Consider the following 1,153,433-nt stretch of genomic DNA (forward strand, 5'->3'; position numbering starts at 1 on the left):
GAGAATACTGAGTTTTAGAAACGTTATATAATTTCTCTAAGGTCATCCCATAGTAAATGTTGGTCAAATGTTTGACAGCCAAACTTCACCCAAGAACAGCTTTCTCAGGGTGCCTGACTGGCTCAGTTGGTGAAACATGCTACTCTTGATCTCAGGGCTATGGGTTCAAGCCCCACATTGGGTGTAGAGTTTACCTAAAAACATAAAATCCTTGGGAGGGAGGGGAGGATGGGTGATGGGTATTGAGGAGGGCACCTGTTGGGATGAGCACTGGGTGTTGTATGGAAACCAATTTGACAATAAATTTCATATTAAAAAAAAAAAAGAGGACACTTCTGGGACAAGGATAAAAGATTGGAAGCAAGGAAACTACTAGTTCATTTATTAAACAAATATTTATTTAAAACCTAAAAAGAAAAAAAAACATAAAATCTTGGGACACTTGGGTGGCTCAGTTAAGCATCTGACTTCGGCTCAGGTCATGATCTCACAGTCCGTGAGTTCAAGCCTCACGTCAGGCTCTGTGCTGATAGCTCAGAGCCTGGAGTCTGCTTCAGATTCTGTCTCCCTCTCTCTGATCCTCCCCTGTTCATGCTCTTTCTCTGTCTCAAAAATAAATAAATATTTTTAAAAAATGTTTAAACATAAAATCTGTAAAAAAAAAATTAAAAAAGAACAGCTTTACCTCCCTTGTTGTCCCCCTGAGCTCTGTAGACGCTTGAGTCCTGGTATGCATAACCCAAGAAAGGGGAAGGGAGCCATGAGCACTTGGACTTGCTCATTCTCTCATTTCTCATGAGCAACTAAGAACCAGAACTTGATTTTATCTAGAAATAGAAGTGAATGTGACATTTATGGCCTCTTGAATTTTAGAAGCAATCTGCATACTTGTTACATGTATACCATTATAGATATCTTCGTTATCCAAACTTTTGCTATCAAGCTTAAGAGTCAAAGTCGTATGATTTTTTTTTTTTACATCTGAATTTTATGGTTCAGTTTTTTAAAGTAATATCTACACCAAACATGGGGCTCGAACTCATGACCCTGAGATCAAGAGTTGCATACTCTACTGACTGAGCCACCCGGGCTCCCCAAATAAAGTCAGATAACTCTAAAAAGTTAGATAAACCCTTTGTTATATAAACTCTTGCTATTGACTGTCTTCAACTCAAGAACCAAATTCACTTGGAATATGTGCTATCTCTCCTGACTCAAGCTTCGTATTTGACTTTCATTATCCAAATCAGGAAGCAAGTAGATTTGGATGGTGAGAGACAGTTTCACATGCACAGAAAATACACCAAATTTTGGTTTGGCTCTCGCTGGTTATCTCTATTGCTAATTTACTTTTCAAATAAATTGGTGTAATGTTTTTATTTTTACGAGCGTGTTTACATAACTCATTTTTATAAAATACACCAGTTGGTGAAAAGGCCCTTGTCTCTATCACGGGAACCATAACCCAGATTCCCCAAGGCAGCCTTCCCCAAATATTTGGAAACTGATGCCCTCAGAGAGAGGAGCAATAGCCCTGTCCCCCTGCTTCCACTTACAGATCTAGGCTCCAGTAAGTCTTTCCTTAGCATCACCTCTAGTTAGCTGGGCTAGATGCCTCTGAGTTGAAGAGGCAACCACTCACATACACTTTGAACTCTTTAGATTTTACTCTGAAGCCAACAATTCACTCCTCAGGCCCTTGGTGACCCAGGGTCCATTGCTGGGTGTTTTGGGGGGGGGGCGTGGAGGGCCTCTCCAACATATTGCTTTGGGGCTCAGCGTTACTGGTTCTTTTTCCTTTAACTCTGGAGCTAGTGCTCAGATGGTTAGAACACTGTGCTAATGAGGCACTGGTCCTGCCGTGGGGACTCGTTTGCCAGCCTCTGATCCCTTGCCAAAGACCTTGGCTGGCTGCCTGGCAGCAACTGTTGATCACCAGAGAGACCAAGAGAGCAGCTGGAATGGACCGGGGCCACTTCAGGGCTCTTGGAGAAGGCTGTACACTCCTGCAGGTAGCAGGCCAACATGTCCATGACCCTCCAAAGCACCTCTTCCAAGGCCAGAGACACCATTTTAATAAAAGGAAAAACAATCTGTTGGTTTTTACACTTTGCTGTAAATTTTTGCTCGTAGCAATCTGTTTGTTGTGACAGTTACCACTGGGATTTTTCTCCCCTCTATTACTAGAAAGCTTTATTATCTGGAGCTTTAAAGTCTCCTGCAGTGAAAAACTATTGCATCAACACACAGTTTGGAGAGAAGAGAATGACCTATAATTCTTGTTCTCTAAAGATGGGCGATCGTCACCACAGAACCAGCCCTCAGGCATGGGGACTCAGCTTGGCCTCATTCCCTGGCTGTTCTAATACCACCCCCCACCCCTGCCCCAATTCTCAATTTCCAGTTTTCCCAGGAAGGAGAGAAGGATATCCCATCAGCTATGAGGAGAAGGGGGATTCCCATTGTAGGCCTGCAGATTCTGAAGTTCAAGTCACCAGCTCCAGTAACTGTGTGTTGTGTGATAGTTGTGGGGACAAGGTAGACATGGGATTAAGAGCTTTTCCCATTCTGTACTGCTGGCAAGTTCTCTCATCAGCTTGGACCTTCACGGAATCCTGGAATGTTCGAAGAGGTGGCCAGGACACTTAGAAGAATCATAGCTCCTGCCAAGCAGGCAAGTTTGGAGACAGAAATGCTTGTAGTTGAGTGATTAAAGTGTAACTTGAGGTGCGCATAGGTGGCTCAGTCAGTTAAGCATCCAACTCTTGATTTTGGCTCAGGTCATCAACTAATGATATTTTGAGAGATCAAACCCTGCATCGGGCTCTGCACTGACAGTGTGGAGCCTGCTTGGGATTCTGTCACTCCTTCACTCTCTGCCTCTCTCTCTCTCAAAAATAAATAAATAAATAAATAAATAAATAAATAAACTTTAAAGTATAACTTGAAATACTTCATTGCAAGCCATGTGTGTTGCATGTATGCAAATGTATGTGTGTTTGTGTTGGGAGGATGCTTTTCTAACAGCTTCATTGAGGGATAATTGAAGTACAATAAAGTTTACATATTAAAAGTGCCCAACTTGAGGGAGGGGCCAAGATGGCAGAACAGCATGGAAGTTTTTTTGCATCTCTCATCCACGATATACAGCCATAACAACACTAAACCATCCTGCACACCTAGAAAACTGATTTGAGGATTAACACAACAATCTGCACAACCTGAACCACAGAACTCAGCAGGTATGTGGCACAGAAGTGAACTGGGGGAAAGAGAAGCCACGGAGGGCAGGGAGCTGTTTTTACTTGTGGAGAGAGGAAGGAGATGGGGGGAGAGTATGGGAAAAGCATCCTCCCCCCAAAAGCAGCTGAAGAGAAAGTGGAAAAGTGGAAACAGCCACAGGGACTGAACAAAAAAGGAAGAAAGGAGAAGGGAGAAAGGAGAGGGTTTAAATTTCATTAATACTCTATAAACAGGGGGATACCTGCAGATAGCTGTGCAGATACCTCCACAGCTTGATAACTGGTGGTGCTCTGGTGGGAAGGGTGAATCACTAGGAGCAGAGAGTGAGGTCCGAGGGGTCCAAAGGCCATATGGGGAGATGCAGTTCCCTTGCTGGCAGGACATTTGGTAGAGGCTGTGCGGCCACTCCACAGGCAAAGGTCCCAGCAGACCCTGGAGAACAACCACATTCACTGGTGCTGGAACAAAGTCGTTAAGTGTGAAGCCTCGTGCCAGATGAGTGTTGTGATTCTCCATAATTCCTGAAATGCTGCTACATGATCACGTGAACTTTTTGGGGGTGGGCTTGCACCCAGCTGCAGTCTCTGGGCATCAGCAGCACCATGGTCTCGTGAATGTTCCTGGGGGCCAGTGGGCACCTGGCCATCCTTTGGTGAAACTCTCACTCAGAGGGTCAGAACAGGTCAAAACTGTAGTCCCTCAGAAGTGAGGGGTTGGGAAACATGGCCACATCTGAAATAAAACTCAGGAGGGAGGTGCCACCTGGCAACCTGACTGCTTGGTCACGGACTGTAAAAGTGGGGAGTCGACAGAAGCCAGAGACAAAGGGCGGGGTGCATGAATGCTGGTTGGGGAGAACAGAGTTCTGATAGTAGAGACTGGGTAGCTGGGTGACGCCATTTTCACCCCTCCTGTTCATGTGCATATACGCCTACAAGCGCCACAACAATCCACCCCAGTAAGCTAAGCAGCGCCATCTAGTGGAGAATGGAGCCTTTACACTAAGCCCCGCCCAACTGGGCCAACCTCGCTCTTCAGGAGCACCACAAGTCTTTCCACCTGCTTAGTTTATGGATTATAAAGTCCTTCATAGTTTGACTTCTAGGGGAAACTGATGTAATTTCAAATGCATTTCAGTCGGCTCACTGTCCACCTATTCAATTTTTTTTCTTTTCTTAAATTCTCAAATACGGAAAAAGAAAAAATGTATTTTTATTTTCAATTTTTATTAAAAATAATTTGTAAAATTTTTTCTACTATATTTTTTACTTTTTTGTAAATTTTTCAAATTCTATCCTTACTTTCATCATTTCATTTTATTCTATTTCATTGTATTCATTTTTTTCAAATTTTCAAACGTTTTTCCTTTTTTTCTTTTTTTTTTCTTTGATTATCTTTCCCTTTTTTTCTCTATCAAGCTCCTGTCAACAACCAGACCAAAACACACCTAGGATCTAGCATCATTTACTTGATTTTTTGTGTTGTTTTTCATTTTTTTATTTTAATTTTTTAAATTTTACTGATTCCTTTTCTTCCTTCAAAATGATGAAACTAAGGAATTCACCCCAAAAGAAAGAGTAGGAAGAAATGACATCCAGGGACTTAACACAGATACAAGCAATATATCTGAACCATAATTTAGAATCATCCCAGCTGGGGTCAAGAATAGATTAGAATCCCTCTCTGTGGAGATAGAAGAAGTGAAAACTAGTCAGGATAAAATAAAAAATGCTAAAACTGAGCTGCAATCTCCAATGGATGCCACAGCAGCAAGGATGGATGAGCCAGAGCAACGAATCAGCGATATAGAGGACAAACTTCTGGAGGATAATAAAGCAGAAAAAAAGAGGGAGACTAAGGCAAAAGAGCATGATTTAAGAATTAGAGAAATCACTGACTCATTAAAAAGGAACAACATCAGAATCAGAGGGGTCCCATAAGATGAAGAGAGAGAAAAAGGGGTAGAAGGCTTATGTGAGGAAATCATAGCAGAAAACTTTCCTAACTTGGGGAAAGACACAGACATCAAAATCCAGGAAGCACAGAAGACTCCCAACAGATTCAACAAAAACCAGCCATCAACAAGGCATATCATAGTCAAATTCACAAAATGCTCAGGCAAGGAGAGAATCGTGAAAGCAGCAAGGGGGTGGGGGGAAAGTCCTTAACCTACAAGGGAACACAGATCAGGTTTGCCACAAATCTATCCACAGAAACTTGGCAGGCCAGAAAGGAGTGGCAGGATATATTCAATGTGCTGAATTGGAAAAATATGCAGCCACGATTTTTTTTTATCCAGCAAGTCTGTCATTCAAAATAGAAGGGGAGATTAAAAATTTCCCAGACAAACAGAAATTAAAGGAGTTCATGACCATTAAACCATCCCTGCAAGAAATTTTAAGAGGGACTCTCTGAGGGGAGAAAAGACAAAACAAACAAACAACAAAGAGGACCAAAAGCAACAAAGACTAGAAAGGACTGGAGAACACCACCAGAAACTCCAACTCTACCGGCAACATAATGGAAATAAATTCATATCTTTCAGTACTCACTCTAAACGTCAATGGACTCAATGCTCCAATCAAAAGACATAGGGTAACAGAATAGATAAGAAAACAAGATCCATCTATATGCTGTTTACAAGAGACCCACTTTAGACCTAAAGACACCTTCAGATTGAAAGTAAGGGGATGGAGAACCATCTATCATGCTAATGGTTGACCAAAAGAAAGCCAGAGTAGCCGTCCTTAGATAATCTAGACTTGAAAATAAAGACTGTAACAAGAGATGAAGAAGGGCATTATATCATAATTAAAGGGCCTATACACCAAGAAGACCTAACAATTGTAAGCATTTATGCTCCAAAGGTGGAACACCAAAAAATATAAATGAATTAATCATAAGCATAAAGAAACTCATTGATAATAATACCATATTCATAGGGTACTTCAACACCCCACTTACAACAATGGACAGATCATCTAAACAGAAAATCAACAAGGAAACAATGGCTTTGAATGACACACTGACCAGATGGACTTAACAGATATATTCAGAACATTTCATCCTAAAGCAGTGGAATACACATTCTTCTCCAGTGCACATGGAATGTTCTCCAGAATACATCACATACTGGGACACAAATCAGCCCTCAACAAGTACAAAAAGATCAAGATCATACCATGCATATTTTCAGACCACAACACTATGAAACTTGAAATCAACCACAAGAAAAAATGTGGAAAGATAAAAAAATACTTGGAGACTAAAGTCCATCCTACTAAAGAATGAATGGGCTAACCAAAAAATTAAAGAGGAAATTAAAAATTGCATGGAAGCCAATAAAAATGATAACACCATAAGCTCAAACCTCTGGGACATAGCAAAAGCGGTCATAAGAGGGAAGTATATAGCAATCCAGGCCTTACTAAAGAAGGAAGAAATGTCTCAGATACACAACCTAACCTTACACCCTAAAGATCTGGGAAAAGAACAGCAAATAAAACCCAAAAACAGCAGAATATGGGAAATAATAAAGATTAGAGCAGAAATCAATGCTATCAAAAACAAAAAAACAAAACAAAACAAAACAAAACAAAAAAAAACAAAAAAACATTAGAACAGATCAATGAAACCGGAAGCTGGTTCTTTGAAAGAATTAACAAAATTGATAAATCCTTAGCCAGTTTGATCAAAAAGAAAAAGGAAAGGACCCAAATAAATAAAATCAAGAATGAAAGAGGAGAGATCACAATGAACACAGCAGAAATGCAAACAATAACAAGAGAATATTACAAGCAATTATATGCCAATAACATGGGCAATCTGGAAGAAATGGAAAAATTCCTAGAAACATATAAACTACCAAAACTGAAACAGGAAGAAATAGAAAATTTGAACAGACCCATAACCAGTAAAGAAATTGAATTAATAATCAAAACCCTCCCAAAAAACAAGAGTCCAGGGCCAGAAAACTTTCCAGGGGGATTCTACCAATCATTTAAAGAAGAGTTAACACCTAATGTTTCGAAGCTGTTCCAAAAAATAGAAATGGAAGGAAAACTTCCAAACTCTTCCTATGAAACCAGCATTACCTTGATTCCAAAACCAGACAAAGACCCCACTAAAAAGGAGAACTATAGACCAATTTCCCTGATGAATATGAATGCAAAAATCCTCAACAAGATATTAGTCAACCGGATCCAACCACGACCCAGTGGGATTTATACCTGGGATGCAGGGCTAGTTCAATATACACAAAACAATCACTGTGATTCATCACATCAATAAAAGAAAGGACAAGAACCACATGATCCTCTCAATAGATGCAGAGAAATCATTTGATGAAATATAGCATCCTTTCTTGATAAAAACCCTCAAGAAAGTAGAGATAGAAGGATCATACCTCAAGATCATAAAAGCCATATATGAAAGACCAAATGCTAATATCCTCAGTGGGGAAAAACTGAGAGCTTTCTGCTAAGGTCAGGAACAAGACAGGGATGTCTCACCACTGTTATTCAGAATAGTATTGGAAGTCTTAGCCTCAGCAATCAGACAACACAAAGAAATAAAAGGCATCCAAATTGGCCAGGAGGAGGTCAAATTTTCACTCTTCATAGATGACATGATACTCTATATGGAAAACCCAAAAGATTCCACCAAAAGGCTGCTAGAACTGTTTCATGAATTCAGCTAAGTCGCAGGATATAAAATCAATGCCACAGATATCAGTTGCATTCCTATACACCAAAAATGAAGCAACAGAAAGAGAAATCAAGGAATCAATCCCATTTACAATTGCACAAAAAACCATAAAATACCCAGGGATAAATCTAACCAAAGAGGTGAAAAATCTATACACTGAAAACTATAGAAAGCTTATGAATGAAATTGAAGATGACATAGAAAAATGGAAAAATATTCCATGCTCCTGAATAGGAAGAACAAATATTGTTAAAATGTCAATACTACCCAAAGCAATCTACATATTCAATTCAATCCCTATCAAAGTAACACCAGCATTCTTCACAGAGCTAGAACAAATAATCCTAAAATTTGTATGGAACCAGAAAAGACCCTGAATAGCCAAAGCAATCTTGAAAAAGAAAACCAAAGCTGGAAGCATCACAATCCCGGACTTCAAGCTGTATTACAAAGCTGTAATCATCAAGACAGTATGGTACTGGCACAAAAAACAGACACTCAGATCAATGGAATAGAATAGAGAACCCAGAAATGGGCCCACAAACGTATGGCCAACTACTCTTTGACAAAGCAGAAGAGAATATCCAATGGAATAAAAACAGTCTCTTCAGCAAATTGTGTTGGGAAAACTGGACAGCGACATGCAGAAGAATAAACCTTCTTATACCACTTTCTTACACCATACACAAAAATAAACTCATGGATGAAAGACCTAACCATAAGACAGGAAGCCATCAAAATGCTAGAGGAGAAAGCAGGCAAAAACCTCTTTGACCTCCCAGCAGCTTCTTACTCAACATGTCTCTGGAGGCAAAGGACACAAAAGCCAAAATGAACTATTGGGACCTCACTGAGATAAAGCCTTCTGCACAGCAAAGGAAGCAATCAGAAAAACCAAAAGGCAACTGACAGAATGGGAGAAGATATTTGCAAATGATAAAGCTGATAAATTAGTATCCAAAATCTATAAAGAACCTACCAAACTCAACACCCAAAAACCAAATAATCCAGTGAAGAAATGCGCAGAGGCCATAAATCGACACTTTTCCAAAGAAGACATCCAGATGGCTAACAGATACATGAAAAATGCTCAACATCACTCATCATCAGGAAAATACAAATTAAAACCACAATGAGATACAACTTCACACCCGTCAAAATGGCTAATATTAACAACTCAGGCAACAACCAATGTTGGCAAGGATGGGGAGAAAGAGGAACTCTTTTGCACTGCTGGTGGGAATGTAAACTGGTGCAGCCACTCTGGAAAACAGTATGGAGTTTCCTTAAAAAGTTAAAAATAGAACTACCCTACCCAGCAATTGCACTACTAGGTATTTATCCAAAGGATACAAAAATGCTGATTCAAAGGGCCCACACATCCTAATGTTTATAGCAGCGCTATCAACAATAATAGCCAAAGTATGGAAAGAGCCTGTATGTCCATTGACTGATGAATGGATAAAGAAGATGTGGTGTATATATACAGTGGAGTATTACTCGGCAATCAAAAATAATGAAATCTTGCCATTTGCAACAATGTGGATGGAGTGTATTATTCTAAGTGAAATTAGACAAAGACAAATATCATATGATTTCACTCATATGTGGAATTTGAGATACAAAACAGACGAACATAAGGGAAGGAAGCAAAAATAATATAAAAGACTCTTAAATACTCCATAAAACACTCTTAAATACAGATAACAAACTGAGGGTTGTTGGCAGGTGTTGGGTAGGGGTAAGGGCTAAAGGGGTGGGGGCATTAAGGAGGACACTTGTTGGGATGAGCACTGGGTGTTATATGTAAATGATGAATCACTAACTTCTAGTCCTGAAATTATTATTACACTATATGTTAACTAACTTGGATTTAAATTCAAAAATAAATAATAAAAAAATAATAAAATAAATAATAAAAAATTTTAATAATAAAAAATAACAAAAAGTGAAATTATTATTATGCTATATGTTAACTAACTTGGATTTAAATTCAAAAATAAATAATAAAAAAATTTTTAAGAAAGCAAAAAAAAAAAAAAGAAAAGAAATGGATGGTGGTCATGGCTGTACAACACTGTCAATATACTGATACCATAGGATTGTATGCTTTAAAATGGTAAATTTTGGGGCGCCTGGGTAGCTCAATTGGTTGGGCGTCCGACTTCAGCTCAGGTCATGATCTCGCAGTCCATGAGTTCAAGCCTCGCGTCACGCTCTGTGCTGACAGCTCAGAGCCTGGAGCCTGCTTCAGATTCTGTCTCCCTCTCTCTCTGCCCCTCCCCTGCTCATGCTCTGTCTCTCTCTGTCTCAAAAATAAATAAAAACATAAAAAAATTTTTTAATGGTAAATTTCATGTTATGTATACATCACCATAAATAAAAGGCAGTATAATTGGTTGATTGATTAAAGAAATGAACAGATGCTTCACCAAAAGAAGGAAGGAAGAAGGACATCCAAATGTCCAAAAAGCTTATGGGAACCTGGGTGGCTCAATCAATTGAGCATCCAGCTCTTGATTTTGGTTCAGGTCATGGGATCTAGCCCCACATAGTACTCCGTGCTCAGCATGGAGCCTGCTTGAGACTCTCTCTCTCCCTCTGCCCCCTTCCCAACTCATGTGTGCACATTCCCTCTCTCTATAAATATAATAAAAATAAAAAATAAAAACAATAAAAACAAAGAGCGTATAAAAAATAACCTCATGAGCTCTCTGACAAACAACCCACTGGTTAAGAAACCAGTATACACCTACCAGAGTGGTTAACATGGAAAAGAGTGTTAATACCAAGTGTTGGGTAGAATATGAAGTAACTGAAACATCTACTCATCCCCACTCATTCCACAGTGAGAATATAAAATAGCAGAACCACCTTGGGAAACTCTGGGAGTATCCACTAACACTGAGTATACCCGTTATCCAGAAATTCCACTCCCAGGCATAGACTCCAAAGAAATGTATATATATTGTTGCCAGTGATGTGTGCTAGAATGTTCATAGCAGCAATATTCATAATAGCACCAAATGTGCATCAACAGGAGAATGGGTAAACACACCTTAATATATCTACAAAAGGAATTCTTATAGAAGTGAAAATGGATTAACAGGTAGATTGCTATTCATAGTTGATAAACCCCACCGACATAATGTTGAGCAAAAGAAGCTATATGCAAAATAATGTATACTACGTGATTCCATTCATCGGAAGTTCAAAAGCAGGGAAAACTAACCCATGGCATTAGAAGTCAGTATAGCAATTACCTTAGTGCTTGGAGAAGGGTTCTTTGGCAGGGAAGGTGATTCTGGTAATAATCTGTCTCTCTCTCTCTCTCTCTCTTTTTTTTTTTTTAATGGTTTTTAAAAATCTTTTTTAAATTTTATTTTATTTTAGAGAGAACGAGAGAGAGAGAGCACATGAGCAGGGAAGAGGGGCAGAGGGGGATGAGAGAGAATCCTAAGCAGGCTCCATGCTCAGCACACAGCCCATCATGGGGGCTTGATCCCATGACCCTGGGATCATGACCTGAGCCAAAAATCAAGAGTTGGATGCTCAACCAACTAAGCCACCCAGGTGCCCCAGGTAATATTCTGTCTCTTGATCTAGGGGCTAGTGATACAGTTATGTTCATTTTGTAATAATTCACCAGGCTATATTCTTAGGATTGGTGGCTTTTTATGTATATTATATGTATATCATACATGTATACATACATATATAATATGTATATTGTACTTCCATTTTTTAATTTTATTTAAAAAAATTGTTTTAATGTTTATTCTTTTTTTTTTTTTTTTGAGAGACAGACAGATAGAGAGAGAGAACAAGCAGGGGAGGGGCAGAGAGAGGAGACACAGAATCCAAAGGAGGCTCCAGGCTCTAGCTGTCAGCACAGAGCCCAACGTGGGGTTCGAATTCATGAACTGCGAGATCATGATCTAAGATGAAGTGTGATGCTTAACTGACTGAGCCACCCAGGCGCCACTATACTTCCATTTTTTTAAAAAAAAATTTTTTTTTTTTTAACGTTTATTTATTTTTGGGACAGAGAGAGACAGAGCATGAACGGGGGAGGGGCAGAGAGAGAGGGAGACACAGAATCGGAAACAGGCTCCAGGCTCTGAGCCATCAGCCCAGAGCCTGACGCGGGGCTCGAACTCACGGACCGCGAGATCGTGACCTGGCTGAAGTCGGACGCTTAACCGACTGCGCCACCCAGGCGCCCCTATACTTCCATTTTTTTAAGTTTATTTTAAAAAGCTCCTACTCATAAAGAAGCATTATATTTTCTTTAAACAAATTCTTCTAATTATCATTTGCACTTGGTCTTCATGCCCCATATAAAATAATAAAAAGCTGGAAAGCTTTTATTAGACCGGTTGCCATGTAATAACTATATTTATGCATAAATTCTTTGTGACAATAAAAAAAAGAGCACTATGGATTCTGGAATTAATGGATAAAGGGGAAGGGTTAATCTCTAAATTAACAAACTGAACAATGGGTAAAATTGGGAAATGCCAAACAGAAAAGTGGACTGGCTGTATTTTCTTTGGAATCTTTACTTATACTTATGGAATGAAGGTCTTCATTCAGTTAAAGAGATTAGACGCTTGGTAGAGAAGATAGGAAAGATACTTTTTAGGGTGGGAGGGTTTCTTTCTTAGAGCCAGAACTGATCCCTATGGACCCACATACTGAGCACACCCTAAAGCCAGCCTCGGGTAGGGCAGGGACTGAATTCAAGCCAGGCACCTCGAGGCATCTTGCCTTTACTGGGCCAGATGACATAGTAAGATGTTCTGTTCTTTTTTCCTCAGTTCCATGTAGCAACTACTCCTTATCAGAAGTTATGCTAAGCCTTAGGGATTCAAAAATAGATATGGCTCTTATTCTCAAGAGCAAGAAGCTATATAAGCAGATTGCAATTCAAGGTGATGATATGAATGTTATGAATGATACCATCCATAGATTATGACCCCGAACAAGTTGCTTAACCTCTCCGTTCCTCAGTTTCCTCATCTGTGAACTGGGGGATAAAGATAGTACCCACCTCACAGGGTTGTTGTAAGGATGAAGTGAGATCATGCAGGTTAGAGCAGTTAGCCAGGTGCCCAACACACAGTAATTTGACTTTGCTCCATGACTGTGATGATGACAACTAGGCCATGGTTATATTGATGATGAGGGAACCCAGGATGTGATGGAAGCATCAAGACCCAGACTGGAAATTCAGGGATGCCTTCCTAAAGCACGAAGAGTTTGAGAGGGTATGGTGGGGAAGGGAGAATTGCAGATGGATGGAATGGCCTAGAAAGTCTCAGAGCCATGAGATGGTGTGGTAATTGCGGCAGCCTGTGGTGTTGAGGAGGGGCTGGAGTGAGGCGCATGCAGTGGAAGAGAAGGGTCTGGAATGGGGTCTGGGAGGGCCCAAACTAGTGAGATAGCATTTCATCCTGTGACAGGAAACCACAGGAAGGGACTTGAAAAATACCTTCCAAATAAAATAGCAGGACTTGGTGTGTGATTGGTTAGGTTTGAGGGAAAGAGGAGTTTCTGGCTTGCAAAAGGGGAATGGATGCCCCCAGGAATGGAGAACTTCAGGGGGAAACCAGTAAGGGGTGGGGGGAACGTGCGTTCTAACAGGTGGAGTTTGAGGTGCCCCCGGAGCATCTGTAGCAGGTGCCGGAGCGCCCACCTGGGGCTCAGGGACACTGGACAGGTGTGAGTGCGTGCGGCCAGTGCCAGGACAGCGGGACATCCCGGAGAGGTCCCAGGAATATGATGGGGGACGGTCGCTCAGAGCAGCAGCACCTCAGGGTGAGCAGAGGAAGAGGAACCATCTGGGGGCTTTGGGAGGACACATGGACACTGGGGACCCACAGTAGGTGGAGTCCAGGGGAGGGCAGACAAGGTTAGGACCATAGAGAGCCTGGCATCCATCAGCTCCAGTAGCCATAACAAGTACCACAGCCTTGATACTTAAATAACAGGCATTGACTTCTCACAGTTTTGGAGGCTGGAAGTCTGAGATCAAGGTGATAGCAGCATTGACGTCTCCTGTGGACTCTCTCCTTGGTTTGCAGATGCCGCCTCTCTCTGTGTCCTCACGCGATCTTCCCTCTGTGTGTGTCTGTATCCTGATCTCCTTTCTTTTTTTAATTAAAAAAAAATTTTTTTTAACGTTTATTTATTTTTGAGACAGAGAGAGACAGAGCATGAATGGGGGAGGGTCAGAGAGAGGGAGACACAGAATCTGAAACAGGCTCCAGGCTCTGAGCTGTCAGCACAGAGCCCGACGCGGGGCTCGAACTCACGGACCGTGAGATCATGACCTGAGCCGAAGCTGGCTGCTTAACCGACTGAGCCACCCAGGCGCCCCTTCTTTTTTAAAATTTTTTAACATTTATTTATTTTCAAGAGAGAGAGACAGACAGACAGAACGCAAGCAGGGGAAGGGCAGAGAGAGAGAGGGAGACACAGAATCCGAAGCAGGCTCCAGGCTCTGAACTGTCAGCACAGAGCCAGACACAGGGCTCAAACTCACAAACTGTGACCTCATGACCTGAGCCAAAGTTGGATGCTTAACCGACTGAGCTGCCCAGGCACCCCTTTTGTTGTTGTTTTTCTGTGTAGAAGCTTTTTAGTTGTAAAATTTAAAAAAAAAACTTTTTCATCAGCACACCTGGGTGGCTCAGTCGACTTAGTAGTGTCCAACTCTTGATCCCAGCTCAGATCATGATAACTCTTTGTGAGTTTGAGCCCCACCTTGGAGTCTGCTGACGTTCCAGCACGGAGTCCGCTTGGGATTCTGTCTCTCCTTCTCTCCACCCCGCCCTCACACGTGCATGTGTGTGTTCTCTCTCTCTCCCAAAATAAATTTTAAAAAACTTTAAAAAGTTTTTCATCAGTAAGAGAGTGAAAAAGTCACCAGGCGCCCCTGATCTCCTCTTCTTTTTTTTTTTAAATTTTTTTTTTTTCAACGTTTATTTATTTTTGGGACAGAGAGAGACAGAGCATGAACGGGGGAGGGGCAGAGAGAGAGGGAGACACAGAATCGGAAACAGGCTCCCGGCTCCGAGCCATCAGCCCAGAGCCTGACGCGGGGCTCGAACTCACGGACCGCGAGATCGTGACCTGGCTGAAGTCGGATGCTGAACCGACTGCGCCACCCAGGCGCCCCCTTGATCTCCTCTTCTTATAAGGACACCAGCACCCTGGACCAGGGCCCACCCCTACCACTGCATTTTATCTTGACAACCTCTTCACCTCTGTGTCTCTGAACAGTGCTGATCTGAGGGACTCAGGGTTAGGACTCCAGCAGATGAACTTTGAGGGACACAGCTCAGCCCATAGCAGACTTATTGTGTTGGCGAGAGGGGCATGGTAGATAAGCTCACAAGAGCCCTGGAAGGCAGGGGAAGTCAGGCCGCAGAGACTGGATGCAGTGAAGTGAGAGGCAGGGGATGGGGCAGCCTGGGGCTGGAGGGGCAGGAGTGGGAGGGGCCACCAGGGTGGAGACTCAGGAGATACTTGAGCATGACAAAGGCTAAATAGAAGCATCCACAGTGGGTGGGAGACACTGAAAGGTCAGGATCACAGCATCCCTCAGTGGGTGTGGAGCGGTGGGAGCACTCCAGCTGTGAGTGCTCCAGCCTCAGGCAGGGCTGGCCCACAGTGAGCACCCTGAGTCACAGCCCCCTGAGAGGAGGGCATGGGGCCCACTCAGACCTTCAAACCCTGATTTGTCCTGACTCCGGCCCCCTCAGGAATGGTGACCTGCCCCAGATGACCAAAAGAAAAGCTGGTCACCTGGGGAGAGCCCCAGGAGACTGTCCAGTGATTTAACAGGACAGAAATTTTTTGATTTTGTGAATGAGAAGATTATTTTCTCCTTAGACTCAAGATATTTTCTAAGTTAAAAAAATTTTCTTGTGCACTTATCCTGATGAGCACTGAGTAATGTATAGAATTGTTGAATCACTAGATTGTACACCTGACACCAATATAACACTTTATGTTAACTATGATGGAATTAAAATTAGAAACAAAAATTTTTTTAATATATGAAATTTATTGTCATATTGGTTTCCATACAACACCCAGTGCTCATCCCAAAAGATGCCCTCTTCAATACCCATCACCCACCCTTCCCTCCCTCCCACCCCCCATCAACCCTCAGTTTGTTCTCAGTTTTTAAGAGTCTCTTATGCTTTGGCTCTCTCCCACTCTAACCTCTTTTTCAAAAAAATTTTTTTAATTTTCTTCTTGGGGGCACCTGGGTGTCTGAGTCAGTTAAGCGTCAGACTCTTGGTTTTGGCTCAGGTCATGATCTTGCTGTTTGTGAGTTCAAGCCCCGAGCTGGGTTCTACTCCAACAGCGAGGAGCCTACCTGGGGTTCTCTCACTCCTTTTGTCTCTGCCCCTCCCCCGGTTGCACTCATGCTCGCTCTCTCTCTCTCTCAAAATAATAATAATAACTTAAAAAAAGATTTAAAAAATTTTCTTTCCACTTACATGAGATTGCTGGAGTCATCAGAATCACAGAGACAGAAAGTAGAATGGGGGCTGCCAGGCACTGGGGGAGGGGAGAATGAGGAGTCGGTGTTCAATGGGTACAGGAGTTTCAGCTCAGGAAGATGGCAAAGTTCTAGAAATGGATGGTGGTGGTGTTGGCACAGCAGTGTGAATGCCCTTAATCCTACTCAACTGTATACTCAAAAATGGCTAAGATGGTAAGTTTTTTCTTTTAAGTCCAAGTTGTTAACATATAGTGTAATGATTTCAGGAATAGAATTTAGTGGTTCATCACTTACATGTAACACCCAACGCTTATCCTAACAAGTGCCCTCCTTAATGCCCATCAACCATTTTCTAAACCCCCGCCCCATCCACCCCCATCAACCCTCAGTGTGTTCTCTGCATTTAAGTCTTATGGTTTGCCTCCCTCCCTGTTTTTACAGATGGTATGTGTATTTTACCACAATTTAAATAAATAGGATTTTTAAAACATTTTCTATACAGTTTTTTTTCCTCCTTGATGTTGATATTTAAATATTGGAGGCAAAATGTCTCTAATGCTCTTGACTAGCAAAAGGTTGTTTTTTCTATAGCATCAGGCAGGAGACTTGCTGGGCACTGAGTCTACCAGGAACAAGTACCAGCCTTTCCAATACATGAAAGGAGAGTTACAGAGTTTGTACATCAGCAAACCCTCCTTTTCGCCAAGCAGTTCAAGGCAACCACCACTCATTGGGCACCAATTATGTGTTTGTATGATTTGCATCTTTTTGTGCTTTGCTTTTCCACGAATGGCATCTTGTGTGTAGAACAGACAGCTGGGTGTCAGGGAGTGACACAACTTGGGTGCCACCCTGACCTCTGAGGCACAGGCCCCTTCCCCTGAAGAAGCTGGAAAGGCTCTCCCTGTGGCTCACTGTGTCTGGGGTCTCTTTCCAGTCTGGGAAGCAGATCCGAGTTCCTCCCATGTCCCCGCTGCAGAGGGCCAAGTGTCTTGCAAGTCTGAAGACAAAAAAAAAAAACCAAAAAACAAAAAACCTGCTGTGGCTGGCCACTGGAATTCCAGAAAATTCTGAATGAAAACAGCAGTTGCAAAATGGAATGGGTTTACAAATTGCAGCTGATTATTCACTGGCTGTCTTGGGTTTTGGCAGGAGCGCGGGAAAATCTGCTGCTCAAGGACCCGAAGGCAGCAGAGGAGCAGTGGGGAGGCGCCGGGGCGGGCGGCTGGCTCCCAGCCCATCCCCCACACAACCTCGGGCCCCATTTTGGCTGAGACTGAGGACAGTCAGGCCCCGAAGTCACAGCATGAAGCAGCGGCTGAGGGCAGCCCGGTGTCTGCTGGTTTTGAATCCACGTTATCCTGGGACTCGGGTAAGCTGTCCCATGCTCTGAGCCGGAGGTCCTGGGGAGCTCAGGCTGTTTTACAGGCACACCAGAAACGTCTGCGTTATTTCTCAAACAGGTCAGCAGACGGCTGCGGGTGCCAGATCTTTGATGGAATGAATTTTGGATGCAAATCAAATATTTAAATTGATGTTTTCCCTCTCTGGCAGGACCATTCCAACTGGTCCCTTCGTCTTGTTTTTACATAAAATTCAGGCTTCATAAATATGCATTTTTCTTCTGGAAGATGCCTGAGGCAGGACAGTGGCTGCATTTGAAAGCCCAGAGGCTACTGGTTTCCCTAGAGAAGGGGAGCAGGTCCCCTCAGCTAATCCCCCTGCTTGGCTGAAAACGTTCTTGTCAGAAAACCGATTCTTTCGCCTGTTGGTTCCACGTGGTTATATATTGTTTAATCACAGAGGCCTTGGGTTTGTCAAGCAGCCGCTTGCTGTCTGCTATCTTTCAGGAAAGAAGAAGGAAGACAAATTCATTCACTCTGTCTCTTTTTCAGTTTCCTGGGCTGCACGAAAGCAAACGGTGTTTATGAACATCCCAAAGTGATGTAAAATATCCATCTTGGTGAAAATATCATGCTTCCTTTTGAAAAACATCTTTCTGAAGAAAGAAAAAATGAAAAACAGCATTTTGTGAAAGGAATCTTTACCCATAAATCTACCTCAGATAATTCTAGATATTTCAAGTGGCTCCCCTTCCTGCCTCCACTACATATAGAGAGAGAGAGAGACTCAAGAAATGTGAAGGTGCTTTCTCCAAAACTTGCTCTGGCAGCTAGGATCTGGGTCTGGACCCTGAGTCTCCACATTGGCCAGTTAAAGTGGACAACGAGGGGCGCCTGGGTGGCTCAGTCGGTTAAGCATCCGACTTCGACTCAGGTCACAATCTCGTGGTCCGTGAGTTCGAGCCCCGCGTCGGGCTCTGGGCTGATGGCTCAGAGCCTGGAGCCTGCTTCCGATTCTGTGTCTCCCTCTCTCTCTCTGCCCTTCCCCTGCTTGCGTTCTGTCTGTCTCTCTTGAAAATAAATAAATGTTAAAAAAATTTAAAAAAGAAGGGGCGCCTGGGTGGCTCAGTCGGTTAAGCAGCCAGCTTCGGCTCAGGTCATGATCTCACGGTCCGTGAGTTCGAGCCCCGCGTCGGGCTCTGTGCTGACAGCTCGGAGCCTGGAGCCTGCTTCCGATTCTGTGTCTCCCTCTCTCTCTGCCCCTCCCCCGTTCATGCTCTGTCTCTCTCTGTCTCAAAAATAAATAAAAACTTAAAAAAAAAAACTTTTAAGTGGACAGTGAGGGAGGGCACAGTGGCTGATGGAAGAGAGGCGTGGGTAACCTCGCTCCCGAGGAATCCAAGGAACCCCAGGGCCAGAACCTGTGGCAGCTCTTGGAAAGAGTGGGTGGGTATTTTCCTTCAGCGATGGGATCCAGGAGTGGGCGAGTGCCCCCCCCCCCACCACCCAGGATGCTCCTCTATTTCCCTGCTGGAGGGCTGGAGCCTTTCCCAAGGAGGACACAGTCTGCCAGCCCCTCGAGGGACCCTAATCCAAGGGCTCTGACCCCCAACACCTTCCTTTATCCTTCCATCTTCCCATCCATTTTGCAGTCTGGAAGAGTCGAAATTTCCTACTGCCTGCTTTGTTTTTCTTTGCTTCATTCATCCAATGTAGAAGAATACACAAGCCCGGGGTCCCCTTGATGCACGCTCTGCCATTGGAACATCAGTTGCTAAGTGTGCATGCTTACTATCAGCTAAAGACCAAGCCCTGCTTATGTCCAGAGTGAAGGCTCTGTCTTAGCACAGCCCATCCACATTTCACACACTGAGTCAGGCTCCTCGGAGCACAGTGCACAAAGTGCACCCACCATCCCAGGAAAGAAAAATGAAGGAAACCTATGGCCATGAGAAAAGAAGTTAAGAGAAGCTCAATGCACAGACTTGCTGATAAGGGATATAGAGCCACTGGGAGAATCAAGGGGGTACAATGCCCATAGGTGCTCAGCACTGCCTGTCACAAGGTTTATTGTTATTTTAATCTCCTTGTCCTTTAGGCACTGGTCGGAATTCAGTGCTTAGGCATCACACGTGGATCTGCACAAGGTACTGATGAAAAACTCCAAGAAGATGCATCACCTGGGTGAATTCTCGGGTCACCAGTTTCTCCCTTTGAAATCTGAGAAGGAAGGGAAACTGAAAACTAATTGTTCAGTGGGTCTAGCGTTTCAGTTTTGCAAGAAGAAAAAGTTCTGGAGATCCATTGCACAACAATGGGAACGTAGTTAACTGCATGGTTACAGGCAGACCTCGTTTTATTGCACTTCATGGGATTATGCTTTGCAGATATTGTTTTTTTTTTTTTTTTTAATTAAAGGTTTGTCAAGGAAGTCTACTGGCACCATGTTTTCTCAACAGCATTTGCTCACTTCTTGTCTCTGGGTCACATTTTGGTAATTCTCACAATAATTCAAACTTATCCGTGATTACTATATTTTTTATGGTACTCTGTGACCTGTGATCTTTGATATTACTACTGTGATTATTTGGGGTCGCCACGAATTGAGTCCACATAACAAGCAAACTTAATAAACGTTGGGTGTATTCTGTTCTGCCAACCAGGTGTTCTAGTCTCTCTCCCTCTCCTTGGGCTTCCCTATTCTCTGTGACACAGCAGTATTGAAATCAGGCCAATTAATCACCCTACAACAGCCCCTACATTTTCAAGTGAAAGGAAGAGTCACACGTCTCTCACTTTAAATCAAAAGATTGGGGTGCTTGGGTGGCTCAAGCAGTTGAGCCTCTGACTCTTCTTTTTTTTAATGTTTATTTATTTTTGAGAAGAGCCAGAGAGCAGGGGAGGGGCAGAGAAGGAGGGAGACACAGAATCCGAAGCAGGTTCCAGGCTCCAAGCTGTCAGCACAGAGCCCGATGCAGCACTGGAACTCAGGAACTGAGATCATGACGTGAGCCGAAGTCAGACACTTAACGGACTGAGCCACCCAGGCGCCCCGAGCCTCTGACTCGATTTCAGCTTAGGTCATGATCTCACAGTTCCTGATCAGTACAGACACTGACAGCATGGAGCCTACTTGGGATTCTCTGCCTCAGACTCTCTCTGCCCCTCCCCTGACCTCATGCGCGTGCACATTCTCTCAAAAATAAACTTATATGTATATATATGTGTGTGTGTGAGTGTGTGAGTGAGTGTGTGTGTGTGTGTGTGTGTGCTATAGATGAAGAAAGGTTAAGACCAGGCCCACTAGTTTAACACATCAGCACAATATGAAACAAAGCCTCCAGACTTTTCCTCCTGTGAGCTTCCTCTTCTACTTGATTGCAATTGCTTTTAAAAAATCTTCACCCAGGGCACCTGGCTGGCTCAGTAGGTAGAGCATGTAACTCAATCTCAGGATCATGAGTTTAAGCCCTGCGTTGGACATGGAGCTTACTTTTAAAAAAAAGAAAAAAAGAAAGAAAAAGAAACAGCACCCTTCCTTACAAACGTTTAAGTGTCCTGTGTTGCTTACTCCCACTCCTCAGCTCCCCAGATTTGCATTCAGCACCAGAGGTGGATTGGAGAAGAGGAAGGAGCATGGCTTTGGAGTCCAGCAGTGCCTCAAAACTAGATCTGCTGAGAATCAGGCATGTGACCCAGGCCAAGTTACTTCCACTTCTCATCTGTAAAGTAGAGATCATAAAATAATTGGGGTTTTGTGAATATCAAACAAGGTAATGACTGTGTTAACAAGCTAACGCTCCTTGAAAGCAGACAATATTGGGGCACCTGGGTGGCTCAGTCAGTTAAGCATCCAGCTTTAGCTCAGGTCACAATCTCACGGCTTGTGGGTTCAAGTCCCGCATCAGGCTCTGTGAGCCTGGAGCCTGCTTCAGATTCTGTCTCTCTCTCTCTCTCTCTCTCTCTCTGCCCCTCCCCCGTTTGCACTCCATCTCTCTCTCTCTCAAAAATAAAACATTAAAAAAGATTTTTTTAAAAAAAGAGAATATTAAACTAGTAAATGAACTTGCAATTATCGATTCATTTAACAGCCTGAATACCACCATTACCACCATTCAAAATTTCAAAATTTATATGTGAATGGATATATATGTAATTTGAAACCCTAATGGGTGAACTTTGGTATTATTAGCCTGAGAGGAAGAGAATAATGCTTCTCAAGTAAATAAAATATTATCACCTAATGTCTGTTACCATTATTTTGGTGGCCCTCAGTGAACCACACCTTCTTAAATTCATGATCTTGTATAGTCTCCCACATTGACTCAGGGTTTGGCCATGAGCCTAACTTTGGCCAATGGGCCATTGGCAAGGATACTAAAAGTGGAACCTTGATAAGCACTTTCACAGGGGGTTTGTCTTCTTAGAATGTTCCTTCTTAGAGCACAGTCACCATGCTGTGAGGAAACCCAAGCAGCCACACAGAAGGGCCCTTGTAGGAGACAACTGAGGCCTCTGGCCAACAGCCCCAGTTGATATCTAAGTCAGTAACCACATAACTGCCAGCCATGGGAGTAAGGCCATTTTGGACTGTCTAGCCAACCCACCATCAGGTAAAACAGAAGACCTTCTAGTCAACTGGCAGTGTCATGAGAAATAATAGATTGTTGTTATTTTAAGCCATTAAATTGTAAGGCTGATTTGTTACCTAACAATGGATAGCTGAAACAATTCCTTTTCATCTTCCCAATCTCATTTTTGTAATCACAGAGAAATAAGGAAATTTGTGAGAAGTAGCATGTCTTAATGTTTGAAACCTACAGCTATGCAATCAAGCTTAATTTGTACTCTTGGTTTCGCTGCTTACTTAGCCATGTCGCCTTGGGAAGATTACTTAATTTCTCTAACCTTATCTGCAAAATGTGAGTAACACCTGCTTCAAGTGTCCTTAGTGGGCATTCACTGAAGGAATGTATATAAAATGCTTAGCTTGCCTGAACACACAGTAAGTGGTCAGTAAATGTCAGCTATTATCATGAAATCAAATATACTGGCTTGTACTTTTATTATGAAAACTTTAGAATGAATCCAAAATGAAACAGGGGCAAAGTTTACCAGTTGAGAAACAGACAAGCATTGGAAGTTCAGAAGGCATTATCTGCCCACAACTTTCCCTCAGGAACAAAGATATTGAGACATGTTAGAGGCCTATGAGAAACATCATAAATTCTGTCTGCTTATAGACCCAAGAGACTGCCCTACATTCTCAAGCCCTCCAAATCTTATCTGGGTCTCTCACCCAGAAGAGTATCAGGCAGCCTGGTCTAAAAGCCAAGAGACTTACTAAGATTTACAGAATGCACTGCCTTGAAGCTGCCAATTGTTATCTGAAATAAGAACCAGATGTGAGTTCTTCATAAATGAAAGGGCTCCAACTTACCTCATTAGTTGAGGGAAACAACAGAAGTCTGCAGGAATATACTTTTTTGTGTGTGCCTGTTTTTCCCTCAGAAAGAGCTCACAGATGCTAATAGAATGATAGCCCCGATTTCCAGTCCCTGAATTTCTTTACATTTCCACCTTTCTCACTGAGGATTTCCCTGCTTATGGTGCTCAAGTGATTGTGATGGATTGTGGCAGCAGCTTCCTACACTGACACCCCTAATATGGATGTTAAAAGAGAAAGTAAAAAAATCAATCCTACCCCAAGCCCAATTGTCTTTTCCAGGAGTTTTTCCTGTCCTAAAACAAGGGTAGCCACTCTGTAGAAGCAATGCATAAACAGCTATCCCATGAAAGGGGCACCAGGCTGTATTTAAGAAAATGGTTTTTTCTATAAAGTAATGCATTCTCCTGATGTGGCTCCTACCAACCTCTAGCCAAAGAAAGCTGGTGTCCTTTTGAGCGATATCTTCCCAAACTGGCAAGTTGGGGCCCAGGGGGTAAAGGGGTGGGGCTAAAAGAGAGTAGCTCCAAGACCAGGGTGTTCCCAAGTGGATCTCCTCCCCGGGGGAAGAGTCCTAGCTGACCTGAAACTTCATCCCTTCCAGAATGTTGATTCAGCTCCTTCAGCGGTAATAGTCCACCATGTTAGCTTGAGTCAAGAGCTAATGAGGTCAAGGTAGAGACAACACTCCTCCTGAATAGCTTTTCTTCAAAAGGAGAAGGAAGGCACACCAACAATTTGACTAACACTACAAGAGACTAAAGTAATTCATGAAGGAGTGTGATGGTTAATTTTGTGTCAACTTGACTAGACCATTGCAGTATCTAGATATTTGGCTAAACGTTTTTTCTGGGTGTGTCTGGGAGGAAGGTGTCTAAATGAGAGTAGCATTTGAATCAGTCGACTTTGTAAAGCAGATTGCCCTTCTCAATGTGGGTGGTCCTCATCAAATCCCTTGAGAGCCTGAATTGAACAACAAGGCTGAGAAAGGGAGAATTTGCACTCTCTCTGCCTGACTGCTGGGCGAGGACACCTGTCTTTTTCCCCTGGTCTGGGACTTACACCATTGTCTCTCCTAGTCCTCAGGCATTTGAGCTGGAGTGAACCATGTCTTCAGCTCTCCTAGGTTTCCAGCTTGCAGATAGCAGATATGGTGGGACTACTCAGCCTCCATAATTGTAAGTAAATTCATCATAATAAATATTTGTAATATATAACAATATATTTATTTTATAAATATAAATATATATATTCCATTGGTTTCATGTCTCCAAAGAAGCCAGGGAGCTTTGTGGTCAAAATGGCACATGAGTTTAGAGGCAACATGCCAGAAGAAGGAGGAAAATCCCAACTTTGGGCAATAGGAAAACAAGGCAAATATTTCTTCAATTACAAGTGATGAAAATAATCATCTTCAACCTCTGGTCATTTCCTCAGAAATGGGTGGGTCACACTTGGCTTTCTGCCAAATAATTTAATTTTATTTATTAAGATGAATACAGCAGTAACTTTGCATCCAAAGGGTAACCTTTTCCCCTGATCTGGATTCCTAGGAATATGCTTGCAATAGTCCCTCTGGTCCCCAAGTCCCAGCAAATGACACTAAAAGAATTTGAACATGATCTTAGCTCCTTAAAAGGGATGCTTCTGGCATAGGTTTTTTGGTCGGTTGCTGTGTTACCATGTCCCTTCTCTAAATTCAAGAAAACTGCCTTGGTAATCTGTAGGTCTTTCTTTCCTCCTCCTCCTCTCTCTCTCTCTCTCTCTCTCTCTCTTCCTTTCTTACAGAAACCTCTTGACACTTGTTCCTTGGAGATTTACAAGTCTATTTTCCTATGCATATAAATTCATCAACTCAGTCTTTAGAAAATCCTTTTATATCAGATTCATTTTAATCTTATATGGAAAGTAGATGATAATGGTATCAACTGGCAGGTACAGTTTGAAAACACTAATCAACCCCAGATTATTCCAAAGAATTAACAGCAATAAATCTTATTTCCAACTTCAATTGACACTTCCTAAATTAACTTCCTTATTACAACACTTCCTCTCAGTTGGCATGCACTCTTACAGATAATAAGAGGGACATACTGAAACAAAAACACCTTCTGACTTCCTGCTTGGGCTGAGGTTTTACATCATGTGGGGGCAGAGAATAGAGCAGCTGGAAACTTTTGGTGATAATATTGTCAAGTTCTAAAGCAGCCCTGGAGGCTATTCTAAGTCCACTGCAGTAGTACAGAGATTTTAGAATCTGCTAGTCAATTTATATATATACACACCCAAAATAGCCTGCTGGGATTTGGATTGGGATTGGGATTATACTGAGTTATACTGAATCTGTATTTTGGAAATATGATATTTTAACAATATGGAATCTCCTAATCTACAGACAAGGTATATATTATTATTTATTTACGTCTTATTATAGCAATATATTGTAGTTTTCAATGTACAGGTCTATCACATATTTTGTCACATTTATCCCTAAATACATTTTTAAGCTGTTGTAAATGTGGATTTTTAATTTCAATTTCTAATTGTTTGTTGCTACATACACAAACATGATTAAAAAAATTTTTTTTAACATTTATTTTTGAGAGAAAGAGACAGAGCACGAGGGGGAGAGGGACAGAGAGAGAGGGAGACACAGAATTGGAAGCAGGCTCCAGGCTCTGAGCTGTCAGCACAGAGCCCGATGTGGGGCTCAAACTCACAAACTGTGAGATCACGACCTGAGCTGAAGTCAGATGCTCAACCGACTGAACCACCCAGGCACCCCAAACATGATTTTTGTACATTGCTTTGTATCTTACAACCTTGATGAAGTCACTTATTAGTTCTAATGCATAGTTTGTGGACTCCATTGTGCATTCTCTACATGACTGAAAATCATGTCCTCTTTTATGTTTTCCAATCTGGATGCCCTTTGTTTCTTGCCCAGTTGTACAGTCTAGAAACTCCTGTATAATGTTGGATAGAGACATCCCAAATTTGTTCCTGATGTTAGGGGGGAATTATTCAGTCTTTCACAATTAAATATGATGTTAGCTCTATGGTTTCTGTAGATGCCCTTTATCAAATGGGTTAAGTGCCCTTTATTCCTAGTTTGCCTGAGTTTTTCTCAGAAATAGATGATGGTATTTTGTCAGGTGCTTTTTCTGTACTGATTGAGAGGACTGTGTGAACGCTGTATCAGCCCTGCATTCTTAGGATAAATCCTATGAACGTGATATATTATCTTTTTATTATAGAAGATTCAATTATAGAAGATTCAATTTACTAAACTTTTCCTTAGAACTTTTGAATTTATGCTTATGTGGAATATCGCTTTGTAGCTTTTCTTGTATTTCTTGTAGCTTTGTCTGGCTAGGGTACCAGGATAATTTTGGTACTAGAGTTATGTTCATCTCATAGAATGAGTTGGGAAGCATTCTGTCCTTGATTTTTTGGAAGTTTGTGCAGATTTAGTATTATTTCTTCCCTAAGTGTTTGGTAAAACCCATCACTAAAGCCACCTGGACCTGGATTTTTGTTACAGGAAGGTCTTAAAACTGTAATTTTAATTTCTTCTGTAGGGCTGTTCAGGTTATCTGCTCCTTTTTTGGTGAGGTCTGTGAATTTGTGTCTTTCAAGGGATTTGTTGGTTTCATCTAGGATTTTGAATTTATTGGCATAAAGGTGCTCCTAATATTCCTTTTAATATCTGTAGAATCTGTAGGGATGTTACTTCTCTCTTTCCTTATATTGGTAATTTCTCTTTCTTTTTCCCCTCACCAATCTGGCTGGATTTTTTATTGGTCTTTTTTTCCCAAAGAAGAAGCTTTTAGATTCACTGATTGTTCTCTATTGTTCTTTTTGTTTTTTAATGCTTACTTATTTTTGAGAGAGACAGAGTGTAAGTGGGGAAGGGGCAGAGAGAGAGGGAGACACAGAATCTGAAGCAGGCTCCAGGCTCTGGGCTGTCTGCACATACCCTGACTGGGGGGCCTGAACTCACAAACCACGAGATCATGACCTGAGCCAAGGTTGCTGGATGCCCAACCGATTGAGCCACCCAGGTACCCCATGATTGTTCTATTGTTTTTGTCTTTTATTTCATTGATTTCCACTTTGATCTTTATTATTCCTCTTCTGCTTACTTTGTATTGAATTTGCTCTTATTTTTTTGTTTCTTAAAGTGGAAATTCAGGTCACTGATTTGAGACCTAATACAGGTATATACTACTACAAGTTTCCCTATTAAGTACTGCTTTAGTGGCAACCTACAATTTTTTTCATTCACTTCAAGTTACTAATTTCCCTTTAGATTTCTTTGACTTGTGAGTTATTTAATTTCCAAACATTTGAGGATTTTCAAGGATCTCTTTTTGATTTTTTTCCTTTTATTGATTTCTAACATAACTCCTCTATGACCAAATAACATAATTAGTTATGATGAATACTTTCAAATTTATGATTTTTTAATGGGCTACAATGTGGTCTATCTTCATAAATATTCTATGTGCACTTTTGTATTCTGCAGTGTTAGTGTGGAATGTTCTAAAAATATCAACTAGGTCTAATAGGCTGATATTGTCATCCAAGTCTGCTATATTTTTATTCTGCCAACTTGTTCTATCAGTTTTAGAAAGGGGTAATAAAATCTTTGATAATTGTGTAATTATCCATTTTTCCTTAGTCTGATTAGCTTTTGTTTCATGTCTTGAAGCTTTGTTACTAGGTGCAAAAACATTTAGGATTGCTGTCAGTTACATTCATTAACTGACCCCATTATCATAATGAAATAATCCTTAATCCCTGTTAAAATTCTTTGTTCTACAGTCCATTTTGTTATTAATATACCCATTCTAGCTTTCTTTTGACTAGTGTTAGCATGGTGTATCTTTTTCTACCCTTTTATTTTTAACCTATTTTTTATATTTAAAGTACATTTCTTGAAGACATAATATAGGTTTTATTTTTGTGTTTGAGAGAGACAGAGGCAGTACAAGTGGGGGAAGGGCAGAGAAAGAGGGAGAGAGAGAAAATCCCAAGCAGGCATCACACTACCAGCGCAGAGTCTAATATGGGGCTTGAACTCACGAAAGCTGTGACATCATGACCTGAGCCGAAACCAAGAGTCAGATGCTTAACCAACTGAGCTACCCAGATGACCCTAATGTAGTTTTTAAAAATTCAATCTGACAATCTCTGCCTTTTAATTGGGGAATTTAGACTTTACATTTAATGTGAATATTGGTATGGTTAGGTTGGAGTCTATCACCTTGCTATTTATTCTTTATATATATATATATACATATATATATGTACATATATATATGTATATATATATGTATATATATATATGTATATATATATATATATATATATATTTTTTTTTTTTTTTTTTTGAGACAGAGAGCACAAGCATGGGAGGGGAAGACAGGAGAGAAAGAATCCCAAGTAGGTTCCACAATGAGCATGGGACCCCAACATGGGGCACAAATCCACAAACCATGAAATCATGACCTGAGCCAAAATCAAGTCAGGCACGTAACCAACTAAACCACCTGGGCACCCCCCCTTGCTATTTATTTTCTATTTATTCCATTTGTTCTCTACTCTTTTACCTCTTTTCTTATCATTTTTTTTTTGGATTAATCTATTATTTTTTTTATTGCATTTCATCTGTTGTTAGTTTCACAGCTATAATCTTTTGGCTATTTTGGTGGTAGCTTTAGGGTTTATAGTATACATCTTTAACTTATCACAGCCTACATTCGAATTATAGTTCTCTCATTTTACATCTAATATAAGACCCTTGTAAGTATGCTTATAGTATACTTCCCCCCCTTGTTTAGCCCTTCTTGTCATCATTTTGCTTTTACATATATTATAAAGTCCATGCTACTTTTCTATAATTGTTTATAATTACCTCTTAAAGAAGCTTTAAAAATAATAAATCATACATTCACTCATACTATTCCTCTGCTCTTCATCCCTTTGTGATGATCTATATTTCCATCCGGGATTATTTTCCTTCTGTCTGAAGAACACCCTTTCATCTTTCTTGTAATGAGTATCTGCTGGTGATACAGTCTTTTGCAAGTCCAAAACATCCTTATTTCTTCCTATTATTTTCTCAGTGGTACCTAGTTTGTTGTCATGTTAGTCAATCCACTTAACTTTTAATTATGGTGTTCCTCATTCCTAGATTTCCATTTGGTCCTTTTCCCATCTGCTCTCATGCTCTTTAATCTCTCTTATTTCTTTAAATATAAAACATACTCTTATATTATGTCTGGTTAAGTCTTTTCTTTTGTAAGACAAAGTGCGTGCGCATGCACAAGTGGGGGACAGGCAGAGGGAGAGGGAGAGAATCTCAAGCAGGCTCCACGCTCAGCACAGAGCCCAATGCGGGGCTTGATCTCACAATCTAGAGATCATGACCCAAGCTGAAATCAAGATTTGGATGCTTAACCGACTCAGCCACCCAGGCACCCCATGTCTGATAAGTCTTAATAGCTTAAGTCTGTAGGCCTGCTTCTTTTGTCCATTGTTTCTGCTGGCTCTTGTCTCTCTTACATGTTTGTGATTTTTGGTTGTGAAATTGCATTCCTTGAAACTATTTCTGAGTTCCCCCAAAGACAATGGTTTGCTTCTGTCACCTGGAAGGCACTAAAAACCTGGTATCACTTTAAATTTCCAGCATGACACTTTTTTAGACTACCCAGGCTGTGCAAACAAATCAGTTTGGGGGCTGAATGTGGCTATATATTTACATATACATATATACATATATGTATACATATATTTACACACACACCACACACACACACACATATATATATATATATATATATATATATATATATATATATACATATCCTCAGGGGAGATGGGTTTTCAGGATAAGCAATCTTCCTCGCTATCTGGGGGGTGGGGGGGAGTGAGGGAGGACAAGGGGAGATTGGAGAGGGAGGAAACAGATTTGTTCACCCTTACACTAGTCTGTCTTTTTTGGGGTCTCAGCTTTGTGAGGTCTCCTATCAGTCCCCCTACCATGGGCAGGACCTAAGTTTTGTCAGCTGTGCTACTGCCCCTTCCCCACCCCAGGTGCTGAAAAACAAAGTTCAATTTGATATTTGGCAAATGTCATAAGGGTGAAAAGTGGCACCAGTATCCTAATTACCTCTTTATGTTTCTACCTCCATTTAAAATTTTTTGAGAATTCTTGGGGCGCCTGGGTGGCTGTCGGTTGAGCGTTGACCTTGGCTCAGGTCATGATCTCACGGTTTATGAGTTCAAGCCCTGCATTGAGCCCTCCAGCTCAGAGCCTGGAGCCTGCTTTGGATTCTGTGTTTCCCTCTGTCTCTCTGCCCCTCCCCCACTCACACTCTGTCTCTCTCTCAAAAATAAACATTAAAAAAAAAGAATATTTAAATTTTTTTGAGAATTCTTAAATTCTTCTGCAGCTTGCCAATCCATTTTTTTTTTTTCAACGTTTATTTATTTTTGCGACAGAGAGAGACAGAGCATGAACGGGGGAGGGGCAGAGAGAGAGGGAGACACAGAATCGGAAACAGGCTCCAGGCTCTGAGCCATCCGCCCAGAGCCCGACGCGGGGCTCGAACTCACGGACCGCGAGATCGTGACCTGGCTGAAGTCGGACGCCTAACCGACTGCGCCACCCAGGCGCCCCTCCAATCCATTTTTAAAAATCGTTCTTGATATGTATTCCAGAAGTTTTAGTTGTTTTCAGCTGGTCCTTATAAGCCACAGCTGGAAAAAAAAATTCTTTTGACTTGTGCTTTACAATATACAGTATCGAAGCATCCCTCCTTGATCCAGAGGCAAGAGTGGAACACACACTTAGGAACCAGCTAACCTGAGGTCAAGTCTCAGATCCACAGCCAGCGTGATCTTGCTCACTTGTTTATACTCTGTGCCACTATTTCCTCCTGGGGTTCATGTGAGAAATAAATGAGGTGATACACAATCAGCACTTACAACAGGGACTGGCCCTGAGAAGTATAATCTAAGGGCTTCTTTTTATTATTATGTGAAAAACCTGTAATCATATGCCTGAGTAATGGCACACATCTTACCCAATGGTCCAACAGCGCCTGTTCCCTGGCCATCCTGGTCTGCTCTACCATGTAGTGACCCACACCTCTGTGCTTATACTGACGCTGACCAGGGGTAGTCAACTATGAGCTCTGTACTGGATGTCAGGCCCAGCTGCACTCACAGGATGGGCCCTAAGTCAAGAGTAGAAATGCCATCATCATACAAGCCTGGGTGAACACACAGCCCTTTACCATTAAGAAATCTGAAACCAGGGGCGCCTGGGTGGCGCAGTCAGTTAAGCGTCCGACTTCAGCCAGGTCACGATCTCGTGGTCCGTGGGTTCGAGCCCCGCGTCGGGCTCTGGGCTGATGGCTCAGAGCCTGGAGCCTGTTTCCGATTCTGTGTCTCCCTCTCTCTCTGCCCCTCCCCCGTTCATGCTGTCTCTCTCTGTCCCAAAAATAAATAAACGTTGAAAAAAAAATTAAAAAAAAAAAAAAAGAAATCTGAAACCAAACAGAAACATACACAAACGTGATTTAAAGTTTTGTAGTTTTTATGGTGGACAGTCATCGTTCGCCCCAACAGCCATCTGAAGCCAATAGTCTTGATTATTAAAAATCACGAAGTTGTATAAATGTTCTCCTCCTTTTCGAAAACCATGTTCATTTTCTCTCCACGAAACAGGACTGTCTGCAAAGCCTTGAACTGACAATGTAACCCAAGGAGCTAACTTTGGCTCATCAAAGTAGCGACTGAAAAAGAAAGAGAAATCTTAACAAATGGGAGGGCTAGGAACGTTCACATTTATATTTTTACTTATTCAGAATGAGTGGTATTTCTGATGTTCCAATGAAGCTCAGACCTTAGCTTCTATTGATAAAAAATTAAGAGATACAAATTACATTCAAATTACTATGTGGTGAACTCAATAAACGTTAACCAATACAGAATGCACAAAACCAACTTCAGCAGTTCCTACGCTTACTATGGAACAACATGTAAGATGCAAAGAAAAAAAAAAAAACCACAGAAGTGTATAAAAATAGTTTCCCTCCATTTAACAGTGTTGTTCACTTAACAGTCTGTGTTCACGGCAACACTGCAGAATAATTTACTGGATTTAAATAAAATCCAAGCTTCTTTTTATTATTATTATTTTTAATGTTTATTCATTTTTGAGAATGAGAGAGAGAGAGAGAGACAGAGCATGAGCAAGGGAGGGGGAGAGAGAGGGAGACACAGAATCCAAAGCAGGCTCCAGGCTCTGAGCTGTCAGCACAGAGCCCGACCCTGGCCCAAACTCATGAACCCCGAGATCATGACTTGAGCTGAAGTCAGCCACTCAACCGACTGAGCCACCCAGGTGCCCCTAAAATCCAACCTTCTTATAGAGGAAAATCAAACTACTAAACTAGTAAGTGAAAAGGGGTATTAGACTTAGAAAACCCTCAAGACTTAAATCTTAGACATTTGAAAAGTGAAGACTGCAAAGGCATTATGTTTACTTCATAGCCTTTTTAATATGGGAATGGAGTTTCCTGACATTAGATACAATGTGGCGTTTTTTCTGGAGAGTACCTTTCCGAACCCCAACCACACACCCCATCCTGCCTGTCCAGTCCCTGGCATGTGAACCCTGCCCTGGGCAGATGTTAAGAGCGGGAACAGATGTTAGACACGATTTGGTTTCAAAGATGGTCAACTTGCTTTCTCACCCCATTTCAAAAAAAAAAAAAAAAAAAAACCTTTGCAGAACTCTAACATTTAAAACAGACCATAACGTGTTCCATAGAGTATCACCATTTTCCTAAGTGGTATTATAACTTTTGGGGCACGACGTGAAAAATGAACAGCTTGTTTTCAAGAAGCCTAATTAAACTCTGCTCTTTGTCTTTTTGTTAAGTACAAACAGAATTTTCCTCTCACCAAGGACAGTCACATCATTTAAGATGGTAATGTTACCACACTGTGCACCCAAGTGAGGAAAAAAGAGAAGACGTGTGCAAGAGAGCCCTGAGATCTGGAACAGTAGCCCTGCCCCGGACATGTCACGCTGGCATGAACAAGCAAGACCTAAAAGGCAAAAAAAGTTCTCACCACAGCTGTTCCAACAGGAGACGTATCTTCTCTGGAACTATGAACCCAGTGATTGTACACAAATAAGCTTTTGCCACCACCGTGCTCGGCTGAGGACAACAATAGGTTGATACGAAATTATTCGGCTCATTATTTCTGTAGCACACACACACACACACACACACACACACACAAAAGAGAAAGAAAGAAAACACCTCTGTTATCTCCCACCTGATCATTTTCAAAGTATAAACCCCCATGAAGAACGCGGCGCTGGCCACGCCCCAGCCCGGCCCCCCCCCCCCCCCCCCCCCCCCCCCCCCGCCTCCCCGGACTCACAGTTGGGCGTTACTGAAGACGGCGCCCAGCCAGTCCAGGAGCTCAGGGGCGCTGCAAGCCGCCTCCGGGGCTCCCCCCAGCTCGCCGCTCCGCAGCACCGGGCACTGCAGCTCGCTCGCCGTGCTCAGGGCGACTCGCGGCTGCCGCTCCTGAATTCCGTAACTGGCAAAGTACGACATCATCCTTGATTCTTCTGCACCTTAGAACACACCATAAAAGGCCATGTGAGTACTGGAAACAAGTTCGGCGAATCCCTGGAACCACCCCATTCCCTCCCGACAGTTCCGGGGAGCAGGCGGGATGAAGTAAAGCAGAAGGAGGGTGTGCAAAGCTGTATTCAAATTAAAATCATTTAAGTTGCTTTGGGCTCCTTGGTGCCAAAGTTCTGTAAACATTCGCTTTCTTTCACTTTTCCTGGAAACGCGTAACCCTTTCACGTCCAACCCATAGTAGTATCATAGGTGCCCTAATCTGAGAATTTTGACTAAAGAAAAAAGCACCACTCGTGTATAAATAAAATTAGTGAACTCTACAGAGAGGAGCTTATTTGCATAATCTCTCTAAAGGAAGCATAAGACGAACTGAACGATGACAGCATCTCATCTGAGCTTGTCTTTAAAAACCCAGTAAAATCAATGTATCTTCACGGATTTTCCAACAGCCTTGGGAGACAGCAGTAGTGGCCCCCTTAGTGGGGGGAGCAACAGGCAGGCTTTCTTACTGTCCAGGGCAATAGAAATAATCTGCTCTCCATCTCAACCCCACCTACCCCCATCCCCCACCACCAGGAGCAAAGGTCAGCAGGCTTACTGGCCAGTATAAGACTGGAGTTCCGGATTCCTCTTCTGTAATGCAGCCCACTCCATGCGCGGGTGTCACCTGGCCCACTGTGTATCACCCTGTAGGTACTGGGACTTGGTGCACTACTGTATATGCTCATAGTCCAGACACTGACACTATGAATAATTAAACCCTTTGCCTCTGACCTGAGTCTCGTACCTTCTGCCAGCATCCATGAGACTGTGCAGGCTAACTTCTTAGCTTACAAGTGGGGAAAATCTCAGACCTTCCCCAGTTCCTGATAAGCCCTTAGAATAATATGGAGTCTTAGGAACACAGAACTCTCCAGAACCCAATATACAGAAGGTACTCAATGAACACTTCGAGCAACTGAAATGTCAGTCAGTGTCTCTGCCCTCTTGTATCTCTACCGTAAGTAGGAGAAGCACTGAAGCATTCCAGACCCATGCAAGCAACCTACAGCACCCAGTGACCAGAAACTTCCGAGGAAGAGCAGATGGATAGGCGTGATCTCCAAAATGGACCTATGTGTCTCCCTATTCTCCAAAACAGAGTACCACACCATCATAACTGATGATCTGACCCATGACAATCTTGTGATGGACCAAAGATACACTCTAAAAGGACCAAGGCACATGGCAGTTGTAAGCAAATCAACATTGTCTGGGGACCCCTGAACTAAATTTAACGTTCAATCAATTTCAAGTTATGACAAATTTAACCTGACCATGAATGGTCTGCCTGATTATTATCTTGCCATAATCAACAGTTTGTATTTAGAATGTGTGTTATTTAAAAATGTGCAGCCTTGGGGCGCCTGGGTGGCGCAGTCGGTTAAGCGGCCGACTTCAGCCAGGTCACGATCTCACGGTCCGTGAGTTCGAGCCCCGCGTCGGGCTCTGGGCTGATGGCTCAGAGCCTGGAGCCTGTTTCTGATTCTGTGTCTCCCTCTCTCTCTGCCCCTCCCCCGTTCATGCTCTGTCTCTCTCTGTCCCAAAAATAAATAAATGTTGAAAAAAAAATTTAAAAAAATAAAAATAAAAAAATAAAAAAAATAAAAATGTGCAGCCAAGGCTATCTGAGGTAAGCTGCAGGAAGGAAGAGGAGAAACAGATAAGAGTTAGCTGCTCTGAAGCCATGATCTCTGGATCCAAACATACCCCACGGTGATGGAGGCAGATGCCTGTGGGCCTAGATCATCTTGAAGTATAGCTCTTGGGGAGGGCAGAGGGCTGCAAGCAGCTTCCTGAATAATGTTTATGCATATATGTATACAATATCCTAGACCATAAGGATGAATCACCTGTTTGAATTCTCTATTACCCCCCTTTAATCAATAATTGGATTTCCAAGTCATTGTATTGTTACCTATTTTTCATACCTGTGTGATGCCAAGCCAAGAGAAAATCAAATTTCAAGGGCTTCTTTTCTTTGAAGGACCAAGAAACTCTTTCATACTTCTTAGAATCCAGGTTAAGGGATAAATCCATCAAATCAATGGAAACAACTTAAAAAAATGGAAAGAGGAATACATCGTTCATTCACATATACTACAGCCTACACTGTGGCAAAAGTGTTGTATTAAAAAGCATCAGAATTTTTGGAATTTTGTGAATAGTAAAAATTATTTTGTTCTTCTTGCACTCCTTTGGTTTACCAAATCAAAACTCTGCCTTGTTTTAAATTCATACTTTTTCCTAGGTCAAAGACCAAGAGCAGAGGTCCTTGGGAAGTCAATCCTAAATCTACCTATGGATGTGGCAGCCTCACCTGTTCACGTTCAAACTGGACACTATCAGTAGAACCATCTCTTTTCACTCACAGGTGAATCTCTACTAGTAATCCCCAAAATTTGGTGAAAGTAAAGGAAATTCTTCATTAAGAACAAGTTGTAGACTCTTATGTTGGGTTCATTACTTTGAATTTTTGGCCCAAAACATGTATTTAATGGACCATTCCAACTCTGTGATCTGTATAAGATTCAGCCTACAGCTGCAGAGAAATAGATACAACAGCAATCTTATTCTCTCCAAAGCTCAACCTAGAGCCCCTTGAGTCAGAAGTTTTAAAGACAAGAAAAAGCCATAGTTCTTCTGAACAAAAAGAACAGCAGCAATTCAAACATTTAAACTTCAATAGCTACAGGACGATTACTGACTTGTTGGAAACTGATGGAGCATAATACTTACTGAACTTCATGATTTTTCTGCCAGAATACTGAGATGGACGACCTTGAAGTCCAGTTTCTTCATAAGTATCTTTATCCAGTGATAAAATTAATTTCCCTAAAAATCAAATAATTCCCCCAAAAAAGATGCTAAAATATGACATGTTCTCTGACTGAACAGCGAACACAGCAAATTCAACAGTTAGATATGAGGGTAATAAACTACATACAAGGATCTTCCTTGTGATACAAAGATATTATTTATACATACATCTTACTTATGTAGAAGGATATTTTAATGTATTATACATACACTGATATTACTTATGATAGTGAAAACAGAAATATGTACATTTTTACTAAAGAAATAATAGTTAAATCATGGTATATCTATTCACTGGAATACCTTCAAAATATGAAAAATAGTAAGTCAGAACTATATGCCCTGATATGGAAAGATGTCTATGACATATTGGGGAAAAAAGCAAACTGAGAAACAATGTAATACAATGCAATTTATGTTAAAAAAAAAAAAAAGAACAAGCTTTATGTCTGTTTATAAATTTATAGAAAATGTCAAGAGAAGGGAGCCTGGGTGGCTCAGTCAGTTGGGAGTCCAACTTCAGCTCAGGTCATGATTTCATGGTTCATGAGCTTAAGCCCCATATCAGGTTCTCTGCTGTCAGTACAGAGCCCGCTTCAGATCCTCTCTCTTTGCCCCTCCACTGTTCGCTCGTTTGCTCTCTCTCTGTCTCTCAAAAATAAAATAAAACATTAAAAAAAATAAAATGTCAGGAAGAATAAACACCAATAATTCCTAATTGTTAACAATAATTCCTTCTAAGAAGGGGAATGAATCTGGAGTTTTGACTTTTTTTTTTTTTAACAGTATTTCTTCTAAAATCAAAGATAAGATTGAGTGTTGTTACCATTTGGCAGCAGGGCAACTGTATTATCTTCATCAATATTTGTATGGTATGTTAGTGCATAGCACGAACCTATAAGAGAAAGAGCCCAGACCAGAAATTAAGGGAAAAAAAAAATCACACCTACAAAAATTTAGCAGATTATCTTTACACTGTAACAAATCTTCCAGGTGATTAAAGGTCAGTATCCACCACTGCTCCAGCTCACTCAATCAACCTCAAACCTGCCAAGGGTGAGCTGGAGGACACAGAGGCCACACTCTAGCTAGTTCATGCCCCCCTCTCCCCCCAGGGCCTATTTGTGCCAGGTGACTGCCATCAAGCAGAAAATGGACTCAGGGTGGAGTGCGTACCCCCGGGGATGCTGGCAGAGGCACAAAGTAGAACACTAGGGAAATGTATACACTTGAGAGGAAGGATTCCAGGTAAAGTTTCAAAATGTGCCAGGAACTTGTGTGAGGTTAGGAAAGCCACGCAGCCTCTCTGAACCTCAGTTTCCTCACCTGTAAAATGGGGATCATAGCCCTAATTTGTAGAGCTGTTGCAAGAGTTCAGATAGGTAAAAGTGCCTGTTGCAGCCAGTGTCCACATTATTAACAAATTAGTACTGAATTTCAGAGCAGATGAAAGGAATAAAGTTGATGGGGCCAGGGACAACATGTCCAGTCTCTCGAGCAGTGCCAGCAGCACCTGAAGGAGAGGAACTGCAAGGAACTGGATTCTTCATAGCTCCATGCAGAGGACAGACACAGGGCCGGCAACAAGATAAGGGGCTTACTCACAGTGATTCATGTAGTGAGGGTGCATTCCCTAAAGACACTGAAATACAGTTTCAAACAAGTGGCCCCTACAAAACAACTACAACAGAGAAATCAACCCAGCAGACACGAATGGAAATGGGGTGAGCAGAAGAGGGTCAGAGCCACAAAATCTAAGCAGAAGGCACTGAACCATAAACGGGCACACCGCCTGGTGAACAGCCGCTGTGGCTGCATCAGGAGATGAACCCTTTGAGACTGCTGAGTGGGGACTGAGTGGGAACATAGTGGTCTCTGCAGCCACACACCCAATAGCAGTGTATCTGAACACACAGATCCCAAGACCTTCCTCTCCCTGAATCCTTGTTTTAAGATGAGAGATACCTTCATGTTACATCCCCATGCCACACTTGTGAACAAGTGTAATCAGAAACCACCACCTAAAGAGAGCGCCAGAAAGTGTAGGGTGAGAACACTGAGGGCGGGGGGCGATGCATGCACTTGACCCCACAGACCATCTCCAGAGGCCCTGTTTAAGACAAGGGAAGACCCCTAGTATTGTGATGTGATCTAACTATCCTTCCTCAGCTTGCCACGTTCATAGATATGATCAGGTTTTCCTCACCTTTCTTCACAAAGGTGTTGATGAATTCATGTGTAATTAACTCATGAAGAGGTAAGTTCTTCACAAAGTAATAGGGTCCGGTTTCCATGACCAGGTTTTTCAGTTCTTTTGATAGTATCCCACATTCAGGAATCAGAAATGAAACCTATTGGAATGTGTAATATAAATAAGCCTTATTTTCATGTAGATTAACCCCCAGCTTTTTAGGGATGCTATAACATATGAAGGCTGCTAACTATTCCCCCACAGGTTTCTACAAAACTCTTAAATTAATTTACCAGTCTCAGGAAAAAAGAAATTTGACAATTCATGTTATTTGTGTATTCAAACATTATAGGAAAGCTGAATGAGAAAAAAAAAATTAATAGAAAGCTCTTGCTTGCGTTTCATCTTTTGCAAATAAGCAATACCTTTTATATCCTGTCCACTACTCTAATTTTTAGGGCAATCTAGTACAATGGAATATCCCTAGATTTGTTTATCCTGGTACCAGCTGGAATCAAAGGGACTGTCCTTTAGGGCTTACAGAAATTAGGGACATCAATCATTAACAGGCTCCACGAAAGCATAAGTGCTCCTGGTTATTTCCATTTTCTAGACAGAAGAATTCTACAGATCAGCCCAGGCGGGAGAAGGCACACACCCTGACTGCTGCTGGTGAGGAGCTGGAAAGCTTAGATGGAAACCTAAGGCAGAGATGTTAAGCCTAACCAGTTTCAAATGTGGCCCAAATGCTCCACACCTTGAAAAGTGCTCTCCCAAAGCTCAAACACCAGTCTATTCCTGAGGGACCAAGGTCACCATTTGTGTCTCTGAGAAACTGCCAGTCAGACCTGGGTGGAGATTAGGCTGATCAATTTCAAGTAAAAGCAAAAGGCTTAAACCGGTTTAAGTCGAGTTTTTGGAGGCCTCACCACTTAAATGGGTTGGTGAGAACGGACCATTAGACCCGTGACTGACATTTGGATTATTCTCCTCTTCTCTTGCCAGATGCCGGATAAACCAGTAATTAACCTCACTGATGCCTCAACTTCCACATCTGCGGAAAGGCGCCCCATGCGGCTGACATTTTTACGAAGCAAAAGCCAAAGTTACCCCCCCCCCCCCGTAAAGCTCTTAAATTGTGCTTGCAAACAGGGACACCACGACTCATTTCACCCTAAACATGACAACCTAGCGCGCTCCAGCTGGAGACCACAGAAGGTAACAGGCAAAGTGGAAACTTTTCTCAGAGATAAAACTAGTTCCTCTAAACAGTTTAGAAAAGCATGTGCTTCCTGGGTCTGGACTCGGCAAGATGCTCCCATGAGGTGGGAGAAAGAATCAAGAGGTGGGGAGGGGCGCGAGGCCCCAATTTGGAGCCAGTCCGCGGCTCCACGTGGCATACGTCACAGCCTCTCTACTCCAGAGGCCCGTGCCTGACTTTTTCCTCCGAAAAAAGTGTTCCACCGGGGGCGGGGCCAAAGTAGCCAGCGACGCTTTGGAATCGGCCCGGAGCAAATCGCCCAGCCCCTCCTTGCGAGGACAGAACACTGCCCCCTACTCCCGGCGCATCCTGGGAGTTGTAGTCCTGCAGCTCTGCAAGCTACCAGCTCGGAGTAGTATAGAGACTACAGCTCCCAAAGTGCCTAGCGCGGGGCCCCGCCCCTCTTCGCGCTGAGGGCGGGCTCCTCACTGAACGCGACTTTCCCCACATCTCTCCAGCTCCCGGAGACGGGGTGCTTCCTGAGTGGCCCACGACGGCCAGACTCACCCTGTAATTATGGTAGTGCGTCTCCACAAGATGCCGGTGGCGCGACTTGTCATGGCCGAAGTTGGATTTCTCGCAGACCAGCAAGTGTCGGGGAACCTCTCGCAGCCTGCGCAGTGTGGCCATGCTTTCTCCGGCACAAGCCCTGAGCGAGGTCGGGGAGCCCAGTCCCTCCGCTTCGCTCCGCCCCTCCGCCTGGCCCCGCGGGCATGCGCATTGCAGCTGCGCAGTGCCGGTTGAAGCTGCTCGGGCTTGGTGACCGGTTAGGGGTGAGGGCGGGCCTGGGTTTCTTCGGAACCTTAGGTTCCTGAACCTTGGAGACCTGAAACCGCAAATTCATTGCCTACAGGGGAAATACCTGGTACCTGGAAGCCTGGAACTTGCTTTTTCAAACCCACCTTTCTCGCCAAGACCTCCGTCCCTCCCTGCTGCTGTCTTGCCGTATATCCTCCGTCTGTTCCTTCACAAATGGTTTAGGAGTTTTGTGCAGGAAGATAATACACAATTTCTGTTTTCGGTCCTACAGTACGACTCCGTCGGAACCACTTTAAGATCCCTTTTTAAAAATCCCACCTGAACGGCTTTAAAAATTTTGTTACTATTGTTACAATGTGAGAATTCGTTTTTCCATAATTTTTCTGATCAAGTACTATACGTTTCTCAAGCTGGAGTATGCACAGCCCCAATTCTGTGCTGAGAGGATGCAAAACAGCAGACTATCTGTGGTACAACTGTCTGGAGCATCAATTTTACTGTAAGATTTGGAACAACCGAAGTTACGTAATTTACAAGGTAAGTATTTAAAAATTTTAAACAGACCGGGCCAGTAACGTGTGCCCAAAATGTCAGACTATCTCTGAGAAAACTAAGAAAAACATATTAACCATTATTTTAAACAGGAAAAATTATAAGGAATAGCAGGTTAATTGAAAAATTCTACCAATTTTCTGAATCACAACATGGCACCTAGCGGTGTTACAAATGTCATATTAGGATATAAAATGCTTAAAACATTACCTCTTAGTCACGTCACAATTAAGTAGCAGTGGCCTCTCTTAGAGCACCATCAGACGTGTTCACACACCTTTGCTGATAATACAAAATTTGCAAAGTGCTGTAATTTTATGGTCTACCAATTGTATTTGGAGCCAATGTGAAGGTTTTCTTGCAAGCCATTTAGTTTAAAATATGTTATTAAGTTTTGAAAATTCAATATAAATTATATCAGCTGAAGGTTGATAAACAGCCACTATGCCATTCTGGTATTCATAACTCAGTGTTCTTCCAGGGAAATCATACTTGCAGATATGTTTTATGGGGGTGTGCCTGTATTATGAAATAGAAGGCAAAAATCTCATTTATTTTAAATGTTTATGTATTTTTGAGAGAGAGAGAGCACAAGCGGGAGAGGGGCAGAGAGACGGAGACACAGAATCTGAAGCAGGCCCCAGGCTCTGAGCTGTCCGCACAGAGCCGGACGCGGGGCTCGAACCTGCAAACCGTGAGATCATGATCTGAGCCAAAGTCAAATGCTCAGACGACTGAGTCATCCAGGTGCTTCTAAAACTCTCATTTATTTTAAATTTTTTTTTCCAACGTTTATTTATTTTTTTAAGACAGAGAGAGACAGAGCATGAACGGGGGAGGGGCAGAGAGAGGGGGAGACACAGAATCGGAAGCAGGCCCCAGGCTCTGAGCCATCAGCCCAGAGCCCGACGCGGGGCTCGAACTCACGGACCGCGAGATCGTGACCTGGCTGAAGTCGGACGCCTAACCGACTGCGCCACCCAGGCGCCCCTCTCATTTATTTTAAAGACTAAAGCTGTGGGGGTGCCTGGGTGGCTCAGTCGGTTAAGTGTCCAACTTCAGCTTATGTCATGATCTCTCGGCCTGTGAGTTCAAGCCCTGCGTCTGGCTCTGTGCTGACAGCTTGGAGCCTGGAGCCTGCTTCAGATTCTGTGTCTCCCTCTCTCTCTGCCCCTCCCCCACTCATGCACTGTCTGTCTCTCTCTGTCAAAAATAAATAAACACTAAAAAAAAAAAAAAAAGACTAAAGCTATAACTTCAAGTAAGTTTGGGACTGCAGAATCCTTTCAGCCTCCCTCCACAGTGTTCTGGAGTTCTGTCTATAATGACTCATTCATTTCTCCCTGCCTGCTGGGTCATTTCTATCAGTATACAAATGTGCTTAATGTTGTGCATTAAGTGAAGGCACTTCCTTTGACCCTGAATTCCTCTGCATTCTCACCATTCTGTTTCTCTGCTCCGTAAAAGCCACTTCTCTGCACATTCTCTCCTGAACCCAATATATTTTAACTTTCCTCCATACTGCTTCACTGACCTGGCTTTCATCAAGGTCTTTCCATTTGCCAAATTCAAAGCCAAGTTTCTGTTCTTATCTCAGTCTTTTAGCTGCACTCAACACAGATGATACAATTGAACACTTCTTCCTTGTATTAACTATATTTTCTTATCTTCTTTTTAAAAATTTCTCTGATGCTCTGGATCTGGGGCCTCACTGACTAGGGTGGGATTGCCCCTTCCAGGTTTAGATAACTCCTAAAGATAGCAAATAATTTGTGCTGGGAGCATGTCTTTCATTTGCAAACCAACTAATCCAGAGCTTACACCCTGTCACCTCTTCTGGAAACTGTTAGGCTCGCTCCAGGCTAATGTTCCCCTGCCCTAATAACCCCAGGGCCAGGTCCTAGATAACTGGGGACAGTCCTGATACTCCAGAGCCCACTGAAACTGTTCAGACTAGCCACTCCTAAGCCTACATAGTCTGTCTACCCTGCCTCAGTCATTCCTTCCCATAATAAAAGCTCTGACTGATGCTCTCCCCTCACTTCCCCTGCCTCCTGACCAACCTAGAAGCTTCCTGTTGTGGCTCCGGATTTTAGGGAGCTGTGAGTAAAAACTTCCTTTATGACAGTCATTTCTGTGCATGCTTGCCATCCCTGCCAGAACAAATCTCTGGGTACATTTGAAAACCCTCCTTCTTGGTACACTCCCCTGTGGATTTTTGAGAACCTTTCTTCCCCGCTTACCTTACTCTACTTCCTCCTGCCCGTCCTCCTCCACTAGATCTCTAGTGATCCATACCTTCCACGCTTCTCTTTCCTGCCCTCTCTTCTCAGAGTGATCCCTCGTGATCTCAGCTTTCAGAACCATCTATCTGTACCACCAGGCCTGGGTCCTCATCCCTGGGGTGGGGGTGAGGGACACCCAGGCATCATTCTTGACTCTTCTACACTTCTCACCCCATATCTGTGGCTTGTTGGCTCTGCCTGCAGCATGCATCCTGGTGGCGGCCTCTTCTCATTCACTGCCTCTGTTTCTACAACGAGTTTCAGCCACTTTCCCCTCTCTCAGTTGACTGCCAGACACAGGCTTCTAACCACCTCCCTGCTTCCTGTCTTCTCCTGCGGTCTCTTGTCCCCTCAGTATCCAAACCGATCTCAAAAAAGTGAAAAATGTCATACAGACATACCTCATTTTATTGCATTTTACTTTACTATGCTCTGCAGATACTGTTTTTTTAAAAAAAAATTTAATGTCTATTCATTTTTTGAGAGAGAGAGACAGCATGAGTGGGAGAGACTGTTTTTTTAAAAAAAATTTTAGTGTCTATTCATTTTTTGAGAGAGAGAGACAGCATGAGTGGGAGAGGGGCAGAGAGAGAGGAAGACACAGAACCTGAAGCAGGCTCCAGGCTCCGACCTGTCAGCACAGAGCCTGATGTGGGGATTGAACCCACGAACCGTGAGATCATGACCTGAGCCAAAGGGGGACGCTTAACCAACTGAGCCAACCAGGGGCTTTGTATATACTGTGTTTTTAACAAACTGAAGGTTTGTAGCAACCCTGTGTTGAGCAAGTCTATTGGTGCCATTTTTACAAAGTCATCTGCTTGCTTTGTGTAACTGTCATGTTTTGGTAATTCTTACACTACGAACTGTTTCATTATTATTTGTTACTGTGATCTGTGATCAGTAATTACAACTCTGAAAGCTCAGGTGATGGTTAGCATTTTTTTGGCAATAAACAATTTTTTAATCAAGGTATGTATATTTTTTTCAATGTTTATTTTTTTTTGAGAGAGAGCGCACAAGCAGGGGAGGGGCAGAGAGAGAAGGAGATACAGAATCAGAAGCAGGCTCCAGGCTCTAAGCTGTCAGCACAGAGCCTGACTCAGGGCTCAAACTCACAAGCTGTGAGATCATGACATAAGCTGAAGTTGGACACTTAACCAACTGAGCCACCTAGGTGCCCCAGTATATACATTTTTTAAGACAAAATGCTATTGCACACTTAATAGATTACAGTATAGTGTAAGCATAACTTTTATATCCACTGGGGAACCAGGAAATTTATTTGACTCACTTCACTGCATATTCACTTTATTGTGGTTGGCTGGAACCAAACTGCAGTATATCTGAGGCAGGCCTGTATATGCTACCCACCCCCCACTTAAACCCTGCCTGGCTTTAACCTGGCTTTTCATTGCAGTAGTATAAAAGCTTAGATAACCTGGCCCCTGCCTACCTCTGCAGCCTCATCTGCTACCCTTGCTTGTTCATACTATTATTTGTCTGAATTTCTGGTATCTAGAGCTGAAAGCAATCTTATTATTTTATTTTTTAATGTTTATTCATTTTTGAGAGAGAGCAAGTGAGCATGAGCTGAGGAGGGTCAGAGAGGGAGACAGAATCTGAAGCAGGCTCTAGGCTCTGAGCTGTCAGCACAGTGCCCAATGCGGGGCTCAAACCCATGGACCGTGAGATCATGACCTGAGACAAAGTCAGACACTTAACTGACTGAGCCAGCCAGGTGCCCCGAACTGAAAGCAATCTTAATTGACAAATGGATATTAGATCACAGATTTGGGAGCATAGCAAAAGTCTGAGGATGAAGGGCCAGGAATGGCTTAAAAAAAAAAAAAAAAGAAAGAAGAAGAAAGAAATAAGAAGCAAAACATAACTGATTTGTATGTATATATCCAAAAGAATATAGTAGCAAATATGAATTTTTAAATGACCACACCAACAGACTTGCAAAAAAAAATTACCTTTGATTGTATTCTAAAAACACAAAAATATACTTAGTAAATATAAAAGGATAACAGTTTTACACATCACATTTTGGGACTACGATACAATAAAATTAGAAGTACAAAAATAATTTAAATATGCTCAACTCAGGGCGCTGGGGTGCCTCTGTCAGTTAAGTGTCCAATTTGATTTCAGCTCAGATCATGATCTCTCAGTTCATGAGACTGAGCTCGGGCTCTGCGCTGACAGCACAGAGCCGGCTTGGGATTCTCTTTCTCTGTTTCTCTGCGTCTCACCCATGCACGCTAATGCGCACGTTCTCTCTCTCTCTCTCAAAATGAATAAACATTTAAAAAATAGATAAATATGCTCAACTCCGTGAAAACATTAAAATATTATTCTACATAAATTAATGCCTGCATCAGTGTGCGAATTCAAGGCACAAATACATTGCCTATAAATATACAGCTGACCCTTGAACAACACTGAAGTTAGGATGCACACACTCCTTTATCCCCTGCAGTCAAAAATCAGCATATAGCTTTTGACTCCCCCCAAACTTAATTACTGTTGACTGGAAGCCTTACTGTTAATAAATTACCACCTATTTTATATATGTATTATATACTATATTCTTAAAGGAAATGAGAAAAATTGTTAAAATGAAGGAAAATACATTTATAGTACTGTAGTGTAAAAAATCCACATATAAGTAGACCTGCAAACTTCAAACCCGTGTTATTCAATTGTACATGCAAGTGTATTGTATTTATACTGGTGAAAGGAGAGAGCTTTCCATCTCTGAAGCTCCTGGGTATGTTCATCAGTAGGCAGCCAACCTAAAATCTGTTAACATCATCCCATTACAGGTGGGAGCAACAGGGAAGGTGGTGCTGGGAACTGTAACTATTGAAGACACCAGTAATAAATCAGAGGACTCCATCCTGCCAAGCCTAAACTTGACCTCACAGTCTTTATCAGCACAGGGCTCCAGGCAGCTGCCACAAATGGACGGGTGTTGGGGTACAAGATCAAAACTACCCTATGATGGCAGGCAGCCTGGGAACTGGATCCAGCAGGTACAGTGGAAAAAATCAGCGGCCCCCAAGAATATATGATGCACTCCAAGTGAGGACTTGAATCCCTGGAGTTTTGGGAAGGGCTCAGAGCCAGACTGCTTCATGTCCTCTCCCTCTGACTGGTTGGGAATCGATGGAACATGCAAACATATTAACACTGGCAGCTGTGTGGACTGTGTCAACACATGGAAGTGCACAAATGGAGTATTTTAAAACAGAACACAATGTTATATGTCAATTGTATCTCAATAAATCTGGGGGAGAAAAGCAGAACCCAAAACAGTCACACCGTCTGACTAAAACTCTGTCACATATGTTCATTACAATTTTGGAAGAGGATTTTGAAATGGTTGACATTTTTTATAAAGCTCATTCTTTTGTTTAAAGTGAAAAACATATGTTTAGAAGTAAATTGGTACATAAAAAATTTAAATCTTAGCTATCCAGGGACTTCAGATATCTAGGATGAGGCATTCTGTTTATCTTGGATTTTACTATAATGTGAAAACTATTAATCCACAATGCAGTTAATGAAATAGTATACATTAACAGAGAAAGGGGCAATCACCATAATTTTATATATAATTATCAATAACTGTATAATAATATATAATATTGCATATTCAGTATTGAACACCTGTAATGAATCAGGCACTAACTACCGCAAGCACTTTATATTAATTATCTCATAAGAATCCTTTCTGAGGTAGGTTTTAGTAGGTTTTAGTACCTTCAACTTAGAGGCTAATTAATAACGCATAGAATAGAATAAGAAACTTTAAAATGTGAAAGGCTCTCAGGGTGCCTGGGTGGCTCAATCAGTTTAAGCGGCTGACTTTGGCTCAGGTCATGGTCTCGCAGCTTGTGAGTTTGAGTCCTGCACTGGGAGTAATATTCAGTAATAATCATATCTTTTTTTTTTTTTTAATGTTTATTTTTGAGAGGAGCAGAGGAGGGGCAGAGAGAGGACGACACAGAATCGGGCACAGGCTCCAGGCTCTGAACTGTCAGCACAGAGCCTGATGCGGGGCTCAAACCCACAGACTGTGAGATCATGACCACAGCCGAAGTTAGCCACTTAATCAACTGAGCCACCAAGCACCCCTGTACCACATCTTAATGCATTCATCAGCTGATGGACATTTGGGCTCTTTCCATAGTGTGGCTATTGTTGATAGTGTTGCTATAAACATTGGGGTGCATGTGCTCCTTCAAATCAGCATTTTTGTGTACTTTGGATAAATACCTAGTAGTGCAATTGCTGGGTCATATGGTAGTTCTATTTTTAATTTTTTGAGGAACCTCCAGACTGTTTTCCAGAGTGGCTCCACCAGTTTGCTTTCCCACCAACAAGGCTTTCTCTTTCTCCATATCCTCACCAACATCTGTTGTTTCTTGAGCTATAAATTTTAGCCATTCTGACAGGTGTGAGGTAGTAACTCATTGTGGTTTTGATTTATATTTCCCTGATGATGAGTGATGTTGAGCATCTTTTCATGTGTCTGTTTGTCTTCTGGATGTCTTCTTTGGAAAACTGTCTATTCATGTCCTCTGCCCCATTTCTTCACTGGATTGTTTTGTGGGTGTTGAGTTTGGTAAGTTCTTTTTTTTTTTTTTTTTTAATTTTTTTTTCAATGTTTATTTATTTTCGGGACAGAGAGAGACAGAGCATGAACAGGGGAGGGGCAGAGAGAGAGGGAGACACAGAATCGGAAACAGGCTCCAGGCTCTGAGCCATCAGCCCAGAGCCCGACGCGGGGCTCGAACTCACGGACCGCGAGATCGTGACCTGGCTGAAGTCGGACACTTAACCAACTGCGCCACCCAGGCGCCCCAAGTTTGGTAAGTTCTTTGTAGATGTTGGATCCTAACCCTTCATCCAGTATCATTTGCAAATATCTTCTCCCATTCTGTTGGTTGCCTTTTAGTTTTGTTGATTGTTTCCTTCGCTGTGCAGAAGCTTTTTATCTTGAGGTCCCAGTAGTTCATTTTTGCTTTTGTTTCCCTTGCCTCTGGAGACATGTCTAATAAGTTACTGTGGCTGAGGTCACAGAGGTTGCTACCTGTTTTGTAGGATTTTTATGGTTTCTGTCTTACATTTAGATCTTTCATCATTTTAAATTTATTTTTGTGTATGGTGTAAGAAAGTGGTCCAGGTTCATTCTTCTGCTTGTTGCTGTTCAGTTTTCCAACACCATTTGCTGAAGAGACTTTTTTCCATTGGATATGCTTTCCTGCTTTGTCAAAGATTAGTTGGCCATATATATGTAGGTCCATTTCTGGGTTCTGCATTCCATTGATCTATGTGTTTGTTTTTGTGCTGGTACCATACTGTATTGATGATTACAGCTTTGTAATACAGCTTGAAGTCTGGAATTGTGATACCACAAGGTTTGGTTTTCTTTTTCAACATTATTTAGGTTACTGAGGGTCTTTCCTGGTTCCATACAAATTATGGAATTCTTTGTTCTAGCTCTGTGAATAATGCTGCTGTTACTTTGAGAGGGATTGCATTGAATGTGTAGATTGCTTTGGTTGTATTAACATTTTAACAATATTTTTTCTTCCAATCCATGAGTAAGAAATTGTCTTCTTCAATTTCTTTCATAAGTGTTCTATAGTTTTCAGCAAACAGATCTTTTATCTCTTCAGTTAAGTTTATTCCTAGGTATCTTATGGTTTTCGGTGCAGTTGTAAACAGGATCAATTCTCTTTCTCCTGCTTCATTATTAGTATATAGAAATGCAACAGATTTCTGTACCTTGATTTTATATCCTGTGACTTTGCCGAATTCATGTATCAGTTCTAGCAAATTTTGGTGAATCAGGTTTTCCACGTAGAATATCATGTCATCTGCGAAGAGTGAAAGTTTGACTTCTTTTTTGCCAATTTGTTTTTTTGGTTTTTTTTAAATGTTTTTATTTTTGAGAGAGAGAGAGAGAGAGAGAGACAGAGCATGAGTGGAGGAGGGGCAGAGAGAGAGGGAGACACAGAATCTGAAGCAGGCTCCAGGCTCTGAGCTGTCTGCACAGAGCCCAACACGGGGCTCGAACTCACGAGCTGTGAGATCATGACCTGAGCCGAAGTCAGACACTTAACTGACTGAGCCACCCAGGCACCCCTTTTCTTGCCAATTTGTATAACTTTTATTTCTTTTTGTTGTCTGATTGCTGAGGCTAGGACTTCCAGTCCTATGTTGAACAACAGTGGTGAGAGTGGATATCCCGTCATGTTCCTGACCTTAGGGGGAGGCTCTCGGCTTTTCTCCACTGAGGATGATATTAGCTGTGCATTTTTTGTATGTGGCCTTTATGATGTTGAGGTACGTTCCTTCTACCCCTATTTTTTTGAGGGTTTTTATCAAGAAAGTTTGCTATATTTGGTCAAATGCTTTTTTCTGCACCTATTGGGAGGATCATATGGTTCATATCCTTTCTTTTATTAATGTGGTGTATCATGTTGATTGATTTACAAATATTGAACCCATCCTGATGCCCAGGAATAAATTCATGGTGAATAATTCTTTTAATACACTGTTGGATTTAATTTGCTAGGATCTTGTTGAGAATTTTTGCATCCAGGTTCATCAGGGATAGTGGTTTGTAGTTCTCTTTTTTAGTGGGGTACTTTGACTTTGGAATCAAGGTAATGCTGGCTTCATAAAATGAGTTTGGAAGCTTTCCTTCCAGTTATATTTTTTGGGAACAGTTTGAGAAGAATAGGTATTAACTCTTCTTTAAATGTCTGGTAGAATTCCCCTGGAAAGCCATCTGGCCCAGTACTCTTATTTTTTGGGAGATTTTTGATTACTGACTCAATTTCTTTGCTGGTTATGGGTCTATTCAAGTTTTCTATTTCTTTGAGTTTCAGTTTTGGTAGTTTGTATGTTTCTAGGAATTTGTCTGTTTCTTCCAGATTGCCCTGTTTGTTGGCATATAATTTTTCATGGTATTTTCTTACAGTTGTTTGTATTTCTGTGGTGTTGGTTGTGATCTTTTCCCTTTCGTTTGTGTTTTATCTATTTGGGTCCTTTCTCTTTTCTTTTTGATAAATCTGGCTAAGTTTTTATCAATTTTGTTAATTCTTTCAAAGAGCTGGCTCTCTCATTGATCTGTTCTGGGTTTTTTTGTTTGTTTCTATATCATTTATTTCTGCTCTAGTTTTTATTATTTCCCTTCTATTGCTGGCTTTACGCCATATTTGCTGTTCCTTTCCTAGCTTCTTTAGGTGTAAGGTTAGATGGTGTATTGGGGATCTTTCTTGCTTCTTGAGATAGGCCTGTATTACAATATGCTTCACTCTTAGGACTGACTTTGCTGCATCAGAAAGGGTTTGGACTGGCATGTTTTCATTTTCATTGGCTTCCATGTATTTTTTTATTTCTTCTTTAATTTCCTGGTTAACTCATTCATTCTTTAGTAGGATGTTCTGTAATCTCCGTGTATTTGAGGGCTTTCCAAATGCTTTCTTGTGGTTGACTTCAAGTTTCATAGCATTGTGATCTGAAAATATGCATGGTATAATCTTTTTGTACCTGTTGAGGGCTGATTTGTGGCCAGCTGTGTGATCTGTTCTGGGGAATGTTCCACGTGCATTCCAGAAGATATGTATCCTGCTGTTTTAGGGTGAAATGTTCTGAATGTATCTGTTAAGTCCATCTGGCCCAGTGTCTCATTCAAAGCCATTGTTTCCTGTTGATTTTCTGCTTAGATAATTTGTCCATTGTTGTAAGTGGAGTATTAAAGTCCCCTACTATTATTATTATCAATGGGTTTCTTCATGTTTGTAATTAATTGATTTATGTCTTTGGGTGCTCTCAGGTTGGTGGCATAAATATTTACAATTGTTAGATTTTCTTGACAGATAGACCCCTTAATTATGATGTAATGCCCTTCTTCATCTCTTGTTACAGTCTTTGTTTTAGAATCTAGTTTGTCTGGGATGCCTGGGTGATTCACTTGGTTAAGCACCTGACTTCAGCTCAGGTCATGATCTCACAGTTTTTGAGTTTGTGCCCTGCATCAGGCTCTCTGCACAGAGCCTGCTTCAGATCCTCTGTCCCCTCTCTTTGCCCCTCCCCCACTAACACACTCTCTCTTTTCCACTCAAAAATAAATGTATTTTTTTAAAAATAAATTCCAGTTTGAGGGCGCCTGGGTGACTCAGTCAGTTGAGCGTTCCACTTCAGCTCAGGTCATGATCTCACAGTTCATGAGTTCAAGCACTGCGCCAGGCTCTGTGTGGACAGCTCGGAGCCTGGAGCCTGCTTTGGATTCTGTGTCTCCCTCTCTCTCTCTGCCCCTCCCCAGCTTGCATTCTGTCTCTCCCTCTCTCAAAAATAAATAAACATTAAAAAAAATTTTTTTAAATACTAGTTTGTCTGAAATAAGCATGGCTATCCTGTCTTTCTTTTGACATCCATTAGCATGATAGATGGTTCTCCATCCCCTTACTTTCAATCTGCAAGTGTCTTTAGGTCTAATGAATCTCATGTAGGCAGCATATAGATGGATCTTTTTTTATCCATTCTGATACCCTGTGTCTTTTGGTGCATTTAGTCCATTTACATTCAGAGTGATTCTTGAAAGATAGGAATTTAGTGCCATTGTGTTACCTGTAGAGTTGGTGTTTCTGGTGATGTTCTTTGGTCCTTTGTAGGTTTTGTTGTTTTGGTCTCCTCTCCTCCTTCTTCTTCTCCTTCTTCTCCTCCTTCTTCTCTTTCTCCTCATCCTCCTTCTCTTTCTCCTCATCCTCCTCCTCTCCACCCAGAGTCCCCCTTAAAATTTCTTGCAGGACTTGTTTAGTGGTTACTAACTCTTTTAGTTTTTGTCTGGGAAACTCTTTATCTCTCCTATTCTGAATGATAACCTTACTGGATAAAGTATTCTTGGCTGCATATTTTTCCCACTTAGCACGTTGAATATTTCCTGCCACTCCCTTCTGGCGTGCCAAGTTTCAGTGGCAGGTCTGCTGCTAACCTAATGTGTCTACCCTTGTAGGTTAAGAGCCTTTTGTCCCTCACTGCTTTCAGAATTCTCTCTTTATCTTTGTATTTTGCAAGTTTCACTATGATATGTTGTGGTGTTGACCTGTTTTTCTTGATTTTGAGGGGACTTCTCTGTTCCTCTTGGACTTGAATGTCTGTTTCCTTCCCCAGATGGGAAAGCTCTCAGCTATAATTTGTTCAAATAATCCTTTTCCTGTTCTTCTTCTGGGACACCAATGAAATGGATATTGTTTCATTTTATGGAATCACTAAGTAGCCTGTCTCCCTTTGTGCTCTAATAGTTCCCTTTCCCTCTTCTTTTCAGCTTCATTATTTTCTATAATTTTATCTTCTCACCTATTCTCCCTTCTGCTTCTTCAATCCTCATTGTGACTGTATCCAGTCAGTTTTACACCTCAGTTGTAGCATTTTTTATTTCAGTCTGACTAGTTTTTAGGTCTTTGATCTGCAGCAAGGGTTTCTGTGGTGTCTTCTATGCTTTTTTTCGAGCCTAGCTAGTAGTTTTATGACTGTTCTAAGTTCTTGTTCAAATATATTGCTTAGATCTGTTTTGAGCAAGTCCCTGGCTGTGATTTCTTCTTGACCTTTCTTTTGGGGAGAATTCCTCCATTCTGTCATTTTGGCTAAAGTTTCTGTCTTGTGTGTGTTCTAGAAACCTGTTAATGTTTCCTGCACCTGAGAGTAATGCTATATTAGAAAGGGGTCATACACTGTTGAGGGCCTGGCACTCCAGGAAGTATTTCTGGTGTATGTTGTGTGTACTCTGCTGTTGTGTTTTGGCTGCTCTTTCCCCCAGGTCAGTCCTCTGCAGAACTCCTCCTGCTTGCGGTGGGGAGTGTTTCGACCTTTCACTAAGTGTGCTTTGATTTGTTTGTTAGAATAAGCCAGGGGCGCCTGGGTAGCTCAGTTAATTGACTGTTGATCTTGGCTCAGGTCATGATCTCATGGTTTCCTGAGTTAGAGCTCCACATCAGGCTTTGTGCTGACGGTGCACAGAAACTGCTTGGGATTCTCTCTCTCCCTTTCTCTCTGTCCTCCCCTGCGCTCTCTCTCTCTCTCTCTCTCTGTCTCTGTCTCTATCTCTCTCTCTCTCTCTCTCTCTCTCTCTCAAATAAACTTAAAAAAAAAAAAAAAGAATAAGCCTCATACCTGCTACACTCTCTCTCTTCAACCTTGGAGATCCTTCTGCTACTCTGCAGGTTGATTTTCTGGGTGTTCCAAGTGACCTGGCCTCAATACACATGCGTTTGAGGGACAAGGAAAGCCCTGTTTCTCCACCATCCTAACTCCTCCCCAACAATATACTATTTAGAGATACAGATGTGGCAAAGCTATAATGAAAGTCAAAGGAATAATAATTTTTTTAAACTTCAGATGAATGATTCTCTAGGAGGGGAGGCAAAGCATTGTATTTGGGAAGAACCATGCAGATGGCTTCAAAGGTGGTGGTAAAATTTTATTAAGCAGGTGACACGTACAGAATGTTTATTTCTCTTTATGCTATATATTTTTTGTACATGTAAAATGATTCATAATTTATAAAAATTTTAAATCATTGAGATGCAATTCATGTACTGTACAATTCACTCATTTAAAGTGTATAATTTAGGGGCTCCTGGGTGACTCAGTCGGTTAAGTGTCAACTTCAGCTCAGGGCATGATCTCACGGTTCATGAGTTCAAGCCCCACATTGGGCTCCATGCGGACAGCTCAGAGCCTGGAGCCTGCTTCAGATTCTGTGTCTCCCTGCCCTGTGTCTCTCTCTGCCCTCCATGCTTCACATTCTGTCTCTCTCTCAAAAATAAACATTAAAAAAAATTTTTTTTAAAGCTAAGTGTATAATTTAATGGTTTTTAGTCCATGCAGAGATAGGTACAACTAACACGAGTCAATTTTAGATCATTCTCATCACCTCAAAAGGAAACTCCCTTTAGTTGTCAGCCTCCTACATTCCCACCCACCTTCCCTGACCCTATGCATCCATTAATCTACTTTCTATCCCATATATTTGTCTTTTCTGGACAGTTCATATAAATGGAATCATGTAATATTTAGACTTCTGTGACTGGCTTCTTTCACTCAGCATAATGTTCTCAAGGTTCGTCCAAGTTGTAGCATGGGTCAGTACTTCATCCCTTTTTATGGCTGGCACAATAGGTAAAAATTGGTTTGTCTAAGGCCCGCCTGAGTGGCTCAGTTGGTTAAGCATCCAACTTCGGCTCAGGTCGTGATCTCACAGTTTGTGAGTTCGAGCCCCACGTCGGGCTCTGCTGACAGCTCGGAGACTGGAGCCTGCTTCGGATTCTGTCTCTCCCTCTCTCTCTCTCTGCCCCTCCCTCACTCACACTTTGTCTCGCTCTCTCTCTCTCAAGAATAAACAAGCATTAAAAATTTTGTTTTTAAAAACTGGCTTGTCTTTAATGCTGGTGCTTGGAGTAAAATAGCTTAATTAGAGGGAAATGAGAAAGATGAAGATTTCTCTGCAGATTCTAAAGGATCTTAAACTACTTCTAGGATCTCTAGAGGTGGATGGCACTGGTTCTCATTCCAGAACATGACTTCCTTTTTTCCAAATTTGTGGAATACAAAGCTGTGGGGCAAATGTTTGATTCCCAAGCAAATGTGAATGGGGAGAGTGCAGAAGAGTTATTTCAGGAGGAAAAGCAGACAAGATCTGATGGAAGAGACGGGAGGGGTGAGGAGGGAGGCGGAGAGCTATCTGCAGTAGAAGGAACAGAGCTACAAGAATAAGAGGTGGAAGGACAACTTGGACAGACTAAAGGGAAGGGAGATGGTGATGAGGTGAGGACATTGGATAAGAGAAATCCCTGAATTCTCCCATAGCTGGTGGCATCACCCTGGGGCTGGGGAGTAGGGCATGGCTGAGTCTTAGAAGGGGTGGGTATACAGGTGGCATCAGTGTGCTTCTGGACTTCCAAAGCACCACATGTGGAACGTATCTGTATTTGGCCTCTATGTGCATTGGAAGTATTCACTTATTCAATCAACAAGCTCTTAATTAAGCTCCTGCCAGGTGCCAAACACCATGCTAAGCCCCAGAGAGACTATCTGTCTGCCCCAGCCTGTGGGGGACTTGCCATCTCACGGGAACAATATTTGCTATTTCTTTTCCACCTTCGCACAGTTCCTAGAAGTGTATCTTCATAGAATGGGCAAATTGCAACTATTATTAGTAATTGAAGAAAGGAAGCTTTTTACATTCAGAGTTTTTACAAAAATGCAATATGTAAGATGTTCAACTATATATCTTTGGCTTTGAAGCATACAAACAAAATTTAAAAAGTGAAAAACTAATTGTATAGTATTAAAGGTTCACATTGATTTCAGTGGGAATTTTTCTTCTCATAAAGAGTATACTTAGGAACTTGAAAAGTTTACAAAAGGAGGAGCAGGAAAAAACACATAATAAGTGACACATGCTTTTATCATTTTCCTGCATTTCACATTGCTGTGATGATTAATATATACATGGATTTATGGATCTGAAAGTTTTTCAATGACTCATCTGTTTACAATTAAAATGTGGATTTCATCTCCTTTATCCCTCTTTAATTCAGTCATATCCCCAAGCACCCATCAATGCACTGCTGTGTGGAAACTAGGCTTCTCTCCTTGAAGATACTGTTTATTGGAAAAGTAAAAGAAAAAAAGTTGCCTTGCATCAGCTAACGCTGGCCATTATGCTTGCTTTCACTAAAGAGTGTTATTATTTAGTGTTTTTGTGAAGATTTGCTCTCTTCAAGCATCCCAGCCCTGTCTGGATTCAGCGCACAATCCCATTTCAATACCAGCAATGGCAGTGGGAACTGTCGCAGTCGAATGCTCCGTGTGGACTGAGTCCTGGGAACTTACTGGAATTGTTGAAAGTTAGGTCTCTTTTTCACATGTCTGTGAAACTTAGCTGCAGCTCCATTCATTATGTTCTTTTCCCCAGCTGTGGCCTGCAATTAGTATTTCTTTCTTCCTTTTTTTAAAATAAAGACTCTGACTCCGTTTTTGTAACGTTTATTTATTTTTGAGAGAGAGAGTGCCAGCGGGGGAGGGACAGAGACACACACACACACACACACAGAATCTAAAGCAGGGTCCAGGCTCTGAGCTGTCAGCACAGAGCCCGACTCATGAACAGCAAGATCATGACCTGAGCCGAGGTCAGACGCTTAACTAACTGAGCCATCCAGGCACCTCACAATTAGTATTTCTGATAGTAGAAACTAAAAATGCTGGTAAGCCACAGAAACAAAAATCCTTTGGTTTGTGAGAGCTTCAAATTTCATTTCAGTCTCATTCCTTAATCACCCTAGAGGAAGAATATCTATGAAAAATGGAAATATCAGGCCCTAAGCCAATCCATGAAAAGCTGTCTAAGTAGTAAAGGTCTGGAGCCAAGGACAGCCTCTTCACAGTGCTTCTGCAACCCCCATGCAGAACAACCCCAAGCACAATGTTGAAATGAATGCATTTTATTTTGAATATTAAATCTTAAATTTAAAACCTTATTAAATCCTTCATTCACAAATGGAAATAGTAAAATGCCAAATTCTTTTAAAATTTTAGATTTCCTAACCTTCCTGGCCTCTGGTCCTTTGAGGAGGCAGCCTGGGCTTTGAAAAGGAGGCAGTCCTCTAAGGCAGCAATGTCTAGTAGAAATAGGACATGAGCCACGTATACAGTTTTAAGTTTTCTAATCACAGAGAAAATTAGAAAAAAAAAAAACAACAGGTGAAATTGATGGTAATACTATTAATTTATTTAACCTAAATACATCTCAAATAGTATTTTAATGTGTAATCAATATAAAATTATTAATGAAATTTTTACCTTTTTTGGTACTAAATCTTTGAAGTTCACTCTATTTTACACTTTCAGTACGTGCTGAGTACTCACATGTGTTGAGAGGCAGGCACACTGAGTGCAACAGTGAGGGCTCTGACTCCCCTTGACCTACAGGAAGTGAAGTGTCACACCCCTCCTCCTCCACCACCAAAGGGGAGAAAAGCACCCTGAGAGGAAGCAGAGGGGCACAAGCAGGAAGTTTCCCCAAATGGAGTACTGCTTCCCAGCTGCTTCTCGGCGGGGGCCCATTCCTCCTCAGATATCAGACAGCAATGAAAGGAAGATGGGGCCCCAGGAGGAGGGAACTCCATGTCTTCAGACCTGTCCACAGCCTTGACATCCAGAGTTTAGATTTGGAGGGACTAGATTAAAGGCAAATTTGTTATTTTGCAATTTGGGCTTGAGTCCTACGGTCAGACTCTGGTCACCTATTTCCTCTTGCAGTGTGGGGCACTATGTGAGCTTAAGCACCAATCACATACATACATGTCCACATGTATTTCTGTTTCACTCCGGAGATCCAACATTAAATAAGGGAAGAAGTTGGGACACCTGGGTAGCTCAGTCGGCTAAGCAATCGACTTTGGCTCAGGTCATGATCTCACAGCTCGTGGGTTCAAGGCCCCATCAGGCTCTGCCTCTGTGCCGACAGCTCAGAGCCTGGAGTCTGCTTCGGATTCTAGGTCTCCCTTTCTCTCTGCCCCTCCCTCACTCATGCTCTCTCGCTCTCTCTCAAAAATAAATAAAACTAAAAAATTTTTTTTAAATGAGGGAAGAAGGAAATCAGCATCTATAGTATGCCTACTATTTGCTAAGTAACTTATAATTAATATATCATTGAATCTTGACATCCTGTCTGCAATTGGTGTATTATTAGCCATTGTATAAGAAACCATCCCAATACTTTAGCTCATGATTGAGTTGGTCAGCAGTTTAGCCTGGGCTCATCAGGACCAGTCTGGTCTCTGCTGGGCTCCTTCATGCACGTGTGGTCAGCAGCTGGTTGACCAGGGGACTCTACTTCTGGGGATGAGCTGGCTGTCAACTGGGCACCTTGGTTCTCTTCCTCATGGTACTTCATCCTCCAGCCAGCTAACATGGGCTTGGAGACAGCTGTATTCTGAAAGAAAAAGCAGAAGCATCTAAGACCTTTTGAGCCCATGCCCCAAACTGGCACACTGCTGTCATACCCACTGCTTTCTATTGACGAGAGCAAGTAAGACCATGTCTGATGCAAGGTTTGGAGGAAGAGTCTGCCTGTCAGTAGGGGCAGCTATAAAATCACGTTGCAAAGGTTGTGGACCACAAGGAGGAATGAAAAGTCACTGCTGTTTTACAATCAGTATCCTTATGCTTTTTCTTGCAAATGAGGTTTATGTAACTGTTCCAAGTCAAGAAATTTGTCCAAAGCCCCACAGCTACTAAGTGGCTGGGCTGGGACCCCATATCATCTCCTGACTGCAGAGCCCTCCTGCCTCCACTAGATCACACTGCATGCAGCTTCCCTATCACCCGAGGTTCTGGAAAGTGAGGCTTCTGCAATAGAAAGAGAATTCCTTTGAGATCTGCATCCATCTTGTACTCTTCATGTTGGGAATAGTCCAGAGAATACTGAGTGAATTGGAAAGATTTGGAATAATTTAGGGAAATGGCTGAGGGCTGAGTTTAGGAAATCAAGTCTTCAGCAGTAGAGTTTTAGTTTCTAATCATAGGAGAAATTTGAAAACATGTATAATGCACTCCACGTGTTTGCAAATTCTTTTCATCCCTTTTTGGTATCTGTAGGCTATTAATGATTTTCAACACAGACTAAATCAAACTGCTGTGCCCGAAGCAACCTCTTATTCTGAAAGCAAGTGACATAAAGATAGATCTGCTAAGAAGACATTTCCTCCTGTTACAGTTTAGACAAAGAGCTGAGTAATCTGAAGTAGTCCTTTGATTTTAACAGGGCAGAGCTGTTTTCTAAGACCCCAGAGCACACATGGAAATCACAGCATATGCATCCCTGGCCCTGAATCTGTGGCCCTCACCCCGGCTGCACATTAAATCAACTGGGGGCTTTCGAAATTCACGGAACCCAAATCACAACAGATCAGTTAAATCTGAATCCCTGGAGTGGGACCTGGGCATCAGCGTTTTTTTTTAATAGCTTTTCAGGTGATCATAGTGGGTGGCAAGGCTGAAACCAACATTGGTTGGGTGAACTAGCTGCAAATAGTTTACCAAGTGTAAAAACATTCACTGCCAAGTGTAGCCTTTCAGTCTTACCTGCCATCACCTGCTCACTATCCTGTGCATGAACAGACCTCTGCTACTAGCTTTGTTCCTGTCAACACAGTTCCACGAGTATGTGTATACAAAATGCAAGGTGCTGTGCTAGGTGTCCTGGTGTCAGTACACATCTTTGGAAGGGAGGACTTTCCTGGAAAAAAATTGCATCACAAAAAATCAAAGCCATATGACCTACCAAATTTAAGCAAAAATAGAAAGACCCGGTGCACCTGGGTGGCTCAGTCGGTTGAATGTCCGACTTCGGCTCAGGTCATGATCTCACAGCTCGTGAGTTCCAGCCCTGCATCAGGCTCTGTGCTGACAGCTCAGAGCCTGGAGCCTGCTTCAGATTCTGTGTCTGCCTCTCTCTGCCCCTCCTCTGCTCATGCTCTATCTCCTTATCTCTAAAAAAAAAAAAAAAAAATAGAAAGACCCTAGGCAGTCACCCAAGGTTTAGGACATTCATGCTTTGTAATATTAAAATCCATCTGATATGCCACAAGCAAACATGTTTACTTTAAAACAAAACCCAACCAAATGCTGCTGTTTATTCTGAGATATTGAGGATTTTTATGCAAATATGTATTTAAATTTTAATTGACATAAACATGCATACAGGAATATATGCAGAAACCATTCACGTAAAGCTCAGTGAATTATTACAGGTTGAATACACTTGTGTAACTAAGCGCTAGAACCAGCTTCTCTCAGGCCCCCTGACAATCCTTCTCTTCCTCCCTCCTTCACAAAGGTAACTGATGTCTTAAATGGCTAACACTGTAGATCACTCCAAAAAGTCTCTCATGCTGCCCTGTGGCAGTCAGCTCCTCCCCTCCCCTTATCCCTTGGCAACCACTGATCATTTTTCATCCCTATAATTTTTTCTTTTCTAGAATGTCATGTAAGAGGAATCATGTAATATATAGCTTTTTGAGTCTGACTTCCTTCACTTAGAGAAAAACACTTAAGATACATCCTTGTCCTTGTGTGAATCAGCTGTCTGTTCCTTTTGTTGCCAAGCAGTATCCTATTGTATGGATGTATCTGGGTTATTCATTCACTCACCTGGTGAAGGACACCTGGTTTATTTCCAGGTTTTGGAAATTACGGCTAAAGTGGCTATACATAATCACGCACAAGTTTTTAACATTAGTTTTCAATTCACTTCACTAAATACCTAGGAGTGGAATATCTGGATCATCTAATGTTTAACTTTACAAAAAACTGTTAAATTATTTTCCATAGTCACCACCATTTTGCATTTCCAGTTCTAGTCATTCCAGATGCTCAAAAGCACTTGCTATTTGCAATTTTTTTTTAGACATTTAAAATTTTTTTCTTAATGTTTATTTTTGAGAGAGAGAGAGAGAGAGAGAGAGAGAATGGGAGAGGAGCAGAGAGAGACACACACACAGAATCTGAACCAGGCTCCAGAGCCTGACATGGGGCTTGAACCCACTGTGAGATCATGACCTGAGCTGAAGTTGGACCCTTAACCGATGGAGCCACCCAGCCACCCCTAAACATTCTAATAGGTATGTTGCATCTCATTGTGGCTTCTGCTTCATTTTGAAGGAGAGTTTTGCTGAGTGAATGTGGAATACTTTGTTGACATTGACTTTTCCCCCTGCACTTTAAAGATATCATTTCATTGTCGATTTGTCTCTTATTCTTGATGATGTATCATTTGTCATTCATATTATTATCCCTTGTATGTAATGTGGTGTCCTTCCCTGCCTGCTTTCAAGATTTTCTTATCATCTTTGGATTTTTGCAGTTTGACTATGATGTGTTAGGTTTAGTTTGATTTGTATTTTTTTTTAAGCTTCTTGGATCTAAAAATTTAGGTTTTCTACCAAATTTCAGGCTTTTAATTTTTGACAAGCTCAAAAGTAAATTCCTTTTCCTTTTATCATCTTTCTAACTTTTTATAATTTCCATTTTTCTGCTGAGTTTCCACATCATTTCATTAATTATGAGAACATTTTTCTTTACCCCCAGAAACATATTTATAGTAGCTGATTTTAATTGTTTTAATTTTTTTTTTTTTGAGAGAGAGAGTGAGCAGGGGAGAGGCAGAGAGAGAGGGAGACACAGAATCCAAAGCAGGGCCCAGGCTGTCAGCACAGAACCCAACGCAGGGTTCAACTTATAAAACCGCAAGATCATGACCTGAGCCAAAGTCAGATGCTTAACTGACTGAGCCCCATAGTACTGATTTTAAATCCTTGTCTGCTAACTGCAACATCTTGGATATCTGAGGGATAGTTTCCACTGCCTGCTGTTTGTTTTGTATATAGAATACATTTTCCTGTTTCTTCACACATCTCATGATTTTTAAAAATTGCATACTAGACATTATCAGTGATAGTTATAGAAGACTCTGGATTCTGTTTTATTCCTTTGAAGAGTGTCAATTTCCTAGTACAGAGTTAACTTGGCTAGGCTCAAAACTCACTACAGTAGGCACAGCTGAAATCCTCTTTCAGGCTGGGCCCCTTAAAAGATGTTCTGCATATATGTAGTTTAAAGATCTATCCCTTATTTAGGGGAAACCTACATATATATTTTGGAATTTACCCCTTTGTGGCTCCCTCCCTTCCACAATTTCTCCCCTAACTTTCCAGCAACTCTGCTAGCCCTAAAAATGTCCTTTCTGACACCACAAGTAAGACTGTGGTTTTCTGCCTACATGGGTCATGCACAGATTGTGAAGTACATTGAGGCAAAAAGACTCAAGCTTGCAAATATCTCCTGTCACAATTCCCATCATTCAAGGGTAGATTCCCTTTCTCTTCTGCTTACTTTCTGGAAATATACACACACATATAGCTTATGTGTATTATATATAGGTACATATTTCTCTTTAACTATATGTGATATTTTATCCAGATTTTATTACTGTTATCTGTGAGAGTATTAGTTCACAGGCTACATAACCATTACTGGAAGCCAGAACCTCAGTTTTCCAATTGTTTTTTTTAATATTTATTTATTTTTGAGAGACAGAGAGACAGAGTATGAGCAGAGGATGGGCAGAGAGAGAGGGAGACACAGAATCCAAAGCAGGCTCCAGGATCTGAGCTGTCCGCACAGAGCCCAATGCAGGGCTTGAATCCACAAACTGCAAGATCATGGCCTAAGCAGAAGTTACATGCTTAACCAACTGAGCCACCCAGGTGCCCGTGTTTTTTTTTGTTTGTTTGTTTTTAATATATATAAATGGAATTATACAGTTTATATATTTTTGTGTCTGGTTTCTTTGCTGTAACATTATGATGGTGATATTTATCCATGCACTGTATGCAGCCACAATTCGTCCATTTTTAAATACATCATTTATTTTTAAATATTGTGAAATATACACAACATAAAATTTACCACTTTAAGCATTTAAGTGTACAGTTCAGTAGCATTACGTACATTCACGTTTTTATGCAACCATCACCTCCATGCACAGATTTTTTTTTTATCTTATAAAGCTAAAACTCGTACCCATTGAACAATCACTTCCCATTCCCACCTCCCTTCAGCCCTGGCAACCACAATTCTACTTTCTGTCTCTGTGAACTTGACTACTCTAGGAACCTCATATGAGTAGAATCATATGGTATTTGGTTTTTTTCTATTTATTGTAGCATGTGTCCAAATTTCCTCTCTTTTTAAGGCTGGATAATATTCCATTGTATGTATTACCACATTTTATCAATTCATCCATTGATGGACACTTGGGTTTATTCCACCTTTTGGATATTGGCAATAATGCTGCTATAACCATATGTGTACATATATATCAGTGTCCCTGATTTCAGTTCTATTGGGTTAATACCCAGAAGTGGAATTATTGGATCATATGATAATCCTATTTTTAATATTTTGAGGAATCACCGTACATTTTCTATCTATAGCCAGGTTTGGTTTCACTGATTTTCTATTCTCTATTTTATTTATCTCTACTCCAGTCTTTATTTCCTTCCCTCTACTAGATTTAACATGTTCTTCTTTTTCTAATCTTTTAAATTGTAATGTTAGGGTATTGACTTGAGATCTCCCTTTGTAATATAAAAATTTATAGTTATTAATTTCTCCCATAGCACTGGTTTTGCTGGGCCCATAAGTTTTGGTATATGGTGTTTTTTGTTTTCATGCATCTCTAAGTATTTTCTAATTTCCCTTATGATTTCTTCTTTGACCCATTGATTAAGAGTGTGTTGTTTAATTTCCACAAATTTGTGAATTTTCTAGTTTTTCTTCTGTATTAATTTCTAACTTTATTTTATTGTGGTCAGAGAAGATACTATATATGACAGTTATCTTTTAAAATATATTGAGATTTATCAGTGGCTTAACATTTGTGGCTCATCCTGGAGAATGTCCCACATGTACTTGAGAAGAATGTATATTCTGTTATTGTTGGGTAGAATGTTCCATATATGTCTGTTACACCTAGTTGGCTTATCACTTGTTCAGATCCCGTATTTTCTTACTTATCTTCTGTCTGGTTAGTCTATCCATTATTGAGAGTGAGGTATTAAAGTCTTGAATTATCATTGTAGAACTCTATTTCTCCTTTCAATTCTATCAATTTTTGCTTCAAATATTTCATTGGTTTGTTGTTATGTACATAAATGTTTGTAATTGTTATGCTGTCTTGCTGTATTGAATCTTTTATTAGTATTTTCCCTACTGATACTCTTTTTCAATTGCATTGATTTCTCCTCTAATTTTATTATTTCTTTTTTCCCGTTTACCTTGGATTTAGCTTGCTCTTCTTTTTCTAGTTTCCTAAAATGGAAGTTTACATTATTGATTTTAGATCTTCTTTTCTAATATTTACACATTCAATGATATGAATTTCCCTTAATACTTACACTTTTGATAAGTTGTATTTTCATTTTCATTTAGTTCAATTATTTTTAAATTTCCCTTGATGCTTCTTTGACCCATGTGTTATTTAGAAACATGCTATTTAATCTCCAAGTATTTCGGGATTTTTCCAGCTATCTTTCTGTTGTTTATTTCCACTTTAATTCCACTGTGGCCTGAGAGCATACTTTGTGTGATTTCTATTCTTTAAAATTTGTTAAGGTGTGTTTAATGGCACAGAATGTGGCATATGTTGAATATTTTACGTGAGCTTGAGAAGGATGTATAGTATAAGATCTGCTTTACCTTAAGTAGTCAATTAGAGCTAGTTGATTGATTATGCTGTTCCATAAGTCCTTACTGATTTGTCAATTACTGATTGTTGTTGACGTCTCTAACTACAATCGTGAATTCACCTATTTTTCCTTGCAGTTCTATCAGTTCCTACCTTGAATATTTTGATGCTTTATTATTAGGATTAAGGATTGTTATGTCTTCTTGCAGAACTCATCACTGTGCTATCACCTATGACCCGGCTTGAGAAACATGGCCTCTTACTTGGACACAAAACACTGAGCTAAATGGTGCTGCCAGTGTATAAGCAGCATAACATCTCCTGACCTTATGGAAATGAATATTCTGGGATATGAAACTGGAAAAAATCTATAGGGCAAGGTGGTGCCTAATCAAGTAGGTCCTAGAGATGTTCAAAGAAGGGAAAAACACAGAAGGAGGAAACAGATCTTAATGGATGGATAAGATTTAGTAGAGAAAATAATGGCACCTTAACCAAGGCAGGGCAATGAACATAGTCAATTCAGAGATATTGAATTTATTTAGTTTTACTTTACAAATTCATAATTTTGTACCACAACTCTGATGTTAGGAGAAATGGAACTCAGGTAAGTCATATGATTTATTTTAAAAACTGGTATGCTACAGCAACTTAAAAATATTTCACAAGGCTTTCCACCCATATTACAATAGAATTACCTTCTATCAACTTGTTTGAGTTGGTTAGCCATACTTTTTTTTAATAGAAACAATGTACAGCAGAGTGTTTAGAAATCAGTCAGGCCACATAAGCAGATAAGGCCACAGTAACTAAAATACAGCACTCTAATATCCCTGACTTTATGCACCACATAGAAGAGGACCATTCAGAAATGTATGTTCTGACATCACAGCCCTGATGGCAGCACTAGAGACTTTCCCTCTTGCTAACTTAGCCAGGGCACTTCCTCTGTTCGAAGCCAATGGTAGTGGATTTCACCACGGCTGCCCTCCCCAGCAAAAATTGGCTGCTAAAGGTTTATAAGGTAATATCTGTAGGGAAAGAAGAGCTCTTTAAGCATAAAACAGGCCATCTGCAGTAAGTAAACTTCCCCCTTGTTGTTAGATCCACAGAGCAATGTTCTAGGCTTCAAAGCTGCAGTGGAAAAGATGTTCACCAGGAGAATAGTTTAGAAGTCATTCTTACTATAAAAGGATTCCTAATTCAATATATGCCATATCTTAAAAGGAAATGTGCGGTGGGTGGGGGGGGGGGTAGCACCAGGACACCATAAATATGCTGGCATCAGTCATACTTCAAAACTCTAAATCTGAACAGAGGTATGAAGGACCAGAAGGATCAGCTTAGGAAATTGAGGCAATGGTTGCCCATTGTCACATGGGAGCTCTTAGGACAGAGCACAGCCAGACCTGGATCTCCTGAGTCTCAAGCTGTTAATCTTTCCTGATGTGACATTACCAAAGAGCCTGAGTCAAGGCCCTTCATGTTAGAGAAGAAAGAAAAATGGGGGCCTCCTTCCTTCATATTACTGATGTTCAAAACAGCAATAGGACCGCTCTGCCAAATCACACCCTTATTCTCTAACCATGTTCTCAAATAACTATGCTCACAATGGATTGGGGAGAAGGGTTGAGAGGGAGAGAGAATGAGCAATCTTCTGCTAAAATTAAAATATTTTCCTATATCCTTCAACAAAAAGAAAGAAAGAAAATAAAGCTAAAAGGTAAACTCTTCCCAATTTATTCCCCTATTATTTGGGGGGAGAAGGGTACTTATTAATGCTGGCCTATCCTGAACTCTAGTGTAAATGGATGTCTGACTTAATAAAAATAAATATAAAAGGTATAAATTTAGTTATTTAAGGATCTGTTAAGATCATGCAATATAATTTATGAAACACATATGTTTGGTCATATTTTTCAGATATATTTGTTTTTTTCCACAGTTCCTGAAAATGTTTCAAAGCCACAAATGGGTGTCTTGTTATTAAAGAAGGTGACTTTTTAACCCCACCCAAAGGCAGGGGCCTGGCTGCCAGGAGGACCAACCTTGTGATTAAAGGGTTGGAATTTTTAGTCCCACCTCAGGGGAGGAGAGAAGAGCTACAGATTGAATCAGCCAATGCCTAATGACTTAAGCATGTCTATGCAATGACATGTCTATGCAATGAACAGCTTTTTGGGCCTTTTTGTCTTTTAAAGAACTTCCCCACTTGGGAAACCAGAATGCTTCCATATGTCACCATTCTGGGCCCCAAACTCCACGAGGACAGAAGCTTCTTTGTTCAGGACCTTGCCCTATGGGTCTCTGCATCTGGCTATTGGCTTATATCCTTTATCATATCCCTTAATAAAATGGTAAATGTCAGTTTAGTGTTTCCCTGAGTTTTGTGAGCCGCTGTAGCAAATTAATCGAACCAGAGGAGGGGTCACAGGACCCTCCAATCTGTAGCGGCTGGTGAGAAGCACTGGGAACAGTCTGCGGCTCACGACTGGCATTTGAAGTTAGGGGTGGGAGGCAGTCTTGTACAACTGAATGAACCCTTAACCTATGGAATCTGATGCTATCTTCTGGTAGATAGTGTCAGAATTGCATTGAATTCTCAACGAATTGCTGGAGAATTGTTTGGTGGTATGCATGGGGGACGCACCCACATATTGGAATTGGATCTGGGAACCCTAAAAGAAATCAGGATTTTAAGAGGACCTGCAAAGAGTAGCATGAATTTCAAGGATCTTTCATCTTCTTTCCTGCCTAATTTCCCAAAATGGCATAAAACTGGGTGTGTAAAATTTCCCTAAATGCTATTAAAAATCGTCTATACAAACCAGGAGCCAGTATGTTATTTCAGTAAAGCCCAGAATAATGTCAAAGCCCATTGGAACCCACAAAGTGGGAATCAACACAGGCAAGGGGCAGTGCAGCTGTCCCCTGCCCATCCCCCCAATTTTCTATTCTCAAGTGAGCAGACTGCAGGCTGACGCCAGAATGAAAAGTAAGAAAGGAGAAAAGAAGGAAAAGGTCAACTCAGAGCTGAATGGCATGCAGGGATGCAGGCTGCACACTGCAAACCCCACGGGCAATCTTCACCATCCACAACGTGACCTTTTCTGTGTTCGTCTCTTCACCAACCAGCTTCACAAACTATGGAGATTTCATAACAAATAACAGAAAAACTGTGAAATAATAACTGGCACCATCAGCACAGTGCTGATTAAACAAAGATAGTAAAAAACTGTTAAGTTTTTTTCCTTCCTTGTTTTTCCAGGGTGGGGGTTAACTCAGCTGAGCACTAGAAAGCCATGATCTCCCTTGAGAGTGTTACAAATTTTTAAATGTTTATTATTTACTTTTGAGAGAGACAGAGTGAGAGCGGGGGAGGGGCAGAGAGAGACAGAGACCCAGAATCTGAAGCAGGCTCCAGGCTCTGAGCTGTCAGCACAGAACCTGATGTGGGGCTCGAACTCAAGAACCGTGAGATCATAACCTGAGCCAGACACTTGACCAACTGAGCCATCCAGGTGCCCCTCCCTCAGGAGTGTTAAATGTGCTATCACCCCAGCCTAAGGAACCAGGCCAAGGAGCAGGTGCATCTGTGAGGGCCCTGGGCTGATTTACCATTCTCACGATTCTGTTTTCACAATCTTGTATTTGAAAGCAGTGGTCAGCTGCACTAACTAGTTGAATCCATAAAAGATGGATAGGGTTGATGACATGTAAATTAACACAAAAGGTCTATCAATAGGTCACTGAAACCAAAATGCTGCCTCTTGGGAAAGAACGGTCCACACCCCAACTGCATGCTCCCCAATTCTGAGCATCCGATGGCACTTGCAGGTGGAGATGCAGTGATGCTCAGAGCAAACACTGTGCCGTGTGGCTCACTTGGGGTCTCCCATGTGGCTGATATGCTCTGGGCCCAATTTTCTAGAGAGAAAAGAGTGACAAGGCCATTGACTCCAGAACACAAAGCCTTAACAAAGGTGGCAGAAAAGGAGTGAGAAAAGGGAGGAACCTGGCAATTTGCTTAGCAGCCCCAGGCCTGGCCAATCTCTAGTCCCTGTTGGTGCCAGTTAGGAGTGGGGAGAAACCTGATCTGTCCTTGATAAGGACCTCCAGGAGGATCTCAAAGCAGCCATTGGAGCCCTGGGGTCAGCAGCCATGCGGGCAAGGCTTCCTCTGAAGACTCACCAGGATGGTCCTGTGCCAAATGCTAACAATTGAGGGAAATGAAAAGTGTTCCTCCTGACAACATCAGGGCCCCTGCTCTAGAATCTGTGATCATTCTTCCCAGAGCAAAAGAGATGCCCTTTCAGTGACCAGCACAGCAACGTGGGCTTCCACTGGGACCAAGCATGAGTCCTGAGTCCAGTGACTTATACATCAGGCAGAACAGGGGGGCAGAGTAAGCTCTCCACTGATGGTCACATGAAATAAAAATTGCTGGGCTGAACAATCCTGGATGAAGGTAGCCTCCATGTCAAAACCCGTGTGCGCATCTTCTAAATTGCATAATGTATTGGCAGACACCCTTATAAAAACATAGTACCTGTGAACATGCTCACTGATAGCAGGTGAGAAGGCACATTTCCTGCTCTTCTACTCTCTGTCGATGAGTATTTTGGTTTTTTTTTTTTTTCATCTCTACCATTCTGATGCTTAAAAACTTACGCTTTTAAAAAAAATTATTTATTATGAGAAAGAGAGAGTGAGGGAGAGGCAAAGAGAGAGGGAGAAAGAGAAAATCCCAAGCAGGTTCCATGCTGTCAGCACGGAGCCCCACATGACCTGAGCCGAAATGAAGAGTCGGCCGCTCAACCAACTGAGCCACCCAGGTGCCCCCAAAATTTATGCTTTTATATTCATTTCTTATTAATGATGTTTAAAATCTTTTCATATTTCTGGGGCGCCTGGGTGGCTCAGTCAGTTGAGTGAATGATTCTTGATTTTGGCTCTGGTCATCATCTCATGGTCAGGATATCGTGGTTATGAAATCAAGTCCCAGGTCGGGCCCCATGCTGAGTGTGGGCCTGACATACTGCATGTGCTCCCCCACTTGCTCTCTCTCTCTCTCTCTCTCTCAAAAATAAGTAAATAAATAAAATATTTTCATATTTTTATTAGATTTTTTTTCCTTTTTAAAAACTGCCTATTCTCAACACTTTACTACTAGGGCATGGATTGTTTTTTTACTACTTTGTCGGTCACATATACTGCATACATTGGAAGTATCTGGTCATTTGCTTTCATTTTTGTTTAAAATTAAGTAATCATTTACAAAATTTTATCCCTAAGCATAAATCACGGCATCTTTCTAAACGAATAATTTTTTTTATGGCTAGACTGAAAATACACACAAAATATTTCTGACACTTGTTTTTAGGAACCTGTTGCTTAAACTGTAGAAAGATACACCCTACAATAAACCACCAGAAATGCTTGTGGCCCCTGCTTTTCAGCGAGTGATCCTTTGTACTCGATGTTTGGAGGAGGCTGGACACAGATGAAATCGGCCCCTGCACAGGGAGGCAGGCAAAGCAGGTGGGATCATGCCAGTCCCTGATGCTGCTGGATGGCACAGGTGGCAGCACTCAGCTACCCATTGAGTGCACCTAGCATCAAGGAGGCAAAAATAACGCACCACTCTGGCAAGTTCCTTAGCTGCGATATTCAAGTTAGAAATAGATTGGGTTATGGAGCTGCTGGGTGGCTCAGTCGGTTGAGCCTCTGACTTCAGCTCAGGTCATGATCTCATGGTTTGTGAGTTTGAGCCCTGCATTGGGCTCTCTGCTGTCAGTACAGAACCTGCTTCAGATCCTCTGTCCTCCTTTCTCTCTGCCCCTCCCCTCCTGGTTCTCTCTCTCAAAATAAATCAATGCACTTAAAAAATGAAATAGGTTTGCTTCAAGTGCCCTGGCACACAGTATGCCAGCAATTCCTCCCCCTTTTTATTGAGAGAAATAAACCATATTTTAAAACATCTATTAGGTGGGGCACCTGGGTGGCTCAGTCGGTTAAGCGGCCAACTTCGGCTCAGGTCATGATCTTGCAGTCTGTGAGTTCGAGCCCCGCGTCGGGTTCTGTGCTGACAGCTCGGAGCCTGTTTCCGATTCTGTGTCTCCTTCTCTCTGATCCTCCCCCATTCATGCTCTGTCTCAAAAATAAATAAACATTGGGGCGCCTGGGTGGCGCAGTCGGTTAAGCGTCCGACTTCAGCCAGGTCACGATCTCACGGTCCGTGAGTTCGAGCCCCGCGTCGGGCTCTGGGCTGATGGCTCAGAGCCTGGAGCCTGTTTCCGATTCTGTGTCTCCCTCTCTCTGCCCCTCCCCCGTTCATGCTCTGTCTCTCTCTGTCCCAAAAATAAATAAAAAAAAAAATTAAAAAAAAAATAAAAATAAATAAATAAATAAATAAACATTAAAAAAAGAATTTTTTTTAAAAAATAAAAGATAGGGGCGCCTGGGTGGCTCAGTCGGTTAAGCAGCCGACTTCGGCTCAGGTCATGATCTCACGGTCCGTGAGTTCGAGCCCCGCGTCAGGCTCTGTGCTGACAGCTCAGAGCCTGGAGCCTGTTTCAGATTCTGTGTCTCCCTCTCTCTGACCCTCCCCCATTCATGCTCTGTCTCTCTCTGTCTCAAAAATAAATAAATGTTAAAAAAAAATTTTAAATAAAAAAAATAAAATATCTATTAGAGCTGCCAGCTTACAAGGGGAAGAGATATGCAAAGGAACTGATATGTCATGTATCTAGGGAACAGACAAGCAACATAGAAACATTCCTTTTTAACCTAAAATGACTAACCAAACTGAAATGGAATATTATGGAAGGTGAAAGCCATATATAAACAATGCTCAGATTTCTCGGGATCTGCACCTGTGAGGTGCATGGGAGGTATAAGGAACCAGATGTTTGCAGGGGCTTGCTAACAAATACCTTCCTGCAGCAGAATGGCATGTCTCTCCACATGACAGTCTGAGGAGGCAGGGAAGTGACACAGGAAATCTGTGGTCCATTCTCGGTGGAATGTCAGTCTGACTCCCTGTCAATGGCACGCGGCAACCTTAGCACCCGTCCTCCCAGAAGCAGGACTGACTGCACCTCAGGGGCCGTGAGCCAAGCCCAGAGAGACAGAGGAAAGGTAGACGCCATCATTCGTCACGCTGAATTGTTAGAGAAACAGCTAGGTTTCCTCTAGCACTGTTTGCACGCAGTGTATCATATACCTATGTTTGGGGTCCCTGAGTGTGCCCTCCTCATACACTGGTCAATGGAAATTCGCTCCACCAAAATGGCTCAACTGCTCCTTCACCAGTATGTTCACAAAACGTGCGAGTAGCAGCCCAAGAACTAAGAACAGGAAGGGATGATGTCTGTCTGAGAGGTGAGAGGGCCCGTGTGTTCACACAACAGTGGAAGGAGCTGTAACACACACCTTGGTAGAAAATCCTAGTTTCTTCCCTGTGGTTACCACTAAAAAGAACAGTGATTGGCAAGTAAGGGAAGAGAAAGTAGAACAGATTATAAATTATTGGCATAGAGAGCAAATCCCAGAAGGAAGTTGCCTATTAGTTTCAAGCAGGTAAAATGTATATGCATCGTCCCCACTCTTTTCTGAATAATTTCACAGCCCGGTACAATAGGAGCTGCTGTCACTGCAGAACCAGAGTCAGCCGTGCAAAGTTCTCGGTGAGGAGCTTCTTGCCTGCTCCTAAGGCCCAGCAGTAACGAGACCTTCCCCAGCCTGGTCATTCTGCTCTGTCCTATGGATGACTGGCAGGAAATCCCAGCAAGACTGTGGATGACTGCTGCTCTCCATCCTAGATGTTTATATCCCAATAGAGACTCATGATGAAAAGTCTGTAAGACTTAAGAGCCAAACTCAATTCTTGTGTAACTTGGGGTATACAGAAAGCAGTAGGAGGGAGGTCTTTTGAGCATCTCTTAAATCGTAACAGAAAAATAGTCCCATCCTTATGAGGCCGAACCTTGGCACCTCTATTGTACAAAACAGTGTAAGTCCAAGATGGCATGGAAGGTTGTAGAAACATTATCCTGTTCATCAGAACTCCATCACTTTAAGGGCGTCTGGCTGGCTCAGTCAGCAGAGTGTATAACTCTTGATGTCCAGGTTGTGAGTTCAAGCCCCATGTTGGGCATAGAGATTACTTAATTAAAAAAAAAAAAGATCTATGGCACTTTAAATGACACGGTGTTTAAAATAAATAATAGAACATAAAGAAAAAAAACTTTCCTTAAAGGGAAAATGCTACAAATCAGAGGAAAAATTCTAGAATTTTCACACCACATAATAAATTAAATGCCCTATTCTATCCTTATAGGTATACCACGAGTACTTTCATAATACTTTTCATTTTCAGCTCAAAAACACACAGATGTTTTTAAAAACCAAAAACCAAGACTTCAGAAACACAGAACTATTGGTTTTTTTAAGCTGATAAAAGTAATAACACACCGTTGACTTCCAAGGGGAAAGTTCTCAAACAAAACAATCGTGTTTGGTGGGGATGGTAGAAGATGGGAGCTATCCCTGTGAATGATGGAACTAATCCAGGACAACTCAAATACTGATTAATAACAAAGAAATTTAATCAAATGCCCAGGAATACTTACTTGGAAATCAAACTCCTACCATCATCCCTGGAAGCATTTCTGGAGCTTTCCCTCTGGACGCAAGTTTTTATCTTGCAAAACCCAAAGGAAAGCAAGACCCACAGCAGACCGTGGAAGGTGAGCCCTGCAGGGGCAGCACTGAGAAGGACTAGGCGCCCGGACCTCACACCTCCAGGGGCCACACTGGATGACAGCTTCCACAAGAACCATTCTTGCCCCACTCAGCAGGAGTCTTCAGTGACATTTAGCTAACTTCCCCCCTCACCATCAAAACCAAACCAAGCAACCTAGAAAGAATATCAGTTAAGGCTTTAGTTTCTCACTTAAAGCATGTAAAGCATCTAATTGTAAATTCAAACAATGGAAAAACAAATCTACTCACTTCCTGGCAACAACAAAAATGGTACTCGTTAATGAGAACACGTTCCAACGCTTCACAAACTCACCAGCAGGGATAACCTCTGTTCACTGTGCCGTGTGTCCATCAGTGGTGAATGGATAGAGAAGATGTGGAATATATACACAATGGAGTATTTTTCAGCCATAAAAAAGAATGAAAGCTTGCCATTTGCAATGACATGGATGGATCTAGAGTGTGATGCTATATGTCTTTCCCTGACTGGCCTCCTGGTGGCAGCACTGCACAGCGGACACCATCTGGTGGACTTGGCTACAAGCTACTTTCTCTTTCATGAGGCTCTGAAGCAGTGGGCAACCATCTCTCCTTCAGTAGCATATTCCATGGCCAGGTACTGTTTCCTGGGTCTCAATAACATCAAGTACCTTCAGGATATTGGATGGCTCCAGGCCTTCGTGCTTTGACCTTTGAGGAATAGTCTCTGGAGGCTGGAGGAGCTGATCTTGTTAAATGACCTTCATGACTACCTGTCCCAGCCAGGATGTGCCAGACCAACATCACCTCAGCAAAGCTGATCTGGCTGATGGTCTAAGGGAGCTGGTGATTGTCAATATGGGTTTCCTTGTCAGCAGAAAACAGCCCTGCAGCATGGTGACCTGCTAGCTGTATGAAGGATACCAACAACCTTAACTGACAACACTAACAATAGTAAGAAACAATACTAACAATGCTAACAAACTAAATTTAAAAAAAAATGGGAAAAATGTTAAAAATGAGAAAAAGGAAAAAAATTTTTAAAATTTTGTTTTAATGTTTATTCATTTTTAAGAGATAGACCACGAGCAGGGGAAGGAGCAGAGAGAGAAAGGGAGACACAGAATCTGAAGCAGGCTCCAGGGTCTGAGCTGTCAGCACAGAGCTCGATGCGGGACTCGAACTCACTGACCAAAAGATCATGACCTGAGCTGAAGTCAGATGCTTAACCGACTGAGCCACCCAGGCGCCCCAAAAGGAAAAATTTTTAAATGAGACAAAGAATAATAAAAAAGTTGGAAAATTAAGGAATCAAAGAATAAAAATGCAAACTAAGAAAATGAGATAGTAAAAATGAAAGAATAAAGAAACTAAGACTAGAACAAAGAAAAATGAGGGAATTAAAAAGAAAGAAAAAACAAAAACTTAAAAAAAGAGAGTAAGAAAAAAGAGAGAAAAAGAGAGCAGGAAAAAATAAAAACAAAGAGGAAAAAAGCTGTGGTCAACATCCTTCAGGTCACTAAAAATCAGCTTCCTGGATAAAAGGACCAAGACCCCTAGGCTCAACCATGGACTTGTGCAGGCATGTGCAGTTGCTTAACAATGGTTCCCTATGACGTCATAGCAAGAAATGTACCATTCACGACCAGGGATAATTCCTAGTGCTTTTCTCACTTGCTGGCCTCAAGAATACTTTACTCTTAAAAGACAAAGGTGGGGGGGCACCCCAAAGGGCTTCTTGTTTATGTGGTGGATAGCAATCAATATTTACCTTATTAAAAATTAAAACCTATAGGATGCTTCAGTGGCTTTTTCATTTCTACTTGGAAAAGCTGTAATAATCTTTGGCTTTTAAAAAAGCTCATGTTTACATTTAGTATATTCAATTCTTTTTTCTTTAGGTTCTGAGTGATTGTATCAAAATGATGCCACGACACTTAACTGGCAGGGTGATATTAGAACAGTATGTTCTGTTGCAAAAGACACTATAAGGTGCGTTATCAACATCTATAAAGCAGAGGAGAAGATGGTTTTCATCATATTTTCAGTTCTTATTTTGTTTTTCCCAGAGTCTTTGGAGGAGACTCCTCTCTTCCATGAGCTAGAGACCTCGCTATGTGCATTTTAGTAATCTGTAAGTGTAGAGGCTGTAGCAATGGGTTGAGAAAGTTGCTCTCTTTCTTTAAGCCAAAAAGCCACAAAACTCCATGTCCATATTATTTAGCACAGGTGTGGGCATGGGTGCTGGGTGCCCAGGTATGGCACTGATGCCTCAGGGGAGGGAAGCGAGAAATCCTTGACTTATTCCTTCTCTAGCACTCCTTTCTTTTATGTAGATCCAAGTTTCTGACCTGTATCATTTCCCTTTCCTCTAAAGAGCTTCCTTTTACATTTTTGTACCAGGCAGATCTACTGGCAACAAATTCCCTCAATTTTTGTTTGCCTGAGAAAGTCTGTTTCTCCTTTACTTTTGAAGGATAATTTTCCTGGATTCAGAATTCTAGGTTGGTGGGGTTTTCTTGCTAGCATGATTTGCAAGAAGTTTGTTGGATCCTTGTCCCTCTATAGGTAAGGCATCTATTTTCTCTGGTTCTTTTCAAGATTTTCTCTTTGTCTTTGATTTTTCTGCACTTTGGTTGTTTTTTTTATTTTTATTTTTGTTTTGTTTTGTTTAGAGAGAGAGAGAGGGTGCAAATGAGCAAGGGGCAGAGAGAGAGAGAGAATCCCAGGAGGGGCAGAGGGAGAGAAACAGAGAGAGAAGTGGGGCTCACCCAAAGCAGAGCACGAATTCACCCTATGTGGGACTTGAACTCACTAGCCATGAGATCATGACCTGAGCAAAGTCAGATGCTGAATGACTCAGCCACCCAGACGCCTTGATTTTTCTGCACTTTGAATATGATACATTTCAGTGTAGTTTTTTGGTATCTTCCCACATGGTGTTCTCTGAGCTTCCTGGATCTGTGGTTTGGTGTTTATCATAAATTTTGAAAAATTCACAGCTCTTCTTACTTCAAATATTTTTTCTATGCCTTTCTCTGTCTCTTTCTTCTCTTTTTTGAGAAGAAAGGTGCATTACGCCGTTTTAAATTGTCCTGCAATTGTTGGATGTTCTATTCTGTTCTTTTTTCTTTTTTCTTTTTCTTTCTTTCTTTTTTTTTTTTTTTAATTCTTGGTTGTCTTTGCTTTCTAGTCTGGGAAGTTTCTATTGATGTATATCCTCAAGTTCATTGGCTTTTTTCTTGGCATGTCCAGGCCACTGATGAGCCCATCAAAGGCATTCTTCATTTCCAGTAGAGTGTTTTTGATTCCAGCATTTCCTTTTGATTCTTTCTTAGTTTCCATCTCTCTGCTTACATTACCCATCTGTTCTTGCATGTTGTCCACTTTTTCTACTACAGCCCTTAGCATATGAACCATAGTTATTTTAAATTCTTGGTCTGATAATTCCAAAAATTCTGCCATATCTGAGTCTGGTTCTGATGCTTGCTCTTCAAGCTGTGTTTTTTCCTTTTAGCATGCTTTGTAATTTACTTGAAAGCTAGACACGATGTACTTGATAAGAAGATCTGAGGTAAATATGCCTTTTGTGTGAGGTTTTATGTTTATCTGGCCAGGGGTTAAGCTGTGTTTACTCTTTGCTGTAGCTGTAGGTGTGTTAGAGGCTAAAATTTCCCTGTGTATCTGGTCTTTCTCCTCTGTTGTCTCTGGGTTTTCCTAAGGACTTGTTCAATAGATCTGAGGCTTGTAGTTCTTTCAATGTAATCTGTTACAGGAACCTTGTACAGGAACCTTGCCGCTAAGGTGAGGAGGTGTGGAGGGAGGGGGAATGTTCTTAGACCTAGTCTATTAGATCTCTGTTCTTAATGAGCCTGTGCCCTAGGCTATGACCTTCACAAAGAGTTTCTCAGGCAACCACCACACTCCCCTGCCCTACGTTAAGACAGGAGAGCTTTGGGGAGCTGGAGTTGGGTATTTGCCATGTCTTAGGTCTGTTAGATTCTGGTAAGTCCCAAGATGGTTAGGCTCTAGCAAAATCGTGTCCCTTGAGGGCAGGCTTTTGTTAAGAACAGAATGCTCTGGGCATATTTTAAAATGGCTACTTCTCTCCTCCCCTGTGGAAGACAGAAGGGAGTTTTTCCTCTGATTTTCACTCTGAAAACCTGGTAGTGTTCCCACCTCCTTGACATAGGTTCACAAAAGACAGGACTCCTCTTAATTTCTAATTCCCAAGTTGGTCCACCTCCAGCAATTTTTCAATTAAAGTTTTAAGTTTTTCTCTCTCAGTACTGCCTCCACTGGTAGGTTTTGTTCCTACTAAGCAAAGAGTTTCAATAGTTACCTGTCTCTCCAATTTGGAGATAGCAGTTTGCCCTGGACTTTACTTCTCTGATGAATCTAAGAAAAATTGCTGATTTTTCAATTTGTTCAGTTTTTATCCTGTTGTAAGGGCCAGAGTGACAATTCTAGCTGCAAACCAGAAGTCTCTTTTAGTTTCTTTTTCATTTGTTTTTCCTATTGCAAAGAATGATGCTATACACATTCTTATACGTGTTATTTGATGCACATGTGCGTGCATTTCTGTTACCCCAGGAGTGAAATACCTGGGACTCAAGATGTGCTAATTTTTAGGTCTATTATACAATGTACTCCCTCTGGCTATAAATGAGACTTACTGGTCCATATCCTTACCAACACTTGGTTTGTTAGTCTTTCTAATTTTAGCTATTCTGGAGGATGTGTGTAAAATATCATTGTGATTTTACTTGAATTTATATAATTATTAAGGAAGTTGAAGACAATTTGGATATTTTCTTTTGTAAATTATGTATTTAGGTCTTCAACCCAGTTTTATATTAAACTTTGTCTTTTACTGATTGATTTATAAGAGTTCATTTTCTATGTGCACATGAGCCCATTGTTAGTTACACATATCTACTCCCACTCTGTGAATCCCTCCTTCATTATCTTAATGATATCTTTTAATAAACAGAAATTCTGAATTTGAATTATTTGAATAATAAACAGAAATCTGGTCATTTGATCTAGATTAGTGGGTCGATGTGGTATTTCATCGGAATCTCAAAATCCTAGGAGAGACAAATGGAGCTCTTGATTGTTTCTACAGAAATAGGGTTCTCAAACTCCCATGGGTCTATGGACATATTATTCATGAGCTAAGATTTCTCAAAAATATTTTTAAATGTCTTATTTTAGATGGTAATCTTAGGAAGTTGACATAAGAATATTCTGGATATTCTAGATGGCCTTTATTTTTATAATCAAGTTGTGTAATTTCTATGGCCAAAACGATAATAAAGAAAGCCAGAGAGTGATATGTAAATTTCTTTGTTTCCCTATCAAGTGTCACAGATTCACCAAAACCTATAAGCCTCACTTCACATGGTTAACATGAAATAACTACTGGATGAGGGAGGGCTTTAAGTTGCCCAGTGTTTTATACATCAGTCTGGTGTAGAGTAACTCAGCAGACTTTAATAATAATTGATATTATTAGTTTTTTTTTATATGAGGATAGATTACAACAATAATAGTGAACATGCCTTCAGGGGAATCTATTCCAGTGTTACAAATTTACTAGTGTGATAAATATTTTCATCTCATTCATGACAAATGTGCTGTCCTGAGACTGACTCTAACAACCCGCCTACCCAAGCAGGCACGAAGCTGCCCAGACACTTCAATGTGCTTGTGAGTCAGTCAGTGTGTCCAAGGTTGAACTCTCCAGCAGACAACTGGATGTAAGAGTGGATTCCAGGTGAATCTGACTGCTGGTTCATTTCCAGAGGCAAGGGGTCAGACACATCTTTCTCCCAGTGAAACTGCCCTGTGGTTCAATATCCTGGGGTGCTTACTTTGCTGTTTATGTACTACAGAAATGGTCCAGGGGTCAAGGGCAGGGAGAGCCTTTGGTTGAAGAAGCAGAGTATACAAACTGTCAAATACAGAAGCACAGTTGGGTGCTTCTTTAGCTCAAACGTGTAAATCTGTGTCTCATTTTATATTATTTTTTAAACTTTTTTAGTGTTGATTTTTGAGAGAGAGAGAGAGAGCATGAGCAGGGGAGGGGCAGAGAGAGAGGGAGACACAGAATCTGAAGCAGGCTCCAGGCTCTGAGTGGTCAGTACAGAGCCCGATGCGGGGCTGGAACTCACGAACTGTGAGATCATGACCTGAGCCAAAGTCGGATGCTTAACCTACTAAGCCACACAGGCACCCCTCCATGTCCCATTAGAAATAAAGTGATATGAAAAGCATGTGGAAAATGTTCAGGCACACACCAAGGTTTTACTTTTGGGCTCAGTATCCTTTGTCTTGGGGAATGATGAGGCCATCATCTGTTGGCCCTGACCCGGGGCTCGATGCTCTGGGTAACAGGGTGCCCCTGCAGGAATGTAGTAGGGCTTTATCAGTTCTAAGGGTGAGCAGTAGATGTCAAGTGATATTTGACATGCTTCCGAGAAGTCTGCTGCCGAGCCTCCACAGCCAGTAGTGTGCCCTCCTCGGTGCTGAGAAAAACAACAGGGAAGTGCCCCATTCACAAGCCTGAGCTTTGGGGGTTCTAATGGAACTGTTTTAAGGGAACTGCTTTGTGAGCAATGATGAATCTGCTTCAGAAAAAAGTAAATCAGCACTGGAAGTAGGACAGGGTCTTCCACACTGGCCTGGGGCTGATTAACTCACACCAGAGGAGCCAGTAATGAGTCTTTTGTGATGGAAACTGGTGACTGCTCAGGGCCTTAGGGCCTGAGTCTCATCATACATCACTGGGTTTATGGAAGTTTATAACCAATCCAATAATTAACATGTCTACTGTTAATTATTTATTAAGGGTTGTTTTTATTAAGAGGAAAAGAGGGGGGAAGGAGGAAAAGGAAGAAAGCCCAGTGGGCAACAAGCCCTCTGATGATTAACAATATCATTGTGGCATTATTCTGACTCACAGCTTGCTTCAGGTTGGAGTTTAATTGCCGTTTTCAAAGTTAAAATTGCTAATTTGGTTGCTTAAGTTCTTTCATAAATGCTTTAATTAGACAACTGTGGTGCAGGACTTCTGGACTTACTTTTGACCTTCCCTCCACCCTTTGCCCTACTCTTCATCGTTCTAAAAAAATGGAAAACCAGTTTGGTTGAATATATACTATTTAAGTTCCATGAGAGCAGGGAATACGTCTGTCGTGTTCAATGCTGTATTCCCAGGGTTTAGTATGATGTCTGGCCCACAGCTGGTTCTCAATAAATATCAATTAACTAAATACTAGTCTCCATACTGCCTGGCTTCATACTTCTATAACAATACTAATAGGGGCACCTGAGTGGCTCAGTCAGTTGAGCGTCCCCCTTCAACTCAGGTCGTGATCTCACAGTCCATGAGTTCGAGCCCCTTGTCGGGCTCTGCACTAACAACTCAGAGCCTGGAGCCTGCTTCAGATTCTGTGTCTCCCTCTCTCTGCCCCTCCCCCGCTCACATTCTGTTTATCTCTCTCTCAAAAATAAACATTAAAAAAATTTGAAAATAAAATAAAACAATACTAATAGCTTCCAAGTAACAGCAACTTCTGTGGAGAACAAAGGCAAAAGAAATGTAGAAAAAAATTAAACTTCCTCACAACTTACAGTTCATTGATAAGTACTTGAAATGGGCAGAGTGACCTTCTTCCAGGAACTCAACTACCTCAAGGTTAATACTTTGCTAAGGGCAAAAGACAACCTAAGCTTGACATTAGCCTGACCTCCAGGATCCTGTAAGTCTTCCTTAACATATGAAAATCCCTTTGGAAACTTCCTTTATCTCTACCCCCCAGGATATATGTTAGCAATCATCCTCCAAGCATATAGCCCACTGCTATGAATCCCAAGAGTCTCATGGCTGAGGGTTTACTAGACAGTAGTAAATGGACTTATCCTAACAACAGCTAGCCCCTCAAGGTCCTGGAAACCTTGTTTCCAAAATTCTTTACGAATTTACACTATCCCTAATCCCGCTATCCCTAATCTGCTCCCAACATGAAAGTATATAATTGGCCACTCCTCACAACCCCAGTGCAGCTCTTTCTGCCCACTGATCCTGTCCCCGTGCTTTGATAAAACCATCTTTTTTTGCACAGAAGACATCTCAAGAATTCTTTATTAACTGTTCACACCCAGACCCCAACATTTCACATCAGTAAGTTTCATACCAGTTTCCCTTGCAGTGTTATTAATTTATTTTCTTTTAATGTTTATTTATTTTTCAGAGAGAGAGAGAGAGAGAGAGTATGAACAGGGAATAGGCAGAGAGAGAAAGAGAGGGAGAGAGAGAAAATCCCAAGAAGACTCCACGCAGTCAGCGCACAGCTCAATGGGGAGCTCGATCTGAGCCCAAATCAAGAGTCAGATGCTTAACTGACTGAGCCACCTGGGAGCCCCTACATTTATTTTTAAGGCAATAACTCCTTTATTTAGACTAAGGAAACAAATGAAAAGAATCAATATGCTGTAGGCCCACTTACTCATGTTCAGTCATATCAGACATCCCTCATTTTCAGCCAGAAGTAATTCTGATAAAAGACCCACTGGCAGTATGTTTAGACAATCCATAAATGAGATGTATGTCAACCAGCCTTGCAGGCTTAACCCAAACATTTAGAGTAAGTCAAAAGAAATGAGCCATACAGGCAAGTCTTCTCAAAATCTGGGGGATGACATCCTTCAGAGACCTAGACCACAGTGGACTTCGAAAGGCCCCTCTTTAGAATGACCCACCTAACTTTCCAGGCTTCAGTGTCTGCCTCTGTTGATTCAGAGAGGAGTTCCTGAAAGAGAACTTCAGCCACCTGCATTCTGACATCAGTCTGTACTTTCTGATGAGGGAGCATAAGGCAGGTTGTAGGCAAAACACAAGCTAGCACACTGCCCCCGCCTCCCCCCCCCCACTCCCCGCCGTGGGACATGTACAATATTCCTTGGATACTCCCAGTGACCCAAGAGCAGGAAAGTACAAACAAATGGTTAAACAGGTAAGAGTCTCCACCAGTTTACAAGAAAAAGGCAACCCCATCAATAGTCTAAGGTCCAGGAACTCGCTACTGTCTTAATGTTAATGCTTTGCTAGAAGGAAAAACAACATTAGCTCGACCACAGCTAGGCCTCCAGTAGTCTGTGAGCATATGAAAATCCCTTTAGGAACTCCCTCTTTATCTCCATCAACTCCATAAAATGGTCCCCCCCCCCCCACACTTATAGTGCAGCTCTTTCTGCCCACAGGTCCTGTCCCCGTGCTTTAATAAAATCACCTTTTTGCACCAAAGATGTCTTAAGAAGTCTTTCTTGGCCATCAGCTCTGAACCCCACCATCACCCCAAAACCTCATCACTTTCTAATTAAGTTCTTTCCAGCTTCTTTCCGAACTCAGATGGGAGACCCTGAGTCCCCTGTGGAAGCCAAAACTACCCCCTCAAGCATCAAGGGCTGCAGGAGCCAGCAAGATCCCTGTGACTAACCCCATGGCCACAATGACTTGACCTTCACGGCCCACCTACACATACCCACCCACCTCTGTCCCACATCCTCCTGACTTAAACCTGGAAGGGTAGTCAGCACTTTGGAGACAGTCTTTGAGACACTAGTCCACGTCCTCCCGGTGTTGGCCTCATGAAAACAAAATCCTTTCTTGTTTTGCGACCCCTCGTCTCTCTGCCTGTGGATTTTGTCAGCAGTGAGTGGCCGAACCTGGTCTGTTTGGGACCCCCAGAGCCAGGAGCAGTCCTGGTTGTGTAAGTGGAGTGCAGTCCATACCCACAGGCCTTCTGAGAAAGCTGTGCTTCTCACCATCCTGGTTCAAGGAGGAAGTGCTGGCCCCAAGGGCAGATAATTTATGGGTGGCCTCTGATGAGGGAGTATAATGTAAGCTGAGGGCAAAGTACAAGCTAGCACCATCCCACACACAAGGTGGGATGTGTGTAATATTCCTCAGGCACTCCTGGCTGCCCAAGAACAAAGGAAAGGACAGAAAACAGATGGTTAAACTGTTAAGAGTCTCCATCAGTTTACAAATATCTTAGTACAATTACAAAAACAGGGCAATCTTATCAATAGCCTAAAGTCCAGAATTCCCTACTGTCTTAAGGTTAATGTTTTGCTAGAGGGAAAAACAACCTTAGCTTGACAATTGCTAGGCCTCCAGTATCCTGTGAGTCTTTAGCATATGAAAGTCTCTTTGGAAACTTCCCTTTTGACTTTACCTCCCCCAAGTCCATGGTATATAACCAGTCTTTATTCATGACCCCAGTGCAGCTCTTTCCACCCATGGGTCCTGTCCCAATGCTTTCCACCCATGGGTCCTGTCCCAATCACCTTTTTGCACCAAAGACGTCTTCAAGAACTCTTTCTTGGCTGTCGGCTCCGAACCCCACCATCACCCCAAAACCTCATCAGCCTCCATCTTAGGAGGTAGACTGCAATGAGATCTCTGCCCAGCAGGAAGGAGAATAACTATCTTAAGCATTCAGATCCTTTTTAGGTGAGGATTTGAATTGAGACTCTTGAGAAACTGGCAGCACTTGCTAGTCAGGGTAGAAGCATAAGACAAGCAAGGAGAATAGCAGCAGAAGTAACGAGTCAGGACAAGCCATGACCAAGCATTGTCTGGAGTAGCCCAGGCTTCAGAACAGCAGCCCCTGCTCCAGAAGGAGCAAATGTCCAATCTCCAAAAGACAGCTGCTGTGGACTCACACAGCTGCTGTCAGATGGCTGGAGCAGAGCTGCCCACAAATGACCTTCTTTCCAAGCCCCACAGCCCCATATGAAGGGCTGTCTATGGTCTTTCCCCTCCTGTCTCCTTAGTTAACCTGGAAGAGCCTTTTTTTTTTTGAGAGAGACAGAGAGAGGGTGCAAGTGAGTGAGGGGCAGAAAGAGAGAGAGAGAGAGAGGGAGAAGCGGGGCTCACCCAGGGCTCATGTTTTACCCAAAGCAGAGCATGAGCTCACCAACTGTGAGATCGTGACCTGAGCCGATATCGGATGCTTAATGACTGAGCCACCCAGGAGCACTGCAGGAGCCTAATTAACCCATGTGTAAATGAGATCTCTCTGGTTCTAAAATTCTAGAATTCTATTGAGCATAGTAAAAACTCATTAATGCAGACCACTTCTTCCAAGTTTCTAATTACTCCACTTGGGCTAATCGTATTTGTTCAGCAAAATTTTTTAATTGTTTTTTTTTAAGTTTATTTATTTTTGAGAGAAAGAGAGCATAAGCATGAGCAGGGGAGGGGCAGAGAGAGAGAGGGAGAGAAAGAATCCCAACAGGCTCTGAACTATCAGCATGGAGCCCAATGTGGGGCTTGAACCCACAAACTGTGAGATCGTGACCCGAGCTGAAATCCAGAGTCCAAACACTTAACCAACTGAGCCACCCAGGCCCCCTGGTCAGCAAAATTTTCTTATATATAGCTCAAGTTAAAGAGAGGGTGGAGGAATTATTTAAAATATTTCAAAGAACAGGCTATTAGTTTAATATGTTAATTTAAAACTATTTTATTTATTTCAACTATATGGCCCAAGGAACTTCAATTAGGTAAAATGAATAAATATTGTTAACCTTTATGCTTTTTTTTTCAACAACTATTTACTGATCCTCTCTTTGGGCCAGGCTCTGTGCTAAGCATCAGAACACAGAAACATAGAATTAAATATGGTATAGTGCTGTATGTTAACTTTTAAAATAAAATAAGGGGTGCCTGGGTGGCTCACACTGGGTGTGGAGCCTGCTTAAGATTCTCTCTCTGCGTCTGTCCTTCCCCTGTTGAGTGGCATGGGTGCATGCTCTCTCCCTCTAAACAACAACAACAAAACCATTGCAAAATAAAAGTGCAATGTAAGAAATATATCAGAGTGTTTGTTTTTGCTACCCACAAAATATGTATCTATATGTATACACATATCAATAACATACACACACATATGTTGTGTGTGTATAGATGAAGGAAGGAAAGAAGGAAGGAAGGAAGGAAGGAAGGAAGGAAGGAAGGGAGGGAGAACCTTGCCCTCAAGCAGCTTAGAAACTGTTGGGGAGATACATGTACGAAAGACTGCATTGCTGAGATAGAGGTATATGCACAGTATGTTAACAAGCTTAGAAGAGGAGTATCTCAGTCACCCTGGGCTGGGGTCCAGAAACACTTCCTGGGGAAAACGGAAAGAAGCTTAAGGATGAATCTCAATGACCAGCTGGAGAGAAAAAAGAGGGCATCCAGACAACTACAAATAGTGGAGCCCACACGACAGGAATAGTGGGAAGTGGTCAGTTCTCATTACTCACGGTAATCAGGTTCTGTGAACTTAGTGCAGATACCAAACTAGGGAATACAGAACACTGCTCCTAGGGAAACACAGAGTTAGGTTGCTGGAAGCCTCCAGTCACAGTTCTGTCAATCACAACCCCATTTGTCTTATACAGATTCATTTGCCAACGTCCCTGCAAAAGAAGCCTGCTTCATCAGCACTGAAAACCTGCCCTTCCACATAACACCTCTCCTGTGTAATGCTTGCATGTGCTTTTGAAATTCTTTCAGAGCCTCCTGATCTGTCTCACCCGCAAGTTTAACACTTTTCACACCATGTCACCTTTGAAACATGCAAGTGCCTAGATTAGGGGCGCCTGGGTGGCTCAGTTGCTTAAACGTCCAACTTCAGCTCAGGTCATGTCTCACAGTTCATGAGTTCAAGTCCCGCATCGGGCTCTGTGCTGACAACTCAGAGCCTGGAGCCTGCTTCGGATTCTGTGTCTCCCTCTCTCTCTGTCCCTCCCCTGCTTGCACTCTGTCTCTGTCTCTCAAAAATGAATAAACATTAAAAAAAAAAACATGCAAGAACCTAGAACCAGCCCTTTCTGAGAAAAGTTTAACCTTTCCCTGACCATAAATTTCTTTGGCTTTCCTCATAACACTGCTCATTATGCTTTTTTTTTTTTTAACCACCTCATGAATCCACAAGTTTCGCTACTTTTCCATCTTTTTCATAACTTCATCACCCACTATCAATGGCACTTTCTGGAATGGCCTCATGTACACATTGGTGATTTCCTTTTTCTTTTTATGGAGGTACCCTACCATTGATTCAGTAACTATGAACTCATGGCTGATGGCCCTGTAGCTCATGCTGAATGGAGCTCATCTAACACTTTCCCCTGAAGGCACGTCACAGCCTTCTTGCACTTTGGAACCCCTGACATCACTTCAGCCTATGCTTGGGGGCCATTTTATTTTATTTTATTTTTTCAACGTTTATTTATTTTTGGGACAGAGAGAGACAGAGCATGAACGGGGGAGGGGCAGAGAGAGAGGGAGACACAGAATCGGAAACAGGCTCCAGGCTCTGAGCCATCAGCCCAGAGCCCGACGCGGGGCTCGAACCCACGGACCGCAAGATCGTGACCTGGCTGAAGTCGGACGCTTAACCGACTGCGCCACCCAGGAGCCCCGCTTGGGGGCCATTTTAAAGAGAAATCACTAACAAAAGGCACAAAAGTATGAAAAATGTGGCGCTAGACAGGCCATGGAAAGGACACTTGTTTACAGTCTGAGCTGAAATGAAAAGCAGAGAGTGTCAGGTCAACCTCAGCTAGGAATGTGCACCCTGAATGAGTTGGGCTTTCCCCCTCCCTGCACATCTGCAAATAACTGCCAACGTGCCAGGAATATCGACTTTGGAATTACAGATACATCATAGAGAGCAAGCAAACTGGCAAATATGGAATCTGTAAATAATGAAGATGGACCGCAATGCGAGCAGAGAGGCCTGCTGTAAGCGAAAAATCTTGCTCTTGTGCGAATGCTGTGTGTTTCAAGCAAGAGAGTGACAAGATATCTGCTGTGAAAAAAACCCACTTTTTCTAAGTGTAATATGTGGTTTGAAGGTTAGACTGGAGACAGTGGGGGATGGCCATATCCAGGTGAGGGAGAGGGTGAATGAACTCAGCCATGGTAGAGGTTTGAGGAGCTGATCTGAGAGCCATCTGAGTCCAGGTGCCAGCACTGGGCTGGGCATGAGTGGTGAAGGAGGAACTGGGGACAACCCCCAGGCTCCTGGCTTGGGCTGATGAACGGTGTAGGGCCATGGGTGAGAGCTCCAGTCTCCGACTCAGAGATGCTTGAGTTTCCACCAACTCACTAGCTGTGTAGCCATCTTCACCTCTCCAGGCTTCAGTGTTTTCTTCTCCAGTGTACAGAGTCTATATAATGGGAAAATAACACCTCAGAGTGATTTTGAGATTTAAATAAGTGCTGGTGCTCTTACTTAAATAAAGAAAATAGGGAAAGCAGCAGCTTGTGGGGCTAGGGCAGGAGAGGAGTCCGTTGGACACGTAAGTTGGACGTGCCTGTGAATATCTAAGTTCAGGACCTAGTGGCTGACTAATTTGTTCCCAGGAGGCCAGAGCAGGGGAGCTGGGGGAGAGACATAACAACTTGGAAGTTATGAGCAGGCAGGTGGTTGCAACAGCCACAAAAAGTGAGTTCCCCAAAGACGAAATGTGAGGAATTCCATAACAGAAGAAGAGGCTGGAAAGGAGATCAAGAAAGAGCAGAAGGAGGAGGAGGAAATGGGATGAGTGCGTGGAGAGCTCTCTCATCCCAGGGGAGTGTGGGATGATGGAGGGCAGGGAAGGAGAATTCCCAGCAGGAAGTGAGCACAGTTACTGTTCTGAAAGCACAAACTGAAAGTCATAGAACTTTTGGCCCAGAAGGACCCAAGAGATCTTTTAATATAATCCTGTTATCTCTTCTGATAATGAAATTGAGATTCAAAGATGTGAAGTGAGTTGCTTGAGGTCACACTATGATTTCATAGCAGGATCCCGGATGCCTAAGGAGTAATAATACACTTTTTCTACAAATATTCTAAAATTCAAAACTGTTTCTATTCAGTCACACTGGCCTTTTTTCCAATGTGATAAATTAGTGACATTTTGTTGATGTATCAGAACAACTGTTAACTTTCCCATGTACCAGGATGCTGTATAGTCAACCAAACTGTGCTGCTTATAGTGTTCACTGAATAAATGACGCTCTAATGAATTTAAAAAACTTAAGAATATACAGTCAATTCAGCAATATGCAAAAGAATGAAACTGGACCACTTTCTTACACTATACCCCAAAATAAACTCAAAATGCATAAAGACCTAAATTTGAGACCTGAAATCATAAAAATACTAGAAGAGAACACAGGAAGAGAACACAAAAGAAAATAACTTCTTTGACATCAGCCATAGTAACTTCTTTTCAGATATATCTCCTGAGACAAGGGAAACAAAAGCAAAAATAAACTTTGGCACCATATCAAAATAAAAAGCTTCTGTATAGCAAAGGAAACAATCAACAAAACTAAAAGGCAACCTACTTCATGAGAGACGATGATTGCAAATGACATATCTGATAAAGGGTTAGTATCCAAAATATATAAAGAACTGATATAAGTCAACAACCCAAAAAGAATAATCCAATTAAAAAATGGGCAGAAGACATACATAGACATTTTTCCAAAGATGACATACAGATGGCCATCAGACACATGAAACAATGCTCAATGTCACTTGTCAGGGAAATACAAATCCAAAGTACAATGAGATATCACCTCATACCTGTCAGAATGGCTAAAATCAATAACACAAGAAACAACAGGTGTTGGTGAGGATGTTGTTGGTGAGGATATAGAGAAAGGAGAACCCCCTTGCACTACTGGAGGGAATGCAAACTGGTGCAGCCACTGTGGAAAACAGTATGGAAGTTCCTCAAAAAATTAAAAATAGGACTATGCTACAATCCAGTAATTGTGCTACTAAGTATTTACCCAAAGAATACAAAAACACTACTTCAAAGGGATAAATGTACCCAATGTTTATAGCAGCATTATTTACAATAGCCAAATTATGGAAACAACCCAAGTGTCTATAGATTGATGAATGGATAAAGAAGATATGGTATCTATATATTATTGTACATATGTGTATATATATACAATGGGATATTACTCAGTTATAAAAAAGAATGAAATCTTGCCATTTGCAATGACATGGATGGAGCTAGAGAGTATTATGCTAAGTGAAATACGTCAATCAGATGATTTTCACTCATATATGGAATTTAAGTAACAAAACAAATGAGCAAAGGGGAAAAAGAGAGAGAGGAAAACCAAGAAACAGACTCTCAATTATAGAGAACAAATTAATGGTTACCAGAGGGAGGGAGGGGGATGGGTGAAATAGGTGATGGGGATTAAGGAGGGCACTTGTCATGATGAGCACCGGCTGATGTACCAAAGTACTGAATCACTATATTGCACACCTGAAACTAACATTAAACTGTGTGTTAACTAGCTGCAATTTAAATAAAAACTTAAAAAAAAAAGAATATACAGTCAACTAATATTCAACAAGGCGGTCAGGAATGCTCAATGGAGAAAAGACAATGTCTTTAATAAATGGTGCTAGGCTGTTGGGATGAGCACTGGGTGTTGTATGGAGACCAATTTGACAATAAATTTCATATTAAAAAATAAAATAATAAATAAATAAATAAATAAATGGTGCTAAGATAACTGGATGTTCAATTGTAAAAGAATAAAACTGGACCAATATCTTAAACCACTGACAAAAATTAACTGGAAATGGGTTAAAGACTTAAATGTAAGACCTGAAACCATGAAACTCCTAGAAGAAAATATAGGACCAAACTCCTTGACATGGGTCTCGGTAATAATTTTTTGGATGTGGCACTTAAAGCATAAGCAACAAAATAAAAAATAAAGAAGTGAGAGACATTAAACAGAAAGGCTTCTGCACAGCAAAAGAATTCAACAAAGTGAAAAGACAACCTACAGAATGGGAAAAAATATTTGCAAACCATATATCTGATAAGGGGTTAATACCCAAAACATAAACAACTCATACAATTCAACAGCAAAAAATTAAACAAATAAATATTAAAGGACCTGAATAGATATTTCTCCAAAGATATACAAAAGGCCAATAGACCCTTGAAAAGATGCTCAACATCACGAATCATTAGAGAGATGCAAATTAAAACCACAATGAGGGGAGCTTGGCTGGCTCAGTCAGTGGCACATGAGACTGTTGATCTCAGGGTTGTGAGTTTGAGCCCCATGTTGAGTGTAGAGATTACTTAAAAATAAAATCTTAAAAAAGACACCCACAATGAGATACCACTTCATGCCTGTTAAAATGGCCATCAAAAGATAAGAGATATCAAATGCCAGTGAGGATGTGGATAAAAGGGAACCCTATGCACTACTGGTGAGAGCGTAAATTGGTACAACCACTATGGAAAATATGGGTGTTCCTCCACAAATTAAAAATAGAACTACCATATGATCCAGCAATTCTACTTCTGGGAATATGTCCAAAAGTAGTGAAAACACTAATGTGAAAAGATACTTGCATCCCCATTTTCACAGCAGCATTAATTACAATAGCTTAGACATGGAAATAATCTAAGTGTCCACTGATGGATGAATGGATAAAGCAATGGCTATGGTATATGTACATATATGCAATTAGACATAAAAAAAAAAAACAAATCCTAAAGAAATCCTCACTGTCAGCACTGTCAGCATAGAGCCCGACGCGGGACTCAAACTCATGAACCGTGAAATCATGACCTGAGCCAAAGTCAGATGCTTAACCGACTGAGCCACCTAGGCACCCCTGAGTAAGTTTTTAAGCACTCATCAAACAGTACATTTTAGTTTTAATATATATAAATTATACCTAAATAAAATTTGGTTTGAAAACAGAGAAAATAAAAAAGAAGTTTAAAGTAAAAAGTAATTATTTTCTAAGTTATTTTGTATACAAGGACCTATGGGATAAAAGTATTTAAATATTTGGATATTTGGATCAAATACATGATCCTTTTTATGGCTTTGAGGAAACAACTTGTTCCTTATTCTTTGTTTCCCTCATTATAAAACAGGAATGATATCATCTTGCAAGATGGCTCATAGTTTATTAATACATGTGAAATTTTTGAAAAAATATTAAATACTTGATAGATATTGCCTGGTAAATATTATTTAACATATATAAATCAGCATTTACAGCCAAGTTAGAATTATAAGTTATAGCCCATTTGAAAATATATACAAATATATGCCTATATATACCAGTAGGAAAAGAAAGGTACAATTATTAATGAACAAAGAGAGAAAATATCTCTCATGTAAGATTATTTTGATCAATATAATAAAAATATCTTGTGACTGATCTTTTTTTCACTTAATTGTTTAATGTAATTTGGGCTCTGCCTAACTCATATGAAATCGAATACAGCTGGAAACTATAACAATTTCTGGTCTTTTTTCCTAGTTAATGACGAGAAGCCAAATGATGACATTACCCTGAAGATAAGCCATTTTATTTATTCAACATTTGCCTCTGCTTTAGGAATCCAGGACTATACAATAATAAAGCTTTGCATTTCTAGACGGAATGTTGCTACAAATCAGAGTTTCTCAATATTAGCACTATTGAGACTTGGGGCAGCTGGATAATTCTTCATTGTGTGTATGTGTGTGTGGGGGGGAGCTCTTCTGTGTATTATAGGATGTTTAGTAGTATCCCTGGCCTCTACCCACTAGATGCCAATAGCATTCCCACCCAAGTGTGTCACAACCAAAACTGTCTCTAGACATTGCCAAATGTCCGTGGGGGGCAAAACTGCCCCACCACAAACCACTCCTACCATAGTCTTTCTGTACACAAGGGGGCCCCCTTTTACACACTGAAGACACAGGTCCACAGGTGGCAGTAGGTCTGTTGTGTGTTCTAAACTGGCATTTCCCTCTAGTTGGGCAGATATGGCAGCCTCCAGATGCATTGACACCCCCAGTTCCCACCCCCAGGCAGGAGAGGCATAATAGGGCTGTCTGTATAGCACATTGGAGGAGTTGGGGTTACAGGCAAGTCTTGTCTGCTCATGGCACTGCCCAAGTCCTCCCAGGACTCATAACTCATCCTTACACTGCAGCTAGGGTATCCTTTTGTCTTTTTTTCTCAGTTCTCCAAAATACTTACCTAAAAAGTTTCCTTTATCACTGATTATATTACAAACGTGTTGACATTTTGTTCAAACAAAAATATCTTTGAGTTTTCTATTGTCATACATTAGAACTTGAAAACAAGGCTAGAGGAAAGAATGTGTAGAAACACATAAAAGAAGTGTTATATTAGGGGCGCCTGGTGGCTCAGTCAGTTGGGCAACCAACTGTTGATTTTGGCTCAGGTCATGATCCCAGGGTCATGGGTTTAAACCCTGTGTCAGGCTCTGCGCTGAGCACATAGTCTGCTTAAGATTGTTTTTCTCTCTCCCTTTCTCCCACTTGTACACACTCTCTCTCTAAAATAAATTTTTTTTAAAAAGATTTGTAAAAAAAAATAAAGTGATATCTTAAAGCTGTGAGGAGTCTTAGAGCTGAGCTCCCAACAGTCAAACTGACCACATTTCAAGGTCTCAGCTGCCAGGTGGCTAATGGCTGCCATGTGGCTAATGGCTGCCATATTGGACGGCACAGCCACAGCACATTTCTGTCACCACCCAAGTTCTATCTGACAGCACTCTCTCAGATAATACCTAGGCCTTATTTTATAGATGAGTAAGTCCTAAAAGTTGTATAAAATAATCCAGCTAAGAAGGGTGCCTGGCTGGCTCAGTCAGAAGTGCTTGCAACCTTAATCTCCAGGTAATGAGTTAGAGCCCCAGGTTGGGTATAGATTACCAAAAATAAAAAATCAAATCAAATCAAATAAAGAATAAAGAATAATCCAGCTAAGAGAAATAAGAGCTTGCAGCAAAACCAAAACTGAGAACCCGACCAGTAATTCCACACCTGTGCTTTCTCCCACACACCACCTCCTGGTAGGTCCAAGCTTGGAATGTCACAGGGAGTTCTGGCCATTTTAGCTTTAAAACCTATGTCAGAGGTGGAAAAACAAACTCCAAATAATTAAGATGATGGACCAACTCTACATAAAATTTTAATCCAGTCCAATAACCATGCGTTGTATGCCTGCCACCGCCAGGAACTTGTCTCCACACAGAAGTCTTGTCCTCGTCTGGATACAGACTGAAAACCTTCAATACCATGTAGTCAGAGCAAAGATAAAGGGGAGTCCAGAGTAAAGAAGGTGGGAACAGTGCTCAGCATTCCTAAAACACACAGGAGGAAACAGGATGGAGGCCTGGGCAATTTCCGGGACAATCTGGGCTCAGTTCTGCTCACCTGTTAGCAGCAGGGAAATCCCCATCTGAGAGCCGACTGTGTGTGGCCTCCGTCCTCTCCACCCCCGCAAGGAAGTCCAGCCTCAAGGCAGCACATCCGGGCTTTTCCAGCTCACACATCTCTTCCAGGCGACGGCTCCCACTCTATCACTGCCCATCCTCTGTACCTGCCCTGCTCTGTGGCAGGCCTGTCCGCAGGCAGAACGCTTCTGGGTGCCTGAGAGCCAGCCTCCTCTTTCTCTTTCTCTTTCTCTTTCTCTTTCTCTTTTTCACACCCTCTCTCTCCCTTTCACTTTCTTTCTCTTTCTCTCTCCCTTCCTCTTCCTTTCTTTCTCTCTTCCTTTCCCTTTCTCATTCCCTTTCAATCTCTCTTTCTCTCTCTCACTTTCCCTTTCCCTTTCTTTCCCTTTCTATCTCTCTTTCTCTTTCTCTCTCTCCCTTTCCTTTCTCTCTCTCTCCCTTTTCCTTTCTCTTTCCCTTGCCCTTTCTCTTTCTCTCTCCCTCCCTCTTTCTCTTTCTCTCTCATACCCCATGCCCAACCTCTCACCAAATTCTATTCCTTTTCTTGAAAAGTTCTAGAACCTGGGTCACCTAGGTGGCTCAGTCGGTTGAGCATCTGACCCTTGATTTCTGCTCAGGTCAGGATCCCAGGGTCATGGGATGGAGCCCTGTGTCGGTGTCTGCACTGAGCATGGATCCTGCTTAAGAATCTCTCTCTCTCCCTCTGCTTTTCTTCCCTGCTTGTGCTTTCTCTCTATATAAAATACAATACAATACAATACAATACAACAAAACAAAATAAAACAAAATAAAATAAAACAAAATAAAATTCTAGAAACTACTCCGTCCCCATTACCACTTTTGTTCCAGTTCCCACCATTTTTTTTTAAATTTATTTTAACTTAATGTAATTTAAATTTAAATTTAATTATTTTTAAGTGTACAATTCACTAGTTTTTAGTTTATTCACAAAGTCGTGCAACCATCACCATTGTCTAATTCTGGAACATGTCACCTCTCCAGAAAGAAGTCCTGCACCCTCAGCAGTGACTCCCCATCCCCCTGCTGGCCTCTCTGGACACCCGCGACTCTACTTCCTGTCTCTATAGATTTGTCTGTAGCAGACACTTCATATAAATGGAATCACACATCACGTGTTCTTGTATGACTGGCTTCTTTAACTCAACGTAATGTTTTCAAGTTCCATCCTTCCTGTAGCACCTGTCAGCATCAGTACCTGATTTCTTTTTGTGGCCAAATAATATCCCACTGTATAGATATCTCATGTTTTGTTTTCCCGTTCATTGGTTGGTGGACTTCAGGGTTGTTTGCATTTTAAGGTGATTATGAATAGTACTGCAGTGACCGTTGCCATACATGTTTCTGTGTGGACACAAGGTTTCAATCCTCTTAGGTAATCCCATCATCTGTCAATAACACTAGTGAAAAAACCTTGTGGTTTTCCCTGCCTCCAGGCTTATCTTCTCACCCCCCCTCTCCAAACCAACATTAGACTCTTTCAAACATAGATCTTCTAAGTGTGTAAAATTAGATCATGCTGAGCCTGTATTTAAAATTTTTCAATAACTTTCCATTGTACTAAAGGGAAAAAAAAGCAAAAACCCCAATGTGGCCTACCTCTTCAACCTCGTCTCCAGGGCGATGATGGGCCAGGGCAGTTGGCCACTCTGTTTCCCCCCAACTCACTTGTAGGTCAATTGGAGCTACAGGAAGGGACACCACAGCATAAGCTATTGTCATTGGTGGTAGTACTGTTTGCTTCTTTCTTGTCCTTTAGTCCTCTGCCCCATGGGGGGAAAAGGCTGTCACACTGCAGAGTCCCTTTCCTCCCCTCAGACCATTCCTGAAAATCTCAGTCTCAGAATCCCAGACTGCTAGCGCTTAAGCTTCCAGTCTGCTGATTTGTGGACTGTGCTCTGGGAGTCCCAGGGGCTGCATGGACAGGTGTGACAGCGGGGGGAATGGAGGGCATGAGACCAAGTGGGCAGGCCTCCATAGGATGTAGTTTTGTTTGAATAAAATTTCAATCAGCTGAAAGTAAAAGGAGATTTGAGAACAAATTTATTTTTTTAATCTATTGTGATTGGTTGATATATCTCTTATATCTCACTTATAGGTTAACCCTTCATCTCTTTTTTTCCCCCCATGTATATTTTGGGTCATTTGCCTTGTGGAGATTCCCTTAGCCTCAATTTTGTATCTTACTTTATTTTAATTTTTTTAAGTTTTATTTATTTATTTTGAGAGAGAGAGGGAGAGAGAGAGACCATGAGCAGGGAAGGGGCAGACAGAGGGAGAGAGAGAATCTCAACCTGTCAGCATGGAGCCTGATGTGGGGCTCAAACTCATGAATGTGAGATCATGACCCGAGCCAAAATCAAGAGTCTGACGCTTAACTGACTTAGCCACCCAGGTGCCCCAGTTGTTTTGTTTGTTTGTTTTAACATGTTTCTCCTTCCTGCTTGATTCCTGTAAATCCTTCATTAGATCTAGAGGTTTGACAAGATTCAGGTTTGGTTTTGTTTTTGTGGTGGGGCTGGGGGAGGGACAGAGCAACTTCACAGATGGTGGTGTTTCCTTCTACCAGGAAGATCTGAAGTCTGCTGGTCTTGTGATATTAGCAGCCATTAATGTTCACTGCTACCTCTGTGACACATTAGGATTTGCAAATTGAGGATGTTCTAGGTCTATTACTCCTTTTCCATGTATTAGCTGAAATACTTCTGTAACCCTCTTCATTTACAGGCAAGGAAACCGAGGCTGTAGCAAGCACAGCTCTTATTTCTGCAAGCCAGAGTTTCTCCCACCCTTGTGAGTGTCCTGCTTCCCCAAGATGCCTGGAGAGGCAGGCGGGTGGTCAGAGTACTTGTGGCACACTGAAGCAGGAAAGGGTTCAGTTAAAGAACAGAAGGATAAGGGGCGCCTGGCTGGCTCAGTCGGTTGTCTGATTCCTGACTTCAGCTCAGGTCATGATCTCACTGTTCGTGAGTTTGAGCCCCACATCAGGCTCTGCACTGACAGTGTGGAGCCTGCTTGGGATTCTGCCTCCTTCTCTCTCCCCCTCCCCTACTTGCTCTCTCTGTCTCTCAAGAAATAAAAATAAACTTAAAAAAAAACCAAAAGAATAAATGCTGGAGGAAAAACCAGAGATGGGCTTTAACTCAAAGGTAATAACAGAAGCAGGCTGCCGGTTGGGGCCTGAGGCAGAGGTACAGGAAGAGGAATCCTCTCATTAATGACTTACCAGCCAGCAAGCACAGACAGGAAGTGCCTCCAGAAGTGTCATCACAGATGAGAAGAGGTCTTGTCATAAGACAGTTTGGGGGAGAGGTCCCAGAAACACACTTCAGGGAAGGAAGAGAAGGGTGACGGCAGGAAAGTAAGTGGAGGGGCTTTGCAAGGTAGGAGGCCATGCTGTCATCCTCCGTCTGTCCCTCTGGGCTCCTGACCCAGCCTGAGAGCAGTGGCTGTTGAGATCCAGCTGCAATTTTTCAAACCAATTAAGGACAAGCACTGAGGCCCCAGGAGGGCCTGCTGTCTGCCTCTCCTGAGTCAGCAGGCTCAAACCAGGACCTTAGGGGATGACATCTGAAGGCTCTAATTGATCCTCTCAGAGTTAAAAATAAAAAGTAGCAAGCAGCTAGTCTTTTGACGTTAAACTGCTGTGGGGTGGGGGTGGGGGTCTCTTTTTCAACAGAGGTTTTCCATCAGAGATGCCAGAGAGTGGCTTCCCCACTGGCTTAACTATTGGTACATAGGCTCCGCGCATTTTCTTTTTCATTTGCACTGTCTCCTTCAGGAGGCCTGCTGTCCTGAATTTATCAATTAGCCATCCCATTTGCCAGAAGTAAGTTCCATTTGGCATAACAATATTGCCATTCAAAACAAGCACGACTCTTTCAGCTGAGAAAAGTCACAAAGACTTTGTGCTCCGTCTTAAACCTGAAACAGTCACTCTTAAGACAACTGAGTGAAAAGAGAGCAGTGGAATATAACAGAGACAGTGGGCCAAACCATCCTTTTTGGTCATTTTACAATCCGTGGACCAAACGGGCTGTTAAGGTTTTACTTTTCCTTCAATTTGTCTGGCATTGTGTAGATGTTTCCTCAGAAAAAAAGGTCCTGTTCACCTCCAAGCTTGAGATCAGAATAGAAAGGTCTAGGCTTGCATAGTTGGGAGGGGAAATGAAATCAGAGCACTCGCCATCCTTAGGGGTGATACCCAGACTTCTCTTTTTCCCAAAACACAAAAGCCAAAAATGCTTTTTCTGCTTTTCTATAAAATTTGACAGCAGCAAAATCATCTCCGACTACAGTTTATGAAAACACAGCTCAGTACAATATAATCCATATAAACATGGGATCCCAATATGGCCCAGTCCTGGCACAGTGTTCCCTTCCAAGAAATAACAGCCTGACATAAAAGTAGGGTTGAGAGGAGTCCAAATCTGTATTTCGTCTCTAGAGGGAACTTGAAAGAGGAAACAATTTTTAGACACAGCACAACATCTACAAAAGGTTCTATTTCTTCATCTTTCTATCCCCTTGTGCCCACACCTTCTGTCAGAGCTTCCCATGGACCCCGCCTCTGACGCCTAGCCCACCTGGCCCCTCCTCCTCCCCTTATCCTCCCTCTCTGCCCATCTCTTCATTGTATCCATCCACTGAGCCTTTCTGTGTTCTATCATTTTCTTATTTTCTTAGCACCTGGATTCTGTACAAAATAGACCCGAAGAACCAGGAACTGATCTAATAAGAGTGTGGGAGGTAGCAGGAGGAGAGAAGGAGGAAAGGTTGTATATATGCAATTTTGTGCTTTTCCTTTGTTGGGTCTTTGTGAGTCTCTGGCAGGAAGACAGTGTATCTCCCAGAAGGGCTTTGCCTCAGCACTAATCCCATTGCTGTCTTTTCTCCTTCCAGTTGATCAGGATTCCTGCCCAGAACTTCTAAAGTTTATTTTTTTTGAGAGAGACAGAACATGAGCAGAAGAGGGGCAGAGTGAGAGGGAGACACAGAACCCAAAGCAGGCTCCAGGCTCAGAGCTGTCAGTGCAGAACCCAATACGGGGCTAGAACCCACGAACTGTGAGATCATGACCTGGACCAAAGTCGGATGCATAACCAACTAAGCCACCCAGGCACCCAGTGCCCAGGACTTCTGAAGACACTCTCTGGGCATTTCCAACATTTCTCTTTGCAGACCAGGGAGCAAAGATACTGGTTTAAGGGCTTAATCCCTCCCACCTCCAGGATCCCTGTGTCTAGCAAGATTAGGGAAAGTTGTGCTCATTTCCAGTGGCCTTTGGCCACTAAATGACCCATGCTGCCACACCTAGAGCACACAGGGGGACAGTTCCAACCCCTGAAAGTCTGACAAGGCTGGAGGTGTCCCTGGATTGGTACCACCATCCTGGGGCCTGGCTCACACATTCCTTCCCATGGAAACCACAACAAAGACTCTTACCCACAGCTCCTGCTCTCCATCTGCCTCCAGATCAACACTGGTGCTTCCCTTCATGGTGTGTCATGCCCCCTCCTCCTCAGAAGTGTGAGTAGTAAACCATCTTTTCAAAGGCCATTGTCTTCTAATCTGGTGGCTTTAATATACCTCAAAATTTCTATTAATACATTATTGTTTTAAACACCTAGGAAACTTCTTATCCCCACTACCATGTCAGGGATCCAACTTCAAGAGGGTGAGGCTTACCTGCTTCATTTCAGGATTTCCACATGCACCCTGGTGCCTGGGTCTGACCTCTGTATGTTGGACTTGTTCCTGGATGATGGTCATGGCTCCTTTCCTTTCCTTTCCTTTCCTTTCCTTTCCTTTCCTTTCCTTTCCTTTCCTTTCCTTCATCTTCCTCAGCCCTGATTAACTTTGACAAACGTGGGAACTTAGCCCATTTGGTTTGTGATGAAATCCAGGACTGATTCACAATTCTCAGTTCTCAATTCTCCTGGACTGACCTGACCCAGTCACTTCTGATTTTCTAAGCCCAGCTCTCATATCATCTGGTGGAGCCTGATTTAGCATCTGTCCAATCTGAATACAAACATGAAGCAGTCTTTCCTGTTTATTTTATCCAACTTCCTTTGCCATTCTAGAACATTTTCTTTATTTCTTGTAAAATTATATGTCCTGTGAGATTATATTAAAAGTCAACTATTAGCTGTTAATATCATAAAGGCATCTTTTAGATTGGTGGCCAACTCATATTTGTGAGTATGCTCTGTATTTATTATTATTATTATTTTGTATGCTCTGTATTTCTATCATCAGTGCATTTTCCTGGATCTCTTCTGGTTTTAGCACTGAAAAGTCCTCACACATCCTCAATTTCATGAACTTATATAATGCTAAGAGCTGACTTTCCCAAACCCAAAGCTTGGGTTTGCCTTAAAATTTTGATTCCCACTCTGGTGAAGTCTCCGCATATTCCCTATGTTTTTCTGGTGGTTGTTCCAATCCGTAATGGTTTGTATCTGATCCACTTGTGTCTGGAGCACTATAAATCCAATAATATGGCAGTGAAGATGCATTCTTGGATTGGACTTGCAGTGATTATTTTAATCCAAGATATAGCTGAGCACTGTATCTTAGATCCAAAATCTCATCTGGTAAGCCTTAAAAAATGTAACCCATATAAACCTAAAAGTTCACATGACCCATTCTTGGTAAAGGTGTCAAATTCAAAAGGCAATTCAAGTTTTACGTGTGTTCTGAACACTAACATATTGTTCGTTTTTTCCTTGTTATAATAGCATCAAGCATCACAAAGTGGAAAGAGTTATGGATAGCCTGGAGTCCTGCTGAGTGTTTCTGTGCCCTGGTGAGGGTAGTGAAGTTCTCTCCGACCTGAGGTCTCTGTTAGAGTCTGAAGATTCCTGAAAAATCAGTCAGCACTGCTCTCCTTCAATAGTTTTCTACAATGTATATGCTTAATAAATTCTGATTAATGAATGCCCTTGTTAAACTCAGTCTCACTTAGTTTCAACGTCAACTAACACATTTCATTTCCCATTAGAGTTATGAGCATCTGTGTCTTAGGATTTGTATAGAATATTGATGATAGACTGAAATTTTAGTGACAAATCTTGATGATTCTGTAGGAACTTTTCCATATGATGGCTCTCTTTTTCATGACAATCTAGGCTCAGCAGAATGGCAACATTACATTTAAAGACAGGCTCTATTTGACAATGTGTTTCCATGAGGGCATTCTGGGCTTTCCATCATGGACCCCTACTTCATCTTGTGATTTTTGTACTGCAGAGCCCCACATGGACAGTGATTCGAGGAGGAGGAAAGCAGCCCAAGGCGGAGGTTGGGTGAGTGTAGCTGAGTAGTGTGTGTCTCAAGGGATGAGAGCAGTAGTTAAAGGAAGGTAAGTAATGGCCTGAAAGGGATAATAAGAAGAGACAGAAAGCTGATAGTCCCTCTGAGCTCATGAAATTGGGGAACAAGTATGGAAGAATTAGCAGAACTTGCTCCAGAGGGCCACAAGGGAAGAAGTTCCCTCAGGGAGAGCAAGGAGATAGTGCTCCCTTTGGGGAGGCGGTTGTGCAGAGAGCTGAGGACAGTGGGAGTTTCAATTGCAGAGTGAGGGAAATGTGAGACGGCTCACTGAAAAGGAAGGTTGAAAGAAGAGCCAGCATTGAAAGGAAGAGCAGTGAGGCAATGAAGATCTCATGGGCATCACCACTGTGAGACAGGCCTGATGTTTGTCAGGATAACCAGACTTTCACCGCCATCTCTGGCCCCAGAGGACTCTTGTGTTCCTGAAGGGGGAGCCTGCATTCTCTCCTCTCCACAGACAACAAGGAGCCCCTGCTGAGCATCTGAGGATAGGCTTTTCTTTCAGGTCCAAAGGCATTGGCAAGTAGGGAGACTGACCTCAGAAAGCACAATCGATAGGGGCCCAAGCTTCCCACCTAAGTTAGCTAATAATGTACACTATTTGCTGTGACTGAGATTGTCTTGTATCCTGCTACACCCACAGAACTATCCCCTGTCCAAAGAACACAGCAGCTGAGATCATCAGTTTTAGACTGTGTGGTGCCTCCCACCGAACAGCTGTAGAACCTTCAACAGGAAAGGTATTGGCCATTCTAACTCTCAGTTTCCTCATCTGTAACATGGGAATAATGACTCATTATAATAATACATGGCCTCTCGGATTGAGAACCTAATTTTGATCTCTTTTTCAAAAGAAAATTTTTGTTAGAAAAGTTTGGAATCTCTTTAAAAAAAAAATTGGATGTCAGGAAGATGGTGAAGTAGGAAGCATCCTGAGACCCTCTCCCATGTACAGAACAATTGCAGTGGCAGAGCTATTTTAGAACCAGATAGTCTACTGAAGGCTTGCAACATCTAGAGGAAGGCTTAAAGGTAAGTTGTAGTTAATTTTGGTCAACTTCAACTCCTAGCACAGTAGCATCCCCCACCCACCAGGCCCCTGTCAGGCAGCCTGAAACAGCTTGCACAGCACTTGCAAGAGCTACAGTGGGTGATAAGGACCCTGCCCTCTGAATAACAGAGATCTGTCTCTGATCACTGATTGATGCTTGTGATTGCAGATGTGCAGACACAGAGATGGTGACATTGTTGTAGTCTTCATTGCCATTTTTACAAACCTCACCTCCTCCAGCCAAAGCAGTTTCAGGGGGATTTAAACAGCTGGCACCTGTTTAGGGAGACTTTTTCCCCTTCATGTTTTCCTTTTTTTTTTTTTTTTTCATTTTGGGAGCTAGACATTTAAGGACTAGGACATTCAAAAGCAACCATATACACATTTAACATTTTTTTGATGTTTATTTATTTTTTTTTTTAATTTTTTTTTTCAACGTTTATTTATTTTTGGGACAGAGAGAGACAGAGCATGAACGGGGGAGGGGCAGAGAGAGAGGGAGACACAGAATCGGAAACAGGCTCCAGGCTCTGAGCCATCAGCCCAGAGCCTGACGCGGGGCTCGAACTCACGGACCGCGAGATCGTGACCTGGCTGAAGTCGGACGCTTAACCGACTGTGCCACCCAGGCGCCCCATGTTTATTTATTTTTAAGAGAGAGAGAGAGAATGCAAGCAGAGGAGGGGCAGAGACAGGAGATACAGAATCCCAAGTTGGCTCCAGGCTCTGAGCCATCTGCACAGAGCCTGACTCAGGGCTTGAACTCACAAACCATGAGATCATGACTTGAGTCAAAGTTGGGTGCTCAACCACTTAACCAACTAAGCCACCCAGGTGCCCCAACCACATACACATTTAAAAATATGAATACATATACACTTACACATATGAATTTAAAAGTTACAGCACAGGGGCGCCTGGGTGGCTCAATCAGTTAAGCGTCCGACTTTGGCTCAGGTCACGATCTTGTGGTTCGTGGGTTCGAGTCCTGTGTCAGGCTCTGTGCTGATAGCTCAGAGTCTGGAGCCTGCTTCAGATTCTGTGTTTCTCCCTCTCTCTCTACCCCTTTCCCACTTGTACTCTGTCTCTTTCTCTCTCTCTCTCTCTCTCTCAAAAATAAATAAATATTTAAAAACAATAAAAAGAAAGTTACAGCACATACCCAGGGAAAGACGCAGGCTCAGAAAAGGCCTGAGAAGACCTTAGGTTTACATCTCAGGCTGATCTCTATAAAAACAAACCCAAAAACCAGCAAGGGGAGAATCTGAACTCCACAGTTAACACATGATAAGATTCAAATGTTCAGTTTTCAACAAAAAGAATCACAAGGCATATATATATATATAAAGAAACAGGAAAGTATGACACATTCAAAGGAAAAAAAATGAATAGACACCATCCCTGGGAAAGACCAGATGGCAAGTTTACTAGACAAAGACCTTAAAACAATTGTCTTGAAGCTGGTCAAAGAGCTAAAAGAAGATTTAGGCACAATCAGGAAAAATGATGTATGAACAAGGTATAAATATCAACAAAGAGATAGAAAATATAAAAATCAATCCACAAGCTGAAAACTACAATAACTGAAATGAAAAATGTGTGAAAGAGAATCAGAACAGCTTTGAGCAGGTGGAAGAAGCAATGAACTTGAAGACAAGATCATTGACATTCTCAAGCCTGAGGAATAAAAAGAAAAAGACTAAAGAAAAATGAACTGAGACTACAGGACATGTGGGATGCAGTCAAATGGACCATCATTCATGTTGTGGGAGTCCCAGAAGGAGGAGAGAGAGACAAGGGCAAAGTGATTATTTGAAGAAATAATGGTTGAAAACGTCCTTGATTTGATTAAAGACATGAAAATAAACATCCAAGAAACTCAATGAAACCCAAGTAGGATAAACTCAAAAAGACCCACACCAAGAGACGTTATAATCAAACTATCAAAAGACAAAGAGAGAATCCTGAGAGCTCGCTTCAGCAGCACATATACTGAAACAGGAACAATGTGGACGGTATTACCATGGCCCCTGTGTAAGGATGAGAGAATCTTGAAAGCAGCAGGGAGAAAGGAATCACCACCTACAAGGAATCAATAGTTGCAGAAAAAAATGGTGATGGAGAACCCAGTTTCCCCATCATCCCACGAGATCGGTGATTGGACAGCTATGCACAAACCAAAACAGTTCTGGGAGACCTCTAAGGTCCATTTAGGAAGTTCAGCGACACAGTGTAACAAAAATAACTGAGAATAATTGGGAATTTTATTTGCTTGTATCATCGCATTCCCCAAGCTGGCACTGTGCATCAAGAAGGAACTTGTCAGCTAGAAGGACTTCCTCTCATCCGGGAAGAGAGCAGGGTGAGTGGCAAATTTTTCCAGCCTCTTGGGGCGTTGTGTAAGTGACTTGCTTCAGTGCCACCCCAACCAGATGGGCAAACCCGAAAGTATAGAGCTGGCTAGGAACAAGGAGGAAGAGCAGTGGCTTGATTAGCAGACACACAGTGAGATCAAATGCAGTTTAGAGACCCAATCTGCAGACAAATTCCACAAACTTTGCCATTGCAAAGCCAATGGTCAGCACAGCTGCCTCAGACCCCCTGTAGATTTTGCCAGCTTTTACCCCACAAGTAATCACATTTGTTCCCTGACACTAGCTGCTTAATTCCCTCCTCATTCCCTCCCCACTCTGCCCCTGCCAGAGACAGGAACCACAATGACAGCCATCCGAGGTCTCCATGGCTACAGCTGTGCAAGTGTAAGATACCACTCACCCGAATCCCTCCTCATCTCTGCCAGAACCCTGGGGCCATGCCTGCAACCAGCTTGGGCCTCTGCATGAGTACAAGACACTAGCCTAGAATCCTCTCTCTGCTGACAATTTCCTCCGCTAACTGTGCCCATGCTGAGGGCTAGCCCCGCCAGATATGCATCTATATGATACCAGGCTGATGCCTATCACCTTCCCTTATGACAGTGTGCATGCCCTGGGGATGGGGATGGAGATGGGGGAAGAATGTGAAGCCACAGGTGAGCATATAAATAGAGACCGCCCAGTTGCTTGCAGGCCTTCCATCACTGGCCAACAACACTGTGCCTGCTCTTCAGCTGTGTACCTGGATGTCCCCTGCTTGATTCCTGCCACTGGCCTCCACTGCAGTGTGCCTGCTTGGGCGGGAGGGTGGGGGGGTGGGGAGGGGGACATATGCAGTCGAAGGACAGCATGCTGATAATCAGGGTCCCCACAGTTTCTGGTGGGCTCATAGCTGGCCCCAGCCCTTAGTATCTGCTCTGGCCCCCATCATTACGTGTGTGGTCTGTGATGCCCCTACCACTACATAGGCACCTGCAGCTGACCCCCACCGCTGAGTGTGTGCACACTTATGGTTCTGGCCACCACCACTGCCCACTGAGGTCCCTGGTAGCTAGAAGTGCTGCTGAAGACACGAACAGCTCTTGCAGCCACTGTAGACTCCCTGAAGTTCTCACCCAAGACCATAGAGTTGTTAATGTTGGGAATCCCAGTGGCCTCAACCAAAGAGACATCGTGCCCCCTCAGACCCAGTGCTGCCATGTGCCCCCAAACTTGGCACCATACACCATTAGACCCAGGGTCATAGCACAATCCAGCATGCCCCCATCCACAGGTGAAAGCTTCCCTTACTGCAATCAGTCTATAAAGTCTAGAAGAAATGACTGCTTCAGACACCTACACAAAGCTACAGGGATCGTGAAAAATCAAGGAACATGTCTCCACCAAAGGAATATAGTAAACTTGCAGTATCTGTCACCAAAGAAGCAGAGATGTAGGAATTGCTGAACAAAAAATTCAAAATAATTGTTCTACAGAGGTTCAGACAACTACAAGAAAGCAGATAAATGATTTAACAATATCAGGAAAACAAAACAAGAACAAAATAAGAAGTTCAACAAAGAAACATTAAAAAGAACCAAATTTTGGTTGTCTGCCCAAACCACTTCCCCAACAACCTGTCCAAGCCCATTGTCTCCATGGGAACAGGATGCTCTAAGGGCACGGTTTTTAACTTACACCCTATACTCAACCATCGTTCTCCAAACCACAGCACCAGTGCTAGAGAGAGTGGACCTGGAGGAGCTTTCCTGTCACACACTGGTCCTAGCCTCAAGCCTGGACTCCCTCTGTCCTTAATGCCTTTTTCTGCTTCTGGACTTTGCCTGGATGCTGTGCAGTTGGCTCAGCTTCAGGTATCCTTGGAGGGGACCTGTTTCCAGCCTATAGACAGCACAGAGGACTCAGCTTTGCCTCCAGCAGTTATCTTTTCCCTTCCTTTCTTAGTTCCCTGTTATTTTTCCTGTTTTATCAATGTCATATTTGGTCTTACAGCTCTGTATCACCACACTCTTTGAGTATATCAAGTTGCTTCAATGTCTGTTGTTTGCTTTCCATTTTTATCTTTCTACTTTAATTTCCTTTATTTTTAAGGTAAAAATTTCCCACTTCCAACTTGTTTTCCTTGATTTTTTATTAACTGTCTTTAGTTGGAAAAGTAATAAAAGCACATGATGAAAATGGATAAAAGAGTATATAATGAAAATCAAGCAAGACTTCTGGTCTGCTAATCCCTGTCTCCAGAGAAAACAGTGTTACCAGCATCTCATGTTTCCTTCCAGGAATGGTCTATGCATATAATAAACATACCCTCCCCCTCTATTGACCCAATAGAAGCTTGCTTTTCACACAGCTCTGGACCTTTTGTTTTCTTTTTAACCTCGTATCTTGGAGATTGTTTTATATCAGCATGCAAAGAATTACCCCAATATTTGTAAGGGCTGCACCAATAACACAGATTATAGATGTACATAATATATTAGTAATATAAAAATATATTAATATGTTTGAATCTGTCCCCTTTTTATAGAACACGTGGGTTGTTTCTGATCTCTTCTTGTTGCAAATAGTTCTTTGGTAAAATATGTACATACACATGAGAGTATAGGAAAAGTTCTAAAAGTACAGTTCTTAGGTCAAAACTATTTGCTTCGACAATGTTGATAGAATTTAAGAGTCTCTTATGGTTTGCCTGCTTCCCTCTCTGTAAATTTTTTTTTTACCCCATCCCCTCCCCCATGGTCTTCTGCTAAGTTTCTCAGGATCCACATATGAGTGAAAACATATGGTATCTGTCTTTCTCTGCCTGACTTATTTCACGTAGCATAATACTCTCCAGTCCCATCCATGCTGCTACAAATGGCCAGATTTCATTCTTTCCCATTGCCAAGTAGTATTCCATTGTATATATAAACCACATCTTCTTTATCCATTTGTCAGTTGATGGACATTTAGAGACTCTTAAATACTGAGAACAGGGGCGCCTGGGTGGCACAGTCGGTTAAGCATCCGACTTCGGTTCAGGTCATGATATCGCGGTTTGCGGGTTCGAGCCCCGCATCGGGCTCTGCACTAACAGCTCAGAGCCTGGAGCCTGTTTCGGATTCTGTGTCTCCTCCTCTCTCTGCCCCTCCCCTGCTCATGCTCTGTCTCTCTCTGTCTCTCAATAATAAATAAACGTTTAAAAAAATTAAAAAAAAATACTAAGAACAAAGTGAGAGTTGATCGGGGTGGGGGGAGGGGAAAGTGGGTGATGGGCATTCAGGAGGGCACCTGTTGGGATGAGCCCTGGGTGTTGTATGGAAACCAATTTGACAATAAATTATGTCTAATATAAAAAAAAATAAAGTGACGTCCTAAAAGCCAAAAAAAAAGAAAATGTTGATAGATACTGTCACATTGCCCTCCAAGGCATAGGTCAGAGGTGACATAGGTGTTGGAAGTATTGTTCCCTGTATGTTTTCTTTTGATTTTGTTTATTATATATATATATATATATATATATTTTTTTTTTTTTTTGCCTTGAAAGAACTGGTAAATTTTTTGCAAGTAAATTTTTTCTTTATGCTTTGCAGGTAAACTCATGCATGGTTTTTGATCTCTGTTTCTTCCTTAATCCAGGTGTTTCCCAGTCTGATTTTCCCCCCCCATACTGTGCTTTTTTCTAGTCTCTTTTGCTTTCAATTTTGACATTAAAATTTTAAATTTCTCTGGAACTTAATTTGAGAATTAGAATCAGGGAAGAGCTTTATTTCTTCCCAAATAGCCAACTGGTTTTTACCAGTAGTAGTTTTTAAATTTTTTTTAATGTTTATTTTTGAGAGAGAGAGAGAGAGAAGAGGGGCAGAGAGAGAAGGAGACACAGAATCCGAAGCAGGCCCTAGGCTCTGAGCCGGCAGCACACAGCCCGACACAGGGCTCAAACTCACAAATTGTGAGATCATGACCTGAGCCCAAGTTGGACGTCTACCCGACTAAGCCACCCAGGCACCCCCAGTAGTAGTTAATAATTCATCTTTTCTCCACTGATGGTAAATATCACCTACACTGCACAGTTCCTATAGCTATTTGCATTTGTTTCTAGGTTCTCTAATCCATTTTAGTGATCTGTCTTCTTATTCACATGGGAGGATCAACCTGTTAAGTAAATAGCTTTAAAATATGCTGTAATATGTGTTAGGACCAACCCCTACTCATTCTTCTCTTTCTTCTTAGAATTTTCCTGGATATTTTCATATGAATTTTAGCATATAGTTCTCCAAAATATTTTTATTCTATCAGGGTCACAGTAGATCTGTGGATTCTCTTCGGAAGAATGAACACCTGTCTTCTATTGTTTCTTCCTATTCAAGGATAGGGCTCTTTTCATTTATGGATGTATTCTTTTGTGTCTCTCAGTAGAAATACACTTTCCTTCACTGTACAGATTTGAGTCTATATATTTCTTAAGTTTATCTGTAGGTATTTTAGACTTTTTGTAGCTTTTTTATTTATTTATTTATTTATTTATTTATTTATTTTTTCTCCGTTTTTATTTTTGGGACAGAGAGAGACAGAGCATGAACGGGGGAGGGGCAGAGAGAGAGGGAGACACAGAATCGGAAACAGGCTCCAGGCTCCGAGCCATCAGCCCAGAGCCCGACGCGGGGCTCGAACTCACGGACCGCGAGATCGTGACCTGGCTGAAGTCGGACGCTTAACCGACTGTGCCACCCAGGCGCCCCTGTAGCTTTTTTAAATGGATTATGTCTTCCACTAAATATTCCATCTTCTTGCCCTAAATTTTTAGTTTCGTTATTTAAAACAAAATTAAGTGTCTTTATTTTGTTGGTATTATTTTACTTTTTAACTCTAATATTTGATTCACTCTTAACCCTTCAATCCTTCTATTTTCATGACTTAAACTTATTCCTTGGGCTTTAGCTTTTTGTCTCCTTTATCCCAAACATGATCTATAAGCAGTTTTCTGTTTCATGTACCAACTATTACCCAATGTGTACTTTCTATATTGTCTACCACCATCCACAGACCACCTTTCATGCATGGCAACAAGCTAGCATCTCTGTCTTGTGGGCCTGACTTTCTGTCAACAATTCAATTCTGGCTGAACTTCCACCTCTGCCTGTAGAGCAGTGATTTCTCAACTATGTGAATATTTTATTTCATTTTTGCCCTTTTTCATATAAAAGAATGAACAACTCTAAAATAAAGAAGGTTGATTTTATTATAACATCAATGAGACAAAGAGAAGTATTACTTATGCCTTGAACTTTTAGCTTACTAGGCTTACATAGGTTTCTTTTTAAATTTTTTTGTTAATGTTTATTTTGAGAGAGAGAGAGAGAGAGAGCGTGCATAAATGGGGGAGGGGCAGAGAGAGAGGAGACACGGAATCTGAAGTGGGCTCCAGGCTCTGAGCTGTCAGCACAGAGCCGGACGAAGTGCTCAAACCTGTGAACCGTGAGATCATGACCTGGGCTGAAGTCAGATGCTTAATTAACTGAGCCACCCAGGCACCCTAGGCTTACATAGATTTAATGTGTGTTCATCAGCAATAGCTAAAGGGTAAGGTGTGTGTGTGTGTGTGTGTGTGTGTGAGAGAGAGAGAGAGAGAGGGAGAGGTGATGAGAATATTCTAAAACTTGCTGTCGTTACGGTTGCATGTATCTGTGAATATACTAAAAAAACACACTGAGTTTTACACTTTAAATAGGTGAATTGTATGGTATATGAAGTATAATTCAATAAAGATTTTCAAAATAGTAAAAGCAAATGAAAGAAACTGTTAAAAATGTGGGGGGAAAAGAACATCAAAGATTTTATCCATAAACCTGGTGTAGGAAAATAAGAAATGGAGAGAACGTGAACATTTTGGGATGACAACTGTCATAAAAATTTTTTTTGATCCAAATGCAAAGAGAGTTTTTAAGAGAGTTTAATAGGCTCCAAAAGCTACTGATAGGGATACAAATAGTTTTAAAGAGAAGATGTTGTTTTCAAGGTAGTTAATAGGATACCATCAGAATCCCCCACTCAGTCTATGCAGACTTACCCAAACCAAATCTACCTCTTCTCTTTGCCTGTGTGACACCAGATTTAAGGTAAGAATCACTTTTTAAAAAAAATTTTTTTTCAACGTTTTTATTTATTTTTGGGACAGAGAGAGACAGAACATGAACGGGGGAGGGGCAGAGAGAGAGGGAGACACAGAATCGGAAACAGGCTCCAGGCTCCGAGCCATCAGCCCAGAGCCTGACGCGGGGCTCGAACTCCTGGACCGCAAGATCGTGACCTGGCTGAAGTCAGACGCTTAACCGACTGCGCCACCCAGGCGCCCCTAGAATCACTTAAAAAAAAAAAAACCTTTCATTTACATATAATTTACATGCCATGCAACTCACCCATTTCTAGTATATGACTCAAAGGTTTTTAGAACATTCATAGATATATGCAGCCATCACTACAGTCAGTGTTAGAATGTTCCATCATCTCAAAAAGAAACCTTATGCCCTTCAGCTCTCATTCCCTGCCTCTCCAATCCCCCAATCCCAAGCAACCACAAATCTTTCTGTCGCTATAGATTTCCCTACTTTAGATATTTCATATATATGGAATCTTACAATTTGTGGTCCTCTGTGTTTGACTTCTTTCGTTTAGCTTATTTTCAAGGTTCATCCGAGTTGTAGCATGTGTCAGAACTTTCTATGGCCTCATAATATTCCGCCGTGCGTATATACCACACTTTATTTGTCCATTTATTTATTACTGTATTATCACTTATTCACTTTATTAACCTGTTCATGGACACTTGGGTTTCACCAATGTGGCAGATGAGAATGAGGCCTAGGGTTCCTCTCCTGCTACAAATCCCTGGGTTAATCCTGGATAAAATACACTCATTTCCCTGTCAAATTATGCTTCATACTCATTAAGTTGATTGCTTTAAGTTGGAGGAAAAAAAAATAATTCTTTCTTTTTATTACATAACCAAGTTTGAGTGAATGGAATGTAAACTCTTGGTATCAGAAAAACAGAGATGGGGCATCTGGGTGGCTCAGTCAGTTAAGTACCTGACTCTTGTTTTGGCTCGGGTCATGATCTCATGGTTTGTGGGTTTGAGCCCTATATTGGGCTCTGTGCCGGCCGTGTGCAACCGGCTTGGGATTTTGTCTCCCTCGCTCTCTGCCCCTTCCCTGTTCACTCTCCCTGTTCACTCTCTCTCAAGATAAACATTTAAAAAAATTTTTAAAACGTATAGAGAGAAAAGAACTCAAGCGGTAAGAAGTAGTTGATACAAGAGTTTGGGCTGGATCCCAGCATGAGGCACTGAGGGCTACAGCTAACACCCACGATCTGTGAGATGTGGTGCTCGGAGCATCAGCCGGAAGTGCTGAGAAAGTGTCCTCTCTCCCAAGCTTCACTGGCAGGGAAAGAAGAACGACAGGTCTGGGCCATATGTGGGGGTGAGGTGGACAGGGTCTGCACCCAATACCTGCATGGCACAAGAATTGAATCCTGAGAAATTAATACAAAATCAGGCCCGTGACCAGTGAAAGCCCAGAGGTGCTGGTGGAAGGAAACCTCATACTCTTCTGTATCACCACCGAGGGCTCACAGAACTCCCCCAGAAACCCAAGAAAATGAGTTCGCACACAAAGTACCGCAAACCTTTGGGAGACTTGAGTGTGAAGCAGAGCTGCGGCACCCAGAATCTCCATAACTGAGGACGTTGGAATACCGGTAATTCTCTGGAAATGAAGGCCTTTTATGCGTGCATATGGCTCAACTTTTGTATAACTAACTCTAGCACTTTCATATAAAAGTAAGATTTCAGTACTGATATTTTGAGCACAAATTTTGTCTCCCTTCGCCTGGATTAAAATACAATTATTCTAATTTCTTGATAATACTTGGTTTTTCTCAATCTCATGACCTGTTTTTCTTCTCCCTTCACAATTTTATTTAATTTGTGATCTCTTTTTTAGAAAGGCCTGAGGTAAGTAGGGCCAGAGGTATGGAGCTAACACAAAAGGAAGTTATTCTGTTTATTCTGAGCTGCCCCTGAGCTGCCTGTAGCTTATTCTCTTCCATTGAAAGTTCATCCACTTTAAGGATGGTTCTTTAAAAAAAAATTTTTTTTTCAACCTTTATTTTTGGGACAGAGAGAGACAGAGCATGAACGGGGGAGGGGCAGAGAGAGAGAGAGACACAGAATCGGAAACAGGCTCCGGGCTCTGAGCCATCAGCCCAGAGCCCGACGCGGGGCTCGAACTCACAGACCGCGAGATCGCGAGATCATGACCTGGCTGAAGTCGGACGCTTAACCGACTGCGCCACCCAGGCGCCCCAAGGATGGTTCTTTAAAAACAAAGCGAAACAGGGGTGCTGTTTTGGGTGGCTCAGTTGGATAAGCGTCTGACTTTGGCTCAGGTCATGATATCTTGGTCTCTGGGTTCAAGTCCCGCGTCAGGCTCTGTGCTGACAGCTCTGAGCCTGGAGCCTGCTTCAGATTCTGTGTCTCCCTCTCTTTCTGCCCCTTCCCTGCTCATGCTCTGTCTCTCTCTGTCTCAAAAATAAATAAAAACATTAAAAAAATAAACATGTTAAAAAAAATTTTTAAACAAAGGAAAACAAAACAAACAAATAAAACCTTCACTCACCACCTCCTTAGTCCCGGGTGACTCTCAGGACAAAACTTACATCTCTGTGCAAATGAACATGAGTTCCCAGCTCTGTCAGTGGATTTCTGATGTTGTGTCCTTATGGAGACACTGCATAATTTAGAATCTGTGGTTCCTCATGAGTGTGTGACTGCTGGATTGGGGGCACACCAAAGCCCTCCACAGACAGGAGGGGAAGGGAAAGTGGAAGTCACATGGGAAGGGACCTGGTAGGACCCATGTGGCACCGATGTCCCTGTGGTCAAGGGCACCATGGAGGAGGGTGGTGTGGCCAGCCCACCACCAGGCCTCTGAAACTGTTTGCTTACAAACCAGCCCTCCAACAAATGCCTTTCCATCTCTCTGCACCCCTTCTCGAGAGGCACAGGAAGAATCTCTGTGGGCATTTCCTCTTCTTTTTTTTTAAATTTTTTTTTCAATGTTTATTTATTTTTGGGACAGAGAGAGACAGAGCATGAACGGGGGAGGGGCAGAGAGAGAGAGGGAGACACAGAATCAGAAACAGGCTCCAGGCTCTGAGCCATCAGCCCAGAGCCTGACGCGGGGCTCGAACTCACGGACCGCGAGATCGTGACCTGGCTGAAGTCGGACGCTTAACCGACTGCGCCACCCAGGCGCCCCGGCATTTCCTCTTCTATACGAAGTTGTCCTGAGTAGCATTCTTGAAATGGTGTAAGGTGGGCAGCACGCTTAGACTTTTTTTTAGGATGGCACAATCTACAGAGACAGGGAGGTCCATTTCATCTATCAAAGCCTTGGTCCCGTGATGCAACAGTGCAGGGGGAGATGGCCAAGGCTGGGCTTTACCGGTCTGCTGTACTCCCAGGGAGAGCCAGGTGTTATTCTGGGGAGATTGGAGTCCCTTCTCTGCAACCACATTAACCAACTTTCCATTTCCAGGTCCCATGTCTTCCCTGATCCCCTTGTATCCATCATGGCACCTTCCACTCATTCTATCCTCCCTCCCCTCCCCCTTACTTTGTTTTCCTCATAGTGAGTATCATCATTCACCATGTAAACATGATCTGAGCCCCCCTAGAATAAATTCTCCAACAGCCCCGGGAATTTGGGCTTGCTCACCTCTGTATCCCAGCACCAGCACCATGCTATTTGTGCAGTAAATGAGCAAGAATACTCCTGAAAATGTGCCATTACCTCCCACCAGATCTCATGTCAGGAACCACTGTGGACCGTGATGGGGGAGCCATCTCCAGAGACTAGATCAATCCTTTTAATGATTGCCCAGCCTCTCTTGGCAACACATTCCCTGGTATACTTCCAACAATAGGAAAGCTGTGCCCTCCAGCTGCCCCATTTTCCCCAGACCCTGAGCAATTCTCTTCATCTCTGTTCACACCAGCACGTTAGTAACCTGACCCAGGTACTGTCATCTGCTTCCCAGGAATTGGCTGGCCACACATTGCCTCCAAGAAAAGGACTGTGACCTGCCTAGATGGAGCAGTGGTCCAATGGGAGCTGTCTAGTAGCTTGAAGCTCTGCAGAGAGACCTATAAGCCACATTCCTTCAGATCTGGTGGACTCTCCCTGGCCCAGAATCTCCTGGAACATTACAGGAGTCCATTCTCAATCTACTTTTTAGCTTTGGGGTGCAAGTTTTAACAATACATGCCTATAAGGGATCCAGGTTTTGGACTATTCTCCATAAAGTTTTTGAACTTTTATCTGCTGGCTGGAAAAAACAAAACAAACAAACAAACAAAAACAAAAAAACCAAACCATTGATAGAAACAAGAGTGACAGGTGAGTCAATCTTCCCACCTTGCTCACAGAAGTTGCTATTCCAGCTGGCCCTGATTGGTGTCTGGCAAATTGGATGTGAGATCTGTGTTGGTATACTTGTTTTTACTCATCTTTTAAAATTTATAGTGTTTTTAAAATAATTAATAGACCTTATATTTTAGAGCAGTTTTAGGTTTATGGAAACATTGAGTGGAAAGTGGAATTAGTTCCCATATATCTGCAGCCCCTCACCCCACTGTTTCCCATATTATTACCATCTGGCACTAATGTAGCACGTTTGTTACAATTGACAAGCCAACATTAATACATTATTATTAACTAAGGGCCATAGTTGACATTAAGGTTCACTCTTGGTATTGACATTGTATGGGTTGGACAAATGCATAATGACCTGTAGCTGCTGGTATAGTATCATACAGAATAGTTTCACTGCCCTAAAAATCTGCTGTACACTGCCTTATTCATCCCTCCCCCAAACCCTCAAAACCACTGATCACTGTCTCTGTAGTTTTGCCACTTCCATAATGTCATATAGTTGGAATCATACAGTATGTAGCCTTTTCAGATTGGCTTATTTCACTCAGCATTTAAGTTTTCTTCATGCCCTTTTGTGGCTTTCAAATTACTGGATAATATTGCATTGTACAGATACACCACAGTTTTACATTCAGCTACTGAAGGACATCTTGATTGCTTTAAAGTTTTGGCTTTAAATTTATTTTTCTACTTATATAACTGAAACATACATATATTCATCTGAAGAAAAAATTAAAGCAACGCAGATAAACATTAATTTCCTTGTTACCACTCCACCTCCTCCAAGTTTAACATGTTGCCATGTGCATCTTTCTAGATGTTTCTTCTGCATTTATAGACACTTATGCGCACAGACTACATTCTCTATGCTGTGTAACAAAATTACTTCCAATTTAGTATCATAAAACAACAATAAACATTTATTGTTTTACAGATTTCATGCTAGGAGCTTGGGAATGGCTTAGTTGGGTTGTTCTCAGTTTCTCATGAGGCTGCACTGAAGGTATGAGCCAAGGCTACAGTCATCTGAAGGCTTAGATCCACTTCCAAGGAGGCTTGCCCAGAAGACCAGCAAATTGATGTTGATTGTTCCACGGGGCTGCCTGAATGTTCTCACCACTTGGTGGCTGGCTTCCCTAAAGCAAGTGATTCAGGAGAGTAAGGGGAATCCTCAGTGTGTTTTATAACCCAGCAGGGAAGTCATGCATAGTCACTTCCACAATCTGCTGGGTACCACAGTTCAGGATGGGGAGGTGGGGTGGGATTAAATACCACGAGGCAAGAATCACTCAGGACTATTTTGGAGGTTGACGATCATATCGTGCAATTCATGGATTTGTTTTGTAACTCTTGTGGAAAACTTTATATTTGGCGAAAGGAAAAATTACAAATTGTAATCAATTAGGCTTTACCCATATAAAGTAAGCAGTATTAGAACAAATCCAATGCCAGTGTGGGGCAATTTGTGTTGAGGAATTTTAACCATCATAATAATGGAATAATAAAAGTATGAATGCCTAGTATGAAGATATAAAATTTGTGTGCACATTAGTTAATGCTTGGCTATGGGAATAGGGTAGTAATAAATTGACTTCCATATATTTAAAATCCTCTTACAAGAACACCCTACATTGATCTCAGTGTTGGATATGCTTTAAGTTTAATTTTTTCCCTTAAAAATAAAATCTGTTCCTCCCACTCTGATTTATTGTAGGCTTGGGCTCATACATTTAATCTTTGCTTATTTACAAAGATGTTTGTCTCCCAATGGTGTTGTCTATTTGCCCACTCATTTTGTGAGGTCCCAGTTGAGGCTCTAGTCTTGAATGGTAACAGCAAATGGCTTGGGGAAGGAGCGGAGAAAAGGCCAGCACCCTGAAAGTTTCCTGTAGCAGCAGGCAGGGCGAGAAATTTCCTGGACAGGAGCCACAACTTGGTGACACAAGGGTCAAACAGCCCCTAGCCAGCACCTCCCACACCCTCACCCCACACGGGGGCCAGAGCTGCTGTTTACTGTCCTGACTTTCACATAGCAGTAACTATCGATCACAGCCGAGTGCAAATTAAGAGTAGTACAACAGTGTGCTCATCTGGAAGAAAACCCACGTCAAAACACCTATTGGTGTCTCCCGATGGCAGAGGTACAAATGTTGTATGACCTCTGGCTTGGTTTTTCCACGCTGCAGCCCTGACCAGTCATCTACCTGGGATCCATTGCCGGTCTACACTGCAGGTCTAGAGAGTTTAAACCCCATGTGCGTTATTTAATCCCATGGGAAAGCAGAACTTGGGACAGAAAGTGAGGGAGAATAGGCTAGGGAATAGCAAGTGACTCAATAAATACATAATATGAGTACCTATGTGTAAAGCTTTATATTTTCCAAAGCACCTATCATGATCAGATATGCTGTAAATTTTGTATATTGTCTCCACTCCCAGCCAGATGGTAGAATTTATGACTGTTTTGTTGACTGTTTTGTCCCCAGCACCTAGAAGAGTGTCTGGCACATAATCACATGCAATAAATGTGTGCTGAATTAATGAATGCACTGTTAGGTCATGTTAGAAAATAATTGCTGAAAGCAATTCATATGGATTTTCTTCTTCTTTCCTTCTTTTTTTTTTTAGATACTTGTTTATTTTTGAGAGAGAGACAGACAGAACATGAGCAGGGGAGGAGCAGAAAGAGAGGGAGACACGAATCTGAAGGAGGATCCAGGCTCTGAGCTGTCAGCACAGAGCCACACCACCCAATGGGGGGCTCAAACTCCAGAACCACGGGATCATGACCTGAGTCGAAGTCAGAAGATTAACTGTCCAAGCCACCCAGATTCCCTGGACTTCTTCTTTCTTTTTAAGTAGGCTTCATGCCCAGTGTGGAGCCCAACACTGGGCTTGAACTCAACACCCTTGAGATCAAGACCTGAGCTGAGATCAAGAGTCCGATGCTTAACTGACTGAGCCACCCAGGCACCCTTGGATTCTCTTAAGTTAGGCACTAACATTATTCCATTTTACAGCTGAGGAAACAGCTCATGGAGATTACATAATTTGCTGACATGGTCTCTCAGGTCCTTATTCAGACCAAACCTCCTATTCCACACTCCAGGAAAATCACAAAGACCAATGAGACACAATCCCTGTTCTCCAAGTAGAGATGCACTCATTGAAGAAAAGATTTGGAAACAAGTCAGACCCAACTGGGATGTAAATGTTAAGAAGCACGCCAGAGAAGCAGGCAATAAACTCTGGGTCTGAGGGAGGGGAAAGGGTCAGATTGAAAAAGATAAACACTAAGATACTAACAGGGTTATTGCTGGATGACATTATGAATATTTATACTTTCTGTTTCCTACTTTACCTATACTTTCTAAGTTTTCCCTAGTGAGTAAGTATTGCTTTTGTATTAAGGGAAAAAATATTTATCTTAGGAAATGTTCCTTTAAAAATTAAAAAACACATTTTCTAAGGCAAGTTTCCCCCTGTCACTTGCCTTCTCCTGTAGCATGCTCTATTAATGGTTTTTGGGATAACTTCTCAATGATACTCTGTGTATGCAAATATGTGACAATATATATATGGTTAAGGTTTAATTTAATATGGTTTTGAAGAAAATTTTAACATACACGTATTTATACATTATATACAAATATAAAAACATGCTATGTAAGAATATATATTAAACATTTTTTTGCAAAACCATATTAAATGAAACCTTAACCCAAGGAGTCAGGAAGTACCACTAAGGAAGGAAATGTGTCTTGGGTTACTTTTCAACCACCTCCAATAAGCAGAGTCAGGACCCTGGTGAAGTAAGACAGGCACTGGTTTGGGGCACAAAATTTAAGGGGAGACCAAAAAAAACCCCTCAGCAATCAAGATAAATAATATTTTAATTCAATATTTTAAGAATCAAAATTATGCAAGAAATTCCTGAAAAACAAAACATCAACATTTTAAATTAAAGAAAAAAATAGTATAAAAAAAGGGTTGGAGGACAGATCCCAGTGATATGGGGCTGCAACTTACATAATTTCGGGGTGGTGGAGAGGGAAAACTTTGGAAACCCCCCATCAAGTGTCTTTGACACAGCAGCTGTAAAAAATGTGTTATAGGTTTGCGGCTACCAATGCAGGAAGCTAATAAATTCTATTCCACGTAATTACTATAAAAGAAAAACCCTCCTTTCCACATGAGCTTCTTCCTTCAAGACATCTCTCAACGTGGCATCTGGCTTTTTCAGAACATCAGTAAGAGAGAGAGCCAGAGAGTGTCAGCAGAAGACCTAACATGAAAGTGACATCCTATCCCTATTCAGGAGGAAGAAGGCCCTAGGCTCTACCCACACTCAAGGAAAGGAGATTACACCAGACACTGGAGAGCATCAGAATATGACACCCCAAATATGCCACTTTGGCATGAGGATTATTTTGAACTGAAAAAAATTAAGAAACAGCAGACAAAGAAAAAAAGCTCTCTGCCCTCCCCCTATCTGGCCAGAAGCACAACATAAATTTCCATTTGCAAAGGTGTTTCCCTCTTCTTACCAGGAGATGACTCTAGATTCTTAACCGCTCAGACAGCACTGGAAGAATCTGTATAATAAACCTTATTAAAACAGCACTAATCTGCTATGTTTTCCCTATATATTTGCCTTCCCAGGTTTGCCACTTCTAAAAGGATTTATCCCTTTTCCCTTGTCGCTTCTCTACAAGTTTATTGTTCTTTGTTACGATGATGTTTAAGCCCAAGTTCAAACCACTGCCCCTCACCCTGAGTTCCTCATCACACGCACCCTTGTGAATGCGTGCTGCGCGTGTAAGTAAACTGTTTTCTTTTGTCCTGTTAATCTATCTTTTATCAGCTTAATTTGCAGGAACTCAGGGGCGAACCTAGTAGTTTAGAAGAAAAGCTCTCTTCTCCTTATAGCCTGAACATCAGGAGGCAGGATCCCTGGGAGCTGTGTGGGTGCTGCTTGCCACAGCACCTGAAGGTGGTGCTGTGGATGCTGGCCCTGTACCTTCCCATCACACCACTGGCTGAGTGGACAGAGTGGGCCACAGTAACATCCTGGAAGCCATTCTGACACCAGACATCTAATAGTACCTTAAAGAGACATTGTGAACCGTCTAAACATACTCCATTAAACTGAAAGATGTGTCCCCAACTCATATGTCCCTCATCTGGATCCCAAAATGCTACTGGATGCTCCAACACCACCTCACACAAGTGGTCTTAACTAATTGTGGTTAAAATGCATTACTCCTGAAATTATACGAGAGCATGACTGTGAATGCATCAGAGGGGTCAAATAACACTTAAGCTTCAGTAGTTTCTCTGCAAATCTGCCTTGGGGCAAAAGTCACCATTATTCACTGGGTTGATCCAAAACAAGGTCATAAAGGAAGTAAAATTTGGAAATTTCCTTAAAGACCAAGTCATTTCAAAAAGTGGAGATGGGGTAGGATGTTCCAGGCAATGAGAAGAGCACAAGCACTTTTAAGGGAAGAAATTTTGGAAGAATTTTCTCTAGAGCAAATTTCTCTAGAGCAAATTATGGTTTTAAAATATGATGGGAATGATAGTGATGATGATGATGCTGGTGATGGTAATGATGATGGTCATGGTGATGGTGATGATAATGATGTTGAAGATGTGATGGTAATAATGAGATGATGATAATGATGATAAGGGTGGTGGTGATGGTCATGGTGAAGGTGATGACAGTGATGATGATGGTGATGACGGTGATGATGACAGTGATGATGGTGAAGACGGTAATGGTAATAATGATGGTGATAATGATGATGATGATGATAATGATGATAAGGGTGGTGGTGATGGTCATGGTGATGGTGATGACAGTGATGATGATGGTGATGATGGTGATGACAGTGATGATGATAGTGATGATGGTGAAGATGGTAATGGTAATAATGATGGTGATAATGATGATGATGATGATAATGATGATAAGGGTGGTGGTGATGGTCATGGTGATGGTGATGACAGTGATGATGATGGTGATGATGGTGATGACAGTGATGATGATAGTGATGATGGTGAAGATGGTAATGGTAATAATGATGGTGATAATGATGATGATGATGATGATAATGATAAGGGTGGTGGGATGGTCATGGTGATGGTGATGACAGTGATGATGATGGTAATGATGGTGAAGCTAGTGATAGTAATAATGATGGTGATAATGATGATGACGGTCATGATGATAGTGATGATGGTGAAGACGGTAATGGTAATAATGATGGTGATAATGATGATGATGATGATGATAATGATGATAAGGGTGGTGGGATGGTCATGGTGATGGTGATGACAGTGATGATGATGGTGATGACGGTGATGATGACAGTGATGATGGTGAAGACGGTAATGGTAATAATGATGGTGATAATGATGATGATGATGATAATGATGATAAGGGTGGTGGGATGGTCATGGTGATGGTGATGACAGTGATGATGATGGTGATGACGGTGATGATGACAGTGATGATGGTGAAGACGGTAATGGTAATAATGATGGTGATAATGATGATGATGATGATAATGATGATAAGGGTGGTGGTGATGGTCATGGTGATGGTGATGACAGTGATGATGATGGTAATGATGGTGAAGCTAGTGATAGTAATAATGATGGTGATAATGATGATGACGGTCATGATGATAGTGATGATGGTGAAGATGGTAATGGTAATGATGGTGATAATGATGTTGATGGTGATGATGGTGATATTGTTTTGCTGTGGAGTTCTTTGTTGAAACATCATGTTGGGGAATCCCAATATGTAAAATAGGTAAAAGAACAGTTTCTTAGCTAGATGTGGAGCAGAGGGCCTAGGGCTCTGCTGCCTCATCTTATATCAGCCCAGGGGGCTCCTAGAAGATTTTTGCAGAAAATGACTTCTTAAGATGAATAGAGAGGAGAGGATGGAAAAGTGGTTGGAGGGGCATCTGGGTGGCTTAGTCACTTAAGTGTCCAACTTTGCCTCAGGTCATCACCACCTGGTTCATGAGTTCTAGCCCTGCATTGGACTCTGGGCTGACAGCTCAGAGCCTGGAGACTGCTTCAGATTCTGTGTTTCCCTGTCTCTCTGCCCCTTCCCCACTTGTACTCTGTCTCTCTCTCTCAAAAATAATAAACATTAAAAAAAAAGTGGTTGGAGTCAGATTATTTCTGGGTAAGGAGTTTGGACCATAGTTGGGAGATGTATATAGATGGTGTCAAAGCAGGGGTCAGGTAAGATTCCTTCACCAGGGCTGCACCAAAGGACTGGAGGAGGTCATGCTAGATGAATAACAATAGTGATACGGAAAAAGAAAGGATGGCTCCACTATAACAAAAGGAAGAATGGGCAGAGGAATAAGACCAAGCAGCCAAATGTAGCCAGTGAGAGGGAAGAGTCAGGTGAATCCAATTCTTAAATGCTGAATGCTATGAATGCTTTTTTTAAATATTTTTAAGATTATGGCAAACATACGTTAACACAAAATTTATTGACAAGTGCTTTAAAGTTTTTAATGTTTAATACAATGAAAAGATACTTTCAAAAGACAAAGAATTCAAACAGTCCAAAAGGATCTACAATGAGAGTAAGTTTTCCTCGCACCTCATAGCCCCAGTCCTTGAGCGCCAGTCCCCAGAGGCAAAGCCTGTGACAGGGTCTTCCCAGAAATATGCCACACATAAATAAACAGATATATGTTTTGTATTTATTGATTTTTTTCCACATAAAACTTCCGTCCTTTGTTTCTTTGTTGTGTGAATTTTTCCACTGAACAAACTAACCAGGTTTGTTCTTTTGGAGGAAATTGACGGGAAGGAGAAATTCAGAATAGTGAAGTTCAGAGTAACTTCTATGTGACTGGAGAGGAAGCAGATAGGGAGGAAGTAGCTAAGCTTTGAAGTCAGATCTGGAGCCACGTGCTGGTTCTGCCACAGCTGGTGGATATCCTTGGGCACATTCCTTGACCTCTTTGAGGCTCAATTTATTCATTCTTCCAAAATTATTATAATAATGCCTTCCTGGGGTGCCTGTCTGGCTCAGTCAGAAGAACATGCGACTCTTGATCTTGGGGTCATGAGTTCAAGCCCCATGATGAATGTGGAGATTACTTAAATAAATAAAAAAAATTTTTAAATGCCTTCCTGTTAGGAGACCCTGGGCTGCAACCAGGAGAAAGCTCAATTAAACTGGCTTAACTCAAAAGGCTGTCTTAAAAAAAAAAAAGTTTATTTATTTATTTTGAGAGAGAGAGAGAGAGTGTGTGCATGCGAGCAGGGGAGGAGCAGGGGGAGGAGCAGGGGGAGGAGGAGAGAGAGAATCCTAAGCAGGCTCCTTGCTGTTAGTGCAGAGCCCCACATAGGGCTCGAACTCATGAACTGTGAGATCATGATCTGAGCCGAAACCAAGAATTGGGCACCCAACCAACTGAGCCACCCGGGTGCCCCAAAAGGTTGTACTTTTTTTTTTTTTTTTTTTTATTTCACATGGTAAGAGGTCCAAAGACAGAGTGTCATGGTTCTCATTTGGAAACAAAAGGATGGATGTTTTTGGTTGTCTCATTCCTGGGGCTGCTAGAGGCATTTTGAGGGCAGGGCTCATGGATGTTAAAGATCTTAAACTGTTTGCTATAAATGGTCACAGCAAAGACTTGCCAGTTCAAAAAGCGAAAGAGTCTTCCCATCGAGAAACATCAACTTAGCAGCTCAGTCACAAAATCACAAAATGGCTGTTCCATTTCCCGTGCTCAGTGAGCACCTCACCTCAAGGTAGTTGCAACTGCTGTGAGTCCAAGGGATCAAACGAGAATGCATCATCTCTGGCTCTCTCTTGGGAAAAAGGAAATGCCCCTCAGATGCTTCCTCTCAGACTTCCCCCTCACATCTTACTGGCTGGGTCACTTGCTCATTCCTGAACCAGTCATGGGCAGGATGGGTGTTCCTCTGAGATCAGACAGATGCTATTCTGGAGGGGAGTACGGGAGAAGTGTGTGTAGGATACCTGCTAGAACAGAGGCAGAGGGGTGTGTGTGGGGCTGGCCAGCCACATGCCCACTACACTCGCTCATAGGCTGTCACAGACCCTATTAGGAGACCAAGTCTCTGTCATTTTATGAGACAGCAAGACATAGGGGTCCTTCCCTGCTCCCTTCAAAGAAAGATGTCAAATCCAGTAGTTTCCCTAACTTTTCAGTTCTGTCTCACACAGAGGAAAAGAAGCAGGGAGGCTCTGGACAAGAAGGTTGAGAGGACTAATGAAGGGCCTCCTCCCAGAAGCTGACAGAGACTCTGGGGAGCCAGGCAGAAGTAATAGATTGATATTAGTCCTGCACTCCCAGAGTTTCGCATGCTCATTAGAATTGTGTCACATATACCAAGAACTGAAGTTTTCACACATTTGTTTATGCTTCTTATGATTGGTATTTACAGTCATCCAAAGTCAAATGAGAAAAGTCACTAAATGTAAGTGAAATGACTTAAACATTGCAGAAAATTGATATGAGGATAAAAAGTTAACATACTAAAACTTGAAGTGTTGATAGGAGGTTAACTTGATACTAGTGGGCTCTTTAACATGTAATGTGTAAATGACTCTGTTAATTTCAGGAAAAAAAATTGGTTGGGTATTAGGCCAATCAAGCTCTGGGAAACTTACAAATTACACTTAGAATATATTATGCAAATCATGTTAAAACCTGGATGATCAGAAACATGAGTAAAACTCATTGAAATAGGGAAGCCAAAGAAATTTAGAATAAAAATAGAGAACTCCATCCTTAAGGCTTTCTTATTAACTCCTCATCCCTTTGTTGTGGGAAGCAAGGCCCCTTCTGACTTGGTGACTTTTTTTTTTTTTTTTTTTTAAGCTAAAAGCAACATGACTTACCTCCAGCAGGCTCCCAGAGAGGGCTGCAGCGGGGTTCAGACAGTAGGCTGTGTGAGTCCAAATCCTGGCCCAGCAAATTCTATCCTGGGTAACCAGAGCAATTCAGTGAATTGTTGTAGGCCTCCAGGTTGCCATACTTGTGGTAACATAACCATCCCATCAGGCTGTGTGAGGTTGTGCAATGCTGTGAGCAGTGTTTTAGCACACGATGATTCGCAAGCCCTGGCTATACTAGATATCAATCTGGCGCTCCCTTCTCTGGGTGGCTGAGTGGCTTTGGTTAAGCAGATCATTTGAATCTCACTTGGCTTTATTTTTTCCACTTTTGAAGCAAGTCAGTTGTACTCAGACCTCTTAGATTCTGCTAGAAGGTACACATAAGAAAGAAAAATGAACCAGGCAAGCAGGGTAATGCTTTTTTCAAGTTTATTGCAAGTTCATCCCATTGCCATATTTCAGTTGTGCTGAAAAATGCAGTCTAAGGCACTACAGAATTTGATCCTTTTAGATTAGAAGGCATTTTTCTAGGAAGTTTCCATGGCTGCATTTAAGCCCCTGAAAACTCACTGTGACTTTATCTTAATCAACTCAATCCTCTTCAAAAAGCTGAAGAAGAGTTAGGGGACACGTTTCTAAAATGTTTCTGCTCTTTTAAAATACTTTAAAAATTAAGATTTTTGTAATACTTTAACATATTATATATGGTGTCTCTATCCTCTTAAATTCTGTGTTTGGGCCTAAGAATTAAACTGACAAAAGACAGATTTACAAGAGAGAAACATAAGAAGTTTATTTCTTGTTGGTAGTTTTATGTGTACATGGAGGGCTTTCATATTCAGTGTAAGAAACGAAGACCCAAAGAAACGGATAGGCCTGGGAGCTTATGTACCATTTTAACAATGATGGATAAGTCAGGGGATGTGGCAAGACGAAGGAAAAAAGGGTCTGGGCTAAAAGGGTAAAATGTGGGAAAGTGACCTAGAAGTACATGGGGAAACTAGTGGAAGCTAAGGTCTATTTTAGTAGGTTTGTTTGTCCAGATTCAAATTGGTGTCAACTCTGTCTTGATGATAAGAATGTTCTCCTTTTCCTGGTACAAGAAATCTATGCCGTGATTTTGGGTAGAAAGGAGAGCCCTTCCTGTATCTGCTGTTTCTCAATTGTCTTCACCTCAAAACAATCAATGTGTCTGCTGTAGTGTACATGTTTGTGTCCCCTCAAAGTTCCTATGTTGAAATCTAACCCCCAATGTGAAGGTTTTAGGAGATCGGGCTTTGGAGGGTAATTGGGTCATGAGGGTGGGGCCCTCATGGATGGGATTAGTGCTCTTATGAAAGAGACTCAAGAAAGACCCCTTGCCTCCTCCGCCATGTGAACCCCTTCCACCTACATTCCCCACATTCCCACCCACATGGGGCCCATACAACTATGGCTGAAATGTTACCTGCAGGCCTATCTGTTCACTCCTACTCACCTTCCTCCCGGAGGCCTCCCTGGCTAGGTTGCATCCTTCTTAGCATCTGCTAGTGTGGCCAAGCCTGTATTTGCTTTTTGGTTAATGTTGGTCTCCTCCAATATACTGAGCTCCCTGAGGGTGAGGTGTTCTAACACTTTCACTAAAAAGCAAAGAGAGTTGCTGGGCCTAGGGCCCTGCAATAACCCTGAGACTGACGCCTCCTTGAGTCCTACTCCTTAGGCACCTCACCTCCTGAAGTCCCTTGTCCTGCAGTGGGCACATGGCCTTGATGAGGGCAGTAACCCAAAGGGTCACCACAACCTCAAAATCTCTTTGAAATCCTATTTTAATCTTCCAAATAATTTTCAAATTTTGTGTTTAACTCCATAATATGTAAATATTTACCTAAATGTAAAAATAATGTCTTCTTCCCCAAATCTTGGAGTTGTTCAGGGAGACACACAGAGTATCACGTGCCTCTTGTAAGCTTCCAAGTTGACATGCAATCATGGAATTCTATATTGGGCACCCAAGGACCTACCACCCTAACAGGAGGATGGCAGAGCCCCTTCCTCAGGAGCATCACACCCCCAGCCCTGGCTTCCTAGTGATGGGAGAACTCTTCCCTCTTAATTGCCCAGGGTTCAAATCCCACCACACCTAGCTGTGAGGCCTGGGCAATGAAAAATCCTTCTACACCTCTATGTCCCACTTGTAGAATAGGGATGATGCTCTGAGAATAAGATCAGGCAAGGAGGATCAGTTCAAACCAACATTTGCTGATGGCTGGGTGCTCAGTCAATATTAGTGATTAATATGACCCTTACTCCCTACTCTCCATCTTATGCCTGCCGCCTCACCAAAATGCCTAAGGTGCTGGCCCCTTTAAATTCTGCCAGACCATAAGGTATTTTAGTTACCATGCCTCAGTTAAATGACCCAGGTAGGTTGGCTTTTCTTTTTTTTTTTCTTTTCTTTTCTTTTTTTCCCCTAAAATACTGTATCTATGTTTCTAGAATCCCTAGCTTTTTACACAAGTAACTCCACACGTCCACACAGGTTTATACGCAGGTCCCCAAAATGCTGGCCCTGGAGCCCAGCATCGGCATGACCTTGTTGGAAATACTTTCAGCAACACTGAATCAGAAACTGCAGGGTGGCGCAGGAATGTTTTCACAACCCCTCCAGGTGACGCCGACGCGCGCTGATGTTTGCGAGACACTGACTTTGATCAAGGTAAAGTTAGCCTTAAAAACAGACAAAACCAACAACAAAAACTCACAACCGAAGGTCTCCCCAGTGCCCAGGTTCCACGTTCCACCGGTAGAGCCGCAGGTCGGCCGCCTAGCAGCCCTAGCGCACGCCGAGGCCCCTCGGGGCCTCGGGGAGAGGCAGTGCGCGCAGCGACGGTCCCGCGGGGCCCCGGTCCTCGGGGCCCCGGGGCGCGGCGGGCGGGACAGGGGGAGGAGCGGGGACGTGCTCCCGGGCCCCGAGCTAATGGCCTCCGGCAGCTCTCGGCGCAGAGCCGCGTCCCCGCCCCGGACTCGGCCCCAGCCCCCGGGCGCCGCCACTGCGGGAGCGCCGAGGCCAGCGCGCCGGCGGGAGAGCGGGACTGAAGCCCGGGAGCCCCGAAGTTTGGGAAGGAAGGAAAAGAAAGCGAGGGAGGCGATCGGCGCTCTCGGTCCGCTTGCCCGCAGGCGAGCTTCCCTAATTGCGCGCCTGCCCCCGGGGACTTCCCCGGCCGCCGCGACACCCGGGAGGAGACGGCTTTGCGACCCGCCAGAGGGCGGACCCGTCCAGACCTGGGGCAACTTGACGCGCCGGAGGAAGGCAGTTCGCGCCCGAGTCCACGAAAGCTGAGCGCCAGTTCACCCGAGGAGCTCCGGAGGCAGGACCGACGCGGACCCCGCCGGGGTGGGCGCGAGGGAAAAGGGAGCCCCCAACTTCCAGAGAGCCGTCTACACCTTCTGCCTCAGCCTTCGGGAAGCTCGCCCGCTTGCTCCGGCCCGTGCCGCCCAGCTCCCCGGTGTTCCCACGGCCTGCGCCTCCCCGCCCCGGGCCCTCCCCCGCTGCTGGCAGGTTCAATTCCCAGAGCCGGCCCCACGCCGGCATCCTCCTCCCACTTCGCGCCGGGTCGCCGCCGCTAAAACCCGGGGCTACGCAGTGGGACTGTCTTCTCCTCTCCAGCCCGGGGCGGGCTCTGCGCGCCCTTGCAACGACCCAAGGTGTTAAGTCTCCAGGGAGAAGTGATACGGACAGTCTCGGGGCCAGACAGCGTCATGGAGCCCCAGGGGGCGCTAAGTTTGGAGAAACAGGGACCTGCGCTCTTTGGAGAGCCCCCTCCAGCCGAGGGGCTGCCCACTCCGGGGGACGACGGCGGCGGCGCGTCGGAGGCCCCGAGCCCCGACGCTGACCCCTTGTCTGCGGAGGAAGAGGCCGCCTCCCAGGAGCCCGAGGAGCTGCTGGAGTGCCGCCGCCGCCTCCCGCGTTCCTTTTCCCTGCCCGCGGACCCGATCTTGCAGGCGGCCAAGCTGCTGCGCCAGCGCCAGCAGCTTGGCCTGGGGCTCGGCCCGGAGGACGGCGAGGGGGCCGAGGGCTTGCCGCACGGTCCCGGCAGCTGCTGCGCCAAGTGCAAGAAGCGAGTGCAGTTCGCGGACGCGCTGGGGCTAAGCCTGGCCAGCGTGAAGCACTTCAGCGAGGCGGAGGAGCCGCAGGTGCCTCCCGCCGTGCTCTCCCGCCTGCGCAGCTTCCCCATGCGCGCCCAAGAACTGGAGCAGCTCCCCGGCCTGCTGGCGGCGGCGGCCGCGACCGCGGCCCTCTCTGCGCCGCCTCCCCGGCTTCGGCCTCTTTTCGAGCTTCCCGGGCCCAGCGCCGCCGCCGAGAGACTGCGGCGGCAGCGCGTGTGCTTGGAGCGCGTGCAGTGCTCGGCGCCCTCGGGAGCGGAGGTGACGGGCTCCGGCCGGGTGCTGGGCTGCCCCGGGCCGAGAACCGTGGCGGTGCGCTACACCTTCACCGAGTGGCGCTCCTTCCTAGACGTGCCGGCCGAGCTGCAGCCCGAGCCGCCGGCGGAGCCACAGCCACCGGAGGCGCCGTCGGGGGGGCCCGGGGACGCCGAGGAGGAGCCAGGCGCCGAGCGCTTCCACTTCTCGCTGTGCCTGCCCCCCGGCCTGCAGCCCCAGGAGGGGGAAGACGCGGACGAACCGGGCGCCGCGGTCCACTTCGCCGTGTGCTACCGCTGTGCCCAGGGCGAGTACTGGGACAATAACTCGGGGGCCAACTACACGCTGCGCTATGTGCGCCCTTCCGACGCGCTCTGAGCCCAAGGCCGGGCTCCAGGCCGCGCGCCGCCCCAGAGCAACCGGGTGACCTGCGGGGACGATTTGCTGAGCCCCGTACCTCGGGGAAGAAAAGGAGGGAGCCGTTCAACTGCAAACTTTCACCAGGACGGATCCGGCGAGTGAGCCTTGTGAGCACCGAAACTCCTCGCCCGTTGTCTCCTCGCTTAGGCCTTCCTCCGCTGCTTCTGGGATTCTCGCTCTGCGTCAGAATGGGAAGAAATTCTCAAGACTCTGAGCCATAGCTTCCTCCAAGAAAAAGTCTCCTGACCCTTGCGCTTAATTGTAAGACCTTGGGATTTGTTTAAAACTATAGACAAAGTGTTTTCGCCGTTGCTGCTTGCTGGAGATGCCTGAGTCTCAGGGAAAGGACAGGCATCCTGCCACATCATGCCAGGAGAATGCACTGGACCGTGGTGGTGAAGGGGAGCCTTCGCACAGGGGACTGTTTCTCTGAGAAAACCGGGTGGGGCCTGGGCTGGGCCGTCCTTTTCTCTTAACTGGGATCTGGGAGATGTTTGCACAGACTGGACATTACTTACTTGGGCCTATGTGTACACATGTCCTTTAAAAAAGTAAAGGCAACTTGCACACTCTTTTACGCTGTACTTTATATTTCAGCTCCTGGGGAGTTTGGGAGGTCTTGACAGGTGATCTTCCTCAAATAGTTAACAGTATTTTCAAGTTTCTTTCCTCCAATCCTTGCTCTCTGATGTGGAAAAGCCCAGATTTCCTATTCTGGGCAAAAATGTTCTTTGAAATGTTTTGTAGGAGGGTTCTGTCCCCTGCCAAAATGAGGTGGTTGGTCAATTGATACATTAGAGTAATCCTGTAGACCTGTGTAAGCTGCAGTCACCAGCCCTCAACCCCCTTGTATAGGCGGAGCACATAATAGCTGCTAGACTTCTCTGGGCCTTTAGCAGCCAGAGAAGCTGGACTTTCCAGTGGTTGGGTGATAGGAGGGTGTGTGTGTGTGTGTGTGTGTGTGTGTGTGTGTGTGTGTGTGTGGAATGGACAGGTGTCTTTCTGTCTTTAGTCAGAGCCACAATGGGTAGTGATGACCTGATAGGGGATGAAGCATGCCCAACAGGTACATGTTGTCAGAACCAGATGGGTGCTGTGCACACTGGCCTTCGTCACTCAGCTGCTGATGCTGTGGATGCCAAGATAAAGTGGCTATGTATGAGCAGGGCAGGTAAGTATCCTGGCTGAGGACCTGATTTTTAACCACACCTTGGTTACCCCTTGGTAATTTGTCTTTCTTTCGTTTTCATTATTTTCCAGCACATGATGAGTACAGATAATTCATTTTGTAATGGTAATCTTTAAGAAGGATGGTTTCTACCATTGCTGTATAGGAACCAGGGTAGGCATACCACAGCCCATGGGCCTAATTCAGCCTGAAGCCTGTTCTCGTAGGGCCTGAGAGCTGAGAATGCTTTTACATTTGTAAACAATTGGAAAAACTCAAAAGAAGAATACTGTTTTGTGACACATGAGCATTATATGAAATTTACATTCAGTTTCCATAAATGAAGTTTTATTGGAACACAGCCATGCACATTCATTTACATATAATCTGTGACTGCTTTCCTGCTAAGTAAAGTTGAGTAGATACAACAAAGGCTATATGGCAAAAGGTAAAATATTTACTAACTGGTCTTTTATCTGGCTCTAGAAAAGTAGTATTTTTTAACAGTAGATGCTGAGAGTTACACTTAATAAAGTAGCTAAACTTTCAGTAAGGTTTGCCACTTGAAATGAACCTCTTGTGGGTAGAGGTAAAACTGTTTACATTATTTTCAGTAATCTTGGTTACAATAAACACTAAGACACCAAATGTACAATTATTACTGTGCAAGGGGGGAGAATCTACTTGTCCTCTTTCATCTAAGAAATAATAATAAATCAGGGGCGCCTGGGTGGCACAGTTGGTTAAGCGTCCGACTTCAGCCAGGTCACGATCTCGCGGTCTGTGAGTTCGAGCCCCGCGTCGGGCTCTGGGCTGATGGCTCAGAGCCTGGAGCCTGTTTCCGATTCTGTCTCCCTCTCTCTCTGCCCCTCCCCCGTTCATGCTCTGTCTCTCTCTGTCCCAAAAACAAATAAACGTTGAAAAAAAAAATTTTTTAAAAAAGAAATAATAATAAATCAGTACGGCTGAAATATAGCATCTATCTGAACTGACATCAAGTTACAGAAACTGCCAGATACTTCCATGCCTCAAAATGGAAAAATGGAAAAAGCCATGGAAATATTTAATTTAACCTCTGCTTTGGAGACATTCCTTTTGACTATAGCAGTGGTTGCCAAAGGTAATTGATCATGGGGAAAAGTTTCAAATAATTATTAGCGGAAAGCCATCCGAAGTTCATTATAATTTATGCTTGGAGTAAAGCAGACTAAAAAATAGTCATGTCTATGAAACAATGAATACTTAATTCACATACACTTATAAAAAGTTTTATAACCATAGAAATAAGCAATTTTAACAATTGCATTTTTACAATTTTTTACAATTTTAACAATTGCATCATTTTTCTGTTACTAAATACAAAAATTATCAAGCTTTTTCATGCAACGCCCCATACTGAGTTCTGTATGCCACCTCTTTTTAAAAAATGCATTATTGCATAAGAACACTTAGATAAATATATTTTATATTTTTCTTATGTGTTTATGAATACATTTTAGTTGAAACATATTGCTAGTGTATATGGCTTATAGCACAGTTTGAAATGCCAATTCATATGATAATTATGCATTATTTTTGGGTTGTTTGGGATTATTTAAAATTAAACAAGGATGAAATTAGGAGCCCAATAACATGATCAAAATAGAGATCCTCTTGTCTGGTATTCTTCAAAAGGGTAACCCTTCAAATATGGAATAAAGTAAGAAATGGATTTTAAAGAGGTATGAAGAGCAAATTTTTTATTTAAAAAAATTATTGGCTTTCAAAAGTATATTTTGGAATTCAAGCAATGACTCTTAAAAGTACTTATTTCATAATATAATGAAAGTCAAACCTGGCTTTCAGGTGAGGAAATCTAGCTTTGCTGTCTCACAAATCCTGGAGAATAGTTTTTCTAAGGTTCAGAATTTTGTAAAAGATTTGGAACAGCCCAGTCTTTCTGCACATGGTTATGGCCCTTCATACATTAAGTATTAAGCAATCTTCTAAATGTCAATTTTATAAAGTGCCAACTTTTCATTATAGACTGATAACAAACATTTTGTAAAGAAACATAAGGAAGTTAAATAGGTTTTGTTTTTGAAGAGGTAGTTTCAAAAGAAGGGGTGATACTGGCCAGACCAAGGAAGTGTTTGAGAGTATATTTCCAGAGTGGAATGAAAACTCACATGCTCATCCCCCAAAGCAAAATTCCAACAATTCACTTGTGGGTTTTTTTTCAGGAATATTTACCTTGAGTAAGGGAGTGAGGGGGGAGGCTGTCATTCTAGTTGAAATGCTGAAATGTAATAGCTGAAGTATCTATTAGCTCTAATGATCAAAACTCACTTCTGCTCAGCTCACTTAATGATGCTGAATTTTACCAGAGAGATTCCAGCATCTTCTTTATGGGCAAGTGGGTCCATGGATCACTGGGTCAGGAAATGTTGGATGAAGTGTGTGTCCTTATCTGAGGTCTCAGAAGCAGTGGCTGGAAAACGTAGCAGTCTGTATGGAACAGAGTTTCCCCTTACAGTCCTCAGGTTTATGAAGCAGGGTGATCAGGACGTTCCAAGACTTCCCTCAGGGAGACAAGGATCCTGCTTCAGTGAAGTACTGGATTAGGATCCCGGAAACCCAGCAAGCTCTGGGGGACGCTGACATGCCTCTCTTCATAGGCAGCAGGGCCACAGCTCCAGCAGCCTTCCTATAGCACGTGGGGGTGGAGCAGTTGTCATCCACCAACCTTAGCTGCAGGGCCAGGGGAACTTTGTCCGGTTGGGTGCTTAGTGGGCTTTCCACCTGACCATGCCCTCACCTGCTGTGCCTTTCCTCCCTGACCCGGGCTGAGGGCTTCCCTGGTGATGCTGTGGTTCGTGAGTCTGCTCACTCGCAGCAAAGCTGAGCCTTCTGCTCATTTCATTTCTGGAGTTGTAGTGTTGGACTATACATTGTTTCGCGAGTTCCCCATCTTGCTGCTATCTAGCACAGCAGGTGCGCATATTTGAGTATGCCAAGTTTTTTCATTTCCTGACTCAGTCGTGTTTCTTAAGAGCGTGTGGCTTGGAGCCACTTGGAGTATTGTGATTTGTGTCGCATGTGCTTTGTCAGGACTGCAAAGAACAGCCTTCGAGAGGAAATGGGATGCTTTCCTTTTTTGTGGCATCATGGAACTGAATCAAATGTGTATTTTTGATTTAGGCAGTGGAGCACAGGTTTGTGGGTTAAAGACAGCACTGTGACGTGTGGCAACTTAATAAGCAAATCCTGACAGGGAGCTGTTTGCAGTCCAGCCTTTGCGCAGCCAATTCCCACAATGCCGGGGCAAGGATGGTCTTCCAGAGATCGGGGATGTGCTCGTGGTAGCCACACAAGGGCAAAGGGCTTGGACCAGGGTGGATCCTAACAGCCTGGGCTCAGCCTGGTGACCCCTGCTTTCCTTCTCCAGAACAGTCCTGGCCCATCTTGCAGATCAGCAGGTGAGTGCCCGAGGCCCGCTGGGAGGGGCTGACCCAGCTCTCTCTTCCCGACTCCGTAATAGACACATTCCACTAGGTGACCTGCTGTGTTTTCATGTTCCTTTCTGGACTCCCTGTAGCGGATCGGGGAGACTACCGGAAAGCAGCCCTAAATGGTTCTTTAATCCTCCAAGGGCTGGTTGTTGGAGTGTTAAATATTTTAACTTTAGACTCATTAGGATTTAAACTGTTTTGAATCTTTTGGGTAGGCTTTGTATTTGCGTTTTGTGGAGTCTAGTTCTTTGACCTTGGCCGCCTCTGAGGGGACAAATATTGGCAAGGAGAGAACAGAGTCACATTTCAGCTGAATATTGATTGTTGAGTTGGCGAAGATCAAGGGTTTACGTTTAAGATGCGCTGGTGAGATTTGCCAATGAGTCTAATGGAAGAGTAAAAGTCTATTTAAGTCATGAGTTCAGAACCAGTTCAACCGGGAAATGTACGTATCTACAAACATCTCTGGCAAAGCAAAGATATTTTAGACTAACTTACATTTAGACCAGTCTAATTTCTCCATGATTGTATTTACTCATCATCCCGTTCTTATAGTTGGCAGCGTTCAGGTCCTTTGAAACTTGTTACCTGAGGTCATTTCCCAAGGAGAGTCAACAGCATCCTAATGCATACTGAAATGGGAAATTCTGTCTGAAAATGTGAATTGAATGAAGATGGAAAACAGGTAGATTTTTGTGAACTAAGCCTGAAATATTTAATCTCCAAGTTGAAAAATTCATGAGCACATCGCGCAGATGGCTTTTCTGCAAATAGCTATGCACGTGTTATGTTGAGGAAGCATCCACTCCAGCAGATGAGAAATTGATGGTCACGGGAAACGAATAGCCTTTAGTGGGGACACCTCGCAGTGCTCTCTAGAGGACGTATTGCTACAGCTCCTCCCTCGAAGTCTTTGGGTAAAACACCCTTGCTTTTAGGAGGCTGTTCTGGGGTAGTGAAAGAGGTTACAATTTCTTGGAGAGGATAAGGTTTTTTGTTTTTTTTTTCTAATTTTACATTATTTAAAAAGAAAGGTGAGTTTGTGTTCAGAACTCCTTTAAATAGTCTATTTGCATACTCCTGTCTGGTTAAGGGGCCTCTGGTTAAGGAGCAATTGTGTTTTTATGTCCAAATTTCAGGCATGTTGCTTGTGATGTTATGTTTTGCAGTCAGAAAACCCCAAAGCCATTGTGTAACCCATTTCACAAATAAGTGCAGACACCAAGATTAGTGAGGTCTATTGTTTTAGGATCATAAATCTATACATTGAATTGAGTTTTGAAGGTCCCTGCGATATCTATAAAATGGATAATTGTGGAAATAAATGGCAAACAAGTGTTTAACAATGAAATACATAACATGTTCTTTTGCAAATAAAAGAAAGTAACTTAGTAACCCCTTCATTCCCCATTTCCCCAAATCTGAACTAGAGGTTGCTTCTGTCTTTAGATCCTGCATTATTTTGGACTTTGCTATTCACCATAAAGTCATTAAAAATGAATGCTCTGAAAGGTTAGTTGTTCCGGCGGAGGAAACAACACCTTCAAAATGGGTTGTAAAGGGAGCGCCGGTGGCTCATCCGGTTGAGCATCCAGCTTCAGCTCAGGTCACGATCTGGAGGTTAGTGAGTTCAAGCCCTGCATCAGGCTTGCAGCTGTCAGCATGGAGTCTTCTGTCCCCCTCTCACTACCCCTCCCCCACTTGCAAGCGCACAGTATCTCGAAAATAAATAAACATTAAAAAAATGGGTTGTAAAGGCATTGAGTTCTGAGGCTAAGGGGTAAGGGCTGCCCCTGTGCTACCTATCACTGTGTAAAGCCGTGAGAAGGTGGAAGGGGGATGAAACTCCTGTTTTGGGCCTCAGGCCTGGGCCGTGGCTTGTCTGGTCCCATCCCCCGCAGGCTCTAGCCTGAGCAGAAGTGTGCTGATGGCTGCTGAAGGTGGAAGGCGTAGCTTTTTGAGCCTTTGCTGTTGATTCTGCTACCTGCTACATCCAGTTGGTTCACTATCCAGATAAACATGTTATATAGCCAAGGGTTTCCAGAATGATTCAGCAACACTCTCTGTAGGCATAATCATAAGAAGCAATGGCAGGTTCTGACGCCCAAGTCATTTTTCCAGAGTCTAAAATGCAACATAGCTTCAGTAGGTGTGTGTCTGGAATCCCTGAGCTTTCTAGGGATACTACCTGTGGAGGGCTCTGACTTGCCCAAGGAAGTTGGTGAGGTTCCCAACCCTGTCTGAGAGTAGGGGGTGGTTCTCAGAGCTGGAGCAGAAATGACCATCAACTTTCATCGGCACAGTGTCTGCCCTCCTCAGCTGAAACAAGATGGGGCCAAATGCTCCTTTATCAGCCAGACAGCAGCAGCAAGAATGGGTCACTATTTCAGACAGTAGATTTTTATGTGATCACATTAGAATGTTTTAACAGTTCTCTCTAATAATGTGAGAGAAAATAACCTTATCAATCTGTGTTTTAAGATTTGCTTGAGAAATGTGCCCAGGAATGTTTGGGATGAGTAACAGATTTCTGTGAATGTGATTTTTGTTAGTGTTTATTTAAACAGAGAACCACTGTAATCAAAATGCAGCCTTCCTATTTCTCCTTGATTTTTTAAAGGATAATTATATTTTTGTGGTTTGAAAATGTCTTTTAAATCCCAAGGATTAAAAACAAAAACAAAAACTTTGTTGTGGTTATTTTTCTACATGTGTTATGTCTGAGAGATGCTGAACCCGAAGTTGTATTTTGAATAAAGAATATACAGCAATTTGGAACTTTATCTTTTTATTTTTTAGAGAAAGAGAGAGACTCTCAAGCAGGCACTATGCTCAGTGTCAGGCCCAACGTGGGGCTCAATCTCATTACCTGAGCCAAAATCAAGAGCCTGACACTAAACCGGCTGAACCACCCAGGCATCCCAGCAATTTGGTACTTTATTTTTTTTTTTTTTAATTTTTTTTTCAACATTTATTTATTTTTGGGACAGAGAGAGACAGAGCATGAACGGGGGAGGGGCAGAGAGAGAGGGAGACACAGAATCGGAAACAGGCTCCAGGCTCTGAGCCATCAGCCCAGAGCCTGACGCGGGGCTCGAACTCACGGACCGCGAGATCGTGACCTGGCTGAAGTCGGACGCTTAACCGACTGCGCCACCCAGGCGCCCCGGTACTTTAAAAGCTATTTCTGCATCCGGAAATATTTTTGGTGGTCACAACTGGGGAGGGAGGTGCAAATGGCCACGGGTGCTGCAAACATCCTACAAAGCACAGGACAGCGTTCGGCCACAAGTAATTGTCTGGCCTAAGTCCTCAGTGAGGATTCATTGAAAAACCCTGATAATAAATAGTCTTGTACCAACATCGACTTCCTGGTTGTGACCAGGTACTATAGTTATGGATGATATTATCGTCAGGGAAAGGTGTGTGAAAGACACACAAGAATTCTCTCTGCTATTCCTGCAATTTCTTGCGAGTTTTAAACCATTTCCAAATAAAAATTCATGGGGCGCCTGGGTGGCGCGGTCGGTTAAGCGTCCGACTTCAGCCAGGTCACGATCTCGCGGTCCGTGAGTTCGAGCCCCGCGTCAGGCTCTGGGCTGATGGCTCAGAGCCTGGAGCCTGTTTCTGATTCTGTGTCTCCCTCTCTCTCTGCCCCTCCCCCGTTCATGCTCTGTCTCTCTCTGTCCCAAAAATAAATAAACGTTGAAAAAAAATTAAAAAAAATATATAAAAAAAAATTCATAATAATAATAATAACAAAATTAAATTAAGAAAAAATCCCTTCCATTGAGAAATGTATAAAGCGTTGTCGGGTGCTGTGCTGGTGAAATACACTTAGCTGCCAGGATTAGAGGCGTGACGTGGGGAAGACACTTGGGCTCCAGGTGAGCAAGGCCTGCTGTTGACCCCAGCTCAGCCCTGGCTATCTGTGTGCTTTCAAACAGGACCCTTAACCTGAGTGTGAGTTTTCACACTTGCACAATGGGGGCAGTCATTCCCGCCTAATTAGATTGTTATGAGCACAAAGGGAAATTACTTATAAAGTACCAAGCAGACAGTTGGTTCTAAACATCTTTCTGTTTTCCTTCTGGTCTCTGCAAGGTGGTTTCTACTGATTTCGTTCTGAGAATAAATGTTGTCTATCTTCCTCTGAGTGTAGGAAGAATAAATGAAACTTCCAACTTGGGGGACAAATTATGGTGGCCACCAATGTGCTAACCAAACTGTTCTTGTTACGTGGGCAGAAAACATGCCATTTGTTTCCTCTTGTTCACATAATGGGTGGTATATTGTGTATACATGTTGTTATAACATAATATATACATGTACACACATTCATCTGACTTCTGTCTTCTGAATTCCTTGCAATAGCTTCTTCAAAGATTGTCCGCCCTATCTTAAGAAGCTACTTTTGAGGGTCTTCCTGTTTGCTGACTACTGTGTGATATTGTTGAAAACCCATTCTTTGGGACATGTTTTGATTTTGTGACTGCCTTGTTCTGATTCATCCCCTTTCCCTCCCGGCTGCACCTTGTCAGTTCCTACTGGGAGGGATTCTCCTTTTGTCTGCCACACAGTCCTCCAGGTATCCACTTTTAACTCTTTGTTCTCTTTTAAAGGTGTTGCAGATTCCACAAGTGGAAGACTGTGTCTAATTCTTTTTTTCTTTTTTACAGTGGATTCCACGCCCAATGTGGGGCTGGAACTCACAACCCTGAGATTGCATGCTGTAGGGCGCCTGGGTGGCTTAGTTGGTTAAGCGTCTGACTTCAGCTCAGGTCACGATCTCATGGTTTGTGAATTTAAGCCCCGCATCAGGCTCTGTGCTGACAGTTTGGAGCCTGCTTGGGATTCTCGCTGTCTCCCCTGTTCTCTCTCTCAAAATAACTAACTAACTAACTAACTAAATAAATAAAATAAAATAAAATAAAATAAATAACTTTAAAAAAATCTGTAAAAAAGAGTCACATGCTCTGCCCACTGAGCCAGCCAGGTGCCCCATGTCTTTTTTATACCCTCTGTGGTGGACCCTTCCCTCAGTCAGCTCATCAGAAATCTATTCATTCTTTCAGCACGGGTCAATGGAGCTCTTCCCAGGTGGAGGCACAGTCATGGCATTGGGATACGTGGGGATGAAGACATACAGGGGACGTGACTTTCAGGGAGCTTGGATTTAGGACACTTGGGCCATTATGTGGACTGGCACATCTGTGCACTCACACTCCCATCGACCTTTCTTTTACAAACCCCAGCCAGCTCCACACACATGAGAAAATGTTTTTCTCAAAAAATCTGGCCCTCAGAATCCCCTGTGTTGGTAGTGTGAGAATCTCTGGTAGTGGGGTGGCTGGTAGACCTTGTGTCTCTGCCTCTGTTCCCCTTAGGCCAGCCTTCCTCATGGCAGAGCGTGGGGGGCTTTGGACGAAGGCTGTTGCCTCCCACAGCAGAGAGCTGCTTCTCAGCCCCTTTCCATTCCCCCTGTTCTCACACTCATATATGTCTAGACATCCCAGAAATGGGAGTGTCACATTGTAAACCTGTTTGGCAGCATCTGCTAGAGCTGAACACATACATACGTCCCCGGCTAGAAATTCCACAGAGGTACTAAAGTGTATACACATGGGCACCAAGAGCGTGTACAAGATTTTATAGCCGCATTGCTCGTAGCAGTAACACCTAGAAACTATACATATTGAAGTCCTGGCCGGCACACAGAGATCTTCACGTCCTGTCTGAAGCAGGGTGAGCAGAACACATGAGAGAGTCACAGATGTACACAACCCATCCCACATCTCCCCGACACATGCATCCATCGAAAGCAGCTGTGGGCGGAAGTTGTCAGTGGTGTCCTAACTTGTCAGTTATGTCTCTTCTTGCTGAAGATAATAGCTGATTTTGATTGGGTTAGATACCCATGGGATGGGATGCCACTTGCCAGGATTATTTCACTCAATCCTGACAACTATCAGTGGGGGGACTGAGGTGGGGAAACACCATTTCTCCACTCCTGGCCACTGAGAGGGTTTTCTCCCTCACCGGTGGGCTCTCTCCCTGCTCCTCCCTGCTGCCCACAGGGACTTGCTGGGTAGGCTGCAGCCATTGGTTCACATTTTGAGCTCCTGTCCCTGCTTGAGGGTGAGTCTCCTCTCACACCAGGGGAGGCCACAACCTGGGTGGTGCCACAACTCAGTAGACTCACGCTTCCCTGGCGTGAAGGGTCTCCTTGGGAATATGGACTGATTTTGACTCACACACTTAGCAGTGTTGTTCACTGTAGCCTGCACCAACGATAAAGAAGTCATTCTGTTTCCACCAACCTTCATTTTTCGTATTTCGTAAGTGTACAAAACTTGGGCTGGGAAGACGGGTGCCCACCAGGCCCCCTTAGTGACTCCAACATGACTCTGTGAGAGACATATTGCCCCCAATTTATAGCTAAAGAAACTGAGTCTCAGAGAGGTTGAGCAATGTGCCAGTGAGTAAGAGCCTGAGCTTGGATTTGAATCCAGGACAGTGTGGCCCAGATCCATTGCTCTTACCCATATATGGTTTCAATAAATACAGAGAAGAAAACATATCTGGAGTTCATCCATAGGAAAGAAAGGAGTTTTTTCTTGGGTTCCTTCTTTACTATGGTTGCAGTGTAAGACATCTAGATCTCTTAATATTGGGACAAGAGGTCAACATCCCTCTTCTTCCTACTTCCTACTTCTTGTGGGGGAGTGTAATGGGGACTAGGTCTCCTTTTCATTGGGGACGTTATCTGTTGAAAAATGTAAACTTCGTGTAGCCCTCAACATGGCCCCATATGTCAGTAGAACACAGTGTTAGTCAAGGTTCCAAACTGCAGGTTACAGAAACTAACTCAAGCCAGCCTGAGCAAACAGGGGAGTTGGTTTGATGGATACGGGGCTACCATGTGGAATCCAAAGTCAGCCAGGCCTCTGCGGGGTCTGGAGCTACCAGACTCAGGAGGGACTCTCTCTGCTTCAGCTCTGCTCCTTCCTGTTCCATTCATCTTTCCTGCAGACTAGATATCCCATCTTCTGTCTGCATGACAGATGGAAGGTGTACCTCCCAAGCCTGTTCCTCGTGAGCTCCAGCAAATAGCCCAGAAAGAAATAGAACTCTCACTCCTGGTGGGGTAAGATTATGATGCAAAATGGTTGTCAAGAGCTCCTGACTCCTGTTGGGGTCTCAGGAGATGGGAAGATAGCCTGAAGTGTCTCTACTGCGAATAAAACACCCAGCAATGTGAACTGTGGACATACAGCAGTGCAGTGAGGTATATGTATATGGACGTGTGTTTGCCTTCAGGGAGATGTATCGTTGCCCTGTATTTTATTTCAGTGAGAGGCAACCCTGCCTTACCAGTTTTTCAGGAGCAAGCATTCAAGTTATCTCTGCATCACTCCCGTTCTTTATTTTACACATCCAGTCTCTCACCAAATCTGTCATTTGCAAATACCTTCTGGATTCGTTCTTGCCTCTACATCCAATCCACATCACTGCCAACCCCAGCCCGGCTTTAGAAATGCTTGCATCTAAGTTACTGCAACAATTTCCTGGCTGTCTCCCCTCAGGGGCATCCTCTGTGTCACTGTCACTATGAGGTTAATCTGCTGTTTACCACCATTCTCCTGCTTAAGGGCCTCCTTTCCCAACAAATAAAACTCAGACTCCTTAGCCTAGAATTTACAGTTCAGGCAGAAATAATATCTCCCTCTTTTTGTATCTTACCTCCCTCCTCGCTTGTAGCCCTACTTTACCTGGACCCTCTCAGGTAACTTATCATCTTAGACTTTGTAAAGCTATTTACCTGTCTTAAGTACCGTGCTAAATTTGCTGTCGTTAAGGATAGTAAAGGGAGGAATCCACATCTGGTTCATTTCTGCATCTCCTAATGTGTCTGATACAGTTTCTAAATGAATGATAAAGCACCTTACAGTTATTGCTTGCTTATTCTAGATCAAATACGGTAGAAGAATTTTATGTGCAGGATACATTTACAATCCTTACAGTAACCCTACCCTGTAAGGTAGGTAGGCAGTTAGACCCATTTCATAGACAGGGAATCAAGTTTAGAGAAGCTACTTACCTGGGATCTCACTGCCAGGAAGAGGCAGAGCTGGAAGAGGGAAGAATGAGGAGCTTTCTGGTTGGTCTACAGGTTGGGGCGACCTTGTGGGCCTGCCTTTATCATTCCTAAGCCCGTAAGGAACCAGGATTTGCTCCCTTATCCAGTGTGGACTCAGTGTGCCTGCCTTGTGCAGTGCTCCCGTGAGAATGCCCCACCTCTTCCCTGTCCTGACACTGCACTCCCACTCTGAGGCTTATTCAAGCCCTGGGACCCTGGAGTTCCCTCTGGTCCATGCTGTTCTCTTGCTCTCATAGCCAGTCTCAGCATTCCGTCATTTTCTAGTTGTTCTACATGTGTTTAGCGGGGGTCCTCAAACAATTTTCAGGGTCAGGAACCCCTGGCTCATGTTGGCCCACAACCTGCCTCTACCCCAAAGCGCTCATTCTTGCTTGAGTACATTCAGAGCTTTGGTTTTTAACCACATGCCTGTTGGGAAAACATGCAAAGCAAAAGTTATTGCTGGGTAAGCAAGAGAAGGATGGCCTCTTTCTTTTTCAGCTGTGTCCAATTTTCCTTTAGCAATCTCAAAAGCCAGAAGCCAAGGAGAAAAGGTATGTATGTATGTATTAAAGTAGGCTCTGAGCCAGCCGGGCATCCTCAAGAAAGTTTTCATTTCAGAAAAAAACTGGAAACCCACTTGTTTGGTCAGACACTGGACTGGAGGCCAGGTTGGATTCTGAGGGGCCAGGACTGCCTCCAGGACTTCTCCGTGCCTTTGCAGAGAGCCCAACTGGCTTCACTGCCCAGTTTAACCCCAAATTCACATTCTCATGGGCCACAGGCTGGGCTAAAAACTATGGCCCACCCAAATAGCACCAAACCTCCATCCACCTTGGAGGACTAGTCCTGAAGATATCCTGCTAATTATTTCAAAAGTGAACATTCAGAGGGTCTCTAGGATGGTTTATTTCCTTCCTTTAAATTTGACTGGAATTGCAAGCTTTTACAGCTAAAAATGTTGTTAGGGGTCCTGGGATTTGACTATCCCACATTGCCCAGAAGGAGCCAAGGCCCAAGTTGAGGGGACTTAGGCAACATTGCAAAGCCAGTTAGCGGTCCAGTTGGAGGCACAGCCCTTTGTATGGGTGGCATCCTTGGCGCTCAGACTGTCTGGCCCCCGTGGCTGGTTTGTTTCCACCATCCTCATTCCTCCTATTGCTCAGTATTCCTGTCTTCCAATGCTTTTTTTTTTTTTTTTATGTTTATTTTTGTGAAAGAGAGAAAGTGCATACTGGGAAGAGGCAGAGAGAGAGAGAGGGGGACAGAGAATCCGAAGCAGGCTCTGTGCTGACAACAGAGAGCCTGATGAGGGGCTCGAACTGACGAACCATGAGATCATGACCTGAGCTGAAGTCAGATGCTTAACTGACTGAGCCATCCAGGTGCCCCTGTCTTCCAATTTTTTTTTTTAAAGAATTGTTTTATTTTTTTACAGTCTGAGTTACTGATATATCATTTCCCCCCTTGAACAAGCTTCTATTTACAGAGTTCCACAAAGATGTGCTTTTATTAAAAAAATTTTTTTTAATTGAAAAACATTTTTAAAAGGGTCATCTGGGTGGCTCAGTTGGTTCAGCATCCAACTTCAGTTCAGGTAATGATCTTGCAGTTGGTGAGTTCAAGCCCCGAGCCAGGCTCTGTGTTGACACCTCAGAGCTTGGACCCTACTTTGGACTGTGTGTGTGTGTGTGTATGTGAGAGTGTGTGTGTGTCTGCCCCTCTCCTGCTCATGCTCTCTCTCTCTCTCAAAAATAAACATTAACAACTTTTTTTTTAATTTTAAAGTATTTTTAGATTAGAGAGACAGAATGCAAGCAAAGGAGAGCAGTGAGAGAGAGAGAATCTTAAGCAGGCTCCATGCTCAGTGCAGAACCCAATGCAGGACTCAATCCCATGATTCTGGGATTATGACCTGAGCTGAAATCAAGAGTTGGATGCTCAACCCATCAAACCACCCAGGCACCCCAAGATGTGGTTTTAAAGTGAAAGTACATGCTAAAATTTGGCAAATTAGTAGTCCTAAATATGTTACATGTTTGAAGCATGAGTGGGAGAGTAAACATGGCAAATCTTGACAAGACACGTGGCATTAACATTGTATTCCTTGATCCTATATCCTATGTGTGCTGTGTATTTCACATAGATGTACCTAGGTTAAATATTCCTTTAAAAACCAAACCAATTATATTGTTATTAAACTGTCTCTGTGTTCAAGACAGATGAAGTCACATGAAGTCACTTGGTAACTGATGGGAAGTTCTATCAGAATGTTTTAGTGATATTTAATTGACAGCTATTTCAGTGATACTCTCAGACAAAGTAAATAAAGTAACTTTGGGGATGATGAAAAAAAAGGGTTTAGTACCATTGAACATTCTAAGAACAGTTATCACTGGAGTAGGAAGCTGTCTTCCTGCTGGGCCTCCTGATCCCCAGAAACTTAACTTCTCTGGGAGAAGCAACCAGAATGTTTAATGACCGACATGGCCACAATGGTCAGCACAGGTGTGTTGAGTCTGAGACCAATCGGTTCAGAAAGACATCAACAAGTGCAATTCCAGCTTTATTGGTGTCAATGATTGTGTGGTCAAATGTCAAGACGGCAAGATTGCTGTCACCATTGTGGTGTCTGTGGTCCCCCGAGGTAAAGAGCACAGTCAGATTCATATCTGCGAGTTCTCCTTCTGGATCTTTGGACTTAAAACTTTGCCCTTGAGCAAGAGCCAGAGTATCTATCTCACTCCTCAAATGGGATCTCAACATGAGAAGCAATTTTCACGAATGGGTCTCTGAAGTACAAAGAAGGGCTGCAGAAAGATTGAAAAGCAACAATCTTATTTGTTCTCAGAGGCGAGGTGAGCCACTGTCCATCCAGGCGATGGGCAAACTGTCACAGGAAAAGCCTGCTGCAGCATACACAAATCATTGCTTTCTCTACCAAGTTCCAGCTTTTTTCTAGATCCTTTTGTGACAATTAGCAAATACTAGATTATTGATGAGGCGTCTGCTGACCTGGGATGTGCAGAGCACATGTTCCTGTGGGCTGTTTCTTTGGTTCATAACAAACATCTGCACAGGCTTCCCCACCCTCATCTGCATGACCTCCCCAGATGTGTCTGTTCCAACGATCTAGAAACTGTGGCCGCTTCTCGTGGCATGTGAATCACACACTGGGCCACTGAAGCCAACGGCACAGTTTAACAGGTTGAATTGTGAAAATGTTCTTCAGTCCATATGGTTGTCTTTAGTCGAGAATTGGTCATCTGGGTTCTGTATGTTTACCAAAGAACTTCTTGTTTGGTACTGTGGGTAGGTCCGGAAGAAGGGTGGCCAACTCAGAGAACATCATTCTTGGTGTAGGAAATGCTTTCTCCTGTGTTTTGAGTGCTTATCATTTCTTCAGCTGCTGCTATATTTATAGCCTGGCCTCAGTAACTGTGATATCCTTTAATCCAGAAAGCTACTAACATGTTGTATGAAGTACTTAACAAACAAAAGCAGCTCATTCTGTTATGAAATGTATTTGTGTTCTTTCTGTATACTTGCTGATATTTTACTGTGCACTTTAGTTGCATACTTTTTATTTAAAAAGTTTTTTTTACATTTATTTATTTTTGATAGAGAGAGACAGAGCACAAGTGGGGGAGGGGCAGAGACAGAAGGAGACATAGAATCCAAAGCAGGCTCCAGGCTCTGAGCTGTCAGCACAGCGCCTGATGCAGGGCTCAAACTCACAGACCGTGAGATCATGCCCTGAGCCGAAGTCGGACGCTTAACCAACTGAGCCACCCAGTTGCCCCTAGTTGCCTTTTTAAGTACCATATTCTTAGAATATGTAGACCAACCTTCCTTAGCCTTTTTTTCTTTTGATCTTATATCACCCTTTGCAAAATGTAGAAACATTTCTCCCTACTCCTCCTGTCTCCAGTGGTAATATTTATCTGTAGGCTTTCCTTGTGGAAGGAGTATATTTATTCTACAGAGAGCTATGGATAAAATCTCTTCATTAGGGTCTTTTAAATTGTTTTCTTCCAGTGGATTTTGTTTTGTTTGAAAAAAAAAAAAACCCGAAATAATATTTTCAACCTTTGGAAGTAAAAGATACATTTGTAGTTGCTAGCTTTTTGTTTGAACTTGAAGTTGTTTGAACCTGGCAGGAGGAGAAAGCTTTAGATAGTGCCCACTCCTGTCTTGTCTTAGCAGGTGTCCAACATCTGTTCAGTCACTCAGGCCCCAAACCTGGGAGCCCTCCTGGACTCCCCGGACACCCTGTCTCCACTTCACATTCAATTACCAAGTCCTGTTGACTCTATTTTCTTTTTTTGGTCTTGTTCTGTTCTTAATGTACACACTGATGGGGTCCAGTAGTTGGGAGACGTGACACCTATACTCTGTAGGTACTTGTGGAAATGACTCTACCTGGGAGATGCACAGTTTTTACCAAGTTTGTCTACCTACCTTCTGACTTGCTATGTGGCCCTGTTAAAGTGATAAACTATTATACTAGCTAGCTCTCTGTAGTAGTTTGTCATTGCTCCATAACTACCCAAGACGCAGTGCCTTAAACAATAATTTATGTATCACATACCTGAGGGTTGGCTGCAGCTGACTGATCTAAGCGAGACCTGGCTGGGAGGCTCAGCCGGGCGTCTCTGCTCCACGTGTCTCCCACCTCCTTGGGAGAGCAGCCGAGCCGAAGCAAGTTCTTCTCAGGGTGATGTTGACTCTACTTTACAACTGTCACCGTCCTAGGTCAAGTCACTACCATCTCTTTCCTGGATTAGTGTTCAATCTAACCCTTCCCCCATCCCCCAAAAAAGTTGGTCTCACTGCATCTCTCCCAGTCTAGTCCCCTTATAACAATGTTACCTTTTAGAAACACAAACATCATCTGCAGCCAATTAAGGCAACTGTGCTCTTTCCCCACAGGGGCCCAGTATGCAATGGCCGCACGCAGTAGCCTCCTTGGTAGTGTATGAAGCCTGTTGATTGTATGGGTTGCCCTAAGGGGCCTTGGGGACAGCCCTTTCCAGTGGACATTGATGTCTGACCTCATGCTATCTCCAATCCAGGCTCCAGACAGGTATGCAGGGTACCTTTGGAAAGGCCCAGGGCACAAAGGCCAGGGCCATCGTTGGCCGAGTCATCATGTCCATGCATAGCAGGTTGCAGAACAAGACGCACATGATTGAGGCCCTATGTAAGGCCAGGTTCAAGTTCCCTGGCTGCCAGAAGATCCACATTTCCAAGAAGTGGGGCTTTACTAAGTTTAATGTGGATGAATTTGAAGAAATGGTGGCTGAAAAGTGGCTCACCCCAGATAGGGATCATCAAACACATCCCTAATTATGGCCCCTTGGACAAATGGTGGGCTCTGCACTCATGAGAACCTTGGCACCACCCATCCCTTTCCATACCCACCCATAAATCCTACTTCCTGTCCAAAAACACCAATACAAATATCATCCTGCTGAAAAACTTCAGTAGCTTCTTAGAGCCTCAGGCCAAGGCTCCCACAGCCTTCAGCAGAGAGGTTCCTGCCTTTTGACTCATCTTTGCCTGTCAGCCATCCTGGGCTTCCTTTGGTTCCTTGCATAGCACTTTCCTGCCTTGATTCAGGGCTTTGCATATGCTGTTCCTCCCGCCTAGAGAGCTCCTCTCCACATCCTTTGTCCAGCCAACTCCTCATTTAATCTTAAATTTAAATCCCCCTGACCTCAGGGAGGGTTTTCCAGATACACCCTATCAGCTCCTAGAGTACCTCTATGTCACCCTTTGTAACATTCCTCAGACTGGTCCTTTCTCATTCAATTTGCCCCCTGGACTGCAAGCTCTGTGAGGTCAGGGGCCGTGTCTAGTTCACTGGTCTCCCCCTGGCACCTGCACCGCCGGCTTGCAGGCAGTGCTGAATGAACGAAAAGATCAGCAAAAGGGGTGGGTGGGAAAGGTCTGCCAATGAGCCGGAATGATCAAGATCTTGTTTTTCACACCTGCAGATTTGGGGGTCGGACCAGGTAGGCTCTACCGCCAGCCAACTGTGACATTTTATCTTCTCTGTAGACTCACCCCAGCCTGTTTCCTTTGCTCCTGAATGCCGGATTGCACTACTGGTTGTATTTGGGGCTGGACATGGTGGGTGAGGCTATGAATGGAGTTAAAAAGGTAACTGCTGTTGGTGGCAGGGCAGAGTAGAAGGTGAAGTCAGCTACGTCAAATCCATGATCTCCTTTTAGTTTCACAGTCCAGAGAATAACAGCCATCAGAACAACATAGCCATGTACTTGGTCATACGAGGTTTCCTGGATATTAAAGCATGAGAGCCAGACCAGCCAAGTGTTCTCTCTGAAGGTCTAGAAAATAGCTGTGTTTGGCCAATGGTTTCACCTCAGGAGAAGTTAACTCATAGTGGCATTTCCCATTTGCTAAATGCAGACACTGGAAAGTGATCTCCAGACCCCAGCCTGAATTCCTCTTTTGGAACAGCTGAGCACACTAGAGGTCCGTGAGGCTGAGTGTGATGTGGGACCCAGTCAAGCACGTAGAACGCTGAACTCTTTCAGAGATCACAACCATGGGCATGTCCCTTTAGTCAAAGCTCTAGAGTCAACCCTGGGTCCTCTGATTTGGGGACTGACTAGTGTAAGGCTCTGCCTGCCTTACCTGTACCTGAAGTACAGGTTCAAGACCCGTCTGTGGATTGTGTGTGACACAATTCTTTCAAGTCTTTCCATATATTCCTAATGCATAGTTAGTATTATTTGAGTTACAAAAATTAGCCCTATTTTTAAGGCTTGGCATGTTCAAAGGCATTCATGAGCTTTAATTAACACAAAAGGGACCTGCTGTTAAGGCCTGTAGAACAAAGTTAAGTTTGCTTGGTCCACTGTGTCTGTGACTAAAATCTGGGGGGAAGTCTCCTATGGAGCTGATACCCTACTGGTAACTTGACACTTCTAGAGGAGAGGTTCAACTCTAGACTTAGGATTCCAAGTAGCAGCTGCTTTAATTAATTAAGTATAAATCAGAGGTGACATCCATTAGCTACCCGCATTGTTGGGTGCAACGGTTGCTGAATGACTATATTTTCTACTGATGCAGAGTGGAAAAACTGATCCAGAGCTGCACATCCCAGGGCTGGGGGACTCTGCTCGAGGACAGTCAGCTGAAGGGGGAAAGGACATTACCCACATCACCTACATTCACCCTCTGCTCCATGCTGCAGCCCTAACACTGCTGGGCCGGTGACAGATCCCAGACCCACCAAGGTGCAGGTGTACAAGACTATCCATGGGCAAAAGCTTTCTGAAGTCACAAGATGTACTGCTCATCAGAACGAGCACACTGTTAATCTATTTTGAATCCACTGTTACCACAAAATCTGCAATCTGTGGGTGAGAAGGGCAGACATGATCTTTTCCCATGCAAGAGGTTGTGGATCTAGACTGTTCCTGTTTGACTCACATGACTGTAAGAATTAAAGTGACGGGGCAGTGGGTCAGTGGCAGGGTCAGTGACACCGTCACAGCGATTCTGTGATCCGTAAATATTTATATGAGTCTGTTCCAAACCGAAACACCTAAGTAATGAATTCACTTTGTGTTGTTTACAAAGGTGAAAAATCACTTGGATAGTATCTGGGTCCCCCATAAAATCCCCGGAAATCAAGGAAGTTACTTAATACCTTCCTTTTATGTTTTGAACTGATGTGTTTCCAGGGATAAATGCACACAAATATCTCCATTACCTGCAACATACTCAAAAGGCAGAGTTTCCCCAAACTGGCTAAGAAATGTTAAAAATACTAAGGGATCTTTAAAAATGCAGATATAAATGATCGTGCCTCACCTCTCACTAAGAATCCGAGGGGGAGGGAGATGCCGAGAAATTTTCTAGATGCTTCTGGAAGCCAGCTTTCAGGAGCAGTGCTGCGAGTGGCCCTTCCTCGGGCTCCCTGTGCGCTGGAGGAATCCAGATGTGCTAGATTGAAGATTCCGATTCAGAAGATTTGGGATGGGGCTGGAGATTCTGCATTTGAAACAAGTTCGCAGGTGGGGCTGATGGTGTCTTGTTTGCACGTGTGTGGCCACCTGTGGGCCACCTTTGCTATTGCATCAGGCCCAGGTATAAACCACAGGATGTGCCCTCCACCCCTTTGACCCTGTCCTACTCTCTGCTGCCCCCCCAAATCTTGGGTGCTGAGACTTCGACCTTCACTAAGGGAGGGCTCAGCTCAGGTTGGGACCCTCCCTCTGGGTCCCCACTGCCCTCTGCAGGACCTGCCTTGGCAGGAAGAAATGCATTCATCATGAGGAGTGTATCTGGTGTCAGGTGACTTAGGCAGACAATTCTGTTTATTGTCAACCAAGAAACATAGTGTGGAGGTGCTCTATACAAGCGGGGATGAGATACAAAAAGGGGTGGGCAGAGGAGACACAATAATACACAGCAGTATTGGGAGCGAACTCCAGCTCTTCATTTGAACACTTGAACCAAGGAGACAGCCATCCTTTTTCACTAAAGGCTAAAGAAGAATGGAAACCAGACTCAGTTTATCAGCTCCTTACAGGGCGGGCAGAGCAAGAGGCTATTTTAAGCTGATGTAAGAAAGAGGCCACTTGTGGTCTGTTGGGAGCCCGCATCCCAAGCACAGAATGGATGCTGAAGGTGGGGTCCACAGCTGCCAGTGGTGGCTGGTCCTGGCTCCCTAGGTCCTGGGTTTCTCTTGATTTTCAATAATAAGCTTGTCGGTCGAATACAGTTGGCCAATGTGGACCTGAAGGCAAAGAAAGACTCCGTTAGCTGTGAAAAGTCAGAAAGAGCATTTCTAACCCTTTAAATGCCAACGTCTGCCACCAAAGGGCTGTTGCTTGTGGGAAACTGCATCGACGGGCAAACTGTAGTCACTAGGTTGGCCTTCGCTAATTCCCTGTGCCCTCTGATTCCCACGTCCCTCACTGTGAGAACAAGTTAGAGATCCAGTCATTTGTTCTCACTTTAGAAATGGCACCAGCAGCCGTGGTCTCTGTTTCTCAGGCTGTCCTGAGCTGGCTGAGACCATCCACCAGGTTCCCTGGCTGGTGGCCAGAGGGAGAGCCACCCAGATGTGTGCACAGCAGCTCCTCACTGAACAGGACCCCCTTCCTTTAGAACCGGTTCTTCCATAAGGAAAGGCTTTCAGCATAACACAGAAATGTGTCTTGTCTTTGTTGGGCTAGAATAGGCGTTGCGTTAAGAGCACTGCCAGCAATATGACCGCCTGTCCCAGATGGGGCTGAGGACCATGGTCTGTGTTCTTTCACCTCTTATCTCTTGTCTTTCCTGCCCTTTCTAAGTGTCCTCTTTTTTTTTTTTTTTAATTTAAAAAAAAATTTTTTTTTAACGTTTTATTCATTTTTGAGACAGACAGAGACAGAGCATGAACGGGGGAGGGGCAGAGAGAGAGGGAGACACAGAATTGGAAGCAGGCTCCAGGCTCTGAGCCATCAGCCCAGAGCCCGACGCGGGGCTCGAACTCACGGACCGTGAGATCGTGACCTGAGCCCAACCGACTGAGCCACCCAGGCGCCCCTAAGTGTCCTCTTAAAGTGAGTGTTTCTGTTAATGCCCAGGTGTTCCCACTGTCCCAGGTAGATGCTGCAGCCATAACTGGGGGCCACAGCAGATAACTAGTCCTTCCTTTGGAACAAAGGGTTTTCACGAGTTTTCTCCAAAAGCATTTCCTAAGTGATACTTTCTTAGAAAACGGAGAATTGGTGCAGAAGGGATTTTAGAGTGATTGGCCACTATCTATGGGTAATTTGGGGTCTTTGCTCTCTGAGAAAATGAGGGAAACTCTCAATGGCTATAGCAGACACCTATAGCAGCCAGGGGTCAGAAGCTAGACCCTCATGTGGTTTTTTTTCATCTTGCTTTAATATTCTATTTTATTTTATTTTTTTGAGTACAGTTGACATAAAATCTTACAGTTTCAAGTGTGCAACCTAGTGATTCAACTTCTCTATATCTTATGCTGTGCCCACCACAAGTGTAGCTACCATCTGTTACCATCCAACACTATTACAACAACACTGATTATATTTCCTACGCTGTGCCTCTTATGCCCATGACTTATTCACTCTGTAATGGGAAGCCCGTATCTCACACTTCTTCCCATACCCTCCCCGACCAGCAACCATCTGTTTGTTCTCTGTATTTATAGGTCTGATTATGCTTTTTCTTGGTTTATTCATTTGTTTTGTTGTTGAGGCTCCACATAGGAGTGACATCAGTTGGTATTTGTCCTCCTCAGTCTGACTTATCCAACTCAGCATTATACCTTCTAGGTCCACCCATATTGTTGCGAATGGCAAGATGTCCTCCTTATTTATGGTTAAATACTCTATTGTCATTACTAAGGTACAGTGGTGGTTTCTCATCAATGACACCCCAACAGACCATCTGAATTTTCACATGCCATTGGTTATGTCTTGCGGAGAGATATCCTGATGGCCTTGGGAGCACCAGTAGCTCACAAGCATTGTGGTGCCAGAGGGAAGTGAAGGAAGATGTCAGAGCAGCCAAATTATTTAAAGAGAAAGCCAAAATATAAGAGTGGAGATTTCGGGGGATGAGGATGATTGTGTAGATATTTTAACTGCAAATGAATTCCTTCAACTGAAAAAAGGGAAAGAGGGGGTGGTGGTGGTGGGGAATGAGTGCTCTGCACAGTTCCTAACAAAAGTCAGTGATGAGCTTTGCTCCTGTGTCTTCAGTCTCCCTTCCTCTTGTCCATATAAAGAACACATATAGCTTCTGATGCAAGAGGAAAGGGTGGGCCTGGGATTCTGTGGACCACACTCTGAATGACGCAGTCAATAAACCATCTTGAGGGGTGAGATTAGCTGGATGGGATTTCATGACGAATGGAGCACAGAGGCTGGTCTGGCCTCTCTTCTTGATGACCTGAGATAGCTGTGGGGTGAGTGGAAGCCATATTTACCCTACTCCAGATGGGAGGTAGAGAGGCATTCTCCACTCTGGCTGCTATATGGTTTTATTTTCATTTGCTAACCTCAACAGACAAATGGGCCACTATCAATGCTTTTTATTTTTATTTTTAAAGTTTATTTTTATTTATTTTGAGAGAGAGAGAACAAGCAGGGAAGGGGCTGAGAGAGAGAGGGAGATAGAATCCTAAGCAGGCTCCTTGCTCTCAGCACAGAGCCTGATGGAGGGCCTCAACTCACAAACCATGAGATCATGACCTGAGCAAGCAAGGACCTTGACCGAAGTCAAGATTTAGATGGTTAACCAAATGAGCCAGCCAGGTGCCCCTCAATGCTTTTCAGAAGAAAGGCTAAAATACCAATTACTCAAAAAGGAAAAACAAAACAAAACAAAACGTTTTTGGGGAATGTCTAATAAAGATTATTTTATATAACTGCTCAAATGATTCAGTTACCTGGGAACTTGTTTTATATTTAATTGATCTTGGGAGGGTTTACCAGGAACCCCTCTTAGAGAAGTGTCTACAATACCATGTTCCATGAGTGCGTGGCTGAGTTTATCAGTGTTTTTTTCAGGGCTCTAGTGGTAGGCAGAAGTTATGATATGGCATAAGGAAGAACTCTTTCACAGAGATGTCAGAAAATGGAATTGGCTGCCTTGGGAAGCGGTCAATTCTGTACAAGAAGGAGGTGGTGAGGATGGAGAAGGATTTATATTCTGGACAGAGGTGGAACCACATGGGTTTCTTCCACCTCTCAGCCTCTGTGACTGCCATGCTTGTCTGGATCTCCAGGACCCATCTCAGAGCAGCTGGATGGCTCCTGAGGGGCCCAGTGTTCAGCCATGTGTTCTGGTAACCTGGAAGAAAAGGTGGTCTTCTTGGTGGAGACTGAAGATCCAGGAGGACACTTATCATGCCACAGAATAAACACGTCTTCTCCCACACAACTCACTTTGTGGACACTGTGCTAACAGCCACCTTCTTGATGGATAGGCTATAACATCTGTTGTGTGGCCTTTCTCCTGTGTTCCTAACTAAGCCTCCAGGGACACAGTTAACATAGTATTGGTTCTCCTCGCCCCCCAATCTAAAGGATGGCACCTTTGGGGGACAGGTGCTCTCTTTAAAGAAATGCAGCTGTGGTATCGGGTGGCCTAGTTGTAATCAACTCCGCATAAAAGTCTCCAAAGAAAACTGCAGAATGAAGAGTGAGGGGCGATCCAAAGAGCTCAGGTTTTAGGGAACTTGAATCAAAGCAAACCTTCAAATATGTCCCATTTTGAAAGAAGTATGAATTAGATTTTAAAAACTCCATCCATGGGAATGCAAGCTGGTGCAGCCACTCTGGAAAGCAATATGGAAATTCCTCAAAAAACTAAAAATAGAACTACACTACGACCCAGCAATTGCACTACCAGGCATTTATCCACAGGATATAGGTGTGCTGTTTCGAAGGGGCACATGCACCCCCATGTTTACAGCAGCACTATCAACAATAGCCAAAGTATGGCAAGAGCCCAAATGTCCATCGATGGATGAATGGATAAAGAAGATGCAGTATACATACACAATGGAGTATTACTCAGCAATCAAAAAGAATGAAATCTTGCCATTTGCAACTACGTGGATGGAGCTGGAGGGTATTATGCTAAGCGGAATTAGTCAGAGAAAGACAAAAATCATATGACTTCACTCCTATGACGCCTTTAAGAGACAAAACAGATGAACATAAGGGAAGGGAAACAAAAATAATATAAAAACAGGGAGGGGGGACAAAACAGAAGACTCATGGAGAACAAACTGAAGGTTACTGGAGGGGTTGTGGGAAGGGGGGTGGGCTAAATGGGTAAGGAGCGCTAAGGAGTGCTCCTGAAATCACTGTTGCACTATATGCTAACTAATTTGGAAGTAAATTAAAAAACAAAAAACAAACAAACAAAAAAAAACTCCATCCAGATACAACACTTTCATGGCTTTTGCGGGGGGTGGAAGAAAGAAAGCAGATCTTATCGTCAATGACATTAAGAAACCATAACAATTAGTATCTTTTCATCTGTCCAGGCTCACTTGGTCTGAGAGTCATAGTCGTCTGGTATCTGCCCACCTTCCTACATACCACTGAGCCTCTCATGGACTGCCATGACACTTTGGGTTTTCCAAATCACTTTGGGTCTTTGCTCAGACTCCTCCACCAACAAAGGTTTGTTCCATGTCCACCATATAAAAGCCTACCCCCCACCCCCCCGCCCCTGCCACACACACACACACACACACACACACACACACACACACTTTGTGCAAATGGTTGAAGCTTTCCTGGGTCCCCTCTGCAGAAGGGGCTCACTCTCTCTCCTGGGAACATTCACTACATGTATCTGTATACCTGTATCAGTTCCTCTGCATGAACATCAATGACTGATGGGGAGAAAGGAGGGGTTCACGTTCTACTTGTTCTGACTTAGCTGCCTTCACAGCATAGTTTAGGACAGTGCGAAGCACGTAGGAAGTGCTTGGTAAGTACTCAGCAACTAAACATACCAATGTCTAGTATCCCTGGTTATAACCAAAGCTCTGCGTCCACCAGTTCTGAAACCCAGATCTGTAAGTAATTATTGCAGTGCTTTGGTGGCAAGCTACCCATGGAATTATGGAACTGATAAAGGCAAGTCAATAAAAATCGCAATAGGATCATTTTATTGTAACAAGAATGCTCTACTCACTGTTAAGCAAAATCAAATGATTTAAATTTGGCCCAGTAGAAACTTTAAAGCTATAATCCAGGGCTATAAGGGATTAACCCAGAGCAATTACAGAAGATGTAAGAGAAATATTCAGTTCACACAGGGAGGAAATATTAAAAAGTTATCTCAATGAGAGCTATAGAGGGGAGGCAATAAATGTCTGTGTAACAGTTCTGTTGTATTTATTTGGGCTACAAAATGTGTTAGCATACATGTGGGGCCAGCCCCCCATGGGATGGATGCTGTGGTGCTAATGACAGAGCATGTCGCTTCTGAGCTGCAGGTGAGAGGAACCGGTCAATGAAGTGAGGAAGTGCAGTTACCAGCTTCAATTTACAGCCCTTCCAGAAGCCCCGATGGGCTCAGCCAGCCACATATGACTATTACCATGCATAAATTGGTCATTAAAGCTGATCACACTTCTATTCTATAAACTTCAGGAGTTGGCATTAGAGTCCATTAGAAAAATACACAGATTACTCAACTGCAAGTAGATGGGATGGCTGGATGGCCTAGAAACACTTATGAGCTCTGAGACTCATTAGGCAAATAACCTGCTGGGGAGGAAGAAGGAGGATCCAAGAAAAGAAAATTGAGTACAGCGTTTCAGGTCTTCATTGCTTACTCATCTGAAGCAATGCACTGTCTCCCGTGCAACACATCTCAATCTGATTTAGACTCAGAGGAGCTGGGCTCAATCGCCAGGGGTGGGGGCGGTGGGGAGGCTGAAATGGGGCCTCTGCTACTTCCTGCCTGTTTCACACAGTTGTTATGAGAATCAAATGGGATACAAGACTTGAAGGAAATGTACCAGTTGTCCCAGATACTTCCTAGGGCCTCAATTATATTAACTGTCTTCATGTTGTTGAGAGGATTAAATAAGAACAGTACCAGGCATGTAGTAAGGGCTTGTAAATGTCACTTATGTGCATGGCCTGTCTGCTGTCGAGAGGAATACCACAGGGTGTCAGATCCTGACCTCAAAGATGTTTTCTCAGAGCCTCCTCACCCTCTGGGTGCAAAAGTCTATGACTCTGTAGTTGTTAAACCCACCCACACTGTGGAGAGGGTGTCAGTGATGTCTGACACCACCTCCTGCTTTTGAACTTGAGCTTCTTGGGCTGGACTTGAGGACTCATTGCTCTGGGGCACAGCTTCCTGACCAGTAGGACCATGATGCTTCCAGCTGGTCAGGGCAGTCTGGCGTGAGAAGGAGGTGCCCTGGGCACTGAAAAGTTTTGGGAGAGATGGTGACACCTGGCTCTGATGGAGAAGCCAAGGGGTGGGCTGTCCCTGCTCTCTTCCCTTTCTGAGGATGGTAAAACCACCCAGGCAGGGATGGTTCCCTGTACAATGGGGGGTGGGGAACAGGGACAAATCTTACCTCTGGCATTGTAGTGACTACACTATTACTACTATTATTATCATCATTTTAAAAATTATTAGTTTTTTAAATGTTTATTTATTTTTGAGACAGAGAGAGTTCTACTGAGTGTTGAGTGGGGAAGGGTCAGAGAGAGAGGGAGACACAGAATCTGAAACAGGCTCTAGGCTGCAAGCTGTCAGCACAGAGCCCGACATGGGGCTTGAACTCATGAACCATGAGATCATGACCTGAGCTGAAGTTGGATGCCCAACCAACTGAGCCACCCAGGCGCCCCTACTACACTATTAGTATTAATGATGATAATGCTATTACTACTAAAAAATAAAAATGATAATGATGATGAGATGTAACAGTCACAATTTAATGAGCATTTACTGTGTGCCATGCACTGTTCTAAGCATTCAATTAATTAAATCAATTAGGAATTCTTCCTGTCTCACAACAACTTTATGAGGAAGATGCCATTATTATCATCAATTTACAGGCTTTTTATAGGGAAACGCCATCTTTGGTATTTAATTTCCACATTTGGAAGGAGTATAATTGCTTAGATGGGCACGCCCTTCCATTTCCCATATAAAAAGCCAGAATATGATGAGAAAAGACAGCAACAACAGTCACAACAACAAAAATAACACATCTAAACATAACCTTAAAAATACATGTGTAAGGCTTTAAGAAAGAAAACTATAAAACTTACAAATAGAAAATGAGTTTGAATAAAATAAGATATATACCATGTTCATGGAAAGACTGAATCATATAAAAATGTCAATCTTTTGCCAAATTAATTAATGTGTAACATGATAATGAAAATCCCAATGGGGTTTTTTGAGATACCTGAGGAAATGACTTTAGTGTTTACTTGAATGAATACATATCAAGAATAAGAAAGAACATGAGGAAGATATTAAAGCATTTCTGAGAAACAACTGAAACTGTTGGTACTAGCCCAAGGAGAGAGAAATGAACAGAATAAGAGTTAGAAGTAGGTCCTATCAAATGGAAGTAGTTACTAAATAAAATCATACTCATCGGGTTTTGGGGCTTAGCTTGAAGAGGATGTGGCAACTAAATATTTCTTTTAAGTCCCTTACTGATCTTCATGTAAATGGTGTGTTCTCCTCCATAATGTATTTATGCTCATTTTATAAAAATGTTTTCCCAAGTTGTCAAGTAATGCTGGCCCTTTGAGAAAATGCACTTAACTAACCTTGTGCCTTTGAGTGCCTCCTGACACACCCAGTTGAGAGGCATATTTTTAAGGTATTGCAATTTCCTAAGATAGTTGGAAGGTCCCCCCAAACCTCTGAGCCACCAATATATATGAATCTTTGGTAGGAGAATTTCAGCTTCTGGTCTGTCAGACCATACGTTCTGCTGACTGTTGCCTGCTTGCCCTGTGGAAGGCGGACAGGACATGTGCACCCCTCCTCTGACCTTTGATGATGTCAGACAGCTTTCCATGCTGCCTAAAACTTGTTTAGCAAATCTCTCTAGTGAGCATGGAGAGTAGCTGCCACAGCTTTGCCACAGTCAAGGCAACTGTGATCACAACCATTTTTCAAATAGACCATTTTTACCATACTAGTTTCCTAATAACTTCTTAACGAAGCAAAGTGAAATAGGGATACATGAAATTATAATTTTTTCAGTTTTTTCTGTTTAGCAGTAAGAGGGATTATGAAATCCAAACTTACGAATATAGGTCACATGGTCTTCCTCTAAAAACAGCTCTTTATGCATATGCTTTTTCTTTCTAGAATTCAACAGCCTAAGATGTTTTTCAAAATGGTTACGTGTAGTATCCTAATATTATTGCTTTTGAATTTGCTATCATTTTATGAAATGGAAGAATGCCTGAAGAATTCAAACTAGATCTCTGTAAATTCGTCCACAACTGAATGTACAACAGAGAAAGAAGATTAGTCCAAAAAATCCACAAATGGATCTTCTTGTGTTCCCTCTCTCTCCACCCATGCTCCATCTCCATTCAACTCTGTGAGCCTTGAATTTTAGATACTGGTTATTCCTAATGTGGAGGGTGGTGGTGAGGAACTGACCTTTTATCTTCTCTAATATTCCTGGCAGAGTGGTGAACAAATTCATATCTCTTCTCTAAATTCCATGTCACAGTTAATGCGTTTCATCCTCGCTTCTGGGGACAAGAGACACCCCAGATGCAGGAGTGTGTCTGCTCATCAGCATGACCAGATGCCCGGCTTATGCGATTGTCCCAGCGTGATTATTAATAGAGCCTTCTTTCACTCTCAAGGGTCTCCATTTGTGATGATGAATTATATGGTCGTCCTATGTCTTATCTATTGTCAGAATTCTAGGCCATCCCATTGTTTTTCTGCATGTCTGATGTTCAGTTAAAAATTTTTTAAAAAGCCCACCAAGGGACAGCCTCTTTCTTTTGTATCCCAGGCCATCAGAATAAAAGAAATCAAACTATTGTAATGGGGCTCAGAAAACTCTGGTCTCAAAGAGCCTGAAGTCATGGGCAGCCAGCAGGGGTTCCCAACTCGACAAGCATGCTGTCCCCTCTGCAGGAGTGAGTCCTTTTTTTGAACAAATATACATGTAAGGCAGTGGTTGCTAACAAGACTGGGCCTCAGATCTACAGGGCTAGCTTTCAAGGATATACATGGCTGGGTCCCACTCAAGGAGGTTCTCATTAGGGAGGTGGGGGAGGGCTTTGTGTATGGCACTGTTCTCTTGCTTCTGATTGGCACCCCTAAGTGAAGAAGAAGCACACATATAAGAGGGTTTATTATTAATATTTTTAAATTATCAGTTTTTTTTTCCCACTAGTGGGTGAATACTTTTCCAAAAAACAAACAAAAAACCCCGGTTGATACTTACCCACCAGGTGCTCTTTGGGCATAGCCTTTCTAGAAGATACAGCCATGGACTACAAGACCAGGTTGGGGCAGGGAGGGGTCTTTGTACTTCAGAATCATTCTAGAATGCCACACTTTTTTTAAAAAAATAATTTTTTAATGTTTATTTTTCAGAGAGAGAGAGAGACAGAGCGCAAGTGGGGGAGGGGCAGAGAGATAGGGAGACACAGAATCAGAAGCAGGCTCCAGGCTCTGAGCTGTCAGCACAGAGCCCAATGTGGGGCTCGAACCCACCAACCGCAAGATTGTGACCTGAGCTGAAGTGGGACGCTTAACCTACTGAGCCATCCAGGTGCCCCTGTTTTTTTTTTTTTTTAATTTTTTTAAAAAAATGTTTATTTATTTTTGACAGAGAGAGAGAGAAAAAGCGCATGCGAGCGGGTAAGGGGCAGAGAGAGGGAGACACAGAATCTGAAGCAGGCTCCAGGCTCTGGGCTGTGAACAGCAAATCTGATGCAGGGACCGAACTCATGAACAGTGAGATCATGACCTGAGCTGAAGTTGAACACTTAACCGACTGAGCCACCCAGGCACCCCTAGGATACCACACTGTTAATGAAGGCCAGGGAATCCTTCTACATCTGTTCTTTAGAGGTACTGGGTGTTTGAGGATGATTCCTACCTGCTAGTCTGGACCATTGCATGGGGTGAGCAGATGGTTACAAAACAGGACACAGGCCTATCATATCCAGATATTCACCCGCACCTGCCCCTGCAGCAGAGCTGACCACGTGGGGATACTGGATACAAACGCTCTGCTAGCCGCTGAGGAGTGTTCCGGAGGCGGCGGTGAAGCATTGCACATCTGTGAGATGAAAGCACCCACATGGCAAGCACACCATGTTGCACGTCAGCACCCTGGCAGCCAGTCACCGAGCCCTTCTTGGAACTGGGCAGAACTCAGGACCCAAACATCACGTCAGAGTGAAACCTGGCACTTCCCTGGGATGGTGACAGAGCCCAGGCAAACTGCCAGAGGTGCTGGTCTTCCTGCGTTGAGCTCAGCTGCACCTCAGCCCCCTGAACTCAGTGCTTCAGGTCACCAAAACCATGCAGCAAGGCCAGTATCCCGGCACCACTTTAATTAGTGGCAAGGTGATGCAAGTGACTAGGCTCACAATTCCTGGGACGGTGCTGGGACCAGCAAGTTCTTGACGGTGTGCTTATCACTTGTTTGAGGACTATCCTTGATGCTTTGTGGGGGTGATCAGGTGCTGTTTTATCCCTTCGGGGACACCCTTTGTCAGGAGCAGCTTGATTCAATTCTGATTTTACATTTTCTTTAAGCAAATATAACTGAAAAGTTAAGGGTGGCCAAAAAAACAAAAAACAAAAAAAAAGAGAAAAAGACAAATACAGAGTTAGATGATTACCCACCACTTCGGACAATTATTTCTAGAGACTTGTGGATTGACTGTATTTCACTTGGTTTGGCTCTGTCTCGCTCATCGGATGGCTGACGGCATCATACTTGACAGAGCAGGGTCACTCACACAACTTGGTTTGATTTTACAAGTTCTTCACTTGGTGAGCTTCCAGGTTTGGGGGACAGCATTATTTGAGGCACCTGTCACTGTAAACAGATTCACAATTTCCAGGGCAATGAACACAGCAGATCCAAAGTCGAGGTCATAAAGAAAAGGCACTCAATGCTGAAGTTTCCAGAGTATGAGCCAGAAGGTGCACTTGTTCTTTTTTTAAAATTCAGGCTTGTGAAATGTGTTGATTTACCGGCTTCTTTTAAACACAGGGTAAGTCTGGGGCACCTGGGTGGCTCAGCTGGTTGAGTGTCCAACTTCAGCTCAGGTCGTGATCTCACGGTTGGTAAGTTCTAGCGCCACGTCGGACTTGCTGCTGTCAATGCAGAGCTGGCTTCAGATCTTCTGCCCTCTCTCTCTGCCCCTCCCCGACTTGTGCGTATGTGTGCTCTCTCTCTCAAAATAAATAAAACTTAAAAACAAAACAAAAATAAGCAGGATAACTTTGATGCCTTTTGGTGTTAAGAAGTCAGGAATGATCAAGTGTCCCCACTGAGACAATGTGCATTCCCTCCCCTGCTGTGCTCATACCTCTCACGGACCCAGGTTTGCCAGAACAGTTTCTCTGCAACAATGCCACCAGCAGCCTCTGATGGAATGCCATGGCAGTTACCTTACTCCACCTCATCAACTCAAGCCCGGCTCACACAAGAAATGGTGGGAGACAATAGATACAAACATGAAGTCAAAGTCCACACTTTTTTCTACAACTTGCCTTTTTTCAAGCTTGGCATCATTCCATGTCAGGACACAGATCTACTTCTTTCTTTCAAACAGCTGCTTTGCATTCCTTTGCGCCCACCCCTGTGGGGACGTGCCACGTCAGATCCAGGGATATTAGAACACATGGTCAATAGCATCTTACTTTCCCAGGGCTTAGGGACCTTCTGGGAATGATATTAAACCTTAAGCAACACTGGGGTCAGACATATACATTTGCTTAGCTGGCTCTCTTCTGTCTTTTCTCCATCCAGAAGTCAGGTTGAAAAGTGCACCATAACGGACATGAGAGGAAAAACACCAGCGTGAACTAAACACCTCAGAGGCAGTGTTGGGTCTAGATGCTCTAAGAAGCTGTGCTTGCCTGGCCTCTAACCCAGCACTCACTCGCTTCCCCATCCATCCCAGCTTCTCCTGAAGCCCAATAGCTGTGCTCCTGGAAGGCCCCTGAAAGCTGGTTGAGGAAAGCTGGGGGTGGGAGGACCTGGGACAAAGGGCATCAGCAGTGATGGGTAGTAAGGGATGGGCAGTCAGTGGATGGCACCTCTCTGCTTAATATGGCTCACGTCTACAGATCCTAATCCTGAATCCACAGTTACCAGCTTCCACAGGACCCCCAAATTGGTAGGGTTCAGGGACACTTCCGTATACGTCAGGACTCTTGGGCGTTCTCAATAGTGTCTGGGGGAGGGGGACTGCTAGGAAACAGAGTCTCTGTTGGCCAGGGGACAGGGCAAAGCTGATAGTCAGCCAGTATATACCAGACTGGTTAAAATGTTGAATGACTTCTGCACTGTTGGTAAGTGACTGCTGCTCAGGGACTCTCCCTCCTCCATGATGTCTGGACCTCACACTTAGAGTCTTCCTTCCCTCCCTCCTCCTACCTCCAGGATGGAATGCTTGGACCTCACACTCAGGGTCCTTGTCTGGCTCAGTGCATTGCTGCCCTGCTCTGGCTTGGGCCAGCTTTCATTATGACAGGTCAAGGCCTATGCCATACTGGCGGTTAAACACTGAATATCACCTATAGGGTAGGGACTTTGGAGAGTAATTTGGGCCATTACTGAAAAGGTATGCATAGTAAGCACAGGCCACTTCTGATCATAAGAATCACATTTTCTTGTTTCTTCTTAGCATTCTGCAAGGGAGGAGTGTATTTTCCTCCAGGAAGTTATTCTGGGTGAGGGAGAAAGGGAAGGCCAGAAGCTAGAGCCTGAAATGACATCATGAGACAGGAGGCTAGAGCTTCTCTTTTGGTGTCAGGCCAGTGTGGTGGCTCCTTGGTATTCCTCAGCACTCACAGGGTCAAGGAGAGGACAGGAGGGCTGTGTGTCTTACCAAGCCCACCTCCCTGATCTTTGGGGCTCTAGAAGGACACAGGGGATTTGTCCTCTGCTTACACAGCCTCTGTGCTGTTCCTGAAGCCCAGTTACTGACTGTACCTTCCAATGAAAAACCCAGGAAGCCAAGAATTGACACCAGAAGGGCTCTACCGAGCCTCAAACAGAAGCACCACTGCCAACATGAGCACATCTTTTCTTTGATCCTGTGGCTGTGCCCACTACTGCTCTCTACCATGTGGCTGACAGTCTAGATTTCTGAGGCTTGCCACAGATGGATGTGCCCTGGTGGAGGAAACAACCAGTCCCTAGATAACCTGTTGAGGGAATCAGCATCAAGAAATCCACTGCAGTTTGTCTCCCCGACAGGGGGAAAGAATCAGGCCTCTGAATCACAAGCTGCAGACACCCTGCCAGCATTCAGTGGTGGCCAGGACACGTGGCTGTCCTGCTCCAGAGCAGGGCAGCTGCAGTGGCCAGATTTCCTGGGTTTCGGGGAGCCGCAGCAAGACCACCCTCTGCCTGCCCCATCTCTGTGCCCTCCTGGCTTCCCTGAGAAAGAGACAACCCAGAGGAGCTCCCTGTAGCCTCCTTCTGCCTACCCTGAGCAAATGGCTGCAGTGGGAGGTTCTGCATGCAAATAGTGGTTTTTCCCTTTCACGATATGGACTTCCTTTAAATGTGCTCATTGTCCGGACTTCAAGCTGTATTACAAACCTGTAATCATCAAGACAGTATGGTACTGGCACAAGAACAGACACTCAGATCAATGGAACAGAATAGAGAACCCAGAAATGAACCCATAAACATATGGCCAACTAATCTTTGACAAAGCAGGAAAGAATATCTGAAGGAATAAAGACAGTCTCTTCAGCAAGTGGTGCCGGGAAAACTGGACAGCGACATGTGGAAAAATGAACCTGGACCACTTTCTTATACCATACACAAAAATAAACTCAAAATGGATGAAAGACCTAAAGGTAAGACAGGAAGTCATCAAAATCCTCTAAGAGAAAGCAGGCAAAAATCTCTTTGATCTTGCCCGCAGCAACTTCTTACTCAACATGCCTCTGGAGGAAAGGGAAACAAAAGCAAAAATGAACTACTGGGACCTCATCAAAATAAAAAGCTTCTGCACAGTGAAGGAAACAATCAGCAAAACTAAAAGGCAACTGACAGAATGGGAGAAGATATTTGCAAATGACATATCAGATAAAGGGTGAGTATCCAAAGTGTATAGAGAACTTATCAAACTCAACACCCAAAAAACAAATAATCCAGTGAAGAAATGGGCAAAAGACATGAATAGACACTTCTCCAAAGAAGACATCTGGATGGCCAACCGACACATGAAAAAATGCTCAACATCACTCATCATGAGGGAAATACAAATCAAAACCACAATGAGATACCACCTCACATCTGTCAGAATGGCTAACATTAACAACTCAGGCAACAACAGATGTTGTCGAGGACGCGGAGAAAGAGGATCACTTTTGCACTGCTGGTGGGAATGCAAACTGGTGCAGCCACTCTGGAAAACAGTATGGAGGTTCCTCAAAAAATTAAAAATAGAACTACCCTACGATCCAGCAATTGCACTACTAGGTATTTATCCAAGGGTTATAGGTGTACTGCTTCGAAGGGGCATATGTACCCCCATGTTTATAGCAGCACTATCAACAACAGCCAAAGTATGGAAAGAGCCCAAATGTTCATCAATGGATGAATGGATAAAGAAGATGTGGTATATATATATACAATGGAGTATTACTTGGCAGTCAAATAACAAAATCTTTCCATTCACAACTACATGGATGGAACTAGAGGGGGGTATTATGCTTAGTGAAATTAGTCAGAGAAAGACAAATATCATATGACTTCACTCATATGAGGCCTTTAAGAGACAAAACAGATGAACATAAGGGAAGGGAAACAAAAATAATATAAAAACAGGGAGGGGGACAAAAACATAAGAGACTCAAATATGGAGAACAAACAGAGGGTTACTGGAGGGGTTGTGGGAGGACGATGGGCTAAATGGGTAAGAGGCATTAAGGAATCTACTCCTGAAATCACTATTGCATTATATGCTAACTTAGATGTAAATTAAAAAAAAAAAATTAAATAAAAACTTAAAAAAAATGTGCTCATTGTCAACTGCTAGGGGGAAAGTGCAGGGAAATTGATCTTCCTGCCCCAACTTTCTGCCACAGCTAATTTGAAAAAGGACCCGTGACCATTTTCTTTTGTGAGGGCAACTGTGACCCAGCCTTTTCTTCATTTTCACTTTGCTTCAGTGAAATCGTACTACACCGTTTCATGAAGACTGGGACAGCCTCAGGGGCTCCTGGGTGGCTCAGGCCAGTTGAGCTGACTCAGGTCATGATCTCATGGTTTCATGAGCTCGAGCCCCTCATTGGACTCCGTCCTGATGGTGTGGAGCCTGCTTGGAATTCTCAATCACTCTCTGTCCCTCCCCCACTCGCCCTGTCTCTCTCAAAATAAACTAAAAAAAAAAAATATTGAAAAAAAAATGAGACAGCCTCAGACGCTGCATGTAATAATTATGGTGACAGCTAATATCTGTCTAGTACTTTACAGTTTGCAAGGTATCTGTACACTTCATTGGCTCGTCTGATCCTCATATATAGAGCAGATGTCATTATCTCTGTTTTAAAGAGATCCAGGGTTGAAAGGGTAACCCTAATTTACTCAACATCACAGGGTTAATTCTTATTACTCTGAGTTTTACCAAAGCTCTACACTCTAATCCTTTAAATCGCAGTGTATTCCGTGAGTACAGTGTTTTTTTTAACAGTATTAAATAAAAAAAAAAAAAACCATAATCCCACCACCCCAAAATCATCTTTATTTTTATTTCTGCATACCCCTTTTGTCATGTTTATATGTGAAAAACTAAAAGTCACTGTTTCCACACTGTTACGGGAGTATACTCTTTGGAGTTACTACTCCAGAATCCGGACAGCAGACACTTGCCCCTGTGTTTCTACATTGTCTTCACAACTGTGCTTTGTAAACAGTGCATTTCAGCACATCTTGTGTCAGCCTCACTTTCAGTAGCTCAGCTGAAAACATGATCGATCCTAGGATAAAGGTCTTTAACTTCCCCCTACCTCCTTTTTAAAATTTTTGGAGAAACGACTTTTTTCCTAGAAAATATATTATTGCTTTCATGAGTCTTGGGTCTTTTGCCTCTTTTTTGTTCCTACTCTTTCCTCCCCCGAACTGCATCTGATTGGGCTAAAAATAAGACTTTAGAAACGTTCAGAAACGTGTGTCCTTCATGGATGGGATCCCTGAGAAAATTCTCTCAGTTCAGGGAAATGGGGATGCACTTTAAATCACTACCATGACTGCCTGAAGACAGTTATTTAGTGAAGAATACACTTTGCCTGGAGGTTGGGATCCCTGTGCCTCCGTGCTCCTCCCTGTCTGCCCCCTCCCCCCGTCCCTGTCCTAGCCCAGCTCCCCCCAACAGAAGGACATGGCCTCCTGTGCTGGCAATGCTTCTCAAACTTGAGTGTGTGTGAGTTTACCAGAGGGCTCTTTGCCAGCCCCCAGAGATTATGAGTGAGCAGATCTGGGATGAGGCTCGGACCATGTTTGGAAAAGTGTTCTGTGGACTCAGGGCCTTCTGTTCTGTCGCAGCACCAGTTACGCTGCACTGCCTTTGTATTTTGTATAGTTTATGTGTTGTTTGTCTCTGACGCAGGGCTGTGTCTGTTTCATGTCCCCTGCACCCGGCACTGCTGTGTTACCTTCCTTCCCACCCCCCCTAAGGGAGCTATATTCTCATAAGAGCCTGGAAGCTAGACCTGATCACATGAGGCCTGTGGGATACCTTCCGTGTCCCTGCTGATATGGTTGGCAGAGACACGGAAGAAGTAAGGCTGGGACCCTTATCCCACCTCCATCCACCCCATACAGCTGCTAAAATCATCTCTCTCTGATATGAAGGCTTGGCATGGAAACCTCTGTGGTTTCTTTACTCACTCCTGTTGAATCCTCACCCCCTGGCTCAGCTCTAGGTCCTCTCCCTTCAGAGCAACTGAGAGTACCCAATCACTTGCTTTTGTTGCCTGAACATGGAACCTTGGGTCTCTGCAGGTGGGGTCTGAGCCCACGAACCAGTCTGGGTGTCGGCATTCTCATTAGCCATACCCAGTGCTTAGCAATCTCTATTGAATGAATGAATCCCAGAAGGAGGCGCCTGTCCAAGGTCTCAGGCAAGCCCTGCAGAAGAGAAGAAACTAGTACTAAGTGTGGTCACCAGCAAAAGCCAAGTCTGGCAGAGGAAGCCTTCTTCCTTAGGCAGCCCCTCTTGGGAGCATGTGGTTTATGAATAAGATGTTTTAGTTATATTCATCTCGACTAGAAAAACTTCACCATCTGAGGTAGTCAGTTGTTATTTTAGAAAGAGTATAACTTGAAGGCTTTGGTGATGGTCCAGTGATAAATGCTGTGCTCTGGATTTTCATTTTACCCTTGAGTCCCAAACGTGACCTGCTAGAAGTATCTTTTCCTTTGGATTGATTTCTGATTTGCGTTTTGGTTCAAGTACGGTGGATGATGCATTTCTGTCATCAAGATAAAAGGGATCCTGGGGTGCCTGGGTGGCTCAGTCAGTTAAGTGTCTGACTCCTGATTCCAGCTCAGGTCATGGTCTCAAGGTTCATGAGATCGAGCCCCACATCAGTCTCTGAGCTGACAGAGCAGAGCCTGCTTGGGATTCTCTCTCCCTATCTGCCCCTCCCCTGCTTGCATGCTTGTTCTTTCAAAATAAATAAACATGAAATAAAATAAAAGAGCTAACGTTAAGAAAAAAAAGATGGAGGGACCCTGACACTGGATTCAACCCTGATGACATGGCCCAGCCAGTGGGACAAGCCTCTCTTTTTGAGTAGTTTGCATGAAGACCTCACCTTTCTTCTTTCCTTTCCACCCAGTGTCTTAGAGTGATGTGTCCCTGTCATTTAGCTTAGGGAATCTATTATAGAAAACTGGAAACTTTATCACAAATTTGACCTTTTCAGATTTCCTTTATTTTTTGATAGAAATACCCCACACTCCTGTAACGAACAATGAAAGAAAACTGAGGGCTGTGAGAACACAAGGAAGAAAGTGATAAAAGCTGACTATGTCCTTAGCCATTTGGTAGTGAACTTGACATAGCCGGGCCACTAGCACTAACTCATTATAATGTTCAGGGGAAATGGAGACAAATCCTCTGAGACCACGGGGAGATTAGCAGTGTAGCTTCTATAAATGCTCAGCTATTTGAAGAATGTAAACAGGCAGATATGGCCAAGGGAAATGTATAAAAAATTAAAGCACAGTGCAGAATGATTTTGTGCAGCAATTCCACTCCTGGGCATATGTGTAAGAAAAATGAGAACATATGTCTACACGAAAAGGTGTACAAGAATGTGTATAGCAGCAGTATTCACAATTGCAAAAGATGGAGACAACCTATCAATCGATGAACAGATAAACAAAATGTCGTATATCCAAACAATGGACCTGCGTAATGGGATATTATCTGCCCATAAAAAGGACTAAAGCATTGATATAAGCTGCAACATGGAGGACTTGTGAAAAGATGACACTAAACGAAAGTAGTCAGATACATAAAGCCACATATTCTATGATTCCATATATATGAAACGTCTAGAAGAGGGAAATCCATAGAGACAGAAAGTAGATTAGTGGTTGTCAAGGGCTGGGGGAGAGTGGGTGAACAGGAGACAATGTAGAGTGATTCCCTGTGGGTATGGGGTTTCTTTTTGGGGTGCTGAAATGTTCTAAATGGGATCATGGTGACGGATGTTTATGTAACTCTCAATATACAAAAACCACTGAATTGTATAGATGAATTCAAATAGGTGAATCACGTGGTATATGAATCTCAATAAATATGTTAAGAGATGTTGAAAAAGACATTAAAGATTTTGTGTTTATAACCTCAATACTGTCTATACTTGGCCGTGTGGCTATTTAGCACTTGAACTATGGCTACTCCAAATTGAGATGTTCTGTAAGTATGAAACACACACTGTGTTTCAAAGACTTAATAAGGAAAAAAGAACACAAAATATCTTATTAATATTTTTTTATTACATGGTGAAAGGACAATATTCTAGACACACCAAGTTAAAGAAAAATATATTATTAGAATTAATTTTGCCAGGTTATTTTTAGTTTTGTTAATGTGGTTACTAGAAAATTTAAAATTATACATGTGGCTTAAATTTATAGCTTGTATTACATTTCTATAGAGTAGTCGTGGTCTATATCATCCTTTAAAAAAAGTTCTATTTGTTTGTTTTTTAGTGGGCTTAAAAATCATGGTAAAATATATACTATACTGTGTTAAAATGTATCACTTTAATCTTTTTTATTTTGAATTTTTTAAAATGATTTTTTTATGCTTATTTACTTATTATATACAAGCTGGGGAGAGGTAGAGAGAGAGAGAGAGAGAGGGAGGGAGACACAGAATCCAAAGCAGGCTCCAGGCTCTGAGCTGTCAACACAGAGCCCGACATGGGGCTCAAACCCACAGACTGTGAGATCATGACCTGGACCAAAGTCAGACACTTAACTGACTGAGCCACCCAGGTGCCCCAAACCCTTTTCATTTTGAAATAAATATACATTCACAGGAAGTTGCAAAAGGAGGGGTACCTGGGTGACTCAGCTGGTTAAATGTCGGACTGTCAATAGCAGCTCAGGTCATGATCTCACAGTTTGTGAGATGGAGCCCCACGTGGAGCCCCACGTCTGACAGTGCAGAGCCTGTCTGGGATTGTCTCTCTCCGCCCCCCTCCCCAAGATAAATACATAAACATTAAAAAGTGAATGTAGTACAGAGAGGTGCTGTGTACTCTTCATTCTATTTCTCCTAAAGGTAGCATTTTGCTGAACTTCAGCGTAAAACTAAAACCAGGAAACTGACTGTGACACCTTCCATTTAAATTTTTTTGGTGTAAGACTAACCCTTGGTGAGGTACACATGCAACAGGAAATGGTATCTTAAAGTTGCTGAGCATCTATAAAATACGCATTACTCCTATTGGAATAAAAAAAAACAAGTGGAAATTTAAATTTAGGTTTCTTGCTGTCTGCACAGAAATATTTTATAGAACCTGTCGGTGTGAAGAGAGTCACAGTGATTACATTCATATTCTGGGAACGGGGTACCGATTGCCATGCTTCCCCTGGTCCTGGTTGACAGTGGGGGTGGCCAACTGCACAGTCACTGAACTTGTTGCAAAATAAGGGCACCTTGTGGCCTTGTCGGTACAAGTTGCTTCTCAACCTCACCAATCACAAGGGGCTAAATTAAGCTGTTGGGCTTGATTGTGGCTGAGCACAGTTCCTTGGGGAAAGTCAAAGTTACCAAGCTGCCTGGCTGACTGACAGCAGATAAAAAGGAGTCACCCTTACCTTCTTCCCTTTTCAGGAAAAAAAATCATACCTGAAGATTTCAGAGGCCGCTTTTCACAAACTGATGGTCACAATAAATATATTTGGAGATTATGCCCCCTCCAATTTCTCCCAATTGTTCTGTGACTTCGTCTTATGGGCCCTCTGTTTTTTTGTTTTCCTCTCTCTATCCACACTTGATGTTCTTACATAGCTTTGGATGTAAAATACTATGTGGGGGGATGACCAAGTTCATCCATCTTGCTTTTTTTTACTTACATGTCTGAGGGAGGCCTCATCTCTCCTGTGTGACAAGGTTTATTTTATTTTTTAATTTTTTTAAAGATTTTAAAATTTTTAATTTTTTTTAACGTTTGATTTTAATTTTTTTTAACGTTTATTTATTTTGGGGGGAGACAGAGAGAGAGAGAGGGAGAGAGACACTGAGTGTGAGCGGGGGAGGGGCAGAGAGAGAAGGAGACACAGAATCTGAAGCAGGCTTCAGGCTCTGAGCTGTCAGCACAGAGCCTGATGTGGGGCTCGAACCCACAGACCGTGAGATAATGACCTGAACTGAAATCAAGAGTTGGACACTTAACCCACTGAGCCACCCAGGTGCCCCTCAAAGAATATATTTTAACAAAACTTGACCACAAAATATTTACAAATATTACTGTTTTATAAACATTTATCAAGGACTTGGCCAAAGAAAAAATCTTTAAAAAAGCTTTCCATTTCTCAGGTGAAATTACTTTTCCTTAGATTTTCAAATTAGCTGCCATAGAGTTGGTCACAGCTTTCTCTTATGGCATATCCTTAATATGTAATCATTAAAAGTGACAATATACAAGAATATACAAGACCTGGAAAATACACGTGAAAGGGAAAAAAAAAGATATAAATCATAATTGAAAGGCAATCATTGTATGTCTTGGCCTCATAACTTTATCCCTAACTTACACCTTTATTTCAAGTAATTATGGATCCCCAACTGATAGATCAGGATTTACCTAAATTGTAACCTGGTTTAACCCTAAGCAAGCTTCCATGATTGTATCCAACTCTTGTGACTTTCGGGACAATCCCACAGTAAAAACAGAAGGCATTTCTGCATCTTGTCCCCTAACCTTCCTGCCTCTCAGGGATTAAAGTTTGACCATCACTTGCTTTACCTACTTAGAAATACATATTTAGGAAAGTAACAATTACTGGGCAGATGCCAGGCTTAGACGCTTTACTTAGTTTCTCACTTAATTTTTACAAATACCCTATACGATACATAATGCCCACATAAATCTTATAGATGAGTACACATTATCAGAGAAATTCATTAACGAGTCTACATTTTCACAACTGGTAAATAAATTTTAGACAGCTGCCATATTCCATTCCAGGTCTTCTAACTCAACATCTAGGACCTTCTTTTTTTTGTGTGAAATATTCACAACTAAGCTTTATTACTTTATTAGAGCTGAACGAGCAAATGAAAGGTCAAGGCATGGAAGGGAAGAAGTAGGGTTGGCTTCTGGGCTGACAAACCTAGAAAGGTTGCTGGTGAGGGGAATTTGGTCCCAAGCCAAATCTATGACCTTTTACAATACATGTCCTCAGAATGAGTGTCTTCTATTCTTTCCAATTAACATCTCAAATGGAAACCCCATGTTGTTCAAACAGAAGAGTCCTTTGGTCACTGAGGCCGGGCTACAAAAGGTTGAGAAAGATGGAGATTTCATTTCCCAGTTTAATTTGTAGTTTTCCTTCAGGGGCACATCTCAGCCACATCGTTTTCAGAAATGAGAGTTTAGGATGTTAACAGAGTAACGCTGAGCAAAGGAAATCACAAGCCATCCATCTCTTGGATCTCTTAAAGAACTTAGCTTTGTGAAGCTCCATGGGGAGCAACAAGCCATTTGCCTAGGGTTGTTGAGTTTATTCAGATTTTGCCAGAAAAGGAAGCTGGCTGAAGCAGAGGACAACTAGAACTCCCGGTCTACATTTAGCCTATTTGCAACTCTGCCAAAGCCGCAGAACAGGCAGCAGCTGTGGCCTGATACGAGCTCACGGGAAGCTGAGGAAATGGCATTTTCCTTTCCGAGGTAGGGAAGCAGGCACTGCTGAGATTCGATAGGACTGAGGGCAGCACGAGCCATCCCTGGATTAGAAGGGTGACAAGAGAAAGTTCACTTCCCTTCCTGAGGCATCAGCGGGGGTTATTTGGCCTCTTGCCCCTCGGTTTTCTCAAGAAGTGGCCAGGACAGCACCCGTTTTGGCAGGGTGTGTGCTGGGAGACTGAAGGGCCACCTTATGGGCCATGCTGAGGTTTCACGGCAGTTACAAATGCAGGGCCTTTTTCCCTCTTATTAAAAAAACAAGGTCGTGGGGTGCCTGGGTGGCTCAGTCAGTTAAGCATCTGACTCTTGATTTCAGCTCAGGTCATCATCTCATGGTTTGTGAGTTCGAGCCCCGTGTTGGACTCTCCACTGACAGTGTGGCGCCTGCTTGGGATTCTCTCTCTGCTCACCCCCTCCTCCAATCTGTCCCTCCTCTGCTCACGCTTTCTCTCAAAATAAATAAATAAACATTAAAAAACAAAAACAAGATTGAATCACTCTTTCGTATACCTGAAACTAATATAACATTGTATGTCAACTATGCTTCAATAATAAAAGTTAAAACGAAAACCAAAACCCAACCAGGTCAATGCAAGATGATCTTTTTCTTCCCTGGTTTTCCAAAATTTATTTTCTAAAAAAAGAGACAACATTTTGCGTGACTCTAGGCAGCAATTTCTGACAGCATCTGCTGACTATAGGAGCTGAAAAGACATAGCTATTCCCAAGAACAAGTGAGCAGACTGGCACAAACTTAAATATATCACACCTCCACTACCACCTACAAAGAAAGCTTGAAATCCAGCTCCTATCAATGATTCCAAACCTTGGCTGTGCACTGGCATCCCTTGGAGAGCGTCAGAATATTCTTTTTTTTTTTTTTTTAAGTCGGTTTTCTGTCCAGTGTGCAGCCCAGTGCAAAGCCTGAACTCACGACCCTGAGATGAAGACCTGAGCTGAGATCAAGAGTCAGATGCTTTTGTTGGTGGGAATGCAAGCTGGTGCAGCCACTCTGGAAAACAGTATGGAGGTTCCTCAAAAAATTAAAAATAGAATTACCCTACGACCCAGCAATTGCACTACTAGGCATTTATCCACGGGATATAAGTGTGCTCTTTCAAAGGGACACATGCACCCCCATGTTTATAGCAGCACTATCAACAATAGCCAAAGTATGGAAAGAGCCCAAATGTCCATCGATGGATGAATGGATAAAGAAAACGTGGTATATATACACAATGGAGTATTACTCAGCAATCAAAAAGAATGAAATCTTGCCATTTGCAACTACGTGGATGGAACTGGAGGGTATTATGCTAAGCGGAATTAGTCAGAGAAAGACAAAAATCATATGACTTCACTCCTATGAGGCCTTTAAGAGACAAAACAGATGAACATAAGAGAACGGAAACAAAAATAATATAAAAACAGGGAGGGGGACAAAACAGAAGAGACTCATAAATATGGAGAACAAACTGAGGGTTACTGGAGGGGTTGTGGGAGGGGGGATGGGCTAAATGGGTACGGGGCACTAAGGAATCTACTCCTGAAATTATTGTTGCACTATATGCTAACTAATTTGGATGTAAATTTTAAAAAATTAAAAAAAAAAAAAGAGTCCGATGCTTAACTGACTGAGCCATCCAGGCACCCCAAGCTTTAGAATATTCTGATGTTTGGGTCACACTTAAAGTGATTATAATTTACTCGGCCTGGGGTATGGCTTACATATCAGAATATAAAAAAATTGTGGCCAAATACATAACATAAAACTCACAATTTAAACCACTCTGAAGTATACATTAATGACATATACAGTGTTGTACAACCATGACCACTATCTTGCCCCAGAACTTTTTCATTGCCCCATACCCATTAAGTAGCCACTCACCATTTCCCCTCCCTTCAGTCCCTGGCAACCGCTAACCTATTTGATGTCTCTATGGACTTCCCTATTCTGGATATTTCATATACATGGAACCATAAGATATATGGCCCTTGTGTCAGACTTCTTTCATTTAACATGTTTTCAACGCTTATCCAGGTTGAAGCATGTATCATTATTTCATTAATTTTCCATTAATGGAATGGATTCTATTGTATGGATATACCATATTTTGTCTATCCATTCTTCAGTTGAAGACAGCTGGGCTGTTTCCACCTTTTGGCTGTTGTGAATAATGGTGCTTTGAACATTTGTGTAAAAGTTTTTGTTTGAACACCTGTTTCAATAATTTTGCTGGATCATATGGGAATTTTATGTTTAACTTATTTAGGAACTGCCAAACTATTTCCACACATGTCAGGATTTTTAAAAGCTCCCCAGGTGAGTCTAATATCTAGCCAAGGTTAAGAACCTAGTTGGTTAAGATCCAACTACCAATTTTTATATACGTGACAAATCTAGACTTAAGAACCTGCTTCTTTAGCAAATGAATTACAAGGAAAACAAAGGTGAGGAAAACAAGGATATGGACAGAACCTGTACATTAAAGGAAATTTAAGAGATATACCATCCGGGGGTGCCTGGGTGGCTCAGTTGGTTAAGTGTCTGCCTTCAGCTTGGGTCGTGTTCTTGCAGTTCGTGGGTTTGAGACCCGGATGGGGCTCTTTGCCAACAACATACAGCCTGCTTCAGATCCTCTGTCCCCTCTCTCTCTGCCCCTCTTGTGCTCTCTCTCTGTTTCTCAAAAATAAATAAACTTAAAAAAAAAGATATATCATTCAGAGGTGGATATGGATCCTAATTCAAACACACAAGGGTTAAAAGATTATATATATGAGACTGTTCATCATTTAGATACTGTATATTTGATGATATTTAGGAATTGTTAATTTGTTAGGTATGATAATAGTATTATGATTATGTTAAAAAAACTTTTTTGGGGGCGCCTGGGTGGCTCAGTCGGTTAAGCGTCCGACTTCGGCTCAGGTCATGACCTCACAGTTCGTGAGTTCGAGGCCCGCGTCGGGCTCTGTGCTGACAGCTCAGAGCCTGGAGCCTGCTTCCTCTTCTGTGCCTCCCTCTCTCTCTGCCCCTCCCCTGCCCATGCTCTGTCTCTCTCTGTCTCAAAAATAAACATTAAAAAAATTAAAAAAAAAAAAAACTTTTTTGGATTTTTACTAAAATAGTTTCATATGAAATATAAATTTTCTCAAAATAATATGGGAGGGCCTGGGTGGGCATACAGATAAAATACCATTGGCCATGAGTATAAGATTATTAAAGGTGGGTGAACCGTACATGGAGCTCATTACACTATGTTGTATATTTTTTTATATGTTTATATTTTTCCATAATAAAAATTTGAAAACAAATTTGTATAACCATTATAACCAAAATATTAAAAATAGAAGTACCATATCATCCAGCAATCCCAACTGGGTCTATATCCAAAGGAAATAAAATCATTATCCCAAAGAGAGATCTGTATGCCTATGTTCAATGCAGCATTATTTGACTAGGCAAGACATGGAAACAACCCAAGTGTCCATGAACAGGTAAAGGGATAAAGAACACACACACACACACACACACACACACAATGGAGTATAATTCAGCCATTAAAGGAAGAAAATTCTGCCATTTGCATTTGCAAAAACATGGATGAATCTGGATGACTTTATGCTAAGTGAAACAAACCAGACAAAGAAAGACAAACACTGCATGATCCCACTAAAAGAAGTCAAATTCATAGTAACAGAGAGAATGGTAGTAACCAAAGGCTGGAGGGGTGGAGAAAATGGGGGGTTGGGGGGGGAAGATATTGCTCAAAGGGTACAAAATTTGAGTTATAAGATGTACACATTCTGGACACCTAATGTACAGTGTGGTGACAAATAGTTAATAATAAAATGTGCTAAAGAGAGTGATCTCAAGCATTCTCACGACACACACACACACACAAGGGTAACTATGTACGATGATGGATATTTTAATTCGTTGGACTGTGGTAATCATGTCCCAATTTATATGTATATCAAAAAATCATGGTATATACTTAATTGCATGAAATTTTAATTTGTCCATAAAAGCATAATAAAGCTGGGGGAGAGGGGCTAGTTAAGAAACAAACAGAAAGTCCCAACCATTGCAAACTAATATACAGGAAAGAATTAACCAAATGTCTATTTGTTTAAAAAAACCTCATCTTTACTTATTCTCCTCTCTAGGTAACTACAATGCTTGGGACTGTGAATGGACTGCTCATTCACCACAGGTATGGCTTTTAGGGTAATGGGATTAGCTCCCTAGGTGGGGTTTACTCTGGATGCCTTAGACCTGGTCTCCTTATAAGACAAGGATTGTCTTTTAAATTTTCCAGTTGAGGTGGCCTAGTCTGTTAACCATCTGACTTCAGCTCAGGTCATGATCTCTGTGCTGACAGCATGGACTGCGCTTGGGATTCTCTCTCATTCTCTCTCCTTCCCTCCCTCAAAAACAAAAACAAAAACACCATTAAAATTTCCAGTTGAATAAAGAAATTGTGGTTTATATACACAATGGAATACTACGTGGCAATGAGAAAAAATGAAATATGGCCTTTTGTAGCAACGTGGATGGAACTGGAGAGTGTGATGCTAAGTGAAATAAGCCATACTGAGAAAGACAGATACCATATGGTTTCACTCTTATGTGGATCCTGAGAAACTTAACAGAAACCCATGGGGGAGGGGAAGGAAAAAAAAAAAAAAGAGGTTAGAGTGGGAGAGAGCCAAAGCATAAGAGACTGTTAAAAAAACTGAGAACAAACTGAGGGTTGATGGGGGGTGGGAGGGAGGGGAGGGTGGGTGATGGGTATTGAGGAGGGCACCTTTTGGGATGAGCACTGGGTGTTGTATGGAAACCAATTTGACAATAAATTTCATATATTAAAAAAAAAATTTCCAGTTGAATCTACTCAAAAAAGCTCTCCTGTTCTAGAATTTGAAGCAAACCTGATACTGTACCGTTTTTCAATTGTGGCAAAATATACACAACATAAAATTTGCCGTTTTGACCAGCGTATACGTTAGTGGCATTAAGTACATTCACAATGTTGTACGAACACGGCCATCATCTATCTTAACTTTTTCATCTCCCCAAACTGAAATTCTGTACCCATTAAACACGAACTCTCCATTCCCCCTTACCCTGGCAACCACCGTTCTACTTTCTGTAAGGATTTCGCATAAATGGAATCATATGATACTTGTCCTTTTTTGCCTGGGTTACTTCACGGAGCATAATGTTCAAGGTTCATCCATGTTGTAGCCTCCGTCAGAATTTCTTTCCTTAATTTAATTTTTATTTAAATTCAAGTTAGTTAACATATGGTGTAATAATGGTTTCAGCAGAACCCAGTGATTCATCACGTCCATATAACACCCAGTGCTCATCCCAACAAATGCCCTCTTTAATGCCCATCACACATTTGGCCCATCCCCCCACCCACCTCCCCGCCAACAGCCCTCAGTTTGTTCTCTGTATTTAAGACTCTCATATGGTTTGCCTCCCTCTCTGGAATTTTCTTCCTTCCTAAGGTGGAAAAACATTCCACTGTATGCAAAGACCATTTCGTTTATCCGTTCATTTTTTAAAAATATATAATTTATTGTCAAGTTAGCTAACGTATACAGTGTATAAAATGTACTCTTGGCTTTGGGAATAGATTCCCATGATTTATGACTTACATATAACACCCAGTGCTCATCACCTCAATGCTCAACCCCATCAACTTTTAGTTTGTTCTCTGTATTTAAGAGTCTCTTATGGTTTGCCTCCCTCCTTCTCTGTTTGAAACTATTTTTTTTCCCTATCCCTCCCCCCACGGTCTTGTGTTAAGTTTCTCAAGTTCCACATATGAGTGAAAACATATATCTGTCTTTCTCTGACTTATTTCACTTAGCGTAATACCCGCCAGTTCCATCCATGTTGTTGTAAATGGCAAGATTTCATTCTTTCTCATTGCCAAGTAGTATTCCCCTGTATATAGAAACCAGATATTCTTTATCCATTCATCACTTAATGGACATTTGAGCTCTTTCCATAATTTGGTTATTGTTAACAGTGCTGCTATAAACCTCGGGGTGCATGTGCCCCTATGAATCAGCACTCCTGTATCCTTCAGATAAATTCCTAGTAGTGCTATTGCTGGGTTGTAGGGTAATTCTATTTTTAATTTTTAGAGGAACCTCAACAATGTTTTCCAGAGTGGCTGCACCAGTTTGCATTCCCATCAACAGGGTTAAGAGGGTTCCCATTTCTCCACATCCTTCACAACATCTGTTGTCTCCTGAGTTGTTAATTTTAACCACTCTGACCGGTATGAGGTGGTATCTCAATGTGGGGTTTTGATTTGTATTTCCCTGATGATGAGTGATATTGAGCATTTTTTCATGTGTCTATTGGCCATCGTATCCACTCATTTGTTGATGGACATTTGGGTGAGTCCACTTTTTGGTGATTATGAATAATGCTGTGAACACTGCTGGACAAATAATCTGTTTGAATCCATGCTCTCAATTTTTTGGGCATATACCCAGAAGCGGAGTTGCAAGATCATTTGGTAATTCTATTCAATACTTTTAAAACCAAGTCATTGTTCTTCTAAATAATAACTTGTCCACAATTTCCTGCTGTCTATTAGAATGAACTGGGATGGGGCTGGAGAGGTGGGAAGGTAGGATAATCACTGTTGAAGATCCTGGACTTTGTCCTAAAACAAACTTAAGTTTCCATCTTTGCTCTGCCAATCACTGGCTCTGAAACCTTGGTTATATTACTTAATCTTGGAGCATCAGTTTCCTCACCTACAGAATAAGATAATGCCAACCTTACGTCATTAGTAGTTATACTGTTTTAGCACAATGCTCGGCACATAGCATTCAATGATCCCAGGTGTTGGCTATGCAAATGGCACCTACAACAAGGTGAGTCCCACAGGCTCTAGTCACAGCCCCTTCTGATGGCTTGCTAAAGTGTTCTGATGTAATGACACCTGTAGGAAGACTGGTCCCACTTTTTTTTCCTTCTTGTTGTATAGGTCTATGTACAGAAAGAACTGGTCTCTTCCTGGAACCTTTTCTTCTTAACAGTTTTATGGAGACATAATTCACATACTGTAGAAGATTTCAAAGTGTACCATTCAGTGGTTTTTAGTATATTGACAGTTGTACACCTATCAGCACGATCAATTTTCATTACCCACAGGAGAAACTATACCTGAGTTGTTACTCCTCAAACCTCCCATCTTCCCCAGCTTCTGGCAACTGCTTATCTCCTGTGTCTATCGATTTGCCTGTTCTGGCTATTTCACAAAAATGAAATCATGTAATATATGCCCTTTCATATATTGGTGTATATCAGTATTTCATTACTTTTTATGGCTGAATATATTCCATTGTATGGATATACCATGTTTTGTTTATCCATTCATCAGCTGACGAGCACTGGGCTGTTTCCATTTTTTGGCTATTGTGAAGAGTGCTGCTGTGAACATTCTGGGTATAACCTTTTTTGAGTGGACATATGTTCTCATTTCTCTGGGGTACCTGCCTGCGGGCGGATTGCTGGATCATAGTGTTTCTTTATACGTACAATGTAGAACTGTTGCTTCCCGGATCTGTCAGGAGGGCACCAGACCAGCAGAAACCAAACTCCTGGGGATAGCTCCGCTCAGTGACAGTTTTGAAAAGCTATTCCACTTTGTACTTTGTAATCTTGATGTGCTGATATATTTTCTTTGCGTAATATTCCATTGTATAGATACACCACATCTTCTCTGTCTATCGATGAATAGTTAGATTGCTCCCGTATCTTGGCTATTTTAAATAATGCTGCAATAAATATAAGGGTGCATATATTTTTTCTAACTAGTGTTTTTCCCCCCTTTGGGTAAATACCCACTAGTGCAATTACCTGATCACATGGTAGTTCTATTTTTAATTCTTTTGAGGAACCTGTCTATTGTTTTCTATAGTGGCTGTACTAATTTGCATTCCCACCAACACTGCACGAGGGTTTTTTTCTCCACATCCTTCCCAATACCTGATATTTCTTGTCTCTTTGATACTAGCCATTCCCTCAAAACATAATTTTGAAGGAAGATACAGAACATTCCTCCTGCAGTTTTGCTAATTCTAACTTCTATTCTGCATCATCTTATATGAGAGGTTCTAATTCATATTAGCTGCATATTAGTCAGTCTTCTGTCCAATATCTGCCCTCTCTCAACCGTGTTACTCACACATTTGAGGTGGTGTTGCCTATGTCAAAATCTATTGGGTATGGTAGTGGCTCCACAGGTTACAGAGAGGAAAAACAAGTTTGCTGTCTTCCAGGAGTTGAAAAAGGATTCTAAAAAAGATTAATAGTAGATAAGGGGCTCTGGGAAGGTATCACAAGAGTACATTTCATGAAGACAAAAGAAAAATGTCTGCTGAAGTTTTATTTATAGAAAAAACGATGTTAAATACTTTCCCTCAGTTAGAGAATTTTGAATCAGTAGCCAGTAAGAATGAATGTTCTTTTTAAAAAAAGTTTATTTATTTTTGATGTTTATTTATTTTTAAATGTTTAATTTTTTGTGTGCGTGCACACACAAGTGAGGGAGGGGCAGAGAGACGGGGACAGAGGATCCCAAGCATACTCTGTGCTGACGGCAGAGAGCCTGACGTGGGGCTCGAGCTCATGAACCGTGAGATCATAACCTGAGATGAAGTTGGGTGCTTAACCGATTGAGCCACCCAAGTGCCCTAAGAATAAGTGTTCTTATGAGTGTTTTCCAGACTATGTCACAAAAAAGCTTATATATATAGACGTTTGTATAGTACACACATCCTAAACTCAAAACCCAGGAAAACAAGCAAGATGCAACAGAAAACAAACCTGGTGACAGATGTGACTTTGGACTGGGGTAAAATAAAAGGAAGTAAGAGAAAGGTAAGAACTAGAGTTAAGAGAAAGGAACAGTTTTTTGGGATTTTAAATAGAAGCAAGTGTTAGAGGTATTTAAGAAAAGTTGAGTGCTAAAAAGGAGATTAATCCTTCAGACACAGAAATGTTGCTCTCCATAATCATGCTAATAATCTAAATAAAGTCTGAAAGAAAGTCTTTTGGCAGTCAAAGAAGGACTCCAAAGTGGTTGCTATGGATAAAGCCTGAGAGAGTTTAATCCCAAAAGAAGAATATTAATGTTCTTTGAGTACCTACTAAGTTCCAGGCACTTATGCAGGGTGTTTTATGGAACTGAATGTCATCCTTGTTATTAAATTCCTAGGAAACAGGCATTAACATCTTTGTTGTAGGGACAGAAGACAGAGGCCTGGAAAGGGTGAGTAGCCTGTTCTATGAGACAAGAGTTGGGAAGTAAAGAGCGACAGTAAGCCAGGTGGCTACCTGATGACCATGGAGAAACAGGGTCAAATTTCAAACCATCGCATCCCTGTGGCTCTATAAACATGGCAAAGCCATTATAATGAGAACTTTGATCCACAATATACTCCGAAGTTAGGCAACAGATTATCAAGTTCAATTCATGACATAGGTCCCACTCTGTTTACAAAAAATATAAACAGGAGTAGGAGATTCAAGAGTGTTACGTAAAAGTAAATGTTTGGTTTTAAAACAGGAGTGGTTTGCTGGTTTTTGACACTTTTGATATAACTGTGTTTGATATTATGTAAGATATTTTTTTTATTTAAAAAAAATTTTTTTTCAACGTTTATTTATTTTTGGGACAGAGAGAGACAGAGCATGAACGGGGGGAGGGGCAGAGAGAGAGGGAGACACAGAATTGGAAACAGGCTCCAGGCTCTGAGCCATCAGCCCAGAGCCTGACGCGGGGCTCGAACTCACAGACCGCGAGATCGTGACCTGGCTGAAGTCGGACGCTTAACCGACTGCAACACCCAGGCGCCCCTATGTAAGATATTTTTAAAACATAAAATGTAACTAAAACTTGCCAAAATTCTAAAAATGTTTGGAGGAAGGAGGATTTATTAAGGATATGATGAGAACACGCAAACGACATAGGGCTTTTGCATTCAAAAGGCTCAACAGGTAGGTTTAGACAACTATCATGGGCTGTAAGCATTTTACAATACAAAAGTTCACCTGTAAAATTTACAGGTATTTGCAATTTGTGGCTGGGGACCTTCTCTATGAAGTGTGGAGCTGGGTCTGGAAAAGTTACTTTGGGCTTCAACTTGATTTGTACTTGTGAACAGGTAAGGCCTAACAATTCCTCGCTTATCATTTCTTGGGTTCTTTATCACTCAGTGAGAGCCTGTTAAAAATGTAACACATGTATTTAAAAATGGTTAAGGTGATACACTTTATTATGTGTAGTAAGATACTACAATTAAAAAAACCCCAAACACCTGGGTTTGGCTCAGTCAAACCTGGGTGACTCAGTCAGTTGAGGGTCCAACTTTGGCTCAGGTCATGACCCCCACGATTCGTGAGTTTGAGCCCCACATCGGGCTCTCTGCTGTCAGCACAGAGCCCACTTTGGATCTTCTGTCTCCCCCTCTCTCTGCCCCTTCCCCACTTGTGCTCTCTCTCTCTCAAAAATAAATAAATCATAAAAAAACAAAAACAAAAACCCAAATTTAAACCAGAATATGGCCCCCTTCCTTTTTCCTACACTGTGAGGTACCAGTATGGTTTTCCTTATGCCACCTACCACCTCCTAAATAATTAATTTAGTAGATTAAAAAGCCTGTCAGCTTGTATTTAAAATACCTAGTTCTACATGTATCCAAACACTGTTGGTCCCCACAGACATCATACCAAGAACCTCCATGCGTGCTCATGACTGCCTCTGGTTAAAATGATTTTGGATTTTTCAGTTTTTTGATGTGGAGTTTTCATGTCTAAAAAATCTGTACCTTTATAAAAAGTAATTGAACATTTGTCACATTTGAGGAACTAAAAAAAAAAGATGGCACTGTCACCCAGGGTCCACACAACACTTACATATTTTCAATTAACAGGATGATGTCACACAAACAGAAAGGTACAGTATACTGCCTGGGGTAGTAGGATGTTACCCTACTACCTCTTGGAATTGCCTCTAACCCTGCCCTTTGTGATAGTTAATTTTAGCGTTAATTTGAATGGGCCAAGGGATGTCCAGATTAAACACTATTTCTGGGTGTGTGTGATGTTTTTTCCAGATGAGATTAACACTTGAGTTGGTGGACTCAGCAATTAGATCGCCCTCCCAGGAATCAGGTTTGTCCTCCCGAGGAAGAATTCACACCTTTTCCCTGACTGAGCTGGGGATGGGATCTTATTTTGCTTCTGCTGTTTTTAGGCCTTCAGACTCAAGACTGAATCACACCGCCAGCTTTCAGGGTCTCCTGCTTGCAGATTGAGGGACTTAGCTTCCTCTTCATAAATCTCCTTTTATATCCAGTTGGTTTGCTCCTCTGTAGAGCCCTAATATACACTCTGACCTTGGGCACATCACTTGGCCTCTGTGTGCCTCAGTTTTCTCCATTGTAAAATGGAGAGTTTGACAATTTCCAAATCCAAATCACAAAGCCAGTCTGTGATTCTTTTATTCCACACAAAGGAAAACATTGCAAATGGCTTAGGTAGGAACTTATAAACACTGGACTCTTACAGACTCAAGTGTCCATATAGTAAAGCAGAATTAGTGTGGATAAAGGAATCTTAGTTCAAAATAAACACTAAAATCACGCATCTGAAAGCTGACAAAGTCTGAATGATAATTTAACCATCCATTTGTTTTACACAGCAGGAAACTAAGACCCAAAGAAGCCAGGCAATGGGTCCAAGGCTTCAATGCTCATGATCAGAGATGGGAGAAATTTTAGAGATCATTTAACTCAGGATTCTCAAGGTGGGGAGGGGAATAAGGGCTTTTAAGGGAGGGGAGGGGGCTTTTCCAAACTTTTATCATCACCCTTTCACTCCGAATTACTTATGTAGCAAACTTCACTACCATTGAAGCATGTCTATCAGCCTGCTAAAAAAGGGAAATAATTACTGATTCAGAGGTCAGTGTTTTTGTTCTCTAGAAGAGGATACTGAGATGCAGAGACACTAAGACCAGGTCAAACTGCAAGTTGGAGAAAGAACCAGAACTAAAGCCAACCCAATGACCCACCCATTTATCCACTGCATAGGTATGTCTCATGTTACCTGAGGGCCCACAACATGCCACACGCTGTTGCTGTGCCCGTGTAAAGAATGGAGTTACAAGGAATGAGACAGATGTGGCTGAGGTATTTCCCAAATACATGACCTGACACTCACTGAGAGGAGTTCAAGTTCTCTCCCCTCTGATCTGGGCAGGTTGTCTGACTATCTTGACCAATACACCTTTGACAGTGAAAGTCACAGGGCATGGCTTCTGAGGCTAGGTCATAAAGGCACCATATCCCCTGCCTGGCTCTCTCTTTTGGGACTCTTGCCTTGGAACCCAGCCACGATGTTGTGAGGAAGCTCAGTCTACGTGGTGAGGCCGTGTGAGCACGTTCTGGTGACAACTCTTGCCAGGGCCCTGGCTGGCAGGGAGTGTCAACCACCAGACACGTAAGTGAGTAAGATGATTCCAGGCCCCTCCTTCTGAGTCTTCTGGCTAGGCCTGGTCACCGTGGAACATTCTCATGAAGACAGACTCAGTCTGAATCCCTGATGCACCTAAGCTGGGAGTGATAATAAATGAAGACTGTTGTCCTAAGGCACTCAATTTTGGAGGTGGTTTATTATGCAGAAACAGATAAGCAATATGTCAAGTTCTTGAGTTTATTGCCTTTGTTAGATTTCTACTACTCTTCCATCCCACATTCCCTTCCATGGTTTATAGCGAAAGTGAAAAGCCATCTGCTTTTGAATTCTCCCCCTAAACTTAAAACACGATTTTCCACCCGTTAACTTAGCCTTTGTATTAAGAGATAATGTTACCTGACAACATCTTTTTTGGGCTATACCCGTGCCCAGATTTGAAGAGCTCAGTATCCTTTAGCAACTCTGCCTCTTAAGCGCAGTTTCTAGAACACCTTTGCCTAAAAAGAGCACTGTCATTTCCAGGCATGGCCCCTCAGCCTGCCTGTCTGCCACAGATGTCTCACAGAACGTCTGCATCACAGATGCATCGCAGGCATGGCATCCCATGGTTCAGTCAGCACTCTTGTACTCTTGCCCTTCCCTGAATCACCATGTGGCTGCACTTGGGATATTCTCCCTCCAGCCTTTCATGGTGCTTCCAGAGCTGAGATGCCAGTGTACTGTTTCTGAGCTGGTAAGACCTCAATGATGCCACTTCTAGTTCAGAAGGGCTCGTGGCTGTAACTCAGCCATATAATGCTGATAACTCACTTTGCGAATGCTCAGGTGACATCTGTGAGTGCTCCAGGACCCACGGCTACATTGGAGATCTTGTTTGGATTAGAGTCGATGCTAGGTTGACACGCCACTGTCATTTAGGATACGATGGCCATTTTGAACTGATGTCAAAAGTCACACAATCATTATTCAACTATGTCTTGCACAGGTGACCAAATTTACCTTCTGCCTCTGGTGTCTCATGGCAACTTCTGGGGTAAGGTTTCTTTTTTTGGGGGGGGGGCGTTAAGGTTTCTGTACTGGGAATCTTGTGAACTCATGCTGATTTGTAGGAATGTTACATTGCTAACATGAATAATTCCTATTCCTTTGGTGTAATATACTGGTGACTGTGATAGAAAGACACTGAGAGGTAGACAGCTATGATAATAGGGCCCGATCTAAAGATAAATTGAGTACTGAGTTCTTGCCCTTGAGATGTAGGCTGGCAGGGGGCCTGAATTCAGGGGGCCTTCCCACAGATGCTAAGGTTTCTGTCCATCCTATTCTCTCTGCTGCCAGAGTTTGAAAGAATACTATGGTTCTCCTTGGCAATCCTCAAAAGCATAAGGCATTTCAGTTTTGGATGGGGGAAAATTTTACCCTGGAAAAACCTGAGTGCCAAGGACTATTATAAAGAGGCTGAAGGGAACTGAAAATACCCAGAGGAAGATTTAACAGTGTAATAAAACATTCAGCCAGCAGGTGGCAATAGAGGACTTTGTAAGCGATTCTGGCAGCTGAGTTCGGACGTGCTGGAAGGTAGCTTTTAACAGCTATTGTACAAGTGATTTATGTATTTGGATTCTGCTCAATGTTATATATGCATTACTGAATAAAACATTCACAGTGTATTTCCATAAAGCAGCTGAGCTCCAGGTCCAAGCTTCTGAGTCCTAATTCCCAAGGCTCAAAGGAGCCCCTGACATCAAATTGCTTTCCTTCCAGAATAGCTGCTCCATAACCCAGAAAAAGAAATGCTTAGGGAGAGCCGAGAGAGAGAGAGAGATGTGATGTGACCACATCATCAGAATGGCTTACCAAGCAGGTGTTAGGAAAAGCAAATGTCTGTCAGATGGTTTCCTCAAGGCAAAGCTGTCCAGGGCTTCCCCGCACTCCCACTGCTGTTCCCTGGATTGCCTCCACCTTGCTCTGCCTTGCTCAGCACCACTGAGCCGACAGGGTAGAAGGGGAGTAGCCTTAGCATGGACAAAGTAAAGGAATGGCCTATTTGTCAGAAATATGTCAAATATATATAAAAAAGTGAAATTCTCATAGAGGGTTATTAAGTCACGGGGTTTTTCTTCCTGTCTTTTCCAGAGAGCCCCAGCTACCCACAGCTATGGGAGTTGGGAAATGTCTTCAGTATCCCAAACAACACTGAGCTAGAACCATCTGGAAACGGAACATCCTCAGGTGTGGGCAGCTTGTTCCGAAGGCTGCTGGGCCATTCCTGGCCAAACCTCTGCAATCCCTTCCCACGTGGTTTTCCGGCCAGGGCTGTGCCGCAGGACTTCTAATGCCTTTGAGGTCTGATGTGCTGTGACATTTTGATGCACCATCATAAGTGGGAATGAGCCACGGAACTGCCAGCATAAAGCCAACGTGTCATTTGCCTTGATGGCACAGGCCCCTGGGAAGGAAGTACTTCTCACTGGGAATGTGCCTGAGAGGCAGAAAGGCAGCCTCTATCACTGCACCTAGAGCTGGGACACGGTTCCACAGAAAGCACAGTGCGATAGGCCAGTCCCCGTGGTACATGCCAACCTACCATTTTTCTTTTTTTTCCCCTTAAAGTTTATTTTGAGAGCGAGAGACAGAATAAGCAGGGGAGGGGCAGAGGAGCGGGGAATAGAGAATCCAAAGCAGGCTCTGTGCCGACAGCAGAGCCTGATGCAGGGCTCGAACTCATGAACTGTGCAATCGTGACCTGAGCGGAAGTTGGACGCTTAACCGACTGAGCCACCCAGGCGCCGCCCCCCCTCCCCCGCCCCAAGTACACACCAACACGTGGGCATTCTGGCTTTCAGTCACTAATACATCATATTAAAGTCTGAAGCAAGCTCTTTCTGCTCCTTCTCATATTTGCCTCTTGTCTCTGTATTTGAACAAAGGAAAGGAAATGCGGTTATGATAAGCGGAGATAATATTATTCTCGTTTTGCAGGAGAGGAAAATGAGGTTTATAAAGATTAAGAAAATGTGCTCCATTTCACACAACTAATGTGGTGGGCAGCCAGGACTGAAACGAAGCCAGAACTGAAACCCAGAGCTCATCTGACAATAAAGTCAACGCACCTCATTGCTGTGATGGTGAGGGCTGTGGGTGCGATGTTTCTTTGCCAGAGCTAAGGCCCTCCTGCCCACCGAGTTGAAAAAAAAAAAAAAATCCATCTAAAGGGAAAGCAATATGATTCTAGTCATCAGGAGGGGAAAAAATATCACAGGAGAGATGCTGCCAAGGAGGAGAAAAGAACATTTCATTTCTTCATTGCTCATGCATATTGATAGGAAACGGTATAAAACATCAGCAAGGCCACCAATATGTCTTTAATAAATACGACGGTGCCCTCATTTATACCCATGGCTCCATTATCAATGTTCTGAGAGTGCTGACTGTTAAATCTATATTGCTAGACCAGACTATCTCCTGAGCCCCCAACCCAGTATATTCAATCTTGAAATTACCTCTCGAGTTCATCTATCCTTTTCCATTCCAACCTGCCACTCCCCTCCCTCAGCTCTAAATGATCTCTTGCTTAGAGATTAGTTCTACCTGGACACTCTGCCTCCATTATCCACACTCTACAATTAATTTTCTTCATTACTGCAATGCCTCCAGCACATTAATTTGATACTATCACTTCACCGCTTAAAGCACTCTAATACGCTCTCACTGTATATGGTGCTCACGCGCTGTACTCACCCCTCCTGCTCTCATCACGCTGTACTCACCCCTGCCTGCCTCCTTACACTGGGAGGTGCTGGAACACTCATTCACTCATGTGCTGTTCCCGTCAGCCCGAATGAACCAATGTCTGTGAGGTAAATGAACTGTGCAAAGCACCAATGGGTCCCTTATTAACACCTTGTCCTTAAAGAGCTTAGACCTAATCAATTGGGAATGAAGGGCGGGACTGTGCATTCACCTTACTTTTCCTGTCATCTTCTTTTTTTTTTTTTTCCTGTCATCTTCTGAGGGAGACATCATTGTTATTAGTGGGAAAACTGCAATGCAGACGTGAGACATGGTGATTTATCTAAGGTAATGGAGCTGGTAAAGGGAGAGCAGGGGTCAAACTGAAGTGCTTGTCCAGTTGCTACTACTGGGCAATACCTGGAGTACTTGTTAAATGCAGGTTCCTGGGCCCCATGTGTTAAACCTACTGTGGCTGAGACCATTGGCTACCCATCCACAGCTGCCCCTTCTTTGCCTCCTTCCTTCCCAACAAGGCCCCAAACTGTCCAGCCCCCTGTGAGCCTTAGAGAAGGCTGGTCTCTCTCTAGCCCCATGGTGTCCACCTTGATTGATCTAAGGCACTCACTGTGGTCTCAATCTATCTGACCAGTGAATGGTTGGAGCACAACCATTTAACACACTTCTGGTCAATGTGACTAGAAGGGAGGATGGTTGAGGCCTTGTGGGAAAGGTGTCCCTGCTCTTAAGACAAGGAGACAGGGACTTTCTATTTTTTACTGTTGGACATTGTCAAGCTGGAGCCAGGTCTATGGGCCATTAAATTAACTGATCCAGGACTTGTTATAATACGAAACAGTCCTATCATATTCTCGGGTCAGAGATTTGGAGAGAGAGAGAGAGAGAGAGAGAGAGAGAGAGAGAGAGAGAGACTACTAGAGGGTCATTTTTGACTTTCACTGGAAAATGGAACAGCGTGTGAGAAGATTGCACAGAGACGGTGCAATAATCTTGCCAACATTTCTCCTTGCAGAGCAGGAGATGAACCCTTATAGCCTATAAGAAGCCATGACCAGGTACTGTGTAGGCTGGAGATTTCTACTTTTAATGATGTTCCTAGTTGGGTGACAGGTAAGCTTTGCTGTGATGCTTGTGTTTGAGCCAAACATTTTTTGTTTTAGCAATTTATGTTTAATTTATGTTCTATGTGAATTCCTTTTATTACCTTAACAGAACAAGGATATGTGGGATTTTCTTTTCTTTAACCAGGAAGCAAACATTTGTAGTCATAATCTACCTGATGTCCTCACATTTTAAGCTGGATCTGGGGATGGGTAGTTAAAGTGCCTGGTTAGGCTACCAATGAACAATTCCTTCAGGTTTCACCAAAAATGTCAGTGACCATGGGGCGCCTGGGTGGCTTGGTTGATTGGGAGTCCTTGATTTTGGCTCAGGTCACGATCTCGTCCTTAGTGGGTTTTAGCCCAGTGTCAGGCTCCATGCTGACAGCACGGAGCCTGCATGGAATTCTCTCTCTGCCCCTCCCCCATTCATACATGAGCTCTCTCTCAAAATAAATAAATACACATTAAAAAATGAGTGACCAGAAGTAGGTAAGTGTCCCTTTCCCTGAGAATTAAGGTTCACTATGAGATTATAATTTAAATTGTGGGTTATCAGTGTCTAGAAAATATACTGTCCCCGATTAAGTAAAAAAAGCCCTTGGGGGCACCTGGGTGGCTCAATTGGTTGGGTGTTTGACTTTGGCTCAGGTCATGATCTCATGGCTTGTGGGTTCAAGCCCCGCGTCGGGCTCTGTGCTGACAGCTCAGAGCCTGGAGCTTGCTTTGGATTCTCTGTCCCTCTCTCTCTATGCCCCTCCCCCGCTTATGCGCGCTCTCTCTCTCTCTCTCTCTCTCTCTCTAAGAATAAATAAAAACATTAAAAAAAAAAGTCCTTGGATTTGCTTAACCAAATTTTATATATGCTCATATGACCAAATATATTTGTTATATTAATATGCATAACAGTAAATAAATATATTTGGCTATCTGTTTTATAAATGGGTCCCTTTTAATCTTTGTTTGAAAAAAAATTTTTAAAAAGGGGTGCCTGGGTGGCTCAGTTGGTTAAGTGTCCGACTTCAGCTCAGGTCATGATCTCAATGTTTGTGAGTTTGGGCCCCTCATCAGATTTGCTGCTGATAGCTCAGAGCCTGGAGCCTGCTTTGGATTCTGTGTCTCCCTCTCTCTCTGCCTCTCCCCTGCTCATGCTCTCTCTCTTTCTCAAAAATAAACATTAGAAAAAATTAAAAAAGGTTACTCTTTGTTCAAAGGAAGACAGTAAACACAGATACAAAATTTCACAATCCTAAAAAAAATTCTATGCAGAGAAATATGGATTATTGACCTTCCATCCCCACTGCTTGGATTGCTTGTGTTAGCAAGCCAAGTTAGGTAGGAGTGAACCGGGGGACAAATTATGTCCTGTTTTGCCTCTTGCTTCTCTTGGGGTGCTGCTGATGTGAGTTCTCCTGCAAGCTCTGAAGCTCCAGGTCTCATAAATGAGTGGCGCTGATAGGAGATGGCGGCTGAGGTGGTGGAGACACTCTCTTGTGGACAGAGCGGCTTGGAGTGGGGAAGCCAGGGCAAGGGGCTCTTCCTCTACTTCCTGGAATATGCCATGCTCTGCAGCACTGAGGGTCTCTGCATGGTCTGTCCCCACCTGCAGGATGCCTGCCCTTCTCCACCCTCCCTTCACGCACCTCTGCTTATCGCCAGGGCCCAGACCAAGTGTCACTTGGTCTCAAGACATCCTTGACTGGTGTCCCTGGTCATCCTGTCATGTGCCCTCCTTGTCAGCACTTAGTTTGGCTTGTGATAGAGTCACCCGTGTGCTTGTCTGTTTAATGTCTGTTCTCCCAGACTGCCAGCTCCTGAGAGCAGGGGCCGTGTCTGCTCCTCCATGCCTTGCACTGCACTGAGGAGGTGTTTATTGAAAACAGGAGAAGTGAAGGCCTTGACAAGCCCGAGGCTCTTGGATACTTGCAGTATAAGCAGGGGAGGACTGCACAATGTGGGCTGGGACAGTCAGGCTCTGAATCAGTGTGTCCACTGATCAGTCTTGATCAGTGTGTCCATTTGAACTGTGCCTTCTAAATGTTCTCAAGTGCAAAACACAGATGAAAAAGTGTGAAAACCGATTAGTCTTGGAAAATGTTTTTTCAGTGAAAGAAAAATTTTCAGGTTAGTTAGTGGGTAATAACATTTACTTGGTGAAGAGATGAACACACACACACACATACACTTTACAGCAATCAAGACGTCAACTCTTCTAAAAGTTTTTTTTAAATTTATTTTTGAGAGAGAGAGAGAGCGTGAGTGACAGGGGAAGGGCAGAGAAAGGGAGAGAGAGAGAATCCCAAACTGAATCCCAAGCTGTAAGGTCACGACCTGAGCTGAAATCGACAGTTGGACGGTTAACCGACCAAGCTAGGTCGGTCATGATCTCAGACCTTAGAAGTAAACTCCTCTAAAACCATGCCAGAAACAATTACTGAAAATGACAGCCTCTGCTCTGGAATCATTTTCCATTTATATGAAAGATATATAAATGAAATAACTGCTCACTAAACCTATAAATATACATAGGAAGATTACTTTGTCATTTCTGACGCACTTCTAAATGTACAATTCAATAGAAGTTTTGGATTTCTTTCAGAACTCTAGCTTCATTTCTTATCTACAGCAGCTCCTTTAACAAAATTTCATTTATCAGACGTGCTACTTGTTTGATATTACAAAACTGTACTTTAAGCTTAAAAGTTCGTATTACTTACTATTACTATTTTTTAGGATTGTAGGATGATACTTATGTTTCAGATAAATGATTGGGAAAATAAAATTTAGCCAATTTAGCATTGGACATATAGTCCTGAGTGATCATTAGTAATTCACTGAAACTTCATTACGGTGTGTGATATTTTCAGGTTTTTCAAAACTGTAAGTGGAACAGGTTCTACTGCAGTGATATAGAATACTCTCACAGGTACGGATAAAATGAGGATAATGAGAGGATGAGGGCCTGAAGGAAGCATGCTATGTGGGAACAGCCTGCCGGTGGAGAAGCAGTGCAACAGGAGGCTGTTCCTCTGAGAGGTCCTTCAATCCAAGTCTCTTTTAGGTTTTTTTTGGCATTAGCTCATTAATTCACCCACATCTCAAGGACACAGGCATCAAGGATGGTGTCTGGCTCATTATCTCAGACTCTAGAGTGGGGGCTGGGATGGCAGTGGATGGTTTAATCAAGATTATATAGCATGTCACAGAGCCGGGATCCAAGCCTTCCTAGAAAGTCACAGCTCAAACCGCTGGTTGGTCCTTACTGCTTCTCTGGACAGTCTCCAAGTGTTCTTTGTGGATGGGCAGGGTGGAAAGAGCCAGAAACTGCAAAGTAACCCTCAGCAGTCAGATTTGCCTAATTCATCTGGCTATTAAATATCTCAGGATAACACGATATATCCTAAGGTTGGTGGGAAAAGCAGACTAAAAATCTTGGTACGTCTTATGGAAGAAAAAAAAAATGTATCCCTGAAGTCTTTCATTGCTGTGGAGATCAGAACATCAGAGGGTTTGTTATATCTTAAATTTAGGTGAGTGGTCAGAGCTTCAAATAAGCCTTCCCTGCTGAGCCATGATTGAAATAGTAATACTATGAGAAAAATGGAAAATTTTGAGCCAGCGTCCCCCTAAAATTAAATATATTTGCAAATGTAACCATCAGATCTACAATTCCATTTACAATCATATGTGTGCGTGCATGCATGCACACGCATACACACGCACACACACACATGGTGTAGAAGCCATTCGAGGATAAGCCATCTTACTGGCTCATCACAGTATTAAGATAGTTACTATTGCAAGTAAAACATTCATCGCTTAAAAATACTGTAGGGTGAATGTAAAGAAGGGCAAAGGTTACATGTCAGACCTTCATGCACAGAAGCAGATGAGCACAGCAGTGTGTCTCTGGCCTCCCTGCATCCTTGCTGACTTTCAGACATTCACCCTTCTTTCAGGCTACAGTAATATGGGGCAGTGAGAGGCACATAATGTGCCACAGTCCATCTGTTCTATTGCGAGTAGGGAAAATTCTAGTACATCAGTTAAGAGCTCAATATGCAAGCTTTCTGGGAGGCAGGTGAATGTTAATGGTGGTGAACCAGCACCTGTCATGCAAAGTCACTCCAGCCCCGACCTTTACTTCCAAGGATCTAGTGGCCAACTGATAAACAGGAATCAGCTGTCTCTGGTTTTCTTTTTTTGGAGTCTGACTTTCCCCCATCACAGCATCTCTCTTTCTTCTCTCTGTTTAACCAAGTCGGTGGACTTAATGGCCATCAGACCTGTGCCCTAACCCCGGCTTTGTTGGTTTATTTACTTCCCCTTGTCTTAGCTCCTTGCTATGAAAAATGACCCCCGCCTCACAGGGACATGCGCAGGGACTGAGGTATGCACAATGCTGAGCACAGTGCCTGGTACAAGCAGGCAGTTAATAATTGTTAGCCATTAGCACCGCTATTCTTTCTCTGTGGTCTCTCTTCAGCCACTGCAAATAGCACAGGAGGTACCAACTGTGCTTAGTCAACAGTAGAGTGCCAGCTTACTACTTCACCTTGACTCCCTTCCCCCTACAAAAGCGTGACGCCCGCGTACTCTGGCTCTGACCACTCTCTGGAGTCCTAGAACTGCTGCTGAAGAAATCGTGTGCATCTCCAGTCTGCCCCTGCTCTTGGGTGTGGTTCCCTGATGACAGCACCTTCATGAGAAGGCCACAGAATGCTCCGCTGTCTTCATTCCCCATGTCTGACCTTTGATCTCGGTCTGGCAGCTCAGTCCTGCATCTTTGCACCCCAGCCGGTCCAGTGGACTCAGATCTCATCTCTCCACACACAAGTACTCATAAGACACAGCCAGATATGACCTCTCACCCAAATCTGGAGTAGCACTGAGATGCCTTTGCAGTAACTGTAGGATCTGCCCCTGCAACCTGCTTCAGCCCTTCCCTGCTCCGTGGCCACGCTTTCACAAGTGTTGCTCACGTGGCAGAGAGTACATGCAGGCAGGGGTTCCTACCAGCCCACTGCTTTTTCCGTCCAGTGTCCTTGCTGGAAATATATATACTCTCCAGCTAACATATGCCACTTCTACCATATTTAAGCCCTTGAGCGAATGGCTCCTCTACCAGAAAGCACTTATCATGCCCCGCCAAAACTATCTGAGTATCAATTCTCCTGGAATTTTAACCGGAGGTGACATGATCTAATAGAAAAAGTCTGAGTTTGGAATCAGAAAGGCTTGTTTCTGAGTCGTGGCTCAATATACTAGCTGTACAACTAGGGGCAGATTACTTATTCTCTGAATGTTTGCTCCCTCATCTATAACATGGGATAATAATACCTACCTCACAGGATTATCATGATAATTACATTAAATGTACATAAAATATCCAGTAAAGTCCCTAGGGCACACAGAGAGGCTCAAAAACTATAAGTTTATTTTTCCACATCTTTCTCAACTGATTATTTTTCATTTCACTTTCTGGGAGAACTTTCTGGACATACTTCGATCTCCCAGGCTGGATGGGAGGCTCCAGAAGGGCAGGTCTTTGTGGGACTCATTGCTGCATTCCCCACAGCATCTAGCATAACCCCCTAGACAGAAAAGGTGACACACACATATTTATTTATTAAAAATTAAAAATTTAGTAAAAAAACTAAACATTAATTTTAAACATTTATTTTGGAAGAGAGAGAGAGGGAGGGAGAAAGAGAGAGAGAGATAGACGCAAAAGGAGAGAGAGAGGGAGACACAGAATCCCAAGCAGGTTCTGCACTGTCAACACAGAGCCTGATGTGGGGATTGATCCCACAAACTGCGAGATCATGGCCTGAGCCGAGATCAAGAGTCGGCCGCTTAACCAACTGAGCCACCCAGGCGCCCTGATACACACATATGCAATGAATGAATTACAGTATGATTATAATATTCTTGCCAACATGAGTCAATGGAATGATGGAGTATGGGAATTGGAAATAAATCACTAACTCAATTTCATTTTATTGCCTCTGGGTAGCAGCATGCAAACACTGGCTGCCTCTCAGCTCTGTGCTTCTGCTCCACCATGCTGCTTCCCTGATCAGTGAGATGTTGCTGGCAGGTATGTGATACCAAGAGCATTTCTTAGGAAAATGTTAGCACCCATATAACTTATGCCACTTGGGGAAACATCCATCGGAGATAAACAACTTGTAATCTGACAACACATCTGTAGTAAGTAGTTCAGTGCCTGGCATGACATAGTAGATTAGACAAGGAAGCAGAGCTGGCTGTTAGTAACCTTTCATCCTTCTGATCTAAAAAAAAAAGTCTACTTCACTGTATCTTTTTTGGTAAAAACGTGCAATCAGAAGGCATGGATGGTGGAGGTAAATGGGCAGGTGGAGGCAAGTCCAGCTACCTCCCTCTGGCTTATACCGTGATTCTGCCTGTCCTTCTGGCTGTCCACCTCCTGCAGGCATCTTTCCTCCTACAGTCCCACCCATCAAAAGGCCATTTCCTCACTGCCTGAGTTGACTACTAGCTAATCTCAACACCCAGCTAAAATGAACATGCTAATGGGAACTGTTCTCAGATAATGAGATATTAACTGTGTCCTTCTGAAGAAAGCCCACCTCTTTGGGTCTGCTCTGTTAATGACTGGGTAGGGTTTTCAGGCTGGGCCAGAAGGCTAATGTAATTGTGCAGCTGGGCTGACGTTTTACCCCCTTGCCCTCTAATGGTGAACCTGCTGGTGGGTGGAGAATGCTATAAAGGGCTGACTATACAGTAAGAGTACTTACTATTTTATTTACCTACAGATCATATATGTAACAGCCAGTGGTACATCCTTGACACGATACTTAAGGCCGCTGGGCTTTCAGGTCCTTAAACAAGAAGAGTATTCACCTAACTCTTCTTCTCTGTGGTTCCATGATTGTCACAATATACTGTGTTTTTCAGGTTTGTTTCTGCTGAAGCTTTGAGAATCTGAAACATGGCTAAGACTTCAGGTTATAACACAGTGGGTCGGTGCAGAAGTTGGACATTGGGGAAAAAAAGCAGATGAAGTGTTACTTTCGGCAGCTCACTTAACCCGAGCCTCAACTGCCTTCTCTGTGAAAGGGGTGGGGGATCATCACTAAGGCTTCTTGTATCTTTCTCATGATGAGTGAAAGTGACTGAAAACCATGTGAATTATAATCTGACACTTTTGGTAAACCTGTGGTTTTTAATAGGGATGCTCACCAAAATCATCTGTGTGATCTTAAAAAAAAATATGTTGAATGGTTAGCCAGAATTGGGAACCACTGTTATACGGCATTCAACAAACGTAAAGAACTATGGATCTGTCTAGAATCATTCATGGACACTTGAATGAAATGACCACATATTCTGTGAATACTGAAAGATAACAAAAGAAAGATTCCAATAATTCTGAAAGAGAGAACTGCTTGTTCCTTAGAACATCCCACATAAAAATGCGAAATTGCAGGAATAAAGCCTGAGAACACCCTATATAGGGATGCACAGAATGCTCTGATTCTAAATTACTGGTTCTTCCCTAAATCCAGTAAAGAAAATGACCTGCTACATGTCATCGTAAATGCCGGGGCTACATTTTAGATATTCTAAATCTTCAAGCCAATAATTTTAATCAATATTAGTCTGCGAGTTTTAAATGACTTTCTACTCAACCTTCCCACCCCCGTCAAGTAATTATCAGAGATATTGATTTCATTCCATACATTCAATCTTACAAGTTCAAAAAATATTAGCCTATTAACATGAAAAATGTAATTCAGTGGAATTAAGCAGCAGAGGGAATTTCATATAATACCTGGAAACTGGGCCTAAGGAAGATTTTTAATACATCAGTGACACTACCCTTCCCAGTCTCCAGGCTCTGGAGTGGGTGGGTAAGGAGGTTACAAAGGGGATACTATAGTAGACAATGGTGTGTCAGACCTAAGACCATGCTGCACCTGGATGAAACATCAGAAAACAAAATCCCAACACCTCATTTTACAGATTAAAAACAAAAATCAGATTTATAGGGCGCCTGGGTAGCTCAGTCAGTTAAGCATCCCACTCTTGATTTCAGCTCAGGTCACGATCTTATGGTTCCTGAGTTCAAGCCCTGCGTTGAGGCTCTGTGCTGAATGCTCTCTTTCTCTCTCTCTCTCTCTCCCCCTGCCCCCCACCCACCCAGAGCTTGCACTCTTTCGCTCTCTCTCAAAATAAATAAATAAACTTAAAAAAAATCAGATTCACAAATGTAGAGTGACTTAACCCAAATTACATACTAAGCATGTATCAGAATTCAGGTCCCTTTATCCCAGGTCTGGGACTTTTTCCAAACGATGTCACTCTAACAGGATGGCTGGCTGAATGGATGGATGTTAGGAAGACGAGTGATTTGGAAACACTGATTCTTTTCTGTACAGAATCACTGACTTTCCCACACTGCCTACCGTTAGACTGACTGCTAACAATACTGCAGAAACATAGGACAGGTTTTCAGACTCCATCTTTACTAGGCTAATCATTAATTTCTCAGCCGCCAATACCATATACAGAATGGAAAAATTATCGATGCTGGTAAATTCTATCAGTTTTCAATAAATGAGTCTCAACAGGTGTGTGTATGTGTGCGTGGCAGGGTGGGGGGGGGGAAGCCATGCATGCACACATCATTCAGTGATTGTACACTTTTGTGTCAAGACGTTGTGGAACGTATCAGAAAACTGGGATTGTAATAATGGTTCTGTCTGTAGTGTTAGGTCTGTTTTCTCAGCAGCAAAAGGTGGAGATTAGCCTCTCCTAGTTACTTGGAAGATTAAAGTGATAAAGGATGGGAGAGCATTTAGGAAAGTTTAAAGCATTAAACAAAGCAAAGCAAAGATCTCTGGTGGGGTACAGCCTGTATTCACACTATATATACACTCTTGTATGTTACACTTTGTGTGTGTTCCAAAGTATCATACATGTTCCCTGCAAAATAAGTAACAGTTGATGTATATGGCTAAGAAAAAAAGAGCAGAGAGAAAAGTCTTGAGATACCTGTGGAGGCAGGTGGGACAAACCAGACATTCTCATTTCACCTAGAGTTTTCCAGAGGTAACCACACAGATTTATAATCTTGGTCATCCAATAGTGAATTCTTCAATAGGACTCTATCATCTGTCTTCTAGAGTGTTTGCCAAAACAGGAGGCAAAGGTATGAAATGAATACTCCTGTATCGAATCCAAGACAACGAGGCCACATTGCTAGCTCTGAAGAGGAAGACCGGGTCCCAGAGACACAGCCTAAATGCAAGATGAACCAAGCTGAGGCTCATGGCGCCTTCTCTGTCAAGTGGCAGAGGTGCACGGACCACAGGTACCTGGCCAGACCACAGGAACTCTGCCCATGGAGGGTGGGTGTGCTCCAAACGGAGGGAATTGAAGCAATTGTTTGAAACAGAGTCAGCCAGCCCACCAGTAGCAGAAAGAATAAGCAGCAGGGGTGGGGGTGGGGAAGCAAAGATGCAGCAGCAAAGCAACAGGAAAGGAAAAGGTGAACTTTGGGAGCTGCCGTTCCATCTCGAAGGACCTGTCTATGGTGAGGAAAGACAGGTAAATGGCTGGCAATCTTTGCTGAGCTGCCCCATTTCTCCAGGTGTCATTAGAATAAAGCCCCATCTCAGATCTGTTCCAAGCCAACCCACACTTCTGAACCTCCTATTATCTGTTTTGTGCAAACAGAAATAGCCTAACGCAAGGGGATATTCTGGGTCCCCTCAGGGAGAGGAATCTTGACTGCTGTAAGGCTCCCCAGAAGCAGCCTGGTAGCTGCCTGCAAATCTTCAAGGGTTTCAAATTACAATAAACATCATGGTGAGGTCACAAGACCCTGACCTTCCACTCCAGCTGAGTTCCGAAGATGAAACACCCTCTCAGCATTTTGAACTTTGCCTTGTGAAGCAATGCCCCTAATTTGGCTATTGTTGATAGCGCTGCTACAAACACTGGGGTGCATGTGCCCCTTTGAATCAGCATTTTTGTGTCCTTTGGATAAACAGAGCGCCACTGCTGGGTTGTAGGGTAGTTCTACTTTTAGTTTCCTGAGGACCCTTCATGCTGTTTTTTCCAGTGTGGCCGCACCAGTTTACATTCCCACCAGCAGTACAAAAGGGTTCCCCTTTCTCCACACCCTCACCAACATCTATTGTTTCCTGAGTTGTTAATTTTAGCCATTCTGACAGGTGTGAAGTAGAGCCCAAACGTCCATCAACTGATGAATGGATAACAAAGATACATACACAAGGGAATATTACTTGGTGATCAAAATAATGAAGTCTTGCCATTTGCAACAATGTGGATCGAACTAGAGTGCTAAGCAAAATTAGTCAGCCAGAGAAAGACTGCTATGTTTTCACTCATGGAATTTGAGAAATTTAACAGAAGACCATGGGGGAAGGGAAGGGGAAAAAATAGTTTCAAACAGACAGGGAGGCAACCATAAGAGAGTCTTAAATACAGAGAACAAACTGAGGGTTGTTGGCGGGGAGGTGGGTGGGGGGATGGGCATTAAAGAGGGCATTTGTTGGGATGAGCACTGGGTGTTATATGGACATGATGAATCACTGGGTTCTACTCCTGAAACCATTATTACACCATATGTTAACTAACTTGAATTTAAATAATAATAATAATAATAAAGCAATGCTCAGTCAGTCTTTCTTCCAGAAATTTCCCCTTAAACTCAGATAAACAGTACAGGATGACAAGTTCAGAGTGTGTAACTAAGAAAACAGAGAAAAGTATTCTTCCATTCTCTTAAAATCATATTTGCTCATTTATTTTTTTAATGTTTATTTATTTTGAGAGAGAAAGAGAGCACGAGCAGGAGAGGGGCAGAGAGAGGCAAACACAGAATCTGAAGCAGGCTCCATGCTCTGAGCTGTCAGCATAGTGCCTGATGCGGGGTTCGAACTCACGAACCGTGAGACTGTGACTGGAGCTGAAGTTGGACGCTTAACCAACTGAGCCACCTAGGCGCCCCCCCATGTTTGCTCATTTATAAACAGATACTGAAAGCACACGACATGGAAAAGTGTTTTACCCTAAATCACCAAGAATAATTTAGCATGACAAAAGTCACCATTTCATGCCTTTGCTTTATTTTATGACTGATAATTTCACTTAAAAACAAACATTTAAGTGAATAAAGGCTTAGGTGTCTGCTAAGGACTATGATGCAGTACTCTGATAATTAGTACCTTATTACCAGGCTCAGGCTGCAATTTCTCCAACACGTGAAGGTAGATACACAGCAACTGTTTCTCATGTGATTAGATATTCACAGCCGCTTAACATTATAAAATGTTCCTGGTATGAGCTCTGCAAACAGGAAGCAACTAAATGGTGTCTAAAGTTAAAAAAAGAAAGGAATACTGAAATTTTATATTTACAACATTATGCTTTAACTAAAGAAGAAATCCTGCAGTTTGGTTTAAAATAGAAACAACACTGCAGAATTCCCAGGGGTGGCATTTAGCAGTAAGATTTGGTTTTCATTTCACCTGGCTTCATAATGAAAACATGAAGGATGGCTCCCGATTTCTCCCAGATCAACATATTAATCCATTTAAAGAAATGCCACAGGAGGCTGGGCCTACTTTTCCTTAGAAGGCAGATTTAGTTTGTTCTTGCTTAAAATTGAATATATCTCTCAGTTCTAACAATGCCTGAGCCTGAGCGCTATAACGTGAGCTGGATTTCAATCAAGACCGTGGGCAGAGACCGTGGTGAGAGCACCCGGGACTTCTGTGCAGTCCACAGCCCCTACTGCCAGCCAGGGTGGCTGAGGAAAAGAGAATACAGGACTTTGAAAAAGAGTGTCAGCACTAAACTCCAAGGCAACACCATCACAAAGTATACCCCACTCTGTTGACTTTGGGACAGACTCAGAGAGAAGGGGAAAAAAGAAAAAAGAAAAATGGTCCCCATTCCCCAACAGTTTTATATACATATGTGTATTGGGGCACGTGTGTGAATGTAAATGTGCCTATGTATATATATATGTATGCACATATATGCATGTTTTGTATGTATATATGTGCGTGCATGCAAAGATGTATTTATATAGAATACATATACATTCGCATTTATATAGAATAGGAGTAATTTATCAGTATTTCTAGCATAAGCAAATACGAGCAGATAAACCTTTGGCAGGTACTCTTGGCAATGAAGATAAACCCTGAACATAACGTCACAAGCCAGCTTTAATAATATTCTTTTCCAAAGCACCTGCCTCAGAGAGAGATAAATTTGTGCTATGGAGGGTTCTTTCCTCTGGTCTACAGCTCTTGAGGTTATGCCTGTGGAGCAGAAATCTAAATAATCACTGCCATTGCCTTTGCTGGGTTGGAAGAGGGTCAGCTCTGGAGGAAACAAAGATTTCTAGAGGCATCATGCCCATCTGTTTGAGTGGGAATTTTTTAAAGGTCCATAATTATAGGGGAATGTGGGTGGGGAGAAGGCCTTGGTATACTCATTGTGTAGGTGGGTTCAGAATATTGACACTCAGCTGGGCCACACTGGGAAATGGGCAAATGCCACCTCATGGAGAGTCACAGGAGAGTTTTCAACAGGGAGGGTCAGGACCAGATCTATGTCTGGGCAAGAACTGGGTTGGACAGGGCAAGGTTGACAGCAGGTGCTGTACTCACCCCGGGTGAAACGTCAAGGAGGAAGGCAGATCAGGGTGTAGTCTGGAGAGAAGTGTGGGCTGGAAACATATATTTAGGTGTCACTGCCAGTCAGGTCATTTCTGAAGAGGATGAAGATGAGTAGGGCAGACTCTGGTAATGCGGGGAGACAAGGAGATGGGTGAACAAAGGAGCCCACAAAGGGGACTAAATAATGGTAAAAGAGAAGCCAGGACAGTGGGGGTATTTCAAAAACCAGGAGAGAAATAGGTCAACACATGCTTAAAAGTTAAGAGATTATGTAAGATAAAAGGATGAAAATTATTTTTTGTTTTTATTATATTTTATCCATTGTATTTACAATAAAGAGGTTGGTGAGGGCAGCATTTGAACTAAAACACTTTCAATGGTTCTGCACTGCCTCCTAACCCACCGCAAAGTCTCTCTTAAAGCAAAGCTGTCCTCTCATCTCTACCTGGCAATCATACCTTAGGTCTTAGTGTTCCCGTCTTGACATTTTGTTCAAGAATTTTCCTTAAAATTCATACCTATCTTTATATCCACCTCAAATCACGCTCTGCTGTGAAGCTTTATGGGATCAGCTCAGTTCAAAAATTCTTGATGCTTCCTTTAACCTAGCAGCACTTATCTTAGTATTTGGAATTGGGCATATATTAAACTAGCCATGCTCATTCAGCATATACGCAAGGTCTTCAAATCTGCTTTTCCTGTTGCTCATCTATTCCCTACATCCTCATTTCCCCCATCTCTTTGGCTTTCTCCTTCTAAGCTATCATCTTTCCCTGGAATGTTTTCCTTCCTTCCTTCCTCCCATCCGTCCGTCCATCCATCCATCCATCCATCCATCTTGTTTATTTTGCCTACTGAAATCTATCTATCTATCTATCTATCTATCTATCTATCTATCTATCTAATCTTGGCCTGCCCAAATCTCCTTTCTTAGACTTTAGCCATGGCGAATCTTCTCAGTGAAAAAGGAGTTCTGCTGACCATCCATTCAGAAGTGATCTTTTGTTTCTCTGGAACCCTTTAACTTGGTGACTACTCTTTCTGCAACTTCCAGAACAGTAAATGGTACTTTAATTTCAGGTGTGTCCATGTGTGTGTGTAATTTCCCCTCCCTCCTAACTGGATGCTGAATTCCTGGAGAAGTAGCAAATAAGGAATTTCAGCACCTGACAGACCTGGGTCTCACTCTTTTGGGACTGGTTGGTTAGTAGACTCCCTGAGTCTCCATTTCCTCAACTGAAAATTGGAGGCCAAAGTGCTGGCTTCTCAGGGGTGTGATTCTCAACCAAGTCGAGGTCTGAGTGGCATCCTGCTCAGTGTTTGAATTCAGTGGCTATCACTGACTAGTAGATATATTCCTTCCCTTCCACTGCCTCCGAACTGACTGGGCCCTAAATTAACAGAGATGAAAATGCTCCCCAAACAAACGGAGCAAAGGATTTAGATCAGAAAAATGGAATTCTAGTAATAGTTGCATCCTGTGTTTATAATAGAGAAAGTCACAGTCTAACTTCTCTGGACTTCATTAGACAAATGAAGAATATAATACTACCTACTGGTCCTGTCCAACCTACTGAAAAAGTTGAGCCTCTGCATGGGGTAATATATATGATGTATGCAAAACTAGAAGAAATTGTTAAATTACTGAGTAACCAAAATGTTCCAAATTAAGGTTAATGGTGTACAAATTTAGGTCCTTTATTAAATAACAATATTTTGATCTAGTGAATGAAAAACGTGTTAAGAATAAGAATCAGATTAAGGGTTGGAGATTAAAATTTATCTCCTGTTTGCTCTTTGGTTGGCAGAGGACATGGGTAAAGAATGGAAAAAACTTAAGATATGAAAAAATCTATTAGCTACATAGTAGACTAGTAGGTTTTATCTTTAAAAGTTTTCCTTTATTTACCTTATTTAGACTTTTCTATTGCATGGTCTTCAAACTGTTGTATATAATCTATGTTCCCCCAACATATTACAACATTAAATCGATTATTAGATGAGTATAAAATAACCTTTGCGGTCAGCATTTGGAATAACTTATGAAATCAATTAAAGCAGTACAAATAGAAAATATTAAAATGTAGTACATCAATTATTTTTGGTTACTGAAGGGGAAAGTAAATAAGATATTAATCATGGAAGATACCAGTTACAAAAGGCTGTATGAATTATGTAAAAATTTTAGTGATTTATTTTCATTACAGTATATCTATATTCACAATGGCATTTAAAAAATAAAAATTTTAACAGCCACTACCACCATGTTTCTCTTTGGAAGGAACTGCCAGGGCTCTGTGCTTTCACGGTATTGAAATACTTGAGTTACAATCATGAATTCTTAATCAGTGTGGTGGGGCTGAGAAGGAAGGAGGGAGGACGGCCGGATGTACTAGAAATCTAGATCCTTCTTGTTTGCAGTAGCCTTCTCTGCTGAACTAGCACTGTGTGCACACTATCTGCAGTGAGGTGCTCCTGGGATAACTAGGAAGGTAGGGGACCCTGTGTAGAACATCTGAGCATATTCCTGAAAAGACAGTTTTACGACTTTCTGTTAGTCATTCCCAGGACTCAGGTCCCTGGAGAAGTACTCTAAAAGGAACAAATATCCCTCCTCCCCAGTCAAACCAAAACACAAATGAGGTAGTCTAACAGGGTGGCTCTTTGGAGCAATCAACGTAGGATTTCAGTTTTAACTGCACCCTGACTTAAGCACCCGCAGGGGTCACAACCTTACCAGCACATCAGAATCACCCACAGAGCTTTTAAAACTCCCAGGGTCCAGGGGAGCATGGGTGGCTCAGTTGGTTAAGCATCTGACTCTTGGTTTCAGCTCAGGTCATGGTCTTGAGGTTCATGAGTTCAAGCCTTCCATCGAGCTCTGCACTGATGTGTGTGTGGAGCCTACTTGGGATTCTCTTTCTTTCCCTCTCTATTTACCTCTCCCCTGCTCGTGTTCTCTCTCTCTCAAAATAAATAAACTTAAAAAATTAAAAAACAAAACAAAACAAAACCTCCCAGGTTCCAGATTGCACCCAGGATCCCAGGTATCAGCATGTTTTCAGAACCCTCCAGATGATTCTAATTAATAAGTATGTATTAGAGCAGAATGTTTTAACTTGGTCAAGTTTACACCTATTTCATTTCCCTAAAAAAACATTAAATCTTCAGCTTTAAAAAATTTCCAAGCAGAGAACACCACAGGCTTCTGCACTTCATCTATTCCTGCCACTTATGTGTCCTTTCGTTATTTCCATAAAGATGACACTAGTGACCAGCAATAGTGAGCCCGATGTGGCTCTGGGTCAGGGATGAGATGTCCATAGCTCAAAGACTGAACTCTGTGTGTGTGTGTGTGTGTGTGTGTGTGTGTGTGTGTGAGAGAGAGAGAGAGAGAGAGAGAGAGAGAGAGGTGGAGGGGAGGAGAGAGAGAAGGGAGGGGGAGAGGGAAAAGGAGAGAGGCAGGAGGCAGAGGAGATCTGTTTGCTCACATTTCACGGTAATGGAAAAGCTAATTTTTTTTTAGGGTTATAAGTATGTGCGAAACCATCTGGTGTTTCCTGCTGTTGCATGCTTTAGATTCTGCATGTTTATATGTCCATGGCATCAAAACAACATGAACCTAAAACAGTAATATTGAAAGGACATCATGTTTTCATGTAATTATACATATTATTGATGTTTTCTAGGCATACTCTTTTAGAATGGCAGTAGTAAAGAGTAGCTGAATATGTACACGACATACATATTCTCTTATTAAAAGTAAGGAGAAAATGAAAAAACATGGCCATCTGGATATCACCTTTTGTGAATGTTCAAAATTTTCACCCATTTTTATTTAAAAAATTTTTTTTAATGTTTATTTTTGAGAGAGAGAGAGAGACAAAGACAAAGTGTGAGTGGGGGAGGGGCAGAGAGAGCGGGGGAGACACAGAATCTGAAGCAGGTTCCAGGCTCTGAGCTGTCAGCACAGAGCCTAACGCGGGGCTTGAACTCACAAACTGTGAGATCATGACCTGAGCCGCAGCTGGCTGCTCAACCAACTGAGCCACCAAGGCGCCCCTAAATTAATTTTTTTAAGTTGGCTCCATGCCCAACATGGGGCTTGAACCCAGGACCCTGAGGTCAAGAATCACATGCTCTAACCACCGAACTGACCAGGGGTCCCCTGACATCACAATTTTAACATGGCCCAATATATTAATTTTTTATGGTTCATACTTTTTGTGTCCTATTTAAGAAATCTTTGTCTACTCCCAGGTAGTAAGGTTGTTTTCTTTGGTCTTCCTCTAAAAGTACACATATATATTTATTTATTTTTCCCATTTAAATCTACAATCCACTTTTTGCATGAAATGAGGAAGAGGTCAAGATTCTTTTATCTCCAAATAGTTATCCAAATAGCTGAACACCATTTATTGAAAAGGCTATCCCTTTCCCACTGCAATGCAGTGTCATCTCTGCCATAGATCAGATGACAGTATAGAAGTGGGCCAATTTCTGGACTCTAGTCTGTTCCATTGATCTGTTAGCCTTGCCCTGCACCAGTAACACTGTCTTAGTTACCAAAGCATTAGAAACCTTTCTATGCAATAGTACAAGTATTCTTGCTTTCTCCATTTTCTGTAAGAATTCTTTGGCTATCCTTGGTCCTTTGAATACCCATGTGAATTTTTAAATGAGCTTCTCAGTTTCTGCAAAAATAAAATTGCTAGTAATTTGACTGGGATTGTATTATGTCTATACATCAACTTGAACAACACTGACAACTTTCTAATGGGTATTCCAATCTCTAAACATGAAATATCCCTCCATGTACAAATACACGAAAAGGGGCTCATCTTTGTGAGTTATTAGAAAAATTAAAATTAAAACCACCATATCCCCTAGAGTGGTTAAAATGAAAAAGGACGGAAAATACCAAGTATTCGAAAGGATGTGGAACAACTAGAATATAAATTGCATGCATCCATGGGGATGCGATTTGGTGCATCTATTTTGGAAAACCGCTTGGCTGAATCTTCTAGAGCTGAATACATGCAAAGTCTATGACCAAGCAGTTCCAGTCCTAGAATGACCATCCACTAAAAGATAAGTACATATATATATATATATATATATATATATATATATATATATATATTGGCACTATTCAGCCCTAAACTCGAAACTACCCAAATACCCATCAGTAGTAAAAAAGGATAGATAAGTTTTGTGGTGTATTAACACAATGAAAAAATATACAGCCCTGAGGACAAACCATCCACACCAGCACAGAATACTATGGACGAATCTCAAATAATATCGAGCAAGAGTAGCCAGATTCCATTTGTGGAAAGTATAAAAACAGGAAAACCAATCTATGTGATAAATCAGGACAGTGGTTATCCTTGGTGGGGTCCTGGGACAAGGAACTACAAGGGGCTTGTGGAGTGCTGATAACGTTCACTTGATTGATTTGGGTCGTGAGTACATGATGTCTTCATTGTACAAAAATACGTTGAGCTGTGCTGTTACAATATTGCACTGTTTACATATTTTAACAAAATGTGTTTTTAAAGAAATTCATTTTTGAGTTTTTTATTTAAAAGCCAATTCACTTTCTATTTTTATTTTCCAGAGAGAGATTGTGAGTGGGGGAGATGGGGGGAGGGAGAGAGAGAGAATCTCAAGCAGGCTCCATGCTGAGTGCAAAGCCTGACACGGGGCTTGATCCCATGATCCTGGGATCACGACCTGTGCCAAAATCAAGTCAGACTGAGCCACCTAGGTGCCCCCCCCCCAAAAACCCAATTCACTTTTAAACAATTTTCTTTCCCCATTTGCTCCACCCCCTTCCCAGGGCATTTTTATATGACTAGTAATCTAAAGGGAATTCTCCCACCCCACCCCCCCTTTTTTTTGGTGTGTGTGTGGGTAATTCTTAAAAACAAAACAAACAAGAAACTAGAACAAAAAAGGGGAAACTATGCTCTGCAGAAGCTTCCCCAGCTGGAACTTAGTTTAAGAGTTTGAATGTAGTGCTTTTGAGTATCCTATCATCCAGTCAAGCATGCTGAACTCGTTGTAAGCATCTAATTAGAAGTATTTTCTTTACTTTCTTTTAGATGAGAAAATGGAGAAATAAAAGGATAGAAGACACTGCTAGTTTCAGTGAATTTGTCTTACTTCCTCATTCAAATCATCACTTATTATTCCTGCCCGTGAGTGATTTAGTAGTAGTTTTAGTGTGGACACAAGTGTATGTCTGTGTTTATTTTTCAGTGAGCAGACTCTTTAATGATCCCTTTAGCCATCTTTTTGTAGCTCTGCTATGCTAACATCCAATTGTCCTGATTTGTTTTTCTCCAGTTTTGTGTTGATACTACATGAATCAGTGACTATAATTACAGAATCCTAGGAAATTCATTTTTAGATATGACACAACATAATTTTCCCAAAATTTGCAACAAATGCTAGCTTATTTCCTTTTAGTCTATTTCTAGAAAACAGGTTACAGAGATTGAGACTTACTTGTCCATAATCTGCTAAAAGGAAGTGTCGAATGAAACTGAGAATCATGGACAAAGCTGAGACTTACAAAATCAGTAAAGTGAAAGGCTAGGAGGGCAATCTTAGTTTTTTAAAAACATCATAAAATAAGTACAATTCAAGTTTTACTAAAAGCAACAAAAATGCATATAGTGGGGAAAAACAACTCATTCACTAGAATAACAAGTGCTATGAAAGAGCCATTTGAGAATATTTTGTTCTGTGTTGGTATTTACTCCAGAGTTGGTAGTACGTAGAAAAAAAAAAATAGAATTTTTAAGGGATACACTACAATAACCACCACTGTACAGACAGGGATTTCTGGTAGTGTTGAAAGCTGCCTGTGGAAAACCTTTTTTTAACCACGTTAAATATTAAAAGGTTTCGCTTAAAAAGCTCAGAAGCTACCCAACATCATCATGTAAACAGTGGTGACCTGAGGAAGTGAGAGTTGTTTTAAAAAGCCACACCATGTGATCTTCTGGCCCAGTTTTTATGCTGAATATACTGTGTAGAGGTGCTTCATTTTTTTTTCAAGGTGTTCTTGCTGCCTTCGTTGATTTTGGGGGGTGAGATAAGTGGAGTAGAGAGTGATGTTTTACCTAAGCCATGTCCCACTTGTCCCTGTTAGTTTCAGCCTGTCAGAGAGTAGAGGGGAGTAAAACAAGTCCTTTGACCTCATAAGTAATCCATATCGGGATGAACAACCCATCACCACCACTGGATGAGACTTCAGCACAGGTGAAACAAAACACTGATCTGAGCTTCATATGCTTATTTTTGGACTTAGGAGAAAAGAAATAAGTGGCTTAGAATGAAGAGGAATAAAATACTAGTTTTTAAAAGCCTCCTTGGCTGAATGAATTATTGAAAGCTGGGACCATCTGTACTTGAGTAAATACAAATTGAATTTATTTTGACAGTTTGAGAATTTTCCTTGGATTTAATTTGTTATATTCAATGGAGGCAAAAAACAAACAAACAAACAAAAACAACAACAACAAAAACACCATCTCTAACCACCACCCTCCCCCCGCCCAAACATCCAAACCAAAGCAAACTGAGCACAAAAACCCTATAGTTGTCAACAGTTGGCTTTACAGGGAGAAAGGGAAGGGCCATCCATTTACAGAGTGTGTCATACATGCAGGTTCCTCTCCATTCTTCCCTGCGCATGACTCATCACAGTGAAGTGTGAGGTATAAGTGGAATCCACAGTTGAAAGCAGCCCAGTATGTAAGTACAAAACTGATTAAACCACAAAAATCATTTTACTGTGGCATCCTGTCTCCAAAAGCTGTATCATTAGAATTTGACTAGATACATGATCACTGGCATTTAAACCTTTGTGGTAATTAAAAACAAAAACAAAAACAAAAAAAAGGTTGTGGCAAAGCCACAGAAGCCAGTTTTTGAGGAGTGCAATTTCAGAAATCGTAGATCAAAACAAATTGTCCAAAGAATCCATAAATACATCCAGGTATGCCTTGATTTATTCAAAAGACATATCCCAATGACTCCACTTTCAAAAATATAAATCAAAGTGTGTTTTAAATAAACTAGATGCAATTAAACTTGATTTTAACTACCACATAGTGACTCTCTTCTGAATAAAGGCAAATAAGCCTTTGGTGTATGTGCAAATTACTTTTTTGCTACATTAGTTCTCCCAAGGCATGCCTACTTTTGTCACAACCTTTCAGTAGTCCCCCATTGTCTGAAAGATCAATTATAACTTTGCTCCCACTACCCAGCCCAACCCATGGCTGGACTTCAAGTTTTTTATTCAGTTGGTATAGACTCCTCTTCCTATTAGGTCACTCATCTTTAATAAGCAAGATCTTAAATCTGTCTCTGTTACTGTAAAAGTAATATATGCACACAAGGACATATAACAAAAAGGCTGCTGCCTTATGTCTTGTTGCTCTGGTCCCCCTCCCCAAAGATAATCACTGCTAACAGCTTCATATGTCAGAAAAAGTCTCGTTTCATGCCTACGCAAACCAGATACACAACCATTGACTCAAAGTTCACTTTTGCTCTGAGCTCCTTCACAAGTTCTCCCACATTCTGCTCCATGCTATCTCTTCCCCTATTAATTCCTATAACTTTAATAAGTACGCTGTCACATACTGACCCGTTTCTATTTTTCAACTAGCTTTATCTCCTTTTGCCTTTTTAACAATATATCCTTATAGATCTATAATGGCCTTTAGCATGGTGCTGGGCACACAATGTAAATTATAAAAACACCTGTCCGATGAATGATTTAAACATTCTGAATTGTCAGTACAACTCACTTTCCTTTTTCTGCTGTCATGGAAGAGGCTTTTCACACACAAACAATGCCGAGTCAGGTATTTCTTAATGGCCTACTACTCTTTGCTGAAAGGAAGTGACTGTTTATGTGTGTTATTAGTAGCTGGGCTCTGATCCAGAAATCTGTTTCTGGAGAAATACAGTATATTTTATTTTTAGCTATGAATGGGGTATACATTTTGTTTGCTTCTTTAAAATAGTAGGCCGCTCTGATAAAATATAGTTATGGGTAGAAAACAATATACAATTGTTTCTTTTAACATATTATTGGGAAGAAACAAAGAAAAAAACCCACTTTGTGTCAGAAAACAAGGAGGTGCTCAAAGACGAACTGGGCCATATTAAAGGGGCACAGGAACTGGTTAGAAAAAGCTCCCACTGGCAAATGTGGGACAATGCAAGCATCAAAGAAACAATGATGGTAATGGATTACACTCTGAACCAACAATAAATCTCTAGTGATAAAAAAAATTGGGTGAGAAGGCTAAGAGAGGAAAAGAGCTCTTTTGGATAGAATGTCAGCTATTTGGAAAATCACCTTTTGCAACCACTCATGTAATAATTAATTCAGGCAAGGGTCACTGCCAATGAATGCTAAAACATGGATGAAAAGTTGCTGAAGAACAGGATTTTCACTAGGCCTCAAATATCACTTACTAATTTTAGGGAGAAAAGGAGGTATCGAGCAAATAATCAAACTAAGTATCCCCAATACTGGGGTACCTCCTGATGTGACAAGATGAGAAGGTACATTACTCATGTAGTATTCTTGCCAGAAATGTTTTACCTGAATCTAAGGGTAATGGGCTAAGTCCAAATGGCAGGACATTACCCATGACAAGGCCTGGACTCTTCAAAACTGAAATCTCACAAAAGACACAAAAAAGGGCGAGGAGAGGGGTGGTCCAGATTTAAGGAGACAGAAGAAACATGGCGGCCAGTGACTGGACCCTTTATTGGATCCTGGTGGGAGGCGGGAGACGGAGGAGTATGATGGGGGAGTGTGGAGAAATGTGTGTTGGATTGTATTTTATGCTAACGGATAATACTATTGCATCATTGACAACTGTCCTGGATGTGATGTTGGTATCGTGGCCATGTAGGAGAATGCGCTTGTTCTTAGAGGAGACACCTGCTGAAACATTTAGGAGTAAAGTGTCATGTGTGCAACTTACTTTCAAATGGTTCCGGAAAACATACAGAGGATGACCATGATGGTGACAGAGAAAGAGGGAAGAGAGCAAGAAGATGGGCAAATAAGTAAGAGCAAGCAAACGTGGCAAAGGCTAACAACCGGTCAATAAGGGCAAAGGGTATATGGGTTATTACTGTATTATTGAAAAAAATTTTTTTCTTGTATTTTTGAAAAATTTCAAAATAAATTGCTAGGAAAAAAACCCAGACTGATATATTTTTGGCTCTTTCTTGCTTGAACAACAAATCTCATCACTTAGATGGCAGCAGTTAGATCTGACCAATTAGGGAATCAAAACAGAAATAAAACTGGTCAGTTTTTATTTTATTTTTAAAAAATATTTATTTATTTTGAGAGAGAGAGAGAGAACACGCAAGCGGGGGAGGGAAGTGAGAGGGAGAGAGAGAGAGAATACCAACCAGGCTCTGCACTGTTAGTAATGAGCCTGATATGGGGCTTGATCTCATGTATGGTGAGATCATGACCTGAGCTGAAATCAAGAGTTGGATGCTTCACTGACTGAGCCACCCAGGTGCCCCTAAACAGGACAGTTTTCATTGAGAACACAAGGAGTCAAATGACACCACAAAAGGCATGAGCAAAACTTGTCAGGGCACACAAGAGCATCTTTAAGCAGGCATCTGGGTGGCTTAGTCGGCTAAGTGTCTAGCTTATGAGATCAAGCCTTGCATCAGGCTCGTTGACAGGGAGGAGCCTGCTTGGGATTCTGTCTCCCTCTGTCTGCCCCTTCCCCATTCACACTTTTTCTCACTCTCTCAAAAATAAATAAACTTAAAAAAAACAGAGAATTATAGTGGCACTGTTAATGGCATGGCCAACAGTAAGATAACCACTGGTGAAGGTGCCATGGGTATCAAGTGTGTGAATGCACAAATATGGACTCTGCAAATAATGAGAATCAACTGTATATGAAACATATTCCTATTTTCATTCCTGTATACCACACACATTCTTCCTGTAAGTTAAACCTTTTTTCAACCTTGAAACTGTTTCCTGTCTAGGGTTGTGATGTTGATTTATTTTGCCTTTTCCCAACTGTTTCTCTCAGTATTCTGTAAGCCCCATAGGAAAAAACCCACTTCTACTTTATCCTGTCAGCTTGCACTCTTCATTTGTTATGTGTCTTCTACTAGGTTTGCAGGAAGAAGAGATGACCTGTGTGATGCTTCTGGATGGTATTATCATTTAAATAGGTAGACTGAGTGCTGGAGGAGGTAATCAAGAGGACGTGACTGCCAGTTTACCTGTGAGCTGGACCCTGGCAAGTAGAGGTTCCTCAATGCTGTCCCTGTCCTTGGAATGTGTGTTCTGCCCACCATTCCCACAGCAGGCGTTGATTTCAAGGACACAACCTTGAAAGAACAAAGTGTTGTTAAGACCATCTAGATGGTATGTGACTGAACCCAGTTCAGGTCTCTATACAGACTTAAGATTTTGGTGGGCAGGTGCAAAGATCTACTTCTCTTGTGGCCACTCCAGATAAGCCTTGTAAGTAAGTTCCCTTGCTTGTTAAACCTGCCAACTACCAATCTGGGATGATCTGCCTCTTTTTTTGGTCTCTCCCTGCCCTCCATGTTATGGTGGCCAGTTTACTTCCAACACTGAGTACAGTAGACCACCTTCCATAATGTGGGTGGGCCTTACCCAATCAGTTGAAGGACTGAGAAGAATAAAAAAGCTGACCCTCTCCTAAGAAAAAGAATTCTTCCTGCCTGATGGTCTTAAAAGGAGTATCAGCTTTTATCCTGCCTTTGGACTCAAACTGACATAAAGGATCTTCCTATGTCTTAAGCCTACTGATCTTTGGACCAGAACTAAATGGTCAGCTCTTCTGGGTCTCCAGCAGACTCACCCTGGAGATCTTGAGACTTGCCAGCCTCCATAATTGTGAGCCAATTCCTCATAACAAATCTCTCTCCCTTTCTCCCTCTCCCTCTCTACACACATATCTACCCTCTTGGTTCTGTTTCTGTGGGGATCCCTGATTAATACATTGGGCAAGGAAAGCTCAAGTTGAGTCTAAAATTCCACCCATGAGTAACTGGAAGAAGAGCAGTGTGATTAACAGGCATTTGGATACAATAAGGCAGACATGTTGGGAAAGAAATGATGAGTCTGGCTTTGGTCATGCCAAATGGGACCGTGAGACAATCAACTGGGTAAATCCTACAAGCAGGAAAAATGCATGAACAGATGGGGTAAAGTGAAGCATGTGAACATCACATTCTGTATGTTTAGAATGGTCTCACCCAAATGGCTCAAACACATCTTTGGTAACCCTTTGCAATATGTAAGTCTAGAGTAGTAGGGGCAGTCTGTCTTTCTGCAGAAATGATTTCATTCTTGGTTTCAATACTATTTTATAACAGTCCACTATAAAATGGACTATACATGGAAGAGCATAAAATACTTATTAGACTAGAGCAGAAACAATAAATTAACTTCATTCTTAACTGGTGTGAAAGTGACAGTAATCACAAATAAAAAAACTAAGAAGAACCTAGAAGTCAAAGACTGAACTGGAGTCCATGGATTAGGTTCAGGAGCAGATGAACCCTTGGCATTGTATATATACATACATCCATTTTTCTAGGGGAGCATTCACAACGGTTTCTAGTCAGATTCACAACGGTTCTGTGACCCAAGAAGCAATTAGATGTGAAACAGCTTTTCTTACTTTATTCCTTTAAATATGGCTATACAAATGACAAGATTTTATTTAATCTCACAGCATAGGAAGGGCACAGTAGAATAGTAAAAACAAACACACACCCTCTCTCCCAAATCGGGCATGTAGAAAATCTCCTTAAACTGGGTGTACTTTTTTTTTTTTAATGTTTATTTATCTTTGAGAGGGAGAGAGAGAGAGGGAGGGAGTGGGAGTGAGTGGGGGAGATGCAGAAAGAGGGAGACACAGAACCTGAAGCAGACTCCAGGCTGAGCTGTCAGCACAGAGCCCGATGCAGGGCTCGAACCCACAAACTGCGAGATTATGACCTGAGCCAAGTCTATTTCCAGTAATCTACCTGAAATGAAGAGCTAGATAAGTGAACAAAGATATCTTACTCACAAGGATGTTCATCATGGCATTGTTTAAAGTCGCACACACCTTCAGCTCTAACAATAAAGGATTAGCAAAACAAATGAAGCAGTGCATTCAGTGGTTAGGGGCCCTATGTGTCCATTTAAAAATGACGATGCTTGCGTGCTTTTACTGACTTGAAAGCTGTTAATTATAATTAGGAAGTCACAAAGTTATGAAGGATTAGAATTCCATTTATTGAAAAATACACATTCTTATGTATCTGCAGAAGTAACATTCTGGAAGGATATACATGAAAATAATAGTGTTTCATGAGTAGAACTATGAATAATTTTTCTCCCCTCAAATATTATTACAGTAACTATAGATTATTCATGTAATAAAAGATGCAATACTTCCCTTGAACCAACCTTCCCAGTGGCAACAAAACCACTGATCATTCATCAACGTCCTATCTGTCTCCAGCTCCTCCCCTCTCTCCTTGTTGGGGAAAACAGGAGAACGCTGCTTTTGAGAGCCCTCTACCCCTTCAAGTCCTACATTTACAAGAACAAATCACTGGTGCACAGCTGCATCTAGCACCTGGAGGGCTTACTCCAGTTCACGGCTGACACCTCTCACCTGAGGAAGATACACCAGTGTCACACAGAAATGAACAACGTGTGGGGTGGTGGGGGCCAACGAATGCACAAAGAGAGCCAAGACTTACTTTATAATCAGGAATAAATCTGCAAGTTTAGGCTTTCCACAGCCATAATACAGGGATCAATAGCGGTTGTTATCATTTTGCTGATGTTTGTTAACCAACCGTATAAACTGTTCAGGAAGGAGGGCAGGGAGAGGGGCGGGAGAGGGGAAAAAAAAAAACAAACCCCAAAACACCCAACATTTTAAGAGTCCAAAGTGATGACAAAGCACCTCTTTCTGTGGTGGAAACTCTGCCAGAGCCAAATGCAGGGATTTTACACCACTGTCACTGGAGGTGATGAGATTTCTCCCCCTCGCTTTTTATCAAACCTGGCAGATTTATATAGGATGTTTAAATGGTTTATTGTTATTATTTTTAGGTTGACAGGATAAGGAAACGGCTATGAACTGGGGGAAACCTACTCAGAGGCAATCGGTTTGCAGAAGAGAACGCTGTAAATCAGTGCTCCATTGGGATAAAATCCACAAACCTGACTGTGATGCCCACACGATGTGACGCCCACACAGTCGTGTGGGGACAGCAACAGAACCGCTGTCTCTGTTTGTAGCTCCAGGTCGTGTGCTTCAGGAAAAGCATCATGAGCGTAGCCAGCTGCCTTAAGAACTCTAGCCCATGTCCAAAAGGGGCTCCGGAGACACACAAACTATGTAATTACAGGCCTGCCTGGAAGCCAAAGGTTGGCAGCTGATCTAAAAGGTAGCAAGTGAAAACGTGCTACAAGCCCATGCATTCTACCACGCTGGGAAAGCATGCAGAAACACGAGCTGCCTCTGCGTGCAAGAGTTGCTCTCAGGAGCAGCAGTTTCAGAAAGCCCAGAAAGAGAAAGAGCTGGGGAAAGAGTATTTCTGAACAATCTGAGTGAGAGAAAGCCCAAGAACAATGACCACAGGTTCCTGAACACCTCCATCCCTCTGGCTTCCTGGCTAGATTCACACAATTGCCTTAATCCTGTTTTGCACCTTGAGATGTCCTAAGGAAAGCCGCTGTCCCTAAGCACTGACAACCTCCTGATTCTGGCATTCTGGACCTGCAGGGCGGAAAGTTCCACTCCACATGGAGGGGACCATGACAAGCCACTGCACCTGGCCTAAAGCACCTCCATCAGTTTACAGATGCCACACAGACATAAAACGTCCATTGAAATTAGGGCACATGGTAGGCTCAGTCAGAAGAGCATGTAACTCTTTAAAAACAATTTTTTAAAATGTTTATTTATTTTTGAAAGAGAGAGAGACAGAGTGCAAGTGGGGGAGGGGCAGAGAGAGAGGGAGACACAGAATCTGAAGCAGGCTCCAGGCTCTGAGCCGTCAGCACAGAGGCTGATGCAGGGCTCGAACTCACGAACCATGAGATCATGACCTGAGCCAAAGTTGTATGCTTAATCTACTGAGCCATCCAGGTTCCCTACGAGCATGTAACTCTTGACCTCAGGGTTGTGAGTTCGAGCCCCACACCAGGTACAGAGAGGAGTTAAAAAAAAGAAAAATAATAATAATTAAAAAAATAAATAAACAAATTTAAAAACATCCACGGAAATCATTCTCATGCTCACAAAGTCCAAACACTGATTTTCGTATTAATTCTAAAAGAATATGTTAAAGAACCTGGGGGATTAAAATCACTCATTCATAATTTACAAACTGGTTATTTGTGGCTTTTTAAAAATGGGCTTTTGGTGATTTTCAGAAGTAATAACTTTACCCCTTCCCCATCTCCCGAGATTATACCAATGAAACAATATGGTATTATTTCAGGGACCTACGAGGCTAGCATGTGGTTGGCGTTTTACTCCTCAATGTAAGAAGATAAGAACAACTTCCTAAGTGATGTGGAACAGCTTCTTTACGTCGATAAATCTATTCTTTAATTACATACAAAGACATGTTTGTCTTTGACCCTGATTACATTAAAAATACCAGAAGTATCATTGCTTTAATGTACATTACAGAAACACGACTCCCTAAGTGAATCTGATCCATTAATAACATCTCTTTAACTACTAATGATTTTTGCAGACATGGAATAGAACATTTTATGGCCGTTTTCAACCATCTGTCCTTCTTTCTCACTATGAATTTGCCAGAGATGTAGTGAAATTTCCTGTGCTTTGTGCCATTACCCATTTGTTAATACCAACGTACCAATTAGACATAATAACCCTGCCACATGCTGTATGTAAGCTATGCCCTGGCACTGCTCTAGGGACTGGAATCTTCTGTTTGCAAGACTCCTTTAGGCTACTCCTTGAGCCAGGTGGGGGTCTAACCTACTGTGTAGCAGCACATATGGACCCAAGATGTGTACAGCTAATGAATCATGAGCTAATCTGTCATAGAATAAGAACATCCAGCTGCATTAAAGATGCCACACTTTAAAGAGTTAAATATGAGAGTTAAAATTGCAATCCTTTTCTCATTAATAAATGATAACCTATATTAACATATTTGAAATTCCACTAAATTATAATATTGAAGAGAGCACTTAATGAGTATGAGTGATTAGTAACTCATCATGTCATATTTTAAGGTTTTTTTTGTTTACAGACCTACTATTTACTGAGTGCTTATTTTGGGCTAGACACCTCTGGTGGTGGTCCATTCTTCTGAGCATAGGTAGGGCTCACGTATGCAAAAGAGAAGTTCATTTTACAAAGAAGTAAGGTCTTAGGGAAATGAACTGGCTTACAAATTACAGTATCCTGTTGGGAGAGTTGCGTTCACTAGCAAGTTGTCCTAGAGATAAGGTCCGATTCCTGCAGTACCTGGTGTTGGGGACCCAGGAGTCTGTGCATCGATTCTGGAAGGTACAGACTGAAGAGCCTACCCCAAGGCCTTGGGGTAAAGGTCCTGGGGACCATTACTGTCACTTCTGGTCCTGAGCTCCAGAGTTCTGCGAGAAGAGAACTGTGGCCCAGTATGCAGACTGGAGAAAACCACCTTCTGTATAGTCAGACCTGATGCTTCCCGTAGTACATGCTCTGGAAATATTCCCAGCTGCTGCTGCTGCTGCTTTTTTTTTTTTTTTTGTCCTTCATGTTAGGGTAAAGGAGGAATAAAGAGTTTCCTACAAGCAGCTGCCTGTGTTTGGATCTAACAATGCATTTTACAAAGAGCAGTGAATGTTCTAGAGAATATGGAAAAATCATTAAAATTTTCACCTTCATAACGCGGCACCTGGGTGGTTCATTCGGTTAAGTATCGGACTTCAGCTCAGGTCATGATCGGGGCTCAGGAGTTCGAGCCCCGTGTCGGGCTCTGTGCTGACAGCTCAGAGCCTGGAATCTGCTTTAGATTCTGTGTCTCCTTCTCTCTCTGCCTCTCCCCCACTTACGCTCTGTGTGTCTCACTCTCTCTCAAAAATAAACATTAAAATTTCATCTTCACCAAGAAAACAACAACTAATTTCACCCTTTCAGCGCATCAGCCATGTTCCTAAGGACAGCATCACTTCTCAAATCAATTATTATGGTTAAAACGAGGAATTTATCCATCTTTCCCAACTCGTGGCTTCATCCAGAGGTGATAATGAATAGAACCTGAGGCATGTATATTGCACAGGGACATTTTCACAAAGACTCAGTTATAAAAAGGAAAATACAGATCATTTGGTGTGCTTGTCCTGTTTGGTGTTGCTATATTTCTTCTCAGAGGAGGGGGTTATTTGTAAACTCAGTTAATGATTAGCACAAGGAGGGCAGGAAGAAAAATAAAGCTTTAGCTTTAGATTTCTTAAATCTCTTCTTGGCCTATTTTACTATACTTCTTTTTGTCTTTACATTTATAATTGGTAATTCTTAAGTCCAGAATATTAAACTGAGGTACATGTATAAATATATATTTTCCCTTTTATTTTAAACAGATTATCAACCTTGGAAAGTTTAAATTCTAACAAATATTGAGACGAGTTGAGGATATAAAATATAAGCCAGTCCTTCTTTGATTTTATACAGCTAGTCATTAAAGGTCTGTTCCTTAGCTAATTGGGCTTAAAGACATCACACATAAAATTAATGCACTAAAATGTTGCCATTCCTATACTAATTACAGATGGGGGAAGAATGCCTTCCATTTAGTGAGACCCTAGATTCTTTTTTTTTTTTTTAATTTTTATTCATTTTTGAAAGGGAGAGAGAGAGAGAGAGGCAGAGAGAGAAGGAGACACAGAATCTGAATCAGGCTGCAGGCTCTGAGCTGTCAGCACAGAGCCCGATGTGGGACTAGAACTCATGAACTGCAAGATCATTGCCTGAGCTGAAGGTGGACGCTTAACTGACTGAGCCACCCAGGCACCGCAGACCCTAGATTCTTGAACAGAGGCTCTACAAATAGTATTTAAAGTAAGCAGTATCGAGGGGCACCTGGGTGGCTCAGTTGGTTAAGTGTCCGACTTCAGATCAGGTCATGATCTCACAGTCTGTGAATTCCAGCCCTGCGTCAGGCTCTGCGCTGACAGCTCAGAGCCTGGAGCCTGCTTCAGATTCTGTGTCTCCCTCTCTCTCTGACCTTCCCCCACTCACACTCTGTCTCTGTCTGTCTCTCTCTCTCAAGAATAAATAAACATTGAAAAAAAGTTTTAAGTAAGCAGTATTGAAATGAGGGGCATTCTAGACCCCAGTGCATAGATTTTTGTGAATAGATGTAAATGTGCAATCTTTAGTATTGCTTTGTATTAAGAGTTTTGGACCTTTCTAAGAGGGGTTCAGAACCTGTGCATAGAAACTAGACAAAACTTTATGTTGCTTCCATATCATGGCTATTGTAAATAATGCTGCAATAAACATAGGGGTGCATATATCTTTCCAAATTAGTGTTTTATTTTCCCTTTGGGTAAATAGCCAGCAGTGGAAGTACTGGATCTAGATTTGTCTCTGAAAATGAAGCTTTCATCTTTGAAATCAAGGATAATGTCAGCTGACTGATTACCTATTTCACAGTCTTTCAAGTTTTAGTGAATATGAACCTCAGATTTCTAAAAGTGAGAGAATATCATTTTATCTCCATCGGCATGGAGACAGAGATATTACTTCCAAAACTTCTTGTATGTTTTCCCAAGTTTCTCATCACACAATTACATATAAACATTGTTGTGTTTAGGAATATGCTTGTTTAATGCTCTAAATGACATATTTCATTTTGTTTAGGGCTGTTGGTTCTTTGTAATACCTCCAAAATCCTGTTTCAATGTCATAAATGTGTGTAAAACTTGAGAATGGCAGTATGAAGGAAAAATATGCAAGTGTATGAATGCAGGGACATCACCGATAACTGAGGGAGGGCTACTGAAGTCTCCCACTTCTCTGTATTTAGGGGAGCTGTGCTCTTGACAGCTGTGACCATTGCTGAAATGTGAGTTTTGGCACAAAAACTTACAGAGGATTTTAGAAATTTCTCAACCTTATATTTTATTGCTAGTTAGTACAGCTTCTGAAGGACTTCCTTAAATGTCATAGCTGATGTATTCTTAAGGATCTCAGAAGCAAGTTTTCCTGGTAATGCAATGACAGTCAGGAATAATCACATCCTTGCTTGAAATGAAATCTCCTGACCAGAAAACCCTACCCCTGTTCACCAGGATGACTGCTTTTGAAGCACCAACTGTCTCTTTAAGAGCACAATTCAGTGATACACAAGCTCTCTGGTGCCAACACAATTATCATCCAAGTGAAGGATGCTTGTTTAATTTATCTCTAGAGCCAGACTCCCATGTTGTCTTGTTTTGACATGCTGTTTCTGTCCTACTGCTCTGGCTTGAGGGATATTTTACTGAAGCGTTTTCTTCAATCATTTTAGCTATCCTTATCAAATATATCCTTATAGTGCCAGGTTCTTTCAATGACTTACAAAAATATAACATCCAACGAGAGTCATAAGATGCTCCAACTTATCTTCTTTGAATAGTTTTAGGGGCTAAAGGGCAACACTATAGTGTTCTGCTTTCTATTATTCTAACAAATCAGTTCAAATGCATTGATTATTTATTATTATTTACTACAATTAATAGAAAATGAAGATAGTCTTCAAGAAACATACTAGATCCTGCACCTTCCTTGAGACTGTCATTTTGAGAGATGATAATGTATTCCAAGGATGGTGTCTTTATTCAAAACATTTCTGAAAGCCACTCCTCGCCTTGGGCTCCTGCTATACCCCCATATGCCACCAGTTTTCACTATGGATTTAATTGTTTGAGAATGTCTGTCTTCCCCTAAGACTGCCAGCAGCTGAGGAGTAAGGACTGAAATTGTCTATTCATCTTACATGCCTGTCCTCCCACAGAACACTTGGCAACATAGTAGGTATTCAATATTTATTGAATGAATAACTCAGACATTCTTTTGCATATTGTCTGTGTTGTCAAAGTTTCATCCTGTGAGGGTAGATTTACTTTTCTGAAAGAGTCAAAAGTGATTCAGAGTCAAGTATGAAGAAAGAGGCCATGCTACAACTCAATTTTCTTATGTGCACTGGAAACTAAAACGGATGGCAATTTTGAAAAGGAAGTTTATTGAAGTAAACAGGCAGGCCCTCAAGGCAAATAATTTAAAGAGTAACACTTGGATGGAGAAATTCCCATGTGATTCTTAAAAAATCTTTGTTCAGGTTTTTTTTTTTTTAAGTCTATTTATTTTGAGATAGAGTGTGTGAGGGGGAGGGACAGAGAGACAGAGGGAGAGAGACAATCTGAGACTCTCAAGCAGGCTCTGCGATGTCAGCACAGAGCCCGATGTGGAGCTCAAACTCACGAACTGTGAGATCATGACTTGAGCCGAAATCAAGAGCTGGACACTTAACTGACTGAGATACCCAGGTGCCCCAGAATCATTGTTCAGGATTCTTAAGTATTAAAAAACAAAACAAACAAAGAAAAAAACCCCAAAGCTTCCGAAAGGGAACTCCTTATTTTCTGTAGAAGTGTGTATGTGTAAATGAAACATACAAAATCATCTGTATCCGCTTTTCTTCAATGGACATGTAAGCATGGATAGACCTCATATTCTAGCAATCTGTGAGGGTGTAAAAGGGGCCCAAAATACATTTAGCCTTTCCATCTTGGCTTCCTGTTCCCATTTCCTTCCCATTTCTCTACATCTCAGCCTGAAGCAAGGCTCTGGTATAGGCAGAGCTGGAAAGAGATAACCTTGCGCTTTCTCTGGCTCCCATCTTTCTTGGCAGTGATTGTGTACTGGTGTAAATGATCTTTCCCCTAATGCCTTGGGTGGGCAGAACTTTGGAGAGATGCAAAAATGGGGACGGAGTTAAAAGACAACCCACTTCAACTCAGAAATAAGCAATGTCAACATAAGGTTGGGAGTGAGCTATGTTGAGGGTGGGAGCATCGCTGTGAGTTGGCTAGAAACGGGCAGCCTTGGCCTGATAACATACCGTTAACTTTGATTCAGGGCTGAGGCTTAGCCTCCTTCTACAACCATAGTTCTTTATTCAATTGCTACAAATGCCAACTTTTTTTTCAATATATGAAATTTATTGTCAAATTGGTTTCCATACAACGCCCAGTGCTCATCCCAAAAGGTGCCCTCCTCAATAGCTGTCACCCACCCTCCTCTCCCTCCCACCCCCCATCAACCCTCAGTTTGTTCTGTTTTTAAGAGTCTCTTATGCTTTGGCTCTCTCCCACTCTAACCTCCTTTTTTTTTTTTTTCCTTCCCCTCCCCCATGGGTTTCTGTTAAGTTTCTCAGGATTCACATAAGAGTGAAAACATATAGTATCTGTCTTTCTCTGTATGGCTTATTTCACTTAGCATAACACTCTCCAGTTCCATCCATGTTGCTACAAAGGGCCATATTTAATTCTTTCTCATTGCCACATAGTACTCCATTGTGCATATAAACCACAATTTCTTTATCCATTCATCAGTTGATGGACATTTAGGCTCTTTCCATAATTTGGCTATTGTTGAGAGTGCTGCTATAAACATTGGGGTACAAGTGCCCCTATTACAAATGCCAACTTTTAATCCAAATGGATGTATTGCAAAGCTGATCTACCTAGAATTTCTTCTTAAAAAAAACAAAAACAAAAAACAACAATCCGACATATAATTTCTATATAGTAAAGCAGTTACATCATTATTGAATCAAACTGTCTTTGTTATGACTGCAAGTAATTCCTTTTTCTGGCAACTTCTAAAAGGGAAAAGTGAATGTATTCACTTTTAGCATTAATATTAATCACTTCAAGAATGAGAAAAAAAAACTAAACAAATTTAAACCCCAACATCATTTTAAAGACTGTCCAAAGAAGGTGAGAATCAGAAAAAAAAAAAAAAAATTGTGTTTTTTTTTAAACAAAGGATTATGTAGAAAAGAGATTTTATGTATTTCCTGTGAAATGACAGGCCAGAGGAATCAACACTGAACACTGCAAAGCTGGCTGCATTCTATGTTTAGCAAACATGGTCCTGAAAGTGTGCTTCACAGCCCGCTTGGTCACCTAGTCCGCCTCTGCCTCTTAACTGTCATGGTCACTGTTTTGGTCCACTCGGGCTGCTTTAACACAACACCATCCACTGGGTGGCTTCAGAAACAACAGGCATGTACTTCTCATGGTCCTGGAGGCTGGGAGTCTGAGATCAGGTGTGAGTACGGTCGGGTTCTAGTGAGGGCCCTTTACTGGGTTGCAGGCTGCTGATTTCTCCTTGTGTCTCATACTGCAGAGCAGAGAGAGGAAGCAAAGTCCATCAGGACTCTTATCAGGGCACTAATCCCATCCACAAGGGCTCCCTCCTTAAGACGTCATCAAATCCTAATAAACTCCCAAAGACCCTAGTTTCTAATGTCATCACATTGGGGGTATAGGGCTTCTACATATGATTTTGGGGGGTCACAATCATTTAGTCCCTGACAGACATAGAGAACCATTTTGCAACTATCATGAAGACGGTCAGTGATCCAGGCCCGTGTCTCACAGCACCAAAGTGGCTACAGATCTTTGTATGCATGCTCAGCTAATTCTACTTAAACTGTCTGCTGGAGCCACCTTTTCACCATTTTACCTTTTAGGGCTCTGCCAGTCTAATGCTTCCTGAACAATTGTATTTCTCTGTCCTGCTTCACAGGCTCCTGCTGCTGATGCTTACGTAAACACCCCCAAAACACAGAGCCACCAGAACAGCCTCAGATGGGACATGTGTATATACACATGAAGCTTTGTCCTTTTGTCTACACTGGCTCTGTGCTCCTGAAAGCAGAACTGGCAGGTCATTCTTCCCTTCCTTATAACACACACGCACTTCCCAACACTTCCTCCAAACATTCCCCCAACAAGAGCTCAATTAAGAATTTATGCGATCAGGGCGCCTGGGTGGCTCAGTTGGTTAAGTGTCTGACTTTGGCTCAGGTAGTGATTTCACGGTTCGTGAGTTCAAGCCCCGCATCAGGCTGTCTGCTCCACAGAGCCCACTTCAGATCCTCTCTCCCCGTCTCTCTGTCCCTCCTGTGGTCACGTGCTGTCTCTCTCAAAAATAAGTAAACATTAAGAAAATATTTTTTTAAAAAATACGTGAAACTGGAAAAGGAGACAAGATTGTCAGAGTGATTAAGAGGTGCAATTTCCAGTGAAGACTTCCTTTTCAAAGGTTTCCTCCAAATAGAGTGAGGCAGCTGCCTCCCCCCTAATCCTGCTTTGCCTGTCTGGAGGGGCGTCATACCTTGATCCTAGTGGGCAGGCTGGAAGGCGTGCTACCACCGTTTTCATGTCTTACATTTACAGAATGTCATGGTTTTGAAAGACGACTTTCTTATACCTGTATTACCTTTTCTGACCCAGAGAGAAATAGGAGCAGAAATGAATAAAATGGGTGGATTGTAAGAGTTTTCTCTGGTTATACTTCCCTGCTACAGAAGATTAAAATAAAGCGAGTTCTTTTTAAGGAAGAGGGTTTCCTGACAGTTCAAATTTGCTGTTTCTAAGCTGAGTATAGCATGGATTTGCAGGTGCACACACACACTTGTGTGTACGTGGCCACCTACACTTGTAAGATTAGAAAATGATTTATTTTCATCATTGAGAGCATGCTCTTACTGATTTCTTCTCACTGAGAAGTAAATGCACAATTGGAAAAAAAGGGGGAGTAAACACCCCTCAATAATTCCAAATCTGGAATTGGTATTTTTTTTTTAGTTGTGGTACAACACATAAAACATTAAGATTTATCATTTAAACCATTTATTTATAAAAATGTATTCATATATTTTTATAAAATTGTGGTTGATTATACATAAAACTTATCATTTAAACCATTTTTTTTTAATTTTTTTTTTCAACGTTTATTTATTTTTTTGGGACAGAGAGAGACAGAGCATGAACGGGGGAGGGGCAGAGAGAGAGGGAGACACAGAATCGGAAACAGGCTCCAGGCTCTGAGCCGTCAGCCCAGAGCCCAACGCGGGGCTCGAACTCACAGACCGCGAGATCGTGACCTGGCTGAAGTCGGACGCTTAACCGACTGCGCCACCCAGGCGCCCCATAAACCATTTTTAAGTATACAGTTCTATGGCATGAAACACATTCACACTGTCATGCACCATTACCACCATCTGTCTCTAGAATGTTTTCGACTTCCCAGACTGAAACTCTGAACCCAATAAACAGTAACTCTCCATTCCCCTGGCAACCATCATTCTCCTTTTTCGTGTGTATGAATTTGGATATACTAAATACCTCATATAAGTGGAATCATATGAAATGTGTCCTTTCGTGACTGCCTCATTTCACTTCGCATAACATTTTCAAGGTTCATCCACGCTGTGGCCATGTGCCTGTGCTTCATTCCTTTTTCAGGCTGAATAATATTCCATCATACATATAAACCACATTTTGTTTATCCATTTATCCATCAATGGACATTTGGGTTGTTTCTACCTTGTGGCTACTGCAAATCATGCTGCCATGAACACAGGTGTGCAAATGTCTCTTTGAGACTCTGCTTTCAATTTTTTTGGGATATACCCAGAAGTGGAATTGCTAGATCATATGGCAACTCTATGATTTTTTTTTTTTTTTTTGAGAAACAGACATAGAGTTTTGTAATATCTTGCCCCATCATGCTTATAATACACTTTTGGCTGTGACTCTGCTTACCATTAATTCCTTACTGTGCTTGGCACAAAAACAGACACACAGACCAATGGAATAGAATAGAAACCCCAGAACTAGACCCACAAACGTATGGCCAACTCATCTTTGACAAAGCAGGAAAGAACATCCAATGGAAAAAAGACAGTCTCTTTAACAAATGGTGCTGGGAGAACTGGACAGCAACATGCAGAAGGTTGAAACTAGACCACTTTCTCACACCATTTACAAAAATAAACTCAAAATGGATAAAGGACCTAAATGTGAGACAGGAAACCATCAAAACCTTAGAGGAGAAAGCAGGAAAAGACCTCTCTGACCTCAGCCGTAGCAATCTCTTACTCGACACATCCCCAAAGGCAAGGGAATTAAAAGCAAAAGTGAATTACTGGGACCTTATGAAGACAAAAAGCTTCTGCACAGCAAAGGAAACAACCAACAAAACTAAAAGGCAACCAACGGAATGGGAAAAGATATTTGCAAATGACGTATCGGATAAAGGGCTAGTATCTAAAATCTATAAAGAGCTCACCAAACTCCACACCCGAAAAACAAATAACCCAGTGAAGAAATGGGCAGAAAACATGAATAGACACTTCTCTAAAGAAGACATCCGGATGGCCAACAGGCACATGAAAAGATGTTCAGCGTCGCTCCTTATCAGGGAAATACAAATCAAAACCACACTCAGGTATCACCTCACGCCAGTCAGAGTGGCCAAAATGAACAAATCAGGAGACTATAGATGCTGGCGAGGATGTGGAGAAACGGGAACCCTCTTGCACTGTTGGTGGGAATGCAAAATGGTGCAGCCGCTCTGGAAAGCAGTGTGGAGGTTCCTCAGAAAATTAAAAATAGACCTACCCTATGACCCAGCAATAGCACTGCTAGGAATTTATCCAAGGGATACAGGAGTACTGATGCATAGGGGCACTTGTACCCCAATGTTCATAGCAGCACTCTCAACAATAGCCAAATTATGGAAAGAGCCTAAATGTCCATCAACTGATGAATGGATAAAGAAATTGTGGTATATATACACAATGGAATACTATGTGGCAATGAGAAAAAATGAAATATGGCCTTTTGTAGCAACGTGGATGGAACTGGAGAGTGTAATGCTAAGTGAAATAAGCCATACAGAGAAAGACAGATACCATATGGTTTCACTCTTATGTGGATCCTGAGAAACTTAACAGGAACCCATGGGGGAGGGGAAGGAAAAAAAAAAAAAGAGGTTAGAGTGGGAGAGAGCCAAAGCATAAGAGACTCTTAAAAACTGAGAACAAACTGAGAGTTGATGGGGGGTGGGAGGGAGGGGAGGGTGGGTGATGGGTATTGAGGAGGGCACCTTTTGGGATGAGCACTGGGTGTTGTATGGAAACCCATTTGTCAATAAATTTCATATATATAAAAAAAAATAAAATTTACTTTTTAGGTGTTAAAAAAAAAAAATTCCTTACTGTGCTTAATCACAGGAGATGTGACTATGTCAGATAGAATCTTATTATGCCAGCCACACAATTTCCTTCACTTTTAGCCACACATCACAGTTTCTTAGAAACCAACAAGCTAAGTCTCATTACAAAACCGCAAATGGTGATTCCGCTATGTAAGTAGATTTGTTTACTGGGCGTAAGTAGTTGTTTTCTGAGAATGAAAGCATCTTGCAGGAGATGGTTACTGATGAAATCCGAAGAGCCTATAATCTTAGAGGCCCCTGTAGAGCCTCTGGATTATTCTGAAATTTATATCACCTGCTTACTCCACTTTCTCTGAGGCTACCGTGTAAGGTGGTGTGGGTGTACCTGCACTTGTTGCCGTCCTGACCCTCTTCCCAAACTTGTAGCTATTATCTGCTCATGTCCTTTCTCTGGTAACTTCAGTACATAGCTCAGTTTTCCTATCCACTCAGTCCTCTGCCAGCATTTTTAGGTCTCTCAGCATCTACGCTAATGACCTTCCAAACACCCTGCCTTATACCTACAATCCTCAAGTCCAATGATGTTCAGTGCCTTCCTAATGTCACCTACCCTTAGGTATGGACCTCACTGACATAAGCCAAGCCCCAGACCTTGATTCAGTCTCCCATCCTTCTCCTTCTGCTCTTCTCACGTGGTCACCCTGAGCTTGTTCTTCCTCAGTATGGCCTCTAGTTGATTGGTCTCTTCCATTCTCATAGCTCACCTGCCCCTTCCAGCCCCACAGCTGTGCTCTTGGGCATGGTGACTGGTCACTGCAGTGATGCTAGCGTGGGTGCCCTTGCTTTGTCTGACTTCTACTGCTGCATTCTCCTTGCCAATCTCAGCCTGGCAGATGGCACTAACCTCTCTCCCTATCTGCTCCCAAATGTTGCAAACAGGGCTGATTGATCTTGCTGCTAAAGTGCGCGTTTGACTTTATCTCTGTCATCTCGTTGCACAATTATCCTTGTAAGCATTGTTAATGCCCCACCCCCCCAGCTTTCTTTACATCTATTCTAACAACCCTTTTCACATTTCTTTGCAAGCAATGCATCTCAACCCCATAACCTAAATTTTATGCAGTTTTGCTCTCTAAATTTTTTCAAAGACTTGAGGACATGTAAGATGAGTGAATTTTAGTGCCAAGAGAAACAAAAGTATAAAAGAAACTGTTGATGCATATATATATATATACATATACATATATATGCATATATATACGTATATATATATGCATATATCACACACATACATGATATATATGTATATATATGTATATATATCATCTATGTGTATATATAATGTTTATTTTTGAGAGAGAGAGAGAGCGCGCGCGAGAGCGAGAGAGAGAGAGCGCGCGAGATCAAGCATGCAAGGGAGGGGTAGAGAAAGAGGGAGACAGAAGATCTGAAGCAAGCTCTGCATTGAGAGTGCAGAGCCCAATACGGGGCTGGAACTCACGAAATGTGAGATCATGACCTAACCCAAAATTAGACGCTTAACTGACTGAGCCAGACAGGTGCCCTGAAACTGTTGATATATTTAATTACGTATTTGAAGTCTTTTTAATAGTCCCAAACACAAACCAGCTTGAAAGATAAATGACAAAGTAGGAAAAAGAAAATGTAAGCTTCTTCATTTGACTCAGAATTGTCTTACATGTCTTTTTTATCAATTCTATTCTTCTCTTGTCTAATGGTATTTGAGACTTCTTTAGGAAAACCACTTTCCCCTGGTTGCTCTGGGACCTTTCTCCATTAATTTTTTCCTACTCTTTATTGTGCCTTCAATGATTTCTTTTGCATTAGCTCCTTTCTCTTAGTCAAACAATAAAATCTTTGCACCCTTAAAAAAGAATCACCTCCCCCCCACACAAATCCCAGATGGACCCATCTACCTATTCCCCTAATTCTCAAACAGTTCTCTGTTCTCTCCTGCTCTTCTCTACCAAGCTGCTCTCCCAAAGCTGGTGCCTCTGCCTCTGGGCCACCAGCTTTGCCCTGCTGATTCTGTTCTCTTCCATTAAGCTGCTCTCAGAAATACAAATGGCTTTCGAACTGCCTCTTCCAGACAGCCTCCTGATGAGCTCTCTATAAGTAATGGACACAGGCAAATATTATGCTTGGAAACTCTGTTCTGAAAGCTCTTCTCGGCCTCTTCTTTCTCTGTCTGCTCCCTCTAGGCAACACAGCTCAGTCTCAGGGGTTCGCATCCTATCAGATGACTTCCAAACTTAGGTCTTCTGCTTTAAGTGGCTTCCGAGTGCTAGGTCTGCATTTTTGCGGTTTGCTGGACATACCTAGAAGTTATAATGCCGGCATCTTTGACTCAGTATGACTTAAGGAGAACATTTCCTTCCTTCCCATGGGTCCACTGTTCTTGACTGCTAATAGTAGTCCCATTGAACAAAGAAACAAAGCACGTACAGACACACACAGTTGCACTGATTTAACAAATGGACTTTAGCAATAAAAAGGTAGCTCAGATTGGTGATCAGTGCCCTGACAGGAATCAGGTGGTATCTACTTCAGGTACTGAAACCTCAGGTATTCTTTTCCTTTTGTTATTAACATGGAGACAGGTATTAATTAATGTGACATTTCTGAAACCCTGGGATGTTGTGTAGAAATAACAAAAATTTGAATTAAACCAGTAGTGTTAATATTCTGGAAGAGGTTTAGGAGTAAAGTATAGTAACTGGTTTTGTAATGACTACTTTTGTGTTGTTATAGCTCATCTTTAAGATATTTGGAGAGTTTGAAAGCAGCAGCTAGATTAGATTAGTAACTGCTTTTTAAATTGGTTAAGAAAATAAAATTTAGCTTTTAATCAATGGATAAATGTTTAGCAAAGATCCACTTTAATGTTTCAATTATTGGATATATAACATTAATAAATTGATCATCGAGAATAAACGTATCCATGGCCATAAGTTCCCTGGATATTAAATGGTAATCGATACTTTAGAGGTATATCATATGTGTCTCTTTCTGTCTTAAAATGTTTTAGAGCCAGGGTGCCTGGGTTGCTCAGTCAGTTTAAGTGTCCAACTTGGTTTGGGCTCAGGTCATGATCTCACAGTTTTGTGAGTTTGAGCCCCAAGTCAGGCTCTGTGCTGTCAGCGCAGAGTCTGCTTGGGATTTTCTCTCTCCCTGCCTCTCTCTCTGCCCCTCCCCTGCTCATGCTGTCTCTTTCTCAAAATAAATACATAAAAACTTTAAAAAAATGATTTAGAGCCATGGCTTTATCTAGGACAGTCGAGGTGCTCAGAACTGCAAGCTTGGGCATGTGTATTTAAAAAAATTCTTTTTCTTTTTCTTTTTCTTTTCTTTTCTCTCTTTTCTCCCTCTTTCTTTCTCTCTCTCTCTCTCTCTCTCTTTCTTTCCTTTCTTTCTTTCTTTCAGAGAGAAAAAGCACAAGCAGGGGACTGGCAGAGGGAGAGCAAGAGAGAGAATCCCAAGCAAGCTCCATGCCCAATATGGAGGCTGATATGGGGCTTGATCTCACAACTGTGAGATCATGACTGGAGCTTAAATCAAGAGTTGGGCACTTAACCAACTGAGCCACCCAGGCACACCAGGAATGTCTATTTTAAAGAGGTGGTTCCGAGATGCAATCACTATTTAGTTCTTCCTTTACTTAGCATAGTAGGTAGAGTACAGTCACCAGTTAAATTACTAGTCACTTAAATTACGAGTCAAATCACATTTTATTTGACATAGATGGACCTCCTATACTCGTTAGCTGAGATGCATTAATTTTCAAAGAGGCCACAGCCTAAGAGTGGGGAACATATGTTATAGAGACTTTTTTTTTTTATTACAGAAAGATTTAGTTTGCCTGTGTATTTTATTTTTATAATCTAGTGTTTGCCACATGAAGTTGTAGAAATTACAATAAAAGCATAAATCTTTGATTTCTGGCACACACATACTATTTCGTTACTAAAGGCTGTTCTTCCTCTCTGCCTTCCCTCCTCTTATACAGTTTCCATGTGGAGAAACCTTACCCCACAGCCAATGTGCATTTATTTAGAAAGGCATTTGGGAACGGGGTTGCTCGCTGGCTAATCCGCAGCTTATGGGCCAATGGCTACAGGAAAGAGAGAATATAAAATATGCTGCTTTGTCATTTCTGCCCTTTCTTGTGATGTATAAATGAAAGGCCCCTTATGCTTTCTATCCCTGCACAGCATTCACCATCTGCTTTGGGGCAGTAGTTTTAAATACTGAAAGGTGGGATTTTGCAGCTTTGAGTGGCATGCATTGTTCCTTTTTAGCTTCAGTGAAAATATGTTAGTGTCTGGCATATAAGAAACAAAATGAATAGTGGCCACTATTGTATTATTATGATGATTATTATAATCATTATTATATTTGGAACTATTGTTTAGTGAAGTAAAGGTTTTCCATCCAAAAGGGATGAACATTCACCAGTACAGTAGTTCTGTGAGATCCTGGTTGTTAGAAAATGTCTGGAGAACGAGCCTACCACGGTGTCAAACTCTGCTAAGCGTATACAATCTCCTACGTACGTTTCACATCGGATCTCATTTCTCTTTATCCCACACCCTACTTTCCCTTCTTCAGATCCACTAAATCAAGTGTATGGTACAAAAGGGGTCATTTCTCATCATTTGACTACATGACTAGAAATAAAAAAAATATGCAGGAAAAAGAATTTAACAATGAAATATGAATGCCTGGATCTTATTTAAAGCTCTGCTTGAATTGCTAAGAATAATAAAAATCAAGCCTTATATTCTCTCCTCGTGTATCAAAACCTTTTATGGAAGGGACTAAGGAGGAAATCTAGTCCATTTTCTTCAGACTCGTCTTCACTGACGACAAATGATTTTTCATACACACATTATAGGGTCTGTCTATTAGAATAAACAAATTCCAAAACTCTAAAGCAAGATACAAATGGCAAGTGGTGTGTAATTTCACAATAAAGGGGTTCAAAATTATAACTGGGAGTCTCCCTTCCTTCCTCAAAAGAGCTGTCTCTTTAAATGAAAAAAAAAAAAAAAAAAGAAAACAAAAAGCTGTACTTTTTTTCCCCCTTTAGAAGGCAATAGATATTAAACAACCTAGTGTTCACACTTCTATTAAGGCTTGATTTTACTCTGAGGAGATGTTAAAACCCTACAAAAACAAAAAGGACTTGCTTATATTTTATAAAGATCAGCCATATTAACATTTTAATAAACTAATTTAAGCCATCTGGTGTTTAGAAAATAGGTCTGGTTCTCCAAAGAAAATAAACAAGATATAAATAACTCCTGAGTTCATGCTTTTTTTTAAAAAAAAAAAAAAAAAAAAGGAAAAGGAGACTCTTGATCATCTACCCTGCCAACATTCCCTTATTCCCCCACCAACCCTGTGGAGCACCTACTGTGGTTCAGGCACTATTCTAGGCTGTCATGTTAAAGAAACAGTCTGCTTTTAAGGCACTTCCAAAGGGCAATCCATAAACAGATGATCCGTGCAGATACCAGCAGAACAACAGGGAGCCGTGTGGAAGCACGAAAGAGCAATGTGATCGTGCTGCACCTCCAAGTAAAACTTGCAGGGCCCTCCCTCCAGATAAAGCCCAGGCATGGGGGGCAAGGTCTGACGGGTCTCCAGCTCTTGTTTATCTCCGCAGCTTTCATAACCCTTGCCTTCCCCTGGCTTACTCCTACTTGCTGCTGGGAAGCCTCACCTCAAACTGCCCCCTTGCTCCCCACCTCCCACCCTGTGTGTTCTGTGGCCTCATTACAACAGTATCCTACTCTAGTGCCTCCAGGGCTGAGTCTGTGTCATCACCACTGAACTCATAAAGCCCAGGTGAGTCTTGGCATGAAGGACTGATATTTGTTCAATCAATGAGTGGGGGAACAAATGAATGAGACAAGTTGTGTCTGTTGGTGACTAAAGGGTGACTGAATGCCGGTTCCATGCTCGGGGCCATGGGGACAGACGGCTGGCTGAGCCAGGGGGATAGCATGGTGGAGGGAAAGAGCACAGACACTGGAAATGGCTGTAACAGGGACTTTCTTACGAGAACATAGCTTCTCTTTCTGAAAGAGTCTAAGCTTCTGGAGAAAGACTAATGATAATAGGATAGCTAATGGGAAGAGATGGGTTTTGGTTGAGATACAATATTGAAATACAATATTTGAAGTGAATACAAACACACACCTACTTTGTCAAAGATGAGTTGTATAAAGCCCCCAGTTCAGTATCTGACACAGAGCAGGCCCTCAGTACAGCAAAATCAAATCTTGTATAAGATACAATACAAAACAATACCACCGAGTCTCTGTCCATATGAAACCTAGCGTCCAGTAGGAGAGACAGACCCACTTGGAGGTGGAGAGACAGACCCACTTGGAGGTTGAGAGACAGAAAGTGGCTCCCAAACATCACACGGCTGGTAAGTGGCGGGGCAGACACCTCCAGAAGGCTTGTCTGGTTGCAATGTCTGTGCTTGGGGGAGAGGGGATGACTGGAGAGGGACTTGAGAGTTGTCCTCAAGGGGGACAGATGTGTCATAGTGGTGGGCGTGATCACAGGGAAAGGGAGGGCCAGCAAAGGAGACTGGGACAGGCTTGGTGGTGTGGGAGGCAGGAGTGAGGACACCAGCCATTCAGAGGGGTTAGAACGGTCAGGCATGAATAGGATGTCTACTTGGATGAGGGTACACGCACTGCTTGTGGTCATTAGGAACCGGGTTACATGTATAGGAGCCGGCATATGGTTGGGATGACAGGGGTTGAGGTGTGAAAGCAAGGCCAGGAAGTGGTACTTGCTGAGCCCAAGTGGCCCTTTAGAAGCAAAAGGAAACAAGCTGGGCAGGGTCACTTGAAATGGGAGCAAAGAAGCCAAAGTGTATCTGTGCACCTGGGAAATGGAGATGTGCTTTAGGGAGGGAGCCGTGGAGCCAGTAGGGAGAGAGGAAAGGTTTTAGGAGAGTGGGCAGCTGAAGAGGATGAGCAGGCTTTCAGAGGTGGAGGTGGTGGGAACTGAGAGGGAAGTAGGACCGCTGAGGTGGGTAAAATTAGGGTACTCTTCATGAGGTAAACTGGAGGGAACAGAGGATTTTGTGGCCTGGTAAGTTTGATTAGAACAAAAATGTCTACTTAGTTGATAAATGGTAACTAGGACAAGGGGATATGATTTTGGATGAAGTTAACTGTACCCCTACCTCCGTTCTTATACTAAAATAAATTCTATACTCATCAAAAATTGGACATAAAAAAGTACCCCTAAAAGCACCAGAAGGAAATGCAAGAGAATTTTGGAATCTTGGAATGGGAATCTGGCGTGATGCTACATTTAAAGGCAATAAAGTAAAAAGTTAACTGCATAAAAATTAAAATCTCCTGTATACAAACATGTAGTAAGCAAGGCCAAACAATAAATGACAAATGGGGGAAATATATTTGTGATATGTATGACATGAAATAAAACAGTGAATAAATTAACACAGAAAAGAGACAGAGATAGTAGTATACACAAACTATCCTTAACTTGACCCGTAACTAAAGAGATACCACCTTTTAGAAATTGGATTGGTATAGACGAAGATGTTTGATATTCTGCAGAGTGTGAAGACAGGGTTTTGCTGGATGGTAGCAAGCTGGGCAATGTGGGAATGCTGGTCTCTGTTTTCAATGCCCACATCCTCGACTTAGCTCTTCCTCCTCTAGGCCTTTATTCAACATGAAGACAGGTACCAGAATGTCCACTGCCGTACTGCTCATGATGGCACAGAGCTGAGATTGGTGCAATGTCCATCAGTAACGGGCCAGTTAGTTAAATTACAACAGATCATACTGAGGAATACTATTCAACCACCAAAAAGGTTGTATGTTCTGATATGGGAGAATATATTATATTTAGTGGGGGGAAAAAGAGACCGTGAAACAGTATTTTTAGTGTACTGTCCTCTGGTTTAAACAGAAAAGAGTGCACACATATGCACACACACACTACCTTTAAATGCACAGGAAATTTCTGGAAGGCTACATAAGACCCCTTACTATGGGAAAGTGAGATTTACATTTAGGAGAAAGATTGAGAGCAAATTTCTTCTTTTGAGGTTTTTTATATTGAAAATATAATATTTTGACTAAAAAATGATAAGTAAAGAGATGTAAATGTCTGAAAGATCAAGTTGCCCAACTTGCAAGTCACAGGGCATTATTGGTTGTGTTCTGTTCCCATTCATTCTGATATTTGGTAGTGATCACCACATTAAGTGGAGCTTGATCCACTTGATCCACATCCTTAGGAGCTAGGGCTCACAGTCTAAGTGTGAATCCTGGGTCTCTTACTTATTAGTGAGCGACAGTGGGTACCTAAATAACTGCTTTAAACTTCAGTTTCCTCATCTCATAGTACTGGTTGAAGGACTAAATGAAGACAGTACATGTAAATCACTTAGCATACGAAGTGTCCAATAAATGTGATCTAGTATCATTATTAATAAAGCTCCTTCATCTTACAGTTTGCTATTACCTTATTACATAGAATTCTTACTTGACTTGTGCTTTGCAGATTCTAAAACATTATTATTCTATCTTAGTTTTCACAGCAGCCAAAGTTTTACTGAGTTTCAGAGAAATTAAGTGGTTAGCCTAAGATCACAATCTAGGATTTAAAAGCATCTCTTTTGACTTCAAGGGTTTTTTTCTCGCCTGATCTTAGCTGTCTGAAGACCAAAAAGCCCACAAGACCCTATATTTTGACATGCATTAATGTTGATTGTGAAATCCTAGGCATTAGTAACCATGGAGCTCTACATTACTTCATATGATACTTTGGACAGAGGAAACCAAAGTGCTGTTTAGAATGCCATTCTGTTGATGCTTATAACTTTCCTTAACAAGATTTAAGTACATCTCTACATGGTTAGTGGTGATAGCACAAGAAGTTAAAAAAGCACAGAAAAGAAAAAAAACAAACAAACAACAAAGATGGCTAAATCACCTGTCCAAAAAAATCAATACATGCTTCATTTGCTCTATGAATCGGATCTCTGTTGTCTGAAATCTAGGCATTTTCGTTTGAGTACTACTGTGTTCAATAATTCTTTATATAACAGAAGTTGATCTGACCCAAAGAATTTTTTTCCTGAACTAGAAAAGTAGGCTGATATTGGCATCTTCATTTAGTAGATAAGACAAAGAGAATTTATGCAATTTTCTCAAGGTCCTTCAGTGAGTTAAGGGCAGAAACATTTGAGTTCAGCTGCTTGCTTTCAAATTTGCCTCAAATACCACACACCAAGATCACACTCTTCCTTGCTTTAATTTTTTTCATAGGACTTTCCCAGAATCAGTTCTGAATTTATTTTGGAAGAATAAAATATTACACTGAGCACACGAAGTAGACAGTACTTGAGTCTCAGTAAATTCTTTAATAGACTCAAAATAATTGATTTCCTTGAGTTTTTTTTTTTTTTTAAACAGTTTGGCTCAAACTGAGAATGTACATTTTTTAAGTAGCTGTGACTTCTAAGTGCTCTCCTTATGTATAAATGTATTTTAGCACAATGTTTAGGCACAATGCTTAGGAAAAATCCACTTAGAAGAAAGTTCATTTGGTATTCTATAGTAGCACCATCTCTATTCTGAACTATACTAATAAGGAATCAATTAAATATGATGGCTCTAATAAGCTGTACATTGAAAATTAATTTAATGTTATTTATTTATTCGAAATCACCACCCCCCAAACACACACACATGTATGCACAGTATATAATTGACCACTTCTGATGTGACTGAAAACTCAAATCCAGAAAACATCATTTAAATCAGTCATCTTCCTCTGACATCTTTGGAAACATTTTGGGTCAGACTCTGGGAACATAATGCAATTAGAAATCTCTGTGCCATATCTCAGCTGCCCAAAAATGAGTACTTAGAGGGAAAGAAGCAGACAGTGTAAGTTAAAATTCCTGTGTTTTTAATGGTGATGTGGAAGGACAGCTATTGATGTAAGTGACCTCAAAATCCCAATCTTTTCCCCAGTAAAGGCTGCTGAGAATTCACTGGCATGTCCCATCCTAACTGAAAGAAAGATGAAAACATACCCAGACTGCAATTCCCACTGTGGGATGTTCCTGGTTTAGAGTCCCAAAGGTCAAAATCGAGGGTCTTTTATCATGGTATATTCTAAGATTTTAAGTGGAAAAGATATATCAGAGCTGTGGACTGGTCAGTCTAGGTTCTCGAATTAGTCTTCCATAGTGTTAATACATTAAGTTACAACAACTGAATTGATTAACTGATCAGGGAAATTCCAACCCAAGTGCCATTCCCCAAACTGGCATAACTAGAGTTACTAGTCTTTTAGCTACGGAGAACAAATGTGAGTTATAGATTATGAGAGGTTAAGTGTTCACCGTGTAAGGGGGATTACAAGAGAAGCTGCAGGAACTAATTATGAATATAAAATACCCCAACTTTACTCTTGAGAAGTGAGAATCTGAGATGTGATCATACATATTTTTTATCAGCAAATAATGGAAAAGCTCCTAACAGTCTCACAACTACTTACCAGAATTAAAGCCAGTGTCTAGAATCACGAAATGGTGTAATCAGAATAGGCCTGAGAGAGCTTCTTGGAGAATGTGGTCTTGGATAATTTCATACCTTAATTTTGCAAACTGGTTTCTGAACCTGAGCCCATAGCTTCAAGAAAACCAGATAGCTTATGCAATACTTTGTCTGTGTATGTATATGTGTACATATTTCTGGGGAAAGGGTAAAGAGCTTTTATCACATATAAGGCATTGTGTTTAAAACCAGCCTCGATACTAGACCGTTGGGAAGATGGTGGAGTAGGAGGGCCCTAAGCTCACCTCCTCCCAGGGATACAACTAGATAACACATCAGCGTAAATAACCCAGAAGATGACCTGAAGACTGGCAGAGAAAACTCCACAACTAAATGTAGAGAAGAGGTTGAAGAGGGTAGGTAGAGCAGAGATGCGGTGGGGAGCTAAATGCACCTGTTGGGCTCTCTGTGGGAGAAAGGGACTCCAGGGCGCAAAGAGGGGAGAGAAACAGACCCCCACACTGGGAAGGTGAATCCCTATAACATTTGGCTTTGAAAACCAGAGGGGCTGAATATCACAAGTTCTTACAACCAGTGGAAACTTAAAAACATTCAATTTTAAAAATCAGCTGGCTCAGCTCTGGGACAGCTGGGAAGGGAAATGAATCCCTGCCCTTAAAGAGACAGCACAACAAAAAGCCCACAGAGATACTGAATAGAAGCAGCAGTTTGAAAACTGACTGAGGCTTATAGAAGGGAGAGCTGTCCTGGAGGGAAAGAGATCCTTGGGAGACTCCTCTGGGAACAAAGGAACTAGCAGGTGCCATTTCCCTCCCCTGCTCCACAGCAAAAAAACACAGGCACCTACCTGCAGGAACCAGGTACCTAACCTGCTAACACTGCTTCTCCCCCCACCACTGTACTTTAGTGGATCTACTCCCTCCAGCCAGGCTTGTCTCAGTCCCTGCGCTGCAGGTCTGCTCCTCCAGTGGACCTGTGTGCAAACCTTGTACACACTGCTCACCCAGCCTATGCATGTTGCAGGTCCACTCCCTCCAATAGCTCTTGGCCAGAGCCCATCCAATGTGGTGCCACATACCTGGCAGTATGCATGCAGCCCCAACAGGGGTCAGCACCAGTCCAAAGACACTCCTGCCCCTGAGAGAGGGAAAGAGAACTACACACACCTGTCAGACTGTGGCCCCAGGGGTGGGGTGCGGGCAGTCACTATTCTGACTGCAGGCCCACCCATGAATGAAAGTTTCTCAGGGGACAACACAGGGAAAGCCCCCTGCAGTTCAGTGCTACAACATTTTGCACATGCCTGGTCTGACTCAACTCAAGCCCAAGACAGCCCCAGACTGGCCCACTAATACCAATGGAACCAAACAAGCCCACAACAGGTAAAGATAACCACTGAAGATGACTGGACTGAAGGAAAAAGCACAGCCAAAACAGCAGGGTGCACAAAACACACACATGAGGCACCCATAAAATGCCAAGTTCCGGTGAAGAGGGGACACTTCAGTGCAGGGCACCACAGGATCTCTTCTCCATCAGGTTATTACTATCAAGAGCAAGAGATGTAGCTGAATTTCCTAACACAGAAACAGAGACAGACAAAATAAGGGGACAGAAGAATATGTGCCAAATGAAAGAACAGAACAGAATCATGGTGAGACACCTAAGCAAAACAGATAAGTCATATGCCTGGTAGGGAATTTAAAATGATGATCATAAAGACTCACTGGACTTGAGAAAAGAGTGGAGAACATTAGTGAGACCCTTAACAAAGAGATAAAAAAGAACCAATCAGAGATGAACACAATAAATGAAATTAAAAATATACTAGATGGAATAAATAGTAGACTAGAGGAAGGAGAACGACTCAGTGACCTGGAGGACAAAGTAATGAAAAGTAATCAAGATGAGCAGGTGAGAGAAAAAAATTGTAAAAGATGAGAGTAGATTTAGGGAATGCAGCGACATCATCAAGTATAATAATATACACATTACAGGGATCCCAGAAGGAGAAGAGAGAGACAAGGGGGCAGAAAATTTATTTGAATAAATAATAGCTGAAAACTTTTTGAATCTGGAGAAGGAATAGAAATCCATATCCAAGAGGCACAGGTATCTCCCAAGAAAATCAAGCCAAGCAGATTCACACCAAGACACATAGTAATTAAAATGGCAAAAAGTAGTAATAGAAAATTTTAAAAGTAGCAAGAGAAAATATAATAGTTATATATAAGGAAAACTCTATAATGCTATCAGCTGATTTTTCAGCAGAAACTTTGCAGGCCAGAAGGGAGTGGCATGATATATTGAAAGTGCTGAAAGGAAAACTTCTGCAGCCAAGAAAACTCTATCCTGCAAGTCTATCATTCAGAATAGAAGAAAAGTAAGAGTTTCCTGGACAAACAAAAGTTAAAGGAATTCATGACCACTAAGTCAGCCCTACAAGAAATGTTAAAGGAGATTCTTTGAGTGGAAAGAAAAGATCGTTAAGTAAGAGTAAGAAAGTAGGAATCACAAAAGCAGTGAAAATAAATATAGCTATAAAAATTGGTCAATGGACTCACAAAATAAAAGGATGTAGAGTATGACACTATAAATCTAAAATGTGGAGGGGAGAGGAGTAAAGAATGAGTTCAAACTTAAGTGACCAACAACTAAACAGAGAGTGCTAGCTATATGCGAAAGATGTTATATGCAAACCTAATGGTAACCACAAATGGTCATAGATATGCAAAACATAAAGAGAAAGGAATCCAGGTAGATCACTTAAAAAAAGCGAACTTATGGGGAGAGCAAGGGAAGAAAGGAACAGAGAAGATCCACAAAAACAAACACAAACCAATTAAAAAAATCCCAAGAAAACAAGACCCATCTGTATGCTGCCCACAAGAGACTCATTTCACACCTAAAGACATATGCAGACTAAAAAGGGGATGGAGAAACATCTATCATGCAAATGGATATGAAAGAAAGTCGAGGTAGCAATACTTATATCAGACAAATGGACTCTAACAAAGACTGTAACAAGAGACAAAGAAGAACACTATATGATAATAATGGGGACAATACAACAAGAAAATATAACAATTGCAAATATTTATGCAGCAACATGGGAATACCCAAATGTATAAAGCAGTTAATAACAACCATAAAGGAAGCAATCAATAGTAATGCAAGAATAGTAGGGTACTTAACACCCACTTACATCAAAAGGGACACATTATCTAAACAGAAAATCAACAAAAAAATAGTGGCTTTGAATGACAGCCTGGACCAGATGAATTTAACAGATATATTCAGAACATTCCATCCTAGAACAGCAGAATACACATTCTTTTCAAGTGCATTTGGAACATTCTCCAGAATAGATCACATATTAGGCCACAAAACTAGTCTCAACAAATTCAAAAAGACTGAAGTATCCTTTCTGACCACAATGCTATAAAAACTAGAAATCAATCACAAGAAAAAACCTGCAAAGACCGCAAATAAATGGAGATTAATGACACGTTACTAAAAAATGAATGGGCCAAAAAAGAAATCAAAGAGGAAATCAGAAAATACATGGAGACACACGGGTGCCTGGGTGGCTCAATGGGTTAGGTGTCTGACTCTTGATCTTAGCTCAAGTCTTGATCTCAGGGTCATGAGTTCAAGCCTGGTGCTGGACTCCATGCTGGGCATGAAATGTACTTAGAAAAACAAAACAGAACATGGAGACAAATATCAATGAAAACACAATGGTCCAAAATCTTTGGGATGAAGCAAAAAATGTTCTAAGAGGGAAGATTATAGCAATACAGTTCTACCTCAAGAAGCAAGAAAAATCTCAAATAAAACAACCTAATCTTACACCTACATGAGCTACCAAAAGAATAAACAAAACCCCAAACCAGTAGAACGAAGGAAATAATAAAGATTAGAGATAAATGAAATAGAAAACTGAAAAAACAATGGAACAGATCAATAAAACCAGGAGCTGGCTTTGAAGAGATCAACAAAATTGATAAATGTTTAGCCAGACTCACCAAAAAACAAAAATAAAAAGAAAACACACAAAAAAGAGAGGGGACTCAAAATCAGAAATGAAAGAGTAGAAATAACAACTGGCATCACAGAAATACAAAGGATTGTAAGAATATTATGAAAAATTATATGCCAATAATTTAGACAACCTAGAAGAAATGGATAATTTCCCAGAAGTATATTACCTACCAAAACTGAAGCAGGAAGAAATAGAAAATTTGAACAGACTGATTATCAGCAGGAAAACTGAATCAGTAATAAAAAAAACTCCCAACAAACAAAAACCCAGGACCAGATGACTTCACAGGTGAATTCTACCAAACATTTTTATTTTTTACTTTTTTTATTTAAAAAAATTTTTTTAATGTTTTCATTTATTTTTAAGATAGAGAGAGACAGAGCATGAACAGGGGAGGGGCAGAGAGAGAGGGAGACACAGAATCCCAAGCAGGCTCCAGGCTCTGAGCTGTCAGCACAGAGCCTGATGCAGGGCTCAAACTCACAGACTGTGAGATCATGATCTGAGCTGAAGTCGGGATGCTTAACCGACTGAGCCATCCAGGTGCCCCGAATTCTACCAAACATTTAAAGAATAGTCCATACTTATTCTTCTCAAATTATTTCAAGAAATAGAAGAGGAAGGAAAACTTCCAAATTTATTCTGAGGCCAATATTACCCCCATACCAAAGCCAGATAAAGACACTACAAAAAAAAAAGAGAACTACAGGCCAACATCTCTGATAAACATAGATATAAATATTCTCAACAAAATATTAGCAAACGGAATCAACAATACATTAAAAAAACCATTTACCACAATCAACTGGGGCTTACTCCTGGGATGCAAGGATGGCTCAGTATTTGCAAATCAATCAATGTGATATGTCCCATCAACAAGGAATAAAAACTGTATGATCATTTCAAGAGATGCAGAAAAAGCATTTGACAAAGTACAACATTCGTTCTTGATAAAAATGTTCAACAAAGTAGGTTTTAGAGGGAATATACTTCAACATATTAAAGGCCATATACGAAAAACTCATAGCTAATATCATATTCAATGTTGAAAACTGACAGCTTTTCCCTAGGGTTAAGAGCAAGACAAGAATGTCAACTCTTATCAATTTTATTCAATATAGTACTGGAAGTCCTAGCCACAGCAATCAGACAAGAAAAGGAATAAAAGGCATCCGAACTGGTAAGTAAGAAGTAAAACTTTCACTATTTACCGAGACATGATACTATATATAGGAAACCCCCAATGACTCCAACAAAAAACTACTAGAACTGATAAAGGTTGCAGGACACAAAATGAATATACAGAAATCCATTGCATTTATGTACACTAATAATGAAGCAGCAGAAAGATAAATTAATCCCATTTATAATCACACCAAAGAAAATAAAATACATAGGAATAAACTTCACCAAGGAGGTGAAAGACCTATACTCTGAAAACTACAAACCACAGATGAAAGAAATTAAAGATGAAACAAATGGGAAGATATTCCATGCTCAAGGACTGGAAGAACAATATTGTTAAAATGTTCATACTACCCAAAGCAATCTACAGATTTAATGCAATCCCTATCAAAATAGTAACAGCATTTTTCACAGAACTAGAACAGTTCTAAAATTTGTAATGAACCACAAAAGTCCCCGAATAGCCAAAGTAATCTGGAAAAAGAAAGGCAAAGCTGGAAGTATCACAATTCCAGATTTCAAATTATATTACAAAGCTGTTGTAATCAAAACAGTATTGTACTGGCACAAAAAGAGACATACAGATCAATGAAATGGAACAGAAAGCCCAGAAATAAACCCATGATTATATGATCAATTAATCTTGCAGGAATATGTAATGGGAAAAAGAGAGTCTCTTCAAAAAAAAGGTGCTGGGAAAACTGGCCAACTACAAGAAAAGTATGAAACTGGACCACTTTCTTATCCACACACAAAAATAAACTGAAAATGCATTAAGGATCTAAATGTGAGACCTGAAACCATAAAAATCCTAGAAAAGAACACAGGCAGCAATTTCTCTGACATTGGCCATAGCAACATCTTTCTAGATATGTCTCCTGAGTGAAGGGAAACAAAAACAAAAATAAATTATTGGAGCTATTTCAAAACAAAAAGCTTCTGCACAGCAGAGGAAACAATCAATGAAACCAGAAGACAACTTACTGAATGGGAGAAGACATTTGCAAATGACCTATCTGGTAAAGGTTTAGTATCCAAAATATATAAATTCTTTATATGACTCAGCAACCAAGTAACAAATAATCCAATTAAAAATGGGCAGAAGACATGAACAGACATTTCTCCAAAGAAGACATACAGATGGCCAACAGATACATGAAAAGATGCTCAACATCACTCATTAGGGCAATGCAAATCAAAACTACAATGAGGTATTCACCTCACACCTGTCAGAATGGCTAAAATCAACAATGCAAAAAACAACAAATGAATGGTGAGGATGTTGAGAAAAGGAACCCTCATGCACTGCTGTTAGGAATATAAACTGGTGCAGCCCCTGTAGAAAACAGTATGGGGGGGTTCTTCAAAAAATTAAAAATAGAACTACCCTATGATCTAGTGAGTGCACTAGTGGGTATTTACCCAAAGAATACAAAAACACTACTTTGAAAGGATATATGCAGCATTATTTACAATGGTCAAATTATGCAAGCAGCTCAAGTGTCCATCGATAGATGAATGGATAAAGAAGATGTGGCATATTTATGCAATGGAATATTATTCAGCCATAAAAGAATGAAATCTTGCCATTTCCAACAACATGGATGGATCTAGAGTATAATGCCAAGTGAAATAAATTAGAAAAAGACAAGTACCATATGATTTCACTCATGTGGAATTTAAGGAACAAAACAAACAAAGGAAAAAAAAAGAAGACAAAAAACCCCACAAACTCCTAACTATAGAGAACAAACTGAAAGTTACCAGAGGGGATGTGGGTGGGGGGAGGGTGAAATAGGTAATGGGATTAAGAGCACACTTTTCATGATGAGCACCGAATACTGAATGGTACAACCAGCATTAGGGGCCTCCTGACATGATGCAAAGGGAGAATATCATGGTACTAAAGGAGTGTTCCTGCCAAAGTGATTATTCTGAGTGTAATAATGGAGAAAGAATCTCACACATTCATATTAGGGAACATTCTAGACTATGTCAATATCATGAAATTTGCCAAAAAAAGAAAGAGGAACTCTTCTCTGTTAAAGGAGCTTTAAGAAACATGAATACAAAATGCAACGCCTGATCCTCAAATGGATTCCAGATTAGGATAAAAAAGTTAAAAAAAGGTATTATAGAACAATTGGAAAAATTTGAAAATGGGCTATATATTTGAAGTATGGATTGATGCTCAATTTTGAGGTGTGAAAACAGCTGTGATAATGCAGAAGAATGTCCTTGTTCTAAGAAGATATATATTGAAGTATATAGAGGTAGTATTATGCCTGCAACCTATTTTCAAACAGTTCAATGAAGAAAGAAAAAAAGAAAGGCAAATAGGAGATAAAGCAAATGTGGCAAAAAAAAAAAAATGCCAACATTGGTGGAATTCAGTAAAGGGGAAAATATTCATTCTTTTACATAAACTGTTTAAGTCCAAGTAAAATAGTAATTTTTTTTTAAAGAAGAAAACTAATATAGAGAACAATATGCTACTTTTCATTCCAAAGAAACATGCCTGAGATGCTAGTTTTAGTAGTCAGCCCATAACTATCCTGGGTTCCTACCATAGGCACTGGGGCAATGCGTATGGAGTAGAGCACACATTGGGAAGGGTCAATCATAAGCCTCTTCCAAGTTAAATCTGCAAACCTATATACATGTTATCAGTAAATATCACAGGCATTATAAAATGAAGATGTGGGACACCTGGGTGGCTCAGTTGGTTAAGCATCAGACTTCAACTCAGGTCATGATCTCATGGTTTGTGAGTATGAGCCCCGTATCAGGCTCTGTGCTGACAGCTCAGAGCCTGGACCCTGCTTCATAAAGATTCTGTGTCTCCCTCTCTCTCTGCCCCTCCCCAGCTTGCACTTGGTCTCTTTCTCCTTCAAAAATAAATGAACATTAAAAAAAAAAATAAAATGAAGATGAGAATTTTAACTTAAAACAAAATACTGATGCTCACCCCCCATTAATAAGCTAAGAAATAACTTCCAGTCAAAATGCAGAGCTAAAGTGAAATAAGCCATACAGAGAAACACAGATACCATATGGTTTCACTCTTATGTGGATCCTGAGAAACTTAACAGGAACCCATGGGGGAGGGGAAGGAAAAAAAAAAAAAAAGAGGTTAGAGTGGGAGAGAGCCAAAGCATAGGAGACTGTTAAAAACTGAGAACAAACTGAGGGTTGATGGGGGGTGGGAGGGAGGGGAGGGTGGGTGATGGGTATTGAGGAGGGCACCTTTTGGGATGAGCACTGGGTGTTGTATGGAAACCAATTTGACAATAAATTTCATATATTGAAAAAAAAATAAAATGTAGAAAAATGAAAAAAAAAAAAAAAAACAAAATGCAGAGCTAATGAAAGCCTGAGATTTATAAAAGGCAATGAATGAGTCTATAACCCACTTCTTCAGAGACACAGTCCATTTCCTTGCTGAGTAGTATACTCCCCATAGGACCTTGTGAATGACCTTTAGTGTGTGTCACTTCTGAATGAAGATGATGAGGGGTGGGGGGTGTGGTGGTGGGGGTTGGGTGGAGAGAACTGCTGTGACCAAGGAAGGAGGGATCCAAGAGCAGTGTCTGGCCCTGTCATACAATGACATCCCCACCAGGTGAGCAGGATTAGAAAAGTACAGACTAAGCACACTTTGTCCTCACCTCCCTGAATGTATCCTAGATGTTCTGAGAAAATACTCCTCCTCACACTCTCCCAAATATGACATGTAGGGAGGATCTATTAGAAAAAAAGTTAAGGCAAATGTTAAAAAAAAAGTTCTGAGGTCCTAATAATTATTATACTGTTGGGACGATTAGACCTCTGCGCTTCACAGTTTCCTCTTGTTAGAGAAAAGCACACTGCTTGTGAGGGGCTTGTCCTGGCTTGAGTGGGAATGTGCTTCTGTGGAAAGGGCACTGCTCCTCTGTTCTGTGATCACATCAACTCTTCTCAATTGGTGTGGAGTTAAAAGACATCAAACCCACAACAAGCTATACTTACAATAAGGTATACTCATAATGTATCCAAAGTGTGTTTGGGCATAAAAGCTTAATCCCCATTTGTAGTTTGGTAGATATAATAAAAAGCATAGAGTCCTATAGGCAAAAATCTAACATGCAAGATCCTTGATTAAGAAAATGAAAGGGCTGATATTATAGAAGAACCTGGAGTGACAGTACACCTTCTCCTGTTGAGCAATAAGCTCTATTTCAGCATCTCCATATACTACGTGTGATTATTTCCCCATAAAAATACATTTAAAGAATGTCTTGATAGCTTTATTAAAAGCAGTATTTGTGAAGACTATGAAGTTGTAGGTCATTAGCTGCTCCAACTGAAGAAACATGTGATGGAAGGGCAGGGCTCTTGGACACTTTCTAAAGCAGGTAATTTTTACAGAGAGAGTAGAGAAAAATGGCCAGAAAGAGATATGATAATGTTAGTGGACAGATTCTGTATGTAGCATCTCCGTTCTTCCCATTTTGGTCTTTGAAAAAGAGGCAGCAGGGAATCTTAGAGAAGAGAAACTGTGGAGTGGGAAATAGAGTTTCCCAGCTAGTCAGATGTGCTAAAAATGGCAAATTGAAGTTGTTCTCTAATTATCTAACAATCTAACTAACAAGAGACCTCTGTGTATGGCTGACACAGACAGAAGCAGACAAGGAAAGAAGACCTGAGACCTGACAACCTCCCCAGGCTGAAACTGGGAGTCAATTGGTAAAGGTCCTTAGAAAGTCAAATAGGATTATAGGTCCCTTAAAAGGAGCCTACTAATCAAAGTCTGCATATATGGTTTGGTTGACAAAAGTAAGGAAACTAGGAAAATGGACACACAGCATTGAGGTACCTGCAAATTATATCTAAACAAAAACAATAATTGAAATTAATGGCTTAGGTTTGATTTCAGGGGCTTTAACAGAAAAATGATCTAATAGTTTAAAAGTATGTTAGGCAGGGCATGAAAACCAACAGAATGTGTCTATGTCTATGTGTATGTCTATGTGTATATAGTACATGTATATCCATAGCAGGGAGGGAGGGAGGTGGGGGAGGAGGGAGAGAGAAAAAGAGAGAGAGAGACAGAGACAGAGACAGAGAGAGATAGATGGATTTAGAGAGATAGATGGATTTATTTATTTATTTATTTATTTATTTTTTAATTTTTTTTTTCAACGTTTATTTATTTTTGGGACAGAGAGAGACAGAGCATGAACGGGGGAGGGGCAGAGAGAGAGGGAGACACAGAATCGGAAACAGGCTCCAGGCTCCGAGCCATCAGCCCAGAGCCTGACGCGGGGCTCGAACTCACGGACCGCGAGATCGTGACCTGGCTGAAGTCGGACGCTTAACCGACTGCGCCACCCAGGCGCCCCTAGATGGATTTATTTTAAGGAACTGGCTCACCTGATTGTGGAGGCTTAGTAAGTAGGGGGCAGTCCACCAGACTGGAGACTCACAGAGAAGAGTTGCAATTGGAGTCCAAAGGCCATCTGCTAGCAGAACTCCTTCTTGCTCAGTTAGGGTACGGTGTGGGGAGGTATCAGCTTTTTGTTCTACTCAGACCTTTGAGTGACTGGATGAGGGCCACTCAAATCATATACAGTAATCTGCTTTACTCAAAGTCCACCCACTTAAATGTTAATCTTGTCCAAAAAATATCTTTACAGAAATGCCTAGAATAATGTTTGACCAAATATCTGGGCACCTTGGCCCAGCCAAATTAACCATCACAAAACCCTATCTTCAGGGCCTGAAAAGTAGTAGTTCTGTCACTTAGAGGTAATAAATCAGATCCAAAGGAATGCTTCTAAGGAAGGAAACAACAAACAAACTAGTTACAAGGGCTAAGATAATAAATCTAAAGTTATGAAATAAGATAAAAACTGTCAGTAAAGTAGCAATAGAGGGGAACTTCCTCAACTTGATAAAGAATATCTACAAGAAATCCAGCGCTAACATCATACTTAACAGTGAAAAACTAGAAGCTTTCCCAGTGAGATCAGGAACAAGGCAAGGATGGCCCCCTCACCACTCTTTTCACCATCATACTGGAAGTCATAGTTAATGGTATAAGACAAGAAAAAGAAATAAAATATAAACAGATCAAGAAGAAGTTGTGAAGTAAGCACTAGATGTGGTTTTCACTCATACCCTTGATCTTTACCAAAAACCAATGAACACAAAAAAAACCTATGAGATATCTGTAATTTAGTAGGATCACTGATTCTATGTAATAATGGAATAACTAACATTCATAAAGTAATCTTATATTCACAAAGTGTTTTCACATTTATCATCTCATTTGATGATAAACTTTGTATAGTAGATAGGGCTGGTAAGTTCATGATTAGTGGTGCCAGAGTTCAAATTCAAATCCCTTAACTCCAAATCTTGTGCTTTTTACACTATTCTATGTGAATTTCTAGAGTATGTTCTTCTCTCCCAACAAATAATTAGGTATTAAAATACGAACATGGGGCACCTAGGTGGTTTAGTTGGTTAAGTGTCAGACTCCTAATCTTGGCTCAGGTCATGATTTCATGGTTCGTGGGATTGAGCCCCGCATAGGGCTCTGTGCTGACAACAGGAAGTCTGTTTGGGATTTTTTCTCTCTCTCTCTCTCTGCCCCTCCCCTGTGTGCATGTGTTTTCTCTCAAAATAAGTAAAAAAAAAAAAAAAAAAGTTAAAAAAAATATGAGTGCAATTCTTTACTAATGTGAAGTTCTGACTTTTATCTTTTCTACCTTCCAAGCCTATACCTCATAAATAAACCTACAGAATCCAGAAAATCATAGAATGCTCTAGAACTGTGCTGTCCAATATGGTAGCCACTTGCTACAAGCAGCAATTTAAATTTAAATTTAAATGAATTAAAAGTGAAACTTCAGTTACTTAGTCACAATAGCCACATTTCAAGTGCTGAATCAATAGTCACGTGTGGGTAGTGGCTACTGTGTTAGGCAGAACAGACATACAGCATTTTTATCAGCAGAGAAAGTTCACAAGAAGACTCAGGCTAAATCATCCAGTCATCCATTTCAGAGTAGAAAGTACCAAGATCTAGAAGTTATATAACTATTCAAGATCACACAGCTCAGTAGTGGAAAATATAGGTCTCTGAACTCCAATTCACTGTTTTTCATGCTATACAATTTTACTAGATGAAAGCCAACAGATCTACATAGATCTTTATCAACCCATAGTTGGCAGAAAACTAGTTTCTACATATTTAGAACATACTTCCCAACTTTCCTTTTCAAGCTTCTAAACTCTCTCTGTTCCCTTTCCCCTAAGAACCTTATCCATGAATGGAAGGAACACAGACAGAAATTCACTGTTCATTAATTCAACACATATTTAACTATTTACTTTGTGCTGGAATTAGCCAGAGTTGTTTTCTGTTGACTACAACTACGGATCCCGATTGCTGATACACGGGGATGAAGAAGGAGAAAACACAGAGACTATCTCCCAAACTGACATTTGCCTTTAAATAACAGTCAACTTCAAGCTACCAATTTGGGGATTAGGAAATAAATGTTACCTCCTCTTGTACACTGAAAGCTCCTTGAAGACCTTTTCATTGCACATTCCTAATAAATCTTGTGGAAGGATACATATTTGATAGGGTTTTGCCTTTTGGGTAAGAGCAGAAGATGGCAGCAGTAAAAAATAGCCACAGTCCTTCTTCTAGTAACACGGGAGACTGGACAGTATTCATCTTGACCCATGCCAACAGGTACTCCCCTGGTATACTGCTAATAATGAGCATCAGCTTTATAGTCCTTAATTTTAAAATTTCTCTTCCCTGGCAAAATGATGAGGTGCCAAGAGTTCTGGGAATAACCTCTAAAATGCTCTGTTTCCTCATCTGCAAAGTGGGTGTAAGACCTATCTCATGGATAGGTCCTATCCTAATCCTCAAAGGAGGATTAAAAGCAATGAAACCATTAACTCCTATAAAAGCATCAAGTATTATCATGATTGTTTTTTTTTTAAACTCTTCAGTAGAGGTGAAAGTATGTCTTAATTTTCCATTCATGTAGAAAGCTACTATCTTTATAGTTGAAAATTATCCGTAAATGACCACATCAGAAATAAGGAAAATATATGTTTACCCATGCAACTTTATTTTATTATTTTATTTTTTTAATTTTTTTTTCAACGTTTATTTATTTTTGGAACAGAGAGAGACAGAGCATGAACGGGGGAGGGGCAGAGAGAGAGGGAGACACAGAATCGGAAACAGGCTCCAGGCTCTGAGCCATCAGCCCAGAGCCTGACGCGGGGCTCGAACTCCTGGACTGCGAGATCGTGACCTGGCTGAAGTTGGACGCTTAACCGACTGCGCCACCCAGGCGCCCCTACCCATGCAACTTTAATGTGTGTTTACACTGTATTTATATTTACTTGGAAGTTATCTACATGTGCTCCTGTGCTATGAAATTATGCACATTATAAAATATATACAAGAATATACATTTAAAAAATGATAAAAATTATGAGAAGTCCTATATTTTCTTCTTGTACCTCACAGGATTGTCCTGCATAATCCCCCCACCTCACCTTGACGATCCAGAGGATGACAGTTTTAAAGTAAAGCAATGTCTGAATTGATGTTTTAATCACTGGTTGCATTAAATTAACCTTACTTTGCAGAGAGATGTTAATAAAATCCAACAGTGGCAAGCGCCTCTCAAAATGACCTCAGGCAGCCTGTGCCTGGATATCTTCAGGGATAACAGTGAAAGAGCTGGTGTCACAATGCCAGAAATGGTTCATTCCAGTGCTGAATGGCTGCTTTATTGATTCACATAGTAATTCCCTTTCTCCCTAATACAGATTGTAAGCAGTAGGAGGACAGGGGCAGGGACTAAATCTGTCTTATCTATTGCTGTGTCCCAGTGTCTAGAACAGTGTCTAGTACATAAAGATTTGCAGAATTAATGTATAAATGGTGAGGGTTTTTTTAGAGAACTCTTCCTCCCATCTAGTTCTGGCTTTATAATGTAAAAACACTAACAGTGGCACATACCACACTTACTATGAGCCAAGCACCATCAAAAGCACTTTCCACATATTAACTTACCGAGTCCTCATGACAACCTTAAAAAGTAAGTACTGTCAAAAGTCCTATTTTAGCTGAGGAAAGTGGGACACAAAGTGGTCAACTGACTTGTCCAAGGACAGGGGTTGGGTGAGTGGCTGAGCTGGGATTTGCTGGGGCCCATGTGACTCCTGGGTCCACATCTGTAACTGCCCCACAACATCGCCTCTCACCAGGTCAGAGGGCTGGCCCCACTTCTGCTGTCTGCGTGCATGGAAGACAGTGTCTCATCTCCTTGGGAAGGATCTTCAGGCACAGCAGGACAGACCATCTGAGCTTTTCACTCATTTTTTTCTGAGCCAAACATTCTAGTGTCTTCAATTGCCTAAGAGATGATGTGGATTCAGTTCTTTGACAACCTGTGGGTCTCCCTCTCCTTTGGGTTTGGTCAAGTTTGTCCCTGAAAGGTAAAAAGTCCACCTGTGGACCCTGAGAGCCCTGGGTTTGAGTCCTGGCCTTGCAAAGTCACTATTTGACTCTCAGCAAATAACCTTAGCTCACGAAGCCTCAGTTTCTGCTACTGAAAAATGAGTTGATAAAGAGTTTCTTCTTTGCATGAGTGCTAACTGTCCTTATGTTCAAATTCCTCTCCCAGGAAGAGGATTGGCACAGCACATCACTTGCAGGGGAGACGCATTAACATTCATTTGGACAATAATGCTGAACTTTATGGGAATGTATTGTACTGGCTTGGGAAACAGCTTTCTTCTCTTTTCACTGGAATGATTTGGCCCTTTAACTTAATTTTATATGGTGACACTGACTCAATTCTGTCTCCTGCTACACAGTTCTTCCTTTCTCATAGGAAAAAAATCCTCATAAAGACAATTTATAATACATCAAAATATTGACAGAAACTTTAAATCTTAATGTCTGAAGATATCTGTGGGCATGATTTATTGCAGAAGTTCTACTGTTATAATTTGGCAATTAGGAAATATTGATAAATGCAAACACATTATTGATGCCAATTAAAAAAAGCACAAGATTGATGAGCTTCCCAAAGTGCTTTGACACAGCAGTTAGAGAGTAATGCCCATCAATACATATCCAACCACTATAAATGCCAAGGGAAATTAGGCTGCAAGGAAATAAGGGGTGCTTTCACATTAAAGGTGGGATTTTTCAAACAGATGAGCATCTAGTCAACAGGAATACCTAACAGAACCTCAAGTAAAGTCCTACAGAAAAAAAACCACAATGTTTATTTGTGATTCATGATAAGCTAGGTAAGGAAAGTATTCAAAGAATGTGACACGTTGATTTAACTAAAGGGTGGGCCAAGTGCCTGAGTTGGTTAGACCAGATTATATAAATGGTTAGCATACACCAAGCCAGAAGCTAAAGAAAAAGGTAGCTTTTAGGGTAGTATCTCAGAACATACTCTAATATTCCAGGTACCCTATTTTAGAGGACCTGAAGAGAGTCTCAGATTTATTTTAAATGAATGACATGAGCACTCATGGGCTCCATTCTCTGTGTATAGAGAAGAGGAAGGATTTGAGCCTGGGTTACCAAGACAATGGAAGTACTGGGAATTTGCAAAGGAAAATTAGTTTAAGGGGAAGGTAAGATAAGTCATTAAGTTTTGGTCATGACAGTTTCAAGTCCTGATAAAACACTCAAGTGCAAATATCTACTATACTGAAGCCACCAATTTGCATGAAAGAGAAGTTTCAAGGAATAAACTATTAGATACATAAAGAATAAGGATATAAAAAAGATTGACTGACTTAGCAGTACGGAGGTCTATGCTTTTGAGACAGCAACTGAATTTCTGTGAGGAAGACGGTAGAGTTAAAAAAACATCAACCAACACCTACTGTGTGGAAGAACTCTGAGGGACTATGAAAGACAAAGCACATTACCCTGGTCCATCTGGGAAGTTCATTCTCTTCAAACCAAACTCAGGGAGGGCCACATGGGATGGTGAAAGACAGGATTCTCATCCAGAGCTTTAGATCATCTGAATCAACCCCTGGCTACCCAATGCACACTGCCAACCCATACCCAACTCTTATACAAACTGTAAAACCAATGGGGGCTTAAATTGGTTCTCACAGAGAAGCAGGGTTTAGATATACAGAAAGACTGGCCCAAGGTTCATGTGGACAAAATAAATATATTAAAATTAAACACAATCTTAACCTTCCCTTGAATGTTCCACGAGCAACTGTGTTAATATTAGTTTTTCAACCTCAATCTGAATGTTTTATGTACAAAAGGTATACACTTCTTACCCACTGGGATGGCTATAAGCAAAGGACAGATAATCACAAGTGTTTGCAAGAATGTGGCAAAATTAACCCTTATACACTGCTGATGGTAATGTGCAATGGAGCACTTACTTTGGAAAACAGGCTGGAATTCCTCAGAAAACTAAACACAGAGTTACCACATGACCCAGCAATTCCACTTCTAGGTATATACCCAAGAGAAATGAAAATGTATGTCTACACCAAACTTTGCACACAAGTGCTCATACAGCATCACTGATAATAGCAAAAAAGTGGAAATGGCCCAAATGTTCATCAATTGATGAATGGATAGATAAAATGTGGTACAATCATACAATGCTATTAAAAAGAATACATACTATGAATGGATGAAATGTGAAAACATGATGTTAAATGAAAGAAGCCAGTCACAAAAACAAATTCCATTTATGTAAATGTCTAGAATAGGTAAATCCATAGAGATATAAAGCAGATTAGTGGTTTCCAAGTGCTGGGGGAGAGTGGGTTGGGGAGAAATGGGGTCACTGATGATGTGTATGGCATTTCTTTAAGGGGTGATGATAACGTTCTGAAAATGATTATGGTGATCGTCACACAACTCAATACACCAAAAACCACTGGATCGTATAGTTTAAATGGTTGAATTTTATGGTATGTGAATTATGTGTCAATAAAGGCATAGCTGAATATTCTAGCGAGCTAAGGAACATGCGATCTAATGAAATCAACATAGTACTGGGCTTCAGTAGAGAAGGACAGATTGAACTGCCAGATTTCATCAGAGAGTTCCATCAATGGGCTGAATCTTGATTGGTTCTGGAGTTGAGAAAAATCAGGACAGGAAATTTCCAGACAACTTCCTAAGAAAAATTCAGTGTGCTGGAGGGCCAACCCACCCCAATATAAGCCCTGATATCCAGTTCCTTTGAGTGCTAGAACATTTGGCCCAGTGCATTAGCATTTGTCACCGGGCTCTTTCCCAAAAGCTACTGCCCTGTTATGCTTCCACTGGTCTCCTTGCTGTCCCCATGGTGATCTATCTGAGAGTAGATGCTGAGGACAAGTAGCACAGCTGAGGGCTTGCAGACAGCTTCAAAACAGACCAAAGCAGGAAGCACACTCCTATCAATGATCTTGAAAGGCTGAACAAATTTTACAAGTATCTTTCTTGGCACATAGCTCTATTAATCTTCTTTTCTTCCCATATATTCCTCCTTGAAAGGAGAGAAGATGCATGATTTCCTGAATAATTTCACCTGCACTTGGAACCTGACTTGGGAATGCACCTGCTGTGAAGGTCCAAGACTCTGCAGATATTCTTATTGCCAAGGTTTATGGGACAAGCAGAAACGCAGGATGGATGAGCTACAATTTACAAGAGTAGTAAACCCACCGTTGCACTAAAAATACCCCCCCAAAGAACAATAAATAACTTCTCCCTGAGATGAGGGCTGTGTTCCTGAGAAGATGTCTCTGCCATTCTTTTGACATCAAGCCTTGGTATTCTACTTGGTTGTTAAGAATATTGTCTTGTGTGGTGCCTGGTGGCTCAGTCGGTTAAGTGTCAGACTTCGGCTTAGCTCACGATCTCAGTTTGTGAATCTGAGCCCTGCATTGGACTGTCTGCTTTCAGCATGGAGCCCACTTCAGATCCTCTGTCTCCCCACTACTCTCTCTGCCCTCCCCTTTTTCTCTTTCTCTCTCAAAAATAAGCATTCAAAGAAAAAAAAAAAGAATATTGTCTGGCAATAGCAGCCCAAAGAGCTTCATCAGGATATGCACTCTTTCTTAATGGGAACACATGAGATTTTTAGTTGTAATAAGAGAGAGTTTCATTGTTTAATATATAAGAGAGCTTGAAGTCTGAATCTCCATGAAAGTACAAGAGAATAAAAATTATCCCTGGGCCAAAGGTTAATTTAGAGATATCCAGAGATCAGTAATACAAATATCAAAGACTCTGCCTTCTGGAGAACATGCACTCTGTGCAGGGTGACAGGTTGGAGGCAGCCGTTCAGGGTTATATAAACTGGTTCTCAACCTTTGTTGCATACTGAAATCACCTGGGGAGTTTTAACCTGCTGATGCCTGAGTCCCACCCCCAGAGTCTCTAATTCCGATGGCTTGGAGGGGCCTGGTCACAGAGATTTGTAAAGGCACTCAGGTGGTTCCACAGTACAATCAAGGCTGCCCCATTAGCAGAAGGTGCAAAGTCCTGCCTTTGAAGATCCTACTAGAGGCCAGGCAGGCTTTGGTTCCCCTAGTAATACAGTTTAAAATATAAAGCGGAGTTGAACTAAATTCCATGTATACTACAACATATAAGCACAAAACGTGTTAAAATTAATATTAAAACTTTTCTTTTTCTTGGAGAAACGTATCATGGTTGTTTTGAGGTTATAGTTTTTCTCTCCAAACATTAAAAAGTGCTTAGATAGTAAAAAGCTTCACTTGTGTATGGTTTAAAGTATTTGAGGTGTGCAAGTAACATGTATATTTGATATAGAATGTGCTAGTCTTCATTTACTTTCCTTTTACTACCAGCAAACCTTGGTACTGTAAGCCTAAAAGGTTCCTCCTATGTGCACAAGTGCATGCACAGGCACATACCCTCCTCCCCTCCTTGACTGGCCAAAAAGTTTGATCCTTGGCCTTGATACCAAAGCCTCAAATGGCCATCAACCAGAGGCCGGGGTTGTGGAGCAGGAAGTTTGATTTGCTCATGCCACAAACTATCCCTTTTCTTTGAGTAAGTCATTTCACTGGCCAGACTTAATTCCCTTTTCAGCCTTCCGCTCAGCTCTGGGTCAGGCCTCTGGCTTACCCCTGAGATCATGTTTGCTACCTCCAGAGGGAACAATCTGTCTTTCAGATCCCACCATCAGTAAATCTTGAAGAGCTCTGAGGGCTTGGGATCGCTGCACCTTATTCTCTCTCGAGAATCAGGACCTGAGGACAAGGGATTCAGGAGTCACAGTCCTGTGGGCACCTTTCCTGGAGACCCACTCCCTGATGTTGAGCACCCACTGGCTTTTAGTTGAAAGGGGTTTCCAAGGCTACAGAGTATATCTAAATCAAATTTTTATAGAATTCATTTATTAAAATACAATGAAAGATCCTACTGTCAGGCACATGGGATGGCGATAAGAGACCTCAGCTCAAACCCTGCCTTCAACCACTACCGGCTAATGAATCCCCCTCTCCGTAACCCCTCTCCCTGTGCCTTGGTTTCCTCACCTGTAAAATAAGGACAGGCTGCAGAGTAGTTGTAAACGAAATGATCCGTGCCTGAAGCATGTAGCATGCAGTAGGAGATAATGAAATGTTAACCCCTGTAGTCTCCACAGTCAGCGAGTAACTATAACCAGAATTAGTTTTTATAAGTGTTCCATCAACCTCTAATTACACTTTCTTGGTACTCTGAATTTTCATAATGGATTTGTCTAAACAAAGAATCCTGGCAAGAACATGACTGCTTTTGACCTTCCTACATTTTTGGGCATGTCTGAATTCACATAAAAAGAGTTCTCCCAAAGGCTAAAGGTGCATAAGTCATAATGTATTTGTCTATAATATCTGTGTTCCAGAAAGCTCTGGAGAACTGACCAGAGAGGCAAGGGGAGCCCAGCTCATGATGTAGTACTTGGTTCTTATATTTGATTCCCCACCTAGCACAGACAGGCTGATTTCCTCACATATAAAACAGAAGGGATTACGAACCTTATGTCAGCCCAAGAGGCTACCAAAGGAAGATGTAGGAGTGTGCAGACCAACTCAGCACAGTCTTTTTCACTCAGATGTTTGGACAAGAATGAATTGCTGTGAAAGGCCTCTCCAAAGAAGCTTTGGTTCCCACCCCCACTCTCTTTATTTCTCCCCAATTCTCCCAAGAAAATATGAATAGACTGTCATAAGGCTGTATGTATGTCAGGACCACTATCTGCCTCAAAGAGAGCGCTATTATAATTGGTAATGGTTCTAATTACTGCTCCATGTTATGGATTAAAATTTTGTTAGCTCAGGTAAGGCTTTTTGCTTTGCTGATAAAGGTTATTCCATAAATAGAGTGAATGACACTGAGCCACTACTAAGATATTCAAGCATATATAATTCAGTCCTTTAGAATTAAAGCATATAACTCATTCAGCGATATTTTCTAAGCACTATCAGTGTGTAAGGCACTGTGGTTAAATGTGGGGATAGATAGTCTCTGCTCTTAAGGAGACAAGGATAAAAACCCCTATTAAACCAATAAGACTCTCATGACTTGTCTACCTCTACGAAGGCATGTGTTCGAACATGTACTCATGAAGTCTGTCAATCAACTGTCATCAGAAGACAAGTTCCTCAAATACTGATCTCTGCCCCTACTTTGGTAACTCATTCCAGCAGACACTTAATACTGCTTATGGATAAATACAGATGGTCTGAGATGAATATTGCAGCAACGTAAGGAAAACTTCACCCACCTGTTAAGACACACCTTGTCGATCAGGCACTGTTTTATGTGTATGAGCGTGGATGAGAAGACCATTGTGAAGCCAAATCTTTCTATCTGTATTGTCTGCTCTGCTTGCCAGGCCCGTTAAGGGCTCCTGGTTCTGTCTTCCCGTATTCTGAATTTGAGGATACCTTTATTTATTCAAATGAAGGCACCCCCATTTTTCACTTCTAAAAACCAACTGGCCCTTCCCTGCCACTTTTATTTTCCTATAGCCTTTCTTTCATTTCATTGCCCAGCAGTCTGCAATGTGATGGAAACATTTAAAATAAGAAAGTAAGATTATGTGGACTGAATTTCCCTTTTGCCCTCCCAGTTCCATTTGGTGGATATGCTTTTATCAGCATGTGATAAATATTTCATATAGAAACTGTCACTTGGAATTTAATCTTCGCAGTTTCACTGAAACCACTGAAAAGCATTTGGGAAAATCAGACCTACATTACAACAAGTACCATATGCCAAGAGCCTGCAGATTAGCAAAGCCTCAGGAGTCAGCATGGAGGAGACCAGAGAACAGAACTGCCTGGAAGAGGGGCCAGTGGCTGCTCCCTCGCTGCACATGTAGAGATCTGAAACCAAACTGTACCACGTCTCCATCATTTCAGCACTTGAGATTTTAAGAGATGTGTGGAAAAAAAAAAAACAAGCCAGAGCGTGGATGCAGCTACATTCATTGAACATTGACCATGGGCCGGGCACCATGCTGCATGCTTCACACACACATTTCTTTGTCTTCTTGCATCCCAACAAGGAGGTAACCAGAGAAATGAGTGCCACAGGAAGTCATTTCCCTAAGTTCATAAAGCTAGGGAGCAACAACCAGGATCTGAAACCACTCCTGACTCCCTGGTCCCGTGCCCTCATGTCTCTTTGTGGAGTAAGGAAATGTGAACACATAGTTTAACAGCCTTGTTTCGTACAGTTGGAATTCACCTTATCGGACCAGCTTTTGTTTTCAGCTTAGTCTTGCAGAGCTAATAAATGCGCTAATTTCCAGAAGGAGTTCCTGGCTTCCTTTCTGGTAAAGGAGGTGGCCATGTCCTCAGCCAGAGCAGGATCTTTGAGGGCCCGAGTGCTGGTTACTGAAAGGGAACTCGAACGGCCTTGCTGATTTTCAGAGGGTGTTGGCACGTGTCATCTCCCTTTGTATTCAGAAACGTGCTAACAATTATCAGAAGACTTCCAGTCAGAGGGGCCAAGGCTGCTTGGGCCAGGAGTAAGAGGCACAGCCTGGGCTAGCACTGGTCCTCCTGAGTTTCAGGCTAAAATCATCCTCTGTGTCTTCCTATCAAGCTATCTTGACACTATGAAGCATTAATGGAGTGCTTACTGTATCTATAAGGCCCTGGGAGTATCACAGTGAACAAGAAAACAACCTCGTCTCTTGGGGCGCCTAGGTGGCTCAGTCGGTTGAGCGACCGATTTCGGCTCAGGTAATGATCTGTCGGTTCATGAGTTCAAGCCCCGTGTCAGGCCCTGTGCTGATAGCTCGGAGCCTGGAGCGTGCTTCGGATTCTGTGCCCCCCTCTCTCTCCACCCACCCCTACTTGTGCTCTGTCTCTGTCTTTCAAAAATGAATAAACATAAAAAAAAAAATAAAAAAAGAAAACAACCCCGTCTCCCTGGAAGGTCAGAGGCTAAGGGCAGACAAGACTCACTAACATGCCATTGCAATGCCATGTCAATGCTGTGGAGTCACACTTCAGTGCTCTGGTGGCTCAGAGGACAAGATTTGGGCAGGCAAGAAAGAAGGAGGAAGGGTATTCAAGGCCTTCCCGTGGGGAGCTGGTGAACGCAGAAAGGTGTTCACTGGGCGTGTGCTGTGTGCCTGTGCAGTGCTGGTCCAACAGCACCCCACCCCCGCAAGGATCCTGCAATTTGGCTTCAGAGAGACTGAGCTGCACAGGCAGGATATAAAGTAGGACTGTCCATGGGACAGGCTCTGGAGGCACAGAAACAGGCAGGAGCAAGCAGTTTTCCTAACAGATCCAGAAACTGCCCAGAATAGAGGAGAGTGGTCAGTGTCTGGTAGGGAAACATGGACTCAGTTTTAAAACACATTTCCAGTAAGAATTCTTCAGTGTTATAAAAAACATGGATAGCTATGCAGACAACTGCACACCTTACCCAGCAGCTGAGAGCGGAAAAACAAAGCAAAACACTGAGCTTGGCAATGCTCAGAACCTAGTTCAAAGCAAGGGGAACATTCCCTTTTGCCTTTTCTCCGGGTGTCCCCTTTCCCATCCCACTCTGGCTTGGAGGACCGTTGGGTCCCAGTGAAGAAAACCTCATTAGTAAGTGAGGTACGTACAGTCTGTGAATGTACAGAACAGCGGGCTCTGTGCACAGTTCACAGGCCTCCTGACGTCACCATGACCCAGGTAACGTTCCTGCCATCACTGGGTATTAAAAGCTTTCACAAAGTACAGCCAAAGGGTTTTCTCGAATCGGCTCCACTGCTGAGGCTGACAACGAAGCACGAACATTACATAACCCAGCATTACGTAACCTAGCTACGCCCCCACACTCAACAAAACATGCTGTCTGTGAGCTCAGGGGAGTTCGGGTTTCTTTTTAAAGTCAATTCAGTAAACAGAGGAGGTCAGTGACATAACTCACCTTTGGTCAAAATCCAACATTCCCAGGGATGTTTCTGGGACCTACCAATCATTACCAATTAGTTTCAGGATCAGGGAATGTCCGGTGTGAGAGAGGCCTCAGAGGGTCATGGAGCACCTCCCTCCTCACTCACAGGGGGAGCTGCCTGCCTACTAACGGTGGGTGGGAGCAGACCCCAGGTCTGCTGGCTCCTGGGCCACCCAGCATTTAGTGACTGAGTTTTCACTGAGCTCCAGAGGCATGTCCAATTGCTCCGTGTAGGCAATTCTGGAATGTACTCACTTATTAGTGAGATGCAATAATCTGCTGAAAGAAACCCCAAGTCCAATCTCGACAAGGCAGTTAAACTTAGGATTCATAAACAAATTCTTATGCTGCTAGAGATCTTGGAAACCAATGTACCCAAATCCTTACTTTTTTACAGATGAGGCCTAAAGGGTCATGGACTTCCTGGTGATGCTACTGCTAATTTCTGAGACTGAGGAGAATCTTTGTGGCCTCTGGTTGGTGCTATTTTCACTGCATTAAGAAGTTGAGATGGGTGGGGAGAAGTATCTCTTAGGCTGTATGAAGGGGAAATGTTCGAGGAAAAGAAAAAGACTTAAAATACTGATTTAATGTGCACTATCATTACTGAATAAAACTAAGATTATTACAGTGCCACATCTTAGAGAATAGAGTCTTTTGATTATTTACCACGGACCAATTCATGATACGACAGCCTTCATTACCAGACTGGGGAAGAGAGAAAATTTCTGATGTGTTTGGCTTTGGTATTTTAAAAGCAAAGCAAGTACAAAACTAACATTAACTTCAGAATGGTATTCCTTTGCCTTTAGTAGAAAAATTGAATGATGGTAATATTTTAAGAGAAATTAAATAACATGACCAAGGCCAGAGGGCTAGTGAGTAAGTGTTAGGATTTTAGTTTAGGTGTATGTTACTCAAAACCTCTTCTCTTGGCTACCATTCCTATTACATCTCTGCATAAAAACAACAATAGTTTTTTAACACTGAGAGATGTATAAGGAGGAGGTATCTTTCCAACAGCACCAATGAATCTAGCCTTCATGTATATATACCAGTGAAACACATCAAATTTATAAAAATCCAACTGCAGATACCAAGTGCTCAGAAAGGAGTGCATTTTCTTATCCATACGCTGGGCGTGGGAGCACACTGGCTTCCCGCCACCAGAGAGGATGTGGTATAGAAACACAAACATAAATGGGGTGAATCCCTCGGACCCCCCCCCCCCTCCGCCCCCTTCCTAGAAGGTGTGAAACTGTTCCTTAGTCATCTTGGGACAAGATCTTCTGCATAAGCATGGCTGAAATTAACTGATTACTTGAAAGGACAACCCCAGCAGCGAGGCATCAAAAGGTTTCCAGTGAAGGGCACTCGAGTGTTACTGCTTGTCAGGAAAAGCACATTTGGAGCTGCAACCTTCAGATCTACGGGGAAATTCTGAGCAAACACTTCTTAAATAAGGTGGCTGAACTTTAACATTTTCAGACTGTGGTTTCTGTATTTTTTTTTCTTTTGAAGGCAGAGAGAGAGAGAGAGGGAGATAGTTTTTTGAGAAATGATAAAGGAGATCAGCTCAGAGGGATAAACTATTCATGAGTCTACAGAAGAGAGACTGTTACCTTCTAATACAAATTCTAAATGAGCAATTAGAAAAGGAAACCTACATCTCGCCTTGTTTTCCTATCTCCCATGTCTTATTTGCTTCTGTAAAGATCAGACCACCCACAGTTTGATCTCTCTTCTAAGAACTGGCCAAAAAAGTGAGAAGACATGTGGGCCCACCATTCTCCTAATTGTGTGTTCTCAGGGAGTTATTCAAACACACTCAGTCTGAATTTCCTCATCTAACACATGAGGAAAACAGTATCTTTCTCACAAGGCCGCTGTGAGAAACTGAAACATGTTCTAAGGGCTTAGTACGTAGTCTCAGTGCCTAAAGAGGACACAATGAACCACACTGACAACAAGCACACCTCATCACCACCACCACCACCACCACCACCACCACCACCACCACCCGCATCACCTTCATCAATATTCATATATAAAATCATCTTTTTACATATATGGTAAATTAGGCACATAAACAGCTACCCCAAGGTCCCATAGTAAGCTCCTCTCAGAGCTTAGATCGACAACTTCCACTTCTTGCCTAGAACATCAATGTACTTTCTGCTTCAGAGTTGATGGTATCTACTTCCACTTTAGATACTTTAGCAACAAAAATAGTTCTTTAGGGAATTCAAGAGTGAACAGCTCTCGTAGGCTCAACGGGAGAAGGATAATAATGAAACCCGTGCAAAGCTTTCTATAAATAGCGTTACTGCTGCCTTCTTCAGGAGCTCTTCTGCACACGCAAATATGAAAAAGAACAATTGCTGTATATGAAAAAATGCAGAGGTGGGATAGGCTTCTTCTAGAAAGAACCCGGAATCTTGTTTTATGCATGTCAGCCTTGGAAGACTCAAGCAAATTTGCTGGGCAATCTCCATCAGAGAGGCATTTCTTCCACAGGAATGCTAACTGTGGGAATACTATCGTCCCAGACTCAAGGATGTACTGGAATTTCCAGAAAATGCAGAGAAATTGGTTTCAATCCTTGTATGAAGAAGTCTTTTTTTTTATAGCTGTAGAGGAACTATATATTGAACAGGCTGAAAAAAAATGTCACATGTAGGCCAAGCTATAAAAGTAATCATCCCTTCTCATCTGACAGGGGGTTGGGGAATCTTTCATTCACATTGAAAGAATTCAGATATCCAAAAGATACAGGGTTCACTCAGGGGGCAACTGAGTCATTGTATATAAATTCATGTTGATTTCCTGAGGATTTTTATTGAAGTCCAAGATAGAGTACTTAAATCTCCTTTGCTTCTGACTGTTTTATTAGTTTTTAAATATGTAGATAGATCTTTTGATCTAATCTTAGTTGACCTATATAGACACAAGGAAAGTATTGCTGGGGTACCCTATCAGAGTCCATATATTTCTGTTCTATTAGATGAACAAATAGGTATGATCTGGATTGAAGAGAAAAGGTTTGTCTCCCAAGAATCAAACTGAGAAAGAACTTCTACAAGGTTCTGATGGACTTCAAAATTCCATTCCCAACTCTGCTTCCAAAAAGCTCATAAAGTCAATTCATAATTACATGGCATAGAGTGGGTGCTTGATAAATATCTAGGGAAAGAAACTGTGGGCACGGAATTACAAAATATACAGTGTCATTTGATTTATCTCACAGATTGCGTTTCATGCAGCTGAGAAGCCATCCAGGGAGCAGGGAAAAGTCCAATCAAGAAGAAACTAGTATCAACATTAAGGTGGGGCTTGAGGAAAGCATTTTAATCCTTTTCTTGCCTATCAAGTTATCATATTATTGCTCTTGAATTGCTACTTAATTTTCTTTGAAAGAAAATGTTTTGTTCAGAGATATGCTCTAGTACTGGTGATGTATATTCTATCAGAAAGGAATGCTAAGAGCAGAGGTGCTAGCGACATTAATAAAATAATTCAATTTTCTGACTTTCCTTGTGGCAGAGAGGTTAGACCAAGAGAAGTTTTTGAAATTTATGATGGTATAAATACATAGCTGGCTTACAACTTTGCTTATCTATAGCCTAAACTCTAGTGAGTTAAGATCTTAGCAAAGATTGGTCAAGGAATGCAAAGCATAGAGTAGTTTACTAAAAAAAATATATCAGTAAGTTTCTGCGAATAAAGAAGGGGACAGATATTTATGTGAAATGTTAGACCATGGAATTTTAGAAATGGAAGTAGGCTTAGAAATTGGACTATAATCTTCTGATTTTACAGATAAGAAACTGAAGGCTCACAGATATAAATTCACTTGTTCAAGCTTCAGACGACTTAAGCCTCCTATGTTTAAATACCAATGTCTGAAGCATTTAATTTTATTTTTCCCAGTTAAGAAAAAAAAATGGATGACTAGCTATAATTCTTTTGTTGGGGGTCGGGGGGGTGGGGAGATATTTTTTATTATTTATGGTGAAAAAAAGCACCATAAAATTAACAATCCTGAACTTTATTTATTTACTTATTTATTTAGTAGGCTTCGTGCCTAGCACAGAGCCCAATGCAGGGCTTGAGCTCATGACCCTGAGATCAAGACTGAGCTGAGATCAAGAGTTAGACGCTCAATAGACTGAGCCACTCAGATGCCCCGAGATATCACTTCTAAGTTAAGTTTTAACTACTACATGGGGCACTAAAATGGATGTTGCAGTGACTGGTGGTGAAAGAAGACAGACATCATTCATGAACTTCTCATTTCATGACATGCACACTAAAAATATTATTGGTGGACATTTCTCTAGAACGGTCATGTGAAGACTAAACCATAAAATAGTAAACAAAAGTAAAAAAAAATTTGGTTTCAGAGACTCTCATCTATCACCACCCAAACGCCAATAAACTGGGCAAATTGCTTTTAGTGACTGACAAAGTAATTAGGTGCAAGCTAAGAAACGGTGAAAATGCTTCCTCTCACATAGAAATGCTGGCTACCAGTAAGATCAACCTCTTTCCTACTATTTCTAATGGCTGTATGGAGTCTGTTCTTAACTGCTTACCACTGAGATTTACTCTTTATGTTTTGAGGAGGGGGGCATGTGAGCGGGAGGAAGGGGCAGAGGGAGAGGGACAGAGAGAGGGAAAATCTTAAGCAGGCTCCATGCCCAGTGCAGAGCCCCATTCTGGGATCATGACCTGATCTGAAATCAAGAGTTGGATGCTCAACCAACTAAGCCACCCAGGCGCCCCTATAACTGCAGTTTCATACATTCATTACTTGAACCATTTTATTATAAAAAGCCCTAGTTTGGTGGGGCGTTGCTCCCCTGCTGGTCAGCTGCATCCCTGTTGCCAGCAGGGTCCAGCTTAGGACGGTGCTGGAGCTATCGTGGGTGCTGGTGGGAGGAGTGCTCTGGTGGCAGCACCCACAGTTGGCAGATTTCGAGTTCAGGAGAGGTGTACCATTTCACTTTCCTACCAGCAACATATGCAGTGATCTAGTTTCTCTGCATCCTCACCTGCCTCTGGTGTTCTCACTGTTTTTCATTTTAGCCAATCTGAATACGGTTCTAGTTTTAGGGGATCTGAACTACACTTGTTATTAGGCTTTCCTGGACAGCACAAAGTGGACACAAGCATGGTCTCCTGATACTCGTTTCATTTACAGAAGAGTGGCTGTAGTCTTGTGGCTCAGACTAAAATCCAAAAATTATAGAGATGTGGATACCCACTGTCTCTTGAAGCACTTTCTGGTTGATCTGTAATCAAGCCATTGGTTTCAATATGGATGACAGCTCATCCTGTAGAACCTGACTTGGCCATAGCTGGAATCCACTGGTTGCCTTCCACCTCTATGATACCACACCCACGATACCTCTCCTGTTGGTTCTGTGCTGCTTCAAAATACTAAGCTCATGTTTGAGATGCAGCCATCTCCCCCAATTCCTCCTGTCCATCCTGATGTGCATTTAAAAAAAAAAACTGCCCTTTTATGATGTTCCTGATGTTCTCATCAAGCCCATGAGTTTAGCTCAAAGCAGTATTCAACGATTTCAAGAGAAGTTTTTATTTTTGTTCTGACACAAGTTAGAGAGAAATGCATATTCAGGGATTTTTTTTTTTTTTTTTTTTTTTGCCAGATAATAGGAGAGATTACAAAGTACAAGTTTAGCTGGGATTCTGCCTGGTAGAGAGAAGTTGCTTTCAAGAACAAAATCACCTCAATGGTCTATGTACAAAAGTGAATGGGAAGCCATTTCCTTTGCCTGGCTATGCATGACCACCTAAAAATAGGATTGAACACAAATACATCTTTAGTTGGGTTGTCTTCAGCTGTGCCAAATCAGATTTTCATTCTTGGGCATCAGAAATTGGAAGGAATTGGGGCACCTGGCTGGCTCAGTTAAGCAAGTGTCTGACTTCAGCTCAGGTCATGATCTCATGGTTTGTGAGTTCTGAGCCCCATGTCAGGCTCTGTGCCGACAGCTTGGGGCCTGGAACCTGCTTTGGATTCTGTGTCTCCCTCTCTCTCTGACCCTCCCTCAAGATAAATAAGTATTAAAAAAAAAGATATTGGAAAGAACTACTCCATGTCTGTATATCTTGTATTACAGCTCACATCGACCATGTCATTACAGAGACTAAAGATGAAAGATACTAGAAACCCTGATCATTTCAGAAAACTAATTAAAGAAAAACTTAACTGCAGCTCCTGATAGTGAAATTCCTTCAGGTATCCTTGAGGTGCCCTTTAAGGAAAATGAGGCCGACAATCCCATGCCATGCAGTGACTGGTACACATCTATAGTGTTTTGATGGTGCCCTTTATCTGCAAATGAATGAGAAGCCCGCTTGGATTTGTCCTGTGTGTGACAAAAAAGCTGCCCATGAAAGTCTAATTTTAGATGGGCTTTTTATGGGAATTCTCAATGACTGTTCTGATGTGGATGAGATCGGATTCCAAGAAGATGGTTCTTGGTGTCCAATGAGACAGAAGAAAAGAAGTGACGAAAGTATCCAGCAAGCATGTATAAAAATAAAAATTCCAAGTGTCTTCATAAGCCTTGTTCAGTGACTGTAGTCAGTGAGGTAAGCAGGAAGAAGGGGGATGTTACTGACCTAACACTAGAAAGCCTTCCCCAGGAAGAGGAAGCCCCTCTTGCCAACACAAAAGGCATCCTGATGTCAGAAGCACAAAGCAGCCCCAGCAAAGGGGTTCTCATGTCCCAGCCATCTTTTGTACGGGTGCCTAGTGTGACATTGGTTGACGCTGCTGTTATTTCGCCTTCACTAACAGACTGCTCAGTGCTATTCCACCATGTGCCAATATAAAGCATGTCATCAGATCTGCCAGGTCTGGATTTTTCTCCTCATATTCCACTTGATCCCTAGTATTGTCCTCTTATCTTTTTGGAGAGTCTCACCTCACCTTTAACAGCAAGAGCACATCTGTCACCACCACCAGCCCTCATGAAAGCAATATTCATGTTAGTTCAACCAGCAGCTGACTGACACAGGGGTCATCACCAGCAGTGGAAGGAACATTCCTGACACCATCTCCTCACTGGACTAAAGGAAGACTCAGCCGATTCCAGGAGCCATTCATTGAAACTGCTCTTTCTTGGGTGGAAGGTTCTGTGGGAATGTGGGAAGCTTTTTTTTTTTTTTTGAAAACAATTAACTTTGATATTTACCGAAACGTCAAATGGATTCTTTTGCTTTTGGAGAGATGAACACAGATGAATGAAGGATTTTTTCTTATTCATGCTGTACTCTAAGCATCAAATACATTCAGCCATAACTGCATCTTCTTGAGAAATGGATTTCAATTTCATAAGTTACTGGATGGATTCTATGAATCAGTTTAAAACTTTTTTGTTGTAAAAACAGCAATGAAGTTATATAAATATTCAGGTAAAGACTTTTTTCTTATGAGAAAAAAAGACATAATCAATGTTTCCAAACTGAAAGCAACTTTGTTTAACTGGATGTGAAGGAAAAATATATGTAAAAAAGTTGTTTGTCAAAAACCAAACCAAAGCAAACCAAGCCCCTCCTGCAAAGCCATCACTGGCTTAAGAATGACTAATGTGGTATAAAATTGTTATCACTGGGGCATTTGGGTGGCTCAGTTGGATGAACATAGAACTCGATTTTAGCTCAGGTCATGATCTTGGGGTCATGGGATTGAGCCCTGCACCGGGAGAGGGAGAGCTGCACACTCAGCATGGATTCTTTCTATCTCTCTCTTTCTCTCCCTCCGCCCCTCTCTCCTGCTCAAGCTCTCCCTAAAATGAAAAAAAAAAAAAAAAAAAAAAATCCTTCCTTCAGGAAAGTATTAGAAAAAAAAATTGTTGTCACTGAAAAGCTGCTGGCAAGGCTGGTATGACTCCAGAACCTTGTTGTCACCCAGCATGTAAAATTACCTACCACAGCAACAAATACTTCATTGAAATGCTGAAGTTACACTTGAACCTCCTTTTGTGGGATGCATTCCTTATCAGCGCATGTACAACCATCCCTGGTAGGGGAAGCAAACATTTGGATGTAAATTTAGTGCTAAATCTGCTAGCCTAGTTAAGGTGGTGGTTGGGAACCTCTCAATAGGGAATAGTTGTTCCTTTCCTAGAGATTGTGGTTTTACTTGGTTAACTGGGTTAAGAAAAGAGTCAATCACAAACGCATGCGTACAAACACACACACACACATATACACACCCCTTCTGTTATGTAGGTGTGTTGCTACCCGAGAACCTAGAGCCTGGTCTTCATGGTATGCATCATGGGATGCACTCTGATAAACAGTGAGAATGTCGCGTAGCTGGAAACAAACCCAAACTGTGCACAGATATATTAGTCTTCACCAGGTTTCAAGAAAAAGTTGCTATACATTTAGGCTGTAGCTAAGAATTCCTAAAGTCACAACCTTAATTTGCATATCCAAGGAAATTTTGTCAACGTATACAAACATTGGTCTGGCCTCCTTGCTGTAGTTATAGTTTCCCACCCTCGGCTGTTTCTTCCATGTCTCCTCTCACAGACATGTGGCTATTTAGCTGGGTATATAACAAAGGCGATAACTCTATTTCAGAATGTTTGGAAAATACTTTCACTATGACGACCACCAATCTCTATGAACTACACAGGGGAAGAGGGCCCCTTGGTGGTAGCAATGTTGCGGGTCTGGAGAGGGGTGACCTCAAGTAGCAAAGGTGTAGAGCATGGAAGCAGTGATAGAAAATAAGGCTCTGGTTGTTCAAAATCCAAAGGGGCATGACAAACTATAATGAGTGGGAATGATTAACTGAGGGCTAATTCTAATCAGTGCCTTATCAAAAGGAATACCGTCAGAACAGCAAAATGGAAAAAAAGAACCAAGATGACCTTCTTGTTCTTATTTCTGATATGCAACATCTAAGGGGCCTTTTGTAACCTCTGAGGTAGAAAGTCCTTGAGTACTTCTTTGCTGTCCAGATTGTGTGAGACCTTTTTGCCCAACCCTACACATATATAGTCCATCTTTTGGGCATCCTTTTTGGCACCATCTGGCACATACACAGAAGGCCTCTCCAACTTTTTGATCCTGCTTGGGAAGCAGACAGGGAAGGTAGGGTTAGTGGGGGCTAGTCCAGAACCTGCTTTCAGCAGAGAGGAAATACTCATACAAGCTGCCAGGATCAATCTGTCTTTACAGGACCATTTTATATGGAAATAATGGGAATTTAAGAAAGGTAAAAGGATGCCTCTACTAGTTATGGGATATGAGATGATACTTGTCTCTGGAAAGACTGGGGACTGATAGACTAGATTATAATTTTCAGGGGACAGTTGGTCCAAGAATGTCAAAGAAAGAACAAGTGTACGTCAGGTTTCTATTCAGTGGGCCATAATTATGGAGAGGGAGCAAAAGGAGTCTGACTTGGTCATAATGGAGGAAAAACAATCTGCCATCCCACTTCTTGAAATGAGAGTAATCCTCAGGAGTGGTGTGCAGGACTAATGAGAAATACTGATGCCAACTAGCACCCTCCAGGGTTGCCACAATGAGACGGGATCTCTGAGCGTTAAGGATACGAAAGAAGAAAGACCTCTGAGGAGATGCTAAGCTGGGCTGATGTCCTTAAATACCTGGGGAACAAAACCGGGGAATGACTTAATCTTTATCCTTCAGTTTCTACTGACTTAGGAGTTCATGTCCTTCAACTTCTGAGTCTGCTCTAAGCTCTAAGGCATCCAGCCTGCACCTTGGTTCTCTATCCAAAAAAGCCAGAAGAAAATCTTTGCTCAGAGACTTCTTTAAAACTTCACAATCGTATCATGTGTACAGCTGTATTGTTAGCATCACAGCTGACTGGAGGGAATGAAGAAGCATTGGCAGAAAGCAAGATCCACTGTAAAGACTGACTGGAAAGCAGGAAGAGGTAAACAGTGTCGAGAGAGGAGAGAAGTTGGATGGAGGGTTCCGCTTTGAGCACTGCCTTTAAGGATGTGTGTATGTAGCAGCTGGGAAGGTGGCCAGGGGCTTTCTTATCCATGGAAAAATGATGCTTAGATGGATATGCATCCTGGTGGATGGTCTTTGGGTCCAAGGATGCAAATGGAAGAGGGACCTGATAGAAGCATATTACCGCTCGTATCAGTTATGTCTCATTAGATTAGAGGTTAAGGGCCTTATTAGGTTTCCACCTTCCCTTTATGGTTCATTCTCTTTGAAGAAAGGTTCTGGGTAGCCAGCAAGACACCATGATTTTGGTGGCATAGACCCCTTGCCTGAGATGTGTGATCCCAGGGGCCAAACTCTTCACATATTCCTTTAGTCCACATAGGATTATTTTTTTATTTTATTTTTTTAAAGTTTATTTATTTTGAGAGAGTATACGAACAGGGGAAGGAGAGAGAGAGAGAGAGAGAGAGAGACAGACAGACAGACAGACAGAGAGAGGATCCCAAGCAGGCTCTGCACTGACAGTGCCGGGCTTGAGCCCATGAACCGTGAAACCATGACCTGAGTTGAAATCAAGAGTTGGATGCTTAACTGACTGAGCCACCCAGGCACCCTCCACAGAGGATTATTAAGAGTTTTTCTAGATACTCCCGATAACAATAGTACAATATCAAGTATATACTATGTGCCAGTATGTTCCCAAGGGCTTCACATATATTATTTGATGCTCACCATACCCATGAAGTTGAGCCTGTTCTCATCTGAATTTTACATTAGGCACCAAGAGGTTAAATATGTGGTTCAAGATCACATAGTTAGTAGCCTGAGTCAGGACTTGAACACAGGCAGGCTGGACCCAGAGCCTGTGTTCTTGCAATTAGGCATTGGTGACCATGACAGGGGAGATCCCTACCCTCACAGAAGAGGAGAAAACAGACAAGGCAATAAGGAATGTTATTTTCAGGACTGATAGATGCCATAAGGAAAATGAAAGCAGGATAAGGGACAGAATGACAGAAGGAAGGTTATTTTAGACAGTGTGGTCAGGACAGGCTTCTGTGAGAAGGTGAAATTGGAGTAAAAATCTGAGTGAAAAGGGGAATCGAGCAGTGGGAAGGTCTGGGGAGAGAGTATTCCAGGCAGAAGGTACAAAGCCTCTGCAACGGGAACAAGCCGGGGGTGTTTTGGGGACATCAAGATGGTATCTGAAATAGTGTGAGGGAGACGTAGGCAATGGAGGGCCTTTGAGGACTTCTTAAGCACTTCAGATTTTATTGCCATGGTGCTATGAAGCCTCTGGAGGGTTTTGAGCAGGGGTATAACCTGCTCTAATTTTCCTTTTAAAAAAAGATCACTCTGGCAGTGTGTGGAGAATAGATCATTCAGGAGGGAAATCAGGGAGGCAAGCTAGATGGCTATTATAGCAGCTGGTGTGAAGAAAATACGGACACTGCTTTATTTTGGGCCTTTAGGCCAAGGTCAACTCATATTAGCTTTCAGCAAGGTAGCTAGAGGAGTCAGTAACATTAACATCTCATAAGCTAACCATGGTAAATTCCTGGATTCAGGAATACTCTTGACAAGACAGGGAAGTGAACAGAAACGTTATTGACTTATAAATGGCTAATGAGTTCTCTAATGGAATAGGAATGCTTTCATTTGTCAGAACCATTCTGAGCATGAGCAGAGTCTTTAGGGATAACATAATTTTAGGCAGCACAAGTCCCCCAAGGTCAAGGAAGGTGCACTTGCCAGGCTGTCCTAGGGAGGGCGCCCTGGCCCCAGCACATGTCCCATGACTGCAGAGTTGGAGTCTGTTTTGAGCATGGATTTACTGGGGATGTGTGATGAGGGCTAGTCTAGTCTTTCTGTTCTTGAAAGGTGGTTTTAGCATTTCAAAACAGGAGAAGACACAGACAATTACATAACAGAAGAAATAGTGGCACAGAGTACTTACAGGCACCTTTTCTAAGCAGTTTCTACTCTGTGCAACTTTACACAGAAAGATGAAGCCAGCCTGTTTGGGAGACGCTTGCCAACTTCCACATAAGAAAGTGCCAAAGAATTGAATCTCTCTGAGTTTATGTGAAATAAGGACTCAGGCTGCTTGCTTTTCCAAGTTCCAGTGCTAAAGGATCCCGTAAAATTCAGCCACTGATGTCTAGGAAATGCCATTGTCCTAGAGTTTTCAAAATGACAACTCTTTTACCTGCCACTATCAGAGTGCATGCAAATGTGCAGATCAGTTTCTTTTTCTGACTCCTATTATCTTTTCATGCCCTTCCTTAAAGATCATTTCCCAGGCTTGTCCAGATGTGCCCAAGTTATTCTGTTGCTAGATAACTGTAGAACTCAAGAAGGGTTATCAGAATCTGAAAGGTTATTCTAGAAGGGACTGTTTCATCAGATTGCAAGACTTTCAAATGTGACATAAAAAGAAAACTACAGTGCATACTATAGCTTCTTCTTTTTTTTCTTTTTTGAATTGTGTTTAGAGTCAAGCATGAAGAAGGGTTAGGGATGTGTATATGTATGTCATATATTGTGATATGACATGCTGTCAGCCAAGCTGGTATCTCCTGATGATGCTAAACAAGTCCTTTCCAACAGAATAGAGGTTCCTCAAAAAATTAAAAACAGGACTACCCTATAACCCAGCAATTGCACTACTAGGTATTTATCCAAAGGATACAAAAATACTGATTTGAAGGGGCACATGCACCCCAGTGTTTATAGCAACACTATTGACAACAGCCACCATTATGGAAAGAGCCCAAATCTCCATCGACTAATGAATGGATAAAGAAAATGTGGTACACGTACACACACACACACACACACACACACACACACACACACACACACTGGAATATTACTCGGCAATGAAACAGAATGAAATCTTGCCATTTCCAACAATGTGGATGGAACCGGAGGGTATTATGCTACGCAAAATTAGTCAGAGAAAGACAAATATCATTTCACTCATATGTGGAATTTAAGAAACAAAACAGATGAACATGGGGGAGGGGAAGGAAAAGTAAGATAAAAAGAGAGGGGGAGACAAACCACCAGAGATTCTTAAATACAGAAAACAGAGGGTTGCTGGTGGGGTGCTGAGTGGGGGATGGGCTAAATGGGCAATGGGCATGAAGGAGGGCACTTGTTGGGATGAGCACTGGGTGTTACATGTTAGTGATGAATCACTAAATTCTACTTCTGAAATCATTATTACACTACATGTTAACTAACTTGGATTTAAATAAACAAAACAAAATAAAACAAGCCCTTTCCATAACACTACGCAGAACCTAGGGAAATGATACGGGGTTTCCCTTCCATACTTTATAAACAAATTTACTGCAAGTAAGACAGATGAACAGAAGCAGAAATGGAGCTTATGGTGTGATTATTGTTAAATCAAAGAAAAATAGTGAAAAGGATGATTTTTTTAGAGAGTGAGAAAACCAACTGATAGCAGGCTGCTTGGCCTTTGGCTCTTTAATTAATTTTGCAGAAAGAGGGACAAATGACACTACCCAGGAGACCATGCTGCTACAGATGCCCAACTCCACCTCATGAGAAGGAGAAAAGCAAGCACAAATCAGTGTGATCCCTGGCACCTCTACACGATGAAGACAAAAACACCTTCCAGGGTCTGTTATGGGCTCACTAGCTAAGCAGCTGTGCTTTACACCATTTGCACCTGCAGATACACCTTCCATGTGGCAACGACTCACCAGGATGGTGTCTTCAAGAAAAGGGCAACATCACCTTGAATTACGATTTTAAAATACAAGGAAAAGCAGAATATATTTATGTTCTTTGACATATGTCAACGCATAAATGTGTAAATATATCTTACAAAGAGACAAAATTTTTAAAACGTTTCCCATGTTTAAAGATCAACCTTGAGTGAACTATGAGAACGCAGCTTCCCAGAAGGATGCGTCCCCTGGAAATTCTGGAAAGCTGATATTTTCCTTTAGGTTCTTCTTGAGTTCAGTAATGTGATAGGTCATCTTTCTGTGTCTATATGAGTAAAAAGAACAGAGTTTCATGGCCCTGTGGTATAAATCATAAACACCGAAAGCAGTGATGTCCAATTAAGAAGGAGATGTCAAAGCTTAACAGCGCTTAATGAAAGACAGGACATCATTGAACCATCTTACCTGTCGACGAATTATCTCAAGGTCTCTTTTGGCTTTATTCACTAAGGTTTGAATTTCTACAGGATCCTTTACATTCTTATTTTCTCTGAAGGCATCTCTTATCCTCCTGACAGCATAAGTTCTAAATGAATTCAGGGGAAAAAAAAAAAAGAAAAGGTGTCAGCGGTCTGAAGCTATGCTTTCAAATAAAATCAAAAGCTCTTCCTGATGAATTAACTGTCTGTATTCCCCTGTGGATAATCCACTTATATCTTTGCTCTTGGGACAGACCCATCTATTACTATTCTGGGATGACTAAGCAAACAGATTAGGGAAATAAATCTAGCGCAAACAAATCACATATAAATGGCAAACTGCTACGGAACTGCTCCTTAGATTACTGGGTCTTTAGTTATTCATGTCTGCATTCTCTCCGTTAACGTGGATAATTGAAACTTTAATGCACAGAGACAAAGCAAGAATTAAAAGAGGTGAAATGATGCACTACACATTCATGCACCGAGACAGTTATGACCTATGCTTAACTTGGTTGGGTCAGCTTTCTAATCTTGTCCCCTGTTTTAGCTGTTTGTTCCTTTCATGGAACATAACATATAAGGACCCACATTGGGACCCTACCACAGTTGAGGGTGGAGAGGACACCAAAATGCTTTCCTCCATCTTTAAAGTGCATAGATATGCATATACATGCACACACAAACACCCTCTCCCCTTCAATATAAATTACATGCAGCACAGGACGGCAGTTCAAAAGCACGGCTTTCAAATCACACAAGCTTAACATAAGCCTGTGTTTCCTCATCTGTCAAATGGGCATAGTACCACCTATTTCTCAGGGCTGCTGGGAGGATTCAGCTTAAATAATTTATGTCTGGAATTTGGCACAGAGATGGGTACATAGGAAGACCCAAAAACTGAAAGCTCTTCTTTTTTTTTAAAAGTTTATTTATTTATTTATTTATTTAGCGCAGGGGGAGGGACAGAGAGAGAGGGAGAGAGAGAGAGAAAATCCCAAGTGGGCTCCCCAGTGTCATGATGGAGACTGATGTGGGGGATCGATCCTACGACCTTGGGATCATGACCTGAGCTGAAATGAAGAGTTGGATGGTTAACTGACTGAGCCACCCAGGCACCCCGAAAATTCTTCTTAATACCCTTAATGCATTAGTCTTCTGCTCTCCTCACGTCACAAGCTCACTTTCATCCTGCATCCTCAGAGTCATACCAAGGTGTGTGTACAGAAGGCAGAATGGTCTGGATAATCAAGAGTCCTTAATCTGATGTACCCCACACGCAGATAGTAACGGCCTTAACCCATGTCTGTCTCATCTACAACAGCCTGAAGACAAGAGACTAAGGAGAAAGAGTCCAAGTCAGGCACATCAGATACCATTTTCTCTAGCCTTTTAATGGTATCAGATGGCTTTGCTTTTAACTTTAAACACCAGCTGAAGAATCCATGTGAAACTATTAGTAACATCTGCACATAGAGGCAAAGAAATGAGAGAAGGGAAATATTTCTTAGTGCTTTGGGAGATGGATGTAATTTACTGGGAAAACTTGTTTTAGAGAAGACTAATTTGGTTTTAGATCAACTTTTCTAAAATAAAAAGACATTTTAAATTAAGAATGCAAATATCGGGTTTTAAAAACAAAAGTAAAATGAAATCTTGTAACGTTAAGAATCGTAAAGGCAAGGGGCACCTGGATGGCTCAGTTGATTGAGCATCTGACTCTTGATTTTGGCTCAGGTCATGATCCTAGGATTGTGATATCAAGCCCTGCGTTGGGCTTTGAGCTGATAGTGCAGAGCCTGCTAGGTATTCTCTCTCTCCCTCTGTCTCTGCCCTTCCTCCCCTCAAAATAAATAAACTTAAAAAAAAAAAAAAGAATTGTAAAGGCAAAAAGCAGACAGTTTAGGAACTTACATTTTTAGGAGGTAAGCCACTGGGGAGACTTTCATCTGAGCCCTTTGCAGACCAGCTGGAATATTTGCAGAGACCCTCCTGGGTGCTCAGGATCCATCTTGGGGCAACAATGGAAATGGAATCCCTGAACTAGCAGACACTACGTAATGAAGGGCTCCTTCACTTGCAAAGGCACAGGAAAGTATTTTTACTAATAGACTATGTTAGATATTCTCCTCCTGTGTAGCTGCTAATCTAACAAAATTTTAGATAGTACGGAGGTAAGCTAAAAGCAATTTCTCGCGCACTGTCTTGCACAGCATGATGGTTATTAACACAACACAACATCACTGATCATCCTCGCACCCATACACTCTTCAAAACAGTTTCCTTGTTGTGGTGATGGGACCCGAGTGGACACCACAATTTAATTCTAATATTCTGTTCTATATGCAGAACTGGTTTTAGAACAGGAATTTACCCCAGGGAGTCATCCATTGTTTTAATTCTTCACTCAGGATGCTTCATGGGCTTTTTGGAAAAAATGCAATGGGCAAGAGTAGTCATTACTAAATTCATTTTTCTAAAAGCTAGTGACTAGCCCAGAATAGCTAGCAAAAAAGGAGTATGGCCTGGAATGGAAAGTCTGAAGTTCTTCTTAAGTTTAAAGAAATCAGAAAATAACTTATGGCACTCTACAATTGTATCAATTGGGCTCATGATCTGGTCTTCTACATATTCTGCTGTGCATTCTTGTTGTCTCCCCAAATCCCCAGAGTCCACACTTAATGGAATAAAGTTCTAGAGTTTGAATTAAATGTGTCTAAAGCAATCAAAAGTTGTTCAAAATCTGAATGCACCTTTACCATATACATGGTTCCTTCTTCTTTCCTGTTCTTCCTCTTCCTCCACTGTCTTCTCTGCCCTAACAGAAGACATTGCACAGGCTTGGAACCATGCAAGTAACATGACTATTACTTCATGAGCAATTTTTCAGTTTTATGAATTATTTCCAATGATCACAACTTTTTGAAGGTAATCACAAATCTGCCTGAATCTTCAAATTTCATAGGAGAGGGCTAACCAACCATCAATTATTTCATTTCTGTCCCTGCCTGGTTTTTATCCTTTGCATTTTTTTCTACCACTATTAAGGTAAACCATTTATCCTTGAACACATTCTGGCTATTGGCCTCTCAATCACATCACTGAGCAAGAACATTTCAAAGAAAGATGTGCAGACGCTGCTGTGAAAATGGCAGCCAGCTGCTACACAATGCCTTGCCTTAGGATCATCCTAATGGGAGTCAGATGCTGTTTGAAATAAGGCATGAAAAATTAACACATAAAAGGCAACAGAACAGCAAGAGCTATCAACCACGAGAAGGCAGACCACATCCGTGGAAACAGTAAGGCTTTGCTGCTCATATAGTCACCACTCTACCTCTACCCTCCTGAAGCTTGGCAGAGTTCCTTAGGGCTTCTTTGTGAAGGAGATTTCCATTTGGCTTTCCTTTTCTACCCCAGCCTTTGCTCTTTGGTTTCCCAGCAGCCCTTCAAGCTCTCCATCGCAAGGATCAAACTCCTTTGTGAGGGTCTTCCATGCATTGTAATTTCCCAGTCACAAAATAAACAGCCGGCAGTAATGAAAGTTCTGTATGTAGTTCCCAAGGTTTTGGTTTACTTTCTCCCCTTCCAGAACTAGTGTCAGCTAAATGCAGGCCATAATAATCATGGCACCTGGAGGCTCACACTGGTTGTAGCATCCAAAATGTGTGATTGGGAAATAAGCTGATAGAATATCCCTCATTTGCACCATCCTTCATAACCCACCCCCGCCAAGCCCCCCATGCTGGTTTCTCTGCTTATCCATCCTGTAAAAACATCAGCTGCTTTTTCCTTCTTTCCCCAACCCCAAGTCAAGTATCCCAGTAACAAAACAACTTGACCCTTCTTGTAGCCTCTCTGGGGCAAACTCCTTCAACTGCTTGGAGGGACATGTCCTCCATCAACTGGCCTTAACTCAAATGTGCCTTGCCCCTGAAGATCTTCCTTTACAGCCATTAGGAGAAAGCTGCTTAAATTTTGCCATGCCTCCAGATTCCATGGGACTGAGAGGAAAGTGCCAGTGTGTTCTTGGATCCTACTGCTGCTTACGGGTCATTGGTTCACCCCTGACACAGTTTTGAGGCCAAGTTACCTAATGTTAACATTAGGTACCTACGTTAAGGTACCTAGTGTTAAGCTACCTAACAGAGGCATGTTGTATGCCTCCATGACACTGTTATCTGCTGCCTTCTTGATATCAAGTCTCAAGATTCATCGAGACTTAATATCTAAATGGCACTCAGTGTACACATAGGCCTCCAGTTTTAGGTGACTTACAAAATGATCATAATTTTTAACAAAAATAAAATCATTTAAAGTCGATGATTTTTATAATGAGATAGATGACAGTGTTTGCAATCTTTTACTGAGTTATCTACATTTGCTTTACTGATGGAAAGTTCCACAGCTGGTTGGTTTCTTGTCTTGCTCTCTAGATCTACTAGTTATTTCTTCTGAGGCTCCTTTGTGAGCTCATCTTATTCGGCTGCCTCTTCTATGTTACATTCTCTAGGGCACGTATTGGACTTTTCTTTTTCTTTTTTAAAATGCTATTTATTTATTTTTAAATGTTTATTTGAGAGAGACAGGGGCAGTGAGGGTGGGGGGAGAGGGGCAGAGGGAGAGGAGGGAGAAAAGGGAGAGAGACAGAATCCCAAGCAGGCTCCATGCCCAGCGCGGAGCCCAATGTGGGTCTCAATCTCATGACCCTGAGATAATGACCTGAGCCAAAATCAAGATATGCTTAATCAAATGAGCCACACAGGTGGCCCTGGACCTCTTTTATTATGATAAAATCTCCTCCAATAATTGAATGTGTTGCCTAAGGTCTCATGATCACATTCATACCATTGGCTACCAGGTCTTTTGCTCACCCATGCCTCCTTTCTGAGTCCCAAATCCATATAAACCAATTGCCTTTGGATTTGCCATCAAAAGATACCCACTATACCCACTACAGCTTTTTCCACTGAGCACTTTCAATACTGAAGTCACCTCCCTCTTTCTTTCCTGACCCCAGTGGCCAGTATTTCCTTTGTAGGTAGGTGCATCTTTATATAGCTAACTACCTCAGCCAGATATTTGGAGATTCATCCTAAATTCCTTCCTTTTCCTTAATTCCTTATATTCAAGCAAACACACCTTTTACATCTCTTCTGAATCACCTTCCACTTCTCCAAACCCTCAGACCTCATCATAGTTCAGGCTCTTATCTCTCACACTAATGCAGTAGACTTGGGATAACTATAGCACATGTGTTGATCAATAAAATGGATACTACCACCAACAAAGAGAAAGCTCAAGGGTCATTTGAAGGTCATAAGTACTCAGGGTGGATAACAGGGTGAGGGACAGATCAAAAAGCTTCCTTCTTAGGAGTCCAAGTTCCTACTAGAATATAAGACCCACATAATAGGGTGTTTGTCTTTTTTTGTTTACCACTGGATCTAAAGTGCTTGGCTCAGAAATTGTACTCAATAAATATTTAGAGAATAAATAAACTTCTCAAAACATCATAGGCAACATTACAAAGATCTTGTGGGGTGCTAGGTGGCTCAGTTGGTAAAGCATCTGGCTTTTGATTTTGGCTCAGGTCATGATCACACAGTTCATGAGTTCGAGCCTCATCTCAGGTTCTTTGCTGACAGGGCATAGCCTGCTTGGGATTCTCTCTCTCTCTCTCTCTCTCTCTCTCTCTCTGTGTGTCTCTCTCTCTCTCTCTGCCCTTCTAAAGGTCTTTGGGAAAAAGACCAATAATCAATAAGGAAAACATAACAAAGAATAGGAAACTGAAAAGGAAACAGAATGAGAGGGTTTGCAGCATAAAGATGAGAGGCAGTGGTTACAAAATCTGCACTGAGAGTTCACTGAAGAAATTATGTACTGAACGCCTATTATGTAAGTGCTCTATGAGGTGCTGGGGCTACAGGGGAGATCAACATGGTTTTGGAGTCAGAGACTATATAGGAAATCTATTAGAATGAGATGAAAGACGAACTGGAATTCTTGGAAAGTGAACACAGAGGGCTAAGGAGAGTTTTGGGGGGCAATGGAATAGTTCTTATCTTGATTGGGGTGCTGTTTTCATAAGACCATCCATTTGTCAAAACATTGAAATTGTACACTTAAAATAGATGCATTTTATTGTAGGTAAATTATTTCTCACTAGGTTGACTTTAAAGAAAATTGAAAAGATAAATAGTATAGGAGTTATATCACATGTGCCCAATTTTAAGAGAAACAAAAGCAAAAAGATACCACCAACAAAAGACTGCAATATTAGAGGATGATTATATACATGGGTGAAGTAGAAATTAACGCTGTATTATAGAAACCAGGGTGGAGGACAAACTGGAAAATCAAATCTAAAGTAGAAAAATTATGAAAAATGAGAAATACGTATGAAAAAATTAAGCTTTGGAACAGGGCAAAGGTATTAACCTATGAATAATAAGCGTGAACAAACTGAACTGGGTAGATAATTAAAGTTATAATAGAAGAAAATGTGCAAGGAGTGATTATGAAAAATTGAGGAGACTCATTGAGATTTAACAACTAGAGTACAATGCTAAGATGTTTACTTATAAAACCGTGAACTCCAAGGTCAGAGAAAAAATAGTTTAAGAAAGGATAAAGAGGGGCGTGGCAGGGCTCAGTTGGTTGAATGTCAGACTCTTGATTTCAGCTCAGGTCATGATCTCATGGTCATGGGATTGAGCCCTGTGTTGGGGTCTGCAGTGGGTGTGGAGCCTACTTGGGCTCTCTCTCGCTCTCTCTCTCTCTCTCTCTCCCTCTCTCTCTCTGCCCCTCTGCTAGCTTGCTGGTGCATGCACATGGTCTCTCTCTCTCAAAAACAAAAGAAGGATAAAGAAAAAACTTTATAGTTTTTATAGTAGTTTTATAGTAGGAGAATGGAACATAGGTAAGTATATCCTCAGATTTCTGTTTTCAAAACCACAAAGAAAAAGGCTGTTTCCACAGTCATTTGTTGTTTTGAGGGCCCAAAGGGAGAACAAAATATTATCTGTGATTGATGGCACCAAGTACCATGCACAGGCACTATGCTAAGTACTAGATACACATGATCTCATGTAATCTTCACAAAGCATGGCTCAGAGAGATTCAGAACATTTAGGCCACGATGACATGTCCAGTAAGTGGCAGACTTGGGTTCTGAACCCAGTTGACTACAGCCTGTGATTTTCAACTCCAGGCCATGCCTCTTCCAGAGGTTGATAAACTCCACCCAAATTGTGATAAGCACTTGGTATAAGCCAAGGTGTTATTCATTGGAAAAGGCATTAAAAAAATTGTCTCTGGCATCACAAAGCTTAAAAAGATCATCTGATCTCTCAATGCTGCTTCAGGTGGTCCTACAAATAGTTCAAGTGCCAAGCATGTCTTATGAAAAGACAAGGAGCTGAGAACATTATGAGGAAAGAGCTATTGATACAAGCAGAAAGAATATGTGAAATAATTGAGATTAGTTGTTCTCAAAAGGAGGACAGTGATCAATAAGAAGGGTTGTGGAGAGAGGAGGTGAAGTTACTATTAGAAAACCTACTTTGGAGACCAAATCTTCTTAGTTTTTGGGCAGCTGTAAACAAAACCTACTATATACTTCCCTGTTAAAAATCCCCTAATGGCATTTCATGATCTTCAGGATAAGGGTCAAACGCAGGGACAGTATAGCCCTGCTCATCTCTCACATTCCATCAAGCACCATTTCCAGCATGGACCACCAACCCTAGCCTGGCATTTCTCTGTACAAGGAGTGTCCTCCTCCAGCCTGATTTCTTGGCTAACTCCTACTCGTCCTTAAAGAGCTAACCCAGTTAGAAACAAATATGACAAAAGATTAATATCCTTAGCACATAAATAGCACATATAAATCGAGTGGAAAGACATTAGGACCACAGTAAATAAATAAGAGGCCAGAAACAATAATTCACAAGAGAGCACAAAGAGTGACTAAATTTAGAGAGATAAATGGACAGAGATACATGAATGTTCCACCTCAGTCATAATCAGAGAAATGCAAATTTAAACAAGGTGGGATTTTCTGCTATCACATCAGCAGTTTTATTTTTTATAAATAAAAAACAAAGGGCCTTTGCATCCTGCTGGTAGGTGTAGGAACTGCACTTCCTCTGGGGGAAAATAGCATGATAATGTGTAAGAATGTTCATAATTGTTTATCCAGGAATTTTTTTGGCAATTCTGCAGAAATAACCTGAAACATGCACAAAGATGCATACTGAACGATGTTCATTATAGAACTATTTGTAAGCATTAAAAATAAAAACAACCCTAAACATTCAATAATGGAGAAAGGAGTACATACACTATGAAATTATGCAGCTTTTAAAACTTTTTAAAAATTTTTATTTGAGAGCAGGAGAGAGAGAGAGAGAGAGAGAGAGAGAGAGAGAGAGAGAGAATCTTAAGCAGGTTCCATGCTCAGCATGGAGCCTGACATGGGACTCGATCCCACAACCCTGGGATCATGACCTGAGCGGAAATCAAGAGCTGGATGCTCAACCAAATGGGCCACCCAGACACCTCAAAATTATGCAGCTTATAAAACAGCTCAGGTCATAACTCAGGTCACAACTCATGGTTCATGTATTCAAACCCCATGTTGGGCTCCTCGCTGACAGTAGCAGTGCCTGCTTGGGATTCTCTGTCTCTGTCTCTTTCTCTCTCAGCCCCTCCCCTGCTCACTCTCTATCTCTCTCAAAATAAACATTAAAAAAAAAAAAACAACAACCTTGAAGTCAAAGGTGCAAAAGTCATAGCTTTTAAAAAACATCAGAAAAAAGATCAGTTTCCCTCCCAGTTCTCTCTGGATGCAATTCACAGCTGTTTCTTACTAGCCTCCGAGAGATAGTAGATTCATGTTAAAACCTCTGTACTCAACATACTGTGTAACTTAAAAACTTTAGTTAAAATGTATCAGGGAGCATTTCATATCAATATAAATGGAGTTGACTCAAGTCATAAACAGTTGTGTCCTATTCCACTGTATGGGTGAATTAGGATTCACTTAGCCAGGTTGTTTGAAATCTTGCTATTACAAACAATGCTGTAATTAATCAATATCCTTGTTTACAGTAGCATCATGTATGTGTGTGTCTGTGGGATCAATTCCAAGAAATGGAATTTGTAGGGTGAAGCATGTGAATTTACAGCTTTGATAAAATATTGTCCAAATTCTGCATACAGGTTCCAGCAGCAATGTAGAAGTATGACTATTTCCCAACACCTTTGCCAAAACAATGTGTCATTGAAGTTTCTGATCTTTGCTAATCTAACTGGTGAAAACAGTATCTCACTTTATTACATTTTTTTTTGTTGAGATATAATTAACACATAACATTGTATTGGTTTCAGGTGAAAAACATAATTTGATATCTGTATACACAGTGAAACGATCACCACAGTAAGTCTAGTGAACATCTGTCACCATACAAAGTGAACTTAAGGACCTACTCTCTTGGCAACTTTCAAGTGTGCTCTAGAATATTATGGACTGTAGTCAGCATGCTGCACATGTTACATCCCCATGACTTCTTTATGACTGGAAGTTTGTGTCTCTTCACCCTCTTCATCCGTTTTGCCTACTTCCTATTTGGCAATCACCATTCTGTTCTCTGTATCTATGATTTTGGTTTTGTTTGTTCATATGTCATTTTAGATTCCACATGTAAGTGAAATCACACGGTATTTGTATAATATTTCCTTTAGCACAATTTCCTCAAGATTGGTCCATGTTATTGCAAATGGTAAATTTTTTAAAATTAAATTTTTTTTAATGTTTATTTATTTTTGAGAGAGACAGAGCATGAGCAGGGGAGGGGCAGAGAGAGAGGGAGACACAGAATCTGAAGCAGGCTCCAGGCTCTGAGCTGTTAACACAGAGCCTGATGTGGGGATCGAACTCACAAACTGTGAGATCATGACCTGAGCCGAAGTGAGATGCTCAGCCGAATGAGGCACCCAGGTGCCCTGAAAATGGTAAGATTTTATTCTTTTTTTACAGCTAATATTCCAGTGTGTGTGTGTGTGTGTATGTGTGTACATACACACATCTTCTTTATCCATTCATCCACTGATGGACACTTAGGTTGTTTCCATACCCTGGTCATTATAATTCTACAGTGAACATAGGTGGGTACATATCTTTTTGAATTAGCGTCTTCATTTTTTCAGATACATTCTCAGAAGTAAATTTTCTGGATCATATAGCAGTTTTATTTTTAATTTTTTGAGGAACCTCCATACTGTTTTCCACAGTGGTTGCACCAATTCACATTTCCACCAGCAGTGCACGATGGTCCCTCTTTCTCCACATCCTCACCAACACTTGTTTTCTTTTTGATACTAGCCATTCTAACAGGTGTGAGGAGGTCTTTTATTGTGGTTTTGATTTGCTATTTCCCTGATAATTAGTAACGTTGAGCATCTTTTCATGTGTCTGTTGGGCATCTATATGTCTTCTTTGGAAAATGTCTATTAAGATTCTCTACCTATTTTTGAGGAATGAAACTTTCACAAGTTTAAGGCCATTTATATTTCTGTTTATATCCTTTACCTTTTAATTTTTGAGGAATGAAACCTTTTCACAAGTTTAAGTCCATTTATATTTGTTTATATCCTTTACCTTTTCTTAACTGAATGGTTTTTCTTTTTGATTCATTGGTGACATCTATTGTAAGGAGTTGCAATGTTCTTCTTGGTTTGTCATTTGGCTTTAAGATGTTTGTGTGTTTTTGTCATGGAGATGTTTAATTCTTATGTAGTCAAGTGTATCAATTTTTATGGTATGGCTTCAGGGTTAATTATCATATATTCAAAAAGCCTTCTCTATTGCAAAATCACAAGAAAACACTGATCCATGTATTCTTTTTTTTTCTATTTTTTTTTTTAACGTTTACTCATTTTTGAGAGAGAGAGCATGAGTGGGGAAGGGACAGAGAGAGGGAGACACAGAATCTGAAACAGGCTCCAGGCTCTGAGGTGTCAGCACAGAGCCCGACGCAGGGCTTGAACCCACAGACTATGAGATCATGACCTGAGATGAAGTCGGATGCTCAACCGACTGAGCCACCCAGGCGCCCCTGATCCATGTATTCTTGAGAACTTTTATGGATTAATTTTTTGTTTCACTCTTTCTGGAATTTATTTTGGTGGAAGGTGTTGAATATGAATCTTAACTTTACACCATTCACTAAGAGTACGTTTTAAAATTTTTTTTCTAAGTTTATCTTGCGAAAGACAGAGACAGCATGAGTAGGGGAGGAGCACAGAGAGAGGGAGAGAGGGAGAGAGAGAGAATCTCAAGCAGGCTCTGCGCTGTCAGCGCACAGCACAATGAGGGGCTCAAACCCATGACACCGTGAGATCATGACCTAAGCCAAAACCGAGGGTCAGATGCTTAAGTGATGGAGCAACTCAGGTGCCACGAGTACGTTTTTTAAAAGAAGGATGTAACTGTATACTCAGAATGACCTAAATTCTGGAATATGTAGCCATAGAAAATTAGAAGAAAATATAATGGCATATTAACAATAATTGCTTTTGGGTATTGGAGTTTATGCTTTCTAAATTATTACAATCAGAATTATTTCCTCATAGGTTCCTAGTGACAACATAAAATCAGCAATACACTACAATAAAGAAGAATCTGCATTAGAGAAGGCTCAATTTGTGGGAGAAGAGATTGGGTTTTGGATCTCTGGTGAGAAGGTCCAGGCTGGCAATGAACTTGAAAATCCCTGATAAAGAAGAGTGAGGCACAACCATTGGGGGTAGATGTGATTGCTGAGAGGAAAGCAGTAGGATAGGAAGAGAAGCTGGCCCTGGATAGAGCCCTGGAGACACAGTAAATATTTAAGGGCAGGCACAGGGTATCAGAGTAGAGGCAGGAAAGACAGACAGCAAGAAGACATACTTAACAAGTGGAGAGTAAAGAAGACTGTCACAGGTCCTACAAAGGGTAAGACAAAGGCTGAAAAGAGCCCCGATGAATTTAGAAGTCAGGATGTTATTAGTAACTTTAGCAAGAACAACATCAGCATATACTTACTGGACAAAAATTAGTAAATGTATAGAGGAAAAAACCCTAAATTCTTGAAGACACACTCATAAATAATAATTGAGCCTAGAAAAAAATTCATGACATAATAAGAATATTTTTAAAATAATGACAAAGATTATGCATAGAATTTTTGGAATGTAGTTAAAACCGTTCTTAGATGAAAATTAATGGCTTACATAGCCCTATTAGTAATAAAGTAAAAGCAGAGTTTAATAAATTAACAATGTTTGTTAACATTTTACAAAGGAAAAACAGTATCACATAAGAAAATAGAGGAGGAAACAAGGTATTTTTAAAACATGTCAAATGAATTAAAAATGAAAAAAAAAACCAGTGGGATTAGTTAAGACAACTGATTTTATTCTTTTATGTGATAGCTTCTGGGGTATACATCGGAAAACAAAATTATGAGAAAAAAAAGAGTGAGGAGGATTGGAAGTTTGAGGAGAGGGGTTTAAAAGAATCCTTTCAGAAATTGAGAGCATTCACAGACTCCAGAAGTTGCCAGACAATGTGAAGGGGCCAGCTGAGGTTGGAAATATCCAGAATGCTGGTACCAATTTGCCAAACATCTAGTCCAGGTCTAGTTATGGAAAAGACAGACGTTTGAGGAAATCCATACTTGCAGGTTTGACAGATGAGACTAACAACAGAAGGGCGAGACAGAGAGCACCCAAGAGAAAAACTTTCCACGGATTAAAGGAGGTGGTGCCAGGAATTTCTTCCCCCATGGGATGAACTTCTGAAAACCCCCAGTTCTTAGAACTTAGGCTATCACCCCACTCAGCCCCCTTTGTGGGATTCATCCTAATCTAAATGTCCAATAATAAACCAAGAAATTATGGTAAATTAATGGACAGTATCTATTAAAATAATAAACATGAAAATTATGTACAAATGAGTAAAAATGTACGTAAAAAATCACTTAAAAACGTATTCATGTAACTGTAGATTTTAGGTAACTCTCCATAGAGAATTTTTTTTTGAAGTTTTACTTATTTACGTAATCTCCACTCCCCACGTGGGACTTACACTCACAACCCAAGATCAAGAGCCCCATGCTCCTTTGTCTTTTTAAATGTTTATTTATTTTTGAGAGAGAGAGAGAGAGAGAGAGAGAGCGCGTGTGCGCACGTGCGGGGAAGGGGCAGAAAGAGAGGGAGACAGAGCATCCACCTGGCTCTGTGCTGACAGCAGAGAGCCCCATGTGTGGCTTGAACTCATGAACCATGAGATCATGACCTGAGCTGAAAAGTCTGATGCTTAACCCGCTGAGCCACCCAGGTGCCCCACGAGCGCATGCTCTACTGACTGAGCTAGCCAGGTGCCTCTATGGAGAAATTTTTAAATAGTCTCTTTAAAAAAACACCTAATAAAATAACAGAAGGAAAGAAAGGCAGCACCATCCTGTAGCAGATGTTCTCCTCAGGCCCTAGAGAAAAACTTTAGAATCGCTCTGTCTAGGTTTCCTTTTTGGTGCTTAAAAACATTTAGTATCTTTAACCTATAATTCATCAAAATTGAACTTGTAATTATCACTTGGATCCTTCCTCACAGCCACTGACATTTTGTTGCAAACAAGATTTTTCAAAACGTAAACCAATTTATCAAAATAAAGGCCACCTATACAACTGTGGTCCAGCTTTCTGCAGTAAGGCATGCAGATCAAGTAATGGGGAGGTCCTGGCTTCTCTTTTATTTCATTTTAGACATGGCTGTTTAGAAAGTGCAGTCCCCTGTAAGCTAAATCCAAGAGCTGGCAGCTGAGGCTCAGATCCATGGTCCATTCCTCACATACTCGTGGACTGAAAGATGAACAGGTCCTGCAACTACTCTTATTAGGAGAAAAACAAGATAATACTCAAGTATTCATTGTCCTCGTATCCACAAATCCTCTTCTTATGGAACTGGCCATATTTCTTTTAAAAGTATCACTGTGACATAAAGGCTCCGTGTGCATGGATAGGATTTTCTGGCTCTGTTTCTCCCTGCAACTACCAGAAATGAGCTTGACCTAATACCAAAAAAGCAAGTTCAAGTTTTCATTATGTAATAAGGGATAATAAAAGTCAGGCTCAGAATACAATTAAAAAAATTGTTTTAAGTTATAGTGTGAACCAGCCAGTGTAAGACATGATTTTTTTTTTTTGGCAGAGAATGTTTTTTATTTTTTATTTTATTATTATTTTTAATATATGAAATTTATTGTCAAATTGGTTTCCATACAACACCCAGTGCTCATCCCAAAAGATGCCCTCTTCAATACCCATCACCCACCCTCCCCTCCCTCCCACCCCCCATCAACCCTCAGTTTGTTCTCAGTTTTTAAGAAGGACATGACCTTTAGATGACTTAAAATTTATGGAGAATAATTATCTACAATAGAATATTCAATTAATTAATTCTGGATTTTCCATTTTTGGTGGGGAGGAGGGTAAGCAGGAAAAATGGACAAGTCTTGGTCATTAAACTCAAATGTCTTCATTAAAATTTCCTATCAGTGCTGCTAAAAAAAAAGCACCAAATAAAATGTCTTTTGTTTTATTCTTTCCTCCTGCCATCAGTCACCAGCAACAATAAATGAGCAAAGAAGGAAAGACAAGAGGGAACACAGATAAGTCACATAGCTTGTGCTCAGTGTATTATTAAGGATAATTCACAGGCAAAAAACAGAATGATTCTCCCTCCCCCTTCCTACAATGTAGGAAATAGCAGAATATTTGCTGAGTTATTCAGAAGAAAAATCGACATAAACATATATCAGGTATATAGTACCCATACCCATCCACAAGAAAACTAGAAACCAGGAGATAAACTAAAAAGGTGTCAGGGCCTGGAATCATGGCTGCAAAGTACAGTCAAAATCCTCGTGAGCTTCCCCTGAGTATCTTGGCTTTGGAAAGGATAGGAAGGGACAAGCTGGCTCAGTTCCCGCAATCCCTGAATACCGGATTGAATCCAGGGCAAGGGAGCCCATTAGCTTAACTTTACTTTGCTTACTTAGAGTTAAAGAGTTCTGAATGTTATATGTAAATTTATGCAAATGAAAACATTAATCATAGCCCTAGAATTACTGACAAAATCTAGTAGCCCTTTCTCCCTTTGGAGAGCTTTAATTTTGCTTTTCATAGAGAAGAGGCATCTCTAAAGTCTTGTCTAGTCTAAAATTCTATGAATTTAAAAATGCAATTAACCTCTATGTCTCCTGGGATGTCATAAGCAGCAGGAGGCATGGAATACAAGCACTGTAATAAAGCGATGGCTATTTTGGTCTAGGTACTGTATCGCTTTGAAATAAAGTTTGTTTGCTTGGCCATCTATAATACAAATAACTTGTTATTGTAGCTTTCTTCCAAGTAGGTCAAAATATTTCCATGCATTACATAATTTATTTCCATAACATCTCTGTGAATCATCTAGTAGGTGTTTATGTTAGGATTTAATTTTATTTTAAAGAACTTGAAGACTGAAGAAAATTGAGTAAACATTTGCATTTCCAAATTTGGTAGCTGTTTTTATTATACTACTTGTTCATATTAATACTAAGTAATATTAGAAGGACACAGCATTTTTCGGCCAAAACAACAATGAAAACTAAAATACATGGTAGGTCAAACCACAAATGTAGTCTCAGAATAAATTCTGATGATTTATATAAACCTAATTCTCCTCATTCTGCCGTAGGACTGGTGACAGGCATCTTTAGTTGTGGGCAGACTTCATCTCTTCCTTCAGGGCATGCTGTGGCTAAAGGAACCTGGCCGCAGGCTGTCCCCGGAACCTTCCATGTCTTGGTCACTACCTATAGCTCCTGTCCAAGGTCAAGTCTTGGCAATTCTCTTGGGATATAGAGGATTCGCAAAGGTAGTGACACTTTCTGGACAGTTAGTCCATGGTTAAGTACGTGGTTAAGAAGGCATGATATTCTAAGGACAGGCAACTAAATGCCAACACATGGACAGGAGCCAGGACACTTTACAGAAGCGTAAAGAAGTGCAGGAGAGGAATGTACTACCTTGCTAATAAAGCCCTTCACTATATGTCACCGGGCATTTTCTTTTGAAATTTGATCTTCTTCTATCTGCTTAGGTCCAAGGTCCTAGCAACTGCTGCTGTGGAAGGATGACCACAACTGTGTAGATACCAGGCCTAACTGGTAAAACATGAAGGGCTTTTCTCCCCACCACTTATATATTTTAGCACTGAGAACTCAGGGACCAGAAATCTGCAACACACTTTGATTTTGAGTTGCATGAAACTTTTATTACTTGGCCTAAATCGAAGGCCGACTTTTCAATATACATAAACGCTCAGAGCATGAAGGCATTTGGCCTCAGTATTGTTTGCAATTCCACAATCTAATAAGCCTAGCTGAGAATCAACAAACGGCACGTTCACAGTGGGTATCGAGCAATCACTTAATGTAGGGCACACAAACTTAAATGAGTTCCGTGTTCTTTAACTATCTACTAAAATTTTTAAACTGTCCACCTTGCATTAAAAGCCACACAAGTGTGATAAACTATATTTACAGAGAACCAGCATCAGTGGATGAATAGAACAAGAGAGGTCTCATCCTCTGAGCCTCTGTTTAATACACTGAGGTTCAGTCAGCAAGCTTGCCTCACTGCAACTTTTTTTTTTTTTTTTTTTTGCAAAACATGTTCCCTAGAAATAAGGAGCTCTCATGTACATGATCAACCATAGCAGGCCCAGAAAATGGGTGATCTGACAGATTTGAGGAGGACCTTCCAATTGCCTAGGTGTGCTTTCAAGAGCCTACAGCAGGTGAAAATCAGATCTGACAGCATTTCCCAGCATGAGTTATGTGAAAAATACCAGTACCCCCTTGAAAAGAGTTACAATGAATATCTGCACATTAAAGCAGTACAGAAACCTGGAAACATAGGAAGACAGAGTTAGGCACCTGGATTCATTCACAATACCTCTTCCCACTCCCAATAATATCCAGGACATTTTGGGAAATGCTGATCTGGACAAAACTTCTACTGAGGCTGCTCCTTTAAGGTTCAAGAGCTGGAGACTGAATGGGCTGGTCGCAGACCCTGTGACAACAGTTACTCTGTGCAAGTCCTGCTCAGTCATTAAAGGCTACTTACAGAGCATCATGACCAACCTCAAACCCTTCTCTCACAACAGCTAACTGGGCCAGCACACTGACTACACTCCAGGCACAGCCCTGTTACTTGTATCTCCTTTAACCACCTAGCCACACAGCCTAAGAAGGGCATCAGCTGACTTTGGGTATGTCAAGTCCATTAGTCGCAGCAGGGATCTTCAACAGAGACCCCCAACCCCTTCTCCCTAGAAGTCCCCTGCCACACACACCTCATGCCAGTCCACAGTTAGATCACAGTAATAAAAGGGGTCAGAACATTCTGCCCCCAAATATGCCACTTTGGCATTTGGTTATTTTGAGTGGCAGGCAATTGAGAAAGAACAGCAGATGCAGGAAGGGTTCTGTCCTTCTTTCTGCCTAAAAAGCAGGGCATACATTTCCCATGAGAAAGATGTCCTCCCAGTACCAGGAGAAAGAGAACATTCTTAACACTGGAGACAAGAGTCTACACCACGATGAGTCTGCACAAACCATACTAACACCACCTTTATATTCCATCAGTTTCCCCCATGTATTTCCTAGTCACTTTCCTCCAATATACTACCCTTAAAAAACCCCAATCCTTTTCTTTGCCTGGTCACTTCTCCACAGCTTTATCACCCTTTGTAAAAAAGGCAGAGGAGCCCCAGGTCTAATTGCTTTTTTGGGGGGGGGCCTTCATTTTTCTATGTAGCCCTCCACATGCCCTATAAAAATATCAATAGGAAATAAAATTTGTGTGCTTTGCCTCCTGTTAATCTTCTCACAGTTTAACTTGCATGTTCCAAGCAGAGGATGTAAGAGTACTTGTGTTCTTCCTCTGCTACAGCGGTCTGGGGGATGGCTCAGGACCGTGAGCAGTTCTGGCTGGAGATGATGCTGATTCATCTGTGGATGTGGAGCCTGGTCTTGCCTGAGCATCTCTGATCAGGTTGCGATTCTACAGCTCTTTCCCCAGCTTGTCCCTTTACTTCTCCGCTATAACTAACAATGCTGCTTTGCTTAAAAAGAGGTGGTAAAAACTCTCACCGCTGTTGTTTAACATAGTGTTGGAAGTGCTAGCTAGCATCAGCAATCAGACAACAAAAGGAAATCAAAGGCATCAAAATTGGCAATGATGATGTTAAGCTTTCACTTTTTGTAGGTGACATGATATTATACATGGAAAACCTGATAGACTCCAACAAAAGTCTGCTAGAACTGATACATGAATTCAGCAAAGTCGCAGGATACAAAATCAACATACAGAAATCAGCTGCATTCTTATACACTAATAATGAAGCAACAGAGAGACAAATAAAGAAACTGATCCCATTCACAATTGCACCAAGAAGCATTAAATACCTAACCAAAGATGTAAAAGATCTGTATGCTGAAAACTATAGAAAGCTTATGAAGGAAATTGAAGAAGACATAAAGAAATGGAAAAACATTCTGTGCTCATGGATTGGAAGAATAAATATTGTCAAAATGTCAATACTACCCAAAGCTATCTACACATTCAATGCAATCCCAATCAAAATTGCACCAGCATTCTTCTCGAAGCTAGAACAAGCAATCCTAAAATTTGTATGGAACCACAAAAGATCCCGAATAGCCAAAGTAATTTTGAAGAAGACCAAAGCAGGAGGCATCACAATCCCAGATTTTAGCCTCTACTACAAAGTTGTAATCATCAAGACAGCATGGTATTGGCACAAAAACAGACACATAGACCAATGGAAAAGAATAGAAACCCCAGAATTAGACCCACAAAAGTATGGCCAACTAATCTTTGACAAAGCAGGAAAGAACATCCAACGGAAAAAAGACAGTCTCTTTAACCAATGGTGCTGGGAGAACTGGACAGCAACATGCAGAAGAATGAAACCAGACCACTTTCTTACACCATTCACAAAAATAAACTCAAAATGGATAAAGGACCTGAATGTGAGACAGGAAACCATCAAAATCTTAGAGGAGAAAGCAGGAAAAAACCTCTCTGACCTCAGCCATAGCAATTACTTATGTGACACATCCCCAAAGGCAAGGGAATTAAAAGCAAAAATGAACTATTGGGACCTCATCAAGATAAAAAGCTTCTGCACTGCCAAGGAAACAATCAACAAAACTAAAAGGCAGCCAATGGAATGGGAAAAGGTATTTGCAAATGACATATCGGATAAAGGGCTAGTATCCAAAATCTATAAAAAGCTCACCAAACTCCACACCCGAAAAACAAATAATCCAGTGAAGAAATGGGCAGAAAACATGAAGAGACACTTCTCTAAAGAAGACATCCAGATGGCCAACAGGCACATGAAAAGATGCTCAACGTCGCTCCTCATCAGGGAAATACAAATCAAAACCACACTCAGATACCACCTCACGCCAGTCAGAGTGGCTAAAATGAACAAATCAGGAGACTATAGATGCTGGCGAGGATGTGGAGAAACAGGAACCCTCTTGCACTGTTGGTGGGAATGTAAACTGGTACAGCCGCTCTGGAAAACAGTGTGGAGGTTACTCAAAAAATTAAAAATAGACCTACCGTATGACCCAGCAATAGCACTGCTAGGAATTTACCCAAGGGATATAGGAGTGCTAATGCATAGGGGCACTTGTACCCCAATGTTTATAGCAGCACTTTCAACAATAGCCAAATTATGGAAAGAGCCTAAATGTCCACCAACTGACAAATGGATAAAGTTGTGGTTTACATACACAATGGAATACTACGTGGCAATGAGAATGAAATCTGGCCTTTTGTAGCAACGTGGATGGAAGTAGACAGTGTTATGCTAAGTGAAATAAGACAGAGAGAGAAAGACAGATACCATATGTTTTCACTCTTATGTGGATCCTGAGAAACTTAACAGAAGACCATGGGGGAAGGGAAGGAAAAAAAAAAAGGTTAGAGAGGGAGGGAGCCAAAACATAAGAGACTCTTAAAAACTGAGAACTGAGGGTTGATGGGGGGTGAGAAGGAGGGGAGGGTGGGTGATGGGTATTGAGGAGGGCACCTGTGGGAATGAGCACTGGGTGTTGTATGGAAACCAATTTGACAATAAATTTAATATTTAAAAAAAAATAATAAATAAAAAAAATAAAAACAAAAAAAAGAGGTGGTAAAAAAAATCAGGACTCCAATTTCAAGCCTTACTTCTTAAAACTGCCTATACTATATTATCTATCATGATGTTAAAAAAAAAAAAGAACAAAGTAAAAGCTCTCATGGTTATTTAAGATGACTAAATTTAGCACTGCCTTTATATGTGAAGTATCAGTTTTTAGGGAATCTTCACCATTATTTAAAAATAATTATTTTGTTTGTAACCAATATCCCTGAGATATAGAGAACAGTACCTTGTGAGATGTATTTACTAGTCAAAAGGAATTTGTTTTGTTCACTCATACACTCATCCATTTAGGCAGCTGGTAGGGTCAGGTACTAAAGGTTCAAATGGAAATAGGCCAAGGCTTTACAAGGCTCATGGTATCAGGGACACACTGCAAATTACTATAATAAGAATATATGTATGCTCTGAGAAGAGAGAGGAAGGAGGGAGTAACTTGGTCTAGGGGTTTGGGAAGTCTGTCTGAAGAGGCTGAAGGATGAACAGAATTTCACCAAAGTGGACGAGCCATACCACAAAGGGAGGCCAATGATAAATTTAGAATTCAAAATTCTGTACTTCTATATGACTGGGAAAAAAGTATGGAAAAGGAAAGAGGAAAATGTGGAAGAAGGAATAGAGAAGTTTTGGAGGGAGAAGAGAGGGAAAAAGACTACTTTTTTAAAGCACGAGTCTCTGAACAGGAGATGGAATTCTCTGGTAAGATTTAGCTGCTAGATTAAGGGAGAAGGAAAGTACTTTAGCAGTGAAGTTGTAGTTTTAGTATTACATAGCTCGCAAATGAAATTTAGTTTCCACTAGTGAGTACATCCAACCCCCGTGCCCCACTGCTTCATGGCCGTTCCACTCCCAGGTTCCCTCTCGGCCTCTAACACTTTGTTCCTAGTCCATCTGGGTCCCCCCATTACACTGCCTTGTTCCCTCAGCTTTACGGAGAGTATGTCCACCCCACCAGGTTCTTCATCTTTTCAACACAGGGGCCCTGACCCTATTCATCTTTACTTCCCCACAGGCCACACTATGCTTTGCTTATGGTAGCCACTCTATAACTATTGTTGAATTGGACATTTTTATTTAATTAGAAAACAAAAAACAAAACTTGCCCAAAAACCTGTGACCCAATGGTAAATGTAAGATTTCTAAACCAATAGGAATAAAAATTCAATTGTATTTAGCCATAATTATATACAGAATAGACTAAACTAATATTATTTTATTTACTTTTGAGAGAGAGAGTGCAAGCGGGGGAGGTGCAGAGAGGGAGACATGACATAGAACCTGAAGCAGGCTCCAGGCTCTGAGGTGTCAGCACAGAGCCTGACGCGGGGCTTGAACCCACAAACTGTGAGATCATGACCTAAGCCAAAGTGACGCTTAACCAACTAAGCCACCCAGGCACCCCATATTTTTTTAACCTAACAAACAATTTTAGATATTATTTTTTATTTCACCTATTAACTACGTTTATATCTTTTCCTCACTATTATTTAATAATTATTATTGCACATTATCAGTGCTAGATAGTTCTGGAAATAACTCGCATATATCTCCAATTACTGCACACTACACTTTTAACATTTCCTAAATAAAGTGTAATTTGAACACATCATCACAATTCTCTTCCTGCAACAACATCAAATATGTGTAGTTAAGTTACTTTAGAATACTTTAGACAGAGAAATAATCTGGTTGTGTTAATCTTCAGTGCATGGTTTAAGGCCTGTTCTTTTATTTGTGTGTCCAAGCTTTACTTGGTTACAAAGTAGTTTCATCAGAAAAAAAAAAAATGTGTTTACTGATTGACTGCCACTGAAAAAATTTGAAAATTTAAAATGTTCTCACTTGTTTAGAGATTAAGAATAGGCAGATTAGTATATTTGGCTTACAGTAAGAAAAAAATATTATTACCATGGTCAATGCTAAACTCTACTCTTCTGAGGGAAACTCTAGGTCAACAAAACCACAACCACTCGAAAAGAATAACGTATGGTGTTCTTTTATCTGCCCCTTATCTGTGGTTTTGCTTTCTGCGTTTTCAGTCACATTTGGTCAACCACAGTCCTGAAGGTGATCCTCCTGATGTATCTTCAGAAGGTCAATAGTAGCTTAACACTACCTCATAAGCCTACGCCATTCACTTCACTTTATCTCCTCATGTAACAATTTATCATCTCACATCATCACAAGAGAAAGGGGGAGTACAGTATTTTGAGAGAGATACCACATTCACATACCTTTTGTTATGGCATATGGTCATAATTGTTCTATTTTATTATTAGTTGTTGTTGTTAATCTCTTGCTGTGCCTAATGTATAGGTAAAGCTTTATCAAAGGTATGTATGTATAGGAAAAAAATATATATTGACTATAGGGTTCTGCACTGTCTGTGGCTTCAGGTATCCACTGGGGGGTACTGACATATGTCGCCCCACCACAGATAAGGGGGGGGACTAAAATATCTCTCTCCCTGAGCATGAAGTCATACCTGAATGCAAATAGAGAGGTTTTTTTTTTTTTTTTTTTTTACATTTATTTATTTGGAGAGAGAGAGAGAGACAGAGAGAGCGAGTGAGCAAGTGGGGAAGAAGCAGAGAGAGATGGGGAGAGAGAGAATCCCGAGCAGGTTCTGTGCTGTCAGTGCAGGGCTGGATGCGAGGCTCGATCCCACCAACTGTGAAATCATGACCTGAGCTGAGAGGAAATCAAGAGTCAAAATGCTTAACCGACTGAACCATCCAGGCGTCCCTAGATAGAAAGGTTTTAACACACATGGAGAGTGGTCTTAAGAGACAATGGCTTTGAGCTCAAATATTATTTAAAAAAAACAGACTTAGATAAAATTTTCTGAAAACAATGCCTTAATTTTTGGTACATGTTAAGTGGCTTATAGAGCTCAAAATAACCGTACAGAATAAACCAATTTAGTTATACATGGGTTCACTGTATCATGAATTTATTTGCATGTCTCATCTGAAAGTTATTTTGTTTAAAAAAGATGGTCCATCATAAGGTACAGAACTGGAATGGATCCAAAGTTCTTAGAAAAAGTCTTTGGTTTTGTCCATGGCTATTCCCTCAAGATAAAGGTAAAGCTTTCACTTTCTACTCAGTTTAGATTTTGGGTGGGAGTATAATTTTACTCACTGCTGTTCAAAACACATCAAGGCTCCGACTGAAGTAAGTACTATTTATGTAGGATTGACTAAAAGGCAAGCCCTCTATTCCTCTGGATACTATCTGTGGGTTGTGCCAGGGACCTGCAATCTTGGGTCTCTTGCAGATCTGCTGGTCTGGTGCTGTTAGTCCACATTATGAGATGCCAGAAGAGACTGCCCTTTGAAACTGGTTGTATTTCTGCTAAGGATGTTGCCTTCAGGAGAGCAATCTCTTGAGATTTCGTGTCAGGAGAGTGTATTTCTAAGCAGCTGGCTGCTTATATATCTCAGAACACTGATTGATTCAAGTAACCATTCATGGTCTTCTCTTTGCATAGGCTGCTGGGAAGCTCAGAGCCAGACCTGAGGCTGTGCTCCTGGCTGCCAAATGTCCTGTCTTGTCAGCATGCATTTTGCTTGTTAATAACCTCATTGCAGGTCTCATTTTGGTTTTCCTGTTATTTTCCCCAATTTTCTCACTTAAGACACACATACAATCCTGATTCACTGGTAAAAAAAAACATATTGGAATGAATTAAGACTAAAATTAAGTGCAGCCTGTTTTCAGTTTATTTGAGAAAAGATGAGGTTGCAAAATTTTTTATTTATCGAGAATTTGGAATAACAATGCTAAAAGATGGTAAAGTTGCCAGGCCAGCCCAAGGAAATTTCATTTAATCACAATACAGCAATATGTAGTAGTATCAAGAGAAGCTACTGTCATTTAAGACGAGTGCTGCAGGGTAACTATATACCCATGTGAAAAAAGAAATTTTTGTTATTAGAAAATTTGAGTGTAAAGACACATCATTCATTGATTAACCAAACTCATATTGGCACAAGGTACATAAGTTAAGTCAGCTAAGAAATTCATAAGCATTTAAATAAGAGAAAGTCCAAGAGCTTGTAAATAATCCATATTTTATTCAGTCAGGTTGACTTGTTCTTTTTTCCTTATATAAACAAATAACTAAAGGTAATTTAATTCAAGTGAGAGTAGTGAAGTGAATACAGATCTTTGAAGAACAATAAAATGTTAATTTTATGATCCTATTTATTTTGCTAAAGCTTCTTCATGATAGGACACAAATGCAAATTTTGACTGAGGGTCAGTTCTTAATTTTCCAGCAGCAGAAAACGAATCTATTTGAATACCTTAATTTTACAAGCAAATTAGACATATTTTATATAGATAAACATAATAATGTCTTGGACATAGTTATTCATAGTCCTAGACTATGGCTTATATTTACTGGGCTCTCATTCAGAATTTATTCATTGGAAGTCTACCTAGTCAAATTTTCTTGACAAATCTTGGCTCCTAAGGGAAGAATTCTGCTTCTACTAACTCGGTACTACTTTTAAATGCATGACTTCAGAGAGTGGCACAATCAGATTTGGATTTATAAAACTATTCTGGTGAGGGGCACCTCAGTGGCTCAGTCAGTTGAGTGTCTGACTTTTGATTTTGGCAAGTCATGATCTCATGGTTTGTGGGATTGAGCCCCATGTTGGGTTCTGTGATGACAGCACAGAATCTGTTTGGGATTCTCTTTCTCCCTCTCTCTCTGCCCCTCCTATGCTCGTGCTCTGTCTCTCTCTCTCTCAAAATAAATAAATAAACATTAGAAAAAACCACACACACACACACACACACACACACACACACACACACACACATTCTGGTGACAGTATGAAGGATGCCTGGTAGCACTAAGACCTGGAGGTGCAGAGATCAGTAGAAGGCTTTCATAAAATTCACACAAAAAATGTTGAGGACTAACAAAGGAAATCACTGTGGAGGCACAAAATTTCTGCTAGTAAGAGAAATGTGCAATCCACTTGGCAAGAAGACTGACTATGGGTAAAATAAGGAGAAAAGGTGAGTGATTTCTAGCTTGAAAGCTGAACATCTAGACAATGAGAGGGAACGCAGGAGGGACACATTTGCTGGAAGGGCATGCAGAATTTTGTGTAGACACACTCAATTTGGTAGCATACCCAGAAGATGAAGGAAGGCCTTGGAAAGGATTTGCAGGCTAGGGGAAAGGATAAACCAAACGTGAATCATCAGGATTGAAGCCACAACTGATGAGCACATCTAGGGAGGGTGTGAGAAGGTCAAGATGTGATATAAGGGACCTCTCATACTGAAGGAAGAGAGGTAGAGGAGGACAAGTGTGACAACTGGGGAGGAGACCAGGAGACAGTGGTGATGGTGTCCTGTATGCTGGGGAGGGAGGAAAGTCAATGATCATGGTGAATGGGCCAAAGACAAAAAAGTAACAGGAAGAATTTGCCAAGCCAGACTGCAATGGAATGAGGAATAAGTTGAAGGGAACAGTGGAAAGCATGTGTAGACCATTTCTACCATGAGCAGGCTACCAGAGGATTATCTGTACCCCGAACAGCACAAACCACACTGGTCTTTGTTCTACAGGGTTGGCTACTGGCTCTTTTAAAGTAATAACGTTTTCCTGTAGAAGCTGGCTGTCTGTTCTAGAAGGTCCTTTGACATAGGCCCACAGCCACCATTTTGGTTGTCCCCAAAAAGCAACGGATGCAGACGCGGCATAAGACAAGAGCACGAGCAGGCAGAAACATGGAAGGGAAGGCGATGATGGCAGGGGGATGCTCACACTCTACAGCTTGAGTTCTGCACCAATCAGGAGGGAAGCGGGGCCTGTGGTCCAGAACTGTTTCCTTCTGTTATGGTAAGTGGGGCCATGTGGCCTTGTGCCAAATGAGACTCACAGCACCATAGATCTTTCTTTCTTTTAAAAAAATTTTTTTTTTTAAAAGAAAAATTTTTTTTTTTTTTAAAAATTTATTTTGAGAGAGAGAGCAGGGGAGGGGCAGAAAGAGAGAGAGAGAGAAAATCTTATGTAGGCTCCGCACTGCCAACACAGAGCCTGAATGGGGCTCAAACCACAAACAGCGAGATCATGACCTGAGCCAAAACCAAGAGTTGGATGCTTAACCGACTGAGCCACCCAGGCAGCCCCACCACAGATCTTTCTTGGAAAGATCCCTTTAGGTAGTACATCCAGCTCTGCCAAAGCTAGCCTGTCTTGTATTCTACTGCTTAGGGCACAGTGACCTTGCCCACTCTTTCTGCTCATCTTGAGTATTGTTTCTTTCCAATAAAATCCTGCCTCCTATCTTCCTTCTCTTTTTTTTCTCTCCCAACTACTTGGCAGAAATATTATTTCTCATTACTACTGTTCCTGCCCCTCCACTGATATTTTTAGAATATGGCACGGAACCAAGTGAATTTATTTTCAGTTTATAACACTGTACCTTTTGTGGTAATATTGCCTTAGGGTATACATACACATTATAAATTATTCACTTAAGAACCTAAAACAAATATCAGTTGGGGAGCAACATCTATTAAAACATCAACTGTGAAATGACAATTTTAAGCATCTGTTTTATCTTCTGTCTTAAAAGGAGCACACAAAGGCCACCAACCTGGGGCTGGAGGGAAGTTCCAAAGTCAAGATATTCTTGGGGGATTCTCACAGACAGGACTGTAAACCCTCAGGAGTAGTATTCAGTGTGGGTTTTAGCTTGTGAGCAAGGCCAACAGAAAAAAAGGATTGCTAAGAAAATGAAAATAATTATATAGGGAATTAAAATTACTGATCTGTGCTTTTAAGTCAAGGGGCAGAAAGATATCTGATATACAGATATACAGAAAGATATCTTCTGTGATGTTGGCAATGGTCCCCAGGAGGGGTTTTCATGAACACCTTACATGCATCTATTTGGCAGGACACCAGAATCCACTGTTGGCTGGCTTAGTTGGTTAAGTGTCTGACTTAGGCTCAGGTCATGATCTCATGGCTAGTGGGTTTGAGCCCCACGTTGGGCTCTGTGCTGACAGCTCAGAGCCTAGAGCCTGCTCTGGATTCTGTGTTTCCCTCTCTCTCTGACCCTACCCTGCTCACGCTTTGTCTCTCTCTCTCATTCAAAAATAAATATAACATTAAAAAAAAAAAAAGAAGCCCACTCAAAGATAAAGGTCTGCATCTTCCTGTGGAGACAGGTGGAGGTAGAGAAGGCTTCCTAACCTGAGTCCACATGGAACACGGGGAAAAGTGTTGGTGTTAAAGGACTCAGGTGTTACCTTCACTCCCTATCAGCTGTAACATTTTAGGTATACTACTTTCTGCTTTAAGCTGCAGCTTCCTCACCTGCAAACTGGGGGAAATTAAAAATCCGCTTCATGGAGTTTCCATGATGGTTAAATGAGATAATCCAAGGAAGAGACTAACATGCATCTGGCCCACAAGAAATGTTTAAGTAAAAAAAAGCTATTTTTATGATTGTAGTTGTAAAATAGAATAACAATGCCTATTTCACAGTGATTCTATGTTGAACAAGAAAATGCATATTAAAATATGTAATCTCAGGCATGTGATCAATCAATGTTAATTCACTTTGGAGCCCCCCTTTTTTTCTCTTTCCCCCTAAACACTGGGGGATCTGTGTGAATATGGAACAGATATCCCTGAGGCAGTAAACAGCCTCAGTGGCAAGGACTGATTTTATTAATATTATTTTAATCAGAATTTGAATAAAATCAATTCTCCCAATGCTACTGACTCCTGGAATGCAACTAAGCCTCAGCAGAGTGCAGACTTTGGTACAACAGACATGTGTGAGACTCTTCTCTCCCTTGGATGTAGTTATCAAAGGGCTGGAAGGCTTCTGTTAAAACACCATCTAACCAGAATGAAAACTCTATGAATGCAGGATTCTGAGTTTTATTCTCTGCTGTATCTCCGGCTCCCAGCAGAACTCTTGGTGTATACTGGAAATTCAATAAATACTTGCTCACTGAATGAACATGGCTCGTGAGGATATGTCATATGCCAATGTCTTTGCCAAAAAGTTACTGTCCACAAGGATCAAGGAGGCATGGGAGGCCTGGAGGCAGCTACGGTCTTGGTGGTGGACACGTGACATACTCTAAAATAATGACACATAGCACTGGCCTGACTCAGGAATACTGAGCATCCTAACAGAGCCCTTCATCCATAGCAAGGTCATAAAAGAAGATTATTCAATGTAAGTAAGACAAACTCAAACACTCTTAACCATATTACCACCACCTTAATTTGAAAGTGCTTCACAGATTAGGAAGCCTCCACATGTAAATTCTCATTTAATAATTTGCTGGCCTGCTTGTGTTTTTTATAAGAATCTTCATTATAGGCAAAGCTGTGGAAGGGGAGGTTAAAAAACAAACAAACATGAATATAGCAAGATTTCCATTCTTCAAGGACTCAAAATATAGTAGGAACCAGCAAATCCTTCAAGGGCAAATTCTGTTAACTTCATCTGTCTGCTCCACCCACACTTGAATCAGGTTTTCTGCCTCCACCCCAAGCTTTCTTTTATTCACACTGCTCCATCACGAGTCAGAGACTTAGGACTCCAGAGATATTATGACCCTGGGTGCACAGAATGCTGGTGTTTAACCCTGCTGTCCCTAGCTCCCATTCTCTTGCACAGTGAAAGACTTAGAGAATAGAAATGAACGAGATTCTCTTTTCTCAGGTTCCAGTATTCTGAACACATTTGTCTTCAGGTTGGCAAATAAAAATATAAAGGAATTGTAAAATGAAAACAGGCTGTGTTGAAAGGTAATAACTTTTTGCTCCATCCTTAAAGAAGAAAAAAATGGAAGATACACTAAAAATAAACACTGGATTTCCTCTTACTCCCTAGGGTTAGAATGATGCCAGGGAAATAATCTTCTGTGATAATAATTATACGCCTGAAATATATGAAGTTTTCCACCTGACTGTGGATTAAAATTAATTATGGTGGAAATAATATTATCTCCAGTAGAAGACTATCTAGGTTAGAAGTAGAGGTTATGAAACTAGAAGTAGTTTTTTGCATTTTGGTTATTTTTAATTAATTAAAACAAAGAGGCTTATTTTTCTCTTATCTTATACTGGTTCTTCTGACCTTTAAAAATTCTTCCCAGTGAAACAGATGAAGGCATCTTAAGAAAACACGTCCACAATCACTACCAGTGACAGATTATTTCTGACATGGTCTTTTCTTCCTCTCATACCAATTTTTGTTCATCACCTGGGATGTCTCAATATTTTGGATACTTTTTCCTTGTGTTTTTATGTTTTTAGAAAGAAAAGGAAGTGGCTTTTAAGAAAATATACGTCCAACACATCTTGCTTCCTGAATTGAGTCTACTTCTTAACTTTGCTACTGACATGAAATCACTATAATAGAGCCCCTTCCCCCCTCTCTGTTCGCCCTTTAGGGGACAGACCAAGTCTGAAGGTCCCAGGGCACGGAGAGATGCAAGAGCAGGAGTGTTGGGAAAGGAGAAGAAAGAATCCTGTCTGACTTAGCTCACGAGTTCAGCCAGAAGGTAGAAAGAAATGGTACCAAACCCAAGATCCTCACCCTGTGGTGAGAAGCACTTCTGCCCTAGCTTGGGATAGAAGTTGGGACCTGCTCTCTGTATGTTCACCCAGCTTGAGGTTTTGAGAGGCCTCAGCAGTGGTGGCCACGTGGATGTGGATGGGCAGGCCAGCAGTGGTAGCACACACACGCGAGCATTCAAAACCCAAACATAGACAGCAAGGCTGTGCTGCCAGCGGGCTGGGGTGGGGAGGCTGACAAGGCCGTCCTCTGGGCTGGGCTCCTGCTGCAGTTGTCACACCGCCTGGTGGTCTTCCCCAGGCTTGGTGAGGCGGCTTGGAAAACAACTGTCCTAGTACTGTGTGATTACTTATTAATAGCTGGCTTGCCTACACATACCTTACGGTGATCCCAAAGAAAAAGAAATCAAGCTTCCTTCATTTGCAGGAAGACCTTTTTAAATATAATAGGTGAATTTCTGGGAAAAGAAAAAGGATATAGACATAAATCTGGTTGGGGAAAACCAAGTCTTCTCTTAAAATTCTCTGAGATTTCTTTGTATTTAGATATGTCACGAAGTTAGGAAGGAAAAGAAAATTATGTGGCTGTCTGGGCCCTAAACATGGCCACCGTGTTAGTTAATCAAAATCTTTTCACTTACACTTGTTAGTAAGCAGTTACCCATAGACACAGCACTCACTCTCACATTTCTCTTGCTTTTATAGTATGTTACCACTGAGGAAGCAAAGTTGATTCAGAGTCCCTGTGTCCTGGGATGACAGTTCAGTAAAAAAAGGGACAAGAGGGATAAGGGAATTAACATGGAAGGATTTTGCACAAGCTGTCTGGAAGACAAGGGAGGAGCCATCATAAATATGACCCACACATTTGCCACATACTGATGCACTGGTCCATGCACTGGTGCCTGGCTTGGATGCTGCAGTAATAGTGGTGAGATGCACACAGTCCTTGATGTCCTACAGCCTGCGGTCAGACTAGTAGAGGAGACATTACTAAGGCAATCACAAAGTCCATGTAAAATTACACCTGGGGTAAGTGTCATGATGGAGAAATCACAGGGTTGTGAGAGCTTACAGGACTGGGGAGTGCCTTTGTTGGGGTCCAGGTGGGTGAGCAGGGAGGGGTGACCTAAAGGAACAGAGAAAGAAGACCTTTGTGACAGAGGAGGGGTATGGGTTTGAGGCAGCAGAGGATATAAGGAAGTCAATAAAAGGACAGTAGAAGGAGAGTACCCCCCAAATGGGGAGGTGATAATATATAAGGCTAAAGAGGCAGGGAAACCGATCCCGTGGCAAACGTAGGCCATGGTAAGGATTTTGGATTTTATCAAGAGCAATGCGAAGCAACTAAAATTTTCTTAAAAAAAAAATTGTATAGTAAGGAAACAGAATGGGGTTGGGTGGTGCCCGAGAGCTTACCAAGAATCAGCCAAATAGCTGAATTTTGAAGGATGATTAGGTATTTGCTGTACAAAGGGAGGAGGTGTGTTTCAAACCTAGGAATCAGTGTGTGACCTGCAAAGGCCCCAAGCCACTTGGCACCATTAGGAAAATGGGAGAAGTTTGATGTGGCTGAAATGAAGAGAGACACAAAGAGAGGACGCAGAACACAAAGACGGGCATGTGAAGCTAGGAAGAAAGGCTTGTCAAACCTCTGGTGCGTTTTAAGCAGGGGGAGGTGGTTGGCTGGGTGGGAGCACACATATCATGGAGCCAAAGTTTTGGGTTCAAATATTGACTCTGTCTCTTACAGGGTCCTTCAGCTGGATAAACCACGGTACTCCTTCCTGGCAGAAATCATCTGCCTACCATGCTTAGCCTGGTGCCCAGCACCTGCTCAGTTCGCTACCTGCATTTAGAAAGCTCGCAGTGAAGAGAGCAGGGTGCAGAGGGGACTGACGGTAGAATATGGGCACAGCCATCCAGGTGAGGAGTAAGGATGGGCTGGGCTAAACAAGTGGGGATGAAAGGGAGGAGATAGGCCTGAGTGGCGTGCAGGCAGAATGTGGAAGAACAGGGAGCATTCTTGGACGAACATCCAGTTTCCAGCTGAGCCTAAGCAGGTTTGGAGGTGGTGTGAGCTGCCTATGGCATCCAGTGCTTGGGGAAGGGGCTTGGGCGGGAAATAGACAGACCTGGGTGGCTAATGAAACCATGGATTATGATAAAATTATTGGAAAGGTACGAAGAGGGAAAAGAGGAAGGACCAAGCACAGGAACCTGGGAATGAACAGACCTTTAGGTATATCAGGGTCTCAAGGGAATTAAGTCCTTCAGCCGTGGGGAAGGAGAGGTGCCTAAACTGGGTGCGGAGAATGAAGGCCATAGTCAGGACTGGGGCCTACAGGGGGGCAGAGCCTGTAAGCAACACCCCTCTCAGGAGGCTGCCCAGCAGGGTCTGCCCGAATTTACCGAACACCTTCCGGGATTTCCTTCCTTTAGAGTTTCAAATTCGGGGATAAAGCATTAAGTTGCCACTAAATGCTGTGCTTATTATTTCATGTCTCCACAAGTTTAGAGGGCCACCATAACTAAAATCTGTTCATTCTGGGTTCGAGAAGGAAAGAAACAGAGCACTGAACTTGAATACATTGTGAGTGCTCAATACACATGTGTTAAATGAGTAAGAGACAACAGGATCAGGTTAGAGGATCAAAGGTTTGTTCTCGCTCCAGTCTGGCTACAAGGAACTACTTTCTCAATTAATTTAGCATTTTGCTTAGTAAAGGGCAATGGTGATTCTAGATAAGAGATGCCTCTGCCTACAGAAATGATTTGTGGTTAAAACAACATCACTGTTAGGGATCAGATGCTGGGGAGCGATAATCATATAGGGAAGATAATTTGTATTTATTCTCAAACTGTGGATATGCAAAAAGAAATGGTATGAGGGCATTAAATGAATAATTATGGTTTAAAACAATATACATTTTTAAAGATTTATTTATTTATTTATTTTGAGAGAGAGAGAGAGACAGACAGACAGACAGATGTAGGAGGAACAGAGAGAGGGAGAGAGAATCCCAAGCAGGCTCTAAGCCATCAGTGCAGAGCCTGATGCAGGGCTAGAACTCACAAACCATGAGATCATGACCTGAGCTAAAATCAAGAGTTGGTTGCTTAACTGACTGAGCCACCCAGGAGCCTTGGTATAGAATATTTATAATTGTAATGAATTGATTACATAAATCACTTCAAACTAGGTGAAAGGGGGATGTCTAAATCCACCCAAAAATTACCCTAGAAACAAAAGAATATAGGGGTAATAGATGCATTAATGACATCTAATGAGGCATCTATTAAAAAGAATAAATAATTACTCTGAGAACAGATACAATGAACTAATGGAACATCGATGAACAATAACTGGCAAATTAAGTAAATTAATATATGAAAGACACATTAATCGGAGAAAGAAAAGTGAGATAAGTGTATATACAGTGTTGCACATTAAGTTAGCATGTAGGGCCCAAGAGGTGCTTTCAAAGCATGCCTGAAATGTCCAGAAACTCTCCTGAAGCTATGCCACTGCACACAAAGGCACCTATAGAAAATGTCCTTGTACCAAGGAGGCAGTGCCCCTGAAATGTGAGGCTTCATCTGGAATGGTCTTTCTCCTTACCATTACATTCTGCTAACTGAAACTCAAGTCATTCTCTCTAATCCAACATATTCAACCAATCACGAGGAACAGCTAATTCTATTTCTCAATACATCTCAAAACCAGTTTCTTCTTTCCATTAAGCACCATTGCTCAGTTTGGCCTTCAACATCAACTGACTAAACTAAACTAATGCCATCACCTCCTCACTGGCATCTGTGTATTGTCTCCTTCATGTTTAGGGTGATCCAGCTAAAGGTGTACCTGGAGTCTGGTTGAAATACCTAAGGGCTTTCTGCTGTCTAGTAACATACCCCAGCAGGCTGGCATGCAGGGTTCTGTCATCTGTGGTCCCACCTCTATGATCTGTCTATTCTTACCCTCGCCTGCTGTCATCAGTGGCACCAGACTGCTGGCAGTTTCTCACACCTGGCACCATTTATATTCTTTTTGTTTTTTGTCTTTCCCACACATGTCCCCTCTGCTTCTGCTTCCCCTTCACCAGCAAATCCCTACTGAATCCTCACAGCTCAGACCAACTACCATTGCTTTCTAAACCTCACTCCCCTTTCTGGACAGGCTACGTTGCACCGTCTGTCTGCTCCCACGATGTGCTGCTCAGTTCTCTATCAGCACACTGCCACCACAGTGTTGTAAAATCCTCAGTGAGTGCATTACTGTATGCACTGAACCGTGAAGCTCCTCTCAGGCAAAGATCATGTTCTGTTTATCTCTGTACCGCCAGCAGGAGCAAAAGATCTGGCACACGGCAGGTATCCAAAGAATGATAGCTGAATGAAGGCTCAAACCATCATACTAAAACTATGTATTACCGAATGGGACTCCACAGTTTAACTGAAATGGTTACATGACTGTTGGCTACTACAAATCCCAAAGATTTGGCAGTTGGATAGTCAGTATAAAAGATCACTATGCAGTAGCTAATTAACTTGTATCTGCTGAAACACAGAAGTGATTTTTGGAGTACCTGCTGTATGCCAAACATTCTGCCAGAAAGTTTTGCAATGTCAGCATTCTCAATTTACAGACACTGTACTGGGGAGTAAATAACAATCACAGAGCTAGTAGCCAGTTGACTTCAAATGTGAATACAAGTTTGCTTTTTTTTTTTTTTTTTAAGTAATCTCCATATGCAACATGGGGCTCAAACTCATTCATGACCCCAAGAGCAAGTGTGGTATGCTCTACCAACTAAGCCAGCCAAAGTATCCCTGAAATAAGTTTCTTGATTCAAAGGCCAGGAATCTTTCTTTCTTATATATATATTTTTTAAGTTTTATTTCTTTATTTTGAGAGACAGCAGACAGAGTGAGTGGGGGAGGGGCAGAAAGAGAGGGAGAGAGAGAATCCTAAGCAGGCTCTACGCTGCCTGCGCAGAGTCCAATATGGGGCTTGAACTCATGAAACTTTGAGATCATGACTTGAGCTGAAGCCAAGAGTCAGACGCTTAACCGATTGAGCCACCCAGGCGCCCTGCCCAGGAATCTTTCTAAGTCAAGACTGCCTTGCTCATGATTCTCATTCATAATAGTGAAAACAACATTTAAAGCAAATTAGTTCAGGAATGGTAACATTAGGGAAAGAAATAAGGGGTAAAAGAAAATAGAGAAGACCTAGCATCAAGTCACTGCAACTTTTGTTTCTCTTTTGTCATGAAAGACATTTCTATGAGCTATTTTTTTTTGTTTAAATCTCAAAGTATCTGAGTGAAAAAAAACTACTATACTTTCAAAGACAATTCCAGTAATAAGTGGTGATGAAGCCACATAGATAATCAAGATATCACAGTGATATACATTAATTGTAACTTTGGAAATTCTAAATCTGATTCTCAAAATTGGAGGGGAGAGATCAACTGAAAGAACCCTATTGAAGGCATGCCTATTGCTAATATAAACAAAAGCCAGGAGGACTCATCTTAATTTAGCTGATTCTTGCTAAATCCAGAAATTCAGTTTGATCCATGTAACTGATCTAGTTGTATTACTTAATTTGGTTTCTGAAGGATTTTCCTAAATTGGCTAGGAACCAGTTAATTGAAAACATAAATGCTAAGACATATATAAAAATCTATGATCTGATGAAATGGGATTCAGTGTCAGCAAAGGGGTCATAGAAGACAAGAAACAGGAGATGAAGTACCTTTCACCCAAGGCAAAGTAGTCATAAGGTTACTGATGCAAGTCATTAAGAGGCAGGCAATTTTCTATGGTGCTCATTACAGCAGTTTTCAAACAAAATGTTTTTAAGTACACTTGCATTAAAAAAAAAGCATACCCTAGTACAACACAATAATTTAAAGATACTTTATGGAAGTCCTATTGACTTATAATTGTATTTTGTGTTCTAACTTTACTTTCTTTTATATTCTCTACCTTTATTTTCTCTTTGCCCTGCTTTTCTCATTTATTATTTTTTAATTATAACAATTATTTCATTTTATTGTGTTTTATTATATGTATTCTTCCAAGTTTTAAAAATGCTTTAGGGGCTAAGAGGAAGTATAAATAGAGTAAGTGCAATTTGGAAATTCTTATAAACTGCACTAAGTCAACAATGACACATAGATCTAATAAGTTTTTAACACTTCTCTCTACTGTTAAGGGTAAAAAATAATACATTATCTCCCTCCCCCATTCAGGCAGGTGAATATCTTAAATATTTTCTTCTCTGAGTTATCTATACAATTTTTACTTATTTTTCAAAATCATGATGACTCAACATGGCAGAACTTAGCAACCATGAAAGAAAAAAAAATTAAAAAAAATGTTTTTTAACGTTTATTTACTTTTGAGACAGAGAGAGACAGAGCATGAATCGGGGAGGGGCAGAGAGAGAGGGAGACACAGAATCCAAAGCAGGCTCCAGGCTCTGAGCTGGCAGCACAGAGCCCGACGCGGGGCTCGAACTTGTGGACCGCGAGATCATGACCTGAGCTGAAGTCGGACGCTTAACTGACTGAGCCACCCAGGCTCCCCGAAAAAAAAATTTTTGTGGGGGATTTCAAGCGTATTCAACAATAATGAATAATCCTTCTCTGAAGAGTCTAAGAAGCTGTTATTCTTTAGCACAAATGAACTGTCTCTAGTTGTTGAGTTGTTGTGGAGCTTTATAGAGAGAAGGGGTCAGGTAAGAACACTTCTAATAAAGTGCTACGAGCTGACTTAGGAGCTCAAATTTAAGACTAAATTTGGGAAGCACTTAGAAAATTTAATAGTTGTCTTTTTCTTTTTTATTGCTCTCCTCCTCTGTAACTTTCATAGCCTGTAATATAATTCACAGAGAGGTATGATTTGTTCAACATTTCTGAGCAAAACTCTCATCTGGCTGTTTATTACAGAATTCTGTGGTTATACATGCATTTCAAGACACAAGAGGCAAACTTTTTACGGAGGGATGGGGGGAATCCTAACAATCTTGCTAAAAATAGCAAAAAGCAAAATGCAACACTTAATGCTCGCCAACCTGAGGGCTGTCCCAGGTGGCATGAATGCATGGCTCTAAACTGAGTGAGGGAAGAAGAGGTGCAAAAGAACAAGAGTTCCTGGGTAATTGCCCACACATCAGAAACTTCTGGTTAAAGGCAGGTTTTACTTTTTTTTTTCAATATATGAAATTTATTGTCAAATTGGTTTCCATACAACACCCAGTGCTCATCCCAAAAGGTGCCCTCCTCGATACCCATCACCCACCCTCCCCTCCCTCCCACCCCCCATCAACCCTCAGTTTGTTCTCAGTTTTTAACAGTCTCTTATGCTTTGGCTCTCTCCCACTCTAACCTCTTTTTTTTTTTTTTTTTCCTTCCCCTCCCCCATGGGTTTCTGTTAAGTTTCTCAGGATCCACATAAGAGTGAAACCATATGGTATCTGTCTTTCTCTGTATGGCTTATTTCACTTAGCATCACACTCTCCAGAAAGGCAGGTTTTACTTTGAGAACAAAGTAAAGAATGTTTCAGTGGGGAGGCTAAAGTTATCTTTATAAAAATGAAAAACATATTTAAGGATTTAAAGTTTCTACATGAGAACAGATGTACGAAGCTACAGCTGAAGTCAACGGTAGGGCCAGAGAACTGACACAATCACTATAGCATTATTTTCACAATATCTGTATGATATAGGAGTCTGGCAAAACATCCATCTGTGTGACAAGTGTCTCATTCAAAGCCACTACGTTTAGCAAATCTCCAGTGTTTGGTCACTGTTTCAATTTGCATTTGTTTCTTCTGTTGAGTTTCTTGAGCTGTCCTATGTGTACATTTCTTAGGCCCAACCATACTACCATCTTATAACTGCAGGGCCATCTTATATAAGTTATATAGTTATAACTTATAACTAGCCCGAGGCTCTAGTGCAATAACATATATTCTATGAAAGGCCAGGAACTGTTAGAAACAAACTGATTTGCCCAAAGAATATTTGGCAGTAAGGTCTTTAGTAGAGCTTTCCTATCTTAGAAAGGCGTGTTAGAAAGAAAGGTGTTTTAGAAAGGTGCTTAGTGTTAACACTATTCACGTCAGTTAGTATTATTCACCTTACATTCTTGATCAATCAGTAGCACATGGGGCAGAAAAGGTTGTTAATGTGAAAAGATCTGCAACAATGAGTATAGAAACCTGTGAAGTAAACCCTCTACTTGGTTCCTGCTGTGTCCAGAAGCTCCAGGTTCCATGTCCTCAGCTTCTAGTTCAAAGAGAACAGATTACTAAATAGGAATCATTATTTAGTCCATTTGTTAAGACTGCAATCAGGGACTTCAATAATGTTGCCTTCAATTGTGTAGCAGGTAGTACTGGAGACCTGACATTTATCAACAGTTAGCAGTTTATCAGTCACGAAACTAAAGAGTCTATTTAGCTACTTCAGCTGTAAAAGAAACCATGAAAATAAGTATCTTTGGATTGATGTTTCTAAAACTTCTGAAGGTCAAGTCAAGGATGCATGGGGTTGTAGGAATTTTCCATGGAAAAGCATGGAGTCATAGAAATAGCAGTGCACTGGGGGCTGGGAAGCTTTTTAGCTCCTATTCTGTCAGTTACCAGCTGTGAGACCTTAGTCAAGCCGTTTATCCTTTCTGTCTTTACTTTCCTTTTAGACCGATTTTATCACTTGCTGGCTATTTCGCTGAGCACTTAAAGTCATCTATGATGGAACTCCAGTCCAATGCTTCAGCCAGTTACCTACCTCTGGTTCTGATGTGCCCTTGTGTTTTACTTCCCCAGTACCTCATCGTCTGTGCCTGGTGTGCTCCTCCACCCATGTCTACATGCCCCCAGCTATGGAAGACACCAAGTGTTGGCTGGCCCAGCAGTCATTCCCAACTCTTTTCTCTTGCTGCCTTCCACTGCAGAGCCTGGAATAGCTATATCCTCATTTTCCAGCCTTGTGCTCAGCAAGTGATAAAACTGTAACAGAGTCCTGGTCAGTGCTGTAACCAGAAGTTCACTAGAAAGGCTGCAGGCAAGTTTACCCTTTCCTTGTGAAAAGAAAACTTACTCTTTCCTGTTTGGGATATCCTTCTTTCTTCTTCTTGCCTTGCATAAAGATATGATATTTGGAACCTTGACAGCCGTTTACAACCATCAGGCATATGCATGAGAGGAAAATGAACACTCAGACATGTTATCATCTAGCAGCTAAATCAGTTTAGCTACATACCTCCAGATCTTCTCTATGTGAGAATAAACCCTTTACTTGAGTACTGTGTAAAGGTTTTCTATTACTTATAGTCAAAAGCATTCTTAATGATATCCATTTTTAAGGTGGTGTTTATGAGGTCAGCCTTTCCTCTTTTGTACTTTACTGATAAACTCCTGATGATACTATGAAAATTAGTGAAGGGAAATCTTATTTAAAATGCAGGTGAGAAGTCCCGTAGGGGGACTGCTCACCCATGAACTTTTGGTCTAGTTCACTTTGCTACTCCAGCGGAAGGAAGGAAGGTTTTCTCCTTGCCCAGCAACAGCCCTGCCAAGGAGAAACTGCCACGACTCAGCCAATAAGAAGCCATCGCCACCCTCCAACAGTCTTTTGTTCCAAGCAGCCCCTACCAACCTCTTCCTTTTTCTCTGTAATGTTCCTCTCCTGAGTTCTCCAGAGCTGGCCTATAGTTTGTCACAGCTTGCAAGTCCTGAATCACAATTCCTCCACTATTCCCAAAGGAACTCATTATGCTGATAAAATAAAGGGCTCTTTTGTTTTTTAAGGTCAACAGTACTTACCATTTTCGTACCATTAATGGGAGGCTAATTATATTTGCAGCTCCTACCACAGTGCTTAGTGCTACAGGAACTATATAATACTCAAAAATTTACCAAAAAAGTTCTGACACTCAGTTTGGTAAGCACATGGGCATTATTTTTGCTTTGTCTCACATTTTAAAATATTTTTTTAACATTTAAAAAATTTTTGAGAGAGAGAGAGAGAAAAAAAAGCATGAGTGGGGGAGGGGCAAAGAGAGGGAGATAGAAGATCCAAAGCAGGCTCCACTTTGTGAGCACAGAGCCTGGATGTGGGGCTTGAACTCACAAACCGTGAGATCATGACCTGAGCTGAAATCTAGGGTCAGACGTGTGACCAACTGAGCCACCCAGGTGCCCCACATTTTACAATATTTTTAATGTGTAATAGCAAAATGGCTGATAAAAATTACCTCTGAATACAATTTACTCTTGCTTTTCAACAAATATTCATAAGTATATACTAGGCAGTTATTGTGTTAAGCACTAGAAATACAGACATAAGATAGGAATGGAATACAGGCATTCAAGGAACAAATGGTTGAGACAAGTACACCTACAACTACAATAGTATTTGATATGTATAACAATAAATCTGACAACACAGTGCTTCCTCAACATCCACTTACTTTCCAGTTTATCCAGACACTGGCAATCAGGCATGGCACGAATCATGTGAACTTCCCAACCTTCCCACATGGTCACTTCTGTCACCGTAACTGATGAGAAAGTGTTCCCCCTCAAGTCCCAGGACCAACCATGCTGTCAGATACTCTGCCTCTCACCTTTTGTGCGGCCCCGCTCTCGAAGTTATCCAAACTCCCATATCACGTTAACCAGACTTCCTGCAGTGGCGGGTTGGTCTACACTCACTGTGGCTGTTTACTTCCTTCTGATTCACTTCTCAAGCCCCACAATCTGGATTCTGCCTTTGCCACTGGCACTGCTCTGGTAAAGGTCCCTAGAGATCTCCATACTGCCCAAAACAGGGACCACATTTCCATCTTTATTTATTAGACCTTGCTAAAGCAAGTGACCCTGACCACAACCACTTTCCCCAAACATGTGACTATCTTGACTTCTGTGACACTACCCTCTCTGCTTGTTCTCTTCTCCCTTTTAGACATTAGAGTACTTATCCAAGTGTGGCTCAGGGGCCACTGGGGATCTCTGAGACCTTTCAGCAGCTTCATCAGGAAAAGTATTTTCACAATATCAAGAAGATATTTGCTTGTTTCTTCCTCACTCTCTTATGAGTGTATGGTGAAATTTCCCAGAGGCTAAATGACATGCGATACAGCAAGAGGCTGAAGGCAGAAACAAATAGAAGAATGTACTCTTCTTTTATTAAGACGAACGTTAAAGAGATTTGCAAAACTGTTGAATAATGTCACTCTTGCCACTAATTTTTAATTTGGAAGAAAAAGTTATTTTTCATAAAAATGTTATTTATGTTTGTGTGTAATGGGTTTATTATTTCGTTTAAAGATAGGTGTTTTAAAATGTTTTAGTTTTAATTTTTAATACGATTTTGATAACTATGCTGCACACAAAAAAGCTCTTGGGGGTCCTCAGTTATATATAAGAATGTAAAAGGATCCAGAGACCATTAAATTTGAGGATCATATCCTTAGACTATGTCTTCTTGGTCTCCTTAAGTGGCTCTTCTTTGTCCTTAAGTGGCTCTTCATTGTCTAATTCCTTAAATTTTGATGTTCTCTAGAACAGCATCCTTAGCCCACTAATTTTCTCACCATATACCAAGATTTCTCAGTCTTAGCATGTTTGATATGTTGGAACAGATAATTTGTTTTTAAAGTTTATTTATTTATTTTTGAGAGAGAGAGAATCCCAAGCAGGCTCCATGCTATCAGCCCAGAGCCTGATGTGGGGCTTGATCTCACAAACCCTGAGATCGTGACCTAGCTAAGATCAACTGGACACTCAACTGACTGAGTCACCCAGGTGGCCCCAGGTAATTCTTTATTATGGGGGGCTTTCTTGTGTTTAGCAGCATCCCTGGCCTCTAGCTATTAGATGCTAGCAGCATCCTCCCACCCAAGCTGTGACAACAAAAATATATCCAGACATTGTCAAATAAAATTGCCCCTGGTTGAGAGCAACTGCCCTAAATACTCTTCCTGGAAATTTCACCTAATACCAAGATTTTAATTCCTCTTAAGATAATTCCACTTACTGGGTACTTACTCTGTGCCAGGCATAATTGTAAGCACTTGACATGTATTAACTCATTTAAACCTCTATCACTATATGAGAGATAAATCATTATCTCTGTGTTATAGATTAAAAAACTGCAAAACAGAGACGTGAAATGACTTCCCCAGGGTCACACAGCAAATAAGTGATGATAGTAACTCTGGCCCTGTTTGCTCCCCTGAGCTGTAGATGCTTGTGCATAACTGCCTTTGCTGCACATCAGATGACATTTACTCAAGATGTCCTAAGATGTATTTAGGAGTCTTCTTGTCATAAGACCAGCTATTTCTGTAAGTCAGTTAATGGCAGAACTTTACACTTAATCTTTCTGTGCCTCCTCTTAACTAGTATCCTGGTTGTGATTCTAGACTCTGCTTGGATTCTCTTCCTTCTTCCTGAATCCAATCATTCATAGCGTTCTAACAATTTTATCCTATATTAAAATGCCTTTTTTTTCTCTATCATCCACTATTCCTGCCTTCATTAAGACCCTAATCTCTCCTCAGCACTGCTGTAATGAACTTCCATTTGGTGTCCTTGTATCTAGCTCTCAAAATTATCTTCTACACTACTGCCAGTGATCTCCCTAAAACGTAAATCTGGCCATGTCTCTCTCTGGTTTAAAATGCTTTATTGGTTGCCTGTTAGCTAAGAATAAAGTCCATGTCCAAGGCATGGTGCCTAGGTCCTTGAATATGTACGTGGCCCTTTCTACCCTTAGTCTCATCCTCTGTCACCTCATGAATCACACTTAACTCTTCAGAAATTAAACAGTCTTCTGCTGTTTGTTGTTATCTGAACATACTATGCTGCTTTATGCCTTTGATCCAATATATTCTTGATTCTATGCCCTGTGCATGCCCATCACAGCACTTAACACAGTTTGCAAAAATGGTTTCTATAACTGTGTCCCACAAAGGTCTGTTAAAAAAGCCACTGATGGGCCTTGCTGAGCCCAAAGCTCTCATCTTTCTATATCTAGGTTTTGGTATGGCAGAGGCAAAGTTTTTGGAAGCACTGAAGTAAAATGACACTTAGGAAAAGGACCTGTTTAGATGGAGGTGGGGTTGTGGATGAGGGAAATTAGGAAAACCTCTGTCCTGAGAAGGTCATGATTGAGCTGAATCTCAAAAGAGGATTAACTCAAGAGAAGACTGTTTAAAGAATGTTTAAAGACAATAGAAAGAACTTTACAAGGGGGAAGGGGATGTCTTTGAAATTCACAAGACATAGCCTTAATATACAAGAAGAACACTATTTTGTAAAACGTACATTTATTATCTTAGACATACTGGTAGGAATCTTAGGTTTTAGGTCTATGATTTCAAGAAAGTGTAAAATGATTACCAGATCCCTACAGTTAATACATTTACATGTATTTAATAAATTTGGTTCGAAAGCATTAATCAAAGTATAATTTGAGCAACTACTTTCTAAATGTCTATTACTTTACAGTGGCTCCTACAGAAACTCATTTCCAATTTTCTGCCTATGAGCTTTGAATGATTTTCCTGCAGTTTACTCCTGTTGACTTGGCATTTATTCACTGGATAAAACTTTGCCTCAAGTGTACATTTCACCACCTGGCTCATAAATCATTTCCGAATGGATTTTTAGAAATGTAAGAGTCCTTAGAGATTACCTAGTCCAACAGCCTAATTTTACAAACAAGAAAATTGAAATACTAAGGTTGAGCGAGTTGTTGAAGGTTATATATTCTCTGAGGGCTCGTACTTGACTTTTCCACAATGTGCTTTCTCATCTACCCTATCCCTGCTGCTGTCTCTTCAGTGTGTGACCTGTGTGCCTATCCTAATTCTTGCATATGCTCAGTAAACTTAAATGACAAAATATCTTCTTCCAGAATGTAATGTAAATAATTGGTTACCATTTATTCACTTGCATATTTTGTGGGTTTCTTCAATAGACTTGGTGAAGTCTTGGTGCTAAGTACTAGGTTAATTTTTTGTTAAAAATTCTACCAGTATTCCTGATATTTATAAACCTTACCTTCCAAAGGCAAAGTCATTAAGTAAAACCACGGTCTCTCATGAAATGTTTCTTTCAGCCATTTGACTGGGTAAATTTGGTCTCACTGGTATGGTCCAGATGTTCTCAAATTTATAGGATGAATACCTTTACCATGCAGGTATCTAAAAATTAGCCACTGCTTGAGAGGTTTAGTGTTCCCATAACCTACATTGTACTGGGTCTACTTATAGGGCCTCACAGCTCATATACTCACTGGGAGGGTGGCGCCTATCTAACCAGCTCTTTCCAAGGATAGGCTCTCTCCTAGGACGCTTGGCCTGGCCAATCACCCAAAGTCAGATCTCGCCTAAATATGTCTCATACTCAGACAGGATCAGGTAGTTGGTAGGAAACACCTAATCTGAAAGGACGCAGAGACAGAATCCATACAGTAACGATGGTCAGAAGTTATAAGGAAGCAAAAAAGGAAGCAGAGGCTGGGAGGTAGACCAAAAAAATATATGAAGAGTATAAGGAACTCAAGAGCATATATGAGGAAGGGGCAGGCACGGAGAAAGTCGTGCAACACATTGAGGGATGTAAGTTTAGACTCTCATCCTTCTGCTACTAAGATTTTTAAGGCTGTATCCCCATTTTATGAGGCCAAGGGAAACGTTTCAGCTCCTGGAAGATTGTGAGACTTTCGTTCCTTTACCGCTACTTGAATTTCCTTTACAAACCCTGCCCTCGCCCGACCCCCTCCGCAAAGCCAGTGCCCTAAGTAGAAGTGATTTGATTCTGATTCTTGCAACCAAGAAAGCTAGTTAAGACACGTAGGCTATTATTAAAGAAGTGGCTAGAGTGAGTCTTCAGCTTGCGGACATGCGCTACTGACTGCTTACTTCCACTATCAACTCTTCCAATCCTGAAGCTCTACACGAGACAAACGGGTCCTAGCTTGAACCCTTGCAGTTTCCACGTCCACAGAAACACACTAGTAACCACACTCCCAGAGAACCACGGTATTCGATTTTGGGGAAAACTTCACAATATTTGAACCTATTCTTTAATACAATAAAGGGCAAGCCCCCTGCTCTTCCCTGAAGGTTTCAGAGAGCTACGCTGGTCGACAGGGGCACGTTTTTCGGCGGCGGAGCCTTTGCATCCCCATTCCAAAGCCTCCGGCGCGGGACAGGAGCTCCCCGCACCCCGGACCTCCCGGCCCTCGCCGCCCACTGGGTCACCTGTAATTGTAGGCGCTGAAATGCTTGCTTTCTCTCAGCATCGCCCGGTACAGATCTAACACTTGTGCGCGGCTGGAGGCTGCCATTTTGAAAGAAAAAAAAAAAGGGTCCTTTTTGAGGAGGTCCCGAGTTTAACCTAACCCACAAAATTTCAGTCTGTGCAAAACCTTGAGTGAAATGAAATAAAAGAAAATACAGTGGGGCTCGGTCTCGCTAGCGGGCCGCACCTCGACCTAGGAGAACACCGGCCCGCACCTCGGGGCGCTGGGCGTCGCGCGCCGCTGGGGAGGCGGGCGCAGGCGGGCTTCGGGCAGCTTAAGGGGGAGGTGCCGACAGGGAGGCGTTGCCGTTCTCTGCCCGCGCCTGGGAGGAGGCGTGCAGCAGCTGAGGGGGAAGAAGGGGGACGGTCACAGGGGAAGGTCTGAGCCTGGGGAGGGACGCAGGGCGGAGTTTCTAGCATTGAGTGCGCGTTGCCCGTTAAGGAGCGCCTTCGAGAACTGCCTAGGTCGTGGCGGGTACATTTAGCCTCATATTGCAGCTCCCAGTGCTATCTCTGCAAGGCCCAAGGCCTCGTTGCCACGGTTACCAGGAGCGCGGTGGGTCGACGCCCCGCCTTCGCCCGCAGATGACCCGCCCTTTGCGCTGGGGCCGCCCTCCGCGCTGCCTGAGAGGCCGAGCGGGCTTTCCAGGTTGCCTTTACTTTACGGCTCTCTGTCTGTGGACCCCCTGTACAGGGAACTTTCTGAGCATAGGGATGGGTTGTAGGGGGCGCTGAGTCGACAGGTGAGGGACTCCCTGGTTCTTAGGCTCTGCTCAGGACGACCGGCTAAGGGCCTTGATAGCAAGGCCCCCTTTCTTGTCAAAATGGCAGCGCCCAGCATGCTGGGGAGGTATCTCTAAGGTGGGGAGGGGGTGCGGCGGGTAAGAGACCTCCCAGGAGAGTAAGCAGCGTACCGCACTTCAGATTTTGAAACACCCAGGCTTGTGTCTCCTGGGCGAGCGGTGGGTGAGTGTTTGCCTCGCTGCAGCGTGATGTGCGACATGGGCGGTCGGTGGTGGCGGGGAGAGTTATTGGCCGTGGAATTTCCCCCCTTTCCGGGTGTTCTTTGAGCTTTCGAGGTTTTGCTTTTGAGAGTCCCGCGGACTTTTGTCATCTAATGTGTACGAAAGGTGGGGTGGCGTGAGTGGTTAATTGGGAAAACTTAAAGGATTTAAGAACTCTCTTGAGATAATTTCAGACCCAAAACTAGAAGCTGAGCAAGTTTTCTCACGAAGTTATTCATGGCTAAGTTTTCTCTCTTGGTCTTTCCCTGAAGACATCAGCACTTCAGAATCACTTTGTTACCGTGGTGGATAAATTTAGTTGTTCTGGTTCTTGAACGTAGGACCGGGCGTAGAGAAGCCTGAGCTAGTTCTAGTTAAAACTAGGTGTGTTTGTAAAGCACCTGTCTTATTTTGGGAGTGTTTCTGTCTATATAGACAACGTTAGAAGAGTCACAGTTTTCTTGCTCACATCACAGGTAGGAGTAACTTTAGACGTAAAAAACAAGTTTCCCTCAACATCCATCTTAATTCAACCACTGAGTTGTGGTTGTATTTCGTCTCTTTAAGTTTATCTGGTTTTAAAATGACACTTGCTTTATATCAAAACCTCGTATTTTCAGAAACTGTAAGAGATGGAAACACTTCTGATCTCGATGCACTTTAGTGTACTTGCAGCCTGGTGTCCTTGCACCCAGATATTCTTGTTAATATTACTTGTTATAATGCAATGGCATTTTAAAAAAAGGCATGGAAGAGAACATACTTCTATTAAAATCTTTTTAAGCTTCCTGTTTGATTTTTTTTTTAAAGGTGTCCCACATCTGTGAGTATCAAAATAAGGTTTTTTTTTACAGAGTAGTCAAGCTTCTGTCACTCTTGCAGGTTGATCAGGTCATTGGGCAAGTCTTGCCTCAGAATTACTGAAAGGGATTTTAATATTTTGAGTTTATCCTTGGCATTACTGAAAGGATTCAAGACCAAGGTAATTGATTATTACAGAGTAAGATCTAGAGCCATTTTCTCATAATATGGTACATGAGTGCTAATGACATAAAATGGGGCACCTGGGAAAACTACAACGTTCCTGCAAGTTAAAAATAGAGAAAGCTATCAAGGTAAAAGAAAAAAAAAACAGAAAAGTTATTTTGGCTTGTTAAAAAATATTGGGAATTGTCGTGTTGCCTGGCTGGTTCAATCAGTGGATCATGTGGCTCTTGATCTCGGGGTTGTGAGTTGGAGGAAAGCCAGTGTAAAGTGTAGAGATTACTTAAATGAATAAACTTTAAAAAATAGTTGGGATTGCATTATATTTTGCTTCCATCTATAAAATAAGGTTGGAATAATTATTACTGTATACAGTTGTTTATGTCTAATTATCAGGTGATTTAATCATTTATACAGTTAATGTAGATCAAGGACTTTAACTTTGTCGTAATCAAAGAAAGCTTTCCAAATATTTAAAGTTTAGTTTGGGTAGCTAGTCATCTGTTAGTACAAAGAATAGTTGAGGTTAGGTCGGTGATAACTTCCCAGTAGATTCCAAGCCAAGTCCTCACAAAAATATTTTTATTGTATTTGAAATAATTTACCAGCATCTTGGATATTGTTGTCTTGAACAACTAATAAAAAAAATTGCATTCCAAAGCTAAATCTCTATTTTTGTACATCTTTATTGCAGAGATGGCTATTTTGAATAGTAGCTCTGTTTGAGGTTGAAAGGAATTAGGCCAGTACGTGAGGATTACTTACTCATATGTTCTTTAATATGCATTCTATTCTGGGCTGAGTATTCTCTTAGGTAATGACTATTAGCTAGTGGTACCCATCTACTACCACTTAAGCCTCAAAATGTAAAAATTTACAGTTCTTTAACTACCGATTTAAAATGATGTATGGGACATCTGGGTGGCTCAGTCTGTTAAGCGTTGGACTTCAGCTCAGGTCACAGTCTCAGGGTTTGTGAGTTTGAGCCCTGCTTCGGACTCTGTGCGGACACCTCCGAGCCTGGAGCCTGGTTTGGATTCTGTTTCTCTCTTTCTGCCCTCTCCTGCTTATGATATGTCTCTCTTTCTCTCTCAAAAATAAATAAACATGAAAAAAAAAGTTTTAATGATGTATTACTTCATATTAAAATTCGGGTTGCTGGATTGCTAATGAACGCTTAATCCTTTTTGAAGAGAAATTTCTCTAAACATAGTAACGTAACAGCAATTTATTGTCTTAAGCTTAAATACTAAGTTATTAATTAATTTATTTATGAGGGGGTGAGGGGGAGAGAGAGGGGGACAAAGGATCTAAAGTGGGCTCTGCACTGACAACAGAGAGCGCGATGCAGGGCTTGAACTCACAAACTGAGATCATGACCTGAGCCGAAGGCAGGTGCTTAACAGACTGAGCCACCCAGGTTCCCCAGGCTTAAAATGATGTACAAAGAAAATCTTATATAAATGAGTGACTTGTGATATTATGATTTAGAAATTATTCCACTCCAAACATGGATCTAAGTCTTTATTATATGTAATATTCACTTTTTTTTTTAATTGAACCATTATTGTAATAGAATGTGAAGCTGGAAGAGACCTTGGATATCAACTCCTTTTTACAGATGAACAAACTGAAGGCCTTTTTTATTTCATTTATTCAACATTGATTGAATGCTTCCTAAGTGCCATACATTATCTAAGATGATGGAGTTACCATGAACAGAGCCTTTTGGTCCTCCCAGAACTGGACAGGGAACTAGAGAAGCAAAGTATTAATTTGTTTTGTCAGGTGCTATGTTACCAAGTGTCTGGAGAGTACAGAAGAGGGCCATTCAACTCGGATTTTGACCTAAGGGGAGGCTTTCCATCATAGAAGGTGTTTCCCCAATTAGTTAGTAACCCAGATGAAGAATGTGGTAAGACGTTGTAGTGTATATTCAGAGAATTGAAGCATGAGGGAGCATGACCCATTCAGGGAACTCTGGAAGATGGATGGGAAGGACCATCTGTGAAACCAGACGTGATTAGTCCTGTGCCTGCTTTGTTTTAATGATGCTTCTTCTGTTTTGGGGATAAGTTATTTCTTATACATTGGCTAGTTCACATAAGTAGACTTTAACATCTGTTGAAATATAGGTTAGTTTTTTAGGTGTTGTTAGGTTTTTGTTTTAAACCATACTTTTCAATCCTATATTTTAGGAGTACTGAAATTCTGTTTACCTCTGTGTTTAACATGTAGTTGACCAGCCTGTTAGTTCAAGCCACAGTTCCTGTGGATATTTGAGGGCTATCAATCAAATACTGATCTAGGTTTCCAAGAGTTTATAGTTTAAGTACAGTTTGTATGTAATTAAAACAAAGTATAAAGTGCTTGAGGAGAAGCATGGAATCTCAGCATGAGAGGTCACTTCCATGGGTAGTGCCTGGGCCACACCTCAGACTGACAAAGTCAGCATGGCCCAGGCTCCAGGAGGATTTTGTTTTTAATTTTTTTTGTTTTTTATTCCCCAGGTGATTGGATGCAGCCTGGTAGAGAAGTGTTAATCTGTGGGAATTAGGGGGCTTTTGTAGGAGGTAGTGTTCATTTGGGCTTGAGAGAATTTATGTTTGAGCTGGGTCTTGAAAGGAATCCCAGGGTTTGGTGTGTGGGTGCGATGGTTACTGCAGGATAAAGCTTAACTCTTGGAAAGGGTAGAAGAGAGAGAGTGAGTGAGGTCTGGGGAAAGATGATCAAGGCCTACAGACTTGTGAGGGGGGAGTTGGAGGGTACTTGAGGGGGAGTGCAGGAGATGCAGCTGGGAAGCCTGGCACAGCAGCTTTCCTGGATGGTGGACACCTGCTCCGTACTTGTATGATCTCAGTTGATTGGAGACCTGATGGGAAAGAAAGCTGTTAACTTCATTTAAGGACAGGGAAGCTGAGAGGTTGGGTTATTGAGCCGGAACGTTCCACAGCTAGGAAGCAGTGAGGGTAGGCATTGGCCGAGGACCTGATCTGTCTAGCCATGATGCTACACTGCTTCACAGACAGTCTTCAGTGGAAGCTTCAGGAGTTTGAAGTGTATTAATTTTTCTTGGATAACATGGGTAAATTTCAACCATATCTGAACTTTAGTTGGATTCCACTTATTTATAAAGGTAACTGGTTAGCTCCTAACAAATATTCAGAAAATCTCACATATTGATTTTTTTATACTAGCTTTTTATTTAACCTTGTAAGAGAAAAAAAATTTTTTTTCCTATTAATGTGTCTTAGAAAAGACCTCAATCGAATGCCCTTTTTAGGTTGTCTGTTCATGTGTGCAACAGACATTACTTCTTGGGGGATTTCTGAGACTCTGCTTTCTGGAGAGTCTTACCTAAGAAAATCTGTTCTTTAAGAAAGTTAGAAAGCAGCTAGATAGTCTAGTTTCATTGATTGGAGGCTAAAGGTTCCCTTACTTTTGGACAACAACAATAAAACTGACAATTGATTTTGTATAAAGTAGATCAAATGTTACTTCTAGAGCATTTTTTTTTGGAAACAAATTCTTTGCCTTCTGAAGGAAAGAAACCATCTTTTCCTACTACAAACTCTTACCAACATGGGAATTCTTTTACAATGTGGTTTATGGTAATGTTTGTTTGTTTGTTTGTTTAAGAGAGAGAGCACATGGAGTTGAGGAGAGGGACAGAGGTGGAGGAGGGAGGGAGAGAGAGGGAGAGGGAGAGAGAGGAGAGGGAGGGAGGGAGAGGGAGAGGGAGAGAGAGAGAGAGAGAGAGAGAGAGAGACAGACAATCCCAAGCAGGATCCATGCTCAGCACCAAGCCCAAAGTGGAGCTCAATCCCATGACCTGGGATTATGACCTGAGCTGAAATCAAGACTTGCACGTTGAATCGACTGAGCTACCCAGGCTCCCTTGCTTTTTTTTTTTTTTTTTTTAAATAGTAATACTCTGCTATAGATCACCTGCATTCTTTTTCATACTAGTTATGAGGGGTGAATTAGAGCAATTATATTTTCTTATTGTTTGTATATTTCAGAATGAATTATTCATCAGCTAGCTCTATGTGATGATAATGCTTAAAGTTTATATTCTTTTCCAAAAGCTTTGCCAGGCAGTTTGCAAACATCTCATTTCAGTAATTCTTATAAAGACAGGAGCACCTGGGTGGCCCAGCAAGTTAAGTGTCTGACTTTGGCTTAGGTCATGATCTTGCAGTCTGTGGGTTTGAGCCCTGTGCCAAGGCTCTGTGCTGACAGCTCGGAGCCTGGAACCTACTTTGGATTCTGTGTCCTCTCTCTCTCTGGCCCTCCCTGACTTGTGCTTTGTTCCTCTCTCTCAAAAATAATCATAAAAAATTTTTAAAAAATTCTTATAAAGACAGATTTGAAGCCCTGATTGACTTCTTTGAGTGGGGAGTAATAACCACCATCTGTTTGTTCAGATCAGTGGTTATGTACAGAAAACACTTAGGATTTGCAGCACTTAGGATTGACTCTGTTTAGGAAAAAAAAAAACACAGCAGCCTGCGTTTGCCTAGTCACTGACGAAATACTAGGTCAATGTCTCATACAGAAACGGAGTTCTGTGATATTAACTGATATCTTGGAAGGACGGTATATCTTTGTAAAGAAAAATCCTGCAGTTCTTCCCTACTGTGTGTTTCTTTCCTGTGCATCTCCTTAGCTGTTCAAACAGAACACTTCATTTCTGGTCACCTGATGTGTGGGGATTTTTACCGACACCAGCTGGTATCCTACAGTTCAACTCAATCCTGACACTGCCTGAAGATAGCATCAGATTCCACAGGGTAAAGCTCATTCCCCTAAGACTGCCCTCCCTACCCTCCTATTTCAGATGCCAATTGCAAGTAGTGGATCCCCAGGTTGCCCATGCCATCTGTCGGATTTGGCTGCAAATTGGAGGTTCCCGTGACTCTCTGCTCAGGTTTGAGTAATTTACTAGAGAGGCTCACAAACCTCAAGGGAACATTTACACTCACCAGTTTATTAAAGGCTGTAATGAAGAGCACAGATGAACAGCCAGAGGAAGAGATACATTGGGTGAGGTCTGGGAGGGCCCTGAGTGCAGGAGCTTCTGTCCCTGTGGAGTTGGGGTGAACTGCCCCACCTGTGTGGATGTGTTCACCCACCTGGAATCTTTGCAAACCCCATACTATTGGGATTTTATGGAAGCTTCCTCATGTAGCCATGATCAGTTAGCAGCATTTTCAACCCCTCTGTTCACTAGAGAAGTGGGATGGGGGGGGGATGGGGCTGAAAATCCCAAGCATCTAATCCTGGCTTGGTCTTTCTGGTGACCAGTCCCTTCAGGAGCCTTACAGGAGCCCACCCAAGGTCACTTCTTTAGAAATAACAATGCTCTTAGTGCTCTTATCACTTCGGAATTTTCAAGGGTTTTGTGATCCCTGTGTTGATGGGGTCAAAGACCAAATATTAGAACAAGAGATGCTTCTAGGATTCGTATTGGTTAGAAAATTATAAGGGTTCTAGGAGCCAGGAACTGGGGGCAGAGACCAATATACAGATTTTCTATTTCACAATCTTTCTTTTTTTAAATGTAATTTATTGTCAAATTGGCTAACATACAGTGTATATAGTGTGTTCTTGGTTTTGAGAATAGATTCCTGTGACTCATGGCTTACATATAACACCCAGTTACCCTCCTCAGTGCTCATACCCACTTTCCCCTCTCCCCCACCTCCCATCAACCCTCAGTTCTCTGTATTTAAGAGTCTCTTTAAAAAAATTTTTTTTAATGTTTTATTTTATTTTTGAGAGACAGAGACAGCATGAGTGGGAGAGGAACAGAGAGAGAGGGAGACACAGAATCTGAAGCAGGCTCCAGGCTCTCAGCTGTCAGCACAGAGCCCAACACGGGGCTTGAAGCCACAAACTGTGAGATCATGACCTGAGCCGAAGTCGGACGCCTAACGGACTGAGCCACCCAGGCGCCCCTGTATTTAAGAGTCTCTTACGGTTTGCCTCCCTCCCTCTCTGTTTGTAACTATTTTTTCCCCTTCCCTCCCCCCATGGTCTTTTGTTAAGTTTCTCAAGATCCACAGATGAGTGAAAACATACGATATCTGTCTATCTCTGACTGACTTATTTCACTTAGCATAATACCTTCCAGTTCCATCCACATTGCTGCAAATAGCGTGATTTCATTCTTTCTCATTGCCAAGTAGTATTCCATTGTATATATAAACCACATCTTCTTTATCCATTCATCACTTGATGGACATTTAGCTCTTTGCATAATTTGGCTATTGTTGAAAGTGCTGCTATAAACATTGGGATATATGTGCCTCTATGAATCAGAACTCCTGTATCCTTTGGATAAATTTCTAGTAGTGCTATTGCTGGGTCGTAGGGTAGTTCTATTTTTAATTTTTTTGAGGAACCTCCACACTGTTTTCCGGAGTGGCTGCACCAGTTTGCATTCCCACCAACAATGCAAGAGGGTTCCTATTTCTCCACATCGGTGTTTCCTGAGTTGTTCATTTTAGCCATTCTGACTGGTGTGAGATTGTGTCTCAGTGTGGTTTTGATTTGTATTTCCCTGATGATGAGTGACATTGAGCATCTTTTCATGTGTCTGTTGGCCATCTGGATGACTTCTTTGGAAAAGTGTGTATTCATGTCTTGTGCCCATTTCTTCACTGGATTATTTGTTTTTTGGGTATTGGGTTTGGTAAGTTCTTTGTAGATTTTGGATACTAACCCTTTATCTGATATGTCATTTGCAAATATCTTTTCCCATTCCTTCAGTTGCCTTTTAGTTTTGTTGATTGTTTCCTTTGCAGTGCAGAATTTATCTTGATGAGGTCCTAGTAGTTCATTTTTGTTTTTGTTTCCCTTGCCTTTGGAGATGTGTTGAGCAAGAAATTGCTGCGGCTGAGGTCAAAGAGGTTGTTGCCTGTTTTCTCCTCTAGGGTTTTGATGGTTTAAGTCTCACATTTAGGTCTTTTATCCATTTTGAGTTTATTTTTGTGTATGGTGTAAGAAAGTGGTCTCGTTTCATTCTTCTGCATGTTGCTGTCCAGTTCTCCCAGCACCATTTGCTAAAGAGACTGTCTTTTTTCCATTGGATATTCTTTCCTGCTTTGTCAAAGATTAGTTGCCTATACATTTGTGGGTTCAATTCTGGGTTTTCTATTCCATTGGTCTGTGTGTCTTTTTTGTGCCAATACTATACTGTCTTGATGATTACAGCTTTGTAGTAGAGGCTAAAGTCTGGGATTGTGATGCCTCCTGCTTTGGTTTTCTTTTTCAATATAACTTTGGCTATTCAGGGTCTTTTGTGATTCCATACAAATTTTAGGATTGTTTGTTTTAGCTTTGAGAAGAATGCCGGTGCACTTTTGATTGGGATTGCATTGAATGTGTAGATTGCTTTGGGTAGTATTAACATTTTAACAATATTTGTTATTCTCATCCATAAGCATGGAATGTTTTTCCATTTCTTTGTGTCTTCCTCAATTTCCTTCATAAGTTTCCTATAGTTTTCAGCATACAGACATTTTACATCTTTGGTTAGGTTTATTCTTAGGTATTTTATGGTTCTTGGTGCAGTTGAAAATGGGATCGATTTCTTGATTTCACTTTCTGTTGCTTCATTATTGGTGTATAGAAATGCAACTGATTTCTGTACATTGATTATGTATCCTGTGACTTTGCTAAATTCTTGTATCAGTTCTAGCAGTCTTTTGGTGGAGTCTGTCAGGTTTTCTATGTAGAGTATCATATTGTCTGTGAAAAGTGTAAGTTTGACTTCTTCTTAGACAATTTTGATGCCTTTTATTTCATTTTGTTGTCTGCTGATGCTGGGACTTCCAACACTATGTTGAGCAACAGTGGTGAGAGTGGACATCCCTGTTGTATTCTTGGTCTCAGGGGGAAAGTTCTCAGTTTTTCCCCATTGAAGATGATAATAGTTGTGGGCTTTTCACATATGGCTTTTATGATGTTTAGGTATGTTCCTTCTATCCCGACGTTCTTGAGGGTTTTTATTAAGAAAGGATTCTGTATTTTGTCAAATGCTTTTTCTGCATTTATTGACAGGATCAAATGGTTCTTATCCTTTCTTTTATTAATGTGACGTATCACATTGCTTGATTTGCGAATATCGAACCAGCCCTGCAGCCCAGGAATGAATCCCACTTGATCTTGGTGAATAATTCTTTTTATATGCTGTTGAATTTGATTTGCTAGTATCTTGTTGAGAATTTTTTGCATTCGTGTTCATCAGGGATATTGGCCTGTAATTCTCCTTTTCTGTGGGGTCTCTATCTGGTTTGGGAATTAAGGTTATGCTGGCTTCATAGAATGAGTCCAGAAACTTTCCTTCCATTTCTATATTTTGGAACAGCTTGAGAAGGATAGGTATTAACTCTGCTCTAAATGTTTGGTAGAATTCCCCTGGGAATCAGTCTGGCCCAGGACTCTTATTTGTTGAGAGATTTTTGATAACTGACTCAGTTTCTTCACTAATTATGGGTCTGTTCAAATTTTCTATTTCTTTCTCTTTGTATTTTGGTAGTGTGTGGGTGTCTAGGAATTTGTCTGTTTCTTCCACGTTGTCCAGTTTGTTGTAATATAATTTTTCATAGTATTCTCCAATAATTTATTTCTGAGGGGTTGGTTGTGATAAGTCCAATTTAATTCATGATTTTATCAATTTGGGTCCTCTTTTTTCTTTTTGAGAAGTCTTGGGTAGGGATTTATCAGTTTTGTTTATTTTTTCAAAAACCAACTCTTAGTTTCATTGATCTGTTCTGGTTTTTTTTGGATTCTATATGTTTGTTTCTGCTCTAATCTTTATTATTTTTCTTTTTGTGCTGGCCTTGAAGTTTCTTTGCTCTTCTGCTTCTAGTTCCTTTAGATGTTCTGTTAGGTTTTGTATTTTGGATTTTTCTTGTTTCTTGAGATAGGCCTGGATTGCAATGTATTTTCTTCTTAGGACTGCCCTTTCTGCATCCGAAAGTGTTTGGACTGTCGTGTTTTCATTTTTTGTTGTTGTTGTTTCTTTAAATGTTTTTAAATTTCTTCTTTAATTGCCTGGTTTACCCATTCATTATTTAGTTGGATGTTCTTTAACTCCATGCATTTTGAGGTTTTTCCAAACTTTTCCTGTGGTTGATTTCAAGTTTCATAGCATTGTGATCTGAAAATGTGCATGGTATGATCTTAATTCTTTTACATTTATTGAGGGCTGTTTTGTGACCCAGTGTGTGATCTATCTTGGAGAATGTTCCGTGTGCACTCGAGAAGAATGTGTACTCTGTTACTTTTGGATGGAAAGATCTGAATTTATTTGTCAAGGCCATCTGGTCCAGTGTATCATTCAGGGCCATTGTTTATTGATTTTCTGCCTAGATGATCTGTCCATTGTTATAGGTGGAATAATCAAGTCTCCTGCAATTAGCATATTTTTATCAATAAGATTGCTTATGTTTGTGATTCATTGTTTTATATATTTGGGGCTCCCATATTCGGCACATAAACATTTATAATTATTAGCTCTTCTTGATGGATAGACCCTGTAATTATGACATAATTCCTTTCTCTTGTTACAGGCTTTAGTTTAAAATGTAGTTTGTCTGATATAAGTATGGCTACTCCAGCTTTCTTTTGACTTACAGTAGCATGATAGATGGTTCTTCATCCCCTCACTTTCAATCTGAAGGTGTCCTCTGGTCTAAAATGGGTCTCTTGGGGCGCCTGGGTGGCGCAGTCGGTTAAGCGTCCGACATCAGCCAGGTCACGATCTCGCGGTCCGTGAGTTCGAGCCCCGCGTCAGGCTCTGGGCTGATGGCTCAGAGCCTGGAGCCTGCTTCCGGTTCTGTGTCTCCCTCTCTCTCTGCCCCTCCCCCGTTCATGCTCTGTCTCTCTCTGTCCCAAAAATAAATAAACGTTGAAAAAAAAAAAAAAAAAAATTTAAAATGGGTCTCTTGTAGACAGAAAATAGATGGATCATCCATTCTGATACCCTGTGTCTTTTGACTGGATCATTTAGTCCATTTACATTCAGTGTTATTATTGAAAGATATGGATTTAGTGTCATTGTGTTATCTGTAGTTTTCATGCTTGTAGTGATGTCTCTGGTCCTTTGTGGTCTTTGCAACATCCCAGTCACAGAGTCCCCGGTAGGATTTCTTGTAGGGCTGGTTTAGTGGTGATGAACTCCTTCAGTTTTTGTCTGGGAAAACATTTATCTTTCCTTCTATTCTGAATGACAAGCTTGCTAAGTAAAGAATTTTTGGCTGCATATTTTTCCTATTCAGCACATTGAAATTTTCCTGCCACTCCTTTCTGGCCTGCCAAGTTTCAGTAAATAGGTCTCTTACTACCCTTATGTATCTACCCTTGTAGGTTAAGGCCTGTTTATCCCTAGCTGCTTTCCGAATTCTCTCTTTATCTTTGTATTTTGCTAGTTTCAGTATGATTTGTTGTGCAGAAGTTCGATTCCTGTTACGTCTGAAGGGAGTTCTCTGTGCCTCCTGGATTTCAATGTCTGCTTCCTTCCCCACATTAGGGAAGTTCTCAGCTATGATTTGTTCAAGTACACTTTCAGCCCCTTTCTCTCTCTTTTCTTCTTCTGGAACTCCTATGATACAGATATTATGTTTCATTGAATCACTTAGTTCTCTGATTCTCCCCTCGTGGTCTAGAATTTATCTCTCTTTTTCTCAGCTTCATCTTTTTCCACAATTTTATCTTCTATTTCACTTATTCTCCCTTCTGCCTCTTTAGTCTTCTCTGTCACAGCCTCTAGTTTATTTTACACCTCATTTACAACATTTTTTAATTCTTTAGGACTATTTTTTAGTTTCTTGATCTCTTCAGCAATAGATTCTTCTGTCTTGTATGCTTTTTTTCAAACCCAGCTGTTAATCTTATGACTATTATTCTAAATTCTTGTTCAGTTATATTGTTTATATCTATTTTGATCAATTCTTTAGCTGTCATTTCTTCCTAGAATTTCTTTTGAGAAGAATTCTTCAATTTCATCATTTTGGCTAGTTTTCTGTCCCATATGGGTTTTAAAAGCTTGTCATGTGCCCTGCACTTGCGAGCACTACTATATTAAAGAGGGGTCATACACTGTCCAGGGCCTGACCCTTCAGGAGGTGTTTTTTGGAGTGTTACTTGCTCTCTGTTATTGTGACTTTGGTTGCTTTATCTCCCTACTTGTAGTGATGTTTTGGACCCTTCACCAGGTGTGCTTTGAGTTGTTCACTGAAGTAGCCCTGAAAAAAAAAACAACCCCTGCACCCCCAAAAAAACCCCCAAAGAACCCAAAAAACAAAACACACACACACACACACACACACACACACACACACACACACAAAACAACAAATAACAAAAAACAGCAACAACAAAACCCAATGGGGCGGGGAGGTGTTGGTGGAAGAGGCCTTATGCCATACAGAGAAATGACAGGGGCGGGGAAAAAGAAAAGAAAAGAAAATTGACCAGGCAGGGAAACTATACTGCTTAATCCAGATAGGGAGAGAGGGGGAAATAAAGAAGGAGATATAGAACAGATATAAAGAGAATAGATTAAATATGTCTGCTTAAACAAACCAAGAACCAGAATAACCAGACTAGAGAAGGGAATAAATAAGGAAAAAAGGAAGAAAAAAAAAATATGTAATAAGAATTGTCCCAGAATTACGTCTGTAAATACAAAACTATGGGTGCCTTCGAACTGGTGGCAGCACTGGTCTGGAGGAAGGGCTGTCTGGTTCCTCAGTGTCAATTCTGCTCCAGTAGATACGCAGTTACCAGGTGCCAGAAGGGCATGGTTTGGTGTAGGCGGTTCACCTCCACTGTCTGGGCCCCTGTCTGTTCCCTGAAGCTACACCTTGATGGTGATGGGGAGAAAAATGTCAACACCCCAGTCTCTCCTCCCTGTATCGGGTGTCCCAAACCACTCTGTTCAGGCTGACCTCATAGTGCCGCAGTCGCGAATGAGGCGGTTTGTCCCACTCTGCTGACTTCCACACCTCCCTGGCACTTGGCTGGGATTTAAACCCCGATGTCTTAATGGGCCTGCTCCATGTGCCCTGGTTCTGGGGAAGTGCCTCTCCACCACATCGATAAATGGCCTCTGGCTGGTGGGTGCAGGAAGGGACCTTTGTCCTTTGAATGGCTATATACCATCTTCCCACCGCACTCCAGGGAAGGGATTGCTTTCTCCCACTGTGGACTGTGCCTCTGAAGTAGTTACTGAGCTCGGGGCTGGCTCCCCTCCTCCCCAGGTGTGCAAACTGGGCAGCTGGCCACAGTCTAGAGAAATATCTTAGAATCTTGGATACTTGTCTTAGTCTGTTTGGGCTACTATAACAAAATACCATAAACTGGGGAGCTTATAAACAACAGAAATTTATTCCTAACAGGTCTGGAGGCAAGGAAGTTTAAGATCAAGGCACTGGCAGAATAAATGTCTGGTGAGAGCTTCCTGGTTCATAGATGGCTTCTGTTTTGCTGTGTTCTCGCATGGATGGGGCAAGGGATGTCTCTGGGGCCTCTGTTACAAGGGCATTGATCCCATTCCTTAGGAATCTTCATGACCTAATCACCCGCAAAGACCCTATCTCCTTATACCATCACCTGGGTTTTTAACTTAAGATTTTAAAAAAAATTTTTTTTTTTTAACGTTTATTTATTTTTGGGACAGAGAGAGACAGAGCATGAACGGGGGAGGGGCAGAGAGAGAGGGAGACACAGAATCGGAAACAGGCTCCAGGCTCTGAGCCATCAGCCCAGAGCCCGACGCGGGGCTCGAACTCACGGACGCGAGATCGTGACCTGGCTGAAGTCGGACGCTTAACCGACTGCGCCACCCAGGCGCCCCTTAACTTAAGATTTTAATATGAATTTTGGGACGTATACATAAATCGACTGCAATACTATCCTGGAGAATGTTATTATCAGTGGAAGCTAAATAGAGAATTCATGACTTTTTGCTATTGTAGTGAATACTTTTATATGATTTAATATTTCATAGCTTTTTAATTTAAAAATTTATTTGCTGAATACAACCAAAGCAATTCACCTTGGCAAACCTGTGTCCTGTATATTGTGTAATGGTGAGCTTGAGTTAACTAATAATATTTAAGAGTAATAAAAGCCTGGCTGTGTGAAATGGATTGCAGTAATATTGGCAGACAGTGATACAGAGTTAGCTTTAGTTAATAAGAATTCATTTATTGGTAGAATTATCTTTATAATATATATATTCTGGAATGCAGGGGAAAGTGAAAATGGCTAAGTCATTAAATACAGGAAAGCTTATCAGGCATACTTTTCTCTCTCCTTCTTGACATTTTAAGGTATGGACAGTGTTATCTAGTTCAAGTCTTTGAGCACTTTGAAGTAAGTGCATGTGCCTGAGCATTTATGTTAAGCTCTGTTAGAAATCTCATTCATGCCTTGGCTTCCAGGTGCAGTGAGAGCACCTCCTGCCTTCTGAGACCTGGCTGTGATGATAGTTACGGTGCTGCTTTTATTTGTAGACACCTGGTCTTCCAAGAATTGCCTATACCCCCTACTTTTTAAAGCCTCTGGGTAAACCATCCTGGATTAATACATTTCATCACAATAAGGTCAGTTTCACCACAGTGTCCAAGCTGAGTTGGAATGTCCCTCTGTTAAAGATTTTGTAGAGGAGATTCCATGGGTGCCAAGTTACACTGTTTTCTGAAAATCCTTTTCTGTGGTCTTGAAAGCTACTTTAACATAAAATGTTCAGTATAGATTAATATGACAGTGATTTATGCTGATCTTCCTTCCCCTCCCTCCCCAAACTCCCTGCATCATTTTAAGAATAAAGTCTAAAAAAGTGTGTAAACTCTCTAACACAGCCAATATGACCCTGAAGGTCTTTGCAAATGCTGATCCAACAGCCTGGAATGGTTTTTCTGCCTTTCCTAATTTGTCCAGTATTAGTGTAAGGGATACTTAACTCAAAGATACCTTCTCAGAGTTTAAGCAGAGCTTCCTCTTTTAAGCCCTCTTAATGTTGTGAGTGTATTTTTTGCTGAGAGTGACTGCAGTTGCAAGTAACAAAACGCAGGTCAAATAAATTTGAACCAACATAATGGCCTTACTGTGTCATGTATCTTGAAAGTTCAGAAGTCAGATAAGCTTTAGGAGTGGTTTATTTGAGTGATGTTGTTAAAGACCTGGCTTTGTCCTGTTTTCACTCTGTCCTGTACAATGGCAGCTTTATCCTCAGGCTGGCATCCTCTCTTAGTTGTGGAAGGCCAGCAACAATTCTGGGGTACTTGTTTCCAGAACATCAGAAGAGTGAGTTTGCGGACCAGGAGCGCCCAATAATCCTATCTGTTCAACTCTTGAGTGAGTTGTGTGCTCATCTGTCTTTGAACCAATCACTGTAGTTAGGGCATAGGATTACAATTAGTTTAGGTTTGAGTCACCTGCCTATATCCTAGAGGCAAGAATGGGTCCAGTTGTCCCCAAGATATATAGGCTCTGAAAGCTGGGAATGGGTAGGTAAGCATGTCGGGTACATACAATGACATTGAAGTAGTTACCAAGAGAACAGGGACTGATTTTTTTTTGTAAAAGGCAACAAAAGTCATTACAGCAGTCTTGCTTGAGTTCTACATCTCTTTGTGTGATTATTTGATCAATCTTTTTCTCTGTTATCAGGCTGTGTATTCCATGAGGACAGAGACTATGTCTATTTTTTATTACAGTTGTTTGCTTAACACTTTGCATATACTAGATGATTAATAAAATGCTTAAATATGATTAGAGTGAATGATCATTACTTTGCATACCGTATGTATTCAGTGAATATTGGCTACTTGTTCTTTCGTTTTGTGTTTTGCTAGACTCTCTCTGAACCTGTTCTTTTCAACTGCATTTTTTCTCCCTCTTTATTCTACAGGTTCTGCAAGTTTAGGATTAGGGATATGAATTTTAAAAGATTCATGGTCCTGTCAGTTAAATCACTTAGAACAGTGATTTCCAGTCCATGTGCTAGTCAACTGTGGAACCACAGAAAGAAAAGGCTTAGGAATCCCTATGCTTCTTTTTATTTTTTTAATTAAAAAAAATTTTTTTTTTTAAAATTTTAGAGAGAGAGAGAGGGAGAGAGCACATGAGTGGAGGAGAGGGGCAGAGGGAGAGAGAATCCCTAGCAGGTTCCACGCTCAGTGCAGTTCATGACTGGGATCATGACCCGAGCCGAAATTAAGAGTTGGACATTCATCTGACTGAGTCACCTAGGTGCCCCATGAATCCCTTTATTTCTAATATGCTTGTCCACTCATTTTTCAAACATATGCACATAGTATAGTGACTGGAAAAATATGCAGTGATAAAAAGCTACTGTGATTATCAATGGTTTTAAATAATTTTGAATTATACAATGGGCATTAAAATGTTGCTAAGAGAGTAGATCTTGAAAGTTCTCATCAAAAGAAAAAAAATTTGTGATTATGGTGGTGGATCTTAACTAACTATACTTACTGTGGTCATCGGTTTGCAATATCGAATCATTATGTTGTATACCTGAAATTAATATAACGATATATGTCACTTATATCTCAATGAAAAAATAAAAGTACTTCTGTCCCAGGCTGTTGTTATAATGAAAGAAATTAATACATACAAAGCACTTAAAATAGTGCTGGATTTGTAGAAAGTACTGTAGGAAGCTTAGCTATTATTATTACTGATTTTTGGGTTGAGAGCCTGGTTTGATTATGTACTCTGAAGTATAGATTTTCCTTAGGAACTATAACCATCCTTTATCATTGGATAGCCATTCATTCATTAAACATCAATCTTAAAATATATATATATATATATATTTCAGCCAATATATAAAATCATATTTATAAAATCATCCAATATATAAAGCCAATATATAAAATCATATTTACAAAATCATCCAATCTCCACCAGATGAAACGTATATATATACACATACATACATATATACACACATATGTATATATGTGTATATATGTATGTATATATATGTATGTGTATATATATATATATACATACATATATATATATGTTTGATCTTGTGGAGATTGGATGATTTTTCCAAGTTAAAATTTATTTTAAGGCTGAAATAGGTTGGGAGCCCCCGGTTACGCTGTAATAATGCCAGGATGTTTCTACTGTGCTAACCATTATGTTTCCATCTCTTCCATGGCTGCAGAGCACATTCTGAAGCCCTGCACATGACAGAAACATGTCCTCTTATCGCTCAGTGGACATTCGCTGTCCTAACTCAGGTCATCCTTGGCTTCCACCCCTCTTTGTAAATACAAGCAATCACTCAGTTCTACCTATTTTACCTCTAATTGGCTTCTAAGTTAGATTGTACTTCGCTTAGGATTCAATAAATATTTGCCAATTGAGGTCAGTAATTCAGTGGAGTTTTCTACTAGTGCTGTAGTTTCATGGTGTACTAATTAATGTCCTTGGTTTTCTTCTTTCCCCTCAAAGTTTTTTTTTTTTTCCTTGCTGTAGGATTCTTGTATTTGAAGTTAAATAATATGAATTTTAAACTGTGGATGGCTCTATTCTGATAGCTCGAGTTTCCACCCTCACACTGCTGGTTCCTGGTTCACAGCTCATCAGCTCCCATGGGCATGGAAGGGACTAATTACTTTTTGAGTGCTTATTGTTGGGCTGGCTGTTTTATGGGTTACCTTATCTAATACTCATCACAATCGCGTAGAACGAGGAAACATAAATAGTAAGTGGCCAGCTGGGATTCGTAGTTAAACACATTTTATTGACTGAACTGCCTCCATATTCTCCATTTTAAGCGTTTCTCTAACTCTGCTGTTCCCACCTTTCAGCTACCCTTTGCTACCATGGAAGCACAGTTCTTTCTCCCTAATTGGACTTCGAATCTACTCGGCTTTGCACTTTTTTACTGTTCCAGATCTATCTCACATACCTACTTTTCTCCTTACCTAGTCTAGATTTTTGTTGACTGCTTTTTAATATCATCTAATTGGTCTGCTTCAGACTAGTATGAATTTCCCTACTCTGCTTTGTTGATGTGCTTTCGTTAGTGGATTTGACTTACTGCCTGTGGTTTAGGGATACTTCATATGTAACAATATGTTGTACTGGCATGACCTATGGGATGTAGGTCAAACACATTTTTTCCAACTAATACTTCTTTAACATTGTGTTCAGTGAGCTAATCTTCCCCTGCCTCTGGATGAAAACTTACTTCTTCCCTTATCCATTCCTTCTGCAAAGGACACTGTGATGGGAAAAGACGGTGCTGTGTATATATGGCTTTTTATTTTTATTTTCTAAAAGTTTATTTATTTAAATTCAAGTTAGTTAACCTACAGTGTGATAACTGTTTCAGGGGTAGAACTCAATGCTTCATCACTTACATATAACACCCAGTGCTCATCCCAACAAGCCACCTCCTTAATGCCCATCACCCATTTAGCCTATCCCCCCTCCCTCACTTCCCCTCAAGCAACCCTCAATTTGTTCTCTGTATTTAAGAGTCTTTTATGGTTTGTGTCCCTCTCTGTTTTTATCTTATTTTTCCTTCCCTTCCCCTATGTTCATCTATTTTGTTTCTTAAATTCCACGTATGAAAATAAGTAAAAACATTAAATAAAATTTGCCATCAAGATCACTGGTGTGCAGGTCGATGTTTAATAAACAGTATTTATGGAGGCACCTGGGTGACTCAGTCGGTTAAGTATCTGACTCTTGATTTCGACTCAGGTCGCGATCTCATAGTTTGTGAGAATGAACCCTGCGTCGGCTCTGCATAGGCAGTGCAGAGCCTGCTGGAGATTCTCTCTTTCCCTCTCTCTGCCCTTCCCCTGCTCGTGCATGCACACACATGCTCTCTCTCTCTCAAAATACATAAATAAACTAAAAACAAAATGTTTGTGGGAGCAGTGCCTGATTGTGTTTGGCTGTAGTCAGTGTATTTACACCCAATTTCAGGCCATTGTCAAAAGGCCGCCAAATGCAGAATTGAGAAGAGATGTGCAGTCTCTGATGGTGTTAGCCGTCAACCCCTGGAAATTAACCCTTTGTGAAATCTTTTCTGCTCTTCTTCCATGTGGAGTTAGTCACTTCTTCCATTGCCCTCCATAATCACATAGTCTGGAATTTTAGTTGGGAACCTATATATCTCTCACTCTGGTTTTCTGGCAGTCTGTGAGTTCCTTGAGGGGTGTGACCAATTTCTTAGTTATAATGCTAAATATACAGCAAGACTTGTAGTCAAATCAGTGTATCAGTGATCTTGGTTGTTATGTTTCAGATGGGAGCCTTAGAAGGATCTTTGTAGATCTGTTGTCTCTAATGAAAAAAAGTCATTGATGATTGTATGTCATTTTCTTACATACCTCTATTTCATATACTTTTTATTTTGGTCATGATAATAATTGCACAAATCGGTCTATTAGTTGCTAGATTTAACATGTATATAAATCAAATGGAAAACTGAGACTATTTTGCTGTTAATTGTAATTATTTTTAAATTTATTAAAAAACATTTTTTTTGTTTTTTGTTATTGTAAAGAGTGAGAGCGAAAGTGGTAGAGAGGGGCAGAGGAAGAGAAAGAGAGAATCTTAATCAGGCTCCATGCTCAGCACAGAGCCTGATGTGGGGCTTGATCCCATGACCCTGGGATCATGACCTGAGCTGAAATGAAGAGCTGAAAGCTCAACCAACTGAGCCACCTAGGCGCCCCTCTAAATTGATGTTTATATGTTATTTTCTTACACACTTCCTTTTCTCATACTTCTTGTTTTAGTCATGATAATAATTATACAAAACTGTCTAGAAGTTCCTGGATTTAATAGGTATATAAATCAAGTGGAAAGTTGGCTGAGTTTTTTTTTTTTTTTCCTGTCAGTCAGTTACAATTATTTGTAAATTGATTATACATCTCAGCTTTCCTATCATTTAGGTGTAAAATGTTTGATACAGATTTCCTGTATTAATATTCTAATTTAACACAATTTGTTTGTGCTTAGTAATCAATCATTGAGTCCCCTTTGAGACCTGGTCAGATGATGATGACCCCAAGATTTTAAAGAATAAGAAATAAGCCTATGCTGTTATCATGCTTACTCTTTTTCCTCAATATATTTCCATTAGTTTTGAGGTTTAGACATTGGGAATGTTGCATAGGATATGAAGTGAGTATTCAGAAATATTCTGTGTCTCTTCGTCTCTGTCTAGTTTCCCCATTCCCCAAAGGGAACCCACTGTCCAAAAGATACCTTTCTAGTGATTTTTGAATGGTTTGTGAATTTTTGCACTTTAGGTTTGAGAGTTGTTTGATTCATGAGGAGGCAATATTTCAGAGGCATAATTTATCAGAAATTTCATGACCAGAGATCAAAATATAGATAGGGCAAGGGAAATAAAACCTGATTTACTGAACATCCACTTTGTGCTCTGCCCTTTACCTCATTTGCACTTTAGTTTTTATGAGAATTCTGGCTCTGATGGCACTCTTCCCATCTAATTGATGAATAAATTAAAGCTAACAGAGTGTGTGATTTACTGCAATGTTGAAGCTGAAATTTGAACTCAAGGCCATAGGACTCTGGAGCCATAGGGGTATGTTTGTTCTAGGGTTTGGGTTCCTTCTTTGCCCCTCAGCTATGTATCCCGTTCTTCCCTGGGAGCCGTGCTGAGGTAGTTGAACTGCTCTTTCCTGTTTTAGATCCATCAGTTATGTCTTTGTTATGATTCAGCATCACTGGCAGTTTTGTTTAACAAGTAAGCTATGATCTCCACAAGTTCGCCATGAGAGATCTTTGTTACTGGCTTCAAGAAAATATGGAGTACAAAATATTGTACTACGGCTGTGAAACTTTGAGAAATGAGGTATTGAATGTGTCTTATGTGTGAAGAGATGAGCTACGGGATGCCTCTCTTTATTGCCAAAGGCTCATTTGGATTGCTCAGAGGTTGACACAGCTCTCATTTTTGAATACCTGCTGTACCACTTATTTTACATCAAATTCATGTTAGTCTAGGTAGAACCCTGATGAGATGCAATGGGTGCCAGTTTACATCTGGGAAAACAGGCTGAAAGAATCTTCTCAGTGGACAGGGGCTATACAACTAGTGAATGGTGGAATGGGAATTTGAACCCTTGCCTGCCTATCTGTAAGCTCAAGCTCTTTCCTCTCACACGAGCCACCTCCCCCTCCTCCTTCTGTCTAGGAGAGAGGCCGGGATTGAGTAGTCTAAACAAGCTCAGAGGTCAGATCTGTCTTTATCTGAACTTGTTCCCCTTAGTTGTTCCAGATCACATTAGCTGACAGATGGATAACCTTTTGGTTTCATTAACCCACTGGTTCCCTGGCCTTCTGTTTCACATCTGAGAACCTTTAAAAACTACCAGTATTCTATCTAGTTCCACTCACATCAAGTCAATTATAAATGCTGGGCATGGGGCCCAGTAATAATGTATTTAAAAAGTGTCAGGGGCTTCTAATGTGCCACCAGGGTGGAGGACCATGGTCATCAGGCCCAAGTCAGACAGCTGTCTGAAAGAGCAGATGGTACCCATCCGTGTTCATTGCATCCACGCAGGTGTGCTATTGCCATTCCTTACTGGCATTGCTGTGGGGAAGCCCTGAGTTTAGTAGGATGATGCATATATACCCGCCTATCCCCATGCTCCAGGACCAGGTCACATGACTGTGGGCTAGGTGTATTCAAAGTTTCCTTATGTAAGCCCCTTTTGCAAGAGGAAGAACCTAGTTTTAAGAGGAAATAAATTCTGTCCTTGATTTTTTCCTCCCTTAAGCAGTTTTTAGAATTGATCCTGTCCATAATCTTGAAATACGTGACAGTTAACATTACACCAAGACTTCTTGCTACCCCCATTTAACCAGTCTTCTTGTGACATATGTACCTCATTCTTTCAAAACCTAACAGCAAATCAATAAAGCAAAATCTAATTTTGCATATACAAAGGCCTGAAGTTATATCATACCAGCCTGTTGTTGAACTGGTCTTAACAAAACTTCCTGTAGAAGATGTGAAAGATGTGAAGATAATTTCAGAAGTCTTCTGAAAATGGCCAGCATTGCTTCTTACTTTTTGTCTTTTTTTTTTAAATTTTTTTTTTCAACGTTTATTTATTTTTGGGACAGAGAGAGACAGAGCATGAACGGGGGAGGGGCAGAGAGAGAGAGACACACAGAATCGGAAACAGGCTCCAGGCTCTGAACCATCAGCCCAGAGCCTGACGCGGGGCTCGAACTCACGGACCGCGAGATCGTGACCTGGCTGAAGTCGGACGCTTAACCGACTGCGCCACCCAGGCGCCCCGCTTCTTACTTTTTGGAAAAATAGCATTTTTATTAAATATCATTTTGACTGTTCTCAGTAATTACTTAAAAATGAAATTTTCAGGGGTGCCTGGGTGGCTTAGTCAGTTAAGCCTCCAACTCTTGATTTCAGTTCAGGTCATGATTTAACAGTTCATGAGATCGAGCCCCACCTCTGGCTCCACACTGTCAACTTGGGATTCTTTCTCCCTCTCTCTCTGCCCCTCCCCTGCTTGGCTTGCACACATTCTCTCTCTCTCTCTCAAAATAAATAAACATTAAAAATTTTTATGTGAAGAAATCTTTGTAACAAAAATGATTTCATGGGGAAATCTAGATAATTTTAAAATGGTTATCTAAAGGCACATATAGGCTTCTCAGGACTACTTGCCAGCTGAAGGTCAGATGACACAAATCATCTTTTATAACCTAAAACAAACAAAAAAAGGAACTCTATGGGTAGAATGCTAGGTATTTTGTGAAACCCAAGGCTGAGTTAAACAACCCTTGACAATTTGAGAACCAGTCTTATATCTGTTCGATTTAGCAGCTGTAGGGTTTGTGAACTGTCTATGTGGAGCAGTGGCTCTTGGTCCTGGCTGTACATTATAGTCACAGGAGCTTATGAAACGACTAATGTCATGGCTTCTCCCATAGCAGTCAAATACAAATCTCATGAGGGTGCCTTGACACATCTTTCTTAGTAGCTTTCCAGGTAATTCTAATGTTCAGTCAAGATTGAAAACCACTGGCCCCTAGTGCTGCCACTAATATGTGTGACTGATGAAGGCACAGTCATTGCGCATCAATGATTTTGGAATTTTGCAAGACTGGCCTTCTGAAATGTTTGAGGGTAGACACTTTCTTATTCTGTTTCCTAGCACTTCTTCCAAGGGCACAGTAAATATTTGCAAATTAGTTTTATTTCTTTTAAAGTATTCCATATTTCAAGCTATTCTCTAGGTCAAACTGATTTTTGTTTCCTCTAGAGAAACACAGCCCTATATGCACAAATATTAAAAATGAAGACACCCACTCCCCCTCCAAAAAAAAAAAAAACCAAAAAACAAACAAAACCAAGAAACTATGCACACACACACAGAAACAACAAAATCCAAAAACAAAACCAGGAGATTTTAGGAGATTTAAAGCAGGGAGGTCATGAAAGCCTAATGTAGTGGGATTGACTGGCTGGTGGAACAGGAATTACTCCTTCCTTGTCAGGAGATGACTGTGTCCATCTGTCCAGAAACTCTTCATGGCATTGGGAAGAACCTTGAAGGATCTCTTGGATCTGTCTATTCCTGTCTCTGTAACAGGCAGCACAGGAACAAATACATGTTGTTGTAGTAGTATTTTCAAATAAAATCTGTACTTCTCAAATGCAGGCTCAGTATACTCCTGAGTCACCTTTAGAATACTGTGGAGGAATGAGAAATCATTTATCCTCTTGTGACATGTAAGCCTAATACATACAGAAGCTACTCCGTAATTAACTTTCCCTTTTTGTTATGCATTGATCAGATGGTGGCTGCAAAGCAGGATAAATGCACAGGTGGTGGATTTGGTTTAATGTTACTCAGAGCTGTTTGCATGTGTACAGGAGCTGGTTCACAGTGTTTTCTTTAGATTAATTGGTATCTGTCACATGCAGGTGTTTGATTTTTTTTTAAAGACTTAAAACATTAAATAAAGTTGCACTTAGAATTGCACAGTGGTTTGCTTTTAAAACAAGTGGAATTGACCCATGAGGTTTTAGAATGACTGTACTTTTCAAGTACATTTTTTTCTTTCTTTTTTTTAATGTTTATTTATTTTGCGAGAGAGAGAAAACACATGCACAAGTGGGGGAGGGGAAGAGAGAGAATCGCAAGCAGGCTCCATGCTATCACGCAGAGCCTGATGTGCCGCGCGATTCTATGAACCATGAGATCACGACCTGAGCTGAAACAGAGCCACCCAGGTGCCCCTCAGGTACATCTTTCTGGTGTTTTAAAATTTTTTTACTTATTTATTTTTGAAGTATAATTGGCATACAGTGTTATGCTAGTTTCAGATATACAACATAATAATATAACAATTTAATACATTACTCAGTTGCTCATCAGTTACATTTTTGAGGAGAAGGAAATATATACCCATTCCAAATGGGTGGTTATGGATATAGTAAAATCTTGGTTTGTGAGCATAATTCTTTTCAGAAGCATGCCTGTAATCCAAAACACTCATTTATCAAAGTGAATTTCCCCATAAGAGATAATGGAAATTCAGATGATTTATTCCACAACTCAAAAATCTTCATATAAAAATGATTACAACACTGTAATATAATACAAAATAAAGAAAATACAAAATATAAAGAAATAAACAAATTAACTTGCGCTTACCTTTGAAAACCTTCGTGGCTGGTGTGAGGGAGACAAGAGAGAGGAGGGTTTTTGTGTAGGACAACTTTCACTGTCACTAATGGAATCACTGCTATCGGCTCAATGGAATCTCTTTCTATGTGGGGGCCATTGTATACGCTCACACAGATGTTGACTATAGTACAGTATTAATACATTCTTGTCATATACTGTATTTAGTGTAACCAGCAATAATGCAGCAGAGGAAAGGGTCTATATCTGCAGGCAGCCTGACCTAGAATGAAGCAAAGCATTCCTAAGCTTCTACAAACTTGTATGGAAAAGCAAAGGTCTGTCCATAGGTGCTTTGAAGTGACAAAATTCACTAACACATTAGTGCCAGTTGTGGGCATCTTCCAATGTTCTGAAAAATCACTCATTTCTGCCAAACACCGTGGTCTGAGACTGAGCATCTGAGCACGGGAGATGATCACCCACAATACCGCAACAAGAGAGAGAGAGAGAGAGAGAGCGCGAGCCCCTGGCTCAGTTGTGATCATGTGATATTTGGCGTCACGTACTACTTGTATCACAAGAGCTCATTTATCGAGTTAAAATTTATTAGAAATGTTTGCTTGTCTTGTGGAACACTCACAGAACAAGTTACTCACAATCCAAGGTTTTAAAGTACTTTTTTTTTTTAAATAACAAAATTCCTTTATTTACCAGAAAGCTGCAAACTGGAAAGTAAAGAAAATGTAGTATAACTTTAACTGTTAAAGTTAAGGAATACTGATTTCCAAATGTCTTATACATTTGTACTTAAAGTTAGATTACTTCCCAAGTAATCTCTGTAGAGTATAAAAGTTGCTGGCCCTATATTGAAGCTAAAATTTGTTTTTAGGTGGTAGTATATTAGAAATACCATGATTAGAAGAGAATGTATTTAAAATATGAAAGATATGGATGGACTTTTTTAATAGAGTCTATGTATCGTAATCTATTCATAATATGGAAGAACACTGGTGTTTTTTCCTTGCTCAGCATTATTTCAGTATTTCTTTCAATGAAATCCCAGCCTCACATTTTAGTTTTTACCCCTAGACCCTCATTTTAAGGAATATCCTTGTGTTCACCCTATTTTGATTATGTCCATATAATAAATGAGGGAAGTTTTGAAGAGAGTAGGTCCTTGTGCGTTGGTATCTTATATCCTCTTGTTTGGACTAGAACCCTAATCTTTTAAAGTATTTTCTTCTTAAAGTTACACTTCATTTGTAATTAATCTAAATTATAGTTTTAAATAAAGCAGACATCAATTGCTGACAGTTTTCAGCTCTTACAGTATGATCGTGACGGGGATGAGGTACTGAACAGAGCACTGACAGATCAGAGTTCAGCCATGCTTTGCCCCAGCTTGTGTGATCTGTGTTCAGGTTACCTTTTTCTGTTTATCTCTCTTCAGTCCAAAATGGAACTGAAATAATCTGTTCTTTCCCTACCCCTAGGGGCATTGTGAAGATTAAGAACGTATTCTCATTACTGTGTGCCATAAACTGAAAGTTTGCGTCCCCTCTCCCCAATTCACATGTTGAAATCACATGAGCCTTTGGGAAGTGATTGGGTCATGAGGGTAGAGCCCTCTTGATTGGCATTAGTGTCTCATAAAAGGTTTCCCAGAGAGTTCTGGCCCTTCTATCATGTGTGGACAACACAGCGAAAAGGTGGCTGTTTGAACCAGGAAGTGGGTTCTCATGTGGTACCAAACCTGCCAGCACCTTGACCTTGGACTTCCTAGCCTCCAAAACTATTTGTTGTTTGTAAGCCACAGGTCTGTAGTATTTTGTTATAGCAGCTCGAACTAAGACATTCTGCTTTGGTTTTCTGTAAAAAAAAAAAAAAAGGGTGTGGGGGGAGGGCCTTCGTCTTACTGCCATGAGTGAACTAGATCTGGCAGTAGCACAGGCTTTAGTTTTTTTTTTTTCTTGTTCTTTTTTTTGGATATACTCACATGGTATTGTAACATCTGAAGCTTATGCTGTCTTCAAAATATAGTAAAATGAAGTGTTTTTACAAGGTCTTTTACTAAAAATGATAATGGCATACTTTATTTGAAAGAACTTTAATTTTAATTACTGAAATGTGTTTTGGCAGAAATGTCGCTGTGCAATGAATATTATAACGTGTGGATTTAAAAGATGTTCCTTAGCCTGATCTTCTAGAATTATGCAATTTCCCTAGGTTTTTCAGTTTAGTTAGCATTGGGTTTTTCTTCATTAAGGCTAAGAAATCAAAAGCTGATGTCAGAAGCAGAATTTCCATATTTGACTCTTAATTAATTTGGTATGAAAATGCAGGCATCTTCTTCCCCCACCCCCAATACCAAGCACTTCAGTTCTTACCAGCAACATAGGTTGTATTTTTCCCCTCTGTGAAAGAAATGGGATAGGAAAAAAAAATTTGCCTCGATGGTTTGGCTCCCATTAAGTAGAGAGGAAGATAGATGGTGTCTTTCAGCCACCCTTAGGAGGTCTTGTGTGCACAGTGGACAACACACACAGGACAGTGGCTTCAGCGCTCGTTCACGACCTTCCTGCCTCCATTCTGCTCAGAGGTCTTGGGGGTGCTCCCTACAGCTGCTTTGTGTAGCTCCTTGAAGGGGACCTTGGGCATTATCAATCGCAGCCCAAGACCTGGTAGTAAAGAGCCATTTGGGGTGGAAAGGTGATGAAAAAGTTTGAAAAGACAGTAGGATGACAAGGTGTGTATAAATGGGTGAATGAGTTGCTAGGCAGAGGTGTTCCAAGTACCCACACTTACAGAGGCCCTGGGGGTTTGCTGTTTGGAGTGCCCCTCAGTCCTGGCTTTGGAAAGCTGCCCCACATGGGAGCTGTCAGTGGACAGTGACAGTGCTGTGGGGCTCACTGCATGGCAGCCAACTGCGTCTCCCGGGAAGAGGACCATGCCCCCAGTTAGCTGTCAGACCAGCGGCCAGATGCTGCTGCTCCAAGTCTGTGTGGGTTGTTTGCCCTTGGCAGAGATCACGACAGCTACCCTCAAGTGGAAGCTGCTGCACTTGTGATGGCAGTGTCTTGTTTACCGCGTAAGCAGTGGCTTGGGAGAACACAGCTAGTTAAAATTCACCATAATTCAGAAACCCCACTTAAGCCCATTTTTCCTCTGCTAAGAAGTAACAAAATTAATTGCTCTTTCTGTTCCTGCCCCCTCAGAAGTTGGTACTTCAAGAAATGAAATGACAAAAAAGCAGGTGATTTAGAGGGAGAAGGAGAGCTGCCTCGGATAATATATGGACTGTTGTCTAACTTCCCCATTGGAATAGATTTGGTGTCAGTGAAATGCTTTGCTTGGTGTTTGAGTTTAATGAGGCAGCTGCAAAATGCACTGAAATCAGTTTCTAGAGCATGCTAAGCCCTTCCTTCCTGAACACTTTGGTTCTTCAGTTCCCTCTGGAAACTGTTTCTTTTTGAATGGCTAATCTTTCTAATCTCGGCCTGAATATTACTTCCTCAGGCAGAACTTCCTTGACTGCTCTTTGTCTAAACGTATGGTCTCTACTCATATTTTTTAGGTTTCTATGTATGGCCTACCTAAATTATTAGATTTACTCATGGCCATGCGTGATAATCAGCACAGTGCCAGTCCTGTAGCAGGAGCTCAGCAGCAAACACATGTTGAGTGAACGAATGAAAGAAAATGCTGTGGTTGCTTCAGAAAAAGGCACTTAGTATCCAGAGGAGATCTGTTCAGTAGACTTTCTGTGGTGATGGAAGTGTTTTCCATCTGTGCTGTGGAGTATGGCAGTCACCACCTGTATGTGGCACTTGAGCACTTGAGATGTGGCTAGTGCAACCGAGCAACTACATTTTTTTAAAGTTTATTTATTTATATGTATAGAGAGAGAGGGAGGGTCAGAGAGAGAGAGAAGGGGAGAGAGAGAACACCAAGCAGGCTTCACGCTGTCACCACAGAGCCTGACGTGGAGCTTGATTTCCTGAATGTTGAGATCATGACCTGAGCCGAAATCTAGAGTCAGATTCTTAACCAACTGAGCCACCAGGCACCCCCTGAAGAACTACATTTTTTACTTTATTTACTTAATTTAAATTTAGGTAGCCACATGTGATTATTGGAGGGTGTATTAGCACAGTTCTAGACTTGCTTTTATCTGCCTTTGACATTAAGAAAATATATATATTAAAAATTTTTTTTCCATGTTTATTTATTTTTGAGAGAGAGAGAGAGAGAAACAGAGCACGAGCAGGGGAGGGGCAGAGAGAGAGGGAGACACAGAATCTGAATTAGGCTCCAGGCTCTGAGTTGTCAGCACAGAGCCTGATGCAGGGCTTGAACTCACAAACCATGAGAGCATGACCTGAGCCGAAGTAACATGCTCAACCTACTGAGCACCCAAGTGCTCCTACATTTAAAAATATTAATATTGAATACTATCCCTGTAACCATAGGTAATTGCTGAAGCTGAAAAGGCCTCCTAAAAGCAGTACCATGTGCATAGTTCATTTTACAAAACTTAGTGTGTTTTATGGTTTACTTGAGATGTAGAAGATCTTATGTCCTCAGTGACATTCTGTGATTCGGTATTAATATTACATTTTCTTCTGTTCTTTTTTTCTTATTTTTTATTATTTTAATTGCACTGTATCAATTGACTGGAGCCTCCTGGGCTTTAGTTTGGGAGAGGACTCATCAAGGAATAAGGGTTGGGTTTCTTTGCATTCAAGCCTTCTGCAGCCTCCTTTGCCTGGCTGTCCACTGTCAGCAGCTATATGTAACAGTTGTCTTATGACTACATAGCATGGATCTGTCTTGGAAGGTAAAGTGAAGAGTAGGATTAAAAAGAGGAAGAATAAGAATTAGCAGAGTAAACTTAAGTAATACATTAGTACTTTCCAAATGAAGGTAGGATTTAAAAAATTATCAGGATAAACTTTATGATTAATATATTTGAAGCATCAAATTTAATCTGATTAAGCAGTAAGCTGCTTATGTTTTGTTTATATTGTCTTTTTTATTGAAGTACAATTGACATACAATATTATATTAGTTTCAGGTGTGTAGCATGGTGACTCAGCAGTATGTGCATTATGAATTGATCACCACAACAAATCTATCTACCGTCTGTCACCGTACAAAGATTTTACCCATTATTAACAATATTCCCCATGCTGTACATTATATCCTCATGCCTTATTTATTTCATAACTAGAAGTTTGTACCTTTTAATCCCCTTACCTTACTTTGCCCATTCCCCCATCCACCTCCCCTGTGGCAACCACCACATTGTTCTCTTTTCTGAGTCTGTTTCTGTTTAGTTTTGTTCTTTTGTTTTCTAGATTCCATGTATAAGTGGAATTGTGTGGTATTTATCTTTCTTTGTCCTACTTATTTCACTTAGCATAATACCCTCTAGGTTCATCAGTGTTGTTGCAAATGGCAAGATTTCATTCTTTTTTATGGCTAATATTCCATTATATATTCTAAATCTTCTTTATCCATTCATTTATCAATGGACCTTATCCATTCATCTATTGATGTACCCTTGTTTCCGTAACTTGGCTATTGTAAATAGTGCTGCAGTGAACATAGGGGTGTGTATATCTTTTTGAATTAGTGTATTGTTTTTCTTTTTCTTTTATCTTTTTTTGGTAAATACCCAGAAGTGGAATTCCTGGATTGTATTGTAGTTCTACTTTTAATTTTTTGGAGAACATCCATACTGTTTTCCATAGTGACTGTATCATTTTGCTTTCCTACCAGCAGTGCATGAGAGGTATTTTTCTCTATACCCTCATCAACACTTGGTATTTCGTATCTTTTTGATAATTGCCATTCTGACAGGCATAAGGTGATATCTCGTAGTTTTGATGGCATTTCCCTGATGATTAGTGATATTGAACATCTTTTTATGTGTGTTGGCCATCTTGTATGTCTTCTTTGGAGAAATGTCTGTTCAGGCCCTCTGTCCATTTTTTAATTGGATTTGTTGTTGTTGTTGTTGTTGTTACTGTGTTGTGTGTGTTGTTTAAACATTTTGGATATTAATCCCTCATCAGAATATCATTTGTAGTTACCTTCTATTCAGTAGGTTGCTTTTCATTTTGTTGATGGTTTCTTTCACTATGTGAAGCTTTTTAGTGTGATGTAGTTCAGTAATTATTGTTTGTGTTGCCCTTGACTGAGGGGTCAGATCTAAAAAATATTGCTCATACAATATTTTTTGTTCAGTAAGTTCAGGAGCTTACTGCCTATCTTTTCTTCTAGGCATTTTATGGTTTATGGTCTTACATTTAAGTCTTTAATTTTGAGTTTATTTTTGAGTATGGTATAAGAAAGTGGTCCAATATCATTTTTTTTGCATGCAGTTGTCCTGTTTTTCAATCACTATTTATTGATGAGATCCTCTCTTCCCTATTGTATGTTTTCACCTCCTTTGTCATAGATTAATTAGACCATAAAAGCATGGGTTTATTTCTGGATTCTGTTTTGTTCTATTGGTCCTTATATTTCCTTTTTTGGTGCCATACCATACTGTTTTGATTATTAGAGTTTTGTGGTATAGTTTCAAATCAAGGAGTGTGAAACCTTTAGCTTTGCTCTTTCTCAGGATTGCTTTGGTTTTGGCGGTCTTTTGTGGTTTCATGGAAATTTTAGGATTCTTTGTCCTAGTTCTGTGAAAGATGCTGTTGGTATTTTGATAGGGATTGTATTGAATCTGTAGATTGCTTTGGGTAGTATAGATATTTTAACAAAATTAATTCTTCTAATTCATGAGCATGACATATGTTTAAAGGTCATGTTTCATGAAAGATTTCTAAAAATTGTAGTTATGTGTATGTATATACATACATACAATAAAATTTATCATTTTAATGATTTTATGTATACAGTTCAGGGGCATTAGTACATTTATATTGTTGTGTAACCATCACGACTGTGCATTCTTTAGAACTTTTTCATCTCCCAAACACTATCCCCATTTAACAATAACTCCCCATTCTCCCTCTCTCTAGCCTCTGGTAACTATTATTCTACTTTCTGTCTATATAAATTTGATGATGAATTTTTAAATTCTTGCTCAAAGTCATTGTCCAAACCAATATATAATACTGATACTTATGTGTCTATAGGGACACATTTTATTTTATTTTTTTAAGTATTTATTTATTTAGAGAGAGCGCAGGAGGGGAAGAAGAGAGAGAGGGGATCCCAAGGAGGCTCTATACTGTCAGCATGGAGCCTGATGTGGGGCTCAAAATCACAAACCGTGAGATCATGACCTGAGGTGAAACCAAGAGTCAGATGCTTAACAGACTGAGCCGCCCAGGCACTCTGGGATCACCCCTTTTAAAACGACCTTGACCGGGGTGCTTGGGTGGTATAGACAGTTAAGTGTCTAACTTCAGCTCAGGTCATGATCTCGGATTTGTGGGTTCGAGTGCTGCATCAGGCTCTGTGCTGACAGCTCGGAGCCTGGAGCTTGCTTCAGATTTGTGTCCCCCTCTCTCTCTGCTCCTCCCCCACCCACATTCTCTCTCTCTCTCTCTCTCTCTCAAAAATAAACATTAAATAGTTAAAAAAATAAAATCATCATGACCTAACTAAATTCATTAACTGCCATATATTAGGATGTGGTAGGCACTTCTTGCTAAGGATCTGAATCCATCCAATTTAGCTACTGCTCCTAGCCATCACTAACCTTACTTGCTTGTCCTGGAAAGATAATTTTTTCTCATTTAAAAAACAATAACTCTAGAAAATTACTTTTAAGTGACAAGCGGTAAAATTAACTTCTTTGCATATGTGTTGTCATGTGCTTGGTACTCCAGACTTTTTATCAGTCTCCTTTGAGAAAAGCAAAAAGAAGCAGGGGACAGTTATTTAATGTTTGTAATAGCTACTAACTGAGTATGATACCATTGCGATCACTGGGCAACTGTGTAGAATAAGCACATCCAAACATAGGGATTCAAGATGGCTTTTTAGTCTTTTAATGAGCAATAGGAGTTTGGAGAATTTGAAGGGAAGTGTTGCCTTCACCAAGTGACTTGCTCTTTATTGCTGTGGGCACATCACCATATTCAGAAGACTAAGGAACAAAGCAGAAGATGCAGCTCCAAGGGAGAGGTTTACCACTGGCACAGGTGCTTAGAAAAAATCAGCAGAATGGACATAAAGAACCAGCCTAAAAGAAACACACAGTTCTGTTGTCACATCCTGAATGTACTTTAGGAAACATTTCCTGAGACTGGTGGCCTTTGCAGTGGGTGCTGAAGGCCACAAACCATCTTAGCTTGCGCATGTAAGGAGGAGAGATGTGCATGAAATGGGGTGTTCCTGGTGGAGGAGATCACTAGAATTTAAGGAGGGATGGGAAAAAGCAGCAGTAGTTCTGGTCCTTGAGAGCAGTTTTGTTCAACTGGAGTGTAGGGTACAGTCCCTGGGAGGGAAAGGGCTTGGGCCTGCGGAGAGTACTGTGATAGGCCAACTGGAATCCAGGTCTTTTGAAGCTTAATAAAGTTGTGCTTTAGAAGGGTAAGTCCAGGCACAGTGCATAAAGTATATCAGAGAAGGTGATGATTTCAGGAGGGAGGTGGTTAAAGGCTGTTTAATTATTTTGGAGGAAGATAACAAGGAAGATAACAACTAAATTATGTTAGTTCTGGAGGCGGTGGATAGGAGGGCCAAACTGGCAGAAATGTGAAGATAGAATTCACAGTCCTTACCAATGGACTGACTGGGTGGACTTAAGCTGAGTAGGAAGGTTGAGAGTGATCATAGAGTCCCTGGATTGTAATGTATTTCATATAAAATTCAAAAGTGTCAATGCATATATTATGAAAAGTAAGCCTCTCTCCTGTGTTTGTCCCTAAGCTCTTACTCCTATATACTTTCTTATATATGTGTGTGTATTTACATAAGCTATGTTTATATTCCTGTTAAAAATGTTAGCTACCCTGCACAGTAATCAATGTCTTGCTTTTGTCATTCAACAACATATCTTAGAGATATCTTATGGCAATACAGGTAGAGCTGCCTTATTCCTAATTTACTTTGTCCCCAGTTAATAGAATGTATTTCCTGTCTTTGGCTCTTACAAATTGTTTAGGGAATATCTTTGTTCATGCATTATTTTGCACACATGCCAACAAATATATCTGTAGATTTAAATTACCACAAGTGGGATTGCTGAATGAAAGGATATGTGTGTTTTCAATGTTGATTATATTGCCAATTGTCTTCCACAGAGTTTTTATCAGCATGCTTGTTTCTTAGACCTTCATAATAGTATGCTATCAAACAATATAAAATTTCCCAGTCTGTAGATTAAAAAATATCTGATTGTCATTTTAATTTACATTTCTTTCTGAGTGAGATTGAGCATCTTTTCATAACTTTCAGATGCATTTGTAATTCCTTTTTGGGGAACTTTCTGTCACTTCCTGATTCCCATTTCTCTATTCAGAAGTTGGGCTTTCATGGAATGCTTATAATGGTTTCTCAAAAATCATAATTCTGGAGTTTTGGTGTATTTATTGGCATGATATTAAGGCAATAGTTATCCCCTTTTTTAAGAGTTTGTTTTAATGAAGATTGTCACATGCCATTTGAGTATCTGTGGGGCTGATTACATGATTTTTCTCCTGTGATCATAGGGTAAATTAGAGGACTAGATTTTCTATTTTGATTTATCCTTGAGTCCTGTGCATAACAGGCACCCACCACCCCTTTTGGAATAGTATTTTAGTGGTTTCTGGGTTCTGTTTGTTCATGTTTCATTTGGGATTTTTGCATATATTCCGTACGTATCTTATTCATCAAGAAACAGCTTTGCTGAGATCACTGATAACCTCTTAGTGGTTAAATTACCCCTCACCTCATGTACAGTCTTGAATCATCTTCACTTTAGTGGTGGCATTTCATACCCTTACCAGTGTTTTCACCTTACCTTCTTAAAATGCTTTCCTTTCCTAGCTTCTGTGATAGTAGGAACTAAGGTCTCCACTCCCTAATGGATTCTCCTCATAGGAGAATCTGCCTGCCCAGAGCCTTCCTCTTTGGCCTTCTTTCAAGTGTGACATCAGCACTAATGTGGACTGACCTCTCATATATCACTTAACATGCCCATCTGCACATTTTGCCATCACTACACACACAGTGTGTCTAACAGAAACTCATTCTTCACCCTCACCCCAAATCAGCTTCTCCACTTGATACACTTTCTTCTGTTTATTGTAACATCTAACATTTTCATTTTTTAAAGTTTATTTATTTTGAGAGAGAGAGAGAGAGCGAGCGCACAAGCAGAGGAGGGGCAGAAAGAAAGGGAGAGGAGAGAAGAATCCCAGGCAGGCTCTGCACTGTCAGCACGGAGCCTGACACGGGCTCAAACTCATGAACCACGAGATCATGACCTGAGCTGAAACCAAGAGTTGGACACTTAAACGACTGAGCCACACAGGCTTCCCACAACTAACATTTTCATAACGATCCTGGCTCTGGCATATATTGAGCACTGCTGTATGCCAGACCCTGAGACAGGGAAAGTGGGAACAGGGAGGGCAGGCTCTCATGTAGATTTCTTTTTCTAGAAACTTGATATAATGGAGAAAAATACATTGTTTGTAAAGGTGAAGGGGTAAAGAAGTTGAGGGAAACCTGGTTTGTTTGAAGTGAGGAAGCAGTCAAGGTGGGAAGCATCAGATGCAAGTATCAAAGAGGTTAATGGGAGCATTGCTTGGGAGATAGCCAATGGAATCAGTAGGCAGAAGGAGAAGAGAAGGAAAGGAAGAGCCATAGAGACTCTGAGAGGAGATACGTTGGGTACAAGAACATGAGGTCTGGGTTAATGGAAAAGATGGCATTTTGTTCTTGAAGAGAATATTTTTAAGTTCTCTGAAAATTTTTCTTAGTGTGTCTATCTGTATTAGCAAAATCCTGCTTTCAGCTACTTTTGATAGACTCTTGAACTCTGTTCAAGGCATGAAGGACCATCCAGGGCTAATCTTAGCATGTCGTAGATGCTCACAGTTATTCCTTGAATTTAAGGCTCCATCTGCAAGTACATTTTTGTTGTTGTTCAGGGAAGTCTGCTTTTTTGGTTCTTTTAGCAGTTTGGTTATCTGGAGCTCTGGGGCAGGTAGGGAAGGAATTAATGTCTCTCCCAATGCCACTCATAGCATTTAGGCCATGTTTGAATATCTTTCTTAGCAATGGTATCTGTGTGTGGGGGGCAGTAAGCCACCATGCACTCCCATGAGCAGTCCCCCAGCCTCCTGATGGAGGCTGTCCTCCCCCAGAATTCCTGATGGGCTCAGAGTGCTGCCCCTTTTCCCTCCAGTTGTTTGCCCTGATTAAGAAAGTTCACATATGGGGAATATGGTTCTCACATTTTTCTCTCTTTTCTGTTCCTGCTCTCATTCACCTGCTTAGACCACATCCATTCCTCCTCTTGCATGATAGCATTTCAAGTACTATGAAATTATGTATAAAGCATGTATGCTCTGTGTGTGTGTGTGCGTGAGAGAGAGAGAGAGAGAGAGTGCACGAGAGAGGGAATAGTTTCTACATGTTAAATAATTGCCAATTTAATTCTGGTACTGCTTGAGAATCTTCCAGAGAGTAATAGACCCCTTCTGGGTATTGTTACACCTGTGAGCCCTGAGTAGGGAAAGCTGTGCTTGTGGGTCTGAGTCTGACTCTCTGGGTCCACCTGGTAAGCTCTGGCAAGGAGGTGTCTTTATGTAAAGAAACTAACAAATTCCGTCCCTGAAATTAGCCTGGCCTGGGCCTGGTGTAAGCTAACGGATGGGGACATTCAGTTTTCTGTTTCTCTGTGCATTTTCATCTCCTATATATACTTCTTCCAAAAGAATTTTCTAGAGTTGACCTATATTCTGGCAATGCCATTTTCTTCTTTGGTGGACCTTTATAGTATGCCACAAATTCTATTATCAGAAATAGCTCTGTTTATATGAACCTTCAGATCAAAACCTCTTCCAGAAGAAACACTGTTAGTACAGATGGCTAATTCTTCAAGACAAGGAGCTTACCCCAGCCTCATGTGGTTCCAGTCCCCTTTCTCGGTAGGTGTTTTATGATCACACTTTTGGAAATTGTGCAGGTGTTCACTCTTCTGAGGGCAGGGGACAGGGATGAGTAGCAATGTGTTCGCAGAGCCCTCCATTTATTAGAATATGTGACCCAATTGTGGGTATCTGTTTGGTTTTCCTATAATATTTTCTTTCTATTCTTTTCTTGTTTTCTTTCTTCCTCCTGCACAGCCTTATTCTCAGAGCTCTCCTTGTATTTATCAGGGAGTGTCACCACATCCAACATGTTCTTTCTCCTTGCTTGTTGGCAATGTCATAGTTTTGACTGGGTGACAAAGATTTTCTCCTCTGAGTTTTCCTTTTCCATCTGTGCTGAGCCAGTGATTGTCATATCTCGTCCAACCATCTGTCCTGAGTTTTTGCTATCTTCTTTTGATGTTTCTAGTCAACAGTTTGGAGGAACTTATTATGGTGCCTTATTATTGGCCTGTTGAGGGCCAGCCTGACTTTGTCTATTGTGCTCTGAACTCTTCTCACCAATTACATTTGCTGATACTATAGAATTTGATGACAGCCATCCTAAGACACAGCCATGACCTGTGGTTTTGAATATAAGTAGCCTGATTCTCCCATTTGTGCTGTTGGGGGGCACTGTTGACGGTGCTGGCCATATGTGGGCATGGGGGTGAGGTGGACAAAAGTCCCTGCTCTCCTACAACTTACATTCTCCTCTATGAAGTTTTTAGAACATACTCTTAAAAGACAGAGAAAGAAAAATGGCAGTCTGTTGGATTTTAATACACAGATGAGAGAAAATAGCTACTGGTCAGTCTGTGCTACTGATTTTAAGCAACACAGTTATTGAGTCTGTTTACTCTTTCATCAAAATGGTGCTGATTTTAGGCAAGTTGTGAGACCAATATATACTTAGCAATTCTTTGAGCTACTTGTAGAAAGCGTTCAAATGAATTAAAGGTTACTGTTATTGTAGCTGTAAATAAACCTCCATATGATATGTATATTTGTTCTATTCCACAGTAGATAAAACTATTGAGTAAAGTTGTACAATTTTACTTATCTCTCTCTATATAGCATCTATGTGGAATAATAGTTCTTGTTTCCCTCTCCATTATAAGAACTTTTACTAATGGATCTAGGCATTGCACTTACATTTATATATACAAGAGAGATTTTGACAGTGTATGTAATATATAGCCTAAAATAAATAACTGACAGTCACAGGAATATCATCATGTTTAAGTCCCATGGAGGTAACAAAAGCATCCAAGCCATTTATTCTAAGTTGAAAGTTCTAAGATGTTTAACTCTCGATATTGTGGAGTATATTTACCCCATTTGTGATGTGTCCTTCACAATTGACATGCGCTTAGATGTGAAGAATATTGATGGTTCATTTTAACAGCAATAACTGAGTTATTAAAAACGTAATAAAATTTGAATAAAATATTTTGATGACACATTTAACATATTACACAAACCAAATTCCAGATTTAAGTCAAAGGAGAAGGCATTATGTTTGATTTTAATCCTTAAAAGTTTAAGTATTCCCTAGTTTTTACCATTGCCGTACAGACTGGGAATGATAGACTGCTTATGTAGTTACCAAATTAGGCACTAGTTTGAATTCTTACATTGGGGAAAATCCAGAGGAGCCAGAATGCTATTCTTTTGTGCTTGGGTCCTTTTTAGAAGCTAGTCAGAAAGTGTAAAGTTTTCAAGATCATTATTAAATACAGTTGACCCTTGAATAACATGGATTTGAACTCTGCAAGTCCACTTCTTCATGGATTTCGTACAGTAGTGTATTTTCTCTTTCTTACGATTGTCTTAACATTTGTGTCTCTAACTTGCTTTATTGTAAGAATACAGTATATGATAACATATAACACAAAATGTGTTAATCTACTATGTTATTGGTAAGGTTTCTGGTCAACGACAGACTATTAGTAAAGTTTTGGGGATATCAAAACTCTTACATGGATTTTCTACTTTGTGGAGGTGGGGGGGGGTGGTTGGTGCCACTACATCTCGTGTTGTCCAAGGGGTTAACTAATGGTGTTTTTAATTAATTAATTAATGTACTTACGTATGTATGCATTTATTTATAGGTAACATTTTTTTTTTTAAATTTACATCCAAGTTAGTTTGCATATAGTGGAATAATGATTTCAGGAATAGATTCTAGTGATTCATCCCCTATGTATAAAACCCAGTGCTCATCCTAACAGGTGTCTTCTTTAATGCCCATTGCCCATTCAGCCCATCCCCACACACACAACCCCTCCAGCAACCCTCAGTTTATTCTCTGTATTTGTTCACTATATTATGTTTTGTCCCCCTCTCTGTTTTTGTATTATTTTTGTTTCTCTTCCCTTATGTTCATCTATTTTGTATCTTAAATTCCAGATATGAGTGAAGTCATATGGTATTTGTCTTTCCCTGACTAATTTCTCTTAGCATAATACCCTCTATTTCCCTCCATGTTGTTGCAAATGGCAAGATTTCATTCTTTTTGAATGCCAAGTAATACTGCCTTGTATATATATACCACATCTTCTTTATTCGTTCATCCATCAGTGGACCTTTGGGCTCTTTCCATACTTTGGCTACTGTCAGTAGTGCTGCTATAAACATTGGGGTGCATATGCCCCTTTGAAACAGCACACCTGTATCCTTGGATAAATACCTAATAGTGCAATTGGTGTGTCGTAGGGTAGTTCTATTTTTAACTTTTTGAGGAACATCCATACTGTTTTCCAGAGTGGCTACACCAGTTTGCATTCACACCAGCAGTGCAAAAAAGATCCATCCTCTTTCTCTTCATCTGCTGTTGCCTGAGTTGTTAATTTTAGCCATTCTGACAGGTGTGAGGTGGTATCTCATTGTGGTTTTGATTTGTATTTCCCTGATGATGAGTTCCGTTGAGCATTTTTTCATGTGTCTGTTAGCCATCTGGATGTGTTCTTTGGAGAAGTGTCTATTCATGTCTTTTGCCCATTTCTTCACTGGATTATTTATTTTTTGGGTGTTGAGTTTGATAACTTCTTTATAGATTTTGGATACTAACCCTTTATGTGATATGTCGTTTGCAGATACCTTCTCCCATTCCGTCGGTTGCCTTTCTGTTTTGCTGATTGTTTGCTTTGCTGTGCAGAAGCTTTTTATCTTGATGAGGTCCCATTAATTCATTTTTGCTTTTGTTTCTCTTGTCTCTGGAGCCGTGTTGAGTAAGAAGTTGCTGTGGCTGAGGTCAAAAGAGGTTTTGAGGTCCTCCTCTAGGATTTTGATGGCTTCCTGTCTTATATTCAGGTCTTTCATCCATTTTGAGTTTATTTTTGTGTATGGTGTAAGAAAGTGGTCCAGGTTCATTTTTCTGCAAATCACTGTCCAGTTTGACCAACACCGTTTGCTGAAGAGACTGTCTTTTTCCATTGGATATTCTTTTCTGCTTTGTCAAAGATTAGTTGGCCATACATTTGTGGGCCCATTTCTCGGTTCTCTATTCTGTTCCATTGATCTGAGTATCTGGTTTTGTGCCAATACCATACTGTCTTGATCATGACAGCTTTGTAATACAGCTTGATGTCTGGGATTGTGATGCCTCCAGCTTTTTTTTTTCCCCCAGGATTGCTTTGAGTATTCAGGGTCTTATCTGGTTCCAAATATGTATGGAAATTTGTATGGTTTCAAATTTGTATGGTTCCAAATTTTAGGATTGTTCTAGTTGTGTGAAGAATGCTGGTGTTAATAGGGATTACATTGAATATGTAGATGATTTTGGGTAGTATCGACATTTTAACAATATTCTTTGAATCCAGGAGCATGGAATATTTTTCCATGATTTTGTGTCTTCTTCAATTTCTTTCATAAGTTTTCTATAGTTTTCAGCATATAGATTTTTCACCTGTTTGGTTAGGTTTATTCCTAGATATTTTATGGGTTTTGGTGCAATTGTAAATGGGATCAATTCCTTGACTTCTCTTTCTGTTGCTTCATTATTGGTGTATAGAAATGAATTGATTTTATATTCTGCTACTTTGCTGAATTCATGGGTCAGTTCTAGCAGTTTTTGGTGGAATCTTTTGGGTTTTCCATAGAGTATCATGTCATCTGCGAAGAGTGAAAGTTGACTTTGTCCTTGCCGATTTGGATGTCTTTTATTCCTTTGTGTTGTTTGATTGCTGAGGCTAGCACTTCCAGGACTATTCTGAATAACAGTGGTGAGAGTGGATATCCCTGTTGTGTTCCTGATCTTAGGGGGAAAGCTTTCAGTTTTTCTCCATTGAGGATGATATTAGCAGAGGGTCTTTCATGTATGGCTTTTATGATCTCAAGGTATCATCCTTCTATTCTTACTTTCTTGAGGGTTTTAATCAGGAAAGGATGCTGTATTTTGTCAAATGCTTTCTGTGCCCCTGTTGAGAGGATCATGTGGTTCTTGTCCTTTCTTTTCTTGATGTGATGTATCACATTGATTATTTTGTGGATATTGAACCAGGTATAGATCCCACTTGGTTGTGGTGAATAATTCTTTTAATGTTTTGTTGGATCTGATTGGCTAGTATCTTAAGAATTTTTGCATCCATGTTCATCAGGGAAACTGGTCTGTAGTTCTCCTTTTTAGTGGGGTCTTTGTCTGGTTTTGGAATCAAGGTAACGCTGACTTCATAGAATGAGTTTAGAAGTTTGCCTCCCATTTATGTTTTTTGAAACAGCTTCAAGAGAATAGGTGTTAATTCTTCTTTATATGTTTGGTAGAATTTCTCTGGAAAACCATCTGGTCCTGGACTCTTGTTTTTTGGGAGATTTTTCATTACTGATTTTATTTCTTTACTGTTTATGGGTCTGTTCAAATTTTCTATTTCTTCCTGTTTCAGTTTTGGTAGTGTATATGTTTCTAGGAATTTGTCCATTTTTTCCAGATTGCCCAAGTTATTGGCAAATAATTACTCATAATATTTTCTTATCATTGTTTGTATTGCTGCAGTGTTAGTTGTGAGCTTTCCTCTTTCATTCTTGATTTATTTGGGTCCTTTCGTTTTTCATTTTTATCAAACTGGTAGGGGTTTATCAGTTTTGTTAATTCTTTCAAAGAAGCAGCTCCTGGTTTCATTGATCTGTTCTACTCATGGTTTGTTGTTGTTGTTTTTGTTTTGATAGCTTTGATTTCTGCTCTGATCTTTATTATTTCCCATCTTCTGCTCACGTGGGGTTTTATTTGCTATTATTTTTCCAGCTCTTTTAAGGTGAAAGGTTAGGTTCTGTATCTGAGACCTTTCTTCCTTCCTTATGGGTGGAAGGTGGATTGCTATATACTTCCCTCTTATGACCGCTTTTGCTGTGTCCTAGAGGTTTTGGGTTGTGGTGTTAATGACTTTCATTGGTTTCCATGTGTTTTTAAATTTTTTCTTTAACTTCTTAATTAACCCATTCATTCTTTAGTAGGATGTTCTTTAGTCTCCAAGTATGTGTTGTCTTTCCAAATTATTTCTTGTGGTTTATTTTGAGTTACATTGTGTTGAGGTCTGAAAATATGCATGATATGATCTTGATCTTTTTGTACTTGTTGAGGGCTGATTTGTGTCCCAGTGTATGATCTTTTCTGGAGAATGTTCCATGTGCGCTCAAGAAGAATGTGTATTCTGCTGCTTTAGGATGAAATGTTCTGAATATATGTGTTAAGTCCATCCGGTCCAGTGAGTCATTCAAAGCCATTGTTTCCTTGTTGATTTTCTGCTTAGATGATCTGTCCATTGTTGTAAGTGGGGTGTGAGGCCCCCTACTATTATGGTATTATTGTCAATGAGTTTCTTCATGTTTTTGATTAATTGATTTATATAGGTGTGTGCTCTCACATTGGGGGCATAAATGTTTACAATTGCTAGATCTTCTTGGTGTATAGTCCCCTTCATTATGATATAATGCCTTTCGTTATCTCTTGTTACTGTCTTTATTTTAAAATCTAGATTGTTTGATATAAGTATGGCTACCCCAGCTTTTTGTGGCTGTTAACATGATAGATGCTTCTCCATCTCCTTACTTTCAATCTGAAGGTGTCTTTAGGTCTAAACTTGGTCTCTTGTAAACAGCATATAGATGGATCTTGTTTTTTAATCCCTTCTATCGTGTCTTTTGATTGCAGTGTTTATTCTGTTGACATTTAGAGTGAGATCTGAAAGATATGAATTTATTGTCATTGTGTTGCCTGTACAGTTGGAGTTTCTGGTGGTGTTCTCTGGTCCTTTCTAGTCTTTGTTGCCTTTGGTCTTTTCTTTCTTTTTGTCTCCCCTCAGAGAATCCCCCGTAAAATTTCTTGCAGGGCTGGTTTAGTGGTCACAAACTCCTTTAATTTTTGTTTGGGAGACTCTTTATCTCTCCTTCTATTGTGACTGGTAGCCTAGCTGGATAAAGAATTCTTGGCTGCATATTTTACTGATTCAGCACATTGAATATATCCTGCCACTCCTTTCTGGCTTGCCAAGTTTCTATGGATAAGTCTGCTGTGAATCTGATCTGTCTTCCCTTGTAGGTTAGGGACTTTTTTTCCCTTGCTGCTTTCATGATTCTTTCCTTGCCTGTGTATTTTGTGAATTTGACTATGATACGCCTTGTTGATGGTCGGTTTTTGTTGAATCTAATGGGAGTTCTCTGTGCTTCCTGGATTTTGAGGTCTGTGTCTTTCCTCAGGTTAGGAAAATTTTCCACTATGATTTGCTCACATAAACCTTCTATGCCTTTATCTCTCTCCATCTTCTGGGACCCCTATTTTTTGGATGTTATTCCTTTTTAATGAGTCACTGAGTTCTCTAATTCTTATATTGTGCTCTTTTGTCTTAGTTTCCCTCTTTTTTTCTGCTTCATTATTCTCCATAAGTTTGTCCTCTATATCGCTGATTTGCTGCTCTGCTTCATCCATTCTTGCCACTGTGGCATCTATTGAGATTGCATCTCAGTTATAGCATTTTTAATTTTGTCCTGACTAGATTTTACTTCGTTTATCTCTGCAGATAGGGATTCTATGCTTTTTTTCAACCATAGCTTGTATTCTTATTATCGTGATTCTAAATTCTGGTTCACACATCTTGCTTGTATCTGTGTTGATTAAGTCCCTGGCTGTCATTTCTTCCTGTTCTTAATTTTGGGGTGTGAATTCCTTCACTTTTGTCATTATGAAGGAAGAAAAGGAATTAATAATAAAAAAATTAAAAATTAAAAACAACACAAAAAATAAAGGATGTGATATCTTAGGTGTGTTTTGGTTTGGTTGTTGCAAGAAAGTTCGTAGAAGAGAGAAAAAGGGAAAGAAAACTTAAAAGTAAAAAAAGTAGGAAAACATTTGAAAATTTACAAAAATGAATACTATAAAATATAATAAAATTTAAATGATTAAAGTAAGAAAAAATTATTAAAAAATAAAAACATAGTAGAAAAAAATTTAAAGAAAAATGTTTTTTATAAAACGGAGAATAAAAATAGATTTTTCTCTTTCTGTATTCAAAATAAGAAATGAGAAGAAAAGGAAAAAAATTGAATAGAAGGACCAGTAAACAGAATGAAATATGATTGAAATTACATCCAGTTTCCCCTAGAAGTCAAACTATGAACCACTTTATAGTGTGCAAACTAAACAGGCCTAGAGACTTGTGGTGTTTCTCTATATCATGGTTAGTGCATTTGGACGTGGCTTGGTGTAATGGCACCTTTCTCCCCTAGATGGCATTGTTTAGTTTACTGGTGTGGATTGTTGTGGTTTCTTTATGCGTGTATGCACATGCGTGGGAGAGGTGAAAATGGCACCACCCATCTACCTAGTCTCTAGCATCAGAACTATATGTTCTCCCCGATTGGCAATCAAGCATCACTCTTTGTCTCTGACTTGTGGCCACTCCCTGCTTCTGCATTGTCTGCAACTAAGTTGTCAGCCTTCCAAGTGGCACCTCCCTCCTGAGTTTTATCTCACATGGGGCTGTGTTTCCAAACCCCTCACTTTTGAAGGCCCTGTGGCTTTGACCCATGCAAACCCACTTGACCCTCTTGCCGATCAGTGGTTGGGTGCTGGCTCATCCCTAGGAACATTCATATGACTGCAGTGTTTCAGATGCCCAGTGACTGCGGCTGGTTGCCTGCCCCAGAAAAAGTTTGTGCTGTAGTGTAGCGGTAGCGTTTCAGGGATTATGGTAAAGCACAATACATACCTGGCACGCAGCTTCACCGCCCCCCTCCCATTGTCCTTGTTACAGCGACAGCAAACGTGGCTGTTCTCTGGGGTCCACTGGGACCTCTCCCTGTGGGGAGGCCGCACAGCTTCTACCAATTGTGCTCTCAGCAGGGGAATCGCCTCTTTCCCTGGGCCCAAGGACCCCTTGGACCTTGCTCTCTGCTCTTGGGGTTTTACCCTTTCCAGCAGATCCATCAGATATCGAGCTGTGGAGTTTCAGACTCTGTGCCCCCCCCCCCCCCCCCGTTTATAGTGCCCTGATGGTATTTAAACCCTCTCTTTTCTCCTTTTCTTTTTTGGTCCTTTATGGGTATTTCCACTCTTTCTCTCCAGCTGCTTTTGGGGGGAGTGTTTTTCCTGTACTCTTCGTCCTGTCTCTGTCCTCTCTCTGGAAGCAAAAACAGCTCCCTACTCTCTATGGCTTCTCTCTTCCCCATTTCTCCTCTCCACACCACGTACCTGCTGAGTTCTGTGGCTCAAGTTATGCAGATTGTTGTGTTAATCTTCAGATCGATTTTCTAGGTGTGCAAGTTGGTTTGTTGTTGATCTAGCTGTATTTCAGGTAGGAGAGAAGCAGAAAACTACCATGCTGCTCCACCATGTTGGACCCTCCCCTATAATGGTGTTTATAATGTATGATACTGTTTTGAAAAAAAATTAGAAATAGCTTGCTAAATGTTACATTTCTTAAAGATACAGGAAAATTGAATTTGGATATATCTATGTCATACTTAGAAATCTGGAACTGTTTGAATCTTTTAACACTGTTTTATCTACTTTTCACCAAATTATGGCAAATGACTTTGTGCAGGACAGACAGGGGCAGTAATAGTCCATAAGTTATGCTTTCTTGTATATAGGTTTCTGTAGTCAAGTGGACTTTCTACACAAAGTTGTCACGTTCTGTGGACATAAGATGTGGTATGTCACTGATTGCTATTAAGTTATCACTGGGATTGCAAGTTCCATTGGAGAAAAGAGCATCAAAGTCATTTGGATGTCTTTTATTGACAACTGAAAACGCACATGCAGTGTATTTATTTGCAAACATTTAAAGTTTGAAATCAAGGTTGCCTAGATGAAATAAAATAGTTTTTCTTTTTTTTCTTTTCCCTTAAGTTTATTTTATTTTGAGGGAGACAGAGAGAAGACGTAAGTGGGGGAGGGGCAGAGGGAGAGGGAGAGAGAGAATCCCAAGCAGGCTCCATGCTCTTAGTGCAGAGTCCAATGTGGAGCTCAAAGTCACGAACCAGAAGTTCATGATCTGACCCGAAATCTAGAGTCAGATACTTAATTGAGTGAGCCACCTAGGTGCTCTGAAATAGGAGTTTTTCAAGCAGAATGTTGCTCATGTTGAATGTAGTTCAGTCTTTTCTACTTGGATGACAAAAACTTTAGGCTGACATGTTTTGGTGACCTGTGATTGGTTAATGAGATCCAACTTAGTTGGTGATATCCCCTTTCATCCCCTGGGGGTTGATTAAAGAAATTCTGGAATGGAAGCACTGTGCTAGTCTTACATGGAACATTTCTTTCCACATGGCTCCTCAAGAGCATATGCAATATGGAAGAATCTGTATCCTTCTTGCTTTTTTACATTCCAGAAACAGGTGTAGAAATCTTTGTCGTGTGGTGTGTGTTCACCATTGGGAAAAGAGCTTGATAAGTATTTCCCTGCCAGGTGCCTAGTTATTTTCATAAGTTCATTCCTGTTGATGTGATCTGATATAAGGAACTTAGTTTTATCTAGTATAAGAAACTGCTGCTTAACCTTGATTCTTTCTTTTATCTTTGGAATTTTAGTAGCATGTTGCTTTTGAACAAATTGACCATCTTCTAATCTTTGTTTCAAAAGCCAGTGCTGCATAAAGTGCTTCTCTGAAGGCAGTGTGCCACAGGGCTGGGCGGGAGGTCAGTGATAGTGGTTAGTGGTGCTTCCAGCTTCCCAAACCATTCCATTTGGGGGGAAGAAACCCTTGGACTTTTATAGTTTGTAAGAAAATGAAGTACAAGGTCTCTCATAAAAAATGTCATTTCTTCTGTTGTTCTTAGTGTGCAATTTGCCTTTTATCATTAGAATCAAATTTTGAAAAATTTATTTGGTGAAAAATAAGACTTATGAATGAATATTCATTCATTAATTTTGCAAATATGTAGTAGCTGAACATACAAATTTATAAGATGCATTTCCTTCTTTCAAAGAGTGCTTAGTTTATTGGGAGAGATAAAGTCAACATCTCCAACAAAAACCAGTGATCTATAGGCACATGGTGCTGTGGCTGCAGAATGGAGGGTTACTTTACCTGGAAAAGTCGAGTCAGAAAATCTTTTCACAAGGAAGTTCTCAGAATGCGCAAGAGTTAATCAGGCAGAGAGTGGAAGGGCTTCCCTTGGGTGAGGGAGCTGTGTTTGCATGGATGTGTACTTCTGTCTGGCTGATGCTCTGGGAGAGGTAGTTGATGGCAACACATGGGGTAGGTCAAATATTCAGGAAATAAATTATGAAGATAAAAGACGTCAGATTGTTTGGAAAAGTTTTAGAAGAGTGACCTTATGAGACTTGTATTTTAGGTAATTTTGACAGTAGGCTGGAGAGCTGGTCAGAGCCACATGTGTTGATTGGAGACAGAGAACTGCACTTGTGTATTTTGGTAATGAGAGATGATTTATGTGAGAAATGATGGGAAGACCTGGACTAGCAGTAGTGGAGGAGATTGAAGGGGAGACACAAATCCTAGAGATTGGAGTTTAGAAGCCCATTGACTGCTTGCATATCAGGAATAAAGGACAAGGACTAAAGGATGCCTTCCATTTTTCTGGATTGAATAATCAGGTGGTGGTTGGTAGCATTCACATGTAGGAAGAGCATGAGCTTATATTAGATTTTGGATGTGTTGAGTTTAAGGTGCCTTGGCAACACCCAGGCAGAGAAGTCCTGCGTGTGTAAACTGGAGCTCATGAGGGAGACCAGAGATGGAAATACGGAGATCTGACAGAACTTGACACATAATTGGTAACTGAAGTCAGTGGTATTCAAAAGGGACCAAGAATGGTATGTAGTAGATATAGAAGAGAACAGGGCTGAAGATGGGGTCACTGACTAATAGGGATGATTGGAGGATATGAGTCCTTGAAGGAGATTGAGTAGGAGTGTTCAAAAAGGTAGGAGGAAGGTCAGGAGAAAGGCCAAAAAAACTGAGGGAAGGCATGCTTTGGAAGAGGATGTGACCAGTAATGTCAAATGCTACAGAGACCTCAAGTGAGATAAGCACTGAAAAGTAACTGGATTGAATAACTGGAAGGCCTTTGGAGACACTACTGAAAATATTTCTATTGCAGTGGGACATAGAACCTATAGTTCATTGGGTTGAGGAAATGAAGATAGTATGGACTTAATGTTTAAGCCTCAGTGCCTTCTTAAGAAATAGGGAGATAGACAATGCCAGAGGGGACTTGTAGCTGGATGGGTTTGTGGGTGCTTGTTGTTGTCATGGAAGAAACTTGAGCATTTTTGTATGTTGAAATTAATTAGCCATAATGCTTTGGCCTGCGCAAGCAGAAAGATCCTTTTTCCATTGCAATAGGATACAAGCAAGAAAGATGGATGCCAATGAGGTGAAGATTGAGTGTGTGCTAGGAGAAGAGAAGGTGAGAACTGGAAAGATTATTACTTGGTCATTCTGTACCTCCCCATAAAGAAAGATAAGTTATTTAAAACCAAAAGAAAGCCATGTGGTTTTTATGATGAAGAAACTAGTTTCACTGCATAGAAACTTGGGTGATTTATAAGTCTTTAAACCCCAGTGGAGGAAAAGTTATTACTTAATAATATCATAGACATTCACTTTTATTTAAAGAATCCTGGTAGAAGACAAACTGGAAACTCCATGTGCTGTTTTTTTCTTCTACCAGAGGGTTTACTCAAATTATATTCCTGTCATTGGCATTTTGGAGCTTGAGGACAATAGCACTGTTACAACATGAATTTTTAGAGCCAATTTTGACCACAGTGAAGTGACTTTAAAGGCTGAAGGTCAAGAGTATGATTGATTGGGTGATTACAGTTCCTTTTAAAACAAATTAGAGGTGGCAGGCTTGCCATGGGTGAAAAGTACTGCAAGGAAATGAATCTCATCAGCATTTAAAACTTCTTAGATCATCAAAAAAGAGTTTAACGTTTAAAATATAGATACACACACACACACACACACACACACACACACACACACACGGGAATGACTTGCATTAGTAAGTCTAGCCTGATTTTTCTGTTAAATAATATATAGGCACAAATTGGGTATGTTTTTTATTTTTAATTTAGGGACTGGTACCCTAAATGTTGAATGCATTTATCAGTTCAATTTATTTACCTTCTTTGTCTTTATATTTGGGGTCTTCTCAGTGATTGGATTTGTGGTTAGTCATTTGTGTTTGGGATTCCTGGTTTAGAAGGAGGCAGGGGTACAAGAAGGAATAAGGACTAGCGTTAGGAAACACTTCCTTCCCCAAAGAAGGGACAAAGCATGGAGAAGGATATGTGGGGACGTCTCTCATCATGGAGCAAGATGAGATGGTGGTTTTGGAGAACGAATATTTCTCAGGAAACCAATATGTGTTAGACACCAAGCTATGCACTTTCACGTATGCTACATTCTTACAATTATCTTGGCAAGGTAGATACTGAAATTATTTGTAGTTTCAAAGGAAAAAATAAAAGGAGGTGAGAAGATGCCAGAAAAGAACTTTTAAAAGTAACAAAAAGTAGTGATGATGATGATGATGATGATGATGATGATGACAGTGATTGTTACAGATGAATATTGCTTCAGTGTAGCCAATTGTGGTGCTTTTATTCTGATATTTTAGAGAATGTAGAGTCTTTGGCAGAGTGAAAAAGGTTAATATTGGTTATTAAGCTGGTTATATGAGGGCTAGTTGAACTCTCTACTTTTGTATACTTGGAAGTTTTCATACTGATAGTTTTTTTAAATGATCGAGCAAAGAAGTAAAATAGTCTTGGTTTTGACAGAAAGTGGGAGAACATTTATGAATAGCAGGGAGACTTTCCTTCTTTTTTCTATCAGACATAAGTGACAGCATTAGCCTTTGAACCCATTTTTTGAGGCAGAATTACTGACAATCCATTTAGGAAATGAAGACACTAAAATCAGGTTTTTTTTTTTGTTTTGTTTTGTTTTGTTTTATTTAAATGTGGTCATCTCAGCTTTAGTGTGAAGACTGTGAGGTTAGGTGGTTTCTTCATCTTTATCTGATTGTGTGAAAGTTTTGTCCCAGGGAAGCAGCATTTCTATTACAAGGAAGGCCTGGACTGGAACTGTCTCATTGCAGAAGGTATACAGCTCCAAGGGGGGAGGGGATCAGAATGTAATCAGTGAGCATCTATTTCTGTAGTACACAGTAGTGGGGACTGGAAGGAGCAACAAAAGCAGGAAAGTAAGATAGTAGCTAATATTTATGGAGGGTTTACTCTGTGCTGGGCACTCTCTATACACTTTACTTATATTTAATCTTTACAATGTCTCTAGAAAGTAGGGACTATTCTTTCTTATTTACGTTTATTTTTTTATTGTGGCAAAATGTACAAGACATAAAAATGACTGTCTTAACTATTCTTCAGTGTACAGCTAAGTGGCATTAAGTACATTCACATTGTTGTGTAAACCATCACCCCATCCCTCTCAGAACTTTTTTGTCTTCCTCAGACTGAAACTCTGTACCCATTAAATACTAACTCCTAATTCCTACCTCTGGACCCTCCCCGCCCTGCCTCCCCTTCCCTCCTCTGCCAAGCCCCTGGCTACCACCATTCTGCTTTCTGTCTCTATCAATTTGACTATTCTAGGGACCTCACATAAGTGGAATCATACAATATGTGTCAATTTGTGACTGGCATATTTCAGCATAACATCCTCAGCGTTCATCCATGTTATAGCCTGTGTCAGTTTCCTTCTTTGTTAAGGCTGAGCTGTATTCCATTGTACGCATGTGCCACATTTTGTGCAATTATATGTCCATGTCCTCTTGGGTTGCTTCTACCTTTTGGCCCATGTGAATATGCTGCTATGAACATGGGTGTAGAAATATGTTTGAAATCTTGCTTTCAGTTCTTTTGGGCATATAGCCAGAGGTAGAATTGCTGGCTCATATGGTAATTCTATGTTTAATATTTTTAGGGACCGCCATACTACTTTCTACAGTGGCCTCACCAGTTTGCATTTCCATCAGTGGTGTGCCAGGCTTCCTATTTCTCCAGATCGCAGGTAGGTATTATACTTATTTTAGTATTACAGAGGAGGAAGAGAAGTGCAAAGGTTGAATGGGCTCACACAGCTAACATGTGCAGATCTGAGTTGAACCCTGTAGTCCAACTCAGAACCTTTGTTATCCAGGTAAGATGGGGCCCAGAGAGGCTCAGAGACATGATTAAGGGCACTATGCCTAATAGAGTATCCAAACCTGGATTCAGACCCAGGCAGTTAAGCACTGTTAGATTTAGTGGTTGGTTTTTCTTTTCTTTTTCCTTGTTTTGTTAAAAATGGTCTTTAAAAAAATTTCACATTTTGTAGAACGATACTAATTTTTGAATATCTCTAAATAGTTTTTTTCTGCCATTCTAAATTTATACTTTAAACTGTTATTTAAAATAACCATCTTAAGAGATGTATGTGGTATGTTCTGTTTTCTTTTTATTCGGATTTCTTGGGCAATATTTTGCCTTTAAATGTTTTGAATAAATATGAAATGATTTTGGTGGAATTTTTTATACATCTTCACTCTGCCTCCTCCTGCCAGAAAGTTTGCCTTCAAATAAAACCAAGCAAAATTATCTCAAGCCAGATTTAAATTGGGGGAAACGACGAGGGTATGACAGTGAAATTTCCAGCTTTCTCACCAGAGGAGCTAGGAAGTGTACTTATTTTTTTAATCCCCCTGTGTGTTTTGCTAAGAGGTGTGCATTCTCCCTCAGAGAGTAGTCATCTAAGGGGGTGTTGTGGCATTCTGAAAATAGTGCCCTTCCTTGGTAATGCTGGCTCAGGGTGGCCTATCTCCAGAACCTCTCCTGCCACTGCCAGGGAGGCCTCCTGTGAAAACAACAGATCTAGGGGCCTCTTTGACCCTGTTCATCTAGGCAGGCCATCTGGGTGGGTGACTTCTGTGCTTCATTTTAAGACTGGGTGGCTGGGTGTGCATGGCCTTAAGTGCCCTCCCAGGTTTGGGGGTAATGGATTGTATAGTATAGCATTATACCGGGTGTTGGCTTTAGATAGAGACTCCTGGTCCCCTTGTATCAAGGGTCCACCATCGGCGAAGATGAACAGTCTGATCTGGAAGGTATCTTTAGAATAGTCACTAATTCAGTGGTTCCTGACCTTGGTTGTACACTGCACTCCACCTGGGGAGCTTGAAAAAATGATGATGCCTTAAAAAAAAAAAAAAAAAAAAGGAAAAAAAAGAAGAAAAAATGAGGCCTGAGGCCCACTTCAGAGATTCTGATCTAACTCGTCTGGTGGGTGCCCTGGCCATTGGGATTTGTGAAAACTCTCTACGGATAATTCTAATGTATGGTTAAAGTATAGGATTGTTGTTCTGATTTCTCTTGAGTACCTGTTTCTTTGGGCTCTAATTAAGATTTCTACCACCACAGAAGATACAGAAGGTCTTTTCTCTAGTTGTCCTTATTAGCAAGGTTTGCTGGAATATATTTCTTATAGACAAAGGGACTCTCTTCTGTTTTGTTTATCTGTGGTTGAAATTTATTTTCATATCCTTATGGAGTATGTATGTCTTCATATTCACACAATGTTGTGCTGTTTGCTGTGGAGGACAGATCTTATTCTGCAGAGGCTTGAGTTTAGGAATAGAGAGGAAAGACAACAATTTGTTTTCCAAGATTTCAACGCAAGCTCCAGGTCGCTGAGTTCTAATGGCAGTTTCATTTTGTAAACTGAAGACTGTTTGTGACATCGGAGCTGATGTTTCTGCAGTTCTGGAAGTCTTCTCATTTAGACCCTTAGTACCTGTAGTGCCTGCCGGCCTGTGCATTTAGACACTCAGCCGTATCATTACTTTGGGAAATCTGGCTGTATCTGAGTAAACTGCACAGTCAGTCTGGTTTAGAGGAATGTTTTGTCTGAGCCTCTCCTGGGCCGTTTTGAGTTTATTTAAAAAGGCAGTGAAGGATCTGGCACCCTCCTCCCTGTGTTGTACTGTGGCTTTAAGATTATTTGGTTGAAACTTCATCAAAGTCCAGAGATGAGATTTGGGGTTTGGGGAACCAAGTATTCTCCTTGCTTTGATTTTGTTTTAAAAATGAGTATTTAGATGTAAAATTTTCTAACTTCGTCATTGTTTGTATTCTGTGTGTTTATGAGAGCTCTGTCAGCGGTTGAAGCAGAAAGGATATATGACCTGTGGTGCTTTTCCTGCTGTGTATCAGAGACCTCACTTAAGGGTAGAAAATGTTTGTGTTACTCCAGTAGTGGAGGACAAGGACTTCCTGACCCACTCCGAAACCTTGCAGATACGGGCAGAGCAGAGAAATCTGTACAGGTATATATGTATGCACTTAGGTATATATGTAGTATAAACATACATGATGTTATGTTTATTTGTATTCATACATAGCTGCTAATTCAGAGTGATGCAGGAAATTCTCGTAGGGACATCTGTCATTCATCCTCCTTGGTTTTTTCAAAGAGAGGCACATTTGGGTTTGATCTAGCATTCACATTTAGGTAATTTCATAATGGTTGTGGGGGCTGGAGTGGGGAGGTGGCTGTCTTCTCCCATTTGTGTGGATTTCTCCTCTTAAGTTCATTACCTTGGTGACAGGTTTGTGTGGAGGGGTGGAGTGAAGGCCTGATGGGTGAGGGGGACTCATTGCTCAGATCAAAGGCAAGGGCGTCTGTTCATTTCTGATGTCTTAGAAAATGAAGGCTGTGCTTCCCTGCAAGGACCTGAAGGGGATCTTGGATCAGTTGGAATGATTTTTTTCTGCTCTGTACTCTCATTTGATTCTCCATCACCTTCCCTCTAATTACTCCCTGGTTGTTGACCTCCAGGGGCTAATTAGTTACACATGTCACTAAGAAAAGGTCAAGGGTTGTAACAATGGGGCACTTAATTTTCTGTCACCTTAACTTAGTTTTAACATGCCAGATGTTTGAAATGAAAAGGCAGCAAATTCTCTTTAACAACATGTGGAGAAGGATGTTCTTCTGGCCCCTTCTTCTAGTCCCAGTGCTCCCTCAGGGGCTTTCAAAGCCAGGACCATTTCTAAGGGGAACAGTTCAGAAATGGTTCCCTTCCCTCAATGATAGTTTATGGCATCTTCATATAGGAAGTGTAGAATCAAATTTTATATTACGGTAGGATGGGAGGGGCCACAAATATAACAGTAAAACCATGGTGTTTTTTTGTAAAACTAACAAACGTTCCAATCTTATTGAAAATGGGGATTATTAAACAAAAGTAAAGCTAGTGTCGGATGCTTACAGTGAGCCATTCACTTCCTCTATGTCAGTCAGTCTCTGTTAAAAAACCAAGATGAGTAAGACATGGTCCCTCCCCTCTAAGAACTTAGTGAGAAGCTCCTTGTGCCATTTATCTTCTTAGCTGTACACTCTTCCATCGTTACCAATCATGCCCATCTCCCTCCTTGTCCACTTATAAATGCCAAGATGACAGTTTTGTCACATCTTGGTGCCCTTTCTTTTTGGAATGCAGGGTGCTCTTTTCATTGTGGCACCTGCTACTCCTATGTGTGGTCCTAACATAGTGGTTTCAGGTACCTCTCCCCACCTAGATCTGTGTTATCACAAGAACCCGAGGTGACTTGGGCATACAAAATGGTTCTGCTTCAGTTGGGCTAAATGGGTCCCGAGAATCTGCGTTTCTAAGGAACGCCCACGTGATGCCAATGCTTGTCTGTGCACCACACTGGGGATAGCAAGCCTTTACTCTAGAAAGCCTACTTAATCTATGCCAGTGCCAGAGAGAAGCAAAGATGTTTGACTTGTCTGCTAATGTGGGATAGCATACATAGCTAACCAAATACCTCTACCTAAATACTCTCATGGGGAGTCAAAGTTAAAAAATGTACCTGTTTCCTAGGTGCTAGATAGAGCTCTCAGAATTTTGTTAATATACTTGATACAACAGTTTTATATCTGTTTTATAGATGGGAAAATTGAGGCGCAGAGGGATTAAGTAGCTTGACCAAAGTCACATTAACTAACAGGTGAAAGAACAGGGCTTTGAATGCAGGCAGTATGACCTCACCATCCCAGCTTTGAAAGGATTGCTGTGTGCTTCCTCTTTGTCTAAGGTGTTATCATGGCTCAGAAATGAGTGTCTCGGTTTGGATAGTAGGGTTCCAGAGGGCAAGCTGTTTCCAGGTGTGTGGTTGGTATAAGGTATAACCAATAGAGAGTGGGCCATGCTATTCATGTTTAATGGGCAGGAGTAGTGGAGGAAGGGAGACAGGCCAGATGCTAGTAGTTGAGGAACAAGAGGGCATGTGTAGCAAACTTTTATTTTAGCATTATGATGCATCTGATACTATGGTTTACATTCGTTATTTCTTTTGAAACTGATAATGATCTTATGGTACAGGTACAGATTTTAAAGATAAAGGAACTGAGGTTTGGACAGATTAAGTAATTTTCCCAAGGTCTACAGAGAGGAAGGTAATATAATTTTAAATTTGAAGTCAGTTGCTCTGTGGCCTTCCAGGGCAGGGCCTTAGAGTAGAAATTAAAATATAGAGGGGAGGTTAGAACTTGGTTGTTGACACTGCATTGTAAATGAGGTGCTTGGCCAACAGATAAGTGCAAGAACACAAGAGCTGCAAAGCAGAGAATCTACAAGACTCACTCAGTGTTGGCCCTTTAAAACTGGCCTGGAGTCCCCCAAGATCTCCCAGTGTAGGGCTGGTCCCCAGGCTGGACACAGGGCTGAAACTGCATGTAGGGTTGAATGGCTCCAAGTTTAAATCCGTTTCCATCTGGTTAGGATTAAATATTCTTCCTGACTTCCTGCTTCCTTCATCCCTGAGTCAGCCCAGGAGAGGCCAGTCCTGCTCTTACTTTGACTCCTGTCCCTGGGACACACACCCTCTGCTGCCACACTCTGCTTCCCTACAAGTGACAGATGTTTCTGCTTTCTTCCTCCCATCTTTCTGATTATTACATTTCTTGCCACAGACATTCCTCATTGCTCCAAATGTGAAAATCCGAGCTTATTTCCTTTAAATGAATTATTGTACAGCCTCATATGACCCCATATAAATCTCTTTAACAGAGAACTAAGCTGACAGCATGTGTGGTGTGCTTGGGGAATTCTCTGCCTCAGGATGCTCATAATGGAGGGAGTTGAATGGGGTTAGCTGGTGGGCACTGCTCATTTTTTTGGTAATCGTTGACAATATGGGACACCTCCAGAAGGTTCTCCATGAAGCTGCTCTGTGCATACGAATTCCAGACCCTCATGCAGTGTGAAATGCCTCTGGTCCCCTTCCTCTCTGGGTAAGAGAGCAGGCTTTACTCTCTGATGTGGCCCCTTTCCTCTTTATTCTTAAGATTAAAAGCCTGCCTTCCATTTTTTTCAAAAGGATTCTCTCTCTCTCTATTTTGTAAATGTTTATTTTGAGAGATGACAGGGATAGAGAAAATCCCAAGCAGACTCCATGCTATCAGTGTAGAGCCCAATGTGAGGCTCGATCTCACGAATCATGAGATGATGACTGAGCTGAAATCGAGTCAGTCACTTAAGGGCACCTGAGGGGCGTGTAGTGACTCAGTTGGTTAAGTGTCCGACTCTTGATTTTGGCTCAGGTCAAAATGATCTCTCTCTCCCTCTCTGTCCCTCCTCCGCCTGCCTGTCTGTCTCTCAAAATAAATAACATTGAAAAAAGAGTCTGTTGCTTCACTGACTGAGCCACCCAAGCACCCCTAAAAGAATACTATATGACAAAAAGATAAGAAATAAAAAGGGAAAAAACACCTCCATTTACCATCCTAAAACAGTGATTATCAGTTTTTAAACTTTTCTGCAATGATTTTTACATATTTGTGCCTGTTGTTTTCTGTCTGCATTCCCCTTTATTGCTACATAATCTACATCATTACCATTTTAATGGTTGCATAATATTCTGTTGTGGTACTGTACCATTAATTATTTAGCTCTGTTGTTGACAAGTACATTGCTCCCACCTTTTCACAATTATTAATAACACCATAAGGTATATCTTTGTGCGTGTAAGTATTTCCATATTTTGAATTAGATTCTTATGAGAGAGTCCCAGGTGTGGCATTACTAGGTCAAAGAGTATGAAGAATTTTATGGCTTCTAAAACATATTGCCAGATTGCTTTCCAGAGGAGTGGAACCAATTTACAATGCCATCACAAAGTCATTTGTTTCCCAGATGGCTAGCCAGGGTTAGGGATGTGGCCTCTCAGAGTAGGAAAGGAGAAGGGTGTGTGTGTGTGTGTGGGTGTGTGTGCGCGTATGCACGTGTGCACGCAAAACTCATGGATTCCTGTGTGTGTTGATTTCAGCCTCAATGACATTATGCATTATTCTTGTTAATAGGAATATATTAGGTGTCTAATGCCAGTGTAGTAATTGTCCAGTTCAGTGTTTAGTATTGCAGTGTGTTAGACAAGGAATAAAGCAACTTATGTGTATTTCCTGTTTCTCTGGAATTTTGAAAATTTTTAAAATTGGCAAAGGTTAGTTAACAACCTTTAGCCACTGTGATGAGGTTCTTAGTGGCCCTCTCCTTTCTGAGAATACCTAATGATTTGGAAGTGAAGGTGGAATTTGAAGGAGTCCTAGGACAGGTAGGGGAGGTATCTGGGCATATGCTCAGGAGCAGGCCTACCTGGGCAGCAAAACTTCCCTCACCTGATAACTACAGTCTATCAGTTCCCTCACCTGATAACTACAGTCTTTCATAATGGAATGCTTGTGTTGAGGATTTTGAGGTCTTATCTAGGCCTCAGCTGGAAAGGTACTTTGCTTCATTAGTAATTTGTTCTAGATCTGTGCCATTACGGTTTCCTCTAATTCTTTGTTTCCCATTGGACTGTAAACATTAAATGCCTTAAAGAGGGACTGTACTTTTTAAAATCGTTACTTTTTATACCTGTCCCCTGGATTGTCTAGCATATTATTTTGTATGTTATGTATGTAGTGGTGGCTTTGTGTCATCTGACTGACTGACTGAATGAATGAATGAATGGGGGAAATGAAGGCTGCATCCTCGTGGTCCCAGGAGTTCTACCAAAGCCTTGCAGTGACCTGACAGGACTGCACTGGTCCTGGGTTCTCATGTAAAACCTGCAGCAGATCTCCCAGGGGTAAAGGAGGAGGACGCTTTGGTGGAGAAATTACCTGACAAACGTAATGCTGGAAAAGACCTCTCACTTGTGTGTTTTACTTCCCACATCATCTCACAGGATCTCCTTGTTCAACAGATGAAGAAACCCAGCCTGGTAAGGCCAAGTGTCTTCCTCAAGATCATACAGATAGTGGATGATGACTGGGAACTCAGACCTGGTCCTTTGGTTCCTGCTCTGGTGTCCCTTCCACTACATGGTGTTGACAGAACTTAGGTCACTTGTTTTGCTACTCCTATCCCCCCATACGCTCACCAGATCTATGTTTGGAGTTTACTTTGCCATATGCCCACAGTTCCCCTCTCTTGTAGCTGCACAGATGTGTTAAAGAGATTGTGACCTTGATGCAATAGTCAGATAGGGTCCAGAGCCATAGAGGTCAAGGGATAGCGCGGGATCCAAATTCAGTTTCATACAAAATTACAGCTTTGCGTTATCTCTGGATTTGAATATAAACTTTTTATTTCAGAGGAAGAATGCTCAGTGTTAGTTGTGGTACATGATTTGAGTGTGTATTTGCTGCAATTGTGACCCTAATAAAACTCTGATTATGATTCATACGTGCGGAGTAGAGATTTAAGGTTGTCAAGGGAGCATTAACTTTGAGTTTCTTGATTTCTCTTGTGTGACTGAAATCTAAACCTCAGTGTTGCATCATCTGTGTGGTGTTTTTTCTTCCTTCCTCTTTGTAACCTCTCATCCTGAATGTGACAAGCACATTTGTTTGCACAGTTGAAGTTCTAAAGCTAAAGGCTTTAATAGTGAGGGAAGTGCCCGTGGTGAATGCCAAATGGCACCACTGAGGAGACAAAGCAGGAGGGAGAATGAACAGTCTCCGGGTCCTTCTAACAGCCATGTGATGTCTGCCCTGGGATTTGAATGATTTGTGGATGACTACAGCCTGCTCAGTCTGCAATGGCTTGAGGCCTCTCGAAATTGATGTTAACCACATAAGCTGTCAGTAGTTATAGCTACTGGGTAATCGGGTTTGAAATTTATGAGTATTTACATTTCAGAGGGCTTTTACTGTGTTTCTATAACTTTGGGGTAGAAATGTTTGTCCTTGGTATGACTGAATAGCTTACTTTGTGCATGGTGCCACTGTTTAAAACTGTCTCAGAGTGTAAACCACTTTTTTCCTGGGAGAGCACAAAGATAATCTTGTTAATCCTATTTGTCGACTAGTGGACAGGATGGTTTCTAGCTCCATACTGCTATCTGTGCAATAACCAGTAATATGGTTATACAGTAAAAGAAGCTAGAAGATTCTTAACACTGTGGATAAACATTTTGTTACAACTTGCTGAGGTAGGCACTTTTTTACTTTGGTCTCAAAGGGACTAATTTTTTTTTTTGTTTGTTTGTGATAGGAACTATAAGCTTGTTCTCAAAAATTTAGAAAATGAGGAAAAACTGAAAGAAGAGAGAAAATTAACCCAAGTTCCTTCTAGTTGAATGCAAGCCACTTATAATGTTTCAAAATTGTCTGCCATTCCTTTCCTATATGTAATTTTTATGTGCTTGTAATCAGTCTATTTATGCAAGTGTTTTTTCTTTCTACTTAATGCATGTTTTTCCTTGTTATATAATTTCCTTTACAGATACCTGAATTTTTCATCAGGAGGCAGTTACTAAAATATTTGCTTATTCTGGCAGTGTCTGGACCACAGGCTCAGCCCTTTTTCATCAGTGGGGTTTTGCACTGCCCCTCAGTCATGGAGACAGACCTGGGTGCAATGTCTGTTCAGTCAGTAGTGATGGGCTCCCTCTTTCTTCTGAGAGAAATTGATTGGCACAGCTCCAGTATTTTCCCAATTACAAATTATCCTCTAGTGAGCTTTTTATGCATGAAGCTTGGTATGTATTTAGGATTAGTTCTTTAGGGTGTTTTCTCAGAGTTGAATTGCTGGTCAAAAAAGATAAAACATTTTGATGTTACAGGCACACACACACACACAAAACATATACACAGGGTTTTATGTTGTATAATATTGTATATATTGTTTTCCATAAGTTGATACTACGAATGCCAAACATTGGAAACTAACCACACACTGCACATTAATGTTGGTTATTATTGCTGTTTAAGCTTTGTTAACTTGATAAACAAAATAATAGCATTGAGTTTTTAATTTTTTGTTTGGTTGCCAGTGAGTTTGAACATTCTGGCATATATTTGTTAATTATTTGATTTCCTGTTTTATGAATTACCTCAGCTCAGCTTACAGTTGTGGGTGGTGGTTAGGAAAGGGTGGTGCCTGTGGGAATCTTAAAGGGCGGGTGGTTAGAACACAGAGCTGCCCTGCACACTTGGTTTTGGGAGGACAGGATCCCACATTGTGCTTTATCTTCTGCCTTACCTACACCCTACTCACATTGCTTCAAGATATGAGAATCTTTTAAGACTGAAGTAAAGGAAGGGGTGCCTGGCTGGCTCATTCAGTAGAGTGTGCGACTCTTGGTCTTAGGGTTGTGGGTTCAAGCCCCACACGGGGTATAGAGATTACTTAAAAATAAATCTTTAAAAAAAAAAAGTCTAAAAGGGAGTGTGAGGTTTTTATTTTTATCAAAAAAATGGGGCATGGATGTGAGAATTTTTTTACTTTTTAAATGTAGCCTGCTATAAAATTATTCTTCTTCCATTAATTCTTTTCTCAGTTTATTGAGTATCTACTGGGCCAGGTATTCCTAGCTGAGGGAGCGTGCCATATAATGGCCTCAAGGCAGAAAGACAGTGGTATGTCCTGGGAAGGCAGACAGAGCCCGGCACCCAGATGGTAACAAAACAGATAATGGGTGAGGTCACAGAAGCAGGAAGGAGCCCAGTGATGTGGAGATTTGTAGGTCCTGGTGAATGCTGAGGGTGAGCACTGAAGGATTTGAGCTGCACGGCTGTGGTTCTGTGTTACTCTCTAGAAGGATCACTGTAGAAATGGATTGGAGGTAGGCAAGAGAGGAAGCAGTGAGTCTCATTGGATGCCTACCAGTGTAGTGTAGGCATGAGATACTGGTGGCTTACATGCCCCTGCTTCTTAAACCATCTGTGGCAAAAGATCATAATTTTTTATTTCTATTCTGTTGTTGATTTTTGTAAATTTTGAGAAACGTGAATTATTGGAAGAATGTGGCAGCCTAATTGTTCCAAAAGGATTTTTGTACCTACTTTTTTGTCCTTTCCTACCGTAGGTTGGCACTAGGCACCTGCAGATCCCCCTTTGTGTAGCCCCCATTGTGACTGCTGTTCTAACATGCAGTACTACATCAGGCACTTTGTATGCATGGGGCAGTGGTGCACTGTTAACATTCTGTGCCAGTGTGCTGTGTACAGGATAAACAGACATGAAGTCAGCGGGGTCTCTGCCTTCTCTGATTCTGTAGTCTAGCTGAATTAGGGAAGACGTAGATGAACCTGGGGTAGATGCATTAGGACTTACTGGTGGATTAGACATGGAAGATTTAAGGAGAAGTAGGAATCCAGGCTGACTGGCAGGAGCGAGGGTTATCGTTAAGACCTGGAGTGCGTGAGATTCATTTTAGCCTCGAGCTTTTCTGTTTAAAGAGAGGACATACTAATTTCTTAACAGCAAAATGATTTACATCTGATGCAGATTTGAAATGATTTCCAGGGAAGAAATCTAGATAGCTGGGGGATAGGGGTGGGAGGGAGCTTTACCTTTTAATTTATATCTCTTTGTATCTTTTTAATTTTGTAGTGTTTCTGTATATTACCTATCCAACAAAATATGTTTAAAACTAGGTTTTTTACAACAGCTGTGGATAAACTTGGAATAAGAAATGTGGAAGAGTTATATGATGAAAACTTTAAAATCAAAGGGCTGTGATAGGAGGGTTGAAGAAATGGAAAAAGGAAGAGTTTAGAAAGGAAGGCTCAATATTGAAAGGGGTCAGTTCTCTAGAAATTTGTAGAATCGGTGCTTTCCCAATTCAAAAGAGTTTTGTTGTTTACGGAGGGAGTTGGCAAATGATACAGAATTCATCTGCAAAAATAAAAATGTGAGAAAAACCTGGGAAATTCTGGAAAATGAAGAAGGAGCAGCACCTGGACTTACTGTATGTTAAGATACATTATGAAGCTATCATTACTTAAACGCTGGAACTGGGTAACTTCAACTTCTTGCTACAAAAGAAGAAACAGGCAGACAGATCAACAGAACAAAATAGTATCCAGAAGTAAACCTGAAATGGACCTGAAATTGGATTATGATAATGATGGTTTTCAAACCACTGTAAAAAATAGATTTTCCAATAATTTAAATGTTCAGGGAAACAAGATTAAACAAAATGCATTTTTTTCTCTTTCATTCTTTACACCGAGGTGAATTCGATATAGATCAAAGATTAAAGAATGAAAATACAAAGAAGTAAAACTGTAAGAAAACATGGATGGACTTATTTATAATTTTGGAATGGTGAAGACCTTTCTCTAAGCCATATATTTGTAACACACGTGGCTAAGAAAGAGTTGCCAGTAACTATCTTAATTTTAAAACAATTCTTAATCTTAAAAGAATTCATAATGAAAAATGAAATAATGAAAAACTATTAATCCAATAGTGTGTGTGTGTGTGTGTGTGTGTGTGTGTGTGAAAGAGAGAGAGAGAATTGGTAGTTTAAGAAAAAATATACAATATACAAAATATACAGGTATGTCAATGAGGTATTATTTTTGACCAGTTAGGAAAAAAAAATAATAATAATAATAAAATTCTAAGCGCTCATGAGAATTTCGGCAAACAGAAACTCTCACCACAAAAACATAAGATATACAGACAGTATCAAAGTAGATTGCGTATGCTTTTTTCCCTAGGAATCCCACCTTTAAAAAATCACCTTCCTTCTGTACTTACACAATGATGTGCTAAGTTATGTGGGCAAGGATGCTTATTCCAGCATCATTTGCTATAGCAAAAACCTGGGAGACCAGAGCATCTCAGTGTGGCACTGGTTAAATAAATCCTGGCACCCCCAAATGGTAGTATGATCTGTAGCTGTCCAAAGAGTGAGGAGTACGTATAATGTGCTGACAGAGGAAAAAATGCCAGTGCATGTTGTTCTTAAATGAAAAGCAAGATGTGGCCTATGACCTTGCTTATAGAAGTACTCGAAGAGAATGTTTTATAGATAGATTGAATAAATCTCCCACTCTTTCCAAAATAGGAAACATTAACTGTTGTAAGAAAGGTGACAAAGTAACTGAGGTAGAGATTGAGGGGGGGTACTGTTGGAATTGTGTGCGTGTGTGTGTGTGTGTGTGTGTGTGTGCGCGCGCTTATAGTCTGTTCAATTATTTTTAACTCAACAGGGGTTATCTGAGTATGAGTTTATAGAGTTTTCTTTCTCTGTATTAGAACATTTATATATCTACACTCCTTAACAAATGTTACGTAGAAAAAATTCTGTAAAACTTTCTTGTACATTGTGGTATGAGACTCAGATCAACTTAATTTGTTCATCCTGTCCTCTTTAGATATATGAAGCCCTGTTAAGATTGAGACCTTTTCAATTTTTGATCTTGGTGGTTTATCTAACTAAGAAGAGGGCCATCAGCCTCTTTTTAAGCTTAAACATGGTGGGGGGGGGTTGGTGAGAATCTGAGGGTTTTTATTTTTTAATTAAAAAATTTTTTTTTAATGTTTTATTTTTGAGACAGAGAGAGACAGAGCATGAGCAGGGGAGGGGCAGAGAGAGAGAGAGAGGGAGACACAGAATCTGAAGCAGGCTCCAGGCTCTGAGCTGTCAGCACAGAGCCCGATGTGGGGCTTGTACCACAAACTGTGAGATCATGACCTAAGCCGAAGTTGGATGCTTAACTGACTGAGCCACCCAGGTGCCCCGAGAACCTGAAAGTTTGTAAGTGGTGGAACTAGAGGCTCATGATTGGATCTCGCTGTCAGAATGAGAGACAAAAAGCCACTCACAGACCGCCTGCTTGCATAACTGTAATGCATTTCTGATCCATAGTGGTATAACATCTCCATTGTGGCCCCGTGTGAATTTACCCACTGTAGATTTCTTTGGGGGTAAAAGTTAGTTTAAATAATTTTCCATGCATCATAGGGTCTTCTGAATGTTAATGGGTTTTATGCAATAAACATATTCATCCACAAACCAAATTTAGGTACATAAAGCTCTTTGACTTCTAATCAGCTTTTTAGATGTGTGCAATGTCTGAAACTGGTAGATAATTTAGAAAAAAGCACATGATTTGGGACCATCTTCTGGAAGCAATTCAGATTATGAATGAAGCTACAATCCTTGTGAATGTGCCTTTAATTCAAAAGTGATGCAGTTTCATTCATGGCATTCATTTATCCCCAGAAATTAAAGTATAAAAATTTCAATAAGAATTTCTTTTGGGTTTTGCTTGCTATTAATCTATAAGTCTCATAACTTACATTTGTATAGTATTTTCTTGTGTTCCAGAAGACTTTTTATTTTATTTTTTTACATTCTCACTTATTCTTCCTAACAGCCCTGGGAATAGTCTTTATTATTTGAGGACTTATTGTTTGACATTGGAGGGCAATATCACCAACCTGGAAAAGACGTTAACAATGGTACAGAATATTACAGTAAGACAGGAGAAAGAACTGGGAATATCAAAACTTAAAGATTGGGTTCATTTCTGTAGCTGCTGGGAATGTCCTCTTTGAAGAGGGTTTTGAAAAGTAGGATAATTTCCAGGATGTGCTAGAAATTATGAGGCACTTTATTCCTGCCTCCTATTCCGGCTGTTCTTTCTTAAAGAGCCATCTCTCAAAATTTCAAGACCCCAGTGGCAAGTATTGATTTATCGTTTTTAAGGGATCCAACCTGGACTTGAATAAACAATGGAGTGCCTAGTATGTGCCAGTGCTGGATGTGCTGGAGACAGCTGTTCAACGGCGAGGGCGCAGTCCCTTTCCTTAGGAGCTTCCATCTGATGCTTCCTTTTGGGGATGTGTGGTCACCAAGGAGGATTTGCCCCTGGCTTCCAGAGAACTTGGTGTTTAGTGGGGTTGCTGTCTGATCAATAGGAAGACCCAATACCGTGTATTCAGTGGTATAATAGGGGAAGCACAAGTTGCCAGGGAACCTATAGGCATGGCCTTTAACTGAGATTTGGAAGAGAGGGAGAGAGACAGAGAGATACAGAGAGAGATTTTGCATGTGTGTATGTGTGTGTGTGTGTGTGTGTGTGTGTGTGTGTGTGTGTACGTGTGTATATTTGGAAGGTGTATATTTGGAAGGTGGTAGGAGTGCAGAGCAAGCTTACCAGCAAAATACAAACAACCAATACCCTAAAAACAAATCTCAATGTTATTTAAACAGATAATGGTTAACTAGAGAATCATCTGAATCCCACGTTTGGGGATTCTTGTCTGTGAGGGATATGCCAGACAAATCCCAGGCTAGAATATGCCACAAAATCCTTACCTAGGTCCCAGGTTGTGCACACCCAGAGAGACTGTTGTCAGCTAGTTCTGGTTATGCAGTCACTTATACTTTACTGCTAGTTTTATACTTTCCTTTTTCTTTCTTCCTTTCTTTCTTTCTTTCTTTCTTAGCAAAGTATAAAAATTTATTGGATAAAAGCCAAGTGGTTTAGGGCCATACTTTATCGTCTTAGCTGATTCCCAACTGCATTTACCACTTACACATCACAACTTTCACAGCACAGATCTGTATGTATAGCTGTTTAATATGTGCTTTCCTTGTCAGTGACTTGATTGGGTATTTCCAGAAGATAATTCATTCTTTCCTTTTGTAAATTTTAATTCCAATATAGTTAAGATGCCAAATGTTATATTAGTTTTAGGTGTATATAGTGATTCAACAATTCTATACATTACTCAGTGCTCATCATGACAGTGTACTCTTAATCCCCTTCACCAATTCCCTCTCTCCTGTACCCCCACACCTGGTAACCATCAGTTTGTTCTCTGCAGGTAAGAGTCTGTTTCTTTTTGTTTTCTTTTTTCCCTTGTTCATTTATTTTGTTTCTTTATGTTACATATGAGTGAAATCATATAGTATTTGTTTTTTTTCTGACTGACTTATTTCACTTGGCAGTGTACTGTAGCTCCATCCATTGGATTCAGTGGTTGTTGGAGATGGTAAGATTTCATTCTTTTTTATGGCTGAATAATATTCCTATGTGTGTGTGTACCATATACCACATCTTTATCCATTCATCTGTTGATGGATACTTGGGATGCACCTATAATTTGGCTATTGTAAATAATGATGTAGTAAACATAGGGGTGCATGTATCCCTTTGAATTGTGTTTTTGTATGTTTCGGGTAAATATCCAGTAGTGCGATTCCCAGATCATATGGTATTTCTATTTTTAATTATTTGAGGAACCTCCGTACTATTTACCACAATGGCTGCACCAGTTTGCATTTTCACCAACAGTGCATGAGGGTTCCTTTTTCTCCACATCCTTGCCAATACTTGCTGTTTCTTGTGTTTTTTATTTATTTTAGCCATTCTGATGGATGTGAGGTGATATCTCATGGTAGTTTTGCTTGCATTTTCCTGATGATGAGTGATATTGAACGTCTTTTCATGGGTCTGTTGGCCATCTGTATGTCATCTTTGGAGAAATGTCTGTTCGTGTTTTCTATCCTTTTTTAATGGATTAATTTTTGGGTATTGAGTTTTATTAGTTCTTTGTATTTTTCAGATACTGACCCTTTATTGGATATGTCATTTCCAAATATCTTCTCCTATTCAGTAGGTTGCCTTTTAGTTTTGTTGATTGTTTCCCCAGAAAATAATTTCTGATAGGGAATTCTTTAAGGACTCTGCTAAAATGTACTGGGAGCTCTTTTAGGACATTGATTTGTACAAGTCTTAACTGAGGGAAGAGTGTTCACAGGGAATAGCCTCAGCAAAGCCTTGGATTATTGAAAAACAGAAAATGGGTCAGGTAGGCTAGTTTGTGGCTTGGAGCCAGAGAGTTGTAGGAGGTGAATCTCTAGAGGGAAGCATTGTTTCCCAAAGCTTTGTTGACTTTGGAGTCACTTGGAAATGAAAAAATACTGATACTTGGCTTCTGCCTGCAGGCATTGTGACTTAGTTGGGATGGGGTATGCCAAGACATTGGAAGTTGCAAAGCTTCCCAGATTTCCATGTGTAGCAAAATTTGGGAACATCCAAGCCAATTTAGGGAGGTCTGTATAATTATGCTGAGGCATAAGGATTTTATCCACAGAGACATTTTTTGGTATGGGACAGCCACTAAATGATTTTTCTAGTAGAATGACTTTAAAAAAAATTTTTTTTAATGTTTATTTATTTTTGAGAGAGAGAGGGAGACACAGAAGCTGAAGCAGGCTCCAGGCTCTGAGCTGTCAGCACAGAGCCCTACGTGGGGGTCGAACTCATGAGCCATGAGATCATGACCTGAGCTGAAGTTGGTCGCTTAACCAACTGAGCTATCCAGGTGCATCACCAGTAGAGTGACTTGATCAGACCTGTAGTTTGGAAGATATTGCTGGTTGTTTGGGGGAAAATAGATTGAGAAAGCTGAGACTGGACTAAGGGAATGTACTCAAGGGTCCCTTAGATAAATAAAGGTGGCCTGATGGAGGCAATGACAGTAGGGATGGAAAGAGGAAGATGGATCCCTGAGATATTGAAGAGATGGATTCAGTAGAACTTGTGGTGGGCGGGATGGGGTGTGTGGGGCAGAGCGGAGTTATCACTTGATTGAGGCCAGTGGGAGCAGGGAGAGCAGGGATGATGTGGGGGAAGGGGTAGGTTGTTTCTGTGTTTCGGCAGGGATCACCAGCACTGCTGGATTCTCCTTCCAAGGAATAGCTGAGGAAGTCTCTTGGGTCTCTACTAAGCACTGACCTTATGTGGTGAACTTCCTCTAGTCTGATTTCTCCTCAGTTAGAGCTTATATCTTGTCTGCTGTTTGAATGGATGTTTTTTTCTCTAATGATTAATGATCTTGAATATCTTATATGCATTAAGCCATCGAGTAAGGGGATTCTCCCCATATTTGTGATCCATGGAAGGCCTGTTGGCCCTGTGGGTCAGTGGCATCTAAAAAGCTTATATTTCAGTTTGGGAAATATAAGTTTCATTACTCTTTCATATAATTGAATTGAGAATTTATATTACTTTTATCTGAGAAGATTCTTGAGAATTTTTGAGGCAACTTTTATATAGCAATCTGGATTTCTTTGAGAAAGAAATACAATCTGTGTAACAAAAGTTCAGTTGTGCTCTATTTCAGGAAAATCTAATATACAAAAATCTGAAATGATAAAGCTGGCAAATTGTGGGTGGAGATAATTGATGGTTGATCTTGCTGATGGATTCTTGGTTTTGAAGAGGTTTAGGAATCTTTCATAACATAAGGTTTAAATTATTTGGACTTTAGGAATAATCTTTTGGGATAAGGAACAGTCTGCCTGAATATTAGATAAACAATATTGCTATGAGAATCTTGGACAAACGTTAATAAGGGTTAAGACCTCCACATAATGATGGACAATGTCAGACAAGGTGAGTATTCCTTTATATATATGTGTTATCTGACCTTTCCCCATTATCATAGCTTTGTGGATAGCTGTCTCATCTCTTTACATGTTTGCGACACCTGCAGAACCCCATAGTAAAATCAAACACTGTGTGACATTTTGGTCTGTTGATGTGAATGTGATTCTAAAGTCATAAATTACATGTAATGAATTTCACTGTAGATTTACTGAGGTAGATAAGTTTTGAAGCCAGAAATTACAGTTAGAAGGGAAATTCATTTAATGGTAAGACGAAGGAGCTAAGATAAGTTATGAAAATATAATCTGGAAAAAAAAACATTCCACAGTTTGAGAAATAGTAAGAGTAAGTTCTTAAGTATTTGCGGTGAAGTAATAGCTCTCCCCATCTTCCAAAGAAAGAATGATATACTACCAACAAAACATGTATTTCCCAAAGCATCAAGATACACCATTGGCAGCATATTATTTTGAAAAGAATGTTTTGTTTCTAAAGAGTAAGATGATTTTTGGAGAAAGGGGGAATAGAGGGCACCCAAACACCTAACACACTTATGATGGGCTGGTTATATATGCATGTTCAGAGGTAAATGACCATGATAAACAACCATATAGGAACCTGCTTCATATGAAATGAAATCATTTGCCTCCTGCCGCCTTGCATGGCATCAACAAATGAGTTGTGCATTAGAAATAAAGCAGCATATTCTGCTGGTGCTCACTCTGTCATCTGCAAGAGCTTCATTATGGAGAGGCATGCTGGTGGCTATCCAGATGCTTAACTGGCAGCCTTCACTGACTAATGGAGCCATATTTGTGTTGGCTGACATCTGGTTTTAGAAGTTATTTATAAAGAAAAGATCGTTGTAATCCAAACAGAGAGATTTTTAAATGTCAGATGTACTGTGCAAGATACATCTAGGTTGAGTGGCACTGTAGGAAGGATTAGCTGCTTTTCTAAACACTCATATGTGCTGAGTGTTTTTTCTGTATGCAAGTAGTATTTCCATATAGCATGTTATAAACAAAATACTTGAAATAAACAGATTTTTGTAGTTTTGAGCATTGTAAATAGGACTATAATATCACCAAAATGACACATTACTAAACCAAACAGTTTCATGGGACAACATGTGAAGACCTTACAAGTCCACTGTCCTGTCCTCATAGTGAGAAAATAAGATCAACAAACTGAAAATCAACAATTCTTCTCAGATCCATGAGAGAATCGAGGTCACAGAGTAAATTCCTGGCCCAAGAAATGGAAAGAGGAGTGCATAGCAAGAATCACGGTTTACCAGAAGTAGAAGTCCAAGAGTAGAGCCCTCCCATGCCCAGCCCTTGCTCCCCTCCCCCCTGCCCTTCCCCCACCAGGACTGTTAGGAACAGTTAAACTGTAACAGGTGAATTTCTAGAGGCTTGTGGGTGAGAGTTAAAAACTACCAGGGCCTTGTATTGGGGAGAAGGGCTCTGTGCTTTCATGAATTTTACTTCCAGAAGCCCCACCAGAGTCTCAGAAAAGTCCTCTCCTGTTTCTGGCAGTAAGAGGGGAAAAGAAACCATTTTGAAATATATCCAGAGCATTCTGTTCTCCTTAACAAAAGCCTACCGTAAAAGATGCTATTTTACTAAAGCTTAACAGACCTGGGTTTTACCTAACAGAACCTAACTGACTTGGGGAATGGGAAATACCCAATTCCAGCCCATTCTAGACTTTTGGTTTCACCTTAGGGGGAAGAAGAAAGCTGAGTAACACCTGTGAAAGTCACAGTCCAGGGGCACAGGCTCCCTAAAAGGCTGAGACCCAATTATAGCACTATGTACCTTACTACCATATCAGTCATGGTCCTGGATAATAACATGGGATTATCAACAGCAAGGCTCAAACTCTTGTAAGAGAAAACCTAAGGCATCAGGAAAGACAAAAACAGCGACACTAGAGGAATTTTTAGCCTCTTGCCACCTAAAACCAATAGTAAACGCAGCTTACCTCCTAGCCAGATACACATACAACCTCACACTAAAGGCCTTAGTTCCTTTTACACAATGCATCATGTCTGGCTTTCAACAAAAGATTACAAGGCACACTAAAAGGCAAAACACAGTTTGAAGAGACAAATGAAGCATCAGAAGAACCATAGTCAGATACAGAAGAGATTATTGAATGATCAGACTGAGCATTTAAAATATGCATAATATGCGGGGCACCTGGGTGGCACAGTCGGTTAAGCGTCTGACTTCAGCCAGGTCAGGATCTCGCGGTCCGTGAGTTCGAGCCCCGCGTCAGGCTCTGGGCTGATGGCTCAGAGCCTGGAGCCTGTTTCCGATTCTGTGTCTCCCTCTCTCTCTGCCCCTCCCCCGTTCATGCTCTGTCTCTCTCTGTCCCAAAAATAAATAAACGTTAAAAAAAAATAAAATAAAATATGTATAATATGCTAAGGGTTCTAATGGAAAAAGTGGGCAAAATTCAAGAACAGATAGATATAAGCAGAGAGGTGGAAACTCTGGAAAGAATCAGAATTAATGCTAGAAATGAAACACTGTAAGAGAAATGAAGAATGCCTTTTGGGTCCCCAGTAGACTGGACTGGGGCCAAGGAAGCAGTCAATGAGTTTGCAGATTCGTCAAGAGAAACTTGCCCAACTGAAAAAGCAAAGGGAAAAAAAGAAAAAAAAAATTACCAGAACAGAATGTTTAAGAACTATAGGACAATTAAAAGCTATAAAATATGTGTATTGGGAATACCAAAAGAATAAAGAGGAAAAGAAGAAATATTTGAAGTAATAATGGCTGAGACATTTCCCCAAATTGATGACAGTCATCAAACCACAAATCTGGGAAGCACAGAGAACGCTATGCAGGCAAATTTCAAAAAATCTGTGCTTAGACATATCATATTAAAACTGCAGAAAAAGACAAAACAAAATCTTGAGTAAATCCAGAAGAGATAAATACCTTACCTGTATAAGGCTCAAGGGTAAGAATTACACTAGATTTCTATTCAGAATCCACATAAGCAAATCAGAAAAAACAGTTAACCTTGAAGTCTGTACAGGCGTATCTTGTTTTACTGTCCTTTGCTTTACTGAATTTTGCACATTCTGTGTTTTTTGCAAATTGAAGGTTTGTGGCAATCCTGCATCAAACAAGTATGTTGGTGCCATTTTTCCAACAACAATTTCTCACTTCATGTTTCTGTGTCATATTTTGATAACCCTCACAATATTTCAAACTTTTCCATGATTATTATATTTGGTATGGTGCTCTGTGACTAGTGATCTTTAATGTTCCTCTTGTAATTGTTTTGAGGTGCCACAAGTGTGCCAGGATAAGATGGTGAACTGAATAAATATTGTCTGTATTCTGACTGCTCCACTGACCAGCTGTTCCCCCATTTCTTGGGCCTCCCTATTTCCTAAGACATAGGAATATTGAAATTAAGCCAGTTACCCTATCATGGCTTCTAACTGTTCAAGTGAAAGGAAGAGTTGTACGTCTCTCACTTTAAATTGAAAGCTAGAAATGATGAAGCTTAGTGAGGAAGTCATGTCAAATGCCGAGACAGGCCAGAAGGTAGGCCACTTGCACCAAAAAGCTAGCCAAGTTGTGAATGCAAAGGAAAAGTTCTTGAAGAAAATTAAAAGTGCTGCTCCAGGGATCACACGAATGAGGAGAAAGCAAAGTAGCTTGTTTACTGATATGTAGAAAGTTTTAGCGGCTTGGATAGAAGATCAAACCAGCTATAACATTCCCTTAGACCAAATGCTAATTCAGACCAAGGCCCTAACTCTCTTCAATTCTGTGAAGGGGAGAGAGACGTGGAAGCTGCTAAAGAAAAGTTTGAAGCTAGAAGGGGTTCACGAAGTTTAAGGGAAGAATCCATATTTGTAATATCAAAGTGCAAGGTAAAGCAGCAGGGCTAATGTAGAAACTAGCTGGTTATCTAGAAGATATAGCTAGCTAAGATAATTCATGAAGGTGGCTGCATTAAACAGCAGGTGTTCAACGTAGACCAAACAGCCTTCTATTGGAAGATGTCATCTAGGACTTTCATAGTAGGAGAGGAGAGGTCAGTGCCTGACCTCAAAGCTTTAAAGGACAGACTGACCCTCCTGTCAGGGTATAAAGCAGCTGGTGACTTCAAGTTGAAGTCAGTGCTCATTCGCCATTCCAAAATCCTAGGGCCCTTAAGAATTATGTTAAACTATTCTGCCTGTGCCCTGTAAATGGAACAACAAAGCCTGGATGGTAGCACATCTGTTTACAACATGATTTAACTGAATATTTTAAGCCCACTGTTGAGACCTACTGCTCAGAAAAAAGAAAAACAAACAAACAAAAGATTCCCCTTAAAATATTCCTGCTTGTTGACAGTGCACCTGGTCAGCCAAGACATCAGTTGGAGATGTACAACATGATGTTGTTTTCATGCCTGCTGACACAGCATCATGCCTGCTGACACAGCATCCATTCTCCAGCCCATGGATCAAGGAGTAACTTTAACTTTCAAGTTTTATTATTTAACAAATACATATTGTAAGGCTAGAACTGCCATAAAGAGTGATTCCTCTGATGGTTCTAAGCAAAGTCAATTGAAAACCTTCAGGAACAGATTCACCATTTTCCATGCCATTAAGAAAATTGGTGACTGATGGGAAGAGGTCAAGATACCAACACGAAGAGGAGTTTGGAAGAAGTTGATTCTCATTCTCGTGGATGACTTTGAGGGGTTCAGGACTTTATTGGGGCAAGTGACTACAGTTGGGGTGGAAACAGCCAGAGAACTAGAATTAGAAGTGGAGCCTGAGGATGTGACTGCACTGCTGCCATCTTGTGATCAAAGTTGAACGGATGAGGAGCTGCTTGTTACTTATGAGCAAAGAAAGTGGGTTCCTGGTGACGATGCCGTGAAGGCTGTTGGAATGCAACAGAAGATTTAGAATATTACATAACTTAGTTGATAAATGCAGTGCCAGGGTTTGAAAGGATGGTCTCCAATTTGAAAGAAATTCTATTGTGGGTAAAATGCTACCAAACAGCGTTACAAGCCACAGAGAAATTTTTCCTGAGGGGAGGACTCAGTAGGTGTGGCTGACTTCATTGTTGTATTATTTAAGATATTGCCGTAGGGGCGCTTCGGTGGCTCAGTAGGTTAAGTGTCAGACTTCGTCCTAGGTCATGGTCTCATGGTTCATGGGTTCAAGCCCCACATCGGGAACTGTGCTGACAGTTCAGAGCCTGGAGCCTGCTTCAGATTCTGTGTCTCCCTCTCTCTCTCGCTCTCTCTGCCCCTCCCCTGCTCATGCTCTCGCTCTGTCTCTCTCTCAAAAATAAAAATTAAAAATAAAAAGAATTTTCGTAGCCACCCCATCCTTCAGCAACCACCACCCTGATCAGTCAGCAGCCAGCAACATGGAGACAAGATCCTCCACCAGTAAAGAGATTACAACTTGATGAAAGGTTAGATGATGGTCAACGCTTTTTAGTAATAAACGTGTTTTTTAAATAGTTATGCACATTGTTTTTCAGGCATGATGCTATTGCATACCTAATAGATGCCAGTAAATATAGCTTTTATATGCACTAGGAAAAATTAATTTGACTCATTTTATTATGATATTCACTTCATTGTGATGGTCTGGAACTGAACTCACAATATCTTTGAAACAATGCTATAATCTAGTAAAATTATCCTGCAGAAGTGACGGAGAAAAAGAGTTTCTCAAAAATTGAAGGAACTTTTCACTAGTAAATCTGTCTGGCAGGAAGTGTTAAAAAAAGTTCTTCAGAGAGAAGGGAAATGATACAGGTCAGAAACTTGGATCTACATAAAGAAAGGAGGAGTGTCAGAGAAGGAATAAGTCCAGGGGCTCCTTGCTTCCCTCTCCTGAGGCACTGGTGCCATGCCTGGCACCCAGTATCCATGCCCACACCCATGCTGAATAATACAGACATGGAATTTTATGACTTGTTAGTTTTAAAAAGGGTGAATTTCTCAACTTGCAGCTTCAGTCTCTATGCTTAAAAATTACTGAAATGGACATAGCAGGATCTCTGGCTCATGGAAGAGTAGAACCTCCAAAGACTCTGGGCTAAAGTGCAAAGAACAAATAAATACCAAAACAAAATAAATACCAAAAGTCTTGTTCCCTTCAGCTCTGTGTATGTTAATCATGCACCTTATTGTCTCTTATGTAACAGAAATTTTTGTTATATAGTATCACTCTGCCAGTGGTATCATTTTGAGGTGAATCTCTCAGACCTTAAAGGAAAAGGAATTGAATACTACTAAGTGTAGACATACGAGCTCTTTAAAAGACAAATGTTATTGTAGCTTTCCAAACTAGAAATGAAAAGGCCACTGAAGCATCTTATATGTTTTAAATTTTCGTAAGTTACTATTGATGGCTATCAACCACATAAAAAAAATCTCTTGGGGTAATCCCCCTCTCTTTCTTAAAAAAAATTTGTCTTGAGACAAATGTGAGAAAGCACTGTGGATTATTCCCGGTAGTGAATGGTGCATTTCTTGCTATGACCTCATAAGGAACCATTGTTAGGGAACTTCATGCACCTGTAGGAGTCCACGGTTGGCCCTAAGGTTTTTGGTTCTTTTACCCAGGAAGCTGAGTTTTGGTGACCTGAGGGATGTTGACCACAGTTAGCTTTTTTCCTGTTTGGCTTTTTGTCTTTTTTTGTTTGTTCTTTTTATTTTTTTTCTTTAAAATTATTTCCTTTTTTTAAAAAAATTATTTTACTTTCATTTGTCCTCATTCTTTTTTCTTTATTTTTCTTTTATTTTTCAAGTCTCTTATTTTTTTCTTTTTTATGTTTTTCTTTTTTATTGATTTAAAATTTTTTAGTATTCGAATTATCCTAATAATGTGAAACTGTTTGACATGATCTTGATCCAGGACCATTCTACCTGGTCAGGGTGTCTACTAGTGGAGGAGAGATATTTGATTACTTGGTGGACCATGGCTACATGAGAAAGAGGCTTGTAGCACATTTTCTGGACAGTGTCCATGTACAGTGCTACCACCAGAAGAGTGTTGTCCACAGGGACTTAGAGCCAGAGAACTTGCTTTTTGTTGTTGACCTTAATGTCGAGGTTGTGGACTTTGGCTTTGGTAATGTGTTCACCATCGTGAATGCGTAAGCTGAATACCTCTTGTGGCAGACCTCCTTATTCTCTGGAATTTTTTTGGAGTCATAATTATGATGCCCCCTAGGTGGATATTTGGAGCATTGGAATCATCCTTTTTTTATTATGGTCACCAGTTTCCTACATTTTGAGGGATTGGAATTCAAAGACCTGTGGGCTTAGGTATTGGATGGAGTATATGACTTTTCTTTCATCATGTCCATAGAGAGTGAAAGCCTGCTTAAGAAATTCCTGATCTACAACCACAGTGACAGAGACATTTTAGAGGAAATTATGAGGGATTCATGGATAGACATGGGCCCTGAAGAGGAACTGAGGCCTTCCATTGAGCCACTCCCTGACTACAAGGATCCCTGGCAGTCTGAGTCGATGCTGTCCATGGGCTACAAGTGGGAAGAGATCCACGACTCAATGATAGGCCTGAGGCATGAAGAATTAAAGACCATCTGCTGGCTTTGGACTACTAAGACACCCCAGCTGGAGGGCACTCTGTCACTGTGAAGTCCCTGCCTATGGCTGATCCCAAGAACAGTGTTGTCTTTCCCCGTCCCATGTGGTGGAGACAAGTGTCTCTGTCAACCTAAGCAGCAGAGTGCTGTCATTCCCACCTTTACTTTGTTCTCTAAGACAGAAAATCAGTGGCATGAGGACCAGGAGCCTGTGTGGAAGGCCAGCAGAACAGCCAAGGTGACTGTAAGTCCCAACCTGGTCAGGAGATGAAGACTACCATTTGAACAAAACTCTCCCACATTGTCCCTGTCGTCTTCTCATTCCCCCTACAATGCCAGCAATGGTGGTGGAGCCCTAGGTGGCTCCAACTTTCTCCAGCTGTATGCATGTGGCCTGGCCACCTCAGGGGACTTTGTCCAGTGGAGGATCGAAGTGTGCCAAGTGCTGTGGGGTCTGTCTGTTGGGTTCGAGCTATCTGGCATTTTTAAGGCATTCAAAACCATTGTGGCAAAAATAACTGTGATGCTGCAATTTATGGGATTTCCAGGGGCCCCCTGTGGAGTGGAGAGGCCAGTCTCTCTACTCACACCTGGTGAAACTTCAGAGACTAGACTGTACCTGGAACCTTCCTCCTTTCTCCTTCTCCTCTCCCTCCATTCTTCTGTGTTTGTGGGGAGGGGAGATGGTTTTGTAAAATAAACACTATTAAATATTAACGGGTAAGCATTTAATATCTTCCTGATTGGCTTTTGATGATGGACTATGGGAGGTGATTACTGATTTGAATGGATCTCGTGTGTGTTTGTCTTAGTGTAGCATTGTCACTGCCTTGAGCAGATTGTATAATGGTATTAACACTAACAAGTGACAGTAGCATTTACTGTTTTCAAAGACTTTCTCTGCCTTTCTAATTCATTTTAGCTACAGATCCCCATTTAGCTAATTGGCAAGTGAATGCTGAGGGAGGGTAAGCAGCTTGATGATAACGTGGAGCAGGTGAGGGCAGAGATCATGTCCTGAGCTAGTGTTCTCTACTAGGTGCTCTTTGGCTCCCATGGGCCAGATGTGGGGTCAGGAGACTCCCAGGTTTTGACATCCTTTTGAGTTTTGATATACTTATCTCTTAAATGAATAATTCAGTCATATGAGGGATGAGACAACCAGCCATTTTGTGTAGCACTTTTCAGAGCTTCTTGTGAATTAATTTGTCTGCAGTCCTTTAAGCAGGACATGGTCCTGAGTACAAATTCTTCCTTGAAAATGTGAAAGAAAAATGAAACTGTCCAGAGTGCTAGAAACACTAAGGGGTGTATAGAACCCTATTTATAGGAGGGATGGTGCCTTGTAGGCCCTTTGGCATGAAGCTGGCCACCTTGGTGTGACAGCTTTTGGAGGGGCCTCATCCAGATCTTCTTCTCTTCTCCTGCCTCACATTAAATCCTTACGAGCTAGAGAGCAAACGTGGACTGATGACTTCAGGCTGAATATCTGTTGTATATTTTAAGTTCACTTGTTGAGTTGGAAGAGCCTCTCTCCCTAGCCCAATCCTTTTCTATTAATGTACTAAGTAATGTATGCAAGTACTTAATGTTTTGACTCCTGAGGGGATGTTAGAAGCCATAATAATATTATCAATAATATTTGTCAAACAAATGTATATATTGGGCAGCTACCATGTGCCCCAATAGTACAGGAGGTAGAGAGGTGAGCTCACATCTCCATGCCCAGGGTTCAGCCACAGTGGCAGACCGTCTGAGCTGCAGTGTGCTTCTGTCCTCTCAGACCATCCCCAGGCATTTAGGGTGGGACCTGAGCTGCTTCTGGTCAGACTGCTTAGTGAGGCCACTGAAGAATTAAGGAAAGTCCCTGGATTGAAAATTTAGTGGTAGGTTTTTGGCGTGTCCTTTTCCTAAGGTGCAATCTTTTTTGGCATGGACCTTCTTGAATATGACTGGCATGGTGCCTGGCACATAACAGCATTCACCAAATAACGTTTTTCTCTTTTCTCTGCAATGTAGATACAAAAAAAAAAGAAGTCCATGGTATTTCAGAAGAGAGCTAGAGCACTGTGTATAGCTGAGATGTATCAGGAATGTTTTCTGGATGAGGCTGATATGAGTCAAGAATTAAAGCATAGGGTCATTCATTTATTCACCTGATGCTATAGTCTACCTAGCATATTTCAAATGTTGCTGTGAAATGAGAATATAACAGTCACAAATTACAAACACAGGTGTTTGCAATCTGGTGAGTCAGACAAATGTTCATTAAGTAATCATGTAAATAAACATAAATTTACATGGGAAGCAACCTAAATATCCCATGGGAAAATGATGAAATAAATTGTAATTTGTTTTTTTGACTTAATATAATGTAGCCATTGATATTGTTTCCACAACTTGTAAAATGATTGCAGTAACTTACGTTGGGTATTTAAAAAGGGAGATATAAGATAGTCCCTACTTTTTTTTTTAAATGTTTATTTTTGACAGAGAGAGAGAGAGAGAGAGAGAGAGAGGGAGACAGAGCACGAGCGGGGGAAGGGCAGAGAGAGAGGGAGACACAGAATCTGAAGCAGGCTCTAGGCTCTGAGCTGTCAGCACAGAGCCTGATGCAGGACTCGAACTCACAGACCGCGAGATCATGACCTGAGCCTAAGTCAGAGGCTCCACCGACTGAGCCACCCAGTCGCCCCAGTATAGTCCCTACTTTGTAAAAACAATACATGTTTGCCTATGCATAGGAAAGCTGATTATACAACACATTGAACAGTGGGTATTCCTAGTGATATCATTGTGGAGCATAGAGCATGTTCTCATTAAAAAGGACTGTTGTTGCCAGAAAGTGAGCAGATTGGTTTTTCCATTGTTTGAATTCACAATTAGATGATTTGCATGCTTTAAATGAGGAACTAAAGCTTTAACTGGTATTCTTTCTTGGTTGTTTTGGTTTGGTTTCGATGGTGAGGGGGGAAGTAAGCTAAAATGTCACTGAGGACTCCTGCTGAGTGGGTTCTGGTGGAAACTGTCTTCTAGTGCTTTCCCTGGAGATGTGAGGTCCAGGAACGGAGTCTCTCTCAGTGCTACCCCTGCAGGACTCACCTTCCTTGGTCTGCTGTGGGTCTTGCTTTGCTTTGGGTTTTGTCTCTATTGGAAGATAAAAAAAATTTGTATCCAGAGGGCAAGTCCCAGAAATGCTTCCAGAGATGATGGTGGGAGTTTGATTTCCTTTGTTATTAGTCAGTATTTGGGTTGTTTTGGGTTAGTTCCATTATTTTATAAGCAAAAGCTTCCATCTTCTCTAATCCCTATCAGAAATTATTATTTTGTTGGAAAGTTGGGGTGTTACTACTTTTATTAGCTTAAGACAACAATAATTCTGTGTTTCTAAATGGGTCTTTTGTTTTGCTTTGTTTTGTTTTTTAAAGCATCTGTGTGTTTTTTAGTTGAAAATTAAAAGTATGATAGAGGTACTGATGATATACTCACAGGATTAGATTATGGCATATAATTTAATTATCATAAGTGTGAAAATTCTAGAACGTTTTCCTCTGATTTGTAATGTTTTCCTTGTAAAGAAAATTTTTCTTTATGTTCTGTTACTTATTTCAAACACCTCCTGAGTCATTAAAGTGATGTAGTTCTGATGGATAGAATAGCATTTCTGCAACCTTCCGTGCCATCTTGGATTTGCCCTGCTCTGCACAATAGAGGTACCAAGACTTGGCCTTATGAGGGTAGAGTTCTTTTTCTATAACGGTTTAAGAGATGGTCAGAGACCTCCTGCTGCTTTCCTTATATGCAAAATTACATAAGTAGCAAGTTATACTTTTAAGTCTTACAGACTTTTCATCATGAGTCTCTGTTGAAATATGAACATCTAGGATGGAGAGCAGTGGTCATCCAGAGTCTTGCCGGGATTTCCTGTCAGTCACCTGGAGGACAGAGCGGAATGACCAGGCTGGGGAAGGTCTCGTTACTGCTGGGCCTTAGGGAGGAGCAGGCCAGAAGCTCCTCACCGAGGACTTTGCACGGCTGACTCTGGTTCTGCAGTGACGGCAGCTCCTATTGTACCGGGCTGTGAAATTATTCAGAAAAGAGTAGGGATAATGCATATACATTTTACTTGCTTGAAACTAATAGGCGACTTCCTTCTGGGATTTGCTCTCTATGCCAATTAATTTATAATCTGTTCTACTTTCTCTTTCCTTACCTGCCAATCACTGCTCTTTTTAGTGGTAACCGCAGGGAAGAGACTAGGATTTTCTACCAAGGTGTGTGTTACAGCTCCTTCCACTGTTGTGTGAACACGCGGGCCCTCTCACCTCTCAGACATCATCCCTTCCCGTTCTTAGTTCTTGGGCTGCTACTCGCACGTTTTGTGAACATACTGGTGAAGGAGCAGTTGAGCCATTTTGGTGGAGCGAATTTCCATTGACCGGCGTATGAGGAGGGCACGCTCAGGGACCCCAAACATAGGTATATGATACACTGCGTGCAAACAGTGCTAGAGGAAACCTAGCTGTTTCTCTAACAATTCAGCGTGACGAATGATGGAATCTACCTTTCCTCTGTCTCTCTGGGCTTGGCTCGCGGCCCCCGAGGTGCAGCCCTGCTTCTGGGAGGACGGGCGCTAAGGTTGCCGCGTGCAGTTGACGGAATCAGACTGACTTTCCACCGAGAATGGACCACAGATTTCCTGTGTCACTTCCCTGCCTCCTCAGACTGTCATGTGGAGAGACATGCCATTCTGCTGCAGGAAGGCGTTTGTTAGCAAGCCCCTGCAAACATCTGGTTCCTTGTACCTCCCATGCATCCCGCAGGTGCAGATTGCGAGAAATCTGAGCATTGTTCAAAAATGGCTTTTACTTTTAAAATGTTTCTTTTAACTTTGTCAAGTCTTTTTATATTAAAAAGAGTGTTTCTCTGTTGCTTTTCTGTTCCCTAGATATATGGCATATCAGTTCCTCTGGCTATTTCATCCCCCTGTAAGCTGGCAGCTCTGGTGGGTATTTTAAAGTCTGTAGGGTTTTTTTTTTTTTCCCTTTTGACAAAGGGGAGAGGAATTGCTGGCATACTGCGTGCCAGAGTGCTGAAGCAAATCTATTTCCAGCTTGAATATAGCAGCTAAAGAAATTTCCAGAGTGGTGCATTATTTATTTTTCTTCCCTGATGCTAAGTCTCATAATGGGGATGCTGAGTGCGGTCCTCTTTGTCGTTCAGCAGCAGTCAGGGATTGGCGTGATTGCACCTGCTTTTTTCTGCCTCCCTGCGTGGGCACCTGTTTCAGCGGTGTCCAGCCTCCAAACTTCAGGAGCAAGGGATCTCTAAGTTGCTGAAGAATAGGAGCCACAAGCATTTCTGGTGGTTTATCAGATGTAGCATAATTTTCCAGCTCAAACAACAGGTTCTTAAAACCAAGTATCAGAAATATTTTGCATGTACTTGCAGTCTAGCCATGAAAAAATTTCCCACTTGTTTAGGAAGGCCGTATGATTTTTACTCAGTGATCAAATTTTTCAAATGTTTTTTTTAATCACCATAAAAAAGAATGATTTGTAAATGACTATGTCCAATGCATGCAATGTATGTGATGGACAAATTAGTTACAAAACAATCATTACCGTAGTATTAAAAATGGCAAGCATTGTCAGTTTAAAAACACAGTAGTTTAATAAAAATATGGGAACCTTTTAAATGCCACTAAAAATAAATGAGTGTAAAAGGATACATTTTGAAGCATTAATTGGGAAATTTGAAAATAACATTCCTAATACCTAATGTTAGGGAGGAAGTGTTGAGGTGCATTCACAGGTACAGTGTTTTTATTAGGCTGTGTGTCTATATGGTTTTACAACGTAGAATATGCATACACATTATTTGCTTTGAAAATTACCTATCTTACCCTTATATGACTGGAGCAACTCCAAAGGTGGTTGGTCAGGCTCCTTTAGTTTGGCATTATTTCAAGTGACCATCAGTGGAGCGTTTACTTTGCCGTGTAACTCCCTGTAATCAGGACTTAAGCTGAGCCTCAGGGCAAGCCCAAGTCACTGTAGGGATATTTATTCTAGACAGAGTGATCACAGATTCTAGGGCAGGGCCCTGACATGTTCTCAGGAGGAACACTTTTCATTTCCCTCAATTGTTAGCATTTGGCACAGGACCATCCTGGTGAGTCTTCAGAGGAAGCCTTGCCCGCATGGCTGCTGACCCCAGGGCTCCAATGGCTGCTTTGAGATCCTCCTGGAGGTCCTTATGAAGGACAGGCCAGGTTTCCCCCTCTCCTAACTGGCACCAACAGGGACTAGAGATTGGCCAGGCCTGGGGCTGCTGAAAAAATTTCCAGGTTCCTCCCTTTTCACTCCTTTTTTACCACCTTTGTTAAGGCTTTGTGTTCTGGGGTCAATGGCCTTGTCACTCTTCTCTCTCTAGAAACTTGGGTAGAGAACATAGCCACATGGGAGACCCCAAGTGAGCCACACGGCACAGTGTTTGCTCTGAGCATCACTGCATCTCCACCTGCAAGTGCCATCGGATGCTCACAGTTGGGGAGCATGCAGTTGGGGTGTGGACTGTTCTTTCTCAAGAGGCAGTATTTTGTTATCAGTGACTTATTGATAGACCTTTTATGTTAATTTACATGTCAGCCTCATAACTATCTGTAGATACTCTTCTATGAATTTAACTAGTTAGTGCAGCTGGCCACTATGGTAGCCAGACCTGGTATTAAGGGCATTACACACAGGAAATACTGACAAGACTGAAAACAGAGTCATGAAAATGGTAAATCAGCCCAGGCCTCTCACAGATGCACCTGCTCCTTAGCCTGGTTCCTTATGCTGGGGTGATAGCGCATTTAACACTCCCGAGGGAGGGGCACCTGGACGGCTCAGTTGGTCAAGTGTCTGACTTTGGCTCAGGTCATGATCTCACGGTTCTGGAGTTTGAGCCCCGCATCAGGCTCTGTGCTGACAGCTCAGAGCCTGGAGCCTACTTCAGATTCTGGGTCTCTGTCTCTCTCTGCCCCTCCCCTGCTCTCACTCTGTCTCTCTCAAAAGTAAATAATAAACGTTTAAAAATTTGTAACACTGTCAAGGGAGATTGTGGCTTTCTAGTGTTCAGCTGAGTTAACCCCCACCCTGGAAAAACAAGGAAGGAAAAAAAAAATTTTTTTACTTTCTTTTAATCAGCTAATGGTGCCAGTTATTATTTCACAGTTTTTCCATTATTCGATATGAAATCTCCATATTTTGTGAAGCTGGTTGGTGAAGAGAAGAACACAGAAAAGGTCACGTTGTGGATGGTGAAGATCACCCGTGCAGCCTGCGTCCCTGCATGCCGTTTAGCTCTGAGTTGACCTTTTCCTCCTTTTCTCCTTTCTTACTTTTCATTCTGGCGTCAGCCTGCAGTCTGCCTCACTTGAGAATAGAAAACTGGGAGGACAGGCAGGGGACAGCTACACCTGCACCGCCCCTTGCCTTGTGTTGATTCTCACTTTATGGGCGTTGATACTATTCTGGGCTTTACTGAAACATACTGACTCCTGGTTTGTACATCTGATTTTTAGTAGCAGACTGGGAAATTTTATCCCCTTCAGAGATCAGGCAGGGTATAGAACGGATTTGTTCTTAAATGGTAAAAAGAGTCTTTCAGATTCATGCTGGTCTTTGCAAATCACCTAAAAATAGTGATCTTAGTATTGTTAGATCTTAAAATAACTAAACGTGTTAACTTTTATTTTTGTTGCTGGTAAATGAGACTTCCATTTTTACTACATTTCAGGATAGGCCAGAATTAAATATCCCCTTCTCCTCAAGTTATACCTATCATTATGTAGGAAATTACTTTAATTATAGCAGGAGGCTGCTTAGTCTTTCTCACTGACATCCTTACCATCCGTCCACTGTGAGCTTAGATATTTGAGAAATTGGTCTAGAGAATAATAGTGTGGTTTTGCAGAGTGGTCCTTTTGCTCTGTTAGTTTTGAGCATGAATGATGTGAAGGTAGGATGCCCCCCTCTTTATCATTAGGATCCCATGTTAGCCTCTTCATTGGCAATATCATGTTATGAAACATTAACATCTTAGGATTCAGGAGACCCAGGTTCTGACTGAGCTGTGTTCTGAAGAACTCCCATAGGACTGTGGGGGAATGTCTGCCTCGATTTCCTAAGCCAGGCACTCTGGTCTGTCACACCTCTGTCTACAGGCGTTGATTACTCTTACTTTGTCATTTTGAAGTGTAAATGATGGTAGAATATTTTAGGTGTCTTGGTGCCTTCTATTTTATTCCTTTTGGCTTTTAAGATACGACATGCATTTTGTTAGGAATTATCCTGTAATAAGAACAACTCAGTAAGTTCTTAGTTGTTGTAAGAACAGCTTCTGAGCCATTTCAGTTGTGAACACCTTACACTGCAGCTCCGAGGCCTAGAATGATGAGCCCAGTTCTGTGTTTTAAACAGCTCTTCTTTCCCCACTACTGTTTCTTTTATAAACCTTCCCAAGCCATCTGTTGTGGTGGAGGGCAGCCATGGTCAAATTCACCATTCCTGGCCTTGAACTGAGGGAGTGTCTTGTCAGAGAAGTTAGAGGGAGGGAACACCTCTGGTGCTACTTCCTTCAGGGCTGCAAGATCAGAGCACACCTTTGCAAAATGGTCCTGCTTTATGTGTGCGAAGATTTTGGGGTGATAGAGTGCCATGTTTCAGCTACACCATAGCCTCATGGATTTTCACCCACTCTCGTAAACCTTGTTGCTTTAAAACATGTGGGGCTGCCATCCAACTTGTAATGAAGTTGATAGAATGTATTTCTTTTGTAAATTGAAGTCCACCACCTGGTGCAGTATTTTTAAAATTTGATAGCCTATTGATTTCCACAATCATTCATGTATGTTAAGTTATTCAGTTTCTCCACACATTAGAATGATGGTTCAAAATCAAGAATGTGAGTGAACAACAACAAAAAGCAAAAAGAATGTGAGTGAAATCTAGAATGAACTCACCGTTGTCTCTTGACTGTAATTTTTGTCCTTCCATGTTTGATGTGCCTGTGAGCTGACTTCACTCATAAAATTTTGATACCAAATGTGTCCTTTGCTTGTTCCTCCCCCACCCCCCATATTAAACACTTTTCCAGCTCTTCAGATACTGACTGTGTATCCTACAATTAAATTTGGTTCTGTACTAGCTACCCAGATTTAGCTCAGTCCCCACAGGGAGAGGACTCAATCCCACCAGACCCCCACCTCCCCCCAACCCCTGTAGATGCTGGTCACCTTTCCAGGTTGCTACCCATGCTTCTCACCAACCAGCTTGAATCTTAGGTTCCCATTAACCCCCTCCTCAGATTCAATAATTTGCTAGATTGGCTCACAGAACCCAGGAAATCACCTTACTTACTATTACTGCCTTATTATAAAGGATACAACTGAGGAACAGCTAAATGGAAGAGAAGCATAGTAGAGTGGATGGCGACAGTAGAGTGTTGGGCAGCACATTTCAGAGCGTGCCATCTTCCAACACCTAAGTGTATTCACTAACTTTGAATGTTTTCTGAACCCCAGTGTTGGGGATTAAAAAATATTTTTTAATGTTTGTTTATTTTTCATATATATATGTGTGTGTGTGTATGTGTAGAGAGAGAGAGACAGAGACAGAGACAGAGAGACAGCACAAGTGGGGGAAGGGCATGGAGACAGGGAGACACAGAATCTGAAGCAGGCTCCAGGCTCTGAGCTGTCAGCACAGACCCTGATGCAGGGCTTGAACCCATGATCTACGAAATCATGACCTGAGCCGAAGTCAGAAGCTTAACCAGTTGAGCCATCTAGGCACCCCATTTTTAATTTTAATTGTTTATTTATTTTTGAGAGTGTGAGAGAGGGATTTTCTTAATGGGTGTTTTATTATGTAAGTATAATTACAACAAATATAGGGATATTATGTATTAGGAAAAAAATCAGAAATGTGGCATCAAAGAAATTTCATGTTCATTAACAGACGCTTTTGGATTATGCCTCCAGTCTCCCCTAGAGATATAGTCATTCCTTCTATTCTCTCGGGTAGATTTGGATGTTTGCTACCAGTATTTATGCAAGTATTTATTTGAACATACCTTGTAACTTCTAGAAGACCTTGCAAATGTTTGCATTATTGTAGTAGATGTTTGGTCAATATTTGTTGATTTATAATCTTATCCCAAATATTTTTTAGACTTACATCTTATGAACTCTGAAGTGTCCAGGCTTTATACTTAGATAGTCTTCAGATAGAAGATTTCATTATCTCTCTTATTTTGCTTGGCTGAATTCACCATGGTCTTTCTCACTTATGTTTATAGACTAATGAATTTTAGTTTTAAAATGCTTTGTATTTAGATATTTATAATGAGAGATTCACCAGATCCCTGTTTCACATCTTCTAGGAGCATTGAAATGTCACTGCTTCCCCCATGTCCAGCCTGCTGTGTTATACTTGTTATACCTCTTGGGATTCTATGGCCACACGGAAGGGCTCAAAAAATAGTGTTCTGGTGGCTGGGATTTCCTCTTATCTGACCCCAAAGCTTATTCATCTCTATTTCTCTTTGGAATGTTAGGACCAGTAATGGAATATTAAGGGTTAGATACAAGGAAGGAGATAGATATAAAGAGGATTAGGGATTAGCTGGCCTAGGATGCACAGTATGGTTGTTAATGGGTCATAGTAGGGTTGAGTTTAAAGGAACTGTGAGATCAAAATTTACAGAATTGGACCATGAAACCAGATATGGGAAATATTCTAAAATGATCAAGGCAAATTTCAGAGAATGCTGCTTCTTAGGGTCTAGTACCCTTCTGTCTATAATCATTGGTCTTAAGGGAGGTATTACTCTGAATCCATAGTCTGACATTACCTATGTAATTTATGACCTCAGAGAGGATTTGTGTGAGGAGTATGTATGATTTAGTGAAACTAATCTACAATTTTTCCAGCCCTTATGTACCAGCTACTCCAAAATGACTTTAAATACATTACTTCATTTAGTTTTCACAGAAACTCTATGAAATGGATTTCTTCATTCCCATTTTTTATAAAAGACACTAGAACCCTGGGAGGTCACATGATTTGCTCACATTCCAGGTTAGATTTGGAGAGTCCTGGAGCCAGGATTGAAACCCAGGACTGTGTCACTCTGGCGATTTGTGATGGATACTGATCACCTGGTATGTAGCAGGCACTGGGCCAGGTACTGGAAATACAAAGACAAATTCAACTGTGCTCACTTCAAGGAAGACAACATATCATCTTCATCAGAATGCTAAGGAGATTCCAAAATGACTTAATTAAAAGCACTGCATAAATGCATGTCATTCTATTAGCTTGGCAATGGTTTCCTGCCAATATATGAGTGCTGAGAATCAATAGGAAGAAGTATATGGTTATAAAAAAATGAGCAGAGCTATAGAAAGGCTAATTGAAAGCATGGAATGTTAAGAAACTCACAGATTTATTTATGTGAAGTTTGGAAGATGCTATTCTAGCAGTTTCTGGCTAGTTTTGATGATTGATGATATCCCTAAAGTAGCTGAGCTACTCAGATTAACTTAAGTGGCTTTATTTAAAACCCTGCTTTCTCAGAGATCCTTACTTTTAATGCACCCAGAGGTATATACCTGTGTTATGTAGGGTATAAGCTATTTTCGAATCAGAGGAAATGGAGAAAATGAGGTCAATATCACATGGTTTCAACACTGTTCGTCAGTATATTACCCATGATATTGTGCCAGTGCAGTTATGAGACTATGGGAAGGGCAAGTGGGGTGAATGCTCATGTGGGAAGATGATTAGACTTAGACAATGGATGAATTACATTAAAAACATATTGGTTCAGTATTAAGGACTATAAAAGAACAGATACTAGGAGTTTGCTTTTATTTAGCAAAATGAATAATTCTTAGGTTTATAGATCAAATCAAGAATGTTATGCTAATACTTTTTTATATGACCTTGGATTTATTCAGAATGCTTTCTTTTTTTTTTTTATATGAAGTTTATTGACAAATTGGTTTCCATACAACACCCAGTGCTCATCCCAAAAGGTGCCCTCCTCAATACCCATCACCCACCAGCCCCTCCCTCCCACCCCCCATCAACCCTCAGTTTGTTCTCAGTTTTTTTTTTTTAATTTTTTTTTTTTTCAACATTTATTTATTTTTGGGACAGAGAGAGACAGAGCATGAACGGGGGAGGGGCAGAGAGAGAGGGAGACACAGAACCGGAAACAGCTTTCTTTTTGTATTGGTAATTTCTAAAATGTACCATTCTTCTTTTTGAATTGTCTGGATATTCTTTATCACCATTACTTTTTTTTTACTGCTTTCATGGAATTATGTCAGTGAAATTAGGGGAAACTAAAAGATGTGCTTAGGAGCAGTCAGTATTTAAGTGGTTCTATATATTTTGGTTTTACTTGAAATAGGCAAGAAGAAAAAGAAACGCGTGTAAAGCTCACTCATTGTGTGTGAGACACCCAGCTAGATTCTATGTGTAGATTCTGTGTGTGTGTGTTTGTGTGTGTGTATGTTTAAATATCATCTATACCCATACAGATATATAGATCTCATTTCATGGCATTTATTACCATTTTTCAGATGAGGTTTTGTGATATTAAATGACTTGCTAGTTAAGGTGGGTGTAGATTTGAACCCAGGACTTTTACTTTCAAAACCCCTGTTTTTGCTGGAGTTTGCTGCTGATTTGAAATGACTGAATTGCAGTTATCAGCAAGATTATAAAACACAGAGTGATGAAATTATAGCATCAGGTTTGATTTACTTTTTTTTTGATCAACATGATCATATTAAGATATTTTCAAGAGAGTCCTATAGTGAAATCTATAAAATGTGTAAGGAAAGTCCTGCCTCACTAGGTTTTGAACCTTGTTTAAAGGATATAATCACCTGGAACCTTTCTTAATTGCTGGTCTCCATTTATTGTTGAATTTTAGAAGTTGTTTTCGGCCAATGTTACTTGTAAAACTGCTGTTTGGCTTTTGCTTGGCTTCCCGTGTCTGACTGGCCTGTTGGTATTTCGAGCAATCCCTAGCCAGATATTAGACCAGTAGCATACAACATTAAGTATTTGTTGTAACTTTGAACTCTGATTTGACTTTTCTTGTATGTATACCATCTGCTGCCTTTTCTCTATACTTTTTTGGCTGTCTGAACTTGACTTATTATGGAATAACCAGTCGGAGTCTTACCTCTTCCATGAATGCATTACCAGGCATTGTCTGCATTTGCTGTTCCTCCTCGTGTACATCTGCAGGACCTAATGGCTCTTCTCCTGTTAATCATGTGTTCTTTTATAAGCGTATTTCTGTGTTTCACTGTGAATACTGTGATGTTCCACCTTCATATATTTTAAACTCTTTGATTTCATGGATGATGATTTTTTATTTTATTATTTCTTTATATTTATTTATTTTTTATATAATTTATTATCAAATTGGTTTCCATACAACACTCAGTGCTCATCCATCCATACAGGTGCCCTCTTCAATGCTCATCACCCACTTTCCCCTCTCCACCCCCATCAACCCTCAGTTTGTTCTCTGTATTTAAGAGTCTCTTATGGTTTGCCTCCTTTCTTCTCTGTAACTTTTTTCTTTTACCCCTTCCATGGTCTTCTGTTAAGCCATGCTTATCCTGTGGTAATGTGGAACCCTTGTCCTTTGCCATCTATCTGTATATTAAGATTAGGGTCTGATATTGCTCTTTTATGATTTTTATGATGATGTAATGATTTCTCTGAAGTCGATGGACCTAAATTTGGTTTCTAAGTCATGTGACCATTTGTTGCCATTTGACCTGTGAGAACAGTGGTTCCCTGGCATATGTGACTGTACTCTAGCAAGATGTATTTGTCCAAAATTGCTACTTCCAAATCAGTGTCCTCACTTCATGGGTTTTTGCTGCTTTAAGTGACTCATACGTTTATAAGTTCCATTTCCATTTCAATTCTGCCCCCATCTTATCCTTTGTTATAACCTAGGCCAGAAAGGGAAACAAGTACTCTCCTAGAAACTGTATAGAGGGCAAGTAGGAATGGCAAATCAACAGATGCCAGAGAAAGATCCATAGTTAACCAGCAGGATAATCGTGTGCAGGTGTTTTGTGTTGACATTTCTTCTTAAGAGTGTTGAAGCTTTCTGGTTTGCTAGACTCTATCTATTTATAAATGTGTTTTTTTTTTCTTTGTGTCTTGACTTACATACTGATGTTATTTTTTGACCAGTATTGAAATTTAGAATTGATTTAATTAAATGAACAGATATCATTCAGATAAAAGATTTCAAACTGTTTCTTCTGAGCAAATATTCTTAGGTAAAACTAAACATGTTATGAACAATTAGTGATTATAATGTAAATCCTTTTTAAAAATACTTTAGCAATGGAGAAAAAAATTACTTTACCAATGCTATTAGGTGAAATAAAATTACATCATGTGATTCATTGTGTAGAAATATCATGAATGAGTTTTTCACTATTACTTCTACAGGTTAAGTTTGGGAGAAATTGTATGTAATTAGAGAACGTAATATTTATCAAAGTAGAAAGTAAAACAAATTAACATTTGATATGCAAACAATAACCTTGTTTTTATTTAGTTGTACTGTCAAATAGTAAGCATTAGTGTTTATGTGTACAACAAGCCTAGTAGATAGTGGATATTTGTGCATTCAAGTCCATTCTTTTTATAGCCTTGGGGCAGGCATTTTACATTTTACAGAGACAAGAGGGACGAGATTTTATTGTTCACACTGTGCTGTACCTCAGAGGTGCTACCCCCCACTAGTGCAAACTTGGAGAAACACTGCACCTATTTCTTCTGCACAGAGCTCTGGTATGACTTAATATGAGAAATTACAGAGGCTTGAATGTATTTGAACCATTAATTTTCAACTGTTTTTTCCGATTGTGTTTTATTTTTATTTTTCAGATACTGTCTCCTTTGGGATTAAAACAGACTAAAAGGTAAGGTTGCTTTTTGTAAGAAAGCTCAGAGTGGAGGAAAAAAATCTTAGTTCTAAATATATCATTCTAGAGTTTTAAAATAAAACAGGTTTTTCTCTGGAAGAACAAAGACATGGAAGGCTGATGGTTTTTTAAAAGTCTCAGAGACTTTACTTCATACCAGTGTAACTGAAAGCTGAGTCTTTTCAAGCTCTTCCTAGGATCAAAGATATTTCTTCACATATGTGGGAACTCATAACTCTATGGGCAAATAAACTATTTTCAAAAGCCCAGATTTGTTTTTGAAATAAAATGTATGCTTTTGTTTTCCAGATCTATATTTAAAATGATGTAAACAACTATTTATATGGCATAGAATGTTGAAAAGACCATCAGCATTTCAAAGAGCTGACATTCTGTCCCAGAGCCCTAGTAAATAGTGGCTGGCTGTGTCATTCACTGCAGAGATTTTCCCCATTTTCTTTTTTAAACTTTCAAATTTTCTGATGGTTACAAACATCAGCAGTCTTAAATTTTCATATGGTCAAACTTATGTGTCTTCCATTCATTTATTTCATTTACTTCTTTTGTATAACAGTCATTCTTAACCCCAGATCAGTTAAAAAATTACCAATATTTCTTCTGTTTTTGTTTGTTTTCTTTTGTTTTTAAACATAGAACTCTACAGAACTCTCTACAGTCTGTTTTGGCATATGATGTGAAGATGAGTTCATTTTTCTCCCAAATAGTCCGTTTCTTAACACTATGTCTTATGGAATTTGTTTCTACATTGATTTCTGAGGATCTATATTAAATTTTAAACTTCCTCGGAATCTGTTTGCTATGTCAGGTCTTTTGCCATTTTTAAAAAAAAATGTTTATTTATTTTGAGAGAGAGCATGAGCAGGGGAGGGGCAGAGAGAGAGAATTCCAAGCAGGCTCTGTGCTGCCAGCACAGAGCCCAGTGTGGGGCTCAATCCCATGAACCACAAGATCATGACCTGAGCCGAAATCAAGAGTCAGATGCTCAGCTGACTGAGCCACTCAGGTGCCCCTCTTGCGAGTTTTCATTGTTCCTTTTTTCTTATTTATTTTTCAAAAAATTGCTAGCTTCTGTCACTTGTTTAATTTTTCAAATGAACTTAGGTGGTATTTCAAGACCTCTTTTTAAATTTTTTTTTTTTAATGTTAATTCATTTTTGAGAGACAGAGAGAGACTGAGCATGAGCTGGGAAGGGGCAGAGAGAGGGAGACACAGAATCCGAAGCAGGCTTCAGGCTCTGAGCTGTCAGCACAGAGCCGGATGCGGGGCTCAAACCCACGAACTGTGTGAGATCATGACCTGAGCTGAAGTCGGACACCCAACTGACTAAGCTACCCAGGTGCCCCTCAAGTCCTCTTAACTTTCCCCTCACATCCCGGAGAAATTGCCGTTAGAAATTACATCAAAATAATTTGGATAGAGCTGACATTTTTGTATTATTCAATCTTCCCATTCAACATATATCTCTTTCTATTTATTCTGATTTTCTTTCATGGCTTTTGGTAAATTTTTGTAATTTGCTTCATATAGGCCTTTTTATATGCAGTAGTTCCTCCCCTAGTTCTGGGGAATTTGGTCTAAGACCCCTAGCAGGCACCTGAAACCACAGAATGTATTGAACTCTATGTATCCTGTGTTTTTCCTATATGTACATACCTATGATAAAGTTTATAAATTAGACACAGGGAGAGATTAACAATGATAATAAAATAGAACAATTATAACAGTATGCTGTAATAAAAGTTATGTGAATGTGGTATCTCTCTCTCGGAATTTCTTACTGTCCTATAGTTACTCTTCTTGTGATGATGTGAGGTGATAAAATGCTTGTGTGAAGAAATGAAGCAAGGTGAATGATGTATGCTTGTGATGTTGTATTCGGCTACTACTGACCTTCTGAAAATATGTCATAAGGAGGATCATCTCCTGGGCCATGGTTGACTGAGGGTAACCAGAACCGTGGAAAATGAAACTGTTTATAAGGCGGGGGGGCTACTTAGTTATTATAAAAGATTTTGTTTTCATTATAACTTTATTTCTTGTTGGTTATTGCTGGGATTGAAAAATACTATTGCTTTTTAGGAATTTTACATTTATTCCCTTGAGCATCCTGTTATTTGTTCTAATAGTTTGTCAATTCTTTTGAGATTTCTAGAGAGACAGTTATGTGTGGCCAATAATACTTTGGTTTCTTCCTTCCAGAAGTTATGTTCCATTACCTTCTGGTTTATGTTCTCACATTGGCTAAAGTCCTAAAATGAAAAAAAAAAATGATTGGTTGTAAAGTATTTACCCTGTTATAAATGATTTTATAACTTACCTAGAGACTGTAGGTTGCTTTCCACCAAGAAGAAAGGTTTTTGGAAAGTTGTCACATTTCCTTGGTAATTAATCAATGAAATCTGTTCATATTTTCAGAGGAACAATTATAATTTTATTTTATTTTTTATTTTTTTAAAGTTTATTTATTTATTTTGAGGGAGAGAAAGAGAGAGGTCTGGGGAGGGGTGGAGAGAGGCAGAGAGAGAGAGAGAGAGAGAGAGAATCCCAAGCATGCTCTGCCTTGTCAGTGTGAAGTCCTATGCTGGGCTCAAACTTACAAACCATGAGATCATGACCTGAGCTGAAACTAAGAGCCAGACGCATAACCAACTGGGCCATCCAAGCACTCCAAGAATTATAATTTTAGACAAAATTTATTTAAAAATTGCTTTGAAAATTTATTTAAAGCAGATATTTAAATAAATTATTGTATATTTTTATTCTTTTTATGTGTCTAGGTGGGAACTTGATGATATTGGGAAGGAAAAATTCACAGTCTGAAAGTAATATGACCTCATTGGTCCCAAAGGAAAATCCAACTTTTATGGATAATTGTTTTCATAACTTTTATGGATAGTTGTTTTCTATATTGATTGTATAGAAAAAATAAAAGTTTCAATGTTTTCATTAGAGACTCAGCAGAATTATCTTTCCTTTTTTTTTTTTTTTAAGTATGCAAACAACTTTTTTACTAATTAACTTATTTTCATGTTGTGCTGTTTTCTATCTCATGAATTGTCTCCATTCCCAGGAAGCTAAAGCTACTTGCTAGATTTGCTTTGGTGTGTTTACAGTCTACCTGGTGTACCTTTAAAATGTGTCTTTCTTTTCTCGTCAGCTGTCTTTTGCATAGCTTGTCACTTGTCCCAAGGTTCTTCATAGAATCCACACAGAACTGGTGGGTGCTGTTCCCTGGATGTTTCTGCAGCAGTGACTTGTCTTTCCCAGTGTTCAAGATGTTGCATTCCATTACACAGGTCCTAATCCTGTCCAGATGGCAGGAATTCTCAGAAGTTTACATCTTTGAGTGGGTTTTTTCTGATCATCTCTGCCAATAGTTCCTGGAGTCCCAGGGCACTGTATGGTAATGTTTATGGTATTTAGCACTCTAGCCCGCTTTCTCTGCATTTGTCTATAGTTTGCCACAGTGTTTCATGGCTAGGTCACATTTCCCAGAAATCCCCAGTGCTTGGCACTGCCCCTGTTTGTTGAAGAATGAGTGGGAGCTGTCCATATTTTCATGCTCAGTGCTCTGGAACATGCTTCTCATAAATTTCCTACATACTTCCCAGATTTGCTAGCCTTTTCTGTATATTCTGTTTTTCTCAAAAATACTATATTAATAATGATCATGATACCTGCTTGTTTACTGTTCTTTCCTGAATATATATATTTTCTCAAACATACTATTTTAACAATGTTCATGGCATATAAGTTATAATACATAAATTCTTTCTTGGGCTTCATATGTTGCTATTATAAAAATGAATGGAAACTAAAGATTTTTTTTAAGATTATTTATTTTGCAAGAGAGAGCATGAGCAGGGGAGAGTCAGAGAGAGAGAGAGAGAGAGAGAGAGAGAGAGAATCCCAAGCAGGCCCCGCAATGTCAGTGAAGAGCCTGATGTGGAGCTCAAACTCAGAAACTGTGACCCGAAATCAAGAGTCAGATGCTCAACCAACTGAGCCACCCAGGCACCTTTTTTTTTTTTTTTCCACATTTAATCATTACAGTAACCAAACGCCTATGTTGAATTAGTTTTGTTATTTATTGATGAGACCTCACTCTGTGATAAACTATCTTGCCCTTGTAAAACTAGTCAGTCACCTATGAGATGTCTTTTCATATGACCTCGCTTCTATCAGATGCCCAGGAAAAAGGTTTTGTTTGATGTGGAACAGTGGCATATGTCCCAGGAGAATGACTGCATATCCTAGAAATATTCCAAACTCATTGATTATATTTTATTAGATCAAAGAGCAAATACTAAGGTCTGCTTTGGGTAAAAAGTTAATCCTACCAGCAATGTGGGTGTTTTTTTTTTTTTTTTTTTTTGTGTATTATTTTATTTTATTTTATTCGTAAGTCTTCAGAATGCTTCACAGGAATTCTCCCTTTTCTCCTCTGATCCCCATAATTTTATTTTTAAGTAATCTCTATACCCAAAATGGGGCTTGAATTTACAATCCCCAAGTCAAGAGTCACATGCTTCACCGACTGAGCCAACCAGACACCCCTAATCCTCATGATTCTTATGTTAATAAACGAATCCATTTAATTTTAAGCTATTTTCCTTGAAAGTCAAAGTCAGGAATTTGGTGTTTCACAAAATCATGTTTCACGTACATTTCCTAATATTAGAAATTACTAGGGAAGCAATAGTACCATATCCTTAACAGAAAGATGATAGTGGGTCTTGGGAATGGCTACGTGAAACCTCCCTTGTCGGGGGTATTGGGGTCTTTCCCTGGAAGCTGCGTGTCATTTCAGGTCAAGGCTGTGCCATCTTCTGTCTTTCCTGTCTGGAGGCTGTCAATGGTGTGGATTAATTGTATGTCGGTAGAGGAGGAATTACCTGCATGGTGGCTGAGGAGAAAAAGAGGAGACAAAATGGAGACAGAAATCCTTTTTTGGAGTAAATTTCCTGTGGGCATGTCATTCCAATTTTGTTTGCCTGCTCTGTGGCTGTACATACAGATTTCATGTCCTGTGATTGTATGTCCTGGGAGAGAAGTTTTGAGGGAAGCTGTGAGAATTTTCCAGGGAGCTGGTGGGTGGAGTTTGGCTGTCTTCCAGCGTGGTGTTCCCACAACCCATGGGATTGCGATGGTATCCCTTTTTATTTTCCGATTCCTGCCCTTGAGTGTCTTCTATACTGACATCCAGAAATTCATTTTTATTTTTTGGTGGACTTTATTTCTGTCTTCAAACATTTAACCTGTGTCCAGAATTGTATTTTAGGTACCCCAAAGTAAAAGAATTATTTGAACAAAGGCAAACTAAATATTTAGAAAATTCTAAAAATACATTAGGGAAGTTTTCCCCTGTTATTTAGCCATCACATCACATCTGGCAAAATTATCTGTGCTGATACTTTTTTTTTAGTCAATTCTCATAGCATTTGTGATGCAGTTGTTTATTTAGAACACTAAGAATACAATAGGAAAGTAAAATGAAAGAGCCCTAATTCTTTTTTTTTAATTTTCTTTTGGAATTTGATTTTTACCATCATATACTATTTGATTGAAATGATTGTGCCCCTTTTTTGCCGCCTTATTTTTTTAGGATATCAAATCCTGTGAATTGGTGATAAAGTAGCCTTTAGTCAGATTATTAGGAATTTCACTTGTATTAGGAAGCTTGATATGTGTGGCTTTTATTAATTCAAAGCATGTAAACGAATGAGAAATGATTTGTTCAACAGTGTTTATTGAATATATACCTTCTTGGTACATAGTATTTAACACAAACTTAGTGGCTTAAATCAGCACCCATTTATTATCTCAGTTTCTGTAGGTAAGAAAGTGTAGCCACAGCTCAGGTGGGTTTTTTCTTCATGGTCTTTCCAGGCTGAAATCAATGTGTTAGTTGAGTTACATTCTCATCTGGAACTTGGGGTCTTCATCCACACTGATATGGTTTCTGGCAGAATTCACATTATGGTGACCCTTAGCTTCTAAAGGTCTCCCACAGTAAGTACCCTGCCACCTAGCTCCCTCCATAGATAATTCACATTATAGCTCTTTTTTATTAAAAAATTTTTTTTTAATGTTTTTATTTATTTTTGAGACAGAGACAGAGCATGAGCAGGGGAGGGGCAGAGAGAGAGGGAGACACAGAATCCGAAGCAGGCTCCAGGCTCCGAGCTGTCAGCACAGAGCCTGATGCAGGGCTCGAACTCAAGGACTGTGAGAGCCTAAGTTGGACGCTTAACCGACTGAGCCACCCAGGCGCCCCTGTAGCTCTTTATTTTTTAAGGCCAGTAGGAAAATCTTTAATGCTTCCAGTCTCTGTGCCTCTGTAATACCTAAGCCCTTTTGGAAAGGGCTCCCTTGATTGGGCTGGACCCACTTAGAATAGTCACCCCTGTGATAAACTCAAAGTCAACTCATTAGGAGTCATAACTGTGTCTGCAAAACCCTTTCACATTTGACATGTAAACACAACAGTGTCATGGAACTGATAGCCTTCATATATGCAAGTTCTTCTCATAGTCAAAGGGAGAGGATTATATAAGGATATGGGTGATTCGGGTCATCTTATGTTGGGCAGAGATTTTGGAGCTGAGGATACGGAAAAATTTTAAAGGATTACTCTTTCAACTGTGTGAAAAGTAGGCTGTAGAGGAGTAAGGATGGAAACAGGAAACAAGTGTAAAATTTCAAGTGAGAGTTCTTGGTGGCTTAGTTTGGGGTGGTAACAGTGGAGATAAGTAAGAAGTTGGAATCAACATATGTTTTAAAGGTAGAGCTAACAAAATTTGTTTATGGATTCAATATGAAGCATGACAAACAGAAATCACGGGTGACTCCAGAGTTTCTGACTTGATCCGCTAGGAGGATGACGTGAAGAAGAGCAAATTAGAGGGGGGAGTGCAAAATCAGAAGCTTAGCGTTGGTTGTAATAGGTTGGAAATGGCTATTGGACCTCCACGTAGAGATGCTGAGTAGGCAGTAGGTTAGTAGATTTGGAGTTTAGGGGAGGAGGATTTAGCTAGAGAAGTTTCAGTTTACAGGTGACATTTAAAATTGTGAGATGGACCACGTCACCTAAGAAGTGAGTGTAGTGCAAGAGGCGTGACTTGAGGACTGAGCCCTGGGGCTCATCAGTGTTCCCAGTTGGGTGAGGAGCAGGAATAAGCACATGGCCAGTAAGGAAGAGCTAGTGAGAGAAGAGAAGGCCAGATGGTGAGCTGAACCCTAAGATGAGAATGTTTTAAGAAAAAGAAGGGAGCAAGTTTGTCAAATGCTGCTGATTGTTCAAGAAGGATGCACACCAAGCACCAGCTGTTGGGGTTACTAATGCGGGGGTCACTGATGGCCTGGACAGCAGCAATTATGGTGGTGGAATAAATGCCTCCTTGGGCTGAGTCTAGAGCATGGAGCAGAGGAATTAGAGGACATTGGTATATAACACTTTGGAGGTATTTTGTGGTAAAAGAGTGGAGGTTAATGAGATAGTAGCTGGAGAGGAAGATAGGGTCAAGAGAGGGACTTTTTTTTTTTTTTTTTTTTAATTTCAGAGAGAGAGCCAGAGTGCATGTGCATGAGTGGGAGAGGGACAGAGGGAGGGAGAGAGAGAAAATTAAGCAGGTTCCACATTCAGCATGGAGCCCAGTGGAGTGTGGAGCCTGATGGGGGACTTGATCCCATGACCCTGGGATCATGACCTGAGCTGAAACAGAGTCAGACATTCAACTGACTGAGCCCCCCAGGTGCCCCGAGAGGGACTTTTTAAATGATAGAAAATATAGAAATTTGAAGAACTATGTGAATAAAGGACTAAATAGCTCATTAGAAGAAAATAGTAGAAAAGTCTCCCTCCTAGGCACTGAAACTTTTTACTTTTACTTTCTACTGTTAGCCTTGTTATCACTCTCTATGATATTACTGTTTTTATTTTATTTATTTAACCAAATCATTACACATGAGTGGAAATTTAGATAGTCATTCTCTGGCTATCTTGCGATCCTGGTAATCCTGAGTGCCTTTTCCTGGAGGAACAATTGCATCTTCCTACTTCTTTGCCTTCTGTCTTGTAGCTAGGAGCTTGCTTGCTTGCTTGCTTGCTTGCTTATTTATTTATTTATTTATTTATTTATTTATTTATTTACTTTTTTTTTTTTAAGGTTTATTTATTTTGACAGAGAGAGAGTGCAAGTGGGAGAGGGGCAGAGAGAGAAAGACAGAGAGAGAGAGAGAGAATGAATGAATCCATCCCAGGCAGGCTCCACACTGTCAGTGCAGAGAGCCCAATGAGAGGCTCGAACTCACAAACCATGAGATCATGACCTGAGCCAAAGTTAGACACCTAACCAACTGAGCCACCCAGGTGCCCCACAGCTAGGAGCTTGTATGCAAGGCAGAGAGTTGGAGTGGTTTTTGTGGTTTTATTTATTTCCTTCTCTAACCCCTGAATTTTTGCTTATGATCTAGTTCTAATTTCCTTGGATGTACTTTATTTAAAAAAAGAACTGAAAGTCAATGTGAATTGCCTTTGACCACATTTTTTCATGGGTTAAGAATAGAGTGGAAGAACATCCACTTGGTAGGTTCTTTGTTTATCTCTATCCTGCAGACCTTGGAATTCTCTGCCAATAACCATGAACAATAAACAAGAGTTTGTGCATAGCCAGAGAAGATGTCACAAAGCCAGTGCAATCTAGTCATGGGAGAGAAGCCTAGCAAAAGAAGTGTAAAAGACATACTCTTCAAGAGACTGGGTTCTAGTGTTTTCTCTGCCACTACAGGCTGCCATCCACTTTACTTCACAATGTACTCCTCAAAAAGTTTTTAAAACTTTCATGTGTAGAAGTTGAACATGTAGTTTTATGTTCTCAGAGAAGTAAAAGATAAATGTGTGTTTTTATGCCAACTCTTATTAGAGAAGTAAAAGATAAATGTGTGTTTTTATGCCAACTCTTATTACAATGTACATGTATTTCTAGAGCATTAAACGTATAGTAAGCTGAAATATTGACAGTTTTACAAACTGTAATTTTGTAGCTCAGATTTTGCTTCTGTCAGTAATAGTACTGTCCATATCAGTGAAATACACTGTTAGTACTAATAGAGGTAAGGACTACATCACTGGTGGTTTTGTAAGGGGTAGAACAGAAACCCGTGATGTTGACTTTAATGCTATCTTGTCCTTTTATCTTTTTAAAAAAATTTTTTTTTAATGTTTGTTTATTTTTGAGAGGGAGAGACAGTGCACGCGGGGGAGGGGAAGAGAGAATGGGAGAATCGGAATCAGAACAGACACAGACACAGAAAGACTAGGATTTCCCAACCTCTGCAGCATGACATTTTGGAACAGATAGTTCTTTGTTGTGGAAGCTGTCCTGTGCTCTGTGGGATGTTTAGTGGCATCCTTTGCTCTTACTTACTAGATGCCAGTAGCCCTTCCTCCTGTGCTGTGATAACCAAAAATTTGAGGGACAAGAGGGTCAAAATCCTCCCCCTGCCAGCCGCTCAGTTAAGAATCACTGACTTAGATATAATATATGCAGAAATTTTCTTTTATGTATCCCAGAGTTATAGACCTGTTCCTATACATAGTTTGGCCTCAGGATTGGCTTCTCTTTAAATTTATCTCTAATGAGGTATATTGTAAGCCAATTTTTTATTACTATTTCTTTCTCATAGAAAGAGACAAAATTATTATACCTAAATACTTCTGGTACACAGTTGTTGTGGCTTATTAATAAACTTTCTCTTCATTTTTTTTTTTTTAATGTCTGTTTTTGAGAGAGAAAGAGAGACAGAGCATGAGTGGGGCAGGCGCAGGGAGAGAGGGAGACAGAATCTGATACAGGCTCCAGGTTCTGAGCTGTCAGCACAGGGCCCGATGCGGGCCTTGAACTCATGAACTGTGAGATCATGATCTGAGCTGAAGTCAGACGCTGAACTGACTGAGCCACCCAGGCACCCCAGTGTCCTTTTTTCTTTTTAATAAGGAACTGGTTACCCTGATTGTGTAGTAAGGTGTATACCTGGCGAACAGACATTTGAACTCCCTGCTCTGTATTTGAGTTACTGGAATGTTCTTTTGATGCTAGTTTTCATTTAAGATTTTTGTCATCTTTTAAAAATTTTCTATCACTTGCTCTCATTGCTAGGACTCTATTTAGACATTGTGGTCTTGGTATTGGGGATGTCTATACTTTGCTCCCTGTTACCTTTGCATGCTGAATGGAACAACTTATGTCCTTTAACTGGTCAGTGGATGGCGAGCCGTCAATTTCATACCCTTAATTATGTCCATCTTTGTTTCACTTGTATTGTTAGTATCAGCACTTATATTTTTCCATTTCCACTCATTTTCAGAAAATAAGTAAATGTTACACGATCTTTAAATAATTGCACAAGTAAACGCTGTAGTGGCATATGTGTGTCTGTCAGCTAATACATGGCTCGAGAGACATGGTTTGAATATGTCCTCTTTCAGCATTTGAAAGCGTCGGTTGCATGCACATCATGCTGTAAAGTTGTGGCATGCCTACAAATAACATTGCAACCTTCGTTAAGTTGAGTGTCTCCTGGGGCATTTTCTCTTCTGCAAGATGACCAAGTTAGTCTTTATGATCTTTAAGATTGTTTCCAATGTGGTTAATGTGATTCTCCTTAAACTAATTCAGATCCTTACACAGAAACCGAGCATTCTTATTTAGATATAATTTGAACAACTTTATCTTCTTTTTTTCAGCCCTGTATGGAGAAGAAAGTAAGAATTACTGTGATTTATTTCTCACCTTTCTCTTAAATAATTGAAGGCCGCTTACAAGCAGGATATAAACTTATCATATGGTATAAAAATAAAGAGGACCATGTAAGGAAATGGAGACAAAAGTGGAAAAGAAGAACCACAGAGAAGCTGGGTGTTAGGACCTGCAATGCACAGGGCTGTTGGCAGGCTCCTGACAGGGAAGGGGTGAAATGGGCTACCCGGTATTATCGACCCTGCTGGGGGATATCTGAGGGCTGGGAAAGGACCTTTGTCTCTTCAGTCATCCAACCTACAGACTCTCCTTCCTGTCCTCTTAAGACTGTGGTATCAGTTTTACCCTTTCAGAGTTTCCAAATTTAAAGTGACCTCTCCTGTCCCTTTAAAGGAGAGAAATTGTTTATTAGCTCTCAAACTAAAATGTCACAGTGGTCCGTGTGTATGATGATGGCTAAGAACGAGCGTTGCCCTGTTCTGAAGCACCCTCAGCCTTCTTTGCTGCCAGCAAGGGCCAGCTCTGCCCTTCGTGCCTCCTTTTAGAGCTCTCGCTGGTTGTTTCTGGGTACGTGGTCACCAAAATGGATCTCAGCCTAGATTTCGGCTCATCAAACTTCACAAAAGCCACTGCATTGTTGTTTTCATGTGCGAACTTGGAGGTGGGTGGCCTCCAGGTCCAGTTTATCTGTGTCTGGAATCATTATTCAGAAAGGCCACTGTGGCTGCTTCCTTTGGAGAGACTGGCTGTGGCTGTGGCCTTGTTCACTGTGGGGAGCATTTGCTTCCAGTCCCATCCCTGCACAGGAGAGGGGACGTGGAGATGATGCAGTAAGCCTCACAGGAGACTCCCAGAGATTTGTAACAGATCCAGCTACCTTGAAGGGGGGCCCTGGGGTACATAGCAAATCTCCTTATTACATGCAGGGCAGCCGTGGCCCTTCTCTTTATGTCTTGTGCAACCTGTGGTGTCCTCCTGATATACTCTGCGTCCCTCTTCCGCTCCACCGGAAGGCCACATATTGACAGTTGAGCTGGTGGTTTAGGGAGGAGGCAGCACATTAGAGGAGCGAGTGGTCACGGAGGCAGTGCATCTTCTGGAAACCCCTATCTGGGTTAGAGGATGTGTTGCACCAGATGCTAAATTCTGCTCAATGCCCTGGGTGCAGTGTGATGGGAGTGAGGGGTCTTGATGAGGATAACTAAAGTTTTTCCATCATCCAACTTGATAGAAAAACTGGGCTTTGCGGTTATACCTGGGTTTCTGATTCTTCACAGTACCCTTTCTGTGTGTGTAACTGGAGCCTCATTTTCCTTTTCTACAAAATAATATAAATCTTGGATTGTGACGGTGACTATGTGAGATAATACATGTGAAGTGCCCAGTTAGTGACTCAAGAGAGAATCATAATGCCATTGTTATTATCCTTCTGCTCTCTTACCAGAACTTTGACAAGAGGGCTAGTAAAAAGATAAGTAGTTTTGAGAGATAGCCTTCTTTGATTCTGCTACAAAGGTGAAAAATCTTAAAGGCAAGCTGTTATTTTGATGTTTGAAAAATATCAGGAAGACCCAGGGCTGCATGGATTATAAAATTAGTAGCTTACCAGGGTATGTTTGACATGTGTTATCAGCTCACCCTCAGTTAAATTAAATTGAGGGGCCTCTTGACTATACTGAAAGATGAACTCCAGGCCTCCGTTAAATAGCAGTTTACCCACAAGCTTCTCAGACACATGTATAAAAGAGGTCCACACGCTCTTTGTGCAGAACAGGTAATAGAGATTTAGAGAGGAGAGTAATTTTAGCTTAATGTTTGAATTTTGTGTTTGAGAATAGCAGACAATTAAATGCTGTAAAGTGGCACAGAAAAGTGGCTTGAACTTTAAGAACGTTCTTTTTCCTCCATTCTCCCACTTCACTTGGAGATATTCACATTTATATTAATTATCTCCATAGCTTATATTAGGTTATACAATAGAATCTGAATTTCAAATAAATGTCAAAATCAGAAAATAAGCCTATAATCTTTCACAGGCTGCTCTGAAGAAAATGGACTTTCTGCTTTTGAAGCATTTTGTCTTATGAAGCACAGACCTTATTTTTCAAATACCTTGTCTCCAAAATAACTAGAAAATCTCATTAAAGACTCCTCAGGGGTGCTGGGGATCATGGCAGGATGTGGTGTTACAGAAGAGTGAGCAGGAAGGGGACTGGTGACACCTTATGAGCCTGGACCTGGTTCACCCCACACTATGGGGTGACCTGTCACCTGGAAGTTTCTTTCCTTATTGGACCCAGGTTTCTGATCTGGAAAGTCAAGATAGTAAACCAGTGATCTTCAGTGTTTTTTAAGTATTCCATTTCTATGAGGATATGTATGAGGCACCACTTTGCATATTTTACACAGCCATTCCTGGAAAAGACAGGTGTTTTGTCACTCATGGAGGCCCATGATACTTGTGTGGTGAAAGTTGTCATCAACTTCAGCAGTGATTTCCTGTGTGTGTGTGTGTGTGTGTGTGTGTGTGTGTGTGTGTGTGTTTCTTTGCATCACTGGAACCTTTCAAACTATTTGCATGAAATGCTGCTTTATAAAGTGTAATACAAGTAGAGCTGCTGTAGTGTCATTAGGGCCAGAGTCCTTCCTGTCTAATTTTCACCCCCTGAGCCATTTCCATAGAGCCCTAGGGTTTGAAAAGTAGACATTACAGGGGGAGATCCATACTCTTGAGTGTACCATTGTGTGCTTGATCTAATCCCGAATTTACTTTTTCCCATTTTTTCGTTTTATTATTGAAGTTTCAAGCATACAGTACATTTTCAAAGAAGTTTTACACTGAACCTCTGTAAAGCCATCCCTGGATTCTTTTAGTTCATACATTAGTATGCTCATTTTACCACACATCCATCTGTCTATCCTTCTGTCCATCCACCAGTACAATCCATCTTTTTTTTAAAAATAAATTTCAAAGTAATTTGAAGACTTTCTCCAAATACATATGAAACTATAATTTTGTTTTTGAAGGCAAAATTTACATACAGTGAAATGTACAGATTGACTTCTGACAAATGTATATAAGTGTGTAATTCAAACCCCCATCAAGATACAAAACATTACTTAAGTTATATATCCCAACAAGTCTCCTCATGCCCCTTTTGAACATTAATCTCCTCCCCCACCCTCCAAAGGAAGGCATTGTTTTAATTCTCTTTCCACTATAATTTAGTTTGATTTGTTATATTACCTAACATAAAGGGAATCATATAGTATGTACTCTTTTGTGACTGGTTTCTTTTTTATTCATCATAATGTTTTTGAGGTTCATCTGTGTTATTGTGCCTTTAGTAATCTGTGTGTATGTATGTAATGGCATTCCATTGTATGATACCGTTATTTGTTTATCCCTTCTTCTATTGAGGAACATCTGTGCTTTTTCTGTTTTGGGGCTGTTATGAATAAAGTTACCATGAATGTAACTTGTGCAGGTCTTTTTGTAGACATTTTCTCTTGGTTAAATATCTAGGATTAGAATTGTTGGATTATAGGAAAGGTGTATGTTTACTTTTATAAACCGTTGCTCTGAAGAAGTTATATCATTTTACACTGTCCCTAACTAGTATATGTGAGTTTTGATTGCTCCACATCTCCAACATTTCGTGTTGTCAGTCTTATAATTTTAGTTATTCTACTGCTATAACAATAATTGATAATAGTGGCAATAAATAATAGTAGTATATCACTGGTTTTATTTACATTTTCTTGCTGACTATTGATGTCAGACACTTTTATATGTGCTTATCAGACCTTTGTATATCTTTTTGAAATGTGTTGAAACATTTTGTTCATTTGTTTTTAACTGGGTTGTTTGTGTCTTTTTACTATTGAATTATAGGGATTCTTTATACATCATAGCTGCCATATTCATGCTTTGCAAACATTTTCTCCCAGTCCTTGGCTTCCCTATTCAGTTTCTTGAAGATGTCATTTGAAGAAGAGAATTTTAATTTTCAATTCTATCAATACTTTATCAATACTTTCTTTTATGATTATTGCTTTCTACTTTCTAAGAAGCTTTTGTCTACTCCAGGTTATGCAAATATTTTCATATATTGACTTCTAAAAGCTTCACATTTAGGTCATTATGTTGTATGTTTAGGTTTTTGATGTATCTTGAGTTAATTTATGTATATGCTCTGCCTTTCAGCCACTCCTCAACATAATCTCTGGCTTCTGTACTCTGTCTGGTCATTTTTCTAATGTATATACACTTGTGGCTGTGTACTTGAGCATTTTATTCTTTCTTCTCTCTCTTCCACAAGTGTTTATTGAGTGTTTATAGCATGCTAGGTACTAGGTTTAGGATTGGGTATGCACTGTTGAATAAAACGTAAATAATCCACTATTGAGCTGGTAGTCTAGTAATGATAAATACACATTAAGCAAATAAACACAAATGCATTTATATTTATGTCTGGTAAAGTCTTCTTTATCCTTTAAAATTCATCTTAATCGAGTATTTGAAAACTAGTCATTATAATCTACCATATCAGCAGACTAAAGAAAATCATGTGATCGTATCAGTTAATATAGAAAAAACATTTGAGAAAACCCAATACTCATTCAAGATAAAAACTCTCAGCAGACTAGGAATAGAGGGGAACTTCCTCAATTTGATAAAAATCTATAAAAATCCTCCAGTTAATATCATATTTAATGCTAATACACTCAATGCTTTTCCTCTAAGTTTGGGGACAAAGCAAGGATGTCTTCTCTTAACCTCTATTTAACATTGTATTGGAAGTGTTAGCCACTGCAGTAAAGTAAGAACAAGAAGTCAAAGGCATTCAGATTGGAAAAGAAGAAATACAACTATTCCTATTTACAGATGATCTGATTATCTGTACAGAATATCCCAAAGAATCTACCAAAACCAAACCAAACCAAACCCAACCCAAAGGAAACAGAATGCCCTCCTAACTAAAACTAATAAGTGAATTTTGCAAGGTCACAGGATGTAATATGAACAAATAGAATTCATTTTATTCTATACAATGAACATTTAGGAACCAAAATTACAGACACATAATTAATTATAGTCACTCTTCAGAAAATGAAATACTTAGGAATATATTTAATGAATTCCATCTTGGATCTATATGCTGAAGTTTATAAAATACTGATGAAAGAAGTCAAAGACCTAGATAAATGCAGAGAGATAACTGTGTTCACAGATCAGGACACTCAACCTAGTGAGGATGTCAGTTCTCCCTAAATTGTTCAATGCAATTATTATGAAAACCCCAACAATGCTTTTTTGTTGTTGTTTTGTTTTGTTTTGTTTTCATTTAAAGATGGCCTTGATGAAGTAATTATTATTAATGATACTAAATTTTGATCTTTGAACACTTGTCTTTTTAGAAACATATATAAAAGTTTTTATTTTAGAACAGTTTTAGATTTACAGAAAAATTGGTAAGATAAAGCAAAAAGTTTTCATGTATCCAATACCCAGTTTCCCCAGTTGTTAACATCTTGCATTGGTCTGGTACATTAGTTCCAATTAATGAACCAATATTGATGCATTATTATTAACTAAAGTCCATACTTTATTCAGATTTTCTTATTTTTTTTACATAATGTTCCATTTGTTTTCCAGAATCTCATCCAGGTTGCCACATTATATGTAGTCATCTTTGTCTTGAGCTGGACAGTTTGTTAGACTTTCCTTGATTTTGATGATCTTGACAGTTTCAAGGAGTATCTGTGGGATATTTTTAGATTGTCTTTCAGTTGGGATTTATGTGCTGTTTCTCTCATGATGAGACTAGGGTTATGTGTTTTGGGGGAAAACAACCACAATGGTAATGGCCATTTTCATCACATCATATCATGGGTTCATATGATCAGTGTAACTAATCACTGTCAACGTTGACCTTGATCACCTGGCTGAGGTGGTGTTTGTCAGGCTTCTCCTCTGTAAGGTGAAACACTCATCCCCTCTCTACTGTACTCTTCAGAACCAGCAAGATTTTTACACACTAGCTTCTTTTAAAATTTATGGGCAAAAGCACAAGTCCTAGAATACTTAAAAAATCTTCCTGAAAAAGAATGAAGTCAGTGGAATCACACTACTTATTATTAAAACATAATATAGCTAAGGTAAAGTAAAGCTTATGGTGTTGATAGAGGAATAGACCCAGAATAGAAAGTCTAGAAAAAAGCAATTTAATGGAAGAAGGATAACGTTAAAAAAAAAAAAATGGTGCTGGAACAATTGGACATTCATTGGTAAAACAATACACCATGGCTTAACCCTCACACCTTATTAACTCAGAATGGGTCATGAATTTAATTTAAAATGCAAGACAATAAATAAATATTTTAGAAAAAAACCAGGAGAATCTTGGGGTCTAGGGCTTAAAAGCCCTAGACTTGACAAGCCAAACCATGATTCATAAGAAAAGGATTGATGAACTGGATCTCATCAAAAATGGGCTCTCACTCTGCTAAAGGTCCTGTTAAGAGGATGAAAAAACAAGTTACAAGACTAGAAGAAAATATTTGGAAACTACATATTTGATAAAGGACCAGCATACAACATATATAAAACTTATAAAATTTAACAGTAAAAGAAGCAAAATATGCAATTAGAAAATGGACAAAAACCATGAATAGACATTTTACCAAAGAAGATCTACAGATGACAAATAAGCACACCAAAAGATGTTCCCCGTCATTACCCATTAGGGAAATATAAATTTAAACCACAATGAGCTATCACTACATACCTAGCAGAATGGCTAAAATAAAAAGTAGTGACAACCCCAAATGGTTGGCGAGGATGTGAAGAGACTGTATCACTCATACATTGTTGGGCAGGAAGTAAAAGATATAGCAACTCTGGAAAACGGGTTGACAGTTTCTTATAAAACTGAACACACAACTCCCATGTGACCCAGCAGTTGCACTCTTGGGCATTTATCCCAGAGATATGAAAACGTACGTTCATATCAAAATCTGTACATGAATGTTCATAGTAGCTTTTTTTTTTTTTTTTTTGGGTAATAGCCAAAACAGAAACAATCCAGATATCCTTCAAAGGGTGACTCATTAGACTGTAGTAAAGCAAACTGGTGTAAAGCAAAAAGTCTCTGTTTTTTTTTTTTTTTTTTTTTTTGTTTTTGTTTCCTTTCCTGCATGTTTCCTCATCCTCTTTGCCTGTCTTGTTTGCCTTTACAGAGAATGCTCCTCTTCTGACACTTCTGGTCACTGAACGTTCAGAGATTTTTCTCCACATCAGTAAGCAGTTCTCAGACATAAGCTAGGTGTCCCACTATTTAATTCAGTTCTAACAGTGTCTACCCAGAGATAATGTCAGGTGCCATAGCTTAAGGGCTCAGTCCCAAAACACACACCTACACACCTCAGATGCCCATCGCGAGTATCACCCGAGCTTCCGAGCAACTGCTCAGAAATTAGAGGTTCACTCAGCCCCCTCCTCAGATTCCCCATTAATTTGCTGGAGTGGCTCACAGAATTCAGGAAAACACTTAATTTATGTTTACCAGTCTCTTACAGGATATGGTAAAGGGTACAGATGAACAGCTAGATAGATTACATAGGGTGAGCTCTGATGGGGGCTCCTGAGTGCAAGAGCTTCCATCTCTGTGGAGTTGGAGTGCACCACCCCTCCTAATGTGGATGTGTTCAACCTGGAAGTTCTCCAGACCTTGTGCTATTAGGATTTTTGGAGGCTGCCTCATATAAGCATGATTATTAATTCCATTTCTAGCCCCTCTCCCCTCCTTGGGGGATGGGAGGTAAGACTGGATATTCCAAGCTTCTACTCAGGGCTTGGTCTTTCTGGTGACCAGCCTCCATCCACTCCATCCAGGAGCCCACCTAGAGTTGCCTCATTAGAATAAAAGTTGCCTCCAGTGCTCTTACCGTGTAGGAATTTACAAGGGTTTGAAAAGCCTTGTGTCAGGGATGGAGTCAAAGACCAAATACTAGAACAAGAGATGCTCCTACTGTTCTTATTGCTTAGGAACTTGTAACAGCTTTATCAGCTCTTTGCCAGAAGGCAGGGACAGAGACCCAATATATTTATTTCTATATATTTTCTGTGATCTCACACATGGGTACTAGTCAATAAAATGGAAGAAAGTCTTGATACAACAGCCTGGATGGCTCCAAGGAATTAAGCCAAATGAAAATACGCAACCCTAAGCGGGCCTGTATTATATGTGCCATTTATATAACATTCTTGAAATTCTAAAAGCATGGAAGTGGAGCACAGACTTACTGGTTACTGTGGGTGATGGACATGGTAGGGGAGAGAGGTGAGCCTGGCTCTGAAAGGGCAGCTCAGGGGCTCCTTTTGGTGTTGGAAATGTTCTGTGTTGAATGTTATCGGTGTCAGCATCCTGGTTTTGATTTTGGTACCATGGTTTTGCATATGTTATCATTGGGGGAAACTGGACCTTGGTTTCTCTCTTTCTCTCTGTGTTATTTATTCTAACTGTAGGTATGCAAATCAAGAATTATCTCAAGATTAAAAGTTTAATTTAAAAAATCATCATAAAAATAAATTCCTTTGGAGGGCTGGGTTGTCTTCCAGCCTTTTGTATCTTTGACAGTCCTTTATTCATTTGGTAAGTTCCTTCTTTTTGCCAATTCACTGGTTAGGTTCTGAAAATACAGAGTGAAGACAAGTGTGGTTGTAAATATTTGTAATCTAGAAGCATCTAAGTGAGGGGATACTATCCCCTCAGGGATAGGGAGGGGGATTGTAGCTTCAGGGAGCATCAGGACCATATTTATTTCACTCTGTTATACTGGATTTCAGACTGTGAGGTTGAGGAGAAGGCTATCATTTATTCATCTTTATATTCCAAGTACTTGCCTTTGTAGCTGGGATATTTTAGACACTAATGCAAATATGCTGGAAGCTTTATTTGACTACATGAATGCAATGGGGTTCAAGATATGCTCACCCCAAAATAAGGCACCTTGGCGTATTGAAGATCTTAAACTGACGAATTTGAAAAAAATGACAGAAGAAGGTCACTGCTTCTCCCCACTGTCTTCTTTGTAGACGGAAATAAATCTCCCATATGAAAGGCACCCTCTCTGTACAAGGAGGAAAGAATGCATTGTTATCACCAGAGATGGGAATTTGGGGCCAAGAAATCTGTCCAAACAAACCTTGTTAGGCTAATCCCTACTTTCTTAGTTACTTTATTATTTACTGCCCTCACCCTTCACAAATTGATTGTTTCTTTGTCTGTAAGCTATAAACGCTTCCTGTCTTTGGGCCCTCATTCTCTTGTGAAGGCTCCACGTACATGTAAACATTTAATAAAATTTGCGTGTTTTTCTCCTGTTAGAGTAATAGGATTAGCTGTCTTTGTCAGTTTACTTTTCAACTCTGTCATAAACTCTAAGAGGGTTGAGGAAAACTTTTCCTTTCCTTACAAGTGCTGTAGTTTTTATGAAGGAAAGGAAATAAGCTTTATGACCAAACAAAAGAACTGGATAGGGAGATGCGAAATTAATTTTTTTTAGATTGTGGGAACATACCTTTTCACAGTACGATGAACAGCAACTGGTTGGTGGACTTGAAGTTTAGCAAACCCATAAAAATCTCTATCTCCAGAAAACACATTCCTGATATATTCCTCATAATAGCTCATGGAGGATTTTCAGGAGTACTTTGACAGAATATTGACAGAGATGAACTGATCCTCCACAAGAAACTACATTACAAAAGCTCAGTGCATAAAAGCAGGGTGGGGGAAATCAGAGGCAGTTAATTTCTTTCTATGTTCATATGGTAGTTTTTCTAGGTTAAGACCTACACACATATGTAAAAAATACATTATCATGTTATATGTATAATTTTTTAGCTGCTTTATCAGTTTTGTGATCCTTGACCAATGTCAAAAAATATTCTCAATTAATGTTTTCTCCCACATCATTTGAACTGTTAAAAGATAATCTGATTCATATTAAACATTTTAAGAGTTTGAGCAAATATTGATTTGAATTGGGCAGTGCCAAACCAAAAATGGATAGGAGCACTCCATGGACAGGAGTGTGGGGAGAGGCTTTTATAGAGAAACAGTGGAAGTGAAGTAAGGAAATTATTGATTGGCAATAGCTTAAAGTCTAGTTGGCTGTTTGTGATCAGTTGTCCTTAAGTTTTGATTTTGTAACCTTGAGACTTTTGCGGGTGTAGATTTTGAATTGCTTAGGTAGGCTGCCATAGCCTTAGAGCAACCTCTGTCTAATGACCTCTTTTTAAAATTAGTTTAACAGTGCCAGTACTTTATTTCACCAGCCCCTTAGAGTTGGACACTTAAGCTTTTTCCAAATGTGAATACTCCGTTTCTGGTTTTGTCCTATTCAGTCACTTAGAGGCGGTACACTTTTGCAATCACCATAAAAAGACAAGGACACTGTCTAACAGACTAAATCTCTGGCAGTAAAAATTTGAAAACCACTTTCGTTTTTTCCCATTTATAAGGTAGGTCATCTATTGGCATGATGTTTTTTTGACAGAAACTTTGATTTCTGGGAGGAAGCCTTAAAAAAAAATGCCCCTCTTTCAAGAAGATTAGCATTGATGTTTCTTTAATTTTTAGTTTTAATTCCAATATAGTTAACATACACTGTTATAATAGTTTTAAGTGTACGATATAGTGATTCAACAATTGTATACATTACTCAGTGCTCAGAAGTGTCTTCTTAATCCCCTTGACCTATTTCACCCATCTCCCCTGCCCACTTCCCTTCTGGTAACTATCAGTTTGTTCTGTATAGTTAACAGTCTGTTTCTTGGTTTGCCTCTCTGTCTCTCTCCTCTCTTTTTCCTTTGTTCCTTTGTATTGTTTCTTAAATTCCACATGTGAGTGAAATCATATGGTCTTTCTCTGACTGACTTATTTCACTTACCATTATACTGTAGTTCCATCCATATTCTTGCAGATGGCAAGTTTTCATTCTTTTTTTATGGCTGATTAATATTCCATTATACACACACACACACACACACACTCCACATCTTCTTTATCCATTCATCTATCGATGGACACTTGAGCTGCTTCCACAGATTGTCTATTATAAATAATGCTGCAATAAACATAGGGGTGCATGTATCCTTTTGAATTAGTGTTCTTGTATTCTTTGGGTAAATACCCTGTAATGCGATTACTAGACTGTAGGGTACTTTTATTTTTAACTTTTTGAGAAACTTCCATACTGTTTTCTACAGTGGTACACCACTGTGTTTTGCATTCCTACCAAAAGTGCATGACGGTTCTTTTTTCTCTACATCCTTGGCAACACTTGTTTCTTGTGTTTTTGATTTTAGCCATTCCGACAAATGTAAGGTGATGCCTCATTGTAGTTTTGATTTGCATTTCCCTGATGATGAGTGATGTTGAGCATCTTTTAACGTGTCTGTTGGCCATCTGTATGTCATTTTTGGAGAAATGTCTGTTCATGTCTTCTGCCCATTTTTGAATTGGATTGTATGTTTTTTGGATGTTGAGTTGTATCAGTTCTTTGTATATTTTGGGTACTAACCCTTTATCATTTTTCATTTCCAATTATCTTCTCCCATTCAGTAGACTGTCTTTTACTTTTGTTGATTGTTTCCTTTATTGTGCAGAAGCTTTTTATTTTGCTGTAGTCCCAATAGTTTATTTTTGCTTCTATTTTCCTTGCCTCAGGAGATATCTAGAAAGATATTGCTATGGCTCCTGTCAGAGAAATTACTGCGTGTGCTGTCTTCTAGGTTTTTTATATTTTCAGGTCTCACATTTAGGTCTTTCATCCATTTTGAGATTATTTTTGTGTCTAATATAAGGAAGTGGTCCATTTTCATTCTTCTGCACGTAGCTCTCCAGTTTTCCCAGCACCATTTGTTGAAGAGACTGTCTTTTTCTCATTGCATATTCTTGCCAGCTTTGTTGAAGATGAATTGACCACACAATCATGGATTTGTTTCTGGGTTTTCTATCCTGTTCTGTTGATTTTTGTGTATATTTTTGTGCCAGTGCCATACTGTTTTGATTACTACAGCTTTGTAGTATAAGTTGAAATCTGGAATTGTGATACTTCCATCTCTGTTTTCCTTCTTCAAGATTGTTTTGGCTATTCTAAAATCTAAAATAATTTAAGTATGTAATGCCCACGCTGCTCAAGTGTTTGCTTACCACTCTGTGGGTGCTTGTGCTTTATTTGTGTGGGGGAAAATACTGGTGGGACCATGGAAAGAATACTAGGTGACAAGTAAAGGGGAATAGAAGGCCTGGTCTCTGCAGGGAAGGTGTCTTTGGGCCTCAGTTTTCACATCTGTTAAATGCCATACTGGGTCTATCTCATCTTTAAGTTCCCCCTGACTTTGAAATTTTAAGTTTCTCTTCAGTATAAATACTTGCTTAACTAGCCACATGAGAGAACCATCTTTTCTAATGTTGGAAAGGCTGTGGAAGAATGAAGCCCAAGGTAGAACTGGAAACCAGGCTTCTAGAACTCTTTGCAACTGTGTACTTTTTGAAGTGAATTCTTGTAACAGTAGTCACAGACATATATTTTAGTCTAAGTGAATAATATTTCCAAATCTTAATATGGTAACATCTCCATCATCTCTAGAGATTAATATTCTACCCATGTCATTCTTTTGGTGCACAGCCACGTCTGGGAATTAAAAGCCTTATAGGAATAAAAAACTTGCCACTTCAATCTTCTTGCACTAACACCAGGCACTTTATGCTTTAGGACTGCACCCAGTCTTATGGATACATAGCATTTAATTCTAATTAGCTTAATTGTTTTGCTTCCCTGATAGTTTACAACAGAGTGAAAGCCTCAAACTCTGAGAGCATTGCAGAGCTATTAGTACTATTATAATTGTGGTAGAGGTTCTGCTGGCCAACTGAAATTGAAAGAGGCAAAAAAGAATTAAACACTAAAAAAACTGCAGAAATAGCAATAGCTTTTCCTAAAGGGTGACCGTTGTCATTGAGAAAAGTTTAAATTTTGTTTATAGCCTTTGTTAAATAGTATCGTAATATTTCAAAGTGTTTCTCTACCAGTGGTTCTCCAAGTTTTGCTGACATAGAGTCATCCAGAAGCCTTGTTAAGTTACAGACTGCTGGCCCTGCTCCAGAGTCTCTATTTCTTGGGTCTGGGGTAGGGCCTGAGAATCTACTACTCACAGTTTCTTTTTTCTTTTTTCTTTTTCTTTTTTTAATGTTTATTTTTGAGAGAGAGGGAGGGAGGGAGAGAGCGTGTGGGAGAGGGGGATGGGTAGAGAGAGAGGGAGACACAGAATCTGAAGACAGGGTACAGGCTCTGAGCTGTCAGCACAGAGCCTGACGTGGGGCTTGAGCTCACGGACTGCAAGATCATGACCTGAGCCAAAGTCGGCCGCTTAACCCACTGAGCCACCTGGGTGCCCCTCACAGTTTCTTTTTTGATGTTGATGTTGCTGTTCTTGGGACCATACTTTGAGAACCACTGTCTTATGCAAAAGCATTTTAAATATTGTTTAAAATAATAATACTTGGAAAAATTAAATTATGTGTAAAGCTCATACTTTACTATATAATTATTTCTAAAAATATCTTCATTTTGTATCATACCTCCTGTAGCCCCCTCCTTGTGTGGGAATTGAGAGCTTAAAAAATCATGGGATTTTTTTTTCTTCCTTCTGTGCTGTTCTCTTAATGAGAGTGTGTTGTCATTTCCAAGCAGAGAAACTCCAAATATTTGTGATTTTCTGTTTTTGAATTTATTTGTTTCTACTTTCATTCTTCCTTATTCCTAATTTTATTTGGTTGTCTTTTTACTATTAGAACCCCAAACTTACTTTTATATTTTTTATATCATTAGTATGTTTCATGCTATTTTCTCTGAGCACAGGTCATAAAATTCTCTTTCTCTGTTTCTGTCTCTGTCTCTCTTTGTCTCTGTCTCTGTCTGTCTCTCACACACACACACGCGCACGCACACACACACACACACACACACACACACAGAAAAATGCAAGATGTTCTAACACTTTGGTACAAAAGTAAGCCTCCCTGCCCCCCATCTCCCAGCCAGCTAGGTTCACTTCCGTGGAGGCATCTGTTATTGTCAATATCTTGACATTCATGCAGTCCTTATTATTCCTGGATTATTCATGGATTCTGTATTTGTGAATTTGCTTAGTTGCTAACATTTGTTTGTAACCTCAAAATCAATACTTGTAGAGTTTTCATGGTCATTTGAGGATACGTAAAGAGCATCAAAACTTTGATTCACCCATGTTTCCACCTGAGGTCCAATAACACAATGCTCTACCTTCTTGTTTCAGCTCTTTCTATAAATGTGTGTACTTTTTGCCAGCTATTTAGTGCCATGTTTTTCACATTTTTGTGTTGTTGATGATTTTGCTGTTTATAATGGCCCCCAAGAGTAGTTCTCAAGTGCTGTCTTGTGCTCCCAAGCTCAAGAAGGCTGTGATATGCCTTATTGAGAAAATACCTGTGTTAGATAGCTTCATTCAGGCCCTGAGTTATAGTGCCGTTGGTTGTGAATTCGACTTTAGTGAATCTACAGTATATATTAAGTAGAGTATCTTTTAACAGAAACACACATAAAACAAGGTTATGTATTGATTAGTTGACAAACATGTGAACAGAGGCTCACAGGAAACTAACTCTCTATTTCCCCTAGGAGCAGTGGTTCAGTATTCACTAATCTAGTGTTCCTAGAGATGTTATAGATCATAACTACCATGAATAATGAGAATGGACTGTGTGTATATTATTTTCATCATTTTTGTTTCATATATACTTTGCAATTTCAATGAACTGATTTCATGCACTAGTTAATCCTTTAGAAGTTACATAGTGTACAGAGAAATGCAGAACTTTTTTACAGGGGATTTTATTTATTTATTTATTTATTTTTTTATTTTATTTTATTTTTGAGAGAGAGAGAGAGAGAGAGAGAGAGACAGAGTGCAAGTGGGGGAGGGGCAGAGAGACAGGCAGAATCTGAAGCACATTCCAGGCTCTGAGCTGTCAGCACAGAGCCCAATGCGAGGCTCGAACCCATGAACCTTGAGATCATGACCTGAGCCAAAGTTGGCTGCTTAACTGACTGAGCCACCTAGGCACTGCTAGTTTTTATTTATTTTGAGAGAGAGAGTGCACACATGTGCATGCACAAGCAGGGGAGGGGCAGAGAGAGAGAATCCCAAGCAGGCTCTGTGCTGTCAGTGCAGAGCCTGGCAAGGCTCGATCTCCTGAACTGTGAGATCATGACCTGAGCCAAAATAAGAGTCTGATGCTTAACTGACTGAGCCACCCAGTGCCCCTTTACAGGGGAATTTTAACAGAGAGCATAATATGATCTGGACTGATTGAGGCTGATGGAACCTTCATAAGTGGGCCTAAATTTCACTGTTCTGCCCTCCTGTCACTATATTCAGAATATGGTTTAGTGTGCACATAACAGCCTTCTCTGAAGCAAGAATTAAAGAATGTTGTTTGATTTCCACGTTTTCAAATGGCTTTCTAAATGACCTTCACTGCTGTACTTTGCTTGTCATCACTTTATAATTACATGTGCTGTGGGGAGAGGGTGGTCCCGTGGAAATGTCACCGTGAGTTCATGAATAGTGTCTTTTCTCAGCAGAACAGTAATACAGAAAGATATAACATGGATATTCTTAGTGGAGTTCACTCCTTTTGGCTTGGGAAAACATTCCTTTTACGGACAAAAACATTGTCCCTGTCCTCCAGTAGCTTAAGCTCTAACAGATGGATTTGCAGCTGCCGGGTGAGCTCAGTGAGTGTCTTATGTGCTTGTGGGGAAGAGAGAAGAGAGGGCACAGCTGTGTTTGAGGAAAGTAGGAAGGATAAGACATAGTTTAACAGAGATAAAACATCTCTGCAATTACAAAACATTTCAAAGGGAAGGTGTGTTTTCATTTGAAAAGAAAACTGACAAGGAGCTTATCAGGACTGTCCATTGGAAAAAGTGAGGACAGCAGATATTTATCAGAAGAGGGCTGATAATGGCAGTGGCAGGACAGACCAGGATCTGGCAAGAGTGAGAAGGCTTGGGCTTGATTCCTGATGCTCCATTCAGGGCTTTCAGTTCTCAGTTGACTTTGGACAAATCCGTTTATGTTTTTTGTTGTGTTGTTGTGAGAACTGAATGAAAAAAATAATATAAAGAAGAAAGGAAACACTTTTGAGAGGAGGTGATTTTATTTTACCATTTGTTGGTAGACACATATTTCAGGCTGATAGCATCTACTTAATAATTGTGGAACTGAGGACTGGCCAAGCCTTTGTGTGCTGTGTTTTATTCCTTCCACCACTACAGCCCAGACTCCAGGATTTTATATGCAGCAACTTTATTTGGAGAATCTTAGCTAAAATCAATTTATTTAGAATATTTAGGAGAAAATAATTTTTAACCTAGAGGCTATTTTTCTATGTAAAAGTAATATTTCTAATTGCCTAAAATAGTTTTTAATAGGCAGTTTATTGAATTGATTTAAAACAAGTTTTAATTTTATTTGCCATAGCCATTCTGCTTGCTAAATTATTTCTGGGTGAAAACTTTATTCTTTTTCATTAGCTGAGTACTTTTTTAAAATTTTAAGCCTGTTATGTACATGTACTTTAGTAAGATTATTATACAGTTATCTTACATGTGGAATTTAGTGGATAATTATTCTGTCATTCTGCAAATGTGGATGGAGAACCACAGTATAGGCCTTTCATTAGAAACAAAATAAGTGATAACTAGTAGTTGATTCACGTTAAGGGTAACTAGCAGTTTTGGTATTTCATTCATACTAATGGATACTGGTGACATGATCTTAATTTTAACTGATGATACTTTTCTTAACTGAAAAATAGTGCAAGAGTGATTGGGAATCTCTCTGCAGTTCCAAATATGGCGATATCCTTAAGATACTTATTAACCAATCTTCAAATTCATTTTGCAGCGTCTTTGGTCTGCAGTCATTCCCTTGTGCATTTGTTTAATTACAGATTTTAACCTTTTGACTTAGGGCAACAGAACTGATTTCTCTTGGAACCAAGTGCAGTATTTTTCCATTTGTTTTTATGTCCATCACTAGATAACTTTTCTCTGGAGTACCCTTCTATTCTTGAACAATTAAGAAACTTCCCGTGTGACAGAACATTTTCAAAACTTTCATTCTTGAAAATATGGCATTTATTAACAAAGAATGATATTGGTAGTCATTTCTCAACTGAATTTATAGTGATGAAAAGACACTTCTTCTGAATGGGAGCATTGTATATTCAGATAATGAGTATTTTAAAATTGCTGTTCCAGCTCCTTTCTTCCCCCTTAAGGCTTCATTTTAATAAAAGGCATTGTCTACACAAAAGGTAACTCTTACCAAAGAAGACTGAACTGCCAGGGGATTTCTCAGGCTCTCTGATCCGTGTGCTCTGGCACCATTTCTCATCAGGCTTGCCCTCTATGAGCAGCTGCCAAGTTTTCTTGCATAATTGTCTTGACAAATGGTATACTTGTTAATATTGCAACTGGACCTTTGCCAATCTGTGGAAGCCATGTGCCCCAGGCGTCAAGTCTGTTGCCAATTTCTTGCTGGTGGCTTTAAGCCATGCCTTAAATATGTTGTTGAAACCAATGATGGATAAATAGTCACTTAAGGTAAGAAGTACTTTCATTTATCCATGCAAGAAGAGAGCATTTTTGAAAGGGAAGGGACTGCTGGTGTTTCCGAGCTGTAGACCCTCTTGTGTGCTGGCACTACAGCTTCCTGCCTTGCAGGCTTCCCTTTTGTCACTTACATGCTCCAGAATCAATCAGAAAAACATATCTCGGTGAATCCTTAGAGAAAAGAGTTTATTCACTTTATTCTCTTCAGTGCTGTTAAAGTGCCCCAGGTAGAAAAGCCAGGTTGTTGCTATTGGTGCCTACAGTAATTTCCAGGAATTAAGCCCAGCGATGCTCTGCAAAAGGATAATTGTGTCTAAATGGACAAAAGTCAAGGAAAGAATATGGGATGCTCTCGGTACAACTGTGTGTTAAAAGGTTTCTCCTAGGCATTTCATGTTATTGCAAATCAATGATTTCAAAAACACAGTGTCTGTTTGAGCCTGTATTGGTTGTTTTCTAGTGGGAGAGATATACATGTCCACAGATAGTTACTACTAGATGCATTTGGCATTCAAAGTGTGAATATTTATATTTTAAACATCCAGGTTATTTATATTGACTTCAACTCAACCAGCAGGAGATAAATTTTTGTGGTGCCCTGTTATTTCCAGAATTTGCAAAAACCGTATCTTCTGATCTTCTGCACAGCCAAGCTGGACTCTTGGTGATTTTATTCTTTGTGTATTGAACAGAACCACTCCCAGAATAACTTTCCTACTTATTCTCCAAGGTACAGCTATCTAGATAATGTGTGGTCTTGTCTCTGATGACTGACTTCATTTGCATATGGTCCTTTTCATGATAGTCTCAGTCTCAGGAGGAAAAACGCTGGCTATGGTGACCAGGACCTGGGTGTATGTAGTTTAATTTGTAAGACCTTTGTCCTATTTGACCAAGTTTCAACTGTGTGTTCTTGGCTTCTCTAACAATTTTGAAGGGAGGGGGGCATTCACATAACGTTTATTAGAGCATACTATTATAATTGTTCTATTTTATTGTTATTAATCTTCTACTGGGTCTCACAAGTTAAATTTTATCACAGGTATGCATAGCAAAAAAGGATTTATAGGGTTCATTACTGTCTTTAGTTTTAGGCATCCACTGGGGGGGGGTCTTGGGAGCATATTCCCCATGAATAAGGGGGGATGAGTATACATGCATTTTAGTTAGAAATTATTATTTACATAAGACAGCAGAGCTAACCAGAGAAGTATTTTCTGAACAGTTTATTACTCCTTTGAATCAGCAGTACAAACTGACTAATGATAAGCTGGACTGGAAGAAAAAAGGAATTTTGTTGTTCCTAGATAACTGGTTTACACAGCCTTACTTTTCAATTTATTGTGAAAAGTAATGTTTTTGACGTCTACCTAACCCAACAATGTGACATCTTTAACGGACACATTTAATAGTGACCAAAGAATTTTATGCCCCTGATAACTCTAAAAGTAAAAACTGCCAGTTATTTTAGCAGCAAAAGATGGGTTTATTTGAGGATAAAAGAGAATTGCAATCCCAGGACAAATGAACTGAGGCAAAACCTCAGGCAAGTCTGGGGAACAAATGAGAGGCAAGCTTTTTCAAGGAGAAAATGAGTAAGTTGGGAAGGCAGTTATGAACTAAAAGTTCCTTGGAGTAAACTCAGAGTTCCAAGTATGGTGGCTTCTCATCGGCTGAGCTGTTACCTGGGGATGAGGAAAGCATCTCTTCCTTCAGCTTCCTTCCATGTGTAAGGTCAAGTCCCAGTAAGGTCAAGTCAGGCTTTTCTTGTTGGGTCTGCAATTGATATTGAAAAAGAGTGGAAGGGCATAGAGCTTCCCATCCTGAGACTTCCCGATTTTGTTTTAAGTGAGGTTTCCTGTTAGTAAACATGTTAAAAAAAATAAAGGTAATCTGCATGCTTGCTGTAGTTAATAGATTCCTTGGGTTTTACAACTTTCGGTACAAGAACTCAACCTTAAAAATGCTATTGATGCAGTTGCTAGTGCTTGAAATGAGGTTGATCAATCAACACAACAAATGCTTGGTCCTGACTTGGGACTACAATGAAGTTTGAAATTAAACCTGCAAAGGAGACATTGAAGGAAACCATGGCACTAATGAAAAGATTATGTCACACTCTCTTCTTATGCCAGAAGTTGATCATCCAGACTATTAAATAAATTGAATAGATGCTAAATTTGATAATGTTGTGCCTCTTGTACATTCCTTGAATGATGAGGAAATTGCTGGAATTCAGGCCAGCATGAGGAGAGTAGTGCTGATGACGGTGACATTATGAATGCAGATGTGCTAATGATATTTAAATTAAGAAATACGTACTTGGTTTAGTCCATGTTCCTAGCATATAGCTCCTAAAACCCTTGTAATTTCTTTCTTTTTAAAAAAAAATTTATTTTTGAGAGTGTGCAAGTGCACGCAAGTTGGGGAGAGGCAGAGAGAAAGGGGTACAGAAGATCTGAAGCCTGAAGCAGGCTCTGTGCTGATAGCAGAGAGCCCAATATGGGGCTTGAACCCACGAAATCCAAGATCATGACCTGAGCTGAAGTTGGAAACTCAACCAACTGAGCCTACCCAGGTGCCCCAGCCCTTGTAATTTCTAATTGTAATTGTAACCCATAGTTGCATCTTTTGTTATAATATTTAGTTTTGTTCCCACTACCAGAAAAAGCTCCAGGGACAGAAAGGTAAAATGGGTGTCTTTTGTTACTCATATAACAAACCCTTCCTAGCACAGCTGAGTTTATATTAATGAAGTGGCTTTTGGCAATCCCCTAGGTTACCTGAGGATGGGGGCTGATTGCCAAGAGAACCAACAAGACCTTTGAGGAGGGGCAGAGGGGCTGGAAATTGAGCCCAGCCACCATGACAACTGATTTAATCAGTCAGATCTATGTAATGAATCCTCCATAAAACCCCAGAAGGATGCGGTGAGAGAGCTTCAGGGTTGCTGGTCATGTGGATGGTGGTGTGCCCAGAGAGTATGGAAGCTCCATCCTCCTTCCCACAAACTTTGCCCTATGTGTCTCTTCTATCTGGATGTTCCTGAGTTATATCTTTTCATAATAAGCCAGTAATATAGTATGTAAACTATTCTCCTGAGTTCCACTCTAGTAAATTGATAAAACCTGAGGAGGGGGAACCTCTGACTTATAGCTGGTCATCATCTGGACTAGTGATTGGCATCTAAAGTGGGGCAAGGGGGCAGTCTTGTGGGACTGAGTTCTTAACCTGTGCTGTCTAATGCTATCTCCAGGTAGATAATGTCAGAATTCAGTAAATTGTAGGGCACCCAACTGGTATCTGCAGAGGACTGGAGACGTGCTTGGTGGTGTTGAAAAACACACATCACAGCAGATGTAAAACCCCATAACTGCTGTAGTGAAAAATGTGTCATGAGTTAATTCTTGGCCCTTGAACAGTGAGTGTGCAGTAATAACAGTAAACAAGGGGGGACTGAATTGAGGAGAGCCTGCTAGGCCAGAAACCCATGATAAAGAGATAGACTGGAACAAGCCTTCTTAACTTCCATGTATCAGGGCTGGCCCATCATTAGATGGCCAGATTGAGGCTAATGATTACCATGATGGTAGTAATACTGCCATACTTTTCTGAGATCCTCTGGCAGTCCCATACAATGAGTTGCATATAAAGCATAGGTAGTAGCTTAGTTTGAACTAAGTTTTAGTGAGAATTTTCCTTTAGAAATAAATATTTGTTTAACCAAAATGCAATGTAACATTTTAGCTTTAACATGCATTAAAGACTTCATTAATGGGTGTAATTGAAAATCATTTATTTGGTATAGGATCTGGCATTAATTTCCTAGAAAATCTGAATATCTTAGGGAAATAACGTTGAGTGATTGGCATGGTGATTGTGACAGTTGATTTATAGCTAGGGAGAGGAAATTGGAAAGGCACAGAAGTTTATACATGCCAAGCATTCTACCTGCATTGTTCTAAAAAAATAATTGCTTAGCGGGTCATTGAACACAATTAATTAAACTATCTATGGCCATGTTACATTTATACTGGTGGCATTTATTCTTGATGTAGTTATAAGTGGGTTTAGTATAGGCAATTAAGATGGCTAGAGCTCAACTCAACAGATATTTTAAAACTTCTTATAATCATAATTCAATATTTCATAATAAAGAAGTTTAATTAAAAATTTAGTATCTGTTTAGAAAGTTTAGAAATATAAAAGTACAAAACAGAAAATAAGGACTGGGGATTATAAGTATTAAATCTTGCTTAGTTCCTAAATATATGTGTATATTTATAGGTATAGATATGTTTACATAGTTAAGATCATATCATACATACAATTTTATATCCTATTTATCACTTTATAAGTATATGGTTGTATCATTAAAACTCTTTGAAACCATTATACTTTATGAATGCATAATATTTTATTGTATGGTTCTATAATTTACTTAATCACTCTCTTGTTGGGGGATGTTTATGTTTCTAATATTTTTGTATTATAAATCATGCTATAATGAAACTTCTTTGTGTTTAACTTCTGTCTTCATTTACATTATTTCCTTGTGATAAATTCCTAGAAAGGTAATTACCCTGTCAAAGGGTATGAACAGTTTTAAATCTCTTGGTAGTACTGAATTCCCTTCTAGAAAGGTTGCACCAATAACACTCTCACTAATAATATAGCTGCCTTTTTAGAGACTTTTTTTTTTTTTGGTATTCATACTACTCAGCAGGAGCATAAACATACTCTTGCTTTGCCCTTTTATGAGTAAAAGTTAACGGAAGTTGGCCATTTCCCCACCATTATTTTAGTGGGGTAAAATGTATAAACTGTGTTGACTGAGCCACGCTTCATATTTCTTGGTAGAAACTGGAGGTTAATGGAATGTGCCTGATCTCTTTTTTTTTCTTTTTTTTTTGGTATGGTTATGACCATATGTGGGTCATGTTTGCTAAGTGTGCTTTGAAGAAATTACCAGTCAGGCAGACTTAATGCGCTGCCTGGTTTCATTTACATACAAGACCTAGAGAGAAATTGAAAGGACCGACTGTTTAAATCGTTACAAAATTCATTCATTCTAACAACAAACATTTGCTTGATGTTTTGCTAGTTCCAGTCACTTGTGCTAGATATATAGTGGTAAAGACAGTTTACAGTGTTCTCATGTGGCCTACTGAACAACCAAAAGCATCCAAGTATAATTTGTGACCATGTAACAAGATGCCTCAGATACCTTTTTATTTTTATATATTTATTAAATTCACTTAATTTACTTTTTTAAATAAAAATTGTGTATATATAAGGTATATAATATAATTTTTTGATACACATATATGAAATGGTTTCTACAATCCAACTAATTCACAATCATTTCCTCACATAGTTACCATTTTTCTGTGTTCAATGAGAGTATCTTAAATCTGCTCTCTGTGAATTTCCAGTATTGAATACAGTATTATAAACTATAGTTGATGTCATGCTGCATCTTTGTACCTTTTGACCGACATCTTTTCATTTCCCCCTCCACTCCACCCCTACCTTTCTACTCTTTATGCTTCTGTGTACTTGCTTTTTTAGATTCTACATTATAGGTGAGATCTTAACTAGACTTAAGTTGAAGTAGAAGGAACATTTACCTGGGAATTAGGCCACTACGTTCTCACCTCTGACTGACTCATTGGCTGCACATCCTTGGGGATATAGCTAATCTTTGACTTGATATCTACAAAATATGACTGTTGGACTTCATGATCTCTGTGATCCTTTCTAGTTTTCTAATTTTTTAAATTCTTCTGAAGATTGAATAGCTCTCCCTATTTATAAGCTGAAATCCATATACTATTTCGGAAGCTAGTTTATATACTAAAAACACAATCTTGGAAGTCAGTTTTGATCGTTTTGGTTATAGAATCCTCATTTTTCTTATATGGGGGTCTAGATCTGCCCTAATATACCTACTAGTCACATGTGGCCAATTTCAATTAAAATTAAGTAAAATAAAATTAAAAATGAAATCCCTCAGTTGCACTGGCCACATCTCAAATACTCAATAACCAGATGTGGCTGGTGTCTACCATATTTGACAGTGTGGATTTAGGACAGTCCTGTCATTGCAGAAAGTTCTGTTGGATGGCATGGACCATTGGTTTTTGGTCAGAATAAGCTCTGTCTTGTAAATAACAACACCATTTGTCAAAAAGGGCTGGAAAAAAGTGATCCAGTGTCTGTTTAAGGTGTACTGCTTATGGTATGCTAGGACTTCTTTTTTCCCCTCATATGGTTCCAGTGTCAATTTTTTAAGAAGCATTTTCTGTCCAAGTTGGAACATGGAACTAACTACATTGCTTTTGACACTTGCAGAAGATGAACTTTAGCCTCACTTCCCTTAAGGATTTTACAGTGTTAAAAGTCTTAAATGTCACTATATAATTTTTCTTTAAAAATAATTGTTTGGGGGCACCTGGGTGGCTCAGTTGGTTGAGCACCTGAGTCTTGATTTCAGATTGGGTCATGATCTCACAGTTTGTGAGTTCCAGCCCTGCACTGCACTAATAGCACAGAGCCTACTTGGGATTCTCTGTCTCCCCCTCTCTCTGCCCCTCCCCTTCTCTCTCTCTCTCTCTCTCTCTCTCTCTCTCTCTCTCTCAAAGTAAATAAATAAACATTTAAAAAAATTGTTTTTACCGGAGTTTCAGTTTGGGATGATAAAAACAGTCCAGGAATAGATAGTGGTGATGTTGCACAACATTGTCAATGTACTAAATGCCACGGAACTGTACACTTAAATTTTATGTGTATTTTAAGTGCAGAGAAAACAATTTGCTCTGATTACAAGGAAAATGAGTGTCAGGGTAGCATCAAAATAAAGCTCAATATATTGTCTTTCTGCTTTAGGAGAAAGAGTAGAGGGTTTAATTCTGTTGAATGTGTCCCAGACTGGGTTTCCCAGGAAGCAAACTCTGAGGTGAAGTTTAGCATGCAGGACACTTATTAATTATGTGGTATTGCTCTTGGCAGCAACACCTATGGGGGACTGAGAAGAAGCTGGATTGGGCGGAGGGAGAAGTTGAGCTTCCGCACAGTCCCAACGAAAATCTCAGCCACCTGCATGGGGGCCTGTCAGCCAGCCTTTCCTGAAACAAACCACCCACCATAATGGATGCAGACTGCTCCTGGAAGGTTGTATGACCCTGGGCAAGGCAGTTTTCTTGAGGTGAGGCTATCTTTAAAAAAGGCTGAAACCTGAGGGGCATCTGGGTGGATGAGTCCTTCTCTCTTGAGGGCGGATTTGGGTAGTGCAGCACAGTTACTCATGGTAGTAATGACATCAAGTCAGAAGTTTGTTTTCTAATAATCCACAGTTTTGGACTATGTAAATAGAGGACCAGAAAGTAAGAGAAGAAGGACTCTTGTGGTGTTAGGTAATTTCTACAACTATCAATACCCAAGAATAAAGAAAAGGCAGGTTCCAGTCAGATTTTTCATTTATTTTCTGGTTTGAATTTATTATTTGTAATTATTTATTTTTTTCTTATAAACACAAAGTTATGTAGTAGCTATAAGTAAATGTCATTTAGAGTACCATAATATTTTTTTTTTATGTCTTGTGATCTGTAATTAGTCAAAGTAGCTTAAAATACTGTATGTTTGCAGAACTTGGAATGACCAAAGAAGGAAGGAAAATATGATGGAATGAATTAGTCCATCCTGTACACTGGAAGAGATGACCCCTTATCTTCATTGTTCCCATCATCAACAAACAACAGCAGTGAGCACTTTTTATAGGGCTCTGAGGCACTCACTCTAAAGCCAGCAGAGTGATTTTGCCTTCTGATGTTTATGGGAAAATGTATCAAAAGAAAGTCAGTATGAACTTACCTGAATAGCCTTTTAAAAAGAGTTTTGGCCCATTGCAGACATCTCAAAATGTCCTTGTAAGTAATAAGGTAATAAATGTCCTTGTAAGTAAAATATCATTGCATTTTTTAGTAGTAGTGACTACCTATAGCATATTTTTTTCAAGTCATGGTAGAGTGAGAAGTACACAGAGTTCCTTATGTAGTCAATGTATGACATTTTTATATTTATTTTATTGCACTAAAACTTTTACCACTGACTAAAGAAACTATTATTTATACCTTTGTTTTTGTTCCTCTTTTGTCTCCATCTTATTTTTCTTCTTCAGTGGCTTAGAGTATATTGGAAAGGTCATGGGATTTTAAAGTTAGAAGACAAGGATTCGAGGCCCCTATTTTCTACTTTTACCCGTGGGAATTGAGTTATGTCACTTATGGACTGGTATTTCTTTTTCTGTGAATTGTGATGAATAATTATGTGTACTACAGGAGGTCTTATTGGAATCAATAATAATAAAATGCATGTGAAACTATTTTATAAAATGTAAACATTCTTGTTATTGCGTATTTTTTCAAAAGCAATACTGCATTCTTGATAAGGAGCTGTGCTGTATTCCTATAGGATATTCCTGTAGGATATTCTGACTTACAATGATTGGTTGATCGAAAAGTAGGCCTAACATTCAGTTAAGAAAGCTCTGGGGACCCAAGAGATTGGAGTGAAATGGGTTAAAATTAAGGGTGTGCCAGGAAGATAGGTTATCTGGTACTAAGTAATATTCAGATCAATATCCACCAGCCTCCAGAATCCTTGATTGGTGACTTTCTTGGATTTGTACAGAATGTATATTAAATATTTATTTACTTATGAAAAATCAGTAATCTTTGGGTCTGTCTAGAAAAATATTCTAGTGATTGCTCTCTGCTGTTAGGTTGTTCCTGGATGACAGGTCACGAATTAACAGGTATTTCTTTTTGGCTGACTCCTGACTTCCTAGTAACCACATCAATCATCCTTGTTTCTCTAGTATTTTCCTACACATTCTGGGCTTATACTTTCTCTAAATCAGTTTCCTTTTACTTTTTCAAATTTTTCATGTTTCTCCTAATTTTTATTTTCTACAAATAACTCTTAAATGGATTCCCCTTAATTTCATGCACAGTGCCCTCCTCTGACCCTGTTTCCTTTTTTTTTTTTTTTTTAATTTTTTTTTTTCAACGTTTATTTATTTTTGGGACAGAGAGAGACAGAGCATGAACAGGGGAGGGGCAGAGAGAGAGGGAGACACAGAATCGGAAACAGGCTCCAGGCTCTGAGCCATCAGCCCAGAGCCTGACGCGGGGCTCGAACTCACGGACCGCGAGATCGTGACCTGGCTGAAGTCGGACGCTCAACCTACTGCGCCACCCAGGCGCCCCATGACCCTGTTTTCTAATATTTATAACTTTTCACTCTAAATTACAGCATTTGTCTTTGAAAAAAAATCACATTTATTTTGTGAATTTGAGATCATACACAGTATTTTTATTTATAAATCTACAGCTTTCCTTGAGAGATTAGGACCATCTATTAAAAGTTCCATCAGCTTCCCTTCCTTGAGTCTCAGAAGTTTTAAATATTTTCATTTATTCTCTCATTGGTATCCTCCTTCATTTTTACATCTTCTGTTCATTTCTTAACCCATTATTGTCATAGACTGTTGGTCTAAATTTCTGTCTTGTCTAGCAAGACAGTGGGACATAGGATGAAAAGTGAGATATGGCTAATGTCCGGGAAAAGACAAGAGCCCTGAATAAGGGTCCTTGCCCTGTTTTTATTAGGATCAGAAGGCTTACAAATATGGAGATGGATGTGCACAAAGAGACAATGAATCTGTGAATATTACCTTGTGGATGTGAGGGAAAGGGGGTCTTGAAGATATCTGGGGTTAGGGGTTTGGGTTAATACAAAGCAAAATCCTAATGCTGGGCAGTTGGGTGGAAGGTTGTTTACAACAGACATGAGGCAACACTTCTGTTTATCTTAGCCTAGGGGATGAGTCAGATAGGGGAAATAATCTCAGAGTTAACAAAGCACCTTTCTTTTTGTTCATCATCTCCACTCTGGGCTGTTACACCTGCAGTGCAGTGGTCTGTAGCCCAATTTACCTATTTACCTAACTTGGTCCTTTCCTCCTGTGAAAGCAGCTTTTTGCTATAGTACTAAATTGGGGGTGCTTCCACCCTGAATATCTAATCTTGTTTATTTCATATACCTATTTATTGGGCACCTTTGTACCCTTATTTCTGGGCCTTTGCCCCTCCCTTTCTATTCTGGGGACTCTGTACCTCCTCTCTATTCTGGGATGCCTTTGCACCTCCCTATTCTTGGTTGCCTTGTCTTGTTTGCCCAAACGTGGGTGTGAGCATCCTATGGCTTTGTATTTCTTTATGCCTTGCTAACCCATTGGTGTAAGCCTGGGGGATTCTTAAGTTTATCCCCCACCCATTATAATCTGATTTCTGTCCGCACTCAGCCATTGAAATATTGAAATTGCCCTGTTGATGATCATCTTGTCAAATAATTCTTTACTTTGCTCCTTGCCTAACCTCTTTGTTATGCTTTATCCTTTGACCAATTTTCTTTCCATCCTTTTCTGTTTTTCTTCTTTTACTTCTTCCCTCCTCTTTTATCCAGTATCAGGGGTAGTGCTAGAGTCTGGGTATACAAAGATTTACATGAGAGAGAGTTAGTTAGTTCTACTCTCAAGAACCACATAGTCTAACAAGAAGACAAATAGTAATAATATAGCATGCTAAGGATTGCACATTCAGTAGCATTAAGGTTCGGAAAACACCTTGGTTTCTATCTAAAACTTCATTGTGCTTAGCTTCTGTGATACTGTACTCTTTGGTTCTCTTCTGGCTTATTCTTTATATACCCTTCCCTTGGAAATATGATAATTTCTAAGAGTTCAGTCTTTTGCCGATTTTTGTTTTTGTTCTCACTTGCCCATGGATTCTCATATACCCTTATGATGTTACCTCTTACCTCTATGCACATAACTTTCAAGGTCTACATTTCTAGCACTAATCTCTCACTTTTTCAAACCCATACTACAGACTGATTCCTAGAAATTACTAACATGACTGTCTTAACCCATTCTTAACTTCAACCTATCCAAAGCTATTTCCTTCTCCAACCACAAATACACATATGAAAATCACTTGAACAGACAAACAAAATTCATCCTGTGTTTCTTCAGTGAATAACTTTATTGTTTTCTCTGTTATCTGGTCTCTAGAAGTCTCTGGGTCATTTCCAACTCTTGATTCAACTCATCTCTTACATATTGGGCATTGGGTTAAGTATATTATGAACAAGATCTAGTTTAATTCTTTTACTATGAGGTTGGTATTGTTTCCTAAATTTTTATACATGAGAAACTTGAGAGTCTGAAAGATCAGGCGGTGTGTCTGAGGATAATACACAGTGCCTGACTGGCCAACTTAGGGTCACACCACGTGGGTGTCTCTGCAAAGTGTGGTCTTTTGCCCATTGTATTGTATTGACTTCTCATGGTTGGTCTCACGGTCTCTTCTCTACCAATGTTAGCACATTTAACATACACATTTGTACTTTTGTTACTTTTTGTGGCTCTATAATCTGCATATATTTGTGACTAGGAAGAGATTCTTAATAGTGTGGAAGAACTTTTCAGTGAATTAAGCTAAAACAGGGCTCAGCAGACTTTTCTGTAAAGAACAAGATAGTAAGTATTTTAGGTCTTTGCCTCTAAAGACCTAGTCTCTGGCAGCTATTCAGCTCTGCCTTCAGAGTAGAGAAGCCACCACAGACAAACTATAAATGAATGGGCATTGCTAAAGTCCAAGAAAACTATTTACAAAAACAGAACATGGGCAGGTTTGGTCCTATGGTTCTAGGTTAAATAGTATTTCACTTCCACTATCTAAACTAATGGGTTTTATTTGATGTATTAATTTATTCATTCCTGTATTCATTTGTGCACTTAAAATGCAATTATGTGTAATCATGTTCACATAAGAAAGAAGTTAAGAGAGGTAATTAAAGATGTGTAATTTGAATTTAACAGTCTGGGTCTATTGATTGAGAAGTACTTGAGTTGCTCAGAGTTCTGAACTTTGTTCTTGGGAAGATGTAAGAGTTTCTGCAAGTTGCATGATCTGTTTAAGCCTTAGTTTCTTTGTAAAGTGGTAGGAATAGTACTTATCTCACAGTGTTGTTGAAAGCATGAGATAAAAGACCCGCCATCAATAGAAGTCTGACTGCCATTGGTGGTATTTTCCCATGGCTCCTGTGTTTTCCACATGAACTTTTTTTTTTTAATGTTTATTTGTTTTGACACACACATACACACCCACAGCCACAGCCACACACGAGTGAGGGAGGATAGAGAGAGAGGAAGGGCGAGAATCCCAAGCAGGCTCCGTGTTCTTAGCACAGAGCTCCAGGCTAGGCTCTATCTCAAGAACCATGAGATCATGACCTGAGGCAAAATCAGGAGTCCAGTGCTTAACCAACTGAGTCACCAGGTGCCCCTTGAACCCCTACAGGAAATTTGACAGAGACAAAAGGAAAGGAATCTTGCTGGATGGAACTGGGAATGTTATCATAATCATTATTCTCTCCCTGTAAGAGATGATAATAGAAGAAAAAAACCCAAGTAATTGTTTTGGGTGGGGAGAATACACAGTGGGGAACATAATGCCAGGGCTGAGCAGATTAGATAAAAAGCCTGGAAAAGAAGACAAGATAATTAAACTTTGCTAAGTAAGGTAGAGGTGGGGTGAGGAGAAGAAAGAAGGGGCATGAGGATAGGGCACAGATGTGGGAACAGAACCTAGAAGTGCATGTGTGAAGGGCTGGGAATTGAGAAGGAAAAGACAGTCAGCAACCCTTGATTAACTGCACCAATAGCACCTTCCCCAGAAGAATTCTGAACTTTGTGTAACAGCATATGCCTTTGGAGGGAAGAAATGCTTTCTCATGTCTTGCCAAGGGTGCTGAGCTAGGTAGCTAATAACCTAACAGCCTGAGTTTGTGCCAAGATGTATAAGGTGGCACATGCATATTTAAAATTCCTGTCTCTTGCATTGACAAGCCCCTGAACACTGTAGATAGGAAGACAGATTCCCCCTGAAACTCACCCAAAAACACTTTTAGAAACAACTGACAAAATAGTGCCGTATTTGAATAAATCCAGGGAGTTCCCGGGTATCTTGTGTCATGACAGTAGTCTCTGGCAAAGGTATAATGCACAGGCTTCTAATAAGCAATCACACACACCCACAATAACTTAACTTGTAGCTAGATATTTTCAGTTGCACTTTTGAACCAGTTACGCTCTGCTGCCTGGGTACATGCTCAGTATGCTTTTGATGGTCACGTGGAACAATAGAATTCCCTTCTAATGCAGCTTACTATGACGAAGGTATGTACTTTCTTAGTATGATTATAGGGCCATTAAAGTAAAATAATCACTTGGTTGTATGCTTTAAAGTAGCTCAATAGATAACAACAATTCTAAAAGTTTGATGGCGATTTCGGTGATTTAATTCATAGTAAATTTTTTTATGAACATAGGGAAATGACATCTAAAGATTTTCATTACTGAGATCCCTGAGTCAGTTTAAAATTTGCTTCTATGACCATACATTAGTGGCCCAGACTCTTCCTCTGTTGTCTCAACTCTTCAGTGCCCTAAAGTTCAGTCAGCTATACCTGGGTCTTTGTCACCTTTTTGTTTGTTTGTTTGTTTGTTTGTTTGTTTATTTTGAGAGAGAGAGAGAGCACGTGTGCACATGCACGTGTGCAAGTGGGGGAGGGGCAGAGAGAGAGAGGGAGAGAGAGAATCTCAGGCTCCATGCTCTCAGTGCACAACTCATGAACTGTGAAATCATGACTTGAGCCGACATCAAGAGTCAGCCACTTAGCCATCTTAGCCACCTCATCTTTGACGTTGAATGGCCTGTGCCAGGTGACTTCTGAAGTGACTTTCCACTGTGAAATTTGATGATGCTTGTCTTAAATTAATTAATTTGGTCTCTTCTTAGATTAAATTCTAGGCATTTTTTGTTTTTTAAAGATTTCGTCAGTACTTTGTTTTCTGACTGCTCTGTATCCCTAGCCATGTAAGTGTAGCCCTTCTCCTGGTTTATTGTGGGTGTATAGTAGAAACTTGCTCTTTCGCAAAACAAAAATACAATGGTAGGATGCTGCAGTGGTATGACACACATTTAAATGACACGACCAAATGTGAGTACAGAAAAGATTTGCATTTATAAAAATAACTTCAGCTGTCCATTGGTATAGTCTATCACTTTGTATAATATTTCCTGAAGTTGTTTGTTTTTGTTTTTATAAAAGTGAAAACTAAAATAACCACCACCTGAAGTGGTGTATTTTATTTGAAACATCAAAAAAATTTTAATGTGATAACAATTTTGTAACATTATGTAACAACATTTTGTAATATATGGGATAATCCAGAAGTCATGTCTGTCACAGGTAAGCAGAACTTGGTAGTTAGGAGGATAAACAGAAATGTGCAGGATGGCTGTTTCAAATATCATCTGTTTGTTCCGCTGTATGTAATCATGTGTTTCCTTTAATTAATGAGACTTTGCTAGGGTCAGCCAAGCCCTCCCTGTCTTTTAGATGATCCCTCTAAACTTTTTGGTTCTCAAATAGTCCAAATACAAGGAAATTGTCACATTTAAAGTTTTATTCAACATAAGGGATTCAGGACATGACATGATGTGATAAAGGAAGATTTCTTCAAACTCAAGGACAAGGGAAGGACAACTTGAGAGTAGGTGTCTAAAAGTGACGTCCAAGGTTCTTTTGACTTAGAGCGGTGACTATTAAGCCTCTGGCAGCAGATTTCCTTAATTTGATCTGTGTGGAGGAGGTCGTGGGGAGACAGATGTCAGGACAGTGAGGGGTTGGGAGGAGACACAAAGGACATGTTTACTTTTTACAGTGTGAAGCCTGACCTGTGCTTTGCACGTGTGCTCTTTCCAGACTCTGTGAAATAAGTTTCTACAATGATTTGTTCAACACTCAGGAGAGTTGGCCACATGCATATCTACCTGGTGAGGAAGGCCAGCAGTGTCTCCAAAGGCCATCATCAACAGACTGTGGGCTCAAGACCTGCTGCTTCAGAGTTTGCTGCCCGAGGAGCTTCGGGCAACGTGCTGGAGCTGCTGGGCAAATCCTACCCTCAGGACAACTACAGCAACCTCTCCCGGAAAGTTCTCTCCAGGGTTGGCAGGAATCTGCACAATCAGCAGCATCACCCTCTTTGGCTGATCAAGGAGAGGGTGAAGGAACACTTCTACCAGCAGTATGTGGGCCGCTTTGGGACTCCGCTGTTCTCAGTTTATGATGACCTTTCTCCAGTGGTCACCATCTGGCAGAACTTTGACAGCCTGCTCATCCCAGCCGACCACCCCAGCCGGAAGAAGGGAGACAACTATTACGTGAATGGGACTCACATGCTGCGAGCTCACACGTCTGCACACCAGTGGGACCTGCTGCATGCTGGGCTGGATGCCTTCCTGGTGGTGGGTGATGTCTACCGGCGCGACCAGATAGACTCCCAGCACTACCCAGTGTTCCACCAGCTGGAGGGCGTCCGACTCTTCTCGAAGCATGAGGTGAGTCTTGAGACATTTCTTATCCTTGACAGAAGGCCTGGATGTTCTTGTTGAAGTCCCTAAAGTTTATCTCAATGAAACCACTTGTCCTTGATTTCATTTTGCATTTGTGTATTATACATCCTTGATGATTTCCTTTGTACAGGCCAAACCTCAATATTTTTGATTGATTTGTTGTGTTGGTACCTACAGAAATTAGTGGGCTTTTGTTTTTGCCTGTCTGACCTTATTCTTTCAATATTGACCTGCTTTTTTCAGAATTTCTTCATATGAATGAATAGTCAGTGGTTCAAATCTATCCTCAATCCAAAAGGAGGAACATACAGTGCTGAAATCTGTGGTCAGATTATTCCAGTTCTCAGTTCGTAAGAGTTAATTATGTGTTCATGCTATTAGAGATTAATGAATTTCTTATACAGTATAGGGGACTGGCAATTTATTGGCTGAGGTTGGAAACTGTTCTTACCCCAAGCTCTTCCCTTACCCTTCCCTGCTTTACATTTGTAGGTGCTTTACATTTTTTTCTTTGTGAGGTGTCTTAGTTGTTGCTGTTCCTGAAGTGTATGTGTGGATACTTAGTGCTTTTTGATTGGGAAATCTGATATTCTAGTTATTCTTAAAAGCACCCAGCACCTTGCATTTGTTAGTTGATATCATAATATATTGATTTCCTAATTTTTTTTTGGCAAATTATGAAAATCGCTAAAAGCTTGAGTCTGTTTCCTAAAAACCTGCATTAGCACTAGTCTTTCATTCATTTATTTTTAAGTCTCTATTTTTTTTAAGTTTATTTATTTTGAGAGAGAGAGAGAGAGAGTATGAGCAGGGGAGGGGCAGAGAGAGAATCCCAAGCAGGCTCTGTGCTGTCAGTGCGGAGCCCAATGCAGGCCTTGAATTCACGAGCCAGGAGTTCCTGACCTGATCTGAAACCAAGAGTCGGACGCTTAACCAGTTGAGCCACCCAGGTGCCCCTGTCTGTTTTTTATGTAAGCAACAAATGGAATTAAATGAAGCACAGCAAGTATTTTACTTTTACTCCTTTAGCACTTCTTCCAAATGTGTTCATTGAAATAGGAGGGATGATTATCATCACAAAACTTCCTCCTGTGAACATAAGCTAAATGGGTTGTTGGACATGGAAAGGAATAGTATATGATCCCTAGGCTAATAAGTGACCATTGTTTTCTTGTATTAAATGAGTCATGTCATACAAGACAACTGTTTGCCTCAGGATGTGCTGTTTTCCTGTGAGTCTGTGATAATACAGCAGTAGGTTAGCTTTACACAAAAAGGCCACCCAAACTTGATTGCAGAGCTGCTTAAATGAGCACTCTTACTGGTCAGAATAGCTGTCTATTTTCTAAGTCAGACTTAGTACTATTAATAAGGATATGGGTTTATTGGGCAATGAAAAGGAAGTGAACAAAGACAGGTGAAAGTCGAGGAAATAAGACCAAGTGGTAGAATGTCACCTACAGTTAATGTCCTGGAGGAGACGTATGCTAGTAATATGATGTCCAGGTCACAGCAGCGGGCAGGTGCTCAGCCCAGCTTACCTCATTAAAACACCGAGAAAGGAAAGTGCTCACTAATTTGTAAGCCTGAATGCCTTGAAAGTGGCAGGGAAAGCTTCGAGACTTACGCTAGCATTTTAATGGAGGAAAAATCCTTGGAAGGTGGAAAATAGGAAGAGGGGTAGGAAACTGATCTTCATCTTGTTTTCTTATTTGGGGTCCAGTCCAATTTAGTGGGTAGCAAACATGACTAATCTGGACTGATAATGTTACTGTATTTTCTGCTGTATAGTTTAAAAAATTATACACAATACCTACACATATAAAACTAATGATATAGTTTGATAAGAGTTCCTGTTTACTGTTTCGTTCACTCCTCTTGAAAACTTCATGAGATCGATTGTTTACATTTGAACCATGAGGAATCTGAAGTCCCCAAACGTTGCCCCAGGTTACCCACCCAGTTGGTGGTAGGGCTAAAACTTGAACTCAGGTATTTGTAGTTCATTGCCCATTCTTCTGTATTCTGTTGCTTTTCAGGGGGCTGCTTTGTAAGTGGAACCTGTTTATGACCCAAGTAAAATGTTAGTTTCAAGAATGGTGTTGGGGAGAGAGAGGGTTTTTTTTTTGTTTTTGTTTTTGTTTTTTAATTCTTGGCCTCAACTAAAGTGTTGGTACTAAGTCTGACCTAATCTTAACCCTCAAAAAAAAGTTTTTTCCTTCTTTTAGTTTATTCCCCTAGGAATAGGACTTTTAAGTAACTTTAATCATGTTACTTATGTAATATGTAATTAACAATTATATTATTATCTTTTAATAATACAGAAGTCCGGTTTTTAACAATCTTTGTAATTATTATTTTAATCACTATAAGGTATATGTCAACAAGAAGAAAAGTAAATACAGAGGTATGGGTAAAAGAAATAATGATAAGCCTAGAAATGGCTGAATTATGACTCTCTCTCTCTCTCTCTGTCTATATATATATATATATATACACACACACACATCTGTCTATATATATATATATATATATACACACACACACACATACATATATATATTTTAACTATCAATTGTTAAGAAAACCCTTTTTGTTTAGAAAAAAGGTTAAACATATCAGTACTCACAAATCTAAGTGGGTTAAATTTACCAATTGAAGACATACATTATCAGGGGTGCCTGGGTGGCTCAGTTAGTTAAGTGTCCGACTTTGGCTCAGGTCATGATCTTGCAGTTCAGGAGTTCGAGCCCCACACCGAGCTCTTTGCTTACAGCTTGGAGCCTTGGAGCCTGCTTTGGATTCTCTGTCTCTCTCTCTCTTTACCCCTTCCCCACTTGCTCTCTGTCTGTCTGTCTGTCTGTCTGTCTCTCTCAAAAATAAACAGAAAAAAAAAGACATACATTATCATAATGGATGTTTTTCAATTAGAGAGGTCCAAAACAAAACGATACTAGAGGCTGAAAATAAAGGGCAGGAAAAAGATATATCAAAAAATACTTACCAAAAGAAAGCTGGTGCAGCAATATTAATATTAGACAAAATAGAATTTATGGGAACAATGATAAGTATGAATAAAGAATACATCAACCATGATGCTTTATGAATCAGAAATTTTAATGTGTCCAACATCATAGCCGTAATACATAAACCAAAACTGAAGAAATAAAAGTTAAATTTGATAAATTTATAACCATAGTAGAATTTAAATGACTTGAATCAAAAATCAATGGATTAAGAAGACAAAATGAGTAAATATGCAGACAACCTGAAAACATGATTAACAGGCTTGATTTATGTTTATGTTTAAAATTTTGTAACTAAACTAAAATCCTGTAACTATACACACACACCGATTCTATCCCCAGAGTTAAAGGCATACAGTGTGGGCTACTTACAATAACTTGTCCATAGACTAGCAGACAGCTGAAGTCTAAACAATTGTCAAAGAATCAATAACATAGAACTATGCTTGACTGCAATGTAGTTTAGGTAGAAAGCAGGAAGAAAAGAAAAGAAAAGAAAAGAAAAGAAAAGAAAAGAAAAGAAAAACTTTTCACATCCTCAGACATTTAAAAATTCACAGCTATAGTATTCATGGGTTAAAGAGACATATTACAGTAAATTACAAATCACTTATCACTAACCAGCAATGAAAACACTCTCTTTAGACTGCTCAGATGTGGGGGAAAATAGTCACTTTATTTTGTAGAAACATAAAACAAAATGGGTTGGATATAGCTAAAAAGGTACTTGTAGTACATTTAATTTAAAATATACTTAGGAAAAAGTTACTTTTTAAGTTTCTTTGAAAAAAAATTGTTTTTTAATGTGGGGCGTCTGGGTGGCTCAGGCAGTTGGGTGTCCACCTTTGGCTCGGGTCATGATCTGAGTCTGTGAGTTCGAGCCCTGCGTCAGGCTCTGTGCTGACAGCTCAGAGCCTGGAGCCTGCTTCGGATTCTGTGTCTCCCTCTCTCTGACCCTCCCCTGCTCATGCTCTTTCTCTGTCTCAAAAATAAATAAACATTAAAAAAAAATTAAAAAACATTTTTTTAATGTTTATTTATTCTTGAGGGAGAGAGAGACAGAGCATGATCAGGGGAGGGGCAGAATCTGAAGCAGGCTCCAGGCTCTGAGCTGTCAGCACAGAGCCTGATGCGGGGTTGAACTCACAAACCGTGTGATTGTGACCCAAGGCGAAGTTGGACGCTTAACCCACTGAGCCACCCAGGTGCCCCAGGAAAAATTTTAAACCCTGAAAAATATCTATCAACTAAGTTCAGTTTAAGATGCTAAAGCAAACAGCATTGTTTTTAAAAAATGGAAGATAGGCGGGTTGAATCGTTTTTAATAGTCCCAAATCTTACAAAACAGCAACTGGAATAGCAAAGCCTATCTCCAACACAGCTGGGTGACAAGTTCTCCCTCAGATCTTCACAAATGCTGGGAACTCACAACTGACAGCTGGATGATCTGCATTGTGTCAGCAACTGAGGCCATGGAGGGAACCAGTGGTGGCTCAGGAGATCTGAGTCTCTCAGAGAACAAACTTTGGAGAACCAAATTTACTAGCAGGCCTTTGACATTTAGTACTAGTTAATAACATTGTTCACCAATGACCACCAACATCCCAAAAAGAAGGGTCAGAGCCAGCCTTTTGGGTCTCCTGATGAAAGAATACAATGCCAACTCTAAAGTCTTGCCAAAAAATTTGGACCTGAATCTGATCAAATCACTAGATCCAGCTCCAAATTTATAGAAAGTACAGAGTACAGAGAAACATGTTAAACAACACCATGGAGAATTAATAAGCAAAATCCAGCCTGTGGGAAATGTGACAGCAATGCTACTCAAGATGTTACCTGCATAATGAATAAATAGAAGAATCAATAGGAAGACCTTAGAAATGTTTAAGGAGCAGTGTTTAGAAATGTTTTAGCCATCATATTCAATTTGTTGAATAGCATATAATAAATTGCTTCTGGTGTTCTTAGATGATCTTGGCGAGTTGCACGTGTTCAGAGTGTTTAGTAGCTGTGCACAGTGGGACCGGGTCTTAGTATAAGACCGACTGGAAATCTAAAACCATCCTTTCAACACAGATAGTTTGAGAAGCCTGCTCTACAGGATAAATGATTCAGTTTTGTCAAATAAATGGCAAGAACATTAAAAATGAGAAGAAAGATCAAGTAATCACAATGTGTAGATCCTATCAAGAGAAAACATCTTTAAGGGAAGAAATCATTTGAGACCACTGGGAATTTGAGTACTAACTGAATATTTAAATTTAATGAGTTCTTTTATTTTTATTTTTAAAGGTATGATCATTGTATTATATTTTTATAAAGTCATTTTCTTTTATATATATATATATATATATATATATATATATTGAAATACTGTGGGTGAAATGATCAGATGTCTGTGATTTTCTTCAGAATAATATGGGGATAGGCATTTGAGGATGAATGGAAGAGGATTGGTCATGAATTGTTAATTATCTAAGCTGGGTGTTGGATATGTGAGGATTCATTATCCTTTCTACTTTTGCACATATTTGAAATTTTTCTGATAAAAGTTTAAAGAAAAAGACTGAAGGAAAAACACAGGGGTCAGTCAGTCATTTAATTAGAAAAACATTTGGTGAACACAAACTGGGGTCCAGATCTTTAAGAAGGTTTCAGACAATCATGAGATGCTCCGTGATTTCATGTGGGAAACAATTATTATTATTTCTTTAATGCTTATTTATTTTTGAGAGGATGGGGGGCAGGAGAGACAGACAGACGGATAGACACACACAGGATCTGAAGCAGGCTCAGTGCTGACAGCAGAGTGACAGTGAGATCATGACCTGAGCCAAAGTTTTACACTTAACTGACTGAGCCACCCAGGTGCCCTGGGAGACAAAAAAAACAAAGAGGAAGCAGGAGATATTATTATAAGAGAATACATTGCTTTCCATAGAAGACTGAAGCCAATTAAATCTAGGATCATTAGCCTCTCTTCCATCATCCTGAGATGACTGTACATGTTTTTACCAAGTCTGAAAGGCTTGTACATTATTTCAGAGAATAGAAAGAGAGACCTATCAAGCTCATTTCATGTGGTTAGACATGTTCATATACAAACTAGATGAAAAAGAAAATTTTAGAATTTTCATCTTTATGAACATAGATGATTCTCTAATTTTTTATTTTTTTATATGCTGAATTTTATTTATTTATTTAAAATATGAAATTTATTGTCAAGTTGGTTTCCATACAACACCCAGTGCTCATCCCAACAGGTGCCCTCCTCAATACCCATTACCCACCCCCTGTCAACCCTCAGTTTCTTCTCAGTTTTTAAGAGTCTCTTAGGTTTTGGCTCCCTCCCTCTCTAACGACGATTCTCTATTTAAAAAAATTTTTTAATATTTTTAATTTTTTTGAGAGGGAGAGAGAGCAGGTGAGCATGAGTGGGGGAGGGGCGGAGAGAGGGAGACACAGAATCCGAAGAAGGCTCCAGGCTCTGAGCTGGCAGCACAGAGCCTGATGTGGGGCTCAAACTCATGAACCGTGAGATTATGACCTAAGCTGAAGTCGGATGCTCAACCAACTGAGCCACCCGGGTGCCCCAGATGATTCTCTATTTTAGTGAATAGATACAGAATTTTTAAGTGAAATATTTGCAGATTTAATTCACTGATGTATTGTGTTCTACCACATTATTATTATAAATTTATTCCATTATATTAACTTCTGTAAGGAGAAAAAGCATGTGATCGCCTCAAAAGAGGTAGAAAAATAATTTGATGGCATTTAATGTTTTATGACATTAAAGAAGCATTGGATGACATTAATGACTTATACAAACTTTTAGTTAGGAATATAAGGGAACTTTCTTAACTGACATGATATTTGTCAAGCAGTCACAGCAAACATCATAATTAGTGGTGACTCATTATAAACATTTCTATCAAAATTAGCAATAATTTGGGATTATTGCCATTACTGGTGCTATTCATCATTGTGTAGAAGTTCTACTTTATGTAGTAAGCCAGAAAGAGAAATGGAAGGTATAAGCATTGGAAAACATGAGATAAAGCTGCTTCATTTGTAAATGATATGATTGTTTGCTTCAAAAATTGAATAGAATATTCAGGTCAATTATTAGAACTAATGAGAGAGTTCAGTAGAGTTGATGAGTATAAAGACTATAATATAGAGAAAATACATTTCTTATTCATAAGTAATAGCCAATTAGAAAATATAAAGGAATAAAGATTTCATTCATTGTTATCAACTAACACTTTGAAGTGCTCAGTTATAGTTATTTCAGAAGATGGTCAAGATATTTATGGATAAAATTACCAGATATTATTAAAAGATGTAAAAGAAGAAGAGAAAGAAGAGAGATATGTCATGATCACAGATTCGTAGTTAGGAAACAATATCATGACAATAGCAGTTCTTCCAAAATCAATCTATAAATTTGGCACAAATCTAATCAAAATATCCACTGGGTATTTTAGAGAAGTTGAAGGACTGATCTTCAGATTCATAGGAAGAGCAAGTTTATGAATAGCCAGAATAATTTTTACAACACAGGTATAATGTGCATGCCTTACCAGCTGTCAAGACTTCTAATGCTCTAGTTATTAAGATGGTTTATTATTGGCACAAGTTTAGTCAAATAGAGAATTTTGAAATAGCTCTACTCATATTTGTGATTTTATTATCTTACTATAAAATGGAGATGATGTTAAATAAGTGGAGAGATGATGGATTCTACATGAATTGCTCGGAGACAATTATCTGTGTAGGGAAAAAGAATTGATCTTTATCTCACACCTAATTCAAAATGCAATTCTGGATGGATTGACAATTCATTTGTGAAGAGGTCTTTAAAACTTAAGACAATATGAGAGATTATTATTATTATCACTTTGAAGGTAGATTATAATATTGTAAACTGAGACTATCTAAACAAGAAAAATCCTAAATAGAAGACATTGTTAAAGAGTCACTACATTAAGGTAAAATTTCTGTCTAATAAAAGCCTTCATAAATGAAGTTGAAAGACAAGTAACAGGCAGGGTGGAGGTATTTGCTGTGTGTATAGCTAAGAGATTAATGTTATCAAATAAAAAGGTCTTAGTTTGAAAAAAATAATCCAGTAGGGAAGGTCTGACAATACCAAGTATTGGCCAATACGTGGAGCCATGGCAATGCTCTGGGGGAGTATGAAATCAGAACACCTGAAATTTCATGCCCACGTATATACTTAGATATGTTCTAAGATTGAGTGCTTATATTAGCAGATAGATGAGAATGTTCATAGTGCTATTAGTATTAACCCAAACTTGGAACAACCCATGTTTCTACCAAGAGTAGAACAGATAAGTAAATTATGGTATATTTATACAGTGGTATGTGAGTGAAAATAAGTGAAATCTGGGAAATATCTGTGAAAATGAGTCTCAAGGATATACATCAATATGACTGAATATAGAAAGTAGTATTAGGCAAGGAAAGAAAGTTACAGAAACTTACATTGTATAATTGTATTTATGTAGAGTTTAAAAAATGGGAAAAATTAATATGTTATATAGGGGTTCGTGCATATGTGGAAAAATTAAAGAAAGCAAGGGAATAATGAAAAAATTTAGTTGTTACCTCTGTTAGGAGCGGCGAGGGGATTGTGGTCAGGTAGGGGCTTGAAAGGGGCTGCAAAGTTTTTGGTATTGTTTTCTGAAAATGGATATAGGTGGCGAGCACACGTGTATGTGCTTTTATTCTTTAAACATGATACACTATACACTATATGAATGATTTATTGTGTAAATTTTTAAAAATTATTCATCTCATCAGCATTAATAGTCTATCAGCTAGTAAACAAGTACTGGTTTTATCCGCAAATAACAAAATGCAAAGTACTAGAACCAAATATTGTTCCAAATCCATTAGATTGGCAAAAATTAATAACCCTGGCCAGTAGCAAGAATCTAGAGGAACCACAAATCTTGTACCTTTCTTTTGGGAGTGTATATAGTTGTCTCCACTTTGTAGAGTTATTTGCTAGTTTTTTTTTTCTTTTTTAATTATATGCTCTAATGTGGCATTTTTTTCTTTAAGTATAAAGAAAGTATTGGCTATTTGTACACTGAATGCTTTATTTTAGTTAACATAGAGTACGTATGTCAACAAGGATGAGGTTTTAATACAGGGTTGAGAGAAACAAATAAGTTATGAGTGATACCAAACTGTGATGTCTTTTTTAATAGATATTTTAGAATATGCCCAATAACAAATGTTCTCATTGTATACTTGCTTATGCTTTCTTTGTTTTCACTTGTTGTAGCTCTCTTTCCTTCTCTCTCCCCCCATCACACATACCGTGTTTTTTTGGTTAGATAAATACGTAGGTAGGTGTGAGAAAAATATATGGGAGTGATAAACATCAAAATCAAGACACTGATTACCTGGCAGGCGAAGGAAGTGTGAGTGGTGGCAAGCATCATTATTCTTTGCTAATAATGCCACAAATTATGATTTTTTTTTGAGCATAGAAGGATTTTTGAGATTAAAAAGTTTGAGCATCACTGTTCAATTCCTTCAAAACTGAATTTTTACTAAACATGTGAGGCATTTATTTTGCAAAGAGTAGAAAATCTCATGTGTTTGACAGACCCACCAGAGGGAGCCCATACAAATCCTGTATCTATTTAATCTGATGTAAAAAAAAAATTAATAAGTACATACCTGGACCTGTTCAAAGAAGCTATATTTTCCTTTTGTCCCTGGAGATGTCTTGTCCTGTTCCACCAGCTGTGTCCTGTGTAAGATTCCTGTGAATGCACTCAGTACAGGAACGCATCGAGGGGCTGTGGAGGAGGTAGGATGCTCTGCAATTTATTCTTCACTGCAGAGTCTTTGTTTCCTCAGAGTGTCTTCATTGTCTTCATTCCCCTTAAATGACTTCCTCTGGGTCAGTTTTATCCAGAGTCTTTCTCTTACATACACACCTATGCAAGCTGTACTTCTGTCTGACTTTAAGATTGTTCATGATGAGCCTTCCTTTCTTCCTATTTCTGTCTTTATTATTATTAAAAAAAATCTAAATGCTGCTTCTTTTTAATTTTAAGAATGTGTGTATCTATCTTGTTTTTGTCTTCTTGGCTAGTAATTCTCAAACTTGAGTGTAGTAACAAGTCCTCATTCATTCACCTAGTTTTTGTTGATCTTCCAGGAAAATTATAAATATAAGAGCAATGTAGCAGGTTTTATAAATATATATTTGTTCACTTTAAAGGACTCTTCCTTGTCCTGAGATTATTTCCTTGCTACTTTCATAACTATCCATATATTCCTTTATGAAGTGATGGTGATAGAATTTTAAAAATATGCCTGTACTTGGCAAAATAAAGCATTGCCAACCTTATCTTCCTTCCTAGAATTTTTTGAAATTTTTACCGGCCTACAGAATACAAAGTAAAGTCTTATATTTCTAAGTAAACACAAGTATGGTGTGATAAATGGAGACATAGTTATATTATGGAGAAGTTGTAAATATTTTATAATTAATATCTAATTTATGAATATCTACATGGAAACAAAGGGAATGTTTTTATAGAAGAGATGAGTACTAAAGGTATGTAGGGAAGTAAATTTTGACTTAATTTGGACCACGACACATTACTTCATCAAGAGGTCGAAGTTCATATCCCATCCCATCTCAACTGCTTACTCTTTAAAAATAATCACTGTCATTCCCCATTTCTTCTTGTCAGAGTGTGGTTAAGGGGTTCCTTCCATGGCTTGTTCTCCTTCCTGTAATACTCAATCCTACTGGAGTGGATATCCTTCATTTAGAACAACCCTTTTGACATCCTTTGTGGCTCATCCATGTTAGAAAACCACTCTCATTTATCATCAGCAAATTTCATTTTTGCTCCCTTTGATAATCTCTCCCACCTTCCAGATGGTTCATTAGAACCCTCCTGTTCTTGGGCTTCTTTTTCTGAGCTTCCCCACTGTTACTCTTGTGGTGAGCCAAAGGTAGTCTCTTTATTCCTGCTTTCTACCCTGAATCACTTTTCTATCATTTAGTGAATGACAGGGTTTTATTCTCTACCATGTGGTTATTGGGTTTCCTTAATAGCCTCATGTGGAGGGGCTTTATTGAAGGCATTTTTGTTTGGCTTTGATAGATTATAGTCACCATGTTTCCCTAATCTCTTCTTTAAAATCTTTTAGGAAGGACTCCCTCTGCCAAAGACACAGTTAAATTGAAATGGCTTTTCTGATTTTAAATTCTATTTTTCGAGCCGAGTGTTTACTTAGGTATATCGCTTGACAGTGAAGCAAAAGACAACTGGTCACAGCCAGGAGTCCACAATATATTGGATTTGAGTAATAACCCATTATTGGAGGACAAAGTGGGGGTTGGAGAAGCATTTAAAGAGAGACCAGTCTCTGTTTTCTGTGGCACAGGCTTTTGCAGATAATTTGTTCTTGCTATGACAAAATAGAAACTACTAGTGTCTTAGCCTCCTGAGAACCTGTCACTGACCCTTAGTGTTATTGCCCATGACCCTCACTGAGCTTTCAGTACTTTCTGCCTTGAACTTTTGGTTTGTGTATGTCTGGTATCTCCAACTGGTTGGTCACTTCCTTAACAGTGTCTCTAACTCAGGCTCCTGCACAGAGTAGCAGTTGGTAAATGTGGCACTTGCATGTCTCCCTTATTCTTGTCTGCCAGCTTCTACTCTGCAAAGGATGGCAACTAATGTAATTCAGTGCATGGCAGCTCACCAGTCCACCCTTCTGGCCAGGCATTCTCAGAGCTGACTCTCATGCTCCAGCCTTCCAGAGGAGCAGGTCTGTCACTCAGGCCTGGATTGCAGGACAGAAACCACATAGTAATGGGCCAAGGAAAGGTTAATATAAAGAATTATTCACTATAACATAGAAAACTGGGGTAATGAGGGACTGGCTAGTAAGATGTAAAGAGAACTAGCAGATAAATGAACAGGTGATACCCCTAGGATTGACACCGAGTTCTTAAGGAAGAGCCCCCTCCCCCATACCCCCAGCTGTGGTTCACTAATGGCACAGAGGTGGTAGTGGTTTCATGCTGGTGAAATTGCTGGATGTCCACATTCTGGAATTTGCTGGAAATCTGCTTTTTGAGGTGCCAGGGAAAGCTATGTTGGAGGTGGTGTCTTGTAGGAAGCACTCTGCTATAAAATTGCCTAAAAAGGGTAGTGGAGGAAGCAGCTGACCACTGTGGTGAGCTGAGTGCTGGGTTTACACTGCAGGGTACGGGGGATCCAGCAGGAATCCCTTTGCAATGAATGTCTTTTCAGAGACCTCTACTGACAGAGTTTAACATTGTGCCAGCTGGCAAAAGAAAAACATTTGAAGGGCCCAACTCAGTTTTCACAGAGCAGTCAATGGAGGATTGATTTGTGGGTGAGAGGCAATACATTGGTAACTGGCACAGCCAGCTTGCTCATTTTCCTGAGTATCTAGAAGTCTTTAGGGAGATAGGCTGTTATTCACCCAATAAATGGGTTGCTAGAAAAAGTCATATTTAAAGTCGAATATCCTCTACATCTCATCCCTTGAAGATCTCAGGAAAATCATTATCATTTACATTCTGCCTTTGTTATTGGAGGCCAAGAGGGCCTCATTAGGTTTTTACTTAATCCACATAATTACAATAGGAGTATTTTCTGTACTAGCTGAAGTGATGTGTGAAAGTAGCAAAAATATTTTCACAGTGATATATGCTCTTTTGCAGTAGACTTTACACCTTGCTGGAGACCACATTTCTTTGTGTGGTGCACATTACGGAAACCTACTTGTATGGAAGGGATGGTGTAATTTCACATTTCGACTTGGTAGGTACAGGTGGGAAAGGTAAGGAGAGAGAGTTTTCTTTACCAGCCAGTCTCAGATCCAGCAACTAACCTGTGATAAACATATCTTGTTGAATTGTTGGGTCAGATACCCGAGTCTTCTTAGATTTAAAAGATGATGCTTCTGCTGTTTGACTTGTGTCTGCTTTCTGAAGCTTTGTCCTTGAATCTTCTGTCTAATGTCATCCCCCAGACTCATCTGAGGGTAGGTCTCTGATATTGTAAACTGGTTAATATGAATGAATTTGAAAGATTAAAACAGTTTTCTTAAACCAGATGCATCATTTAAAGACAGTGTTATTTTTCACCAGTATGGAGACTTTAATGTTATATATATGATTGATAGCATTTCATCATAGCAATGATTTCTACTCTTTTTCTTTTACCATTTGGGAATCTGCTGAGAGATTTGGATACTAAACATACACACACACACACACACACACACACACACACACACACACACGATTTTGTATATAGCTTAAGCAGTATGATATGTTCCTGGATTAGGTTGTGAAGTTAGAAGTCACTGTCGAAGAGATAGTTCAGTCTCCAGGTCAGTAATTCCCAGCCCAAGTCTATAGTAAATTGGAAAAGCTGTTGTTCTTTATTCCCTTAGTAATTCTCTCTTCCCACTTCTGCTGTTTCTTTATAATACCTCTCTTGGATCACATTGAGATCCAAACTGGGACTATGTTTGGTGGTGGATTACATGAATAACAGCAGAAGTTAGGGTTAAGTTAGCTATAGGAAGACATAGAACCACTGCCTAATTTGGGAATGACCAGATGTCAGCTGTTGGGGTGATTGGAGGATCAAGACTGAAGTCTCGTTAAGAGTCAAAGGCTAAGAATAGGAGGGTGACTTAAATGTTTTGGGGGAAGCCAAGGGGACAATTTTTGCCTAAGTTCTTATGTCGTGGCCATTCTAGATCCAAGAAATGGAAATAGTTGTTCTAGGTTTAGAAGCTTGTAAGGTAGAGAGCTACCTTGAGATCAGACTCAGGTACAGAGTTGGGTGGCATGGGTCTTGTGGGGAGCAGATCTTAGTACAAATCCACTAAAGGTGACTCTTGGAGGCCTGGTATGTATTGGGGTTTAGATAATTCATTGTAGGTACCATTTAGGTTTATGACCTAGGCTCAAATCAAAACAGAGTAGGGTTTACATTAGACAAGTGGAAAGAATAACTTTCTTACTGTACAGAATTATCAGTGAAAGGCTGTTTTTAAGGGATTTTTGGGTCACCTTATCATTCCAGGTAATGTTTCTCCATATTTTAAGGAGATGGAGAGGGTTAAAGACCCTCAGTTCATTTGTCCCAACTCTTTCACCTTTTCAGTGCAGAAACTTGTGATAGCAATGATGTGTCATTTCTTGGGGAATTTGGTGGTGGGACCATGTAGAATATATATGTTTCTACTTTGGCAATCGTGGTGTAAATGATTCTTCTTTGAACGAAATTGTCAAGTTTAATTTGAAAATCTTTTTAGATGTTGATTCCATCATGCATCGATATATATGATACCATTTATCAAGTAACCCACAACAAACATGTCCATAGTGGTAGGACTAACCATGGTTTATTGTTAAAAAGCTCCTCCAGCATTCGAAATCTACATCTGAAGCCAACCTTGGATACTATTGAAGATTAACTGATAGTCTCCTTTTAATGAATTGTGGAGATTCCAACTTTTCCAATGTGGTCCAGGGCTATAGGAGTTTTTTTGGTGTTGTCTTTTTGTGTTAGAATTCTCTGGAAACAGAACACTAGTTGTGTGTGTGTGTGTGTGTGTGTGTGTGTGTGTGATTTATATAAAGCGATTTATTATAAGGAAGTGGCTTACATGATTATGGAGGCTGAGAAGTCAGACCACGGATAGCCAGTAGTATAGTTCCAGTCCGAGTCCAAAGGCTTGAGAAGCAGGAAAGCCAATGGTATAAGTTCCAGTCCAAATCCATAAGTCCAATGGCAAGAGAAGACTGACATTCTACCTCAAAGACAGCCACGCACAGAGAAAATATTTATTGTTACTCAGCCTTTTATTTTATTCAGGCCTTCAACAGATTAGATAAGGCCCAATCACATCGGAGACTGTAATCTGCTTTACTCAGCCTACATATTCTGATATTAAACTCATCTATAAACACTCTCCTAGACATATCCAGAAATAATGTTTAACCAAATATCTGGCCATTCTGTGACCCAGTCAAGTGGACACATAAAATGAACCATCACACTCTTCTTGAGCAGCCAGAGTTTGTAGTGGAATGCCGAAAGTCCCTGGTCAATTGTAGTAAGTCCTTAATTTTGTTCTGTGGATGGCACATTTTAGTAACTCCTAGTAAACAACATAGTTAATTACTAGTAAGTAGCTTTTATTTGTGCATAAAAGTGTGAAAGTTTGAAATTTTGTATTTTTCACCCTTTAGGATTGAATAAGGAACTTTTGGGTTGCTTGAGCCCATCTGTGGGTCTTGGCATCATAGATGGAAAATGTTTCTGGTAGCGGTGCTTGTTATTCTGCAAATAACACCTGCTTTTGAGCTGGTGTGAGGGGAGTCAAATCCTGGCTCTGCATCTTACTCTCTGGTGACCTTAGATAAATTACTTAACCACTTCAAGCCTCAGGTTCCTTAATTAAAAGAAGTACAACTCTTGAGTTGTGGTTAAAGAATTTAGCATGATTCCTGACAAGTGGGAGCTGCCCAGCAAATGTTTGCTCCCTCCCCATCCCCTTATATTATCTTAAAAATAGATGTCTTAACAGGAACCCATGGGGGAGGGGAAGGAAAAAAAAAAAAAAGAGGTTAGAGTGGGAGAGAGCCAAAGCATAAGAGACTGTTAAAAACTGAGAACAAACTGAGGGTTGATGGGGGGTGGGAGGGAGGAGAGGGTGGGTGATGGGTATTGAGGAGGGCACCTTTTGGGATGAGCACTGGGTGTTGTATGGAAACCAATTTGTCAATAAATTTCATATATATATAAAAAAAATAGATGTCTGCCCTTCTTGTGTTAGTTAAGTGTAGATACAGCTGTGTATTATCAGTATATTATCCACATGAATTGGATACCTTTTGTGTCCTGCTTTTTAGATCTGATCTTTTTGTTTTCTTTATCTTCCTTCCTTCCTTTATTCCTACCTTTGTTCCTTCCTTCCTTCCTTCCTTCCTTCCTTCCTTCCTTCCTTCCTTCCTTCCAAGCCACTGCTGTCTTTTCTGTTGACTGATTAGTAATATGTCTCCTGTCATTTTTCTTTAGAGTAGGTGATAGAATTTAGATGGGGCCTTGGTCCTGTTATATTTCACCCACTGACATTGTGAATGAGCTGGTCAACCACCTGAAGAAGAAAATGGAATCTCTTTCTGTTTTATCTGTCATTATAACCTAGGAATAGGGTGATGAGAGATCACCATTTTAAAGGTGACAGCAGAATGGATGAAGTTTTCTTCTCCTTTAAATGGGGGTTGTCATGAGAATCAGTTCTCACCAGGGTGGGGTGTTTTTTTTTTTATTATTATTGCCATCGTTACTTTTTGCCTCCACATATCCAGATATTTAATCTCTCATGTAGTTTGTGTATAGATTCACGTAACTTCCTTACTTTGATGGATTGAAGTTCCTGATGTTGTGTTTTTGTTTTTTTTTTTTATTCTGTAGGCTAGAGCTTGGCAGAATATTAATCTACTTCCTTTACCCATTGGTACCCTTAGGAGAACCCCTGAGAGAGGAAAAGTGCTAAGAAATAAACTTGTCATGATATGCTAGAGTTAATAAAAGCAGGCAAACAAAACAAAAACTGACCAGATTTCCAGAATAGCCAGAAGCCTTTGACAATATCTCCAGGGAGAAGAAGGAGGCAGGAATCACTGTTGATGCCCCACTGACATTGATGCAGAGCACAGCCTCTGTGTAAGCCAGGAAAACAACTGTGTGGCATCATGTGGGCGCCAACTTGCTCTTTTGAGGATTCCCTGTTCCTGGCTTCTTGAGAAGATGCATTTTGTCACTAAGCAAGGACACTTAACTTGAGTTTCTATGATGCACTTAACTTGAGTTTCCTCTCATGGAGGCTTCACCTTGTGGAGATTTGGGAAGATTGTGTTGTCCAATGGGGGCCTATTAGAGTTTGCAAATGAAGGTCCAGTGTTGCGGGAGGGGGGGGGGTCCCTGAGAAAGCACAGGAACCTGTCCATTTGAAAGTTGGAGCTTCTTGTTTCATAGAGCACCCTTGACAGCCAGTATTTTGTTCAGCTGCCTGGCAGAAGTTTCTTTTCAACTACTAGTGATTTTTGTAGCATCTTTCGCCACAAACACTGACTGCTTCAAATCTCTTCCCATTACTCCACTGGCACAAAGTTCTATATAGCAAGAAGAGGAAATGAGACAAGCAGGAGGGAGAGAAAATAAAGTCTACTTTTGCAGTGCAGACCTTTAATGCATTCCCTCCCCTGTGCTAATCTCTGTAACTTGATTAATTGGCATGTGGTGCATTACAAAAAATCCAGGGAATGACAAAACTGATTCAATATCAATTAGCTAAAACAGGAATGGACTTCCCACAGAGACCCCAGGACGGAGTTGTGTTTAACTGGGCCCTTTCAACCACAAGTCTTCCCAAATGATGAGCAGTAGAAGATCTCACTTAGGGCCCAGTTGTTTAAAGAAATTAAAAACTGTGGAAATTAGCGGCTGAAATCCTCTTGGATGAGTCTGCTATCCCTTTAATATGTCTGTCTATTCATCTCACTAAGACATCCCAATCCTTCCTCCAAAGTGATTTGAATACTTAATATTTGCTGAAATGCTTTAGTTGGATTTGAATAACGTAATTGAATTTGCTTGCTGCATTCTGGGGGAATGAAGGCTTGGGAGTTCCTGTGGTAAGATATGTGGACGTGCTTCTTTTTAGAAGTGATTCTTACTTCTTTCTCTGTCTGTGCACCAAGAATTAATAAGCAGTGGGCCTGCCAAATGTATGAGGCTGTATTCATCGGAATTATAGGCTTTATCTGTCAGTCTCTAGGTGACTGACTTGTCCCTGGGGATCAGAGGCGAGCTGCCTGGTGACAGGTTTTGGTTGAGCTGAGTTAGATATAGATTGCCTTTGTGTTTGGATGCTGTGTGTTCTTAGCAACCACCTCAAAACAGGATTGTTGTAAAATAAGATCCTGACTAAGTGCAATTCCTTTTGTTTATAGCCAAGGAAGGAGATAGATAAATAAACTGGAAGCTCAACCCAACACAGTTAGCTCAGTGAAATAGACATGATGAAGGCACAGAAGAAGGAAATGTTTATACCTGGGGTAATAATAGAAGGCTTAGTGGAGAATCTTAAAGAGACATTTGAAGTTATCCTGGCAGGGAAGGGGTGTTCTGTTCAGGTTGTGGTAGTAGTATATTTGAAGGCAAGAGAAAACAAGAGAGTGATGAATCTCTAGAAAATGTATTGTGGGGTGGCTGGAGCATGGGGAAGTCATAGGAGACGAAGTTAGTGAGAGAGGTATAAACTGCTTCGTGAAGGGCCTTCTATGTAACTTTTTGGAATTTGACCTTTAAAAATACTAAGAAAAAAAGTATCAGGAAGTCTTTAATAATTCTTAAGTAGAAGAGTGAGGCAATCAGATTGGCATTTTACAGAAAGAATTCTGCAAGAGTAGCCCATGGGATGGAGCAGTGTAGGCAAGGTTGGACATGAGGAGACTGTTAGAAGATTATTTATAATCTGAAAACCAGTTAAGGCCAAGCCAAAGAAACAATAAGGATTACAGATATGGAAGAATGGACTTGAAAGATGTTAAGGAGGTAGAATTTACTGGATTTGGTGGCTATACATGGGGGAGTGAGGGAAAGGGGAAAGTATTTGAAAATAACTGTTGGTCAGCTTTCTTGGTCCCATTCCCAGAGTTGGAGATGACAGGAGGAGAAGTAGGTTTTGGGGTTGCGATCAGGGGAGCTAGTTGAGTTTGGGATGTGTCTGGGTAGAGGATTTGCAGATGGCAGTGTTCATGTTCATGCAGGTGCAGGTATGTGTCTGGGCCCTGGAACAGTTGTCGAGGACAGAGGTGGATATTTATGATCTCTGAGCACAGTTGCGGCTAGGAGTTTAGCTGCAGTCATCTACGGGAGCAGAAGTGGAGTCACGAGTGTACAAAGCTGAAAACGAGGGCTAAATACAAATATTTAGTGTCAGGAAATGAAGGAAAAGGCAACTTAAGAAGACCAAGAAAGAGTGACCAACTTACTTGGGAAGAGGAGAGTGGGTTGTAGTAGCATGAATGAGAGGGAGCTTTGTGTCTTTTGTAGGCTATTGGTTAAAGGAAAGAGTTGAATATTTTTACTCAGGACAAAGAGCCAGAAAAGGGAATAAAGGAGGAGGAGACATGGGATGATTTCTAAGTAAGAACTTTGGGGAGACAGAAAGTGGTGGGTTTAAAGTATATTCAAGTCACTGGGAGAAGTGTTGGTAGGGTCTAGAGCCCCATCAGAGGGAGTCTCCCTCCCTCCCTCCCTTCCTTTTTTAAACAAAGGTGGGCGCAAAGGACTGAAGGATGACTGCAAAGGCATACACATTTATAAGTGGAAGCGGGAAGCTAGAATTTGGGGAGTTTCCTGATGACTTTTATTTTTCACTATGAAGGAAAAGCCAATTTTTTAGTTTCCTGGCAAAATAGTGTAGCTGAGACAGACATCTTTAAGGAGTAACATACCTGGTTAGTCTCTGAAGTTGACTAGAGAGATCAGCTAATACTTTCTCCAGATTTGGTTGTTGACTCAGCACATGCCTTATAGAGGCAATTCTAAATTAATCAGGTAGTTAAGAAGGCATGCATGAGCATCTGTTCTGTTCAAGGCATTGTGATGGTACCTTTATTCATTCATTCATTCATTCATTCATTCATCCATCCTTGAGGCCAGGTCTGTCACATGGACCACAGTTCCTGAAGCTTCCACAGAAGCACAGTTCCTGTTGCTTCTCAGCTGGTTACAAATCGTGGTCGCCTGTCTTCTCTCACATTAAGAGTTTGGTATGTTGCTCTTTGGGCTTTAGTTTCTCTTTATCATGCTGACCTCACTCAGAGGAGCATGTAGTCCCTATATTCAATTTTGTAGTCAGCTTTATTTTAGAATGTTCTAGATTTTACAGAAAAATTGCAGAGGCAGTACACAGTTCTGTGTACCCCACACCTAGTTTCCTCTTACATCTTATATTGGTATGGTGTATTTGTCACCATAATTGAACTAATTTTTATATATTATGACCTAAATTTATTTTTATTTATTTCCAAACCTTCTTGCTGTGGCCTTTTTAATTACCTTTGGCAGTGGGAGGAATACTTGTCTAGTGATAATTCAGAATCTTTGAGTTGAATAAGTAGTTTTGTGTCTTTGGGACTGCCTTATCTTAAACCCTACTTCTTATCTCTTTAAAAAGTCATACAATTGAGGGGAAAATGTTTATAAAGAAAAATAAATAGCAACTGGTGTCAATTATGTGTCTCTTATTTATTTTTTAAGTTTATTTATTTTGAGAGAGAGAGAGAGGGAATGGATATGAGCACGAGCAGAGGGAGGGGCAGAGAGAGAGCGGAGACAAAATCCCGCAGGCTCCGCACTGTCAGTGTGAGCCCATTGTGGGTCTTGATCTCACGAATTGTGAGATCATGACCTGAGCTGACATCAAGAGTTGGACACATAACTAATTGAGCCACCCAGGTGCCCACAAGTGTCTCTAATTTAAAAAGTATTATTATCTAGTAAATGCAATTTGCTAGACAAAAATCTTTTAAAAAATGGGTTCATGGGGGATAACGAAAAGAGTGGGTTTTTTATTGAAGAGATTGTGCACCATCGCCATTGATAACAGTTCCATATGTTCTTTGCCTCTAGATGGCACTGGTTTTATACTGGCCTTTGTTTTTAAGCTATACAATTTGAAATAAAAAAGTCTCTCTGGTTAATGTTATGTCTGTGTTCATTCTGTTTTCACCTCCTGCTCAGCAGAACACAGAACTAGGAACCTCTCTTAGTTCTGATAAAAGGCCAGTGGTAACAAAGTCATTATGAGCGATGAGGGATTTGCTGATAATTTCGTGAGTAAAAAGAATTTGTGTCATGTAATCTGCAGTGCAGTCATTCTGAAAAATTTCTGAATGAGCCTAACTCTTCTCCCCAAGTTCCTTTTTCTGTTGTCAGTGGGGAGTTGTTCTGAATTGTTCCTCTTTGTAGAACTTAGTTCTCTGGCACCCATTTCCCAGCTCTGGGACATTTCAAAATCTATCAAAAAGAAATCCTCTTGATCATGCAGAGCTACTTAACAACTATATTGTATTCCGTGAGCACCTTTGAGTTTTTACTTCCCACCTTTCTTATTGTCCCCACAACCTACCCCTGTCCCCCGCCAGTGCTCCCAACTGCCAAAGAATTCTCTTGTTACTCAAAGACTATTGTTTTTAATTTTTTTCCCATCTAATAAAGCTGGTAATCTTTTGAATCACATCATTTCTAATAGAGTTATACAGCTAAATGAAACATTAAAAAAAAAGTGTCAGCTTGCAGAAATCTTTTTTGACTGTAGGCAAAGCATCATTCTAAAACAGAGCACATCAGTAGACTAAAATGTCACTTGGACACTATTGTTGAGATTTGAAAGCTCCTCCCCCTCTTCTCTTCCTTGTCTTTCATCTCTTTCTCCTCTTTTTCTTTCCCCTTCTCCTTTCACTTCCTCCCTTTTCCTTTATTAAAATGCTAGTTTGCTTAACCTGAATTCATAGTTATCATCTCATTTCTTTCTTGTACTCAACATTTCTGCTTAAACTATTTTATTTGGCTGTATCACTCGGCAATATTTTCCCATTAATACGATCTCGGATTATAGCTTTACCACTCATGTTTCTTGTGCCTGCATTTGATATTGTTCAGAGCAAGCATGCTGTCCCACAAGGTGTTAGACTTCTGCTCTGTTACCTCAGACCAAGATTGGCTTTAGGAACCCAGACTTAACGGAGTTGGTGACATAGTCGTGGCCTGATTGGTGTGCCAGCTGGTTAAAATTTCATATGCTGTTGAAGTGACCTTACCATACTTGTTTTAATTTTATAATGCAGACATGCTTTGCAACTTGCAAACATTCTATCTGTTTCAAATGTATTTTTCTAAATGCCATCTGGACACTGCTAATACTGTTTCTTGTTCCAGTACTTCCTTAGCTTGTTTACGTTTTTCAGAAAGCAAGCCTAATTTTGTCTTTCACCATGAGATCAGGCTAGGCTTCATACTTCAGGCAGGAAAGGTGGAATTAGCAGCATTAACATGAAGTTAAAATACGGTGAACACGTGCTGTTCATCGCACATGCATAACGTATCCTTGCTGGATGCCTCTGAGGGACCTTGCCTTTGCGAGACCCTGTCACCTCAGGGTCTGTTTGAACTAAGGTTTTATTTTGATTATTTCCTATGCTATTTCAACCTCCAGGGATTTATACACTGAGCAGCAGTATCATAAATCTGTGTCTTTTCTGGAGGGTTTCCTCTGAACCACTTTTGGATTTGAGCACATTTCTTCTGCTTTCTCACCTTTATGAAGATTATTTATTTGCTCAACTCTGCATGAGGATCATTTATTTACTTCAGTTCCACATTTCTACCGCTCTTTTCCTTTGGTTCTGCTCCTTCCTTTAGTGCAGAAGGAAAGGGTTGAGGTAACCTGCATCAAGCACTGGTGTCGTAATAGGTGCCACAGGAATGTCAGCCTCTGGGAGCTCAATATTGCCTCTTGAAGTACACGTGGCCTCTGCCACATGCTGCCCTCCTGTCGATGAGACAGAACATTATGCAGCTCCCATTTTATTTCAGAGCAGTCTTCCTCCAATAACTGTCCACATTGATGCACTTACACATTATTAATACATTTGAAAGGCAAACCTTAATTATATTTTGAGAGATTTAGTGGACCTCGTACAATAACAGTGATTTAATTAAGGTAAACTGCCACTATTTCATATAAGGTGCCTAAAGCAGTATCGTTGTGTGAAAAATTGTGGCAGCTCACCTCTGTTCATGTTTTGTATTCAGTTCCTAGTCCTGTCCATCCGGCTCTGTAAATCCTTGCTACACCGAAGACAAAGAGATGATAATATACACGTTGTCGTGGAAATGGCCGTAGGAAACTGGAGGATGAGTCCGTGAGTCATATTTTGGTTTGAATTCAGACTCCACCACTTACTGTGTAAGTGGCAAGTTGTTTAACTTTTCTAAGCCTCAGGTTTCTTATCTGAGATATAGGAAAATACTAAGGATTGTGAGGATTAAGTGGAGGCATAGAGTAAGTGAGATAAGCACTCAATAAGGAGCAAATACAGTAAATGATCCAGAACTGTTAGCCAGTGGTAGTGCAAGCAACAGCAGTGGCAAACTTTGTTACAGGGTCACGTGTCTTTCACAGGAATCCAGAGGCATGGTGTGTCTTTAGCATGACTATTAAAGGCAGACTGTATAGATTAAACCAGTGACCAATGGGTATCTTTAAATGGCTGAAGAGAAAAACTGCTTTAGCAACCACAGACCAGTCCTAAATAACTCTGTCCTGCTATCATCTAAGCCACTTTTACACTTGGCCACTCATGATTTTGCATAGATATGTATTATTCTTCTGATCATTTGCTTTTCTATTTGCTTTTTAAATGTGTGTTTAAAAATCTGGGGCATTTTGAAAAATCCCTTTGACTTTCTAAATTTTAAATTTAATTGGCTTTTGCAATCCACTTTTAGTTTTACACCCGATTAGAATTAATTTCTCACATTCATTCTTTTCTCATTTGTGAACCACTTGCCCTGGCTTTTGTAAGCAATTTCAGTAGGGGTGGAATTTGTGTTATTGGTCATTGGGGTTTGTGCAAGGACACTTAAGAAAATGTCAGAGAAATAGAAGAAATCTTGGTTAGAAAAACAAATGACATAGCCTATTGTGTGCAGTTAATGGAAATCAAGTTTAATTTCATCAATGGTGGATGTCTCTCAGACATAAAGCTCAGAGGCAGCCACTTTAAAGGTCCCTGGAATCAGGGGTGAGCTGAGTATTTTAGTCCCAGTGTGATGGCTAATTGGCTCAGTAGTCTTAGCCTTTGTGGATCTTCCCCTCTCTGGATTTCATTTCCTTATTTGGAGTTGATATTGTTGATCTGTAAAGTCCCTTCCAGTTCCAGTATTATATTTGTTCTCGGAATAATAGCTGATTTGTTCACATGGTCTTATTCTTTGTGTTGTAGTGTGCACATGGCCTTACAAATTACTGCTTTTCTTCCTATGAGAGTTTTTCAATCTTGAGTCTTTAGTGTATATTACAAGTAATTTTTGGTTATTCCTCTATATTGCATATACTATTAGATGCTTATAATTTTTGAAAAATAGTCTTAAACTGACTGAATTCTCTTACTTAGCTCTGTCCTAAGCTCTACAATCTCTGAAATTATGGGTTTCATACGGGTGTGACATATTTATGTAGTATACAATTAAATTAATACATAACTATTAAAATAATGTACTTACTTGTATACCTTCCTAAATCTTAATAGAATGTGTGCTGCTTTTGGGGAAACATTGGTGGTTTTGGGTTTATTACATCATCCATCCCCATCATACTCCTCCAGAAGTTTTGTTATGTTTTCTGCATCTGCACAGACGTGGCAGTGCTTCTGATTGATCTATTAAAACTAGATTGGCCACAATGAATAATTGAAGCATGTAGTGCACAAATGGACTCCCTGAGTTATGCTGAGAAAGGTTGGGCAAGACACACACTCTGAGAGACTTATATTCCACCCGTGTAAAGTACTCATAGTAGGAGTGGGAGGGTTTGAGGGTATTGGTGGGGAGGTTCTATGACAACGGAAAGAAATAATGTATCAAGAAAGTACTCTTTGAAAAATAATAATACACCTTACAAATATGGGATATGATTAGTATTTTCAGCAAGAACATAACAGTTGGAGAAGGGCATTCTCTTCCTTTGTGAGCACACATGCTAGGGCTATCATCTTGTGTAAGACTAGAGAACCATCATGGTGCTTGTCTTTCACCTGTTGTGTGTTTAGTGTGGGTTATGGAAGGAGCATGATTGATGAGACATCCTTAACCTTTGTGCTCTGGTATTTGTTTAGTTTTCATTTCTCTCAGTTTTGACCCATGAAAATCGGGAGAATCACCACATTGGACCAAATGTCTGATTTTAGGCTCTGAATTCCTAAATGTTCAAGTATCTCTCATTTGTTTGAGTGGAAATTTGAGAGAGGATTCCATTTTTTTCCTGGTAACAATGACATTGGTGTCAAAAAGACTATTTAAGCCCCAGAATGAGTGGAACATAAAGCCAATTTAATCCATGTACACCTATTTACATAATGTTACAATAAAATCATATGGATACTATTGTTCACACACGATTTTAGAACCTTAGTATCCAATTAGGAAATATCTAATTGGATGGCATTTGATGAGAAATATGCTGTTTTTCTGTACCTTTTGTAAGTGATATGGAGCAAGGGCCATTTGTTTTTACCTCCAAGTGTTACTTTGAAATACCCATATTGATCATACAAAAATCAGTTTAAAAAAAAAATTATGCACTCAGGGTCCTTAAGTAACAGCAGTATAAACGTATTCTTTCTTTTAGTGTTCAGTAACTTTTTACATGACACTCAGTTGGGCATTTGGAGTGGTACAGGAACAAGATCACATCTTTTGAAAAGGGTCATCTTCATCTGGTGCCCTGGTTTTTATGGCTGCCACCCAGAGAACACATCATTTGATACCTGGCTCTTGTGGCCAGGAGGACTTGTGTTCATGAAAGAAATAATTCTTAATTGGCTGTCTTCCTGTCTCCCAGTTTTCCCTTGAAAGTATATTTGCATACTTTGAAAGCTGCTGCCTTACATTCTGGCTTCTAATCAGCATATATCTAGGTGCTGACTGGGATCCTTTCCTTTGAGACAGTGACAGGTCTTGCAACACCCTCAACTACTGGGAGTCACTAAGAACAAAGGACAATCACAGAGATTTTAGAAACAAGCAAGAGCTGGGTCAGGGTTGAATGGTAAGATTCACTTCCTTCACAAACTATTCCATGAGCAGTGGGAAAGGGGCATATTTTATCAAATGCACAGAAGCCAACATGGAGAGTTAAGGAAAATGAAAAAACAGAGGAATATGTTCTAAATGAAAAAACAAGATGAAACCTTAGAAAAAGACCTTAATGAAACAGAGATAAATGATTTACTTGATAAAGAGTTTAAAATAATGACCATAAAGATGCTCACAAAGTTAGGAGAACAATGCATAAATAAAGTGAAAATTTTAACAAAGAGATAGAAATATAAGAAAGTACCAAAAAGAAATAGCAGAGTTGAAGAATATAACTGCACACAAAAATTCAGTAAAGGGTTCAACAGCAGACTAGATGAAGCAGAAGAAAGGATTAGGGAACATGAACACAGGGCAATGGAATTCATCCAATAGGAGGAGCAAGAAGGAAAAAAGAGTGAGAGTAAAGATAACTTGAGATACTTATGAGACACCATCAAGACGAATATTTGTATGATAGGGGTCCCAGAAGAAGACAGAGAGAAAAGGGCTTATTTGAAGAAATAATGACTGAAGACTTCCCTAATCTGGGAAAAGAAATAGCCATCTAGATCTCAGAGGCGCAAGGAGTTCAAAATAAGATGAATACTAAGACACTTTATAATTAAATTGCCAAAAGTTAAAAGTAAGGAGAGAATCTTTATTTTTTTTTAATTTTTTTATTTTTTCAATATATGAAGTTTATTGTCAAATTGGTTTCCATACAACACCCGGTGCTCATCCCAAAAGGTGCCCTCCTGAATACCCATCACCCACCCTCCCCTCCCTCTCACCCCCCCATCAACCCTCAGTTTGTTCTCAGTTTTTAAGAGTCTCTTATGCTTTGGCTCTTTTCCACTCTAACCTCTTTTTTTTTTTTCCTTCCCCTCCCCCATGGGTTTCTGTTAAGTTTCTCAGGATCTACATAAGAGTGAAACCATATGGTATCTGTCTTTCTCTGTATGGCTTATTTCACTTAGCATAACACTCTCCAGTTCCATCCATGTTTCTACAAAGGGCCATATTTCATTCTTTCTCATTGCCATGTAGTACTCCATTGTGTATATAAACCACAATTTATTTATCCATTTATCAGTTGATGGACATTTAGGTTCTTTCCATAATTTGGCTATTGTTGAGAGTGCTGCTATAAACATTGGGGTACAAGTGCCCCTGTGCATCAGTACTCCTGTATCCTTTGGGTAAATTCCTAGCAGTGCTATTGCTGGGTCATAGGGTAGGTCTATTTTTAATTTTCTGAGGAACCTCCACACTGTTTTCCAGAGTGGCTGCACCAATTTGCATTCTCACCAACAGTGCAAGAGGGTTCCTGTTTCTCCACATCCAAGGAGAGAATCTTTATAAAAAAATTTTTTTTCACTAGAGACTGTTTATTTTAAATCATTAACAATCTATAGCAAACCTTGTACAAACTACAGTTTGAGGACCACCACACTAGAGCAAATACAGGAAAAAAAAATCAAAGTCTGTATGCAAACGTGGGCATTATCAAATAATCCATCTTTCAGATAACTCAATTTCCAGAGGTAGAAGAGGAATGAACAAAAATGCTGACGTTCCTGCTTATTGCCATTTGCTGTATTCTATTTTAATATTAATATTCAGTTATCAGAATGCATATTATAGATCTGTTTGTTACAAGGAGTAATTTAAGTATTGGGTTTGTTTCCAATAATGGGGATCTGGTGTACATGCTGTTCTAAGACTGTTTAAAAATGAAATGTCTTTAACTGAGAGACCAGGCTCCGAGGGGAAGGGGCTTCCAAAAGATCATATAGTGGTCATGGAGAGCCCTTATCCTCCAACCTCCAGGCCGGCTGTCCTGCTAAAGCAGGTCTATTCCATAACTGTGAATCACTAAGCTGACAGGTTTCAAACTTTAATGGAATTGTTTGCTGTACAATTGACTGGGAGCATCACTGGTCATAGTTATTACACATTTGTAAAAAAAAATTTTTTAATTTTAACTTAAGTATAATTATATTGTGTTATATTAGTTTTAAGTATACAATATAATGATTTAACAATTCTATACATTACTCAGTGCTCATAAATGATAAGTATACTTCTATTCACCTATTTCACCTGTCCCCCCTACCCACCTGCCTTCTGGCATGCATCAGTTGTTCTCTGTATTTAGGAGTCTATATTTTTGTTTGTCTTTGTTTTGTTTCATTTTTTTTAATGTTTATTTTTATTTTTGAAGGAGAGAGACAGAGTGCGAGTGGGGGTGGGGCAGAGAGAGAGAGGGAGACAGATCTGAAGCAGGCTCCAGGCTCTGAGCTGTCAGCACAGAACCCGACGTGGAGCTCGAACTCATGAACTGTGAGGTTATGACTTAAGCTGAAGGCTGACACTTAACCTGACTGAGCCACTGAGGCACCCCTGTTTGTTTTGTTTCTTAAGTTCCAGACATGAGTGTATCTTAAAAGCAACAACAGCAACGAAAAAAACCTTGTTATGTGCAAGAGAACTCCCACACACCCTCCCACCCCTTAATTAAGACTATTAGCAAAATTTGCAAGAGTGGCATGATATATCCATAGTGCCAAAAGAAAAAGCTGCTCAACCAAGAATACTGTACTTAGCAAAGCTGTCCTTCAGAATTAAAGAAAAGGTAGAGTTTAACAGGCAAGAAACATCTGAATGAGTTCATCTAGAGTGGTCTTAATTGTTAAAGGGATTTCCTTAAGCCGAAATAAAAGGGTGCTAATTAGTAACAGGAAAACATAAAGTATAAATCTCAAGGATAGAGTTAGTTATGTAGTTAAAGTCAGAATAACCTAATGTTTTAGTGCTGGTGGGTTAATCACTTATAACTTTATTATGCAGGTTAAAAGACAAAAGTATTAGAAAATAACTATAACTATAATAATTTGTTAATGGATGCATGAGATAAAAAGATGTAAATCGTGACATTAGAAATGTAAATGGGGGGTATAAAATGTAGAACTTTAGAGTGTGTTCAAACTTAAGATGTTATCAACTTAAAATAAATTCTTACAACCCTACTGTATTTTATATAAACCTCATGGTAACCACACAACAAAAACACAACACAAAAGAGAAAGAGAAAGGAACCTAAGTATACCACTTCAGAAAATCATCAAATCACAAAGGAAGAGAGCAAGACAAAAAAGGAATGAAGAAATTACAATACCACTAGAAAACAGCTAACAAAATGTTAATTAGTACATGCCTATCAATAATTATTTTAAATGTAAATGGAAGTCTTCCAGTCAAAAGACATAAAGTGGCTAAATGGATTTAAAAAACAACACTCAACTATATGTTACTTATAAGAGACTCATAAATAAACTCATTGCAGAGTTAAGGACACAAATAGACCAAAAGTGAAGGAAGGGAAAAAGATATTGCATGCACATAGAAATCCAGTAAAAGCTGGGATATCATACTTATATAAGACAAAATAGACTTTAAGAAAAGACTAATAAGAGACAAAGAAGATCATTATGTAATGGTAAAGGGGGTCGATCCAATAAGAGGATATTTAAAGTTTATAAATGTTTATACACCCTACATAAAAGCACCTAAATATATCGGGCAAAGATTAACCCACCTAAAGGGAGAAATAGACAACTATACAATAATAGTAGGGGACTTCAGTATCCTACTCTCATTAATAGATAGATCATGCAGACAGAAAAAAAATAAGGAAACATAGGACTTAAAACTCTATATTAGATCAGATGTACTTACCAGACATTTATAGAACATTCCATCCAAATAGAAGCACAATACCCATTCTTCTTGAACACTGATGAACTTTCCCCAGGATAGGCCATGTCTATGTTAGGCCCCAAAAGAAATCTTAACAAAGTAATATCAAACATCTTTTCTGGTCACAATGGTATAAAACTAGAAATAAATAAAAGATGAAAGCTAGAAAATTCATAAATATTGGAGATTAAACAACATGCTACTTAACAGCCAGTAAGTCAAAGAAGAAATCAAAAGAGAAATAAAAAAATGTCACGAGACAAATTAAAATGGAAATACAATGTAGTAAAACTTATGGGATGCAGCAAAAGCAGTTCTAACAGGGAAGTTCATAGTGATAAACATATAAAATTAAGGATGAAAAAATATTTCCTATCAACAGCCTAAGTTTACAACTCAAGAACCAGAAAAAGAAAAATAAATGAAGCCCAAAGTTAGTAGAAGAAAGGAAGTAACAAAGATAGAGTGGAAATAACCAAGATAGAGGCTGAAAAGACAAGTAGAAAAAAAAAACAATGAAATTAAGAGTTGTATTTTTGGAAAGGTTAACAAAATAGATAAAACCTTAGCTAGAGTTAGCAAGAAAAAAAAGCAAGAAGCCTCAATATAAATAAAATCAGAAATAAAAGATGAGACATTACAACTGATACTACAGAAATATAAATGATAAGACTACTATAAACAATTGCATGTGAACAAATTGGACAGCTTGGAAGTGGATAAATTCCTGGAAACATAATCTACCAACATTGAATTATGAAGAAATAGAAAATCTGAACCGACCAATAATGAATAAGGAGATAGAAACAGTAATCAAGAACTTCCTTATAAACAAAAGCACAGGACCAGATTGCTTCACTACTGAATTCCTCCAAACGTTTAAAGAAGAATTGATACCAATCCTTCTCAAACTTTTCCAAAAAACAGAAGAGGAGGGAGCATTTTTACTTATTTTACCCTGTTGCCCTGTTTGCAGACAAAGACAATATAATGAAGGAAATTACAGGCATTCTTTGGAGATATTTCAAGTTCAGTTCCAGGCCACCACAATAAAGTGAATATCTTGGTAAAATGAGTCTAATGAATATTTTGGATTCCCAGTGCATATAAAATTTATGTTTACAGTATACTGTAGTCTATTAAGTATGCAATAACATTATGTCTAAAAAACAATGTACATACCCTAATTAAAAATTCTTTATTGCTAAAAAATGCTAACCATTTTCTGAGCTTTCAATGAGTTGTAATCTTTTTGCTGATGGAGGGTCTTGTCTTAACGTTGATGGCTGCTGATTGATCAGGCTGGTGGTTGCTGAAGGTTGGAGTGGCTGTGGCATTTTCTTAAGACAACGATGAAGTTTGCAGCATCAGTTGACTCTTCCTTTCACAGTTGATTTCTCTGTGACATGCTATGCTGTTTGATAGCATTTTATCCACAGTAGAACAACTTTCAGAATTGGAGTACATCTTCTCAAACCTGCTGCTTTACCAACTAAATTTATGTAATATAAATCCTGTTATCACTTCAATAGTCATCACAGAATCGTCACCAGAGTAGATGCCATCTCCAGAAACTGCTTTCTTTGCTCATCCATAAGAAGCAACTCCACATCTGTTAAAGTTTTATCATAAGATGGCAGCAGTTCAGTCACATCCTCAGGTTCCACTTCTTTTTTTATTAATGTTTATTTTTGAGAGAGAGAGAGTGTGCGTGCATGCACGTGCAAGTGGGGGAGGGGCAGAGAGAGAGGAGAGGGGGACCGAGGATCCAAAGTGGGCTCTGTGCTGACAGCAGTGAGCCTGATGTTGGGCTAGAACCTACAATTGGAAGATCGTGACCTGAGCCAAAGTTGGATGTTCACCTGACTGAACCACCCAGGTGCCCCACCAATTCTAATTCTAGTTCTCTTGCTATTTTCACCACACGTTACTTCCTCCAATGAAGTTTTGAATCTTTAATTTGTAAACAATGCAATTTCTGTGATGTGCAAGAAAGTGAACACAATAACATGAGGTATGACTATAGTAGAGGCCAATACCCCAATGATCATAGACGCAAAAATTCCCAACTAGTATTAACACAGGTATTAGCAAACTGAATTCAACAGTACATTCAAAAGTTCATACCATGTCCAAGTGAAATTTATTGCAGGAATTCAGGGATGCTTCAGTGTCTGCAAATCAATGTGAGATACCATATCACTGTAATGAAGGATAAAAATCATATCCCAATGGATGCAGAAAAAGCATTTGACAGAGATCAATATCCATTTATGGTAAAAACTCAACAAAATGTGTACAGAGGGAATCCACCTCAACATAATAAAGGCCATATATGACAAGCCCACACCTAACATCATACTCAGTGAGAAAAACTGAAAGGTTTTTTTTCCCCCCAAGATCAGGAACTAGACAAGTATGCCACTTCTTGTCACTTTTATTCAACATAGTACTGGAAGTCCTATCCAAAGCAATAAGGCCCAAAAAAAGAGTCCACATTGGGAAGCAAGCAGTAAAACTATCTTTATTTGCAGATGACATAATATTATATGTAGTAAACCATAAAGAACCAACCAAAAAACTGCTAGAACTAATTCAGTGAAGTTGCCAGTTGAAAGATCAATATACAAAAGTCTGTTTTGTTTCTAAACACTAATAACGCACTTTCAGAAAGAGAAATATTAATTTGGGTTTTGTAACCAAAATATATAAAGAACCAATAAGAGTCAATAAACAATTTCAATTAAAAATGGGAAGAGGAACTGAATAGAAAATTTCCCAAAGAAGATATACAAATGGCCAACAGACACATTAATCAACATGATTAATCATGATATGTTAATCAACATCACTTCTCATCAGGGAATTACAAACCAAAGCCACAATGAGATATCCCCTCATACCTGTTAGAATGGTTTTTATCAAAAAGACAAGAAGTAACAAGTGTTGGCGAGGATGTGGAAAAAAGTGATTCCTTGTGCACTCTTGGTGGGAATACAAATTTGTGCAGCCAGTATGGAAAACAGCATGGAGGTTCCTCAAAAAAATTAGAAATAGAACTTCCACGTGATCCAGCAATCCCACTTCCGGGTATTGTACCAAAGGAAAGGAAATCACTATCTTGAAATGTATCTGCACCCCCATGTTCATTGCAGCATTATTTATAATAGCCAAGATATGGAATCAACCTAAGTGTCTATTGATGATGAATGCATAAAGAAAATGTGGTACACACACATACACACACACACAAATATTTTTCAGCCACAAAAATGAAGGAAATTGTGCTATTTCTTACAACATGTATGGACCTTGAGGGTTTTCGATGCTTAGTGGAATGTCAGAAAAAGGCAAATATGTATGATCTCACTTATATGTGAAATCTAAAATCCCCTGAACTCATAGAGAAAAAGTTCTTGGTTGCCAGAGGCAGCGGGTTAGGAGGTAGGCAAAATGGGTGAAGGTGGTCAAAAGTTACAACTTCCAGTTATGAGAGAAGTAAGTCCTGGTGATGTAATATACAGCCTGGTGGCAGTAGACTATAATACTGTATTGTATATTTGAAACTTGCTAAGAGAGTAGATCTTAAAATTTCTCATCATTAAAACAAGAATTTGTAACTGTGTGTGATGATAAATGTTAACAAAAGTTATTTTGGTTATCATTTCACAGTGTATACATACCTGAGGTCATAATGTTGTCTACAAATCATATAATGTTCTGTGTCATTTTTATCTCATTAAGTAAATAAAAATAAAAAGGCTAATCTTCATCTTTTGGAGTGGACACAGAGCAGGGCTGTCACCCTTTGGGCCCTTTTTTCATGTATTTTGTTAGTTACTCCAGAGTTACTCTGCAAGACCCAGCTCCAGTTTCCTTCTCCAGTTGAATAACTTGGCATTGTTAGTCCAGTGTATTTTTTTAATGTATGATTGTGAGTAAATATTTCTTTTTTATTATCCAGCTAGATCCTGTAATAGGATTTTTACTTTTAATGGATTATAAAAGGTATCTTTTGGAACCTGGGGCTTTTTCAGTTCTGGTCAGTTATTTATTTGGGGGGGATAATAACACCTTATACCTGGATATGCATTTTGACTAAGAGCACCTCATTCTTTTTTTCTCTGTACCAGTACTAATGAAATATTTTCTTCCATTTCATCTTACTAGTTCAGCTCTCCTCCTTTTTTCTGATTAATGTATCCTTGGAGTAGTTCTTATTCCTAGGGAAAAATGCTTTATTTTTATCCGTAGGAATACTTGACACTCCTTGCTGATTTTTTGTGTAATTATTTTGGGGACAGTAACTGTATTTACATAATATTATATATATGTACTATTATATACATATTATGTAATATTATATACATTATATATAAGTTATTTGTGCTCTTATAACACTATATGTGTAATATTATATATATTATATATAAGTTATTTGTGCCCTTATTTGTGTATTAAATTAAAAGGCACATGGTGTCATTATGTATAATTTTTAATTTTGATCACTTGGTAAATATGGCATCTATTAGATTTCTGCACAATAAAGTAATTATCCTTCCCTTTGCAATTAATAAGTTTCTTGTGGGAGAATACTTTGAAGCTATATATAAATATCCTCTTTTTCAATATATTTATCCCCACTAACTTTAGAATTCATTGAGAATTATTGCCTGAAATGATTACTACTTTAGTGTTTGCCAAATGGTCATTTTTTTTTAATCCATCATTTCTTCTAAAGTTATTGTTTAGAATTTTATTATTAGAAAGGCCAGCCTTTACCTTCTTTCATATGTATTTATTCACCTATTTATATCAGTATGATTTTGTGGATATTTATTTATTTTGTGGGTTATAGTTCCTTACTAGAATGATTTATTTGGCTTTTCAGTTGACCCCAATTTGACCACTGGGAGCCCCTTCAGTCTCCTATTTCTTTTCACACGTTTTCATCCTTCCTTGGCTCCACATTGTATCTCAGGTTCATGGTGTGTTCTCTCTGCCTCAGCCCTGGAATCATTCATTTCTTTAGGAGCCCTGCCTTTTCATTAAAAAATGGTGTTTAGAAACCCAGGCTTGAGTGCCATTATTGCTAGTGGAAGGTCATTGTTTCTAGGTCCCCTCAATGGACAATACATACATGTAAGTGTATGTACATGTACTTTTTGTTTTGTTTTTTCCCTGAGAGAGACCTTGAGCAGGGGACGGGTAGAGGGAAAGGGAGAGAGAGGGAGAATCCCCAGCAGGCTCCGTGCCTAGTGAGGTGCTTGATGAGGGGCACAGGGCTTGATTTCATGGCTGTGGGATTATGACCTGAACTGAAATCAAGAGTTGGACACTTAACTGAGCCACCCAGGTGCCCCTACATGCACTTTTATTTAATTTTCTTTTTTTTTTTAATTTCTTTAACGTTTATTTATTTTTGAGACAGAGAGAGACAGAGCATGAAAGGGGGAGGGTCAGAGAGAGGGAGACACAGAATCCGAAACAGGCTCCAGGCTCCGAGCTGTCAGCTCAGAGCCCGACGCGGGGCTTGAACCCACGGACCGCGAGATCTTGACCTGAGCCGAAGTCGGCCACTCAACCAACTGAGCCACCCAGGCGCCCCTAATTTTCTTTTTTTATCTGTATATGCGTAAAAAATATGAATTCATATTGATACCTCCAATTCCAGTCATTATCACATGAGTCTTTCTAGTCTTCCTCCTCATTTTTTTTTTTTGACAGTTAGTTAATTGCCTGGTTCTCCTTACCCACAACGTATTTGCTTACTTGATCAGTTCTAGAATGAACATCAGATAGTTTCAGAAACGTTGGCACATACAGTATTTGCTTTAATAATTTTGTGTCTAACGAAATAGTTAAAATATAATTTTTCACATTTACTTTGGTTGGTTCTTTTCTACCCTCTTCAGTGTGGCAGTGTCCTTTAGTAAGAATAGAATTAGTGCTGTTATTATTTCAGTTTGAGTTCTCACCACATCTGGGTGGGTTTTAATTATTATTTTTTTTTTTTTTTTTTTTTTTTTTTAATTTTTTTTTCAACGTTTATTTATTTTTTGGGGGACAGAGAGAGACAGAGCATGAACGGGGGAGGGGCAGAGAGAGAGGGAGACACAGAATCGGAAACAGGCTCCAGGCTCTGAGCCATCAGCCCAGAGCCCGACGCGGGGCTCGAACTCCCGGACCGCGAGATCGTGACCTGGCTGAAGTCGGACGCTTAACCGACTGCGCCACCCAGGCGCCCCTATTATTTTAAATTTTTTTGAGTAGACAAAATATTACCGTGATTCTAAATGTCAGAACTATACAAAAAAGTTTACTTAAGAAAGTCTTACTTCTGTCTCATCCCCCGACTCCTACTACCTCCTTCTCTTGACTCCATTTCCACTCACTGATTCTTCCCAGTCTGCAGTGTGTTACCACCTCCTTTCCTTTATGAAATTCATCTCTTTAGTTTTCAATTCATCTTTTCGATGCTGTTTGCTCAGTTTTATTTTATACAAATGAACAGATTTGTGTATATTTTTTTATTATTTTCCTTTTTTTTTTTTACATGAAAAGCCACAAAATCGATTTTTTTTAAAGTAGCATATGATAAATGCTTTTTTGGTCCTTTGCTTTTTCACTTAACAGTGTATCTTGGTAATCATTGTGTATTAGTTCAGAGATTTTCATTCTTTGTTGTATCTGCAAAGTACTCCATTGTATGGATAGACCATAGTTTATTTAACTTTTTTCTTATGTATGGACATTTCTTTGTTTCTAGTGCTCTGTTGTTACAAATAATGTTACAACAAAAACAATGAACATAAGTATTGGTTCCGGAGGTTTATCTTCAGGGTAAATAGAAGTAGAATGATTGGGTCAGGAGGTGAACACGAATGTAATTTTTGTTAGATATTGCCAAATTTGCCTTCAAATGGGTTCTTCCAGTTTCTGTTTCTATCAACAGTCTGTGTGAATACAAATTTTCCCAAGCCTCACGAGAAGAATATGTTTTGCTTTTTCATTTCCACCGGTGTCATAGATTAGAAATAATATGTCGTGTTTTAATTGGCATTTCTCTTGTGAATAGGTTTCATATGTTAAGGGTCATTTTCATTTCTTTTTTTTTTTTTTTTTTTTAGTGAATTGTATATTCCTGTATTTTTTCCCATTTTCTAGTGATGTTTTAGCCCTTTGTCAACTTCTAAAAAGTTTCTTATGTATTCGGATATTGTCCCTTTGTCCCATTGTTGCCTGAAAGATTTTTTTCCTTTTCTTTTCTTTCAGTTTCCATGTAGAAGGGCCTGTGTGTTCTCTTCATTTTTTGGTAATGACTTTTAGCTTATAGTATTGTAGTCAGAATGGAGCTTATTATTTCTTATAATGGGACATACTTCTTATTTCTTCTTTATGGAGAGTACTTATGTGTTGCCGAGTCTTTAAGAAGAAAATGTATTTTATATTGTCAGGGGAGATATATGTATATGGCTATCAACTTTCCTTTATTAGTTATGTTGTTTAGCTCTTCTATCTTCTTAAGTTGATTTTGTTTACTTGATTTTATCGTAAGAATGGTATATTAAATTCTTATATTATTAGTGTTTCTAAGTGTCCTTTTCATCTCCTATGGATTTTAGTTTTTTTCCCTTTCTTCCTCTCCTCCCCACCCCCCTCCTCCCCGCCGGCTGCTTAGAGTTTATTTTCCATGTGGTGCAGCGCACATGATTATAGTGTGTCAGGAAGGCTTGTGTGTGTCTTGGATAGTAAAGAGTGGGGTTCTCTCAACTTCCTTTTAAATGTTTTGCTGTTTTGATATGAAAGAACCCAATTGCTTCTGCTTGCTGCATCCTGCCTGGTCTACAGGGAGGGTAATGGTGGGACTCTGATGAGCCTAGCACCTCCTGAAGACTGGTGGTGACCACTCAGGATCGGGGTCTGGTGTGCCTTTGCCAGGCTGACCACTAGGCTGCTTGCTCATAATAGCTTCCAGAGCCATGTCAAAGATGATCATGCTGCTGGAGGCCCGGGGAGATTCCAAGGATTCTAGGGACTCCCAACACGGTAGCCATGAACTGGAAAATGGACTTCTTCTATGGATTTTTTTCTGAATAAGCGTGATTTCTGTCTTATTTGATTTGTAAACATTGGTTAGTACTGTGTATTCATAATGACTTGCAAACTTGATAATTAATATGTCTTTTCCATGTCTAGTGGGTTTTTTTTTTTTTGGTTGAATTTTACCTTTTCTAATTTCGTAATTACTGTGCTTAATTTTTTGTTTCTGCCTGTTATACTCTACTTTGTTCCTTTATTTTTAACATTATTTAAGGTGTGTTTCTTGTAAACAGCATGTAGTTAGTTGGGTCCTACTTTGTGATCATATTTAATGTTTTTGTTCTTTTTTAAGAGGTGAATCAAATCCATTCACGTGTATTGATAATGCCTGATATGTTTGGTCTCAACTCCACAATTGTATTTTGTAGTTATGGTTATTTTATATTCAGCTTATTTCTTTTTTTTTTTTTTTTTAATTTTTTTTTTTCAACGTTTATTTATTTTTGGGACAGAGAGATACAGAGCATGAACGGGGGAGGAGCAGAGAGAGAGGGAGACACAGCATCGGAAACAGGCTCCAGGCTCTGAGCCATCAGCCCAGAGCCCGACGCGGGGCTCGAACTCACGGACCGCGAGATCGTGACCTGGCTGAAGTCGGACGCTTAACCGACTGCACCACCCAGGTGCCCCATATATTCAGCTTATTTCTTTGTCCACCAGATATATTTTGTTTTATTGTGTTTTTCCTTTTGAATTAATTTTTTGCCTTTTAGAAAGATTCATATTTTTGTTTTAATAGTAACCTTTATTTTTACATCTTTTTAAATGTTATTTCACTGTTTTCTTATTTAACTTACTAGTTTGTTTTAAAGTGTTCTTTAACTATTACTTATCATGTATACAGTAACCAATGTGTATATGTTCCACTTGCCACTTCTCCCTCTCCTTCCATTTCTTGTTCTGTTATTTCTACTTTTGTTTAGTGTCAAATCTACAATTTTATACATTAATGTGTTATTCATCATTAATGTGGTAGTTTTTCTTTTTTAGTTGAATATTTCCCAATTATGCTGTGCTTGAATAAAGTTTATTCTTTGCTGAATTCTTCAAAATACTCATTAATGTGAAATCCCCTGTGTTCTTGTATGTTTACAACTTTTTCTGTAGACCTGATGCTCAAAGGCCAGTGTTGCTGGATATAAAATTCTTGGTCCATACTTAAAAAAATTTTTTTTTTATTATTGAGTTGTCTGAAAACGTGGCTGCATTGTTGCCCTGCTTTGTATGTTGTTTTCAAGAGTCTGATTTGAGTCTAATTGCTTTGCCCTTCTAACTTATTTGGTCATTTTGCCTGGAGGCCTAAGAGATTTTTCCTCTTTATCTTTGAAGTCTGGTAGAGTTTTTCCCAGGATATGTCTTGTGTTTTGTCCTCCTAGGTGCATTTTCTCAGATGCTTATTTTATCTGGTGCCCATTAGTCCTGTTCCAGTGTTTTGTTTCTCCTCCTTTAGGGACTTCCAATTATATATATGTTATTCCTTCTTTGCATGGCTTCTATTTCCACCACTTTCTCTCAGACTTTTCTTTCTTCACCTCATTGTTCTTATCTTGGTTGTCTTCCTGCTTTTATTTAATGCCCCTTATTAAATCCTCATTGAGGCTGTTACCTCCTGCATACTTTGCAATTTAGACTTCCATTCTGAGATAGTTTTCTTCTATTTCCTTCCTGAGTTCAGTCAACTCTCTTTTCATTTCTTCCTGCTTTTCATACAGTTTTGTTCTTAATTTTTGGGTTTCTGACTCAAGCAATTATTTGTACTCCAAATGCTTGGTTTAGTGTATTAAATTTGCTTTTCAAGTAGTATGTTACCTTCTTCTTTTTCTTCTGCTTCTGCTTCTTGACTTTTTTGGGGGGAGGGGGGAAAGGATTAGATTTTCATCTATTGATCTGTTTTGAATGGTTTTCTGATTTTCTGGGGTAGGGGGTAGTAATAATTCTCTGTAGCTTTATTTCATTTTCTTCTGTTACTTTTTGTGGGTTTTGGTTGTTTAGAGGAAATTATAGTTGTCTGGTGCTCTCTTCTGTTAGTGTGGCAAAGTGTAGTCTTTAGTGGAATTTTTTGTTTTGGGTTTTTTGTTTGTTTTTTGGTAAGGTGGGTTGGGAATAGTTTTATAAATCCTCTTAAGTTTTTAGATTTGCTTTATTTTATGGAGTCCTAAGTTTTCTCTTTTGCCTCTTTTACTCTTCCCCCCTCAGTTGTCAAAGGATGTCTTTCATTGTTTTCACCTTCTTCTCTTCCATTGTAACCATGCCTTTGGAAGAGTGTAACTTTGACCTGGGCTTGCTTTTCAGTCCTTTTCTTGTGGTCCCTAGTCACATCCCCTAGAATAGTCATAGCAGTTTCACACTTAAGGTCACTTCCTCTTTCTGGTGGCTATTTTAGATCAAACTTAGTACCTCACTACTTCCCCTGTTCTCTCTTTCCCTCAATTTTTCTTCCCCTTACCTTTTTAACTTACAATCATTTTGAAAGTTGGGCATTGTCTGTTTTGTGATGAAAGCATGGTGTTTAATAGTTTTATTTGTTCTTTTTGTTGTTCTAAGTTACTGTTAAAGTAAGTGTTGAAAGACATAGACTTTGGCAGCTGCACTGTCTTCAGCTCTCATAGGACTAATTTGAGTTATAGGATAGTAGAATCTTTTTCTGAGATTTTCATTTGATTTTGTTGGCACTTAGAGGAGTTACCAGTCTGTAATTGCCTTAGTCCATTTTCACAGCCTGAGGTTCTCTGTCTTGCCCAGGTCAATGTGAGCCTTGACTATAAGTTTGACAAGAACTGATTTACTATTGTATTCATCCTTATCATGAGGGAAGTGCTTTAGGGCTGTTTATTTGATAACCCAACTTGGTCAGATACTGTGGGCTTTTCACTTTAACCTTACTTGTCATGGTAAGCTGTCATGACCAATGTTCACCTTTTCAGTTGATACTTGGAGATGCAGATATTCTCAGTGTTTCTCTCTGGCTTATGCTGGGTTTTGTTTTCTGGTTTTGTGCTTTCTTGTAGAATTTTAAGTAATTCCTCCCTATTGTGTTACTTCTATACTTTTAAGAATTTTTGTATGTTTTAGTAGAAATATGAGGAGGTTTGGTTCTAATTATTCACCCCAATGTTACTAGAAACAGCAGTTGACTCAGTTTTTTAAATTAAAACATTAAAAAAATTATTTCATGGGACATTAGGTGGAAAGAATAATAGATTCATTTGCTCAGTTCTCCATCTTTAGTCCTCTCCTAGCTGAAGATCTATTTTGTTAAAGATGGGGACACTTTATTTTGTGGTAAAGCAGCTTATGACTAATAATAGCTGTGATTAATAATGATGATTGTCTCGTATGGTTTGCCTCCCTTCTTGTCTGTAACTTTATTTTTTTCCTTGGGTCCTGAGAACAAACTGAGGGTTGATAGGGAGTTGGGGGAGAGGGGAAAGTGGGTGATGGGCATTGAGGAGGGCTTTTGTTGGGATGAGCACTGGGTGTTGTATGGAAACCAATTTGTCAATAAATTATAATAAAAAATAATGATGATTGTGATGATAATCACATTTTTTTTTAGGCATAGCAATGTGCCAGGTACTCTATGCTTTTCATGTATTATTTTAATTATCACAAAGTATCTTAATTTAGTATTATTATTTCTACTTCACAAATCATTACCCAAGATTTCTTTACCATAACACTTGCCTGTGTTTACCTGGATAGTAAATGGCAAAATTATGTCCTGGGTTTTGGTGATAACAAGGTTAAGCAAAGCCCGGCATACTTCCTGACTTCATGAACATTACAGAATTTAATTTTTGGATTATACTTTCTTACCTAGTCTCAGGTCACACTGTAAGGACACTGTAGGATGTAGGGATATAATTTTAGAGTCTGAAAACCTGATTCAGTGGTATTTGTATTAGCACTGAGGATAATGTCTGTTTTGAGGAAATGACTATAAATTAAGCCAAACTGAAATGAAGAGATGAGAAAAGATCATAACAGTGTTTTTTAATTCCCTAAAGACTCTCCATAACATGTGGCATAGTGCTTTGTTCAGAGTTGGTACCAAATGAATGTTAATTCCAGTATGTTGATTGGCTAGAAGACTTAATGGATTTTATTCTCATATTATGTTTTTTTCATGTAGACTGACCAGGATACTTTTTTTTATTTATTTATTTATTTTACTTTATTTATCTTATTCCTCTTGATTTGCAGTTATTTACTGGCATAAAGGATGGAGAAAGCCTGCAGCTCTTTGAACAGAGTTCTCGTTCTGCCTATAAACAGGAGACACATACCATGGAGGCCACAAAGCTCGTTGAATTTGACCTTAAGCAAACGCTTACCAGGCTTGTGACACATCTTTTTGGAGATGGTAGGTACTCATCTGCCTTTGTCTTCTGGGAGCTTAAATATTTAACAATTACCATCTTTCTGAAATCATTAAGGCTAGTTGTGTTGGGGTGCCTGGTCAGCTTCATCTGTAGAGCATGTGAGTCTTAATTTCAGGGTCATAAGTTTAAGACCCACGTTGGACATGGAGTCTGCTTTAAAAAAAAAAAAAAAGGCTAGTTGTGTTTAGATTTTTTGGTCTAAGTTGTGGCTTAGTGGTTCTGGTCCTCAGTGAAGTAGAACTTTACAGATTTGCTGGTTCATTTCACTTGTGGAGCCAGAGGACATGAAAATGGAATTAGCTTGAGAAGGAAAAATGATTACAACCTTTGATAAGAATGAGAATGGATTAAGATCAGTGCAGAGAAAGTGTATAGGTTGATTAGTGTTATTCTTTTAGCATACTATCATTAGGTCAGACTTGGATTGATGGGGCAAGATTCTCAACCATGTGAGTGGGCCCAGTGGAAAATTTTGTATGTTGACATACAGATTACTACTATCAATAGCAAACAGGTTCACAGTGAATTTCCTGGAGGAAGAACAGTCTTTTTAAGACCTGGATTCTCACTTCAGTCCTTGTTCTCCGTTATATCTCCAGGATAACCTTTTGTCTGTGATGCCTCCAATCCCTCTCACCATTTCTAAGTTACTTGAGATATTATTTTGCTTATTTTTAGAAAGATGTAAAAAGAAGGTTAGGGGAATTTAAAAATTTTTGACCTGTATTTGAAAAGATGTTTAGAAGACAGAAGCCTAGCATGGTTAGGATTCTGTTTTATTCTCCTACTATTCTTTTTTTAAATTTATTTTTATTTTTTATTTTTTAAAATTTACATCCAAATTAGTTAGCATATAGTGAAACAATGATTTCAGGAGTACATTCCTTAATGCCCCTTACCCATTTAACCCATCCCCCCTCCCATAACCCTTTCAGCAACCCTCAGTTTGTTCTCCATATTTATGAGTCTCTTCTGTTTTGTTCCCCTCCCTGTTTTTATATTATTTTTGTTTCCCTTCCCTTATGTTCATCTGTTTTGTCTCTTAAAGGCCTCATAGGGGTGAAGTCATATGATTTTTGTCTTTCTCTGGCTGACTAATTTCACTTAGCATAATACCCTCCAGGTTTATCCATGTAGTTGCAAATGGCAAGATTTCATTCTTTTTGATTGCCAAGTAATACTCCATTGTATATATACCACATTTTCTTTATCCATCCATTCATCCATTGATGGACATTTGGACTCTTTCCATACTTTGGCTATTGTTGATAGTGCTGCTATAACCATGGGGGTGCGTGTGTCCCTTCGAAACAGCACACCTGTATCCTGTGAATAAATGCCTAGTAGTGCAATTGCTGGGTTGTAGGGTTGTTCTATTTTTAGTTTTTTGAGGAACCTCCATACTTTTTTCCAGAGTGGCTGCACCAGCTTGTATTGCCACCAACAATGCAAAAGTGATCCTCTTTCTCCACATCCTCGCTAACATCTGTTGTTGCCTGAGTTGTTAATATTAGCCATTCTGACGGGTGTGAGGTGGTATCTCATTGTGGTTTTGATTTGTATTTCCCTCATGATGAGTGACGTTGAGTATTTTTTCATGTGTTGGTTGGCCATCTGGATGTCTTCCTTGGAGAAGTGTCTATTCATGTCTTTTGCCCATTTCTTCACTGGATTATTTGATTTTTGGGTGTTTAGTTTGATAAGTTCTTTATAGATTTTGGCTACTCACTGTTTATCTGATATGTCATTTGCAAATATCTTCTCCCATTCTGTTGGTTGCCTTTTAGTTTTGCTGATTGTTTCCTTCACTGTGCAGAAGCTTTTTATTTTGATGAGCTTTTTATTTTGCCTGCTTTCTCTTCGAGGATTTTGATGGCTTCCTGTCTTACATTGAGGTCTTTCATCCATTTTGAGTTTATTTTTGTGTATGGTGTAAGAAAGTGGTCCAGGTTCATTCTTCTGCATGTCGCTGTCCAGTTTTCCCAGCACCACTTGCTGAAGAGACTGTCTTTATTCCATTGGATATTCTTTCCTGCTTTGTCAAAGATTAGTTGGCCATATGTTTGTGGGTCCATTTCTGGGTTCTCTATTCTGTTCCATTGATCTGAGTGTCTGTTCTTGTGCCAGTACCATACTGTCTTGATGATTATAGCTTTGTAGTATAGCTTGAAGTCTGGGATTGTGATGCCTTCTGCTTTGGTTTTCTTTTTCAAGATTGCTTTGGCTATTTGGGGTCTTTTCTGATTCCATACAAATTTTAGGATTATTTGTTCTAGCTCTGTGAAGAATGCTGGTATTACTTTGATAGGGATTGCACTGAATAGGTAGATTGCTTTGGGTAGTATTGACATTTTAACAATATTTGTTCTTTCTATCCAGGAGCATGGAATCTTTTTCCATTTTTTTGTGTCTTCTTCAATTTCTTTCATAAGCTTTCTATAGTTTTCAGTGTATAGATTTTTCACCTCTTTGGTTAGGTTTATTCCTAGGTGTTTTATGGTTTTTTGTGCAACTGTAAATGGGATCGATTCCTTGATTTCTCTTTCTGTTGCTTCATTCTTGGTGAATAAGAATGCAATGGATTTCTATGCATTGATTTTATATCCTGCAACTTTGCTGAATTCATGAATCAGTTCTAGGAGTTTTTTGGTGGAATCTTTTGGGTTTTCCATATAGAGTATTATGTCATCTGTGAAGAGTGAAAGTTTGACCTCCTCCTGGCCAGTTTGGATGCCTTTTATTTCTTTGTGTTGTTTGATTCCAGAGGCTAAGACTTCCAATACTATGTTGAATAACAGTGGCGAGAGTGGACATCCCTGTCTTGTTCCTGACCTTAGGGGGCTCAGTTTTTTCCCACTGAGGATGATATTAGCATTATTCTCCCAGTATTCCTACAAAATTTTAAGGAACAGCTTTATTGAGTTATAATTGATATAAAATAAACTATACATGTTTAAAGTATATAGGCTAAGTTGACATACAGTAAAGTAAACATATTTACACACTCTCATCAATTTTGACGTATGTATATACTCATGAAACCACCATCACAGTCGAGGTAATGAACATGTTCATCACTCCCAAATTTTCCTTCTGTACCTTGGTAATCTCTCCTTCTTGCCCTTCCTTACATTTCCTCACCCTAGGTAATCATTTTTCTACTTTCTGTCACTATTGATTAATTTATACCTTCTAGATTTTTATAAATGGAATGCTATGATGTGTACCCTGGTTTTTTTCCCCTCTTTTTGGCCTGGCTTGTTTCAGTTACCATAATTATTTTAAGATCATCCATGGTGGAGTGTATATTAATAGTTCATTTTTTTTTTTTTTATGTAGCAGTATTCCATTCAGTAGTTTATTTATTCATCTACCCATTGATTGAGATTTGGATCATTTCCAGTGTTTTGCCATTATAGGTAAAGCTCTATGCAAAAGCTTTGTATATTCATGTACAAGTCTTTGTAAGGATGTATGCTTTTATTTTGCTTTGGTAAAAGCAGTGGAATGGCTACACCATGTGGTAGTTGTCTTCTAACTTTCTAGGAAGCCACTAAACTATTCTCTGATGTGGCTGTACCATTTTATATTCCTTCCAATAGTGTATGAATCTTCCAGTTGCTCTGTGTCTTCAGTGATAGTTGATGTGATCAATCGTTTTAATTTTAGACATTATAATAAGAGTACAGTGGCATGTCAAGTAAGCATTCAGCATATATAAGGAGGTCCTCCAAATAAATAAGCAAAAGTCAACCTAAGGGAGAAATGGGTGAACATTTCGTGAAGGTGACAAATGGTGTAGCTAGAATGACAAATGAACACATGAAAAGACGTTCACCCTTATTAGTACCAAAGAAAAGCAAATGAAAGCCACCAGTTATTTATTGTCATTTTTCATGTGTAAAACCTAAAAGTCTAACATTTGTGTTTGCAATGACATAGAAAAACAGATTGTAGTACAAAGTGCACGTCTTATGTGGGAGTCTTAGTTAGCATTCCCCCAGCTGGAACTTGAGTGCTCCCTTACGACTTTTAATTGACCTCTATGTTTTTGCACCTCCAGATTTCCCTACCTATGTGCGAGTTCAAATTATATTTATAGAGATTCTTGTTACAATTCATTAAGCCTCTGCTGCCCTATTTTAGCAAGGTTTGTTAGAATATCTCAACTGCTGGATGCCTAGTTCATGTAATATTTAAGAAACCACTAAATAATCCTATATATTCTTCATATATATATGTATTTTTAAAAAGAGAACATCAGCTTCATGCTAATGTCTTTTTCTAGGAGGTGAAAAATCATATAGGGAGGAGGTACAAACCAGGCTTCCAAGTGTGTTCATAATGTTTCATTAAAATTAAAAAGATATGAAGTTAAATATGACAAAATGTTTTGATTTCATAAAACTGAATGGTCGGTACATGGATATTTGCTATTTTCTATTTCTGTTGCTTGCTATGCAATATTTTGTATTTAAATAAAATAATGTAGTAGTGAAACAAGTTTCAGAGTGAGATTGTTGATAGGAAAATCCTGTTATAGCCAGCTTCTCTTTACTTCCATGATAAAATAAAGGACTTGTGACATTTTTAGCAGTAATATTATCTATTTAACACTGGAATGCAGGAGAGATGGACTGTGTTGTTTAGGCCATTTTCAAGGCAAGTTAGGGTAGAAGGGATTGTAGTATTTGAGGGAGATCATAATCCTCTAGTCGCTTTACAAAAAGGTTCATGATCATCTGACTTTTCCCATTGTCAAACGATGGAAAGAATCGTTTTTAGAACCCTCTTTATTTGTGCCTTGTGACACATTTATCTCATCAAAGGATTTGCTGTTGGTGAGGTTCAGAAACTGCCTCCTGGTTAGATAACTGAGTGGTTCTAAACAGGCAGGTAGCCTCCTTTCTTAAATGCCAGTATTTGTGTTTCTCCTACTTTGTTATTTTTTATTCTTGTCTTCCCCCCTCACCTTGTTTAGGCCTCCCAGCCCCTTCACCCTTCAACTGGATAATTCTTATTTATCCTCTAGTGTCTACTCATGTGGCCTCCGACCAGGAAACTTTCTGGTGCACAGGCTGAGTCCCGAAGCAGACGCTCTTCTGTGTGCTCATCTAAACTCTCTTTGGGGCTGGGTTTTTATTTTTCTGAGCAGGGTGGACTCTTGGATTTCCAGCACATTTCAGGCATCACAGTTCTAAATAAGTTAGATATAATCTCTGCTTTCATGGAGCCATGAATCTTGACCCCCTCACAGGGAAATGCAAAGTGTCATGACAGCACATAGGAGAGGGACCTCCCCTGAGATTGAGCATGTGCTCCAGGAGAGCTTCCTGGTTGGAGGACATCAGGGCTGACTCTAGTCATTGAGAGTAAGCAGATAGTGGTTATGGCACTAAGGCATGAAAAATGCACAAGAAAGGAAGAAAAATGGTTAACTGAGAAATCTCATGTCCACTGAGAAATGGTAGTGTGCAGAAAAATTAAACTTAAGTTCTCTTTCATCCACTTTAAAATCTTAAACAGGTCATTTAGTGCTTTAGGCCCCAGTCTTCTAATTCTTAAAAGCCAACATAATAATACTTGTTTCCCATGAGAATAAAATAAAGTAACATATGTGAAAGGTGCCTTGTAAGAAGAAAATGTTAAATAAATGTGTAAATATGAAAAATAATGAAGGACTAAGGAAAGGGAGAAAAATTAAAACAAGGCAGTAAAAACAGGGATTTTTATGAGGAAATATTTTACAATCAAAGAACAGTAGTTATGGTTGATTTGTCTTTATTTTGTCTAATGAAATGAGATGTGATTTTATACCAGACTGACATAACAGTCGTATTGGGGTTGATGGAAGCCTTAATGTCCTCTCTGAACACCAGCAAATATTTTAAAAAGAAAAAAAATGTTCTAGACCCTCTGTAGATTATAAAACCTTCCCAGGGACCTTGGAACTTTGCATCCAGTGCCGGATTTCCTTTATGTTTTTATTTTTAATATTTGTATTTGAATGCCACTCAAAATTGTGCTTTGAGACAAAAGTTTCCAGGTAGCAATTTTCCTCATAAAAAACCACTTCTGAAGTGTATGACTTTTCTGAATATTAAAATAAGAATATTAACTTTTGAAACAGCAGTGAAGTTGTTACTTCTCTATTTCAGGCAAACATTTTCTTTATTTTTAAAAATCTATTGGCCTTGACTTTTAGGTTTTAGATTTCATTACAGATCAGAGGTACTGTTTTATAAATCTTCAAATTTACTTTTTGTTTATAAGACTGAGCTCGCAGAATTGTGGAATGGCATTGAAGTAAAAAATCTACCTGCTTGGAGAATATATGTTGTTCAGTGCACTAAAGTCTATCTGATAAAAGCCTTTTATTTTTTCTTTCCTTCCAGCTATGAGATCATTTTTAACCCCATTCACCCAGTAGCCAAATACCCTGAAAATCCTTAAAGATGCATCTTACCTAGCCCCGGTGTATCTTTGCCATGCGTATTGCCAAGGGAGCCGTCTCTGGGAGTGAGCTTGTCCCCAGGTGTGTTTGTATGAGTATAACATCTGCTAAGATTCTTCTCAGGGTAGATGTTAAGCAGGGTGGGAAGGTGAGCCAAATCCAGACCCATTTTATGAACTACAAGGGCGAGGGGGTATGTATAAGAGAAAACAGGTGCTGTGTGCTCTCCTGGTGTTCACACTGAATCTTAACTACTCCCTCAAGACTCTTGGCTGTTTCTTTTGCACTCTGAACAGAAGTGCCATGTTATTACACTGGGCATTTCAGAGGGTCATTTAATTTTTTGGGGGGAGGTCTGCTAGTTTCTGAAAAATACCTTGGTAAACCATACAGGTACAAACAACCTGGGTGTCATTTAGATTACTAATAGTTTTAATTATGATAAGTGACAGTGATAGAGATAATAATTAACAGTGTCAAATGCTGCACAAGGATCTTTTTGTTTTGACCCACATCTATGATTATAATCTCTGTTCTTTTTAGACAAGGGAACCTAGACACAGAGAAATGCAGTACCATGAAGTTCACATAGTTGGAAATGTTTTGAGCCTGGGTTTTAGCCTAATCAGCCTGACTTCCAAGCCCATGTTAGAGGTAGGCTCTTTTGAAAAGATAATATTTCTGAGACTGTGAATATTTCTGAGCCTTACTCTGGCTCTTATTACTAGCTCAGGGTAGAGCCCTATTTGCCACATCAGACTCAGTTCCATTATAGACACGAAAGATCATTTAAAAACTTCAAATTCCATCTTTCTTTAATTAGTTAATGAGTAGTTACTACCTTGGCGCCCCTCAGAATTATTTAGTGACTTTTTATGTTTGTGCTTATGGTCTAAGTTTGCGTTCCCCCTTTTTTGATGTTGTTATTAATATCATATTCCTTTGTTCTTGAAAAGCAAAATTAAAAATTAGAACATACTATTTCCTTGTGGCAATTTGTTGTTATTACAGCTGCTTTAGTTCAGGTTTTTTTCCCCCTGCCTCTCCAAAGCAGTTTATTATTTTCTGTTAACATTTCAATTGTGCCAGCATCCTAAGGCTAAGAGGTTTCCAGTTTAGAATTAGAAAGGAATAAAATAACCCTTTAGATTATTTTCATGCTTGTGGCATTTGCTGTCATTTTAAACATTTCTAAATTGTTTCTCCAATATTTCGTATCCTATTTGGCCAATCATTTCTTTCAGAGCAGCTAAGGTGGGGGTTTAGGATAACTAACGTTTTAGTTTCACCCTCTGTTCCATAGGATTTACAGGCCTTCTTTGGTACAGTCTTGCTAAACATTGGATTTTCCCTTTAGAAACCATTGGACTGTAGCACAAGTTAGATTAACTAGTCTGAAGAAGAAACAGATTGTGTCCTTTGCTGTTGACTAGATATGTTGCCGTGGGCAAGTAATTTCTCTTACCTTTTGTTTAAGATAAAAAAGACCTGTGATGGTCATTGAGATACATGTCTTAGGATCCCCTCCAAGGATCCTCCTGATGAGAGTGCAGATGGCCTCCAGCTGTCAGCTCCTTTGGGGACTGCCTCAGCTTATAGGCAGACTCGTTGCGCCAGGAGATGCCTTTCCCAGGGCTGCCCACATCCAAAGACTGGTTGTGGCAGAAATAAAAAGGCCCAGCATTTTGACCCACTACCCCACTATCCCACTATAGGGCAGTCTTGATGGGCTAAGCACCAGAGCTATGTAAGGCTTTGTTGGGCCTGACTGCAGCTCATTGACTTCTTCTGTTCCAACCTGTTGCCACCTTCTTCTTCCATAGGTATTGATACCCCCAAAATAACCTGCTTGTCAACCCAACGTACATGTTGTCCCATCCAACCAAAATATCCTAGGGCTCTGTATCCTGTATGTTGACTTAGTCAAGAGTGAAGTCACTTGTAATGGTAATGAGGATCCCATATCTTTCATATCTTTTCACATTTTTCTCTATCCATGAATCCCTGTTAATATAACTGAAGTGAAAGCGATTGAGAATAGTAATTAGGTTTATAGTGGTTAGTTCTACTTTGTTCCTAAAATTGAATCAAATTAAAAAATTAAAAAAAAAATTAATGTTTATTTATTCTTGAGAGAGACAGAGAGACAGAGAGACAGAGAGACAGAGCACGAGTGGGGGAGGGGCAGAGAGAGAGGGAGACACAGAATCCAAAGCAGGCTCTAGGCTCTGAGCTGTCAGCACAGAGCCCAATGTGGGGCGCGAAATCACAGGCTGTGAGATCATGACCTTTCTCACTGAGCATAATTATCTTGAGATACTTCCATGTTTCAGCATGTATTAATGCTTCATTCTTTTTTACTGCTGAATTGTGTTATATTGTACAGACAGCTCACAATATGTTTATCTATCTAGGTGGATGGACATTTGGGGTGTTTCTAGGTTTTGACTGTTACAAATAAAGCTGCTATAAATATTTGTGTTTAGCTCTTTGTTCTTCTTCTTTTTTAAAATGTTTATTTATTTATTTTGAGTGGGAGAGGGGCAGAGAAAGAGAGGGAGAGAGAGAATCCCAAGCAGACCCCGCGCTGTTAACAAAGAGCCCAGTGCAGGGCTCGATCTCATGATGTGAGATCATGACCCACGCTGAAATTAATAGTTGGCTGTTTAACTGACTGAGCCACCCAGGTTTAGGTCTTTGTATGGGCATATATTTTTATTTCTCCTGTGTAAATATGTAGGAATGGAATGGCTGAATAGGAGGTGTACATTTAACTCTAGAAGAGACTGCCAAACTGTTTTTTCAAAGTGGTTGAACCATTTTTTTATTTCTGTTAGTAGTATATGATAGAAGTTGCTCCCCATCTTTGGCAATACTAGGTATGGTCAGTCATTTTAATTTTAGCCATTCTAATAGGTATATAGTCATACCTGATTGTGATTTTAATTTGCATTTTCTTAATGACTACTGGTGCTGAGCATCATGTGTTTATTTGCTATCCATTTATGTATTCTTGGGTGAAGTTTCCAAACCTTTTTCCCATTAAAAATTTTAAATTGATTTTCAAAGCTTCTTTATGTATTCTGCAGACAAGTCTTTTATCAGATATGTGATTTGAAGATACTCGCCCCCCCCATTCTGTGCTTGTCTTTTCATTCTCTTAACAGTGACCCTCAAAGAACAGAGGTTCTTAATTTTAATGAAATTTAATTATTTTTTTTTCTTTTATGGAATATGTTTTTCATGTAGTTTCTGAGCAATCTTAACTAACCCAGGTCATAAAGATTTTTCTACTTTGTTTTCTTCTAGAAGTTTTATACTTTTTGGTTTTATTTTTAGGCTTGTCATTATTTTGAAAAATTTTACATATGGTATGAGCTATGGATTATATATTTTTTGCATATGGATATCCAGCACCATTTGTTGAAGTAACCATGCCTTCCTACCTTTGTCTAAAATCAATTGACTGTATATGTTTGGATCTATTTCTGGATTCTATATTCTGTTCCATTCATCTATTATTGTCTATCTTGATTCAATGTTACACTTTTTTCATTATAGTAGCTTCATCACAAGACTTGAATTTAACCTTCCAACTTTGTTCTTCTTGTTCGAAGTTGTTTTTTCTTTAATTTTTAATGTTATTTATTTATTTTTGAGAGACAGAGTGCAAGCAGAGGAGGGGCAGAGAGAGAGGGAGATGCAGAATCTGAAGCAGTCCCCAGGCTTTGAGCTGTCAGCACAGAGCCTGTTGCGGGGTTCGAACTCATGAACTGCAAGATCATGCCCTGAGCTGAAGTTGGACACTTAACTGAATGAATCACTCAGGCACCCCTCAAAGTTGTTTTAATGAGATTATTTGCATCAATGTGATTATCTGTGTGGTTGAGTTTAAATGATCATTTTGCTATTTGTTTTCTATTTGTCACATTTATTCTTGGTTCTTTATTTTTTTCAGCTTTGCTTTCTTTGGATTAATTGTAGAGTTTTTACTATTTCATTTTATCTGTTTTGTTTGACTTAGTAGCTATAACTTTTTGTGTTATTCTAGCAATTACTTTATGGTTGATAATATATACCTTTAAGTTTGCATAGTCTATCTTCAAGTGATATTATACTACTCATGTATAGTATAAATCCCTTGCAACAGTAGACTTTCATTTCTCCCTTTCTGGACTTTGTGCTGTTGTTGTTAATGTATTTTACTTATATCAGTGTTATCAACTGCTAAATACATTGTGGTTATTTTTGTTTAAACAGTTGATTAGCTTTTAAGGATATTTAAAGAAAAAAAGAAAAAAAAAGTCTTATATTAACCCAACTAGTTACAGTGTGCATTGCTCCTTCTCTAGTTTCTACCTGGTATCATTTTCCTTCAGCTTGAAGGACTGTCATTAATATATTTCATAGTCTCGATCTGCTAGCAGTGAATTCCTTCAGCTTTTGTCTGTCTGAAAAAGTGTCTACCTTGTCTTTGTTTTTGAGACATTGTCATTGAGTAAAGGATTCTAGATTGACAGTTTTTTTGTTTTAGTTCTTTAAAAATATTGTTTCTCTCTCTTATGTGTGTTTCTTGTAAGAGATCTGCTGTGATTTTTGCTTTTGCCTTTGTTCTTCTATATATAATGTGTCTTCTCTTTGTTTTTGAAATTTTTTCTTTGTCATTAGATTTAAGCAATGTGGTTATGATTTGCATAGCTGTAGTTTTCTTTAAATTTTTTTATGCCTGAGTTGGTTGAGCTGGGATTGATGGGTTTATATTTTTCGTCCACTTTGAGAAATATTGGTAAATTTTATTCTTCATATTTTCTCTATCACTTTCTTCCTTTGTGGACTCCAATAACATCTATATTTGGCCACTTTAAACTTTTTCAGAATTCATTGGTGTTCTTTTCACTTTTCTTTCTATTTTGTTCCTTTTTTTCTCCTTCTGTGTTTCCTTTTGGATACTTTCCGTTGCTTTATCTTCAAGTTCACCAATAATTTTTTTCTGCAATATCTAATCTGCTGTGAATTCCAGCCAGTGTTCCTTTCTTATTCACCCCATTCATTTGTTTCAGTGAGTGCCTTCTTTTGTATTTTCTTTGTCTCTACTTAACATTTTCAGGCTTTCCTGGAACTTATTGAATATATTGAATACTACTATCATACATTAATATTTTTTTTTCTGCTACTTCTATAGTCTGTGTCATTTGTTGATGAATTGCTATTTATTTTTTCCTACTGTTTTCTTCTTTTTTGCATAATAATTTTCTAGAAAATGCCAGGCATTGTTAATTTTACCTTGTAATGCTTTCAGTATTTTTGTATTCCTCATAGTATTCCTGAAGTTTGTTCTGAGATTACTTACAAATACCTTAATCCTTTTTGTTCTTCCTGTTAAATCTTGTTACACAGGGTCCAGGTTATTTTTTTTTCCCACAACCAACATAAGACCCTTCTTAGTACTGTAACTGATAACCCATTGATTATTGTTTTCCGCTTGGCTGTTGGGAATTGGCAGTATTCTTGGTACTTGTGAGTTCCCAGCATTATTCCCGCTAATGTTTTTTTGTTATTTGTTCCCTGGCCTTGTGTAGATTTAAGTACTGATAGCATTCAATTTAATACTAAAATTGTGGGTTTTTTTTCAGATCTTTAGAGTTCTGTATGCAGCCCTCTTCTCTCCACTCTGTTCAATGAATTCTACTTAACGCTGACTTGTACAGATCCCCACTCTGTCTCCTTAGCTTGGGAAGTCTTCTGGGCTCTTTCTGTGTTCTTCTCTCCAAGGACAGTATTAGGGCTCCCCTCTCACTGATCAGTGTCCTTGGTTACCTGATGTCCAATGCTTTACGTGGCATTGTTTTTTATTTGTTTTTAGTTTTTCATGTGGAAAGGTAAAACTGATTTATCATTATTCCACCTTGTCCAGACATGGAGATCATTCTTTTTCATTTGACACTTTGACTTCTCCTTTTAGATATATATATTCTTTGACTTATGATGGGTTTACATCCTGATAAGCTCATTGTTAGTTGAAAATATCCTAAGTAGAATATGCATTTAATTCACCTACCCTGACAAACATCATAGCGTAGCCTCACCTACTTTAAATGTGTTCAGAACACTTACATTAGCCTACAGTTGGGCAAAATCAGCTAGCACAAAGCCTATCTGATAAAAAAAAAGTCTTGAGTATCTCATGTAATTTGTTGAATACTGTACTGAAGGCGAAACACTGAACGGTGTACATGTACAGAATGGTTGGAAGTGTATGGGCTGTTACCCTTGTGATCACATGGCTGACTGGGAGCTGCGGCTTGTTGCTGCCACTGCCCAGTAGCACCAGAGCCTGGGAAAAGATGGAACTTCAAAATTCAAAGAACAGTGTCTAGTGAACGCATGTCGTTTTCAGTCTGTCGTAAAGTCAAAAAATCATAAGTCAAGGACTGTCTGTACTTTCTTCTCCATTTTTTCTTTTACACCTCGCTGTCTTCATCTTTCTTTTTTTAATTTTTTTTTTATTCCTCACTCATCACTTAATCTGTTTTTCTTTGGCTTCTTTTCTGTTGCTGCTTACTGTTTGTGACAGAAATTCTTTGAAATCAGGACTGGTGTTTTGCTTCTCAAAGCAAAATTTGATAGGGAGATAGATAAAATCTTACAGTTGCATTGTTTAGATCTGGTTTACAAAAAGATTGCCTTATGATTTTTTTTAGAACAAATCTGTAAATTGTGCTTTATTGTATTCCTTGGGATATCTGAAACATACTTGTTTTAATTTTTTTTAATGTTTATTTATTTTTGAGAGAGAGACAGAGAGACAGAGCTTGAGCAGGAGAGGGGCAGAGAGAGGAGACACAGAACCTGAAGCAGTCTCCAGGTTCTGAGCTGTCAGCACAGAGGCCAACACAGGGCTTGAACTAAAAATAGAACTACCCTACGACCCAGCAATTGCACTACTAGGCATTTATCCACGGGATACAGGTGTGCTGTTTCGAAGGGACACCTGCACCCCCATGGTTATAGCAGCACTATCAACAATAGCCAAAGTATGGAAAGAGCCCAAATGTCCATCAATGGATGAATGGATAAAGAAAATGTGGTATATATATATACCATGGAGTATTACTCAGCAATCAAAAAGAATGAAATCTTGCCATTTGCAACTATGTGGATAGACCTGGAGGGTATTATGCTAAGTGAAATTAGTCAGTCGGAGAAAGACAAAAATCATATGACTTCACTCCTATGAGGCCTTTATGAGACAAAACAGATGAACATAAGGGAAGGGAAACAAAAATAATATAAAAACAGGGAGGGGGACAAAACAGAAGAGACTCATAAATATGGAGAACAAACAGAGGGTTACTGGAGGCGTTGTGGGAGGGGGGATGGGCTAATGGGTAAGGGGCATTAAGGAATGTACTCCTGAAAATCATTATTTCACTATATGCTAACTAATTTGGATGTAAATTTTAAAAATTAAAAAATAAAATAAACATAAAAATAAGATTTTAGGTTGCTTTAGAAAATTAATTTCATCTGGAGTGAATTCTTGTTTGATGGTTGGTTTTGTTAGCCAGCTTACTTAGCATTAGATTTATTCATGTACTTTGGAATTTTGGTTTACAGGTTCATATTCAGTGGAGCATTTTTGTTTTCATTTTTTTCCTTTTCTCTCTTTTCCTCCCTCCTGTTCTTTCCTGCTTTGCTTGGTTCTCCCCGATGTGTCTTTGCAGTTGGTTCCACCTAGCTGTCTAGGCTTAAAATCCAGAACAGACTCATAGGGATCTGTTCGATTTACTGTCCAGCTCTGATTTAAGGGATATGGAAGCTCCAAGGCCTATGGCTAGGATCTCTCAGGCTACAGCTCTTTAGAGCTCTTGCCCCAGGCTGGATTTGGTGAGTTTTTGTCACCCTTCTTTTATGAGCTTGGAGCGTATTCCATTCTTGCAACTGACTTTAAGCTTTTAGCTTCCCTCAGATCCTGAACCAGTAGTACATCATCCTGCTGACGGCAAGTCTTGGCACCTCTTCCTGAGTATGGACCCTGAGTCCAGAAGCACTGTGCTTTCTCCTCTCTCACTGTGTTCCATTTCTGTTCTGTTTCTAGCCTATGGAGGTATTTCTCTTATCTTTGAATGTAGACTATACCTTTTTGGTTTTCTCTTTGTTATCATACCTGTCATAATGTGTTAGAAAAACAAGGAGTCTCTGATGTCATCTTGATCTTATAAAGCCACTTTGCGTGGAAAGCCAAGTTAGTGTAGTTTTTCATTATCTGTTCCAGTGGAGGGCAGCATAGGGCTTTGTTGTCTGGCACCTGGTTTTGAATTCTGATCTTGACATTTACTGTGTAAACTGAGATAAGATATGTAAGCTGTTGTAACCACAGTTCCTTCATCTATAAGATGTGTACGGTAGGAGTCATTGAGCAGTGTTTATATCAGTGCAAAGATTAAAGAGGGCATGCAAAGTGTTCAGCACAGCGCCACATTAAATGAATAGCAAATGTTGATTACCTTAAGAATGCAACTTGGAAAATTTTTTTTTCATGTTTTTATAAAAAGATGAAAGATATTTTATATTATGGTCTGAATTTCAATGACATTCAATTCAAAAATCACTCATTTGGTATTTAGGTTCTTTACATACTTTTTCTTACTGAATTGTTACCAGAACTCTGTGAGGTAAGTATTCTTATTTTAAACAAAATTGAGGCAGTGAGAGGGTAAGGAACTTGCTAAATGGTGGAGCTGGGATTTGATCCTAGATCTATGATTGCTCTTTCCATACATTATGACTGGCCTACCTACGTCTTCTTTGATCAGATTTGTTGGGGTGGAGTGTTAGGCTATAAGGTTCTGTCTATAAGGTTTGTGTGCCATCCTGTGGGAATGGTTGGCAAGGAAGATTGAGGACCAGCCTGTTGCTGTGGCTCACCCCAGGCCAGGTTGTTGTTACACTGTCTCCTTTGCTCCCTACATAGCCCAAGAGCAGTCAGTTATCCTAGTGACTCTGACCTCATGGCCAGGTTTGGAATGAGGTGCCATTAATTTGTGCTGTACTCCATTTCTCACCCCATTGTGAGGTAGAGAGATGATAGTATCATTTTAAGATCCAAGCCCTAATCAAAAGGATTCCTGTGTATAGCAGTTTATGGCAAGAGCCTGAAACAACACTTACCACCCCAGTCTTTCCACCAGGCAGAAGACTGTGATAAACAGAAGACTGTGATAATAGATATGTGATCAGTTACACTATCACTGTTGGTGGTAGAAAATGCTAGCCTTTTCTCTCTCCCCTATTACTTTGTATACGTCTTAGTAGAGGGCATCATTGTGGCTGAAATAGTGCTGATAGCTTCTGCTATGTGCTATGGAGGTTCCACACGAGAGTATTTTATTATCCTCTTTCCCTCTCCAAGAGGGAAAAGGTAGTCTTTAATGTTAACTTTGTAGTTGGAATGATTTTATTCCTCTTAGCTGTCTGCAGTCCTGGATTCAAGAGTATGCGGCTGTGTGGATATAATAGGATATATATGGCATGCTAAAGAGTCACATTGATGGCATTGCCAGGTTTGTAAGGTCCTAGGTGGGGAATTAATGGTAAGTTGTGAATGACTTTGTTCTGCTTGTGGGATGGGTTTTGGAAATGGAATCAATTTCATATTCCCACATGGATGCTTCAAGCCTTACCTGTGCTTCCTCTTCCTCATTACTGCTAGCCATGTGGTTATTTGGTCCAGAGCATACTCTTTTCCTTTGCTAGGGTGAGACAGGATATGCAAACAGACAACAAGGGCAAGGAACTCAGTAGGAACCTGGAATCTTGTCCATGGTGTCCAGCTTCTGCACTGGCTACATGAGAGCTGCTCAGGGGGGTCAACCTGGGTGGTCTTGTCTCAGTACACCCAGCAGATACCCTGAATGTTCAGCGTGGACAGGAGTTCCAGTTTGACTCTTGTACTAATTAGTTGTGTGGCCTTGGTGCCCCTGAAAAGTATTGAGCTGATGGGAGTGCAAAATTGTTACAACTCTTGTGGAGGGCAATATTAAAACTATAAAACCATTTACTCTTTGTCCAACAGAGTAGGTTGGTGTAGCACTATTGTTCATAGCAGAATAATGGATATAATTCAAGTATAGGGGTCTTCTTACATAAATGTAGCATAGCTACTTGCTGGAACACTGTGAAGGAGCAGGGAAAGGAATGAGGAGGTTGGTGCCTCCAGAACATATCATTAAGTGATAAAAGCATGGTGTAGAATAATGTGCAAGAATGCTGTCTTTTATATAAAAAAGGAAGGAAAATAGAGGTACATGTCCATATTTGCTTACATCTGGTGATGAAAAGGAAACCCTAGTAGTTCACCCATAAGGATTCAGGAGGAGGGGATAGGACAGGGACAAGGATGCAGTGAGACTTTAACTGATGACATATTTTTCCCCAGGTTTATTGACATATAATTGATATACAGTGTTGTATTAGTAAAAGGTATACAACATAATGACTTGATGTGTGTATATATTGTGAAGTGATTACCACAATAGCTAACATCAGTCACCTCAGATAATTACAAAACTTTTGTTCCTTGTGATGTCACTGATGCTTTGTTACATAGTAAAATATATCCTCTTACAGTATATTGATTTTGAACCCTGTGAACATATTACCTATTAAAATGACTTTTTAAAGAAAGCTATTAGAATAGAGCAATATTGAGAAAACTGGAAAAATGCCTGTATGCCACTTGCTGTATATTCAGTTTAAAGGGCTGTGGGTCTTTAATTCAATTAAATGGATACAGAAAAAGATGGAATTGTCAGGTACCTTTGACATGGCATCCGGATAATTTCCCTAGTTAGATGGTAATCATCTAAGATGATCATAGTTTTTCTAAGAATTTATTTTTAGCCTTTCACCCTTTTTCTGCCTACCTCACTTTCCTTCCTGATGCCTGCTATATCCTGTGCAGAAAGTGTGAATAGCCACCCTGGTATCAGAGCACTGCATTCTGTTTCCCTGCTACCAGCCGAGGGAAAACCTGTTGAAAAATTAATGCCCAGTAGCAGTTATTAATTGCATATTTGTATAGTCAATTTAAACAATTATCTGCTTCAGTGGAGGGTAGCCATGGTAGGATATATAAAATCACTGGTACATGCTCTAGTTTGTGCCATCAACCTTTTAAAATCTAGATTCTCACACCTCTGGGAGGTGGTTCTGATAGCAAAGTCTCATCATTAAATATACAGGGTATGGATGAGAAACAGGAAGAATCCCTCAGTGAGCCAATAAGTCAGGGCAATTAAACATGTTGTAGGAGATCTGTGGTGAAGGTGGGTTGGGGGGTGAGGTGGAATGACACCTATTTAATATTTACAACATGTCACCGTGGTTAGGCACTGCAACACTGCATAGGAGACAGGGCTTGGTGGGAGGAGACCCTCACACTGGCCCCCTTCATTGTATCCCTGATCGGTTTTCCAAGGGTCCAGCAGTCGCGAAGCTGGTACACAGAGCAGATGACATGCAGTGCTGCCTTTCCATGTCCCTGGTTCCTCGTGGCAGGTAGGGGCAGGTCATATCTCACCAGAGTTGGGAGAATTAGATTTCTAGCTAAATGCATTTGGGCTCACGTCACTATGCCGAAGGAATTTTCACTAATCATTTCTGCGGTCCCATTTGAGGGGATGCTTTTAGACTTTGGGCTGTCTTCATTCTTGAACAAAGCCGGCATCCTCACTTAGGAGAAAAGGCAGAGTGAGTGCCCAGATCTCCAAAAGGGATCTCTCTGTCTTTGAGAAAACCTGGGCTCCTACATATAAGTTCTTTACTCATGACCACTCTTGAAATAGATGTCGTTACACACAGTGGGGAGAAGAGACATCTGGGGCTCAGAGAGATTAATTAACCTGCCCACTGTTTCACAGAAATAGGTAGAAATCTGAGACTCAAATCATATTTTGTTTATTCTAAGGTATTCTTTCTTTTATTTGACTCTCAGCTCAAAAGTATGGTATGTAATTTTTGACAGTTGCTCCAGTCTCACAGAGTTCTAAGGCAATTTTTAAAAAGCTCTGAGCTTCATTTATAAATATGGTTTTAGTGAATTGTGGTCCAAACTAAGCAACCAACCAACTAAGCAAACAAAAAAACAAAAACAAAAAAAACAAAAAAAAACAAAGGTAAGAAAAATATTTGCAATTATTTTCCATTAGATATATAATACATGTGTGCATAATTTCTTCTGTCATCCCAAGAAGAGATTGGTCTAATGCATAATTAATCCATATGATTTGGACATGTTTACAAAACGTTTTTCTCCATTAATATGTAACACAAAATATATAGGTTTTCGTGGATTTTTTTTCTGACTCCTGATACTTGGGCATGTGAAATAAGCCATACTCTGTAAGTTTTTAGCCAGTTATTCAGTACCACATCTTTTAATATAAGCTGTATTTCCAGATGCTTTTTCAACCCAATATTATAATCCTGACTATAATTTTTTCTTTTTTTTTAAATGTTTATTTATTTTGAGAAGGATAGTGTGTGGGACAGGCAGAGAGAAAGAGAGGGAAAGGGAGAGAATCCCTAGTGCAGAGTCTGATGTGGGGCTCAAACTCATGAATTGCGAGATCATGACCTGAGCCAAAACCACAAGTTGGATGCTTGACCGGCTGAGCCATGTAGGCACCCCAACCTTACTATAATTTTGAGGTTATGGGGAGAAAACAAGAAGAAGGTGTATTTTTAAATGATTCCACTATGAGTGGTTGAAAAACAAAAAAGTACTGTTAATGTGTCAATATAATTGGAATTTAAATTGTTAGAATATATAAAAGGGAGCACCTGGGTGACTCAGTCAGTTAAGCTTCCGACTTTGGCTCGGGTTATGATCTCACAGTTTGTGAAATTTGAGCCCCACATTGGGCTTTGTGCTGCCAGCGCAGAGCCTACTTTGGATCTTCTGTCTCCCTCTCTCTCTGCTCCCCCTTTAGAAATAAACGTTTAATATATATATATATATATATACACACACACACACACACACACACATATATATATATATATATATACACACACACACATATATAAAAGAATATGGTGTTTTGGCAAAAATTACACATTAAATAATAGAATTTACTTTCAAATAAGGACCATTTTTGTTTGAAGCAGAGATGCAGGTTTCTCAAAACTGGGGTTTCATAGATTTTGGCTTTTGCCTGTTGATGTGAAAGAAGTAGAATTTAAACTGAGGTCTTTAAAGTAATGGAACAAAGGGGGTAAATGGTTTATGGGTTTGGCATTCTTTGCATGATCATATAGATTCAGAAAGGAAACTTTTAACAGGATCTGAGGAGTTGAAAAGGATTAAAAATGCTCTAGGTCCATTGGACATAACTTTTGCCAATCTATGTTTTCTGTCTTAGTTTCTGTGATACTGTTATCAATGGATTCTGCTCCACAAATGATTAATATTAATCATCTTCATGTATTCTGAAGAACTTTGGCCAGCTTCCCTGCCTTTTCTGCTTTGCCGGGTGTGGTTTTCAGAGTGGAGCGATTACTGTGGTTGCTCCTGACGGACACCTGTAGGATGACTGAGCAAGAAGAAACCCAGAGCCAGGGTGACTGAAGTCATCAACAAAAAAAGAGCAAGGGTTGATACAACCAACATGTGGACATTTTATCTTAAGAATTTATTCAACACTAAAAAAATTTCAATCCATGGTTGTAATTTTTTTTACTTCTAGAAGTGGCCAAAGCCCTTCAGTAACAGCGGGTTCCTAGACAAGGGGTGAGATCCTTACATCACTTTTCAGTTCAGTCTTTGTGCTCTGTTGACACCACTCATACCAACAGCTCAGAGGGTGTGTGTAGAGTCCTGTCTATGCAGGCTGAGCTTCCCATAGACATTATGCAGTAGGGATTTAGTCTGGGCTTCATAAAAATTGATAGTAGAATTACTTGAATCAACATTTGTGATTGTTTTCAGGGCTCAGTAATGTCTTATATATTCTTTCTCTCTGACTGGGGGGTGGGGAATGTAAGGTTTTATAGGTGTGAGCTATAAAGCTATATAAACTAAATTCTATGCATTTAGCTTGTCCAAAGGAATAAAGTAAGGACACACAAGAAAAATTCATTTGTGTAGACCTCACCTAACTTTGCTCCAGGTGATGTTTAACTGTGTAATGGTTGAATCATGTTAACCCTGAGTTCTCATCTTGCTTTTGGTAAAATTCGATTCAAGCCATGTAAACAAAATTTGTTTTTCTAAGTTGTTTTCACTAGGTGATTTGTGCTTATCTGTCAGGAGTTACAAAAAAAGAATGATAAAAATTGTTTCTCTGCTCGTCTGTCTGCACTCGGTTATATATCGCAGTGCTTCACACGTCTCTGTTTGCCAGTGGGACTGCGTCTGCAGCTTTTCAGTAAAAGTGTGGTAGGGGATTGTGGGTCCCAAAGCTGGACAAACACACAGGTATACCAATACCTTCTTCTGAGAACATAGTGGCGAATAAACACCTGCTCTGCATGTAGGAGCTTCCATCCAGAGAAGTCTGAACTACTCAGGGGACCTGAGGACACTTCTCCAGTGGCCTGCAACAGGATCAGCTTTTTTTCCTGGTTAGAAAAACTGTTGGTGAAATCTACTCAGTGATAAGAAGGAAGGAACTGTTGATAGGTGCAACATGGGTGAATCTTAAAATCATTCTTCTGAGTGCAAGAAGCCATATGAAAAAAAAAAGTACATGATATATGATTCCGTTGTTATAAAATTCTAGGAAAGGCAAACTATTTTGTAGGGACAGAAAGGAGATCTTCAGTTGCCTGGGGACATGTGGGGTGAAGACAAGAGGTAAGGGGCAACAGGCAGAGGGGTAGGATTACAAAAGGGCACTAGGAAACTTTTGGGGGTGATGCACATGTTCATTATATTGATCGTGGTGACAGTTTCATAGATGTAGACATTGTCAACATATGTCAAATTGTGCACTATATATATGTGCAGTGTAACATTTGTCTATTATACTATGTGTATAGCAAGAGCGAGGAATATTGTGTTACTGGTGTAACAGAAATCATTTGTCACTTGCCGTAGACATCAGGTAGATAGGAAAATAAAGGCAACTAAAACAAAACATAAAAGAAAAGCCTACTTTGCCCTTTGTTGTCTGGGGCATAGGGAAGGTCCCCATGTTTCATAATTCTGTTCCCATCTGCTTTTTGATTATTGAAATATCTTTTATTGATGGGCAGGGAATTATATTTTAATTGTCAAGAGCGGGAGTTTTGTTGGAGTTGGGAAGGCCTAGATTTGGCCTAGTGATCTGTTAGCTGTGTGCCTTTGGGCAGACACTTGACCTTTCCGATAGTTTGTTTTCCCTACACGTGAAGTGGGATGACAGAGGCATAGTAAGTCCTCAATAAATGGAAGCAGTTTTTGTTATTACTTTTATTCATTTCACATTCTGATTTCCACAAGGTTTAAAATACAGATAGTCTTGAGTGAGAAAAGACAGTGTTTTCAGTTCATAGGAGGTCATGTTACTGTGGAGAAATGGAATCAGAAACGTTGCTTAGAGAAGAGAAAGATCATTACAGGAAGGGAAGGGAGCCTAGGCAGGAGACCATAGATGATTTGCACGATGCCCACTTTTCTGTTTTCCTCATGGTGGCCATTTAGCTACCAGATGACCTTCTCATCTGGTTTTTCTGGTATAGTGACTTCTGCTCTTTGCAGGGTTTGTTTTTAATTCTTTAGTCTTTTCTTTTGTTAATTAATAATGTCATTGTTTATGAGTGCCATGTTCATGATTGCTTATTGAAAAGTTTATTCTGGCATTTAGCCTGTACTTGTTTGTTTAGATGTATGAATATTTGTACTCCTCTGTAGGAGTAAATGTTTTGACTTTCTAGATGTTTTGCTTAAATTTAGCTGACAGATCTTATTTAACTTTTTATTAGTTCTTATAAACTTAATTAAAAAAATTAATATATATACTTATGGAAATAAAAGTTGATTAGTTTATCCAAAATTGGTCATACTGTTGGTAAGTAAGTTTTCAGGATATATAGTAAAACGTTTTTTTCTTTACCTCTGAAAAGATATCATTTTCACTTATAGAACTAGACGAATTACCTGCTTTCCCCTGATCTTGACCTAATTTTTTTCCCTCTGCCAGGTGTTTGCAGGGATTTGACAAGTGATTGATTTGGTTTTAGAGGGTCCTGGAACTGCACAAAGTGTTTTTCATATTGGAAAAGACATGCCCAGTTTTTCACAAGTTTTAAGATTTATTGCCTCCCCCTCACATGCTGCAAATGAGTTTGTTTCCTATTTATTTTACTCAGAATGTAGTAATTGTCATTAGCTGAAGGGCAGGCTTGATCATAAGGAAGGATAGACTGCCTTTTAACACTATCTGTTTTTATTTCGCATCTTTGCAGGACTGGACATTAGGTGGGTAGAATGCTACTTCCCTTTTACTCATCCTTCCTTCGAGATGGAGATCAACTTCCACGGAGAATGGCTAGAAGTTCTTGGCTGTGGGGTGATGGAACAGCAACTAGTAAATTCAGGTAGAAAAGAATCCAACATTTTTTTGTAGGCTCTCTTGAAAAAGACTCTCTCTCCTTTCACTTCATTTGCATACTTATTTTCATATGCATTTATATGCCCCTGTAGGGGTAACCTCACAATCTCTGTCTCCTCCTGTTGCCCCCGTACTTGTCCCTTAACTCTCCATACTTAACTCTGGAAGAACTTCATTTCTCACATTTTGCACAGACTTTTTGTTTCTGGAGATCTTCCTTGTTAGCACTTAAGTATTGGATTTGTACTTCATAATTTCGTATTTGTTGATATGTTGCTTTGCAGTTGCCTCTAAGCATTTGATGCATACCACATGAGTCCAGTTTGCCTTCCAAACTGTTTAAGAACAAGGCCAATATATAATACTTTTTTGTTCTTATTTCATTTATAAGTAAGTTATATCTGTGGATACAGCTCTTCTCTGCAGGACCATTGCTTAATAAAAATGATTATTTCTAAACTTAATTTCAGAGCTGTTTTTTTTTTAAATCACTATATGAACGTAATTAAAAAATATGTTTTCAGAGTATAAATCCTCCATGAGAAGTCGGTGGGATTGGGCATTTGAGCAGGAACTCTGTGTAAGCAGTTAAGTGGAGGGGCACTGATGAAGATTGCACTCTGCCCCTCTCCCCTTCCCGAAGTAGGGCATTTACTCTGTGGCCTTGGAGGGCAGTGGCTCTGGTTCAGGTTTGGTCACAGGGCCTCGGGCAGCAGAATGGAGAAGAGCAGGCCCTCTTGGTGGCTAAGAAATGTAGAGAGACCACGGGTAAGGTCATGGGGTTAGAGAATAAGGATGGTGTGAGACAGAAGAGATGAGGTGGCAGTCAAGTGCAAGATTTGTGGTAATCCGGCTTGGGAGACTGGAGGCCTAGCCTTCCCTTCTTACTCCCAGGTAACCTTTGTCTGCAGGGGCCTGGACTCAGCTCACAGATTCCTCTCCTTTCTGCCAAGGAAGGCTTGGGGGAAAGCCCAGAACAGTGCCAAATGCTTCTTGGATAGTTTTCAATAATTTGAAGAGCTGACCTAGAGAAGGACAGAGAGGTCGCATGTTAAGGGCTGTGTATAAAAGTTGTGAGGCTTGGGCCTGGGTGTCTGTCTGTCTTAGGTTTTCTGTCAGTTGACAGCTGTGTGTCTTCAGGCAAGTTGCTTAAACCCCTGTGAGTCTTAGTTTTCTCATAATTAAAATGGGCACAATGATACCTTGCTCAAAGTTTCATTATGAGCATTCATCAAGGTGATGTATGTAACGTGCTTATTAGCACTGGGTCTGGCATGCTGACTAAAATTAATTGCTGATTTTGTTTTTAAATTGTTTTTCAAATGGTTAGAGCCATTTATCAACAGAGCCCCCTTAAAAAGGAAATATTTGAACAGAGGCTGTCCTGTACATCACAGAAATGATTTCTCATTAATTGGAATTAGATCACCTCTTTGATCTTAGTCACTTCAGTATCCATGATTCTAGTCTGAGTGATTTTAGAGGGAAAAAGACAATTAACCAATAGTAAGAGACACCGGAAAATCAGCCTGATATGTATATATCCATCTTGGTAGAAAACACAAAAAATTGGAAGCAAATATGTAAGATTTAATCTCTTCTTGAGTAGGAGCTAACTTCAAATACTTCTGGGATGTTTTTGTTTTTTTTCTTAGAAGATTTGAAGGAATCCCAGGCTTCATCCCAGAAACATGTGTTATCAAGGGCCAGGACTGAGAAAGCCAGTCAGGGGATGGTCAGCTTAACATGTCAGTTGTTGCTGGGAATAGTGCTTCCTTGTATCTTTTCCAGTGTCCTTGATGGGTTTTTATGAGGTTTATTCACACAGTAATTGGCCAAATACAGTTATCTGAAACAGGTTTCCAAGTCATTATTGCACATTAATGGGACTGCTATTCCACAATTAGATCAGCCATGTCAAGTGTTCTTGAGGGAAGTGGCAAAGTGAAAGAAAAGAAAAGAAAACAAAACAAAACAGAACATATGAGATGCAAATATATTTGAGAGGTTCACAGTTGTGGTAAGATGTGGTTTTAGTTGGTGGAAAATTGTGCAGATAAATTTTAAATGAAATATCTTGCGAGGGAGACTACTGAAAAGAAAGAAGAGATGATTTTGAAAAAGAAATTCTGTGTAGGCTGTGCTATTTGAACTTTAAGTTATTGTGACAAAGTTCTGCTCTGTGTTCTCAGACTGGGATGTGTTTTGACATCCGTAGTTAAAATCTTTAAACTGTGTGCCTGGCAATCATCAACCGCAGGCTTTATTTGTAAGAACAGCTAATTTTCTGTCTGCTGAGCTCCGTGGTCTAGAGAAAGGCTGACTGTGCATGCTCCAGCCCTTTAGTTCCATTTTGCCGTTCCTTCCATCTTCTCTCCTACATTTCCTTCCCTCCCTTCCACTCCCCTGCCTTTTAAAATAGAACTTCCAAGAAACACTAACATGTGGCTATAGATCTCCTTCTTTAAGGGTCTCATAGCGGCACAGGTAAGTGCTAAAGTAACTGGACACCAAAGAAGCCGGAACTAGATGGTGAAATTAGCAGCCACACTTAAGCCCTTCCTGTTGGTCAGGATCTCACCTCATCTCACCAATGCTTCTGAGCCTTTCTTTCATTTAGCCTTGATAACAAGGCTCTCATGTAGATGCTGATATGATCCCATTGACAGAGCCTGAGGAAGGTACCATGCTGCACTATCCAGATACTAAATTGCATGATTATGAAGTGGCTAGAAATCCATTGCAAATAAATTATTCTGTCTCACCTAGAATGAAGAACAGAAACCAAATGAAACAAACAACAGCAAACAGAGCTCTCTTTGGCTGGTAGTTATTTGTTACCCCTAAAGAAGAGCTAGGCCATCATGTATGTTGTCTCCTATGATAGAGTGCATTTAATTAAAAGCAGGGAATTAGATTGTTAATATGAACAGTTTGTGAAAACGCTATTACACATTTAAGTTGACTATGGCATATATGTGGATTTTTTTCCCCTGGAGTAAGATAAGGCTCTTCCACATAGCTTATAGAATTTTACTTTATTTCTTCTTTAATTTATAATGTTTTTGCCATTGCTTTCAGATTTCTTAGATTTACTAATCATGATGTGGGTGATGACAGTTGTTATGATGATTTTATTGGTTTTTCCTTGAGGAGATGTTTTGAGGACAGTACTGAGTCATGTCCCCAAATACCACACCCTCACTTCCCATTGGGCTGACTCAGGTTGCTAATGTCTTTTCAAGTAATATATGGAGCACAAACATCTAAAATCATCACCAGGGTGACTGTAGGCTGTGATTGTACCAGAAAGGAATTTACCATTTATTTGAGCCCCTTGAAATTTAGAAGATTGTAATGGAAAAAGCTCTATGGTGGAATATAACATTTAAAAGATGAAATCTCTTTCTTTACCTCTTTGTTAAAATTTAAAAGTGTGATCTTTTGGGAGAACCTTGTAAATATATACATGAACAATTTCCAGTTTTTTTTTTTTTTAAGTTTATTTTTGACAGTGAGAGAGGGTGCACATGAACGGGAGAGGGTGAGAGAGAGAGGGAGAGAGAGAATCCCAAGCAGGCTCTGCACTGTCAGCTCAGAGCCCAATGTAGGGCTGGAACTCATGAACAGTGAGATCATCTGAACTGATAACAAGAGTTGGATGCTTAACCGACTGAGCCACCCAGGCACCCAGTTTCCGTTGTTAACAATCATTCTTTATTCTTGTTCATTTGTCAATTTCTCTTGAATTCCGTTTAAGGCTGTAGAAAAGTGAAGCATTGTTCTTGCCTTTGGGAATAGCATAGCATACACAGACATACAAATGATTACAATACTATGTGATAAGTATTTGTAACAGAGGTATCGTGGGCAGAATGGGGAGGAAGAAGAGATTGAAGAAGATTGTGCCAAGACCTTGTCCTGATTACATTCAGGATGGAATGCTAGAAGTATGGGTATTTGAAATGTATGTCCCAGAATAAGTTAGGTTTCTGTTTGCAAGGAGTTGTGTACTTTATGAACTTTGCTTGGATGGCCAGGTAGGATACCCAGTGCTTCTTTTCCTATGTGAATAAATATCTATTTCCAGTCTGTTACTGTCTTTAGTAGCCAGTCTCTGCAGCCTCTACACACACTTGTGACATTCAGTGTTATTAATCTCAGCTGGGGAACTTCTAGAGGCAACAACCAAGATATGTGCCTGTACTGGGCATAGTATTATATACAGGCAGACCTACCATTAATCTACTTAGCATCTTTTGTGTGTAAGGCACTGTGCTAGACAAAGAGGAGGACACGGACACCATAAGATGTGGCCTCTCCCTGTAAAATTTACCATGTAATAGGGAAGATGAGATTATATAATGAGAGCATGGTAACATAAGTGCCACTCATGACATGGAGCTTTGGGAGGTGTGAAGAGGGGACTATGTTCATCAGTTAGATTAGTGGAAGCATCAGAGAGGAGGTGGTATTTGAATTGGTCCTGGGTTTAACCAGTGGTTAAGTGTGTGCCTGGTAACTGCCTGGAGAGCCTGGTAATCACCTGGAGAGCCTATGTAAAATGTTCATATCAGGGTACGTAGGTCTGGGATGAGGACTGAGATGTGCATTTAAAATTTTTTTTTAATGTTTATTTTTGAGAGAGAGAGAGAGAGAGAGAGAGAGAGAGAGAGATGGACAGCACAAGCAAGGGAGGGCAGGGAGAGAAGGAGACACAGAATCTGAAGCAGGATCCAGGCTCTGAGCTATCAGCACAGAGCCTGACGCGGGGCTCAAACTCATGAACCGTGAGATGATGACCTGAGCTGAAGTCGGACTCTGAACCGACTGAGCCACCCAGTCACCCCTGAGATGTGCATTTTAAATAAATAGCCTAGATAATTCTTATGAATGACCCACATTCAGACCATGCTTTGAAAATCCTACTTTTAGGTTGAATATTTTCCCCAGTTTTATTGGTGTATAATTGAAAGATGATGAACTATGAATATTGAAACTGTACAGTTTGATCTATTTTTGACATATGTGTATACCCATGAAACTATCACCACTGTCAAGATAATAAACATTTTCATCACCAGCCAAAGTTGCCTTGTGCCCTTTTGGTAATCTATCCCTCCTGCCACCCTGTCACTAGGCAACCACCGATCTACCTCTGTCATTATGGATGAGTTTGGATTTTCTAGAGGTTTATATAAGTGGAATCATACAGTATATTCTTTATGTTTTGCTTCTCTCCCTCAGCATAATGATTTTGAAATTAATCCGTGTTGTGTATATTGATCAGTGTTGTATATGTCATTCATTCCTTATTGTTTTAAGTATTGTTTCATTGTATAGACATACCCAATTAGATTATCCATGCACTTTTTGATGGACATTTAGTTTGTTCCCAGTTTTGGCTATTAGAAATAAAGCTGCTGTAGATATTTGTATAAAATCTTTTGTGTGCCTGTATGTTTCCATTTCCCTTGAGAAAAAACCTAGGCGCGGAATGTTCTGTAAATGTTAAATAGATCAATGTAATTGAATAGTGTTCAGCTCTTTTATGTTTACTGATTTTTTTTTTTTTGGTCTTAGTATCCTATCAGTTTCCCAGAAAAGATTATTAAAATTTTCTACTATGATTATGGGCTTCTCTATCTGCTCTTTTATCCTATTAATTTTTCTTCATGTTTTTTTAAAGCTATATTATTGGATATATATGCTTTTATAACTCTTATGTCTTCTTCATGAGTTGCCCCTTTTATCATTATGAAATATCATCTTTATCTCTGGTACTTCTCTTTTTCTTGAAGTCTGTTTTATTTATATTAAAATAAGCATTCTAGCCTTACCCCTGTTCTCAGTTACTTTTATGTTGTTATAGTTACATGTGTTGTGTCTACATACATTGAAAACCTCACCACTCAGTGTTAAACTTTTTTGCTTTAAAAAGTCATATGCATTTTAAAGAACTTAAGAGACCATAGTTTTCTATTTACCTAGCTCTTACAATTCTCTTGCTCTTCTTTTATTCCCGAAGATGCTTGTTTCCCTCTGGTATTTTTTCCCTTTGGTATGGAAAACTTCCCTTACCATGTCTGTTGGTGATGAATTTCTTAGTGCTCCTTTATCTGAGAATGTCTTTATTTACCCCTTATCATCAAGAATATTTTTACTGAGAATAGAATTCTGAATTCATCTTTTTTCTTAACAATTTAAAGATGTTGTTCCATTGTCTTCTGCCTCTATAGATTCTGTAGAGAACCACAGAATCATTTCAGTCATTATTCACCCAAAAGTAATATGTTGTCTTTCTTTAGCTACTTTCAAGATTGTTTTCTTTACCTTTGGTTTTCATCAGTGTGATTTTGATGCATCGAGGTGTGGTTTTCTTGGACTCTGTTTTCAGATTCACTGAGCTTGAGTCCATGAATTTATGTTTTTCACATATTTTGAGAATTTTCTGGTCATTATTTCTTCAGATAATTTTTTCTATCTCAGTCTCTTCCTCCTCCCCTTCTAGAGCTCAAATTGTACCCATGTTAGATCTTTCGATTTTATCTCAGAAGATCCCAATACTCTGCTCACTTTTGTCTATCTTTTGCTGTTTTTCATACTAATTTCTGTTCCATGTTCATGTTCCTGTATCACCTTCACAGAACTGCCTTGATCATCAAATATATTTTTTATTTCAGATTTTTTTTTGGTTTTAAATTTTGTATGTGTTTTTTGAATTTATTTATTCGTTCCTATTTCTCTTCTGAGAATTCCTATATTTTCATTCCTATGAATTGTGTTTTTCTTTACCTCATGGAACATAGTTACAGTAATTGCTTTAAAATATCTGTCTGATAGTTCCAACATCTGGGTCGCATCAAGAATGAATTCTGTTTAGAATTCATCATATTTTCTTGGTTCTTTGTCAAATAACTTTGTGTGTTGCAAGTTGTGAACGGTAAGTTGTGTGCACTCTGTCCTATTTTAAATTTGTGTTAACTGTTGATATTTTAGTAGATGGTCACTTGGTGAAGTTTAGACCTTGGTTCTGACTTCTTTCCCATGGGCAGTCATTCAGATCTCAGTATAAGTCTTAATGATGCTGATCTCTGTCCTTCCCGCACATATGTACTTGAGGGGTTAGTCAGAAACTCGTGTGAATGGTTCACATCTCGGTTCAGTTTTCTCAGCTTTTGCTATGCTAGCTTGAGTCTGTGGTGTGCATGTGTAGTCATGGGTTAGGCTGATGCTTATGCAGGTAGAATTAGGGCATCTCCTCTGGGCTCTTCTCCACTCCAACTCACAGAGCCATTTCCCTGAATATAGAAGGAGAGATTTCTCTTGGAGTCTTAGCTGCCATTGATGCTGTGCAGCTCTGCAGCTGGGGCCCACCTTCAGGGCAAAAACATGGGAGAAGCAAACAAACATGAAATTCCTCCTATGGAGGCCGTTTCTCCAGGTTTTGACTTTCAATCAAAATTTGTCTATTTACTTTTCATAGTGCTCTTTTAGTGATTTTGTGTATGTATCCTTGTCCAGGGATTTAAATTGGAATCAGAGTGAGTAATAGAGGGCTCATACCCCCATAGTGAGACCAAACTGTAGGTTGGATTGTGAAGGCACCCCAGGTAAAAGGATAATTGCATGGACATATCTACGTGGTGCCAGAAAACTGTGGATATATTGGGTCTACCTGTGTATTTAATCTATCGACTTTATTATTTTTAAAAAAAATTTTTAATGTTTATTTTTGAGAGAGAGAGAGTATGAACAGGGGAGGGGCAGAGAGAGAGGGAGACACAAAATCCGAAGCAGGTTCCAGGCTCCGAGCTGTCAGCACAGAGCCGGATGTGGGGCTCGAACCCAAGAACCATGAGATCATGATCTGAGCTGAAGTCGGATGCTCAACTGACTGAGCTACCCAGGCACCCCTAATCTATTGACTTTATTAATTAAAATTAAACATAGTGCATTTTTAGGTAAAACACTGAGTTGAGACTAAGATCTGCAGACTCTGATTTCTTTCTTTCCTTCCCATGTCACTCCCCAATCTTTCTCTTCTTCCTTCCTTTCCTTTAGCCGTCTAACTTTCCTCCCTTCCCTTAAGTCAGTCTTGGCCCTGTTAGTGCCCTTTCAGAAAAGCAAACAAATATGTGTCAGCCCCATGTGTATGTGTGGCCTTGTAGTTCCTCCTAGTGACACATTTTCAAGCTGTCAGAGGAGAGATGTCTTTTCAAATATTTACTTAGCCTTTGTCCTTTTTCTCTTTTCAAAATGGGTAAGATGGTGAGATTTTTTTTTCTGACATAAAAAAATCTGTAATCATTGGAAAAATTTTAAAAATAAAGTATAAAAAAGAAAATAAAAGCAATTCCGTTGTTACCTAGGTAAAACTTTTAAAACATGCATATATATATAATTAGCCATATCCGTATGAAAAACTTGTATATATTTTAGAAAAATATAATCATCCTTTGCTTATTTTTTTGTATTATGCTTTTTCACAACAAATTTGACATGAGTGTCTTTTCATGTTACCAAATATTTACCTACATCGTCATTGTTAATGGTTGTATAGACATCGTGGGGGAGTCTTTTTGGCCATTTATGTATTGTTGACAGTAAACAGTCTTTATACAGACATTTGGGCTATTTCCATATTTTGGCTATTGTGTATAATGCTGCTGTGAGCATGCATGTACATGTATTTGAGTCATTGTTTTCAGTTTATTTGGGTGCATAACTTAGGAGTGGAATTGCTGCATCATATAGTAACTCTGTGTTTACTTTTGAGGAAGTACCAAATTATCTCCCACAAGGGCTAAACCATTTTACCTTCCCACCAGCAATATATGAGACTTCTATTTCTCCACTTCCTTGCCATTGCTTATTATTTTCTGTTTGCCTGGTATTGTTTTGTTTTGTTTTGTTTTGTTTTACAGCCATCATAGTAGGTATGAAGTAGTCCCTCTCTGTGGTTTTGATTTTTATTTCCCTAATGGCTTATAATGTTAAACATATTTTCATATACTGTTTGTATATCTTCTTTAAAAACATGTCTATTCAATTTCTTTGCTCATTTTAAAGAGTTTTTTTTTAATGCTTATTTATTTTTGAGAAACAGAGAGAGACAGAATGAGCAGGGGAGGGGCAGACAGAGAGGGAGACACAGAATCCCAAACAGGCTCCAGGCTCTGAGCTGTCAGCACAGAAGCCCTATGTGGAGCTCGAACTCAAGAACCGTGAGATCATGACCTGAGCTGAAGTTGGACGCTTAACTGACTGAGCCACCCACGTGTTCCTTTGCTCATTTTAAAAATTGGATTGTTTTTTTGTTGCTGAGTTGTAGGAGGTCTTTATATATTCTGGATATTAGACCTTTATCAGCTGTATGATTTGTAAATGTCTTCTCCAAATCTGTAGGTTTTCTTTTTATATCTTGATAATGTATGTCCTTTGAAGCACAAAATTTTTAGATTTTAATGAAGTCTAATTTGTCTGTTCTTCTTCTCTTGCACCTGCTTTTGCTGTCATATCTAAGAATCTATGATCAAACTTAAGGTCAACTAGATTTACCCCTGTGTTTTTATCTAAGAGTTTTGTGGTTTGGGCTCTTCTATTTAGGTCATTGATCCATTTTGTGTTAATTTTTGTACATGATATGAGGTAGAGGTCCAAACTTATTCTTTTGCATGCAGGCATCCAGTTGTTCCAGTACCATTTATTGAAGAAACTATTCCTTTACCATTGAAAGCTCTTGGCACCTCTGTCAAAAATCAGTTGACCATAGATGTATGGGTTTATTTCTGAACTCTTAGTTCTATTCCAGTGTTCTATGTTTCTGTCCTCACACAAGTACCACATGTTTTGAGTAGTGTAGCTTTGCAGTAAGTTTTAGAATTGGTAAGTGTGAGTCTTCCAACTTAGTTCTTCTTCCATTCATTCTTTACTTTTTACTGTAAACCTACTGAAGTCTCTCTAACTTTTTAAGGGTTATTTTTTCTTAAAATTGTTTTCCTTGAGATACTTTATTCTTATACTTTGCTCATCTGTCTGTATCTCTCTGTATTCCAATGCTTTATTTTATCTATCAGTCCACTATCCACCACCTAGCTTAAGAGACAAAGGACATTATACAGCCGAACCTCCCTGCCCCCACTGTATATATCCTTTTTGTTGGTATCGTCCCACTTTGCCTCCATCCTATGAGAATCACTGTTTTGAGTTTTGTGTTGTTATCTTGATTTTCATTGTAGAGTTACTATGTGTATTATAAAACAGTTAACATTCATGGGCTTTTATATTTTTGCAAGTGGAATTATGCCATCCTTTTATGACTTTACTTTTCCATGTAGCATTGTGAAGTTCATCTGTGCTGTCATATGTAGAGTTTTAGTTCAGTCATTTTTCACTACTTAAATTCTATTGGAAGAATATGCCATAGTTTATTCATCTATTGGACATTTGACTATTTCTAGTTTTTTCTTTTTTCTTTTCCTATTACAAATGCTATTGCTGAACATTCTTGTACATCCTATGTGTATAGGTGTAAGCGTTTCTCTAAGGTATATTTTATTTAGCAGTGGATTTCCCAAAGTTAGTTTTTATGGACTTCTTTAGCTTTATTGGCCATCACAAGTTTGTTTCCCAGAGTGGTTGGTCCAATTTACACTGCCTTGTGCATTTGTATGAAAGTTCTTGTTGCTCTGTATCCTCTTCTACACTTGACCTTGTTCAAATTATTTTGCTGATCTGGTGGGTTTAAAAAAATAGTATCTTACTATCATTTCATTTCTACTCACTTGATTATATTAAGGTCAAACACATTTTTTATATGTTTATTTGAAATCTATAGTTTTTCTTTTGTTCCTTTCCAGATGGGGCTCATTTATCTGTCTTTGTTTGTTTGTTTGTTTGTTTGTTTTTAGTGATTGGTAGGAATTCTTTATTTTGAATGCTAATTATTTGTCATTTTTATGTATTATAATAGTATTGTCTAGGTGGCTTTTTTCCCCCAGTTGCTCTTTCATAAATGGGATATATGTATTTCTTACTTGAGTAACTTTAGATTTCTTTATATAATGCTATTCTCCAAAAAAAGTCACTTTATCAGGGATTGTGAGTGGGTGTAAGTTGACAGGTTCCATAAAGATAACCCTTCTGCTTGTCATGCTTGATTCTGGTGGTTTAAGTCTCTGATGTTATTGCCATATCATTCATATTTTCAGCATGGGGATTCTAAATATTTAATGATTTTCAAACATCTACCTTCTCTTTCCTAATGTTCTGTCAGATTTGGTCCCACCCCCTATGACAGTTTCTCTAGCTGGGAAGGTATGCTGTAGGATGCACTTGTTTGACTAGGAAATGTAGCTTGGAGCTTGCTTGGGGATTCCAGTTACAGTAGTTGTACAGAATTTGATTTGTTTCCTGGTATATTTTTTAGTTCTGTCTAGCTCTACTTAGGCTCCATGTCACTCCTTCATATTTCCATTATTCCAATGAAAATAACATTTTTGTAGGTTGATTTCAAGTTGTGGTATGAGTATCTTTCTGATTTTTTTTTAATGTTTATTTATTCACTTTGAGATGGATAGAGTAAGTAGGGGAGGGGTAGAGAGAGAGGGAGAAAGAGAATTCCAAGCAGGCTCCGCATTGTTAGCACAGCACCTGAAGCAGGTCTTGATCTCACAAACCATGACATCATGACCTGAACCAAGATCAAGAATCAGATACTTAACCAACTGAGGCACCCAAGTGCCCTATTTTCTGATGTTTTTGCAGCTGTGGTAGTATGTATTTCATACTGTCTGTGGCATACTTTCTATATGTAGGAAACTTCTGGATAGCAGAGAATCTGCCCAGTATTGTATTTTTAGTGTGTTAGGACTTATATATTTGGCAAATATAAAGCAATTGCCATTTAATTCCCTAGTCCTTCTTCCATTGATATGGACTTAATTTTCCCTTTTCAACTATTTGTATTTTTTCCTGTTGTCTCCCCCATTCCTGAAACAGTAACCTCAGTAACACAATCCAACCATTATCTTTTAAAGTTGATAGAGTAGCTTATGAGTTTCCAGATAAGGGGTTTGGATTAGAAAGAAATGAAATTTGGCAAGTTTGGATTGTTGCAAAATGCTGTTTCTTTCATTAGACCCCATTGTTGTTCCCAGTTTGTATGCCCTCCCCGTATCCATGCACTTTGTCCCATGACCTTGAAGCACTTGCCACAGTGTGAGGAGTGGATTTTTCTGCCCTGCTGATTTTTTGGCTTGGCCATGTGACTGTTTTGGCTAACAGGATATTAGCAGATGTGATATGAGGAGAAGCTTGAAATGTACTTGACAGTTAGTTTTGTCCTTTTTTGCTTCTTCCTTCTTTTTAATGAGATGGACAGGTATAGCCTGCACATTCTAGAACAGTAGGAAGCATGTGGAATGGATCCAAAACCAACCTGGAGCTGAAGCCCAGCCCAGTCTGGACTCCCTGAGCCCCAGTCAAGCCCCAGCCCCATAGATATGTGCTTGTGGTTTTACACCACTGAGATCGTGTACTGCTTTGTCCATCTGCAGTAGCTGGTTATAAAATGTACATTGTGGTTGCTCTGTGTATTTTTTCTCAGTTTATGCAGGGCTCATAGGTACTTAAGATTCTCTCTTCCAATATCATTTCATAGGATTGACTTACTTCTTTCAAGTTTTCCTTATCACTTCCTTTACTATCTTAGTAAGAAGGATGGTTGAAAAGCTTGACTTTTTCTACCCACCCCACTGCCCCTGAGAAGCCATTGAAATTGCTTCCTAGTATTTTAGTGTGTGTTGTGGTTGTTCCCTAAACCAGGCAGTGATTCAGGATGGGATTTATCTGGAAAGCTCTCCCCATGGGAGTTTTATGAAATGCTACTGACATGGAGGATCGTGTGTGTGTGTGTGTGTGTGTGTGCGCGCACGTGTGCACCCATGTACATGTACGCATTCTCAGTATAACCTTTTTTAATGTGTATTTATTTTTGAGAGAGAGCATGGGTGGGGGAGGGCTAGAGAGAGAGGGGGCAGAGAGAGAATCCCCTAACATGGGGCTCGATCTCACAAATCATGAGATCATGACCTGAGCTGAAATCAAGAGTCAGACATTTAACCGACTGAGCCACCCAGGTGCCCCTCAGTATAACCTTTTCAATATTTTAGTTCTAGGTTTCTGACTTCAGTCAGTCTCAGGAAGAAGTGAAGTTCATTTGTAATTTCATTTTTGGGCAAAAGGGAAATGCTAATAAAGTTAATACAAGTTAAAAAAAAAAGAATGTAAGCTTTGTGATAGTAGGGAATATTTTGGTTTTGACCACCATTGTATTCCCAGTTCCTAGACCAATGGCTTGCACATAGTAGGCATTCAGTATACATATTATAACATTAACAATGGGTATTGAGTGGGTGGACCCCTTCTTCCTCATCCTGATGTTAACTGTTCTTTCTCCATCCAGGCTTATTGGAACAATAAAGTGTGGAGGGAAACCACCTAGTTTCCCAGCCTGGCCCCTGGTCTATTTATTCTCAGCTGCTAACACAGAAAGATGCGGTGGGAAGTGCAGGGCCTCAGAGGGAAGATCTGCCTATAGTCAGTCCTGGCCACTCCTTGCTGCAGACATTTTGGGTAGGTCATGAGTGTCTCATTTTCTTTATCTGTAAAATACAGGGCATAGATGATATAAACTCCAGATTTCTTTTTAGCTCTCAGATCTTATGATTTGGCCTCTTAAACAAGCTAGAGATTTTTAATATTAATAAAACCCACAGGGGATTGTGTTTTGTTTTATAGCACCACATGGAAAATTGCATAACAGCAGGACTTTGGTGTATATGGTTGGTTAATCAGGTTTCTTCCCCACACCCCCTTAAAGAAACTCTCAGAATTAAAAAAAAAAAAAAAAAAAAGAGTGCTCATATAATTGAATTTTATTTAAACTATTTATGAAACTCTTGCTTCATGGGATTACTGCAGCTTTGCAGGCAGGTAGCAATGTGCTCCTCAATGGCTCAATTTTATTTTCTCCCTCGCAAAAAGGCAATTTAGAAGTTTAGGAATTATTTATGGTACTGTGGGGATAAACACAATCTGGTAAGTTATTTTTCTTTTATCTTTTTTTTTTTTTTAAGGTTTGTTTCTGTATTTTAGGTTGGAAACAGTGTCTTCATGAAAAGGTCCTCTTATGTCCATAGATAAAATGAAGTAATGTCACTAGGTAAAATTTATACCAGATTCTCAAAATTTTTTTTCATTGACATAATTCAGGATTTGGTCAAATATAACATTTCTCGAAGTGTATGGCTTGGAGCACCTGGGTACTATTGGATGTTTCACACAAGAGAAGATTTGATATTCAACTAAGTGTGGAAATTAATGAGTTGACAAAGTCCTAAAACTCTCTTTAGCAGAGAGCATCTCTGAGTTAGGAAGACCTATCACTGTGCAAGGGATCGAGAGGGCAGTATTTTCAAACATAAGAAAAGATCTCTTTTGTGGAGCCTATTCCAGGAAGGACACATAGGAAAATGCTTTTCCCTTGTTTGCCTGGGCTTGACCGCGAACTAGGAGACTAGTAAAAACGTGTTTTAGGGAAGTAATGACAAAGTATAGTAAGATAGTCTTTTAAAATTTTATCTTAAAGAATGCCTTGAATATGAAGGAAAGCAGCTGATATTAACATACATGATTTCGAACATTCATTTGGCATTTTAGACTCTCTGTGGAGCCTTGGAAATTGAGGGGTTTGGGGCTTTGAAGGCATTAGGAAGGAAAAGCTCTTGAAATCCATTATTTCATGCTTCCATTTATTAGAATCAGCCTTCCTTCCCTCTGTCCATTCCTTTAACAAGCATTTATTAAGTATCTGTGTGGCAGCCACCATGATAGGTGCTGCATATACAGATGTCATTTCTGCCTTTGAGGGACTTAAAATCCAGTGGTAGGGACGGAGGCATCTACCGTTTCCATGACGCTGTGGTAACAGTTGAAGGAAGACACCCTTCCTCGAGAGACTAGGCAAGGCTTCACCAAGGTTGTGTGGCTTGAAGTGAGCAATAAAGTTGACCAGGTTACATGATAGTAGTAGAATGAAAAGATCTTTCTAGGCAAAGAGAGTAGCTTTTGCAGAGATGTGTAGAGTAGGAGGCAGCACCATGTGTTCTGAAAAGACTGGTTAGTATGGGGTACTGGTCAGACCAAAGGCATAGGAATCAAGTAGAGGAGGCAGAAGACCTCCTTGGTCGTAGTCAGTTTGGAAGGGCTAGGAGGGGATATAAAAGAGCTTACATCTCATCCTTCTGGTAGTAGCAAGAGACTGGGAGATTTTGAAGTAGGAGAAAGATTTGATCAGGTTTGTGTTTTAGAAAGTGGCATTACTGAGGAGAGTGAGTTGAAGAAATGCAGGTCCAAAGGAAAGAGAACAGTCTAGACTCTAAATGATGAGAGCACTAGCTGAAGCGGTGGCAGGAGAGAGAGAAGCACACCAGACTGGAGTGAATCTTAAGAGTCTTTGCCAGGCTTTGTGTGCCTGGGGGCCGCATTCTGGGCATGCTGAAGGGATCAGGTAGTCCTGGTTGCAGCGCTTCTAGGCATAAGTGATACTCAGAACGTTGGGCATGCTTTGCCACTATATGCCCTCCAGAGAATTATAAGTGAATTCCACGGCCCCTACCCTCTACCCTCTATACTATCAGTTTCCTGAGCCATAAGTAACTAGCATTACTTCTTTCTTATCACTGAGGCGGTTTTTAAGAGAGAGGAGGCAATCAGGGCCAGATCTCCTCTGAAATGAAAGAAGTAAGTTATAGAGAGCTCTTCTGAATTGGATAGGCTTTGAGCCCTACCAAACGTGGATTCACTCCTGGATGAAATGCATGTGGTGAGTTGGCTTTTATTATCTCATCTAGAAGATTATTATGACTCTCCTTGACAGGCTCTCTCTGTATCTAGTCTAAGTCCAAGTGTATTTGCCTCCTGGAGAGTAGCTGTATCAACCAGTAGTCTACACTGGTTGATTGGCACAGAGAATATGTCTCTACCCAAGGAGGCCTGAAAGAGTCTTTGAATAGCTCCCTTTCTTTGGGTATGGGACTTTGAAATTGACTTGCTTAATAAATCAGTTTTCTTTCCCTTGTCCACGGCTGGTTATTTCTCTGTTAGCCATTGATGGGGCTGCCTGTTGGGGCATTCTTTGTCAGTATCTTGGTGGTGCATGGAATAGTAGACATGGGGAGAAGATGTGGACAAGAAAGGACAGTATCTTGTAGGACTTGCTTATTCTAGTACTTACTAGTTACTGCTGACTGGTTTCCTCAACCATCATAGGATAGGTATACTTGTGTCTGTAGAAAATATTGGGGGATTTAGGCCAGAAAGGTATACTTTCATTCACAAACACATTTATTACTTAACATCTCTGAATTCAAGTACCTCATCTATAAAATGAGACTGATAATAGGTACTTTTTTTGGTTTGGCTTGAAAAATAAATGAAATAATGCATATAATGTGCTTTGTGGAGTATTTGGTGCATCAAAAAGTGTTAGATCCTTTCTCTTCTTACTTTAACCCTTCCATCCTTTGGGGAGTAAAAGTTGGAACCTTCAGCTTTCATTAACTCTGAATCCCCTGAAAGTACAGGCCAACTTTTGCATCTGTTTGTGAAGGGATGTTTTAGGGCAAGGTGTATGGTGGGGAGAGTAATTGTAGTTTTCATTAGATTCTCAAAGGGTTCTGTGGCTTTAAAGAGTTAACAAACACTGATTACCCTTCTTTTACATATGAGGAGTTAGAATTGTTTAATGGGAAGATTTTAGGTATGTATGGTAGAGAATCAAATGCAGGTATGATTTGAGGGTCACTGAACAGTTTGTGACTAATAATGTTTTCTGCCTTAAGGACCTTATTCAGACAAGTACAATTTGTTACTTGAAGGTGTTTGTTACCCAGAAGGGCAAACCATTCATCAGATGAGGAAAGGGTAAGGAAGGCAGGTAGCATTTGACGGAAAGGTAGATGCCTGGTGAGAGATGAATAAGGCAGAGTTCCTGACCTCAAAGAGCTAATGGTCTAATAAAGGAAACAGTCCCACACAGAGCCTCAGAAACAAAGTTGTCATGCCAGGTAGCAAGTGGGTTCAGAGAGGGTTCAGGGAAGTTCTCCCAGAAGAGTTACTGTTGAAGAGGTGTTCTTTCACTTTGGTCTTAAAGAATGGATAGGACCTTGCCCCAAGAACAAGAGAAAATGTAGGGCCTTCTAGGTAGAGGGGGCAGCATGTTCAAAGATACAGACTACTAAAAGATTTGGGATGTTTGAGGGCAGAGAATTTGTATATGATTGGAGCAGTATGTGTTGGGAGATGAATCTAGGAGGCCTGTAGTGTGATGGGTTTTTGGCAAAATTACGTAGTTTGGGCTTAATACTATAGTATTACAGCCAGTAGGGATTTATTTGGAGGAAGGGGAAAGGGATAGCAGAGTAGAAGAAGGAGACCTGTCCATTTACTATGTAGGTTTTATTTTCTAGGAAATACATTCATTTGGGGTTTATGTGGTGTGTGTGTTGGGGGGGAGGTGTGTGTGTGTGTGTGTGTGTGTGTGTGTGTGTGTGTGTGTGTGTACACGCTTCCTTCCACTGCTTTTGCTTCTGATTTTTCTTCATTTTGTAGTCATGTAGCTTTTAAATGCAACTCACATATATATTCTTTTTTTTCCTTCGTGAAAACAAATAGTGTACTGTATTATTTTACATCTTTTTTCACTTACAGTGTGCTTTAGAGATCTTTGTATGTTAGAAAGCATACTCATTTATATTCACAGCTGCCTGGTTTTCCATTGCGTGTATGAGCCATAATGTATTTAACTAGTGCTGAGTTGGTAGGCGTTTTGTATGGTTTCCAATCTTTTTCTATTAAAAACAGTCTTTCAGTGAATTACTCTGTACACATGTCACATTTCATAGCAAGTATCTCTATGAGATTCGTTCCCTGAAATGGAATTGCTAGGTCAAACAGTATATTCAGTATAAAAAAATTTATAATTTTGTGTATATATGTATATTTAATTTTAATTCCAGTATAATTAACATACAGTGTTCTGTTAGTTTCAGGTGTACAATATAGTGATTTCAACAATTCCATATGTAGTTGGTGCTCATTGTGACAAGTGTACTCTTAATCCCCTTCGCCTATTTTACCACCTGTCCCTCTCCCCCGCCCAGCATTTTTAATTTTTATAGCCCTCATGCCTGTCAAGTACACTTGATAGATAACCACATCAAGCTGCCTGTTTTTATTCCCACCTGTGATGTGTGAGAGTTCTTACTTCCTCACACCCCTAACAACATGTGTGTGATCGAGCATTGGGATTTTGCTAATGTGACAAATGAAAACTGTGGATCAAGGTCATTTTAATTTGTATTTCAGTGAGGGCTAAGCATCTTTTCATATATAAAAAGAGACATTTTTATTTTATTTTCTGTGAACAGCCCTTAAATCTCTTGCTCATTTTTTTCCCATTAGAGATTTTTTGAAGTGGTGAAATAATGTGACCAGGTTTAGGTTGGGGTTTTTTGTTTTTTTGTTTTTTTTTTTGTTGTTTTTTTTTTTTTGTGGAAGAATTTCAGAACAGTGAAAATTGGTGATAGGAAGAGTAGATAGAACCTGCTAATCCATGTGAGAAAATGGGATGGCTTGCATTTCAGCAGTGACAATTGAGAGAAGAAGAGAAGGTGGATTTCAAGGTATTTTTGGGGTAAAGCAGCCATATCTGGTATATGGATTGGAAGGGGGTGAGCAAGAGGGAGATGTTGAAGGTGATGCCAAGTTAAGCCTTAGTGACTCATAATGCCACTTCACAAGCTGAAGACAAAGAAGGATATGGAGATTGCACCCAAGCTTTGGACCTTCTAAGTCTAAAGTGTCTGTAAGACATCTAGGTAGAAATATCTCAGAGATACTTGGACATAAAAGATATGAAAGTGTAAGTGAGCTTCATAAGAGATTTTGGAGTCATCAGTGTTGTTAGTCATGAAATTAAGATAATGTAAGAAAATTATCATAGAGAAAGGCGAAAAAAGCCAAGGGAGATAACACTGCAAAAAAATAAACATTATCTGGGGTTTCTTTATCTTTTGAATTCAGTAGAATTCATTTGTCTACAGGCAAGTTCTCATTTGGTTCAGGTCTCCATTAATTTGTTCATCATGCATTCATTCATTCATTCATTCATTCAATATTTACTGCATATCAACTAGGGATAGATATACAGCTAGAGATGGTCCTTGCTCTTATGGAACTTGCAGTCAGGTGGGGGACATGGACAGGTAAACATACAGTTGCAGTGGGGCATGATGCCTGTGCATTGTGCTACGAGAACAAAAGGAGGCAGCGTCCAGTGTGACTTAGGGGACGGCTTCGAAAAGGCCTTCCAGTGTGGGCCGTGAAGAACCAGGGAGTTAGGGGTGAAAGGCGGTAGAGAAGGGGAAGCATGAGAGGTCAGAAGTCAGCAAACTTGTTTTGTGATGCACCAGATGCCAAACATTTTAGGCTTGGCTGGCTGTCCCGTCTCTTTTGCAGTGATTCAACTGTGCCATTATAGCATGAGAACAGCCACAGACATTGGTAAACAAACAAGTGTGGCTGTGTTCCAGTAGAATTTTACTTATGGGCACTGAAAATCTCATGTAGTTTCCATATGTCATGAAACAGAATTCTTCCTTTGATATTTCTTAACCATTTAAAAACATAAAAGTCATTCTTATCTTGCAGGCCACACAAAAACAGAGGGAGTGGGGACAAGCTTTGGCCTGCAGGTTGTAGTATGCTGACTTCTGTTCTAGGCTAGAGCAGCTGCATATTCAGAGGTTGAGAGGCAAGAGAAAGCACACTGGGTTTTATTAAAAAAAAAAAAAAAAAAAGGGTGGGGGGTGGCAGGCATCCGGCTGGCTCAGTTGGTAGAGCATCCAATAACTCTTGATATCAGGGTCCTGAGTTCAAGGCCTATGTTCAGTGTGGAGCCTAGAAAGGAAGCAAGCAAGCAAGCAAGCAAGCATGAACACTAGGGCTTTTGTAGTAGCCTTTTTTTCTGCTGGCCTCTTGGGTCTTTTTCCTCTAATCTGTGCCACATGCTATTGCTAGATATATCCTAGACACCTCTTTCATAATTTCTCTGCTTTTCTGAAAAACTTGCAGTGATTTCCCACGAAGGTAATTAAGGTCCTCCCCCTCATTGTCTGCTTTGTTTGCATGAATGTCCCTTCAGGAAGAATTTGGGGAAGGTTTTGCTCCACTGACTGTATAATGTAGTATTTTAGGTATGATTGGAAGTGCTATAAACACCCCAGGGCTTTCTAGGTCACTGCTCATTCCTGTAGATGCATATAGAGCTTACTTTCATTCTGAGCTTTTTGCATATTTTCTGGAAAAGTTACTTTTGGATTAATTTACATATTAAAGTCCTATATTTTCATCTCATTTTTATCCTGCCACTTCAGGTATAGGGAAATAAATGAAAAAGTCTTCAAATGTTGACTTCTAAGACTTTATTACTACAGACAGCTTCATTATGTTGGTGGAAATCTAGTGTGCTTTGAGGGAATTAATCTAGCCTTACTTGCAATCTGTATATGTTTACATAGAATGAACAAACATTGCATTACGTTTCATGAAAATCCAATTATTCCTGTCTCCAGGAAACATGTTCTGCTTAGTATTTAATTCTCAAGTAAGTCCGTATTTTGGCTCTTGAACTGTCATAAGATTTGGGATTTTGTGCTCACTGCTCACTTTGATAATTCATGGGGAAATGGCTAGTGGAGACTTTATTCCTGTAGCCCTGACCCTATATCTGGGGCTATGGGCAGCATCTGTCCCAGTGGTATGGGGCTAATATGAGCTACTATTCCTGCTAGATTTTTCTTAGAATTAAGAGAAGTAAAGCTAACAATAATGCTGTGCATGGCTAATGTTTTATCTTGGAGTCTCTTTTGGATAGAATCTCTTTGTAATCTCTCTCTATGGTAGTTACTCAGCTTACCATCTTCTTCCACAAGACTGTAACCTCCCTGAAGGTAAGAATCATACTTAATTCATACTTGTTAGTGGTTGTCAGATTATAAAATATTGAGGAGATGGTAAATAAGGTTCTCAGCAGGCAGAGATGAGTGAAGTGGGCTGGAACATTCTGTGGCCCCAGAACAACGACTGGAAGCAGGCCAAGGGCCTCATTGCTCTGAGTCTTGGAGAAGTGAGGTGTAATTGGGTCTGGCACAGGACTAGGAGTTGAGAATGGATCACAAAGGGAGATTGGGGACTTACTTGGAGCTGGGAATGGGGGACCACTGGAAGTTTCTAAATAGAAATTGTGTATTGAGATCAGCATAGCAAGTCAGTCCTTTTTGACCTGGCCTTGGCCTGCCCCTGCAGCTTTCTCTTCCTCTTTCACCTGTAGATACTCCATGCTCTGCACAGCTCTTGGATGTGCCGTGTGTACTCGTCATGGTTATTTCCCGACAGGACACTAGGCAGGCTGTACACTTATCATACTGTAGTGTCGTTTGTTTATGGCTCTGCCTCTGCTCTTTTCATGAGCTATTGAAGAGAGATCAGGTTTCTTTATTTCTTTGCCACCAATGCCTCACACACGCCTAACCTTTAGTAGGTACTCAGTAGATATTTATCAAATGCGTGAATGGGTGAATGGATTTTGGCACAAACCCTCCACTTCTGGACTGAAAGATAGATTGGATGGAGCAGAGACGGGAGGCCGTGAGAGTGGCTTGGAGCATCATACAGCCTGGGAAAGAAATGTTGAGAGCTTGAATTATATCTGTGGCAGTCGAAATTCAAGCGAGGAAATAGATTCTGGAGACCCGAGGAAGTAGACCTGACAGGCCCCAGTGATCAACAGAGACAATAGGAACTGTGAAGAGCCAGGGAACAGAAAAGTAAAGCTAGGCACCTGAAATAATACACCTGATCATGTCACTCCCTGGATATTTTGTTGGGGGACAAGGGAGTCATTCTGGGTAGGTCTGATTGGGAAATCAGCTTAACAGAGGATTAATTGCCTTGTTTAAAAATTATTTTCCTAAAGGATGCACAATAGAGTGAATCGTGGAGCACTAAAGCATCCTTTGCTTAGTAATTTATTCAGATTTATTCAAAACACTTCTACAAAGGCTATGAGATAGTGACATCTATAGATAACAGATACAGCTGGAGAAGACAAAAATCGAGGGGCAAAAGGTAAAGGTAAAATAAGCATAGGAAAATACAAAGCTGAGTTAAGGTGGTAACAGCAAAGTGCACATTTATATTGGTTGCCATAAGGAGATGTAGATTTGGCTGTAGCTGCCAAATGGTAAAAAGGAAAGAGGGAAGCATAATTAATATTATCCACAGTGTCTACAAGATAAAAACATGCCCATTTTTGCAGGGAAAGCACAATGTTCTTGACACAGAGAGCTGAGAGGAAACCCCCCCCTCATCTGGGAGGCACTGTGTCTTTAAAACAATTGAATTTTATAATGTTCTTTTTTTTTTTTATGTTCCTTAGTCTTTTCTTACTAGTGTGATAGGATTTGATTTGCTTTGTTTAATGTATAATGAAGTTAATTGTGGAAGATCTCTATAACCCAAATCCGCAGATTATTTCCAAATCCCATTTTCTGTCTTTTGCTAATTGCTCACTTGATGAGTCAGTGCTTGCCGCTCCCATGTGCCTGGCATGTTGCCAGGTGCCCTGGTTGGTACAAAAGTGTGTGGGAATTTCTTAAGGAGTTCACAGTCCCTATGGGTACTCTGGCCATCAACACAGGCAAAGTGTGTTAAATGTAAGAGTTGGCTAGTAAGGTAACCATCCAAGACAGCCAGCAAAGCAGTGCCTGACCCACTGCTATCTGTGTGCTAAGACGTTAGATGATGTCTGTGAATGTAGATGTAGGCTGGAGGGACCGAGGGAGCTTTGAGAAGGAGGAATGATCTTTTTTTTTCTTTTGTAATGAAAGCCTCAGTATTTTTATTATTTAGTTTATACACTAAATTGAAAATGGAGTCATTAGTTTATTCTTTTAACAAATTTTGAATTTTAGCATAGTCTTTAGAAACATCATGTTCCCTAATTTTTGTTTTCTTTTTTATTTTCCACAGAAATGTGCCTATTATTTTTTATCAGTGCCACTGGGGGTTGCTAACCATGCCCTGCATTTCGTGGATCCACGAACATGTTTTTCTGCTGTCGCTCTTAAATGCGGAACTCGCAGTCCTTATGTACTAATTTACATTATTTTGTTAACGTGGTTTGTACTGTGCTGAAAACATAAACACTTGTTTTTCAAAGGATGTTCTTTTAACCATCAAGTCTCTGTCATTATAATCTCCTTATATAATCTTTGGATTCTCAAAGGGTGAAGTTCAAAACCCTTAGTTGCGGTGCTCTTGGGCCCAGTGCCTGCTGTGGGCCTGGTCCTGACTGCCTCTCTAGCCGCGCCAAGTCCCCTCCACCTGGCACCAGGCACTCCAGCCACCCAGGCCTTTTCAGATCTTCCTTCCTGCTTAGGCTGTGCACAGGCCCTTCCTTATGCTGGGACTGCCCTGGCCCTGCAGAGGACCCCATGGGACACTCTCTAGCACCTGCATACCCCTTGTGGTAAGTATTGCCATTGCAATGAACTGCTTGTGATTGTGTCTTTGTTAAATGTCTCTGATTCTAGCCGCCAACGCCCCCCCACCCTCTTCTCACCACTCCCACCTTGTCCCACTTTGAGGACAAGGACCCTGTTGAACGTTCACAGCTGACTCCCAGCATCTTGCAGTGCCCGGCGCAGAGCTAGTGATCACAAATCCTGATTTTTGAACAATGATGTCATTGTGAGGTTCCCTTCTCTGGTCTTCATTCAAAACTGGCTTGGTTATCCCTCACCTATATTTGTTTCTGACCCTGCGGTTGGTTACCAAGCAGCTTTTTTATTTTAAATCTTTGCAGAAGGTTCCAAAAAGCTACTCCAAAGATGACACAAGCTGCTATTTGTTTTCTTTCAAAATAGATACACTTTTAGTGCCAGGGGATGATGTTTGAAGCTTGGGTATGTGTTGGTCTCTGGGGAGCCAGCGGGGAAGGGCCGATTGTGAGAGTGTTAGTCGAGTAATGTCTGATGTAGTTTACCAAGCAGTTTCAAAGCAGAGTAATGGAGGTAGCCTCAGAAATGCTAAGCAGCAGAGTTGTAAAAGCACGGAGAGAGTGTTGCTTTTATTTCACTGACCTGAAATCAGAATGTTTCTCCCATCCTGCTCACAATTGGTTTTTACTACCTTAATACTCTGTGTCATGGAGGTTCTGAACAGTTTTAGAATAAAACTCTTCGGAGATGTAGAAACTGCTGCTTTCTAATTTCATCACTCTTAATTATAGGGCATTGAAAATGCAAAAACCAGGGGGTAATGTGGGACATTGGAAGGAGCCTTAGACTCAGCATCAGGAGACTTGGATGATAGTTGTTGTTTTGCACCTAAATGATTAACTCCCTGGCTGACTGTGAATGGAGGGGATCCTTTGACACCATCAAGCCTCTGTTTCCTCATCTGTAAGAAGAAAAGATTAAAGATGACATTGAAGATTGTTTATGGTCTCTGTTTATACTTACCTGCATGCCTTGAACTTTGTTCATTTAACAAATACTCATTGCACGCCTACACTGCCCACTACTCTTCTAGGTGCTTTAGACACAGCAGAGCACAAACCTTCTTGCCCTGCTGGAGCTCGTGTTCTAGGAGCATTTGCAGGGTCTAACACTGTTTAGCTACTAGCAGTTTATTATGGTTCTGTCTGGCAGAAGGGTGTGTTTGGAGGATCTGGTCAGGGAAGAGATGGCAAAGGCGGAACTTGCAAGGTCCCTTCCTAGTCCCTGTCCCTGCTTATCCCCATTTCCTGGCAAGAGTACTACTCCACAGCAGCCAGGAAAGGGAGGCTGATGGTAGCCCACTGGCCTTGGGCAGAGGCTTACGTGCTATTTTGACTTAAATTCCAGTTGTGACACTGCAAAGCTCAGTGATCCTCTACTGTCTGCAAGACAAACCATAAATACCTGCTTTTCCAAGGATGCTTCCAGCCACCCTCCTCACCTTCCCCTACTACACGTGCTCTTGGCAGCACAGAGGTGGGTGCCCTCCAGTCTCGAGGCTGCCATGCTGTTCTCTCGGGCTCACAGCACCATCTCTCTGTCTCTGCTGGCCAGCGTCACCTCTGCCGTCAGAAAGCATGCCATTGGTAGCTGCACTGTCAGAGCTTGCTTGACTCCTGTCACTGGATGCTGGATCACTAGGACCAGAGACTACTTCTCCCTCCCAGACCCTCTGCTGCACCCCGAAGGGAAGGGCCGGCTGACTTGTATTGATCTTCTTTCCTTCTATGCCTGATGCAAGGCCAGCACATACCAGAGCCACAGAAGTTGTTTGTTGAGCCATCTGTTGGCAGCTTCTCCTACGATATTTACCATAGTTTACCTTTTGGTATGGTTATTTAAGGATTTTTTTAAACCTGGTAGATCTGAGCTTCTTGACAGCAGGGCATCTGATTCTTTTATTTATTTGTTTTTAATCCCCTGAAGTACCTGGTTCCTGGACTCACTGAATATTTAATGGCCTGAAATAAGCAGAAATGAATATCTTAGTTGAATTTGAGAGTTAGAAATAAGCATATGGTTCTATTTCCTGTTTCTCTGGGGGGAAACTGAGTCAAGGAAAAATAAATAACTCATGAGTTGATGTCTCAGCCAAGGCTAAAAATTGGGAGGGTATAGCTGAGAGATCAGAAATGAAGCAGTAAAAGAGCATTATAATTTTAAAAGCTTCCAAATCTCTCTCTTTAGAAGTGTTTCCTATTTTTCACACTCAGATGTGTTATACAAAATATGCTTTGTTTGCTGGAAAAGCCTCCAGATACCAAGTGGATTGGCTCTGGCATCAGCGAAGTCCCCGATCGAAGGTGGAGATGAGACATGGATTCCTCTGGCGTGACTTCCTTGTGACTGTCATGGGTCCTCTGCCCATCGCTCTGCCGTGTGGGTTGTGATCAGCTCCAGGGTGCAGCTTGTGTGTCTGCTCCTGCTGCCAATGCCCCTGGCTGCCTTCCCCTTGGCTCTGATTGGCCCCACTCTGCCTTCTGCTCCTTAGGTCTGTCTACATTTAGTCCCTTGCTGTCATTTAGAGTGAGAGCTGCCCATGGCTGGAAATGCAGTACTAGCTTGGCAAGAAAGGGGTTTGAGCAGGAACTAGCTGAATGGCGTTTAAAGTACCCGAGGCTCTGTTGTGGCTAGGGATGTAAGAAGTCTGGACTGGCAAAGTTGGCCTTCTTGCCCAGAGCCATGAAACACTATTCTCTGTAAAGAGGAGCACTCTTCTCTGTAAAGAGGAGTACCTCTAGCTCTTTGGCCAGCCAGACCAAGGCCCTCCGTAGTCTAAAATGTCACGTGAATCTACCATTGGAAAGGCCTGGAGGTGACCTGGGTGTCCCTTCATCCTCCTACCCTCCCCACCTGCAAATAATGGCTAATAACAGTGAATTAATAGCATAAAATCATGATCTTGCTTTCCATGTACAGATTAGACACATTACCCCTGGACAGTTGCATAATCTGCCCAGTATTCGTGGATAATGCTGAGGCTGGCAATTCAAACCAGAAGCCTGCTAAGTGAGGACATTTTTATTGTTTCTTCTACCTAGTCAAAATGTCTGTTGTTTCTTATTCCTAAGAATGGCAGGGAGTAAAGGATTATTTATTTCCCTTGATATTTTTCATTTCAAGAATCAACATGGGCAGATTTATAGTGTTCACAAGCATGCTGGTAGCAATTTGATTGCAGGAAGAATGAAATTTCACTTAGGCAAGTGCAAATTTATCTGTTGTGGGGAGAAGGGCCATGCCTATATAAATGGTACAATTCTACTCTGAAGATAAATTTTAACAGAGATGGTGGTAGTGGTTTTTATGCTTTTGTTCTCTCAGACGCATTAGATTAAAAATTAAAGAATGAAATGTATTAATTTGGCCACATGCAGTCTTTCAGCTGCATGTGTTTTGTAAAACTTTTGCATTGACTCACCACCCACCCATACGGTTTAGCAGAACTGGTGAAACCTGGTCCGGGTGGACAGCACTGAAGGAAACAGGAGTCCTTTGAGAATAGTAGTCAGTGGATCTGTTTTCATAGACCCACACTACTTCCAAGAAAAAAAAATGAATTAGTTTTATATATTCCTGGAAATCATGACTCTTGGATACTTCAGAAGAAAATTTGAATTTAGGCACTCTAATTAACCTTTAACTCAAAATGTTGGTATTTCAATAACTCTTTAAGATAGAGACAGTTGCTAGTGGTTGGCTCAAACTCATTTCAGAGACTTTATCTCTGAAAAGCAATCTGTGATCTTTTATTTTATCCCCAGTATCCCGAGACATTGCTTTTGCATCTGATCTTCTATCGCTTTAGCTACAGTTTCACTTGAGCTTCTTTCCTCTTTTGTGCTCTTGGCTCACCATGACCCAGCACCTTTCCAGATGAGAGTGGGAAGCACACAAGTTGAGTGCCACCTATGCTGGCATGCTCAGAGCCACTGCTCACAGGGCCCAGAGCTGGAGGGACATCCCATCTGTCCCCAGAGGGCTTCGGCCTTGGGATGATGGGGGGGGGGGGCCCTTGACACTTCCTTTACTCTTTACTTTTTACACTTCCTTAAAGTGTATTGAGCCCATAGTTTAAAGAGTCAAATAGTTGTACACATTTTAGTACACAGCCCCCCACCCCCACGTGCATTTCCTCTACCTACCCCTGCATGCCAATTGCCTCTGCCCTAGAGGCAGTGTTTCAGCTCTCAGAGCCTCTTCCTGTTGATGTTTCTGTCTGTACGTAACATGCTCACACTGCTGCTGCTTGATTTCTTTTCAGTTTAAACCTTCTCTTTTAACTACTCAATATGAAATATGGGGATGTAGTCATTTCTTACCCACCCTAACACTAAAATAGGTGCTCTTTGCATCTCCTAAACTCGTCTGTGGTTAGAATATAATTTGGAATAGGTCAGTACTTTGTGTTAGATTATTTTGATTACCTAAATTCTGTCCACAGGTGAAATAGTGAACTGTGATTATCTTAAAAAAAAACCTTTGCCACCCATTTCTTCCCCCCACCCCTCACCCCAATCCCTTGCCTCAGGCAACTACCAATTGTCCTCTGTTCTCTGTATCTATGAGCTTATTTTTTGGAGTTTTGTGTTTTTGATTTCACATATAATAAGAGATTTTATGGTGTTTGCCTTTTTTCTATCTGATTTATTTAGCATAATGCCCTCAAGGTCCATTCATTTTGTCACAAATGACAAGATTTCATTCTTTTTTACAGATGAATGATATTCCTGTGTGTGTGTGTGTGTGTGTGTGTATGTGTGTATACACACATACTATAATTTCCTTATCCATCGATGGGCACTTAGGTTGTTTCCAATATCTGGACAGGTTGATTTCTTTTTCTTTTTTTTTTTTTAATTATTTTAATGTTTATTTATTTTTGAGAGGAGAGACAGAGTGCAAGCAGGGGACGGGCAGAGAAAGAGGGAAAGAATCCGAAGCAGGCTCCAGGCAGGCTCTGAGCTGTCAGCATAGAGCCCGATGTGGGGCTGGAACCCACAAACTGTGTGATCATGACCTGAGCTGGGAGTCGGCTGCTTAACCAACTAGCCACCCAGGTGCCCCTGGATGGGTTGATTTCTAACATTGGTATTCTGCAGTCACCTTGCTGTCTCTCTTTGCCATATTCTTGGAAATGCCCTTTACCTCTCTTTTGTATGGGATATACTGCCTCCTGTGTCTACCTGAGTATTATATTACTCAGGGGTTCAGCTGGAAGAGACAGAACCACACTAGCTAATTAAACAAAAAAAGAAAATAAATGCCTTCCAAATCATTGGAAGTATTAGAGGAGTGGGCTTGAGGCCGGGCTTCCAGGAATGCCCCAGAACCACACAGGTGCCCTCACTACCAAAGGTACTGCATCTTCTGCCATTTTAGGATGAAGGGGGGAGTCAGGAGGCTACCCCTGGGACTGTGCACTTCAGGAATCTTCTGCTGTAGCTGCAGTCTAAAGATCAGAACCTGTCACAGCTACTGTCTCTTGATATCTGTGAAGCTGAAGATAGCTACATATTGGAACACGTGTAGAAAAATCCATCAGTCCCACTGCCATGCTGGCCAGTACAGAGAGCCAAAGCTGCAGAAGGATCACCTCCATTTCCACAGCCCATCTAATTGACCGCATCTAATTGGAGGAACCTAATGACTCAACCCAACAGCAAGGAAGGCCAAGAAGTGTAGTGTTTAGCTTTCAGCCTCTGCCATACAAAAAAAAGTACATGGAAGTAGATAGACTGCTGAATGCCATTCTATACTAAACACCACACCGGGGCCGTGTGTGTGTGTGTGTGTGTGTGTGTACACATATGTGCACACACGCATGTGTATGTTTGCTGTCTTGTTTTAATGGACCTTATCTTCCAGTGCCTTTCTGAGAAAGGATACATGGGAAGCAATTTCCCTGAGTTCTTGCATATCTGAAAGTCATTTACTCTGTTTTTGCTCATTTGTAGTCATTTGTCAGGGTATAACATTTTTGTGTGAAAATCTTTTAGAATGATAAAGAATGTCTTACAGATTCCCTTGTTCTGTTTACAGTTCTGAAGACATTTTAATTCCTGATCATTTATTTGTGACCATTTTTTTTCTCCCTGGAGTTAAATTTTTTTTAAGTTTTATTTATTTATTTGTTAATTTATTTTAGCATTGATTTTTGAGAGAGAACACGAGTGGCGGAAGGACAGGGAGAGAGGGGGATACAGAATCCGAAGCGGGCTCCAGGCTCTGAGTTGTCAGCACAGAGCCCAACGCAGGGCTTGAACTCACAAACCGTGAGATTATGACCTGAGCCGAAGTTGGACACTTAACTGAGCCACCCAGGTGTCCTTTTTTTAAGTTTTATTGAGGAATAATTTACATGATGTAAGATTTCCCACTGCAAGTATACAATTCAAGGATTTGTTTAGTAAATTTATAGAGTTTTGCATCCCTCACTACAATTTGCTTTTAGCACATTTCCATCATCCCAAAAAGTTTCCTCACGCCTCCTACCCCCCTAGCCCCAGGCAACCACTGTTCTACTTTCTGTTTCTATAGATTTGTTTTTTCTAGACATCTCATATAAATGGAATCGTGTAGCCCTTTGCATGTGGCTTCTTTCGCTCAGCATGTTTTACAGTTCATCTTGTTGGGGCGTTTCAGTGGTTTGTTCCTTAGTGTTTTTGCTTAGTATTGTGTGCGTTTGGTTTCTCTGCTCACCAGTTGGTGGACATTTAGATTATTTTTGATTTGGGGTTGTTATGAATAAAGCTTCTGTGACTTTTCATGTACCAGTCTTTATGGGGATATATTATTTCATTTCTTTTCAGTAGATACTCTGGAGTAGAATTGCTGGGTTGTATGTGAGCTTACAATTTACTTTTGAAGAAACTGCCGAACTGGCTTCCAGAGCGACAGTGCCATTTTATGTGTTTACCAGGAGTGTGTGAGAATTGTGGTTTTCCTGCATCCTCACCAACATTTTGTATTGTCTGTCTTCTTGATAATAGCTGTTTCAATGAGTATGTAAAGGGACCTCATTATAGTTTTAATTTATATTTTTCTCATGAATAATGATATTTAGCATCCTTTAACCGTGTGTATGAGCCATTTATATATCTTCTGTGGTGAAATGTTTATTGCAATATTTTGCCCATTTTTAATTGGGTTGTTTGCCTTATTATTTAGTTGTTAAAGTTCTTTATATAGTCTGGATATAAGATCTTTATCATGGGGCGCCTGGGTGGCTCAGTCAGTTGAGCGTCTGACTTCGGCTCGGGTCATGATCTCGCAGTTGACGAGTTCGAGCCCTGCATTGGGCTCTGTGCTGACAGCTCAGAGCCTGGAGTCTGCTTCAGATTCTGTGTCTCCCTCTCTCTCTGCTCCTTCCCTGCTCATGCTCTCTCTCTATCTCAAAAATAAATAAACATTAAAAAATTTAAAAAATATTACAACTCCCATTAAAAAAGGGATCTTTATCATATATATGATTTGCATATATTTTTTCCTAGTCTGTGACTTTTTTTATTTTCTTAGTATCTTTTGAAGCAGGATAGTTTTTAATTTTAGTAAAATCCAGTCTATCATTTGTTTTCTCTTGTGGATCGTGCTTTTGTTGTGTAACCTAAAAGTTCTTTGACTACTCCAACTATAAAGATTTTCTCTTGTATTTTCTTCTAGAAGTTTATTGTTTATTTTTCATCTAGGTGTATGATCTAATTTTATATAAAGTTTATATATGATGTAAGGAAAGATTCTAAATTCATCTATTTGAATCCATTATCTATTTGATTGTGATTATCCATTTGTTCCAGAACTGTTTGTGGAGAAGACTATTCCTGCTTTACTGAATTGCCTTCATAATCGTGTTGAAAATCTGTATACAGAAACGTGCAGTCTTGACTATTGTGGCTATATAGCATGTTTGAAATTGGGTAGTATAAGTTCTCAAACTTCGTTCCTTTTTTTTTTTTTTTTTAACATTATTTTTGCCATTCTAACTCCTAAACTTTAGAATCAGCTTGTCAATTGTACACAAAAAAAGCCTGGTGGGATTTTGATAGGAATTGCACTGAACCTGTAGATCATTTTGAAGAAAATTGCCATGTTAACAGTATTGTGTTAGCATGGAATATCTCTCCATTTATTTAGGTCAGAGATTGCCAAACTTTTTCTTAAAGGAGCAGATAGGAAGTAGATTCTTCCTGTGGGCCATTCAGACTCTGTCACATCTATTCAACTTTGCCATTATAATGTGGGAAATTAGCATGGACAGTGAGCTGTAGCTATGTTCCAATAACACTTTATTTACAAAAACAGGAGACTGGACTGTGGCCAATAGGTTGTGGACCTACGACTTGATCATGTTCAATTTCTCTCAGCAGTGTTTTATAGTTTTCAGTGGACAATCTTGTACTTATTTTATGAAATTTATTTCTAAATATTTTTTTCCTAAAGGTATTATGAATGGTCTTGCTTTCTTAATTTCTTTCTCAGATTATTTATTGCTAGTAAATAGAAATATGATTGATTTTTGCATATTTATCTTGTATTCTTTAACATTGCTAAACTTGTTTATTTGTTCTAAAAGTTTTTGTGGATTCCTGGGATTTTTAGGAACCTCTTTTTGTCCCCATGTTCTGAAATTTCATATTATATATGTTGGGCTGGGTCCACTTATAGCCATTGTGTTGAACTGCCTTTCCTGTCATCTGTAAAAAAAAAGTAACAGGAATTCCTTGCTTGAGTTTAGAGTGTTTATTTTGTTTCTTGTCTTTTTAAGGAAAAATAAAAGCACAGTTACATTATTATGTCTCTGCTGAAAATATCATAGGAAAATTTACAACAATAATAGACGTGATAAAACTTCAATAATACAGATTATCTGTAGATTCATTTCTTGTGCCTGTGGCATAAATACACAAATAGCATTTGCAAAGTATGGTTGCTTAGGTATGTGCTATTTATGAGCAGATTTGTTTTCTAAAAAAAAAAAAAAATCTGGATTAAAGCATATCACACATGCCATTTTTCTGTTGCTTCTGTACATGAAAACTGCTTTCCGGATTCCGTGTGGTAGAGTCCCCTGACAGCGTGCCTCAACCTTAGATTGCTTTCATTTTTCTTTTGGTTTACATTACCAATTTCCTTCTTCTACTCCCTGTAATAATATCAAATTGAAAAAGGCCTTTTTGAAGGAAAGGGATAGAGAAGGCTTTAATAAGGTTTAAATTCACACAGCCACATTACTATATTAAGGTAAAGGAGAAGGAGGTTTTATAAGGTGTTCTGCTGTGGAGAATTCATGCTGGGCACTGTGGAGGGGCCGAAGATGAGTTCTCTGACCTGAAGTATACGCACCTGGTTGCTGTCCCCCATCTAATGTGAAAGAGTGTGATAGTAAATGCAGCTGTGTGTGTCTCTTGGGGGTTGATGTGAGCTATTGTTCATTTGTTCATTCATTAATTTATTAACCAGTTTACTAACTTATTTAGCAACACTTGTTGAGCATCTGCTACGTGCTATTTCCTAATGCAAGGAAAAGCTAGCTGTGTCACGAGGACAGGGTTCCATTTGGGACAAGGTAGAAATAGTTTCTTACACTGCTACCCTACCAGGCTTGAGAAATGGGCTGTGACTCAGCAGAGCGGCAGGGTCAGCAGCAGCTGGTTCCACAATATGTGCCAGCCCCTTACTCCTGCAGATGCGTAGTCATGACCTTGACCGTGGCTCAGGTGGAGGTGTTCAAGTCCCATCAGGGCAGTCTGGGTGGAGTCATTGGGAATCCTGGACTGTCTTCCAGCTTATCCCTAAATCTCACTCATTAGGGATATATTGTGGTGGAAAGAGCCTCCTTTGTCCAGCATTGCTGAATGTAACTGTTTTGATTTGTCACTTTGTCCCTTGTCCATTTCAAACCTCCCTGCTCTACTTTATTTAATTGTCATTGATGAGAACATTCCTTCATAGCGCTCAGCTTTTTCTGAACCTATTAAGTATCTGTTTTTCTCCTTTGATTCGCAAGCTCTAGTAATACTGGGATCATATGTGGTATTTTCAAGTAACTATGAAATGGCATCTCCTAGCTTTTCACAATGCTTGAAATTTTTCAAAATGCACAGCAACCCGAAGCCACAGAAAAGTACCTCTCCTGTAGATTCAAAACAAATAAAAAGGAAACAAACAACAACAACAAAAAAATATAACTTTGTTTCAGAGAGATTAGTGACCTAATCATGTGTTTACATAATTTAGCCTGAAAAACTAAAAATAGTAAAATGGCCATTTTTCTTTAAGGAAGGTGACAGATCTTTTCTAGAGTCCTTGAAGGTACAGCTAGTGGAATCCCCACAGACTTGAGTGTGAAGGCTTTAGGTTACACACAGAGGTCCCCCTTATCACAGTTTTGCTTTCTGCGGTTTCAGCTACCTGTGGTCACCCGGGGTCTGGAGGCAGATGGTCCTCCTTCTGACACATTGTCACTAGTAGCCTAACACTACATCCTTGTGCCTGTGTCACTCACCTCACTTCATCTTGTACACATAAGCATTTTATCATCTCATATCATTACAAAAAGAAGGGTGAGTACAGTATAAGAAGATATTTTGAGAGAGACCATAAATTCACATAACTTTTATCATAGAAAATTGTTATAACTGTTCTATTTTATTATTAGTTATTGTTGTCACTCTCTTACTATACCTCATTTATAAATTAAAGTTTGTCATAGACCTGTATGTATAGGACATACAAAGAAGTAGTATATATAGGGTAGGATGCTATCCACATTTTCAGTGATCCACTGGGTCATGGAGTATATCTCTTGCAAATAAGGGGAGACTATTGTCTAAGCAGAGCTCTAGCCCATGGAGATTGGTAAAGACTGAACTCAGTTACTAGGGGGATATATAGCTTTTTAACTTGAGTAGATCTCCTCTTCCCAGGGACATTTTAAATATAGCCCTCCTGAAAGGAATAGATTTTTATAACATCCTCTGAAGAGACAATTCTAACCCCAAATCTATTTATGTAAAAGCAAAAAGAGGTGGGGGGGGGGAATCAGGATTTAACTGCTTAGTTTTTTTTTGTAGTTGTGTTAGGATGGAAATTGAACATACGTTCTACATCTTCAGTGACTATCTCAGGCCTCTGTCTTTTGAAAAAGTAGAAGCAATGAGAAGCATTTCTGAGAGAATGGAATTAGAAAGGTGGTTGGTATGTGGGATGTGTGTGTGTGTGTGTGTGTGTGTGTGTGTGATTTGTTTATTTCGTCATTTTATGTTTTATGTCACTCATTTAAAGTTAACTTAGTTTGGGCAACCTTCCAGTCTTATCTGTGGGCTATAGTTTATTTTACAATTTTGCTCCTTGACTTCAAACCCAAACCAGACCGGCTCAGCACCTTGACTCTGTAGCAGAGCTATTGTACTGGCTTCAGACTACATCCTCAATTGATTTTCTGTTCTTACTTGTGACTTTTTAAAGACCCCTGCTAAGTCTTTCCATTTATGTATTTCATCCCCATTAACTCTGCCCAGATGGACACACCTTGGATTCTGAATCTGCTGGTCCCTTTTGTAGACATTTCAATGTAAGTACTCCTAGGAAAACCAGTCCTTCAATCTTTCATATTTGTTAGAAAGTACTTGACAAGCCCTAGGAAACATTCCCCCCTTTTTTCCTCTTATATTGGAAGTTTTATAGTGTAAGCATCATTGATATTTTTAGTTTTTCAGTTTTAACTTAAATAAAGTTTTTCAGTTATAACTTCACAGCCATATTCTTTTTTTAAAAAATAGTATTTTTTAAAGGTTATTTATTTATTTGTGAGAGAGAACAAGAGAGAGCAAGCAGGGGCGGGGCAGAGAGAGAGGGAGAGAGAGAATCCCAAGCAGGCTCTATGACAGCATGGAACCTGACATGGGGCTTGAACTCAGAACTTTGAGATCATGTCCTGAGCCAAAATCAAGAGTCAGGTGCTTAACTTACTGAGCCACCCAGGTGCACCAGAGAAGGCTCATTTCTTATGCACAACTCCTGTGTAGTTCATTCCTTTCAAAGATAATGGGTAATATGTTGCTCCCTAAATACTTCTTCTCTGTTTTCCTCTATAACTTCACACATGCCATTCCTTCTGCCATTAGTCCCCTTTCCCTTTCCCATTTTCTCCCTTTAATTTTGGCTCATCCTTAAAGATCTAATGTCAGTCCCTCATTTAACTCATTTGCAAAATCTTCACAGAGTCTGTGTCTGTCCCTTCATTTCCATTTCTGTCTCCACCCTGGCCAAGATGGGGCCTTTCTTTGTATTTCTCAAATGCCTTGTATATATCTCTCCAATGCCATTGCCATACTTCGTGCTTTCTGAGTTTCTTTCTGTATCCCCCTAGATTTTGAGCTCCTTAAAGGCAAAAACTGTCTTATTAGTCAACTTTGTGCCTGCAGGCTTAACTCTGAAAACATAATCAAGTTTCAGATCAACCCAGACGATGTTGGCCTTCATAATGGCCCGATAACACGTACCCATCCAGTGAGAGCTCTTTCCCAGGCTGCTGGCAAAACAGCTCAGCTGTTAGTGCAACACTTCTCAAATTTGGGAGTCGGATACAAATGCAGGTCCCCTGAGCTTTTGACGCAGGCCGTGTGTAGGGTGTCCAGGGTTGCATTCGAAGTACTGTCCCTGGTAATTCTGGTGCTGGGAATTATTAGCCACCTTCTGAGAAGCACTGGGGTCAGAAATGGCTCCTCCCAGCTCTTGTCTGGATTCCCCGCTGCCCATGAGGACATGACACTTCAGCCATGTGCTGCAATGGCTTCTCTCCTCATGGACGTGGCCTGAAACCTTCTTGGCAGGAATGGTCAGAGGCACATGTTTCTCAGTTCCTGCAAAAGATATGTCTCTGAAAAGTTGAATACAAATTAACATTTTATAAAAGGAAAACAGGATACTAGTACTGAATTCTTTTATAAGTTAGTCACTCCCTAATTCATCAGTTGTTAAGACATATGTTTCTAATAATTAGTTTGTTTAAATTAAATGGGATGTTTCTGTATGTGGCTCAAGTTTTTTGACTGTATAAATTTAATAATGATTCTTTTCCCAAGTGGTTACCTATTATTAACCGGTCCTTAAATGGATACTTTGAGATTTACGTAAATTTTATTGCTGTTGAAGAATTACTTTTGAAGCTTCAGAAGCCCTAATTTAGGGGCCATTCCATTTCTGAGAAGTTCTTTGTGATCACTGCTGAAGTAGTTTCTCATTATAATACCTGAGAGTCCTTGAAATCACCCCTACCTGCTTGTGAGCTAATAACACTTATCCATGAGGGCTTTTTAGATGCTGAAGATACAATAGGTATGAGATGGTAATAAAATGTTCCTCAGTGATCTATTTTCTCAATCTTCTTTGCTAGATCCACTTCCTTCACCAGTTCATCAAAACATAAGTTTCTAGTATTGATAGTCTTATTTTTTCGCCCCACATGCCACGTGCTGTAGTTGAACAACCTAATTTTTTTCTGGTAGTTTCTCCTCTCCCCCCTGCAGATTCCTAGCAAATCACTTAACTACCTCATAACCACCTCATGGCCAAGTTTTCTCATTTTTTTTAGGATGAAGAGAGTAGGTTTGCCATCTACTTTTAGTTTGCGGGCTGTGAATCTTCACATGGTGTTCGGGACTCTTCCAACGTGATAGAATACCAGAAGGAAAAAAAGTAACTTCATTGTATCTAAGATAGTAGCTATCATTAAGTAAATGTTTAGTTTAATCTTTCTGCCTTCCTGCCTGCCAGTAGGCGCATGTCACCAGACTGCCATTAGTGAATCGTTTGATAAGCACGGTAGCTTTTGAGGCCCAAATGGTCATGGGCAGTTCTGTTTTCAAGATTGTGTCTGGTTTTTAGAGTCTACTTCTCAATGCAGAGTTAGCATCTGTAGTTGTAGCATCTTTCTCCGGACTCCCGTCCTTGGGTGGGTTTCATCTCAGCTCCTCATTCAGAAGGCCATGTCTTAATTCTCTAGGTACCTCTAGCACCTGGCACAGGGAAGGTCCTAAAAATATGGGCATGGTAATCCTGAAGTATACACTTTGTTTTACCTTGGTTAATACTATGAATGTACTTGTAGGTACAGTTTATTTGAGAAGCTGTGGTTTTTCATGGTTTCATGGGTAAAGAGTAAGGCTGTAGAGGCAAACTGCTCTGTCCTCCTCTTGCTTTGTCCTGGCCATCTGGATAAACCTAGACCCCTGAGATAGCCTTTTTGTGCCCTAATTTCCTTATTTGGAAAGCTCGGCATGGTAATACTAATGTGTATCTTTTAGGATTCAAGATTAAAAGCAGATTATATGTAGAAAACACTTAGAGTAGTTTGGGCACATAATTCCCTTTTGGTACATGTTAGTTTGAAAATGATAATAGTAATGGTAGTAGTATTGTTATTATTAGTATACTTCTCCAGACTTCTCAGTTTCCTGATCAGTGAAATAAATGGGGTTGCACTACAAGATTATTTCTAAGATTCCTTATGCCTTTATCTTTTATAGTTCTGTGATTTTAGATCTGCATTTTGATGGTTGTAAGTGTTCGTTACCTTAAGAAAGTTATCAGAAGGGAATAATAAGCCATGTTTCAAAACATTTGTTTTCTTAACATTATGATTTACTTCAGGCTTCCATTAAATAGAATATATACTGGTACAATGTTTTTTGCCCATTTTCTTTATTGAGAGACTGAGACCAGTGGTAAAAACCTACAATCACCAAATATCAAGGCTGAAAGGGCCCTGAGAGAGCGTCACATCCATCCTCTGCAGGAAGTCTGTGATGTCCTCATCCCAACATTTCTGGTCACGTGTTATATGCATCAAATTAAAGTCTTTTAAGAGCTGTAACCCTCAGAAGTACTGATGCATAGGGGCACTTGTACCCCAATGTTTATAGCAGCACTCTCAACAATAGCCAAATTATGGAAAGAGCCTAAATGTCCATCAACTGATGAATGGATAAAGAAATTGTGGTTTATATACACAATGGAGTACTACGTGGCAATGAGAAAGAATGACATATGGCCCTTTGTAGCAACATGGATGGAATTGGAGAGTGTTATGCTAAGTGAAATAAGCCATACAGAGAAAGACAGATACCATATGGTTTCACTCTTATGTGGATCCTGAGAAACTTAACAGAAACCCATGGGGGAGGGGAAGAAAAAAAAAAGAGGTTAGAGTGGAAGACAGCCAAAGCATAAGAGACTGTTAAAAACTGAGAACAAACTGAGGTTGATGGGGGGGTGGGAGGGAGGGGAGGGTGGGTGATGGGTATTGAGGAGGGCACCTTTTGGGATGAGCACTGGGTGTTGTATGGAAACCAATTTGACAATAAACTTCATATATTGAAAAAAAAAACTAAAGAAAAAAATAAAGATCCACTATAATAGGCAAAAAAAAAAAAAAAAAAAAAAAAAAAAAAAGAGCTGTAACCCTTAGTGTCAGTAACATCAAAGCCAGTGATTTCCTAAGTGGTATTTCTCATCTTGCAATGCATTGAATAATAGTATTCTTAAGCACTGAAAGATTGTACATCTGTTTTCAAAATTAGATATTTCAAATATCTAATATTTCAAAGCATGCCAATTAGATATCTCCCCCTCCCCCTGGCTGGTAATAGAAAAAAGAATTTTTTAGCTATATAATGAAAGAATTTGTGTGATGGTGAAGGAATCTTATATCTTGTTGTAATAAGTGACTTCCTTTTGTATTCTGACCAAGCTTGCTTATTTATTTATTTGTTATTTTTTAATTTTATTTATTTTTGAGAGAGAGAGAGAGAGCGAGCATGCACATGTGCAGGGGGGAGGGGTGGGCAGAGAGTGGGGAGGGGACAGATGACCTGAGGCAGGCTCAGTGCTGACAGCAGAGAGCCTGATGTGGGGCTCAAACTCACAAACCATGACCTGAGCCAAAGCGGGACGCTCAACCAACTGGCTGAGCCACCCAGGCACCCCATCAAGCATTTTGTATTTAAAGAAAGAACTATTTAAGGATAATACATAATGTTATAGAAAGAAACTAATTTTCTAAAATCTAGTTTGACCAGAAAGCTTTATTTGTGTCAAAGGGGGCCATTTCGTTCATGAAGTGGAATGACGTTACTTTGAGGGCTAGAGTGTGATCTTTGCTCTTTTTCCCATGTCTGCAGAATAGATCATAATCTGTAAATCATTTCACTTCCTAACAATTAGCAAATTATTTGCACTTCAGAGAAGCACTGTATGCCTGGGACGCTGCAGGCCGTTCCTGTTCTTACACAAATGGCTTGGAAACTAATAGTGAGATAATAAAGAAAAGATAACGCTGTATTTGTCTTTCTAGGGTACCCTGTGCGAGCTTGCGGGGTCCATCCCTGGTTCAGAATGATGAAAGTTCAGGATTTCTGTATCTAGAATTTGTCTCTGTAGATACAAATATAGATGTGCCTTTGGCTTGGCATCCCTCTTCCCTCTTCCAGCTACTGTAGGACAGGAAAATTTTGAAATTATGTCTTCCTGACAGTCTCACTTTGCTGGACTCTGGTCATTTCAAGTCTGATGGGATTCATGTCCTTGAAAAGAGCCAGAGAGCCGTGTGAGCCCCTTACACAAATGACTTGACAGAACCCTGTCTTTAGCTCTTGCTCCTTCCACTCTATTCCTGGGGGGTGGGGGGGCACTCAGTGGTGGCCCTGGGGTCAGCTGCCCACCCAGCAGCTGTTTTGCTTTCCCACCTGGGTCATCACCACATACTGTCCCATTGAGGCTCCTTCCTGTGCAGATCTGTGCTCTGTCAGAGTCCACTCAGTTGGTACCGACTTCCCCGCCCCACCACTCCTCCCTATCTCTCTGAGCCTCATGCACACTTCAGACTCTTCCTCTGCTCCGTGTCCCTCCTGGCATCAGCTGAAGAGACTCGGGTGGGGGTGATGAGTAGCTAATCCTGCCACTGGATACTTTCTTGTCTTTCTCCCTAGACAGCTGCTCAGGGCTGAGAAAACCCCTTGTCCTCGCTCAGCAACTCACTGTTAATTGCCGCTGTGGCAGCTCCCAGACCATCTGCTGGCTCTGAAATTTGGGCATGTAGCGTGTTCTGGACACTGGCCCTGATGTGCCTTACCAGAGCTGGGTTTCTGTCAGTGGCACCGATTCAGTTACAGAGTAAACTGATGATGTACCATTAAAAAATTAAAGGTGATAGAAAAACATGTGGTCTTTGCTTCTACAAAGATGAGGATTGGGTTTGGAGGTGGAAATATTTAAGATAAAAAGAGCTTTCATAATTTTAATTTTTCTTTAAGGACCTAGATTCCATAATCAACAGCTTTTTTGAGTTCAGTCTTCTCAGAATTTGATTCTACCCAGTGTCTTCACTATGGCCTAAGGGTTAATTTGGGGGGTGGTTAGGATTCCTATGGCTTGGATTTGAATTCTGGTGTTGTGACTTGTTTGTGTGACCTTACACAAGGTACTTATTCACTGTATCTCATTCTCCTCAACTCAAAAATGGGAATAATATTGGTGCGGACTTTGAGAAGTTCTAAAAATTAAAGAATGTTGCAGGGAGAGCACTTAGAACTGTTTCTGATGCAGAAAAACAATTCAGTGAGTATTAGACTTTAACATATTATTAATTTTTATTACCAACACCTTTCCAGAAGGAGTTAACTTTGAATAAAGAAGCAGAATTTCTTCCGAATGTTGTCCAATTTCAGCTGTCAGCTGAACTTATATTTATCGTTGTTTAAATGTTGTTTAAGGGTTATTTACATAATGGAGAAAAGGATAAAATTGTTTTCCTTTCTCATCTGTATAAATTTTAGGCTATTATGATAACTAATAAGTAAATCTAGGCTCAAGAATGGACTTGTTCTGTGCAGTGTTATGGAGTATGGGTCTGAGTTTGTTCAAATTAGCCTCAGAAATGAAGTTGGGAACTAGTGCCATGAATGTTAAAAATTCCAAGAAAAATGAGGCTTTCTTTTTTACCTGACTTATCTAAAAACAGAACAATTAATTAAGATCCTATTGATAGCCTGCTCTCCGCCTCCTCCCCCCCACCCACCTTCTTGTCCTGGAAGAATGTGAGCAGAAAATAAGGTATCCCTTTGTTTATCCTTTTAATGTTTGCTAATGGAACAAAGTTGGGCATGGTGAATTTTCTCAGACCTTTGTCACTCTGCTGTAAATAAGCTTAGATCCCTTTGAGTCATCTTGGTGTAACTCAGTTCCATTTATAGCAGCCAGCCTATTGTTTTCTCTATCTGTTTTCTCTTCTTCCTCCCTTGCACTTTTCTTCCTGCTCTTTCTTATCAGTAAATGCCTTCTAAGTCAAAGTGTAAGAATACTTGTTAACAATAAATGAACCCCAAAGACAGGACTTCAGATGCTAAGAGATTGACCTCGAAGCAGCAGTAGAGGGCGCTAGGCCCCTCATTTCATAATAATGGAGCTTGCACCAAACATCTTTCATCTGAGGAACTAAAAATGAATTGCACATATTAATTAAGTCTTGCCGAGACCTTGTTCAGTGATCCAGTGCTAAGTGCCTAAAATAAGTAGATCTTATTTTAATCTTGGGAAAACTGGGTATAAGAGGGAATTTCCTAAGATTCCGTAGGAAGAGTCAGAATTTCAGTAATAATGCAGGAATCTTTCTCTTGCTTTTCCCTACTGTGACAGTATCCCAAATGTTCCTTCATTTAGGAAGAGCCAAAGGGAAAATCCAGGAGTTTGAATTTTCTCTTGAGTATTTCCTTTAATGCAAGATATATGAGATGCATGCATTAAATCAATCAGTTACCCACAACACTGTACCACCAGGGATTTCAATATTAATCCTTTTTGTAAGATAGTTATTCTAGTGGCTCTTTGCTTTTACCCAACAAAGACCCTCAAAAAATGGAAAATGAAAAATAAATAGCATTCCTGGAATCTGTGCAGGCAGATCATATTCCGTGTGATCTTGTTCGCTCATATTGTGTGGTGATTAGAGCAGGACTTCAATCAGCTGGAGGATTCCCCAAGGCAAGGTCTCGTCCCACCAGCGCGCATGGCGTGCCCCGTCTGACACCAGGGCGACTTGAGAATTGAGCCCAGGGAAGCTGCAGTGTGGTGCAGCAGATGAGCACCAGTGGTTGCCATGGAGATCACTAATACTGCTGAAACTCAAAGAAAGGGCACTTGCCGCAGCTCAGGAGCCTGCCTGAAAATGAATGAGAAGCAAGCAGAATTTAGAACAGGCCCTCAGCTACTTGTCCCACATGGAGTTTTAATTTCCTTTTCTCTCCTCTACCTTTTCCTTTTTCAAAGAATAGATTGAAAGCAAGGCCATGTTATAAAGCATGCTCAGGCCCCTCTGACCTCATCACAGCCTGGCATAGCCTTGGAAAAGATGTATATTAATGATGGTGCATGACTAATAGGATTGGGGATGGGGGCTGGGGCCAGGCGTGTGCCGGCCCTTCTGGAGCCTGTGTGCCGCTTGTCACTGGGGTTTAGTGGACACCTTGGGATTTGTCTGCAGCATATGCGCTGCTGTTAATGATTGAAAAATTACCACAACAATTAGTCACGGATCGCTAAAGGCAGGGCCCCCAAATGTGATGGACAATGTGATTAAATCCATGTATGTGACAATTAACTCTCCTGCAGGTTTATCCACCGAGGAGGGTGCCCCAGGGGTGAGAGCAAAGGGGAATGAGAAGGAGGAAAAAAGAGGTAACAAAAAGGAGCACGAGAGAATAACGCTGCAGAATGGATCTGATACAGCTGGCACTATTGGTTTTAATCTGATCCTGAATTAATCACAGTTTGATTAATCCTGGTTTTATTGCACCTTTCTATTGCCCATTTATTTATATCTCCCTTAATTTATGGAGGTATGACTGATTAAATTCTGACCATTCAATGTTTTTTAAATTTTAAAATCAGGTCTCTCCATTTAATGTGATGTTCTAGGTGATCCAAGGTGCAATTATCTCGTAAAAGCTAAGCAGGCACCAGACATAGCATGTCATGAATCCCCTTATGTATCACAGCTGAGTAACCCAGAATAAATATTTGTTTGCTCAATATTCCGCCTAAGCAAAAAAGAAGCCTTGTGATGTCAATCTGCTTGTTTATTTGGGTGGAAGAAATAAGAAGACGCACACACACACACACAACTTTGTTAAATAAGAGGAACACAAATGCAGTATATGTCACATAAAATTCTGTGTGCAAGAAAAAACAATGTTAGTATTTGGATGAACTGTCTGCAAATATATATTCATAGCATAAAAGGGTATTTGTGGTCCATGGATATGTTCGTCTGTGAGGCTATTTTAAACCAGTATGTAATAAAGTAATAATACAATATTCTTATTTTGAATACATGTTGCATGTTATTTTTGAAGTTATTCATATTTTTATACCAAACCTTGCATTTAAATAATGCCAAGGAGGTGTGACACAAACCAGCTTTAGCAGAGCCTCACGCTCTATAACTCATGAACCTTTTATGCATGTGTGAGTTAAGAATATGCCACTCCTAATTCATGAAAGGGCATGTAAAGCTTTAGAAAACACTGAGTTAGATATAAATACATGTTTTTCTTTTTTCAGTTTTCCTTAGGTTTATTCCATTGTTCTTGTTTATTCTTTGTTTCTGTATTTCTTGTTTAAAGTGAATTTGGTAAAAGGCTCAGTTTTTTAAATATGTACATTAAAGTGAATTATCTTTGTTACCTGCATTTTCACCTGATCTACATAGGCATATAAAGATAGAAGATCTTTAATGGGGCAGCAGTGTCTTTCAACATAGTAGTAAAAGCAGATAAGCAGTAAAGCAAACATCTTACTGCATTGGTGACACAGTACAGATCCTGCCCTGCTAGATAGCCCTAGAAACTCACATCCCTAATCACTAATACCACCACATTATTAGAGCACCAACCAGGAAATCCAGTCCAATTGTGGATATTTTGGGAATTTCAGGCAACCCCCTGTTGCCAGATTTGTGCTCTGTAGGTCAGCCTCCCAGAACCCGGTCCTTGAGTTCTGCCAGGAATTGACATGAAGGTAGGAAAACACATCATTCATGAAATAGCCTTCATACCTTCCAAACTAAGGTCACTGCATACTTCTTGAGCCAGCAGCTCATTTCTGTATTCTCTAATGGCACATGCCACTTTCTACCTGTGTTTATCTCCTCTGGAGCTTCAGTGATCAGGACCAGCCAGCACTGTTTGTTCATTTGTTTATTTAGCAATTCGTATATTCGTTATTTACCAAACCAGTGACATTCCAGTCAACTCCAGGCATTCCAGTACTTGAAGTGGAGATGAAGGTAGAAGAGGGGGGCATTCACAAACACATTTATGCTGATAGTGTTATAAAGATAAGATATATTCTGAAAGAACCACATGCAAGGTAATTGGCAATTACCTTCCCACAAGAGGAAGGCTAGAGGAAGAGACATGATTGTTTTAAGATGGGAAAGATGACTTTTCCCAGAGTGTTGGAAGGTTTTGCAGCATTTGACTTGGTCTTTGAAGAGGTTACCAATGCACTCATAGCCAGTGGTCAAAGACTAGATTTTTTGGGTAGTTTCTTAAAAGTGTGGAGGCGGATGTGTAGGCTTGAAGAGAAGTATAATCTAGGTATGTGCAAGAATGTGTGTGTAGCACTACTTAGGATATAATAAGGGAACAGAGTATTTGAGTGTATGATGTAGAAGCTGTTGCAGCCAGATCATAGAGGACTGTAAATGCTCAGCCAAGGAGTTTGTGCTTCATATTTTCTAGTCTGTGAATTGAGTCATAGTCAAAAAGGGTGACAGGACATTTCAGGAAGCCTGTGCGTTTCAGATCAGGTCATTCTCCCAACTACCTTCTAAAAGCTTCCTGCAGGTAGAATGGCCCCTCCCATCTAAGGCCTTGAGACCTTGCGTGTCTAGCCCCTGCCCATCACTCTGGCTTCACCAGCCACTGTCTCATTCCCATACTCTACTGTGGTCACACTGTTTTCTGTTTTCTGAACAGGCTGACCTTCCTTTTGTCTGAGTCTCTGCTCTTACTGAATTGTCATCAGAAACGCTCTTTCCCGCGGGCTTTTTATGACTACTTCTTTCTCATCATTCAGATTGCAGCCTGGAGAGTCCCTCTTTCACTGTTTGCCTATTTCCCAACCTGCAGTTCCCATCTGTACAGCCTAACACCAAATGGCTTGCCACAGTGGACACTGAAAAATTGCTTCCTTTTTATTTTCTCCTCTGATTTTGCTCACATAGCCATTTTGACCCTTGGGGGAAGGTGCTCCTATCCCTTCTCCAAGGGTAGATCCTGACTGGTCTAATCTTCTTCATTGTAATCCTCTTCTTATCAGTGATTGGTTTAGTCTTGGGCACATGACTCAGGGCTGGATGAATGAGCTACAAGGGGCTTCTGGGAAAACTGTTCTCTCTGCCAAGAAAGCTCACAGGAAGAAATGGTTTCCTCTTCATCCCCTTGAAGTTGAATAAACAATGGTGATATAGAGGTCTGCTGCCTCAGAATAAAACCAATAGCCAGAGGAAGACAGTGCCAGAACTATAAAGAGCCAGAATCCTGATGGAACATGCCCAGAACCCTCTCCACTCTAGACTTGTTTCCTGAGGTGTTATTCCTTTTTTAATAAGGTCCTCTGAGTTGGGTTTTCTGTTACCTGAGTCAGAGACATTCTAATTGATATGCTTTCTTTTATATCATCCAGCTGTATTTTCTTCATGGCATTTATCACTCAGAATTTTTATTTATTTACATGTTTGTTATCTGCCTTCTTTTTTTTTAATGTTTATTTATTTTTGAAGGAGAGAGAGACAGAGTGTGAGTGGGGATGGGGCAGAGAGAGAGGGAGACACAGAATCTGAAGCAGGCTCCAGGCTCTGAGCTGTCAGCACAGAGACTGATGTGGGGCTCGAACTCACAAACCCTGAGATTATGACCTGAGCCGAAGTTGGATGCTCAACTGACTGAGCCACCCAAGCGCCCCTGTTATCTGTCGTCTTTACCAGAATTTAAACTCCATTTGGGCATGTACTTATCTGTCTTGTGACTATTGACTCCATAACTCCTAGAACAGAGTGAGGTGTGTTGATGGGTGATCAGTAAATATTTATTGGCTGAATGAATGGAATGAGGGAGGGAATGAATTAATGTGGCCTTGTATGAAATATCATGGAGAAGTGTTATACCTGACTGGTGGAAACCTTTCGCTGTTGCTTTTGTAGAGAAGTTCTATACAAGAGGCAATGAAAGCCTACCCTTGATTGTGGTGGTGTAGTGGAGGCCGGGCCAGAGCAGAAGGATATGACAGACCTAAGAGGACTGGACAACTGACTGAGGGCTGGGATTTTATCCCAAGACTGATACTCAGGGTTATTGGGAAGAATAGGGGATGTAGGAGACAGAGCAGTTGCAATGCAGGAGAACAGGTGAAATTTAGAAATATAGAATACTTAGTGCCAGTTAGGCATCAGCATGAGGCTCTCTCTAGCTGGTAGTTCAAAATCAGGAATGGAGATAGACTTTTTTACAATCAGAAGAAAATATCCTCATCTTTCTTTCTAAAGATAATTAGGTTTGGCAATTGATTCTCTTTCCTAGTTAAAATGTATGACTGGAAAGCAGGGTCCATATCCAACTCAACTTTGTATGTCCAAACTCCTTTGTGTGTGTACCTATCACAATACTCTGCACATAATCCTTTAATTGAGACAAAAACAAAAATAAAAACAAATGGAAGCCTTGATTGTGCTTGGTTCCAACAGGGCCAAGCAGAACTAGTCTTAAGATTAGCTTGGTGGTCTGAGATGTATAGGAACTGTTTTCTGAGCAGAGTATCAGCCCATAAGCAGATCTCCTTCAGATACCGTCTATCCCATTGCTCTTATTTTCTTCTTAATACTCCCCCTTTCGTGAAAACCCTTTTATTTGTTTGTTTGACTCAGGAGAACAAGTCTCATTGCAGGACATATAGCAACAGTTATTAGGAATATGGGTTCTGGATTCAGATTGCTCGAGGTTGAATCCTGTCTTCACTAGCTGGGTGACCGTGGGCAAATTCGTTAACCTCTCTAAGCCTTAATAACTATACTATAAATTAATTTATGTGTGTGTATTATATATTCCATGTATATTGTATATATTTTGTATAAATTACACATATAATTTACATATTTATGCAATTTACATATATATTTATACCTACATGCAAAATTTAATACCTTGGAGTTTAAATGAATTAATTCATATGATTAGACAGTGCTTGGCCTACATAAAGTGCTATGTGAGTATTAGCCTGGCACATGAAGGCACTCATGTGCTGTCTTAGAGGCCACAGCTAACATAATCAATGGGGAAAAACTGAAAGTTTTTCTTCTAAGATAACAGTATAAGGCAAGGATGCCCACTCTTGCCACTTTTATTCAACCTAGGACTGATTGTTAGAGCAGTCCGACAAGGAAAATAAATAAAAGGCATCCAATTTGTAAGGGAAGATATAAAATTATCTCTGTTTTGCAGGTGATGTGATCATATATTTAGAAAATCCTAAAAGGTGCCTTTACCTGCCAGGTTAACACTGACATAGCACTTAGGAATAATCTTAACCAAAGATGTGGAAGACTTATATACTGACAGTTATAAGGAAGAAAAAAAGATGAATAAAAGTAAGGAAGACACAGATAAATGGAAACACATCTGTTGTTTATGGATTGAAATAATTAATATTGTTAAAGTGCCCATACTGTCCAAAGTGAACCACAGATTCAATGCAATCCCTGTCAAAATCCAATGGCATTCTTTACAGAAATAGGAAAAAAAAAGTCCTGAAATTCAAATGAACCACAAAGACCCTAAATGGTTACAGCAGTTTTGAGTGAGAAGAAAAAAGCTGGAGGCATTACACTTTCTGATTTCAAACTTTATTATAAAGCTACAGTAATTAAAATAATATGATATTGGCATAAAAACAAACAAAGAAAGCTATAGTAATTAAAACAATATGGTATTGGCCTAAAAACAAACAAGCAAGACCAATGGAACAGAATAGAGAGTCCAGATAACACCATGTATCTGCAGTTGACTAATCTTTATCAAGGGTGTCAAGGACACACAGTGTGGAAGGGATAGTCTCTTTAATAAATGGTGTTGGGAAAAGTGGATATCTATATGCAGAAGAATGAAATTGGACCTTTATCTCACACCATATGCAATCAACCCAAAATGGATTAAAGAGTTAAACATAAGACCTGAAACTGTAAAACTATTAGAAGAAAACATAGGGGAAAAGCTCTTTGACATTGTTCTGGGGAATGATTTTTTTGAATATGAAAACAAAAGCACATGCAACGAAAGCAAAAATAGACAATTGGAGCTACATCAAAGTAAAAAGTTTCTGCACAGCAAAGGAAATGAAAGAATGAAAAGGCCACCTATGGAAAGGGAGGAAATACTTGCAAACTACATTTCTGATAAAGGATTAGTATCCAAAGTATGTAAGGAACACATACAACACAATAGCAAAAAACAAAACAAAACAAAACAAAACAAAAGAAAAAAACAAAAAAAAAATGGATTAAAAAGTGACCAAAGGACTTGAACAGACATTTCTCAAAAGAAGACACAATGGTTAACAAATGTGCAGAAGGGTACTCAACATTAGTAATCATCAGGGGAATGCAAATGAAAACCACAATGAGATCTTACCTCATTCTTATTAGAATGGGTATTATTAAAGAAAAAAAGAGAAGGTAAGTATTGGTGACAATGTAAGAAAAGGGAACCCTTGTGCATTGTTGGTGGGAATGTAAATCGGTGTAGTCACTATGGAAAACAGTCTAGAGGTTCCCTAAAAAAATTAAAAACCAAACTACCATGGGATCCAGCATTTCCAATTCAGGGTGTATATCTGAAGGAAATTAAATCAGTATTCCCATGTTCATTGCAGCATTATTCTCAGTAGCCAAAATTTGGAAACAACCTAGGTGTCCATGAATTGGTCAATGAATTGGTAAAATGTGATATGTGTAAGTACAATGGAATAGTATACAGGCTTTAAAAAGAAAGAAATCCTGACATTTGGGGCAACATGCTAAGTGCAATAAGCCAGACACAGAAAGACAAATACTGCCTCTTTTCACTTATATTTAGAATTTAAAATAGATTCATAGAAGCAGAGAATAGAACAATGGTTGCCAGAGAATGAAGGGAGAGGAAAATGGGGAGATGTTGGTCAAGGAGTACAAAGTTTTAATTATACAAGAATAATTTCAGGGGATCTAATATTTAGCATGGTTATATAGTTAACAGTACATATTGTATACTTGAAATTTTCTGGGAGAATAAATCTTATTAAGTGTTCTCACTACACACACACACACACACACACACACACACAAAGAAAATGGTAACTGTAAGATGATGGGTATGTTAATTAGCTGCATTGTGGTGATCATTTCACAATGTGTGCATGTATCAAAATCCTATTATACACCTTGAATATATATAATTTTTGTTTGTCAATTTTACCACATTAAACATGGGAGAGAAAAATAAAAAAGAAAACATGAAAAAATGTGTGGAAATCTAATTGCAAGAACACAGATTATTGTGGTAGCAACAGAGGCTTCAGATAATTTCATTATCCTATTCTGTGACCAGATACTATTTAACCTGTCTGTCCATTGGTAGCTTTTTCCTATTGTATTTAAAATTCTAGAATGTGAGAGATAGAAGTAATTTTCTAGCTGATGACAACATCTTTCTCTTGTATGCTGCGTTTACAGATTATTTTCTTACTTTCTGATCTCAGTCTTTATTGGGAAGAAGCGGGGGATATCATTCCCATTTTCTGAGGGAAGAAGCCTAGGGATAGCGTGGTAAATGTCCTAGTAATGAGTAGCCGAAGCATGAGTACAGCTTGAGCCTTCTGTTTCCTAGCCCCTGGCTGGGTCTGCTCATCTGTTAATCCGTCTGTGCTACCAATGCCAAGTAGAAAGAATAACCAGAGGCTGAGGCTGGATAAAAGTGTTCAGGCCTCCATATTTCTCTCAAGTTGACTGAGAGTCCCCCACCTGCAGATGGAAAACAACCACGTCACCACAAAAATGGTTGGTTTTTGGTGGCCGGTATATTCGTTCATTTGGGTAGCTTTCCCACCTTCCCCCAAAGTTGGTGCTGCTTTGGGCTGTCTCATGACCTGCTCTCAGCAACTGTGAATGGCCAGCTGATTGCAATTTGGCCATTTACTCTTGGTGGCCATGTGGCGTTTCTTCCCAGAATTGTCCCCATTCTCAGTGGAGGAGAGGGTGCTCAGTCCCATGGCTGGGTAAGATAAAGTCCCAATGCTTGTTCCAAGTATAAATATTTTTCAAAGCCTCCCGTCTTTTCTTGACAATAAAATATATACATTGTTGGCACCATCATATATTCTTATTTTAATATATAAAATCACTTAACATTATGTGTCATATAGTGAAATGGTGGCTTTTAAAAATTCCAGTGTGCTTAACCTGTGATCCTACATTTCCTGGACGCACTTGGAGATGCCTCTTACCCATGTTAACTCTGGGCTTATGTTGGCTCCTGTATGCAGATATTTTCACTTGTGATTCCTTTGTTCAGAGGTCCCTATTGTAGTCCAACATGGGGTCAGTAGTTAGCATGTTGCGTACAAAATGTGTTAGGTTTGTCTGTTCTTTCTTGTTGGTATACCTGTATTCTACTCATTCTGTTGAAAATAGATCATCTTCTGTTCAAGTGGGTACCACCATCAGAGAGGCAACATGATGTGGAATATGTCATAGGAGTCTGAACCAGGGATTGAGTTATTCTTTCCTCTGGTGCCACTGGGCAGTCTTTTCTCAAAAACCCAGGAACGGGAAGGTCTCCACATATTCGTCTAGATTTGTCTCCTAGCAGCATAAAACCACTTCTAATATGCAGTTGTTTATCTTTTAAATTTTATTCATTTTCTGATTCCTAATCTCTACTTTTGCATAATATATCTATAAAAGTTATAGCATCTTGGAACAAATGCTGTTACAGCTCAGACCTCTGCATAATAAAACAATTTCCAAAGCTCTGTGCAATGACCCAGTTTAGGTGGTATTGTATATATAATAAAATTCCAGAATAGTTTTAAAAACACATTCTGATTTGAACTAATAGTATTGACCACCTTACAACTTAATTTCAAAGGTTAACTAGCAATTAATTTCAAAGGTTAACTGGCAACTTGAAAGCAGTTAAGCCAAAACCTACACAGCCACACCTGAGCACCTGAGTTTACCAGTCTCAGACAGACATCAGCTAGGCATCTTGATGCACAACGTCCTAGTGCAGCTTTCCACTCCCAAGGAACAGGAGGAAGGAAGGACGATTGGCAAAATTGGGAACTAGCAGTCTGTCCTCTCAAATCTGTGTCTGTGGCTCCTATACCTCCCCACTGTAGTAAGCATCAGACACACAAGGTACATATGTGCATGCGTGCACTTGTACACATCCCATGTACACATGCCACACACACAAACACACACACACACACACACACACACACACGTGCACACACACATACGATGTTGCCTTTTCTTATCCCTGGCAGGTTAGACCCAGTTCCCCAAAGTGAAAAAGGGACCAGGGTGCACAAGGGCAAGTGAAGGTTTGTGCAGGGTTGAAGAGGGCCGGTAGCTGGGAGACTTCTAGCACAGCTCCTTCTCTTTACAGATAAAGTGGTTGAAATACTGGAGGACAAATGATATAACCAGAGGACAGAGCGTCTTCTGGCGGCTCTAGGGCTAAGTCTTCTGAGACCCAGTTCAGTGCCCCTTCCAGTATAGCGGCTCAGGCACATGGGAAAAAAAGACATTACTAGGGGCTTGTATTTATTTGATGCTTTCACTGTTTGAGGGAGGTGTTTTTTTGTTGTTGTTTTTTGTTTTTTTTTTAGTTAATTTCAGGTTTTGCCTTTAATTTGTCTTTGTCCTGATGATGAAATCTCAGGTTTTTAACCCACCAGTATGCAAACCTCTGGTAAATGGAACACGTAAGCCATCAGATTAACATTCCCTGATGTGGAAGATGAAGTTCTGAGTAAAAAGAAAGTTATGCTGATTAACTACCTCCTTGGGGCTGGGGAGGTGCCTTGGCAGTTGTGACTAGGTTGACAGAGTGTCGACAATACTTGTGTGAAACTCCTCTGTCCCCTCCCTCCCGTCTCCCTTTCCACTAGGCTCAGTACCTAAATTTATCTGAGAGCAGATAGAAACCATGTAGTATATTGTGGATCTGGATATTCATGAGGCATTTGAGAAAATATCCCCAGAGGCCCTGTGAGTAACATGGAGAAATGTGGGCTGGGCAGAAGAATAGTGCCTTTGTATTTATTTAGACAGACCTTTCCAGAGTGTGGATTATCAGTTTAATATTAAGCTGCAGGAATATTTATAGTGGAGCCATGCAGAGCTCTGCCCTCCGACTTGTCTTGCTCATAATTTTTATCAATGATGGTGATGAAGACACGTTTATCAAATTGGCAGTTGGCACAAGGCTGGGAGGGACAGCTAATATGATTAGTGACTTGATCTTGAGTCAAGCAAATCTTGATAATCTAAAATGATGCGCCAGAAATAAGAGGGTAAAAAAATAGTAAAGATAAATATAAAATCTTTAAATTAGGTTTAAAAAATTAATTACACAACTCCAGGGTGGGGAGAAGTGGAGGAGGTAATTTGTCACAAATTCAATATGAGTTTATGTATGCTAAGGCAGCTGAAAAACATCGATGATATTATAGAAGCAGAGTGCAGTCCAAGGGAAGTATTACCGTTGAGCAGACCACATCTGGTTATTGTACTGAATAATACCCCCTACCTGAGATACACTAGGATTCAAATATTACCAACTGATATGTCCATTTTCATATGTTAAGCGAAAATACTTAATTGCCAAGTGAGATATATAACTTTTGGTAAACTATTTGAAACAGAGAAATGAATGTTTGAAAACCCATCTTGGGAAATGTTAAAAATCTAGAGAAGGCCTTGCCCTTTGCTATCTCCTTCCTGGCTCTCTGCCATCCCACTCCCACCATAAAATTGAAACCTCCACCACCACTGTTACTTAAAGCAGAGGTACCATCTAGGCATCTTCTTTATTCACTGAAATGTATATGTCCCCAACCCTACCCTGCCTGTGTTTAACTGTATGGTGGATTTGAAGTGTTTTAGTGGTTCTCTCTGTAAAATCAGCTTCTGCAGGCTGTGTAGAGGACTTGAAAAATGAAAAACAACATCGCGTGCATGCACATGCTAGTCTGTTGGTTGAATCCATTTTGCAAAATTAAAAATGAAAGCACCCTTTAAAAAATGCCCCTTTGCAGTTGGCCTGCAGCACAGTGTTTACTGGCAGCAGGAAAAGGCAGTCAGTCCTTTCTACATGTCTTACACCTCCCTTTCAATTCACTGCTCTTCACCCTGGAAAGAGAAATATTCTGGCACAAGCATCTTTTTGTCATCTCTGTTTAGAACGGGTACCACCTGCCTCCAGAGCCCAGGGGAGCCCTCCGTGTGTTCCTGCCCAGGCGCACCACATGGTAACGTGGACACTGTGCCAGGCCTACTTGCTAATAGGCTAGGGAGAGGGGGAGAGCCCGCATGGGGGAGGGGAAGTGCTGGTGCATCACAAAGCATTGAGCCTCAGTCACCTGTTCATTAGCTGGTTCAGGCCCTTCGGAAGGGAGGAGAAAAGGCATGGGGCATATTGCGAGCTGTCAGTTGGACATGGAGTGCGAGCTGTAATTACTTCCACAGCTTCTTTTCCTTCTTCCTCTTCTTGGGTCCCCCCACGTTCATTATTCTTAAGTTTGGGGAATGAGGAAGGTGACTAGCCATTTGGCATCAGTAGCCCAGTATCTGTACCCATTCACTTGACTCTTCAAAAGAAAACAAAACTGTGACGTCGTTTCCTACCACCAGTTCCGCTGCCTGTCAAAATCAGTGGTGTCAAAAATCAGTGTCAAAAATCAAATTCTTGGCCGCTTGCTTTAACCATGCATAAGAACTTCCTTTTACATTCCTCACTTACTTCAGCATATGTAATCTTTTTCCCCTGGGAGTGTGGAACTTCTGCATTGATGCATATTCTGACAGGGATGCTTAGGTTTTCATGTAGGGGTCCAGCCCTCAGTTACTGTTTCTTGCTCCTCTGTTTCAAGTGTAAGGAGTCCAGGTATACACAGATATCTCTGGAAGGCTGTCCTTGTAAGTTCCTTGTCAGCATGAATGAGTTCATCTAAGGGTGTCTTGAGCAGAGTGAGGGGTGGGCATCATGAAATGGACTGGGACGAAAACCAAGGAAACGCCAGCGGTCTTCCTTAGAATCTTCGATATTTATTTTTTATTGGTAAAATGCAAATAATGATATCTGTCTCTTAGGCTTGCCAAGTTAGACCTTTTTTGGAATCGGATGGGAAATAAATAAATATCACATTTGAAAAATTCCAGGAAGGAAAAGCTTCTTTCTCCCACGTTTTTGTATTTCTGAAGTCAGTACTTGTCTTACCAATCAGTTCATCTTTCATTTATTTGGCAGTATTTTTTCTTTCCTGATAGCACATCAGATAATGCAGCATCTTCTAATCAGTGATGTCTCAGGTCTGATGAAATACAGTTTAACTGACCAGGGCTGTTGCTGGAGTAAACGAAGTAACATGAAGTACAAAGTTCTACAAATTCCTATTTGATTTTGTTGGGCCCGGGCCCTTTATCATTGATGGTGAGCATGAAGATGGATAGAGATTTGGAATCCTCTCTTCCTATTTGATGTCTGGGGATGCCCATTTCCTCCTTTCCTGCCTTCCACTCACTGAGTGCACAGGTACTGAGTTCTGGTGTGCCTGGCAGTATGTGAGGAGCACCATTCCTAAAGGTGATGGACAGACCGTTTTTTGCCATGGGGGAGTTAAGAGTCTAGTGGAGAGAGAGTGAGCAAGTGCACACTTTTGCAAGTGATGGTGGTGAGTGCAGCAGGGTGCTGGGGGAGCCCTGAGAAAAAGCATCCAGCTCAGTTGGGGGTTGGCAGAGCTGCAAGAGCTTCAAGGAGGAAACTACTCTGGCTGAGTCCCAAAGGATGAAGAAGAGTTTTGCAAGGGAAGTTACTGGTTGATATTACAGTAAGGGAAATAATGCTTGTTCTCATTTTCAGAGAAGCCTGCCCTGGGCGGCTGCCTCACCACCTCTCAGCCCAGCCCTGGGTTCAGCCACAACTGCAGGGGAAAAAATCATGCAAGCTGGGACCCACCTATACTTCCAGGGCCCACCTTCTTTTTTTACTTTGTGCATCCAGTGCTGCAGGCACTCACTAGACCCCTGCCTGAGAGCTTCCTCAAAGTACAGTTCTCAGCTAAGGGTTTGGGAGCTGGTGGATAGGTAAATACCCTATGCTGATGATTTCTACAAGTCTTCCACATGGTGGCTTTGAGATCCTACGCGTACCCTAGCACCTACATAGCACACGTGTGTTTAGCTTTTCTCCATTCATCAGTCACTCTAGCCTCACTCCAGCCTCCCGGGATCAACCCTCCGCCACCACACCCACCTGCAAGAAGTCCTTGCCTCAGGCTCTGCTTTTGGAGCAACCCAAATTGATTCCCCACTGAAATTATTTCCATAGTAATTACTTAAAGCTTGCATTGAGGAGTCAAGGAAGGCTAGTAGACAAAGGTAACAGAAAACTAATCAGATGGGAGGTAAGTACACACACACATTTCTAAGCCTTTACTGATTTACACAGTAATATACAGTGTCAGTAGTTCCACGCGCCCCATCAAGGCTAAAATACCCCAGATGAGAAAGGAGATTTGGAAGTTTAAATTGCCAAGCAAAACGTTCAGGCAAACACATTAATAAATAATGTAATTGTCCCATGGGCAAAGGGGAGTGTGTGGAGGGAAGCATACAAAAATAGTGAGTGATTTGAATTAGTGGTGCTGTGAAGGACTTCTGTTAGTAATTACTGGAAGTATTTTGGTAGTGGTTGTGGGGCATTGGTGTATTACAAATCAGAAGTTAGAACAAAAACGTGATCACTCATCATGTATGTGCATCTAATGATACTTGTGTGAATATTGGGGTTTGGATTGCAGCACAGTCTAGTATAGCTTTTTGTGATGATGGAAATGTTCTGTATCATCTCCAGTATGGTAGCCTCTAACCACACGTAGCTGTTGAGCTCGAGTTGTACATAAATGCAACCAAGGAACTAGATTTTTAATGTTTAGTTTTAATTCACTTAAGTTGAAATAGCCCCATGGAGCTATTGGGTCTTACTGGACAGCGCTGTGTCAAGTCTAAGAAAAGAATCACAATAACCAAAGGCTCATATGTACCTACAGGAAAATCTGGGGACTGTCAGTGGGCCCAGGACAGAAAAAGCATAGTTTGCCACACACTGTAAATCCTAGAGGTACCTCAGGTCCCAGAAATCACAGGAGTGCCATGCGGGATGTCAGAGAGACCTGCCAGCTCTGTAGAAGGGTACAGTGAATTTCCAAAGTGTCTCAGTTATTGCCAAAAGAGTGGTGTCCTTCTTAATGCATGTGCTCACCTGACAGCCAGGTCAAAGAGGGCAAAGCTGCTCAGACTTTTGAGAGGGCCTGACTCTTAAGAGTTGTGCTCCTGTTGATTTTTAGCCTCCCCACTCCCTGCAAAACAGCCACTCTGTCCGTCAGAGTCTGTTTCCGTTCTAGGAATGAGACACAGCCCTGGAGGAGCCCTGTCCCCACCTCTCCCTCTGCATTCACTTACCTGGTGGGAGAACAGAGGCTCTTTCTCCCACAGAGGGAGGAAACCTGTGGCCTTAGCTGTTCTGAATCAGTTGAAGATGTGGGATGCTCGTTATTGTACTGTTTTCTTCAGCGTCTACAGAAATCTTATTTCATAGGTAAGCCAGCGGGCTTGGAGAGACCACTTCTTCCATGCAGCATTGAGCCCTAGTGTGTCTCAGTTTTCTCCTTTGTGAAATGGACATCCCCGCTCATGAGGTCGTTTTAAATAAAACATGAGATAATGAATGCAAAAGCAGTTTGTAAATGTGAAGTGTTATTTTAGTGGCTGACTGTACAGAAGAACTTAATTAGGGCATATCTTAGTCAGCATTTCTTTTCTTTTTCTTTTTTTTTTTTTTTTGGCCTTTGCTCAGGCTTGAGTCTCTTCAATACTATAATGGAAAACACAAAAACGCTCACATGGCATGATGTTTAATATCATCCTCATACTGTTAAGATTTAAACTGGGAGATTGGGTTTCAAATCTCTTTTCCCACGGGCAGTGATTTTGGTGGTGAAGAGGACAGCTGTAGGGCAAGGGGCCATGGACTTTTTTTCTATGAAATACAAGATAGTAAATATGTTAGGCTTTGTGGGCCATATGCTATCTCCGCTGCTGCTGCTGCTTCTGTAATGCCTTTTAAAGACATAAAACACATTCTTAGCTCATGGTCATGCTTGAACAGGCTGCTGGCCAGGTTTGGTCTACAGCCTACAGGTTGATGATCACAGCTCTAGAGCCTTTCTGTCTAGTCCAGTGTTTTAGCCACTAGCCACTCTTGTTCCCTAGTCACAGTAGCCATATTTCAAGTGCCTAGGAGCCACATGTAGCCAGTGGCTCTGAATTGGACAGCATACATCCAGAGCATGTCTCACACATAGTTCTACTGGGCAGCCCTACCCTAGAGTTAGGTAGAATCCTAACTCTGCCACTAACTAGCCTCATGTATTTAAACTAGTTATTTATTCTTTCTAAGATTCTGTTTGCACAACTGTAAAGTGGAAACTATAGCATTCCCTCTCTCAAGGATATGGTAGAGATTTAATGAATATAAAGTACTTAGCACGGGGCCTGGCCACACTCAGTAAATGTAAACTATTAATATTATAGAAGCAGATGCGTTTCTGTTAAACTGGTAATTTTAATAGAGCTTAACTTTTTAAAATGTTATATTTGGAAAAAGGAATTATCATCCTTTTTTATAGGACATTTGTAAAGTACAAGATTACATTGGTTTTGGTTTTAGTAGTTGCCCAGTGCAAAAGAATGCTTACCTAAGTCCTGAACCACGTTTCCACACAGGACATGTGCTGTCCATCTACCTATTTGTCTTTTTATTTTATTTTATTTTATTTTATTTTATTTTATTTTATTTTATTTATTTTATTTATTTTTAACTCAAGTATAGTTGACATGTAATATTAAGTTAGTTTCAAGTGTACAACATAATGATTTAACAATTATATATGAAACGCTCACTGTTGTAAGTGTATTACAGTATTATTGACCATATTTCCTAACAGGTGTCTTCTTGTCTGTTATTTCTGTGATTTGTTTTCAATTTAACCTTCGATTCAGGTTAGTACTCACCCTATAGTAATTTCGTGAAAAAAATCCATGATAAATATTTGTTCAGCTTAGTGGTGTGGTAGACACAAAGGTTAGCTCACAGGGGAGAATGCTCTGCAATCAGAATTTCAGAGTAAATTATTGTTTTACTTTTGCTTATGAAGGAGTTCTAGCCAACACTGTATTGATTCGTTTCTCAATGCCAGCATATTACTTGTTGCTGAGCAACAAGACTTCTTTTATATGTTGTAATGAGCCAAGTGTGATGTCAGGAGGGCAGCTTGTGGGGTCATGGGCTTCTTAAAGTTGGCATTGCTTTCTTTCATTCCCCCGTGGGCAGCTGTCAGCCATATTTACATCAAGTGAATGTATGAACAAGCCACTAAGAGCTGACCTGTTTGCCTTTCCATGCAAAATGATCTACCTCTATCCTTGCTGAAGAGAGATCGGGATCTTTACATGCTAATATTATCAGCTGACAGTGGTAATATTATTAGTAATTCAAAATGAAGCTTTGATCAATTGAATTATATGATTTATATACTCAGTCATTTGTTTTCGTGTTCTGTATACTTCATACCATTAGAATCCCAGAGGGACCCATCACTGACAGAAATGAAGGTGATTGGATATTGGTTGCTCATGTTCAGGGGTATTGCTGATTATTATGAAGAAGTTACAAAGTGAGGTATATATAAAAAGATGATACTCAGCTGAAATGGCCATGCTTATACAGGGAAGGAATTTTTGGTTATTTGTTTTTCAATTTGCACATCAAGGCATTTGTGGTTCCCCCCTGAGATGTGCAGTCCTATTTGTGTGCCTGGGCCTCTGGGTCCGCTGCCTGGATGGATTCCTCTTCATCATGAGCAAGCTGCTGGCATGACTGAGAGCCCCAGTCCCCGCCTTGGGCCAATCCTCGCCTCAAGGGACAGGTTTTGCATCCTGCCTTGTGAGCATAGCGTGGAGGGGTGCTGATGGTTGACAGGTGAGAGCCTCTGGTGCAAGCCGCTTGAGAAGTCAGGGACTGGCACTTAGGTAGGCTGCTGAAATTTTGGAAACAAGCTATCTAGACCAACAGCTCATGAAGCGAGTTAAACACAGTCACTGAGTGAGTCTAAATCCCAGAACAGAGTTCGACAACCGATCTCAAATACTCAGCGGATAAAACAGAATCAGAGTAGTGACAATACCAGCCAGCATAACTGCGAACATAGACTGGACATTCAGCAGCTCTGCGCAGGTACCCAGGTAATAACATGCCCCAGTTATCTCCTTTAATATTCACAACAGCACTGTACGCTTGACACTGTTGTTGCCATTCCCTTTCACTGCTGACCAAGTGGGGATTTACAGAAGGTAACTTGGCCAAAGTCACATGTGTTAATTGGTGGAGAGCTGCATTCAACCCTGGCTAGTCCTGCAGCAGATCCTGTGCTCTGTCTCCTTGCTCTGCCCTGTACTGACAGAGGCCAGTGCATGCACGCGGCTCTACCTCTCGGGGCCTCGTTTCCTCCCCTGGAGCGTGAGCGGTTTGACAAAACTGTTCTAAAGTCCCTGTGGGCATTGACAGTCCTGGGTGATTTTAGGAGGCTAGTGTTTTCTCCATTAGGCTCCTGGGGCATGTGATTGTTTTAAGTCTTGGAATGACCAGTCTTCCCTCAGCACCTTTACTCATTTACGTGAGTTGAGCTCCGTGACATTACGTGCCTCGTCTGTCTGGCGCATGGTAAGGCTCTGTAAAAACTCTTATTATTCCACGTTGGTGGGGACAAGGGAGCTGGCCACCAGGGGCAGTGCTGGATTCTGTAGAATATGCTTTCCTTGAGGCAGTATCCATCATGCCTGGGAATAATTTCTTCAGCACTTTCTTCTTCATTAGGAACTAGGTGTTAGAGTCAGCTGCGTCCTGGGACAAATGTGTTTTTTCCTATCCCTGGAGTCAATTGTTAGCTTTTGTGTTAGGCCCTGACTATTTCTTTAACTGTCTCTGAATCCTGTCTCCATCTTCACTCAACCTTGCCCAAAACAATGGTGGTTGAATCACTCAAGCTTCAAGAACAAAAGTGCAGCCATACATTTGTGATGATATTCACTTTACTCAGGCTGTCATTCTGTTTCTTCTGAAAAATGTTTTCAGTGGTTCTGGAGTTATTAAGTACTCAGACTTCTATTGGTCTATCAGGGCTTAAAGAGTTAGTATGGTTGATGTCTACTGTTGCACTGCCTAAATATTTCTACTGACCTTATGTGCTTATGTTTGGTTCTGTGGACAGAATTGTTTATTCTGTTAATGATATCTGATGATACACAAAGTCACCATTACAAAGTGTGCATTATGTCCACACTTAGACAAACACTTTTACAGCACAGTGAAGTACAATGCAGAAGATAATATTTCAGATATTTGTTTGTGTGCCTTAGAATCCTTTGTTGAAAGATAGCAAGTTTAGTGGAGCATAAGGGTTTAGTTGTGGACTCGAATTTGAGGTGCCTGTTAGAGATCTCATATTTTTGCAGAGCTTCAGTCGTTATCTTTGGGAAAATCACCAACTGTGACTTCTCCCACAGCAGCTCTGGTCCTTCTTTAGCTGTTAAATACCTCACATTCTGCATATCTGAATCCAAATCTATCAATTCTTCCTTATCTCCTCAAACACAATACATGCACACCCATTAATTTTCCTGATTTTTAAAATCTCTTTTAATCTTTTCATTCAATTCATTCAATAAATATTTCTTGAGCTCTTATGTAGCAAGTACCTTTCTAGGCATTGGGTATACGGTGGTGAATAGAACAGGACAAAACTATACCTTTCTGGAGCGTAGAGTCTGGTTGGAGTAGATCAACAACAAGGTGAGTGAGTGAAATACATTATCCTAGTGTCATAAGATCATGAATGATGTTAGTGAAAAATGAAGCTGGGAAGGAGGATAGGAGGTTCAGATTAGAGGGGTGGGTGAGGTTATTTCATTTTAAAATAGGACAATCAGCAGATGCCTCACCGGGAAGGTGGCATTTGGCATTTTAATGGTATCATGATCCTCCCAGTTGCCCAATATTTGAATGTCTCCTTTGATTCTCCTTTACCTCCAATCACTTGACAGATTCAATCAGTTCAGCCTATGCAATGTGGCTTCCATCTCTTTCCTTTCCTCTATTCATAACACCATTACTTTTAGTTCTGGGCTTTTCCTTCCTCTCTTGCACAGTTGTATTACTTTCCAGATAAGCCTACCAGTCACTGGTGTCCTTTAAGTTTGATTTTCTGATTAGCCGTGTTGGCATATTAAGTGTTTTTACATTTTATGTATAGTAACGTATCTTCGGAGTGAGAAGCATACAGTAATATCATGCACGTAATATTCTTATTAAGGTATTTATGTAAAATAAAACCTCCATTTCAAGCGTGCAGTTTGATGAATTTTGGTAAATATATACAATTGTGTAGCCACCTCAGTCAAAATATAGAAAAGGCTCACCTTAAAAGGCTTCCTTGTGGTCCTTTGCAGTTGTTCTCTCTCCCCCACACCAGCTGTAAGCCATCACTGATATATTGTTTTCTGTCATTATAGTCTGCCTTGTCTAGAATTTCATATGGAAATGACTCAAAGTGCATAGACTTTTGTGTTTGCTTTTGTCACTTACAAAGTGTTTGAGATTCATCCATGTTGAATATATTAATATTTTATTCTTTATAATTGTTGAGTAGTATTTCATAGAGTGGATATATCAAAATTTGTTTATCCATTCATCAGCTGATGAACATTGGAATTGCTTTCAGTTTGCGAGTATCATATGTAATGATATTATGTGAACACCCAAGTACACATCTTTGTGTGGATACATGTGTTCATTTCTCTTGAGTGAATGAGATTGGAAATGAAAGAAGGGCCATTTGGTAACTATTTGTAAGATACTGTTATATTATTTTCCAAGGTGATTTACCATTTTGTATTCCTACCAACAATGTATAACTGTGGTAGCCACCTTGTAAGATGATCCACAGTGATCCCTGCTTTCTGAGATTCCTACCTGTACAGTGTCTCCTCCCACACTGTATCAGGATTAGTTTGGGTGATCAGTAGAATATAGCAGAAATGATGGTGTATTACTTCTGAGCTTAGGTTCTAAAATGCACTGCAACTGTCATCTTGACTGATTGCTTGCTGTCTTTTGAATCACTCACTTTGTGAGAAGCCTGTTGGTATGTTGCAAGCAGCCCTATGCAGAGACCCACATGACGAGGCCAACAGCCTGTTAGAAACTGATACCTCCTGGGGGCACCTGGGTGGCTCAGTCAGTTAAGCATCTAACTCTTGATTTTTGGGCTCAGGCCATGATCTCTCTGTTTGTAAGATCAAGGCCCACATTGGGCTCTGTGCTAACACCATGGAGCCTGCTTGGGATCCTCTCTCTCCCTCTCTCTCTGCCCCTCCCCCGCTCACACATGCTCTCTCTCAAAGTAAACATTTTCAAAACATTAAAAAGAAAAGAGACTGATACCTCCTACTAATAGCTAGCTATATGAGTGAGCTTGGAAGCAGATATTCCAGCCAGTTCTATCTCTAGATGCCGTCAGCCTTGAGGACATCATGATCCCAACCTCATGGGAAACTCAGAGTCAGAACCACTCAGCTAAGCTGCTCTTGGATTCCTGACCATCAGAAATTGTGATAGAACTACTGTTTGTTGTTTTAGACTTGTAAGTTTTTAATAATTTGTTACACAGCAATGGGTAACAAATACAATGAGAGTTCTAGTTTCTCTAATTCCTCAACAACCTTTGACATTGACAGTCTTTTTAACATTAATGATTCTAGTATATTTGTAGTGGTATCATTATGTTTTTAATTTGCATTTCTCTGGTGACTAGTGATGTTAAATATCTATTCATGTTTTAAATTGCCATTCATATATCTTTTGTGCAGTGTCTGTTCTTATTCTTGCCCATTTTTTAAATTGGCTTGCTTTTTTTTTTTTTTTTTTTAAGCTGCACTGAAAATCTGTTGTACCATCTCCATGGGAGATAAGAATCCTTTCTAGTCATGGCCTCTGGAATTGTTGCTGAGCAGAATCAAGTGGGCCTTGCAATAGCATTTCTCAGCAGCATTTTGACCATACTTAGCCTAAAGCTCTCAATCTCCTTGCCTTTTCCTGGAGTCACATCAGGTTAATAATCATGCACCATTGAAGCAAATTCTCTAGCTACCACTCAGAAGCTTTTCCATATCCTTGATCACTTCTTGTCTCTTGCCAATTATTGAGAGTTGCATAAATACAGAGCATTTCCCAGGTTGCCTGATGCCTTCTCTGCCCTTAGAATTTTCTCTCCTAGCATCTGCTTCATTCCATACATATGCGCAGCATTCATCATTTTCACACCTGATTCGCATGTTACAGTCATCCCTAATTTTTATTTCTACCATGAGCTCACCTTTTTCACTACTCCCCTAAACACTCGCTGCTGTTTGTACTTTTCAGATGTCATGAGACTAATCTTATTCTTCTGATACCTTAAAATTAAGTACAAGTAACAGGGAATGCTAGCAGAATGGTCTTCAGTCAGATTAGCAGCTTTTTATTAACATCTACCCCATGAAGCTACTGGAAAGATAATAAGATAGTGTATATCTTGACTTTCCTAACTTAAGAGATGAGTTAAAGCATAGACTCCCAAGAACGTAAAATGCATTCTGTAAGCATTAATATACTACTACTATTTACGGCTGGCCTTGTTTAAATGGACATTTCCTCATAGCTTTATGTCAAGCAGAGATTTTAAATTCTACCAGCAATAGAATCATACCAGCAAATATTTTTCAAATATCTGCAGTGTGTTAAGCATTGTACTACATCTGTAAATGCCAAATAGCACTTGGCATATTGTCTATGAATTTTAATTTATTTGCTATTCAACCAGTAATTATTAAGCCCATGTTCTGGGCACAGTGTTAAAACAGTGCTAGGTAGTAGACATATGAAAATGAATAAGTCAACAATCTTATAGTCCAGGAGCCCTCAGATAAGCAGACATGGAGGCTGGCAGTCCCCATGAGGCAATGTTGAATGCAGCAGGAAATGCCTTTACAGAGCTCAGAGGCAGCTGTCTAGGAGTACGAGGTCAGTTGTGCCTAAGTTTGCCAGAAAGGCTTCCTGAGGAGTAACCTTGGGGCTTAATTTTGAAGGCCAGCAGGAGTTCACCAAATGGCAAGAGTCAGGAAAAGTTGTTCTAGACTATGCAGGATAAGACAATACACAGAAGTGTCTTTGAGAACAATATCACAGAACATTTCCGTATGTTCTTATGTCCTTATTGTGGAAGACAGCGTGCTGTCTGCATCAAAAATTGACAAGGTTTTAGGGACAGGATTGTATCTGCTATCATTTTATTTTATTTTTGTGACTCATTTTTCTTTATCTCAGCATTGACCTAAGTTATTTATATTAACTTTTTTAGTGCATTTGCATCTTCCTCTCCTTTTTTGGTGATTATTAAATGCATTTGAGTCTAGGTAATTTGATTATTTCAGTGTGTTTATTGTATAATTGGAGCCCAAATTAATGTCGCTCAAAAGATACTTTCTTCTAACGTGATAAATCCTGTAATGCTAAGCCAATTTGTTGTTTCCCCTTGCAACCTTTTGCTTATGTAATTTGCTTAGTGACTATCACCAGGAAGCACTGCACTAGACTCAGCAAACCACACTCCTGTCCTGTCCCCACCAGTTTAAGTGTTTCAGCTTTATAAGTGTGCCTTTGTGGACTAAGTCTACTGTCTGCCTCTCTTCTCTCTCAGTGTGGTTTCCATGGTTTACAAAGCTACCTACCAATTCCTTTTTTTTTTTTTTTTTTTGGCCTTTTTCTCTTGTGGACTTGTATTCTATATATTCCTCATTTAGAAATGAACCACATATTGCACTATCTTGCTGTCTGATTATTAAATTATTGGATGGTTGCTTTTAATTCTCATTTGCTTCATTTGTTTCTCATTTCTCTAGTAAGATTTTCATATTCTTGAAAGGAGGGAATCATCGTATCTTTTAGCATAGTGCCTAGGACAGAATAGCATCTAAGAACTTTTTGAAATGAAACAAGGGGCTGACAAGATAGTGATAGAATACATGTCTTTTGTCATGTGACTCCATCACGACTGAATTACATTGACCTTTGAGGTGATGAGTAGGCAAGATCATGTTCTCCAGGGATCGTGTTGTGTCTCCAGCAGATTGCTACGCCAGGACTTGGGGGTCTGACTTCCGGCTGCACTGCTGGCAGGTTCTGCAGCATTGGACACTTCCCCTCATGTCTCTCAGTTTAGCTTTCTCAGCCATTAAATGCAGACAAGGGTATTACTTATTCCTAGTGGTGTTCTGAGGATTAAAAGAAATAATGTACAGAAATTGGCATGAGTGTCTCTCCCATAACACTTAGAACATTATTTACAACATTTTTGTTGTAAAGCACTAGAGATGTAACTCTTGTGTAATTAAATTACTTTATAAGGCACAAAGTTATGCCAGTATTTTACTTGCTTTCATTTTGTCTGTGGCATCAGTGACATATCCTCTATATTATGGAAGTACTATTTCCGTTTGAAGATACAGTGAGCAGTGCCATCTGTGACCAGGACAGTGTCTGGAAGGCCTTTAGGCATGGAGGGCAGTTGTTGGAACTCCTGTCAAAAGCTGATCTTGGTCCACGGTTGGGAGCACCTCAGTCCTCCCTTGTATTGCTTGTTTTCTATAGGTCTTGTTTTCAGTCCCACTCCCACACTCCCCTGTACCCCCTTTTTTCTGTGGTATAAGTAGCTTTGTGGGGATAGTTTAAAGTTTGGGGTATATACTCAAAGTCTCAGTAGTTAGTGATTAGTATTTGAGTCAAAATTGGTTTTAAAAAGTAAAATTCTCAGGGCGCCTGGATGGGTCAGTCGGTTAAGCGTCCAACTTCGGCTCAGGTAATGATCTCTCAGTCTATGAGTTTGAGCCCCGCGTCGGGCCCTGTGCTGACAGCTCGGAGCCTGGAGCCTGCTTCAGATTCTGTGTCTCCCTCTCGAGCTTACTGATCATACAGTCCAGCCATTCTGAATCCCACAGATGAGGCTCAGAAATTTCTAGAAGCATGCCTGAGCTTGCACAGTTATAGGACTGAAATCCTGTCTGTGTTTTCTGGCACTCTACACTCACCTTCTTTGCTTCTAAGCAAGCATCACACATTGCTACCCCTGCTCTATTTCGATGTCTTTGGCATGCTCTCATTCCCTTTGTGTCTTCCCATTAATAGTGTGACCAAACTAGTGTAACTTGCACTGTAGAGATTTACTTCATATGTTTGGGGAAGGTGGTCCTCTAGCAGATGGGCGCACCATTGAGTGGGTTCATGCCTGCTACTCCTCTCCTCTCTCTTCCCTCTACCTGTCCTTTTGATTTGGGGTGTTTCCTCTGTTGTATCTTTTGCATTTTACATCTCTTTACTTTTCAAGTTGCCTCCTTTGCCATATTGCCTGCCTGACTTCACATGTTTGATGACTGAAATTTCAAACATACTGTATACAAAGAGGTTATATTCTTTTCCTTTTTCTCTCTCCCTCCCTCCTTTTCCCCTAGAGCTGGCAAGTTCAAGGTATCCAAATTGTCTACAATGTCAAAAGAAAACGCAAAGAAAGAGCAATGGAAAATAACTCTATTAGATGCTGCCTTATAGTTCAGATTAATCTTTTTCTTCTTTTTGACCCTTTTAAACAAACGAACATGTTGGCCCATTTAAGAAGTAATTGCTCTTCTCTTGGAAACATACTTCCTAAAATGACTGGCTTTGTGAGGTTATGCTTCCTGGGTGACAAAGGTTGGCAGGAGTGAACTTTGTAGTTTTCCCTCCCATGGCTTTGTTCTACCCTCTCAAATAATAAAAACTTTTTTTCCAACTATAGAAACTGTAGAGGTCAAATATGTGACTCAGGTTAAACCCAGTGAAAATTGTACCCACCTTAAATTAGAACGTACATTTTTAGCTTTTGATCCAAGGTAGTGTGCCAGCTGGAAGATGTAGATTTGTCATCATTTTCTGCCTGTGTTTTATCTTCTCTTTTCTTTTCTGCATTGTCATAATTCTCTAACTTCGTTATTTGTCTCAGTTGTTCTCTCCCCTTGGTAAACCTTGGTGCTCCCTGTGGAACCAGAAGAAATTGTACATGGGGTTTTGATATTTTGCCAACTGTTTTCTATAATTAAAAGTGAATTGGAAATGTGAACACTGCCTCTGTTCTGCCATTGCTTCTGGGGTCTAGTCTAATAGAAACACAAGAAGGTGCAAAAAAAAAAAAAAAAGAATCTGGGGGTAGAAAGAGAAAATGGAAGCATGCTATTCAGGTTAAAGGGTTCCTAATGGAACATGAATCCTTAAGCTTTTGGGTTAGCTATTCTAAATTTGCTCTGTTATTTGGGTCAGAAGATCATCAGTTAAGTTTTATCCAAAATTAAACCAGTAATAGTGAGGTGGTGGTTTGTGCTGCTCAGGATTGGCTTGATCCACACGAATTACCTTCCCAGGTGAAGTCATCAAGAGCAGAAACTTACACAGAGCTGTTTGGAACTAGGGAAGATTTGTATTCAAATGTTCATGCTCTAAGCAAGAATAGTAAGTAGAACCTATTTCTTGTCTCAGCCCTAATGGACTGGTTTCCCAGAGTGCAGGCCTGAGGAGGGCTGTGAGGGCTAGACTGGAGAGTCCATGGCAAGATTGCAGAGTTGCTAGGTCCTGTCTGAGCAACTCACCAGCCCTTCACTTTGATATCACTTTTCCCTAAACTCTGACACGACTGCATTGCACACAAAGGAGACTTTAAGCATTGCAAGGCCAAGGGGCAGGACTGTCTTTTCACCATTACATCTTTATCACTTAGATCTGTGCCTGACCCATTGTAAAGACTCAATAGGTGTTTGATGAATGAATGAATGAAATGAGAACCTGTGAAACATTCCAGTTTTATTCTTTTGACTTTATTCAGCAAGTTCTAGAGTTAGATACTTGGCATACCTCTATATGGAAATGGGCTGGACATAAAATTGATTTAATACTAAAACCATGAGACACTTAGCCTACAGGAGGAGGAGCCAGGGATAGCACCAAGAGATGGCATAAATAGGTCTGTAAGCATCAGCCCCTTGCTCATTCTCCAGTAGCTTTGTTCAAATCAGATTAATGGTTAGTGGATTTTTTAGATAAACAGTTCTCAAGTCTCTTCTAACTTTCACATTTATCTATAATTTCACCTTTTTAAAATTCAATTTAATTATTTTATTTTTTAAATATTTTTAAAGTTTTTATTTATTTTGAGAGAGAAGAGAAAGAGAGTGAGCCAGAGAGAGGATCCCAAGCAGGCTTTGCCTGTGCTGTCAACTCAGAGCCTAATGCAGGTCTCAGACTCATGAACTGTGAGATCATGACCTGAGCTGAAACCAAGAGTTGGATGCCCAACTGACTGAGCCACGCAGGTGTCCCTAGTTTTGCCTTGTTCATCTCCTGCCTACTCTTTTTTGTTTTAAAAGTATACTTATTTATTTCAAGAGAGTTAGTGCATGGGAGAGGCAGAGAGAGTGAGAGAGAGAAAGAATCCAAGCAGGCTCTGCACTATCAGCATGGAGCCTGATGTGGGGTTGGAACCTATGAACCCTGAGATCATGACCTGAGCCCAGATCAGGAGTTGGATGCTTAACTGACTGAGCCACCCAGGAGCCCCATCTCCTGCCTCCTCTCTTTGTTTAAAACATATTTATTTATTTTGAGAGAGAGAGAGAACAAGAACGAGCAGGGAAGGGGTAGAGAGAGGGAGACACAGAATTGGAAGCAGACTCCAGGCTCTGAGCTGTCAGCACAGAGCCCGATGTGGGGCTCGAACCCACAGACTGCGAGATCATGACCGGAGCTGAAGTCGGAGGCTTAACTGACTGTGCCACTCAGTTGCCCTTCTCCTGCCTCCTTTTAAGTGGATGCTATAGAACAGCAAAATAGCCTCAAAATTACAGCAAAGGAGAAAAGAACGCTTTTTGTTTAGTGAAATGTCAACTGGAATCAGGTGAAAATACATGTAAAGAAGGAGTTTGTCCACTGGACTTTCTGGGACATGTTGAGAAGCTTCCAGAATAGTTAGCTCTTTCACTGACAGCATGTCCTTTGTTTGTTTCACTTAGCACAGTGATACAGAGCATGGAGTCTTCTGTGTTTCTCTCAATCACGTCTTTGCTTTAAGAACAAAGATGTTTTGAAATGGTGGCATTTTTTTGGCCTGATTTTCAGTTCTTTTCATTCGTGTCTGCACATGGGAGAAAACTCATTTCTTAAAATCAGCAGTACCCCTCACTTCCCAAATTACCATCCCCATGCTGACCGCCCTCCCCTACCAACTAATTCCTCTGCTGACTTTCTTCCCAATTACTCTGGCCACACCACATAAAACTATATATTTCTTTTCTTTCTTATCTTTTTTTTTTTTTCTTTTTGGAGCAGGAGTTGTTCATTTCACTCTATTTACTATTCAGGTTTTGAATCTGTTGCATGATTTCCTGACTGCTCTGTAGCAGAGTATGTCGTTCAAGTGACAAGTGGGTCATTCATCACTTAGGTGTTTTTAGATGTTGACTTTGGTGTTGGTATTATAGGAGTCAAAGATTATTAAAAGTAAAACCTTATGAGATGTTTGGTATTCAGACTGTTTTGTCAGCAGAGGAAGAGTTTTGTGAATTAGTGTATTAGCCTCTATGTTGGCTTACAGATGCCCCCTTCTCTCTGTATCTTCCTGTGGCCTTCTGTCTGTGCCTACCTGTGTCCTGACATCTTCTTATAAGGACACCAGCCCTGTTGGATTGGGGCTCACCTCAATAACCTCATTTTACCTAATTATCTCTTTAAAGATCCTTTCTCCAAATACACTCACATTCTGAGGTATCAGGGGTTAGGACTTCCACATACGAATGGGGAGGTTGTACAGTTTGGCCCTAAGCAGCGGTAGGTAAGCTCTAATCCCTTGCCTGAATGGTATGAATGGAAATCGAAGACTAACGATAACTCCCTTACAGGATGACACTGAGAGTAAATGAAATCTTGTGACAAAGATTTGGAAAACTCCAAATCCTTACTAGTACGGGTGGCAGTGTCATTATCATTGTATATAATGTATGACAGTAAATATAATGTGATTATTATAATATAAAATGATTGTTATTTGAAACGTTATTTGAACCCATGTGAGAAATTAAAGAATTTGGATTGATGTTACACTTCCCAGAGTTCCAGAGAAACTAATGCAAGTAGAAGAGGAAATACGAATTTGGGGATAGGAGCAGTCAGTCTGCATCATTGCCACTCTGCTGAGTTTTGAGCAGTTATAGCGTGGATCTCTTTGCCAGGCTTCTTGAGAATGAAATTCATAATGTCAGATGAAGGACAAACTAAACAGTACCTGAAATGATTGACTGTCATGGATTAAATGTCAGGAAAAAAAATGAGTAAAAAGGAACATTGTGTTCCTTTCTTAATAATGGAAATCAAAATGTTCCACCAAACGTTATTTCACACCTTCCGTTAAAAGCCTGTGTTAACTATTACTGTAGTAAGTAAGGTATTAACATTGACAGTGAACACCAGTAGTGTCCTTCAAACTTCTTACAGTTTTCTAACTATATTTTTAAAAATATTTCCTCAGTGTTGTTCTGATCAAGAGCTATAGATGTGGCTGATTTTATTACTCTTAGCTTCATTTTAAGTGGGATTTTAAAAACTGTCTGCTTTAAAAATGTAATCCCTTAATTTATTCTCCTTTACCCCCAGAGGTTAATCTCCCTTAATCTTTCATCATAATAGGATCTGGGGACATTGGAAGCCAATGAAGTGTTTCACATTATTGTTCATTGTGAATAAACAAATAATTTTCAGTCCTCTTCCCTCAAATTGCCATAATTTAGGGATCAGATAGCTAATTCTATAACTCTGGGGCCAATTTTGAGAGGGATAAAAACCTCTCCCAATCACATCTGCTTTAGCCGTCTCTACTGGGGACTTCTAGGGGTAGGGAGCTGCCCTAGGAGTGTGTAGGACACAAATATTTGTTGCTTAGGCATCTTGATGCTACTGGTCATTTCACTGAACGATCTAGGACAAATCCTAAAGGTTAAGAAATGATTAAAAAAATTTTTTTTCCATACTTCATAGTTCTAAATTGGAAATCTGACTTCCTCTGATAATAAGTCAGTTCTAGGTCATATGTTTAGAAGATATGTTTTCTGGAGTCGTAGAGATTGAAGGGTCTATTTTCTTCTTGTCCTTGTCACCAGGCTTTTGACTATTTCATTTTTCAAAGTCAGTGCTCAAGAGCACCAACAGGAGAAAAGAAATGCCAGGATGGAAGTCAGATCAGCCAAATTTAACTATTTGACACCAAGAAGTCTGGTTTTCGCATAAAGCCAAAGGTGTTGTGATCTTTGGACTTGTGCGTTTCTTCTCTAGAATTTAGTGTTCCTTGAAGGAAGATCCTATTCTTCCTGTGTCTCTAACAACAGAGTGACATACCCACACCAGGCACTCAGTAGATGTTGTCTGAGTTGATTGTTGAATTAGATGTTCTATCTGCATACTCTTTGTTTTTTTCACTTCCTGCAAAGAACAAAGTTGGATTTGTCTTGCCTACAAGTTGTCTAGCCGTCCACAAAGCAGCACTTGCTGTAGCTATCCCCAGCCCATCAGCCGTTTTTCAGGGTGAGTGCCTGTCAGTTAAAGTTCACATGGGGATAGTAGCATGAAGATGAGGTTAAGATTGCTGAGTTAAGAGTGCCTGGGTGGCTTAGTTGGTTAAGCATCTGCCTTCAGCTCAGGTCATGATCTCACCATTTGGGCCCCAACGTTGGGTGAACTCAAGCTGCTTCAGGCCAATATGAGCCCCACTTTGGGTGAACACAAGCCCTGCTTCTCTCTCTCTCTCTCTGCCCTTTGTGGGATCCTCTCTCTCTCTGTCTCTCTCTCTCCCTCATGGGATTCTCTCTCTCTCTCAGCCCCTTGCTCACTTGAGTGCTCTCGCTCGCTCTCTCAAAAAAAAAAAAAAAAAGATTGCTGAGTTAAGCAGAGGAACATCTCAGTTACACTGGGAGAACCTGGAACACAGAAGAACCAGGATGCTGGAAACCCACAAGTAGCAGTTGCATTTCCATGGAGGCAAGTGGTGCCTTTCTCTTGTTGGAGGAGGCTTGCGTGAGGCATGTGTTGATCATGGCTGCACCCCGCTTGGCACTGGCAGTTCTGTAACCTGGTTCTGGCCCAAGTGAAAGCCAAGGAATCTGAGAGGTTGGAGTAAATATGGTTTTTCAGAGTGAAGTGTTTTGGGAGTAAGTGGAGGTGCAACAGGCAGTGTGGGGAAGTTCCCTGGTGGTTTTCTTAGGGAGCGCTGGCAGGGTCTTCCCTTCAGGAGATGAAAACTGCACTGGAGTCCTTCAGACTTAACTCGTGTGAACTGGAGCAATGTGGTGAAGAGGAATGACTGGTGAAGAATGGATTTAGAAGGCTTGATTTCTAATCTCAGATCTATTACTAATTGGGTCTGTGACCTTAGACCAAGTCATTTACTGTCTCTGGACCTCAACATGCTCATCCACAATTAAATGCATTGATGGCTAATGACTGCTGTTCTCTGAAGCTCCTCCAGTGTGCTCAGTGTTTGCTGGAGCTTAAACTTTGGGGGCACTTTCTCCCACTTTGGTTCCCTTTGGCTTGATGACGTCATTGTGTGCAGAAATAGAAAACTGGTACAAAGCCATTTATCCAGTACTGTGCGCCAGAATATCTTTGATGAGATCATATGTTGCTCTTTTACTTTGAAAAACCAATTCTGACTCAAATAGCAGTCACTAACTACTTAAACACTGGGTGCAGTAATGGCCTATATTTCCTGTTCATTTTGTGTTGGTTTTCTGCTTCCTTCACAATGTCTTCTCTCTTTCCTCCACAGAAATGATTGTAAGGGGCATCTGGGATTTGGGCAGAAGCAAATGCCAGTTGGTCCAAGCTGAGGCAGCAATTCTAGGGGCAGCGTCCTTTGCAAATGTGTTGTTTTATGAAGATAGACCTTTCACACGATTCTTCGTGTCAGCCGTTTTGCCACTTAATGTCGTTGAAAAGCCTATTGAGTATCTGATCCAGTTCTCTGTTATTCACCTCTGCTGCCCTTTTCCTCCCTCCTCTCCTCCAGCTTGGAAAAATGTGTGTGGTACAGTGAGAAATTCTGGCCACTGGGGTACTGCATTTTCCTCAGTGTCTTGCGAAAGAGGCTGATGTGGAGGCTGGAAAGTATTCATAGAAACGCTGTTTTTCACAAGACTGCTAACAGCTGCCTGTGATTTTGTTGAAGCAGAATGCAGACTAAATAAGATTTGAGGAGGAAGATAGCACATTAAAAAGTATCTTTCCCGGACAACCCCTGGGAAATGAAGTTCCAGCCAGGAGTAGAGCAGACACAGGTGCTGCAGGTAGAGGCTTTCCAAGGAGAGGTCTGTGCTGTTTCCTTCCAGTGTGTTCCCCCTGTAGCACAGCCAAGTGTGGGTTCATCTGGCACGAGGTGGTGGCTAAGGAAGATCCCAGGCTACTGTGGCGAAGAGCACAGCACGGACTCCAGAGTCAGACAGACCTGGATTTCGTTTTTGAGGGGTCGACGTGCTTTTGGTTGTAAACTATAGAAACCAGTTCTGGCTAACTTTAATTTAAAAGGGAGGGGAAAGGCCACGGAGTCATTCACAGAACTGGTGAGGTTTCACACAGGGAACCCTCAAAAAGGGGAGGAACAAGGTAGCTGTAGTATCTAGGACAGCCTCTCCAAGGCAGTGCCAGTGGAATGACTTGAAATAAAACATTTTCTGTCATTCAGGAACCAGATCCTTAAGAGACAGATGATTGGTCCTGCCTTGCTTTTTTGGGAGGGTGGGTGGGTGGGTGGTTAGGGAGACATAGTGATTAACATAAACAAAGTTGGTTCAGCCAAAGAAGATTGGGCCACCCTTTTCAAAAGAAGCAGCCAGGGTTGTTATGCAGACTAAACCAACACGTGGGTGTGATGTAAGTGACTCCTGCCACTCAGTGTTTCACTGTCTGAATCTTGGGTAAAATCTCAGACTTGGGTAATACCTCCACTACTTCAGCTCTGTACTAAGAAAACTGAAGGAAATAAGTCTGCTGAAGAAATGATACCTACTTTATAGATATGCTTATTGGAACATTAAAAAAGGTAATACCTATGAAGCATTTAGCATATACCTTGTGGTTAGTAAGTAGGTAGTTTTAGCTATGTTAATCGTGTTTTCTTTGCAGAGTTGTTAATTGATGGGGTGATCCAAGCACATCTCAGTTTGCTCAGGGCAGGCCCAATTTGTGCCTTCATACCCCCCAAATTAGCATTGTCTCAGATTTCTAATGTTTAAAATAAACTGTCATGGGGCACTGTGAGTTTTATTTTAAGTCAGTTGAGCGGCTGACTTCGGCTCAGGTTGTGATCTCGCAGTTCCTGAGTTCGAGCCCCACATTGGGCTTGTGGCTGTCAGCACAGAGCCTGGTTCAGATCCTCTGCCCCACCCCCCTCAAAAATAAATATTTAAAAAATAAAATAAACTGTCATTATTACTGGTTGCATTAAAATAAACCAGTATGGGCTTGATAGATCTTTGCTTTGTACTTCCAGCTCTGCCCTGCTGTCCCTCAGTAGTATGTGAGAAGCATGTGTAGTGAACAGGGTTCTCAGTGAAATCTGAATCTGACCAGCCATAACCTCTCTTTTCCCAAGCCTTTCAGATGCAGCTTAAACAACACCGCCCTTTAAGGATATTGTGCACTATGCTCTCAAGCAAACAGTGCACTGAGACATGAGGGTCTGGGTTGGGGCAGTTAATGCCTCCTACTCCAGCGTGGTGGTGGGAGAAGTGCTGGGTACTGCTACCCCTGCCAGCCATGTGGTATATCAGCCAGGTGTACCAGGGTCCATTCCACAGTTTCTAGGAGCCACTGGTGCTCAGTCAGCTTTCTCGGTGAGAATTGTAACAAATTACAGGTCGAAATATATGGGGGAAGGGCTTGTGAGCAGTTGGGCAGCAGAGCCTAGAGATAAGGACAGTCTGCATGCTCTTGCTGCAGGGGTTTGTCACATTGTGTAGGGTATAAATCCGCAACTATTCCTTTGTTTCACTTTTTGGTAATGTTTTTCATCTTTCTGTAAACGCTTTTAGTAGCAATTATTCCTCATAAATACAAAGAACAAACTGGTAGTTGCCAGAGGAGAGAGGGGTGGGGGGAAGAGCAAAATAGATGAAGGGAATTAAAAGGTATAAACTTCCAGCTATAAAATGAATAAGTTATGAGGACAAAAAGTACAGCACCCCTGTATAAGTGCCAACACACCAAATAAGTGCCCTTTTAAAAGGGAAAATGAATTGCCAGATTTCCATTTTTCAAGAAAGTTGATACTGAATATGTAACCTGTCAATATTTACCATTCACATGAAGGCCATAAAAATATCAGTGATCATAAGAAAACACAAGGAAATCAATCTGTTGAAAAAGCATTAGCAACTAACCTAAAAATTCCAAAGGTGAGAATTTAACAGATGCAGCGCTTTTACATTATTATTTCATTTAGATCAAATAACTATTTCTCTAAGTTAACTTCACTCATTTTTGAGTTCAAGTTTCCTTGCACACATGTTACAAGTATAGTTGTAGGGGCACCTGGCTGGCTCAGTTGGTTGAGCATCCGACTGCGGCTCAGGTCATGATCTCACAGTTCCTGTGTTCAAGCCCCACATCTGGTTTGCTGCTGTGAGCACGGAGCCCACTTTGTATCCTCTGTCCTCCTCTCTCTGCCCCTCCCCTGCTTGCACTCTCAAAAAATAAACATTTTTTTAGGAAGTATAGTTGTAGCTGTTAATATCTTGGCTCCCCTAGCAAAAGAACTTTGTAAACAATTAAGAGATCATGCCATAGTTTTTTTGTTATATTAGTTTCAGGTGAACCACATAGTGATTCAACAATTCTGTACATTATGCATAGCTTACCGCGGTAGATGTGGTTACCATCTGTCACCATACAACGTTATTATAATATTATTGACTGTATTCCCTATGCTGTACTTTTCATCCTCATGACTTATTCATTTTATAGCTGGAAGTTTATACCTCTTAATTCCCTTCATCTATTTTGCCCTTCCCCCCACCCCTCTCTCCTCTGGCAACTACCAGTTTGTTCCTTATATTTATGATTTTCTTCGTTTGTTTTCTTATTTAGATTTCAGTTAGCACAATACCCTCTAGGTGCATCCATGTTGCAAATGGTGACATTTCATCCATTTTCTTTTTTTAATAACTGAGAGTAACATTCCATTGTGTGTGTGTATGTGTGACATTTTCATTATCCATAAATCTGTTAACGGATGCTTAGGTTGCTTCCATAATTTGGGTGTTGTAAATAATGCCGCAGTGAAAGTAGAGGTGCATATATCTTTTCAACTTAGTGTTTTCATTTCCTTTGGATAAGTACTCAGTAGTAGAACTACTGGATTGCGTGGTAATTCTATTTTTAATTTTTTGAGGAACTTTTATACTGTTTCCCACAACAGCTACACCAATTTACATTCCTACCAACAGTGCATGAGAGTTCTTTTACTCCACATGCTCGCCAATGCTTATTTCTTATCTTTTTGATAACAGCCATTCTGCCAGGTGTGAGGTGATATCTGATTGTGGTTTTGATTTGCATTTTCCTGATGACTAGTGATGTTGATCATGCCAATTTTATATCAGTATCATCTCATCAGATACTTTAAGTAGAAAATTAAATTGATTCCAATAAATTTTCCATTTTTTTAAATCCAATTCATGAGATCAAAGGAAAGTTTTTGGTAGTTCATACTGTTCAAAGAAACACATCTGACATTATTGTACTTGTGATTGCAAATCCAGTCCCAAAGTTCAACATTTATGAACAGATTATTTAGTTTTGCAATGATAACATATTAAAATTTTGTAGAGTATGGTGTTTTAATAAAAACAATTTTCTAAATTTAGAAAAGTGGATCCAAAATATACTTGGAATCGATTGTGAGATATATATCACTGTAAATTTTTTTCAACAAAGTTGAAGTTAAATATGAAAAACACCTCAGTTTTCCAAGAACTGTCCTACTTGCTGTCTCTGCTACCTGTTGTCAGTTGAATTTTAGCAGTGGCTCAGCCTTTGAAAAACTAGTTTGTATCTCCCCTCACTATTGTACAGTGTTATTGAATGTATGAGTCCTTTACATTTTGGCTATATTTCTTTCCCCAAAATCCATTGGAAATCTTAAAGCAGTCAGTTAATGAAACACCAAAAACATCAGCATTTGAAGCTTTTAGAGAATTGCAGTTATTAAAAACAAGGCCTGAAATCTAGAAGATACTGGACTATATCCTCACAAAAGGAAAGCAGGTACTGAAAAATTACATGATGAGGACCCAGTGGTACATAAACTCTAATTTGAAATTCAGTAATTCTGATTTAGCATAACTGTACTATGGAAAGTATTTTTTAAATGTAACTTCTGTATTTAATTGGATAAATTTTTATGCTGTAGCACAATGGAATGAAATTGAGATGACATAATATTGCATCATTTAAATTTGGCAAAACATTCAACAGAATCATAAATAGAGACGATTTATATGAAGAGCTTGCTCTTGTTAATGTAGAAGCAGAAAGGCATTTCCTTTGAAAGTATTGTGGCTGAAATATTTATGCACTCCAATAAAAAAATAGAATCGAGAAATATTCTCCATTTGGTAGGACTTGTTCTGAGCATATCACACACCCTCAGGATGTTTTCAAAAATCAAACTTGGGTAGTCTTCACAGAAGAGTCCATTGAAGGTGTCAACAATCTCAACTTGCCCAGGATGCAACTTCAAAGAAGATTTCAGGCAATTTCATGACACAAAATTAAAATACCAAGGTCATGTTGAAAACATGTGCTTTTAGAAAAATATCAGAGATAGAATTTAAAAGTGATTGTTGTGAAACTGATCAAGGTTTATAAATATATGCCAAGACCAATTATCATTTATACTGCTTTTAGAAATTCATAAAATTAATATAAAGAAGTTTTTTATTTTGCTTTAATATTCATGAACATATTTTTTTCTAGAAAAAATTTGTTTTTGGAAATAGTTTCTGAATAAAGTGATTCTGTAGATCCATTAATATAAGAAAACTAGCTTGTCAGTAACTAAATCCTTCAAAAAATAATATAATTTTAATTATTTGCTACATCCATTTTTACTCCCAAAAATGTCTTATAATAAATTATGTGGGTCTTTCATTCACCAATGGCTTGGTGAATCTTTAGGATTGAAACATGGCAGAATTAAGAATATTCAGGGGCGCCTGGGTGGCGCAGTCGGTTAAGCGTCCGACTTCAGCCAGGTCACGATCTCGCGGTCCGGGAGTTCGAGCCCCGCGTCAGGCTCTGGGCTGATGGCTCAGAGCCTGGAGCCTGTTTCCGATTCTGTGTCTCCCTCTCTCTCTGCCCCTCCCCCGTTCATGCTCTGTCTCTCTCTGTCCCAAAAGTAAATAAATGTTGAAAAAAAAATTAAAAAAAAAAAAAAAAAAAGAATATTCAGACCAGGTTGTAAAAGGTTTGCTATCCCAGAAACTCATTCCCTTGGGGTTTCCTTCACCCATCCAGTTTGGTATTCACAGTCTAGTTGTACTTTAGCTGTTCTGCCTTACCACACCCTCTTCCTTAATTGATTAGCTCCACTCCATTTAGATGGTTGGTGGGAGTGGGCCCCTGGCCCAGGCTGGAACATTCACAATTTTGGCCCAGGAACTGTGGATTGAAGACAACAAATAATACAGTCTCTTTTAAGTGCCTAAAGTTATAAGATGTGAAGCTGGGGAGCATTGGGCGGCCATATATCCCATACTTTGGACTTGAGAGTCAGCAGAAATTAAAAGAAGAAAGGAAATATAGAATGAGAGGCAGGATAATATTTAATTTCCCAGGTGGAGTTTTTCCTGATATTCCCATTTAGGTTTCACCAGTCACCTGAACATTTTTATAATAAATTAACTTTTTGCTATTGTAAATTCAAGTTTAATTGCTGTCAATTGCAACCATAAGAGTCATTTCTTCCTCTCCTGAGTTTAAAGCAAATTAAGAGTAAGACATCTAAGCAGATGGAGGAAACGGAATGTCAACTCGATTTTTTCTAAGCTGATTGGATAACCTGGCTTTCCATGGCTTTCCAAGGGGCCCACTTCCTTCCCAGCACTCCCACCCCTCCTCTCCAGCTCACCTGACAGGATGGTGAACCTGACATTAACTGGCACCAAGTCTCTCACCTGGCTGGGGTGGAAGCATAGGAAAAAAGCAAATTTCTACTGTTTGAGGTCTTTTAATAGATCAACTGCACCCCATTCAGAAAGATGGACCAATCAGGGAACTTACTTCTTCAACAGGGACTCAGTACAGGCAGAGTGAGAGATCAGAACAGTTGCTCTACTAGAAATTTCTCCACAGATGGAAACTCAAGGCCGACAGAAAGGAGGACAACCCACCACAAGTCTGAACTAACACCTGAATTTAAACTCTCAAGATGAAAGAACACCAGTGTTCAGGAGGTCAGCTAGAGAGTGTGGGCCTGGAGCATGGCTGGGGGCCAGACTATCCAGCCAGCCCTTAGTGTGCCTGCTGTCTTCACAGCCTGTTATTTTCTATTTACTACTCTGCGAGCACCCTCCCTGTGTTTTCTGTTGGTATCAGTGAATAAGCTTTTCTAGCTTGTCTCTAGCACCTCCCACCATTGCCTGAAGATTCCCAATGTGTATCAGTCTGCTGAAGACCAGCATTTACAAATGACAGGCTAGAATCATTAATACTTGTTGATAATATGACTGATGATGCTTTGGACCGGGGAAGGATCTGCTTTGGGGGAACAGAGCAGATTTAGCTAATAGATGTGACTATGGGTGAGAAAAGCCATCTGCTGCAGTGGTTGATCATTTAGGCATTTGTGAAAACAGCTAGATGTAAAATCACTGTGAAAGTTCATGAACAATAAGATAGGGGAAATCTGACGGTTTCTCTGGCAATCCAGAGTTTTCCACAGAGAGAGGCTAAAAGGCTAACTATATATTTAAAGACTGCCCCCCCCCCTTTCCTGGATGTGTGTCTACTGCAAATGGCTTTGATTTTTCAACCCAGGATTGCTTTCTTTCAGTTTTGCACATTCGAGTGCATGCACACTGCTGTTTCAGGTTTCAGATCTTTCTAAAAACCGATTCACACAGACACCTAACCTCTCCAACCCCTTTCTACCACCTACCTTCTCTGTGAATACAGGGCTCACAGCCTTTCAAAGAGAAAGGTTTCAGAATTTGGCAGCAAAAATTGATGGCACCTAGCAAATTAGCGGTGTGGTTGACAATAGTGGTTACTTACCCCTGCCCTGCCTGACCGGCTTTCCCATTGTTTAGTGTGGTCACGCTGGCTAACATTGACTTAGAAACTGGCACACAACTTAAATGTTTGTGTTTAAAACCCATTTGGGATTTGAGGTATCATCTCCTACATTTGTTGTACCAATTCATAAAAAGGAAGCTCTTTTTTTTTTTTTAAGGCTGACATTTAGCACCTTTTGACCTATAATGACTAAAAGTGAATTTGAAGCATATTCTTTTTCATCTCTTCTTTCAGCTGTTAATTTTTAGTACTTTCATTGCTGTTTGATAAGGCAGTTAGAAGTGCAAGTTCCCAGGCAACAGTGAGTGAGTGGTGTGCTGGGGTAGAAGACTGGGGGTCTGCAATAATTTTAAGAGAATAATGAAAATAGCTTTCAAGAGAGGCAGGAATTGTCATTTGAGATTATGTTGTACATTAAGATCAGTTTCTAGTGGCCCAGTTTGGCAGTCAGTGACCTCTGGGCTAGTGGGTCAGATAATGAGGGTGATGCTGGAGCCTCATGGGGCAATGGAGAGAAGACTAAAGAGAGAGCAGAGGAACAAAGAAGAAGCAGGAAGCAAGGGAGGAAAACTCCAGTCTCTCTTTCTTAAGGATTTTATAGCAAGGTTATATTATTTTGTTGAAAGTACAAGAGTTCCCAGAACAGTATATTTAGAAATATTCAGCCTGTTAAAGACCTGACCATTCAAATGAGTATCTGAGACCAGAGCATATGCCCTGTTGGAGGGGTTTCCTTTTCTTCCCAAATTCATGATATCTGGTAAGCATGTGATAAAGAGTTCTGGCTTTTCATATGCAGGTATGGAGAGCAAACAAATCTTGAGGTTTTAAAGCCAGCTATAGTGCTGTCTCACAGTTTTTAAGTTCCTCTACGTATTACCAAGCCCTGCAAGCTATATCCCATATCTCAACTGGTATTTATGCACTCTGAGAGGAGATAAAAGGCAAAAATGTGAAATAACCTTAAAAAGAGTTAAGTATGTGACATAAACTATAAGTGTAATGTGCCAAAGAGTAGGTGGTCTGCACATTGAGATCTGGTCCAGTTTTGGAAACCACATCCAAGAGAGGACCATCCACCAGATGAATTCCTCTCAGCAGAACCTCTATTGTAGTCTTTGTCTTGATAAATTAATGTTTTTTTCCACCATCAGAATCTGCAAGGTGAGCAGATAATTCAGCAGGAAGTGAACTGGGAGTGAGTGAATACTTGGCAGCATGAGTTAAACAAAAGAGCAGAATGTGGAGTGGCCAGCAGGGCATCCGTGGACCATCGGGAGGAGACCCACAGAAGGAAATAGGAGCAGTGCTGGGTCTGGGAGGCTGGGCAGAGGAAGCAACAGAAGCTTGTAGGGGAGGAACAGTAGGGGAGGAAACAGGAGTACAACAGTAGGGAAGGAAGGCTTGCAGTGTGCAAGCAGCAGGGAGGGCACCAGCCAAACAGGGCAGAGGTAAGACTTGGGGCCCTTAGGAAATTGGCTTTGGTGGCAGTTAAGAGCATGTAAGTCTTTGGGTGTGGGCTAAGAGGATTCATAGTGAAGATCAGCCTGGCAGCAATGTTGAGGATGGGTATAGGAGAGGGGAAATACCTCAAACCATAAAGTGGAGAGAGCATGAACCATAGTGTGATCATTGGAAATGGGGGTATTATGAAATTGAGAAGCTTTTTGGAGGGAAGAAATGTCAGTGATATTAGGAGGTGATTATGTATAGTGAAAAATCTAAAGTGGCAGACTTTTTCTGTAGAGGGCAAGAGAGTAAATATTTTCAGCTGTGTGGGCCAGTCTCCAGAAAATACAGACATGAATGGACATGGCTGAATTTGGCCCAAGGGCCACATATAGTTTGCCAACCCTTTCATATAAAGGATGGGGGGAAAATAGCCTTAGGCAACAGAAATGAACACTAGGTATATACACTGGTAATCTTGTGACCAAGATTTTGTTTTTCTGAACCAAAACTGTTATGAACACTTTCTTCCCAGATACTAAACATCCAACATTACCCACATCTATGCACTTCAGCCTTCCGTAGCCTGGAACTCCAAGATGACCCACTGCTTCAGCTACACTTTGTCTGGTAAATGGTTCCTCGCATACATTACGTAGCTGATGAAATGTCATAAAGAAATTCCAGTGAGCATATTGCCTAAGTGAGCTGATCGTAGTAGAATAGAACTGGCCCAGGTTTTTACACTTGAGCTCAGAGAATGAGGGTCAGTCTCTCAGGGCGCAGGTCCCAGAAAGGTGGGTTCTTAAGGATAAGGCAAGGCGTCCTTGTAATGTCTAAGTGACTGGCTTTTCCAGGCAGTAGATGATGAGTGAGAAAAAGATGTCAAGAGTGTAATAAGTCAAGCTTGATGTGGAGCTGGAATGCAGCGGGGCAGAAGGTGGGTGGGCAGAGCATTAGGACTGTTCTTGGAATGTGGGTGGTTTCTTTATGTGGACACCTGCTGTAGTGCACTGTTTTTTAAAAAACAGGTTAGTGGGAAGAGCATTATCCACAATACAACATCTATATATACTAACACATAACATATGTATACTCCTTTATGTGTTTATATATACACATCATTTCGACTTTATTTTCTTTTTACTCAAAATACATTATGTCTCCCAATTTTGTTTTCTAATTTAATGTGGTGCTCTGTTTGGTGGTGTTAACTATAATTTTAGCTTTACATTTTGTGAGGCCTGCCAGTGTGGGGTTGGGGATTACAGAGATTGTTTTATAGATAGATGGCAGGGAAGAGCAGCAACCACAAGTTTTACTGGGGAGGAGAGGATAGGTTGTTTGGGGTTTTTTTTTCTCCCTTTATTTAACAAAGATTTTGCCTCATTTCTTTTTTCTTTTTATTTTTCTTTTTCTTTTTTTCCAATTCAGCAAATCTGTGATTATCTAAAAAGTGAAACATTACTGTTCTGTTCTCAGGGATGGCAGAGGTGCACGTGATCACTTAAGGGAGATTCCAGTTGGTCCCTGTGGGTTACCATCCCATCTTGCTTCCTTCCATTAAGCCCTTTGTAAACCCTCTCTGCTAAAGCAGTTTCTCCTTGTTCAGGCTTCAGAGAGCACTTTCTCTAAAGCTTTCTTTGACCACAGCAGAGCCCATCTTTCTTCCTAGTCTTTAAGCTTCCCAAGGCCCCCAGAGCAATGTGTACAGGGCCTTGCACTTTGTAGGTATGCAGCATTTGTTGGAAGAATGAGAGGACCTGGAGGGGTTGGAGCACAGAACCTGTGTCTTACTAACCTTTGCAATCCCTATGCTTAGTAGGGAGCCTCCTGCATTAATCACTGTTTGCTGAATGAGTAGATAAATACATGGATGATGAAATAAAGTTATGAGCTTGACCACATAGGTAGTAGAACGGGTTCTGAGCCTTGTTCCCATGTCCTGCCACCATCCTCGTGTCCTCTTGGGGATTCACCGGCAGAGGAGCTGAGCTCACAAAAATAATGTCCAGATGAAAAACGAGCTACTGTTTATTAATGTCTAGGCAAATTTCCAGGAACCACCCCCCAAACCTACCCAGCATATGTGGAGGGCTTTTTTAATACTCATGTTTGTGGTTCGAATCTGATATGAGTTCCATGCCCGCCCCTCATCAGGTCCAGTGTAGTTCTCTGCACCCTCCCCTGAGCTCAGAGAGGACAGAAGGTCCCTTCACTCCAAAGACACAATGAGCACGAGGCCTGGGATGAAAGTGTTTTCTACATGGCCACCCCAAACTAGCTGGACTTGCTGGCCAAAACTAGTATTTAATTTTTTAAAGTTTATTTATCTATTTTGAGAGGGGCAGATTGAAGAAGAAGAAGAAGAAGAAGAAGAAGAAGAAGAAGAGAGAATCTCAAGCAGGCTCTGTGCTGATGGAACTTACAGACTGTGAGATCGTGACCTGAGCCACCCAGGAGCCCCCCAAAACCAATAAACAAGAGGAAAGCTAGAGGGATGGAAGTTGTAACAAGAAAGAATAATGGAAGGTGGAATGAATAGTTTTTATAGAAGGGATTTAAGAAATCTTGAGACTTTCTTGCAGATGAAAATGAGGGGGCTAAAAGCTATTGTGCTGGTGAGAAGTAACCTATAAATTATGCTTAAATAACTTTTCAAATCAATATAAATCACGAGGTAACATAAAATCATTTTGATTTCATTATGTTAATGTTAATACATTTTAATTTTCAGGTGCATATGCCTGAAGGCCTCAAGGCTCTTAAATACAAAATAATCAAAAAGCTAATTAATCATAAATGGGCAACTTTCCCAAATAACTCTAAGAACAGTTACAATTAAGAAAAAAAATCATACCCTATCTATGAAGGAGAATAAAAATGCACAGACAAGAAACGTAATTACAAGCCATAAAAAACAAAAAGAAAAGCAGAGAATCTCATTTCCTAGGCTAGGTAAATTCTCCAAATGTATTTGGGGAAAAACTGAAGATAAGGGTTATTTCGGAGACGTATGGCCCTACATGGGCCTTTTCTCTGTTTTCCTTATTAAACCCATTCTCTTGGGCCTCTTTAGGCTATTGAATCTTGACTCATATATCTACTGTATTAACTGTTTCTCTCTGCCTCGAGAGACCTAGAAGTCTGATAAGCATGTCTTTCATTCCTCCAGGTGCCTGCTGAGCACCCTAAGTAGGATACTGGTGGGTTTAGGGAGCCTGTAAAATGATACCAGCAAACTCTCTCCATGTGCGTTGGTTAATCAGAACATTTTGCATATATTGGTTCAACAGGTTTCAGATCATCTAAGTATACAGTTGAGCTCTCTTTTCTCTTTCGCAAGGATATTTTAAGAGACTTTAATCAAGTGCTTTGCTATAATCCAAACGTGCCTCATCTGTGACATTTTTTGGCTTATCCACACAGTGATGTAACCACAATAGACAATGAGGATGGGCTATTAGCACTGTTAGTTTTAAGAGTCAGGAGTCCAACTGCAGCAGAAAAAGGGATTTCAGTTGCTTACATAAATAGGAGGTCCACAGGGTGGGCTGGCTTCTGATACAGCTGGATCCAGGTCACGCAGCTAATTAGAGGTAGAGCCAGTGTTAGAATTTACCTCAGGTCCTCTGACTCCCAGGGCAATTCTGTTTCCATTACATGGTGCTACCTTCATAGTACCTCAATCAATATCAGCTGAATTAAAAGAAAAATGAAACAAGAAGGGAATATGTCCTCCCTGGAGTCACTCTAATAGGTTATTCTGATTTTACCTCTCAAGACCTGCATAGTTCATGTTCCTGAAGGAAACTAGCAAAGGCTCTTGGGCTTCTTTATGAAGGAGAAAATCATTGCTCTCTACTTGCTTGTATTACACTCTGTGTCCTAGGCGAAGGTAGATCACTTGTCCAGCAATCATTTGTCCTTACATTTATTCTGCAAGCATTATTTAGCATTTCCTAGGTTACAGGTGTTGTGCTAGGCATTTGGGATGCAGATGTGATGAAGGCATTGGCAACTGGAGACCAAGGACAATTCATGCAGATTCTTTTAATCAACATGTAAGTATTAAACATGTAGTAGGTGTCAGGGAACCATGTTAGATGTCACTGGTGGGCACAAAATAGTAGAACATAGGTGGGAAAGTACAAATAGATGGCAGCAGCACAGGGTACCTGAGAGAAGATATGGGAACCAAGGGAAATACCAGTGTCAAATCTCTTGGTTTCTAGAGAAACCCTAGACAGGTTTGCTCCAGTTGTAGGAGCTGGAATTCTGGGAGCCCCAGTTATATGTGTGTACCTTGGGTTGGAGAGGATGGGTGTTGGGGGCTGTGAGAATAGATCCCAGGGGAGAGGACAGATAGTTGTGCTTGGCAGCTGTGGTTGGGATAGGAATAAGCTAGATTCAAGAGAGAATCCAGAGGTCAAACCCAGTAAGCCTTAGTGATTCATTTAAATGTGAGGAGGAGGCAGTGAACAGGGTCAATACAGATTTTGGGCATCTGGGTGAATGGTGAGATCATTAAGAGATTGAAACTCTGGGAAAAGGAGCAGAATTTTGTTCACGTTGTGTTCGTATTACCTGGAACAAGTGCCTGGCACATAGTAAGTAAGGGTTCAGTAAATATTTCTTGAATGAATACCTGAATATAACAAAAGTATAATACAAAGTTTTGTGGAAGCATTGGAACGGGAATTTGTCCTAATCCAGAAGGTCATTTAGAAGGCCCCCTGGAAGAAGTGATATTTAGCCTAAGGTTGAAGGATGGATGGCAGTTAGCCAGGGAAGAGGGAGGAGAACTTTGTAATACATGGTGTACGTGACCCTGAAATTCCATCTGGGGTTCAGCTGTCTTTCTGTTCTGGGTGCTTCTTTAGTCCCCTCTCCATTCCTGGCTTTACCTGTTAGCCTCTTCTGTCTGTCTAGGCTGCTGGGAGGTTGGCCAGGGTGAGAAGAATAGTAATGATTGCGACAGTAACTACTGTGGAGCAGTTTTGTTGTCCCAGTCCAGAACAGCCTAGAATCTGAACACAGTGTTTAGGGCTTATCACTGTCTAACTTATCACTTAGGCCCTGGTCAGGGTCCCTTCAGATGCCTAGGGTAGGGAAGGCTTTATAAACCATTACAAATTCGAGAGTCAAGAACTCTTTTTATATTCTGAAACAAATACATTGATAGGTCAGATGTGATATTTTATCTCTTTATTTGGTTATCTATGTTCCTCCATGTTACACAGAGGTATGAGGATGCTTACAGGAAAACACACAATGTAGTTATCAAATAGGAAAAAATAAAAGTGAGGAATAGGGAAAAATATAAGATAAAGTGAATCTAGGAATGTCCCAGATGTGTTTTGATTTTAAGAAAAGTCTGTGTATTGCAAATTCACGAGTATTCAGCCAAATTCTTAAATGAAGCACAAGTAATCTGCCAACCATCTAGTTAAAACAAGTTGTGTGAATTATAATGAAATCCTTTCCAACCAAGTACACATTTTTAATGTAAGGAAATGTACTTCAGACTAACATTAAAAAGACAAAAATCTTTTTCTAACTGCTTTGAAGTATATAGTGGCACTTTTTATTGAAGTATAATTGAAATACAATATTATATTAGTTTTACATGTACAATACAGAAATTTGACATTTGTATACATTGCAAACTAACCACCATGGTAAGTCTGGTCACTGTCTGTCACTGTACAAAATTAATGCAGTATTATGGACTATATTCCCCATGCTGTACTTTTCATCCCTATGACTTTTTTATAACTGGAAGTTTGTACTTCTGATTCCCTTCATACATTTCCACCCCCATCCTCCAACCTCTTCCACCTCTAGCAACCACCACTCTGTTCTCTGTATCTCAGCATTTGAGTTTTGTTTTGTTTTGTTTTTTACATTTGTTATAAGTGAAATCATGCACTATTGTTTTACTGTCTGACTTATTTCACTTAACATTATCACCATCTAGGTCTGTCTTCATTATTGGCAATGGCAGGATTTCATTCTTTTTTTTTTTTTTAAGGATTTGTTATTTATGGCTGAATAGTATTGCATTGTATGTATGTGTAGATATGTATCTATGTCTATGTCTATATCTATATCTATATCTACACACATACATACACACACACCACATCTTCTTTATCCATTCATCCATTGATGGACACTTATGTTGTTTCTGTATCTTGGCTGTTGTAAATAATGCTGTAATGAACATAGGAGCACATATATGTCTTTTATTTTTAATTTTTAAAAAATGTTTATTTTTGAGAGGTAGAGAGCACGTGAGAGCAGGGGAGAGGCAGAGAGAGAGGGGGACACAGAATCTGAAGCGGACCCTGCACTGACAGCAGAGAGAGCAATGTGGAACTCAAACTCACGAACACAAGTTCATGACCTGAGCTGAAGTCATATGCTTAACTGAATGAGCCAGCCACCCAGGCACCCCCACATATATCTTTTTGAATTAGTGTTTTCATTTTCTTGGGGTAGATACCTAGAAGTGGAATTGCTGGGTCATGCAGTAGTTCTAGTTTTAATTCTTTTGAGAAAGCTCCATACTGTTTTCCATGGTGGTTGCACAAATTTGCATTCCCACCAGCAGTGTCCTAGAGTTCCCTTTTCGCCACATTCCAAGCAACACTTGATAGATCTTATCTTTTTGATAATAGCCATTATGACAAATAATCCTATTTGTATGGAACCACAAAAAGCCCTGATTAGTCTAAGTAATCTTGAGAAAGAACAAAGCCAGAGGTGTCAGGCTCCCTGATTTCATACTACCCCACAAAGCTGTAGTAATCAAACAGTTGATATTGGCCCATAAACAGCCACATAGATCAATGGGACAGAATAGAGAGCTCAGAAATAAACATGTACAAAAAGATCAATTAATTAATTGTTAATTTATTAATTTGACAACGGAGGAGAGCACATACAATGGGGAAAGGATAGTCTCTTCAATAAATGGTGCAGGGAAAGCTGGTCAGCCACATGCAAAAGAGTGAAACTAGACCACCATTCACAAAAACTAACTCAAAATGGATTAAAGACTTTGAATGTGAGACCTGAAACCATAAAACTCCTAGAAGAAAACATAGGCAGTAAGCTCCTTGGCATCAGTCTCAGTGATATTTATTTGGAAAGAGACAAAAATATTGATCATCTCAGAGATATGGGTAGCCTCGCCTTGCATAGTAATTCTATAATAGTAATTGGGAATTACCTAGTTTAATTCATTATTTAGAAAGGCTTGGCAGCATTTAAAAGTGTAAGCATCTATGAAATCTGTTCTAAATGTCTAAAAGTTTTTCAGTATGAATTTAAAATTCAGACATTCAGAGAATTCACCCCACAATTGGCTGAAACACAAGGTAATCATGCTTTCAGTTTGCAAAATAACTATTGCTGTGAGCCACTCTGCCTGGCGAAGAGGATCTACGCTAAAATTGATGCCAGCGCCAACTCGAACTCTTTCCAAATGTTTCAATACAATCTTATAGTGACAGCCCTATATGTACAGTCAGGAGATGCATATTGTACATCATTAATCCTCCCTCAAATGGCATCTGTGGCTTTTAATTACAGATATATTGAATATATGTGTAGGGAGGGAAGTAATTGCAACTAGTAAAATTTAAAGAGGTATAGCTGACTGTAATAATAAAAAGTGTTTTTTTGTACTTGCAGAAGTAAGGTGATGTTAGTAATGCTACTCAAGGATGATGAATGGAGCCTACTTGAAGTTCTATGATAATTTTGTCAGTAGGAATTCCTCACGGAATGATATCTTACGTGAAAAGAAAACTATAGGTCCTAGACTCACAATGACCTTCACTGATACAGCCACTTTGTGAGGATACTGCCAGTTTTGGAAAACTTACCAGTGCTAAAATTTTGTTCAGGATTTGATTTTTGTCTGTGTTTTCAATATTGATGATTTTATAAGTCTTTAACCAGACTTTACACCTGATACATCTGAAGTTTAATGTATAGTTTATTATGCCATTTTAAAAATGGGAAAAGTAGCAGAAAATATCTTAAAGTGGATTTGTATTTAGTAATTTAGGGTAGTTTTTTGTTTAATCTTTATTTGTTTTTGAAAGAGAGACAGACCTTGAGCAGGGGAGGGAGACAGAGAGGGAGACACAGAATCCAAAGCAGGCTCCAGGCTCTGAGCTATCAGCACAGAGCCCTATGCGGGGCTTGAACTCGTGAACCACGAGATCATGACCTGAGCCAAAGTCGGGCGGTTAACTGACTGAGCCACCCAGGCACCCTGGGTAATTTAGTGTAATATTAATTACGTTGCTACAGTACTCAATTTCAAGATACACGTCCTTAGAAATGTAATTTAGTTTTCTGTCGGTTATTACTCAGGGTAATTAAACATGAGCTGCTGCCACCAAAATATAACCTCAAACTCTCACTAACCTAGCATGACTCAAGTTTGTTTCTTGCTCCTGTGGGAGCTGACCCCTGCACTTGGTAATTCGGCACAGCAGGCCTCTTAGAGCCGGCAGGTGCCATTGCAGCACCGGACCTAGGGACAGGGAAGAGGAATGTGGAGGAGACACACCAGCTCTTCAATGCCTCATCCCAGAGATGACATGTGCCACTTACACTTGTTTTGATGGCTAGAATGTGTCTGTGGCCCCAAGGAACTGTAGAAGGACCAGAAGGAGGAGCATAAGGAATATTAGTTGAGCAGTGCATTATCTGCCATGCTGTCTAGAAAAGAATCGACACCAGTCATAACCAGAAGACTTTCAATTATACAATTTTCTCCAATTTTAAGTGGATTTTAAGTACAACATGTATCTGCTTAATGTGCGTCATTGACACAGCCTCATGTGCAGTTTGGTGTAATGGAAAATTCTAGGGACCTGGGCACATGGTTATGGCACTAGTTCCACATTGGCTACTTTCATAGTTTGTATTTGTCATTTAAACTCTTGCACCTATTTTCTCTTTCTTCCTGAAGTACCCGGATCATATCCAAGATGTTTTATAACTTCATATTTTAAATTTCTGTATTATACCCAAGTTACACCATAGTTACAATTTTTTATAAGTAGGCTCTGCATGGGAAGAGAACCTATACAAGGATTGTGTGTATTTGCAATATATCTTTACAATTTTTTATTAATTAAGGATATGTAGTTGACCCTTGGACAAGACGAATATGTATGGCACAGGTACACTTCCATGAGGATTTTCTTCAATAAGTACAGTACAATACTGTAACAGTAGTTTCTCTTCCTTATGGTTTTGTTAATAATATTTTCTTTTCTCTAGCTTACTTTACTGTAAGAGTACAATATGCAATACACATAGTGTACAAAATATGTGTAAATAAGGCTGGTCAACTGTAGGCTATTAGTAGTTAAATTTTGGGAGAGTCAAAGTTGTCCACGTGGCCCTCTGCATTGTTCAAAGATTAACTGTAAAATGTTCACTCAGGAACCAGAACATAAACTTATAACTCTGATTTTAGTGGTATACACACTACTCTGAATCTTTTTAATTCAACAAAGATTTAATTGCTACTGTGTACAATCATTTTGTAAGGTACTTGGGATATAAATGAGTAGATCTGGTAGGATTTTGTCTCCCAGACAAAATCTAGCATTGGAGACACACATGTAGATAGATGAATTCAGTGTGCTTTTGGAAGTGCTGTGATGGTGGTGTGCACAAGAACTCATGAAATATGAGTCTGTACTTAGTTCAGTGTGGGAGGTAGGAAGGGCTGGCTGAGCTAAATCTCAAAAAATGAAATGAGAAAGTTTGGAAAAAGAACAACAGAGGCATGAAAAATCATGGTAAATAGGGAAATGAATCACGCATCTTGTCAGTGCTAGAACCGTACTGTCCAATATGGTAGCCACTGACCACATGTGGCTATTGCGCATGCAAGATGTGGCTAGCTCAAATTCAGATTTGCTTTAACAGTAAAATATATACCAGGTTTCAAATACTTAGTTCATAAAAGGAATATAAACTATCTCATTAATACTTTTTAAAATATGACTACATGGTGAAATGAACACTTTAGATGTACTAGATTAAATAAAATATATTAATATAATTAATTTTACCTGTTTATTTTTCCTTTTTTTTTTCATGTGATAACTGGAAAATTTAATACTGCATATGTAGCTTGCTTTATATTTCTGTTGGTGGGGCTGTTCTGGGGCATAACTTGTAAAGGATGATGTGGCAGGAGTTGGTGATATAGAGGGTGGCAGGAACCAGGGAGGGAAGAGTCTTGGATGCTGTTCTCTAAGCAGCTTAGTTTTTAACTATTTAAACTAGAAATTTTTAAATAGTAGAATCACAACGTCATGTTTGCATTTTAGTTAGCTCTGGGCAATACTGATGATGGTGTGCCCGACTCTAGAATGGAGACTGGGATACTGGCCAGAAGGTTGTTGCACTATCCAGGGGGACAAATATGAGGGTTGCATAAGAGCAGTAGCAATGACTATAGAAATTGGGAATTGGAGTTTCGGAACAAGGAGTTGAGGGTGACTCTTGGGATTCCGGTGTGGGTGACTGATGGGCAGTTGCGTCACAAACTAACATTTTGAATTTGGGAGAAGTAGGCTATGCATCAGTGAGTTCAGTTTTGAAAATGTTGATGTGACTTGATTATGGCTCATTCACAAGGTGCTTGGGTAGATGAATCTAAACTCTGGAAGAAGGGCTGGGCTAGAGAAATAGATTTGAGAGTGATCAGGTGGTGGATAAAACAATGGTTTTCTATACAACTACCTAGAGAAAATGTAGACTGAGAAGTACAGGAGGCAGAAATGTTTGCCTGAGGAACACCGACATGTAAGCATGGGCCAGAGGAAAATATGGGAACAGATAAGACTCTAATTGATTCTGTAATACGTGAAGATATATGCTCATAATTGATTTCGTAAAGGATCACCAATTTTTATTATAATAAATGTTAAAGTGTGGCATTTCTATTAATAGTAGAATCAAGGTTGGCATCAGGCAAGAAATATATATTTTGATGACTATTTGATAATTTTTACAGTCATATAATATCTAAAACTAATAACCCCTAATCAAATCAGTTGTAATTTTATTAATATTAGTAACAAAGCAAGTTCTTAATAAAATATAAGAATTCTGAAACAAGTAAGAGCTTTGTAGTGGTTCCAGTATGAGCACTTGCAGTTTTTCTGCATGGTTAGAAGATGTTCAGATTCATGTGAACTGATGTAATACTTGCAGTATATTAGAAACCTTTTTGCACAAAATAAGAGTGATTACTTTAAGGTTAAATTTTGCCGGCAAAATGTTGATATAATAACACTTGGCATAGCGCATAACATACAGAATTCTGTAGCAGATGAAAAGCATCATGGGGAAATTTGTCCAGAAGCTACGAATAGGTGGTGACCAGGCCATAGCCATGAAGAAGCAAGATGTTTGCTGGCACATTCACGTTGGGTGTATGAGCTGACTTGTCTGTGCAGAACCTCAGAAAGCATCCATTGCAAGGGGCGGATGTGCAGCATTTCAAAAAGAAGGATGTCATGTGACAGATTTGCTATGAGATTGGTGTTATGGACTGAATGTATTTCCCAAAATTCTTATGCTGAAATCCTAATACCCCGTGTGATGGTATTAGGAGGTGTAGCCCTTGAGAAGTGATTAGGCTTTACCCTAATCAATGGCATTAGGCCCTAAAAAAAGAGACCCCAGAGTACTTCCCTTTGCCCCTTCTATGCGAGGGGCATTGAAGGAAAAGATAGTCCATGAAGCAGGAAGCAGGCCCTCACGAGATACTGAATTTGCCGATACTTGATCTTGGACTTCTCAGCTTCCAGAACTGTGAGAGATTAACTTTTGTTGTTTATGAACCACGTAGAGAATGGTATTTTTGCTATAAAAGCCTGAACTAAGGCAGTTGGCTCTAGGAAGTGGCTTTGAATTTGGCAGATAGAGGATCTTGTCAATGTTTGTGAAAGTAACCTTAATGGAATGGTGCAGTAGAAACCAGAACTCAGTTAATCTTGATTGCCCCAAAAAGTAAGTGGGAGTTGAGGATGTGGAAGCAGTGGGTATAGACTATCCTTTCAAGAAGCTTGTCCAGAAGGGAAGGAGTCAAATAAAAGAAGAAGTAAAACAAGGTAGAAGCAGGTCAAGGAGGGTTTTGATGGGAGAATTTTAACCATGTTGATTGGTTGGAGAAAGGGGTCATGATTTTGAACACTATTTGCTGGGTGAGGCTTGGGTGTAGAACAAAAACAATGCTGTTAATTTCTCCATCAATCTTGCACCTCCATAAGGCCAAGGAAGGAGATACATCTAATAGAAGAGCCACTATATTCCGAGTGTCCATTTCTTCCCCAGTATACTCTTAACAACAATATGACTCTGTGAGCCCAGTCCCCTATGTAATTTTTTTGCAAGAATAAAATAAGGGCCCCATTGTGTTATCAAACTTAGTTGTCTGGTGGGGCACCTGGGTGGCTCAGTCAGTTAAGCGCCTGACTTCAGCTCAGGTCGTGATCTCACAGTCCATGAGTTTGAGCCCTGCGTGGGGCTCGGTGCTGACAGCTCAGAGCCTGGAGCCTGCTTTGGATTCTGTGTCTCCCTCTCTCTCTGCCCCTTCCCTGCTCATGCTCTGTCTCTCTCTGTCTCAAAAAGAAATAAAAACATTTAAAAAAAATTTTTTTTTTTAATTTAGTTGTCTGGTTGTCGATACCATCACAGTGTTTTTTCCTCACACTCACAGATGTGGTCTTAATGTTGTTGAGCTGTGTTGAGAAAGGGGATGATTTATCTATTCATAGTTGTATTGTGTTGCTTTGAATAGGCAGATGAGACTAGAAGTGATAATTCAAGCAGAGAAGCTTAGCTATAAGGTTAGGTGACTTCCTTAAAATTCAGTTTGCTTCTTGCCAAAGAGAGTAACTAAGATTGGGTTCTCCCTGCCACACAGTCCTGACCAATTAATTCCCCACAATGCCAAGCTATTAGCAGATTTCAGGGGAGGTGGACAGCGGTACTTCTTCTTGACCAAAAATAGGAACGTGCCAGAGGATCCTGTCGTACCTGAGGCTGAGGAAAACTGAAGATCACACGTTTTGTTCAAAGATGAAGCATCATGTGGGATTGGTTGTTACTGTTTTAAAGAATGGTCGTATTCCTGGATTTGTGAGGCCTGAATGCAGGTCTTTAAGCACAAGTTGTGATTGCAGCTGGTGTCCATACTTCCTGTCTGGGTTCTGGCTCTTGCTGGGAGTAGCCACATCCAGTTCCAAGCTGCCCAGTTAGAAAAGTGCTTGTGTCTCTTGCTTTCTTAGACTAAACTTGCATAGTTATTTCTTTGTTCTCGACAGTGTGTGAAAGAAGTGACCTCTTCTTCCCTGCCCTTGGAGGACACATTCTAAAAATTATTACTAAGGAAAAATTCAAGCATTCCACAAAGTACGGAGAGTAATATAATAGACACTCTGTTCAAATTAACAGCTCATGAAATGAGACATTATAGATACAGCTGAAGCCCCTGTATCCTGCCTTGCCTCTGGCAGCAATGTAGGAGCGTCCTGTTTGTGCACTCTTTTGCCAGCACCATTCATTGTCAGACTGAAATGTTTGCCAATTTGATGAGTGAAAAATGACGAAGCCGTATTTTTCAAATTATCCTTGGGGTTTCTATAAATTTAATAAATTTATTAAAATTGAAAATGAGAGGGGCGCCTGGGTGGCGCAGTCGGTTAAGCGTCCGACTTCAGCCAGGTCACGATCTCGCGGTCCGTGAGTTCGAGCCCCGCGTCAGGCTCTGGGCTGATGGCTCAGAGCCTGGAGCCTGTTTCTGATTCTGTGTCTCCCTCTCTCTCTGCCCCTCCCCCGTTCATGCTCTGTCTCTCTCTGTCCCAAAAATAAATAAACGTTGAAAAAAAATTTAAAAAAAAAATTGAAAATGAGAAAATATCGACAAAAATATATCAACATAGATATGTTGATATGTATATGTCGACATATATTTGCCTTTCTCTCCTCTCTTTCTCTTTTTTTACTTTGAACATAAAAACTTCTAAAATGACCAGATCCTGGAGGTTTGAAGAAGATCCTAATGATTTCTGTTCAGCTTTTATCTAAGGTTTGGGTTTGGGTGATAATGGGCAGTGGGAAATTTTTTGTGCATTGACATTTAGTAACATTCCGTATTCAGAGTAACAGTTAACATTTGACACTGAAGTTGAGAAGCAGTGTTCAACATATGGTGTTGATCTTGTCCTACCAAAAATGTGTGGGCTAGTTTATAAAGCTGTTGGATTACGAACTTATGAAGGGAGAGGCAGGGTCTCTTCCACTCCCCATTCCATCACTTGTACTGTGTGGCATGGGCAAGCACCCAGGCAGTACTCACTAAATAGTTGTTAGATGAATGCATACCAGAGTTTGCTTTGTTTTCTTTCTGTAATAGAAAGCCCCCTCCTGAACAAAATTTATAAAGCCAGAAAAGCCCTTCTGGATATTCTAACCAAGACCTGAGCCTCTAGCAAGGCAAGAAACTGAATGAAAGTCTGACACAGGCCACTGGGCGATGGTCAGTCTTAATTATAAAGACTTTCAGAACTCATGATTGCACAACCACTCTAAGTAACCTGTTTTAGTGCTTCATTGTATAGACATTCAAAAACTCTTTTTCTTATATTTTAGCCAAACTCTTGCTTACTGAACCTTTGCACGGTAGAGGAACGTTATTTTCTTTATAACAGTATGTAAGTGGTTAACTTTCCAAATCTCCTTATATGAAATGTTTATACTGAGTTAGCAAAATTATTTTTATAGGACAAGGAAAAGTGGTGTTGATTCTACGATTGGTACCAATTAGGTTATGCAACTCTTCAGTAAGTCCAGATTCCTCCAACATATGAGAATGTTAGGGGTAATTTATAGTCAGAATAGGCTAGGTCAGGCTGTACTAACAGAGAAATCCTCTGAAATCTCAGTATCTTAATCCATTGAAAATCTACAGTCCACTGACAATGAATCTGAGATTGACCAACGTGGAGTCATCCATCCACAGGGAGCATGGGAACATGTGACTGCCAAGGTCCCCGCAGCAGGGGAAGAGAGAGCTGGAGGGAGGGTCTCCCAGGGCCAGACTGAGAAGAAGCTCATGTCCTGTCTGCCTAGATTCTGTTAGGAAGAGCACAAGTCTGCATAACCCTCTGTTTGTCAGCAAGGAGGATAGGGACACATACTTGCCTTCATTTCCAGAAAGATGAGAATAAAGCAGGGTTTTGGTTTTCACGTAGCATTTTCTCCCACACAGATTATTCTTACTGGCCTAGATGTGAATTGACAGAGTTTGCTGATGAAAGGGACAATCTGTACCATTGTTCCAAGATAAACTCTGCCAATTTGGTCTGTCTGATTAACACATCATGTTACACAAATTTCATGCGCTTAGACCCGTGGAATTGTGTTTTTAGCTTTGCCAACCAATATCTTATTTTTATCCAGCTCTGTTCTCATGTCCTTTTAAGTTACCCTCCATCTGTTTTATCTCTTATATTCCATAGTCATGGCTAAAAAATGCATTGGGCTTGCTTGGAAAGAGTGAGCAATTTTGACTAAGTGGATGATTTGGCGGCAAGATTTAGGACTAAGAATGAAAAAAAATTGGTTACATTTAATCCATATTCTTATATTTTCTTTTTCAATTCCTCATCATTTTTATTCAGTTTAACATTTTATGCTATTCTAATTTGGGTCAAGAGTAAAATATTTAGATATTTCAACTATGTATTTGTTAACCTCGAGGCATAAGAAGGCAAGAGCAGGTATGAGACAGTGAGAAGCACAAAAAAGAGAGAATTTTTTTGAGGCACTTAGGATGAGGGGAGTGGAGAGGGAACGTTAAAGTAAAATCTTTTTATAACATTGCATTCAGTGAGCTGGACTCACTACAGATAAACTTCTAAAATAGTTTTATGTTTCATACCATGACCTTCATTCAACAAATTCTAACCGTTCTTCCTCACCCAGAGTGAAATTTCAAGCAGATCCCATAGATCCCATAGCTTTTTTTTTTTTTTTTTTTTTTGTCATTTTCAAGTACAGTCCAGGCTAATAGCAAAGTTTCCATCTTCCATCTACTTAAAGCTTTTTCTCCTCCCTCAGGTCAGAACAGGGGCACAGGTGTAGAAGCACCAAGAGTGGTAATGGAGGAGCAGGGAGCAAGGGGAGAAGAGGATTGGGCAGGGAAGACAGAAGTGAGGCTTTTTTTACAGTTAGATTTGGAATCTGGCATCAGTGACTTCTGGGTGTGACCACTATGAGGATGCTAATAACTTCTTCTCATGGGGGTGCATTTGTGGATTCCTTAGCGATTCCCACTAGTGATTTTTGACTGAAGAACCCCATATGGGTCATGTCATATCTGACTGATGGCTGGATCCCACCCCAGGGTCTCTGTGTATTTATAGACTTCTTCTGCTGAGGTCAACTCATCCACTGTAGGCTACCCGTGGATGGGGTGCTTTTCAAGGTTGCTTATAGCCAGTTCCTTTCTGCTTGAGTGCCTCTCCAGGCTACAGAAAACTCAGAGTTCTCCCCCTGTTGTCTAGCACAGACTTGTTTTTCTGCTTCATGACTACAATCTTTTCCATTCAGTCTTCTGCCTTCAGAGCTTTTCAAGTGTGGGTGAGGGGCAGTCTCTGGGTCCCCCAAATCCAGGGAGATATTTGCCAGGTTCTCTACATGGTTCATTAAATCCCCCTACTTCCTTGACAGGGAATCACTCCCTGACTTCCCTGACGAAGAGAAAGGCAGCTATCCAATGGTAACTCTCTCCAAAAGAGGGCATTTCTCCAGTAACACAGTGAATTCTTAGCTTTTACTAATGTATCGCGGAGGTGGATGATGAGCAAGCTTATCTCACTGTCTCAGAGTGTATGGAGTATCTATCTTTCTTAGCCTTTGGAACCCCCACTGACAACAGGAAATATTCCATTTAACCTTCTATTTCATATGCATATCTAGTGAGACAGCCGTGATTCTCATGTTCGCATGAGAGGATGTATTCCTATCTGATATGAACTGCTTGTTCACAGGGTTGGTGCGAGTCGCAAGTTCAAAGTGGAGCAAGTGCAATGCTCCCCTCTGTGTTGATGTTTCCACAGAACTATGTGATGATCATTACAGACTCTCAGAGAGCCCTTTCTTTGTTCAGGTGCTTATCTGAGCCCTTCACCTCAATAACCTGTTGAAGCCTCAAAGTGGCTCCATAATGTAGATACTCTTAATTGTCCTCATTTTACAGATGGGAAAGTTGACTCAGAGAGAGGTTAAAGAGCCTGCCTGAGGTTACTGCCTGCCTAGTAAGTGATGCAGCCAGGACTAGTCTGGATCCACAGTCAGTGCTCTTAGCCTGTCTGTTTGGATAGCAGTATGTGATTACGCTAACTGCAGGAGAAGATTGCGACTTACTTAGGGCCCAGTTTTCCTCTGAGGAAGAAAACAAGCCCATGTTAGTTGGCAGCAACTTTCTTCCCCTGGCCTGACATCTCCATGTACTACCAAAGAGCGGGGCCTGCTTCTGAGTGGGTTGGGGAGAGCCTCTGAGCAGGGAATGGCCAGTCAACCTTTGTGGCATACCGAAGGGCCAGCAGTCCTTCCTGTGGGCACACACTCTCACTGGGAATTTGTAGAAAGGGAACACCTGGCCTTCCTTACTGAGAGATTTATCTCTGCTCAGCTTCCATGTAATTCCCCGCAAGTAGAACCCCCCACAAGGCAACCTCTTGCCTATTTGTACACAGATGCTGCCCTGACCCAGGAAATAGGTCTGTTCCATGTCTGTCCCTTCTTCTCTGTCAAGTTCTCAGGTTCTAGAAATGTCCAGAAAAAGAAAGGGGATGGGGCAAGAGCAGATTCCCCAAGGGAACTCAGATTTACATTGAGAAAAAGGGCATAGAAAATATCTTTATCCAGGGATCCAATCAGTACTATTTATCACATTTAGAAGTAGTCGTTTGTTAATAATGCATCTTGGTATTGAAGGAATATTTGCATGTGACTGAGTAGGTTATTGGAGAAGGGAAGACAGGATAAAGAATGAGAGCAGAAAGAAGTTGCAGAATGGTGCTCTGACATCCCTCTGCCAGGTGTGTTTCCAGGGTGCTGGGGAGGATTTCCCAAGCATGTTGACTTGTAGGAACTGTAGACGACCTTGTTCGGAAGGCTTTTACAAGACTACCATGGAAGGGGAGGTCAGGATTTGGCTTTTCACAAACGTGTAGAGCTGCACTTGCCTTTCTTTTTAATGATTTTTGGGGAATAATTGTAGATTCGTATGCAGTTGTAAAAACATTTTATTCCATTTCCATCAGTGGTAGCATTTTGCCAAAATATAGCACAGTATTACACCAGGTTATTGACACTGACACTCCATTGATCTTATACAGATTTTTCCAGTTTTCCCTTAAGTTATTTGTTTGTATGCATATTCATTTCTATACGGTTTTATCGTGTATAGATTTGTGTATTCACCACAAAAATGAAGGTACAAAGTAGTTCCATCACCACAGGGATCCTTCATGTTGTCCTTTTACAACCGTACCCACCCCCACCTCTATCTGCTGTCCCTAGCGTTCACTAATCTGTTCTCCATTTCTAAAATTGTGTATTTAAAATGCTGTAGAAATGGAATCATACAACATATAACCTTTTGGAATTGACACTCCCAGAGTATAATTCCCTGTAGATTCATCCAGATTGTCACCTCTATCAGTAGTCCATTCCTTTGTATCACACGAATTAGCATTACATGGCATGTGGATGTCTCACCATTCATTTAACCATCCACCTGCTGAAGGACATCTGGCACACTCACTTTTTGACCTGTTGGGTCATAGATGGATTGGCCTTCCAGTGGTTGTTTTTACTTTATCTCATATTTCTTACCATGCACAGACCGAATACATCTGGATTGATGTGAAAAAAAAAATTCATCTAGTGTATTTTTCATACTGTTACAGACTTATTATTGTGACAGTTGAATTACCATTGTCCCTGACAAACCAGTAACACCATCAGCTGTGTATGCATTTCCTTATGGTGTGAATGAACAGTGCCTCTTTAGGACTGTATTAAGACCTGATCTATGTTTTTTCCGAGTTTGTAATAATTGGTTTCACACAACTGGGAGGGTCAGGCCGTAAAGAATTCCAGTGTGGACATTAGTTCCATGTCTCCAATCAATCCCTGATAACTTTGGCTTCAGAAGGGGTGTGCCCACCCTCTAGTCGCAAATACTCTGTTAGTTGGGAGAGTTACGTCATATAAAGAAAACTGTGGGAGGTGCAAGAGGGGAACAGAAAATGGAGAATTAAGGTTTAAAAATACAAAGGAAAAAATGGTTCAAAGAGCTTGCCAAGAAAGTTTTTGTTCATTTGTCCTTAAGATATTTGGGGAGAGATTGAATCAAGCTGCTTGACTTTTGCTCAGAAATGCTCTTGTGTATGATAATTAACTTGGCTTCAGCCAAGAGGTTATATATAACCTTGTGTATTTGGGCTAACATGAAAGGATGTCTTTTCTGTGAGTGTAGATAGTTGGTAGAGTACATGGTCTAAAACCGTAAAGACCACAGATAATGTAACTTAATAAATTTTAGACTATTGGAGCAAACCGAGAAAGAAAACAGAAGTCTTTATAAGATTACTTATATTGATTTGTTTTCTTTTTGGAAAGGTCAAAGAATATTTCCACAGCAGTGAAACAACCCAATTAATATCTATCCAATAACAGTCAATGATAAAATCATCCTGTTTTTCATGTATTGATGGGAGATTGACACTCCAGGCTGACAGATGCAGTGCAAAAGGTAGAAGTTAGAAGTAAGGGTTTCTCTGGGAATACATGTCAACTCTCAGTGGAGGTAAAGAGGTGCTTCTCAGTTGCCTTTCCTTTGGGAGTGGGATGTAGTTTGATTTTTTTTGTTTGTTTGTTTTAAATGTCATCTTTTAATTATATTTTGGATAATGATGAAGAGAGATGTAATTTGGTTATGAGAGTAAATCTTAAAAGGCTCAGTGGCTCCTTTATCTACTGCTTAAAACAACTCCCACTAGTAAAGAGTGTTTCATTAATCGTCGTTACTTGGGAATTACGGAATTAGAACAGCTGACATTTCTTTTATCATTCATATATTTAAGTGACAGTGGCATTACTTACTCTAAATTAAATTCCTTTCATGGTTAAAAAATTATAACAGTGTGACAAGAAATAGAGCACTACTAACTTTTATTTTGGAAAGCAATTTTTCTAATATAGATATGAAAGCACACTTTTTCAGACTACAAGGCAGACAAGTATTACTCCTTGGTTCTATAACAGAAAGAATAGGTAAGCACATATAACTTAAGACTTCAGGAATTTTAGCAATGGGTTAAAATGCTTAAAAGGTGCATCAGCAGGTTTTCATGTTCTCCACACTAAGAAGAAGGCATTCTCTGGTGCTTATGTAAATATTGTAGCTAAGCTGTGTTCCCTTTGGGTATCAAGGAGCTGGGCCAAGTTACTCGCAAGTTGGAGCTGACCCTTATAAGTCTGTGTTTCATGGAAATTGGAATCAGAGTGAGAAAGGGCCAATGGTGTCTGTTGGAAGGACTTTGTTGACCCTGCCATCCAAAGGTCTGTTCCCTAGGACCACAGTGTGGGGGATTTACAGACTCACTTTCCATTTCTGCTCCTTTCTTCCTCGAAGACTTCACAATTCTAGTTGGCTTTTTCACTTGTGGCCCAGTTTTGATAACTCTTGTTAATAAGGAAACTTAATGGTACATTTGAAGTAAGTAACAGCATATCCCACCTAACAACTCTGTATAGTGTTCAATGGTGTTCCCTCAAACACCTATTATGGACGTGACTAACCTTATAAAAATTGATGTATAATGAATCCACATTTAGTTGAAAGTGATTTTTTAATTAATGACCATCTTGATGCACCTAAAATGTGATTCTGTTTTTAAAAAGTCTCATCTGCTGATTCTGAGAATACATTGTTACCTACAGCTCTGTATGTAATTTAAGCAATTATAAATAAAACACAACAAAAAAATTGAACAAAAGCAACTTCTATATCAAAAATAGAAAATGTTGAAGACTAGTAAACTGTTAGGAAGGCTAATGTTTGCTGAATGAAACTTTTGTTTGTGATTTACTGTGGAGCACTACTTAATTCTCTTGAGTTCTAGAATCTTAGATTGAAACAGGAGGGAAGGGGGCAAAAGGTATGAATACTATATTTTAGCAGCTAGTCAAAGGGAGGTAGAAGAGGTGGGATGTGAATCCTTGGTTCATTATATTTGAGTCAATATATTTCACTTTTAACTCTTAATAAATGCTAAGTAAGGAATGACTATTCCCTTTACATTTTCAGATGGTTCTGAATTACCCTGTAGTGTTGTCAATTTGGCCAACTCAACTTCATTTCATGTTTCTGCCTCCATATGTTTGATTTTAGCTTTCCCCCTAATTGGAAGATCTTTATCTTCTTAAACTCTACTTGTCATTTAAGACCATACTCATCTAACCCTTCCAAAACATTCTTGTTCAGCTGACCTTAAAGTAGACCCCCTCTCCTTCCTCTGTGATTCCATAGAGGAGGAGAACCTAGCTTCTCCTACTCATTGGACCTATCATATATGTGTTCATAGGTTTTTCTTTCTCTGATTTGAGAGTACTCATCCCTCAAGAGCATAAACTGTAGAATGATACATGCCTGTGTTCACATTCTTGATCTCGCACTTACTTGTTGTTGGTTGGCTGACCCAATGCCATTCCCAGCCCCATGCTTCCTTGGACACACCCCAGTTTAGAGTTTAAGAAACCAAACACTCATTTTCCTTGTACCCCTTACATGTAGTGGTGGCTAAGTGACACAGTTGTAGGCAGTGCAATGTAAGGAGAAGTTTAAGGGCTTTTGGGGTTAGCTTTTGCTTCCTTATAAAGCAGCAAACCTGAGAGCAGTGACCATTAGAACTGCCCCTGCCTTTTTCTTCTTCTTCTTCTTTTTTTTTTTTTTAAGATTTTATTTTTAAGTATCTCTACACCTAACGTGGGGCTCAAACTCACAACTCCAAGGTCAAGGGTAGCATGCTCCACCAACGGAGCCAGCCATGTGCCCCCTGTTTTCTTCTTATATGAAATATGATGACTACAAATGGGCAAGCCATTTTGCAGTCATGATAGCAGTATAATAAGTATGAAAACCAAACCAAAGGTTGGTGGAGCAAAAAGACAGAGCAAGCCTCCTTCAGGACATCTTTGAGCTCTGTACTGAACCTGGAAATGCCTACCTCGAGAATCCTAGTTAGAGAAATGAAAAGTTTAATTATTTAAGTCACTAAAAATAAATGGCCCAAATAATTCTGTGACTTGCAGCCAGAAGCTTTTCTGGATAGCTATGTAATCTGGCACAAATTAGTTAACTCTCTACACTTTGGTTTTCTCATCTATAAAATAGAGCTAATAATAGCAACATAACAGAGTTGATGTGAGGATTAAAAGAGATAATATTTTCTGAAACATGATAAGCAGATAATTTTCTTTTGGCTCCTTCCTTCATACAATACTGTTCATCAGAAAACATGTTTTTGTACAAATATAAGCCACAATAAATATCTGATGAGTGAATTAAATGACTATTAAAGCAGCTGAGCAGACTTTGCAAGACAGGCTACTATAGTGGCTTCCCACAGACTTGTTAATAGCTGAGTAGACAGTGGAGAAGGAATTCACCTAATAATTGGGGTATAGGTAGGAGAGGGAAGGTTTTGGAAAACAGTTCTGAACAACGCAACCAATCTCTCACTACAGTAGGGTAAAAAATGGCCACAAATTCTAACCTTCCTATTAGTTCTTTCTCTACTCCTGTGTAACTTGGCCATGTGATTTGCTTTGGCCTATAGTGATAGTAGCAAACATGATTCAAACAGAAGGTTGGAAAGTGTTTGCACATTGAGACTTGCCTTCCTACTGCAAGTAGGTCCCTGCAAGCCACCATGTATATGAGCCTGAGCTAGCTTGTTGCATGGTAAGAGAGAACCAAGGAGTCCTAGCTGACAGGCAGCCAACACCGGACATGTGAGTGCTAAACCCTGGAAAACAGAAAGGTTTCTTCCTGAGCTCAAAGTGCCAACCGATATTAAGCTAAATGAATAGTTTTCTTAAACCACTAAGTTTTTGTAGCAAAAAATAAGTGACATGTGGATGGTCTTAGGAACCCCTGATACGGGGTAGCTGGATGCCATATGTCCGAAGATGAATGCCTAGGAAAAGAGAGAAGGACACCATATCACTGTCGTAGTACTCCATCTGGGTTCCAGGGCCTTAATCTAATCATGAAGAAACATCAGAAAACATCAACTTGTGGGACATTCTATAAAATAATTGGTCAGGATTGTCTACAATGTCAGTGTCTTTCAGGACCAAGGAAGTTCAAGTAGCTGCTCCAGATTAAAGGAGACTAAAGAGACATGGTACCTAATGCATTATGTAATCCTAGACTGGATCTTGTACTAAGGGAGAAAAGGCTACAAGGACATTCCTGGGGAAACTGACCAAATTTAAATATGAACTACAGATTAGATAAGAGTGTTACATTGATGTGAAATTTCCTAAATTTGTTAACTCTGCTATGGATATATAAGATAATATCTTTGATCTTAGGAAATATACATGGAAGTAGTAGGGATGAAGGAACACGATATAAGGAACCTACTCTCAAATTGCTAAATAAGTTATATATAATACATATGTTTATATAATTATCAATATGTAAATAAATCTAAAAATAATAACTGATATAGCTACTGCCATACTTTTTTGACTGAGGAAAGTTTCAGCAAGTGTCTTTAAGTTTTTAGGGAGTGTGCTCACTTTTCCATAGATTGTACCTTTTGCTATGCTCGGATCAAGTGAGTATAACGTGAGCGCCATGCAGCTTGTAAGAGCAAACCGAAATCACGGTCGCTAAGGGGTGATATCAAGGTGGTGTGTGTGCTCTTTTCTCCTTTAGCGTAGTTACCAATGGGAGTTCAGAGTTCCTGTACTCTGACTTTTGACTGAAGATCTGCAGTGACCAGTATGTACCTCTTACTTGTTAACACCATTAGTTTCTTGTGCCCTCTCACTGGAGCATTTGGACTGAGACATACTGGTCAGTTCCCTTCCATAAGAAGTTTATTACTAGGCACTGCTGTGTTAACATCCTTTGTGACTCAGGTATAATACTAACTCTGCATAAAGAGATGTGTATGTTATTGCATATAGGCTTGACTACTGCACTTCCTACCTGTTGGACCTATTGAAGAAATAGCTGAAGAGAGTTATCTGGCTGTCTTCTCAGCGCCATTTTCCCTGCTTTGATAAAAGTTGAAGTCCTACTTCTCTATCAGTAGTTGTATGACAATATATCTTAGTCTTTCTACATTTGGGGGATGGATCTCTTAGGGCATCCTTTTGTTTCATTTGTCTGGAATTTTCATATGGTTCTTGTTCCACCATCAATGGTCATTTAGTATGTTCATAACCTTACTAAGATCCCAGTTTCCATGTTCATGCCATTGTGACTGGTACCCTGGTCTGCATGTCTCCCACTAATGCATGATGGCTAGGCTTTAGAGAAGGCAACCTGAGACCCAGATAAAAACTGAAATTTGTTGTCTTGAGTCCTGAGACAAGGCTTCAAAAAGACCAGATTTCATGCATTAAAATTACCATTGTCTTCCCAACAGGACCTGTCTTACAAATAGCTCTGTATGGTCCTCTCCCTGTTCTTTGGTATGTCAGGTTTTAAGTATCTGTCAGCAAGAAGCAGAAACCATAGATAACAGTAGTTTAAGTAATACAGACTTTTATAATTCATTTCAAAGATTAGTAAGTCCTAATGTATAGGTTGCAGGGCTGGTTTTGAAAGGTCCAGGCTCTTTACACTCACCCTCATTTCCCTCCTCAGCACACTGGCTTTCATCTGCCAGCTTGTTGCCCTCTGGTCACATGTTGGCTGCTGCAGCTTCAGGCATCATATTCTCATGTGGCAGTATTCAGTGCAGGAAGGGAGACAGGAAGAGTTTGAAGGACCTTTATCTTGCCCTTGAGCATCCTAGCAGATTTCCCGATCTATCTCATTAGCCATGTCTTCCCCTAGATGAGTCATTGGAAAACAGGGATCCTTCTCTCCCCTGGGAGTAGGTACATTGCCCCCCATATTCCAAAGAAGACAGGATGGCTGCTGGGGGGGGGGGCAACTAATACGATCCACCACACCCAGATTAAAGGCACAAGGAGCAGAAGGATGCCGATTCCTGGGACACAAGCCCTCAAAGGAAGCTGGAAACATCCGTGAGGAAGATTCTCAGGGGACAAGACCATTGGGAATTGCTTCATGTACTATTGATTGGTACCTGAACCAGAAGCTGTTTTCTCCTTCATTAAACTACAGAAAACTGAAATCTAGAACACAAGAAGGAAAGGCCATGGTCCAATCCTTCAACACCATGGGTGTTGAAGGATTTGTTGTTTTAAGTTTATTCACATGCAGTCTAGCTCAGATTGTATTAAGGACCACTGTCTTTACAGCTCATAGCATCTGATCCCCAGTCTGCTCCACACCATCAAAAGGTTCTTTTAAAAGAGGTCTGCCTTTGGATTGTGTGAAGGACTTATTGACAGAATTGTGTGGGGCCAAGGATATATACAACTAGAGAAATTTTTCAGGCAGGAGATCGATCTTTGGGCACAGCTTGAAAAGTCAATCATCTAGTAGTAAGTCTCTGAAGAATTCAAGAGTTGTAGCTAGAAAGCAGGGGATCAAGGACTAACCCAGTGGTGAAAAGAGAAGAAATCAGAATTTATGTACCTGTACTGGCTTTTCTAGACCTGCTTTTGGGTGTGCAGTATACGGGGCTTTCATTCTTGTGTGACTGCCAGGGTACCTAATGATCAAGGGAGGGGGAAGCTTTTGTCCAATACCACTGCTAAATACTAGCCCTGTCATCTCACTCAGGGTTTCTGTATATGTTAGTCAAATTCAGGATTAAAAGCATTATTTGGTGTGGTGGAAAAAACCCACATTTTGCTTATTCAGAAAAATCTGATATATTTGAGCACTTACTTATACAAGTCATTTTACTAGCTTTCATGGAGTAACGATGAAGTCAATCAGGAAGCTGGCAGTTAGTTAGAAGGTAGAAGGCATACAGTAGAAGTAGAATTTTTAATGGCTTGAAATACTTTGAACATAGCTCCTCTACAATAATGTTTGAAAGTGAATCTAGGGAAGCATTCGTTGGATATATACTTGAAGTGAAAAAACAGATTTGAGTCCCATTGTCTGTGATTTTGCTTAAATGGTGTTTATTTTTTAAATATAGATGATAATACCAGTCCTGGCATTCCCCTTAGGATAATTGTGAGAGTCAAAATCAAGATAATATTGATGAAATGTTTTGTAATTGGTTAACTTCTATAAAATATGAATGTTAATTGCTGGGTTGTTTCAGTATTACTTGTGGCAATTATTGTGGGAAAGCGTCAATTCATTAAGTCAAAGGACGCCTAGAAATTAGCCCCTATTGACAAGGAAGGAAAAATATACTTAATATAATTTAAAAAATGTTTTCCAGCAAAATAGTTTAAAGTTTTAATTTGATCCTTGGCTTTGCAACAAAACATTTTGAGAGGGAACCTCAGGGTACAGGGGCTCTTTACATTTTAGCAGTTCAGTCACCGAGGAACAAAATAAAATAGACAAAATACTGGCACAGAAGCAGTGCTGAAGTCCCAGACTTCAAGGAGCTAGTGCCCAGTGCCAGCTACCTTCTATAGAGTAAGCTCAGTGAATGGCCGTGAAGGGTGGGATGAGTGATTAGAATATTCATTTTTTTCCTCTTATGTTTTTGTGTTCCAACTCTCTGCTTTCTGAGCTTTTTCAGAAATGGCATTTCTGATATCACCCCTGTTAAAATATCACCTCACAATATGATGGATAAAATCTCTCACAGATACATTAGAGAAAGTCACTGCTCATACTGAAGACTTCATTTTAAGTCTGAAATTCTTCATAATACTACCCATTTATATGAAACAAGTAACTTAAAAAGTAGAAAATTCTCAGCACTTCTCCTTCCATGCCATTCACTCACATTGCAAATACCCAAGCACTTGCTACATGCCCCACACTGTTCTAGCCACTTGAGATGTATTAGTGATGAAAGCCAGCAAAGATCCTGCCCTCGCAGATTACAGGCTAGCAGCAGTCTGACAGTAAACAATAAATAGAAAAAATAGGAAAGGTTGTAGTATCCTAGAAGATGATATTCTCTGATGAAAACAGGGCAGAATAAGGGGTTTGGAAGTGTGGATTGGTGGAGAAGTATATAGTTTTAAAGTGGATGGTCAGGAAGGCCACCTTGAGAAGGTGACATTTGAACAGAGACCTGGATCAGGTGGAGGAAAAGACCATTCCCAGTGGACACAGTTGTCCAAGCAAAGGGTGCAAAGTCAAGTGTACCTGCATGTCTGAGGGGTCGAAGGTGACCAGATGGCCAGAGGAGAGAGCAGTTGGCAGTTACCTTTGTTATGCTGTTAAATATTAAACAAATTATTTTTACAGTACTTTGTATTTATTTCGATGAAAGCTTCTTTACGGGCATTTAAGCGTCTGATTCTTGATTTAGGCTCAGGTCATGACCTCATGGTTCATGAAATTGAGCCCCATGTTGCTATGAGTGCAGAGTCTTCTTGGGATTCTCTCTCTCTCTCCCTCTCTCTTGCTGCCCCTTCCTCTCCCTCTCCTTCTCTCTCCTCAAAATAAATGAACAACAACAACAAAAAGAAAGCTTCTTTAGAGCTTAGTTAACTACCTCTAAACTGAGCCGCATCCTAGACTTTTAAGAGCTGAAAGGAACTTGAGATGCTGTATTACTGCTGTTCTTTCATTTCATGGGAGAAGCAGCCCAGATCTACTGAAATAATTGGCTGCATAATGGCTCAGTTGGTAAATCTCAGTGTTTTTGGAGATGGATGTGGTAATGAGAAAAAAAAAAAAAAGTGAAGAACACACAGAAATTTTTTTCAAAGTTTGTAAATGTTTAGCCCCTTTGAAATCTTACATTTATGTGGTAAAATTTACAATATAAAATTTGCCTTTTTAACTATTTTTAGCCATTTTTAGGTATACAATTCACTGACATTAATTAGATTCACAGTGTTGTTCAACCATTGGCACTATCGATTTCCAAAACATTTTCATCACCTCAAGCAGAAGCTTTGTATTCATTAAACAGTAACTCCCCATTCCCCCCTCTTTCTAGCCCCTTAGTAACCTCTAATCTTGCTGTCTCCATGAATTTACTTATTCTAGATATTTCGCATAGGTGAAATCAGATAGTATGTGTCCTTTTGTCTGGCTTGTTTCACTTAGTGTATCTTTTCAATGTTCACTCATCCTATAGCATGTATAAGAACTTCATTTCCTTTTAGGGCTGAATAATATCCCATTTTATATATGTACCACATTTTGTTTATTCATTCTCAGATACTGAGTTTTGTTGTTGTTGTTTTGTTTTGTTTTTTCCTTTTGTCATTTGTGAATAATGCTGGTGTGAACATTAGTGTACAGTTATCTTGAGTCCCTTTTTTCAATTTTTGGATATACATATATTCATCTATATATCCATATATGTCTATAACTATATTGTGTGTATGCATGTGCATGCATACCTGCATATAGCTAGCGATAGGTAGGTAGGTAGGTAGGTAGGTAGGCAGGTAGACTGAAAGAGAAAGGGAGGGAGAGAGAGAGAAGAATGGCTAGGTCATACAGTAATTCTATGTTCAACATTTTGAAGAATGACCAAACTGTTGTCCACAGCAGCTGCGTCATTCCAGCAGCAATGGACAAGGGATCCAGTTCATTTACATCCCTGTTGATGCTTGTTTTATGAGTTTTTTGTTTGTTTGTGTTGTAGCCAGCCTAGTAGATATGAAGTGGTATCTCACTATGGTTTTGGTTTATATTTCCCGAATGACTAATGATGTGGAACATCTTTTCATGTGCCTGTGGGCTATTTGTATAACTTCTCTGGAGAAATATCTCTGTAAATCTTTTGCCCATTTTTTTCTTTTTTTCTTTTTAACGTTTATTTATTTTTGAGAGAGAGAGTGCACAAGCAGGGGAGGGGCAGAAAGAGAGGGAGAGAGTCCTAAGTAGGCTCTGTGCTGTTAGTTCAGAGCACAACGTGGGATTCTTTCCCACAAACTGTGGGACTTAATGAGCTGAAATCACGAGTCAGACACTTAACCGACTGAGCCATCCAGGTGCCCCTCTTTTGCGCATTTTTCAACTGGGTTTTGTATCTGTTGTTGAGTTGTAGGAGTTCCTTAGATATCCTGGATAATAGACCCTTAACAGATATATAATTTGCAAGTCCTTTCTCTAATTCAATGAGTTGTCTTTCCACTCTCCCCTCTTTTTAATTTTAAATTTTTTTAAAAAATTAATTTTTTGAGCTGTTTTAGGTTCACAGCAAACTTGAGAGTAAGGTACAGAGATTTACCATATACCCTCTGCCCCCTCACATGCACAGCCTCCCCAATTATCAACATGTGCCACCAGAGTGCTACATTTTTTACAGCTGATGAACCTACAATTACACATTATTATCACCCCAAATTCATTGTTTACTTTAGGGTTCACTCTTGGGGTTGTACATTTGTGGGTTTGGAAAAATGTATAATGACGTGTATCCATCATTATAGTGTCATATAAAGTATTTTCATTGCCCTAAAAGTTCTCTCTACTTCTTGCCCACCCCCCCCCCACCAAATTCTCCCAAATCCCTTATCTTCTGGCATTGTCTGACAAAAGTCTAATTATATTATGTAACCTTCTTTATGTGGCTCCATACTAGCGATGAAGGTACATGGGCTTCACTTGTCTTGGTGCAGCTTAAATACTGTGTGTTTGTGTACAGATCTGTGTCACAGTCAACAACTGCCCATTCTCAGACTTTTCTCAGGTTGGTGATACAACCTTTTCTGTGTGGCACAGTGATTTTTCTAAGGACTTTGGGGATGGAGGTTTGAGCGGTATCTCCACCCACCCCACCCCCAATGCCTTCCACAGATAGCACAGATGTCCTACGCCTTCAGAGGCATGGTGTTGAGCAATAGCAGCCAGTTTTAATCTTCCCTTAGTGCTCTTTGTTTCCCAACCTGATGCATGGCTAGCGTAGCCGCTGTCTTCTCTGACATGCTTCATGCTCGCAGGGGCTTTGCTTTGGAGGGGCCAGACCAGAGGCTGTGTGTGGAGGCTTGTGCACTGCTCTGGTTCCTCTCTTACTAGTGCTTCTCTTTCTGCGGCTGTTGAGGCAGAGCCTGGAGGGCCATCTGCTGTAGAAGGGACAGTGTATGGGATTATGTGCTTTTAGGCTCTAAGGTCCACTTGGTTTCTCCATGTTCACGCTGATGACTTCTTACTGCCCTCTTCTCAGTTGCCGTTCTACTCCTCCTCTTCTTTTCCTTTCCCTCCTTTTAACTTCCCCATCTCTGGGCTCCTGTCTCATGTTATTTTGCTTCTATATATAGGCTGACCTTCTTAGAATGATTTTCAGCACCGACAACAAAAACAAAATCTTTTCCTGTGTGGGTTGCTCCATTCAGCACAAAGTCGTGTTAATCAGAACACCTAATTCCTTCCCATCCTGAATATTCTGTTTAAGTGAGGATGTTTCCCTACAGTCAGCTTTCTGCTTTGGGGACTCTAGTTTACTGGAACTCTCTAGTGTTAGAATAGGGGAAAAAATATACTGCCTTAAAACCCTGTCAGCCCTTGAGCACCTGGCAACAAATTATAGCTGGGGAGTGCCAAAGACCTGAAAATTAGACCTGCCTTGGCTGACAGTATCTTTAAGTATCTAGTTATTTATGGCTCACTTCCTTCCATAAAGAATTTGAAGTACCATATAAAAGTATGTACAAGAGGAGAAAATAAATAGTTGAGATAATCAGGACAAAGAGGAAATAAGACTAAGAAGATAAAACTGGGCCAAGAGTCACACAGAGAAATGTACCCTGAACACTTGCACAGTTGTGGAGGTGACCTGCAAGGTTGGCTCTAAGCATCTGTGGGGCCAAAGTAAGGAGAGAATTACGGTCAATTATGTAACTCATGGTATCCTTAAAATGAAAAACAACCCAGTTGTTCAGGGGAAAGAAGTGTTTGCCATTTCCATCTTCTTAGATCTGAGGTCAGTTCATTTAATGATGTCTCCTAGGGCAGACTATGTGGTACAGAGATCAGCATCCTGGACAGGTATGCCTGGTGCCTTACTAATGGCATGGCCAGCTAGCCCAATTCAGGGGACAATTCAAAAGAAGCTGTTCTAGGTGGGACCAAAACTAAGTGTTTCAAAGGTACAATTTGGTACAGCTCTGCAAAGAGATGCCACATCCTTTCTTGCAGCCCTCCACAGTGATGTTCACAAGTAATCTTTTCAATAAGAATGATTACGAGACTCAAAGTGCAGCAGAAGGAAGCTGGAGGCCAGCTGCTCCCTGTTACTAATGACACTCTAGCCCTCGACCAAGGTGCTTGGGATTGCGGGTGCTTGATGTCATGGCTCCCTCACTGGCCTGTGCGTTGGGTCTTCTCAGTAGAGCCAGTCTCCTGTGTTCAGGAGAGGTTCTGCACTTGTCCCCACTGACAGCCAGGTGGAACAGATGCCCCTAAGACCATCACACTGCAGATTTTTGTATATCATCATCTTCCTGAATTCACGTAGCAGTAACCTTTGAAATATTTTCCTTAGGTGTTTTTATGTAGACAATCATGCCATCTCCAAATAAAGACAATCTGTTCATCTGTTTTTGCTCCCCCTACCCTTCCCCCACCCCCTGCCATTTCCCCACTAGCTTAGAACTCAGGTTAGTAGAAACAAATAGAGAGAGTGGACATACCTGTCTATCTTCAAGCTGACCCTGAGGGCAAAGCGACTGGTCTTTCATCACTGTGAATTATATTAGCTGTGGTTTTTGTATTGTGTCGTTCATCAGATTAAAGAAATGCCCTGTGTTCTTCATTACCTGAGAATTTTTATAATGAACGGATGTTGAATTTTTTTCAGCTGCTTTTTCTGCATCTACTTTTGCATCTACGATTGCTTTTTCTAATTGTGTGTTGGGTTTTATTTTTTAATCTACTTATATGATGAATTACATTGATTGATGTTCATATGTTGAGCTAACCTTACATTCCTGGGATAAATCCAGTCCTGACATAGTGTCCCTTGTATGCATTGCTGGATTTAATTTGTTAATATTTTGTAAAAGGTGGTTTGTTTGTTTTCTCATGATGCATATTTGTTTAAAGTTGTCTTTTTTTTGTAATGTCTTTGTCTGGTTTGGTATAAGGGCAATCCTGGTCTCATAAAATTTCCTTATTCTCTATTTCCTGGTAGTGTTTTATAGATTTAGATTATTTCTTTCTTAACATTGTGATAGAATTCACTTAGTGAAGCCATCTGGCCCCAGAGTTTTCTTTGCAAGAAGGTTTTTCTTTTCTTTTCTTTTTTTAATGTTTTATTTATTTTTGAGAGAGAGAGAGCACGAGCTGAGGAGGGACACAGAGAGAGGGGGGCAGCGATCCAAAGTGGTCTCTGCACTGACAGCAGCAAGCCCGATGCGGGGCTTGAACTCGCGAACTGCAAGATCATGGCTTGAGCCAAAGTCAGACACTTAACCAACTGAGCCACCCAGGTGCCCGTGGGAAGGTTCTCAATTATATATTCAGTATTTTAATTGATATAGGTTATCTGTTCTTCTTAATGGGCTTTGGTAGTTTGGGGGTTTTTTGGGGAATAATTTGTCCATTTTGTATGGATTGTTGAATAGTTGTTGAATTCACCTGCATAAAGTTATTTTATAATATTCTTTCATTATCCTTTTATTACCACTAGGATCTGCCTTTAGTGAGGTCCTATCTTTAGTTCCTGACATTGGTAATTTGTACTTTCTCTTTTTCATGTTTTTTCCTAATTTGTCGGGCTAGCAATTTATCCATTTTATTGATATTTCAAAAAAAAAAAAACGCTCAGCTTTTGGTACACATACATATACAAAGGAACATTATTCAGTCATAAAAAAGAATAAGACCTTGCCATTTGTGACAACATGGATGGGCCCAGAAGGTATTATGCTAAGTGAAATCAGTCAAACAGAGAAAGCTTTTTCTTTTATACAATGACTTTTTACTTTATACAATACAATGTTCCATTGTGTATGTATACCACCTGTTCTTTGTCCATTCATCTATTGATGGATACTTCGGTTGTTTCCTTACCTTGGCTACTGTAAATAATGCTGCAATAAACATACAGATGCTATATATCTTTAATTTTTTGAGGACCCTCCTTATTATACTGTTTCCCACAGTGGCTTCACCAGTTTACATTCCCACCAACAGTGCACAAAGCTTCCTTTTTTTCACATCCTCATCAAAACTTACTGTTTCTTTTTTGATTCTAGAGAATACCATATGATTTCACTTACATATGAAAACTAAAAAATCAAACAAACAAACAAAAGGTTGAAACATACCCATAAATACAGAGAACAAGCTAACGGTTGCCAGAGAGGAGGGTGGTGGAAGGATGGGCAAAACAGGCAAGAGGAAGTGGGAGATACAGCCGTCCAGTTCTGGAATAAGTCACAGGGTTAAATGTACAGCATAGGGAATATAGTCAGTGGTATTATAATAGCATTGTATGGTGACATATGGTAGCTACCACAACATACAGAGTGGTGAGCATACCACAAAGTATGGAGTTGTCGAATCGCTATGTTGTACATCTGAAACTAACCTAACATTGTGTGTCAACTGTCCTTCAATTTAAAAAAATTTATTTTAAACCAGTTTTTGGTGTTCATCAATTTTCTCTATTGTTTTTCTTTCCTTTTTTTTTTTAATGTTATCACTTGCACTGCTATATTTAGTTTTTCCTTTGTTTGGCTTAGTTTGTTCTTAATTTTATTTTCTTTTTCTACATTTGTAAGGTAGTAGTTCATTGATTTGACACCTTTCCCCTCTCACATAAGCATTTAATGCTATAGGCTTCTTTTGAATTACAGCTTTAGATTCATTCCATACATTATTTTGTGTTGCATCTTAATTTGTATTCATTTGAATGCATTTTCTAATTTTTCTTGTGATTTTTTTTTCTTTGACTTGGGTTATTTAAAAGTATGTTGTATAATTTCCCAGTATTTGGGAATGTCTTTAGATATTTGTATACTCTTGACTTCTGATTTATTTTCTCTTTGGACATAGGACATTTCTTAAATTTAACGCCTTTTAAGTATTTGAAATTTGTTTTTTGTCTCAGAAAATCATTTATGTTGATGAATGACCCATCTTCCTTGAAAAGAATGTGAATTCTGTTGTATGGTGTGCATAATTTTATATTTGACAAAATTAACAACTGTGATATGTTGGAAATTTTTTAGAAAGTTCTTCACTAAAGATCAGGGCTTTGTTTGTTTGTTTGTTTGTTTTGAGAGAGAGAGGGGATGCAAGTGAGCAAGGGGCAGAGAGAGAGGAAGAGGAGAGAATCCCAGGAGGGGCAGAAAGGGGGAGAGAGAGAAGTGGGGCTCGAGCTCACCCAAAGCAGGGCTCAATCTCACAAACCATGAGATCATAGCCTGAGCTGAAGTCTGATGCTTAACTGACTGAGCCACCCAGCACCCCTAGACCAGTGCTTCTTAATCTGTATGTATCTTATAGCTAAATATTTGTTTTCCCATTTGTCATTATGATTGCCTTGATACCAAGTGATAAACAGAGATGTTAGTATTTAACTTATTATGAAGCATTTTTCCAGCTGGACCTTGCATATCTAATCTTGAAATTCCATGAATATTCAAGTTCAGCTAGAGTGAATGGGAATCTGTGGGACAATTTTAAGAGTTTTTTTTTATGGTTTAGAAAGACACTGAAAAATAAAAATAAGAACACATATGGCTGTCTTGGAGATGAGTCATTCATTGTCCTATCCTTACACATATCCACTGTGACAATGTCCAGATTTATGTTTTAGAAAGAGACTTGGCAGCACTATCACAGATGGACCAAATAGGGAGACAGACGGTGACTACTTGGGAGTTTCTTGGAATAGTCCAGGTGGGAGATGTTTGTTGAAGGGACAAATCTATAGCTACAATTGGACTAGAATGAAGGGATGGTTTTGAGAGAAATTTTGAGATATAATTTAAAGGTCTATATCTGAAATGAGGTAGTGTTTTAAGTTAGTTTACTCCCAGGTTTCTGCCTTGAGTAACTAGACGGATGATGACCCCATTCATCATGAGGTGGAAAAATAAGATGAAAAGCAGTAGTTGGTTTGGAGAGGGGTTTTGGATAGCTTTGGCTTAGGACTGTTTTGTTTATACGTTGGATGGGCAATGCGATGAATGATGTGGGGTGGCATGGGCTTTGGATAAGATGTGATATTAGGACATAATTAATATTCTGGTGTATATGATGTGCTATAGTATAGTGGATTCATCTTATTTAAGCTTAATTCCTGATCTATGTGAAACCCTATCTAGTTGCTATTCACATCATTCTTATATCTCAGACATATGAACTTACATCAGCAGTTCAGTTAACCTTAGATTACCCATATGGGAAATGTTTGCAATAGAAAGCACAACCCAGATGATTTAACAAGGGCAATGTCTGGTTATCTCTTGTTGAATAATAAACCACTCCAAACTTAATAGCCTAAGAAAGCCGCCATTTTATTATTCTGTGGTCACAAATTTGGACAGCACACAGTGGAGATAGTTTGTCTCTCATCTGCAATGGCTGGAGCCTTGGGAAGATTAAACAGCTGAGGTGATTTAGAGAGCTAGGGCTGGCACCCTCTTGAGTCTTCTTTAGTGACATACCTGCTGTCAACACCAGGATGGTTTGAAAGCTAGATTCACCTGAGACTGTCCACTAGAGCACCTACACATGATCTTTCTGTGTTACTTCCTTCTCAGAGCATGGCAGCTAGGTTCCAAGAGAGAATGTTCTAGAGAAAGAATTGTGAGAGAGGGTGTGTGGAGAGTGAGCATTCCAAGAAAACCAAGTGTTAGTTGTGTGGCTATTTTGATGTGACCTTGGAAGTCACATAGTATCACTTCCCCCATACTCAATTGGTTGAAGCCATTACAACCCACTGAGATTGAAGAGGAAGGGTAGAAGAAATTTGTTGTTGTTTTTGAAATCCCTACAGATGATAACACTTATTTTCCAGCCTTGCCTCTTACAGAATGAAAGAGACCAATTCTGGCTCTAAAAAGAGGACATAGAGATCCATTTTTACTACTCATGATTTTCCTGAAAGTTTGGTCCCAGTGCAACCAAAGAGGAATACTTTGTGCTTCTTATAACCTCTTAAAAATAAACAGAAAACAAATTCCTGTATTTTATCTAGTAACAAAAATCTCTATCAGTCTTTATATAAAAAGGCATGTACTATAAAGACTTCCTACCTCTGTCCTCCATTTGCACAGTTCTTTCCTACCTACCCCCGAATTAAAAATAAATAAATAAAAACACTTAGCATAACATTCTCCAGTTCCATCCACGTTGCTACAAATGGCAGATTTCATTCTTTCTCATTGCCAAGTAGTATTCCATTGTATATATAAACCACATCTTCCTTATCCATTCGTCAGTTGATGGACATTTAGGCTTTTTCGATAATTTGGCTATTGTTGAAAGTGCTGCTATAAACATTGGGGTACAAGTGCCCCTATGCAACAGCACTCCTGTATCCCTCAGGTAAATTCCTACCAGTGGTATTGCTGGGTCATAGGGTAGATCTATTTTTAATTTTTTTGAGGAACCTCCACACTGTTTTCCAGAATGGCTGCACCAGTTTGCATTCCCACCAACAGTGCAAGAGGGTTCCCGTTTCTCCACATCCTCGCCAGCATCTATAGTCTCCTGATTTGTTCGTTTTAGCCACTCTGACTGACGTGAGGTGGTATCTGAGTGTGGTTTTGATTTGTATTTCCCTGATGAGGAGTGACATTGAGCATCTTTTTGTGTGCCTGTTGACCATCTGGATGTCTTCTTTAGAGGAGTGTCTCTTCATGTTTTCTGCCCATTTCTTCACTGGATTATTTGTTTTTCGGGTGTGGAGTTTGGTGAGCTCTTTATAGATTTTGGATACTAGCCCTTTGTCTGATATGTCATTTGCAAATATCTTTTCCCATTCCGTTGGTTGCCTTTTAGTTTTGTTGATTGTTACCTTTGCAGTGCAGAAGCTTTTTATCTTGATGAGGTCCCAATAGTTCATTTTTGCTTTTAATTCCCTTGCCTTTGGAGATGTGTCAAGTAAGAAATTGCTGCGGCTGAGGTCAGACAGAGAAAGACAGATGCCATATGTTTTCACCCTTACGTGGATCCTGAGAAACTTAACAGAAGACCATGGGGGAGGGGAAGGAAAAAAAAGTTAGAGAGGGGGAGAGACAAACCATATGAGACTCTTAAAAACAGAATAAACTGAGGGTTGAGGGGGGGTGGGAGGGAGAGGGGGGTGGGAGGGAGAGGAGGGTGGGTGATGGGCATTGAGGAGGGCACCTGTTGGGATGAGCGCTGGGTGTTGTTTGGAAACCAATTTGACAATAAGTTTAATATTAAAAATAATAATAATAATAAAATAATAAAAAGATAAAAACAGCTGCTGCTTTGAGTTTTTGAAATTGGTTGGAGCCTTTTTATAATAATATTTCATTGTACAGACATAGCATAGTTTATTTAACCATTTCTCTAGTGATGAATATTTGGGTTGTTTACAGTCTTTTGCTTTTATAAACAATACTCCAGCAAGTGGTCTTATACAGTCCTAATTTCCTGTAAGGAGGATACTTTCTAGTAGTTAAAGTAACAAGGTGGTACATGCATCTGTAATTCTGATAGCTACTGGTATACTATGCTTCTTAGGTCAATAGCTTAAAGACTCAATTGTGAACCTACCAGCAATATAGAGAGTGCTTGTTTTCCCTTGGCTTTGCTCTCAAGTATGGAATCAGATGTATTTATTTTTGCTAATCTGGTATATAAAATATGATAACTTTGTGCATTTTCCTCTTTTATTTTTCTTAAGTAAGCTTTCATTTGCTTAAGGGTAATTTTTCTTTCCTTTCTGTGAATGTCTTCATATTCTTGGTCCATTTAAAAAATTAGAGGGGGCGCCTGGGTGGCTCAGTCACTTGAACATCTGACTTTGGCTCAGGTCATGATCTTGCGGTTCATGAGTTCAAGCCCTGCGTCAGGCTCTGTGCTGACAGGTTGGAGCCTGCTTTGGATTCTGTGTCTCCCTTCTCTCTCTCTGCCCTTCCCCTGCTCATACTCTGTCTCTCTCTCAAATATAAATTAATTTTTTTCAACTTTAAAAATTAGATTGTTGCTCATTTTCTTACCTACTTTTAGGGGCTCTATTCGTGTTTTTGCTTTAGAAAAAGTTTCAGGGGATGGGGAACTAACTGAGGGTAACATGAAAGGAGCATAACATACTAAAAAAAATTACTAGATATTAAATAAAGTCAAATACCCTAAATAAGCAGTAGTTACTGTATAGTAGGAAATATCTGTTACTGCTTATTCAGTTACAGATATTAGGCTCTAAGTGGTTGGTTATATCTAAAAGAATGATAATAAAATTGAAAAGATTAAAGAAAAAGCCTCAGTCACAAAGCAGCATTAACCTTGCTACCTATCTTTATTTTTTTTTTTACTTGAAACAACTAACAATTATAGGAAAATGTTTTGAAGTTTTAAAACTATTACCCATTAGGGGCGCCTGGGTGGCGCAGTCGGTTAAGCGTCCGACTTCAGCCAGGTCACGATCTCGCGGTCCGGGAGCCCCGCGTCGGGCTCTGGGCTGACCGCTCAGAGCCTGGAGCCTGTTTCCGATTCTGTGTCTCCCTCTCTCTCTTCCCCTCCCCCATTCATGCTCTGTCTCTCTCTGTCCCAAAAATAAATAAACGTTGAAAAAAAAAATTAAAAAAAAAAAAAACTATTACCCATTATAATTCTTGAACATCATGTTTTGTTTTTTGTTTTTTCACATTACAACCCTCACTTGGACCTATATTAAATAGTGGTATCACAGTACATATTCATGTTATCATAAATATTTTTCATAATTTCTTATAGTCTGTCACTTAATAAATCTGTATTTTATAATTGCAATTTTTAATGATTTCATGAAAATGTAGTATATTTTGTAAGCCATTCCCTAATTTGGGCCACTTAGGTTGTTTCCATGTTTTTGCTCTTATAAAGTAATACTGCTGAATATCTTCTTTCATTTATATTTTTCTTTTGTTGAATTATTTCTTTAGGATCAATTCCTGAGTAGAATCATAATAATAATGAGTATGAACATTCTTAAGGATCTTTACATGTATATATTGTATTCAAATTGTAAGAATACGTAGTGTAACCCCCCAGTGAATGAGGACAGTGGAACCACACGATGCAGAATGTGCTGGAACCACATCAGCAGGACTGCCATTTTTTCTTTCCATTTAAAAAAATAAAAATTCTTGGGGTGCCTGAGTGGCTCAGTTGGTCAAACGTCTGACTCCTGATTTAGGCTCAGGTCATGATCTCACAGTTCATGAGTTCAAGCCCTGCATCAGAGCCTGCACTGACAGTGTGATGCCTCCTTGGGACTCTCTCTCTCTCCCTCCTCTGCTCATGTTCACTCTCTCTCTCTCTCTCTCTCTCTCTCTCTCTCTCTCTCTGTCTCTCAAAATAAATAAATAAAAACTTAAGGAAATAAAAATTCTTCTTTAAGTAGATTTTAAAATCTATCATGGTTATATTAAATTTCATGTCTTTTATTAGTCACCAACCTATTTTTCAAGTCTCATGAATCAGTATGAATTATTCTAAACTATTTTGCCTCACTCTTCAGTTGCTCTCTTAGGCATGTGACCACTGGGTCAGGGGTTGTGCATAATGTTCATGATCCCACTGTCTGTGAGGTTGAATACCCCACTTCCCTCTACCTCACCTGAGTGTTCATTTTTGTTCAGGAACAGGTGTACTCAGCGAACCACTGGCTTTTCTTTCTCATTCATCTTCCCTTTCGCTACTGATCCATTTTCTCTCTTAGTATCTTTTTCTTTTGTGATCTCATTTTGATTATTTTAATTCATTCAGCTTTTAAACAAACCATTTGAAGAGGCTCATACTTCTGCCTGGCTTCTTTTACACATTTATCCTTGTTGTTTTATTTATAAATGATGGTGGTGGGAGCACCTAGCCAGAAATGGATCCTTTCTGCAATGTCCTATCTGCCTCAAACCTTCTGTGTTTCCATAATGCACTCCTAACGCTTCTATGCTACACTGCTACCCCTCTGCTATTTGAAGACGTTCCTTCAGTCTGGAATTTTCTTTTACCTTTCTCCACATTTTGGATGTGTATTAGTTTTGTGGGGTTTTTTGTTGTTATTGTTTGTTTGTTTGTTTTTATTTTTTGCCTGGTAACAAATTAATGTCATACTTAGTAGATTAAACCGCACAAATTTATTATGTCAGTTTCCTTGCATCAGAAGTCCAGGCACAGGTTGGCTGGGGCCTCTGCCCAGGGTCTTCACAGGTAGAAATCAAGGGGTCAGCACGGCTATGTGCTCTTCAGGAGTTCTGGTCCTCCTCTCAGCCCATTCACCCTGTTGGGAGAATTCATTTCCTTATGATTGTAGGAATTAGGGTCCCACTTATTGCTGACCGCCAGGGCTTCCCCCAACTTTTAGAGGCCTCCCTCAGGTCCTAGCCACGTGGCCCTCTCGCTGCGTGTCAGCTCACTTTTCCTGGGCCAGCAGGAGAGTCTCTCTGGTTTGCTCAGATGAACTTCAATATAAAGTAACTAATCACAGGGCTGAAGTCCCATTCTGTTCCCAGGGCCACCGCACTCAAAGGGAGAGATTTACACAGGGCATGTATGACGGGAGTAAAATCTTGAGGCCATTGCAGCCTGCCCAGGATCCAGACACCCTAAGTGTCCAGTTGAAATTATGTTCATGAGCCCTTTCCGTAAGCTTTTCAAGTAGTATGACTTGCTCTCTTGCCTTCTTCACACAGCAGGTCTATGTCTTTGGTCTTAGTCTGCTTCAGGTAAGTGAAATAAACCCTTTGAGTTCATAGCATTGCTGTACTGTGAACAACACACTTTACCTTTGGAGTGAGTGGTACTAAATAAACGTTCCACCTTGGCTTGCTTGATCTCCATCCATTATTGAGGTAGCTCTTACTAAGGGTAAAAGTTGTTTTAACAAAATGAGGGATTTTTCTGAATATTAACAGTCCATTATGGCACACTTCCAACATACCCACCCATTTAGTAAGCCACACAGGGACAGAGACCATCTTTTTTCTCTCTCTCTACACATAGTAGGCTAAATTTGAATCAGGGCAAATAAAGATTACAGGAAAATTGTTTTTCAGAGGCAGGAAGCAGGGCTTAAAGTGCTTGGAATATAATAAAAAATGAAAGGAAACATTAGAGGCAGTGTGACTCCAGAGTGCCTCAGGGAGGGAAGTGAGGAATGTGGGGAGCACAAGAAATGTAAAACTTATGGATGGGCTTATGGATGTCTCTCCCCAGTGCCTTGCCTGCTAGTAGGCTCACAACCAGTGTTACTGGTTATTTACCCACAAGTAGGAAAGTAGGATCCACCTGTGAAGTCTTTATATATTTAAAAAAAATGTTTTGTTTGTTTGTTTGTTTGTTTTAGAGATAGAGAGTTCGTGAGCAGGGGAACGGGTCAGAGGGAGAGATCTTACGTAGGCTCCATGCTCAGCATGAAGCTTGATGCAGGACTTGACCCCACAACCACAGGACAATGACCTGAGCTGAAACCAAGAGTTGGACACTCAACCGACTGAACCACCCAGGCACCCTGTAGTCTTCATATTTTTTAAATCAGTTGTGTTTTGCTTTCCTAATTGTAGCTGGTGCTCAAGATCAGATCGGTTGGGCTTTTGGCCTGGGATTGGAAAGACTGGCCATGATCCTCTATGACATCCCTGATATCCGCCTCTTCTGGAGTGAGGATGAGCGTTTCCTGAAGCAGTTCCGCGTGTCAGATATCAACCAGAAGGTGAAATTTCAGGTAACATGACTTGTAAGAATCAAATATTAATTATAATAATGATTTTCAAGAATTGAAGGGGTCATGCACTTGAAAAGAAACTTGTTGAATTTAAAAATAATGTGAATTTGTGGGACGCCTGGGTGGCCCAGTCGGTTGCGCGTCCGACTTTGGCTCAGGTCATGATCTCACAGTTCGTGAGTTCAAGCCCCGCATCGGGCTCTGTGCTGACAGCTCAGAGCCTGGAGCCTGCTTCGGATTTTGTGTCTGCCTCTCTGCCCCTTCCCTGCTCATGCTCTGTCTCTCTCTGTCTCTCAAAAATGAATAAACGTTAAAAAAAATAAAAAAAAAATAATGTGCATTTGAAAAGAAGTTTTAAATAGAGGTCCATAAACACAGGAATTCATAAACCATCGGAAGCTGTATACGGAAGAAAAAAAAGATTTACGAAGCTTTTAGTCTGAGCAAAGAACCAACTTTGGGCTTTGTTAATGACCATTTTATCATTATGAAATAGCCATCTTAAAGTTTAGTTTTTCTGATACTAGTATAGACACACTGGCTTTCTTGTGATTAGTGTTTGTCATGTGTGTCTTTTTCATCCTTTTATTTTCACTCTATGTTCTTAAAAGTGTCTCTTGAACGTTGTGTAGAACTGGGCCTTTTTATTTCATTGGAGTGTTGAATACATCTTACATTTACTATAATTACATGGGATATTCTTGGGCTTAATTCTGTCATTTTTTATTTCTTCCCTCATTTCCCCCTTCTTTTCTTCATTTCTTTATTTGGAAACTGAGAGTTTCTGTTTTTTGGTTTGTTTGTTTTTACATTCCATTTTATTACTCCTGTTACTATTTAGTTTCACCATTTTGTATTATTTTTAAGTGGCTGTTCTAGATTACGATATACATAATTAATGCATCACCCTTTACCATCAGTAGCTATTACACAACTTCATGAGACATTAAATATCCTTCAACAGTGTCATTTTTTTACTCCCCTGATTTTTATATTATTATTGTTATTTTATTTCTCCATGTATTATAATCCCACAGTAGTCGCTCTATTTGCTTCAAATAGCCAATTGTCTTTTTAAAGAAATTTAAAACTATGTTGTTTTATATCTCCCTTGATACTTACCCCACTGATCATTCCTTTCTGCCGATCTTGGTTTTTCTCTGTGATCATTTCCCTTCGGTCTGGAGAACTTCCTTAAATATTTTCCTTTAATGCAGCATGAATGTGCTCAGTTTGGTTGTTTGGAAATGCCTTTATTTCATTTTTACTTTTTAGGAATATTTTCTTTGATTATAGGTGTCTAGGTTGCCAGTTTGTATGCACATGTGCATGCGCGCGCGTGTGTGTGTTTGCATGTGTTTTCCTTTCAGCTCTTGAAACAGGTCATTTCATTGTCTTAGCTTTTTACTCTGGTTTTCAGTGGTTTGCCCTGTATATGATTTTCTGTTTTACAGCTTAGAGTTTCACTGTGTTGGATTTAATGTCTTTTCAACCATCTTTGAAACCCTCATCTAATATCTTTTCCAACAATTATACTCTATTCTTTCTTTTCTGTTCAGGCTGCAACTACATGTGTGTCAGACCGTTTGAAGTTATGCCTTAGTACTCTGATTCTCAGGGTGTGTTTTTTATTATTGGTTTTTTTTTTTCACTCTGTGCTTTATTTTGGATAGTTTTTATTCCCTTATCTTTGGATTTACCAGCCTTTTCTATCTTGTCCACTTAACCATTAAGCCCCTCGAATGAATTCATATTGTACTTACCAGTTCTACAATTTCTATTTGCTTCTTTTTTAGAGTTTTTATTACTCTGGAGGATTCTTCGTCTTCTCACCCATTTTGTACATTTTACCTTAAATTCTTTAGCATCGTCATGTAGTAGTTATTTTTGTCTTGTTAATTCCAACCATTTTGTTACCTGTTGTTCTCCTTTTATTCTTTTTTTCTTCTTAGTTATGGGTCACACTTTTCCTGCTTTTTCATGTGTCTCACTTTTATATTGTATATAAAAGAACAAAGAAACCAAAATAGGTAGTATATGTCCTCAGCAAGCCTTGTCCTTTCCCCTGTCAGGCAGCTAAGGTGTGTAGGCCAGATCTCTTCGTTCTAATCAGGAGTTGAACCGCATTTCACATCTGCCATCCCCTTGGTGGTGAGATCTGGCCCTGCAGCAGACCTTGGGATCTATGCACATGAGATGTGATCTCTCTACTTTCCACCAGTTGCCAGCTTCTACCCACCAGTAGCTGCCAAGCAAAAGTATTATGAAGGAGGATTGGCTGGCAGTGAGGGCTAGCTAGCCATTCCCCCACTTTCCAGCCTGCCACACCCACCAATGCTTGGCTGAGAAGAGTTTGGCTCATTATTCCTTATTCCAGCAAGGTTTCTTTACCAAAAGCAGGCTAGTTCTGCCCACTCATGCACCAGTAGGGGAAGTATCCATCAATGTCTGTCCCCCAGACAGTAGGACAGTAGAAGGCAGTCTGTTCGATTAGACTTGTGTCCAGATCTCCTCAATATCTTGTATGACAAATAAGATCTCTAAAGTTATTGTTTTCTCATCACTATAGTGGGGCCGATGGTTTTCTGTGACCTTTTGCCTCCTAACCAGAACTGGAAAATCTCCTATAATTTATTTACATTTTGACTCCATCTTTAATGGCCTTTTTAAAAAATCCTATTTTTTTTTTTAAGGAAGCTGTTTTTTTTTTTTTTTTATTCTAGCACCAAGTCCTTCTAGGTTAATTTGGAATAAAGCTCCATCTGAATGATCAAAAGTAAAACCTGGCTAAGGGTGTAAGTTTTTCTCATTCATATTTTCATTTTTTCAGTCATTTATTTAATTGGCAAATATTGATGGAACACCAGCCAACACTGTACAGAGCAGTGTGCCCAACACTGGAGGGACGCACACAGGTGACTAACACAGATGCTACCATAGTGAGTGGTTTAGGTCCAATCTTAAGTGCACTTTAACTGTCATCTGTTAGGAGATACCAAGATATCCAGGAATAGACTATGAGTTTCTTGTATTACATGTCATTTTTTGTAATTTCTTTTGCTTTCAGATTTTAAAGTCAATGTATGCATACTTGCACTATTATATAACCTAAATGGCTGTCTTTGTGTAATAAACTTAAGAATTTCTGATGAGCAGCTAGGATTTGATCACTGAAAAATATAAAATACTTTGTAAATTATAGATCACAGAGAGCTGTTTCCTAATTATTCACTTATAATTAGTATTTATTGATTATATTCTGTGTTAGCTCCCTATTGCTGTCACAACGAATTACCACAAATCTAGCAGCTTAAAACAGTGTCCTTTCTTAGTTCCAGAGGTCAGAAATGCAGAACCAGTCTGAGATTGGGCTGAAACAAAGGTGTCAGTGGGGCTGGTTCCTTCTGGTGGCTCAAGGTGGGAGGGAATCTGTTTCCTTGCCTGTGAAAGTTTATAGGGCTGTGCTTATTCTTGGATCATTGCCTTTTCCCCTCTCCTTCCCTCTCTGGTCACATCGCCTCTGAAATTTTGTCTTCCTCTTACAAGAAAAGAAAAGGACCCTTGTGATTACATGGAGTCTACCAAGATCATTTAAGATAATCTTCCACACCCCAAGATCCTTTCTTAATCACATCTGTAAAGTTCTTTTTTTTTTCATGTTTGTTTATTTATTTTGAGAGAGAGAGAGAGAGACAGAGACAGAGACAGAGACAGAGACAGAGCATGCACAGGGGAAGGACAGACAGGGGGAGAAAGAGAATCCCAAACACGTTCTGCCCTGTCAGCACAGAGCCTGATGTGGGGCTTGAACCCCCAAACTGTGAGATCATGACCTGAACCGACATCAAGAGTCAGATGTTTTCTCTCTCTGTCCCAAAAAATAAATAAAAAACGTTGAAAAAAAAAAAAAAAAAAAAAAAAAGAGTCAGATGTTTGTTTATTTATTTTTTCAATATATGAAATTTATTGTCAAATTGGTTTCCATACAACACCCAGTGCTCATCCCAAAAGGTGCCCTCCTCAATACTCATCACCCACCCTCCCCTCCCTCCCACCCCCCATCAACCCTCAGTTTGTTCTCAGTTTTTAAGAGTCTCTTATGCTTGAGAGTCAGATGTTTAATTGACTGAGTCACCCAGGAGCCCCTGTAAAGTTCTTTTTGAATGTAAGGTAACATGTTCCCGGGTTCCAGGGATTGGGACGTGGGCATCTTTGAGGAGCCATTATTCAACTTACCATGTATACCTGTATGTATCCCATTTTCATCATGGAAGGTATAGTAGAGCAGATTTTGTGCTTAGATAAGTGTGATGCAGACAGTACCTGAGTGTTAGCAGTTTTTACCTATTGGTGTGGAACAGTCATGTTCATATATATGCAAGGAATGAGACTCATTTTGTCACTTAATATTTTTGGCCTGTCTTCAGAAGAATATTTAACATGATCATAATACTGTTCAAGACTCTTCTCCGAGGGGAGGGGAGGAATGTGGCGGGGAGAAGGTTTGCTGGCAGCTATTGAGTACGTGGCTTCTCTGGCTGGGAAACCTGGGAGCCATTTGGGAATTGTATTGTGGAGGGCTGGAAGGCGACAGAAATTCCTTTTCTTTCATCTCCCTTGAGGCCATCCAAGATTATGTTTTAGGCTCTCAGCTTCTCTGGCATCTTCCTCTGCATAGTCTTATAAATCCATCTATCCGTCTCACCATGATGGCTCTCTTCCAGGGACTAACAATGGTCTGATTTGTATCACCCCAAGACCCCCTCTATGCCACTCTTTCCTGAATACCTTCACAACATTGTGTGTGTCTAGTAAGTAAGAAACGCAGGTTATAATGTGATTTTGATTTTTGGTTTCTATTTTACGTGGTTTGAATTACCTGCTTTGTCTGTTATGGCTCTCTTTCCCCAACCTGGATCGGTGCTTGAAATAACGTGGATGAACAAGCTGGTGGTTTTATCATACAAGTGTCGTCTCATTCTGCACAAGAGATCTCTGTCCCACACTCCAGCTCCCCTTGCTGGGCTGACTCTGGCATCTGGGCACTGGTTGTGTGTACACCTGCCAATGCCTCTAGGTGAAATTTGCCACTTCAGTGCACTGAGTGGAAAAGTCAGCAAGCCAAGTTTCAGCAATGTTGGTTGTTATGTTTTCACCCCAATAAGGAGTTTTATCGGCTCTCTTTTGTGGGCACAGGCTATACTTATTCGTAATCCTGAATAGTACTTCATACATGTGTCATTGCAGCCAGAACAGGTGAGAATCATGGGCTGCGGTGTGCAAGCCTATTGCACTACACCCTATGTACCCTATGTAAGAGCTAACAACAGTCACACTCCAAGCTTAACAGTCATTGAGGCCTTACTCTGTGTCCGTTATTCTAAAGACTTAACATGCCTTCGTTTAGTCCTCTTAATAACCTTCTGAGTTTAGGTACTGTTGTTCTTTCCACTTGACAGATGAGGAAACAGTAGCCAAGTGGTCACTGTGTGTTATGTGTTAGCACATGTTTATTCAGGGCTTCGAAGAGCCGTTTCCCAAAGTTCTATCCTGAGTGCAAAATCCATAGGTTGATTCTTCACAGCTAAAGGATTTAAATTTTTCTAACAGATCCAAAGATTGGTGTATAGTTTATAGAAAAATAAAGCATTGAGTAAATCATCCAGGTTATTAACTTACTAGTAACAAGCTGCTTGTGTTAATGCTTCTCAAACTTCAATGTTCAGATGAATCACCCAAGGAACTTATTAAAGCGCAGATTCTGATTTAGTATGGCTAACATGGAGCCTGAGAGTCTGCATTTCTAACATTACCAGACGATGCCGATGCTGTTGATCCATGGACCACATTCTGCAGCTGCGTAATGATGAGCAAAGTCATCTTACTTGTCAGAGCCTCAGCTGCCTCATCAGTAAAATGAGATAATAAAGTGAGATAGTCTGACCAGGTGATTAAACTCACTTCCTCCTCTGATGCATTCTAAATTTCTGTTTAGTATAACTATTACAACAAATTATGATTCCTTTGCACAAAACTTGAAACTCTTCTTCTTGCCTTTGATTTTGTTACCATAAATTTCAGGTGCAGTACTGTAACACTTTTGTTTTTATGACCTGCCAGAGGTCTTCCTGCCTTCTTCTTTGCCCTCTTTTTTCTTCTCTTCCTTCTTCCTACCTTCCCTTCCCTCCCCTTCTCTTCCTTTCTTTTTTCTCTTCCCTTCTGTCTTTCCTCCCTCCTTTCTTCCTTTCTATCTCCTCTCTCTCATTCATTCATTCATTGTATTTGTCAATGAGAGGAGACTGTGTAAATAATCTCACACGGTTTAAATGTGTATTTAAACCGTGCTCTAGTCAGAGATGTGTTTGTGTACTTTAAGTAATTTATGAAGAGAAGCTGTCAGTACTTAAATTAGAAAACATACAATCCAAGATGTGAAGGATGAGGCTGGATGTACACAAAATGTGGTGCAGGCATCAGCAGGACCTTGACTGTGAAGGTCATCTGTGAGGTCAATCATGGATAGACACCTGAGGGAAAGTGTCACAGTTTGTCCTTGCTCTCCCTGTAGTACCAAGCATCAGCAGGGGATGCTGGGTTATATGAAGACTGGTAGTTTCTAAAGGCTAGGGTTGACCATTTTCCCTTATTGATGTCTTCCAGCAATCATAGTTCAGTGGCCCACATGTTGTACATTAATTCGTTAAATAGCTTATAATACTTGCCATTTGTTGAGTGCTGTGTACAGGCCACTGGACTAAATATTTTGCTGATATTATAACTTTCATTAACACAATCTAATGGGGTGGATACCGTAAACTGGTTTTATAGGTGATGAAACTGAGGCTTGGAACCACCAAGTAGCTCAACCATAAGGACTCTAGTAGTAAGTGACTGAGCTAGGATTTTGTCTGCAGTGGACTCCAGCGAGCTCCTGATACTGAACTAGTGAACTCTGTTGTCCCTAGACCAAAACACTATTCTGGAATCAGTAAGATGAAATTGACAGTTTCTGACATCAAGTTGTTTATAGTCTGGAAGAAGAGACAGAATTATCAAAGATAATAAAATAATATAGAAGTACTATAATGGAACATGTAGAATTTTGCTGACACTGACCAATGCATGTGGAGGCTAAAATTTTCTTCTTCCTTTTTTTTTTTTTAATCCTTTTTTCCTAGTTTAATTCTTGAAATCCCTCCGTGTCTCTCCAGAATTGTATTAGGACTTGAGCCTGTGATTACGTGCTAATCTCCATGGCTTGGACTAGCTCCTAGATCTAGCTCTGCTGTCATTATCATAAATGTTGTCTATAGAGACTTAATGCAGGAGGATGCACACTTTCTTCATTCTGTCCCCAAATAAATCCAGCTGTGAGAATCCCTTCAGCTTTGTTGTGCTGCGGTGATATTAATGGATCTCACAGTTTTTCACTATTTCCATGTGCATTTTTTTCCCATCTCACATGTATACAGAAAACACATAACTATTGTTCTTTTTCTAAAAAAGGGATATTTATCCCAGAAGAAACTGCAGGCATATCTCACTTCTTGTGCTGCATTTTATTGCAAATCACAGGTATGGCGTATTTTACAAAATAAAGGTTTGTGGGAACCCTGTGTCGAACAAGTCTATTGACTCCATTTTTCCAGTAACATTTGCTCACTTTGTGTCTCTGTGTCACATATGGGTAATTCTTGCAGTATTTCAAACTTTTTCATTATCATTATATTCCTTAGGTGATCTGTGATCAGTGATCTTTGATGTTACTGATGTAAATGTTTTGGGGCACCACCAACCACACCCGTATAAGACAGTGAACTTAATAAAAAAAAGTGTGTGTTCTGACTGCTCCACCAACCAGCTGGTTCCCATCTCCCTTTCCTTGGGCCTCCCTATTTCCTGAGATACAACAATATTGAAATCAGACCAATTAATCACCCTATAGTGGTCTCTGTGTGTTCAAGTAAAAAGAAGAGTTACATGTCTCTCACTTTTAAATCTCACTTTAAATCCCAGATGAAGCTTAGTGAGGAAGGCATGTCGAATGCTGAGACAGTCCAAAAGCTAGGCCTCTAGCCCCAAACAGTTAGCCAAGTTGTGAATGCAAAGAAAAGTTCTTGAAAGAAATTAAAAGTGCTACTCCAGTGAACACATGAATAAGAAACAAAAGCCACCCGATTGCTGATATGGAGAAAGTTTTAGTAATCCAGATGAAAGGTAACCAGCCACAATAGTCCCTGAAGCCAAAGCTGAATCCAGGGTATCCAGACTCTCTTCAATTCTGTGAAGGCTGAGCCAGGTGAGGAAGCTGCAGAAGAAAGATTTGAAGCTAGCAGAGGTTTCAACATTTATTTATTTTTGGGACAGAGAGAGACAGAGCATGAGCAGGGGAGGGGCAGAGAGAGAGGGAGACACAGAATCGGAAGCAGGCTCCAGGCTCTGAGCCATCAGCCCAGAGCCCGACGCGGGGCTCGAACTCACGGACCACGAGATCGTGACCTGGCTGAAGTCGGACGCTTAACCTACTGCGCCACCCAGGCGCCCCGCTAGCAGAGGTTTAAGGAAAGAAGCCATCTCCATAACATCAAAGTGCAAACTGTAAAGCAGCAAGTGCTAACATAGAGGCTGTAGCAAGCTATCCAGAGAATCTAGCTAAGATCATTAATGAAGGTGGATGCACTACACAACAGATTTTCAGTGTAGACCAAACAGCCTTCTGTTGGAGAAAGATGCCATCTAGGACTTGAATAGCTAGAGAGGAGAAGTCAGTGCCTGCCTTCAAAGCTTCAAAATACAAGCTGACTTTCTTGTTACAGGCTAATGCAGCTGGTGACTTGAAGTTGAAGCCGATGCTCATTTACTGTTCCAAAAACCCAGAGCCTGGATGATAGCACATCTGTTTACGACATGGTTTACTGAATATTTTAAGACCTCTCTTGAGACCTACTGTTCAGAAAGATCTTTTTCAAAGTATTCCTGTTCATTGACAATGTACCTGGTCACCCAACAGCTGTGATGGAGATATATGATGAGATTAATGTTGTCTTCATGCCTCCTAACACAGCATCCATTCTGCAACTCATGGGTCAAGGGTTAATTTTGACTTTCAAGTCTTGTTATTTAAGAAATACATTTTGTGGGGCACTTGGGTGCCTCAGTTGGTTAAGCGTCCAACTTCAGCTCAGGTCATGATCTCACAGTTCGTGAGTTCAAGCCCTGCCATCAGGCTCTTGGCTGTCAGCACAGAACCTGCTTCAGATCCTCTGTCCCCCTCTCTCTCTGCTCCTCTCCAACTTGCTCTCTCTCTCTCAAAAATAAATTAAAAAAAAAATACATTTAGTAAGGCTGTAGCTGCAACAGTGATTCCTCTGATGGATCTGAGCAAACTGTATTGAAAGTGTTCTGGAAAGGATTCACCATCCCAGATGCCATTAAGAGCATGCATGATTCATGGGAAAAGATCAAAGCATCAACATGAACAGAACATTGGGAGAAGCTGATTCCCACCCCCATAGATGACTTTGGAGGGGTTTAGTACTTCAGTGGAAGACATAACTGTAGATGGGGTGGAAAGAGCCAGACAACTGGAATTAGAAGTGGAGCCTGAAGATGTGCCTGAATGGTTGCAATCTTGTTTTCAAACTTGAACAGGTGAGGAGTTCCTTCTTATGGATGAACAAAGAAAATAGTTTCTTGAGATGGCATCTACTCCTGGTCAAGCTGCTGTGGGGACTGTTGAAATGACAAAGGATTCAGAATATTACATAAACTTAGTTGATAAAACAGTTGATAAAACAGGGTTTAATAAGATGGACTCCACAGAAAGAAGTTCTGTGGGTAAAATGCTATTAAATACCATCACAAGCTACAGAGAAACTGTTTGTGAAAGGAAGAGTCAATCAATGTGGCCAACTTCATTGATGTGTTATTTTAAGAAATTGCCACAGCCACCCCACCTTCAGCAACCACCACTCTGTTCAGTCAGCAGCCATCAACATGAAGGCAAGACCCTCCACCAGCAAAAAGATTACAATTCATGGAAAGCTCAGATGATGGTTAGCAATAAAATATTTTTTAATTAGGCATATACATTGTTTTTTAAGACCTAATGCTATTGCACATTTAATAGGCTACAGTATAGCATAAACATAACTTTTGTATGTACTGGGGAACCAAAAAGTTCATTTGACTTGCTTTATTGTGATACTTGCTTTATTATGGGCACCCTGAACTGAACCTGTAATATCTGGGAGCTATGCCTATAATAGAGGTAGATGAAGAAGTGGGGGACCTGACCATCTATAGAACCTTTTATATGTGCTCTGTAATCATCGTTGACTGCAAAATGAGGAGAGATGCAGTGAGCAAGAGAATGGACAAGTTTGTTTTGGGAATATAGTGCTTATATGTAAAGCATTTATATCAGACCCTATCACATAGTAAGTGTTTCATCCAGGTTAACTATTATTCATATTTTTACCACCAGCAGTATTATCACCACCACTACTGTAACTACTACGAAACACACTATTCTCAGTGCAGCGGCTGTAGTCCTCGTGATTCCTGACCCTTCCTGCCCATAGTTCCCATCTTTAGCTTGCTTTGGCAACATTAGTGTTATATAACCCTACTCGTGGGATGTGAGGATGTTTCATTGACCTGTAGTCTATGGAATCCTCTGGACTGTGGCCCCATGTTTGTATTGGAGCCTCTATCATCAGAGGCCTGTGGATTTTTGACTGGTTTTTTGCTATCGTTAAGGCAGGGGTCTTGTGATGCACTTACATATTTCAAAAATTGCTACCACAGTTTTGTTTGTTTGTTTGAGGCACTTAAAAAAAAAAAAAAAAAGAATGAGCCCATCAGTGTCTTCTTCCACAGCTTTCTCATAGCATAGATTAGAAGGATGTGTGTTATGTGACCTTTATATGTACACACATTCAATATCCATATTACATTTTCTTGGCTATTAACCTTGGAAATATACAAGAACTTCCTATTTATAGACAGCACATTAGACTTTAAATCTTGCCAACATCCATAAAATCTGACAAATTATGTGCAATATATTTTGGGAATTAACTGACTAGAGGAGGTTTTGGTATTTCTGTCTCTGGAAACTGAAGGGTACATGAGTACTAAAGAGAATCATCTAAACTGAATACTAATCGTTGATGGGTCATAAAGTTAAAAGTTACAGTTTTACTAAATATTTCATTATATATATAAACATAAAAATATAAATTAAAAATTTCATTATATATATATATAAATGATATATATATTTCAAACCATCACATTGTGTACCTTAATTATATATAATTTTGGTTTGTCAATTATACCTTCATAAAGCTGGGGAGAAAAATGTATAGTTTTAAGAGGAAATCATCAGAATAGAGACCAGAAACAAACATAGTTTTGAAGGAATTGTCATAGAAAGAAAGAACATGTCAATTAAACAAGGATGAGTCGGTCAATGGGTTTTTTTTCTCAGGTCTTAATATAGGGAGTGATTGTTACAAGATTGAATTAGGGATGCTTCTGGCTTCAACCAAGAAAAGCCAACTCAGGGTAGTTAAAATAAGAACAACAGCAGGCATCCCTCAGTGATGCCAGGGCTCTAGAACCTTGAATGCTTTTTCCCCCTTAGACTTGAAGGATGGTGGCAGGAGCACGGAGCCTCCCCTCATACAACAAGGTCCAGAAGCAGAAAACAGAACACTTTTGTTTCCTTTTAAGTGTGAGGAAAAGTCTTCCAGAAGTCCTTAGCAGAGTCTTGTCACCTCATTTTCAAGGCAGTTGGAGTGGTCTGTGATGGCAACGTGTTGTTTTCTGATATTTATACTGAGCTCATGTCAATAAGGCTTATTTTTCTGCATTACTTCACTAACTGTGATACCAGATGTGTACAATTAGGCCCCGTAGGCAATGCGGTCTCTTATCACCACAGGCATTTCTATGAATAAACAGTCACTTATGAAATGGGATGATAAGGCAGCTAGAAAAGCTATTCCAGCCTATAGCCTACCTTAAGCTGGCTAATGCTTGAAATCATCCCTTAGAGTTTGATCCCAAGTCAAATGTGAAATGTTCCTTTTGCCTAGAACGTGCTGTGCCTACTTTTCATAGAACAACTGGATGGGGCTCATGGGCATGTGTGGCTGTATTTCAGATTGAGCATAGAAAATCAGGGTCACCATGGCATATCCAACTATGTTAACTATCTTGGCCTAAGGGGAAAAGGGCTGAAATACTAACCTCAAAGCCACTTAACCTAGGAATGAGATCCTGAGAGTTATCAGAAACATAACAAGTGTTGATTAGAGCCAATTCAAATGGAAAACCCAAGATATATATTAATGTTCTGGGAACCAAATTAAATCCAAGTAGTTTACCTTATTGAATTCTTAGTCAAGGAAGGTAAGTGAGGTTGTTCTGTGTCTTTAATTTATTTCATCCTGTGCAATAGGAAAAACAGGTCACTTCACTGATGCAATTAGAGGTGGGCTCTGCTCCTTTACTCAAAGGGTTAGAGGAACATTTGGGTTCATCTGAAATGTTAGGACTTACAGTCAGCCTGTGTTTAAATAGAGAATTGAGAATTACTTTGTGATCACATTACTGCACAGCTTTTCAAACTTTGTGCCTTTATGTTGGCATTTTGTTATGTGTAATCTTGTGATCTTGGAAATGAAGAATGGTTAAAGTAAGCAGTAATTTATATAGTAGATAGCTTAATTATTCTTTCTCTCACTTGGCTGAGGAATGAATCAAATGTTTTCTTTCAGTATGAGGGAAGAATTTATTTTCTAAAGGGCCTCCCTGTGAGAGTTATAAATTACAATTATAGGCCGTGATTCACTATGAAAGATACTGAATGATAAATACATGACCCCTGTAGAGCCCATTTGGCAGATTTTGAACTCCAGGTTAACTGCTTTTTGAGAACGAAGTAAGTGTATTATATTTATTTTTATTTATTTTTAAAAAGACAAAATATTCTAAACATACATCTATTTCTTGATTTGATTTGCTAACAACATGACTGTGTGCCCTCTTTCCAGCTAAGCTGCAGCCTTCCTCCCTCAAAAGCGCTAAGATTTTACCACAGATTCTTTTAGAGAATGAAAGCATCAGAAATGCAGTTGATAACACCTAGCCCTCCCCGATGACATTCTCCTTCCTGCTCTCCTCCACAGAGGTGACACCTGACTTCAGTTTGATATTTACCATTCTCACGTTACATGTGTATATTCAAAAACAGTTTGTAGGGTTGTTTCAAAATGCATACTAAGTGACCAAAATAGTTAAAAAGTAGAAATTCAGAGAGATTTTATGAGAAATTTGATGAGTGGATTCTAAAAGGTATATAGAAACACAGAGGACCAGGAATAGCCAGATAACCAAAGTGGAAGCCTTTGCTTAATCTGATGTCAAGTTCTTTTATTTTTTTATTTTTATTTGTTTTAATATGAAATTTATTGTCAAATTGGTTTCCATACAACAACACCCAGTGCTCATCCCAACAGGTGCCCTCCTCAGTACCCATCACCCACCCTCCCTTCCCTCCCACCCCCATCAACCCTCACTTTGTTGTAAGTTTTTAACAGTCTGTTATGTTTTGGCTCCCTTCCTCTCTAACCTTTTTTGTTTTTTCCTTCCCCTCCCCCTTGGTCTTCTGTTAAGTTTCTCAGGATCCACATAAGAGTGAAAACATATGGTATCTGTCTTTCTCTGTATGGCTTATTTCACTTAGCTCTCCAGTTCCATCCACGTTGCTACAGAAGGCCATATTTCATTCTTTCTCATTGCCACTTAGTATTCCATTGTGTATATAAACCACAATTTCTTTATCCAAGTTGATGGACATTGATGTCAAGTTCTTTTAAAAGCTGCAGTAATTGAGAGGGTGGCACTCAGGCAGGGTGGACACAGAGGCCCCCAGAATGCAGTGATGAGCCCAGAAACACACGTGCCCTGTGGGACAGACAGACCAGAGAAGCCTTTTGTGCAAAGTGGAACAGGGAAAATTGAGTGTTCATATGGAAAAAATGGAACTTGACCCCAGGTTCCTAATTATCAAAAAGTGAATTCCAGGGGATTTGTAAATCTAAATGCAAAAAGCAGTTTGCTAGCTGACGGACTTTGAAACAGTCATTTTAGCAGGAGTGATTCTTTGTTTCTCACTGGAGTAGACTGAACTGGGGAGATTGAGCTAAATGAACTATGGTAATGTAAAACTAAAACCAAATCTAATGTATGATCTCAAAATTTTGAAATGTATATTTATTTAAAGTGGTCTGCTTAGTTTTTTTGTAAACCCTTTTATCAAATAAAAGAGGTTTCCTCCCATTTCGAGTTTGCTAAGAGCTTTTATCATAAATGACTACAAATTTATCAATAAATGGGATATATATATATATTTCAAATGTTTAGAATTATGTAAATTTATATTTTACCCATATATTGAAAAGCAATCTCATAATATTTTGGCTTTATTCTGTTAATATAGTGACATATAGTGATTGTGTTTTTGCATGTTAAAGCCTTCTAGTTCTGAAATGAATATGGTTGGAATATGTGGTCTTTTTAATAGATTTCTGGATTTGATTTTCAGATATTTGTTAAGGATTCTAAATTTGTGGATGAGGGATGAAATAGATTTCAGTTTTCGTTCCTACCAGGTTTTGATGTTAAGATTATGCTATCCTCATAAAACTAATTTGGAAGTGTTTTGTTTTGTGTTTGTTTGTTTGTTTGTTTTCTATTCTCTGAGAGAATATTTTGAAGATTGACATTATTTCTTTCTTACGTGTCTGATCCAGTTTATCAGTGAAGTTATCCGGGCCTGGAGTTTTCTTTGTGGGAAGTTTTTAACCGCAGATTAAATTTCTTAACAGTTCTTAACGCTATTCAGATTTTGTTTTATTTTGTGTCAGTTTTGATAAATTGTATTTTTTTCTAGAAATTTGTTTCATCTAACTTCAAATGTATTGGCATAAAGTCCTTTGTAATATTTTCTGCGGGATCTCTCCTGATCGGATGGGGGCCACCAAATGTAGGGTGCCCCGATCCAGCGGAAGCCAGCAGTGTGGATGGTGAAAGAATTCACCCTAAGCACAACAAAACAGATGGAAGTTTATTGAATACACCACAAGGAAGTGGTGGGCAGGACAAAAAGCAGAGACTGTCTGCCACTGGGTAGTGGCTGGGAGCTGTAGTTAAAGGGGGAAAGTGAGCAGGTGTGGGAAATGGAATTTTCCTTTTTTGGTACCTGTGGCCAGTGTAAGTAACCCACTAGTCACCTAGGGATTATGGATATTTTGAGGTGGGTCACCTAATGGGACTGTTTATATTCAGCCAGGGGGCTGAAGTCAGTCACTGTGGCCTTTCTACCTTACTCACGTTTCCATTGTTCAAGTTGGTTCCCAAAAGTGGCCTCTACATTTTCTTATTATCTTGACTTAAAAAAAAAAAAAAGACTATTTTTAATAATACTCAGGTCACAATGGGTGTGCACATCATTGCCAAGTGAGATGAATTTGGTAAGCAAGCACCGGGGTTGGCACTGGGGAATTGGCTCAGGACAGAATGCGAAGGCCAGCAAATCCACAGGTGAAGAAGCTTCTTCCTTCAGGCCAGAGAACTACATTAACAGAGGCAGGGTAGGGACAGAGGAGGGCCTGCTGGGGCATATGGACAGTTCTCCTGCTTCAGGCTCATGAACCTTTGCTTAGGGCAGTGACAGAAATGCTCATATCATGGAAGGTCAGCATAAAATTATTACATACACACAAAGAAAAAAATTACGGTGGTTTTCAGCTTTTGGAGACTTCTGTAATATTTCTGTATGGTAAGCAGAAAATATTTTTTTCTTGACCGAAGATTGAAAAGGAAAAGGAAATTAGAATCAAATATTCTAATAAATTCCATCTACATTTGAATTACTTGGGAAATCTCTGTAATGTGTTTATTTTGTTGGAAATGTGAGGAAGTGAGAAGAGAGGAGATCTAAAGTTGGCTTGCATTGTTCGTTTAAAGCTTCAGCAATCTGGAATATTATGGTATGCCCTCTGAATTTCGGTGGAATGATTAAAACCCTAGCATCTCCCTTTTTCCTTTTGTGGACTTTAGTTTGCTTCTTTAGTGATGTGTTACCATAACTTTTGCATCTTTTAAAGGTAATTCAGTTGCCCTCTTCCCAGATACTGAGGATTTCTAGTTTTAGGGTTTTTTTGTCCTTCTCACCCAATTTCTCAATTATTACCTTGTTAGCTGCACACGTGGCACACAGAAAATTGTCCTGTGCCACTTAACCTTTTAAAGGAGAAAAGATAGAATGGAGAATACACTTTGTTAATTTTGGCTAATTTGGCGTCAGAGAAAGTGGTCTCGGTATGGAGCCTCAATGTGGTTGCTGAAGGGGAGAACCTGCTTGTTTAATAGATTCTAGAACTAGGATAAGAAAGGCTGTTGACAGGCTCCTGGAATCGGGGAGCACATCTGCACCGTCCCTAGCAGCTGGGCCTTTCCAGTTCCAATCCACAGAGATCAAGCCTCATGGATAAACTGTTCTTTGCACCAGTTTCTGCACATTTCTTTTTTTTTTTTAATTTTTTTTAACGTTTATTTATTTTTGAGACAGAGAGAGACAGAGCATGAACAGGGGAGGGGCAGAGAGAGAGGGAGACACAGAATCTGAAACAGGCTCCAGGCTCTGAGCGGTCAGCACAGAGCCCGACATGGGGCTCGAACTCACAGACCGTGAGATCATGACCTGAGCCGAAGTCCGACACTTAACCGACCAAGCCACCCAGGTGCCGCTCTGCACATTTCTTTATGGAAGAGGCACCTTCATTGCTATGCCACTCTGAAATAATTCTCATTTATCATCTCATCCAGTGATTAGCTTTAGTTCATAATATAGAAGAAATAAATAGATTCACTGTCTGTTTGATTTTTCAGATTTCTCATGAAGATGTGCTAACTTTACACTTAAACGGTTATTCATTTATTATACTTACTTTCACATACTGTATCTATTAAAGGCAAGTATGCAGCCATTAGTATGTAAATTGAACTTGGACACTGAACAAATGAGGTAGAGCCTCCAACATTATTTATTGACTAATTAGTTTTATTGTAATCAGAGGAGAGCCTATAAGAGTGCGTAAAACTACCTGTGGTAGGCCTGCATTAATATAAACATGTCGATTTCATTTTGGTCTGATATAATTCATGCCTGCTTTGTGACGTGGGTACAATACCTTTATTTCAAAATGGTTTAGGTGCTTACATAACTATTAAATAATAATAAATAGTATATGGGAAAGACTGTTGAATCATATAGGAAAGCATGTAGGGAATCCTGCTCTCAAAGCCTCAGAAGTTAACAAGAGGGCACCTTGAGACCCTGATTTGAATTCCCTGCTCAGCACTTTCAGAGGTGGCTGAATCTGGAGCCCTCGGGTAATAACACCCTTCCCACTCCCCTTGCCATCATCTGACCGCCCTCCTGATCAACTGGTGGTTCCAACCCCCACCCGAGTTTTTCTCTCTGCCATCCTAGGAGCAATGCTTGCATACCACAGTCACTTGGCCTTCTATGAATCACATAAAAAGCACTTCCGCCTCAGATTTACTTCACAGCCACACCCGGGTCATCCAGCTGCTGGGCTTTTCTGTGCACCTCCTCTCTTGCCTTGATCCTCTGTCCTTCTGCCCTTCTGCCCCCTGAATTTCTACCAGCAACCCCCCTCTTTGGCCTTCTCTCTACCCTGCAGCTCTTGCCCAGTCTGCCATTCTGCCTGCATCCCCCAGGCCTCACTTCTTGGCCCTCCATGCCCAGATGGAGCCTGAGGTCAGTCAGCTGCCTCCACTGTTCTCTCACTGATACCCCCACATTTCTGTCAACACATATAGGCAGACCCTTATTCTATGTTAAGCCCCAGATTCACCTGTTTCCTGCTTGAACATTGTTCCCATGTGGAATGTGCCTTACAAAACATTAGCAGAGCAGAACTGATTAACCCCTCTGCAAATGTCCAGTCTCTTACTGGGAGTCCTGGATCTGTGTCACAGCCTCTTTCACCCCTTGCCTTTAACAAATAACCTCATTTTATCACTGGAAAAAGTAAGGCCATCTTACACGGAATTCCACATCTTCCTTCTTCTCTACTTCTGTTTTGTTTTTGTTTTTGATTTTTAATAGTCCTCTATCGCTCCTAGATCTACCTAGTCAGAATCTTTCAGAACAGAATCTAGAAATCTGCTTTTTAACATGCTCCCAGTGATTCTCATGTGCCTAACCCTATGAGAACCTCTAGCCAACATTCCTGGGTTGTTTCCTATGGCTCTGGGTTCTTCCCCTTCCCAACCATCATCCATGTATCATGATGTTACTGTCTTGTTTTAACACTTTCACTGGTTCCCCATTGCTTAGAGATTGGATCTGAACTCTTTACATGATGTCCAATCTGTTCATGAATTGCCCCTTCCTATCCTATCTCCTGCCCCTGCCTCCCTCCTACCCTCTTTCTGATGTCACATAGGACTTCTGTTTTCTGAAGTCAGTCATTCTTTAGTTCATTGATTCCACAACTCTTTGTTGAGTCTGTTTTGACCACGCTCTGCATTTAGCCACTGGGTTTATGACCAAGACAGTCCCTGCCCTCACTGAGATTACAGTCATACTTTATTCTATTGCTTCTCTTTGAAAGGCCCCTGCCCTCCCCCATTTCTCTTGCTGGAAACAATAGGTAGCTTTTATTGAGTGCTGACCTTGGGCTGTCTTTCAGTTTGTGTAATTTTATTAAATCCCAGCCATCTGACATAAATGCTGTTATCTTGATATCCCCATATTGCAGTGAAGGTGTTTGAAGTTTAGAGAGTCTTAGAGCTGAGAAAACTAGACTCTACATTTGGCACCCTGGCCTTCTGACTCTAGAGCTTGAACTTTCCCTTTATGCTCTACTGCTCCCCCTTTAGGCCATGATCGACATTACACCCACTCTGTTCTCCCCTACACCTTCCCTCCTCTCCTTTATTTTAGTTTTCCAGTAAGCACTTTGTTTATTCAGTAACCATTCAACAAAATGTAAGTGTCTTCCCCATACTGGGCTTAATTATAGCATTTTCCACTTTTGCAATAGTTGTCCTGCCTTCTCCTTGCCTCTGGGCTTAGAAGACCCCTAAGTGCAGTGGGTCAAGTCATACTCCTTTTATCTTCAGCACCCAGTGCAGGTTTTCTCTTGGACACTAGCACAATTTGCAGGCCAACAGCAGCATCCAGTAATGTTCCATGAGTAATACAAGGGAAGCGGAACATTTCCAGTTAAAGTGTGCTTTCTGTAATCTGTGACTAAAAGTAGCTGCCAGCTAAAATAAATGTTACATAGTAAAGGTGGACAAGCTTTTCCCTGCGGCGCCTCAACGGCAGCATATGTATGTCAGTAGTGCATCTACTGATTGCACGTGCTTATCAGCTACCTTATTAAAATCATAAGGACAATATCTTCCAAAAAATAGGCGTAATGTGTGGAGCAATGATATTTGTAATAGAAGGCTGAGAACAACCTACACCTCCATCTAGAAGAGACTGGTTACATGACTTAAGGACTGTTTGTGAAAGAAATACTATGCTGCAACGAAAAAGAATAAGGTAGCTCTATATAAAAATGAGAAACACTGGCACCTCCGTGACTCAGTCGGTTGAGGGTCGGACTTCAGCTCAGGTCATGATATCACAGTCCATGAGTTCAAGCCCCGCGTCAGGCTCTGTGCTGACAGCTCAGAGCCTGGAGCCTGCTTCCGATTCTGTGTCTCCCTCTCTCTCTGCCCCTCCCCAATTCGCACTCTGTCTCTCTCTTTCTCTCTCTCTCTCTCTCAAAATAATTAATAAACATTAAATTTTAAAAAAAAAAAGGAAAAGCAGTAGCTATAGCATGTTCCCATGTGGATTTTGAAAATAAAAATATATGCCATGTGAATATTCCCAAAAAAGCCCTAGAGGAATACAGAAACCTTTTTTTCAGTTTTTGTTTATTCATTTTGTCCTGTCTGTCTGTTTTTTTTTTTTTTTTTTTTTTTTAGAGAGGGAGCACAAGAGTGGGAGAGGGGCAGAGAATGGCTCTATCCCAGGACTGTGGGATCATGACCTGAGCCGAAGTCAAGAATTGACCTGAGCTGAAACCAACTGTGCCACCCAGGCAGCCTGAATACATAAACTCTTAACAGTGATTGAATTTGGGGAGAGGAAGGGACTCGAGGTCTAGGTTGGGAGGGAGACTTCATTTTTATTAAATGCCCTTTTATAACATTTGACTTACTTGCTATGTGCATGTATTACATTTTTGGCAGTTTTATACCTGATGTGATTTTTTGGTGACTTTTAATTTTCATACGAATTCAAATTTAAAGAAGAGTTACAAGAAGAGTATAAAAAACACTCTAAGACCCTGTACAGAGACCAACTGTATGTGTATGTACAGTTGATTCTCATTATTTGTGGTAGGCATGTTCTGTAAACTCACCTTGAACACCAAATAGCAAACTGCAGTTCTTGGGAGAATAGAGGATTAGATTCCTACCAGCCTCTGGTCACAACACTGTCATCAATTTATCAGTGGGTGACCTTGCTTTATCTGCATTTCTGCTTTAGATACCTTATTTAATATATAGTTGTTTTATAAACATTGAACTCACGAGCCAGCGCTGTCCTCATGCCTCAACGAAGCTTAGCTAGCGCATGTATTTTTGCCATGAGACACATCACAGCCTTCTTGCACTTAGGTACTTAGTGCATTTTAGCCTTGCACTCGGGGGCTATTTTAAACAGCAAAAACACCCACAAAAAACACAAAAATAGCAAAAATGTGGCACTAAATAAACTTTCAAAGGGACACTTGTTTATAGTATGAGAGCTGGACCAGGACAGCAGTGTAGTTTTTGTTCAGCCTCAGCTGGGAACGGGCACATGGGCACCACTCTGCTCATATCTGCAAATGGCCATGAAAATGCTGCAGGTATTGCAAATACATGGTAGAGAGTAGGCACATTGGCAGAAGCAGAACCTGAATAATGAGCAAATATATATATGTATCTTTTATGAGATACATAATGAGGATTGAATAGATAGTGTTTAATGTGTATACAAGTGTGTATATGTACACACACATATATACTCCCTCTGGTTTGAGATCCAGTAGCCCATACATGCCCTTTCCTCCTAAACGTATTAACCTGTATTTTCTAAGAACAAGAACTTTTTCATACATGATCACAGTATAGTTAATATAAGTCAGGAAATTTCACATTGATTCAACCTCTAACCCACAACCCATATTCAGATTTTGTCAACCTTCCCAATAATGTTTTTTATGGCTGTTTTCTTCCTGGTCCAGGATCCAATACAATTAATAGTTGCATTTAGTTGTCAAATCTCTTTGGTCACCTTAAATCAGGAATAATTTCTCAGCCTTTGTTTATGTTTCTTGACCTTGACATTCTTTGAAAAGTAAAATAAGTTGCGTAGAACAGGCTTCAGTTTGAATTGTCCAAAGTTTCCTCACGTTTGGATTCAGGTTGTGTGTTTTTCACAGGAAGACCACAACCAACATGTTTGGTCCTTCTCAGTGTGTGGTATCAGGAGAAGCACGATGTCCATTTGACCTCATGTTAGTGGTGATCTCTGATTGCTAGGTTAAGGTAATACCTGCCATGTTTCTCTAACCAGAAAGGTACTGGTTTTCCCTTTGTAAGTAGTAAGAAAGTTATTTATGGGGTGATACTCTGAATCTCTTGTGTCTCATCAGAATTTCACTCCTTCCTTCCTTCCTTCAGTTATGCATATAAAAAGGACTTGTTTATTTTATCCAGTGAGTTGCAATCCTTTGCTTAATTTTTTTTTGAACCTCTCATTTCTCAGATTTGGCACTTCAGTCTGCTTTCTATGTCCTTTTGGTGTGTCCCTGTGATTCTTAGACAACTTTTGTATTACCTGGAGTGATTAGAAGTGTCCTATATCTTGATAGCTGGCTCTAAGGATGTACATTTACAACTTATACATTTCACTGTATGTATATTTTACCAAAGAAAAAGGCTTGGAAAAATGTTCAACTCTACTCAGTGGGGTCTTTTTTTTAATCTATAACACTATGGGTGAGTAATTCTGAAACTGTCTTCTTTTCTAGCTTGAGCAAAGAGGTCAGTAATACTCAGGATAATGAGAGTCAGGTTTCTCATTGTTGAAGAAAGGAAGAATAGATATGAGGAAAGGAAAGACAACAGTGAACCCTGGTTGCTAAATTCAAATTAGAGGTACTGGTATCAACTCATGGTTTTTTAGCTAGTTAATATAAGTTGTGTGTGTGTGTGTGTGTGTGTGTGTGTGCATGTGTGTGTGTGTGTACATGCACACATTTCCCATCTCTAGCTCTGCCTACTGTGAGGGCCTAGAAGCAGTGATATAGCAGTAGCAGTGAGCAGGCCTGGTACTCAGATTTTACTTTCTAAATACCATTCTACCCTAAAAGGAAGCAGCGTTCTTTGTAGAAAAAAACTGAATCCATGGTCAGAGCAGGGAGAATATGAGATGACCCTGGAATATGTCTTTGAACTTGATGAGTTTTTATTATATATTTTTTTCTTCACAGTCATTTGTGAAAGACTGAATTACATTCACTTTTTCCATTAAACTGCTTCCTCAGGGGCGCCTGGGTGGCACAGTCGGTTAAGCGTCCGACTTCAGCCAGGTCACGATCTCGCGGTCTGGGAGTTCGAGCCCCGCATCAGGCTCTGGGCTGATGGCTCAGAGCCTGGAGCCTGTTTCCGATTCTGTGTCTCCCTCTCTCTCTGCTCCTCCCCCGTTCATGCTCTGTCTCTCTCTGTCCCAAAAATAAATAAACGTTGAAAGAAAAAAAAAAATTAAAAAAAAAAAAAACTGCTTCCTCAGTCTATAGGAAAGCAAAACTATGGAGCCCTTGTTAAGCGTAAATCCAGAAAGCAGAATCCACTAATTAACATCTTGCAGTAGCTTTGCAGGAAAAGATAATGTGCACTGTATCTTTCATGGAATCCTCTTACAACAATTAATCTTAGTTGCTGTTTCCTGAAATCTGATAACATCCATTGCATTTGTAGGCATCAATAGTGGTTAACTCCTCTGGTGACTGCCCGGCATCTTCTTCCTCAGCACGTTTGGTGCTGGTGTCCAAGAGCAAGTATTCAGCCAGGACCCCAGTATGCCTCCTCTCCAGTGTATCAACAGCACCCCGGGCAGTGGCCGGTTCTCACTGGGCAGGGTGCCCACCACCCTGGGGAGGCTACTCTGGACGGTGGTGAGACTGCACTCAAACAAAAACCTGCCTTTCACTCCATGTGCACATGGCTGTAAAGAAACCTGCGTGCACAGTGTGGGGAGAAGTGACTTCGTTACCTTTTCGATGTAAAAAAGGTATTTAGAAGTGAGATACAAAGATAAAACGTAGCAAGACATGACCTCTGGAGCCAGACTCCCGGATAAGTCCCAATTCTCCTACATACTAGTAGGTGTGTATACATACGTACGTATATACATACATGTATACACAAAGATGTACATACAAAGATTTTTCTGGGCTTGTTTCTCACCTATAAAATGGGAATAATATCAATTTCCACCTATAGGGTAATGTTGTTGTTGAGGATCAATCAGTTTAAATATATGTAAAATCCTTAGCACAATGCCTGACGTAGTATTATGTAAATCTTAACTATTAGAACTGTAAAGGTCCATGTTAGCATATTAAATAATGTATCTTTTTAAATGTTTATTTTTTTTTTTTTAATTTTTTTTTTCAACGTTTTTTTTTTTTTATTTATTTTTTGGGGGACAGAGAGAGACAGAGCATGAACGGGGGAGGGGCAGAGAGAGAGGGAGACGCAGAATCGGAAACAGGCTCCAGGCTCTGAGCCATCAGCCCAGAGCCCGACGCGGGGCTCGAACTCCCGGACCGCGAGATCGTGACCTGGCTGAAGTCGGACGCTTAACCGACTGCGCCACCCAGGCGCCCCTATTTTTGAGACAGAGAGAGAGAGGAAACAGGGGAGGGGCAGAGAGAGAGGATCTGAAGCGAGCTCTGTGCTAGCAGCAGCAAGCCCAGTGCAGGGCTCAGAACTCATGAACCATGAGATCATGACCTGAGCTGAAGTCGGCCGCTCAACAGACTGAGCCACCCAGACGCCCATTACATCATGTGTTTAAATGAATTTATAAAGTGCTTGTGTACAAAAACCTCTTGTTTGGGCCCTGTTAAGAGTTAGTTGAATCTACTTTAAGGTAAGAGCAAATGTATGAAAATAAAAGTTTTTTTAATGTTTATTTATTTTTGAGAGAGAGACAGAGACAGAGACAGAGTGCAAGCAGGGGACGGGCAGAGAGAGAGGGAGACACAGAATCTGAAGCAGTTTTCAGGCTCCATGCTGTCAGCACAGAGCCTGACCCGGGGCTCAAACCCACGAACTGTGAGATCATGACCTGAGCCAAAGTCAGATGCTTAACCAACTGAGCCACCCAGGTGCCCTGAAAAAAACATTTTTTTTGAGAGCTCTTACTTTTTACCAGAATGACTTTACCCCCCAAAAAAAGGAAAAATAATGAGATTTTAATGCCTTTTCTCTGGATTCAGCAGAAGGCCCAAGTTGTTTTTCCCCCCGAAGCCATTGCTTTTATTTTGCCCATTCGGACATTCTTTACATCCTGTGTGGAGGGGGTGTGTGCACCCGGTAGGCTGAGAACAGCACCGTGTGTCTTGTTGAGTCACTGATGACTTCTCTGTGGTTATTTCTTTTCTGCAAACAGACAAGTAATCACCATGACAGCATTGTCACTCACTGATGATGAAAGTAAGACTTACATATACCTGCAAATCTACTTAGAAATAAAATAGCGTTTTTTAAAAATATTGCTCTCCCATTTGAGATCAAGTACTCATCCTTTCTCTATATATCTTTGGTTTTTGTTTTTGTTTTTTGTTTTTTTTTCCTTGAGTCCTTGGTTTCATCTTCTTTTTCTTTGCCAGAACATAGGGCCCTTGGGAAGAAAGGGTGGAATTTCAGTTTAAGACACTTTCATTTTCTGGATTGTGTTACCCCCATTTTTCTTCTGACAAAACTGAGGCTGCAAGGTGTTTCTATTCTGTTGTGGTCCAGGAAGACTACCACACAGAAACTAAGTAGCCCTGTCCTAGTAGCTTCACCTATCAAAAGCTTAGATACCCAAATGTCCGGCAGCATTGTCCACAGTGGAGCCCTGCACCACATACATAAGCTTTCTAAACCTCAGTTGCTTCTTTGAAATGGGCATAATATCAGCACTCCCCCCCCACACACACACACACACCTTACATGAAAGGAGTAGTTGAGACCTTGCATGTGAAATCCCTTTGTGTGCTGGAGTGGTATTGGATAGTGCTATAAAGATGTAAATTATCTGTATGCTTCTGTAGACTGTAGACCATTTTGCATGATGTGCAAATTGAGAAAACTATTTTCCGGGAGAGGACTTCACCCTTGGGGTTCTAGGTAGTCCTCTTCACTTCCAGAAAGAGGACTGGTTTCTATCTCTGTTAAGATTCATAGGTATATTCAGTATCTGCCAATATGTGCACTTAATGGAGAACACAGGTTGCCAAAAACCACATTTGTTTAGTATAAAGGATAAACAGAACCATTGGGAAAGTTGTCTGTTCACTGGTTCTGGAAAGTTCTCTCTCACTGTGCATAAAATTATTAAGTCAAGTCTTTGGAATCACAGCAGCATGGCAGAGTTTATAGGAAGTCACAAACGAACACGGGTTTTGTATTGAAGCTTCGCAGCCTAAAAGTGTGAAGGATGACAGAGGGGAGGATCCATTTTCACACTGGATTTGCAACATCAATTATTCACCAGCGATTTATTGAGAGGCTGGTATATGCCCAGCAATGGAGATGGCTTCTGCCTTAGAAAGCACGCAGTGTAGCTGGGGAGAGAAAACCAATGCACAGGAAGCGATTTCATGCACATGCGAATGCTCTCGTGACTAAGAATGCAAAAGGAAGTTAAAACAAATAAAAAACAAGGAGTAATGAGGGTGGACTGTAGTCAGCAGAAAAGTGGATCTCGGAAAGCTTTTATATGGGTTCTGTTTTGCTTTTTATTAGAAAAACAGAAGTCAGTCATCTGCCTGGTCTGCTAGCGCTGCTGCCGAAGCGGCAGCGTTTTGTTGCTGAACGGTGTCCCACAGGGTGCCATCTCTCAGCATGGCGCACAGGCAGTTGCCCAGTCAGGTGTGTGTGCGAGAGGTTGGGCGTGCTTATTTGCTCTGAGCTCTGGCACCTTCCCGCAGCTGACAGCTGCTTTGTGAAAATTGCCGCTGCCGTTAATGCGTAATAGGGACAGAGAAGAAAGAAGGACGCGGTTAGAAGTCCCGCTTGTGCTCGTGGGGGCATGGGGTGGTTTCTGCTGAAGTTGCTGGGTGCTTACTTCCTGAGGCACTTTACATGATTCCAGTAGGTACTTCCAGTTCAGATTGACCCCAGGAAGGCCACATCAGAACCAGAACCAGAGGCTGATATTATTACTACGAATAATGAATAACCTTTAGTAAGCATTAATGTGCCCACCATGACAATGCTAAGTACTTTTTGTATATTTTATATAATCTTTATGAAAGCACCTCAAAGTACTAAGAGTATCCCCACTTTATAGATGAGGAAACTGACATTTACAGAATGTTGAAACCTGTCCTAAGTAACACAACTATCAGATTGAACCCTATGAAATTGCTTTTAGGAGAGTCAAGACCCTCAATCATTAGCAATTTCACACGGCTCAGTATGATCATTTGTGTCAGAGCCTCTGCTGCCAGGTAGCTCTAAGTATGTGTGTGTATAATGATGGAGAACTCCAGAGCTGGGCTAACTTTTAATCAGATTTCGGTCACTTGGGAAAAAATGTCCTTTACCAAAGTCACAATAAAAAACATTTTTGCATTGTCTTTCAGCAAAGTTGGATGGTCCTTTGTGTGAAAAGTGTGAGTTATAGAATAATGAAGTTTATGATGTCATTGCTGACATAATAGCGTTCATTCAGCCTTGCAGATTCTGTGATATAGTATATCAGTTTCTTTTGAGTGGCTTGAATTTTTTCAAAGCAGAGTATCCAGTGAAGCTCACATACAGATTAAAAGACAGCCTAGCCAAGGCCTGATGGGGTTTAGGAAATAAATTGCTGCAGTGTCTGGTGTTTCACAGCCCTCACTCATTCATCATTAGCCCAGTGACACTCTTTACACAAACATCTTACCAATGAATGAATGTTCCTCATACCCAGTACAAAATTTCCTGTGCTTAAAAAAAAGTCACTGTAAAAATGAAATGGTTCAGTATGCCAAATTTATCACTGTTCTTCCTCAACAATTAAAATCTGTAAAAGGCATGAAATTAAAGAATATTTCTAGCTCTGTTGCATTTCCAGTTAGGTCTCAGACCTCAGGAAATTCAGTTCAGGCCACCAGTGTGTGTTAAACACCTGCCATGGATATAGCCACACGAGAAGGACTTGGCAGGATGTGCAGAAGAATCATATATGTTTAAGTATGTCCCCTTGGTGCCTCAGTTTCCCCGCTTGTAAAATGAATGAAGATAGTTCTATTTCCAAGGGATTTCATTTGAATTACAACTTAAACGCTTCCAGTGAAATGTGGATGTCATTTAAATTGTTAATAAATCGTTCAGTAACAGAAACCAGCTGGCTCACTATCTCCTATATTTACAATTAGAGTTAGTTATTTGTTTAACAGATCCTTATATCATACTTCCAGGTGCCAGTCTAGGCCCCTCATGTTTACATATTTTAAACAGATACTGTTAATATCCCCATTTTACAGATGAGGAAACTGAGACCCCAAAAGGTCATAAAATAGGGCAATAGCCACATACTCTGACAGTAAGTAGTGGAGCCAGGTTTGAATGCGGGCAGTCTGGTTCATGCACTTAATGAGTACATGTTATAATCCTGCAGTTCGGTCTGATCTAGCACAGGCAAGTAGCCATTTCACCAGGGAAGCCTGTGTTGGATGGATTCTCTATTATGTCCCTAAATGTGGGGCATTTTGAGGAAATTACTGCTGCCTCAAGGTTAAATGCTTTTTTCTTCCAATTTGTGGTGAAATTCAAAAGCAGAAAAGTTGGATTTTTGCAGGAAACATCTCCATTTGTGTTTTGGAACAGCTGTCAGGTATAGACCTCCCCTCCTTCATGGCCTCCCTTCCCCCCACCTGGCTTGAGTGCTCAGGTGAGGGTGCTGGGACCCACCTGAAATTCTGCCTGCCTAGGTGGGAAGTTAGAGGCGGAGTCAGGACCTCCTCTCTGGCTGTTTATGCCACACCCTTATCAGAGTTCTACTTCCCCCCTTCCTCACACTTTCCTCCACCCATTCATCCAAGCTGTGGGACAGAAATAGCAGAATTCAACAGACTCTCAAAGAAAATGGGGCAGTTTTTGCAACACCATTGTCTCCTCCCCTCTCTTCCACTAGCCAAACACACCAGCCAACAAGCAGCCACCCATTTTCCAGCCATATCTTTAAGTGCTTATTACTCTCTGCATAGCAATTTTGGATATTTTAAAAGAGTCTTTAAAGGCCTTTTCATAGTAAACTTCTTCCTCCCTGGGGTGTGTGTGTGTGTGTGTAGTATTTTAAGTGTGTCCTTTGGAGAGAGACTGTCTTAGGTTCTGTCAGCGACACATTTCCTTGATGGTTATTTTATCAGCATGTTTTTTTCAAACCTTCCATAGATATGTATCTGCCCCCAAATAGCATTTAATGAAGAGGTCTTTGAAGTAAATCTCTAAAAACAAAAGCTACTTTATTCATCGTCTGCAAGGAGAGCAGCCAGCGAAGCTCATCTGTAAAATGCATAATTAGAAACCAGAGGAGTGTGTTTGTGCATGTGCCTGAGCGTGGGTAGATATCGATGGTGTTAATAAAATCCTGGTTTCCAGTTCCTTCTCCTCTGATCAGAATAAGAATTAGGTTACATGGAAACTAAATGACAAGAGGCAGCAGAGAGAAGAAAAATGCATTATTTTTTATTATTGTAATACCCTTCTTCCCATATTCTTTCTCATGGCAAAACATTGGTGCTAGGGATCTTTAGATTTGTGGGGAAAATAAATATTTACTTTTTTGTAAAATAAAAATAACCGTCCACATTGCTTTCTTACAGGCTATTGGTCTTTAGTTTTGACTTCTTTGTATATTAAAGTCCTAGTAGTCATAATATGCCTCAACCACATTATTTAGAAGCCTCATTATAATATATTCTCTGTAAACCACCATGGTTGAGGAATGGAGTTAATCAAAATGTGTGGCTAACTGGGAACTGTATGACTTAACTAGATGAGTAATGTCAAAATGACTGTTAAATAAGAAAACAAAATACATTTGGCATAAAAACCTAATTAATGTTTGAGTACACTGACATCGGGCAGTACTTTGTGATGTCCATCACAAAGTGGAAGAATAGGTTAACAAGCACTTACTTGATAGCTTTTTGACTATTGTCAATTCATTTAACCTCTTTGGGCTTCATTTTCTTCATCTTTAAAATGGGAATGCAATGAAGTGTCAAAATATCCTGTATGTGTAAGATTATTTTTTATTACCTTCCTGTTACAGATGTGTTAGAATGGGTTTTAATAGACATGCAGATTAATAGAACCAAAACAACAAGATATATTTCAATGGAGGAGATCTCAGGTTAGCAAGGAAAAGGTGAGTTTATAAGCTAAAGACTTCTATAAATGAAATATTGTTTTCAAAAATATAAGCTGTGCAAAACATTTGACTGGTTCAGAAAATCTGTACTGTTCAACCCAGTTTTATCAGGTTTCGTTCATGTGACTCCAGAACATATCCTGTCCACGACAGCATACTCCGTATTGTGTTTCTCACAAAAGAAGGTTTCACAAGTAAACTTGGGGACATGGCTTCCCTTACTTGGAGGTTCACAAAGCTTGTTAGTGTTTTAAAGGTTCTGAGAAGTCTTACAGGAAGAAACCCGAAGCTACCATTTCCCAAATTTATTTGACCATGGAACCCTTTTAAGAAACACATCTATTAGCATTCTTCTAATGCCCAGACTCCTTTACGTTCCTGAGCTTTGGAGTCAGACTGCCCATGTTCAAACCTCAGTTATGTGACCTTGAGCTAATTACTTAACTCTCAAAGCCTCAATATTCTCATTTTTTAAAAAGGAGCAATATTATTTATCTCATAGGTTGTTAAATGAGAACATGTTTTTAATACACACTATTAAATGAGGAATTGCATGTGAATCATGAACTAACACATCTATAGACATGAAAAACTCTGCTTTTGGAGATGGTGGGGTGGGGGGCCGGCTGAAATGACTTTCTGGCCAGTTGTCATCCTCTCTGGTCTTTTATTCTCCCATTAAGACAACTGCCAGGTCTCTGCATGATTAAGTCTCCCCTTCCCGTGAAGTGTGGCCCTGAATTCTTCCCAGAGCAGTCTTCTCACCTCCTGTTCTTGATATCCAAACTGCAGGTCAGCAAGTCGCATGTCCACAGGGGCTCTGTGGGGACATAGGCAAGGTAAGGGACCCAGTGTAAAGAAGTGGTTGCAGACAATAGGGCAATGAAACCTCTTCTAAAGGGGGTCGCTGCTGTGGTCATATGGAGGTTCAAGCCTGGCATTGCCACATCTTCTCATTTTTAAGAGATAAGTGAGAAATCCAGATGATGTGAGATTTCCTGATTTTGTAATGTAGACAAAGTATTCAGATTAAAAATACAAACAGGGGTGCCTGGGTGGCTCAGTCAGTTAAGCGTCCAACTTCGGCCCAGATCATGATGTCACGGTTTGTGGGTTCGAGCCCCATGTCAGGCTCTGTGCTGACAGCTCAGAGCCTGGAGCCTGCTTCGGATTCTGTCTCCCTCTTTCTCTGCCCTTCCCCACTTGTACCCCGTCTCTCAAAAATAAATAGACGTTAAAAAAAAAATACAAAACAACATATATTTGGTCCTTGAGTTCCCAGTTTTGCAACCTCTGCATCAAAAGCAAACTTGCTGGTGCTGCCTCCTTTCTCCCCTGACATCTTTCCCACCTTAAGCTTTGCCCTGACATCTGTTCTTCTCCTTACTAAGAAAAAAGAACCTTTTTTTTTTTTTTTTTTTTTTTTTTTTTCAGTTAAACTAATGGGTCTCCTTGGTTCTGCCTACTGATTCTCTCCTCATCATAGGACCTGCTTTCCTCTGAATTCTCCCTGTCCGGTAATCACCATTCATTCATGATTACCCAGTGGATGCCAGGCTCGGGAGACCCAGCTGCCTACACGGTGAGCCCTTCAGCAGCTTGGAAAGGCCCTCAGGTCAGAGCCATGTCCTAAGGTCATTCCCTCTTCTTGCTCTCTGCCTTTCTCCATATTCACACCTTTGGCATGGCTTATCAGCTCCTGACCATTCTCTAGGAGTTCTTACTCTCATCAGACTGAAACTTACTTGATAATTTCTCTTGACAGTTTGAGGTTAGTCTTCAAAGTGTTACTCCTTTACACTTACCTGGGAAACTGGCTCTCACCATCCTATCTCCCACTGGTGTGCTTCTCTACCTGCAGAGGTGCTGTATCATAACTTCTGTGCCTGTCACGGTGCCTGATACATAGGAAGCGGGTGGTAACGAACCAAAGAATGGGAGCTAGCATGCCTGGTTCCCAGCTCTTCTGCTCGCTAACTATAGTTCGCGAGTTCTGTAGAGAGCAGAGTTAGATACTAGTTATGTAACTATAATCTTGGGCAGACTTCTTAGCCTCTCTGTGCCTCAGTCCTCTCATCTATAATGAGGAGTTGGTGTGAGGATTCATGGAAAGCACTAGGGCAGTATCTGGCACACAGTCAGAGCTCCATAAATACTGACTCGTATTAATAGTGGGATTACTGTTCATCAGGAAGGAGTGCGATACGTGCTGATAAGAGGAATGAACTCAGAAGACTAGTTTGGCTTTAGCAGGAGTCTTCTCTAGAACAGTGTAAGGATCATCTTTTATTTTGAAAACAGTGAAAATCCTGTAGCTTTGCTCAGCAGCGTCAACATTTTTCCAAGCCTGCTCAGTCACCTCTGCAGATGGGCTGGACTGCAGCAGCGCACTGCAGTGACTCCTGAGGTGTCAGATGAAGCACACTGGAACATGCCATCTCTGGGAACACGAGTAGTATCCTGTTAAGATTCCAGACACCAAGGCTAGATGCACATCATCAGCAAAATGTTCTGTGAAAATAGATGCTGAATATATATCCTTTCAGTAAATCACTTCCAAGTAGATATTTTATTTTTCTCTATTTTATGGAGAAATATGTATCAAATAGTCTTTTGTATGTAGATGCAGAACACATTTTAAAAACTGAATGTCTCATACATATAAATGAGCTGGTATATCTTAGTGATTAGAAGCGCAAACTTTGATGCCAAGCAGATAAGATTCAAGTCTGACTCCACTCTGAATAGCTATGTGACTTTGAGCAGGTCACTTAACTTCTGTTAAGTTATAGTTTCTCCATCTGTAAACTGGGAAGCCAGTAGTGCTTACCTCCTAAGGTTGTTTTTGAAGATTAAATGTCAAAATGTATGCAAGGTCCTCAGCTCAGTACCTAGCAAGTGCTGGCACATAGTAAGTGCTCAGCAAATGTTGGATAATACATATATTTACGGTTGACAGAGCTATTGATTTGGGTCTCAGTGTGGGCAGATGGAATAGTGAAGAGTGGCTCATGTATGACCAGTGTCCTTTTACAGAGTGAGAGAAGCAGTGAACGAGACTATGGCAGTGGTTCCCAGTACTCTGTCTGCATTGGAGCCCTCTGGGGAGCTCTTGGAAGAGACCCATGCCAGGCCAGCCCCCCAGAAGTGTGGATTCTGTTAGTTAGAGGCTCAGGCACCTGGGCCAGAGCATGTACTCCACGGGTAAAGAGATCATGGCCAGTGTCCATTTGGGCATTCCTTGCCACGAATTGTACCTCGGTGTCACCTGGCACAGGGATGTGCATTGGTTGATAAGAAACAGGCTGGAGTGCCAGTATTCATTCATCTCCATCCCCACCTCTGAGATGATATTCCCAGCATATAATATGCTGGTAGGAATTTAGGTTGGAGAGAGAACTAACACACCACTCACATTCCTCTTTTCCTGCTAAACCCCACATATGTAGCACCTGTTCCATCAGATTATAGTAGTCTATGGAAGTATAGCTTTGTAAATTGTACCAACCTGGTCAGCACTTCCGTTTTTTGAGGTGGGGGTGGGTAGATTTTGCTTCACTTTTTCACATAGCCTAGAATGTCTGTTATGAACATATCTGGGCTTTCTCTTGCACTGAATTTTAAGCTCCTTTGAAGAGTATCTATGTCTTACATTTTAAATTTCTTAACAACTGCCTTGCATGTTGTAGGCATAGAATGAAATTCCTGGGGAGTTGGATTAGCCATGAGAAATTAGTAACCAGTCATCAAGATCAGCTTCGAAAATGTATTCTGGGCTCATTAAATTATCCAAATCAGCCACATGTTAAAAAAATAAAGAGATCTAAGAGAACAAGTACAAATAGAACATTATAATTTCACAGTAAGGCCAGACTTCTGCTTATGGAAACTTTGGGAATGGATGAGGCATAACTGGTGTTAATGCCATTGAAACTTGGATAAAGAAAACTTCACTGTCTTATCTTTTCAAACCAAACTGTACATTAATTTCCTGGGATTTCGGGGAAATACCATACTTAAATGAAATTTAGATATCTAAAAGTCACAGAGAGACCTAAGGTCAAACAGCAATAGTGTTGCAGGACTTTTTTTTTTTTTTTTTTTTTTACCTCAATACTCAGGATTTGTTGTCTCACCACTTCAAAGAATGAAGAAGTGGGCACAAAATGAGCAGCAGGGAGAGTTTATTAGTATATAAGATCAGAAAGTAAGAATATAGGAGAGCTGTCTTTACAGAGAGGGGACATTTGAAAGTGAATGCCCAAGGACTATAGGCAAAGGCCCTTGTTTTATAAGGTTCTGGTTGTCCACCCCCCCTTCCTGCTTGCTCCTTCTCAGGTTCTACCCTTATTGGCTTGATAGCTCTGTGTGCTGGGTTGTCCATTCCTGATTGGCTCGTTTCCATTGTATGAGGGGTAGTCTGTGGCCATACCGTTCCTGTGGGTTATAGGTTTTATGGTCTAATTATATTTAGTCAGGTCTTTTGTCAAATTCCTGGGCCAGAGGAGGTTTGCTATAGTCAGGCACTATCAGCATTGTTCCAAAATGTGTGTTTTTCCCCACCCAGGGACCTCAGGTCCTAATCTTTCCCTCTCTGCCTACTGAATCCTGTCTTTTCCTATCATAATAGGAAGGAGTTAAGCCCAGGGACTGAGTGACCCTAGACTAAGCAGTCAATTTCTTGGCATTAGAGAGTGGTTGAATATGACAAGAAATCGTACGTTATGTCTACAAGTCACATCAACTTCTCTGAGCAACTACTCTGTTAGAAACTAGGGGGGAGGATCACAAAAACATGAGACTTGCCTTCTGCTCTCGTGAAGCTTCCACTCTTCCTCTTGACAGGCAGGCCACTTGCCCACTAGCCTTGTCCACATGGGTGTCCTGATTGAGTTTCAGGTTCAACATACCAAATGTAGTTCATCTATTTTTCAGCCTTTGGAACTCAAAAGAACCTCAGATATTATCTCCTGGATGTTGCTGGTAAAATATCTTTGCTGAAGACATTTTTCTTGTACCCTGAAGATCCCTTGCTCTCTCCCACACATACCACTTTCCAGTCCTCAGGCTCAGATAGCCCCTCCCTTCAAGAACATCCCAGCTGACAGTGATGGCTCATTGGATTCCTATGTGTTGGTACCTCATTCCTGAAACTCACTTCCCTGAGATTTAAGTTAAATATTTATAGTAATCCATACTGACCACACCTATCAGCTTGCAAATTTCCTGGGAAAAAGAATATGTTCCCCATCTTAATGTCTGTTGTGTGCCTTTCATGTTTCTTACACATAATATTCATGAAATATTTGTTGAATGAATGAATGAAGAAAAAAAAGAAAGACTGACAAAAGGTGGGTTGATCAGTGCCCAAGTGTTTGCAGACAGTGTATTCTGTAGACATTTGTGTTCTTGTGTCCCTTTTCTAGCCTTTCTGAAATGTGCCATTTTGTTTTGATTGTCTTAAATCTTTAAGAGATCCAACCTCTACTCTTACTTGTAATATTTTTAAAATGGTTGAAAACAGTGGCGAGATCTAGCAGTGGAAAATTCACCAACCTGCCAGCCCTAAAATAGACTCGGCCTCCACACAGACTCTCTTTATTGGATTTATCTAGTGTCTCTGCTTTAGGACCGAGAGGGCGTTTGTCAGTCACCTGAAGGGATCCCATATTTCAACCACCCACAATCAATAGCCAAAAAGAATGTCCCTGATGTTGACATATCCTGCTTTGTGTCTTGCCTCACTTCTGTCCACTCCCAGTCAGCACTCCCTGCTTTGCAGTGGGAGGAGCCCAGAAAGGAGACAAGGCAGGTACTGGACAGACAGCTTGAGGGACCCTGTGTGACACTGGCCCAGTGCCGCACCCCAGCTCACAGCACTGCTCGTGTCCCAGCCTCTTCAGTGATCACAGGCTCTTCCCTGTTCTGCCTCAGCCCCCAGATCCTCTGTCCAGCCTTTGCCCTCCTCCCATCTCTGCTTTCTGCCTTATCTCCTTGTCACAATCAGAGAAAGGGTGAGCCAATCAAAGCCTTCCCGAGCACTGACAGGGTTCTGGTTCATTAGCAGCACACAGAACAAGTAAGGAGGGGGCAGACAGCATGGACAGAATCCCCCCTGACAGAGAGCAAGTAACAAGTGTATCAGCTCAAGGGAAGTTCAAGGTTTTACAGCTCATTCTTCTGCCGTTTCTCTTGGAAGGCTCACCACTTATAGCACCTCTAGGCAGGAGCCACGCCTCCTGCCCTCCCCAGCCTCTGCTAACATCCTCCCAAACACAGGGCCTTGTGCCCAGCTACATAGTTATCACCATCTTTCAGGGGCAACACGACCCTCCAACTGAAATGAGGAGCCAGTATTCTTCCCTTACCCTCACCTTTTTCAGCTTTTCTCTCAAAAAAATAAGCAGATAAAGAAATTCAGAACCTTGAAAAACTCTGCCACGAGGAAATTACCTCCTATCTGGTGTGTCAAATTCAGGTTCTTCACACTTTCCATAGGAACAGAGACTGTCTCCCTATTACCTGTCAAGTGAGGGTAACACTAAAGCATGGTAAAGGCTTTGAATGAAACACCATTACTGATGGCTCCTCAGGGTACTAGGTGGCTGGACAAGCTGTGGCTAAACTCCTGGCTGATGACCCTGGAAAGGAGTCACTGCTACAAGCCAGACACACAGTGGCATGTCCCTCCAGCCTTGTTCCATCTGCCCGGAGTCATTAACCCCTCCGGATGTTTGTTCCATGTCCTCTCCCCAGCCCCCCACCCCACCCCCACCTTGCCAGGTTCACTTCTCACACCACTGAGTTGTATTTGACAAAGGAAGGAGAAGAAACGTGAAGGATCATAGGTCTGGTGTCTTTTATCTTTGCAGGGATGGAGTGCTTCAATCTGGGGTGTGGTACCTGGAGAGGGTGTCTTTGTTGATTCTTAGAAAAGAAGGAGATACGGTTGGTACCTTTGACGTGTCCCTAAATGAACAGAGGATTGGTGCTCAAGGAAGCAGCTTTGTTGTTCTGTGAGCAACTTTCAGTACCTTCTTTGGTTTTCATTTCTTTGTTTAGACTTACATTGCAAATTGGTTATTCCGGCTCTTATTTCTAAGTTTATTTGAATCTGACGTGATATTGGGGACCACAGGTTTCTTGGTAAATCTCTTTCTCCCTTTCTTCCTTGGTATTATCAGTCAGGGTTTGAGCAGTTGACAAAAACCACACCAGTTCATTTACTTTTTTTTATTATTATAAAGAATTTAATCTACAGAAATGGACCTGTGAGGGAGGTAACTAAAAAGTCAGAAGGACAACACTGAGGTTTCACAGATGTAGCAATTGCAGGAAGCAGCTCCCCCCTCTCAGGCTGAGAGAACAAAAGAAGTTGGAAATAATAAGATGTACAAGCTTGATCCTTCAAAGCTGAAACCAGGGCCTCCGAAGAGGAGGAAGAGCAACTGTCTCTGAGTCCAGAGGAGGGACTGGGACCCACAGCTGGGGAGGGTCCCATGAAGCTGGCTCTGCAGGCATTAGAAAAGCCGCTGCTGCCAGGGTCACAGTGGCGCCACGGTGGTGCCCAAGCGGTGCTGCTGGGGCCCTGACAGCACGAAGCCAGCAGGGGGAACCACGCCCTCCTCCTGCCTCCCTCCTCCCTCCTGCAGCCTCCCTCCAGAGATGCGGTTTGTAGAGCCCAGCCCATCCTCTTGGGGCAGAGCAGGGAGGTGGGTCCAGAGCTGGAAGGCAGGAGCTGGGTACCCAGGAACGTATGCTGCTCCGTTAGCCTAAGAGGGTCTTCCTCCCTCATCACTCCGAGCCTTAATAAAATGCAAAAGTCTTGAGCATCCCATTCTTTTCTCCTCTCCACTCCACTCCACGTTTGACCCTTTAGCTCTCCAGAACAAAAGTCTGAAAAGGCCCTCCGTGTTTCTGTTTTCAGTTTATTAACCCTCTCTTCCCTCCACTAAAAGGGATCTGTCCCTTGATCTTTGATGCACTTCCCTGAGGGGAAATGATGCCTCAGCTCCACCTCCCGAGCATTTGTCCTTTTCCTCTGTCAGTGTTTCTTGCACCGCCCTTCTCCCCCTTTTCCTGTTTCCCTACCCCAGGAACCACCTACCCTGGGACCACAGCCAGATCAAGGCTGGCAAACCAGTAATCATGGCAGCGAGCCTTGTGGCTTTTTAATTCAGTCCCACATGCGTTAGTTATTAACATTGTGTGCCAGGCACCACGTTAACATAAAGAGGGAGAAAACATGGTCCCTGCCCTTTGAGACACTTTTAGTCACATAACCCATAGAGATATGTCAACTCTTCCCAGATTACAGACGTTAGTAAGTGCCACAGCACAAAGAGGCAGAAACAGCAGGATCTGAAACATGGTTGGGCCACGTACAAATGAAGGAGAGATGAGGCACTAAACACTTAGGTAGTTACAATTGCGCTTTACGTATACCGATGCCTTTAATCCTCACAGCACCCTGAGGGGCCCCTGGCCGGGTCCTCGTCTTGCACATGGGGAATTGAGAGATAAAGGAACTGCCCAACCTTACAAAAACTAGTAAGTGGCGTAGCTGGGTTGTACCAGCAGTGGTATAAAGTCCGACAGAGACTTAATTTGCAGGGGAAGCGAGGTAACGGTGCCTGGTATATGGTACTAAATGGCAGCCATTATTGTGTCATTAGTCTGATGATTTTTTTTTTAAGAAAGCTTACAAAACCCAAAGAAGGGATAATTAATCATACCTTACCTTATATGGTGTTTTGTTATTTATAAGGGTTTTTAATATATATTAGCCCATTTAATCTTCATAATAATTCGGCAAGGTAAGAATATCATTCCTATTTTACCAAGGAGTCTGCTGAGGCTGAGGGGTGTGCCCTAGCTTGAAAAGGACAAGGTGAGTCCTAAGAGATGAAGGCAAGGGGCAGCATGACCTCTGTCCTCTATATGCCCGGTGGCCTTCAGGAGGAGGGCCCTTCCCTGGCTGTGCTGTGATTTCCTGGATGAATAGGAGACTTGGGAGCTACGTGCAGCTATGTTGAGACATCCCCCCTCGACTCTCTCAGGAACCCCCTCCACACACTCAGGACCCCATTTCCACTGCCTCAAGAACCCCCCCTCCACTCCCTCAGGACCCCCCTCCACTCCCTCAGGACCCAGTCTCCACTCCCTCAGAACCCCCCCCCTCCACTCCCTCAGGACCCTCTCTCCCCTCCCTCAGGATCCCCCCTCCACTCCCTCAGGACTCCCCCCTCTCCACTCCCTCAGGACCCCCCCTCCACTCCCTCAGGACCCCCCACCTCCACTCCCTCAGGACTTCCCCCTCTCCACTCCCTCAGGACCCTCTCTCCACTTCCTCAGGACCCAGTCTCCACTCTCTCGTTACCCGTGTGCACCCTTGAGTGCTACAGCCTCTGCTCTTCCATTTCCCCATCTGCACAACCTGGACCGCACTCTGTGCCTTAACCCGCTGTGAGGGTGGGTACAGGAGAATGAAAAACCTCATGTCCCATACAGGTAATCAGCAGATATGATTTTTTTGGAGAAAAAGGAGTGACAGTTTTGCTTGCTTGTAGCCTCAGCAACATGGCATAAGGTTTATTTGATAGAAGTCTGAAAAGCTTATTTTTCCAGCTCTAAAAGTTTGTTTAAAGTGGCAAGAAACCCAGGGTCACTTCGAGGAGTTGTGATTTGAGTGGAGATGACACAGAGCCATCCTAGAAGTCAGGACACAGATGTTTTTGGCAAATGCCGCTGCCACTTTTCTGGCCAGGGGTGTGGCTCTCATGATCAGTGGCATCGAAAATTTGGGTTGCACATGGTCCATTTAGTTTACAATTTAGGAAGACCTAGCCCTCTGACGAGGAGGAAGGGCAGATTTCCCTGCAGAACATGGTGAAACCCAGCATTTCTCGGATGCACTTGACAATGGCCCAGGTTCTTCAGGGTGCCTCCTGTGGCATCACATGGGACAGTTTTAATAGACAACAGTGTATGAGGTGCTAAGTTCTTTCTTTTTCAGATGAGGAAATCTGGGCCCAGAGAGCTTGGCAGCTTATTCAGAGTCAGAGAAGAGCACAGTCTGAAACTACCACCTCTCTGCAGAGGGTGTCCTATTATGGCTGCACCTGCTCCAGAAAGTAGTCATTCGTCACCTTTGTCTCCCTGTCAAGTTTGGATTTTGATGTGACAAATGGCTCCAAACTTCTTCATATACACTCCATGTTTTAGTATTTTATTTTATTTTATTAAAAAAAATTTTAATGTTTATTTGTCTTTGAGAGAGAGAGAGAGGGGGGCAGAGTGTGAGTGGGGGAAGGGCAGAGAGAGGGAGACACAGATTTTGAAGCAGGCTCCAGGCTCTGAGCTGTCAGCACAGAGCCTGACGTGGGGCTCGAACTCATGGACCGCGAGATCATGACCTGAGCCAAAGTCACACGCTCAACCAACTGAGCCACCCAGGAGCCCCTTTTTTTATTTTTTTATTTTCTATTTTTAATTACAATGCATGTTTATTTGTGAGACAGAGAGAAACAGAGTACCAGGAAGGGAGGCACAGAGAGAGAGACAGAATTTGAAGCAGGCTCCAAGCTCTGAGCTGCCAGCACAGAGCCCAATGTGGGGCTCAAACTCATGAACTGTAAGATCATGACCTGAGCTGAAGTCAGAGGCTTAAAGGACTGAGCCACCCAGGTGCCCCCATGGTTTAGTTACTTTAATGAACTTAACTTTTCTTTAATGAATGGAAGATGCATTTTTCTCTGAGGAGTGGGGGAGGTAATGTAAGGGTCCCCATTCAGGCTTTCTGCCGGATTTACAAAGATGCCTGAGTCTCCTTCTGCACCACAAGGGAGTCTTCCCTCTGCTGCAGTGCACAAACCACATTTTGTGCACACCGCTTCTTATGGTTTTCTTCTCCTCTAGTCTGTGAGCTCCTCGGTGGCAGGGACAGTGTCTGAGCAGTCACATAGTAGGTGCCTGGTGAATTTCTCTCGTTCTCTGTCTCCAGTGATGCGTAAATTCTTCTGCTATCACCTGAGTGGAGGTCTCTCGATTGGAACCCCTCATTCACATTCCCTTTACTTTCAACTAAGGTGTCACATCTGCCCTCTGTGAACTTTTTGTTGTAGGTTTTGTTAGACTGGTTTGGATTTGGTGCAGAAGAAAATAATGCCTCACGTCTGTCCCTAATGTGCAGAAGCCGAACTCATTGTTTTCTTTGTTGAAATAGAATCCAATAGTAACAGCTGGAATTTTATTTTTAAATATGGGAAAAAACGATTTCTTTTTAACATGGGAATGCATAATCTGTGGCCAGTGTTCCCCTCCATTATGCAATCTCTCCAGGTATGACTAAGCATTTATACCCTTTTAACCTTTTAATTTCTTTAATATTTGATACTTGAAAAATGATATGTTTAAGTTGTGAAGTATACTAATACAGTGGATACCTGTGAAGCCACCACCCCACCGTGGTGAATATCACCAGGACCTTGTACCTCATGTTTTCCTCGCGTTTCATCTCCTGTGTCCCCTCTCCTTGCCTGAAGCAGCTATGATGTTTTCTTCTAAAAATTTAGATGGCCACAACTTTTTATTCCCCTAACCATTGCTATGCTATGGCTGAGAGTTGGTATTAGATTATATTCTAGGAAAAACAAATCAGTAACTGTTTCTTAGAAGTAATTAGCCTAACCCGCCTCCCCCAGACCTTTCTTTTACCAAAAGGGATGAAGAACAAAATGTTAGACACAGGATGAGTATCTGCTTACTGGTGTTAATTCTTTGGCTTTATGGGAGTCAGGAAGAAGTATTAAAATATGTAGTATCAAGGGAGCTTGATGGCCTAAGACACCTAAAAGGATCTGTCCTAAAAGGACCAGCAGACAGTAGTGTGGGGGGAAGAATGTGGAGTGAGAAAGAAAGGCAGAAGGTCAAATCCAAGAGAGTCTGCTCTATAAAATACCTTTTTTGTCTGTGAGAGTCTGAAGTTTGATCTTTACTCCAGTTTTGAACAAGCCATTGAAATTCAATGTCTTAAGTTCTTGAGGTTAAATTTTGTTTTGCCTGTTTTCCTCTGAACCCTGGAATAGTCAGAAGGCCAGCCCTGTATGAACTCAGGCAAGTTCAAGTTATGTTTTCTAGCTGGCCCTGGGTTTTACCTCCTGGCATGTGTAGTCCCTAACAGAATGGGAGCAGCATTGCATAGACTGAGGCAAAAAATGAAAAAGAAACTGATCCCCTCACAGAGTTCCTGCTCTTAGCATGTACCATTTTGAGGTTAAATTTGGGATTGGAGATTAAGAAACCTAGTTTCCTATTTTGTATTTTTTCAGGAGAGGCAAGAGAATGAGATGGGATGAATTGGGGCCTCCATTCACTTCCTTGAGGCATAAGGGAAATAAATACTTGTCTCCCAGTGAACATGATTAACTGGGAAAAATTATGATCATGAAGGCAAATGTGACCTCACTTCAACTATTGTGATTGTACAAGGCTGTAAAGATCCAGACCAGACAGTTAATGGGAGATGTAAACAATTGGGCAAAACTTTTACAAACATTTTACCTCGGAGAGGAAAACACAGAATGCAGAAGTAATGCCGGCTTCAGAAAGGTTTAATGATCTCACCTGAAACGATGAGTATAAGAGATGAAGTCTTTGCTAAGTTCGGAAGATGAAGTAAAGAGACTAAATACAAAATTGCAGCTCTCCATTTCCAGAACCCTTATTTTTTTGACCAAGAGGTTTATTCATGTATTGCTTTTAAAACTGAGATTTGAGCCACATAAGTGCACAGTTCACCCACTGAAATTGCGTGATCCTGTGGTCTTTAGTATATTCACAGAGATGTGCGACCCTCTGCACAATCGATTTGAGAACGTTTTCATCACCCCCCAAAAGAGACTCTTGTATTTTTCACGTTAGTATTCTGTGCGTGGCACTCTGCCAGTGCTCTGAGGGGTGGTCTGGACCGCAGGCCCCCACTCTCTCTGCGATTCCTTCTTTAACTAGAAGCACACATGATACTTTATTTGAACAGAGATTTCTGAGGATTACTTTTTTCTTTTGTTTCTTAAGTTAGAAACTATTGCAGGAAGGGCCCTGACACCCTGCTGTGGATCCCTAGGGTCCCACAGAGAATGTAGGGCCACCACTCTCCACTTCCGCCCTCTTCATTAACTGGAGTAGCAAACACATCTTTGTTTCTCACATGCATATGATTTGTTGTAAATAACTAAGAGGTCTAGAGCTTTGAAGTAAATTTGAGAGGATTCAAAAAGATTTGAAATTTTGTTTCTGCTCTTAAGGAGTTCAGTAAATAGTTGAGGAGGGACCATGCCATAGAAACTTGGAAAGTTCATTCATTAAGCAGGCTGCCAAAATGATTGTCCCACACTATTTCGTTATGGAAATTCTTGATTTCCTGTGAATCTTCAACCAGAACTGGAATTCTGTCAAGAAATTAAGCACAAATATGAGAAACTGGAAGTTTGAAAGAATGCTTCAAATATGCTGGTTCTCCTGTGGTTTCTGGGCGAAGTAACAGAACAGAAGCTGCCTGAGCAGGAGCCGTGCTTACCCCTGACCAACACGCCATGCTCCCGGCACTGAGCGAAATTAAGTAAGGATAAAAACAGAACATTGGAACAAAGTGAGAGAATCTGTAAACACCAAGGCAGCATGGAATCATGAGTTAGAACAACCTGAATTTGTGAAGTACCGAACCTGCCAGCCCAATTTGATAAACAGCTTTTTTATTACAAAATGAAGAGATGGAATTAAAAGTAAGGGAGCTCTGAAACATTGGGATATAAAGCGAGGTAATCGATAGTGCACACTGTTTTCATAGGTAAGACTGATTTTTAAGTTAATTTAGATAAGAACACAATCACACAGACTGTAAACAGTCTAGAGATACTTACAAATCAAGATAATTAATCTAAAAGTTCAATGAATCATTCGAAAAGGAAATGTCATGGAAGGCACCATAGGGATAAATGTTAGATTTGTTCTTATTTACATAATTATTAATTAGGCTGGAGAGACTACTTCTGGAAACAGTACTAGAAACTGAGCCATTTTCTGCGAGCCCTTGGTTTCAAATGGGAGGCCTTAAAGCATGAGTATTAAGAGCACCACCTGGCCCTGCATTTGATCTTGGCTCTGCCACTTCCCGGCTGTTTGACCTTGGGCAAATGAGCTAAGGTCTGCAAGCCACAGTTTCTTCATGGGCACGGTGGAAAGAGGAATCATGTTCATCTCATGGGATTGTGCTGCACAGTAATGAGCTGATGCATAGAAAGTGCTGGCACAGGGGCACCTGGGTGGGTCAGTTGGTTGAGTGTCGACTCTTGATTTCAGCTTAGGTCATGATCTCACAGTTCATGAGTTTGAGCCCCGCACCGGGTCTGTGCTGACACTGCTGAGCCTGCTTGAGATCCTCTTTCTCCTTTTCTCTCTCTGCCTCTCCCCACTTGTGGTCTCTTTCTCTCAAAATAAATAAATAAATAAATACACATTAAAAAAAAAAAAAAAAGAATGTGCGAGCACATTCTTTGGCACACAGCATCCCACGAATGGTAATCATTAATAATATAGTTTTAGTAATAAACCAAGGGCCATGTGTTTTGAACTAGAAAGAGAAGCAGTGCCTAAGAGAGCTGCAAAGTAGTCCTTTGCCAAAACTTGGCCTTGGTTAAAAGCTGACTAAAAGTCACCTTGACAGTTTTAGAACTCTGTGGAGAACTCATCGAAGAAGTACCCTGTTAAAGGGACTATCAAAATAATTAGTAGACCAGAAAAGGAAAACAAAAACAAAAAGATAACAGCTTTGCCTAAAGGAAAGAAGACAGAGGTGGAGGTAATAATTGAGCAACGAATACAGAAAATATGCATAGTGGAGAACGATGATCTGTTCTCCTGCCTTAGTATCCTTACACAAGAAAAGAACATTTAAGAGGAAGATTTTGATGTCAAAACACAGAGAACTGGAATAAAAGTACTCGCTTGTGTTACCAACCGGAGGTTAAGATTATCTTCCTTGAGAATATTTATGAACAGGTACAGAGGGCCTAAAGTGCTTTGATTTTATCATGGAGTGATAAGAAGGGAGCCTTTGAGGGAAGGTGCATGGGGACATTTGTAGTTTAAATATGGAGGTGAGTCTGGAACAAGGGGCCAGTTAGGATGGACTAGTATTGATAAACCCAGATCTCACTGTTCAGACCCCTGTTCACACCTCAGTCACTTTGGCAAGCTTATAACCGGGTGTCATGGACAACTGTCAAAATTGTGTATTTGTTGAACTGTCCAAGTCAATGTTTTGGCTTGAAAATGACTAAGCATATGCTTTACGAACATCCCTTCGTGTCCTCTTCACTACAGATGGCTAAATAGGTGCTGTCTCCATGTTATAGGCAGAGAAACTGTGATGTAAGTTTTCTCAGGCCTGTGAACACACCAGGAAAGGCCAAGGCCTGCTGATTTGGCTGGTGAAGCTACAGGGAGCCACCTGGGGATTGGGACAGTTTGTTTCTGCCGCAGACTGCCAGCTCCCTGTGGTCCTCCTCCCACACACCATTAAAAGGGTGACACTGAAACATAAGGGGCTCTATTGGTTTCGCAGTGCTGCCGTAACAGGGTGCTGCAAACCAGGCAGCTTCTCCTTCGTCACAGTCCTAGAGCCTAGACGTCTGAGATTCAGGTGCCTGCAGGGTTGGTTCCTCCTGAGGGCCGTGAAGAAGAATCTGTTCCAGCCTCCCCCTAGCTTCTGTGGTTTGCTGGCAGTCCTTGGCATTCCTTATCTTGTGGAAGCATCCTCCCTATCTCTGGATTCATCCTCACATGGCAACTTTCCTGCGTCTGTCTCTGTGCCCAAAATTCCCCTTTAGATTAGGACACCAGTCTTATTGTATTTAGGACCCACCCTAATGACCTCATTTTAAACTTGATTATCTCTGTAAAGGCTCTTTCTCCCAAGAAGGTTACGTTCTGACGTATTGGGCTTTAGGACTCAAACATAATTCAGTCTGTTAACAGAGTGGATGATTATAACACAAGTTATACCCTGACTGTGAAGTACACAGTTCTAGATGGCAGCCAAGAGGTTTTATATCCTGGGATTCTTTTGAGAGGACGGCAAGGCAGGAAGCCTCATACCTCTTCAGAACCCAGGAGGTGATGAGAAGCTGCCTCATGACAACCTTGTAGGGGAAAGCGGGGTGACCAGGAGATAGCCTCCTAGCGGTCTTGTCCATGAGGATCACAAGGCAGCCTGCCAAATGCAGGTGGGGCTGTGGTTCAGGTCTTCCCCTGTGGGGCCTATGTAATATATGCCAGTCTGCCAGGGCACCACGGTGGAGCCATTTCCGTCTAGCATATAGCTGGCAGTAGGGCCCACACTCCAATCCAGATGTGCCTCACTCTAAGTGTATGTTCCTTGATGCTTAGCGTCCCCCTAAATGCACTAAATTTTTTGTCAGCTGGTTTTGCTGATGTCTCAGAGTCACAAGTCAGGTTCCCCCAGAAAGCAGACTGTAAGACGAAGGTTAGCAAGCTGGAAGCTTATTATCAGGTTCTGTCAGGATCAACCCCTGTGGACGGGAAGGGACGGAAGCTGGACTGGACAGAGAGAGAAGGTGGGCTATGATGCATTTGCCACAAAGACCTCTGCCTACCCATAGGCAGCTCTGGAATGAGGGGGGCCCTTCAGAGTTGTCCTGAGTTGCAATAAGGAGTTTCTTAGTCCAGTCCATAAAAAGCAGACTTTTTTGTTTATATAAATGTGACTGCATTTCTAGATGCTACCATAAGACAATGATGACTTCATGTATGGTTTTATTATCATAAAATATACATTCCTTAAATGTATATGAATGCAAACTGCATACTTATGTGTATATGTCATATGGTAGTAAGAACAATTTTGGTATTTTTTAATTCCCTTCATACAGTAGTTTCAGTTGTCTGTATTTGAACTCATGACACAGTTTTGAGTATGGGTCCTTATCTGACCCTTTGAATGACTTTTACTGGGTTTGTGAATCCAGAAGTCCCATGTAGAAATCTGTGTTTGTGAAAATATGTTCTAGAACAAGGATTTGAACCTTCACATTGTCAGGGAGGTCTCTGTCCTCTCCCAGACAAAGTTAAGAACCGTTGTGTAAGGAGATACAGAGTCAAGTCAGTGTTGCTCTGTAGGCCTCTCTCTACCTGCTTCACACACACAGCAGTGAGAGATAACAGTCTAAAAAGAGAACATGAAAAAGACAGAAATGCCTTCGCCTTTCCCCCTACAAAAGATCTATATCTGTGGACAAGACCAACACAAAGTTGAGAGCGGGAATGAAGACACTGCATTCTGGGTTCATAAGCAGGGAAGGGAAACCAGAGGTTTGGCTCTGGCAGAATGTTGGAACTAAAAGAGCTCTGAATCATGCAGTGGGCCAAAGTGTTCACTCAAGTACAAGTACAGGAACCACAAAACTCTTAGAAATAGGGCCAGGTGGTGGTTGTGCTCTGTAAACTCTAGAAAGGAGGCAATAATCACTGCTACAAATTGCTGCCACCATGACCTCCGGCTTAAGTGAAGCTTTGATCCTAGGGACAGAGCAGGACAGAGACATGGCCTCTTTTTAAAAATTTTATTTTAATTCCGGTACAGTTAAATACAATGTTACATTAGTTTTAGGGGTGCCTGGGTGGCTCAGTCAGTTAAGCATCCAACTTTGGCTCAGGTCATGATCTCACCATTCATGGATTCGAGCCCCGCATCAGGCTCTGTGCTGACAGCTCAGAGCCTGGAGCCTGCTTGGGATTCTGTGTCTCCCTCTCTCTCTGCCCCTTTCTTTGCCCCTTTCTGGCTCCTGCTCTCGCTCTGTCTCTCAAAAATAAATAAACGTTAATTTTTTTTTAATGTTACATTAGTTTCAGATGTACAACATAGGGATTCAACAATTGTATACATTACTCAGTGCTCATAAGTGTCCTCTTTTTTTTTTTTTTTTTAGTTTATTTATTTTTAGAGAGAGAGAGAGTGAGCAGGGGAGGGGCAGAGAGAGAGGGAGAGAAAGAATCCCAAGCAGGCTCCATCTTAGGAACCATGAGATCATGACCTGAGCCAAAATCAAGAGTCTGATGCTCAACGGACTGAGCCACCTAGGTACCCCATCTGAATCCATCAAGGTGTCCTCTTAATCCCCATCACCTTTTTCATCCATCCTCCAACCCACCTCCCCTCTGGTAACCGTGAGTTTGTTCTCTATAGTTAATAGTCTGGTTTTTTCTTATTGTCTCTTAAATTACACATATGAGTGAAATCATATGGTATTTACCTTTCTTTGACTTATTTCACTTAGCATTATATGCTCTAGATCCATTCATGCATTTACAAATGGCAAGATCTCATCATTTTACATGGCTGAATAATACTCCATTGTGTATATATACTGCATCATCTTTGTCCATTCATCAATCGATGGACCCTGTTTTGGCTATTGTGAATAATGCTGCAATAAACACAGGGGTGCACATATATTTTTGAATTAGTGTTTTCATAATCTTTGGGTAAATAACTGGTAGTGGAATTATTGAATCATATGGTAATTCTATTTTTAATTTTTTGAGAAACCTCCATACTGTTTTCCACAGTGGCTGCACCAGTTTGCATTCCCACCAACAGTGCACGAGGGTTCCTTTTTCTCCACATCTTGACCACCACTTGTTTCTTGTATTTTTTTATTTTAGCCATTCTCACAGGTATGAGGTGATATCTCATTGTGGTTTTGATTTTCATTTTCTCTGATGATGAGTGATGTTGTATCTTCATGTGTCTGTTAGCAATTTGTATGTCTTTGGAGAAATGTCTGTTCATGTCTTCTGCCCATTTTTTAATTGGATTATTTGGTTTTGCAATATTGAGTTATATAAGTTCTTTATATATATTTAGATCTTTTGTCATCCTCCTGCCAGGGTACTTACTGCTTAGACTCTGGCTGGACTGCCTTCTCTGCATACTCCTCCCTGTTGATATAGCCTGCCCCAAGCTCTCAGTGGACTCACCTGCAGCATGAATTTTCTGAATTGCAATTCCTCTGCTATTCCTGAATAAACTCAGTTTCTGGTCATTCAAGCTTGCCTCAGTCTACCTCTTTATTTAGGTTAACAGGTTTTTTCCAATTCTAAAATTATCTGGTTCTGTGATTGTGGATTATCAAGTCTTTACCAAATCACTTTGCCTGTCCACCTCTTCTGTGTCATCCCACATGATCACTATCTCTTCATGGCAGCATAGCCAGGGATAGAGGCAAGTCTCTATGCCTTACTGACCTTACGCACCCATTAGCTGGTCTGGCTACAGAAGAAAGAACATCTAATTGATTCACTGTAATGTAGCCATTGCTCACACTAGGTAGTGTTGTAATCTGCTGTTAATGAATACCTACAATGTCACGGGGACTATGCAAGGTAATAGAGATTTGGAGGTATAAAAAGATACACACCCCACCCTCAAAAATTGTAATATCCTGGGAAGACAGACATTAAGTAATTACACAATCACAATATGAAAGGTAGTATGAAAGAGAAGTATAGGCTGCCATGACAAAGGACTAATGGAGTCTGCGAGGGTTAGAATTGAATGTGGTAACACAGGATCAGAAATAGGATAGGGAGGGCAGGAAACAGTATATGGAGGAAGTAACTTAGTGTGTTCAAGAAACTGAATAACCAGGCTGGTGTGAGAGCCTGGAGAACAACAGAAAGAACTAGAACTTTTCAAGAACTGGGGACTTTATTCTAAGAGCAGTGGGAAGCCCCTGGTTAGTTTTTAACACCACCTCTGACTCAGGATCAGAAAGCCTACGTTCCAGTGACCATAGATCCATAATCTTATTTTCAAAACAAAATTTTATTTTCCCCCTCAAAAAAGCATAAGTCATCAGTAGGTATCCCACATCTGACATACACCAATTAATATAGTGAATGCTTCCTTTAGATAAACCATTACTTTAAACTTGTCATATATAATTTGTTAGCTTAAACTAGTTTGCAGTATAACAGTCTGGGCTTTTCGCCCTAATTTTTAAAAGTGTAATTTACTGTAAGATGTATTTTTTAATGTTTTGGGGTCCTATATCCTGGCTGACAGCATTATTATGTTACTATCATGTTTCTTGTTGTCACTGGGTTGCTAACACTAATGCTCAGTTGGACACCTCCCATTTCTGTCATCAGGGCTCAGTGGTATCTCAGCTCAGATCAGCTGAAGAGGACATTTTGTGCTAATTCCTGTCAATCCCAGCCTTTCATCTAATCTCCCTAAACTTTCGTGTTCCTAAAGTGGCAGGAGGATGTTGTCCAAAGGAAGAGCAACTTGTGTAACCACCAAACTCCTGTTGTGTTGTTACATTAACCCAGGGATGATTTATCACAGGATCCTGACTTTATTATAGGAGAGAAAACCAAGGATGTTTTTCAGGAGCCTTGCTATTTTGTCAAAAGCACCTTGATGGTAGCTGTATAACGTTCATTTGAAATGTGTGTTCTGAACTGATGCATTTGTCTGACAACTTTATTGATATTTCAAGTTGTATAATCATTTTTCGTTTGAGTATTTGATTCTTCAGAGGTCTTGCCATTTAAAAAGTTATACTTTTCCTGATCAGTGATTCACTAAAGGGTTTATAGTGATATCAGGCTTGCTGTAAACCAGTGTATAAACTTGCTCTTCTAACAGATTTATACTTTAGCACATATTCCCTTAGGACTTCATATTTATATAACAAAACATTTTTTATCGTGGCAGTAACTTATAGACCCACATATATATAAGTGGGACCCACACTTATTATATATATATAATTATATATATATATATATATATATATATATGCCACATAAACAAATGCAGTGACTCATAAAAGCATCTAATTTTAAACACCTGTCCAGTATAATAATGAGCTCAAATAAACTGGAAAAAAATGGGATAAAATGGGGGAAGTGACTACATTTGTGTTTATTCTTGGAATCATAATTTGAAAAATAACTCCCCAAATGACTACTTATCATCCCAGTCTTTTATTTTAATAACTAGAAATACTAACAAATAATGACATTACTAATTGAAATATCAATTTTGACAAGCCTTTACTTATTTCTCTATTAAAATGATTTCCTGAAATATCACAGGAAATTAATGAATCACTTGTTAATTAAATGTGAACTTTTCTACTCTAGTATTCAAATGGGAAAAAAAAAACCCTGAAATATGATATATTCAAATTGCTTTATACTAAATTGAACATTAATGGTTATATAAATATAATATATGATAATGTTACAAATGAATGTGATAAGAATCCATAACATTCATAATGGAATTTGCTAATTTTGAACATTGGCTTTATCTTTCTCTTCACTTTGTCCCTGAAAATCCAAGTGCTGAAATAATGCTTTACCAGCATTTTCTAATTAGCCAAGTGTAACTTTCCATGAAAAATTTAAACATTCTCACCCAACTAACAAATCAATCTCTTTTCTTCTCTTGTTTTGTTAGCCTCTTAGCAAATATCCTGCTGTGATAAATGACATCTCATTCTGGTTACCCTCTGAGAATTATACAGAAAACGATTTCTATGACTTAGTACGAACAATTGGAGGAGACCTGGTGGAAAAAGTTGAACTGATAGACAAGTTTGAACATCCAAAGTAAGTAAAAAAAAACAAAAAAAACAAAAAAACTTTCTGATTTTATCCTTTGTTGTTTCTCTGTGAAAAATGGCTATGGAAACACATAATGAAATTTTGCTGGAACTTAATGCATATGATACAAAACGTCTCTAGAATTTATAGTGAATGTATCGTTTATCAGAAAAGATTTTTATACCAGTCCTTTCTGAAAATGTTTCTAAACTGTGTATTTAATCTTTTCTGCCTTCGTAAAGAAAAATATGTGAAACAGAATGTTTTAAGGATCTTGGAGTTTTTCAGTATTGCTTTTAGAAATTATTTCTTACCATATCACATCCCAGGAACAGAGGAGTTTGTGGGAAAAAAAGCTGTTTGGTTAGTCTCTCAGTGAATGTTTATGAAGTGTTTGCCACATGCCAAAAGCTGTGTTGGCTCCTAGGATAAAGTTTACTAACTGTCTGAGGCCTGTTCACCCTGGGGTGTGTGTGTGTGTGTGTGTGTGTGTGTGTGTGTGTGTGTGTGTGTGTGAGAGAGAGAGAGAGAGAGAGAGAGAGAGAGAGAGAGAGAGAGAGTCTTACGCTAATCAGATTTGACTCTGCTTTGGCTTTAGAAAAGTTTTCTTGAGTTATATTGTTAAGGATTTGCTCAGATCCATCATTCTATTCTGTTTCATTCTGTAGGGATTCCAGTTATACATGAGTAGACTCTTCTTTGTCTGACTTCTCTACTTGTCAGCTTTCTGTCTAATGTTTTAAAACTCTTTATTTCCACTTCATTTTGAATGCTTTTCTCATTGCTACCTTCTCTGTCCCTTACTGTTTTCTGCAATCTCTTCTTCCCTGCTCACATTCCATTTCCGTCTTTGATTACTTTGTTTTCCCCACCTTTTCTGAGTTCTGTGAGCTCACATTTCTGTTCGTTCTGTTTTCTTGCCGTCTACTTTCTATTTCTGCTTTGTAATTTTGCTTCACAGAGAAATTGCTTCATTTGGTTTTTAAAATTTATTGCAGGATATTTCGCCAGCAAGTTCTTATGATCCAGTGGCAACATTTTTTTTCTGTGACTTCTTTGTTAGTGAGTTTTTCTGCCATCTTCATTATTTTTTCCCCGATTTTTAAATTGATGTATCTGTGGTGTGCACATGATTGCTTTTTTGTTACTTGTATTTGAACAGCACTGGATTTTCTGAGCCAGCTATTTGCATAAAGTTGAGGTGTGAGGTTGGGGGCTGACTTGGCAGAGAGGGGCTAGGGTGATCATCCGGGCTAGTTGTTTTCACAACACATAGTTTTCTTCCTTTCCAGTACCAAGAAATCAACTCTTTCTTTAAATATGGCTCATTCATCTCATTGATTCTTTACGTAGTTCTGCCTCCCGTCCCAAATCCTCTCTTATTACAAACAAAAGATTCACCTTTTGTTTACCTCAGTGATAAAGATTTTGAACTTCACGTCATAGCCCTCAGCTCTGAGAAATGTATCTTTGCTTGTGTTTTCTGAGAAATGCCACTGTGTGTGTGTTTCTTTTCTTCACATCCTCTCATTGGCTTCTACTTGATTTCAGCTGCTTTTGGCTGCCTTGAAATCTACTTTGGAGTTTGTAGATGATATCTGCCCCTTAGCTTTACAGAAAATAGAATGTATGGAGCAGCCTGGGCTTTTGACACAATGGAATACGCATTCAGCCTGGGACTTTTATGTGAGAGAGAAATTTCCAGGAATTTACATGTTAATACTGAAATTCTGATTACTCACTTTTGAGAAGGAGGAAAAGTATGGGAATAAGACTGATTGCTAAGTAATAACTGATATGCCAGAAGCACATGACTTGTTAATTTTTTCCCCATTGTTGTTTGATATGTAGAAGTCCTTTGGAATCAGGGATTCAGAATATGTTCTTAAATTTGTACTTCTTAAGCTTTTGCTTCTTACTAATGCCTTAGCTCTGTAGCTCTGCCTCTCATATCACCAGTGCCAAAGTTAGATGAGTTGCCCTTTGTGGTTAATATCATCAGATCTTAAAGGTTATAGAGCAATGTTATTGTCTGGATGTGGGAGTAAGTGTGGTTTGGGGTAGGGAGCAAATATTGGGTTTTCCTGACTTGTAGATGATTTGTAGTAGTTAGGGTAAATGTAGAATGGGCATGTTAATTGGAGACATTACAGTGAGATTGAGGTAGCATCAGGGTCCTGTGGACCACAGACAGACCAGGCAGACAGATACTCCATTAAAAACAAAACAAAACAACACAACAACAACAGAAAAACACATCACTGGGGTGCCTGGGTGACTCAGTTGGTTAAGTGTTCGACTTCAGCTCAGGTCATGATCTCATGGTTTGTGAGTTTGAGCCCCGCATCGGGCTCTGTGCTGATAGCTCAGAGCCTGAAGTCTGTTTCAGATTCTGTGTCTCCCTCTCTCTCTGTCCCTCCCCCACTCACATTGTCGTGCTCTCTCAAAAATAAGTTAAAAAACATTTTTATAAATAAAATTAAATTTTAAAAAATCACTGGACTGTCTAGGAGTACTCTGTTGATGCCAGTCTATACACACAACCACATACTACCTGGAAGAAGAATTTGTCCAGTTTTTTCTGAAGGAGACAGTACTTTTGACTGGAAATTTGGAAGAAACCATCTAACCAAAAAATATGTCTTATTGGCATTGATCTTACCATCTTTTAAATAAATGTTAAACAAATATTTAAGGCCTATTATTCCGGAGCTCTGCCAAATGACTAGCCTGCCCAGAGTGTGCACCGATCTTAAAAAGGGACTTGGTGTGGCAGAGATTGCTAATTATCTCTCAATATCCAACCTCCCATTTAAAAAATAATGTCACCTTGGGCACCTGGGTGACTCAGTCCATTAAGCATCCGACTTTGGCTCGGGTGATGATCTCATCCTTTGTGAGTTCAAGCCCCACGTTGGGCTCTGTGCTGACAGCTCAGAGCCTGGAGTCTGCTTCAGATTCTGTGTCTCCCTTTCTCTCTCTGTCCCTCTCCTGTTTTTGCATGTGCTTTCTCCCTCTCTCAGAAATAATAAATGAATAAACTTTAAATATATATATAAAAAAATAATGTAACCTTGATTTTTATCTAAGCAGCTTGCCAGCCAACTAAAAGTCTACACGTCTGAGCCTCCACTATAAGTTAAGTGTATCTATGTGGCCGAGTTTAGCCAATAATTTATAAGTAGAAGTGTTTAATGGTATTTCTACAAGTTTTCCTGAAAAGTTGGGTTGAGGCTGTCCTTTTTTCTTCCTGCTACTTCGATGTGAATGTAATGGCTGGTACTTTGGCGGCCATTATGGCCCATGTTATGACCTTTGAAATGGAAGTTGTGTTGCATACAGCCTGGGTCTCCGACGCTAGAGTCTATTCAGCCCTGGACTTTTATGTGAGACAAGTATCTTGTTGAAGCCACTAGTTTTTGGATCTTTGTTACTGTCCACCAAAGGTAAACTTTGCTATTATAGCCCTGAGGAAAAGGACATACTTACAGAAAAGGACATGTTATTTAGTAATAGCGGCTCACTGAGTAAATTCTCAGCAAGTATCTAAGGCAGGAGGGTAGCAACCTTTTTCCATTAAGGGCCAGATAGTAAATATTTTTGACTTTTGAGGTGACATCTGCTCACCTCTGCTGTTACAAAAGCAGCTATAGACAAAATGAAATCAAACAAACATGGCTGTGTTCCAACAAAGCTTTAACTAGAAAAACAGGTGGTGGGGTAGATTTGACCCATAGTTTCCGGATCCCTGATATAGGGGAGGGAGCCACTCACATATTCTAAAATCCTCCTTTCATAGGTCTTTTTACCTGAGGGACCCTACACCCCTCCCGTTGTCCTCCCATTAAAAGTTCCTGACTTGGGTGGTGGCATGTGGAGGGTCACCTGACCTTGCACTCATCAATGCATATCTTGAACTCAAGACTTAACTTTATCTTCTAAACACATAAATTAAATATTGCTAGACAGTCCAAAGAGCTGTGACCCTTTCTTCTCCTAACATCAAAAACTGAGAAATGCTAGTAATGAGTGAATGACTCTTTGAAATAAACAAGTAGTTGAACAAATCATGTGTTATTTTTTCAACAAATTAGGTTTCATTTTGTGAACAAAAGCATATCCTAAGATATTTCAGGGAGACATAAACTGCTGAATATGAACCTAATTTCATAATGTTAGACAAATGGGCAGATATTTTCTGGATTACAAATAACAGTTTGCGCCCTGAAGGACGTAGCTGTTCATATTAGAAGAAGATGACATTTTGTTCTAGTCTGCCATTCGGAACCTTCTCCCAGAGCATCTTTGCCACTTAATCTGTAGGCCCCTTAATGTGCAGTAGAGTTCTTATAGTTCCAAATTTCATATAACAAAAAGTAGAGTAGTGATTACTTTGGAGAGGAGAACTACGGTCACCACATGCACTCTGATGCCTTTGCAATATTGTGCTCTATGCATGCGCTGAATAATGAGAAAACTTAGGAAAATATGTACGTCAACATACAAACTTGGATATCTGTTGCCCGACACATTTCTGAGTACACTGGTCATGGCCCATGCAACTGAAGGAATTATGGTGAACAGTGTTTATTTCCTCCTGTAACACAGTTGCTTAAAATATTTCTTAGCCCGGGGTAGGAGAGAGAGCAAAGAAAGGCAGAAGGAAACTTATCCAGTGTCTTCAGCTACTAACACCTCATTTGGGAATGCCACCAATTATTTGTGAACTGTAGAAATGGACTGTAAAGTGGGCTCAAATAGGACAGATTTGGCTTAAGCTCAAGGCAGAGGTTTTTGGGAGTTAGAACTTGAGAATTTAAAAAGAGTTACTTGATTTTACTGCAAGGAGTGAGGCGTGGTGGGGAAAGTGCCCAGGTGTCTGCAGCAGGCACTGCCCAGCAATGTCCCCAAACCAGAGCCTCCCAAAGACTTCCACCCTGTTCCTGAGGCTGCTGCTTACCCTGCACAGCCTGCTCACACAGTCATGGTCATGCTTTCCTGAATGCGTGAACCCATAGTCAGGGTCTAGTTGGGGCTGAGATGCTAAAAGGGAGCATACCTCGAGCTTTGGGCACCAAAGATGAGTCCCAGCTCTCTTCAGCCCGACTTGATACAATAATGGTTCTGTCCTTTATGGCTGACCACTTGCAGTTTGAACTAATTTGGCATAGGTAGGGATACTGGAGCATTTGTCAGCACTTTTAACAGAATGCTCAAGAGGTAATTCACCAGGAGAGGCACCTTGTCAACGTGGCTAGCCCCACCTCTCAGTGGGTATGAGTCATGGGCATCACCTGCCCATAACTGGCCATGATGTGGCAGTGGGAGCACCTAAAGATGAGGCAGTTGGAGTGGCTTCTCCTTCCTCCAATATTTCCCTCCCTTCTTTCTTTTCCTGGTATGTTTGTTTTTGCTTTGTCAAACTGTATCCAATAAAAACATGAAAGTTTAAAAATAAAAAGGTAGAGATTCACTCACCATCTCAACACCCTAACACCAATTCTTAATATTGTTACATTTTCCCTGTCTTGACTTTCTCTATACATGTGCATCAGGTGATGTTTGATCTTTGAATGATTTCTGTATTATCAGCCCCTTGGTCTAAAGTGGGGTTCTTCAGCCTCTGCACCACTGATATTTGGGGCCAGATAATTCTTTGTTTTGGGGGCTATTCAGTGCATTGTAATTTGTCAGCAATACCTGTGGCCTCTGCTACCATCCCCATTTATGATAAAAAATGCCTCCAGACATTGCCAAATGCACCCTGTTGGGCAAAATCACCCCCAGTTGAGAGCCACTGGGATATCATTTAGTAAAGAATTTCTTATGTCTTCTGAAAAATATTTCTTAAAATCATGCTTTAGTTTTATGTTCTGGCCAGCAGGGAGAAGGAAGAGAAGGACCTCACAAGAGGGAGGTGTATCAGGTGGGGGGTTTCTTGTGTTTCCAAGAAACATACTTGGTGGAACATAGGAAAAGCTGGGCACACCAACTAGGCTTCAGAAAGAGCAGGAGCTCTTTCTGGGGTGTGTGTACCAGTTTCTACTTCTCTATTGCATTTTATTTCCACACACTCACTCTGGCTCTCCACCCCCTGCCCTTCTACTTTCTGCCATGTAGCTCAGGCTCTGTCTGTATCTTGCAGAGTTCTGAATACCCTGCCCAGCCCCTGAGTCTAAATGACTGTCAGGTGTCAGCTCTCAGCACCAGTTGCTAGCACCTTGCCCAATTCTGACACTTTCGACAAAGGAATCTCCCTGGCCCCACTCAACTTTTCTGGCCAAGTCAGAGGTCACTGAGCAGCTGGCGGACAGGCTTCACTTGAGTCACATGCCTCTCCTTGCTCTAATTAGCCACATGAGTCAAATGGCCTCTGACGTTGTTTTACAAGTTAGTAGGTTCACTGTTTATACATATCTTTCTTTGTTTTCTTTTTAACCTGAACTCAGTAGCTTCTGACTCCAGCACTACCATTTTTAGACTTCCTTGAACTTCAGGCAGAGAGGCATGTTGTGAAAACATTAATTAATTGATTCTTGAGTTTCTGTGTCATAGGAGACATTAGGACCACAAGGATATTAAGGCAAGATCCTATTTTTATGGAGCCAAATAACACAGGAAAAGTGAACAGCAATAAAAAGTAGAAGGTGATAGATATAAGGTGGGTTAAGCCTAGTAAATTGCATGCACGGTTACTTGCATGTAACTGATGCTCAGTAACCTCTCATGGACTTAAAACAAGGGGCACATGTCTAGGGTTATAGATTCAAAGGAAAGAAGCCATTGGGATAGGAAGATTTCCCAGGAGACAGGATAGCAAGTTCTGCACATCTGTCTCCCTTCTGATACCTTGTGAATGAGATATACACAATTCTGACTCTAATTACTGTCAGTAAGTGCTTTTCAGTAGAAACCTTCAGTTCCTATAAAAAGAATTCTGGGTTGTTATGTTATTTTGTTGCTGGGACAAATTCATTCATGGTAGCCACTTTAAGACATAGGGGATGCATTTAAGGGTACACCTGATTCAGAACAGGAAACCTGTTTGGAACCAAGATGGGTCTAGAGGCCAGAGACCTTCTTCAGCTGGGTGCCTCTGGCTCTATCCCTCTGCTCGCTCCTCTTAGCCAGTGTCTGTGTCTTCCCCCAGCCCCCCGCCCCGCTACTTACACAAACACGGACATCTCCACCTGTTTCTGCATTGGTCAAAGTATTTTCTGGCCAGTCCACTCCATTATCAAAGTGCAAACTGGAAGGAATTAATCCAACTGACTGGTCAAACTGCCAGTACCCCTTTTAGGGAGAGCTCTTTGTACCAGGCTGCCTTCTGAGGTTCCAGGCAATCTGTGGATGGACCACTCTTGGATCAAGACCTTATTGCTGATCTGGCCAGGGACCACTAATAAGACAACTCAGCCCTGCTTTCCAGAACAAAGGGCCAACTGTCTGAACATTTTCAACCAAAAGGGTTCACAGGATGTTTTTCAGAACGGAACAAGCACCCGAGTACTGCCCTCTTTTCCCCGTCGCCCACTAGTCTACCCCACATATAGGGCTCTAGGTAACCGCTCCTAATCACTGGCTCATTCCTATCTTGTGTTCCTTATTTGCATTTAAACTTTTCTAGGCTGTTGCACTTGATGGACACTCTGTAAGGCACGATGGCATAGTTGCTCACTTGTATCTTCCCACAATGTTTATATTAGTGGAAGGAGGCTGCCTTACTATGTGACACTTGATGGATAGCTCATTGATCCTTCTTCACTCCTTAGAGGAGCTTTTGTTAAATGACTGGAAGTATTTTATGACATAAAAAGTAGAGGCAAGAAAGAGCTCAGAATCCAGAGTCAGAAGCCATCAGCTGAGTCTTGGCCCTGCACCTCCTATATGTCTGAAATTGGGACTGTCTGAGCCCAGTTCCCTCATCTGCCAACCAAGGGCGCTAACATCATCTTTAATGGGTATGACTGCAAAAATTAGATGAGCCCGTATATGTAAAATTCTTTCAAAATGGCACAGAGGTTTGTTTGGGTTTTTTTTTTAATGGCTAGCTATTACAGTAAATACTAGTAACTTTCACAATCAACCCGTCTTGTTTATTAAAATAAAGAATAACCTTAGCACAGCTAGGAGTCTTGGACTTGGCAGCCAAATACATATAAATAGGAAGTTCTGGTACTAAAGGGAAGTAGAACAGACTTCATATAAAAGTATCATTCTGAAATGATACATGTTCTTCCTGCAACTTAAGGAGCAAATTTTTAATCACAAAGATGCTGACCGGCCAAGCTGTGTAGTCAGTATGGCGGCTCTCTGGGTTGTGTGTTGAGAAAAGGCTATGGACAGTGACAGGTGGGATGACATCCCTGGTTTACAAATCACTCCCTGGTCTGGTTTCTTGTGACAGAGCCAAGTAAGTGCAGTTATCTGGACTTAAAGCTTGGCCAGCAATGAAAAGCCAGCTACAGCTAATCTTGAGAGAGCTTGTCAGAAGTTGTGTCCCCTTGAAGCTGACAGCATGCAGTCCCAGGGAGGTGGCTCGAGGTGGCCAGGCCTGCTTTAGAACCCTCCTGGCTTCTTTCCCTTTCTTCACATTTATTGCAATGCTGGTGGCGTGAGTGTAAGAACTTTTATTGTTGTGGTTCAGACAGCCCAGAAAGCAATTCTAAGAATACTATTTTTAGCTTGGATATTTGTTTTTTTTCCCTGCCTCCCATCCTTTCCCTCCTTCTCCCAAAGGCTTCTTTTTAAAGCAGCCCACGAGGGGTGCCTTTCCTCACCGTCACACAGCAGCCCTGTTTGCCACCAGCGCTAGACAAATTAAAACACAATTAGTTCAGTCCCCAAACACCTTGTTCTGCCTTGTGCCCCAGCACTTCACCATTTGCTGAAGGATTCTTTGGGATTACCTTCAGCACTGACCTGGCAGGGCCCCAGGAACAGCATCTCCGCACAGGGCAGAGAAGGAGCAGAGAGATTGCTTGATGACAGCCAGGCAAGGAGAGAGGCCAGGCACTTAATGAGCTGTATCTTCAGTGATGTGCTGTGTTATAGCACACCTTTGTGAGAATTAGCCATGGAGCCTCTCTTCCCTCTTTAACTTTCAATTAGCGGTTTTCAAGGAATTCTTTGGATGTTATCCTCACTTGGCAACTTGTGCACCTTTTTGTAGCGTGGAGATTGAATGCTCTCTTTCCATGATGTGAGGCTCAAGTAACATCACTTGATGTTTCCCTGTCTCACCCCCAACAATATTGATCAGATTAAAGCAAGTTAAAATGCACACCAAGGACAACCTGTCACAGAATTGCTGGCAGAAATGTGACAGGGAAGGGCAGCCCCACCCCATCATTTGGGGCAATTATGAGCAATGCTCTAAATCATTTTGGATCTTTAAATCTGTTATCCCAGGTCACAAGGTCACTTCAACTAAGCTACCACCCAAATTTGATACCCAGAGCCAGCCCTGGGAGGCTGCCCCTCCCTCCCAGCCCTCCCCCCCTCACTCCCCTCCCCCACGGCACTGTCTGCACTGTGTCAGTTAGTTACCTTGTCCTTCACACCCCACAGAGGCTTGACCTTGAATGTGCTACAGCCCTCACAGTTAACGATGATGTCTTAGTAACCAAGACATTTATGAATCCACGTACAGCCTCAGAATCATATATAAGATAACCAAACAGTTATCCTGAGTACAGATTTCAGAGTTGAGTCTCGAAAGATGGGCCTATGATTTGTAAGAAAGTCTCTGAGACCTCTTTGAATCATTCTAGAAAATTCGTATTTCTCAATAGCAGAGATGGACTTAGCAGACTTGTCAATCCCTCTGGCTCCAGCATCACACAGGCTGGGGCTACAAGGCACACAGTGTGTGGGCTGGGGTGGTGCCATTTGGTCACCTGAATGTCTCTTGGGCTAGTTATCTTCCTTAACTTGGCCATAACTGAGACGCAAGCAGTTGATGTACAAAAGGTGGCAGCAGGCAGGCACCTCTCGGGATGAGAGGTCAGCTCCAGCGGAAGGGACCGGTTGTGCCCACAGATGGTCCAAATGGTACCCAAGAGCTAGGGCATCTTTCTTATTGGGGACCTTTGGTAGGGGGCCATGCAGTCAGCAAGCACAGTGGAAGCAGGTGACAGAGCAGACAAGCAGTCACAGGGCAGCCGGGCTTAGGGGCAGCCATCTGCCTGGACGCTCCACTGGTTGGCTGAAGACCCAAGGCTCCTGATTGTCCCCTACTTAGACTTGGGATTGGCTTTGGAGTCCAGATGTGGGGGGGGGGGGGGGGTGGGGTGTGGTTAAGTTAGAAAATCCAGGAGACCAACAGGAGCTTCAGTTTTGGTTTTTGTTGTTGTTGTTTTGTTTTGGTTTTTTGTTTGTTTTGTTTTTTGTTGTTTGTTTTGTTTTGAATACCTATACCTTCACTGGTGGGGAAAGGAGGGTCTGTTTATTCATGTGGAGTTTGGAGCCAGAGAAAGTATTACTATGATGGGAATTTAATCATGTGTCTAGTGAGGACAGAGTAAGATAGAATGTTCCATGAGATTTACATGAAGAAGAGGACACCTTAAGGCAATGTGGTGTAAGTTAGGGAGTCCCGTCTCCATAGGGCCGCTTGGCAGTCAGAGCACTAGTCAGACACTTAAGAAATGAATTCAGGACCTTATATTCAGATATCCCCAGCATGTCACCACCATGTGCCCACAGGGACCTCAGCCTCCTGCAGAGTTACCCTCAAGTATGTCTGGAGATCCCAAAAGGTGTCTCCCATTTGCTTACAAGCTTCCTGTGAACATGCTGGTGACTCTCCTGGGGCCCTCGGGTTTCCTCCTGCATATCACCAGCCCTGCTGCTGCTTCCCCTGGCTGGCACACCTGTAGGACTCTGAGGTCTTTATGGTGTCCTGTGCTATTTCAGGTTTGGGTGTCCTGTGCTTTCCCCCTCTGGTGTCACACCTGTCCCCTGGGACTTCAGCAACTCTGCTTTGAGCCCATCTTCTTTCCTACCTTGCAGAGCTCTCCCCCCACCCCCCACCAGGCTTCCCGCATGCGCCCCGCCCCCCCCATGCAAATGAAGGCTTGGGGATTCCAGTGCAGACCTGACTCCATCTCAGCTTAGACTAAAATCTTTTCCATGGAAGCACAGCTCAGAAATGAGGACAAATTCAACAAAATGCCAGTCACCTCATCTTTTGTCAACATAATTTTTTTTATAATGTCTTACTTAATATTTCTTAGAGGAGAAAGAATACCCCATGAAAGTTTTTAGATTCTCTATTTGGCGTATCTGGCTAACTTCTCCCGAAAGAAAGTACAATAGTAAGATGAGAAGAGAGGAAACCAGCAGTGAAAATTAAGCAGGTGAAGTATTTGTTCGAGAGGGGACTGCTGTGGTCTCAACATTTATACAGAATTTTACTGGAATAATCACTTATCTTATCCCAGCATTTATTAAATATGGTAATCTCTCCTAGATGATCGTCTGTCCAGCAACACACACGGTGTGCACTTTTTGGAATTCTGTAGTGATGGTGGAATAAGCATTTCTAACACATTCTTTTTGGCAGTTGCCACATTGCATTGTATTTATACAGTTCCCACTACGGCACTGCCAGTTACTGCCAGACACTGGGTCTGTAACTTTCTACTCTACTTGAGATATAAAACATAGAACTACTCAATAAACATTTTTTTTATGAATGAATGATAAAAAGGAAGAAAAGCCAGCAACAACATACTTCTGTCATGTTTTCTGCAGATAAAACTGGCATCCCTTTCTATGTAGAAGAGACCCCATTTGGTAACATTTTGCACCTGGGTGACCAGAAGCCTTTACAACCCATATCCATTATGACGGTTTCTTACTGAGGAAAAACAGAGTGGAGAGGAGAATTGCTCCTTAGGAACAGAAATTAGGTCATAGCAAGTTAGATTCTGAGTAAACTGCTGGTTTAAAAATAATGTTTTTGAGACCAGTGTTCAAATAGAGAAAAGGAAAAAAAGTAAAAGGAAAAAAAAATGCCTTTTAAGAAGATTGGTTGTATCCTCTGTAAAATATATTTTAAAGCTCTGAGCATCCAGGATCAGAAAAGTGTGGGGTGTTGGAAGTATGCAAATTTTCATGATTACCTAGGAAACCCTTTTCTGATTGGAAGAGGGGCAATTGCAAGGTGGAATAGAAATTCAGAGAGTCAAATCATGACATGCTTTTGTGTATGTTTGTTTGCCACAAGATGAGGAACAAGGGAAATTTTTGAAGGAACATAACATGAAAGGAAGAAAAAAGCTGTCTGTACAGGGAAGGCAGAAAAACCTTAGCTGTCTGTACAGGGAAGGCAGAAAAACCTTAGCTGTCTTGAATGTGGACTTTCCAAGCCACCTGTGTACCTAAGGCATGCCATTTGGCATAATAGGAATAGTGGACCCCTGACATGGCTGCCAACATCCTTTTCTAGAAGCATCTTCTTCCCCAATATGCATGGTTAATAGGAGAGCATCTACTCTGGTCCAGTGGGACTCTGCCCCTCGGCCTAAGTGATTGATCCAGGGGTGAGCACCTGATAAAGCTGGGCCAGTAAGGCCTATTCTCCATAATGTTTGGATAGAAGACCAAAGAGAGCTTAAGCTGTGAGTGACATACCTAGGAACCATCTCTGGCCATGTGTCCCATGCGGGGAGAATGTGGTAAGCAGAGAGGGAGAAGGAAGCAGCAGAACAGAGATGCAAGATGGAGAGAAGATGCTGGTATGGTTGAGTCCCAGGTTCCATTGTGTTCTGGGGCCCAGCGGCACCCTGCCCTTTCCACAGCTTGGTTGTCCAATCCTTGGTCAGATTCCCTAAGCAAGTGTGACTCCCTTGTTGTTTCATTTGAGTTTTCATTATTTGAGATCAAGTGATTTCTAAGACTCATAATCGCAGACTTTTGGCACTGGAAGAGGGCAGGAAATAAGAGGGTGACAGGCAGAAGTCATCAGCTTCCTTTCCGGAGAACTCTGGAGAACTGCAGAGATGAGGCTGCAGAGGGCCCTTGAGCTCCAAATGTTTCTATTCAGTATAATTTTGAATGGTCCTTTCCTCTTAGCTAGAATAGCTAAAAATTCATGTGTCTCAAGTTGTGACTCATTCATTCTAGTGAATATGTATTTGAACATTACCATGGGTGAGGCACCATGATATCTATGATATTTATGGTCAGGAGATATACAAATGACTTTTTAGGGGCACCTGGGTGGCTCAGTCAGTTAAGTGTCAGACTTCAGCTCAGGTGATGATCTCATGGTTTGTGGGTTCAAGCCCTACATTGGGCTCTGGGCTGACAGCTCAGAACCCGGAGCCTGCTTTCGATTCTGTGTCTCCCTCTCTCTCTCTGCCCCTCCCCCACTGTTTCTCTCAAAGCTAAACACTTAAAAAAAATTTTAAATGATTTTTTAAATGAGTCCTTGTCCTCAAGGAGCTCACAATCTGATAGGAGGTCAGTGCACATAGATATTTGCAATTTAATATGAGAAGTGTCAGGTGAGAGACGGTGCCACCACGGTTTCAAGGAAGAGCATCATGTCACTTTGCCTTAAATGCCCAAGAAATGTTTACAGATTATGTTTCAGCTGACAAATAAGAATTAGGTATGAAATGGGCCAAGAAATTCCAGGCACAGAGACAGGAACACAGAGATATGAACATAATTGAGTGTACCTAGCATACAGGAAGCTTGGCAGAGCCGGGAGGGCAGGGAGGAAGGGAAGGGAATGAAGCTGGAGAGTTTGGGAGGGGCCAGACCTTAAAGGCCTGGTATTTCCTTATAAACATGTGGTCCTCTCTGGTAGAATATGCGGGTACTCATTGAGCTAATTCAGCTGTTTTCAAGTTTGTAACTGATTATCTGTCTTGAGACTGTGTTGGCCATGGGGTAAGGTTGGAGGTAGGGTAAGGTATGGAAGCACATCTGAATGAGAGGAGATAATTGTCTGAGCTGAGACCATGGCTGAAGCCTTGTGGGAAAAGCTGACTGATGGAAAGGAAATTCAGTAAAAATCCACAGGAAATGTGGACCCATTTGGGAGAGACAACCTAGATGAAGGGACCAAATACCACTCCCCAGTCCTGAGTGTTATGACTACGAGGATGGGGGCTGACCTTGAGGCAGGGGTTAAGTAGAGGGAGCAGTGGTTTGAAGGAGGTGATTTTAATTACTTCTGATCTTCTTCTGTTTTTTTTTTTCAAGTCTATTTGAGAGAGAGAGAGAGAGACATTGCGTGCACACAAGGTGGGGAGGGGCAAAAAGAGATGGGAGAGAATCCTAAACAGGCTCTGCACTGTCAGCATGGAGCCTGATGCAAGACTCAGACTCAAGAACTGTGAGATCATGATCTGAGCTGAAATCAAGAGTAGGACACTTAACTGACTGAGCCACCCAAGCGCCCCACTTCTTGAGTTTTAGGTAGGCCACGTGGGAATGCTGACCTAAGAGCACATGAGCGAGAAGACAAGATTAGGATATACAGTTGGCAGCTCTAGATAGGAGGTGCCCAGGACATGTCTGGAACAGGAAAAGGGTAAGATGAGGAAAGAACAAACCCCAAGGAAGTCTTAAGGGATGGAAGAGAGAAAGACTGAGTGAAGGAATTAGGAAGTGCAATCCAGGAGGTCCACGTAGAGGAGCAGAGTCTGGGGGACAGAAGCCATGGAAGGTTCTGTCTTGCAGGAGCGAGATTATAGAATGCCGTCAGATAGATCTGCCAAGACCACGTGGATTTGGCCAATAGGAGGCCTTCAGTAGGAAATTCAATGATAGAAAATACTTTGGTTAATCATATTCTCATTTCCCCCCTGTTGTGCCTTCATGAATATTTATTCCACAAATGCTAGTAATTAGAGAATACTTGATTTAATGGGTAGATACAGAGGGTTGATGTGTTACGGAGCAAACAAAATGTCCTTACTCTAGCACTTAAACCTGCCTCTTCAGGGTTATGTGCTTGGTAATTTTCATTTACAATAATGTTGTAGGGAAGTTTCACTTTTCAGACACTTACCTGTTTTATTTTCCCTTCCCGCATAGCTCATTTAAGGGGTAGATAGAGCAGGTGAAGGATATCCATTAGCCCTTTCCAAGAAGCAGGGATTATACTGGAGTGATAGAGATTATTCCCCAGCACCAATTAAATTAATTAAATTCACTTGGGCCTGTATATAGCCACTGTATTTAACTTAAGAAAGGATATGGCATGCAAATGGAGACCTGAAAATATGAATGGAATTTGGAATTTGAACAATACTTTGATCAGCATTTCCTAAAATGGCACATGGGGAAGAAAAAACTCCTTAAGGTTGCATATGCTTCCCTTTACTTCTGTAAGACAGGGGAACCTAGGCACCTGCTGTGCAGCTCTGCCTCCTCCAGAAGATAAAACCACCCCTTGGGAACAGAAGTGCAGTATAATACAAAGTACACACAGCTCCTGAAATTAGACTTGACCTCCACTCGCCTCTGGAGCCAAAAACAGCCTCCCCAAAATGAGAGAAAGAAAGCTAGGAAAAGAAGGTGTGAGGAGCATATCACAAGGAGAACCAAGAAGAGCTGGTTTTGATTATATTTAGAATGTTATATTTTTTTTAACCTGGATTGAATCAATGAATACCTGCACATTGAACTTCTTTTCAGGATTCCTACTGCCAGGAAATCTATTTCAATATGAATCCCGAATAATGTTATATCACGTCTGATACAGGAATATACCTGGCAATATTAAACAGATCAAATTCTTGAGAAGACTAGTCTGAATAGAAGCTATTCTTAGCATAGTTAAAGTAAAGGAGATCAGTATAGGTATTCAAGATGAAAAATCCTAATAGTTAATAGAAAACCAAAATTCAAGGTCCCGCCAACCTTCAGAGCAGAGTGGTTTCAAGTGCGTCTCAGAAAACATGTGTTTTAGAGATTTTAGCCGGGGTGGGGAGCAACACATTTTCATGTCTGTTTCTGGGGTGCCCTTCCTCCCTGCCTTTAAATCATCTGATGTCTCCAGTAGTGCCTGCCCTGCCCCTTAGACAGCTTTGTTCGGCCAATGGCTGGACCAGGTGGAGATCGAAATTGGATCCCATAACATATGACCAGATTTATACATCGTAATGACACCATTTAATTATTTTAAATAATGCTTTTACTTAGGTTTCCTACTTATGGTACTACAAGGAGGATTTTTATTCTTCTAGCTCAGGCCGTAATATAAAAATGGCACGACAGTTATTGTATTCCTAATTACAAATTTGTTTAATTAAAATTACATTCAGTCATTCTGACATGCATACTTTCAAGCAACTGTGAAATAGAGCTATTATCACCTTTTGGTATGCTGCCTTGAGTGGCTAATAATTTTAGTTAGGTGGTAGTTTTAGGTCCTTATCATCAGTAAATATGAAAAATAAAGCTAGAATAAAACAGTAGCAGTAATTTCAAAATTCATATTTGTTTATCAATTGGGCCTTTGCATTATGTTTTAAAACCAGTTTCTTGGGGTGCCTGGGTGGTTCAGTGGGTTAAGCGTCCGACTTTGGCTCAAGTCATGATCTCACAGTTCATGGGTTCGAGCCCCACATTGGGCTCTGTGCTGACAGCTCAGAGACTGGAGCCTGCTTCCGATTCTGTATCTCCCTCTCTCTCTGCCCCTCTCCTGCTCATATTCTGTCTCTCTCTCAACAATAAATGAACATTAAAAAAATAAAAAATAAACAGTTTCCCACCTGAGGCCTCCAATAAAAATCAAGAAATCATGTGTGTTAAAATATCTGCTGGATGTATTCTGTGGAAAAATAGATCCAAACAATCCATAGCAGATGTGAGGAGGAGGAGATCTCTACTGCATTTTATCCCTGAATCTAAGTCTCCAATTCATGGATGTCTGACAAATCTGTTTTAAATTGGTGGCCATGTAGATGGTGTCCCCATGGAAAGGCTACTCTCAACTTATTTTTCTATTGTTGTTTTTAGTGAGGTGAAATTTACATGAGTGAGCAATTCAGTGACATTTAATACATTCACAGTATTGTGTAACCACCACATCTCTCTGCTTATCTAGATCCAAGAGGTTTTCATCACCCCAAAGAAACCCCACACCCTGCTTCCCTTTCCCCACTCCTTCCATCCCTCAGCCCCTAACTGCCACCAGTCTGCATTCTGTCTTGGTGGGTCTCCCTATTCTGAATATGTCATATACACTGTATGTTAGCCAACTTGACATTACATTACATTTTAAAAAATGGAGTTATATAGTATGTGACCTTTTGTGTCTGGCTTCTTTCACTTAGCATGTTTTTGAGGTCCATCTACCTTATACCGTGTAGCAATACTTCATTTTTATGGCTGAGTAATTTTCCATTGTACGTAGAAACATATATTTTATTTATCCATTCCTTTCCTGGTGGGTATTTAGGTTGTTTCCACATTTTGGCAACTGTAAATAATGCAGGTATGAACATGTATGCAAAAGCATTTGAGTCCCCGTTCTCAATTCTTTTGGGGATATACGTAGGAATAGAGTTGCTGAGTCATTTGGTAATTCTGTTTAACTTTTTGTGGAACTGTCGAACTGTTTTCTATGGTAGCTAAATCATTTTACATTCCCACCAGCAATGTACATGGGTTTCAGTTTCTCTGCATACTCTCTGACACTTGTTCCTTCCTCCATCTCCCCCTCCCTTCCATCCATCCATCCATCATTTGGTTTCGATTTATATTTCCTTAGCAACTAACTGATCTTTTCATAAAGTCCTTTGTTGAGCTGTAAGAGTTCTTTATATGTTCTGGGCACTTATTACACCAAACTTTTTATTGCCTCTTAACCTCTTGAAAGTTACAAATTATTTCCTTCTTTCCCCTTCCTTCTTTCCTTTCTTCCTCTCTCCCTCCTTTTTTTATACCACATTTTTATTATTATTTAAATTTTAGTTAACATACAGTGCAATATTGGTTTCAGAAGTAGAATTCAGTGATTCATCACTTACATGCAGCTCATCACAAGTACCCTCTTTACTACCCATCTATCTCATCTCCTACCCACCTCCTTCCATCAACCATTTGTTTTCTATCGTTAAGAGTCTCTTGTTTCCCTCTCTTCTCTTTCCCCCTCTTCCCATATGTTCATCTGTTTTATTTCTTAAATTCCACATTTGAGTGAAATCATATGGTATTTGTCTTTCTCCAACTGACTTATTTCACTTAGCATGATACATTCTAGCTCCATCCATTCTTTTCTTTCTTATATATTAAAAATATTAGATTTGGGTATTAGATATAATGGATCTTTATTTTAAGAAAAGAAAGATAATTTAAATTCCCTATAATTCAACCACTCACAGATGAGCACTGTTTTCATTTTTATGTCCTTCTTCTAGTCTTTTTTTTTTAATATATAGAATGAACATGCATACATATATATTCAGAGAATTCTGCTTTCATCGTGTACTATTTAAATTTTTTAATGCTTTTTTGATGTGGAAAAGTTATACTTATTTACATATAATTATCAGAGCACTTCGTTGTTTCAGTGAATGGTGGAATAAAATCTTTCCGTGTGCTTGTTAATCATTTGAATACTTCTCATAAGAGTTGGGGTTTTATAAACAATAAAACCTGTCAGATCAACTTGTATAAGCTATTTATATACCCAGAATCCTAGTCCACTTTCTCTCATGGTTGTTATGATTTTTTTTCAGATTGTTATCTGCCTTTTATTCTGTGTGGTGTTTGGGACATAGCAATATTTTATCTTCTTTCGTATTGTCATATCTAATGTTTTTTTCACTGATTCCTTCAATTGTCTTAAAAAGTCCTTATCTAACACGTAAAGGATTATATAAATATTTACTTACATTTTCTCTTTTTCTTTTCTTTTCTTTTTTTTTATTTTTGAGAGAGCACAAGCAGGGGAGGGGCAGACAGAGAGGGGGACAGAGAATCTGAAGTGGACTCTGTGCTGACAACAGCGAGCCTGATTTGGGGCTTGAACTCACGAACCCTTAGATCATGACCTGAGCTGAAGTGGGATGCACAACTGACTGAGCCACCCGGGCACCCCTACTCACATTTTCTCTTAAGTTGTTTATTTAAATTGTATTTCTGGATCCATCTGGAACTTACGATGGTATTGCGAGATGAGAGGGTCACACTTTTATTTTCCTAAATAGCTAACTGTCTTTCCTGATACCATATACAAGATCAATAATTTGCAATAATAGAATCTGTTACCAAAGACATGAAACCAATTATTTTACTCAGTTTTGTTTTTGTTTTTTTTTAAAAGACACTTAAACACTGGCATATATATGAACTGGGTCATTTATGCCTTGGTTTACATGTATTCCTATTCTCACTAAATGAGTAGCCACACTGTCATGTCAGACCAGAGTAGCCATGTGGCCACCCCAAGTCTCTCTTCTGGAGGCTGCATTGTCATCTGAGGACACTGGGAAGCAAAGCCTTTGCATGTCCTTTGTCCCAGGCATATGCTTATGTGTCAGATTGATCAGGTTCCTGAGATTGGGCTGGATTGTGGTTTCTGGGGTTCAGTTAACCTTCAGTAGCTACACAATGTAGTTGTTGCCATATTCTGTCTTATTTCATGTTATGTCCTGGAAGGAATAGAGCATGTCATTGCCCAGAGCGGGGAAGCCTTTGTGGGGTAGTGGCTGCAGCATGGGCTCTGGAGTTGCCTTCAGTTCAGCTCCTATCTTTGTCACTTGTTGCCCTGTGGGACTTTAAGCAGCTGGCTTTATCTTTCTAAGCCTCAGTTTCTTTATCTTTAAAATGGACTTAACATTAGGGCCTACTTTATAAGGCTATTTTGCAGTGCCTGGCACATAAGTATACAATAAATGTTAATACTGTTGTTGATGGTGATGTTAATATCCTAGCGGTGAATTTCTTCTGGGAGAAACTAACTTTAATTAAATGCAAGCATTAAACACACACCGAGAACAGCAAAGCATCTAGGTTGGAAAGCTTTATATGTTGTATTTACTATAGTTAAGCTCATACTCAAATTAAGCATCCAGTTGCTCAACGATCGTTTGTTGCAAGCAATAAAGTTGCTTTCTCAAGGTCTTAATTATATTGGATTAAAAGACAGAAAAAAAAGGTTGAGTATATGACAAGAGAAGAAAAGTATGGTGGGGTTAAGATATGAGAAAGGGATTTTTTTAGCATCTTAAGAAAACATTAATTATAATTAATTATACTGGGGGGGGTGGGGCGGGGTAAGTGCTGTATATGCTGCTGGTAGAAAAGTGGGACAAAGGAGAGGAGAAGGACGCCCCATGCCAGGAAATGATGCCAGCACATCTGTTCACAGGGTGGTATCTGATGAGACTTCCACTCTGGACAGGCCCTATGTCTTTGTATCTCAGGGTTTTGATTCAGGCCTGATGTCTACACCACAGAGTCTGAATACCAGAGGGATCCTGCACAAGGCAGACGGCACTTTGTATTCTGATTTGGAATTCAGCAAGAAGTTCATTCAGTGATGTAAGTGAATACCAACTAGTTACTGTCAGTGTTCATGAAACAAGGGATAGCAATCATTTTTAGGAGCTATCACTATTTTGCCATCATCTAGTGGTATTTTTTTAATGTTTATTTTTGAGAGGGAAAGACAGAGTGAGTGGGGGAGGGGCAGAAAGAGGAGGACACAGAACTCGAAGCAGGCTCCAGCCCTCTGTCAGCATAGAGCCCAACATGGGGATTGAACTCACCAACCACGAGATCATGACCTGAGCCAAAGTTGGACTCTTAACCGACTAGGCCTCCCAGACACCCCTCTATTGTTATTTTTATGTCTATTTCATGGTAAAATAATTTTCAAAGCACATCAACTATTAGACATCTAGTTTTAAATAGCATAGTTATATTGACTTACAAAAAGCAATTGCATTTCTTTTTGAGTTTTAAAGACATGTGATAGGTTTGTTTGGGTGTTTTGTGTTAATCAGCATTTCTGTTTGGAGATGTGTAATGAGCATTCCAAACTTCAAAATCATATATGCATTTATAACACTGGATGTACCTAAGAAAGTGGCCACACTTAAGTGGAAGACTAAAAGTATAAATCTCTATGAGGAAGTGTAGTTCTTGTATATGGATGTGGGTTTGAGCTTGACTATAGAACCCTGAGCTTTTGCAGCTAAGGCTTGAGAGCATAGTGGTTAACTTTTGGGGTATCCCCTCCTCTGTGAACACCTCCTCTCTCCCTCTCCAGAGCAGTGGGCCCTGGAAGCCATGTTGTGCAGTGAGGCTTCCTCTCTACACCACCCTACCCCTAGTCCCAGTCTCAGATGATTGGACCCAGACAGATGCTTGACCCATGAGAATTTACAGCTGGGGATGACAGGGATTAAGTCATTCTTCGACAGAGGTACTTTCCATGTTGTCTTTTTGCCTTAAGGAGCAGAGAGGCAAAGAATGGCAGTTTACAGAGAAGAAAACCAAGCAGATATACAGACAGAAGTAGAGACAGAAGGCCAAGATGAAATCCAGAGGGCAGTCAGGTCCCTTATTCCTATGCTTTCCTGGGGCTGGAAGGCCTTCCTCTCCCAGGCTGTTTGGCTCCTGAAACAAATTCCCCTTTATTGTGGAGCCAGCAGGACGAAAAGTAGATTTCCTTAACTTGCCCCAGGCATCCAGCTAAGGTACCCTGGAAGTACAGTGGTATCCTGTTTCTGTCCCCTGAGAGGCTCTTTGTTAGCCTAAGTGCCTAAGTACGTTCGCTGGCAATTAGGAGCTTTGCTGCCTAAGTGTCTGCTTCAATCTGTCAGTTACACTTTCTGACCCACTGCATTGGCACAGCAGCTCCCATGTCAGGGAGTGGGCAGAGAGTGCCTCCCAAATCGAGAAAAGCCACTCCAGGCACCAGATGGCAAGGAGAATTTCATAGAACATATTGATAAGAAGTGAAGCCTCTTTGCTAATACTTTCCCTAAACACTGTGAGTTGAAGGGAGCTTCAGGCAGGCGTACAGGGAGACAAATAAATGCACACAGCCATCCATCCCGGCATGAGGTCCACAAGACATTCCCAGGAGTGTGGCAAACTCATGAGAAGAGGAAGGAGAATAATCCAGAGCAGAACAAGGAACAACTGATTGCCAGGTCAGACTGAGCTGTTCCTGGTGAGGAGGACTAGGGCCTCAGAGTCCGCATCCTGGACACACCCCATACAATCAGCTGTGTCTGAATTAACTGTGAGAATAAAAGCAAACCTTTGTTGAGGGCTGTGTCCACTGGCTGCGGCTCAGCACTGAGTCTTTATTCGCCGGACCTCATTACACCTTTACCACCTCCCTTGAGACATGCAGGGTTGTGCGCTTCCTTTTAGATACCAGGCACCTTAGGTGAAACATCTCACCCAAAGAGACATGGCCTCTAGTGGCGGAGCCAGGATTCAACCCCAGTGGTGTGAGCCCCAGACACGTTCCTACCAAATCACTCTACTGCTTCCAGCATGTGGCTTGAAATTGCTCGCCGGCCCCTTTGGTGTTGTGCTAGAGACCCAACATTAAGGCTTCCACATTCCTTTGCTGGGGCCACCATGATAAACACCACAGACTGGGTTGCTGAAACAAAGGAATTTTATTGTTTCCCTGGCCTGGAGGCTAGAAGTTCGAGATCAAGGTGTCAGCAGGATTGACTCCTTCTGAGGCATCTCTCCTTGACTCAGATGCCGCATTCTCCCCACGTCCTCTCACGGTCTTTCTTCTGTATATGTGTGTGTCCTGATATCTTCCTGTAGGATTGGGGCCCACTACATGACCTCATTTTACGTTAATTACCTCTGTAAAGACCCTGTCTCCAAGTTAGGTCATATTCTGAGGTACTGAGAGTAAAGACTTCAACATATGAATTTGGGGGGACAAATTCAGCCCACAACAGCTCCTAAAGGAATTTTATGGATAGTTCTGGGTTTCTGTCCCCAGTCTGATATCTAAGGTGGGCAGTGAAAACAAGGAGCACCCTTTTAGAGCAGTCGCTCCTGGCTGAGGATGCTGTACCATATACAGGGAGATGCTACTGTCTGATCACTCTCCGATCCCATATTCTAGCAAAGGACTGTAAAGATAACATGCTTTCCTTTTGCTTTTGCCTTGTATCATTGCTTTTTACAATGAAATGAGCTACTTTAGGCACAGAAGCTTGCTCTGGGGATGTGCAACCGGTAGGGAAGACACAAAATCCACCCAGTCTCAGAGCAGGCCTCCCTGAGAACTGACCTCTCTCAGGATTGGGTGCCTTGCTAGCTAGCACCCAGGAAGCTTGTCTCATGCCCCTGTTATGTGCTTCCCACAACAGGGCTTGACCATGATGGTGCCTGGGCACCCAATGGTGCCTATTTCACAGCTCCTAATGACTCTTTTTCTCTTGTGACACGTCCAGCTTCCCCACAAGGGAAGATCTGATTGGCCTCCAGAGGGGGGCCTCTGCTGGATAGAGCTCAAGACACTCATCGCTGCCTGCCCAACCCCCATCCCCAGTCCAGTCATCAGAGGCCTGCAGATGGGGTCATGTAACCTGAGCATGGATTGATGTAGGAGAAAGAGCTCTGCATTCTACCAGCCTCTGTCCTGTTTTGGGACAGGTCACTTAGCTTCTCTGAGCCAATGGTTCATCATTCTGAAAAAACTGATATAATAACCCTACCTTAAAATCAGTATTATAAGTCTAAAATGAGATGAAGTTCTTAAAAATACATCCAAATGTTTTAAAGCAAAGTGATTGAATTTTTAATTTTAACATGTGTTTCTTCAGCCTTCTGTTTGACTGCTGATGTATTCCCAGTGCCTGTTACTGAACCTTTGTATCTCATGTCCTGTCAGGGGAGTTTTTTAACCAGAAGCCATATTGGTCTCAGTGATTATGTGAAATTTGCATATGAAATGTTCTAATGTTTGTACCGTGCACTTAAAGAACTTCTGAAGACTTGTGTTCATCAGGGAATCTTGTCGGACATATTCAGAATATTTGGGGGAATTTTCAGAAATGAGAAGTAGCTTCTTCTTGCTTAAGTATGGTTCACAGTTGAGCAGGCCATTTGCATAAATAGCCCATGGGGAGCCATGGTGTCTTGGAAGGGCCACATTTTGTGAACTGGGGAATCAGACCTATCTTCCTCTCTTCTTTAATCAGAGTTTGGCTCTTGCTCTGCAAACAGGTCAGTGAGATGAGAGCAGGTGCCAGTGATGGCTCTGGAGGTCTAGGGCCTTGTAAGGATCCATGATGTCCTTGTAGTATTCCACTGGCAAGTGAGGTCCCCTGCAGAACCAATCTGTCACTCACCAAGAGAGATGTGGCCAGTACCCATCACGGGGGTAGGTCCTGGGCATCTGACTAGAACATGCAGTTCTTGGAAGGGTCACCTACTTTCCTTGCTTCAGGGCTTCAGTGCCCGAGGGTCACATACTTTCCCTATGGTGAGTTGTCTCTTTAATCAACTCTCTACTCATCTGGTGGGTTTCTGAATAACTTGTTTTAATCACACTCCATTTTACTAATAATATGCTTCACTATTGGACAGAGGTTTTAAAGGTTGTGTCCTTAAATAACATTTAACTTTTTTGTCAGGGTGTGTCTTTGAGGTCTCTTTTTCCTGGAATCCCATGTGGGTACTTTTCTTAGGGTGTATGTATCTGTGTGTATGTGTATGCTATTGTGCACCAGGTCTGTATAAGGTACGGTATTATGTAGTGATACAGTGGGAAGACTGAGGCTCAGAAGTCTAATTCACCCTCCTGATGTTACACAGCTATTCAGTAATCATGCAGGTCTTAAAAGCGACACAGTGGCTCTTTTTGCTTTTTACGCAGAACAACCAAATTAAATCTGGGAGCTGGCCATCCCTCCAACTTGGAGCACCAGGATTTTACTTTTCCAGGTCAGTGTCCCAGACTCAAGTCCTGACTTGAGCAGTTTCATGCAGAGGTCTCTGGCAGACCAGGCTTTAGGACAGAGCCCCCACTGCTCTGTTCCCAGTGCAGGCTGGAAACAGGCCAACCCCTCTTCCTGTTGGGGCAGTGCCGTGAGGGCAGTGGACAGCTATTTTGGAAGATGGTCCTTATTTTCAAAACGCTATTCATTTCCCTTGGACTTTTCCTACTCAAAGTGGTGTGTCATTGCAGGATCGCAGAGCCGAGAGGCATCCCGGCCCATTCTGTTCCACGGGTGTCTCGTACACTGACTGTCCATTATATTTTGTGTGTCAATGGTCCTAGGGACAGCATGCTCCCAGACTGCATTCCCTTGGTGCCAAGTGCAGGTAATGAAACTCAGGGTTAATTTTAGCCCAGGAAACTGTACAGAAGATGCTTGCTTATCCAGAATGCTTATCTGTGAGTTACTGCACATACCAAGTGTGGGTTACTGGATATCAAAGTTCAAATACTGAGGCCACCGGGCAACCTTAATAGTACAACTCAAGGACTCCTTTCCTTGGGAAACCTCTCATGATACCCCTGTCCTCCAGGGAAAGTTGTTCCTGTTGGTTTTCACTATGCCCATATGTACATCCATCAGAAAGCCACTAACATTTCATTGTACTTCATATTTTCATGTGTCTCCCACTAGACTGTGAGCTCAAGGGTAGGAATTTTATCTTATTGATCTATTTTTCTCAGGGCTTGCCATAATGATGGGCAATTAGTAAATATTTACTAAATGAATAAAATCTTCTTAGCCATAGACTTACAGCCGTCCCCCCTTATCCACAGGAGGTACGTTCCAGGGCCCCCAGAGGATGCCTGAAACTGCAGAGAGTGCCAAACCCTGTATATGCTATGTTTTTCCTCTACATAACATATCACACCTGTGATAAAGCTTAATTTATAAATGAGGTACAGAAAGAGATTAACAACAATAATATAATAGAACTATATAACAATGTACTGTAATAAAAGTTATGTGAATGTGGTCTCTCTCTCTCACTCTCTCTCTCTCAAAACACCTTTACTGTACTATATCATCCTTCTTATGATGTGAGATGACAAAATGCATACATGATGAGATGAAGTGAGGTGAGTGACATAGACATTAGGCTAACTACCGACCTGCTGATAATAGGTCAGAAGGAGGACTGGTTTGCTTCCAACTGCAGTAGACCATGGGTAGCTGGAACCCTGGAAAGGAAAGCTGTAGACAAGCGGGGGAAGTCTGCCATATGCTCATACTATACACATATGTACATATGTGTATGTGTAATGTGTATATGTATATGGACTGTAACACACTTATACATATATATGTGTACACATATATATTATATAAGACCTATTTCAGCTACCAGTAGCTTCTCATTTTCAGGGGACAAGTTCATTGCTATGGAGAACTATAAATGTAGAACATTAAAGGCTTAACCATGAGCTGTGCTGATCCAGGACAATCCATGTATAGTCTCTTCTAAATATTCTGAATCCAAGATGTGTCTCTTTTCTTTTAAGTCACTTGACCATTGTTTAAGCTTTCTGATTATTTGGATTAAGGGCTAATGATGGTTTACTCCAAGCTAAAACAGTTACTTTGAAAATATAAACTCTTAATTTTAAAACCTTTTGGAATATCTCAACTTCTTCTTTCCCCTTTTAACACTGTAATTGAGAGTTGACATTCTAGCGTATCCTGTCTTTGCCCTGCTTGTAGAATCTAACCCAGCACCTCAGGAAGAAGAATGGAAGAGGATTTTTTTAAATGTCAAAAAATAAAAATAGAACTTCCTCCTGTGCATCTCACTCTAGCTTCTGTGGCAGACCTCGGATGCCTGCTTTCTAGGATTAGATAAGAAAGTCATTTGCACAGCTGTAAACAATTTAAAAGAAGGGCAAATTTGAAATGCACTGTGTTCATGATTTGAGTCCAATGTGCCAGTAGGGCAGGCACAGAAGGATGGGGCCTCCAAGTGAACTCACTAGGCGCATCAGACCCTCCACAGCCCAGTCTTTGCCTTCAGAGCTCCCTCTGCGTCCTCATGACATTCCAGGGCCACATCCTCCATGAGCATGTTTCCTCTGGCCCTGGCTGGGCCTGACCCTGCAGTGCCCACCATCTTGACATAAACATGGCCCCATCCCAGAGAGATGGGACTGAAGTAGTGACACTAAGAGCTTGAAACATGAGTTTCAGGAAGAAGCTTGATTAGCCGCTTTCTAAAGAAATAGTTGTTTTAGATTAAGGAAATAAATAGTTCCACTCTAAGAAAAACTCTATCTACACACACACACACACAAATTTTCTTCCTGGAGGAGGAAGCAAATGTATGTGGGTGAAACAAGGAACTGAAATAATAATCCAGCTTTGATCAAAACTCCTTGTTATAGTGTTCCCTCTGAAAATGATTTCTAATCAATGAGCGCTACCACAGAGCACCAAGGAGTAATTACCTTACATGTGTTTCACTCTGAGCTGTGATTAGAAACAAGATGTGAGATCAGAGGGGCATAAAACGAATGTAAGAAGGAAAAAAATCTCAGATAGGAGCTGAAATGCGCAGGCTGTGGGATATTTAATAAGTTGGAGGCTTGTTCCAGGTAGTGATGTCGACATTCATTCATTTACTTCGTTAACATTTCCCTGCTGCACTGACGATAGCAGCAGGGTGTTCAGGTGACTTCTCACATTCTGCCCTTATATGCAACGACAGGGCAAGCAGCTGGCTCCCATTGAAGTGTGAGCATTAGTTCACAGGTGTTCAGGTAGCAGAGAGGGATTTGGGCTCCTAACCCTGCACCTGCACATTTCCCAGTGGTTAGGAGCCAGTTTTCAGCATGGACTGCTTGGTTCATGCTCCAGCCTGAGCAGTAGTGGAACCTGGGCCTTATGAGCCCAAGATGAGAGGCAGGGGCCTGGGAAAGGGACTCATACACTTGGAACAGTTCTACCAGTGAAAGAAAAACTTGAGAGGCTAGGGGCAAGTGTGTGGTGGGATTATTGAGAAGGTGAAGACCCCTTGGTCTGTTGAGGAGAGAGGAGGTCTTTGGCCCAAAGTGTTTGCTGGGCATTTACTGAACCCATGAGAAAGACTTTCTTTTTATTTTTTTCTTTTTGAATTAGTGTTTTTCTTTTTTTTTTTTCTTTTATTCAAAACCAAGTTAGTTACCATATAGTGTAATGATGATTTCAGGAGTAGAATTTAGCGATTCATCACTTACATTTAACATCCAGTGCTCGTCCCAACAAGTGCCCTCCTTAATGCCCATCGCCTATTTAGCCCATCCTCCCCCAATACCCTGCCAGCAACCGTCAGTTTGTTCTCTGTATTAAGGAGTCTCTTATGGTTTGTCTACCTTTCTCTTTTTATATTATTTTGCTGCCCTTCCCATATGTTCATCTGGTTTGTTTCTTAAATTCCACATAAGAGTGAAATCATATATTTGTCTTTCTCTAACTTATTTGGCTTAGCATAATGAACTCTAGTTCGATCCACATTGTTACAAATGGTAAGATTTCATTGTTTTTGATGGCTGAGTAATATTCCAGTGTGTATGTGTGTATACATACCACATCTTCTTTATCCATTTGTCAGTTGATGGACATTGGGCTCTTTCCATACTTTGGCTATTGTTGATAGTGCTGCTATACACATTGGGGTGCATGTGCCCCTTCAAATCAGCACTCCTGTATCCTTTGGATAAATACCTAGCAGTGCTATTGCTGAGTCATAGGGTAGTTCTGTTTTTAATTATTGTCCAGAGTGGCTGCACCAGTTTGCATTCCCACCAGCAATGCAAAAGGGTTCTTCTTTCTCTGTATCCTTGCCAACATCTGTTGTTGCCTGAGTTGTTAATTTTAGGCATTTTGACAGGTGTGAGGCATCTCATTGTGGTTTTGATTTATATTTCCCTGATGATTAGTGATGTTGAGCATCTTTTCATGGATGAAATGATGAAATCCAGCCATCTGGATGTCTTCTTTGGAAAAGTGTCTATTCATGTATTTTGCCCATTCTTCACTGGATTTTTTTTTTTTTTTGAGTGTTGAGTTTGATAAGTTCCTTATAGATTTTGGATGACTCTGTATCTGATATGTCATTTGCAAATATCTCCTCCCATTATGCTGTTTGCTTTTTAGTTTTGCTGATTGTTTCCTTCACTGTGCAGAAGCTTTTTATCCTGATGAGGTTCCAATAGTTTATTTTTACTTTTGTTTCCCTTGCCTCCAGAGACATGTCAAGTAAGAAGTTGCTATAGCCAAAGTCAAAGAGGTTATTGCCTGTTTTTTTCTTGAGGATTTTGATGGTTCCCTGAGGGAGAGTTTCTGAACTCCTAAGACTATATGGTGAACATATAATGAAAACACCTGCACACCAAGAAGCAGAAATGTTCACTCTGATGACCATCCTGCAGTAGGGCAATGCTCAGGCACAGAATGTTACTTTCATTTGTAAGACAGAGGATCCCTCCACAACATGATCACTATTCAGCCACAGCACAGACCTGCTCCTTCCTTTCCTTGAGAGGTGCCAGTTGTGTGCACTGATTCCTTTTAACCCTTGTCTCCAAAGAACTGAAAGAATATCAGCATTTCTACACACATGATCTTGAATAGCCTCTCAGCATGTTTAGTGTATGATTTCCTTAAAAGCATTCTTACTAGGTGATACTCTTCCCAGAGAAAAGCTTGGAGGTCCAAGGTTTGATCTACCAGTTTTAAACTCATTATCAGTGGCTCACTTATCTTATGATGTTCCTAAGGTTTCAACCTGCATCCCTACTCCCAGTAGGTGATAATATAGTTTTTAAAATTCTTATCCTTTGCCAAAGGATGGAAAGAAGCTAGAATGAGTGACAGGTTTACTGTAGTGTCATTCCCTGAATATGTTTACAAATGGGAATAGCTACAAATGCAGGATCATCGAGGGCTCACCTTAATGGAACTTAGAAAATGGACCAAATAGACTACCACCCCATAGTTGACCCAGGTCTCGTGATTCTGAAGAAGTGACATTTAGCACAGTATAGGACCTTACCGAATTTCTTTGCTTTAAAAACGTACCAGTTGACTTGGGTAAGACATTCTTTACACCTTCAGGGATACTTAAACACTTCCTATGTTATTCTGGAAACCTTTCACCCAGCAGTAAATATTATCAACCTCTGAAACAGTGAATGACAGTCAGCCTGCCACTGGTGTAAAATCAGGGACCGGAACAGAGCACCTTTCCCTGATGCAGTCAGAATTAAGACAGCCAGAATGTGCCTTAAGTATCTAAGAAAAACTTGACCAAAGCGCAGGGCCACTGCGTCTGTTGTTATTTTAGATTTATTCAATTAGAGTCCCAAGCAAAGTAAATTGAGCTGTGTGGCTGATTTGAATATTACCTTGGAAGAGAGTATAAAGAGATTAACAAACCCTAAGGGACTAGGAAGGAGAGTGCCAGGCTCCTCCTTCTGTCCCCACACTTGGGCCACCTTTTGCAGATTTGTTTACAAAGGACCAGAATCAAAGCAGGAGAGCAGACGTGCCTTTTGTTCAGTGCCTCACAGTCCTTTCTCTGCTTCACCATCGTCAGAAATTTCCTCCGTGTGTGTGTGTGTGTGTGTGTGTGTGTGTGTGTGTGTGTCTGAGAGACAGAGAGTGTGTGTGTGAACTACAGCAAAATCAAAGCTGGCATGTGTGGAAGCTTTCAAGTTGAGGAAGGAGGCCCATCCTGAGAACGGGGGACATTTGGTCCTGTTGAATTGTGCCTTTGTCTTGGCATTTGTGTTGTCTGGCACAGTCAGCTGCATTAAATTGACCTGGTGCCACAAAAAAATTGGCACATGAGAAATATTAAAATTAACTGCACAGGACTCACATTTCCTTAGGCTGTAGGGTAAGTCAACTATGCGTTTCAACAGAGAGCTTCCTCCGTTCTACCGTCTCCAGTGCCATGTGGCGATTGGTTGTCTCCCACTTCATTCAAAGACTGAGGCATTTTTCCACGCGTTTTACTCATGATTTAACAGAGGTACAGGAATAGGATGATGCCAGGGAGGCCATCCTGTTTTCAGGATGCAAGTGGTATTTTTAAATCAGGTCTTTCATGCTTCAGCAGATTGAGATGGCAGTGAGTTTTCGAGTAGAGTAGGAAGCCGGACTGAGGACAGAGAGGGAGCAGTAGGGGGAAACACCGAGGACAATGGAGAGGCCTTCTTGGGGATTACTTTTCATTCTTAATCATGACTTTTCAATGTCTTTCTTATTCCCTTGGGTCCTCACTGTTTTCAGGGTATGTCCAATGCTGCTTAACAAATAAAGTCTACACTATTAGATTAGGAAAGAATATATCTAGGCTGCAGGGGCTCTGCCACTAACCAGCTGTGTGACCTTGGACTTATCTCTGAGAACCCACTTCCCACCTGTGAGATGAAGGAGGGGCTGGGACCATGCCATTCTCTCTGTCTATTCCAGAGCTCCCCATCCGTGGTCTGCATCTCATGGCCTTGGATTCCCATCTGTGGCTCCTCTTCTCCAAAGCATAAGAAGAATTGCCTAATGGGGTTTGGATGAGCAATCCATTTATTAAAACTGTTATGGTTCTCCTAGCTCCTTGTAAGTTTTTTTGGCAGAGAATACCTGGGGAGGGGAGATGAAACCCATCACTCCTTTACTTGTTATTAGCACTGATGAGTTTGAAATTTAGGAGGAGAATGAAAACAGTGGCCCAGATGTATCTTTGGTTTAGTTTTGTTTGCTGTGTTCCTCCCCCACAATTAGTAAGGGCATGACTGTTCTTTTACCACTTTATTCCATCCCGAGCAGGGAGTTTGGCTTTGGGCTGGCCTCCCTTTTCCTGCCTCCTCTTTCCCTTCCTTCCTGGTAGGCACCAATGTCTTATTTATCTTTGTACCCTAAGCATAGTACTTGGCACATAACAGATGATCCAAATGTATTTGTCAACTGCCTTGGTTCAAAAAGTAGACCAAGAATATGAGAAGGAATACTTGGAATTAACACTGGAAATTAATGTGATCAACCATGTCCTAAAAATAAAATGAAATTAACATTATAAGCTAGGAAAGACAGAGCATGCACACATTTGCCAGCCTGGACTTGAATAAATGTTGGCAAGAGTTATCGAAAAAAGTTTTGGGATGGATCGATCACTTCTTATTTCTGTAGCATCCTGGAAAATTTGTAGCTTGCTCTATCAAACACTCTGCAATCACTGCTTTCTTCATTCAGAAAGTTAGAGAAGCTCATCCCTTACACCTTGAGAACAACAGAGCAAAAACCAGGTTCAAAATAAAGCATGACCTCTTAGGTTAGGCTTATTCCTAAGATATCTTATGGCTTTTGTTGCAATTGTAAATGGGATTGATTCCTTGATCTCTCTTTCCGCTGCTTCATTTTTGGTGTATAGAAATGCAACCAATTTCTGTACTTTGATTTTATATCCTGCGACTTTGCTAAATTCACATATCGGTTCTAGCGGTTTTTTGGTAGTCTTTCGGGTTTTCCACATAGAGTATCGTGCTTCGTGTGGAATGTAAGAAATAAAACAGATGCACATAAGGGAAGGGAACCAAAAATAAGATAAAAACAGAGAGGGAGACAAACCATAAGATACTCTTAAATACAGGGAACAAACTAAGGGTTGCTGGGGGGAGGCACTAAATGGGTGATGGGCATTAAGGAGGGCACTTGTTGGGATGAGCACTGAGTGTTATATGTAAGTGATGAATCAGTAAATTCTGCTCCTGAAACTGCTACACTGTATGTTAAGTAACTTGAATTTAAATAAATAAATTAGAAAATAATAAAGCATGGCATCTACTGTAGAAGAGTCACATGGTGAAATGACCAGAATTAAAAGGTAAAATACCAACATGTGCTTTAACATCCACAGAATAATCAATGAGTGATACCACCACACCTCCAGTTTCTAGATTCTCCCCCATTTTGCAACCCCTGCCATTAGCTTGTAACCTTAGGATTAACAGCAGGAAATCTGGGGCCAGACTGCCTGGGTTCTAATGATAGCTCTGCACTCACTTGCTGTTATTTTAATCTCTCTACCTCAGTTTCCTGATCTGTAAAATGGGGGTAATAATAATTCCAACTACATCCGGAGCGTTGTGAGAAATGAATGAATCAATGCATGTAAAGTGCCAGGCACGCTGCCTCCTGGTCTCAGTGACAACTGTTTCTCACTGAAAACAATTACTGTATACCATTGTTTGGTTTATAAGTAGTCTGAGAGACATGGGATAATTTCAGAGAAATTCTCTTTGAAAATCTCATGTATGCTGAACCAGGGTGGATTCATTAAATTAAATGCCAAACCTGACATTTCTTAGCACCCAGCCAGCCTCTTTTGCCAACTCACTAAATGTGTGTGCCTCATTCAGACTTCAGAAAAGGGACCGGCTTCCTGAATGGCGCCCCCAGTCCCTGCTGTCTTTTGCTGGCAAGAATACGAGACATCCCCAAATCTCCGGGCCGTCTGTACCCCAGCCTAAGTTTCTAGTCCAATGTCCCATCCAGCTATCCTGGGCCTGTCCCTCTCCCTGCCTGGGTGCTACACAACAGGGCTCTGTGTGCCCGCAGTGGGAGCCATTGCTTGCCTCCCTCTCCCTGTGCCTGGGGACCCACTCACACTAAGTTGGAGGGGGGCAGGGAGGGAAGAAACAAGGGTTTTTTGGAACCACGATCTCTGGTGAATGTCCTTCCTCGGATCCTATATAATGAGCTCCGGAACTCCTTTGCTTCCTTTGTGATTTCTTTTGTCATCTTTGCCTTCTCCTTCTTCTTTTTTTTTTTTTTTTTTTAACTGTTTGTCTGCCTTTACCCTTCAAAGAATTCAAATCCTAAAACTAGTTGTTGTTTTTTTTAAACCAACTCTCTTTATTTCAGGAATATCATTCGAGTCCACTAGCCTTCTTTATTTTCTTTATAGCTTTTTTTAATGCTGTAAAAATATTATTTATTAATATGTTTAATGTCTGCCAACAAACACACCCCCCCGTAGGGACAAGAACCTTTTCTGTATTGCTTATGCTATATCCTCAGGTTCCAGACAATCCCTGGCACTTAATAGGTGCTCAGTTAGTTATTGAGTGCATTAATGTTACATAAAACAACATGGTCATCTATGTGTATATTGTCTGTGGGCTAATAGCCAAGGATTGGACTTAGGAGCTCCTCATTACTGTTTTGACAGTCTTATTACAAAATGTCTTTAAAAATCACTGAAGCACACCATGCCCCAGTTTGTCAGAGGGTTAATTTCTATAATTACAGTGGTCGGTAAATCTTCCTTAATGAGTCTTGTAGAATTATGGCTGATGTGAAAAGGTATATAGTTAGCATGTGTTTGTGCTGCGCATATATCTCTCATCCATGCTGTATGTATATTTTAAGGAACATTTCTTTGATGCTGCGTTTTTTTCTATTTATGTCTTCACCATAAAAATATAAATAGATCGTTTATCTCCGGTATCCTTCACGTAGCTTGCATCATTTCACTTTTTTAAACTTTTACATAACCGAAGTTCTATCCCCAGAATACATTGTTTGGAAGATCTGAGTGGCTGGGAGCAACCCTGGAGACACTGGGGCCAGCTTCTAGTGACCCCCAAGGCTTATTGCAGGGCCAGGAGCTGTGGGCACTGGCTGCTGGGTAATCCGTTCCCAGTAACATCACGCGGGACGCCTGCTGTGTTCGCCCTGCCTGGCACCAGACCACAAGCCATTTAAAGGTAGAGCTGATTTTTGTTCATTTTTGTATCCTCCACAAAGTATAATCCAACTCTTTGAACATAGTAGATATTTTAGTCTCCAGTGAATTTGTAACATAAACATTTTGTCTTTTCAATTGAGATGTAACTGACATGTAACATTGTGTCAGTTTCAAGTGTACAACATAATGATTTGACATTTGTATATGTTGTGAAATGATCACCACAATTAAGTCGAGCTAGCATTTGTCAGTATACAGTTACAAAGTTTTTTTGTGTGTATATACATAAACATTTCTTTTTTTACATTCGTTTATTTGTTTATTTATTTTGAGAGAGACAGAGAGCAAGCTAGGGAGGGGCAGAGAAAGAGAGGGAGAAATACTCAACAGGCTCTACACTGTCAGTGCAGAGCCTGACATGGGGCTTTAACCCACAAACTGGGAGATCATGACCTGAGCCAAAACCAGGATTTGGACGCTTAACCAACTGAGCCACCCACATGCCCCTGCATAAACATTTCTTGAATGTGGTGATAACAAGAAAAATAAAATATCACTTAGAATTTATTTACCATGGACCACTAGATATTATGCTTAATATACAATATCTCACTTAAACTGATCGCAGCTCGATGAAGTGACTGCTATGACCCTTGTCATTTTATAGCAGAGAAGATCAAGGCTTAGAGAACTTATGTAGCTTTCTCATAGTCCACATGAGTAGTACGTGACAAAGCTGGGATCCGAACCCAAGCCTGTGTGATTCTAGAGCTGTACTCGGATACTCTAGCTGTGCAGAAAAGACTAATGCTGATGGGGACCCACAGGACAAGTTTGTCATATGGAGTCCAGGGTTCATCATGAGGAGATAACCATGACCATTGATGAGTGAGACCTAGAAGTACCCCTCTCTTTGACTTTTTGATACAAAGACCTCAGACGTTTTCTGAGAAGGCTTTGTTTTGTTTTGTTTTTTAATTTCCTGGGAGTCTTTTGATCACTGAAAAAGGTAACAGTTGGCATTCACAATACTGGTCAAGGACCTTTCTGTTGGAGGCATTCCCTTCCCTTCTAGAAACCCTTTCAAACTGAGGTCAGAGGGCTAAGCCAGGGCTTTGGGTAGAATTCATGGAGCAAAAGTGTAACATTTGCAACAAGGTGTGGAATGTGGCCTTCTGGTGACATTAGGCTGAGAGACATCACCTGAATCTTCAAGGTCTAATGGTTTTTATCTTGGTACTGATTTTAAAGTGGAACACACTCTAGTAGGTGACTCCTGTTGGAAGAGGAGTGTGCTCTCATGGAAGGGGTGAGGTTTTAGGATCAGGCAGACCTGAGTTCAGGTTCTGATTTCATTTCTTACTGATTTTTATGAGCTTCAACAAATTGCACACCTTCTCCTGGTACCTCCAAGTGCCTTACCTAAGAAGTGTGGTTAACAGACTTCTGAATAAAGATGGCAGATTGAACACAAGCATCAACCTCAGTTACCTCTCAAGATACCATTACTGTAACAGTAAAGTTTTGCTTATTTATTGTGGCATAAATTAATTAAAGATTAAGTGAATAGGAGACATCAGCTACATAATTTTGGAAGCTGAGAAGCAGTTGGAGAAGTGGTAGCTATTTAAGTAGACCCTGAAAGCTGAAATCCAAGTTAGCAGTGGGGAAATCCAAGAAGCAACCCAACCTAAACGCCAGTATTCATTAGTAGTACTGGTCCCTCTGGAGTGAGGGGTCAGGGGTGGGCGGTAAAGACAGGGCTAAAACAGGAAGCAGAACTCCAGATTTTCTCCCCAGTTCTGTGTAATATGTACTGCTACAACCCAGTAACTGACAAGCTTTTATCTTGATAGAAGGCTAAAGATTTATCTCTGGAGAGGATAAAGCAGAGGATCTCTGGTTTGGTGGATGAAGTAAAAGTTTACTAGCTGGATACTGAGACCTCCAACTTCTTCACCCACTCGTCTCCCTGAATCTTAGCCACTTGTGTTACCATCCCCACCCTTACCCCACTAGGGGATTGGAATAGCCACTCTGGGAATCTTACCAGCCTGTGAGAAAAGAGCCTAATATACTGACAGGGGTTCTCCAAGAAACAGAGCTTACAAATTATTCTTCAGTGAAGTCCCTCTCCTGATACCTCAGTTACCTTACCGAAGAAGTACGGTTAATAGGCTTCTGATTAAAGATGGCAGATTGAAACAAGCATTAACTTCAGTTACCTGTCAAGATGCTATTACACTAACAGCACAGTTTTACAGTGACAGTAAAGCCCTAGTCTTGCACGAGACACATGCAAAAACACACAGGGCTCCCAGCAGCTCACCCTGAAATATGAACACATATCCAAGAAGTACCAGGCATTTGCAAAGTAGGACCAAAGCAAAAATGAAAACAAGTGCAGCTTGAAGGATCCTAAGACTGTGGAGGAAGAAGAGAACATTAAAAAAAAGAACTTGTTTTTAACATCCTCAGAGAAGTAAAAGATGCTAATGATTTTGGACCAACAACAAAGACTTGTTTAAAAGTGGAATATTCAGAGAACAAAAGGAGCTCTTAAACGTTAGAAAATTGATAGCACAAATACAGAAGTCAGTAGGAGAGTTGAAAACTGAAGTTGAGTTCTCCTAAGAAGAGAAAGAAAATTTTAGAGGAAACATAAGAAAACGTGCATTTCCACATTGAAAGGACAGACTAAGTACCCAGGGCAATGAACAAAATGGGAGTCACATCAAGACTCTCAGGGCCTGACAGAGTGATGGAGACAAAAGAGAAGATGCTCAAACCTGAGAGAGAGACAGAATATGAATCAGGAGTTAGAATGACATCATATGTCTTGGCAGTAGCTCTAGAAACCAGAAGAACAATGCCTTCAAAAGCTTGACAAAAATAATTTTCAACCCAGCATCTGATGCTTGGCCATACCATCCATCAAACCTCAAGGTAGAAGGGTACTTTCAGACTACCAGAGGACATTCCACCAAAGTGAGAAGCCAAGACAAGACTCATGAGGAAGAAGACCCAACATCGGAGAAAGGCAAAGGGCATCCCCAGGATGCTGGAGAACGACCATCCCAAAGCCCTAGCTATGGTGCAGTCTTCCAGAGGGTGATCCATCCAATTGGAGCAGATCAGAAGGCTCCAGGGGAGGCTTTAGCAGGATATAATGATTGAATACTTAACAACAGCCATCATCACTTATACTTACTGCAGAGTCACTGTATATCGGATACAATTTAGTTGAATCTGAAGAGTAGCAGTTATTAGACAGATGATCATTATTATCTTCCTTGTACAAATGCTTGTACTCAGTGCTTTAATAATTAGTCTAAAGTTACACAGCGGGGCGCCTGGGTGGCGCAGTCGGTTAAGCGTCCGACTTCAGCCAGGTCACGATCTCGCGGTCTGTGAGTTCGAGCCCCGCGTCGGGCTCTGGGCTGATGGCTCGGAGCCTGGAGCCTGTTTCCGATTCTGTGTCTCCCTCTCTCTCTGCCCCTCCCCCGTTCATGCTCTGTCTCTCTCTGTCCCAAAAATAAATAAAAAAATAAATAAATAAAGTTACACAGCTAGTTAGTGGCAAAGTGAGATTTGAACCCAAGGCAGTGCACACTCATAACCACTGCACCATGCCTTCCACCCCCTGCACAACAGGAAAAGAGCATGGAAATGCACACATTTGTAGAAACAACACAGATGAAAATCAACATGGTTATTAAAGCCAGGGAGAACAAAAAGTTGCACAGAGAAAGAAAAGTAATCATAGTCTCTGCATTCACTGAATGGTGAGCTAACTAAAGTCTCAACGTGCTTTTATTGGGATGACGGTGGGGCATACGCACGTGCAGAATGGTGGTGTGGGAGGAATGGGATGTGGAGGAGCTCAGTGCCTTTCTTCTGGTATGCAGAGCTAATATATAATGCTGAAAACGAAAAACAAACAAAACTCCAACAAGACATAGCAATAACAGTCTGTTATTTAAAGATCCAGAGAGAAATACCAAGCGCATCCCCTGGAAGAGGTGAACGCAGGTTGCCACTGGGAAGCTGGCTATGGCAGGATTGGGCTGGGGGCTGCAGTCTTTGGGAATAAGCCCTTAGAATGATTCGGCTCTCCAAATATGTGCAAATATAACTTTTCTAAAATTTAGTTTTCATTTTTATCAAGGAATAATTGGCAGGACTGTTCAAGAATAAATTTGCTTTATCTTCTTACAAAGCCGATAAATATTAATTGTCCTCCCTCTTTCTTTCAAAGCACCAATTTCCCATCACATGTAGAAATCAAAAGACTGGCATGTGTTTGTGCTGCCTGACCACTTTCCATGGCGCAGCTACCCTTCGGCCCTTTCATTTTTCAGTCACTAATGTTCAGCGAAGAAGAGAAAAGTAGGGAATTCTATTGACAGAGTCTTTTGATCAGCACTTGTTAGCATCTGCAGCCCCTGTTGGGTACCTGGCTCCAGGCACAGCAAATGGTGAGACCTAAGGTGTAGCTAATGTGGTTAGAGAACCCTCCAGCTTTGATGGGAAGGGGCTTCAAAAGTATCTCACGGTGTTCTGAGGAACAAGCATCCAGTGCATTTCCTGACCGGTGGTAACAGACAAACCTTCCCCCAGACGGCCTGTAAGGAAATGATAGCATCAGAGATCCCAAAGCTTTCTGTTGAGGTACCTCAAAGTAGGGCAAGGGGCCAGTATCTTGAAAGACAGAGTTTGGGGTTTGTGTGTGTGAGGGAGACAGAGACAAAAACGTATATATTTATAAAGCATGCCATATGCTATTTGTTCAATGCAATCTGCATTTTATTTTTATCTCCTCTTACTTCAAAGATAGGGAAAGCCTATTAGTAAATCTAGTCCTATGTATATGCATATATATCTATATTAATATCAAGGTTTTTGTATTGAGAAATTGACTTAAAAATGCTTATCACTTCTGGCAAAACCTCAGATATTGATAAATCTGGATCCTCTTAACAGTAAAACTGATAATTTCAGGAGGATCACTTCTTATTTTACATTAGTTCTTTCTTTTATATGGTAATTATGAGCTTGGGGGAAAAAAAAGAGTGTATTGATTTACTACAATCTACTGTGATCCAAGTGACCCTATCTCTCCAGGAAAAGTGAAGAAAAGATGCTGTACTGATTCACATCTCTTGGCATTTACTGGGCACCTACTTCATGGAAGGCATTGGACTGGCTGCAGCAGATACAATGATGGATAAGGCAGGCTCAACCCTTAGCCGTTTTCAGTTTCTTTTGGAGAGGAAACTCGGAAGAACTTAGTGACAACAGCACAAGTCTGAGGAGAAGAACATATGAGAGCCCTCTTATGGGGGCTCAAAGGGGCACAGATCTCATTTCAGGGACCAGGAAGAGCTCCAGTGAGTTAAGTCTGAAGGATTCGCCATATTGTAATTCTAAAAAAACACATCCCAGCCTCTTTTCATTCATTCATTTGCTCATTCCACAAACATGAGTGCCTGCCCTGTGTCAGGTGGCTCTCTGGGCACTGAGGATGTATCAGTGAACAAAACAAAGCCCCCTTCATTGAGCACATAGCCCAGCTGGAACGCCTTCCATCACAGCAGCTACTTGGGCAAAAATTTGCAAAGGATAGCTCGCATCTCCTCTGCTCTGACTCAAACTTGTGTTCGGTGACCATTCAGAAGTTTCCTGTTACATGTGACATTAGCCTTCAGCAGGGCTGGGCAGTTCTTGGTGGTCTCAGGTGTGCCTGACCTGGGTGCTGTATGTAAGTACAGTGTCAATGGTGCCCTAGGCTCTTTGGTAGCATTGATGACATCACTAACAGAATGAGCGATGCCCATCGATGGCCCTTTGGCCATGGAATCAGAGTCCATTTAGGGTCCTCAGGCTTTCTGGGAGAGGCAGGAGCAGGCTCACTGAAAAAGCAGAGCTGCCCCAGCCCAGCTGAGACACGGGAGGGGAAGGATCTCTGATGGGTCATCACAACCTTTCCTGAACCTCTGCCACATCCAAGTGTTTCCTCTTGGTAGATCATAGGTCAGCCAGCCCTTTCTCAATCCTTCTCTGCAGTGTTAGCTGATAATTTCAGGAAGATTAAATCAGAATTTTAAAATGTTTTCCTGGAGTTGCTATTTAAAATATTTATCCTTCAAAGAAAGATGTTGTCAGACCAATACATCTTTGTGAATAATGGCTTGGACTGCATTAGTTGCCCCTGGGGTTGGGATAGTGCCTTTCCCCTTAGGACTAACTGAAGGTTTGGTGAGGAAAATCATAAGACCAAAAGTCTTTTAAGACCTAAAGATCTGAAGCTCCTGAGGGTGGAACCCAGCTATTATAAAGATTGTGGAGAACAGATTTATATGTTCCCTACACTACTCAGTATGTTGGAAGCCTCCTTCTCCACGGTGCTTGAGTGCAGGCAGTGGGTCTACTCAGGCACCTGTCCTTCAAATTCCATGCTTTTCTCTCACTATGTCCTTCTGCCAAATTTTTCTTCCTTAAGCCTAGTAAAGTTTGAGTTTCTGCTGTGTGATCTGAGAAAGCCCTGTTTCCTTACCGTTTCTGTAATATTCCTTTCAAATGATTCTTCTCATTTATTTTTGTGCCCAGAATCCCTCCTTTCACTCTGTATTAGCTGTATTACTTTCTTATTACTGCACTAACCAATTACCACAAACTCAGTGGCTTAAGACAATACAGATTTATTACTACCTTACAGCTATGCAGGTCAAGCAAGGTCTGAAATCAGAACTGGGCTGAAGTCAAGGCATCGCCAGGGGCTATTTCCTTCTGCTGGAGGTTCTAATATAGAAAAGTCCCCTACCTTTCCTGGCTTTTAAAGGTAGCCTGCTTTCCTTGGTCTGTGGCCCCTTCCTCACGTAACCCTGACTTCTACCTCTTGCATCTCATCTCCTCAAACTCTGACCTCCTCCCTCCCTCCGTTAGGATTCTTGTGATCACCTTGAGCCCACCCAAATAATTGGCATCCCCCATCTCACAATCCTTAACTGAATCCCAGTTGCAAAGTCCCCTCTCCCACGTTCTAGGGATGAGGATGCAGACATCTGTGGGGGACCATTCTTTTGCCCATCACTGAATAGGAGGAGATAAGCTGAGTGAATGAGATGCTTGAGCAGTCTCCTCTGTCATTCTAATCCTTGCCCACCTGCCAGAGCAGTGAGTGACACTGAAACAAAGCCTAGGCCAATAGCATGTTTGTCCTTAAATTTGTTCTCTGGTACAGCCGTTTTAAGCATCCATGTGGTGTTTCCTAGGGAGAATGGACAACCTGTGAATGGTTACCCATATTCCGTGTATCTTGTTCAACCAGCAAGTGTCACCTGACTGGCTTTGACAGATACTGTAATATTCTATCAATACACTACAGGCACCAAAATGTTACACATTTCACATCTTACTATGTAATACGTATAACATATAATGCATGCACATTATACATTGTGGGTATATGTATATTACATGAATTATATGTATAGGTGTGTATACGTTTATTATGTATATAATAATGTAGAAAAATGTATAATAATACGTAAAAGCCTTGAAATTTCCTTTCAGCTTTTATCCCCTAGCCCTCTTTTTATGGGTGTATATTTCCCCCCATAAGAGGAAGTGCCCTTTATTATTGTTCAGCTACCAGCTCTGCCTCAGCTTAGAAGCCTAACTCCTATACCTTTTTAGGGAGAAGACTTTATCTGAATGGGGGCCTCAGAGCTTAAATCTTTCTGGCCAAGCTCAGATTCAGGATCACTTGGTGCAGTGAAGGCGTCTCTTCCACTTTGCTGCACTGATCAGATTGTCCAATCAAGCTTAGCAGAGGAAATGACATGGAACACCAGATGTGGGAAATCACTTAAATATGTGCCCTCCTGTCAGATCACTGAAGTCCGCTTAATTTGGGACACTCAGGTTTTTACCGTTAAGATGCGGGAAGGTGGCAACAGTAAAACTGGTTCTGGAGTCCTTTGCCCTTGTGCATGAGGTTCTGGCTTCAAAGGGGTTTTGGTTATTAGTGCTGCACTGGGATTTCTATGCATTTAGCTGCATGAAGCCTGAATTGCATTAATGGTTTTTAAAAGCAGAGAATACGGAAAGGGAACACAGAGTCATTTTCAAAAATTGATGTTCAAAATTGTAACTCTGTTTTCACTAGAAGTTTACATTATATTATGGCCAGTAGTTTATAAAGGCCTGGTATTGCATTGTCGTTAAGAGTGTGGGCTTTGAGGCAGGCTGCTTACTTGGGTTCAAATACTGGCTTCACCACTTACTCACCATGTTGCCTTAGGCAAGTTATTTAACTTCTCTGTGCCTCAATGTCCACATCCGTGAGATGGGGAATTCTAAGAAATAGTGCCTTCCTCACAGTTGCTTTGAGGATTATATAAATGAACATATAAAGGCACTGAGGACTGTCTGGCACAAAGTAAGTACTCAATAAACATTGGTGGTTACCACTAAGTTATTATGGTTATTACTCTGCAGAGTTTGGAAACAACACATTTTTGAAAGATTTTCATCCCCAATTGTTAAGACCAAGAAAAAACTGTAGATGCTTCAAGGAAGTGAATGTTGAGCTGTGCAGATGTATCCTTCTGGGGTCTCAGGCTGTTGTTTAACCACATTTAACTATAAGTAATTATCTACTTGTACACTTGCTTCCTTAAGAAATACACATTGCACAGCACGTTACTGAGACCAAGAAAAAACACGTAGATGCTTCAAGGAAGTGAATGTTGAGCTATGCAGATGTATCCTTCTGGGGTCTGAGACTGTTGTTTAACCACATTTAACTATAAGTAATTATCTACTTGTACACTTGCTTCCTTGAGAAATCCATGTTGCACAGCACATTATTGTCGTAGCCATGGTGGCATTTACATTGTATAAACTGGAGGGAAGTTGCCAAGAATTTTCTATTAATGAACTAATTTTTCCAGAAGGAGGTAGATACATTGTTAGCAAAATATATGACTGGCATGTTTGTCAGAAATCTTCAGGGAGATGAATTTTAGGAGAAACTAAGCATTTTCTCCTCCAAGGTAAAACCAAGTTATTAGATAATTTCAAATTCATGTCAAATTACTTAATCATCCTTTCCATAGATGCTGCTGGTAAAAATAGTTTATATAAGCTCATATCATATTTCAGACTGGGTCATTTTTTTATTTGAATTACTGTCTTCCTGAACTACCAGGTTCCCTGGCACCGACGTTCACCCCTGTTTTATAATTGTTCCCCATAACATTTTGCAATATATTAAGAGACTTTTATGCAAATTGCCAATATTATACTAGTTGCTCCTTTATCGTGATCCTTGTTAGCAATACCTGTTAGGATGAACATTATGCAAGATTTCTTAAAGTCCCATTTGACTTATTGTAATTAACACAATTACTTCCTCCTTGGCTGTCCCCAGCTTTTCTCTCCTTGTTCAGATGTTTAATTATATATTCATCAAATGTTAGACCTGAGAGAAAGATCTTGGAGAGCATATTGTCCTACTGTATCACTTTACCATCAGGATTCTTACCCAGAAAGACAAGACTTCTAGACAACACTAACCTGCTAGTCAGTTCAAGAGCTACAACTAGATTTTGATTCATTTGGTAACTATATTAAAGGAATTGAGAAGAGAATCACATTTACCCCACGCAAAGACAAAAAAAAAAAAAAAAAAGCCTGCCATCTCTTAAGGAAGTCACAGTTTAAAGAGGTGACAATCAGGTGAATAGATAATTACAGAATTGTCTCTGATTTCCAGCCCGTTGCTCATTCCCCTACACTAGAGTGCCCTTTATCAGGGTGATATAATTATTTGGTATATACCGTTTTAGTCCATCTACACAATGGTAAACTAGGCAGCTTTGTTTTTTATGCCTACCTTTACATTTATCCAATTCCTTGTTTTTCTATCTGACCTTCGTCAAAAAACACTCATGAGTGCCCAAGCTATGCCCAACACCAGTGTCGCTTCACTGCTACATAGCAGGGAAAGAAAATCACAGTCCTTGGCTTCAAGTAATTTATAGTCCAGTTGAAGGAGATAGGCATATAGAGAACATAGTACAAAGATGTGTTAAAAAGAACTGTAATATAAATGACAAGGTGCATTGAAGACAGTTTCAGTGTTGCTAAATCCTCCTAAGGCTTTCACAGATATTTCATGTGTTAGTTAATGGAATGAACTTTAAAATGTACCTTCTCATGGGCATTTACATTTTAAAGGAGGTTGGAAATCTTGCTTTACTATCTTCCCTCCTCTCCCTCTTTCCCTTTCCTTTCTCTTAAGGGAGGCATGGTAAACATGGCCAGAATGTGTCATTTCTGAAAGAGGCCTTGCAGGTAGACCTCACTGTCGCTCCAGACTGGAGCAGCCACCTTCCTTTACCCCACTCTACAAAGAGAAGCCATTTACCAATCCTGCACTCTCTCTATCACAGTCTGGTTACCACCTTCATTCATTAGTGCATTCATTCATTTGTTTGTTCAACTGAATGTCCGCTGTGTGTAGTTACAGTGGAAAGCAAAGACAGACACAGCTCTATTTGAAAAGAGCTTATAGTCTAGGCTAGATGGAAAAACTAAATTTAATCAATATAAATGTGAAATGACAACTGGGGTAAGTTATTAATGTGGTGTTTTAAGAATAGCTGAACACTGGAATCAAGGTTGAGTGCAAGGTGGGAGAGAGATGAACATTCAAAGCTGAGGAAGCACAAGCAAGGATCTGGCAGGAAAAACTTGATGCATGGTGGACCCAGTAAGAAGGCCAATGTAGGTGAACAAAAGGGAGAATGTGGCGACCAGGCTGAAGAGGTGGGCAAGGCCTGACCATGCTGGGCCTTATAGGCCCGGTAAGGACATCTTATTTTATCAATAGCAATAGGAAGCCCCCAAAATGCTTAAGCAAAGCATGTTGCATGACTAGACTTGGTTTCCAAAAAGACGTATTTTGGCTGTTTTGTGGAGAATAGATTGGAAGGGGAAAGTGGGGCTACAGGGCCAAGAGATGGCTATTGCAATAGCTACACTGGAGATAATGGTAGCCAGGGCTGAGGTTATGGCCAAGGTGATGAGGCAAGTGAACAGATACTAACATTAATAAATACTGAAATTTCCAGAACTTGCTACTTATTTGACTATGAGGTGATGATGGATGACCCCAAGTGTCTGACTTGTGGAACTGGATGGACGGTGTTGCCATTTATTGATAAAAAGGACATAGGTAGTTGAGATTTAGGTTTGAACACATTGACCTTGAGGCTTACCTGAGATGCTGAGGTAAACATGTTGCACAGGCAATTCAAAATAGTCTGGGGCTTACAGGAGATACGGGGACTAGAATATACATTTGTGGGTAATCTTCATTTAGGATATATTTGAAACCGAGGGTATGGAGAAGATCAACTAGAAGAATGGAATGAGAACCAAGGGATTTGGGGTGAGTATTGAGGAACTCAGGCATTTAGTGACCAGGGGAAGGATAATAAACCAGCATGGAATAGGCAGAGCTGGGCAAGTGAGAGAGAGCCAGGGTGTGGGAGTTATAGAAGCCAAGGAATATGCATACTTCAAGACACTGAGTGTAGCCAACATATCACACAGCACATCACAAAAGTAATGACTTTGTTAATGACTAACAAAGAGCCATTGTTATTTAGGCTACATAAGAGTCATTGGCCACCTTATTGAGAAATGAGCATTTTGGGGAGGCAGAGGTGAGGTTTAAAGTGGATTGAGAAAAAAGTGGGAGGAAATAGAGACAGTGAGGAGAGACAACTCAAGGGAAGGAGAGAGACCAAGTGGTAGTTGGAGGGGATGTGCGAGTCAAGGAAAGTTTTATAAAAAAAGTAGTAGACTTCTGTGTATTTCCAAGTCAACAAAAAACACCAAGGATGAACCCCAATGTAAAGTATGGATGTAGGTGATGATTATGTGTCTGTGTACATTCACCAAGTTGTAACAAATCCCCTTTGGCAGGAGATGTTGATAATGAGGCAGGCTATGCATGTGCGTAGGAGGGGGGTATATGGGAAATGTCTGTGCCTACTTCCCATTTTTGCTGTGAACCCAAAATTCCTCTAAGAAATAAAGTCTATTAAAAAGTCAATAAAAGGATCCAGTAGAGAAGGAGAGATTGACTACATGAGTGAGGGAGAGAGGGCATACCCAGTGGTGCATTGTTCTTGAAAGAAGACGGGACATCATGGTGCCCAAAGCTGAAGGAGGTGAATAGCATTGACCTCAGAATGGAGAGACAGGTACTGTAGGTTTCTCAATTCAGCGACTGGAAATTGATGGAGTCCCCACCTGAGTGGCTTCTCTCTGCTCTGTGAAGTACATGGGAGGGCTTTCTTGAGGATGAATGAGGGAGAGGTCAGGTCAGGGTGGTTTGAGGATAATGGAGAACATTTGAAATAGTGTGATGGAGTGGGGAAGCAGGCTGAGCAGAGAAGCCAGGCCTTTGTGTGGTGGGTGCTGTGAATGAGGATGAGGCTGTCCCCCTGTGGTTTGACTTAGGCACAGATCCTTTCTGGGGGTCTCGTACTGCCAAAGCACACCAGCCTCCTTCCTTCATTGGGAAACCTTTTATTGAACTAATCTGTCCAGAAGTTACTGTGTTCAACTGGACAAAAAGATATTTTACATTGAATGAAAAAAAAAAAAAAGGAAAAAATGTTTTTATTGTTTTGCTTAGATTTTCTACTTGGGCTTATCTTTGACATGGATCCAGGCCACTGTAATTTTTTATTAACTTCTTACCATGAGTTATTCTGTCTCAACATGTTTTTAAATTCACAACATGTTTTTTTCACAGTATTCGTTTCTTCTCTCAGCTCTTTTATTACAGACTGTATTTTTCATTTGTTATATGTCCCCATCCTTACAATGCATTGCTTACAATATTATTACTGCTGTTCTGTATGCATATTATTGCTTTAGTTTTGCAGGGACTTCCCTGTGAATAGCAGAATGCAATTTATGAAATATGACAATCATTGTCGTAACACCTCTGTGCTATATGTTACACTTGCTCCAACAGCAATGTGGAAGTCGTTACCCATACTGCCAGCTTCCAAAGCTTCATGTAACCCCTTGTGTGCAGAAGGAGCCTCCCAGGATTCCTCTCAGGATGTAGTCAGAGAGAGAAGTATTGTCTACTGAGGCCATTCCCATTTCTGGCATTTGCCATTTCAACTAATTCAGGAACAAGTGTTACCTAGATTAGTTGAAATGTGTGTAAGGACCGCATAATACTACTTTCAGTAATTAACCAAAATTATAAGTATCTAAGAAAATGATGCTAACTAGCTATTTTTCAGGTTCTTTCATGAGAAGCCAGCAATGTATAATAGCACTGGTCAAAAGGGAAGGTGCCCGGGGAAGGCTGCCTGGGTTTGAATGCCGGGCCTGCCATTTGCCGGCCATGTGTGACCTTGGACAGGTTAGAACTTCTTTGTGCCCCTTTTTACTTCTGTATAAACTAGACCTAATACTACTTAATCTCATATGATTATTATAACCATTGAAAGAGTTAACTCACAGGGCACCTGGGTGGCCCAGTCAGTTAAGCATCCAACTTTGGCTCAGGTTGTGATCTCGCAGTTCATGAGTTTGAGGCCTGTGTCAGGCTCTGTGCTGACAGCTCAGAGCCTGGAGCCTGCTTTGGATTCTGTGTCTCCCTCTCTCTCTGCCCCTCCCCCACTCATGTTCTGTCTCTCTCTCTTTCTCAAAAATAAATAAACATTTTTTAAAAAAGAAAAAAAGAGTTAATATAAAACTCTTAGAACAATAGCTGGCACATACTAAGCACTTAACAGAGTCTAGCTATTTTAGATACTAGAATGGGCTTCAGAAGTCTGTCCTCCTGCCTCCTTTTGTTGGAGGTTTCATTTAGGAGACACCTCGTCTTCATCACATGCAACTTTAAAAGTAGGTTATTGTATGTCCAGTTTTTCACAGTGTCTAAATTCATATGATCTATAGTAATAAGATTTTATATTATATGAATGTTGATTTATCATTTTCCATATATGCAATAAGCAGTATTTATTCCCTTTGTATTAAAAACACTACCCCCACCCCACCCACCCAGGAGGAACAGCATGACTCTCAGAGACACAGACTACCTTCCTCCAGCTTGGTACACATAAATAACATTATTTTTTAGCTCTTTTAGACTATTTAGCCATGGAATCAGATGATTGAACTTTCCAGAAAACATTCTTCCTAAATCTGTTTGGATGGAATCACTTGCTGTAAAGATCCAGTGTTATTCAGAGCCACTCTGTGCTCCCTTAATTGAAAAGCTCTGACAGTGACATTGAAGAGAGATTGCCTTTGGGGCCACCAGCAGACAGCTTTCCATAGCATCTTATATTGTTAATGATTCAGAGAATGTTTTCCGATGAGATCAGAAGCAATCCACTAATGAAAAAGTGGAAAGAACTTAAGAGCTTAAAAGAGGGGAGAGGAGGGACGTGAGAAAACCTAAAAAAAGACAAAAGTTGGTGAGGAAGAAGAGGTGGGGCCAGTTCCATGGCAAATTTGTCATTTGTCCCAGCCTAGCTACTCAGAATCTTTTTTTCCAGTAGGAAAAGGAAGGAGAGTGAAGAAGCCTTTGAAATGATGTGAGGGAAGTCAGAGACAGACAGGAGTGAATTTGGACCAGGTCCTGCCCTATATATCTTGAGACAAGATTTGGTCAGCACTATTGTTCGCTCCTGGGCCATTATCAGTGTGTCTACTAGAGGCTCCAAGGATGAACTGTCCATAAGCTGCCCAGTGCCATGCCCTGCAGGTGCTTAGGTGTCCCCATGGATAGATGACTCTGTTCACAGCCCACAGCTGCTATCTTCCTCCACCTTCTTCAGCCTTCCTCAGCACTGCTCCACTGTTGACAGAGCAACAGTGGAAGTGCAGGCTAACACAAATTAAGTGGCAGTCTTGGGATTTTAAAGAAAAAAGGTAACTTTTTCATTTTAGAAATGAAAAACGTAATGTCTGCTGTGTCAATTCACTGTATATCCCCTGAAATGGCTTCATCTCTATGCTAATTTTATGCTGAAGATAGAAACTCTCCTGCACTAGAAGAGGAGAGAAAGGGCCAGAAATCAAAGATATCTGAGTGGCTAAGAGCCAAGTAGACCCCTTCAACTCAATCCCACTTAGAAAATGTCCTCTGAGCTGGCCTGGCCCTCAAGACAGCTGGCATTGCCATTAGGGCCATGTTAGGGAAGGGCATCACCTCCCACCCAGGAAATCAGCCCCCAAGTCCTGGGCATGGATTCATGACCAAGAGAGTCTACATATCTCTCCTTGGTCTTGCATCAGTGATTTCCCTGGTATATCCATATCCCAAAATTGACTTCCTTTGATTTCCTCTACTTCTATTTTAGATGAATAATTAATTCATAAAAAGTGTCATCTGAAAAGCACAAAGTAACCCATAACTCCATGACTGTGAATGTTTTGAATAATGGACATTGTATTGTGTTTAGATCTGGATTTGTCTATTTCTCTTGGTAGAACATGAGATATTGAGGACAGGAACCTCATCTCTGCACCTAGCACTAACATGAGACCTTCCTCAGAGTAGGCACTTATTATGTACTTGTCAAATTTTATAACTGTTGCTCTCCAGCGATTTCTCTGGGTCTGTCCCCTCATAGTTCAAAGGCAGTTGGACAAAGAAGAGATTGGAAGGGTCCTGTTTTCACTGCTTCTTCATCACACAGAAGCTTCTCTTTACCAGTTTGATCCAGTACTCTTCACCTAGTTTTCTCTATTCCTCCATACCCAATGATGCTGGCTTTTTGTTTACTTTATGTTGTTTTAAAGAGACAATTTCATGATGAAAATGGAATATACTCTTTCAGGCGCAGGACTAAGACCAGTAGGAGAAAATTATAAGAGGTTGATCTCAGCTCATACAAAGAGCTTTCTAACAATGGGGTGTTTGTTAAGCAGAATCTGGGTGGTCACATAAGACTATTGTCCTGACAGAGCCTAAACTGAGGCTCAGCTGGCCAAGGTGCTGACTGGTGGCTTTCCTTGGGGACCCTCTAATATCCCTAAAGCCTGGAACCTCAGCTGGCTGATGGCAATGGAGGAGATGCAGCAGGTGGGTAGGAGGCCATGTTTCTTAGGCCCACTCTAGGGACAATGCTAGGGCTGGCCGTCTACTGTGTTTCTTGAGCCCATGGGGCACAGCTTTGAGAATGCGCAGAGAATGCTGACTAGACAGGCATGCTGGGGCCATAATGCAGCTTGTCTTCAAAACAGAAAGAATTTCTTGGAGATTTAGTACTCACACACTCCTGAGGGATTTGAGATGAGAATGTCAAGGAGACACAGAGGCATGGGTGTGTGTATATGAGGTGGTTTCTATCTGCTTGATAATAAGGCTGTATGCTTTATGTTTCTATTGTATTCATTTTCCCCTCATATGAGGATGTCTGAGCCAGAAATACATAGCCCAGGGCAGGCGTTTCAGTGACCTAGAATAGAGAAAAGTACATTATAAACAGTTTTTGGAAACATAAGGGGCTGAAATGCGTTTAGCCATTTGGAAAGAGAATGGAAATTGTGCTTCTTTCCTTTAACTATTTCCTTTGAAGTTTAACTACATAGTATTGCTTTTTTAATTCTTTCACAAAACAGACCCTGGCAGAATTCAAGTGGGTAAACCAAAAGCTAGCCACAAACCAGCTACAGGGTGACATCGCAGCAGAAGGTGAGAGCCTCCTGCTTTCTCTTTACGGCAATTGCACTCTTCTGAATAGAACGAGTTGGTGATCTGGCAAGAGTATCATGAGGGAAAAGAGGTGGCTATAATTGTAGAGGCATTGACATTGAAGAGACCTAAAAAGGGGAGGTGCATCTAGCCCCACGGTAAGATCCAGAAGTAGGAAAGGAGGGTTCCTAGCCATAGAAGATCTAGGGTACTGTGCTTGAAAAGACTGTGGTGTTTATTAAATCACTGAACTCTGTTAACCCCAAAATATTGAGTTCCTCCTATGTGTAATGCCCTGAAATAGGAGTGGTGAACTATACAAAGAAAAATCCAACTCCCTCAACTAACTTAGAATATTTATTTCTTACCTAAAAGAAACAGAAGTAAGGGGCACCATTTTTTTTTTTTTTTTTTTTTAGAGAGAGAGAGGGAGCAAAGCACATTAAAGCAAGCTCAGTAAACACTTGCTGATTAACAGCCACTGCAGGTCCCAGAATGTGCTTTGAATTGGAAGAGGTGCCAATATAGATGCTCCATGAGTGACTCTTGATGACAAGAGGGCAGCCAGCCTCATTGTGCAAGAACCGTATTGAGTCTTCTCCTGTTCAGTACCGGGAGCTCCAGGAGGCTTGCCAGTTGAAAGGAGAGACAAAAATTTAATCAATATTTAGTGCATGATGAAGATTTGCCATGTACTGTGCATATGCAGTGCTAGACACTAGAGATACAAAAATAGACAAAATGATCAAAATGTGATTAAGATCACGACCAACAAAACCAAAATCTGGGGAGAAAAAAGAAGTATCATTTGATATTAAAGATAGCCCCTTAAAAAAAAAAATCAATACCAGTCATAGAGCCAGTGGCTGAATTCATAGAATTATAGAATGTCAGACCCAGATGAGCCCTTAGCTCTGTTCACAGCTCTTAGTTTACAAATGGAGAAATGGAGACAGAGCAAAGAGAGGTGAAGACATCAACCACATTTAGTTAGTTTACATTTCTTTTTCTCTGAGTTTCCAGTAGGTAAACACACCTTGAGTGGGTTGATGAAGACAGATGCTCTCTCTTCTTAAACTGTGTTGGCTGCTGGTGACCACCTCTTAGAGCAGGAGAAGCACTTTCTGACACTGATGAGAAATTATGCCTGTGGTGTGTGTGCTTCCTGAGCTGCTGAGTTTTGTCTCCAACCCCCTGCTTTATTGTTTCCTGGCACACACTGCTTTCATGCCCGTCATCAGAGAGTTTCTCTCAGCTGTTCCTCAGCTCGACTCCTTCAGAAGTCTCTGTACGCTGACAATAAATAGTTGGTCTGAAAACAGATGAGAGGTTTTTAAATATGGCTTTTTCCCCCAAGGGATGATGTAGGGTTCAGTAGCTTCAGTTATGTTGAATTTTACTTATAAATGGGGGTGACTTGTATATAATGTGAGTTTTATTTGTCTTTTATACGCAGCCACATTAGCAAATATTTATGTTTGCTCTTGTACTGCTGGACAGCGACAGCTAATATAAATGATATTGCACCAGTTTAAGTGTGGGACTGACTTACCCAAATGTCTGTATGACAGTGAAATAGCCAGCCAATTGATCATTTTGGTCAGATCATCAGAGAAATCAGTTGGAAAAGAACCCCTAAAACCTAACTAAATGAATTGATTTTTAGGTGGTTTTTACAGCTTGATTCAGGCAAAACATTTCAAAAAGAATATTATAAATATATATATTTATATAAATATATTATAAAGAATACTATAATAAAGAATATTATTTAGAAACAGCTGAAGCAAAAAGGTGTGGCTTTGAAGACATATCCAAGCTGGAATCCTGGTTTTACCTTTTGGTTGCTGTATGCCTTGATCAAGTTACTTAACTTCTCTGGGTCTCCGTATGCTCACTTGTAAAAATGAGGATAGTAATACTTACTGGGTAGTGTTTTCAAGAGAGTTGTGTTTAAATAATAAATCTGGAGTACCTAGCGCATACCTGAAACAAACAAACAAATGCTAATTCCCATCCTGCTGTGGGAATCATTTTATAACACCGTGTCCACCTCGTTATTCGGGCCTTCACGGAGAGAAGCTTGAGCAGCTTGTACTAGGCGTTCATCATCAGGTCCTGTAAGAAACAGCCATATGCAATGTGTTACCAAATGTCCAACAGGAAAATTGCTGAGGATCTTATCCATTATTATCCTTCAGCACCCCCTCTATAAAAGCTTCTGTGAGAAATGTCTTAAGAGTTAACTGCCAAGAAAAACCTGGCTTGCCTTAAGGTGCCGGTAAATTTAATCTTAAGAATTATGTTACTCACCACTTTCCCTTTCACTCTGGTGGGGAAGAGGCTCAGGGCTGGGGGTGAAGGTCATCCGGCTCCACGCAGAAGCCTTCAGAGCTTGCTGTTTGCATTGCCCTCTTTCCTGATTTCTGCAGGCCTACTCTTCCTGAAATTTCCCCTCCCCACACTGTTCTGTCAGGAGAGAGGTGCCACTAGATGGATTGCAGCCACAAGTCTGGACTTGCTGAATCCTGCCCTATGAGCCTCTCCTGCCCCCTGTGGGCTCTTGAGAGAATCAGCTGAGAGGGCAGCCTAACAGAGGGGATGCTGGGCTAGCACCTTGTCAGCTTCAACAACACCCAGCACCCCAGTCCAGAGCTGGTGAAGGACAAGAGGGTCTGAGTTGGCCAAAGCACCCTTGTACCTCATTCTCAACCCACACCTGCAGGTCTCTCTTTGTATTTGCTCATATGGCTCATGGCCTCTGGAGGGGAACAGGGAGGGAGTGGGCTGAAATGAGTCTGGCTTGAAAAGGCGTCAAGAACATACCACCCCTCATATTTATTCTTCATTTTCATTCATATCTAAACGTTTTTTATTATATATTTTCTCTTGTAAGCCTCTTTAAGGCAAGAAGTGAAAACATGAAGCTTCACAGATCACATATACCAATTAAATGTAGCGTGTTAATGACATATGCACTTAAATATGGGTGATTCTGCCCTAAAAGCACATGTATACAAAGGGTGTGCAGTGGCCAGGGCCAGCCCCAGGCAGTTTGGCTATTCGTCAAGTCATAGTTAGGTTCTCCTTCTTGAATCCCATAAATCAATACCAAACAAATTAACTTTCATTGAACAGGCAGTATACCTCACTAATCATTGCAGATATCACACTGCAGGAAGTCATCTGTTTACAGGGCTGTGTCTCCTACTCAGCTCTTAGCTTCTAGAAAGCAGAGACCATGTCTTATTGTTCTTTACATTTATAGTACTCAGCCCACAACTGATGCATAATAAATGCACAAGGGATGAGTGAATAAGTGAGAATTTTTCAAATGCGGAGATTATTCAGAACAAATGAAGTACAGAATATCAGAATATTTTATGAGGAATGGCAGTTTAAGTTGTTATTACTTGTAGGTACTTTGAGAAACACAGACTGTTCCCCTAACCAAATGCTACTGAGTAAGATCCTGCTTTAATGGATAGATAAACATGATTTCTCATTAGCATGCATAGCACTGAAGCCCAATTTTATGTTGTTGTTGTTGTTTTTAAATAAATACACTTTATAAGTGTTTCCATGTACCTTTTCTCTCAAAAAGCTTATCATCTGACCTACAGTGTTCAATTTCTTAGCTGGCCCTGTTCTACTGACAATATAAAAGTTTCAACTGGGACTCTCCAAAATTATTACTAATTGTTAATGAAGATGAAGTTAGGTGGTTCTACCGGATTTATATTTGCCTGAAACATTTTTATTTTTGGTGTCCCTGTTGCGTCCATCTGAGACTACACATTCAGCAGCCTACAGTCTATGCCTGACTATACAAAGGACTCGAATGTTCACACACTATAATAAATAGTGAGTGTCAGTGAACTTGTTATGGTAAATGCTTAGGTAATTACTTTCTGCCTTAGTTAGGGGACGTATGGTGGCATAAGCTAAAATTATTCCATCTCGAGACAAACCCTGAGGTGGCTGCTAGAGTTAAATATAATTCATTTGCAGCATGTTTATTATAGTTAAATTTAACTAATTTAGGGCCTGCTGCTGGCCAACAGCTGAGGAGGAGGAAGTTTCAGCGTCCATGAGTTCCTCAGAAAGAAAAAATGAGGCTCCACGACTGAGCTTTCAGAACATGACGTAGGAGCTACTCCCACTCTGTCTCCGCTCTTCCTGTCCCCAGAGTTGGACGGCTTTGTTGCTCAAAGTGGTTGGTTAATGAGCTGTTCAGGCATTGAATTGTGTGGTGTGGCAACAGGAAATCTCAGCATTAAACTGGGGTTCTGTGCAGTTCTCTGTTTCTATTCGGAACTTCCTGAAGTTCCAGAAAGAATCCTTATATCCAGCATCATTGTGATAACAGATTTCTCTGTAGATTATTAGCCCCCTCCTTTCATTAACCGCTTCCTCTCAGAGTCATAGGGCCAGTTTGGGTATTATTTCTCCCTAGGCCTTCCAACCTGAAAGAGTGTTTACTCTGGAAAAAAATAGAAAAGAAGGACTTCCTCAAAGAACCAAAAACATGTTTACAGAGGGTCATTTACCTTTTAAAAATGTTTCCATCTAAGGAACACTTTTTAGAGTAGAATTTGTGTCACGAGAGATCTCCGAAGCTAGATGGCTTACTCTACCGACAGCGGTGAGGGGACATGCACAGGAGAAACCACACGAGTGTGGAGAGGTGAACACCTATGAGCCTTCCACTTTTGTCCAAGAATTAAAGTTAAGACTCACTGTAGGTGGGCTGTTCCCCTGAAGATAGGGATGGTGCCAGGAGAGGAAACAAAATTCCAATCATCGTGAGGAATGAGGATCTGAGGAAAACACTGTCCTAGTTTTCAACAAAAATATCATGTATCTACTTTGGAAACATGTGTGCTGTTCTGATCACTCAAGAGAAGGTGGCATTTGGAGAAACTCCAGACAAGGATGAGTGGATGAACACAGGAGTCAGTAGGTGGCTATGTGAGAGTTAGGAAACAGCAGAGCCCCTTCGGTGGGAAGATAAGAGCACAAAGACAACATTGAAGTATGTGGAGTCTCAGGCAGGTTCACTGGGGTCAGGACAGTCTCCTTCACCAGATCCAAAGTACAAAGCCAGCAGGGCAGACCACACTCACCCACACCCGCAGTCCCCAAGACTCCCCCCAGCACACCTGGCCCAGCCTCACTAACCGGTCACTCCAAATGTCACTACTAAGCGTACCAGGGCCAGGCTTTCTGACTCTCAGGCTGGCGTTCTTTCCACTGTGCACCACAGTTGCTTTCCTTGGACCCAGACTCTTCTGAAAACTTCCCTCTTCCATTTTGATCAGATCAATTTTGGTCATGAGAATGATTTGTGACTTCAATGGGCAAACTATGATATAAAAAGTAAACTGTATAAGTTACATAATTTTGGGGGCAGTTAACTTTTCCTAAAGATTTAGTTTAGGCTATTAAAATTCAGGAAAACATAATATAGCTTCTCTGTACCTCCCCTACCCCCCCCCCCTTAAAAATAGCATCTGAAGTCTCAATGTAGCTGAGTCACTACTTGGTGTGATCCAGGGCTAGGTTGCAACTGGACCTGTCAGAATGAGGCCACAGTGATTCATGACAGAAACGAAGTTTGGTTGCCACTGACGACATGTGTTCCTTTCTGTTTTTGGAATTTGGCAACACCGTGTTTTGCCTTTGGAGTAGAAACACCTTTGCATGGTGATAGTAATGGGATGACACAAGCCACTGCCATGAATGCACCCTCTGTGCCCTCCCGCTGTGACATACAGAATCCCTAGCCAGTTAGGGCAAAACATGGGTAATTAGCATAACTAAAGACCTATGGAGACTATAACTGGGCAGGAAGTTTATCACATCTACCACTGCAGCTCAATACTAAGTCTACCAGCCAAGTGTTCCAGCAACTTCTTTGTGCCCCAAACTGTGCTTCCCATTGAGAAGAGACAAAATAGACTGAATAGATGTGTCCCTACCCTAAAGGAACTTGAGGAAACATAAACCAGTGACAGCAGCAGCTTGTACTTCCCATGTTGATTGTAACAATATATGTGTCTGTTTCAAACCAGCTTTGTACATTGAGGGCGAAAGCCTCATCTTGTGCTCGTGCATGGTGCCTGGCATGAGGTCAGTCATGCTTGAGGAACTGAAGTGCACGGGTACTCCCTATAGTACCTGCTTGCCTCCCTCTGTGCTCAGGACTCAGCACACCATTTCTCCATGCCCATCTCAGGACACAGATTTGGGCCCGTCCACCCTGGTGCAATGTCCAGAAGAGGGAGAGGAGAGACATGTCAGTAAGGACACAGTTACAATGGCTTTATTTAAAAAAATTTTTTTAACATTTATTCATTTTTTGAGAGTGAGAGAGACAGAGCATCAGCAGGGGAGGGGCAGAGAGAGAGGAAGACACAGAATCAGAAGCAGGCTCCAGGCTCCAAGCTGTCAGCACAGAACCCAACGTGGGGCTCGAACTCATGGAGCGCGAGATCATGACCTGAGCTGAAGTCGGACGCTTAACTGACTGAGCCACCCAGGTGCCTCAACAATGGCTTTATTCTAAAAGTGAGACTTGGACAGTAAAGAATTCTGTGCTCCCCAACACTGGTGTAGAATTTAGCCAAATTTATGCTAACTGGACTTGTGCCAGCTCTTTTGAAGTGAGGGGCAGATATAAGAACCGTGGGTGCTTTCCAAGAAATCAAGCTACTGCTTCGCTGCAGTGCTGATGATGCTGGTTTCAGACAGTCAAATTTATGGAGAGTGTAGACAAAGCTTCCCAAATGGGGTGCCTTAGGACACAGATGTACACACACACAGGTGTGCCAACATCGTCATCTCCAGAGCTCTTTGGACACCTAGATATGCCTGCAGGATGGCATGGATTTATAGATGAATATAAATACAGACATAATATGTATAATGTGTGTATACATTGCAGAAGACTAGAAGACTATACAAGATGTCAACTGCTTGTGTCTGGATGGTAGGATTATAGTATACTTTAATTTTGCTTACATATTTATTTATCTTCATTTTTATATAATTTATATGAATTAACCATATAACTTTTTAAGTCAACCAAACGCTAACCAAAATGTTGAAGACTTGCCAAGTTTTTTGGCCCAGCCAAAGATTCATGTATATATTATATTCCAGCACTGACTTAGAAACTGTCCTCTTTTTTTTTTTTTGTCATTTTAAAAATGACTATTTTCAGTTGGTGCATACTCTTCAAAAAAAAATAAAAGAAAGAAATGGGAAAGCCGGTGTCACAAATCAGAGAAATTGTTGCATGTTGACAGATTCACACCACTTATTTTCTTTGTATCTATTGGCCCTAACTGGTAACAGCCCAAACTTTCTCCATTTGTAAATATTCTCCTAAAGGCCACTTCCTTTTGTGTTTGATAGCTGGATTAAGAGAAGACCCTGATGGTCAGATGTTAGTTCCAATTGGCCCAACTACAGGGGACACTGATGCTTGGCCCCTGGAGGATGTTCAAATACCCTGAAGCAATAGAGAGGCTGGGAAATCTTGTTTCTATCCTCATCCTCCACTTACCGAGCAACTATAGACAAGGGGTACTGATTTGACTGTTATATTTTATGGCACGTGAAATTTATGAAATGTTTACAGTCATTCATACTTGTTTTGTTCAACAGTTCTGTGAATGCCCAATTTCTTTTTGCCTGGGCTCAGATTCTTAAGCAGGGGTTAGAAGCACAATATTTGCCTTTTTCTCACATTGGAATGCTTGTAACCTAAATAAGATCAATGTCGTTGTTCTTCTGGGAGAAGCACTATTTTAGCCTGTTTTCAACGTTATGAAGTATAAAATACTTCCATATTTGGAACTCTGACATTTTGTACTCAGGGAGATTTTTTAAAGATTGTCTGGTCCTGTTCCTTCATTATACAAATGAAAAAGTTAAGACCAACACAGTCCGAGGGAAATGCCCAAAGTCCCAAGAAGTGGGTAGTGGCAGGGCTAAGGCCAGAGCTTAGTTTTCTTTTTACTACTTCTATTCTGTACTTTTTACCTAATATTTCCCAATTATTATGGGTAACTAAAATATTTTCTAATCTGCATTTTTTTTAGGGAGAAACGAAATAAAAAGCACAGTATCTGGCACAACATGGTCAATAAATATTTGGTGAAGAAGGTATGGATAAGCTTGCATGTATTCACCTATTGAGTCAGTAAAAACTATAGCACGTTTGCAGACACAAACACATAGATTGGTAGGTAGGTAGGTAGGTAGGTAGATGGGTGGATGACTAGATAGATGACATGTAGTGGATAATAAGTAACTGGTAATGGCACGTGTGTTCTCAGCACAAGGATTTAGTCACCATGTGTCCCCAGTCTACATGGCTCTCTTCAAAGGAAGAGGTTCTGGAGAGGAATGACATGAGATTCTAGGAAACAGAGAAAATATACTCCTTTTCATTGAAAACCTAGCAGAATTGCTGAAGTCATAAAGCCATATGCAACCTGTGTGCATGTGTCTTGTTATCTGTATAATATTGTCTACAGTAACTGTTTAGTCACACAATATGTCACCTGCCATTCCACTTGTACCACCTATAATGTTGAAGAGACCTATTAAATTAGGGTAAGTCATAGGGGAAGTGTAGTAAGAACATCACCCGGTAATTAAACAGTATATCTTGATTTTGGAGTTGTGCTTCCAAGTTTCGTTTATTTTACAAGAGTAACTTAGAAACATTAGAAAGAGTAACTTAGAAAATTAGAAAACATTACAAGAAGGGCTAATCTTCACCAAAACAGAGTGAACAGTTTAGAGGTAAAGAACACAGTCACTTCTCGGCCTTTTGACTAAGATCAGGTGTAGTATCTGTTCTTATCAGTTTACAGATAAAGAACACAAATCAGGACAAATACATAAATACCCTACAGAAGAACATTGTTTTCCTCATGTTTTCCATTGGTTAACATATCCGGCAGGAAGTTAAATTTCATTTTCTTTTCTGTGTCACAGAACGTGTTTTCTTAATCACCTTCTCCACATATTGAACAACATCTTGATGATAATTGTGGCATATGCTACATTGAAACTATGGCAAAAATCATCCTTTTTCTCCCACCTAAGGGAAATTTCACTTTTTTTATTGAATGAAGAAGGCATTTAAAGTATAAATTAAAATAAAGTCTATTCAATTTGGTTAGGCTCATATAAAGCTAATAAAAGCAGTCCAAACAACCTGACTGAAGTTTGCTACAGAAAAGTTTAATTAACACACTCCATTTAAGTATGTAGGAAGATTTTCTAAATGATACGTAAAGATGCTAGCCTCACTCATCAAGGAAAGTCACTTGAATGGAACATTAGTTGAATGAAGGGTGTCTATACTCGTCTATTATTGATGAGTTCTTTATTTGATTCGTCTTTTTCTCTCCTTCATTCTCCTATTAGGCCCTCATTAATTCAACTGGACTTTGCATTTTTTAAATACAAATGTAATATCATACATATTAGGCCAGCTATATATCCAGAAATACGCATTTATATAATCTTCCATTTTTAAATCATGGGACTAACAGTATATTTTATTGCACATGAATCTGGTGTCCTAGTTTAGGATCTGCTTAAATTCTCAATAACATCCTCATAAAAGGATTCAGGGAGCACAGCTAGCCATAAGGACATTTATGGTGTCACATTAAGGTAGGATGTATGCCATGTGCCTTGTGATAATACATTAAATGATTCAAATAGGATTTTATACAAAGATCAAAGCAGTTTAGAAAATTGTAGATGGAGCCATATTTCTGCATGCAAAAGTCTCATTTTGTTTATATCTATTAAACTCTCCCAAACTTAATAGGACTTAGTCTGTGCTTTGATACTATATTAGTGAGAGAAAATCCTTATGGTCAACTTTCTGTGAATGTATGCTTCATCTTGCCTTGGTGGTAATGACTGCAAGATTCCCTCTCTCACCCTTGTATTGTCCCATGATATTTGCTGCTTCCTGAAGTCAATATAGACAGACTCGAGCCAACTTAAATGTTGTCTCAATATTTGCCTAGTACAAAGAAAATTCCATTTGAGAAATCCACAGAGCATAGTCATTCCTGGAACAACCAAGAGGTGGTTATTACTGTTGGAAAGAATTACTTTGCCCTGCTTTACTTTAACAGTGACCAAAATAGATCTTTAAAAATCTATCTCAAATTCAGAGGCATATGTATATTTAAAGTGCCCACACGTCGAGATTGTTGCTCATTAGTTTCATGAGCGGATATTCTTTTAGTTAAGAAAACATTTGAAATGCATAACCGAAGATGATTAATTTCATATAATTTATATTTGTGAATCAAAAGATACTCTTATCAAACCATGTATCTTTTTTTTTATGAACATGGTGCAAACGCTGATAATCAAAGTCACCATAACTAAAAAGAACTGGTCCGTAAGACAGTCGTAAAGTAGCTAACATTTGTGTTCAGCTTTCTTACATTTCCTTCTTCTAACTCCCTTTCAACAAGTTCTTTCTTCCCACCTTTGCCCCTTTACACCATAGTATCTGTTAAGAACTTGGCAATGGGCCAACATAATAAAATTCCATTAGCCAGACTTCTCTAACAACAGAGTAGTTAGGTGATATATTCCAAAGACTTTCTAACAATTAGAGCCACAGCAAAAAGACACAGGCAGGTGCCTTTGATAATCAGTCCATGTGTGTGTGAGGAAGTCCTGCAGGTGCTAGATGAATCCCTGTTAGGAATATTGGCCTCGCAACACTGCTTTGGGAAATTAACCTGGCTTCAGTGAGTAGGACAGAGAAGAGTAGGCACCCACCCCTGGAAGAGGGACAAGCAAGGGACTGTCGCCAAAGCCCAGGGTCATTGTTCCTTCTCCCATGTGCTTGTGTATGATTGTGTATTCTTTTTTTTTAATGTTTATTTATTTATTTGTCTTGAGAGAGAGATAGAGAGCAAGTTGGGGAGGGACAGAGAGCAGGAGACAGAGAATCCCAAGCAGGCTCTGCACTGTCAGCACAGAGCCCAGTGTCGGGCTTGAACTCACAAACTGCGAGATCATGACCAGAGCCAAAAGCAAGAGTTGGACGCTTAACCGACTGAGCCATCAGGTGCCCTGAGTGTGTATATACATTTCTAACACTTCTGGTTTTGCTTTGCACTTGTTTCAAATGTCCACATATGTGTCTGTTTCATCCACTTGGTGGTGAAATTCCTGAAGGCAGGAATTCTATCTTGTGCCCAACACAAAAGAGGCACTTAGAAAATGGGTGTAGAATGAATGAGTGAATGAATCAGTCTATCAAGCAAACAGTTCATTCAAGGGAGACCAATGAGAATATGGGTTCAACTGATAATAATGAAAATTGCAAACAATGGATGGATGTGAAATACACAGAGGTAGAAGTAAGAAAAATAAGTGGCCGATGCCTCTAGGGCTTGGGCTGAACAAAAGGGAGAACAAGAGTGGCAATGGGTTAAATGGGGAACTCTACAAGAGAAATTTCATGAGGGAAGTTGACAATATCCTTTCAGACAAGTTGAATAAAAATTGACAAACTGGGTGTCAAAAATCTTTTCCTCAAAGAAACAGTCCCTAAGTGTGCCTCTGACACCTGTCTTACATACCCAACCCAATTTCTTGGAGATCTAAGATAGATTACTTACCAACAGAAAGAAACTATTTTGTAGATATGGTAGATGTATATGGTTTAAAGAATACTTCCATCAATTCTTTAAAAAAAAATTTAATGTTTATTTTTGAGAGAGAGAGATACAGAGCATGAGCTGGGAAGGTGCAGAAAGAGAAAGGGAGACACAGAATCCAAAGTAGGCCGCAGGCTCTGAGCTGTCAGCACAGAGCCCAAGGCAGGGCTCAAGCCCACATGCCACAAGATCATGACCTGAGCCAAAGTCAGACAATCAACTGAGCCACCCAGGTGCCCCAAGAACACTTCCATCAATTCTTGAAGGTGACCATCCTTTGTAGACTTGGGGGCAGGTAAGGGATCTAGAAAAGCTGAGACTAATGCCTTGAGAAGGTTCTCACAACCCAATAGAAGCCCATCGTATAGTAAGGTAACTGCTGGCAGGGGTCAGCCACCTAGGACTTATGTCCCTTAAAGGTACTAAATCCACATCAGAGAAGACACTTATACTTACAATCTATGCTATAGATTGTGTGCCCTGAGCCACCACTGGAGATAGCCTCTTAATATCTAGATAAATAATGTTCGAGGGAGGAGATTCACCTCATTTCATACCCAGCCATCCTTTAGTAGCTCGAGGGCTTCTTGGGCACTGTTTCTGCTGTCTGGTAGCCTCTGGAGCCCCAAACACGTCTCATTCCTACATCCTCTAGAAATGCCAAAGAAGGGTCTACCTTAGCTAGGTGATATGTAAGCTAGGAGGAATGTATCCTGATATGTGCACATTAAAGTCTGTGAATTACAAAGAGGATATTTTAAATAATTCATTTTCAGTTTTCAGCCCCTCATTCCTCAAAGTTTTAGAGTGAGCCCTCTAAATTTCCCAAGGACTCCCCTGAAAGTTCTAGCAGAGGACAGGATGCAAAGGTATCTGCTGTGTGTTTTCTTGAATTTTGTCCATTGTCTCTCTGATATCCTAATGAATTAGCCTGCAATCTTGTCTTGACCCAAAAGTGGTGCCCCTTGGATCAGAAGGAATGTCTAAAACACATTGATCTGTGGTTGGAATAGTAAACTAAGCTCCAGGAACATCCTGCCAGAGGCCTGTCCTTAGGAAATTGTCTCAGATTTTCTTGCTGGTGAAGGATGATATGCTGCACCTGACCTTCTGTTGAAAGCCAGAAAACAAAGAGGAGAAAGCAAGCCTTTTACTTTCTAACATTTCCTTCAGGCTATACTTTCTTAGGGTTGATATCCTCTATATCTTTAGAGACCATATCTGCAAGACATTAAAACTAGGTCCTCAAAATGAGTGATCACCAGCCTGTGGTTATAACCAAATATGCCCTCGGGTCGCAAGCCTTCTCTTACCCTTTCCTTTAAAATCCAAACAAAAATATTCAGCTGTATGCAACCATCATGCCCTGTGGAGTTTCTGCAGATCTCATGGGGATAATCATGCCCTCCTCTAGCTCTTGTTTCTGGCCCTTTTCTCCAGCACCCCTACGGTCTTGGCAACACTCCGCAGGTTGTTGGCTTCATGACATTGATCACTGCACCTCCTTTTAAGTCCTCAGGATACCCTAAGTGGTGCAGTGACTTATAAGAGATTGGAAATAATGGAGAGGAAACTAAAACTGAATTTCTGCATCACAGTTGTGACAGTCAATCAGTGATTTGTCACCACAGTGAATCACTTACTGGCCATCTCTTGTCTTGTTTCTGGAGTAACACCAGGAAGCAGCTGTCTCTTTAGAGGAAATTTATTATTTCCTGGCTTCTCCCTAGTGCCTGCTCTTCCCTAAACTCCCATCTCTTTGGCCTGACCCAAGGAAGCTCCCACAAATCGGTTTCTTTCATTACAACCCCCTATGTGGATATCCTTTTACTTAACTACTAGAGTGGTTTAGCTTCCTCTGTTTCACCTTCCCTGTTCTTGATGATGATGATAATAATAATAATAATAATATGAATAATAATAAGTTGATTAAAGTGTTTTCCCAAACTGCAGGGTTCTTCTCCCTCTGTAGCAGAATTTTATCTTTAAACCCAATGTGGAAATAGCTGCATCCGGGTGTAAGTTAACAGCAATTGTATCTTTCTGCTACTTAATGAAAGTTTGATTTCAACCAAGTCCAGTGGCTACCATTACAATGTAGCTCAGATGCTGAGACTGAGTGAGGTCATGAGAAACAGCTTCATGGTCAGCACACTTGCATGCTCTTGGACATGGTGTAAATGTAGGCAAAGTTGTATTTCAGTCCACAACCTTGAGAAAAGGTGCCCTTCCAACAGGAAGACTCATAACCAGGCAAACAAGACTGTAATTCTAATGGTAAAAGTAGCCATGGGTTATGTAGTCATCCAAACCACTAGCAGGTCCAGTTATCCCCCACCATTGTTTATCCACAGTGTCACAGAGAGAAGGATTTAGGGTAGATGTTTCTATCAACGATAGAGGTAAGACCTAATGAAAGTGGTAAATGAGAATTATGGTAAACCAGAGTTAAAAACCAAAGCAGTACTCCCTGTATTTCTCACATAGCTACTCTCTGGTTCACTTCCCTGTCCCGTCTTTCTGCCATCATCACCACAGACAGCTGGTGTGGAAGATGATTGATTGTTGTCTTTTTATTATACTTCTTCTAGAAAATTCAGCAGGTACTCATAGATCCACCTGAAACTAATGTAACATTGTATTAACTATACTTCAGTTTAAAAAGAACCAAAACCAAACAAAATTAAAAAAAAAACTGCCCTAAGGAATTCATTTAAGAAGAATTCAAAGAGTTCTGCATTATTATTTATAAGAAAATTTGGGAACAACCTGTATGTTACCCACGGAGAAACAAATCAATTCTGCTTTCCTCATCTGAACACAAAGAACTATTTTGCACATATTCGACACTGTGTTACTTTAAATAATTGTTAGAGACATCGAACAAAAGGTTCACAATATTGTAGGTTTAAAGGTAAAGAGTAGGCTAGGTGTTGTTATTCTACTTTTATGTAGATTGATGTATCCGTAAGGGAGAGCACAACAAGCACACGTGTCACAGTGGCCAGTCCAGCTCACAGGACTACAGGGGATTTTTACTTTCTTCTTCATACTTTCCCATGTTCCCCAAATTCTTGCCAATGACTATTTCGCCTATACACCAAGAGGGGGAAATGTTTAAAGAGGAAAAAGAAGAAAACCGCATAACTTTACAACCACTTATCGAGCATTTTAACAATAATCCTCAAGATATACAAGCCCTTTCTTCCCCCTCTGACTCTGACTGATTCATCCCCTAACAAACTGCTGACTGTTTTCTCAAGAGAGCAGAGGAATAAAATAGGCTCTGGCTGGCGCCTGTATTAAAGTCTTTCCAGCTCCCTTACAGCTGCTGCCTCTTCCGTCCTCTTCCTCCTCTGGTGCCTTTTCCTGAGTCTGGCTACACTTGGCCAATGGTTGAAGTCATTCTTTCATAAATAATTTGTGCAGTGATTTGGAGCTTTCTGACGACAATCTACAGTTTGTTCCAATAAACTGATGCAATAGAGAGAATTTAGGCTGCTCTGTGACAGACATCATGCAGTTGGGTTGATTCTCTGCTCTGGTCAGAATGTGGGTTTGGTTCTGCTGAACTTCTGATCCTACCTCAATTTATGTGGTGTTTTTACTTTCAGTGAACTCAGTGGCCAAATGCCCCAAAGAGGCGAGGTGAGTTATATAGCAAGGCACCTTGATGGAATATTACATAGTTGTTAAAAATTACAAAGACTGGGTTGCAACATCAAAAAAGTGTTAAAAAATGTAAAATAGGAAACAAATCAATACCTATATGTGGTTACGACAGTGTAAAAGTATATACTTGTATTTTGAAAGGGATAGAGGAAACATGAGGAAATGAAAACAATTAATTTGATGGCAGATGATAGAAATTTTTAAAATTCAGCAATGTGTGTTTACTGGGCACCCGCTATATGCCTGACACCATGCTAGCCGTGTCTATTTTTATTTTAATATTTACTTATTTTGAGACAGAGCAGGGGAGGGGCAGAGAGAGAGAGAGAATCCCAAGCAGACTAAGCACTGTCAGCACAGAGCCCGATGCGAGGTTCGAACCCATGAACCGTGAGATCTTGACCTGAGCTGAAATCACGAGTCAGACACTCAACTGACTGAGCCACCCAGGTGCCCTGTCCTGTCTATTGTTAAAATTTAGTTCTATAATATTTAATAATATAATATGGTATAATATAATATAATATAATATAATATAATATAATATAATATAAGTATAGTATAATAATATATAATATAATATAATATATTAATGTAATGCAGTTTCTAAAGAAATGTAAGGTAGTGTGGTGGAATTCATCTTTGTAGATGTTACTGTGGGCACTATTGATTGCATAAAGGGTACCCTTAATATACCATTCTTTTCCACACTGGATCCAGGAAAAGCTTATGCTGCTGGACTATAATATATCTGTTGAGTCCTCGGGGAGCCAAGGACTTTTGGCTTTTCTCCCATCTGCTGCATGTTATTCTTTCACACACATACTCAGCGGATGGGTGCCAGGTTCTGTTCAGGTGTGGGCAATACACAGGGACCAAGACAACAGGGCTCTGTCCTCAAGGGGCTTCTGGGCTATTGGGAAGGACAGGAAATAAGTTCATTGGCGGTGTGATTTCAAGTAGTGATATGTACAGTGAATGACAGTAGAGTACAGAGACAGTGAAGCAGAAAGCAGTAGCTTATTTTCAGGAGAGTCAGGGAAGATCCCCCTGAGAAAACAGGGAAGTGAAAGAGCAGCCAGGCAAAGTCTGGAGGAGGTGGAGGGAAAAGGTTAGGGAAAGGCCCTGAGACAGGAACTAGGTTGGTATGTTTGTGAGATGCAGTGAGTCAGAGAAGCTGGTGAGCCTGGGAACTCTGTGAGCCACAACACGGAAACTTTTCTAAGTGTGATGGCAAGTTTTAAGGAGTGTTAGCGTGGTTTCTACTTGGGTAGAGAATGGACTGTCAGGTGGAGGAGAAACAGAGGACGAGCTGCTGGTGGGTTATCAGTCCAGATGAAAGGTGAAGGAAGTTTGGCATGGGAGGCTGGCATAGGCATGGAGGGAAGGCCTGTTATGAAGGCAGAGCACATGGGACACGAGGAAGAGTCAGGACACAAGGATGTCTCCTAGGTTTAGGATTGAGTCACCAGGTGAATGGTGATGATGTGCTAGGAGGGAGGAACAGTAGGGTCTGTTATTTTTTTTTATGTTTATATATTTTTGACAGAGAGAGAGAGAGAGAGAGAGAGAGAGAGAGAGAGAGAGCAAGCGCACAAGCAGGGGAGGGGCAGAGAGAGAGGAAGACAGAATCCAAAGCAGGCTCCAGGCTCTGAGCTGTCAGCAGAGAGCCTGACGTGGGGCTCGAACCCACAAACCATGAGATCATGACCTGAGCTGAAGTCGGACGCTTAACCAACTGAGCCACCCAGGCACCCCAGTTTCTGTTATTTCCTAGTGAAAAAATTACTTAGATCTGATCTAGGTCAGTCTGGAAGCTGCTGCTAATTCCCAGAGTTCTATGGCTGTATCTTCAAGGGTAGGAAAAGGGTTTCATGGGCCAATGGAGAGACTTCCAGCTTAGGAGCCCAGAAACCTGAGTTTGGTCTGCCTCTGCTATAAAACAGAAGTTTCATCTAGGACACATCATTTCACTTCTCAGAATTACAGTTTTCTGTATATCTGCCTTTCAGAGTTTTGTAAACTAAAGTCCGATACAGATACATAATGGTGTCATTCTTGTTACCTACACACTTGTATATATTAGCATTCCTGTTTAGAATCATGACCCAGAGCATGCATGAAAGCACAGGTCAACAGAGGATTGCCCCTGATTTGCTGACTCTTAAAAAAGCCCACTGATTCACCCCTGGCCTGTCGCCCAGCACCTGCTGCACCCCCATCACATGCAAACACTGTGCACTCGTCCTCAAAACAAATGACTTAGCAAGATCCGCTTCAAGAGTGAAACAAAAGCATATTCTGATGTATCCCTGAGTAAAAAATTAAATTTGCATTCTGTTCTCTGAGGACTCTTGCTAACTGAGGTAGTTGGTTGCTTTTCATTCTCACGACCCACCTGTGTTTGTTTCCAAGGGCCATTTCCAGGAGCCTTACCCTAGATTAAGCCAGCCATATAAATGAGAAGCCACAACAAGAAGCTGACTTCTCCCCTCCAAGCACTGCTTAATGGTCCTAATCAGCAAACTACTTTCTCCCTCTTAAGTAGCATCTTGAGAAGTCCCAGTACCTGTCACTTCAAGATGGCATCTTCTACAGTGAATGGAGAGGTGGAATAGGTTTTGAAAGGACAATTGAGGGAGCTAATCTAAACCATTAGATGTTTTTCTTGCTAACAGGAGCCTGATTCTATTACATCTGTTAAAGGCTCTAATAATAAGACAGGTTTCTTGGGGTACCTGGGTGGCTCAGTCAGTTAAGCGTCTGACTCTTGATTTTGGTTCAGGTCATGGTCTCATCATTCATGGGATTGAGCCCTTCACTGGACTCCACACTGTGCAGAGCCTGCTTGGGATTCTCTCTCTCCCATCTCTCTCTCTCTCTGCCCCTCCCCCTCCCCTCTCAAGTAAATAAAAACTTTAAAACAAAAAAGACAGGTTTCTTTGACTCCTAGTATTCTGTTTAAACTTAGCTCTAAAGTCACTCGAATTGCACGCTCACCAGCTAGGGGGGAAATGTTAAGCAAATAAAAAAAAAAGTAAGCAGAGCCAGAGAACAATTTCCTTTTATAATTTCTCTTCTTGAAGTGTTGAAACTCAGAATCCTTCACCTGAAACACTGTGGGGTTCACGGAGACTGATGACGGTGAGGAGCTCAATTCAAATGACATTAAGTGTGCACAGAAGCATGGGGGACAGTCCTTGGAGGTCAGGAGCTGGCTAGCTCAGGAGGCACCTCACAGCCAGCTGAGGACCAAGGCAGAGCCATCCAGAATGTGGGCTGAAAGCAAAGGGGAAATGATCCTATTGTTTGGGGACAAAACCAATCAATAGTTTTTTTTCACTTCTGCCATTTCAAGGAAAGTTTTTTTTTCCTCGTATATGTAATTGCTTTTGCATAAAAGATTCATTATTTGTGAGCCAGGTACAGAAGCTGAGTTCCCCCTCGGTTTCCTGTGAGCCTCTCCGGTTCTGTGCCCCAGACCGTAGTATTGAACTGATATGGATTTATACACCCAAAAGCTGGCTTCAGAACTTTCTGTCCAACCTTTCCAAGCAGCCCAGATTGTAAAACTAGAGGTAAACAGGCAGGCCTGTTTGAGACATCCTGAAAGCCACTATTGTAACGGGGTAGCTTTAATCCGGAGGTAGCTGACCTTGATGTGTGAGTACTGCGTGAAGAATGACATTTCCAGTAGCCTGACTCTCCCGTACAGAAAGCAGGGAGAATTTAGTTTGGGGGAGCGATTTAAGCTGGAGAGACTCTCTGGACTGGAAAGGGCATTTTAGATTCTGCCTGTCGTGAATAAAGCATCAGAGATTTCGGTTATGGCACACATGAGGATGAGAGGAGCTCACGGACTGGTCTCTCTAGGTCATGCTTGGGATCACCATGAGGTCATGTTCAAAGGCTTCCCAGGTGAGGCTTATAGTGGGTCTCTTACATCCTGTAGAAGTCTCATTGCCTTGACAGTATTTTCCCATATTTTCAGGTGTGAAAACCTTCTTCAGTTTTCTTAAGCATAGAGACTATATTTTTAAATGCTATTAATTAGATTTAAGAACTTTAGAATACACTTCCTATGGCACCACTCAGTACATAGTAAGATCACTTTCTACGAGCTCAGGACTCCCCTGGAAGATGGTGAAAATGACACCTGAGCTGAATTTATAGCACCTGGCAGCCTGCCTAAGGAAGACTGGGAGGAACAGGGAGGTTATTCTGTTTGTCTTATGTCACCGAGCATAGCTCCTGGGCTGTCGTGGATGCTCAGAAGATGTCCACAGAAATTAGGCAAGTTTCATATTGTTGATGATAACAGGCTTTGTTTCCATGAACCTTTTATGCTGTTGAAAATTGATCTCAGCTTCATCTTTTAAAATAATAACCAGCCATTGGTATGCCCTTTGGCAAGCCATGTAAACTCTTTTGGCCTCAAGTTTTTTTCTTCTTTCCATTGAAAGCTTAGCTAAACACTCTTCACCACACCCTGAGCTGGGCACTGAAGTCTTGTTCAGAATCTACCTTGATAATTAGATTTTTTTAAACCTTAGATGGAAGTAAAATAGACATGCAGAAGCTAGCAGGTTTAAAAAAAATATAATGCTTAATGGTTAGAAAGTTTAATCTGTTTACTGCTAACCAACAGTAGGCAGGGGAATGCTAAATTATATATAACATAATCCCCAAAATCTACTGTAATGGATGCTAATGTGAAAATGTATGTATACCAATATGTTGAGTTTATGCCGTATGAACATGTGGGCTGGGATGTGTCTGTGGCTATTTTGCATTCTTGCCTTGTATGTTGGTCCAGTTGTTTAAACATGTCATAAACACCAAGTCAGTGGTACTGTCGCCAGGTCTACCACATTGCTACCAACCATGCCAGGTTTCATGGGGATGAAGCTCTTTATTCTACCTTCCCTGCTTTTTTTGCCACCCGCAGTGAGGATCCTTATAAATTCAGGTTAATCAATACTGTATTTCCTGTTTCCCATCCAGAGTTTATTTTATACCCTGGATCAGAGGATTCATATTTCATCTACTTTGCAAAATAAATATTAATAATAATAATGTTATTAATGTGCTCTTTGGACACGATTCCATCCTATGAGTTTACTTTTACATATATCAGATCCAGTCTGGCATTCGTCTTTATGTTCTCAGGATAAATGGTTTTCGGCTTAAACAGCCACAGAAGCGGCTGTCAACTGTTGTCAGCTGGAACCGATGAAAGAGAAAAATGCAGCATCTGAAGAGCAACTTGCAAGATGGTCTAAATATTTTATTTTCATTTTGGAAGACCCTCTCCAGATTTACCCCTTCACCACTAATCTTAGAGCAGCCTGATGACTTATGGGGAATCCATCGTTTGGCTTTTACGTGGAGAGTAACAGATGAATGACTGCTTCCCGACACAGGGCTGTTTAGCAGGATATTAATGGGCAGGGTGGCTAATCTGTTCACATTGTTCCTGCAGAAGTTTTGCAGTGCTTTGGGGAATCATTTATCCTCAGCAGTTGCAAGATAGCCTGTTTTCAAGTAAACCTAGGATAAAGATCTAGTTATTTATTGCTGTGTAACAAACTGCCCCAAAACTTTGTGGCACTGACTGTATTAAGTGCACAAATCCTTGTCTCTGTGCTGCAATCCTTTGAAGGTTCAAAGACTGGGAGTGGCTTGATGGCAGGGTGGAATCCTCGAGACTGGCAGCAGGCCTTGGCTAGGACTTGATGGGATTTGGGCTGGAGAACACCTGGCTCTCTCCACATGGCCTGAGCTTCCTCACCATTGTCATCTCTGGACCTTTAAACTCCTTATATATGGTAGCTGTTTTTGTGACCTAACCGCAGAAGTCACATAGGCTCACTTCTGCTGGCCTCTGTTAGTGGAAACAGTCATAGAATCCATTTGTTTTCAAGAGGAGAGAACACAGCTTGCACCTCTCAAAGAAAGAACTATCAAGGTCACATTGGAGGAAGCACATGTAGCATGGACGATATCATTGCTGCCACCTTTGAGAAAATGATGGTGCTATATTCCATGCACAGATTTCTGTAAAAAATGAATAATGGAGTTCTCTGGCTAAAATGTGTTTATAGAATGTGACTAATCCTGGAGTTTTTATTGCAGATGCTAAGATCAGTGTTGCTGGGCCTGGTACTAGAACAGTAGCTCTGAGTGCTCGGTTAACAATAGATACCCAACACGTGTATTTTCTAGATACTTAAAACTTAAAATTGAGCCAAAAGAGCAACTGCCACTCTGAACAATTAGGTTCTAGGAACAATTAGGTTCTAGGAACAATTAGGAACTAGGTTTGCTTCTTGCTTGAATAACCCTGATGTTACAGTGCTTAGAGTGTGTAGGAAAAATAAATTCCTTCTAATTAAAATTGCTGGGGATTTGATATTCATTTAAGTAAGAAGTTTATTAAATAATTGAGTTCTCTGAAGAAATATTTGGTCTTCTTGATCTATGTAGCCCTAATAAATAAAATCAGATAAGAGGCCGAGTGTGAATGTGCAGAATAGACTGTCAATTAGATGTACATACATGTCTCTCTTCCTATTGTAAAGAGGACTGTCAACCTGTGTGGTGCTTATGAATTCTCCTTTAATGAAAGAAGAGAATGGGAAATGCCATGTAAGTTTTTATACTTTTTAATTTCTTGTTTCAATTCTGTTCTTTGCTCTGGAGCAATTTCCTCCCTTCATTCTCATGAAAAGTAAGGTAAAGACGTCACTCTTACTCAAAAGCTGGGTAACTGTGTAGTCATCACTGGGGTTTGTGTGCCCCCACAGTTGTCACTGGCATTTGTGTGCCCTGAGCCATTTTGGTGAGCATAGATCCCAAAAATAATCAAAAGCTTTTAGATCCCAGGGTGCTCTAACAACCGTGCTAAGAATGTATCGTGCATTACCACAGCAAGCCAGGAGCTGAGCTCCTGGTCGGTGTGCTGGGATTCCCAGGGAAATGTGAATTCACCACTGAACTAGCTAGCACTCACGCCCTGGAGCTAAGTGATGGCAATGTCTGAAATCTGGGGGAAGCAAGGCTACTATACTCCCTGTGTGCAGTGCACTGAGTCACAACTTACATTGTTTTATTTGGTCTTCACAATCATCCATGAAGGTAGTGGCTTTTCTAATTTTACAGATGAGGAAATTGAAATTCTTAGAGAATGAGTAATTTGCAGAAGGTTGCACTGTATGTTAGTAATAGAGCCAGCCTCTTCAGCTACTTTCAGTGGTTTATACAGGTTAAATTAGAATCATTCCTTCCTTTCTTAGAAAAATAAACCTACTAGAAAACTCAGAAGCCATAAAGGAAAAGAGCGATGAATTTATCCACATAAAAATGTAAAACTTCTCAACAAGTGGATCAAGAACATATAACAAGAGGATGGGTGGGGAGGGAGAATTGACACACCATGATAAAAGACCACTTTTCTTAATGTAAGAAAGAGCCCTTGTCAGTCAGTGAGAGTAAGAAATACAGACTGCTAGTAAACATAGGAAAGTGTGCTCAGCCTCACTCATGGTTGGAGAAATATACAAATTAATAATTATGACTAACACTTTTTCAGTAGTTAGATTGGTAAAGATCCTAAAAGTTGATAATACTCAGTGCTGTCAAATGTATTGAATAACAGGTTCTATCCATCTACATTATTTGTGGAAGTACAGATAGGTATAATTCTTCTGGAAGGCAGTTTTCATGATAAGTACCAGTATTGAAAATACACTCACTCTTTAACCCAGAATTTACTCATCCCATAAATATCTTAATAGTGATATTTAAAGATGTGTGGGCCAGTATGTTCATTGCACTGCTTGATATAATGCCCAAAACTGTTCCTCAATTGAAGACTGAGTAAATAAATTTTAGAATGTTCATACTACAGAACACTAGTTGTTATTATAAACAATTATATCCAACAATAAGAAAAGATGAATAAGACATGTTGAAAGAGCATTGTATAGGAGATTTCATTTTCTGTTTTTTGTGCATAGATAATATCTAAAAAGACACAAAGGAGATTGTTAACAATCGTTACCTTCACAGCAGGGGACTAGAATTGGGGATATCTTTATCTCTTCAGTTCACACCACCTTCTGTATAATTCAGAATTTTTACTATTAGCATATATTATTTTTATGATAAAACAATAATTTTTAAAAATCCAGTATGGAAGACATTCATTTATTAGGCCCTATTTGCAAGATGCAGCCCATATAAGTGGATCATCCTGGATTGACAGATAGAACTTACCCAACCATAGAGAACAGATATCAATGATTTAATAAACAAAAGGTAATAAAAATTTCAGCAAAACCAACTAGACTCTCTTGGGAACAAGTCTCTCCAGCTAGATGAGTTTTTCAGTTTAGCAGAAATAGGAAAAAATAATTTTGGAGAAAGCACAGCTTCTGAGATGTCATCCAATTTCATGTATTTTAATGCCTTTTCTCCTGTTTACCAAAGTAACACGTTCATTGTCAGAATTTGGAAAATACCAAGAAACTCAAAGAAAACAAATTAAAACCTCACTAGGGCTTTATTTTTAATGGGCTGTAAAGGTAGACACAGATGACTATGTGATTATGTCTAAGCAGAAAGAGATGTTTGGGTGAAATGACCAATTACAATGAGTTTTGAAATTTCTTTTGAACTGCATTGTATGAGAGGTAAAGGAAAGACTGAGGGGTAGAGAATAGGAGGCTGTCTGAGAGTCTCAGAGAACTAAAAGCCTTCTTTGATTTCCAGCCAAGATAAGTTCACATCTGCCACTGAAGGGAATCCTAACCCAGCATGGCAGAAAACTATAGAGATGAAAAGACATCTAACTCCGTTGCACAAATGAGAAATTTGGGTCCAGTTTATTCAGTAAATTTAAAAATATTTATCAAGTACACAATGCAGTGCTCTTTCCACTTCGTGATAAGTGAGGCAAGAATATTTTCTGAGGACTCTGCTCATTATCCATTTGAGAAATAAGTATGACTTTGAATAAACAAAGACAAAATGATGAGATACCACTAAAGTTGATGACTCGCCTTCGAAGTGGTTTCAGGTCATCCTTTTAATACTGTGCTCACACCCAACCTGTTTTACATTCATTTGCAGACTTCAAATATCTAATTTCAGGGTGAGGTTTAGCTGAGTGACATTAGAGCCCCCTGAACCTTCTCCGGTTTGGTGTGAAAAGTGAGAAGTCTGAAACGAATATCAAGCTACATCTTCAACTTAAAAGCAGCAGTTATTTTTTTTTAATTAAAAAAAATCACCCAATATAATTTGAATCGTAACAATAGGTTTGTGTCATGCTTTTTAGTTAAAACTCTGGATGTAGAAAACTGGCTTTGAGAGAGTTGGATTAAAATAGAGAGCAGAGGTTAAAGCCAAATAATGATGCCTGGTTCCTGCTACCCATGATATGGAGGAACAAGGGAAAAAAGAAATAAACACTGTGGCCAAGAATACTTATTTTAGAACTATCTTACTTACAAGAAGGAAAGCTTCAGGAGCTTAGGAAACCCTTCTGACATGAGGCTTTGTGAAGTTTCCCCACTGGGCCTGTGGGTTACATGAGTCATTAGTACTAGGATCTTTCAGAAACACCCCCCCATCCTTGGTCATTAAGGAGGGCACTTGTTGGGATGAGCACTGGGTGTTATAAGTAAGTGATGAATCACCGAGTTCTACTCCTGAACCAATACTACATGATATGTTAACTAACTTGAATTTAAAGAAATTAAAAAAATATACATCTATAACCTCTTCCAACAAAATGAATAATGGGAAAAAAATAAAAACAATGAATAAAAATCATATTTACTTTAAATCATTTTAAAAAGTTCATAAGGAAGAGAAAATACATTTATAGTACTGTATTGTACTTGTTAAAATATTTGTATGTAAATGGACTCATGTAGTTCAAACCTATGTTGTTCAAGAGTTAGCTGTAATTCAAAAATTAAATGGCTTAAAAATTATTTTTAGTGAGCTCAACTTTTAATTTTTGCTTGATATGAGAAAATAACTTTTAAATAACTGCTAGATATTCATTTGGATATTGTCAACATTTTTTTTTCTTTTCAGCACTTGATGTAATAGATTGAATAACTTTTATAGAATTCAATATCACAAACTGTTAAACAAACAAGCAAACAAAAGGAATATCCCCCATTCTAAATAGAATTTGGACAGTTCATCAGCAGGCTCACCAGGCCACCAGGAGCCTCAGATCACCCCTGCCTGGTTGCTGGGACTGACCCACACAGAGTGAAGCCACTTGATCAGAGTATCCATCAGTAGAGATTGGCCAGTCTAATGTTTTGGTAACAAATAACCTGAAGGTCTCTGCCACATAACCCGACAAAAGCATATTTCTTACACTGAGAGCTGGGATTTCCCCTCTGGTCCGCTACTGGGACAGCCAGGGAGGGAAGAGTGGGCGTGATTGCCGGCTTGGCTCACCCCACCTGCTCAGATTGTTACAGGGCCCTCTCAACTGCAAGGAGCAGATAGGAGGAAGTCCCCCATGTGCCTCCAAAGAAAGGAGAAGTGATTGATAGGTGAACAAGGAGTCTTTTCCACAAGGAGAATTCAAAGGCACTGGCATTCACACCCCTGTTGTGCTTTTCAATTACTCAGACTGCCCGGAAGGACCATGTACCAAAGTAGACTGCAGTTTTATACGGTCTTTGAGATGCTACTAGGGCCTTGTACAAGTGCACCCCTTAGCAACAGCATTAATGGGTGGCACTGAAGAAGGTAGGGTTACTTCCCCTGAGTCTGCTACCAGGATTCCTTGAGACTCCCCTGTGCCCCTCTCTTGGTCTCTGTCAGTAGCTTCCTCACTGGTCTCCTATCCCATTCCCTCGCCTTGAAATCTACTGAACTAAAGCATGCTTGATTCATCTTTAGAAAGCTCAGCTTTGATTATATCACCCCCTCACAGAGGTATTTGGTGGTTTACCATTGTCTATGGTTTTGCTACTGAAACTAGTCCATGGGCCAGCGGCATTCCCTGGGGTCTTGTTAAAACACAGAGTCCCAGGCCCCACTCTAGACCTACTGAATCAGAATCCGCGTCTTAACAAGATCCAGGGATTCGTGTGCACATTCAACTTTGAAAAGCACTTATCCGGGGCACCTGGGTCAGTTAAGCATCTGACACTTGATTTCAGCTCAGGTTATCATCTCACAGTTCATGGGTTTGAGCCCTGCATTGGGGTCCATGCTGACAGTGCAGACCCTGCTTGGGATTCTCTCTCTTCATTTCTTGCTGCCCCTCTCCCACTCGTGTGTGTGTGCGTGCACATGCTCTCTAAGTAAATGAATAAACATTTTAAAAAATAAATAAAAAATAAAAAGCACTTATCTATAACACTGGTTCTCAGACATTAGCACATTCGAACTACTTGGAGGCTTTTAAAAATTGCTAACACCCAGTTTGCAGGTCTGGAGTGAGGCCTTGCACCAAGATTTTAAAAAGCTCCCAGGTGATTCTATCATGTAGCAGAATTTGAGAACGACTGCTATACAGGGACCCAAGTGACATTCACAACCACCATTAGTGTGTTCCACAGAACCTTCCCAGTGGCATTTCACTGTATTTTGGACTGGACTCCGATCCTCCAATGCATTCTACACTTTTATAGAATGTGCAATTCCAGTCTGTTATCAGAATTCACCAGGCATTATCTGTGTCTTCCCTAATGACTGCAGAGGGCTTAGGACCACCACATCTAAATTTAAAATGCCATAACTACAAGTCATGGAAATCCAAATACGTTAATTTACTAAATTGTCCATTTTAAGTATTTTCCTGATGGATAGAATTTAAAACTCAATTTCCCCTGATGACAGCAAGAGGTTACCTTATTATGTTATCATGTAACATAACGGGTTTTATTCTCTGTTGAACATCAAAAATACAGTAGATAATGAGATGGATGTGTTTACTTTTAAGTAACTTTGAGGGTTATATACAGAGGGATCTTTTTTCAAAACATGTAGCAATAGCTGTGATAATCTGCTTTTAATTATTCTCACTGCTTCAACTTACTGAACTTGTGATTGGTGACACATGTGTGAGAGACACCTGGCTTTGGGGACAGAATCAAATAAAGACCCTCTTTGTTACCTTCCCTATTGAACTGAGGATGTCAGACATACAGACATCTACAAGGGGGTTTTTCCTGCCAGGCCCGCAGTTCACATAACAGAGCCCCACTTTTGTGGGGAACACACTCCTGTCACCCCAGTGCTAACGTAGAACCCTGCTCATAGGTAGATCGTGTTCCTTCCCGAATGGCCTCCAAAGAGAGAAATACCTTTCTTTCTGCTTTTATATGAGCAAGGTGTTAATTTTCACCAAGACTTTTATGGGCACAGCAAGCAGTAGTTGCCTTTCCGTGTGAACATTAAATAAGATTCAGGGTCTGAAAAGCCTACCTCAGAGGCTCAGAGGATCTATGGGATTTGCTGGGCCGTGGCAGACAAATGGACTGCCCATCTGTGACAAGCTTGCAATCGCGGTGGGCCCTGGTGTCGGGAGGGACGGGATCCTCTAATTCATCGGGATTACCTGGGCTCTGCTCCTGGCAGCCTTTGGAGAGTTAGAGCCTCGCGTGTGCCTGTCTCTGGAAAGGCCGTTGGTGACACATGGGGAATCCTGATATTAGCAGCGTCTGCCTCTGGCTGCCGGGCACATTGCCCTCTGCATGGGGCCCTGCACAGCCTGGAGGCGGGCGCTTGTCCATTACAGAAGCCTGCAGGTGAAACTGACGTTATTGGTGAATACGAATGGCTGCACTTGGGCCTTCATATTGGCTTTTACCAGACGAGGGACACACACAACAACTTTGGACAGGGGCAGAATAGAGGACTCCAGTGACATTTCAGAAACTTCAGAATCCAGAGCAACATTGCTGATGTCAGGAACTGACAGTCACAGTGCTGGCAATACCTTTGCTTTGCTTTTTTCTCTGGCTTCATCCCTAAAAGAATAATAGAAATGGAGAAGAATTAGTCATTAAATGGAGTAAATTAAAAGCAGGGAGCCGTTAACTTTATGTCAACTTTAAGATAACATCGGTAAATAAAAGGGCTAGTTGGAATTCTTGGTATATTCTAATAAGAACTTTTTATTAAGTTATTTTGTGCTTTAGCGGTTACTTGTGGCATGTGGTTGAGCGCAGCGCTCTTCGTTACTCATTTTTATTAACACACAGTAAATATTAAAACATCTTGGGAGCAATAATGAGGTGAGAAAGATGTGACTTGTCAAATATAAAATAAAGCAGTTCGTAATATGTGTGCTCTTATCCCATTTTCAGATTCATACTGGCTACTTCTTAACCTAGTGTAGCCTTTCTCTGACTTCTGTTTTATTATATTGTTGTTCTTGACATCTTGCCAAATTAGAATTTTGTGCTAACTTATAAAATGCACCCCGAAATCTGGGACTTTCGAAAGCTCATGGAACATATCTCTCTTAAGTGTTTTCATTAAGAGTAAGCAGTGGTGCCTGGGGGTGCTCTGTCGGTTAAGCATTCGACTTCAGCTCAGGTCATGATCTCACGGTTTGTGAGTTCAAGCCCTACGTCGGGCTCTGTGCTGACAGCTCAGAGCCTGGAGCTGCTTCAGATTCTGTGTCTCCCCTCTCTCTCTTCTCTCTCTGCCCCTCCCCCGCTTGTGCTCTGTCTCTCTCTGTCTCTCAAAAATAAATAAATAATATAAAAGAGTAAGCAAATCAACAACAAAAAACTTTTAACATTTTTCTCCCTATTGGAAATTATGTTTAAAAAGCATAAAGCTTTTTAATTGTGATCTCAGAAATATTTTAAAGTGTTCTTTTAGCAAAATACATGCTCAACCAGATTTCCAGTAATATTTTCTTTAATATTGAAAAAAGTGGCAAACTTTTTGAGGAGACAGTACCTGCAGAGATAATGACATCTATTTTGATCAACCTTAATTAATTGGAATGTTCTGTGAAGTGTATGTTCTGACTAGTTCAATATTTTTTGTAATGAGAATTAATACAGAAAACCCTTTTAGTTTCTGTTCGTATTTATCTTTCTATGGTGACATGTGTACCTTCTGCCTTAGTAAGTAGATAAAATTTAGCTTTAACCTTTCTTTGATAATTGAAATGTTTTTCTGATGGGCTACGATCACAGATATTTCTAGAACTTGTGGAAAGGCAATTCACTAATTTCATGAATTAATTTAAGTCAGCTTTTATTGTAAAATTTTAGAAGGCTAGGAATTTGGGGCTAAGGTTGGACTGTCCCTAAGCCATATTTAAGGACTTTTTATTTGTTTAAAAACAAATGCTCAGTCTACCATCTTCTAAAAGTGAAATAAGACAGCAAAATAAAGCTTGTCTGAGGATTCTGGTTCCTTGGATTTTACTTAATTAAGACTTTTGATGACAAATGTTTTGGTTTTCCCTTTCCTTCAGTATACTGCCATGTCCCCAGAGACTGGGGACTGAGATAATGAGAGGTGGGAGGCCTAAGCTGGATGGCTCCCATGGTGAGTCCTGCAAGGGACTGGTGGTTCAGGAAGGCCCGGCTGGGCTCCTTTCTTTGTGTACCTTCTGGTTGTCACTGTCCCCACAGTTGCCCCTTGGGAACACCAGAAAATTTTACAGAGCTGGACTTTGGCAGAACTTTCATACCTGTTGGTCTGGTTTAATGGATATTGGTTTTTCAAGATTTTGACATCCTTCTGCTTCAAAACGAAATGAGGTCTTCTCAGGCTTGAAAACTTCCACAGGCAAAATTTAAAGGAAGAAAGGGAGAAGGGAAGGAAATTACATAGGGACACATTATTTTCCTTTAAATTCCCATTTAATAAGATTCAGACAATTGTTAAAAACAAATGTAGCTGTCAGGTCTTGTGGCTTGTATGTCATGGTTCCAAAGAATGATGAACCTCCGGTAGGCCCCTGCAGTGGCAGGTTTTCATCCTGGGTTATGATTCTAAAGGCATAGATTTAACTCTAATCAAACAACATCAGTTCAGCTCAACACATTTTTGTTGTGTGCTTCCTGTCTGCTAGGTGCTAAAAGGTCCCCACTCTCTGGTGCTCAAGATCGAGTACACTGCTTTGTAAGATAAGTTTCGTGGATCCCTGGGGGTCTCTGGCAGGCATACTAGTGGGTCTGTTGGCAGTTGACAATTTTAGAGGAAATGTAAAATATAAGATAATTGAGATTTTTGCAGGTTCCCATTGTATTCTTACTAATGGGTCTATAGCAGGTATATGTTTTATCCCACAGCTCTGGATATGAGACATGACACCTTCCTTTATTTGTCAAAATATGATTTTATCAGTCTCCTACTCCTACCTCTAACCCACCCCACCACCACGCCTGCCTCTTCCACACACATACACCATATCACCTGAAGGCCTTGCAAATCTGGGAAGGAGCACTCTGTAGCCACAGCACACGGGTCATAGCTGTGATGTGTTCTGTGTCCAAGCCTGGATCTCTTGAAGGCAGACAGGTCCTTCTCTGCTTCTGTGCAGAGCTGGGCATGAGGATCTTTCCCAGGACTCCAGAAACTTCAGCTTTTGCTGTTGAGTCCACACTGCATCCCTGAGCTCTCCCCGGGGTCCTGCCACCCCCTGGGAGGTGCTGTGCTGACACGGACCACTGGCTTCCCTTTCTCTCAGGACCCTCCAAACCTGCTGCACTTTCATTGTCTGTGCCCCCTATTCTGCCTCAGACCCAGCCACCTCCCTCCCCTCCACCCGCAGCCTTCCCTGGGAAATCCTGTGTCACCTCCCTTCAGTGAGAAACACGGTGCTGGGCTCTCCCTTCTATGACTGATAGGGATGATTAGAGGGTTTAGTTTTTCTTAATTTTAACACCGGTCAGATTTTTTTTTTTCTTAATACATCATAGTGATAAGGGTATTAAATATTTAACATACACTCCAAGGACTGTCTTATTTACTTCTCAACTATCTACAAATGTATTTTTGTCTCATTTACAAGTTAATATTTACATATACTAAATTTGCCCTTTTCTTTAGTGGTTGGATCTTGGGTTCAGAATGACTCATTGAAGTCCAAAGGAAAGGGGGGGGGGGATAATATGAATCCTAGAAATCAAATCAACACGCAAATGGTAATAGTCCACAGGTTTATAATGTGAGCATGGATGGTCAGTCTGCAAGTCGGATGATTTCCCAAAAGCTGCCAAAAAAAGAAACATACAAATAGGAAGTATGGTAATGAATATCTAAAATTTTGAACTTATTTGCACTGGGAGCCATTCAGCCCTAGCTTTGGTAATTATCATGGAATCCTGGTAAATAGTTTCCTTCTCTGTAAATGCAGATGATAATGGAACTTACCTCAGAGTTGTTGTAACGAATAAATGAGTTAATATATATGGAATGCTTATGTACACACTTATGTGCTGTCTGTTATTGTTATTGCCATTTTTATCAATGTTATTAACATAAGGCAGGCATAGTGATCTCTATAAACTTCTTGCATTTTTCCGAACAAATGAAAATATTGATGCTATTGGCACACAAATGGTAAATGTTGTCATTAGAGATGAAGACGTGGGGGCACCTAGGGGGCTCAGTCAGTTGAGCTCTGACTTCGGCTGAGGTCATGATCTCGCAGTCTGTGAGTTCAAGCCCCGTGTCGAGCTCTGTGCTGACAGCTCAACTCAGAGCCTGGAGCCTCCTTCGGATTCTGTGTCTCCCTCTCTCTCTCTGCCCCTCCCCTGCTTATTCTCTGTCTCTCTCTGTCTCTCTCTCTCTCTCTCTCTCTCTCTCTCCCCCTCCCTCCCTCCCTCCCTCTCTCTCTTTCCCTCTCAAAAATAAATAAACATTCAAACAATTTTTTTAAAAAATGATGAAGAAATGACCAGAATTGTAGCAGTGTCACTCAAGAGTTGTAAAAGTTTGTGCAAGTTACAATCTGGTCAAATAAACCATATAGTAAACATAGCAGATGTGTCAAAACTCTGAAATTTTCAAAACGTGAAATTATCACTTTTTTTAAGTCTGCAACGTTAAGTATTCGAAGATCCATATATTCCAACTTAACGTGCTCAGAGGAAAAGCAGAGCGAGCTGCTGACACAAAGTCCTCTGCTGAGTGACAGTGCGGGCACCACACGCTCTTGGTTGTGTATACTGTGAAGGGCAGTTCTGCTCCATGAGTGTGTCAGCTTCCTGCTGGGGCCACTGATGTTCCTCCCCACACAGGGGCGGGGTCCGGGGTGAGGAGGAGGATGGTGGGGATGGGGCAGGTGGATGAAATACTGGGTAGCTTTCTCTTGTATCTGTCCCCTCAAACTCAAGCCATGAAGTGACGTCCATTATTTAATGATTATTCCAGGCATGCTGTAGATTGGAAAGAGTACTTACTTTCATTACTGATCCACCACGACCTGACCAGAAGGAAGGGGCTTCTATCCAAGAAAGAAACTGCACCCAAATGCCAGGGCGACACGCTGGCAAGCCCTGGCAGAGCATTGACCACATGCTTCTTGTGTCCTGTGTGCACACAAGCCCCCCCCCCCGCCCCAAGAAAGAATGACAGTGGGAGAGAGACCGTGGGTACTGTACTTCCCTGCTCTGTCCTGAGGCCAGTTTTTAAAGAAAAGGGTGCTTGCAAAGAATTTTTGTTCACTTATGTCAAAATTTTTATTGAGATATAATTTATATCCTACAAAATGAACTAATCTTAATTGTTCACATCTTTGAGTTTTGGCAGTTGTATATACCATGTATCCACCATCGAAAATAAAACATAGGACATTTCCATCACCCTAGAAAGTTCCCTCCTGTCCCTTCCCACTACTCACCCCTCCCCTCCGAGACAGCCACTCTAACTTCAGTCACTGTAGGGGAGTTTTTTCTGCTTTTGCACTTCGTAGAAATGGAATTTGATTCATTAGCTTCATGAGTTTTGAAGTAAGAGTTCAGGTAGAAGGATTTCCTGGTGACAGGGAGCATGCTGGCAGAAAGCCTTTCTGTGATTTCAAACACTTAACAAAATCATGGAGACATATTCAGCATTTTGAATAGCCTGAACCTGTCACTGAAATATTACACTTTTTAACTCTGAAGGTAGGATAATAGAATTCATTAAAAACAAAAACAAAATCAGAAAGGAACTGCAGTGCAAATGGCTTCTTATCTAAAAGTTTACATCTTTCCCTGTGTTTCTTTCTCTGTAGTCATGGGAAAAGGAAATCTGGAAGCACTGAAGGCCAGAGTTGCTAACTACATCCAAATGCTACTATAGGAAGTACTTTGTAGAAAGAAAGGCAATCAAAGGATAGATTAGGAATCGGCCCACTGTCTTCTTCCTCCTGAATCAGACAGATTTAACCTTCTAGTTCCTGACTGTTTTCTGCTCATGGATTTAAGATCTGACTGATCCGGAGATAGTTTCCAATGAGGAAATTCACAGTGACCTGTGGATTGATCCCCATGCCTGCCGCTAACAAAGCTTCCAAACACTTGCCCTTGGGCCAAGCCACAGTAATTGGTCTACAGGATTTTTATTCTGGTAGAAATAAAGAGTACTATCAACAATCAGGGTAATGGTTATGGTTAACATTTCTGAGACTCTGTGGCAGATAATTTCTCAGAGCATCACTTCCTATAATGCTCCCCATGTGTCAGCTTGCTGTCCCCAGCATACATCGAGGGAACGGAGGGGCTTAGTGAGCAGCAATGGCAGAGCCATGGCATGCACTGTGGCAGGGACCCCAGGGTTTGTGGCTGTGAATTCCCGCTCGTGAACACAGACACCAGAGAGGGGGCTGTGGCACGGGCTCACCATCCCTGCACTAAGCAGGTACCTTGCTGAGAGGGTTCGTGCTGACAGCAGCCAAAAATAATATTTACTTTAAAAATAGTTTCAGTTTTGTTAGCCAGCGTTTCTTCAACTTTTGAAAAAAATAACGAAATAATCCTGCCCATCTATGTGATAAATGCCCTTAAAGTGGCCCTTGGATGCCAGGAAACCTTGGTCCACCAGAGAAGTTAAGGGTTGATGTAGCTGGGCCTGGCAGGTAGGAAGAGCAGGAGTTGTTTCAGTCCTGTGAAAATGGAAGTGCCAAGGGTCTTAGTCTTTAAAAACTGGGGAATCTCCCTCCCTCTGCTACTCTCCTTGTGGCTTCCCTTGGTTTTTATGTAATCTCTCCCCATCTAGGCCAAAGGCATCACTTGGGATAAGAACAGGGAAGTATGTTTAGGGAACCCCTCTTTTTTTTTTTAGTTAGTTAGTTAGTTAGTTAGTTAGTTAGTTTTGAGAGAGACTGCGCAAGTGAGGGAGGGACAGAGAGACAGGGAGAGAGAATCCCAAGCAGGTTCTGCACTGTTGGCACAGAGCCTGACACAGGGCTCGAACTCATGAAACCGCAAGATCATGACCTGAGCCTAAACCAAGAGTCAGACGCTTAACCAACTGAGCCCCCCGGGCGCCCCGGGAACCCCTCTTTCATAAGTTCCTCTGCTGCCTTCTGGGTGTGCTGGCCATGGCCAGACTCACACAGCACCCCTGCTGCTTTGGCTGGCTCTCCAGTTTCTGATTCCTCTTCTGCCATCCCCTGATGTGAGGCTTCTCTCCCTCCTGCTTACCCACTCCTCCAGCATCAGTAGCGACCCTCTTCCGACAGCTCGTCACTCTGCTTCCACAGCAGGCTTGTCTGCAGAGCCTCAGCCCCACATCTCCAGCTGTCTGCACCGTGGGTTGAACATACATAAATGGGGCTCATTTTGGCCTTCTGACCTCTTACCCTTCTAAATGGCTTCAGCCTTCTCTGCGTCACCTGGGCCTGGGACCTCATCCTCACCTACCCCCCCCCCCCCGTCCCCGCCTCCTCCCATCTGCCTTCCTTTCTCTGCTCACTTTCATCCCTGCCTTTTCCTCCTTCCACCTGGATTGTCAGCTCAGGGCACTCACGTTCTTGTTACCTTCTGTTACAGCTACTACTTCGGCAGCCTCCAACTTGCTTCCCTTTGCCTGTATCCTGACCTTCCTAATTCATCCTAAACATCGCTGTCCAACTAATCTTCCTAGAAGACAGACCTGGAAACCTCCCTGCTAAGAAATGCATGGTGGTTCTCCAGTGTCTCTACCAAAACCAAGTGGCTTATTCTAATGCCTAGGGCCCTTTCGAGCCCACCTAGCTTAGTCAGCTTGTGTTGCTATAAGAAGAATACCATAGACTCAAGGCTGAAACAACAGACTTTTATTTCTCACGGTTCTGGAAACTCAAAGTCCAAATCAGAATGCCAGTATGGTTGTGTTCTGGTGAGGGCTCTGTTCCTGGCTTCCTCACATGGCAGAGAGAGAGAGTCTCATCCCCTTATTTCCTTATAGGGGCACTAATCTCATCATGGCAGCTCCACCCTCATGACCTCATGTAACCCTAATCTAACCTCCCAAAGGCCCCATCTCCAGATACCGTCACATTGGGGTTGATATTACAACATATGATACAGACATTCAAAGCAAAGCACCGTCATATTCTCAGTGTTATTTCCTTTTGTTTTCCCACTTATGTAGCCTCTGCTCCATCCCTGGGATTGTTCCTGCTTAAACACGGGCGAGCACCTCACCTGTTGCTCATGACTGTCATTCTGCATCAACCCCTCTCTGCCTGTTGAGCTCTTTCTTGCCTTTCACTAACCATCTTGAATGCTTATTTCCCAGTATCTTGTGCTCTCTCCCTCCTCTGAACCTCAGTCACACTTTGCAATTGATTCCTTGTTGATGATCATTATCTTAGCCTTCCCTATGCAACAGTGACAGGATTATCTTCCTCCCTCCATTAGATGGCAAGCTTTCCAAGGGCAGGGGCTGTGTCTGGGTCACTGTCACATCCCTTGCACATCCCTTAATTCAAGGGCAATAGCTCTTGAATTAAATGTGGCCAGTGCTGCCCCATTAGTTCAGATACCCTCCCCCCCATTCCACTTCCAAGAGCCTTGCAGGTCACTGGGCATGGCTGACAGCCTGTGCTGCTTACCTGCCATGAATGAGCCCTGAGAGTAGCCAGTGAGGCAGCTCTTTTAAACCCAGAGCTCTGTCAACTGTTGGGTTTCCAACAAGGAAGACCATATTTAACTTGCCTTTGAATGAGAGCTTTGGCTACTATGCTTTTGTAGTAAGGAAGCTATTTGCTAATACTGGCCACCTTTTACCTTCCCTGTGTGGTTCCTTATTGTTTACGACTGAGAACTGCATTCAGCATACTCCCGCCATCACTCTTCCACTATTCATTCTCTTACTACTTCTTCAGCCTTGAGATTTGCCAGATGTTGCTGGACGAGATGATCGGAAAAGTAGTTAGAGCTTTTGTGAGACTTTGAGGCAGTGGGGGAAATGGCAGTCTTTCCATCCATTTATGAAGCTCCCATTGTTTCCATCACTGCAGTCAGGAAGCCTGTAATAAGGACTCAGCAGATACAGCCTTGCTTTCTCCAAAGTGCCTTGACGAACCAAAATGTTCTGCTTTAACAAAGGCACAATTAGCCCAGGACCTTGTAAGTGCTTGTTCTTATTCACTTTTATTCCTTTGTGTGTCCTTTCCCGCTTTCTTTTATTAGGGACATGCTTGATATCATTGCCCTGTCGCCATATTTGCTGAAAGAAACTAATGTATCCGCGTGGTCTCCCATGGACCCGTCTGTGGCTAGCAGCGTGGGCCGACCCCACGCAGTGCTGGCAACATGGGTTTCACTCCTAAAAGCAGCTTCTCATTAACAGTTGGGGAACAGCCATTATTCCAATAGTACATGGATTTGAAAAACAAATTCAGCATCTGAGAGTGAAGCGAAGTCAGAAGTTCGCTCTAAAACAGCGCCAGGACCTCTGACAACACGTTAAGAATCAGAAAACCTTGATGCCAGTACTGGTTTCACCTCCTCCACATGTATGACCTTACAGGAGGCTTAGCTGCTTATGGTCAGATTACAGACCATTGAGATCATCTCCTCCAACCCAGGCGCACAGACGTGCTCAAAGTCACACAGAACATTCTGAGGGATAGTCAAGACTAGAACCTCGGTCTTTTTAGGTCTAATCCAGGCATTTCCTGCTCATGAAACCTTTTGAAACACAAATGTCTTCCTTTTGGAGTAGATGGTGAGGAGCACCTCCCCTACTTCCCGAGGTAGAAAAGGGCAAATGAGAGCGCATGTGTAAATCCACCATGAAGATCCTGAAGTACTGTACTTTTCTTGTACAGGAGCTCATTTCCCTGCTTTCGTGCATGCAGCCTCCCAGTGCACATCTCACACAGGCCCCACCATGTCCCAGGCACTTTTTTAGGCTCAGGGGGCCCCAGAGATGAACAAGGCTCAGACCCTGCCCTCAAGTGCCCCACATTCCAAAGCAGAAGGCAAACATTTTTTGGGTAATCGCGGTGCAGAGGATACCTGCTCTAATTAAGGGATGCATTAAGCACTGTGCAGCACAGAGAAGGAATGCATTGGTTATTAATTCCTTATTGTCAGGATATTGTCAGGATATATGCCTAACAAGGAAGGTGACATTTGAGTTAAACCTTAAAGAATGTGCAAGAATTCACCACGTGGAGCACATGGGGACGGTGTTGTGGGTAGAATGAAAACTCACAAGCCTGGAAGTTTACGGTGTGTTTGCAGAGCAGTGAACAGTCTGGTGTGGTGGCAAAATGCCCGGGCAGAAAGGTTTTGTACATGGTCTTCTAACTAACAAGCAGTCATTGTGGAAAATACCACCCGTGTTTTGTTAGAAACTTCCATTCCTTAGATTGGCCCAGGAATATGGAATTTCCTTATGGTTCAAGCCTAAATCTATATATCTATATTCAGATTGATTCTGTCCTTCTTTGGCTTTTTTTTTTTTTTTTGGCCTAATTTCACTCTATCTGTATTTGAGATCAGAGGAGCTCTGCTAGCCAGCCTCGGTCATTTCTCAGTAGATTCCTACATGGTCAGTTAGCTTCAGCTTGTCCCTTGGTCTGCCAGGACACAGGAATTCACAGGCAGGACCCCAGGCAGTTATCCTGAAGGGAATAGGGTGAAACAAGGGGACACCATTTGAAATACTTCAGTGTAACTTAGCAGAGATCATGGTGCGCCCACTGAATGCAAAAGTTCTGCAACAAACAGTTGCCGAAACTGAACTCTGGGTGCTGCTCCTTGGCAGCTTTTCTACTCTAGGTGCTACTTCCCCGCCCCTGGTTGAAGGAGGACAGAAAACGTGGTCGCATTAACTGGCATAGAGAGGAGTCGGTGGTTCTGGGTTGCAAGTTACAGGTAGATCTACCATTTGGGGGAGGCCAATGTGCACCATGAAAAGAAAATTCCCTTTGCAGTATTTCTGATTGACAGTGAATGACACACTTACATCTGAAACATATTCTTTCCTTTGGTGGAAGTCTCCTGAATTTTAAAAATTTGTTTGCAAGTCGTTAACACCTGTGTCACAGTTTTGGGAATAAGGCTGCTAAGGCCTGAAGGCAATGGAATTGAGACCCAGAAGAAAATGATGGTTTCCTATTTATGTTCCATAAGGATGTATACTGCGTGTGTGTGTGTGTGTGTGTGTGTGTGTGTGTGTGTGTGTACACACATGCAATGTGTCACTCCCTCTGATATAGTTGAGATGTAGGGAAGACTCCGAGTAGAGCCCCAGGGGGGCATTTTCAGCCATGATTTTCCACCGTCTTCCCTTGTTAGCTGAGTGAGTTTCTCAGCTATTGGTGAGTGCTCATATTAACCAGCACTTCTCAGCTTGCCTAGGATGAAGGGAAAATCGTATGAAATCAGCTGTTCTCCTGTGGGCTATTAAAGCTGCTTTGACATGTGCACATCACTCAGGTGGGCTGTTTTCATTTAAAATCCTTGGTCATCGCTGGCTGACACAGGCCCTTGGCTCCTGAGGTGTGCCTGGTGAGGCAGCCCTCTCCCCAGCAGCTGTCTGACCATCCTGTAGCTGTGCAGGAAGGCATTTTGGCTTTCTCAGCCTCCCAGCTTCGTACTAGTTAGGTTTGACACCTCCAGCACCCTCATATGTGATGTAGACAGGTTCGCCCTGCTCATATGATGCCATGTGGCCCAAGCTGTGTTCCTCACTTGTCAAGGAGGTGACTCACTGCACATCACTGTGATAACACTATTGAGTATCCCAGGAAAGTCAATCACAAATGGTTCTAAATGGGACCCTTTATATATATAGTGAACTTCAGAACTTCGGCTCAGGCCAAGATAGGGTAACAGAGAGTGACTTTACCTTCCCAACTCAGAAGACTAAAAATCTAGACATAATATACAAAACAGTGGTTTGCAGACATTGGACCCAAGGTAGTACGGGGTCCCTGAGGGGAAACACCAGGGTAGGCCCTACAGTCTTCCCAGCTTGCTGCTGGAGGGGGGGTCTGAGGCCACAACACAGGTAAGAGGACCCAGACAGAGCCCAGGAGTCTCTACTCTCAAGAGACAGAGTTAGGGAATCAGAGGCCAAGGCAGCTGGAATTCTCTAGGTAGAGTCCAAGAGGGAGCTGAGCTTCCCAGAGAGTGAGCTTTGGGGGTCTGCAGAGGCTTTCCCTTTGGTCCTCAGCAGGTACTGCTCAGCACTTGGTGTGAGGAAGCTACCAGCAGCTGAGGAAAGAATCACAGGAAAGGAACAGACAGAACAATCTCTGAGGTCCTACAGGGCAGGGAATGGTTTGTGTTCCCACCAGCCAGAGTAGGAAAACCATGGCGATGGTAGTCAGAAGGGTAATCCCTCAGTGTTGGGGGAAAAGGATCCCTAGACTAAAGGCTGCCCTGGTCCTGACCAACAAAGCTTGAAAGCAAGCTTACATGCTCCTTGGTGAGATGACAGATTCTAGGACTGCGGCAGGAAATACATAAGATGAGCCTGAAGTATCCTGTAGTGCCAGAAAAAGAAGGAAGTGCTCAAAAAAAGCCATGGAATTCACTGTGCCAGTCACACCTCTAGAAAGTAGCAGAGCCATGGTTCAAACTAAGGGATACCTGCCTATGAAGGCCATAGTCTTCCCACTGCAGTGCCTGCCTCTCCCTCCAGCCCCCTGCCACCTGTCCCCTCCCTGCTCTGTACTCCTGAGCCAGTTGGCGAGGCTGGGGAGAGCTCCTGCACCAGTGCTGCCAAATGGCTGCTCCACACGCACGTGTCCGGCGTGCACTAAGGAAGCTGTGACTAGTCATGCTTGGTCCCAAAGCATGGGAGCTCCCGCTGCAGACAACACATGCCTGTACCATTCCAATACCTCTCCCTAAAATGGAGCATGCAGGAGGCATAGCTCTAGAACTGTCACTGTCCCCAATATGAAGTGTCCATTCCGATAAGCTTTCTGAAAGGAAGAGAAAGTCAAGGGACAATGTATGACCTGCTTCCTAGCTTAGGCTGACCTGCAGTGCGTGACCACAGGACCTTTGGGGTCATGGCAGTGTGACACTATGGTGGCACTGCTGGGTTGGGACTTACTTGTTTGTTTGTTTCCACTTATTCTCTTTACCTTTCCCTGGGAATGGACAACATTGACAAGGAGGTGGCGAGTTGTGTACCTGTAGGCGAGGATGCACTGTGTTCCCAGAGGTAGCGGTGTTTTGGTCATAACACATCAACACATTTCTGTTTCAGTTACCCAGCCAGAAGAAGCCAAAGAGGTTATGCGAGTAAACTGGAAGAACACTACTCATTTTAGCAAACGTTAAAAATTTGTGAATTCTGGATATTATAACAATAACATCGAGTTTATTTTAGGTTCATTCTTTGGTAGGACATACTTGCTCACCTTACAAATGGAATGGAGGTCTGGAAAGATGAACACTTTGGAAGATAAATTGAATTACCACATTGATTTTCTAAAGTACGTGACGATCTTACACATCCATAGCATATCAAATGCCCGTACCATTCAACATTTCTGATTGTCTTGCTGGACGTTGGTGGGCCCAGGGGGACGAGCAGTTTTCAAGTGGAGAGAGTGCTGAGTATCACAGCTCTACGTCAGCTTTCACAGGAGCCTTTGCATGTTTGGACCAGCCACTGCAGATGTGGGAGAGGCACTTTGACCCCATGGCCCCAGGGGGAATCTGGCACGAGCATGGAGCACCTGCCCAGCCACATGGCAGTCCATAGCGCAGAGCAGAAGGGCATACATAACACGGTCTTGCTCTACCATGTTTTTCAAAGCCATGAAATGTAGTCCATATGTTTAAATCTCTCCTTGGCTGATTGCCTTGTGCAGTTGATATGTACAGTACAACAAAATAAAAATAAAAAATCTGTTTTGGAGCAAACTTGAATGAGAGGGAATGCCGGAGTTCTGTGTGGAGAGCGTGTGTGAGCATATAAATCCCCTTGTGTGTGTGCGTGTGTGTGTGTGTGTGTGCGTGTGTGTACGCACGCACACACACTCAAGCTGTGCTTTCGGAGTGCCATTTATAAAATATTTATCATGGTTTTACTGATTTAGGTTCATGTAGAGCCTTTGTTATTGAAAAGGAGCCACAGCACTTTGCTAATTTAAGATGCTAAGTGGGGGTATAAGAGTGAGAACCACAGATGACTGCGTTTGAATCCAGAGGGAAAGCTGGCAGTCCCATTAACATTAGCAACAAAATGCGGCCATCTCTGGGTTGAGCCAGTCTTATTCAAAGGCATCACCGAAGGAAGGGGGTCTAGAAGGATCATCTGTGGGCTTTATCCTTTTTTGTCCCAGCACTTGTGGCCTTTGGGGGCTCAGCCAGACTTTCTTCTGGCATGAAGCTGATTACTGCGGCTATAGTTGGTCTCCTTATATCTCACTGCTCCTCCCAAATCCCCATCTGTAGCCTGAAACCAAAAAGAAAACTCACTCACTCACTCACAGAATACAGAAACTTTGAAGGATAATACCTCATATTAAGGAGAATCCTAACAATTGAGAAACACAAAGCCAACAAAACATCAGGAAGTGTCAGGAAGCTTTTATTGAGCATCTACTACTTGTTCATAATTACTGTGATTTCTGAGGGAGATACTGAAGAAATGGATGCTCCTGAAGGAGCTGATATAAGAAAACAAAAACAGTTGAGAATAATAATACGTAACTGTTTACTGAGCATTTCATACATGCCAAACACTATTCCACATGCTTTAAATGTATCAACCTCAGGGTGCCTGGTGGCCTAGTCAGTTAAGCGGTCAGGCTCTGGATTTCGGCTCAGGTCATTATCTCGCAGTTCCTGGGATTGAGCCTCGTGTCCGGCTCTGCGCTGATGGCATGGCACCTGCTTGGGATTCCCTCCCAGTCTCTCTGCCCCCACCCCGCCCTTGCTTGCCCTCTCAAAAATATATTTAAAAAAACTTAAAAAATAAATAAAAAAAAACAAATGTATCAACATCATTTAGCCCATATATACCTAGGTTCATGTAGAGTCTTTGTTCTCCCCTATATTGTCCCCATTTTCCACCAGGAAGCTGAGATTCAAAGATATTAAATGCCTTGCCCAAGGTCACACAGCCAGTAACTGACAGAGCCAGGATTTGACCCAAAGGATTTATGTTGGAGCCTACACATGTAAAAAATTTACAACACATGATCTGTTATCACCTGTATCCTTACCTACTCCCTCCCCAACATGAATTCTTTTTTTTTTAAGTGTACAATTACATGGCTTTTAGTGTATTCTACAGAGTTGTGCATCTGTCAATTTTAGAATATTTTTATAACCCCAAAAAGAAAGCCATCAGCCCCCATCCCCCAGTATTGTAACCCTCCCCACCCCAGCCCTAAGCAACCACTGATCTGCTTCTTATTTCTGTAGATTTGCCTATTCTGGGCATTTCATGTACATGGAATCATGTAACGTGTGGTCCCTAGTGACTGTTTTCTTTCACTTAGCATAAAGCTTTCAAGATTGATCCATGTTGTAGCATGTGTCAGTACTTTGTTTCTTCTTATTGCTGAATGATGATAATAATAGGACGAATAAATGTGGAGCATCTTTTCACATACTTATTTCTCCACTTATTCTTTTGGAGCTAATCCCGTTTCATCCATAAACACCCATGTATGTACCTATAACAAAACAAGCAAAAAAGCGTTCTTCAAAAACCGTAACCACAATATTTTTATCACTCCCTTAAAAAATATTTAATTATCAAATATATAGTCAGTGTTCAAATTTTCTGTTTTCCCTGTTTGTTTCATACTTTCTTCTTTCAGTGCTTTGTTGAATTCATATCTAAATGAGGCCCATGCTTGCATTTGGTTGATACATCTCTTAGGCCCCTTTTTGTCTATGGTTCCTTTCTTCCTCTTTTCTTGGTAATTTTTGTTGCTGAAGAAGTTAGGTGGTTTGCCCTATACAGTTTCCTACATTCTAAAACTTTGCCAGTTGCATCCCTGTGGTGTCATTTAACAGGTTCTTCTAGCCTCTGTATTTCCTGTAGTAGTTGAATCTAGAGACTTCATCAGATTTAAATTTGACTGTTTTGTGGGGAGGCAAGACTACTTCATGGGTGGTGATCTGTACTTCTGTATGTCTCTCTCTTTGTACTGAGCACTGGACTGTACTGAGCTCACTGTACTGAGCACTGTCAGCTTAGCGTATCTATGATAAAGTTCCCCCATTGGCTTTTTTAACTAATGTTTTTGGCAACCATTGGTGAGCATGGCTTAGATCCATTATTCATCAGGGAGCTTACGTACCTAATCACACATGTCAAGCGCCTCCCAGGAAGGCAACAGTACGCTTTCTACTATACCCTATTTTCTTTATATTGCAGAAGTGTTGAAAGCAGGGAGGTATCAGTAATTAAGATGGTGTTTTACTTTCAATATTAGCTGTGTAAAAATTTATTCAGCTCTTCTGTGCTAGACTTCCTGAGGGCAAGAGCTAGTGCTGGGTTCTTAATGTCCACCTCCCCTAAGCCAGGCGCATGGTAAGAGCTTACTAAGTAGATGTTGAGTGAGTGAGTGAATATCCCATGCTCCTTGCTATATACCCTCTTCAGAAGATTTCCTGTGATGGCCAAGGTTGGTCACATTTTTGCTGATAAGTGTTTAGTGGCTTCCTGGTTTTCAGATAATGCCACTGTTGAACAGTGAATCAGATGAAACAGGCTGTAACTCTGAGTGTATAATGGGGGACATTTAGAATATCAAATTCAAGGATGACCATTCACAATTCAAGCTGAATTTTTTCTTTTAACCAAACCTCTTTTATTTAACTGAAGCAAAAAATATGTGGTCTTTTCCACCCTCATTTTGTGGCCCCAGATGTCTCATAGCTGAATAGTTAATGAAAGCTTGAGCCTGTTCCTCCTGAGCCTGTGAAATCTGTCAGCCCAAAGCAGTGTGGCTCCTTTTTTGGATTGGAAAGTAAAATGTTTGTGTTAAATTCTGGTTTATTAATTTCATGTTAGGTGTGCTGTAAAAACAGGGACGTTTTATTTAAAATTTTTTAATGTTTATTTATTTTTGAGAGAAAGACAGAGCACGAGCTGGGGAGGGGCAGAGAGAGAGAGAGGGAGACACAGAATCTGAAGCAAGCTCCAGGCTCTGAGCTGTCAGCACAGAGCCCGATGGGGCTCAAACTCATGAACCATGGGATCATGACCTGAGCCAAAGTTGGATGTTTAACCAACTGAGCCATCCAGGCGCCCTGGGAAATTTTATTTAGAATCTTCTTGTTCATATTGAAACTTTGGTTCTCCTAAACCAGTGTATGTCCCCGGTCTTCCTATGGAAGCTTTCAGGAGTGTTTCCAACCCCACTTGGAACCTTACCACTTGCAACTTGTGCAGAGCACATTGTTTACACAACATAGTCAGGATCTGAGATTTGTCTCCTGCCTCCCTGCACCCGTTTTACCTGCTGATTCAGTTATACTTGTCTGAAGAAGAACACTTAGATGCTAACATGAGATTTTGAAAGCAGAAGACCACTATTTGGAAAATCTGGGCATGGCAGTTGTGAGGGTACAATCAGTGCCCTCGTGTGTGGACATTCTCTTAGGACTCAACACAAAGAACTTTATGTGGATTCTGGTAGAAGTTCTTGGTTTTGTGGCCAGCCAAATGCTGTGGCTGTCACTAGTTTGTCATTGATGTGACACTAAGAGGAGAGAGCATACACCTTTATAATATAATTCCAAGGGCAGGTTCTGCAGCATCATTTGGCTTATCTATAAAGCTGTAGCACAGTGTATTTACTTTTACATGAGACAGCTTCCAAATGTGACTTCTTTTAGTGTGATGCAAGCCGTCTGTGAACTTACTCTGTCTTGCCACAGAAATTGCCACAGCCACAATGTCATCTGTCTCCCAGAAGATTGAGAGTCACTTTCAAAATAAGTCATGTGCTTTCCTATTAAAAAGTGATGTTTAGGGGCACCTGGGTGGCCCCAGTTGGTTGAGCATCTGACTCTTGATTCTGGCTCTGGTCGTGATTCTAGGGCCGTGGGATTGAGCCTCGCATCAGGCTCTGTGCTGAGCATGGAGCCTGCTTGGGATTCTGTCTCTCTCCTTCTGCCCCTCTCTCCCACTCTCTGTCTCTCTTTCTGCCCCTCTCTCCCACTCTCTCTCTCTCTCCTTCTCTCTAAAATTGAAAAAAAAAGTGATTTTTAAATGGCAGTTAGGCTCCTCTTGAGCATGCAGTGTGGTGAGATCACCTGCATGTTCAATGCGCAACAGCAAAAAAAAAAAAAAAAAAGAAAGAAAAAAACCAATATTACAGCAATACCAGTAGTTAAAATTAAAGCAATCATAGTAAACACACTTAGAACCAGTTTTAAATTTTGTATCTGACGTAAGCACTTAAGAAAAGGGAAAGGATAAAAAAAATAGTTGGAGACACATATGGTGATTCTGAGGGAAACTTCTGAGTTCTGCAGGGACTTATATGCTCCTGTCACTGGGTCCTCATATCGCTGGTCTTACTCTAATACTTTGAGCCACTGAGAAAGCTTTGTGGAACATTTTGAAAGAGCAGGGAGGACAGATACAAAGTAAAGAGAATATGTCTTTAGTATGTTCATTTAACAACATTTATCAAGTACCCAGCATATGCTAGCCACTAGAGTGGAGATTCACAAACTTTTGAGTCTGAAGATCCCCTTTACACTCTTAAAAATATTGAAGCGGGGGTGGGGGGTATATATCTATTGATGTTGACCATATTGAAATTTTAAAATGTGATATTTAAAAATATTTTATTAACTCACATAGAGGTAATAAGGAAGCTATTGCATGTTAACATAAATATATTTTTATGAAAAAAAACAATTGTAATGAAAGAGTGGCATTGATTTATATTTTTCAGATCTCATTAATGTCTGGCTTAATAGAAAACAGCTGGTGTCTTATATCTGCTTCTACATTCAATTTGGTATTCTAAGTTGTTTTAATTGAAGTATCTGAAGAAAATCCGACCTTGCCATATGTTGCTGAAAAAGCGAGAGCGTCTTAATAGCCTTTTGAGAAAATTGTAGATATTCTTTTTTGGTATTACACCAAAACTCAGCAAGTAGTAGTTTCTTAAAAGTTAGCTGCACTTGAACTTGTTGTTAGTTAAGTTAAAATCTATTAGCCTATCATACAATTTGAATGGATTTTTTACAAAGGCATGTTTTTGTGACATTTCGCATTAGTCAGTTGGAAGATATTGGTTGACTGAGTTATGCAGCTCTTTCAAATGTTGACACATTTCATTATCTAAGGTTAAAAAATCACATTTATTAATATCACCGCCATTCTTATCAGAAACGTATTAAGTATCAGGAAACATTGGCCGATACAAGTTTTCCAAAATGCAGATTTTCACTTGAAAGCTTGATTTTTATCCTTGCCAAAAATTACTATCAGGCCACGTCATTCACTTTTGAGAAAATTTCTGCCATAATCTGTCAGTAGTTGATGGTGTTCCATGAAGAAAGTTGCTAGTTCGTCTCACAACTCAAATGATCACAGAAGTGCTTTTCACCCCCATACCGCAGTATGTAACAGACAGGCATCCCATGTAGTCACACAGATTATCAAAAAGATATGTACTCCAAGGTCAAGATGTAACAAAGGCAATCATTTTTACTGCTCTTTCAAGTCATTCTTAAGTGAAATGGATTGTTGTTTTTCCCTGTAAGTATGAAATGGTAAAACATTCAATGGCCACTAGTCACATGTCGGTGCCACTGCCACCATGATCGGCATTAGGGGCTCATGGATTTTATCCACCTTTGCTTTTTCACCAACATTACAAATATCAACACGGTGAAAAGTGCAAACAAGGCTTTATTCTTATGAAATTGTTTTGACCTTATAAACCCCTAAAAGGGTCTTGGGGGCCCCCAAAGGGTCTACGGTAGATATTCAGGATGACCTATACAAGACTTTCTTCTTATAGAGGGGCAAGAGAGAGAATTTTGTTCAAAATGCATAGGATCCTATAACCAAACTAAAGCAGGGCTGTGCATCAGAGGGGCTATTTTAGGTTGGGTGGTCATGAAAGGCTCCTCAGAGAAGGTAACATTTCAGGTGAAATTTAAGAGCAGGTAGAACAGGACAGCTAGTCAGGCTCTGAAGCAAGAATGGCTGAAGAACAGAAAGAGGACCATGTCACTAAGCGTAGTGACTGAGGAGGACATGGTGTGAGGGAAGGTCAGCGAGAAAGTCCAGGTCCACACTGGATTGGGCCTTAGAAACCAAGGTAAGGAGCTGGCTTTTATTCTAAGTTTGATGAAGAGTGAAAGGTGACAGCCACCTCGTACTGCCCCCAGGAAGTGTGTTTTCACCCATCTTCATACCTCCTTCTGCAGATGACTATAGCTGGCCTTGAAATTCCAACTGCTGGCTATAAAGGTGTGAATGTGGGGCACCTGGGTGGCTCAGTCGGTTAAGCAACCAACCCTTGATTTCAGCTCAGGTCGTGATCTCACAATTTGTGAGATCAAGCCCCACTTCAGGCTCAGCCCTGTCCCCACTTGCACGTGTCCTCTCTCTCCCTCTCTCTCTCTCTCTCTCTCAAAATAAACTTAAAAAAATAAAGTTGTGACTGTAAGTGGAAAAATCCAAGCGATTACATATAGCATGATACTTTTTATACAATAAAAATAAATTCTAAAAATATTATAGTTGTGATAAGGCTATATAAAAAGGAAACCAAGAGGACAGTAAACAGAAATTCAAAGTTGCGATGACCTCAGATAGGGGAGTCAGGGGGACCAGTTCAGGGAAGACCACATAGAGAGATATAGCTCCTTGTCAAAGTTCCAGTTCTGATGTTGAGTGGTGGTTTTGTGGGTGTTGATTATCTTACCTTATTAAGAACAGATGAGTGAGTGAAAGCAGGCAGGCCATGAATGGGCCAGTCATGAGAGTCCATCAGGAGGCACAGATAATGACTAACCCCAAGTGTGCACATACGGGTTTAATATAAAAAGAGAGAGTTGAGAAGAAACAAATCTAACACCTTTTTCATTTCTTCACAAACCAAAAGGCAACTTCCTAGCCCATTCTGACCATAGCTGTGTAAATATCAACTGTAGCATCTGGTTAAGAGCTTGGACCTTGGGGCAAAAGTGCTTGGATTCAAATCTTTGCCTTATGCCCTATGAACTGTGCAACCTGGACACAGTACTGATCCTTCCAGCCTCAGTGTTTTCATCTGTAAGGTGGGATAATAGCAGAATCCCTGACCTCAGGTTGTTGGGAAGATGTACTAGGATCATGTCCATAAAGTGCTTGTTACGAAGTTTCTTGGTCATGTGTGAGGGGCAGGTGAAAATTCTTGTTCCCATAAATACTCTCTGCTTCTTTCCATTTTTTCTTTCTGTAACCGGGGGAAACCAAGAATGAGGCAGGTTTGTTTGTTGTTGAATCTACTCTTAAGAATGTTTGAATTAAATTCTCTTGCCTGAGGATGATATTTTTATTTTATATGATTGTTCTTTGAACAAGCAGTAAAAAACAAAATGAAACTGGAAGGTTCAATGCTTTCTTCCTGAAAAGAGGCTTCAGGGCGTTAGGCCAAAATGTGGCTCGCAGTGAATTTTAGAAGCAGCCACAGCAGGAGGTCTCAGTTGTGAGGGGCCCTGCTGGTGACAGGCATACTCTCCCAGGACAGTGGAAACCCCCAGCAGAGCCCTCACTGGGCTGCCCACTGGGTTACTCACCTGCGGCAGGAAGAGAGTGCGCTAGGTCGGAAGGGAAGGGCTCCCCCTGGGTTCCACGGGACCCCAAGCCAGGCAAGTGTTGTAAATTTCATCACACTTTTCCCTGAACTGCCTGATTTAAGTTCTGTTTTACAGCGTTTTGGAATCTGCCAGACCTGAGACCCTTTAGCCGACCCTACCTCCCACTCTCAGCCAATAGCACCCACTGATCTATTTTCTAACCCTATGCATTTGCCTTTTCCAGAATGTCATAGCAATGGAATCATGCAGTATGTAACTTCTTGAATCTGGTTCCTTTCATTTAGCATAATGCCCTTGAGGTCTTTTCATGTTGTTGTATGTGAGTAGTTTTTTTTCCTTTTTATTGCTGAGTAGTATTCCATTGTATTAATGAACCACAATTTGTTTCTTCATTTTCCAGGTGAGAGACATTTAGATTGTCTCCAGTTTGGGGAAAATGTAAATAAAACTGCTGTAAATATTCACATGCAGGTGTTTGTGTGAACATAAGTTATCATTTCACTTTGGTAAATACCCAAGAGTGGGTGGGATTTCTGGGTCATATGGTAAATGTATGTCTAACTTTGTAAGAAACTGCGCTGTTTCCTAAAGTGGCTGTACCATTTCTCATTCCCACCAGCAACGTATGACACTTCTAGTTCCTTAGAATCCTCACCAGCACTCGGTATTGTCAGATCGTTTGTTTTTAAACCTAATAGATGTAGTGGTAAATTGTTGTTTTTAATTTGCATTTTGTTAATATCAAATGATGTTGAGTGTCATGTGCTCATTTGCCATTTGTATATCTTTGATGAATTGTCTCTTCATATCTTTTGTTCATTTTGTTACTTAAGTTGTTTTCTTCTTATTAAGATTCAGTTTATCAGTATTTTCTTTTACAAATCATATGTTTGGCATTGTATCTAAGAAATCTTTACCTAATCCAGGACAACAAAGATTATCTTCTAGATGCTTTGTGGTTTTCGATTTACACTTAAGTTAATTTGAGTTAATTTTTGCAGAATATGCAAGATGTGAATTGAGGTTCCTTTTTTACTTTTTTTTGCTTATGGATATCCAATAGTTTCAGCACCATGTTCATATCCAATAGTTTCAGCACTCTCCTTTCTCCTTGTTTTTCTCCTGTTTTGAGAAATCAGTTGACCACATATATAGGTCTATTTGGGTTTTCTATTCTGGTTATTTTTGTTTGTCCTTTATTTAATACAACCCTGGCTTGATTACTATTGCTTTATAGGACATCTCAAAATCAAGTAGTGCAGTCCTCTAATTTTGTTTTTTTACAAAACTGTTTGGGGTATTCCTTTGCTTTCCATATAAAATTTAAAATCAGCTTGTTGATTTCTACAAACACTTGTGCTCAGAATCGAATTAGAATTGTGTTGAATATATATAGTAGTCTGGGAAAAATTAACATCAAAATATTTTGTGTTTCAATCCATGATCATGGTATATGTATCTCATCATTTATTTAGATCTTTGATTTATTTTGCCAGTGTTTATATTTTTAATCACACATATCTAGTACTTATTTTCTCATATTTGTGCTTACATATTTCATGTGTTTTCATGCTACTGCAAATGGCATCATTTTTATTATTTTGGTTTTCAGTTGTTGATTGCTAGTTTATAGAAATATAGATTTTTTTTTAAGATTGATTTTGTGTTTTGTGACCTTACTAAGTTCTAGTAGTTTTTTTAATAGATTATTTTGGGTTATCATTATAGCCAAATCATGACATCTGTAAGTAAGAGAATTTTATCTCTTCCTTTTCAATCCATGCCTTTTATTTCGTTTTTTTGCCTTATTTCACTCACTAGGATCTCTAATAAATTTATTATTGTTTATTACTAATTCTTCATGAGTTTATCATATTGGTCCTCTTAGAAAAAGCTATTCATTCATTCATCAAACATTTGTTGAATATCAAGTGGCAGGTTTTCGACAAGGTACTATGTGGGATATAAAAATAGCTTACCTCTAAAAAGCTTAGGTCCATGTAGGCAATGTAAGATATTTTCCCAAATAAGAATAACACTAGGTAAGAAGTGTGGGTCATGCCATACTCCCGTGGGGTCAGGTTCTAAGTGGGTGGAGCCCTGGTGGGGTTGAGAGAGAAGCCAGCAGTTTTCCTATCCCTGCTCAGAGGTGTGCTCAGCTCCCTTCTTAGAGCAGAGATCGCCCCTGATTGTTCCCAGTGTTACAGGTTAGCTTACATGCTAGCCCAGCAGATGGGGTAGGTTTAATAATAAATAAGGCCTGACCAGCCCTAAGGGAGGTAGAAATATGCACCTGTGTGTTATGATTCTGGCTGGAAGGACAATTTCTAACGAACTGTACCTAAGAGAAAAAGTACTCAGTCAACATACTTTTTCTTCCTTCAAAAACTCAGAAACCCTAGAAGGAAGCAGCAGGAAGAATGCCCTCCAAAACCCACTTCTTCCAGACTTTGAAGGTCAGTCAGAAATATGGGATGGACTTGAACTCAAAGGGAAGGGAAAATGTGAGGTGGGGGCAGTGGGGTGGGGTGCAGGGACTAATGAGGAGAGAGAGTATCATGTATAGCTGTGTGTTATGCCTCATAAGCCCTCTTCTCCTTCCCTGCGTGGACTTCAGTGTCCAGGTTGAAAGGAGGTATCACAGTACATGGTTCCTAGAGCTCAGAGAAGGAAGAGCTGAGCAGTATGGGAAGAGAAAGCTCCTGGAGCAGAAAAACGGGTAAGATTGGGATATGTGGAAACAGGGGACATTCTAGGCCAACACAGGGAAGAGAGACTAAGGATTACTAGCTGGGAACAGTCATACTTTGGACCCCATGCTCATGCTTTGTACCTCACGTGTGGAATGGAGAAGTGTGAAGGGGAATTATGGGAAGAAAGCTAGAAAGGGACTTTGGAGGCAGGCTGTGTGGGGCCTTGAATGCCAGCCGAATGGGTTGGAACTGAATTTGATGTTCAGTGGGAGATGAGAAAAGAATTTTAAGCAGGGAAGGAATTGAAATCTGAGTTTTGAGGCAGCTATTATGAAATGATTCCAAGCATGGACTCTCCAGCCTGGCTGCCTGGGTTCAAATCCTTGCCACCAGCTGTGGGAAGACCTACCTATTCCTCTTGGTGCCTCAGTTTCCACACCTGTAAAACAGGAAAAAATAGTAGATACTTATAAAGATTGAATGAGCTGATACATGTGAAGCTCTTGGAACAGCACGTGGCATGTGACAAAGTGCTGTGAAAGTGTCATCTTGTATTATGCTTATCAGCATTGTCATTGTTGCTATTTTAGGAACTTTAATTGGAAGGAAGGTGGGTGAATCTGAGCGGTTAAGTGACTGCACAGTGGAGCACACCAGCCTTGGGAGGCTTGACTTTAAAAGTCTGGCTGTGCTACCCTTCCCCCCACCCCCACCAAGGCACCAGCTCCAGATTCTCTCCTCTTCTTCCATCCCTGCGGCTGAAACACAAATAGAAACCTTGCCCTTTTTTTCTCTTTCAAATCTTTTTTTTTTTTTCATCCTCACTTGGGTCAATCTGGAGCCCCTTCGCCAGAGTGTTTAATGGACGTGTGCACATTCAGGGCTGTACTTCCCACATGTAGATTTGGGGAGTGAATTTCAAGTGCCTCACTCTGGAGCCAGCAGGCCCCTGTGCGGGGGATGCAAATTTGATGTCTGGAACCCACCATCAAGATGATAATTATGAAGACTGCAGCAAATAGGAAAATATTTAGACAATAACGTTACATAAAACAAAACCTAAAATTGTGTGTGCATCCCGTAACTGTGTGAAAATAGGGATACATATTGGCAAGGACTGTAAAGAAATGCAGACATGTGACAACATTTGTGTTAAGATGAGAAGGGACATGAGCACATTAATTGCTTTTCTTTTAGCGTTTCTGTGATTGTTTTAAGAATATGCGAAAAGCAGTAAAAAGAAAGGAGGGAGCATGAGCCCCCCCCCCCAGTGCCTAAGAGACCCCCACTGCCCAGCAGGCATTGTTCTGGAAGAGCATGGAGGCTGTGGAAGGGTAGAGGGCATCAGTAGTTAACGAGACTACAGTCCCCAGAGCCGGGGCTCCCTCTGCCCGCTCTCGCCCCAGAATTCACCCGTCTTCTCTACTTTTGGAAATTCCTAGCCAGTGGCTCCCGCACTGGCTCTCAGCAGCAGTGGTCCCCTGTTCTGCACCCACATCACTCCCCAGGAACCAAGGCCCTTCCAGAGTGACATGGAATGAACATGTAACATCCTCGGGCCATCACAGTGATGATCTCAGCTAAACAAACATGATTCAGATTCCAGCTTTATCATTATTGTGTGCAAATGGTGTGACCTTAGCCTCTTTGAGCCTTGCTTTTACCATCTGTAGAATGGGGTTTTCCTGTGGGCTGTTGCTAATAGGAAGAGCATGAATACAGTGCTTGGCACCCAGAGAATTACTCAGTAAATAGTAGTGGCTGCTCTGTGGGGTGGGGGGTTGGGGTTGTTATTAATCATTATTAGTTGATTGGAGAGAACCATCATTCAATGGCTAGCTCAAATGCCACTGCCTTCATGAGGTCAGACCCTGTTCCTCTGCCAAGAGCTTTCTGTCTCTCTACTGGTCTCCTGGAACATTCTGTTTATACCTGTTTCATAGCATCTGCTACTTTCTCTATGGTAGCGGTGTCATTTGTATTCATTATCACTTTTCAGAGGTCACGGCATGGTGCTGAGTGGCCAGAATGGAGGAAAGGCCAGGTCAGGGACTTCCTGTTTAAGATCAGAAATGCTACCCTGGTGGGCTTCAGGTAACTGTGAAGCAAGTGCATTCAGGGCACCGTCTGGTGTCCGTCTTTGTGATTCAGGATGCACTTGAGTCTAGGACACGCAGCGAAGGGGAGTCGTTTGAAATGGGGAGGACCTTTCCATGTCCCTCAATCCTTCATGGTCCCCAACTCCACTTACATGGAGGTGACCCCACATCTGGGTGATCAGAACTTGGCTCTGAACCCACAACACTGCTCAGCCCTCCACAGCAGCTGTGACATTGCTATGCTTTTACCTGTCTCATCTTATGTATCCTCCACCCTCTGAGACAGTGCTTCTTGGAACATTATTGTAGGCATGTGGTAAATATTTAAAGATGTCTGAGTTAATTAAGTCAGACAAAGTGGGTCTGAAGGATTCACAGATTGAGGTACCACAAGGATCTCATTTTCAGGTATGTTTTCCTCCAGTGCACTGGGACAGCCTGGAAAAGTTCCTCGAGCTTCTGTCATATCTGCACACTGCCCTGTGTCCTCAGCACTTGGAGATGTAATGCAAGGGGTGCCCATAGAGAATGATTTCTAAATGAGCTTCCTGCCTTAAGGCAAAGGTCGATTCGCTGTGCAGTTAGAAGGGCCACCAGGTGAATGAAGCTGTTAGTGGGGAGGTAATGTGGATGAAAGGTCATCGGAGCTTGGCCTACTGTGGGCGCTTAATGGATGCTAAATAATTGAAAGAATAAAGAGAGATGGGTGAGTGTTGCATTGATGAACCCATGATGAACGAAGGGGGTCTTAGAACATTTGCAAATTGGTCATTAATGTTTCATCGACAGTGTCTGCATCCTTTGTTAATTTTGAATGGTAGCCGGAGTTTGCAATCACAGGGTTGCAGTTCCATGAGAAACTTAAATAGAGGAATTATGCCTGGCTTGCAATCATTTGGGTTTATTTCAAAGTAGTCTAATAGCTGGCAATGGCCTACTGTCCCTTACTAATGTGCTTAGAAGGGACTCGGGTGCTTTCACATTGTGACATTTGGAGGCGAATTATGGATTTTAGAGCATTACAGCTTTATTGGGTGTTTTTTCTTTCTTTTTTTTTTTTTTTTTGTGTGTGTGTGTGTCTGTGCTTTGCCTATTTTTAAAGCGAGGTTTGCTAAAGCTGAAATGACTGTTTATTCATGATGGGGAGGGGACAAGGAAGTATAGGGAATAATAGTTCTATTCATCTAGAAAGAATGCCTTCTTCAAAATGATTTTTGCTGTTGGCAAAACTGAGAACATACTCACATGATTCTCTCCCTGCAGTAAGTGACAGGAAAAACACATCGTGCACTGTGGAGAGCTATAACTGGCAGTGAATTGGTCTAAATCATAAAGAAAGCCTCCGTTTGCACAGCTCACTGTACTTCAGGAGAACCTGGTTGGAGGAAGCAAATGGAGGCTTGTTTTAGAATACGAGAGCTATCAGGCCCAGTTGTGAGCCTCCTGTACTTGGGCTTTTCCAGGAAACAACCAGGTAGTTACCCAGTGTGAACTATATTTTTTGGTAAAATTCTCTGCTCTCTGCTGCCCTGCCTTCTGTCAAGGGACCCTGCTGTGTTGAAGCTGTCCACCCTGAAGCCACCTGAAACCTTGCCTGAGCTCTCCAGTCCTTCTCTCGTGGACTTTTGAAGGTCCCCCTTGTCTCCAGCACTGGGCAGCATGCTTTTGACCATGGCCCAGGCTGCAGTCTGTACCCAGGAAGCGGATGGTAGGTTCTGAGGACTCTCAGCAGTGCAGTGCTCACTCATCCTGCAGATGGCTATTATTTCCATTTCTCACAACTTAACTGAAAGGGGCACTTAAGCAAAGCAAGCATTCAGTCCCAGGGAGAATCAATCTTGCTGCTTCAGGAAGGAGCCAAGGCCCATGCAGCCAGTACATGGAGTTGATTTTGAGTGTATGTTGACTCAACTTCCTCTCAAAGTAACTAAAATGAGTAGCTTGTGCTAATGAGTGAGGTGGACGCAGAGTCCCGTCAACCCCTGGCAGGGCTCATGAGGGCCTGTTGAGTGTCCTTGGCTGTCCCAAAGGTAGAGCCAAGGGCCAGGCACCCCGGCTGGCCAACACCAGCTTTGGGTTGAGCCAAAGCTCCAGCCCAGCCACGGGAGTCTCAGAGCCTGCCCCTCGGCCTGACATGGGCTGCACAGGGAGCACAACACTGGGGAAACTGGGGCAGGAATATCAAAGAGATGGGGACAAGAAAGCAGGGGTAGGCACACAGTCTTAGAACAGAGAGGGTTGTTCAACACACATCCACCTCCATGTGTTTTTGAAAGGTGAGGTATGTGCTCATTTTATTTTTCTCTTGGAAACATTTAGGATATATGGCAATGCTCTGCACTCCTCTGTACTGAGTTCTGTTTCCATCCTCGGCTCCTCTCTCTCTTTCCCCTCAAGGGGTGGGCCCTTGTTCTTTTAAGCACAAGCCATCCGCGCTTTGGCTTTGTTTTCTGTTTGCTTATTTTTGAAGCACAGATTTCCAAGTATAAAATTACTCATCATATTCCTTCACTTACCCTCAGAAAACTTGCCTATTTCCCAAGGGATTGGCCTAAATCACTTTTTTTTAATTAGATATAATTTATTGTCAAGTTGGTTTCCATACAACACCCAGTGCTCATCCCAATAGGTACCCTCCTCAATGCCCATCACCCACTTTACCCTCTCCCCACCTCCCCATCAACCCTTAGTTTGTTCTCAGTATTTAAGAGTCTCTTATGATTTGCCTCCCTCCCTCTCTGTAGCTGTTTTTTCCCCCTTCCTTTCCCCCATGGTCTTCTGTTTAAGTTTCTCAAGATCCACATATGAGTGAAAACACATGGCATCTGTCTTTCTCTGACTGACTTATTTCACTTAGCATGATACCCGCCAATCCCATCCACGTTGCTGCAAATGGAATACTACTTGGCACTGAATCACTCTTAAGCAGGGTTTGTCAAGCTTGGCACTGTTGACATTTCAGATCGGATAAGTCTTTGCTGTGGGCGCTGTCCTGAGCTTTGCAGGATGTTTACAGCCTCCCTGGCCTCTACCTACCATATGCCATGAGCAACATGCCCCCCACACACGCCAGTTGTGACAACTGAAAATGTCCCCAAATCTTGCCAAATGTCCCCTGAGGAGCAAAACTTACCCTGTTAAGAACCACTGCTCTACAGGAATTATGCCAAGGCTGCCCTCCCATTTTAAACATATGCCAGGCCACTTGGTGGGATGGGTTGTTCTTAGTTACCAAACTCTGCTTATTATTTCTTCATTTATTCACCTCTTTACCCATTGACCCTTCCATCTGTCTATCCAGCTCACCAGCCAACAATCCATCCATGGAACAATAGTGCCTTTGGAGCTAGACATTCTTGAATTTAAATTTTGGCTCTCCTACTGACTGACCTTAGACTGAACTTCCGTGAACCTCACTCTCTCCATCTGTATGTAGGAAAGGAGAGAGCAGTGCCCAACTCGTGAGACACAGAGCAGGACCGGGATTAGACTGGGCTTTGTGGAGATGATGATGGGTTGGAGTTGGGGAAAAACAGATGGTGGAGATTCTGAGTGGAAGGCAAAGGCCGAAAGCTGTTGAGGAGGGACTGAATTGGGATGTGTTTAATGAGCACTGAGAAGAGGAGGTGTGCATCTGAGATTGCAGGATTGATAAGATTTAGAAGTAGAGGCCAGAGAAAGTGAAGAGTCTAAGGTGATCCCAAGTCTTTGAGAGTATCTGGGTGCCTGGGAGAATGATGGGCCATGATCAGAGTGATGGCACCCAGGGAGATGCACAGGCATGGAAGGAGGGGGTGACTCAGTTTGGACTAGCTTGAGACTGAGCCCCATAGACATGCAGTTAGCTGGAGGTGCTGAGCAGGTGTTGGGGAATGTAGGCTTGCAGGAGAAGTCAGCACCCAGGTTCTCTACATGGAGGTGGTCACTTGAACCATGTGCTTGGACAAAGTAAAGAGCAGAGAAGAGAAAACTGCCAAGGATAGGTCCTTTGGGAGCACCCACATCAAGGTAAGGCAGGCCGTATATGGGAGCAGGTGAGGAGGTTGTAAGAGAGTGCAAATCCAGAGCCCAAGAAGGAATAGTCAGAAGCTTATACTAAGGTTTCCAGGAACACAGGGTCATGGGAGGCTGAGAGAAGTTTCAGAGGGGAAGATAGGGTTGACTTTGACATGCTCAAAAAGGTCTAGATGAGTGAAGATGGAGTTACAGGACTCTCTGGTGGACACTGAAGGTCACCAGAGACTTAAATACATAGTTATAGGAGAATGGTGTTAATGGAGCCCCCATACTTAGGAACTGAGGGTAGAGGCAAGAAGTATATTACATTTCAAGAACTTTTTCAGTGAAAACAAGCACTGTAAAAGAGTTTCCTTTAAAAAAAATTTTTTTGAGAGAAATATGAGCCTTTTTCAGGGAGAAAGAGAGATTGAAGATAGATAAGACGATTAATGAGGAAACAGCAGGAGATCGAAGGCACTAAATGTTTGGGAGAAGATGCTTGGAAGGAGGATATAGATGCTTCTGTTTTTGAGAACCAGGGGGAAGGGAGACTGGAAAAGAGAGACACATATGGGTCAGTCCTTAGGAAGATGATTTCAACCAACCCCAGGCCTAGATCAGTCTATAAAGAATGAGGATTTACAGGGCCAAAGGGATCTTTGTCCAACTAGAACTGTTTTCCTTGGATTTATTTACCCAAGATATGTCATAGGGCAGTAATTCATTATCATTGGTTAGTATGTCCGAGCACAAGGCCGGGAGAGAGAAATTAAGACTCCTTCTAAGAACTCCTGTACAACTGACAAAACTGTTCTTCACAAAGGATGGATTATACAATGAGCTGGTGATCTTTCAGAGGTCATGAGCTAAGTCTTCACTTAGTCACTCTTATTAAATGGTTCTTCTGTTAATAGTAAATTTGCCTCCCCAAATCATTGCTATCAGTAACTTTATTATGTGCTTCTTATAGTCTAAGAGCTTCACATGGGTTAACTCAATTAGTCACTCAGCCCTAGAAGGTACATTAAAGATGAGGAAACTGAAGCACAGCAAGGTTAAGTAACTTGCTTCATGTCTCACAGCAACTAAGAGGTAGAGCTGGTATACCGACCCAAGCAGTCTCTGCAAGCACGGACTCTGAGGCTACATGCTCATTGTGTGGGGAAAACGCTGAGACCTGGATGCAAGTGTGACTACCCTACCCCCCTGCCCCCCGCCCCAGGCAGACCAGTAACTCTTGGAAATTCAGCTGACCTGAGAAGGTGACAGACTTTGGGCATTTAAAAGAATTGGGGCATTGGGGTTTTTAAAAAGGTATGAAGAAGCTGGGAAATGAGACAGACCCCAGGGACCACCACTCAGAGGAAAACACCTCTCCTCCCACTTTCCTTTCCTCCTTCTCCTGCCCTCCTCCTTTCCCTTCTTTCTCTTTTTCTTTGTGGGTCCTCCCTCTCTCCATACAGCCCACAAAACTTTCCCCTTTTTCTGCTGGGAGTAGGACCCCAGATCCTCAATACCCCATGCCCCAGATCCTGCCCAGTGCTCTCCCCAGCACACTCACGCCATCAGCCCCTGCCCCCTGGAGTAGGAGCCATCTATGTGATGGAGCATTTTTCATAGGCAGGGGTGTGGTTTCTAGTGAGAAGTTTTACTTAGTCCTGCCCTTTGATGTTCTGCACATTCTTCTGTGGGTAGTGTCCTGTCCAAGGGGCAGAAGCTGGGCTGTGTTGTCTACTGGAGCTCAAAGTCCCTCTGCACCGAAATTCCATTCGAAGCCTATGCGGCCATCACGTTGGGGCACACTGTTTGATCTCCGTCTTCTCAGACATCCTTTCCCATTAAAAATTGAAGATCATAAAAATAGGGCCCCTTGGTCCCTCTCAGGTCCTCAACATTTGTTAGCCACAGCTGGGAACCTTTATCTGCTCAATGGCCCACAGTGATTTATCACATCATGTGTCGTCTGGACCGCACCGAGACCCTGCCTCGTGTCACCCACGTGAGGAGAACCTGCCCTCCCACAATCGCTGCCTCCTCTGCTGCTGTCCTCTTCAGGGGTCCTGCTGACCCCATGGCTGTGACAGGCTTGCCTAGCTGCCCCTCAACCCGCAAGGTTCCAAGTTTGTGTCACTGGCCCAGGCCCCTGCCTGCACTCTGCCCCTCTGGAACTGTGTGTACAATTTTGCATTGCTTCCTAATGTGGTTCTTTCCCCATTGGATTTAAGAAGCCACTTAAATAACACAGCAAACATTATATAGCACCTGTCATGTACCAGCCACTGTGCTAGGTTTTGGGGACACAAAAGTGAATGAGCAGTCTTTAGAAGTGACAGACATGTCAACAAATGGTTCTGGTGACACCAGACACAAGTATAACGAGGGGTGCATGTGGGATGCTGTAGTGGATGAAGCATGCAAGCCCCCCTTGGGGAGCAGGGATCACCTGGCGTTTAGCCCCCTGGGGTGCTGTGAGGCTGAGAGGTTAATGCTTGAAACCGCGTGCAGGTGTCCCTGGTGCCTAGTGGGTACTCCACACATGTTAGCAACCATTATTCTTATCCTTTCCCTTCCAGCCAAAGTTCAATATCAGGCCACACATAGGGTACTCAGAAGTGGTTTTTAATTACAATGAAACAAATGAAGAAGTGAGAGTTGGGCCCATCACTGGAGAGAAGATGGATGTTATTGGTGGTGCAATTGGGAGGGAAGAGTCTGGGAAGAAGACACCGGATCCCATGGGCACATCAGACTTTCCTCCCAGATCAGCCTCACTCCTCAGTCCTGGTCACTAGTCCCCTGAGGGCCCCTAGTGAATCTCATTGCTTCTCTCCTTTTTTTCCTCCAGAAATAGGATCTTTTCATACACAGAACTTTAAAAACAAAAGTCAGGAATGCTTCAGAGCTCAGTCCTCCATTCACTCTTCTTTCAACTCAGATCACTTTTGCAATCATTTATCGACTTCTTCCCATGAGCCAGATACCATGTGAGCCCTCAAACAGAGAGGAAGGCAAACCATAAGAGACTCTTAAATACAGAGAACAACCTGAGGGTTGATGGGGGTGGGGGGGAATGGGTTATAGGGCAGCAAGGAGGCCACTTGTTGGGTGAGCACTGGGTGTCATATGTAAGCGATGAATCAAACTGAGAGCACACTGTATACACTGTATGTTAGCTAACTTGACAATAAATTATATTTAGAGAAATAAAATAAATTACAGCCATGGAAGAGATGGTCCTGCCCCTCCCTCACAGATCAAGGTCCAGAGGGACAGACAAGGAATGCCACAGGGTCTGGCTGCCCTGCCCCAGCTCAATCCCATACCACCTCTAACAATAAGACAGGTAAAGTGAAGGGTCAGGCTCGCATTCCCTTTTCCCAGGATGAGGTATTGTGTGATTTTAACTTATTTGCAGACAATTAACCTTAGGGTCAAAAAATCACACCCTCCTGCCTCTGTGGAGATTGAAAGCAGATTTTTGAAGAGAAGCAATTGCTGTATAGAATTAAAAGCTTCTTGATGAATAATGCTGTCGTTACGCAGGGAGGAAATTACAGTAGCGCTTTCTGCTATGTAATTAAAAAACCAAAAAAGCAAAGATGAATGAAATGCCCACAAGTGAAAATGGGATTTGGTTTTCAACAGAGGAAATTGAAGCTATGTGGGTCACATGCTTATCATTTCCCGATCTAAGTGAAGTGTGTCCTGAATCATTGCAAATTAGAGCAGGAAATCTCATGGCACATTTTCTTTAAACTTTTGTAATACCATGGTCTAAAAAAAAGGAGATTTTTACTCTAAAAAGATGGTTGTTGTTGTTTTTTCCATCCTAACCATTGACTCTCTTTCTAAAATATCAAAAACATTTCGTAGAGCCAGTAGGGTTTATAATCTCTTTTATTTCTCCTCCTTGCCACTGCCACACCCTGATTTTCATAGTCACACTGATTGTCCCATTTTTTAATCTAACCACCTTTGCCCAAGAATATATAAGAATAGTAACCCAGAGTGCCTGGGTGGCTCAGTTAAACATCTGACCTTGGCTCAAGTCATGATCTCATGGTTTGTGAGCTGGAGTCCTACATCCAGTGAGTTTGAGCCCTGCTTCTCTCTCTCTCCCTCCCTTTCTCTGCCCCTCTGTCACTTGTACCCTCTCTCTCAGAAAGAAAGAAAGAAAGAAAGAAAGAAAGAAAGAAAGAAAGAAAAGAATAGTATCCCAGATGGGGATCTTGGGTGGCTCAGTCAGTTAAGCAGTCCGACTCTTGGTTTCGACTCAGCTCATGATCTCATGGTTCGTGAGTTCCAGCCCCACCACGGGCTCTGTACTGGTGGTGAGGAACCTGTTTAGGATTCTCTCTCCTCTCTCTCTGCCCGTCCCCAGCTCACTCACTTACTCTATGAATGAATGAATGAATGAATGAATGAAAAGATTAGTAGCCCAAAGCAGAACTTTTGTCAAAACCTTGGAGTCTATACTTTACTCTTTGATGTGATTTTTTTCTCGGTGTTGTGTAATCAAGCCTGAGAGCCTGTAGCTGCTATACATTGATAGGCCCCCACAGCAGTGGGGACCACTGGTTCTGAAGTCAGAGAGACCCGGGTTCTGTTCCCAGCCTAGTTACTTGATATGTAACCTTGAAATCAGTAACCTTCTTGAGCTCTGTTTCCTACATGTATGAAATAGGGATTGTAGTAGCCTCTTCATCAGAGTTGTAAGAATTAAATGAACTGATAGATATATGAATGTCTAGCACATAGTAAATCCACAAGAAATACCAGCTATTATAATCATTGTTGCTGTTGTATAACCATGGGATTCAAAAGTGCTACATTGGTGTTATAGCTAAGGGGTTTGGAATTACCAACACTGAATGTAGACGGTAGCTGCAAGTTCCATCAGCAGATTTGAACATGATGAGCAATGGAGAATGTAGTCTGACAGATTTTTCTGGGAATTCTGGAAAGCTGGGCTGGAGCAGGAGGCCTATCCTAGAGGCCTAAGAGACCTGTTTCACCCCCCAAACTAGATTTCAGATTTGTTGTACTACTGGAGGACAAGAGAGTGGGGTACTGAATGCATGTTCTCCTGAGAAAAGAAGATGTGGCCAGCTCTCCTCCCAAGCAGGAAAAAAGAGTCAGTCTTCTTTAGGACTTTAAGTACATGGAATTAGGGAGTAGGCCTTGGGCCTTTGATCTTCTTTGCACTGTGAGATAGCACGAGGAGGGCATCAGGGAGAGCCATGTCCCTGAGGTGCCATTTTCACTCTGCAGTCTCGTCACTCAGGCTGTGTCCTGGAATCTGACCCATCAGATTGGAGTCTCTCTCCTTAGACGATGGTGCTGATGATGATCATGACAATAGGGAGCACTTCCACAGCACTTAATATGGCCAGACAATACTTCAAATGCTTTATATAAATTATTTCAATCTTCATAATAATCCTTTGATATATATATTGGTGTTATACTCACCTTATACATAGGGAGATTCACCAAAAAAATGATGATAAGTAATCAGAGCCTAGAGAGTTCCTCCACAAAAGGATGGATGGATGGATGGATGGATGGATGGATGGATGGACGGACAGACAGATGGACAGTTGAATGGATAGGATACTGTGTCTTTCTATAGATAGATAATTCCTCTCTTCCTCTACTTGATGACTGTTGGCCTCTAAAATGACCATCACAATAAAGTATGCAGCCTTTCAGAAGATTAAGTCCAGACACATCTCCTGGCTATTTTGCAGGTTATATTAAAATGCAAAAAGGATTATTAGTTATTAGTTTTGAACCAAAAGCTAGAAACATATATTCAGTTTAGCCTTAAGGGTTTTGTTTTTGTTTTTGTTTTTGTTTTACTATCTGTACCCCTGGCTATTCATTATAGAATTGTTCATTCTTCATGAAAGACCCAGAAAGGTTAAGTGACTTACTCGAGGTCACTGAGCTAATAAGTGGCAGAACTGTAATCTTCCTACTTCTATGATTCTGTCTACTGCCATTCCCATGTCTTCCTTCCATTACCCTGTACTTTCTGTGGGTGGCTCACAAGATCACATTGGTGGGCTGAACCAGGGAAAATGTGGGGAGTTTAGCGATTAAAGGAATAGGGCTTCATAGTAAGAAAGCTCCTGGCCCAAATTGTGGTTCCATCACTTCGTGCCCTCAAATTACTTGTCCTCACTGGACCTCCATTTCTCTTTGGATTGTTGGGAGCATTAGGTGAAATAATGGTGTAAAGTATCAGTGCATAAGTGATAATTGTGGTTCTAATTGATAGGACATCATATACCCTTGGCTCTTTTCTCTCAGGAATTCTTTGCCTACTCATAGAGCCGTGCAAAGTCTAAAAGGCCATTGTAAGCCTCTGAATATTGTTACTTTAAGGATTGTAGTAAATAGGATATTACCTATGTCCTAAACCTCTAGATTCACTCTTTGGCAAGTTGTGTTCACCCCCTGCCTGTTGAACACACCCTGCAGGTCTGGCCCTGTCTGTGACACCGTGCTCTGTAGTGTGTCATGTTAACTTCCCAAAATAGTGAGGAAGGTTGGGTGTCACAATGACCATTGATGTTCCCCCTTTTAGGAAGCTATTCTCAAGATGATTGCAAAGCTGGTTTGAACCATTCAGAAGAGGGAAGGTTAGTAGATTAGTTATCTATTGCTGCATAATGAATTACTCCCAAAACAGTGTGGCTGAACACAACAAATGTTTTATTCTCTTACAGTTTCTATGGCCAGGAATTAGAGAGTGAGTGTCTTGACTGGGTGATATTGGCTCCGGTTCTGTCATGAGATTGTAGTGAAGATGTTGAGGTGGGGGTGGGGGTTCGTACTGTATCACCTAAAGGCTTGACAGGGGCTAGAGGATCCCCTTCCAAGCTCACTCTCTTGGCTGTGCCAGGAGACCTTGGTTCCTCCCAAGCCGTTGGTCAGAAGTCATTTTCTCCTTGGCATGTGGCCTTCTCCACAGGGCACCATGGCAGCTGGCGTCCATGAGTGAGTGACTAGAGGGAACAGGAGCCATGATGTGTTTCATAGCCTACCCTTGGACGTAACACATCATCACTTCTGCCGTTGTGTGTGCCACACAGACCACCCCTGGTCCAGGTGGCAGGGAGACCACACAGAGTGTGAATGGCAGGAGGTGGGGATCAATGGGGGCCCCTCAGAGACTGGCTACCACAGGTAGTACATTCACATCTCTGAAGAACTGACATAATCGCGCTCTTTACAACTCTTAAGCTCTAAAAAGACCAACACAATGGGGTAAGAAGCCTTTTAGAGGAAATTTTTAGTCCACATTTATTCCAGGACACGCCTGCTGATTATTTTGTGGATTATATTAAAATGCGAAAAGCCCAGTGATCATGATAGTTTTGAAACAAAAGCGAGAAACATATTTTCAGGTTAACCTCAAGGAACTTTTTTAACTATATGTACCCCTGGCTATTTATTATAGAAGTGGCCACAGAACTTTTCAATGCAGACCGGCATGAATTCAACTCTTATAAATTTGAAACCATCATAATTGCTAGAACACTTCTTTTTCAACCCAGAGGGGAGAGTTACCTAAGAGTGGTGGTTAAATACATAGCAAACCAATTTACTGTTTCCACATCTGTAGTGTAGAATAACTTGCATGCCCTCTGTCTCAGCTCTTTTCTATCCCTACAATACCCATTCGTGCCTGAGACTGGACCCTCCCTCCCTCCACTCTAAGCCAGATGATTTGGGGGTAAAGACATTTATTTAAACTTACTCTACTTTCACTTTGCCCTGTGAACTAACATAAGGACATGAAATCATAGTTCATAGGTTCCATACATGAGCCACACAGTCAGGCTCACAAGAAGGAATATCGCACAGTTAGTTCTTATAAAGGTAAAGCTGAGCAACCAAGACCTCACATATGTACACTCAAAACCACTCACAGGGATCTTAAAAGGCAGTGGGGGAACCGAAGTCCCTTCAGAAATAAGATCCTATAAGAAAACAGGCTCATCCCTCCTTCTTCTCTGCAGTAGTGTGAGCAGAAGATGGTATTCGTTGGCTGACCTAACCTCATCCATGACTCTCTTATCCCAGGCTTAGAGGTGGCTGTGCAACCCAATTCTGGCCAAAGAATAAGGAGAAGTTTCTGGATGAGGTTTCCTAAAAGGCTTTTTGCCTAGGAGATCCCTTTGGCCTTTTACCAGGCAACTCTTCTCCTGTCTATCCGCAGAGCTGATGGGAGGCCTGGAGATGGGGCAGCCATCTCGTAGCCATTAGGGAATGCACGTAAAGACAGCAGCCTGCTTGCTAAGGATGGTGGGACAGAAAGAAGAAAGAGGCCAGATTCCCCCTGCCATCACTCACAGCTGCTTTGGTCTGCACGCCTCCAAGAAGTTTTTTAATGTGTTTAAGCCAGGTCAGCTCTCTTGGCTCCCTTCAGCTAAACTCATCAGAACCGACACACAGTATGGCTCAGAGCTCTAAAGATAGAGAATATGTTGTTCTGTTGCAAACAAAGGAAACAGGATCCTAGAGGATACATGAATAGAACAGGAGCCTTAAATGTATGTCCCTGCAGTCTAATAAGAGGTCAGTGAATGAGAGATTCAGGAAATGTCTAAGAATGAATGACACAAATGGATTGCATCATTTTCACTTAGAGATAAAGTGGCAAGGTCAGCAGAGTTTTTCCTGTTTACCACATGCAAAGTTATCTACCTCATTATAAGGAGTGTTTTTATTGCCAGGAACATCTAACTTTTATAAAAGCTTAAAGTAATTTTTTATCATTATTTCTGCAAAATGTTTTTATTAAAGGAAACACCATATGGTAACAGCAAGAAGAGTTAGTTACAAGTCACGAAGCTAGTCACAGATTTCTTTCCAGCAGTTAAATTCGAAATACTTATCACAAACCCTACATTTAGAAAAAAAAAAATTGCAAGTTGCAAGACTCCTAAAAGTATAAAACTTTCATCGAAGGGTTGTGCATTTATTTCATTGTATTGTTGTTCTTGTTGTTTTTATTCTGTGGGATACAAGACCTAGGAGTCATGAGTTGCATTCAAAATATTTAACCACCAGTGCACACAGCCTGAGCATCGGCAGAACAGACATTCACCATGGCGAGAGGTTCAAAGTCACGGAGTGTCAGCCCTTGGGAAACCTCAGGGCGGGGGACATCAGGTGTGTGCGTGTGTGAGTGCGTGCGTGTGCGTGTGTGTGTGTGTGTGTGTGTGAGAGAGAGAGAGAGAGATACTGAAACATATTACAGATCCTCTTTGGTGATCGTTTACCATCTAGTCACCACTGAATTGGCAGAATGCTAACACACCAGGCAGCAGTTGTAACATGTGGTTTCCTTCTCTGCAGTGGTTTGGTTTGGTTTTTAAAACACTGTGATGCCTCGATTTTAGATACAGTGAAAGATGGCCTCCCCCCATTGCACCCCCCAAAAATTACAATGACAAAACAAGAATCCTGACCTCTAGCTTAGTAATTTCCAAATTTGAAAAAGTTAGGACACTGGCCTGTTGCTTGAATGCTAACTGTGTCATAACTCCTGCAAAGCAAAGCAGTGGGTTGCTCACGTGTGCACGCGCACAGGTGCACAGCTCTGTCTTGTTATACCGTATGTGTGGATTTGTGTGACTGCCACTGGCATCTGATACAAAATGATCCTATTGTGAAAAGATCTCCCTCATGCTCCCTTTGAGTGTCTCCCCTCGAGTGTCTTCCCCCCCAACCCTTAGCCTCTAATCTGTTTTCCATCTTTATAATTTTGTCATTTTAAGAATATTATATAAATGGGGATGCAGGGCTGCTTCAATATCTGCAAAACAATGTGATTCATCATATCAATAAAAGAAAGGACAAGAAACATATGATCCTCTCAATAGATGCAGAGAAAGCATTTGACAAAATACATCACCATTTCTTGATAAAAACCCTCAAGAAAGTAGGGAGAGAAGGATCATACCTCGAGATCATAAAAGCCATACATGAAAGACCTACCGCTAATATCCTCAACAGGGAAAAACTGAGAGCTTTCCCTTTAAGGTCAGGAACAAGACAGGGATGTCCATTCTCACCACTGTTATTCAACATAGTATTGGAAGTCTTAGCCTCTGCAATCAGACAACACAAAGAAATAAAAGGCATCCAAATCGGCCAGGAGGAGGTCAAACTTTCACTCTTCGCAGATGACATGATACTCTATATAGAAAACCCAAAAGATTCCACCAAAAAACTGCTAAAACTGATTCATGAATTCAGCAAAGTTGCAGGATATAAAATCAATGAACACAAATCAGTTGCATTCCTATTCACCAACAATGAAGCAACAGAAAGAGAAATCAAGGAATCAATCCCATTTACAATTGCACCAAAAACCATAAAATACGTAGGAATAGATCTAACCAAAGAGGTGAAAAATCTATACACTGGAAACTATAGAAAGATTATGAAAGAAATTGAAGAAGACACAAAAAAATAGAAAAAAATTCCATGCTCCTGGATAGGAAGAGCAAATATTGTTAAAATGTCAATACTACCCAAAGCAATATACATACTCAACGCAATCCCTATCAAAGTAACACCAGCATTCTTCACAGAGCTAGAACAAATAAACCTAAAATTTGTATGGAACCAGAAAAGACCCCAAATACCCAAAGCAATCTTGAAAAAGAAAACCAAAGCAGGAGGCATCACAATCCCGGACTTTAAGCTATACTACAAAGCTGTAATCATCAAGACAGTATGGTACTGGCACAAGAACAGACACTCAGATCAATGGAACAGAATAGAGAACCCAGAAATGGACCCATAAATGTGTACCCAACTAATATTTGACAAAGCAGGAAAGAATATCCATTGGAATAAAGACAGTCTCTCAGCAAGTGGTGCTGGGAAAACTGGACAGTGACATGCAGAAGAATGAACGTGGACCACTTTCTTACACCATAGACAAAAATAAACTCAAAATGGATGAAAGACCTAAACGTAAGACAGGAAACCATCAAAATCCTTGAGGAGAAATCAGGCAAAAACCTCTTTGATATTAGCCGCAGCAACTTCTTACTCAATACGTTGCCAGAGGCAAGGGAAACAAAAGCAAAAATGAACTGCTGGGACCTCATCAACATAAAAACCTTCTGCACAGAGAAGGAAACAATAAGCAAAACTAAAAGGCAACAGATGGAATGGGAGAAGATATTTGCAAATGACATATCAAAGGGCTAGTATCCAAAATCTATAAAGAACTTATCAAACTCAACATCCAAAAAACAAATAATCCAGTGAAGAAATGGGCAAAAGACATGAATAGACACTTCTCCAAAGAAGACATCCAGATGGCCAACAGTCACATGAAAAAATGCTCAACATCACTCATCATCAGGGAGATACAAATCAAAACCACGGTGAGATACCACCTGACATCTGTCAGAATGGCTAACGTTAGCAACTCAGGCAACAACAGATGTTGGCGAGGATGCAGAGAAAAAGGATCTCTTTTTGCACTGTTGGTGGGAATGCAAGCTGGTGGTGCAGGCACTCTGGAAAACAGTATGGAGGTTCCTCAAAAAATTAAAAATACAACTATCCTACGACCCAGCAATTGCACTACTAGGTATTTACCCAAGGGATACAAGTGTGCTGTTTCGAAGGGACATATACACCCCAATGTTTATAGCAGCACAATCAACAATAGCCAAAGTATGGAAAGAGCCCCAATGTCCATCAATGGATGAATGGATAAAGAAAATGTGGTGTGTGTGTGTGTGTGTGTGTGTGTGTGTGTGTGTGTGTTGGAGTATTACTTGGCAATCAAAAAGAATGAAATCTTGCCATTTGCAACTACGTGGATGGAACTGGAGGATATTATGCTAAGTGAAATTAGTCAGAGAAAGACAAATATCATATGTCTTTACTCATATGAGGCCTTTAAGAGATAAAACAGATGAACATAAGGGAAGGGAAACAAAAATAATATAAAAACAGGGAGGGAGACAAAACATATGAGAATCTTAAGTATGGAGAACAAACAGAGGGTTACTGGAGGGATTGTGGGAGGGGGAATAGGCTAAAGGGGTAAGAGGCATTAAGGAATCTACTTCTGAAGTCATTGTTGCACTATATGCTAACTAATTTAGATGTAAATATAAAAAAATAAAATTAAAAAAAGAATATTATATAAATGGAATCATAGAGTATGTGACTTTGAGATTTTTTTTTCAGTCTAATGCCCTTCAGATCCATACAAGTTGTTGCATGTGTCAAGAAAACAAGAATCCTAACTAACTCCTAACTCAGCCATTTCCAACTTTGGCCAAGTTGGTACCATGGCCTGTTGTTTGACCCAAAGCAGTTGGATGGGGCGCCTGGGTGGCTCAGTCGGTTGGGCGTCCGACTTCGGCTCAGGTCACGATCTCACGGTCCGTGAGTTTGAGCCCCGCGTCGGGCTCTGGGCTGATGGCTCAGAGCCTGGAGCCTGCTTCTGATTCTGTGTCTCCTTCTCTCTCTGCCCCTCCCCCGTTCATGCTCTGTCTCTCTCTGTCTCAAAAATAAAATAAAACGTTAAAAAAAATAAAAAAAAAAAAACCAAAGCAGTTGGTTATTTTTTACACTTAGAGCAAAATAAAAATTGCTTAGGAGGAGGAACTGTGACCTTAGGCCCTCAGGGTCCCTGGGAGCCTGTGCGGAGGAGGTGGGCTGACTCCCTGAGAAACATCTACAACATGGACACGTGTTTCCCAGGCTAATATTGACCACTTCACTTCTCATGGCAAAATTCTGGAGTATTGGTGAAAAACAACTACCTTTCTAGGCCTCCATCTGTAATCCTTGTCCAGGAGGGCTCCCCGTGCTGCCACATGTATACGTGGCATTTTGGAGCAAAGGAAAGGAGGGGAGCTTGATCTCAATCCAGATCTCCCAGTCCTTGGGGCCTCTAGAGCGAGTCCTAGCCACTCCACTGGAAGCACCACTTGCAGTATTTTCGTCAGTCCTTTCAACAGCTCTACAGGATAGATACTGTTACTGACCCCATTTCACAGGTAAAGCAGTTGAGGCTTAGGAAGTTTAACACCCTTCCGCCCAAGACCATAGAGCAAAACGCGGGACTGGGATCAGGGTTTAGAGGACCCCAGACTCCTTGCTTTTAACCACCAAGTTGTTTTAGTCCAGAGCAGAAAGCAGGCCGAAGGGCCTATGTACACTGGCATGTTCCACCTTGTCCTGGGAGAGACCATATACCTCGTGGCGCCAGAAGCCTTGATGTCTGCCCTTCAAACCCTCTCCATCTGAGGTGTGACAAAATACGCACGTGCAAGTGTAAATGGCTCTTTAAATAGAAACTGAGAACTAAGGGGGGGCTTATGGTGTGGCAGCCTCTGGGATTTTCAAACACCAGGGACCTTTGGGGCCATTTTAGTTTGTCCCAATGAACTAAGTCAGGGATAGAGATTTCTTAAGTCTGTAGAAGCAGAAGCCTGCACCATTCTAATCAAAAGTAAGTACCAGATGAGTTTGTTGGTAACTTTAGAAATCAGTGACTTTGGTACAAAGCAAAGCATTAAGAAAAAAATTTTTTTAAATCTCAGTTTCTTCTTTTTTCTCTGTCACTTGCTTTTTTGAGAAAGGCAAATCCTTGGGCGTGGTTTAAGCACCCGTATTAAGGATATTCACAGACCCCCACAGAGCCTCAAAGGACCCGCACTTCTGGATGCTGTTCCCCCGTATCTCAGCGCCCACCTGCTGTAAGAAAGGGCACATCACCATGCCTCACCTAGGCAGAGGCTTGCCTGTTATCCCTACTGAGCAAATAGACCCTCCATCTGGGAAATGAAAGGAGGGGAATGTCACGCTGGTCTCTGACCTTGGGGAGTAGCTCTCCAGAAGACCTGCATTAAGGTGTGTTGTGTGTCACTCACCAGCTCCATCTTTTGTAGGCAGCACCTCTGAGAAAATAAATGTCTCTGCCCTCTGCTCCCTGTTCTCCTCAGGAGCCTTGCTGAGGCAGAATATGCACAACAACCTGCTGAACTAATTGACTAGAGGTGCCTGGCTGGCTTAGTCCATTAGGCGTCCGACTTTGGCTCAGGTCATGATCTCGCAGTTTGTGAGTTCGAGCTCTGCGTCAGGCTCTGTGCTGACAGCTCGGAGGCTAGAGCCTGCTTTGGATTCTGTGTCTTCCTCTCTCTGCCTCTCCCCCGCTCATGCTCTGTCTCTCTCTGTCTCTCTCAAAAATAAACATGAAAAAAAATTTTTTAAGTAAAGAAACAGACTATCTTCCGGCCACCACATCCTTTGATCGGTCAGTCCTACAGCAGCACCCTGCCGGCTACTCAAGAAATGGCTGCCCTCCCCTGACACTGGCCTCTCAGTGTCTCCCAAGAGCATCTGCGTGTTCATTCCTCATTCTCAGGACACAAGTTCGCCTTAGAGGCGAAGGAGGACACAAGTTCGCCTTAGAGGTTAGAGGAGGAAGAATTTCACCAAACCCTGATAGGACCACATTCCCATTTTCGACTTTCCCCTTCCCAGCTGTCTCTGTACACAAAGCCCCCCACTGCAGGTGCCATGAGCTGACCGCACGTGTGGACACCGTGGAGTGCAGCGGATTCGTGGCATGGCAGCCTTGGCTCTGACACTGTTTCCCCACCCTGATACAGGTCTGCTGCTATTCCCCGGTTTCCTGTTGATTCTTCCAAAACTGTGCGTAGCATTAGCTTGCCAAGCAGGTGTGGGACATTTCTCCAGGGCTACAGGGGCATGCCAGCACTCCTGAACCATGGCTTAGTTGACACCCTCCAGCTGATGTCACCAGTGCCCACACTCACTCCGGCAGCTACACTTCACCTCCTGACCATTGGTTTCCAACCACCCCAGCTGCACGCTGCCAGCCAGCGAGCCCCACCCAACGGCTTCTGGCCTGGCCCCACTGAGTGACTTCCCCTTAGTGACAGGTGCCTCCATGTTCCACAGGCTCCTGGGATATTTCCCAAGCATCTGGTTCTGAACTCAGTCTCAGCCTCCACGTTTTTATTCTGCCTGTGAGGAAAGTTTCAGTGTGGGTTTGGCCTGGAGAAAGACAGGCTTGACTCTTCAGTTCTAAGATTAACAAGTATCTCGAAGCCAGCTTTGTTTCTGGAGTTGACTCGCAATTCCAGGTTTGCTTGCTCTCAAATCTTCACTTGTTATTTGTTGGCAAGATGCTCACAGTGCAGGGGGGCACATGGGGCATTTCCTGGTGCCTCATTCTTCCCGGATCCAATTTGGGGACAATTTTTCACCCTCCCACAACATTTCCTGTCATCATCATCCCATCTCTTAGTTTGACCCTTCTTTCTGCATCACTGCTCTTCCCAGATTTCTTATCCCTTTGATTCCAAACATAGTTTCCTCAAAAGAAACAAGTCAGTCAGTCCAATGGGTAAGGGTGGCGAGAAGGGTGATAATTCTCAAGAATTCTAGCAGGTTGTTTTTTTATTAAGCATATTTTATTTTTTCCTGTTATTTGTATAATCTTCTAAGTATTAACTTCAAGGAGAACTTTGCTGTGGAAAGCCTTTAGAAGAGTTGGAGACTTTTCCTTTGGTCTGTGCAAAATTTCCTCTTATTTTTTATCTTATTTTTTGGTCTGTGCAAAATTTCCTCTTATTTTTATTTTTCTTTCGTTGTTTTGTTTTGTGGCTTGTTTGGTTGGATGGTTGATTTTTCTTACCCTCACATGACCCTCGCCCCCACCTCCCCTTCTTTACTTGCCTTGTGCTTCTTGAGTGTCTGCAAAGAAAAGAATACATTCGTGGGTATTAAAAATAAGGCAGAGGAATCTGGTAATAGTATTCTAAACAGGTAAACTTTTTATCCCATAAGGGTTTCTTTAAGAAGAACAAAAGAAGTCATCCATAATCTTTGAAAGAATTAGATATACATGGACAAAAACAGAAGTGCACAGCCCTGCTGAGAGAAATGATGCTTTTGCCTGATGGCCAGTGAGTTGCTCACAGGTGCTTAAGTGTTTGTGTGGGGATGGGACTGAGGGTATATGTAAGGATGATGGAGCAGGAGTAGGATATATATCCAGCAGGTCAATAACATTATCAGTATCCTGCCTTGTAAGTTCTGTCTAGTTATTTGAGCCTTAAGAATTCCCCTGGCTATAACCCAGCCCTCTTGAGAACTTTGAGAAAAGTCCTTTGGGATTCCAATATCTTACTAAGTGGCACCTTGCATCCCCTTTAGAAACTTTCACTTCTCCCATCTCTAAAATTCCCTTGATGGGGGTAACTTTCACCCTTCAAACTGATCTGTAACATTGGAAACCACAAAGCCTTCCTTTTGTCCACCCGGCAAGACTGAAATCCACAGCAACAGTCCCTGTTGTGGGGACTTTGACCACAAGCATCTGGGCAACAGATGAGGCCAAGATCATACATTACCTTTCTTATAGTGTCTGAGAGGCTACAGTGTTCGTATTGATTTACAGAAGCACTTAATCAATGCTCCTAGTTTTGTAGTCTCTTTGCAACTGTACAAAACAGCTTGAATATTAGAAGGTGAAAGCCATGATCCCTAATAACCTAATGAAACTTTCATGGTAAGCATTTGATCAGTAACAAGCCTGGCTTAGAACAAAACCATGTTTCTAATGCTGTTGTTGAAGGCTCTCACATGCACTGAAATTGTTTTCATGTGAGAGAGGCTTTGTAAGGGAGATCTTTGTGGGTATATACCATGCTCTAGAGGAGTTGGAAGAGAGGAGATAAGGGCTAGGAAAGCATATTCACAGAAGCATGCTGAGTTTAGATTTTTTGGGGGGTGGGGGCATAGAGAGAGAGACTGTGGGAGGTGGGGAAAGGGGCAGAGAGACCGAGAGAATCCTAAGCAGGCTCCATGCTTAGTGCAGAGCTTGACATGGGGCTTGATCCCACAACCCTGGGATCATGACCTGAGCCAAAATCACCGAACACTCTACCAACTGAGCGACCCAGGCACCCCAGAAGCAATGCTGAGTTTAAAGTTAGCTGTTGCACTCTCCTTTGAGAAAGTAAAAAACAAATGTATTATATATCAACAGGCATTTAATAAATGTCCTACCTACGCAACTACCACAATAATAGTTTCCATTCACTGAGGGCTAATTACATGCTAGGAGCATCTTATGTATGTATAACACTCAATGTGCATTTCTCCTCAACATTTCTACCCTTGACCACTGCCCACCCCCAGCTCCAGGGCAGACCCCTAACTAATCTCTGGTAATGGTGCTCATTTCATTTCTTCCACCCAGTTCTAAGCCAATCAGTACATGGTATTTCCTCCGTGACGATGATTGGCCTAGGAATGGGCCCTAACCCAATGGGGACCATTGATTTGTGAGGGGAAGATCTGAGACATCCAAGGGCTTCAAGGAGCCTCACACCTGAGAGAGAACCTCAGGGAGGATGTTTTCCTGTGTGGGTAACAAGCCTGGACCTTTTGGCAAAAGTCTGGGGATGGAGCTAGTTGGGGAAATGGCAGAGAAACCAAACCAAAGCCACTGCCATAGGACAGCCCTCTCACCTGCCCTACTCTTAACAAGACAAATTCGGTCCAACACACTTCTGCATTCCTTGCACCTGTTTGAATTGGGAACTCTGCTACCCCCAGCCATCAGCATCCTGACTGAAACAGTATGTTAACAAATTACCCATTACCCATTACAAATTACCCATTACAACAATTCTCTGAGATAGATACTATGATGGTCTCTGTTCACGGAGTAGGAAGCAGAGGCTGTGGGGGGCAGCTTCCCCAGGTCACACAGCTAGTAAGTAACAGAACTGCAGTGCAAACCTACTTCCATCTGATTCCTCAGCCTGCGCTCACCTGCCCACCAGTTTCCACCCATTCCCGTATCCTGACCAGCTTTTCATAAGGAAGGGGGGGGGGGCTGGGCAGAAGGAAGCTTTAGAACCCAAGTGAATAAATGAAGTCCAGAGCACAGGGCAAATGCCTAGTGACCCCTGCAATGCACCTCAGAGCTCAGAGGCAGTCCCGTACTTTAAGCACGGAAAATACCATAAGCCTCCTCTTGGCAGGCAACACATTAAACTGCTTTACCTTTTTATTGCCAAATACAACACATAAGCAGAAAAGTGCGTTAAAACGTAAATATACGATGTAATGAACAATCATAAAGAAAATACCCCCGTCAAGGTCTGTTTGGATTTGGCAATTAGGTTTTGGTGACAAAGGAAATAGTTACGATCATCTCAGTCATTCTCCCCAACCTAGTCACATCATTAACTTTATCTGTAGCATTTGACGCTCTTTAGGAAAAGAAATGGTGTTTATGCCATAGCCTCTAACGTTTATGCCAAAATTAACATCTACAAATATACCCACAAAATGGTTTAATGGCTCCTAGAAAAGAGCCATTAAAAAAAAATGAAAGTGAGTTTCTGAATAAGGATGAGAGCAGCAATGAAGTTATTATTAGCCCTGTTCTACTTTCTGGCTCTTTGTAGCGCCAAATTCTCAGGGAAAAGTGGCCTCTCAAGAGATTTCCTGGAAATCTGGAGTATGGAGTGGTTCCCAGGGCTCTTGAGAAGAGGGGACAACTGCCCCCCACGGCCTCAGCCTTGGCTCTTTTTGTCCTGTGGGCGAGGAACGAGCCTCTCATTTGAGAGCAGGGCACACTCACACATTTCATGGCAGACAATCTTCAGTAGACACACTTCATCGTGTGTGCCTGTGGTTTAATGATCCTTTTATTTCTCAGCAGATATCCCGCATAGATAAATACCAATTTCTGTTTGTGTGTATCCCTTGTAATTGATTCTTTATTAGCTCTTTTCAAAGACAGTAGAATAAAAAGGTCTGTTTGAGGAAAGTACAAAATGTCCATGGCTGCAAACGAAAGAATAAATAAATAAATGGGCTGCAAGAGCCACTTTTTATCCCAACGTAAGCCCTCTGTGACCCTGCATGGTTCAGAGTCAGAGGAGGGCACCAAGAAAAGCTGACCAGTGAAATGAACCCCAAAGGCCTGTGATGTGGAGACAAGCCCTCAACTGACATGCCCTGTAATTATCAGATGGATTAATCAGGACTTCCTCTCCCATTCATATTTTCACCCTTATTTAGAGTCTTCAATTAAAAAGACAAAAAAAAAAAATATCTTCCAGCCCTGATAACTCCTTTCATTATTTTAATTACTAAAGTAATCTATTTGATACCATATATTCCCAGGCAGCCAGTAGATAATTATCTTTTTATACCGTGGAGACGAGCCCAAAGCTGGGCAAGCTTTCCTCTAGAAGCCAGAGCCTACCCTAGTGAACAAAGACAGTGGTCCTTAGATGGTGCATGGAAGAGGATGCACACTCACATACACACTCACACACAGTTAGTCTTCCATACCATTAGTCTGTTTTTGTGTTGACAGTGGCAGATTCTTGTCTGCTTGCCATATATTCATTTATTTGCACTCTGAGCGTAATCCAGATGGTGGCATTCTGGGCCCCTTGTCAGTGAGCTTCTGCCACTCAGAACCCCGCAGCCAAGTAAGATGGCAGAAGGCTCTTAGTTCTTTCAGACCCTAGTTCTTTGCAGGCAGCACCTACTCAGGCCTGGGGCTTCCATGATTAGTGGCCCAGCCTCTGGGCAGCAGCCAGATCTGGCTGGTGAGACGGGGGCTTGGTCAGGAGGAAGCTGGAGTGTGGAGGGAGAAGGGATATGCTTTCTTAGGACAGGGTCAGATCTTACTCATCCTTGTCCCCTCAGTGCCTGAGCCCATGCATATCTCTTGATAGTAACCAGCGTCGATATCAGTTGATATGTATTAAGCCCCTGCTGTTTGCCAGGCTCAGAGACTGCAGCAATGAACAAAATTGAAGAGAAAGCAGTGTCCACCCACAGCTTATGTTCTGTGGAGACAGATAATAAAATAAATGAGTAACATACATAGTGTTTTATGGATTATGACAAGTGCTGTGGATAAAAAGCAGGGAAGTGAGATAGGTTCTGAGGCAGGTACAAACCTCAAGTTTGAAGAATAGAACAGCAAGCGTGATGGGCGTCGTAGGAGAAAATTGGGAGTAACACTGGGGGTCTGGTCACACGGGATCTTGTAGGCCATTGACAGGACATGGGCTTTAACTCTGAATGCAGTGAGAAGGTTCTAGAAGGTTTTGGGGGCACCTAGGTGGCTCAGTCAGTTAAGCGTCTGACTTCAGCTCAGGTCATGATTTTATAATTTGTGAGTTCGAGCCCCACATTGGGCTCTGCTTCATATCCTCTGTCTCCGTCTCTCTCTGCCCTTCCCCCCCCCAAAGATAAACATTAACCCCCCCACCAAAAAGATAAGAATTTTTAAAAATTTGAAAAAAAAAATGTTTTGAGCAGAGGTGACATGATGTGACTTAATGTTTTAACAGCATTATTTTGGCTGCTCTAAGGAGGCAAGGGGAGAGACAGGGAGACCAGTTAGACTATTAGAGTAATTCAGACAGAGAGGGTGCTGATTTGGATGGTAGTTGGGAAGGTGGTGAGAAGCACTCAGTTCTTGGCGTGCTTTGAAGCCACAGCCTGCAGGGTTTGCTTATGGGTTGTCATGGGCTATAAAAGTAACATACTGTAGTGTCTGCCACATTCTCTTGGTCGCACAGGTATGTGTGGAATATGGTATGATGTGAGAGGGAATTACATGGAAGCATGAATACACGTGGCAGGGATCATTGGAGACCATCCTACAGACTAGATACCACAATGTGGGAAGGGGAGCGGATGCTACTGTCGGCTGCAGTGAGGCTCAGAGGAGTTAAGTCACTTGCCAAAACCACACACATGATCTTGAGAGTCAGATGACAGAAGTGACTGGCAGTCACCTGTCAGCCTTCACCTTGTTGTTAAGCAACCTTTTTCTTATCACTGAAGTATATTGAGTTACCAGCCCATTTGCCTCTCTTTTTCAATTATTGAATTTAGAGATTGTTCTTAAAATCTTTAGTGAAACTTTCCATCTTCTCCAGTTCCAAGCTCATTCCCTTTACTATTCTGTGCTTTATCCTGGACTGTTTCTTAAGATCAAGAGTTTATCTGAAATGACTTTAACATTGTCATTCAAAATCTGCCCCCCAACCCAGTTCCGTTCCCACCTCAAGAAAATTCTCCCAATGTAGCCCCTCTCTCCCTTACCCCACCTCCCTTCTACCCACCCCTGCCTGTGTCTTCCCAGCATGGGTGCCAGAATCAATGCCTCCTGGAACTTTGCTTTCTCCCCTCAAACCTTTCCCATTGGCATTCTGGAGCCTCTTTTCTCATAGCTGACCAAGGGAGAAAATGACACCTCCCATTTTGAGCAAAAGGGAAAAATAAGTATGTCTCAGGGACTCGTTTCTAGTGAAAAGAACAGTATGTTTGGTACAAAGGGCACTGCCAGATAAATGCAGGAAACAAAGAGAAAATAATCTTGAGAGCTTCGGGAATCACAGCCCTCGTGGCTAATGTGCTGTAAGAACTTGACCCTTTTCCTTACCAAGAATGGTGAGGGGCAGGAGAAGGCCAGCACCAGGCATCATAGCCGCAGGCAAGAATCGGGGTTAAGAGTAAAACTGAAAATAAAAAGAACCAGACTTCATTATTAATGTATGCCAGCTAAGTGTACTACATACAATATATCATTTTGTCTTAATAATATGACTGAGGCTCAGAGAGGTTGAACAACTTGTTACAGGACACACGACTCATCGTTGACAAAGTCTGGAACAGTAATGAAAAATAAGTTGGTTCAACTACTGCCCGCCATTACTGAATACTTTTCATTCACCCATTCAGCAAATACAAATTCGGTGCTGCCTATAGGTGAACACTGGATCCTTGCTACTTTGCTTTTTGACTTGCATGCTATTAGCGTGAAACAGTAACAGGTTGGGTTTGTTGACATTTTGAGGAGGACCAATAAATGGCATCCCTCTTCTTCATTGAATTGAGATGTAACTAAGAAGTAGATACAGGAATCAGGTGAAGATCAAAATACAGTTTTAATATTGGTATATGGTTGGGCTCCCGAAATTACCATCCCTGAAATCCACTCCCTACTTCCGTGAATGGGCAGATATGCGGAGGTTGGGCTGGTGCAAAAGGGGGAGCCCTGCATGGACTGAGACCTTCAGGCCCCGCTCTCTTCCTTTCCTCCCCTTCAGGCTAATCCCTCTCCTGAGGGAAGGGCCCCAGGCCAGGGGGTTGCACATGAGGTACTCCTAGAAGAACCAGTGAGAAGATTGTGTGACTTCACCTGCGGACCCATCCCCGCACGTGGTGAGCACAACACAAGCTGGACCTCAGCCCCTCAACCCTCTTGATCAGACAAGACCATAGTGCACTGGGAAATGAGTAGCAAGAGAACGTGGAGGCATTTAGATAGACATTTGCAGTAAGCTTGGCTCTGGCAGAGAGGCAAGAAATAAAAGAGAATCAGAGGAGACATCTTGGAAAGAGTTTCTCTAAGGTGGACTTAGGCTTCTCTAAATACTGGTGGGAGGGCAGGGGAAGGCCCAGAGAGAAGAGGGCTGCAGATACCGGAGGGCGAAAATATCGTTGGTAGACAAGGCCCCCAGAATTTGGAGACTGTAGAATGCACATCACTATGCTGGGGTCCGGGCTTCGGGAGGAGGCAAGACAGTAGATGAAAGTTGAAGGGGTTTCTTGTGACTTCTTATTTTTGCCTGGGAAAGAAGGCACGATCATTTAAAAGATCACTATTCAAGGGCACCTGGGTGGCTCAGGCAGTTAAGCATCTGAATTCAGCTCAGGTCATGGTCTCGTGGTCCATGAGTTTGAGCCCCGTGTCAGGCTCCGGGCTGAAAGCTCAGATTCGGATTCTGTATCTCCCTCTCTGCCCCACCCTCTCTCTCTCTCTCTCTCTCTCTCTCTCTCTCTCTCTCTCTATCTCTCCCCCTCCCTCTCTCAAAATAATAAATAAACATTTAAAATTTTTTAAATAAAAAAAACAAAAGATGACTATTCAAGGTCTCTTTCAACTTTCCAACTGATCGATCCCTAAGCATCTCTCTTGATGAACCCATTTTTATAGGATTTCAAAGTCTTCACCATGTTGGATATTGCTTTGCTAGGCACCCTATTAATTCAGCCTAGAAATGTTCCCTTCCTTTTTCATGCTGAGGAAGCCTCATAAGCATAGTAAGTTAGGTGGATTCTGAGAGGCTAGGCTGGAATCCTAATACCTCTCCAGTGTTGCTTCTGGGTGTCGAACATGTATTCTGGATACAAACTCACTGTCTTCTAAATGGTATTTGGGACATAACTCTCCATAAGGGATCCCACCCACCCCCCTTTAGTGATTTTAACTATTGGGGGGAAATTATAGAAGTTGAGCCTCCTGGGTGTGTCGGTGGAGGGAAGAAAGTCAGGAGGAGCCATTGAAGTGACTTAGGCCAATAGACTTTCAGCCTCTAGTTTATCAGACAAATGGCCTCTTGCAGCCCAGGGATCAGGTGCTGCTGTCCTGGACACTTGATGGTTGATGAATAATAAAAATGCAGCAGTTCCCAGCATGCAACTGACAACTTTTTCCTTTTGAGCAAAGCAAGCTAAAGAATGATCCATTATGTGAACTGCCTTCAGTTCTGTCTTCACCAGCATTCATTCCAGTGAGAAATCCTTTAAAAGGGAGTCAGTAAATCTAATTCCAATCATGGATCCTTCCGAAGCTTCTAAAGTGGAACATCTTCCCTCATGCCAGCTCCAAATTACAAAGCAGATGCGTAAATGCTTCTCCCTTGCCTGTTTCTGGCTTGAGGGATGAGCCTGGTGGAAGCCTGTGATGGCATGCAGTGTCTCCCACCCCGGGCTGCACTCAGGAAGACAGTCACATCCAAGGACCCCCCACTCCTTGCACCCTTGTTCGATGGCCCCACTCAGGCACCTTAAACACGCCGTGCACAAAGTTACTGCTTGTTTGCAGTAAGCCATTAGTAGCACAAAAGAGAAATCTCTCTGAATCTCTTCCATTTAAAAATGATTTCTCCCACCCCGGGTTGGGCCACAGTGCCCTAACAAATGTTTCTTTTCCATGGCATAATGGTAAATTTCTCCCACTTATCACCCTATCAATTCTGGAAGATTAAAAAGTCCTTCCACCAGCTCTGCCCAGTGGTGGTTTTGTGAAGGGCCAGGCACATTTCATCTCTTTTTTGTGATGTGCAAAGATCCCCAGAAAGGAAAGATCAGTGGTTTATATGAAATACTTGAGCTTCTTCTCACTACCCTCTTTCTCCAAGAAGATGTCATCACCAGTCCATCAGGGCCCTGACCTCTGTGTGTTCCTCTCCCCTGTCCGCACCAGAAATCTGTGTTGAATTAGAGCTAAATCATGGGACATATTTAATTAAAAGACAAATGGCAAAATAAGGTTGTGGTGGAGGCTTTCTAATTGTGGCCTGTTAGATTTTAATTACTCGTCGTAAATTGTGAAAGCCAATCCCCTGCACGTCTTCTCGCACTCCTGTTCTTTTTAATCACAAAGAAAATGTTCTCAGCTGCTGACAGGATGGGCCTCATCAAATGTGCAGAGCAACTTGATCTTACCCAATGGTGACTCAGCAACTCGCCGAATCCAATTAGCAGTTTTGTAGCTACTTACTCAAAAGGACCGTAGTAAAGCTTCATACACCGCCAGCCGCTGGAACTCCCAGCCAAATGCTTGTTTGTAAGCAACAGTTTTCATGGCCAGGGTGAAGTAGGACAGATGCTGGGTGCCAAGGTGACTTAGAGTCATGCTTCCTCCTGGGTCCCAGTTTTTCGTCCGTCCTGACCTGCTATGGATACATAAGCACTTAGAGACCCTGAGTGAAGAGGCCAGAGATCTCAGTGACCATCTAGTCCACGTGAAGGAAGTGAGGCCCAGAGATGTTAGCTGCTTGCTCAGGATTACCTGGGTGGTTAGGGGAAAGACTAACAGCATGGGAAACCAAACTTCCTCACACCCCACATGTTGCTGTTTCCCAGTGCCCCCCACTTCTCTCACCCAGAGCCGTGTCTTAGGAAAGGGGTAGCGGGGTGTCCTGGAGAGGGCCCCACAGACTCTGCCCCAACTAGCAGAGCAGGTGGGGTGGGCAAGTCACACATCCCCTCTGGCTCTCAGTGTCCTTATTGTTCCCATGGGAGTAATGCTATATAAGAGAGTTTTGAGAAGTATGCAAGATAGTATAGTATATTAGAAAAGTATATTATAGTATATTACAAAAGTACTTAGCACTTTTTAAATAAACGTGCCCAAAACAAAGTAGCAACTCAGCACCCAGAAGTCCCTTGGATCTTGATCTGGGGGCACTGAGACAGAGGGAGGGAAAGAGAGAAGGGCAGAGAGAGTACATGTGTTGCATGGAAACATTATGAATCAAAGTCACTTCTGCAAACACTGAAACAAGCAGGTGGCCAGAGGGGTTTCTGCTTTGGACATCAGTTTATTTCGTCAGTAACAAGGAGAAAGTGTGCCCCCTCTGGCATGTTTGCTTGAAGGCCCAGGATTTATCCCTGTAGCTCTATTCCAGCGGTAGAGCTTTCCACTCAGGGTCCACCAACAAGACATTAGATCCCTCTGCAGCACTTCTCCTTGGACACGTGTCTGTTTTGTGAGTTGCTGTTTTGCTTATTGGAATAGAGACGAAGGTGAATGAGGTCTTTTAATGAACTGTAAAAATAATTGGCTGTGGCACAGAGCTGTCAATAATCCAGGCCCTTCTTTTGCCGCACCCCCCCCCATGTTAACATGCATGCAGATTTCATGGCTTTGTCCTGTATGTTGAAAAGAGAGCAGCAGATCTGTCTTTCCTCTCTGCTCTATTTTGATTTTTCCTGTGGCCAGAGGTAACTGCAGAAAGTGGTTTTAAAAAACAAAACCAGGGCACCTGGGCAGCTCAGTCGGTTAAGCATCTGATTTCAGCTCAGGTCATGATCTTACCATTCGTGAGGTTGAGCCCTGCATCGGGCTCTGTGCTGACAGCTCAGACCCTGGAGCCCACTTTGGATTCTGTGTCTCCCTCTCTCTCTGCCCCTCCCCCACTCACGCTCTGTCTCTTTCTCTCAAAAATAAATAAACATTAAAAAGAAATTTTTTTTTTATGAACAAAACCAACCAGGATGTATCTTCCAAATCAAGTACAGTCAACAACAGTGTTTCTGAGAAAGACTTGCCAGCTGCTTCCCTACAGTTTTAATTCAGCCAGCACCAGGGTGATGCTATCAGAGGACCTGCTTTGATGTCATGCAGTCAGAGGTGCTCAAAGGCCAAAAGTAGTGTGGTGGAGAGTGTATAGTACTTAGCACCTGGTGCCTGATAAATTTCTGTTGATATTAATACTCTTGTTCATTTTTCTTTTTTCTGAAAAATATGGGGACACATCACTTTTTTTGTGAACCTAAATAAATGTATGTACTGTTCATTAAACTAATTAGCAATGGTCATGATGCTAATACTAATTATATACTGACTGCTATCTCTTACTATTTATTTTGTGCCAGGCACTGTGTTCGGATCTCCATGCACATATCTATAAAGTATGTTATTAGCCCCACTTTTACAGAGATTCAGCAACTTTCCAGAAAGAAATAACACCTAGCATGTGCTGAAAGCCGGTGTATGTGACCAGAGCGGGAGCCCTCAGTTCTGCCGTGTGGCTTCACAGTGCATTTCTGCAAGTAGTTGGCTTCTGTGGGAGGCCTAGGACTGAGGGTAATGCCCAGAGCAGGAGATCGGCTTTCCTGAGAGCTTACTCCAACTCGAAGCAATTCTGGGAATACCATCTAAGAGGGGGGCTATCCCTGAAAACTGGGACATCGCAGACCTAGCTTTCACCTGGTTGTGATCTAAGCCATCATATTATTGTTGCTGGCTTCTCACATCCACTTTCTTTTTGAATTCAGTTTCCTTCCTAAAATATACTTTCCATAGGTCTTTCATGAAGGTATTGAGTGGTAAACTTTCTCATCATGTTCCACTTTGTGTGAGAGTGTTTTTATTTTGCCATCATTCTAGAATAACAGCTTAGCTGAGTACAATTAATAGGAGTTGACATTTTGTTGGTATTATTCCATTACCTCCTGACCCCTTCGTAGCTATTGAGAAGTCGCCTATTTCTTTCACTGTTCTTTTGTAAATTCTGTATTTTTCCTCTCTAGTTGTTTTCAAGGTCATCTTATTGTCTTAGGTGTTCTGCAGTTTCATTACAATGTGTCTGATGTAGACTTTCCTTTTATCCCATTCAGAATTTACTGTGCTTCCAGAGTGTGAGGATTTCATCAATTCTGGAAGTCTCTTGCTGTTATCTTTTCAGATATTGCCTCTCCTTCTTCTCTCTATATTCTTCTGGCACTTGTATTCTATCCTATGTTTCTTACCCTCTCTCCTGTCTTCCATTTCTGTACTTCTTTCTCTCTACTGCATTCTAAGCAGCTCCTCAGATCTGTCTTCCAGGTTACTAATTCTTCATTCAGCTGTGTCTAATCTGTTGTTTTAACCTTTCCACCCATTTTCAAATTATAACTGTGTTTTTATTTCTCTACATTTTTATGTAGGTCTATTTCAGACCTGCTGTTCTCTTTTCATAATGTTCTTTCATATGGTTCTTTTAAGTCTTTAAGTATTTGGGGCATTTTTAAATGTTTGAATCCATTTTTAAGCATTTTAAACACTTTTTAGGTTGTTCTTATATCTGAAATTCTTGGGGGTACTGATCCTTCTGTGTTTTTTATCTAATGACTCGGGCATATAATGGGTTATTTCCTCATGTGTTCTGTAATTTTTGACTATGAGGTTATGTTCCTTGAAGCTTTTCCTGAAGTGATCCCATGTAGCTAACCTTCTCTACAGAGCTGCTCTTCATGTTCTTCTGCCAGGCATCCTGGGGTTAGCACCATTTCAGGACCAATTTTATGTTGACTTCTCAGCTTGAGGATCTAAGGCACTGTATATTTTGGATCCAAAAGCCTCTTGTGACACAAACCTGGGATTTTGATTCTCAGGGTAGACTCCTTTGCATTGTTCTCAGAATCTAGGCAGAGACAAAATTGTTTTGCCCCTCTTTGTGCCAAGCGTATATTTTTTCTTAGTATACTGTTTTATTAAGGATACAGTCCTTTAGGGTACCAGCTTTGTGCAGGAATCCAGCTGCTTACCCAGTTCCAACTCCTTGCTTCATGTGGACCAAAGACTTCACCCCTATTCCCAGGTGGACATCAAAATATAAACTCTAGGTTACAGTAACTGATATTTCTCTCTACTCTAGACAGCTGAAGCATTAGGGAGATTTTCCCTTGCTTTCATGTTATCTATTTAGCTATTTTTTTTAAGCCAATGTTCTTATATGTTATTCAACACATCTGGGAGTATATAGCAGTAGGATTTTTATTTTATTCTGTCATCATTCTGGAACCTTCCTCCTTCACTGCTTTCTTATTCTGAGCTAATTGTCATGCATGGAAGAGACAGACATACTCTTTGGTTACCTGTCCCAGCAATCTGTCCAAAGCACACACTGCCCAACTCTGCACACTCAAGTCCTTTGCCCAGAAAAAAAAAAAAAAATCAGCATGAAGTAAGGGAACCTAAAGATGTTGGACCACACTAGTTGTTTCTTCAAGGCATGACAGTGTGTCACATTGCCCCATGAGCCCACAATTGAGGTGTCTTGATACTTTGCCCTTGAAATTAACCCATGGGCACTCATCAAATCTTGCTAAATTATTATAATGGATAGAATTCAACTTAAGAAGACTGATTATGTTTCTCTCCAGTATACCAGAAATACAAGCTTGATAACATTATTTTGAAGTAAGAAAATATTTATTTCCACTGAATTTGAAAACAACTGTAATTCAATAATATTTGAAATGGCTTATTGACTTTGACTCTTACTTTATTAGTAACTTTTTTCCAAGTTGCTGACAATGCTTTACTCACATGACTTCAGTTTTTTCCTAACTGAGGGACTAGTCAGGAGCAAATAGCGTTGCTTCTGTCTTATTGAGACCTGGAAAAGTCAATGGATTTATCCAAGTAGCAAAGATATCTGGACCCCCCAAAAAGCTGTGTTGAACTGACCCCCCCCCTTGCCTGAAGCAAAATTGTTTTTTCATGGAAGTACATTTTAGGACTATTCCCTCAAGTTTCATCAAGGAAACAGCCTGATGAAACTCAGCTACTGCCTTGAAATAGTGATATGGTTGAGACATTGGCCACTAATATCAGACAATATTCCCAGCCCAGGATGAAAGCATAGCTTTGGAGGCCTTTGGACACCCAAATCATAATCCTGCATCTGTTACCTACTATTTGAGCGACCTGGGCAAGTCACTTTTAACCTCTCTGAGCTATAGTTTTCTTGTCTGCAAAATAGGAGAAATAATTCCCATTATGATAGGACTGGCTAAGAATTAAATGAGGTAATGCATGTAGACATACTTAGTGATCCATAAATCATAGTCATTATTAATTTGAAGTTCCCTGTGTGGAGCCCCACCTGAGAAATTTCTTTTAGAGTATTATGTTGGGGTAAATTTTGCTTTCTTAAAGAACTGTGGTGTTTTCTCCTCTCAGACAGTACAAACCATGGAATTGATAAGGCTTTCTTTTCATTTTGTTTGCACATTCTAAAAACAAGTGTATTGTCTCCACTAGTTTAACTCACAACCTGCAGATCTGGGTTCTGTGTTCTCTAGGTTTGACTGTGTCTTCATCAGTCTCATACTCTCCCTTATTCTGGTATGTTTGTTTTTATTTTTTTGTTGTTGTTTTATTTTTTTTCCTCCACATTTTCTATTAATGATGAGAATAAAGTGAAACATTATGGTGCGTAGCACTGAGTACATAATAGATCATTCTTCCCTTTAAAATATTTTTTCTTTCTTGTTTCACCCTTTCTTTATACTTCCTCCACTTTCTCTGCTAAGTAATATTTACTAAGGAATATCTTTTTTCCTCTTTTGTGACAAAGTCCTAGTCCTGTTTCTGAAAGCATCCTGTAATTTTATTGGTTACTGTGATATCCCTGTTTAAAAGTCGCTAATGGTGACATTAACAGGCTGAACAGTGTGCCTAGGACAAAAAGATGAGCAGACCTGCTCAAGAAGGAAGCAAGTGCCCACATATTCTAGCTGTGACCCTCACTACGTCCCTTCATCTCCCTGGGCCCGTTCCTGGCTCTGCAGAAGGAAGTGACAGTGTCTGCCTGTCAGGATTGCCACGTAGATCTCAACCAATAAGATTGTGTGGGTCCAAGGCTTTGGAAGCTGCATCACTTTATAATTAACTTTTCTTACTGTTGCTACTATGATTAGTAACAAAGTATCTTCAATTTTACAAAGACTATGTGATGGCAAAGCCCAGAGCTTTCTTTAATTTTATCAATATGTGGAATTTAAGTACTGTTTTCATATAGATGTTACAGGTTTCTGTCAATGTGGTTTCCTCATGTTAGCTTTCCGGGGGAATAGATGGTCTGGGATAGTTGTGTCTTTCTCTAGATGGTAAAAATAGATCCATTAGGAACATCCATGACTGTGGTATGACTATAACGTAGTACACCCAGCCAGTCCAGCAGCTTGACTTCAAGTAACACTAACCTGCCAAGTGGTCTGTGTTAAAGGCTATATGATGCTGTTTTGTCCTCCAAAGTTGTTTGGAACTCTTTTTTTTTTTTTTAAGAATTATTATAGGACAAGCCGTAGGCCATATCAGAAAATGTATCTTGTTTACTATATCACTGTGCTTTCTTTTAACAGGAAATATTCAATTAGATTACCGTTTCTCCCCAAGTTTAGCACTAAATATTGTTTGGCCATTTGCAGAGATGAAATTTCCCTTTTATTATGGTATATTTAAATAGTCACTTGTTTGCAAAGCACTTTAAAAACCTACTAACTATTTGTAACACTGCAAGACAGCTGTAATCCCTTCTATAAAATAGGGAAACTGAGGCTCAGAGCTGTTAAAAGACCTGTTAAGTCACTTGTCTTAGTGATAAGCTTTCAGATAAGAATCCAGGTTTCTAACTTCTGCAGCCTATCTGGTCTCTGCTGTATCTTCCTGGATTTATACTCCATGGAAGCAAAGATTTCTCTTTATATAGAAGAATATGTTCCCCCAAATGAGCTTCAATTGTATTGTAAGCAAATTTCACTGTGATTTGTAAATTTTGAGATGAGTTCAGGCAAACCATTCATTGCCTCTCTGAGTTTTGCTTCTTATTGTAGAATCTGGGATGTTTTGTTTTTTAAGTTTATTTATTTTTGAGTGAGAGGGAGTAGAGGAGGGGCAGAGAGAGAGGGGGAGAGAGAATCCCAGGCAGGCTCTGAACTATCAGTGCAGAGCCCAATGCAGGGCTCAAACTCAAAACCCATGAGATTATGACCTGAGCTGAAGTCAGACACTTAACCAACTGAGCCACTCATGTGCCCCTGGGGTGGTTTTTAAATTGCCCTCCTTGGAGCTTTGGGGATTCTGATGAGCCTCTGGGGAAGGAGGCTGCTGTGGGCAGGAAGCAGAGGCCACGTGCATGAGATCCTCAAGCCCACTTTAACTAAAGTAGCTTTGCTTTAAGCTGTACTCTATATACCATGTAATTATAGGGAACAAAATTGAAGGGCATCACATGGGAGAGAGATTGGGGTTCTGTTGCTTAAGAAAAAAGGCCTGAACTATGGGACTCTCAGATGATGGTGCTCATAGTAATGAACCTGGACTGAGCCCATGAAGGCTTCATCTGCATGACATGCAGGATTGTTTTCTCCATGTTATCATGAAAACTGAGACTTGGAGAAGGTCAGAAATCTGACCGAGATCACATAGCTCAGAGGAGGAGCAGTTAGGATCTGAACTCAGACCATAGGGCCTGTATACTTGTCAGCCCCTCTACCAGAAACTCCTCCGATCACCACCCCTCACCTTCATTCTCCTGGTTAGTTCCTACCCTCTGTAGGATCTCAGCTCACTAACACTTGCACAAGGAACCTTCTCTGACCCACCCATCTGAGTCAATTGCCCTTTTATGTAGCCTCACATACCTCTTCTTCAAACCCAGTAGTGTAGTTGCGATTTACATTTCTTCGTAATTCTTTGATTAATGCCTGTGTCTTATGCTAGACTGTGAGCTTCATGAGGTCAGTTTTGTTTTGTTTTGTTTTTTGTTCCATCATTTGGTCCTCAATACTTGGCAGAATACATGACATATATTGGATATTCACTTCATCTGTTGGATGGATAAATGGGATGGATGGATGGATGGAATCATGGATGGATGGATGGATGGATAGGCAGATGCATAGACAGACATACATTTAACCTTAGAGACAGTGATGTTAAACATTACATGTGCTGCCTCCAACTCTGACTATCAGTGATCCTAGCAGTCCCTCACTAGGGCTGTCATGGAGCAGAACTGAGGACCAATGAGGACAAACATAGGAAGCACTTGTCAGCTCATTGTAAAGGGGATCTTGCTCTCAGCCTGTGCTGGGGAAGCCTGGAATGGTCTGCCCCAGAAGTACACCAACATAAGGCTTTATAGAAAGAGCTCAATCATGGGCCAGAAAATCTTTAAGGCCTATATGTCTTGGATTCTATGATTCCATAAAATATGTTGCTTGTACAATGAATCCTTAATCAAGATATCACTGCTGTATTCCAGCCTAGAATACGATGAATAGTGGGAGCTCATCCTGCCAACCAAGTCTCTATTTTGTCATTCTCTCCCTCAATCTCCCACTCACTATTTGTCAAGAGATGGTGCCATTAATTAGACTGAGAGAGTCCCTCCTCAAAAACATTTGCAAAATAACCATAAGTCATTTGAAATGTATATAAATTTCTCTTTCCTAATACTTCCTTCATAATTATCTAGACACTGAGTCTTTCTTAAAGCAATCAGCACATTTGATCCATTACTTGCTAAAGAAATAAGTTTTACAACATAACACAGTTATGGGTAATTCTACTCATAATAATGGGATTGAGGATAGATCTATAGGATATTCCTTTGTTGGGTGGTTATTAATATCAGATCAGGGGGCACCTGGGTAACTCAGTCAGTTGTGTGTCCAACTCTTGATTTCGGCTCAGGCTGTGATCCCAGAGTCATGGGATTGAGCCCTGCATTGGACTCTGTACTGAGCATGGAGCCTACTTAAGATACTCTCTTTCTCTTTCTCCCACTCCCCACCCTCCTGCCCCCCACCCCTCTCCCCTGCTCACACTATCTCTCCCTTAAAAATTTTTTTTTACCAGATTGGTGACATAATATACCATAATATCTGAGTAATCCTCTGTTGTTTGTGGGGAGTGAGATCTGAAGTTCACTGAGGACCAGACTCTAGATGCAATAAAACTGTCCAGAGCAGTTATAAGATACTGTAGAGACAAGATCCTGGACTCTGTTGTTTGGTTGATTGCTTAATGATGGATTTTTGTTTGAGGCTTCTTAGGAACATAAGACCCTCCTCTATAATCTCTACACACCCTGCAGCCTCCTACCCCACCAGTTCTGTACTATCTACACCCAGACCAGCCACTCTGAACTACTCACCTCTCCTCAACCTGTCCATTGCATGTTCATGATTCTGTCTGTGCCTTTGCAGAAATGACCCTTCCCTCTTACAGGGTCAATCACTTCCTGTACATGCTGTGACCAAAGCTGGCATCCTGCTGTGGTTGTATACAGCCCTCTCCCAGCAAGCAGATCGTGCATCCTCTGGATACCTCTTCACTGGACCATTTATACCTGTAACATACACTCACCAACTCAGCGTTGAAATGGAAGAGGAAAAAAGATATAAGGAATGCCTCTCAGCCAGTCCTTGTGTCATTTTGCCAGCTAGATGCACCCCTTGACCTTCACCTGCAAAAATCCTAATCATACTTTAAGATCTAAATCTAATCTCTTCTCCCCTGCTAATGTTTCTCAATACTAAGTTATTTACAATCTATGTCGTTCATTTAACATTTAGTGTGAACTGCTTTGTCCCGTTGGTATCCTTTCATATATAAATGTCTTAAGCCCCAAGTAGATGGTTATCTAGCCAATCCTTCTTTATATTATTTTGGGATACTTCTTCCCCCTCACACCACCACTGAGCTGTGCACAGAACAGCCACTCTGTGAATATTTGTGTGTTGATCAAGCAACTCGTATCTTGTATCTTCCACAATGTCTGCCTCATCACAGGATAAATAATTGCTAATCAATTGATTGAGGTGGAAATGTAGCACTTCACCCACCACAAATCTTCTGTTTTGTAACGTGAGTCATCCACCAAAGTGTCAACACGTTTGGGAAGCTGCCATGTAACAGTAGAAGAGTTAAAGTTAGCTCTGTTGACTCTGGCTTGGCAGACTAAGCCAGGGAGAAAAATAAAACCTCTTCCAAATTTTCCACGCAACCAAAAAGCACAGAGCTTTGGAAATCTGTGCAAAATGAACCATTACTCCAAGTTTGTTAGAAATGTATGAGGATAGCTTGGAAGATCATGGAATCATGGAAAAGAATTGTTCAAATATGGTTAAATTCTCTGTTATAGCATTACGAGCAGGGCATCGTAAAAATTCATTTGTATGAAATACAGGGCAGCTTAGGAGACAGGTTAATGAAGTCAAAGTGAGCCATCTGGGGAGGACGGGAAGCAGTCACGTCATACCCTCCAACAGTCTGCCACATGGGTGTCAGTGATCTGGTCGGGTTTTCGTTGTTGTCTTTTGTTTGTTTGTTCTAAATATAAATGTGAATTGCCAACCCCCATTCCTAGTTATAGTCAACTAGGTTATTTGGGCCAACTCTCCTCGTCAAATTTTTTTTTTTATTTTAATAAAATATACATAACGTAAAATTTACCATGTTCACCACTTTTAAATGTATGGTTCTGTGGCATTAAGTACCTTCATACTGTTTTGCAGCCATCACGCCATCTGCCGCCAGGTCTTTTTCATCTTCCCAGACCGAAACTCTGTCCCCATTAAACACTAACTCCCCCTCCTCCCTTTCCCCAGCCCTTCGCAACCACCCTTCTCTAGGAACTTCGTATAAGTGGACTTACATGTTTGACCTTATGTGTCTGGCTTATTTCACCTGATATAATGCCCCCAAGTTTCTTCTGTGTTGTAGTGTGTATCATATTAGGGATCCATTTTTACAAATGAGAAGTAGAAACTCTGATAATTCATCTAAGGTCACTTTCTGTGTGGCCCAAAGTAGAGGCTATTTAATATTTAGGTACATAATTAATAATACTAATTGTTAACTATAAGCCTGAACTATGCTAAACACCTAACATATATTATTTTCATGCAGTTTCTTCAAAAAACCCTATGAGTTCATTATCTGTGTCTTAAAATGAGAACCTAGATCAGAAATGAAGAACTGGCCCAAGGTTAAGGTCCTCTAGCTAGGCCCTCGTGGCACTGGCTAGTCTAGATCTTGTGCCCCTCCATAAGAGATTCTATTAGATGATTTCCCCAAAACAATTTTCATATGTATATACATGCATGTGGGGGGCAGGAACATGGGCCATGCTCCCCAGGAGGCGAGAGCATGAACACCGTCCCTCCTGAGAAGCTTAGCATGAGACACTCATTGGGAAGTACCAGGAGAAGTTACAGGGATTGATGGAAATAAAACCCTGGGGGTGTTTGGAAACTTCCCTGAGGACTTGACAAGTGTTTGATGTGAAAAAGCATTTCTTGCCTGCAAAACGTGCGTCTCTGAGGAGCTCTTAAGTTGCCACCACGCGAGATGACTGGGAACTGGGGAGGGGGGCGGGGGAGGCAGGTTTGAAAGCAGCTCTACTCAAGCTGCACCCAGCAAGTTCCTTTTTCCCTGGCTCTGACTCTCCCTCCATCAAGGCCTGGATTGGAGTTGTCTTTCCCAAGGTAGTAACTGTCAGAGGCACCATCTGGTTTGGTTTCTTGTGACTGACTCCCAGGAACAGAAATCCCTCTGGGAAGAAATCGTAACCACAGCAGTGGCAGTGACAGGCACTGCTGATGCTGGCTAGCTAGGAACTGGGTGGGGGGGGAAGGTACCTCACTTAGAACGGCCCACCAGGGAGCGTTGAGCCTACAACCTACCATTCTGAGAATAAGAAAAGCAGACCTCTTAGTTCTGGAAAGTGTGGGGGTAAGGGATGCAGGCTAGAAAAGCGTAGTTGATGGAGAGGGGCTATAAGTTGTCCAGAGTGTCTGTTATAAGTCGAGGTCCACCTTCTACAAGAAGACTTTCTCAGTGGGCTCTACCAAGCCGTAATCCAACCTCATGAAGCCAACTCCCTTCCTTCTTGCTTTGATCATGAATATTACTAATGCATCTTGTGTTCATGCATTAGCCTGTCAAGAAATTGCCCGCCAGATCAGGGCCCCTTTCTCTTTCATTCCATGCAGCTTGCAAATGCTGCTTGCTGGCTGGCTGGCTCCTTTCCTCTGCATGTGCATTTGCTTTAGAAACTCATCTGTCCTCTGAAGTAACTGTTGGACTGTTAGAGCTGGAAGGGGCCTGGAGCCCATTCAGTCCAGCCATCTCACTGGGGAGGCCACACAGATGTTGCTGGGGCTTGGACTAGGACCCGGGTCTCCTGCCTCCCACGCCTATATTCTTTCTTTACATTAAACCAGTGATATCTCTTTCAGAGAAAACCCCAGAGCAGTTCATTAGGAAAGTGATATAGAATCACTGTATGCTGTCTTATAATCAGATTTTATTTCCTCCTCTTTTTTAGTATATATACATATACTAAATATATACTATATATAGTATATTATATATATTTATGAAATGTGTATGTATATATGAAATATTGTATATATGTATATATGAAATATATATATGAAATATATTTCATATATACATATATACATGAAAGGTAAAGAAGAAAAAATAATTTACTTAATTTCCAGATGACTTATTTAAATGGTGCCTAATTCTGAGTGATAATTCATCACTCTCCCTGACCTGTCCTCCTCACTGAACTTTCCCAGCCACAGCTAACCAATGTGCTCATGCTACCCTTGGCCACAGGTCAGATTCCAGGCCCACAAAAGGAGATTTCAAAGAAGGATGTAAGAAATACAGGTCGTCCTCCCCGTAGTGCCGTTCCTCTCCTGACGCGTCCCGGGAATAGGGGAAGGAGATGGGACAGACTAGGGGTTGAGCTCCCAGGGCTCATCCTAGCAGGCTCCAGACATGCCCCACTCAGCCGGCACAAGCCCAGGAGTAGGGTGGTGACCCTCACTTCACAAGGGGTTAAGTAAACTGCCCCAAGTCACACAGAAAGCAAAGGGCAGAGTAGGGACTACAACTCAGGTCTCTAGGTGCAAATTCTGGGCTCCTCTGCATTCCACCAGGCCCCTTTTCATTCTGTATTTTCAGGAGCAGCCTTGAACAGATACTCCCTTCCATTCTCCTTTTTCCATCATCCTGTTCCCTTGCCTGAGCCAACCCCCACCCCCACCCCGTGAAAGCATTCTGCACCCTCCTGATGGTGCGCGGGACATTGCCTTGTGGGGCTTCCCACTGACCTTCTGCATGATACATGCAGGAGACACATTAAAAGTGAACAGGGGAATTCCTGTTTTCTTTACTCAGAAAACGGAACCCACCCCATGGCAGCACCTGGGGCAGGAATTTGGAAAAAGACAGTGACCTGAGTAGAAGAGAGTATACATAACCTACACCCATATCCTCTGTGCTGTGTATAGGACAAGAGAGATACGCATTATACGTGTGACATCGCACATAACCCATGATACTGGAAACAGGGAAACATCAGGTAGTTGTGTATCCTCAGAAGTAAATGAAAGAATCCAGTGTGAGGCTGACCCGTGTGACAGACCAAATGGACATTATTGTGTTGAGTAGTCCCAGCACGCATAGGTGGCATCTGCAGTAACTACTGGTGGTAAACGATCTACTCCAGGATGTGTCCAGTGGCCAAGAACATGAAGTAGCTGCTCTTGTCACAGATGGAAAAGCCAACCACTGTGGGTGTTGCAGGAGCTGAGCTTTGGCTGCATCCCATGGAAGGGTTTTATTTCACATTTGGAACCTGTCTAGTTGCCAGAGTAAACCAAGTGGTTGTGTAATAGAAGTAATCCAACCCTCGCTAGCACTCAGACCCCTTGTCCCTTCTTTCCAGCGATGCTTGGTTAGCCCCACATTCTTTCAGAGTCTATTGCTGGCACCCTGTGAACTGGAGCACAGCCAGTCACCTAGCAGTACTTTTGATACTTGTTAATTTTATCACTTATTTGGTCAGGAAGAAAAGAAAGAGCTAGGGCAGGACTCCTCTTAAACATGTCTGATTTCGACCCTCCTCTACTAATCCAGACTCGATCATGCGCAGCACCCAAACATCCCCTTCCATAGGTTTAAGGTTAGTTAGTGCTTCGGGAGAAGGAGGCCTGAAAATACAGGCTCCCTGCCCACAGGTGCATCCACCATGCAGCCCAGCGCTGCCACCTGTCCACAGGGGGCTGCCCCTCAGTTCCTGGGAGGGGGGCGGGCAGCCGGACACATAGGACAGCAGAGTTCGGTGCACCTTGGCAATCACGCCGGAGCAGGGAACAGGACCCAAGGAGAAGTAAGTTTCAGAAAAAGTTCTGAGCCATGTTTCCAGCTTCATGAGCCAGGTTGGATCTCTGAGAATGAGAACTGAAGGGAGGCCAGGTAGGAAAACACAAAAGGTGGGAGGCTGGTTAGAGCAGTGAACCACAGCATCGTTCAGCTCCTCTGTGCGTGGGCAAGCATGGGCCGTCCTGTGTCCTTTTTCTCACCAGAGGTAAGCCCCTGAGTAGGCAGGATGATCTGGATCCCTTTCACAGGCCTGGAGAGCCCAGCCTCGTGTTACATGAGTAGTACCACATAGATGCTCACGGGGAAGCACCAGAGGAAAGAGTCGTTTGCTGAAGGAGGATGCGAGGTGGGAGTGCCGCATGGCTGATTTCAGTGCAGCACCAGCCGCATCACGGAGACAAGGGGAACAGTCCTCCACTCGGGCTCCTCCCGGGTTGCTGCAGGACCTCTGCAGACCTCTGGTCCCCAGATGTGAACCTGTTGGGTCAGGACTCCCCTCACTCGCTTACCTCTGTCCAGCTCAGTGCCTGGAACACGCTGTCTGTTCAAGAACTGAATCAGTCTCTGAGTTAGACGAGTGATAAGCCCTTGAAGCTCAAACATTCTCGGGTTCTCAATCCAAAGTCTCTGTTAAAAATCCAAGCTCCAACCAGTGACCAACTCGTTTCCGCCAATATCCTAATGCAGTGAAATTCCAGCACCAAAAGAAATGTTTAGACTCTTCTTCAGACTTACTGTAAGGAAATTTGCCCTCACAAACTCCATAAGGGATATTCTCATTTCTTCTGCCTATGACTAGAAGCTATCAGGTACAGTAGAGAGAATTGTCAATGTAGTCTCTTCTCTCTTTCCGGGAAGGTTTCTTGTCTGAAGGCTGTGCCCACGTGAGTCTGGGGGGAAGGCTTTGGCAGCTTCACTCTGCCCAGCCAACTGTGTGTGGACAGGAGCTGCGACTGCACCCCTCCCCAACCCCCCTTTTATGCTCTCCCTGCAAGCCCTCTTGATTTCCCACCAGCTGTTTGGCTTTGCAACACGCCTTTTAATGGCCCCATAAGCAGGAAAGACCTTTTTTTTTTTAATTTTTTTTATTGTTTTTAATTTTATTTTTTATTTTTTAAAATTTACATCCAAATTAGTTAGCATATAGTGAAACAATGATTTCAGGAGTAGATTCCTTAATGCCCCTTACCCATTTAGCCCACCCCCCCTCCCACAACCCCTCCAGTAACCCTCTGTTTGTTATCCATATTTAAGTCTCTTATGTTTTGTTCCCCTTCCTGTTTTTATATTATTTTTGCCTTCCTTCCCTTACATTCATCTGTTTTGTATCTTAAAGTCTTCATATGAGTGAAGTCATATGATATTTGTCTTTCTCTAATTTTGCTTAGCATAATACCCTCTAGTTCCATTGACAGAGTTGCAAATGACAAGATTTCAGTCTTTTTGACTGTCAAGTAATACTCCATTGTATATATGGGAAAGACCTCTTAAAAAGCATCCATGTTCCAGGGATTCCCACTCTATGTCACAGTTATGCCTCATGTCTGGCTTGTTAGTCAAAGAGCAGAGCTAGAAAGGAACATGGGCTTACTCCATCTCTTGAATAGAAGGATTAAGGGCAATTCCCTTCTCAGTAGCTTGCAAGCCTTGTCACTTCTTAGGAAAAGTTAGGGTAGAAGGAAGAGGCTGGAGAAGGGAAAAGAAGACAAGGAGGAGTGTGGTGGAGTGCTCAGGCATGGTAGCTAATATTGGGCTCTGAAACCAAACTGCCTAGTTTCCTTGTGTGTATTTGTAATGAGGTGAAAATTAACCATTTTTGGGGCACCCGAGTGGCTCAGTTGGTTAAGCGTCCGACTTCGGCTCAGGTCATGATCTCGTGGTTCGTGGGTTCGAGCCCCATGTCGGGCTCTGTGCTGACAGCTCAGAGCCTGGAGCCTGCTTCGGATTCTGTGTCTCTCTCTCTCTCTCTCTCTCTCTCTCTCTCTCTCTCTCTGCCCCTCCCCCACTCATGCTCTGCCTCTGTCTCTCAAAAATAAATAAACATTGAAAATTAACCAGTTTTGAAGTGGGAGGGTCATTGGCAGTTAGGACATTCTCGATGTTAGGCAGCCACACTACCTACCTAGTTCCAAAGCACTTTCTTCACCCCAAAAAAAAACCTTGTGCCTAATGTCAACCTTCACACTGCCAGTTATCTTACCAGCAAAAGATGCGCTTATTTGGAAATAACAGAGAATTACAATCTGGAACAAGCCAGCTACAGCACAATCATAGGCAAATCCAACAAACACAAGCGAAGAATATTATTTTATAGAGAAGGAGGAAGTTGAGAGGGGTTGTTTTGGACAAAAGTTCATTGGAGAGAAGCAGGAATTCAGGGTGATGGTGGTTTCTCACTGGCTGTGTTGCAGGGGTGGTTGATCTCCGGTAGGAGATGCAGTGTACATCCTTCCCTGTTGGGACCTGTAATTGACAATTGCTTCCTGTTGAGACTCTTCTGTTGAGGTCTGTAACTGACACTTCCGTTGGAGTCTGTAGTTGACAATTCTTCTTGTAATTGACATTGAGTGGAAGGGCTCTCCCTTGTAGGCTCCCCTTCTAGCATCCCAGTCCCCTTTATTAATTTTCACACCATTAAGCGGTTTCTACCTGTACCTCCTTCCCCCACCCTCTGGCAACCGCCAGTCTGCTTTCTATCATACGGATTTCCCTATTCTGGATATATCATGTGAATGAAATCATGCAGTATGTGATCTGCTGTGTCTGGCTTCTTTCACTTAGCATGTTTTGGGGGTTTATCCACATTGCAGCATGTATCATTAATTCATTCCTTCAATGACTAAATAATATTCCATTGTACAGGTCCACCATATGGCTATACCATATTTTGTTTATCTATTAATCCATTGATGGCCATATCCACTGTTTGGCTATGAAAATTTTCGTACAGGTCTTTGTTTGAATACATGCTTTCAGTTCTTTGGGGTGTATATACCTAGGAGTAGAATGGCTGGCTCATATGGTAATTCCATGTTTAACTCTTTGAGGACCCACCAAGCTGTTTTCCACAGTGGCTGCACGATTGCATTCCCTCCAGATGGCCTGGTTTCAAATCCAGCCCTGCCACTTAGTAGCTGTGTGAACTTGGGCAAGTTATTTTGCTCTCTGTGCCTCAATTTCCTTATTTTTATAACCAGGACAAGAGTGCTAGGAACTCAGTGGGGTTTTGATGCTTACATGAGTTAATGCCTGCAAAGGGCTTACAGTGGTTTCTGGTACATAAGAAGCACTATATCAACGCTGCTCTCATTGAGTGACAGTGAGGGTCATGGCAGATAAAAGGTTGAGAAGCTTTTTGACCACAAAAAGGCCACATTGGGTGGTATAAAAGAATCAAAAGAGCTCTAATTCAGATACTTGGAGTTGGGCACTGAGGGCATCCCTCCTCTTGAGAAATCCATCGTCTTAACCTGGTCAGTGACGAGCCATGAGAACCTTCAGGTCTGTGACCCTGTAGTTCTCGGGGACAACCCACTCCTCAAGGATGAGGAGACTCATGACCAATTGCCAGCTCCACTGCTTTCAGTCCTCCAACAAGCAAATGAGGACAGGAGTATGTCCTACCAACTAAAATCTTCAAAAAGAAGTTTCTAGAAAACAAAAGTAAGTCTTCTTTCTCTCCCCAGTGATGTTAGGAAAAGGCAAAGCTGGTTGATTTTCAGTTGAAGCTACTGAATTATCACCAAATATTCTGCCAAATTTTATTTCTCTCAAATTATAAAATTAATCCATATGTTTATGATTCATTTACACCTCACTCATCAAAATGTTTTATAAAAGCTGTTTGAATCCCGGGAATCCTTCTAGGGGCCTTCTGGGAAGCATATAGAGACAAGATGATAAATTTTTCCCATTCATCTTTGGTTGGGCATCCCAGCATGCAGAGTGGCCATATTACGAATTCGTCAGCTAAGTAAAAGATGCCTGAGTGAACCAACGAAAGCACATACCAACAGTTGCCACAAGGATACTTTTGCCTCACACTCAAGTTCTTCATAATTTGCAGAGCCCTGTCCCTTTCTGACTAGGTCTTTGCAACAGATTGGAAAGGTTGATGGTGTAAGTGCTATGCTGTTAACCTCTTTCAACAGAGGAGAAACTGAGACCCAGGAAAGGTGTGTCGTGGCCCAGCTGCCACTGACTTGCAGGGGGCCTCTGTCTCCCTCACTGGCACAGGGAATTAGGAGGCTAGTGGAGGTGTCCCCTGCAGTGGGCGTAACTTGACATGGCTGTGCCCCCCACCCGCAGGAAACCATCACACCCTTGCACCATCACCAGGTCACTGACAACCTGGGCCCCCAGATCCCATCACCACACTTGTTCTAGTAAATGTTGGCATCATCTTCAAGCATCTATGATTCCTATGCCCTCCTTCTCACTCCTTAACTAATTTTTCCTCCTCTGGAATCTTCCATCTCTCAGAAACTCAGGAGGTTGCAGCCTCCTTCCTTGATGATGTCAAATTGAAAAAAAGGTCTGTCTTCTGCACCTGGGGGAGGCAGTGTGGAGTCTTTCCAGTGGCCACAAGAGGCCCAGTGCCACTGGGCACAGTTGGGCTGTACTTTTGCAGTGGAACGCTTCTTAAGGACCCCAGCAGGGCAGGCCTTGCCTTTCCAGCAGCAACGGAAGGCCTGTCCAAATATACCTGAAACACACAGGCACACCTGTGGAGAAGCATGTTCACAGAGCAGCCGCACCAGGAGCTGTGGCTTCACGTGTCTCTGTGAAGACTAAGTTCTGCAAAAGGCCCCACTACCTGGAACTCGGAAGCATGTCTGTATGGCACAATTGTCTCTATGCTTTCCATGGCCTGTTAGAGGTGCAAACAGAGTGATACCGCTCAGCCTTTTAGGCGGCTAGAGCCCCCAGAGCCAATCCCGGCCTTGTGACTGCAGTGTGCCTTCCAAATATGTTTTCTGTGACGAGAGAAAGGTGGAGGCTTGCTGGCCTTGGCTCCTGACCATCTCTGCTTAGCAGAGTCCCCTGAGGAACCGATAAAAAGCCCAGAAACCCAGAGCCCACATCCCACCTATCCAGGGCTTGGCCCAGGAAATCAGACTTGTAAGAAACATCCTGCCCAGGGAACTTGAATGCAGCTAGTCCAGTGGGAACCAGCATTCTTGATTATTCAAGTCAGTGGTCTCCCAACCACCACCTCTCAGGAAGCCTGTAAGAGGTGCAGGCTGTTAGTGATGGTGATGTCTCTGTCACACCATGCCAGTAGGCCCCGGATCCCATCCTATTCTCCTCAGGGGTTGATCTGGTCAGAGCCGGCAACACTGTTCCTACAGGCGGCAGGCACGTCTGTCCCTCACTTACCTGCCTTTCTCTTCCATTCTCCAGGACACACAAGACAAGCCACTGCTACCGCATCACCTACCGCCACATGGAGAGGACCTTGTCCCAGAGAGAGGTCAGGCGTGTCCACCAGGCTGTGCAGGAGGCCGCCGTGCAGCTGCTGGGAGTGGAGGGCAGATTTTGATGGCACTGCTTGGACCAGGCTGCAGCCTCTCGGGGCTCCAGGATTTGTGAGGGAGAAAAGGATATTGTTTGTAGGCTGAGACATCAGTCATGTTTTGATAAATGGGTCAGTTTTAGGACTTTCAGAAAATAAAAGATCACTCTTGAGAGACTGTTGACATAGCATCTGTCTTTTATTTGGGAAAAGAGGAGGGAAATGGAACAATAATATAAGAGTTCCCTCCTATTCCTTTAAGAAATGCTTTGCCCGTTGGCACTTAGTGTGGTTAATTGGTCCCTGGGTTCCATTAAAGTGTAAACACCAGGCATGATTTCTTGCCTGACAGGCTCTTCCACCCATGTAATAAGTGAAGCCACACAAAGGGATATCACAAACTCAAGATACCAGAAGATTGTTTGAATCAGCCTCCGTACTTACTTTCTTCTCTTCATTTTCTGCTTTGCAAAGGGCAGGCTTCAAACAGGGCACTAATGAAATGCCAGGACCCCCCTCAAAAGTGAAGGCAGTCACATGTCTGCATGGGGCAGCGTATTTCTTGCTTTTCATAAACCCGTGGCTCAGAGTCAGGCTCTGGCTTCACTCCCTTCTGGCCCACTGGCGAGAAAAGAAAGGAGCAAGAGGCTGGGAAGCACGCAGGGGCCAGGTCCTTGAATCCCTGCGAGTTTGATTGCCTAACAGGAGGCCTCTGCTTCCGGAGACGACCTTTAAGGAAGAATATGGGGCTTTGATGTTCCCTCCTTTCCATCCCAAGCACTTTGTAGTCTGCCTTCCTCGCTCCTGACCATTTTTAATAATCAGATTCCATCCCTGGCATGATGCTGGAGGCTGATGGACGACCACAAGGGCTGGAATAAATATTTGATGAGGGGTGGCCATTATCGGCTAGCAGCATGGGGGGTGGGCAGCTGCTCTCCAAAGGGGCCTTAATGTCATTTTACAGTGTTATTCATTTGTACTTTTCCTTTGGATTTTCAAGGGAATTAAGGGAGCAGTGCCCCAACTCCTGCACCCATGCATGGCATCAAACTGCTGTCCAGGGTCCTGAGGCCCCCTCGATGCAGTTACTAAAGCGGATAGATCTTGTGTGGAATGCACACCATGATTAGTAATATCTTCTTCAGGAGCGTTTGCCAGCAGACCGTTTCCGACTAGCCTTAGGCTGTGTTTCAGAGAGCCATCTTCTCCCCAAGACCAGTTAGGCATTTATTAATATTCTGTAACAACCCAAGTTAGGTGGATAACACCCAGAAAATCACGGTGCCACCCCATGGCCCACAAATATTTGTCCAATACCGTGCTTGTGCCAAACCTTATACTCGGGCCTGGGGTAGGAGTGACATTCAGGAAGGTTCACAGAGGACTTTTCTGAATGTTTCCTCTCAATACTCTATAATGTATATCCATTATCTAACATTTTACTAATGAGGTACTAAGGCCTAAAGATGTCACAGGACTAGACCAGGAACAATACCCTCACACTCAGGCCTGCCGCCTCCAAATTAGCACCTTCTGCCTACACAGACATTGGTTGGTGGTCGGGTCTGTGCCTCCCTCATGCTCCTTGGGCCTCTGTTCTTTTCTAAGAACTCCAGCTGCACGAGCTTGTGCTGACCCCCTCTTTCTAATCTAGTGGGCTGACACTCACACCAAAGCAGACCCGCCCCATCCAGCTCTTGACTTTTTTCATGGTTCCCATAGGAAAATAAGTAATGAGAAAGGAAACAATGGGAAAGGTAATTTAATCCATAAGACGAACAGCACCTTGCAATTCAAAAACAGACAATTCTGTATAACGTAGAGCATGGTGACTAACACCAGCACCGTCACTGTGACCCTCCAGAATGCTCGGTTCCCTCCTTCATAAAATGGGAGTAATAATAACACCTACTACAGAGGTTGATTGTGAGGACCCAATGAGACCTCTCATGTGCTATACTTGGCATAGAACCTGGAACCTAACAAGCCAGCAGTAAATGATACTTGCTCTGATCATGATTCAGGTGGGAAACAGTAGAACCGTGGAATATTGCAACTGGAACAGCTCCTGGGAGCAGCCACATCTGCCCCTAGGTGAGTGTCTACACATGAGGACCCTGGAGTCCGGAGGGGCAAGATGGCTTCCCTGAGGACATAACTAGTTACTGTAGAGCTGTGCCCAGAACTGGGCTTTCTGGAGCCGTTTTCCACAACACCACACTGAGTCAGGCATCCTGAGCATGACTTTACATGAGAGGCAGGAAGGCTCAGGCTAGGGTTGCAGCCATGTCCTGGAGTTGAAGGCCAAGTATGCTTCAGGCCCATGCATCACTTATCCATGTCAACAGGCCTCTCAAGACGCCAGGCAGCCAGAGGTCAGCAGACACTGGCTACTCTGAAGGTCATGGTGATAAATTCTGTGACCAACTGCAGCTCAAGGGTGGAGCCATTTACCCCTTTGTCCCCTCCTTGCTTTTCCCTCTTCCGGATGAGTGACACCGTGCTGAACTGATTCCCCTGTGCTGTACCCTGTGACTTATCATTCCTGGAACCAGCCAGTCACCACAACACTGGCCCAGTGCTCCCAGCCATTGGCTGGTGGCCCGGTAGTCAAGAAAAGAAAAAGGAAACCCTTCGACACTGGATGTTCTTTTATTTTTTAAATTCATTTTCATGCATCAGAGGAAACGAGTGAACTCAAAGAATTTATGGCAGCCTCCAAATGCCCACACATGGACTCTACTTACTGAGACACCCCAGTGGGCACATTGTGTCCTCCATTCTCATGCTAGGAGTCTTCCAGTCTTCACAGTGACTACTGTCACTCAGCGCTTACAGGCCACGAGCCAGGGCCATCTGCCTCCACCCATCTGTAGGCCACGTAAGTATTTGCCTGGTAGTGGAAGCATCACATGACAGTGACATTGATGTGGCTAATATCGTCGTGTTTTGGGCACAGTACTCCACCTTCATTCAGCTGTTTAGAGTGGGGACCGCTGTTCTACACAACTGATGGAGCCATGGAGTCATAGAAAGAGAGACCAAGTCCAGCCCTCATGGAGTTTATATGCCTCCTCTTATTCAAACCTCACAAGCCCCTAGAGCTGGTCCCATTATCTCTCATTTCCAGGTGCAAGATTAAGGTGCACAGGGAAATGTTACAAAACCAGCAGCACTGGAGAAGGTCCTTCTGACCCCCAGGCCTGTGCTCTTAACATTGCCTCCCACTCCTCCCTGTGCACCTGCCCAGGCACTGAGACAACAGTAGTCAGGGCTGGGAGTTCATTCTGGACCACGGAAGAGGTGATGGACCACATAGTGGTGGAGACCTCACCTGCAGGAGCTTCAAGTTTCAGGATAGTGACAGAAGCTACAGACAAGCCACAGGACCTCTCAGTGAGATGCTAGGTCATCTGATGTAGGCTCTGGGGGCCAGCTTTCGGTTCTATGTCAAAACCACTAGAAGCCGCTTTTTATCTTCTGATGCTCAAAACCTTCAATAGATTTATACATGTAGCCATCGCTGCTTCTGGACAGAAAGTCAGATTCAAGGTCACTTTCAGAGTCGAAAAGGTCAGCTCCTGAGTGACAGGGGAGAACCAAAACTGAGCAATCTAGGACCCTGTAAGGGCAATCGGTGCTCCCAGGAAAGTGTCCCAGCACCGGGATAGGGAGGAAATGTGGTTATTCCTGACCTCAGCAATTACTCAAGGTCGTGTTGACTCTGAGATTTCTGGGTGGCTTCTGTACCCAGAAATGCCTTACTGCTTTGAAAGCAGTCAAGAGAAAACAAATTACTGGCACTTTTTTCCTCCCATCCCTGAGCCCTGTGGCCATTCTCAGGAGGGGAGCAGTGCAGGGATGTTCCACTGGGCACAGGGCCAAGCCTGAAGCTGAGACCCAGGTCTAAACCCAGCTCTGCTCCAGGTGGGTCATCTAGCATCCCTAAGGCTTAATTTCCTCCACACTAAAACAAAGGTGGTAATCCCTGCCCTTCTTACTGCAGACAGAGTACGAAATGAATGGCTCAGAAGCACTAAGAAAGCTGTGCATAAAACTCTCAAGTATTTCATGTTAACCTCACAACAACTCTGAAAGTAATCACAGTATGTCTGCTTAGGGGTTGAACACATCAAGCCCAAGGCCAGGACCAGGCTTCTCTAGTCAGTGGGTAATAGAGCTAGAATTTAAGGCCATTTGTCCGTAAGACTAAAAAGCCTATGGCCTTCCACCATGCCACGTCTGCCACATGTCTGCCACGCACAGAAGAGGGATGAAAACACCATCACAGCACATTGCCCTCTGCAGCCGCAGCAATAAAACAAGGAACTCCCCCCTATAGCCTTCTCTCTCAAAATGAAGGCTAGGGTGTGTGTGTGTGTGTGTGTGTGCACACCTAATGTGGACACAAGCCTCACAGAGGGCTTGGTGTTCTCACCAAGAATCAAACAATGGAGGGGACGCCAGACCACACTGAGTTAACAGCAGAAATCAAGGAGGCCACTTGAGACTGGTTACACAATAAGGATCCATCCAGAAAGAGAATCAGTGTGCTACACCCTAAAGCAGCACTTCCCAGCCCATGTTCCCTGCCACACCCTCAGCTACTGGCCATTCCTGGGCAGGGTGAAGGTGCACCTGGGGCTGTGTACAGGTCATGGCTGGCCAGCCAGACAGCAGCACTTCGTCTTTCCCAGTCAAGAAAGGATTTTGGAAGACAATGTGTGGACTTGCCATTTTACAGGGAAAACTTTAAAGTCTATTTTTAACATCTTTTCACCTATCAAGAGTGAATTATTTGGGGTGTCTGGGTGGGTGGCTCGGTCAATCTTCCAACTCTTGGTTTCGGCTCAGGTCATGATCTCAGGGTTTGTGAGTTTGAGCCCCGCATTGGGCTCTGTGCTAACTGTGCAGAGCTTGCTTGGGATTCTCTCTGTCCCTTTCTCTCTGCCACTCTCTCCCTCGCCCTCTGTGTCTCTCTCAAAACAAATAAACTTTAAAAAAGAGTGAATTATTTGAAGTCATCTATACTTTATTATTAATAAGAAATAACTAGGGTGCTGAAGCAACTCCATGGAAAAAAGAAAGTCTTTTCAACAAATGGTTCTGTAACTACTGGTTATCCGCATAAGAATCTTGACCCTACTCCACACTTCACACAAAGAATAATTTGAGATGGAGCATAGCGCTAAATACAAAAGCCATAACTTGTAAGGCTTCAGGAAAAAAACACAAGGGACTATCTTTGTGACCTTGGATAAACAAGGTTTCTTAGAGAGGACACAGAAAAAACTAGTAAAGAAAAAAGTGATAAATTGGACTTTTTCAAGATTTAGAACTTCTATTCTTTGAAACACATCATTAAGAAAATGAATAGGCAAACCATAGATTGGGAGAAAATATTTGCAACCTGTATTTCACAAGGATTTATATCCAGAATGCACAGTTCCTACGATTCAATGGTAATTTAAAAAGAACAAAACAAAATAAAACACCCTTTGAATGGAATGAGTGAATATTTGAACAAACACTTCACAAAAAGATTTATAAATGGCCAATAAGATGAAAAGATGCTCAGCCCTATTAGCCATCAAGAAACACATTTATGAAGTGATCGAGCAGACGGAACTAATCTACAGTGGCAAACGCAGATAGATCAGAGGTTGCTTGGGCCTGGGAAGTGATTGACTGAAAGGGGCACATGGGGCATTTTTAGGTGATGGAAACGTTCTATATCTTGAGAGGAGGGGAGTTATGTGGACAAATGCATTTGTCAAAACTCATCAAACCATACACTTGAAGATCTGTGCCTTTCACTGCATGTAAATTATGTATGTACAGTAACAAAGAGAAAAATTACCAAGCTGCTCTCACAGCCAAATGAATGCTACAACTCCAAAGCAGAGAAAGCTGCTCAGCTGGGTGGAAGCAGGGATTCTGGAAGACATGGGTAGAGAAGTGTCCAGAAGGACGCTGGGGGTGCACCTTGAGGTGCAACCATCTCCAGGAGAGGGGCAACACATGCTGGGGAGACTGGGTGAAGGTGGAGGAGTGAGGGTGCAAGACCACCCCGCACAGGACACAGGCGAGAAGTGATGGAGCCCTCAATGCTGTCCTTGGAGCTGGGGTACGTTGGGCGACTGGCTGGCTGACTCAGTGGCACAGAGGAGAGAAGGAGGGGCCCCAAGGGTTGCTGATAGAGCCTCTGGTTTAGCCATATAGCTTCTCCCCAAAGTCCTTCTGAGCTAGAGCAGCACGGTGACAGTAGCCATACTCCCCTGCTCCAGCTGGGGCATCAAGCTTACAACAAAGCACGTCCTGTGTCCATCTTCCACCCGGTGGGAAGCACCCAGGCATCACAGTGAAGCCCAGCAGCTGCCGATGGCTTCCGGGATCCACAGAGCAGCTCCCTCCCACCTAGGGGAGGTTCATACTGTGGCCGGATTGAGAAATCAGACTCCCGTGACATTCTCCCTCCTGCCCTCAAGCCACCAGGCCTGACTATAGTCAGCGGTACTCCCTCCCTGGGTCAGAAGCTGGGAGGACCTGAAGGCTTGACCAAGGGGTCAAGATGCATGCTTTAGATATCAGATGTGAGCGGGGGCCCTGCCACTGACTGGCTGGGTGAACTTGAGGAGTTCCTGAGCCTCCTGACTCAGTTTCCCCATTTTACAAATGGGGGCACTAATCATACTCATTGTGATGGAGGTTAGGTGAGCTAAGGCATGGGAAGATTTTAGCACAATGAGCTGTTACAGGTGTAGCAGTATTTTTCTGAAGCCCATGTTGAGAAAATGTTCTGGAACTGGTTGTGGGGAATGGATGCTCAACCGTATGAATGTATTAAAGTCCACAGAATTGTATGATTTGAAAGAGTGAATTTCAAGGTATGTGAATTATAATCCCAATAAAACTGATATTTTGGGGGTGCCTGGGTGGCTCAGTCAGTTAAGCGTCCCACTCTTGATTTCAGCTCAGGTCATGATCTCACAGTTTGTGAGTTCGAGCCCTACGTCAGGTTCTCTGCTATCAGCTCAGAGCCCCCTTTGGATCCTCTGTCTCCCTCTCTCTCTGACCCTCACCTGCTCCCCCCACCTCTCAAAAATAAATAAGCATTAAAAAAATAATAATAATAAAACTTATTTTTAAAGCATTAAGAATATTGACATTCAATAGTAATAAAATGTTATAAATATATATTTATCATATGACCCAGCAATTCCATTCCTATTTCCCAAGAGAGATTTTAAAAAAGGATCTTCCTGAATTAGGACTGATGTGGATGTGATGTGCCTTCTCTGAAACTTGCAGCCAAGTCTGTCTTCCACTCCTTCCCTGGGATCTGGCCGCACCGAGGATTCAGCCAGCAGCTCCCACACAAGACTTGGAGCATATTCGACCACACACTTACCAGGGATGCTGTTTTCTGGTGATTAAAATGGAGTGTTCTACTTTCTGCCTTCTAGCACATGGACCTGGCAGCCTTCCACCCCTCCCCAGGGCTGGAGGGGCTGGCACTTGACCTCCTCAGAATGGCACAGTGGGACAGCTACTTACTGTGTGATGTGGGGTTCCTGAAGTGTGAGCATCACCCAAGAGCTTGTTAGGAATGCAGAGTCCCAGGCCCCTCCCCAGAATGCAATCAGAATCTGCATTTAATAAGATCCCTGATGATTGGCGTGCACTAGATCTAAAGAAGCTTTTGGCTAGAGCAATGAGCACCTTCCAGAGCATAGAGGATTGAACTGCTCATCATTAAGGCTTAACCGGGCTGCAGAGAGAATGAGGAAGAAAATCCCACCCTTCAGATCCTTGTCCCCTGTTAGGAGCTGAACTGCATTTACCCAAAAAAGAGCTGTGGAAGTCCTAACCCCCACTTACTACAGTGTGATCTTATTTGGAGACAGGGTCTTTGACAATGTAATTCGTTAAGATGAGATCATCCTGGAGTGAGCCTTGGTTCAGAAGGTCCAGTGTCCCTGAAGGAAGACGGCCACATGAGGACAGAGATGCACACAGAGGGAACGCCATGTGACATGTGATGATACAGGCAGAGATTGGAGTTATGTAGCTCCAAGCCAAGGATCACCAGATTGCCAATAAACTACCAGTCACCAGGAAGAGGCAAGAGAAGATTCCAGAGGCAACAGAGCCCTGCCGACACCTTGAATTTGGACTTCTGGTCTCTGGAACTGTGAGAGAGTGAACTTCTGGTGTTTAAGCTCCCCAGTCTGTAGCACGTACTTAGGGCAGCCCTAAGAAACTAATATAAGCCCCAAGCCAGAGGGACCAGCCCTCCTTCTCATTAGGACTCTGAAAAGAGGGTCACCTCACAGTTGCCCCTCCTCGCGGAATCTGCCTGGGAGTGAGCTGGGAAGCTGGAGCTGTGGTGTGTTTAGGTGGAGAGAGGCCTTCAAGTCTCACTTTCCCAAGAGACACTGGGTTTCTCTGGCCTTGAAGGAGCATTTCATGGGCCCCTTCGGGGAAACACTGAGAGGATAGCTGACTTGAGGGCCAGCATGTGGGCCTCAGGGACCAGAACACATGGGGGTGCTCCAGCCAGATAGCCCTGAAATGAGCCAGAGAAGGAGGGCCTGTTCACACAGAGAGCGCCAAGGCCGCGGGCGCTACCAGGCAGTGACCTTGGTGCCCGAGGCTGTCAGGGTGTGAGAGACAGAGGGGCCGTGGACTGCCTGTGACAAGAGGAAGAGCGAGTCTCAAATGCTTTTCACACACTAGGTGAGTCTTCTGGACCCTCCAGGAGTCCGCCCTGCACTGGGAAGGGAGTGACAAGAATCTGAGAATCTGCCTCCTGCTCCAGCCCCTGGTGGCGGGTAGTTGGGCGTGGCTCTGGGAGGGCGCTTTCACTGTGGCCCCAGCCAGTGCCAGTGACCACTTACTCCCCCAGGTCTGCCTAGGCAGAGGGTGTTCTGACTGTTTCAGAGGCATTCAAGGCATCACAAGTAATATCTTTAATCCTAGTTCCATTTGCTCCTCCCTGCAAACCATTCCCTTCAGGCAGCTGGACAGAACTCTGTCCCCACTTTCCTCCACCCCTGCTTCTCTTCCTTCTTTTTCTTTGTCTCCTCCCTCCCTCCTCTCCTCTTCCTTCCTCCCCATCCCCTTGCCCCCTCACCCCCCCCCCCCCACTCAGCCCTCCTAGAGAATGCAGCTCTGGCCTGGATTAACTCAGCCCTGGATGATGGGAATGCAGCCACAGCCCCGGCCAGATGGAAGGACACTGGCCTGCTCACCCGCTCACCCCCTTTGATGAGGGAAACAGCACCTGGCAAATTGCCACTCCCTGGTGAGGGCAGCCACTGATTCTCCTGTCACTGCCCATTAATCACCTCATGTCCAGGCTGGGCACAGGCAGCAGAGCCTCTTAATAGCACGGGGAGAAACAGCTCATTGAGCTTCTCGGACAAGCCCCCCCAGAACCCAGAGGAGGGGATGCTAAGCAGTGTTGGCCTCCCTGCATCACGCCTCGGGGCTGGCTGGCTCTGATGCAGTTACGCTGTGCTATTCCAGTCAGGGCCCAGGCCCCAGGTTACCTGTGTTTGCTGGGCCAGCCCCCACCCCACCCCCAGAAGGCTCTGAATGGTGTTTGCCAGTGACTCCACTTGGGACGGGCTAGTCTAATTCCTGGAGTTTAATGCTGTGTGGGGGCCTCAGGGCTTGAAAAATACTGTTTAATAAGGTCACTTAAAGCTCATTCTCAAGATAATGAAGATAACACAGACAGTTCACCAAGGTGGTTAGGAGCTTGGGCTTTGGAATCAGGCAGATGCAAGTTGAAATGTGGGATCCTTGAGCACAATGCCTCTTACTTAGCCTCACAGACCCACAGCTGTAGGATGAGATGTGAAATTGTCATAAGGATTAAGTGACACAGTGCATGGAAAAGCAGCTAGCATTGGAGCTGGTAAGCAGGCACAGAAAGAAAAAAAGAAAGAAAGAAAGAAAGAAAGAAAGAAAGAAAGAAAGGAGAAAGAAAGAAAGAAAGAGAAAAAGAAAGAAGGAAGGAAGGAAGGAAGGAAGGAAGGAAGGAAGGAAGGAAGGAAGAAAGAGAAAGGCAATCTGGGTGTAGTTTCAGAGAGGACCACAATCCCAACTGAAGGGATTGTGAGGTCTGGGAAGTTTCTGGGGGAAAAAATATGGCACTTGGAGGTATCCAGGAAAATCTAGATCCAAAGAACCCTTAGTGATCATTTGTCCAGTAGCCCCATTTTAGAGATGAATTGCTGAGACCCAGAGAAGTAAAATGACTTGCTGTATTATATGGATGATTTCAACTATCAGATATCAGAATACCCAATCTAGACTGGCTTACACAATTATCTCAGAGAATGAGAAGCCTGCAGGGGACAGCTGATTCAGTGCTCTGATGCTGTTACTGAGACCTCAGGCTCTTCTCATCTTTGTGCTCTACCAACTGCAGCATGTGGACCATGTCTTCCCCTCATGGTTGCAATATGGCTGCAAGCGCATCAACAAACATGTCTCCATACAACCTCCAAAAGCAAGAATGAAGATGGCAAAGCATCTTAGTTTCTCTTCACAAATTTATTTTTATCATAGAGAAAGTATTTCTTAGCCTTCCTTCAAACCTCATCAGCCAGGATTAGTTCACATGCCCACACTCCAGCATCTCAAGGCAAGTGGGAAAGGAAGTATCTAGCATTTCCAGCCTCTGTTGTAGGAAAAAGGCTCTGCCAGAAAAAATAAGTGGAGTGGGGAATGTTATTTTATAGGAAGCCAACAGTGTCTCCCAGACTGGCCCAATGTCATGCAGCTGCTTGGCAGTCAGAAACTACAGGGACTAGTTAAGCTGAAACTTGGAGTCCAAACTGAACAGAGTGTGTAGAGGCTAGTCCAGGCAGGATGAGGCTGTGGAGGGCAGCCTGGGTGTGCTAGATACCGAAGCCACTCGACTAACAACTCCACTTCCCACAGGGCTCACCCCTCATGACCTTTCTGCCAGGGTGTTTGTCAGTGAGGGTGGCCAACATCCCTTTGTGGATTAATCAGTCAAGGACTTCAGTATTCATGACATGAAAGATGGCCCTCCAGAGCTGACGCTTTATGAAGTGTGTTTACTCACAGCCCATGCCTTTTCTTCTAGCGCTTTTAAGTTCTTTACAAATGTTCATTTATTTATGTCCATAACTCATGGTGAGGTAGATGGCAAATATTCTTTCCAGTGATGAGAGCATTCAGTATGGAGACAAAGTGGAAGAACTTGTTCAAAACCACAGAGAAACCAGTGTTCTGATTCACAGGGGCTTACCATATTTGTTGTCAGGGACTGCATATCACTAGAAATCAAAATGCTAAACCCTTGGTCATTTTCTGAGGTTTAATGTCAAGATTGCAATTGTGGTTGATCCAAAGGCTTGGAGGTGGGAAGCAGCTGGGCCCAGGTGGGGGGCTTCATGTGGCTTTTAGTGGCAGGGCCCCGGGTTTTTTTAAAAATATATTTTATTGTCAAATTGGCTTCCATACAACACCCAATGCTCACCCCAACAAGTGCCCTCCTCAATGCCCATCACCCACTTTCCCCTCTTCCCCACCCCCCATCAACCCTCAGTTTGTTCTCTGTATTTAAGAGTCTCTTAGGGTTTGCCTCCCTCCCTCTCTGTAACTTTTTCCCCCTTCCCTGCCCCCATGGACTTCTGTTAAGTTTCTCAAGATCCACATATGAGTGAAAACATATGGTATCTGTCTTTCTCTGACTGACTTATTTCACTTAGCATAATACCCTCCAGTTCCATCCACGGTGCTGCAAATGGCCAGATTTCATTCTTTCTCATTGCCAAGTAGTATTCCATTGTATATATAAACCACATCTTCTTTATCCATTCATCTGTTGATGGACATTTAGGCTCTCTCCATAATTTGGCTATTATTGAAAGTGCTGATATAAACATTGGGGTACATGTGCCCCTATGCATCAGCACTCCTGTATCCCTTGGGTAGATTCCTAGCAGTGTGATTGCTGGGTCATAGGGTAGATATATTTTTAATTTTTTGAGGAACCTCCACACTGTTTTCCAGAGTGGCTGCACCAGTTTGCATTCCCACCAACAGTGCAAGAGGGTTCCCGTTTCTCCACATCCTCTCCATCATCAATAGCCTCCTGATATGTTCATTTTAGCCACTCTGACTGGCGTGAGGTGGTATCTGAGTGTGGTTTTGATTTGTATTTCCCTGATGAGGAGTGATGTTGAGCATCTTCTCATGTGTCTGTTGGCCATCCGGATGTCTTCTTTAGAGAAGTGTCTATTCATGTTTTCTGCCCATTTCATCACTGGATTATTTGTTTTTCAGGTGTGGAGTTTGATGAGTTTTTTATAGCTTTTGGGTACTAGCCCTTTGTTATGTCATTTGCAAATATCTTCTCCCATTCCTTTGGTTGCCTTTTAGTTTTGTTGATTGTTTCCTTTGCAGTTCAGAAGCTTTTTATCTTGATGAGGTCCCAATAGTTCATTTTTGCTTTTAATTTCCTTGCCTTTGGAGGGCCGTGGTTTTAAGAAGGATGGTGAGAGATGCACTGGAGAGCTCTGGTGACATGACTGCAGGCTAAGAGCAAGAAAACACACCCATGACCTGGGAAGATGGCCAGGGAAGCAGGTGGGGCATGGCCACAAGGAGCCAGGCAGTGATCCCTGTGGGACACAGCAGAGGGGTGGAGAGGGTTGACATAGGAGGGAGATGGGAAAGAGATATAAAGTCCCTGGGCTGAGAACAGCGGGGTCCATCACAGAAAGAGGATACTGCAGGGGAGGGGTCTGGACAGAGACGGTGGTGTCCTTTGCCTGCAGGTTTTCTCTGCTGGATCTATTGTCTCTGACCACACTGAGATCCTGGGGGAAGCTGAGCTCCATGTCTGGCTTCTTTGGGAGGCCAGACCATGCTGTGGCACCTAGAAGAAATGAACTCTCTCACTCTTCATTGCCTCTTTCCTTGTCAAGGTCAGAACCACAGTAGCCCAGCAAGCCGCTCCTTACGGTAGAGAGTTGGAAACTGAAGTCTTCATAGATTCCGTCACTTCCATGAGGCCTGACTGTTGGTGGTACAACGGAGGCCAAACCCAGAGCTACAGGCCTAGCCTCAGACGTCTTCCTACCAGGCCAATGCTTTCACCATTTTTTTTTTTTACTACCAAGAAACTCATTTGTTACTTTTTTCCCCCCAGGACCCCATGTTTTAAGAGATTTTTATCTACCAAACAACTGCATTTATCAAGTAATAATTTATTCACTTTCCCATTTTTAAATTAATCAAAAATATACATAACTGCCAGCCAGAGTCTGCTGATCAGCAGGAGATAACCCTTATTACCACCCTAGGTTGATTTAATTCCTTCCAAAAGCAAAGAAACTTGACATTTTAGATAGCCTGAATAGCCTCATTGTGGGAATGTGGAGTTTTCCATTAAGCTTTGTGAAATATTCAGAACAGCTCCTAGACTCCTGCCACTAAATCATGGAGACCCTGGCCTCCAGGGACCCCCTAGTGGGAACCACTGCACCATATCATGCAGGCAGTAAGACACAAAGGGAATCTCATTGTCCCAGAGTCTTGCCACTACACTGTTACAGGGTTTGTGGTCTGGATCAAGCACCTACCAGCCAGGAGCCTGGACAGATGACTCAATCTCCCTGAGCCTCAGTTTTCCCATCAGTGAGATGGGAATGAGGCATTAGTCAGAGTTCTTAGTAACAAGCAGCAGGAAAAAAAAAATGTTCATATCAAGGAGGGGAAAAAGGGGTATTAAAAAGATGCTGAGGGAAAAAGTGGGACTGCTCCCCTGTAAGTTAAAACCATATGACCCAGCAATTCCATTCCCAGGTATAAACCCCAAAGAACTGAACACAGGTGTTCAAACACTTCTACATGACTATTCACAACAGCTCTACTCACAACAGCCAAAAGTTAGAAACAATCTAAATGTCTATCAGTGGATGAATGAATAAACAAACATACAACAGAATATTATTCAGCCATAAAAAGGAATGAAGTTCTGATAACACGCTACAACATGGGTGAACCCTGGAAACATTGTGTTTATTGACAGAAGCCAGACACGAAAGATCCCATAACGATTTCATTCATGTGAAGTATCCAATGGGCAGATCCATAGGGACAGAATTCAGATTAGGGGTTGCCAGGGGCTGGGGTGTGGACAGGTGAGGAGTGGAAAGAAATTGCTTAGTGGGTATAGGGTTTCCATCAGAGGCGATAAAGAAATTCTAGAACTAGATGGTGGTGATGGTTGTAATAACACCAAGAAAGTGCTTGATGCCACTACAATTGAAAATGGTTTTGAGTGCTTGGGTGACTCAGTTGGTTAAGCGTCTGACTCTTGATTTTGGTTCAGGTCATGACCTCACGTTTGTGAGATCCTCGCTGGGCATGGGATCTGCTTAAGATTCTCTCTCCCTCTGCTCTTACTCTGCTTATGAACTCTCTCTCTTTCTTTCTCTCTTTTTCTCAAAAAAAAAATGGTTTTGATAGTAAACTTTATATTGTGTGTATTTTACCACAATAAATAAAGAGTATATACCGAGGTGTGGCAGGGGTGGGGGGAGGTGCTGGGTGAAAGGCAAAGAGTGTGGGAGCCACACCTCTAACCTCACTGTGAGGACGCCACCACCGCACAGACACTGCCCTTTTGCCCAGGGTCTCTATCTCCTGCAGCCACCCTGGCCTCAGGTCCCTGAGACTCCAGGCTGGTGCATCTGACTGGGGGACTGGGTCACAGGCCCCATGACACTGCAAGGAAGACTGAGGTAGACAGGTTCTGGCATCCTCGCATTCTCTTGTGGGACGAGTCAGGCCACATAGACACAACAGGGGGAACTTCTCCCAGACATGGGAAAGCAGTGAAAGGTGGTTCAGAAGGACAAGTGCACAGAGCTCTTGTCTACTTCAGACGCAACAGAGCATATAGAGCCTGGCGTGTGGGGAATGCGCCAGAAATGCTGGCCCTCCTTTCTTCCCTCCTGTGAGATACGGGCTAAAGCAACCTTTCCGTTCCCTCTTCATCCTTCTCTGAATACTCTCTCACACCCCACCACCCACAAATTCATTATTGAGACACAATTGTTCTTCACCTTTCCTATCTAGAGGTTTCTACCCTTTGAACAATATGACAATAGCTGCTGGTCATTTATCTAGTGGACACTAATCCCTGCTGCTGGCTTTCTGTGATTAGCTTTGCAGTTGAACACAGGGGCCTGGCTACTTAAAAGCCAAATAACAGTGAGCTGGTGCCTGGAAGTGGGGCCGGCTGAGGGCAACCAGATGCTGGGAGACAAAACCCTTGCCTGCTGTTTGGGCACAGTCCCAACCTTGCCAATTCCCCGCTCAAGTAGGGAAGAAACAACACATGTGATGGAAAGTCTTGCCTCAGATCTCTAATACAGACTTTTCAAGAGGGAAATGGAAGCAAAAGAGATGGATAGGATCAGAATTAGGTTTTTAAATGTTTTTCTACTGATATAATTTTAAACTTCCATAAAAGTTGCAAAAATAGTACAAGGAACTCCTGTATACCTTTCCTCAGATTTACTACTTGTTCCCATGGATCCCATTGGCTTTATCATCCTCTCTCCCCCATACGGTTCTGTCTTGCTATAAATATCCAGCAGATATTTCTCAAGAACAGGGACCATCTTTTGTATAACCACAGCCTAATTGTACAAATCTGGAAATTCCACATGGATAAATATTATTGCCAAATCTGTCCATATTCAAAATTCATCAATTGTGCCAATAAGGTCCATTGAAGCTATTTGGGGATTTTCAAAATGTTGGTTTCTAGATTAATTCCACTGTAGTTGGAAGAACATGCTCCCCAAGAGCTCAACTTTTGACATCTCCTAAGTCTTCTTTTTTAAAAACTTTAATTACAGTGTAGTGAACATACAATGTATACTGAGTTTAGTGTATAATATATTGATTCAACAATTCTGTACATCATTCAGTGCTCATCATGGGAAATGTATTCTTTTTTTTTTTCCTTCTCCCCCACCCCGGGAAATGTACTCTTAATCCCCTTAACCTATTTCATCCAGTTTGTTTTCTACAGTTAAGAGTCTATTTTTTTGGTTTGTCTCTTTTTTTCTTTGTTAGTTGGTTTTATTTCTTAAATTCCACCTTTATGTGAAATCATACAGTATTTGTCTTTCTCTGATTGACTTAGCATTATACCCTCTATCCATATCATTGCAAATGGCAAGATTTCATTCTTTTTATGGCTGAATAATATTCCATTGTGTATATATTTCTGTGTGTGTGTGTGTGTGTGTGTGTATCATATACCACACTTCTTCATCCATTCATCTATTGATAGACACTTGGGCTGTTTCCATAATTTGGCTGTGGTAAAAATAATGCTGCAGTAAACATGGGGGTGCATATAACTTTTCAGATTAGTATTTTCACAGTCTTTGGGGGAGGTACCCAGTAGTGGAATTACCGGATGATACGGTAGTTCTATTTTTAATTTTTTGAGGAACCTCCATACTGTTTTCCACATTGGCTGCACCATCCTGTCTTCTCCTTTATGCCCGCCCTTCCCCGCCCCCACCCTATACTCCATGCCTCCTCCTCCCAGGTTCTCTGGATTCTTTTCCATGCAAGCTCAGTTCAGAGGACAGCCATGGACCTGGGGGCAGTTTATATGCAGATGTCAGGGTTCCCCTCACTGGCTTCCTCCTATCTGGCATTTCTCCCTTTGTTTTCTAGCAGCTCAGGCAGCCCTTCTCCCTGCTCTGAGGGAGTAGGCAATAAGACTGGGTTTTCTGCCTCAGCTCCAGCTATTCTGCCTGCCAACCAGGGAGTGTCCTGCTGAGAGCCAGACAAATGCCCATTCTACCCAGAGGCAGTGCCCTTCCAGTTTCTGCCTGTTTCTATCCACTCTCCAGCATGTTCACATAGTTGGGTATTTTTTAAATCTTTCCAGAGTTTATACATCAGTACACACACACACACACACACACACACACACTGTTAGTAATACATCTCGTTTATGCCATTCCATGTGTATACTATCACTCTGAATGGGACGAACTTGATCCCAACATGATGACTTCCAATTTCAGTGGGGTTTCATCTGATTTACTTACTTACCTGATGAAATGATTTTAATCTTTCCTTAACATTAGATGAAGAGCTCATTTTGGGACTTAATGTAAATAACAAAAGAATTCAGTGAGGCAAAAGTAAACACATATGAAATAAACTGGATGCCGTATGCTTAAACCTACAAAGACATGGGCCAGTAATTCACTTAATCTAAGTGTGCAAAGGAGGAGACACTGCTGAAACATTTCAGCTTGTATTTCATAAAAACAGTTTTGAAATATTTGACATAGTTTAGTAATCTTCTAGAAGACAGCCCACCTAGTTTGGATGGTATATTAGTTTTCACAGGTGGCTAGGACAGAGTACCATAGACTGGGTGGCTAAAATAAGAGTTCTGGAGGCTGGTTGGTTCCTTCTGAGGCCTCTCTCCCTGGCTTGTACATGGTCGTCTTCTCCCTGTGTCTTCACACAATCTTCCCTCAGTGTGGGTATGTGTCAGCATTCTGATCCCCTCTTCTTATGAAGACACCAGTCAGATTGGATTAGGGCCCATCCCAATGACCTCATTTTACCTTCATTACCTCTTTAGAGACCCTATCTCCACATACGGTCAGCTGAGGTACTAAAGGTTAGGATTCATATTAATTTTGGGGGGGGATACAATTCAGTCCCTGACAGATAGAAAGTCTCCTGAGCCTCCTACCTTTGGTGTATTGACTCATATTTTACCTCAGAAAGAGTGAGGAGTGGACTTGATCTTAAGATGAGTGGGATCCAGGCCCTAGAGAGCCAGATACACTCTGACAATAAACCCATTCAGAGGCCCAGGAGACCCTAGAGTGGGCCCCTCAATCCTTGTGTCGGTGATACTTGTACCCCAAGGAGGAGAGAGATGGGACCAGCACCTGACAGGAGTGGAGGTTGGACTGGAGATCACCTCAGTACGTACCTCCCTGGACTGACTTGTTCTTAATCTGACCGACATCTACTTTACTCTTTTCTTTTCTAATTAAAAAATATTAGCAATTATGGACATGGTAACTAATCGAATGGCACAAAAAAACCTTACAGTGGAAACACCCCATATTCCATTATTTTAATCACTCACTGACAAATATATATAACACACACACACACACACTTGGCTGCCCTCCCTTTCTTCATCACACTTGCCTGGCAAAACCTCTCACCTGCTCGTCATCTCTCCACCTACTCTGTACACACGCCCAAACAACTTTCTCTTCCTGGAAGAAAAGGCCAACCAGTACAGACAAGCATCACTCGAAATTCATGACCATAGACCTCATGCACCCCTCAGCACTGCCAGATTCTACTACACATTGTCAGTCAGCATTCTTCCCTATCCTACATAGTCATTTTACACCTTGTCTCTCCTGAAGCCTCCAACACCCTCTTCCCCCTACATGCACTCGGGACCTAACCTCAATTCCCAATTAACTTGGTACATGGAAACAATGAGAAGAGAGATCTTGAAGCTCCCAGTGCCTTGTCTGCCCCCCATGCATGTCAGCACCCATACCCCTGCTAGTTGTGTAGACCAGTTGTGCACACGACTACCCAAGGACTTCGCCTATTCAAAGACCTCACCCAGCCCTTGTCCCCTCTGTCCTGTTATCTGTTGAATAAGCCTGATGTAACCACATTTGAAACTGTTTAACCTGAAAAGAGCAAGGCCATGCTTTGAAGCCATGAGAATTTCTTGAGGATATCTCTCACCACTTCTGGTGGGGTATGCTAGGGAATCCCAGAGATGAGCAGGGGATCCCAGAGACCAGACATCCATAAAACAACCACTTTCAGCAAAATCTATTGCCTACCTGCAAAGCCTTTTAGTTACAAGCTGGAAAAAAAAAGAATTTTTTATGCTTAATTTTATTCCTACTGACCTTTTTCAATGGAAATAAAATACAGAAATTCTTTGCAGTTGGACTGAAGATATATAAAATTCCTCAAATATCACTTTGGATGCATTCTTTTTTTTTAAGAATCATTTTTTAAGTTTATTTATTTAAGAGAGAGAAGTAGGGGTAGGGGCAGAGAGAGAGGGAGGAGAGAATCCTAAGCAAGATCCACACTGTCAGCACCGAGCCCGATGTGGGCCTCGAACTGACGAACTATGAGATACTGATCTGAGCTGAAACCAAGAGTCAGATGCTCAACTGACTGAGCCATCCAGGTGCTCCACTTTGGATGCATTTCAAGTTCTCAGAACTCATGGTTTACAGTGGACTATGGAACAAGATCACCTGCCCACAGCCCACACAATGTCAATGTCATGTGACCCCCCCTTCCCACTTTGTGACACAGAATATAAGGACATTAAGTCCTACTTTCAGGCTAACATAAAAGATATGTGTTTCTCTACTACAAACCAGCCTGCATTTGGCTGTGGCAAGGTGGACATACAGGAGCTGTTTGGAGCAGACGGGACCCTGGGACCCATAAGGAAGACTAGGCTCTTGGTTTGTACATGGAATAGGTGACTAAAGGGGTTCTCTGAAAGTCAATTTCAACCCAAGGTTAAATTAGGTCATTTAACAAATTGTGGTTGAGAGTGAACACAAGCCAGGCATGGTCATAGGTATGTAAAGATGACAGCAAACAAGAATGACATGGCTCTACCCTCACGGCACTTACATTCTAGTGGGAAGCAAACACAAAGACAGATAAGCAGACACATAAATATATAACAATCAGATGAGGCCAAGAAGGGGTGCTTGGGCTAATCTCATAAGGCTTTGCAGTCAGGTGAGGAGCCTGGTTTAAAATCTCAGAGAAATGAAAAGCTCTTCGAAGGTCTGAGCAGGAGAGAGCCATGATCTCATTTATCCTATAACAAGTTTGCTTTTGCTGCCTTGTATAGAATGGATTTCAGGGGGCCAAACTAGAATTGGGAGACCAGCTAGAGGTTTCAGGTGTATAGGCTGGAGATCATAGTACCTGGGACTAGGGTAGGGAAAGAGGGAGAGAGAGAGGGAGAGAGAAGGGATTCAAGATGGATCGCTTGGATGCAAAGAACAGGGGGAGGGGTGGCATCAGGGATGGCCCCTGGGTTTCATGGCTCAAGCAGCTGGGTGGCTGGTAGAGAAAACCGGAAGTATACATGTTTGGGGAGTATGGGAGATGTCCAAGAGAAACTGTATCGGACAGACTTAAACAAGCAGGGGAACTTTATTCAAGACTATTGCAATGGTGGAGAGGGGTTAAATTCAACTCCAATACAATAGGGTAACTGGTGATTTGCATCTGATAGGCAGGGCAAGGGGGTCAGTTTGTGGAAAATTATTAAGAGGAACTTGATTAGGTGTCAAGGGTAGGAGGATTCTTGCTGAATGGGTTGGAAGACTTCTTGCTATTCTGGGCTCACAAACCAAGGGCAACCAGCCAAGGCCAAGGAAGTTGAGAAGAAAGTTCAGAGGAGCCTAACTACAATTTGGTAAAGGAGGGGATCCTTGTCAGTGGGAAGGACTACGTGTTCTGTTTGACCTGTGTCAAGTTTAAGATGTCCAAGAAGAGATGTCAGGTGTGTAGCCCAGTAGGTAAATCTAGAGGTCAGAGCAGAGGTCTAGGCTGGTTATGGAAATTCCATCACTATAAAGCCACAACCTTCACTGAGCTCTCAGACCTGTGATGTAGAGTCTGATAGGCCAATCCCAGCTGGCACTTCTAAACCCTGCATGGGATAGTTAAGCACTGAACAGGCCTTAGTGTCCCCACTCCAGAGGGAACAGGACCCAGTTATTCTCCTCCCTTGCACTCAGGGTCCTTATCACTTGAAGACAGGGGAAGGCTTAATGAGGACTTGCCCCTCATAAAGAAAAAAAGAAAGAAAATATTCATGCTCCCTAGTGTTGACTGAAAATATTTCTATTGTAATAACACTTAAATATGTATAACATAAAGCTAAATAGAAATGCTTTATGCTTATAGCATAAATATGCTTATAGCATATTATATAGTGATCAATGCAGAGTAAACTGAAGAAGTGAAAATAGGGTCCTCTCTCTCTCCACCCACAATTGACCCCAGTTTGAGGAACACTAGGGAAATGAATTCTAACATCCCTTCTGTCTTAACATGCAATGGTTTTTGGAGCCTGTAGTTGAGGAAACAGGGGTCATCATTGATGTGACAATAGAGGTCCAAAGGTAGCATGAGAGACAGCGTTAAATAAAATGAATAGATAAGAAAAATAAGCATTTTGCCTAAAAAAAAAAAAACCAGAAACAAAACAGGAATAAGGAGAATAACAGATTTATTGCTCAGGTGAAAAGAGATCTTCTTGCAAATTTGAAAAAGTTCAGCTTTTAATCTTTCTTGACTTACTTGGCCCCATATCTAACAGGTTTAGTTTAAAAAAAAAACTGGTGAGAGGCCTTTTAAAATAACTATGATTTGGTTTATATTTGGAGAAGTTAAGAATGCTATTCATTTTATTAATTACAAAAGCGAGGGGAAATCATGCCTGAAGTCACCCATCTAAAACAACAACAAATACTCTTGTGCATTCTTTTCTAGTCCTTTGTCCTGTGCATATATATATATAACCAACTAATGTATAATGTTGTAGTCTTTCAAGTTTAGGATTGTGAGATGTATTTTATTCTGTTGCCACATAGTTATAATTTGTTGACTGCATAATTGCATATTTCTCATATATATACTACAAGGTATATAATCCTCCTCCTATTCTGTATATGTAAGTTGCTATCTGTCACTCTTATAAAAAATGCTGCAGTGAACATCTTCAAGCATACAGCCTTTTCCATCTTGTGGATTAGTTCATTTCACTAGATTCTGGGTCAAAGGGTACTATTTTACATCAAAAAAATATTTCTGATGATCTAAACAGAGACTTGAGAATAACATAGGGGGGAAAAAAGGCAGATTTGCCACCGACGCTAATGAGCGAAGTTGAAATCCTGAGGGAGAAGCAGGGGCCGTGTCGCCAGGCAGAGATGGTCCTCTGAACATGGGGGTGTTTGGTGCTCATCTTTCTAAACCTTGCTTGATGCCTCCAGGCAAAGAGGGCAAGAGCTGAGCAGCAAGATCAATTCAGACGCGCTCTGTTCCGATCTGCCAGGGGCAGGAGCTACAGACTGCACAGGCGCTAGTTACCAAGGCGACCTCCACATGTCCCCTCTTTTCCAGGTTAACAGTTCTGAATCTGTGCTGGATGGTTGGATAGAATTAGTTCAAAAAAAGAGAGAAAAAAGAAAGTGGCTTTAAAAGACAGTCTGTTAACCCGAAGAACCGGCGCCAAGCACAACGCAGAGAACCTTCTGGTCCGTTCCTTTTTCTGTATGACTTCATGGTTTGATCTTTCCTCTGAGGTGAATTTATTTCCATTTTTCTTTAATAAAATAGAACCACCAGCGTGTTCCATTGCATCTAATTACATTCAGCCTGTGGAGTTTCAAATGTCCCTGCCACACGGACTCACAGGGGTCCCAACAGGAAACACACTGGAGGCATAATAGTATGATTATCATGGTCACGGAGAAACTGAAGGGTCTCAAACACACATGCCCGATCCCCCGCAAGACCCCACTGTTGCCCGACTCATTACTTGTGGGGATTCTCAGGGCCTGAGAATATGTTGCTCCCGGCTGTTCACGGAAAGCTCTAGAGCCTCTACCACCCTGCTCCTCACTGGATTTTCCACGTCCCCACTGGCTTTTCACAGCCTGAAAAGCCTCGCAGAGCCTGAGAGCTGGATCTCTAGGTGGGTCACTACTGGTCCTTGGGTGTGAGTTTGCAGGACGGGAATTCGGGGCTCTGCTGCTTTCCCCCAGGTGACTTGTCTGCATCTTGCAGCCACAAACCAGCCACAGCCTTAGTCATGGCTCTGGACTAATGACACACAGAATGACAGGATTCACCACTTAACAAGGTGTGGCAAGTGTGACTCGTGGCCCACAGCCTGACTGTGCAAAAATATATATCACGTCACATTTTCTGTGATGCATTCCTAATTCTGAATCTCCACTCAGGCAGCTGAAAAGTGTAACTGGGCTTGTTCCCGGGGCCTCTCCCCGCCCCGGCTTCAGGGTTGAGCAAAATGCTGACTGGCCCGGGGGTGTCTGTCTGGCACCCGGGGGCCTGCACGCCCAGGCTGCTGTGGACAGGACCATGGACAGCATCTGGCCGCTGCTGGTCTTGTGCCATGCCAGGGGCAAAGAAACCCCGTGCGTCTCCCTATGGGCCTATCGGGCTGGACACCCACTGTGGCTCTTCCCTTTCTGGGGTTTATTCTCCTCTCTGAGATGCACGCCTGGCTTTGTCAATGGCAGATGTGCCAAGGGCATTTCTTTTAATCCTGTGTGGTTCTTTCTTCCTTTGCATTTCTTCAGGGTACTCTGAATTCCCTTTCCCCAAGTAATTAGGGTTTCCTACAAAATAATAACAATCAGAAGGGAATTACTCTGGTGGTGGACACTACTGCACGCTCCCCCTACAGCATGAAGCACAATCGTTGCCAATTTGTTTAAAGGGGGGAGAGTAAAAGAGGCAGACCCTGGAAGCCCACTCCCCTCCCCCTCCCCCAGTTTCTCAAAATAGACTCCACTACATTAGCTCCCTTGCAAGCCCCTATGTCCTCAGAAAGAAGACGTACTTATTGAAGTGTTCTGTCATCTCTCAGTGAGATGGGATGTGTCTCTTTTACAGGTTGAGTCCCCCAGCATTAACAACCTCTACCTGCCAAGCAGCACCTGGCCATGTAGGTGACACTTTCTCCAGCTGCCCTGGAGGTGGCAAGGTGAGCGTAGTAGACACCAGGTGGGATTTTGACTCTTGCAGCAAATGGCCTAGAGACTCAGTGAAGGGACAGGAGGAGAAGCAGGTACCCTGGCAATGGACCCAGCTGGGAGGAGAGGGACCTCGATGTGGCAGCTGTCATTTTACTCTGTTCCCAAACTAGAGAATGAACATCAGCCAGGGGCCTGGAGCGGGGTGGAGCATGTCTCGGAGGAGGAGGTGTGCACCGTGGGAGGTGTGGTTGGAACAGTCCCAAAGGAGTTGGTTATACTGCGCCCCCCTCCCCAAATTATACAAGACTCTTGGAGGATTATCCTGACCCTGGGAACGGCCACCTGGCACCTGCAACCGCAGGCATCTGTGTTAAAGTTTCAAACCAAATCCAGTGATCTATAAAAATAAAAATACATTGTAACCAAGTTGCGTTTCACCTAAGAATCCAAAGATGGTTTCACATTAAAAAATTTTCTTGGATAATGCACCACACTGAAATAGAAGAGAAGGCTTGTTCTAGAATGTTCATAGCAGCATTCTTTGAATTCCAAAACAACCAAACCAAACCAAAAAAAAAAAAAAAACCCAAAAACGAGTCATTTACAATGATCATCAGCAGAACAATGGATATATCAGTTGTGATATAATTATATAAGGAAGTACTAGGCAGTAGTGAAAATGCATGAGCTGGTGTTCTATATATTAACATGCCTGAATATAAAAAAATGTAATGTTGAGTTCAGAAAAGCAAGTGCATAAGAATACAGGTATGGAGATTCATTTACAATAAAGATTACATGAAAAAAACAATACCATGTGGCATGTAGAGATGCATGCATATGTAGTAACAGTGTAAAGAAAAGTGTGGTGATGGGGCGCCTGGGTGGCTCAGTTGGTTGAGTGTCTGACTTCGGCTCAGGTCATGATCTCACGGTTTGTGAATTCAAGCCCTGCATCAGGCTCTGTGCTGACAGCTCAGAGCCTGGAACCTGCTTCAGATTCTGTGTCTCCCTCTCTCTCTGCTCCTCCCCTGCTCACATGCTGTCTCTCTCTCTCAAAAATAAAGATTAAAAAAAAAAGAAAAAAAAAAAAGAAAAGTGTGGTGATTATAAGGTCTGACTTCATGGTAGTATTTTCCTGTTAAATATTTCACAATATTTTCAGAGTGCCTCGGTGGCTGAATAGATTTCGGCTGAGGGCTTGATCTCATGGTTCATGGGATGGAGCTCTGCACTGGGCTCTGTGCTGGCAGTGCAGAGCTTGCTTGAGATTCTCACTCTCTCCCTTTCTCTCTGCCCCTCCCCTGCTTGAGTTTTTTCTTTCTCTCTCTCTCTCTCTCTCTCTCAAAATAAATAAATAAACATTAAAAATTTTCACAATATTTTCACATAAATTTTGAATTAGCCATGCAATGAAAAGCAAAAAGGAAGCATTAAGGGGAGCTACTATCTGAATTAACTTTTGATCTTAGAAGAATCAGTAGGAGTCTTGGTAGAAAGGAGAATGCCATCAGAGAATTCATAGGGCTGAACATATACATTAGACTTCAGGGGGAAAGAAAAGCATATAAAAATATGTAAGAATTCTATATAAGGATATATAAAAATATGTTAAAAAGAAGGAATACATGAAGAATTACATTCAGAAGATCAAATTTAAACTCTGAATAGTCAAATCCAAGGGGAGTAAAACCCATCCAGCCAGCCCATGCACAGTCCCTCCCAAGGCCACAGAAGACATCCCTGTTGACCCTAAGGGGATCTGGGCTGAGCTCAGATTTTACAGGGCTCTTTCCAGAAGATGGAGGCAGGGTCGTTGTCAAAAGAGGTTGAAAAAAAAAAAGCAGAAACTATAGGGATATAGGGAAAGAAGCCCAGAGGAAGCTGACAATTGGGAAAAGCTGGAGCCCCAGAAGTCCCTGCAGAATAGAGAGACACAGTGAGGCTCCAGATGCCTGCTTACAGACGCTGAGGGGTCCACTTACTTCTGGTGGGGCCTGGGGAGAAACTCTAGTAGGACAGGGAGCAGAGACTTTTGGGCACCTGCCAGAGAGAATATGGGACCAGGGAGCCGCTTTCAGGGGATTCAGACACCAGGCCAGGTGACTGAGTCAGAGGCACATATCACAGACCACTGTCATCTCCATAACTGGGGACCAAGAGGCAGGCAAGCTGGTGGCTGGTAAGCATCATTGCATTTCAGAAAAGGGAGGGAAAAGGATTTCAGAACCTTAGAGCAATTTCCTGCAAAACCCAGCCTCCCTCCCACCTTTTCTTTTTCTTCTTCTTTTTTAAAAATAGAGTTTATTTTTTAAGAAGTTTTAGGTTCACAGCAAAGTTGAAAGGAAAGTACAGAGATTTCCTGTATACCCCCTCCCCCCACATACATGCAGCCTTCCCCACCATCAACACCCCCATCAGAGTGGGACATTTGTTACAATTGATGAATCTACACTGACACGTGAAAACCACCCGAAGTCCATAGTTTCCCTTAGATTAGGGTTTATTCTTGGAATTGTACCTTCTGTGGATTTCCACAAATTGCCATCATTGCAGTGTCCTACAGAGTATTTCCACTGCCCTAAAACTCCCTTGTGTTCCACCTGTTCATCCTCCTCTCCTCGAAACCCATGGCAACCACCCACCTTTTTACTCTCTCCATTGTTTTGCCTCTTCCAGGATGTCACAGAGTTGGAATCATCCAGTGTGTAGTCTTTCCAGATTGGCTTCTTTCACTTAGTGATATGCATTTGGTTTCCTTTGTGTCTTTTTTGTGGCTTGATAGCTCATTTCTTTTTAGCACTGAATAATATCCCATTGTCTGCATATACCAGAATTCATTTATCCATTCAGTTACTGAAGGATGTCTTGACTGCTTCCAAGTTTTGTCACTTACAAATAAAGCTGCTATAAACATCTATGTGCAGAATTTGGTATGGACATCAGTTTTACACTCTCCTGGGTATATTAAGGATTCCTGTGCTCTCTTTTCCCTCCTTCCTCCCCCCCCCTTTTATTAGTGCTTCCTGGATCTAGAAAACCATAGGGACTGACCGTGCCCCTCTGTGCTTTCCTCTCATTGCCTTGCATTGTTAGTTGGCTTCCATACAACACATCTTGACTCCCTCACTGCAGATCGGGTGTTACTTCTCCTCATATCCCAGTGTCTAGAATAGTACTAGTCATGAAATACTGTTTCAGAATACTTGTTAAATGAATGAACGAATAAATGAATGAATAAACAATTCTTCAGGGGAAAATGCTGCCCATGCTCCCTAAGGTTCATCATGATGAACCGCATGATCAGGACTGAGACCAGCCTTCCTTTGTGTTCTGAGCCCTGTGGAGGTGCCTGGGTGTGGGGAGCTGGAGGCCGTGACTTATATTAAGTGTTCTCCACCAAGGAGTGCAAGCCACATTGTAGGTCAGATCCAGTGGACGAAGGCCTCCCAAGCCGTCAGAGTACATGGCCCAGGAGTGCAATTTCATCCCAAGAGGACGCCACAAACAGATCTCAGCCAAATGCATACCACTTCAGAAAGACAGCAAAGGTGGCAGTGTGGGGACAAGATTGGAGGAAACACTGAAGACCTGAGGCCACACAGGCAGTGGCCAAAACTCAGGCAGGTGATGGGCTTGCCAAAGAAGGCTGGTACCGTGAACATGAGAGGTGGGGATGCACTCGAGACATGCTTTAGGGGCGGGGCTGTGGGGCGTGGTGCTGAGCGACGTGGAGTCAGAGTGACAGGTGGGACATGGCGCTGGTTTGGGCAGCGTGCTGGGGTGGAGGTCGGGGGGCGGTATCGCGGTCAGTTCTGGACATTTTAGGTGCTGGTTTGGGCAGCGTGCCGGGGTGGGGGTCGGTATCGAGGTCAGTTCTGGACATTTTAGGCGCTGGTTTGGGCAGCGTGCTGGGGTGGGGGGCGGTATCGAGGTCAGTTCTGGACATTTTAAGCTCTATGGGTCTGTATGGGGGGTGTGCTTGACTGGGCCATGGGATGTCCAGATCTTGGGTCAAACATCATTCTGGGTGTGTCTGAGGGTGTTTCTGGATAGGATTAACCTATGAATGATATAGTAGACTGAGTAAATAGATTACTCTTCTTAACGTGGGTGGGCTTCATCCAATCCACTGAAGACCTGAATAGAGCAAAAAGGCTGAATAAGAGGTCAGGTTCCTGCCTGACTGACTGAGCTGGAGCATCAGTCTTCTCCTGTCCTCCAAGCAAAAATCCTACCACTGGCTCTCTCCTGTCTCCACCCTGCCAGCTACAGATCTTGGGACTTCTCCACGGCAATTATTGTGTAAGCCAACTCATTATAATCTCTCTCTCTCTCTCCCTCCCTACACACACACACACACACACACACACACACAGAGAGAGAGAGAGAGAGAGAGAGAGAGAGAGATACAATAGAGAGATATTTTATATATATGTATATATAGGCAAGGTGGAGTGGTGGGCAGGCCAAAGAAGGATGGGCATTTGCAAAAGACAAGAGGCCAAGGAGGAGCCTGGTATGCTGGAAGAATTGGAGCCCAGGAAGATGGCCAAGGTGTGGTTGGGGAGGTGGTAGGGGTGGGACCAACCATGCAGTATCTGCCATAGTACTGGCACTTAATGTCCCCCCTTAAATGGTAACAGAATTGATAAAAGGTGAAGGTGATGATGGGATGTCTCCATGGATGACCACAGAAGCATAATCTTTCTGGATTTCTATCTAGAAAGGGAGTTAGCCTGGATATAGTTTATATTTTTTAACATGTTAACATTATTGTATCTTTTTGGATATCCAGCATTCAAAGCAGACCTCTGCCCTGATGGGTCCTCAGGAGCCTCAGTGCATTCACTCTCTTTCATTTTCTTTTCTTTTTTGCGAGAGACCGATTGAGACAGAGAGAGAGCACACATGCGCATGTGTATGAGGGGAGGGGCAGAGGGAGAGGAAGGGAGATAATCTTAAGCAGGCTCCATGCTGAGCACAGAGCCCAATGCAGGGCTCAATCTCACCACTATGAGATCATGATCTGAGCCAAAATCAAGAGTTGGAGCCACCCAGGCACCCCAACTGTCTTTCATTTTCTATATTCTGACGTTTTGACATCTTCAGGACGTGCTGACCCTGGAGGAACTGCCCCTCCCAGGGTTAGTTAACTCCTGGAGATAGCACTCTCCCCTTCAGAGTTCACCTTTCAAATACAAACAAACCAATCCAGGAACACCCCAACTATACCCTCCATGGGCTTTTTCACTGCCGGCCACTGTCCACCTGCCCTAATCACCCCAGAGCCAGGTACCAGACTACTAAGGAGAGCCCATATGTCCCTGAGCTGAATTATTTAAAATAGCCAATCTGAAGCCTGCCCACCTTGATTTGCCAGTTCCAGCCCAAGGAAACCGCAATAAAGACTCTGGCCCATACTTTTCTCCCATTTGTTCTGCTTCCTGACCAATGCTGGTGCTTCCCATGTGGCCCTGCCTGGGGCACAGAGGAAGGAGTTGCACCTATTTCTACTGCCCATGAGTCTGAGCTCACACACCTCCCCACCTAGAAACCTGGGTCTTCACTGGGGCAGAGCTGGTGGGGTACCCTACCTTTGCTACACAGACCCAAGTTCATCCTTTAGGTCATGTTCTCTCCCTGTCTTCAGACAGGCAGACAGACACATAGACTGATTAATAGAACAGATTTATTCATTCACTCACTGAATATAACAGATTTATTCATTCACTTATTCATTCATTCATTCATCCACACATCCATTCGATGTATTTATTCATCAATCATTATAATAAAAAGTCAAGGGGAAATGTATAGAGGCTTTGCCACTTTCACTACCTCAGGAAATTTCCTTAACTTTCTAGCTTATTCTACTCATCTGCTTAAAAACTATATTAATATCTGCAAGAAGATCTATATAAAGTAACTGACACTTGGTAGATGCCCCATGAATGGTTCTTATTAATATTGGTATTTAGGTGCCAGACCCAGGAATACATAGATGGATTAACCCCACACTTTATTCTCAGGAAACTTATGTTCTGTTAAGTCTCATGTCTCTCTCTAGCAGAAATCGTGGGAAAAGGTGGGTCTTAGAGAGAGGAGTAATGGGATCTTCCTGGAGTCCAGCACTCCCAGAGCTGCCTGTGGACTTACCATACAAAGCACCCAAGTCCTGAAAGCACTGGGCCAGGGTGAGTGGGGGGTGAACCCAGACCCAGGGCTCAGCCCAATCCACTCAGACACCTGTTCCTCCCAGGCAGTACCCCCAGCTCTTCCCACCCTGGGGAGACCTGGGCTAGCATCCTAGGGCTGGGGGAGAGCACTGAGTTTGGCCACTGGTCAAACAGCCATGGGCCGGTGACTGGTGCCTGCAGAAGGCAGACCCTAATGCATGCCAGGGAGATGCTTGAACCATGTCTGGAAGCCCATGGAACTGAGATAGATGAGAATGCAGGCATCGCTGCTTGCCGTGCTCTAAATGAGCAAATGTTTGGGAACGAGGGTGCCAGAACAAAACTGCCTGCACTGTTGTCCCAGCCCCTTTTCAGCTCAAGTCACACATGTGCTAAGAGGCTTTTGGCTCCAGGCAGCTGGTAGACATCGCTGACAGATTTGGGATCTGATAAGAGACTGTTGATTTCATTCGTGTGTGCGATGTCGGAGATGAATTTTAACAGTTAAAACGGGGAAAGGAAAAAAAAAGAGAGAGAGAGGGAGAGAGAGAGAGAAAGCCCAAGAGCGTTTGCCAGGATTGCAACACTGGCTGTTTCTTCCATTGGATTTCTTGAAACTGCTCACTCCCCAAGTCGGGGGAGCCTATTTATAAGGGCATTAGTGTTGTGTGCCTTCTGGGGAGCCAAGAGGTGTTTGTAGAGCAGAGGCAAAGGGAGCTGTCTGTGGGGATGGCTGGTCCTCTGGCACTGTGAGCGCCCCTCCCCTGTGGGTCACTCTCTCCTCCTGCTCGTGCACTCAGTCTCCTGGGCAGACCAGGGACAGTCAAGGCCAGCACGACTCCCTTCTGAGGGTGGCAGCCTCAGACAATTCTTTAGGGCTTGAAACACCATGAGATTCTACCACAATGGTCTACTCCAGAATAAGAGTTTAAAAATTATTATTAATAATATTCCTTTGCAAAAAGAAACAAAGTTCCCTTTCTCAGGGAACTCCAATGAGAAATTAATTTTCTTTAATTTAACATCAAAGGATTAGTTGTTTTGGAAGCTACTAAAACAGGCATCATGCAACCCAAAAGAATGATTGCATCTGTGACGTGAGTGATGGACACAAATGGCCTGTATAACCAATTGCTCTGTGTCTGGACTTCTCTGTAAGCTGCATTTGGTTAAACACTAACCCCATTTTCCCCCAAAAGGCCAATGGCCCATCAGGCAGATAACCATCACTTATAAAGGGCAATAAGATTTCAAAGGTTTTCACCCCACTTGATCCTTACAACCTTCCAGGATGGTAGGCACCACAGACATTTGCACTGGCTTAGAGATGGTGAAATTAAAATCTAAGTAAATAAAAGCACAGGGTGGTAAATGGAAGGTCTCTTGACTCCAGGCCTGAAGCTCTTTCCCACTATATCCCAATGTTATCCCTGCGGTAGGAAACAGCCCAGGTTTCCTTCAAGAGTGAATGCCACTTCCACACATGCTGTGGCCTATATCCCAGTGCCCTGCTGGCGTCTCAAAGGACATTGGTGACAGCTGGACTGGGAAACATCCCAGAACTCCTTGCCCTGTGCCCTATGTAGGGGCCCTAGACTGAAGCATGCTGTGTATAGAATTCATACCCGCAGGGCACATCATCCTGGGCCTGTGAGGTGGGTCACTCCCTCTTGGGACACAGCCACTGGGCTGATAAGAGAGTGGCCACAGCGCCTCAGTGCCCACATGCCCGACCTCTCTTCCAGAGGTGGGCGCTGGTGCAGGTCTGGCTGTAATAGGCAGGACCTACCAAGCCTCCTGCACACTGGCAGAAGCTGGGTCAGCTGGAGACCACTGGCCATCCCTACCTCAAGCCCCTTTTGCAGAGCTGCCCCCTGAAACAGTCATGGAGGAGGGGATGGAGGGGAAGGGCCCCCTGCTCAACCCTGGGCTCCTCACTCTTCCCTTTACCTACTCTCTCTTATCAAATCCTGTTCCCAGGAAGAGGTATAAAAAGCTGTGATGGGCGCCTAGCTATTCATATTTTGTACATAGACATTCCCAGAAACTCCTGGGAGGAGAGGGTGAATTTCTGGGTGCAGAATTCTAGATAATACTGATGTGGGGATGGCTAATTTAACTGAGGTATTCTCAATGTCTTTGAAACTTCTCAGAAGTCTATGCTGAGGGCTGGTCATGAGCCAGGTCTTAAGGATTAGCTGGGGGAAATTGTACCTCAGCACTTCCCTCAAAAGACACGTCAGCCAAGGATAGACATTTCATTTCTGTCAATACATACCTGACTCAAATCTTTAAAACTTTATCACTCTTGGGACACCTGAGTGGCTCAGTCAGCTAAACACCTAACTCTTGGTTTCATCTCAGGTCCTGATCCCAGGGTCGTGGGATCGAGCCCTGTGTCCAGCTCCACACTGAGCATAGAGCCTGCTTGAGTTTCTCTCTCTCTCCCTCTCTCTCTGCCCCTCCCCTCATTCTCTCTCTAAAAATAAAAAAATTAAAAAAAATGTATCACTCTTCTGTTTTACTAATGAAAATTTCAATATGGTGAATCATGTGTGTGAGAAGACTTGCCCATGTTAAATTGGGCAATTTTTAAGAAAGGTTTGATTTTTTAAGAGACATTTTAGGTGTATAGCAAAGTTAAGTGATGAAGAGTACAGAGATTTCCTGTAAACCCCCTGGTCCACACATGCATAGCCTCCCCCATCATCAACATCTCCTCCAGAGTGAGACATTTGTTACAATGGATGAACCCACACTGACACATCATAATCACCCAAAGTGTATAGTTTACACTAGGGTTCACTCCTGGTGTTGTACATTCTGTGGGGTTGGACAAATGCATAATGACATGTTTCCATCATTATGGTATCACACAGTGTAGTTTCACTGCCCTAAAACTCCTCTGTGCTCTGCCTTTTCAGTCCTCTGTCCTCCAAGCCCTAATAACCATTGTTCTTTTTTATTGTCTCCATAGATTATGGACAGTGGTTTTGCTTTCTCTAGAGTGTCATAGAGTTGGAGTCATACAGCATGTAGCCTGTTAAGATCACTTCTTTCACTTAGAAATATGCATTTAAGATTCCTCTGTGTCTTTTCATGACATGATAGCTTATTTCCTTTTAATGCTGGGTAATATTCCATTGTCTGGACGTACCAGAGTTTATTTACGCATTCACCTCCTGAAGATACTGAGGGTCATCTTGGTTGTTTCCAAATTTTGGCACTTATCAATAAAGTTGTTGCAAATATCCACATGCAGGTTTTTGCTTAGACATAAGCTTTCAACTCCTTTGGGTAAGTACCAAGGTGTGAGATTGGTGGAAGTTGTGCTATTGTTGTTTTGGGTAAGTGGCCCTCAACCCTGGTTGCCCATCATGATTATCTGGTTAGCATTTAAAAAACATTTTCTAAATTGTAGTATGAACACTAAACATGAGACCTACCATTAACAAATCTCTAAGTGTATAGTACAGCACTGTTGACTGTAGATAAGATGTTGTACAGACAATCTCTAGAGCTTATTAATCTTGCTTAACTGAAGACTTTATGCCTGTTGATTAATAACTCCTCATTTCCCCCTCCCTAGCCCCTGGCAGCCACCCTTCCACTCTTTGTTTCTGTGAACTTAACTATTTTAGACACCTCATGTATGTAGAATCATGCAGTCTTTGTCTTTCTGTGACCAGCCCATTCACTGAGCATAATGTTCTCAAGGTTCACCCATGTGGCAACATATTATAGGATTTCCTTCTTTCTTAAGGTTGAATAGTGGACCATTGTGAGTACAGACCACATTTTCTTTGTCCATTCACCTATCAATGAACATTTAAGTTGTTTCCACACCTAGGCTATTGTGCATAATGCTGCTGTGAACATAGGAGTACTAATAATGCTGAGATCCTGATTTATCTTGAATTCTTTTGGATAAATACCCAGAAATGAGACTTCTAAATCATATGATAGCTTTATATTTATGTGTTTGTTTGTTTGTTTATATTTTTTAGGGAGAGAGAGAGCACAAGTGGGGGAGAAGGGCAAAAGGAGAGAGAGAGAATCTCAAATAGGTTCCATGCTCAGCACAGACCCTGACGTGGGGCTTGGTCCCACCACCCTGCATTCATGACAGCTAAAATCAAGAGTTGGATGCTCAAATGACTAAGCCACCCAGGTGCCCCAATAGTTTTATTTTTAATGTTTGGAGAAACCCTTATACTGTTTCCCACAGTGGCCGCACCATTTTGCGTTCCCAACAGCATTGCACGAGGGTCCCTTTTCTCCACATCCTCACCAACACTGTTGTCTTTTGTTTTTGATAATAGCCATCCTGACCGATATAAGGTAATAAAATCCCTACGCCCACCCTCACCCAGGCCATTTAAATCAGACTTGGTGAGCGTGGGGCTTGAACAGAATTAAACAAAACCATCAGGTCGTCACAGTATGTAGCCGGGGTTGAGAGTCACTAATTCAGATGCTGACACCAGACTCCTGGGTTTGTGTGATTTTCAGTCAGCCTCTCCACCTATGCACATGTGGGCTTTGAGCGCACAAGGGAAATGGTTTTAAAAAAAAACCCAGCTGTTTGTTATGTTTTGTGAAATATTTCTACTTTGGGTCTCCATTTGACCCCAAATCAGTTTCATTTTTTTTAATTATTTTTTTTAAACGTTTATTTATTTTTGAGACAGAGAGAGACAGAGCATGAACGGGGGAGGGTCAGAGAGAGGGAGACACAGAATCCGAAACAGGCTCCAGGCTCCGAGCTGTCAACACAGAGCCCGACACGGGGCTCGAACTCACTGACCACGAGATCGTGACCTGAGCCGAAGTCGGCCGCTCAACTGACTGAGCCACCCAGGCGCCCCAAATCAGTTTCATTTTTTATAAAATCTCTCATGTGAGGTTAAAATCTGTCCCCTTTCACTTCCTTAGATTGACACCAGGTCCAGAAAGTCTCACTTTATCAAATTCCAGCATTCCTGGGGACGTTGGACTCTGCTAACCATTTCCAACTTCCGGGAACAACCATTCCTAGTGTGACAAACACACTTGCTCAGTTGGGCAGGAGATGTGGGCCAACTGCTTCCTCTTTACAGCCACCTTATGCCTGGCCAGCTTCTTGTGGCTAACAGGGATGGGGGCACCGATCACTGTCTGCCTGGGGCAGTGTGGGACCATGAGATGTCCCAGGTGGAAGGGTCGTTAGAGGGTCTCCAGGCCAGTAATTTACACCATCATGTGTAAGCAGAACTTCCTTTCGATACATACATATAGAACAGACAGAAGCTGAGGCACCCTCCTTGGATAGTGGGCTGGAAAGTCCGCCCACCCAGGAAGCGCCCGTCCTCCACAACCTGGAGAGATTTATAATGTTCCAGAGGCCACACCCTGAGTCCTTATTTTCCACAGAAAAGTGAGGGTGGGGATGGGTGGGTGGCAAGTCAAGAGGAGAGGGGGTGTTGCTGCTGTAGAAACCCCCCATTTCATAGATTGGTGGGGCCAGCCTTAGTTGGTGATGTGATGGGCATTCTTTAAGCATGTCATAGACACTGGGTGCTGTGCTAATTGCTCTTCAAATAACACTCTGTATTCATGAACACTTTCTCCCCCTCCTCCACAGCCCACCTCTACCTACCATTGTTTCTCTTTTCCAGTGTTTCCCTCCTTTCCCTCCTGCTTCCGTCACCCTGTCCCCCACTCCCTACCTGGCTCCCTGGGCTTGTTCTGAAGGACAGATGTCTTCCCCTATGATGGCAGAGCTAACCTACAAATATGTCAGATTTCCTCAATGTTAGGAGAAAACTTTTTCCTTGAAAGTCAGACCCTGACCCAGGCTTCCTTCTGCCTTAGTACAGCTTGGCTCCACGAAATCCAGACCTGAGTGAGAAGCTGGTCCACTTCTCCTAAGCAAACAAGTGTGGGGTTGGGGCTCCTCCCCTGAATGGGAGCAGAGGACAGAGGGAAAGTCTTCCTACCCTTTTCCATCTTTGTTCTTTTCTCCCCTGACTTCTCTCCCTTCTGTGGCACTGACTCCCCCGGGGCTTCCCTGGAGCTGGAAAGCAGAAACCTGTGGGGAATAAGGTGAAGCTGTCAGGGAAGGCTGTGGGATCAGCACCCAGCTTGGTGTGTGGCTCAGAGTAGATGCCCAGCAAATGCGCTGGCACAGAACACAATGGGATCTGGAAGGTGAGTACTTACACACTTCTCATAGTAGCAATAATGGACTGAAAGAATACTTCTGGTCCACGTTTCCTTTTTCCTTGCCCTTGAGCTTCCCTGAAGTGCATGTGGTGCTGAATCTTTGAAGCTGTAATGAAATGTTTGGCTTTGACCTGGGAAAATGTGATACAGGAGCTCAGTGGAAACTTCCCAGAAGTCATCAATGGAGAGTGCTCCTGGGACCCAAGGTCAGCAAGGCCCAGGCACCAGTAGGAAGGGGAAGGTCACAAAAACAATGCATCACACATTCTGCCCAAGGGGAGCCATGGTGTCCCCAAACCTGAAAATGCTCCTGTGCTTCTTACTACTGCCTGCAAAAAAAGAGACTGGAGATGGCTCCCAAGAGGGCAGGTAGGTGGATCCTGATGAAGGAGATGTGGCTGGGGAGACCAGACTCCAAAGGACAATTAAAGGTGTGTGTGTCTGAATATCACTCGGGTTCATTCATAGCAAAGGTGCCTGCCTCAAAAGCTCCAGAACAAGCTGAACTCCTGTAACTCAACAAAAATACAAAGACTTATTGAGACACCTGCTGAAAAATGGGCAAAGAACGTGAAGAGACATTTCTCCAATGTCCAAAAAGGACATGAAATGAGGCTTGACATCCCTAATCATTAGGGTAATGTGAATTAAACCACAGTGAGACCATTTCACACCCATTATGATGGTGAGTAGTAAAACAAAAACAAAACAAAAACAACAGGAAATAACAAGTATTGTTAAGAATGTGGGAAAATTGGAACTTTGTGCACTGCTGGTGGGAATGTAAAATGGTGCAGCCACTGTGGAAAACAGTATGGCCATTTCTCAAAAAAAAAACTAAGCATAGAATTACCATGCAGTCCAGCAATTCCACTTCTGGGTATGTATGCCAAAGTCAAAGCAGAGACTCAGACAGATATTAGTATCCTTGCATTCCTAGCAGCATTACACACATTAGCCAAAAGGTATAAGCGACGTACGCGTCCGTTGATGGGTGAATGGATGAAACAAAATGTGTATACATACAGTGGAATATTATTCAGCTTTAGAAAGGAAGGACATTCTGGCACATGCTACAACATGGAGGAAGCTTGAACACATCATGCCCAGTGAAATAGCCAAACCAGTCACAACAGGACAAATACTATATGATTCCACATACGTGAGGTTCCTAGATCAGCCTACTTCTTAGAGACACACAGTGGAAGGGTGGGTGCCAGGGGCAGAGGGAGGGAAGGGGGAGTTAGTATTTAAAGGGACAGAATTTCAGGTTTGCAAAATGAGAAAGTTCTGGAGATGGTGATGGTTGCAGGACATTGTGAATATAGTTAATATCACAGGACCATACACTTAAAATGATTAAGATGGTACTTTTTATGTTATGTGTGCATTTTACCACAGTTAAGAAAAAAATAGGCAGAGAAGGTGGTGAGCACTGTGGGTAGGGGAGTTAAATTTGTGTCCCAGAAACTGGAACAGATGAGGCTAGAAAGAGAACTTGCAGAAAAGGACTCCCACGAGCTGGCCTTGCAGAGGCTTGTCCCACTGAGACTAGGTGTGGAGAGGTCCAGGCTCTTTGAGGCTGGTATGAGCCCACCTCGAAGACTGGCCCTGCAGGATCAGAGCAGGCCAGGATTCCAGAAAATGTCCCCAGGGGCAGGAGGTTGAGGGTACACCCTAGGTCCATGGTCTTGTTTTTAATGTTTATTTATTTTTGAGACAGAGTGGGGGGGGGAGGTGCAGAGAGAGAGGGGGACAGAGGATCCAAAGCAGGCTCTGTGCTGACAGCAGAGAGCCCAACGAGGGCTGTGAGATCACGACCTGAGCCGAAGTCAGATGCTCAACTGAGCCCAGGTCTCTGGTCTTATAAGTCAAAGCACTTAGATGGGGATATTAGATAGTTCCAGGGCGTCAGGGGCTTCTGGAATGAGCACCGAGTCTTGGACCAGCTTCCCCCTCAGACTGAAAAGAAGGCTGGAAGTTCTGTCAGAGAGTCCTGAACTCATGGAGGCAGTTTGGGGAATTCAGGGGCAGGGAAGAGTGTCTCTATGGGTAGCCTCTGGCCCACTGTCTACACTGGCATGACTGATGGTTGTGGGAGACATGGTTCTGGAACTCAGTAGCACCCATCAAGCCAGTATCTATGATGTAGGCAGGGTTTGGAGAAGGAGCTAAAAGCAGTAAAAGCAATGCAATCACAGAGGCTGACATTATCCCACATTCATGCTTTTAGCTGGCCTGACTCGCTTGGGCCCCACAGTAGAGACCACTGCAAAGGAGCATCTAGGTGTTCCTGACTATTGGCTGGACGTGTCTGTGCTTAGTCCTGCTTGGCTCTCTGCTTCTGGTTCCTGGTTCCTGCAGAAGTCCCACCATTTCTAACCTTCTTGGCCTTGTCTTCTGTCTTCCCTGAACTCTTTCCTGGGACTCCCTGGCACAATTTGATCTCCCCAGTTTTGATCCTGTCTGGTTCTTCCTGTCCTTGGCGCCTCTTTCACCTGGCTCTGGCCCCTGGGAGTGCACATCTGCCTAGACCCTGTGCCTTGAGAGAGGAGCGTGGAGAAAAGTGGACCACGGGGGGCCAGGCATTCAGGCCTGTCTGCAGTGAGTGGCTTCCCAGGCATCTGCCCCCACTTTCCCTGCAGTCTGGGGATGGCTTGGAAAGGGGATGCCACGGTGACCCAGAGTAGGCTGGGCGCAGAGGCATCACAGAGGGCATACACCCTTTTATCAAAACTCGGGAGACTGTACAGTTGGGGCTGGTAGAGAGTGACGCTGGTGCTTATATTCTTATGGGAGGCAGAAGGGAAACAAGCCCAGAGCCCGGGGGAATTTCCCCAAGTCTCCCCCCAGGCCAGTGCTCAGTATCTGCTAGCAGCTGGGCTTCTGAGCCCCCAGCCCCCCTCTCCCAGTGTTGCTGCCTCACCTGGAGGAGCAGCAGACCCCATCCACCCCCACTGCTCTGCCTCTTCCTAGAGCAAGACTCAAAGAGCCCTGAGTAAACGTTCAGTAATTGAGCCTTAAAACGCTTTTAGGAAATACAAGAGGGAAGGTGTGTTTGGCTGAGTCCTGGGGGGAAGGTGAGCCTGAGACTAGTTTTCTACACTTCATGCACATGAATCCACCTTGCTGCTCCCCCTTGCTCAGGACTCCCCCCTCTTGCCCTTAGACAGCTTCTTTTATAGCTCAATGTCCTTTCCCTCAAGTTCCAGTGAAGGGCCCTCGCCAGAGCCAGCTCTCGCCACAGAGTCCACACGTGGTTCCAGAAGCAGCTGGCAGCCAGGAGCCAGGCAGCCCTGGCAGCCAGGAGGAACAAGCCCTTCTTTTAAAATAAAAGAAAAGGGGCACCTGGGTGGCTCAGTCAGTTAAGCGTCTGACTCTTGGTTTCTGCTCAGGTCCTTTATCTCATGGTTTGTGAGTTCAAGCGCGAAGCCTGCTTGGGGTTCTTTCTCTCTCTCCCTCTCTGCCCCTCCCCTGCTTGCATTCTTTCTCTCTCAAAATAAGTGAATAAAACATTTAAAAAATAAAATAAAATAAAATAAAATAAAATAAAATAAAATAACGTGGATATGATTTCATCTAGATAAACACAGGAAATCTGAGAACCAGCACCAGCAACCACCATGTGAGCACATCCCAGGGCAGCACAGGCTCACTTCCTCCCTCTCTGACCCTGCGGGTCAGGCCATGTCTCCACTGAACCATGAGGGACCTGAAGCTGAGCCAGCACCTTGCAAAACCAGGATGGAAAGCCCAGCGTCCTCCCAGGCCACCATCCAAGGGGACACAGAGAGGCAGTAGGGCCCTGGGCTGGACAGATGCCTCAGGCGGAGGCCAACCCGACCTCTAGGAAAGGAAGATGAGGCACGGGGGATACATGTCAGGATCTGAAAGCAAAGCCAGTGAAGCCGCCCTTTGAGGTTGGGGAATGAAGAAAGCTTCACACCAGGTAATGGAAGCTGCAGAAGGAAAAGGGAAAAAAGCTCTGCTTCTCTGACAGGACAACAGGAGTTTGGCGAGGGGTGGATTAGGCCAAGTGTTATCCTCCATGATGAAACGCAGCAGCCGGTGGTAATGAAATATTTATGAATGGGGAGGCGATGCTGCATTCTGCAGTGCAGCACAGGGGAGAGCGAAGTTTCAAGAATACTGTAATAGCAAAACCCTCCATTAATTATCGGAAGCAAGCTGTAACACCAGTTCCTATGGCAACAGGGTCCCCAATGGATTTTGTCCTTTTTTTTTTTTAAGCTGCTCCCATTTACTGTGGTACATTGCATTTGTTTCCCACCAGAGGCTTGTGCTTGTCCTTTGCAAATGAATTCGTCCTGTCCTCACAGTGGCTGCAGCAGAGACTGGCAGGCCAGGGCTCAGGGAAAGTGAAAGATTATGCAACTTTGCGCTAAGGATGGTGATAGGTATTGTGAGTATCTTCACTTTGAAGGGGATGGAAGGGCAAAAGACACTGAAGGTAACTAGTAAAGAGTGTGGGGTTATTAGGGAGGATGTATCCAGGTCACCCTGTCCTCCCCGCCACCACCGCCCCCCCTCAGCCACAGTGTTTGTGATCCAGGACTGCACCAGGGATGTGTCCTTGCAGCCCAGCTGAACTCTCCATCAACATGCCCACTGCAGCCGCAGTGGAATCTAATACCCACTCATAAAGCTCGGATGTGAGTGCTCCAGGGTAGGATGTATGAGAGACAGGGCTGTGGTTCCCAGGGAAGCCAGAGCAGCTGTCCCCTCTGCCTATGGCCAGTTCTCCCCATGTTCCACCTTTACCCACCACTTCCCTCCCCTGCCCAAATGCAAGTTTAATTTGGCAGCAGTGTGAAAGTGGTTCTTTCAGGGGGAGCCATATTGGGATGGACTGGCCCTGGACTGCTATCCCCTGGAACACCCTGTCCCAGGCCACAGGAGCTACCCCGGGGCATGGTCAGTGGCTTCACACATCCTACTAATGATAGGGCCCCCAGCTCATTCAGGAGCCTCCTGAGAATGATGTGGGTCCTGCTAAATAAATGGCCTGGGGCAGCGGAGTGGGTGGGGGTCAAGTCTCTGCCTTGACTCGGAGAGAGTGTCGGTCTCATATCATGAAGCTGTTCCAGGTCAAAAATAAATTTCTACTTCTCCAGAATTCTTTTTCTGGTTTTACTCTGCTTTCTAAGTTGCCAAAGGGACGTGCAAGCTTTTGCGAACAAAACTGGGAAGATGCCAGAAGAAGGATTAAACTGAACTTATGAATGTGTGCGTTTCTGTTAATGGAGTTCTACCTGGAGTGACACTGGTGTGGCTTCCCCGTGGAGGCCCACCCAGCTTAGGGGAGGGGATGAGCTCAAGAGCAGAGTGGGTCCTTGGTCCTTGGACTTCTCTCCTGTGCCATCAGTCCCTCCTAACTTAGACCTCATCCTTGGGACTGATATCCAGGTACCCAGGCCACTTCAGTACCTCCCCAGTGCTAGGCCCCATGGTTGTCACCTTATTAACTCTGCACAACAGGGTTGTCTGCCTCATTTCAGCAGTGAGGAAACAGGCTTCAAGGAGGAAGTTCAATTCCTAGGCCACATGTCTCCTCAGAGGAAGAGATGGGCTCCAAACCCACTCCCTCCAAAGCCTGTGCTTCCAAAGCCCTCACTAAACAGCCTCCTGAAGCCCAAGCCCTGCCAGGGCCCCAGCTGGTTCTCTACCAAGGTCTAAAAGCAGTGGCTCCCAGGCCAGAGGGGCCACACCATGGGGGATTTGTCATACGTGCAGGGAAAGCATCAGAAATTCTAATTAGGGTTTCTTATTATCCCCTTGTAATATCAATATTGGTGTCTGCTTTGGGATGCCTTCACTAGCTCAGTGGCACATTAATAGAATTTGCAAATCAATAAACATTCCCATATTGGATGTATGCCCCAAATTATGTTACCAATATTGGAAGCGAACAAAAAGATGGGGTCTAATGTTGGAGATAATGACAAGGTCCCACCCCCCGGGTCTCTCAGGGGCCAGAGAGGATGGCTTGCCATAGGCCTCAGCTTTCACCTGCAGTTATGTCTGTCTGTTCCTCAGGATCCTTCTAGACACTGCTCAACACCAATCTTTTCAGTGGCGCTGTGCCTGGCTGTCTAGGAAAGATGACTTCCACCACAACCAGAGTGCAGGATACCCTTGCATCACCAGAGGCTGGATGTATGGCTTCTGGCTGTTTCCCATACCTGCTAGCATTCCAGTCCTCCCGGGGTTTACTGGGGACATAGGGAGGAGGAGATGGGGAAGCATCCAGGAGTGGGGAGCACAGCATTTCGGTCCCCCTGGCCACCCACAAAAGCAGCAGCCCTTTCTGACCCATGTCTTCACTCTGTTGGGAAGCCAGGGCCTCGAAAGCCTTCCCTAACTGATCTGTGGGATTTGGGGGGTGGGCAGGAGTACGTGGGACGAACAGAACTCATCTCCATCTCGTCCTCAGGTGGGAATCGGGGTTGTCTACACATTCCCTAAAAAGCAGAAAGGAACCCTCTCCTTCCTTGTTAACAAGCTTTGGAGTCTAATTAAATGCTCTGGATCTCAGTTTCCTTGTCTGTAACATAAGAAAATAAACAATCAGACTTTCTTCACAGGGTAGTTATGAGAAGTCAAGGAAATTCCAACATCCCCCAAAGCTTCCCTGCAGATCGGCGACAACAGAAGCTTGAAATAATCACAGCGCTTGGCATAGAGTAAGTGCTCATAAATGCTGGTTTTCTTCCACTCTCTGCCACTTGCTAGCTGTGTGTAACTTAACTCTGCAATGCCTCGCTTTCTTCATTTTGAAAATAAAAAACAATGCATGTCCTATTTCATGGCATAACTGAAGAACTCTGTGTGGTATGGATGTGGGAAGGTCCACAGACTTGGAAACAGCAGGTGCGCTCATTCAGTTAAAGGAACAACCACCACTTAAGTGATTGTGTGATAATGGCGGGAGAGAAAGGTAGATATCCAATGACTTTGGCTTCTTATGACTTACTGTCTGCATACACATGTGCAGTGATTCTGGAAAGCCCACTTAGCCTTTTGGAGTCTTAGTCTTCCCATCTACAAAATGGGGATAGTAATAATACATACCTCATTTGATTTTTAGGATGACTATGTGGGACAGTTAATTTTTTTTTTCAATTTTTTAATGTAAATTCTAGTTAGTTAACATACAATGAAATATTGGTTTCAGGAGTGGAATTCAGTGTATGTAATTCACCACTTACATACACCCGGCGCTCAGCGTAACAAGTGACTTCCTTCGTACTTAACACCCAACTAGCCCATCCCCCACCCACCTCCCTCCACCAACCCTCAGTTTGTTCTCTATCATTAAAGGACTTTTATGGTTTGTTTCCTTCTCTCCTCTTTTTGTCCCTCTTCCCATATGTTCATCTGTTTTGTTTCTTAAATTCCACATATGAGTGAAATCATATGGTGTTTGTCTTTCTCTGATTGATTGATTTCGTTTAGCATAATACATTCTAGCTCCATCCACATCATTGCAAATGACAAAATTTACACTCTTTTTGATGGCTGAGTAATATCCCATTGTATATGTATTCCACATCTTCTTTATCCATTCATCAGTTGATGGACATTTGGGTTCTCTCCATAGTTTGGTTATTGTTGATAATGCTGCTATAAACATTGGGGTGCATCTGCCACTTTTTGTATCCTTTGGGTAAATATCTAGTAGTGCAATTGCTGGGTCATAGGGTAGTTCTATTCTTAACTTTCTGAGGAACCCCCACACTGTTCAGAGTGGCTCCACCAGTTTGCATTTCCACCAACAGTGCAAAAGGGCTTCCCTTTCTCTGCGTCCGGTCAACACCTGTTGTTTCTTGTGTTGTTAATTTTAGCCATTCTGATAGGCATGAGGTGGCATCTCATCATGGTTTTGATTGGTATTTGGGACAGTTAATATGAATGCTTAGCACAGAGCTTGGTCTGCAGTCAGTGCTGAGAAAATGTGAGTTGTAGGCAGTAATAGACTACCATCATTATGATGCTGACATTTCTAGGCTTCTATTAAGATTCTCATTTAATTTTCACACTAGCCTTGCAGAATTGACACTCTTGTCCCCAATGCACGGGTGAAGAAATTGAGGCTTGGAGAGGCTGAGACTTGCCCAAGTTTACATGCAATATATCAATGGAACCAGGTCTCTCTGTTGTCCAAGCCTATGATCGCACTCCTACACCGAGAACCTCGCCCCACGCTGCCTGGGCCTGGACTGGCTGAGCTGCTGCTGCTTTGTCATCCTCCTCAAGCACCAGCAGCAGGAGGCTGTGGAAAGCATAAAACTGGGCTCTCCAAATGGTGTGGCTCTATGGCTGCCTTGGGGCACCTGGGATCCCTTAGATCATAGAACTCAATCGCTCTTTCTCTCCACTCTGTTGGTGAGTCTGGCAGGAGCAGACCAGACAGTAGGAAGAGAAGGAACCATCACTTGTCCCAGACACATTACTTCACAAAAGTCAGTCCTCCAAACATCGGACCAGAATTCCACCCCAGGCACTCAAGGTTGGAAAACGATAGCCTTCTCAGGGTTTTCTTCAATGTGCTTTGATTTTCTGCTCTGAAGGAAAGACCAGACCTTGGCTAGAGTGACCCCAGACAGACCAGAGCAGCCTCCAACAGCTGCGTGGCCTCCTGTGGCATCAGGGCAGCTCCTGAAATGGGATAACACCTTCCTATGTGTGTGTGGCTTCAGGAGCCGGGCTGGCTGACTTGAGCCACACTCTGGGTTCAGTGGCCCAGCCTTCCCACATGGTCTTGACCCTCAAGACCCCTTCTCTTGCCGTCTCACCCCCCAGCCCTGGGATAGACTGTGCGTGAACAAGGAAATTACAGCATTCACGTCTCTAAGTGCACATGTATATGCAGGCTGATGCAAGAGCTCAGCTGCACCAAAGCCCAAGAAGGGCAACTCAGAGCCATCAAATTACAGGGAAGAAGAGAACGACAGCCTTAAAGCCCATTGCCTAGAGAAGAGAAGAGACCTTAAATCTATGTGACCTTATCATTTGATTCAGCCTCTCTGAGCCTCAGCTTCTCTCCCTAAGGTGGGAATCAGTAAGATGAGACTCATAATTGTATGCAGAGCTGGTGGCTCCTGGTCTGTCTCTCCTTTCACCCCACATTTATTGAGGTATAATTGATAAATAAAAATTGTATATATTCAAGGTATACTGTTTGAAGTTTTCTTTCTTTTTTTAAGTTTATTTTTTAAAGAGAGAACATAAGCAGGGGAGGGGCAGAAAGAGAGAGAGAGAGACAGAACCCAAAGCAGGCTCCAGGCTCTGAGCTGCCAGTGCAGACCCTGATGTAGGGCTCGAACTCACGAGCTGTGAGATCATGACCTGAGCCAACTGAGCCACCCAGGCGCCCCCAGTTTGATGTTTTCATATATGCATACATTGTGAAAGGAGCACCTCAATCAAACTAATTAACCTATCTATCACCTTGATTAATTACCATTTTCCTTCTTCCTTTTTTTTCTTTTGGTGAGAACACTTAAGATCTACCCTCTTAGCAAATTTCAAGTATAATATATATTCTTTACCAGAGTCACCATGTTGTACTTTATTTTTTTTTAATATTTATTTATTTATTTAGAGAGAGAGAGAGAGAGAGAGAGTGAGAGAGAGCTGGAGAGGAGAAGAGAGAGAGAATCCCAAGCAGGCTCCATGCTCAGTACAGAGACTGACATGGGGCTCGATCCCATGAACTATGAGATCATGACCCAAGCTGAAATCAAGAGTTGGATGCTTAACTGAATATGCCACCCAGGCACCCCACCATGTTGTACTTTAAATCCCCAGAACTAGCTCCTCCTGTATAACTGTAATTTTGTATTTGGCTATGACCAATATCTTCCCATGTGCCCCCATCCCCCAGCCCCTGGCAACCACCATTCTACTCTCTGCTCCTATGAGTTTGACTATTTTAGATTCCACATGCATTAAAGTATCATGCAGTATTTCTCTTTCTGTGTCTGTCTTACTTCACTTAGTACAATGTCCTCCAGGTTCTTCTATGTTTTAGCAAAGGGTAGGATTTCCTTTTTTTTTAAAGGTTGAGTTATGTTCCATTGTACGTATAGACCACATTTTCTTTATCCATTCATCTCTTGAAGGGCACTTGGGTTGTTCCCATATGTTGGCTGTCATAAATAATGCTGCAATGAACAGGGAGGTGCAGATATCTCTTTGAGAACTTGATTTTGTTTCCCTTGATACATACCTAGAAGTGGGATTGATGAATCTCATGGTAGCTCTATTTTGAATTTTTTGAGGACCTGCCATACTGTTTTCCATGCTCCTCTCTTACTCAGGGAGGAGAGGCTGCAGGTGCCAGCAGCTGTGAAGCCATATGAAGTCTATGGGGTCAGTACCCTGCTCCAGAGAGCTCCTCACTGCCGGGACTCAAAACTCCCTCACTGGAGATGAATTTCCTTGAGTCTTGCAGGCTAGATGGAGAGTGCTGCCATGCAATCATGTATTCAGGCCCCAGAACCAAGAGAATCCGGGCTCAAATCCTCAGAACACAGCAGTGTGACTTCAGGGGACATGACTGAGCTTCTCTGGGCCTCAGTTCTTCTGTAAACTGTCAATGAAATTGACAGTTGGAATTGAGCCTGCGGAAGTCTGTCACATATAGTCAACTCTTATTTTTAATAATAATAATAATCAGAATCTCTGTGAAAGAGGGGGCAGGTGTGTTTTGTGGGTCTCCCTTAGAGAGAGATTACATTAGATGGCATCTTAGAGTGGGGCCCTGCAGTAATGGAACCAGAGAGAAGAGCCTGTAGTTGGAAGACAAGTAGGGGGTTGGGGGTCAGGGGCATGGGGAGACTGGGAAAATGGGGGACAGGCCAAGACTCCCCTTTTCCAGCCTCTAGCTCTGTCTCAGTCAGGCCCCAGGGCCTTCAGATGGGGAGGAAGGGAGGCAGCCAGGACTTCTCTCCCGGTTTTGCAGTGAAAGACCACAATCAATTTTTCAAATCATCCACTACGTCTGTCAGGCTCAGCCCCACCTGGATCACAGCTTCCCCTGAGACAGGTCTTGAAAGACACGCCTCTTCAGACTTTTGTCTAGTGGAAGGCCAGGGAAGACCTGGAAATGCATTCTTTACATCATCCATGTCTCATTAGCAAGGAGAGACCTCAGAGGGCAGGCTGCCCCCTCTCCAGGCCCCTGTGTGCCTGCCAGTCCCCCTGCACCAAGAATGGAGTGTTCACAAAGCTGCTAACATGATTAGCCACCTGCTCTGTGCTCCTAAGAAGACACCCACCTTGGGGGGAAGCCCCTCCAGGATGATTTCTTTAGGGTAAGTCACCTGTCAGGCATTTGCTGTCTAGAGGTTGCTTATTAGCCAAATGGAATCATTTATGTACTCTGGATATAATTTTAGGACAGGACTGGGAAATGATCTGCTGGTTGTGAGCTGTTGGCAGAAGGGAAGGGGGGTTAGCGCATGGAGGTGGAAGGGGCCAGAGAGAGAAAGGGAAGAGAATCACCTGAGGTTTTGGCTGTGCAGCATTTAATGGGAAAATGAGATATTTCCCAAGCAATTGCTTTTAAGTGACTATTGAAATTAATGCCTTGTTCCAGTATCTCACATCTTTGTTAGAACATTTGCCTCTCAGAGGGAGCCAAAAAAAAAAAAAAAAAAAGAGATAAACTTAAAGACCTGGAATGAGCACAGCTGATCTGCTGAAACAGCTGAAGACAGTGGGCTGCAGGATGCTTGGTGGTCAAATGGGCTCTCAGGTCACACCCAGAGGCCTCATCGTGCCCACTGTTTGGGAGGGACTCCCCACTAGGGTCCAACTTTCCCTGCCATCCCCAAGCACTTACAGAGAGCTGAGGGACAGGGCAGCTCAGGATGCACAGACGGGCCTGAGCTGCTGTTGTGCTCAGACCTGCCAGATCCCTGGGCTTCCGAGCCCGGCAGCAGTGAGGTTCTAGGCCCAAATGTTGCTTCAGTCATAGCCCTGTTTCCCCATGCACAGTGTTGGCTCACGGGGATGTCAGATGCCCCCTGTGGGGTCATAATAACAGCTTGGAATTTTGAGCTCTTCCTGACTGTGAGGCCCAACCTGGGGGGGGGGGCTGTGGAGAGGGACAAGAGCTGGGGAGGGTCCTGGGGGGAGCACTGTGAGCCTGTTTGAAGGTTGTGACTGGATTCCTCTGAGACAAGGCACATGCTTTGCTTCACTTGAAGCCTGAAAACATTTGTGTTTCCTTCCTAAAAACTGGAGTTGGACCCCTACGTAGCCCTAACATTGTGGAAGGCAGGGCCAACCACCCTCTCTTCATCCAGCCTTGAATATTATCCCAAGAGGAAAACCCTCTCAAGGGTTGCTGCCCACTTGCCTTCCTCCCCTCTGAGGCCAAGACATGTGCTGGCCAGGAATAAGTTCTCTGGACTGGGTTTAATAAGGATGAGCATCAAACACCTGTGAACGTGAACTCCATCCCCGCCCAGAAGCTGCTCCTTCAGGAGTTGTGTTCTCTGATGGCATCTACTCAACTGTCCTTGCAACCTGAGAGTGAAGTCAGCACAGCAGACACAGATGGCAGATGAGGGGAACTGGCTGTGCTTCTGGCCCCACTGGAGCCACGAGGGAAGGTCAGGCTTTGCCCCCTGCAGAAGTGACTTTTGGGCTCATGGTCCCTGCAGATTGGTGGTAGCTCACTGGGCTGTGTGCCCCCCAGGATGAGCTGGGTCCCTGGTCTCACCTGCTGTGCTATGGCCCTCTCTGGGACCTCTTCCTAACCCCAGGCCTACTGGGTGGAGTTGACAGACACATTTTGGCCTGAGCAGAGGAACAGCCACTGGACAACTGCAGCTACGTGGAAGATAGGAGCAAAGTGTGACCCTGGAATCCCACCAACTTGGGATAGGGTGTGAAGGGGCTGGGGCAGGCATTGCTCCGGAGGGCCTTCTTGTGCCCAGAAGGTCCTGGACTACAAGACCCCTGAGTTCCCTCTCCAGGATCTGTGAATGGGCAAAGTAAGGACAACCTAGATCAAACCTTGAATCAGGAGAAGGAACAGCATCTCTGGGCACAGAGATGGAGGTGGGAGTGAGGGGAGAATAAGCTGTGTGACCCCCAGGTATGCCACTCAACATCTCTGGGCCTTAACTTCTTCATCTATAAAATTAATCATGAGGGCAAACCCTAAGGAATGTCAGACACACAGATTTTACTCTGGGATTCTTGCATGCAGTCAGGACTGTGTGAGCAATGAGAACCCACTCTGCATTTTCCAAACCTCCCAAGGAGTGGCGGATAGCTCATCAGAAACAGAGATACTGAGGAGGTAGCATTGGGAGGTGTCCACAGACCCTGAAACCTCTGCTTCTAGATGAGTCACTTCTTGGAGTTCCATTTATGCATCTATCATTTTGATGCTAGAATATTCCCTACCTGCTTCATAAATGATGAGGACATGTGAACATGTTACATTTATTGGGATAACACTGGGATAACACTGCATTGGGATAACTTCCCATGCATCATCTCACTCAGTCCTTCAAGCAAACCATGTGGTTGACTTTATCAACCCCATAATACAGATGGGGACACTGAGGATTGGAGGGCAGGCTGTGAAGATGGGGCAAAGCTGGACCTCAGGTCTGTGCTGTCTGAATTCAGAGCACAAACATTTTTTAAGACAAGAACATTTTTTTAAAAAGTAATAGCACCATCCTCATGGGAGGCATGGTTGCTCTTGCTTAAAAAGACCCAGAGCTTCAGATGTGGAAACAGAGGCCCACAGAGGCATGGAGACTGGCCCGGACTTGGCACATCGATGTAGATTTGGGAAGTTATCCAAGGATAGGCAAACTGTGAAAATCACCAGCCACCACGGCCATCCTTCTGCATCGGCCCAATTCTCTAGCCAGTTACCTCATAGGCAGGTCCTTCGGAAAGTGGGACACAGGCCTGGAAAGTCTAGATGGGGTGGAGAGGGAGAGGGGAAAAACTGGCCCAAGGCAGGGAACAGGAAGTTGGGGATGGGAAAAGAGGAGAGAATTGCGGAGGCTGCCGGCTGGGGACATCCAGCCATTGTGCGACCCTCCTCTGATCATCTCTGAATTATTGGAGGTGACCAACCTGACGCCTGCCTTCACTGCCTCAGATGTCCTCCATGCCAACCCTCCTGGAGGGTGATGCATTTTCGGTTTCAACTGATGCAGTGAACAGAGCACAGGAATTACCTGACAGTCACTGGTCCGGGTGTCAATATTGCCAGGGGAAGCAGGCATTTGCTGCCCCTCCTGGGACATTCGGATGCTTGAGGGCAGCTGACACTGACTTGGTGCACACATGTGTTCCCCTCACTCTTCCCTGCTGTGGCCCAAACAATGCTCACCTTCTGCCTACTTTTCTGTGAGCCACCTGGGCCCTGGGGTGTGCTCTCCTTTAGCACTGTCATCCCTGGTGGGTCCCCTCACAAATCTCTCTGGCCTCCCCAAAGGAAAGTGATCATCTCTAGGCTCTCCTGAATCTGTAGCCCAAAACTGTGCAGGGCTTAGAGGAGTCCCTTATGTAAAGAAAGAAAAACAGCCTAGAATGCTGTGGGGGAGGGGGAGGTGATCATCAAATCAGAAGGCCTGGATTCTTTTCATACAACTTCTACCTGCACGGCTGTGTGACCTTGGGCAAGTCAGTTAACTTCTCTGGGCTTGTTTTCTCACTGGTAAAAGGAGCACCGGATGGCCTCTAAAGTCCTGGCCACATTGCAACTCCATCACTCTTGCTGGGATCATGCAGCGATTTCTCTGCCAAGGGTGAGGGAGGCATAAAGTGCAGAAAATGGTCATTGGAGGTTGGCCAAAGATTGGAGTTTGGGGACCCTGAGCACAGAGATAATGGGTGTGCATGCTCTCCATCAAGATGTGCTGGTTTAGACCCTGCCCTTGAGGCTGCCTTTACTGATTTCCATGGCAGAACCAGAGCACTGAGGAGTGGTCAATTTGCTATCCCTGAGTCTGCGCCGAGCAAGCCTGGGGAAAATTCCACTGAGGAAAAAAAGGCTGCTGGGCTGAGCTCAAGACCAGAGGCTCATTTCCCTGAGCTGAGTTGTAATCGCCATGCCGGGTAGCGCTGTGCCTTCCCCAGCAGATTACAGAGCGGCTTTCTGTCTGCAGTGGTAAGCCAGTGTGATCAATACAGATGGAGAGTTCCACACAGCCGGGCTGGGAGGTGAAGCGTGCAGTCAGGCTGCCTGGGGAAAATTTGGGCGCCCGGCCATTGTCTATAAATGGGCAGCTCTGACAGCATCTGCAGGGCCCGTGCACCCGGAGCAGACTCGCCCAGGTACTGATCAGGCAGGAGCAGCGTCCATGTCCGCCACAGAGAGGCCAGCAAAATTCTGGGGTCTTCCTTCCTCTCCTGCAGAGAAGGAATAGGCAGGCTCAGAGTGGGGTGACCCTGTCTTGGGCCCCATTGGGACCTGCGAAGAACCAGAGCCTCTAGTAGGGGAGTTCTGAATGATTGTCTCCAGGCCCTGGGGCGGAATGAGGGGACATCAAAACTCACGGCCGGGGGCGCCTGGGTGGCGCAGTCGGTTAAGCGTCCGACTTCAGCCAGGTCACAATCTCGCGGTCCGTGAGTTCGAGCCCCGCGTCGGGCTCTGGGCTGATGGCTCAGAGCCTGGAGCCTGCTTCCGATTCTGTGTCTCCCTCTCTCTCTGCCCCTCCCCCGTTCATGCTCTGTCTCTCTCTGTCCCAAAAAATAAATAAACGTTGAAAAAAAAAAAAAAAAAAAAAAAAAAACAACTCACGGCCGGTCAGGGATGGCCAGCCAGCCCAGGTTGTTACTTGCAGAAAGAAGGTGGCTGCTTTTGGAAAGTAAAATTGCAGAGTGAGGCTTCTCTAGAAAACACCAGGCAGTATGGTGTGGTCATGGAGCCAACTGAATCCTGTGACCAGCTTGTCACTTCTGAAGGATGTTGCCTTTTGAGTGATGCTTCCCAGTTTTCTCCTCCGTAAAATGGGCATAGGTTTGAGAATGTGAAGGTAAACTGAGGTAATTACAGGTACATAATAAATTCTTGCTTCATAAAAGGAAGGCATCCTATCTCAGAGCTTGTTCTGTGACAGAGTTAGAGAAGTAAGGAATCCTCTCCAGCCTGAAACTATGTCCTCTGAAGAATCCTCAGGGCAGCTGGGCATTGAGGAAGAGATGGGGTGGGGAGACAAAAGAGAATGAAAAATGGTCTCTGTCCTCTGGGCCTCAGTTGGAGTGCAGGAACATAGGGTATTTAGAGAATACCAAAAACACATGATCCAATGCCATGCATGTAGAAGTTAGTCCCTAAATCCTAACTCAGTTCCCTAGCCTTCCAGAATTAGTAAGCTAGTAAAGACACTAGGGAGGGAAAATACTTAATCCAATTGAACATTGGTGGTATGTTTCATTCTGGATAGCAAATATAATTCTAGAAAGTTCTATTGTGGCATGAAAAATTTATAAATTTCATCATACTTAAAAAACCTTTTTTTAATTGAAGTTTAATACACACACTGGAAAGTGCACATGTCACAACCTGGACACATCTATGTAACCAGGATCCAGATCAAGAAATAAAACATTGTAAAAACTCTAGAGGGCCCTCCCCATGCTTCCCTCCAATCTCTTACCCCCTTAGGATAATCACTATTCTGATTTCCAAGAACATAGCTTAATTTTACCAGGTTTTACTTTATTTAAAGTGATACACTCTTGTGTCTATCTTTTGCTTAACATTGTGTTCATCAATTTCATCCACATTGTTGCATGTAGTGTCTATCTGTTTTCATCACTGAAGAATATTCTGTTGTGTGACTATATCACAGTTTATTTATATCTATTCTACCATTGATTAACATTTGCATAATTACCAGACATATTGTACAACAAATGATGCTGATCAGCACATTCTACTACCTGTGTGTTGGTGCATATATATGTGTATTTCCATTGGGCACATACCTGAGAGTGGAATCTGTGAGTCAGGGCTTATGTGTATTCAGTTTTATATTGTCAAACATGTTGTACCAATTTCACTAGCAGTGTATGTGAATCTAGTTCCTCCACACCCTTGCTAACACTTATTATTTTCTATGTTTTTCATTTACCAGAATGTTTGGCCATTCTGGTGGGTGTCTATTGGTATTAATTTGATTTTAATTTGCATGTGCCTGATTAATGCAATTGAGCATAGTTTTCTATGTTAACAGCCATTTGGATAAACTTTGAAAGGAAAGGCTTGTTCAAGCATTTTGTTCATTTTTTTATTTGGTTAACTTATTCTTATTGATTTGTAGGAGTCTAAGGACAAGTCCTTTGAAGATGGGAAAATCCTTTTGTGGTGTGAATAGTGTTTGAATCTACATTTAGAAATCCAAATTTTGGAGTTTCTTAAAAGTAAGTCACACAAGGGGACAGCTGCCTGGCTCAGTCAGTAGAGCATGTGACTCTTTTTTTTCCTGTTTATTTATTTATCTATTTTTGAGAGAAAAGAAAGTGTGAGCAGGGGAGGGGCAGAGAGAGGGAAACAGAGAATCCCAGGCAGGCTCCACACTGAGCCCAATGTGAGGCTCAAATTCATGAACCATGAGACTGCGACCTGAGCCGAAATCGAACACTTAACTGACTGAGCCACCCAGCTGTCCCAAGCATGTGACTCTTGATCTTGTGGTAGTGAATTCAAGCCCCACGTTGGATATAGAGATTACTTAAAAATAAAATCTTAAAAAAGAAAAGAAAAAGAAAAAGTAAGACTACTTACAAATTTCAACAGGGAGGTAAATCTGAGCATGGGGAAATTCAGTCTCAAACTTTCCCAGCTACAAAGCACCTCTTGAAAAATAAGAAGACTGTTACCTTTTTTTCCAGCCAATTTCATACTTGTTGACCAAGTGGGGATGGCAGGTCATTCCACAGGGGGAGGGGAATGAGGACAGTGAATGAAGTGGCTGTTGGGGACAATGGGGAAAGACAAATGGGGCACCAAGGAGGACCTGTAGTCCTGCGATTGGACTTGCTATGTAATTGGGCACATTGCCAGGCTCAGCGAGGACTTGTGTGATGAAACTCCATCTGACAGGGGCTTGTTGAAAAATGGAAAAAGAGTCATGGAGGCCTTATGAGTTAGATGGACAGGTATCTGGAGAATCAGTGTCAGGCTCAGCTAAGAAAAATGCTTGTGCTTCATTTGGGGACAATCCCAAAAGCCAAAACATAGAACAAATGCACCTCAGGCAGCTCCTACCCTCCAGATTAGTGCAGATTGTCACTGGGTATGCTTTAAGACTCTGTTACTGTATTCCCAGGTGTGTGAGGCACATGGACCCACACTTGTCCTAAGTCCACATTTCAGAGACCAGCCCAGCTGCCAGCTGTGTTCCACCAGCCACTCTGACATAGACAGCACATTCTGCAGGCCTTCAATACTACTATTAAAGGACTTTGCCTTTTAATTTTCATTTTACACAGTGCTATATATACTTGTCCTTTCTTAAATTAAAATGAGACCCAGGAAAAATTTTCCTGGCTTTCATTCATTCAATAAACTTATACTGAGCACCTATTGTATGCCAACCATCTTGCTAGAAGATAAAGAAATAACACAAGGTCTTGCCCTCAAGAACCTCACAATGTTGTGGAGGAAATAAAATATTAAATGATTAACGTCAAATAATGTAGTAGTTGTGAGACAGAGGTTTGCAAAGTGTTAATGGGATAGGGGGTTTAGCCAGTGGTTGAGGAAGGGAACAAGCAGGGGTGAGAAATCTCAGAAAAGGCTTCCTGAAAGAGTTAAAACCTTCAAGTCTATTTCTTCCTGAATTCTGCAAAGGTGATATGTTAGAGAGAAGTTAGGAATTCACAAAACCCCACCATGCATCAGAGCAGAAGGAAAAGATTTCCAATTTTCTAACCTGTTTAAATACCCCATACTGTTATACCTAAGTTCCTCATGACTTATTTTAATGAACATATTTTTTTCCCATTTTGAACATGAACTCAATGAAAGTTAATTAAAATGATGTAAAATGTGACCTTATGTGAATTAATTAATGTTAGAAAAAATGAGCTTCTTTTCCTTCCTATTACTCACCTATGGAAACCCAAGAAAACAGTGACCATCTTTTGCAAAGCATTGCCAGGACTCATGGTGTTCAACATCTTTCTCCTGCTTGCAGCAATGAGAATGGGCAGCTGGGAAACTGGGTGGAAACTTGAGGATTTGTTGTGCAGTAATTCAGGGTATGCTCCCTCTGAAGGGCAGTGGGGCTAAGATGAGCAGAGTCATGAGTAAGTGAAATGTGGAAGGATTTATTCTAAGTCAGAGCCCAGGGCATGGGTGGAAGCTAAGATCCTATCAAGAAAGCCAACTGAGCCACTAAGCATTGTGGGAGCCACTAAGCTCTTCTTGTGCTCTCCCTCCCAGAGCATATGGCAACATTATCAGTTGAATCCATTGGGATGCTTTCGGTTGCAAGTAATAGAAACCCTAATTCATCATGATGTGAACAATTAAGCAGTTTATTATCTCACATAATAAGTCCAGAGGGGCAGAAATTCCAGTTTTGGTTAATTCACAAGTTCACCAATGTCTTAAAGACTCAGGTTATTTCTGTCTTACTACTCTGCCATCCTGAATCTTTGGCTTATCCTCATAGACTATTCTCCTAATGGACCCATGATGACTGTTTTGGTTTCAGGAACAATATACACACCCAAGCCCCAAGACAGAAAAGCAAGCATTTTTATCTTTTTTTTTTTTTTTTTTTTAAAGGAGGGCCTTCCCAGAAACCTCATCAGCAGACTTTCTGCTTAGGTCCATTGACCAGAACTACATCCCATGCCCATGCCTAAGCCAATAATCTGACAGGGAAATCACTCCATCATATTTAGCTTAGGCCATGAACTCTCACTCCTGGCTAGAGGAATGGCTTAGACTTCCCCAAAGGATATGGTAACTTGGAAAATCAGATTTATTAAGAAGGAAATGGGTAAGTGGCAGAACAGAAAGCAAGCAAGATGTCTACATGATACAAGAGGTTCTCTGCTTCTGCTTGGAGTTGAAGGGCACAGCCTTGAGAATTTAAGGTTGGACACTTAAATCACCTCATTTCTTCTCTTCAGTAGCAAGTAGTCATTAGAATCACACAAGACAAATGAGCATACTGTAGTGAAGAAACAACTTCATTACAGTGAGGATATTAAGGGAAGACCATATGTGAGCAGGTGGGGAAGGCCTTAGCAAAATTGCAGAGTGCCTAAAGCTTGGCTTCTGATGTGGAGAGCCTTTATTTTCTGTGTCCTACCTCCCCATTCCATATCCCACCCAAGAGACCCCAGGTTTCTATATTCTCCTCTCTGTCCCATCAAAGCTGACATGTGGGAAAGCATCAAACATAGTCACACTAGGCTTTACATGACAGTGAACACAGGCTGGGATTAAAGATAAACTTTGAGTTCCACCTCTGCCATTGCTAGCCTTTTAACCATTTTGATACTCAATTTCCTCACCTACAAAAGGAAAATCATGATACTACATGACAGGTTGTTGTTTCTGTGGTTATTGCAGTTAAATGTAACAGAGCAAGCTAACAGCTCACAGCTTGAAGATCTTCATGGCTTAGCAAAAGTTTATTTCCCACTAACACAGGGTCCAGTGTGGATAATTGTGGTCAGGTGGCTCTCCTGTGACCCAGGGACTCAAAAATGCTGCCCTTCCATTTTGTGGAATCACTATCTCCAGCATGTGGACTTTAAGGTTTCTGAAGGAAATTCACGCCTGCTTTTACTGCCTTGACCTGGAAGCAATGACATTATTGAGAATAGATCCAAGGGTACTAGACCCAATCTACCTAGACCCAAGGGTGCTTGAATAGAAAGATTTGCTATATTCCAGGAAGAGAAAATAGGTGTGGTGAGCATAATCTCAGCCACATTATTGTTGTATTTGTTGCTATGATCATTATGAATACAGTGCATTGAAAAGCCAGTCATTTTCCAGATGCAACTATGACCCCTAACATTCACTGATGCTCGCTGCCATCATCCCAGGAAGCCATATCTGAACAGTGAGGAAACTTAAGCCTGGTTTGAAATGTTGAGGGAACAGACATCTGTTACTGATGAGAGCCGTGGAGTCTGGGGACTTCTGTCTTCTCCACAATAGGCAGCATGGTCTTGGACACAGTGGTGCTGACTCCATAACCTTGGAACTTCTTCCTGGCAATTGTGGTGTCCATTCCACTCTGTATCCTCAGGTTCCCTTCCTACTTCCATGCCCCTCAGTTCCCAGTTTGCTTTTTCTCCCAATATCTAGACTGCATTCTTTGTCAGAGGGCTACTTCTGGAAGGTGCTTTGCCTGAGCACATGGAGAATGGGAATTGCCAGCCAATGTCCATCCCTCTGACAAGTGAGTAGAGGGGCTCATGGGCCACAGACCTCCTGTGTGGGATGAGGCAGTCACCTTTCAAGCATGGGGCTTTGTTGGCTTTGCATTTTGCTTGGCTTCCTTCTCCCTATCCTGCTTCCTTATTCCCCTCCATGGAACACTGCCCAGTAAACCACTTTATTTCATAATTTCAAAAATCCCAGGCCCCATTGAACCAAATAGCAGAGAGCATATTTGGATACATTATCATTTGCCTCCTGCCTCAGTTTTTATATTCACAATCCCAAATATCACATAAGCAGACTTTAGTAGAATATAGAATCCCTGAATGATGTAGGGACTCAAAGATGTTCTATATTGCAGTTCATCAGTCCACATTTAGGGCTTCCAAGTGTTGTGACAGATGAGTCTCAGCCCACTGCCAGCCAGGTCATGTGAAAACAGAATTTGAATCAGCAGAGAGGGTCTCTATCGATTGACTTAGACTTGCTTTCTCAATAAGGTATTATATTGTGAACTTGTAGACTCTGGATCTCAGGGTATGAACTTCCCAAGATTTGTGCTTAGGGTTATACAGTTTGCCATAAGTGAGATGATTTCAGCTCCATATTGACCATTTTTAAAGCCACTCCTTTCTCTTTTACCCCAATTAATGATGTTCTTGGCTTTGATTAGGCCTTCCCTTGCCTCTGAACTTATGATTTCCCCACAATATGGAGATATGTTTAGTAATGACCTCAGACCAGGTAAGTACAAGGAACAGTAAGATATACACAAGGCCGCACCTCAAGCCACTTGAGGGGCGTCTGTGACTTCAATCACTGTGCTGATCTTTATAATGTGCCACCCTTCAATAAGGACTTGCTATTCCGGCAATGGGGAGTGCTACCCAAATCTAATGACTGAAGAATGAAAGTGCATAACAGTCTGGTCATTCCATCCCCCATGGGGTTGACCAAGGCTGTCATCAGGTTTGGTTCTACTTCTTTCTCTGCTTGATCCTTCTTCCCCCCGCCCCCCACTCCTTCATTGTTGACTCCTTAATCAACATTCTGCAAGAAAAACTCCATCTCAGGGCCTGCTTTCAAGGGCACCCAATCTGCAATGGTCACATTTCTCTCCCCTTACAACCATGACCCTCCCTGAGGCACCAGGGATGACAAACATAATGGCCACATTCAGTGAGGGACTCAGCTCTCGCCTCTTCTTTTCAAGCCCTCTAGGTCAAGAGCAAGGAGAAGAGAAAACCTCAAAAGGTGCAGTTTGGGGATTGTACAAGGGGTTGTACAACTCATTTTGATGCACACAGAGGGTAAAGGGGCTTCCCTGGTCTATGCAGGGAGCAGTTCTGTGTTTGTTCTAGAAATCATCCCTGAGTGCCCTCTCTCCTTCAGCCTCACATTCAAACCCTTAGCAAGTTAGAAAGTCTTGCAGAATCCTCATTAAAATATATTTTGAATACATCTACTCTTCTCTTTCTGCTCTGCCCCCATCCTAGCCAAAGCCACTGTCATCCCTTACTGGATTCTATCTGTCTTGCCTCCTTGTATTCATTCTCCACACTACAGTCAGAATAATTTTTGCATAATTATATTTTTCATTTCTAAGATCTCTCATTAGTTCTCTTCATAATTGCCAGGCTCTTGAGTCATACCCATCTTTTCTCTTGATATATGTGATATATACATCTTCCTTTATCTCTCTGAAGATATTAAATACATGGATCTAAAACTTTCTGTTCTGATACGCTAGTAACTCAGTTTCCCCAGTTGTAAGCTCTTTGTTTTGTTGAATTTGTTGATGCTTTTTTTATGGGGCTGGTCACCTTCAAATGCTTAATGTGTATCGATTGTGTGAAAATCTCTGTATTTGTACATTTTATTAACCTATGACTTGATGTTTGGCAGGCCACTGGGGGCACAGGTGGGAGCTGTTGGCTTGGCTTGCACTGTGGAGAAGGTCAGCACCTCCCACCAGGCAGGGGCGTCTCACTGTCCCATCTGCATGTGGGGGTTGCTCATTATTTCTGGGTGTTGTCAGTCACTGAAGGCTCTGCCTGGCCCTGTCCTCAGCTTTCACACTGACCAGGTCCTCGTTAGAGGCAGGAGCATCCCTTCCCAGGAAATCCATCCTGACAAATCAACCTAAACACATCCCCGCTTTCTTTTCCTTCATTGCATTGATCATAAGTGTCCATAAAATATTTGTTTATGTGTGGTCTCACTCACTAAACCACACGCTCTGAAGGCAGGGAGAAGGTCTATTTGGATCATCAGTGTGTAGCAAGTTCTCAACACTTCACCCGATAGACATTTATTTCAAGGAATAATTATTGAATACTTGTTGTTTACACTTTCATGTTAGATTGCATTTACAGACAGGACTCTTAGGTAAACATGGTTTGGAAACAACTGCAAGAAAGGGTACCATATCAAATGAGGAGCAAAGGCTGATCCTTCTCTTTCTATTTAGATTCTGCAGGGTGGAGGAATGAGTGAGAGTTCCGCTGTATGGGCCCTGCACAGGCCTTGTGTCCAGGGGAAACTGTGGCTCTACCACTGTCCTGGGTTGACTCTGGAGCCTGATTTCACCTTCCCAAGAGCCAGGAGCTCATTTTCCCTCTGAACTCACAGCCTGCTGCCAGCAGAGAGAGGCTGAGCCTGCAGGAGCTGCTGCAGGACCATTATGGGAACTGGAGGAGACTATTACATGAGCTGCAGTGTCCTGGGGGGCTCAGCAGGTAGAAAGCAGAGAGATGGTGTGTGGGGGGGGAGCAGGGAGGGCTGTGTGCTGCACCGTTCTGAGTCAGCCCAGGGTGCTAGCAGCCTCACCCCACCCTCATGAGGATCACTGTGCCACCCGCACCTGTCTATCCATTCCTGTTTACAGTGGTAACACCTGCAGTTGGTAAGGGACCTTCCAGAAAGGAAGATGTTATTACACTTGAGAAGGAGGGGGCTTTTATTTATTTTTGGGACAGAGAGAGACAGAGCATGAATGGGGGAGGGGCAGAGAGAGAGGGAGACACAGAATCGGAAACAGGCTCCAGGTTCTGAACCATCAGCCCAGAGCCTGACACGGGGCTCGAACTCACGGACCGCGAGATCGTGACCTGGCTGAAGTCGGACGCTTAACCGACTGCGCCACCCAGGCGCCCCTCCCCCACTTCCTTTTATAGAAAAGTGAACTAGCCCAGATCAGAGATGCCTGGCCCAAGGTCACACAGGCAGGAAGAAGGCGAGCTGGAGCCAGAATGCAAAGCTCCTAATCCCCGGGGCACCAGCACTACATCAAGCTGCCATCTTTTTCCTCCTGCTCTTCAACTTTTACCTTGCCTCTGCTCCATCTTGTCCTCAGCCTCTTCTTACCACTTTAGCCCCGAGCCTCAGTGCACCAGCAACTCCCATGCCTCTGCCCCACCGCCATAAAACGTGCTTAACCCCGCTTGGGATGAAGAGGCTTGCTCGCCTCTGACCACGTGGCTATCACCTGACAGAAGTTCCCTCTCTGGTATCAGACACAATCTGGGAGCTGCAGTAGGAAAACCAGGCATGGGCTTGGCCAGAGCACACACCAGCCCAGGCTCATTGACCCTCTGCACAGGCACTAGGCCTGCTTTTAACTTGGAGTGCACTGGTGAGCTTAGCCCTTGTCCCATAAGTCTGGTTCTCAGGCCTGGTTTCCTGGGATGCGAACACTTTGGAGGACCCTAAACTGCGTAGAGGTTTCATTTGACCACCTCAAGCACTGACTTCTATCTTTAGCCTCTTATATCCCCTTTCTCCCTGGTGCCCCGTCCCACTGTCTCCTCCAAAACAGAGCAATCACTCCCTTCCTCAGAGCCATGACCATATGTGGTATGACTTCCAGTCTTGCACCCAGCACACGGTATTGCAGTGACTTGCTTAGTTCTCTGCCTTGGGTCCTCCCAGGGAGCACCCTGAGTGCAGAATCCATCTCTAGCACTCAAGGATGCTGGTGTTGAGAAGGGCCCCAGTCATTGCCGCCTGGCATCCACAGGTGGGTGCAAAGGGGGACATAGGAGGGAGAGTAAGGCTCTCCCAGCACCAGACTTCTCACCTCCACCTCCCACTCCAACTTGGGGCCACGAGTGACCCTGGGCTGCTGCTCATGACTATTAAGCCACAAGGCTCCAACTAAGCAGAGCCTGGCAAGGGCAGACCCCAAGGTGGGTGTGGAGGCCAGATAACCCAGCCCAGGGAGGGGCCCTGGGAGGATGACTTCCTGAAGAGCTGGGATTTCCGGAGTGACTTACTCGCTAGCGGAGCATCTTCTAGAGCGTGTCCGGTGGAATATGGTCTGCGAGTAAAAGACTCTGAGATCAACCAGGTTTAGGAAATGCTACTCACTTACAGGCTTATCCCTGTTGAAGCTTCACGGAGCCCTTTGGTGTGTTAAAAGCCCTGAGCGACCGTACAGTAAGAAACATGAATTGTAAAACTGTGAAAACAAAAATAAATATCAGGGGGGAGAAATCTCTCCTGTGCCTGGGTGGGCGAGCCCAGCCTCCCCAAGGCCTGTGAGGGGCTTGGGGGCTTGTCACAGTTTCTGTCCTCACAGACGACACAGCACTTGAGGGGCGTGTTCTTCCACCCATCTGGGCTCAACGCTGCTCCTCTGTATCTTGTTTATGCCTAGTTGCGACTTCTGGGGGGGGGGGGTAGGGGTGGGGGGAATGAAAAAATAGTTTGAGCCCAGAAAGAGAGCTGGCCAATGAAATGCCGAGCTGGAGCATTACAACATCAGCGAGGCCGCCCATTGGCTGGCTTGCCCTGAGGAGATGGAAGCAATCCCACGGCCCCTCCCTCACTCCCCGGCCTCCCCCGACCCCTGGTCTCAGTGAAGACTGAATCAGTGCTGGAAGGGTCGCCATGCCCTTGGCCGTGGGTCCCATTAGCCGTCAGCCTGTCCATCCTCGGCGGGCAGCTGCTGCCTGCCAGCCTGTTGCAGAGTGAGCCTGCCTTCCAGCACTGGCCTCACACTCTGCCGATCCTGGGCTGAGCAGCTCTCCCCCCCCCCCCCCCCAGTGTCATGCTGCTCACAGTAGTGTTTATGCGCACCCTGGGACAAGCTTGCGGGGATGTTCTCCTGCTTGAGAGAATTAACCCTTCCTTCAAAAGTAGCCTAGGTCCCCTTTCCATCATAGAGCCCTCTCTGCCTGCCCCTGCCCACGTTAATCTCTTAATTTCTAAATAATTCATTCCTGTTGGCACCCACTTAAGCTGGTACTTGTAGCAAATGTATTGTGGTGCAATGCCATATCCACCCCTCCTTTCTATGATTATATAAAACCTTCTGATTTTAGCTGGGCACACATATTCTGGAATAAAGACTACATTCCCAGTTTCCTTGCAACTAGATGTGACCAAATTCTGGCGAACGAGATGTTCATGTTCAATTTACAGAACGTATCTCTGAAAGGAAGAGGTATTCTCTTTTATGTCCCTTCCTCTCTCTTGCTGGCTGGAATAGAGACGTGATATCTGGAGCTCAAGCAGCCAGGTAGGACCATGAGATAGCACACTAAGTATCAAGATGGAAGTAGCCTGGGCCCCTGGTGATTTTGGAAACACCATACCAACCCTTGACTGCCTACCTCTGTATTTACATTTTTATGTGTTTTCAGGTATCTTTTGGGGTATGTGGTTAGGGCTGGTCAGGGTTCTTTAGAGAAATAGAACCAAAAAGATATGTGTACATATATCAAGAGAGATTTGTTTAAAAAAATTTTTTTAATGTTTATTTATTTTTGAGAGAGAGACAGACAGACAGAGAACAAGCCAGGGAGGGCTAGACAGAGGGGGAGACACAGAATCCGAAGCAGTCTCCAGGCTCTGAATTGTCAGCACAAAGCCTGATGCAGGGCTCAAACTCACTGACTGTGAGATCATGACCTGTGCCGAAGTTGGATGCTTAACCAACTGAGTCACCCAGGTGTCCCAAGAGAGATTTGCTTTAAGGAATTGTCCCACACAATTATTGGGGCTGGAAAGTCTGAAATCCCAGAGCTGGGGAAGAATTGATATGATTGGCTCTAAGCCAAAGGCAGCCTGGAGGCAGAATGCTCTTTTCCCCAGGGGACCTCAGTCTTTTCTCTCAAGGCCTTCAACTGATTGGATGAGGCCAACCCATGTTATGGAGCGTTACCTGCTTTACTTAAAGACCATTGATTTAAACTTTAATCACATCTAAAAAATACCTTCACAGCAACATCTAAACTGGTGTTTGACCCCCAAACTGGATACTATCGCTGTTATGCGCTGAATGATGTCCCTTCCAAATCCATATGTTGAAGTCCTAACCTCCTGTACTTTGGAATATGACTGTATTTGATGATAGGACCCTTGATGAGGTGTTGAAGTTAACTGAGCCTGTTGGGGTGGGCTTTTATCCAGTATGACTGATGTCCTTATGAAAAGAGGAGATTAGGACACACAGAGAAAAAAAAGCAGGGGTATATGAGGACACAGTGAGAAGGTGGCCGTCTGTTAGCCAAGGAGAGAGGCCTTGGGAGAAGCCAATCCTTCTGGCACCTTGATCTTGGACTTCCAGCCTCCACAACCACAAGGAAATACTTTTCTGCTGTTTAAGCCACCCAGCCTGTGGTATCTTACATGGCAGCCCAAGCCAATTAGTATGTCTGACCAAGGTGACACATAAAATGAACCCTCTCAGTGGCACTTATTTAACCTAGATGGGAGGCACTTTGGAGGCAAGCCCAATTTGTCCATCTATGGAGATCATGCAAGTTTTCAGAGTCTGCTAAGAGGCTTGGACTCTAGAGTGTGCAATGCTGGTGAGTGATGGAAGCTGATAAGTAGGGGAGTGCCATGATCAAATTAGGATTTTAGAACAATGTCTCTGGAACCACTGATGGGCACAGGAGGGTAAGACTACAACTGGGGAGGCTGGTCTAGAAGCTCGAGTATGAGAATGGAAGAAAGATGCCACAGGTCAGTGACAGTGTGAAGGAGAGACTCTGGCAGGACGCAGCCTGCTGGATCAGTGAGGGAGGGCTGACACATATCTCAAGTATCTAGTTTGAGAGGCTGGGTGGACGACAATGATACCTCCAACCCAAGTAGAGAAGGCAGGCCATGTTCCCGTTGGTGGCAGTGGGCATGGGGGGTGGGTGTAGGCAGCAACCAATCATTCATTTGACTGCAGGTATGATGAGTTGTATATGCCCATGGTGCATCTGCATGGAGTGTCAGGAAGAAGTTTCATATGCTAGAGTCTGGAACTCAAGAAGTCTGGTTGGAAATCCAGATTCCTGTCATTTCTACCCAGTAATCAAATTTCTGGGAGCAATTTCTAGGACTCTTCCCACTGTGCTTATATATCCTAATCCCAAATGTCCCAAACATGCATGGCAACTTGGTTTTTGTTCTTTTGGTTTTCACTGTACTCACCGTAAGGTAAATTCCAGAAAGGAAGCAGGCACTGACCCCGTGCTTTCATAGGAAAGCCCAATTTCATAGCAGATATAACTCACATTTTATTAGCCTGGGGGTCTTTCACTCCCTTTTTCTTTTAAATTCAGAATCTTTGGCTCTCTCCTCTGAATATCTGAGACTACCTTAAATGTTCAGAGGGATCTGCCCTTGGGCTGCATGGAGATATGGCTGCTCCTGTAAAAGCAGATTCCTCTAGAAAAAGCTTTATTTTCTCCATCTGGAAGTTTTTCCCAGAAGCCAAAACCCATTCCTGATGAAGGCCTCCTAGTCTCCTGCCCTGAGCAAGCAGGTAGGGAGAGAGCAAAGTGGGGTCAGGAGTGGCCTGGACCTTTAGAATCTGCATTTGAATCTTTCCTGCTGACTGTGACCCTGGGCAGGTCTCCGTTAATCTCTCATTACTGAGTACCTGCTCAGTGCCAGGTCCCTGAGCTTTTCAGGTTATATCTGGGCCTCTGCTTCCTCATTTAACAACAACAAAAAGGTAAATATACTGGCTAGGCAGGGTTATTGTGATGCACAAAATGAAATAATGAATGTGGAAGGGTCTCTTACAGTGCTTGCCTCAGAGTAGAAACTCCATAAATATTAAGGCATTCTGCATCTGGAAACCTCACCTCTAATTACTCTCTTTCCTTTCCCAATTAAGCAAAACAGCAGCAGCAACGGCAGGCGCAAAATGCACTCTATGGTCTGTCTTTCTAGCCATTTCCTGCTGGAGAAATGTTTGCATCCTCGGTTAGTTACAAATTCCGTATTTCCGGAGCTTCAGTTGGAGCCCTGTGCTGCCTGATTAGCTTGAACCTGTCCTTGTGTGTCCCGCTCTGAGGGGCTTTGCTCCTGGCCCTGTGGGGAATTCACATGATCATGCACATGCAGAAGGGTCTCACCCCCCAGTCTATTGGGCATGATGGCCAGCTAGCAAGAAGTAGGGTTGTGTTAACTCTTTGCTGCCCGGTGGGGACCTCTAGCACCCAAAGATCTATGAAACTGTGACCTCCCCTACAGGTGAGAGGGCTCCTTTTTGGGAAGGGCTCTGTTCTTTCTGGCTTCCCAGGGGAAATGCAGAAATCTCAGGGAACCGCTGTGGAGTCCTTTTGCCTTGCTCTCTGGAAAACCAGTATGTCTGAGGTTAAACCCTGTCCCTATTGCATGTTGTGCTAGGCGATGGAGCAAACTTCCTTGGGAACATCTGCCTGCAAATGACTCTCCTGAGGTCAGGTACCAGGCATCTGATGAGGACACTACAATTTGGATATATATTTTTTTAAGTTTATTTATTTTGAGAGAGACAGAGATAGGGTGAGTGGGAGAGGGACAGAGAGAGAGAGGGAGAGAGAGAGAATCCCTAGTAGGCTCCACACTGTCAGTAGAGAGCCCAATGTGGGGCTTGAACTCATGAAATCATGAGATCATGACTTGAGCTGAAACCAAGACTTGGATGCTTAACCAACTGAGTCACCCAGACACCACTACAGTTTGGATATTTCTTTTTACAAACACTGATGACATCTAATAAGCATGTCTGCTTAGGGAACCTTCATGAACTAGTGTATGGTCAAAGGTTCTCCTCCATGTTGGTAGACCTACATGGGCTGGTTCCCTCTCTGCCAGTAGAGTCCTGAGCTGTTTTCCCACACAATCCTCCAGAAGACAGGGGTCATGATGATGGTGCTAACGATGACTGTAATCTCCACAGTAGCTCCCATGTGCTGTCCTATCGGGCTTGTAAGTTTTGGCAGATCTCCAGTGCCCCTCCCTCTTTATACTTAATATGGGCCAGAGACGAGCTGGGTGCCTTGCGTGCATTGTAATCCTTCTCTGAACAATCCCAGATGTGGGCACCATTACCATCCTGCCTTAGAAAGGAGGAACCTGGAGCTCAAAGAGGTGAAGAGCTTGCCGAAGGCCATACAGGCAAAAGTAGCACAGCCAGCCCTTGTACCTGGGCTTCTCTGTGCAAAGCTGGCGCTTGTAACCCACACGCCGCACTGTGTCTCATGTGGGCGGTGGGATCATCCCTGTTGGTGGCCCTCTGCCACAACCAGCTGGACCCCACTGCCTGTTCATCCTCTGTACCCAGCCAGCCGCTCTTCCTGCCAGGGCTCCTGTGGGCAGGGCTGGGAGGAAGGGGAAGCCAGCTCCCGGCTCTGTGGGGCCTGGAGGACAGAGCTGGGAGGCGGGCTATTGATTGACTGAAATTGGATTTGTTGACACAAACTGCCAGCATTTCACAGTGAGGGAAGGCTTGCCCACCGGCCTCATAACAAGCAGAGATTTCCCTGAGGGCCACCGGAGCCTCTGGTGTGGTTCTTTGTGAGAAGAAAGCAATTAGGAGAATGGGTGAGGTTATTAGGTCTTATTGCTTCCCCCAGCTCCTACCTACCCTGCGTGCAGCTTGGCTCGGGATTTCGGGCTCCCTGGTCTACGTGCTGTGTGCTCTGCTTCCACTGCATAAAGTCAGTCGAGGGACAAACACAGCTCATTGTGTGCAGACTCCAAAGCATATGGAGAATGCACACACGTATTTGGGTCACCAAAAGAAACCAGCAGGTGGAACCAGCTTTAGGCAGACTTGAAAAATAACATCTTTGGATTATAAACACAAATCCATGAATGCACAATGCACACACATCTCTACCTTTCTTTCTCCATCCCTTTTCACGTTTTGTCACATTAAAAATGTTCAGGGGCGTCTGGGTGGATCGGTCAGTTGGGCTTCCGACTTTGGCTCAGGTCGTGACCTTGCAGCCCATGAATTTGAGCCCCACGTCAGACTCTGCGCTGACAGCTGAGAGGCTGGAGCCTTCTTCGGATCCTGTGTCTCCCTCTCTCTCTGCCCTTCCCCCACTCGTACTCTGTCTCTCTCTCTCTCTCAAAAATAAATAAACATTAAAAAAAACTTTTAAAAATGTTCAGACTGCTATAGTTTACGAGACATCGTCAGGTAAGATGGTTAGCTACACACGTCTGCAGATGGGCTGGGAAAGAAAAGGACAGGAAGATGTATGTGCCTGGGCAACTCTGCACTATTTATTGGGATCTGGAATATGAGCAGAAAAATGGTGAGGAGGTAATAGGATATCAGGAAACCGTCACCTTAAAGTTGTACAAATGTTATAGCTACCAGAGCACTTCTTACATTGCTTGATTTTTTGTTGTTGTTGCAGTAAGGTATATGTAATATAAAATGTACCATCTTAACCATTTTAAGTGGAAAGTTCTGTGGCATAAGTACCTTCACGTTGTTCTGCGACCATCACTGCCATCCATCCCTGGAAGTTTTCCATCTTCCCAGACTGAAAGTCTGTCCCCATTAAACACTAACTCCTGCTCGACCCTTTAGCCCCTGGCAACCATCTTTCTCCTTTATGTCTCTATAAGCCTGACTGTTCAGGAACCTCATATATGCAATCATAAAATATTCATCTTTGGTGACTGGCTCATTTCACTTGGTATGGTAGCCTTAAGGTTCACACACTTTGTAGCATGTTCCAGAATTTCTTTCCTTGTTAAGACTGTGTCTCTGGTGGGCAGTGGGACCATCCCTGTTGGTGGCCCCAATATTCCATTGTATGAGTATACCACAGTTTGTTTACCCATTCATCTGTTGATGGTCCCTTGGGTTGCTTTACCTTTTGGCTGTAGTGAATAGTGCAGCTGTGAACGTGGGTGTTGAAGTCCCTGCTTTCCCTTTGGGCATATACCCAGAAGTGGAATTGCTGGATGATATGGTAATTCTCTGTTTAATTTTTTGAAGAATCATCATACTGTTTTCCCCAACAGCGGCACCATCTTACATTCCCACTGGCAATGCACAGGTGTTCCAATTTTTCCACATCTTCGCCAACACTTGTAATTTTCTGTTTTTCTTTTTATAATAGCCATCCCAATGGACATGAAGTAGTACCTCATTTTCCTAATGAGTGATGTTGAGTATCTCTTCATGTGCTTTTTTTGTCATTTGTATGTCTTATTTGGAGAAATGTCTATTGAAGACCTCTGCTCATTTTTTTTTCATTGAGTAGTTTGTTTTTGTTGATGTGTTGCTTTGTTTTGATTTTTAACAGTGGCTATGGCTAGAGTTTGGATGAACCCCATTTTACAGAGAGGGAAATGAGAATCACAGATGTCCAGAAAATCACTCAGGGTTTCCCAGCCAGAGGCTAGAATGGAAGCAAGGCCCCTTGGCTCCCAGTTCTGGGCCTTTCTGCTCTGCCACGCTGCCTCTCTCAGGGGGTGAGATGTGGTCCTTGCCTTTCTGGACTTTACATTTCACTTATGGAAGAGTATACGATGGCACAAAAGCTATGTAAACATGAAGGTTACAGATGATAAGTATTTTGGGCATTTAGGAAAGGAGGCAGAGGACTGGGTCATTTGGGGAAGACCCAAGTGGCAAGGGGAGGCCATAACTGAACATTAAAGAATAGTGTGGTAGGCAGAATAATGCTCCCCAGAGATATTTGCACTCTGATACCTGGAGCTGCCATGACAAAAGGTTTTGTGGCAAGAGGGGATTCGGTTGCAGCTGGAATAAACATTGCTAACGAGCTGTGTTGAGATGGGGAGATTATCATGGATTATCCAGGTGGGCCAAGGAAATCTCAAGGGAGGAAGCAGAGATGTGACAACAGACTCAGAGAGGCCGACTGACCCAATTTGAGAAAGACTCCACCAGCCATTGCTGGCTGGCTTTCAAGATGGAGGAGGGGGCTGTGAGCTAAGGACTGTGGGCAGCATCAAGAAGCTAGAAAGGTCAGGGCAACAATTCTTCTCTAGAGTCCCCAGAAGAAACAGAACCCTGCTAACACCTTGATTTTGGCCCACTGTGACAAGTTTCGGCCTTCTGCCCTCCAGAAGGCACATATAATAAGTGTGTGTGTTTTAAGCCGTCACATTTGAGTTTGTGGCAATTTGTTACAACAGCAGTAGGAAACTAATAGAAATAGCCAGAACTTGGTTAACCTAAGAATCTAGATGCAAGGTATGAAGAGGGGATGAGCACAGGTGGGAGAGAAGTCTCCACAGAGCAAAGTGTTTGCCTTGGGAAGAGATCGTGGCTGACATGCATAGAGTGCTTTCCTTGTTCTGGCCTGGTTCATGCATGTATGCATGGGTTTTCAGGAATCCTGTGAGGTTGGTGTATTATTATCCCCATAAACAGGGGATAATAAGCACTGTGGTGTTACCTGATGAGGCAGTCAGAGGTAGAACACAGATGAGTGTGGCTACAGTGCTAATGTGGAGGACCCTAAAGTGCTGTCATGGTCCCTCTCTAGCTGATAAGGGGCAGTGCTGGGCTCTGTGGGCTCACATGGAGGGTGGCCAGCTGTCCTCTGAGCCTGGACATCTCTGTGGAAGTCAGAAGGTAGCCTTGTGGAGTACAGCCCCTGGCATCTTTGATCTGCTTGTTGCCTAGTGGATAGTAAATCAAAGTGAAAGAATCATCACTGCTGTCCCCAAATCCCAAAACTGGGCTGGTCTTGTGTCTGGCTTAGCCCACTGGTAACTATAACTGTGACCTCTGAGTCCAAAGCCTTTGCCCTGACCATGGCCCTCCATTGCTTCCTCCATTGCTTCCTCCATTGCTCCCTCCATAGCATGGGGAGAAATGGAGGGCACTCGAGTTGTGAAGGGCCAAGCCCCTGGAAGTGTCAGAACAATAAACTGATCTGCTCTCCCATGTTTGTCAAAGATCAGCTTGGCAGCAAGATACGGGCAGAACTGATGGGGGATTGTACATGAGTGTTCATACGGCATTATTCCTAATAGCCAAAAGGTGGAAAGAATCCAAATGCGTATCAGCTGATGAGTGGATATGTCCATACAATGGAATATTATTTAGCCCTAAAAAGGAAGGGATACATGCTATATGAAGAACCATGGAAATATCATGCTAAGTGAAAGAAGCTAGTCACAGAAGACCACATATTATATAACCCCATTCATAGGAAGTGTTCAAAATAGGGAGGTCTATAGAGACCTATTAGTGACCTAGGGCTGTGGGGGAGGGGAAACAGGGTGGTAACTAAAGGGTGTGGGGTTTCTTTTACAGGTTGTGAAAAGTTTCTAAAATGAGCTGTGGTGATATTTGCACGTTATCTGTAAATATAGCAAAATCCATTGAATCATACTCTTTAAAAAGGAAGTTGTATGGTATGTGGATCATAAGCTGGTAAAGCTGACATTCTTTAAATAACTTTTTAAATGTTTATTATTTTTGAGAGATAGAGACAGAAAGGGTGCAAGTGGGGGAGGACAGAAAGAGAGGGAGAAACAGAATCCAAAACAGGCTTCAGACTCTGAGCTGTCAGCACAGAGCCTCATGTGGGGCCTGAACCCATGTACTGTGAGATCATGACCTGAGCCAAAGTTGGATGCTTGACTGAATCACCTAGGCACAAAAAAGAATCCGTAGAGGAGGAACTCAAAGCCAGCTGACCACTCTGGGCCACACCTAGATGGAACATCCAGGGACAAGAAGTTTGGAACTGTCAGCCAAGGCCAAGAGCTCGGGCAGCAGGCTGGCACCAAGCTGTCACAGAAGTAGCAGACAAATGGGCAGACAGTGGGTCCTTAGAGCCAGCCATCATGGTAGGCACCAGTTCAGACCAAACAGGCCTCTGCCATCAATTTCTTCAGTCAAAAAACATGAGGTCGGGGTGCCTGGGATCCAGTTGGTTGAGCATCTGACTCTTGATTTTGGCTCAAGTCATGATCCCAGGGTTGTAGCACTGAGTCCCAAGTTGGGCTCTGTGCTGAGCATGAAGCCTGCTTAAGACTTTCTCTCTCTCTCTCTCTCTTCCTCTCTCATCCTCTCTCTCTCCCTCTTCCCTGCTTGCTCTCTCTCTCTCTCTCTCAAATAAAATTTTTTTATAAAAGCATAGAATCAGATGTCAGTGTTCCCAACCTAAGTTACACTGAAGACCTTTAGAAATCCCTGAGGGGATTCCACCCTAGAGCTCAGGATTAAGGGCAAAGGCAGGGAGAGGGGAGGAGAGAACCAGAGACCCAGACACTCTGGCTAAGAAAGGGGAAGAGGCCTTCAGCAGGAGCCCGCAGGTGGGGCCACCAGATCAGGCAGATTCTAAACCTTTCCTAGCTTGAATGTTGCTGTTACTGGTGGCAGGCACAGACACAGCACCCGGGCTGCTCCCTTAGAGCCTTTCTCCAGTAGCTTCTGGAACTGGTGACAAGGTTCCAGGAAAAGGAAATTACCGGCCACACCTGCAGGTGCCAACAGGTAGGAAGTGCCTGCCATACAAGAGGTGAGGGGGACTGGGGCTGGTGTGGGAGGGAGAGGAACCAAGACAAGGGATGCAATTTACTTTATGGTATTTATGCAATCCACAAACACTGACTCAGTGCCAGGCATTGTTGCAGGCCCTGAGAAGAGAGAGGTGGACAAGGAGCACAAGCTCTCTGAGCCCTGGGGCTTATTATATTTTAGAGCTGTGCTGCTCTTGGAGCCACTGAGCCCTTGAAACAGGTGAGTCTCAATGAGAAGTGCTGGGAGAACATGTGCACCGGAACTCAAAACAGAGAACAAAAAGTGGAAAGGATTCCATTAATCTTTTTTTTTTTTTTTTTGCATTGGCTATATATTGAAATGATAATACACTGGATGTTTGAGCAAAATAAAATATATGATTAAAATTAATGTCACTTGCTTCTTTTCTGGCTTTTAATGTGTGGCTACCATAAGATGTGAAATTACATACAGGGCTCATGTTTTATTTCTTTCCTTTCTTTTAAAGTTTATTTCTTTATTTTTGAGAGAGAGAGTGAGCACGAATGGGGAGGGGCAGAGAGAGAAAGGGAGACAGAGAATCTGAAGCAGGCTGCAGGCACAGAGCATGATGTGGAGCTTGAACCACAAGCTGTGAGATCATCATCTGAGCCAGAGTCAGGTGATGAACTGACTCAGCCAACCAGGCACCCCTCATGTTGTATTTCTATTGAATGGCACTGTTCCAGGGAGAGATGGGGACAGTCAGTAAATAAGCAAATAAATAGATACCGCCATATCAGGTAAGGATAAACACCGTGAAGAAGAAAGTGAGCTTAGGGGTTGGAAGGGCTAAGGGAAGGTGCTATATCCGCCACGGTGGCATCTGGGAGATGCTGTCTGAGCTTCTGCTCAGAAGGCGGGGATGAGGACAGAGGAGCATCAGGACAGTATGACTGGAGTTAGGTGAGCTTGGAGAGGGGTATCCCAACCAGCAGGCCAGATCCCTGGTTTGTTGTGGTGTACGTGAACTCACAGGCCTTTGTGACTGACATGGGGCCCAAGAAATGAGTGAGCAAGTGGGAACAGATTCGCCAGGATGTGCTGAGCCTGGGAGACTAGGTGGATGTTAGGGGCAGTGGGTATGCCCAGTTTGGGATGGAGAGGGGGCCCGTGATAAGTTTAGGATTCACATCTGCCTGCTGAGTCTGATGGGCTGCTGTAAAATTCAAACAGAGATGCGTGGTTCACATTTGGAGATAAGCAAGGTAGCAGGGGTGGGGGCTGGGTGCCTGGGTGGCTCAGTCAGTTAAATGTCCAAGTCGTGACCTTGGCTCAGGCTATGATCTCATGGGTTTGTGAGTTCGATCCCTCATTGGACTCTGCACACTGTCAGTGCAGAGCCTACTTGGGATTCTCTCTCTCCTTCTTTCTCTTTGCTCCTTCCCTTGCTTGTGTTCTCTCTCTCAAAATAAATACATAAACATAAATAATTTTTAAAAAGAAGCATGCACATTGAGAGGACATCTGGGAGGTCACTGAGGGCCTGAAGGTACTGAGTGGAATGATCACTGGTTAGTTCTGGTTTGAGTCCTGGCTCTGCCGGTCCCTACGATCCTGTGCTTCTTCCCCAGTGTGTTGGGTCATAGACAGCCACAGAGACTTTCTCTGTCTCTCCTTTTCCCTCTCCCCAAATGCGCACTGGCCCTGGGACCAGCCTGACCAGCGCGGTAAAGAGGAACTGCTCTGCCAGCTGCTAGCCTAGACCTGAGAGGAGGGGCGACATCTGCCTCACCTCTTGGAGCCCCGAGCCCTGCCTAACAGGTTCACCGATCCCAAGGCCACCATGATGTGAGGAAGCCCACCCTTGGAGGCTGGATAGAGAGACCAAGAGGGACACCTGAACAGCCTTCAGCCATTCAAGACACTCCAGCTGAGGCCCCAGGCATCACGGAGAAGAGATAAGCTCTCCTTGCTCTGCCCTGTCCAAATTTCTGACCCACAGACAGGTGAGCTAGAAGAATAATACATGGCTATTTTAAGCTGCTACTAAGTTTTGTGGTGGTTTGCTATTTAGCCATAAACAGAACAATTTATTTGGTTGTTGGGAGGATTATTATGAAACACTAAGCATCATTTCTGGCACTAGATAGGTACTAAGCCAATATTCCTTTTCTTTCCCATAAAGTCAAACTCTGTCTTGTCTTAGTTCAGCCTTGTGGAATGACACAGAATAAGCTGAAGTCCTATTTCATTTCATATGTATTCCCTTAAATGTATGGCAATGGATCACATGTAGTCATAGGCTACATCTCCTGTGCTAGATTGCACATCTAGTTACCCTGGTTTCCAGTCACATTATCCTGGTCACTTTGCCTAGAGTTTGTTTTACTGTAAAATTCCCATTTGCATATGTTGTCCCCGAAGGACCACGCAGGTGTGGTAAGTACAGCACTGGGCATGGTGAACACATCCTGTCTCTCTATCTGGACACATCACCCCTAACCGGGCTGGCTAATTGGAGCCACTCTGCAGGTTTTTGGATTCTGATTCTGTTATTCAGCATATTTACTATCACTCCTACTTTCATGATAACATACATTTGGTTGATTACACTACCCTTCTTTTGTCCAAATCATTTATAAAAATGTTGGACAAGACTGGGATGAGGGTAGAGCCAATAGAGATCTCACGATATGCTGACATTTGTTCATTAATCTGCTCTGCTGGGTATGTTAGTTCAACCAGTTATGTGTGAATCACCCAATGCTCTGTCATCTAGCCCACATTTTCCCCCATCTGTCTATGGGAATAGTCCATCTAGCTCTTTTGCATATATTATCTACTTGTGTTCTGTATGATAGATGGTGTTGCTTGCCTAATGGTGGGCAGGGGCCACCTCTTTCTCTTGTTGACCCCTATGCTGATAAGTGCTCAGTGAGATCTTAGATGACTGGATCTTTCAGCCATACTGCTCAATCAATACGCCTGTTTTCTCATCAATCGATATGCCTGTTCTGACCCCATAACATATATTTGTTCATACTTATTTAATATGTAGGCTGTATAAAAAACTCAATTTTATTTAAATTCTTTTTTTAAGCAAATAAACAACATTTAACCTGGGCTAAATCCTTAAGAGGGGGATTATAGAGAATCATATAAGTCAGGGAAGACAAGGTTTGCTTTGTGCCCCTTTACGAGAGTTGCTCTGTAAAGACAGGAGATAAGATATGGTTCCAAAAAGTAAAGCTGCTTGCTGAAGATAGGCTGGAGCCCAGGAGAGGCTGGCCATGCTGAGAAGCAAGACACAATCAGACCAGGTGGACCTGGAGAGTTCACAGGAACTTGGTGAGTAGCAAACTTTTGTTAATGTGCTGCTTAGCCACTGACAACAGAGACAGGAAAGCAGATTCAACAAGGCCAAATTAAGAAGAGACCATTTTTGTGGTGATACACCTTTGTTTATTTTGCTCTATTTTTTAAAACTTTGTGTTTTTTAATGTTTATTTATTTTGAGAGAGAGAAAGAGATAGCATGTGATCATGAGCAAGGGTAGGGGCAGAAAGAGAGGGACACAGAGAATTCCAAGCAGGTTCTGCACTGTCAGCACAGACCCCGACGCGGGGCTTGAACTCATGAACCATGAGATCATGACCTGAATTTTGCTCTATTTTTAAAAATGTTTATTTATTTTTGAGAGAGAGAGAAAGCATGAGGGAGTGGGGGAGGGTAGCGGTGGGACAGAAGATCTGAAGAAGGCTCCATGCTGACAGCAGAGAGCCTGATGCAGGGCTCAAACCCACAAAGTGCAAGATCATGACCTGAGCTGAAGTCGGACACTTAACTGACTGAGCCACCCAGGTGTCTCTACCAATTTTGTTTTTTATACTGCATTATTTATACCTTTTTTCTTGTCTTATCACACAGTGTAGAACCTTTAGTAAAATGTTCACTGGAGCTGAAAATAGCAAGCCTCCTTATCTGATTTGATTTTAAAGAGAATATTTTTAATATTTCACCATTTAGCATGATGTAGGCTATGTATTTTTATAGTGTTTTCAAAATCATTTTAGGAAATTTTCTATTTCCAGTTTGCTAAGAGTATTTTTAAAAATCATGAGCAATTAATTCAATTTCTAACTTAGAGCTGTTTTAAAAGGTTTAGAATTTTTTTGGATTATTTCCCTTTTCTTTTCTCCTTAAAGCTTGGAATATTGTTTTCAAAATTAGCTGCCAAGATAATATTCATACTCACTCATTCACCATTAAAACTTCATTAAATGCCTACAAACTGTGAGGTACAGAGAGAACACAAAAGTCTACTAAGATAAAAAATATATTGGCAATTAATAGAAATTTTCCACCAGCACTTCCTAATTCCTTCAGAGTATGGCATCACTCTTCAGACCCAAGGAGCCAGGGAAGAAGGAGCCAGCCAAAGAAATGACATTCTAAAATGACCATGAGATAATAGAAGGGAGAAAGGTTTACTGCCTCATGGAGAGGTCTCTGGCAAACACCAAAAAAATAATGAACCCTGGGAACCAAGTAGAACTTATTCATAAAGTCATGGGCAGTTGGAGCTAGAACCAAATGGTACCCTTGGTACCATTGAACTTGGTACCATTGAACTGACCCCAGAGCCATTTGCTTGAACCAAATGGTACCCTTTAGGACAACTCTCCAGTCACTGTTTGGATACTTCCAGTCAAGGGTGGAAAGTTCTACAGGACACCCTGACCATTGTTTGCCTGCTAGAATTGTTAAAATACCTTCTCTTACATTGAAAGGAAATTTTCTTCCTGGTGTTCTTTTCCAATGATCTCATTATGTCCTGTGCATTCACCGGAAAATTTCTCCTGCCTCTTTGTATGGTGACTCTCCACATCATACAAAGCATGTACAGTGTTTCCTCGAGACTTCTGTAGTCAGGACTCAACATCTCCAGTTACTTCAACAACTCCTTATGGGAATTTTTTCCTAACTGCTCCCCATTCTCTCTCTGAATGCACTGCATTTGTCACCATCTCCCCCCAAACTTAGTTCCAGAGTCACATGAAATTCTACACAAGTGAGCCAATCAGTTGGGTTAGTGTCAGGGGAAGCTGACATCTTCCTGTTCTCCTCAGTTCTACCTATTCCACCTACTTTTCCCATTCCCATTCTCTGAATCAATCCTTACTTTTCCCTTTCAGAACTTGGGCACCTTGGAGAGACACATAAGTGTCATTATGCATAAAAATGACCCAGAAGAACATCCATCCATTTTTCTAGAGGGAGAATGTGCTGGAATAGGTAACTAGCCCAATGCTCAGGAGAACAGTTCTTTATGGTGCTAAGATATTAAGGAATTTCTCCCCATAGTCCCAGGCAAACAGTGTAGCGCATAACAGAGTAACTCTTTACAATAAATAAAATAATGAATTTCTGTGAAATGCAAATGTGAAAGATGTATGTCAAAATATGTTACCAACATGGCTGTGGAGTCTTGGCTGAGTCTCCCACTTACCCAGTCCTTTTTCTTCTTCAATTCACTCAGTTTCCTCTCCAACTGAAAAACAGATGTGGTGGTAATAATCACTTGCAAATGGACCTCCCAGGGAGAGATACACATGTTGGACCTTTGTACACTGTGACTTGCTATGCAAATGCATGGCATCATTATCACAGTGCATGTGGTTTTGGCGGATAGCAAGAGATCATTGTCAAAATAACAAAATCCAACTCAGGTATCTACCACCTTTGCGTTCTTATATTGCTCCAAATGATTCTGTCCAGTATTTTTAGAGAGAGAATGCTCTAGAGGCCATTATGACTCTCAGAACAATCTGCTGAATGTTGTCTTAATTCTCACTGGTTTTCATCAAGTATGGTTACCTTATGGCCTGCCTGGAGCATACAACTAATTTCCTATTTGGAAATGAACATCATTTTTATCAATTATTCCATTAGTTGCTCATCCCCCAACTTGTGACCTTTCTCTCATAGATGAGAATACGTTGATACTATAGGTGACAGACATTTCCCCCAAACCCAGGCTCTTCCCTGAGGTCCCAGCTCCTGCATTGATCTCTGGTCCCCGCTGCCTCCTACTATGGGGCTCTCTGCATCAGCACACATTAGCTTCTGACTCCACAAGAAGAAGAAATGGTACATATGCAGCCAGGGAAGACAATAATTTCTAATGTGGATCCATCCAAAAGGGCCCTAAAAGGAACATCTTAGCCTTTAGAGGGTCATAAATAATGAAGATAATTTTCTCATGTTTTATGCAAGTATAATTTTTTGGTTGTAAACAGTGAGATGATATATATGTATATTTCCTATCCCAAACTGTACACAATTAGCATTTGGAAGATTGTAATTATAGCTTGGTTGGGCTTTTTGTAGGTGCTAAAATTGATTTCTTGGCTGAATTATTTTGCAATAGACTTATACCACTAATTGTACACCTAAACGAAATTGAGTGTGAACAAATCGAATAACTTTAATTTTACCTTGGATAATAATTTATTGATGCAAATAAAACTCCTTAATTAAATCTGGCATAGCCAGGCCTGTAGAGGCCCACATAAAGGCATTCTGTCACCCAGCTTTAGTGATTATTTTAATTTTAGAATAATGCTCTGCTATTCTTAGAATTGGGCATCCATTAAGGACTATGGCAGTAGTGCGTTGTTTGAATTCAGTATCTCCTTGAATCCCAGATGGATTTAGGGTAGCTCTTTTTGGAAGGAGTGTTACTCATTTTTACATTATAATTAAAGACATCCAAAATTGAAACTTTCATTACTATTTCTGAAAATAGCCTCCTCATTCAGAAGCTTCCAAAGTCTCTCAAAGCAGGAGGAGATGAGTGAAATGTGGAGACACACTTTCATCCAGATCAATACAGGTTAGATACTTGATCAAAGAGAAACCATTTATATAATTATATTGTTTCCTCAGGCTGCCATAACAAGCACCACAAACCAGGTGTCTTTGAAATAAGAGAACTGTATTATCTCACAGTTCTTGATGCCAAAAGTCCAAATTCAAGGTGTCAGTGAGTCCATGCTCTTCCTGAAAACTTTAGGCAAATCCTTGCTTGCTTCCTCTAGCTTCTGGTGCTTTGTTGGCAACCTTTGGCCTTCTGTGGGGTGCGACTGAATAATTTCAGTCTCTGCCTTTGTCGCCACGTGGAGTTCTGCTGTGTGAGTCTCCACATGGCTGTCTTATAGGGACACCAGCCCTGGTGTGGGACCAGGGCCCACTCTACTTCACCGTGACCTCATCTTACTTAATTACATCGGCAATGACCCTATTGTCAAGTAAAGACACATTCTAATGTATTGGAGGTTAAGACTTCAACCTATTTGGGTAGGTGGGGGGTATAGTTCAACTCATTACAATAAGAAATAATTATGGTAGCACAGTTCCAGATGTCTACTCAAGAAGGCAAGCACAAATGCAATGAATAACTCCCTGCAAACAAGAATGGCTTTGTACATTCTCAGCACCCTTTAATTCCAATTAAACATGGGCTCCAGCCAATGTAAAAACTATTAACTATCATGAGGTATGTAAAAGGATATCATTAAATGATGGCAACCTCTTACTGTTTCCATAGATTAGGACAAGAAGGATGAGGATTTAACTATAGTGGGAAAGTGTTAAGGCAGAACATTTGTGTCAAAATGGCACAGCACTGCAATTCCCTAGAAGAGAATTCTGCACCGGTCTTCTTCTCTGGGATGTTTTGGCAAAGCAGAATGTTCCTATTTGCTAGAGATGGATTGAGCGGAGAAATTTCCAGAAGAAAGGGGATGGGTTGGCCCAAGTTTTCTCCTCCTCCTCTTCCCCCTTCTCCCCCTCCCCCTCCACCCTCCTCCTCCTCCTCCTCCCTCTCCCCCTCCCCCTCCTCTTTCTTCTTCTTCTTCTTCTTCTTCTTCTTCTTCTTCTTCTTCTTCCTCCTCCCACTTTGGAAACATCTACTAGAGCCAAAACATGTGCATAACCTACTATCAAGCAATCCCAATTCTAGACAAATTGTCATGTGTGCACAATGAGACATAATAGCAAAAATCTGAAAACCACTAAAGTGTCTGTCAGGAGGAAAACAGGTAAATAAATTAAAGGAATACTATGAAATGGTTTATATAAGTAAGTGTATGATTCCACCTGTATAAACTTCGAAGATACAATATTGAATGAAAACAGCAGGCAGGAGAATGGTATGATGGTATGTGTTGTTTGAGTCCTGCCTGTGCATGTTTAAAACACACATGGTGTATTTTGTTTATAGATACATGTGTGTGGTGTGGTGTAGGATTATAAAAACCTAGATCCTCACCAGATTCACCACTGGGGTTGCCTGTTGGGAATAATCATGGGCAATAGGACCCCATGCAAATGTGACAAAATGTTAACATTTTTCATTTTGAGTGGTAGACACATGAATATCTGCTATCCTTTTGTACTTCTCTAGAAATACAAGCAGAAGAGAGACATGTTTCCTGCTGGACAAGGCTTGTATTTAGCCACCCTCATAGCCTGGACCCACTGAGGCAAGAATGGCAGGAACCTGGAACGTCAAAGGCCCTGCAGCTATTGCCTGGCCTTGAGTGGGTAACTCTCAGTTTCCTCAGCTGTAAAGCAGTGACCAAGGTAGTTCTGGATGTTGGGGAAACTGCCCTCCCAGTCCTGCCTCATTTCTCTGGCTCATTGCTGCAGCTTTCTTTCCTTTGCTCACTTTTTCCTCTTGCTTGGAACTGCCTTTCCATTTTTTGGCTGAAAGCCTGGGCATATTCATATTTAAAAATATTTTAAAAATAGACTTATACCATTTTCACCCATTCACTCCTAACCCTTTCCTTCCACCTTTGGTAAACACCAATCTGTTGTCTGCTTCTATGAGCCTTTTTCTTCCTTTTTTAAACTCCACATATAAGAGAGATCATACGATTTGTCTTTCTCTGTCAAACTTATTTCACTTAGCATAATGCCCTCAGAGTTCATCCATGTTGTCACAAATGGCAAGATTTCACTGTTGTTTTTTTTTTTTTGATGACTAACTGATATTCCACTCTCTCCATATACCATAATTTCTTTGTCCATCCGTCCATTAATAGGTCGTTTCCATGTCTTAGCTATTGTAAATAATGCTGCAATGAATATGGGGGTGCAGATATCTTTTTGACTTAGTATTTTTGTTTTCTTTGGATAAATATCCAAAGAAACCATCCAAACCTGGATGGCTCAGTTGCTTAAGTATCTGACTCTTGATCTCAGCTTAGGTCTTGATCTCAGGGTTGTGCTTAGACCCCATGCTGGCTGTGAAACAAACAAACAAACAAACAAACACCCTCCCTAATTATCTGGATAAATATCCAGAAGTGACATTCCTGGATCATATGGTAGTTCTCTTTTAACTGTTTTTCAATGGGTGTTGGTGGTTTCCTCTGATGTAAAGAAGGTTTTAATATGATGTAGTCTCACAAAATGAAAAGAAAACCTACCAAATGGGGAAAAAGTTTTGCAAAGCATATCTGATAAGACATTAATATACAAAATATATAAAGTACTCATACAAACTAATAACAAAAAACCCCCACACAATCTGATTTAAAAAAGTGCAGACGATCACAATATACATTTTCTCAAAGAAGAGAAAGAGGCAACCAACAGTTACATGAAAAGATAGTCTACATCATTAATCATCAGTGAAATGCAAACCAGAACCACAATGAGATGTCACTTTGCACCTGTTAGAATGGCTACTATCAAAAAGACAAGAGATAACAGGTGTTGTTAAGGATGTGGAGAAAGGGAACCCTGTGCACTGTTGGGGGAAATATACATTGGTGCAGCCACTGTGGAAAACAGTATGGAGATTCCTCAAAAAATTAAAAATCAAACTACCATAAGATTTAGCAATTCCACTGCTTAATATTTATGCAAAGAAAATTAAAATACTAACTTGAGCATTTATCTGGAGCCCCATGTTCATTGCAGCATTATTTACAATAGTCAAGACATGAAAACAACTTAAGTGTCCACTGATGGATAAAAGGATAAAGAAATTGTGGTAGATATACACAATGGAATATTATTCAACCAAGGAAATCTTGCCATTTGCAACAATACAGAGAGACCTTGAGGGCATCATGCTGAGATAAGTCAGTCAGAGGAAGACAAATACCATGTGATCTCACTCAGTTGTGGCATCTATGGGAAAAAAAAGAAACACCACTTACCAAGCTCATAGACACAGAGAACAGAATGGTAGCTGCCAGAGGTTAGGATTGGGAGGGCATGGCGAAATGGGTGAAAGGGGGTCAAAAGTCATAGACTTCCAGTTATAAATCAGACAAGTCCTGAGGATTATAATGTACAGCAAGGGGACTATAGTTCGTAATTCTGTATTGCATACATAAAAGTTGTTCACTTAGTAGGTCTTGAAAGTTCTCATCTCAAGTGAAAACCATTTTGTAACTATCTTTCGTGATGGATGTTAACCAGACTAATTGTGATCATTTTACAATATATACAAGTATCAAATCATTATGGTGTATGCCTGAAACTAATATCATGTTACATGTCAATTATACCTCAATTTAAAAGAGAGAGAACCTGGGCCAGATCTTAGATTTTTGTCTCTAAGCCACTAGTGTTTACAAGCTGTAATGAAATGTACACATATATATCTGTAAATCTATGCGTTCTCAATGGATCTGTTTCCAAATTCCACATTAAACAGTCTTATTCAGTCTAGCATAATTATATGGGCTTTGACACTAGACAAAATTGTTTGCATCCTCTCTCTGCTGTTAACCATTTCCACGTCCCTGAACAAACTGCTGAACCTGTTTATGTCTATGTTTTCTTGTCTGTCAAATGAAAATAATAATAATTATCATGTAGGATTAAATTACATAACGTGTTAATCAGTGGATCCCTTCATGCATTCTGAAACTACGTATTGAGTCCCTACTGTGTTCTAGGTGCTTTCCTAGGCACTGGGGGATAATTCATTCATTCTTCACTAAATATTTATGGAGTACCCACACTGTACTAGTAATTGGGAACCACACTGTATGAAACAGTCATGGAGATTGCATTGTAGGGGAGGGAGACAGACATTGAGCAAGATTCAATAAATAATATTTAGTAAGTTAGGTTGTGACAGGTGCTTTGGGAAAGTCCCAGAGGAAGGAAGAGGGTAGAGAGATGTGTGAGGGCAGGGGGCAGGAGGGATATTGCAACCTTCCCATGATGGGGTTCTTGACATTGGTGTCTGCCGTCAAGGAGCACACAGCCGAGTGCTCTTCTTCAGTACACAGCGGGCACAACTTGACATTCCATGGGTTGCATCTGTTGTGGTTGTTGATGATGCTTTTGTATTGAAGGAAAAACATCTGAACTCAATGCCATGTGAGCCTGGGTCACACATGTATGGTCACTGATCACTGACTCAGTTTACCAGCTGGCTCCTCATTGATTCATGACCCCTTTTGGAGTTTCCCTGGGTGAAATCTGAAATTGGCCACCACACTCAGAGGGCAGGGAGAGACTGAAGAAAGACTCAGGCCACTCTATGTTGGTAGGTGGCTGTTTTATTGAGCAAAGGGAATTTACATACAAGGTTTGTTTTGCTCAGCAGCAAGATGAATGGATCCCCACACCTGCCCACCACATCTTAAAGCCTTAACTGATTTCAGTCACACATGTCATGCAGGTGCTCTCAACACCACATCATTATCTCAAGGCTTTGTCCTTGGAGCATCTTCTGGGAGGAGGAGGAGCAAGAAGAACCCATATTTCAAGGACAGGGAAAGGGTTGAGGACCCTCCCATTGACTGGGTCCAGCTTATAGGTCTGCTGGTGGTCACCTCTTCTCCATGACTTCCCCCAACCGTCTCAGACACACGCACCTACACAGACTCACCTCCTCCAGATCTTCCAGTCTTGCACCAGCATTTTCTTTCCACAGTGAAGGCAGTGGAAAAGACTGAATATTTTCAGAATGGCAGATAATTGCTTTCATGCCTGCTTCCAAACCTGCACAATTTGAGAACTTGGGTCAATCCAGACCCAGAGCATATAAAATGCTCATTTTATGACTGTCATAGGAGTACAGACTTTCTAGAAAAGGAAAGAAATCCATTATCTCCCTTAATGGATGTTATAGGTAGCTTCTACTAAATATTGAATAAAACAAACTTAGAACAATCCTCTGTGCTGAGTTTATGATGCAGTCTATGGCTCCCATAAGGGAATAAATGATAATGGAGAGAGAAATATTTACCCAAACCAAAAGTGGGAGTCATTTACTTAGTCATTAACTGTGATACTGGCACAATGTTCAAATTATTGTGCTAAAATAATTCATTTCTTAAACACATAAATATCATCGAGCACATAATTTAAAACTTTCCATCTTAACTGTTCATTTAAAAGAAGAAAAAGATTAGTTAAATAATCCTAACTCAAATAGAGGTTCCTTTCAGGGAGATGGAAAACTTTCCATGGACAAAGTGACTGTGTGGACAAGTGCCAGAAGTAATAGGCCCTCATGTGAAGAGGCTATTTAAGCATTGTTACAGGGCTTTCTCTGGGAAAGATGTCACTGACTGAGTAACAAGCCCTTTACTTAATCTGGGCTCTCCTCCTTTGTTCCCTGTGCCTACCCTCATCCTCCCCTTCTCTTTCTCTGGGCCTGGGGTCAGCTTCCACAACCTCCAGGAAGAAGTCCCTGTATGCTCCAGCACACTGCTTCATCTTCTTTCCACCCATCTGTAAGGCTGATGGTCTGAGCTGCACCATGTTTTCCCCCATTTTCCCACACATGCATGTCTTGCTGTCCTCAGAAAGCAAGAGACAGAGCCTCCACAGCAAGGCGGTCACACTTCCAATAGGTGTCCCCAGTCATTCTTGATACCATTATGGGCATCTTTTTTGTGTTGAATAATTTGGTATGAATCAAAAACCCACACATTACTGTACCGTATTTTGCCACAAACTTTCCCAAGAATCTGTCTACTCACATCACAAGGCACAGACAGTCCCGCCCTTCTACCTGAGATTGCTTCTGGGAAAGAATACAAGGATTTCTAAATATTTGCTGTCGTCTCTCTTTGAAACTACATAATGTCTTAAGTAGCTATAATTAACATCAGGAAAACAGAGGAAACCCTGAAGTTATCTAGAAGAGGGTCTTGTATTGACTGACCCAGTTTTAGGAGGATGGAGAGGAGGGTCAGGTTAAAATGACTTATTCTATTTTTCGTGGTTAAAAAACAATGTGTTTTCATGCTGGGAAAGTAGACATTAAAAACAGGCAAAAGAAGAAAATAAAAACTATCAGCAATCCTGCTCCTAAGGTAACCACTTCTCACAGTTCAGTTGATATCCTTCAAGTCTTTTTGTATTCGCATATATCTGTATTTTCTTTTCCAATAATAGAGTAATTTTTAACAACATTGTTTTATAACCTGATTCAATTAGAAATATATTCAGAATATTTTCTGTTATTGGATTTCCTTCTGCATAGGATTCAGAATGACCGTTCTTCTTGGCTTCTGCCTTTTGGCCATACCCTGTGTCCAAATATGGTAGCAAATTCTGTTGGCTCTGCCTTCACAACAGATCCAGAATTTTGCTACGGCGTTACCCCTCGTGCAAGGCACCCTTGGAATATTGCAACATCTTCCTAATAGACCCTCCCCTTTTGACTTGTTCCCTTATGCTTGTCTTAAACACAGCAGCCAGAGTGATTACTTAAAAACCTGAGTCGGATCACGTTGCTCCTCTCCCAAGCCCTCTATAGGCTCCTCCTTCCACGGACTAAAATTCAAAGGTCTTACTGTGATCAGTAAGGCCCTATACCATATGCCTCACCTTATTTACTTCTTTCCCTCCTGCTCACTCCACTTCAGCCACAGTGACTTCCTTGCTGTTTCTTGAATATGCTCCAGCCTTAGGGCCATGCATTTTCTGTTCTTCCTTTCTAGAATACTCTAGAACATTCCCTAACCCCAACTTGTTCCTTTGCCTCTTCCAGCTTTACTTAGATATCATCTTCTCAATGAGACCTTCCCCAACTAGCCTATTTAATATTTTCTAACTCCTACCCAAACCCTTCCTCCATACACTCTCCATCTCCCTGCTCTGTTGGATTTTTCTCCACAGTCAACATCACTCTCCAACATACCAAGTATTGTACTTTTGTGAAAAATGTGTTAATTTGTTGCCTTTACCCACCCTCCCCAACCCAGCATGCAGGCTCCACAAGGCCAGACTTTCTGTCTGTGTCGTTCATACATTTCTCTCCTATGGAACCATGCCTGGTACAGAATGAAGAAAAAGCATGTCACCTGTGGGTAGATCGTGGTATGTTTAAGCAGTCTCTATTGTTGGGCATCTCGTTGTAGCCATTTCCTCTCCTCTTATAGATAATGCAGAGATCCATAAAACTAAGTGCTTTTGCTCATACACTATTTCTTTAGAACAAATTCTCAGAATTAGGTATACATTTTTTGTTTTACAGCTTTCAATACGTGGTGCCAATTTACTTTCCAAAATGTCTACATCAAAGAACTCTCATACCAGCAGCGGTCCAAGTCAGTGACCATTTGTCCACACCCACGTCAACTCTGGGTGGTACCAGGAATCTCCATGTGTATGTCTTCCCAATCCAATCAACAGCTTCTCAGGAAATACAATGAGAGGTTTAAGTACTTTGACACTGGGGTGAATGGAACTCATTGGACCAAAATTTTCCAAAGGCTGAGACTCTAGAGAGTAAGTGAGGTGGTAAAAGAGGAGGAGCATTGGCAGGGAGAGAGACTGTCTTGGGCTGACCACGTGAAGATGTAGAAGTGCCACCTGACCCTGCTATTGTCAGGCAACACTGAGACCATGATGTCATGCAGATGCTTGTCTGCATAGTTTTTCTTCTTCTTTTTTTAATGTTTATTTATATTAGAGAGAGAGAGAGAGAGAGAGAGAGAGAGAGAACAAGTGGGGGAGGGCCATAGAGAGAGGGAGACACAGAATTCAAAGCAGGTTCCAGGCTCTCAGCTGTCAGCACAGAGCTCCACACAGGGCTCAAACGCCCAGACTGCAAGATCATGACCTGAGCCAAAGTTGGATGCTTAACTGACTGAACCATCGAGGCGACCTGCATGGTTTTTCTTTTTTAACAGATTCTTGTAGAACACCTATTCTGTACAAAGCTCTGTGCCTGCCCCGTGCTGTTTGGACACCAAATGCATGCTGGTCCCTGCCCCAGAGAGAGCAGCAACCCAGCCGGGGAAAGAAGACACACTTAAATAACTCCAGAGTTATTCATCTGGCACTGCTCATCCCACACCTGACTGGTACATTTGTTACAATGAATGAACCCACACTGACACATCATTATCACCCAGAGTCCATAGTTTACATTAGGGTTGACTCTTGGTGTGATCCCTACACCTACAGCCTTGGCAAATATAAGTGACATGCATTCACTGTCATAATGATGAAGTTTTGGGGTGATGGGGACTCATGGGGTCTGGAGCCAACAGCCAAGAAAGAATTCTTGAAGATGTCTTTGGTGCAAAAAGGCGATTTTATTAAAGCATGGGGACAGGACCCATGGGCAGGAAGAGCTGCATTGTAAGTGTGTGTGGGGGAGGGTGTTATGGAGTCGGAGAGTGGAGAGGGAGTTTCCAAAGAGACTTTCACATGCTAAAGACTTACTGGAGGCCTAGCTATTGTCAAACTAAGGTTGTTTTTCCCCCTAACAAAGCATTACCATTAAGACAGTTCCTGGACTTTAGGCTATGGTGGGATTGTCCTTTCTGGTAAACTGGTGGAGACTCTTATCAGTTTAACCATTTGTTTTTTTGTCCTTCCCTGTTTTTGGGTAGCCTGGAGTGTCCAAGGAATATCAGACTTGTTGGGGTTGGTGGGGGTGGGGAGGGGTACTGTTAGCCTGCACTTTGCCCTCAGCTTGCCCCATGCTCCCTCACCAATAGTATCATGCAGAAAGGTTTCACTGCCTCCCAGATGTGCTGCATCTGTTCATCCCTCTTTTCCTCTTAACCTTTCCCAACCTCTGATCTTCTTATTGTCCCCCAAATTTTGCCTGGAAAAGATGTCATAGAGTTGGAATTATACAGTATGTAGACTTTTCAGATTGGCTTCTTTCACTTAGTAATGTGCATTGAAGTTTCCTCCATGTGTTTTCATGACTTGGTAGCTCATAGTGCTGAATAATATTATGCTGTCTGGATGTAACAAAATTTATCTATCCATTCACCTACTTAAGGACATCTTGGTTGCCTCCAAGTTTTGGCAGTTATGAATAATGTTGTTATAAACATTCTTGTGCAGGTTTTTGTGTGAACATAAATTTTCAACTCCTCTGAGTAAATATCAAGGAGCTCAATTGCTGGATTGTATGGTAAGAGTATGTTTAGTCTTGTGAGAAACCGCCCAACTGGCTTTCAAAGTGGCTGCACCATTTTGCATTCTCACTAGCAATGAGTGAGAGTTCCTGTTACTTTCAGCCAGTTTTCAAAACTGTCACATTTCACAAAGAACATGAAGCTTGAGAAGGACCTTGAGCTATGGGTAAATGAAATTCATGAATGGACAAAAGAGAAGAGAAGAGATTGTGGTCTGGAATCATGTTCTGGGAAGCTATGCAGCCCAGAAAAGACTTAGGCATGAAGAGGAATGATAAACAGATAATCCACTGACTACTCCCATGGGGACATATCATTTTCCCTTGAAACTTGGATGCTACTGCTTAGACCTCTCTGTCCTCAGCAAACTTCCCGGGCAAAGCTACTGGGGGTGTCTTCTTTGGGACAGGTGTAGTAAGGAATTTGGTTTCACCCAGAGAGATCTCACTTTTATCCCTGGCTCCTGGAAGGTAACCATTAAACCCTTGGAACTCCCTGAGTGATAGGACAGTCTTTGCTATCCAAGTGAGCCCCTTGGACCACAGATAGCTTATGCTAATGGGTGGCTCAGGATGGGCCCCTCAGACTATGTGATAACAGTCCAAATTCCTTAGAGAGGGAGATGGAATTGAGTTCAGACCAATGGGCAATCAATCAATCAGTCGTGCCTATGTAATGAAGCCCCAGTAACATCTCTGGACCCCAAAGCATGGGTGGGTTCCCCTGGTTGGCAATACTCCTTGTGTATCCTCACACACTGATGCTGAGAGGGTGTCACCTCCTGAGGACAATGGAAGTCTTGTGTTTGGAAACCCTTGGACTCTGTCCTCTGTGTGTCTTCCTTTGGTTGGTTCTAATCCTTTCCCTGTAATAAACTGTAGCCATGAGTATAACAGCCTTCAGTGAGTTCTGTGAGCCCTTTCAGTGAACTGTTGAAACTGGAGGTAGTTTTGGAAAGTCCCTGAATTTACAGATGATGTCAGAATCAAGGGTAGCCTTGGGAACTGTTCCTTCAGACTCTACAGCTTGACTGGCTCCAGGTAAGGCCCCCCTCTGCCTCTGTGCCTCCTCTAGACAACAAACAACTTTGAATTGTTCTCTATTTCTATTGTTGCACTGGAATCCCAAGAAATGGCCACATGCTGTTGTTTATTGCAGATTTCAGAAATGGGTCTTAGAGGAAATAACAAAGTTCTTATCTTTAGTAGTATCCCTAACAGTCCATATATCATCATAATGTGGAATATACATGCCATATATATATAGAGAGAGAGAGAGGGAGGGAGGGAGGGAGAGAAAGAGAGAGAGAGAGAGAGAGAGAGAATCTGGCAATGTGTGACCTGCATTCTGTGTGGTGTGGAAATGACACTTCCTAAAATAGGAAGGGCCTCTTTCCCTTGTGTTTTCCACATGGCAAGGTCATTCTGTGCATGAATGCAGGTGGAGTCTTTATAAAATAAAGCCCAACTCTCCTGTTTGTGCTTCCTCTGGCCTTTCAGACTAAACAAATCCTTTACATTGGCAAAGGGCCGGACAAGCATTTAGTATTAATTAATTCTTGGAAGTCTCTGGGGAGAAGGTAAGTATTCTTGGGAACTGACAAAATGGACTTTTCATTAAGCAGGTAAAGCATTTCCCTGAGGCTTGAGCTTTTCCACCTCAGGAGTCCCCCTTGCACGGGGCTGGCCCAGGGGCATCCTGCCACCCCAGAGCCTGGGGGCCCTATGCACGAGGGCACCAATGTGCCGTGTGTGTGTGTGTGTGTGTGTGTGTGTGTGTGTCTGTCTTAACTTTTACTTTCACTGACAGTCTCACACCAGGCTTTTCAATTCTGGTGTTTTTCCCACTTAGAACATGAATCTGACCAGTTATATTTGGATGTTCAAAAGGAGAACCTACTGGTATCTGTTGCTGACATAGTGTAAAATTTGCTTGGGTTAAATGTCTGTCCTTGGCGACTTTCTACTGTGTTCCAGGTAAGTCTTTTATCATTTTTGAAATGTACATGATGACTTTTGCCTGCTGGAAGCTGTGTTTGCTTTCTTCTCTTTTGCCCTTCTCACCTCATCCCCTGCAGACCCATATTCCTCAATCTAGAAATAGGCTGGAGGCACTGAGGGGGTGGGGAGAATCCTGTGTCAGAATTTGCACTGTCCATTGAGAGTGTAAATAGAGCAGTGATCCTGCTATCCCTTCCATGTGTTGTGTGTTTATCACACTTAGATCCAATCACAGAGTTTGCAGCTAAAGGGACTGTAGATGTCACACTACCCACTACTCACTTATCACAGTGACTTTGCATCCACTTTTTGTCGAGGCACATCTGTCTCATCCACTATGAGACAGAGGCTTCCTGTTAGTCCCAAATAGGGCTCTGCACATTCTAATGCTCAATGTGGTGCATAGTTCTCTGATTTACCAATATTCAGTTCTCTGCTAATTTTGGATTACAATTTTCCACACTTTTGAATTTAGGGATGGCAAAGTGATGAGCTCCAGACAGACATGAGAAGAGAAGTGAGGTGTGTCCTTCTGGGCTAAGACATTTAGTTGCCAGAGTTTACCTTATTGCCCGCCCCCTCTCTTGTGGGGAATAGTGAAGCCTCACATAGAGGTGCAGGTGTCCTAAAATGGTGTATAGTAATTTTTTGGAGAAAAACCTCCTTGCCACCAGCATCCATCTTGGACATGTAGCGTGAGGGGGAAATAACCTTTCAGTGTGCGTAGCCTCTGAGATTTTGGTGGTTTTGTTAGTATAACCTAGCCTAGTTTATGGGTTGGCAAACTACTGCCTATGGGCCAAATCTGGCCCCCCCACCTGTGTTTATAAATAAGTTTTATTAGAACATAGCTACACCCATTCATAAACATTCATTATGGGTATACATACAGCTGCTTTCATGATGCAGTAACAGTGATGAATAGGTGTAACACAGACAGCATGGCCTGGAAAGCAGAAAATATTTACCATTTGGCCCTGTAAAGACAAGGCTAGCTGATACCTGCCTATCCTGATTGAAATATTCAGTAAAAGCTTTTAAATAATCCAATCGACACTATAAAAGGTGGAAGCCCAAAATTGTTTCTAAAATCATGTCAAATTATTTTGCATGATAATCAGAGCAACTTAATTGGCAAGTATGTATCGAGTACCGTTATGTGTCAGGTTTGGGGAGAATGCTTTCTCCTTGGGGCCCTCTATGTTCAGGGGTGGGGGAATGTGCTCCCCTTCTTTGTAAATTTGGGAAATAAGGACTGATGCTGGGAAGGAGGCTGTGACAAGAGAAAAAAAAAAAAACTCAAGGACTCGGCATGGACCAAGGGATTTCTCACTACTATCTCCACTAAAATTCATTCATTGATTCATTCATTACATATGTTATAAGCTGATGCCATTGATTGAGTCCAGAACAGAATAGATGACACTAAGAAATCTTGAGGCAATTACAATACACCATGGTTAAGTGTTAGGATGGGAGGGGCACAAGTTGCCCAGGGAAGGTTCTTCCTTATTCCTATCCCTATTCCTACCCTTGACCCAGCTAAAGTGGTAACTGCTGAAACTCCCTGAAACTGAAGCCGGGCAAAGGCTAAGAATTGGTGACCCACTAGCTACAGTACTTGGGAATTTCCTTCCCTCTGGAGAAACCCTGGAGCAATCTCTTCACAACCAGATCGGATGGATGGTGGATCACGTAGCAATTTCTAGATCCTTACTTTAGCCAGAACCCCGCCACTAAGGCTTGTAACACAAAAGAGCTTTCCCCATGCATATCTGCCTCTAGCTCTTTTCATCTGATGGAGAGAAGCATCCTATTGATCATGACAGCACAAGGAACTGTGATTTTCTTTTTTTCAGGGGGTGGGGCTCTTCAGTTGGGAGGGAAGGGCTGGCTAAGCTGGGTGGCAGGTGATTGAGCGGTAGAGACACACAAGCTGAAATGATAATAAATGCGGATGCTGCAGTCTGAGGTTTTATGTGAAGTTTGCCTTTCCCACATTTGTACCTCCAACAAATTGATTCGATACCCAGTTCCAGTCATCATCTTATTTCAAATTCGGTTACCTAGGAAACAGAGGGCACACTGCTGGGACAGTCTGCCTGTGTCCTGTGCCGACTGAAGCTATTAAAGCCCATCAACTTGGCCTCCAAGAAGCACTGAACATGGACAATTTCTACTTCCAGCCAGGTTCTTATTTATTTATTTTACTGCCCTGGCAGCAAAATGAGTTATTGAACCATTCAGTCTATCGATTGGGGTAGCTTTTCCCCTTGAGTCCCTCAGATGCCTGAAGCCCTTGGGACCTGGTGGCAGCCCAGGAGACTTTTGTTGATGGTGAGTCCTCACAGGGGAAGCCAGGCAAACATTCACCTTCAATTTCATGGAGACAGGGGTCTGGGCTGCAATGAGGCATGGCACCACCATATCAAGGTTCTTACTATCTTTGAACATATGGACAAACACACATGCACACAAAACTTTGCATGTAATTTAATGGAGGAACTAGACTCCCAGGCTAAATATTTTTATCTAAATTTATTCTTCTGGGGATGAGTTTTCTTAGTTTTGAAAAAAGTAAATAAGCTTTTGATATGTCCAAGATCCAACAATCCTAGGGACTATCTGACCCCAAGGGAAATTGTATTTCATTGTGCATCCTGGGAGATCTCTCAGTCCATTTATATTTGTTCTAAATATAGCGAACATGATGGAAATCATGCTTCTGTTTTTGTACAACCTGAGGACAAAGAATGGTTTTATACATTTTTAAGTGTAAAGTGTAAAAAAAGACTACATTTACATTTTGGGGGTGGGAACAGTTGTTCAAGGAGTTGAGGGTATTGATTGCTTCTTGGTCTGAAAAGCCTAAAATATTTACTACCTAGACCTTTATAGAAAAAGTTTGCCAGTTCCCAGCACCACTTGACTTTTTCCCCTGTGATAGCTCTTTCCTCACTGGCTGAGGACCCAATGTGGATGCTGTGCCAACTTCCAGGTATGTCAATCCCAATTAGACATTCAGAGACCAGGGAAATGACCATTGGGACAGAGTTTATGGACCCAGTGGGCCCATTGTGAGCTGGGCCTAGGCCAGGGCTCCATTTGTTACCCAGACCCCTTACGTTCCTCTGTTAAGGTAGGCAGGCATGACATTGCTTTATGGCTTTACGATGTCAACAATGTCCTCAGAATATTTGGATATTTGCTTTCTCCAGTGTACAGTAATCCAAGTAAATGACTTTATGTTCCATTAGGGAAGACATGAGAAATCATTACCATGTATACTTTCCATGATTGCAAGGCCTACCTGCCTGTCTTCTCCCTCCGTCCCTCCCTTCCTCCTTCCCTTCCCTTCCTTTTTTCTGAGGATGGAGACTCTCCTTCAGTCTGTAGGTTCTGGATTGGGTTTGGGAACTGAGCAAAACTGGGGCACTGCCCAGCTCATCCATTCTTGATTTCTTGGATTGCACAGATAGAATGCCATCCTTACTGGCTGCCCATCTATTTTACCCCTAGGGGCCCTGAGGTTTTTAAATTTTTAAATTTTTTAAAATAAAGTTTATTTATTTTTGAGAGAGGGAGAGAGAGAGAGAGAGAGAGCGAGCAAGCGAACATGCAAGTAGGGGAGGGGCAGAGAGAGAGGGAGACAGAGAATCTCAAGCAGGCTCTGCACCGCCAGCACAGAGCCTGATGTGGGGCTTGAACTCATGATCTGAGAGATCATGACCTGAGCCAAAATCAGGAATTGGACGCTTAACCAACTAAGCCACCCAGGCACCCCTAAGGGCCCTGAGTTCTAGTGACTGTTTCCTCCCTGGGGGTCAAGCTCTGTGGCTGCCCCTCTGACCTGGACACTATGATAATTGCCTTCACCTGACTCCTGGTGGTGACATGCTATGACGTGGTCTTTCTTGTTCCAGAGTCTTTTCACCCCACTATCCTGTTGTTGGCAAGCTCAATTCTGTGGCAGCATCTCCTACAGAGCCATCACTGAGTCCCTGAGGGAAGCTGGAGCCTGTCTCACATGTGTCTTCCTTAGTGCCCTGGGAACGAGGGCATCCCCTGGACATCCCCTGGACCCTCCTTCGGAGCATATTCCTCTGCTGTGTTTTCCAACCTGATACAGTATATCCACTTGAGTGTGCACATTTCTCTGAACAGTCTCCACCATATGCCACCAAAATGCTGGCAATTCTACCTTACTTCGTGCAGCGGTTACTTTTCCATTACAAGCATGTCCTCACTGTCTCCTGGGGCTGTCCCCTGGGTGCTCCATCTGGAATCCTGGGGGAGTGCTTCCAAACCTATAGCATTTCCACTATCATACCTTGTGTTCTGCTCCCCTTGCTCCAACACACAGTCTGGCCCCCACACATGTGCCTAGGCTGCTGCTTCAGCTGGCTGGGTCCTGCTGCTCCTATGAGGTATTGTTCCTTTCCTCCTTCCCAGACCCAGAATGACCCTAGCTGGGCTGTGTTGTGCCTTAGCCCTATTAGCTCTAGTGTAGGCTTATGCCAGAAGTGGAGGTGGGTGGGATCCCAAGAGGAGCATGTATTTTATGGAGGAGAGGCCTGTGCACCTACCTATAGCCAGGCTTCAAACATGGGGCTGGGTTAAGGGAGCTCTCTGCAAGCTCCAGGGCACCAGCAGATTTGGGCCTTTCAACCCCCGTGTCCTCACCTTGGGTATTGGGATCCCATTTTTTTTTTCCAGGGCCTGGCCTCGGAGCAACAGGTGTGACGTGTTTGAAAGAGTGGTCTCTCTCAAACTCTGCTGCCCTGTGGATTCAGTTCCTTGCCTTGTCTTCAGTCTCCCAGTGCAGAGACAAGAGCATCCCTCTATACTTCCAAGAAGGCCCTCTGGCTTTCCAGCCTAGATTTCATTGCTGATTAGTTGCTCCCAGCTTTTCTTTCTCTTCTTCCAGAAGTCTAGCAAATTCAGCAGTAGCTACACAATTCTGTTGTTCTTATAGCAATGATTTCCCTCATATTTCTCAAATGCCTGATGCCTCCCCTACCACAGATATGCTGTCCCATTTCACCCCTGGTGAAAGTTCTAGAAATTGTCCTTCTGTTTTATGCCGTGGGCTCTGGACTCCACCTCCACCAGTGATAGAGAGTTTTCATCCTCAGCTGGGTGGCAGATGATCTTGTTCCAATATCTCATTATAGTGTCTGCTTTCTTGAACCACTCCTGATACCTACCAACTGTCACAGGCTGGGTTCACTGGGAAGCTGACTCTGAGATAAAGCTTATTGTGCAGGATGTTTATTAGGGAGAAACCACATTCATGGAAGGGAGAGGACGGAAGCAGGACTGGGCAGAGGGAGGTGTCAAGCTGTGATACAGTGCTAAGATCTTTGGTGACTCCTTGGGGACTATGAAGCAGAATGACCCTTTAGAGTTGCCCCAAATAGAGTCCTTTGTGACCCTCCATCATTGGGTGTGAGCTGCCACGAAAGAGTGGCTCACCTTGGGAAAGTGGTTTTTTCCAGCATTAGCACTTTGACCTTTGCACACTGTCTTGTGTTAACACTTCTGGTAGCTGGGGGAAGAAATGTTGTTTCTGAAGGGGATCTGAGCAGGACATCACAGTGTCCACTCCATGTATGTCAGAATATCTGTCCCCCTATCCCAGTTTCTCTGCTGAACAACTGTGGCCTTGGATAGATCTCTTAATCTCCATAACCTTCAAGTTTCCTTAAGTTAAAAAAAAAAAGGTGAAAACCAACATATGCCCATTTTAGAAAAGCAAGCAAAATACACTCAAGTAAAAAAGCAGTCACTTGTAGGTCCACCACTCAGAAATAGACATTTCCACCCTGAAATGTGTTTCCTGCCTTTTTGCTCCATATTTTTAACAGAGTTGTAACTGCACAATGTTCAATTTTGTATTCTTGTTTTCATTTAACATTATATATGAGTGTTATCACAAACTCTTTGTAAACATTAATTGCTAAACTATTGTTTCCAGTTGTAAGCATAATAACTATTCATAATAACAATTTTTAGAAAAAGCACCCACGTCTCCCTTTAGAAATAACAGTAATTAGAAAGAAATAAGAGTGCAGCATGAACATGGGGAAGCAAAGGAAGGTAAGAAAGTACATGACCGTGAAGTAAATGCTTAGTCTCAGATATCAGAGGCTTCAACAGAAAGATAGATTAAAACCTAAAGAGAAAGAAAAGAAAGGTTCCAGTGCACTCAAGGAAAGAGAAGTTGCCCAACACCACCCTGCGTATTCTTTTAATATGACATAGCTGGGCCCATCTTATGACATTCTGGTTGATACCAACTTTATCAATTTGTCTGTTAAAGGCAAACTTGACTTAGTACAGTCAAAGATGGACTGCCTGTATGCCAAATGTATAACTGACTGTTTAATGGCTGAAGTTGAGAATTTGGGTCAAGAGTATCCAGTGGCTCTAAGGATTCCCGAGAATCCTAGGTTTGAATGATTACCATGCACAAAGGAACCCATGAGGATAACTACTTAATATAGAGAGTAACTCAGCACAACCGTTACATTGTGGCCACAGTTGATTGGTGGGGGGAGCTTAAAGGAAGGATATGGAAGATCCCTGGAGTTCCCATTATGTACATTTCTTTTTTATTTTTTTAAAGTTTTTAAAATTTATTTTGAGATAGTGTGTGCACGAGTGGGGGAGGGGCAGAGAGAGAGCAGAGAGAGAGTCCCAAGCAGGCTCTGCACTGCCAGCATGGAGCCCCATGGGGGGATCAAACTCCTGAACTGTGAGATCATGACCTGAGCTGAAGTCAGACGCTTAACCCACTGAGCCATCCAGGTGCCCCACATCACGTACATTTCTAACCATAGGTACAACACTGAGTGGATGCCAGATGATTATGGAGCCCCTCAGTTCCAATTCTTTTTTTTAATTTTTTTTTTAGTGTTTATTATTTTTGAGAGAGAGAGTGTGTGTGAGCAGTGGAGGGGCAGAGAGAGAGGGAGACAGAGAATCTGAAGCAGGCTCCAGGCTCAGAGCTGTCGGCACAGAGCCCACTGTGGGTCTCAAACTCGTGAACTGTGAGATCACGATCTAAGCCGAAGTTGGACACTTAACCGACTGAGCCACCCAGGAGTGCCCCTCACCACCCCGCCAAGCTCGGTTCCGATTCTTGAGAGTTCCTCTGCCTTCCTTTACCAACTTTTTCCGTTCCCAGTTCATATAGCACTATGCTATAGAATGAATTATTCTATTTACCCATGTGCTCTCTTATAAGCTGAGTATGATTAAATATACTCACTTTTTGTTGTTTTTAAATTGATATCTTGTGGTGTGTTTTTTTTTTTTGTTTTAGAGAGACAGAGAGTGCAGGAGCAGGGGAGGTGCAGAGGGATGAAAAGAGAATCTTAAGCAGGCTTCATGCACAGCACTGAGCCTGATGTGGGGAGCTTTATCCTACAACCCTGGGATCATGACCTGAACTGAAATCAAGAGTCAAACAAATGAGCCACCCGGGCACCCTGAAATTGATATTTTGTATCATTTTGAATTTAGTTGCATCTTTTTATACATCAGATGATTGCTCACATAAAAATAAATAAGAATCATAATTAAGTTTTTGTTACATAACTCCTTTGTTTTTGTGTTTGTGTGTTTATAAATAATATTGGGGAATGTTTTCTACATTTTCCTATTTGGAGGATGTCTAACACCAATATCCAATTCTTCAGACACCAATCGGGTGTCCTACAATTCAACACAATTCTGACCCCCTCTGTCTCCAGGGTCAGCATCAGACTCCACAGGAGTTCAGCCCACAGGACCACCCCCAGCCCAGAGGCCAAATGGCCACCCATACTTCTAACCAAATGTCCATAAAACAAGCGTTCTCACAACCCCCTCTTCAGGTTGGATAATTTGCTAGAATGGGTCACAGAACACGAGAAGACACTTTACTTAAACCAGTTTATTCTAAAGGATACAAGTGAACAGCCAGATGAGGAGGTGCATAGGAAAATGTTTGAAGGATGCTGAGTTCAGGAGCTTCTGTCCCAGTAAAGATGGGGTGTACCACCGTCCCAGCACATGGATGTGTTTTCCAATTCAGAAGCTCATCACATCTCATTGTTCATGAGTTTTTATAGAGATCAGTTTGCAGCCCCACCCCCCCTTCCAATAAACTCAGGTGTAACCAAAGGGGCTCCTAATGAATAACAAAAGACAGTCCTATCATTGGGGAAATTCCAAGGGATTTTAGAAGCTCTGTGCCAGGAACTGGGGACAAAGACCAAATGTATTTCTTATTACACCATACTTTTAAATCTGTTTTTCTGTTCATCCTGAACATCCCTACTACCTATTGTATATTTGTCTCCACCATCTTTTCAATACCTGCATCATAGTCTACTGCACCTATATAGAGCATACTTAACAAATTTCCTTTTTGAATATTTTTTCTAATATAAATAATCTCCTGAAGAAGATTTTTACATGTTAGATCTTTGTGTTCATCTTTAATCATTCCCTTGGTATAAAAATCTTGGGAGTAAAATGATCAGGCAAAGTCTATGAACATTAAGTTATTTGATATATATTGCCAAATTACCTTCTCAACAAGCTGGATTCATTGACTCCCTGTTAGAAGTGCATGCAGACACTCTGTGGGCAATTGTAATGCACTCATCAGGTTGGCCCTAGAGATGCAGATTGTGGTGCCTGCCCATGCCTGGAGTCCCTTATAAGGGAGACTGCTCACCCATAGTCTGTTTTGGAGATACAACCTGCATAACTGTGTTTCTATAATGTAATAACCCACACTCCCTGGCGACTGCTCACCCACAGCAGGCAATCCACAGGCTTATCAGCAGGCTACCGGAAGGCCTGGGGCTTAGAGGCTCATGCCTAATAGGGTGATGGCTATTTGCTCAACTGGTCAACTTCTCTCTTTTAGAAGTGCTAGATGGAAACAGAGATTCTGTCATTTACCAATGACAGCTAAAATATAAATGAAAGATGCAAAAGTGTCATCATAGGCCAAGGCAAGTTAAAGTCATAAAAGGAATAAAAAAACATGAATAACATAAATAAACAGGAACTAGGACACATAGCAGAAGCTGTGAGCTGGGGAGAAGAGATTCCAGGTGACAGACGAGGAAGTTGCTCTTGTTGAGGAACTTGGGAATGGAACAGATGAGGGGAGAGTAGCAAGAACTCATAAGTGACACAACCATACAGTGAAGATCCTTGACCTCATCCTCTTAAAGCCCCAGAAACTTGGAACCAATTCCTGTTCTCCTGGGGCCTGGCCAAATCCCAGCTCCTGGTATGTGCTTATCATATCATACCTGTTGTCCCAAAGACATTTTTGGATAGCTCCTCTGTCACTACTGGCTTGAGCTTATCTTAGAGCCCAGAGAGCCTAAGATAGCATGAATGATTCATAGACATCATTATTTTCTTACCTATAACTCTCTTAGGGTTCCTCAGTTGCCTGCTTTTTGTCATTGTTATTGACCATTATAAATGAGGCTATGGTAAACATTTTTGTGCATGGAACTGAGTGCATGCACGTGTGTGTGTGTGTGTGTGTGTGTGTGTGTGTAGCATCCTTCCCTTCATCAAGTTTACCACATCAAGAAATTCTTCATCAAAGGGCAAAAACACTGATTTTCTTTTATCAATAAAACAAGAGTTATTGTGAGACATTGGGAAAATTGGATGTGTCCATCTCTAAAACCTCTCAAATTTCTTACAGATCTGTTCTCTTCAGTTCTCTTCCAGAAGCTTGCAGGTCTCAAGTATTCTCATTCAATCTCCTACTGAGCCGAGAGAAAAAAGGAACCCCATCTCAGACACAACATTGTTCTGGACCATGTCACACGATTATTTCCCTATCTCAGTCCACAAGTGTATTCTCCTATCATCAAATAGCTTCTCAACTTTACCAGTTAAATAACTTCCCTGGTTGGAATGGAACAGAATTGGGCAGAAGACTTTACTATATTTACATGTATATGCATCTGTAGATCTTCATATACTCCTATACCTATCTATGTTGTGAATGTGTATGTAGTTAAAGAAGTGGATATTTCACATTTGTAAAAAGGGAGAGAGAGGGGTGAGTGAGTGTCTCAGTTGGTTAAGCATTGGATTCTTGATTTCAGCTCAGGTCATGATATCATGATTTGTAGGATCAAGCTCTGCATCAGGCTCCCTGCTGACAGTGAAGAGCTTGAATGGAATTCTCTCTCCTACTGTCTCTCTGCTCCTCCCCTGCTTGCTCTCAAAAGAAAGAAAGAAAGAAAGAAAGAAAGAAAGAAAGAAAGAAAGAAAGAAATAGAAATAATGGATTTTAGAGTAAAAATGATAAAATTGGCAAAATTAAAGAATAAATAAATTGAAAAGGGAGAGAGAAAGAGACAGCGAGAGAGAGAATAAATATTTATTTATTTTCAGAGAGAGAGAGAGTGAGCAGAGGAGGGGCAGAGAGAGAGGAGAGAGTTCCGAGCAAGCTCTGCAATGTTAGCACAGAGCCTGATATAGGGGTTGAACTCACAAATTGTGAGATTGTGACCTGAGCTGAAACCAAGAATTAGACGCTCAACTGACAGAGCCAGTCAGGAGCTCCAAGAGAGAGAGAGAATAAAGAAGGAAGGAAGCAAAGAAACAAGGAAGGAAGGAAGAATACAGAGATGCCCGGGTCTGTTGGTTCTTGGCATCTCAATGACCATCCTGAGCCCCTCTAAATTACAATGATTAATTTCGACAAGTTTTCTATCTCTGAAAGGATCGAGGGAGCCTAATTTATGGCATGGCAGTGAACAAACTGCTCCTAGAGAGTCTGTTTGCATGATGCTCCCTATTTGCATATAATGTGTTCCTGTTGTTCTCTGAGAGTGTAACAACTCTTTTCTTACATTGTTCCTTTCCTAGAGATTGAAAAATCATAAGGTCTCCAACTACATTTGCTTTTTATATGTAATCTTTTCATAATAGTCTCCAATATTGTTCTTTTCCTTCATAATTGAACAAAGAATCAATCAGATTAAGTATAATTGGTTTCTGACTGAAGATTAGGATTCAGTACTTTTGTATCTTGCAACGATTTGTATCTTTACGTTAAATCTGTTAAATTTAGGAAGCCAGCAATTATGATTTTTCCATAGTCCGCCAGGTTTAGAACAGAAGAGGGTCCAAGTACAACAAAACTGCCCCGCAAAGTTCACCACTACCTAAAGATGCCAACACGTCAGAAGTTGAACGGGTAGGTGGTACCACAGGACACATCATCTCAGAGTGTTTGTTCACCAGCTGACATGCAGAAATTAAAAAACTCTGAGTCCTACAGGCTATTTAGGGTGTTGATGTCGGTGTGGATTGTGTGAAATTAGATTGCATACCAGTTAGAGACAGAGAGCAACGGCCTCTTAATAACTGATACTTGTATTCAGCATGTTTTGGGCTAGACTTTTTTAGGTCTTAAAAAAATCTAAGAAAGCCAGGAAATTGATATATTTATTTATATATAATATATATACCTTTGCTTTTCAAAAAATACCAAAAAACAAAAACCCTTCTTACCTGTTGGGACGAGCACTGGGTGTTGTATGGAAACAAATTTGACAATAAATTATATTTAATTTTTAAAAACCCTTCTTTATAAAAAAGTAAATGCCTCTTGGGGTGCCTGGTGGCTTAGTCAGTTAAGTGTCCAACTCTTGGTTTCAGCTCAGGTCATGATCTCGCGGTTTGTGGGATCTAGTCCTACGTTGGGCTCTTCACTGACAACATGGAGCCTGCTTGGGATTCTCTCTCTCCCTCCCCTTCCCCTGCTCATGCTCTCTCTCTTTCAAAATAAATAAAAAACCTTAAAATATATATTTAAAAAAGTAAATTCCTCTCAGAGTGCTCTATGTTAAAAAACATACAAGCGCAAAGTACAAATTAAATGTTCTTTCCTGCCTGCCACCCTCTGTAAATCTTTTCAAGGCCACCAGTTCATAAATCCTTTGTTGTGCAGGTCTGTCCCTCATTCACAGCATCTACTCTGGGACATTTGCACAGTTTCTTCTTGCCTCTTCTGTTTAAGCCTTGTTATAATTTCTCCAAAAAGAGGTGTTAATGGTTTGCACCCTTGATGCCACCCTAGAAGAACTGCCTGCCTTACTTCCTCTGTACAGAGCCTTCCTCTGTCTCCCAAGCAGAGGTCCCCACCATATCATACCATTTCTTTGCTAAACAGTCCTTGTGACTTCTGGAAAACAAAGACACAAACATCTCTGTTGATGCCGTTAGCTCCTATCTCAGTCACTTCTTCCTGGTGTGGGGCCCCTCAAAGATGATGCATTCATTTTTATAAAGCATCAGACATTTTACCTTGAGGCATTTTTGAGAACCACTAAGGAAAACAGTTTCTGTTATAAATACTGCAGTATGGACCTCCCTGAGCTGCTCATTCTCACCAGGCAGGAGGCAGGTGTGGCAGCAGAGTAGCTCAAATAGTTTGCTCATCAACTGATCAACAGTAGCAAAAGTGGGTCCACAAAAGAGCTTCATGTCTTAGCCTGGTGACTTGCATGGGTTTATTTTGTCACTGTGGTATCTGCACTTTATTATAAGCCCTACTTATTATACTTCTCCACTGAGTGGAGAATCTTGAGATATTTTTTGTATTATGTGATGCAGAAAGGATTCACTTCTCTCTGTTTAATGGAGGCAAAGAGGAGAGAATTGCTCTTGGTGGCTGACAATGATCATAGCAAAAGAAGGATTTGGTTTGTGAATAAAGATGGACAAGATTCTGTAAGACAGAGTTGTCTGAAATGTATTGGTTGTCTGATCCCTAGTTGCTTACAAACATGATCACACTGGCATCCTTGGCATGAAATGGTGTGGCGTAGTGTGTGGATAGGATCAGTCAGCAACCAGCCCCTTCCTCCTGTGTTCCTCTGCTCTGCACAGCCATAAGGCTGAAACTACATTGCATATTCCTTGCAGCTAGGGTTTGGGAGGTGAATTGAGTCCTCCTACTTAGATGCTGTTTAGTTCTCTATTGCTAAGTAACAGATTAGTCCAAAACCTAGCTGCTTAATACAGTGAACATTATTCTCTTTCCTAGTTCTGAGGGTCAGGAGTCTGGGAGCAGCTTAACTGGGTGGTTCTGGCTCTGGGTTTCTTATAAAGCCTAGAAGTCTACTGGCACTGTTGTCTCAGAAGCTGGAGGGGCTGCTTCCTTGCTCACTCACATGGTTGCTGGTAAGAGGCCTCAGTTTCTCACCCTATGGGCTTTGCTACAAGACTGCAAGAATGTCCTAAAGACAAGGCAACTCTGGTTTCCCCCAGAGTAAGTGATCTGAGAAAGGAAGAGAACAAGGGATAGAAGTCATATGATAGACATCAGAGCGTCATCTACAACCCAGTCTTGGAAGTGATGCACCATCATTCCTGCTGGGTTCTATTAACCATACAAACCACTGCTGGTACAATGGTGGAGGGACTCCACCAGGAGGTGAACCCCAGGAGGCAGGGATCATTGGGGGCCATCCTGGAGGCAGGCTACCATAGATACAGGCTAAGAGGCAGGAATGAGGTGGGAGCCATTTTCTTGCTTCCATGGCTGCTTTTGCTCACAAGTAGGGTAATAGGGAGGGATTTGGGGCAGCATGTCCAGCTTAATCTTCATGGATGTTGAAAGGCATTCTGGTGGCTGTCGTGGCCCAAATCAGCCATGTCCAGTCCCCAGGTTCCTGGTGGTGGCAGCATAGCCTCTTGGTCTTTGCATCTCAGCTCAGTAGCTGTGTGCTCTTAAACCCAGTTCCCAAGGCCGTCTCTTGAGGACATGCTGGCAGCCGTTCCTCCAGCCCTTCCAATGTATTACACTCCCTAAAATATAGCTGCTGTAAATTCCTAGTCCTGGAACTTGACCATAACTGACACAGACAAGGATCACTCCTCCAGGTAATAATGACAAACGTAATTGTGCCAGGGCATGTTCCACGCATGTTACATTCACTCATCAAATTTTACAGGTAACAAAAAGTAGAGCTGGATTTCAGGGCCCAAACTCTTAACCTTGTGTCACACTGGGGCCACTCACAGGACCACATTTCATACAGTCTTCTCTTAGAAGGTTGGCAGTGGCTAAAAGGATATGGGTGTCTGCTCACAAAGGCTGACAAGGTCTTGGGTTTCTTCATATAATCTTTTCTTTTATTATTATTTTTATGAGACATCTGGAAGGTAATAATTCACTGTCAAGAATCTCAAGCTCCAGGCAAAATATAGCACGAGGCTAATAGCCAAGACCAATGAGTAGAGGCCAACAAAACCATCCTGTCTAATTTCTCCTATGGACACTTAAATAAGACCCCCAATGTTAGGGAGAACATTTTTAATACTTATTTTTTTTAATGTTTATTTATTTTTGAGACGGAGAGAGACAGAGCATGAACAGGGGAGGGGCAGAGAGAGAGGGAGACACAGAATCTGAAACAGGCTCCAGGCTCTGAGCTGTCAGCACAAAGCCCGACGCGGGGCTTGAACCCACGGACCGTGAGATTATGACCTGAGCCGAAGTCGGACGCTTAACCAACCAAGCCACCCAGGCGCCCCTATACTTATTGAAAAATTTTACCCCAAACCCAATTTTGTTCAGGCATAGCACTGTAAAAAGACCGACTCCTACTCTACACAAAACATTACTATCTATCTATACAGTGATGACAATGAAGTCATGAAGAAACTGAGTTGCTCATATAGCTTTCATTAGGAGAATTGCAAGACCTCTATTGAATCCTAGCTGGCACACGGCATTATGTCATTCTTGAGATACAGGCTTCTACCTATGTATTCATTCAACAAGTGTTTCTCGAGCAGATACTCTGCTCTGTACACAAGATATTTAAGTAGAGGGTAAAAACAGTGATGAGCAAGGTCTTTGATGCTACCAGGTCATGAGCTCTTTGTATAATAGCAGAGGTATAAACAGTCAAGCCACATGCTTCGTGCAGTTATCAGCTGTTGGATCAGGTCCCAGGGTCAAGGATCATTTCTCATGAATAGTTCTGAATGGAATGCAGAGTGTGTTCCAGGAAACCTCAATGGGGAAGAATCCCTAAGATGTTTTTACATAAGCAAAATTAGCCGGTGTTTAAGGCAAGGAAGAGAATTAATATGGTAGCTGTGATAATCAAATTAACCACTTGTTGAGTGCTTCCTGCATGCCAGAAATAAATGCTTTGAAGATATTCTCAAATGTAATCCTCATAACCACCTCACAAAATAGGTTCTGCTAGTGGCCTCATCCTACAAATAGAAAAACAAAGACTGAGAGTGTCAATCATTTGCTTAATGTTATACAGCTGGTTGGTCAAGAAGACAGAATTGAATTCAGGTGGGTCAGGCTCCTCAGGCTATGCTCTTGATCTCCAAATCCTGGCTGGTTGGTCCAGACCATCCAAGTAAATTTTTTTTTTTTTAATTTTTTTTTTCAACGTTTATTTATTTTTGGGACAGAGAGAGACAGAGCATGAACAGGGGAGGGGCAGAGAGAGGGAGACACAGAATCGGAAACAGGCTCCAGGCTCTGAGCCATCAGCCCAGAGCCCGACGCGGGGCTCGAACTCACGGACCGTGAGATCGTGACCTGGCTGAAGTCGGACGCTTAACCGACTGCGCCACCCAGGCGCCCCCAAGTAAATTTTTTAACACCAATTGACATCATCTCTGTGCTTATCCTGACATCACTGATAGTCATTTGCTGTTATCCCTACCCCAGCCTCTGCTTTGAGGAGGCTGGGAAAAGCCAACATTTATTTCAGTGCCTCAGAATGAACATAGTAGTTACAGGATATAGTGATAATTTTTCCTTAATTGTTTGGCTTTCCCCATAATAATGTACTTAATTAAGCTGGCTTCTGCACAGCTGCTCAGCTGAGGCTGATAATGGAAACATAAATTGATCTTTCTAGTCTTAGGCTTTCTAAATCAAGTTCATTCATGCCTATCAACAAGGTGCTGTTTTTACCTGTATAGGTGAATTACACTCTATTCATTGAGCAGTTCAGGGATTCTCAAACTATCATGTGCACCTAAATCTTCAAAGCAGATTCCTGGGCCTCATGTCAGATCCACTGAATTGACATCTTTGGGAGAGTGGCCCAGCTATTTGTATTTTAACCAGCATAGCAGCTGAGTCCCACGTGATCCAGTGAGGTAGAACCCTGAGACAGAGAGGCTTTCACTGGCATATGGTTGGAATGCCTAATCAAGCTGACATCATGTTGGAGCACAGTTCTGGGTTCAAATTCTGTTTGTACCACTTAAATGCTTTATTAGGGGAGCAAGAGGTATAATGACTGGGGATGAGGTCAGAGAGGCATCTTAGGACCAGATGATGTGCAGCTTTGAGGCCCCAGTAAGGACTGAGGAATTTCCTGGGGATGACAAGAAAAGCCACTGAAGGTTTCAGCAGGGATCTGTGATATGACTCATGTTTAAAGATTCCTCTGGATGCTCTGTGGACCATAGACAGTAGAAATTAAGAGTAGAAGCAGGGAGTCTATGGCCAAACTACCCTGAATGCTCTCAAACTCGTCTGATCTCAGAAGCTAAACAGGGTCAGGCCCGATTAGTACTTGGATGGGAGTAGTAGCAGGGAGACCAGTTGGGAGGTCGTTCAGTACTCCCAGTGAAAGAAAACAGTATCTTGGACTGTGGTCTTAGTGTCAGAGGTCTTGTGAAGTTGTTGGATTTGGGATCTATCCCAAAAGGACACCTGATATGATTAATTTGATGATATAAGATACAAGATAAAGAAAGATCATGTGATTCTTTTCATGGCACTTATATTGTTCTAAAATAAGAAACTTTATCAGATTGCTTTTGCTGCTGTGACACCTTATCACAAAACAAGTGGGTTAAAACAATCTACTAATAAATGGTTTAAGGTTCTGGAAGGCAGGGGTTCAAAATAAGTCACACTGGGAAAAAGTTAAGGTATAGACTGATTCTTCTGGAAGCCCCAGGGGAATCTTTTCCAGCTTTTGGAAGCCACTTACATTCTTCGGCTCATAGTTATTTCCTCAGTCGTTCAAAACTCATAACTCAAATTCCTGCTTCCAACATCACATGTCCTATTCTGTCTCTCTGCTTCCATTGTCACACCATCTTCTGTGAGTGTGATCCTCCTTCCCTCCTCTTTTAAAGACCCTAATGACTACATTGGGTCTATCTAAATAACCCAGCAAAATCTCATCCTCTCAAGATCCTTAATTTAATCACATCTGCAAAGTTCTTTTGCCATATAAGGTAAAATATTCACAGATTGTAGAGATTAGGATGTAGACATTTTGGCAGAGTCAATATGCAATCTACCAGGGGCCCCAAAAATCTAATAGAAGATAGGTAAGTCACTTAACTTCCACCTGCAATGCTTTGAAGTCAGTTGAGCAGGGTAACAGAATAGAAAGTGAATGGTAGCATACAGGTGGCCAACAGACACATGAAAAGATGCTCAACATCACTAATGCAAATCAAAACTACAATGAGATATTACCTCACACCCATTGGAATAACTAAAATTAAAAAAGACAAGAAATAACAAGTTTTGGTGAGGATGTGGAGAAAAAAGAATCCTCATGCACTGTTGGTAGGAACATAAGGTGGTGCAGCCACTGGGGAAAACAGTATGACATTCCTCAAAAAATTAAAAATAGAAATACCATATGATCCAATAATTCTACTGTTGGGTATTTACCTCCCCCCCCAAAAAAAACCTCCAAAAACACTAATTCAAAAATATATATGCCCCACTATATTTACTGAAGCATTATTTACAATAGCCAAGATATGGAAGCATCCCAACAGTCCATTGATAGACAAATAGACAGGAAAGATATGGCATGTATATTCAATGGAATAGTATGTAGCCATGAAAAAGTATGAGATCATGCCATTTGCAACAACATGGATGGACCCAGAGGGTATTGTGCAAAGTGAAATAAGTCAGACTGAAAAAGACAAATACCACATGATTTCACTCCTATGTAGAATCTAAAAAAAACCAAACAAATAACAAATAAGTGAGCAAACAAAAAGCAGAATCAGACCTATAAATACAGAGAACAAACTGGTGGTTGTCAGATGGGAGAGAGGGGGAGGGATGGGCAAAATGGGTGAATGGCAGTAGGAGATACAGGCTTCCCATTATGGAATGAATAAGTCATGGGAATCAAAGGCACAGCATAGGGAATATAGTAAATAATACTGTAATACCATCGTACGGTGACAGATGGTAGCTGCACTTGTGAGCACAGCATAACACATAAACTTGTTTATATAAACTGTGTTGTACATCTGAAACTAATGTAACATTGCATGTCAACTATACTCAAATAAAAAGCAACAAATAAAACCCAGGAAAGTGAATGGTAGAGAAGGTAGTTGGGGAGAAACCAGGGGCTTGCTACATTTAATAGGGTGAGGCAATCTCTCTGAGACTGTGGTATTCAAACAGTGATCCCATTAAGAAGAAGGAGAGAGCCATGAAAGTATCTGAGGGAAGAGCATTCAGTAGAAGGACCAGCAAGTATAAAAGGATCCTGAGATGGAAACACACCTGATGTTTTTGAGGAACCCAAAGGCTGGTGTGATTTAGAGAACAGCAAGTGGGCAGGGATAGTAGCTGCAGTTGGAGAAATTTGCAGGAGCCAGATCAGAGATGGTGAAGAGATTGGATTTTAAGGAGAATGCTGGGAGAAAAGCAGTGCGTGGGTTGTGGTAGGCAGTCAATAGAAAGTGATTTCTTTTTGTTTTGTAGTGTATTCTTTTTGTTTTTAAGAATAATGGGAAGCCATGAGAGAGGAATAATGGGAAGCCAACAGAATGTGGTTCACAGAGCCCTCTGGGCTGATGGGACAGATTTGAGAAGAAAAATAGGCTCTTATATCACTTGGAGTTTGGACAGGAAATAGAGACCACACCCATTATTTGAACAGAAAGAGGTTAACAGACTTAACAACAACAACAACTACAACAACAGCAACAACAACAACAACAACAAAAGCCTTTTGTATTTGCCCACATTTTCCTTTTTGGCACTCTACTTTCTTTTGTGTAGATTCAAGTTTCCATCTTGAATCATGTTTCTTCACCCCGAGAAACTTCTTTTTCTTGCCATGAAATAGCAAAACTTCCTTTACTATTTTTTGTAGTAAGATCTACTGGTGACTGTGTCTCATTGTTCGTCTGAACAATCTTCACTCTGTCTTCATTTTTGAAAAATATTTTCACAAGGAATAGAATTCCAGTTTGGCAGATTTTTCTCTTAGAACTTTAAACATGCCATTGCATTGTCTTCTGATTTGCATGGGATCTGACAAAAAGTCTATTTTAATCCCTATCTGTGTTACTCTCTCTATAAAACTTGTCTTCTTTCCTTTGGCTGCTTTTAAAATTGTCTCTTTTTCATTGTTTTTCAGAAATTTGATTCTGATCTGTTTTGATGTGGGTTTCTTTATGTTTTCCTATTTATTGTGATTTTTAGGCCTGGGGGTTCGTAGTTTTCATCAAATTTGCAAAAAAAAAAATCAGCTGTTATTCCTTCAGGTATATGTTCTGGCCCCTCCTCTATCTCCTCACCTTCTGGACTCCAGTTATACGTGTTTTATATCACTTGATGTTATCTTATTGGTCACAGAGGTTTTGTTCACTTTTTTTCAGTTTCTTTCTCTTTTCTTCCCTCAGGGTCAGATTTTATTATGTTTTGACACTTCTCCCACCCTTATTAGGCTCTTTTCACATTTTTCCACATACAGATACTTCCCCTAATAAAATCCTTGCACGCTTCATCTTGTTTTGATGCCAGCTTCTTAGACAACATGATTTCTATTGCCTGATTTTTCTCCTGTATGCTGTCTTCCTTTAAAGGGTGCTACAGTTTGTTTTAGCACTTAAGCAGTGAAGTTACTTTCAGGTCAGCGTGGTTATTTCAAGGCTTGTTTTCAAATTTTATTAAGGTATATCCAGAGTAGCTTTTACTCTAGGGATAATTAAACCCTATTATTAAAGTGTGACCCCTCTGGGTTCTCTATGGAATGGCCCAAGTGTTCATCTACCAAACTCCACTTAGGCTACTTGGAACTCAAATATCTCAAATATCTCCTAGCCCTAAGATCTGTTTCTTTTGTAGCTCTCTGATAGTTGTTCTTTGCCTGGCTTCATGGAGTTTACCCCTATGCATGCCCAGAGTAGTCATAGCCAAAGACTAAACAGAACTGTAGTGAAGATCTGTGAGTTCTTTCTCTGTGTAACTCCCTTCTCCCTGGTAGTCTGCTCTGCAAAATCCCATTGTTTCAGGATCTCCAAACGTCTTTCTCTGTCTCCTCAATTCAGTGAGAACAATAGACTCTGCTTGGATTCCTCTTCTCTGAACCATGGAGTAGAGATTACCTCTAAGTATGAAGATGGGACAATGATAGAGAATCCCTGTTTCTTTCTCTTCTCTAAGGGACCATAGTCCTGGGGCTGCTTGTTGCCTAATAAGCAACTTCCAAACAAGGTACTTCTTCATGCAGTGGAAGTCAAAAAAGAGAGAATTTCATATATAAAATTAACTAGTTGTGGGGCACCTGGGTGGCTCAGTTAGTTGAGTGTACGACTTCGGCTCAGGTCATGATCTCATAGCTTGTGAGTTTGAGCCCCGTGTCAGTCTCTGTGCTGACATCTCAGAGCCCGGAGCCTGCTTCAGATTCTGTGTCTCCCTCACTCTCTGCCCCTCCCCCATTCATGCTCTGTCTCTCTCTCTCTCAAAAATAAATAAACATTAAAAATTTTTTAAAAAGATTAAAATTAACTAGTTATCATATAGGTAACTGAAAAGATGCAACACAAAGTCTAAAGTAGTATGGGGGAAGCAATTCCAGGAAGTAGCTCCCAAAACGTAGGGTCAATGGAACAAAGGGAAGATATTAAGAATATTAAAACTTAGAAACTTAGAGTAGTAACCTTGGGGAGCTAAAACTTAGACATCTGAGGAGGTGCTGCGTATTTGGTGTTGGTGTTGGTGTCTGAACTCAGAGTAGTGCCCTGTGGGCATGTAACCCAGACGTCTGTCAAGAGGGTGCTGACTGGTTGGTGGGTGCTGCTGTCTTAACTGAGATTTAAATAAAGTTGTTTCTGCAAATATTTTTTTTTAAATCCTATAAAATAGATTTAATTGCTGGTAATGGGAAGGAATTGCTGCTACTGGAGTTAAGATGCCACCCTGGCGTGATGCCCCCAGAACGACACATAATCAGGAACAAACTGGGAGGGGCAAGTCCTTCTCCTTCCCTTCCCCTGGGTTTTCAGTCTCCCCCTCACATTTCCTATTGGCAGAACACATTGTAGAGCAGCTGCCATGGAGTATGTGGTTTCCAGAGCTCCAGCCCAACTTCTGAGCAGAGTAGAGAAGGGTGAGTTTAGGAATAACAGACAGTAGCTTAATAACTAGCACTGCTACATTCTAGTTTTTGGTCTGAGGAACCAGGGGAAATGTGCTGCTGGTAACTGAGTTAAGGAAGACTGGAGGAACAGCAAATTCCCGCCTTACCCCGGAGTCTACTGAATCAGAATCACCAGAGAAAATACCTGGGAATGTCTATTTTTACAAACATGAGAGGTGATTCTGATCAGGCAAATTTAAAGTAACTGCAATCTAGATCAGATTGCTCGCTTAAAGATAAGGAAATGAGAATAGCATTGAGAATCCCCAAATGAAATCTTATGTTTAAGTTAATTGATTTTCCTTTTCTCCTTCTGTTTGTTTTGTTTCAGGTAGGCTCCACACGCAATGTGGGGCTTGAACTCACAACCCTGAGGTCAAGAGTCACATGTTCTACTGACTGAGCCAGCCAGGTACCCCTGGTTAATTGATTTTCAGCAAACGTGCCAAGACAATTCAGTGGGGGAAAGAATAGTTTGTTTTTTTTTTTTCCAGCAAATGGTACAAGGACAACTGGATATCCACACTCTGAACAAAAATGAACTTGAAATAGATCATAGACCAAAATGTGAGAGATAAAACTCTGGGAAGAAAATTCAGGAGTAAATCTTCATGATTGGGGCTTAGGCAATGATACCTTAGATGTGACACCAAAAGCACAAGCAATAAAAAAATAAGCAAATTCGTCTTCATCAAAATTAAAAACTTTTCCCATCAAAATAAAAAAAAAACTTTTTCCATCAATGGATGAGTGGATACGCAAAATGTGATATATACAAATGGGGTATTATTCGGCCTTAAAAAGGAAGGAAATTCTGACACATGTTATAGCATACATGAACCTTAAAGACATTATGGTAAATGAAATAAGCCAGTTACAAAAGGACAGATACTATATGATTCCACTCATATGAGATCCCTAGAGTAGTTAAATTCATAAAGGCAGAAAGTATAATGGTGGTTGTCAGGGCCTGAGGGGAAGGGGAGAATGAGAAATTAGTGCTTAAGAGGCATGTAATTTCAGTTTTGGAAGGTGGAAAAAACTTCTGGAGGTCGATGGTAGTGATGGTTGCACAACAATGTGAAGGTGCTTAATGTCATTGATAAATTTTAGGTCACGCATATTTTACCATAAAAATAAATAAATAAAAAGAAACAAGTTGAAACTTTGGTGCTTCAAACAATACCACAAGAAAGTTAAAAGACAAATTCTAGAACGGGAGAAAAATATTTGTAAATCATATATTTGACAAAGGACTTACACCTAGGGTACACATAGAACAATTGCAGATCAGTAAAGATAAATAACCCTATTTATTTATTTATTTATTTATTTTTATTTATTTATTTTGAGAGCAAGATAGAGAGCAAGAGGGGGAGGGGCAAAGAGACAGGGAGACAGAATCCCAAGCAGGCTCCATGCTGTCAGCACAGAGCCCCGTGTGGGGCTCGAACTCATGAACCATGAGATCATGACCTGAACAAAAATCAAGAGTTGGTCGCTTAACAGACTGAGCCACCCAGGCTCCTGGATAAATAACCCAATTTAAAGAGGGACAAAGGATTTGAATAGACATTTCCCCAAAGGAGATATGCAAATGGCCAATAGCACATGAAAAAAAGCCAAACATCATTGGTTGTTCGGGACATGGCATCAAAACCACAATGGAAGGGTGCCTAGGGGACTCAGTTGGTTAAGAGTCCAACTTCAGCTCAGGTCATGATCTCACAGTTCATGGGTTTGAGCCCCGCATCGGGCTCTGTGCTGACAGCTTGGAACCTGGAGCCTGCTTCAGATTCTGTGTCTCCCTCTCTTTCTACCTTCCCCCACTCGCACTTTCTCTGTCTCTGTCTCTCAAAAATAATAAATAAATGTTTAAAAAGTTATTTAAAGAATGTCAGCTTTACCAGCTTATAATCCACATACCATACAACTTCCTCTTTAAAGAGTATGATTCAATGGATTTTGCTATATTTACAGATAACATGCAAATATCACCACAGCTCATTTTAGAAACTTTTCACAACCTGTAAATTAAACCCCACACCCTTTAGTTATCACCCCCATTTCCTCTCCCCCACAGCCCTAAGTCACTAATGGGTCTCTATAGATCTCCCTATTTTGAACACTTCCTATGAATGGGATTATATAATATGTGGTCTTCTGTGACTAGCTTCTTTCACTTAGCATGATGTTTCCAGGGTTCCTCATATAGCATGTATCCTTTCCTTTTTGGGGCTGTCTCTCTACCCCTCCCCTGCTTGTGCTCTCTTTCTGTCTCTTGGAAATAACAAATAAACGTTAAAAAATTTTTAAAAAATACCATGGAATACCACTTCACACCATAGAAGCAAAAAGACGTACAATAACAAGTGTTGGATAATGAACATTGGTGAGGATGTAGAGAAAATGGAACCCTCATACACACTGCTAGGAATGTAAAATGGTGTGACCACTTTAGAGAACAATTTAGAAGTTCCTCAAAGCGTTAAACATTGAGCAATCACATCACCCGGCAATTCTGCTGCTAGGAATTTCATTCCAAGGAAACAAAAACACATGTCCACACAAAAACTTATAAACAAATGTATATAAAATGCATAACAGCATCATACATAATAGCTACAAAATGGAAATAACCTAAATGTCCATCAGCTGATGAAAGGATAAGATGTGGTCTACCCATACAACGCAATACTATTCAGGCTTTAAAATGAGGTGTTGGGGCGCCTGGGTGACTCAGTCTGTGAAGTGTGTGACTCTTTATCTCAGGATTGTGGGTTTGAGCCCCACGTTAGGTGCAGAGATTACTTGAAAAATATCTTGGGGTGCCTGGGTGGCTCAGTAGGTTGAATATCCAACTCTTGATTTCAGCCCAGGTCATGATCTCATGGTTCATGGGATTGAGCCCTGCATGGGGCTCCATGTTGAGCATGGTGCCTAATTGAGATTCTCTCCCTCCCTCACTGCCCCTCCCCTGCTCATGCTCTCTCTCTCTCTCAAAATAAATAAATAAACATTTAAAAAAATAAATATAAAATGAAGTATTGAGAATTAGCCGGCTGGTTCAATTGGTGGAGCATGTGACTCTTGATCTCAGGGTTGTGGGCTTGAGCCCCACGTTAGGTGTAGAGATTACTTAAAAATTTAAAAAAATCTTAAAAATATAAAGTATTGATAAATACCATAGTATGGATGAGACTTGCAAACATTGTGCTGAGTGAAAGAGGCCAATCACAAAAAACCACTTCGTTCAGGTACAGAAATGTTCACAGTAGTAATCCTATAGAGGCCGAGAGCACGTTAGTGGTTGCCTGTGGCTGGAGGTTGGGGAGGGAGAGTGAGTGTTAATAAAGTCAACATTTTGTTTTTGGAGTGATGTAGATGTTCTAAGCTTCAACTCTGGGATGTTTGCACAACTGTAAATACACTAAAAATCATCGAGTCATACACTTTAACTAGGATAATATTATTGTATGCAAATAATATCCCAACAAAGCTGTTAGAATAAAATGGAAGCTCCATGAGGGCTGAGGTGTTGGTCTGTCTGAGGTACTTCAGTGCTCAGACTGATACGAGGCAGAGGGTAGTGCATTGTGTGCATAATGACTGTCGTCTAGAATGGAGACTGCATCACATTTTAAAAATGTTATTTTTCCTAAAACACCATTTGTAGGTTCATGAAAAGTAATAAGGTATTAATAAATATTTGTTTACTGAGAAAAAGAAAAAGAAAATGGGTTTAGAGAAACTCAAAGACCATTTAGCCTGAAATCAGGGAAGTTGGTGGGTGCCCCAGTCAACTTAGCCCAGTTTCTTATTTCTAGTCCATTGAAAGCTAATTTATACTATAAATAAATACATAGTGTGTGTGTGTGTGTGTGTGTGTGTGTGTGTGTGTGTGTGTTTGTGTGTGTGTGTGTGTGTGTAGTGTGGTGATCACATGCTTGATTTCTGCCATCTCACTGATAGACTTTATGTATGGGCTTGGCCCCCCTTTTACCTGGGAATCTTGGCTAATTCCCTTAACTTCTGTGCCTCAGTTTTCCCATCAGCAAAAAATGAGAAAAATTGGCATTTTCCAATAGAATTGTAAGGATTTGATAGGATATAAAAATGTTCCTTAGCCTTGGCACATAGTAATGCTCAATAAGTAAGTAATAAGCAATAGTCATTATTATAATGCAGTAAGTGACCAAAAGAAACTATAATTTGCCCCCTGCATACTATACAAGATACAGGAATAGGGATTTTTTTTTCCATATATACTCCAAGGCAATTTTAATTGCCATTTTTTACAAGAAACGGAGTCTAAGAGATGCTAAATGAAACTCATATGAGGTCACGTGACTATTATCTGCTCTTTGGTGTGATAATAAATCAACTAGCAGAGCCTTTTCATCTTAACAGCATTTATGCTCTTGACCACTAATATCACCTTCCCTCCCAGTACTTTCTGTATCATGTTCAAACCAACTTAATGGTTTCAAGTGCTTTGAAGTTACATATTAAGAAATAGTGCAGTGCCTCCTGTGTAACAATTGGATTAGTCTGTATAGCTGCCACTTAAGACGCTTTGGATTTAACAAAGTAAATGAACATGTCAACCAAGACTTCCTTCAAGATCTGATTTTTTTTTTAATCCCATTTTGGGACTGACTCCTCAATCTGATTCTGGAATGTCATTATAGTGTGAGGCAGAATGATTCTTGCTTATAACTAAGGTTGTATGCTCCCATGTGAGTGGGATGTCTTGCATTTTATTGTTTCTCTCTTCTAATATAGTACAGATTTCCACCTTCCATGGCTGCTTAAATTGCCACCAAAAGATTCTTAAGCCAAGCTGATTTTCAACGTTTTAAAAATCTTTTTTTTAATTTTGTATTAATAAAATGATTAAATCTGAATAAGTATTACTATCACTCTTCAAAGTATGATATAGCTCTGTTTCTCCCTGTACCACTTACAAGTATAAATCAAATTATATCCGTGTTATTGTATAATTATTTCTTTAAATTGCATATTCCTTTATCCTATCAGGTATCACTAACTCAATGGTTTTCTTGAGAATCAGAAGAGAGCTAAATAAAATAAATAAGTAATAATAAGAATATATAAATACATAAAGAAATAAAATTAAAATACTGTGTTTATTGAACTCTGGATTTTAGTTTTAATTATTTGAATTGTCATGTTTCAAATGTGAAAAGTGCAGAGATATAAAATGCTCTCAGGATATAGTACACAGTGACTAAAATTAAGGTAATTAGGCTTCTCAAGCCTTGTTATGCCTACAATAATCAGATAATAAAGCACAAGCTTTCTTTGGCTTTGATTTTATATTACCAATTTTCCTTTCTACCAAGAATTCAGACACAATCCCAAGTAAAGCTTATGATTAAAGTGTCTGGCAGCCATGCTGTGCATCTAAAAAGAACACTCATTTTTCCAATCCCTATGAATGATACAATTATTCACAAACCAGATACAGGTATAAAAATGACACAGAACCTCATAGTTCTCAGAAATGTTTGGCATCTAGTAAGCATGCTACCTGTGTTAGCTGTGATCATCACCATCACCACCATCATCATCTTCATCATTGTCAGCATCCTGTTTCCAAAATCTTGATGCCCTAAGTGGGCATTGCAGCCTAGATTGAAAAACCAAGCCACCCTCAGTCAGTTAAATATGTGACTCTTGATTTTGGCTCAGGTCATGATCTCACTATTATGAGATCAAGCCCCGCATTGGGTTCCTCACTGGGTGTGGAGCCTATTTAAGAGTCTCTCTCTCTCTCTCTCTCTCTGCTCCTCCCCTGCTTGTGCTCTCTCTCTCTCTCTCAAAAAGAAAAAAAGAGCAAAGCTACCATGTTGAAAGTAATTTTATTAATGTCTTCCATCTCTGTTAACTGAGAAAAGAAAATGTCTCTCAGTAAGAATTAAAGTGTATTCACAGTGAAATAGTGTGATCTAGGAACTTAAATGTTTCTCTCTTTTATAAATGAAGTGTTTGGATTGATAGGAATGGAAATGCTATATACAGAGGAATCAGACTTTTGCAAATCCTTTGGAAATTTTCCTGGTATTATCCTTATAGACAGGGAAGAAAGTGTAGATCAGCTGATAAGATTCACCTGGAGAGTTTGTCTCCAGTGTCATGCTTTAGGGTTTTGTCCTATTCCATTTTTTCTCCCTTCAAGCTCTGGGTGAAGAAAGCTTTAATAAACATGGTTACAAAAGGCACAGAAAAAATGGAGTCAAGAAGAACAGTTAATATGTTGAATGAGAGAAAGCAGATATGAAAGATCTTAAGACTTGGAATATTGGCATGAAATTACCAAAATAACATTTAAGGAAAATAAATGTACATTGCATTCAGGTCCAAGAACAAAAATGCACAAGCACACCAAAACACAAAATGCTTTACGGCTTTGAACTGGGGTACACCAGCTTAACTACAGATCTGGATCAAAAATAGGTATAAATCATTCTGGAAAACAGTTCAGAAGTTTCTTTGAATATTAAACATACAACTATCATAAAACTCAGCAATTGCGCTCTTGGGCATTTATCCTAGAAAAATGTAGACTTACGTTCACACAGGAACAGCAGTTTTCTTACTAATAGCCAAAAACTGGAAGCACCCCAGGTGTCCTTCAATAAATGAATGGCTAAACCAACTTTGGTACATCCATGGAATGTAGTATGTCATGGAATACTACTCAGCAATGGAAAGAAACAACTGTTGATGCACACAGCAACCTGGATGACTCTCCAGAGAATTATGGTGAGTAAAAATTCTAATCCCAAAGGTTACCTACCCTACAATTCCACTTACTCTTTTTTTTAATTAAAAAAATTTTTTAAATTTATTTTTGGGAGAGAGAAAAAGAGTGCATGAGTAGGGGAGAAGCAGAAAGAGAGGGAGACAGGGAGTCTGAAGCAGGCTCCAGGCTGTCAGTACAGAGCCCGACATGGGACTTGAACTCACCAACTGTGAGATCATGACCTGAGCCAAAGTTGGAGGCTTAACTGACTGAGCCACCCAGGTGCCCCTCCACTTATTCTTAAAATAACAAAATTGTAGAAATGGAAAACAGATTAGTGGTTACCAGGGATTAAGAGAGAGTAGGGGAAGGAAGAAATAGATGTGACTATAAAAGGGCAAATGAGGGTTCCTTATAGTGATGGAAATGTTCTATATCTTGACTGCATATGTGTGTCAATCAATACCCTGGTTATATTACATTACAGTATTGTAAGATGTTGCTCCTAGAGGAAACTAGGTAAAGGTTGCACGGTTCTCTGTATTATTTCTTACAACTATATGGAAATCTATAATTATCTTAAAACTTAAAAATTGAATTACAATAACACACACACACACACACACACACACACACACACACCAGAGTTCTTGCTTAGCTGACTTGCTGACAGTCCTGAATCATACAGACTTGAGGTACTTAATTGGACCAATCAAGAGAAGAGTGGTTGTCTTGTTTTCTTTAATGGTCAGACCACACCTGAACATCATGTTTAGCTCTGAGAATCACATTTTCCAACAGGCATTGAGAAATGAAGTGAATCTAGAAGAGGCTTACTAGTAAACAAAAGATATGAAAATTCTCTCCAGTGAGAAAGCTGTGCTGACTTCTCAGAGCCTGGAGCCTGCTTCAGATTCTGTGTCTCCCTCTCTCTCTTCCCCTCCCCTGTTCCCACGCTGTCTCTCTCTCTCTCTCTGAAATAAATAAACGTTTAAAAAATTTTTTAAAAATTTAAATGAAACTATCATCTTTCATCCTCTTAATATTTTAGGAGAATTTCAGATTCTGGTTATGACTGTTGGTGAGGAATTCCATCAACTAGACCCTGTTGCTGAACTATCAGTAGATTTAGAGACTCAGAGAATTTCTGTGTAGATGCGGTGTCACTCAAAGTTGTTTGGATAAATTGAGAATCAGAACAATGGAAAGTGGGTTGTTGAGGATTTGGTGGGGGGTATGGGGTTTCACTCAAGCCTTGCCAAAATCAGAGGGGCTTTCCTTGACTCTTAACAAAGAAAACCACCTTTTCCTGTCTGAAAGATTTGGCCTTGATGGAGGAGCACTGTCACATGCAAGGTTGTTCAGTTCTCTTTTAGATTCTGTGCAGACCATCTTGTTTGGCTAACACTGTCTTCAGGTACATTAACTGAATTGATTAGGCTACAGCCTTCCTCTTCATCAGTTCCATTGCACACTAAAGCTATCCCTTGGTCCTCCAGTTAGGTATAAGTGCTTCCCAGGCCTCCTCAATACACATTTTATAATCATAGTCTAGGTTGTATCTCCTCCAGATGGGTGGCTCTCCTCCATTGCATGTCAGTGTTCACTAGTTTCACTGCAAACCTGGGAGTTCTCCAGTCTAATTCCCTACCTAATGACGTCAACAGCCTCAGAGTCAATTGCTACAAAATCACTTTTGCTCGTGGGTGGAGCAGGAGAATATTTAGAGTGAGTAAAAATGAGCTTTCTAAAAATAGATATTGCTGAATTTTTAAAAATCTGGGCATTTAATGAGCCTACTGTTTATTATCTGCTCTTCTCATTTTCAGAGAACAGACTTTTCTTAAACATAGGGCTCCTAAAGTCCTATTAGGTAACAATATTCTTCTTAGACAAAGTCTGGCACACTCTGTGTAACTCAGGCAGGAAGAACATGGCTGCCTTCCTCCTTATCACCCAGATACGGGAGCTTCTGGGAGTCCTGGGAAAGTTCTGTTTCCATTCTGTAGCTAATTAGCGTTGAATTGGGTTGAGTTTGCCTGGCTGGCTCGGTAGGTTGAGCGTCAAACTCTTGATTTTGGCTCAGGTCATGACTCAGGGTTTCATGAGTTGAGCCCTACATTGGGCTCCGAGCTGACCATGTGGAGCCTGCTTGGAGTTCTCTGCCTCCCTCTCTCTCTGCCCTTCTCCCACTTGCACTGTCTCTGTGTCTCTCAAATTAAATAAATAAATAAACTTAAAAAAATTGGGCTGATGGTAGCCTGATGGTCTGCCTGGATTGCCCCAGTTTTTGTCTGTTGCACTAGAATAATTATTATTCATGCTCCCTTTCACTCTCTGAAGTGTCCACTTTAGGTGATAAATTATATGATCACCCTAATTCTAATTGTGTGGTTTCTTAACTCTAAGAGGGTCCATGTTTCCAGATGAGAGAATGAAGACAGTTAATTGTGAGGAATAATATGCTAGGGAAAGAGGACCTATTAAGCCTTATCTTTGGGTGGCTTGGGCTTGATTTTCCAAAACTCATCAAAGAAGAAATCTACATTGTTAGAAACCATTTTGAGGGTAAATTACCTTCAACAAAAGGAAGGAAGGTACTATATTCCTAAGCAGGGCTTTGATGGGGGAGGGACAAAGAGAGAGGGAGAGCAAATCTCAAGCAGTCTCCACGCCCAGCACGGAACCCACCGCAGAGCTTTATCTCACAACCATAAGATCACCACCATGAGATCATGATCTGAGCCAAAACCAAGAGTTGGACACTTAATTGACTGAGTCATCCAGGTGCCCTCTAAGTAGGACTTCTTATGAGCTGTATAAGCTAAGTCTGTCTATCTAGCCTCTTCCCATCTATCTATATGTGAGTTAAACTAGCCCAAAGCCATCCCCTTCCACATAAGACACAGTGACGTAGGTGACTCCAGGAAAACTGCAAAGTAGAAGGTTCAGGCTTCCTCTTTGGCTGCCCTTTCCATCCTACATAGCATTCTTTTCTCCCACTGACCCATGAAGGAAAGACACAGTGTCCACTCAGAATCTCCTCCTGCTGGGAAGCCTCCTTTGTGCAGGGCTAAGTGCTCCCGCCTGCCCGGCAGCCCCTTCATGTTCTCTCCCAGAGCACAGACCCCCAGTGTCACATGGCCTCTCCTTGTCTGGCCCCCAAAGTAGACTATGCCACATGAGGGCAAAGACTGCTTCCTTTTCTACAAAATGAAGATGAGTGGGTGTTGCACAGACCTTAAAGTATTAACTGACAATCACATATGTAAAGAATTAGGCAGTTACTTCCCTTCCTACTTGAAACAGTTTTCTCCATTTTCATCTGTCAATCAGCCACATAGTTTCAGTGGCTGGAATTGTCCCCACACCAAAATGCCAGGGCCCATAACTCTTGTTGGTAGTTTGGGGTTCCTGCAGGACCTGTCTTGGATCTTCAGATCATTTTTTATTATTCCCTCTACTCTGCTTCTATTTTAAAAATAAAAGTTTATAATACAACCTACATACAAAATTTTTTTTAAATAAAGGTGAATTTATATAGTTTAGGAAAGATTTTTTTTCCCCTTGGTATTTTCACTTGACAAAAGAAGCACTTTTCTATGGACTTTTACAGGCATTCAAACTTAGCCATTATTTTCACTGACAGTCTGGCCACTTATGAATGGTTAGACATTCAGCAGAAGATTCAGACCGAGGAGACTCACAACTCCCTTGCAGCATAAAACGCTGCTCTCTATCCCACTGAATTTCATTCAACAGGCATTTATGAAATCTCACTATGTGCAAAGGGCTGTGCTAACACCCACCCCTTTGAAACTTGCCCGTTGAGAGCTACATATTTAGGTTTTAGGTGGTATTGTCCCCTGCCACCATGAAGACCTTGACACTATCTCTGTTAAAATCCCCCCAAATTTAAAGCTGCCTGCAAAATGGGTCAGCCTAAAATCACTTGGCACTTGAGGAATCTTGTTTACCAGATTTTATATTTATTATAGTGGATCTATAGCATACAACTCAGATTTCCCCTTCAGGACGATGGCAGACAGATCCCAAAATGGTCTCCACGATTCCTACCCCCTGATGTTCATGCCTTATGTAATCTCTCCTCCCCTCCCCAGCTCTCCTGGATGGGACCTGTAGTGTGCTTCTAGTCATAGAATATAGCAGTAGTAAAGGGATTGTGAGATATAATTAAGGTCCCAAGTCAGTTGATTCTGAGTCAATCAAAAGAGTGAGCCTGAGTTAATCAGTCGAATGCACTTGAAATAGACACTGACAGTGTCTGCAAGTGAAAGACTCTTCCTGAAGGCTTCATGAAGTAATTGGCTATGTTAGAAAAGCCCATGTGGCAAAGAATATGGATAACTTCTAGGGTGTGAAAGTGGCCGGCAGGCAATAGCCAGCAAAAAGCCAGGCCTGCAGTCATACAGCCGCAAGGAAATGAGTTCTGCCAATAATTTGAATAATCTTGGAAATGGATTCTTCCTTTGTGGAGCTTCAGATGAAAACACAACCCAATTAACACATTGACTACAGCCTGTAAGACCCTGACCAGAGGACCCAGTTAAGCCATGTCCAGACTCCTACTCCATGGAAATGATGAGATAATAAATATGTGCTATTTTAAAACTCTAAGTGGTGATTTGTTTCTGTGCAACAGATAACTAACACAAAGACTGAGGCTCTCATTCTCCCAGTTCCTGTGGTGTGGGTGCTGTGTCCCTCCCTGGAAGTACCCTCAACCAAAGGTAGCCACCTCCCCCATGGCTGCTTCCCTTTCTCCTCATGGGCAGTCAGCTCCAAAGACTGGTCAATGATTGGCCAAAGGGGCAGGAAGGCAGGGAAATGTGAGGGCATAGCCTGCTTGCTTCAAGCTGGGACAGCTCTGAAGGACCATGTCAGAACTCATCATGGGACTGACTGAAGCCTCTGTTGTGACTGCAAGGCATTCAACCCCCATCCCTCTCTCTCTAACCCTGCTTTCTTTTTTTTAATTTTTAAAAAATATTTATATATTTTTGAGAGAGAGAGAGAGCAAGCGAGCACAAGCAGAGGAGAGGCAGAGAATGGAGACACAGAATCTGAAATAGTCTCCAGGCTCTGAACTATCAGCACAGAGCCCGACGTAGGGCTCAAAATCACAAACCATGAGATCATGGCCTGAGCCGAAGTCAGATGTTTAACCAACTGAGACACCTAGGTGCCACTGTCACCCTGCTTTCTTTATCCCCTTGGGATTGACACTAAGGTCAACCCTCAAGTTGGCCTGAGACCATTCCACAAAATACTCCTTACATGCTAATCTCTACCTCATATCTGTTTCCAGAGAACCCAACCTAAAATAGTTATAACATTTTTTAAAATTTTAGTTAATTGATTTATTGATTGATCAAGTAAGTATGTGGGGCTTGAATTCATTTACGACTCAGAGATCAAGAGTCACATGCTCTACCAACTGAGCCAGCCAGTTATAACTGCAGTTATAACCGTTTTTTTAAATGCATCACTATTGTCATGTGATCTCCCCCAAAGTCTGAGAGCTAAAGGAAAAGGCAATTGAGAAAGGAACAGGTGCTGGTAAACTTGTTTAAATCTGCTTTTGTTTTATAAGCGCAGATTCCCTTATTATTTTTCAATATCTTTCTTTTTTAAGATTATTGATTCTTTTAAAAATTTTATTAAGAAGGCAATGGGGTGGTCTTTAAAAATTATCGAAATGCATTCTTTTTATTTTATAGAATGGGCTATGGAGGCTCGGTGTGTGTGTGTGTGTGTGTGTGTGTGTGTGTCCTGTTCAGCTCATTCACTCAATCAACAGATATTTATCAGGACTGGAGTTGGACTCCTTGTAGGTTGTGCAGAATGTACATACAGATGCATGGAGAGTCACACTGAAGCCATGCGGCTTCCTATTGTGACATCACTAGTGCTGGAGCTCAGTGAGATTCTCTGGCCCAATGGTCACATGCTCCCTCTCCCCCTGGTGTGGTCTTACCTGTATGAGGAACTCAGCTTATTTAGCTCCTTTTATTTCTCTTGGACTGGGAAACCACACAAATCTGGTGATGGATCCACCACCAAATCATGACTTAAATTCTGGTATGTGGAGCATAGATTGAAAGGGTCACATTCTATTTTTGATTCATTATTCTATATAAGGTGGTTTACTTTGATTTAACAATAATGTTCAGCAACACCTCCACATTTCTTACCATGTGCCTGGCACTGTTTAATCAGTTAAAAAATATGAATTCAGTTAATCCTTCCAGCAAACCCAGGTGGTAGCTAACATTCACGATATTAACAGATAAATGCCCAGAAGTGTGTTTGAGTTGTCTATAGCTTTCATTTCAGAAAAACGGCCTGGGTTTATGAACTAATGCTTGGAAAGACCAGTGAAACTTTTTCATGTTTTCATGAAACCCTGGGTTTGCTAATAATTCTTTCTCCCTTTGGAAAATAATCTCTTTTAGGTCTGGGTATTATATAAAATGCATGCCTACTCTTAACCATTCTGGCACCAATTACTAAAGTTTAAAATAGTCCAGGCTCATCACCTCTTTTCCCTCTCCCTTCCCTGCCAGCCTTCTGATATTCCTCTGTTCCTAGACATGTCCCTTGCAAATGGGAGAGAGGATGAGCAGAAACTCACATCTGTCAGACACAGTTACCTGTTATCATCTCTGCTAAAGACCAGGTGGTTGAAGAGCTGGAAATTAATGGGATGCCCTGTCAAGGGCACTTTCCACCTAAGCCCTGTCCTTCCTGCCATGGAGATCTGCCTGTCTCTTCCAAGATCTAGTGTCTTCAAACCTCCCGACAATAGGAGAGCATCTGTATGTTATAATTTTATTTCTAGTTGTGAGCTTTTCCTTTATCACCAAAGAGTTCCTGGAAAAACACCAAATTAGTTCCACTTTACTGAATAACAGAATGTGTTTGCCATCCACTGTATATTTTTAACCAATAGTTGTTTCTGGCCACCTTCTATTGGTGTTGTATTGCCCTGTGTTGAATACTGAAAGAGCATATGTCTTAGTCTTTGCCGGTGGTGAATGTTTGGAGAGAAAAAATAAGCTCAAATGGACAAAATGAGAAAAATAAATGCTTTTGTTGTATCTTTTTTTGCTAAGTTGTAAAATGCATCTGTACCCCTTCTCCTCTGTTTTGTTTAGAACCTCAGTATATTAGTCTCCTATTGCTGCTATAACAAAGTACCACAAACTCAGTGGCTTATTTTATTGTGCTTTGTTTTCCAGTGCTTCACAGATACAGCATTTTATTTTTTTACAAACTGAAGGTTTGTGGAAACCCTCCATCAAGTAAGCCTATCAGTGCCATTTTTCCAAAAGCATTTGCTCAATTTCTATCTCTTTGTCACATTTTGGTAATTCTCACAAAATTTCAAACTTTTTCATATTATTATATTTGTTATGGTGATCTGTGATCAGCAGCTAGGACTCGCTGAAAGCTCAAATGATGGTTAGCAATTTGTTAGCAATGAAGTATTTTTAAATTCAGGTATGTATATTTCTTTTTAGACAATGCTATTGCACACTTAATGTACTACAGTATAGGGTAAACATAACTTTTATATACACTGGGAAGCCAAAAAATTCATTTTACTTGCTTTATTGCAATATTTGCTTTTTTGCAGTGGTGTGGAATTGAACCAATATCTCGAAGGTATGCCTGTACTGTCTCATAGTTCTGGAGATCAGAGTTCCAAAATGGGTCCCAGTGCACTAAAATCCATTCCTTCTGAAGACTCTAGGAGGGAATCTATTTTCTTTCCTTTACTGACTTATAGAAGCTGCTCACATTCCACAGTCCCCTCTGTCTTCAAAGCCAGCAATGGCAGTCAATTCTTTCCCACCCTGCATCACTAGGACAATAACTTTTATGTTTCCCTCTTCTACATTTAAAGGACCCTTGTGATTACATTGGGCCGCCTGAATAATACAGGATAATCTCCTATATTTTACGGTCAGCTGATTAACATCCTTAATTCCATCAGCAACCTGCATTCTTCCTTATCATGGAACATAACAAATTCACAGGTTCTGGAGATTAAGACATAGACATTTTTGGGGGAGAGGAGCAATATTTTATCACACCCAGCATTGTATATTCTTCAAAGAATGCCATGCAGGTCAATGGATATTTCTATTAAAAAAATAAAACATGAGAAAATGAAAAGTTTATCATATCTCAATGTTTTTTAATGCAAGAACACAATGATCTATTTTATGGTTTGGGTTGGAGGTTGTCATGGACACTGTCATTTGTGATTATTATTCCCCCCCCAGATAAGTTAGAAATGTTGTCAAAGTGCATAAAGCAAATGCTGCTGGTTCTGTGTACTGTCAAAATGAGCATTAAATGCACTTACTTGCTAAATGATGTCGTGTAGATAATGTGTGTTTGGAGAAGAATGAGTGTCTCTTCCTTTCCATTCTTCCTGGTAATTCAGTTACTTGAGATGGGCAGAGGACCTAAAATTCATCCATTTATTCCAAGTCATCAATGCATTCAGCATATATTTTAAAAACATGTGGCAAATGGCAGTCAGAGCAGTATATGCTGGGGAAATTATGAACAAAACCAAACGTGTTCTTTGTGCTCTTGAAAAGTTTAACCTAGTGAGGGTCCATGTGGGAAGTCTTATAAACCTTACACTGAGCCAGACCTTGAAGCATTAGCAGGATTTAGAGAGACAGGGAGAAGAAGGAAGAAGAAGTTTTCAAGACCGGAGGAAAGCTGAGTCAAGCCACTGTGGCAGGAACTCACCAGATACAGGTCTCTGTACTTTCATCTTTTCTGATTTCTAACTGCTATGATGGTTCCCATGATACTACCTTCAGGCCCACAACTCAAAATCAAGGTAAGAGCAGTGAGGAAAATCCATTTTCAGGATTCAGAGAAGAGAATCAGAAATCCCACTTTGGGGAAAAGACAACAATTGTGTTACAGTGAACAAAGGCAAAACCTCTTGGTGCCAAGTTTGGGAAATGCTGAATGTCAAAGGCCAGCTCATGACATTTCATCAGAAAAGGACACATGAGGCACACATTCCGAAGAGCTGGTACAGAGTGTTGGACAGATCAAGAGCTAAAAACAGGCTCAGAACAGAAAACAAGGCATGCTTTCCCCCCTAAAATGTTAGCTGGATTTTTGGAACAAATCTTCATAATTTTATTTGAATAGCACATCAGGCCTTGAACTCCAATGCTTCATTTTGAATGATTACCAAGTTGCTACATTGGTTTGAGGTCTTTTTATTGAGTTTCCATTAAAAATTGTTTCAAAAAATGCTTTGTCCCTGAACAAATGCATTAAGAACTAAAAAGCAAAGGACAAAAACACAACCCTGATTTTTGCAAAGCCGTTAAAGACTTCAGGAGGTAAGGAAGAAGGAGGCTTACTGCAAAGATCCATAATCCTGGGCTGTGCAGCTGTATCCGTTAATGGTGACTGCTGTAACAGACGATCCTCAAAATCTCAGTAATTTGGTATAATAAAAGTTTATTGCTTGTTTTTGTCACAGTTTGATGTGGTCAGTGAGCTCTGCTCCACATAGCCATTCAGGGAGCCAATTTTCTTCTGTGCTGAGGCACAGCCATCTTTAATATGTGGCCTTGAGGAAACCCTCATATCCACTCACCAGTCAACAAAGGCCAATGCAGAGAAAGATTGAGAAGGCACATCACCTCTACACTGTCTGCCAGGGCACATCCCTTCTGCTCAGTTTCCATTGGCAAGAGTATGTCACATGGCTCCCTCCAACTCTAAGGTCTCTGGGAAATGTGGTATAATTGTGAACCCAGGAAGAAAAAACCAGCTTAGTAACCATTTAGTGCTGTACTTTAGTACTCTCATCAGATTTTCAAGTTATTTGGCAAAAAGGAAGTCCAGTTGACACTGTTTGGCTGTCGTTCTAGTGGGTCACCAGCTTCTCCTGTTCATCTACTTTCTTGGTGTTCACATCTGGATTTGTTGGAGAGACAGGGGTGAGGAAGGGAAAGGAGAGGAATCACCTGAAGCGTGTCTTCCCCAGGCAGACATAGGATACTTTTCAGGTGATTCCTGCTTCTGTTTTATTCTATACCCTCACGCTCACCTAAGAATTTCCCCATCCAAAAGAGCCTCTATTGAACATGGACACAAGAATCTCTATAGTTTCAGCCTCCTTAATTATGTGGTGCTGAGGTACCACAAACAAATGTGCATTTCTGATACTGACAGCAACCTTGCCCACCATGATTGTACAGAACTAAGCTTCCTTGTCACAGATGCTGTCTTTGAGAATCAAGATGAAACTGCCAGTAATGATTATCTGTATGTCCAAGAAACAGGGTGAAGCAACCACCACCTTGCTACTTCCCTCTGCCCTGCACATGTGGCCAAAGCAGCTACCTGCCCTGCTGTGGAAACAGCCTCATGGATCACAACCACTATCTGCTCTCACACCTTGCCATGTTGTCTGGGCTAGAGAGACCAGGGTTGGTCCCCTTAGGTTAAATTTTTTTTTGCCTTATAAATATTGATTTTATAGAAAGGACCAATTCAAAACTGGTCAGATGACACACACCAGAAGCTTCCAGAACCACAAGGATAAAAAACCAAAACCAAAACCAAAACCAAAAACCAAAACCAAAACAAAACAAAAAAAACCCTGAACGAAAATACCCCAGAGCAAACTGCCTGAAAAATCAAGGTCTCAGGTGTCCAAAGGATTCTAAAGAAACTCATGTGGCTGGGGCTGGAGAGACCCCAATGCCTGAACAAATACCCAGAATGTAAGGAAAAACAATCCAGAAATTCAAACCCACAGTCCCTGCCCACTGGCCCCCACACTGTCAAGAGCTAGGCAAAGGGCTTCACAGCTTTTTTTGGGGGGTGGGGTGGGGCATAGAGAAGCAATGGAAATAGTTTAAATAATGGGAGATAGGGAATTTTTATATTTCAGCTTTATTTTCTCTTCTTTAGGGGAAGTGAAGAGACTGGTAGCTTTAGGTTAAGGAGAAAACAGGGATTTTTCTTTTTTTATTGTTTTAATGGGGAAAAGGTCTAGAAATGGCAGGTTGCCGTGAAAAGTGCCACATCTGTTCTGTGATCTGATGGCCCCCAATTCCTAAAGAGGAGGTAAGCCCTGGTGTGGCAAGTCAGGAGAGATACTGACTTTGCATGCTACATCCTCTTGGGAGAACACAGCTCCAGAGACAAAGAACTGGCTGGCATGGGTTGTGTGTGGGGGGGGGGCAGCAGAAGGGGGCCAGATGGGGGAACCTTTAAGTAGTACCAAAATCAGCTTCCGTCTGCTCCCTGCTGGTGGGTCCTGGGGTGTAGAGTGGCAAGGAGGGTGTTGGGGCTGAATGGAGAAGAAATTGAAATGCTGATAAAAACCACCCTACTTGAGGGGTCCACAGGCCCTGTGTCTGAAGACTAGAAAACCAATAGGGGTTGGTTGATCAGAGTGCCTTCTCAATTATCCCCCTGAACCCCATCTCAGTTCTGGAAGGGGATCAATACCGCCTGGAGGGTGACCCAGTCTTGGCCCTGGGCTCCCAGGGGCGGGGGGGGGAGGGGTGGACACAGTGGGCTCCCCCCCCCCAACACCTTCCCCGGCTTCACCTCCCTTCCTCCCTTCCCGTTGCAGGGCAGCACCCAGTTGTTATTCTGCAGACCCAGGCGGCAGCCAGGCGTCTCGTGGTCCACTCGGCGGCAGCACATCCAGTAGGAACGTCCGTAAGGCAGGTCGAGGTGGTAGGGGCTTCGGGTGCTAGCTGCACAGCAACAGGTCACCCTTCTCGTATCTCTTGCGGCACTGCTTCCAAGGGTCATAGCGATACAGGGGGTCGCGGCTCCAGCGCGAGTCTGTGGCCCGCACACCGAACGCCTCAATGATGCCCTTGAGGTGGTGGCAGGTGCACTTGAGGGCCGCCAGGGCCCGCGTGGGCAGGAAGCTGAAGATCTTCACCAGCACCTGCTCGGGCAGCAGCAGCACGTACTGCGGCGGCTCCAGCAGCGCTGGATCTTGAAGCGGATCTCCAGGAAGTCGTGTGACACGTGCCGATACAGGCGGCACAGGGAGGTGTCCACTGTCCCCTCAGCGTCATCCAGCGGTGGCGGGGGAGTCGGCTGGGGGCGGCTCGGGGGGCCCGTCCGGACGCCGGGACTGGAGGAAGAAGAGCTGGAGGAAGAAGAGTCAGGTGGGGGCGGCTCCTCGGGGCTGACCGTCAGGCACACCGTCTCCTCTTTCACATTCTTGGTGCATCCTTGCCAAAGAAGATGCACTCGTCCACCACACCCGTCACTACCACGTCCACGTGGAAGCCTGACGCGCCGCAGTCCTGGGCAGGGGCTGGAGGGGGCGCCGGGGGAGTGTCCTCAGGCCTGGCAGGGACCGTGGTCTCCCGCTCGCTGGCTTCATCCGCCCGAGCCAAGAAGGAACTCCACATTGCTGGGCAGGACATCCCGAGAGGGGCTGATGAGCTGGTACAGGTCACTGGTGATCTTGTCCTTGGCTCGGGCCCCGGGGCCTGGGCTGCCAGGGTAGGCACAACTGGCCAGCCACTGCTCCCGTTGGGCAAGCTGTCATCGGGAGCCTGAGGCTCTCGGCCGTTGGAGATAGGAAAGGCGATGCGCACCTTCCCTGGGCCGGGCCCAGGCTGCTCCTCTTTGCGGAGGCCTTTGGCTGGAGGGCTGTCCCGCTGGGCCTCAAAGTGGGCCACTGCCTCAGCTATGTGGCTGCAGTCCCCGCCACCAGACCTCCGTTTGGACCCCAGACCTTTGGCAGGCCCACCCTGCTCAACCGACACGGAGACCATAGGCGCTGGGGTGCCTGGGCATGGGTAGTTCTGTAGGGCCAGGACGGCCCGCTGTTCCACCAGGGCCACCATCTCGGCCACAGAGAGCAGGTCTACATCCTCACCAGCTGAGTCTGGGCCCCTTCAGTGGCAGGGGGCCCTCTAGGCCCCGTGGGTCCGGTGGAGCCTTAGTAGGCTGAAGACAGCGCCTCCTCCGCTTGGCCTTGGAGCTGTCACTGCCCCAGTGCCCCTTGACCTTCATGGAGCTGGCCCGGCTGTCCCCACCACACTGGTGGGCCACAAGAAAGGCCACCTTCTCCTTTGTATTCCCGGGCTTGGTAATGTACCACGTGTCCAGCAGGACTCGCCCCTCATCGCCAGCAGCTGCTGCGGAGAGAAGCAGGGCAGGCTGGGAGGCAGGGGCGTCAGTGGCCAAGGTGGGTGGGGTGTTCTCTGAGTGGGCAGGCCTGTGGTCTGGCTCAGCCCCGCTGGCCGGCTCTGGGCAGGCTGATGGCTTAAGGGCTGCGGCAGGTGGGAGTGGCTGGTTCTGGGAGTAGGTGCCAAAGGGCCAGGGGCACCAGAGCTGGAAGGGCAGGAGGCCGCTGCGGTCCATCCTGGTAGCAGACAAGCCGGGGTTCACCACATTTCAGGACCTGCTGGATGGTCAGGGGAGGCTCCACAGGCCACCATGTCTCCGCACTGCAGCTCTTCTTGGCTACCTGGGTTTCCCCCACTCCCCCTTAGGTTAATTTTAGGAACATTAGTTATTTGTTAATTTCTTTAAAATTTTTTAAATGTTTATTTATTTTTGAGAGAGAGAGAAAAAGAGAGAATGAGGGGGGATGGGCAGAGAGAGAGGGCGACATAGAATCTGAAGCAGGCTCCAGGCTCTGAGCTGTCACCACAGAGCCTGCTGCGGGGCTTGAACCCACAAACTGGGGGATCATCACCTGAGCTGGAGTCGGACAGTCAACAGACTGAGCCACCCAGGCACCCCTATTTGTTAATTTCTTGAGTATTTAGCACAGAGCAGCGCCTCCTCCAGGTAAAAGAGATGGTTACAGCTCATTGGTGCTCTCATACATGCCTTCTTCCTTCCTCAGACTCTACCCAGAGACACCTTAATGAGAATTACGAAGACCCTGGCTATTCTGAATGGAATCTGGGCCACATTAGATTGTAGTTTCCTACTGTGCTGAAAGGAGCTAACAAGTGAAGCAGAGAAATAAATAGGTTTGTCACAGCTAACTCCTTCAAATGGTGTTCCCATTAAAATAGACCCCATGAAGGAGACTTCTCACTGGTAATTGCCACCAATATATCCATCACAGTACAGATATTTCTACTAAACTCTAACCCACCAATATCACTAAAAAAAGAAAAAAGAACAAAATTATTCATGGAGGTCATTCATCAGGGTTATGTTTAGACTTCTGTTGTCAACTATTACCACTTCTTTTTCACACTGGAATCTTCCCCTTTACTATGGTGGTTTTGCCTCAGAGTTGATGTGCTTGCATTTCACAAACACACATGAGCTTCCTACAAAAGACTGCCCCTCAAAAAATATTTTTCGAGAAGATAGATGTAAGTTGGAGATTTGGCTTTATATACACAGTATATTACCCGTGTGACTTAACTCAAATTATTTAACCTCTCTGAGCCTTTAAGTTGCTGATAGTGATACTCATTTGCACCATTTTGCTGGTATTAGACAAGCATAATGACAGTACAGAGTTGGTGCTCAATAAACATTGGCTTTCTTCTTCTCCTTTGCTTCTTCCCTTTGCCCTCTCTCTCCTTTCTCTCTTCTCAGAAGCACTCAACAACTTCATCGACAGGACTGTGATGAGCTTGCTGGAGAGTTGGGCTTAAGTTGGACAAGTTGGGTGCGCTTGAGGGCCCCCAGGAGAGGTTATGATGAATAGGTGTATATTTTATGTGAAGGCAAATTAAGTCGAGCTTGTTCAAAGTAAAATACTTTATAAAGGAGGCAAATGTTGAAGACAGAGGCAATATGGAAGAAGCCATACTCTGCAGGAAGGTATGCAGATGCCCAAGTTCTAAAGAACCACTAGAGGCAACATCCCAGACAGTGCTCATCTCTTGGCCTCTGTGATACACTGTCCTGGTTTCTCTTCTTCCTCCTTGGGCTCCTTTGACAGCTTACCCTCCACCACTCAAGTCCAAAGTTTGAAGTTCCTCAAGACTCAGCTCTTGGCCATTTCCAAGTCTCACTTTGCACCCTCTCCCTAATCACATCCATGCACATCACTGCAGCTGCCAGGCATGTTCTGATGATTTTCAAATTCACCTCTCCTGCCTAAATGCCCAGCCTATGAGCTCTAGACCCATACATCCTACTGTCTATGGACTGTCTCTCATTGGCTGTCTTGGAGCTTCTGCAGATGCAACTTGGCCAAAATCAATTAGTTGTTTCCATCCCCAGACTTGGCCCGGATGCAGTGTTTGTTGACTCACAAGAGGTATCTGGGAGTCATCTTGGATTTCTCCCTCCCTCCCCTTCACCACCTCCTATCCAATCAGGATCCAGCCACAAATTCCAATTACAAAGCCACCATGCTCTCTCATGGGGCTACTGCTAGGGCTTATGCTTGACCTTTCACATGTAGTCTCCAGACTTCAGATGGAAATATCTTGTACAGATTCTCTCTAATGCATCTGCCTTTCACCCTTCTGTGCCCACTTCTTGCCCCAAACATTTCAAAGGCTTCCTATTGCTCTTAGGATGAAATTCCATGTCCTTGGCATGGCTTGCAAGGACTTGCACAGGTAAGGACACGCCCTACCTATCACTTAACTTTATTCCTTGTCATCTCCTCCCTACTCTGTGGGTCAGTCACATGTACCACACTTTTCTCATCTCCAAGCCTTTACATGTGGTCTCCCTCCCTTCAGAATACTCTCTTGTCCATCCCTTTTTTCCATAGCTAGTTCTTGCTCATCCATAAGATCTCATCTTAGAAACTACTATGTTTCATTGGTTTGAAAGCACATATTCCTTCACATTTTAATGTCTCCAAAATTGGGGTGCATTGGCTATGCGTGGAATCAAGTGGCTATGTCATGGGAGGGAGGAAATGGTGGATTGGACATGCTTAGCAACATTTCCCAAGCAGGACTCAAAATATGTCAGCTCTACATTGTTGCAAATTTGACTTAAAAGCACAGAAACAATAGCTGTTAGTTCTTTTATAGATTCTTTTAAGAAATATCACATCACAGGGGGTGCCTGGGTGGCTCAGTAAGTTAAGCATCCGACTTTGGCTCAAGTCATGATCTCACCATTTGTGAGTTGGAGCCCCATTTCCAGCTCTGTGCTGACAGCTCAGAGCCTGGAGCCTGCTTCAGATTCTGTGTCTCCCTCTCTCTCTGCCCCTCCCCCACTCATGTTCTCTCTCTCTCTCTCTCTCAAATAAATAAACATTTAAAAAACTTTAAAAGAAGAAATATTGCATCACCAGTGCTCTTAATGGCATAGAGGATGAGAATGTGTGGAAACCAGGAGACATCAACTCTGAGTTGGAGATGATTAGGAAGAAATGGACTCAGTATAAAGACATTTTAAGAATTCATTAAGGACCTATTTTGCTTACATTTCCTCTCTTAGCTATGCACAAAATGATAGGTAACAAAGCTTTATGTCAAATTAAAAATAAAATAAATATTATAAGTTATAAGAAAGTCTTCTGTCATATTTAATTGGAAACATCTTTTTCTTTCTTAGTGTACACAGAATAATGGTGTGTGTTACAACTGGTGACACTTTCGATTCAATGAAATACTGTAGCTCCGAAGAGCTGCCTTCACTGACAACCCCAAAATTAGGTCATCCTTTTATATGCTCTCTCATATTCTGGTACCTCCTTATACCACTAATCATGACTGCTGTAAATAGTAAATTGTCTAATTAGTCATTTAAGGCCTGCAGGAGTATAAGCTCAATATAGGAAAGAACTGCTTCCCTCATGTTAACTGCTTTTCCCTGGAAGCTAGCAGGTAAAGGTTGCTCAAGGGGTATGTTGTTTGAATGAATGAGTCTGATTATGACTCCTCTGGCTTCCTTTAGGTGGCCTAGAAATAGACAGTTGTCCTAAAATGCTCTATGACATGGCCTAGCCCACAGAGCCTGGATATAGCCCTGAGTGGGAGAGGAACAGGGCCATGCCATGTGAGGCCTTCAACCCCAGTGAGAGGCACTGATAAGTCCTGTGGGAGCAAATGCCTCAGCAGCAGCAGAGCCTGACACACCCCATCCTCATGTCCCCTGGGGCACATTCACATTTTATCTGGAAATGACACAATTCTTGCCCCTGGGAACTAGGCCTTGAGAGTGGCAGGAGATAGTGTGAAAATAGGGCACACGCACTCCATAACGGGTCTCTTTCCTTCGAACAGTCTTTCCAAAAAGAAATGCTCACAAAGGACTGACAGACAGGGTTTCTGTGGGTTCTGAAAAGGCAGGGAAAGATGCGGATAGGACTCCCACATGAGGGCTGGTGGACAAATGCCCTGCAGTGTGCCCCTCGGCAGCTCTGTGCAGGCTCCCAGGCAGGACCTGCGGACGCTTCCAGCCTCATGTCAGCTCAGAGACACACCTGGGAAGGAAGGTTTCCAGGGAGCCCACAGCTCTGGCCTCTGGGAGTCTTTCTTTCGAGATACCCCCAAGCAAAGGAAGCAGTGAGTCTGACTCCTTTCCATTTCTGCATGTGAGAAGAGAAGTGACTTTGAGGTGTGCCCTGTCAGCCCTTTGTCAGAAATGTGAGTCCATGGAAGGACACATGCAGAATGCCATGCACATACGTGGTATCCCAGATTGCAGGGAAGGAACCCTATCCCTGAGATTCAAATGAGTAGGCTCCAGTCCCACTCCACACCGCTGTAGAGGGAGCCCTGTGTCCTCCCAAGCCCTCCTGGGTAGAGGAGAAGGTGGGGTAGAGGTGGGGCTCCCATTTTCCTTGCCACCTTGCCCATCGTACCTGCTCCCCTGAATCCGTTCCGATTATGGATTGCCACTGCCCTCCACCTGTGACAGCCCCTACTACATTGCACTATGAGGACCCAGGGAGCCAGAGGATCTCAGCTCCTTTCTTGATTTCCCACAAAACGCCCCACTCACATAAAGCCTTTCCTGAATGTGGGAGCTGAAGGGAAGGTACTCCGAACACACTAAACAGCTGAGAAGTGAGTATTGGGTACATGCTGTTCTAGACCTCAGCCATTTCTGCAAACTCAGTTTCTCCCAGCTTCTTTTTGAGAAAAACTTGACTCTCTCTGGCCTGCACCCCTGAGCTGGGTTCCAGGCATCCCCTTTACAAACCCAGTGGGCCAAACCCTTTCTTGCTCCCCTCCCCCCGACCCCAGTCTCTTCAAGGAGGGGTACAGGATCACCGACATTCACTACCCTCTGGTACACCCTTCCCTCACCTTCAAAGGTAAATTCAACCTCAGTCAGCTTGGGTTTTAAATAATTCCCCCCTTCCTGGTTGTTTACAGGTATGCAGATCATAACTGTTGGAGCTGGGAAGGACCTGGGTTTTTCTGTAGGACCTCCCCATTGCGTAGATGACAAAATAGAGGCTCAGGTTTGTTGAGGTGACTTGGCCACCATTACAGCGGACTAGGTGACTCAGCCAGGATTAGATTCAGGGTGACGTCTGGTGTTTTTTTTTTTTTGCTTTTTTTTTTTTTCCAGATTTCACTGTTAGAAAGCAGAGTCTCAACCCACATGCTTGCCTGGAGCAGGTAGGCCATGAGGATGACTGAAGGGAGCCAGGCATGAGCAGGGTCGCTGTGTGCATGGGGGCTGAGTGAGTCAGAGAGCATACTCTCTACAAGGGCTTAGCCTTCACTTAGTACAGTGGCTTTTTGTCCTGCCGGAATGCCTACCTGCAACATCTTGCCTGGGACTATTTTTTTCCACAAAAAAACCTAAAAGTCTGTATTTTAAAAATTACACAATATATTTTTTCAATGAATAGTGGTTTTATTTTTTCAAGTTTATTTATTTTGAGAGAGAGGGAGAGGGGGGAGGGAGAGAGGAAGAGACAGAGATAGAATCCCAAGCAGCTTCCATGCTATCAACGCAGAGCCCAACATGGGGCTCTAACTCACAAAACATGAGATCATGACTTGAGTCAAATCCAAGAGTTGGATGCTTAACTGACTGAGCCACCAAAGTACCCCTACACAATAATCTTGATAGCTCAAATGTAAAACAAACACTGTGCAGGCCAGCTAAAGCACATGTGTAGGCCAAGTTTAGTTCGGGGATAACCAGTGTGCAACTTTTGCTATAAAGAAATATTGCTGCAAAAAGACTCCCCCAAAGTTCCCTCCCCTGACTGCTTCTCTCTGCTTTTCTCCTTGAGGTCTCCCACTGCTTCTTGCTCCCTCCCTCACCTTCCCATGGGAAAGGGTATCCCATGGCTTTGGCCTAAAAGTCTTGATGGTCTTGACTGGCTTTGGCTCCCCACCTCCGACCCCCACCAATTCTCATTCATTGCCAGTGAGTTTGAAAATGAGTCATTAAATCATGTTCCTAAATTCACTGGGGACCACACTAGAGCCAACCACATGTCAGTCAGCCAAATGCCTTGGCACATAAGTACAGTCTCAAATACAATTACACACAAATGATGCTTGCCTTGCCTAGACATTACCTGGGTGGTAATCAGAAGTACACACAATTTGTAGCTAAGGAATAGCTTTCTTTGGATTAGGAAGGCCATGAGTGTGTCTGACATGCTTTGCTGAAATTCTAGGAGAGCAGTTCCCAGAAATTAGCCGGCTCCTCACAGAATTTCTTTATGAGGTGGATTTCAGGAACATAGCCCACATCTCCCATCAGATGACAGTGCCCAGAGCAGGCCCTTGTGTGAACCAAGGCTCACATCTGCTGATGCTTACAGCCACAAGGCAGGCAAGTTGCATGGGTTCAGTGGGATGGGAGAGGCTGTGGAAGACTGAAGACAAGATGGCTACCAGGAACAGCCATTCGTAGAGCCAGCTGACAACAGACTGCAGGACCTGAGTAGCCATAGCTTCTGATTTTTCAGGAGAAGTTGGAAATCTGGAGTTTCATTTTTTTAAGTTTATTTATTTATTTTGAGAGAGAGAGAGTAACAGAACACACAAACAGGGGAGAGGCAGAGAGAGAGGAGAGAGAGACAGAGACAGAGAGAGAGAGACAGAGAGAGAGAGAGAGAGAATCCCAAGCAGTCTCAATACTGTCAGAGCAGAGCCTGACACAGGGCTCAAACTCACAAACTGTGAGATCATGACCTGAGCCTAAACCAAGAGTCAGACGCTTAACCAACTAAGCCACCCAGGAGCCCCAGTTAGAAATCTGGAGTTTTGTGTGAATGCTTCAGGTAACTAATGTTTGACAACTAATTTATTTATTTATTTATTTTTAAAACTTTTAAAAATATTTTATTTATTTTTGAGAGAGAGAGAGAGAGACAGAGACAGAGCACAAGTGGGGGAGGGGGAGAGAGAAAGGGAGACACAGAATCCAAAGCAGGCTCCAGGCTCTGAGCTGTCAGCACAGAGAACTAATTTAAATAAAAACAAAACATCTTTCCCACCACTGAAGAATTCTTTGAAGGTTTGATTCAGCTGTCAGATGCTGGACAGCAACATCTAAGCTGAAAGGTGGGGTCAGGAAACACTCAGAAGAAGCCAGATAACTTAAGATATTGTTCCTGTTTGTATGGAGTTGCTCATCTAAGATTTTAGATTCACACATGGCCACAGAAGGATCACTGATTGATGCCTGAGTTTCTTAAACCTCATTCTAAACAGAGATACCGCATGCCACCTGCATCCTTCCGTAGGGTATGCCAAACTTGATTGGACATGGTCATGGAGAAGGAAACTATCCCTGGACCTCATCACACTTTGTCCAACATACACCCTAGAGAATGTTAGCAGCACACAAATCACCCCTTCCTCCCCTCTATCTCCTCACCCTGTACTTACGGACAGATTCTCTTCAAGGTTGAAGCCATTCTCTGTAGTAGGCAGACATGGCAGGCAGTAGAATTACCCTCTGCCTACACGTGATCATTCTACCTGAAAGCAGAGGCGCTTTGTATTTTGCAATCTGTGCTGTGTTTTGTGTCCTAATGGGGTTATCATGCTGTTGGCCACATGAAGACAAAGCTGGTCTTTTGTCCAGGAAACCAGACAAGAAGACAAACCTCTGCTTTTCTCTAAACACAATGTGGTTTAATTCAACAGTATTTATCAAACACCTTCTATGTGTCAGGGACTGTTGGACATAAAATTGTCTTTCAGATTGCTCCTGAGTGAGGGAGTTAGTGATGGCCTTCATAAGAGAAGGACAGAGGGAAAAGTGAGTAGGTCCTAAATGGAAGGTGAGGAAGCAACAGTTTGTAGGCCAGATTACCAGTTTCTTATGACTACCTATATTTCTTTCATTTTGTTAAGCCAAAGCCTTTAGTAAAATTCCAGCTTGATCTCAGTCATGCTGTTGGGTGTTAGTGGGGAATATCATGTTTCCTAATTTGGGTGAGGGCTTTATTTACAGGGGGAGCAAGGTCCTTCCCAAGGTCATGATGGTGGTGGTTGTAATAATATGGAGAGATCCAAGGGAAGGAAATTTTAGGAAACTAATACCAAGTCTCTAGAATCCAGCTTTTCACTTAGTGGATAGATTTTTGCTCTAGTTAATGGCCTTAGAGGATGTAAGGTTTATTTTTTATTAAATCAGTTGGAAATTTCCAATGCAGAGATGAATCACTCTTATAGGAAATATCAAAGAACCATTCTTCTTTTCAGCATATGTGTTTTCATTCCCCAAAGTGAATTTCTCATTTTTTCCCTCCAAGTCAGCTACCCCTCTCATGTTCTTATCTCAGTTTTGACCTCAACATCTGGTTAATTACTCAGGCTAAACCTCAGAGTTGTGGTCAACATCTTCCTCCCTCTCCTTTACCCCTGTCCCTAACTCCTTAATACTGAATTCAAATGTTCATGGTTTTGTTGAGATGTACTTCCAGAACTGATGTTCCATGAAGCACTGAAGATATTGGAAGCATTATGAGAACAGCATACTTTGGTCAGCATATTTGGGAAACACTACATACCATACCCTCACCCCTCCCAAGAGATGGTCTGAGTGCATTCCCATATTAAAGTCTCTGAGAATGTCTGCAATTTAGAAACCTGTTTAACTTCATCTGACACAGAATTTTCCACATTTTTCAACCACAGAACATTTGTTAGAACTCCTGTTAGTGTTCTACATAACAATGGTTCATTACTAATTTGGAAAATTCTGTTATGGATACATCCTTGGAATGTTCCTCCCAGAAGTTCCCATTGCTTACTTCCTCCATGATTTTCCTTTTGTCTTTCTTTTTTAAAAAATGTTTATTTATTTTTGACAGAGAGACACAGAGTGAAAACGAGGGCGGGGGAAGAAAGAGAGGGTGAAACACGGAATCTGAAGCAGACTCGAGGCTCTGAGCTGTCAGCACAGAGCCTGACATGGGGCTTGAACCCACAAAACATGAGATCATGACCTGAGCCAAGGTCAGATGCTTAACCTACTGAGCCACCGAGGCACCCCAGATTTTCCTCTTAAGAAGATTTTTGCATCAACCTTTTACTTATTATCCCCACTATCAGTCTCCACCACTTATAGCTTATTATTTTTTCTGCACTCAGAGTTATAGCCTCCCAAACTACTGTTGTGATCAAGTTTCTCTCCTACTCAAAAATTATACATGGCTCCCGTACTGCCAGCAAAGTAAAGTCCTAGCTGCTTAGCATGTGTCTGCTTCCCTTTTGAGGTGTCTGGTCAATATAGACTGAAAATTGGCCATATCTGCCAGGTGCTAAAAAGTGGGTTAGGTAACAAATTAGCTAAGGCCATTGGAGCCAGAGATAGTCCAATAGAATAGACAAGGAGAAGCACCAAGGCTATCTTTGAGGTCCAACATGAAACATGTCGGGACTCATGACCAAGATTTTTCCAATATGAATGACAGCCCCCATTTCAGAAACCCATGAAGCTCAGAAACCACCCACACATCCAGGAATATCACATTCAAGCTATTGGAAACAAAATCATAAAGGGGAAATCTTGAGATCAGACAAAGAATAAAAGACACAGTACCAAAAGAGAAACAAAAGTAAGTATTCCAGCACATTTCTCGATAGAAACCAAGAAGCCAGAGGCAATGGGATTACACCATAATTCTATATCTTGTGAAAATACCTTTCAAAGATGCAGGAAAAATAAAGACCTCCTCGACCAAACCAAAACTGAGAGACATCATTGTCAGAAGACCGTCACTACAAGAAACGTTAAAAGAAGTCTTATGGCATAAAAAAATGTGATGCCTGACAGAGATTTGGATCTATAGAAACAAAGTGCTGCAAACGGAATAAGTTAAGGTAAAATAAATCCATTTGTCCATTGTTTTTAAACATAACTGCCTTAAGTGTTGGGGAGAAAGCAGGGAAAGAGCATATGGCTCTTAACTCTCCAATAAGGCAGGAGAGGAAGTGGCAGGGCAGTGGGGGATCTTCAGTCACGAGCACATGTCATGAGGATCAGGTGGCTGGTTTATAGCCAGAGGGCCCTGTCTCTGAACATAGCTCTCCATTTTTCTACTCCAGCCCTTCTTTCCTACCTTGTTTCTCACTAATCCCTTCCTTTTACATCCCAGGAACTCAAACACAAGGATACCTTGCTGAAGTCTACATGACTTTCCCATATTCAGCCCTACATGTTACATTATTCCCTCCACTTCTATATCTACCTATTCTCTTCAGCTTTTAGCATTCAATGAAAATGACATCTTGTCAAGCAGCTTTCTGTAGTCCTCTGAATTGGGGTGGATTTCACCTACACCTGTGACCCATGACAATTTTATTATAATATCTATATTAATGGGACTTATATTGTACTCAGCTATTGATATGATTTTCTCAAGCTCATTTTAAGTTCATGAACACAGCCACCATTATGTAGTCATTCTCGAATCCCCCTTTGTCCCATCCATTCCCTGTCCAACCTATGTCTAATATTGAATGATGGATGGATTCTGACAGATACAGGCTCAGCAAGTTTGTTGAATAAAATTAAGACAAAGGATCTTTGGCTTCTTTGATGCCCATGTTCTTTGAAATAAAGTAAAGAATGAAGCCAACATGAATGCAGACACAAGGGCTTTTGGATTTGACTTAAGCAGTGTCTGTTTTCCAAGATCCTTTCAGGACTGTTCAAGAATCACAGCCATTCTATCAAGGGGACAAGAGAACAATCTAGGAACCAAGGTGGACTCCTGTAAAGAGGCCCAAGCCTGTTCCACAAGGTGAGGGATAGAGCAAGGCCATGATAGGCCATTCCTTCCAGCTCCCCAGATCTGGGCTTATAGCCATGGTGGAAGTGGTGCCCCCCATGTACCCCTGCTCTGGACTGTATGAGCTCAGACACCTGGCAAGACCAAGCTTCACTGGGGGGCTCAGATTCAGCAAATATTCATTCCACAACTTATGAACAGGGAAAGCTAAAGCAACAGTTAGCAGAAGAGGAGGACCTCAGGGAGGACCAGAGTCAGGGCCGGGAGGTCTTGAGGACAGAGAACTGGCTCAGCCCTCAAGAATGAATCTGACTCGGGGCGCCTGGGTGGCGCAGTCGGTTAAGCGTCCGACTTCAGCCAGGTCATGATCTCGCGGTCCGTGAGTTCGAGCCTCGCGTCGGGCTCTGGGCTGATGGCTCAGAGCCTGGAGTCTGTTTCCGATTCTGTGTCTCCCTCTCTCTCTGCCCCTCCCCCGTTCATGCTCTGTCTCTCTCTGTCCCAAAAATAAATAAACGTTGAAAAAAAAATTAAAAAAAAAAAGAATGAATCTGACTCAGTATTGGCAGAAAGCTGAAGTATTCCAGGAGAGTGAGCAAAGCTTACATGTCAGTGGGCCTGGTTTGTGGAACAATAAGGATACCAGGATGACAGAAACAGCTGTTCTGTGGTGGAAGGGTCAGAAAAACTAGCACCGGCGGTCAATGCCCCTGGGAGTGGATGCATGAGTGCTTGATGAGAATCAGGAAGCAAGAGATACCCTTGTAAAGAGGTCTGAACCTTTCCCACATAGAGAGGGATAGCAAAAGGCTAGACCATTCTTTCCAACTCCCAAGCTCCCAGGCTGGTAACCATGGTGGACATGGGGCTCCTCAGTGACTCTTCCCCTCATGTGAACTTAGTCACTTGGCAAGACTAAAACCTTGGTCACTGAATGAGCTTCACCTTGTGGCTTGAACACCGGCTGACAGCTGGAAAAATTATAAGCATACATACCCTTATTAACAGGGCCCAGCAACACCAGTATCCTCCAAAGGGCATGTCTTACTTCATGCAGGCTACTATAACAAAGTATCACAGACTGGGTGGATACAAACAACAGAAATCTATTACTCAAGGTTTTGGAGGTTGAAAGTCCAAGATCAGGGTTCCAACAGGGTCGGGTTCAGGTGAGGGCCCCTTTGGGGGTTGCAGACTTCTCTTTGTATCCTCACATGGAAGAAGGGGCTAGGGATCTCTGCAGGGGTCTCTTTCAAAAGGCAGTCATTTCATTCACGAGAGCTCCAGTCTTATGACTTAAACACTTCCCAAAATGCTCTACCTCCTAATACCATTACCTTCAAGGGTTAGGATTTCAACATGTGCTTTTTGTGAAGATAAAAACATTCTTACCATAGCAGGGCTGTCCATCATTGCTGTAGAATCTTCAGCAACTTGATACTGAAAGAAATACACATGTACTTGTAGAAAAGAATCACATATTGTTGTCTCCCCTGAATTATTCTAGATAGGCTTTTAAAGTAAGCAGAGTCTGCATGCTTTCATCTGTATCACTCCCGCATTCTCACAAGAATATGACTCAAATGATCCCTGTTTTATTTGTTTATTTATTTAAAAAATTTTTTTTAACGTTTTTATTTATTTTTGAGACAGAGAGAGACAAAGCATGAACAGGGGAGGGGCAGAGAGAGAGGGAGACACAGAATCGGAAACAGGCTCCAGGCTCTGAGCTGTCAGCACAGAGCCCGACGCGGGGCTCCAACTCATGGACCGTGAGATCATGACCTGAGCCGAAGTCGGACGCTTAACCGACTGAGCCACCCAGGCGCTCCTAAATGATCCCTGTTTTAAAGATGACTTTTACTGCGATTATGGGAGGATATGCCAATTAACCCCTTTCCTTGCTCTTTTGGCAAGATGCTCAGTTACTATTGTTCAAATTCAGTTAAGCTGTGGAATCTTTGAACCGAAGTTTGGACCCTGAAGGGGCGGAGCCACCATAGGAGCTGATCTGTCCTCATCCTGAACCTTGGAATTGCAAAGATCCAGTGGGTCAACTTTTACACAGCGCTTGGGATCCAAAGGGTCTATCTGAGCTATAAATGTGCCAGGAGAAACGTTTGGTTGTTCATAACTAGTGTGGTGGCTCAAAGTACAGCCCATTTCTACCTTGATACTTTATTAAAAAGTTGGAAAATCTCTATCAGGGTGAGAAAGACAACTTTTACTTGTTCAGCGGGTGGTTTTTAAGAGCCTTAGAGATTCATTCCTAACACAGGTCTGTTCAAAAGTGTCAAAGGCACTTACCGTTCACCCACACATGCAGGGAAGGTAGGAGACAGAATATAGAAGAAATTCGAGCCTCCGGGGTGGAAGGAGGAAATTTTCTCTTTTGGCAGTAAGGAGCCTTCACACTCTGCTGGGGGTGATGTCAAGAGAGAGCGGCGGTAACCCATGTCTCCACACCCACTCACTGGGGACAGGTGAGATACAGCCCTCGATATTTCAAACACTCAGGCTCTCAACAGAAACCTTTCTTAATTCAAAGCACTTAACAGTGCTTTATATGGGACCATTATGGTTACTAATTGTTTGCCATCCCAAACCCAAAAATATAAAACAGTTAAATAACTAGGCATTTATGCAGAAGGCTACCTGTCTCCATCCATGCTGTTTTGACTCATAGGACAGACAAGATGTTCAGGTCATGTCAATGACACTGATGTCTGGGCATTTGTATTTCCCAGCTGATGAGGAGGGATCGTGGACACTGGTCCCATTTTTGTCACTGTCACACTGCTGGCGTCTCTTTTGGGAAGCATCCTCAAGCTCTATATCTCTGGGCCAGCTGAGGCGACCACCAAAGACAGCCCCTCCGGCCTAACCAGCATCTTACCAATGTTGGTTTTGTTGTAGTTCTGTTCCCAATAAACTCAACTCTTGACTCTAGACTCCTGACCTTGATCCTTTCTCTGCCCTGTTGACACTGGTATGTGAACTTTGGCTTTTCCTCCTGCATGCTTTTGCTTAGTGAGAGCTTCAACACTCAGCATACCTTGGTGCTGCTTTAACACTGACCCTAAAGAAAACAACCCTTGACCTTAGCTTCTGGGCCTTAGCCCTCCTGAATGGAGATATATGTATGTACTGGGGTAACAGAGGTATCCCTCTCTTTCTCCCTTCTCTCTCTTTGACAGCCTCCCTCCTTTTAACTCACTGCTAGACTGATCATAAAATCCACAATGAGTCTGCAAATACTAAGAATGGCCAAACAGGGGCACCTGGGTGCCTCAGTTGGTTAAGCATCTGACTTCACCTTAGGTCATGATCTCGAGGTCCACGAGTTTGAACCCCCCCATCGGGCTCTGTGCTGACAGATCAGAGCCTGGAGCCTGCTTCCGATTCTGTGTCTCCCTTTCTGTCTGCCCCTCCCCCACTCACAATCTGTCTCTCTCTCAAAGATAAATAAACATTAAAAATAATAATAATTAAAAAAAAAGAATGGTCAAATAGGTGATCCTACCTGGACTTTAGCAATGAATGTCTCCCAGATCCTAATGGAAGGCATTTTTCGTTATTTCCCTTATACTGGTGTTGCATCCCACCAAAAGGAGAAGAAAACGTGGACTTTGTTAAGTTTTCCGTACTAATTTACCTTCACATCGAGAAGAAATTTCATCCCAAAGGGTAATTTATTCAAAAAGCTGCAAATGTCTGGGAAGGGGGACTTCTAATGAAAGTGCCTTTTTAACCATAACTATATGGTGTCCTGACATTTATAATGAAACCCAGAGCCACAAATAGATTCTTCGGGAGCATGGGATGTGTCTAAACAGCTAGATTAAGTCTATTCTGCTTAAACAGTGCCTCTGCCTGGGAGGAATCTGGGAGTTTCCATGTCCGTGTGGTTCAGTGGGCTTCTGGAATTGCCTTTGGTTTGCTCCCGGGGCTCCCGTGAGTTGCGTAGCAATGGGCAAGCTGAGGCCACATACACATTATTTTATAAGCAACACACACACACACACACACACACACAAAACAAAACAAAAACAAAAAACAAAAACACACACCTGCCTCCATTTCTAAGCAAGATGGAATGCTAACCTTTCACTATATGTTTTGTTCTCCCTTAAAATTATATTGATTTGGTTTTTCACTTAATGATTAAGAAAGAATTTAGTTAGCAGCTGAGAGTGCTGTGCTTCCATTTATCATCGTTCTTGAATCCACCTTGAAATCCTTGGGTAGAAAGTTGGAACATTTTGGAAAATTAATTAAAAGAAGACTTAAAAGTTGTTCTAGCTTGAAGAAACCACAAAGGGTCACCAAGGGGGATCGTAGGCCCTTCCTTATTCAGTAGGGAACTCTTTAGACATTTTCAGAGGGGAAAAAAACTTGTGAAGTAGGTGTGAAAAAATCATTATATAATTTTGCTTAAAAATTGTGGCTTTCCAAATGTCTTCTAAAGAAAACATGACACTTTGAAATCATTTGATGTAAATTGGAGGCACTAGGGCAGAGGATAATCTTCAGAGATTTGGGTGTTCTATGCAAAATAATTCAAAACACACTGAGATTTAGAGACCACAAAGCAAGGTGGGGTAAGACAGTTGGATGATGGCCAGGGAGATATTTTTTCTGGTGGAAAAGCATCCGCCACAGGCTTTTATGCTGATGCAGGAGAGCAACCTTCTCACCTAGGAAGGATATATGGGATGAGTTGCAGAAAAGATGGAGGAGAACGACAAATCAATTTCACTTCTCTTGGAAAAGAAGGAGGCTGCGCACAGAGAAAAATCACATGGATTAGAGAGAGGCCATCATTCATGCAAAGATGGTACAAGGATGGAAAGTGGGGGGACAACCCCCCTCCAGGAGCCAAGCTAACAGTAGAAACAGAGGCAGAGGGCCCCACCTGCAGGGTGAGAGCCCAGCCTGCAGGGGGCAGCGGCTGCCCAGCCCCAGCCAGTCCTCACACCCTACAATGGCAGGACTCCATTAGCCAGATCTTCTAATATTTTGAGAAAAACCAGAAAAGCTAAGATTTTGATTTGAAATCTCACCTATTTTAAAAGGTTGGCAACAGGCTTAAAACCTTTATAAAACATTGTTCCAAGGGCTTCTGTGAGATTTGACACTTTGCAGTGACATATAAGAAACTTTCATTAAGGCAATGGAAGAAGGGAACAGTATTAGTAACACAGAAGACACAGGAAATTGAAAATTGCGAGTCACTGGCTAGGGTTTTTATGAGAAAACATCTCGAAAGCCTCAGTATTGGAGCCACGCACTGACAAGAATGCACATACCTCAGAAGGTTTCTGAACTCAAGTCTGGAAGTTAAAACCAGAGTTATATTAAATAGTGATTAATAACGGTTGAATCTGAATATGAAATCACTTCTACACAGAAAAAGGTTAAAATATTTATGCTGTTACTTGAATCAGAAGCTATATCCTGGCATAAATTCATGAATGGCTGAATTATGTGTTTTCTGTTTGGTCTTTCTGTGATCTGCTTGCTTAATCATTGGGTCCACATGGCCACAGATCAGGTACCACTGCTAACCTGGCAGCAACTCAATAGAATATGTAACTAACCTCTAGAAAGGAACAACAAGTCCTCTTAGGGAAAGACTTGCAACCTCTAACTTATAAAATGATGGGAATTTTTAGTGGGATTGGAATTTCTCTCCATGCCCTACTGAGTCTAGATAATTATTTCACTGCAGAGTAACCTTGCTTGAGGTAGTAAGTTTATTCCCCTTACCTAGCTTTACAGCCTATAATAATGTGTCATGTAGAATTAAATAAAACACTTCTATTATATCCATATGGTGAATCATATTGTTGTCTAGTGATAGTCATTCCTGCCCCACTTTTACCTTTATGCACCAAGCATACTATCCTGACCTTTGGCTTTAGCCTTGGCCTTGGGATTTGCTTTAGTCAATATCAATACAGTGTTAGGAGACATGATGTAACCAAAGGCTTGAAAACACCTGCATGATTGGGCTTGCTCTCTTGGTTCTTCCATCTTCCATCTTCCATGAGATGTGCTTTCTCTAGGGTAACTACTGCCTCTTCAGCCCAGAATGAACACATGGAGTAGAGCCACCGCAGCCAGACTCAGATCAATAGTTGAAGCCCAAATACGCCCACTGTAGTCCAGCCTAGGTGAACTGCCCCAGCCAACGCGCAGTCTCAGGAGAACAAATGACTATTCTTCTAAGAAATTGAGTTTGGGGATGGTTTTGTTATTCAGCATTATTCTAGCAGTAGCTAACTGAGACAATTCTTGTACTGAATTAGGCTTTTTGCTTTTTAGTTGACCCTGACAATTGGTTTGCCTAGCTGGGGTGTCAGCATTCCACTCAGGATGTGAGCAGTAGACATTTTAGGGCCTGGGAGGACTGGACAGTATCCAGAGGGTCTAAGTTAAGAAATGGGTCTATTTTCAGGAAGTATACTGAAGTTCCACCTGCCACCATCAATTCAAGATTGGGTAAAGTAGAACCTGGGTATCATCATCTTCTTTTTTTTTTTTTATTAATGTTTATTTATTTATTTTGAGAGACAGAGAGAGGGAAAGAGAGATTTCCAAGCAGGAAATTTCCAAGTCCTGATGCAGGACTTGATCCCAGGAACTGTGAGATCATTACCTGGGCTGAGATCAAGAGTCTGACATTCAACCAACTGAGTCACACAGGCTCCCCTCATCTTCTTCACTCTATATTCCATTTACCCTACTATCCACCATCCAACCATTCCCTACATATTCTGTTTATTCTGCTTCTTACATATATCTCAAATTTTTACGATGCTCTTAATTCTCATTGCCAACAATCCCAGACCAGTTCATTATCATCTCTTGCTTAGATTAGCACAACAGCTTCAACTTTGCCTTCTTCCAACCCCTGTTCCATCTTGCTTCCCCCCTCCCCACCAGTTTTAAAACACTTCCACAACTTTCTCCCCTTTTTTAAGGATAACACCAGCTTCCTGATTATGGCTTCCAGGGCCCTTTATGATCTGGTTCCTTCTTACCTTGCTAACATCTCTCCCTACATGCTCCCACACATACCACAGCCCTCACATCCTGGCCTCTGAACCTTAGCCCTTTGGAGTTTCTTTCTACCCCTTAAAGGTGCTACAATCTCTCTGGGCCTTCATGCATCTGCTCTCATGACCCTTTCTCCTCTTTCTGTCATTGCAATTCTCACACTCACAATGGGTTTGTGAAATTGTCTGAACTCAGAAAAGTGAATACACAAATGGATTTCCACTCCCTGTACTTCCCCATTTAAGCTATACCAAATTTCTCCTCTATGCTTCATATTGAAAAATTGGACATATTCCATAACTAGTTAGCAAAATTCTGTTATCAAAAGCATTATCCAGTTTAAAACTCCAATCTCAAATATAATTCCATTTTTCTTCCCTTGGGCAACAGTGGAGTTTCAGCATAAAGACCTTGGAGTATGGGAAATCCTGTGGTCTGACTTTGGAATGCAGGGGGTGAGGGAGGTTGTCTGAACCCAGTGCCTTTCCTACCCTCTCCTCTGGGTCTCTGGGTTTTCCCAGAAGAAAGGGACATAAGGCAAGGGACAAGGGTCTCTTACTTAAGTGACATTACAGCCAATGCACTCAGTACAGCAGACATCCAAATGCTAATTATTTTGGAAGTCCATGGTGTGAATTTATTGGAAGCTCCTTTAGGGGAAATACCCACCATATAGTTACTGGATGAGGTCCATCTTTAGACCCCTCTTCTGAGCCCCTCAATTCACACCTCCCCCAGAAGTATACCCCATTGCTTGTAGGGTAGATGATGGGGTCTTTGCAGCAGTGGGCTGCTCTCCTGGATGGACACCTGCAATTTTAAACGAATATTTAAGCCAGTCTACTGAAGTTGTGCATAAATGAAAAAACTAGACAGTATTTTTTTTTAATTGAGGGATAAATTCTGCTGGGAAAAAAAGGTTTGCTGGTGTATCTTGTTTCTTGTCTAAACTGGCTTGTAATAGCAATAATCAAGCGATTAGTAAGATATTTGCCCTGATAATGTTTTAAAAAAAGGAGCAATTTTAGAGTAAATTGGTTATTTCTTCTCTGCCCACAGATTTAAGCTTTCCTGATTTCAGTTAAGAGGGATGAATATTTTTGTATTGTTTACTCTGTTTGCAAACATTCTATAAAAGGCCTGGAGTAGGGGGTTCCTAGTACTGGCAGTCTTTGTAATCTCCAAAGCTCTGTGAGTTTAGGAAAGTGTGTCCAAACAGCCCTACGATGAGTAACCACCTAAGTAATGAGATCCCAAGCTGGGAAAATCATGTCTGGTTCTCCTGGCTCTTCATCTTTCAGAAGATACAGCAACTTTCTGGTGTTTGGTGCCACACACAACTGGAATGACAGCACTGCAAATTGCCAGACCATGAGGCCAGGTCCCTCACTTGCAGGTTGAAGGTCAGGTTTATGTAAACTTCCAAGGAAGAGTGTATCTGCATTTATCTGTCAACCAACCCACCTTCTCTTTTTTTCATCCTGCCAGAGACACCCACCTCCTAGTTGCCTACCTTCTGAGATAGGCCCCTGTGCAAGCTGATAGCACATCAGATGTCTTCCAGACCTCGGATATTTTGTCTTTATCCTTTGGTCTCTTTGAGACCCTAGAGTCAGACCTCTCAGCTTCAAACCCTAGTTCTGTGGCTTACTACTTGAGTAATCTTGTTGAGCCTCAGTTTCCTCATCTGTAAAAGGAAAACAATGATAGTACCTATCTCTTAGTGTTGTTATAAGGATTAAGGGAATTCACACATGAAAAGTCCTCGGATCAGTGTCTGTCTCATAGAAAGCGTCACACGTATGTTAGCTGTTATTACTCTTGGTGCCTCCCTGGACTTAGTCACTTTCCATGCTTGGCCCTGGTCTGTTTTCTCCTGGCTCCTGACTTCCAGTCTAGGCCTGACACCTGAGTGTCGGATAATACTTCTACTGGATGAACCACACTGGAGGCCAGAAGGCACAGTTATCCACTGGTGTGTCCATTCCCAGATGAAACTGAGACTTGCCTGAAGTTGCACTGCAGTTACTGGCAGAGCTGAGGTTGGCTGATACTGATTTCTGTTGAACACTAAGGAGAGTTGCCTCAGTTGGGTTGACAGTGTCCAAAGTGGTCATGGCATCTGCTTCCCTTTCATTTTTAGAAAATTAACTAATTAAATTATTTAAATATATCTTGCCTTTAAAATTAAACCATGTATAGCTGGCTGGTGTCAAAATTTGTACAATCTCTAAATTAGAGATTTAGCAATATTTATTAAAAGCAATTAATATTTATTTAATAGCAATTTAGCAATATTTATTAAAAGTCAAATGCATGAACTCTTTGACCCAGCAATTCCCAGTTGTAGGAATTTATCCTACATATATATGTGGAAATGTAAGAAATGATCAGCGTACAGAGTTATTCATTATTAGAGCATTGTTTTTGATGACAACAGATTGGGAACAACCTCAATGTCCCACAAGGGGAAAGAATTTAAATAAGTTATAGTACATTTATACAATTGAATTGCAGACACTAAGGAGAATGAGGCATCTCTTTTTGTAATGATATAGACTGAGCTTCAAAATGTATTGTTAAATCAAACAAATATATAATGTATATTTGCTTACATGTCATAACATACCTCTGCCAGAGACCAAGTAATGGTAAGTCATCTATGGGAAGAACAGGGCTATAGGGTCAGAAGGAAAGTTTTTATAGCATGCTTTTTTACTTTTCAATGTTGGAACTTAATGTAAAATGTGTTCCTTAATCACAAATAAATAAAAACACTTTTTAATGTTTATTTATTTTTGAGAGAGAGAGAGAGCACAAATGGGGGAGGGGCAGAGAGAAAGAGAGGAAGCCATAGAATCTGAAGCAGGGTCCAGGCTCCGAGCCTTCAGCACAGAGCTTGAAGCAGGTCTCAAACTCACGAGCCGCGAGATCATGACCGGAGCTAAGATTGGATGCTTAACTGACTGAGCCACCCAGGCACCCCAACCAATAAATAAATACATTTTTAATAGAACCATTTGAGAGCCTAAGACCACACCAAGTGATCTATGTGGTGGTGAATAAAGATCAGAGAAGTCTGCTCATGACTCCTGCACCTCGTTTGTTGCTCAGCTAAAACATCCAGCAGCCTTGAAATGTTTGGCTACTGTACAATTTCACTTGTTTGTAATCTTAGTCAAATATTGTTCAATTATTCACACAACAGACCACTGGTTAGACAGAAAGCATTTGAAACTAATGAAGAAATTCAACAAATTAATGAGGAGCATGAAGATGATATTCTGAAAATTTGCCTCTAGAGAATCTATATTAGGTGTGAAGTTTGTATTCATCTGATCAAAATTCTTCACAGCATATCAAGATATCTCTAAGATCCTGAAATACCAATATTAAACAGAAGACATCTAAACAATGAGCTTATCCAATATGACTATTCTTTTATTGAGGTCTGGGGCTGGGCTTCTTCATACTGTAAAGAGGAATGGATCCAAGAATTATATTCTACAAGAATGTGTAGAAGCATTATTTGTGAAATAAATATATCTCTGCTACTGATCACCCAAGAGAAGCACTGGGTTCCCCAGGAGAGAAGTATATCTGTTGCAAATTAACTTTGGCAATAAGGTGGATCTGTTCCACTGATTTTTAATTTGGGGCTCATAAATGAAATCACTGCTTTTCTAGGTTTCCAGTTCAGTTCATCCTAATATACAGATGTCAGTTCTGACTGGTGGTCGCGAGGTCATCTCATTTGACCTGTTTCTGCTACTTAGGAGAATGTCTGCCTCTCTCTGTCAGTGAATCTTAGATGTCCAAATGGAATTCTGTCTATGTCATACAGCATATCTTTTAAGTCATGTTATCCCAAGCATATCCTCTACACCTGGCAAAAATCTATCCAGTTGTTTTTATATAATGACGAACCAAAAACCACCCTCCTCATTTATATAGATGTCGACTATCTATCCTGGAATGCAATATTTGTGGTGAAGAGCTTAGAACTAGTAATCTATAATCCTTTCCCTTTTCTTATCATTCAGAAATAAAGCTATAAAATTACATAAATAAACCTATTTTGTCTATTATTATTATTATTATTATTTTAGAGAGAGAGAGAGCACAAGTGGGGGAGAGGGGCAGAGAGAGAGAGAGAGAAAATATTAAGCAGACTCAATGCTCAGCATGGAGCCCAACACAGGCTTGAATCCCACGACCCTGGGATCATGACCAGAGTGCAAATCAAGAGTCAGACGCCTAACCTACTAAGTCACACAGGCACCCCCTATTTTGTCTGTTTTAACGCTATAACCCATGGCTAAATTTCAATGTATGTTAATATACATGCAGTTCAAACAACAAAAAACACAGATGATTTTGTAGTTCATTTGTTAAAAAATAATTGTATAGTTCATTTAAAGAATGAAGCACAGAATATCATTTATTAAATGAGGAAAAACAATATTTTGAAGGTTGTAGTTAAAATCATGTGATTTATTCTTAGTTATTAAGAGAAATATTTTTTAGCTTAAAATCACTTCTACTTTTTTCTTATCCGTGGGGAAAAAAGATAAAATGATGTCTTAAAGGAAGCTTTCTTGGGGTTAAATATTTCTCTGAAAAGAATTTATAAATCAGAAATAAAAGTGTGCAGGGGAAAATGTTTCCTTCCCAAAGTGAGAGAAGAAGAGGTACCCAGATTGTATGTGTGCAGACACATCCATGCAGAGTGAATGCCCTACTCCTCTACTCCTTCTCTCCATTTTCTTCCTTGCCTTGCTCACAGCTAAAAGACACAAAGTGTTCCCCAAAGTAGTTCTTTACAATTTGGTGATCTTTTAAGTTGTCATTGATCCTTCTTGATTAAATAGCATTATTACTAAGCATGCACTCTATGTCAAAACACTGAATACTTCAGCAATAACATGAATGACAATTGTCACTGCCGTCACCCTCAAAATCCTTCTCTCTGTTAAGTAGATAAATAAGCCAGTATGTTGGTTAATGAAGGAAAAATCAGAATTTGTGGCAAAAATGAGTTATCTGAAACACCATCTTTTTGGGATTAATAGATTTCATCAGAAACCTATGTGACTATTTCCACCCCAGTCTGCTCCAAAGAAGGGCCTAGTAGGCACTCCAGACTCCTTGGTACACCAGTATGGGGGCCCCAAGTATGCCCATCTCTGAACTTACATCTGGATCTTCACCTCTGGCCACCTCCATTTCAGAACCTCTTCATGAAAAGTTGCTACACAAATTCTAACAACACTTTCTAGAAATGCAGACCACCTCTTAGCTGGGAATCTGGCTTATCTTTAACCCCACAGCCTGGGTGTGAGTTTTTAGGAGTCTGTATTTCTCACATTTTAGTTAGAGAACAGAAACTTCACCATGCCCTTCAGGGAAAATGAAGCCAATCTTCTCTTCCTCAAAACTCCTGGAACTCCAAGAGAACAGGAATCCCAGCCCTGAAGGAAATCTCTGTTGTCCACTATGAAGAGTTAGTTGCTGCTATTTCTGGGCAAAGGAGAGTCAGAAGTAGAAAATGCATTTTGCAATTACCACAATAACAAAAATCTTAAAACTTTATTTTAAAAACAACTGTTCGCTTAGTTAATTATTTAGGCTGTGAGTATAGATACAAGACGGGAGAAATGTGAGCTAATCCTTTGGAATTATTAGTCTATTAATTCTAAATACTTAGCAACAACCTCCTTTAATTTTGGCAATCTTCTCTATGAACACATGGGCTGAAAAACAAAATTCTGCTAAATGCAGTGTGGTATCCTGGAGAAGATTCTGGAACAAAACAAAAGGCCTGGATAGTAGGAAAATTAGGGAATAAAATCTAGAAGTAATGGTGATGTAAGATGATAACATCAGGGAAACTGAACGAAAGGTATATGGAAACTATGGGTACTATCTTTGAAACTTTCTGAAAATCTTAAATTATTCCAAAAATAAAAGGTTTACTTATAAAATGCCATAATTCTGGAAAAAATATATAAAATAGAAAAACCCCATAATTCTGGAGGTTGCTTCTCCATTTGAACTGTGTAGTGAGGTGATCTACTCTTGATAGGGATGGAAGTGAAGCATCTGGGGATACCCATAGCCAAAGGGAAGTGACAAGAATGGTCTTTGAGTAGAGGGGTTGACTGAGGTGGACAGTCAGTCATATTTGCTCAGGTTTGGCATTTTGGAAAGTTTGGCTTTTTAGATCCTCTTTCCCCTCAATTACAGAATTTCAGTTTGAATGAGTCAGATCAGGGGCAGCAATTCTAGCTCGATTAGGCATGCAAGTGGGCACAGTGTTGGCATGTAGTAGGTTATCAATACACATTTGTAGAATATGTGGGTTGATAGATTTTTCTGAGAGTGATATTTGATGTGTGCTATTTATTACTCCTTTGTATACATGTCTCTCAATTCTCTTTGCCTTGCTCTTCTCAAGCCTTCTTCCCTGTCATTATTTTCTCTTTGAGAGCTTGGCCAGCGTTGGTTCCTAGTAATCCCACTGTGGACTGCAAAGGAGCTTTTTGTGGAAAGTGCGTGAGTGAAATGCCTCCGTAGCGCTGGTGATCAGGCTACGTTGCCCCATTGTGTCACTTATACACACTGTGAAAGCAAATGTTCCCCCTGGTTACTAAGGCCACATTTCTAAGGAGCTGAGAGAGCAAAGCAGAGAGCCAAACCCACACAGGAACAAGATTAAATAGAGATATAAATTCAATTGCAGTGGAAAAAAGAAATCTGGGTCACATCAAGCAGGTGACAATGTCTGCCCGTGCCTGGCTCTGAAGATTCAAGCCTCGGTCCTCCAACAAACCATTCACACATCCCAGGTGGATCTTGGGATCCAGAAGGTGACTCTGTGAGTTTGTCTGACTCCTTAGGAGGAGTGGTCAGCTTGCAAAGGGTCTGTAACCCTGGGCTAGCAGAGAATGTGGCACACAGGTGCTCCATAGATATGGAACCGCCATCTATAATGGGCAGAAGGCTGAAAAAGTTCCTATAGGGTCATAATTCTCCAGCTGAGGTCTCCAATAAATAAACACCTCCCAGGGAGGGGTCCTCTCTGAGCTTCTGTAGAATGGCATTGCCCTTTGCAAACAAAGATGGTGCCACCAACCGCTTTCAAGGAGCACATGAGCTGCTTCTCCTGCTGTGATAAAGAGTAATGAACTTTGTGTCCTAGCCAGATGACACTGACTGGCTTGGGGGTTGGGGTTCTCAATGGCAGTTTTGCCTGTGTGGCAACTTTAAGGCCATGTGCCCCCATTTCACCTCTTGAAGGACCTCAATTTCATCAGCTATAAAATGGGACTCCCTAAGGTGGCTTATCTCCTATTACTAACATTTTTTTCAAATAAATTTGTTGGATTGAACTGGAAATTTGATATCTTGTGTTCAGATCTTAACTTAAGCAAGACATTTCACTCTTCTGACTTCATTCACTTTTTCTTCTCTTAAAAAGAAGCGGTTGAGTTTTTAATCTAAAAAAGATCATTTCTAGGTTGATTTACCTTTGACCTTTATCTACAACAACAACAAAAAAGGGGGGATGGGGAGGGCAACTGGGTGCCTTTGTCAGGTTAAGCGTCCAACTCTTGATTTTGGTTTAGGTCATGATCTCACAGTGTGTGGGATCGAGACCCACATCTGGCTCTGTGCTGGCAGTGCAGAGCCTGCTTGGGATTCTCTCTCTCCCCCCTCCACCCCTCTCAAAAGAAATAAATAAAGTTAAAAAAAGGATTAATCTTGAAGAAAGGAGTATTTCCCTTATTTTTTAAATAAAATTTATTTTAGCATGAGATAAAAGCAAAACGTAACACTCTGTGGAATACACCAATTATTGGCCAATTTATTTTACATTTGTTAATGTGAATCTTCGTCTGAGGCATGAATAACATTATGGACCAAAAGGAATAACAGCATAAATATCCATCATTCCCTTTATTTTTCTCCGGTTCTTTTTTCTCTCTGATGCCATATGAACTTGGGGCAACTCGCTGGTTTTACGGGTGTGGCCTGAGGGTACTCTACAGAGGAAGAATCCACAGAAGTCCCCTAAACGTATATTTTCTTCACTGTTTTGGCCCTATCGACCTTTCAAATATCATTCCTTCTTCACACCCCACATTCCAGACTCTGCAGAGAATGTGCTCCAGTCTGCCATTCCCAGACTCTCACACCACTGACTTTCTCATGCCTTTATTTTTCAGATTGAAATATCTTTTCTCCTATCAAAAACCTGCTCATTTTTTCTCTTCCTGGGGAATTCTTTCTAGAACGTTCTGATTTATCAGTTTCTGGGTAGTCTTTTCTTGACCACCTCCCCTCTCCACACCCACTTGCGTGAGGTACGTTAGGAAGAATCAGGCACTTCTTTGTCTGTCCTTCTGTCCAACTCCACTGTTGTATCATGATGTGTACCATCCACATGCGATGTTACAGCCAGTCTTTTCCTGGTGGCTCCTCCAATAGGTTGTCAGGCCCTCCAGGGCAGGGCTTTGCAGCCCAGCGTTTTGCACCATACCTAGCCGACCCACTTTGAAATAAGGCGCAGGCGAGCACAACTTACAATTTAGTTTGAGTAAGTGAAGATAAGAGCCAGGGAAGGTAGAGGACCATCTTCCCAGGTGTAGCAAAGCTCGTGTGGTGAGATCCCCTGCACTGAGCTTGAAGAGATTTGTCCACTCACCACATGACCTGGTATTCTTTCAGTGCTTCCTAGAAGGAGCTGAGAAGCCTCTAAACAGTGTGTTTTGGAGCAGAGTGGAAAAGCAGGTGTGTCTTTTCCAAACTACAATGTCAGGAGCTAAGAAAGGGGCTGAACAGGGAAAAAAATGAAAGGCAGGTTGTGCACATGCTTTTCTATGTGGTGTCTTCCAGAGAAAGTGTCACTGTGTGGCTCAGGAATGACATGGCCCTGCCTGTCACACAGTCGCCCCAAATGGCATGTACCCGGTGACAGACGAGTTTGTCAAACCACAACAGAGAGCAGCCTGGGGGGCCTGGGGCAGCTACAACGGATCTGAAATAAGACATCAAAACCAGCCCCAGCAGGCTGGGGATGTCATCCTGCCTCACCGTTCTCTTCCTCAGGAATCAGGTGTGGCTGGTACCACTGTAGGCGGCCCCCTGCATCCATCACGGAGGTGTTGAGAGAGAGCCTTTGTGTCCTAATGAGGGTGGAAAGCATCCACTGGAACCTGGTGAGGGGGTCAAGATGCCAGATGCCACATCCTTAAATACTGGGCCATTCTTATCTGGAGCCTCTGGGGGCTGATACAAGGGTGAGGTTGCAGACAGGGAACTGTCTCTTTGCTGTCATTGTGTCTAAAGTCCCCCGTACCTGGGAGGGGCCCTATTTTATGGCAGAAGATGCCTTCATGAGAACAACTGTTATTTCTCTTATAGCAGCTAACATTGGTTGAGAATGCACTGTATACCAGGTACTGGCCAGGCCTTTTACAGGATTATGTGGTTTAGTTCTCACAGTAGGCTTATAGGGTGGGTGCTGTCATTGCCTCCATTTTACAGATGAAATGACTGAGGCCCAAGTTCATTTAGTAACCTGCCCATGTTCACTCAACTAATAAAATGATGAAGTAGGGACTCAGACCCAGGTGGTCCTGGGATTTTAGCCATACTTTGTCCACCCAAGACCTGGAGAGAAAATAGCCAAGTAACGCAGGAGTAACTAAGGAAGCCACTCCACAGATATCTCTTGTTTGTCTTTGACCCAGACAGAAATGGACTGGGAAACTTTTGAACCCAGCTTCTCCCCCAGATGGACTGTATAGAGTATGGGGGGAGCTGCTCATGTAAACCGGGTTCTCTTGGCTATCGGGTGGCACTATCCAAACTCAAGGCAGGAGTCTGAGTAACCATAGCAACCATGATATGCCCTAATCTCTACCCAATAGAAATAAGATGGTTTTATCTTAAAAGAATAACTGTCAGGATAATTTACCACATTCAACTCAGGTAGCAAAAGCCGGTGAAGAAATTTGGTGACTGAAATATTGCCCCTTGACCACCCAGAGTCTGGAGTTATAAGCAAAAGGGGACTCAGGGGGTCAGACAGTTCAGGTCTCCTTCTGGGAGCCATCAGTGCTGGGGTCAGTAGGGTTGGTATCCATCAGCATCACTGTTCACTAAAACTCTCGAAGTCTCACTTTGTCATATTCCACTGAAAGCTATAATTTCCTTTCTCTTGCACTGGCTCACTTACAATGTTAGTAAGCAATTTAAGAAGCAAATTATACTAATTTTGCTTATCCCCAAAGTGTGAAATTTTAGAAGATAGTGCCAAATGAATGATCATGTATATTTCTCAGTTTGTTCGTGCCTTTTTTTTTAGTTTGTTCATTCTCAAAGACACTTCTCTGCTGTGTAAATTTCACTAAGCAAAATGGAAAAAAATAATTATGAAATTATCTGAAAGCACCATTTTTAAATGCTGACAAGAAGAAGAAGAGGCCTCTGTGGACCTGTGAATGCAGATTTTGTTTTGATCCACATCAATTCTAGGCCTATTCTTCATTACCTAGATGATACACAAGCCAGCTAGGATATCAACTGTAACAAACTGAAACAATTTTTACTCATCAAACTAAATAAAACAAAGTGGTCATTGAAGGTGATACAGAATCTCCTCTTGGCATGAATTTGAGTCTAAAGTCAGTACATTGATTGTGAAAATTGAATGTGTTCAAAACTATCCTCTGGGGCGCCTGGGTGACTCAGTTGGTTAAGCATCTGACTTCGGCTCAGGTCATGATCTCACGGTTCTTGGGTTTGAGCCCCATGTTGGGCTCTGGGCTGACAGTTCAGAGCCTGGAGCCTGCTTCAGATTCTATCTCCCTCTCTCTCTGCCCCTCTCCTGCTTGTGCTCTGTCTCTCTCAAAAATAAACATTAAAAAATTTCTTAAAAAAAACTATCCTCGAAAAGTCATTAATTATTCCATAAAGAGCAGTATCTATGATGTGCTATATGTAACTGTGTCAGGTAGTTATTGCTACAAGTTTACTGGGTAACAAACAACCCTAAATTCTCCATGGAAAATAACTATGTATCACTCATATGCCTCTGAGTCTTTTGCAGACTCTACTTCATATGACTCATTCTGGGGTTCAGGCTGCAGAGACATTGACTATATATGGTACATTCTTCCCATGGGATGGTAGATGCATGAGAGAATGAACCTGACCGCATAAGTAAATTTTAAGCTTCCTCTTGCATCAACATGTGTTAACGTCCCATTGGCCAAAGCAAGTCACATGCCCAAGCCCAAAATCAAGGGGCAGAAAAGTATATTTCTCACACCATGAGGCCATGGCCAAATGTGGCCATCTAGTGCTACTGCTGAGGATTGAAGAAATAGGATAAATAATTCAGTTTACCACAAGTCCTTAAGGTATAGTATTTTTAATTTTATGTAAAAGACATGGTTTCAGTTCAGTCAAAGCAGGTTAAACTGTGCATTATATTATCCCCCTATAATGACAATGTATTTACTCAGTTTTTGGGTCTTTCCTCATACATGCTCTCTCATGGCTAGAGAAATATGTCTGTGAAAACTGACCCAGCAGCTCCACAGCCAACCTCCCCACCCAGACTTTCTGAAAAGCTCCTTCTCCCTACTAACCATTATTTCTGATGAACTGCCAGGGTTCCGCCTACACACAACACCCTTCCTGCTCTCCCCTCACTCCTTGGGACCTCATGCTTTGGGCTTGCCCAGGTAGGACTTGCATTTATCCCTAACAGCTGGACAGCTCCTCCCTATTCTATTCTAAGACTTCCAGAACTCTGGGACTCAGGGTCACCCAGAAGTGAGATTGGACCACACAGCCTCTTCCCTAAAATGTCCAATAAGGCAAAAATGGTCCAACAGTCACGATTCATTCAGGAGAAAAGGAGACACCAAGTATTTCAAGTTGAAAGAGATCTAATACAAAGAAAAACATGACTGTTGAGTAGGGCTAGGGAAGTCTGCTTTCAGGAAATCTGGAAGAGCAGGAATCACAGGGAAGCTGCTACCCAGACTCCAGCTGCCTACAGCCCCAAAGCAGGTGGTTCTCAAGAGGGTGTCTCAAAGCCAAGGACAGCTGCTATCAAGGATTTCAGTGTGTGGCTCTTGGGAAAGAGGGTGTTCCCCTCCTGCAAAAGCCATAGCAAACCATCTCCACTGCCTGACAGAGTTCTTTTCTTCCACTTTTTTATTGGAAAACCTTAACTCAAACCATACAAGGAAAAGAAATTGCAGACTTTTCCTCAGCAATGTAGAATACACCACATAAGGGGGCAGAGATAATGCTGGATTAACACAGTGCAGAAAAATCTGTCACACTTCTTCCCATACTTAAAAATCCATGGGATGCCTGGGTGGCTCAGTCGGTTAAGCATCTGACTTTGGCCCAGGTCATGATCTCACTGTTCAGAGGTTTGAGCCCTGGGTCAGGCTCTGTGCTGACAGCTCAGAGCCTGGAGCCTGCTTTGGATTCTGTGTCTTCCTCCCTGTCTGCCCCTCTCACGCTCACGATGTGTCTGTCTCTCAAAAATAAATAAACACTAAAAAATTTTTTTAAAAAAAGAATAAAAATCCAAACAGCAACCACCACCATATCACGCTTCTGCCCAACATGACCAAAGTGAAATTATACTCATTCTGTCCACACAGTAAGGAAGACACAAAGTTCTAGAAGTCACGCTATGCTGACCAAGACAAAGGGTGACCTTTTTTTCACTTTGTAATTTTTGTGTGTGTGCTAAAATACACATAACATAAAATTTACCTTCTAAACCATTCCTAAGTATACAGTTCGATGGTATTAAATGCATTCACACTGTTGTGCAATCATCACTACCATTCATCCCCATGACTCTTCTCAAATCTGAAACTCTTCTCCTGTTAAACACTAACTCTGCCTTCCCCAGCCCCTGGCAACCACCATTCTATTTTCTTGTTTTTATGATTTTGACTACTCTAAGGACCTCATGTATAAGTGCGCTCATACAGTATTTGTCCTTTCTGCGACTGGCTCATTTCACTGAGCATGGTGTCCTCGAGTTTCATCCACATTGTAGCATGTGTCAGAATTTCCTTTAGAGGGTGACTTTTATTTGTTTTTTCATGAAGGTTTTTATTTTTAAGTGATCTCTATATGCAATGTGAGGCTTGAACCCACATGCCCAAGATCAAGAGTAGCACATTCCACTGACTGAGCCAGCTAGGTGTGACCTTTTAAAAAATCATCCAGATAATGTTAGTTCTCAAACTTGATACATCAGTTGACTCATTTTTATATTCATTTATCCAAGCTGAAGAATCATATTTACAGTTAAGGTGTTGTTTTACTTGAATAGCATAGTTTTAAAAAATTTACTGGGGTTATTGTGTTATTTCACCTAGAGCCAGTAGAATACCAAACTGAAGTTTTTACAAGACTCTTCTCTATGGTAAAACCTGAGCAAATTCTTCATTCAGTTCTACCTAAATGAGGAAGGAAAATTCTTCTGGCATTTATTTTCCTCTTATGTGGTTTCTTGTCTCTGTTCACATATTATTTTATACTAAGGAAAGCCATATGCTCTAATCATAAAGCCTACTGGAAAATCTTAACAACCATAAACCATTATTCTTATCCAATCCTCTTCCATATTAGAAGAATCTATAAAACACATAGAATATGTTTATAACATAAAGGAGATAATTATATATAGTCCCCAAGGAAACTCAGTGATTCCTATAAAGTAAAAGTCAAGAATTTTGAATTTAAAGCCCTCTTGGATGCTGGAATATAACCATTCATTCATGTACTCATTTATTCAACAAGCACTCACCGAGTACTTACTCTGTGCCAGGTAAGATTGTGTATCAGTCCTGACCTCAGGGAGCCCAGTCTGGTAGTGTTACAGTTGTGGTACCCAAATCTCAGATTTTCCAGATTTAAATAACACCTACCACACAAAAATTCCACCCCACCACCCCGCCAAATTGAGTTAGAGGAAATTATCCATATCACCAAATAATTCTTAGCTTTCCCAAAATAATCACCAAAGAGCTCTTTCAAACTAATGAGACTGTAATTTCCAAAACACTCAACTACACAGAGAAAGCAACACTGCCAGCAGGTGGCTCTGGCAAGGCCATCTGATGAATGGAATTACTGAATGTACTTGGTTGTTACCAAATGAACTGGGTACCCCCCCACCCACCCACACACAAATTGCCTGGCTTTTCAGACTGGATTTCCTACTCTTCAGAGGATGCAAATGCCTGAGTTCTGACTATTTTACTTTTTTTCAGAAACATCTTATTGAATCAACTGTTTAATCAGAGGTTGATGTTAATGAATACCATAGACTGCGAGATACAGGGTCTGCAAAATATAGACAGGTTCTTGTTTTTAAGGACAATGTTATATCCAACAATGAAACTGTAAAATCATAGAGCCAAAGGACTCTTTGGGGAGTCACTAATGTACTACAAGCTGCTTTCCAGAGAGAATCACAGAAGCTTGGGAGCTGCAAGACACCTTATATTTAGAAACTGAGACTCCAAGAAGGAGAGCCCTTCCCTGGTGTCCCACACCGAGTTGAAGGCTAAATCACAGGTTGCCCAGATGACTGACACCCCTACAGTATCACACAGCAAGCAGAGACATAGCTGCTGGGCAAAGATCTTGATAAGAAATGATTCCCCAATCATTACCCTTTTGAATATTAACCATCACTGACTGTAAATGTATTTGAAACACGCCAGTGATATCATTTTACACACAAGAAAGTTAAATGGAACTATTACAATACTCTTTATAGGGAAAACCACTCCAATATATGTTTTTAAAACAAAGCTCAGAGAAAATGTTGCTAATAGGTGTGGTGTGCAAAGTGGCAGGTATTAATGTATACATGAGGCTATAATTGTTCTTATCGAGAGTCCTAACAATACAGTTAATGGTTATAAGCATGGTGTCCAGGTTACACAGATCTGGCTTCAAATGTAGTTTCTGTTACACACCATCTTGGAAACTTGTACAAGTTAGCTTTTCTGAGCCTCAGTTTCCTCATCTGTGAAATAGGGAGGTCATGGGGAGCCTGGGTGGCTCAGTCATTTAAGCATCTGACTCTTGATTGTAGCTCAGGTCACAATCCCATGGTTCGTTAGTCCAAGACCCACATCAGGCTCTGTGCTGAAAGGGTGGAGCCTGCTTGGGATTCTCTCTCTCCCTCTCTCTCTGCTCCTCCCCTACTCTCTCTCTCCCTCTCAAAAATAAATAAATAAATAAATAAATAAATAAATAAATAAATAAATAAACTTTTAAAAATATATGAAAAATAGGGACATGATAACGAGAGTACTTTATGTAAATGCATAGTCCAGCATTGCCATATCACATGTACTCACTAAATGTCAATCACAACCACATAACATGTAAAGAAGATGAAGTAAATGATCACTTGGAAACTGACAGAGCCTTAAGAAGTTAGTTCCAATTATTGTGGCCATAATTTCAGGTGGCATTTCCAACAGTGTTCATGTAGAAGTTCTTAAAGGATAAATTTCCTGCCTTCCAGATTTCTCCAGGAATGCTGGGAGCCTGTACTCAGTCTTATGTAGGACCTTTCTGACTTTTCACAAAGGTTAAATTCATTACCAATACTATTTTTAATTTTCTTCTCCTGAAAAGAAAATTATGAGGCTTCAATGCTTTAGCATGTGGAAAACGTAAGGGATTAGGGGATATTTTTAGTTATGAGGTAGTACAAGTTGAAATCATATCAATTAGAACTATTTTAACAGGGTGGCCAATTTACCTGATGCAAATACAGGTTGGAACCTCCTGCTGGTGTGGACATTAAGACTCCAAGGCTGAGCTGGCCAGGATGGATAACCAGATGAAGCCTGTGGGTTCAGTCAGTTCTCAGACTGAATTTAAAAGGATATGGCCTCAGCCAGGGGAAGGGGCACTGAGTGCCACAGGTAGGAAGGGGGAGTCACAGAGAGTGTAAGGGTCAAGTCAGAAACCTGCGTGCATCCAGCTCTACGTCTCCTTGGCTGTGTGACCTTGGGCATATCACTTAACCTTGCTAAGCCTCAGTTTTCTTAACGGTAAAGCGAGAAGTTCTTAGACAAATGCCTGGCCCGAAACAAAAGCATAATTAATGTGGTTCATTATGCTGATTAAGAGATACCCCAGTGGAGATATAGAGGCCTGCACACAAAAGTCCCAATAAGCCAAGGGGCAATGGGTAGGGTGGGCTTGGCACAGGGAAGGCAGGCATCTGGGCCAGAGCCCATAGGAGATAGTGAAGCCCCTCTTTCTTGCTTTCCATGCTCTTGCCATCTGCCATGGCTCTTGCCTTGTTTCAGGCTCTTGTTATCTCACAAGGGGCCTTCAATGGACTGTTGGTCTCCTGCACGCATGCCCACTGCTGCACATTCTCCCCACACTGCCAGACAATATTTCCTACAATGCAAACTTGACCAAGCTTAAAATATGCTGAAAATGTTTCAACATGGGGTTCAAGCCCTCCATGACCTGGCAGGTGCTTCCTTCTCTCCCCTCACCTGGAGTCACAATACACACAAGAGTTCTAGAAGCCAGAGAAAAGCAAGTTTTCCTATGTAGCTCCCCAGCTGATGACTCTCCTGTGTGGCGCAGAGAAACTGCATTCACCTTATGTCTGTTCTCACCTTTTGCTGTACAGCAGACTCACATGGGGAGTGTATAAAATAGTCCAATGCCCAGGCCACACCTCAGGCCAATGATCCAGAGTCTTTGAGGGTGGGACCCAGGTGTCAGTATTTTTAAGCTCCTCTGTCCTTCCAATATGTAGTCACAGTTGTAGACCACAGCTATACACTCATTCTCATCTTTTTAAGTTATTTATTTATTTATTTATTTATTTAGAGAAGAGGGGAGAGGCAGAGAGAGGGAGAGAGAGAATCCCAGGCAGCTCCATGCTATCAGCACAGAGCCCAATGTGGGGCTCGATCTCACCAACTGTGAGATTATGACCTGAACCAAAACCAAGAGTTGGACACCCCCACTGACTCTCATATATCATATTATATTATATTATATTATATTATATTATATTATATTATATTATATTTATTAATGTTTATTTATTTTTGAGAGACAGAGAGTGAACGCATGTGTGAGCAGGGGAGGGACAGAGAGAGGGGGACAGAGGAGCCTGGCCTGGGGCTCAGGGCTTGAACTCATGAACCATGAGATCATGACTTGAGCTGAAATTGGACACTTAACCAACTGAGCCACCCAGGTGCTCGCTATTTATTTTTTTATTTATTTATCTTTAAAGTTTATTTATTTATTTTTTGAGAGAGACAGAGACAGCGTGAGTAGTGGAGGGGCAGACAGTGAGGGAGAGAGAGAGAATCTCAAGCAGGCTCCACAGTAACAGTGGGGTTCAAACTCATGAAACCAAGAAGTCATGACTTGAGCCAAGACCAAGAGTCAGATGCTTAACCGAATGAGCCACCCAGGTGCCCTCCTTTTTTATTTTTTAATGTTTATTCATTTTTGAGACAGAGAGAGAGAGAGAGACAGGAGCAGAGAAAGAGGGAGAGAGAGAATCCTGCGCTGGCAACACGGAGTCCCTGTGGAGTCTTACTCAGGGCTCGGGGTTCAAACTCATGAGCCATGAGATCATGACTTGAGCTGAAACCAAGAGTCAGAAGCTTAACCAACCAAGCGGCCCAGGTGCCCCTCTCATCTTTTATTTTTTATTAAAAAAATTTTTTTAATGTTTATTTATTTTTGAGACACAGAGAGACAGAGCATGAACGGGGGAGGGTCAGAGAGAGGGAGACACAGAATCTGAAACAGGCTCCAGGCTCTGAGCTGTCAGCACAGAGCCCGACGCGGGGCTTGAACTCACGGACCGCAAAATCATGACCTGAGCTGAAGTCGGCCGCTTAACCGACTGAGCCACCCAGGCGCCCCCTCCCCTCATCTTTTTCTTTTTTTTTTTTTTTTTTTCAGAATTTTTTATTTATTTATTTATTTATTTTTATTTTTTTTTTATATATGAAGTTTATTGACAAATTGGTTTCCATACAACACCCAGTGCTCATCCCAAAAGGTGCCCTCCTCAATACCCATCACCCACCCGCCCCTCCCTCCCACCCCCCATCAACCCTCAGTTTGTTCTCAGTTTTTAACAGTCTCTTATGCTTTGGCTCTCTCCCACTCTAACCTCCTTTTTTTTTTTTTTTTTTTTTCCTTCCCCTCCCCCATGGGTTCCTGTTAAGTTTCTCAGGATCCACATAAGAGTGAAACCATATGGTATCTGTCTTTCTCTGTATGGCTTATTTCACTTAGCATCACACTCTCCAGTTCCATCCACGTTGCTACAAAAGGCCATATTTCATTTTTTCTCATTGCCACGTAGTATTCCATTGTGTATATAAACCACAATTTCTTTATCCATTCATCAGTTGATGGACATTTAGGCTCTTTCCATAATTTGGCTATTGTTGAGAGTGCTGCTATGAACATTGGGGTACAAGTGCCCCTATGCATCAGTACTCCTGTATCCCTTGGGTAAATTCCTAGCAGTGCTATTGCTGGGTCATAGGGTAGGTCTATTTTTAATTTTCTGAGGAACCTCCACACTGCTTTCCAGAGCGGCTGCACCAATTTGCATTCCCACCAACAGTGCAAGAGGGTTCCCGTTTCTCCACATCCTCTCCAGCATCTATAGTCTCCTGATTTGTTCATTTTGGCCACTCTGACTGGCGTGAGGTGATACCTGAGTGTGGTTTTGATTTGTATTTCCCTGATAAGGAGCGACGCTGAACATCTTTTCATGTGCCTGTTGGCAATCTGGATGTCTTCTTTAGAGAAGTGTCTATTCATGTTTTCTGCGCATTTCTTCACTGGGTTATTTGTTTTTCGGGTGTGGAGTTTGGTGAGCTCTTTATAGATTTTAGATACTAGCCCTTTGTCCGATATGTCATTTGCAAATATCTTTTCCCATTCCGTTGGTTGCCTTTTAGTTTTGTTGGTTGTTTCCTTTGCTGTGCAGAAGCTTTTTATCTTCATAAGGTCCCAGTAATTCACTTTTGCTTTTAATTCCCTTGCCTTTGGGGATGTGTCGAGTAAGAGATTGCTACGGCTGAAGTCAGAGAGGTCTTTTCCTGCTTTCTCCTCTAAGGTTTTGATGGTTTCCTGTCTCACATTTAGGTCCTTTATCCATTTTGAGTTTATTTTTGTAAATGGTGTGAGAAAGTGGTCTAGTTTCAACCTTCTGCATGTTGCTGTCCAGTTCTCCCAGCACCATTTGTTAAAGAGGCTGTCTTTTTTCCATTGGATGTTCTTTCCTGCTTTGTCAAAGATGAGTTGGCCATACGTTTGTGGGTCTAGTTCTGGGGTTTCTATTCTATTCCATTGGTCTGTGTGTCTGTTTTTGTGCCAATACCATGCTGTCTTGATGATGACAGCTTTGTAGTAGAGGCTAAAGTCTGGGATTGTGATGCCTCCTGCTTTGGTCTTCTTCTTGAAAATTCCTTTGGCTATTCGGGGCCTTTTGTGGTTCCATATGAATTTTAGGATTGCTTGTTCTAGTTTCGAGAAGAATGCTGGTGCAATTTTGATTGGGATCGCATTGAATGTGTAGATAGCTTTGGGTAGTATTGACATTTTGACAATATTTATTTTTCCAATCCATGAGCAGGGAATGTCTTTCCATTTCTTTAAATCTTCTTCAATTACCTTCATAAGCTTTCTATAGTTTTCAGCATACAGATCCTTTACATCTTTGGTTAGATTTATTCCTAGGTATTTTATGCTTCTTGGTGCAATTGTGAATGGGATCAGTTTCTTTATTTGTCTTTCTGTTGCTTCATTGTTAGTGTATAAGAATGCAACTGATTTCTGTACATTGATTTTGTATCCTGCAACTTTGCTGAATTCCTGTATCAGTTCTAGCAGACTTTTGGTGGAGTCTATCGGATTTTCCATGTATAATATCATGTCATCTGCAAAAAGCGAAAGCTTGACTTCATCTTTGCCAATTTTGATGCCTTTGATTTCCTTTTGTTGTCTGATTGCTGATGCTAGAACTTCCAGCACTATGTTAAACAACAACGGTGAGAGTGGGCATCCCTGTCGTGTTCCTGATCTCAGGGAAAAAGCTCTCAGTTTTTCCCCGTTGAGGATGATGTTAGCTGTGGGCTTTTCATAAATGGCTTTTATGATCTTTAAGTATGTTCCTTCTATCCCGACTTTCTCAAGGGTTTTTATTAAGAAAGGGTGCTGGATTTTGTCAAAGGCCTTTTCTGCATCGATTGACAGGATCATATGGTTCTTCTCTTTTTTTTTGTTAATGTGATGTATCACGTTGATTGATTTGCGAATGTTGAACCAGCCCTGCATCCCAGGAATGAATCCCACTTGATCATGGTGAATAATTCTTTTTATATGCTGTTGACTTCGATTTGCTAGTATCTTATTGAGAATTTTTGCATCCATATTCATCAGGGATATTGGCCTGTAGTTCTCTTTTTTTACTGGGTCTCTGTCTGGTTTAGGAATCAAAGTAATACTGGTTTCATAGAATGAGTCTGGAAGTTTTCCTTCCCTTTCTATTTCTTGGAATAGCTTGAGAAGGATAGGTATTATCTCTGCTTTAAACGTCTGGTAGAACTCCCCTGGGAAGCCATCTGGTCCTGGACTCTTATTTGTTGGGAGATTTTTGATAACCGATTCAATTTCTTCGCTGGTTATGGGTCTGTTCAAGCTTTCTATTTCCTCCTGATTGAGTTTTGGAAGAGTGTGGGTGTTCAGGAATTTGTCCATTTCTTCCAGGTTGTCCAATTTGTTGGCATATAATTTTTCATAGTATTCCCTGATAATTGTTTGTATCTCTGAGGGATTGGTTGTAATCATTCCATTTTCATTCATGATTTTATCTATTTGGGTCATCTCCCTTTTCTTTTTGAGAAGCCTGGCTAGAGGTTTGTCAATTTTGTTTATTTTTTCAAAAAACCAACTCTTGGTTTCGTTGATCTGCTCTACAGTTTTTTTAGATTCTATATTGTTTATTTCTGCTCTGATCTTTATTATTTCTCTCCTTCTGCTGGGTTTAGGCTGCCTTTGCTGTTCTGCTTCTATTTCCTTTAGGTGTGCTGTTAGATTTTGTATTTGGGATTTTTCTTGTTTCTTGAGATAGGCCTGGATTGCAATGTATTTTCCTCTCAGGACTGCCTTCGCTGCGTCCCAAAGCGTTTGGATTGTTGTATTTTCATTTTCGTTTGTTTCCATATATTTTTTGATTTCTTCTCTAATTGCCTGGTTGACCCACTCATTCGTTAGTAGGGTGTTCTTTAACCTCCATGCTTTTGGAGGTTTTCCAGACTTTTTCCTGTGGTTGATTTCAAGCTTCATAGCGTTGTGGTCTGAAAGTATGCATGGTATAATTTCAATTCTTGTAAACTTATGAAGGGCTGTTTTGTGACCCAGTATATGATCTATCTTGGAGAATGTTCCATGTGCACTCGAGAAGAAAGTATATTCTGTTGCTTTGGGATGCAGAGTTCTAAATATATCTGTCAAGTCCATCTGATCCAGTGTCTCATTCAGGGCCCTTGTTTCTTTATTGACCGTGTGTCTAGATGATCTATCCATTTCTGTAAGTGGGGTGTTAAAGTCCCCAGCAATTACCACATTCTTATCAATAAGGTTGCTTCTGTTTATGAGTAATTGTTTTATATATTTGGGGGCTCCGGTATTCGGCGCATAAACATTTATAATTGTTAGCTCTTCCTGATGGATAGACCCTGTAACTATTATATAATGTCCTTCTTCATCTCTTGTCCCCTCATCTTTTAAAGGAAGGAGTCTTATCACTTTCTTCGAGTCCAAATAAGTCAGCCTCAAATTTGAATTATCAACTGCCTGCTAATCATTGCTAACTTCGGGAAGAGCAGTGGTCAATTTCAGAAAGAGGATGACTGAGAGGTAAAGAAGCATGAGCAATTCAGGAAGTGGGAAGTCAGCCCAGTCTCCTGCAAGGACGGTGATTTTTTGAAAACCCTCTTGAATGTCAACAAGGAGGAATCCTTGGGGCCTGGGCAGCTCTCCGTGAACAGCCTGGTCCCATCTAGGGCGGCCCAGCAGGCCCAGCCGTGGGGGAGGAAGTGACTCAGGGTTGCCCTCTCCCCAACAACAGGGCACACCTGTGACCTTTTGTGAAGGGACAGGTAAAAATAGCCGCAGTGCTTTCAGAGGGACTCAGTATTTTTAAATTCTGAGCCATCTGATTGTATAACAGAGTGTACAGTGATCTGGAGAAGGACAAGTAGTGGTTATTTACTGTCTGTTAATATCCTGAGCCAGGTGCTCAATGTGGGTCTTCTCACTTCATCCTCACAAAGGCCCTGTGAGTTTGGTGTCATCTCCTTTTTGTGAATGAGCAGCTGGTGGTGAGGGATGACATGCCAGAATCACTCAGCTCGCAAATGCAGAGACAGGCCAGCACCTGTGCCTGGAAGACCGTAGGAGGCATGCGGCACCCATCTGAGAGCAGGCTCCTCACATTGCCCCCACCCCCGCGATGTCTCTGGCTGGGACTCTGGCCCAACCCACCTCTGACGTGGACATGGGATGGGAGCGAACTTCTCCAGGAGCCAGCACGCTTCTTGTCTCTGTTCCAATGTTTGTGGAAAGATGAGCGCAGGGAAGCTGATGCAGGAGACCTTGAGTTCCAGACTCACCTGAATGGCCCGTGTCCTGGGGGCAGTAAATGTTCATTGTAGGATATTCAAACCCAGGGGAGACATGCACCAACTGGGTTTCAGGAAGCTCTATCTGGCAAAACTGCCTACTGCGGATCAAGGGACAAGCAGGCCTAGAAAATAAATTGCAAGACTACAGTGCTCGGAGTGTGGTCTCTAGATACTCTCCATCACCAAAACAAACCAGGCTCCTTAGAATGGTGGCCATTTCCAGGGCTACAGCAGGAAATTAAGGCAGAAAGAAAGGAAATAAAGACTAGACTACTAAGGTCATGTCAAAAGGACACAGGTATCAATTTGCAAGGCTCCCAGTGCCTAAAGGTGGGACAATAATGAATAACGAGGAGTAACAGCTGGTCCTCATTGAAACACATCACGTATGTAAAAACCCATGAGTTTATAATAATACCTCCGAGGGGCTCCTGGGTGACTCATTTGGTTGAGCATCTGACTTCAGGTCAAGATCTCATGGTTGGTTGGTTTGAGCCCAGGATCTCTGCTGTCAGCCTGTCAGCACAGAGCCTGCTTTGGATCCTCTGTCCCTCTCTCTCTGCCCCTCTCCCACTTGCACTCTCTCAAATATATATATATGTATATTGACACATATACACAAACAGAAACAAACAAAACCAGAAACAGCACCTCCTACTGGGGATGGAATGTACAACATGATGACTGTAAGTAACACTGGGCTGTATGGTATATTTGCAAGTTAAGAGAGTAGATCCTAAGAGTTCTCATCACAACTAAAAGAGCTTTTTTCCTTTCTTCTTTTTTTTCTTTTGTATCAATATGAGATATGGTGACCATTTCATAGCATATGTAAATTAAGTCGTTATGCCATATACCTTAAACTTACACAGGGCTGTATGTCAATTAATCTCAGTAAACCTGGAAAAAATAAATATCAATAATATTGATAACATCATAAATATATAAAAATATATTTTATATATCTTGAATAAAACTTTACCTGTGAAAAAGAAAATACTCCTCATTGGTTAACTACTTTTGGGAGATTTCCCAGCTGGGGAAATAATAAAGCCAATTCATGCCTTCCGACTCTGTTTCTTCTCTGTTCCTCCCCAGAGTGTAGCTATAGAGACAACAGGGGCCAAGAAGTAACAGTCTTCCTGCAGCAATAACTGCCCCCACACTTACCCACCTGCCTTCACCGACTAGCTCTGCCTTCCCATTTGTGACCTTGGACTACCTATCCATGTTCTTATTAAAGCTAATCCCACGACTTCATATCTTATGATGTACCCTCTGGCTAACCCAAGAACATTACTCCAGAAATTCTTTTGCTACATCATTATTTTCCTTTCTCTATGGGATCATTAACACTAACATAAAATGTGTTTGCTACTTCTCTCATTAAAAATACCAATTCCTTTTATTCTGCCAGCGGAGGAGGGTATGGGAGGCACCATTGGCCATGCAGGTCAGTTGCTCTTCGAGGTTCCACAGAGCTTATGAGGGGAAGATGAATGAAGGTCATCCTGGTGTTTTCCAAAAACGTCTCACAGAGTCTCACAGAGTCTCACAGAGTACAGCTGTGATAAAACCACTAGGGACACAACTCATGTCATGAGCATATAGGGAGATACAGAGAAATGTCCAAGTCCATATCCACCCTTGCCCTTGGCTTCTACATCACCACCCTCTCCTCGTTGTCATCCTATCTCCAGACTGCTTCTCCTCAGCCTCCTTTGTCAGAGTGCATCCTCCTCTATCTGGCCTTTAAATTATGGTTTTCCTCAGGGGCACCTGGATGACTCAGTCGGCTGAGCATTCGACTTGGGCTCAGATCATGATCTTGTGGTTTGTGAGTTCAAGCCCCACATTGGGCTGGCTGCTGTCAGCACAGAACCCACTTCCAATCCTCTGTCCCCTTCTCTCTCTGCCCCTCCCCTGCTCGTGCTCTCTCCCTTAGAAGTAAATAAACGTTTAAAAAATTATGCTTTTCCTCAAAGATGACTTGAAGTGCTTTATGCTTTTCAGTTGATTTTTTCTGCACCCATGACTTCAAATGATATTCTTTGCTTATGATACTCAAACATAGCTTCTCCAAGTTTGGGACTCACAGCCAAGTGACCTGTCAACATTTCCACTGGGAGTCTCAAAGTCACTGGGTCCAACTTGGCCTCACCTCTTCTCTTCCACATCTGGTCCTCCAGGTTGAAAGACCCACCAGCCATCCAATACCCAGACCAGACCCAAGAGTTGTCTTGACTTTTGCTCTTCCTTCATGCTCTACTTGACCCTACGGTAACAGGCCACCATTCTTCCCCAAATCCATTCTTGCCTCCCCCATCCCTCCCTAATCTATCTTCTGCAGTCACAAATAACTTTTGAAGAGTCAAAAATATGACTATTTTTTCTCCATTTTAAATCTTCAATGCCTTCCTTTGGCTTTTTAAGTAAGGACTGAGATCTTTGAAAGGCCAGCAAAGTACGTAGACTTGGGCCCTGCCCACTCACCTCCTTGCCTTTACTCCAGCAATTCTTTTCCTCTCTCCCTGCTACCCTGGATTCTCTTAGTCCTCAGTGCCCCCACGCTCCCCCCTCAGGACCCACACAAGCTAATCTCTCCTATCTGGCCCCACCCATCCTTCACAGTGCAGCTTAAGCATGACTTCCTCAGAGTGCTTTCTCTGACCTCCAGAGCAGTTCTAGGTCCCCAGCTGGGCCAGTTCAGGCTGCTGTGACAAAGCACCACAGACAAAGCACCATGAACTTTCTCTTAGTTCTGGAGGCTGGAGTCCAGGATCATGGTGCTGACAGATCTGGTGTCTAGTGACAGTCCTCTTCCTGGTTTTCTGTTCTCTTTGCCTCCTCACATGACTGAGAGGAAGAAATCATCTTCCATGTTTTCTTTTAATAAGGGCACTAATCCCATTCATAAGGGCTCTACTCTCATGACCTAATTCCCTCCCAAAGGCCCTGCCTCCTAATACCATCCTGGTGAGGATTAGGGTTTTAGCAAATGAATGTTGAGGGGACACAAACATTCATAATAGCTTCCTACTATACACTCTCCTTAAACACTTTTATTTCAGTGTCTTTCTGTCTATTGACATTGTTATTTCATGTATGGATGACCTTTCAATTCTAAGTCCTATTAGAACAACAACATACATGTTTTGCTAATCATTTAATTTCTAGTACTAACGTAATCCATAATAGTGTTGACTCAATATATGTTTGATGAATAAAGGAAAGAAAAAAAGAATAAGGAATAAGCTAATACTCTCAACTAAGCCCAGTTACTCTGGTGAGCTTTGTGGGACATGTGAATACTTGCTTATACCAAACTTTTCTTTGTGTCTTTAACTGATTCTAAATCTGAGTTACCATAATGCATAATTGACTAGTGTCTGTGGAATGTAATTTTCACATATATCATGGGTATAATTTAGGCATAGATTTGTGTGTGTATTTTGTAAATTGAAACATTAAATTTAAAGGTTGGGTTTGTCCAGACAATGTCTAAAGATTTGCTAATCAAAATATTTACAAATATAGCCATCAACCACTAAACATCGATAATTTAATATCTCCCAGTTTGGGCTAGGCTAAACACTCAAGGGCAAAAGAAAAAATAACAGTTGAGGAAAAACAAATAAAACAATGTTTTCTAGAATCTGTGTTCTTCCTTTCATCCAACAAAGCATGAAGTGGTTACACATTTTAGCCCAGGAGAATGTTGGGTAGCACTGTGGGCAGAAGTCATGATGGAGAGACATCTGAAGCAGGAACATTTGGACACAAGATTGCTCAGGGCCGCACAGAGAGAAAAGTCCTTGTTCGTGACCCCATCAGAGGCAAACATGGGGCCACCATCACCTCAAATCCTACCTTTGAGTCTTGACTCTCAGAAAGGTACCATAGAGTCTGATGGCCCACACTGAAATTTCTCCAGTTTTAAATGAGCCTCTTCCTTCAAGACATCCATATCCTTTTGTGGAAACTCCAAGGTCCAAATATGTGATTTTATCTGGGCCTCCTTGGTAGAGATAATCTGATAAAAGTTGTGTTCATTTTCTATTGCTGCCATAACAAATTACCACAAACTTAGTGACATCAACACATTTATCATATAAAATGATCATAAATTTATTATCTCACAGCTCTGTAGGTCAGAAGGGCAGCACGGCCTCCCTGGGCTCAGACCAAGGTAGCAGCAGACTCTATTCCTTTCTAGAGGCTCTAAGGGAAATCCATTTCTTATTCACTCAAGTTGTTGGCAGAATTCAACTCCTTGTGGTTTTAAAATTAGGGTCCTCATTTCCTTGTCATCAGCGGAGGGCTGTTCCCAGCTTTTAGAAGCTCCTGCAGGCCTTGGCTTGTGGCCTTCTTCTTCCAGCTTCAAAACTTGCAATGATATGGAGTCCGTCTTATGTTTTGAATCTCTCCTCCTTCCCTCTCGTGTCCTTTCCAGCTGCTGAGAAATGTCCTTCATTTTCAAGGATGGGTGGGATCTGATTAGGCCCACCTGAATAATCCAGGTATCATATTCTGGGGATTAGGAGGTAGACATCTTTGAATGTGGGAGGGACATTATTTTGCTTGCCTCCAAAGTGTTCATTTGACGTAAGTGTGGTGGGTGCTGAAGAGATTTTCTTTGGAACTTTGAGTAAATTCCTCTGTGAACCAAAAAGATACCTTGCAAAGCATCTAGCCTCATACTTCTAGCTTCAACTATTGCTGTTTCTTAGTGAACTCCTTTATATTTTAGTAAACTCTCATAGAACACTATTACCCTCCCCACTGAGCTTTACACAGAGACTCAATATCATTATTTTATTCCTCATACTCTTTTATTCTTAACATCATCAACTATAACATGAGTTGCATCCTTGTTGCATACGTTTATTTTCTTTCTGTTCGGTCTTTTGGAGAGGGTCCACGTCATACATTTTCCCTATGTTTTTCGGAGGGAAAAGGAAGTCTTTTTTCCTCTCCCCAGGAGAGGGGAAAGAGTTTTCTTATCTACCTATGTTCTTTCCCTTGACTTCCAAATATTTATACAATCCTTCCATCCTGATTTTTCCATGAGGACATTTTTAAAAAATAACTCTTGTGCAATTTCCTTGCATCTTTACTTCATGTTATGAGTATAACATAGATTTAAAAATACATATATCCAACAAGAATACAGGTTTCCCTTTACAGTCACTGAATCCTTGCATTGTTGATACAATTTAACCATGAAGAAACTGAAATGACTGGACTACAAAACAGCTAAATTGACAAATACATCGATATACTGACCAATTTTTGGTTGTGTGATATCCAGGTGTTTTAAGATCTGACATTAAAGAAGAAAAATAATATACCCTACATTTGTCAATTTTGTTAATTAATAGACCCTGAATTTTATTTATTTTTTTCCAAGTTTTTATTGAAATTCCAGTTAATTAACATACAACACAATATTAGTTTCATATGTAGAACTTAGTGATCCATCACTTACATATAACACCTGGTGCTCATCTCAACAAGTGCCCTCTTCAATGCCCATCACCCTATTAACCCATCCCCCCCCCCACCTCCCCTTCAGAAAACGTCAGTTTGTTCTGAATACATAACAGTCTGTTTTCTGGTTTGCCTCTCTCTCTTTTTTCCCCTATGTTCACCTGTTTCGTTTCTTAAATTCCACATATGAATGAAATCATATGGTAGTTGTCTTTCTCTGACTGACGTATTTTACTTTGCATAATATACTCTAGCTCCCTACATCATTGTAAATGGTAAGATTTCATTCTTTTTGATGGCTGAATGATATTCCATTGTGTATATACACCACATCTTCCTTATCCATTCATCTGTCAATGGACATTTGGGCTCCTTTCATAATTTGGCTATTGTTGATAATGATGATAATGTTGATAATGATGATAAACATCGGGGTGCAATTATCCCTTCGAATTAGTATTTTTGTATCCTTTGGGTAAATACCTAGTGGTGCAATTGCTGGGTGTAGGGTAGTTCTATTTTTAACCTCGTGAGGAAACTCCATATTATTTTCCAGAGTAGCTATACCAGTTTGCATTCCCACCAACAGTACAAGAGGTTTCCCCTTTCTCCACATTCTTGTCAACACCTGTTGTTTCTTGTGTTGTTAATTGTAGGCATTTTCTGATAGATGCGGGGTAGTATTTCATTGTAGTTTTGATTTGCATTTCCCTGAAGATGAGTGATGTTGAACATCTTTTCATGTGTCTGTTAGCCATCTGGATGTCTTCTTTGGGAAAATGTCTATTCATATCTTCTGCCCATTTTTTAACTGGATTATTTGTTTTTTTGGGTGTTGAGTTTTGTAAGTTCTTTATATGTTTTGGATACTAACCCTTTATCAGATATGTCATATACAAATATCTTCTCCCATTTTATATGTTGTCTTTTAGTTTTGTTGGTTGTTCCTTTTGCTGTGCAGATTTTATCTTGATAAGATCCCTACGGTTCATGTTTGCTTTTGTTTCCCTTGCCTCTGGAGATGTGGCTAGTAAGAAGTTGCTATGACCAAGGTCAAAGAGGTTACTGCCTGTGTTCTCCTCTAAGATTTTGATGGTTTCCTGTCTTACATTTAGGTCTTTCTCCCATTTTGGATTAATTTTTGTGTATGGCATAAGAAAGTATTAGACCCTGAATTTTTGTTCCTATTTCCGCCATGAGCTAAATTTACCCATGATATTGTCTCTCTTTTACATTTGAAGAAAATGCAATGGAGTTTTTTCTGTAGGGAAATGTTTGAAGTATAATGCCAAGTGGGATGCATGGGTGGCTCAGTTGGTTTAGTGTCCAACTCTTGACTTTGACTCAGGTCATGATCTCATGTTCATGGGATCGAGCCTCACATCGGACTACTGTGAAGCCTGCTTGGGATTCTCTCTCTAACCCTCTCTCAGCCCCTCCCCTACTCACACTCATGCTCTTTAAATAAATAAATAAATAAATAAATAAATAAATAAAGTAACTCATATAATGTGACTTTTAGTATGCATATATTTCACAATATACTTTTTCTATAGTCTATAAAAATTAGAATACACACAGAAAGGATAGTGGAGGAAGACAAACTGAACATAACCTTTCACTTTTCCTCCAATCCTGCATATACTAAAATAAAAAAAGCTGTATCCTAAAAAGCACAAATTTACAATGACCAAGAAAAACACAAACACATCTAAAGACGAGAAATGTTCAGACATTTCTGAAAAGAAGATAGAAAATGGATGGAATTGTATTGCTAACAGATGTGAACAGAAAACAATCCAAGACACCCATAAAGAGAAGAACCAATCCAGAGAAATTTCAAGATCAGACAAAACAAATGGAAGGAGAAGGGAGGGACCATTGAGGACAGAACGGAGAGGACAGTCCAGCAACCAAGCCTCCCCTGGGTTATACAGCCAACACATGTGTTTGATTCTAGGTTGAAAACACAACCACACTCTGAAGAAAGGAAAATTCCTTCTGTGGAGACAGACTATCCTGATATAGGGTCCTGAGAGGATAAGAAAGCAGGGCTTGGCAGAGCTCCAGACCTCCACAACAATCAGAGATGGAAGCTGGGAAAGACAACTCTATCTGGGAAAGAGCTATCAAAGGGCTTCATCTCCAACACAATGGAAATATCGCCACCTTATCTTGTACATTGGTGTTGAAACTTAAAGGGTGGCATTGCCATATAAAGAGTGGTGTTGCCATATAAAATGTGATGCTTATTTTTCTTTTCATTTTAGGTAAGTGGCTTTCTTCTCTCTGGAGAAGTCACTAGAAAGACTCTTCCAATCTGGCAACTCATGCTTTTGCTCAGCCAGGGAAAATTTCTTTTATGATTTCCTGTTTTCTCTGTTTTTTTCTTTCTGGAGAGCTCTTTAAATGAAGATGTGAGCTTCTGGGTGAAAACTCCATGTCTTTTAATTTTTCTCTCATATTTTTCTTTTGACTGATTTGTTGGTGTTACTGTTCCTTCCTGGGTTCTCCTTTCTTGGGTCCTTGCAAAGATAGGTTCTTAATTTGCTCACGTTTGGGGGTAAATGCATCTTAGTGCTTTGGGGACCTTTTGAGAAACCATGCAGAATGTATCTCAGAATTGCCCAACCAAGGAAGGGAAGATGGGAGTATTTAACTCGCCAGCTCTCCATCTTCCACTGATTAAGAGCTACTCTTAGAAAGTTAATTTTCTAGCACTTTCCAACTGTATATGTGTGAGTACTGGGTGGGGTTCTCCCCAACATCCCTCACTTTAAAGTCAGAGAAGCTCTGGGGCAGGGAGAGGTGTGTGGTGCTGCCAAGTTTCACCTGCATGAAGATGATTGCTACAGCATTGCTGGACTAAAAGGTAGGCTGAGAGGAAGCAAGACAGGGGGACATGAGAACGTGTTGCCAGGGGCCCTCCCATGTAGCTCCCAACTAGCACCCACTAGAGGCCCAGCTTAAACTTTCTTAGCCTCACAGTAAATTCACCTCTGATAGACACTTTATAAATGCACAAAATTGGCTACAACCTCATTCTTTGTTTATTTAATATATATTATTTTATGTTATATATTTAAACATATTATATATATTTATACTATATACATTTAAATCCAAGTTAGTTAACATATAGTATAATAATAATTTCAGGAGTAGAATTTAGTGATCCATTGCTTACATATAACACCTGGTGCTGATTCCAAAAAGTGCCCTCCCTAATGCCCATCACCCACTTAGAGCATTCCCCACCCAGTATCCCTCCAACAACTCTCAGTTTGTTCTCTGTATTTAAGAGTCTCTTATGGTTTGTCTCCCTCTATGTTTTTATCTTAATTTTGCTTCCCTTCTCTTATGTTCATTTGTTTTGTTTCTTAAATTCCATATAGGAGTGAAATCATATGATATTTGTCTTTCTCTAACTTATTTCACTTAGCATAATACACTCTAGTTCCATCCACAGTGTTGCAAATGGCAAGATTTCATTCTTTTTCATCTCTGAGTAATATTCCATTGTATATATACACCACATCTTCTTTTTTTTTTTTTATGAAGTTTATTGACAAATTGGTTTCCATACAACACCCAGTGCTCATCCCAAAAGGTGCCCTCCTCAATACCCATCACCCACCCGCCCCTCCCTCCCACCCCCCATCAACCCTCAGTTTGTTCTCAGTTTTTAACAGTCTCTTATGCTTTGGCTCTCTCCCACTCTAACCTCTTTTTTTTTTTTCTTCCCCTCCCCCATGGGTTCCTGTTAAGTTTCTCAGGGTCCACATAAGAGTGAAACCATATGGTATCTGTCTTTCTCTGTATGGCTTATTTCACTTAGCATCACACTCTCCAGTTCCATCCACGTTGCTACAAAAGGCCATATTTCATTTTTTCTCATTGCCACGTAGTATTCCATTGTGTATATAAACCACAATTTCTTTATCCATTCATCAGTTGATGGACATTTAGGCTCTTTCCACAATTTGGCTATTGTTGAGAGTGCTGCTATGAACATTGGGGTACAAGTGCCCCTATGCATCAGTACTCCTGTATCCCTTGGGTAGATTCCTAGCAGTGCTATTGCTGGGTCATAGGGTAGGTCTATTTTTAATTTTCTGAGGAACCTCCACACTGCTTTCCAGAGCGGCTGCACCAATTTGCATTCCCACCAACAGTGCAAGAGGGTTCCCGTTTCTCCACATCCTCTCCAGCATCTATAGTCTCCTGATTTGTTCATTTTGGCCACTCTGACTGGCGTGAGGTGATACCTGAGTGTGGTTTTGATTTGTATTTCCCTGATAAGGAGCGACGCTGAACATCTTTTCATGTGCCTGTTGGCAATCTGGATGTCTTCTTTAGAGAAGTGTCTATTCATGTTTTCTGCGCATTTCTTCACTGGGTTATTTGTTTTTCGGGTGTGGAGTTTGGTGAGCTCTTTATAGATTTTAGATACTAGCCCTTTGTCCGATATGTCATTTGCAAATATCTTTTCCCATTCCGTTGGTTGCCTTTTAGTTTTGTTGGTTGTTTCCTTTGCTGTGCAGAAGCTTTTTATCTTCATAAGGTCCCAGTAATTCACTTTTGCTTTTAATTCCCTTGCCTTTGGGGATGTGTCGAGTAAGAGATTGCTACGGCTGAGGTCAGAGAGGTCTTTTCCTGCTTTCTCCTCTAAGGTTCTGATGGTTTCCTGTCTCACATTTAGGTCCTTTATCCATTTTGAGTTTATTTTTGTAAATGGTGTGAGAAAGTGGTCTAGTTTCAACCTTCTGCATGTTGCTGTCCAGTTCTCCCAGCACCATTTGTTAAAGAGGCTGTCTTTTTTCCATTGGATGTTCTTTCCTGCTTTGTCAAAGATGAGTTGGCCATATGTTTGTGGGTCTAGTTCTGGGGTTTCTATTCTATTCCATTGGTCTGTGTGTCTGTTTTTGTGCCAATACCATGCTGTCTTGATGATGACAGCTTTGTAGTAGAGGCTGAAGTCTGGGATTGTGATGCCTCCTGCTTTGGTCTTCTTCTTGAAAATTCCTTTGGCTATTCGGGGCCTTTTGTGGTTCCATATGAATTTTAGGATTGCTTGTTCTAGTTTCGAGAAGAATGCTGGTGCAATTTTGATTGGGATTGCATTGAATGTGTAGATAGCTTTGGGTAGTATTGACATTTTGACAATATTTATTTTTCCAATCCATGAGCAGGGAATGTCTTTCCATTTCTTTAAATCTTCTTCAATTGCCTTCATAAGCTTTCTATAGTTTTCAGCATACAGATCCTTTACATCTTTGGTTAGATTTATTCCTAGGTATTTTATGCTTCTTGGTGCAATTGTGAATGGGATCAGTTTCTTTATTTGTCTTTCTGTTGCTTCATTGTTAGTGTATAAGAATGCAACTGATTTCTGTACATTGATTTTGTATCCTGCAACTTTGCTGAATTCCTGTATCAGTTCTAGCAGACTTTTGGTGGAGTCTATCGGATTTTCCATGTATAATATCATGTCATCTGCAAAAAGCGAAAGCTTGACTTCATCTTTGCCAATTTTGATGCCTTTGATTTCCTTTTGTTGTCTGATTGCTGATGCTAGAACTTCCAGCACTATGTTAAACAACAACGGTGAGAGTGGGCATCCCTGTCGTGTTCCTGATCTCAGGGAAAAAGCTCTCAGTTTTTCCCCGTTGAGGATGATGTTAGCTGTGGGCTTTTCATAAATGGCTTTTATGATCTTTAAGTATGTTCCTTCTATCCCGACTTTCTCAAGGGTTTTTATTAAGAAAGGGTGCTGGATTTTGTCAAAGGCCTTTTCTGCATCGATTGACAGGATCATATGGTTCTTCTCTTTTTTTTTGTTAATGTGATGTATCACGTTGATTGATTTGCGAATGTTGAACCAGCCCTGCATCCCAGGAATGAATCCCACTTGATCATGGTGAATAATTCTTTTTATATGCTGTTGAATTCGATTTGCTAGTATCTTATTGAGAATTTTTGCATCCATATTCATCAGGGATATTGGCCTGTAGTTCTCTTTTTTTACTGGGTCTCTGTCTGGTTTAGGAATCAAAGTAATACTGGCTTCATAGAATGAGTCTGGAAGTTTTCCTTCCCTTTCTATTTCTTGGAATAGCTTGAGAAGGATAGGTATTATCTCTGCTTTAAACGTCTGGTAGAACTCCCCTGGGAAGCCATCTGGTCCTGGACTCTTATTTGTTGGGAGATTTTTGATAACCGATTCAATTTCTTCGCTGGTTATGGGTCTGTTCAAGCTTTCTATTTCCTCCTGATTGAGTTTTGGAAGAGTGTGGGTGTTCAGGAATTTGTCCATTTCTTCCAGGTTGTCCAATTTGTTGGCATATAATTTTTCATAGTATTCCCTGATCATTGTTTGTATCTCTGAGGGATTGGTTGTAATCATTCCATTTTCATTCATGATTTTATCTATTTGGGTCATCTCCCTTTTCTTTTTGAGAAGCCTGGCTAGAGGTTTGTCAATTTTGTTTATTTTTTCAAAAAACCAACTCTTGGTTTCGTTGATCTGCTCTACAGTTTTTTTAGATTCTATATTGTTTATTTCTGCTCTGATCTTTATTATTTCTCTTCTTCTGCTGGGTTTAGGCTGCCTTTGCTGTTCTGCTTCTATTTCCTTTAGGTGTGCTGTTAGATTTTGTATTTGGGATTTTTCTTGTTTCTTGAGATAGGCCTGGATTGCAATGTATTTTCCTCTCAGGACTGCCTTCGCTGCATCCCAAAGCGTTTGGATTGTTGTATTTTCATTTTCGTTTGTTTCCATATATTTTTTGATTTCTTCTCTAATTGCCTGGTTGACCCACTCATTCGTTAGTAGGGTGTTCTTTAACCTCCATGCTTTTGGAGGTTTTCCAGACTTTTTCCTGTGGTTGATTTCAAGCTTCATAGCATTGTGGTCTGAAAGTATGCATGGTATAATTTCAATTCTTGTAAACTTATGAAGGGCTGTTTTGTGACCCAGTATATGATCTATCTTGGAGAATGTTCCATGTGCACTCGAGAAGAAAGTATATTCTGTTGCTTTGGGATGCAGAGTTCTAAATAGATCTGTCAAGTCCATCTGATCCAGTGTCTCATTCAGGGCCCTTGTTTCTTTATTGACCGTGTGTCTAGATGATCTATCCATTTCTGTAAGTGGGGTGTTAAAGTCCCCAGCAATTACCACATTCTTATCAATAAGGTTGCTTCTGTTTATGAGTAATTGTTTTATATATTTGGGGGCTCCGGTATTTGGCGCATAGACATTTATAATTGTTAGCTCTTCCTGATGGATAGACCCTGTAACTATTATATAATGTCTTTCTTCATCTCTTGTTACAGCCTTTAATTTAAAGTCTAGTTTGTCTGATATAAGTATGGCTACTCCAGTTTTCTTCTGGCTTCCAGTAGCATGATAAATAGTTCTCCATCCCCTCACTCTGAATCTAAAGGTGTCCTCAGGTCTAAAATGAGTCTCTTGTAGACAGCAAATAGATGGGTCTTGTTTTTTTATCCATTCTGATACCCTATGTCTTTTGGTTGGCGCATTTAATCCATTTACATTCAGTGTTATTATAGAAAGATACGGGTTTAGAGTCATTGTGATGTCTGTATGTTTTATGCTTGTAGTGATGTCTCTGGTACTTTGTCTCACAGGGTCCCCCTTAGGATCTCTTGTAGGGCTGGTTTAGTGGTGACAAATTCCTTCAGTTTTTGTTTGTTTGGGAAGACCTTTATCTCTCCTTCTATTCTAAATGACAGACTTGCTGGATAAAGGATTCTCGGCTGCATATTTTTGCTGTCTAGCACCCTGAAAATCTCGTGCCAATTCTTTCTGGCCTGCCAAGTTTCAAAAGAGAGATCAGTCACGAGTCTTATAGGTCTCCCTTTATATGTGAGGGCACGTTTACCCCTTGCTGCTTTCAGAATTTTCTCTTTATCCTTGTATTTTGCCAGTTTCACTATGATATGTCGTGCAGAAGATCGATTCAAGTTACGTCTGAAGGGAGTTCTCTGTGCCTCTTGGATTTCAATGCCTTTTTCCTTCCCCAGTTCAGGGAAGTTCTCAGCTATTATTTCTTCAAGTACCCCTTCAGCACCTTTCCCTCTCTCTTCCTCCTCTGGGATACCAATTATGCGTATATTATTTCTTTTTAGTGTATCACTTAGTTCTCTAATTTTCCCCTCATACTCCTGGATTTTTTTATCTCTCTTTTTCTCAGCTTCCTCTTTTTCCATAACTTTATCTTCTAGTTCACCTATTCTCTCCTCTGCCTCTTCCATCCGAGCCGTGGTGGTTTGCATTTTGTTTTCCATTTCCTTTAAAGCGTTTTTCAGCTCCTCGTAACTGTTCCTTAGTCCCCTGATGTCTGTAGCAAGAGATTCTCTGCTGTCCTGTATGCTGTTTTCCAGCCCAGCGATTAATTTTATGACTATTATTCTAAATTCACTTTCTGTTATATTATTTAAATCCTTTTTGATCAGCTCATTAGCTGTTGTTATTTCCTGGAGATTCTTCTGAGGGGAATTCTTCCGCTTGGTCATTTTGGATAGTCCCTGGTGTGGTGAGGGCCTGCAGGGCACTTCCCCTGTGCTGTGGTGTATAACTGGAGTTGGTGGGCGGGGCCGCAGTCCGACCTGATGTCTGCCCCCAGCCCACCGCTGGGGCCACAGTCAGACTGGTGTGTGCCTTCTCTTCCCCTCTCCTAGGGGCGGGATTCACTGTGGGGTGGCGTGGCCCGTCTGGGCTACTTGCACACTGCCAGGCTTGTGATGCTGGGGATCTGGCGTATTAGCTGGGGTGGGAAGGCAAGGTGCACGGCGGCAGGGGGGGCAGGCTTAGCTCGCTTCTCCTTAGGTGATCCACTTCAGGAGGGGCCCTGTGGCAGCCGGAGGGAGTCAGATCGCTGCCGGAGGTTTGGCTCCGCAGAAGCACAGAGTTGGGTGTTCGCGCGGAGCGAGCAATTTCCCTGGCCGGAGCCGGTTCCCTTTGGGATTTTGGCTGGGGGATGGGCGGGGGAGATGGCGCTGGCTAGCGCCTTTGTTCCCCGCCAAACTGAGCTCTGTGGTCCGGGGGCTCCGCAGCTCACCCTCCCTTTGTCCTCCAGCCTTCCCGCTTTCTGAGCAGAGCTGTTAACTTATGACCTCCCAGACGCTAAGTCGCGCTTGCTGTCGGAACACAGTCCGTCAGGCCCCTCCGCTTTTGCAAGCCGGACTCGGGGGCTCTGCTTGGCCGGCGAGCCGCCCCTCCGCCCCGGCTCCCTCCCGCCAGTCCGTGGAGCGCGCACCGCCTCGCCGCCCTTCCTACCCTCTTCCGTGGGCCTCTCGTCTGCACTTGGGTCCGGTGACTCCGTTCTGCTAATCCTCTGGCGGTTTTCTGGGTTATTTAGGCAGGTGTAGGTGTAATCTAAGTGATCAGCAGGACGCGCGGTGAGCCCAGCGTCCTCCTACGCCGCCATCTTCCCAGAATCCACATCTTCTTTATCCATTCATCAGTTAATGGATATTTGGGCTCTTTTCATAATTTGGCTATTGTCGATATAGCTGCTATAAACATCAGGGTGCATGTGCCCTTTCAAATCAGCATTTTTGTATTCTTTGGATAAATACCTAGTAGTGTGATGGCTGGGTTGTAAGGTAGTTCTATTTTTTATTTTCTGAGGAACCTTCATTCTTTTTTCCAGAGTGGCTACACCAGTTTGCATTCCCACCAGCAATACAAGAGTTCCCCTTTCTCTGCATCTTTGCCAACATCTGTTGTTTCCTGAGTTGTTAATTTTAACAACAGGTATGAGGTGGTATCTCATTGTGATTTTGATTTGTACTTCCCTGATAATGAGTGAGTAACAACCTCATTGTTAATCAAAATCAGTTCTTTGCCTTTGGTGTTGGACTTTCAAAGGCCAAAGTTGAATGCTGACCTCGTGTCATTTCTGGCATCCCCATCCTTGTGCATCAGCAAGCATGTGAGTGCCTAAGTTATCACATATAATCAGCATAACAACACAAATAAGATGGGTTAGACACTGTTGAACTATAGTGTCAGTATCTGAATAGTCAAATATTCCAGATGTAACTGAGGGTGACCAGTCTTCTTGTGGTGCTTTGCAGGTTGAAATTCCATTGTCAGTTGATGTGGAAATAAGTGTCATTTCAGGAGTAAAATATTATATTATTAATGCTTCCTTCAGAAACTTAATTTTATGGACAAAAACGATTATGAAAACTTTCCAATTAACCGAGTGGATGTGCAAGTGTCTGAGGTTAGAAGAACAGAAGGAGGCATGACAAGTAGATGCAACATGTGGTCCTGTGTTGGATCTGGCTCCAGAGAAACACCCCTAGAACATTATTGGGACAATTTGCAAACTGGCTTCTCTTCTGTTTTCACTCTCCTCATCTAAACTTGTTGCCTTCTTCTTTGCTGGCACCTATAATCCCTAATGAGGGACCTGCTAATCATGCAAAGATGTATCACAGGGGGAAAAAAATGAAGCTAAAGTAGTGTCCATAGGTGAGGAAGCTGGGAACGGTAGCATGATGACACTGCTTGATACTGATCTAGCGCTCAGGAAAGGAAATTTATCAAATCTTCACAGCTCTTTAAAAAATTGTTTTTAATGTTTATTCATTTTTGAGAGAGAGAGAGAGAGAGAGAGAGAGAGCAGGGAAAGGGCGGAGAGAAAGGGAGACACAGGACTCAAAGCAGGCTCCAGGCTCCTCGCTGTCAGCACAGAGCTGGATGCGGGGCTCAAACCCATGAACCATGAGATTATGACTTGAGCTTAACTACCTGAGCCACCCAGGCGCCTCAAATCTTCACAGCTCTTAACAATCAACATGTTATCCATAGAAAAGAACAGGAAAGAGAAGACTGTCACAAAGCCTTCTTTTTTTCTTCTTTCTTCCCTTTTTTTCCTACTTTAAGACATTTGAATCATCAGATTCCCCATATTACTAACTTCTACCACATGAGGCATGCACCCTTTGATGGCAGAATGCCAAAACATTCTTAGAAAGCGGTTTGGAAGGGAGAGGAATAATCGATTCCTCGGTTTGGGCTTGATGTTCTGATAAGAACCACTGTCTCCAACACTCAAGTCTAGACTTTTCACCTGACTCCCTGGTAGAACGTTCCAATGAGAACCTGAAGCACAGAGTACAGTCACCTCGTGTGTAACTATCCTCAAAAGTGGTGGGTGTGTTCATTAATTTTTCACAGTGCAACACAGAGATATTGATACTGTTGGCCCATTTTTTTAATTCACATTCATAGATTCATGCATTCAGCAGTCAGGATTGAGTCTCTTTCTCTATGCAAAGACCTAGACCAGGTGCTGTAGATGTGGAAACATATAGATGAGATGGGCTCTGCTTATGAGGACAACCAGGCAGTTCCCAACAGTCTGAATTCATTCATTCATTCATTCAATATTGGTTGTCTACTCTCAATCAGGCAATGTTCTAGAAGTTTCTATCTCAGTTGGGATGGATAGTCGGCAATTAATTAATTAGTCCTCCATGAAGGAAATGAAGCTACTGTGTGTAAGTCATATAATCATGTTATTTGACCAAATAGAGCTTAAAATACATATCTTGTGGAGAGACTTTTACTGAGATATCAAAGATGACCTACAAAATCTATTTAAGCCATCATGCCTGATTATCAAACAGGATTACCAAATACATCATAGATCTATGGCAGTTTCCCAACCTTATCACTATTTTCTAGCAATCTGAGGCTAGAAAATTCTTTGTTGTGGGGACTGTCTTATGCATTGTAGGATGTTTAGCAGCATCCCTGGCCTCTACCCACTAGTTCCCACGAGCACCCCTTCCCCAGACGTGACAATTCAAACTGTCTCCAGACGTTGCCAAATGTCATCTGGAAACAAAATAGTCCTTGGCTAAGAAGCAATGGTCTATGGGAAAAAGTTTTCCAAATTTCAGCTAGGGACCCTAGACACAATATATTCTGCCTTCACAGTGTCCTTACCCAATAGTCTCAGGGAACTTCTTTTACTATTTTCATTTTTTCTTTTTCTAATCTCTGCCCTGCAACAAGGATTTCATTTTCTTCTTCCCCTCCACTCTGTGGCAGAAAGGGCAAGAAGAGAACTCAAGAGAAGAAAGCAAAGGTGCTTTCCAACGGGGCAGGTCCTCTCTTAGGTGGGAGGAGGAGGGAACTGAGAGGTGCTTCCTTGGAGACAAACTTTGCCTCCTGATCCATTTTGCCAAGAATCTGGATGACCCTCAGCCACAGTTGAAGCAGAACCCTGCATTTACTCATGTAATAATGGGTTGATGAGCTGACAGAGGGCCATGAAGAAGGCTTACTTTCTATTCTTCTGGATGTACAATTAGCTGCGTTGATTTCATATTTTAAGACAAAGACCTCTTTGCTACTGTGCATATCTCTTGAAGGGAGAGAAGTTTTATTGTATCAAATTCTGATATGGTAGCCTGTGGAGTGGGCCTGGTTTTAGGGGTGGGTTTTTCTCAAGAGAAGATGATCAGTCCAAAACTAATGAGACTCCTTAGGTGGCAGGAACTCTAGCTGGGCCAAGTGGAGAAGTGGGAGTCATCTGAGTCACTCCCTGAGCCCTGTTGTGGGCTTTGAAAGAATCTAGATGTACTTCACGATGTCTTTGGTTATTGGGTTTCAGCAGTGATATACATTTAGGAAATTACGGGTTGAACAACCCCAATGGGTTCTTTTAACTGTAGGACTTTTAGGAGATTTCAAAATGCAATGCTGCACCATTGCTGTCAAGATTAGGAGCAAATAACTAGCGTGTTCCAAACTCATTTGACTATGGAAACTTCTTACATGTTTTAATTTTGACATAACTTCTTTCTAGATTACTGTTCCTTTGAAACTGGTGCTGTAGAGAACTCCAGACCAGAAAATTGTAATCTTGCTCATCTACTTGGATGTTACTCTCTGTTTATTTTTCTTTCCCAAGGACTTCCCTAATATCTTTCTAAAATGATCTCGTTTCATCCATGCTGCTTAATGGAAACTAAGGGATGATTTTAAGGTCTGTACATCCACGTTTAGTGATCACCCCCAACTCCGGCCCAGAGTCATTTGCTAAGTCCACGACCATCACTGTCCCCACTTGGCCTTCAGATGCTATATAGGACTGGGATAGGGTCCAAGCCAGGATGTCCTGTATCAAACCAAACATCACCTAGGAGATTGGGATGTACAGCCAAGATTTAGACCCCCCCCCCCCCAGGGAGGGGCAGAACATATTGTCATGGGGGGCGGCACCCCCCTGGGGCCAGTCTGGTGGTAGCAGAAGCAATCTCCCAGAGACTCTCAAAGGAGTAGTAAATCTCCTGGAACAGAAGTCAGGTGGATGAGGTCTGCTTCATATAGAAATTCTCCCTCCATGGCCAACTCTGAAGGGCCAGGGTTTGGTTTTACTTAAGAGAGTGGCAGTTTGTTATATATGTTATATCATATTACAAAGAAAGAGAGATCTTTCTGCAGAATGACATTTGTTAAAAAATGTTTGAGGGGCGCCTGGGTGGCTCAGTCGGTTGGGCGGCCGACTTCAGCTCAGGTCATGATCTCGCGGTCCGTGAGTTCGAGCCCCGCGTCGGGCTCTGTGCTGACAGCTCAGAGCCTGGAGTCTGTTTCAGATTCTGTGTCTCCCTCTCTCTGACCCTCCCCCATTCATGCTCTGTCTCTCTCTGCCTCAAAAATAAATAAACATTAAAAAAAATTTTTTTTAAATGTTTGAGTTATTCCTAAGGTAGTATGGTTTTCCCACAAAGTGAATATTAACACCTAAATACCACCTTATCCTCCATATTCTGTGTTCGTGCAGATGACAGCTGGACAGGGGCTTTGGGGCCTTGAACCATCTGGACCATTCTACTATAATCAAACATTGATTTCCAGGGGTGTTGACTGCGGCTGGGGTGTAGTCGGCCATCCTTGCCCACATTTGCTCCACCACCAAGGCCACCCAGGAAAGACCAGGCCAGCCTGCCATTGCCAATTACTACCTGTGCTGGTTCCCAGGGAGGCTCCACTTGATTCTCTGGAGAGCTTTCAGCAGGCGCCAATCTATGTCATTTTGAGACCTGCTTACAGTTAAAACCAAGACAGCCAAACTGTGGGCTGAATAGTGTAGGTAAATTCTAGATGTGGAACTGTAGAAATGTAAATGCAGGGAAGGGAGCAGAGGGGAGACCCAGAGATGAAACTCAGGATCTTTAAGGGGAGAGACCTGCACAGAGGGTCTATCTGCCCAAGGTCTGGGGCACAGCTTTGCCCAGGGCATCTAAACTCAGAAGATACAGGGTGCCTGGGTGGCTCAGTCGGTTAAGCGTCCGACTTCGGTCTAGGTCATGATCTTGCAATTTGTGAGTTCGAGCCCTGCATTGGGGTCTGTGCTGACAGCTCGGAGCCTAGAGCCTGCTTCAGATTCTGTGTCTCCCACTCTCTCTGCTCCTTCCCTGCTCACGCTCTGTCTTTCAAAAATAAATAAATGTTAAAAAAAATTAAAAACTCAAAACTGAGGGTTGATGGGGGGTGGGTGATGGGTATTGAGGAGGGCACCTTTTGGGATGAGCACTGGGTGTTGTATGGAAACAATTGGACAATGAATTTCATATTAAAAAATTAAAAACTCAGAAGATACATCAATGTTAGGCAGGAATTTTTTAAATGGTATAAGGGTTAGAGGGTTTAAACAAAACACAACCAGACAATGTGATCATGCCTGTTTGTGGGAGAAGTTTCAGTGGAGGGTGGCTCTCACTTGCAATGTAAGGTCAGAGAAGGTATCTCCGAAGCGGTGACATTGAGGTTAAAACTAAATGACAAGAAGGAATCTTCCATGCAAAGATTTTGGGGAGAGGCAGAGGAAATAATAAGTACAAAGGCAGTAAGGCTGATAAGCTTGTGACATGCAGAGCATCGAAAGAGCAAGGAGGTGGTGAGGTCAGAGAATAAGGCACATGTAGGGTCAAGTAGGGACATGAATGTTAAAGAAATAGCAAATTAAGATTCAAACCTTGATGGGTCCTCCCATCTCTGTTTTCTTTCCATGTAGCAGACAAACATCTGTGACTTGATATTTTTCACCCCTTTTCATAGTGTTGCAGCATGTGCTCAGAAACCATTGTCTCTATCAGGGAGCTCTTTGAGCTCACTGGCACAGTGCCGACTTTCTTCTTTTCATGTTGACAGCTATATTATAAAAAAGACCCCAAAGAGAGAAGGACAAAACCAATATGCTACTCTGGGATATGTAAGTGTGAACTTTGGAGTTACTACCTCCCTGAGTTGGATGTTTGGAGGGAAGAGTTGACATCTTGCATGTGCTTTGCACAACGGAAGATGGCTCGTCCTGATTGGGGTGCAAGGCAGTGACAGAAATGGTGGTTTTATAGTAACTCTTTCCTAGAAAGAAAGAAACACATATTCTTTAAAACAAGCCATTCACCTTGAGGAAAAGTTCTGTGTATTAATTCTTCTTTCCTAGTGCCTCCATTCATAATCACACACAGGCACGTGGCCATCAAGATAATAGGTCATTTTTTCTTTTTACTTGAGGTACCCAATTTTTCTCCTCTGGCCATGAGTGAGGCAAAAGGAAAATGATTGGTTTATTATATGAGTCTGTACATGAGATGACTAAAAAACAATAAACAGCTTTCTCCATAAATTGCATGGTAACTCATCTCTTAAGTTATAATCACAGCTGTGGAATCCTTTCTAAGTTTCCATATCAATGTTCTGTTTCAGATGCCCCTCCTGGAGGTCAGGGATTGGGTCCACTTTGGCTAACCCAAACACACAAGAATACTCTTAATGGGCCTGGAGACAGCTCTGGGCCATGTGAATCTGCCCTTCTGCCCTGATAGGCCAATCACATTATTTCAGAAGAAGCATTAATGCTTCTGCAATTAGACTCAGTGGCACTAGATACTCCGGGTCTGCCATCTAAAATTACTGGAGGGGGCTCCTGGATGACTCAGTCAGTTGAGCATCTGACTTTGGCTGAGGTCATGATCTTGCGTCATGAGTTCATGAGCCCCACATTGGGCTCTGTGCTGACAGCTCTGAGCCTGGAACCTACTTTGGATTCTGTGTCACCCTGTCTCTCTGCCCCTCCCCCACTCGCGCTCTGTCCCTCTGTCTGTCAAAAATAAATAAACATTAAAACATAAATTGTTGGAGAATTATGTCACTACTGTCCTTCTGCTCCTTTTCAAACCTAACAGGCAGGACCCACGTGTGGTCTCCAAGAAAAAAGTAACATCTTCAGAAAATAAGGGTGGTTGGCAGGAGGGTCTGATGCTATTATACGATGAGTCCCATTCCCCCACCCCCTGCCACGTCTCCTTTCTCTTTAGCCTAGTCTCTCTCAAGGTACAATGAGGATGTCACTGATGATTTCCGGGTAATGCAAATCACTGGCTCTTTGAAAACAACATATCATAGATGATAGGGTGCAATTTCTAAAGAACCAATCTCTTCCTCCTCTGTGCCTCTCTACTGAAGGAAAGAACTGAGGCGAGCTTGTCGACATGACCATCTCTAGGTTTTTGTGTGGGTACAGGGGGCAATAAGCAGCACCACACTTGTGTTGTTCTGCATGGAGTTTCATTAGTGTCCAAGCACACAGCTTTCCCTCTCACAGGCCCACCCAGGATGCCAGTTATCAATCTTCCTCCATACTTGGGTGTGGTATTTCCAGACTAAGAATACTTTTACAGAGAGCCCCAGATAATTTAGGAACCATGGCCTTTCTAATTCTGAAAGAATTAATAGGTCACATTCTAATAGAGTCAACATTTGGACAAACTGAGTCAAAATTAACCCCATGGCTCAGGGGTTGGGTTTCTGCTGGCTTTGTCTTTCATCCCTTTGAATATTATTAATCTTTTGGAATATTCTAGGCAGAGTTGTAACCAGTGATTAGCTCTCCCTTTCAGGTGGGGTGAGAAGAACACAGCGGCAGTACAGTGGAGGGGTCAAGCATATGACCTCTGAAGCCAGGCTACTACGTTGGGACCCTGACTTTGCTAGTCACCATCTAGGTGACTTAATTCCTCTGGGATTGAATTTGCTCACCTGTAAAATGGATCCCAATAGGACTGACTTCATAGAGATGTGTGAGAGGTAAAGAGTTAATAATTGAAAAGCAGTTACTATAGTGCTGGGTCTATATTGCATGCTTAATGTGTTAGCTCTTCTTATTCCATATGTTCTTCCACAATTAATAACAAGGCCTTTGGTGTGGCAGCTCTTTTGAAGAATTTAGTTTTGAACGTATTGCTACTGAAATGTGTCTTAAAAGATGAATGTGGGGATATTTGAATTTCTCTGACTTTCTCTAATAGCAAATGACTACCTTATGTTGGATATTTTATTTTTGAATAGAACCTCATCAAACATGCACACACTTGTTTCCGTTATCTCTGTTGTTGTTCCCAGTGATAAGTAATGTCTATTGGCTCTCAGCTCCTCAACTGAGATAGGAAAACTTTCTATTGATGTCTTTTCTCTAGTACCCATGCAGGAAGCTTGAGAACTACATTTCCCAGACTCCATTGTCTACTGATGTCTCTTAGTTTCTGCCAATGGGAGCCTTTGGCAGGAGACTGGGGTGGGGGAAGAATATTGAAACCAGCTTTTTCCCTCTAACTTCTGGGGTGTCTCCAGCTGTACAACAGCAGCCTTGATGTTGAAGTGGCCATGGGCTCTGGTTAATGCCATTTTCTCTTTTATTCCTTCAGAACTAAGTATTGTGGTGTTTTCCTACTACTAATCTTTGGGTAGCATGACTCCTTTTTATTCTTTTTCTTTTTAAAATTTTTTTTTTAATTTAAAAATTTTAATTAAAAATGTTTTTAAACATTTACTTATTTAAAAAATTGTTTAAATGTTTATTCATTTTTTGAGAGAGAGAGAGAGAGAGAGAGCACACAAGTGAGGGAGGGGTAGAGATAGAGGGAGACACAGAATTCGAAGCAGGCTCCAGGCTCTGAGCTGTCAGTACAGAATCCAACATGGGGCTTGAGCTCACGAACTGTGAGATCATGACCTGAGCTGAAGCAACCCAGGTATCCCTAATGTTTTATTTTTGAGAGAGGGAGAGAGAGAGAGGAAGAGGGAGAGAGGGAGTGAGAGATGGAGCATGAGTGGGGGAGGGGCAGAGAGAGACGGAGACACAAAATCTGAGCTGTCAGCACAGAGTCTAACATAGGGCTCAAACCCACAAGCAGCGAGATCATGACCTGAGCTGAAGTCAGACGCTTAACCAACTGAGCTACCCAGGCTCTTTCAGTCTTTCTAACACATTTTAACCAATCTTTTATATTAAGTCACCTCTCTTTGAGACACCTAGATTGTTTTCTGTTTTCCTTTTTGGACATTTCTTGATACATTCCCCAACTACTTTATGGTACCACAGTCACTCGGCCAAGAATCACTATTTGAAGTATTTAGATACTCACCCCCCCCCAAAGTATGTTCCTATTCACTATACAACAGTTCAATACATAATGTCCTTTCTTTTTTGGGTCCCACCAAAAAGAAGTCTTCCAAAATTCATTTGGATATATGGATAAATGAGCAAACACTGAAGAATAAAATGAAAGGAAATACCAGATGCATTTTATTGGCCATCTAGCGCATCCTCAAACATTGGCTTGACAACAGTAATCATCTGTTATCTCTCCTGGTTTCTGTGCACAAGGAATTTAGAGCAGCTTGACATGCATGGTCCTGGATTCAGGTCTTCGTGAGGTTACAGTCAGATATCAGCTAGGGCTGCAGTCATCTGAGGTTCTAACTATGGCTAGAGAATCTACTTTTCAAAGCGGCTCGCTCACACGGCTGGGAGGTCAGTGACGCTATTGGCAGGTGGATACAGTTCCTTTCTGTTTGGACTTATCTTCAGGACTGCTAAAGCATCCTTATGGCTGGGAAAATGACTTCCCCTCAAAAAAGTCATCTAAGAAACTAAAGAGGAAGCTGCAATACCTTTTATGACCTACCTTTGAAACTCACACATCATTACTTCATTTGTATTCTATTGGTCACATGGGGCCAACCCTGGTTTGTTATGCAAAGTGACTTCACACAGGCATGTAGTCAGGAGTCAAGGATCATTGGAGGCCATCTTGGAGGCTGGCTACCACATGCATAGTCATTGTGTATATGTGAGGTGCTAAGTGTATAATCCAAGTGAAAATGAGGCATGGAAAGTTCTCTTCTTTAAACAAAAGAGCAGAAAATTGGTCAATTTCAAGAGTTATTTATTTTTTTAAGTTTATTTACTTATTTTGAGAGAGAGAGAGAGAGAGAATCCCTGCACTAACAGTGCAGAGCCCGATGCGGGGCTCAAACTCACAAACCCTGAGATCATTACCTGAGCTGAAATCAAGTCGGATGCTTAACTGACTGAGCCACCGAGGCACCCCAAGAGTTCTTTAGAGAAGAGGGGATGAAGGTCTTCCAGGTTTCCGGGTAGCCTACAAAAAATACAACAAGCTAATAAAACACTGAGTAAGTTGTTCTGAGAGGCACGGAAAGGGTATACCAAGGAGTTGCTTCTTTTCTCTTTCCACCCTGTTGTTGTAGCTACCATTCATTAATTCCCTTTTACCCACAGTGCTATGGGCACATCTATTTCTTTGCTTCTAACCACTGGATGGTACAATACTCCATGGCTTACATCCAACAATTTTATGCCTCCCTTCTTCTGGGGGTAAACACCCAGGCCACCACGGAGGAGTTTCTAAGGGAGAAAAGGGATGAATGAGAAGCAGTGTTAACATCAGCAATACTTCCTTTCCTCTCAAAATTAGAATGAACAACTACATATGTGTGAGGCAAGAGGAGCTGGAAATGTTCTTCATTCTGTAAACATCTGTGCCGGCACAGTGCTAGGCATTGTGGGATATTCAGAGATTAATGAGGCATACTTCCTGACCTGAAGGAACTTACGGTTTTAAGACAAAACAGACCAGTAGACAGCTAATTATAATACAAAATTAAGAACAACAAGGGGCAACTCAGTAATTCTGATTCAGGGATCAGAGAAGGACTCATGAATGGTTGAGTATGAACAGAGTCTTGAGGAAGGAGGAGGGTATCCCCAGGTGGAGGGAAGACAGTAGAAAGAAGTAACAGTGTATTTCATAGCGGAAGAGCTAAATGAGCAAAGATGTGGAGTGGGGGAGAGGATGTGACAGTAAGAGCGTGGCTGCTGTGTATGTGGGGCCTGGAGGGCTATGGATGGGGTCGGGGTGGGGAGTCTGGCAAGGTGAGGGGGACCAGATCCTGATAAGTCGTCATTGCCATGCAGGGAGCCTGAATCACTCAGCAATGATTCAGCAATGGGAAGGAAGGGGAACTTCTTGAAAAAGGAAATGACATTATCACACCCATGTAGGAAGGAGAGAATTAATACAAGAGACACAGAGACCAACACGCATACTGCTGGCTGAAGAACTTAGGGCTATCTAAATTTTTCCCTTTTTGGCTCATTACCTTTGATTGTTAATTTTCCTACAGTGAGTGTGGATTATTGGCAAATTGTAAAATAAAATACATAAAATAATTTTTATATGGTAAAATAGAAATCATGAATGGGGAGAATGGAGGAAGCCAATGAGGGTGAATGTCCACAGTGGGTAGGAAAGAACCTGGGTCTCCAGGGGCTCCTGAGGCCAGGGATGGGGCACTGGAGGGAAAGCTGGCAGAGAAGGGAAAGGGAAAATTTCAATCATGTGTCATTCCAAATTCCCTGAGTATCTGCCCTGGCCTGGGCACTACTGCAAGAGTTTGCTGGAGAAATGGGTCAGTGGAAGGTAGAATGGACAAGAGAACAGGGTTATCTTTCAAGCTATAAGAGCCCTGAGTGTATTTGTAAGCTGAGGGGATGGAAGGCTTGAATGATGAAACACAAGATAACAATGACAATTTAGTAGATGAGAGGCAAGATCCAAGAGCAAAACAGAGGGAATAAGGTCAAGGCTGCAGGCGCAGTGTGCATGTGTGTGTGTGTGTGTGTGTGTGTGTGTGTGTGTGTATCTTAGGGAGAATATATGAAATAGAGAGTATGTAATTATGAGTATCTATATAAGTGGGTATGCATTCATTCAGAAAGAGGAAAAATATACAAAAATCCCATATACAAAACAATTGAGGAAATCCACACCTCCCTCATTCTGTTCAGAAGAGGAGAAAACAGTGTAAGATGAGGGGCAGAAGAATGGTTACACAGCAAAATACACTGCCAACTGGCTGCTCTGTAAAAGGTGGTAGGTGTGCAGGATACAACATGACAGCCCCATGTACTGAGCAGATATAAAGACTCCAGACTGTCACAGCTCTGGACTTGGTGTTGGTGGGTGTGCCTCTGACACGCTCTGATCTTTATCCCCTTCAAAGTTGCCTGTTTTGAAGACTTTGTGTTTGGCCGGAGTTAAATGAACCACTTTGCTTGGCCATGTTTCAGGCAAAAGCCTGAGGAGGTGACTGGAGAACATAAGGGTCCCAGAGGCATTTTTCACAGTGACTCCCCAGTCATCAGCAGACCCCTCTGAGAAAATGGCAAGACAGAAGTCGGACCAGGCACAGGAATCTGTGGCAGCTCAGTCCTTCAGTCGGGCTAAAGCTAATTATCCCTGCTTGCCCTCCCCTGCTCCGCTAGTCGGCTTGCTCAGTCTTGCTTTTGTCTTAATCAGGAAGAGAGACTCCTACAGTGGTGTCTTAATGTAAACAAAGCAATTTGTGACTTGATTAACCCAGATGGACAAGTGTGTCCTTTTCTCCCTTCATCTCTTTACCAGGTTTGGACTATTTTAAGAAGTTTCTCTCCATGTGGAAGGCAGTGCCCGCCTGTGGTTGATCTGGCTTTGTTTTTTCCTGTGTTTCTATTATCCACCTCCCTCCTATCACACCCATAGTGAGGGATTCATTCCAGACAATCCAAGGAGATTGAATCGACTTCCTTCTGTGTTCTGTTCGGGTAATGTACAAAGTCAGGAATGCCACCACCATTAAAAATCTACCTAACACATGATTTGTCCAGGTGATAAGTAAGGTTTGTAGTTAATATTAGCTGCTGTGATTTATCAAGAGAATAACTACCTGGTGGTACATTTCACAAATGTACCATCAAACCATCTACCAATGTGATGATGAACTTTTCATATCTGAGGAGGCCTGTGACTGATACAGAACCAAGGAACTTGCCTGCATGTCTATTAAATTGCTGGAGGTCAAGGAAGCAAGTAAGAGGCTCTGGCAGGTAAAAGACAGCACAAAATGGGGGAGAAAATAATAAAAAAGGTTTTATGCCAAAGCATCAGAAAACATCAACATAAATTTTTTGTTGTTTGTCCTTTGAAATTCATTCCCCAATGTCTTCTCTCTCTCATATATTTTTGCCCTAGGCTGAATTGAAGCTGTCATCCCCTCCCCATCCCACCTCCTCTGGAAAACCCCGTTCAGACAAAGAAGGTTCCCTGAGGAGATCCCAGCAAACATACATCCTAAACACTCAGGCTCTCTGGATATATGTAAATGTATAATCTAATCGGTTTGATGCAAATTAGGATTTGTATTATTTCTCTATTCACAACTGTAATAGATTACCACACACTTGGTGGCTTCAACAATGCAAATTTGTTTTCTTACAGTTAGTTCTATAGGTCAGAAGTCTGACACAAGTTTCACTGGGCTGAAATCACTGGGCTGCATTCCTTCCTGGAGACTAGGGAAGAATCGTATTCTTGTCTTTTCTAGCTTCTAGAGACTACTGGAATTCTTTGGCTTTTGGGCCCTTTCTTCCCATTAAAGCCAACAATGGTGAGTCCAGTCCTCCCAGCACCCCCTTACTCTGACCTCTTCCACTTTTAAGGATCTCTGTGATTACACTGGGACCCTAAGGGGATCCAGGATAATCTCCTGGATTATTTTATTAAACTCAGCCCATTAGCCACCTATTTCCACCTGCAGCCTTATTACTTCCCCTTTGCCATGTAAATAACACATGTTCAGTTTCCCAGGATTAGGACAAAGCATCTTCAGGAAGCGATTATTCTGTCACAGGATTTAAGTTTTGTGGTTGTTGTTTTTAAACTTGTGCCCTCTCTCCCTCTCTCTTTCTCTCTCTCTCTCTCTCTCTCTCTCTCTCTCTCTCTCTCTTTCTCTGGCTCAAAATAGTAACAAATAAGCAAAGTGAAGTCTTAAGATAGGTTTCTGAAACAGATTACTACTCAAATTTTCATCCGGCCTCTTAACTACCTGCTGATTCCCGGCAAGTTACTAACCTCTTTTCTAAACCTGTTTCTCATAAGTAAAACAATACAATCTCCTACAGAAATGAATGCAGGAAATGGGATAATGTTTGCAAAGCTTTAACATAATGCTTAGCATGTACTATGCTTAATAAAAGTAAATTAATTTTTTTTTAAGTTTCGCCAGGATGTGGGCAGAGAAGGGACAGCGAGATATCTGTGCACCGTATCCCTACTGATGGTTCAGTCCTCCCCCCACTGGCTCCAAGCTGGTCCCGTCTGTGGAAGCCTCTCCATCTCACTGGGTAGGGAAAAGAAAAGTTCAGCTGTCATCTTTGCTGTCCTTCCTGAGGTCTGCAATTTTCTTTTCTTTTGCTGCCTTTTCCTTCACCCACCTTCCACTGCAGATGGGCCGGGGTTTGAAGACTGGGTGCTGACCCATAGAGCCGGTTTGACCCGGAGAATAGCTCCTGCTGTAAGTGGCAGGAGCTGTGGGGGAGGGGAAGGATCCAGTGCTGAGCTCAACCTCTGCCGGCCCACAATCACTTGCTGAACCTGCTGGAAGCACCTTTGCCCTCAGTTCCCCAGGCCTGTGGGTTAGATTAGCAGAAGAGAGTCATAATTTTCCAGGACTAATTACACCTGACTTTGCATGAAAGTCACTACTTGCAGGGCAACATGGCTGCCCTGGGGGTACTCCAAGTCTGGCTGCCTTTCTGGCCAGAGCTCTGGAGATTATCAGGGCCCCAGAGGGGCCCAGGCAACCCAATGTGTGTGCCTAGAAAGGCTGGCCTTCCAGAAAGCCACTAGGTTACCTACCGTGTTGACAAAACCAAAAATGTTTTAACATACAGTATTAATGGCGATGGCAAATATGCACTCTACACAGTTTGGGAAGATAATCCAACAGCGTTTTTTTCCCCCCAAATGAAAAAAAAAATATATATATATATAATAAAAAATAAACACACATACATATCTTTTTGCCTAGCAATCCAACTTTGGCAGAATCTATTCTATAGAAGAAACAAAATACTAGTACATAACATTGTTTGAACAAGAATACTTATTATAACAATATTTGTAGGACAACAAAAAACTGGGAAAACTTAAATGTCCACCAATAGGCAGATAATTAAATAAACTGGTATGGCCATCTAAGAAATATTGTGTAACTATTTAAAAGCAGGAGTTGTTTGTTTAATTATTGATCTTAAAGGATTTGGTATAAGAATAATATATATCATAATTTTGCGCAAATGAAAAAAAACCCTCTACCTTCTGTATGGGTTCATGTCAATATGTTTTCAGATCATGGAGAAAAGTATGAAAGGATACACATCGGTCTGTTAACAGTGCAGGTGGGTTCATTTGTTTTGTTCTATGTATCAGTGTATTGCTTTGATGATTACAGTAAATTCTTTATGTTTTAATTTGGAAAGAGGAATTTAATATAAATATTAATTTATAATAAATTAACATAATATAAATGGCAGCAGAGAGAAGATGGAGAATGGAAGTTGCTGAGAAATCTCCAAGGTGAATCTGGCCAGTTCTGGGAAAACCTAGGGATTCCACATTGGGGAATGAAAGCCAGCCTACAGCTGGCTGTAGGGTCTGGGGGCACAGTCAACGCGGAGCAGCTGACTAATTCAAGGAGTTTATCTACAGCATCCTCTGAGAAGGCCAGTTGGTGGGGTGGAGTGCTAAGTAGCCTGCAGCAAGAAGAGTTTAAGCTGCTAGACTATGAAGGATAACTTTCCCAAGGTATTACAGGTCATAATGAGGTTTTCTACTAGAGGTTATTTTTGAAGAATTCAGCGAGACTCACTGAATTAAGCTGGCATAGAGGCGGGAAGAAACGAAAATAATAGCTAGTAAGAGGCATGTAGTGGAAAAACGCTTTACCTATGTTATTCCATTTGATACAAAATGCAACCCAACGAGGTAGGTAGGATTATCCCCATTTTACAGAGGAGGAAAACAGAGGGGTGATAGAGGGGTTAAGTAACCCACCCACGGTTATGCAGCTGGCAAACAGGTATTTTGGCTCTTTAGTCCTCACTCTAAAGGCCATGTTCTTCCAGGAGGAGAATCTGGATGGAAATGTTAACCTCCTCCTCACCCCATGAGGCACAACTGGGGAGATTGCCAGAGCCCACGCTGGGCAGGGCTGGGCTGGGTTTTTTATTCTAGCATTGGGGTTTTCAGCTGAGGTTGCCTGGCCCCAACATCAAGGAAGTGTCCCTAGGAGATGCTGTTCTTCTCTTTGGGGGAGAGGGGACAGAATATAGCATTACAAAGTTCCCTGATGACCTGTCTTGCAGTGACTTGAGGGGGCAGGGCTTGCCACAGATGAACCCTGGGTCTTGCTCTAGCCACACAGCTGGAATCCTCACTGCCCTCCACCTCCCCCCCCCCCCCACCCGCCACTTTATTTTCACAGTAGAAACAAGGGACAAGGGAAGCTTTGGAGCAGTGAGAACATTTCCTCTGGTCCTATGGGACCAGGCAGTAGACTGTTCCAGAGAGTGGACACTTCCAGGACCACCCTCACCCAGCCTGGAGCTGCCAAGGGTTCAGAGCCTTATGTGTGCGGGGGAGCAGGAGGAGGAGAGAATGGTTGGAGACCTTCCCAGAAGCAGCTCTGCCCTATCTGAAGGAGTTTCAGGAAGGCGGAGAGGGGATAGGCTTCACCTCTTCTCAGCGGTCTTATTTCCCCAGGGTGTGTTCTGGTATGCGGAGGTGGGGGCTGCTGGTGCTCCAGCCCCACAGACACCTCTCTCAGGCCTGCCCAGACCCCAGGCTCCTCGATGACTGTGGCCCTAGCCCTTGAGGCTCCAGCTGGAGTGAAAGCATCTCTGGGGTCACAGAAGGAGAATCTGCATGGTGGTCCTTGCGGGTGTTTGCTTCTCTGAGAGTCCTGAATGAAAATCAGTCCCAATTTCTTCTCTATCCTCCACCCTTCCTCTGAAACTCGACTATCTCCAGCTTAAAGTTTCTTCATCATCTCCTTCTGTGTTTAAGATGATCGCCTCTCTCCCCTCCGCTATTTCTGGACGTTTTCCCAGTTTTCTCTGAGCCCCCTTTTTCAGGTCCTTGTTCCCTCTAACTCCCCCTCCCAAGGGCTCTGGAGCTGACCTCTCTGACATTTTCACGAGGAAAACCAAACGTTACACTCAAGTGAACTGCTGTGACTTGAATCTACTTGGGCAGGCAGGGGAGTGAAAGAGGGAGCTTCTGCAAGCCCAACAAGTTCTCAAAGGCTCAGAGCCAGCGCTGGTGCGCCACGTGGCAACGGGCTGTGCAAGAGCTGGAGATGCTGCTGGGTGAGGTGGAGGTTGGTCTGACGATCTCCTTGGTGCCGGAAACCCACCCGGTCCCCCGCCCCCATCTGGGCAAGGAGTGCGGGCACCCTGGTTAATATCTCCCCGAGCTGGGAACAGGGCTTACTGCGTTGCTGCTTAAAAACAACATCAGCTAACATACGGAGATGTCATCATGATTAAACAGCAAATTATAGTCGAAGACGGCGCGATAATAATCTAAACAATCACCACAACAAGAAGAAACGTTCTCTAACGAGTCAGATGCGGCAGCCTGGGTTTCCGAGACTCGCGGCCCTGCGTTCCTGCGGCTCCTTCCAAGCGCACGTGCTCGTAGTGCCCGGCCCAGGACAGGGCAGAGGAGCCCCCGACACGGCACCGAGCTTTCTCGAGGCATCTCCAGGACAATCAGGGGCAGGGCGGAGTGGGGGCCTGGAAGGACGTGGCGGTGCGGCGCCCTCTCTCTAGGGAGGCAGTTGGAGCCGCAGGAGGACGGGGTTCCTTGGAGAGAATCTTGTTGGAAGAGCTAGCGAGCCTCGTTCCCAATCCTCGCCGCCCCGTCGCGTCTGCCCCCTCCTTCAGCCTCGCCTCCTCCCAGATCTCGAAGGAGACTGCTGTCTAGGTGGGACAGCCTCGCTGCTAGGGGAGGGGCATCCTCCGTGTGTCGGAGTCTCCCTCCCCGCAAAGCCTGGGGAGCACGGTGCGTGCGTTTCCCTTGCCCAGTTGTGTGCACGGGTTCGCCCCCTGTTTTCCTTGGGAAAGATACCAATAGGAGGCGGCGAGCTCTCCAGGCAAAAACGACAGGAGAAGACCCTCCCTCTTTCTCCACTTCTCCTCCCCCTCATTAAATAGATTCGTATTTAAAATAGGCAGAGACATTTTAATCTGAATTCCAGGGATTGGGCTCGGGTTAGCATCATCCTACTTCTACTTGGGCCGAAAATAACCACTGAAACGAAATGATCAAAACCAAACGCTATTTTCCAAAACAACCGCCGTTCCCTGTGGGTGACCACTCTGCGCAGGCAGCGAGGATCTCCTTTGCTTTTGGCTGAGAACCGGGGATTCACGGAGGCGGGGCTGGGTAGGGGGTGGCGGGTGAAATTATTCCCAGGAGTGGCCGGGCGCGCGGCGCGTGCGTGAACTGGCCGCGGTAATATATGCTGCCATTAAGAATCCGGGCAGCTTCAAGCGCTCGGGGCTCCGGGACGCATGTGTTGCTGGAATTCAATCCGTGGGGGGAATGCAGATTGGGCCGCGACCTACTGGGTTTGATTTATGAACTGTTACTCTAGCGATTGTTTACACATTGCATTTCAGAGCCCCCGCGCACCCTCCGGGCGGCGGCCGCTCGCTCCGCTGACGCGGGAACCCGCCGCAGCCTCCAAGGCCTCCCTCCACCAGCCCTCCACCCCCCACCCTGGGGGGAGGAGGCCCGCAGCTCCCTCCCACCTTCACCTTGTCCTAGAAATCAGATTTCGATTTCCTTGAACCCAGAGGCGGCGAACATTCGTTTCTGTCGCCACCCCCGCACCGCCCCCTCGCCTGCTCCAGTTTCCGAGGCCTTGGACTCCGGTCTCCTCTGCTCGTGTTTACTCTCGAATGTTTACTTCTCCGTAAGGCCATGCGGGGCCTATAAATAGGAGAGGTGGAAGCAGCTCGCCTGCCGGATCAATAGGGCCCCGTCTCCTCGCCATTTCAGCTGAGCTGTCTTATTAATTATGAAAGGATTCACCTGCTCCCTGCCAGGGACCACAGCCTCTAGGCCCCTCTGCTGGAGCCCTTAATGGCGGTTCGTTCAAGCTGCCTCAGGCCACCGCAGAGGAAAAGGCGAATCGTGGTTAGGGCTCGGCCTGCCGGGATGGTGGTTAGGGCTCCGACCCGCCTGGGGCGGGGTCTGCGTGTGTCCTCTCGCGCAAGCCCAGTTCCCCCTAAACCTCACCTAGAACTAACATCTCTGCTTTTCACTTATCAAAAATACAACTGCCTCTTCCTCTTCTTTCAGTAAACAGAATTTCGGAAAAGTGACAAAGTGACCTAGTTGAGGAGGGTCTGCTTGAAGGTGGTAGGTTACCAACTGGCTTGTGAACAGGAGCATTTATCATCTGGCATCCCGTGTCCCTACAGGGCATCCCGTGTCCCTACAGGGAATCCCGAGAACTGGACCAAGAAAGCAGGCTTGGGGCAGGAAACAAACGACACCCCCGTTTCAAACAATAACTTTTATTTTATACTTCTCTATACTTTGTAGCAAATCTTTTTTTTTTGCTGAATTTAATTTATAATAAACTTTTTAAATTACATCTCTCTCTTTTTTTTAAAATCAAGGCTCTTTTATGTCAAAATCTTTTTTTAACTATATTTTAGATTAACATTTAACATCCCCCCCTGTGATCTATACCGTTGGATATTCAGGTATTACCGTATGTGTAACAGCTAAAACGAGAGGGAAAATAAAGGCAGTGGACTTGGAAAGATGCATCAACAACACCAGGTAAAGCTTAACCTCTCAGTGACTTTAGCAACGATTCTGCTGGCAGCCTTTCCCTATACCCCCGAGATTTCCTCAATCCTTTCCCTCTCTCCCTCCTATCCTTAAAACACAAAGTCAACGATCTGTCCTTTCACTTTCCTCGAGGAGAAATGTGCAGTGGAAATGATCAAAACAAGATACTGTGGAAGAAAGACGTGAGCGTGAGTTATTCACCATATGCCTTCCTCGCGGACATCTCTCTTGATTTCATTCCCCTGGCCTTCTCCTCTCCTCTCTTTGCTATTAGGAGGAGCCCATCATTTGTCATGTATTAACATGATTAATATAGTAGGTGGCCCAGGGCCGTTCCTGAGATTCTTGTGCCAAAAAAATAAAAATTAAAAAAGAAATGGGGTGGGTTTGCCGTTTTCCTTATTTTTGTGTGAAGACGGACTAAAGCTGAGGTCCGGTTTTGGCTGTGCTTGCTTGCTCACTGATCGGTAACATTTGGCAAATAAAACACAAGAAATCGAACGAAATCAAAAGGAGAATCGGAATTTCCCACAATCCTATATGAGTGTTTTCAGCATCACAGAGAATCACAACGTCCCCAAAGAACGAATGGATCTTCCTCTCGATTTCCGGGAGCATGGAGTGAGTGTGGGTGGGCGCGCGGGGGGGAGCCGGCCCCGCGCTCAGAAGGAAAGCCAAGTCGCTAAAGCTGCCGAGAGAGACACCAGAAGCACTGGGAGCGCCGGGAGCAGGGACCCCGCCGCCCCGTTGCCGCTGCCGCAGAGTTCGAATAAGCTGCCTTGGATGTTGAGGTTTTTGGATTCTTTTCTCAGTTTATCCCACATATCTTTCGCCCCTTCCTGGCAATCCGTAAGGGCTGTGACCGTGCAGCTGTGGAAATCCTCCCAGTATCTGGCGAGGAACAGAACAAAACGGAAGAAGCAGGTTGACTTTGGGCTCGGGGAGGACCCGGGCCTGCGCCGCTGCGCCCCTGCGCCTCCCGGGTCGCGGCCTCGCAAACCTCCCGGGGACGCCTCCCCCCATCCCCCCACGCCACCTCTTCTCCACCGTCCCGGCGCTTGAGTCGGGCCAGGCGGGCCCTCGCCAGACCTCGGCCCACCCAGGAAGCCGCCGTCCAAGGACAGAGGCCGCCCCCTTCGGCGTCTGGTTTCCCTTTCCCGCTCCCTGGCAGGGACCCGGCAGCCGGGAGCCGGGCCGCACCGGCTGCGCCGCGCTGGCACCTCGGCCTGCTCAAACAGATTGCTCGTCCTCCTCGGGGAAAGCTAGGAAAACAGTGCTAAGCCTTGCAAGCTGCCGCCCATTAATGCCTCTTAGCTTGCAAGATGGGTTACTTGCTCTGAACACGGCCCTCCCCTCTTGGCTTCTCACTTTCTCCTCCCCCTCGTCCCTTCTGTGTCCCTCCTCCCCCCACTCGCTGCGGTACTCTCTCGCCTTCGCCCGCACTCTCCCTCCTCCCTTCCTTTTGTTTCCCGTTCTCCGATTTTCCCATCCTTTCTTCTTCCCTTCTTTGTCTTCCTCCTTTTCCCTCCCCTCGGTTTTCCTCTGTTCAGTTCCTCACTTCCTCTTCCTCCGCCTCTTCCCCTTCCTCTTCGGCCCTCCGTGGCCCCTGGCCTTGCTCTCCACAGTCCCCCGGTTCTGATTCGGTCCGGAGACGCCTGCCTGCCTGTCCCCTCCCCGGGTCGGTGAGTGTCAGTGCCCTAGGGCCAGCTCCGTAGCCACCTTCTGCTTTCGCAAATCCCGGAGCGCCCGGCCTGGGCGCTCTGTCCCTCCTCTTCTCCCCCTCCGCAGTCTTTCATAGGCTTGGCACCCCACGAAGCCTCCTCCCCACGGTCTGCCGGTGTAGTCACAGCCCCCCAGGCCGGGACTCCGGTGCCGCCGCGGTGCCCACCGCTGCCAGCCTTCTTGGGACCCCTCTCCCTGTCCTCGCTCCCCGCCTCTTCCCGGTGCCCCGCGCCTTCTTCCTCAGCCGCTTCCTCCTCCTCCGCTGAGCTCCTAGCCCCGCCCCCACAACCTTCAACCAACCTGTCCTTTTTTATTGTCCCCCTTTCTTCTGAAAACCCAAAATAGATCCCTAGACTAAATATAATTCCAACCCGTGATCGATTCCTGGGGCGCTGTCTCCTTTCGGTGCTCGGTCGATCTGTGCGTCTCGGTAACTCCGGGCTGGCTCCCACTTAGCCCGGGCCTTTAGTGCCAGGTCACTAGCGACCGCCCTCCACGCAATTTGGTTGTATTTTCTCCTATCTCTCCCTTCTGCTCCCTAGCCTGGACTGTAAGTACGTTGAAGGCAAGCACCATGTTTGATTTATCCGTGTTTCCACTCCCACCCCATCCCCTGGCTAATAGAAAGGATATAAATGCTTGTTGGATTGCCTTGAGCTCTGGCTGTTTTGTAATGACCTTTATGAGTCTCTAATTTATGAGGACTGCAGATCCTGAACCACAGGGCTTCCAGGTGCCTCAATTCGTAATAAATAGCAAGATTTAGAGAAACTAAGAGGAGCAGGGACAGCTCTCTGCTATAATTGCACGTCCCAAAGTATATCTAAATCTCTCCTTTTTTATGCATGCCCAGATGAGGACAGGACCCTCTTGGAAGAGGACTGTGGTGGAAAGTGGCTGATATCCACATGGAACTGAGAGGGGGTGGGCTTCAGCAGAGTGTTGAGCAACCAGTGCCACTAAAGAAGTGAGCCCAGACCGCAGCAGGGGTCCCCCTCACTTCCATTCTCCGGGACCAAGCCCTGCTAAAAAATTAAAATAACTTGGAATAACCAAATTCTGGCAAATAATGGAATATTGGGGAGCTGATCTATATTTAACCTTTCATCCAGCTTTATAGATATACTCTTACCTATCATCAGACATTCAGGATTAAAGTAGGTGGGCATGCAACCCAGATCCTGCCTTTTGTCCTTTTCTGGTGGGAAAGTACCAGCCACCGAACTGCTGTGACTGTTGGAGGACACCAGGGTATTTAGGAAAGTGTGTGGCAAAATTGACCCCCATTTAAGTGCTCATAATTTAAACAAATAAACACCCCCCTCCCCAGGAATTAGAGAGAGGACAAGGACTTCACAGTATAAAAAAGGTGGTGCAGAAAATGGTTTCTCCAACCTACAAGGAACAGGGAACACCTCTTGTCTTGGCATTTTTTGGAAGGGTCATTATTGGGCAAGGGGTGGGAGTTACAGCTCTTTCTGAAAAATAAAGTAAAATAAGTGTGTGTGTGTGTGTGTGTGTGTGTGTGTGTGTGTGTGTGTGTGTTGCAGAGGATGGAGGTACTTCAAGGTCTGCAGCAGCTAAAATGTTGCTGGTCTACCATAGCCGGGCTCTCTACTAGTTACTTCCTTTGCCAGTGGGAGCTGTACTTTCCAGTCTAGCTCTGGGAAAAGTCACCCACACTACCTGACTGTGAACTGGTTCCTAGCCCTTAGCTGCCCTGGCCTGGGGATACCGAGCAGATGCAGAGAGGAGGGGGTGGAGCAAGGAGGGTGGCTATTCTACACCTCTAATCTGCCACAGATTCGGCAGATATCGTCACTGGGTGCCCAGGACTTACTTTCTTTGGGCAAAATCATTGGCACAAAACAAAATATCCCTTCAGTCTCTCTCTTAGAAAGAGGAAGAGGGACCGACGCTCCCTTGCCTACATCTCAATGTTCTTGGTGTGTATTGGAAGGGGGTTTCATCAGGGGAAATGGACCAAACAGGAGAGTGACTTTTCCTTTATGCAAACCTAGTATTTCCTAAAAAGCTCCTCAAACCAGAACCAAACGTTTTTCGGAGAGTACCCAGCAGTCCACTCATGCACGCAGAAAAAAGAATGATGAAGACTGCCTCAAAGTAGAGCGAGGAACTGCTAGCAGCTCTCCAGGCCCCTCCGGGTTCCAGTGCGCTGAGTGCGCGCGCCTCTGTGGGTGCCGGTGGAGCTGCGCAGGGCTGGGATTGGCCCCCGCGTGGGAGGATCATCCTCTGCCCATCTCAGGCCACAGGGTCCCCTTGGGTAGTGCAGACCCTGGCCAAGATCCGAGGGCTAGCCCGCACGGATTAGCGCTGGCGGGGAATTCAGAGCTCAGGCGGGTAGGCGAGGCCCTCTCCGACCTCAGCAGCGCCCCCCAGAATGGAAACCTAGCATGCCAAAGAGAACACTTACGTGCACACGGTCTTGATGTTCGTCTTGTCGTCCAGGCCCTGCGGGTAGTTGGCCATGCTGTCGCCCAGCTTGAGCAAACAGTCCGAAAAGCCCTTAAAGACCGCATCGCACTTGCCCGCTGCTCTCACGGCCTGCACCAGGTACGCTGCGGGGAGGAGGGGACACAGGTCAGCAGCGCCGCGACCCTGCCCTACAGCCCCGCGGCCCACCAGCCCCGTCGAGCCGCCGTGTCCACTAGCGCCCAGCCTCGCGGGACGCCTGTGTTAAAGGTGAATGAAAGATGTGGCCCAAGAATGACTGACCCGCCCCCAACTAGTGTCCGGTGCCTACGGTCGGGTGGGTGAGCGTGTGCGGGAGGGGGAGTTGAGTCCATTCCTTTCCTGCAGCTCCCTCCAGCATCTCACTCTGCATCTATCTTTTTCTGTTTCCCTCGCCCCCTCTTCTCACCTCCCCCGTCTCTTTTATTTCTCCCTTTCTCCTCACTCCCTCCTTCGTTTCCCAACACTTCCCCAGCAAGTCCGTCCTGGCTCTCGAAGTGCAATCTTGCATTTCTGAGGTGACAGAGGGGGTCACGACAGCAGAGTGCGGGGGAGAGGAAGAGGTGGGCGAGGCGGCAACGCGTGGGGCCACGCCGCTGAACCCCAGGCCACGACTTGCGAGAAAGCCTCGGGCCGGCGCGCGGTGCTTGGTGGGTTCTCAGCAAACACTGCTGAATGAATAAATTAATAAAGTCTCTGGAACCCGGCAGCAGCCACCGAGGTGGATTGTTTCATTATAAAACAGATTGCCTACCGTGGAGTTTGTGTTCCGAGGGAGATCCTCGCAGGCACCCTCCCCACCCCACTGAGAGAGAGCAGCCTCGGTGTCCGGAGACTGGGCGGGGGTGACGAGTGGTCGGGGCAGTCAGGACCCAGCAGAGTCACGGCTGTGTTTGCGCGGGTGGGTTATCTCCGCGAAGGCCAAATCCGTGAGCCTCTGGTGGCGGCTGAGCTCCCCACACACCCGGAAAAACCGGCCACCACTCCCGCCCGCAGCGGGTGGGACCTTTTCTCTCCAGGCCCCAACTCTGAGGGGCACAGGTGGCAGTCGCCTGGGGCTCTGGGCCTCTAGCTCCTGGTTCCCTCCGGAGGGGCGGGAGCCGGGATAGCGGCTGGGACCGTGGGAGGAGGGGAGCGGGGAGGTAACCCAAGCGGCACCTAAGTCCTCGCTCCTGGCTTCGGGGCGGTCAAACCCCAAGGCGCCGGACTGCCGCTGCGAAGGCCATTTCTCTCCACCCCAAGGCCAACAAATGGCTAAACGTTCGGTGGCTCTTGGCCAAAAGCACGCCGGGGGCCAGGAGGGGCGCCAGTAGCGTTGATCCGCGCTGTTGGGGCTGGGGGAGCAGAGGGAAAGGGCGAATCTTAGAATCGAAATCGGCCTCCAGTACCCAAGACCCTGAGCGCTCGCCCCCTTCCCGGGCAGTGTTCTGACCGCCGCCGCTTGCGTAGGAGTGTGTCCGGAGAGGACTTTATACCTCACTGCCCCCACCACCCTCAGCCGCTGGTCCCCGAGAGCTGGGCCAGACGCAGACCAGAGGAAGGTGACCGAACCTGCAGCAGCCTCCGAGAGTGCCCCGTTTGCAAATTGCAGCAGGAAGAGCGAGGCGGGCCTTGCGCTTTCTAATCCGGAACGGGAAGCGCCGGGGAAGGGAAGGGACTAAGGTTAACTTCGACCTCCGCTCGGGCAAAGACGTAAACCTTCATAAATCTCCTTCCCCCCACCTCCGAGAAATATTAAAAGGCCTTGCGACTGCAATATTTAATATAACACTGAGAGAGAATAAACGAATCTTTGTTCTGCTAGAATGCGGTCACAATGAAATGAACCCTACGCGTCCTCTTCTATAATGCATGCCACAAATGCTGCTTTGCAGCGTCGAAACGGAATAAAATACAGTTCATCCTCCCCTCCCCCACCCAGCTCCCGTCTCTCCTTACCCTTTACCTCCACCCCCAAAACTCAGTGGCAAAAAAGTAGCCCCTAAGATGTACAGACAATATTTTAAAGGGGAATTGGGGCTCGCCTGGGGCGGGAAGCGCTCCTGTCACGTTATCTTTGCGGGCGCTGCTGGAAGAGAAGACCCTCCCTCCACACCGCGCATGTGTGAGTGTGTGCGTGTGTAAAATAAGAAGTCGTGAAATTTTTTTTTTTCAACTATGACTGCTTCGTCTCTAGTTCGCTGTGGGAGGACCGGAGCTTGCGCGCGGGACGCGTTTTGAGGCTTATGCATCTGAGCAGGTCATAGCCCGCGCGACCCTCGCTGTCCTTCCTGAACCCCGCTTCAGCGAGGCTCCGGAGGGCGACCCGGGCTCCTTCCCTGTCCTCTCCGATGTCCATGTCCTGTGCCTTTCCTATCCGTTCATTCATTCGTTCGACCTCTCATTCATTTCAAACTTCCTCCCGCGTGTCTTCATTTGTGCTCACCACCCTCTCCATCTCCCCGTCCCTTCCCAACCCCCACTTTTGTTGCCAAATGTCAATGACTTGGGATAGCTCCCAGCCATGAATTAAAGATCGAGGCTCTGGTGCGGGAAAGGGCAGACATTCGGGAACAAACATGCTCAATTTCAATTCCACAGCCAACAAATGGTCATTTTCCGGCCGAGATTAATGTGTTCCAAGAGTATCCCGCAAGCACAAACGCTCTCTCTCTTTTTTTCTTTAACCCCTCCAAAGTAAGGTTATATCCCTCCAGGAAAACAACCCCAAACCTGCTCCCATGAAAATCCCTGTGTCAAAAATAACCGCTGTCTCCTGCTCTCTAAAAATTTGCAGGCTAATTGCTAAATGTCACATTCACTTATTTCCAACATTTAAGGCATTTGCTGCAATTAGCATTTTTTAAATTTTTTTAATCTCTTTGCACTAATGTCAAAGATTCAAAAGAACCAGATTCAAAATATCAAGTCATTTCTTAAAGGAAAACGCCAACATCCTGCACATAGTCTAAAATCCCTGTAATGTTCATGCAACAAAATACACAAAATCATGTCAAATGCATAAAAACCCACTGCAGAGAATCCATTTCTAATATACAGATAACTCCAAACCCTGTTTCTTCCACATTTCTCACGAAGAGAAATGTACATTTTCTGTTGCCCCATTCCCTAAAGCACCCTCCCACCCAAATACTGCAAGGGTTTGTCTGTAAAGAATGCTACAGCCTGAAATGGTAGGAGGCAACAATTCCCTCAGTCTCCAGAAAACCCGTTTGAAGAGTTTCTATTTTTTCTCTTGTCCATTCTATTAATAATCTACTTCACTTTCACTTTTAGGTCAGGTTAATTAATGCTCCGACCTGCATCGAAGAAGTGGGTTTTCTAGTGCTGGCTTCCATCACGTCTTCCTCATTCTGGATGGAAAACGCGAACTTTTAAAAGCCCCAAACAGTATAACTACGACTCAACATTCCTTAACATAAAATGGGGACTAAATAAATCCGTAATAATTACCCCCAAACAAACAAAAATAAGAATCCCCCCATATGGCATATTGCAAACACTTCTTAACCCTTTCCTAGATATAAAATACAGATGCCTATGTGGAAAGGAACAGGCAAATATTCATAGAATATTATACCCATGTATATTTGGCTGAATTCAACCTCCTTAGTGATAAGCCTATTAAAATATGTGCTCTGGGGTTCCCTATCGTTCTCAATTTGCTCTCCAGCCGGGTCTGCGGTGCCCGGTGCAAACGCTGCAGCTAGGCTATGGGGGGTAGGGGGGCGGGAGAATGACAAAGTTCTAAATGCAGCAGTCTGAGCCCCGAAATATCTTTGCTTTCTGCACATAAACTTTCCATTCTAGCTGCCTAGCCATCTTGTTCCTGCATTCACCTTTCGACCCTTCAAAATAATACCTTGCAGCATCGCAGGGGCCAATGCATTGCCCCAGAGCGCCTGAAACCTGCTTTAACCCGAGAAAGGGAAGCAAAAATGGACGTGCGCTTTGGGGGAAAAAGGGGGGGGAAACCCCCTTCTGAAAACGGCCAGCTGCATACATATCCTGGCGAACGTTTGGAGTGTCTCTCTCTCTCTCTCTCTCTCTCTCTCTCTTTTAAGAAAAACCAACCCGGGACGCCCGAGTCCCTAGGAGCCGCTGCCCCCACCCTTGGGGTTTGCCGGCTTCTCCGCACCCCCGGGCAGCCAGTAGGTCCCCTCGGCGCCTCGGGCCGGCCGGCTACCGCCTGCCGACAGCCGCAAGCCTGGCCGGGCGGCCACTTACCTATTTGCACCGCGAGGATCAGTGAAATATATCTGCCGTTCAACTTAAGTCCCATCCTACGTTTAGTCAAACCATTTGCGACCGCAGACCTTTAAATAGTTAGTTTAGAGAACGCGGGGGAAAGCTGAAAAATAGGCATTGCCAACAAGTTCCAAGAGCGACGGAGACTTTATGCACGGGGAAGGCAGAGGGAGGAGAGAAAGAGAGGGAGCGAGGAAGAGAGAGAGAGAGAGAGAAAGAGAGAGAGAGGCTGAGAGAGAGAGGGGGAAGAGCTGGGAATGGTTCACTCCATTAGGAGGGGGCGGAGGAAGTACAGCCTCACGCCCACGAGCAGGCCTGACGTGGGGGATGACACGGAATGATTTTTTTTTTTTAAATAAAGACACCTTGGTAGAGATCGCCATTTATAGTCATCCGAAACTGGAATTAATAGATATCTCCAATTAATGTACAATCCAAACGAATTCTCGCCTCCTGGGGGTGACCACTTGTCCGTCCCCGCAGCCACCCCCGCCTCCTCGCGGTTCCTGGGGCCCCCCCCAACCCCGCCCCCTCCCGGCGCGGAACAGGGGCTCCCTCTCCCCTCCCTGCCTGGAGCCGGGGAGTCCTGGCGCGCCCACTCGATTGTTTCAACTTGTTCCCCCTCCTCCATCAGCTCAACGGAGAATCCAGCCCCCTATCCCTACGTTGTAGTGGGGTTTAAACGAGCGAGAACGGGAAAGGGAAAACAGCTAAAGCAGCTCTATTAATTCGACATCCCCCCCGCCCCCCCCACCCCCGCTCAGCCTCCTGTCCCCTGCACTTGCCTACTCTTTCTCTCCAACCCAGCAGCTGAGCTCTGCGCGCAGCCTAGGGCGCGTGAGCACACACTCACGCACACACACACGCACGCCAATGAGCCGAGCGCCCCCTTGCCCGCCTGCTCACACCGCACGGGAGCGCGCACACACACCCAGGCCCTGGGGTTTAGTCTGCACACGTGGGGCCCCTGAAATCTCCACCAAGTGCCCTCGGTGAATCTCATCACTTCGGACGCCCCAGCCAGCGAGAGATGGGTTCACGAGACACAGCGACACCTGTTTTGGGGGACAGGAGAGCACGGAGAAACGAGCCTCTCTCTGCAAAGATGATTTTCTGATACTAGAGATTTTGCTAACTCAGTTTAGTTTCAAACTAAGAGCTTTAGGAAATTTCCTAGGCCATCGATAGTATGTGGGGTTCTTTCTGATCCTGATGCGCCTCTTGGGGTTATTTGTTGGGCCACACACACACGTACACACACGCACACACGTACATCACGTACGCACACGCACTCCCGCATCCATATACACCTGCACTGTCTTTTGATGCTCGGGCACAAATCCTGTGTAGACGCAGCGTACTCTGCAACGAAGTGCTTCTGCAGCTGCGTCTGTGCTCAGTGCAAGGTGCTAACGACGACAGCTTGAGTTAAGAATGAAAAATAAACAGGGCTGTTTCCTTTCTAAAGGCCGTTAAGCTTTGGTTTCTTTCCCTTCTGCACGAAAAGATGACTAAATCCCAGTTTTTTTAAATCAAAAGCTAAAGAAGGCATCGGCCAACTTTAAGTCCCCTAAGAAAGAACCCTCCCCCCACACACACAAAAAGAAAACGCCCCCTGAAATCTTCCAAAATTACACGAGAAAATATCAAGATATTAAATAAGCAGTAGAAATGCAAACGGATTAAGGAGATATCAAATCAAATTTACTTCCTTCAGGCAGCGTGCCATCTGCGCTCCCATCTCCTGGTCCCCACACTCAGCCATTTGGAGAAGCAGAGTCAGAAAAAGGGGCAAAAAAAGAGGGGTGGGACATGCTGTGGAGAGTGAGGGGCTGAAGGGGAGCGCGGGGGTACTGGCTGCAGCACTTTGTGACGTGGTACCTCTGCACAGGGCGGCCGCGTCCCCGCGTCCCGCGGGAGCCGCAGACTCAGAGGTGTGGGCACGGGCCCCGGCCCCGGGGGCGGAGCCACGTAGCTCCACCCGGTGACGTCACCAGACCGGTGGGTGGGGTGGCCGGGGGCCCGCCTTTCCAGCGTCCAGGGGCTCTTTGGCAGCCCCGGTGTTTCCTTTCCTGGTGCTCAGAGGCTCCTGGAAGGGCCGAAAGCGTAGGCGGGCAGAGGGCGGGGCGGGGGCCGGTGGCGAGAGGGGGGTGTCCCTCGGACCCGCCCCCGACGCCCTCCAATGGCAGGGCGGGAGGTTGGTCCGAGGGGCGGGGCCTCGGGGGAGTGGCAGCAGGCCCCGCCCACAGCTCCGCCCCGCCCCTCGGGGTCCCGCGCTCTGCCTGCCCAGTCGTCTGCTCTCCCGCCAGCCGTGAGCGGTGGCGCCGGTGTCTCTCTTAGACTTTTGCAGAGACGCAGCTGGGGGCGATTTAAGATTTTTGCCCTTAACGTCCTTGCCTTCCTCCTGCTACCCACCCATCCCGGATCTTCCAAAACGTCGTTTTCTGAGGATGCCCTGGGATTTCCCCCATCCCAGCCTGGGGCTTTGGGGGTTGGGAGGAGGCAGCGCTAAAGGGCTCAATGAAGCAGAATGAAGCGGGGTGCAGGAGAGCTGCAGCCCGCCGACCCGCGCGCGTGCGCACAGCCGCCCGCGCTGGGGCTCTGGGGCCGGCTCTCGGTGGTCTCTACCCCGCCGTGCGGCGCGGCGCCACCCCCAAGCCCCCGCTGGCTTTCCCGAACTCTCCTCTTTCCTCCCCTCGCGTCCTGGCCTCCCCCGCCCGCGTGGGTTGCTTTGAAAGTGAGGAAATGAGAGAGCAGAGTTAGTACTACAAAAGGTTGAAAGCAGATGCTAACGGTGTTTTTTGTTTGGGTTTTTAAGCGCTTTTAAAATTGCAGGTCGTTTTGCAGTTAGGACTCCGTACAGGTTCCGTGGTTGCCAATGCAAGCTAACTGTTTGGGAACGTTGGAGGGCAATATCAGTAGTTGAAGGCGGCATTGGACAACATTTCTTCCTTTCTTTCTTTAATCCGATCAGTCCACCCCACACCGTATTAGAGGTGAAGGAGCAGCGAAGGAAAGCGGGGAAACCCAGGCCTTGTGTTGTGGGTATTGGCATGACCCCGACTGGTCTCTACGCTTCTCTAGGTGTCAGTTTACTGATCCGAAAAACGGACATAGGACGCGATCTCCAAGATGGTTTAGCCTTTGACTTTTGTGAACCGGAGATTTTCTCCCAACCGTTGATGGGGTTGGGAGTGGGGATGTGCACGCAAAGAACAAAGTCCATGCAAGTGTGCTTGCTGTAGGCCAGCTTCTGGCAAAGGGCATGTTTCCATTAGATAAGCAATTTTGTTTCAAGCTAAAGAAACAAATACGGTGAAGGATAGGGGAAAAAAGCCATTGGTGCTGTTTGGGTCTGCATATCACATTGAGCCAAAGGTACCCCTGAAAGTAGGTCTGCATAATTAAGACAAAAATATGCAAAACTTTTTATCCCTAAAACTGCCAGAAAGAGACCATGTCTAATTTTAAGCCTGGTTGGCATCGACTTCCTCCCTCAGTTCAAGTTTGCTGCCGCCCCAGCCTCAGCAAGTGGGCATGCATATGTTCCACACACACACACACACACACACACACACACACACACACACACACACACAGACGAGCGCCTGGTGTGGGCCAGACCTGCGTTCTGTGTTTCCACATTGGCAACAGGTCAAAGCACTGAGCCAGTCCATCCCCCAACTCTCCACCAATCCATCATAAGTGGACTTTCCAGAAGCTGCCATTTCAAAAAACATCCCTTGGAAATTATCTGCAAGAGCAGTTGTCAGGACCACTAGAAAATTCTACCTCTTTTTGGTCAGAAAGAATCCATTGCTATATTAAAATGGATTGGTCTAGCAATACCTCTCTCTCATAAATGTAGTCTGTCATTTTTTATAACTTTGTTAAAAAGAAAACCGCAGCCCCAAGGTGTAATTACTAACCCCCAGGACAGCAAACCAAGACTTAATTGCAATTTCAACCTCTCTAGGAATGGAATGTTAAAGCAAATCAATCTGGAATTTTCTGGTCAGCAACAATTAGGTAATCTATCACTTGGGCCCTCTCCATCCTTCCCTGCACTACACCACCAAAGGCAGAGGAGATAATCTGTGTGATAAAGCCTCTGCCCTTCTCCCCCAAAGGGAAGGGGAATTTGCCAGAAACAATCCTTTCTTTTCTTTTGCTAATAACTTCTTGTCCCACTCTCCCTCTAAAATCCTTCAATTTTATACAACTCCTCAGAGCTTCTCTAAACTAGCTAGATGGGATGCTACTTGATTCATGAATTGCTTAATAAATCCAATTAGATCTTCAAATGTACTCAGCTGAATTTTGTTTTTTAACACCTTCAACTGAAACCTTTGATCAAAATATGAATGTAAAGTATAATACTCTTTACTTTAAAATGAGAGCAACTAATACTTATCTGACCAGGGAGATAGCATGATCATGAAGGTGGTTTTCCCATGGCAAGGCTATCCATTGCACTCTGGATGTGCTGACCCCTGCGACTTCCCCAAATGTGGGAAACTCGACTGCATAGTTTGTGGTAATGGGGGACTGTGTTTGTGCTTTCCCCTGGGGGAAAAAAAGAGAGAAAATGAGAACTATACCATGTTTAAGTAATCATATAAATTAGGAGGGGAATGATTTTTTTGTAGAGCTATGTAGGTAGGGGTTTCAATAAAAATCCGTTTCAGATCTCTCTTGGTATCTGGTACTTGGTAAGATGATTTTTCACTCTTTTTCTTTAAGTTTATTTATTTATTTTGAGAGAGAGAGAGGAGAGAACACCAGTAGGGGATGGGCAGAGAGAGAATCACAAGCAGGCCCTATGAGCCCAATATAGGGTTCCATCCCACTAACTGTGAGATCATGACCTGAGCCAAGATCAAGAGTTGGTCAGTTAACTGACTGAGCCACCCAGGCACCCTGATATTTCACTCTCTAAGCACTGCTTCAAAATTAGTTTAAATTTCTGGGCTTTACAAATATGGTGACTGAAAAATTATTTATGCAGAAATTTGAATTCTGGGAGCAAATACTGTGTTTGAAATACATCAATGTGATTAGCTTTCTATTTAAAACTAATATTTCAATAAAAATTAACATTGTTATGGAATATACACACAGAACAATGCACACAAACCAAAGATGCCCAGGACATTGATTTATCACACAGTGGTTCCCACTCACATTGAAATAGTCAGGACAGACATGCCAACTAAATGCAACCTTTTTTTTTGAGATAAGATCCTAAATCAAAAAGGCCAGAGAATTGTTAGACAGTTAGCAAAATTTCATTGTGGTCTGTGAATTAGACATTAGTTTGTACCATTGTGTATTACCTAATTGTAGAGTTGCATGCTGATTATAGAGAAGGATGTCCTTGGTTTTTGTTTGGTTGGTTGTTGGTTTTGGGGTTTTTTATTGAGTAAGGAGAGCATACACTGGAGTATTGAGGGGTAATGAGACATTATAGCTACAGCTTGTTTTCAAAAGCCTCAGAAAAGTAATGCCAATCATGGAGATAAATAAATAGCAATGGAGCAAACACAGTAAAATGTTAATAACTGGGGAATCTTTGGCTGAAGGGTTACTGGAGTTCTTGGACTGTTCTCTCAATTTTTCTTTAAGTCTGCAATTATTTCAAAATAATTATTTACAAAAAAATCTATTCCAGGTGAATTGAGGACTTAAATGTTGAAAATAAAGCCTTAATATAGTAAGTGAAATATATAGACATTTTTAAACCTTAAATAAGCATAAAAAGCATGAACTGGAAAAGACTGATAAATTTGAGCATAATAAATGAAAAACTTCGTTTCATAAAGTAACACCTTAAATAAAATAAAAGAATAAATTATAAACTGTCACAAAACATGAGTATCAAGAACTAAAGAACTCAAACCAAATTTTTAAAAGTGTGTTATGTACACGTACACACACACACACATATACAATCCCTAAAATTAAAAAATGGTCAAAATACATGAAGAGGTGTTTCATAGATGAGAAAGCATATGTGATTTATTCCAGGAATGCAAGCAAACTGGTTTAACATTTAAAAGTCTCGGTGTCTCCATGTCTTTCCAGTCCTGAGGGTTTTAAAGATTACAGGTTGATCTCACTGTGGTCAGTCTCATGTTTCTGGTGACCACACCCACACCATACAATCACCATAGTACTACTTCAGAAACAAGTTGTGTTCTTCTCAATGCACCTCATTAGGAGTAACACATATTGACCCATTCTATCACAGTTGATGTTAATCTGGATTACCTGGTTGTGTTGGTGTCTGCCAGGTTTCTCTTCCTGAAATTCACCATTTCCATGTCTTCCTTTGTAAGTGATTAGTATTTTGTAGGGAAGTATTCTGAGACTAGGATGATTCCTAGTCCTCATCATACTTCCACACGACAGTCTTAGTATCCATTAGCCCTCCTGCCTAAATCATGCACCTCTAGGGTGGTTGGCAAATAGTGATTCTCTTTCTCATTTCTTCTAAATTTATTAAATTTATTTGGCATTCTACTGTAAAAAAGAGCTTTCTTTTTTCCTCTTTCTTTCTCTCTCTGTCTTCTTTCTTTCTTTCTTTCTTTCTTTCTTTCTTTCTTTCTTCTTTCTTTCTTTCTTTCTTTCTTTCTTTCTTTCTTTCTTTCTTTCTTTCTTTCTTCTTTCCTTCCTTCCCTCCTTCCTTCCTTCCTTTAAATCAGTGTGCACTGATGGATCCCTATCTTTTTCGATGTGCTGTAATCCCTTCTTATTTTAATGCCCAAATTGTTCCTTATTTAGCCGGTGGGAGGCATTTCAAGCTGATTTTTGTGTCTTTTCAGTGTATCCTAATCATACATTGAGAATTCTTATGTTCTGCCACAAAAAGGTATTCTGGGCTCGTCATGTCCTGACCTAGCCCTGGACTCAGTCAATTTTCCACAAGCTCTGCTTTTTTAAAAAAAATTTAAAACAAGATCTAGGCCTTGGTAGTGCTTGTTGTTGCTAGAGTGTGGTTGCTTCTAAGTTCCTCTGAGAAGATAGAAGTGAGGAATATGTGTGTGTACTTCTAGGTACACATACATACCACACACACACATTTCTATTTATATATCTGTATAGTCTGTACAAACATATTCTATGACTATGATATAGAACTATGAATTTATATTGACACTTCCAATATCAGTCCAATACCCTTTCAATATGCAACTGAACTAATGTGAATTCACTCCCTGGTGAGCTACAGATAGACTACCCCAGGTGGGATTGTCACACAAAGGAAACTGTATTTATAATAAGTAGGAGATCACAGGGAATAACTCCCAAAATCATGACTCCCCAGATGGGGTGGCCTGAATAGGTTTCTTGTATTTAGGTCTAAGATACATATTCAGCAAAGGGAGTTCTGTCATCACATGTAGAGGTGCGCATAAGGTCATGCATGTGTACTTAGGAAACATGCTTATACATGCATTGTATGTTATGTTAATGAGGTTTGACATCCTTAGGTGGAGATCTTAACATTATAATGAGGTATAACTGTCTAACACTCTGTGGTCCATCTGTGCAGGCCTGAGATGGTGGCCAAGCTCAAAGTGGTTTAGGCCACCTGGAACTCATCCTGTTGTCTTCCTCTAAAAGATAAGGTTAGCATTCCTATGAAGAAGGGAGGGTGGGGGGTGGGTGGGTGTTGCTGGTGAATTTTAATCTCATTCATCCAGTGGGGTGCTGTTTCACATTATGTGTAAATAAACTGAGAATCTGGACTCCCATTATCCTCAGCATGTTATTTTGTTGCTCAATTTACTCAATTGTTCGGTCTAACCAATCTTTAACCTCACTAGCTGTCTCCTCCCTCCGCCTGCTCCCATTTCTCCATGCCCTCCGTGGTTCCCCGCTGTTCTTCACTGCCCCACATTCTCAGCAGCAAGCCCTGTCAGCGCATGCGCCAGCCCCCCTTGCTTCCTCAGGCGCATGGGTCCATGCGTTCATCCTCTGGGCTAGCTGCCTGCACCAACTTGTGGCTCCTCAGGTCTGCCTATTGTCCCGTGTTCTCCACCAACGTGTAATTTCTCCATGCTGGGAAGGAAAGCGAAAAGAAGATAGGCTGCCTTGATTTTATATGTGGCTTGAGGAAGGGATCTAATTTCATGTTTTTCTGTATTGTGAGTCATATTTGCCACCACCTTCCCTTATTGACGAGCCCTTTCCCTCCCAGGGCTATTACAAATGGTCTGTGCACGTACCTGAGTTCCGCACAGGGAAGGATCTGGTTCTGCACTCTTTCATTGGTCCATATGTTTATTCCAAGGTCAGCACCACACTGTTTAATAACTATTCCTTCAGGATAAGTCCTGATATTGGATAGGCAAACATTCCTTTCTGCCCTTCTTTTTCAGAAGTATCTTGGTTATTCATGGTCATTTTAGAGTATTTTATTAAATGGATACTCGTTTAGAGTTATTATTTCTCTTTGATGAATTGAGTATTTTCATCATTATATAACAATCCCCTCTGTATCTAACAGTCCTTTTGCTTAAAGTCTGTTTTATAGGATATTGGTATGATTAGGCTGGAAGTTTTTTTTAAAGATATGTCTTGTTTTCTTCATGTTTTACTTTTAACCTTGGCTTGTTCTTATGTTTTAGGTGTATCTCTCTCTCTCTCTCCCCCCATTTCTCTCTCTTTTTAAATTACATTTTAGTTTGAATTCCAGTTAGTTAACATATAGTGCTATATTAGTTTCAGGTGTACAGTTCCATACAATATCCGGTGCTCATTACAAGTGTCCTCTTTAATCACCATCACCTATTTTATCTCTGGCCACCTCCCCTCTGGTAATACAGATTTTTATTTACTTTTAAAAAAAATGTTCATTTATTTTTGAGAGAAAGAGAGAGAGAGAGAGGGAGGGGCAGAGAGAGAGGGATCCAAAGTGGCTGGACACTGACAGCAGAGAGCCCCATGCAGAGTTGGAGCTCATGAACTGTGAGATCATGACTTGTGCTGAAGTCGCTCGCTCAACAGACTGAGCCAGCCAGGCATCCCTAAACAGATTTTTTTATCTTTATTTTTTAAATATGAAATTTATTGTCAAATTGGTTTCCATACAACACCAGTGCTCATCCCAACAAGTGCCCTCCTCAATGCCCATCACCCATTCTCCCCTCCCTCCCACCCCCCATCAACCCTCAGTTTGTTCTCAGTTTTTAAGAGTCTCTTATGTTTTGGCTCCCTCCCTCTCAAACCTTTTTTTTTATTCCTTCCCCGCCATGGTCTTCTGTTCAGTTTCTCAAGATCCACATAAGAGTGAAAACATATGGTATCTTAAACAGATTTTTTTAAAGCCCGATTTGACAATATTTATCTTCTAACTGGTGTGTTTGATCCATTTATATTAATTGTAATTAGTGACATCTTCAGACTTGTTTCTACTATTTTTATATTTCAGTTTATCTCATTTTCAAGTTATATTTCTTTTTAATTATTTCTTTAATATTTTGAATTGACATAGATATGTTCTCCCAAAGAAAGCAAGACATTGGTCTATTCTTTGATCCATTGGTTTTCTCATACTCCTAACACTATTATATTGATACTATATAGGCTTTTACAAATTAAAAAAAATTATTTTATTTTTGAGACAAAGAGAGACAGAGTGCGAGTGGGGAAAGGGCAGAGAGAGAGGGAGACACAGAAATCGAAACAGGCTCTAGGCTCCGAGCCATCAGCACAGAGCCTGACTCAGCGTGTGAGATCATGACCTGAGCCGAAGTCGGACACTCAACCAACTGAGCCACCCAGGCCCCTAGGCTTTAAAAAAACATTTTATTTTTTAGATTCATGAAAAGTTCCAAAAATAGCACAGTGAGTTCTTTATTTTTATTTTATTTTATTTTATTTTATTTTATTTTATTTTTATTTTTGGGATAGTGCAAGTGGAGGGGCAGAGAAAGAGGGGGTACAGAGGATCTGAAGCGGGTTCTGCACTGAGAGGCTGACAGCAGTGAGCCTGATGTGGGGCTAGCACTCTTGAACTGCGAGATCATGACCTGAGCCAAAGTCAGATGCTCAACTGACTGAGCCACCCAGGCGCCCCTGTTCAGAGAGTTCTCATATATCCTCACCCAGTTTCCCCTAAGGGTGACATCTTATATAACTGTAGTACGTTATGAAAATCAAAATATTAATTAACATGATAAAAGTGGCTAAAGATCTTATTCAGATTTCACCAGTGTTTTTATAGGTACTCAGTTTTTATATGTATATAATCTATGACATTTCATCACATGTACAGATTTGTATACTACCACCACAATTTAGGTACAGTTGTTATTGCAAAGGAAGTAACCTGGGCTCCCCCACTTTAAAACAAAAAAAAAGTCAACCCCCCCATCCTCTTCCCTAATCTTGGGCAATTACTTATCTGTTTTTCATTTCTATAATTTTCTTTTTTCCAGAATGTCATATAAAATGGATTGGGTTTTTTCATTCAGTTCAATCTCCCCTTCCTTTTTTTTTTTTTTTTTGAGAGAAAGAGAGAGTAAGAGCAAGTCACGGGGTGGAGAGGGAGAGGGGTAGAAAGAGAGAATCTTTTTTTTAATTTTTAGAAGTTTTTATTTATTTTTGAGAGAGAGAGAGAACACAAGCAGGGGAGCAGAAGCAGAGAGAGAGAGGGAGACAGAATCTGAAGCGGGCTCCAGGTTCTGAGTTGTCAGAACAGAGCCCAACTCAGGGCTTGAACTCAGAAACTGTGAGATCATGACCTGAGCCAAAGTTGGATGTTTGACTGAGCCACCCAGGTGCCCTGAGAGAGAGAATCTTAAGCAGGCTCCACGTTCAGCACAGAGCCTGATGTAGGGCTTGATCCCATGACTGTGGGATCATGACCTGAGCTGAAATCAAGGGTTGGATGCTAAACTGACTGAGCCACTCAGGCGTCTCAGTACAATCCTCTTAAGAGCCACCTAAACTGTTGTACCAATAGCTCATTAAAAAAAAAATTGCTGAATAGTATTCCATGCTATGGATGTACCAAAATTTGCTTAACTATTCATGTATGGAAGGACATTTGGGTAGTTTCCAGTTTGGGGAACTTTATTACAAATAAAGTTGATATGAACATTTTTGTACAGATTTTCATGTAAGCATAAATTTTGATTTCTCTAGAATAACTGCGTAGGCATGTGGTTACTAGATTGTATGGCAAGTCTGTGTCTGACTTTTAAAAAAATGGCCAGACTGATTTCAAGTACTGTACTGCTGTACTATTTTACATCCTCAGTAGCATGTGTGAAAGATACTGTTTCTTTGCATCCTTACCAACATTTGGTGTCATCGGTCCTTTTACTTTTAGCTGTTCTGATAGATGTGTAGTGATATATCATCAGCTTTCCATTTGCATTCTCCTCATGTCTAGTGATGGTGAACATGTTTTCATGTGTTTCTTTGCCATGCCCATTTCTTATTTGATGAAGTGTCTGTTCAAGTCACTTTCTCATTTTCTCCTTGGATTGCTTGTTTTCCTGCTGTTAAGTTTAGAGATTTCTTTGCATATGAATTTCTTTGGATATGAATCCTTTGTTAAATTTGTGATTTGCAAATATTTTTTTTCCACTTGGTGCCTTTTATTTTTATCCTCTGGACACCGTCATTTGTAAACAAAAGTTTTAAATTTCCATGAAATATAATTTATCTTTTTTTTTGTTTTGTTTTTGCTTTTATGGATAATGGTTTTGGGATTATGTACAAGAACTATTCACTGAACCCTAGGTCACAAAGAATTTCTGTTATGCTCTTTCTAAGAATTTTACAGTTATACATTTAGATACTATATAGGCTTTAAAATTAGAATTTTGATTTTTGATTAAAATGGATGCATTATTTTCTTTTACTTTAGTCTTAGCTTTTGTTTTGTTAGTTTTAAAATAGCACAATTAAGTAACCTTTAATTTACCTATGTTTTGAGCATTATTTACATGATCTTTCCTCTATTTAAATTATTCATCCAAGACACTTTTAACTATGCATCTCAGTGATACCTTTTGATACTTTGTATATTTCAATGTTTTTTATTTATTTGAATGACAATGCGGCTTTTCCTTCAATACTTTAAAAATGTAACTCCATTGTCTGCTTGTATCCAGTATTGCTGTTGGAAAATCTAGTGTCTATCTACCTCCCATACATGAGGCTGTATTATGTTTATACTTTAAGAATTTTTTCTGGGGCACCTGGGTGGCGCTAGTTGGTTAAGCGTCTGACTCTTGGTTTTAGCTCAGGTTATGCTCTCACAGTTTGTGAGTTAGAGCCCCATGTTGGGCTCTGTGCCTACAGCATGGAGCCTGGAGCCTGCTTTGAATTGTGTCCCCCCCCTTCTTTGTCCCTCCCCCGTTTGCACTCTGTCTCTGTCTCTGTCTCTCTCTAAAATAAATAAACATTAATATTAAAAAAAGAATTTTTTCTTTGACCTTGATATTCTCAAATTTCACTAAAATATGTCTAGTTGGACATTTTCCTCATTACTCTTCTCTGGAACCCTTTTCAGTCCAAAGTCTTTCTTTCCTAGTTTTTTAGTTCTAGGAAATTTAACTCCATTTCCTTCTCTCCATTTAAACTATTTCTCTCTTTTTAGATCTCCAATTATCTGGATATTAGAGATTACTTTTAGATTTTAACTTACCAGCCTTGGGGATTTGGAGGTGGAAGGATGGAAAAATGAATATCCTTGGTTAGTTGGTCCCTGTTTATTTTTCTAGATCCTCAGTAGTATAGGGCTCTATACTGCCTTTACTTTGCTTCAGTGGACACCTGGACCAGAAGTCTGAGTCACAATGGGACAGAAGGAAGATATGTTTGTTCCTTCAGGGAGGGCAAGAGAAAAACAAGACTAGAATGCCAATAGTTTCTTTTTGATTTTATTCTTCCTCAGTCTTGTCAGGATTTCTGGTCCACTGGCCACAGCCACCACTTAATCATCAGGCGTTCAGAACAAACCCTGTCATCTCAAGGTTTCTCCAAGTTTTCTCTCTAATTTCCTCAGTGTTGACCTTGAAGCTGGGGGCCAACAGTCTTGCTTGTTCAGCATCTTCTCAGGACTGGGATAATCTGGTTGCCTTTTGAGTATTGATTTACAGCTGAACTACAACATAGTTAGAGACAATGCTGCATGATTTCAATCATTTTTTGAGAAATTGTGTGTGTGTGTGTGTGTGTGTGTGTGTGTGTGTATATATATATATATATATATATATATATAATAGTGATTGGTTTCAGTGTTTTGTAAATGTCCATTAGGCCAAGTTTTCTGATTGTGTTCCTCAAATATTTTATATCCATAGTGACTTTTTATGTGTTCATTTTTTTTCATTGCCAAGAGAGATTTGTTGGAAATAGTGATGATTTTCAATTTGTCTATTTTTCCTTTTTTTAAAGTTTATTTATTGATTTTGAGAGAGAAGAAAGAGAGAGAGAAAGAGAGAGAGAGCACCAGCAGGGGAAGGGCAGAAAGAGAGGGAGAGAGAGAATCCCAAGCAGTCAGTGTGGAGCTGGATTTGGGGCTCCAACCCATAAACCATGAGATCATGACCTGAGTCAAAACCAAGAGTCTAACGCTAAACCGACTGAGCCACCCAGGCACCCCTTATTTTTCCTTTTAATTCAGTCGGCTTTTGCTTTGTAGAAGACTATGCTATTAGATACCTACAATAGGTGTCTGATTTTTTAATATCTTCCTAGTAATTTGAACCTTTATTATTGTTAAGTTTCTATCTTTATAAAAATTTTTTTTTGCCTTAAAGCCTACTTTTCCTAATATCAATATAGCATCTAACATTTTTTAGGAGAATATTTGCATGTGTATCTTTTTCTATTCTTTTACTTTCAAATTACTTGTATCCTTTTATTTTAGACTTCTCTTGTAAACAACACATCCTTTGAAAAAGTCCAGTCTGACAATCTTTGCTTTTGAATTGGAGCCTTAAGTTAATTTACAGTTAGTATAAGTACCAATATATTTGGGTTTAAATCTACCATCTCCTTATATATTTTCTATTTATCTCATCTCTGCCATGTCCCTTTTTAATCTCCTCTGTTGCCTTCTTTTGGATTGATTATGCTTCATTACTTCATTTCCTCCCTTTATTATCTTGGAAGTTATATACTATTTATTATGGTTCTAGATCCCCTAGAAATTACGAAATGTGTGTCAAATTTATCCAAGTCCCATATAAATTATGCTGTTCTTTGATAACACAAATATTTTTGAAACTTTAACTGAATTGCTGCTTATCTCAATTTACGTAGCATCATTTTTGTACATCTTAATTCTCTTTATGTTTAAAACTTAATAGGACATTATTATTGTTCTATACATCCAGAATTTATTCATATTTTCTACATATTTATCCACATATTTACCATTTTCATTGTTCTTCATTCCTTCCTGGGATCATTTTTGGGATCAGATCCTCTGACCTTCCATCTGGGATCATTTTTGTTTAGTGCAAGTCTTCAAATGACAAATTATTTCAGATTTTGTTTGTCTGAAAGTGGCTTTATTTCACTTTTATTCTTTTTTTAATGTTTATTTTTGAGAGACAGAGAAAGAGAGAGACAGAGAACAAGCAGGCAAAGGATAGAGAGAGAGAGGGAGACACAGAATCTGAAGCAGGCTCAAGGCTCTGAGCTGTCAGCACAGAGCCAGATGTGGGGCTCGAACCCACAAACTGTCATGACTTGAGCTGAAGTCAGATGCTTAACGGACTGAGCCATTCAGGCACCCTTATTTCACTTTTATTCTTGAAGGATATTTTCCTCCAATATACAATTCTAGCTTGTCAGTTTATTTCTGAGTTTTATAAATACCTCATTACCTGCTGACTTGTTTCTGTTGAGAGTCATTATTCTTAACTGTTATTCTTTTGATCACCATTAGTATTTATTTTCTAGCTGTGTTAGCTACGTTTTTCTTTGTCTTTGTTTTTTGGATTTTCATCATGCGCTTTGGTTTGAATTTCTTTCTTTCTTTCTTTCTTTCTTTCTTTCTTTCTTTCTTTCTGAAAAAACATTTTATTATTGTCTTGCTACATAACAGTGAACATAATTGCATTTTGTCATATGGCAAATGAGATACAAGATAACATCCTTTTAATTCCTGAAAATCTCAATATCATCTGTCTTTTGGTGGTTCCAGTTTCCTATGACTGAATCTATGATACAGTCTATGAGGATACCGATGGTGCTAAGTAGTGAAGAACATTTCGCTAAGTTGTTCTATCATTGGTCCTTGCTCAAAGTGTTCATTTTTTTCTTCTAATATGGTTTTCAGCACTTGATCATGTGTTTCTTCATTATTATGTACAGGATCTGGCTGAGGGATAGGTTTTATAGGTTCATATGGAATGTCCACAGAAGGGTGGTATCATACTATTGTCCTGCCATCAGATGTCAAAGCAAGCTCTACTTTGCAATTATAGTCATCTGGAAGAGGAGAATATGTAGATTTATGACAAACACAATATAAATCTCTGTTTTGAATTGGAAATAAATGTTTCTAGATAGTTATAGTTGATATCACCCATTTTACTGATGCTAATGCCATGGTGAATCAAGATGCTTATCAAGTGGCATGAAAGAAGATGATTTGAAGAGAAACTGCTTTTCCAGGCATACCTGTTTTCATTCCTGATAGCCACTCACTGCAAGCCTGCCATCTTATGCATTTTTAAACTGTTCTGCTTGGGCTCCTTAAGACGTCTGTGTTTTAATGCCACTATCTCTTCAATTATTGCTTCTTTTCTAAGTATACATATATTGCCCTGCCACCCTTCCCCAAATGTTCTATGGGTTACTCTTTCATATTTCCATCCTTTTGTTTTACCATGTCTCATTTTATATATTTCCTTCTATTTTCCATTTCATAAATTCTCTCTTTATCTGTATCTATATTGTTGTTAAACTAATCCAGTAAATTTTTAATTTTAACCATTATTCTTTTTAAAGTTTATTTATTTAGAGAAAGAGCACAAGTGGGGGAAAGGGAAGAGAGAGAGGGACAGACAGAATCCCAAGCAGGCTCTGTGCTGTCAGCACAGAACCCAACTCGGGGCTTGGTCTCGTGAACCACAAGGTCATGACCTGAACCGAAATCAAGTGTCAGATGCTTAACCAACTGACTCACCCTGGTACCCCATTGATCATTATTCTTAAAAACAATTGTAGAAGAATTTCTAGCAGAGTCTTCTTTTTAATAAATTTTTATTTTATTTTTTTCCTTTTATAAATTTAAATTTTAGTTAACATATAGTGCAGTATTGGTTTCAGGGGTAGAATTCAGTGATTCATCACTTACATACAACATCCAGTGCTCATCACAAGTGCCCTCCTTAGTACCCATCACCCAACTAACCCATCCCCCACTCTCTTCCCTCCATCAACCCTCAGTTTGTTCTCTATCATTAAAGGTCTTTTGTGGTTTGTTTCCTTCTCTTCTCTTTTTGTCCCGCTTCCCATATGTTCACCCGTTTTGTTTTTTAAATTCCACATGTGAGTGAAATCATATAGTATTTGTCTTTCTCTGATTGACTTATTTCGCTTAGCATAATACATTCTAGCTCCATTCTCATCAAAGTTTTACTTTTAGAAATGTTTAGTTTTGAACAGATTTACAGAAAAAATTGTTCAAGCAGTACAGAGAATTACCATATACCACACACCCACTTTCTCCTATTGTTAACATCTTACATAGATATGGTATATTTCTTATAATTATTAAAGGTCATATTTTATTCAGATTTCCTTTGTCTTTACCTCATGTTCTTTTGCTGTTCTAGAACCCCATTTAGGATACCACATTACGTTTAGTTATTATAGCTCTTTGGATCATCATGGCTATGGCTGTTTCTCAGACTTTCTTTGTTTTTGATGACTGTGACAGGTTTGAGGATTGATTACTGGTCAGGTGTTTTATATACTCTCCTTAAATTGAGATTTGTCTTATGTTTTCCTTATGACTAGTCTGTAGTTAAGAGGTTTTGAGAATAAGACCATGGAGGTAAAGTGCCATTCTTATCACTTACTATCAACATGTATGCAATGGGCTGAATGTTGTGTCCCCCTCAAACTCATATGTCAAAGCCCTAACTCCCAATGTGATAGTATTTGGAGATGGGATTTTTGGGAAATAACTAGGGTTAGATGAGATCAAGAGGGAAAGACCCTCATTATAGTATTAATGTCTTAATAAAGAGGCACCAGAGATTTTACTCTTTCTTTCTCCCCAACAGTGCACAAACACTTGGGGAGGAAGAATGAGTAAAATGAGCACTGAGTAAGAAAGTAGCTACCTACAAGGTAAGAGAAAAGACCTCAGAATGAAATCTACCTTTCTGGAATCTTGACCTTGGACTTCCCAACATTCAGAACTTTGAGAAACAAATTTCGGTTGTTTAAGCCATTGGTCTATGGTATTTCATTATGGCAGCCTGAACTAAGATGATGACTTAATCACTGTCCATGTTAACCTTGATCATCTGGCAGAGGTAGTGTTTTTGAGGTTTCTCCACTATCTAAAGTGTGGATTATGCTCGACCTCTTTGACAGTAGCTACATAAATTATTTGGAATTTTTCTGCATGGAATATTTGTATTTTGTTGTTCACTTATTCACTTATGAAAGCCTTTCTCCCCCCCCCCCATTAGTGAGGACTCACTGATATTTAACTTATGATTTCACAGTGTTAAATACTACTTTACTTATTTTATTGCTCAAATTGTTAAACTTTCACTGCTGTGAACTGTTTCAGTTGGGTCTTGTGTGCCTTTAAATATCCCATAGTTGTTGGCCTTTTTTTTTTTTTTATTGGAGCACTTCTTTGCTTTCTGGCATACAAATGCTCCAGGATCATCTTATCTATTTTCCACCCCTGTCCTAGAATCAACTATTTCTTTAAGGAATTCTGGTTCCTTTTATTGTAGAATGGTATTAGAAACCAAAATCTAAGCACTTGGTGTGCTTGCTGCAACTGAGGTGTTAATTCTTCCAGGCTCTTTCATCTGATTTAGCAATAAAATACATATAAAATATATGTGCATATGCACAGATGTATAAATATTTGGCTATGTAACCATTTGTGTTAAGTCATTAAGTCAAATGTGAGTTCATACTAATGTCTACAACTCTAATCCATTACCATATAGATCTTTTTGACCTCCTCCCCATGCTTCTCTGTAACCTCTCACTCCAACAATGAGAAACATTACTCCTACCATCTCTAACCCAGTTACTTAATTGTTCAGTTCTAGTATACATGTATAGTGGCCTCAGAATGGTCAGCCTGCAGGGGTGCCTGGGTGGCTCAGTTGGTCAAGCATCTGACTCTTGATCTCAGCTCAGATCTTGATCTCAGGGTCATGAGTTCAAACCCCACAGTGGGCTCCATACTGGGAGTGGATCTACTTTAAAAAGTTAGACCTTTCTTTTGGGACACCTGGGTGGCTCAGTTGATTGAGTGTCTGACTTTTGATTTTAGCTCAGGTCATGGTGCCAGGGTCATGGGATTGAGCCTTGTATTGGGCTCCGTGCTGAGCATGGAACCAGCTTGAGATTCTCTCTCTCTCCTTCTGCCCTCTTTCCTACTCATACTGTCTCTCGCTTTCTCTCGCTCTCTCTCTTAAAAAAAGAAAGAAATGTTAACCTGTACTCCCATGGGAAACACCCTGAGTACTGTGCTTATGTAGAGTTCTTATTGCTTTTAGTCTCACAGACTCCACTCAGTTCAAAGTTACTGAGATCAACGTCTTTTTGCACCATTCCCTTCAGTGAGATTATTTCATAGATTTGTAATATAGTTAGACTCTTTTGTCATATTCTGTATTCCATCTTGGATTCCTCAACCTCCTAAATGATTTTTTAAAAAGATTTTATTTTTAAGTAATCTCTATACCCAACATGGGTTCTAACTCACAACCCTGAGATCGAGAGTTGTATGCTCCACCAACTGAACAGTCAGGCACCCCATAAAGGATTTTTAAAAAGAATTTTTACACATTAAGGCTCACTTTTTGTACCGTAAAGTTCTATGCACCTTGACAAATGAAAATTGAAATGGACTGACTTCTGTGCTGCTTTACAATTCTTGTGAAAAGAATAAGTTCAGTTAGCTAATTCTTAACCCAGGGATCACTGTGAAAGCCTGAGAGCCCCCATGGAATCATTCTGTCCGATGGAAATATAACATGAACTACATATGTTATTTTATATCTTCTAGTAGCCTCAAATTAAAAAATAGAAACAGGTGAAATTAATTTCCGTAATATATTTTATTTAACCCAGTGTATCCAAAATATTGTAATTTCAACATGTACATATAAAATAAGCTACTTTACATTTTTGGACTAAGTTTTCAAAATCAAGTATGTATTTTACACTTCTAGAATATCTCAGTTTGTAATAACCACATTTCAAGTCCTCATTAGATACTTGTGGCTAATGATTACTGTACTAGACAGTTGAATATTTAAAGAGAACCTTTTATTCAATAACCTTATTTCAGAATGTGCTGAAAATGGGACCCAGAATTTAATTTTAAGGATATCGGAGCTACCAGAGTAAATGCATAGGCTTGAATAATCTCAAATGTGAAAGTTAGGACCTTGATAGGAAAAGAGTGGTGCCTTTCACCTGAGATGAGACATTTGGGTAGATGAATCTGATAATATTTAACCTGGAATTATCTGGAACCTTCCAGGCCAGCAGAAACATTTCCCTCCCCATGCAGCCTCCCTTTGAAGATGTTGGAGACTGCAAAAACCCCATCCAAGGCAGGTGTATTATTCTCAACCTTTAGACCTGCCTCACCTCACTGCCTTCGGAACAATAAATTAGGGTCAAGGTGCATACAACCTCAGTAAGAAATATAGTCCCTACTCCATGGCAAAAAGTGCACTCACCCAAGGAATTACAAGACCTGGAAAATATATAACAGTGTGAACTGGCAATACACAAGTGGAAGTGGGTATTGAAAGTGGTAGATGAGGGAGGGTGGAATAAAGTCGATGAGGGTGACTTTACTGCCATGGGACTCCTGTGGCTAGGGATTTAAGATCCTAGGAAGGAGTCCCAGAGCCAGTGTTGACATGCACTGGGGTGGCTCTGTGAAGCTTGCACACAATGCTGGTATAATCAATCCAGCTATAGATACCTGAACTTCCTTGACAGAGCAGCACAGAAGAAATCAGAAGGCTCAAGGAGGTGTGTGTATTAGAAGGCATTTATTGCATGAGACCAAATGCCTTACCACTTGGATGTATTCTCCAGGAGAGCCCAGCTGACCTGGTCTTCACTAAGGCAAATGCACTTTGGATATAAATTTTGTCTTTTCTGTACACATTTCAAATATTTCCCCATAACTATTATTTTCTTTTTTGACTTTGTCTGTGACGTCTTCTGCTATGAAAAGTCTATAATTTTCAAGTACTGAGGTTTGTCCATATCTTCATGTTTGGCTTCTGGATTTTGTATCTTATAAATAACCTCACCACCTATTGCTTATGAAACTATTAATTTTTTAGCATTGAAAATGGATATGTATCTGATATGATTACTAATAACAGCTATGCTTACTCAGGAGCTTTTTATCCTGCCATCCACATATTCAAAAGTTAAGAATTGTCATCTTGGTTCTCTTTTTCTAAAGCTGACTTGATTCCATGGAAGACACAGGTATCTCTCCTTTTTTGCTGCTTTGCATTATGTTGATGCATACAGTCAATATGTCCTAATAGAGACACATATGGTGTGGGCTCTATTATACTTTCTCCATCTTTGCTTGAGCATCTAATGGTCTCCCCTGGTGATTCTGATCATGTCTGGAAAATGAAGATGACAGAACATGTTTGGTCCATGTATAGTCTTCATAGAGGCAGGCTTTTGTTCTATGAATCACTACAGAAACACATTTTACCCAAAAAAATGGGACTGTTTGAGCATAGTTTAGTATTCTAATATTTAAGTTTTCATATGCTTGGAATCTTTGATGCTGTATGGAAGGTGACTTTACCCAGAAGGTACTTGAGAGTCACATGCTTTACTGACTAAGTCAGCCCGGCACCCCAACTTTAAGGGAATGTGATTTCTGGCCACAAGTTTGTGTGAGGTCTGGTTTGGAGATCTCAAGACCTCTGACTATAGATTCTCTGAGGATGTCATTTTCTCTTCCATCCAACCTTCCTTGCATTTGAAGAAACAAGTATATGCCTATGTTGTAAGAAAATTATAAACAGCATGTTTCAGTGATCAAAGGGAATGTGACATTTATGTCACTGATATAACCGTGAGATCGCAGGGCACATTCACTGTGGGTTGTACAGTTTCTCAGTGCATCAAGGATCTGCTAGTGGGACCCTGCCTCTGCAATCGAGCTTTCTATCATGAAGAGTTAAAATATGGTTGAGCTCATAGTGCATCTTTTAAGTAGGGCTATTTTTTTTTTTTTGAGAGAGAGAGAGAGAGAGAGAGAATGAGCAGTGGTGGATCAGAGAGAGAGGCAGACACAGAATCTGAAGCAGGCTCCAGGCTCTGAGCTGTCAGCACAGAGCCCAATGCAGGGCTCAAATTCAGGAGCCGTGAGATCATGACTTGAGCCGAGGTCGGATGCTTAACTGACTGAGCCACCTAGTTGCCCCAAGTAGGACTTTTTTTAAAAACTAAAAAATAAAGCATTGCCATAATAAAATAAATATTCATTAAATGAGAATTATCTACTTTTACATATTTGGATAAAATTGTCTTTATTTATTTATTTATTTATTTATTTATTTATTTTAAGAGGGTGAGTGAGAGAGACAGCAAGCATGTGAGCAGGGGAGGGGCAGAGAGAGAATCCCAAGCAAGCTTCACTTTCAGCACAAAGCCAGATGTGGAGCTCAATCTCACCACTGTGAGATCATGACCTGAGCTGAAATCAAGAGTTGGACGCTTAACCAACTGAGCCACCCACATGACCCTGGAATAAAATTTAAATAGAAAGCATTTGGAATAAGATTTAAAGAAAAATAACAAGACAAATGAGTGGATTTTTCTTAAACTCAGTTCTAAATAATTTCTCAGACTTCTTCCCCAGGACGGCCTCTGAAAGGTTGAAAGTATTGTAGATTACTTTTATGTACATTTAGAATTGGAGGCTTTTTTGCTTTCAATGAATTGTTCACAACGATTTCTTAGACATTAGGCTAATGTTGAATTAGGAAACATTATGCTGCTACTAAAGGTTTTCATTTTTGCTTCATTTTAATGGTACCCTCTTGTCCTCTGGTTTCAGCAGGGGTGAAAGCTTCCCCTGACCATCAGCGTCCTGTGGCCACGCAGGAAAGAGAATCTACTTCTTTCAACACTGCATGTTTTCTTCCTGCTCCTAAAGATTGTGTAATTTTTTTTTTTTTTGAGACAGAGAGAGACAGAGCATGAATGGGGGAGGGGCAGAGAGAGAGGGAGACACAGAATCGGAAGCAGGCTCCAGGCTCTGGGCCATCAGCCAAGAGCCCGACGCGGGGCTCGAACTCACGGACCATGAGATCGTGACCTGGGCCGAAGTCGGACGCTTAACCGACTGAGCCACCCAGGTGCCCCAAGATTGTGTAATTTTTTAAATAGTTCAACTGATACATCTGAAGTGTCATTTTATCAGATAAATATTTTTTCCAACTGTAATTTTGAAAAAATGTGATTATATCTTCAAGAGTTTATGGAGCTCTGGTACTGAGACAGTCCTGATACGGAAGCCAGGCTGGTCACAAATGCCACCAATTATTTTGTGAGAAGGGTGGGAAGTGAGCTTGGCTGGCAGCACAGCAGCCACCACAAGCGAATTCTCCCTTTTCCTCTCTATCCTGGTGTGAGGCTGGGCTCCAGAATAATCTTTTTTTAAATGTTTATTTATTTTTTATAGACAGAGTGTGAGCAGGAGAGGAGCAGAGAGATGGGAACAAATGATCCAAAGCGGGCTCTGCACTGACAGTAGTTTGTGGGACTTGAACTCATGAACTGTGAGATCATGAACTGAGCCAAAGTCAGATGCTCAACTGACGAAGCTACCCAGGTGTCCCTCCAGGACAATTTTTTTTTAAATATGAAATTTATTGTCAAATTGGTTTCCATACAACACCCAGTGCTCATCCCAACAGGTGCCCTCCTCAATACCCATCACCCATCCTCCCCTCCCTCCCACCCCCCATCAACCCTCAGTTTATTCTGAGTTTTTAAGAGTCTCTTATGGTTTGCCTCCCTCCCTCTCTAATTTTTCTTTCCCTTCCCCTCCCCCCATGGTCTTCTGTTAGGTTTCTCAAGATCCACATATGAGTGAAAACATATGGTATCGTCTTTCTCTGACTGACTTATTTCACTTAGCGTAATACCCTCCAGTTCCATCCGCATTGCTGCAAATGGCAGGATTTCATTCTTTCTCATTGCCAAGTAGTATTTCACTGTATATATAAACCACATCTTCTTTATCCATTCATCTGTTGATGGACATTTAGGCTCTTTCCATAATTTGGCTGTTATTGAAAGTGCTGCTATAAACATTGGGGTACATGTGCCACTATGCATCAGCACTCCTGTATCCCTTTGGTAGATTCCTAGCAGTGCTATTGCTGGGTCATATGGTAGATCTATTTTTAATTTTTTGAGGAACATCCACACTGTTCTCAAGAGTGGCTGCACCAGTTTGCATTCCCACCAACAGTGCAAGAGGGTTCCCGTTTGTCCACATCCTTGCCTGCATCTATAGTCTCCTGATATGTTCATTTTAGCCACTCTGACTGGCGTGAGGTGATATCTGAGTGTGGTTTTCATTTGTATTTCCCTGATGAGGAGTGACAATCTTTAAGATAACTTTTTGCATAGACTTCTTTTCTGTTTATGGGTATAAAGAAGCTCTTGGTAAAAATCTCCCTATAGGGTATAGAATCGGTAAGGCAGTAATCTTCTCTGCCTTCTATTTTTAGACCATGGAACCTTCTTACCCTCCTCACTCAGGGGAGCATTGGTACAACACTTTTGGCTGCTCTGCCTGATTCCTGTTTCCTTAGAGCCTGGTTTTTTCGAGTCACCTCTCCAGTGTGGGTCAGGTCATTGTGCTACGGGTCAGTTCTGATTCTGGGTGATGGTCTTTTTTCTGTTTCCAGGAGCCTCTGACAGGGTTTGCCTGTAGTCCACCTCTGGACAACCTGCTATATATGTGAACTTGGAATCCACTCTACAGCCTGCATACACCACCTTCTAGAGACAGGGGGGTATGGTACACTGCCCTGAAGGCCTAAATTTGGAGTTGTTGGTAGGAAGCCCATTAGGCCTCAAATTAAGCCATCTTCACTACTCCAGTTTTTATTAGAGCTTTGCTATGAGTTGTCTAGTGTTTGCCCAGATTAATGAAGCTCTTCTCTTCTCTGTTTTCCATCAGCTTTGTGTTTCTGTGCGTACTCTGCTCAGAACCTTATGTCCTTCTTTATTTCCTTGAGTGAGGTAGGTTTTGGGTGAGAAAGCAGTTTTTGACAAATCTTAACTATAAGCAAAATTCTTTTGATGATTAACATGCCTGAGTGCTGGGCTAAGCAGAAGTTCCTAAGCTACTTTTCCCACTGCAGCAGTAGAAGCAAACCTGGAGTCAGACATGCTTAGTTTCCCCCTATTACAAAAGGTTTCTGGTAAACCACCAGAAGCTAAGACAGAGGCGTGAGACAGATTCTCCCTCACAGCACTCCGAGGGAATCAACCCACTGACACCTTGATCTCGTACTTACAGCCTTCAGAAGTTGGAGACAATACATTTCTGACTTTTTAAAAAAGTTTTTATTTATCTTGAGAGAGAGAGAGAAAGAGAGAGGGGGGTGAGGGGCAGAGAGAGGCAGGTAGAGAGAGAATCCCAAGCAGGCTCCGCGTTGTCAGCGCAAAGCTGGTTGTGGGGCTCGAACTCATGAACCATGAGATCACGAACTGAGCCAAAATCAAGAGTTGGATGCTTAACCCACTGAACCACCCAGATACCCCAATAAATTTCTGTCTTCGAAGACACCCAGTTTGTGTCACTCTGTTAAGGCAGCCCTCACAAGTAGTCCAAGGGGCAAAAGACACCACTGAGGGTGGTGCTTCATGGAAGGGAATCAGTCTTGGTGCAGGAAGTGAGCTGGCCAAGGAACTGAGCTGAAGGAAGGGCTTCTCGCCTTCCCTGTGGCCACAGGGCCACTGGGATGAGGCTCTGAGGCCTGGGGCATCCGGACCTGCTTCCACTTGTGGTAGAAACTCATATTCTCTTCTGACCACAGAAGGCAGGCTGAAGTTGTGGGCTCGGGCTGTAGCTGTATATTGTTTTCTGGGTTGAATATGGCATTTCCCTTCTATTACTTCATTATTTCTTTCCAGAAAGTCTCACTAAAACTTTATAGCACAGAATCTGTGTAATGTGAGAAATGGTGCCCCACATTTGGGATGCAGGAGCTCAAGAGAAAGCAAGAGAAGAGGCCCCTGAGTTTGTGTGAGCAGCGGGGGAATCTGAGGGCCATGGTAATGGCCTGTTTGAGGTAGCCCTTAGGGAAATGCTCAGAAATAGCCAAGGGAACTCTTTGGGAGTTGTTAGTTGGTAATTCACACCAATAAATATTGCTAAATTTAACAATGTATATAACCAAGACATAGTCAATTAGATGAGGGGACGGTGTTGCTCATATGATGTGTAAAGAGGTTGCTTCCAGGCTTAAATTTCTATTATTGCAATTAAATAAAAATGTTACCAAGCAGTGAAGAGCTGTCATGTGCCACAGACTTTCTTCTGCAAGTGAGGGAAAGCTGCCTTGGGACCCTTAGGTGAGGCAGTTGCAGGCAATCTAGTGCTGCTCTTTAGAAGCAGGGGTAGACTGACATCTGTAAGAAGTGACAGCTGGTATCATCTGCAGAAGACACAGTTTTCACATCTGAAAAACCAGTGAGGGCCTCTGGTGGGGGTGGGGGGAGCTGATGGATTTCTAAGATTCTTTCCAGCACTACAAATCCATGATTCTGGACCAGTAGGTATCAGTCTGGCAATGTGGGACTATTTAGTTTTAGGACAGTCCACCCCACACATTTCAAGAGCCCAAGAGAGTGTGAAGTATTAAAGTGCCATGAGTAGAACTAAAGAAGCCTTCAATGAGCATCTTCTAGAAGACAGGTGCCATCTGGAGGTGTATAGTATATGGAGGTGAACAAAATGCACCCAGATTCGACCTCATGCCTCCTTTGGTATAGTGGGAGAGACACGGGTAAACACACCGATGAATGATTCTGATCTATGAAAGGTGCTCTCAGTTTCTCAAAGCATAAGAAGGAAGAACCTGGAACCTATGTGACATTGGGGGATTGTATCAGCTTTCCTAGGGCTGCTGTAACAGATTACCACAAACTGGGTGCCTTAAAACAACAGAAACTCATTGTCCCACCATTCTGGATGCTGGAAGCCTAAAATCAAGGTGTCCTACAGCCGTGCTCCCTCTGATGGCTTTTGAGATGACTCCTTTGCTCTCTTCCAGCCTCTGGTGGTTGCCTGGCTATCCTTGGCCTTCTCTGGTTTGTAGTTGCCTTCAACATCAACCTGCCTCATGTGGCATGTGTGTCTGTGTCTTTGAATCTTTCTCTTATGGCACTGGTCATTGGGTTTAGGGGACATCCTACTCCAGCATGACCTCACCTTAACTTGGTTACATCTGCAAAGGCCCTATTTCCAAATAAGGCCACATTCACAGGTATCTGGGGTTAAGACCTTTATGGGGGACACAATTCAACCCACCCTAGTGATTGTGGATGTTTTCTCCTAGGAGATGACACTTAAGTTGGGACCTTAAAGAAAAAAATGAGAAAGGTGGGCAAAGAACCAGGGGAAGACCATTCCAGGAAAAAAATTAAAGCTGTAAACTTGAGGTCTGTTTATTACTTGAGGGAAAGAGCTTGCATGTGTGAGAGTCTAAAACCGCATGGCCTGTGAAGGTGGAGTATAGTGAAAGGGACAGTGGTACCAGATGAGTTTGAAAAGTAGCTGGGAGGGGCGCCTGGGTTTATTTAAAAATAAATAAACGTTGGAAAAAAAAATTAAAAAAAAAATTTTAGTTAATTGATTTATTGATTGATCAAGTAAGTATGTGGGGCTTGAATTCATTCACGACTCAGAGATCAAGAGTCACATGCTCTACCAACTGAGCCAGCCAGTTATAACTGCAGTTATAACCGTTTTTTTAATAATAAAATAAAATCTTGCTCATGTCACTCTTGGCCAACACCTATACAGGTGGGGGCGGGGCCCAACCTCAGGGTGGGGGAGGAGGTGAGGCAGGTCAAAATGCTGTTAAAAAAGCTTGGAGGGGGGGCGCCTGGGTGGCGCAGTCGGTTAAGCGTCTGATTTCAGCCAGGTCACGATCTCGCGGTCTGTGAGTGCGAGCCCTGCGTCGGGCTCTGGGCTGATGGCTCAGAGCCTGGAGCCTGTTTCCGATTCTGTGTCTCCCTCTCTCTCTGCCCCTCCCCCGTTCATGCTCTGTCTCTCTCTGTCCCAAAAATAAATAAATGTTGAAAAAAAAAGAAAAGTAGCTGGGATCAGATTAGTCAGGGCCTTGCAGTTCATCATAAGGAATTTGGATTTTATTCCAAGGGCTATGGGATGCCACTTAAAGGTTCCAATGGAAGGCAGTGTTATGTGTTAATGGTAGAGGTAGAGACATGATCTGATCTGGTCTGGATATAGCACTGAATCTCTATAGGGCATGGACTGAGTGGGGCCAGGGAGGAGGCAAGGAGGCCATGCAGGAACTATTGAAGAGGCAGGTGGGGAAAGACAGTGGTGGCTATGAAAATGGAAAGAAGTAGATCGATTCCTGAGACATTAAGACACCGAATCATTAGGATTGATTTGGATTGATTGACTGATTGATTTTTTAAATGCTTATTTATTTTTGAGAGAGACAGAGAGAAAGCAGGGGAGGGGCAAAGAGAGAGGTAGACACAGAATCCAAAGCAGGCTTTGGGCTCTGAGTTGTCAGCACAGAGCCTGATGCGAGGCTCGAAATCATGAACTGCGAGATCATGACCTGAGCCGAAGTTGGAAGCTCAACTGACTGAGCCACCCAGGCACTCCTGGATTGATTGACTTTTAATATAGGTCTTGACCTAAGGACAGTTGTTTGTGTTCATTGTATTTTGTTTAAGAAAGCAGGCAAATGTATAATATGTTTTTTAAAAGTTTATTTATTTATTTTGACGGGGCGCCTGGGTGGCGCAGTCGGTTAAGCGTCCGACTTCAGCCAGGTCACGATCTCGCGGTCCGTGAGTTCGAGCCCCGCGTCAGGCTCTGGGCTGATGGCTCAGAGCCTGGAGCCTGTTTCCGATTCTGTGTCTCCCTCTCTCTCTGCCCCTCCCCCGTTCATGCTCTGTCTCTCTCTGTCCCAAAAATAAAATAAAACGTTGAAGAAAAAAAAAAAAGTTTATTTATTTATTTTGAGAGAGAGTGTGCCCACACACAAGCACAAGTTGGGGAGGGGCAGAGAGAGAGAGAGAGCGGTGTCGGGGGAGGGGGTGTGGACAGAGGATCCGAAGTGGGCTCATGCTGACAACAGAGAGCCCGATGCGGGTCTTGGATTCATGAACTGAACTATGAGATCATGACCTAAGTCTAAGTTGGGCGCTCAACCAACAGCCAACCAGGTGCCCCTGTTTAATATGTTTTTAAAGGAATTTTCACAAACATGAAGAAATCCTAAAAAAATAAAGCTTGTGTTCAACTCCCATTTTCAGAGAAGTTAATAATTGTAGAATACTGTATTTCCTCATATTGTTGGAAAGACAAGGCATTTTGTTAATTAAAAGTGCCTTAGAAAATTGAGTTGAATATTTTCCCATGAACTGATCTCTAAATTATGAAACCATGAAGAACCATAAATTGCAGAAAACTTTAGCTATGGAAACAAGTATTTTCTTCACAAAGGCTTCCCAGTCTAATATTTATTTCTTTAGATACATGACCAAAGCTAGCATGAGATCATCTCTCGCCCAGTCTTTTAGGAGCATACTGGCTGCATAGTTAAGTGAAGTTTTAGTCACAGGCAAGTACCTAAAAGGAAATTCTTGTTTCCACTCATCAAGAAGTAACTACCATTTCTAGGATAGTCACAGAAAGGAAATTGCTATCTCCACTTACATGTTCTCCAAACAACAATAAAATATTTATTAGCCGCAAACTAAAAGGACAGACTACTCTTTAGACCTTTAGAACTTTATTGAGCTCTACTCTCTGTACCCTGTGGCCTAATTGTTTGGTGTTTTGTCACAAAACAGGATAAAATGTACCAAAAATTTGTGACAGATTGTTCCTAGTCATAATCTGCCTTGAATTGAGCCTGAAGTTGAAGTGACATTTATATTCCCCATTAAATCATGGTGGTGATGGCATTTTAATGGAAAAGTTGGAAGGTGGTTTTATTAATATATATATTTTATTGGTTTAAAGTAGAACTCCTTAATAATATTGGCATTGGAAAATAGGGTCTGTCTTATTGGAGTGCCTTATGTTTCTTAAGGAATACAGACAAGGTGGGCATGACATGACTGACCAGTAGTTTATCCAACTTTCTGTCATTCTGTGGCATCTAATGAATTGTTGATAATGCTCCTTCAGCCTGACGTTGGTGGTGAAGAAACATCTTTCTTCTTTCCCTCCCTTCTTTTTTTAATATGATGCTTGAGTTTTATTATATGCATAGATGAATAAATAACTATTAGCCTCAAGAAACTGGCTGTGTCCTAGAAATATGTCTTAGGTAATATGTCATGAAATTGAGTGCCCAAGAAGCAATTTTATAATGGAGATGACCAGATAGTGAAAGCTCCACCTCAGATCAGGCAGGTGAGAGAACATTTTTGTACTCATCAGCAAAAAGTCAATGTTAGCCTGACATTCAAATCCAAAGACCTACGTTGGTCAGCCTAGGTTCCCTTCCCTGCCTATGGCTTTCCTGTCTGAGTCCAGACCTTCATGACAACATACTTCATCAGGTTTTTTCAACACCCTCCAACACCACCTGCACTGGGGAGGGCCCAAAGAGGTGACTTTGCAGCAAAGTGCTCCCCCACCTGCCAGAAAGTTGCTTGTATCCCAAATCTGTCTTGTGTTCATCACACTGAATTGAAGTGAACAAGAGATATCAGCCATTTTTTTTCCTCAAAACTTGCCTATTGGTTGCAGAAGAGTGTTTGAAATTCTTTACTCAAGAATCTGTTGGAGCAGCAGATGTGGATGGAGGGAGGAAGGTTGTGGTGAGTGTAATAGACATTTTTCTTTTTCAGAGCTGGAGACAAAGAAAGTTTACCTCTGCTTGGCAATGTAGGTGTATAAATGTGATGGACTCTTAAGTGACGTTTTGGAATGTCGGGGAAGCTTGGTAAATGAGACTCTAGTTCACTCTCTTCTCTATTAATCCAAGATAGAAATGTTGGCCTGCTTGCCTGTAAATATTGACATTACCCTTTCTGCCCCACTGCTGATGTTGCTCTAAGGCCATTACAAAATACTTGGAAAATGGGTACACATCCCCCAGTCTAGGGGAATAAGATTGCTCAAACAGCATGTATTTATCGTGACCCCCCCCCTCCTTTTTTTTTTTTTATCTCCTACACTTCCCAGCCTTGGGAGAGATATAGAAGAATGTTGTTCTTTTCTTGTCTCCTTTTGATGGTATAAAAGACTGATGTCTCTCCCCACCTTTTTTTTTTTTATTCTTTGTGAACATTAGAAAAAAATTAGCAAATGGTAAGAGACAGGAGGTAACTCAGGTGATTCAGGCTGGGTTTAATTCAGAAAAGAGGAAGTTCACTACAGGCCCATGTTGTTGGAAAGATTTTTTTCTTCTCTCTCTTGCCACATACTAGATGAACTACTAATCTTTGGGCCCCAGGGATCTCCTGGGCACATCTCATGCCCTCCCTTGCCACATTTTATAATGATGATAACTAGGGCGACTGGACATCCTGGTTTCACCAGCACATTCCTGATGTATATCTCTTATTCCAGAATAATTATTAATAGTTCCCCTTTTAACTCCCCAAGGTCACAGTTTAGATTATAAATATAACTCAAATATGAACTGAGGACCACGTGGCCCAGGCTTTATTTTTTTATACTTTTGCATTCAAATAAGCACAATCTAGTAACTAAAAATAATTAAAAATATTTCTTGTGTCTCAGGAAGAACATTAAAGGTGATCTATGTCATAACCTTCAGTGAGATTCTTCAGAAGTTTATTTCCCCTTGTCCCTAAGTGCTCTTGATAGCAGTGGCTGCTCTAAAGCTTTTCAAACAAAACACTCCTAACTTTCCTAACACCCAAACCACACCTTTTGGTTTTGTCTGTCTTGCTTCTCTTAGCTTTTTAAAGTTTTTTTTTGGGGGGGGGGTTGTCTATGTGGCTTCTCTTTTCTCTATCCATTCCCTTAATCCTGCTTCACAAAACTGCTGAAGCCAGTCAGGCAAAGATAGAACTCTTTCCAGAGGGTGATGGAGGGAAAGAATCTGAACTGGACAGACAAAATTGTTTTGAGTAGGCTGGATGTGGGGGGGAGGGAAGCCTGGGAAGTCTCGCTGATGGCTAAATCTGATGTCTGTCACAAGGTGCCTGTGAGGCTTTGAGTTCTGCATCAGAGTGGGTGGCACAATGCTTGGCACCAAGAGGTATTCAAAAATGTGAGTGAATGGAAGTGAATTGAAGAGGATTTTTACCTGACCTAGAAGGAAGAGCAATATCTGAGTAGGTGTAGAGGCAGTAGGAGAACATCCCATGGAAATAAGAATCAGAGTGTGGGTAGTTGTGGGTTTATATGTGTGTGGTGGGCTGTGAAGAAGACTAGAGAGATGGCATTGGAGCCTCTCAGAGGGGAAAGGAGAAGAATTTTATTGCCTTCCAAAAGGAGAGACAGCTCAAGAGGAGCCCTGGAAGTCTGGGAGAGGACTGTGTAGTAGAAAGCCAAGGTCAGTACGTGAAGTAGGGAATGACCTGGTAGAAGTCATATTTTATTTTATTGTATTGTATTGTATTGTATTGTATTGTATTGTATTTATTTTTAAAGTTTATTTATTTATGTGTGTGTGTGAGAGAGAGAGAGGGAGTGAGAGAGAGAGAGAGAGAGAGAGGGAGAACGTGTGCACGTGCAAACAGGGGAAGGGCAGAAAGAGAGATAGAGACAGAGAGAATCTCAAGCAGGCTCTGTGCTGTTAGCACAGAGTCCAAAGCGGGGCTTGATCCCACAAACTATGAGATCATGACCTGAGCCGAAATCAAGAGTTGCCTAACTGACTGAGCCACCCAAGTGTCCTGAAGTTATATTTTAGATTAATCTGCCAACTTCATTTTGGGTAGTTAATATGCTTGGTATATTGGATTGCATTGTGATGGGTGAAGAGCATATAGTACATGGAAGGAGCTCAACAAATTATGGCTAACATCATCACCCCCACCACCATCACTGTCATCTTCATCACTGCCACCACCATCATCACCACAACTGTCACTACCACCATCATCATCAACCCCATCCCCATCATCATCTTTATCACTGCCACCATCATCATCACCATCATCATCACCATCATATCCTCACTGCCACCACCACCATCACCACCACAACTGCCACTACCACCACCATCATCATCTTCATCCTCATCATCAACACCATCATTATCATCCTCACTCTCATATCATCTTGATTATTTGGAAAGTCTTGAGGCAGAGAGAGAAACTGGTGAGTTGCTTAAGGGAAGTATTTAATAGAAAAACTTCTCTGGGAAGAAAGGAAGGGCTGTGTGGAGAGGGAGGAGGGAGAGGAAGAGGGAGGAGACACCTTCTATGGGGTTCCCTTGGGTAAAGTTAGGATGAGAGAGGTAATCACAGGCAAACTGATTTTGGCTCAGCATTAATACACTTCCTCATATTCAAAATGCCTAAGCATTAAATAGATTATCTCATGTGGAAGTGAGCTCCCTGATGCTGGGAGAGCCAACCAGAATCTTGGTGATTATGTTCCAGGATATTACAGATGCTTTAACAAACATGTGGAAGAGAGGATTTATTTCCTCTGAGATCCTTTTCAGCTGAACGTTGCAAGGATCTGTAGACCTTCAGGGCATGGGACAACTTAGTAGCAGGTATAATGGCAAAGAAAAAAGGTCATGGTATATACCAGTGGATCTCAAATATGGGTGATTTTGTCCTCTGGGGAGCACTTGGCAATGTTTGGAGACATTTTGGTTGTCAAAACTAGAGGGATACTGGTATTGACATCTAGGGAGTAGAAGCCAAGAATGCTGTTAAGCATCTTACAATGCACAGGTCCCCCCTCCTCACCCCCCCCCCCCGCAAAGAATTATCTGGTGCCAAATGTTAATAATGGTGAGGTTGAGAAATGTTGGTGTATAGTTTCACAAATCCAGTGACTTCTTTATGGAAGAGTGTAGAGAGTTGCTGGATGGATAAATGTTGACTCACAGTCAGTGGGTAGTATTTTCCTAAGCTATGAGCTAGAAATACTGCTGAATATGCCCTTTATGTTGTAGTTTTCACACACATATTAAAGATTTCTTCTTTTTTCTTCAAAGCTCCTTTGAAGCCAGTAAAACTGGTTAAGAAATGCAGTAGGTGATAAGGACAAACTTACTGTTCGAACTTGTTTGAAACCTAACTCTGGCTGCTGTCCAGGAGGCTCTGTGGAATGTAGTCTTGTATTTATCATACTTCCTGGAGGGTAACTGACTTTCTTGAAGGCTGAAGATGAATAAAGAGGATTCAAGTTTCACAGATTTTTTTTTGGTAACCCGGCCATTTCCCCATTTTGTACCTGGCTCTAGGTTTGCCTGAAACAGTCATGGTTTGCCCATATTGTACTGGATTATTAATAGTACCTCTTTTTAACATCAAAAGTGTCCTGGCTGAGACAATAAATTGTATGGTCACCCTACTATTTATTGGCCAGTGGGTATTTTGGTGACACATTGACACCATTTAAAATAATATATATTACCTAACTTTAGTGCTATCAGTTTAAAAATAACTCCTCAATAATAGTTAATTTGACTTATTATCATCACTGCAGTAGCTAATTTGAATAACTTGTCCAGAATAGTGATGACCTCTGTCCCTCAAGCCCCAGTGTGGGCAATTTCGTCTTGTGATCCACAACCCACATTTGTGACTTGCTTTTGTAGACCATGGAGATTGAATCTGTGGCCCCAGATAAAACTAAGTAACTTGCATCAAGCCATATCGACCTTATCCAATTCATTGCCCAACCCACAAACACATTTCTATGAGACAAACAGAACTTCTCTAACCTTTTATGCAAAATGTTTCTAAATCATATCTATTAATCATGATATTAACTTCTACATCCTAATTTGTCTTTTTAAAAATATAAACTTTTGATTTTAGAATAGTTATAGATACACAGAAAAATTGTGAATATGGTACAGGAAGTTCCCACATACTCTTGGCCAGGCTTCCTTCCCTATTATTAACATCTTTCACTAGTATGGTTCAGTTGTCACAATTACTAGAGCAGTGTTGATACACTATGCTTCTTTTGAAGTATAATTGACATACAATGTCCTATTAGTTTCAGGTGCACATCGTAGTGATTCCATATTTTTAAACACTGTGAAATGATCCCCACAATGTCTAGTTACCATCTGTCATGATACAAGATTATTATGATATAATTGACTATATTTCCTATGCTGTACATTATATCCCCTGACTTACTTACTTTATAACTGGAGGTTGGTACCGCTTAATCCCTTTCACCTGTTTCACTGTCCGCACCCCCGCCCCCCCCGCCATGCCCCCTTTGGTAACCAACAGTTTGTTCCCTGTGATTCCTAGTCTGTTTGTGTTTTGTTTTGTTTGTTTTGCTTTTTAGATTCCACATACAAGTGAAATCATATGGTATTTCTCTTTCTCTGTCTGACTTATTTCACTTAGCATAATATTCTAGGTCCATTCATATTGTCACAAATGACAAGATTTCATTCTTTTTTTATGGCTGAGTAATATTCTGTTGTGTATAATATCCATTCATCTATTGATGGACACTTACATTGCTTCCATATCTTGGCTATTGTAAATAATTCAGTGAACATAGGGGTGCATATATCTCTTTGAGTTGGTGTTTTTCTTTCCTTCAGATAAATACCCAGAAGTGGAATTGCTGAATTGTATGGTAGTTCTATTTTTAAATTTTTGAGGAACCTCAAAATATAGTGGCTGCACTGGTTTACATTCCCACTAATAATGAGGGTTCCCTTTTTGCTACATCCTCACCATCATTTGTGTGTGTGTATGTGTGTGTGTGTGTGTGTGTGTGTGTGTGTGTATTTGATAACAGCCAATCTGCCAGGTGTGAGGTGATATCTAATTATGGTTTTGATTTGTATTTCCCTGATAATCAGTGATGTTGACTGAACACCTTCTTCATGTACCCACTGGCCATCTGTATGGCTTCGTTGGAAAAATGTCTACTCAAGTCCTCTGCCCATTTATTAACCTGGCTGTTTTTTTTAATATTAAGTTGTGTAAGTTCTTTATATATTTTGAATACTAACCCCTTATCAGATGTATGCTTTGCAAATATCTTCCCCCATTCAGCAAGTTGCCTTTTCGTTTTGTTGATGGTTTCCTTTGCTATCCAGAAGCTCTGTGGTTTGATGTAGTCCCACTTGTTTATTTTAGCTTTTGCACATTTTGTCTTTTTATCCACAACTCAACTACGTTTCCCTAAACCATTGCCATTTCTTTGGCTTTGATTCTCAATGAACTTATTTTGAAACATAGTTTCATTGGTTTCCTGAGGTCCATAAAAATGATAGATCTGATAAGACAAATGCATATTTTACAAATACAATGCATAAGGTCTCATCACTGAATATTTTAAACAGAGAATGGTATCTGTTCTATAAAGCTTTCTGCTCATAAAGACCACAAACTACTTTCTGTTGCCTAGATTATGTTTTTCCTGCATTGTGTTCTTCTATATTGTACTCTTCTCAGCAGTTTGGGGATGCAGTTGTTTGTTCAGCAGGTGCTATGTATAGTCAATTGCTGCATGCATTTATGTTGCTATATAAATAATGAGCATTTCTGCATTCACAGACACTTTGATAGCCGTAGTGATAATATATCTCTCTTATTTTAGAGAAAAATGTAGATAAGAGTTTTACCTTGCCTCAGCAGATAAGACATATCAAGTTGGCACATGACCTTATTTTTCTTCTTCAAAACCATAGTGTAGCAGTTCATGAGATTAGTCATAAAATATACCAATTGCTTGGAATGCAAAAAAAAAAAATGATGTTCAATGTACTCAGTCCCAGAAATCATCCCATTTTCTCTTCCCAGTCGACTCTCTAAATTTGGTATTTATAGGTTAAATTATTAGGAGATTCTTTTCCTACTTCTCTCTGCCTCCCAATTTGATAGGCATTGCACATGGGGTAGTCAGAAGCAGGGGCTTGAGAATCCATTAGGAGTTAGAAAAATCAGACCTGTCCTTATCTCTAGATGGTGAGCAGCCTAAGGGCAGGAGCAAGGCATATTCATCTAGATAGCTCTGAAGTATAACTTAGCAAACATTAAGCATTCAATACACATTTTCGAAATCAATTAACCAATGGAAGAATTCAACATTTTGTAAGGGTGGTAATTTATTGTTACTCAGTTTTCCTACAACCAAAACATTCCCTCTAAAAATTCCAAACTATGAAGTATTCCAGCTCTCCCATGACTCTGCATACAATATTGATTCAGCTTTGGGAATAATTGTCCCTCTATTACCCCAGCACTGGAAGTAGTTGTTGGTTGCATCTGCGGAGTAGATGCTGGTGGTGCTCTGCCCACATCATCTCTACTTGGGCTGGTGCCTCCAACCTGTGTTGTCTGCTAACAGCACACAGCCGCAGCTTTTTCTGGTGCCTTCTCCTTCATTAACAGGAGCCCCTTGTCCACAGATGTTGGGAGGTTATACCTATCCTCCCTGCTACATAACCTTCTGCAGTCAATGACTGACTGATACAGGTATAGAAAAGCCTGGCGTCTCTGGGATCAGACTTATACTAAAACCAAGTCAGATAGATAGTATTGTGGATCTGGTCAATTATGAGGCCATAATTTACTAGAATATGAATATGAATATGGTCAATGCCCACATATGGGACAAAGCCAAGACCTCTCTGCAGAGCTCTTCTTATAAGGGCCCCATCCGACATGAGTCTTCAGACCCATTATAAGCTTGGCAGGTTTTCTTCCCCTGCTTTTTGTACTTTGTTCACATTTGGAAAAGACAGGTCTTATTTTAGTATTTTAGATTTTAAGGTTATTAGACTTATCAAGATTTAACAGTTTATAAGGATCAAAATGAGTTTCTCATGAATGTTTAATCATTCCTCACATTTGACTAAGGAAAATAATATTAACAAAAAGTAGCCTTAAAAACATAAGTCCAGAATGCCAGAGTGTTCTAACTATATCACTGGCGAAGTACAAGTTTAACTTATATGCGGTAAATGATCTATTTTCCATAATGCTTGGAATATGATATTCTGGTGGCATAGGGAGAGATGACAGAACTGATTTTCCAAAGACTATATTCAGGTTGATTAAACTAAACTGAATGTATTTTCCCTCTGACAATATCAAGATTTTGTAGTGCTTCAGGTTGGAAATTATGAACATCTGTTAGCATGAAAGATATGTAGCAAAAAAATTGAACAATAGAGATTGTTTACTTATTACAAAGTATTAGAGAGTTTGGAATCAATGCAGAAACTGAGTTGACTTGATCAGTTTGCATGATGGCCAATAGGTTCCTCCAAATGTGTCCTGTTACCACATGTAGTATCTCCACTCAGAACCTTCCAGTATGGTTGGTGCTGGAAATGTTATCAAAGCATTCCTTCTAATTCACCTATTTTATTTTGCAGGTGAAGAAACTGAAGACTGGGAAATAGAGTGGCTGAAACTATACACTTTTTAAAAAACCAGGCAATAGCTCCACTCACTGTACCCTTCAGATGGAAAGATTGCAAGGGGCTCTTGCCGAGTCGTCCTGCACTGGTGAGGGTATGAATGAACCAGGGTTGTGGAGGTAATGTTTTCTTCTATCTTCTGCAGTTTACAGGAAACAGGTTGTTCTTTGTTGCCACTGCCAAAGACACAAGAGGGGAAGTGAACTGTGACCCAGGCCGATTCTAGATATGCTCAGATCATTGTGGCAGTGCTAGTCCAGACAGTGCATAGGAGGCTGAAAGTAGGCTGGAGTGAGGGAGAGATTTGTGTTTTGGCTGTTGCCATGGACACCTCTGGGAGGGTATGCTGATGGTAGAATTTCCCCTCCTTTCAGTCTCAGAGGAACCTATCATATTTCAGAGATCAGGAGATGTGGGAAGTGTTCAGAATTTGGATTTTTAAGGGTCTGTGTACAAGGAGACTGAATATTTCCAGTGGCTCCATATGGAGAAGAGGCCTTCTTGAAGATGTGGGGAGCTGCAGCTGGGTAGGAGTCACAGAATCCTGTGGGTGGGTGCTGAGCAGAGTTCCAGGGCTGGAACATCACTGCACTGTGCATCAGACCATGCCATGCTACCTCAGACCTGCTTGTGCCCAGCCTACCCCAACGATCAAAATATTTTGGAGTGTTCAGAGGTCATTAAAAGAGAGCTGAGTCAGGTAGGGAGTGCAGACTGAGGAAGATAAAAATGAAGTCTAGAATTGGACTGTGTGTAGACTGAGTACTAACTTTAGGGATTCCTTATTTGCATTTGCCACAGGGTGCTGCAGACTGGAGTCCATATATTAGCAGATTTGAGAGAGCTGCAGGGGGGTGCTAACTGTTCATACACATCACACATGTTGAAGGCGAGCTGAGAGAGGGCACAAGAGTAACCCATAAATGAATAACCCGCCAAGCAAACAAACAACCCCCCCCACCATCGCCGCTTGAAATGGCCTCATTTTTAAAAACAACCACACACAAGTAAACAAAATATATTCTCCCTGTGCCGTTCTCTCTCAGGAGTTACAAGCAGCTAGAGGAGATAGGAAATAGATTGTGTTGGTAACAAAACAATTGCCCATGACATTTTTGGGAGGAATGGAGTATTAGCTGAGAAATGACACAGACAGCTGTGAGAAAACACATGCTTAATGTTTATGTTTATTTCATAAACTTATTTTTAATACCAGCAGATATTTTTAAAAATGTGCCCTTCCTAAGCTCTGAAGTCACATCACTTAAGATTTATGGTAATTAGCAATCAGGACAATCATTGTCATCACTGTGGATGTTCTGACAGGTGGACAAATGATCTCAGAATCTGGAGCATGAGACATTTATGGTGCCTTTTCTACTCGGTCTATAGGGAGCTGTCCAACACCAGGTGCTTCACTAAGGTTGGATCCAGGGAACCTCTCTGAGAACAACCCTTTTACCTCTCTGTAGGTAATTTTCTGACCTGTCTTCTTTTTGAAGATCTTTGAAGTGACTGCTCTGATGTAGCAATGTTGGCATTATAACCATATTTGGATAGAGGCAAAAGGGCTATAGAATTTTGGCTTTCCAGAAGTCAGCGATGGCATGGCTACTAAGACTAAGATGCCAAATGCATAGCTCTGACCTCTGTTAGACCAGCAGCATCCTAAACTCCTCTCCCCGTCTTGCTGTGCTCACATGCTGGCTAGTGTTCACAGGCACCACACACTGCCATGAATATTTCTGGATTTTGATGTATCCCTGGCATGCGTGGCAGAGAAATAAAGCAAATAACATTACAATTTTTATGGCATTCATAAAATATATCGTATAATCACGTGAATAATGAATCAGCCTTTTGGAGATGTCAAAACTTGTCCTTTTACAAAGAAAATATGGCTTACTTAATTTTGGAAAAACAATTGAACTTTTAAAAAGAGGCTTGATGCTTTCAGGTTGTCACTCTGTAAGTAATATTAACAAGCTAGAAAGTATGTGCTGTTACAGAATAAGAACAAACAAAATTGTTTCATGCAAAAATCACAACATGTAGATGTAGCAGTTTTTCAACATACTCTTATTCCTATGAATAATTTTATTGCTAATCATTTTGTCTATCTTTGACTGAAATGACTGTTGGCATGTGACTACCAAGCATGTTCATAGCATCCCTCTCCCTCACGTGCCCAGAAGATCTAAATGCATCCGACATTGTGTTTTTTTTTTTTACTTATTGCTGTGTTCTTCCTTAGGTCAACAGATAAAACAAACAATGGGCTACAAAATCACAACTTAGAATCCCAAAGTAAATTTTTAAATGGAATTAAGTGTTTTGTTTTTATTAGAAAAAGTAGTACATATGTGTGGCATCATCTAAAGACAAAGTGTATGATGAAGAAAGTTGACTTCTCTACATAAGCACAGCCTACAAATAAAGCAATTTGGAGGCTCTCATTCCAGATGTATATGTATGTAAGTATGTATGTATATATATGTATCTAAGTAGACATTCAGGGGTGCCTTTGTGGTTCAGTCAGTTGAGCCTCTGACTCTTGATATCAGTTCATGTCATAATCCCAGAGTCATGGGATTGAGCCCTGTATTGGGCTCTGAGGTGGGTGTGGAGCCTGCTCAAGATTCTCTCTTTCTCTCTCTCTCTCTCTCCCTCCCTCTGCCCCTCTCCCTCCCTTGTGCATGCTCTCTAAAATAAAAAAATAAAAAAGAAGACTGAGGCCTTTTAAAAAAATACACATTTATATATAGATACATATATACATACATATGAATAATATTTATATATATTTGTATATGTATATAAATTTTAAAAAATAGGATCAGCCTGTAACCTACTTTAAAAATGTTTATTATTGGGGCGCCTGGGTGGCGCAGTCGGTTAAGCGTCCGACTTCAGCCAGGTCAAGCTCTCGCGGTCCGTGAGTTCGAGCCCCGCGTCGGGCTCTGGGCTGATGGCTCAGAGCCTGGAGCCTGTTTCCGATTCTGTGTCTCCCTCTCTCTCTGCCCCTCCCCCGTTCATGCTCTGTCTCTCTCTGTCCCAAAAATAAATAAACGTTGAAAAAAAATTTTTTTTAAATGTTTATTATTGACATACAGTTGGCAGAATGTTATATTAGTTTCAGGTGTACAACATAATGATTTGACAATTCTATACATTATACAGTGCCCACCAATGGTGAGCATAGTGAGCATAGATAATTCTCCGTGTCAATACATACAGATCTACCATATCCTTTCAATCACGGCCATGCAAGAGTAGTTTTGAGAGGAGGCCACTGAGGCAGTCAGGGGCCAGTTATTCCAGAGCCTGCTGGTTAGTCTGGATTTTACCCTAGGAGCAGTGAGAAGCCATTGGAGGAATGTAATCTGAGGAGTGACATGATCAAACCTACATTCCAAAGACCACTGTGGCTGCGGTGCAAAGAATAGATGGAAAGGGGCAAGAACAGATCTGGGAAGGCTCAAGACTATTGCTAGTTTCACTGTGGGGATGATGGTGCCTTAAACCAGGGAGATGGCGTGGAGGAGGAGAGAAGTGGATGGATTCAAGATCCGTTTACAAGGCGGAGTAGGAACAACCTGACTCTTGATTGATCATGGGTTTGAGGAAGAGGCGGGTGTGGAGAATGTCTTGGAGGCGGGTATGGTGGGCTAAATTTAGGGAGTTCTGTTTGGTGAGCGAGGGAGTATTGGCAGATCACACTGGAGGAGGCAGTAAATCATGAGTTCATTTTGACTGTCAAATTTGTGGTGCCTGTGGAACATCCAAGTGAAAATTCACGAATCTAGAGTACAGAGAAGTGGCTGAGTACAGTAGTCCCCTGTTATCCACAGCGTGTATGTTCCAAGACCAACAGTGGATGTCTGAGACCATGGATAGGACAAAAGTCTATACTATGTTTTTTTTACCATACATACACACTTATGGTAAAGTTTAATTTATTTAGGCACAAGAGATTAACAACAGTCACTAATAATAAAATAGAAGAATGATAACAATAGACTGTGATGAAAGTTATATGAATGTGATCTCTCTCTCTCAAAATATCTTACTGTACCCTTCTCACCTTTCTTCTTGTGATGCTGTGACATGATAAAAGGCCCATGTAAGGACGTGAAGTTAGGGGAATGACATAGGCATGTGACATAGTGTCGGCTTGTATTGACCTTCTGACATATTGTGATGACTTGAAAGTCATCTGCTTCTGGACTGCAGCAAAAGAGGCTAACAAACTGAAAAGTGAAAACAGGAAGAAGGGGGGGTCTGTATTAGGCAGAATGGGCACTGGATACTAAGGAAGTAGACACCCCCAGCAGAGACACTAGATGAGGGAAGGCTTAGGCCAGAGAAACTCTAGAATTTAAAGGCTAGTGAAGCCTCTGTAGGCAGCTGAGAAGGAGCCAGGGCATGGAGAAAACGTGTAGACAGGAAGCTCCCTGTGGTTATGGGCCAGGTTTGGTTTGGGTCACTTTTTTGTTTCTAGGGATCTCCACAACTCCTGGAAATATGTAAATATTTTTTAAAAGTTTATTTCTTTATTTTGAGAGAGGAAGTGTGCACATATGTGTGAGTGGGGGAGGGGCAGAAAGAGAGGGAGAGAGGACCCCAAGCAGACCCCACACTGTCAGTGTGGTGCCCGATGTAGGGGCTTGATCTCATCAACCGCAACCTGAGCTGAAATCAAGAGTGGGGTGCTGAATCAACTGAGCCACCCAGAGGCCCCAATATATCAATATTTTTAATGAATAAATGAATGGAACCATGGTGTCTTGCATGCCAAAGACAGAAAGGTGTGGCAGGAAGTACACGTACTGAAAAGTGGTCCTGAATTTAGTGTGTGGGAGTTATTAGCAGCTTTAGCAGGGGCAGCTTAAGTGGAGAGTTGTGATATAGACAGATCCGAGCAGATTCTGTCACCACCAACATAGCCACCACTGCTTTTTCACATCCTCACCAATGTTAGGTGTCACCAGTCCTGCTGACTTGAAAGGCAGAAATATTTTAGCATCATTTCTCTAGCAAAATCTTATCAACATTTTTTCTAAGGCTTTGAGCATTTGGGGGGGTTGCCTTTTGGGGGGAGTCAATTGCTTATTTATTTATTTTTTAACTTCTTTTTTTTATTTTTATTTTTTTAAGTTTTTTTAAATTTTTTAAATTTTTAAATTTTTATTTTTTTTTCAATATATGAAATTTATTGTCAAATTGGTTTTCATACAACACCCAGTGCTCATCTCAAAAGGTGCCCTCCTCAATACCCATCACACACCCTCCCCTCCCTCCCACCCCCCATCAACCCTCAACTTCTTTTTTTTAAATGTTTATTTTGAGAAAGAGTGTATAAGAAGGGGGAGAGACGAAAGAGAGGGAGAGAATCCCAAGCTGTCAGCATAGAGCCCAACCTGGGGCTTGATCCCACGAACCCCAAATCATGACCTGAGCTGAAATCAAGAGTTAAGGCTTAAACGACTGACCCATCCATACCCCACCCCACTTGTTTATATATTTTGTTTGTTTTTTCTATCCAGGTGTTTCCTTTTCCCCTTTCTTTAAGTTTAAAGAGCTTTATATCTATTAAGGAGTTTAACACTTGGTCATCCAGAGGACAAACAGTTCCTCCTCTGTATTTGTCTATCCAGTTTTTTTATGATATCTGTTGTGAAAATACCTTAGTTCCTCACTGTATTTACTTCTTTCACTTTTGAAATAAGTGCAAGAGGCATTCACATAATTCAAAAATTAAAGAAAATGAAAAAAAATGAAAAGAAAATAAAGGAAACGAAGTTGTGGAGTGAAAGATCTTCCTATTCCAGGGCTCTTCCCCCCACCCCCCATTCAGTTCCCGTACACTGCAGCTGTGACAGGCGCTTCTGTTATTAGTGCCTTATTGTGTATTTTGTGTGTATTGTGTATATTGTGTATTATTGTGTATTTTTCCAGAGTTTATTTTTGAGTATAGAAACAAATGTAAATGTAGATGTCTATCCTTTCTTATTTTATATACAAAAGGTAGAAAATTATACACACTATTCTGGATCTTTTTTTTTTTTTTTAAATAGCATTACATTTTGGGAATTCTTTCCCTACTTACACCTAGAAACTATCACTCTACTGAAGTGGTTGTGTCCTAATTAAGAAAGGCTCTCCATATTTTAAAAGTAGAAAAGTAATTTCTCGTGTTTCTTATATTTTGATAGATTTAATTCTTACATTTGTATATTAACGTCTGAAAATTATTTTCATGAGGTTTCATCTGAACATTGCTTCTGTTTCTGTTTCCAAAAAGAGATTCAATTGTCCTAGCAGGTGCTTATTGAATACTCCATCCTTTCCCCACTGATTTGAAATGCCATCTTACTCTATAATAAATTCTTATAAATGCCTATGTCTGTTTCCAAAATCTCTATTCTGTTTCAGTGATTGATTTGTTTGGGCTGCAACAGCATAGCACTGTTCTAATTTCTCCAGTATTGGGGCATGTTTTGTTAACTAGGAATGTAAAGATCCTCTCTTCTGAACTCTTCTACAAAATTTCCTCATTGCTTTCTAATGTTTTCTTATTTGGGGGAACTTTAATTAGTCAAGTTAAAGAAAACCTTGTTGAAAGATTGGTGTTGCATTAAATTTATAGATAAATATGTGGGAAAGTGACATCTCTAAATGTTGGCATTTGGAGCATATAATGTCTATTGATTAAGTTCTTCTATGACTTTCAGTCAAGTTTTGTAATTTCTCTTTTTTCTCTATAGAGTCTTTTATATTTTATAAGCAACTTTCTAGGTATTTTAGGCATTTTGTTATTAAGTAGGGCATCTCCCTCTCATATTATATTACCTGTTATTTGTGGATTAAAGTTTGCCACTGATTTTTATTTTTATTATTTTTAAGTTTATTTAGTTATTTTGTGTGTGTGTGTGTGTGTGTGTGAGAGAGAGAGAGAGAGAGAGAGAGAGAGAGAATCCCAAGCAGGATCTGCACCATCAGCAAGAGCCCAATGTGGGGCTCAAACTCACAAACCATGAGATCATGACCCGAGCTGAGATCAAGAGTAGGACACTTAACTGACTGCATCATCCAGGTGTCCTTTGCCACTGATTTTTATAAATTCATCTATTTTAATTTGTTTTAGCTTTTAGTATGGAAAATTCCAAACATACACCGAACTAAAGGCAACATACAACACATCTTTGTGCTCCCCCCACCCAGAGCCAATAGCCTTCGTCTGTCAGCCAACCCCAGTGCATGTGTAGCATGCATATGCTCTCCACCAACTCCAGCTTATTTGGAAGCAACTATCAGACATCACATTTCACTATACATTTCTTAAAAAAAATTTTTTAATGTTTATTGTTTTTGAGAGACAGAGAGATACAGAGACAAAGCAGGGAAGGGGCAGAGAGAGAGGGAGACACAGAATGGGAAGCAGGCTCCAGGCTCCGTGCTGTCAGCACAGAGCCTGAGGTGGGGCTCGAACTCACCTACCGCGAGATCATGACCTGAGCCGTAGTCAGCCGCCCAACCGACTGAGCAACCTAGGTGCCCCTCAGTATACATTTCTAAAATATATAGACTCTTTTTAAAAAAGAAGTATAGCTATAATACCATTATTGTACCTAAATAATATGAACAACAATCCCTTAACATCATTAACTATCTAGTATTTCCATTTCCCTATTGTCTTTAAATTATTTTTAAAGTTTGTTTGAATCAGGATACAAATCAGTTCCAGCACGCTAATTATTTGATATGTCATATAAGTGTCTTTTAACCTATGGGTTTACCCCCATCCATTTTTTTTTGTTTGTTTGTTGATGAACTCAAGTCTTTTGTTGCGTATATTCTGATTTTTTTTTCTGTTTGAATTCAGTGGTCATTTACTATGTTCGTTTGTTGCCTGTATTCCTTCCAGTGCTATCATTGGGTATCTTGAGTCATTTGGTGGATCTCAGCTCATTCCTGTGGATTTCCAGGAAGGGCTTCTGGGAACACATGTCCTAAGCTCTTCCTGCATGTCCAAAACAGCTTATGTTTGAAGGTCAGTATAGTTGATGTAAAATTCTTGATGGTTGTGGGGCTCTTCTGTTCTGAGGCTGACAGATACCCAACTGTCTCCCCCTCTTTCCTGCCCAGTTGCTAATACCACATGGATCTTGTGGCCCTAATTGTCCTTGACTGCTCCTGCTTTAGGTTTCTGGGAATTTAGTATTGTCTAGTTTTGTTCTAGATATTATCTGTGGCTTTTTGGTTTTGTGATTCTATTTTCTGTTTTTTTTTTTTTTTTATGGTGGGGCAGGGGGTGGATTCAGGGAGATTAAAAAACTCCATAATTATCTTTTAACAACTTGCCAAAATGTATGACTTTAAAAGGTCTTTCAGCCCTCATGGATTTTTCTAGGTGGAAAAACCACACCATCTGTTTTTTATTTTGTATTCCCAAGAGTTTTTTCTTTATCTCATATTGTTCCTCTGATGATCTTGTTTTGTCTCCCCAAACTCTCAAATCTCACTGGTGTCCAATCTGGAATAGTTGAGAAGTTTTGTCCTTTTTTGCTTTAATTCAGTGTTGGTGGGAGTCAAGTGTTTTGGTGACTCAGATATCTTATGTTTGTATTTCTAAAATTAAAATCTAGGTTTATAAGTTTTGGAAAATAGAGTGGTCCCCATCAATAATTAGACGAATGACTGTCTGGCTTCCTGGTGGGCTTTTTTCTCCTCTATCTGCTCTGCAGTGGCTAGAAGCTTCTGGAGCCCGCTGTCTGACTCTCCCTCAGTCATGGTGGGCTGTGAGAGCAGTTCCACAGCTGGGTTTCCTTCAGGATGAACCAGCTGGGAACAGACTGGCAGGAGAGTCCCTCATGAATGAAATGGGTAATTAGAAGAGCCCATTTAAACATAATTATTGATGGCATTTACAATGCTTGCTTACTATTGCTCAGTTTTGACTCAACAGTTATTTCTCTAGTATCACCTTTTTTTCTCTCTCTCTCTCTCCCCAACAATTCAGAAGGAATAGTCATGTGAATGACATATTGGGAGTCATCTTGAATCTGTTCCCACCCACACACACATGACAATTTATAAATGTGGCCACTATAAAAGGCAAATTATTTAAAAGTCCAAGTACTTTCATAATTAAATATCACAAATGATGCATGATACACCTCAGAATTGATAATGACATGCTAGGAGTCTCAAAGTAACAACATCTTGGGTGAAAATCAATGATTTCATATATCACAATGCATTTCATAAAACACATTTTATTTATTTATTTATTTATTTATTTATGTTTATTTATTTTGAGAGAGAGAGAGCATGCATAAGTGAGAGAGAGGGAAGAGAGAGAGAGAGAAGGAGAGAGAGACAATCCCAAGCTGACTCCATGCTGTCAATGCAGAGCCCAACGTGGGACTCAGTTCCATGAACCATGAGGTCATGACTTGAGCTGAATCCAAGAGTTAGTCACTTAATTGACTGAGCCACCCAAGTGCCCCCATACCCCATAATTTATATTTTGTGTCATAATGACATAAATGCCATAAATTAAACAACCTTTGAGATTTTGCTGTTGAACTTGGGTCTAGTCAACAATTAACCAAAAGTTGTTCCTTGTATAACCAAACTGAGTAGTTGGTTTTCTTTGAGTTTGAGTCAACTGGATAATCACTAAGTCTTCTTCTTCATACTATGTACACAAAGCTGAACTATGAAAAAAACATCTTCAAATGCCTCATTTAATGACTTTTGTGGTGAGGAACTTTTAAGGATAGAGCTCATTTTAAAAGAATATGTTACAATTGTTGGTAGTGAAGTTTGTTCACTGTTCAAATAAGAAAGTCTTGGTTAAGACTATTGGCTATGAAAATTATCTCAGCTGTAACGTGGTATTATATCCTCAAATTAGGATCCAGATTATTTCAAGTATTTAGATGCTATGGTAGAATTAGGATCTAAAAATATCTTATCATATGTTCTCAAAGTAAACCAGGAAATTATTTCACAGGCAAAGTGGTCCTTCCAGGTAACAAACCATTATTCAGGTGTTACATGAGAAGGACACATTTTGACCATTATCTCTTCCTCTCCAGTGTTTCAAATGCCCCTTCTCTGGGAAAGCCAGATGAAATGAGGACATTTTATTTGCCTTTAAAGCAGACAGCATGCCAAGTGTCGTTAAAGATGGCTCTGCTCCTGAATCATTAAAGGGCAATAGAGAAGCTGCAATGAAATATGCTGTTTTTTGACATTCCGTAACATTGCCCTTCACTGCAGCTGCCAAAAGTGAACAGCTGCTTCTTCCAATCCCCTGCCATTTCCTAGCTTTGCTGAAAGAGGTCAGCTCTGTTTTCTCATTACCCATCTTTCCATCGGCTGGACATCTGGATTCACAGTCCTCTTATATTCTAATTCAATATTTTCTTTACTTCAAAAATGACATGGTGGACAGATCAGATAGCCTATGGCAACAAGCATCTTCAGTTTGGCCCCAGTGACTCAGCCCCAGCGATTTAACCCAAGAAACCCAACCCGAGTGATACAAGAATCATTGTACTTTTCCACTGAGCTGAGATAGAGGAGTGTTCTTTAGGACACAGAGAGGGAAGGGAAGCGAGGGAACAGGGGTTTGCCATTTGTTCCTGCTTCCCCCAACTTGACAAATGTAATACACCTAAAGATGAAGAATAAATAGAGGGCTCCCCTTTCAATCATAGGAAATCTGATATTGTATAGCAGTTAAATTTCAACTCAGAGGGGTTTTAACTCCATCCATTGCCTCTGTAAACATAAGTAAATACATGTAAGATTAAAAACTCCCTTTTAGATAATTTGAGTTAAAGAACAGGAATATAATACCCAACAGGGCATCAAATGCCTTCATCAAGCCAATCTTGAGGTGTTGCCCATGCACCTGCTTAAACTATGGTGGCCCAAAGCCAGGCCCACTGGTTGGGGATAGAAGCTTCTACTGGGGTAGAGGTGAGGGATCCTAGGCCAGAGGAGGGTCTGGAAGTGGACTCAGGCCATCCTGGGATGGACTTTCAAGTCAGCCACAGACCACTGCTGGAAAGGTCTTAATGCTCCCAAGTATTGTTTTCTCCTGTCTGGATTGTACTTGGAATTCTACCACTGGAGGGTCATTCTTTTGGATTAGGTTAACACCCCGTTAAGCTGACAGTCAGATTTTCCTCCTAAAGGAATGCTTTTATGAGGAGGAGGATTCGGAAACAGGATTGAGAATTACTTAATTCAGATGAAGGTGAGGTGGGATTGGGGGAAAGGGATGATGAAGAGGAAGGAGAATGGGTACCACGGAATGGGAAACACATACCAAATATGAACACTTATAGATGTTCATCATCTATAAACCCCTTTTGTCATCAGTTTGCTTATGAGTAGCCTTGGTGAGGACCCAAAATAAGATTCACCTGAACAATTGTGTAAGAAATTGTGATTGTAATCCACATATGGTTCTAAGAGTTATTGGGTACAAAGAGGATAACCACACGCCTCAGATATTCTGGAATGATTCAACATCTTAATTTTTCTGGCTAGATATCTCTGTCACCACTGACATATCTCAGAAACACTGCTGTTTTAGTTTCTGAATATGTTCTAGACCTTGGTACTGACAGTGTGGTCCGTGGACCTGCAGCATAGGCATCATCTAGAAGCTTGTTAGCAATATAGAATCTCAGGTCCCACCCCAGACCTAATTAATGCAAATGAACAAGATCCCCAGTTTGTGAATCACTGTTCTGGAGCACCTCTTATAATCAGCCTTACAAAAAGTATTTGTCAAAGCAGGACCAAGTGACCTCTATAGAGAGAACCGGAGGAGGTCGTATTTTCTCATTACCAGAGCTGAACTCCTCCTTGACACGACCCTGAGTGGGATCTGGCTAATGTCATTCATTTAGTGTACATCTGGCCTCGCTGGCAAAAAGGATTAAGAGCTTGAAAAGGGAAACATCACAATATGTCTGCTACCAGGACTCTTTAGTCCTCGGATAAAGATATTTCACTCTAAATCCCGGAGCAATACCAAATACTTGCTTAATTTGTTATTTTGTTGTTGTTCATAAGCAGAAAAATGACTGAGCCCACATGGCAGCTGGAAGGTCCCATGCGCCATTCTAGTTCAAGAATGACTCACAGCCTCTGCAGCCTCGTCAGCAGATCTAGGAACTGACTCTTCCATTGGCTCTCATGATGATATTGATAATATTAGGTAAGAACCATTAGAGCCCCAATGTCATATGTTATAGAACCTTTGATTTAATATGAAATGAAGAACCTATAAAAAACATACAAGGAATTCTTTGTTCTTATGAAACCACATACCTTGTATCTCTTAGATCATGTAGTAACTCAATCCTTATTGTTTATTATTAAAGAACTGGAAAAAGAAGGATTGATTCAGTAAGTTATATTGTGGTCAATATCACTAACAATATGTCAAAAGATTCTATCCCTCCTTTTAAGAAGCCGCTATTTTTTAAATGGAAAAAATGCCTAGGAGAGCTTTCCTTTGTGAAGAGAAAAGAATTTAAAGGCAGCAGTGCATGAGGGTTTTGCCCCCATGTAGATCTACTAGTGGTGTTTAGATACTAAAGTTGGTAAAAATCTTTAAGATGAAGACATTCTCACTGATGTGAGGAAGACATGAGTCAAGGGACTTAGTCACTTGAGCCAGGACATCCTGTGGGTAAAGTGGCCATATGAGTTGCCCTGGACAGCCCAGATTTATGTCTGCTATCCCAGTGTAATAATTACTAGACCTGCCTTTTCTTTTCCCTCCGCTTGGTTTGGACCTTAAATTAGCAGATTTATAAAATTGCCAACTTTGTAGGTTGTAAAAGTCACTATGTGGTCATTTATACATGGTTTATAAAATAAAAACCCTGCTCACTATTGTGATCTATGTGGCCCTTCATGAGTTGACCCCTCTGACTATTTCACTCCAATTTCCAACACTGTGTTCCAGCTCTACTGAACTATTGGGTTCTCAGAATATGACATACTTTATTTCTCTTTGGCTTTGTATAGGGTTGTCTTTGTATAGTTCCCTCTCTGCTGAAGGGAATTAATTTGCCCCACAATTTGCTCAGTTGATTCTCTTTTCTTCCAGACTTTTCTCATATTAGCCCTTAGAGAAGCCTTACTCAGAAATCGCCATTGTTTGGTGCTTTTATAGCACTTTGGGGGCAGTTGTGGAGTACAGATGGATTGTGTCATCAAGCCCAGAATGCCTAACACATGGTGGGCGCTCAGTGAAAGTTTGTGCAAGGGATAGAGGGAAGGAAGGAGGAAAAAGGAAGGAGGAAAATAAGGAAGAAAGGAAAGGAGGAAGGAAGGAAGGAAGGAAAGAAGGAAGGAAGGAAAGGAGGAAGGGAGGGAGGAAAGAAGGGAGGGAGGAGGAAGGGAGGGAGGAAGAGGGTGAAGGAAGGGAGAAGGGAAGGAAGGGGGGAAAGAGGGAAGGAAGGGAGAAAGGAGGCAAGGAAGGGAGAAAGGAAGGGAGGGAGAAGGGAAAGAAGGGAACAAAGGAGGATGGAAGGAAGAAAACAGGCATCATTATAGAGTTCAATAGCTGCTAAAAAGGAAAACTGAATTTTGGGAGTGACTTTTTTGTGAGACTGTGAGATTTCTTTTAAATTTTGTGTCCATATATATTTTCCCCTGGTCTTTTCCTCATTGTTGCTTGTAATAAACCTTCAAGAAAAACCCAGAATGTCTCGTGTACCTCTGAAGAGACAGGATAGGTGGGGAAAAACAATGAGATTGCTTATTTTGCAGTGCTACAGGGAGAAGACTGGTCAGAAGGAATAGGCGAAGACCATTTTAAGAGAGCATCAGAATACCCAATTCCTACAGCCGGCACATAACATAAAAATCACAGCAGGGTGCTAGCCTGGGCCAAAGAAGTATCTGGGAGGTGTCTGCACTGTCATGTATACTGTCAGGTGGTTAAACCTCAAAGTAATAGCCATAGCTATTATAATACTATTTACATAAGGACAAAAATGAGTACAAGGGGCTTCTTATTCCATGAGGATCTCATTAAAAGATGTATGCTCATAAAGAGAAGGTCTGAAGATGTTAGTGCATTTGGCTGAATATGTTTCTTCACTTCCTCAGGCAGTGTTTCTAACATATGGTCCAAGGGCTACCTGTACCAGAGTCCCCTGGGCTTGCTCAAAGGCAGATTCTTGGGCTTTTCTCCAGACCCACTGAACCAGAGTCTCTGGGAGCAGCCATGGATTCCAGACTTGCCACAGACCTACCAGCGAGGTCCCCATATTCATTACCGAGTGAGAACCACTGCCCAAGGAGGTTTCCTCATCATCTTTGACCTTGGACAGGAGCAAGCTTCTTAGGACAGTCAACACTTTCTTTCATGTGATGATTGATTTATAAAGCTAAGATACCCCACATGGTTGCCTGAGCCTCCCTGGGGAACTCAGGCAGGGGGGCAAACCTCACCTTCAAACATGCTTTTCTTTCTTTCTTTCTTTCTTTCTTTCTTTCTTTCTTTCTTTCAGACTGGTCCTAAAAGATTCTCCTCCGTGTTACTGATAGGGATGGCTGCAAACCACTAGAAAATTTTCCCGTGTTTCTTTGCAGCAGAGGTTGGGATAAGACTGCAGCCTGACATCTTCTCAAAATTTCCTGCAAGGAGACAGGCATCTGATTTTCCAGCTGGCTTATTTTGGCTAGGTTATGAACTTCCATAACAAGCTCTGCCAGGCTTCTGAAAATCTGTGGAAGGTTAGTTTTGTGAGTCTTTGCACTTAGTAGCCAGAAGACAAATCCAGGTTAGGACAAGGGGAAGTTGGGGTCTCCTCAGAAAAAGGAAACATTGACATTTTCAGTGCCACCAGTAGAGAATACCGTGCAGTGCAATGATAAGCCCACTATTTTAAGAATCCCTCTGCTTTCCAGCTGCCCCTCAATGTCGCATACATGTTATTGCAGTGTGTAGGGTTTTTGAAACTATTCCTATTTTAAAATAACGTTTCCTACTATTTGTAATCATTTCTCATGAATTCCCTAAATCCACAATTACTTGCAACTTTCAAGAGTCCACATAAAAGATTATATTACCAGCTTGTTTGGGAGCAGATGTACCTTTTCCACAGGATCTCCATGCTACTCAGGGATAAATTATTCAGGGGGCACCTGGGTGGCTCAGTTGAACATCTGACTTCAGCTCAGGTCATGATCTCCCAGTTCGTGAGTTCGAGCCCCACATCGGGCTCTGTGCTGACAGCTCTGAGCCTGGAGCCTGCTTCAGATTCTGTGTCTCCCTCTCTCTATGCCCCTCCCCCACTTGCACTCTGTCTGTCTCTCTCCCTTTTCAAAAAATAAACATTAGAAAAAAACTTAAAAAAAAGAATAAATTGTTCAGAATGATTATTTCTGTATTATTTAAGTTGTCTATATAATGCTACTCTTAAACTAATACTTCTCAATTTGCTTAATGTCTTGCATTGTCTAGATTTTTGAATATAGATGCTGTGCTTGAATCCATATCTGTCTGGTTCTTAAAATTACATCTGATTAGTTCAAACAGAACACGACAAAGAAAGTTTATTTTGGGGTTGGGAATTATAGAGTCTGGATTGGTTGCTTAGATTGCTCATATAAATTAATTAGTCAAATTTCCCTTTACTTTGTTTTGTATACTGTCCTTCAAAGACCACAGATAGTAAACACAATGTACTTGTAAGTGTGAATAATCCTTTTGAACATGGAGGATTGGAACAAAAGCATCATTAAGACAAATAGGATGTTGAAGGCATTTTTCTTGTTGCTACTATAAGCCAGAGAGGAATCACCTGACCACGAAGCATCATCTAACATTAAAGTTTATATTCTGGTGTTGATAGTCACTTGAAGGAATGTTAAATTAACTATTTCAAGGGAGAGGTTAATCAAGTTGAATTTGATCCAGTAGAGGGCACTATATCTCTGTCCTTATGTATATATTTATGTGTATATTATATACTATTAAATATGCCCTATATTACAACAAAATATACTAATGCAAGACAGTATACTAATGCAAGACAGTATATACATATGTTTAAAATTTCTTTAAGAATTTATCTTCTCTCTTCTCTCTAAAGCACGAGAGATCACTTATATATGAAAATATGGCTTGTAGATGAAACACACATATAAAGCATTTAAATGTAAGACACGTACTGTATTGTATATTTACCAATCCATATCAGTGCACTTGTGGACTAAGAAAAATAGGGGTTTTTCTTTTCTTTTCCCTTTTCTTTTGGCAACATTATTCTTCTTTATTCTGGCTTTCTTTTGAGCAACATTGTTGTTTGCTGCATTTCCCCCCACCCCCACTCTCCGCAGGGAGATTCCTGTTAATTTCTTGAACATGACTTTGATAGCTAAAATGCCAGAATAAAGAATGCTGATTTTAAGGTGTTCCCGCCCAGTTGTGCCTGACCAAAAACACTGAACTGGAGAGGACCAGGAAGGTCAGCTCGCTGCGCAGGGGCGGGAGGTTCCTGGCGACGTGCAGCCCAGCTCCTCTCTGGGGGGAGCCCGTCTGTGCGCAGTGCGGTGAAACCTGCTGGCGGAGGTCCTGCTTCGGTTTCCCCACGTACGCTGTTTATTTCAAAGGGCCCCCTGGAAAACATCGTAATGAGAAGTTGCGGCGGGAAGAACACTTCTCGCCCTTGCTCACGCTCATTGTCTTCATGATTCTCGCTCACGGCGCCTCTTTTACAATCATTCATGTTCAAATGCGCCGGCTGAAGAGCAAGTTGAAGCAACCAGAGTATTAACCCGCGAAGCAGTTAGAGCTGAGAACTTCGGCTTTGAAACGTAACGCAGAACAACGAGGCTTTGCAGCGCAGGGCTAACCGAGCTGCAGTGACTACCCAGGGGAAACATCCTTTCTTTCCAATTAAGCTGGAACAGGCATTGCAGTCCTGGAACAGAACATTGGGACTTCTAGAGAATGGGATTTCGTTATTGAATTCTTCTGAATTTCAGCCCAGTTGCAAAGCAAATGTGTCTTTGTCTCTATGAAAGGAGAACCGGCTTCTTGATTTTTCTGCAAGACTTTCCTAATTCCTATTGGGGCAGCTCCGGGGGGAGAAAGGGCTTTAAACCGTGCCACTTTCGGAAAGTGTAAAGGATAAAAGAAAATGTTGGATGTCATTCGTCTCAATAACATGTTTAGAAATACATCATGTCCCCAGAGTTTAGTGTGGGGAAAGCCAGGAAGAAAGATGAAAGATGCAGGATGGCCTCCACGAGATCCCAGGGATTCCAGAAGGTTTGCACAAAGTGTAATTTCCACATCCCTGCTCCCCCTGTAAAATAAGTGGTTCTTCATTTCTTCTTACTTTATCAGGACTAAAGCTTTACTTAGCTACTAATATATTTTTAACAGCTGACATCATTAATAGTCACTTAAATACAGAGGCTCTGAGCAAATAAATATTTACTGAATGAGTGAATCCTGATAATACCAGAACTAAAGAAATCAGGTAGTTTCTCACCTCTTTGCCTTGTTGAAACTGTTTCTGCTGCCTTGAATGTCCTTCATCAGGGAAGTTAAATTCTATTTATCTTGCTGCACTGCACTTTTAAAAGTTTTTTTTTTTTTTAAATGACAACCGAGTGTTGGCAAGGGTGTGGTGAAAAGGGCACTCTGTCCACTACTCACCAGAATGTACCTGGTTTTACCTCTCTAAAAACAATCAGTATGCAGGAGCTTGGGTGGCTCCCCCGGTTAAGCCTCCCACTTCTGCCCAGGTCATGCTCTCAGGGTTCATGAGTTGGAGCCCCGCATCAGGCTGTCTGCTGTCAGCACAGAACACACTTCAGATCCTCTGTCTCCCTCTCTCTCTGCCCCTCCCCTACTCATGCTCTCTCTCTCTCTCAAAAATAAATAGAAACATAAAAAATAACCAATCAGTATGACCCAGGAATTGCCCTTCAATGAACTTATCATAATAAGCAACAGGAGCAAAGATTTAGGTACCAGCAAGTTGATTGAAATGTTATTTTTTAGGGGCGCCTGGGTGGCTCAGTCGGTTAAGCAGCCGACTTCGGCTCAGGTCATGATCTCGCGGTCCGTGAGTTCGAGCCCCGCATTGGGCTCTGCGCTGACAGCTCAGAGCCTGGAGCCTGATTTCAGATTCTGTGTCTCCTTCTCTCTGACCCTCTCCTGTTCATGCTCTGTCTCTCCCTGTCTCAAAAATAAATAAAACGTTAAAAAAATTAAAAATAAAAGAAATGTTATTTTTTATAATGGATCTTGGCTGGGGTAGATCTAGTCTAGTGATGGAGCTTGAGCTCGGTAGGTAAGCCCTGTGTTGACAATTAACATCTGGTTAAATGGAAACTGAGACATTTTCTGAAGAAGAAGACATTTCCATAGGGATGGAATTAAAGAAAATTATTATGAAAATTTTCAAATACACAAAAAAATAGAGTAACAATAAAATTCCGTATACCTATTCCCCAGGTTCAACAAGGGTCAAAAACTTTCAACATTTGTTTCTATCCCTTCATTTTCTTTTTTTAAAAAAATGTTTATTTATTCATTTTTGAGAAAGAGAGAGAGAGAGAGAGAGAGAGAGAGAGAATGAGCAGGGGAGGGGCAGAGAGAGAGAGAGAGGGAGACATAGAATCTGAAACAGGCTCCAAGCTCAGCACTGTCAGCACAGAGCCTGATGGGGGGCTCAAACTCACAAACTGTGAGATCATGACCTGAGCAGAAGTCGGAGGCTTAACCAACTGAGCCACCCAGGCACTCCTTACCCCTTCATTTTCTTTGCTGAAATATCTTAAAGCAAATCCCATTTATCACGCCATTCATCCCTACATACTTCACTGCACATCTCTAAAAAATATTCACTTTTTTAATATTCATAATGCCACTGTCACCCCTAACAAAATTAATATTTTCTTGGTACCATTTAATACTCTTAATGAAAAAAAAAGAATTATTTGGGAGACAGGGGTCAGGATCCAAACAAGGTCCCTCTGTTACATTTGGTTGTCTGGGGATGGGAGTTTGAATGGTATTTTCATTTGGGGTTCAGATATATGCAGACTTTTCAGCTAAACAAAGTGGGTGGAGGGCAATGGAAATGAAGTTGAGGGGAAAGATGGCGAACTCAGAGATAGAACTCAGAGAGAGAACCTGGTGGTGTGTGGTTTTCATGGGGACAGAAGAGTCTACCCCTCTCATGTGAAATGCTTGCTTGTTTACTCTGTCATAGTTTGGGCCTTCAGCAGATGAGAAGGAGAGCATTGTTTTTTTTTTTTTTTTTTTTCTGGCTTGTTTCACAAGAGACTATGAAGTGGTGGCACCAATAAGACCTACACTGTCCTTGGAGGGAGCATGGTGAAGACTCAGGTGGGGGCAGTCAAAGCTGGCAGTATGACAAAGCTTAGAGAGGGCAGAGCCCAAGAAGCAGGTAAGGTTGGTGGGTCTGTTTGAGAAAATCTTTATTGTTCTTCACTCTGGAAGGGTGATTTCAGTAGATACAGAATTCTAGGTTAGTGGGTTTTGCTTTCTTCTTTCAACACACTATTTACTTATTTGTTTGAGAGAGAGAATGAGAGAGCTCTTGCACTAGTGTGCAGGAGGAGAGAGAGAAAGAGAGAGAGAGAGAGAGAGAGAGAGAGAATCTTAAATAGGCTCCATGCTAAGCATGGAGCCTGATGCAGGGCTCAATTCCATGACCCTGGGATCATGACCTGAGCCAAAATCAAGAGTTGGGCGCTCACCCAGTTGAGCCACCCAGGCACCCCTCTTCCAATACCTCAAATGTTTTACTCCACTGTCTGTGCAGTTTCTGAAGAAAAGTATAATTTCATTCTTACCTTTGTTCTTCTCTAAGGAAGCTGTTTTTCCCTCTGGCTTCTTTCAAGATTTTCCCTGTCTTTGGTTTTCTGCAGTTTGAATATGATACACCCATCTGTAGATTTGTTGGTAATTACCATGCTAGGTGCCTTCTGTTCTTTTTGGGTCTGTGGTTTGATGTATCTCATTAATTTTAGAAAATTGGCAATCGTTATTACTTCAAATAGTTCTGTCCCTTTCTTTCTTCTCCTTCTTGTATGTCCATTCCATGTATGTTACAACTTTTGTGATTGTCCCACAATTCTTAGATACTCTGTTCTCTCTCTGTTTTTTTCTTTCTGTGCATTTCAGTTTTGGAAGTTTCTACTGACATGTTTTCAAGCTCACTGACTCTTGCTTGTGTTATCCACAGATGAGCCCAATAAGGCATTCTTCATTTCTGTTATGGAGTTTTAAAATTTCTACCATTTCCTTTTGTTCTAGAGTTCCTATCTCTTTGTGTTATCATTTTACCATTTCTGTTCTTCATTACCCTTCTGTTCTTGTATATGTCTTCTTTGTCCATGAAAGCTCTTAGCATATCAATCATGGTCATTTTCAATTCCCAGTCTGACAAATCCAGAATCCCTGCCATATTTGAGGTTCTGTTTCTGATGTTTGCTTTGTCTCTTCAGATTGTGTTTTTTGCCCTTCAGCATGTGTTGTAATTTTTGTTGTTGTTGTTGAAAGCTGGACCTGATGTATCAGGTAAAAGAAACTTAGGTAAATAAACCTATCATGTGAAGTTTTATGTTTATCTGGCTGAGAATTAGGATGTGTTTGCTGTTTCCTTTAGCTGGAGGTGGTGGAGGTGAACATTTCCTCAACTGTCCTTGTTTATATATCCCCTGTTGTCTTTGGATTTCCCTAGAGACTTCTTCTTAAGTAGGATTAACAAAGACAAATACAGTTCTTTCAGCTGAATACCCTGTTATATACAAAGCGTTATTGATGTGATGGTTGGGCATGGAGGGAGGGAAAGGGTCCTATAATCCTATGATTATGTCTCCAGTCTTTTAGCGAGCCTATGCCGTTGGCTATGACCTTCACAAATACTTCTCAACTTTCCTTCCATCTCAGGTGAGACGGGAAGGCTAGAGGGAACTAGGATTCAATATTTCCCTTCCCTCAGGTTGCTTAGAATCAGGTAAATCTCTTAAGCTTTAGTAAGGTAGTTTCCCTTGAGGGCAAACCTTTGTTAAAGAGAAAAGAGTCTTTGGGAATGATTAAAAATAGTTATCTTTCCCCTTCCCTACCTGAAGCAGGAGGGGATTTTTTTGGATCTTCACCCTGAGAACCTGGGTAGCTCCTGAAGGCAAACTTCGCTAAAAGGTGGGGTCTCCTTAGGAGTCACCCCTAGGAGTTTTTAACTCTCAAGCTAGTTTGTGCTCCTTCTTCAGTAATTAGTCAACTTTTTTTTTTTAGTTAACAAACACATGCATCACTCTGTATATACAGTGATATGTATGTATGTGTGAGAACATTTAAGTTTTACTCCCTTAGCAAATTTCAATTATAGAGTACAGTTGATCCTTGAGCAACATGGGGGTTAGCGTGCCAATGCTCTGTGCAGTCAAAATCCATGTGTAACTTTTGACTCCCCCAAAACTTAACTACTAATAACCTACTGTTGATTAGAAGCCTTATCAATAGCACAATTAACATATATTTTATATTTTCTATGTATTATATACTGTATTCTTGCAATAAAGTAAGATAAAGAAAAGAAAATATTAAGAAAGAGAAAATACAAGAAATATTCTTCTTTAAGAAATATAAAGAAGAGAAAATAAATTTACAATACTGTTCAGTATTTGTTGAAAATAATCCTCAGGTAAGTGGACCCTTGCAGTTCAAACCTTTGTTGTTCAAAGGTCAACTGTATAGTACTAACTATAGTCACTATGTTATACGTTAGATCCTTAATTTATTCATCCAGTAGCTGAAAGTTTATGCCCTTTTATCTCTTCCTGTTTCCCCCACCACCCTGCCCCTGGCAACTACTTTTCCATTATGTTTCTATGGGTTTGACTTTTTTTTAATTGCACATATAGGTAAAATCATATGGCATTTGTCTTTATCTCACTGGCTTATTTCATTTAGCATAATGCCCTCAAGATCCATCCATGGTGGCAAATGGAAGAATTTGCTTCTTTCTCATGGCTGAATAATATTCCATTGTATACACACATTCATATATACAATATTCCATTGTGTGTGCTTATACACACACACACACACACACACACACACACACACCACATCTTTCCCTGTTAATGCATCGATGAACACTTCAGCTGTTTCCATATCTTAGCTATTGTGAATAATGCTACAATGAACATGGGGGTGTAGGTATATCTGGATATTCTGTTTTCATTACATTTCATTATACATACATATATATATATGTACACATATACACATATATAGTTGCTGAATCATAGTCAATTTTTTTTAATGTTTATTTATTTTTGGGAGAGAGCAAGAGACAGAGTATGAGCAGGGGGAGGGGCAGAGAGAGAGAGGGGGGGAGACAGAGAATTTGAAGCAGACTCCAGGCTCTGAGCTGTCAGCACAGAGCCTGATGTGGGGCTTGAACCCACAGATTACAAGATCATGACCTGAGCCGAAGTTGGATGCTTAACCGACTGAGCCACTCAGGCACCCCTTGTCAATTATTTTTAAAGTGTTCCTGCCAGGCTCCAACAGTGGCTTATTCTCCCGATAAGTTGTGATTCTTTGTATTTAGCTGTTTCTCCAGTCAGTTTTTGGGCAGTAGTTTTCCCTGTGACCTCAGTTGCCTGATAGGTATAAGAAAATTAGTTGATTTTCATTTTGTTCGGCTTTGTTGTTGTTGTTATTGTTGTTGTGAGGGTGGGAATGATGATTTCTGAACCCTTGGACTACATTGGACTAGCAAGGCCAGGGGATTGAACATGAGCCTGCGTGGCTCAGTCAGTTAAGTGTCCAAATTTGGTTCGGGTCATGATCTCACGGCTTATCAGTTTGGGATTTGCATCAGGCTCTCTGCTGTCAGCCCAGAGCATGCTTCAGATCCTCTGTTTCCCTTTCTCTCTGGCCCTCCCCCACTAGTGCTCTCTCTCTCTCTCTCTCTCAAAAATAAATAAACATAAAAACAATAGGGATTTTAATATCAAGTTTATGAAACTGTCAGGGTAAAAGCATATTTTAGCAAGTAATAAAAAAGGCTTCTTAGGCATGTTGCATTTTGATAAACCTCAGAATTTCCTCCCCATTGTTAAATGGGGCAACAAATACTTATAAAATGCTGAAAATCTTGCATACATTTGATGTAGATCATACACACTTAAAGTTTTTCGGCACTGACCAAATTTTGACTAAGCAAATTATAAATTTAAATGTACAATCAAGATTCTGCTCTGTAGCTCTAAATGAACCAAATCACAAAAAAAAATATTTCTGGGATATTTCAAATATTTCAGTTTGTGGATTAAAGTCTGAGTATTCTTTTATTTTTTAAAATTAATTAATTAATTAATTATTTATTTATTTATTTATTTTGACAGAGAGAGAGAGAGAGAGAGAGAGAAAGAGAGTCAGAGAGAGAGAGAGAGAGAGAGAGAAAGAAAGAATCCCAAGCAGGCTGCCAGCATAGAGCCCAATGTGGAGGTCAAACTCCCAAGCCATGAGATCATGACCTAAGCCAAAGTTGGATACTTAACTGATTGAGCCACCAGGTGCCCCAAAGTCTGAGTATTCTTAAATCACTTGTAAAATTGTCTGTGGTAGTCCTGGAATAATCTATTTAGTAATTTAAAATACTAGTTTTACACAGTACCTTAGACAAGCAGTTCTTTTTTTTTCAAATATGGAATTTTTCTTAAAAATATTATAATTTCCTTTGTGAGGGTCTCTTAGCAAACTCTCTTAGTTTTGTTTATTTGAAAAATGTCTTTATATCACTCTGTCTCCTTGAAAGACAGTTCAACTGCATAAATTTTTCCATGTTTGCACTCTGTAGTTTAGGTTAACTCATTGGAGAGATTTTCCAGTGTATTCTATCATACATTAGTTTATCTTTCATTTTGGGTAAAATTTCTTTTAGCTGCTTCGAAGGTCTTTCCTTTATCTTTGGTGTCCTTCACTTTCATGACAATGTGATTAAAGTGTCCATTCCTTTTTATTTATCATGCTTGATATTATTTAATTATAGATCCGAGGCTTGGAAGCTTTCAACAGTTATGTGAAATTCTGTCACAATATTTGTGAATATCAGTTTTCCATGTGGTATCACTCTATTATCTCTTCTTGAATTTCAATTAGATGTAAGGTAGACCTTATCATATTATCCTCCATGTTTTTTAATCTCTGCATTATATTTTTCATCTCTTAGTCTTCCTAGAATGCATTCTGGAAGTGGTTCTTTGAGCCTGTCCAGTTCTGTGGTTCTATTTTCAATTGTGTATATATTTTTGTATGTTGTCCCTCAGTTTTATATTTCAAATTGTTCTGTTGCATTCTTTCTTAAGTCTTTTAGTTGTTTTAAGATCTTATATTCTTTGCTCATATTTTTGAGCTTCAATTTTATTTCTTGTTAGGTATTAAACATGTATTACATATCAAACTGATTTTCTATTCACAAGTATTAGTGGTTCTGAGTTTACTCTCTCCTTTTCTTTCTTCTGGCTCTTACTGATAGTGCTTATTCTGCATGTATACTTTTGATACATGGCTTAGAGCTATGAATTCATTTCCGTGGAATTTTATCTTTGGAAATTCTTTGAGGCCTACAGTGAAGTTACATTTCTTCATAGAGAATTTGCATTTATTTCTGCTAGTTCCTGGAGCACTAATTATCCTAGATTACAATACATTAAATTATCCATTTGAAGCTTTTTTAGACTGCACAGGTGGTATGAACTTAGTTCCCAAACCTATGTAAGGATCATCTTGTTGTTACAAATTCTTTTTTTTTTTTAATGTTTAATTTAGAAAGAGTACAAGCTGGGGAGGGGCAGAGAGAAAGGGGGACAGGGTATCTGAAGCAGGCTCTGTGATGACAGCAGAGACCCCAATGTGGGGCTCGAACTTGCCAACTGTGAGATCATGACCTGAGCTGAAGATGGAGGCTCAACCGAGCCACCCAAGCGCCTCTGTTGTTACAAATTCTTTTTTTTTTTAAATATGAAATTTATTGTCAAATTGGTTTCCATACAACACCCAGTGCTCATCCCAACAGGTTAGAGATGGCGGGTTAGGAGGACGCTGGGCTCACCTCGTCTTGCTGATCAGTTAGATCCCACCCACACCTGCTTAAATAACCCAGAAAACCGCCAGAAGACTAGCAGAACGGACTCTCTGGAGCCAAGCATAGACAAGAGGCTCATGGAAGAGGGTAGGAAGGGCAGAGAGGGTGTTTTTACAAACTCTTAAGGCAACTTATTTTGCCTTCCATTTAGTATAAGAGTGAAGAGAAGAAAGTTTCCAGCTAAAGGTTTATTTCTTCTTCACTCTTGCAGTGAAACTCTAGGCCTTTGGGAGTCCTAGAATTTTGTAGAGATTTTTCTCTTTTCTTTTCTTTTCTTTTCTTTTCTCTTTCCTTTTTTTTGCCTCCTAGAAGTCCCTTTTATTTAAAAAAAATTTTTTTATTAAATACAATTTATTGTCAAATTGGTTTCCATAAAACACCCAGTGCTCATTCCAATAAGTGCCCTCCTCAATGCCCATCACCCACTTTCCCCTCTCCCTCCACCCCCCCGCCACCTACCCTCAGTTTGTTCTCAGTATTTAAGAGTTTCTTATGGTTTGTCTCCCTCTCTCTCTCTAACTTTCTTTTCCCCCTTCTCCTCCTCCATGGTCTTGTGTCAAGTTTCTCAGGATCTACATATGAGTGAAAACATATGGTATCTGTCTTTCTCTGCCTGACTTATTTCACTTAGCCTAATACCCTCCAGTTCCATCCATGTTGCTGCAAATGACCAGATTTCATTCTTTCTCATTGCCAAGTAGTATTTCATTGTATACATAAACCACATCTTCTTTATCCATTCATCAGTTGATGGACATTTAAACTCTTTCCATAATTTGGCTATTGTTGAAAGTGCTGGTATAAACATTGGGGTACCTGCACCCCTATGCATCAGCACTCCTGTATCCCTTGGGTAAATTCCTAGCAGTGCTATTGGTGGTAGTTCTATTTTTTATTTTTTGAGGAAGCTCCACACTGTTTTCCAGAGCGGCTGCAGCAGTTTGCCTTCCTACCAACAGTGCAAGAGGGTTCCCATTTCTCCACATCCTTGCCAGCATCTATAGTCTCCTGATTTGTTCATTTTAGCCACTCTGATCAGCATGAGGTGGTATCTCAGTGTGGTTTTGATTTGTATTTCCCTGATGAGGAGTGACTTTGAGCATCTTTTCATGTGTCTGTTGGCTATCTGGATGTCTTCTTTGGAAAAGTGTCTATTCATGTTTTCCGCCCACTTCTTCAAGAAAGCTTATGAAGGAAATTGAAGAAGATACAATGGAATGGAAACACATTCTATGCTCATGAGTTGGAAGAATAAATATTGTTAAAATGTCAATACTACCCAAAGCAATCTACACATTCAATGCACTCCCAATCAAAATTGCACCAGCATTCTTCTCAAAGCTAGAACAAATAATCCTAAAATTTATATGGAACCACAAAAGACGCTGAATAGTCAACGCAATATTGAAGAAGAAAACCAAAGTGAAAGGCATCATGATCACAGACTTTAGCCTCTACTACAAAGCTGTAATCATCAAGACAGTATGGTATTGGCACAAAAACCGATACATAGACCAATGGAATAGAATAGAGAACCCAGAATTGGACCCAGAAATGTATGGTCAACTAATCTTTGACAAAGCAGGAAAGAGTATCCAATGGAAAAAAGTCTCTTTAACAAATGGTGCTGGAATAACTGGATAACAATATGCAGAAGAATGAAACTAGACCACTTTCTTACACCATACACAAAAATAAACTCAAAATGGTTGAAGGACCTGAATGTGAGACAGGAAACCATCAAAACCCTAGAGGAAAAAGCAGGCAACAACCTCTTTGACCTCAGCCACAGCAATTTCTTGCTTGACATATCTCCAAAGGCAAGGGAATTAAAAGCAAAAATGAACTATTGGGACCTCATTAAGAGATTTTTCTATTTGAATCCTACTGTGGTTCCACTCTGGGTTTTATTGCCTGTTGCCCATGATTCATGTAGCCCTGACAATGAAAGCACAAGATCACCAGGATTTGAAGGTCAACTTTGGGGCAAAAGCCAGTTTGGGTTTCTTTTTAATCTAAGATTCTCACTTTCACATTGGCTTTTTTCCTTTGTAGATTCCTTGCTTTTTTTTTTTTACGGGTGTGTGTGTGTGTGTGGTGTGTGTGTGTGTGTGTGTGTGTGTGAGTGCTAGCTTAGTAACAAATTTACTGTTTCCTGTATTTTACTGAGCTTTCATATTGTTTATCATTATATGGCCTTATTATAACCCATTTGTCAGTATCTATCAAAACAAAATTTCATTATATCCTTTGAACCAGTAATTCTATCTCTAGAAATTTCTTTGTCAGAAATACTTACATTTGTAAAAATATATGCATATTCTTTTGTTCAGTGCAGGGTTATTTGTAATAGTGAATAACTAGAAGTGCTCATTAATGACCACTCCATGTTATGGAGGAATACTGAGCAATTAAAAAGTACATATAAATGTAGACTTGTATCTACTTGCATTGGATGATCTCCAAGACTTATAGTTAGGTAGAAAAGAGGAAAGAAGAAAGAGCTTCTTATCTCTTCTCATTTTTGAATTTTATTTTTGGTGTCTCAAAACATTCTTAGCAGAAGTAGTAACAGTAACACTATATGCCAAAAAAATAATAAAAAATATAATTTGCTCTGCTGAATGCCTTTCATCTCTAGATTTCAAAGAGCATATATTATCACAACATTGAAGCATTAATAGACTAAATATTTATTATATGTATAAAAGATACGATTATTTTAAAATTTCAAGATAGAATATTAACTTTATAAAATGCTTTTTGAAGTAAAAACAGTTTAATCTTTTAGGATTTTTTCAGAGGTAGATAATTTCATCCATTACAATATTTTCCCTTATAATACTCAGAGACAATGTACATTTTACAAAGGATTTTGCTTTTGCTTGGCATTATGAACAACTTTAAAGTCAATGGCATAGAGTTAATTCTTCTGCTGGACATTTCAAGATTATTAGTATTGTGAAGTCTTGATGCCATATTTTACCCACTAGGTGTAAATAATATTTGAGTTAGACAAATGACATTGTAGAAGGACACAAGCAATCTATATTCTCTAGGCGATTGTCATATAACTAAAATAAATTATTACATAGTACATAAGGAATTTTATCAGACAGTCTGATTTAGAAAAGAGAAAGAAATGGAACAAGACTCAATAATCTTGATTAATCATCTTTGACTAGATGACACAATATACTCAGAACTTCTGAAAATCAGAAAGAAAAAAAATGCTTGCTGGATTTCTACTATTATGGGAAAGTAGTCAAAATTTTTTTTTGGAATGAGTGTAAATGTGAACCAATTTATTCTTCAATGAAAGTCATACTTTAACAATCTCTTTCTTCATTGTGTCATGTGATGCTCTATTAACTACAAAGAGTAGAATCTTGTTGAAAGCTAAGTTTATATCCAAGTAGTACTCAGTCCTCAAAAGTAAGAGCCAGGCTACCAGAGAGTTTAAAAATTCCAAACCTAATAGATAGAATAGAATTATGAGATAATAAATCTATGATGTTTTTATGAGTAGTTTGTATAGAATAATAGTGACAGTACATATGTCAGGAAGCAGTTCACATTCAAAGTTAACTTTTCTAATAGTCTCTTGCTTTTGAAACGGTTTGGATTCTCCCCTCTTTCCGTTCCAGGCTCTAAAAAACTGCTTATAACGATTGGGAACACCATTTCTTAGATGTTTGAGAAACTTCTTTGTAAAACATTCTAATCCTGAAGACTTTTGGGGAGATATTTCTTATTCCCATGTATTTTCAAAGTTATTAATCTTCCTAGTTTCACCTTCTTCATGAGTCATTTTGGCAGCTTTTATTTGTTCATAAAGTGGTCTATTTTGTTGTGATTCTAGTTTTTTTTACTGTAGAATTGGATATTGTGTCCTTTTGTAGTTTAAAAATCTCTTTCATACCTGTGTTTTGTTTTCATTAGTTTATAATCTGTGTTTTTGTGTTTTTTATCAGTATGACAGAATTTTTATTTAAATATAAGTAAGGGATGAGATATGAATCTGTAAAGAGAGGAACCTAAACATTCATAGCAGGGATCCATGGGTTGTTGGATTTTAAGTGATTTCTTTTTTTTTTATTAATAATTTCAATATATTGTGAAAGCAATCATTTTCAAAAATTAGGGACAACATAATTTTTTTTTTCAACGTTTATTTATTTTTGGGATAGAGAGAGACAGAGCATGAACGGGGGAGGGGCAGAGAGAGAGGGAGACACAGAATCGGAAACAGGCTCCAGGCTCCGAGCCATCAGCCCAGAGCCCGACGCGGGGCTCAAACTCACGGACCGCGAGATCGTGACCTGGCTGAAGTCGGACGCTTAACCGACTGCGCCACCCAGGCGCCCCAGGGACAACATAATTTTTAAATATACATAACATATCCTGACTATCAAACTTTGTTTACCACTGGTAGCTTCAGTTGCATGTTTTTCTGTCTCCCAATTAAAGAACACCATCATGGAGAAATGGCACTGCTGTGGAAGCTTAAATTAACACACACATCTGGACATCAATTTGGCAATAAGCCAAAATATGATATTGGTATTATCTTTGTCCAAAAATTTCACTTCCAAAAATTATTCTAATAAAATAACAGAGTTCTTGCAAAAAATAGATTTGTAGAACAAAGTATGTATATAATGGATGTTTAGACCTAATATGATAGCCATCAGTCATATGAGACTATTGAGCACTTGAAATGTGACTAATCCAAACTGAGATGTGCTGTTAGTATAAAATATTGACTAGAATTCAAGGACTTTATGCAGAAAAGAAATATGAGAAATACATAAGGAATATGAAGTATCTCCTTAATGTTTCTTATATTGATTAGATGTTGAATTGCTAATATTTTAGACATATTAGGTTGAATAAAATACATCATTAAAATTAATTTCACTTGGTTCTTTTAATGTGGATACTGGAAAACTCAACCTTGCATGTGCAACTCAAATTATATTGCTATTGACAGTGCTGTTAAGAGGCTTTATGCAGGTCTGACCTAAGGGGCCCCTCATCACCTTGAAGCTCTCTCAACTTTGAAGTAGTTTAGATGGTCTGACAGGGTGGATAAAATATTCTTTTTGCTTGTTTTATTTTTCTTATGAAAAACTTGTTATTTTGGTATATGCTTAGGAAATTTCAAAGAAAGATGTGATCCTGCTGAATGTATTTTAATATGAAAAGTCAAGAATTATCTGTCCAAATCACTAGGCATCACCTTTAATATCTCTCATGATGGTGACATGATATGCTTTCTCATTTCTGTAACTTTCAATTACTGAAATCATTGCAACAGACTCCTAGATGTTTACTCTGCCACTAATTCACATCTGGTAATGAGAAAATTATTTTTCTCAAAGGTATTTTTGCTCATTTAACTTCTTCCTTAGAAACTTTGTTTAAGAAGCTTGTTTCAAATGAGAGCCTGCAGGCTCTTTATCAATTTGGCATCCATGTGTAATGTACCTGTTGTTTCCTAACAAAAGTCTATGTGATTTTATTTAAACTAAGCAAAGCTTGGTAGAACACTATGAGTGAAAAAGTTTGTTAACTGTAGCTTTTCTTTGGGTTAATCTCAATTTTTCTGTAATATTGTTTTTATAGATGGTTGCAACTAAGAAGATATATGTATGAGGGACTTCTGTCTCTGGCCATATGATAAGCTAAGGCAGCCTGAAGCTTTCCTGCCACAAACACCTAGAAAAAGTGAATAAAAATATAATGAACAATCTTTTAAGTATCTCAAAAAAGAGAAAAGAAAGCCCCAGTTCCAGTGCCAGAAAAGGGAGGCAACTAAAAACTAAGAGGGATGTGGTATGAATACATGTGACATCCTAGCGCTTGGATGAGGGGTATATTGGTTTTGTTAACCTAGGTGCTTGGGTGTTATTGTCCATATGGGTACAAAAAATGGAGGCTTTTGGGGCGCCTGGGTGGCGCAGTCGGTTAAGCGTCCGATTTCAGCCAGGTCACGATCTCGCGGTCCGTGAGTTCGAGCCCGGCGTCAGGCTCTCGGCTGATGGCTCGGAGCCTGGAGCCTGTTTCCGATTCTGTGTCTCCCTCTCTCTCTGCCCCTCCCGCCATTCATACTCTGTCTCTCTCTGTCCCAAAAATAAATAAACGTTGAAAAAAAAAAATGGAGGCTTGGGTCTGCATGAGGTAGACATTTGGAACTGAGGAGTCCTGATATAATGCTAGAACTTCTGATGGGCAGCATCTTCCATTAAAAGTGAATCAGAACAGAAAATAAAACTTGTTTGCATTTAATGGTTTCTGAGTGGAAAAAATAAGTCTCCTCTGAGATTTCCAAAACCCAAGCTTGAACATTACACAAGTTTTGGATTCGAATTTCACTATTCTTGTGGTCAGAACCCTGGGCCAAACCAAGAAATATTAATATGAAATTTATCCTGGGATGCTGATACCCCTAGGATTGTATCAGAGCCAAACCCCAATCATTCTGGAAGGGTGCATCCATAGTCCAGACCACAAGGCATTCCACAGGAAAAAGAAGTCCAAATTAAAATGAATCCACATAAAAATTACAAAACTGATAAGGAAATAATTTACCATGGGCAAGAGTCAGTAGACATAGCAGATTTAGAATTCTCAAGAACTTAAGATAATAGATCACTTGGGAGAGAATACAAGTTAAATATATTTACAATGATAACAGACATGAAAAGCAATTGGTACCCTAAAAAAAAGAATAAAATTTGAGAGAAGAACAGATCTGAAAATGTACCAATTCAAATTCTAGAATTGAAAGATATAGCCATTTAACATAAAACTCTTTGTATATGATGAGGGGCAATGATCAAAATTTTGAGGAGAGAATGAAATATATAATATTTTAAAAGTTACTCAGAATACAAGAAAAGAGATAAAAAATGGAAGACACAAAGAAAAAGTTACTAGACATGGAGAATAAAATGAGGTATGGTGTGTCTAATAGGATTTCAAAAAAAATGGGGCATACAATGTAATAATGGTAGACATTTTACGAGAATTGAAGAACAATAAGCCTCAGATTTAAGAAATTCAGCCTCATGCAGATTAAATGAAAATAAACTCACATATAGAAATACTTGAGTGAAATTGCATAGTACTAAAATCTAAAGAAAAATTTTAAAGCAACCAGAGGAACTTACTGGTAAATAATGATAGACTGTCAACAGGCTTTTCAAGAGGAAAATAGAAGTCTGAAGTCAATGGAATAATAAATTCAAAGGCTTATCCTAACATTCTATGCCCAGAGAAACAACTGCTTAAGTGTGTTGAGTAAAATGTAGATAGTCTTCAGACAAAAACTGAGAGATTTGCAACCCACAGATACTCACAAAATGAACCAATTCTGGGAAAAGAAACTGAACTCAAAAGTTAGGAGTGATATACCAGGGCAATGACGAATAAAGAAATTGGAAAACATGAGGTTAAATATAAACCCTTTCCACCACCACCACAACAAAAACAATAACAGAACTAACATGACCATTTCACAAACACAAATAATGTGAAACTGAAAATATAAACAATAATAAAGAAGCTGGAAGGGTATGATCACAATCAGAGTAAAGACGGTCTAAAATATTTGTATTGCTTGAGTGGAAGTTACAAATATTAACTCTTATCTCCCTTTTTTTGAACAATTACACATTTAAAATGAAACGACAGAAGTGTTAAAGATAGAATATATAACTTTCAACTCAGTAGAAGAAAATAGTGAATTAAAAATGTAATTAATAATGAAAATAAAGAGTAGAAGATCAAAATAAGAAAAAAATGAAAAGCATGCTTAAGTAGAAAAAAATGATAGAAATAAAACTAATAATTAGAAAAATGTGAACTAAAAGATAAACCATACCTATCAAAACTAGATATTATTAGATTAGATTAAGAAAATCCCACCAAATCCAGCTATATACTACATGCCAGGTACACACAAGTATAAATTAAAGATAAAAAAAGTTGAAGAATAATGGATGGAAAAATGTCTCAGATCAATGTTGGACCAGGAATTATCAGACAGAATGTACTTATAGGGAAAAAGCATTACTTGAGATAAAAATAGCCATTACTCAAAGACAAAAGGAATAATTCACTAAAAAAACCAGAATAATCCTAAACTTTTATGCCATTAACAAAATATCTCCAAAATATATAAAGCAAACATTGATATAATGATAGGAAGTTATAAACAGATGCATGCATTTGTCAAATACTCTAATATCTTCTCTAGAAACTGGCATGTCAAGTACAAAAATGAATAAATATATAGAAGATTTGAGTTGTATACACAGAACCATGAATCCACTATTTAGAGAATTCATTCTTTTTAAGCACATGTGAAACATTTACAATAAAACTATATATTTAGTAACCCATAAAACAAGTCTCAAAAATGCTAAGAAATTGATACCATACAGATGTCTGATGATAACAATACTCTCCCATCTCAATGCATTAAATTAAAATTTGGTTAAAGATACTAATTACACAATGTATTTTTTAAAAATATAATTTATTGTCAAATTGGCTAACATGCAGTGTGTAAAATGTGCTCTTGGTTTTGGGGGTAGATTCCCATGGTTCATCGCTTACATACAACACCCAGTGCTCATCCAAACAAGTGACTTCCTCAATGTCCATCACCCATTTCCCTCTCTCCCCATCACCCTATCAGCCCTAAGTTTGTTCTCTGTTTTTAAGTGTCTCTTATGGTTTGTCTCCCTCCCTCTCTGTTTGTAATTGTTTCCCCTTCCCTTCCCCCATGGACTTCTGTTAAGTTTCTCAAGATCCACATATGAATAAAAACATGATATCTTTCTCTGACTTATTTCACTTAGCATAATACCTTCCAGTTCCATCCTGTTGCTGCAAATGGCATTCTTTTTCATTGTATTCTTTTTCATTGCCAAGTAGCATTCCATTGTATATATAAACCACATCTTTATCCATTCATCCGTTGATGGACATTTAGGCTAGTTCATAATTTGGCTATTGTTGAAAGCTACAAACATTGGGGTACATGTGCCCCTGTGAATCAGCATTCCTGTATCCCTTGGGTAAATTCCTAGCAGTGCTATTGCTGGGTCATAGGGTAGTTCTATTTTTAATTTTTTGAGGAACCTCCACACTGTTTTCCAGAGTGGCTGCAACAGTTTGCATTCCCACAAACAGTTCAAGAGAGCTCCTGTTTCTCCACATCCTTGCCAGCATCTGTTGTTTCCTGAGTTATTAATTTTAGCTACTCTGATCAGTGTGAGGTGGTATGTCAGTGTGGTTTTGGTTTGTATTTCTCTGATGAGGAGTGACATTGAGGATCTTTTCATGTGTCTGTTGGCCATCTGGATGTCTTCTTTGGAAAAGTGTCTATTCATGTCTTCTGTCCATTTCTTCACTGGATTATTTGTTTTTCAGGTGTTGAGTTTGATAAGTTCATTATAGATTTTGGATACTAACCCTTTATCCAATATGTCATTTGCAAATATCTTTTCCCATTCTGTCAGTTGATTGTTGATTCGTTGATTGTTTCCTTTGTAGTGAAGAAGCTTTTTATCTTGATGAGGTCCCAATAGTTCATTTTTGCTTTTAATTCCCTTGTCTTTGGAGATGTGTTGAGTAAGAAATTGCTGCGTCTGAGGTCAAAGAGATTATTGCTTGCTTTCTCTTCTAGGGTTTTGATGGTTTCCTGTCTCACATTCAGGTTCTTCATCCACTTTGAGTTTATTTTTGTGTATGGTGTAAGAAAGTGGTCTAGTTTCATTCTTTTGCATGTTGTTGTCCAGTTCTCCCAGCACCATTTGCTAAAGGCTTTTTTTTTCCATTGGATACTCTTTCCTGCTTTGTCAAAGATTAGTTGGCCATACATTTGTGGGTCCAGTTCCGGCTTCTCTATTCTATTCCATTGGTCTATGTGTCTATTTTTGTGCCAATACCATACTGTCTTGATGTGGTAGAGGCTTTGTAGTAGAGGCTAAAGTCTGGGTTTGTGATGCTTCCCGCTTTGGTTTTCATTTCCAATGTTACTTTAGTTATTCAGGGTCTTTTGTGGTTTCATACAAATTTTAGGATTGTTTTTTCTAGCTTTGAGAAGGCCAGTGAAATTTTGATTGGGAGTGCATTGAATGTGTAGATCACTTTGGGTAATATTGACATTTTAACAATATTTATTTTTCCAACCCATGAGCATGGAATGTTTTTCCATTTCTTTGTATCTTCTTCAATTTCCTTCATAAGCTTTCTAGAGTTTTCAGCATAGAGATATTTTATATTTTTGGTTAGGTGTATTCCTAGGTATTTTATGGTTCTTGGTGAAATTATAAACGGGATCAGTTTTTGTATTTCTCTTTCTATTGATTCATTATTGGTGTATAAAATTCAACCAATTTCTGTACATTGATTTTGTACCCTGTGACTTTGCTGAATTCATGTATCAGCTCTAGCAGACTTTTGGTGGAGTCTGTTGGGTTTTTCATGTAGAGTATAATGTCGTCTGTGAAAAGTGACAGTTTGACTTCTTTGTCAATTTTGATGACTTTTACTTCATTTGTTGTCTGACTGCTGATGCTAGGACTAATAACACTATGTTAACAGCTGTGAGAGTGGACATCTCTGTCGTGTTCTGGATCTCAGGGGAAAGCTCTGTTTTTCTCCATTGAAGATATTAGCTGTGGTCTTCCCATATATGGCTTTTATGATGCTGAGGTATGTTCCTTCTATCCTGACTCTCTTGAGGGTTTTTATTAAGAAAAGATGCTGTATTTTGTCAAATGCTTTTTCTGCATCTATTTACAGGATCATATGGTTTTTATCCTTTCTTTTATTAATGTGATGTATCACGTTGATTGATTTGTGAATATTGAACCAGCCCTGCTGCCCAGGAATGAATCCCACTTGATCACAGTGAATAATTCTTTTTATACGCTGTTGAGTTTGATTTGCTAGTATCTTGTTGAGAATTTTTGCATCCATATTCATCAGGGATATTGGTCTGTAATTCTCCTTTTTTGTGGGGTCTCTATCTGGTTTGGGAATCAAGGTAATGCTGGCTTCATAGAATGAGTCTGGAAGCTTTCCTTCTGTTTCTATATTTTGGAAAATATTGAGAAGGATAGATATTAACTCTGCTTTAAATGTCTGGTAGAATTCCCCTGGGAAGCAGTCTGGCCCAGGACTCTTATTTGTGGGGAGATTTTTGATAACTTATTCAAAGTTCACTAGTTATGGGTCTGTTCAAATTTTCTATTTCTTCCCGTATGAGTTTTGGTAGCATGTGGGTGTCTAGGAATTTGTTCATTTCTTCCAGGTTGTCCAGTTTGTTGCAATATATCTTTTTCATAGTATTCTCTGATAATTGTTTGTATTTCTGAGGGATTGGTTGTGATAAGTCCATTTTCATTCATGATTTTATCTATTTGGGTCCTTTCTCTTTTCTTTTTGAGAAGTCTGGCTAGGGGGTTATCAATTTTGTTTATTTTTTCAAAACAATTTTAGTTTCATTGATCTGTTCCACTGTTTTTTTTTTTTTTTGGATTCTGTATTGTTTATTTCTGCTCTGATCTTTATTCTTCTTCTGGCCTTGGGGTTTCTTTGCTGTTCTGCTTCTAGTTCCTTTAGGTGTGCTGTTAGATTTTGTATTTGGGATTTTTCTCATTTCTTGAGATAGGCCTGGATTGCAATATATTTTCCTCTTAAGGCTGTCTTTGCTGTATCCCAAAGGGTTTGGACTGTCGTGTTTTCATTTTCATTTCTTTCCATATATTTTTAAATTTCTTCTTTAATTGCCTGGTTGACTCATTCATTCTTTAGTAGGATGTTCTTTAACTTCCATGCATTTGGAGGTTTTCCAACCTTTTCCCTGTGGTTGGTTTCAAGTTTCATAGCATTGTGATCTGAAAATGTGCATGGTATGATATCAATTGTTTTGTATTTATTGAGGGCTGTTTTGTGATAGGGTATGTGATCTATCTTGGAGCATGTTCCATGGGCACTGGAGAAGACTGTGTATTCTGCTGCTTTAGGATAAAAAGTTCTGAATATATCTGTCAAGTCCATCTTGTCCAGTGTATCTTTCAGGGCCATTGTTTATTTATTTTCTGCCTGGATGATCTGTCCATTGTTGTAAGTGGAGTATTAAAGTCCTCTGAAGTTACCACATTCTTGCCAATAAGATTGCTTATGTTTTTAATTGTTTTATATATTTGGGTGCTATGAATTGTGTGCATAAATGTTTATAATTGTTAGCTCTTCCTGATGGATAGACCCTGTAATTATGATATAATGTCCTGTTTCATTTCTTGTTGCAGCCTTTAGTTTAAAACTAGTTTGTCTGATATAAGTATGGCTACTCCAGCTTTCTTTCGACTTCCAGTAGCATGATAGATAGTTCTCCATCTCCTTACTTTCAATCTGAAGGTGTCCTCAGGTCTAAAATGGGTCTCTTGAAGACAGATGGGTCTTGTTTTTTTATCCATACCCTATGTCTTTTGACTGGAGCACTTAGTCCATTTACAGTCAGTGTTATTATTGAAAGATATGGATTTAGAGTCATCATATTATCTGTATGTTTCATGCTTGTAGTGATGTCTCTGTTCTTTTGTGGTCTTTGCAATGTTCCACTGACAGAGTCCCCCTTAGGACTTCTTGTAAGGCTGGTTTAGTGGTGATGAACTTCTTCAGTTTTTGTTTGGGAAAACTTTATCTCTCCTTCTATTCTAAATGACAACCTTGCTGGATAAAGGATTCTTGGCTGCATATTTTTCCTATTCAGCAGATTGAATATTTCCTGCCACTCCCTTCTGGCCTGCCAAACTTCAGTAGGTAGGTCTGCTATTACCCGTATGTGTCTATCCTTATAGGTTAAGACCCATTTGTCCCTAGCTGCTTTCAGAATCCTCTCTTTATGTTTGTATTTTGCCAGTTTCACTATGATTTGCTGTGCAGAAGATCTATTCAAATTACATCTGAATTTTCAATGTCTGTTTCCTTCCTCAGATTAGGGAAGTTCTCACCTATGATTTGTTCAAGTACACCTTCCACCCCTTTCTCTCTTCTTCTTCTTCTGGAACTCCTATGATATGGATATTATTACGTTTCGTTGAATCATTTAGTTCCCTAATTCTCCCCTGGTGGTCTAGAAATTTTTTATCTCTCCTTTTCTCAGTTTCATCCTTTTCCATAATTTTTTCTTCTATTTCACTTATTAGCCCCTCTACCTCTTCAATCCTTGCTGTTATCGCCTCTAGTTTTTTTGCACCTCATTATAGGTTTTTAATTCATCATGACTATATTTTAGTTCCTTAATCTCTGCAGCAATAGATTCTCTGCTGTCTTCTATGCTTTTTTCAAGCCCAGCTATTAATCCTATGACTATTACTATAAATTCTTACTCAGTTATATTGTTTATATCTGTTTTGATAAATTCCTTAGCTGTCATTTCTTCCTGGAAATTCTTTTGAGGAGAATTCTTCTGTTTTGTCATTTTGGCCAGTTTTTTGTCCCTTATGTGTTTTAAAAGCTTGTTATATGTCCTGCACATATAAGCATTACGATATTAAAGAGGGGTCATACACTGACCAGGGCCTGGCCCTTCAGGAGGTGTTTTTTGGAGTGTGTTACTTGCTTTCTGTTGTGACTCTGGTTGCTTTATCTCCCTACTTGTAGTGATGTTTTGGACCCTCCAGTAGGTGTGCTTTGATTTGTTCATTGAAGTAGCCCTGGAAAAGACAACAAAGAAACAAAAAACAAACAACAACAAACAAAGACAAAACAAAAACAAAAATTAAAAAAAAAATAAAACAAAAACACCAGCAACAGAAAAACAATGGGGTGGGGTGTTGTTGATGGAAGAGGCCTTATCCCATATAAAGAGAGAAATGAGAGGGGTGGGGAAAAATAAAATAAAATAAAATTGACCAGAGAAAGTATATGACAATCCAGAGAGACAGAGAGGAAAATAAAGAAGAAGATATAGAACAGGTATAAAGAGAATAGATTAAATATGTCTACTTAAACAAACCAAGAATCTGAATAACCAGACTAGAGGAGGGAAGAAATAAGGAGAAAAGGAAGAAAAAAATATATATAATAAGAATTAACCAAAAATTAAATCCAGAAATGCAAAACCGCTGGGTGCCTTGGAACCAGTGGCAGGGCTGGTCTGGAGGAGGACTGTCTGGTTGGTCAGTGTCAATCCCGCTCCTGTAGATATGCAGTTATCCAGTGCAGGGCAGGGGGAGTGGTTTGGTGTAGGAAGGTCCAGCCTCCACTGTGGGCCCACTGTTCCTTCCCTGAAGCCCCACCTTGATGTTGATGGGGAGAAAAATGGCAACACCCCAGTCTCTCCTCCCATGGACCGGGTGTCCCAAACCACTCTGTTCAGGCCATCCTCACAGTGCTGCATGTGTGAACAAGGCAGTTTATCCTGGTCCACCAACTTCCACGCCTCCCTGGTGCTTGGCTTGGATTTAAACCCCTATGTCTTAAAGAATCCCACTCTGCACACCAGTTCTGGGGAAGTGCTGTTCTGAACCAATAATATATGGCCTCTGGCTGGTGGGCACAGGCAGTTTTGTCCTTTGAATGGTTATATACCTTCTTCCCACTGCACTCCAGGGAGGGGATTACTTTCTCCCACTGTGGACTGTGCCTCTGAACTAGTACCGAGCCCGGGCTGGCTCCCTTCCTCCCCAGGTGCGTGAACAGAGAAGCCAGCCCCAGTCCAGAGAAAGCCCCTTTAGTTAGAGATTGGATCTTTGTCCAACCTGGTACGTGGTTTTTCTCTTGTTCAGAGTCCTATACTTCTCTAGCCTCTTTTTCTCTTCCCTGTCTCTCTGCAGAAGGGAATCCCTCCCATCCGTGCTGTGCTGCCCGTTTTATCGCTCCCAGTTCTCAGTCATGCACCTATGGCCCACCAGCTTGTCTCTGTGGGCCCTTGGAGATAACTCTGTAACTCTGCAGCCTGGACTCCTGGAATTCAAAGTCCTTTGGCCTCAACACTGCTGTGTTTGAGGGACAAGGGAACTTTGGGTTCCCCTGCTTCTCACCATGTTGGATCTTACCCTATGTATTTAGAATGTAAAAACCATACTTCTGACTTGGGTCAAATAGAAGTCACAATGTAAATTTAAAAATCTTTAGAAATGTATGACAACATAATCCTTACATATCAAAACTTTGAGGCTATAAATAAAATAGTATTTAGAGAAAAATTATATCCTTAAATGCACAAAATTTAAAAGAGAAGGAATAGAAAGATTCACAAGGTAAAAATACAATTCAAGGAGATAGAAGAATAAGAACAGAGTAAATCCAAGAATAAAATAATGAAGATGAAAACATAAATTAAAGAAATAGAAAATTACCATAGAGAAGAACAACTCTATCAAAAATTATTCTTTTGAAGAGGAAAAAAATCCTTGATGAAATAGACAAAGCTTTAAGATTAGTGAAGGAACAAAAACATTAGAAGTTTTTAAAAAATGTATCTTTAATAAAATATGTTTTTATTTAAATTCCACTATATTATACACCTGAAATTAATAGTACACTATATGTGTAATATGTAATATTAATTTCAGGTGTACAATATAGTGATTCAACACTTATATACAACATCATGTGCTCCTCACAGCAAGTGCTGTCTTTAATCTCCATCACCTATTTAACCTATCCTCCCACCCACCTCCCCTCTAGTAACCCTCAGTTTGTTCTCTATAGTAAAGAGTCTGTTTCTTGGTTTGCCTCTCTTTCTTTTTTTTTCCTTTGCTCATTTATTTTGTTTCTTAAATTCCACATATGAGTGAAATCATATGGCATTTATCTTTCTCTGACTGACTTATTTCGCTTAGCATAATACTCTCCAGTTCCACCCATGTTGATGCAAATGGCAAGATTTCATTCTTTTTTATGGCTGAATAATATTCCATTGTATACACATAACACATCTTCTTCATCCAGTTATCTGTCAATGGACACTTGGGCTGTTTCCTTAATTTGGCTATTGTAGATAACACTGCTATAAATATCAGGGTGCATTTATCCCTTTGAATTAGTGTTTTTGTATTTTGGGGGTAAATACCTAGTAGTGCAATTGTTGGATCATAAGGTAGTTCTATTTTTAACTTTTTGAGCAACCTCCATATTGTTTTCCAGAATGACTGCACCAGATTGCATTTCCACCAGCAGTGCAAGAGGGTTCTCCTTTCTTCACATCCTTGCCAACAACACCTGTTATTTCTTGTGTTGTTGATTTCAGCTATTCTGACAGGTGTGAGGTGATATCTCATTGTTATTTTGACTTCTATTTCCCTGATGATCAGTGATTTTGAGAATTTTTTTCATGTGCCTGTTGGCCATCTATATGTATTTTTGGAAAAATGTTCATATCTTCTGCTCATTTTTGGACTTTTATTTTTTATTTATCTTTTTAATTTTTAATTTTAATTTTAATTTTGTAAATATAATTTGTCAAATTGGTTTCCATGCAACACCCAGTGCTCATCTCAATAAGTGCCCCCCTCAATGCCCATCACCCACTTTCCCCTCTCCCCCACTCCCCATCAACCCTATGTTTGTTCTCTGTATTTAAGACTCTCTTATGGTTTGCCTTCCTCCCTCTCTGTGACTTTTATCCCCCCTCTCCTCCTCCATGGTCATTTGTTAAGTTTCTCAAGATCCACATATGAGTGAAAACATATGGTATCTGTCTTTCTCTGCCTGACTTATTTCACTTAGCCTAATACCCTCCAGTTCCATCCATGTTGCTGCAAATGACCAGATTTCATTCTTTCTCATTGCCAAGTAGTATTTCATTGTATACATAAACCACATCTTCTTTATCCATTCATCAGTTGATGGACATTTAAACTCTTTCCATAATTTGGCTATTGTTGAAAGTGCTGGTATAAACATTGGGGTACAT

General features: G+C 41.4%; 5 protein-coding genes, 2 long non-coding RNA genes, 2 other non-coding genes and 5 pseudogenes across 13 annotated transcripts; 8 read left to right on the forward strand and 6 right to left on the reverse strand.

The window, feature by feature from the left end:
* Positions 1-31,850: 31,850 nt before the first annotated feature.
* RPP40 (ribonuclease P/MRP subunit p40) lies at positions 31,851-40,975 on the reverse strand. Its single transcript, XM_047102729.1, has 8 exons — positions 40,761-40,975; positions 39,008-39,152; positions 37,628-37,696; positions 36,721-36,816; positions 35,913-36,038; positions 33,731-33,929; positions 33,413-33,547; positions 31,851-32,067 (listed from the first exon to the last, which is right to left on the reverse strand). The coding sequence occupies exons 1-8, from the start codon at positions 40,881-40,883 to the stop codon at positions 31,869-31,871; spliced, it is 1,092 nt and encodes a 363-aa protein (XP_046958685.1). The 5' UTR covers positions 40,884-40,975; the 3' UTR covers positions 31,851-31,868.
* On the forward strand, positions 40,709-46,914 carry LOC124528879 (uncharacterized). Its single transcript, XR_006966246.1, has 2 exons — positions 40,709-41,549; positions 46,681-46,914. It is a non-coding gene; the product is annotated as an uncharacterized LOC124528879 (long non-coding RNA).
* Positions 46,915-129,125: 82,211 nt separating this feature from the next.
* Positions 129,126-130,800, forward strand: PPP1R3G (protein phosphatase 1 regulatory subunit 3G). The gene has a single exon (XM_047102557.1). The coding sequence runs from the start codon at positions 129,159-129,161 to the stop codon at positions 130,194-130,196; it is 1,038 nt and encodes a 345-aa protein (XP_046958513.1). The 5' UTR covers positions 129,126-129,158; the 3' UTR covers positions 130,197-130,800.
* Positions 130,801-147,931: 17,131 nt separating this feature from the next.
* Positions 147,932-148,065, forward strand: LOC124529511 (small nucleolar RNA SNORA70). Its single transcript, XR_006966398.1, has one exon. It is a non-coding gene; the product is annotated as a small nucleolar RNA SNORA70 (small nucleolar RNA).
* A 3,292-nt stretch (positions 148,066-151,357) lies between these two features.
* On the reverse strand, positions 151,358-324,638 carry LYRM4 (LYR motif containing 4). Of its 2 annotated transcripts, XM_047102494.1 has the most exons (4): positions 324,351-324,638; positions 279,131-279,251; positions 215,613-215,720; positions 151,358-151,813 (listed from the first exon to the last, which is right to left on the reverse strand). In XM_047102494.1, exons 1-4 carry the CDS (start codon positions 324,434-324,436, stop codon positions 151,745-151,747), a joined length of 384 nt encoding a protein of 127 aa, XP_046958450.1. In that variant the 5' UTR covers positions 324,437-324,638; the 3' UTR covers positions 151,358-151,744. The 2 variants fall into 2 exon arrangements, with proteins under 2 accessions (XP_046958450.1, XP_046958451.1); XM_047102495.1 differs by lacking the exon at positions 215,613-215,720 and having other exon boundaries at positions 324,351-324,636.
* Positions 271,042-272,240, forward strand: LOC124528723 (E3 SUMO-protein ligase PIAS2-like; annotated as a pseudogene).
* A 593-nt stretch (positions 324,639-325,231) lies between the features above and the next one.
* On the forward strand, positions 325,232-857,315 carry FARS2 (phenylalanyl-tRNA synthetase 2, mitochondrial). Of its 4 annotated transcripts, none has more exons than XM_047101724.1 (10): positions 325,232-325,356; positions 376,600-376,686; positions 416,951-416,985; positions 452,518-452,713; positions 460,402-461,036; positions 503,143-503,302; positions 526,225-526,356; positions 651,529-651,689; positions 703,037-703,188; positions 857,030-857,315. In XM_047101724.1, the coding sequence occupies exons 5-10, from the start codon at positions 460,425-460,427 to the stop codon at positions 857,166-857,168; spliced, it is 1,356 nt and encodes a 451-aa protein (XP_046957680.1). In that variant the 5' UTR covers positions 325,232-325,356; positions 376,600-376,686; positions 416,951-416,985; positions 452,518-452,713; positions 460,402-460,424; the 3' UTR covers positions 857,169-857,315. The 4 variants fall into 4 exon arrangements, with proteins under 4 accessions (XP_046957680.1, XP_046957683.1, XP_046957681.1 ...); XM_047101727.1 differs by lacking the exon at positions 857,030-857,315 and adding an exon at positions 723,582-723,655; XM_047101725.1 differs by lacking the exon at positions 452,518-452,713.
* Positions 754,997-757,073, reverse strand: LOC124528240 (uncharacterized). Its single transcript, XR_006966127.1, has 4 exons — positions 756,938-757,073; positions 756,611-756,742; positions 755,661-755,936; positions 754,997-755,252 (listed from the first exon to the last, which is right to left on the reverse strand). It is a non-coding gene; the product is annotated as an uncharacterized LOC124528240 (long non-coding RNA).
* LOC124529543 (uncharacterized) lies at positions 763,454-763,552 on the forward strand (annotated as a pseudogene).
* A 96,724-nt stretch (positions 857,316-954,039) lies between the features above and the next one.
* Positions 954,040-955,965, forward strand: LOC124529222 (rRNA-processing protein FCF1 homolog; annotated as a pseudogene).
* A 28,037-nt stretch (positions 955,966-984,002) lies between these two features.
* On the reverse strand, positions 984,003-989,607 carry LOC124529223 (F-box only protein 46-like; annotated as a pseudogene).
* A 74,967-nt stretch (positions 989,608-1,064,574) lies between these two features.
* Positions 1,064,575-1,073,416, reverse strand: NRN1 (neuritin 1). The gene is made up of 3 exons (XM_047102568.1): positions 1,073,209-1,073,416; positions 1,068,944-1,069,088; positions 1,064,575-1,065,678 (listed from the first exon to the last, which is right to left on the reverse strand). The coding sequence occupies exons 1-3, from the start codon at positions 1,073,261-1,073,263 to the stop codon at positions 1,065,450-1,065,452; spliced, it is 429 nt and encodes a 142-aa protein (XP_046958524.1). The 5' UTR covers positions 1,073,264-1,073,416; the 3' UTR covers positions 1,064,575-1,065,449.
* Positions 1,073,417-1,077,635: 4,219 nt separating this feature from the next.
* Positions 1,077,636-1,077,798, forward strand: LOC124529522 (U1 spliceosomal RNA). Its single transcript, XR_006966408.1, has one exon. It is a non-coding gene; the product is annotated as a U1 spliceosomal RNA (small nuclear RNA).
* Positions 1,077,799-1,088,383: 10,585 nt separating this feature from the next.
* Positions 1,088,384-1,088,815, reverse strand: LOC124528369 (39S ribosomal protein L42, mitochondrial-like; annotated as a pseudogene).
* Positions 1,088,816-1,153,433: the final 64,618 nt, after the last annotated feature.

Source organism: Lynx rufus, unplaced genomic scaffold, assembly GCF_022079265.1.
Source record: "Lynx rufus isolate CCGP_SWC_20201006 ecotype Redwood Valley unplaced genomic scaffold, mLynRuf1.p SCAF_6, whole genome shotgun sequence".
In the NCBI taxonomy this organism is placed as follows: Eukaryota; Metazoa; Chordata; class Mammalia; order Carnivora; family Felidae; genus Lynx; species Lynx rufus.

Excerpts from the sequence above, each read along its gene's own strand:
- RPP40 (XM_047102729.1), bottom strand. The coding sequence starts at position 40,883 with ATGGCCACACTGCGCAGGCTGCGAGAGGTTCCCCGACACTTGCTGGTC. Across the intron at positions 39,153-40,760 it reads CGCACTACCATAATTACAGG|GTTTCATTTCTGATTCCTGA; the intron begins GTGAGTCTGGCC and ends ACATTCCAATAG. Across the intron at positions 37,697-39,007 it reads CAACACCTTTGTGAAGAAAG|GTTCGTGCTATGCACTAACA; the intron begins GTGAGGAAAACC and ends TTTCTCTTATAG.
- PPP1R3G (XM_047102557.1), top strand. The coding sequence starts at position 129,159 with ATGGAGCCCCAGGGGGCGCTAAGTTTGGAGAAACAGGGACCTGCGCTC.
- LYRM4 (XM_047102494.1), bottom strand. The coding sequence starts at position 324,436 with ATGGCAGCCTCCAGCCGCGCACAAGTGTTAGATCTGTACCGGGCGATG. Across the intron at positions 279,252-324,350 it reads TTCAGCGCCTACAATTACAG|AACTTATGCTGTCAGGAGGA; the intron begins GTGACCCAGTGG and ends GAATTCATTTAG. Across the intron at positions 215,721-279,130 it reads TTGAGATAATTCGTCGACAG|GTTGTGTCCTTGAAATCAAC; the intron begins GTAAGATGGTTC and ends TGTTCTTTCAAG.
- FARS2 (XM_047101724.1), top strand. The coding sequence starts at position 460,425 with ATGATTTGTTCAACACTCAGGAGAGTTGGCCACATGCATATCTACCTG. Across the intron at positions 503,303-526,224 it reads GACACATCTTTTTGGAGATG|GACTGGACATTAGGTGGGTA; the intron begins GTAGGTACTCAT and ends GCATCTTTGCAG. Across the intron at positions 526,357-651,528 it reads ACAGCAACTAGTAAATTCAG|CTGGTGCTCAAGATCAGATC; the intron begins GTAGAAAAGAAT and ends TCCTAATTGTAG.
- NRN1 (XM_047102568.1), bottom strand. The coding sequence starts at position 1,073,263 with ATGGGACTTAAGTTGAACGGCAGATATATTTCACTGATCCTCGCGGTG. Across the intron at positions 1,069,089-1,073,208 it reads GATCCTCGCGGTGCAAATAG|CGTACCTGGTGCAGGCCGTG; the intron begins GTAAGTGGCCGC and ends TCCTCCCCGCAG. Across the intron at positions 1,065,679-1,068,943 it reads AACATCAAGACCGTGTGCAC|ATACTGGGAGGATTTCCACA; the intron begins GTAAGTGTTCTC and ends GTTCCTCGCCAG.